Consider the following 1,078,284-nt stretch of genomic DNA (forward strand, 5'->3'; position numbering starts at 1 on the left):
GGAGTCTTGAGTCCGTGGGTGCCGCGACTCGGTCTGAGACACGGCGGGGGCGGGGCGGGCGCTCGGAGCCGCGGTGAGTCAGGGCTCCGCGCCCGCCGACTCATTTCTGCCGCCCCGGCCCGGGAGCGCGATTTGCAATGCAAAGTCACCCCGCCTCCAGCACCCCAATCTGCCCCAGGATCCGCCAGCACTAGAGACCTCAACGGCCCGACGGCCGCTCCCCTCCCCTCGTCTACCCCTCCCTCGTCGGCGGCTGAGCCGCGAGGGGAAGTTTTGCAATCCCGGACAAACAAACGCCGGTCTTGCACGGGCTTGAAAAACTTTGGGGGAAATGAAGAGTGAGCGAAATCGAAGCCATCGCTCGGGCCTGGCGCTCGGCTCCGCGGGCTCCTGGGGGCGCGACCCGCCGGGCCTGCCCACCCCGTCCCTCCACCCCGGCCCCCGGCCCTCCCTCCTCCCTGCCTCCCGGCTGTTACCTCATAGGTCGAGGGCGCTCAGTAGCCCCCTAACCAGCTGGAGAAGTCGAGTAGCTCGCGCTCCGCAGGACTCAGCGCGCCTTCGCAGCCGCTGTCGTCCGACGAGTAGGCGGAACGCGGGGAGCCGGGCTCCGAGCTGCCCCCGCGGCCCGGGGACGAAGAAGCGCGGGAGGGCGAGGCGGCGACCGGGGTGGTCCCTGGCGGCCCGCGGGGCGCAGACGGCCGCACGGCCTGCGGCCTCAGCCCTCCCGCCAGCGCGTTGCGCACGGCGTCGTGCTCGGCCAGCAGGCGCTGCAGCGCGCGGATGTACTCCACGGCTGAGCGCAGCGTCTCCACCTTGCTCAGCTTCTTGCTGGCGCCGCCGTGCGGCACGTGCTGCCGCAGCGCCTGGAAGCCCAAGTTCACCAGCTTCACGCGGTTGCGCTCGCGCTCATTGCGCCGCGCTACGGCCGCTGCGCCGCCTCCGGTCTCTGCGGTGGCCGGTCGCCGCCGCCGGCTGCAGCGCAACAGTTCCGGGGACGCGGGTCTCCGCCGGGCAGCGCAGCCGACAGGGACGGGGGGCGCAGGGGGCGCGGACCTGGGCAGTGTGCCGCCGTCCATCGCGCCTGCATCCACCCGCCCGCTCCAGGTCCCGGCGCGCCGCAGGAAGGTGCAGGCAGAGGAACCGGAGGCGACGGGGAAAACTGTGGCGCCCCAAGGGGGCTTCTGGCACGGCGCCGCCAGGCAACTCCCCAGGGCACGCGTCCTAGGTCGTCTGGAGCCCGGGGATAGGAGGCCTAGTGGTGGCAGGCCGTACGCGCCAGGGAGCGTGGGACGCTCGTGTCCCGCGCGTGCGGCCGGACTCTCCCAGGTCTCCGCAGGCGCGGCGCAGGCGGCTGGTTTTTAAATGTATAGATAACCCTCCTCCGCGCCGCCGCCGTCGCCTTTCTCACGCCCTCCTTCCTTCGCCTCGCCCTCCCGCCACGCTTCGCCCTCCCCCTCGCGCGATCACATTCTGTAAGGCCCAAAGCGTGCGCATGTCCCCCTAGCCCATCCCCCGGACGCAGTCCACAGATCCCCAGTGCGCCCAACTGGCGAAATCTGCGAGTTCCCGGTGCGCCCCCTGCTCCCGGCAGGTGCTTAGTGCGCCCCCAAAGCAAGGTACGCAGGTCCTGGGTTGAGCCTTCCCGTACCCCCACCCTAACCCCGCGCGCAGCCCCGCCAGTCCCAAGAGCCGCCAGACCTTCGCACGCGCAGCGCGCGCTGTGGGAGGGAAGGCGCGGCCCTGGCGACAACACGGCTGTTCGGGAGGCGCGCAAGATCCCCGGGGGCAGCACGCGCCGCGCAGCCCACACCCACGCCCCACCCTCCTGGGGCCGAGGAGGCGGGGGCCAGGGTCTCAGCCAATCGTGGGCCACCCGTTTGGCCAATCGCGCAGGGCGCGGCTCCACGCCCGGCCCCATTGAGGAAGCGCGTACGCGTGGCGCGTGGCTCACGGGGAGCATCGCTAACAAAGCTGGGTTCCTGCTGGGCCCCGCCCTGCTCCTCGCCCCCGCGACTGGGCTGGGCGCGCTGTCCCCTAGCGCAGCTATGTCCCGAGCGCGCCCCCACCTGTGCGTTAATCTACTGGGAATGGGGGTGGACTGCGCCTTACCTGGGGCGGGGTGGGGCTTAAGGAGTGGTCGAGACTGAGGCGGGGTGGGAGGTTCAGGTTCCCGGGGCGCCTTCCCCAACCCGCCCCGCTTTCCCCGTCCCTCCACGCGCACCCTGCCTGTGGTTTCCGTGCGCCCCCGGCCTGAGGGCTCTGGGCGGCACCTTAACCCGGAGGGCCTGGAGGTCTGCACCCGACCGCCTTGTGCCAGGACGGTCAGGTCCACGCCCTCCCCCACCGTGGCTCCCTCCATCTGCAGTATCCCCCACCTCCAGCCCGTCCTGCCCTCCTGTTCTCCGTCTCGCTTCCCGTCGGTGCCTCCGGGATCTCACAGCCCTCGCACCTCTTTTGTGACCCAGGCTGTTTTTCTGCACCCCCCTCTCCCCTGAGGGCACTGAGATTGGGCCATTGGCCTGAAGGTCTCTGGGAGCAGCACCCTTCCAGGGGAGGTGGGACGTCGAGAACTTCTCCCTAAGAGATGCGGGGAAATGGTGGGGCCTGAGAGTGCAAACACTGCAGAAATGCGAAAAATGTAGTGTTAACGGAAGAGTTTAGGTCCTGCCTCACTGTCCGGGAAACGCGTGCCCTCGGGGGAGCCTTTGCCAAGCCGGTTTTTCCCGAAGGTGACCAGATGCTCCTGGGCCACTGCCTCTGAGACCTCAGGGAACGGAGATTTTTGTGGACCCAGCTGCCTGGAGCTGCTTTCCTGTTCCGGCCGGAGGAGGTGAGGCCCAAGACCCCTCCTGGGAGCCTGGGGGCAGATAGCCAGTGTTTACTGCCAGCCTCGGGGTGCCCACCTGCTCCCATTACCCTGCAGGATGCTGCTGGCTGGCCCACCTGGGCCCCCAGCACACCTGTGTCTCGAGTACGCCTGGCCCTCCTGCCTTGGGAGGGGCCGGAAGAGTAGCACCTGCCTGGGAGCTGGTGGTCTGCGGTCTCTATTTGGCAGATGAGGAAGCCGACTTGGAGAGAACCCTGGATGTGTCCACAGTCACTCCTCCGCCCAGTGGAGCGATCCAGGCAGAAATCGGGGCCCTGAGTCTGAATCCGGGTTCTGCAACCAGGGCAGATGCGGGCTTGCCTCTGCTCCCTGTCCCTGGTCTGAGAGCCCATTCTTCCCAGATGGTCACTTGGCAAATCACAGCCTGGCATGGATTGTTCTGCCCTCCTTCTGCTGCCTCCCTCCTTCCCCTTGTCAAGGCTGCAAGACCAGGATCTAGGAACGATCCTGGAGCCCTGCAAACTAGGCCTTGGAAATCCCTGCTGGATTTCCACCTCCCGGGCTGGGAGCCCCTCGGTCATCTGTTGCTGTGTAAGGAGCCACCAGGATTTTAGCGGTCTGAACAACGATGTATTATTTCTCAGGATTCTGTGACTTGATGGGTGGGCCCTCTGCTGCTCTGGGTGTGGCTGCATACACCCCGGGGGTCAACAGGGACGAGCGGTACAGCGGCTGGGTTGCTCTCTACCCGGTCTTCGTCCAAGCCCCTCCACAGCTGGTAAGATCTCCGGAGCAGGACCTGCAAGCCCTCTTCAGATCACCCCAGAACTTCCTGTCTAAAAACTGAAGCCTCTCACTGCCCAGGCATGGCTTCTTGCTACCCTGCCCTCAGGCACAGTCCTGCACCCACCTGCGTCTGCTGTGCCATGTCCAGGCCAGTCCCCCCCCACCACCAACACCTCTCTCTATCTTCATCCTCTTCCCAATCTGGTCCTCCCACCGCTGTGGAAACCCCGTCTGCCCCCAAAGCCTAGCTTAAAAATAATTCCCTAGGGACCTGTGTCTCTCCCTGCCTCGGCCCCTCCTTCATTCCTGGGTGCCTCCGGCTGTGCAGCATTTGACACTGCAGCACCCCCCTTAATTCGGAAGCATGCTGTCTCCTGGACTGGTGAGTCTCCACACTATCTGAGCCGTCTTCTCTGGAACTCTTGGCCTCTCAGTCCGTTCTGAGAATACAGCCTTGGTAAGCACGGTGCCCACATGAATGTTTCCAGCAGCAGGATTCAAAATAGCCACATGTCCATCAACAGATGAGTGGATAAACAAAACATGGTCCAGAATAATGGAAGATTACTCAGCCCTAAAAAGAGACGAAGCTGGTGAACCTCGAGAACACGAGGCCGCGTGAACGAAGCCAGACACCGAGGACCACGTAGCGTGAGACTCTCAGTCTATGAAATGTGCGGAGTCGATAAATTCACAGAGACAGAAAGGAGATTCACGGTTGCCAGGGGCTGGGGAGTGACAACAGAGGGATGGGGGTGACTGTGAAAGGGTACGTGGTTTCTTTCCCAGAGGATAAGAACGTTCTAACATGGCCTGTCCTGTTGGCTTCACAGCTCTGTACAACACACAAAAAAACCATTGAAATGTACACTTTGTGGAATGTGAACTGTATCTTGATAAAGCAGTTAGAAGACCTTCGAACATAAGCATGCGGCCTCATGGGGCCTTTGCCTGGGCACCCTGGCACCTCTCCCAGGCTCTACCTATCTCCGACTTCATTCCTGAGCTCTTGAACAGGGGTAAGGCAAACTTTTTCTGCAAAGGAACACGTGGTAAGTATTTTCGGCCTTGACGGTCACATGTCTCTGCCACGAGTCGTCTGCCTTGGGGCGCAAATGCAGGCTTGGGCAGGGAAGAAATAACAAAACTTGCTTCCTGGTCACTGAAACATGAAGTCCAGGTCACACTCACTGTTACAAAATACTCCGAATTTTCAGACTGTGGTTCAATACACATGACATAAAATGGACCTTCTTAACCATTTGTAAGTGCACGGTTCCGTGGAATTCAGTATATTCATGTGGCTGTGCAATCATCACCACCATCCATCTCCAAAAGTTTCTCATTTTCCCAAACCGAAAGTCTGTCCCCATTAAACAGCAGCTTCCCATGACCCTTCCCCCAGCCCCTGGCACCCACCATCCACTCTGTGTCTGTAGATTTGACTGCTCTGGAGACCTCCTGTAAGTGGAATCCTACAGCATCTGTCTTTTTGTGGACCGGCTTCTTACACTGATGCTGATGCCCTCGAGCTTCATCCATGTCGTAGCCTGCATAAGGATTTCCTCTCTTTTTATGGGTGAATAATATTCCACTGTATGGGTAGACCACGGTGTTGATCCGTTCCTCCGTCAGTGGATGCTGGGGTGGTTTCCACCCTTGGGCTACCGTCAGTGACGCTACTGTGGACATGGGGGTACAAATATCTCTTTGAGATCCTGCTTTCAGTTCTTTTGGGGATAGACGGAGAAGCGGAGTTGCCAGGTCATACGGCAAACCTCTGTTTAACCTTTTGAGGGACCACCATGTTGTTTTCCGCAGTGGCTGCCCACAGTACATTCCTGCTGCGCACGAGGTTCTGATGTCTCCACATCCCCGCCCACACTTGGTGCTTTCTGGGTTTGTTTCGTTTCGTTTTGTTTTTGTTTGTTTTTGAGACGGAGTCTCGCTCTGTCTCCCAGGCTGGAGTGCAGTGGCGCAATCTTGGCTCACTGCGACTTCTGCCTCCCGAGTTCCAGCCATTCTCTAGTTTCAGCCTCCCGAGTAGCTGAGACTACAGATACGTGCCACCATGCCCGGCCAAATTTTTATTTTTTGTAGAGATAGAGTCTGACTATGTTGCCCAGCCTGGCTGAGGTGATAATAGTTTTTTGATGATAGCTAATGGGTATGGATTTTAATTTTTTAACCACTTAAGAATTTAAAGAAAATTCCTAGCTTTTGGGCAATACAAAAGCAGGCCAGGGGCTGGATCTGGCCCATGGGCCTCGGTCTGCTGACAGCTGCTCCAGAGGACTGGTATGTCCACGTGACACCTGGCCCGACCCCCATCCTCCTGCAGCTCCTCAAACTCAACTTGTTGCAGGTTGAACTCGGCCTCCTTTCCTCTAAGGAAAGATCCCCTCCGCAGCAGAGAACACCAGGTCGGCAGTGTGGGCACTGCCCTTCCTCTCCCCTGCCCTCTGCTGTACGTCAGCCCAGCCGCTTCTCCAGCCAGGTCCCCATCTTGCCTTGGACACTGCCCCTGCCTCTGCCCTGGTCTCCTGGGTTCTCAGTTTGCTGCTTCTGTCTGTGCACCGCCTGGAAGTGGGGGGGCCTTACCCAGCATCCAGCCCAGCTAGATCATGTCCGGGCCCTCGGGGTTCAGGCCCAGCACCCTCACGTGCCATCACTCACTGCCTCCTCTCCAGCTCGGACGTTGTATCTCCTGGAAGCCTTCCCTGATCCCAGTGGCCTCCTGAAGCCTCCTCGCCCCTGTGCTCCACAGGGAGCTGTGCTGCCCGGGCCTGCTCTGTCCAATAGGCTAACCTGACCTGCTCCTTCGACATCTAAGGTGCTGCTCATGTGTATTCATGACCTGGGTGGATGTTGGGGAGCCCAGGCCCAGCAAAGAGGGGCAGGAGCAGGCAGTTCCGGGGTTGGCGATGGCCCAGGGGAAGCTTTCGGCCTGGTTGGTCAGAGCTCCTGGTGACCAAGGGTGACTTCAAAGTCAACGTGAGCCTCACTCACATGAGATGAGCCTAGAGCGTCCAAGAACAGCTCTGTAGCTGGCCAGCCGGGAGCTGCAGCCCTCGGTCCTGCTGTCCCCCCGGGGAGCCGGCTCCTGCTCCAGGGATGAGCAAGGCTCAAATTGACTTTGAAGTCTCCCACAGGCCGTTTGGAACTGGGGTGCAGGAGCTGGAAGTGTGGGGCACCCTGGGGAGTCACGAAGCCTGACTGATTGTCAGGCAGATGTGTGGCGGGAGTTGGGGAGATGCGGTAGGACACAGGGGGGATCTGGGGGGTGCCAGTGTGGGCCGCGGGCTGGGAGGTATCATCAGTAACTTCAGATCGTTTCGTAGCGACACTTAAAAAATACCTGAAGAGGGACGGGTGGAATGAACTTCAACATCATACCCAAAATATTAGCATTTCAACATGTAATCAGTATAAAAATTACTTGAGAGCTGTTTCACATTTTCTTTTCATACCAAGGTTTTTGAAATCCGGCGTGCGTCTTTTTACACTCACAGTACCTCTCACTGTGGACCGGCCACGTCTCAATGCTCAGTGGCACCCAGGGCTGGTGGCTCCCGTCTTAGACAACACACATCTGGACCGGGAGAGCCTCAGGTCCCCTGTGATACCAGTTTTCTAGTCTCTGTATCTGACAGTGTGACATCTTGGGGACTTGCTGACTATGAAGGGCCACCCCTCCCAGGATAAACTAATTCCTAGAGACAGTGAAGGAGACCCTTTTCATGGGCAAACCCACCAACGCAGAGCCCAACCCCTTCCTCTATCAGGGTCTTACCTTTGAGGGCACTACACCTGCCCTTGTTACCCCAAGGGAAGGTCCCAGACAACCAGCAGCCCCTAGGCCCTAGAGTTCTGAACTTATGTCAGCCTGGCCAATCCTAAACCCATATACCCTGCCTTGCCCATTCCTTCTACAGAAACCACAAGAAAGGTTCTTGCCCAGGTCTCCCTGTGGCTCCCCCACCTTCTGACCGACCCTGTGCCTGTGCCCGCCCCGCTGCCTGTGGCATGCCACCCGCTTTGAGAACTGTGAGCTAACAATTATCTCTTCTATGGCAATTGACTCTCGATCTGTTGGCCTCACCATACCTGAATAATAACGGAACTACATTTTAGAAAGCCAGTAGAAAGCCATTGCCTCGCATGACAGACCAGGAAGCTGGGGCCCAGAGAAAAGCCACGTGCTCAAGGCTGGCCAGTGAGTGAGAGGCAGAGACTCAGGAGTGGATCATGGGCTTCCCTTGGTTCAGCCTCCTTTACATCCGTCCCCTTACCCCACCGTGGAGGCTTGGGGCTGAGAGGGAGATTCTGTGGCTGCACTCCAAGGACTGGCCAGTTCCAGGCAGGAGGCGGCACTCCCAGCTGGCTGGAAAAGAAGAGGCTGCTTCTCTGTCAAGCTCATGTCATTCCCCCATGAAACTGAAAGCTGCCCGGGTATGAGACCATGGAGAAGACAGGTCTCATTCTCTGGGCCACGTTTCCTAACCACAGTACAATAAGGCTAGAAAGAAAACCCCAAAGTCCCAGCTCTAACATGGCAAATGCATGAAGAAAAGAACAGTCTTCTAAACAACTCTTAGGTTTAAGAAGAATGAAAACAGTGATCATGGGCCTTTCGAAAATCAACAGCCAAAAAACTTTATAACCTCAAACAAATTCCTCCGAAACAAGAAACTCTGAACAAAAGTGAACAAAGCATTCAACTCTAGGAGATCAGGAAAACAAAACCCGAAATATGTGTGAAAGAAGTAATAAGGGCTAATTAATGATGAGGAGGAGAGAAATTAACAAGGCAGAAAAGTGAACTGTTAACTAAGTTGATATAATGAAAAACTGCTGTTTTTTAAAAGACCAACAAAATAGGCGCATTTAAATAAGAAAGAAGACACATTTTTAAAATACCAGAAAGGGTGAAAGGTGACTTAAGTACAAATATGTAAAAGATTAAAAACAGGATGTTCATTTATGACCACGATGGAGTAACAGGGACTGAATTTACTGCTCTCCTCCCGCCCCCTCCAAAACAACAATAACAACAAAAAGGATCAAATTCAGGAAACAACAGTTTTCAATACACTGCACATACGACAACAAAGGACAGTAGTCCTCAAGAGATGGCAAACAGGTGAACGGGGCCCTACAGCTTCCCAGCTGCTCCCCTGAGTTTCCCAACCATGGCCCAGAAGGAGGTACCTGGGCAGAGCCCAGTGGAGTACTTGGAGGAGGAGACAGAGCTCAGAGCCAAGGAGGCCCAGGCAGCTGGGTTCTCAGGACAGAGGAGTGGATTGGAGAGAGCTGCATAGAGGGAGAGCCCTAGAGAGCTGCAGAAAGTTCCTCCAAGGACTCAGCAGAGAACTGATCAGGGATGTGTGTGAAGAGCCAGAGGCTAGGGAAGAAATTGTCCGGAAGGATCAGAGAGAAGTGCCCAGTTCTCACTCAGGACTGGAGGAGGGCTGTCCTAACCAGCCCACATGGGAAACTCATAGTTCATGAGGCCGTGGACAGAGTATACAGCAGGCTCTTGCCTCACTGGCGGGGATCATTTGCCCTAGACTGGACACCGTTCCAATCCCACCTCACCCCAAAAAATCAAGTGTTTCTAAGTAACTCAACTATGCCCCAGGCAAAACTAAAAAATAGGAATACAAAAATATCTGGCATCTAAAAAGATAAAGATTACAATGTATGATATTTAATAAAAAATGCCAAGCATGCATAAAGCAGAAAAATATGCCATCTAATAAGGATATAGATAAAAAGTAAATAAATATCCAGAGCTGACAAAGGCATTAACAAGGAAAGAACATTAAAACAGGTGTTATGACTGTATTTCCTATGTTGAAAGCCAAGTGGAGACATGGAAGAGATGTATATATATTACATATGTCTCTTCTATGTCTCTAGTTAGGGGGATTCTATGGCTGCACTCCAAAGACTGGCCAATCACTGGCCAGAGGCAGCACCCCCAGCCTGCTGGAAGAGGAGAGGCTGCCCCTCTGTCAACCTCATGTCATTCTCCCATGCAACCAGAAGCTGTCCGGATATGAGATCATGCAGAAAGTGACCATATACTCAGGACAGGACAGGTTCATTTGGGACTATTTATTTATTTATTTAGAGATGATAGCTACAATGTCTGAGACAAAGAATACACTGAGCTGGAAAAACAGTAAGGATATTATGAAAGAAAAGGTTAATGAACTTGAAGACATTGCAATAGATAATATTCAAAATTAAGCATAGAGAGAAAACAGAATTGTTTAAAAGTGAAGAGAGCAGCAGTGAGCTATGGAAAAATTCAAGTGGTCTAATATACATGTAATCAAAGTCCCTGAATGAAAGGACAGAAGAGACAGAAAAAGTATTTGGAGAAAAAAAATGACAGAAAATTTTCCAAAGTTGATGAAAATTATAACACACAGATCTGCAAAGCTCAACAAATTCTGATAAGGAGGAACTTGAAGAAAATGACAGCATCAAGACACATCTTTTTTTTTTTTTTTTTTCTTTTCTGAGATAGGGTTTCACTCTTGTCGCCCAGGCTGGAGTGCAATGGTGCGATCTCGGCTCACCGCAACCTCTGCCTCCTGGGTTCCAGCGATTCTCCTGCCTTAGCCTCCCGAGTAACTGGGATTACAGGCATGCATCACCATGCCCAGCTAATTTTGTATTTTTAGTAGAGATGGGGTTTCTCCATGTTGGTCAGGCTGGTCTCAAATTCCCGACCTTGGGTGATCCTCCCACCTTGGCCTCCCAAAGTGCTGGGATTACAGGAAGACATATCTTAATCAAATTGCTTGAAACCAGTAGTAAAGCAAAATAAAATAAAATGAAATAAAACCTTAAAAGCAACCAGAGGAAAAAAGATACATTTACATATGTACAAAAGAATGACTTATATACAGAGGAATAGAAATAAGGATGAAACAATATTTGTACACCTGTGCTCATAGCAGCACTATTTACAATAGCCAAAAAGTGAAAGCAACCGACTATCCATTGATGATGAATGAATAAACAAAATGTGGTCCATCCATGCAGTGGAATATTATCCAGCCTTAAAAAGCAAGGGAATTCTGATACATGTCACAACATAGATGAACCTGGAGGACATTATGCTGAGTAGAATAAGCCAGACACAAATATTGTATGGTTCCGCTTACATGAGGTAGCATCATTAAATCCATAAAGGCAGAAAGTAGAATGGTGGTTGCCAGGGCATAGGAGTTAGTGATTAATGGGATCGAGATACAGTTTGGAAAGATGAAAAAGTTCTGGAGATGGATGGTGATAATGGCTGCACAACAATATGAATGTACTTAATACCATTGAGTTATATACCTAAAAATGATTAAGGTAGTAAATTTGTATGTCATGTATATTTTACCACAATTAAAAAATTAGACAAAATACAAAAATAAAAAAGGATGATACAAATTTCTCACTGGAAACAATGCAAGGAGAAGACAATGGAGCAACATCTTTAAAGAACTAAAAAAATACTGTCAACCTAGAATTCTATACCCAGTGAAAATATCTTTCAAAAGTACAGATGAAATCGTTTGTTCAGACATTCAAAAGCTGAAAGAATTCATCACCAGCAGACCTGCACTACAAAAATATTAAAGGAAGTCTTTCAGGAAGAAGGAAAATTATATGAGATAGAATTATAGAATTAGCAAACGGATGAAGAGCACCAGAAATGGTAACTATATGGATAAATACATATAAATTTTTGTTGCTATTTAAATATTTTTAAAAAATAGGTGACTACTTAAACAAAAACAGTAACTGATAGGGAGTTGATACCATATGTAAAAATAGATCATATGGCAATACCACAAAGGCAAGGAGGGAAGAAATGGAGGTATACTATTATAAAATTCTTATACTGTATGTGAAGTTGTATCATTTCACTTTAAGGTTGACTGTGATAAGTTGAAGATGTAAGCTATATACCCTACAGGAAGCACTAAATTTAAAAAAAAGAATTACAGTAAATAAATTAATTAAAAATTAATGGAATCATTAACAAATTATTCAATTAATTCTTACCACCAAAAAAAAAAAAAAAAGAAACAGAAAAAGAGACGAAATGGGACAAAGACAGATAGAACGAATAGAAATGACAGGTTTATATACTCAGGCCTAACCATAACAATAAACACATTAAATGTCAATGGTCTAAATACCCAGTTAAAACCTCATAGTCAGGTTGGATAACAAAGTAATACCTAACTGTCTGCTGCCTTCAAGAAACATGCTTCAAATATAAATATATAAATATGTTTAATGTAAGATGGTGCTATGGTAAGTGGCTTTTAAGGAGGCCCGAAGCATCTTAGTATTCACATCCATGGCTGGGACTAGGGGGAGGCAAGTAAGCCACTTGCCTCGGTCATGAAATTCAAAGAAGGACCAGAAAATTCAGTAATCAAGACAAATAATATTTCAATGCAATATTTTTAAAAATACAAATTAATGCAAAAATATATGAAGACCAAATTTTCAGAATTTTAAATAAAGACAGGATGAGTAACAGTACCATACTATGCTGAGCCTCTGTTGGAGCCTGAAGCAAAAGGGAAAATTCAGCCTTCTGAGAAGCCCTGATTCGGAGGCACCAAGATAAACTGTGCTTAGTTTCCTGGCCCACAGGAATCTGTGAGATAAGTATCTGTTGTTTTAAGCTACTAAGTTTTGGGGTATTTGTTAGACAGCAGTAGATAGTATGAAGTTCAGGATTCTATGTCAAAACCAATCAAAAGAAAGCAGAAGTGGCCATTTTAATAGATTTCAGGATAAAGAATATTACCAGGCATTAAGAAGGTCACTTCAGAACAATTAAGGGGCCATTCATGAGGGCATGACAATCCCAAATGTTAACGAATAAAGCAAAAGCATCATGATAGACCTACAAGGAGAAATAGATTAACCCACAATTACAGTCAGAGTCTTCAACACTCCTTTCTAGATACTTGATAGAATAAATAGACAGAACATCATAAAAAATATAGAAAAGGTAAACAACACTATCAACTTGCTTGACCTAATTGACATTAATGGAAAATCCCACCTGTTAACAGCAAAATACACATTCTTTTAAAGTGCACGTGAAGTATTTACCAAGGTAAATTGTCTTATGGGCAATAGAACAAGTCTTGGAAAATGTAAAAGAGGATTCAAGTCATACAAAGTATATTCTCTGACCATAATGAAGTTAAATTCTGCTAATAACAGAGATATATGAAAAATGCCCAAATATTTGGAAATAAATAAAATAGATCTAAATAACCCATGGTTTAACAAATAAATCAAAAGAGAAATTAGAAACTATTTTAAACCAAGTAAAAATGAAAACACAGCATTTCAAAATTTATGCAATGCAGTACTTGGAGGGGGATTTAGACAGCTAAACACATATATTAGAATAGAATAAAAGCCTGAAATCAATGACACCAGCTCCTTAGAAACTAGGAACACAAACCCAATGTAAGTGCAAGGAGTACAAAATAAGAATCAGAGTAGAATCAGTGAAACAGAAAAAAATAGAGCTATCAGTGAAACACAAAGCTGGTTCATTGAGAAGGTCAGTAATATCAATAAAAGCCAGAATGGTCAGGAGGAAAAGGAAAAAGATGCTATTTGCCAATATCATGAATGAGTGAGATGTCATCATTACAGATCCTACAGGTATTAAAAGTATAATAAAAGAATATTAGGAACAACTTTATACCAATAAATTCACCGACTTAGATGAAATAGACAAAATCTTTGTAAGACACAAACTAATAGCACTTACTTAAGAAGAATTAAATAACCAGAATAGCACCATATTTATTCAGTAAATTAAATGTGTAGGTAAAATCCTTCCTTCAAAGAAAACCCCAGGCCTATGTGATATCACTAGTGAATTCTATCAAATATTTAAGGAAGAAATAAAACCAATTCTACATAAATAAATCCAGAAGAATTGAAAAAGATGGAATACTTTTAAATTCATTCTATAAGAACAGCATTACCCTGATACCAAAGCCAGACAATCACAACACAAGGAGGAACTACAGGCTGATATTCCTCATGAACGTAGATGCAAGAATTCTAAAAAAAAGTTTAGCAAATTGAACCCAACCATATACAAGTGGGGCCTATTCAAGGAATTCAAGGTTGGTTTAACATTCAAAAGATCAACTCAACGAATTGACCATATTAAATTTAAAAAGAAAAACCATATAATAATGTCAATAGCACAGAAAAAGCATTTGACAAAATCCAGTGGCCATTCATGATTTTTAAAATCTCAGCGAACTAGGAATAGAAAGAAGGACAATTTCTCAGCCTGTAAAGGGTATCAAACTTAATGGTACAAGACTGGTTACTTTCCTGCTAAAACACATAGACAAGACAAAGGTGTCCTCATAATTTCTATTTAGCAATGTCCTAGAGGTTTTAGTCAGTGGAACAAAGCAAGAAAAAGGAACAAAAGCCTTCCAGTTTGGAAGGAGTAAAACTATCCTCATTCACAGAAAATGATCAGCTGTGAAGAAAATCTGACCAAATCTGCAAAAACACTACATTAATTAAAGTGAGTTTAGCAAGGTTGCAGGATACAAGATCAATCTAGATAATCAATTGTATTTCCATATAGTAGCAAAGAACAATTGGAAATTGAAGTAAAAAATGCCATTTGCAAAAACATCAAATATTAAATACTCAGCTATAAATATGGCAAAAGATTTGCAAACCTGTACACTGAAAACTGAAAAACATTGATGAGGGACATTAAAGAAGACTTATCTAAGTGGAGAGATATGCTGTGTTAATGGATTGGAAAATTCAGTATTAAGATGTCAATTTTCCTCACGTTAATCTATGAATTCAACACAATTCAAATAAAAAAAATATCAGAAGGCTTCTTTGTAGAAACTGGCAAAATGGTTTTAAAATCTGTAAATTCTTAATTTCCCATACGAATGTATTTTCGTTCTTCAACTGACATTTTATCTGTAAAAATCTGAGAAGTGTCAGGTTGGCATGGAGCATATCATAATTTTTCACATTAAAAATATTGGAAATATTTTTGTTTAATTGCTTTTTCTTTCACAGAAGGGCAGTTATGAATGAATGTATATCTCTATATAATACATATACATATATATAATACATATATAGTATACATAATATATATATAATATGTATTGCATGCATATATTCAGAGACAGAATCTCACTGTGTTGCCCAGGCTGGAGTGCAGTGGTGCGATCATAGCTCACTGCGGCCTCAAACTCCTGACTTCAAGATATTTTCTTGCCTCGGCCTCCCAAAGCACTGTGATCACAGGCATGTGAGCCACTGCACCCAGCCTAAATGGATGTTTGTAAGTGTGGAATATGTGCATACAGGAGTCTGCCTCCAAACTCTCTACCCCTCTGTCTTTGGTCTAACTTTCCTCTTATGCCAATCCCATGGGATTTTCCTATTAGGCTTCACTGTATGTCTTCATATCAGACAGAGCAAATTCCTCTCTTTTTGTTCTTTTCAATCAAAGTTGACATGTAACAGGCATATGCCAGACATCACTGTGGAAACGCTATACTCAACTGAGGACTTTGGTAGATTTACGGAGAGTACGCAGACAGACATTTCGTGTGGGAATGCCTTAATATTACAAAGCTGTCAAACCCCCCTACATGAACGTAAGGATCCAGTGCAATCCCAGTCCACATCTCAGCTGGGGTGTGGCAAACGCTCCACGACCTTACTCCAACACTAAGATCGAAGTGTAGAAGTCCGTGAGTAGCTCAGTCAGCTTTGAGTGTTTGCAAAGTGAGTGTTTCAGTGGCAAATATTCCTAATATTCTCTGAGGCTTGGTGTGCCTAAGGGTATTTTCATCTCGCTGCTGCATTTAAACAATAATCATACCCGTAAAATCCTGTGTTCAAAGTTACCTTCCACGCCTTTGAAATATTATTCTTTTGTCTTCTCACATCCGGTATCGCTCTTGAGAAGAATGATGCGATTCTTTCTTGCTCTTTTTAGGCAATTCTGCCGATTCTCTATGGGCCAATTCAGGACTTTGATATTTTAAAACTTCACCGTAACGCATCTATGTTCTTTCTTATCTGTCCTCGCCGGCCTGTCAAGAGCCCTTGCGTGTGTTTCTGTAATTCTGGGGTATTTATTTTCATTATTTCTTTAAATACCTCCTCTCTTCCTCTGCTTTCTGAGACTCTTCCTAGCCAATCCACTACTTTCTCCTTTTCTCCTCAAACGTCTCTGCTTCCCTTTTAAGTTTTTTTCTCATTATTGCTCCTGAACCTTCTAGAACAATTCCACCACACTTGATATTTTATCTCACTTGTTTCCTAGCAGCACCCATGCTGTGATGTACCCCATTCACTGTTGAACTGGCATCTTCCTCACACTCAGTATTTTCCCCCAGCTCCTTGTATATGCCTCTTCATCCCATTTCACACTGTGCCAGCACCATCCCTTATGTTTTTGAGGGTTTTTTTCTTTCAAGTCTGGAGTGCAGTGGCACAATCTTGGATCACTCAGCCTCAATCTCCTGGGCTCAAGCAATCCTCCTGCCTCAGCCTCCCAAGTAGCTGGGACAACAGGCACGAACCGCCATGGTTGGTTAATGTTTGTATGTTTTGTAGAGATGGGATCTTGCTACGTTACCCAGGCTGGTCTTGAACTCCTCAGCCCAAGCGATGCGCTCACCTCTGCTTCCCAAAATGCTGGGATTATGGCATGAATCACTGCACCCAGCCATGTTTTTGAGTTTCTACCAGGATTGCTTTAGCCTCACAGTTCATGTTTTTCAGCAGTTCTTGTCTGTATGCAATGTGATGATCAGATTGCTGCCTTTCCATTCTCGCAGGTATGCCCATGAGTTCAGGCTCCACCTGAAGTGACGGTGACTGCGTCGGGCAGTGTGTTGGGGGAGGAACCAGGGCCTGGCCCTGGCTGGGCCATCCCAGGCCGTGGAATGTAGGGACCAGCCCCACAGGGTCGGTGGGTCTCTCCCCGTGTGCGGCGACGAGAGAGTGTAAAAATAAAGACACAGGACAAAGAGATAAAAGAAAAGACAGCTGGGCCCGGGGGACCACTACCACCAATGCGCGGAGACCAGTAGTGGCCCCGAATGTCTGGCTGTGCTGATATTTATTGGATACAAAGCAAAAGGGGCAGGGTAAAGAGTGTGAGTCATCTCCGATGATAGATAAGGTCACGTGGGTCACATGTCCACTGGACAGGGGGCCCTTCCCTGCCTGGCAGCCGAGGCAGAGAGAGAGGGGAGACAGAGAGAGAAACAACTTACACCATTATTTCTGCATATCAGAGACTTTTAGTACTTTCACTAATTTGCTACTGCTATCTAGAAGGCAGAGCCAGGTGTACAGGATGGAACATGAAGGAGGACTAGGAGCGTGACCGCTGAAGCACAGCATCACAGGGAGACGGTTAGGCCTCCGGATAACTGCGGGTGAGCCTGACTCATGTCAGGCCCTCCACAAGAGGTGGAGGAGCAGAGTCTTCTCCAAACTCCACCAGGGCAAGGGAGACTCCCTTTCCCGGTCTGCTAAGTAGCGGATGTTGTTCCTTGACTCTTTTTGCTACCGCTAGACCACGGTCCGCCTGGCAACGGGCGTCTTCCCAGACGCTGGCGTCACCGCTAGACCAAGGAGCCCTTCTGGTGGCCCTGTCTGGGCATAACAGAAGGCTTGCATGCTTGTCTTCTGGTCACTCCTCACTATGTCCCCTCAGCTCCTATCTCTGTATGGCCTGGTTTTTCCTAGGTTATGATTATACAGTGAGGATTATTATAATATTGGAATAAAGAGTAATTGCTACAAACTAATGATTAATGATATTCATATATAATCATGTCTATGCTCGAGATCTAGTATAACTCTTGTTGTTTTATATATTTTATTATACTGGAACAGCTCGTGCCCTCGGTCTCTTGCCTCGGCACCTGGATGGCTTGCCGCCCACCGTGGAAGAAGAGGAAAGCGTTCCTCTTCCCTTCCCTTCCCCTTTCCTTTAACACTTAAAACATATTTATCCCTCCCCTCCCATCTCCCCTCCCAACTCATAAATATAGTAGGATTCCAACTAATAAACATAGAAGGCATTTGGCAACCAGCACAGCAATTATTTAGGCACAAATCCTCAACTGATGCTAAAACGAGTGAGTAAAAGTCTAAGAAGCAACAGGAAGTTACACGGCATCACGTTTCTCCCCACAAACTGGAAATTACAAAGCACAGAACATCAACGTGACATTGGAGAAACCTGCCAGCTACAATTTTAACCGTGTTCCAAGTTAACACTGCCGGGTCCTTCTTCCTCTTTGGGCCGTGATAGAGCAGTTAGGACCACACGTGGCCTTCACTGCACACAACCAGCAACCAGGATGCAGTCACACAGTTTGTGAGGCAAGTTCTCAAACGCTGGACAGCGCGCCGTGGGTGGTCTGTGAAGGACGTGAAACCAGCCGGGGGAGCCTGGTGATCTTCCAGCCGACCGAGAGTCTCTGGGCTGGGCCCTGGGTCTCACTGAGGTGAGGAGACAGAGGTCAGAGCTCAGCGAGGATGAGGCAACTAGAATTTTCAGGGTAGATCTTTGAAGAGGAGGTGGGGGAAAGAGAGAAAGACAGAGGAGAGAGACAGAGGCAGAGATACGCAGAGAGGGAGAGAGAGAGAGCGGGAGAGGGAGAGAGGGGGAAGAGAGGGAGGAAGAGATGAAGAAAGGGGGAGAAACAGGGATACAGACAGGGAGAGAGATAACTAGGCAGAGAGAGTTAGAAAGGGGAGAAGAGAGAGATAGAGAAAGACAGAGAGAGAGAGAGAAAGAGATACAGAGAGAGAGAGAGAGAAAAAAAAAAACTCCAGGGATCTGCAGAGACCCTCAGGTCCTTGGCTGAATATGGATCCACACATGCATGAAGATAAACCACCTGAGGCCAGAGAAAAAACCCCCGTAGCTCAGGTCACACGGTCTGGAGACAGTTTGTGTTCCCACAAAACTATATAATACACAGGATGTCGGGAAGGGTCCTCATAAGAGCCTCTCTTGAGTGCTGATTCTAAACCAACCCTAGACTAAAGGCAGCCCTGGATTCACCCTACAAAGCATAGAAGCAAAGCTCCAAAGATCCGATGGGTATCAGGAACTCATGGATGCCAGAACAAAATCCGACAGCAATTAAAGGAATACAACAAAATCTAGCAACGGACTGTGCAATATTTGCAAAAAAAAAAAAAAAGGCCAGGCATGCAGAGGAACAGGGAAACGTGACCCAGAACCAGGAGAAAAGCCAGTCAGTGGAGGCAGGTGCAGAAAGGCCAGAGGTGCTACTGTGACCAGACAAGGATTGAAACAGCTGTTTTAGAGGGGCCCTACGTGTAAGAAGGTCCAGTAATAGAAAGAGGGTGATAAAGCAATGGTGGTAGGGTGCTCACAGTTGGAGAATAGGCGGAGGTACAGGAATCCTTTGTACTATTAATGAAGCTTTTCTGCACATTGGAAATGATACAAAACAAAAAGTTAAAAAATGAAAGAGAGGTGGGGTGAGCCTAGAGCATGGAGCCCCAGGACCCATAGAATTTTGTTGATTCCTCTTAGTGTTCCTGCTAGCCAGGCACCTTGTGTGAAATTTGCCATTAACTCTCTGGAAAAAATCCGCTTTGGGAGGAGGCCACTGCCCGTGTGGCCACCTCCAGCCTTGAGACCAGAGCAGAAGGATACAGGAGCAACTGCTTGGAGACGGCTGGCAGATCTGCACGTGTTTCTATCCATCCCACTTCCCCTCTGTAAGGTTCTAACTCTGCCCTGCTGTTCTCCCTGCTGTCCAGGCCATTGCTGCTGATTTCTGCAGTGACGGGGCCAGCAACAACTGTCTCAAGGCAGCTTGGGAAAAGACAAGCCTGCCTCCAACTGTTGCTCTTGTCACTGCTTCTAGCTGTCTCCTCCCCAGGTTGCAGTTCCCAACACCACACACACGTGTGCACACACATGCATGCATGCACACACATGCACATATAGCACAGCATTCATGCATACACATGTACCCACACACGCACACACTTGCACACACATGCACAATGCATACACATGCACATACATGTGCACATGCACACCAGCTCACCACAGCCTGTAGTCTTTTTTTTTTGAGACGGAGTCTCACTCTCTCGCCCAGGCTGGAGTGCAGTGGTGCAATCTTGGCTCACTGCAAGCTCCGCCTCCCAGGTTTCCACCATTCTCCTGCCTCAGCCTCCCGAGTAGCTGGGACTACAGGCACGCGCCACCACGCCCGGCTAATTTTTTGTATTTTTAGTAGAGACGGGGTTTCACCGTGTTAACCAGGATGGTCTCGATCTCCTGACCTAATGATCTGCCCACCTTGGCCTCCCAAAGTGCTGGGACTACAGGCGTGAGCCACCGCGCCCCTGCCGCCTCTAGTATTCTTAGAGATGTGCCACATTGTTGATTTTTCCTCAAGGCTGTTTCTCCCTCTAGATGCTGGAGCTTCTCCAGCATTGATTTTGGGGACGGAAGCCTGGGCGAGGTACACATTCCGGCAGCCAGTGCCAGCTCTTAGAAGGTCACACTGCCTATTGTGTGGACAGATTAGATGGGGTGGGGGTGGGACTTGTGAGTCCAGCAAGGGGGCTATTGTAGGCAGAGCTGCAAGAGGCACCAGCAGGCTGCATGGGCTCCAGGAGAGAGGTGCGACCTGAGAGCCATTCTGGACACTGGGCTCAGTGAAAGAAGCCGGTCAGAAAAGGACAAATCCTGTGTGATTCCCTGGGTAGAAGGTCCCTAGGGTGGTCAAATCCATAGAGACAGAAAGTGGATGGTGGGTGCCAGGGCCTAGGAGAGGGGATGGGGAACGAGTGTTTAATGGGGATAGAGTTTCAGTTTGGGAAGATGAGAAAGTTCTGGAGATGAAGGGTGGTGACAGCTGCACAACAGCACGAATGTGTCTAATGACGCTGAAGTGTAGTTTAAAATGGTTAAGATGGTCAGTTTTGTATTATGTCGATTTTACCACACTGTTTTTAAAAAGAAGCATCCTGGAGAAAGCGTCAGTACTGCTCATGGGGGTGGGGTGAGGAGTCAGCTCCAGTGGCTGCTGGGCTCTCGTCCGAGAGGAGAAGGGAGGCTGGCCCTCGGGGGAAGGGCTGCAGGGATCCAGGGTTCCTGGGTGGATGTGCGGAGTCTGGGGTACCTGGGAACTATCCCCACAGAAATGGGAGGCCACCACTGAAATTCCAATGAGGGGCTCGAAGTTAAAACTTAACACATGAAAGATAAGTGGGGTGACAGCGTGGAGCCCCAGGACCTGTTGATTCCTCTTACCGTTGCTGAGGGGCTAATGGAAGGGGCTGGGCTGGAGGGTCCCCTGCAGTCAGTGGCAACTCAGCCCCTGGGCACTGAGGGACCATGCAAGAAGCGGGAGAGAGAACAGAAAAGGCAGGAAGAGCCCTTTTCCTCCACTGAGGGAGTAGGCAGAGTCAGGGAGTGGCTGAGAAAGGGCAACACAGTCAGCAACGGGAAATGCAAGGAAGACATGAGGACCCGGTCCCCCCATGCCTGGAGGGCTGGAGTGAGGACAGAGGGGGCCTGCTGGACCCAGGAGCGTGGAGCTCACTGGTGACTCCTGAGAGTCAGGGGACTCCCAGGAATGGCGTGGAATCCAGGATGCCACTTCCTCCTGCCTGGCAGCAGGGCAGGCAGCTGGCTGGGGCCCAGACTCCCAGGAGGATGCCACTGCTGCCCAGACCTACTGCAGTGCACAGCAGAGCGGCAAGGGCCCCTGGTGCGTTGAGCAAACTTCCAGGCTTAAAAAGAGCGTGGCTGCCTCATCCCTCCACCACCCAGAGCTGGCTCAGGCCACGTGTGACCCACCCTACCCTTAACAAGGCAGCTCCGGGAGTCCTGGAAGATGAACATCCCGCTCAGCTAGGGCGACACTGTGCCAATCCCTCCCATGGGCTTCCACCTGTACCTCTTGTTTTCTACACAGCTTTATTGAAATATAATTCACATACTATAAAATTCACTGTTTTAACTGTACCATTCAGGGGCTTTTAGTATATTCACAGAAGCATGCCTCCCTCAGCACCCCCAAAAACAACTCCCCGCTTTAGTATATTCGCAGAGGCGTGCCACCCGCAGCACCCCCAAAAACAACTCCCCACTTTATTCGCAGAGGCGTGCCTCCCGCAGCACCCCCAAAAACAACTCCCCGCTTTAGTATATTCGCAGAGGTGTGCCTCCCGCAGCACCCCCAAAAACAACTCCCCGCTTTAGTATATTCGCAGAGGTGTGCCTCCCGCAGCACCCCCAAAAACAATTCCCCGCTTTATTCACAGAGGCATGCCACCCGCAGCACCCCCAAAAACAACTCCCCGCTTTAGTATATTCAGAGGCGTGCCACCCGCAGCACCCCCAAAAACAACTCCCTGCTTCAGTATATTCACAGAGGCGTGCCTCCCGCAGCACCCCCAAAAACAACTCCCTGCTTTAGTATATTCAGAGGCGTGCCTCCCTCAGCACCCCCAAAAACAACTCCCCGCTTTAGTATATTCACAGAGGCGTGCCACCCGCAGCACCCCCAAAAACAACTCCCCGCTTCAGTATATTCACAGAGGCGTGCCACCCGCAGCACCCCCAAAAACAACTCCCCGCTTTATTCACAGAGGCGTGCCACCCGCAGCACCCCCAAAAACAACTCCCCACTTTATTCGCAGAGGTGTGCCTCCCGCAGCACCCCCAAAAACAACTCCCCGCTTTATTCACAGAGGCGTGCCACCCGCAGCACCCCCAAAAACAACTCCCCGCTTTAGTATATTCAGAGGCGTGCCACCCGCAGCACCCCCAAAAACAACTCCCCGCTTTAGTATATTCAGAGGCGTGCCACCCGCAGCACCCCCAAAAACAACTCCCTGCTTCAGTATATTCACAGAGGCGTGCCTCCCGCAGCACCCCCAAAAACAACTCCCTGCTTTAGTATATTCAGAGGCGTGCCTCCCTCAGCACCCCCAAAAACAACTCCCCGCTTTAGTATATTCACAGAGGCGTGCCACCCGCAGCACCCCCAAAAACAACTCCCCGCTTCAGTATATTCACAGAGGCGTGCCACCCGCAGCACCCCCAAAAACAACTCCCCGCTTTATTCACAGAGGCGTGCCACCCGCAGCACCCCCAAAAACAACTCCCCACTTTATTCGCAGAGGCGTGCCTCCCTCAGCACCCCCAAAAACAACTCCCCGCTTTAGTATATTCACAGAGGCGTGCCACCCGCAGCACCCCCAAAAACAACTCCCCGCTTTAGTATATTCAGAGGCGTGCCACCCGCAGCACCCCCAAAAACAACTCCCCGCTTTAGTATATTCAGAGGCGTGCCACCCGCAGCACCCCCAAAAACAACTCCCCGCTTTAGTATATTCGCAGAGGCGTGCCACCCGCAGCACCCCCAAAAACAACTCCCCGCTTTAGTATATTCAGAGGCGTGCCTCCCTCAGCACCCCCAAAAACAACTCCCCGCTTCAGTATATTCACAGAGGCGTGCCACCCGCAGCACCCCCAAAAACAACTCCCTACTTCAGTATATTCACAGAGGCGTGCCACCCGCAGCACCCCCAAAAACAACTCCCCGCTTTAGTATATTCACAGAGGCGTGCCTCCCTCAGCACCCCCAAAAACAACTCCCCGCTTTAGTATTTTCACAGAGGCGTGCCACCCGCAGCACCCCCAAAAACAACTCCCCACTCACTAGCAGCCGCTCCCCTTGCCCCAGCCTCTGCCAAACACTGACCCACTTCCCACCTCCATGGAGTTGCACGTTCTGGACATTTCATACAAATGGGGTCCTCTGATTCCCCACCCACAATTTTTAATCATACTTAACTTCCAAATAAAGACAAAGTCAAATCCCTCTTCCACCCAACAAGATGTGGCCAAGCGTATACAAGAGAACAGCATGTCCCCCTCTCCCCCAGAGAAGAGGAGAGCCCCTGATCCTGATTCATCTCTGGGTGTTCTTCCCCTTAAAAAAAAAAAAAAAAAATCAAAGGGGGAATAGGATTCAGCTGGAATGGGATTCAGCTGATTCTCATTCTCCCTTTGATATCCTAATTTTTTTTTTTTTTTTTTTTTTTTTTTTTTGAGACAGACTCTGTCAGCCAGGCTGGAGTGCAGTAGTGCAATCTCGGCTCACTGCAACCTCCACCTCCTGGGTTCAAGCAATTCTCCTGCCTCAGCCTCTCACATAGCTGGGATAACAGGCACGGGCCATCACGCCCGGCTAATTTTTGTATTTTTAGTAGAGACGGGGTTTCACCACATTGGCCAGGCTGGTCTCAAACTCCTGACCTCAGGTGATTCGCCTGCCTCAGCCTCCCAAAGTGCTAAGATTACATGCCTGAGCCACCGTGCCCAGCCTGATAGCCTAAAATTTAAACACTGAGATGTTTGAAATAATTAAATATCAACTACTATCAAACGTACACTTCATACACTAGTACCGTATGAAGTGGTAGGGAATGGAAGAGGAGAAGAAACAGTGGCTAATGTGGTCCTACCCAATACACTCGGATCAAAATAAGAAACACGCACACCTGTGATAGGCTTCGTTTCTGCAGCAGCCGAGCAGCGGGAACTAGCGTTTCAGCCTCCGTCTCCCGCATAGCCTTCGCCTCCGCAAGCACTCAGCTGATGTGGCTCTTTGCCTGGTGGGATGCCCTAAGCCTTCATTCCTGGAGAGCCTGGGTCCTGAATGACCCTGCTTGGATCAGGGGTGATGGTTTTCCATGATTTTAATCACAGGACATGGGAACCTTAAGAGGCGCTGCAGGGGACCCTCCGCATTCCAGACGTGCTCCTCCTCATCCTCCTTGTGCAACCCGGCCGATTCCGCCCGATAAAATCAGTCCCGTGGCCCGGGCAGTAACTGCCTTTTTTACCTATTGATTCTCTGCAGTGAGGATCCCAAAATGGCCTGGTGCAATCTCACCTTCCAGTCTGGTGGAGCCGTTGGTGTCTCTGCGGGAAACTCTCCTCCCTCGAGAACTCAGACTTCTACACCAAGAGGACCTAGAGTTGTGGGGACAGGGAGCAAACACATCACCAGCAGAATGTCATGAGGGTGAAGAGAAGCCATTGCCACTTCCCCTTCTGGACTCCCAGAACCGTGAGGTCTGGGCGGCAGGAGAAACCGCTCCATAGACTGACTCTAATTCAGAGCCTGGACCGCCTCCTGGAGGACACGGCCCTCTCTGCAAAGCGTCCCCACTCAGCAGGCGCCGTGTGAGTCTCCCGAAGGCCATTCCACGGTCCTGTTCGTGAGCTGCTTCGGGGAGAGGAGGACCACGGAAGACCTCCAAGGTCACAAGCATTGGGCCTTTGCCCTACTCCATTAACTGTGGTGAATTCCTTGAGCAGCAGTGTGAGAATGCCGAATGAGGCGCTCCAGAGTCCACAGGTGGTTTCGGCAAAAGCACCGTGGGCAAGGAGGGCCAGTCCACCTGCAGAGCAAGCCTCTATCCTGGTGAAAGCGCAGCGGTGCCAGTTCCATGCCGGCAGCTGTCTCATATCATCCACTCCACCTGGAGGCTGGCAGATCCCCTGCAACACTGGGGCAGGCGGGCACTTAGTGGATGGGCCTTGGTGAGTGGAGCCCCTGTGCCGATCCCATGTGTGACCTCCATCCCTGCTACCACAGTCTCTATCTTCACCAGCCTGCTGACAATGACAGGGTGGCTGGGGAAGGAGCCTGACTGATGCCCAAAGAAAGGGCCATCTTGTCTACCTGGTCACTGAGCTTCTCCTCGGCTGAGGCGGTTGCCCTTTGGCAAATGTCACATGGGCTGCGAGGATCTTCACGCTCTGCCCTTTCAGAGACCTCTAACCACACAACACTTCCCCACACCTCCTGCTACCGTTTTCCCAAATGTGTTCCTTTCAAGTCCCTGACCATCCATCTGGCCAAGCCAGGAGCAACTGACCATGAGTGGGTGGCACCTGTAGCTCCGAACTCTCCTTCCAGGAAAAATGAAAACACCTAGGGGCCCTGCCCAGAGTATGGACCACGGGTGTTGGAACCACTTTTTCATGTAACTTGCTTGTGACTTCAGGGCCTGCCTGAGCCCCGGGTTGTATATTGCTGCTTCCACTTGAAGACAGAACACAGCTGTGCATGCCCAACTCTGTGGCTCGCTGGGTCCAGCAACATCCCACTCATGACGTACAGTTCAGATCACGTGGCGACTTAGTGGCCTGTCCAGTCTCTATGGAGGCCTGGACGCAATCCACAGAGTTATCCAGAGAGGATGGCAGAGCTTGACTCCAAAATCCTAAGGGCCCTGGGCTGTGATTCACCTGCAGGAGCCTATCATGGCCCCCACGCAGCATCCTTACCTGCCACAGACACCTCAAATGCCATGGGATCTGTTGGTCCCGTGGCTCAAGTGGCTCAGCAGCTTTCATGACCACATGCACTTGCTGCAGAGCCTTCTCTTGTTCTGGGACTCCCAGAAAGCAGACAGCATTTTAGGTCATTCCTACATGGGTTTTCCTACCCATGTCTTCCTACCTACCCGTGGGTCATATGGCCCATGTTGCAAAACATTTTGGAAAAGGCAAAACTATGCAGACAATGAAATGATCAGTGGTTTCCAGGAGTCAGTGGGGAGGGAGGGAAGAATAAATGGAGCACAGACGGATTTTAGGGCAGTAAAATAATTCTGTGTGACACTGTAATAGTGGAGATATGCCATTACACATTTGCCCGAACTCACAGCATGTACAACAAGAAGAGTGAACCCTCATGTAACCTGATCAATGACTAGGTCAATATTGGTTCATCAATTGCAAAGATGTATCACAGTAATTCAAGATATGAATAATAAGGGAAACTGTGTGTAGGGAGAGATGCTATATGAGGACTCTCAAATATGCTCAATTTCTCTGTAAACATGAAACTGCTCTAAAAAATAAAATCTATATTAAAAATTAAAGCTTTCACCAGATCAATGGCTGTAGACCAGGTGTCCGGGGATGCTTTGATTTGCCCCAGTGATCAGTAGTCATATCTGGAACAGCAGTTGCAATTGGAGTCCTGGTTAAGTTTACCAGGATTCACTGTCCTTCTTTCTCCGGGACCCCCCTGTCTTCCACACAAGCCAATTAGACGAGTGGAACGAGGCTGCAGTGGGGGTCACCACCCTGCATCTTCCAAGTCCTCGATGGCGGCACTGACCTTTGCAGTCCCTCCAGGGCTGCAGGTTGCTTTTGACTGACAATTTTCCTAGGCAGAGTTCACCCCAATGGCTTCCACCTGGCCTTTCCCAGCATAGTAGCCCCCACCCTCAGGTCAGGGAACAAATGTGGGGGCTCTGCTGGCTGCCACATACGTCTGTTTACTCACCCATCTGAGGCTAGGGAAGTGACCTCTGCACCCACCGAGGGTTGGACCTGAGCTAGAACTCCGTGAGCCCACTGACCTCCATACGCCCCTCCTCTGACTATTAGATCCGATGGGTGTTTGTGTCCCCAGGAGTGGGTGTCAGGTTAGAGTTAGAGTCCAGTAATCCCCCTGAGTCTGATGATCCCCCTTTCCACTAGCCACCCCAGCAAATGGCTGCAGGTCCCTGAGGGGAGACTGGGGAAAGAAGAATAATGTAAATTTGTAGGAGTATGGCAAGGTCCTTCCTCAGGGGCACCCAGTCCTCCTTCACTCAGGCACCAGGCAAGGGAGGCCACCCATTGCTCCAGCTCCCGTGGCACCGTGAGCCACCGGCCAAGGCCACAGGGCTCCATGGGCTGGACTGTTCCAATCACTGCCGGTGCCAGTTGCCATCTCAGCCACAGGCCCGGGGCCTCGTGGCCACCCCCACTGGGCTGTGCCCTGCCTCCTTAAAGACTGTGAGCGAGCTCCCAACTGGGACACCCCTGACCAGCTCACTCTTATTTTGTCTGCCCTGGCCCTGATGCTGGTGTTTGAGATATCAGAACTCACCTCAAACCACCCTAAGCAGAGATCACTCCGGCTGACGCAGGGGTGCGGCCCACATGTGAGGGACCCTCAGGCTGGGCAGCATTGGCTGAGCCCCCACCGCACCTTCCCTCCCACCCTGGGGTCCTCAGCCTCCGCCCAAGGCAGGGGGGACACTGCTGGCAACTGGTCACCCAGAGAGCATGGGCTGCAGGGATGGCCCTGAGTAGGACACACAGCTCCCGAGACCCCTCACTGGGGACACAGGGGGGCCCTGCAGCCAGGGTGTCAGTGTGGGGACAGCCCAGCAGACCCCAAGCCACCCACTGAGGTTGCTTCTCAGGGGAGCACCACTGGTGGGCTGTCAGCTCCTGCCTGGGCCCCGGCCTCTTGCCCCTGTCCCACCTCCCACCTGCACGGCCTCCAGCATTGCCCAAATTCACTGCCTTCACTCCCAAGTCCACAGAGGTGTCTCATCCAGGCGGGTGAACACTCGTGTGTTGGGAGGCTGGTGAAGCCTGGCATTGGGGGGCACCACCCATCTCCCTTCTTTGTCTCACTGCCTTGAAACACCCCACATCTATCACCTCTGCCCCCGAGGCTCCCCAGGTTCACCCCATGCCAGCCTCAGCCCAACAAGGCCTGTGCTTCTGACCAGCACCGCTGGGGTTCTCAGGGCATCTACCCTTTCCGCTGTAGCCCACTGTCTCTAAACATATTTCACACGTTGCTGGGGGCAGTGTGTGTGACTCACTGCTTCCCAGAGCCAGCCCAGAGCTGTTTAGTAGACATGAGGTGAGTGAATGAATGAATGAATGAATGAGTGCTGGGAGCTGTCTCAGTTAGCTCCAATCTGCCATAAGGAAGCACTGCAGGCTGGGCATGTAAACAGCAGGTGCTTATTTCTTGCAGTTCTGGAGGCTGGAAGTCCAATATCAAGGTGCTGCTGATTCCAGTCTTGGTGAGGGCTCTCTTCCTGGCTTACAGATGGCTGCCTTCTCTCTGTGTCTTCATACAGCTGTCCTTCAGTGCATGTAAGGAGAGAGAGAGAGAAGAGGGAGCTCCTAAATGTCTCTTGGTATAAGGGCACTAATCCTATGGGACCAGGGACCTTCATGTCCTCATCTGTCCCTAATTACCTCCCAGAGATCCACTTCCTAACACTATCTCATTGCGGGGCAGGGCTTCAACCTATGAATTTTGCAGGAACACGATTCTGTCCATAGCGAACACTGACACTGAACCCGCCTCCTAAAGCCTTCTCTCACCATATTCCTCATGCTGCTCAAAGATCCTCTGCAACCTTGTGCCCCTCCCAAGGGTCCCTGCACCTGTCCCAGAGAGAGGGCAGCCTGGCAATGGGCCTGGGCCCTGACGCTTGAGCATCGGGGTCTGGCCTGAAAGGGGATGGGCGTTCACTTCTAGGTTCCTGAGAGAGGCAACACTGCACCTTTAAAGGTGTCAGGAGCTCACTGCCCCAGCTGGTCATGAAACAGTCTCTTCATCAAGGGCTAAATAAAGCACGCTGACCACCAGGAATGGGGCAGGAAGCTTCTGCCCTGCAGCCTGCCTTGTCTGCACAGGGAGTGTGGGGACCATTAGGGGGAGGGTCCGATGTGCATTTTTCTGCCAGCGGGACCTTCCCCTGCCCCCAGTCCTGCCCAGGCCCGGGGGGTCACTCTGAAGGCATCTGGCTCTTACCCCAGGCATCTCCTGCCTCTGCCCCACTCCTCCACCCCCACGGGGTGCCGAGTCTCAGCCCAGGCTGGGGTGGCCCAGGCAGGACAGCAGGCTTGGTGGTGCCCGGCCCCACATACTAGTGGGTGGCACAGCGTGGATGTGGATAGAGACGCCTCCCCTACAGTCTGTCCCTGGTATCTGTGACGCAGGTGTGGGGTCCCTTTAGACTCCCCTGGGAGACAGCTGTGTCTATGAAGGGGCAGCCATCCCTGGGTCCCCTCTGCCCTCACTGAGGGCAGAGCCTAGGCTCCTTGGGGGGGGAAGCAGGGTGCCCCTCAGTGCCCACTGGAGTTGGCCAGCGGAGGCAGCAGCCCACGGCACTGAGAGGGAAGGCCCGGGCAGCCATGCCCCAGAAACTCCCTTGGTTGGGAGCAGAGCAGTGCCCAGAGCCCAGAACCCAGTTTGAGTATGGTCTTGGCTCTCAAGGGACAGGCCAGGGTGCCTCCAGGGGAAGGGGGCTGCCCAGGCAGTAGGGGTTCAAAGGTCCCCTGGGGCCCACCCAGCTGACCCAGGCCTAGGGTAATCCAGAAGGGGAGCTGCCCTCCTCCTCCCTGGGCTCAGGAGAGGCTGCAAAGGCAGCTCCTGGGACGTGGATTTCAGAATCAGGGCAAAGGACAGACATGAGCCAGATTCAGGTGCCCGCGTGGCCCCCACAGGTCTCTTCAAGCTCCAGGCCCCACTCGCTGTGACGCAGGTGGGAAGCTCTTGAGTGCCTCCCCGGTGGGAGGGGCCGCGCTCACAGACAGCACAGGGGCCCCCAGGCTCCAGCCTCAGAGCCCGGCTGCTCACCTCTGATGGACAGAAAAGGGTCCCTGTCTCAGGAAGGTAGAGGCTGCCACCTCCTGGCCCGAGGACACAGCTTTCCAGAGGAGGGGCCTGCTTCTAAGTCCAAGTCCCATCCCAGCCGGATAGCCAGGGGCAACTGCCCAGGTAAACTGAGACAGCAGCAGCAGGCAAGCCAGTGCAGAGCTGGGTGATCCACAGGTTCATGAGCGGTGGCAGGTGGAACAAGGGCACCATGGGCGGAGGGTTGGGCAGCTGCAGGTGGCATCATTGAGCCAGGGGCCTCCTGGTGGGTAAGGACATTGTAGAGTGAGCGGGCGCACCTGGGACCCAGGAATTCACAGGAAGGAGAGAGGAAAAAGGAAGTCCCTGGCGGGTAAACACATATGCATGCACACACATCCACGTCTGCACACGCATCCACGCCTGCACACGCATCCATGCCTGCACATGCATCCACGCCCAATCTCTTCCCTGGAAATAAAGCCAGGGGCCCTTAGGCCAGCTTGCAGTGGGGCCCAGCCCTTAGGACAGGCTCCTTGGTGGGGTAGGGGTGGGGGCAGCTGTCCTCCTGGGCCAGCTCCTTGGGGCTGAACCCGCTGCTCGAGGGGTCTTCCAGGCTCCCAGCGGCCGGCACCACCTCTAGAGCAGGTGGGCAGGGGTGTGTGGGGTGGGCAGGGGTTTGTGAGGGTGGGCAGGGGTGTGTGGGGTGGGCAGGGGTGTGTGGGGTGGGCAGGGGCATGTGGGGTGGGCAGGGGTGTGTGAGGTTGGGCAGGGGCGTGTGGGGTGGGCAGGGGTGTGTGAGGGTGGGCAGGGGTGTGTGGGGTGGGCAGGGGTGTGTAAGGTTGGGTAGGGGTGTGTGGGGTGGGCAGGGATGTGTGGGGTGGGCAGCGGTGTGCGGGGTGGGCAGGGGTGTGCGGGGTGGGCAGGAGGGTGTGGGGTGGGCAGCAGCCTGCACAGTGGCTTCCCCTCAACAAGCCACTTCCTCTTGCAGAGGGAATGTTGGGGTGGGAGGGTGTGGCTCAGCAAAGGGCGTGGGGGTTCCACCGGCTCCCTGCCCCCGCTGGTGGGGCACAGTGAGGGGGGCTGTGGTCAGACCTGGTCTCTGGAGGGCCAGCCGGGGGTTCCCGTCCACCTGTCAGGGGGTTCGACGCCACTTTGAGATGACAAGTGAGGCCACCTGGGCACAGCGCTGGTGTGAGAAGGAGGCCATCAGGACAGGTCAAGAACCCAGGCCCGCCCTGCTCCGAAATTCTTCAGACCTGATGAAGAGGTGTCCCAGAAGCGGGTGGTGCTCCAGGCCCGCCTCACCAGCTCCAGGGAGGTCAAGGTTGGAGAGAGACAATTCTAGGGGCGAACCAGACATAGCCAAGAGCAGCTCATCTTCCCTGGAGAGGACGGGCTGCCCACTTGCACAGCCCGGGGGCCTCCTGCCCCTAGACCTGGTACCTTCACTCTTGTTGCCACCCCTACATTCATACCTGCGCCCCAGTCTGAGCCACACCTAGGCCCCCAGCTGAAGTGACACTGTGGGTGCCAGGCATCTGAGGTCTCCACAAGCCCCCACAGACTCAGGGTGGGAATTCCTGGGGGCCAGAGCTGCAGAGGGTGCTGCCTGGGGGTGCTGGGCTGGACGGGGGTCCTGGTTGTCCCTCCTGGTTCTCCTGGTTCTCCCTCCGCAGAGGGAGGGAGGCGGTGGCCTCAGCAGTTCCTCCAGCAGCGTTCCTGAGCGGGCGGCAGCTGGGCCCTCTTCCCACAGCCACGCTGGGGTTGCCATGCCTGCAGGTCTTGGGGCCCCCTCCCCCTTGATGAGGTCCTGACCAAATGCAGGAGGAGCAATTCCAGCACCGAGGGGCGAGCAGAGCCGCCTGTTAGCACTCCTGGGAGGGCCCGGAGTGGTCCCTGAATGATGGATTCACCTGGAACATTTTCACCCTCTTCAGGCCCACCCTGCCCCAGAGGCCCACGGAAACCCTGCCTGTACTGGGGCCGCAGCGCTGCCCCCACCCATACGTAATTACACGGCTCGGTGTAATTGCAAATTCGAGGTTTACAAAGCCTCCCCCTGGAGGCCCCACGTGAGTGTGAGCGAGGCCCCAGCCCACCCCTGTGGCCCCAAGAAGGCTCTGCGACAAAATATCCATGAGTGCCGCCCACGAAGGCATTAAAACCAACGACCTTCTCAAAACTTAAGCTGTCACAGGACATTTCAAAGGGTGTTTCCTAAGAACACCTCAATAATGATGTTCCAAGGAGACCCCATCCAAATTCCTCCAAGGATTACGCCCCCAAGGCCCAGTCCACACTTGCTCACTCCCAGGACGGGGAGCTCACCTCCTCCTCCCCGGGCGCCGTCTCCTCCACATCCCACACCAGGTCCTGCCCATGACTTTCCCCCTCTCAGCGCCGTCCTCAGTGGCCACACCAAGAACGAGGCCATGTCTTCCTGGGAAGGGCCTCAGATGTCAGCAAATGCCCTGGTGTCTTGGGCTGGGCTGGGGGCACCAGGGTGAGGTGGTGGGGGGAGCCAACCTCACTGCCCCTCCCCTTCCTGCCTGCCCTTCTTCCGGGGCACCCAGCAGCTCGGTCCTAGGGCGATGTTGACAGACAGACAGAGGGGCGGATGCAGCCTACCTCCTGGGCAGTGAGCTGCGGTCTGAGGCCCCTGCCCAGCTGGAAACCACAGGGAGGGGAAGGGAGGGGAGGAGAGGAGAGGAGAGGAACCGTCATGGGGCCTTGGAGTCGAGTCAGGGTTGCCAAATGCCAGATGCTGGTCACCTGCTTCTTTATCTTGGTAACAGGCAGGTCGGGCAGGAGTGGGTGGTGGGTGGGGGTGAGCAGGGGTGAGGGGTGGCAGGGCCTCAGCACAGGGATTATCCCTCCCCTGACACACACACCAGCCCTACTGTCCCTGTCCTGCCCTTGCAGACATGTGTCCTGCCCTTGCAGACAGCCGCAGGCAGGCAGGGACCACCATGAGCAACCCCGTCTCTCCTCCTGAGGGGCAGCACAGAGCCTGGAGGAGGCCTGAGTGGGGCTGAGGCCTGGGGCGAGCTGGGGTGGAGGGGCACTGGCTGCCGGGCTCCAGGGATCTTCTCCCCTTCCTGCCCCGGAGGGTGCTGGCACAGGGGTGGGGCTCACTCCCACTCCGTAGACACAATGATCAGAGGTCCTGGGTGTCTGGGGAAGCTGGGCTGTGCGTGTATGCGTCTACCATGTGGGGGTGCCTGTGAGTGTGCTGGGGCGTCTGCAGTGAAGGCCTCCTGAGACCACTCCACGGAAACACCGGGAATCCCTGCAGCTGAGCCTGTCTCTCACGGGACCGGGAAGCTGGAGAGAGCCCCAACCCTGCCCGCTGGGGCCGAGCTCCCTGCTCCTGCAGCAGTCCCATGCCCCACACTCTGAGTCTGCCCTATCCACAGCTGCTGGGCCTCTCTGTGGCCACCATGGTGACTCTTACCTACTTCGGGGCCCACTTTGCTGTCATCCGCCGAGCGTCCCTGGAGAAGAACCCGTACCAGGCTGTGCACCAATGGGGTAAGTGAGGTCCAGGCCTGGCTGCATCGGGAGGGGCCTCGGGTGCAAGGGTGGCTGGCACGAGCCCAGCTGGACGCCTCACAGCCAGAATGGTGCCAGGCCCTAGGCAGGAGCCAGAGGTGGTCAGGGGCAGGGAGGGGCTGCCCTGGAGTCCTAGCTCCCCTGGGCAGGGCCTCGGGTCTGGGTGACAGCCAGTGTTCCTGCCTGGTTCTCGTGCCCCACAGGAGCGTGGGCACAGTGTGGGTATATGTCGGGCAGGGTCAGGAAGTGGCTCTGTGCGGTCAGGACCTGGCTCTGTGCAGTCAGGGCTCAGTCCCAGGCAGGCCTGGGACTGGCCTGGGGCTGGGCACAGCAGGTCCATGAGGGCTCCACATGGCTGATGTTCCACTCAGGACCTGGGATGTGGGTGGGGAGGGGGTGGGGGCTGCTCTAGCCAGACGCCTCCCTGCAGGGACTCAGCAGCGACTTATCCAACATCCAGAGAGCGGGAGCGAGGGCCAGAGCCTGCTGGGGCCACTCAGGGGTAAGGCTGAGGAAGGCCCCTTTAATGAGGGGATGTCAGAGCCAGATCTGCAGGGGACTCTCAGGCAGGAGCTCAGGGGGCCCAGGAAGGCTGCAGCCCGGTGGGCAGATGTAGGGAAACTGAGGCCCAGGAGGTCAGGGATACTGCCTTAGAACCCAATGCTTTTCCCCAAGTCCTAGGACCAGGGCCTCCCTGGAGGAGGACGCCTGGGGCCCAGGTCCAGGTCCGGACTGATAAGATTACAGCTCCAGTCCGGCCACTTGTCACTAGGACATGGCAGGAGGATGCCTGGGGCCCAGGTCCAGGTCCAGACTGATAAGATTACAGCTCCAGTCCGGCCACTTGTCACTAGGGCATGGCAGGGAGCATGTGGCTTCCAAGATAGCCCCACAGGCATGGAGGGCAGGGAGGAAAAGAGGGAAGGAGGGGCAGTCCCCCAGGCTGAACGAGTCCCACCTCCCTCCTCCTTCCCTCAGGGCCGTCTGATGGAGAGACAGGCCCATTCAGAGCCCCCCAGGAGTCCCTCACGGCCCCTGACTCCCAAGTTAGATTTCACACCCAGGCTGTGTGCACTCAGGACCTGTCCTGGGCACCCCTAACCCTCCTCCTCTCTCCTCCCAACCAGCCTTCTCTGCGGGGTTGAGCCTGGTGGGCCTCCTGACTCTGGGAGCCGTGCTGAGCGCTGCAGCCACCGTGAGGGAGGCCCAGGGCCTCATGGCAGGGGTGAGTTCATTGTGTTCCCAGATGCCCAGGCCCCCAGAAAAGAATTAGAAAGGAGTGAAGAGCTGGCAGGGCTGTGTGCCACCCCCACACCTGAGTGACCAGGCAGAACCAGAGGCCCCAGGGATGCTGGCCAGCCGAGACCCCCACGTCAACCCCACACCTGAGTATCTAGGCAGAAACAGAGGCCCCAGGGATGCTAGCCAGCCGAGACCCCCTACCTGGGTAGCCAAGGCCCCTCCACCAGGCCCTACCTCACCCTGTCATCTACACGCCCAACAAGGGTTCCTATAGGAGCTCTGAAAGAGAGAGACGGCCCTCCTGACCCTGGGAGCTGTTTCCAAAGTCCCTGGGAGGGTCTGGTTCTATTGCCCAGCAAGCTCTGGGAGGGCACTGGGAGCATCCCATTTCCTGTTCGGAGGAGGCCGGGCCAGGCTCAGGAAACGCCCCTTGAGCTCTCCAGCCTGGGCTCTCCGGAGCTGCACACTCTCCTTCCCAGCTGCCGGAGGTGTCTCCCCAGCCCCGAGGTCCCATAGGCCCCTCCACCCCACCCCATAGCAGTGGCCTCTTGTCACCCTCATTCCTACTCCTCCCCATGGGCTTCTGTCTTGGTCCCTGCCACTCGATGGTCATCGCAGACCCCACCTGGCGGCAGCCTCCCCACGCCTGTCCTGCCCCTGCTAGGCCCACAGCCCTCTTCTCTCACCCCAGCTGGGGCAGCTCCTCCCTGGCGCCCCGGGCTCCCACCTGTCCCTCTAGCCTCCCGTCTCCCCTTTCCAGCCATGAGGAGCTTGTGCTGGGGGCTTTGCTTCCCTGTTTAGCCTGTGAAGCTGGACCACTCTGGGGGTCCCTGAGGGCAGAGCCTCCTGGGTCCCCAGGGCTGGCAGGGTTTTCAGCTCAGCCTTCAAGTTCAGCAAATGCTTGTTTAATGACCCTGGTTTATAAATGTCTCCAAGAATAGGAATAGAGTCACCTCCTGGAGCTGCTGCCGGGCCAACCAGCCCTGGGTGGGCCCATGGTGGGCAGAGGAGGACCCAGCAGCTCCAGCACTAGCCAGGATTCCTGCTCCGGGGCACACGAGCATGGGCAGGGACAACCCCGGCCTGTGCTATCTGGCTTCAGGGCCAGGTGGGAGGCCCCAGTGGGGAGATGACAAGGCAGGTAGTCTGCCCCCCCCCCCAGAGGGTGTGTGGCCTGCAAAGGGACACCTGGATGGAAGAAAAGGTTGGCAACAGGGCCAGGCCAAGGGGTCCAGGTCAGAGCTGGAGGCCCAGAAAGAACCAGCGCTGGGGCTGCAGTACCGTCCACCAGGGGGTGCCATGGTGCTGGGCTTGAGGCCACATATGCAGAAGCCAGCCGCTGGGCCACGGGGCTCCTGTCCCAGTCACCAGCCTTTCCCACCCCACCTTGCCCCCGTGCACAAACCAGTCTAGCACCCTCATCTGTGGCCAAGGCGGTCAGGGAGCACCTGGGCTCAGGTTCTGTGTCCCCAGCCAGCCCCAAGGCCAGGGTGACTTGACATGTGGGTCAGGCCTGTAGAGCAGCCTTGGAGGCCCCCAACTGGATGCCTGCACTGGGCTGGGGTCCTGAGGACACTCCAGTCCCAGCTGGGTGGGCTCCAGCACAGCTCCCAAGCCCCAATGCACTTAGACCCAGCCTGGATGGTGAGCTCAGCATGGCCACAGCAGGGAGCTGGGAGACCCCAGTCAAGAGACCTGCTCCATTGAGCTGCATGCATGTGTGTGCATGAGGGTGAGCCTATGTGTATGCGTGTGCAAATATACATGTGTGTGTGCATGTGCATGAGTGTGTGTGTGCATGTGTGTGTGCGTGTGCAGGTGCCTCTGTGTGTGTGTGTGTGTGTGTGTGTAAGTATCTGTCACCGGTCTTCACCTGCCCCTGTTGCCATACGGGTGTGGTGTCTGCGTGTTGCATCTGGCACATCTGTATGTGTGTCTGCACGCATGAGCACAAGTGAAGGGGCTAGGGAAGGGGAGCAGGGAGTGGAAAGATTTTTTCCAATGGGCTGGGCGCCTGGATGCTCCCCACAAAGCCCCTTCCTGCCTGCCCCCACCCCTCCGGCCTCTCCCCTAGCTGGCCTCTCGCACAGGAAATGAAAGAGCTTGCTGGGCTGAGAGAGCAGAGCTGGCAGCGCCGCCCAAGGAAGCACATTCAATTCGCTTATGTATCTATTTATTTATTTCCATTTAGAATGAGGAGAAAGAAAATGGCCAGGGCAGACCTGACCACCCAGCAGCCTCTGATGGTGAAGGCCCTGGGGAGGTCTGGGTGGGCCCATCCACCACCCAAGATCCTCTCTGCGCGGGAGGTTGGTGGTGGGGGGAGAGAGAGAAAGAGAGAAAGAGAGAAAGAGAGAGAGAGGCCGTGGATGCTCTTTCTCCTGAGGAATGAAATGGTTTCTGGAAAATGCTGGTCTCCTGAGCTGGCTCAGGGCCTCAAGCCTGGGAGGCAGCATTGAGTGATAGCTTCCAGATGGGGATGGTGGCCCTCAGCCAGCAAGGAGGAGGAGGAGGAGGACGAAGAAGGAGGAGGGCAGAGGAGAAGGAGGGAGAAAGAGGGAGAGGGAAGAGGAGGAAAAGGAGGGAAAAGGGGGGAGAAGGGAGAGGGAGAGGGGGAGGGAGAGGGAGGGGGAGGGGGGAGAAGAAGGAGGGAGGGGGAGAAGGGAAGAGGAGGGAGAAGGAGGGAGGACAAGGGAGGAGGAGATGGAGGAGGGGGAAGGAGGAGAAGGAGGAGGGAGAAGGAGGAGGAAAGAGAAAAGAGGAAAGAAGGTGAGGAGAAGAAAGAGGGGGAGGGTGGAGGGAGGAGGAGGAAGAGGAGGAAGGAGGAGGAGAGAGAAGAGAGGAGGAGGAGGCAGCTCCCAGGCCATCCCCCATCAGGCCTTGCAGCCTCCAGGGCAGGCAGGAGGGCCATGAGGAGCCGCCAGCGCCCTGTCCCTGCAGGGCTGGAGGCCCCATGCTCACGCCTGTGCTTGGGGGCCAGCAGGGCTCCCCAGCTCTTTCCACGCCCCTCTGGCCCAGCTTCCCCTGGCATGCCAGCGTTGTCGCTGCCCACCTGCCAGCATGTGTGGGTCTCCGTCTATCCCACGGGCACCCATGCTCCTGGCATCACCCTGAATGGGGCCCCAGGGTTTGAAGGGCCCAGACCCAACCTGCTCCAGCCTGTGGACCACCCAGGCGGGCACAGTGCTGCCTGAGGGGGCTGGCGTTTCACCGGGGCCTCAGGACTCCTGGGGGAGCTGCCCGGTCGGTGGCTAGACTCACCGTCAGGTACTCCAGGTCCTCAGGGCACCAGCATGAAGGCAAAGGCGGCTGCCCAGACCCTGAGTGGGAGGACATCCCCAGGGTTCTTAGCCTGGGTGACCTCTGCCACCATCCATAAAACTGTATCGGGGGCATCTGTATGCTCTCAGAGGAGGGGTCTCTCGTGTTCCTTAGCTTCCGCAAGGGGGCTCTCAAAAGCCTGGAAGCCTTGACCGAGAGAACAACGGGCAAGTGCCGGGGGCGGGTGCGCAGACGTTTCCACCAGAGAACGCCCCACTCCACGACTAGGGGCACGGGCATCAGTGAGAGAGAGGGGACAGTGGTTGGCCGGGCCATGGAGACCCAGGCAGAGTATGGAGAGAAAGTGAGGTGAGGGAGGTGGGCTCAACTGCAAAGAGAGAGGCCACAGCATCCTGAGCAGGCACCACACCTGTCCCAAGCCTCACCAGCACTGGGCTAGCTGGTGCCTTGTTTCAGAAAAGAAGGCAAAACAGAAGATCCTACAGCCCCGGCCCTGGAGAGGCTCAGGCTCAGGGGAGACTCTGCCCGGCCCTGTCCAGGTCCATGCCCCTCAGGAAGCAGCCCCAGTGGGCAGAGGTCTCCATCTTCTCAGGGGTGCCCTGCCCCTGCTGGGCAGGGGTGCAGTGTTGCCATCAACAGGCCCCTGGGGGCCAAAATGGGAGAACAAGGGATGAATTCCCAAAAAGCGCAGGGGAAGGGGATGGGAAGGTGCTATGGAACCCACGCACCCAGCGCCCACGCTCTCCCCAGGCCAAGTCTCCCTCTCAGGCAGTGGGGAGCGGGACTCAGACCCACACCTCGACCAAGCATCCTGCTGGGGGCGCAGCCTGAGGGCACTGCCCTGCCCAGGCCTGCCAGGCCCCACCAGGCCCCGCAGTGACTGCCCCCACCCCCGCAGTGACCACCCCCCCACAGTGACCGGCCCCCCGCAGTGACCAGCCCCCCGCAATGACCAGCCCCCAACAGTGACCAGCCCCCCATAGTGACCGGCCCCCCACAGTGACCAGCCCCCCGCAATGACCAGCCCCCAACAGTGACCAGCCCCCCATAGTGACCGGCCCCCCGCAGTGACCAGCCCCCCGCAATGACCAGCCCCCAACAGTGACCAGCCCCCCATAGTGACCGGCCCCCCACAGTGACTGGCCCGCCCACAGTGACCGGCCCCCCCCAGCAGCGACCAGCCCCCCGCAGTGACCAGCCCTCAACAGTGACCAGCCCCGCTCTGCCCCCAGGGCTTCCTGTGCTTCTCCCTGGCGTTCTGCGCACAGGTGCAGGTGGTGTTCTGGAGACTCCACAGCCCCACCCAGGTGAGCACCAGCTGCCCCTACCCTGCAGTGGAGGGTCCCCCAGTAAGCCAGTGGGCACCTGGGGACTGGGGAGCAGTCCTGGGAGGAGCAGCCCCAGCTTCCAGGCTTGTGCTGACCGGGTGGGGTGGGGGAGACCGCAGCCTGGGTTCCCTCTGCCTGAGGCTTCAGGGAGGCCAAGCGCTGGAGGTGGGTGAGGGCCAGCAGCTCCCTGGTGGGGAGGGACCTATGCTGTACCCCTGCCTTCGCCCCAGTCTCATTTTCTTAAAGCCCCTCAGCCCACCCCCTCCTGAGCTGATGCCCCTCGGGTTTGAGGGAGGGAATGAGGAGGAAGAAGAAGGAAAGCCACTGGCTTGGCCTTAGGGGTTGACTAGAAGGAGCAGAGTGTTCCAGAAAATGAGACCTGAGGGCCAGCGCTCCTGATGGCCTGGTGGGGCAGACGGTACCAGTGGGGAAGGGACCTGGAGACCCGCGGACTGGGGTGTCGCAGCCTCCACCCCCTCCACGGAACAGCACCCATCCTTCCGTCCTGGATGCTGACCTGCCTGGAGGAGGGTCCGGCCTAGCTGACCGTGGGCAGGGGCCAAGGGCGTCCCCGTGGAAAGGCCAGCAGCTTGGAGAGGAAGGAGGCCTCCCTGGCCCAGCAGAGAATGAGAGCTCGGTAGCAGAGCCAGCCCCACCTTCCCCTTGAGAGCCAGACCTGGTGAGAGCCCCCAGGGCAGCCGGGCGGCACCAGGGACAGCCACGGGCAGGGTCATGGAGTGGGGCAGGAGAGCCTGGCAGGTCACAAGAGGTGATTTCTTGGAGCCCTAGCTGGAGTCCTAGTGGCCTCGTGTATTCAAGTGCCTGGTTGCCCAGGGCCCTCAAACACAGGCTTGGCCATGAGAGATACCGAGGCTGGTAGCAGGCAGGTCCTCTGGCTGAGCTCTGCAGGGGGCCTGCTGTGCAGTTTCTTGAGCTGTGCTGGCAGCCTGAGTGTGGTGGTCCCCACCGTGGTTTGCAAATGGGGGGACTCAGGCCCTCTGGGGGTGGGGGGAGCTCAAGGTTACCCTGGCAGTGCCGGGGCTGGATGGGGGCTCCAGGCTTACGACAAAGGCTCTTGGCCCCAAAGTGCCCACCCACCCCTGGCATCATTTGGGAGGAACCGCCTGAACCAGGTGGGAGAAACACCATTTTATCAGGCCCAGAAGGATCCCAGAGGGGCTGAGCCCCCAGAAGAGGGCTGTGGCTTTGAGGACTGGCACAGGAGTCTTACCAGGGTGGTGAGCTGGGCCAGGTCCGTGTTTCGGCCTCACGTTTCCTGTCCACTGAGGGGTGGTCTGGCTCATTTGAGGTCTGGGTCACAGTGTGGGTGGCCGAGGTCAAGACAGCTGCCAGGGTTCCCCGGGCTCGTCTGGGGCAGCTGCGGCCCATGCCCCATGCTTCTGTGTGTTTATGGCTCTGATCGTGGAGCCACAATTCTGGAGGGGAGGGGGCCATACAGGGGCCACAGGACAGAACGCAGCTGGGGCCTGCTCTCCAGGAAGGGAAGGGGGTGCAAGAAGATAGATGCCCCAGCCGGGCTCACCTATGGCCTGTCCCAGCCCCAGGCAGCATCCCCCACACACATGGTCCTTGTCTGGCCCGTGCGCCCAGCTGCCCTTCAGGGGTCAGTTCTCAGGGCCTTGCCTGACCCCAGGCAGGGGACTGGGGCTTCCTCCTGGGCCTCTGGTCCCCATCTGCCCCTCCCAGTGGGTCTTGACTTCTGGCATCATCTGTGTCAGGCCTGGTGGCCATGGAGGTGGCCTGGGTGAAGGAGCTCTGAATATGAAGTCAGTGTCCTTGGGCCGCCCTTGGGCAAGCCACTTTAACTTCCTGGGCCTCAGTTTCCTTTTCTGTGAAGGGAGCACCAAGATCCAGGGGCTGCATGGGTGGGAATGGCCAGGTGTGTGCAAAGACTCTTCCTCCTCACCTGCGTGCCTCCTGCCGTGCCCCGTTGCCCAGGCTGGTCCTCCAGGACGTGGGACTTGCTCGAAGCTGTCCTGGGTGTGGATGGAGTGGCTTTGGTGCCAGGGCCCGGGCCCTGAGCAGGAGGGGCGGCTGCACATCCCGTCTCCTGCCCTCCACCCTCAGGGCCCACCAGAGCCGAATGGGCTTCAACCTTGGGCTCCCTGTCCAACAAAGTCCTGCTGGCAGCCTAGACAGTGGCAAAGGCCAAAGGCCCCAAGCTGTTGGCACCGGAAACGTCGAGGTGAGAGCCGGGGGCCCAGAGCCCAGCCCGGCCCATTCACCCATTCCCCCTGTCCCTCCCCACAGGGCCACTGAGGTGTCCTGAACACAGGGTCAGGGTGACTCATGTGGTGCCCCTGCGGATGGGAAGGCAGAGGACAGAGGAGGGAAGGGACCAGCCACATGCCCTTGGTGGTGCCCTGTGGCCACAGACCCGGGCCCAGAGCTGAAAGTGGGGTGCCCCTCCACCTCCCCAACTCTTGCCCCAGGGAGTCCTGGCTGCCACTTCCCTGGGATGCTCATGCGGGCAGGAGGCGTGGACCGGGCTTCAGGGATGAATGTGGAGCTTGAGGGCTATTAATTACGTTCTCCTCGAGGGCTGAGAGCCACTTTGCCTTAACCCTCCCCCTGTGCCCTGACGAGTCTGCTTCGGGAATAATTCATGCTCAAATTAAGTACAGCAGTGTGGGGTGCAGCCTCGTCCTCACAGTCTGCCCCACCCTGGAGCCACTACCCTCCCTGGATCCTCCAGCCGCCGAGTGGGCTCAGGCCAGAGCCAGCTCTGTACCTGTGGGGCTGGTCCACAGGCCTCCTGCAGCTCCTGGTCCCCACCTGCCGTTCAGGACCTGTCTGTACCTTCCTGAGCACTTTCAGCAGACACAGGATGGGGTCGCCAAGCCCAGGCAGACACCAGGGAAGATCTGGTCATGGGGAAAAGCCCCCGGGCACCGGAAGACGGAGCTTAGTGCGTTGATACCTGTCAGGCAGCACCTTCCCCCAGGTGTCCTGAGAAACACAGGCCCCAGGCTCCTTCAGAGCCCCCAGAGCCTGGAATGGAGACAGACGGTGAAGCATCACCTAGGAGCCCAGGCCCCGTGGAGAGCAGCCGGCCCGGCCTCCAGGGCCCTCCAGGGCCAGACAACCGGCTTTGGGGTAGGAGGCCTACCTCGCTGAGCTCTGCTTCCCCAGTCGTGGGGAGAGCTGCTTGGCAGAGCCAGGCAGGGCAGGAAGAGCCAGGCAGGGCAGGCAGGGCAGGCAGGGCAGGCAGAGCCAGGCAGGGCAGGCAGAGCAGGCCCCTCAGCCACTAGCAGGAGTTGTCACTCTCGCCCATGCTGTGGTAATAATGACACCTTGCTCACAGCCTCAGAGGCACCTTTGTCCTCCTTGGGCCATGGCAGGCGCCTGACAATGGGAACAGTCATTGGAGTTGGGAGGGAAGCAGGAGGGGAGGTCCGAGCCAACCCCCGGGCCCACTCCGCTGGGCCTCCAGTCCTCACCAGGACCTCCACCCACGAGGACACAATGGCCAGGCCAGACTCCACCCCCATTTCACACTCACAGACGCTGAGGCTGAACAAGGCCCCCGCCCTGGCCGACAGTGGTGTGGCCAGCTTGGTGCCTGCCCGCCCCTGGGCACTGCGGGGAGGACAAGGCTGGCTGAGTCGGGGATGACTCACGGAGAGTGGTCTGACTTTTATTAGCATCAATGGGAGGGATGCATTAGGGTCAGGAGCCAAGTTTGGCCTGGAAAGTCCATCTGACTCCTGTTGGGGCCTCCAGGCTTGGGCAGGGCTGACCGAGAGCCTCCACTGCCCACTGCCCGCCCAGTTGGCCGCTGTCAGGGCCTGCCACGGGGGCTGGGCCCCAGTGCAATGAGGACCGCCGTAAGCCACCCTTCCTTTCTGGAGGGCAGGTGTGAGTGGCTAGAGCGGGCCTGGGGCTTCCATCCTCCCCCAGCCCTTTGGGGCAGCTGCTGAGCACCCCCTTCATGTGTCTTGACTGTCAGCATGGCATTTGGGGGAGAACTGAGGGCCTCTGAGGCAGGAAGGAGACATCAGAGGGCAGGGACCTCAAAGAGGGCCTCGCCCTGTGCCAGGAGACCAGCGACTCCTGGAGCAGTCACAGAAGCCTTCCTGTAGGAGGCGAGATTCCAGTTTGTCTTTGAAGGAGTAACTTGGCAGGGGAGAGCATCTTGCTTAGGAGGGTGGAGACATGAGGTCCAGGTGTTGGTGAGGTGTGGAGCGCAGGCAGCACATCCAGCCAGGCCCCGTCACCTTCCACCTTCTTCACCCCCTGCCCCACAGTGGCCTCGTCCACCCAGATCTGGCCTCAGGTGCCCAAGGCTTCTCTGGTCAAAAGCCTTACCCGGAGCCCAGCTGCCCGGGCTTCCAGAAGGCAGCCGGGTGATTCTTGGGAAAGATCTAGAATCCCCAAGCTTTCTGGGAGCTGAGGTCCTGGCACAGGGTCTCTCAAGCCTTTTCCACCAGGCCCAGCCCCATCCCCCATTTCCGGGTCAACAGTAGCGTGCTGGAAACTTCTGTGGGCCAACCTTGTAAGACCACAGCGGAGGCGGACGCAGAGCTTGGCCTCTGCTTTATCCTGCGGGACCCTCTGGGGGCAGGAGGGCCACTCTGACGGCCATTGTGTGAAGGCCCCATCGTTGATGTTGGGAAGCACTGTGACTGGCTGCCCAGGGACCCAGGTTCCGCTTTGGGGAGATCCACCTGCTACAAGGAGGGCAGTGCTGGGACGTCACTCAGCACTAAGGGCCCACTAGCGTTTGGGATGTCGTGGGGAGGGGGCTGTGTCCCCGGATCTCCCACCAGGGCCAGGACCTCCCTGTGGTCTCTCGGTGCAGGTGGAGGACGCCATGCTGGACACCTACGACCTGGTATATGAGCAGGCGATGAAAGGTACGTCCCACGTCCGGCGGCAGGAGCTGGCGGCCATCCAGGACGTGGTGAGCGTGGGGACGGCTGGGTGGCAGGGCGGTCAGCTTCTGCTTGGACTGCAGTTCAGAGAACAGGCGCAGGGTGGCCAGTGAGAGGTCTGGCCAGGCACCGAGGGGGTTCCAGGACACAGGCCAGAGTTGCCCCTCAGGGCTGGGGGCAAAAAGCTCCCACCCTCTGTCTGCCCAGGACAAGGCCGCCTACCAGATTCTCGAGGCCCAGTGCAAAACGAGAGGGCAGGGCCCTGTATTCAGAAACACTGAAGGATTTCAAGAGCATTAAAGCAAATACGGGGCCGAACATAGTGGCTCACACCTGTAATCCCAGCACTTTGGGAGGAGGTTGAGGCAGGTGAATTGCTTGAGCCCAGGAGTTCGAGACCAGCCTGAGCAACATAGGGAGACCTTGTCTCTACTTTAAAAAAAAAAAAAAAAGAAAAGAAAAAATAAAAGCACATACAGCGCACAGGCCCTGTGAACAGGGCGGGGAAGCTGCCTGGCTCCAGCAGGTGTTCTGTCACCAGCAGGCAGGCAGCGCAGCTTGAGAGAGCTCCCCTTACCAGGGCCCGGCTGTGCAATGGCTGGAGCCCCAGCAGAAGCAGCTGCAATACCAGTAGCCCCAGCCCTGGCCTGCAGGGAACCCCACCTGGATACTTGTGGTGCCTCAGTTTCCCCATATGTGCTGCCCGCCTCCTGGGGTCTCGGGAGCACATCACCACTCCCTCCCTTCTGTTCCTGTAGTTTCTGTGCTGTGGGAAGAAGTCTCCTTTCAGCCGTCTGGGGAGCACAGAGGCTGACCTGTGTCAGGGAGAGGAGGCGGCGAGAGAGGTGAGGGGGGGACCTGGATGCTGGCCAGGCAAGACCCTCGGGGGCTGGACACCCTGGGGCCCAACCCCAAGACCCAGGGCCATCCTCCCACCCCACCCCTTGGCCTCCCCAGACCCTTGGGAACTGCCGCTGAAGGGCTCAGGGAAGGTTCTGATGTGATCGGAGGCTAGTTAGGGTTCATGGTACGCCAAGCCCATTGGGTGGCCAGGCTGGGCTCAAGACATAAACACAGGCCCCTTTGCCCAGCTGGACGCAGGCCCCATGCGCCATTCACTCCTTCAAGCCAGTTCCAGCCTGGGGACTTCCCAAGGCCAGCTAAGTCCACAGAAGCCTCTTGGAGTGCACCCATGAGGGCTCTGTGCCAAGGGCTGCAGGGCTGGTGTGGTGGGCTCTGTCTAGGGGGAAGGGTGCAGGCGTCCTGGGGGGCATCAGAAGGAGTTGAAGGGCACTCAGAGGAGAAGAAGTAGGCCAGGGTGTGGCCAGGGCTTCAGCAACAACAGAGCGGGGCCCGAGGCCAGGAAGCCTTTCCTCCCCAGGGCCCTGGGAGAGACTGGGCCCTCCTCTCTTTCTCCTGGTGCCCGGCAGCCCTCCCCCAGCCCACCCTGCCCCCTCCCTGCTCCCCTCCCCGCTCCCCTCCCCTACTGTCCTGGAAACAAACCCACCCTATCTCACAGTGGGAGGCACCTGGCGACCCTCCAAGAAACAGAGGGGAGGAGAGCAAATGGCTGGAGGCCTGGTGAGGGGTGGAGCCACAGCCAAGGCTCTGAGGGCAGAAGGGCTGGCGCTGAGGATGGTGCTGGGGAGGGACCAGCGGCATTGGGGGCAGGGCTAACAGTCAGGACCCCTGTGCCACCCAAGGAGAGACTGAAAAGGCCCCCGACTGAAAAGCAGGAGCGAGGGCCTGCCTCGAGCACCCTTGGGATGGCAGGGCCATGGGCCCGACTGCAAAGCCTCCTGGGGAGCCGGAAGAGCCAGCACAGGCGGCAGGCACGGAGCCACCCAGATGGGCTGGCATGGGCGGGAGGGAGGCAGACCTGCCTGCGGGGGACAGGAGGGTGAGCCCTGAGACCCTGCGGAGGCCTCCACAGGCCGCCCCAGTTGCCATCATCTCCAGGGTTCAGAGACAGGCCTGCCACCTCCCTTTTCTGAAAAGATGCCTCTGGGTGCCATGCCCTGGGGTGGCACTGGAAGCCTGGGATGGAACCAGGAAGCTGGGACTGTGCGGGGACCCCCCTCACACCCCTCCACCAGCTGGCTTCCTGCCCTCCCTGTTAGCCATCACCCTCTGGTCACCAAGGTGCTGTGCCCGGCCCTGGGCTGGATGCTGGGAACCCAGAGTGAATTCGAAGTGGCCCGGCCCAGGGGAGCCAACGTGTGGCCCAACATGGACGCTCAGGACAGCTGGGAGACGGCACCGGCCGGGCCCAGGGCAGTGCCAGAGTGCCCACAGAGGCCAGCCCTGTCCCACTGGGCTTCACCTGCTCGTGCTGCCTTTCCCTAGAGCCCTGGGGGCTTCCTAGGAATGTGCCGCACCCGCCGCCCTGCTGCCCTGGCATTGGCCTAGGTGGGCGCTGCAGCTCCATGGCCCCACAGAGGCCGCTTGTCCAGGCAGGGAGGGCCGCTCAGGGCGGGTACCATGCCTGCTGCCCTCTCACAGGACTGCCTTCAGGGCATCCGGAGCTTCCTGAGGACACACCAGCAGGTCGCCTCCAGCCTGACCAGCATCGGCCTGGCCCTCACGGTACCCTCTCGCCTCCCTCACTGCCCCTTCCCACCTCCTGCCCCTCAGCCTGCCCAGCCCCCGACTCAGATGGAAGGGTGACCCGGGACAGGATCTCTGGTCTTGAGCCTCACTGGCTGCCAACCTCAGGGAGCTGCTCTGGTGTGACAGGGCCTGCCTCCTACAGCTGGGCCGCCCCCTTACACTGCAGAGTCCTGATGCTTCCTGGGGAGGGGCGCCCGCACCCTGGGGCAGTGGGGCAGCCGCGGGTGTCTCCCTCCCAGGTGTCCGCCTTGCTCTTCAGCTCCTTCCTGTGGTTTGCCATCCGCTGTGGCTGCAGCTTGGACCGCAAGGGCAAATACACCCTGACCCCACGGTAGGGCCCCCTGCCTGCCCCCACACCCTCTGGAAGGGTCCTCCAGCTCTGCTCGAGAGGCATCTGCTCTGCCAGCTGCTAGGAGGGAGCCCCGGGACCAAGCCCCAGGCTGACACTGTAGAGGAAACGCTTTGGGGGTGGCTGAGCACCAGGGTGGGGTGGGAGACCTGGAGAGTTTCCAGACCCAATGCACCGCACCCCATGGCCCACATGGGGACCCCCCTTTGCTTACCCCCAGGCCTTACCAAGACCTGGAGATGGATGCTTCTGGGCCTCCAGGTTATAGCCCCAGGCCAGGATCTCTGTGCTTGAATACCCCAGAGCTCCTCATGCTTAGGGGGCAGGGAGGGTCCAACCCACAGCCAGGCAGCTCTTCCTGCCCCCACGGAGCCTGGCCCGTCTCTGCCTGCCATGCCCATTAACCCACCCACTTGCTCTTCCTGGCCATCCAAGCCCTCATCCCTGGGTCCTCTGCATTCTACAATAGCCTCACAGTCCCGTCTAGAACATTCTGCAACAGCCTCACAGTCCCCCTAGAACATTCCACAGCAGCTCCATAATCCCCTCCAGAACATTCTGCAACAGCCCCATGATCCCCTCTAGAACATTCCACAATAGCCTCACAGGTCCCCTGTAGAACATTCCACCACAGCCCCATGATCCCCTTGCTCCTCAGAGCATGTGGCCGCCAGCCCCAGGAGCCCAGCCTCTTGAGATGCTCCCAGGGTGGACCCACACATTGTCTCCACTCCGAAGCAGTTGCTATTGGTCCAAGAGGATGCTCGGGTAGTCTTCGGTGGCTGCAGGAGAGCGATGCTGCGCCTCTGCCCCTCTCCTGCCACCTGGCTGCCCACAGAGGTGAAGACGCCCCTGCTGTCAGCCCTCATGGGATCCCTGAGGGGAGGGTCCGAGCTGTGAGGAGGGAAGGGAGTGAAGGCCCAGCCAGAGAGCCAGGCTCCATTGGGAACAGATGCAAGGGTAAGGGGTAGCTCACCAAATCCCTCCATGGGAACGGGCTGGGAGCAAGCACAAAGGAAACCACACTGGAGGCAGCAGCCCAGGGCAGACTGCAAGACACTGGTGGCCCACGGCCTGGAGGGCTCCACCCAGACACAAGCTGCACTGGTTTTCTATGCTGCGTAAGAAGCAGCATGGATGTAAGGACTGCAAGCAGTGCCCATTTATGATCTCGCAGCTCTCCAGGGCAGAAGTCGCGGTGGGCTCAGTGGGTGCCCTGAGCGGGGTCTCTCAGACTGACGTCAGGCCTTGGTGGGCTGCACTCTCACCTGGAGGCTCCGGGGAAGCATCTGCCTCCAGGACCATTCAGGCTGTTGACAAGTCAACTCCTCATGGCTGTAGGACTGAGGTTCCCAAGTCCTTGTCCCTGGTCCTGTGGTCCCTCCACCTTCAAACCAGCAATGGTGCATTGAGCAAATTGTGGTCAAATATACATCACATCAAATTTACCATCTTAACCATTGTTAAGTGTATGGTTTGTGGCATTAAATACATTCACATTGTTGTGCAACCATCACCACCATCTATCTCCAGAACTTTCCATCTTCTCAAGCTGAACCTCTGTCCCCAGTAAACACCAACTCCCATTCTCTGCCCCGGTCCCTGGCACCCACCATCCACTTTTCGTCTCTATGGATTCAGCTGCTCCAGGAACCTCATATGTGTGGGGTCACACAGGATTCATCCTTTTGTGTCTGGTTTATGTCACTTACTGTTATGTCCATAAGGTCCATCCGTGTTGTAGCCTGTGTCAGAATTCTTGAAAGAGAAATCTTATCAGCTTTCCCATCATCTCACAGCCACATGGTCCGTGATTAAGGCAGGACATTTAGTGGGAAGCGTGGAGCATTTTAGATATTCTGCCTGCCACACCCACTCTTACTGGACGTTCAGACCACGTTGATGACGAATTAGCTCTAATGGTCCCTAAATGTTTGCACAATTTGCTCAAAATTCTAAGTCCTGGGTGGAACGCCAAGTTGGCCCAGCCTAGGCCAAGGTCCTAATGAAGCCGACAAAAGAGAAGGAATGTCAAGGCCCTTCTAACTTCCATAGAGGGTGTGTGGCCCCATCTCCCACCAACAATCCTGTAATCCCAACACTTTGGGAGGCCGAGGCAGGAGACTGCTTGAAGCCAGGAGTTTGAGACCAGCCTGGGCAACATGGCAAGATCTTGTTTCTACAACAACAACAAAAAGAAAACATTAGCCAGGCATGGTGGCACACACCTGTGGTCCCAGCCACTCAGGGGGCTGAGGTGGGAGGATCTCTTGAGCCCAGGATGTCGAGGCTGCAGTGAGCCATGATCACGGTACCGCACTCCAGCCTGGGTGACAGAGTGAGACCCTGTCTCAAAATATAAACAAATAGGCGGGGGGCAGTGGCTCACGCCTGTAATCCTAGCACTCTGGGAGGCCGAGGCAGGCAGATCTCTTGAGGTCAGGAGTTCAAAGCCAGCCTGGCCAACATAGTGAAACCCCATCTCTACTAAAAATACAAAAAAAATTAGCCAGGTGTGGTGGCGGGCGTCTGTAATCCCAGCTACTGAGCAGGCTGAGGCGGGAGAATCGCTTGAACTTAGGAGGCAGAGGTTGCAGTGAGCCGAGATCGCACCATTGCACCCCAGCCTGGGTGACAAGAGCAAAACTCCATCTCAAATAAATAAATAAATAATAAAAATAAATAAAGTACAAAAAAATTAGCTGGGCATGGTGGTGGGTGCCTGTAATTCCAGCTACTCAGGAGGCTGAGGCAGAAGAATCACTTGAAGTCAGGAGGTGGAGGGTGCAGTGAGCCAAGATTGCGCCACTGCACTCCGGCCTGGGTGACAGAGCAAGACACCATCTCAAAAAAAAAAAAAAATTTAATATATATATATATATGTGTGTGTGTGTGTGTGTGTGTGTGTGTGTGTGTATACATATATACACATATATGACTAACTAAATAAATAAATGCTAATAAATAAAATAAATAAATTAAAATAAATCTCCAAACTAGAAGAGTAAGGACTAACAGGGCCAAGAGGTAAACTTTTGTGAATGTTCCAACCATAAGTGCTGCCCTCACTCTCACCCGTAGGCCCCCGGCCTGTGGATTCTGGTTTAGGGGAACGGCACCATTCACCAGGGTCCAGGGTCATATGCTGTAGGACTCTCTGCAGTCTTGTGGTGGCATCTTCCAGCTGAGCTCCTAAATAATCCTGAGTGGTCCTGAGAAGCCAGATCACCATCCCACAGGGGTGGGTCCTGTGGAGGGACAGGGTACATGGAACCCTAGTGAATCCCATGGGGTCTCCCCACTGCCCTGTCCTTTGGCTGTAAAGGCGATGCCTTGGCTGGAAACAGCAGTACGTGCAGGAGCAGGCAGTAGGCTGGGAAGGAAAGTGCCGGTGCCGGAGGAAGCAGTGCTAGTGGAGGGGAGTGGGTCCAGATCAAGAAGGGTTAAGTGCAGTCATCTTTCCCATCATCTCATAGTTGCACGGTCCAGGGATGAAGACAGGACAGTTAGCAAGGAGAGGGGAACCGGATCATTTAAGACCACAGCTGGAAGATGTCCCTGAATGTTTGCACAATTTGTTGAAGGTTCTAAGTCCCGGGTCGAACACCAAGTTGGCCCAGCCTAGGCTGAGGCCCTAATGTAGCTTGGCTAACAAGAGAGAAGGAATGTTGGGGCCCTTCTAACCTCCATAGGGGGGTGTGGCCCCCCATGAAGTGGAAATAGTGCCAGTGGGGGAGCATCAAGGAGCAGGGCCATATCCTATAGGACTTCACTGCAGTCTTGCGGTGGCATCTCCCAGCTGTGCTCCTAAATGATTCTGTCCCCTCCGCACTAAATGTCCTCCCTTCGTCCCTGGGAAAAGCTAGACCCTCTCCATGAAGGAAGGCGTCCAAAGCCAGTCAGCCCTTGGCCAGGTGACCAATCGGTCTCCCATGAGATGTGGTGCGCTTCTGCGGGGCGGGACGGCACACTGCTGACCTTGATCGGGCATCGGCTGCAGTGCAGGGGTGTCTGGAAGAGCTTGGTAAGCTGAGTCCCTGTGGCTGGGCCACGGCGGCTCCCCTCCCCTCCATGTCTGCCTCAGGGCAGCAACAGCTCCCTTGGGGCAGAGGCTGCCTGTCTGCCACGGGTTCCAAGAACCTTATTAGAGTACAGTACCCCATGCGCTTGACAGTATGCCCAGCCTGTCCAGCTACAGGACTCAGCAGACAAACAACACCCAGGTCAGACTACACCTGATGCCCATAGACAGGGCTCAGTCTCCACCCAGGCCCAGGGGAAACCGAGCGCTGTATATCCAAGCGAGAAGAGGTCCTGGACACAGAGGGCAAACTCTGCTCTCCTCGACGGGCACTGTGGCCTCCACCATGGCTTGGCTCAGGCTCCGAGGGCGCCTTGGTCAGCCAAGACCCCAAGAGGACCCTTAGGTCCCTGGGTCACAACTGAGTGGCTCAGTCCACACAGGAACAAGACCACATGGGCATCGTCACTGGCTGTGCCTCCTGCAGAAAGCAGGCCACCCCTGGCGTGCCTGGACACAGGGGAAGCACACACCCAAATGCAGGCTGTGTTTCCTCCAAAGAGTGCTGCGCACGGATGACTCAGGGTGCAGGACTGGTCCTTCACCACCACGGAGTAGGCATGCCCGGCTTCGTTGGACCCCAGAGAGAGCTTCAGGAGAAAGCAGGAGTCTCTGTTTTTACAGGGTTTCCTTCTCACCCTGCCACTCATGGTTTTTGTTAAAGCAACCTACAACTTCCTCACCTCCAGGTCATATCAGCCCAATGTCCTGTGGGCTGGGGAGACGGTCAAGGTCCACATGGGCTAAATTGTGGCTGAGAGCTAGGTTATTCATGTAATCCCAAGGCAGGTCCACGCTGCTGTCCCTCCCAGGTGAGAGCAAACCACCTTTATGGTTTTCTATATGTTGGGATAGACTGAAAAACAACAACAAAACAGGTGTTTGCTGGCGAAATAGCTGCTTGCCAGTACAAATGCCTGTGCTGATTTGTTCCAATTAAGAAGAAAACTGGTGCTTGCTTCAGCCACACATACACTAAAATTGGAACCATACAGAGAAGATTAGCATGGTCCTCCCTGCGCAAGGATGGCACGCAAATTCTTGATGCATTCCATATTTTTGGAACATACCTCAAAATAATAAGAGCCATATATGACAAACCCACAACCAATATCGTACTGAATGGGCAAAAGCTGGAAGCGTTCCCCTTGAAAACCAGCGCAAGACAAGGATGTCCTCTCTCACCACTCCTATTTAACATAGTAGTGGGAAGTTCTGGCCAGGGCAATCAGACAAGGGAAAGAAATAAAAAGTATTCAAATAGGAAGAGAGGAAGTCAAACTATCTTTATTTGCAGATAACATGATCCTATATCTAGAAAACCCCATCATCTCAGCCCAAAAGCTTCTTAAGCTGATAAGCAACATCAGCAAAGTCTCAGGATACAAAATCAATGTGCAAAAATCGCTAGCATTCCTGTACACCAACAACAGGCAAGCCAAATGAACTCTCATTCACAATTGCCAGAAAAAGAATAAAATACTTAGGAATACAGCTAAGAAGGGATGTGAAGGACCTCCTCAAGGAGAACTACAAATCACTGCTCAAAGAAATCAGAGATAACACAAACAAATGGAGAAACATTCCATGCTCATGGATAGGAAGAATCAATATCATGAAAATGGCCTCACCGCCCAAAGCAATTTATGGATTCAATGCTATTCCCATTAAACTACCATTGACATTCTTCACAGAATTAGAAAAACTATTTTAAAATTCATATGGAATCAAAAAAGAGCCTGAATAGCCAAGGCAATCCTAAGCAAAAAGAACAATGCTAAAGGCATCATGCTACCCAACTTCAAACTATACTACAGGAATACAATAACCAAAACAGCATGGCACTGGTACAAGAACAGATACGTAGACTGATGGAACAGAATAAAGAACACAGAAATAAAACTGCACACCTGCAACCATCTGATCTTTGACAAACCTGACAAAAATAAGCAATGGGGAAAGGATTCCCTATTTAATAAATGGAGCTGTGAGAACTGGCTAGCCATATGCAGAAAATTGAAACTGGACCCCTTCCTTACACCATATATAAAAATCAACTCAAGGTGGATTAAAAACGTAAATGTAAAACCCAAAACTTTAAAAACCCTAGACAAAAACCTAGGCAATACCATTCAAGACACAGGCATGGGCAAAGATTTCATAACAAAGACACCAAAAGCAATTGCAACATAAGCAAAAATTGACAAATGGGATCTAATTAAACTAAAGAGCTTCTGCACAGCAAAAGAAACTATAAACAGAGTAAACACACAGCCTAAGGAATGGGAGAAAATTTTTGCAACCTATGCATCTGACAAAGGTCTAATATCCAGTGTCTATAAGGAACATAAACAAATGTACAAGAAAACAAACAAACAAACAAACAAACCCATTAAAAAAGTGGGCAAAGGACTTGAGCAGATACTTCTCACAAGATGACATACACGCGGCCAACATTTGAAAAAAAGCTCAACATCACTGACCATTAGCAAAATGCAAATGAAAACCACAATGAAATACTATCCCACACCAGTCAGAATGGCCATTATTAAAAAGTCAAAAAATAACAGATGCTGGTGAGGTTGTGGAGAAAAAGGAATGCTTTTACACTACTGGCAGGAGTGTAAATTAGTTCAACCATTGTGGAAGACAGTGTGATAATTCCTCAAAAACCTAGAGGCAGAAATATCATTCTACCCAGCAATCCCATTGCTAGGTATATACCCAAAGGAATATAAATTGTTCTGCCATAAAGACACATGCACGTGTATGTTCACTTCAGCACAATTCACAATAGCCAAGACATGGAATCAAGCCAACTGCTCATCAATGATAGACTGGATAAAGAAAATGTGGTACATATACACCATGTAGTACTATGCAGCCATAAAAAGAAACGAGTTCATGTCCTTTGCAGGGACATGGATGGAGCTGGAGGCCATTATCTTCAGCAAACTGACACAGGAACAGAAAACCAAATACCGCACGTTCTCACTTATAAGTGGGAGCTAGATGATGAGAACACAAGGACACATGGGGGGAAACAACACACAGTGGGACCTGTTGTTGGGTTGGGGGTGGGAGGAGGGAGAGCATCAGGAAGAATAGCTAATGGATGCTGGGCTGAATACCTGGGCGATGGAATGATCTGTGCAGCAAACCGCCATGGCACATGTTTACCTATGTAACAAACCTGCACATCCTGCACATGTACCCCTGAACTTGAAAGCTGGAATTTTTTTTTTTTTTTTTTTTACTTTTTAAGCTCTTTTGTTAAAAACTAAGACACAAACACACATAGCCTCGGCCTGCACAGGGTCAGAATCATCAGTTTCACTGTCTTTCACTGTCACATCTTGACCAGTTTTGTGACCGGAAGGTCTTATGGGCAGTGACATGCATGCAACTGTCATCTCCTGTTATAGCAATGCCTTCTTCTGGATACCTCCTGAAGAAACTGCCTGAGGTTGTTTTACATTTAACTTGTTTTATATATAAGTAGAAGGAGTACACTCTAAATAAAAAGTATAGTAAATACATAAACGAGTAACGTAGTTGTTTGTTATCATTGTCAAGTACTGTGTGCTGTGCATAAATATATGTGCCAGATTTTTATATGACTGGTAGCACGGCAGGTTTACTTACACCAGCATTGCACAAAACACAGGAGTAATTGATACGGTTTGGCTGTTTCCCCACCGACATCTCATCTTGAATCGTAATTCCCATAATCCCCATGTGTTCTGAAAGGGACCCGGTGGGAGGTAATTGAATCATGGAGGTGGTTACCCCCATGCTGTTCTCGTGATAGTGAGTGAGTTCTCACAAGATCTGATGGTTTTATAAGGAGTTTTTCCCCCTTTCATTTGGCACTTCTCCTTGCTGCTGCCATGCGAAGAAAGACCTGTTTGCTCCCCCTTCCACCATGATTGTAAGTTTCCTGAGGCCTCCCCAGCCATGCTTAACTGTGAGTCAATTAAACCTCTTTCCTTTATAAATTACCCAAGTTCGGGTATGTCTTTATTAGCAATGTGAGGATGGACTAATACAAAATGCATTGTGCTACAACATCATTAGGTGATAGGAATTTTTCAGCTCCACTATAATCTTATGGGACCACTATCACACATGTACCCGTTCTTGACCAAAGCATCCTCATGCTGTGCACAACTGTACTCAGCCACCGGCTGAGTCCCCACATTGGTTTCCTGACGTGTGGGGTGAGGGCCACTATTGTGGGCCAACTGGAAGCCATTAGAGGTGCCTCTACCTAGAAAAATAGTCAAAAGCGATACAATAATAGTCAGTCAAAAGCTGCATTTCCAGAGGAATTTCAGAGGTTAGTGCCACCATCAAATACCTGAAAGATGCAGGGGCAGTGATCCCCACCACAGCCCCATTCCACTCACCTATTTGGCCAGTAGGGAAGACAGGCGGGTCCTGGAGAATGACAAGGGATTGTCCTAAGCTTGACTCCAACTGCAGCTGCTGGGCCAGATTTGGTTCCATTGCTTGAGCAAATTAGCTCATCTCTTGCTACCTGGTGTGCAGTTATTGATCTGGCGAATGTGTCCTTCTCCACCCCTGTCCACAAGGCCCAGCAGAAGCCAGGCCAGCAATGCACCCTCACTGTCCCACCTCAGGGGCCTCTCGCCTCTCCAGCCTGTGTCAGAGGTAATCCTCAGGGGTCTGGATCACCCTTCCCTTCCCCGGCATGTCACACTGGCCCATTACACTGATGACATTATGCTAACTGGACATAAGGCACAAGAAGCAGCAATTATTCTATACTTGTTGGTGTCAGAGGGTGGGAAATAAATCCAACTAAAATTCAGAACCTTCTACCTCGGTGAAATTTTTAGGAGTCTAGTGCTGTGGGGCCTGCTCTAAGGTGATACATAGATTGTTGCAACTGAACCCTCCCACGATCAAAAGAGAACGACACCAGGTGAGCCCGTTTGATGTGAGGAAGACAGGTTCTTCCTCATTTAGGTGTCTGACTCTGGCCCATTTACTGAGTGATTTGAAAAGCTGCTAGTTTTGAATGTGGCCCAGCAGCAGGTCCAGGCTCTGTGCAAGCTGTTCTGCCACCTGGGCCAATGACCCAGCAGATCCAGTCTGAGGTGTCAGTGGCAGACAGGGACACTGTGTAGAGCCTTTGCCAAGCCCCAGTAGGTGACTCATAGCTCAGGCCCTTACAGTTTTGGAGCAAGGCCCTGTCATCATCCACAGATAACCACTCCGTTTTGAGAAACAGGTTTTGGACTGTGTATTAGTCTGTTTCACACTGCTATAAAGATATTACCTGAGACTGGGTAATTTATAAAGAAAAGGGGGTTAGTTGACTCACTGTTCTGCATGGCTGGGGAGGCCTCAGGAAACTTACAATCATGGCGGAAGGGAAAGCAGACACATTTTACATGGCGGCCAGTGGGAGAAGAATGAGCAAGACAGGAACTACCAAAACTTATAAAACCATCAGATCTCGTGAGAACTCACTCATTGTCATGAGGACAGCATGGAGGAAACAGCCCCCACGATCCAGTCACCTCCGGCCAGGTCTCTCCCTTAACACCTGGGGATTACAATTCAAGATGAGATTTGGGTGGGGACACAAAGCCTAATCATATCAGCCTGTGTCTAGGTCTTCATAGAAACTAAACACTTGACCAAGGGCCACCAAGTTACCACATGGCCTGAGCTGCCCATCATGATCTGGGGATTATCTGACCCATGTTGCTATAAAGTTGGGCGTGCACAGCAGCGCTCCATTTGAATGAAAGTGATGTATTGTGATCAGGCTCAAGCAGGTCCTGAAGGCAAAAGTAGGTTACGTGAAGAAGTGGCCCAAATGCCTGTGGCCCCCACTCCTGCTCCAGGTGCCTTCTCTCTCCCCACCTGCATCTGTTGCTGCACAGGGAGGTCCCTCTCATCAATTGACATGGGAAGAGAAGACTCAGGCCATACTTACAGGTGGTCTGCTCGATATGCAGGTGCTATCAGAAAATGGACAGCTGCAGCCCTACAGCCCCTGCGGCAGAGGCAAAGGATGGAAAATTCCATTCCAAACACGAGAAATGGGAAGGAAAGGACTAACTGAGCATGACCAAATCCAAAACCCAACAGGACAAAATTAAATCTTAAAGCTGAAGAATAATTTTCTTTGACTCTTTGTCCTACCTTCTGGACACACTGGGACAAGGCTCCTGGTGGCCCCACTCCTACGGCTTTGTGTGCCTGTGGCTTTCCCAGGCTGGTGGTGCATGCTGGTGGCTCTACAGGTCCCGAGTGTCCTCTGCTCCCTTGGCACCACTACACATTGTCCTGTGGGGACTCTCCATGGCCCAAACCTGTAGCAGTTCTCGGCCTGGGCCCCAGGGTCTCCATGACACCCAGTGGAATCCAGGAGCAGGAACTTTTCCTCCACAGCACGTGCACTCCGTGCATCTGCAGAGCTGGCACCGTGCTGACACCATCGAGGTTTACCGCCTGCGCCTTCTGGGCTGGCAGCCCAAGGAACACCTGTACCCACGTGAGCCTCCATGGGGGTGGGCCAGGAGTGATGCACCAGCTTGCAGGGAGGAACAGAGATTGAGGCAAGTCTGGGCAGCACGCCCCGAGGTCTCATGGAGGCCCTGGGCCCTTCTTTTGAAGCCATTCTGCCCTCAAGACCCCGGCACCCTGAGCCTGTGATGGGCATGACAGTCTGGAAGGTCTCGGAAATGCCTTGGGGGTCATTCTCCCATTGTCTTGATGAGCAGCTTCTGACCTCCTTCTACCCGTACTAATCTCCTTATCCAAATTTGCTTGACTACACCCTTGCTATTCTCTCCTGAACATGCTTTCTTATTCTTTTTTTTTTTTTTATTATACTTTAAGTTTTAGGGTACATGTGCACAATGCGCAGGTTTGTTACATATGTATACATGTGCCATGCTGGTGTGCTGCACCCATTAACTCGTCATTTAGCATTAGGTATATCTCCTAATGCTATCCCTCCCCGCTCCCCCCACCCCAAAACGGGCCCCAGAGGGTGATGTTCCCCTTGACGTGGGCAGGCTAAGAGTTTTCCAAGTCTTTAAGTTTTGTTTCCTTTCTATTATCAATTCTTTAACTCATTTCTCTTTTCTCGCCTTTTGCTATAAGCGGTCAACAGAAGTCATGCAGTACCCGGAGTGCTTTGCTTAGAGATTTCTTCCAACAAATATTCTAGTTCATCGCTTTTAAATTCTGCCTCCCACAAAGCCCCAGGGCATGGACACAATTCAGCCAAGTTCTTTGCCACTTTGTAAGAGGGACAGCCCTCCCCCAGTTTCTAATAAGATAGTTCTCATGTCTGTCTAAGACCTCACGAGAATGGCTTTGACTGTGTGGATCTCCACCAGCATTCTGATCACGACCACTGAGATCATTGCTACCAGCCCAGAGGCTCTCTCTACAGCCCTGCCCTCCTCGGCCTGCACTGGAGTCACCTTAGCACCAACTCCGTTCGCAGGAGTGTGTGCTTTTCCAGCGTGCACTTCAAAACGTTTCCAGCCTCTCCCGTGACCCGGTTCCGGCTCTGCTGCCACATTTTCAGGTGTTTGTTACAGCAACAGCCCCGCTTCCTGGTAGCAATGTCTGTCTTAGCCTGTTTGTGCTGCTGTAACAAAGCACCATAGAATAGGTCATTTATACGTCATAGAAATTGATTGCTCACAGTTCCAGAGGCTGGGAATCCTGCACTGCAGGTGATGTCTCGAGAGGACCTTCTTGCCGCGTCCTCACATGGCAGAAAGGGAAAGGGCACACAGGCACCGAGCTCATTCCTCGCCCTTTTCTAAAGCACTGATCCCACCCAGGAGGGCGGAGCCCCCACGGCCTCATCGCCTTCCAAAGGCCCCACCTCTCACTACCGTTGCGTTGGGGACTTTTCAACATGAATTTTGGAGGGACACAAATATTCAGACCACAGTAAGCCATGACTAATGCACACAGAAAACTGAAGTTTCAGGATGTATTTGCTCTCATTCCTCTCCATCAACTCAATGGCAGCTGTCAGAAGGCTCTCAGACTTGAATGGGCCTTAATCCCATCTTTGTCTTCTGTTGATCGGTCCAAGTCAGGCATTTTATTGGGCCTTTGTCTCCCAAAGCTTGTTAAAATCCTAACTCTTGGAGCAGTTGGTTTTTCTGCCCTTGCGGTGCTCTGAATTTCTGGATCCATCTCTCTGTTCACTTTCATCTCTGCTTGTAAGCTGGGCCTTCTTTCTCAAGCTGGTCTCCGTCTCGTGTTGCGGGACCTAACACAAAACTCGCAATGTGGTGTTTTCCCACTTCGCCCCTTATGCTCCTGGCTGAGCCTTCTTGTATTCAGCCTGCCAGGTCACCAGGAGTGATTTTAGCAAGTTTGCTGCTCCAGCTCCACCAAGTCCCCATCACTCGGGCCCCCGGTGCCTGCTCTCTTGGCAGCAGCTGGGTTTGGGGGTTCCGACTGCTACCACAATACAGCCTGGCCTGTCCTGACTAATACAGAAGCAGGCTCTGTGAAGGAGGGTGCTGCCATAAGAAGAAACGCAAATTAACACGTATCTACACAGTCTCCGTGGTGCACAACAGTCAGCTTTTCCTGCTTATGTGTCTGGGCTCTGCTTGACTGATCTTGGCTGGGTGCATTCCCAAGACAGCAAGTCGTGGCTGGCCTCGGGCACAGGAAAGGGCGAGAGACTGGGGTCACAGATACAATCTAGCATAGGGGGACAGATAACTCAATGTTTAAATTCATAGGGTGCTGGACCAAGAGAGGGCATATCCAAACCTGATGTGCTCATCCATCGGAGATGCTGGGTCTGGAGAGGGTGTAGTGACTGGGTGGACTTTGGCAGGTCAACAGAGGGGTGGATGGCGGAACAGACGATACCATGTGTTCACCACACTGTTTCTTCCTCCTAGGCAAATGGAAAGACTGCATTTCCCAGTCACCTCTATGGTTAGTGTGGTTGCATGAGGGTCATGTGACCGAGTTCTGACCTGTGGGATATGGGAGGAAGCAACGTAAGCTACTTCCCAATCGCCCTTCCCTTTCCAAGGTGACCTTACAGGACACACGTTCCCAAAGTCAGCTCAAAGATGAAGAGTCACTTGACCACCATATGCAAGTGAAAAATAACCCCGAGACCTCAGGGGGTATTTGTTAACTGCAACGTAGCCTACTTTCAAAGCATGGTTCCTGGACCAGCTGCATCACCCGGGAATGCGGTAGAAATGCAGATTCTCAGGCCCTGCCCAGGCCTCCCAAATTAAGGATGCTGGGGTGGAGCCTAGCAATCTGCGTCTAAAAAGCTCTCCAGGGCAATCTGAAGGCTGTTCCTGGCCAGGCACAGTGGCTCATGTCTGTAATCCCAGCACTTTGGGATTACTTGAGAGGACCTTCTTGCCGTGTCCTCACATGGCAGAAAATGAAAGGGCACACAGGGGGATCGAGGCGGGTGGATCACTTGAAGTCAGGAGTTGGAGACAAGCCTGGCCAACATGATGAAACCCCATCTCTATTAAAAATACAAAAATTAGCCAGGTGTGGTGGTGCATGCCTATAGTCCTAGCTACTCAGGAGGCCGAGGCAGGAGAATTGCTTGAACCCAGGAGGTGGAGGTTGCAGTGAGCCGAGATCGTACCACTACGCTCCCGCCTGGGCGACAGAGCCAGATTCCATCTCAAAATAAATAAATAAATAAAGGCTGTTCCAACTATATAGGAGTTCAGGATACTGGCAAGGGTGTGATTAAAGTGAAGGACCAGGTGTTCCCAGCTGTGCAGGCAAAGAAGTGCAGTGAGGAAAGCATGCAGTACGGCTGCGTAGAGCACTCCCAGCAAAGCAGGTGGGCAAAGCAAACACACAGGGCCTGGAGGTGTGGAAGGGGTGCAAGGTTTGGACTTTAAATCTCAGAGAGGAAGCAACCCAAAATTAAAGAGACCCCAGGGATGGTGATGGGCACAGTGGGGCAGATGAAGTTCACTGGACAGGGGAGGTCAGGGGCCTAGGGGCCGTGGTGTGGGGTTGCTTGTCCCAGCTGGGATGGACACAGGAATTGGGCTGGAGAAGATGTACATGAGGTGGTCTTGTCTAAACCCTGCACATCCAGCTCCAAGCATGCAGGTAAATTCCCCCGGAACCAACTCCCATGCCAACGTCAGACTCGAACAAGTCCAAGGATGCTGAGTAACAGTCAGGGTTCTCCAGAGAAACCGAGTCAGTAAGATGTGTACATACACACAGAGAGAGATTATTGTAAGGACTTGGCTCACACAATTACAGAGGCTGAGCAGTCCCAAGATCCGTAGTTGGGAACCTTGGAGACCCAGGAGGACTGATGGTGTAAGCTCCCGTCTGAAAGGCAGCAGGCTCAAGACCCAAGGAGAGCCAATGTTTCAGTTTGAGTTTGAAGACAGGAAAAAACCAATGTCCCAGCTCACCCAGGTAAGAGGACTTCCCTCTTATTTGTCACGCGCCTCTGTGTGAAGAGACCACCAAATAGGTTTTGTGTGAGCAATGAAGCTTTTTAATCACCTGGGTGCAGGCAGACTGGGTCCAAAAAAGGAGTCAGCAAAGGGAGATAGGGGTGGGGCAGTTTTATAGGATTTGGGTAGGTAGTGGAAAATTACAGTTAAAGGGGGTTTTTCTTTTGTGGGCAGGGGCGGGGGGGTTACAAAGTGCTCGGTGGGGACCTTCTGATACTCATTGACCAGGAGAAGGAATTTCACAAGGTCAATTGATTAGTTAGGGTGGGGCAGGAACAAATCACCATGGTGGAATGTCATCAGTTAAGGCAGCAACTGTCTACTTTCACTTCTTTTGTGGTTCTTCAGTTGCTTCAGGCCATCTGGATGTATACATGCAGGCTTGGGCTCAGAACCCTGACACCACTCAGCCATTTTGTTCTATGCAGGCCTTCAGTGGGTGGGATGAGGCCCTCTAGAAAATAAAAGGTTTCGCTCTCCCTCTCCCTCTCCTTCTCCCTCTCCGTCTCCCTCTCCCTCTCCCCACGGTCTCCCTCTCATGCGGAGCCGAAGCTGGACTGTACTGCTGCCATCTCGGCTCACTGCAACCTCCCTGCCTGATTCTCCTGCCTCAGCCTGCCGAGTGCCTGCGATTGCAGGCACGCGCCACCACGCCTGACTGGTTTTGGTGGAGACGGGATTTTGCTGTGATGGCCGGGCCGGTCTCCAGCCCCTAACCGCGAGTGATCCGCCAGCCTTGGCCTCCCGAGGTGCCGGGATTGCAGACGGACTCTCGTTCACTCAGTGCTCAATGGTGCCCAGGCTGGAGTGCAGTGGTGTGATCTCGGCTCACTACAACCTACACCTCCCAGCCGCCTGCCTTGGCCTCCCAAAGTGCTGAGATTGCAGCCTCTGCCCGGCCGCCACCCCGTCTGGGAAGTGAGGAGTGTCTCTGCCTGGCCGCCCATCGTCTGGGATGTGAGGAGCCCCTCTGCCTGGCTGCCCAGTCTGGAAAGTGAGGAGCGTCTCCGCCCGGCCGCCATCCCATCTAGGAAGTGAGGAGCGCCTCTTCCCAGCCGCCATCACATCTAGGAAGTGAGGAGTGTCTCTGCCCGGCCGCCCATCGTCTGAGATGTGGGGAGCGCCTCTGACCCGCCGCCCCATCTGGGATGTGAGGAGCGCCTCTGCCCGGCCGAGACCCCGTCTGGGAGGTGAGGAGCGTCTCTGCCCGGCCGCCCTGTCTGAGAAGTGAGGAGACCCTCTGCCTGGCAACCACCCCGTCTGAGAAGTGAGGAGCCTCTCCGCCCGGCAGCCACCCCATCTGGGAAGTGAGGAGCGTCTCCACCCGGCAGCCACCCCGTCCGGGAGGGAGGTGGGGGGGGTCAGCCCCCCGCCCGGCCAGTCGCCCCATCCGGGAGGGAGGTGGGGGGGGTCAGCCCCCTGCCCGGCCAGTCGCCCCATCCGGGAGGGAGGTGGGGGGGTCAGCCCCCAGCCCGGCCAGCCGCCCCGTCTGGGAGGTGAGGGGCGCCTCTGCCCGGCCGTCCCTACTGGGAAGTGAGGAGCCCCTCTGCCTGGCCAGCCGCCCCGTCCGGGAGGGAGGTCAGGGGGTCAGCCCCCCGCCCGGCCAGCCGCCCCGTCCGGGAGGTGAGGGGCGCCTCTGCCCGGCCGCCCCTACTGGGAAGTGAGGAGCCCCTCTGCCCTCTGGGCCCGTCTGGGAGGTGTGCCCAACAGCTCATTGAGAACGGGCCAGGATGACAATGGCGGCTTTGTGGAATAGAAAGGTGGGAAAGGTGGGGAAAAGATTGAGAAATCGGATGGTTGCCGTGTCTGTGTAGAAAGAAGTAGACATGGGAGACTTTTCATTTTGTTCTGCACTAAGAAAAATTCTTCTGCCTTGGGATCCTGTTGATCTGTGACCTTACCCCCAAACCTGTGCTCTCTGAAACATGTGCTGTGTCCACTCAGGGTTAAATGGATTAAGGGTGGTGCAAGATGTGCTTTGTTAAACAGATGCTTGAAGGCAGCATGCTCGTTAAGAGTCATCACCAATCCCTAATCTCAAGTAATCAGGGACACAAACACTGCGGAAGGCCGGAAGGCCGCAGGGTCCTCTGCCTAGGAAAACCAGAGACCTTTGTTCACTTGTTTATCTGCTGACCTTCCCTCCACTATTGTCCCATGACCCTGCCAAATCCCCCTCTGTGAGAAACACCCAAGAATTATCAATAAAAAAATAAATTAAAAAAAAAAAAAAAGTTACTCAGGAGACCCTTTTAGAAATACTTAGGGAAAGATAAGCTGTCTCCTTGGGATGACTGGGCTGGTGTCTGTGCATATGCCTTCTCTGGATCCAAGTGACTTTACCACACCAAGCCTTAAGACTGCCAGACTGTTCTCTCCATTGAAAGCCATTCTGCACCACTGGCCATACAGAAGGAATCTCATATTCCAGGAGACTGGCCCAAACAGGACTGTTGAGTGGCTCTAAGGCTTTTAGACGTCAAAAGGGTTTATAAGAATAATCATCATAATATAGTTATGAATCAGAAACATGCATACATTTTCTTAAATGACCCTGTGGGGACTGGAGTTAAAAAGGGAGGAGTACCCAGATGCAGGCGTCTAGCAGAATGGACTTGCTTGAGAATATCAAGCAAGACAGCCAAAGAGGACTCCTAGGATTGTCTCACCAGGACTTCTGAGGCGACTCTAATGAAATGACTTAAAAGTGTGGTGGAGTGGCTTCTGTGGCTCCCACACCGGCCTAATCCTGGTTGATATTGCACAACCAGGGTGCACTGACAATCTCTGGGAAAAAAGCAAGGTCTAATATTCAAAGCTTGGCAAACATGACCAAGACTTTTTCTCTTTCCTTTGAATTATTTTAGTTCCCTAATTTTTTGTCCCATATGCCACTTAATTCTTTTTATTTTGTATTAAAAGTTGTGCTCTTGTCTCAACCTTCTTTCTAGATTGGATCCTGCATGTTTTTTTTATCATTATACTTTTGGCAGCCCTACCACTAGGCTTCCTGAAATATAGCACCTTTGTTTTTGTTTGTTTGTTTGTTTGTTTTGAGACCGAGTTTCGCTCTGTCACCCAGGCTGGAGTGCAATGGCACAATCTCAGCTCACTGCAACCTCTGCCTCCTGGGTTCAAGCGATTCTCCTACCTCAGCTTCCTGAGTAGCTGGGATTACAGGTGCGTGCCACCACCCCCGGCTAATTTTTGTGTTTTTATTGAGATGGGGTTTCACCATGTTGGCCAGACTGGTCTCAAACTCCTGATCCCATGATCTGCCTGCCTAGGCCTTCCAAAGTGCTGGGATTATAGGTGTGAGCCACCGCGCCCTGCCTGCACCTTTGTTATATAGAAAATTCTTATCAACATTATTGTCTACTTTTAGACTTTATTTTGTTCTATTGAACTATTCTGGTTCTAGTACCATACATTAAAATTATAGCTTTATAATACTTTTTAACATCTGACAGGATGTGCTCCCCTTATCATCCTTCTTTTTCAATATTTTATCATTCTCACAGTTTTTCTCAGATCAACTTCACATGTAATTTACAAAAGAAATTAAAATTACATTGGTATTTAGGTGGAAATTATGTTAAATTTATGTACTAATCTGGAGAAGTCTTGTTTTGTAATAATAATTCTTACCATGAAGGAAAATAGCTTCTCTCTCCGCTGATTCATGTTTTTTCTCATGTCTCTCAGTAGAGTTTATAGCTTTTTTTGTATAAGTTCTCATAATTGCTTGAATATATTCCTAATTATTTAAAAAAAAAAAAAAGAAAATAAAAGGTTTCCACTTTCAAAGTTCCCCTTCTTGTTAAAGAATGAATCATAAGTGTTAGAAATAACAGTTTCTTTTTTTTTTTTTTGGAAGCATTTCCCATTTTTATTCATAAAATTATTACTTAAAATTGCAAAAGTAGATTTACAGAGCCACAGGTAACAAAACAGGAAATGAAATGTTCCAGACATTCCGAAAAGTTCGAAAGAAACACACCCTAGCCTCAAAATCTCCGGTTAAACCGTGGTTGCACAACAGGTTCTATTTATTCCTGCATTTTCTCAATAAGTTCTTCTTTATATTTGCCTTTCTCTTTTCCAACTTGTTGAGACTTGGCTTTGCGTTCAAGAATTTTTTTCCGATCCTTGTCCAGTTTTAGCCTGGTGATAACCACCTTGCTTGGGTGAATGCCCACGTGGACAGTCGTGCCGTTGGCCTTCTCACGCTGCACCCGCTCGATGTAGATGACATATTTCTTTCTGTACACCTGGATTACCTTGCCAATTTGCTGACCTTTGTAGTGTCCTCGAACTACCTGGACCTCGTCGTCCTTGCGGATGGGCATGGAGCGGACATTGTACTTCTGCCGCAGCTCCTTGGAGAGCGGGGATGACATGATCTTCCTGCGCACGTGTGAGGGGGCATTGAAGTAACGTTTGCGGTTTTTACTGCGGTCCGAGGTAACGAAGGGATTGAACTTCATGGTGACCCTCCGGCTACTAGCTGCCTCAGACCCTCAACAGTTTCTTTTAAAGACTAACTTTCTTCAAGCCTCCTTGCTTTGTGCTAATAACTCTTTGTTAAGCTCTATCCTATGTAACTGTTGGACATCCTCACCAACATATTCCAGCTCACAGCCTATGCCCCTTCCTTATTTGGTGATGTTATTGCCTCCTGAGACTTTTCATAAGCAACTTATTTGTTCTTCCCTGCACTTACCTATTTAGGAAAGTTTCAGGTTATTAGCAAATCGGGTATCACTTTAAGATTGTGAGGTCCCACTCCAGCCAATGGATGCAGGACATAGCAGTAAGGACAACCCAAATGCGTAAGGGATAAATACATCTGCTTTTCCTTTGTTCAGGTGTGCTCTCACCATTGTTCCATCTGCGACTGAGCACCATTTCTGCAAAAAGTAAAGATGGCCTTGCTGAGAGATCTTTTGTCTCTGTGCTGACTTTTCTTCACGGCACTGATTATCTTTTTCTAACAATTTTGGTGGCAATTGTATGGGGATATACTTTCCTCCAGGGGCGTCTCTAGTCCTCTCTCACGAGGGGGCACTCTGCTGCCTCTTGCAGTGGCCTCAGGGGTAAGGGACCGAGACCCATCCGGTGTGACCAATAAACCCGGACTCTCAGCAATGTGGAAAGAAACTGGCCAACAACCTGGGGTAAAGGATCCTCACATACCGAGGTGACGACTCTGTGCACAGACCAACGAAGGAGAAGCCACGGGAGCCGGTAAAGTACTTCTTGGTGGTCAGATTCTGGGGGGCTGAATGTGTGTGTGCACGTGAATGATCACAGACAACCCTGCTTGCGGTGTTGTGTGGATGGTGACAAATCCTACTGCTGGACGGAGTGTTTGGGTCCTCTCTGTGCTTCCAGAGCAACCTCAGATGGCTTAGGGCAGATCCTGCCATGGGATTTATACTGGCACGCCAACTCTAAGAGGGGCCTAGCTCTCCCTTGGGGGAGTGGCCAGAGAGGACAACACAAGTGGGAAGTGTGCAAGGGACCTTCAGAGGAGGAAAGGGAGGAAACAGGTCAACCTCTCACGGCAGGCAAGGCAAGACACCCCCTGGTTTGAGGGGGTCTTCTGCAAATTTCAGGGAGTTGAACCTCATACAAACCTCCGGTAGTAAGAAAAATATTCAGAGTTCTCCTTTCCCTTCTTCTCGGGGGAAGAAAGAGGCTAAGCTCCACTCCGCTTGTCCCTTCCCTAGGGGAAGGGGAAGGAGAAGGGAGAATAGCAGCATAAGCGACTGGCAGAGGCAGGGAAAGACCGGCAGAAAGGAAAGAGAAACTGGGAGAGGAAGTCAGAGAGAGAGAGAGACAAAGAGGGAGTCAAAGAGAGAGAAAGAGAGAGACAGAGAGTCAGAGAGAGAGAAAGAGAGAGACAGAGACAAAGAGGGAGTTAGAGAGAGAAAAAGAGAGACAGAGAGTAAGAGAGAGAGAGTCAGAGAGAGAGAAAGAGAAGTAGTAAAGAGAAAACAGTGTACCCTATTCCTTTAAAAGCCAGGGTAAATTTAAAACCTATAATTGATCATTGAAGATCTTCTCTGTGACCCTAGAACACTCCAATACTGCCTGTAAAGAAGCAAGACGAGTCACACCAGTGACTGCAAGACCCTAGAGCTATTAACCAGTTAGTCCAAACTACCCACCCTGTTGTTACAGTAATAGATGTAAAAGATGCCTTCTGGGCTTGTCCATTTGCAGAGGACAGCCAGGACCTATATGCCTTTGAGTGAGAAGACCCTCACTCCGGTGGAAAATGGTAATACCAATAGACGGTCTTACCCCAAGGGTTTACGGAGTCTCCAAATTTATTTGGTCAAATATTCAAATAAGTCATTTAATTAGCAAAGGTAAACAGAAAATTGAGCTTGAATGGATTGAAGGCATCACATTCTTGCCTCTGCTGGAGACTAAATAAGAGCTTAGAAAATTTTGGGATTAGTTGTATGGATACCGTCGTCTATGGGTAGACTCATGCCCTAAAAACAAAACTCTTACACAAAAAGCTCACACGAGACAGACCAAACCCCCTCATGTGGCAATTACCAGAAATCCAACAGGTGGGAAGGTTAAAACATCTATTAGTAACTGCCCCTGTCCTAGCTTTACTCTCCTTAAGCAGCCATTCCACCTTGTTGGTGGTGTAAACAACGGCGTAGCCCAAAAACACTGAGGCCACTGACAACCCATAGCCTTCCTAATCAAAAATCCTTAACCCAGTAACCCGCGGATGGTCCAAATGCATTCAATCTGTAGCAGCAACTTCTTTGCTGACAGAAGAAAGTAGAAAAATAACTTTGAGAAGAAACCTCATTGTGAGCACACCTCACCAGGTCAGAACTATCCTAAGTCAAAAAAAAAAAAAAAAAAAGAAAAGCAAAAAGGTAGCTTACTAACTCAAAAAATTTAAAATATGAAGCGATTCTGTCAGAAAAAGATGATTTAACATTAACCACTGATCATTCCCTTAACCCAGCAGGTTTGCTAACAGGGGATCTAACTCTTAATGAATTACCATACAAAGGTCCAACCAGACCTAGAAGGAACTCCCTTCAAGACAGGACAATAGATGGTTCCTCCCAGGTGAATGAGGGAAAAAGCCACAATGGGTATTCATTAAGTAATGGGGAAATAGGAGTAGAGTTAGGAAAATTGCCTAGGAGTTGGGGAGTTGTTTGCACTGAGCCAAGCCTTAAGATACTGACAGAATCAGGAAGGAGTCATTGTGAAAAGTGAAGTAGAGTTTCCTCCTCAAAAGACTTTCCTCCCCATCTAATCAGGAATAAATAGTAACTTCTCTTAGTAGCAAAATGTATTCAAAGACCAGCGCTAACATTCTTAAATATCTGCTAGACGTAATAAAGAAATCAATGTACTTTATGTCCTTAGCTCCCACAATTTAGTCTAAATGTTTGCTCTGGCATGCTTATACTGGTCCAGGCAAGCATTAGGTCCTATCCTGTTCCTCTTCCTTGTTTGTGTCTCACATGTCCGTGTGAAAAGACCACCAAACAGGCTTTGTGTGAGCAACAAGGCTGTGTATTTCACCTGGGTGCAGGCGGGCTGAGTCCGAAAAGAGAGTCAGCAAAGGGTGGTGGATTATCATTAGTTCCTACAGGTTTTGGGGTAGGCGGTTGGGTTAGGAGCAATGTTTTGCCAGCAGGGGGTGGATCTCGCAGAGTACATTCTCAAGGGTGGGGAGAATTACAACGAACCTTCTTAAGGGTTGGGGAGATTACAGAGTACATTGATCAGTTAGGGTGGGGCAGAAACAGATCACAATGGTGGAATGTCATCAGTTAAGGCTATTTTCACTTCTTTTGTGGATCTTTGGTTGCTTCGGGCCATCTGGATGTATACGTGCAGGTCACAGGGGATATGATGGTTTAGCTTGGGCCCAGAGGCCTGACAGTTTGAAGGTGTTTTTACCTTTCTCAGCATTCCACGAGTTACTTCTTCCTTTGTTCTCCTCTGCCTTTGCCTCTTTTAAAAAGTTCTAAGTTGCTAGCCAGTCGGGACAAATGCAGAATGTCAGGCCTCTGAGCCCAAGCTAAGCCATCGCATCCCCTGTGACTTGCACGTATATACGCCCAGATGGCCTGAAGTAACTGAAGAATCACAAAAGAAGTGAATATGCCCTGCCCCACCTTACCTGATGACATTCCACCACAAAAGAAGTGTAAATGGCCGGTCCTTGCCTTAAGTGATGACATTACCTTGTGAAATCCCTTCTCCTGGCTCATCCTGGCTCAAAAATCTCCCCCACTGAGCACCTTGCGACCCCCCACTCTGCTCGCCAGAGAACAACTCCACTTTGACTGTAATTTTCCTTTATCTACCCAAATCCTATAAAACGGCCCCACCCTTATCTCCCTTCGCTGACTGTCTTTTCGGACTCAGCCCGCCTGCACCCAGGTGAAATAAACAGCCGCGTTGCTCACACAAAGCCTGTTTGGTGGTCTCTTCACACGGACGCGCGTGAAACAGAATGTGAGGTCCCGTTCCAGCCAATGGAAACCAGACACAGCAGTAGGGTGGACGCGTCAGGTTATAAATGACCCTGTCTCCTTTGCTCAGTGTACTCTCGTGGCAAAACTGCTGCCGAGTGTACCCTTTCTACAGAAAGTATAAAAATGACCTTGCGTAGGAAATTAAATTTATGTTCAAGTGCCATTTCTTTATGGCACCGGGGAGCAAGCATTTCAAACATCATTTGTACCAATTCTAAGTTAAATTTGGACTAAACAAGGTCTTATTAATAGCAAAGGATAATTGAAATCCCAAACTTACAAGGTTTTCAACAAAAGTAAAGTTTGCTAAAAGTTAACAGTATAACATGTATTATCCTAACTTCTAATGTTGTGACCTTAGGCTGTCTAGTCCACAGACATAAAGGAAGTTCGCTTTGGAAAAGAATGGTTATCATCTTTGAGAGAAAAAAAATTGTTTCGAAGGTTTAAGCAAGTTTTGAAATATTCATTGTAAAGGAAACATATTGGCTAAAGTTAAAGGGGTATCTTCCAGTTTTTCTGTGAACTGGACATTAAAATAAAAGCCCAGTGGGTTTTTCTTAAAGCGCTAACCTGCTCTTTAACAAAAATTACGAAAGGTTAAAAATTATAAAAGTTTAAAAAAAGAGTCTGGAAATCTCACCTTGTGGTCAGACCTTAAAATTGGATACATATGTCTACAAGGTTTTATTAAAATGAAGTTTAACACGAATAACACACTAATGTAAAGGTGAAATTTAGCTGATCTGGTATAAAATCACACAGGAAGCACTGTCAAATATAAAATGGTGTTTGGCTTTCTTTGGTCTAAAAACTAATAAAAATAGGTACTAAAGGAAATTTCTCAGCAAGAAGGCACTAAGGACTATAAAATCCACTGCTGATGTCCCCACCTTTAAAACAAAAGATCAATTTTTAGAAATGATATACTTGGTTTATCCTCCACCCTTAAAACAAAAGGTCTTCTAGCACAGGCCCTGCCCTGAGAGTTTCCAGTACATCAGCACCAGCCTGGGGATCCCGTTCTCATCAAAGGGTGGAAAGAAGGGAAACTGGAGCCAGCCTGGGAAGGACCCTGCCTTGTGCTGCTGACTACCGAGATTGCTATTCGTACAACGGAAAGGGGGTGGACACGTCCCACCAGAGTCAAGCAAGCACCATTATCAACAGAATCATGGGCCATTGTTTCTGGATCAAGCCCTACCAAATTAAAGCTAAGGAAAGCTGAGTCTATCTCTTTCCTTTCCTTTCCTAACCCAGTGCCTATATCCATGACTATTCCTACCACTAGCAACTCTAACCCCACTTTAGAGAGTTTCTGTGGTTTGGGAGCAGAGGTCACTGGAAGGGATCCTATAGGCTTCAAGGTGCGCTTTGTTCTCCCTCCTCCACCTCCTACGACTGCCCCTTTCCCAAACCTACAACATCAAACTATGCCTCGCCTCATGCCAAATGACACAAGCAAGTTCTTAGAAGTAGAAATAGGAGACCCAAGGCAAACCCTAGCCATTGAAAGAGGGTATAAAGACATAAATGCCGGTTAAAACGGATTAAATATCCCGTTCGCACTTTAAGCAAAAGTGACCATTAAGCTTGTGGGCGCGGTAGGCCAGAGGCTCAGGATGCCTCCTTTCCACTGGGACGGTCCTCAAATCAAGCGGACATGGAGTGCGTGGTAGCTCTTTTCGAAGATTCCACCACCTGGAATAACGAATTGTGCCAAGCTCTTTCTCTGCTATTTCCTGAAGTTCAGTGCCCTGTGGGTCAGCCCCCGAGGGCCATCCAGCCTTCATCTTCCAAAACCAATTTTACCTCGTGTCTCCAACAACGAGGGGAAAAAACTTGGCATTCCTTGGAGACTTAAAAGGTTGCAGTAAAGTCAGGCACCTCCAAAAGCTGACCCATCGGTCTGCCCTTATTCATCCCTGAGCGGATGTATGGTGGTATTATGGAGGACCTTTACTGGACACTCTGCCAAATAATGAGAGCAGTACTGATGCTGTAGTTCAGTTGGCTATCCCTTTTACTCTGGCATTTCATCAACCAGAAAAAGAAAAAAAAATGTAGCCTCAATTCTTACCTCTTTAACAACGCTAATAAGTATACTCTTTCTTCGTAGGTGTTATGTCGTACCATACATCCAGGAGTTCATCAAAACAACTAAGCCAAGACATGCTAAGAAAGTTTGAAGAGGAAAACTATACAGTAAAAGAGGAGGGAATTGTAGGAAGTAAAAAGTTTCTGCTTCAAAGTTCCCCTTCTTGTTAAAGAATAAATCATAAGTCTTAGAAATAATAGATTCTTTTAAAGACTAATTTTCTTCAAGCCTCCTTGCTTTGTGCTAATAGCTCTTTGTTAAGCCCTATCCTATGTAACTGTTGGACATGCTCACAGACACATTCCAGCTCACAGCCTATGCCCCTTCCTTAATTGGAAATGTTATTGCTTCCTGAAACCTTTTGTAAGCAACTTCTTTGTTCTTCCTTGCACTTACCTATTTAGGAAAGTTTCAAATCGGGTATCAGTTTAAGATAGTGAGGTCCCACTCCAGCCAATGGATGCAGGACACAGCAGTAAGGACAACCCAAATGCGTAAGGGATAAATACATCTGCTTTTCCTTTGTTCAGGTGTGCTCTCACCATTGTTCCATCTGCAGTTGAGCACCCTTTCTGCAGAAAGTAAAGATGGCCTTGCTGAGAGATCTTTTGTCTCTGTGCTGACTCTTCTTCGCAGCACCGATTATCTATTTCTAACAATTTTGGTATTTCTAACAGGCCCACACACACTGTGTGGGCCAAGCTGCTTCACTCAGTCCACTGATCAAATGCTCATCTCATCCTCACAGACACACCCAGGATACTGCTTGACCAAATATCTGGACAACCCATGGCCCAGTCAAGTCGACAGACCAAATGAACTGTCACAGACAGCTTCTGTCCTTGGAACGGGGTGGGATTCCACGGACTCTCTCCCTTCACAGTGGAGATGCTCAGTCAGCAAGCTGCCAGAAGTTCAGAGCTGGGGAAGATATAAAGAGGACTGGGCATGGAAGCTGCAGGAACTAGTCAGGAACTGGGAGTACCTAGGAGTCAGCTCCTGAGTGTGCAGGATCATGGTGAAATAGAAAGTTAGAGAAGGAAGAGTGTGTCAATATCAGAGCATTGTCTTATAGCACAGGACTTAACCCTCTCCTAAGGTTCCAGGGAGACAGTGCCAAATCATCACTTGAGTGGTGCTTAGAAGCTTCAGGGCAAAAGAGCCAACCCTAAGTACATTTGTCTACTGGGGCTGCCATCACAAAGCACCGCAGACAGGGTGGCTTATACAACAGACTCATTGTCTCACAATCCTGGCGGCTGGAGTCCAAGATCAAGGTTTTGCAAGGCTAGCTCCTCCTGAGGCCTCTCTTGGCTTGTAGATGACCGGGGCCTTCTCTCTGTGTCCTCACAGGGTCTTCCCTCAGTGCGTGTCCGTGTCCTCACCTCCTCTTGTAAGACTCCAGTCCTATGAGATTAGGACCCACTGTCATGAACTCATTTACTGTTGATTACCTTTGTTTTATGTTTTTTGTTTTTTTGAGACAGGGTCAGTCTCTGTCACCCAGGCTGGAGTGCAGTGGTGCAATCATGGCTCACTGCAGCCTCAAACTCCTGGGCTCAAGGAATCCTCCCACCTCAATCTCCCAAGTAGCTGGGACTACAGATGCATACCACTGTGCCTGGGTGTATTAGTCTGTTATTGCACAGCTATAAAGAAATACCTGAGAGTGGGTAACTTATAAAGAAAGGAGGTTTAATTGGCTCACGGTTCATAGCTGCTTCTGGGGAGGCCTCAGGAAAGTTTCAGTCATGGTGGAAGGTGAAGGGGAAGCAGACACGTCTTACACGGCCAGACAGTTCCTCCTACACTGGCTGACACTCTCTCCTGCCACCTTGTGAAGAAGGTGCCTGCTTCCTTTTCTGCCATGACTGTAAGTTTCCTGAGGCCTCCCCAGCCATGTGGGACTGTGAGTCAATTAAACCTCCTTTGTTTATAAATTGCCCAGTCTCCGGTAGTATCTTTATAACAGTGTGAGGATGAGCTAATACACACAGGAAGCAGCAATGCCATCAAAGAGCCAGGGGCCTTGACTGGCAGAACTAGTGAGACCATCACCAAAACATGGCATTCCTTGGGCAAGGCAGGTGCGCAGCCAGCAAGGTATTGCTTAATCTACATGATCAAAAGACATCAGGATGGTTGTTCAGGAGGCTGAGAACAGCCATCCTATTATGGCTGAGTTGTGTCCCCTCAAAATTTATATACTGAAGTCTTAACCCCCCAGGACCTCAGTGTGTAAGTATTTGGAGAAAGGGCCTTTAAAGATGTAGTTAAATTAAAATGAAGACATTAGGGTGGGCCCTAATCCAATCTGACTGGTGTCCTTGTAAGAAGAGGAGATGAGGACACATGCAGAGGCATGACCACATGAGGACACAGGGAGAAGGTGGCCATCTGCAAATCAAGGAGTGAGGCCTCGGGAGGAACCAGCACTACCAACACCTTGATCTCGGACTTCCAGTCTCCAGAACCATGAGATGATGAAAGTCTGTGTTTAAGCTGCCCAGTCTGTGATATTGTTTTGCAACCCTAATAGATGAATACATACCCCAATGAAAAAGCATGATCTCTTGCCCAGTTTCTGCACCTGAGACAGTTTTCAAACCCAAACCCCACTGATTGAAGGAGGGATTAGGTCCCAGGAGGACGGACCCTGCAGTACCATAGCAGGCTCCCCCAGTCCTTCCCCACCCCACCACTAAAGGTGTATTTCAGTAACTGTGCACTAGGAAAAGGGCAATGCCCAGGGCTGGGGGACTCCGGGACCAAGTTGACACTGAGAGCTGGAGTCAAGGTACCATCATGGGCCCACTAGAGTAGGGCGTATGGAGGCCAGCAAAGTGCAATCCTGGTCCACCTCTAGCTCACACTGAGTCATCCCTTTGCATTCCCAGAATGCTGCATATTCCCCCAGACCCTAAAAGTACACTCAGACAATCTTGGTAGTTGGCAGAATCCTCACGTAGGCTCATTGTCCTGTAGGGTAAAAACTATCATAGTGTTACCAAGTAGAAACTTCTGAAACTGCCCACCACCTTAGCCAAGGCAATACACCAAAAAGAAAATCTCATTGGTGGGGAATGGCAGAGATGTGGGCCCCTTTGGAAGACTTGAAGGTTGCAGGTGAGGCGATTCCCATCATCTCCCCCATTTTCCAGAGAATGCTAACAGACTACTGTCAACTTGTGATGGGAAATTTTATGCGTCCACTTCACTGGGCCATGGTGCCCAGATGTTTGGTTAAACATTATTCTGGGTGTGTCTGCAAGGTGTTTCTGGATATGCTTAGCATTTGAATCTGTGGACTGAGAAAAGCAGGTCACTCTCTCTGGTAAAGGTGGGCCTCATCCAATCAGTTGAAGGTCTGACTAAAACAAAAAGATTAAGCAAGAGAAAATTCGCTCTCCCTGCCTGTCTTAGTCTGTTTATGTTGCTATAAAGGAATATTGGAGCCTGGGTAATTGATAAAGAAAAGAGGTTTATTTGGCTCATGGTTCTGCAGGCTGTACAAGAAACATGACATCTGCATCTGCTGCTGGTGAGGGCCTCAGGCTGCTTCCACTCCTGACAGAAGATGAAGGGGAGCCAGTGTGTGCAGAGGTCACATGGTGAGAGAAACAAGTGAACATGGGACTGCCAGGTTGTTTTCAACAACCAGCTGTCAGGGGAACTCAGAGTGAGAACTCACTCACTACCATGAGGATGGCACCAAGCCATCCATGAGGGATCTGCCCTCACAACCCAAACACCCCCATTAGACACCACCTCCAGCACTGAGGACCAAATTTCAACATGATTGATAGCCCAGCTCAAAGAGCCGCTTGTCTTTGAGCTGGGATATCAGTGTTCTGCCTTCACACTCAGATTGGAACTTACACCATCAGCTCTCCTGGGTCTCCAGCTTGCAGATGGCAGATGGGGATACTTTCCAACCTCCATAATCACAGGAGCCAATTCCCCCTAAAAAGCCCCTGTGTATATGTACAGCTAATCCCAAGCTCCACTGAGCAGTAGCCCAGTGGATTGTTGCTGTGCCAGCTGTGCTATATTTGCTGGAGCAGAGGGCTGTGGAATGGGGTACATGTTAAGCACCCATTAGTGGGTGGATTTGTTCTATGCCATCCCTATTTAAAAAGAGCCCTGGACACCTTTTGGGGGACATCATCATTCTGCCCACCACCCCGGGACAGGAGGCACATGAATGAACTCACAGGTGTGGCCATGAGAGGTGAAGAGCTTGGTATCACGTGTTCATTCCCAACAGAGAGCATCCACCAGGGAGCCACTAAGCAACCAGTTAGACAGAATGGCCGCAGTCCTTGACTTCAGCCAGCCTCTGTCCCCGACCACCTGAGTGCTGGCCCCCTGGGTGCATGCATGGAGCAGCTTTGGTGGTAGAAAGGGATGCTGACCATGAAATCAACAGCACAGCTCCACCCACCAAGGCTGGTCTAGCCACTGCTGCCACAAATGCCCAACCTGTCTGCAACATGGGCTGCTGAGAAGCCCCCACTAGGCACTATCCATAGAGAAAGTTGACAAGGCAACAGAAGCATCCATCCCATTGGGGGCAGCAATTCAACTCCACTAGAATTGACACATAACCCAGGCTGATCCCCAGGCCTTATTAAGTGTTGATCCACCAAACAGGGCATGCGTAGCAGTGCCTTGGACCAAGGGACCCACTTTACAACACAGGGAGGAGGTGCAGCCATGGCACATGGCACATGGCACATGGCCATGGCATCTGCTGGTCCTATCACAGCCCACACCACTCAGACGCAGCCAGCACCACAGAGCAGGGGAGCAGCCTTTTCAGAGCTCCATGAAGGCCCCAGCGTGGGGGTGATACTGTTCAAGGATGGGGTGTCACATTGTGGAACTCAGTAGTCACTCCAACTCAACAGCCACCATGGGGTGCTATGTCCCCAACAGGCCTCGGAACCAAGGGGCAGAAGCAGCAGCGGCCCCTGTACCACCACTGCCAGTGACCTGCTGTGGGTTTTGTGCATGCTGTTCCCTCCACTCTAGGCTGCCAGTCCGGGGTCGTGGTTTCCACAGGGGACAACGCCACCAGTGGACAGATAGGAGACCCACTGAAATTTAGGCTACAGCCGATGCCTTGTCACTTTGGATTATTTGTCCCTGGAGACCAACAGTCATGACAACGAGCCCCCAAACTGGGAGGGAGGTGGGCCGTGGCCATCAGGAGGCAGTAGAACTGCTACTCCATGAGGGGACAGGAAAGAATACATTTGGTGCCTGGTGATCCAAGTGGTGGGACTTGGGGGACTTGGTGTTCCCTCAACTGCTTTATTCATGAGTGGACAAGTACAACAGCCATGGCCTGAGCAGGGATGGTGACCAGGGCCCCAGACCCCTCACTGAGGAGGGTCCCAGTTGGCCCACTGGGTAGGCCACAGAGACTAGAAGAGGTGCCCACTGACAGGGAAGGAACCAAACATGAGTCAGGGAAGAACAAGGGTCATGACAGCCATGGCCAAGACGCTATGGGGCACAGGCTGTAGTTGGCTGTTTCTCTAAACTTGTAAACCCAGGTATTAGTCAGCGTTCTCCAGAGAATCAGAACCCCAGGATATATACATACAGACATATGAGAGGATTTATGAGGGGAATCGGCTCACATGATTATGCAGGCTGAGAAGTCTCATGACAGGCTGTCTGCAAGCTGGAAACCTAGAGAAGCTGGTGCGGGGCTCATTCCAAGTCCAAAGGCCTCAGAACCAGGGGAGCGGATTGTGTAACTCTGAGTCCGAGGCCAAAGGCCTGAAAACTGGTGGTGGTGGAGTGGCTACTGGTGTGAGTCCCAGAGCACAATGGCTGGAGAACCCGGAGTTCCGATGTCCACAGTCAGGAGAAGATGGGTTGCCTAGCCCTGGAGAGAAGGAGAATTCGTCATTCCCTGCCTTTTTTCTCTCTCTAGGCCCTCAACCTATTGGATGGTGCCAACCACATCAAGTGAGGGTAGATCTTCCTTATTCAGTCCATGGATTCAAATAACAATCTCTTTCAAATCTACCCTCACAGATACCCAGAAATAATGCTTTGCAAGATGTGATGGTTAATTTTGGGTGTCAACTTTACTAGATTAAGTGATACCCAGGTATCTGGAAAAGCATTATTTCTGGGTGTGTCTGTAATATAGGTTGGATGTCACCCTCTACCCCCTACCCAAATCTCATGTTGAATTGTAATCCTTCATGCTGGAGGTGGGGCCTGGTGGGAGGTGATTGGATCACGAGGTGGATCCTTCATAGCTTGATGATGTCCTCATGGCAGTCATAAGATCAGGCTGTTTGAAAGTGTGTGGCACCTCCCCCACCTCTCTCTTGCTCCTGCTTTTGCCATGTGATGTGCCTATTCCCCCTTTGCCTTCCACCATGATTGGAAGTTTCCTGAGGCGTCCCCAGAAGCAGATGCTTCTATGCTTCCTGTACAGCCTGCAGAACTGTGAGCCAATTAAACCTCTTTTCTTATAAATTATCCAGTCTCTTTTATCTCAGGTCTTTCTTTTCTTTTCTTTTCTTTTCTTTTCTTTCTTTTCTTTCTCTTCTCTTTCTCTTTCTTTCTTTTTCTTTCTTTCTGTCTTTCTTTCTTTCAGACAGATTTCCCTCAGTCTCCTACAGTGCAGTGGCGCAATCTCAGCTCACTGCAACCTCCACATCCCAGGTTCAAGCCATTTTTGTGCCTCAGCCTCTCGAGTAGCTGGGATTACAGTCATGCACCACTGTGCCCAGCTAATTTTGTGTTTTTGGTAGACACAGGGTTTCTCCATGCTGGCCAGGCTTGTCTCAAACTCCTGACCTCAGGTGATCCACCTGCCTTGGCCCCTCAAAGTGCTGGGATTATAGCCACCATGCCTGGCCCCAGGTATTTTTTTACAGGAGTGCAAGAATGGCCTAATACAGAAACTTGGTACCAGGGAGAAAGATATTTCTATAAAGATATCTGAAAATGTGGAAGCAACTTTGCAACTGGGTTACAGGCAGAAGTTGGAAGATCTTGAAAGGCTCACAAGAAGAGAGGAAGATGAAGGAAAGTTTGGAACCTCTTAGAGACTGGTTAAATGGCTGTGACCAAAATGCTAATAGTGATATGGACAGTGAAGGACAGGCTGATGAAGTCTCAGATGGAAATGAGAAACTTATTTGGAACTACAGCAAAAGTCACATGTGTTATGCCTTAGCAAACACTTGACTGCATCCTGTTCATGCCTTAGGGATCTGTGGAAGTTTGAGCTTGAGAGTGATGACTCAAGGTATCTGGCAGAAGATATTTCTAGGCAGCAAAGCATTCAAGATGTGGCCTGGCTGCTTCTAACAACCTACACACAGATGCGGGAGCAAAGAAATGACCTAAAGTTGGAATTTACATTTAAAAGGAAAGCAGAGTGTAAACATTTAAAAAAATTTGCAGCCTGGTCAAGTGGTAGAGAAAGAAACAGCTTTTTCAGGAAATAAATTCAAGCACACTCTGGAGCTACCGCTTACTAGAGAAATTTGCACAACTGAAACAGAGCCAAGTGCTAATATCCAAAGACAATGGGGAAAAGGCCTCAAAGGCATTTCAGAAACTTCCAAAGAAGCCCCTCCCATCACAAGCTCAGAGGCCTAGGAGGAAAGAATGGTTTCATGGACCAAACCCAGGGCCCAGTGCCCTGCACAGCCTTGGGACACTGTTCCCCACATCTCGGCCACTCTGGGTTCAGCCTCAGCTAAAACGGGTCCAGGTACAACTTGGGCTGCCATTACAGCTCCAGAGAGTGCAAGCCATAAGCCTTGGCAGCTTCCGTGTAGTGTTAAACCTGCAGCCACACAGAATGTAAAAGTGAAGGAGGCTTAGGAGCCTCCACCTAGATTTCAGAGGATGTATGGAAAAGCCTGGGTGCCCAGGAGGAAGCCTGCCACAGGGGCAGTTACCTCACAGAGAACCTCTACTAAGGCAGTGCAGGGGGGGAATGTGGGGCTGGAGGCCCCACACAGAGTCTCCAGTGGGGCACTTCCTAGTGGACCCATGGGAAGGAAGGGGGCCACTGTCCTCCAGGCCCCAGGATGGTAGATCCACTGGAAGCTTGCACTCTGCACATAGAAAAGCAGCAGGCACTCAACAACCTGTGACAGCAGCCACAAGAGCTGCACCCTGCAGAGATACAGGGGCAGAGTGGCCCAAGGCCTGGGGTGGCACACCCCTCGCACCAGCATGCCCTGGAAATGGGACATGGAGTCAAAGGAGACTACCCTAGAGCTTTAAGATTTAATGACTGCCCTGCTGGGTTTTGGACTTGTATGCAGCCTGTAGTCCCTTTCTTTTGGCCAATTTCTCCCTTTTGGAACATGAATGTTTACCCAATGCCCATATCCCCAATGTATCTCAGAAGTAAATAACTTTTTTAATTTTACAGGCTTGTAGATGGAAGGGACTTGCCTTGACTCAGTTGAGACATTGAACTTTTGAGTTAATGCTGAAATGAGTGAAGACTTTGGAGGACTATTAGGAAGGTATGATTGTATTCGGCAACAGGAGAAGGATATGAGATTTGGAGGCCCAGGGGCTAAATGATATAGTTTGGATGTCCTTTCCAAACTTCATGTTGAACAGTAATCTCCAATGTTGGAAGTGGAGCCTTGGTGGGAGGTGATTGGATCACAGGGGCAGATCCCACATGGCTTGGTGATGTCCTTGATCTGGACACAAGATCTGGCTGTTTAAAAGTGTGTGGCACCTCCCCCCACCTCTCTCTTGCTCATGCTTTTGCCATGTGACATGCCTGCTCCCCCTTTGCCTTTTGCCATGATTGGAAGCTTCCTGAGGCCTCCCCAGAAGCAGATGCTGCTGTGCTTCCTATACAGCCTGCAGAAACATGAGCCAATTACATCTGTTTTCTTATAAATTACCCAGTTGCAGGTCTTTCCTAATAGCAGTGCAATGACAGCCTAATACAGTCTGTGAAGGTGTTCTCAGAAGACATCGGCACTTGAATCAGTGGACTGAGTGTCTTAGTCCATTTGTGCTGCTATAAGAAAATGCCTGAAACTGGGTACTTTATAGAGAAGATAAACTTATTTTCTCACAGTTCTGGAGGCCGGGAAGTTCAAGATCAAGGTGCCAGCAAGTATATTGTCTGGTGAGGGACCCTATCTCTGCGTCCAAGATGGTGTGTTGTGGCAGCCTTCTCCAGAGGGAACGAATGCTGGGGTCCTCGCATGGAGGATAGTGGAAGAGCAATACAGGGTGAACTGTCCTTGAAGCCTTTTTGACAGGGTAGTAATTCAGTTATGAGGACAGAGCCTGCATAACTTAATCACTTCCCAAAAGCCCTACTTCTTAATACCACCACAATGGGATTACATTTCAACATGAATTTCTAGGGGGTATGTTCAAATCATAGCATTCTACTCCTAGTCCCCCAAAATGTATGACCTTATCACATTAAAAATACATACATTCCATCCCAGTAACTCCAAAAGTCTTAACTCATTCCAGCATCAACTTTAAAATCAAAGTCCAAAGTCTTATTTAAACATCGTCTACATCAGATATGATTGACACTCTAGGTAACATTCATCTTGAGGCAAATTGCTCTCCAGCTGTAAACCTATGAAATCAAACAAGTTACATGCTTCCAAAATATCATGGTAGGACAGACAGGGGATAGATATTTCCATTGCAAAAGGGAACACTAGGAAAGAAAAAAGCGATAATAGATCCCAAGTAAATCCAAAATCCAACAAGGCAAGCAAAATCAGATCTTGAAACTTGACAATGATCTCCTTTGACTCCCTGTCATGCCTTCCAGATACCCTAGGGTGGGAGTTGGGCCCCCAAGTCTCCAGGTGGTCCTGCCCCCATGGCTTTGCCGGCTGTGGCTCCCAAGCATGACAGTCCCCTGCTTTTGGCTGTCCCAGGCTGGAGTTGCACAGCAGTGTTTCTACTGGCTTGTGGTTGAGGGGGCCCTGACCCCATGGCTCTATTAGGCCATGCCTCCATAGCACGTGCTCTGTGTGTGCCTGCAGAAGATGCTGCCAAGGCGTATTGCCTGTGCCTCTGGAGGGGCAGCCTGAGCCACACCTGGGCCCATGTGAGCCATAGCTGAGGCAGCTGAGGAGTGCTACACTGGAATGCAGGGAGCAGAGACTTGAGGCAGTACTGGGCATGAAGGCCCAAGGTCCCATAGGTACTCAGGGACCCTCCAGAGCCCTGGGTTCCTCCCTTGACTCCATTCTGCCCTCAAAGCAAATGCAGGGAGCAGAGACTTGAGGCAGTACTGGGCATGAAGGCCTAAGGTCCTGTAGGTACCCAGGGACCGTCCAGAGCCCTGGGTTCCTCCCTTGACTCCCTTCTGCCCTCAAAGCCCTAGAACTCTAAGCCTGTGATGGCCATGGCAGCCTGGAAGAGCTTTGAGATGCCGTCAGGGCCTTTCTTCCATTGTCTTAACGGACAGCACCTGACTTCCCTCTATCGCCAGGAATCTTATCAAATGGTCCCTGGGCCACACCCTTTGTTTTCTCTCCTACACGCGTGGCCAAGCTGAGACTCTTCCAAACCTTTAAGTTCTGCTTCTCTTTTGATTATAGATTCTGTCTTTAACTCATTTCTCTCTTTCTTGCATTTTACCATACACAGTTGAGAGAAGCCATGCAGCTCCCTTAGCGTTTTGCTTAGAGATTTCTTCCTCTGAATATTCTAGTTCATCACTGTTAAATTCTGCCTCCCACAAAGCCCTCAGGCACAGACACAATTCAGCCTAGTTCCTTACCACTTTGTAACAGGAACGGTCTTTCCTCCAGATTCCAATAAGATATTCCTTGCTGTGATCTAACACTTCATCTTTACTATTCATATTTCTACCAGCATTGGGATCATGATTACTTAAACATTTCTCTTTTTTTTTTAGATGGAGCCTTGCTCTGTCGCCCAGGCTGGAGTGCAGTGGTGGGATCTCGGCTCACTGCAAGCTCCACCTCCCGGGTTCACGCCATTCTCCTGCCTCAGCCTCCCGAGTAGCTGGGACTACCGGCGCCCGCCACCACGCCCAGCTAATTTTTTGTATTTTTAGTAGAGACGGGGTTTCACCGTGTTAGCCAGGATAATCTCTATCTCCTGACCTTGTGATCCGCCCACGTCGGCCTCCCAAAGTGCTGGGATTACAGGCGTGAGCCACCGCGCCCGGCCCACTTAAACATTCCTAAGAAGACTGAGGCTCTGTCTACAGATCTCCTCTTCTTCTAAACCTGCACCAGAATTGCCTTTAATACTCTGTTCATAGCCATTTAGGCTTTTTCTGCCATGCACTCTGAAACACTTCCAGACTCTACCAGCAGTTTGAAATCTGCTTCCACATTTTCAGGTATTTATAACAGCAACACCCCACTTATGTTTAGCAAATTATGTCTCCGTCCCTTTGTGCGGCCATAATAAAATACCTGTAACTTGGTCATTTCTACAACAGATTTATTATGTCACAGTACGGGAGGCTGGAAAAAGTGCAAGATCAGGACACTGGCTGTTTTGGTGTCTGGTGAGGGTCCCAGTCTCTTCTTCAAGATGAAGACTTGTTGCTGCCTCTCCTGAAGGGGACAAATGCTGTGTCACCACACTGTGGATGGTGGAAGAGCAATACAAGGTGAACTGTCTCTGAAGCCTTTTTTATAAGAGCGTTGGTCCATTCATGAGGACTGAGCCCTCATGACTTAATCACTTCTCAAAAAACGCTACCGCTTAATACCACCACAGCGGGGATTAAGTTTAAATATAATGTTTGGAGGCCAGGTGCAGTGGCTCATGCCTGTAATCCCAGCACTTTGGGAGGGTGAGGCGGGCAGATCGCTTGAGGTCATCAGTTCAAGACCAGCCTGGCCAACATGGAGAAACTCTATCTCTACAAAATACAAAAATTAACTGGGCGTGGTGGTGCGTGCACACCTATGGTCCCAGCTACTCGGGAGGTTGAGGCATGGCTTAAAGCCAGGAGGTTGCAGTGAGCTGAGATCGCGCCACTGCACTCCAGCCTGGGCAACAGACTGAGACTCTGTCTCAAAAAAAAAAAAAAAAAACTTGGAGAAGGCAAATTCAAAGCACGACAGTAGAGAAGGTCCATCCTCGCCCAACGTGAGTGGGCACTGTCCAATCAGCAGTGGGCCCAGATAAGGAAAAAAGGTAGAAGAAAGGCGAACTCTCCCTCTCTGCCTCTCCCCACTCTCCCTTCTGCAGCTGGGACACCCATCTTCTCTTGCCTTTGGATATCAGAACTCCAGATTCTTCAGCCTTCGCACTCTGAGACTTGTACCAGTGGCCTCCGGGTCTCAGGCCTTCAGCTGCAGACTGAGAGTTACCCAACTGGCTTTCCTGATTGACGCTTAGACTGTACCACATAAATGGCTTCCCTGGTCCCCAGCTTGCAGATGGCCTATTGTGGGAATTTTCAGCCTCTGTAATCATTGTAATCATATGAGCCCATTCCCATAATAAATCCCTTCTCATGTATCTATGTATCTATACCTGTATCAATCCTATTTCTTTCTTTTTTTTTTTTTTGAGACAGAGTCTTGCTCTGTCACCCAGGCTGGAGTGCAGTGGCGTGTTCTCAGCTCAATGCAACCTCCGCCTCCCAGGTTCAGGCGATTCTCCTGCCTCAGCCTCCCGAGTAGCTGGGACTACAGGCACCCGCCACCACGCCCAGCTAATTTTTGTATTTTTAGTAGAGACGGGGTTTCATCATGTTGGCCAGGATAGTCTCCATCTCTTGGCCTCGTGATTCACCCGCCTCGGCCTCCCAGAGTGCTGGGATTACAGGCGTAAGCCAGCACACCTGGCCTCGATGCTATTTCTATCCTATCGGTTCTGTTTACCTGAAGAACCCTAACATAGGTTTTGGTATCAGGATGATTCTAGAGAAACAGAATCATAAGAATGAGTTTTCTGAATGTGTATTGTGTTTTTCGGAATTGGTTTTCTAATATGACTTGACTTAAAAGTGAGAAGAACTCTACTTCCAACAGTACACAGGACACTGATGGTCCATGGTGTGAATAGTTTATGAAAATATGCAAATTTCTGCATTGTATACTCCTAGTAAACCACTTACAAGAGGCAAGGAGCTTAGTGACTCTGTATATGATATTTTCGAACATTTGTGGAAAACCAGGGAATATAGTGACGTGGGCTGGTTACCAGTTGGTTGCTGGACAAAGTGATGAAATCACAGGATGTGCTCAGTGATTCAAATTCCCAGTTCCAGCTCTGTATAAATAACCTGTGAGTGGCTGAGTGAACCCTGAAGGAGAACCTCCTTTCCTGTAGCCCTGGGGCCAAGACTGCTGAAAAGCAACCACAAGTCCTCGTCCTGAAACTGGATGAATTACAACGCAAGTTGAACTCTCAGCCTTGCGGGGTGTCCACTGTTCCAGTGAGGGCATTGGCTGGGAAACAGAGGATCCTGTAAGTTGGGATGAAGACATATGGAAGGACCCTGATGAAGCTGGGGACGGTCAGCCTCTAAGTTAGGATGAGTCATTTTGTCAGCAGAAGCAGCCTCCCTGCACCCAGTGGCAGTGCTACACCCACCCCCAGTGCTACACCCCTCCCCCAGTGGTACTGGCCTTTCCACCTTCTCTGAGGCATTAATCTGTGTTGCCTGAGGAAAGGGTAAGGACTTCCCCTAAGGCAGTTGCTGATTCTCCTCGGGTCCCTCCCCCAACCCTTCCCTTTGCTTTAAGACCTATAACAAGACTCACAGCCCAGCAGGCCCCTGAAGGTGAGGCCCACAGTGTGACACAGGAGGAGGCGAGCCACACCCCAGAAGAGCCACTCGACCTCTCTGATTTATACAGACAGACACCTGGGAGCATGAGTGGGAACGGACGTTGGGTGTAGGGCACTGGGGGAGGAACATGGAGGTGGAGGGACCAGGTGTGCAGGCATGTCCACCAAGTAGAGCCTGAATTCCAGGCTGCAACTCAGGGACTTGGAAAAGCTCTAACTGGCTGGTCGGTTGAAACATGGATCAAAGGATGCCTGCAGTGAGCGAGCTGGAGATGCCTAAGCTCCCTTGGCTTAACATAGAGGAAGGGGTTCAAAGGCTCATTCCCAAAGGAGATCAGAATGTGACAATGAAAACCTCCTCACCTACCCTGGGAGGGCCCAAAACGCAGACCTTTCACAACAGGGATCCCCAACCCCCCGGGCCATGGACTGGTACTGGTCCATGGCCTGTTAGGAACTGGGCCACACAGCAGGAGGTGAGCGGTGGGTGAGTGAGTGAAATCCGTATTTATAGCCACTCCCCATCACTTGCATGACCACCTGAGCTTGGCCTCCTGTCAGATCAGCAGCAGCATCAGATTCTCATAGGAGTGCAAACCCTACTGTGAACTGCACATACGAAGGATCTAGGCTGCAACGCTCCTTATGAGAATCTAATGCCTGATGATGTGTGGCTGTCTCCCATCCTCCCCAGATGGGACTGTCTAGTTGCAGGAAATCGAGCGCAGGCCTCCCACTGATTCTACATGATGGCGAGTTGTATAATTATTTCCTTACATATTACAATGTAATAATAATACAGATAAAGTGAACAATAAATGTAATGTGTTTGAATCATCCCAAAACCATCCTCCAACTCCGGGTCTGTGGAAAAATATTCTGCCATGAAACTAGTCCCTCATGCCAAAAAGGTTGAGGACTGCTGTCTCACAACACTGAAATATAGACTTGTGAGGGAGCCCAGTCTCCTTGAAGAGCTCTGAGATTGTTCTTCTCTGTAGGCCAGACTCACTGTGGGAACTGCAGTCAATCAACTGAGAAACTTACATGTGATGGGAATAATTGGATCCTGGGGTAGCAGTGGCCAAGTGGGGGCATTCAAGCACCAAAGGCAAAGTTGGCATGGTTACCATGATAGACAGCAGAGGCAAAGTAGCAGTCAGACCTGAGTTACAGGTCCAACCCATGTAGACCTATGGCACTGGCTGGTTACCATGTTTTTCCTAGCAGTGAAACAGATGGGAAGCCTGCTCAATTCCTACTGGATACAAGCAGAAAACTTACAGATCAAGTGGACAAAACTCTAAGTCCAATCATAAAAACAGAGAATCATGGCCTCAGTCTTTCACAGACTTGAGCCAGTCTATGAACCCAGAAAGAGTGAAAGAAAGGCTGGGTACCCTTGAGGAAGGACCCCAGGATGGCCAAAAATGTATATATACTGTTAATTCTTTCCCTGGTCTTCTCCAAAGGGGTCTATGGCCTTCTATCTGTGTAACTGTGTATTGGAAAAAAGAAAATAATGTGGCATTTCAGGACGATTGGACACTGGCTCTGTCCTGACATTGATTTTAGGAGATGCTGGAACGACACTGTGGCCCTCCAGTTAGGGAGGGGCTTAGGGAGCCAGGTGATCAATGGAGTTTTAGCTCAGGTCTGACTCTGTGGGTCCAGCGGGTACCCAGCCCATCCTGTGGTCATCTTCCCAGCTCCAGATGTGTAAGTGGAACAGACACACTCAGCAGCCAGCAGAGTCCCCACATGCGTCCCGTGACCTGGTGTGTGAAGGCTACTGTGGTGGGAAAGGCCAAGTGGAAGCCATTAGAGAGGTCTCTACCTAGAACCGTCAGTCAAAAGCCATCCCACATCCCTGGAGGGACTGCAGACATCAGTGCCACCACCAAGGACTTGAGAGGTGCAGGGGCGGCGATCCCCACCACAGCCCATTCTCCCCACCTATTCGGCCCACAGGGGAGACAGGTGGGTCCTGGAGAATGACAGGGGACTGTCCTAAGTTTGACTCCAGCTGCAGCTGCTGGGCCAGACGAGGTTCCATCGCTTGAGCAAATTAGCACATCTCCTGCTCCCTGGTGCGAAGCTCTTGATCCAGCAAATGCGTTCTCCTCCACCCCCGTCCACAGGGCCCAGCAGAAGCCAGGCCAGCGATGCACCCTCGCCGCCCCACCTGAGGGGCCTCTCGCCTCTCCAGCCCGTGTCAGAGGTAATTCTCAGGAGTCTCGATCACCTCTCCCTTCCCCAGGATGTCACACTGGCCCATTACACTGGTGACATCATGTTGATGGGACGTAAGGCACAAGAAGTAGCCTCCATCCTAGACTTGTTGGTGTCGGAGGGTGGGGAATAAACCCAACTGGAATTCAGAGCCTTCTACCTCAGGGAAATTTCCAGTGGTGTGAGGCCTGTTCTAAGGTGAAGGACAGGTTGTTGCAGCTGAACCCTCCTACAACCAAAAGAGAAGAACGGCACTAAGTGGGCCTGTCTGATGTGGGGTTGACACGTTCTTTCTCTTTGAGGTGTCCAACTCTGTCCATTTACTGAGTGATTTGAAAAGCTGCTAGTTAGTTTTAAGCATGGCCCAGAGCAAGAGAAGTCTCTGCAGTAGGTCCAGGCTCTGTGCATGCCGCTCTGCCACGTGGGCCACATGACCCGGCAGATCCACTGGTGCCTGGGGTGTCAGTGGCAGACAGAGACCCTGTGTGGAGTCTTTGCCAGGCCCCTGTAGGTGAATCACGGCTCAGGCCTTTAGGATTTTGGAGGAAGGTCCTGTCATCATTCACAGATAACCCACTCTCCTTCAGAGAAACAGCTCTTGCCCTGCTTCTGGGCCTTTGTAGAAATTAAACACTTGGCAGTGTGAATCTATAATCCCAGCACTTTGGGAGGCTGAGGTGGGCAGGTCACCTGAGGTCAGGAGTTCAAGACCAGCCTGGCCAACATGGCGAAACCCTGTCTCTACTAAAAATACAAAATTAGCCAGGTGTGGTGGCGAGTGCCTGTAATACCAGCTACTTGGGAGGTGGAGGCACGAGAATCAGTTGAACCCGGGAGGCGGAGGTTGCAGTGAGCCAAAATGGTGCCGCTGCACTCCAGCCTGGGTGACAGAGGGAGACTCTGTCTCATAAAAAAAGAAAAGAAAAGAAAGAAAAAAAGAAAAGGAAACTAAACTAGACAAGGGCCACCAAGTTACCACGTGACTTGAATGGCTCATCATGATCTGGGGACTTTCTGACCCACGTAGCCATAAAGTCGTGTGCACAGCAGTGCTGCATCAGCCAGTGGAAGCAGGGGATAGGTGATCAGGCCCAAGCAGGTCCTGAAGGCACAAGGAAGTTACGTGAAGTAGTGGCCCAAAGCCTGTGGCCCCACTGCTGCTCCCCTGCCTTCTCCCTCCCTGTCTGCACCTGTGGCTGCATGGGGAGTTCCTCTGATTAGTTGACGGAGGAAGAGAAGACTCAGGCCGGACTTACAAATGGTTCTGCTCAGTATGCAGACACTACCGGAAAGTGGACAGCTGCAGCCCTGTAGCCCCTGGGGGATATCCCTCAGACAGTGGTGAAGAGGAATCTTCCCCGTGGGTAGAACTTCCGGCATGCACCTGTGTGTGCTCCGCTTAGAAGGAGCAGATGTGTGATGATATTTCATTCATGGCTGTTGCCAGTAATTTAAGTGGATGGAGGTGCTTGAAAGGAACATGATTGGAAAATTGGTGATGAAGAAATGTGTGGAAGAGATGTATAGATAGCCCTTTCTGAACATGCTAATGACATCCAGATATTTGTGTCCCATGTGAATGCTCACCAAAGGGTGACCTCAGCAGAGGACTTCAGTAATCAGGTGGACAGCATGAGCTACTCTATGGACACCAGTGAGCCTTTTCCCAGCCACCCCTCTCATCACCCAGTGAGCTCCTGAGCGAAGTGGCTGTGGTGGCAGGGATGGAGGTTGTGCGTGGGCTCAGCAACATGGACTTCCACTGACCAAGGCCAAGCTGAGTACCACCAGCACTGTATGCCCAGTGTGCCAGCAGCAGAGACCAACACTCAGCCTGATAAGCTCCATTCCTGAGTGATCAGCCCAGTGCCTGGGGGCAGGTGGGTGACACTGGACAGCTCCCATCATGGAAGGGGCGCTGAGGCTCCATTCCCCAGCGTGTTGAGCCCGGTGCCTGGGGGCGGGTGGGTGACACTGGACGGTTCCCATCATGGGAGGGGCGCTGGTTTGTTCTCACTGGGATAGGCGCCTGCCATGGATATGGATTTGTCTTCCCTGCACACAGTGCTTCTGTCGTCACTACCATCTGTGGGCTCAGAACTCCTCATCTAATGCCGTGCTGTCCACACAGCATTGCTTTGACGAAGGAACTCACTTTGCAGCCAAAGAAGCGTGGCAGTGGGCTCATGCTCGTGGTATTCACGGGTCTTACCGTGTTCTCCATCATCCTGAAGCAGCTGGCGTGATAGAACGGTGGAATGGGCTTTTGCAGACACAGCTCCAGCACAAGCTGGGTGGCAGTCCCTTGCAGGGCTGGGGCAAGGTGCTGCTCCAGGAGGCTGTCCGTGCTCTGAATCAGTGTCCAATATGTGGAGCTGTCTCTCCCACAGTCAGGATTCACCCGTCCGGGAACCAAGGGGCAGAAGTGGGAGTGGCACCACCCACCATCAGCCCCAGTGACCCACTAGCAGTGTTTTTGTTTCCTGTTCCCATGACTTTACGCTCTGCTGGCCTAGGGGCCTTGGTTCCAAGGTGAGGAATGCTGCCACCAGGAGACACAACAATGACTCCATTGAACTGGAAGTTAAGGTGGCACCTGGGCAGTTGGGGCTCCTCAAGCCTCAGAATCAACAGGCCGATAAGAGAGTTTGGATGCTGGCTGGGGATTGATCCAGAGGACCCAGGGGACATCGAACTGCACTCCACACCAGAGGTGCGGAAGAGCACGGGGAATGCAGGAGGCCCCTTAGGGCTTCTTTAAGTGTAACCACACCCTGTGGTTAAGATCCCTGGGGCCAGGCTCGGTGGCTCACGCCTGTAATCCCAGCACTTTGGGAGGCCGAGGCGGGCGGATCACGAGGTCAGGAGATTCAGACCATCCTGGCTAACACGGTGAAACCCCATCTCTACTAAAAATACCAAAAAATTAGCCGGGCATGGTGGCAGGCACCTGTAGTCCCAGCTACTTGTGAGGCTGAAGCAGGAGAATGGCGTGAACCCGGGAGGCGGAGCTTGCAGTGAGCCGAGATCGCGCCACTGCACCCCAGCCTGGGCGACAGAGCAAGACTCCGTCTCAAAAATAAAAAATAATAATAAAAAAATAATCCCTGGGAAAGCACAGCAATGCAAGTTTCCTTAGGAAACTACAGCAAGGCCGAGACCCTTAAGCACTGAGGCCTTGGGTCACCTGGCCAGGTACAGAACCACTACCGGCTGAGGTGCTTGCTGAGGGCAAAGGGACTACAGAATGGGCAGTGGTTATAAACACCAGGTACTCCTGTAGCTTGGCCAGTAGCAGAAATGAGGATTGCAACTTTCACGAGTGTTTCCTCTCCATTTTGTTAAGAAAGCATTTGTGCATATGTGTACATAAGTTAAGCAAATATCTGTTTTCTTTCCTCTCTTACTCCTTTATCATGTAACATAAGATCTATTGATTTTGTCTCAGTATCAAGGTATCGTGAATTTTACATGACAGTATTGAGGTCGTGCGATATCGGGAGAGTCGACATCACTCGAGGACTTCACCTCCTCTTCCAGGGAAGGAGTCAGTGCGTGTCTGGTTGTATGCGGGACAGTCATCACATGTTAGTTGGAACCATGACCTTGCTGCTGTCTATTTGGAGATGAAGTACGGTTTAAGGAGGTGTGTATGGGTTCCAAGCTGACAAGGAGTGAACTTGTGACGGTTCGTTTCAGCTGTCAACTTGACTGGATGAAGGGATATCCAGAGAGCATGAAAGCATTATCTCTGGGTGTGCCTGTGAGGGCATTTCCGGAGAGACTGGCGATTGAATCCGTGGGCTGAATAAGGAAGATCTGTCTTCACCCAAAGTGGGAGGGCACCATCCAATCCACTGAGGGCCCAGGCAGAACGGGAAGATGAATTCGTGCTCTCTTGCTCTCTCTTCCCCCACCAGAGCTGGGACACCCACCTCCTACTGCCCTTAGACATCAGAACTCCTGGTTCTCTGGGCTTTGGACCCTGGAACTTATACCAGTGGCCCCTCTGACTGCGAGTTACACTGTCGGCCTCCCTGGTTCTCAGATCTTCAGGCTTGAACTGAGCCACACTACCAGCCTCCCTGGGTCTCCAGCTTGCACAGACAGGGCAAATCATGGGACTTCTCAGTCTCCATACTCATGTGAGCCGATTCCCATCATAAACCCCCTTTCTTCCATCCATCCATCCATCCATCCATCCATCCATCCATCCATCCATCCAGCTATCTATCTAGCTACCGAGCTAGCTACCTGTATCTTTACTTATCTCTATCTATGTCTACCTATATCTATATCTCTGTCTACATCTCTATATCTATCTGATCTATCTCTATCTCTATGGTAATCTCAATCTGTCTGTCTGTCTGTCCGTCTCTCTGTCTATCTGTCTCCCTCCCTGTCTGTCTATCTGCCTGTCTGCCTGCCTGTCTATCTGTCTGTCTGCCTGTCTGCCTGTCTGTCTGCCTGTCTGCCTGTCTATCTGACTGTCTGCCTGCCTATCTGTCTGTCTGTCTGTCTTTATCTCTATGGATCTGTACTTATTTATCTATCTCATTCCGTGTATCTGTCTCTATATCTATACATCTACATCATGGAGGACTATGGTAGATGCTCACTGCTGTGCACTGCACCGTCCCTCCCAGCGGGACCACAGCACTGGTCCAGCCAGCTGCCCACAGCTCTCAGCTTGCTCCTCCCGAGGAAATGCCCTCAGCCAAAGGCAGCTGCCTCACCCATGGCTTCTCCCTGCCCTGGAAGCCACCTCTACCCAATGAATGGTCGATGGAGGAAGCAACAGGTCAGGTCCTTCACCTGAATTCATGGCCTCTCTAAAGGGCCCCTTCAGCTCCAAAAGCACCCGAGGCATCATCAGAAACCTTCTTTGCGAGTGGAGCACAGCTCAGCTGCCCCCACCTGCTCCTTCCCTCTCTCACAGCCTTTGTCCCCAAGAGCACTTGCCACTTTACCCTTGACCTACATGTCTCTATCTGGCAGTGTCTCTTGGGGAACCGAACCTCAGACAGTTTGCAAGCAACAAATTCCAAAGGTCGTGCCTGGGCCTGGAGCTCTGCTGACATGGAAGCCATGCCCACCTGGGACCTGAGGGTGTTTCTTGTCTCACAGGCCTGATATTGAGTGGTGTGCATCTGCATACCCAGGTGGTTGTTAAAACACAGAACGGCTTCCATGCTGGTTGAACGACCCCTACCTTGAGCCTCCAGGTGTCCCCCAGAGGCCACCCCGGTTCCTTCCCCCAGGGTCCAAGCAGGGCACGACAGACAGCTTCTGGAACATCACTCAATGCCGTGGCCAGCCCCATTCTGATGGGTCTGCACCAATCGGGGCTGCTTGTTAAGCATGACTAAAGTCTCCTGCAGTCGTCTGCTAGGACTGCCACAGCAAAGCGCCACAGTCTGGCAGCCTTCACAGAGACATTTATCTCCCCAGCCCTGGGGGCCTCAAGTCCAAGCTCAAGTTGTTGTTGGGGCTGGTTCCTTCGGGGGCTACGAGGTGGCCTCTGCCCAGTCCCTCCAGCCTCTGCCCAGTCCCTCCAGCCTCTGGGGCTCCCAGGCAGCCTCGTGTTTCTTGGCTCGTGGAGCATCACTCTAATCTCTGCCTTCACCTTCACATGGCGTCCTTCCTGTGTGTGCGTCTGCATCCAACTTCCCCTGTTCCTAAGGTCACCGGTCAGATCTGAGCAGGATACTAATGGCCATATCTTAGTTACATCTGCAGTGACCCTATTTCCAAATAAGGTCACATATGAGGCACTGAAGGTCGGGACTGCAACATGCTTGTTCTCCTATCATGGAATCAGACCAGCAGGTGGGTCACATTCCGCCAGAGGGAGAGTGGGCAGACGCCCAAAGGGCTGGATGTATACAGCTCCAGGAAGAACCGCAGTTGCAGCTGCTTGGACAGGTGTGGGCACTCACAGCCTCCCATGACAGCCCTGGCTGGGGGCTCCATCCACAGCCCCTGGTGGGGTGGGGCAAGGCCCTTCCTTCTGACCCACAGGACCTTGGACCCCTGGGGCACTGCAGAGGGACTCAGGGTCAGACCAGCAGCCTTTGACATGGCCAAGAGTGAAAGTGATGGGGACCCACGAGCCATCAGAGCTCTGTCTCCAGAGCCTGCACAGGGAGTGTTGGGACAAGGAGCAAAGGAATCGGGAGCACATCAAGGCAGGCACCAGATTTGGAAGAACGCCCCGGGGGAGGTGCTCCCAGGCGAGTGGGGCAGAGGGCAGTCTCCTCCTGGGCTTCCCTGGGTCCCAGCCCGGCCCGGCTGGGCGTCCCACTGTCTTTGGTGTGGTGTGCTCCCTGCCTGTGGCCCTGTGATGGGAGTCCTGCTTCTCTAAACAGTGAGACCCTCACAGAACCCGTCAGCATGTCCAAAGCACCTGGAGGAGAAAAGATTTGTCTCCTCATTCGTCACTAGGTTCATGGTTGAGGCTCTCACAGCAAAAGACAGATTAACAAGAGAAAAGCAGACACATTTATTCAATATAAGTTTCATCTCGTATAGGAGCCTTCGGAAATGAGGACCCAGCACTTCGGGAGGCCGAGGTGGACAGACCATTTGAAGTCAGGAGTTCCGAGACCAGCCTGGCCAACATGGTGAAACCCCATCTCTACTAAAAATACAAAATTAGCCGGGCATGGTGGCATGTGCCTGCAGTCCCAGCTACCGGGGTGGCTGAGGCAGGAGACTTGCTTGAACCCGGGAGGTGGAGGTTGCAGTGAGCCGAGATCACGCCATTACACTTCAGCCAGGGTGACAGAGTGAAACTCCGTCTCAAAAAAAAAAAAAAAAAGAAAAAGAAAAGGAAAAAGAAATGAGGACCCAAGGGAAGAGGGAAACCCGTGTATTTTTATGTGGAGTTTGATGGAGAGTCATGCAGAGTGTGATTGGATTAGACAAAGTGGGTGTACTCGTCCGTTCTTGCACTGTATAAAGAATACTTGAGACTGCGTAATTCATAAAGAAAGGAGGTTTACTTGGCTTACAGTTCCCCAGGCTGTACAGAAAGCATGGTGCTGGCATCCACATGGCTTCTGGGGGCGGGCTCAGGAAACTTACAATCATGGCGGAAGGCAAAGGAGGAGCTGGCACTTCACGTGGCCGGAGCAGGAGGAAGCCCAGAGGGAGAGAGGGGAGGTGCCATATGCCTTTAAACAAGCAGGTCTCATGAGAACTCACTATCACGAGAACAGCACTGGGGGGAAATCCACCCCCATGAGCCAATCACCTCCAGCAGGCCCCACCTCCAGCATTGGGGATTACAATTCAACATGAGATTTAGGCAGGTACACAGATCCAAACCGTATCAGGGTGTGGCCTAATGGTGATACACTGGGGAGACTTGGCCTGTGGTCTTAGTCCATCGTGTGCTGTTAGAACAGAAAACCACAGACTGGCTAACTTATTGGCCCCTGGTCCTAGAGGCTGGGAGGTCCGAGATCGACAGGCCACCTCTGGCAAGGGTCTTTGTGCTGCCTTATCCCATGACAGAAGGGCAAAGAGAGGGAGAGAGAGACAGCCAGAGAGAAGGGGACCAAACTCATCCTTCTGTCAGAGCCCGCTCCCACGACAATGATGTTAGTCCATCATGATTACAGAGATGGGGGACACATTCAGACCACAGCAGCCCCCTCAACCCGCACACACTGCACATTGAGGGGAGGGCCGGGAGACTGGAAGGAAACATCAGAGTCTGGAGAAGACCACCAGGATCACCAGGGCTATGCTCTCACCCGGCACCCAGCACCGAGGGGCTCATGGGAAACAAGACGGGTCTCTCGGTGCACGAGTGCTGGGCACACATAGTCCACCGTGCATCCTGGGCTGATGATCTGGACCCTGGTCCTGTGCAGCCCTGGGGTGGGGCTCCAGGCTGAGATCAGCCACGTCTGGGGGAGGAGACAGTGTTCCCAGTCTCACCTTGCCCCACGGACTCTGACAGGGGTTGAAGAAGCAAGGAGGCTCCAAGGACTGGGGAGGGGGAGTCTGGCCGACGATCTAGGAGCATCAAGGCGCCTGCTCCCTCTCGGCGTGGCCCGGTCCTGTAGGTGGTCAGTTATGCAATGCCACTGCCTTCCTACCTCACAAGGAGGGTGGGTGGACTCAGAAGCCAGGCCCAGGCTTCCTTCTTGGCTCAGGCAAGGAACATAGGGGGCTTTGAGCTTTGCTTATTCATTTAACAACTGAACCCCTAGTCTGTGCCAGGCCCCCATTTAAATGGTCCCTGGGATACAGCAGGGTCCAGAATGGGCCCAGACCCTGCCCCCATAGCTGACCTTCTGGAGAGCCTGAGGAGTGAGGGGTGCCCTCCAGGCACGGCAGACGGGGCAGGCTCTGCATTCGGGGGCTCCAGCTGCTTTCCCACCACCCACCCACTCCACCCGAGCCCTTCTGGGTCAGCTGGGCTCCTGGCTCTGCCCGCCTGGGGTGCAAGACGCCAAGTTCCTTCCTGGACAGTGAGAGAACCATGCCAAAAAGAAATGAAAGGAAGGCAGACGGCGAGATGAGGGAGAGGGTGGGCACCCAGCCAGGGACCGCAGAGACGAGGAGGAGGCACAGAGACCCACTGTCCCCAGCCACTGCCAGTGAGGCTGGCCCAGGGCCAGGGGCTGGGCGTCCCTGGCATGCATGTGGCTCCCAGTGCCCCCACGTCCAACAGGAGTGGGGCGGCCCCCTCTTCTGCCACATCCCCATCCCACCTCCCATTCCATTCACTGGTCTCATTTTTAAGTTTTTCTCTCCCAGTTATTCAGGATTGATTTGGAGAGCAGAGCGATGGCTGCAGGTGGCTCTTCATTTTCCTTCACCTAAGAAGCAAACCATCATCCACCCCAAGCTTGTCTCTCCAGCCTGCCCCCTACATGAGGACAACCTCCCTCCTCTTCCACGGTGGCGCTGTTCCCACTGGAGGCCCAGGCTTGGCCATCCGTTCATTCTTGGAGTCCTCAAGAGATTGTCAGCTCTGCAGTGGGGAGCAGCCGCTGTCAAAGACCCTGGAACTTCCTCCCTGCTGCGTCCACCAACCCCCACTGCCCGCTGGGCACTCCCAACCTGAAACAAGCTTGCTCGCTGCAAAAGCCTCACCTCTGACCCAACTTCCCACTCCCAGGATACCCAACCTGGCCTTCCCTCTGGATACCCCTGTGGGCTCCCCTCTGCTGATGGGTTCCCCTCTCCAGCTGTGGCTTCCCTCTGCTGATGGGGTCCCCTCTCCAGCTGGGGCTCCCTCCACTGATGGGGTTCCCTCTACAGCTGTGGCTCTCTCCACTGATGGGGTCCCCTCTCCAGCTGGGGCTCCCTCCACTGATGTGGTCCCCTCTTCAGCTTGGGCTCCCTCCACTGATGGGGTCCCCTCTTCAGCTGGGGCTCCTCTCCACTGACAGGGTCTCCTTTCCATCTGGGGCTCCCTTGGCTGATGAAGTCCCTTCTCCAGGTGAGGCTGCTCTCTGCTGACAGGGTCCCCTCTCCAGCTAGGTCTCCTCTCTGTTGATAGGGTCCCCTCTCCGGGTGGGCTCCCCTCTGCTGACGGGGTCCTCTGATGGGGTCCCTACTCCAGGGGGGCTCCCCTCCATAGATGAGCTCCCCTTCCTGGGTTGGGTGACCCCTCCGCCCTATCTGTGTCTGCAGGTTGGGGCTAGGCAGTGCTGGCCAGCATCTGACAACCTCCCCTTTCTGTTCTTGGGCACTGCTCACTTATTCAGGTCTCAGCCAGGCAGCCCCTCCAATGGTAATCTTCAGAGTCCCCTTCAGCAACACAGCTTCCCCTCTGTGGCCCAGCTCATGCTGAAGTAAACAAGGCAATGTCATTAACGGCTGGTATCAGCTTGTACGGGGAACCAGTGGCCCCAGAAGCCTCTGGGGAGGCCCAGGCTGTGAGGATCAGGGGTCCGGAAGAGCCTCTAGAGCGGGAGAAAGAGGCCTCAGGGGTCCCTCCTCACAGGGGATGGTGACAACACGGTAGGGAATGGAGGGGTCAGGGCTGGGTCCAGGACACGGTGACCCTGGCCAGAAAAGGCCGGGCCTGGCTGGCACCCGCACGAAGGGAACGGAGCCAGTGTGGAAAAGCAGGCCCGCGTCCTCTTCTGCACTCCCAGCCCCTTTAAACTACACACAGCTTGTAGGAAGGGGATCAGAGGCCCCTGGGCGTCCCATGGCTATGCTGCACCTGGGGACATGAAGCCTAGGGTAGCTCAGCCAGCTCTGGTCACGGCTGACAGACAGCCTCACCCCAACAGCCTCACCCATCCCTCCTCAGGGAACAGGGTCCTAACAAGCTGCTTTCCCCATCCCAGTGTTGAACAAAAACTCATGGGTTTAGACAAGAGTGAAGGTGACTCCTCCACCACCCATCCCACCTCCAGCAGGCAGCCACCCCCAAAATTATTGATTTATTAATAAATCAATGACAGGTGCCAGCCAGCCCCACCTGTCCCCAACCTGCAAATGCAGACAGGGGTCACTTGGTCCAGGGAGAGGAGACCCTCAGTGGAGGGGAGACACCCTGGAGAGGGGACCCCATCAGCAAAGGGGAGCCCCAGCTGGAGACAGTAAATAGGCAGACTATTCACTGTCTTCCCCCTCAAGCCAGGCCCACAGAGTCACAGAGTATAGCCACCAGCCTCCTGGGCCCACCCGGGAGGCCCCAACCACACTCCCCCTGCTCAGCTCAGCCCGGATTTCTGGATTCTGCTGCCTGCCAGGGATCCTGAGGAGGAGATGGTATCAGAGCCTCACCAGCCCTTCTCATACCCAGGAGTCCTCATGATGATAACAGTGTGTGCGCCAGGCTGTGCAGGTGCTGGCCGGGATCCTCTGAGGGGACGAGATCTCCATGGGAGGGCACCACTCTGATGTCCATCCTGGGCTTCCGTGGCCCTGCCTGGCCACTGCCCGCTGCTCTTGGTCAAGATCATGGACCCTCAGAGGCCAACCAGGCCTCAGCCTGTGCCTACAGCATCCTCTCTACTGCCGGGCTTCTGAATTGCTCCTTCCTCCTGTCTCCCACCCAGAGCAAGAACGAAGGGGAGGCCCCCAGAGCCCTGCAGCGCCGGGAGAGACTCCCATCCCCACCCCGCATGCCATCAACACAAACTGCCGGAGAGTTTAGGGGATCCCACGACTTGGGGTCTCCAAAGAGACCCCCGGGACATCTCATCGAGACCCCCCTGGGCACTGCATGCTCAGGCTTCCCACCCCTGGCCCACCCCATGGGGTGTGCCCAGTCCCGCATCTCACCCCATATCCATGCATGCATGCATGAACCTGAAAGCACCCCACACCCTCTGGTGCTCAGTCCTCCCCTCCTCCCTGGGGTCCCCTCCCCTCCCTGCCCCCCAAGCCTTGCATCCCCCTGCAAACCTCACAAGGGGGAACTATTTCTGTCCTGAAAGCAGAGAGGGCCCTTTTCTTGGGACCTCTCCGCCATCTCTGCCTCCACTCCCAGCTGCTGTCAGCTCTGGCCTGGCCCCTGCAGGAAGCAATCACTGGTCTCCCTGTTTCCCATCTGGCCCCAAGGTCTGTTCTTGCCCTTCGACCAGAGAGGTTTGAAAGCACAACTCGGGCCCTGCGTGCCCTGCTCCCCAGGGCTCCACACCTCTGAGCACCCGCGCAGTAACGGAGGCTCCCAGCCCCGCCTCGCCCCAGGGTCCCCTCCAACACTCTCTGGCCTTGGGCCTTTGCTATACCCGGGGCCTGGAAGGGCCCCCTCATCCCCCAAGTGTCAGGCAAAGGTCTCAGAGCACTGTCCCTGCCCGGCGTGCTTGGTCCTGACTGCTAGGCCCCAAATCATTCCTTTTCCCATTACCTCTTGGTTTCTCTGTAGCTGGGGTCACTACCCCAAATTCTTGAATTGACTGACGTGTCCAACTATTTCATGTTTTCCCCCTCTACACTGGGAGCCCTACAAGGGCAGGGCCCCCTGGGCAAGAATAGTGCCAGCCAGGAGCCCCTGGAGAAGATAGCTACACATGTGCCCCAGGCCCCAGATGGCACTCAGCCCTGCCTGTCAATGCTGGACATAGGGCAGTTTTTATCCTGGCTTTCTACACAAGGAGGAAAGACTAACCATGCCAGCGGGCAGCGGCCGGATCACGTATGTCAGTAGAACTCTGACCCCTGAGAAGCCTGGAAGCCAAACCACACCTCTGTAGCAATCACGCCACAGACTCAGGCCACGGCTAACGGCTGCCAGTTCACCTATTTTTGCCCCCAACTCAAGACCAACTGGAGGAAGGCAAATATGTCCCTGACGAAGGGTGGCCGCCTCCAGCCTCCCCAGCCCAGAGCCTCAGCCTCCCCAGCCCACTGCCTCCAGCAACACACATCTGAAGCCTTCTCTGTTGGTTGGTTTTATTGGTATTTTGGAAGATTGTTTGTTTTTTGTTATGAGATGGAGCCTCGCTCTGTCCCCCAGGCTGGAGTGCAGTGGCGCGATCTCGGCTCACTGCAAGCTCCGCCTCCTGGGTTCAAGCCATTCTCCTGTCTCAGCCTCCCGAGTAGCTGGGACTACAGGCACCCGCCACCGTGCCAGGCTGATTTTTTTGTATTTTTAGTAGAGACGGGGTTTCACCATGTTAGCCATGATGGTCTTGATCTCCTGACCTCATGATCTGGCCATCTCGGCCTCCCAAAGTGCTGGGATTACAGGCGTGAGCCACTGCACCTGGCCTTTGGAAGGTCTTTTATACCTTTATTGAGATAAAATTCTTATGACATAAAACTTAGCATAAACTGTAGACTTAGTTGGTGTGACTTTAGAGTAGTCTCAGAATTGTGCAACCATCACCACTGCCTACTTTTAGAACATTTTCAACATCCCAAAGACAGAACCCCGTAGGCACCTGTTAGCAGCCACTCCCCACCCAGTCCACGAAGCCCCAGGCAGCCACTCACCAATCTACTTTCCATTAATTTGCCCATTCTAAACACTTGAAAAAAATGGTATCACAATGGTCTTTTGGGTTTGGCTTCTTTCCCTCAGCATCATACCCTCAAAGTTCATCCATGTTGTAGCTCGTATCGGTACTTCATTCATTTTTATGGCTGAATAATATTCCACTGTATGGATAGACCGATATTTTGTTTATTTATTTATTCATTGATGAACATTTGAATTGTTCCCACTTTTTAGCTATTAAAACTAGTGCTGGCTGCGTGCAGTTGCTCATGCCTGTAATCCTAGCACTTTGGGAGGATGAGGCAGGCGGATCACTTGAGGCCAAGAGTTTGAGACCAGCCTGGCCAACATGGTGAAACCCCCATCTCTAATAAAAATACAACAATTAGCCAGACACGGTCATGCGTGCCTGTAATCTCAGCTACTCAGGAGGCTGAGGCAGGGGAATCTCTTGAATCCGGGGGGCAGAGGTTGCAGTGAGCCAAGATCGCGCCACTGCACTCCAGCCTGGGCAACAGACCAAGACTCTGTCTCAAAAAACAAAACAAAACAAAACAAAACAAACCAGTACTGCTATGAACATGCATGTGCATATTGTTATACAGACATATGCTTTCATTTCTCTTGGATACACACACACACACACACACACACACACACACACACACACACACACGTATATCTAGGACTGGAATTGCTGATTTTTATGGAAACTCTATATTTAGCATTTTGAGAAACGGCCAGTCTGTTTTCCGAAGTGGCTGCACTATTTTGCATTCCCACCAGCAATGAAGGAGGGTTCCAATTTCTCCATACCTCTGCCAACACTTGTTATTGTCTGTCTCTTTTATTTATAGCCATCTTGATGGGTGCATCGTGGTATCTCGCTGTGTTTTGATTTGCATTTCCCTGATGACTAATGATGGGGACATCTTTTCATGAGCTTATCGGTCATATGTACATCTTCTTTGGAGCAAGCTCTATTCTAATCCTTTGCCCATCATTAAAGGTAGGTGGTTTGTCTTCTTGTTGATAAGTTAGAGTTCTTTACATGTTTAGATACTAGTCCCTTATCAAATAGATGATTCACAAATGTTTGCTGTCATTTCTTGGGTTGTCTTTCCACTTCCTTGATGGTGTCTTTTCACGCACAAATGTTTTTAGCTTTGGCCAAGTCCAATTTATCTATTTTTTCTTTTGTTGCCTGTGCTTTTGGTAGTGTATATTAAAAACCATTGTTTAACACAAGGTCACCAAGATTTATTCCTATGTTCTTTCCTAAGGATTTTATTTTTTCTTTTCTTTTTTTTTCTTTTTTTTGAGACAAAGTCTCTCTCTGTCGCCAAAGCTGGAGTGCAACGGCACAATCTCAGCTCACTGCAACCCCTGCCTCCTGGGTTCAAGCGATTCTTCTGCCTCAGCCTCCCGAGTAGCTGGGATTACAGGCGCCCACCACCATGCCCAGCTAATTTTTGTGTTTTTAGCAGAGACATGGTTTCACCATGTTGGCCAGGCTGGACTCAAACTCCTGATCTCAGGTGATCCACTCGCCTCGGCCTCCCAAACTGCTGGGATTACAGGTGTGAGCCACTGCGCCTGGCCTTCCTAAGGATATCATAATTTTAGTGCTTACATTTAGGTCTACGATCCATTTTGAGTTAATTTTTGTGCACAGCATGAGGTAGGGGTCCAACTTCATTCTTTTGCACATGGATATCTAGTTGTCCCAGCACCATTTTCTGAAAAGACTATTCCTTCCCCCATTGAATTGTCTTGGTACCCTTGTCAAAAATCAACTGATGGCCGGTCTGAAGGTAGTGAGTTATCTCAATTGATTGTTCACAGTCAGTTACAGATGGAACACCTCGTTCTACTCTTTCCCGCCTTCTCACTGCTGCACTTGAACAGTCTTTAAAAAAATCAATTGACCATAAATGCAAGGATTTGTTCTTGGAGTCTCAACTTTACTGCATTGATCTGTAGGTCTATCCTTATGCCAGTACCACATTGTCTTGATTACTGTAGCTTTGCAGTAAGTTTGAATCAGGAAATGTGAGCCCTCCGGTTTTGCTCTTCTCTTTCTAGATTGTTTTGGCTATTCTGAAACCCTTGTATTTCCTTATGAATTTGAGGATCAGCTTGTAAAAAGACAGATGGGATTTTGATAGAGATTGTGAAGCTATAGATGAATTCGGGAGTTTGGCCATCTTAACATTATGTCTCCTGATCCATGACTGCAGGATATCTTTCCATTTAATTCGATACTCTTTGATTCCTTTCAAAAATATTTTGTATTTTTCAGTACACAAGTTTTATGCATCTTTTGTTGCATTTATTTCTAGGTATGTTCTTTTTGCCAATATTATAAATGAGATTGTCTTCTTCACTTCATTTTTGGATGGTTCATTGCTAGTGTATAGAAATAAAATCGATGTTTGTATATTGATCTTGTATCCTGCCACATTGCTATGCATGTTTATTAGTTTTAAGGGTTTTAGTGGATTTTCTATATATAATGTCATATAATCAGCAAATAGAAAGTTTAATGTCTTAGTCCTTTTGAGCTGCCACAACAGACTACCATAAACTGAGTGGCTTATAAACAACACAAATGTATTTCCCACAGTTCTGGAGACTGGGATGTCCAAGATCAAGACACCCGTAGGTTTGGTGTCTGGTCGGGGCCTACTTCTGGGTTCATAGATGACTGTCTTCTCGCTGTGTCCCCCCCATAGTGAAAGGAAGGGGCCCAGGGTCTTTCTAAGGCTTCTTTTATAAGGACACTAATCCAATATAGGAAGGCTCTGCCCTCATAACCTAATCTCCCAAAGGCCTCACTTCCAAATTCCATCACCTGGGGAGTAAGAATTTCAACACTGGGGGGACACAGATATTCAGACATAGCATTTTTCTTCTTCCTTTCTAATATGGGTGCCCTTGACATCTTTTTCTTACCTAATTGCCCTGCCAGAGCCTTCCAGACAGTGTTGAATGGAAGTGGGGAGCATTCACCCCACCTTACTCCTGATCATAGGGGAAGAACTATCCGGCTTTCACCACTGAGCACCACGTTAGCTGGGGTATTTTTGTCAGCGCTCTTTATCAGGTGGAGGCAGGTCCCTTCTATTTCTAGTGAGTTCAGTGCTTTTTTTTTTTTTTAATCAGGGAAGAGTGTGAGCTTGTGTTTGGGTGCCTTCCCTGCGTCTGTTGAGATGATCTTACGGTTTCTGTCTCTTATTCTATTGATATGGCGTATTTATTACCTTGGTTGCTTTTTGGATGTTGATAACATCCAAACTCTTCTGCCACCCCTTTTAATAGAAAGCTGTACAACTCCCCAACCTGCCTGGGCGTGTCTGCCCAAGATGAGTGCTAGTGGCCGACTCCCTGCTAGAGTGAGCACTGCATAAACAGCCTCTGCTTGTCCTCATTTGAGTGATCTTCATGTATTCCACGAGAAATCAAGGCACAGGGGTCTCATGGTCTCATGAATGGCTCCACCAACTGAAGGTGTGCTCCATCGGGGCTGTGAGTCACCTCACGCCAGGCAGAAAGGTCTCTCTGTCAAACATGGCTTCAAGGAACCAGGGACCTGGTTCCTCCCACAGGCCAGGCCCTGCCCCTAAGTGCAATGGGAATATATGCACATGTCACCTGTCCCAAAATGCTGGGAGATGGCACTTCTGCAGATGGGGAAACTGAGGGACCAGCCCGAAGTCACGGGGAGGGGAAGACTCCTACACACAGGGAGGAGAAGAACCCAGCCGGGCTGCAAACGCCTGCCCTTCCTCAACGTGCCTCCGGCTGTGCCCACATCGCTCCAGCAGCTCTGCCTTCCTCAGGCATAAGCCTTCTCAGGGCAGGGGAGGCCCAGGGAGCGGCGCTCCCATCCCAGGCCGGGCTGCTGAGCAAGCCCCTCCCCTTTCTCCCCTCATCCTCTGACAGAGTCCACCTGAATATTTGTCCTGGAGCCAGGATGGAAGCTCCACCAGGCCCAGCTAACAACAGGAACCCTTTCAGACGCACTTCTGGGTGCGTACTGTGCCAGTATCACACAGACACAAGCCATGTCCTTGTCAGCCATGGGATCCCCAAGGTCCCCATGAGGTCACACCAGTGGGCCACTGGGAAGGGCACTTCAGATGTGGAGCTCCCATGGGCCAGGCCCTGCGAAGTGGTCCTCCTACCCCCTCATAGCCAGTCTTCCCTGTGAGCCTGCAAGTGACTGTGAATGTGAGTTCCACTCTGGAGCTAAGACGGGCTGCTGCCCCCGCAATCAGATGTCAGGCCCATGAAGCCCTCCATCATCCCACTGCAGTCAGAATAAAATGCAGCCTCCCTCTGGCCTCCAGGTCCCAAGGCCAGCCCCCCTGCCTCCCAGGCTCACACCTGCCCCTAACCTGTGTCCAGCCCCTTTCCCCTGGCTCTGTCTCCTGCTTCCCTTGTGTTCCTCCAACCTCACCTGTCTGTCTGGAGTGCTCCTCCCCGGCTCTGCCTAGCTGGCTCCTTCTCAGGCATCAGGGCCTGGATCCACTGTGGCTCTTCCAAGCCTCTGCACTTGGAGTGCCTCAGCCCCGTGGTTGAGGAGTGCCCCAACCCTGTGACCCTCTAGCAAGCATCCTAGGAATTCCGTCCCTCCCCAGCACTGATATGACCATCGTGCTGTGACACGTGTCATCTCCGCCAGAGTTGCAGATCCTCCAGGGGAGGGGTCTGCTGCCTGGCTCCCACAGCCAGGGCCTGGAACAGTGCCTGACACACAGCAGGCACCCACTAAATATTTGATGCATGGCTGAAGAGGACAGGCAGGCTGGCTGCTGGCTGGGCATGGCCTGCTTCTGAGGCTGGTGGTCAAGGACACAGTGTGCATGGATCTGCCCCCTCCTCCCACTTCCTGAGAGTGGAGCCAGTGTCTCCCTCCACCTACCACCCCCTGCTGAGGACACAGCTCACACCTTTAACGGGAAATGTCCCCATCACTGGGGACAGCAGGGAGCTGATGGGAGAGCAGGTGTCCAGGACATCCAGAGAAATGTTTCCTCACACTGGAACCCTTTTCTATTCCCTTCTAAACAAAAAGAATCCTCGAAGACTCTCAAGTGACCATATAGTGTCTTTTCTTATAATGTCACTTCGACAGGCACAAAATGTAAAACCAGGCATAAACTACTAGTGCTTGCAGTTCTTACGCAGGCATGAAGCCAAAACCAGTTTACAAATTAACCACCAAGAAAACCGGTAGAGCACAGATGATGACGATAGAGCTGTTTTGTCCAATGTGAGCGCTACTGGCCACCCAGGGCCATGTGAATTTAAATTACGATGAAACACAATGAAAAATTTGGTTCCTTGTGGCCACATTTCCAGTACCCAGTAGTCATCTGTGCCAGGGGGTTATCCAGGTACAGAACATTCCCATCGTTGCAGAAGGTTCTATCAGCTAGCACTGGGTTGGACGACACTTGCCAAGACGAGCTGGCTAGAGGATGGTTCTCCGGACCTGGTCCCACGTGGTTCCCAGGTAAGCCCCCGCCCAGGATGCAGCCCCGTTGTCCATCAGTTTTCTTGGAGAGGGCATGGGAAACCTTCGTCAGTGTGTCATCTCCTGCAAAGGCCTTCGCTCCTTCCTCTGGGGAGAAAGCACCCTTCACTCTCTGAATCATTAGCCCAAAGCAGTAAGTGCAGCAGGCCTGGCCCCACACCTTCCGGAAGAGCCACGGTGTGAGGCTGGCATCCCTGGGGCACGACACAACCAGGATGTAGACGAAATAGATGCAATATCTGGAGGTTCTCCTATAGGTGTCTCTGGCCTCCTGGACACTTCACACTGTTCTGGGAGCTGCCCTCTCAGGCCCCAGTGACCTTTTCAGATGCAGACTCCCACAGCATGGGTCAGCAATTCTCCCCTTCCGTGAGACAGGGATTGGTTACCTGTACTAGGACCTTGAGGCCAACACTGACTAGGGGGCCTCATGCCTGCCCAGGTTCCAGCCCCGGAGAGCAATGTGAGCAAAGCTTGCTGTCTTTGCAAAGCCAACCACTGTGGCATCAACTCCTTCAGGAAGCCCTCCCGGATTGTCCAAGGTGCTCACCTCCTTTGGGGAGCCCTCCCAGATTGTCCAAGGTGCTTGAGGGAGGGAGGAATGGGTTGTTCTCCCGGCACCGGGGCTGCACTCCTGGGCAGACGCTGCATGCCTGTCCTCAGGCGCGGCCCTGCTGCCACCCCCTTGGGGGCTCGGAGCGCGACAGCAGCTTGGGGACGCCTCCCGCGCCCAGCACGGTGCACCTGGGCCCTGAGGTCCTGGCCGAAACGCGCCAAGTTGGGGGTAGGTGCAGCGACCCCATACCCCTCGGCTGCGCGCCCTGGCGGCAGGAGGCGGGGCCGGGGGCGGGGCGTGAGCTGGCCGGGGCGGGGCCTATGGAGGGGCGGGACCGCGGCGCCCTATAAGTACTGCGGAGCGAGGCGCGCGCCCGGCCAGAGAGCGAGCGCGCAACGGCGGCGACGGCGGCGACCCCACCGCGCATCCTGCCAGGCCTCCGGCGCCCAGCGCCCCACGCGCCCCCGCGCCCCCGCGCCCCCGCGCCCCTTTCTTCGCGCCCCCGCCCCTCGGCCCGCCAGGCCCCCTTGCCGGCCACCCGCCAGGCCCCGCGCCGGCCCGCCCGCCGCCCAGGACCGGCCCGCGCCCCGCAGGCCGCCCGCCGCCCGCGCCGCCATGGGAGTGGAGGGCTGCACCAAGTGCATCAAGTACCTGCTCTTCGTCTTCAATTTCGTCTTCTGGGTAAGGGCTGCGCCGGGGGCCGGGGCGGGAGGGGGCAGGCACACACTCCACGTTGGGCAGGTCCCGCGGCAGCGTGCTAGGCCCCGCGGGCGCAGCGCGGGCCGCGAAGTTGTGGGGCCACCTGTGGGCTCCAGGAGCGGGGTGGGGGGTCGCCCGGGGCCACCGCGCCCCCCGACATTGGGGCTGAGGGCTGCGAGCCGAGTTTCGGGGCCTCTGTGCTCGGGGGCCCACCTCTGCGGCCGGGCCGGGGCTTCTGGGGGCCGCCGGGCAGTTCCCGCTGTGGTGGTGATGGGTGCGGTGGTCGCGGGTCGGGACCCGAGTACCCGGCCGCCCCTCAGCTAAGGAGGGGCCTGCGCGGGTCCCTGGCCGCGGATTCCGGACTGCTGCTTCGCGGGGACGAGGGGGGGGCTCGCGGGCGGGACTCCTGGCGCCCCGCCCCCATGAGCTCATCAAGAGCCGCCGCCCCTGGATGGTGGGGCGGGGGCGCACACTTTGCCGGAGGTTGGGGGCGATCCGCCTCACTCTTTCCCCAGCCCAGCTCACTCTCCAATCTGCGGTCACCACCCGAGACCTTCCTGGGGGTCGCGCCTAAAAGGAGCGCAGACTCCCGCCGGGATGGCCCAGAAGCTGGGGTGCGCGCACCCTGGCCGTCCCTGCCTGGGAGCCGATCTCCCTCTCCTCACCCAGACACGTTCCAGCGGAGGCCTCCTCCCAGAAGGGCTCTGGAGGCCTCGCAGGAGTGGGGATCCCGCGGTTCTGAGTTGGCACAAGGAAGAGAGTGGCACCAGGGGCCTGGAGTGGATGGCAGGGTCCGGGAGTGGGGCCGCTGCTTTGCAAGAGGGGCCCCCACGCTGGGCATCTTTGGGTGCCAGCGTGGGTGGAGGAGGGTCTTTTGCTGAGAATGGCTTTCTCCTGACCGCAGTCTTTGCTGCTGGGAAGTGACTGATGGGCTTTCGCCTTTTGTTTCCATTTCCTGTCGGTGTTAGAATTGGGGAGGGGGTGGAAATCCCTTCTTGGCCTGGAAGGACTGGAGTGGGTGTCCATGGCCGCGGCCTCCCCGTGGCCACGCCCCTGGGCATAGACTGCAAGCCCCTCCCCGTGCCCCCCAGGCTGTCACCCCCTTCTCGTGGAAGACTCGGCTGATGTCCCAGTGGACCGAGTGTTTCTCAAGTTGAGGCAGGGAGGGCAAACTTTTTAAATGGCCCCTGGAGCCAGTGTGTGGGACCAGAGACATCTGTTTCCCATCTGGACGGCTGAGGATCCCAGTGCGGATGATTATTTGGAGGGGGAAGGACGGAGGCTGAACTGAACTCTCAGCTGGGAGATGAGTGGGGCAGTCACATCCCACCTTCCCCAAGCCGGGCTGTTCTGCACAGCCTGCTTGGGACGCTGGTGGGAGTCACTGTGGCCTTCGGCACTGCCCTGGCAGTGGGGGCAGCTAGGCCATTTGGGAGGGGCTCGCCTTCCCCAGGCCCGGCCCTGGGACCTCAGCCGTTGCTTAGTGGTGGCCTGCTTCAGCCCAGGCATGTGGGAGAGGCACCAGACACAGGATGTCCCTCTGCCAGCCCCTGAAGCCCCGTCCCCTGACGAGGCGAGTGTGGACCTGGGGGTGGGGGCTGAGGGAGACTGTGGACCTGGGGGTGGGGGCTGAGGGAGGGTGTGGACCTGGGGGCAGGGGCCGAGGGAGGGTGTAGGCCTGGGGGTAGTAGGGGCTGAGGGAGAGTGTGGACCTGGGAGTAGGGGCTGAGGGAGGGTGTAGGCCTGGGGGTGGGGGCTGAGGGAGAGTGTGGACCTGGGGGTAGGGGCTGAGGGAGAGTGTGGACCTGGGGGTGGGGGTTGAGGGAGGGTGTGGACCTGGGGGCAGGGGCTGAGGGAGAGTGTGGACCTAGGGGCAGAGGCTGAAGGGGAGTCACGGGAGGGGACTTCTCCGGAGGTGGATTTTTGCTCTCTGGACGGTGTGTCAGCACTGGGTGAGCCCCTCCTGCCTGCCCAGGCTGAGAGGTCTCCCTGGCAGCCCCCTGGGAGTGTCGCCAGGGCGGGCCTGGAAGTTTCCCAGGCAGCTGGGGTGGAGACCTGACACATCCCAAGGGTGCTTGTTATTAAGGCTCAAGGAAATGTCTCTGAGGCCTCACCGCTCCTCTCCCCAGGGCCTGCTCCCTGCAAAGCATTGAGAACTGAGTCCGTCCACAGTCACTGTGGACCCACCCATCCACTGGGGCTCAGTGGTAGCCAGCAATGCCAGGCTGGGTGAGGTGGGGTTGGTGGGCACCACCCTGGTGGACCCCCCTCCACCCTGGTGTCGCAGGGTGTGTGGCTGAGAGCACAGTGCCATGGGCTTGGGCCTCCTTGGTGGAGTCCCCAACACACTGCTCTGGTCCTGGGCCTCGGCCTTCCCCGTCTGCAGTGGGGGCCCACAGTGAGCCTACCTCCTGGTGGTGTTGGTGGATTTGCTGACATGCCTGAGTGTTGACAGGGGGCTTGGTGCAGGAAGGGCTCAGGGCGTGGGTGTTGGCCAGGGGTCCAAAGGGACCTCTGCCTCAGAGAGCCCAGCCCAGACAGGCAGGATGTGCAGTGGGGAAGGGGCTGCGGGAACCCTGCAGGGTCCAGAAGGACACAGTGCAGTCCTGTGGGCTCTGGGGAGGCTGGTGGGGAGGAGGTTGACAATGGATATCTGGGTGGGGCACTTGTTAGAAGTTCCATTTTAGAGAGGAAAGAGGCCTTGCCTGTGGGAGAAGGCAGCTGGGGTAGCCTGACCTCTTTCCCAGGAAGGAGCCCACACACACACGCACAGGCACTCACACACACGAATGTGCACACACACACACTCCCACCTTCACACACACTCACACTCTTGCTGTCTCCCTTCCCAAGCCAAGGTGCGAGGGGGAAGGTCTGGGCAGCATGCACCTGCGCCCTGACCGCTTTGGGGGCCAGTGAGAACTGGGCTCCCTGGGTGCGCGGCGGGCCCAAGCAGGGAGGACATTGCAGATGCCCTGGCCAAGCAGCGTGGAAATCCTGTCCCTTGGGTGGGTCTCGGAGCCTCCATCAGAGGCGGCTGGCACCTGAGACCCACCTGCTGCCAGGAGCAGGGCAGGAGAGTTTGTGTCCCGGGACAGGGAACTGGCCTGTGGGAGCCTTGCCTTCCTCATCTGTGTAATGGATATAAGAGTCTTCTCCTCGGGGGCTGGCCAGGGAGTCCAGAAGAGGTGTCACCAGTCCCCGCAGGGAGAAGAGCGGTGTCCCCCGCCTGGGACTGGCTGCTCCCCCAAGCTAATGCAGCTGGTAGCCACCTCCCAGTGGCAGGGCAGCCAAACCCGGCCGGGAAAGAGACTGATTAGAAGCCTCGCTCACGGGTATTTCTCGCTTCCAGACAGCACATGACTGTCATTTGGCACGTCTTTCGCCGTCCTTCCGGGAGAGGGGCTGCAACCCTGGCAGGCGCTGTGGGGGAGGGGGCTAGGACATCCTGTGCCTGGTTTCACCAAGTGGGTGTGTGGACTTTCCCTGGCTCCCCCAGGCTGTCTGGCTGCACAGCTTTGGGGAAACGGCCACTGGGTCAAGCGGGCCGAGAAGAGGAAGTCTGTGGTTTGTCTCTGCTACAGACTGGCCCCAGTGAGGCTGTCCAGCAGTGCAGGGCACAGAGCAAAAGCAGGGAGGTATGGGCCTACTTCCCCGGTCGCCCCTGTGGCTGGCTGTGGCTCTGCCGGGTGCTGACAAGTCACTCGCCCTCCCTGCGGTCACCAGGGTGCATGCCCGAAAGCCCTCCATTCTTTCCTGGGTTTGAGGGTCCTTCTCCTGCACCCACCCCAGCGCCCAGTTCAGCTCAACTTTCAGAAATCTGGTTCACCCCCAATCCCTTTCTCATAACTGCTTCCAAGCCCAGACAAGGAGACAGACCCCAAAAGATCCCTACCCCTATTTCCGCACCTGAAATCGCACCACGGGAAGAGCTTTGCTCATAGAGTCAATAAGGCTTAGAGTCCAGGCGCCTGTGCGAGGGAGCAGGTCATCACCCTTGTACCCACCGTGGTTTTAGACAGGACCCTGAGGTTGGGGTGGGGCTGGGGCTGGAGAGGAGCCAGGTGCCCTGCCCCTTGCTTGGGCCCCGTGTCCCTGTGATCCAGGCTGGGCGTGCTATGGGTGCTGGGTGATATTCCAGCCCTGCAGGTGTCCGCCTTGTTCCCAGCACCCCTCTGGGCAAGAAGAACCAGGCTCTCCCAGAAATGGGCTTCAGTGATCTCCACTTCCAAGTCGTCCCCACCTGCCTTGTAGGACACAGTGGTACCTGGTATGCTGGGCAGCCTTCCAGGAACCTCTGGACTTACTCAGTGTCCCCCAGCCCTACACACCATTCTTTGTGTTTCTGGGCCCAAACTAAGCCCCCCAACCTGGGCTGCAGAGCAAGTGCTGAATCATGAGAGACCCTTGAGGGTCCTCCAGGTAGGCCCCCAGTGCTGGAGGAGTCCCCTCAGGCAGGGGGCCACGCCCAAGGGTGTGGAAGGTCAGCTGGCAGCCGGATCTCACTTTTGGGGCTGTAGGCTTCCTGCACTGGCCGCCAATGCCATGGCCGTGGGATGGCCAGGATAAGGCATCTGCCCCCCACCCCCACCCCCCGCACAAGGTCTTTGAGGGCTGCGGGCTCAAGGAGTTGGCGGTAGGGCTGGGGGACCAGGGGCACAGAGCTTGTAAGCGCCTCTCTCCAGGATGTGGGTGGCCCAGCAGGGGAGCTTTGAGAGTCCAGGTGTGAGATTCCAAATGCTAGGGGCCTGAGAGGAGGGAGCCACCAGCTTGGCCAGAGCCTGGTGGATCACGCCCCCACCACGCCTTGCCCTTCTCTCTGGTCATGTGCTCTCCCACCACGTTTGGAAAGTTACTGCTTCCCTCTTCCTCAGCCCCTCGGGCTCCCAGTTATGGAAGTGGCGTGATTCAGAGAAGGTAAAGGATGGGAGGGAGAGGGCTGGGTGATGGGGGACCCCGCAGGGCGCCCTGTGCTGTTACATGGAGCTCCAGGATCAGGGCAGGTGGGCAGCCTGGGGTCCTCACTTCTCTCCCCAGCCAGGCCAGGTCCCTCACAGCCCTGCCAGGAGCATGATATCCGCTGCGGTGCAGAACTAATCTCAAAGCTCAAACCCAGGTAACAGTGTAGGTAAAACAGATGACAGGGCATGAGACTCACCCCAGGACAGGCGAAGGACCCAGGCCGATGGGGGCCCAGAACAGTCCTGATCCTGGAGCTCCTTCCCGAGTGGGACCCCAGGGGTTTCCGAGGGGCTTAGAGTAGGGCTTAGAGGCTTAGAGTAGGGCTAGGGACTTCCTGGCTTCCCTGCCTCGGGAACAGCTGGTCCTGGAAGGGGCTTGGTCCTCGGGGCACTGGTGCCCACCACCCCTGATGCCTGGGAGACACCAGCATCCTCTGAGCATGTGTGCGTCCTCCTGGTCCCGAGGGAAGTGACTCCTCACATCCCCCAGCTGGCGGGGCCAGAGGGCCAGCATCCTCGCCTGACACCTATTTTTAGATGCTGAGACAGGCGGCTTCCTCGGGGCCAGGGGCCCTGTGAGTGGAGCTTCCGCTTCCTGGCCTAGGAGAGAATTCCTGCTCCTCTTCCCTCCATGCTGCCTTTTCGCCCCTGGAGGCCACAACGGGGTCAGAGGGGCAGCTGCTCACCACCTAGGAGGGCCTGAGAGGGCCCTACGTCACCCAGGGAGGAGTCTGGCCCCGTCCCCAACCTCCACACCCAGGCCTGGCACTGCCCCTTCTTGGTGGGCAGAGAGTGAGGGGTTGGCCTGCAGGGACCCAGGCTGGAGGGGCCGTTCACCTCCGGCCCCCAGCGTCCCTTCCTGGAAGCACCTTGGTGAGCCCCTCCCCTCCTTCACCCAGTATCTCCAGGGGTACTTCCTCCTTTCCTTCCTGCCTCAGGGCCTCACTGTCCTCCTGGGGAGGGTGTCTCAGGCCCCAGCACCTCCCAGTGGCTGAGCCGAATGGGCACTTCCCGGTGTGTTTCCCATATGTGCAGTCCCTAGGTGTCGGTGAGCAGGCACAGAGCCCGCAGCGTGGCCCTGCCTGGTGGACCCCCTCCCCAAGAGCATCAAGGGAGGGCCTGGACTAGAGACACACAGATGCCCAGCCTGTACGTAAAGGCGGGTGAGCTGATGTACCATCGTCCTCGTCCCCCACTGGGGTGCCTGGGCAGGACTTGGGGTGACCACTTGGCCCGTCTGGGTGGGGGTAAGGTATGGGTGGGGCGACCAGATCCCTGCCCTTTCCTGCAGCTGTGGGGGTGTGTGTGCTGGCCTGGAGAGCTCCCACCCGAAGTTCTGGCTCCTGGCTGTCCGGGGCCTGCGGGGGCAGCGAGCAGCTGGCATGGGTAGGGGAGCTGACCTAGGCCTGCCCGGGCAGCGCCTGCTGCCTTTTGCTCCCTTTCAGCTGCTTCTTGGAAACAGCGGACAGGCTGGGCAGGAACCCAGTGTGCTTGGCAGCCCCCCTTTTAAAGTCGATTCTGTTATTTATTAATTCCCAGGAAGGAGAAAGAAAGAAACAATCCTTCATAGAGTACAAACACTGCTTTTAGTAGCCTTGCAAGGAGCCCTCCAGGAACCCCACAGGTTACCTGGGCTCCATCCTGAGAGCCACCCTCCATCCCCAATCCCCAGCAGAGCATCTTGTGGGGTGGGGCGGCTTGTGGGGCGGGGCGCCTTGGGAGGCGGGGTGTCTCGGGAAGCGGGGCGTCTCGGGAGGTGGGGTGGCTTGTGGGGTGGGGCATTTCCTGGGGTGGGGCGTCTCGTGGGGTGGGACAGCTTGGGGGGTGGGGCATCTCGGGAGGCGGGGCGTCTTGTGGGGTAGGGCGGCTTGTGGGGTGGGGCATCTTGTGGGGTAGGGCGGCTTGTGGGGTGGGGCATCTTGTGGGGTGGGACGGCTTGTGGGGTGGGGCATCTCGGGAGGTGGGGCATCTCTGGGGCCCGGCCACTTGGGAGGCGGGGCATCCTGGGGGCGGGGCATCTCAGAGGGCGCCTCCGGAGGCTGGAGTATCTTGGGAGGTGGGAGCAGGTGGCAGAGAGGCTTCCCACAGGTGAGCTTTGAGCAGGGAGGTGCCTGTATGGATGGCTCTGTGGGGAGAGGGGTGACAGGAGTTCCAGATTCCGGCACTTATGAAACCTCACAGTGATGGAGAGCCGAGTGCTGCTGTGCAGGCTAAGTTGTGTGCATGTCAGCTTCTGCACTTTTATTTCCTTGTTTGTAGACAAGGCAGAGAGAAGCTGAGATGGGCCTGAGGTCGCCTTGGTGAAAGGCACTCAGCAGCCAGGGCCTTGGGCTGCCCTCCCTCATCACCGTGAAAGCGGGACTCTCTTTTAACTGACATCGGGCTCCATAGTTACTCCAGTCCTAACTTTGATGGATCCTAAAAGTGCACTTCTAAGGACGCGGCTTCGGTGTTTCCCATGCCGCTGCTTGCCCCTGGGAAGCGTTGGCTCTGCCTCGGAAGAAGTTAGCGCCAAGATGGCAGCCTGGGGTCTTTGGGGCCCAGAAGAAACACTGGCCCCGGGGAGTTCAGTCATCAGGGACTTAGGATGTGGGGGCTTTTCAAACAGCTTTATTTAGACGTGATTGACACACAGTAAATACAGATGTTTAAGGGTACAACTTGGTAAGTTTTGACAAATTTATACCCCCGTGAAACCATCACCAACTCCCCAGGTGCCCCTGGGGCCCTTGGGATCTCTGCTTCCTGCCCCTCCTCCCCGTCCCAGGGCAACCACGGGCCGTCGCTGTGGGTGCACACAGCATGCATTTCTTCAACAAGCGGACTCAGAAGGCACTTGCACATCGTTGCTGTTCTGCCTCTTTGCTTCAGCATGATTACCCAGAGGCGCACCCGTGCCGTGGCCTGCCCGTCGTCTATGCACCCGTGCTGTGGCGTGCCCGTCGTCTGTGTGGCATGCCTGTCTGTGCACCCGTGCTGTGGCGTGCCCGTCGTCTGTGTGGCATGCCTGTCTGTGCACCCGTGCTGTGGCGTGCCCGTCGTCTGTGCACCCGTGCTGTGGTGTGCCCGTCGTCTGTGCACCCGTGCCGTGGCGTGCCCGTCGTCTGTGCACCCGTGCTGTGGTGTGCCCTTCGTCTGTTCCTTTTATTGCCGGGCAGGGTTGCACCCACATGTGCAAGCCAGCGACGGACCCCAGGTTCACCCGTTCACCGGTCAGTGGGCATATGGGTTGTTTCAGTTTGGGGCATTTACAAGAAACGTGCTAGAACATTTGTGTACAAGTCTTGTGTGAACCTAAGTTCATTTCTCTTGGGTAAATACCTGTGCGTGGAGCAGCTGGGTCATGTGGTGAATGTGGGTTTCACTGCTTAAGCAGCAGTTTTACATAACTGCCAAACTGTTATTCAAGGTGGCTGGACCGTTTTACAGCCCCCGTTGTATGCGTCCCAGTTGCCTCCCCCAGCAGCATGTGGTGTGGTTGGTCTTTTTCGTGGCAGCCAGTCCACTGGGTGCGCTCGGCATGTGGCTGCAGCTTGACCTGGGTTTCCTGGTCCCTGGCAAGGTGGAGCATCTCTTCATGTGCTTTTTTGCTGTGTGTGGATCTTGCGGGGAAGGGTCTGTTCCTGTTTTTTGCCCATCTTTCAAAGATTGGGTTGCCAGTTTTCTTGCTGTTGAGTTTGGAAAGCTCTGCATACGTTCAGGGCACAGGTCCTTTACCAGGCTCTGCCCCAGGTCTTTCGGAGAGCAGGTGTCTTTCGCATTCCTGACTCTGGGGAACCTCTAGCCCTGCCACATGGGGTTTGTTATGGGGCAGGGGCACCTGTGCCTTTCCCACCACGGGGCTTGGGGATTTGGTGCTGCCATTGCCCTCCCTCGTAGGTGGCCCTAGGGGGGTCCCTCCGCCTCCGTTTCCTCATCCAGAAACCGGCAGTGACCATCACCACCATTGTTGTCACCTAGCTCCAGCTCAAGGTCCCTGCTGAAGGTCGGAGAGCTTGGCATGGCCCCGTTTGTCCATGCTAGGGCTGGGAAGACCAAGGCTCAGGTGAGGCCTCTGCCCAGTGCCTGGCACTCCTTCTTGCCCCATTTTTCCACCCAGGGTGGCTCCCGACTACTTCTGGTAGCCTCGGGGACAGTTGAGGTGGACAGGCTGGCGTCACCCCCATTTCCGGCTGTCCCTCCCACCCCCTCCTGGCCCAGCTGTTCTGCCCTATTAAAAGTCACATGGGCCCTCGGGTCCTTCCTGGTGTTGGCCCAGGCTCTTTCAGGCCCTGCAGGCCAGGACCAGCCTTCCCTGCAACCCTCGGCAGAGGCCTGGGGCCGGGGCTTGTCTAGGGGCAGCCTCCCCATACGGCCCTGGAGTCTGAACAGAAGCCCCTTCCCAGAGCACAGCAAGAAGCTGCAACGTGGCCTGAAGTCCCACCATTAGCAGGTTTGGGGTTTAGGCTGAGCTTTGCCATCACTACCTTTCTGTTAGGACGGTATGCCCATTAGATGGGATCATCCCCTCAGCGCCCAGGCTAGAGGAGGGGTGGTCCCTGCCCAGCCAGGGAGGGCTGGGGGTGGATGGGCCTCTACAGAGCAGCTTCCGAGCCAGGCACGGTTCCATGATCAGCTCTGTTTTATAGAGGGGGACACTGAGGAACCGGGAGCCTGGGGACCTTCCAGTGGCCCCACAGCTCCTGTGGCTGAGTCAGGGTTTGTCACCAGGCCTCTGTGGGGATGAGGCTCCCCCATCCACCTGCCCCACTCTGTCCTGGAACAGCTCTCAAAACGGTCTCTGGACCACAGTTTCAAAAGAAAATAAGCAATGTTTTCAAAGGCCCTGGAGGAAGCCAGAGTTACCACGGCAACTCTCGGCCTCGCCACCTCCTCCCGCCAGGCTGCATCTGGAGCCAGCTCAGGAGGGCAGCAGGGTGAGGACAGCCAGGCTCTCTGGGGCCACCCCCCAGCCCCCACCCTTCCTGCCTCTCCTGCACTGTCCACGGCCCTCCCTGTGCTCCCACGGGTATAATGGGCACAGAAGAACCAGGAGCTGTCTGCCCCTGCAGGATTCTGGAAGCCAGGGGCCCCTGGCCTCCCTGGGGCCTTGTCATGTGAGGGGCACACGTGGGGTCCCAGCTGCCACATGGCTTCCAGCGCTGCCCGCAGGTGTATGTTGGGCCCTTGGTGACTCTAATGCACCTTCCACTCGGCACAGAAGAGCTTCAGTCTGGGGCCTGGGCGGGGGAAGTAGGCTGCCATCCTCGCTAAACCAAAGTGTGAAAATTGAGTTGAAACTCCCATAGGAGGGCAGGAGGCACAGCTCCTCAGAAGAAGGTCTGAGAAACCACAGCCCAGGTTGTTGTTTCGGGTGTGTGGAGAAGGTGCTCTGGCAGTCCTGCTACAGGGGGACCATCAACAGCCCCTTTGGGGTGAGAGCCCCGTGGCTGCTGGCACCAGCAGCCCCTATGAGGCTTATTTTATTTTTGAGACAGGGTCTTGCTCTGTCACCGAGGCTGGAGTGCAGTGGCACAATCATAACTCACTGTAGCCTCAACCTCCTGAGCTCAAGCGATCCTCCTGCCTCAGCCTCCAAAGGTGCTGGGATTACAGGCGCTTGCTACCACGCCCAGCCCCCTCTGGCCTTATTGTTTGCCAGGCCCAGCTCAGGTCCCGGAGGAGGGGAGACAGGAGTGTGAGGGAAAGGGGGAAGAGGTATAGAGCCCCCAGCTCCTCCACCCACCCGAACCCTCACCGAGGCCCTAGACCCTAGACCGGCCTGACCGGGGGGTCCTCAGGCCGGGGACTTGGGTGCAGGCCATGGTGCTGGGGCCTGAAGCTCACGCTCTGCTGAGCACAGCCCCCTGCCCAACCCCACCCTGGGGCCCTGCTTCCCTGGCCAGGGCCATTGGAACAGGAGTGGGGCTGTCCAGGTGGTGTTCTTGGGTCCAGCCCTCAGTTTCTCTTCTGCAGTTGACCGGCAGCCCTGCATCTGTGGTGGGGTCGGCGCCTGGTGCTGGTGAGGCAAGGCCTCAGCTGCTGGGACAGGACCTGCCTGGCACCCAGCTGGTGGCAGAGCCAAGCATTCCGACTCAGCTCTGGGAGCAGCTGCCTTCTGGGCTGGCATTCTCCGCCAGGGGGGTTGTGCCCTCGTGGCCCCCCCCGGGTGCCTCCTCACCTGGCTGATTTCATCTCCTGTCCCCCTGCCTCCTCCTCCAGGAAGCCCCCAGGGCCTGGCCCTCCTTGAGAGTGGCATGGAGGAGGAAGAAGACTCGCCCAGGCCCATGGGAGTCGGATGGTGGCCGCACTTGTGGGGCCCTGACCCCATAGGCTTCTTCAGCACGCCCTGGCCTGGGTGATCCCTGCCTGAGGGCTGTGCACGGCTCATCTGCCAGACCAGATTTTAGGGGATTCTTGTACTGTCCTCCTGGAGCAGCAGGGGGTAAAGCCTGACCCACCCAGACTGTCCAGCAACAAGGGCCTCCTGCTGTGGGCCAGGGACCCTGGAACTGACCAATTGTGTCCTAGGGACGCAGAGTCCCCAGGCTGCTAGAGGGCTGTGGGGCCCTGTTTCATGCCTGAAGCAGGAAGAAACCCCAGGAGAGGTCTGAAGGGGACCCAGCCCCCACCCTGTCTAGCAGGGAGGAGCCTCTGCAAGAGGCCGAGGGGTGCTGAAGTGGAGGAGGATAGAGGCAGCAGGACTCAGGGTCACTGGTCATTTATGGGGATCACACGGCTGCAGTGTGCCCTGCATGGTGCTAGGCACCAGGGACAGCAGAGGACAAGCCTGTGTCCTCTCCCACCACCAGAGGGCTGGGCACTGCCCCTAGGGAGAGAGGGGGCCTTGGTGTGTGCAGAGGGGGGCCTGGGGCACGTGCCTGGCCTGGTCAGATGATCAGAGTGGGCTGGGCTGGGCCTGGTCTGGGGCCCAGTCTCAAGGGCAGACCCCACCTGGCTAGAGTTGATTGTGTGCACACCGGATGACCCGGCGTTGAAGGCCTCTCCTCTCTGTGAGCCTCATCCCCACCTGCCAGACTCCCAGCACAGCCTGCTTCCTGCCCCAGCTGCTGAGCGACAGCGCTGGGCCGGCTTCTGCGCGCCCCTTCCCCCAGCCCATCTTGGAAACCACAGCAGCGTCCTTCCTCCCAAGTCCCTTCCCAGGGCTGACATCCCACAGCAGGGATGTATCCCACAAACCCCGCAGGCCCTGGTGCCTACAGCTTGGCCTGGTAACATCAAATCCTACCCTCTCCTCCTGGCAGCAAAGATGGGGTGCCCCCACCCCAGAGTTCTCAGCACCCCCAGACAGAAGCAGTCCCCCAGCGACCTCAGAACTCTTGGGGCGCTGCCACACCCTTGCAGGAGGGGGCAGTGTTCCTGGGATGCTCAGGTCCTGGTATCACCTCTGGCCAGATACGGAAGGTGAAACTACAGGGCATCCAATTCACCTTGAACTTCAGATAAACACCAGATTATTTTTTTGTATGTCCCGTGCAATATTTGGGACACACTTACCCTAAAGAAGTATTCTGTTTTCATCTGAGAGGCAGATTTAACCGGCGTCCCGTGTCTTCCTGGCAGTCCTGCCCTGGAGTCACACTCCACAGGTGCAGGGCAGGGCCAGGCTCCAAGTAGATGGCGGCCAAAGCACCCGCCCCATGCTCCTGACTCCCGGGGCTCTTCAGGGCATTGCGAAAACCAGCAGCAGAGCTGACACCTGGTCCCTGCTCGGGAGCCAGCAAGGCAGGAGGCTGCTTAGGCCTTGCGTGTGGGGTGGGCGCACTCCCTGCTGCAGTGCTCTTCGTACATGTGACACTGTTCCCGCTCTTTCCCAGCTGGCTGGAGGCGTGATCCTGGGTGTGGCCCTGTGGCTCCGCCATGACCCGCAGACCACCAACCTCCTGTATCTGGAGCTGGGAGACAAGCCCGCGCCCAACACCTTCTATGTAGGTGAGTGCACATGTGGCCGCAGACGCATTCAGGGAGGGCTTCTAGGAGGAGGCAGGTCCTAGCCTTTTGGATGGGGACATGGAGGGTGAAAGACAGTCGGGCATGGCGTGTCCGGGCAGGGAGGCGGCCCTGGAAAGGGCTCTGGGCACAAGGGTTGAGATGGAGGTGGGCCTGTGGCCTGCTGGCCCTTCTGGTCTGAGCCAGGGCAGGGGGTGGCAGCTAGGCCTGGGCAGGGACTGTGTGGAGACCTTGCTTATTTTAAGTGTGGGGTTATTTCGGGGGAGGCTCCCTGAGAAGGGTGGGGCTGGATGCCTGGGCCACACAGAGCAGCCGAGGCAGCTGGCGCTGTGGAGCCCGGGAGGGAGGGAGGGATGGAGCTCAAGGGATGGAACCCAGTGAGGGGTGGAGACGGGGCAGGGGAGGGGTGGAGAGGGGTGGAGACGCCCCAGAGGCGGTGTGACTCAGCTGCCCCTGCAGGCAGCTGCACCTTGCTGCCTTATTAGGCTGCGTGTGGGGGACTGGGCTGCCCTCCCTGCCCCCAGGAGCAGGAGCAGGAGTGATGGAGGAGGAGGAGGGGAGGGGCAAGGCCAGGAGGAGGAGGAGGGCCATCTCACTGTGCAGAGAGCAGCACCCTTCCTCCTGGTGCCCCTGGCAGGGCTGGTGCTGGTGGGGCTCTGGGAGCATTTGTTGAGATGCTTCTGGCCTTGAAAGGAGGCCCCTGGGATGGCTCTGTTGCCCTCACAGGCTGAGGGGTGGGTGAGGTGGGCAGCCTGTGTGTCCCCAGTCCTCAGGGCTTCCCTCAGCCGGCAGGTGCCCCCAGGCCTGGAGCTGCAGGGCCAGGCCCCCTGCCAGTTACGGAGGCTGCTTGGCTTGGTTGCTGAACCAGGGCCCCAGGAGGCCGAAATAGCCCCACACCTGCGCCGTCCCACCTCTTTGTCCAGTCACCCCAGGGCCAGGTGAGGGCCCTGGCCACACAGCGTGCCCGTTCCTTCTTCCCCATGCCCCGCTCATGGGTCAGAGGGCCGGTGCTGGGGTCCAGATGGTGTCAACAGGGATGGTCCCTGTCCTCCCCAGAGACAGAAGCCTGTGGCCCACGGAGGGTTTCTGGGCCCAGCCGATCCTAGGGAGGGTCCCATGGCCCTGCCCATAGGTTCCTGGCCTCTCTCGGGGCCGTGGTGCCCTCACAGGTGGTGTCAGGAAGGACGGGAAAGGCTGCTTGTCCCAGGGGCTCATGTGGAGACCACCCCCTGCACGCAGCTGGGGCGCTCCTGCCTGTGTCCTCAGAAGCACTCGGCTTAGCTTTGCCCATGTGCCTGGGCTGTGGGTGGCAGAGCCCGGCCAGCATCCTCCGATCTCCAAGGGTGCATCTCTACTGGAGGCCCCTCCTGGGCCTCTTGCTCCCCGCTTCCCAGATCATTAGGATATTTGGGGTCCAGAAGGGCCTCCCAGCCATCCTGGGCCTTGTCCTCCGGGGCCACCAGTCCAGCCAGTGACAACCACAGCATCCCCGGCCTGGAACGAGGCTGCCCCCAGCACGTTCCTCGTACTCCTGTCCAGGGACAGGAGGGGCTGCCCCTGCCACCGAGTCCCCTTCTCCAGGACCTGGGGCCTGTGGGTGTGAGGCAGGTGTTCTTGGAAGGGGTCACTCTCCAGGCACCCGGCGGCCAAGGCTTGTGGCTGGAGCAGCTCCCGCTGTGGGGTCGGCGTCGGGCCCCGTGTGGCCGGAGAGGAGCTGAAGGGTCACTTAGCTTCGGGCTGGGGCGAGGACAGGGGACACCCCAGAGAGGTATGCCAGGCCTCCTTCCTGCGCCCCACTCTCGGCAGAAGCAGAGGTCACAGGCTGTGCTGAGGCCCCATGGTGCTGCCCCCATGATGCCAGGGTGAGGCTGGCGTTGGAAGCAGGTGTCTGACCTGCATGGTGTCACCGTGGCCACATCAGAGCTCCAGCCCCAGAGCCGCCCACCCTCGGTCCTTGGCTGTGGTTTCCCTGGGCTGGAGGAGCCTGCCGTTGTGTTGGCCACACGACCACAGGACCTGCCACCCCCGACGTGGGCTCTGCCTGGGCCCCCACTGGACAGGGACCCCTTGGAGCTCCTCTGGCCACCAAGTCCTCGCCCATTCCAGAATCGGCCTTCTGGAGCCTCTTGCTGTCCCTGATGCGGGCTGGGCCTTGCCAAGGGCTTTTTTTCCTGCGCCGGGAACAGGGTGGATTTGCTGGGCTCACTCCCCTCAGAGACGCTGCGGGTGCGGTGGGTTAGGCCCAAGGGCGTTAAGAGAGGAGGCTGGGGTGGGGCTGGGGCCTGGCAGGGGGTCTGGCAGCCCTGGGCCTCCCACCTCCTGTCAGGACCAAAAAAGGCAACGCGCCTCTCCTGACCTGTACCCCGGAGTGAACCCAACCTTGCAACCCAGGAGTGTCAGGGCCTGAGGGGAGGGAGACCTGGCTCCTGGGTGCCGTGCCCGTAAGGAGGTGGCCACCTGCAGGGCATTCCTGGCAGAGGCTTCATCTGGCCAGGTAGGAGGCTGGGTGGCCGAGCCCCAAATCTGGGTGTGTTCTCTGCCTGGCGGTGGGTCCTGCCCCAGGCACCTTCTCCTCTGGGCTGGCTGGGCAGGGACAATGGGCCTGGCTGCGAGGAGGGGGCCTGGGCTGCCTTCTGCATTGCCTCGGTGACGGGAGATGGCCCCTGCCTGCTGAGGGATAGGGGAGTGGGCAGGCAGTGAGAGACACTGACAGCTGTCCCGCGGGTACAGGGCCCTGTCTGGGTGGCCAGGCCCATGTCTCGGGCCCACAGTGCGCCCCCCACCCTTGGACGGCGCCTTCTCCCTCCCCAGGTGCATGCTGCCCAGCCAGGGAGCGTGGGGGAGTTCGGGAGGGCTGGCCTACACGCCCTGGTCCAGCTGTCCCAGGTGGGGTGCTGGGCTTCAGCCCTCAGCCCAGGGCCTAGGAATCCAACTTGATCCTCCCCACACAGCAGCCAGGTTCAAATGCAGGTCCCGTAACGGAAGTGCTGCTGTGCAGCCCAGATTGGGGGGCAGGAGCCAGCAGGGCCCCCCCACCCTCTTCTCGCACCACACTGGGGAGGCAGCATTGGTTCCAGTTCCGGTTCCTGGGCTGCCCTCTCAACCCCGGCCTACAGTGGGGCCCACCCTGTGCCTTCTGATGCCACTCCCACCCCACGCCAAGTCCCAGAGGCTTTGGGAGCGGGTGAAGGCGGTGGGTGGCGGGTGGCAGGTGCAGGCGGTGGGTGGTGGGTGTGGCAGGTGGCGGGCCCCACCGCAGGTGTCATCCCTGCGAAGCACCTGTCGCCAGCACTCAGAGCGCTCATGAGGTGCCCAGTCCCCATGTGGCCTCCTTAGTCTCCGTCCTGTGTCATGGAAGAGGTAACTGAGGCACAGAAAACTCACCAGGCCAGGCTGGGATGTGAGGTCCCTTGCTGCTCATCCCTGGCAGTCAGCAACCCTACATCTTCCCAGCTGGGCGGCCCGTGGTGGGTTCGGCACCCAGGACCCTCCGGGGTCTTGGGCTGTGGCGAGTGTGTAGGCACCCACCTGGTGTCTCTCTCCCCGCAAGGCATCTACATCCTCATCGCTGTGGGCGCTGTCATGATGTTCGTTGGCTTCCTGGGCTGCTACGGGGCCATCCAGGAATCCCAGTGCCTGCTGGGGACGGTAAGGCAGGGAGGCGGGCCTGTGCCTGGGCCGGGGAGGGGCTGGGGGCTGCGTCTGGCCCTGAGGAGGGGGCAGAGCTGGTGCTCAGGGCGGAGCCTAGAATTCTGGGGGAGGTGGCTCCTGTGCCCTGCTTTTCCCGTTTGGTTTTTAAATTAAATCCCACCGTGCTTGGTCTCCATCGTGGCCAGTTCCTACGTGACCGCTTTTCTTTGTCAAAAAATAGCCACAAATATAACAGGGAGCAAGCCTCAGCTCTGAGGCCAGCCTCGGCGTCCCGGGCACACCGCCCCCTGTGGGAAGCCCAGGCCTGGCTGTGCCATCCAGGGCCTGGCCAGTCCAGGAAGAGGGAGCCTATGCCCGTGTCTCCAGTGGGGGAAACTGAGGCAGATCCCATGGCTCCCCCTTCCGTGGGGAGCAGGAACAAGGGGGTGGGGAAGATCAGTCAGGGGTCATGCTGCTGCACACGCCTCCCTGGGGGCTGCAGACATCCTGGACTCACCAGCCTGTGACCCCAAACCACACGCCCCGCCCCATCCACCCCGTCCTGTGGAGCCTGGTGCCGCGTGGGGACATCCTGGGCTTTGACGGCTCCTCCCTGCGCTGAGTTTTAGCCTCTGTGCCCCAGGGCTCCACACAAGCCGCTCACTCCTGGTCAGGTCGTGGGCTGGTGGCTCCCACTAGCCCCTCACAGACACGCCTGCTGGGCACCTGGGTGTGTGTCCTTGGGCCCCGCCTACAGCCTGCCCTCTTTCCTCCCTCTGGCCACTGCCCGGCTCCAGTTCTTCACCTGCCTGGTCATCCTGTTTGCCTGTGAGGTGGCCGCCGGCATCTGGGGCTTTGTCAACAAGGACCAGGTGAGCCTGGGTGTGCAGGGACAGGGTGGGGTGGGTGACGGGGGCACCCTCCTCTCCTGTCGCGGGTGGGGGTTGGGCTGACTCATGGCTTGTGGGAGCTCTTTGGGCTCTTCCTGGGTCCCACTTGCCAGGAGGATCTCCAGGGGCTTTATGGAGGAGGCAGCATTGGGGCTGAGCACCAGGCCAGCCTCCCGTGTCCCAGCACTCCCGGGGCAGCTGAGAGTGCAGAGTCCTTGTCCTCTGGGGTCTAGCCTCGAAGCCACCCTGCCCAGGGAGAGCCTGGGAAAAGTGCGTCCGCCTGGGGCGGGGCGGGGTGGGGGCAAGGAGGGGGAGGTTCCCCCTGTGCATGTGACCGCACCCCTCCCCCAGATCGCCAAGGATGTGAAGCAGTTCTATGACCAGGCCCTACAGCAGGCCGTGGTGGATGATGACGCCAACAACGCCAAGGCTGTGGTGAAGACCTTCCACGAGACGGTGCGGCCCCGGGGGGCGAGGGCGGGGAGCAGGGCCCCGGGAACCCGGCGGGGTGTGTCTCGTCCTGGATGAATCCTGCCTACGCCCAGACCTCAGGAGCAGGAGGTGCCCTTGGGACCTCCAGGACCCCTGGTCTCAACTGGTCCTCGGGTGGGAACCTAGTGGGCCAGGGTGGCCCAGGGTGCGGAAAGCTCTGAGCAGCGCAGCTGAGGAGGAAGAAGGCTGGCCCCTGGATGCATTCTGCAGTGGGGAGCGCTGCGTACCCCTGGCCACCTCCCCATGGGTTCCCTAGAGCCACCGTCCCCCTGGGCACATCCAGGGCTGACCTTGCACCCCTGCTCTCTGCAGCTTGACTGCTGTGGCTCCAGCACACTGACTGCTTTGACCACCTCAGTGCTCAAGAACAATTTGTGTCCCTCGGGCAGCAACATCATCAGCAACCTCTTCAAGGTGCGCGAGGCCGGTGGGGCCGCGCCTGACCCCCCGCATGTCCCGCCCCTGGGTGGGGTCCTAGGGGTGGGCAGGTCACACGGCAGCCCCACAGGGAGCGACCACACTGGGTGGCATGGCCCCTGTCAGGGCTGCTCTGCTGGGAGGGTTGGGGTGGGACCGCATCTGGCCCACGAGGAAGGCAGGCGCCCTGTGCTGCGCATTCCGGGTGAAGAAGGTGGAGGCTCTGGGGGGTGGGAACTCACCTGCACCCCCAGCTCCACGTGTGCACTCGTGGGTGTGGACGCCCCTGACAGCCTGTAGCTGGCAGGGCCTGCAGGCCATATAGTGCCCTGTGGAAGTTTCCTGCTGAGGCCTCAGTGGAAGTCGTCATCAGTGATGCTTTAGGGGTCTAGTGACACCAATGACCGTGATCTCAGTGGAAAAGGGCACAGTGTGTCCCAGGCATTTCGCGTTTATGTTAAAACGGGTGGAAGATAGCAAGCCGGCAGAGGCCGGGCCGCTGCACCCGCCTGTTCCGAGGTGGGTAGGGGGTGGGGGGCTGTTCCCAGGATTCCCCTCTACGCTTTCTGTGGTGACCACGGATTACTGCGTGACAACGGGAAGCCGGGAGCCGAGGCCCGGTCCCTGACCACGCGTGCCTGGCCACCCCTGCAGGAGGACTGCCACCAGAAGATCGATGACCTCTTCTCCGGGAAGCTGTACCTCATCGGCATTGCTGCCATCGTGGTCGCTGTGATCATGGTGAGCGGGCGGGGGCGGAGGGCCTGCTCTCTGGGCTGCCCCTTCCGCGGGGCCTTGTGCTGACTGCGCCCCCCACCACCCTCCTGCAGATCTTCGAGATGATCCTGAGCATGGTGCTGTGCTGTGGCATCCGGAACAGCTCCGTGTACTGAGGCCCCGCAGCTCTGGCCACAGGGACCTCTGCAGTGCCCCCTAAGTGACCCGGACACTTCCGAGGGGGCCATCACCGCCTGTGTATATAACGTTTCCGGTATTACTCTGCTACACGTAGCCTTTTTACTTTTGGGGTTTTGTTTTTGTTCTGAACTTTCCTGTTACCTTTTCAGGGCTGACGTCACATGTAGGTGGCGTGTATGAGTGGAGACGGGCCTGGGTCTTGGGGACTGGAGGGCAGGGGTCCTTCTGCCCTGGGGTCCCAGGGTGCTCTGCCTGCTCAGCCAGGCCTCTCCTGGGAGCCACTCGCCCAGAGACTCAGCTTGGCCAACTTGGGGGGCTGTGTCCACCCAGCCCGCCCGTCCTGTGGGCTGCACAGCTCACCTTGTTCCCTCCTGCCCCGGTTCGAGAGCCGAGTCTGTGGGCACTCTCTGCCTTCATGCACCTGTCCTTTCTAACACGTCGCCTTCAACTGTAATCACAACATCCTGACTCCGTCATTTAATAAAGAAGGAACATCAGGCATGCTACCAGGCCTGTGCAGTCCCTCAGTGCCAGTGGTGTCTGAGACCTAGGGGTTGGCCGGAGGGCAGGGGAATCTGACATCGGTGGGGCTTGGCTCTGTGGACTCTGTGGGGTCCAGGGTGAGGGTGGGTGGGTCGGGATCCCTGGTGTTCACCAAAGGAGTCACTCTGTAAAATTTGGGGAGTTATTTATTCTGAGCCAAATATGAGCACCGGTGGCCTGTGACACAGCCCCAGGTCCTGAGAACTTGTGCCCAAGGCGGTCTGGCTACTTAATTGTATACATTTTAGGGACATAGGACATTGATCATTACATCTAAGATGTACGTTGGTTTAGTCGGAAAGGTGGGACGATTTGAAGGGGAGGGACTTTCAGGTCATAGGCGGATTAAAAGATGTTCTGATTAATAATTGGTTGATTTTATCTAAAGACCTGAAATCAATAGAATGGACTATCTGGGTTAAGAGGAGTTGTGGAGACCAAGATTATTATGCAGATGAAGCCGCCAGATTGTAAATGTTTCTTATCAGACTTAAAAAGGTACCAGAATCTTAGTTAATTCTCTCCTGGATCAGGAAATAGACCTGGAAAGGGAGGGGGATTCTCTATAGAATGTAGATTTTCCCAAGAGACAGCTTTGCAGGGCCATTTCAAAATACATCAGAGAAATATATTTTGGGGTAAAATACTTCGGTTTCTTTCAGGGCCTGCTGTCACGTTGGTATCTTATTACTACAGAGTCTGTTTTGTGAGTCTTAAGGTCTTTTTATTTTTAGACAGAGTTTTGCTCTTGTCACCCAGGTTGGAGTGCAATGGCGTGATCTCAGCTCACTGCAGCCTCCCCTCCACCTCCCAGGTTCAAGCGATTCTCCTGCCTCAGCCTCCTGAGTAGCTGGGACAACAGGCATGCACCACCCCACCCAGCTAATTTTGTATTTTTAGTAGAGACGGTGTTTCGCCACGGTGGCCAGGCTAGTCTCGAACTCCTGACCTCACGTGACACACCAGGTTTTGGGATTACAGGTGTGAGCCACCACACCGGACTAAGGTCTCTGTTTTAATGTGAATGCTGGTCAGCTGTGCCTATGAGGCATGTTCGGCCACCCACAGTCATCATGGCCTCAACGAGCTTTTCAGGTTTACTTTAGAATGCATTTGGCCAAGAGGTGCCCATTCAGTTGGTTGGGGTTGCTTAGAATTTTACTTTGGGTTTAAACCAGGGAGCAACTCCAGGTAGCAAGGGCCCTTTTTGGGAGCGTTCTCTCTATTCTCTTTTGGGAGAGGCCCTGTGTTGCCTGCAGCCACTTCCACCCTGCCCCTTGGGCACACAAGGGGCACACAGTGTAAGCAGGTGGGCAGGAGGGGTCGGGCAGCCAGGGAATGCAGTGAGATGGGCTTGGGGTAGGGGCTGGGTGCGCTGCAGGACTCCTCTTCCTCCTGAGGGATGGTAAAGGATGGACACACTGCCCCCTCCCGAGCATTTGAGGGTCTCTGCCCTGCCCATCTGTTACCTGTAAATGTTCCTTTGAGGAGCTGATGGCTCAGGCCTGAGCCACATCTCAGAGGGTCTGGAGGGGAAGAAAGACCTCATCCTACTAGGGAGCCCCCCCAGCCCACCAGCGAGCGGTGGTTGGGGGCAGACAGGCTGTGGGGCTAAGGAGCCCCTGCACTCCCCCGTCCTTTTCCCTTTGTCTGAGCACCTCCAGCCAGTGGGCTTGGTCTAGACTCTCCTATCTTTCCCCACATCGTGGGGTGGGGCTTGCTCTGGGTTAGGCTACTTTTCCCTAGTTGTGGGGAGGGGGGTGCTGGCACATTTCACTGTTCCCTGGAGGAAATGAGTGCCTGGGAATTCATATCTAGGGCTCCCAGCAGCCTCTTTGCAGGCCAATTTGGAAACTGTCCCCAGCCCTGCATTTTAGGGGGTTACAGAGTCTCTCAGCAGGCCCTCCTCCCCTGCTGCTCCCAACTTGCAAGCCTGCACTGGTTGGGAGAACATAATGGTCCAAGGAGCCCCCTCTCTACTTTCCGCTGTGTTCCCTGTGGGGAGGGAAGAGCAGTTTAAGAAATAAGGAATCCCAAAGGCGCACAGCAGACCGGGGGCCGAGGAGTGGGTCCTGCTTCCCCTCCTTTTTTCTAGGCTGAGCCACAGCAGGTCCTTGAATCCTATTTCCCAGCGGATGCCAGGACAGCAGGCCCTGGGGGAGTTCTCTCTCGAGCCTTTCAGAGGGACCAGAGGTCTAGCAGCCAAGGAGAACTCAGAATCCTTGAGTGTGTGGGGCAGGAACTCTCCCAGCTGAGAAGGGGCACAAGGTGCCAACCATCTAGGGCCCAGTGGCCAAGGAAGACGCGGCTTGTCGCAGGGAGAATCTGGGCCCTGGTCCTCCCTTTCAGGGCGGGCAGCTGACCTGCCCCCTGCTGCGGACAGGCGAGGCCAGGCTGCTGGCTCGCAAGCATGGCGGAGCCCAAACCTTCCCTGCTGCCGCCCGCCCAGCCACGGCTGACTTGGAAGCTTGAGGAGCGTTCAGCAGCCTCCATCCTGCCCGGGAGGACCGGGGACCTGGAAGGGCCTGGCCCTCGCTTCCCTGCAGCGCCCTAGGGGGACGTCTCAGTGCCTCCCGGAGCCCGGACCAATGCACCAGAGCTGAGGGCCCAAGGGTGTGAGGGTGGCCGGGCAGTGGCCCCGAGGACGGCGCCCCACAAGTTTGCGGCCAGGGCCCAGCAAACCCCTAGGGGTGGGAAAGCGTCGGCCCAGCTAGCGGGTCCAGCAGGGCTGCCCCCTTCACCGTGGCCCAGCGGTCACGACCCCACGTCCTCATCGCGGGCTGGGACTGCCTCTGCGTCTGGCCTGAGCGGGACCGTGGGATCCTGGGGAGCCCCGCCTCGGTGCACTGACAGAGCCCAGAAGGAGTGACGGTTACCGCTTCCGGTCAGGACCGGAAGTGCCGGGAACGGCATTCGTCCTCCGTGCGAGATGACGCACTTCCTGCCTGAGGCGGCCGCTGTTCTCGCGGCTTCCGGCAGGTGGCGCTGAGACCACGGGAAGCCAGCCTGGCTGTCGGTTAGCCCTCGAGCATTCTGGGAATTGCAGGCCTGGCCCCTCCTCTTCCTGTTCTTGGTCAATTCCGGTCTTGTTTCCCCAACAAATGCCGTCGTTTCCGGGGCTGCTTCCGAGCCGGACCCAAGGGCCGGGGCGTGGAGGAGTAGAGGGGCGAGCGCATGCGCACAGGACTACACGTCCCGACAGGCGTCGGGAGCGGCGGCCCAGTTCCTTGTGGGAGCTGTAGTTCTGCAGGCGCGGAAGCCGTGGTGCTCGGCCGGCAGAGCACTCGGTTTCCCAGAGGGCTGAGCGCGCCGCACGGAGGTGCGGCGCCGACCAAGATGGAGACTGCCGAGCAGCCTTGAGCCGGTAGGTTTGTGGTGAGGGAGGACGGGCCGCGCGGGCCGGCCGAGCCTCCGGGAGGTCACCGAGCGCAGCTTTAATACCTGAGCTCGAAGGCCCCGCTGTGCTCGCCGACCCCCGTACCTCGCGGCCGGGCCCTTGGGACCCACAGCATCCTTGTGAGGCCCGGAGGCCTGTCCAGCCCGACTGGACAGTGCCGAGGGGCACCGAGAGCCAGCTTGGCACCGAGAGTTCGTTTGTTCTCTGGCGGGGAGGTCTTGCTGGCACATATAGTGGAGAAAGGCCGGGCTCTGCGTTCATGTGGAGAAAGAGACGGCTTCCTTCAGCCTACGGACATGAAGGAGTCAACTCTACCTTCCACTCGTTGCCGGCTTTCGCCGAGAACCCCGAGAAACGGACTACCGGAGTCCCTATCTTGCAGCCCGATCCCCGCTACCCGTCGGAGTGCCCCGCTGACCAGGCTGCTTCTGGCCGCGGCGGCGTTCCGCTGCAGAGGACGGGAGTGCGAATCTGGGAAGCAGGGTTCTGGTTGAACTCCAGCTTCGTCTGCAACATACTGTGTGACTTGGGCAAATTATTTCCCCCGCCCCGTTCCTGCCAGCTTTAAAACGGTCATCAGTGGGGGGTGCTGCGTATCCCCTTTCACTGGGGTGGCTTCTTCACTGAGGAGAGTCGCGCCTCAGAGGAACTGAGGTCCTGCCTGTGTTCGACCTGGTGGGGGGCACTAAGAGCCCCTGATAGTACCCCTGACCCCATCCTTATTGGGTGCACAAGACACAGGTCACTCTGGGCGGGCAAGGAGTTTTGGTAGCAGGAGAGGAGTCGGTGGATGGATGGCTGAGGACAGTGCAGAAGGGTGTGGCTGGGCCGTCTTTTTTTGCCTGGAAATTCAAGTTCTGAGGCACCCAGTCACTCCAGCACTAAATGGGTGCAGGAGGCAGCACTTGTCTGCCCAGCTGGAAAGGCAGGGTATGTGCTGAGTGTTACAGGTGGAAGGCCACTGGAGGTCGCTCCAGGAGCCGCGGGGATTTACCTCTGCCTAACAGGGCTGCTCAAGGTGATGGTCGACACCCCACTTTCCTGAGAGCTTGACCCTCAGATGCCAGGGCCTTGGCTGCAGATTCCTTGGGAGCTCCCGGGGATCTTCCAGCAAATAGGAGCAAATCTTTTCCCCGTGGATCAGGAAGGTGCACGCTCTTTGTGGAATACGACTGCTCACCCCGCACAGCAAGCAGCTTATAAGTGGCCCTCCTGCCTGATTTCAGCCCTGGGTTCAAGCCCTGGGTGGCTGCTTACTACCAAAATCGCTCAGTAGCTCCAAGCCTGCCTGCAGAGGGTTGGCACCATTAAATGAGGTAACGAGTCAAAAGTCCCTACCCTGGGTCCTAGCCTGTCAGGGGCTCCGAAAACCCAGGCTCAGGTCGGTCCTGCCCGGCACCTGTTTCACACATGTACACTCCGGTCTGAGGTTGGTCCTCTCCCCCACCCCACCCACCTGCAGTTGAGCAGCTGAACAGAGGCCATGCCGGGGCACTCCGAGGCCTGAGACGACCACGCCTGTGCCGCTGAGGACCTTCATCAGGGCTCCGTCCACTTGGCCCGCTTGGCTGTCCAATCACACTCCAGTGTCAACCACTGGCACCCAGCAGCCAAGAGAGGTGAGAGGAGGGCTTGGAGGGGGAGGCGGGACTCCACCCTGTGTGGGACAGTTCTGTCAGTTGACCCTCCACTTGTCCAGGGGCAGTGGATCTGCAGGGGGAACTCATTCTCAATACTGTTCCTCCTGAGAAACAAATTTTCTGGGCTGTTTTGGTTTAGGTGTGGCGTGGCCCTGGGGACGCATGGCTGAGGCAGGAACAGGTGAGCCGTCCCCCAGCGTGGAGGGCGAACACGGGACGGAGTATGACACGCTGCCTTCCGACACAGTCTCCCTCAGTGACTCGGACTCTGACCTCAGCTTGCCCGGTGGTGCTGAAGTGGAAGCACTGTCCCCGATGGGGCTGCCTGGGGAGGAGGATTCAGGTCCTGATGAGCCGCCCTCACCCCCGTCAGGCCTCCTCCCAGCCACGGTGCAGCCATTCCATCTGAGAGGCATGAGCTCCACCTTCTCCCAGCGCAGCCGTGACATCTTTGACTGCCTGGAGGGGGCGGCCAGACGGGCTCCATCCTCTGTGGCCCACACCAGCATGAGTGACAACGGAGGCTTCAAGCGGCCCCTAGCGCCCTCAGGCCGGTCTCCAGTGGAAGGCCTGGGCAGGGCCCATCGGAGCCCTGCCTCACCAAGGGTGCCTCCGGTCCCCGACTACGTGGCACACCCCGAGCGCTGGACCAAGTACAGCCTGGAAGATGTGACCGAGGTCAGCGAGCAGAGCAATCAGGCCACCGCCCTGGCCTTCCTGGGCTCCCAGAGCCTGGCTGCCCCCACTGACTGCGTGTCCTCCTTCAACCAGGATCCCTCCAGCTGTGGGGAGGGGAGGGTCATCTTCACCAAACCAGTCCGAGGGGTCGAAGCCAGACACGAGAGGAAGAGGGTCCTGGGGAAGGTGGGAGAGCCAGGCAGGGGCGGCCTTGGGAATCCTGCCACAGACAGGGGCGAGGGCCCTGTGGAGCTGGCCCATCTGGCCGGGCCCGGGAGCCCAGAGGCTGAGGAGTGGGGCAGCCACCATGGAGGCCTGCAGGAGGTGGAGGCACTGTCAGGGTCTGTCCACAGTGGGTCTGTGCCAGGTCTCCCGCCGGTGGAAACTGTTGGCTTCCATGGCAGCAGGAAGCGGAGTCGAGACCACTTCCGGAACAAGAGCAGCAGCCCCGAGGACCCAGGTGCTGAGGTCTGAGAGGGAGATGGCCCAGCCTGACCCCACTGGCCACTGCCATCCTGCTGCCTTCCCAGTGGGGCTGGTCAGGGGGCAGCCTGGCCACTGCCTAGCTGGAATGGGAGGAAGCCTGCAGGTGGCACCGGTGGCCCTGGCTGCAGTTCTGGGCAGCATCCTCCCAAGCAGAGACCTTGCTGAAGCTCCTGGGGTGTGGGGTGTGGGCTGGAAGCACTGGCTCCCTGGTAGGGACAATAAAGGTTTTGGGTCTTTCTGAGACTTTGTGTCTATCTGGGCCCTGCTTACCCAAAGGGCTCAGTTGGCAGCAAGAGCTCCCCACACCTGACCCTCGGTGCCGGACCACTCGAGGGTGGCTGACACCTGCATCCCTCACCAGCACATCACCCAGGTGACAGTGAGAATTGGAAACCCCAGGCCTCCTCTAGGGCTTGTGGCTCAGTGGCAGGTGTCCAGTGAGTGCCCTCAATGGGCCTGAGTGGGTACAGAATCTGCCCTCCCCCAACCAAAGCCCACATGATGCCATCAGCCCCAGGCCTAGTGCAGACCACAGCTTGGGAAGCGAAAGGGAGATGACAAAATGGGTGTGGACAGAGGAGGCTGGGGTGAGTGGGCAGTTGGGGGGCCTGGGCAGGTGTTTGAGCCTGGGGTCCAGTTTTATCTGGGCCACGTGGGGTACAGTGTTTTCCAGGCTCCACTGAAGATAAAGCAGCCACTGGTGCCAGCAGGGGCTTTGTCTTGGGGCCATAAACACCAGTGTGTGCTGTACTGGCCATCGGGTGTCAGGGGGACAGCTGACAGATGCAGTGGATGCCCAGCCCTGTCTTCCAGGAGCCAGTCACCTGAGCCCCAAAGGACCTTTTGGGTCTTAAGTGACAGAAATTCTAACCACCAGTGTTTCAAAAAAAGATGAGTCTCTTGTCAGGCAACACAAGTCAGGGCAGGGGTGGGTGCAGACCCCAGAGCAGCTTCGCAGTCTGGATGGGGGTGCTCCCCCGTCACGCCACAGGGCCAGCTTTTCCACAGTGCAGGCTGGTCAGTTTCCAGGTAGGGATGCGGTGGGGCACGTTTTCTGCCCGGGGAGTTGTGCCTGTCAGGGGAGACAGCCCCATGACACTGCTGTGCCTCCGGGGAGGCCAGGAGGGACAAGGAGCGGTTCCTTTGGGTGAGGGTCTGTGGTGAGGCACCAGGAGGGCCATTGTCTGCTGGGGGGCTGGTGCCCCCTGGGGGGTTCCGCTGGAGGTCGGCAAAGGTCAGTGCACAACGTGCAGGGTGGCCAGCTGAGGAGAGGTGGCCCCACACGTGGCAGGCCAAGCAGCTCAGGTGTCCGAGGGAGGCTGGCCAGCCCCGGGTTGTTCCCAGCCATCTAAACCACCTCTGTGGTCAGCAGCCACCAGCTGGCTTCCCTCGCCACAGTGCTGAGAGCCTGCTGGGAAGGAAGGCCCCCCTGAGCGGTGGGAACCAGCAAGGCAGGCCCAGGAAGGGGAGAGGTAGCTGGCTCAGAGGCAAGGGCCAGGACGCCGTGGCTCTCAGAGTGAGTCCCCACAGGCCAGCCTGGGGAAGATGGGGAGCCCAGAGACAACCAGGCCTCTGCCTGCACTCCTGGGACTAGGAAAGCAGCCCCCTTGAGGCCGAGGGGCCCGTTTGCTTGCTGAGCAGGACAGTCCAATAGGGCCCACGCCAGGCAGAGCCTCAAGAGTCTGAGTGAAGCACATTCGGCCCTGGCCAAGGCAGGGACTCCGTCAGAGGGCACCCACACCACCCTGAAGAGCCGCGTCCAGCCAAGGCCTCCTGAGACTCCCGGGCCAGGCAGGGAAGGCAGAGCACACAGCACAGCCTACGGCCCCCCAGCCGCTGCAGAGTGGGTGCCCATGCCCACCCTCATCCCACGCTCCCCAAACAGGCTTACTCCGGGGGCCGCCACCCTGGGCCAGCACGTCAGCCACGGAGGACACGAGCACCGAGCAGTAGTTGATCTGGAGAAGGGAAACACGTCCGGGAAGCTCCAGGGCTCTCTCAGGACAGCAGGGGACAGGCAGCCTCCCCATCTCCCCTCTCCTGCCAGGGCCCCCGCTGCCCTGTGACTCCTCCCTCTGAGAGCTGCCGCTCACAGGCAGGGGTGAGTGAGGCTCCCGTGAGGCGTGTAGAGTGAAAGGCGAGGGGTCTTCAATGTGAGACCCCTCATTTAAGGCTGTAGCCTCCCAAGTGGCAGGGTGGGAGGAGGCACAGGTGGGGACGGCCTGTCTTCCCCAGAACGCTCCTCTGCCCACTGGGGTGCTCCTGTCCTGGCTCTGGCCTGCCTCATCTCTGTGAGTGACCGGGCAGGGCTGTGGACCCATCCCAGTAGCCCCACGCAGCCACCCGCCTCCCATCAGGGAGAGGAGCTCTGGGGCTCGCTTGCCTGTGACTCCAGACACTTGATGCGCTTTTCTTGCTCTCTCAGACCCCCGAGGTACTTGGCAATGAAGTCCACTCTGCGGCAGGAGCAGGTGGTCAGGCTGTGGATGGCCACGCGGTGCTCTGCGTGTGGGGAGCCTCCCCATCCCCCCAGGCCTCCCTGTGTGCCCGAGTTTGGGGTGCCCTGGCCCTTTCCCTTCCTCCCTCATGCCCAGATCTGGTGGCACCAGGACCCCTCAAAGTGCACCTGGTGCAGTACAGAGCGCTCTATGCCTTCCCAGTAGGGCTAGGGTGCCATCCCTGCCTGGGCGCACCACCCAGAAAGACGGTGCAGGGCAGGCAGTCGGGGACAGGCCCCTGGAGCCAGGGCTGGAGGGAAGCCAGGGGTGGGTAGTCCCAACCCTGAGACCACAGCAGGGAGGGCGCCACGGTCACTGTGCACGCTCCCTTTTTGCCTGGCCAGGCGTCCCAGCAGGGTCCTGCACAGGTCAGGCTGGAAAGCTAGGCCCCTGGGCTCGGCCAGAGCCCTGCCCCTACCCCTTCAGCTTCAGTTCGCCAGCTCAGATCCTCTGTCACTGGCGCCAATGGCACATCCCCGCTTAAAGACAGCCCGATACCCACCAGTGATCAGGACAGGCCCCCGCACCTGTGGGCGGTTTTCCGCAGCACCTCCCCCTCGCTGTCCCTCCTCCGCTTCTCCATCTTGCTCAGGAAGTTCTCCTTCTGGACTGTCTCCCAGGTGACGACCTTCTGGTCCAGGGGGTCTGGCAGGTCTCTCTCTGGGAAAGCCAGGTGGCAGCCAGCATTACTAGAGCATGTGGGCGTCAGTGGCAGAGCCCAGGCCTGGTCCCGGGGCGAGGTGGGCCAGGCAGAAGGAGTGAGTGGGGCCCAGCCAGGGATGGAGGGCAAGCATGGCCCTGTGCAAGGACGGCCAAGCTGCGGGTGGACGGGCTCAGCTGTGCCAGCCTGCACAGAGCCCAGCTGAGGACCCACAGGGCTGAGGAGGGGTCCAGGTCTCTCCAGACCTGCCTCCAGCGCACAGCCCCGCCCTGGGACCCGCCACCTCGGCCTCACCCAGGTGCTCCCGCTTGTGCTCGGCCTCACCCAGGTGCTCCCGCTTGTGCTCAGCCTCCTTCTTGAAGACCCGGCGGAGCGTCAGGCTCAGGTGGCTGAGCAGGATGAAGGGCGGGGCCAGGGCGGGGCGCTCGTGGTACTCCACAATCAGGTTGTAGCGCTGGAACTTCCAGAACATGTCTGCGTTGCCCTGCACCACCTGGAACGTGTAGCTGCAGGGGCACAGCTGAGCCGTCACCTACCGGCTCCCCACGACCACTTGGGGGACGCATCCCCCTGCACCCTGATTGCTGTTGGGGAGCCCTTTTTGAAACTGAGGCCCAGCACTGCTTCTGCGTTGCCTCTGGGGTGTGTCACGAGGGGTCCACTCTCCTTGGGTCTTCCCCTGTCCACTCTGCTCTCCTGGACAAGCCCAGAGTTCTTGCCACAGCACCGGTCCCCCAAAGACCCAGGCCCTGCTTCCTGGGACTGGGAGGGTGGCCCACAGAGTTCCCGGTCTTGGGCAGGCAAAGCCCTGCAGTCCAGGCTATGCCACCTTCTATCTGCCCTGAGGCACCAAGCCTCACCCTCTGCAGCACACCAGGTGGGTTGCAAAGGAGGCGGTGTTGGGGAATGACCCTCTGCTCCCTCCGCTCCAGGGCTCTCTCCTCCAGGGGTTGGGTGGAGTCACCTGAACATGGCGATGAGCAGGTTCATGAGCAGCACATTGGTGACCAACAGGAAGGTGACCAGCAGGAGGATGACCAGCCAGTTGGCATAGAGGCTGGGGCAGGATGGTGAGTCCTCCAGCAGCAGTGGGTGGGTGGAGCAGTTCACACGGGCTTCTGGAAAGCAAGGGTGCTGTGGGGACCAGACCGGGGGCAGCCACAAGGGCGGCCTTAGGCAAATGCCCCGAGATAGAGCGCTGAGTCCTGGTGTTGAACCCAGGGGACGGGGTGCTGGTTGGGTGACCCACTGTCCCAGTTCACCCAGGGCGGCCTGGGTTTTAGCAGTGAAAGCCCCATCACAGCAAACCAGAACCAGACGGGTGGTGAGCCCCACCCTGGGCCCCCTCTGCCATGTCTGCTGAGCTTCCACCAGGGGCTGGAGTCAGCCAAGATCACAGGCCCTGGAAGTAGAGCCAAGACCCCTGGAGGGATGGAAGGTGGGGGACAGAGGGGTCACGGGACCCAGGTTTCTCCTGGTTGTTGGATGTGTTAAAACCTCCACCCCTCCTCCGAAAAAAGCCTCTGCTGTTGAAGGTTTGGGGAGAGCTGCCGAGGAAAGGGAGATGGGGCCCAGGACTTCTCAGAGCCTCTACAGCACTAATGCCTGTGATTAAACCCCAAGCTGGCAAGTAATTCCGCCACCTTTCCAAAATGTATTGAGCCAGCAGGCTCCAGACTGGGCTTGCTGCAAGCTCTGAGGGCACCGATCCCGCACTGGGCCACTCAAGTCAAGAACATTCTTCAGGCGGCACACTCTGGGAGCTTGCAGGCTGAGCTCCCTCGGCCCTGGGCAGGGACACCCTGGAGGGGTGGCAGATCTCACTCCAGTCCCTTAAAACCAGACCCTCACACCTGCTTCTCCCTTGTAGGGCTCAACCCTGGACCCTCACCCCACCCCAGCCTGCGGGGCAGGAGGAGGGAGGAGGGAGGAAGGAGCCGCAGTGGGCGTCAGGGTGCTCAGGGTCCCAGCCAGAGGCCAGAGTGTGCCCTGGCCGTCCAGGACCACATATCCCCTCCATATCCGAATGGGAGCTCCGCTCTCTCCTCCCTCCCCAGCCTGCACGCTGGCGTGTGTCTGTGTGAGCCTGTACATGTGATTGGATGTGCCTGGCACACATGCTCATGTGTGAGTCTGCGTGTGAGCACACTGGCACACACGGGCACATTCAAGTGTATCTTAGTGCCTGCCAGCTCCAGGTTGCCCTGCGGTGGGTTCTGGGGGGTCTCCTTGTTCCCAGGTTCCTGCCTCTGTGCCTGGGTCCTGAGCTGGAGGGGTCCGTTCTCCCTCCTAGGGTGAATTCCTGCCTTGTTTCTCCCGAGTGAGTTAGTGTGACGCGTTGGCCCGTGTGTGAGTTATTGAGTGTCTGTGTGTGCACTGGCAGTCAGTGAGCGCCAGCCCTCCCCACGCTCCCACCCTAGGCCTGCCCCTCCTCTGTCCGCCCTGGCCACCTCCAGCCCATGAATCTGTTCCTGGGCAGACTGATGACCCCCTCTCCTCCCTGCACTCTGGAGGAGCGGGCCGGGGCCAGCCTGGAGAGCCTGTTTGTGAAGCCGTAAATCTGTCTGATAAAGGCAGCTCTGAGGAATGAGACCCCCACACCCTCCCCGACTCTGTGATTTGGGAAGGCGCCACCAGGCCGGGCTGGAAATTAAATTGTCCCTGGGGCCTGGAGACCCAGAGAACAAGCTCGTCACCACAGCTCAACCCCAGCTCCGGCTCGGCACGAGTGCAGAGTGGGGCAGGGGTCTGTTCTGGGCTCTGAGGAGACCTGCAGGCTGTACAGGAACTGTCTGAGCCTCAGTCTCCCTCTCAGCCCAGCATGTGTTAGTGAATAACTCCCTGCCTAGCAGCATGAGGGGCTGGGTCACAGTGAGTGGCTGGGGTTCAACCTGAAGGGCCCAGATACTTGCTCGGCAGCTGAACGGAGCCCAAGGAATTGCAGCTCAGGGAGGGGAAGTGACAAGTCTGAGACTCTCAGTGGGCGGCCGGGGCTGGCCCTGTTGCAGGCGTTTCAGCACGGGGCTCTGAGATCCCCGCAGCACCGCAGACCTCCCTGAGGCAGCACTCGGAGCAGGGGCCCCTCGGGAGTCTGTTTCCCTGCCTTCTCCCGTCGAGAAGGAGGCTATGGCCAGGCCTGTCTCCTCATACGAGTCGCTGAGACTGGCCCACCAGAGATGCAGCCACTCAAGAAAGAGGGGACCCCCAACCCTGCCCTGGCTGGAGGCGCCCGTCTAGAGCTCCTCCTGCCCCGAGGGGCCCTGCGGACGGGCAGTGCTGGAGGCCGTATGGTGAGGGCGAGGTGGGGTCGCAGGCAGGCAGGGTCTGGTTAAACTAATGGCCTGGAAAATGAATGCCTGTGATGAGCAAACACCAAAATGTCAGGAGGGGCTGCGGGGGCTGAGAAAACAGCCCAAGGAAATGAGCCGCGCTGGGAGAGGCGGTTTCCATCACGGCGTCGCCCCCGCCTGTCCCCGGAGGCCTGTGTTTGCTCCGGTCTGGCCGTCATCCCCTCAACAAATATTTATCGAGGGTCCTGAGCGCCACTCCACAGAGGTCGGGGTCAGGCCTGGGCAGCACGTTGTGCCATGACTGCCCCGTGCCGGGCAGCCCCAGCCGCCTGACACCGCCTGAGCAGTTTCCCTGCACCTTCTCTGCCGGGTCTCCAAGTCTGCGGCACCCCTCGAGGGCCCCAGGGGCGGGCTGGCTGCTGGTCCACCTTCCCAGAGGGGTGCGTCCCTTTCCAGGTTGGGGCTCCTCACTGAGTCCCAGCCATCCCAGGGGCCTGCACAGGTCCCTGCCCCACCCCAGAGCTCCCCACCAACCCATCACTACAGAGGCCCCCATGGCCAAGCGGCTCTGACCCCCGCCCCCTCCCCACTGCACTGGCTTATGAAAAAGTTTCCAGAGCCTCCACCAGCCCCAGCCAGCTACAGGGGTCGGCCTGGGGACACCCATAGGCATGGGCAGGCCACACACACACATTGGGGTGGGTCCCCAGGAGCAGCCAGGGTGCCTTTAGGAGCGGCCAAATGGCGAAGGGGCCTTGCCAGCAGGACGGCGTAGGGGCTCTGGTGGGTGCCCTAGGCCAAGCAGGGCCCTGTGGGAGGGCAGAGGCCAGGGGCTGTGAGGAGAGCTGGAGGGCCCAGACCCCGGATGATGGCTGGGACAGCCTTTGGGCCCACTCTGTGCCCTTAGTGCCTGCCTATCCCTTCCCCACCGATAGACCACCCCCAGAGCAAGACTTGCTGCTTGGCCTCCCCAAGCAGGAGGCAGCCCTGGCTGCCTTGGGGTCTCCTTGTGTCTCCTTCCCAGCCCAAGGCCCCAGGTCCCAGGTCGGGGCTCCGTGACTGGAGCTGCCTCTACCTCAGGAACCAGGCCTGGCCCTTTGGGGTGTGGGGGGCCTGGGGACCAGGCCTCAGCCACTTCTCCCATCTCTGCTCCAGGCTGGGGTCTCCATGGCCCCAACAGACCTCTCTGGAGAGCCTCATGCCCAGGGCTTGTGCACACAGGGCTCCAATTTCTCCCTGCCCCTGCCCCCGCTGGCTGTGTGCAAACCATCAATCTCGTCCAGTGGGATCTGGCCGAAGATCTGCAGGTAGGGCCGGTAGAGCACCCGGCGGAAGATCCACTCCAGGCGGCCGTCATGGGGGTGCAGCAGCGCCTGGGTGGTGACACCGTAGGCCACGAGCCACACGCTCAGAAAGAAGAGGAAGAAGAAGACGTCCTTCATCTCCACGGGGCAGGGGCAGAGAGAGGGACGTCAGCGGCCAGCCGGGTGGGGCCCAGGCAGGGGATTGCTGTCCCTCCAGGGCCAGGGCCAGGGCCCCCGGGGGCTCACCATGCGCTCTACCACGATGATCTTGGGGCCCAGCTGCTTGTGTATGGCAAAGATATGGATCAGCCGCAGCGTGAACACCATGAAGTCCATGGCGAGGACTGTGCGGCCAGCCTCAAACGCCGACGGCAGCATCCTGGAGGATGGGAGGCTGATGCGGCTGCGGGGCCCAGAGAGGGGCAGAGGCTTCCCCAGGGGCACACAGCATGCTGGCTGCGGGCAGGGCCAGGGCCAGGCCAGGACTCCTTGGGCCCTGAGTGGCTTCATCTTTTGTTTATTTATTTTTAAGAGACAGGGTCTTGCTCTGTCACTCAGGCTGGAGTGCAGTGGCATGATCACGGCTTGCTGCTGCCTCAACTTCCCTGGCTCAAGTGACCCACCCACCTCAGCCTCCTGAGTAGCTGGGACCACAAGTGCCACCGCCACACCCAACCTGAGTGGCTTCATCTGGAAGCCTGCCCACAAGCCGCCCTGAGGCCACACGGCCTCTGGGCCCCACAGACCTGCAGGTGACACCCACGATGAACAGGAAGATGGCCACCATGTCACACTTGTTCCAGTTGTCCCCCACATACAGTGTGAACTTCTTCACCAGGTGTGTGTCCTCGTCTGTGAAGAAGCCCTGGGAGGGAGGTGGGCAGTCCACTGACAGCTGTCCAGCCGCCCTCGCTGGGGACAGCCCTACCTGGACAAGCTTGGATCTGTAAGGATCAGGGTTCCATCTATGACCAGGGCCGAGGCTACCAGTGGGACTAGGGGTCCACTGAAGCTATTCCAGGGCTGTCTGGGGACAGAAGGTGAGGTCAGTCTCCACTTGGGGCCAGGGCCTCTTTGTGCCCAGGGTCTAGGGATCAGTTTATGCAGTGTCTGGACTCAGTCCGTGATACAGGTCAGGGTTCAGACTCTGACGAGGGAGACCATGGTCATGCTCAGTCTGGAGCAGGGCTCAGGGCTCGGTCTTTGACCAGGATCATGGCCGCTGGTGACTGGGAAGATGGGAGGCCCCCATGCTGTTCTTGTTTTACAGTTGGGGAGCCCCACCCTGCGAGGGCAGGACCCAGCTTAGGTTGCCCAACCTGAAGCTGCAGAGTGGAGGGGACCTAGGCTAGTGTGGCCACCGACCTGCCGGATTTCCTCCAGCACCAGCGTAAAGACCCAGAAGTAGAGGGTGACCTCGGGCCCTGAGGGGCCCTGGGGGGGCGGCCTGAAGTCCACCAGCAGGACGTAGGTGAACAGGAAGAGGAAGGCGAAGTACATGACCACGTTCCCCAGGAACACAGTCACGGGAGCGCCCCAGAATTTCCGCCAGCGTGTGAGCAGGAAGACAGCACGTGGGCCTCGGTCACCCTGAGCCCTCGGCGCCTCCACCAGCTCCTCCACCCTGTGCCGCAGAGAAGTTCGCAGTGGTGAGGCTGGCGCCCAGCCGGGTGCCCCACCAGAGTCCAGCCTCCCAGCCACCACCCGCCAGTCCCCTCCACCCTGCCTGGCCCTGTGCCTCGCACCGGCTCTGCAGGCCATACAGCGGGCTCTTCTCCGTGTCCAGGCTGTCCAGGTCCTGCAGGTCCTCCAGGCCTGTCCTCAGGGGAGCTTCCTCACTGCGAGCACAGGAGAGCTCAGGGCCCGCAGGAAGGGCTCCCAGAGGCGCCTGCCTGGCTCCAGGCGCTTGGCCATCAAAGTGCCCACTGGGATGCAGGGGCTGTGGGGAGTGGGACCCGCAGGGAGGCTGGACTTGGGGGCTACAGAGTCAGGCTACCACCAGCACCTGCGAGGCCCAGGCCCTCCCCGTAGCTCCGGCACTCGCACTGCTGCCTGTCCTGGCCGGGCAGCTCACAGGCCTCACCCACCTGAAGGTGATGAGGTTGGTATAGACGAGGGCGGGGCAGAGGAAGGCTCCTAGCAGCCGCAGGATGGGCGTGCCTGCGGCCATGTCCCCCCACCAGATCCTGGTCAGGAAGGCCTGAGGTGAAGGCAAAACTGTCGGCTCCAACTCTGCACCTTTGCCCAGGCTGCGCCCTGCCCCAGGAATGCCCTTCCCCCAGGTGCCTGGCCCACGTGAGCTGAAGGGGTGCCCAGCCCAGCCCTCCCTCCCGGAGCCCCCGTCCTGGTGGGCATGTGCTCCTTGGGCCACTCATCCCAGGGGTGTGGGTTGAGCTGCTGTACCCTTCACTAGGGAAAAGATTGGGCTTGGGGGTTGGGGAGGACTGAGAGGAGGAAGTGCCACTTCCACTGAGGCCAGAGGCAGGAGGAGTGTGCCTGGTGGAGGAAGCCAGGTGGGCGCCTTCCAGGAACAGAAGCCCCACCCCGCCCCCTCTGTGCTGAGGACGGGAGTGACAGGGCAGCTGCAGGCTGGGAAGTCAACTCAAGCTGGGCCCAGCTCGCCCGCCCACCCCACCCCCTGGCAGCTCTCCTCGAGGACAGCTGGCACTCACCTGAACGCCGTCGTGGGCAAAGAAGGCCTTGGCGTCAGCCTCGGTGGCCAGGTGCAGGCAGGTGGTCTTGCTCCAGCAGCGGTTCCGGCGCACCAGCAGGGCGAAGGCGCGGGCCTCACTGTTGCTGTAGCACTCGGAGAAGAGGTCTGCCCCCGGAGGCCCTGGCCGCTAGGACGAGACGCCGATGCCCGGCCCGGCCCCCGACGCCCCTCCTCCATCCCCTGCCCAGACCTGGGCTCTGCAGCCGCACCCTGCGTTCAACACGCAGGGCCCAGCCAGGCCTTCTGCCCCCTCCGGCCTGCTCCGGGCCCTTCCTGAACCTCCGTCCTTCTCCGGCTCTGTCCCTCCCCCAGCAGGACAAAGGGAACCTCTGCCACGCTAAATGTCCCTCGTCCTGCGGCAGGGCCCAGTGTATGCCCGGGGTGTGAGGCTGTATCGTCCTCACCACGTGCACAGCGGTCCCACACTCAGGGTCTGGGGCCGCCTCCACCCCAGGCAGAGCCGTCTGTCCTCTCCTATGGAGGAGGCCCCTGAGGGCACCTGGAGCCCCACGGCGGTAACAGGCAGCCCTGGCGAGGCCCAGGACCCTTCGTCCGACCCCTCCGTCACATCCTCCCCCGCGCGCGGGCCCGGCCCCAGCCGCCGGTCACTCACCAAGGGCCAGCCGCTCGTATTTCGCCTCGCGCGTGGCTCGGGCCGCCTCGGCCTCCGTCTCCAGGTGCGACATCTCTTTGAGGATTTTGCAGGCGGCCAGTGCGGCTGCCACACCTTCCTGGCCCTACGAGACCTGGTCTCAGGAGGCCGCCCCTCCCCTGCCCCCGCGCTGGGCCCGCGGCCTGGGCTCACCATGGCCCAGAAGTAGGTGGCCATCTCGTGGCGGTTCTGCAGCACGGCCCACAGGAACAGGTCCCGCCAGGGGTTCTCGCTCTTCTGGTTCAGGTCCAGCAGCCACTTCTGGCCCGTGGGCCGCTTGGCCGGGCCCTTCTCCTGGAGGACACGGGCGTCGGCCTCCTGCTGCGGCCCCAGCCTCGCCCTCCATCCCCACGGAGCCCCCGCTCACCGCCCTCCTGCGGTCCCCTGGCCGGCCGTCCTGGTAGAAGCCTCGGCAGGCGTCCTGCAGGAAGTCCTTGAGTACGCGGGAGACCTCGTGCAGGGAGAAGGCCGGTGGCCCCGCGGGTGGCTCCCGGGCCTGCTGGGTGCCCAGGCCGGCCAGCGTCAGCCGGGCCTCCTCCTGCTTCCGCTGCAGCAGGTCGAAGAGCAGGCTCTTGCGTGACACGGAGCGGTAGAGCTCCTGCAGCCGCCCATACGTCAGGAAGTCGGCCACGTCTGCGCCGTTGTCCACAAAGAGGCGCACAAACTCGGGCTTGTTGCTGACCAGGGCGTCCACCATCACCTCCTCCAGGTCACAGGACTTGGCGGCCATGGGCACCCGAGGGAAGGGGGACAAGAGAGTGAGCGAGAGACAGGAGGAGGGGGTCCAAGGAAGGAGAGAGCAGGGAGCATGGGGATCCATCCCCAGGGCCAGGTCACGCAGACCCTCTCGCTCTCCTGCACCCCAGCCTGCCCCCTGCATTGGGGCGGGCACAGAGGGGCCAGTCGTGAGCAAATGCTGAGGGTGTCACAACCCCCTTGGGCTTTGGGGACAGCCGGCACCCAGCCAGCTCTGCCTGGGCCAGTGAGCGAGGCAGAAGCCCGGGCAGAACCGTGGCCTGGTCTTGCCCCGGACCTTGGGACAGCTGGGCAGAACGGGCTCAGCCAAGCAGCCCACAGGGTGCAGGAGCAGGCAGCGTGGGCAGCTCGGGCAGTGCCATGATGGGGAGGTGGGTAGGCAGGGCTGGGAGGCACCTTCCACTCCACGTCCCCATTGAAGATCTCACTCTTGGCGATGTCCACGCGGTCCCAGGCCACGGCCAGCTTGAGCTCATCCAGATAGTCCTGAGGCTCCTGGCTGTGGCTCTTGCAGGCTGTGGGCAGAGCAGGCAGGCACTGGTGAGGGTGGAGCTGAGGGCCTCACAGAGCCGGGGCACAGGGTCCCCAAAGGTGCGCTGCCTAGAGACGCGGAAACGGGAACTTCACGCTGGGACTTGAGGGGGCACATGCGCCACCTCTGAGCACCAGCAGGAGGCACGAGACTTTGTACAAACCGCAGGAGAAAGCGTGCTGCCCTGGTCTGCGTCGGGACGGCCCGTCTGCTCCCATGTGAGGCAACTTCCTCGGCTGCAACGGGGGTACCCCAGCTAACACCTGGGCCTCGAGGCCACTTCCTGGCACTGAAGGTCCAGGACACCCTTCCTGGATGTTGTCGGGGGAGCAAGCTGGGCCACGTTTCCTCCACGGGCAAGGGCATTTGGCCATGACTTGGTGAGGTCACCAGGGTCACTCAAGGGGGGCCTGCAGCACCTGGGCTGGGTGCGCCTGCTGGAAACCGCTGTCCTCACCAGACTCGCACGTGAGGCTCACCAGCCTCAGCCTCCACAACCATGGACCCCGTAAGACTACGGTGCCTCTCTCAGGCCACTGGGACCAAACTGAGACTGGTGAGAAGAGGCGGGGGAGTTCCTAAACGGGGAGGTTTCTTTGACCTCCTTGTCCTGGTGAGGTTTCTAAACCCAGAGCCACCCGCAGTCCAGACACCCTTCCCAGAGCGTCCCCTCAAGGTGTCCCCAGCCCCTGCTTAGCAGTGCCTCTCCCTGCTGGGGCTGTGTCTGCCTGCCAGCGTCCAGCCCTTCAGCACGCGTTCGTCTCCAGCAAAAAGCACATCAAATGCTCATCAAAATTTTCCATCAGCGGGTGAACAGACGCATCAACCACGGTCTGTCCACAGGCTGGAACCTGACTCCGCCTTACAAAAGGAATGAAGCATGGAATGGCATACGCTTCAACACGGAGGAACCGTCAAACCCTCCCGCTGCCTGCAGGGAACCATGGACACGAAATGCCCGTCAGCAAATCTATAGAGACAGGAAGCAGATCGATGGTTCCCAGGGGCTGGGGGAAATGGGGAGTGAGTGCCAAGGGGTATGGGCTCTTTCTGGGGCGATGAAGGCTTCTGGAATTAGATAAAAGTGATGGTCGCCCCACCTCACGAATATACTAAAAACCACTGAATTGGCTAGTGCGGTGGCTCACGCCTGTAACCTCAGCACTTTGGGAGGCCGAGGCAGGCGGATCACGAGGTCAGGAGATCGAGACCATCCTGGCTAACACGGTGAAACCCCGTCTCTACTAAAAATACAAAAACAAAATTAGCCGGGCATGGTGGGGTGCACCTGTAATCCCAGCTACTTGGAAGGCTGAGGCAGGAGAATCACTTCAACTCGGGAGGTGGAGCTTGCAGTGAGCCGAGATCGCAGCACTGCACTCCAGCCTGGGCGACAGTGCGAGACTCCGTCTCAAAAAACCGAAAACCAAAACAAACAAAAAACAACCCCCCCACCAAAAAAATACCACTGAATTGAGAGCTTTAAGTATAGTTTTAAGTTGTGGTAAAAAACACGTCATAAAACTTGCCAAATACAGACAGCTTCATGAATCATGTGTCATCTTTCCTGGGAAGGGGCAGGCGGCCGAGCGTCACAAACATTGGCCAGGCTGCCAAACCCCAAAGCGGCTCTGAGCATGAAGCCCCCCAATGGCGCCTGCCTTGCCCACCCTGCCCGCCCTCACCTTTCACCAGCGCCTTCAGGATGACCGTGTCCAGCTCCTCGGAGCCCTCCTGCTCGAAGTCATACACGGTGAGCAGGTGCTGGTGTGAGGTGATGTTCTGCAGCTGGGCACCAGAACAGAGCCCCCATGGGGCCGCCTCAGCCAGGACGGGGGCAGAGGCAGGCCGTGGTAGACACCAGCGTAGGCACAGGCAGCGTCCCCAGGTGAGCCTTGCAGCCTGCATGCCCACCGCCCACCGGGCCCGGCCTGGGACCACCCGCAGACCAAGGGGCTGCCTGGGTCTCTCTGCTCCCTGTGGGCCTGAAGCGAGAGTGGGTGGGGGGCCCAGCAGCCTGAGGTGGGAGGAGTGGGCTGGAGGCTGCATTGCAGGAACTCTCCCAGAGGACCAGCCCCACCCCCGGAGGAGGGGTCGGGAGGACAGGGGAGGGGGCAGCACATACCAGCTTGGTCCAGCGCACGATGTCCTCCCAAGAGAAATGCTTGCTGGGGAACTTCTCCTTAAACTGCTTCTCGGCCACCTTGGGCACCAGGAGGTGGGGCTGGTTCACTAGGGCAGCAAGCACATCGGCGATGCCCCCCGAGCCTACCAGGATCAGCCACGGGGCAGCCTGCTCCACGGCCCTGGAGATCCTCTGAGACGGGGAGGGAGGGGAGAGCGGACCCCAGATTAGCCCGACGACATCTGGATGCAGGTGTCAGGGGTGCCCCCATCCCTTCAGCCCTGTCCCAGGGGTGCCCAGAACCCACCGCACCCCTCCACAAGGCTTCGGCCAGCCAGGGGGCCTCAGCCAGGCCCCTACCTCCAAGGTGTTGGGATCACCATTGACCAGCAAGCAGAGGACAGGGATCTCGATGCTGCCAGTGCCTGTGGACAGGGCACCCGTGAGGCCTGAGGACCCTCCGCCTGGGGTGACCACCCGGATCTCAGGCTCTCAGGCCACCACATTTTCTGGCCAAAAGCTGGCTCTTCCGAATAAAGTGTGGGCTTCGTCTGGGCCACGTGACACAGGCTGCTTATTACAGCCCCTGCCATATGAGGGCCGAGGGCTCCAATGCTAACCTACACTACCCAGCACGCGCACTTTGTGGCAACAGCTGGCATATGGCTGTTAAAACACAAAGTGACGTGGAAGAAACGGAGCACCCAGCCCTACAGGTGCACTGCCACACTGCACGCGCTCATGCTGAGCATGGCAGAGGCAGCATCTCGACCATCGAGGGAGCTCTGCTGGGTGGGCTGCGCCTGACCACTCAGCAAACTGAAGAGGTACAGGAGGGAGTCTTCAGGTTTCTCCCCCAAACAGAAGCTGGAAATGAGATGTCTATATGTGAAGCCCCCAGAGAGGCCTGGACCTGCCCCTGTCTTCTGTGAGGGAGTGAACTGCCTGGAGGTGCCTTAGAATCACCCACAGGGAACTGGGCTCGCAGGCGGGCCCCTGACTTTGAAAGGTGCCTCCTGATTGAATCTGGAGGATAAATCAGGCCTGGCCAAACGGTGCCCGGGCCAGCAGGGCTTCCGCAGAGCAGAGCCAGACCCTCCGCCTGTGTCCCTAGAGTTTGACGAGACTTTGTGTTTTCAATTCTAAAGAGTGCTCAGTTGACCGGGCACAGTGGCTCATGCCTGTAATCCCAGCACTTTGGGAGGCCAAAGCAGGCAGATCACCTGAGATCAGGAGTTCAAGACCAGCCTGGCCAACATGGTGCAACCCCGTCTCTACTGGGAAAAAAAAAAAAAAAAAAAGAGCCGGGCATGGTGGCACATGCCTATAATCCCAGCTACCCGGGAGGCTGAGGCAGGAGAATTGTTGGAACCTGGGAGGTGGAGGCTGCAGTGAGCCGAGATTGCACTCCTGCACTCCAGCCTGGGGGATGGGGGACAGAGTGAGATTCTGCCTCAAAAAAAAAAAAAAAAAACAGAGGGCTCAGTTGGCCTTGCCAAGAAATTACAATTCTGTTTCTAAATATTGTATATTGTTCATAGATGTTATAAATAATTATATGCTTTGTTTATGAATATTATTTACACACTAGCGTTTTCTTAGTAAGTCCAGCTTTTGAACGTGCGACTGGCCAGAGGTGCCCATTTCTCGGGTGACGCTGCCCTCTGGCGGCAGCATACCTCACGCCTGGCGGCGGGAAGTAGCCCTCTTTCAACTCACGATCTCATTTTGCCTCTTAGAGTCCCGGAGCCTCTGACCACGGCAAGGCCCAGTGAAAACAGAACTGCACCTGCTCTGGTGGGAATGTCACTGTCCAGTCAGAGCCACTCTGTCCAGCTGTGCCTCCTTCACCACTCTGCCCAGACAGCTCCTCCTCCCAGGCCCCCACGGCCCAGGCCCCCACGGCCCAGGTCTCGGTGCTCAGGCATGCGGGGTGCGTTCTGCCTGGGAAGCCCTCCCCCTTCTCCCTGGCGGTCACCCCCACTCTCCCACAGGCGGGTCCCTGGATCCCCACTGGGTCCCAAGGCTTCCCTGGGTGGCTGGGGCGGGTCTCACCCCCGTAGCCCGCCCTCTGCTCCGAGATGTGCTTCTCCAGCCTCAGCCGCAGCTCCGTCAGCCCATCGCCCTTCCCCGGGGGGCCTGGCTCCACCAGGATGAAGTGGGAGAGGTTGCTGTCCAGTGAACAGAGGGGGCCCTGGCTGCCGCCGTCATCCTCAGGGTAGTGGACAGGAAAATCCTCCTGCGCCCATGCAGGGAGACGAGGCTGAGCCCTCGAGAGGCAGCTTGGGCTGGTCCCGCTGCGGGATCCTCCCTGCCAGGCCGTGCACACCACGCCATGGGGCCCCGCACAAGGCTTCTGCCCGAGCCTTGGTTTCCCCACCCTTCAGACAAAAGGAGGGACGAACAGCTGGGGCCCGGGGACCCTCCTTCGACAGTCAGGGGCAGGGGCGGTGGGGAGCGGGTTCTTTTAGACAGAACCATGGAGACAGCCCAGGCTGCCGGGAGCACCTCCTTCCCGACTCTAGGGCTGGCGTCCAAACATCCACCAGGGGCTGCCCGGGCCTCCCTCGGTAGTGCCTTAGACAGACCCCAGCATGGGGGACGGAAGCTGCTTGCCCAGGCTTGGAAAGGGCTCGGGGCCTGGGCCCGTGTGGTACAGGAGGGGGTGAGGGCCCGCGCCACAGTCTACGCTGGCCGTTCCCTATGCGGTACTGCCACCTGCCGGCCGTGTGCTGGCTCTGCCCGCTCCCTGCTCTTCCTCCAGCTCGAGTCCTGTCCTCCCAGAGCTCTGCCCGCTGCCCAAACCCTTCTGAGCCCCTGCCTCCAGGCCCCCAGCGGTCGTGGTGCTGGGAGCTGGACGTGCACCTGGGCCTCCTCCAGAATGCGGCGGTGCAGGACGCGGCCCAGCGAGGCCATGCCGACAGCAACCACACGGACCTTGGTGGACGTGCTGGCCAGCGAGTGGTCGCGCACGGCCTGCCCGACATGCCTGGCCAGGCCCACGCGGAGGGCACTGGTCAGGATCCAGGCTCCTGTGGGGATGGAAGAGGGCCTCGTTGTGCCGCACGCCCCAGGTCTTCCCTAGCTGGCCCCACGCCCTAACCCCTAGGCCCAATCAGCAGCCAGTTACCTGGGAGCCAGGGGTGGGTGCTGGGGAATGCCTCACGGTGGGGTGGGGAAGCCGAGGCCCAGAGAGGGCAAGGCACCCACCCAAGGCTGCTCAGCAGCAGAACTGGCTGGGCCCAGAACCTGTGAAGTGGCACCCCCACCCCACCTGGAGCGCACAAACTGGGGTCCAGTCCCCCCACCGTGCTCCCTCCGGGACACATCCGACACAACTCTGTCCAGCTGCCTCTGCTGGGTGAGAATCCCAGGATGTTTTCCCAAATGACAAAGCCCTCGGCCCTTGTCTGGCTGGAAGATCTCTTTGGGTTTGCCACAGTCATTTAGTGAGGGATCCTGAAACCTCAAGTCCTTTTCTCCTGGGTGTTGTATAGGCCAAGCTGCCTCAAAAAACAGCCCAGCCATTGGACTCTGGCCCCTGCAGCTGGCGGCCCGACTGCTTCCCCAAGGGGTCCCACCCTGTATACACCCGGGTGCTCTGGTCCCAGGTGAGTGGGAGCAGGGACATCTCATGGCGGCCCATGGGCCCTGCTAGTGGAGGGGGCAGCTCTAAGGAAGGGCCAGGCCCAGCTGGGGGAGGTCCTGGTCCAGTACGTAGGCACTGCTGCACCTGTGGGTACTGCAGAGGACGGGCTGAGAGTTTCGGGAAATGTTCTCGTGATGGCCTGGAGAGTCAGGGGGTCTGGCTGCCGTGTGGGGTGGGAGCATTGCCTGTGCCGGGTGGGGGGACAGTCAGGGGGTCTGGCTGCCCTGTGGGGTGGGAGCACTGCCTGTGCCGGGTTGCGGGGACAGTCAGGGGGTCGGGCTGCCCTGTGGGGTGGGAGCGCTGCCTGTGCCGGGTGGGGCCTCACCTGTGCTCTGAGCCGCCTTCACCAGCCCCTTGCGCAGCACATCCCGCAGCCAGGACTTCATGGCGAAAGGCTGCTCCTCACCCACCAGGGACACCACCAGGTTGGGGGCCGGCAGGTGCCACTCAGCAAGCAGCAGGTCAAAGAGCACAGACGGGGCCACTCCGCTCGGCACCCGTACAAACTGCAAGGCAGGTCTGCAGCTCAGGGCTTTCGGGGCACGGGGCATGGGAGCTGCTGGGCATTGGGGGGGGCTGGACACAAGGGGGCACTGGGGAGGTGCTGAGCATGGGGGGACACTGGGCACTGGGAGGTGCTGGGCATCAAGGGGGCTGGACACAGGGGGTACCGGGGAGGTGCTGGGCATTGGGGGCAGGTAGCAGGAGGAGAGTGGCCCCCAATATCCCTTCTGGGACAGGGCCAGTCCTCCCTTGACCTGCTGTGTGACCTGGGCAGTCCTGACCCCTCTCTGGGCTGGCATCCCCCTCAGTGAGCCGAGGGCGCTGGACAGAGGTGGGGCCCTGGATGCACTTGACCTTGCACCTCCAAATCTCTCGGGGGGACTTCAGGGGTCCCGGTTATTGCAGGGAGGTAGGAGGCCGGCCAGAGCCACTCCTTCCAGCTCTGGAACTCTGCCTGTCTGGGGGCTCTGAATATGGCCCCAGGGGAGCAGACCCCAGGGGTGAGGAGGACCCTGGCACTCAGCTTCCAGGGAAGGAAATGGGGCCTCATGGGTTCCAGGTCAAGGCGGACATCACCTGAGGCCTGGGGCCTGCCCTTACCTTGCCTCGCTTCTTCCCAGACCCTCCAAAGTTGACCTCGCCCCTGTGCAAGCCCAGCTCCCGCCGGTCTTCAGCATCCCCGGGGCTTCCGGGACGGGGGCCTTGGACATCCTGCATGGTGGCCTCTAGAGCTGCAGGGATACCCTGGCCCTTGAGGGCTGAGAAGGCCCATCCCCACCTCCCTCCCCTCAGGGGGCTGGCTCTGCTTTCCCCTGGGAAGCCCCTCTCCAGCCAACATGCACAAGGAGACCTGGGGACTGCCCCCAGGCATCTCTGCCCCAGGGACCTTCTCTCCAGCCAGGCCCTGCCCAGCGACCCCCTGCAGCTCCGACACTCGCTGTAGCACCGCCCCAACCAAGCTCCTTCCCAGGTGAGGATGGGATGTGTGGGGCTCCGCTGTCAGCGCCTGGTTCCTCTACTCACCCCACTCAGGGCACCTCAGGTTGGCCACACCTGCAGACATTTCTCCAGAGGCCTTTTGTGGGGATGACCTGGAAACTCCGAAAGACTCAGCAGAGGCCTTGCAGTCCCCTGGCCACACAGCCCACCCGCTCCCAGGACAGGGATGTGGAGACCCTGGGTGCACCTGGGTAGAGGTGAAAAGGTGAGACAGGTGCCCTCAGCTCAAGTGCAGGAGGCGGTGTGGACGAGAGACCACCTTCCTTGCCCAGGAGGTCCAGGAGGCCCAGGACACACAGAGAGAGGAGGCCTTGCCCCGGCCCACACAGCATCAGCAGCAGAGCTATTCCCGTGGCGCTCCCACATCAGCAAGCGGGGGTAGAAGAGGCCGCGTGCGCCTCAGCCCTATTCCCTCAACCCTCATGGGGCTCATGTCTCCCAGCTGCCCGGTGAGGTCGGGCATCTCAGCCCCTCTCTATGTGGCAGGGATCCAAGGATCGGCACTGGCCCCTCAGCGCCCTGGCTCCGCCCCTGCCCACAGCCTCATCTGTCAGCTGCCCAGCCCCAGCCTGGCTGACCTCGGTCTGGCTTGGTCCCACCTCCCTCCGATTGCTCCTCTGAAAACTCAATATTGGAAGCTGGTGCTTGAGGACAAGCCCTGGCAGGCCGAGGGCACCTGCTCCTCTGTCTGCCCTCCTGGAACCACGCGTCGGGTCACAGGCCGCTGGGCAGAGGTCTCCGTGGGCCCCCAGCCACCCTACCCTGTCCGACCTGGGGCTACCTGGCAGCTCCTGATCCCACAGGGCTGTCCCTTGGTTCTCCTGTGCCCACCTTGTACCCAGGCGCTCTGGGCTGTGTCCACCACAGAAGCCCTTTGTGAGAAGACAATGGACCGTTCTGTAAAAACCTTCATTTCCTAGAGAGGGGCCCACCTGTGACCCCAGGAGGGGATACAGGAGTTGGGGGGAACTTCAGAGATGAGAGGGAGTGTGTCCTGGGACCCCTGGGGCTGGCTTTGGGGCAGAGGCTAAGGCCAAGGCCCTCCCCATTAGGCCTCTGGAGCCAGCACAGTTACTGCATCCCCAAACAGGTATGTCCAAGTCCCAAACCCCAGGACCTGGGAATGTGACCTTTGGAAACAGGCCCTTTGCAGATGTATTAAGATGTAAGTAAAGATGAGGCCATGCTGGAGCAGGGGGAGCCCTGATTCCCAGGTTCTGATAGAGAAAGGGGACATTTGGACGTAGAGACAGACGCGCAGGGAAAAACACCCTTTAAGACACAGGGGAGGGGTGAAGGCAGTGGTTGGGTGATGTGGCCACAAGCCAAGGGACACCTGGAGCCCCGAAGCTGGAAGAGGCAGGAAGGATCCCCCTCGAGGGCTTGGCCTTGCCGACAGTTTGACTTAGGACTCAGCACTGGTGGCCTCCAGAACCATGAGAGAATCAATTGCCATTGTTTTAAGATGCCCAGCTCAGGCTGGTTGTCTTGGCTGCCCAGGGCCCCCCTGTGAGGCCCAAGTCAACCCCGGCACGACTTCTGGTGACTGCCAGCCCCAGGCAGGACCCACCCACGGGCCTCAGCCCCCTCCTCCGGCCAGGCCTGTGGAGGCGCCCTGATGCCCTCAGCACCACGTGGGCCTCAGCTGTCCCTGCAGGGTGATGCAAATCCTCCCGCACTTCTGCCTCCAGAGCAGGAACCAGCCCGCGGACCGCAGAGAGGCAGGATTTGAATACGGCCTCCCGCGCTGGTGGAGACGCCTGGTGGTTTTCTGTGTTGGGAGCTGGTGTCTGTGGCCAGGCCCCAGGTGGGGGCTGGAGGCTGGGACAAGGCTTGGCATTGCTGTTGTGTCCCGGGGCTGCCAAAACAAAGGGCCACACTCTCGGGGGCTCAAAACAACAAATGGATGATCTCATAGTTCTAGAGCCCAGACGTCCCAAATCCAGGCATCGGCAGGGCCGTGCTCCCCCTGGAAGCTCTCAGAGCGGGTCCTTCCCACCCTTTCCAGGTTCCTGAGGCGCCAGGTGTTCCTGGCTGTGGCCGCGTGGCTCCAGCTTCTGCCTTGGTTGCCGCATGGTCTGCCTCGCCTGTCTGTGTCCTCTGCAATCATTGATTGCCCAGGCCCGCCCTACCCCAGCGTGGCTTCATCTTCATGGTGCGCCATCTGCAAGGACCCCACTTCCAAACGAGGTCATATTCTAAGGTTCCCAGTGGACAGTATCCAACCATTAGTGTCGCCCCATCTGGGAGGACACCACTTAATGCAGAACAGGCAGGGAGGTGGGATGTGTGCTTGTAGCCCTGGGCGGGAGTCCTCACCCTGGGCGGGGGTCCTCAGGCTGGCCTTCACTCCCACCAGGCCCTGCCACACCTGGTCACCCGCTGGGGTCAATCCTGGCTACGTGTGGACATGTGCCCTGCAGCTGGGGATGCATGGCCAGGCGTGTCCCCAGCACAGGGTGTAGGGGGCTTGGGGTTTGGCCATGACCCTCAGCCTGGGGGACGGGACTGGGCTGGACAACACTGTTATCCTCGCCTTCCCCATGACTCTTAGGCCATAGATGGGGGACTCCTTCTTCTCTTCCCTTCGTCCCTGGTGGGGAAGCTAATGGAGGGCCTGGGCCTTGGGAGGGGTCCTACAGGGCTCCCTGGCCCTTGAATTGCTTTCCAGTGAGCCTCAGCTTTGCCTCTTGGAAGTTCTGGGATAGGACATCCGGGAGTACCCTTCAGCCTGGAGCTCGGCAGTGCCTCCCTGACTCTATGCAAGACCCCCGGGACGACCAGCAGCCATCAGAGGTGGAAGCAGCCACAACCAAAGCTCTGGCCCTTCCCAGGGCCCACAGCACCTCCTTCCTCCCGAGGACGGGACAGAGCTGGGCACCCAGCAGCTGAGGTCAGGGAAGCCGAGTAGCAGCGTGGGGCAGCCTCACCTTCCTGGTGGCCGCAACCACCCCTTGCCCCATGCCCAGGCTCGGTGCCCCCCGCCCCCGCCGGCCAGCCCAGGGACTAAGGAGGCATTTGGCCAGGTGCTAGGCACCAGGCAAATGGGCCCAGAGGGAGGTGATGCAAACAGCTGGGATTTGCATGAGCAGGTGCCCAGGTCTTCTGCACCCCTCCCTGTGCATCCCAGGGTGGGGCAGGGAGCCCGGGACAGCCAGGGGCCATCGTGACCCCTGGCCAGAAGTCCACCCCAGAACTCCCAAGAGGCAAAACTGAGGCAGCCCCCCAGACGGTGAAGGCGCTGGGGCTCCCAGGGCAGCGGGGCACCTGTAGCCGCAGCCAAGAGCCAAATGTGGCTTCCTGGGCTCCCCAAGACCAGCTCAGGGCAGAGCTGGATGACCAGGCCCTGGGGTCCCAGCCCCGCTCATCCCCACCAGGCTGTGTAACTTTGGGCAGGTCCCTCAGCCTCCCTGGGCCTGCCTCATTTGTGAGATTTGGGGGAACGGCCAGTCACAAGGGGAGGGTGCCAGAAAGGTCCCTGCGTGCAGCAGGCTGGAAGTCAGCTGTGTGTCCTTGTGTCCTCCCTATGAGGATGCCCCATCTCCCTGGGCTGCAGTGGAGGACACGGCTCAGGGAAGTGGTGGCAAGAGGACACAGTAGTGACCTGGTGACCCCAGACCCCTCCCACTGCCCCACTCCCTTCGCCCTCAGCTTCTGAGCCGCACCTGCCTTTGCAGGCTGCTGGCCAGACACTGCCCCTGAAGTCTCAGATCCAGAGCCCGTGGGGCTGGCCCTCCTGCCCAGACCCTCTTCCAGCACTGGGCAGCCCCTTCCAGAATGCCCCACCTCACCCCAGTGGGGCCGGCCCTTCACAGCCCAGGGAAGCGGGGATCCTCCCTGCTAAAGATAAGGAAACTGAGGCAAGAGGCAGGGGTGTGGCCAAAGCCGCACTGTCCTGGTCCCCACTCCTCTCATGCCCACCTGCCCTTCCCACCTGGGAGGAGGAGGTACAATCCTGCTCCTTCTCCCCACCTGGGCTGTCAGCGGTGTGAGGGTCCCTACCTGTCTGCCTTCTCCCCAGCACCCTGACACGCGGCTGCTGGCCAAGGCGCGGGTGGAGCCGTCTGCCTACCTTGCAGGGTGTGCCTGTGGGCCCAACTCTCAAGCCTCTCCTCCTCCTCTTCCCCGCCCACAACTCCTGGCACCTGGGCAGCCAATGCCAGCCCTAGGGAGCTGGCCATGAACCAACACAGGGCACCACCTCACCTGCTCCACACGGCCGAGCCCACAGGCCTGCTGTCTCCAAAGCCACCCAGACACCAAGGGCTGGCCGTCCTCAGGTGTGATTGGCACCAAGGCCCTGGGGGCATGTCCGATTTGACTGGGAGAGGAGACCCTGTGTGGACGTGGCTTCTAGGCCACTTAGATTGCTGTCGTTGCCTCCTTTGGCGATGTCTGGCGGGGTGGCCCGGGACCGATGCAGCTGAAATCCACCCTGAAATGTGATGGGACAGGGCTCTTCACCTCAGTTTCCACAGTAAGTAGGAACAGGAGCTGCCTCAAGAGCACACGTCTCATGCCGGGGTGCTGGGCCCAGCTGTCCTGTGGAGGACAGGGAGGCAGAGGGACTGTCTCCTCCCTGCTGTGGCCCTGCGAGGCCGTGGGGCATCGGCCCCCATGGTGTCTCATCTGTGCTGGAAAGGCTGCACAGCCGTGGGCCAGCTGTGAGTGATGTCCATTCACCGGTCAGCACCAGGGATGCTCTGTGAGGACTGTCCCTGCATCCGGAGTCAGGACAGGGTGCCAGTGGGACAGAGTGTGCCTCTGGAATCCCGCAGTCCTGGGATTGGATCCTGCATAGCTGTTGAGCTACTTAGCCACTTGGGCCTCAGTACCTTGGAGTGTCAAACAGGGACTCTAATAGCCTGGCTTCTGGGAGGTTGCAGGTAACACATGAGGAGAACAGAGCCTGGGGGATACCTCTGTGTGCCCCTTCCCAAAGAGACTCCAAGGACCCCCTGTTCGGGGCCCCTCAAACCATAAACTCCAGGAATGGTGGGGGACAGTATCTGGGACTTGCTCTCTGGGACCCTGGTGGCCTCTCTAGTCTGGCCTGTCAGCCACCAGAGGGCGCTAAAGGACCATGGGCAGAGTCTGAGGCAGTGGTGGTAACGGGTGAAGGTGATGGTGGTGGTGGTGATGATGGTGGCAGTAGTGGTGGTGGTGGTGATGATGATATTGATGGTCATGATGGTGGTGGTGACAATGATCATGGGGACCGTGCTGATGGCGGTGTTTGTGATGATGGTGGCGGTGGTGGTGATGGTGGTGGGCATGAGGGTAGTTGGGGTGGTGATGGCATTACCGTTGATGAGGGTGGTGATGATAGTGATGGTGATGGTGGTGGGAATGATGACGAAGATGATGATGATAGTGGTGCAAATGGCAGTGGTGGTGGTAGTGACTGTGGTGTTGTTGATGGTATTAGTGCTGATAAAGGTGGTGATGATGATGATGGTGGTGGGTGACGAAGGTGGTGGTGGTGATGATTGTGGTGGGGATAATGGTGGTGATGGTGGTTATTGCAGTGGTAGTGTTGATCATGGTGGTGGTAGTGATGGTGGTCATGATGTTGGTGGTGTTGGTGTTGGTATTGGTGTTGGTGATGGTGATGGTGGTGGTAATAATCATGGGATGATGATAGTAGTCATGGTGGTAGTGACAATGGTGACAGTGGAGGGGATGGTGGTGGTGATAATGATTGTGGTGGTGATGGTGATAGTGTTGGTACTGGTGGTGGTGATGATGGTTGTGGTGGTGGTGATGATAGTGGAGGTGGTAGTAATGATGATGGTGGTGGTAGCTGGTAGTGGTGGCAGTGGTGGTGATGGTGATGATTGTGGTGATGGTGATGGGGTAGTGGTGGTTATGGTGGTGTTGGTTGTTATGGTGGTAGTGATGATCATGGTGGTGGTGACTATAGTCACTGGTGATGCTGGTGTTCATGGTGATGGTGATGATGATAGTGGTGGTGGTTGTGGCAGTGCTGCTGCTGATGGTGGTGGTGATGATGAGGGTGATGATGACAATGAGTATGATGATGGTGGTGGTGATGATCGTGGTTGTGGTGTGTTGATGGTGGTGTTTATTGTGGCGGTGATGATGATAGTGTTAATAATTGTGGTGATGTTGGTGATGGTGGTGATGGAGACGATGATGGTGATGATTGTACTGGTGGTGTTGGTGATGGTGTGGTACGATGGTGGTGCTGATGGTCATGATGGTGGTGGGGGTGATAATGATCCTGGTGGTGGCCATGGTGGTGTTTTTGATAACGTGATAATGTTGGAGATGGTGGTGATTGTGGTGGTGATAATGGTGGTCATGGTGATGGTGATATCAGTGTGGGTGATGTAGTGGTGGGGATGGTTCAGATGTTGGTGATGGTGGTGGTGATGGCAGTGATAGTTAGGATGATGGTGATGATGATGATGGCATGGGTGCTTGATATGGTTTGGCTCTGTGTTCCCTTCCAAGTTGTAATCACCATAATCCCCATGTGTCAAAGGCGGGACCAGGTGGAGGTAATCGGATCATGGGGGTGGTTTCCTCCATGCTGTTCTCATGATAGTGAGTGAGTTCTCATGAGATCTGATGGTTTTATAAGCATCTGGCATTTCCCCTCACTCCATCCTGCTGCCCTGTGAAGAAGGTGCCTCTAAGTCTATGGAGTTGGGGGGCACAGTCCTTCATCTATCCTGGTCCTTCCCTCCACCTCTGTCTCCTGGACACCCAAAAAAACTGCAGAAGTTCTTCCCCAGCCAACTCTGGTTCAGTGCCAGGTCATGTTCCTCCCCGCCTACAACCTTCCATGGCTCCCTATTACCCTGACAATAAAACCCAAAGAAGCCTTGGAGCCTTGGCTTCTGGTGATCTGCTAGGATCACTTTTCCTTGGAACTCCTGCTGGCTCCCTCTTGCCACTCAGATACTGGCAGAACCTGGAGTGGGTGCTGGCTTGCACTCACTCCATCCTGCTGCCCTGTGAAGAAGGTGACTTGCTTCCCCTTCATCTCCGTCATGATTGTAAGTTTGCTGAGGCCACCCCAGCCATACTGAACTGTGAGTCAACTCAACCTCTTTCCTCGGTAAATTACTCAGTCTCAGGCAGTTCTAATACAGTGGTGATACTAGTGGTGGTGGTGGTGGTGGTGGTGGCTGGTTGTGGTAATTACAGTGGTAGTGGTGATGGTGGTAGTAATGATGATGATAGTGCTGGTGGTGATGTTGGTGGCAGCGGTGAGGGTGGTGGCGGTGATGGTGACGGTGTTGATGGTGGTGGTGGTTTTGGTGGTGGTGATGTTGGTGGCAGTGATGAGGGTGGTGGCAGTGATGGTGACAGTGTTGATGGTGGTGGTGGTTTTGGTGGTGGTGATGGAGGCGGTGTTGGTGTTGGTGGTGGTTTTGGTGGCGGTGATGGTGATGGTGTTGGTGGTGGTGGTTTTGGTGGTGGTGATGGTGGTGTTGATGGTGGTGGTGGTTTTGGTGGCGGTGATGGTGATGGTGTTGATGGTGGTGGTGGTTTTGGTGGTGGTGATGGAGGTGGTGTTGGTGGTGGTGGTTTTGGTGATGGTGACGGTATTGGTGGTGGTGGTTTTGGTGGTGGTGATGGAGGTGGTAGTGATGATGGTGGTCATGTTTATGGTAGTGATGACAGGGATGATGCTGGTCGTGGTAATAGTGGTTATGGTAGCAGGCCATGTTATAACGCTAGCAGCTTTGCTCTGGATGGGAAGGCTCCAGGTACTCCCAAAGTAGGCACCTATGGGCTGCTCTGTAAATGTCCCTTTGTCCCCTAGCATGGCTGAAACCCTCATCCTGAGAGGAGAAGCAGATATCAGCTTCCTCAGTAAATGCAGGTTGGTGTTGAGCTCAGAAACCCAGAACTTGGCTCTGAGCAAATGGGACTCAGACCAGGGACCCCACAAGCCCTCAGGCCTGAGACCCTAAAATCCTAGTTCTGAGAGCGAGGGGCCTATCTTGGGGGCCCTGGGCAAGGCGGAGGGTCCACTAGACCCTGAAAGTCCAGCCTAAGCTCACATCCACTCCTCTAGCCTGTGTCGTTGCCCTACAGCAGGTTCTGCCAGTGTCTGTGGTATGTGAATAATGAGGAGGTTCCCCCAGATCCTCTAAGCCTATGGGGTTGGGAGGCACAGTCCTTCCTCTATCCTGGTCCTGCCCTCCACCTCCATCTCCTGGACACCCAAAAGACTACAGAAGTTCTTCCCCAGCCACCCCTGGTTCAGTACCAGGTCATGTTCCTCCCTGCCTACAACCTTCCATGGCTCCCTATTACCCTGACAATAAAACCCAAAGAAGCCTTGGAACCTTGGCTTCTGGTGCTCTACCAGGAGCACTCTTCCTTGGAGCTCCTGCTGGCCCCCTCTTCCCACTCAGATCTCAGCTCTCATGTCCTTCCTCAGAGACCCCCTCACCCTAGACCACATCAGCACAGGGTGCCTCCCTCGGTCTCTTCCCCTGTGATCTGGTGTTAGTTTTCAGTATGCCTCACCCTCTGAAAGGTCTTTCATTTACTTTTTTGCTTGTCTGTGTCCCCTGCATGAGACTATGGCCTGAGCATTCCCTGCCACCTCCCTGGGGCCCAGAACACGCAGGTACAGACCACATGTTCTAAAGTCAATGAATGAATGAGTGAATCAATGGGTGAGTGTCCAGGCGTGTCTCTGTGTGAGCACTGCCATCAAGGCAGAGACGGAGGTGTCTAGGGGAGGCTGCATTTTTGCAAGGAGCAACTTCCTGGCCCACACTCACGCCCTGGGTGGAAGGGCAGACACTGGGCCGGGGCTCCACTGTCTGCCCGCTCTAGCCATGGGCACTGCTGCCAGGGGAGGAGGTGCCCAGGCGCTCACCTGCGTCCATGCGTGCTGTCATGAGGGACATCCCAGCTGCCGACAGAGCAGCCTCTGCCTGCCCTCTACAGCGGGTTTCCTCCAGCGGCCTCTGTCTTCTTTGCTACAGTTGGCCCCGGGCAGGCTTTACGTTGGAACTTCCTTTGGAGGAGAGGCCACGCCAGTAGAGCAGGACTCCAACAGGGCCCAGCCCCTGCCCCCACGGGGCCTCTATCCCTGGGACAGCAGATCCCCTTTGGATCTCCAGCAACCCCAATGGCTGACTGCAGAGGCTCAGCTCTCTCCTGCCAAGCCCTGCCATGCGAGGCTGGGCCCACAGGCTCAGAAGCTGACCCCAGTGTCCAGGAGAGCGTGAGCCGTCCCTGACCGGGGTCCTCGGGCCTCTGCTGAGAGAGAAGGAGCTGCAGGCTGGCTCCCCACCTGCACCACAGGCAGCCTCCCCCCAGGCACATCCTTGGGTGCCATGTGGCATTTTATTTACAGAAAGATTTGCAACCCACTTCTTCTTTGTCTTAGAGGGGAGAAACCACCACCCAGAGTAGGGCCCGCTGGCCCAGGGTCCCCATGCCAGTGTGGTGGGCGCCCCCAACCCAGCATCTCCCTCTGAACCACACACAGTCTAGCCCCAGGTGGGAGGGAAGCAGCCCGGAGCCCCTCAGACAGGAAAGCTGATGGTGGGGGCGTCAGGTCTGACCCCTCGGGGGGCAGCCCGAAGCCATGCAGTGGGGCAGCAGGGCCATGGGCAAGCTCTGCCAGTGGTGCCTGTGTCCAAGGCCTCCGGGCAGATCCTGAGTGCCCAGCAGTGGAGACCAGGAGTCCGGGAACCAGTGGAGCCGCACGTCCGTCCCCACTCCATTAAGTTCCCTGGCCCGGGCAGCGCCTGCAGCGTGCCACTGCTGTCTCGGCACCATCCTTGCAGCATCACCTTTTGCCTGTCCTTCTACTCTGGGAGGGCAACCTTGACCCCATCACAAGATGTGAACAGAGGTAGAGGCCGTAGGGGCCAGCGAGGCCAAATGACCTGCCCATAGCAATGCCGCCATGAGGCAAGGCCCACGCCCTCTCCCCTGCTGTCCTGTCCTGGAGCTTCCACAGCTGCAGGAAGACGTCCCCCTACCCTGCTCCCCGCAGAGGGTGCTTGGCGATCAGACAGCAGATCTGCAAAGGAAGGTGTAGCCTTCTTAGTGTGCGCAAGGGCTGCCCGGCCAACTCCACCATTGAGGGCAGATGCTGGCTGTGGAGAGGCCGAGCGCTGCCCGGGCCCAGTGGCTGGGGTAGGGGGCTCCATGCACTGTCCATGAGGGCATGTCCATCTGGCATATGTGCACCTGTGTGAGTGTGCTGTGTGTGGAGCGGGCACTGGGCCAGTGGTCAAGGCTGCAGTAGGACTTTCAGTGATTCCAGATCCTGTCTGGAAATGGGGATCATGAGAATTCCTTCCACTGAAGGGTGCGTAAGGCCTGAGCCAGTGTGCCTGGAACGTCCTGAGGACCAGCGGGGCCGGGGCCAAGACCTGGACAGGGCCTGGGTAATTGCGAGAAGCAAGGACCAGCGTGTGCCTGTGTGTGTCACTGTGCGCACATGGTGTGTGTGTGTGCATGCATATGTGTGGACACCGTGGGCATTTCTGTGTGGATGTTGTGTGTGTGTAGCTGCACTGTGTGTGCGGACAGCAGGTGTGCCTGTGGGTGTGTCTGTGTGACACTGTATATGAGTGTATGTAGACATTGTGTGTGGCTGTGTGTGGACACAGTGTGTGAGTGTATATGTGTGTGTAGGTGGACTGTATGTGTCTGTGTGGATCTGTGTGGATGCTGTGTGTGTGTATGTAGACACTGTGTGTGGCTGTGTGTGTGGACGCAGTGTGCGCGTGCATGTTTGTGTAGGTGCACTGTGTGTGTCTGTGTGGATGCTGTGTGTGAGTGTATGTAGACACTGTGTGTGGCTGTGTGTGTGGAGGCTGTGTGTGTAGGTGTACCATGTGTCTGTGTGGACGGTGTATGTGTGTGTATGTGCACCATGTGTGTCTGTGTGGACGCTGTGAGTGCATGTGTGTGCGTGGACACTGTGTGTGCGTCTGTGTGGACACTGTGTGACTGCATGTGTGTGGCTGCACTGTGTGTGTGTGGACACTGTGTGTGCAAATGCTGTGTGTGTGTGAATGTGTGTAGGTACACCGTGTGTGTCTGTGTGGATGCTGTTTGTGAGAGTGTGTGTGTGTGTAGGTGCACTGTGTGCGGACACTGTGTGTCCGGCTGTGTGTGTGTGTGTGGACACTGTGTGAGTGCATGTGTGTATAGCCGCACTGTGTGTGTGTGTGTGGATGCTGTGTCTGTGAGAATGCTGTGTATGAGTGTGTGTGAGTGTATGTGTAGGTACGCTGTGTCTGTGTGGACGCTGTATGTGAAAGTGTATGTGTGTGTGTGTAGGTGCACTGTGTGTGTGTGGACACTGCATGTGTGTCTGTGTGGAAACTGTGAGTGCATGTATGTGTAGCTGCACTGTGTGTGTGTCTGTGTGTCTGTGTGGACACTGTGTGTGTGTGTCTGTGGTGTGCAGGTGCTGGAAGGCAGGCTCTGCAGGTGCAGCTGGAGCTTCAAAGTGTGAGCATTGGGCCAGGAGGACCACAGCCTGGCTGATCCAGGGGAGAGAAGTCGTTTCTGAGGTTCTGGAAATGACAGCCATTGGGAAGCACCACACCGCCACTCATCCATGAACTCAACCATCCGATCACCCATCAGTTCATGCAGTCATTGGATACAGATTTTTGCTATTCATTTATCTACTTACTTTTGTAGAGATGTGGTCTCACTATGCTGCCCAGACTGGCCTCAAACACTTGGACTTGAGCAATCCTCCCACCTCGGCCTCCCACAGCACTGGATTACAGGCATGAGCCACCACAGCCGGCCTGGGGAGAGATTTATTGAGCGACTTCTATGTGCCAGGCACTGTGTCAGGGGGAGACACAGACAACAAGCAAGGGGATACGTGAGAAAGAAGGAAGATCAATCGATGATTAAGATGGCTATGGAGAAAAATAAAGCAGGGGAGGCCCAGCGGCTGCAAGATTTTATTTTTAAATGGGCGGGTCGAGGAAGAATTCATGGAGAGGCTGCCATCTGTGCAAATAACTGGACGAAGGGCGGCCCATCTGCTGGTCTATCCACCCACTCACTCACCCACCCACTCATGCACACATCCACCAGCACATATGCACCTCCTCACCCATCACCACCCACCCAGCCATCCAGCCTTCCACCAGCCTGCCCACCTGTCATTCACCCATGCACCCATGGCAATCCATCCCTCCATCCGTCCATCTGTCCATTCGTCTGTCCATCCATCCACCCGTCTGTCTGTCGATTCATCCATCTATCCGTCCATCTGTCTGTCCATCCATCCATCCATCCATCCATCCATCCATCCATCCACCCATCCACCAATCTATCCATGCATCCATCTGTCTGTTCATCCATCTGTCCATGTGCATCTGTCCATCTGTCCATCTATCCATCCATCCATCCACCAATCTGTGTATCCATGTATCAAACTGTCCATCTGTCCACCCACCCACCCATCCATCCATCTGTCCATCTCTCTACCCGTCTGTCCATCACTTCACCCACCTGTTTTCTCCTCTCTCCAGTTACCCACTCACCACTTACTAACTTCTCCACAGTGCCTAGTCTCTCCAGGATGGCGAGTCAGTCTCTGGTCTCAGGATGCCCACACTCTGGGGAACAGGCAGCAGGTAGCCATGGGGGATTGGCCAGAGCACCCCAAGAGCGTAGGCAGTTCTCGTGGTTTCTCCCCAGCCAGCGTATCTCCCAGAAGAGGTCACTATCCTCGAGGCCAGGAGCCTCACCTTCCGCTCCCCTGACCTCCCCCACACCGTAACCCAGCAAGGCTGGGAATTCAGTAGGTGCCCAATAAATCCCGGCAGGCTGGCTGAGTCATCCCACCTCCTCCTCCCCTACTGATCACCCATTCAGCTCCTGGCCCCATTGCCCAAACCCTGCCAGCCTTTGGGTGATCTGCTCAGCCGCCACCTCACATCCACTCTCAGCTCGGGGCCAGCTCTGGGCTCCAGCCCGTGATGGGCCATGGTGGGCTTCAGAGGGTGAGCCCCCCACACCATTGTACCAGTCTGGCAAGACGGATGAGTGCCCTGGTCAGTAGTGGCCCACCTTGGCCTGGAAGGATGTAGGGACAGGCTGCCCACCCCCATTTGCCCTCCTTCTCTGAGTGGCTAGGACAGCCACCACCACTCTCCAGGGAGGGGAGGGGCTGGCCTGTCACACGTCCCGGACAGGCCTGCCTGGGCCCAGGAAAGGGCTATGTGTGTAGGTGGCAGGCTGCTGCCCTGGGCAGGGGCCCCGCCAGGGCTGGGGAGGCCTCAGACCTTTAGATTGTGGGGCTGGTCCCCAGCACTCCCACTGGGGGTGGGAAGCTTGGCGGCCAGTGACGGGAGGGTCAGCAGAGGGGCCCGTGCTCCTGGCTGAAGCCAACCTCCCACACAAGGTGATGCCGACAACTCCAAGAATCGATGCTGTGTCAGGAGCAGTCTCCGGAAGTGATTTCCGCCAGATGGGCTGGGCCCAGGTGGGAATCTGGGAGCTTCCCCAGAACAGGGAGCATGAGACCAGCTCAGAGAGTCTGCAGTGACATCAGATGACCTAACCTCAGATCAAAGTGAACGCAGCCAGAAGCACCCCGCTCGCCCACCTGGGCACTGGGCCGAGACCCTGGGTCCTGGGCTGGGAGGAGTGAGTGTGGGTGTGTGACCTTCAGGGAGGGCCCCGCCACCAGCCATGAGCCCACAGGGTGTAGCTCCCCACCTCTCTACTCTGCCCCACTGCTTTCTGTCCTGGGTGCACCTTTCCCAGCCTGCTGGATCCTGCTGCTTTAAGGCTGCCTGTCTTAGGAGAAGGGATGGGGGATCCCCAGGTCCTTCATGGTGACAAAAAGGCTCTTTCACACATGCACACCTACACATACTTGCACACATGTGGGCAGACACACATACAGCCTCAGTCTTCCCTGGCTGGTTCCCAGCTTGTCGTCTTGGAAGAGGAGGAGGTGGGGTACACCCAAGCTGTGAATTGGGAGACAGGTCATGACACACCCATCTCCTACATCTCCTGATTTCACAGGTGAGAAAATTGCCTTGGTGGGGAGCCCTGGCTTCAGTGTGCATGTGGACCTGCTTCTGGGTGGGGGGTGCCTTTCTCTATGAAGGTGTGTCTGTCCTGCACCACTGTGGGATTCAGGAAGGCAAGGCCTCTTGTGCAGTGTGTGGGGCACAGTCAATGCCGGTGCTGACTGTGGAGTGACCATCTGACATAGCCTGCAATCAGGAAGGACCATGTCAAGGCAGAACTGAAGGACCCTGAGCTAGTTCTGGCTCTGTCCTGCTGTGGTGCCCAAACTTGGGGACCCTCAGGACATTCCAAACCTCAGGGTCTCCTGCACAGGAGAGAGGGGAGTACACTAAAATGCAGATTCCTGGGGCCGACCCAGCCCCACTGTACTGGGTCTGCATTAGAGGCTGTTTACAGAGCCCCCAGGCAACTGCCCTGGGGTCCCCTCCCAGACCTGCTGGTAGGGGTGGGTCTGAGCTGACCGGTCTTTATGAGCATGCGGGGGCAGGTAGTTAGGGAATAGGTGAGGCAGTGATGAACCAGGAACCGCCTGTGGGGTTAGGATCAAGAACAGGGGCTTGCTGATGAACGTAAATATAAAAATCCTCAACAAATACTAGCAAACCAAATCCAGAAACACATCAAAAAATTAATTCACCACAGTCAAATAGACTTCATTCCTGGGATGCAAGGTTGGTTCAACATATGCAAATCAATAAATGTGGTTTGTCACATAAACAGAACAAAAAAACCATATGGTCCTCTCAATAGATTCAGAAAAAGTCTTTGAAAAAATCCAAACATCCCTTCATGATAAAAACCTGCAACAAACTAGCCATCAAAGGAACATACCTCAAAATAATAAGAGCTGTCTATGACAAACCCACAGTCAACATCATATTGAACGGGCAAAAGCTGGCAAAAGCATTCCCCTTAAGAATAGGAATAAGACAAGGATGTACACTCTCACCACACAAAAAAATTACCTAGGAATACATCTAACCCAGGAGATGACGCATCTCCACAAGGAGAAACACTCCTGAAAGAAATTGGCTGGATGCAGTGGCTCACACCAGTAATCCTAGCATTTTGGGAGGCTGAAGCGAGCGGATCACTTGAATCCAGGAGTTCGAGACCAGCCTGGCCAATATGGTGAAAACCCCAACTCTACAAAAAAATACAAAAATTAGCCAGGCATGGTGGCATATGCCTGTAGTCCTAGCTACTGGGGCGGTTAAGGTGGGAGGATCACCTAAGCCTGGGAGGTTGAGGCTGCAGTGAACCAGGACTGTGTCACTGCACTCCAGCCTGGGTGACAGAGTGAGACCCTGTCTTAAAAAAAAATTACAGATGACACAAATGGAAACACATTCCATGCTCATGGATAGGAAGAATCAGCATCATTAAGATGGTCACATTGTCCAAAGCAATCTACAGATTAAGCGCTATTCCTATTAAACTACCAACGTCATTTTTCACAGAATTAGAAAAACTACTCTAAAATTCATATGGAACCAAAAAAGAGCCAGAATAGCCAAGGCAATCCTAAGCAAAAAGAACAAAGCCAGAGGCATCACATTACCTGACTTCAAACTAATGTTCAAGGCGACTATAACCAAACCAGCATAGTACTGGTACAAAAATAGACACATAGACCAATGGAACAGAATAGAGAGCCCAGAAGTAAAGCCACACACCTACAGTAATCTGATCTTCAACAAAGTCAACAAAAATAGGAAATGGGGAAAAGACTCCATATTCAATAAATGGTGCTGAGACAGCTGGCTTGCCATATGCAGAAGAATGAAACTGGACCCCTAATTTTCACCATATGCACAAGTGACACAAGATGGATTAAAGATTTAAATGCGAGACCTCAAACTATAAGACTACTAAGAGAAAACATCGGAAATACCATTCTGGACATCAGCGCTGGGAAAGAATTTATGATTAATTTCTCAAAAGCCATTGCCACAAAAATATACATTGACAAGTGGGACCTAATTAAGCTAAAGAGCTTCTGCACAGCAAAAGAAACTATCAACAGAGTAAACAGACAACCTACAGAATGGGAGAAAATATTTGCATCTATGCATCTGACAAAGGTCTAATATCCAGAATCTATAAGGAACTCAAACAATTCAACAAGAAAAAAATAAATAACCCCGTAAAAATTGCTCAAAGGAGATGAACAGATGCTTCTCAAAGGAAGACATCCATGCGGTCAACAAGCATATAAAAGAAAGCTCAACATCACTAATCATTAGAGAAATGCAAATCAAAACCATAGTGAGATACCATCTCACACCAGTCAGAATGGCCTTTGTTAAAATATCAAAAAACAATACATGCTGGCAAGAGTGAGCAGAACAGGGAACGCTTATACACTGTGGGTGGGAATGTAAATTAGTCCAGCCACTGTGGAAAGCAGTTTGGAGATTTCCCAAAGAACTCAAAACAGAAGTTCCATTTGACCCAGCAATTCCATTAATTCCTGGATACATATACAAAAGAAAAATCATTCTACCAAAAAGACACCTGCACTTCCATGTTCATCGCAGCACTATTCACAATAACAAAGACCTGGAATTAACCCAAGGTGCCCAACAGTGGTAGACTGGGTAAAGAAAATGTGGTATATACACACCATGGAATACTATGCAGCCATGAAAAAGAATAAAACCATGTCATCTGCAGCAACATGGGTCCAGCTGGACACCATTATCCTAAGCAAATTAACTGAGGAACGGAAAACCAAATACCACATGTTCTCACTTATAAGTGGGAAAGTGGGAACTAAATGATGGGTGCTCATAGACATAGAGGGACAACAATAGACACTGGGGACTGGTAGATGGTGGGGGAGCAAGCGTTGAAAAACTATTGGCTACCATTGTCACTATCTGGGTGATGGGATCATCCATACCCCAAACCTCAGCATCACGCAATATACCTATGTAACAAACCTGCACACATACCCTCTGAATCTAAAAAAGAACAGCAGGGCCTTAAATGGGGTGATGCCTTACAGATGTAGGGCATCATATCCATAGGAGACATTCGCCAGGCATAAGGATCCTCTGGAGAGACACATCAGCTTGAGGAATACAGGGTGGTGGCTCTGTCCAGCCACCCTGCCCCATCTCCTACCCTCCCATCCATTCTGCATTGGGTGCCTCCTGCATGCAGAGTCCTCCTCCAACAGCAAATGCCTCCCAGATTTGCTGAAGGGCCTGCTCCAGGGTCTCTGTGGAGACGCCCCTGGGACCCTTGCTGACCACCCTCCACAATCTGCACCCCCATCCTGTGCCCCCTTCGTTTTTTTTGTCCCACCACTACCTGGTGGTGAGACAGCTCTGTAACCTGCGCCTAGAACAGCGCCTGGCACTCAGCCGGTGCTCTGCGAGGATCTGGGGGAATGAACGAATGATTGAATGAATGAATAGGTAGGAAGACTACCTGAAGGAGGATGTTGGCCAGGAAGCCTGTGGTGGCCTGGCTGTTCTAGCAGCCCAGCCCTGGCCCGCAGATGCTGATCTCACAGCAGCCACACACCCTTCCCTTGGTCAGCCTCAGCTTCCCCATTCCTCATGCATTCTTGGTGACTTCTGAGGCTCCTCCCACTGTGGGCCTCTGACCCTGCTGGAGGAACATGAGGTGAGCCTGGTGAGCTGAGGGATGTCGGCAAACAGCCCTGGAAGGTTGGTGTGAGGTAGATTGAGTGCCATGTTTCCAGAAGGTTCTGAGGCTCTGGGACAGCCTGAGAGCCTGAGAGGCTGGGAGAGGGTTGCCTTCCTGTTCATGCTGGCTGATAGGTCTGTCAGTCTTTGCATCTAGGACAGCCAGGGCTGGACATGTGCACCCACCGGAATGATAGAGGAGGGGCTTTCCTCAGTGGAGGGTGTGTCCTGGAGAGAGCAGGTGGCAGCTGGGAGGCTACAACCCTGCGGTCCTGCTCCCTCAGCTGATGGGGGCCCTCCTCACCTCCTTGCTCACACAGAGAGTGGCCACTGGGCTCGGTCAGGCCCCACTTGTATTGTCTGTCCTACCAGGCCATCCACCCTTACTCCCCCACCCTCAGCCCTTGGCCTCACCTGAGCCCACACCCAGCCCAGCCCAGCCCCACCTTACCTCACCTGCGCACCTGGCCTTACTCCCTCCTCTCAGTTCCCCACCCATCCCCCTTCAGCTCCTTGGAGCTTGCAGGGAGCTTGAAGACAATCCCTTGTCCAGTCTCTCTCCTGCCTCAGTGTCCCCAAGCCAATGGGACCCCATACCCCCAGAGCAGCAGGCTGTGGCACAGCTCAGGGCCCAGGAGACAGCCCTGGGGGCCTCCAAGAAGCCTCCCTAGTGAGTTATTAGAATTTTTTTTTTTTAGATGGAGTTTCGCTCTTGTCACCCAGGCTGGAGTGCAGTGGTGCGATCTCAGCTCACTGCAGCCTCTGCCTCCCGGGTCCAAGTGATTCTCCTGCCTCAGCCTCCTGAGTAGGTGGGATTACAGGTGTGTGCCACCACACCCAGCTAATTTTGGATTTTCAGTAGAGGCGGGGTTTTACCATGTTGACCAGGCTGGTCTCAAACTCCTGACCTCAAGCGATCAGCCTGCCTCGGCCTCCCAAAGTGCTGGGATTACAGGTGTGAGCCACTGCATCCGGCCTAGAATTTTTAAAATATGGAGGCTTGACCTGCCTGACCGCCCTGCCTTTTCACTCGTTTTCAGAATAATGAGCAAAGCAACCTGCAGAAGATCAAATAGGATTTTTCAGTATTATCATGAATGCATGGGCTTTTCAGCTATTTGATGTGTTTTCATCCATGACTCTTTCTGATGCTCAAATTGTCCCATTGTTGATCAGCCCCTTCTCAAACTTGACAATGAACAATAGTAGGATATACCTTTTTCCTAAGATAAAATAGCTGAGGAGTCTATGCTAATATAGTCCATTCAATTTAAGGACTGGTTTGTACTTCTTTGATTTTTTAAATCTGTATCACTTTTATACTGAAAATCTTGGTTCCAAAGGAATTTAGCATCATTCTTTGATACACACACACACACACACACACACACACACACACACACACACACAGAGTTCTTTGGGATCCTTTGGTTGAGTATTAGTGATCATATTGATCATGGCACTCCATCGTGTGACTGTACCACAGCACAGCTGAAGCGATTGAAGGACATTGTGATTGTCTCTAGACTTTTGCTAATATAAAAAATGCTGTTTTGACTATCATTATGTATATGTACTTTTCTATTTTTCCTACATATCTTTGGGTTATTTCCTAGAAGTGGGGTTTCTGTGTCAAATGATACATTTAGTAATATCGCTAGGTCTCTTTTCTACCAGTGATGAGGAGTGCACCTGTGCCTGCTGCCTCTCCCACAGAGTTGCCATCAAAAGTCTGGATTTTTGCCAATCTGATAAGCAAGCAGTGGTATCAGAGTGTACTTTTCATTTGCATTTTTCTTGTTATAAATGAGGTTGAACATTTTTTCATAAGTGCAAAGGTCATGAACCCCATTTCCTATGAACTGCTCATGTCTTCTGCTCCCTTTTCTATAGGACTGTCTGGCAGGTTCCTCACCTCAGTTTTGATGTTCTTTATGTATCAGTGATATTAATCCTTTGTGATCGAAACTGCAAATACTTTTCCCATTTGGTCATTTGTCTCCTTTACTTTGCTAATGGTGCTTCTATTTTAATTTTTCTTATTTTATCTGTTGCTTTTGGATTTCAAGTCATAGTTGGAAATGTTTTCCCGATTCACAGGTTCTTGAGGAATTGACCTGTACATTCTTGTAGAATTTGCATGGCTTCATCTCACCCTTTACACTTGAGCCTCTGATTCATTTGAGATTTATTCTCGTGTGCGGTGAGATGGACCCAAGGTATGCTTTTTCTTTCTTTATGACTGTCCAGTTGTCCAAACGCTGCTTATTCAAAGCTCACCTTCCTCCTGCTGAGGTGGGAGGGGAAGGCAGAGACTCCATGCAGGTGTATGTATGTTCACCCGGAAAGTAACTGCTGAATGCGTGCTGTGTGCCCTGCAGAGCTGACTGACTGCCCCCATCTTCTGACCCGCTGCCCTTCTGCACCTTCACTGATATGCTTCCCAGGAAGGTACCCTCTCCTCGGCCTCCCTTGTGTTATCACAGCGCCCAGCACAAGCTGGGACCCACTCCATCCACTCTTGCTGCAAATACAGACTGTGCACTCCTGTGTGGCACCTCACTAGGGTGGGGAGTCAGGCGTCAAGGGCCTGGGCTGGACTCCGTCCACGATAAAAGAGCAGACTTTTGGCAGGGGGTGGTAGATACATCAAATTGACCCAGGGTGCTCAGGGACGACCTGGAAGTGTCACATGAGTTATGGGTCTCCTGGCGGGGCGGAGAGTCACCGCTGAGCTCCACCTTTAGTCCCTGCCTCAGGGCTGTGTGCAGTATCCTGAAAAAAGCCGGTCTCTTCTGTTGGCTGCCCCCCACCCCCCCCCCAAGCCTGAGACGTGCTGAGACCCAAATGCCAGTAGCGGGCGGGAGGCAGTGCAGAGACCTGTGAAAATCTTCCGATGTGACCAACCCACCCCCACCCAGGGGAATCCACGGGGCGCAGCGGCAGCGCGGTCTCGACGGTGGGGAGGACAAGGCGCCCATTCTCCAAGTTACTAGGGTGGCGCAAGCGCCTCTCCCTTTAACTGCCCAGGCAGCCCCGCCTGCTATGCCCGGCAGTCAAACCAGGTCCAGACCCCGGCTGTGCCGCCCCCACCCCCCAGCAGCCCTGCCGGCTCCCCACCCACACAGCTCCCACTGGGAGGTACCTGACAGTGGTGGTCCCATCTCACCCTCCCGGTCCAAGGGCCCTGGTGGGAAGCGACCCGAGCGTATTCGCCGCCCGCAGCTCGCGCGCCTGGGCACCCGGGGGCGCTCACAGTGATCGCGGGGCCAGCACACCCTCACCCAGGACATCCCTTTCCTCCCCCCAACCCCAACTCCGGAGTGGCTCAGAGGGAGGGAAAGTAGATGCCGGCACCCTACCCCGCCCCTCCTGCCCCCGCTGTGCCGTTCTCGGTCGTGGTATCGGCCAGGCCTTACCCCTTCCTCCCTGGCGCAGCTGGGGTCCTCCTCCGGGCCAGGCAGAGCAGGCGGGCATCAGAAGTGGGGGCCAAGCAGGTGGGTGAGGGCAGGGCAGGAGCAAGCAGGGGAGATGCAGACGGGGCGGGGCCAAGCAGGTGGGTGAGGGCGGGGCCAAGCAGGTGGGCGGGGAGGGGGCGGGGCCAGGCGGGGTAAATGCACACTGGAACGGGGCCAAACAGGTGGGCGAGGAGGGGGCGGGGCCAAGCGGGATAGATGACACGAGCGGGGCTAAGCAGGTGGGCTCGGGCGGGGGTGGGGGTGGGGGCGGGGGCGCAGGCGGGGGCGGGGGCGCGGACAGGCCAAGCCAGGGGGTGAGGCGGAGGCAGGGCCAGGCCGGTCCGTGGGGAGAGGGCGGGCCAAGCCGGTGGGCGCGGGCAGGGACGCCCTGTGCGCGCCGGACCGGCGGGGGCGGGGCGTGCAGGCGGGGGCGGGGCACGCCGTCCCATGGGACCGGCCCTCGGCCACTGCCCCCTCCGGCCCCGCCCCGAGCGCCCGGGCTGGGCCGGCAGCGGCCCCCCGCGGCGGGGCTGGCAGCAGTGGCTGCCCGCACTGCGCCCGGGCGCTCGCCTTCGCTGCAGCTCCCGGTGCCGCCGCTCGGGCCGGCCCCCCGGCAGGCCCTCCTCGTTATGGCCGCGGCCTCCTCCCCGCCCAGGGCCGAGAGGAAGCGCTGGGGTTGGGGCCGCCTGCCAGGCGCCCGGCGGGGCAGCGCGGGCCTGGCCAAGAAGTGCCCCTTCTCGCTGGAGCTGGCGGAGGGCGGCCCGGCGGGCGGCGCGCTCTACGCGCCCATCGCGCCCGGCGCCCCAGGTCCCGCGCCCCCTGCGTCCCCGGCCGCGCCCGCCGCGCCCCCAGTTGCCTCCGACCTTGGCCCGCGGCCGCCGGTGAGCCTAGACCCGCGCGTCTCCATCTACAGCACGCGCCGCCCGGTGTTGGCGCGCACCCACGTCCAGGGCCGCGTCTACAACTTCCTCGAGCGTCCCACCGGCTGGAAATGCTTCGTTTACCACTTCGCCGTGTGAGTATCGCCACCGGCGACGGCCGGCACGAAGGTGCTTCCTGAGAGCTGGTGTGGGGGAGCTCTGTCCCAGCGCCACCTGCCCCGTCGGAGCTGCGACCCCGGAGCAGAGGAGGGAAGGAAGTGGGGAAACGCAGAAACACAAACTCTGCACTCTCCCTTGAAGTTCAGAGGCGCTGCTGTGTCTGGGGGTGCGCATCTTCTCGCAGGCCCGGCGTGGGGAGGGAGCCGGCTGGGGAGGGGACCACCTGGAGCCCAGAATTTGGCTCCACACCTCCGGGAGGGTAGTCCAGGTGTGAATCCTTCTGGGAAGAGAAGCGTGCTGGGGAGCGCACCCTTGGGTGCAGTAAGATAACTCCTCAAGGTCGGCTGAGACTCGAGGCTCAGGAGCCCCCAAGAGAGAAGGCCCCTGATGTCCGGTGCCGCATCTCAGACCCCCTGAGGCCCAGGTGGACTCTGGGGCAGGGGGCTGTCCAGGATAGGAAGGTGACGGTGGCGGTGCTCCCTGAGGGCTCAGCATGCCACGGGCCGTCCCCACGGGCCCCACATTAACTAATTGAACCAAGCTCATGAAAACCTGGCTTGATGCAGAGAGCGGAGAGGCACGTTTGCAGCTCTCACTAAGAGGCAGCTGTGCTCCCGGAGAAAGCAGCGCTGGTAGCAGAGGCACCTGGCCCCCCTGTTACCAGGTGGTTCCAATTCCCGGTACAGCGTGCCTGAGCAGGGCTGGGCACTGGATTTCTCAGGGACAGGCCTGGGAAGTCACCTCCGGGAAGGTCCAGGCTGCTCTCCTCCATGCCTGCCTGGGGCCTTCCCCCGCTGCCCCAGTGGCCCTACTTCCTGGCTGCCCAGCCAGCGGCCTTTTGGTGTGGTGCCAGCCTCTGGCCTGGGAGCCTCTACCCAGACATCCCATGGCTGATGGCTGTGGGGCTCACCTGAGGGCTGAAGGGTGGTCTCCCTGAGCGTCCTCAGGTGGAAGCATCTCCTCTGCCTCGGGCAGGCTCAGTAGAGAACTGGCTGGAGGGCATCCAGAGGCCTGTCCATGCCTGCTGGCAGCTGCCACCAGGGCCTCAGGGCGGGTGACAGCAGGAGCCAGGCCCCAAATGGCTTCAAGCATCGTCTCAGGTGAGGGGGTGGGGTAGGGGTCGCAGGGCTACTGCCTTCCTTGCTAAGAGGTGGCCTTCCACATCAGGAAGGGGAAGTCTTACCCACCTCCCTCCTCAAAGATGTGGTTGGGGGGTGATCTTGGAGACTTTTCCCCACCCCAGCTCCCAAGCCCCTGTCTCCTGACATGTCAGTGGGTGCCTGAGCCACAGCCGCTGCTGGTCTGTGAGAGGAGCTGGCTCTGCTCGTGGCTGCAACAGCGGGGGCTCGGCTTGGGGTTTGGGAGATATTTGTGTGCAGTGACCCCAGGGGAACCCAGTCCGATGCCACTGTGCAAATGTCTAGCAGATGCCAGGTTCACAGGTGCTGTGTGCTGGTGGCCACCTGCCTCCCGGACCCCAGACTCTCTGAGATGTCCAAGGGTGGGAAGACCTCCTCAGCCAGAGGCCAAGGCAAAGTGCCCGCAGACCCCCTCAATTCTCACTTGTATTCAGGTTTGTGGACACATGCCTCCGGGCTCACTGCAGCCACCCGTGTGGAGGAAGAGGAGGAAGAGGGCTCGCCACGCCCCAGAGGAAGTCTCTGCTTGCACTTGTGTTTTCTTCCTCATTTGGATTGTTTAGGTCTCGGAAGTTTGCTCAGCAAGAGTCTACCTTCGCCCAGCCTCCGCAGAGCTGGCAAGGCAGGGGTGGCTTCTGGGGACAGGGGCAGGATGGCTTCTGTGAAGGGGTGGCCAGGAAAGGGATGCTTCTGTGAAGTGGCCAGATCTGGGGCTGGTCCTTTCCAGTTCTGGGTCCTGTCCTTGTAAGACGTGTGCCTGGCCCTGGGAAGTTGTCATGAACAGCCTCCAACCCAGGTACCTCCATGTGGGGTGGGACTGGAGGTGGACCCTGACTGGGCAGGACATGTGGCTTGGTGGGGGCCTGGGAGATGCGCTCCCACCCTCAGTGCCCTAGGAGGTTGGCAGGACCAGTCTCTTGAGGGGAGACCTGGTCATAGAACCAGGATGGCAGAGTAGCTGGAGGCCACCTGCAGCCTCACGAAATCAGGTCCAGCCTTGCGCCAGTCCAGCCTTGTGTTGCTGTAAGAAGTCTTGGCAATGGTGGCGGAGACAGGGCCCTGTCCTTAGGTGGATTGTGAAATGAGAAATATTGTGGTTTCTGGCCTGAAGACGACAAGCCTGGCCTTGAAGAGCCAGGGCCCAGGCATGTGTGCAGGGGGGTTGAGGCAGGAGCCGGTGTTCCGCTGACCCTACAGGGCTAGGGCGAACTCTCCTGTGTGCGCCTGGGGAAGCCAGCCAGGATATCCTGTCCCCTCCTCGGGGAACCCCCCCTCCCCAGGAGAGCAGCTCTTCCTGTGTTCCTTCTGGCCTCCCTGGGCTGGCCGGGGTGGACACGGCACCTGGGCCACAACTCTTGCCCGCTTAGGCTTCCTGCCCCCAACACCCCCAGTTATCTGTGGTTGCTTGCGCCCCCACTGGGGGCAGCTCCCATCTTAGCTGAGGGGATGGGGGTCCATACAGCCCTGCTGCACCCAGCGGTCCTAGCTCCCTTGCTGTGAGCCTTAGCCAGGGGTGTGGACATCCAGGTGGCATCTACTCTGGTTGCTGAGATGCTTGGAGATCCTGGTTGTGGCCAAGGAGAGGGATTTGAGGGGGGACCTGCAGTGCATGGAGACTGCCCCTGTAGGCTCTCAAACCTAAGTCTGGCTCAGCAGCCCCTGTTCCCCGCTCCTACAGCCTTGGCTTTCCCTGTTTCCCAAGAACTTTCCAGGGGTGTTGGCAGAACCCTCGCGGGTGCGTGTTAATCAACAATGGAGCCAGAAGCAGGTCCCAGAGGTGGATGGGGCTGATCTGGCTGCCTCCCCAAAAGACAAGGCCATGCAGAGCCAGCTCTCAGGGTGCAGCACCCAACTTTGTGGACTCCAGTGCCCTCCTATCTCCAGGCTCTGGCATTGGAGTCTGAAGCAGCTGCTGGGCAGTTGTTCTGCAGCTGGGCAGGGAGGCCAGAGGCCAAGGCAGGTGGTGGGGCTGGGCACAGAGGAGGACGGGGCTCTCTGAGCCATCAGGTCTCTTTCTCTCCATCTTCTTTAAGATCTGTCCACCCACTCCTCAGCCCTAGATTCCCAGGAAAACTGGGAATTCCTTTTGGGGCTTTTCCCAGTGCTACCTTCTGTGGGGCATGAGCCCTTGGTCTCATCCCCTGGCTGTCTGGGGTCCCCTCACCTACATCGCAGACCCGGCCCAGTGTTTCTAGATCCGCTCTTGCCAACATGTCGAGTGCCTAACTGTGGCTTCGTACTAGTTGGGGGGAACACAGGCATCCCTTACCCCTGGCCGTCAGCTGGGGAGGGGGTAGTCCAGGTGGCAAGAGCCTAGAGCCTGGGAGAAAGGGCCTCCCCAGCCTGTGTGGGGACAGGGGATCAGGAGGGTGGTAGGGACTTGGGTCCTTGCAGGTGGCCTGGGCAGTGCCTGGTGGGCATGGATCAGGTGGCAGGGCTTTGTGTCTGGGCATGGCCCTGTGGCTGGGCTGCCTTGGCCAGGGTCCTGGGCCTTCTGAGTCTGCGTCTCATTCTCTGTGGCAGGCTCCTGGTGCTGGCACCTTCAGTGCAGGGTGCCTCGGTTGGAGGGAACATTCACCCGTGCCTGGCACTGAAGCCACAGCTCCCTGTGGGCATGGTGCCCGCAGCTTGAGCCTACAACCCTGGGGTACTGGGGGCAGGAGGGTCCCTTTTTGCTTGGCAGTTGCGAGGTACTGGAACCTTTGCATATAACGTGCGGGCTGCGTTGTGTCACAGGGCCGGGTCTGAGGGAGGGGCTTTGCGGGGACACTCCTGGGTACCGATGGGATGAACTTCCGCTGGGCCTGAAGGCCTGGGATGCTTTTGGGCCGGCCAGTGCGGGGTCAGGTGGTTGGAGCCAGGGAGCTGGCACGTCAGCTGCTGCTATGAGTTCTGCCACGTGCCATCCTGGCATGTGGCACGTCTTGCAGAGGACAGGAAGGGTGAACAGCTCCAAACCCACCCTATGTGTGCTCCAGAGCTGGAAACAGGCTGTGCGGAGCTGAGTGCCTTTGGGGGCAGCTGAGATGGGCAGGAGCACCGTGCCCACCGAGGGTGTCAGAGTGACAGGGGTTGCCAGGCAACTCCACCCGGGTGGCTGATGCCCCCGTTTTTAAAGGCGTTGGGTGCCGAGAATTCCCCTCCTGCTGCTAGGCTGGTTTCAAGTCTGCTCCTTCTGCACTTGACGTCCTTGCCAGTGTGATCCAGAGCTGCTCACACGAGCAAGCGTCCTCGAGTCCTAGGGATGCTGTTAACAGGGCAGCGGGTCCAGGGAGCTGGTCCTGACGCAGGGGTCCTGATGCAGCGGGTCCAGGGAGCTCATGCCTTCCAGCGATGGGAATGCCACCGGTCCCTGTAGCCAAGGTGCAGATGCACACGTCCTGGTCCTGAGCCCCTGCTCGGCCCTAGGCAGGGCCCCCAGTTCCCTGCATTCCACCCGCCTTGTCTGGGAGGTGGACGAGCCCTCCGTAGCCCTGACATTCCAAACTGGCTTTTGGCCCCTGCGATATCTTGCTGTGATTCAAGACTCTGTCCACGGGCAAGAACAACAAGGCTGGGACAATCTCATCTCAGGCATCTGTGGGAGGAGACAGCTCCCAAGGGCGGTGATGCCAGGAGAACATTCCAGGCCCAGGAAGAGCTGAGAGACAGCAGATGCCCAAGACGAGTTGCTGGTGTGTGGCCAGTGCTGGGAGAGCATGGTGTCGGCCCGGGGAGATGCCGCAGAGAAGCTTCCAGAAGCCCAACATCTGCTGCTGGAGGGGAGAATGAGGCAATGAATATCACCATCCTGGGCCACTTTGACCCAGACCCCAAGGATTTGGTTACAGAGGGGAGGGCGGCAGCGTCTGGCTTCACTCTCGGGAGGTGCCTTGGGGCTGGCCAGTATGGGATTGCTGTCACTGTGGGTCACTCCAGCCCCGGATGCTCCTACACCATGCTCTGCTTGCATCTGGGGTCCCTGCGGGCACGTCGGTGAGACCGTCCTGGCCTCCACACCCCTTCCTGGTGGGTAGCTGTCTCTCTCCAGCAGCTCCTCCAACCACCATGAGAAACCCCAGACCTCACAGATGCAAAATTATCGTGGTTGACAAAGGGAGGCGGCTGGTGTCTCTGGTACTGGCTGGGTGACCACAGGGATGCCGCGTGACCCTAGTCCAGGGGGCCGCTTTTACACGAGGCATCTGACCATGTGATAGGGTGTGGCTTCTGCTGCCTGGCCCAGCCCTCTTCTGGGAGCCCCACGTGGGTGGGTGCTGGCTGGGGAGGGGCTTCTCTCTGGGGAGCAGGCCCTGGCTGGAGGTGGGGAAGATCCATGATGGGACCCAGGTGTCTTCCCACTTCTCGACCATCTCCTGGGAAGTTCTAATGTTTGGTTCAGGGTGTGGGGTCCATCTGAGCAGGCATGGTGCTTCCAGAAGGATCCAGGTTAAGGGTGGTGGGTCCAAGGGGGTGCCTGAGCCCTTCTGCAGAAACACCGTTCCCCGTAGAGCAGCAGTCCCCAACCTTTTTAGTACCAGAGACCTGTTTTATGGAAGAAAGATTTTTCCACCCGGGCAGTGGTGATCTTGGGATGAAACTGTTCCATCTCAGATCATCAGGTATTAGATTCTCATAAGAAGCGTGCAACCTAGATCCCTTGTGTGCGCAGTTCACAATAGGATTTGTGCTCCTGTGAGAATCTAATGCCACCGCTGATCCAACAGGAGGTAGAGCTCAGGTGGCCGTGCACATTCACCTGACGCTCACTCACTGCTGTGCGGCCTGCTCCCTAACAGGCCACGGACCCGGGGTTGGAGAACCCTGTCTTAGAGGATTGAGGCTCGGGGCCATGGGATCGGCACTGTCATTGCCCTTGGAGGGTTCTGAGCACTGGAAGGACCTGGCTGTGGTCCCAGGCACTGGGTGGATGGACCAGCAGAAAGGCTCCCAGGAGGGTCGTGGCTCCCTCATCGGCACCGGACTCTCAGGATGAGCCGCCTGGAGTCTGTTGGCATCTGCCTGGCCGCCTCTGGCAGGAACTTCTCCTGATGGAAGAGCCGGGCTGGGGAGCTGACTCCAGGACAGGCCCCTGCCCGCTCTGGGACCTGGGGCCTGGGCTCTGCTCCCCATTTCGCTCCTCCACTCACAGATGAGGACATTTGGGTCGCCTTACAGATGAGACAACTAGGCCTGGCCACTTTGCTCATGCCACACCCAGAAAGCCCTCAGGACACCCAGAAGCCCTTAGGATGCCCAGAAGCCCTTAGGATGCTGTGGTCTCAAGTGAGGTGGTGCACTATTCCTGGCCTCAGGCCCAGTTTGTATCCATGGGCACCCCCACTCCCACCTAGCACTTGCCACCAGGAAGCACCCTGAGGACTGTCCCCTTTGAGAGTTGGCTCTCAAAGCCTTGGTCTGTGCCTGCGTCCTGGCAGCGGGTGAGCTACGGCTGCCCTCACCCAGAGAGTGCAGGTTCCCTGGGGGCGGGGGCTCTTAGCTTTCCCTCCATATCTGCTAAGGTGCACACCTTTCTCTGCTGCCTTCCAAAATCATACTCTGGGGCGCACTGAAAGGGTGCTCTGAGTAGCTCTCCCCGGCTCCTGGCTGAACTTGCTCCAGGCAGAGATTTGAAGAGATTCAGAAAGCAGGAACCACAGGCAGAGCAGCTGGACAGGGACCCCCACCCCTGTACTCCCTTCGGCCCTGGAATGCTCCTCTGCATGGAGACAGCCCAGCTGCACTGGGACCCCTCACCCCACCCTGGGGCCAGGGGCTGTGTCCTCGACTTCCACGCAGAGCAGCCCGGGCAGCTTAGAGGAGGGAGCAGAAGGAGCTCTGACTGAGAGGGGTAGACCCCTCCCAGAGGCATCCCCACCCTGCCCCAAAGAGGGGAGCAGCTGGAGACGGGGCGGGAACCTCCTCTGGCTATATCTAAGCAGCCCCGGGAACCATGCGCTTCAAGCGTTTGATCTTGACGGGCCCTGGGCTTGGCATTCTATTCCGTGACGTCTCCAGCTGTTCTCTTGTGAAGAGTCACGTCTGTGCTCTTGGCTAGGATGGCTCAAATATTATAAAACATACAGCTTTGCTAATTAAAACAGCATGACATTGCCTTATAGGCAGGCAGATCACCAATGGAACAGCTTTTTAAAAACCGCATGTAACTCCATTGTATATGAAGTTTCGTAAAAGAGGCAGCATCTCCAACCAGTGGGGAACAGATGGGCGGCTTCATGCGTGCTGCGGGGTGGGTGGGTGGCCATGTGGAAAGTGACCAGACTGCACCCACTTGTCACATCACACACCAGGATAGACTCCCAGTGGGTCAGAAAACCACTTGGGTACCTAAAGAAAGCGCCTGGAATTCTTTACCCTGAGAGCGAAGAAACTTTTCTATGACTTGAATGCTAGATGCGTGGAGGAGATTTATGTGTTTGACCACATAAGAAAGAAGCAACCTTGGCTGGGTGCGGTGGCTCACGCCTGTAATCCCAGCACTTTGGGAGGCCAAGGCGGGCGGATCACCTTAGGTCGGGAGTTCGAGACCAGCCTGACCAACGTGGTGAAACCCTGTCTCTACTAAAAATACAGAATTAGCCGGGCGTGGTGGTGCATGCCTGTAATCCCAGCTACTTGGGAGGCTGAGGCAGGAGAATCACTTGAACCCGGGAGGTGGAGGTTGCAGTGAGCCGAGATCACGCCGTTGCACTCCAGCCTGGGCAATAAGAGTGAAATTCCATCTCAGGGAAAAAAAAAAATCTTAATGGGAAACAGCCAATTGCCAGGCTGGGGGAAGATGTGATGTTTCACGAAGGGTTAATCTGTTTACTACAGAAAGAGTTTCTGAAAACAGAAGAAAACCCACAGCCAGCAGGAGATGTGAATACCACTCACAGGACAGTGACCCACAGGGGGACCTTGAACATGTGAGAAGGTGCCGCCTTCACTCCTGGCGAGAGGGGTGTCGAGGAAAATGTCACTGAGGTCCCTTCTGGCTGGCAGAAATCCTTTGGCATTTGCTGGTAGGCATGCAAGAGGGTAGACTCTGTGAGGAAGGGATTTGGCAACATCTAGCAAAACTGTCTTCACTGACCTGTGACCCAGCAACCCCCTCCCCAGAACCTACCTGAAGGCACTGGCAAAGGCAGGAGAAGCTGCGTGTGCAGGGCTGCTTGTGAAAGTACTGTTTGGAAAACTGCAAATGCCCATTGTAGGAGACTGGTTGAATCAGAGATTTGTGGAATATTATGCAGCTGTAAAAAAGGAATGCATAGATCTCTCTTATTATGAAGTGATTATCAGGATTTATTTAATTATTTTTTTCAGGCAGGGTCTTGCTGTGTTGGCAAGGGTGGTCTTGAAATCTTGGCCTCAAGCAGTCCTCCCACCTCAGCCTCCCAAAGTGCTTAGATTACAGGTATGAGCCACCACACCTGGCGTATCAGGATGCTTTTTAAGTGAAAAAGCACAGTGAATAAAAATATAGCAGCTATTCTTCATCTGATAAAGGGGAGGATGCAAGTCTGGATGTATATTAAAAACGAAAGCAATGGAAGCCTCCAAATCTTAAAAGTTTACCTCAAAAGGGTGGCGGGGGGGGAGGTGGCATATGGAATCAAGATGCCTCTGAATGTACCTGGTTTTATAGATTTCACTTTGAAGCCATGTAAATCAATAGCTTGCGTAATTTTTAAAAAGCTGTTCGTAATCGCTTGGTGAAAAATCCCTAAATAAATCTTAACCAGAAAAAGTAGTCCCTCAAAATTGAAATGAAACAAATGAGCCTAAAAATGTGTGCTGAATTAGTGGCTTAACCACCCAGAAGGACTGATTTCAGGTGACATATTTCTAGCGGGTTACTGCTGAAGACAAATAGAGCTGCATGCAGTGGCCACATAATTGTTGTGATACTATTTGTTATATTATTCTAAGAGTGCTGCATGGGAATTGCAGGTTAAGGTAAGTAATTGTGTTGGTATCACCAAGAATGGAGGTTTTACAAAATATGATTCACATGTAAACAGAATTAAAAACAAAAACCGTATGATCATCTCAATAGATGTAGAAAAAAACTTTTGATAAAATTCATCATCCCTTCATTAAAAAACCCTCAACAAAAATAGGCATCAAAGGAACATATCTCAATAAGAGCCATCTATGACAAACCCATGGTAAATGTGGTACTGAATGGGTAAAAGCGAGACACATTCCCCTTAAGAATAGGAACAAGACAAGGATGCCCACTTTCACCACTCCTATTCAAAATAATACTGGAGGTCCTAGTCAGAAAAATCAGGCAAGAGAAAGAAATAAAAGGGGATCCAAATAGGAAAAGAGGAACTCAAATCATCTCCCTTCACCGATGATGATAAGATTCTATACCTAGAAAACCCTAAAGAGTCTGCCAAAAGCCTTCTGGAACTGTAAGTGAAGTCTCAGGATACAAAATCCATGTACAAAAATCAGCAGCTTTTTTTTTTTTTTTGAGATGGAGTCTCACTCTGTCACCCAGGCTGGAGTGCAGTGATGAGATCTTGGCTCACTGCAAGCTCTGCCTCCCAGGTTCACACCATTCTCCTGCCTCAGCCTCCCAAGTAGCTGGGACAACAGGCGTCTGCCACCACGCCCGGCTAATTTTTTGTATTTTTTAGTAGAGACGGGGTTTCACCGTGTTAGCCAGGATGGTCTTGATCTCCTGACCTTGTGATCCACCCGCCTTGGCCTCCCAAAGTGCTGGGATTCAGGCTTGAGCCACCGTGCCTGGCCAATCAGCAGCATTCTTATACACCAATGATGTTCAAACTCAGAGCCAAATCAAGAATGCAATTCCATTTATAATAGACACAAAAAGAATAAAATACCCAGGAATACATCTAACCAAGGAGGTGAAAGATCTCTACACAAGAGTTACAAAACACTGCTGAAAGAAATCATAGATGACAGAAATGGAAAAACATTCCATGCTGATGGGTTGGAAGAATCAATATTGTTAAAATGGCCATACGGCCCAAAGCAATCTACAGATTCAATGCTATTCCTATCAAACTACCAATGCCACTTTTCATAGAATTAGAAAAAACTATTCTAACATTCATGTAGAACCAAAAAAGAGCCGAAATAGCAAAAAAGGAACTAAGCCAGAGGCATCACATTACCTGACTTCAAACTATACTTCAAGGCTACAGTAGCCAAAACAGCATGGTATTGGTACATAGACATATAGACCAATGGAACAGAATAGAGAACTCAGAAATAAAGCCACACACCTACAGCCATCTGATCATCAATAAAATCAACAAAAATATGCCATGGGGAAAAGACTTCATATTCAATAATGGCACAGGGATAACTGGCTCCCCATATGCAGAGGAATGAAGTCAGACTCCTATCTATCACCATATACAAAAATTAAAGACAGATTAGACGTGGCCAGGCACAGTGGCTCATGCCTGTAATCCTAGCACTTTGGGAGGCCAAGGTGGGTGGATCATGGGGTCAGGAGTTTGAGACCAGCTTGGCCAAGGTGGTGAAACCCCATCTCTACTAAAAATACAAAAATTAGCTGGGTGTGGTGGTACGCACCTGTGGTCCCAGCTACCCGGGAAGCTGAGGCAGGAGATTGCACCACTGCGCTCCAGCCTGGGTGACAAGAGCAAAACTCTATCTCAAAACAAAAAAAAAAAAATTAAAAAAGATTAGATGTAAACATTAGATTACAAACTGAAAAAATCCTGGAAGAAAATAGTCTTCTCAATATTGGCCTTGGCAAATAATATATAGCTAATAAGTCCTCAAAAGCAATTGCAACAAAACTAAAAATTCACAAGTGGGACCTAATTAAAGAGCTGCTGCACAGCAAGAGAGACTGCCAAGGGAATAAACAGATAACCTACAGAATGGGAGAAAATATTAGCAAACTTTGAACTGACAAAGGCCTAATATTCAAAGTCTACAAAGAATTAACAAATCAACAAGCAAAAAAACAACCCCATTAAAAAGTGGGCAAAAGGGCCGGGCGCGGTGGCTCACGCCTGTAATCCCAGCACGTTGGGAGGCCAAGGTGGGCAGATCACCAGGTCAGGAGATCGAGACCATCCTGGCTAACATGGTGAAACCCTGTCTCTACTAAAAATCCAAAAAAAAAAAAAAAAAAAAAAAATTAGCCGGGCGTGGGGGTGGGCGCCTGTAGTCCCAGCTACTCGGGAGGCTGAGGCAGGAGAATGGCGTGAACCCAGGAGACGGAGCTTGCAGTAAGCCGAGATCACGCCACTGCACTCCAGCCTGGGTGACAGAGCAAGACTCGGTCTCAAAAAAAAAAAAAAAAAAAAAAAAAAACCCAAAAAAACAAAAAGTGGGCAAAAGATATGGTAGACAGTTCTTAAAAAGAAGACATACAAACAGTCAAACACATGAAAAAATGCTCATCACTGATCATCAGAGAAATGCAAATCAAAGTCACAATGAGATACCATCTCACGCCAGTCAGAATGGCCTTTGTTTAAAAAGTCTCAAAACAACAGATGCTGGAGAGGCAGTAGAGAAAGGGGAACACTTACACCCTGTTGACGGGAGTGTAAATGAGTCCAGCCACCATGGAAGGCAGTTTGGAGATTTCCCAAAGAACCAAGAGTTGAACTACCATTCGATCCAGCAGTCCCGTGTGCTGAGTTTATACCCAAAGAAAAATTAGTCGTTCTACCAAAAAGACATATGCACCTAAACATTCATGGCAGAAAGACATGAGTCAACTCAGGTGCCTGTCAATGGTAGATCGAATAAAGCAAATGTGATATATATACACCATGGAATACTATGCAGACGTGAAAATCATGTCCTTTGCAGCAACATGGATGCAGCTGGAGGTCGTTATCCTAAGTGAATTAATGCAGAAACTGAAAACCAAATACTGCGTGGTCTCATGGATTATAAGTGAGGGCTAAACATCAAATCCATGTGGACATAATGATGAGAACAAGAGACACTGGGGAATACAAGAGTGGGGAGGGGGGAAGGGGAGCAAGGTTTGAAAAGTTACCTGTGGGTGCTGTGCGCACTACGTGGGAGACCGGATCGTTTGTACTCCAAACCTCAGCATCATGCAATATACCTTTGTGACAAACCTGCACTTGTACCTCCTGAACCTATTAAAAAAGTTGAATAAAATGGAAACTTTTGGCATGGGAGAAAAAAAAAAAAAACAGATGTAAGTTAGAAGAGGTTACGCAAAAATCCTCCATCCCTGCATTTGAATGAGGACTATCAGTATGCATCCAGGATGACGTTTACTTAAATATCTCTGTTTCCTGGAAAGGCCCAGGACCAAGGACCACTCAGCAGCTAAGAGCATCTCTAGACCCCAGACTGTGGCCTCTAGGTACCATTTCCCCCTGAAAGAAACCAGGGCCCCTGGCGGATTCCAGGTCTGTGGCAGAAGATGTGCAAGCTAAGCCTGGAGTATTCATCACAGCAGAAGGCAGGGAAGTTATCAGAGGCCCCCTAGGGCCATGTCACTGGAACTTGAAGGGGTCCTTGTCTTCCCCCTTCTCCCCAAGCTGAAGATGCAGTGGGTAAGCCTCACTGAAAATAACAGAGGAAGTGGATGAGCTGCATTGATGGGGTTCAGATCCCAAGTTCATCCTGATACTGAGGGGCAAAACCAGTGGACTTTGATTTGCATTTCTCTAAAGATCTGTGGAGGTCAATAGGGAGACCGCTCATGATGTTGAATCCTGGCAAGCAAACGGAGAGAATCTGACATGTGTCCCAGTCGTGATTAACCTGTGAACTGTAACTCGGGGAAACCCAGTAGCTGATGGGGTTGCGTCCTTCTTTGGGACTCCCGCAGATGCCTGAGGCGGCAGTGCTGCTGAAGTCCTGCCAGGCTCCAGCTCCTGGTGAGGTCAGGGATTCCGCATGCAGCGTCACAGCTGCCAACCTCTCCAAAGCAGTAAAGGCCTTCGGACAGTGCACAGAAAGTGCTCCCATCCACAATGCTTCCTTGCCTGGATGGATGGATGGATGGATGGATGGATGGATGGATGGATGGATGGATGGATCGATCGATCTCACCAAGCCTCGTGCTCTAAGTACAAGTTTACTGGAAATACTCGGGCCAGAGGAACGCGCTAAATGATACTACAGGAGGCCACTTGCAGAATCCCAGTGGTGGGGGATGGCTCTGTAGGACACATGACCTGATTTCCTCAGTAAGTCAATGACCAAGAAATAACGGAGAGAAGGAGGAAAGAATCACCTATCCACCAATTGTGACATATGGCCTTAGTTAGGTCCTCAATAAATGATGACAAATATTGGATTAAATTACTTCTGGTTTGCTGCATGTTCCATTTTTGCCCATGCCGCACCTGCCATGGTGCATTTCTGATTCCCGTGCCCAGTTGGGAGGCTTTGGGGTTGTTGGGATGCTTTTGTGAATGGCTTCCTTCCTTCCCAGGCACAGGGGCTTTATGGGGCTCTGGAGCAGACAGACCAGAGTTTGCACCCAGCTCCCAGCTGGCCATGTTACCTCAACTGCAAAACGAGAGACGGACTTCCTTGGGACGCGGTGGTGGGGACACTGTGGTCTGTCTCCTCTGGGCGCCCCGTGGCGCCCGGTGGTGTGAGGTTAGGATGTGGGGCGTGGTGTCCAGGGACTGTGTGGCCTGCCTGGAGCTGGGCAGAGACAAAGCATGCATGTGACACTCCCTGACTTCAGGCCATAACAGGGGCAGGGGTGGGGGGCAATCAGGGTTCCTAGAGGACAACCCCATGTAGTTCCTCACTGCAGGGCTTGGAGGGAGCAGGTGAAGGCTTACCTGTCTTAGGTAATGAGGAGCTGTGCGGGTCTGAGACAGCTCTGGTTCCTTTAAGGGTATGTAGGGGTCACTGCCAGTCTGTAGCTCCCTCTGTGGGGGCAGGCTGTGGCACTGTGGCGACTGGCAGTACTGACTTCCTCTAAGCCAACCGGGCAGGGACAAGTCAGCTTGTTGTTCCGTCCACAGTAGAGGGCGGCCCTGGGGGTGAACGGCTGACCGTGAGGGCGTGGTCCCTCCCCCCAGACCACCCCGGAGGCCCCCTCCGCCCTCCTGCCTACAAAGAGTTCCCCCTTTGTGTTGAGAGGCCTGGGTCTCAGAGGTAGATGAATGGAGTCGTGAAATCAGGCAGGGATTCCCTTCTGCTTAAAACCCACTCTCCTTCCCATGCAGCACAGGTGGCCAAAACCTGCGGCTGGGTCAGAGGACTGGTTTAGTAAGAATTTTTTTTTTTTTAAATGTGGTTATCTGCTAGCCAGAAAAGGTGTGTGGTTTCGCAGTCTTTCAGACAAACTGAATTTAATAGTAGCTGACGTGAACCCCTGTTTCTCCTCTAGGCTCCAGAGCCGCACCCCAGTGCAGGTGTGGAAGCTCAGTTCCTCCAAAACCCAGACAGGCCTTGGTGTCCTGACTGCCACCCCCAGGGGGCCCCTCACTCGAGTCCTTGCTTGCAGTGCCCATGGGCAGCAGAGGTGTCCGGAGATGCAACAGGGCCCAGACCCCTACCAGCCTGTGGCCCAGCTGGGGGCAGGACTCCGGGGCAGGGTGAGTCCCTGCGTGACCTGATTCTCTGTGGGCAGGCCGGGCAGGGTGGCTGCAGGGCGGCGGAGCCTGTGCTGCTGGCCTGCATTTCTCTGGCTGGACAGATACTGCGCCCATATCCCTGGTCTTTCAAAGGGCTCTGTGGCTGGTGGAGGGCAGCAATGCCCCAAGGGAGGAGCAGGTGCCCAAGCCCCCAGGTGGCCCTGCGGGTACAGGTACTTGTTTACTCTGTGGCATCAGTCCTGCTTCCCAGCTCAAGGCCCTGGCCTCCACAGGCCTCCTCCCTCCCTCCCTCCCTCCCTCCTTCCCTTTTTTCCTGTGGCTCCAAGGCCCACAGTAGAAAGGCTCCAGTCTGTGTCCATGTGTTTTGGAGGCCTCTCAGGTACAGGGACTGTCAGCCCAGCTGTAAGTGGACCTTGGACCGCAAATTTGCATGGGCCCCTTTGCCAAAGCCCTGTGCCCACTGCTGGGGAACGCTGGGGACTCCGCTCTTGTGGGGCAGTGGGGCTGGGTGGGAGCAACCCCCCATCCGGGTGGCTGTGGCCGAGGCCCTTATGAGAGGGTGGTAGGTGTGTCTCCACAGTGGGGGACCAGATCTCTCTCTGGCCCCAAAGACTGCTTCAAGCCTCTGGAGGAGCACTTTGCCCCAGGCTGGGGCGTGACTGCTTCTGGTTGAGGGTTGCTGCCTGTGCAGGTGGCCCTCTTGTCGGTCTTGTCTGCTGCATGGGGGTGTGGCCTCCTGTGGATGGCCCCTGTCCTGGGTGGTACTGCTGCAGGACCTGGGTTTCCGGGGGTGTCCGGGAGTCGGATGGGCCTCACTCTCCTGGCCTCCACTGGGTCCAGGAGTGGCGATCTGTGAGCCAATGGCCGTGGCTGGGGGCAGCCTGGGGTGTTGAGAGGCCCTGGGCAGCCACCTTGCCTCTCTGAGTTTGTCCTCATGTGTCTCTGGGGCTGGAACTCGGTGTCCGACCTGGTGATGGGTCAGGTGTGATCAGGTGTGTGGGGCTCGGTCTGCATGTGCAGGGCTGTTTGAAGGCCTGTGGGGCCATCTGATGCCCCCCTTTTCTTCAGCCTTGGAGAGGATGGCTTCTCAGGCCGCCTCGCAGCAGATTTGTAGTCTGGTTGCTGTCGTTCCTGAAATAGCCTCTGAAGCTCTGTCCGGGAAGGGAACCTTGAGTGTGGAGGAGATAAGCCTGCTGACTGGGTGAGCCGGCCGGGGCGGGGGTGGCCCCTCTTCCCTTCCTCCCCTGCAGCTTCCATGGCCTGGGGCTGTGAGAGGCCCGGGAAGGCACTGTCTTTGCGCCTGCACATGTGTGTGTCTGGAGTGTAGGATGGCACTGGTGCCGGGCCTGGATTTACTCAGCCCAGATCACGGCTGCTTTTGTTTACGTGGCCCCTGCTCTCACCCACAACTCCAGGTTTCTGGCTCTCGGGAATTTGAGGCCTGTGGCTGCTGTGGACCCTGGGAAAGAGCCTGTGCTTCCTGAGCCAGTGCGGGGCCTGGCATGGAGTAGGTACCCCGGGGGTGGACAGATAGGCAGAGGAAGGGATGGGCAGGTGGATGGGGGGCTGAATTGTGGTCAGTTATGGGTGGCGGGTAGATGGGTGGACAGCTGGATAGATGAAGTACTGGGTGGGTGGAGAGAGAAAGGGGTGGGTGGACGGAGGGATGGGCAGGGAGAGAAATGGATGGGGCATGCTGCTTCCAGCACCCACTGGGTGCAGCTGTCTGCTGTCTGCTGTCCTGGGGGAAGGTCTGGAGAGGGCCTCTCGGTGAGTGTGGACTCAGCCAGCCTAGTCCCAATACAGCTGGGATGCATTGCTGCTCCTTCCGCCATCCCAGCAGCTGTCCAGAGATGAGACCCAGCCCCACTGTGTCTTTCTGGGATTCACAAGAATCCTTCCCTGGGCTGAGGGGGCGTTGCTGTGGGTGTATCTCATGGAGAGCCCCAAGGAGCCAGGGAGGAGCCTTCTGGTGGTTTGGGTTCTGGATTGGTGGGTGCTGGGTGGGTCTTCATGGCTGTTCTTGGGGCTGCCAGGCCTGCAAGGTAGACAGGCCTCTGGACTTGAGTGTGGCTGTGGACGAGGGCAGCGTCGCCATCAGAGGCGATGTCTAGGGCCACCCCCTCTGACTTGCCTCCTCCTCCTTCTGACTTGCCTCCTCTCTCTGACGGGCCTGCTCCTGAGCTTGACACCTGCCTGGGGGCTCCCGGCGAAGGCCGCTGGTTTCTAGAATGCACCATCTCTTCCTGGCATGACGGGAACCACCTGTGACATTGCCACCACCTCGCTGTAATCTGGGCAGCAGCTGTCATGATCCCACCATGTGCCCCCCGTGAGGCCCCCACCTGTTACTGAGTGGCAGGGACGTGCTCCCACACCCCCATGCGCCATCCTGCAGGTGCTTTCTGCTGACTTCTGTGTGCCCTGGGGCCTGCTCTCTTGGTAGGGGTTGACCCTGCCTGTGACTTAGACAGCTTGGAGGGCCAGGACTGAGGGGAGGGGGCGGTGGAGTGAAGGGGAGGGTGGGCGCTGCTGGCAAGAACCACAGGCAAAGAGGGTGCCGGGGGCAGGGAAGGCCTGGAGGTTTGAGGAGCAGAAAGTAGACCCTTGACCCTCCCTGGGCTGGTGAGTCGGGGCCCAGCCCAGAGTGACAGGGACCAAACCTGGGTCCATGTGCCGTGCCCAGCCTGGGGTTCAGGTTTCTTCCCCGTGAGCTGAGCAGACAGGGAGGGTCTTGGGGGAAGGCTGTGGGCCCTTGGGTGGAAGAGTCTTGGGTGAGGCCCCTGAACTGGTAAGCGGGGCAGCGGCGGCAGGGGGCCCAGGGAAGTGGGGCCAGTCGGGGGTCCTCAGGGGTCCTTCAGGGATATACCTGCTGTCAGGGTGTGGGGAGTGGGAAGTGGGGGACGGGGTGGATTCCAGGATTCCGGGTTGTGCTTGGTCAGAGTGGGGAACTGGACGCTCCGTCCCTGGCTCAGCCTCTCCCGGCTGTGACCTTGGGGGACCATTGACTTTACTGTGTGCCTGGAGAGCCTAATCCCTACCTGCCAGTGGGTGACACAGAAGGCAGGAATGCAGAAGGCCTTTCAGAAGTTCTCACTGGCCTGCAAGGTAGAGGCTGTTTTCTGCTGAGGATACATTTGCCCCCTCTATCCCCCAGATCGGCGGCTGCTCAAGGAGCCTGGTACAGCTGCACGGAGGCGCAGCACCCACAGGACAAGTGGTGGAATGTTCTGGTTGTCCTTGGTGCAGGTGGCGGGCGGGGCTGGGGGGCTCTGTAGCCTTCCTGGCTTCGGTCCCCTGGACAGGCTCCACCTCCCTCTTATCGTGGCCCCTTTGGCAGGCTGCCTGCCACCTCAAAGTCACGCTGCCCTGGGCACCCTGCCTCTTCCGGGGACTGGGGCTGGGGCTGGGGCAGCTGTGTTTATGGGTGTACTCCCTGTGCTGGGCACTGCGCTGAGCTCAACACACAGGGGCTCGGGGAGGTCTGTGGGTGCCCAGGCCGAGATGTGAACCCTGAGTTTGTGCAACTCGAGTTTCAGAGTGGCGGCCTCTGCTCCTCACAAGACATTGCCCTGCGAGGGGGTCAGCCCTGAAGCCGGATGGCCCGGCCCCCGCTACCACGTGGAGGCTCCCTGTAGGTGCTTGTGTAGATGCCCCCGTGCGGGGACTTGTTTGGCTGATGGATCAGGGGGAAGGTTCTCCCCACGGTGTGAGGCAGCACCGAGGGCTCCGTGCCCAGCAGGCTCACTGTCGGCAGTTGGGTCTGGTTTGATAACCGTGGACCGGGGTGACAGGCCCTGACTCTGCAGAGCAGGACTGTGGAAAATGGACACTGATGCTGCCCGGTGGATCCAGGCAGGGCCGGGATGTTTGCAGGACCCACGGGACAATTAGAACGACTGGGCCTGACTGGCACAGGGATGTGGACTACGGTGCTTGCCATCAGCAGATACAAGCTGTACGCAGTGGGCCGCAGGCGCTCCCTGGGCCGGAACACATGGACGTCCAGGTGTGGAATGGCCCGGACAGCAGATAACAAGCCTTCGTCGTGGTCACCCCTGGGTGTGGGCTGTGGGTTTTAATCTTTTCATTTTTGCTCATCTGAATTTTCTAATTAAAAATATATTGCTTTTTAAAAATAATAAAAGATCATTTAAATTAAAATATATAAGTGAGGAGAGGCTGGTAAGAGGATTCTGGAGTCCCTGGAGTGTCTTCTGGCATCGCATGGATGAGAACTCTGAATGAATTGAGTGTGATTTGACCTAGGAGAGTGCCGGGGTGGGGGCAGGTGCACTGTGGTCCTGGGTCCACATGGTGCTAGGGTCCCATGGGCTCCTGGCCCCTGGCTGCTGCCCCCACATTGGGCCCTGCACCAGGCATGAGTCCCATGTCCTGTCCTTGGGGAGGCCTGGGGGACAGGAGTTGGGGGGGTGGGCAGTGCCTCTGTGTGGCAGATTCCAGCTTCTCTCAGGGGCCAGGATTACATGGTCCGTGTTGGACTCTGGGATGCTGGTGGGAAGAACAGTCTGGGCGAGGAGGAAAGGGTGGCTCTGCTGACCCCTCCTAGGTGGGCTGGGGCTGAGGCGGATCCCACTGTGGGGAGCTGCCCAGAGATGGAAGGAGCTGGAGTCCACAGGGCGCTTCTCTTCTCTTTTCCTGTGTGTTAAGGTAGTTCAAAGTCCTCCTGCCCGAGGAAGTAAGACAGCAATCTCTGGGGTCCTGGGCACCAACTCTGGGCACTGATGGGCTGGTCCAGTGCAGGGAGCTGCCCCGGCCGCCCCCGTGGGTGCAGGCCATGGGCTCTTGTTTCCTTTCCCCCATCTGTAAAATGGGTAACGGCCGCTCCTTCAGGGGCTGTTAGCCACATGCTTAGACCGCACCGAGAAAATGCAGTCCCTCCAGAGCTCCTAACCTTCCATGGGCCACAGGCCCCTTCCCAGAAGTTTTTTTATTTTTTATTTTTTTTTGAAGCAGGGTCTCACTCTGTCGCCTAGGTTAGAGTGCAGTGGCACAGTCATCACTCACTGCAGTGCGACCTCCTGGGCTCAAGCTGGCACCGTGACCCCTTCTCCAAGGCCTGCCAGGCTGGCCTCCAGTCCAGGTGTGAGGCCCTGAGGCCCTGGCTGCAGCTGGAAGCTCTTGGGCAGTGCACTGTCCCCACAGCGGACTGCCTCCTGCAGCCAGGTGGCCTTAGGTGATCCTCCAAGGTCCAGCCAGCCAGGATCTGAGTCAGGAGGAACCACGGCCCCCACCAGGGCTGAGACTCCTCTGAGCTCGTCACTTGTCTTGGTTGGGTAGAGGCCTGAGAGGGTGGACACTTGCCCAGGGTCACACAGCTTGTGCGTAGCAGAGCTCCCTGTCCGGCCCCTGCCCCGTGCTGGCCCCTCTCACACCTTGCTCACGCTAGGTGCCTTGTACCAGTGCCTGCTTGGGGGTGGAATTGGAGAGGGGAGGGGTGGGCGCCGAGCTCTGCCTCCCACCAGCATGCTTCCCAGAGCTTCCTGGGAGAAGGTTTACGGAGGAGTGGCCTTGTCTGGTGTCCCTCTGGGTAGAGCCTGTGTTCCGGGCAGGCTGGGAACAATGAATGGTACAGATCCACGGCTCCCCTTGGGCCTTGGTGGGCTCCAGCCATGCCTCCTGGAAGGCCATTTGGAGCCTGGCTGGCAGGCAGGAGCTGTGTGCTGCCAGGCGGGTCTAGATGTGGTTGGTTCCTGGCTGCACCTGCCGGGCTCATGACCTGCCCTGTCCTTTCCTTGGGGAGCTTGGTGACGGCTCAGGTCGACTCCCAGGGGCCCGCCCTTCAGGGCCTGCATGAGTGTTCTCGGGCTGGCTATGGGGGCATTGCTTCTTCCTGTCCTAGCCGGGACCTGCCCATCCACCCAGGGGGCTCAGGGACGTTTTTGAGTTTTCCTGAGGCTTTGCCTAGGGAGTGTCGCTGAGGAAGCTGGAACAGTGACCTTCGTTGTTGGGGGAGGAGATGCAGGCAGGCTGTGGCCCAGCTGCCCCATTTTGTAGCTGGGGAAACTGAGGCCCAGAGTGGAGAAGCGATCTCCAAAGGGGAGGTGACACATGGCTGAGCCCCGCCTGATGGGTGCTTGCTGGGGGGAGAAGTCCTGGCTGGGACTTCCCCTCCCCAGGCTGGGGTTTGTCCCCTACTTTGCAGGAGGAGGGGGGCTCCCAGAAGAGAGTGAGTTTTGAGGGAACACAGTGCTGGGGGTCCCCTCCTGGGCCTGGGGCTGTGGTTCTTAGAGGGGCAAGGGGCTGGCCCCTGTTGCTGGCTGTGGCAGCCACAGCCTTCTGACCCTTGCTGGCCTGTCGTGGAGTGGGGTTCAAGATGCTATCACTGACATCTGCCCAGGCTCGGGGGCTTCTGTGTGGTGCCAGCCTTGCCCGGGGGCACAGCCATCAGCAGGCCAGAAGTCCTCAGGAGAGCTTGCTGCCAGGCTGCTGCCTGGGGCCAGGCTTCAGATATGCTGGCCAGCCTTGTCCAGGGGGCCTCCTGCCAGGTGGGCAGAGGGAGAGGGCCTTCCTGTCCTCATGAGAACAGGGCTGAGCTCCATGTTCCTTAGCCTCCCTTGGCCTCAGTCATCCTATCTGGAAACAGGGATCATAATAGTTTTAGTTTATAGAGAGCGAGGGCCTGGCCCCTGCGCTCTTCCTCTGTGGTCTCCTCTGCCCGCTCCCAGAACACCTGGCCTCCTGCTCTGAGGGCCAGCCCTGGGTTGCAGCAGTGAGCATGACCTGGCCACAGTCTAGGGGCTTTGGGGTGGGTTTGTGGGCAGCTGGGCTGCAGGGGGCTGTGGGAGCCTGAGGGAGTGCCTTCCAGGGGAAGCCCGACAGATGGGGGCACTCCAGGCAGGGGCAGGAGGTGACCTGGAGGTCGGAGGAGCAAGCTGTGGCTGGAGAGCCGGGCAGGGTTGGTCAGCAGGTCCGAGGGCCTGGGCCTCCCTGGGGTGAGGGCCAGGGTGCCTCTGCAGGGGTGGAAGTGGGCTGTGAGGGGGTCTGGGTTTATCTCCCCATTGCACAGGGCTCCATGGGGTGGGCTGAGCCATGAGCGCCCTTCGTGGCACCTTGGTGTCCGGCAGGGAGGCAGGGGCCCAGGAGGAGGGCAGGACTGGCTTCAACGGTGTCGGCCTCTACCCTTTTGGTCCTCACGGAGGAGGCTGCTCCCTCTTCCCTGGAGCAGCCAGGGATGGTGTGGGGCCCTGGTCCCCTGGCTTGATATAGGCTTCTGCAGAGGATATGGTGTGGCCGGGGGCTCAGCTGAGAAGCCACCAGGAGACAGATACAGCCTCAGGAAGTGGTTTTGTATCTCTGCTGAGAACCACAATCCGAGTCACATGGGACCATTGAGATCACGTCAGGGTGCAGGCTGGGGAAGGCTGGGAGCTGGGGTTTGGCAAAGGCGTTGGGGTGCTCTTGTGCTGGACAGGCTGCTGCCCACCGGGCCTGGCCCAGGTGAGGTGAGAGACACCTGCCCCCCACGTCAATGCCTGGGCACACGGGCCCAGTGCACACAGCCAGCAGGCGTGCGTCTTGCAATGGGGGCTGTGGGGACCCCTTTGCTCCCCTGATCCCTTCCCTGCAGACCCAGGCCAGGTGGATTCAAGGTGTGGGGCAGGGTAGGAGCTGGGCACTGCTGGATGGCATGGGCCACCCGCACTGGGGCTGCTGTGACCTCCGAGTCCAGGCACTGCCTTCCACCTGGTTAGGGACAGGGCAGGGAGGCTGATGGGCTGGCCCAGCGTGGGGACCTGCCCAGTGGCCCTGTGGGTGCAGGCCATGTGCCTCTGCATTTCCTTTACCCCATCTGTAAAATAGGGATAACAGCAGCTTCTTAAAGGGCTGTTAGCCACGTGCTTAGACTGTGCCCGGAAAATGCACTGTCTCTCCTGGGCTCCCAACCTTTCACAGGCCACAGGCCCATTCCCAGAAGTTTATTTTTTATTTTTCGAGACAGGGTCTCCCTCTGTCACTTAGGCTAAGAGTGCAGTGGTGTGATCTTGGTTCACTGCAGCCTCGACCTCCCTGGCTCAAGAGATCCTCCCGCCTCAGCCTCCTGAGTAGCTGGGACTACAGATGCACACCACCACGCCTGGCTAATTTTTGTATTTTTTGTAGAGATGGGGTCTTGCTATATTGCCCAGTCTAGTCTCAAGCTCCTGAGCTCAAGCGATCTGCCTGCCTCAGCCTCCCAAAGTGCTGGGATTACAGGCATGCACTTTTTTTTTCTAAGTAGCTTTACGGAGGCGTGCTTGGCATACGGTAAACTGCCCCAGTTTAAAGCAGACAGTTCCATGAGTCCTGACATTTGGAGGCCCTGTGAAGCCAGCATCAGCAGAGTGGGCACACCCATCACCCTCACAGCGTCCCCCTGTCCCCACGACCAGGCCACTGCTGCCCTACCATCAGGCACGATGGATGGGCTTGTGCCTTGTGGAATTTTATTTGGATGGACTCTGGCAGCCAACGCTGGTTTCGTCTGGCTTCTTTTATTCAGCGTCATGATTTTGAGCTGTGTGTCTGTTGTGTGTGTCGGCCTGTTGTTTGGGTAGAGCCTACTTTGCCGATCCATGCACCTGTTGATGGACATGTGGGCGGCTGTATCCCATTTGGGCTCTCACAAATGATACTGCTAGGAATAGCTGGAGTCTCTGTGCGAGCAAATGCTTTTGCTTCTCTTGTGCAAGCAAGTGGTTGAACTGCTCTGCAGCCCGCTGGGAAGTGGAACGGCTGTGTCATGGGGTGGGTGAGGGCTTCACTTTCTAGGACACTGACAAACCGTTTTCTAAAGCAGCAATCCCCTTTTGCAGTCCAGCAGCTCCGTGCGACAGCTCTAGTTCCTCTGTCTCCTTGTCAACACTTGGTGTGGTCGGTCTTTAATTTTAGCCAATCTAACAGGTGTGTCGGGGCCCTCCCTGGCATTCCTGGTGACTCACTGTGTGGGGTCATCTTTTCAGCTGCTTAGTTGTTGTCCACATATCTTCTTTGGTAAAGTGTCTGTCAAATTGTCTGTTAAGAAAACGTGGGTGGTTTTTCATTGAATTCAAGAGTTTTTTTTTTTTTCTTTATTTTGAGAGAGAATCTCACTCTCCGTCTCCCAGGTTGTAGTGTGGTGGCGTGATCTTGCTTGGCTCACTGCAACCTCTGCCTCCCGGGTTCAAGTGATTCTCCTGCCTCAGCCTCCCAAGTAGTTGGGACTACAGATGCCCGCCACCATGACTGGCTAATATTTGTATTTTAGTAGAGACAGGGTTTCACCACGTTGGCCAGGCTGGTCTCTAACTCCTGACCTCGTGATCCACCTGCCTCGGCCTCCCAAAGTGCTGGGATTACAGGCATGAGCTACGGCTCCCGGCCGAGATGTTACATGTTTCTATATTCTGGACCAAGTCCTCTATCAGATACCTGCTCTGTGAAGCCTTCCCTTATCCCTTGCTAGTCCTTCAGTTCTTTTAAACAATTTTTTTTTTCTTTTTTTGAGACGGAGTCTCGCTCTGTCACCCAGGCTGGAGTGCAGTGGCGCGATCTCGGCTCACTGCAAGCTCCGCCTTCCGGGTTCATGCCATTCTCCTGCCTCAGCCTCCCGAGTAGCTGGGACTACAGGCGCCCGCCACTGTATCCAGCTGATTTTTTGTATTTTTATAGAGACAGGGTTTCACCGTGGTCTCCATCTCCTGACCTCGTGATCCGCCCGCCTCAGCCTCCCAAAGTGCTGGGATTACAGGCATGAGCCACCACGCCCGGCCCTTTTAAACAACTTGTTTTTAGAGCTGCGGTCTCACTCTGTCGCCCAGGTTGAAGTGCTTGGTGCTATGACGGCTCACTGCAGTTCCAACTCCTGGGCTCAAGCCATCCTCCCGTCTCAGCCTCCTAAGTAGCTGGGACCACAGGCGCATGTCACCACGCCCGGCTGATTGTTAAATTTTTTGTAGAGCTGGGGTCTGGCTATGTCGCTGACAATCAAAATGAGGACTTGAAGCATACTCCTCAAATCATCGAGGTTTATTGAGCCAACGTGAGGGCACGCCCAGGAAAAACTCCAGTCACAGAAGCATCTGTGGCTGCTTTTTCCAAAGAGGTGCGTAGGAGGTTTCATTCATATTTATATGTTTTCTTGAAAAGGGGAGGGGCATCAAGTGAGACAAATGATTATATACTTGCGAGACTTTAGTTAGAGCCCAGTAAATCTACATTTTACAGAAGACGTATATTGGAGGAAAGAGGGAGCATGGAAGCGTATATCCCAGGGAGGCGGAAGAACATCTCGTTATCTCGTCTCGCCTTTGTTCTGTGCCTGGGAAGGAAGACAAGCCGGCGTCTTATGAAAAGGCTGGTTTCTGTTCAGCCCTTTGGGAAGAAAACCCAATGACAGTTATCAAGGGAGGGGGTGTGATGATACGTATCCAACCGCACATCCATCATGGCCCTGAACTCAGCTTCCAGGGTTTCTCTGGGGTTCCCTCGGCCAAGTGGGGATCCACTCAGTTAGGTGGGGGGGGGGGTGCTTAGAATTTTATTTTTATTTCTCATTGCCCAGACTGGTCTCAAAACCCTGGTCTCGATCAATCCTCCCACCTCAGCCTCCCATTCTCTTAATAGTGCCCTTTTAGAGAGCAAACGTTTTGACTTTGATGAAGTCCAGTTTATCAACTTGTTCCCTTATGGATTGTGTTTTTTGGTGCTCTCAGAAATCTTTCCCTAAACCAAGGGCACAGATTTTCTGTTTTCTTCCAGAAATTTTGTAGTGTCAGGTTTCACACTGAGGTGGATATTCCTTTTGAGTTAATGTCTGACCAGCTGGGAGGTGTCGGTGGAGGCTCCCTTTCTGCCCGCGGGTTCCAGCACATTTGCTGGGATGGCCCTCCTCCCTCCACAGCAGAGTTCTACCCGCCCTCACCACCCTGTATCAACTCATCTCATCGATATCTCCCAACGGCTGGGGAACAAGGGCTGACTCGGCTGCAATCATCCTGCAGCCAGACTCGGGGACCTAGGACTCTGAACCTCCAACTGGTGTGGCTTCAGGGTCCCCAACTTTTCAGACCCCACCTCTGTGTTGCTCTGCAAGTGGGGATCAGCAGGGCTGTACCCCAAATGCTGCTTGCTTCTCCCGCCCTCCTCCCTCTCCCCATCTGCTCTTGGCTGCACCCCCAACCCTGACCCAAGTGTCCTTCACGCTCAGCAACGCCACAGCCTCTGACACTCCACGGCACTAAAGTGTCAAGAGACCCAGGGGACCTGCGAGATCCATCTCGCCCCACACACCACCAGGTCCCCAGGACTTGGAGGATGCTGATGGCCCAGCTCTGGGTCCTAAGCATGGCAGTATCACAGCCTCACAGGCACATGTGTATGTGTGTGTGTGCACGTGTGTATGGGTGCGTGTGCACCTGTGTATATGGGTGTGTGCACGTATGCACGGATGTGTGTACACATGTGTATGGGTGTGTGCATGGGTGTGCACATGTGTATGGGTGTGCATGTGTGTATAGGTGTGTGTATGTGTGCATGGGCGTGTGTATGTGTGCATGGGCGTGTGTGTACTTGTGTATGGGTGTGTGCATGTGATTGGGTGTGTGCATGTGTATATAGGTGTGTGTGCACGTGTATGGGTGCGTGTGCACCTATGTGTGTATAGGTGTGTGTGTTTATGTATGGGTGTGTGTGCACATGTGTATAGGTGTGTGTATGCGTGCACCTATGTGTGTATAGGCGTGTATGTGTGCGCGTGTGTAGGTGTGTGTTCATATATATGGGTGTGTGTGCACCTATGTGTATAAGTGTGTGTGCACATGTGTATAGGTGTATGTATGGTTGTGTGTGTATAGGTATGTATGTGTGCACATGTGTGTAGGTGTGTGTGTTCATGTATATATGGGTGTGTGTGCACCTATGTGTATAAGTGTATGTGCACATGCGTATAGGTGTGTGTGTTTTATGTATGGGTGTGTGTGCACCTTTGTGTGTATATGTGCATGTCTATGTGTGCACATGTGTGTAGGTGTGTGTGTTCATGTATATATGGGTGTGTGTGCACCCATGTGTATAAGTGTATGTGCACATGTGTATAGGTGTGTGTTTTATGTGTGGGTGTGTGTGCACCTTTGTGTGTATACGTGCATGTCTGTGTGTGTTTGTGGGTGTGTGTGTACCTATGTCTGTATAGGTGTGTGTGTTTGTGTCTGGGTGTGTGTGCACCTATGGGTGTGTGTGTGTATGCATGTGTGCATGTCCCTCACAGGGCAGAGCTGGAAAGAACTGGAGAGGCTGAGGCTGGTCCCTTCATCTCAGGGTGAAGCACCTTTACCCAGAGAAGGAGGGTCGTGGCCTGGGCTACTTTGTGGGCTGGAGTCCTGGTCTCTGTCACTGAAAAAAGCAAGGCAGAGCGTCTGGGAGGGGTGTCATGCGGGGCTTTCTGAGTCACTGGCTGCGTGAGATGTGAGTAGGTCTGTGGGATAGGGAGCTGGCCAGGGACTTGAGCTCCCTGCCTGCTATGACCTCAGTCAGCCCCTGCCCATTGTCAGGCTCCTTCCCTGTCTAGGGGTACCCAGTAGAGCTGCCCAGCCCTGCCACTCCAGCTTGTTTGAGGAAAAAGTGCAACCATGCTGTGGGTGGAGGCAGATGTGATTCTGTCCTCAGAGGCATGGGGGTGACTCCATGGCTCTGAGCCAAGTTGCAGCTCTGGGGCCCTTCTTGATACTCCAGGGCCCCCCATCACCCCAGCACCGAGATGGGCATGAGCAGAGGGGCTCATGGTGATGGGGTGGGCGTGGCTGGGAGAAGCCTGCATATGAAGGCCTCTGTCATTGGAGGAGACTGTCCCATGTCCCTCCAGATCATGTCCCTGAGTGGGGAGCGCCTTCTGGGCAGAGTGGCACACAGGGTCCCACCCATCTCAAGTCCATGGGATTAACTCCCCTGTGCTGGAAGCTGCAGGAGCTGCTGCCTGTGGCTGAGGAGAGGCCAGGACGGGCCAAGGAGAGCAGGCAAGAGAAGGGGTGGGGCTGGCAGGGAGGGGGCTCCATTAATTCTGATGTCATTTATTGCTGTTCCTATATTTGTATAATAAATGGAAGAAAATAGTGGTTGGGGGCTTGCTGGGGACTCAGGGAGGGTTGGGGACCTCCAGGGCTTCCATTCGACCTGAGGCCCATGGTGCAGTGAGTCCTGCCTGGAGTCCCGTCCAGCAGGAGGCAGGAGAGCTGGTGTTTGGAGATGTGAGGGGCTGGGCCCTCCCAGGTGAGCGGGTTGGGAAAGGAAAGGGTCTGTGCTGGGAAATCCAAGGGGCAAGGCCGTTTCCCGTCCTGGTCCGTCGTTGAGTCCCCTGCCGTGGGACAGCGCTCAGCATGGCACAGACGCTCAGCCGTGTCATGTGGCTTGTAGAGCGAGGGTGTGCGGCCGGCATCATCCTCAGGGAACTCTGGAGGGACTGGGCCTCAGTTGGCCTGGCCTGGCGCGGGGCTGCCAGCCAAGAGCCTTCCTCCATCCCATTGAGAGCCAGGGCAGGTCCTGGAGATGGCAGCCTGCAGGTTGAAGCCCCCGACAGCTGGGGGAGGCATTGCTCTGCACAGGTAGGGCCATGGGGCCCGCTGGCCAGGGTGGCCATTGCTCAGTGGCACCAGCTGGGCAGACAGCCGCATGCGCTCACCACTCGCCCTCCACAGATGGGAGCCTGGGAGAGCCCTGCCTCCCGGAACGGACATCCTCCTTCACCAAATCCGCAAAATAGGCCTGATGCCAGGAACGGGGCACTGCAGGGCCCTTGGGAGGGAGGTAAGCGGGCAGCCGGGCCAACCTGCTGCTTGGGGAAGGGCTGTGGCTGGCCCCAGCCTCCTACCGCTGGCCCAGTGGTCTCTCCACACATCACCCAGTGTGGAGTGGTTTTTTGTCTTTCTTTCGAAACAGGCTTTCCTCACTGAGGGCTCACCATGGGGCTGTGCTGGGGACACTGGATGTGTCCAGGGTCCGTCAAGAAGCGTTGGGGGTAGTCAGGGTCTCAGGGACCACTCTGCTGTCCTCGAGTCTCCTGGTGGTGACCAGTGGTGACTCTTGTGGCGCCCGGGCCACAGCTACTTTGTTCACCTCCTAGGAGGGAAGAGGGCGAGGGTGAGCCTAGGGCAGATGCCAGGGCAGTGAGGCTCACGTGGGTCTCTTTGCCTGATGTGCCGGTGTCCAGGCTGCAGTGGGCACCCGAGCCCTGTGGGAAGCCTCCTGGGTCTGCAGCTGAGCAAAACAGCAGCCGCCAGATGATGGGCCCTAAGTGGCTGCAGATAGCAGGCACCATTAAATGCAGAGGCCATCTGAGGCTGCAGGCTCAGCACAGGTGGCTTTGGTGCCCTTAGGGAGGGGCAGCGGTGGAGCCCAGGTCTCTGAAACATTTATGACTTCATGCGTCAGCTGGAGGCTCTTTCACCGCCCAGACAAAAGGCCCTTGCGTCAGAGTGTTCCATGTGGGGCGGGAGCTTGGGCTGAGAGCTTGGGCCCCTGCTCCCAGAGAGGCCCAGAGCTGGGGTGGCCACACCTGCTGGGAATGCTGCTGGTGGGACTAGGTTAAGGCGAGAAGGAGGTGTCCATGGCCAGGTGGATTAGTGCAGATTGTGATGGTGTGGTGGTGCTCACGGTGGGGGACTTGCCTATGGGAACCTCATCACAGCCCCACATCGGGCCCTTTTACAGATGGGAAAACTGAGGCATGGGGTGCATAGCTAGTGAGGAGCAGAGCCAGATGGGAACCAGGCGTCGACTTCAGAGCTGACCTTTGTGCATTTGTGCATTGTTTGTGTTGTGATAAAATACACGTAACGTAAAATTGACCTTTTTAACCCATGTTTCATGGTCTTCGGTTTACTCGCAGTGCTAGGCGTCCGACACGTCTTTCTAATTCCTGAACATTTCCATCATCCGCAAGAGGAAATTAGCAGTCACCCCTTTCCCCCATGCCCCCAGCTCCTGACAACCACAAGCCCACTTTCTGCCCCTGGATTTAGCTATTCTGGATGTTTCATGTGCCTGAAATCATGGCAAACGTGGCCCTGTGTGTCTGGTTTCCTTCACCGAGCGTCCTGTCTTCACTGTCCGCCGTGTTATAACACGCAAGGGAATTCCCTTCCTTTCTGAGCTGAGTAGTGGTCTGTGGTGTGGATGGACTACGTGCAGCTGTCTCTGCCTTTGGCTGTTGTGGCTAGAGGCTCCTTCCTGAAAGCCTGATACTTAGAATGGATTTAAAAACAAATTCAAATGTGTGTTGCTTATGAAAATCACAAAATTAAGTATGATGCCATCAAAATGAAAAAATGGCTAAAGATTTTCAAGCACACACACCTAAAGATAGCAGACATTCCATTCAACCTTCATCTCAAAGAATTAGGGCAAGGAGGGCGATTCTAAATGGCTGGAGACATAGTCAGCTGTGAAGCTGTAACTTTCATGAAGACAGTGACGTGGTTTGTCACTGCCCGGATCTCATCTTGAATTCCCTGTGTTGTGGGAGGGACCTGGTGGGGGGTAATTGAATCACGGGGACGAGTCTTTCCTGTGCTGTTCTCGTAATAGTGAATACGTCTCATAAGATCTGATGGTTTTAAAAAGAGGCATTCCGCTACACAAGCTCTCTCATGTTTTGCCTGCCACCATCCACGTAAGATGGGACTTGGTCCTCCTTGCCTTCCGCCATGATTGTGAGGCTTCCCCAGCCACATGGAACTGTAAGTCCAATTAAACCTCTTTCTTTTGTACATTTGCTCAGTCTTGGGTATGTCTTTATCAGCAGTGTGAAAACGGACTAATACTGACAATAAATTAAAAACTATTTAAAATGCAAAGGAAAATATAAATTTAAATCACCTCTTCGAGTCTCTGGTAGATCAAGAAAACAAAAATAATCTGAATTATTGATATAGTTAAATTAATAGATATATCAAACTTTGTAACTTAAAAGCAAAAGATGTACCTTTTACAGTGTTCCTGGAACACTCACAAACATTGATCATATACTAGACTGCAAAAACTTCAAGACATTCTAAAATTAAGAACCTATGCTGGATATCTCTGATTTCAACGTATGTTTAAAATATATGTTATTAATTACAAGTTTAATTAATGAAAGTCTAAAGAAGAAAAGTCTACTTAGAAGTAAAAACATCAGCAATATTACTGTGTAATAGATCTGAACATTAAAGGGGCATATATGCATATCTGTACACCGAGGCAAATTTATAGCTACAGGCATTTTCCTTTTTTGAAAAAAGTAAATATGTAAGTTAAAAAGTTCACAGTAAGAAAAGTGAATGTAAATAAGAGATAAGAATAGAAAATAATAGGAAACAGGAAAACAGACTTGAGGGTTCTTTTTGGGAGGTGATTCTTGGTTCTTTGAGGAAAACAATATATATCTTATAATTTCAATCATGGAAAAACCCCAAGTATATATCTAAATTTAGACATGAGAAGGCTCTTTGGCAATCGATTTAGAAAAGTTTTGTTTGTGTTTTTAAGACAGAGTCTCACTCAATCACCCAGGCTGGAGTGCAGTGGTGCAATCTTGGCTTACAGCAACGTCTACCTCCCGGGTTCAAGCGCTCCTCCCCCCTCAGCCTCCCAAGTAGCTGGGTTTACGGGCATGTGCCACCACCCCTGGCTAACTTTTTGTATTTTTAGTAGAGACAAAGGTTTCATTATGTTGGCCAGGCTGGTATTGAACTCCTGAGCACAAGTGATCCACCCACCTCGGCCTCCCAAAGTGCTGGGATCACAGGCATGAGCCACTGCACCCAGCCCAGTTTTTAATGTGACAGTACTTTGTAAAATTGTACTCCAGTGAATTTGAAAAATGTTGTGAGATGGCTTATTCTTTGGGAAAAAATGTTAAGTCAAAATTAGGAAGAAGTGGAGACAATCTCAGTATGTGTGAGATGAATCTGAACCCTCATCAGAACGTCCACAGCTGACGGTGAACACATTGGCAGGTGAGATATGTGGAGACATGGCACGTGGTGAAAATGCTTGGCAAAGTGTTCAAGGCAGGATGGAGATACCGTATGGGCATTCACTGGACAGTGTTTTCATCCCGTATGTTTGAACAATTTTTAATGTGGGATCAAAGGTAGGAAATGCTCTTTACAAAGTCATCAAAAAGTTTTTTCTGGAAAAGCCTCCAGCCCACGGTGACCTAGGTTCTTCCCACCATTGAATTAGGATGCCGTCTGCTACTGAGAGAGCCAGTCATGTTAGTGGCTCAATGGGCAGGGTGCCCAGGTTAGCTGTGAACAAAGTGATCTCTCTGCTGCCTCACTAGCAGAGAGAAAAGAAAACTACAGACCAGTGATATGTACACAGAGAGCAATGAAAATCCTCATTATGATGGCAGACTAAACCCATAGTGTGTTAAAAATGACCACACATGTAGGCTAGGCACAGTAGTTCATGCCTGTAATCCCACCACTTTGGGAGGCTAAGGTGGGAGGATTGCCTGAGCTCAGGAGACCAGCCTGGGTGACATAGTGAGACCCCATCTCTTTTTATTAAAAAAAAAAAAAAGACCATACATACACACATGCACACACAACAGTGGTAATGGATTATAATTCATGAAAAAAGAATCTATGCATCCACAGGGACACACCCATGTATATAAACAAATAAGTGGAAGAAAGGAATCCAGTTCTCACGTTAGAATCAACAGGGCTGGAAGGCCATCAAGGAAACCCCGTGGCAGGGGCAGGGGTTCAAAGAGCTGGTGGTTGTAGTCTCAGTGTCTCCCACCACCACTTACTAGTTACAAAGGAAAAAGAATCACTTTCTAGAGGCAAAGCTGGCGACACCACCCGAGCCAAGTGATCCAAGTTAACATCACCAGGAATGGGACAGGCCAGCTTCACCACCCTCCGGATGGACAGCCTCGGTAGCAGAACTCCTGCCAAAGACACAGCTGTCCAGGGTCGAATCATCCGGAGACACAGGGCAAACCCACATGGAGGGAGACACACACAGTGGCCTGAATACTTTGAAAATGCCAGGGCCAAAAAACGTAGAAGGCTAAATAAAGTACCGTTCAGGGTGAAGGGGAAGGAAGAAATGTGATGCCTAAGTGGGAGTCTATGATTCCACTATGTTATGTATTAGTCCATTTTCAAATTACTGATAAAGACATACCTGAGACTGGATAATTTATAAAGGGAAGAGGTTTAATTGACTCACAGTTCCACATGGCTGGGGAGGCCTCACAATCACAGCAGAAGATGAAGGAAGAACAAAGGAACATCTTACATGATGACAGGCAAAGAGATAATGAAAACTGAGCACAAAGGGTTTCCCCTTATAAAACCATCAGATCTCGTGAGACTTATTCATTACCATGAGAACAGCATGGAGGAAACCACCCCCATGATTCAATTATCTCCCACGAGGTCCCTCCCATGACACGTGGGAATTATGGGAGCTACAATTCACGATGAGATTTGGGTGGGGACACAGCCAAACCATATCATTCCACCCCGGCCCCTCCCTAATCTCATGTCCTCACATTTCAAAACCAATCATGCCTTCCCAACGGTGCCCCAAAGTCTTAACTCATTTCAGCATTAACTCAAAAATCTGCAGTCCAAAGTCTCATCTGAGACCAGGCAAGTCCCTTCCACCTATGAGCCTGTAAAATCAAAAGCAAGTTAGTTAATTCCTAGACACAATTAGGGTACAGGCCTTGGATAAATACACCCATTTGAAATGGGAGTAATTGGCCAAAACGAAGGGGCTAAAGGCCCCATGCAAGTTCGAAATCCAGTGGGGCAGTTAAATCTTAATGCTCCAAAATGATCTCCATTGACTCCATGTCTCACATCTAGGTCATGCTGATGCAAGAGGTGGGTTCCCATAGTCTTGAGCAGCTCTGCCCCTCTGGCTTTGCAGGGTACAGCCTCCCTCCTGGCTGCTTTCACAGGCTGGCATTGAGTGTCTGCAGCTTTTCCAGGCACATGGTGCAAGCTGTTGATGGATCTATCATTCTGGGATCTGGAGGACAGTGGCCCTCTTCTCACAGCTCCACTAGGCAGTGCCCCAGTGGGGACTTTGCATGGGGGCTCCAACCCCACTTTTCCCTTCCTCACTGCCCTAGCAGAGGTTCTCCATGAGGACCCCACCCCTGCAGCAAACTTCTGCCTGGACATCCAGGCATTTCCATACATCTCTGAAATCTAGGCAGAGCTTTCCATACCTCAATTCTTGACTTCTGTGCACCCACAGGCTCAACACCACATGGAAGCTACCAAGAGTTGGGGCTTGCACCCTCTGAAGCCACAGCCCAAGCTGTACCTTGACACCTTTTAGCTATGGCTAGAGCGGCTGGGACACAGGGCACCAAGTCCCTAGGCTGCACACAGCATGGAGGCCCTGGGCCCAGTCCAGGAAACCATTTTTGCCTCCTAGGCCTCTGGGCCTGGGATGGGAGGGGCTGCTCCTAAGGTCTCTGACATGCCCTGGAGACATTTTCCCCATTGTCTTAGTGATTAACATTTGGCTTCTTGTTACTTATGCAAATTTCTGCAGGCTGCTTGACTTTCTCCTCAGAAAATGGGTTTTTATTTTCTATCACATTTTCAGACTGCAAATTTTCTGAACTTTTATCTCTGTTTCCCTTTCAAAACTGAATGCTTTTAACAACACCCAAGTCACCTCTTGAAAGCTTTGCAGCTTAGAAATTTCTTCCACCAAATACCCTAAATCATCTCCCTCAAGTTCAAAGTTCCACAAATCTCTAGGGCAGTGGTAAAATACTGCCAGTCTCTTTGCTAAAACATAGCAAGAGTCATCTTTAATCCACTTCCCAAAAAGTTTCTCATCTCCATCTGAGACCACCTCAGCCTGGATTTCATTGTCCATATCATTATCAGAATTTTGGTCAAGCCCTTCAACAAGTTTCTAGGAAGTTCCAGACTCTCCCACATTTTCTTGTCATCTTCTGAGCCCTCCAAACTGTCCAACCTCTGCCTCTTACCCAGTTCCAAAGTTGCTTCCACATTTTTGGGTATCTTTACAGCCGCACCCCACTCCCAGTACCAATTTACTGTATTAGTCCATTTTCATGCTGCTGATAAAGACATACCTGAGACTGGGTAATTTATAAAGGGAAGAGGTTTAATTGACTCACAGTTCCACATGGCTGGGGAGGTCTCACAATCATGGCGGAAGATGAAGAAAGAGCAAAGGCACATCTTACGTGGCAGCTGGCAAAGAGAGAATGAAAACAGAGTGCAAGGGGTTCCCCCTTATAAAACCATCAGATCTCATGAGACTTAATTCACTACCACGAGAACAATATGGGAGAAACTGCCCCCATGGTTCAATTATCTCCCACTGGGTCCCTCCCACAACACATGGGAATTATGGGAGCTACAGTTCAAGATGAGATTTGGGTGGGGACACAGCCAAACCATATCAGAGTTGAATCCTGTCTGGGAAGAGATGGCTGCAATAGCCAGTGTCTGGGCAGCTGATGATGTGAGAGTGTGAGGTAGAGAACTGTAGTGTGCAATAGAGACCTGTAGTGTGCATGTCAGTGTTGTTTCCCGATTTTGACAACAGTACCACATGGTTACAGAAGAGAACACCCTTATTCCTAAGAAATCCATGAGGAGGCGTTTAGCAGAAAACAGGCATGGTGTCTCCAAGGGCTCAGAAAGATTCAACCAAAAGAGGGAAGTCTGGAGAGGGACAGGATGGAGCAGGACGGGGGCAGTGTAGAAACCGCAGGCAAGTCTAAGCAGAGCACGTTTGGGAGTTCCTTCTGCTATTCTTGCAACTTCTCTATAAGTTTGAAATGAAATCATATAAATCGAAAGTTAGAAGAGAATTACCACATCATGTTGGATTTCACTCATAGCCACGAGAACGGGTGGTGGTCTCTTCTGCAGTGAACTGATGCGATGTGTGATGTCACTAGTTCTCATCCAAAGCAGATGACAATTCCAGTTACTCCTCACCAGACATAAGAAAATGCTTTTAGTAGATCAGTTTTTCTGATTGTAAAGTTCAGAAATGTTAATCAGAGAACGTGCAGAAATTTTTAAAGAAGAAAAGTAAAATGACTCATCGTACCAAAAGCCAGAGATGCCAGCTTTTAGTTTCCTGCTAGTCTTTTTCTCGGCGTGTGTGTGTGCGCGCGTGCATGCACATGTTTCTACTTGGTCTTTGTGTGTGTGTTAAGGGCGTGTACACACACAGTGCAGTCAGGAGTGAGTTGCACGTCTACAGCTAGGCTGCTTCCCCGAGGCTGTGTGGCCATCAGCCAGGCGTCCCCAACCCCCAGGCCATGAAGCACTACCAGTCCATGGCCTGTTAGGAACCAGGCTGCACAGCAGGAGGTGAGTGGCAGGTGAGCAAGTGAAGCTTCATCTGTATTTACAGTCACTCCCCATCACTCGCATTACCGCGTGAGCTCTGCCTCCTATCAGATCAGTGGCGGCATTAGATTCTCACAGGGGTGTGTACCCTGTTGCAAACTATGCATGTGAGGGATCTAGGTTGCCTCCTCTTTATAAGAATCTAATGCCTGATGATCTGTCACTGTCTCCCATCACCCCCAGATGGGACTGTCTAGTTGCAGGAAAACAAGCTCAGGGCTCTCACTGATTCTACATTATGGTGAGTTGTATAATTATTTAATTCTATATTACAATGTAATAATAGTAGAAATAAAGTGCCCAATGCAAGTAATGTGCTTGAATCATCCCAGAACCACCCACACCACTGGTCTGTGGAAAAACTGTTTTCCATGAAACCAGTCACTGGTCCCAAAAAGGTTGGGGACCACGGCCATCGGCTGTTTGCTTTATGAATTTGTGCCTCAGTTTCTTCATCTCTGAAACGGGAACGATGGGAGCCCTCACCTCGTATGGTGGTTTGAGGATTGAATGAACTCATTGTCCAGCACCCTTAGCTTCTTGCCAGCTCAGGAAGTGCTGAGCAGGGTAACCCCTATCACTGCGTGTGTGTGTGTGTATATGTGTGTGTGTGCATACTTGCCTATGTGTGTCTGTGCAAATACTTGGTAAAATTGAGAGGGTACTAGACAACTCATTTGTATCTTCTTACCTTTTGACACATGGCAGACATGTCTCACATCTGTTCTTCCTCCAAATGTGACCTTTCAATGGCTGCCTGGCATTTCCCCTGTGTTATTGAACGTAATCAACTCTCTATTGACGGCTGGGTTATTTCCTAATTGACTGCTGTAAATAGCATTGTGATGCAAATCCTTGTACACTCATTTTTGCCTGGAACTCAAGATTATTTCCTTGGGTCACATTTGCAGGAGAAGACTGACAGGATCAAAGGGTTCCTGCATTTTTATGGCTCTGACACCTTTGGCCAAATCACCTTCCGGGAGTGTTTTCCTAATTTAGCTTCCTACTGTGCTGCTGGACATCACTGACTCCCCCCGCCAACCCCCACCCCACACTGCACCACAAAGCTGGGTATTATCATAAAAACACTGCCATTATGATGAAGCAAAAATAGAATATCCTTCCTCCTCTTAGTGAGGGGAGTATGTTTATGTTTGTTGAGCTCTTTGTATTTTAGCCACCCATTCACTGGCCCACCTGCCCCTGGTGCACCTGCAGCAGCAAGACTGTCATCTAGGTTGTTGGGGAAACCAGGAGTGAGTGGAGCACGAGGGTCACCCTCCAGGAAGTGACCTGCAAGAGAATGGAGAGAGTCATGGACCGGCATGGCGTGGTAATGCATGGTGCGTGTCTCTTAGCAGTAAGACCTTGAGAAGGAGCCAGGCAGGGAGGAATGGGAGGGTGAAGGAGTGCCTTTTGTGGAGGGGAGTCGGACACAGATGGGATTTCAGCAGAGACCTGATGGAATTGAGGGAGTGGGTGGTGTGTGCTTCTGCAGGAAGAGCACCCAGACAGAGGGCATGGCACATGCAAAGGTCCTGTGTTGGGAACGTGCTTGGTGCATGTGAAGAACTGTGCAGGGAAGGTGCTGGAGATAGGACGGGAGGGCCACGAGGGTTAAGATCCTGAGAGCAATGCGGGGGGTGTGAGTGATGAGGGACAACATCAGTCCTCTCTTGGCTTCTGTACTTTAAAAAAATCATTTTGTTTTGAAGCAATTTTAGACCTACAGAAAAGTTCCACGACAGTACTGAGAGTTCCTGTGGACTCCTAGTATTAACATCTTAATAACGGGGTGTATTGACCAAAACCGACACCTGATACATTACCGTGAACTCAACTGCAGATCTGATTCAAATCCCGCGTTTTTCTAGCATCCGGTTTCTGTTCTGTGATCCCCACGTTGCTTTCAGCTGCCAGGTCTCCTTTCGTGTCCTGCAGCCTGTGCCAGCTCCTCAGTCTCTCTTTGTCTTTCGTGACCTTGATGTTTTAGATAAGTACTGGGCGGCTGTTTTGTAGAACGTCCCTCGGTTTGGATTCTCTGATATGCTCTCATGATTAGATCAAGATTGTGCATTTTTGGCAAGAACACCGCGGGAGTGTTGTTGGGTCCCGAGGAGTCCCTGTGGCAGGGCTGTGTGAGGTCAGCATGTCTTAGGGCGGGTTCATTTGACCTTGACCACTCAGGTAGGAGTGTGTCAGCTGGGCTTCTCAGCTGTAAATTAACCATTTTCCGCTTCATAATTAGTAAACACCTTGAGGAAGCTACATTGAGACATTGCAGCTGCCTTTTTTCTCCTGAGATTTTGCCCCGCTGATTTTAGTGCCCATCAGCTGGTTTTGCTTGTGACAGGCAAAGTCTGTGGTGCTTGCCAAATGGGGATTTGTTTATTTCCCACTTTCTTTCTATGTTTGTTAATTTGGATTCTTCTCCAGGAAGAGCTGTCCCCTTTGTTCTGGTTATGTATCCAGTGGCTTATGTATATCAGCATGGTTTCATAGATACTTCTTTTGTGTTATGGGCTATAAGCCAATGCTATTATTATTTATTTTCCTCCATTTATTTATTTATTTAGAGACGGAGTTTTACTCTTGCACAGGCTGGAGTGCAGTGGCATGATCTCGGCTCACTGAAACCTCTGCCTCCGGGGTTCAAGTGATTCTCCTGCCTCAGCCTCCTGAGTAGCTGGGATTACAGGCACGTACCACCACGCCCAACTAATATTTTGTATTTTTAGTGGAGACGGGGTTTCATCATGTTGGCCAGGCTGGTCTTGAACTCCTAACCTCAGGTGATCCACCCGCCTTGGCCTCCCAAAGTGCAGGGATTACAGGTGTGAGCCACTGCACCCAGCCTCATTATTTATTTTCATTGCTCAAATTGTGCTGGCTTTTGCCCCAGAAACAACCTTCCATTCAGCTTCCATGCCCCTTTGGTGGGCCCTGTCTTTTCTTGGACACTGCCTTCCTGGCACCCCAAGATGCTCTGGGCTCAGCTTGTATTTCCTTGCCTCAGTCTTGAAATCACCCACTTCTCCAAGGAGCCAGGGTTCCTTCCATTGGAGAGTGGTCTTTAGAAACCCAGGCCTGGGTGCATGGTGTGCTCATCGCCACTGTGGACCTGCTGCTCTGCGCCCACTCGGCCGACGGAGCTGGGGAATATGTGTATGGCACCCCCACGTCTACGCTTCTGTGTTCATCTGCAGATATATTCATACATGAGTGGGCTCATACTGTCTCCAACTCCAGTTCTGCCCCAGTGGGGCCAATTCTCTCTCTTTGTTGTAACACCTTTCTTCAATAGTGAGAAACCTGGCTCTCTCACCTTCACCTGCTCGTCCAACCCCAGCTGCAAGGGAACTGGCTCCATACTTGCTGATGCGTGCCCCCATGAGAAGTGACTGACCACCCAGAGCCTGGCGCCTGTGCATGGCGTCTGTGCACGGCGCGTCTTGTCTTCAGCCTCACTGCGTCCCATCAGTGCTTTTCCCCACGGTGACTTTGAGTATTTCTTTACTTCTGTACTCCCTTCAGTGTGATTATGTCATTCATCTGTGACATGTTTAGATTTATCTGTTAGGTTGGTATTCCATTTTGGGTGTCCCCCGATTCTGATTGTTTTTAGTTACTTATCTGGGGGTCTGTGTGAAGGGAATGTAAAGCTGCTGTGACTCCTGGAGTCAGAGGTGCACAAAGAGTGTCCTCAGAGGAGAGCCAGGCGCCCACCCTGCCAGCCCTTCCCTCCCCACTCCATCCCCCACCCCCCCACCCTGGACAAAACCAGCTCTTCAGCCTTTCATGTCTCTCTTGCAGGCCTCTCGCACAGATGAGAAAATACACGTGTGTTTTCCTGTATCCCCTCTTTCTTACAAAAAGGGAAGCACACTATCAATACTCTTGTAGATCTTTAATTGCGGTAAGATACACTAATGCAAAATTTACCATTTTAACTATTTTTAAGCACACAGTTCAGTGGCATGAAGTACATTGATTTTGTTATGCAACCATCACCACCATCCATTTCTAGAATTTTCTCATCCTCCCAAACTGAAACTCCATCCCCATTAAACACCAACTCCCCCATTCTCTCTTCCCCAGCCCCTGGCACCTACCATTTACCTTTCGTCCCTATGGATTTGACTAATCCAGGAACTTCATAAAAGTGGGATCATTGAGTACTCTATTTGTCTTTTGTGACTGGCTTATTTCACTTGGGCATAATGTCCTGAAAGTTCACTCATGCTGTAGCATGTGTCAGAATTTCCTTTTCCTTTTCAAGGCTGAATAATATTCCACTGTATGGATAGACCACATTTTGCTTATCCATTCATCTTTTGATGAACATTTGGGTTGCCTCCATGTTTTAGCTATTGTGAATAATGCTACTATGAATATGGGTGTACAAATATCTTTTCAACGCCCTGCTTTCAATTCTTTTGGGTATATACCCAGAAGTGGAATTTCTGGATTATATGGTAATTATAGTTTTAATTTCTTGAGGAACCACTATGCCGTTTTCCACAGTAGCTACCACATCCTCACCAACACTTGTAATTTCTGGGGTTTTTTAATAGTAGCCATTCTAGTGGGTGTGCAGTGGTATCTCATTATAGTTTTGATTTACATTTTCTTATGAGTAGTGATGTTGAGTATCTTTTCATGCTCTTATTAGCCATTTGTATATCTTCTTTGGAGAATATCTCCTCAGCTCTTTTGCCCACTTCATTAAATTGAGAGGTTTGTTTTTGCTGTTGAGTTTTAGAACTTCTCTATATATTCTGGATATTAATCCCTTATCAGATATAGGATTTGCAAATATTTTCTCTCATTCTGTGGGGTGCCTTTTTACTCCGTTGATAGTGTCTTTGTACAAAAATTTTTAATGTTCACGAAGTCCAAGTTGTCTACTTTTTGTTTTGTTGCCTGTGCCTTTGGTCTTTGTGTTAGTCCATTTAGCATTGCTATAAAGGAATACCTGAGGCTGGTAATTTATAAAGAAAAGAGGTTTAATTGGCTTATGGTTCTGCAGGCTGTACAAGAAACATGGTGCCAGCACCTGCTTCTGGCGAGAGCCTCAGGAAGCTTCCAATCACGGCAGAAGGTGAAGCGGGAGTAGGTGTCTCATATGATGAGACAGGGAGCAAGAGAAAGGAGGTTCCAGTCTCCTTTTAACAACCAGATCTTGCATGAACTCATTACCTAATCATGGGGAATCTGCCCCTATGACCCAAACAGCACCCACCAGGCCCCACCTCCAACGCTGGGGATCACATTTCAACATGAGAGTTGGAGGGGACAAATATCTGAACTCTATCAATGTTATATCCAAGAAATCATAGCCAAATCCAATGTCATGAAGCTTTTGCCCTATGTTTTCTTCTAAGATTTTTATAGTTTTACGTTGCACATTTAGATATTTGATCCATTTTGAGTTAATTTTTGTATATGGTGTGAAGTAAGGGTCCAGCTTCCCTCTTGCATGTGGATTTCCAGTTTTCCCAGCACCATTTGTTGAAAAGACAGTCCTTTTCTCATTGAATAGTCTTGGAACCCTAGTCAAAAATCATTTAACCATTTATGCCACGGTTTATTTCTGGGCTGTCTCATGTTCCATTGGTTTATATGTCTGTCTTTTTGCCTGTGTCACACTGTCTTGATTACTGTAAGTTTATAGTAAAGTTTTGAAATCAGAAAGTGTTAGGCTTCCAGCTTGGCTTTTCTTTTTCAATATTGCTTTTGGCTATTTTAAGTTCCTTGAGATTCCATATGAATTTTAGGATGGGTTTTTCTATTTTTGCAAAAAGTGTCATTGGGATTTTGAGAGGGATTGCACTGAATCTATAAATCACTTTGGGTAGTATTGATATCTCAACATTGTCTTCTAATCCATGAACATGGGATATGTTTCCATTTATTTGCATCTTTTTAAGTTTCTTTCAGTAATGTTTTGTGGGTTTTGCTGCAGAAGTCTTTTACCTCCTTGGTTAAGTTAATTCCTAAGTATTCTACTTGATGCTATTATAAATTAAATTGTTTTCTTAATTTCATTTTTAGATTGTTCATTGTTAGCATATAGAAATGCAACTGATTTTGCATGTTTACCTTAGATTCTGTAACTTTGCTGACTTCATTTATTAGCTCTAATAAGTTTTTGTGGAATCTTTAGGGGTTTCTACATATGAGATTATGTTATCTGTGAATAGAAATAGTTTTACGTCTTTTTTTTCCATTCTGGATGCCTTTTATTTCTTTTAATTTTTTTCTTGCCAAATTGCTCTGGCTAGAATTTTCAGTACAATGTTGAATAGAAGTGGTGAAAGTGGTCACCCTGGCCTTATTCCTGACCTTAGAGGGAAAAATTTCAGTCTCATCATTATGATGTTAGCTGTGGATTTTCACATATGGTTTTTATTATGTTAAGGTAGTTTCCTTCTATTCCTAGTTTGTTGAGAGTTTTTAATAAGGATGTTGAATTTTGTCAAATGCTTTTTGTATCAATTGAGATCATGTGATCATGTGAGTGTTATTTCTTCATTCTGTTAATATGCTCTTTTACATGGATTTATTTTTGTATGTTGAACCATCCTTGCATTCCAGGACTAAATCTCACATGGTCATGATATGTAATACTTTAACTATGTTTCTGAACTCAGTTTGCTATTTTGTTGAGAATTTTGCATCAGTTTTCATAAGGGATATTGGTCTGTAGTTTTCTTGTAGTCTTTGTCTGGCTTTAGTATCAGAGTAATGCTCTCCTCATAGAATGAGTTAGAAACCTTTCCCCTCCTCTTTAATTTTTTGGGAAAGATTGAGAAGGATGGGAGTTTATTCTTTAAATATTTGGTAGGATTCATTGGGGAAGCCATCAGGTCCAGGCTTTTCTTTGTTGAGAGTTTTTTGATTACTGATTCAATCTCCTCACTAGTTATAGGTCCATGAAGATTTTGTATTTCTTTGTGATTTAGTTTTGGTAGGTTTCGTGTTTCTCAGAATTTGTCCATTTCATCTAGGTTATCCAATTTGTTGATACACAATTGTTCACAATACTCTCTTATAATCCTTTTTATTTCTGTAGAATTGATAGTCATGTCCCTATTTTCACTTCTGATTTCAGTAGTCTTCTCTCTTTTTTACTTAGTCCATCTAGCTAAAGGTTTGTCAATTCTTAAAATCTTTTCAGAGAAGCAACTTTGATTTAATTGATTTTTCTCTATTGTTTTTCTATTCTCTATTTTGTTGGTCTCTGCTGTGGTATTTATTATCTTCTTTCTTCTGCTAGCTTTGGGTTTAGTTCTTTTGCTAGTTCCTTAAGTGGTAAAGTTAGGTTATTTACTGGAGATCTTTCTTGTTTATTAATGTAACAATTTATAGGGAGGGAGTGGAGCAAGATGGCCAAATAGAAGCCTCCAATTGTCCTCCCCAACAGGAACACCAAATTTGAGAACTATCTACACAAAAAAGCACCTTCATAAGAACCAAAATTCAGATAAGCAATCACAGTATCTGCTTTTAACTTTATATTGCTGGAAGAGGCACTGAAGAGGGCAAGAGAGACAGTACTGAATCACTGACAGCACTGTGCCTCCCATCCCCCAGCTATGTGGCATGGAGAGAGAATCTGAGAGCTTGGGGGAGGGAAAGTGCAGTGCTTTGGGACTGTCCATCGAGCTCAGTGATTCCCTGTTGCCACAGAAAGCAGAACCAGGCTAAATTCAGCCCACACCCAGCACAGAGGGAGCATTTAAACCAGCCCTAGCCAGAGGGGAATCACATATCTCAGGGGTCAGAAACTGAGTTCCAGAAAACCTTGCCACCACGGGCTAAAGTGCTCTGGGGTTCTAAATAAACTTGTAAGGCAGTCTAGGCCACAATAACTGCAATTCCTAGGCAAGTCCTATTGCTGAGATGGGCTCAGAGCCAGTGGATGTGGGGGGCACACAACCTAGTGAGACACCAGCCAGGGTGGCTAACCCCAGGCAGCACAGCTCACAGAAACAAAAGTGACTCTTTTCCTCTGCTTAAAGAGAGGAGATGGAGCAGTAAAGAGAACATTGTCTTGCATCTTGGATACCAGCTCAACCACAGTAGGAGAGGACACTGGGCAGAGTCAATGGGCACACATTTCAGGCCCTGGCTCTTGGACATTTCCAGACACACCCTGGGCCAGAAGGGAATCCACTGCCTTGGAGGGAAGGACCTAGTCTTGTCAGAATTCATCATCAGCTGACTAAAGAGCCCTTGGACCCTGAACAACCAGCAGTGCCAGGTAGTATCCTGTGGGCCTTGAATGAGATTCTGAAATATACTGGCTTCAGGTACCAGCTTGACCACAGTGGGGTAGAGCACCAAATGGGCTCTTGGGGTCCCTGATTCCAGGCCTTGGCTCTTGGACAGCATTTCTGGACCTGCTCTAGGCCAGAAGGGAGCCCACTGACCTGAAAGGTGAGTCCACAGCCTAGAAGCCTTCACCACAAGCTGACTGAAGAGCCCTCAGGCCTTCAGTGGACAACCATGGTAGCCTGACAGTACTGCCTATGGGCCTGTAGTGGTGGTGGCCACAGGGAGAGGCTCCTTTGCCTATGGAAAGGAGAAGGAATTCTGGGTATGACTTTGTCTTGTGCTACTACTGAGTGCCAGCTTAGCCTCTGTAGTATACCACACCAGGTAGGTTTCTAAGGTCTTTGACTACAGACCCTTGCTCCTGGATGGCATCTCTGGACCCACCTTGGACTTGGGGGAACTCACCACCCTAAAGTGAAGGACAAAAGCCTGGCTGGCTTTACCATTTGCTAATTGTAGAGCCCTGGGGCTTTGAGTGAACATAGGTGGTAGCCAGGTAGTGCTTACAGCGGGCCTTGGGTGAAACCCAGTGATGTGTTGGCTTCAGGTCTGACCAGCACAGTCCCAGTGGTGGTGGCCACAGGTAAGCTTGTGTCACTCCTCCCCAAGCTTCAGGTGGCTTAGCATAGAGAGAGAGTCCATTTCTTTGGGAGAAAGTAAGAGAAGAAAACAAGAGTCTCTGCCTCGTAATGCAGAGAATTCTTCTGGATCTTATCTAAGACCACCAAGGCAGTATTTTTTTTAATATTTATTTTTTGAAACAGAGTTTCACTCTTGTTGCCAAGGCTAGAGCGCAATGGTGTGATCTCAGCTCACCGCAACCTCTGTCTCCCGGGTTTAAGCGATTCTCCTGCCTCAGTCTCCTGAGTAGCTAGGATTATAGGCATGTGCCATCATGCCTGGCTAATTTTTGTTTGTTTGTTTGTTTGTTTGTTTTAGTAGAGACAGGGTTTCTCCATGTTGGTCAGGCTGGTCTTGAACTCCCGACCTCAGGTGATCTGCCCGCCTCGGCCTCCCAAAGTGCTGGGATTACAGGCGTGAGCCACTGCGCCTGGCCCCAAGGCAGTATTTTTATGAGTCTGCAAGAACCACAGTGTTACTGGGCTTGGGATGCTGCCTAATGCAGATACGGCTTAGATCACAACACCCAAGTCCCTTTGAATACCTGGAAAGCTTTACCAAGAAAGATGGGTACAAACAAGCCCAGACTGCAAAGGCTACAATAAATACCTAACTCTTTAATGCCTAGACACCAATGAACAAGACCATCTAGGAAAACATGACCTGACCAAACAAACTAAATAAAGCATCAGGGACCAATCCTGAAGAAAAGAGATATGTGACCTTTCAGAGAGAGAATTTAAAATAGCTGTTATGAGAAAACTCAAATTCAAGATAACACAGCGAAGGAATTCAGAATTCTATCAGATAAATTTAATAAAGAGATTAAAATAAGAATCAAGCAGAAATTCTGGAGTTGAAAAATGCAGCTGACATATTGAAGAATGTATCAGAATCTCTTGATAACAGCATTGATCAAGAACAAAAAAGAATTAGTAAGCTTGAAGACAGGATATTTGTAAATACACAGAGGAGACAGAATAAGAACGAATGAAGCATGATCTAGAAAATAGCCTCAAAAGGGCAAATCTAAGATTTATTGACCTTAAAGAGGAGGTAGAGAAAGAGATAGGGGTAGAAAGCTTATTCAAAGGGATACTAACATAGAACTTCCCAAACCTAGAGAAAGATACCAATATTCAAATACAAGAAGATTCTAGAATACCAAGCAGATTTAACCCAAAGAAGACTACCTCAAGGTATTTAATAGTCAAAGTTCCAAAGGTCAAGGATAAAGAAAGGATCCTAAAAGCAGCAAGAAAAAAAAGACTTATAATTGAACTCCATTATATCTGGCAGCAGAGTTTTCAATGGAAACTTTATGGGCCAGAAGAGAGTGGCAGGACATATTTAAGGTGCTGAAGGAAAAAAAAGAAAAAAACTTTTGCTCTAGAATAGTATATCTGGTGAAAATATCCTTCCAACATGAAGGAGAAATACAGACCTTCCCAGACAAACAAAAGCTGAGGATGTCATCAACACCAGAGCTGTCTTACAAGAAATGCTAAAGGGAATTCTTCAATCTGAAAGAAAAGGGTGTTAATAAGCAACAAGAAATGATGTGAAGGTACAAAACTCACTGGTAATACATACACAGAAATACAAATAGTATTATAACACTGTAATTATGGTGTGTAAACTACTCATATATTAAGTAGAAGGATGAAAAGAAGAACTGATAAATAATGACTACAACAACTTTTGCGGTACAATAGGCAGTACAATAAGATATAGAGACAAAAAAACTTAAAAAGCGGAGAGACAAAAGTTGAAGTGTAGAGATTTTTTGTTTTACTTTAAGTTCTGGAATACGTGTGCTGAACGTGCAGGTTTGTTACATACGTATACAGTGCCATGGTGGTTTGCTGCACCTATCAACCCATCATCTAGGTTTTAAGCCCTACATGCATTAGGTATTTGTCCTAATGCTCTCCCTCCCCTTGGCCCCCATCTCCCCACAGATCCCGGTGTGTGATGTTCCCCTCCCTGTGTCCGTGTATTCTCATTGTTCAACTTCCACTTATGAGTGAGAACATATGGTGTTTGGTTTTCTGTTCCTGTGTTAGTTTGCCGAGAATGGTTTCCAGCTTCATCCCCACAAAAGACATGAACTCATTCTTTTTTTATGGCTGCATATTATTCCATGGTGTATATGTGCCACATTTTCTTTATCCAGCCTATCATTGATGGGCATTTGGGTTGGTTCCAAGTCTTTGCTATTGTAAATAGTGGTGCAGTAAACATATGTGTGCATGTGTCTTTATAGTAGAATGATTTATAATCCTTTGGGTATATACCCAGTAATGGGATTGCTGGGTCAAATGGTATTTCTAGTTCTAGAATCTAGTTCTAGAATCACCACGCTGTCTTCCACAATGGTTGAACTAATTTACACTCCCACCAACAGTGTAAAAGCGTTCCTATTTCTCCACATCCTCTCCAGCATCTGTTGTTTCCTGATTTTTTAGTGATCGCCATTCTAACTGGCATGAGATGGTATCTCCTTGTGGTTTTGATTTGCATTTCTCTGATGACCAGTAATGATTAGCTTTTTTTTCCATATGTTTCTTGGCCACATAAATGTCTTCTTTTGAGAAGTATCTGTTCGTATCCTTTACCCACTTTTTGATGGGGTTGTTTTTTTCTTGTAAATTTAAGTTCCTTGTAGATTTTGGATATTAGACCTTGTCAGATGGATAGATTGCAAATATTTTCTCCCATTCTGTAGGTTGCCTATTCACTCTGATGCTAGCTTCTTTTACTGTGCAGAAGCTCTTTAGTTTAATTAGATCCCATTTGTCAATTTTGGCTTTTGTTGCAATTGCTCTTGGTGTTTTAGTCATGAAGTCCTTGCCCATGCCTATGTCCTGAATGGTATTGCCTGGGTATTCTTCTAGGGTTTCCGTGGTTTTAGGTTTTACATTTAAGTCTTTAATCATCTTGAGTTAATTTTTATATAAGTTGTAAGGAAGGGGTCCAGTTTCTGTTTTCTGCATATGACTAGCCAGTTTTCCCAGCACCATTTATTAAATAGAGAATCCTTTCCGCATTGCTTTTTTGTCAGGTTGGTCAAAGATCAGATGATTTTAGGTGAGTGGTGTTATTTCTGAGGTCTCTGTTCTGTTCCATTGGTTTATATATCTGTCTTCATACCAGTACCATGCTGTTTTCGTTACTATAGCCTTGTAGTATAGTTTGAAGTCAGGTAGTGTGATGCCTCCAGCTTTGTTCTTTTTACTTAGGATTGTCTTGGCTATATGGGCTCTTTTTTGGTTCCATATGAAATTTAAAGTAGTTTTTTCTAATTCTGTGAAGAAAGTCAATGATAGCTTGATGGGAATAGCATTGAATCTATAAATTACTTTGGGCAGTATGGCCATTTTCATGATACTGATTATTCCTATCCATGAGCATGGAATTTTTTTTCCATTTGTTTGTGTCCTTTCCTTTCCTTCAGCAGTGGTTTGTTGTTCTCCTTGAAGAGGTCCTTCACATCCCTTGTAAGTTGTATTCCTAGGTATTTTCTTCTCTTTGTAGCAATTATGAATGGGGATTCACTCATGATTTGGCTCTCTGCTTGTCTATTTTTGGTGTATAGGAATGCTTGTGAATTTTGCACATTGATTTTGTATCCCAAGACTTTGCTGAAGTTGGCTATCAGCTTAAGGAGTTTTTGGGCTGAGACAATGGGGTTTTCTAAATATACAATCATGTCATCTGCAAACAGAGAAAATTTGACTTCCTCTTTTCCTATTTGAATACTCTTTATTTTTTCGCTTGCCTTATTGTCCTGGCCAGAACTTCCAATACTATGTTGAATGGGAGTGGTGAGAGAGGGCATCCTTGTCTTGTGCTGGTTTTCAAAGTGAATGCTTCCAGCTTTTGCCCGTTCAGTATGATATTGCCTGTGGGTTTGTCATAAATAGCTCTTGTTATTTTGAGATATGTTCCATCAATTCCTAGTTTATTGAGAGTTTTTGGCATGAAGGGATGTTGAATTTTGTCAAAGGCTTTTTCTGCATCTATTGAGATAATCATGTGGTTTTTGTCATTGGTTCTGTTTATGTGATGTTTAGTGATTTACATATGTTGAATCAGCCTTGCATCCCAGGGATGAAGCCCACTTGATCACCATGGATAAGCTTTTTGATGTGCTGCTGGATTCAGTTTGCCAGTATTTTATTGAAGATTTTTGCATCGGTGCTCATCAGGGATATTGGCCTGAAGTTTTCTTTTTTTGTGTGTCGCTGCCAAATTTTGGTATCAGGATGATGCTGGCCTCATAAAATGAGTTAGGGAGGGGTCCCTCTTTTTCTACTGTTTGGAATAGTTTCAGAAGGAATGGTACCAGCTCCTCTTTGTGCCTCTGGTAGAATTTGGGTGTGAATCCGTCTGGTCCTGGGCTTTTTTTGGTTGGCAGGCTATTAATTACTGCCTCAATTTCAGAACTTGTTGTTGGTCTATTCAGGGATTCGACTTTTTCCTGGTTTAGTCTTGGAGGGTGTATGTGTCCAGGAATTTATCCATTTTTTCTAGATTTTCTAGTTTATTTGCATGGAGGTGTTTTTAGTATTCTCTGATGGTAGTTTGTATTTCTGTGGGATCAGTGGTGATATCCCCTTTATCATTTTTTATTGCATCTATTTGATTCTTCTCTCTTTTCTTCTTTGTTAGTCTGGCTGGCAGTCTATTTTGTTAATCTTTTCAAAAAACCAGCTCCTGGATTCATTGATTTTTTTGGAAGGGTTTTTCATGTCTCTATCTCCTTCAGTTCTGCTCTGATCTTAGTTATTTCTTGTCTTCTGCTAGCTTTTGAATTTGTTTGCTCTTGCTTCTCTAGTTCTTTTAATTGTGATGTTTGGGTGTCGATTTCAGATCTCTCTAGCTTTCTGATATGGGCATTTAGTGCTATAAATTTGCCTCTAAACACTGCTTTAGCTGTGTCCCAGAAATTCTGGTACGTTGTCTCTTTGTTTTCATTTGTTTCAAAGAATTTCTTTATTTCTGCCTTGATTTTGTTATTTACTCAGTAGTCATTCAGTAGCAGGTTGTTCAATTTCCATGTATCTGTGTGGTTTTTAGTGAGTTTCTTCATCCTGAGTTCTAATTTGATCGTACTGTGTTCTGAGAGACTGTTTGTTATGATTTCCATTCTTTGGCATTTGCTGAGGAGTGTTTTACTTCCAGTTATGTGGTCAATTTTAGAATAAGTGCTATGTGATGCTGAGAACAATGTACATTCTCTTGATTTGGGGTGGAAAGTTCTGTAGATGTCTATTAGGTCCGCTTGGTCCAGAGCTGAGTTCAAGTCCTGAATATCCTTGTTAATTTTCTGTCTCATTGATCTGTCTAATATTGACAGTGGAGTGTTAAAGTCTCGCACTGTTATTGAGTAGGAATATAAGTCTCTTTGTAGGTCTCTAAGAACTTGTTTTATGAATCTAGGTGCTCCTGTATTGGGTGCATTTATTTAGGATAGTTAGCTCTTCTTGTTGCATTGATCCCTTTACCATTATGTAATGCTCTTCTTTGTCTTTTTTTATCTTTCTTAGTTTGAAGTCTGTTTTATCAAAGGCTAGGATCTTGGCCGGGTGCAGTGGCTCATGCCTGTAATCCCAGCACTTTGGGAGGCTGAGGTGGTTGGATCACGAGATCAGGAGATCGAGACCATCCTGGCTAACACGATGAAACCCCATCTCTACTAAAAATACAAAAAAATTAGTCAGGCATGGTGGCGGGCACCTGTAGTCCCAGCTACTCGGCAGGCTGAGGCAGGAGAATGGCGTGAACCCGGGAGGTGGAGCTTGCAGCGAGCCAAGATAGCGCCACTGCAGTCTGGCCTGGGCAAAAGAGTGAGACTCCATCTCAGAAAAAATAAAAAATAAAAAATAAAATTAAAAAAAATGGCTAGGATCACAACCCCTGCTTTTTTTTTTTTTTTTTTTTTTTTTGCTTTCCATTGCTTGGTAAATATTCCTCCATCCCTTTATTTTGAGCATATGTGTGTCTTTGCACATGAGATGGATCTCCTGAATAAAGCACACTGATGGGCCTTAACTCTTTATCCAGTTTGCCAGTCTGTGTCTTTTAATTGGGGCATTTAGCCCATTTACATTTAACGTTAACATTGTTATGTGTGAATTTGGTCCTGTCGTCATGATGCTAGCTGGTTATTCTGCACATTAGTTGATGCAGTTTCTTCATAGTGTCATTGGTCTTTATATTTTGGTGTGGTTTTGCAGTGGCTGATACTGCTTTTTCCTTTCCATGTTTAGTGCTTCCTTCAGGAGCTCTTGTAAGGCAAGCCTCAGCATTTGCTTGTTTGGAAAGGATTTTATTTATCCTTTACTCATGAAGCTTAGTTTGGCTGGATATGAAATTCTGCTTGAAAATTCTTTTCTTTATGAATGTTGAATATTGGCTCCCACTCTCTTCTGGCTTGTAGGGTTTCTGCAGAGAGATTTGCTGTTAGTCTGATGCACTTCTCTTTGTAGGTAACCTGACCTTTCTCTCTGGCTGCCCTTAACGTTTTGTCCTTCATTTAAACCTTGGAGAATCTGACAATTATATGTCTTGGGGTTGCTCTTCTTGAGGAGTATCTTAGTGGTGTTCTCTGTATTTCCTGAATTTGAATGCTAGCCTGTCTTGCTAGGTTGGGGAAGTTCTCCTGGATAATATCCTGAAGTGTGTTTTCCAACTTGGTTCCATTCTCCCCGTCACTTTCAGGTACAGCAATCAATTGTAGGTTTGGTCTTTTCATATAGTCCCATATTTCTTGGAGGTTTTGTTCGTTCTTTTTCATCATTTTTTCTCTAATCTTGTCTGCATGCCTTATTTCGTTAAGTTGATCTTCAATCTCTGATATCCTTTCTTCCACTTGATTCATTTGGCTATTGATACTTGTGTATGCATCACAAAGTTCTCATGCTGTGTTTTTCAGCTCCATGAGGTCATTTATGTTCCTCTCTAAACTGGTTATTCTAGTTAGCAGTTCCTGTAACCTTTTATCAGGTTCTTAGCTTCCTTGCATTGGGTTAGAACATGCTTCTCTAGCTCAGAGGAATTTGTTATTACCCACCTTCTGAAGCCTACTTCTGTCAATTCGTCAGTCTCATTCTCCGTCCAGTTTTGTGCCCTTGCTGGAGAGGAGATGTGATCATTTGGAGGAGAAGAGGCATTCTGGTTTTTAGAATGTTCAGCATTTTTGTGCTGGTTTTTCCTCATCTTTGTGGATTTATCTGCCTTTGCTCTTTGAGGCTGATGACCTTTGGATGGGGTTTTTGTGTGGGGGGTCCCTTTTGTTGATGTTGATTTTGTTGCTTTCTGTTTGCTAGCTTTTCTTCTAAGAGTCAAGCCTGCAGTCCTGCAGGTCTGCTGCAGTTTGCTGGAGGTCCACTCCAGACCCTGTTTGCCTGGGTATCACCAGTGGAGGCTGCAGAACAGCAAAGATTGCTGCCTACTCCTTCCTCTGGAAGCTTTGTCCCAGAAGGGCACCAGCCTGATGCCAACCAGAGCTCTCCTGTTTGAGGTGTCTGTTGACCCCTGTTGGGAGGTCTTGCCTGCTCAGGAGGCATGGGGCTCAGGGACCCACTTGAGGAGGCAGTCTGTCCCTTAGCAGAGCTCATGCACTGTGCTGCGAGAATCCCCCTTGTCAGGATCAGCTGCTCTCTTCAGAGCCAGCAGGCAGGAGAGTTCAAGTCTGCTGAAGCTGTGCCCACAGCCACCCCTTCTCCAGGTGCTCTGTCCCAGGGAAATGGGAGTTTTATCTATAATCCCCTGACTGGGGCTGCTGCCTTTCTTTCAGAGATGCCCTGCCCAGTGAGGAGGAATCTAGAGAAGCAGTCTGGCCTCAGCTGCTTTGCTGTGCTTTGGTGAATTCTGCCCAGTCCAAGCCTCCCAGCCTCCTTAGCACTATCAGGGGAAAACCGCCTACTAAAGCCTCAGTAATACCAAATGCCCCTCCCGCCACCAAGCTTGAGCATCCCAGGTCAACTTCAGACTGCTGTGCTGGCAGTGAGAATTTGAAGCCAGTGGTTCTTAGCTTGCTGGGCTCCATGGGAGTGGGACCCACTGAGTGAGACCACTTGGCTTCCTGGCCTCAGCCCCCTTTCCAGGGGAGTAAATGATTCTGTCTTGCTGGGGTTCCAGGCACCACTGGGGTACAGAAAAAACTCCTGCAGCTAGTTCAATGTCTGTCCAAACAGCAACTCAGTTTTGTGCTTGAAACCCAGGGCCCTGGTGGTATAGGCACATGAAGGAGTCTCCTGATCTGCAGATTGCAAAACCCATGGGAAAAGCATAGTATCCAGGCCGGGTATCACAGTCCCGGGTATCACAGATGACGGGTTGATGGGTGCAGCAACTGCATGCAAACTGCATGTTTGCAGTTCCCTCGGCTGGGGGAGGGAGGTCTCCCGGCTCCTTGCACTTCCCAGGTGAGGCGATGCCCCACCTGCTTCTGTGTGCCCTCCGTGGGCTGCACCCACTGCCTAATCAGTCCCAATGAGATGAACTTGGTACCTCAGTCAGAAATGCAGAAATCACCCAGTGTTGATCTCACTGACAGCTACAGACTGGAGCTCTTCCTATTCTGCCATCTTGCCAGATGTAAAGTGTAGAATTTTTGATTTTGTTTTTTTGCTTGTTTATGCAATTAGTGTTAAGTCATCATCAGTTTAAAATAATGAGTTGTAAGATATTTTCAAGCCTCATGGTAACCTCAGATCTAAAACATATGGCAGACACACAAATAAAAAGCAAGAAATTAAAGCATGCCACTAGAGAAAATCACCTTCACTAAAAGGAAGACAGAAGGGAAGTAACAAAGGAAGAGAATATCTTCACCAGAAAACAAATAATAAAATGGCAAGAGTGAGTCCTTACGTATCAATAATAATATTAAATGTAAATGGGCTAACCTTGCCAATCAAAAGACAGAGTGGTTGAATGGACCCCTGCCCCCACAAAAAAAGACCCAATTATCTGTTGCTTACAAGAAACACATTTCAACCTATAAAAATACACATAGACTGAAAATTAAGGGCTTGAAAAAAGATATTCCGTGCCAATAGAAACCAGAAAAGATCAGGAGTAGCTATACTTGTATTAGGCAAAGTAGAGTTCAAGATAATAACTATAAGAAGAGACAAAGAAGGTCATTACATCATGATAAAGGGATCAATTCAGCAAGACGATATAACAATTTCAAAGAAACATCTAACTTAATCTGCACTGTAGACCAAATATACCTAATAGATATTTACAGGACATTTCATCCAGCAATTCCAAGAGAAGAATACACATTCTCCTCAGCACATAGCTCATTCTCAAGGATAGACCATATGTTAGATCACAAAACAAGTCTTGAAACATTCTAAAAAATTGAAATACTATCAAGCATCTTCTCTGACCAGTACAGAATAAAACTAGAAGTTAATAATGAGACATTTTGGAAACTATACAGACATACACATAGTAATTAAACAATATGCTCCTGAATGACCAGAGGGTCAAGGAAGAAATTAAGAAGGAAATTGAAAATTTTATTGAAATAAATTACAATGGAAACACAACTTACCAAAACCTGTGGGATTTGTTTGTGTCTTTTTTACTTCCTTGAGCAGTGGTTTGTAGTTCTCCTTGAAGATATGAACAGACACTTCTCAAAAAAAAGACATTTATGCAGCCAAAAAACATATGAAAATGTGCTCATCATCACTGGTCATTAGAGAAATGCAAATCAAAACCACAATGAGATACCATCTCACACCAGTTAGAATGGCGATCATTAAAAAATCAGGAAACAACAGATGCTGGAGAGGATGTGGAGAAATAGGAACGCTTTTACACTGTTGGTGGGAGTGTAAATTAGTTCAACCATTGTGGAAGACAGTGTGGCAATTCCTCAAGGATCTAGAACCCAAATACCATTTGACCCAGTGATCCCATTACTGGGTATATACCCAAAGGATTATAAATCATTGTATTATAAAGACACATGCACACATATGTTTATTGCACCACTATTCACAATAGCAAAGACTTGGAACCAACCCAAATGCCCATCAATGATAGGCTGGATAAAGAAAATGTGGCACATATACACTGTGAAGTACTATGCAGCCATAAAAAAAGATGAGTTTATGTTCTTTTCAGGGACACGGATGAAGCTGGAAACCATCATTCTCAGCAAACTAACACAAGAACAGAAAACCAAACACCACATGTTCTCACTCATAAGCGGGAGTTGAACAAGGAGAACACATGGACACAGGGAGGGGAACATCACACACCGGGGTCTGTTGGGGGGTGGGGGCAAGGGGAGGGAGGGAATTAGGAGAAATACCTAATGTAGATGACGGGTTGATGGGTGCAGCAAACCACCATGGCACGTGTATGCCTATGTAACAAAACTGCATGTTCTGCACATGTACCCCAGAACTTATAAAAATCCTGTGGGATACAGCAAAAGCAGTATTAAGAGGGAAGTTTCTAGTTAAAAGCACCTGCATCAATAAAGAGAAAAACTTCAAGTAAACAACCTAATGATCTTAAAGAACAAGAAAAGCAAGAGTAAGTCAACCTAAAATTAGTAGAAGAAATAATAAAGCTTAGAGCAGAAATACATGAAATTGAAGTGAAGAAAACAAGACAAAAGATCAACAAAATAAAAAGTTGGTTTTTTTTTTAAAAGATAAAATTGACAAACCTTTAGCCAGACTAAGAAAAGAAGAGGGAAGATCCAAGTAACTAAAGTCAGAGACAAAAAAAGGAGACATTACAACTGATACCACAGAAATTCAAAGGATAATTAGTGGCTGCTATGAGCAACTCTATGCCAATAAATTGGAAAATCTGGAAGAAATGGATACATTCCTAGACATGTGCAACCTACCAAGATTGAACCAGGAAGAAATGCAAACCTGAACAGACCACTAAGCAGTAATGAGATTGAACCTGTAATTTAAAAATCTTCCAACAAAGAAAACCCTGAGACTTGATGGCCTCACTGCTAAATTCTGCCAAAGATTTCAAGAACTAATACTAATCCTTCTGAAACTATTATGAAAAATAGAGGAGGAGGGAATACCTCCAAACTCATCTACAAGGCCCGTATTACCCTGTTACCAAAACCAGACAAAGATACATCAAAAAAAAAAAAAAAAAAAAAAAAAAAAAGGAACCACGGGCCAATATCCCTGATAAATATTGATGCAAAAATCCTCAACAAAATACTAGCAAAGCAAATTCAGCAACACCTTAAAAAAGATCACTCTTCATGACCAAGTGGGAGTTATCCCAGGAATGCAAGGATAGTTCAACATATGCAAATCACTTTATGTGATACATCGTATCAACAGAATGAAGGACAAAACCACATGAGCATTTCAATTGATGCTGAAAAAGCACTTGATAAAATTCCACATCCCTTCAACATAAAAACTGTCAAAAACCTAGGTATAGAAGGAACATACCTCAACATAATAAAAGCCATATATGACAGACCCACAGCTAGTAACATACTGAATGGGGAAAAACTGAAGGCCTTTCCTCTAAGACCTGGAACATGACAAAGATGCCCACTTTCATCACTGTTATTTAACACAGTAGTGGAAATCCTAGCTAGAGCAATCAGACAAGAGAAGAAAATAAAGGGCATCCAAGTTGGAAAGAAAGAAGTCAAATTATCCTTGTTTGCAGATGATGTGGTCTTATATTTGGAAAAATCTAAAGACCCCACAAAAAAACTATTAGAACTGATAAATTCAGTAAAGTTGCAGGATACAAAGTCAACATACAAAAATCAGTAGCATTTCTATATGCCAACAGTGAACAATCTGAAAAACAAATCAAGAAAGTAATCCCATTTAAAATAGCTACAAATAAAATACCTAGGAATAAACTTAACCAAAGAAGTGAGAGATCTCTACAATGAAAATTATAATACACTGATGCAAGAAATTGAAGAGGACCCAAAAATGGTAAGATATTTCATGTTCATGGACTGGAAGAATCAATATTGTTAAAATGTCTGTATTGTCTAAAGCAATCTACAGATTCAGTGCACCCCCTATCACAATACCAATGACATTCTTCACAGAAATAGTAAAAACACTCCTCAAACTTATATGGAATCACTAAAGTCCCAGAATAGTCAAAGCTATCCTGAGCAAAAGAACAAAACTGGAGGGAGCACATTACCTGAGTTCAAATTATACTACAGAGTCATAGTAACCAAAACAGTATGTACTGACATAAAAACAGACACGTAGACCAATGGAACAGAATAGAAAACCCAGCAAACAAATCCATATGTCTACGACAAACTCATTTTTGACAAAGGTGCCAAGAACATGCATTGGGAAATGGACAGTCTCTTCAATAAACGATGCTGGGAAAACTGGATGTCCATATGCAGAAGAATGAAACTAGACCCCTATCTCTCACCATATAAAAAAAACAAATCAAAGTGAATTCAAGAATTAAATCTAAGACTTCAAACTATGAAACTACTAAAAAGACATTGGAGAAACTCTCCAGGACATTGGAGTGGGCAAAGACTGCTTGAGTAATCCCTACAAGCACAGGCAACCGAAGCAAAAATGGACAAATGGGATCACATCAAGTTAAAAAGCTTCTGCACAGCAAAGGAAACAATGAGACAGCCTGCAGAATGGGAGAAAATATTTGCAAAGTGCCCATCTGACAAGGGACTAATAACCAGAATATGTAAGGAGCTCAAACAACCGCACAAGGAAAACATCTAATAATCCAATTAAAAGATGGGCAAAAGACCTGAATAGACATTTCTCGAAAGAAGACAAATGGATGAAACTGGAAACCATCATTCTCAGCAAACTATCGCAAGGACAGAAAACCAAACACCGCATGTTCTCACTCATAGGTGGGAACTGAACAATGAGAACACATGGACACAGGAAGGGGAACATCACACACTGGGGACTGTTGTGGGGTTGGGGGGAGGGGGGAGGGATAGCATTAGGAGATATACCTAATGCTAAATGACGAGTTAATGGGTGCAGCACACCAACATGGCACATGTATACATATGTAACAAACCTGCACATTGTGCACATGTACCCTAAAACTTAAAGTATAATAATAATAAAAAAACAAATGACAAATAAATAAATGAAAAGGTACTCAACGTCACTGATCATCAGAGAAATGCAAATGAAAACTATAATGAGATATGACCCCACCCTGGTCAATATAGCTTTTATCCAAAAGATAGGCAATAATGGATGCTAGTGAGGATGTGGAGAAAAGGGAATCCTTGTACACTGTTGGTGGGAATGTAAGTTACTACAACCACCGTGGAGGACAGTTTCGAGGTTCCTCAAAACTAAAAATAGAGCTACCTCTGATCCAGCAGTCCCACTCTAGTTATATATCCAGAAGAAAGAAAATCAGTCCAGCAGAGAAGGATCCGCACTCCTGTGTTTATTGCAGCACTATTCACAATAGCCAAGATTTGGGAGCAAACTGAGTGTCCATCAACAGATGAATGGATAAAGAAAATGCTGTGTATACACGCAACGGTATACTAGTTAGCCATGAAAAAGAATGAGAACGTGTCATTTGCAACAACATGGATGGAACTGGAGGTCACTATATTAAGTGAAATAAGCCAGGCACAGAAAGACAAACTTTGCATGTTCTCACTTATTTGTGGGAGATAAAGATTAAAACAATTGAACTCGAGATAGAGTAAAAGGATGGTTACCAGAGGCTGGGAAGGGTAGTGGGGGTTGTGAGGGAAGTAGAGATGGTTAATGGAAACAAAAAAAAAATAGAAAAATGATTAAAACCTGGTATTTGATAGCACAACAGGGTGACTATAGTCAATGATTTAATTATACATTTAAAAATAACTAAAAGAGAGCTGGGCACAGTGGCTCACAGCTGTAATTTCAGCACTTTGGGAGGCCGAGTCATATGACTCACTTAAGGCCAGGAGTTCGAGGCCTGCCTGGCCAACATGGTGAAACCCCCTTCTCTACAAAAAACAGGAAAATTAGCTGGACTTGGTGGCATACACCTGTAATCCCAGCTACTTGGGTGGCCGAGGCATGAGAATCACTCGAACTCAGGAGGCGGAGGTTGCAGTGAGCTGAGATCGCGCCACTGCACTCCAGCCTGGGTAACAGAGTGAGACTGTCTCTAAATAAATAAGACGAAAAGAGTATAATGAGGTTGTTTGTAAGACAAGGGGTAAATGTTTGAGGTAGTAGATACCCCCATTTACCTCTATGTGATTATTATGTACTGTCTGTCTATGTTAGAATATCTCATGGACCCCATAAACCTATACACCTACTATGTACCCACAAAAAGCAAAAAGAAAAAGAGCTTATGGGTATCAATTTTTCTGTTAGTAACGCTTTTGTTGTGTCCCAGCAAGTTTTGGTACATTGTCTTCTCATCTTTATTTGCATTTAAGTATTTTCTAATTTCCCTTCTGATTTTTTTTTTTTTTAATTTAAGTCCCAGGACACATGTGCAGGACATGCAGGTTTGTTACGTAGGTAAATGTGTGCCACGGTGGTTTGCTGCACCTGTCAACCCATCACCTAGGTGTTAAGCCCTACATGCATTAACTATTTATTCTGATGCTCTCTCTCCCTCTGCCCCCCTTTTTCTTTGATTCATTGGTTAAGAGTATGTTGTTTCATTTCCATACATTTGTTAATTTTTCCATTTTACTTCTATTATTGATTTCTAAGCTTATCCCATTATCGTTGGAGAAGATCCTTTGTATGACTGGCATCTTTTTGAGTACTTTGAGACTTAATTCGTGGCCTGATCTCTCCTGGGAACATTTCCACGTGCACTTGGGATGCACATGCATGCTGTGGTCATGGGTCGAGTGTTCTCTGCATGTTGGTTAGATCTAGGTGGCTTATTGTGTTAAGTCCTCTATTCTGTAACTTATCTTCTGCCTGGTTGTTCTATTCATTATAGAGAATGTGGTACTGAAGTCTCTCACCATCATTGTAGAACTATTTCTCCCTTCGGTTCTGTAAATTTTTCCTTTGTGTCTTTTGATCGTTAGCTGTTAGAGGCATAAATGTTTATAATGGTTATCTGTAACATCTTCTTGCAGCCTCGAACCTTTAAGTGTGCAGCGTCCTCTTTTGTCTCTTGTGACCTTTCTAGGTTTATTATAAAACCATTTTTGGCTGATGTTAGTGTAGCCACTCTGCTTTTTGTGTTTGCCATTTGCATGGAACCTCTTTCTCCACTCTTTCCACCCTTTCACTTTCAATCTTTTTGTGTCTTTGGCTCTAACGCGAGTCTCTAGTAGACAGCATGTAGCTGGATCATGTTTATCTATTCTGCCACTGCCGATATCACCTTTTGATATACAGACTTTACATTTTCATAAAATTTAATTTGTCCACGTGCTTAGCCCCTGTGATCCAGCAATCCCACTGCTAGTTATATATCCAAAAAGAAAGAAAATCAGTCCAGCAGGGACAGATGCGCACTCCTACGTTTACTGCGGCACTGTTCACCGGAGCCTGTGCCTTCAATGTCGTATTCAAGAAATCATCCTCAAATCCAAAGTCTTTCTATTTTCTCCTATGTGTTCCTATTGCTTTAGGTCTTACATTTATACCTTTGACCCATATTGAGTTAATTTTTTATATCCAGCTTTATTCTTTTGCATGTAGATACTCAGTTATCCCACCATCATTTGTCGAAAAGACTATACGTGAACTTTTTGAATTTGCTTTTCTCACGTAATAGTATTTCCTAGAGACCACTACATATCAGTTCGTGGGGTCCTTCCATATTCTTTTTTACAGCCACCCCATACTTTATGGTTGGATGTGCCATGCTTATTCAAACCCTCTCCTATTTATGGGCATTTAGGTTGTTCTGATATTGTGCAATGATAAATAATGTTGCAAAGTATAGCCTTATACATATGTCTATTGTATTCTTGAAACAATGTTGCAAAGAATAACTTCGTAGGTATGGATGTTCCTATTGTTGGAGGTGTTATCTTCAGGGTAGATTCCTAGAAATGGGAGTGTTGGGCTGAAAGAGAAGCCCGTAGTTTTGTTGGATGTGACCAAATTTCCCTGCAGAACGGTTGCACATTTGCACTCCCCCAGCAATGCATGAGCATACCGGTTTTTTCTACAGTTGCGCCAGCAGCGTGCTGTCACACCACTTTTTGCCAGGTCCATAGCTTTGTTTTAATCTGTATTTCTGTAATTACATTGAATTTGAATGTTTTCCCTGTGTCTAAAAGTCATGTGTGTGTGTATTTGTAAATCGTCTGTCTTCTCATTTCCAACTTCTTCCATTGGGTTTTTGGTTCTTGGTCTCTCAATTTTTAAGTCATTTATATTGTGGGAACGTTTGTCTGGACTAATGTGAATTGTTTTCCCAGCTGGTCACTTGTCTTTGACTTTGCTTATGGTGCTTTTTGCTATGAGAAATTTCGCATGTTTATATCATCAAATTTATCATGCTTCTTTCTACTGACTCCGGATTCAGGGCCACAGTTGAGAGCTTTTTCCTCCACCGAGGTTAAGGGGAATCCACTGTGTTTTCTTCTGGAGGTTTGGGGTCTTGTCTTCAGCATTTAGCTCCTTGTCCGTTTGGAGTTTGCTCTTGTGCATGATCTAAGGTAATCTTTTCTCAGAGAGTGGCCTGAGACCTCTTCCTTAGAAGTTCACCCCACTGGCTGGGGCCTTCACGAGGCCCCTCTGGCCTCTAAGTGGAGCATGGAGTGTGGGGTCATCGGGCAGGACACGAGATGCGCAGGAGGCTGTGACTGAGGTGGCTGTGGGATGGGACGGCGTGGTTTGCTCTAGAGGGTTTGAAGGAAGGGTGAGAAGTCAGGACCACTGCTGTAGAAAACAGGGTTTGCAGGTAGATAAGGTGGCGGGTGCAGCGGGAGGAAGAGAAAAGGATGCTGCTGGGACCCCTCGCACCTGGGAGGATGCACTTTCTGTTTCTGACATGGGTCAGGGTTGGGGCGAAGGAGTCCAGCTGGGGACATGTTATTTTGGAGGTGTTTGTGAGGCAGCCAGGTGAGGTGGGTTGAAGGCAGTAAGACCTGCAGGTGGGAGCTCTGGGGAGAGAGTGCGGGCTGGGCTCACAAGTTAGGGGAGGTGTCAGTGTGTAAATGACATGAGCGCAGGGGCTAGACAGGGCCTCCTGTAGCCTGGGTGGGTGGAAGGGCAGAGGGCAAGGGCCAAGTGATGGCAGCTGTGGAGGCTGAGGGCAAGGAAGGCAAGTCCGGGAGGTTGGGTGTCCTGCAGCCTCCACAGGGGCAATGGAGGAAGAACAAAGGACTCTGTGTTGAGCCCTCCTGAGAGGTTTTGGAACTGGCCTTGACTTGGTGATGTGGGGTTATGAGTTTTATTCCACACACGTATGTGGGAGTCTGGGTCCTGGTGGGTCCCAGCCCCGTACATGGAGGCTGGGACCCTGCCCTGAAACCTCTCAGACACAAACACCCAGCTCGGCCCCACAGAGCTGGCCTGGGCCCCAGCAGGGGTCTGTGTTGCCTTGGCCCCACGGCAGTGGAGCTGGGGTTTCCCAGGGATGCTGCTGCTGAAGGTGAGGTTTGCAAACACTAGGCATGCATGTTTGAGGTACCACAACCTCCACCAACCCATGGTGGTCACCAAGGGTCTTTGGGCTCCTGTGGGGACCATACTGGCTTGTCTGACTTGCCGTTACCCGGCGGAGATATGTCTTGGAAAGACTTTAGGCCAGGAGCCCATCATTGTCCTGGAACCTGGGCTTGGCAGGGCAAGCTTTGGGGAGCACTGTCCAGACAGTGCCCTGGACACTGCACCTCAGGTCAGGACACAGCTCCCGAGGCCTGGCTGCTCTGCATGGGGAGGAGTGTGGGTCCTGAGTGGAGTGTCCCATCTGTCATGCAGAGAGGGTGATGATATAACCAGCTGGGTGTTCGCACCTGAGAGGTTTCGGGGCAGGGTCCCAGCCTCCATGTACGGGGCTGGGACCCACCAGGACCCAGACTCCCAGACTAGCAGGTGGGCTTCTCAGAGCACAGAGGGTGTGGGTGACCCAGATATCCTGTTGTTGCTCAGAGACCCCCAGGGAATCCTTGAAGATGGCAGTGACCACCTGGCTTCCTCTATAGAAACTCCCCGAATGGGAGGGATGGGAAAGACTGTTGAACTAAGCTTTTTAGGAAGAAAGCCATCAATTCCCCTGCTCTCATACAGGCTTGAGGAGGGCTAAGGAAAGTCACAGTTGAATGCATGCTCCCTCCACACCCATGTGCCTGATGCACACAGCCTGGCCCTTGTGGGCACTGGAGGGCACCCTACAGTCACAGAGGCAAACGAAGAATGTAGAGCTCCAGCTGGATGAGGGCCGTGGGGAAGGGGCACAGCCCTGGGCAAGGGTGTGCAGAGTCTGCATGGGATTTGACTGAGCAATCTGGAAGGCTTCCTGGAGGAGGAGCTATTGCTCAGGGTGAAATAGAGGTCTTGAAATTAGTACAACACATGCCCCATACTGGGGAATTTGGGGGTCCCTGGGGGAAGGACTCTGTTACCAAAAGCACACAGCACAGGTTGGGAGAGCAACTATCTCAAGGCTTTTATTTGCTGTTTCATGAAACTGAAAATTTAAGTTTTTAATATCACATATTATTTCATGAAGAGTGGCTTCGGACTTTGGGGTAGGGTCTGGTAGGATCCCAGGGCCCCTTCCCTTGGCATCATCATTGTTTCCCCTCCATGTTCAAGTTCAGCATCTCTGCACCCCTTGCCTGGCAAACCCCATCTTCCTGTCCAAAGCCAGACTTGGCTCCCTTTGCTCCAGTGAGTGGCCGTTGGCTGGGAGGCTGGGTCTGTGCTGTGTGGGGGGTGTTTGGTGTCCTAGGAGGAGTCTCTGTCCTGAGCAGAGACAGAGGAAGGCAGGGCAGCCTGCTCAGAGGATGAGCCCAGCTATTCTGGGAAGCAGGCAGGAAGTGGCAGCTCCAGGTCCGGGTGTGAGGGCAGTAGTGCAGGTCGTGGTCCCAGATGGCCACGGAGGTGTCAGCGTTTCACTCCCAGCACGTCACGCCACGTCCCTTTCCTCTGCTTTGTTCCTCCTCAGCTGTGAACTGTCTGGGACTGGGCCAGGAGACAGTCCTGGGATAGGGAAAGAAAAGAGGGGCTTCCGGGGGTGGGGAGCGGGGCTGGGCGGCTGCTGGCTGAGCCAAGTGGACTGGGAGGTGTGGACAGGGAACCCTGGCGGGGCCGGCCAATGGTGGCGTGATGCAGCCTGGCTTGGGAAATGCCCATGGAGGTGACAAGTGACAGCCGGGAACAGACCCACTGCCAGGGCTGCCTCTCTCTTTAGATATGTCCTGGCATCTGACTTTGGTTTCCTGGTGTTTAAAGGCTAATTGGGATCGGTCGTGGTGCCTCAGGCCTGTCAATCCAGTACACTGGGAGGCCAAAGTGGGAGGATTGCTTGAGCCTAGGAGTTCGAGACCAGCCTGGGCAACATAGCAAGACCCCATCTCTAAAAAAAAAAATTAAAATATTAATACTAGCTGGGTGTGCTGGCACATACCTGTGGTCCCAACTACTCGGGAGGCTGAGGTAGGAGCATCACTTGAGCCCAGGAGTTCAAGGTTGCAGCAAGCTATGATCTTGCCACTGCACTCCAGCCTGAGTGACAGAACGAGACCCTGTGTCTAAAAAAAAAAAATTTTTAAATAAATAAATAAAGGTTTGTTGGACATGTTAGCTCACGCCTGCAATCTCAGCATTTGGGGAGGCTGAGGCAAGTGGATTGCTTGAGGCCAGGAGTTTGAGACCAGCCTGACCTGCCTGGGCAACATGGTGAAACCCCGTCTCTACTAAAAATACAAAAATTAGCTGGGTGTGGTGGCTCACATCTGTAGTCCCAGCTACCCTGGAGGCTGAGGTGGGAGGATCACTTGAGCCCAGGAGTAGAGGTTGCAGTGAGCTCAGATTGTGCCACTGCACTCCAGTCTGGGTGTCAGAACCAGGCCCTTTCTCAAAGGAACAAACAAGGCTAACATGTTGGGCTTTCTCTGCTTCTGGGCAATGTCCGTGAAATTGAAGCCGCACTGGTGTTGTTCCACCCTTCCTTCCAGCTGGTCTCTGAGGCCCAGGCCAGATGCTTCTCTGGTTAGCAGCAGATTCTAGGCCAGAGCCTGCCTCCAGGTCCTGGGAAGGCTGGCACGCTCAGATGCACTCCTGGGCGTGGCCTTCCTCCGATCACAGTGTGAGCGAATCTCCCTGCCCATCACTCTGCTCCCCTGGCCCAGACCAGGCCATGCCTCAGGGCTTCTGCACGTGCAGTTTTCTCTGCCTGCAGGGTCTGTCCCTAGCTCTCTACCCGATTCAGATCCCACACCAGCTCCTGGGGCAGCCCTCTTGCCCTGCCTCTCCCCGAGACGTCACCCTTTCTCTTTTCCCCATTGGTGGTGGTTTTATGTGTTCATTTACGGTTTATTTTCTCTCTCCCTGTGTCTGTTATCTGTCTCTGCACCCCTGGAGCCCAGCGTGGTGCCAGGCACACACTACGTGCCTCCTGGGTTGGGGGCAGCAGGGACAAAAGCCAGGCATGGGATGTGGCTCTTGTGGGATGCACCTTGGGTGTGACTGTCACGGAAAAGGAGGAGACGTGGGGTGGGGAAGGGGGCAGCCCCTACTGTTCCTGGCAGCAGGGCCAGAATTGAGAGCCAGAGGTTGCCACTGGAGGGCTTCCTGGGGAGGCAGCTGGCACCGCCTGATTCCTGTTTCTGAATGCCCTCTCACTCTCCCCCACCCCCATGGAACCAGAACCACCTCGTCAGGCCCAGCAGCCCTTCAGGGTCAGTCTCTGCATGGGTGGTAATATGGCTTACCTGAGTCCTGGTCAGTCTGTGGCCTGGGAGTCCACCCTCCATGACTAGTGGTTTGTGGCAGGTGACGGGTGAGTGGTCTCCATGCTCCCAGCCGCTGTGTAGAGGTGCCAACCTGCCCCTCCTGCCAGAGCTGGGCTCCTGTTGGGCGGGACTGAGGATACCGAGACAGAAATAAAACTGCTAAATGCATCTGTTGTTGAATAATTCAATGCCCCATGCCAGGCCTGTTGCAAAATTAGCCACTTCCTCCCTCCAGGCCCATGAGTGACTCCTGGATTTGGTGAAAGCCAGGCCTAGTGGAATTGTGGCCCGGAAGGTTCTCTGGGAGCTGGGAACCTCCATGCAGGAGCCCAGGGGAGGGGGTGCTTGGCCACATGCGGGCCCCTCAATCTGCCCTGTGGAGCCCGGCCTGGCCTGCAGCCCCCTGTGCAGGGAAAAACCCGCGGTTTTCCCTGGTGGAGGGCACAGGTCAGAGCGGGCATGGACAGGGCATGAGGAAGCAGTGCAGAGGAAGCGTGAGCATTTGTCTCGGGCCAGCTGGAGAAAGGAAATGGGGCTGCTTCCTGGAGGGCAGAGACATCAGGGGCTGCGCTGTCGGGCTCGGCGTGCAAGATTTGTGTCTCATCCCAGGGTTAGGTGCCTCCCAAATGCCAGGGCTTCCCATGGGCCATACACACTCAGTCGAACAAGATTTGCACAAAACCTGGGCCATAAGCTCGCTGAGCACTTGGCCTGCCCAGCCGGTGACAATGAGAACCGCACATGCTCAGCCTTCCCTGGACTCAGGGCCCTACGGGTGCTGGAGCCGGGGCGGGAGAGGGCCGCAGGCTGCCCCTGCCTCTGCATCCTCCCCGTCGATGCCTGGGGCCACTGGGATTGGCAGAAAAGGGATGCCCCCGAGATGGGCAGCCAGGAGAACTGTCTGTCTCCTATCCCAATATGCCTACCTCCCTCTCTGAATCCCCATTTCCCCCTCATCCTTGCCCCCACACACCCAGATTTGCAATGGGACACACGGCCACCTGGGATGACAACCCCTCCCAGTCTTCCCTCAAGACAAGTGTGGCCATGACCGCATGGGGCCAGCAGGGTGTGAGTTGAAGTGTCCCGCAGTGGCTTCCGGGGATGTGCAGCCCTGCCCTGAGGCCCTCTGGCCGCCTCTTGCTCTCTGAGCAGGGATGTCCGTGCCTTGGGCCTGAGGCTGAGCTGGGCTAGGTCCCTGGGTGTCTGGGGCCACACTCTCTGGTCCAGCCTGCTGTTACAGGGGATGCCTCAGGGCCACCACTGGTCATGGAGGCTGGGGGCGCCTGCCTGTCTGCCCGCCTGGAGTTCAGGTAAACAACCCCACTGAGGAGGCACCCCTAGCCGTGGGAGTTGGCGTGTCCTGCTCCCCAGGGCGGTCTGTCCCCTTGGCGAGATCCTTGCTGTGTCAGCAGAGGGTTTTCCTGGCCCAGGGTCTTGGGGAGCAGATGATGGGGCTTTAGGAGCTCTGGCTCTGGGAAGGCAGTGGACCCTGGAGCAGGGATCTTGGGAGGATGGAGAGTTGGCGGCTCAGGAAGGAGGCTGCTCAAGCCCCGGCCTGCTCACTGGGAAGAGCGGTCCTTGGAGGAGAGAGCTCCCGAGGAGAAAGCCATGATGCTGTGCTGCGCTCTGGGCCACCAGGTCTTGTCTGGGGGGAATCCTGACCCTGTGTGATGTGAGTGCAGGGACTCCCCCACCCTCCGACCAGGACCTTTGTACTCTCCTGGCCGTGTCATTGCACAACTCCAGGGGCCGTCACTCACCTGAGCCCTCTTTGCTCTTCTTGGCTGTTCCCTGATATGGCCACGCAGAGACTATCTCTAAGTGTCAGTTCTGGACTCAGCTGGAAAGGTTTCATGACCTCAAGGGACCCATGGGACTTGAGGGTGGGGCAGCTGTTTGCCCTGTGGATCAAAGGGGAGTGTCTGGGATGGGATCCACCTGCCCTGCCCTCAAAGTGCTGGGCAGTCCCTCAGAGCCATAGAGCCTAGGGGGTCTTGGGCCCTCTTCCCCAGGGCATGGCCCAGGCACCTGCTGGCCTGAGGTCCCTGCTGGGCCCAAGGCATCCCTGCCGTGTTCAGAGTTCCACAGGCACCAGTCCACCATGCTGGGGCCTACTGGGAGAGACAGCCACCCGCCTGCTGTCGGGAGCCTCCATCACCAGAGCCTGGGGGTGTCCCAGCCACCCTGGCCGCTGTTTCTCTGCCTCCGCACCGGCCTCTCTCCTGAGTTCCATCCATCCCTGCAGGTTGGGTTCTCCTCTCTCCTCTGGGATCTGCACAGGTTGCCATTCTCTCTGCCTAGACTGGGCCTCCACCTCTGAGAAGCCCTCCCTTATTGCCCCTTCCAGTGGGCTGGGAGAGGGAGGAAGGCCAGGTGCAGAAAGAGAATTCACCTGCCCGGCTAAAGCCCCACCTGCCTATTTCAAGGCCTCTGATGCCCCCCGGCCTGCAAGGTGTGTGCATGGGGCCTGTCCCATGCTGGCTCACCCAGCTGCTCAGAGAGGCAAGTGGCTCCCGGGCCCCACAGTGACACTGGGGGACTCTTTGTCTCCATTTGGGGGGTGTGCAGGTCACTCCTGGTGCCCTGGTCAGCTTCCCCAACCTGAGCTGCCCTCAGCTCCTGGCTTGGCCCTCCACGGAGTGGGAGATGCCCCCCTCCCCTGCCATTATCGTACCTTACCTCGCTGGCGGCCATGGAGGCAGTGAGAAGAGCCGAGGGAGCTGGCCGGGGCGCATTTCCGTGCAGGACACTGGCTGCCTCCCAGCTCACTCTTAGCCTGGTCATAGAGCCCGGCAGCATCTTGCCAGGTGCCTGTGGTCCCAGATCCTGGGGCTGCCCCATCTCTGGAATATTGAGGTGTGGCTGGGGCTGATCTGAGGATGAATGTGGCTCAGGTTGCCGGGTGCCCTTGACGCATTCCCATGTCCCAGTGGGGAAACCAAGGCTCAAGGAGGCCACACAGCAGCTCCATTTCCAGGGACACCCAGTGTTCTCTGTAGTGGGTAGGAGGTTTCCCTATACAGGAGACCAAGCTACAGCAAGAAAGACTTGGCCGGGCGAGGTGGCTCATGGGCGCGGTGGCTCACGCCTGTAATCCCAGCACTTTGGGAGGCCAAGGGGATCACGAGGTCAGGAGATCAAGGCCATCCTGGCTAACACTGTGAAACCCCATCTCTACTAAAAATACAAAAAATTAGCCCGGCGTGGTGGCGGGCGCCTGTAGTCCCAGCTACTCGGGAGGCTGAGGCAGGAGAATGGCATGAACCCGGGAGGCAGAGCTTGCAGTGAGCCGAGATTGCGCCACTGCACTCCAGCCTGGGCGACAGAGCCAGACTCCGTCTCGAAAAGAGACTTGGGCTAGATGTGAGGAGGGACTTTCCCAAGTAGGGATGAACCCTGAGGACCCACACCCTGAGCCGCCAGTGGGTCGTGTTGACCTGGCAGCTCCAGGGCACCTGAGGCCTTCGCTGTCCTTCCGCACCTCGCCCCCTTCCCGAGTGGAGGTGCTCTGGGAGCTCTGCCTGCTTCCTCAAGTCTTTCTTGTTTTTTTATGTTATTTTATTTTAGATTTGAGGAGTACACATACTTGTCTGTTACGTGCGTAATGGTGGGGTTTGGGCTTCTCGTGCGCCCATCAGCCGGATATTGGACGTTATACTCAATAGGTAATTTTTCAACCCTCCCCCTCTCACCCTCTCCACCTCCCCTTTGGAGTCCCAGAGTGACCTTTCTCCGTCTTTCTGTCCAAGCATCCCATCTGTCTAGCTTCCACTCATGAGTGAGAACGTGCCGTGTTTGGTTTTCTGTTTCCGGTAGTTCACTTAGGATCATGGTCTCCAGATCCATCCGTGTTGCTGCAAAGGACATGATTTCATTCACTTCTTGGAGGCTTTAACGCCTGCCCTGTGTGAGGGAGGGCGGAGCCCCTGGCCCAGGGGCGGGGAGGCCTGTCCACCCCTCCCACCCGTCCCCGAGGCCCCTGCTGCCCAGCAAGACCACCACCCTCTGCTCCAGGACAGCGCAGCCGCCATCAGTGGGGGTGAGGGGACAAGGCTGCTGGGACCAGGCCTCGCCCAGGCAGAGCCTCGCCATTTCTGGGGTGGGGGGTGCACAGGTGCATCTGGTCTGCCCAGCCCCTCCTCACCCTAGGCAGGCCTCTCACAGAGACAAGACGAGTGTCCTAGGGCAGATAGGGCCACATCCATGGGGTCACTTCAGTTTGTCCTCCCGGCGCCTTCTAAATATACTCTCTGTGGGTGTCTTATCACAGCCCAGGGAGCCAGGCTTGGTGTGGCCGGCCCTGGGAGCACAGAGCCCCGTTCCCAGCAGCCCTCGGCCCTGGGGGGCTTGTGCTCTGCCGGGCCACCTGCACCCTCCGGGCCCCAGGAGAAGCTCATGCCTTTCCTGCTTGCACCCCAGAGCCTGGCCACCCCTGTCCTCTGCTGAGGCCCTGACCACCTCTATGTGTGCCATGGCTGCAGTGACAGCCCAGACCCCAGGGGCCGGGCATCCCACAGCTCTCCTCACTGAGCCCCTGGGCCTATCCGCCCACGCCCAGGCCAGGGCTCCTGCTGGAATCTCCCTGTGGAAGGCCAGGCTGCCTGGATGCCCACCACTCCAGGCTTACTTCTGGGTTGTAGTTTTCGGGGTGCTTCGAGGTGCTGTGGGGACCTGTGATGCTGTCAGGGAGACCCGGAGTCCAGTTCTCGCCAACCGCTCGATGCTGTGTGACTTGAGGCAGGTCCCTTAACCTCTCTGAGCTTCCTCCTCTCCTGTGAACAAAGGATGGGTCCACTTCTCAGGCTTCTCATGAAGTTTAGAGGCGACAGGAGGAGGTGGGCTTTAAATGGCTCAGTCCCAGCGTCCCCTCATGCCTGGGACCGCTGACCCACCGGGATTCTTGGGGGCCACCATAGAGCCTGTTTTTAAAGGGGATGTGGCGGCCAGCTCTGGGGGCACACGTTCCTGTTTGAATTCTCAATCTCCGGGCTCAAAATTGGCCCCCAGAAAGCCTTTGAGATGGACAGGGAGCTGGACCTTCCCAATTCGGTTGCCCTTGCTTGATGTTTACATGCCACTGTTGGGTGCTCCTGATTGTGTAGCGGGTCCCCTGAAACCAACACACAGGTGCAGACACCCACATGCCATCCTGCCAGAGCCCTGGGTTCTCAGCAGGACTCTTTGCCGGGATCCTCATGCTACGGCCACCACCTGATTTTGTCGATAAAGTTTTATTAGGACACAGCCATGCCCGGCCGAATATTGCCACAGAGGCCACCTGCCCCACCACGCCTAGGACATTTCCTCTCTGGCCCAGAGGTGTGCCAGGGCTGCACTGGGCTCTTCTGGTGGGGAGGGACATTGTTCTGGCCCCTCCTGATCTCTCCCCCACCTTGCCACGACCCCCCAGAGTTTGCCTGGTGTCACCGGGAAGCTTCCTGGCTGCCCGAGGGTCCCCCAGCACCTGTCCCTCTAGGGCCTCTGAAGGGCTTTGACGTGACACTCGGGATGGCATGGCAGGGCCCTCAAGCACGGCTGTGTTCACCCCCCAGGCTGCTCCTGGAAAGGAGGGATCAGGGCCCAGGCTCCACGCTCCGCACTGAGGTGTGGTCGAGGGCCCTGGGCGTCCGGGTGAGATGGGAATGAGCCCTTGGTAGGTGCCAGGCGGGGCCAGCCCTCATCCCCACTGCAAGGCCTGAGCGTCCAGGAGCCCCGTGCGCAGCTGGACCCATCAGTCCCCACCCTGCAGGGCCGTTGAAGAGGGAATGCACACCTGTCACCTCTTGGTGCGGGGGCATCCAGGTTCCTGGCGATGGGGATGGGGTGAGATGCACCTGATGGACCTCCAGGTGGGAAGCTCCTGGGACACCCTGGAGGGCTCTGGTGGGAGACATGGCATTCTGTCTGCACCGAAGGGGGCTCAGGGCTGAGAAGCCCTGGGACGGGTTGGATTTGGGGCGCGTTCCCCAGGGCCCCACGCGTGTTGAGTCCCCGCTGCGTCACTGTCTGGCCTGTGGCGCCTCACCTCTCTGTCTGGCAGGACTCAGGCAGAATGGAAGTAAAGGCAGGACCTTGTCCCAGGACATCCAGGCATGTGGCGTGGCAACCAGGTGGGATGGCAGGGTTTCCCCCTGGCAGGATCCCCACCTCCTGCACCTGTCCTGACTTGGTCTTCTGGGGCAGCCCCTAAGACGCTTCTTCAGGGAAGAGGGACCGGTTTGGCCAGTGGGACCATGGCCCTGGGAGCATATGCCTGCACGTCCTGCCCGCTCACACCTGCCTGCTGGGGGGGCCATGCCTGCGCCCGCAGCTCACGTCAGAGCCCACCCCAGGAGGCTCCCAGCGATCTGTCAACCTGTGCTGTTGGCATGCAGCCTGGGGGTGAGGGGTGGCGGAACGCTGCCTCAGTACCACGTCCTGCTCAAAGGCCACTTGCGAGCTAGGCTGAGCCTGTGGTGTGCGGTGGGATAGGAAGGAAAAGAACAGAGTCTAAGGAGCCTAACTCACTTCCAGATTCACCCGGAGGCCTGCATGGAGGAGGCGGCACTGAGACTTCATTCACCGAGCTTGAGGGTTTACCCTAACATTCATTCACACCATCAGTCATTCAGCAAACACTTCACAAACGTGCATCCCACGCCTGGCACTGGGCCTTCGGAGGGAGGGAATGCAGCTGGTGGGCCCCTGCCTGGGGAGCCCCTGCTCTGGTCGGGGAGGCAGTGGTGGCAGTGGCTGCCTGGCGGTCCATGAACTGGTGCAAGCCAGAGCCGGAGGCCTCCTGAGAGCCTGGCAGGGAAGCCCAGGCCAGGGCCTCCGCAGAAGGAGGGTTTGGGGTCCAGGCTTCATGTGGGGGGTCTTGTAACATGGGAGGGTAGACGCTGCCTTGGGACAGGAGAGACAGAGGCGGGGGGACCAGGGGAGTGGGCTGCAGTTGGGGTGCAGGCCTGGTGGCCCCGGCAGGGGGACCAGCCTCTGGGGAGGTGCTGCAGGCACAGGAGTTCTGTGTGGACCCAGCCGAAAGCTGGCAGGAAGGGACCTGTTTCTTGGGGTTCCCAGTCCAGATCTGTGTTGGAAAAAGTGTCAGCTGAAACCCCAAGAGGCTGGGGACAGCCTTGGTCCTGCTGTGGGACACAGGTTTAATCTCCAGATGGCTCCTGGATAGGCGGGCTGGCGGCTCTGTCTAACGGGGACAGCACACTTGGGGCTTCGGGAGACAATGAGGGCAGAAATCTTACCCACCGGCCACACCAAGTCACCCATTGTTGTGTCCCTTGGGCTGGGATCCCATGGCTTTCAAGAACTTTTTAAAGAAATGAGACTCAGCTGCCGCGGAACAAGCCACAGGTAAAGAGTATAAGACAGCGTGAGGCATGGGGTGGCCACGGGAGCCCTGGGCCAAGGAGGCCCAGTCTGGTGGGGAGGCGTCCATTCACCCGGAGCTGGACGGGGAGGACCAGGCTGTGGGTCTGTGAAGCGGGTGTGGGATCACATCCACGCTCCTTCTGTGGTTTGTGCCCTGTTGTGGCTGCCAGGGGAGGGGCTTCCAAGGCCCTGCCAACCAGCTGGGCAGTGTGGACAATGGCAGACAGGGTGCTGTGTGGGGGCCTGAGGGGCAATGGTTGGGGGGCAGCTGTTGCCGTTCTGGTGAGAAGTGGCGGTCCCTGAAGGGCTGGGGTGCTAGGGAGCCTCATGGACCTACTCCCGACGTGGCAGCTGCCTGCTGCAGATGGGCCAGCCATGTCCCGCCTGTGCCGGGAATCACCACCCCCAGCTCCCTTCTCTCCAACATGACAGGGTTCGGGTGATGCCCTGTGGGCTGAATGGTGAGAGAGGCGTCCCTGTGCTGACACCAGTGGGCGTGGACGTGACCCTCTTTTTAAAAGAATTTTTTCAGATGCAATTCCATTAAGGATCTGGAGGTGAGAGGATGAAAAGGAAACTCTGAGCTTTGAGTACATTTTTAATTATGTTTTAAAAATTAAGACATGAGGCCGGGCATGGTGGCTTACGCCTGTAATCCCAGCACTTTGGGAGACTGAGTTGGGAGGATCGCTTGAGCCCAGGAAATCGAGGCTGCAGTGAGCCAGGATCATACCACTGTCCTCCAGCCTGGGTGACAGAACAAGACTCTGTCTCAAAAACAAAACAAAACAAAACAAAAAACCAAAAAACAACAACAACTAATATATGTTTTTGACCAATACCTAATTCTGTTGTTTAAGAATTCAAAATCTACCAATAGTGATCATAAGTAATGTATTAAATACTTACATAGTACAGCAGGTGTTGGCCCCCCCCCACAACATTGGTTTCCATCCCTGGAAGCTGCAAATGTGACCTGACATAGAAAACACCCCTTTGCAGCTGAGGCTGAGGGTCCCGAGAGGCGTGATTGCATTATCCAGGGGGCCCAAGTCCAGTGACACGTGTCCTCCTAAAAGACAGGACAGATTCAACAAAGGAGGATCCGGCCACATGCTGCACAGCACGGGAGTGATGCCGCCACCCACCCAGGACGCGGGAGCCCGCAGAGGCTGGAAGGCTGAAAAGGGCCCTGTCGCCCCCACCCCCCAGGATGACGTATGGCCTGATGTGGCATTCCTGCCTCAGGACCATGGCACCAAGTGGTGGCGCTGGGGCCCCTGGAGTCGGCCAGTCTGGGCACGTCCCATGCTGTGTCTGAGCCTCAGTGTCCCCATCGATTGGTAGTGCCTCCTGAACCCCAATCCAGGGGGCTTCTGGGGGGCAGCCTGGGACCAGACGTGCCTCACCAGGGCTTCTGTCTCCTCACCAGGACTTCCATGATGTGACACCTTCCACATGGGGTTCAGAGCGGGGAACCTGTGCCTAGTGTCCAGCCCAGCGTGGGGCCCTCGGTGTGGGCCAGGGCTCACCCCTTTGGGAGGGGTCGGGAGATGCCTGGCCCAGGCTCCATCCATGCAGAGCCAGGAAGCAGGTGAACCTGTGGGGACCTTGGCGACCTCCAAACCCTGCTGAGGCTGCCTGCTGACAGCCACTGGTGAGGGGGGTGACAGCCACTGGTGAGGGGGGTGACCAGCTGGTAGCTTTTTCTGAGGTGCAGATTCAGCCCTGGGGAACAGCCCTGGCAGGCTGTGAGACCTCTGCCCCTGGGCGTCCACATCCCAGGGCTCTGAGCTCAGCAGCCCTGGAGCCGGCAGCCACATCAGGGATGGAGGGAGACCTGCTGGTGACCAGTGAGTGAGCAGGGGAAGCCTGTCCTCTCCAGCGCCCAGTGTTTCCTTCCTGGGGCACATGGGATTTGGAGGCATTTGGAGTCTCCCAGGATGACTTTTTTTTTTAAGCCCCTAGAAGTGGTTTGGGGTTTAAGCGTCAATATTTAATCTCTTGAAGTTACACATTCAAGGCCCTATCCTGCCTTCGGCTTTAGGTTCGCTTCACAAACCCATTGTCTGCTTATCAGCCTGGCGAGGTCCCGTCCCCAGTAGGGGTCTTTGAACATTGCTCGATCTCATTCACCAGCCACGGGGAACATTTTGAACCCTCTGATGCTTGCTCTATGAATGTTGTTTGCTTTAAAAAAAGTTTTTTTTTTATTGTGATAAAATACACATAACACACAATTTACCGTCTTAACTCTGTGTCAGGTCACGGCCCAGTGGCAATAGGTACATTTACATGGTTGTGCAACCGTCACCACCATCCACCCCAAAACTTCTCTCCCAAACTGAAATTCTGCACCCATGAAATCCCACTCCCTCTCCCCGGCCCCGCCATCCTGCTCTCCGCAACCGTGGATCCGTCCTCCCCATGTCCACAGATCCCCTCTCCCTCGGCCCCGCTGTCCGCTTCCCTGCGACGGTGGATTTCGCTGCTCTGGGCCTTTGCGCTTCTGTGACTGGCACTGTGTGTTATCCGGTGTCCTCAAGGTGCCTCTCTGCTCATGTCCTTCCATGCATGATGCTTTCAGACTGACAAAACTCTTCAAGTATTAACGTAATTTTTAATGTTTACAGATTCAAGAAATTAAGCATACGGTCACGAGAGTGCAAAGTTCTGTGAAACGCTCCAGTGGTTACACGCCCCGGGGTTTCAGCTTCGACCCTGGGTGAGTTCCATGGTGCAGTGGCTTCCAGCTGGAGTTCTAAGGGCACCCCTTGAGCTGCCCACGTGTCTTTGCACGTGAAGTAGGTGGCTCTCTTTAAGGTTCCTCAACTTTATTGGGAAACATCTCAGGGTTACAAAACGCCCCCCATGGGCTAAAGAGGCTGTCACTCACTGTGTGTGGGGCCTGTCCCCGAGTGGGCATGGAAGGCCAGAGTCCCGGCACAGCCCCCACCCGGACTGGATTTGCTTGGCGGGTCACCTGGATCAACCAGGCCCATTTAGGAGCACCACTCAGGGGCCCTAGTGTGTGCGGCAGGGCAGGTCATGGAGTCTCCAGCCTTCAGCTCGCGTTAGCCCCAGGCCATCTGAGCCGTGGAGCCCACCCAGGCCCGCTGCCTGCACCCCGGGGGAGCCCTCCCACAGCGTCTCGGGCTATGACCCTGGCAGGGTTCCTGCATTCTCCTGTGTTCCCGGGCACCCGGGGCTGAGATGTTGAAATGATGTCGGATAATTCACCGGGTGCCTTCGGGGCTGGTACTCGCCGTCACTGCTCCTGAGGCCTATTTGCTGTCAAGGGGAACAAGTAGGAGGTTGTTTTCTGGGGTGCGGTGGGCTCCCCGCTCATGCAGCTCCCCGCCCCCCGCATGACCACGCCCTCTTGGGAGCTCGGGTGGGACAGCATTCAGGGGACCACATGAGCTGGGGGGGGGTCGGTGTCTTCTCTCCCCCACCCCTTCGCTAGCCTGTCCTGCTTCCCACTCCGAGTCCAAAACACGCATAGGATTCGTCCTCTCCCAGGGCCTTAGTTTCCCGGCTCTGCAGAGTGGGGGGCTGTGACTGCCTGGCCTTGGAGCTGAGGCAGAGGGGGTGGTAGGTGGCCCTGCAGAGGCAGGAGGGGACACAGGCACCCCAGGCCCTGAGTGCCTCAAGGGCAGGGACCCCAGCTCGGCACCTGTGAGGTTCCCAGCTCCGCCCGAGACAAGAATAGATAAAGCGGTAAATAAGATAAAACTCTTTTTATCTGGAGTAGATAAAAGTAAGCTTTGTCATATAATTCCTTCTGAGGCTAGCACGGTATATCAAAATATCGGAAGAATCATTTAGCCTTCAGAATATGGCAAGGCTGACAGCCAGCCTGGCCCATGGGCACCTGTCCCCACCATCTGCCTGGCCTGCGGGGGAACGTTCCTCAGCCCCTGCTGGCTCCCAACCCCCGGGCCTGGAGCCCTGTCTTCTGCCTCAGCCGCGATTCCACTGCACGGGACTTTCCCAGGCACCTCTGCCCAGGTAGTTGGGGTGGACGCCCACTTGGGTGCACACTCTGTGGGGGCTGGTCCAGGACCACCCATGTGCAGTCTTCCCTGGCCACATCCTGTATTCTCCCGCAACGCCCAGTCAAGAATCTTCCTGCTGCAGTAACTCCACATATCTGAGCCAGCTGTGTCTCCTGAGCACAGGACATGGGCAGGAGAGGCCCCTGCAGCTGGAATCCGCGCCATGAAGCCCAGGCGCGTGGTATTTGCAGCCAGTCACCAAGTTTTCAAGCCCTCACCTGCGGCCTGTGAGTGCCCACCCTGCACATGGTGCTAACCAGCATCCATCACTGCTTTCTTTTTTAATTTAATTTAATTTTTTTTTTTTTGTGGTGGAGTCTTGCTCTGTCACCCAGGCTGGAGTGCAGTGGCGCGATCTCGGCTCACTGCAACCTCCACCTCCCTGGTTCAAGCAATCCCCCTGCCTCAATCTCCTGAGTGGCTGGGATTACAGGAGCACACCACCACCCACGCCCAGTTAATTTTTTCATATTTTTAGTAGAGACGGGGTTTCACCATGTTGGCCAGACTGGTCTCGAACTCCTGTCCTCAGGCAATCCTCCCGCCTCGGCCTCCCAAAGTGCTGGGATTGCAGGTGTGAGCCGCCGCGCCCGGCCCCACCACTGCTTTCTATGCTGTGGCCGAGGTCACCAACTGCCACTGTGATGGACGGCTGTCACCCAAACAGCACGAGAATCGAAAAGCCGTGATGGCAGATGCAGAAGGCAGCGTCGCCTGTGGTCTTTTAGAAGGGCAGCTGTGAAGTGGGGTTATCTCAGCTTCCACATTGCATCACGGTGCCCCTGTGAAGGGCAGAGGAGCTGCAGGTAATTCTGTTCGCTCGCCTCTGCCTTGGAGGAAGTTTACAGTTTTTTTTTTTTTTTTTTTTGAAAGTTTAAAGCTTTCAACCTGGGCCTGGAGGCTGCAGGGTCAGCAGACCTGGGTCCTGCCCATGGCCCCCTTCCCTCCTCAGGCCTCCATTTGCTCATCTGAGAGTGGGGGGAGTGCAGCGCCTTCCGTGCAGGTCACTGAGAGGCTGGGGCAGTGGCGTGGATTCGGGTGCATGACTCGCAGACATGGCTGTCGCTTGGCTGAACGGTGGCCCCTGAGGTGTCTGTGTCCTTGTCCTGTGAACAAGTTAGGTTGTGTGGCCAAAGGGGCTTTGCAGGGTGACTGAGGGATGGCTCGTGAGAGGGGAGGTTGTCCTGGGTTACCCGGGTGAGCCCTCACTGTGATTGTGAGGATTCTTCTAAGAGAAGCAGGAGGATCTGAGTTGGAGGAAGAGACGGGAGGATGGAAGCCAGGCTCGGCGACGGGAAAGCTGCTGTGCCACCCTCACCGCAGCCCTATCCCTGCTCACGTGCACCAAGACCAGAGCCTGGCAAGTCGTCTCATACCGAGGGTCAAAGGGGCCCAGGGCCCAGCCTCCAGGGACCCCAGCCATGCCGGGTCAGGGAACCAGGCTGCAGTCCTGTGTCTCCTCCTCAGTTTACCCCAATTGTGACCTCAGAAGCCCTTGGAGCCTCAGTTTCCCTACTTGTAGCATGTGTTTGATGATAGTGTGGCAGTGATGTCACAGTCTGGCAGGGTCTCGTGGGGGTCTGTGTTACTGTCTGCAAAGCACTGGCTGGGCCAGTGGTCAGTGAGCAGGGGCGTGGGTAGCGGGCAGTGGCCTGCAGTCCCCAGGAGCACTTCCTGTTGCTGAACAGACAGCAACTTAGTGGATCCTTCCCAGGGCCCCTGGTGGGTGGTGGGTTTTGCCACATCTTTGCAGTAGACAGCACTGGCAGCTTCCGGCTTATCCAAGGCCTCAGGGTGAAGTCGACGCTCGCTGCTGATTCCCTGCTGGACGTCAGGTGACACTTCCCTCCACAGCCTGGGAAGAAGCACCTGTGGGCCACTTCTTTGTGTTGATAAGGAAACTGAGGCAGGGGAGCTGCCTGGGTCACCAGTGGGCACTGCATCTCCATGTGCAGATGGTGCCCTGGCCCTCTCTGCACGCCGTGGGCCTGGGGAGCAGGCAGGTGGCATCTTCTGCCCCGGGCAGCCCGGCTCTGCTTCCTCGTGGCTGAGCCAGGCTGTGTCTAATCTCACTTCCCTGCTCACTGCAAATCAAAACAAACAGACGTCCAGGAGGATTAAGTGTGGCAGTCATGGCGGAGGGAGCCCTGGTAGGGTGGAGAGAGCCAACAGTTGCACCAGCAAGGGGCAGAGACCCAGCCCAGCCCTGGGGGCTGCAGGGTGTGGGGACAGGGCCTGCAGCTTGGCACAAAGACTCTTCTAAGAACCTGGAGGGAACCCTGCTCCGGCAGTGGGCAGCATGCTGTGTGCAAGGTGAGCCAGTCTGAGCCCATTCCCAGTGCCCGGAATGGTGCCCAGTGCAGATGGGCACTCACCCTTCCAACCAACCTTTGCTTGTGTCCCCGTGAGATCCACAGATTCACCCTACGGAGGGCTCCCCACAGGGTTGGCCCGGAGGCTCCAGCTGTGTCTGTTGAACAAATTACTCTGCATCCACCGCGTGCTAGCGCTGTGCGGATTATAGTCCCAGAGACAGATGAGAGCAGGGGTGGTCAGTGTAGGAGCACCCAGAGGGAGCCTGGCAGGGCCTGGACATCCTGTCCAAGCTGGCCAGGAGGAGTCCTCAGAGCCAAAGCAGTGTGGAGGGTGGGGGTGCAGAGAGCGTCCCTGGCTGGAAGCACCGCGTTTGCAAATGCCAGGCAGCTTATGCAGCCAGCGCTTTGGGCAGGCGGGAGTCAGGGGGACTGAGGCCCAAGGAGGGGTAGGGCTGCATGCCAGCCTTCCAGGTGCTCCTGGGAACCACGTGGCTGATCAGACTTGTGCTTTGGGTCGAATGTCCCAGTGGGGGAGTAACCTCAGGGAGCAGAGGAAGGGTCATGGTGGTGGGGATGAAGCAGCAGCATTGGGGCTTAGAGATTAAATGAAGGAAGTCCCACGGGGCTGATCACCTACTGTGCACCAGGCTGCGTCCCGGGCATGGACTGCAGCCCACAGCCCCACTCTTGGGGTGCTCATGGTCTAGGGGGTGGACAACAGACTCTGGTCCCAGCGATGATGCTTGAGTATAAAGGACACAGTTGGGGTGTTGTGGGGGCCAGGGTCAGACATCAGAGCTGGCCTCTGCCTATGAGACAGGGCCCGCTGGCAGGACCCTCAAGCTGGGCTTTTAGGCTGGGCAGCAGCAGGTGCACGGGCCCTGAGGTGGGCCGGGCTGGGCACAGTCAGGACTGGCAACAAGGGCCGGGAGGAGCTGGGGTGATCTGGGGCCATCGTGGTGTAAATACTGGGGCACGACATGGAGGGTTCACTGACTGGCTGGGTGTGTGGGCTGGGGGCGCCGAGGGTGGAGGTGGGCACTGTGGTCAGGGGGAGATGAGGATGGATGGGCAGGGTGCAGACAGGGGCTGGCTGGGTTCGGCTCTGCAGGTAGAGCTGACCGGTGTGGCAGGGACAGGGTGTCGGTGAGGCAGGTGGCTGAGGAAATGGTAGCTGCAGGTTTTGGCCCCAGTCCCAGCAGCGGGACTATGGCTGTGGGGAGGGAGGAACCCAGGGAGGGGGCCTGAGCAGGGTCTTTGGCTGAGTGAGCCCTCAAGGGCCTTTGGGTAGGGCTACCAGAGGCCAGGAAAGGATTGTCCTGTCCACAGGAGCTTGGGGAAGGGGGTGGGGGGCCAGAGCCCCACCTTCCCCAGAAACCTCCGTGCAGCAGGAGGATGAGCCGAGGCAGGCTGTGCTGGGAGGTAGCCTGTTTGTTGTGGGCTCTGGGGGCCTGGGGAGGGTGGGCTGGGCTGTCCACATCTGGACAGGTGGAAGAGGATGGGTTCTGGGTGGGGCTGACTTCAGGAGGCTGGATGAGAGGCAATGCAGGGGGCCTTCTGGCTGTCCTGGGGTGGGTTAGAAGCCACTCAGGATGGCAGGATCTCAGGGAGCGGAGGGAGCCTGGGGCACCCTATGCCAGGCAGAGGATCTATGCCGGGGCCCCCAGGGTCTGTGTGTGGCTTTCTCTGTTTGTGTCTCCCCTGGCCCTGGGGGCCATGTGGCCATCTCCTGGCTCTCCGGTCGCTGAGGATCCACGGGGGTCCCTGGAGTCTCCGGAGCCCGTGGGAATCCCCCTAGAGGCGGGAGGAAGGCCGGGCGGGCCCTGGAGGGTACGTTTGCAGTGGCAGCAGCTCCCTATCTTTATGGTTCCGGCGATCAGAGAAGGCGGCCCGTCTTTTCTCTGCGGGCCCACAGGCCCAGAACGTTGGCCCCAGGGTGGGGCTCTGTGCGCCTTCCCTTTCATGAGTTCTGTGGCTCGGCCTCGGGGCCTTGGAAAGGAGGAAGTGAAACTGGAGGAGAGCGGCCCACAGCCTGCCGCCTGGAGGCTCCTCTGGGAAGCAGACGCTTGGTGCAGGTGTCAGGACCCCCACCTGGCGGGCTGGCTTCTGTGCTGTGACCACCAACACCCCTGCCCTGGGCCCTGAACTCCTGGACAGGGGGCGTTGACTGCTCTCTGGAAGTGATTTGTAAAATCAGCTTTGTAGAGACGTAATTACACACTGCAGTTCATTTGTGGCTCTAGGGCCCTAAGTGGCTCTAGAATGTTCAGAGTTGTGTAGCCACCACCACCATCCACATCCAGAACGTTTAATTACCCCAAAAGAAAACCCCACGCCCACAGCAGTCCCGCCCTGGGGCAGCCACCAGCCTGCTTTCTGTTTCTGTGGCTCTGGCTGTCCAGGGCGTAGCCACACTGCAGGTGGTCAGCAGGTGGTCACCTGTCTGTGTCTGGCCTTGGCGCCATGTTTCTCGGACCCATCCACGTGGCAGCATGTGTTGGTGCTTCGTCCCTTCCCGTGGCGGGACGGCATCCCTCGTGCGGACCTACCTCTAGTGTGTGCTTACCAGCTAATGGATGACTGGGTTTTCGAAGCACTGTCTGTTCCTACCTGGGGGCGGGGCTGAGGCCAGGGGCCCCTCCACTCCCCAGGTGCATCTGTGGGATGGGCAGAGGCCGTGATGCTGACTGCCGTGTCCCTGTCTTGCAGCTTCCTCATCGTCCTGGTCTGCCTCATCTTCAGCGTGCTGTCCACCATCGAGCAGTATGCCGCCCTGGCCACGGGGACTCTCTTCTGGATGGTACGTAGCATCTGAGGGCATGGCTGGATGTCATGGCTGCCTTGGAAGCTGGCATCTCCCTGGCGCTGGGCCCCATAAGGTGGGGGGCAGAGCCACTCCCAGCCCCTTGCCCACACATTGGTCCTGCCCTGATACAGGGGGCACCTCCCCAGCCCCCACACTTGCCAAGTGACTTGGGATGTATGTGCCACAGGCGAGGGGGACCAAGGACTGAGGGGAACCTGGAGCTGGTGGTCTGAAAGGGCTTCCTGGAGGAGGGGCTTCCAGGCTGGGCTGGAAGGAAGGAAGGAGGAGGTAGGGTAGAGCTGGTGTGGCCAGCAAAGGCCTGCCCGAGCCTTCGTGTCCCTGGGGTCTGGGTGACTCTGTTCCTGGGTTATGGCTGGCACACAGGCCCTGCTGGTGTCCCAGCAGCAGCCCCCACCCCAGGCACCTGGATGGTCCCTTCCATTGGCCTGAGCGGTGTCTGTGCCATTTCTGCCAGGCAGGTGCTGAGAGCAGGGCAGGGCAGGCTCATAGCCTGGTGGGAAACCCCAAAGTTGATCTGGCCGTGAGGCTGCCTGGAAGGTGGGGTGCAGGGGGCCAGCTGTGTCTGGAGCCCACGGGGTCCCCACGGAAGCCACCTGAATGTGGGCCGTGAGCAGCAGGACTCTGGCAGGACTGGGTCTAGCACCTCTCCGTGGCCAGGCTTTTGTGTTTTCCTGTCTTGTCGTGGAATAGTTCTAGTATCTACAAAGGAAGAGAGTGTCACGACTCAGCTCCCGGCATGCACAGGCAGATCTGGGCTGGTTTCATGCTGCTTTCTGGCACTGTGTCTTCCTGGCCAGGGGAGCCCGTCCCTCCGGGGTCCAGAGTCCTCTCGCGATGGCCTCGGCAGTGGTATCCGTCTCATTTCTAGGGAGTCCGTTTTACCTTTCCTTTGTTGCTTCTGGACCTTGAGCCATAGCTGGAAGAACTCACCTGTGGTTTCCTCCAGCCCTGACCAGGTTAACTGTGTGTGCTCCATGGTGGCTGGGAGTTTCCTGGGTAAGTGGTGTGAGGCACAGGCCTGCTGTCACTCTTCCCTCGTCTTCCCAGTTCTCCCAGCACTATGTTTTCCACAGTCCATCTGTCCTGCCTGACTGGAGGGGCCGTCTTCTCTGTAAACCAGACGTCCAGAGGCAGTAGGAAGGGTCTGCTTTGGGGTTTTTCTATTCTGTCCCACTGGTCTCCTGGACTTTTCCTTTACCAGGGCCCTACTGACTTGGTGGTCCCGGTACTAAAATCAATTTCATGATGTCACTTTGTGCCTCGGCAGGGCTTTCTTTTTCGGGGGTTTCCTGGTGGCGCTTGCAGCCTTGCTTTTCCCAGTGAACGTTGCCATCACCTTATCCAGCCCCGGGAAGAAACTCGAAGGCCGCGGGTGAATAAACTGGGGGAGACTGACATCTCGGTGGTCTCCAGGAGCATGGTGTGTGTGTTTATGGGCAGCATTTTATGGTTTCATTATGTAGATTGCAGGCAGTTTAAGTCTATTCCTCATCATAATAATATTGAGAGAATAAGTTGTTATTGTTGCCATCACATAGGGAGTTTCTAGTCTATCATGTTTTCCAGGCACTTTCCTGGCGTCTGCGAAAGCTGTTAATTTCTGCTACAGCCTGTGGTCCTGCTACTTCTCGTGACTGTGGTCGTAGAAGTTTTTCCCTCTGTCCTTTGCATCTTTTGCGTTTCCAGATAAGGGATGCCTTCCAGGAGGGCAGATTGCTGCTTGGGTCTGTCCAGAGCTGGGGGTGGTACCTGCGGCCAGCGGGGCCCTCCTGGCTTCTGTGGGCGGGCCGGCTGCCAGGCGGGGGGTGCGCACCTCCCGTGCTCAGGAAGGGTCCTTCAGGTCCGATGCCTGGCGTGGTTTTACGGTGACCATGTGGATTCTGGTCAGGGGTCTTTCCTGCTTCTGTGAGGTGCTCCTGTCAGTGAGGGGCCCCCCTTGCCTTCCTGGAATAAACCCCCTTGGTCCTGGCGTGTGAGTTTCATGTCCTATCACATTGTACTCTCATGCTTTGTTCAGACTTTTGCACTGCCCTGTGAAGTGGGGTGTGTGTGTCATCTTGTGGTGCCATCTTGGTTGGGGTGAGGCCGTCCTTCCCCCACAGGGCGATGTCCAATACCCTTGGCAGCATGGGCCTCATGTTTTATGGGGTCCCCAAGGTACCTGCCCAGGATCCCCAAGTCCTCCTCACCCACCACAGACCTGGCTCTCAGATGAGCACCCAGCCAAGTCTCTGGCCATGTCTAGCAGGAGGATGTTCTGCCCCGGCCAACTGACAGGGTTGGCTCAACTGCAGGAGTGGGCACGGCATGTCCTTTGCTGGTTCTGCCATGGGGCGGGTCTGTGGGGGGTCCCTGACCTGGTAGTTGTCCCTGGAGGGCCTGGGGCCAAGGATGCCAGTGGTTCCCAGGCTGTGAGAGCCGCGCTGCCAAACATTCCCCTGGAGAGTCTCCGTGTGAGGCCCTTTGTACCTCTGCAGGTGTGTGTACATGTGTGTATGTGAGTGCCCACATGCACGGGAATGTGTACACGCATGTGCGTGTTTATGGGTGAGCTGTGTGCTTAAGTGTGCATCTGTATCTGAGTATTATGTAAGTGTGCATACACATGAGCACGTGGGGACTTTCACGCATGTTTGGCTCTGTTTCAATGTGTGTACATGTGTGCACATGTGTATCTGAGCGTGTACATGTGTGAATGTGGCCACATATAGGCACATTGTAGTGTGCGCCTGTGAGCATGTATTGTATGTTTATGCATGGCTGTGTTGTGTGTATTTATGTATAGCTATGTGTCGCTGCGTGTGTGTACCTATGTGTATGTACGTGTGTTCATGCCTGTGCTGTGTGTGAGACGTGAGATCCTGCCTGTCCCATCCCTCACGTACTAACCTGGATCTAGGTGGTTAGCCCCTCGCCCCCAGGTGGCCTGGGACTTGCCTGGTTTTAAATGGAGCCCCGGTGCTAACGTGAGCCCACCCAGGTGCTCCTGCCCAGCCAGGGCTGTCTGTCAGCACCACAGCGTCCAAGTTCAGGTCCTCACTTCCTAGGTGGTTATCTCCCAGGCAGCTGGGAGGGCGAAGCCTGGAGAAGCCTGCACCCAGGCTGGACCTGCAGGGACCTTCAGACGTGCCCTGGGCTCCACATGCCCGTCTGCAGCTCGAGAATTAGACGTGCCCTGGGCTCCACATGCCCGTCTGCAGCTCGAGAATTAGACGTGCCCTGGGCTCCACATGCCCGTCTGCAGCTCGAGAATTAGACGTGCCCTGGGCTTCATGTGCCCGTCTGCAGCCCTAGAATCACCAGCAGCACCCCAAGGCCCCCATGCGGCATCTAAACCAGGCAGGGGACAGGGGCATGGAGCAGACCAGGTAGGGTTGCTCCCTAGGATGCAGCCCTGCCCAGGCAGGAGGGCAGACCCTACACAGTGCTGAGCTGTGCCCCCAGGGAAGCCTCCAAGATGGTCCTCATCCCAGCAGCCCTGCCCACTGTCTGCGCATCCCTGGGGTCTGTGCGCCACCTGGTGGCTATTTGCTGAACTGTGGCCACAAACCCCTGGTCAGCAGGAACCGGCCCTTTCACTGCCCTGCAGCTCCCTCTCCTCCGGGGTGGCATGGCAGAGAAGCAGCCCGTGGCCCCAAGCATAGAGCCCCCTTTCTGCTGTAGTCCCCCTTGCAGTCCCCTCTGCCTTTTCCACTGCTTGGAAGGCAGAGAGACCCTGGCCGCCTCCCTTGTCCCTTTATCTGTCATGCCAGCTGCCTCCCTGCCACACCTTGCGTCTCACCAGGCAACCCTGCAAACAGCAGCTGGGGAGGACTTTCTAAGACAAAAACCTGATCATTCCAGAAGCTCCCTGTGACGTTTAGGCTACATTCCCCAAGGTGGTGCCACGTTCAGGCCCATCACCTGTAACACTACCCACCCCACCTCACCCAGCCTGGGCTCACTCACTCCAGGCCAAGCCTTGGACATTCCTGGCTGCCCCAGGGCCTTTGCAAGCCCTCTTCTCTGGACCTGGCTGTCCTCGGGAGTGTCAGCACTCAGCCTCTTGTCAGGTTTCAGGCCTCTGCTTGGCACTATCCTGCACACCATCCCCGCCGACCTGCCCTGTTCTGGGTTCATGGGGCTCTGGGAGGCTCACAAGCATCTGTCTGCCTCAGGCCATTCCACACTCCCTGAGGGTGGGACCCCGTGGCTGCGCTAACCCCACAAGCTCTGCATGGCGCTTCCTGGCCGTGCATGTCCCTCCCTGCATCAAATGCATAGGCCAGAGTTGCCCAGCGAGGATGACCCAGCTTGGTATGTGCTCCCGGCTTCAGCTGCCCCTGCGTGATGGAGACACCCTCCCACTCGCCTTGCCACACTTCCCAGCAGTCTCTCGAAGCACTGGCCGCGTGGAAACAAATCCTTCAAGGGGATTTGAGGGTCCAGCTGTCACTCAGTCATGGCCATGGTGGGGGCACGTTGGGGACACAGCAGAGAGTGAGGCAGCCGTGGGCCTGGCCTTGACAGGCGGATGTACAGACACATCAGGGCCGAGACTGAGGCGTGGGCTCTGGGTGGGGAGACAGTGACCACTTGCTTGGAGGAGGGGGCGCTCAGGTGGGAGGGGCACAGTGAGAAGGAGGTAAGCTGGTGCTGGCGGGGCAGGCAGGGACCCCTCCCAGGGCTCACAGCTTCCAGCGGACAGCAGGCACAGGGCTGTGGGGATCAGAGCACAGGCAGAAGTCACCTGACAGCAGGTTCCCGAGGCTTCAGGCCTGGAGGAGTGAGGACGGCTGTTGGGTTCTTGATTCCAGCAGAGGGAGGCTGTGCAGGGTTGCAGGAAGGACGGTTGGGGGCGCTTCGGGGAGGTACGAGAAGCAAAGGTGTTTGCAGCCCTTGGGGCCAGGCGGCGGGAAGGCCTGTAGACGCCAGAGGGCGCTCGTGCTACATGCAACTCAGGAGCTGCTGGCACCCGCCAAGGAGTGCTGAGCGCGGGGAGCCCAAACCACAGCCTTGGGGAACCCAGGAGGGGCCGGGCGGGTGCAGGACCCGCATGAGGGATTCCGAGAGCACGATGTTTAAATGTTGGGGGAAAAAATGGATCAAAGCGATGTGTTCCCAGGGAGCCCCTGTTTTCTCGTTTCTTTTCGTACGCCCAGCTTTGCAGTGCCAGAAAGCTGTTATCTCAGCACTGCTAAGGAAACCCCAGCGCGGCCTCGGAGGGATTAGGCATTCTGCTGAACCAGGGATATGCGGTGGGCCTGAAAAAGCCATTTCGGGAGGAATCTGGTCTCGGCTGGGGTCCGGCCGGCACCGTGAACACCACGTGAACACCACGTCGGAAATCTGCTGGGCAGGGAGATTTCCTCAAGGCCTCCCAGGGAGGAGAGCCACTTCCTGGGCTGCAAAGAGGGCCCCAACCTGGCTTCTGAATTCAGAGGGGGCTGTGTGTGCACGTGTGTACGTACGTGCATGTGCACGTCTGTGTACCCATGTCTGTGGAAGTGGCACACGTGTGCATGTGTGCACTCAGTGTACGTGTGCGTGCCTGTGGGTAGCTCCGTGCGCACATGCGTACACATATGCCTGGTGTGTGTGTGCACACGTGTGTCTGACGTGTGTGTGCTTTGCGTGTTCTTGCCTGGGAAGGAGTTCCCGGTTTGGGTGGCTCTCCTGTTTCTTGCCGAAGCCAGCTGCTGCTAGAAACTGGCCCCCTGCTCTCTGCAGTAAGAGACCCTGCCCTGGCCCAGGTGAGGGCCTGGCTTTTGTCTCCAGGATCACAGCTTTTGTCAAACTCCACACAAAGAGAGAGGCACTCAAAAGCACAACACAAACACGGCTAGTCCGCGCCTTTGGTGGTGAACATACCAGGGAATTGTCCTGCAATGCCTGTGGTTAAAAAACCCCGTGAGCTGCGGCCCCGGAGGCCTAGGGGATGAGGTCATCGCTGCGGCTTCCTCCCCTCTGCTGAGGCTCCCTCCGCCCCGCCCGGTGGCCCACCCCTCCCGCCAGCTGCAGCCTCCACTGCCTGGGTTTCTGCTGCGCCTTCAGCACACAGCGAGGCCTCAGTTTCCCTCCCAGCTCAGAGCAAGGCCTCAGTTTCCCTCCCAGCAGCAAAGTGAGACCCTGTAGGGAGTCTCTGGGCCTCCGTGACGGCCCTGGGCGGCCCTCTCTGTGGAACAAGGTCGGGTCCTGTCCTCAGCGCCCTGGCCTCCACTTGCTCAGGGCGCCCGCAGGCCCGCAGGTCCTCACCTGGTGTTTTTCACCTGGGACCCGCAGCTGCTCTGATGAGGAGCCTGCTCTGCGCACGGCCTGGGGCGGTTTCCCGCAGCACCATTTCTGCCGCTGCCGGGAAAAGACGCAGAGCAAAGGCACCTTTGCCCAGGTTGGGGAACCAGTGGGTGACTCAGGATTTTCCTCCACCCACCCCGAGGTCTGACTCCCTCTGCAGCTGCCGCCCGCTGAGGGTTGTCTTCCTCCCTGCCTGCCTCGCCCTGCCTGGTGAGCTCCTATGGGTCTGACGAAGCCCCGTCCTGCACACTTGCTTCGGGGGCAACTCCCCACTAGACTGGTTGCCCAGGGACGGGGGTACCCACTCCCTCCTCAGGGCTGCAGGGTGCTCTGGGAAGAGTTGTGTCCCTCTGTGGGCCTGTGGGCTCACTTGCCTTTTTGTCCCTGTCACTTGGGAGCTACCCAGCTAAGACCGGTCCCCACCACCCAGGCCACTCTGAGGCTTCAGAACGCGGTCGTCTTCTCCCTGGCAGGGTTGTTTCCGCCTGCATTTGTTCAGCCAGCAAATCTTTATTAAGCACCTACTGTGTGCCAGGATCTATGTGCAAGCAGCCCATGGGCTCATGAAAGGCAGAGCTGGACTGAGATTCCGCACCCCTGGGATCCTCACTGCAGGGCCCTGTGTATGTGCGGGCTGGAGCCCTGGTTCCTGTCTGCACTGAGCCCCTGGAGCTAGGCCCAGAGGACTTGACAGATGTGGGCCCTCTGTCTGCACAGCCCCCAGGGCACGGGGTGGCCTGCAGCTCTGCCCAGCCAGACTTCAGGTCACTGCCCCATGAGCCTGTAGGAGAAACTTCTCACTCATCTGTCCTGAGACCTGCCTGGAGCCCACCCCAGGGAGACAGAGGCTCTCGGAGCCTGTTCAGGGTGAAAGGACGCTAGACACTGGCCTGCAGGCTTTGGGCGGGTAAGGGTAGCGAAGGTGAAAGTGGACCAGGGGCAGGTGGAGCAGGGTAGGCCCAAGTGTCTGTCTGGGGCAGCTGGGGACACCCAGGTGGGCTGAACTTCAGCTGCCACCCAGCTTCAGCTGCCAAGGCTCCTCCCGGGTCAGGGTCGACCCCTGATGTCCCGGCAAGAGTTCCAAGAACAAAGGCTCAGAATCCACCAAGCGGAACTTGAAGCCACTGCCCTGTGGGGACAGGAGAAGTGACTTGGCCGGCTCTCCGGAGCCCAGTGTTGATCACTGAGGACCACCGGATACAAGTCCCTCCTGCCTTCCCCTTTAGTGACACTGAAGCTGTTGAAATCCCCATCCACCAGGAGCTCCTGGTCCTGGGGAGCCCTGTGCAACCCACTCACTGCCTTTCAGAGCCCTGTGGCGTCTCTCTCATGCGCTGGCCGTAGAGCTTCCTGAAAGCATCTCTATCACCCACTCTGCACCTGAGAGAGGGCGGTCAGGTGACTGGTACCCCCTGAAGACCTGGGACCAGGCCCCCTGCCTCTGGGAATCCATCAAAATGCTCCCTTCTGAGGCCGCTTTGCTGGGCGTAGGATCAGCCTTGCTTTGAGGGCTGTTTAGGAGAGGAACCCCGGCGCTGCTGCTCCCCGGAGGCAGCCAGTGCTTGTGATGGGCACCCTGCCTCCAGTGTTCTGCTTCAGGGTGTGGGATGCACAGCTGGGGGCAGGGGCGCTGCTGAAGCCACAGTCTCAGAGCCTGAGGCCCACGGGGCATGGCATGAAGACCCGGTGGTTCTGTTCCCCCGGGACAGCCTTGGTCCAGCCTCACTGGCCACATGCTCTGCCGAGCACACCCGCTGCTGTCCCCAGCCACCCAGCCCCATGCACAGGCCACGCGGCGACAGGGGCTGCTGAAGGAAGGCTGGTCCGCTCCCTGCCTGTGACAGGAGCTCAGGCTCAGGGCAGCAGGGGCGCTCAGCTGGGCCGCGGCTCCACGGTGTTAAGGGATTCTAGAAATTTCCTGCTGTGCCAGGCTGCAGCAGAGACTCCGGCCCCACCAGGCTTCCTGTACTTGGTGATAAACACACCATCCGCACTGCCTGCGGCTCTTACAGGAGTCTCTCGTGCACCATTGCTCAACCCCCGAGAGTTATGGAAGGAAGGGAGGCTGGGGTGGGTGCCCCGAGTGCCTTGTTGGAGTGGAGGCTGGCGCTGCCCTGCCCCACAGGGTGGCTGGCAGGGCTCAGCAGTTGCCTGGCCTGTGGGGGCAGAGGACCTGGGGAGACATGCTGAGCCCTCCCAGCGAGACACTGAGGGTCGGGAGGGTAACATGTGATTTTGAGGCCACCCGCTACAGCTTCTTGGGACCTCCCTCTCTCAGGCGGGTCTGGAACCCAACAGAGCTGGTTTGGGCCACAGCAGTGGCTTCCCAGGCTGGGCTTCAAAACCGGACACAGGGCGTGGCTCTCCCTCCCAGCCTGCCAGAGGGACCGCTGGGCCTATCTCCAGCCACGTGGGTCGCGAGAGTCGACCTGGGCTGCGTGATGGGGGACCCCAGGCTGGGCGGCTTAAACCGTGGAGGTCGCCCTCTCACAGCTCTGGACGATGGAGGGCCGAGACCCAGGTGTGGGCAGGGCTGGTTCTTCTGAGGCCCCTCCCGGCTTCTGAGGGTGGCTAGCAACTGTCTTCTAGATGTAGTACCCCAATCCCCCCCAGTCCCTCCCTTTACCTCACAGGGCATCCTCCCTGCGTGTGAGTCTGGAGCCAAATTTCTCCTCTATGTAAGGACACCAGTCTTACTGGATTGGAGGCTACCCTACTCCACTGTGACCCCCCTCCTAACTGATCATATCTGCAGGGACCCCATTTCCAAACAAGGTCTTACTCTGAGTACTGGGGATTAGGGCTTCATCATATGAATTTGAGGGCAACCCAGGGGTCTCCAAACCATGGCCCACAGGGTGGCTCCCTGTGTGTGTAAATAAAGCTTTATTAGCACACAGCACCACATACTTGAGGGCCTAATGCCTCTGGCTGCTTTGTGCCATGGCAGATTTGAGTCCTGCCATGGAGACCATGCAGCCCACAGGGCCTAAGATTTCTACTACCTGACCTTCCAGGAAAGGTTTGCCACGCTATTTATTTAGCAGGATAATTTTGGAAAGAGCAGTTGCTAGGGGCATTTAAACTTGCAGTCGAATTAGTAACAATTTTATTTTTTGGGAAAATAGAAGTGGGAGAGCGTGTGCCCCGGGCCAGCCCACCGTGCCCCACGTTTCTACAGTGCCCAGGTTGGCGCAGGGCCTTTTGGTTCCACAGTCTGTGTCTTTCTTCCTGGGTGTCTGAATTTTGATTTAATCTCAGGCTTGTCAGAACGAGCAGCTCCCAGGCACCCTCTGCCAGGTCAGCAGTGGCTTTCATCTTCTGCCATTTGCTCTGCACGTTTCTCTCTATATGCAAAAACCTATATGGGTTTTGTGGGGTTTTTTGTTGTTGGTTTTTTATTTTTATTTTTTTGAGAGAGAGAGGGTCTTGCTGTGTTGCCCAGGTTGGAGAGTAGTGGCATACTCACGGCTCACTGCAGCCTCGGCCTCCTGGCCTCAAGTGTTCCCACTTCAGCCTCCTGAGCAGCTGGGACTGTGGGTGCGTGCCACCATGCCCCGCTAATTTTTGTATTTTTTGTAGAGATAGGGTTTTGCCATGTTACCTAGGCTGGTCTTAAACTCCTGAGTTCAAACAATCCTCCCACCTCGGCCAACCCAAAGTGCTGAGATTATAGGCATGAACCACTGCACTCAGCCTGCTTTGTTTTTATCCTGAGTCATTTGAGAGTAAGTTGGAGGCAGTATGACCGTTTCTCCGTATAAAGCCCGTGTATATCCTCTGGAATGAGGACCTTCAACTTAGCCAGGGTGTCCGACTCTCAGGACACCGCTGTCCATTTCACAGCCTGCATTTAAGGCTCGTCACTGGTCCCAGTGAGTGTGGCTGGTTTTTTCTCATTGCACATGGCTGTCACGCGGTTTCAGCTTCTTTGACCTGGAGCAGCCCTGCCCGGCCTTCCCTTCTTGGTCTCTCTCTTGGGCAGGGAAGGGCGGTGGACATGGAGGCTTGGGGACAGTCCCCTGGCCCCACGGATGTTGTGTGGACGAGTTGGAGGGCTCACAGGCCCCTCTGTGGGGCCCAGGGCAGAGGCAGCAGGCAGGCTGTCTCCACCACGATGGACATCATTTATGCCCCAGCCAGGTCCCCTGTCCCAGGACCGCGGTTGACAGGGTTTGGATTGGCTGCGTTCCTGTCTGAAGGCAGCTGCTTGGGAGGAGGACAGCTGACATTCTTTCATGCGAAATCTGCTTGCGGGAGAGTCGTGAAAGTGGGAATCCTGGGCTGGAACCGGAACGTTCCCCGAGTACATAGGAATCCTGGGCTGGAACCGGAAACTTCCCTGAGTATACGGGGCCTTGTGTGTGGAGGGGCCCTACGGTGAATCGTTTTCTGTAACAAAGGCTTCCTCTGTGCAGCCCACACACGGGCCTCACGTTATCTTCTGCAGGCCAGAATTGTCATATATATCAAGTTTGTTCAGAACAAGATGGGGTGGGGTGGGGGGCAGTGAGGGGCCTGGGGCAGGAGGTAGAGGAAACTGCAAGATTTTTTAAACCTTCTCCAAAAACACGTAACCCGATTCTGTCCAAGCGATTTGTGAGAATGGGGTTGACACCCCTGGGCTGGAACCTGGGAACCACCAGTCAGCGTCTTTCCTCCAGGGAGGCTGTGCAGAGGGAAGGCAGTGAGCCCCACCTGGGTTTGAGGAACCTGGGGCTTCAAGGGAGGCGGTCTCAGCCCATGGTGCTCCGGCCAGGGGTGGGGCAGCCGAGGCATGAGTGGATGATGTCCCGTCGGCAGCCCGTGGTCCCTCTGGGGGGCAAGGTGCCTGTTCCCCATTGCTCCTCCACCAGAACACCTCCTCCAGATCTCCGCCAGGTGCGCCCCCTGAAGGAAAAGGGGATGGGGGCCTGGCTCGTGCCTGGTGGCAAGTCCTCTTGGGCCCCAGAAAGACCCCATAATGGCCAGGTAGAAGCTCCTACCTGCTGCTGCCTGAAGAGTCTGGGGCCCTGTCGGCTGGTTCCATCGTCTTCCCTGTTTTCAAGCTACAGGAGCGCAATCTTTCCAGAGCATTGAGTGGCTAGAGGAACGGGCTTACGCTAGGCAGGCGCTGGCATCTTAGACAATACCTGACATCTTTGCGGGAGCTCTGGTGAGAGGCCCCACAAGCGTGTGACCCTGTGCGGACTCCACCGCGGCAGCCTGGGAGCCAAGCCGATGGCTGTGCTGGCCGAAGGGAACACCGCCATGGTGCTCTGCTCTCTGCAGCCCTGGGTCTGGTTGGAAGTTGCATCCCTGGTGAAGGGCGGCCGCGGCTTTCCAGCTCTCCCAGGCCAGTTCCCGTGTTTTCTCTCCCGCCTTCCCCATAGTCCAGGACAAAAGTCAGACCTTGGTGGGGGGTGCGCCTGCTGCAGGGGCCCCCAGGCTTCTCCATTCGGGTTTAGTGGGATTAGAGTGTGCGGCCATGGGGACAGGTGTTTCCTTTATGTTCTGCCTGAGGGCTGGAAAGAGCCTCATCAGTGAGTGCCACGTTCGGTGGGGGTCTCTGGTGCAGGGGAGCCGGCGGGCCGGGTTGGGTTATGTCCTTGTTTTCACATCTGACCCTGGCCAGCTGGAGAGCCTCGCTTGAAGCGCAGGGCAGCAGCTGACACAACACAACGGGACGGGCTGAGCAGGCCGGGCGCAGGCAGGCTTGGGGGAGCTGGCACTGGCACTGCACGTGGGGCTCCTAGGGGGCTGCTAGGGAAGTCATTGGGGGATAATAGGATCCACCCTGTGGGGCCCACTGGCCATGGAGTACTGCACAGTGGGGTCCACCCGCTGTGTCCCTGAACAAGGAGGTAGCCTGAGGTCTCCTCTGACGCTGGGCAGCAGCCTGGGGAGGGGGCTGGGCAGGTGCCAGGGGAACCCCCTAGAGGGCATTACATTCAGATGAGTTCTAATTATGTTCTTGGCTTCCCAGGTCACACAGAGTGAAAACCAGAGGCCCTGGCCGTGCACCATTGAAGTGTGTCATCATGTGACTTTGCAGGTTGGGGGGACAGGGCTCGGTGCGGCCTCACGGGGTCAGGAGCCACGGCTCGAGCACCTCGGATCCCAGCCCCCTGTTCAGGGCCAGGCCTAGACAGCTCTTCCCACGAGATTTTCTTTCTCCCGGGTATAAAACTGGCCAACGGGATGCCTGGTGGGATGACTGGGGTACCTGGGGCCAGGGGCGGCCAGCAGCCTCCTCAGTAGCTTGTGGGAGATGCTCTCAACCCCAAGGTCAGCTCCAGCTGGCCTCAGGAGGAGTGGATGTTCCCTTCAGGTGTCTTTAGGACCCTGGCAACTGGGGACAATAGTCTCCTCCCCAAATATGCAGTCTTGACTCCTGGCCACTTGGGAAGGTGCGTTCTGGTCCTCTGGGCCTCACAGCTTTGTGCCCTCTAGGGTGGCAATGGGAGGCAGAGAGCACAGCCTGGGGACTTGCTGTGAGGGGACTGCATTTAGATTTTTAGGTGAAGCCAATCCCTGTTGGGCTGAGAAAAGTCCTGGGCGGCTGTGAGCTGGTGGTGAGTTTTCCAGACTTGGTCATGGTCAAGGTAGTTGAAGTCGGGGGTTGAAAAACACACTCGTGTCCAGCCCAGATGCCTTATGGAGAAGAGGATGCACAGGCACACACGCACAGACATATGTGCACGGATGGGCGTGTGGACGTATGCACACATAGGTACCCATGTGGACACACTCACGTGTGTGTGCACGTTCAGGCTCAGACACGTGCCTGCATGCACACGTGCACACGTGCACACCCAGCCCTGGACCTCAGGCAGGCAGGGAGAGAGACCCCCTTGGGGCCGCGTTCCATTTGCACATTTAATCCAGAAACTGTCAGCATGGGAAGCCTGGATGAGAACAAAATGTCAAGTGTGTGCCGAGAGGCGCAGGCCAGCCCCTTTTCCTGGCGGGGTGATGATCTGGTCAGTTTCCGAGCACCATGTGCTGAGAATGATGCGTGCATTCAGAGCAGCATTTGGTGGGGAACCTGGGGGAAGGGCGGGCGTCTTTATTTCATTTTAGCTTTCTTTAGCGGGGCCTGTGTCTCTTCTCACTGACCGTTTTCTGAAACTGGCTGGGGAGGGTCAGGGATGGCTGCTGTCCTCGGGGGAGGGACTGAGCTGGGCCCTTTTCGTTGGTTAGTTCTCAGTGTGGCCTACCCAGCCAGGTCCCTGGACCTGGCGGTGGCTATGAAAGCCTGGGATTGAGGACAAAGCCATGGGGACGCCGTTTTCGGGATGCTTGTGAGCAGGGCTTTGTCCCCACCGTTAGGATACTCTGAACGTTCCCAGAAAGCCCCCTTCTGCTCAAGTTCTCTTGCTTCATCTCAGGCTCAGGTGTTTTGAGTTTTTTTTTTTTTTTAAATGAGGACATCTGTTAGACCACTTAGGAGTTCTAGAACCTTTGGAAAACCCCCTCTCATCCCGGGAGTTTGTAAGAATTTGTAGTTTCTCCCCAGAGTTCATGGAGCCCCTGTCAGAGGCGCTGAGGCCCAGGTCCTGTGGCTGGTCCTCGCATAGACATCAGCTAAGGGGGTTTGGGGGCCAGTCGGCAGCCTCTGGAGGCCTCTGCACCCCTCCTGTGAAAGGCCGGCGCAGAGCTGCACCGTGGGGTCCCCTGGCTTGGGGTGGGCCTCAGAGGCTGTCGCCGTGCCTGCTGTGGCTCTCCATGGCCCTGGAGCCTGGGATTGCAGAAAGACTCCCAGACCTTGCTGGGGAAACTCCAGGATATGGGGGTATCCAGACTCCTGAGACTTCCCCGTGGGTCCACACACGTCACCAATCCTCTCTGCACCTCAGCTTCCTCATGTGTGAAATTCAGGTCATATCAGGACCTCAGTTCCTGGGGCTGTGCCGAGGGTGTGGGGACATTGGGCATGAAGGTTCTCAGTCCAGAGCCAATGGCCAAGAGGGCAAAAGGGTGTTGGTGGACGATGCCTCCTCCCCTGGCGGGGGCGGGGAAGGAAGTGCTAGGGGAAGCCGGTGTAAGGGGCCCCGTGCCCACCAAAGGCGCGCTAATTGCGAAGGAGGGGCCTCAGCCAGGAACCGCCATAGCCTCAGTTTTATTTATTCTGCTCACTCAAACAAAAAATCAGCTTTGTTGAGGTATAATTGGCATAGAGTGGAAGGCCTTGTTTAAAATGTAGGATTTGACAAATCTGGACATGGGTGTACGCCACAGGACCATCACCACAATTGAGACAGCAGGCACATCCGTCACCCCCAGAAGGCTTCTCGCTCCCGTCGCTGGCCCCTCCTCCGCTGCTCCTGGCTCCGGAGGGGACCCCTGGTCTGTCTTGTCAGTGTAGACGGTTGGCGTTTTCTGGGGCTTGTTGTCAGTGCAATCATACAGTGTGTGGTTTTTATTGTCTGGTTCCATATTTGAGAGTCATCCAGGCTGTGGCATGTAATAATTCATTCCTTTTTCATTGCTGAGCCGTATCCCATTGTACGGACGCATTGCAGTCTGTTTATCCACTTGTGTGCTGGCGGACTCTGTATAAAAGTGTTTGTAGGGACTTATATTTCCTTTCTGCATGGGTAAATACCTAGGTATAGAATGGCTGGATAATGTGGTGAGTGTATATTTTTAACTATTTAAGAAACTGGCTAACTCATCAACCCTTGACGTGGTCCGTCATTTTCATGTTAGCCAGTCTAAGAGGTGTGCGTGGCATCCTGCTGTGGTTTTAACTTTCATTTCCTAAGGACCAGTGATGTTGAATATCTTTTCACGTGTTTCATTGGCATCCAGGAAACATCTTTGGTGACATATCTTTTTAAATGTTTCACCCATTGTAAAATTGGGCTGTTTGTCATCTGAGTTGTAAAAGTTCTTTGTATATTCTGGTTACATAGATATTTGTTTTACACATGTATTCTCTAGTCGGTGGCTTTCCTTTTCATTTATTTAGTAGTATCTTTTTTTTTTGTTTGAGACTGGGTCATGCACTGTGCTCAGGCTGGAGTGCAGTGGCGTAAACGTAGCTCACTGCAACCTCGAATTCCTGGGCTCCGAGGATCCTCCCACCTCAGCCTCCCAAGTAGCTGGGACTATAGGCATGTGCCACCACAGGTGCTAACTTTTTAAAGTTCTTGTACAGACAGGGTCTCACTTTGTTGCCCAGGCTGGTGTCAAACTCCTGGCCTCAAGCGATCCCCTTGCCTCGGCCTCCCAAAGCGCTGGAATTACAGGTGTGAGCCACTGCTCCAGGCCCAATAGTATCTTTTAAAGACCAAACATTTTCAATTTTATGAAGTCAAATATAGCTTTTTCCTTTTAAATATGTTTCATGCTTTTCACATTCTATTTAGGAAATGCTTACCAAACACACTCTTACTAAGATTTTCTGCTAGTAGTTTTATAATTTTTGTGCTTACCTTTAGGCCTAGGATGCATTTTGAGTTAATTTTTCTCTATCATGTAAGACATAGGCGGAGATTCATGTGTTTTTTCTTATGGATGACTGACTGGTCCAGTGTCATTTGTTGAAAAGAGTATCCTTTACCCAGTGAATCATCTTGACTCCTTTTAAGAGGTTCAGTTTATCATAAAATTGTCTCTTTCTGGACACTCTACTGTGATCCGTTGATCTGTCCTTTTGCCAGTCACACACTGGGATTGTTACAGCCCTATAATACGGTTAAAATAAGTTAGGGTAATTTAGCCAACTTTGTTTTGCTATTTCAAGTTGTGTTGGTTGTTCGGGGTCCTTTGCATTTACATATAAATTTTGGAAGCTGCTTACCAATTTTTGCAAAGCCTGGTAGAATTTTGTTTGGGATTGCATTCAACCTAAAGATCAACATGGGGAGAATTGATGTCTTAACCAATATTGAATCCTCTGATCAATGAGATTATCTATCTCATATATATATATGTGTGTGTGTGTATATATATATGTGTGTGTGTGTATATATATGTGTATATATATATGTATATATGTGTATATATGTATATATCTATGTATATATATGTGTATGTATATGTATATATATGTGTATATATATGTGTATATATATGTGTGCATATATGTGTATATATGTGTGTGTATATATATATATGGTTACATACCTAATATGTATATGGTTATATATCTCTTATAAGGGTTATATATCTCATATACATATGAGGTTATATACCACTTATTTAGATTTTTAACTTCTGTCAGAGATGTTTCATAGTTTTTAGTGTATAGGTCTTGTACATCTTTTGAGGTACCTAAGTGTTTCATATTTTTTATGCTATGGTCAATGGTATTTCTTCTAATCTAGAACTGAAATTCATTTTGACAAATTTATCTTGAATCTTGCAACCTTTCTAAACTCATTTGTTCCAGTGGCTTTTGAAAAAATGAATTCCATTGATTTCCTTATATGAATGATGTTTTCTGAACATAGAGACAGTTTTACCTCTTTTTTTCAAATGTGGACGCCTATTTGTTTCTTTTTCTGGCCTGATTGCACTGGGCGGCTCATCCACTGCAGTGTCCAATACAAGTGAACACTGCTGTGTCCCCAGCCTTAGAAGACACACATCATTGTTCACCGTCAAGGGTGATGTTGGCTCTGGGTTTCCATAGATGTCTTTACCAGGTTAAGGAAACGTCCCCTCTAATACTATAGCTGAGAGCTTTTAATATGAATGGGTGTTAAATTTTGTCAAATGCTCTTTGATACATCTTTTGATATGATCATGTGCTTTCTCTACTTCAGTCTCTTAATATGATAATTACACTGATTCATTTTCACAGGTTCTGTATTCCTGGATAAACCACACTTGGTCATGCTCTAGTATTCTTTTTGTATATCACTGGACTTGACTTGTTAAAATTTTGCTAACAACCTTTGCATCTAGGTTCATGAGGGATATTGTCTATATATTTTCTTGTAACGTCTTTGGCTTTGGTATTAGAGTAATGCTGGCATGAGGAGTGAGTTGGGAAGTGTTCTCTCTCCCTTTTAGAGGTGGAGTTTGTGTAGAATTGGTCTTATTTCTTCCCTCTGTGTTTGGTGGACTCCATCAGGAAAGTTGTTTAGGTAGGCCTGGACTTTGCTTGATGAGAAGATTGTTAACTAGATTTTAAATTGACTTAATAGTTTTATTCAGGTGATTGATAATAGTTATATTCAGTTGATTGATAATAATTATATTCAGGTAATTGATAATAGTTATATTCAGGTGATTGATAATTATATTCAGGTGATTGATAATAGTTATAGTCAGGTGATTGATAATTACATTGAGGTGATTGATAGGTGATAATTATATTCAGGTGATTGGTAATTATATTCAGGTGATTGATAATTCTATTTAGGTGATTGATAATTCTATTCAGGTGATTGATAATAGTGGTATTCAGGTGATTGCTTCTTGAGTGGGCTTTGGTATTTTGTGTATTTGAAAGAATATGTTCATTTCATCTGGGTGTTAATTGTATTGGCATAAAGTTTTTCAGAATATCCTGTTACTATCCTTTAAACAGCTATAGAATTTGTAGCAATGTCTCTTCTCTCATTCCTGATACTAGTAATTTGTGCCTCTTTCTTTGTTAGTGTAATCAGTCAGCTAAAGTTTTAGCAAATTTATGGATCTCAAAGAATCAGCTTTTGGTTTCATTATTTTTTTTCTTTTTGGTTATTTGATTAATTTTAATTATTTTATTCTGCCTACTTAGTTTTAATTTGTTCTTTTTTTTCTCGTTTCTTAAGGTGGAAGCTGAGGTCATTGAATAGAAATTTTTTTTTCCTTTCTAATACAGGCACTTGGTGGTATAAACATCCACAAATTTTGTGTTTTTTTATCCCATTTAAAATATTTTCTAATTTCCTTTTTAACTTCTTCTCTGGTGTATGCATTATTTAAAAGTGTATTCAAAACATTTAGGGATTTTCAAGATACCTTTCTGTTACTGATGTCTAATTTATTTATGGCTATAGAAACACTTAATATAATTTGGTCTCTTAAAATATATTAAGACTTGATTTAGGGCCCAGAATATGATTTATCTTGGTAAATACTCCATTGTGTGCTTGGAAAGAGTGTGTACTGCTGTTGTTGGGAGGACTGTTCTATAAATGTCAATGAGACTAATGTGGTTGATGATGGCATTGTCCAAGTCTACATCAGTAATGATACATCCTTACTGATTTTGTATCTACTTGTTCTATTAATTCATTCTTGGGAGAAGGATGTTAGAATCTCCAACTGTATTTGTGGATTTCTCTCTTTATTCTTCAGTTCTTTATTCTTTATTAGTTTTTTGTTTAATGTATTTTATTTTTTGCTTTTGTCATTTAAAAAATTATTTACATTCTTTATTTTTCATTTTTGTGGATACACAATAGTTGTACATATTTATGGAGTACATATGATATTTCAATACAAGTATACCATGTGTTCAATGTGTTTTGAAGCTTCGTTCTTGGGTGCATTAGCATTTAGGATTGTTATGTCCTCTTGAGAAGTCAACACATTTGTCATTATGAAACTGCCTCTTTATCCCTGGCCACTTTCTTTGCTCTGAAATCTGCTTTGTCTGAGATTAATATGGCTATTCTGGCTTTTTCTTTTTATCATTGTTAGCATGGTATATATTTTACTCATTTACTTTCAAACCATTTGTGTCTTTAGACTCAAAACTTGTTTTTCATATGAAGCATATAGTTGAGTCTTATTTTGTGAGTCAAACTATTTTTCTCCTGAAAAGTACAGCTAATTTGCATTTATTCATAGGACTGACATTCTTGGTCTCAACTCTGTCATTGTCTTTTATAATTACGTGTATTTTGTCACGGTTGCTGTTGTAGTTTTCTTTACAATATGTGTATTATTTTCTTTTAAAAACATTTGGGTAATTAGGAGGTTGTATTATTTATTTATTTATTTTTGCGAAACAGTTTCCCTCTGTTGCCCAGGCTAGAGTGCAGTGGCATGATCTCAGCTCACTGAAACCCCCATCTCCCAGGGTTTAAGTGATTTTCGTGCCTCAGCCTCCCAAGTAGCTGGGATTATAGGTGGGCGCCACCACACCTGGCTAATTTTTTTTGTATTATTAGTAGAGACGGCGTTTCACCATTTTGGCCAGGCTGGTCTTGAACTCCTGACCTCAAGTCATCTGCCCGCCTCAGCCTCCCAAAGTGCTGGGATCACAGGCATGAGCCACCGTGCCCAGCCTGTATTTTTGTCCTAATAGTTACCTTTATACATATGCCTTTCAAAGTTTCCTTGGTCCCTGGTTTCTCATTTAACCCTTTACTGTCTGGCTTACCGTTTTTATTAATCTGCCTTAACTTCTACTTAGTGCCTATACCACAAACAATAAGCTGACTCCATTTCCATCTTTTATAAGTTCAGACCCCCACAACCTTGGGTGGACTACTGACTACTTCGCGGGTAAGAAATGGTGAGTGGCATGGAAGGGGAGGGGCGGCAGTTCTCAGTGGAGCGGCCGGGCTGCGAGTCTCTGTATGGAGGTGAAGGTCCAGATGTTGGGGTTTCAGGGTCAAGCATTCCTGGCAGAGAGCATGGCACGTGCCAAGACCCGGATGGGGCGTGTGCCTGGCGCGGGTGGAGGGAGCTGTGAGGAGCCTGTAGCATTCAGAGACAGGGGAGCAGGGAGCGGTGGGGGATGAGGTCAGGGAGGTGGCAGGACCTGGCGTGTGAGGGCTTGGGGCGACTCTGGGGAGTTAGGGTTTCGCTCTGCATGACAGGAGCCTGGGGCCTGGCATGGTGTGACTCAGACTTAACGCCGCCCCTCTGACTGGTAGAGGCCAGGCCCAGGATAAGGTGGCGGCAGGCAGGTCTCTAAGCAGTGGCAGCTCAGACCCGAGGTCCCAGGGTCATGCGTGTTTGTCCTGATTGCACGAGTCGTGTGAGCACAGAAACGTAGGTGGAAAGATGGTGGCTTCGTCCAGGGAGGTAGACTGGGAACGTCTTTTGCTGCTTCCCTTGGATTTTGTTTCTCAAAGTCTGAATCAAGCGTGGCAGAAGAAAATACAGCAGAACATGGGATGGGAATATCCATGCGTATAATCGGTCAGGTTAGTTGCTGTATTCTGACTTATTTGAAAGATTTCATAGCGAACAAAGAAAAATTCCGGTATAACTATAATTTTTCCATAGCAGTTTATATTCCCTTTCTCAGCCTTGTAGGTGTAGGTGGAGTGTCCTAAGCTCTGGGGGTGGGGGGACACGTTTACGTGTCTGCAAACCGCTACATTCTGCTAAGACATCTCAGGAGCCCGCCAAGCCCTTAGTGAAAAGTTTCTTAAGGCGGTTTCATAGGTGCGTGTGGGGCTGTTGGATACAGTGACCCACTTCAAGGTGACATCTTCTTCTTGCATCTCAGATAGCACCAGGTTTGTGTGTTTATGCGTGTGCACACACGGTGTTGGGCTCTGGCGGTGGCCTGGGGGTGCTTAGGCTGTGCACAAATGCCCACGCACGTACACACACAGACACACAGCCTGACTTGGCCCAGGTGGGTGGGTGTCTGAGGAGAAGTTCGCCATTGTCGACTTTGGGGTAAAGTGAGGACCTGTCTGGCGGGAATAAAGGGGCCCTACTGTCCCCCGACTACCACTGCCCCAGCCCTCCTGAGCCCCTGTGACTGAAAAATCCTCACTTTGGAGGATGTTTGGTGACAGGTGCTGGGGCCCGGACACGACCTGGTTTCTTCATCCCAGGGGCTGTCTCCAGGGTGGGTTCTAGAGTACATCCAGCTTCCACCCAAGGGAGAGTGGCTGGGTGGAGAGGGGGCAGGCTGAGATCTGAGAAGCCAGGCTAGGGGGTTGTGGAGCAAATGATGATGTCTCAACCATGTGGCTTTAGGTCCCCAGCACGTGCTAGTGGCCATCAGCAGGCTACAGCATCCAGCCAGTGCCACCAGGAGCCCACTGGTGCCAGGATGCTGGGGTGGGGCTATGGGGAAGGAAGACATGTGGGCCAGGGTGCGGGGTGCGGGACAAACCTGGGTCCAGGCACCTGGGGCGACCCTCCTTGGCCGTCCTTGCCATCCTCGCCATCCTCTCTCCACACATCTGACCTTTGCCTGCTTTGGGGGCAGTTTGAGGCCTCAGATTTTCTACCTCAAAGCGATGGAACCCAGAAGACATGGGGCCCTCGAGGAGGGTCCCCCGGGGGCTGCAAAAGCAGAGGGAGTGGAGTGTCACCGGGTGTCCCGGCGTGGGCAGGTCCTGTTGTGGAGCCTCGTGACCTGCTCATAGCACAGCTGGGACACTTCCAGTGACTGCTCTGCGAGGCCCGGGGTAGGGGCGTGGGGGGGCCTCCTCCTCCCAAGCACCTGGGGTGGGAACAAGAGGCGTTTTGTGTTCTGCATGGGTGGCCCTGGGCTCCCCAGGCCTGGTGTGGGGGTGCCTGGGGGGCAGTGGACGTGAGCAGCAGCACGTGGCCCCCAGTCATGAGTACCCCAGGCCCCTATGCGCCTCCTTCCCCATGACTGGCCCTGGGTGGCGGAGAGACCCCTGGGCAGGACACCCCTCCCTGGCTTTTCCTTCTGCACCACTCAATCTGGGGGTTCCGGCTCCTTGCCCACCGCCCCCGCCACCCAGCGCGAGCCGCGTAGAGGAGCAGGAAGGGAGCCAGCTCCACCTCCAGTAGACCCAGAGACGGGGAGGCCAGGGTGCAGGGGACTGTTTGGGCCTCGAGAGGGACGGACCCCAGAACTGGACCCCAATGTGCAGGTCTGGGTGTGGATGTATCTGTATGTCTTTGCGGAGCTCAGATGAGAGATGCTCAGAGTTGTCTGTAGAGAACCAGAGCTGCCGAGCCCCGGCCTGGATGGACATCCCGCAGGCAGTGCACGTCCCTCCCCCGCCTCTCTTTGCCGTTGCCGGGACTGGGCCGTGTGCCTGGAGTTTGAACTTTTCTGATCACGGGGTGAGAGGGTCTTTGCAGTTGCAGAGCCGTGGCGCGGCGCCTGGATTTCCGACACACTGCAGCATCTGCATCCTTGCCGTCACCCCTCACACCCCCTGCTAGGGTCCCTCTGGGGGTTGAATGAAAAGGCATAGGTAGAAGGTGGGAGAAGCCCACGTTCTGGGAGCGTCGCAGTGGCCCAGACACCCATGTTCCTCCCTAGGCAGCTCCATGCGCGGGCCCCGGAGCTGGAAAGCAGCCAAGGGCACTGCCCGCCCTGGGAGCTGATGCCTGACATGCATCCTCGCCTAGGCCAGAGTGCCAGGCAGGGTAGGGGAACAAATGCCAACACGTGAGCTGAGTGACCGGAAGAGGGGGCGCCTCCCTGAGCAGGTGAATGAAGGGTGCTGGGGTGGCGAGTTGAGGGCCAACAGAGATGGTGTCCCGGCTGATGTAGGGTCAGGGGCTTCTGGAAGGAGCCTCACAGGAAGGGCAGGGCAGCACCAGGCTCAGCCCAGGACCAGAGCGCAAATAGGGCTGGAGTCCCGAGTACAAGGCATGGACAGGAGCCAGGCTTCACCTAGCACCTGGCTCCCCGGGGGCCCAGATGGCAGGCGAGGGGTGCCTGGGGAGGCTGCCAAGTGAGGGGGGGGCACAGACTGAGACAGGGTCCCCGTGTTCCATCCATGGGGTACAGCTGCTCCCAGGCCAGACTCTGGTGGTAGCAGGAGGCAGGGGAGGCTGTGCTGAGCTCAGTGGGCTTGGTGGGGTCATAGCTGCCTCTCCCTCTAAATAGATTAACTAAAAAGTATTGTTGACTGACTCATGCATTTCTTAGGTTTTCTTATTTTCTAATTTCTTCTTTTAAATTTAGGTTTGTCGAGGTTTAAGTTACATACAGGAAAACTCTCCCCCTCTGTAGATGTCCAGTTCGATGAGTCCTGGCAAACATTTATGGTCCTGTAACCACCCCCAAAGTCAAGATCCAAGGTGTTCCCATCACCCGAAAGCTCCCTGGTACCCACTGGCGGCTAGCCCCTCCCCGCACCTGGGAACCGTGGACGTGTTTCCTGTCCCCATGGTTTTGCCTTTTCCAGAACGTCATGTGAATGGAATCTCGCGGCGTGTAGCCTCTGCGCCTGGCTTCTGTCACTTAGCATAATTCATTTGAGGCCCATCCGTGTCATGGTCTCTGCATTCAGCAGTTTGTCTCCTTTTATTTGGAAAGGATAAAATGTACCACAGTTTGTTTATCCATTCACAGGCTGATGGACATTTGAGCTGTCTCCAGTTTTCAGCTGTTATGATTAAAGCTGCCATGAATATTGCGTGCAGTTTTTTGAGTAATCATATGTCTTCATTTCTCTGGGGTAAATCCCTGGGAGTGGGATTGCGGGATCATGTGTTAGATGCATATTTTCCTTTCGAAGAAACTGCCAAAGCATTTTGCAAAATGGTAGGCCCGTTTTCCACTCTTACCATCAATGTACGAGCATTCTGGCTCCTATGGATTCTCACCAGCACTTAGTATTGTCTGCTTTTTAAGCTTTGCCCATCCTAAAGGCTGGAGCCATATTCCGTCATGGTCTTCATTTGCATTTCCCTAGTGACGAATGGTGTTGGGCATATTTGCCATTCATATATCTCCTTTGATGGAGGATCTGTCCAGTTTGTTGCTGGTTTTAACAATTAGGTTGTCTTCTTAGAATAATCATGTGAGTTGTAAGAGTTGTGTCTATGTTCTGGATATGAGTCCTTCACCAGATCTGTTTTACAAATATTTTCTCCCAGTCATGGCTTTGTCTTTGCATTTTCTTAACAGGATCTTTCAAAAGAGCAGCAGTTTTTAATTTTGATGAAGTTCAATTCATCAGGGTTCTTCTTTTTTTTTTTCTTTAGGGTTCATGTTCTTTGTGTTCTGTCTAAGAAATATTCGCCTAATCCAAGATTACAAAGTTTTTTCTCCTGTTTTCTGTAGAAATTTTATAGTTTCACATTTCTTGTTTAGATCTGTGATTCATTTCGAGTTTAATTTTATATATGGTGACAGGTATGGATGGAGGTTAAATCTTTCTGCATGTGGTTATCCAGTTGTCCCAGAGACTTTTTTCCCATTGAATTACTTTGGCACCTTTGATGAAAATCAGTTGGCCGTGTGTGTGGGTTCGATTTCTGGACTTTGTCATCTGTTCTGCCAGGAAAGCACTGTCTTGATTACTGTGACTTTTACGCTAAGCCTTGAAATCAGGTCCTGTTAATCCTCCAATTTTGTTCATTTTCAAGAGTGAGCTGTTCTGCCAGCTCCTTCACATTCTCATGAATATCTTAGAATCAGCTCGTCAATTCTACCAAAAAAAAAATTGGCTAGAATTTTGATTGGCATTGCATTGGATATGTAGATAAATTTGGATCTCATACACGTCTTAGTAATACCGAGTTTTCTGATCCACGAACACGGTCTCTCTCCCCAGTGCCTCATGCACGTCTTAGTAATACCGAGTTTTCCGATCCACGAACACGGTCTCGCTCCCCAGTGCCTCATGCACGTCTTAGTAATACCGAGTTTTCCGATCCACGAACACTGTCTCGCTCCCCAGTGCCTCATGCACGTCTTAGTAATACCGAGTTTTCTGATCCACGAACACGGTCTTGCTCCCCGGTGTCTTAGATATTTTTCAACACCACTCATCAGGATTGTGTAATTTTTAGTGGTGTGAAACTTGCTAGATTTGTTCCTAAGTATTTTATGTTTTTGAAGCTACTGAAATGATATTGTTTTCTCAGTTTCACTTTTGGATTATTTGTTGCTAGGATATAGAAATACAATTGATTTGTTCGTATATTAACCTTGCGTCCTGTGACTTTGCTCATGTTACTTATTAGTTTGAGAAGGTTTCTTGTTCATCTGTTTTTGGGGTTTTTTTTGTTTTTTTTTTTTTTGTTTTTTTGTAGATTCTTTAGGATTTTCTATGGAGATGATTGTGTTGTCCACAATTAAGTCAGTCTTATTTTTGCCTTTTCAGTCCATATACTATTTATTTCTTGTTTTTACTTGAATGCACCTGACAGTGTCTGCCAGTGGGGAGAGGGCTGCTATCCTTATCTTACTCCTAAGGTGAAGTGAGGTAATCTTTCACCATTAGGTGTGGTGGGAGCTGTAGGGTTTTAGTAGAAGCCACTTATCAGGCCAAGAAGTTCCTCCTCTTCCTGGTTTGCTGGGAATAGAGAGTGCGTCAAGAATGGCTGTTGGATTTTTTGACAAGTGCTCCTTCTGCCTCTATTGAGATAATCATATCATTTGCAACAATCTCAATCAAATTCTTTCTTAATTTGCTAGTGTGGGGAATCGCACTGATTGACTTTCAAATAGCAAAGCAAACTTGCTTCCCTTACACAAAGCCCACTTGGTCATGATGAATTTTTATTTTATTTTATTTTATTTATTTATTTATTTATTTTATATGTATTTGTACTTTTTTAAATTTTTTATTTTTTTGAGATGGAGTCTTGGTCTTTTTGCCCAAGCTGGAGCGCAATGGCGTGATCTCGGCTCACTGCAGCCTCTGCCTCCCAGGCTCAAGTGATTCTCCTGCCTCAGCCTCCCGAGTAGCTGGGATTACAGGCGCCCGCCACCACACCCAGCTAATTTTTGTATTTTTAGGTAGAGATAGGGTTTCACCATGTTGGCCAGGGTGGTCTTGAACTCCTGACCTCAGGTGATCTGCCCGCCTTGACCTTCCAAAGTGCTGGGATTACAAGCGTGAGCCACCATGCCCAGCTGTCATGATGCGTTTTAAAACACCTTTTTGGATGTGACTGACTTCGGTTGTGTGTAGAACTTCCACGCCCACGCTCACGAGGGCGTCACCTGCCATGTGTTGGCTGTTGTGTCTGGTTTTGGCATCAGATGCCGCTGGCATCAGAGAATGAGTTGGGAAATATTTCCTGCTCTTCAATTTTTAGGAAGAGTTTGTGTAGAATTGCAATTATTTCTCCCTTAAACATTTGATAGCTAGAACATGTGGAGGTATCTGGGCCTGGAGTTTTCTTTGTGGAGAAGTTTGCCATTGGAAAGTCAGCAGATACAGGGCTATGCAGGTTGTCTATTTCTTCTTGATGAGGTTTTGATTGTTCATGTCTTTGAAAGTATTTGTCCCCAAGGAGCAGAAGCCCCAGCCCAAATTTGGAAACAAGACCATGTTGTGCTGACATGTCATTCCTGAGCAGCTTAGGGGCTGTGGGGTTTGCAGACCTCTGAATGCAGCCATCTGCAGGGGGACCCTCCTCAGTGCCCTGAGAGGGGGCCTGGGCTGGGTGGTCTCTGCTGCTGGCCATCCCACTGGGCACTGCCTCCCCAGGGATTCTGCAACAGGACACCGTAAGGGGCACGGGGGACAAAGATCAGACTTTCTCTGTTTCCTTCCAGCTTTGCTCCCCAGGGAGGCAGTCCCTTCTCAGAGGAATGAAATTTAAGAAGACAGGCCCTACAATTTCACGACAAGTCTGCTTTTGACTCTCCCGTTTACTGTGTAAACTTCAGCCCTAAAACAACATACATCCTTCTGAAGTTGTTCACATATTAGCTCTTAAAACAGCAAAATCCGTGCACAATTTCCTCTCAATCCCTTAAAACATTCCTGAAAGGGGGGGAAAACAACTGTTTAAATTCACCGCCTGTTATTAAAATCTCTAGATTTGCAGAATCAGAGTGAGGTACTCAGCAGTCAGAAAACAGACTAGACAGGCCCGTGTGCACACACGCGCTGACACACGTGCACACACACACGTCCACAGGGCAGCCTTTAATAACCGCAGGCCTTCCTGTCCCAACACTGCGCGGGCCCCTGAAGGGCCGGTGTGGGTTGCAGCTCCTCAATCTCTGCTAAAGTAAACAGGGTTCAACCCTGCGGCCTTCTCAGCACTCTCCCCAAGTCAAAAGAAGGGTGCTCAGCCCCTGGTCTCTTTGGTTTGCCAAACTTCTAGTGCTGGTGAAATTCTTAAATATGACATTTTTAGAAGCTTCGGCTCCTGGCAGATAAAAATAATGTCCCCCGCTCCACCCCCTTTTCCCCCTATCCCAGTTCTAGCTAAGACAGTGATCAGAGGGGTGCACCGTCTTTGGGGTTAACAGCCATCAGCAGTGGGGTTCCCAGGCTGAAACTAAATCCTCGTTTAACTGGCCTGGAGACGGAAACAGCCCTGCCTGGGGAAGATGGGGGATTTGCTTTAAATACGTGTAAAGCTGCCTGCCAGGCGGCTAATGGTGTCTGCAGCCAGGCGTGGGCGTCTCCGGGCCATGGGCTCCCCCACCACAAATTGCAGGGCAGCCGGCTTGGGCCACTCCTGTGTGTGCGGGGCCCTGGGTATGATTCCTGGGAGGCAGCTCCCAAACTGTGGGGCTCAGCAGAGGATTCAGGGCCTGATTTGCGGGCAGCCCCACCTGCCTTTTTGACTGTTCAGAGCCCTGAGTGCCTCCCATATGCCCACATTTTCCTGCCCCTGGGCCTTTTCTTCTGGTCATCGGCCTGGAGTGCCTCCACTGGCACATTGAGTTCTGCCTTCAGAGCCTGGGTTTTCTGGTGGAATGGGGCAGGGGTAGGCTGATAGACCTCTTGGAGAGACAGGGCCCACTTTCTTGTAGGCCCACAGGGACCCCGCCTGGGGAGAGAGAAGCTTCAGGCCCTGAGGCCTATGGCCTGGACCTCTCTAGAGACCCTAGAACAGACCTCTGGCCTGGCCTTGCTGATGACCTGGAGCCCCTGGGTGCCAGCTGCAGCCCCCTGCCTGTCCAGGAGTCTGAGCTCCAGGTATCAGCGAGGTGGGTTCGTTCTGAGGCTGTGAGGGAGTGTTCCAGGCCTCCCCCAGCTACTGTGGAAGGGTTCCCGGTCGACGCATCGCACCAGACCCTGCCTCCGCCTCCATACAGCGCCCCCCGGCCGGCAAGTCCATGTCCAGGTTTCCCGTTTGATAAGAACACCAGTTGTATGGGAATAGGGGCCCACCCTAACCACCTCATCTTACCTAATAGCATCTGCAGCAACCCTATTTCCAAACAAGGTCACACTCTGAGGTGTGCTGGAGGGTCTAGGACCTCAACATATGAATTTGCGGGGCGGGGGACACAGTTTAGCCGGTAGGAATACCTACCTGTCAGAGGATTCTTTAATCCAAGGGTCCGTAAACCATAGCCTACAAACCTGGCTGCTGATCTGTATAAATAAGATTTGATTAGCACACGGCCACGTGTGCTTGTGAACATCTCATCTCTGGCTGTTTTTGTGCTATAACAGCACAAAATTGTCTGCTGGAGTTGTTGCAACAGAAATCGCGTGGCCTGCAAAGCCTAAAATATTTACTATCTGGCTTTAGAGAAAAAGCTTGTCAAGCCCTGTTCTAAACTATGAAGACAATGTTGGAGGTTGCTTTCTATACCCACAGAGCCGTTGATGGGGTGAAGGGAGAGGGGTGAAATGCAGTCACACGCAAATTCTTATCTTCCTGAGGAGAAAGCCTTAGGGAGCCCACTACAGTGGACACTGTCTTTAGAGAGTAGCAGACCTGGCTGTGAGTTTGAGGAACCAGTGAAATGAGAGTTCAGTGACATCCTCAACTTCATGAGGATCAGAACATGGATAACATGTGGCTCAACTAAACAACCAAAAGCAAAAGGGAGAAGTCAACAGAGTCAAATAGCAAATATAAGGACAGAAAGAGTCAAATCAAATGCCTCCAACTTCACACCAAATGTAAATCGCCTGAATTCCTCTTTGAAAGACAGAGAAGGCCGTGCCGTAGCTCTGGGCTTTTATCTTTTAACAAATACATTGCTCAGCAGCATTAAGTAAGGCAAAGCAATAATGGGTGGTTGAAAAATAAAGGAATGGCCAAAGAGAGGCCAAGAAACTGCAAGCTAAAAGAAGAAAAGGAGAGAAAAAACAGGGAGATCAGGATGAATATCAACACTGAAGCCCAAACAAGACAAGTGTGAATGAGATCAGGCACTATTAGAAGACCTGACTGTAATCTTTAAGGCATCATACAACATAAAATACATAAAGCAAAAACTATTGAAAATCTGCAAGGACAGGAAGGTTAAATATGATAACGGGAGGAGATTTTAATGTACCTCTTTTGGAATAGGACAGTTCTAGTGGGCACAAAATAAGTGAGGACATGGACAGGTAAATGTTGTAATCATGAGCAATTTCAGATTCTAACAGTAATTTGAAATAACTCCTGTTCTTGTTATCTATAGCCATGTAACAAACCATCCACAAATCTAGCACCTTCAAAATACGCATCACGCCTGAGCTCGCTAGCCTACAGTCTGGCAGGGCTCAGTGGGACGGCTCATCTCCCCTCTGCATAGTATCAGCTGGGGCTGGAGCCTCCACAGCATTGCATCTACATGGCTGGTAAGGCTCCTGTTCATGAGGGCTTCTCCAAGGCTGCATGGATTCCTCACATCTCAGAAATGAACAGTCCAGGAGACAGGCAGTGCCAGGGACTGAGAGCCACCTGGCTGTATTCTCCTGATGCAGGTGTCACAGAGCCCAGGTTCAGTTGGGGAGGACTGGCAAAGAACTTCATAGGACTGTGCTTTAAAACCAGCACTATCACTTCGAACCCTAGTAATGGAGTTGTTTTGTTCCCTTATGTCTGCGGAACACTTACAAAACCAATCATTCATGTGGCTACAAACAAATCTAACCTACCTCAAAAAATTGAGATTTAACTGGCCATGTTCTCTGATCAAAACCCAATATCATGAGAAATAAATGATTAAAAGATTGGGGAAGAAAAATCCCTTACCTATTTGGGAATTAAACAACACTCTCCTAAATAGCCAGAAAGAAGAGATTGATGTGGGAAGTGCGGGCCCTGTAGGGCGTTATGAGACGTAGGCCCCGCTGCCTGCCCCAGCCCCTACATCACTCCAGCTGCCCCCCAGCACCAACTGTAGATGCTTTTATTTTGTAAATTCCATGCCAGTGCCCACATCGCTTGCTGGTGGCTTCACTGTGTTTGCAAATGTTGTCCCCCACGTGGATTGAAATTCATCTATTGCCTGAAAGTAATGAAGTATGTGCCTTGCACACTGTGTAAGCATACGTGTTTATTCAGTGCGTCCTGGGTTCTCACCCCTTGCCAGGTGATGGGTTGATTCAGTGTGCTGGGGGTCTCCAGGCGGGGGGGTCCACATAGTTTTTGCTTCATCAGAATCTGCTGATAAGCCCAGTTCGGAGCAGAGACTAGATGGGCCAGCCTGTGGGCACTCTGCCTAGCGCCATCTGCCTCTCCCACCCCAGGCAGGTGTCAGGTGGCTGCTGCGCCCTGTGTCCGCCTCCTGACCTTGAGAACACCCAGGTGGGGGAGGAAGTGGGCCGCGCTTCGGGAACCCCCACCCCGCCGGCTTGCGCAGCGAGCTGGGTCCCAGGGCTGGAGGCACCTCATTAAACCGCCTGAAACGTGTGTAACTCTAGTCGGCCCCCGTAAGGCACCGGCAGTACATGTGAAATTAAAATTACTGAGAGGCCCCACTCTCCTCCCCTCCATGGGTGGGCAGCCTTCATGGGGAGGCCAAGGCCCGGAAGCCGGCAGTCCTGGGAAAGATTTGGCCCCAATGATAATGGGCCCAAGAATGTGCTAGGCCCAGGGTGTGGTCCAAGTTCCTTTCTTAGCTAACCCCTCCACCCTGAGAAGCCTCCCCCACTACACCCACACATGGGGCCAGCTGCCTTGAGCACCTCCTGCTCAGACCCAGGTGAGGTACCTGAGTGACAAATGTCAAGAGTTTGCAGTTACTCCCAGAGCTACGGACAAGGGGCAAGGTGGGGCTGGAGGCACCGGCTCAGCAAGAGGGGTCACTTGAGCCTTGGCCTGCAGGGAGGTTTTGCTCAAGGAGTGTCCCTTGAGCAAAATATTGCACTTTCGTTGCTCTCTGAAAGCCTACCAGGCAGTCTTCCCAGAGGTGCTTCCCGGGAAGCCCGTGGAGAGGATGCATTCGACACCCAAGGCCTTATGGAATCAGTCCTGGGGCCTGGAGGGTCGTAGAGAAATGTGTGAACATGGCTCCCCTTAGGCCAGGGGTAGACGCAGGCACAGGGAGGATCAGGAAAGCCCTGGATCTTGTTGACACCCCGGGATGTGCCCTTGTGGCTACTTAGACGTAGAGCCCGGGGCAGGGGGAGGGCCAGCCCCTGTGGTTTTAGCCTCCTGAGAGTCTCCCCAGACAGCCCACAGGGGACACTGGGCCTCATGCCGCCTGTCAGGATGGTGTCCGGGATGTGGGGACCAGACGACAGCTGTCACCCACTTGCAGGGCCCGGCTGCCCGGTGGATGGGAACGGCCATCCCCATGACGACCCAGCAAGTCCCTTGCCTCTCTCGCTCACCAGGAAGAAGACACGTCCGGGCAGCTGGCAGGTGGGGCTAGTTCTGGAGGGAAAGCGGCCTCGTGCCTCCCAGAGTCACCCCGAAATCATTAACGGGGAGACAAGCACACAGAGCAGCTGGCCGATTGCAGCTCTGAAGGTCAGAGATGGCCGCCAGCTGTGGGAAGGCCTGTGGCTAGGGCTCTGCTGCCTGCTTCCTGGGCAGGGGCTCCTTCCTCCCTCTCTGTCTCTGGGGTCCCATGGGAAGTCAGGGTGGGGCCTGGTGTGTGGCTTCCGCTGGTTTCCTGGGTGTGTCTTCCTGCAGGGCCAGGACCCCCAGAGTGTTCCAGTGACTTCAGAGAGGGGCAGCCAGACCAGGAGGAGCTCCAGAGGTGCCCTGTGGGGAGAGGCAGCGTCCCAAACACGGGGGAGGGGGTACCGCCAGCCTGGGGACAGATAGCAGCATCTCAGCCATGGGGGGCCGTGACATCCGGTCAGGAGGGGGTTAGCATCTCAGACATGGGGGGGAGATGTCCAGCCCAGGGGAATGAGGGGGGTGATGTCCATCCTGGGGAGGGGTGACATCCATCCTGGGGGGACGGAGGCGTGACGTCCATCCTTGGGGGATGGGGGGGTGACGTCCATCCTGGGGGAGTGGGGGCGGTGACGTCCATCCTGGGGGAGTGGGGGCGGTGACGTCCATCCTGAGGGAACAGGGGGGTGACGTCCATCCTGGGGGAATGGGGGGGGTGACATCCATCTTGGGGGTACTGGGGGGTGGCGTCCATCCTGGGACTGGGGGGTGACGTCCATCCTGGGGGGACGGTGGGGGATGTCCATCCTGGGGGGACGGGGGGTGACGTCCATCCTGGGGGCGGGTGATGTTCATCCTTGGGGGACGGGGGAAGGTGATGTTCCTTCTGGGGGGGCGGGGGGGGGTGACGTCCATCCTGGGGGAGACAGTAACATCCCAAACATGGGGGATGATGTCCAGAGTGGGGGTCTTCAGGTCTTTACGGGCCCCTCAGCCTCCCCTTCCACACCCCAAGTACAGCACCCACAAGGCAGGTGCCTGGGAGGGAGACACACCTGTCCCCTGCCTGAAGTTTCTCAGCAGGATTTTGGGCACAAGGTGGGTAGTGAGCTGGTCTCAGCACTGAGCTTGCAGGTGGAGAAGGCGGGCCCCTGACTTTAGGGCGCTCTGGGTGGGATGAGGACAGACGTGGAGGAAAGGAGGGATCCCAGCAGAGGCAGCAGTGGATGGGGGAGGGCTTCACTGCAGGGAGAGTGAGGCTGCGCGGTGCCCTGCAGGACAGATAGGAACTCCCAGGCCTGTAATCCCAGCACTTTGGGAGGCCGAGGCGGGCGGATCACGAGGTCAGGAGATCGAGACCATCCTGGCTAACACGGTGAAACCCCGTCTCTACTAAAAATACAAAAAATTAGCCGGGCGAGGTGGCGGGCGCCTGTAGTCCCAGCTACTCGGGAGGCTGAGGCAGTAGAATGGTGTGAACCCCAGGGGGTGGAGCCTGCAGTGAGCCGAGATTGCGCCACTGCACTCCAGCCTGGGCGACAGCGAGACTCCGTCTCAAAAAAAAAAAAAAAGAAAAAAAGAAAAAAAAGGAACTCCCAGGGTGGAGCTGTGGACAGATAGGAACTTCCACAGCCAGGAAGGCCAGGTGACGTGGAGGGCCCCAGGCAGCTGGGCCAGCACGGGACGGGGCGTCAGGTCAGCGGGGCTCTTCTGTGCTGTGTGCAGCATGAGAGTCTGTACCCCACCTGTACTCAGGACCCTGCCCCCCGAGGACAAGGTCGCTTCCCTCTTGAGCACATGGGACACCACCTTCCTGCTACACTATTCCCATGCCCTTTCCACAGGCCCAGGCCACTGTTGTCATTTCGCCCTCCCCACAGTCCTAGGAGGTGGGCACTGCTGGTGCCCCATTTTACAGGTGTGGATGCTGAGCACAGAGAGGCTGAGCTGCTCGTCTGGGTCCCCCGCCTGGGATGCCACCAGTGTCCTCACACCAGCCTGCTCCTGCCCTGTGCCCATCCTCCTCCTGCTTAGCGATCCTTTCTCTTGCTAATGTGTGGGACAAGGGGCTCTCAGGGGGCCTGGCCAAGGTAGCGGGTCCCCCCACCATACTCCCAGTGCCACCCCTGGCTGCCTGGAGCTAGCTGTGCAGGGGCCCAGAAGCCCTCCCCTCCGAGGAGGTGGGCCTGTTCCAGGCTACCTTGGGCGGGCAGGGCCTTGGGTGGCCAGGGCCTCAGGAGGGACACAGAGGGCCCCACTCAAGGTCACGGGCTGCACGTTCCATGGGGCCTGGGGAAGCAGCCGAGCAGAAGGATGCAGCCCGACTAAGGCTGCCTCAGGGTGGCACCCCAGCGGTGCCCACACTAAGGGGACACTTGGCAGGGGAGGGGCTGTGGCAGGGCAGGGTCATGTCCCCAGCAGTAAGGCCAGGACAGGGCAGCCGGACCCCGACTGTGCCACCCTCAGCCCAGTGGATGGTGCATCTCACCTGGGCCTGGCCGGCTGCACTGTGGCGCCTGCCCCAGGCCAGGCTACCTTGGGCGGGGTGGGGACTGGTACTCCCCGGGGGGTGGGGGTGAGGGCGGGGGTGAGTGTGGATGAGGGCCCCAGCTGTGCCCAGCACGTCACTGGGGGCCCACAAGCTCTCAGCACAGGCTGGCGGCTGGGAGCAGCTGGCCACAGGCAGGCCCTGGGACAAAGGGCGCTTTGAGCTGCCTGAGTGCCTGCATTGCCCTCCGGCCAGCTGACCCTCCCCGGAGCCGAGGCTGGCTCTCTCTGTGGCTTATCAGGGCCGGGCCGGTGTGGAGTTGGAACAGCTGGCCCCAAAGCCCGCCAGCCGGGCTCTATGCTGTGGGGACCACTGCCCCCACAGGGAAGCGCCTGGCTCAGCACAGGCCCAGCCCTCTGGCTTCCTCGCTATGGGAGGGGGTGAGACCCTAATCCCGGGTCCCCACAGCACCCTCAGCCTAACCCCTGTGTCCACCCCTCTTCAGAGTCTCCAGGCCCCATCTTGGCCTGATGAGGCCTCATTGTCTCCTAAAAAGTGTGGGTACAGATCTCAGGCTTTTCAAGGGTGGGTGGATTCCTGGCTCCAGTGGAAGGTCCCCAGGCCTAAGTCTATGGGGGCGCCAGGGAGGCCGGCTGTGTTTCTGCATCCTTGACCCTGGCCCCTTCCACAAAGCTCAGCTCTGATCCTTCGTATTTAATCTTCATCTTCCGCCGTCTTTAAAATTAATTTTCCTTTAAAGATACTGTAGAGCAGTAACATCAGAGACACCAAAATAGACAAAAGAGATAATAGAAGAGTAATATCAGAGACACTAAAGTCCTCGCGATAAGGGTCTGCGAGGCTTCCTTTATGTTTTGCAAAAAAATCTATATATTTCATCCAGAGAGACAGGATGTGAGCGCAGCTGGTCAGAACCAGTTATTTCAGGCTGCCCTGTGATCTTTCCCACGTGATTGATTGACACAGGGACCTTCTCTAGGGTCCTAAATTATGTGGTTCCAGCAGCATGGAACTTCAAAACACATTGAACCCCAGAAAATCTTCGCTATGTTGGAGATTCGCCGGCTGATAAAAGCAAAACAATAGATAAGATGGCCAGGTCGACCTTCAGCCTTCTCGGAGAACACCGGTTCCACGGCCGGTTGCAACACGTTTGAGCCAAAGTGCGACCTTTCCCCGCTCTGTTCACTCGGAGACTAAAAATCCCAGATAAGCACCTGCTTTGCTAGACCCTTGCTGGCCCTCCGGCTTCGGGCAGGTCTCCTCTTTATGCCACTGTAACCCCACAACACCGGATACCAGCATGGGGTCGGCCTGCGGGGCCATGTGTCTCCTCCTGTGTGACCTTGAGCTACCTTGAGCTTCCATTTTCCTTCCGCACCATGCACTGATTTCCCCTGGGTTGAGGTTGAGGGTCCCAGGGTCTGTCTGCCTAATGACAAGATTTCAGTACCAATAGCGAAGCCGTCAGTGGCAGTGACTGTGCCTTAGGGTGTCCCGTTGGCATCCAGGGCCCCCCGTGAAGGATGGCACCGAGCACCATTCAACATAAGTCTTGTCAGCGTTCCGATGAAACAAGATTAGGGGAATTTTACAGCTTGCCTGTGTTTTTCCACCCAGGGCCCTTTGCACTGCCTGCTATTTGTTTTCTGTCTTCATCCTGAGAGGGCTCAAGGTCTGCATGCCATTTTGCAATTGACAAATGGCTTGTGCTTAGCTATTTCGTTGAATGCTGAACTAACAATAGTCAGTGAAGATTAAGAACTAAAGGCTCAAGGACAGCTACAGATGACCACAGCTGGAGTGCGGCAGATACTCGGGGCCGCTGGGTGGCCCTGAAGGCCCACAGAATCCTTTTGGAGACCTGACCCGCGGGAGCCCAGGTGAGCAACCGCCACGGGCCAGGGCCCCTCGAGGCACTCATTTCAGTATCAGAGAACACACATAACGTAAAATTCACCATTTCAGCCATTTCAGCCATTTCAGCCATTTCACAGCGTGCAATTTGGTGGCATTTAGTATGTTCACAAGGCGGTTCAGCCAACACCTGTCTCCGGTTCCAGAGCTTTTTCATCACCTCAAAAGGAAAACCATCCCCATTGCCCTTCTCCTAGTTCCTGACAAACATGTTCTTTTTAAACATTATGGTGAAATATAAGGCCAGGCGCGGTGACTCATGCCTGCAATCCCAGCACTTTGGAAGGCTGAGGCGGGCGGATCACCTGAGGTCAGGAGTTTGAGACCAGCCTGGCCAACATGGTGAAACCTTGTCTCTACTAATAATACAAAAAGATTAGCCGGGTGTGGTGGTGGGTGCCTCTAATCCAGCTACTCAGGGGGCTGAGGCAGGAGAATCACTTGAACCTGGGAGGCAGAGGTTGCAGTGAGCTGAGATGGTGCCACTGCACTCCTGCCTGGGCAACAGAGCAAGACTCTATCTCAAAATAAAATAAAATGGAAATATGTTTTACCATCTTAACCCTTTTTAAGATCACAGTTCCTTGCGACCATCGCCACCATCCAGCTCCAGAGCTTTTTTCATCTTGCAAAACTGATGAAAGTCTGTCCCCATTAAACACTCACTCCCTACTCCCCCTTCCCCAGCCCCTGGCGCCCATCATCTACTTTCTACCTCTGTGAATCTGATGACTGTAGCGACCTCACGTGAGTGGAAGCAGATAGTATTTGTCCTTGTGTAACTGGATCATTTCACTGAGAGTAATGTCTTCAAGGTTCCTCCATGTTGCAGCCTGTGTGAGAATCCCCTTCCTTTTTAAGGCCAAATCCTATTCCGTGGTAGGGAGGGACCACATCTTCCGTCTCCGTCGGTGCACTGAGGGACACTGGGCTGGTTCCCCTTTTTGGCTGTTGTGAATGTTGCTGCTGTGGACATGGGTGTGTATGGATCTCCTTTAAAGAGACCGGGGACAGACTCCAAAGTGGAATTGCTGGGTCATACAGTAATTCTGTTTTTTTTCTGGCATGTTATTTAAACAGACTATTTGTTAGAGCAGTTTTAGGTTCACAGCAAAATCGAGCGGCTGGTCATTTCACGCTTTAAAGGAGCTGTGGCATTCTACATCCCCCAGCAGCACACAAGGTCCCAACTTCTCCGGATCCTTGGGAGCACTTGTCACTCTGTTTGGGGTGGCAGCCACCCTAATGGATGAGAGGTGGCATCTCGTTGTGGTCTTGATTTGCATTTCCCTGATGATTAGTGACACTGGGCACCTCTCCGTGTGCCTCTTGGCCATCTGTGTATCTTCTTCACAGAAATGACTGTCCAAGCCCTTTGCCTATTTTTTAAAAATTGAGTTGTTAGGAACTTTGGTTTTTTAAATAATTTTAAAGCACACAAATAAGACACCTGAGAGCCAACTTATAACACGCCCCAGGATGGACATGGATTCACACTCATGGTAGAACAGAGCTGAGGGTGCAGTGTGGGATGGGCTGACTTGTGGCCAGGGGAAAGACCCGTGGCCTATCTTGTTTTGGGGGGCAGGGACCCAGAAACTCATTGCTTTCAGGCCTTGCTAGAAAAGCATACAGTCGAACGAGTGGGTCCGATGTGGAGTGCAGTGGCATCAGCCAAGGCTCCGAGGCGTTTCTTCCCACTTCACATGTCTTTTCTGTTGTTTCTGCGAAGGTGTCTCAGGGAGGGGCAGAACCCATGGGGTTTGGCTTCCTGACCCTGAACGTCTTTGTCCCAGGCCCTTCACTGGGTCTGGAGGAAGGAGGGTGCTGTGGTCCTGGTGGCTCTTGTGCCTGCACCCGCCTTGGGGCCATCTGACACCCACACCCTCCCTCCAGGCCAGACCCAGCTCTCCAGCTTCCCGGCTGCCCACTAGATGACCACCAAGGCAGGGCGGCTGGTGGTGCTGACGGCTCTGTGAGGCCCAGGCCTGTCTTCCCCACCTCACCCCACAGGGCTGAGACACCTCCCTGTCCCCTGGCAGGGCTGGAGGCTCTGGAGTCTCTCTTGGTTACCCTCTCTCTCCCAGGGCCACTTTTGCAGCCTGGTGTCCTTATCTCATGTCTGGGTCCCCTTTGCCAAGGGTCCTCCAGCCTTTGGCCTGCACCCACTCATCTGGCAGTAACAGGGCCACTTCCAGAACCACCACCATGCCCAGGTCATGTCTGTGCATGAGAGTGGTCAGCCCTCCATGGCAGGCCTGGCCTCACCTGCCAGTGTCCTCTCCCACACCCGAGGACACCTGTACCTTGTCCCGGGGCGGGGCTCTCTCTGCCATGGACGCCAGTCTTCCCTCCCCTAAGCTGCGGGTGACCTGACCTAGTTGAGCCTGGCTTTCCTCCTCTGTAAAATGTGAACAGAGGCCACCACCCCCATTATGTGGGTCTGTGTTTGCTCTGTGCACGTCTCGGTGCCCAGATCTGAGGCCCTTTTGTCCATGAAGCCATCTGCAGCCAGGAGGCGGCCTTGCTTTAGTCTGAAGGAGAGTGACCAGGGTAGGAGGGGCCTCCTTGTCCCTTTGGTCTGTTTGTGGTCTCAGTGGAGACCAAGGACGGCTCTTCTTCTCGTATCTACGGGGCAGAGCTCAGGGCCGCACTCCATCAGCATCCCGGGCCATTGCATCCTTGACCCCGGGGGGCTTGCAGGCACCACATAGATCTTGTGAGAGGCGCTTTGTGGGGCTGGATGATCCTGGGTGCCCCTCAGAGAAGGCCCTGGGGCTGGCCTTGTTATCAGTGGGGGAGTCAGGAAGTACCCCGGTTCTGTACCTGTAGTGGATGGGGCTCTCAGAGGGATTGGGGGTGATGGGGGTGCTGAGCTGGCCTGAGAAGGGTGGGGTAACCTAGGGGGTGGAGTGGGGGAGGGAGAGAGCACTCCTGACACAGGGTCCTGAGGAGGCAGGGGTGCCCCAGGGAATGGGGGGCACCTGGGGCCCACGGGAGGCTCTGGGGGAGACTGGGCGGTGAGCCCCTGGGAAGGAGGCCTCAGGGACAGCCCTAGACTGTCACCCTCAGTGTGGACAGCAGGAGCTATGGCAGCTGCTTGAGCAAGGTGGGCAAGGGAGAAGTACCAAATGTGTGCAGGTTCTGGGGAGGAGCTTGAGGCCCCTTTAGTTCACCTTTGGAACTTAGGACCAAGTCTGCAAATACAGATGAACCCAGGGTTAGGAGGGTGGCTGGGGCATCACCCACCTGGGGTCTGGACTGCTGGAACCAGGGGGAGGCAGGCCTGCCATTCTGTGAGCCTGCTTTAGACTGGGGATGTGGTCCCGTGAATCAGGGGTGGGCCATGGCATGGCGTGGGGGACCAGCCCTCCTCCCTGTCCCCAGCTGAGTGTGAGCTCCCTGGGGTCTTGCTGTGGCCTTGGCCCTGGGTGTTGTCCCACACAGCCCAGGAGAGCGTTTGAGGCTGATGGTGGTGGAGATAGTTTTATCTCTGAGCAAACATTCCATCTTGCTGTTTCCAGCCTAGAGATGGTGAGGGGACTTTTCCTTGGCTCTTTCCTGGCCTGCTAGCAGCACCAGCCTAATTAACCTGACAAGCGGGGCCTCCCCAGCCATGCAGCCTTGCACTGCCTTCCCACATCCAGCTGGATTTGGGGATCAGTGTTGTTTTTAATCATTCCTACCACCTTGTCCCACAGGCAGGAGTCCTGCCATCTTCGAAGGCCAGCCCCTAAACAGGTTCCCTGAGTGTTAGGTCAAAATAACTTTAAAAAGACACGCAGCTATCCACAGCAATCCTTAATAGTTACTTATCTATTTCAGGGTATAACATAAGACACACCTATCATTTCAGACCTGCCTAGGACATGCCTGGAGAAGGTATTTAAGTAATTTTAAAAGTGCATCAAAACAAGGTCAGGCGCGGTGGCTCACGCTTATAATCCCAGCACTTTGGGAGGCCGAAGCAGGCAGATCACCTAAGGTCAGGAGTTCCAGACCAGCCTGGCCAACATGGCAAAACCCCATCTCTACTAAAAAAATACAAAAAAATTAGCCAGGCGTGGTGGCATGCGCCTGTAGTCCCAGCTACTCAGGAGGCTGAGGCAGGAGAATTGCTTGAACCTGGGAGGCAGAGGTTGCAGTGAGCCGAGATCACGCCACTGCACTCCAGCCTGGGTGACAGAGCGAGACTCTGTCTCATAAATAAATAAATAAATAAATAAATAAATAAAGTGCATCAAAACAAGAAAAACCCTGCTAAGGGCCAGTCTGCTGGGTGGTGGATGGGTCAGCAGAGCTGGGCTGGGAGCCGCTATGCCTCCCCATCAAGGCCACCAATAGTCGGGTGAGCCGGCCTCTGTGCCGTCATGGGCACCCTGTCTCAGCTCCGGGGACTTGGAGCTCTGTGTTTCCGTGGCCTTTTTCACGATGACCAAACAAAGGCGGGTGTTATGGTGTCCAGGCCCGGTCTCCCTAACGGGCAGTTTCTCAGAAGCAAAGACCGACGAGACAGAGCTCCTGCTACCAGAGAGCCCTAGGCCGGCTCATTGGAATAGTCATTTATTTGTTCCTTCATTCGTTCATTCAGCATGTCCATGTTGAGCACTGACTGGAGCAGGTCCTGTTCTGGGGCCTGGGAAATGGGGGTGGATAAGACCAAGGTAGCCTCTTCTCTAAGGAGCTCAGCCGGACCTCAGCCTAGAGCCCTGGTCCCCAGGAGCTGAGGACAGAGGTGGGACCCACACCCCCCCCATGAGGCCACAGAGCCTGCAGGTGTCCACACCTTTTGTTTTTGTTTTTTGATTTTTGTTTTTCGTTTTTTGTTTTTTGAGATGGAGTCTCACTCTGTCACCCAGGCTGGAGTACAATGGTGTGATCTCGGCTCACTGCAAGCTCTGCCTCTCGAGTTCAAGCGATTCTCCTGCCTCAGCCTCCTGAGTAGCTGGGATTACAGGGCGTGCGCCACCATGCCAGGCTAATTTTTGTATTTTTAGTGGAGACAGGGTTTCACCATGTTGATCAGGCTGGTCTTGAACTCCTGAACTCGTGATCTGCCTGCCTCGGCCTCCCAGAGTGCTGGGATTACAGGCGTGAGCCCCCGCACCTGGCCCACACCCTTTCTTTACCTTACACCCCTGCCATCTCCAGTATGCACCTGTCCGCACACACCCACACACCCCTGAAGGATTTGACGTCATGAGCCAAAAACATTTTTGCAAAAGGAAAGCAACTAAGCTCCCAGCGTGTCTCCCCTTATCCATTGGGCTTGTCCCAAACACATGCCGGATGGTGTAAGTATCATTCCATCCTAATTAATAACATTTGGGAGCCAGCGATGGCAGTGTCCAGCTGACTGCTCATAGTGGACTCCCTGGTGGGGGCGTGGCATGGGAGCAAGGCCAGCCACTGTCACCCAGTGGGAGCAGAAGTCCCCTCCAGGGCCCGGCTTCTGAGGGAGGACAGGCAGGAGTCCGCCGGAAGTGGGCCTGAGACGCCGTATGCCTGTGGCTTTGTGGCTTTGTGTGGCTAGCGCCTCTCACACGTGGGGGCTGGTTTCATCTTCCAGCCCCACACACCTTCCCCAAGGGCCTCCCGTACACCCCGGCTGCCTGGGCGCTGGGCTCCAGCCTGCAGGTGGCCGCTGCACTTTAAGTGTCACAATGGGCTGCACTTCACATGAAAGCTGCATTTTGGCAATAAGTCCCCACCAAGCCCACTGAGCCTGGCCCTGCTGCATCCACACTATACAGCTGAGGAAACTGAGGCCCAGCTTTCCACTTCTGTGCCTAGGGGGTGGGATCCAGCTCCGAGGGTCTTCTTCCCACTCCTCCAGGAACCTCCGCCCTCTGGTGTCGGTGGAGTTGAGGAGGTGTTGGGGTGTGGAGGGGCCAGGTGACTCCCTGTAAGGGCAAAGTGATCCAGAGGCTGCCCCTACCGCAGGTACACCAGGCTCAAAGGCCAGCTGTGAGGCTTTCCGGGGCTGGATCTGGTGGGAAAGTGCTTATCACGGAGGGCACCCGGGGTTCCTGGCGTGGGACCCCCTCTGACCCAGGCTAGGGTTCCTGGCGTGGGACGCCCTCTGGCCCAAGCTGGGGTTCCTGGTGTGGGGCCCCCTCTGACCCAAGCTGGGGTTCCTGGCGTCGGACGCCCTCTGGCCCAAGCTGGAGTTCCTGGTGTGGGGCCCCCTCTGACCCAAGCTGGGGTTCCTGGCGTCGGACGCCCTCTGGCCCAAGCTGGGGTTCCTGGTGTGGGGCCCCCTCTGGCCAAGGCTGGGGTTCCTGGTGTGGGGCCTCCTCTGGCCTGGGTGGGCCTGGCCTGAGAGCTGCAGCCTCACCTGGGCTCCACTGCCTATGGACATGAGCTGAAGCTGCTCAGCCTTCCAGGGCCTCTGTGCGCAGGCATCACCATCCGCAGCAGGCCAGGACCCGGGCCTGCTGTTCTCAGGGTGTCCTTCAGCGGAGGCTCCAGCATGGCTGGGTTCAAACAGGTTGCAGGGTCTGAAGCCACTCAAGGCCGAGCCTGCCTGCAGTGAGCGTCCCACTCTGTCCCTGCAGGAGATCGTGCTGGTGGTGTTCTTCGGGACGGAGTACGTGGTCCGCCTCTGGTCCGCCGGCTGCCGCAGCAAGTACGTGGGCCTCTGGGGGCGGCTGCGCTTTGCCCGGAAGCCCATTTCCATCATCGGTGAGTCATGCCTGCCCTGTGGAGGTCACGCCCAGGTTTCCAGACCAGGAAGGACCCCCACCTCATGACCCCTACCAGATGGAGTCCCCTAAGGACTGGGGAACCCCAAGGCCAGCAGGGGGTGACTGCCCAGGACCCAGCACAGGAGCATTGGCAGCCCTCAGCAGCCTCTGCACTCAGACGCTGATCATGGTGTTGGGGGTAGGGGGTTGGTCCCTCACAGATTCCCATGAGCCTCACAGCCCAGCATAGCTTCATGGTGGGCCAGTCACCCTCGGCAGCCTGAGAACCATGGTCCAGGCCTGAGGCCCTGCCCTTTCTGGCCACTTGCAGGGCTCAGCACAGGGCCCAGCCTAGGCCGGGGGCTCCACATGGCCAGGACAGAGGTTGGGTCTCTCCGTTTAGATGCTGCCTGCCTCCCTATCCGAGGTGTCTCCATGTCCCCGGTCATCAGGGCGTGACCCGTCTGACCAGCAAGCCCCTTCCCCAGACGAGAGCAGGGTGTATGCTCTTCCCTGGGGCCCTGGCTGTGGCGATCACGAAAAGCTCCCCCTCTCCTGCACTCCACAGACCTCATCGTGGTCGTGGCCTCCATGGTGGTCCTCTGCGTGGGCTCCAAGGGGCAGGTGTTTGCCACGTCGGCCATCAGGTGCGTCTGTGCCACAAGCTCCCCCCGCCATGCCGCCCCACCCCGAGCACCCCTCCTGAGCCGCGGGTGGTCTCACGCCCCATCCACCTTGCTCAGATGCAAGGTGCCTTGGTGCCCACTGCCCCCGGGGGCACTGAGCCATGTGCTGGGATGGGTGGAGCAGGGTGGGTGCAGGCAAGTGTGGAGGGCACGGCTCAACCCAAGATGCCTCAGGCAGCCCTAGGCTCTGGCCCAGCACTAGCGCCTCTGAACTTCCAGGACTTGGGTGGTAACCTGACCATCTGGGCACACAGCCTGCCCATCTGCAAACTGGGGTGACCCAAGGAGCCCCCCAGAAGGCAGTCTGGGGACTGAGGGAATCTGGAGGTACCTGGCCGACCCCCAGCTCAGCCCTGTGTGGGCAGATTCAGAGCAGGCTCTGGGGGGCTGCGCCTGAGAGGGAGATTCCCAGGCCCCTGTCGGGATGGACATATACCCAGCCTCCCCACCCAGAGTGGACGCCTGGGAGGGGCAGGGGCAGGGACACCCATGCCATCGGCCAGCCCTAGGCCCGGCGTGAACAGCTGAGCCCAGCCTGGCTCCCTCAGCCCCACACCATCTCCTTCGCAGGGGCATCCGCTTCCTGCAGATCCTGAGGATGCTACACGTCGACCGCCAGGGAGGCACCTGGAGGCTCCTGGGCTCCGTGGTCTTCATCCACCGCCAGGTGGGTGGCCCGGGTTAGGGGTGCGGGGCCCAGGTTGGGGACAGGACGGAGGGAGCAGAGCAGCCCACACTAGGACAGCTTGAGATGCGCTGAGGCCCCGGGGGCCGGTGGGTGCCTGGGCGCAGGGGTACCTGAACGGGGCCCAGGATCTCAGAGCAAGCCCAAGCTTGAGCCCAGCCTGGATGCTCCACCCCAGCCTGGTGCCAGTGACCCTGGCCTGCCAGGCTGATGGTGTGCTCACCTTCCTCTGAGCTGGGGGCAAATGAAGACAGAAAGTCAGAAATGAAAAACCCAGGCAAATCAAGGACCCGGTCAAGGCAGGGCCACCAGACTCCCTCCCGAGGGCTGCACTCAGATGGGTTCAGGCTGCACTGGCCCCTGGCTCTGTGGGGTGAGGGGACCCTTCCTCTCCCTGAGGATCTCCTGGGTCCTGGTCCATTCTTGGTTCTGTCACGTGGCAGGAAAGAGAGCTGGGCAATCAGTGGAGCCCGCGCCGGCCCAGACAGTGGGCCTAGGGCGACCCCAGGGCTGAGCCTCATTCTGGGGGTAACCCCCACCCGCCACTTACCGGAGTTGTGAGGAGTGGGCTATATTGAAGCCGGCCCTGTGCATGTGAACCGCGCTGGAGCGGCGTAGGACGCCCAGTGATCGCTGGGACTCGCTGCCTTAGGCGTCTGCACAGGAGGCTCCCAGCCTGCGGTTCCTGGAGCCCGACACTGTGTGTTTTCTGGCCTAGGAGCTGATAACCACCCTGTACATCGGCTTCCTGGGCCTCATCTTCTCCTCGTACTTTGTGTACCTGGCTGAGAAGGACGCGGTGAACGAGTCAGGCCGCGTGGAGTTCGGCAGCTACGCAGATGCGCTGTGGTGGGGGGTGGTAAGTCGGAAACTTCCAGGCATGGGGACAGGGGCAGCTCAGGCTGAGGAGTGGGCAGGACATCTGGGCACTGGTGTCTTGAGACTTCGGGCCTTGGCAGGGGCTTCTCACCTGCACGCTCACAGGCCTCTGTCCACAAACCTGTGCTTGGAGCCGCTGGCACAGGTCCCCACGCTCAGTGTTGAGTCCTTTGGCATCACCATCTTGAAGTTCTGAATGGTCTCATCCTTGAACTTGAGATTTGAGAGGGAAATCGGAGGGGTCACTGGAGCGTGTGTTGGGGGCTTAGCGGTTTCGGCTCCCCCATGGCTCTGCCTCCCGCCATCGTCCTAGGTTGCCCATTCCCTGCCTCCACCGTGGCCCTCACCCTGGCAGGGCCCAAGGAGAGCGGCGTCAGATGCATACCTCGCGTGTCTCTGAGGGTCCACACAGGCCCTGTAAGTGCCCCTGTCCCCAAGGAGCCAGACATGAGACAGCAAACAGGAAAGACCATGATGGCTCAAGAGACCCCAGCAGAGATCAGAGAGCCCCCGTGTTTCCAGTGGATGCTGGGCCTGCAAGTTCTGGAGCCGGGCCTGGGCAGTGGCGACATAGGTGCAGCTGGGCCTAGGGAAGCAGGGACCCGGCCTGTGGGCCCAGAGGCTGCCCCTGGCTGTGAAGGTGGGTTCCGGCCACCTAGAGCAGCCCGGGAGCCTTGGGGAAGCCGGTGTGCAGCAGGCAGATCCCGCACTGGAACACCGAGCCACCCAAAGCTCAGAGAGGCTGTGCGGGAGGGGTGGGGCAGGGTGTCTTGGGCCGTGTCTGTGGGGGCTTCCTTGAGGGACTCAGGCTTGCACGTGGGAGAGGGAGATGTTCCGATGAGGATGCAGCTGCAGGAATCAGGGTGCGCCCTCCGAGCTGCAGGCTCCCCAAGTCCCAAGTCACTGGCCTGTGGGCCCAGCAGCAGTTTCTCATGGCTCAGAGGACGCTGGCTGAGGCATTTTTAGGGGGCAGGCCTAGCTTGCCAGTGTCCCTCTGGGAGCTGGTGGCTGCCTTCAAATCCTCCAGTGAAAGTCGGCGTTTATATATGCATGGAGCTCAAGGGCTGCTTCTAGGGGGAACACGTGGGTACCCCGAGGGGAGTAGCTGGCTGGAGGCCAGAGTGCAGGGAGGGAATGACTCCATCCCATCTCCCCCCACAGCTGCAGGGCCAGGTGGGCCGTCCACAGGCCACTAAGGCCCAGGGTGGCACCATCACACCTTGGGGAGTGGCCCTGGGTGGGGACCGAGAAGCCCAAGTGCCGAGGTGACAGGGTGACCCCTACTCTGCCGCCACAAGCCTGCCCCCGCGTCTGCCCTTGTCTACCGACCTCCGGGCTCACTCAGTCCGATAACAGGTTAGATGGAATCGTGGTAGCAACAGGGGCTGGGGGCTGGGGAGGAGGCCGTCGAAGCCCACACAGGGTGGGAGCCAAGGCCTGGGGGCCGCACGGGGGCTGGAGGTGGGGGCGGGCAGGGCAGCCGTGGGAAACACGTGGTGGTGCCAGGACCCAGTCCGTCTGCCCCGAGTCCTCCTTCCAGAAAGGACCGGACTTGCTGGCTCTCGGGACCCCCCACCACCATCAGAGCATATCTGGGTGGGGTGAGAAGCCTCCCGGTGGCTCCCCAGGCAGGCACGTGTCCCTGCGATTGCTGTGCCTCCTCCCTCCCCCTCAACCGCCGCTTCCCCCATGAGGCCAGACACTCAGCAGTGGCTCCTGACGTAGGCCAAGTCAGCAGGTTTTCTGGAAGCTTCCAAAGTGCTGCAATGCTCAGGGATGGCAGGGGCATGCTGACACAGCTCCTGGGTTGGGGCAGGCCCCACTTTCGGCCTCTTCCCGCCTTCCTGGGGGCCTGTGTCCCCGAAGGCCCCAGTGTGGCAGGCCTGAGCAGGTTTGGGCAGCAGGGCCCAGCCCCCCTGCGGGAGCCTGCCTGCAGTGAGTGTGGATGGGTAGGGCGTGCTCGGGGGATGGACGGCCCAGAGCCAGGAGAGTTCCCGGGAGGCTGGTGGCAAGGTGGGCAGTGAGGAGCTGGCGGTGCAGCAAAAGCCAGTGGGTACTGGCCCCGGCACGGCTGATAAGCAGTGCCCAGCCTTCGCTGCTGCCCTGCCTGCCTTCCCAGCCGCCCACTGGAGCTGTGGGCAGCGGACGCTACTCCCCAGCCCCCCAGCCCGCAGCAGAGCGGCACTCCCACTCCCACACCTGTGCAAACATCCGCCCGCTGGCCGGGAACACGGCCCCTTTGTGCCCGGCTTGGCATCAGTGCCCCGGCCCACACCGTCAGCTGCAGCCCGAGCCTCGGCCATCGCGCGCCCTGGCCTGGCCATTGTTCCCGCCAGGCCCCGCGCCCCTGGTCGCCCTGGGCCCCCCACCGCCCAGGGCTGTGGGGCAAACAGCTCCCATTCAGCTGCCCTGCAGCTGTCTGGGGGGAGCGGCCCCTGAGGCCTGAGTTATGGGCTGTGTTCCTGGCATTTCTCGGACAAACAGAACTTGAGAAACGCAAGAAGGGGCAGCAGCCCAGATGGGGGCTTTTAAGCCAGTTTTGCCAATTTGCAACTGCGCCCTGAGCAGTTGTTTTCTTTCAGCTCCTTTGTCCTGCTTCCTTCACCCCACCGGGGAGTGAAGTACGCCCTCGCCGGCCAGGCAGCCAGGGCTGCTCCATGTCTGTCCGTCCGTCGGGGCTGCCACAGGCCCTTACTGGGTGGGAGGTGGCTTCCTGGAGGCCAGGCCATTCTGATCATCATGCTGCATCTGCCCCAGACCTTGCCTGGACTCTGTGGACTCCTCACCCCTCAGACACACCCTGAGAGGGTGCTGGAGCTGCCACAACAAAGTCCGCGAACTGCTGGGCCCAGAGCAACAGAAACTCATGGGCTCTAGAGGCCAGAGCCCGAAGCGAGGTGTGCACAGGGCCTGCCCCTCCGAAAGCTCAGGGAGAAATTTCCTCTCCTCTCCCCGTGGCTGGAGACTCCAGGCGTGCCCGGTGTGCGGCCGCCTCTTTCCTCTGTGTCAGGCCCTGTCTCTCATGAGGACACTTGCTGTTGGCTTTAGGGTCCACCCAGGTGATCCAGGAGGAGCTCATCTTGATTGAATCTTCAAAGAGCCTATTTCCAAATATCGCATTCTGTGGGTCCAGGTGAATATGAATTAGGGGGGATGCAGTCCAGCCTAGGACAGTGGGTGGCCCAGGTGGACTTCCTGGGAAGGTCCCTCCCCTTGCCGGCCACCAGTTTCCACAGCTGTCCAGCGAAGGCGCCGGCTCAGTGGTTGAGTGTCCCCTCCTGTCCCCTTCGCCGGGGTGGGGATACGCAACTTGGATGTGAGAACTCTCGAATCCCCTGAGTGTGGCGCCTGCCCTGGCTGCCAAGGCGTTTGGGGAGAATTTAAGACTTTTCTTTGCCCTTGGAACAAAATGCGTTTGTTTGTGTTAAAGTTTGAGTGGAGGGAGAAGCAGTTTTTGCAAACACGGGCTTCTCTGTTCAGCGCCCGGGGGTCTCTACAAACAGGAGGCTGCCGGGCTGTGTTTGCCCCTCTGCACCTAAATTTAGAATTGAAAGTAAAGAAGCTGGAACCCCATTCCTACATTTCAGCCGCCTTTTGAAGTCGAGTCTGACTGCCTGCTGTTCACTCTCTCCTCACCTGGAGCCTCCAGAAATTCCCGCCTCCCTGGCAACGCTGCACCCTGGCGGGGCAAGGCCAGAAGGGGCTGGGGGCTGGTGCAGGGGTGTGCGTGAGGGCAGGGCCTCCCAGACAGTCACAGGCCAGCCCTGTTGGCACTGCCCAGCGGGAGGGGTGGTGTCAGGAAGAGCTGGGGAAGCCAAGGCGCCGTGGGCCGAGGGGCGGCAGGACCTGGCCACCCACCGAGCCCCTGGGTCAGCGTTCTTCCTCCTCCTGGAGTTCCGTGCAAAGGGGAACGAGTTCAGCTGCCCTACTGAGTGGGCCTGGGGACAGAGGCAGAGTACGCACCTGCTGTGTGCCTCAGTTTCTCCATCTGCACATGGGAGACAGCAGTCCGTCTCCCAGGGCCAATGCAGGGCCCGCTGCAAGGGCTGCTGAGGACTGTAATCCCAGAGGCTGCAACCGATCCCTCTGCTGCGGAGACTTTCCCTGGACCGAAAGGGCCTCCTGGTGAGGCTGGGTCTCCGTTTGTGGACTCACTGTTGAGGCGTGTGGTTTGCGGTCCTGCTGTGTGCCAGGCACCGGCAGGGGTTCGGGCAGCCCTGTCTTGCTCTCTCTGTCACAGTCAGGAGCGAGAAGCATGGTGTGAGCTGGGGCTGGCCTGTGGTGGTTCGCAGGTGGCCATGGGAAGCACCGCCGGAGTGTCCCTGCAGGACTGTTTCGGCCCAGGAGCAGGGAGGCCTCCTTGAGGAAGTGACAGCTGAGCTGAGACCTCAAGACACAGTCACCTGGGCCACCTTCCGGCAGGGCGCTGAGCCTGGCTGTACCTCGGGGAAGACGCGGCCTGGGGCCTGGGTGCCATGGGGGTGTTGACGGTTTCACCACCAGCCCGTGTGTGGGGCTCCGGGCTTCGTGAGTGAGGAGAGGACTCCATGTGACGGGGAGGCCTGGCCCTCGTGAATTGGTGTTCGTTTATTTACTTTCTCCTGCTGAAAGGAAGCAGGTTTATTTTGGGGTGTGTGTCTGCTTTTGCTTTTACCCTGAGAGTTTGCCAGCCTGCTGGCTTGTTCCCCCACCCCCACCTGGTGGCGTCAGCCCCTTTATGGCTGTTCCTGAGAGACAGGCCGGAGTCTCCAGGGCGGCCCCACGGGGGCTGGGCGTCCCCTTGGAATGTGAGTGCCTGGCCTGTTAGAGCCCCAGGACCGCTGGCCCCACCCTTCTCTGTCCCAGAGACAGTCCTGCCCCCCACCCAGGGGCCTCCCTCTGTCCACGGCTCCCCCTTTCCCAGGCCACCCCCCTAGGCCCCTTTCCTCCACCTTCATTGGCCCTGCCCTCTGTAGTGTCACCCAGGTCAGTGGGGCCCTGTCCTGCCCTGTCCTGAGGAGTGCATGTCTCTGAGCCCTGCATGGGGGGAGCCCACCAGCTAGCAGAGGCCCAGAAGGCTCTAGACAGGCTCTAGACTGGGTCTCTAAGTCTGCAAGGGGCACCAAAGCACTTTACAAATTCCAGGAGTGAGTGACAGGCTGGCCACGTGCCAAGCCCTCACCCAGCAGGCAGCCCGTGAGAAGTGTGTTGTGATCATGCACCTTCCCGAGAGGGGGAAACTGAGGTACAGAACATGCTGGGGCTTTGCCTGAGGCCAGACGGACAGGGTGAGAACTGCCCCCCACACTCAGAGCCACGGTGCCAGCCCAGCCTTGCCAGCAGGGCAGCCACAGGACTTCCAGGCAAGGTGACGGTGCCAGGTGGGGCCCGAGGCCCTCACTCATAGGGCATTGTCCCACATCCCCTGGAACCACTGAGACAGGCATCGTGCCACGAGAGGGGACACCTGCCTGGACCTCTGTGTGCTCAGCCTACTGGGGGCACTGAGGCCGAGGGCCCAGCTCTGCGAGATCCTGCATGGGCTTCCTTCCAAGCCCTGGAGAGGGGAGCAGGCCTGGGAGGGCGCCCTTGGCCCAGAGCCTCCATGAAGAGCCAGGGGCCTCCTCATGGCTGGGGCCCCAGCACAGTGACCTGGGAATGGCTGTGGCCGCATGGGATGTCCCGGAGCCCCTGCCGCCCTCCTTGGAGCTGTGGGGCTGAGCTTGGGTGCTGCGCTCTCCTGACTCCATCCTTAGGTGCCTCCTCACGGGCAGGCTGGGCTCTCGAGGCTGGGCAAGGTCGGGGCCTGCAATGGCTGAAGCAGCCTCTTAGCCCATCTCTGCCTTCGGGGTGGCCACAGCGGGGAACGTGGGTCCTGCAGGCCTTGGTCCAGCTGTCTGCCTGGCCACTTTCTAATGGGGAGCCCTCAGCACAGTGACTGCCCAGCCTCAGTTTCCTCCTTCGTAGATGATCTTGACCTGAGAGTGCCAGCTGGGGTGTGACACCTCTGGGCTACCCCCTCCTCCCGCTCTTGACCACCCCTTCCTCTGGACAGACGACCACCACATCTCCAGCCAGGACCACCCCTTCCTTCTGGGCAAATGACTACCACGTTTCCAGCCGGGGCCAGTGAGCTCTGGGAGCCAGGGCTTGGCATGCGGCTGGAGCTCAGGTTTCTGGGCTGGCCTCTGTCCTCCCCTCGAGGCCAGCCTTGAGGAGGCTACTTCTGAAAGGAGGGAATAGAATCCCAGTGTTTCTCAGGGAGGAACATGGGGGGACTAGAAGGCTCCCCATGCCTCCCGCCCCTTCACATGGGAGTGAAGGCACAGGCCAGCAGGAGGGCGGGGGAAACACACTGACCAGTGGGGTGTGCGTTCCCCGCTCGCCCCCACAGTTCCTGCCATGGGCGTGACTTTGTGTGCCTCATATGGCTGGTGCCCTGGCAAGGAGCCACGGCCCAGGAGACAGACATGTGGATCTGCATTCCAGGTGGTGGGCCATCAGGGACTAATCCCCAGCATGGTGACCATAAAACAGCCCATTCCTGAGCTGCCTGTGTCTGAATGCAGGAAAAACAAACAGGTCTGCAGGGAGGGGCCGTTTCCTTGTTAACTTGAGGATGAGGGTCTGGGGCCGGGTCTGGGCAGACAGGCAGACCAGGCGAAGGTGGGGTCCTGGAGCTGCGTCCTGCTGTATGTGTGCTCTCCACGGTGGGCAGACACCCAGGGGCACTTCTGGGGCTGGCCTTTCTCTCCCTCTCGGGGCACCCCTGCCTTCTACTGACCACCCAGCCAGCCAGCAGGAGCCCACGTGCACCCAGCTCAGCCCCAGGAGGTGACACCCCCACCCTCAGCAGCTCTCGTCTGTTTGGGGGCAGGTTTGGAAGGTGGTCTCGGGTGTCCTTACGCGAGCAGGTGGCTACCTCACCTGCTCACCTGACCCCAACTCCACTCTGACTTCCAGGCCAGCCCCACTCCATTCCACCTTCATCATGCAGTTTCTGTATTAGATTTTTAAATAATCAAAATATGGTATTTTCATTTAAAAAGTAATGCTTTTAAAATATATTAAAATAATTTAATGTTGTTATTAGAACAATGTTTAATATGCCAGCCCGTGCCATTTGTCTTGATGCCTGGGTTTGCTGGCGCCCCTTACGCTTGGCACGCAAGGCAGGAGCTCCCCACTGGCCTCCCCCAACTGCTTGCCGCCCAGCCCCCCTCAGGCCAATTCCTGCCTCTCAGCCTATCTTGGGTTTGTCCTCGGCTGCCTCGGGAGGCAGCCGTGCCCAGGCCTCTTGGTCTCAGGGCCCCTTGGTGCCCCTGACGGAGAAGCCTGGCTCGTGGGCATTGTGCCATCACTATTTAATACAGTGGAGGCATGTAAAAACAATTCCATATTAATTTATTAAAATAATAGACCCATTACATTTTCATAATGTCATGAAAAATTTCTATATTTTCCAAAACAAATATTATCGAAAGAAAAATATGCATTTTTGCAAATCTCCAGAAAGCCTGGCTCCCCAGAGGACGGGGATCCCCACGCCTGTCCCGGAACTGTCTGTGAAGAGCAACGTCCCACTGCTTACGCTTGGGTGGGAGCAGGAGTGCCTGTTAGTGCCCCCCAGCCACAGAGAGTGCTGCCGTCCCTGAGCCCAGCCCCAGCAGATCATCAGCACACATTTGCCTGGGGAACACAGACAGCCCTGTCCTGGACGCAGCCCTTCAACCCTGCTTCTCATACCTGACCCCCACCTTGGGCGCTGGTCTGCCACACCCCACCACCCCTGCTTTCTTCAGCCTGACCTTGTCCTCCCGGACCCAGTGCTAGGAGGATGTCCAGGCGGGGTGGGACTTGGGCCTGCGCTGGGCTGCTCCTCAAGTCTCGGGCTGCACGTGCCAGCCAGGCAGACGGTGCTGAGAGGGGCCCTTCTGCAGAGCGGAGGCAGAGCCCGGAGTGGAGGGGTGAGCACTGCCTCAGGGCATTGGCAGGGGCTGCGCCAGCCCAGGCACAGGTCTGAGGGATGAATAGGAGGTTGCTGGATGAACAAGTAGGAATCAGCATGTTCATACTGAAGGGGTGAGTGTCCCCCCAAAAAATCTGGATTAGACAGACTCTGGAGCCCTCTTGCTCCAGGTTGCAGGGGCCCTCCGAGCTCAAGGCCAGGATAGGCCAGGGTCCCTGCCCTGCCCAGGCCCTTCTAGGCCCGTTTCTGGGCCACCTGTGTGTGCTTTCTTGGACTTGCTGTAGACTTGGTAAACAGTGGATGTGCTGGGACCCTGGGCTGAGCCCCTTTGGGCTGAGAGCTCACCAGGTGGAAGTCACTCCCCAGGGCAGGACTGGCACAGGGTCTCCGATGCCCCGCCCACTTTGCAGCCCTGTGTCTGCCTCTGCAACTCCCCACCCCAGTGCACCTGGGCCCTCTGGGGAAGGTAGCGGCAGCCCAGCCTGTGCATGTGGGTGCAGGCCCTCTGGGGAGGACACCCTGCAGACGAGGGGCTCCGGTTCCCCCAGGGCCCCCCTCTCTGCCAGCCACTGTCAGCCTCACCCATGGCCTGGCTTCACCCTGCAGGGACCTGGCTGCGCTCCGTGTGCCTGCGCTGTGCGTTCAAGGTGTCTGCACCTGAATGTGCCCTGAGAGTGTCAGGCTCGGACATGGGGACCAGCTCCCTTTTCACATGACCTTGTCATCTGTGTGACGCACGTGCGTGTGCCGGGTCGTGTGTTTCCGTGTGTGTGTGCACAAGCACAGACACGTGCACGTGTGGAGCATCCCATCTCTGCATGGGGCACGCTTGTGAGTGTGCACCCACATACACAGAGCCGGGTGGTCCACTGAAAGGGCCTGGCAGTAAACAGCTTCCTGTGCACATTGTGTGTGTGGCAGGGGCATGGGGGCATGTGTGTGTCTCTTAAGGACAGTGGCGCTGCAGGGAGAGCTCCGTGTGCAGCTGTGGGAGGTAGCCTGCAAGCAGCCTCTGCAGAAGCATCCTGGCCATAAGCGAACGTGCGGTCAGGGCACTAGTGGGGCAGGGGCCTGGGTGGCGGCCAGGGCTCAGCAGAGGCCTGTCCCGCCCTGTGGCCTGGCGGCGGTGGCTGGCGTTCATCACTGTTCGTTAACGTGCTCATCGGTACAGCCTGGTTTCCCGCAATGTGGCCGCTTCTGCTACCTGAGCCTCCGAGCCTCCTGCTGTGGCAGTTCTGGGCAGTCGCGTGAGCCGTGTGCACCTGCCTCTCTGTCCGCGTGTGCGCCTGTGCACCCCTGCCCGGGGGTGGCCATGGGGCTTCTCCCCACCCTCCCTCCTCCTCAGTGGCTGGTGGAAACCACAGGGTGGCCCAGGGACCCTGGTCTCGTGGGGGCTCAGGTGGGCCGGGGTTTGTTCTTGCCTTCCATCAGAGTGTGTTAAACAGGCCTCAGGCCTTCCTGCCATCAGCACTGGGCCCATAGGGCTGGGAATCCAGTGGGGGTCTCCATGTGGTTCCCAGCTGGGGCATTCCTGGGCCTGCAAGCGGTGGCCGTCACTTGACCTTGACCAGAAGCCCCAAGCCGGTAAATGCTGTGCTGTCCTGAGTGTGGTGCCCAGAGCAGGGCTGCAAAGACCTCCCGCAGCCACAGCCATGGTCTGGGCCACCATGCCTGCTGTCCAGATGAGCCCAGGCAGGAGCCTGTGTGTCCACAGGGTGAGCTGTGCCTGAGGGCCACTCTGGGTCTCCTTGTTGGGCTCAGCGCCAGCTCCTGAAGAACCCAGCAGGCAGCCTGCACGGACCAGGCCCAGCCAGGGTAGGCTCCTACGTCCTGCAGAATGACATTTCCAGGCTCAGACTGGAATCCCCAGGAAGCAAACCTCAGATGCCAGCGCGGGGGAAAGGGTGGGGGGAGCCTTCTATTGTCCCACCACACGTCCTGGACGGATGGCTCTCCCACCAAGAAGAAGGCTTGAGCTGCATCTTGTACTCTCAGAAAAGAGGAAAATAAAACATCTGGTGCCCTGGAGTGGCGTCAGGAAGCAGCGCGTCATCCCAGCCCCTGCTCTTTGTTGACGACCAGCCTCAGTGGGAGCTCCCGGTCTCCTGGGGGCCGGCGCACAGCAACGTCGGTGGCCCAGGGGCCCAGCCTCCTGGGGACAGGCAGGCAGATGAGGCAGCCGGTGTGGGGCGAGCTCCCAGGCCCACGTTCCCAGCCAGCAGGCCTGGCCCTTCGTGGGTGCTGGGCTCCTTACATGTGCTGGTGGGACATACCTTGTGTGTGACGCCGAGAGCCTGGGAGACATGTGCCATCCCGCGGCTCTGTTCCTGGTGCTTTCGCCGAGTCACACGGGGTCGTCCTGGTGGTCAGGGTCTCTTGCCGGCCTCTCCGCTCATCAGAGTGGTGGGTTTGGGTTAGGCAGTTGGCCCTCCCGAGGCTCCAGTCCCATCCGTGGCTGACCACTGTCCCTCTCCCTGCAGGTCACAGTCACCACCATCGGCTATGGGGACAAGGTGCCCCAGACGTGGGTCGGGAAGACCATCGCCTCCTGCTTCTCTGTCTTTGCCATCTCCTTCTTTGCGCTCCCAGCGGTAGGTGCCCCGTGGGTGCGTTTTCCCTGGCTCCTTGGACAGCTGGGGTCCTGGGGTGGCTGCACGCCCCTCCCTGTGAGCAGACCCACTTACGTTCAGAACCAAGAGGGTGCTTCCCTTCTAGAAGGTGCTATACTCCAGAGCCCCACCTGCCCTCCCTGGGGCCCTGGATGCAGACTTCCCGTTTGCAGTCCCCACTGGGGTCCTTGCAGGCAGTGTGGGAGGCAGCCTGGAGTGGCTGTGCATGGGCGCAGTGTGGGGCAGGCCTGCTCACTCAGCCCTGGGTGGGTGGGCAATGCTGCTACCACGCCCCATGGAGGCAGAATCTTGTGCCTGGAGAGGGCACTTCCACGCTGTGGCTGGGGGGGTTTTGTTCCATGTCCTTTCCAGAAACCACAGATTGTAAGGTGATGTGTCTAGTTCACAATGCCTGTATGTGGGTGTGTGTGTGTGTGTTATGTGCGTATGTGCATAATATGTGTTTGTGTTGTGTGTGTATAATTTTATGTTACCTGTATACTATGGGTATGTGTATATGTATCACATGGGTGTGTATGTACTGTATGTGTGCGTGCATACTGTGTATACATATTGTATGTGCATATGTTGTATTTAGTATGTGTGCTGTGTTGTGTGCACATGTATGCATTATACATGTATATCAGTATGTTTGCATATGTGTATTTATGTATCTGTGTCACAGGTATGTATCCTATACATCTATGTGCGTATATGTGTGTGCACATGACATGTAGACATGTGTTAGTATGTGCTTGTGTTAGTGTTTGTGTGTTAGTGTGGGTTAGTGTATGTTTTAGTGTATGTTAGTGTGTTTGTGTGTTAGTGTGTGGGTTTGTGTTTGTGTTTCTGTGTTAGTGTGTGTGTTAGTGTGCGTTAGTTTGTGTTTGTGTGTGTATGTTAGTGTATGTTAGTGTTAGTGTGTGTTAGTATGTGGGTTAGTGTGTGTGTTTGTGTGTTAGTGTGTGTGTTAGTATGTGTTTGTGTTAGTGTGTATTTGTGTGTGTTAGTGTTTGTGTGTGTTTGTGGGTTAGTGTGTGTTAGTGTGGGTTACTGTGTGTTAGTGTTTGTGTGTTAGTGTGTTTTTGTGTGTGTTAGTGTGTGGGTTAGTGTTTGTGTGTGTGTCAGTGTGTGTGTGTTAGTGTGCATATCTATTGTGTGTGTGTGTGCATCACACATGCACGTGCACCACGTGATCTCCTCTGTAGACACGGAGTTCCCTAGCTTCAGGGTGGGTCCTTTGCATCCCATCAACCGTCCTTGGGCGAGGCAGCAGCAGGGTCCTCCTCAGCTGAGGACTGCCTTCTCACTTGCGACCCCAATCCCAGTGCCCAGTATGACCCCTTCCTGGGCACATACAGATGGACCAGCCCACCTGGCCCCCAGAATGGTCCCTGGGAATGGGTTAGAGCGGCTGCAGCCCTGCCCCATGGGACTGGGCCCCTTGCTGGATAAGACCTGGGGTATAAGTTCTGCCCCCCATGCTGGCCCAGGACAGGCAGGCTGGGCCCGAGGTGGGACTTGGGGGGGCTTCCAGCACTGACCATACCTGGCCTTCCCACAACGGTGACCGGTAACCACGTCCTGAGGCTGCACCCAGCTGGCAGTGGCCTGTGTGGACGGGAGCCTCCTGTCCATTCCTTCCCAGGGGATTCTTGGCTCGGGGTTTGCCCTGAAGGTGCAGCAGAAGCAGAGGCAGAAGCACTTCAACCGGCAGATCCCGGCGGCAGCCTCACTCATTCAGGTGCGGTGCCTGCAAGGCCCTGGTCACTGTCATTTTGGTCACTGTTATTGTTGCATCCAGCCCTCACGGCCACCTGTCAGAACCATCATTGGCCCCTGCATCAGCTTGGCTGGCCTGTGGGGCATACTCTGCTTGTGGAAGCCTTGGCTGCTGTGGTGATGGGGTGAGCACGGGGCATTGGAGCCTGTCTTCCTCCAAAGCTGCTCCCATCAAGGGCCATGCCCTGTGGGCTGGAGAGGAGGCACGGCCGTGGCCATGCCAGGAGTGGACGTGGTTGGCTCTGAGGCTCCCTTGTGCTCCCATTCTCCCTCCCACTGCACAACAACCTGAGGGCTGAGTCTGGGAGTGGGGTGGCCAGGTGATTGTCCCCAAGGGAGGTAGGACCCAGCTGTGCAGTTGGTGCCTTCTGGAGGGCCTGGCATCCCTCAGGGCTCGGGAGGCCCTGGTGCCTGGAGGTGAGGACTGGCGATGGATGGCATGGGCCTCCCTCTGGGCTCACAAGGCCAGTGGGCTGGGAAAGGCAGAGCCCTGGAGCAACAGGGGCAGGAAGGTTCTGGAGGCAGGTGGGGAGGCAGGCAGTACCAAGCTCTGGGATGCTGGGCTCTGGCTCTGTCACTCCAGGCTCTCCAGGACCCACCAGAGAATGGGACTGCTCTGTTAACGTAAGCAAGGACTTGGCACAGGAGTCACTTGAGAATTGCGTCCCTGTGGGTCTCTCTTGTTGGCCACTGCAGGGCCAGGGCTGCCCTGAGGAACAGCCGCTGAGGTGCCCAGAGGGTGGGCGTTGCCGGGTTGAATGACAAGTGCCCACTGGGGATAGGGCCTCCGCCCAGTGCAGTGGCTGGGAGCACAGTGTCAGTTCCTCTGGGCACACTGGGCCTGATGTCCCCCAGGAAGGCCCAGGACCTGGGCAGCCCCCGCTGGCTGGCGTCCCCCCTGCAGTCCTCGTGAGCTCGCTGCCCCAGGCAAGGCCCAGGCTGTCAGGGGCCAGTCGCAGTCCTCCTGCACTCCTGGCTCAGCCATCGGGGGGGCTGTGTGCTCCCACCCTTAGCCTGGTTTTATGGCTTCACAGTTTCTCCTTCCTGGGAGACCATAAATCAGGCCCGTAAACCCGCCTTGGTCCCAGCATGAGCATGCTGGCCGCCCACGCCTGGCAGGGGACCACATTGGATTCCTGGTCCCACTCCCTGGGAACCACAGGTCCTTTGAAAGGGGTTCCCTCGGAAGCTGCACACACTGTGGGAGGACTGGAGTAGGGGCCCCAGGTGGCAGGTGTGCACAGGAGCAGGGCAGGGGTCATGGGGTTTGCCAGGGTTGGGGGACCACGTGGAGTGCTCAGCCTGTGTGTGTAACACTCGGGCCTTGGAAGGCTGGGCTTGTGCCCTCGCCTGCCTGTCCCTGGGTGCTGGATGGGAGTGAGGGCTGCAGGTGCCCCTCGCCAGCTGCTGTGTCTACCTGGGGCTGTCACCCAGGAGCCCATCAGTGTGGGGGAACATTCTCCACTCGGCCCTCTCTCAGGCTCATGTGGCCAGTGATGACAAGGCCACCAGGACATGTCCTCATACAAGGCCCTGGGAGCCCCTCCTGCCCATCTGGACGCTGCACAACTGCTCCCCCGCCGGGTCCCCTGCCGATAGTGTCCCCTCCTCCCACCCTTCCCTTGTGGTGCTGCCATGGGGTCTCTCTGAAATGCTGGCTTCAGAGCTGCACCCATGTGCCATCAGAGGCTCCCCCAACTGCAAGGTGGTATAGGCCTCTGGGAGAGACCTCACCTCCTGCCAGCCCTAGGGATCCTGCCTCTCCCTGCCCCCTGCTCAGCACCTGCAGGTCCTGGGCGACCCCTCTTTCTCAGCCCTTCCTCACTGTGTGGCCACTGGTTGCCCATTTCCGCATTGGTCTCCTATGCACGCTGTGTACCCTGGCACCTGGGGATGATGTGCGACCTGCCCACCTTTGCAAGTCTCTCCTTTGGCTCAAGGCTGGCTCAGGGCTGGTAAAGACCTCTGTGGTGTCCCAGCTGTGGGTAACAATTAGCCCATGAGGCAGTGAGCTGCCTGGTGCAGCAAGGGACCAAGCCAGGCTGCCTGGGCAGAGGGTCTGGGAGCTGGGACCATGTCAAGCCTGTGACTCTGAGGTCCCAGACCCTGCCACCCAGAGGGGAGGGGCCAGGCCTGGGGAACAGGGAGGGGGAGCTGTAGCTTCCATAAGGGCCCCCGCCGGGTGGCTCAGCAGGTGACAGCCTGTCCCCCTGCCCGACCTCAGACCGCATGGAGGTGCTATGCTGCCGAGAACCCCGACTCCTCCACCTGGAAGATCTACATCCGGAAGGCCCCCCGGAGCCACACTCTGCTGTCACCCAGCCCCAAACCCAAGAAGTCTGTGGTGGTGAGTAGCCCACCTGCCACCAGGGCAGGGCCTTCTTGCTAGCAGGTGGGGAGGCCGTGGGGGCCGCAGCACGAGGCTGGGATCTCACCATGCATTTGGCTTGGTACAGCCTGTGTCAGGGAGTCAGCATCGTTCGGGACACTGGGCCATACACCCGATGCTAGGTTCCTGCCATCCCAATGTCCCCCGACTTGGGGGTATGTAGGACCGGTCATTCCAGGGCCAGGGCATGAGAGCTCCAGAGATAGAGCTCTGGGAGCAGGACGGGCTGGAAAGAAGGCTCTTCAGAGGGCCTCAGGGTTGGGCTTTCCACACCGGGCGCAGTGGGTGGTGAGCAGTGGGCAGGGGGCCGCGCGCAGTGGGTGGTGGGAGGGGAGCAGCAGGGGAGGGAGGTGAGGCAGGGGTGCAGCGAAGGGGGTCTGGAGGTCACAGGGCAGTGGAGTTTGGCAGGCGCTGGGCAGAAGTCTTGTGACATGGCTGGGGTCATAAGGGGTTGGGGCTGACGCTGGCATGGTTCCCCTTCCTGGCCCGTGCCCACCCCCTGTGGAGAGACCTGGCCTTCCCAGTTTCCAGCTGCCGGTGGAGCCTCCGTGCCTACTGTTCCCTGTGCTGGAATGTTCCCCCAGATTTCCACACAGCCTGCTCCCTCACTTCAGGCGCCCTCTTCATGCCCTGCTGGCCCCCAGCCTGTTCCCCCGATATGCATTCTCCCCTACTGGTCACAGCCCCTGTTACCACCTCCACTGGCACCATCTTGTACGTTTATCTGCTTCCTGCTGTCCTGTTAGCGAGGCCGTGAGCTCACAGGGCAGCACCTGGGCCAAGCCCCCCACGTGACCCCCAGCAGCCCTGCCCTGTCTCTGTGTGAAGACACTGGAGCTGGCCCCAGGCCTCAGGTCCCTGTCCGGGTGTATGTGGCGGGGGCTGGGCTCGGGGCGGCTGCACAGGCACTCTGGGGCCGGCGTAGGGCCTGGCAGACGATGTCCAGGAACCGCTAATCTGTTGTCTTGTTTTTTTTAGGTAAAGAAAAAAAAGTTCAAGCTGGACAAAGACAATGGGGTGACTCCTGGAGAGAAGATGCTCACAGTCCCCCATATCACGTGCGACCCCCCAGAAGAGCGGCGGCTGGACCACTTCTCTGTCGACGGCTATGACAGTTCTGGTGAGAACCCCTCAGGCAGTTGGGGGCCGCGGGGCCGGGAAGGTCACTGCCTTTTTTGGGAGCCCGAGCAAGCCAGTGAGTTTCTCCCTTGGGCTGTGGTCTCTGACAACGAGGTATGAACAGACAGAGGGTGGAGCTTCTAGAAACTTCTGTAAACCTTCCAGGTGCCTTCCCCTCAGAGTCTTCCCAAGGAGGAGCTGGCCACGCCTTCTGTTGCGAGAGGAAGCCTGGGCAGGTGATGGGGTGGGTCGGCTCCATCCGGCTGTACTGAGGGAAGGGTGTGTTCCTGATTCCAGCTGCCTGGCTTCCTCCCAGCCGAGCCCACGGGCTCTGGTTGGAAAGTGGCTAGGGTGACCTCTGGGCCTACTGGCAGGGACGCCAGAGGGAAGGGGTTTGGGGATGGGGCCCTGGAGGAGCAGCACCAGGCCCGGGTAAAACGTGGGGGGCCTGACGGGACAGGCCCTTCTCATGCAGCCCAGGGGCCCCGAGTCTGTGCGTGATGGTGTGGCTCGGATCTGCGTCCCTCCTCTCACCCCTGCAGCGGGGGCTGGGATGAAGCTACCTTCTGCGGGACCTGACGATTGGATGGCAGACCTGTCTAGGGTTTAGATGTCCTCCATCCCTGGTGAGGGGTTTTACCCACGCTAACTCGTAAGCGTGGCTCTTTGACAGATGTGGAGAGCGAGGCCCTAGAGGCTGGGCTCGTGTGCTCCAGCCACACGGCGGGAATACAGCAGTGCCCGGTTGTGGCTCCCACGAGTGAGGCCCTGGAGGCTGGGCCCATGTGCTTCAGCCACACGGCAGGAACACAGCAGTGTCTGGTTGTGGCCCCCCCATGCCTCCCGCCAACTTCTGCTGTTCCCAGAAGTGCAGCTGGCTGAGCACAGACACAGCAGGTGACCTGTGGTGATGCCAGGGCATCAGCGCTTGGCCTCCCCACACTGCTCCAGGGCAGACCTGGCCTCCTGGCTGCATCAGGAGGCACACGTGATGCATCCGTCATCTCGGGACCAGTTTTGAGACAAACATCCTATAGGGCAGGACCGTGAACTGGGTAGCTCTACAGAGTGTGAGGGGCTGGAGACCTCCTGCCCACTGGCCACGGATGCCACGGATGCCCTTGAGAGTTAGGAGAGGTGGAAGGGACCCCACTTCTCCCTGGGAGCTCCAACTTCTCTTGCATGTGACTTCAGTGCCCACTTCTGGGGACTGTGATCCCAAACTGCCAAATTCTCTAGCAGCTCTCTTAAAACCAAATGTGAAGGATTCTGGCTTTTTCTGTCCTCTGAGCCCAGCGTGGGGTATTTGAGATAGCTGTGCTGCCACCAGGACAGGGGCGTGCACCTTGTCTTCCCAGGAGAAAACACAGCAAAGCCTGTTTGCTCCCTAGTACCTCGTGCAAAGGTGCCATCTGTGGCCCTGCTCGCTGCTTCCTCTGAGGCAGACATAGTAGTGACTGTGTTCTGATACAAAGATGGCACTTGCCCGATGCTGCACTGCAGCACCAATGCAGAGGCCCTGGCAAATGTTCGCAGAAGCCCCCGTCCCAGGGCGTGGTCCCCCTTGGAGGAAAAGGGCACCTGTTTTGAAAACACTTGGTTATCATGGTGCCAGAAAGCACTAGTTTAGGCCCCACATGAAACAGTGGCCTTGCCCTCCCAGCATGGGAGAGCCCTCATCTTCCAGGTGGTGGGGGGAGCACAGCATTTGAAGCCCACTCCCCTTTGACCACTTGCTGTTGTCCAGACAGACATCACGCACGTGGGCCTTGCATTGGTTCCTGCTTACTTTGTCTCTGCTGACCCGGTTTCTGCTCCTTGAAGTCTCAGCCCCCTTCTTCCATGATTCCAAGGCATGTCCCTCTAAGGAGGCTTGACCCCACCCTGGAGGGCCTGCTCCCCACTCTCTGCCTTCCATGCCCCATGGGAGGGCTCCATGTGGCCCAGTCCCTTGGAGGCTGGACCCCACTGTTCCGGACTCTGGGCTGTTGGAAGCCAGGCCCTGCCTCAGTTGTGCCAAGTGGCCAGGGTTCTATGCCTGGCAGAGGAGGTGTGGGAGGCCAAGCGCTGATGCCCTGGCATCACCACAGGTCACCTGCTGTGTATGTGCTCAGCCATCCAAGTAATATGATCCATTCCCTTCTCAGCAGCCGTCCCTTTACCCTTTGGTCATTTCTGCATCCATCTCTCCCTCTCGGACCTCTTCCCAGTGCCTGGGACTAACCCGAATGTCTCAGCTTACCAGCAGTTGTAAGGATGCTGTCACATCTTATGCATGGCAGAGAGGGGACAAACCCACAGTGTTCGCAACCCTTTGTGCTCGCAGGCACCAGCCCAGCCCGCCAAGCTCCAGTTCATTCAGGATGGCTCACCTGCATCCCCACCTCCTTGGCAGGAGGCTGGGTGGTGTTCCCTGCCCCTTGGGGCTTTCCTGGGCATCCCATGTGGAAGTCAGCAGGCAAGACCAAGTCCAGGCTCCCGCTCCACTGGGCACCAGGCTCCCCAGGACTTAGATGCCATCAGGATTGGGCTGGGACCCGACCACATCTCAGTGAGCCCCCGGGACGTGCTCCCGCCTGCCCGCTGGAGCCGGCACAAAGGGCGATTGTGCCAACCAATGCCCAGTGCCCCCACAGCTCCGGATTCAGGGCTGAGACCATTGTCTCCATGCAAATGGGGGCTTTCTGCGCATGCTAACGGGCAGGTGGGCGTGGCCGGGGGCTGGGGACCCAGCCTGTGTGCGGCCTGGAGAAGCATCGCTTGCTGCTTGCTGAATGCGGGGCAGCCCGAATCGATGCCGTCCATTCAGCCTGGTTAGTGTTATGAAGTCATTAGTGCTGTCTGCGGAATGTTAATGAGGGGCAAGTGCGGAGAAAGTCAGGCGCCTTTTGTGGAATGCTCCTCCACGGAGAAGATTTCTCTTTCCTGCTGGAGTTTGTTCTTTCCTAACTTGATAAGTCAGCCCAGGCTGGAACCACCAGCTTTCTGGAGCCTGAGCTGTTGGCCTGGCCCCCAGGGACAGAGCGACCCCTGATAATCCGGAGTCCCCTTTGCCCAGGAGGCTCTTGGAGAGCCCTGGCTTGGGGAGAAGGAGATGCTGATCCCAGGGCAGATGCCACTCCTGGGGAAGCCCCACAGCCCCACTCCCGCAAGGCGGGTACGAACAGCCACACTGAGTCCCCCGCAAAGTCAAACCCAGGCCTCGACCTTGTCTGGCTGTGCTTTCTGTTGTGTGAACCTGCAGGTTAGGCAGAAGTCCCCTTGACCCTGCCTCAGGGCTGCTACCTGTCTGCGCCATCCACCTGCACACAAGCCCCTTCAGCTCGTGCTCTAGCTGGTGCTGTGCGGTGTTGGCCCCATTTATAGATGGAGAAACGGAAGGCCAGGGCCATGTGGGGAACTCCTGAGGACACCTGTGTGTCCTGACACCTCACTGAGCCTGTCGAGAGGCACAGGCAGGTATGGCAGTGGCAGACCTCAGGGGAGGGAGGCTGGGAAGGTAGAAGGTCCCCCATGGTAGCATCAGAACACAGACTAACCTGCAGCAAAAATGGGCTGTGTGGTCCCTGTAGAGCAGCCTCACTGAGGGGAGGCACCAGCCCTCATCCCACGCAGCAGGGCCCGCTGCTGCTCCCTCAACCTTCTGACCTGGGTGGGGAGGGAGGGGAATGTCAGCAGCCACCCAGCCCGAGAGCCAGAGCACAGCAGGGGCTGGCCAGCCTAGCCCTAGAGTCTTTGCAGTGAAGCGTCACAGACTCCTCATGAAGGATGCATGGGGACCCAACCGCATGCCACTTGGCTTGGCAGTGTCAAAGGGACTGGGGACCTGCGAGGATGCGGTGGCCATTGTCTGTGCCCAGCCTGGGGAGCCTGACACTCACAGCCCGGCTGCTGCTGCCTTGGGCGTCCTGAAGATCCTCTGTATGCTTGTGGGGTGGGGGCAGACACACAGGCAGCCTCCTGCCCAGAGGGTCCAAGCGGGCATGGCCATCCACATCTGCAGGTCAGAAGAGGCCTGGGCTGGAGCCGCATACTGGCCATGCTGCCTCGCTGTCCCTGCCTCAGAGCCACTGTATTCACTCTGCCTGGAACTGTCTTTCCTGGATCCCAGGAGTCCTGAAGGAGCCGCCTCCATCCTGAGCTGCCTACCCTGCCCCTCCTCCACTCCAGTTGTCTCCACAGCCAGGTCACCATTGACCAGGTTGTCCAGTCCCCTCCTCATAGGGGAGTGGCCCTTTGTCTTTCACCACTGACCCTTCCCAAGCTGGTACCATGCCTAACCCATGGTGGGTACACGATAAAAATGCAGGGCTGTGCCACCAGGGTTTTGTCTTGACAAAGGGACTGGAGGCAGGTTGTCAGAGTAGGGCTGGCCGGAGGTGGCCTCCTGAATGCCCCTAGGAGGCCAGAGGAGACTTCCCCAAATTCACTGGTCCTGGAGGCCGCCTCAGAGGCCTTTTGCTGCTCAGAGAACACTGGGCTGGAAGGTCGTGGTCTGTGACGTAGGATCGGGGAGGCCACCTCAGAGGCCTTTTGCTGCTCAGAGAACACTGGGCTGTAAGGTCGTGGTCTGTGACGTAGGATCGGGCAGCACGCACCTTTCCACCTGGCCTGGAGGTGATTCTGAAGGGCTTCTGGGGAGGCGTCTTCAAAGCTGTGCCTGTGTGTGTCACCACGTGTTTGCCAGGTGACCTGGGACTATTGTGTGGTTTCCCGTTTGTGAAGTGGGGCAGCGTGCTGGAGGAGCATGCATCACATACCCAGAGGTCCCCAGTGTGGTCTGGGGACTCATCGTTCACACTCGTGTGTGTGCTTTCTGGAGGCATGCGTCATGGAACAGCCTCACCTCTCACTTCTGCACTTGTGAGCCTGGTTCTCACAGGGTCAGGCTGTAGCCTCCTCCTGCTCCCGGCTCCGCGTCCTCAGCCCAACACACCAAGCCTGGCCTTTCATGCACTCCTCCATTCAAAGCCGTGTGTTCTGATTGTGCACTTTTGGTGGCTGCCACAGGATTAAATCCTGAATGCTTTGCCAGTTGAGATCAAAAGTCACCCCAACTCCTCTGAAACCTCACTGGGACCTCAAGGTGCTCCAGATCCTACTGCCTCCTGCCGTTTCCTGGGCCTTTGTTGCCCAGTATTTTGGTTTTGTCTTTTAAACAATCCTCTTTTTGTTGATGCTGCATACATTGAGATATTTACTCACAGACTTGCAGTTTTCTGTCTCACCATTTGGATTTAATTTCCTTTTTCCTGAAGTCTGTGTTTCTTTCAGTGAAGGTAAACTCTCAGTTTCAGTTTGTCTGAAATATTTTTACTTTGCCTTTATTCTTGGATGATGGTTTCGTTGGGAGAAAGTAACAGGTTAATATGTACATTTTGTCTGAAGACTCTGGAGCTGTAACACTGCAGTCTCCTGGCTTCTGTGGGTCATCAGGCTAATTGATTTTCCTTTGTAAGTGACCCTCCCTACCTCTAGTGACTTCAGAAACCTTCCTTTTGACTTTAGTGTTCAGAGGTTTCAATGTACTGTACCAAGGTGGTGCATTATTTTTATTTATCATGCCTACACTTTGTTGTGATTCCTGAATCTGAGGGTTTATGTCTTTCATCAACCGTGGAAAGTCAGTACCATTATGTTGTAGAATATTGCCTCCCCTAATGCTTCTGATCTTTTCCAGAAACTTCTATTTGACCATCTCATTGTCTTCCTCAGCTGTCTCATAGATTTTCTATCTCTGTCTCCCTCTGCTTCATTCACAGAATTTTCTATGCAGTTTCTAACTCTTGAGATGTTTCTGTTCCACTGCTTTATCTACCCACTGAGACTTTCAGTTATATATTTTTTCCTTCCCTATAAATCCTTGTATGGGGGTTTAATTTGCTTGATTTTAGCATCTTGTACCTTTCTCATATTTTAAACTACAACTTTTAATCTTTAGGTCATTTGAACATGCATATTTTGTACCCTCTATCCTGTCATTTCATCATCTGCAGTTCTTGGAGAGTCTAATTCTGTTCACTGTAGTTTTTTCTGACTCTTGCTCATGATGGCTCATTTCATTGTGGGTTTGCAATTTAGATCATGAGTTTGTGTGGTGGATGTTTTTGTTTGTGGGGTTCCTATGTATCCTGTATAAGGTACATGCCTCTGGAGAAGCTGCACTTTTGCTTGTACAGGGTGACCCAGTGAACCAATCCAGGACCTTCATGATCCATGTTTTAGATATGGGATCTTCTAGACAACCTATGCAGTGTAAACAGAAACCCCAATCTCCTGTGAGAGCAAGTCTAAGTAACATATATTGAGAAGAGAGTTTTATTTTATAAAATAAAACTGTCTTTATTTGCAGAAGACATGGTTATCTATGTAGAAAATCTGATGAACATGCAAGATGACCACTATGACTAATATATGAGTTTAGTAAGGTGGCAGATACAAGATTAATATGCAAAAATCAATTCCATTCATATATTCTTGCAGCAAATAACCAGAAATTGAGATTTTTAAAATACAGGCGTGTCTCATTCTTATTGACTGCACTTTGCTGATAATGCATTTTTTACAAATTGAAGGTTTGTGGCAACCTTGCTCAAGTTGAAGCCAGTACTCACGTACCATTTCAACAATCCTAGGGCCCTTAAGAATTATGCTAAATCTACTCTGCTTATGCTCTATAATGAAGCAACAAAGCCCGATGACAGTACATCTGTTGACAACATGGTTTACTGAATATGTTGAGCCCATTTTCGAGACCTATTGCTCAGACAAAAAGATCCCTCTCAAAATGTTACTGCTCATTGACAGTGCACCTGGTCATCCAAGACCTCTGATGGAGATGTACAAGATTAGTGTTGTTCTTATGGCTGCTAACACAACATCCATTCTGCAGCCCATAATCAAGGAGTAATGCCAACTTTGAAGTCTTATTATTTAAGAAATACATTTTATAAGGCTATAGCGGCCATAGATAGCGATTGCTTTGATGAATCTGGGCAAAGTAAATTGAAAACATTTTAGAAAATAATCACCATTCTAGATGAAATTAAGAACATTAGTGATTCATGGAAGAACGTCAAAATATCAGCATTAACAGGAATTGGGAAAAAGTTGATTCCAACCCTCATGGATGACTGAGGGGTTGAAGATTTCAGTGGAGGAAGTAACTACTGATGTTGTGAAAACTGCAAGAGAACTAGAATTAGAAGTGGAGCCTGAAGATGTGGCTGAAATATCATTAGTTATTAGAGAAATGCAAATAAAAAACACAATGAAATACCACGGCCCAATTATTATATTATATAAAATGAGGGAGATGGATGATACCAAGTGTTGGTAAAGATGTGTCGGAGGTGGAACTCTCATATGCTCCCGGTGAGAATGCAAAGTCCAAAGCGATGCAACCATTTGGGAAACAGTTCAGCAGTTTCTTGATGTGTTAAATACATACCTACCATATTCTACAGCGATTCTATTCCTAGGTATTTATCCAGGAGAAATAAGATCATATGCATGCCACCATTTGTACATGGAATATTCATAGCAGCTTTATAAAAACTGGAAACCCCAAACTGGAAGCAACCCAAATACCCATCAACATTTGAATAGATTTTTTTCAAAGTTGTAGTATATTCCTAAAATGGAATACTACTTAGAAATACAAAGGAATGAACCACTGATATGCCTACAATATGGATACATTGCAACATAATTATGGTGAGTGAAAGAAGCCAGACAAAAAAAAAAAGAGTACATGGTATCTTATTTATGTAAAAATCTAGAAAATGACCACTAATATAGAGTGACAAACAAGTCAGTGGTTATCAGTGGTTACCTGGGGATCAGGGGTAGTAGTAGGAGGGAAAAGGACAAAAGGGCACAAAAAAACTTTTGGGGCAGTGGATATGTTCATTATCATAATCATGGCGATGGTTTCATCATGTGTCAAAAGTTACCAAATTGCACACTTTAAACATAAGCAAGTTATGTCAATTATATCTCAATAAAACTGTTTATAATATATAATGTAAATATATAATATATATTTTGCATAGCAAAAAAACATACTGAAAATAATTTTTTATTGATAACCTAAAGAAACCAGTTGCCACTCACCTATAGGCATGGGGCTAATTTAATTGCTATATAAAAACGCTCTTGTAAATCAAGATAGAAGTTAAAGGATATTAAAACAGTTCACAGAAAAGGAAATACCAATAATTCTTAAGAATGAAAATATGCTGGATGACTTCAATTATGACAAGAGAAATGCAAACTAAAGCAATGGGGTTTTTGAAACTTATCTGATTATTAAATATCAAAGAGTTTGATAACACTCTATGGGTATGTGTACATGGAAACTCTCAGTCTCAGTCATTGATGTTAGAAAAATAAATTGATACAAACCTCTGTGGAGATAAATAAGGCAATTTCAATCAAAATTAAAGATGCATATGCCTTTGAATCATTCTAGAAATTTATTCTACACATATCTTACACATTTGCAAAATAATCCATCATCAGGATATTGATTTCTGCAATTGTTAAATAGCAAAAAATTGCAAACCACCGACATACCCATCAGTGGAGGTCTGCTTCAAGTATCATATCTCCGTTAAACAGCCATCAAAACTGTGAAGCTTCACTCTCATCACTGATGCAGGACATCCCTGATATCTGATCCTAGAAATAACAGTACATCTTTCAGAAGAGTATGAAATCTGCCATCATGTGGGGGCAAATACAATGGTTTACAAAACAAAGTTTTATCTACCTTCCTTGTTCTGTGTCTTGGAACTGTTTGAAGAACATTGGGATTATCTTTTCTGTAGAGGTTAAATAGAATTGAGTTGTAAAACCATCTGGGCCTGATACATGTTTTATAGGATATCTTTAGTAATTTCTTTTTAGTCTGTTTTATGATATGTTGTTCTAAATTAGTTTATTGCATCTTTTGGAGTAATTTATTCATTGCTATTTAATTTCCTCAAGCATTTCAATTGTGTTGCCACTTGGTAGCAACTGATTTTTTCCTTTAGTGATTTTATGGTCTTCTCTATCATCTCTTCGTTTTTCTTTTCCTTTATGCCTGAACTTTTGTGGTTTTTCTCCTTTTTTCTTAATCAAGCACATGAGAAATTTATGTTTTATTTATATTTTATTATCAGAAAACTATCTTTGTACTCTTTGTTATCTATTTCATTAATCTAAGCTTTTATAGCTATTAATTCCCTTTTCTTGGCTAACTCTATTTTTGTTTTCTTTTACTTAAGAGTCATAGTTCATTTATTTGAAGTTCTTCTACTAAAGGCATTTTTAAAGGCTATAAATTTTCCTCTGATTGCAGCTTTAGCTGTGACACGTAGATCTGATTATGAAATATGTTCCTTTTCATTGCTTTCTTGATAGTTTTAATTTTGTGTTTTGATTTTTCTCTTTAGAGTTCTTTTAATGTCTTCTTAATTTTTAAGCAGTAAATTTTTATCACTGTTATTTATTTCTAATTTAGTAGGCTTACAGTGAAAGGATGTAGCCTATGAAGTCTCCACTTTTTTTAAAATGAAGATTTTCTTTGTCTCCAAGTATGAAAATAACATCATTATTTTTGTAAATGCTCCACAGACCTCAGAAAATATCTTCTGTATTTGTATAACACAAAGTTTTATTTGTATACATGGACAGACAAAATGTACATTGAGATGGATTGTGTATACATACTTATTCATTGCCTCATTTAGGTCTGCTCTGCCCTTAGTTAAAAAAAAAAAACCCTAATACATCTGCCAAATTCTGAGACAGGAAAATTAAATCTTCCTGTACAATTATGTTTCTAAAAATTGAGTGGCAGGTTTCATGGAGTGGTTTGGAGCACAGCCTATATGGCCAACCTTCTTTAGGGTCATAGCCCAGCTCTGCCATTTTCTTATGTGGCCCTAAGCAAGCTACTGCATTCTCTGTGCCTCAGTTTCCACATCTGTGAAATCAGGATCCTAACTGCCTGCTCCCAGGACTCCTGTGTTGACTGAGTGAGTTAGAACATGTAAGTGCTCACCCAGGACCCATATGCAGCAAACAGTCTTGTGTCTCTGTCTGCTGCCAAATTGGCCTCAGGCTCTATCAATACCAGATCTGAATAGGGGCTATTCTTTCTTTTAGTGTCCTTAATGTTGTATTACTTTCCAATATTCACACTTTAACTTTACAGATGAGTAGAATGGAATAGATGTGTTTCAGTACAGAACTTTTTTCTTATGTTTGCTTGGGCTCCCCTCCTCTCTGTTACCTATGTTGATAATCTAGGATTTGTTGTCTTACATTTTTCCTGATGTTCATATAATATTCAATGAAATAAAATACATGTGACATAATGAAGGCATTATCATTGTTTTCCAAACTCACGGGATCATATCATACCTGCTTTCTGCATCTTGTTTTTCTCAATCAGTAAAATAGTAAAAATGCCTCTAAGGCTGCTGAAACAATTTTATTTTGATTTAATTCTATCTCTAATTGAATTTTATTTCTATTTCAATTCTATTCTAAAATTTATAATCTCTGCTTAATTTCCTTTGGTGTACATACTCTGTGATGTTCTCTATCGCTTAAAATTCATTTTGTTCAAGAACATAGGTTCTTGAACCTGTTTCTATGTACAGAACTTTTATTTCTATGTGTTAACTTTCCAGGATGTATTAGTTTGCTAGGACTGCCATAACAAAATACCACAGGCTGGGTGGCTTAGACAGCAGACATGTATTTCTCACAATTCTGGAGGATAGAAGTCTGAGATCAAGGTGTCAGCAAGGCTGCTTTCCCTGAGGCCTCTTTCCTTGCCTTGCAGATGGCCGCCTTCTTCCTGTGTCATCACATGACCATTGCTCTGGGCACTTGCACCCTGGTGTTTCTCTGTGTGTCCAAATATCCTTTTCTTTAAGGGCACCAGTCACACTGGATTAGGGCCCACCCTAACAGCCTCATTGTAGCTTCATCACCTCTTTAAAGGTCCTGTCTCCAAACATGCTGAGTCACGTGCCGAGGTATTAAAGACCAGGGCTTCAACTGCAAACCTTGTGGGACACAATTCAGCCCGTGACACAGGAATAGGCTTGTTAATTTCAGTGATGTAGCCAGGTTGTTTTTCTCGTTTTGTCTGACCTTGAATTCCACAGGCAGGGTTCCTCTTTCCCGGCCGGCATTCCTGCCCACCAGTCCTGGCAGAGTGACTTATTGTCAGCCAAGTGGGGCAGAGTTTCTCCACTGTACCTCTATTGAAATCTAGTGCCGGATAATTCTTTGTTGAGGGAGGAAGTCCTGTCTATTGCAGGATGTTTAGCAGCATCTCCGGCCTCAGTTATGACCACCAAAAACATCTCCACATGTTGCTACATGTCCCCTGGAGGGCAAAATTGCCCCCAGTTGTGACCTGCTGAGCTAAAGCAGTCCCTCAGGATTGTTTCTTAAAACAAAACAAACTGTTTATTTGGCCATAATTTTGAACTACAGAAAAATTACAAGCACGAGATATAAAAACACCTACATACCCTTCACTAAGATTTACCAGTTTACTAATTGTTACATTTTGCCACATTTGCTTTATCATTTGAACCCCTTTCTCTACATTATATTCACATAACATGTTTTTCTGAAACATCTGTGAGTTGCATACTCCACAGCTCTTTGCCCCTAAACATTTTGCTGTGTATTTCTGAAAAATAAAGATATTATCTTTGAAAGCAGTAATACAGTTATTGACTTCTGCAATTAAACATCAATATAATACTTGGACCTAATTTAATGCCTATGTTCCCATTTTGTCAGTTGCCATGACAATGTCCTTTGTGGCATTTTTTCCTCCACTGCAAGATCCAGTTCAGGGTCAGTACTGCCTTTAGATGTGTCTCTTCAGTCTTGTTTAATCTGGAACATTTCTAGTCTCTTTCTCTGTTATGACACTGATATTTTTTAAAGATACAGTCCTGCCACTTCTTGGGGGAGTCTGATGTTTCCTCAGGTTAGATCCACGTTGTGTACTCTGTAAGTGACCTGATGTCCTTCTCAGTGTATCACATCCTGAGGCACACAGTGTATCTGCCCCTTATTAACGATGTTATTTTGATCACCAAATTGAGGCCGTTATCCACTTTTCTACCTTACAGTTACTATATTTTGCCTTGCAACCAATAAACAATCGGGGGAGATTCTTTAAGGCCATGCATATACCCTGCTACTTGTTAAAAAAAAAAAAAAAGTCTCTCCAGATTTAAATGCTTTTGGAAACCAGGCTTTACTGTGGTAGTTGCAAAAATGATCATTTTCCAACTCTAGCACCCCTTCCACGAAAGTACAGAAAGAAAAAAAAATACTGTCCAGTTGGAATGGTTACCTCATTGTGGTTTTGATTTGCATTTTCCTAATGATGCTGAGCATTTTTCCACGTGCCTAGTGCCCAATTGTGTATCTTCTTTAGTGAAATATTTATTCAGATCTTTTGCCCGTTTAAAAAAATGAGACTTTCAAGCTTTTTATTTTTAGACATTCATATGCAGTGGTAAGAAATAATAGGGATCCCATGCACCCTTTAGTTAGTTTCCGTCAGTGGTAGCATCTTCTAAAACCATAGCACAATATGATAACCAGGATGTCAACAGCAAGAGTCCAGATGCAGAGTGCTCCCGTCGCCACGGGGTTCCCATTATTTGTCCTTTTACACGGACTTTCTCCCATCCCATCCCTCCAATCCCTGGTGACCACTCATCTGTTCTCTGATTCTCTAGTTTTGTCTTTTCAAAAATGCCACGTAAATGGAATCACACAATACACGATATCTTAGAAACGGGGTCTTTTGGCTCGGCATCATTCTCTGGATTCATTCCGGTTGTTTTGTATCGCGACAGTTCATTAAATCATAGTGCTGAGTGGAGTTTCACGGTATGGACATATACCCCAGTTTATTTAACCATTCCCTCATCCAAGGACATGTGGGTCATTCCCAGTTTGGGCTATTACAAATCAGAGTAGGCTGAACAATGGCCCCCAAAGTAGCCAGGTCCTAACGCCTAGAACCTGTGACTATCGCCTTCTATGGCAAAGGGCACTCTGCAGATGTGTCAAATTAAGGACCTTGAGATGGAGAGATCATCCTGGGTTATCTGAATGGGCCCGGTGTAATCACAAGGGTCCTTATAACAGGGAGGCAGAAGAATGACTACAGAAGAGAAAAAGGGTTACGTGGCCACGGAAGCAGGGGCAGGAAATGGCAATGTGATTTGAGGAAGGGGTCACAAACCAAAGAACGCTTCCAGAAGAAAAGGCAAGGAAAGGGAAGGGATGCTCCCCTGAAGCCTCCAGAAGGAACCAGCCCTGCTGACACCTTGATTTTTCGTCCCCTAAGACTCTTTTCAGACTTCTGGCCTCTAGAACTGTGAGAAAAAAAAAAAAAGCGTGTCTTGTTTTAAGCCACTAAGTTTGTGGAAATGTATTACAGCAGCCATGGGAACCTTATACATTGATAAGGATGACATGAATATTCTTGTAAGGTTCTTGTGTGAACATAAGTTTTTATTTCTTTGGGATAAAAGCCCAAGCTTGTAATTGCTGAGTTGTGTGGCAGTTGCATGTTTAGTTTTATAAGAAACTACCAAACTGATTTTCCAGAGTGACTGCACCATTTCACATTCCCCATTCCTGCCAGCAAGGTCTAAGTGATCTAGTTTCTCTGCATTCTTGCTGGCATTTGATGTTCACACTGTTTTTAATTTTCTCCATTCAGATAGGTGTGTAGTGAGATCTCATTGTGGTTTACATTTACATTTCCTCATTAGGATGATACTGAACATCTTTTCATGTGCCTGTTTGCCATTTTTGTATTCTATGCAGTGAAATTCTTGTTGATATCATTTTTCCATTTCCCAATTAGACTTTTTGTTAACTGTCGAGTTTTGGGAGATGTTTATATATTCTAGATACTTATCTTAAGTCAGAAACAGGGTGCAAATATTTATTCATTGTAGCTTTCATTGTCATCATCTCAACAGGGTACTTTACAGAGCAAACATTTTAAATTTTGATGAGATTCAATGTTTCCTTTTTATGGATTACACTTCTGATGTCAGGTCTAAGAAGTCTTTGGCCCTGGACCCCAAATATCTTCTGCTATAGCTTTTTTCTAACAGCCTTGTGGAGATATAGTTTACATACCATACAATTCACCCATTTAAAGAATATAATTGAATGGTTTTTAGTATAGGCATACCTCAGAGATATTGTGGTTCGGTTCCAGTACACTGCAATGAAGCAAATATTGCAATAAAGCAAGTCACACAAATTTTTTGGTTTGCCACTGCATATAAAAGTTATGTTTATATTGTAGTCTATTAAGTGTGCAATAGCCCCATGTCTAAGAAAACAATGTGCCTACCTTAATTGAAAGACACTTTATTGCTAAAAAATGCTGACCCAGAATGAAGTGAGCACATGTTGTTGGAAAAATGGCACTGATAGACTTGCTCAGTGCAGGCTTACCACACACATTTAATTTTTTAAAAACACAATATCCACAAAGTGCAAAAAAGTGAAGTGTGCCTGTGTATCCCCAGAGCTGTGCAACTGCCACTCCAGTTTGAGAACATTTTTATCATTCCAAAAAGAAACCCAGTGCCTTTTAAATATCACCCCCAAACCCACTATTCCATCCCCCTCAGCCCTAGGCAATAACTAATCTTTCTCTCTATGGGTTTGCCTATTCTGGACATTTTATATAAGTGGAATCATACAATGTATGGTCCTTTGTGACTGGTTACTTTCACTTAGCATCATGTTTTCAAGGTTTGTGCTTCAGTGCTTCTTTTTTTTTCCCCGAGACAGAGTCTCCCTCTGTCGCCCAGGCTGGAGTGCAGTGGCGCGATGTCGGCTCACTGCAACCTCCGCCTCCCGGGTTCAAGCAATTCACCCGCCTCAGCCTCCCAAGTAGGTGGGATTACGGGCACGCACCACCAAGCCCGGCTAATTTTTGTATTTTTAGTAGTGACGGGGTTTCGCCATGTTAGCCAGGCTGGTCTCGAACTCCTGACCTCAGGTGATCCGCCCACCTCGGCCTCCTAACCTGCTGGGACCACAGGCGTGAGCCACTGCACCCGGCCCTTGTGCTTCATTCTTTTATGAATGAATAATCTTCCATCGTATGATATACAATGAATAAACATTTTGTTTATCCATTTATTTGTTGATAAGCATTTTAGATTGTTTCCACATTTTGACTACTATGAATAATGCTTCTAGAACATGTGGGTTTTTGTGTGGACATGTGTTTTCATATCTCCTGGGCATGAAAGAGATATGAAAGGCTGGGTGTGTTGGTGGCTCACACCTGTAATCCCAACAGTTTGGGAGGCCAAGGCAGGTGGATCACCTGAGGTCAGGAGTTCGAGACCAGCCTGGCCAACATGGTGAAACCCCATCTCTACTAAAAATACAAAAATTAGCTGGGCATGGTGGCAGGTGCCTGTAATTCCAGCTACTCGGGAGGCTGAGGCAAGAGAATTGCTTGAACCCGGGAGGAAGAGGTTGCAGTGAGCCGAGACTGTGCCACTGCACTCCAGCTTAGGCAACAGAGCAAGACTGTTTCAAAAAAACAAAAAGAAAGGAAGAAAAGAAAGAGATATGAAAACACATGGGAGTGGAAAGCTGAGTCAAATGATCACTATCTTTTTTTTGAGATGAAGTCTTGCTCTGTCGCCAGGCTGGAGTGCAGTGGCGCGATCTGAGCTCACTGCAACCTCTACCTCCCAGGTTCAAGCGATTCCTCTGCCTCAGCCTCCCAAGTAGCTGGGATTACAGGCACATGCCACCATGCCCAGCTAATTTTTTGTATTTTAGTAGAGACAGGGTTTTACCATGTTGGCCGAGATGGTCTCGATCTCCTGACCTCGTGATCCACCCGCCTTGGCCTCCCAAAGTGCTGGGATTACAGGTGTGAGCCACAGCACCTGGCCGATAACTATCTTTTTGAAGAACTGACCAATTATTTCCAAAGTGGGTGCCTCATTTTACATTCTCACCACCAGCATATGAGCACTGCGCAAGTTCTCCATATCCTCACCAACACTTGCTATTATCTTTTTTCAATTATAGCCATCTTAGTGGTTGTTAAGCAGTATCTCCTTTTGGGTGTGATTTGCATTTCCCTGTGACTACTCACGTTGAGCATCTTTTCATGTGTTTATTAACTATATGTCAACCCTGAAGAAATTTCTATTCCGATTTTTCATCCATTCTTTAAGTTGGGATATTTGTCTTTTTGTTTTTGAGTTGAAGGAGTTATTTATATATCCAGTAACAAGTCCCCTATCAGATAGATTATTTGCAAATATTTTCTCCCATCTGTAGGTTGTCTTTTCACTTTCTTTAAGGTGTCTTTTGAAGCACAAAAGCTTTTAATTTTTATGAAGTCCAATATATCTACTTTTTTTCTTTTGTTCCTTGTTCTTTGGTGTTATATCTAAGAAACCTCTGCCAAATCCAAGGTCATAAAGATTTACCCTTATGTTTACCCTAAGAATTTTATAGCTTTATCTGTTACGTATTTATGTCTTTGATCCACTTTGAGTTAATTTTTATATATGATGTGGAGTGGACCAATTGATTTTTCTCATGTGGATATCAGTTGTTTCAACACTATTTGTTCAAAAGACTATTCTTTCCGCATTGAACATTCTTGGCATCCTTGTCAAAAATCAATTGACCATAGATATATGGCTCCGTTTTTACACTCTGATTCTATTCCCTTGATCTACATATCTATCTCATGCCAGTATCACATTTTCTCGAATACTGTTACTTTGTAGTCAATTTGGAGATCAGGAAGTATGAAGCCTCCAACTTTTCTTTTTCAAAATTGTTGCTATTCTGGGTCCTTTGCATTTTCATATGAAGTTGAACATCAGCTTATTATTCTACAAAGAAACCAGCTGAGATTCTGGTAAGGATTGTGTTGAGTTTGTAGATCAGCACGATTCCGGGAGTGTTGCCATCTTAACAATATTAAGTCTTCCAGTCTATGAGCATGTAATGTCTGTCCATTTATTTGTATCTTCTTTTCTTTCAACAATGTTTTGTAATTTTCAGAGGATAAGTTTTGTACTTGTTAAACTTATTCCCAAGGTATTTTATTTTTTCTTTATTATGGTAAAAATATACATAAAATCTACTATTTTACTCATTTTAAGTATATAGTTATGTGGCATTAGGTAAATTCGCACTGTTGTGCTTTATTCTTTTTTGATGTTATACATGGAATTGTTTTCTTAATTATATTTTCAGATTGTTTTTTGACAGTGTGTAGAAATACAATTGATTTTTATATACTGATTTTGTCTCCTGCAGCCTTACTGAACTCATTCGTTGTAATTGTTTCACAATGGATTCCTTGGGGTTTTCTGTATACAACATTGATACGGTTTGGATGTTTGGTCCCTCCAAATCTCATTAAAATGATTCCCAATGTTGGAGGTGGGGTCTGGTGGGGGGTGTCTGGATCATGGACGGAGCCCTCGTGAATGGCTTGGTACCATCCCCGTGGTAATGAGCGAATTCTTACTCTGGTAGTTTATGCTAAGAGCTGGTTGTTTAAAGAATCTGCTACCTCCCTCCACCTTGCTCCTGCTCTTGCCATGTGATATGCCTGCCCCTCTGCCTTTCGCCATGATTGTAAGCTTCTTGAGGCCCTCACCAGGAGCAGGTGCTGGTGCCATATTTCCTGTATAGCCTGAAGAACTGTGAGCCAATTAAAATCTTCTTTATAAATTACCCAGCCTCGGGTGTTCCTTTATAGTAACACAAAACTGGACCAGCACAAATTTATGTCATCTCCAAATAGTTCTACTTCTTTCTTTCAGTCTGGATTCTTTTTCTTCCCAAATTATCCTGGATGGAACACTCAATAAATGTTGAATAGAAGTGGAAAGAGCAGATCTCTTTGTCTCATTCCTGATCTTAACGGGGAAACATTCAGTCATTCACTGTTAAGTATGATATTATCTGTGATTTTTTTTTTTTTTTTTTTTTTTTTTTTGAGACAGAGTCTCGCTCTGTCACCCAGGCTGGAATGCAGTGGTGTGATCACGGCTCACTGCAAGCTCCACCTCCCAGGTTCACGCCATTCTTCTGCCTCAGCCTCCCGAGTAGCTGGGACTACAGGCGCATGCTGCCATGCCTGGCTAATTTTTTTGTATTTTTAGTAAAGACGGGGTTTCACCATATTAGCCAGTATGGTCTCGATCTCCTGACCTCGTGATCCACCCGCCTCGGCCTCCCAAAGTGCTGGGATTACAGGTGTGAACCACTGCACCCGGCCAACTGTGATTTTTAATAGATGCCCTTTATCAGGTTGAGGATGTTCCTTTCTATTCCTAGTATATTGAGTAGGGCTTTTTCTCCCATCATGGAAGGGTGTTGAATTTTATCACCCAAATGCTTTTCTGTGTCTTTTATTCTATCATTAATTGCTATAGACTGAATGTGTGTGTTTCCTCAAAATGTATATGTTGAAATCCTAACCCCCAATGTTGGTATTAGGAGGTGAGGCCTTTGGGAAGTGGTTAGGTCATGAGGGTGGAGACCTCATGGAATGGATTAGTGCCCTTGTAAAAGAGACCTCAGTGAGCTCCTTTTTTTCTTCCGTCATATGAGGACACAAGAAGACAACTGTTCATGAACCAGAAAGCGAGTCCTCTCCAGATGCTGAATCTGCCAGTGCCTTGACCTTGGACTTCCAAGCCTGTAAAATTGCAAAAAATAAATTTCTGTGTTTATAAGCCACCAGTTCGTGATACTTTGTTATAACAGTCTGAACAGACTGACAGAAATCGTGGTGTTTTGTCTTTTATTCTGTTGATAATGGTGTATTACATTAATTGATTTTCAGATGTTAATTCAACCTTGCATTCCTGAAATAAGTCCCATTTGGTTATAATGTATAATCCTTTTTAAACATTGCTTGATTTTACTTGCTAGTATTTTGTTGAGGGTTTTGAGGGTTTTACATCATTTTCATCACAGTTATTGTAATGAAATACAAAAATCAATAGTATTCCTATACACTGTCAAAAACAATCTGAAAATAAGAAAACAATTCTATTTACAACATCAAGAAAGCATAAAGCACAATAGCGTGGATTTACCTAATGCCACAGAACTATATACCTAAAATGGGTAAAATAAATTTTATAAGTTCTCTTTTCATGTTTTTGTCTGGTTTTGGTGTCAGGGTGATACTGGACTGAAAGAATGTATTGGAAAAATTTTCCTTCTCTTCTATTTTTTTGTTGTTGGAAGAGGTCATAAAGAATTGATATTCTTTAGATATTTGTTAGATTCACTCATCTGGCCCTCTTGGGCTTTTCTTTTCAACTAGTGTTCTCATAACTAATTCAATCTCTTTAACTTATTACAGATCCATTCACATTTTCTACTTATTTCTTAGTCAGTTTTCATAGTTTTCATCTTTCTAGGAATTTGTCAATTTCATCTAAGTTTTATAATTTATTGGCACAAAATTGTTCATAGTGTTCCTTCATAATCCTTTTTATTTCTGTCAGGTTGGTAGTATACTTCCCTCATTCATTCCTTTTTCCTTTTCTTTTTGAGAAACAGAGTCTCTCTCTGTTGCCCAGGCTGGAATAGAGTGGTGTAATCATAGCTCACTGTAACCTCGATCTCCTAGTCTCAAGTGATCCTTGCCCCTTAGCCTATGACAGGTGTGCACCACAACACCAGCTGTTATTCAAAAAATATTTTGTAGAGATAGGGTCTTGCTTTGTTGTGCATGCTATTCTTGAACTCCTGGCCACAAGCAATTCTCGAACTCCTGGCCACAAGCAATTCTCCTGCCTTGGCCTCCCAAAGTGCTGGGATTACAGGTGTGAGCCACTGCAGCTAGCCTCGTTTTTTTGCTTTAATTTGTAAAACTGTCATTCATTTCTGATTTTAGTAATTTGAGTTTTCTCTCTCCCCCTTTGCCTCATGCACTTCCCTCTCTGTCTTTCCTCCTCCCCCTCTTTCTTCCTCCCCTTCTTTTCTTCTCCCTCTCCCTCTCTCTTACCAATCTATCAAAGGTTTGTTAATTTCAAAGAACCAAATTTTGGATTTGTTGACTTTATTATTTTTATATTCTATATTTTATTTCTACTCTAATATTTATTATTTTGTTTTTTCTACTTGCTTTAGGTTTAGTTTGCTCTTCTTTTTCTAGTTTCTTGAGGTGGAGAGTTGGCTTACTGATTTGAAGCCTTATTTTTTGATATAGGCATTCATAGCTATAAAATTCCATCTTTACACTGCTTTAAATGTATCCCATAAGTTCTGTTATGTTGTATCTTCATTTTCATTAATCTCAAAGTACGTTCCATTTCCCTTGTGAATTCTTTCACCCATTGATTATTTAAGAATGTAGTGTTGTTTAATTTCCACATGTGTATGTTTCCCTAATTTCTTTGCTACTGAGTTCTACTTTTATTTCATTATATTCAGAAAAAGATACCTTGTATTATTTCAATCCTTTTAAATTTATGCAGGTTTGTTTCGTGACTTAGCATATGGTCCTTCTTGGAGAATGTCTCATGTGCACTTGAAAATACTGTATATTCAATGTTGGTTGTTGGGCGAAGTGCTCTATAATTACCTTTTGAGTCTAGTTGGTTTATGGTGTTGCTCATATCTTCTGTTTCCTTATTGATCTTCTTTCTTGTACTACACATTATTGAAAGTGGAGTGTTGAAGTCTCCAACTACTATTGTTGAATTGGCTATTTCTCTGTTCAGTTCTGTCAGTTTTTGCTTCTTATGTTTTAGTTCTCTATTGTTAGGTGAATATATGTTTATAATCATTGTATCTTCTCATGAATTGACATTTTATCATTATGAGATATTCATATTTAACTTCAGTAACATTCTTAATTTAAAATCTCCTTTGACTTTATTATAGCACTTCAGGTTACTTATGGTTGCTGCTTACATGATATATCTTTTTCCATCCTTTTACTTTCAGTTGGCATTTATCATCTAAAGTGTGCCTCATATAGATGGAATACAGATGGATCCTGTTTTTCAAATCTGGTCTGATAATTCCTGCCTTTGATTAGATTGTTTAATCCATTCACATTTAATATTATTATTGATATAATTAGATTTATATCCACAGTTTTACTTTTGGTCTTTTCTATGTACTATTTCTTGTTCCTCTATTTCTCCTTTGCTGCTTTCTTTTCCATCTAGTGACTACTTTCTAATATAAATTTTCATTTCTTTTATGATTCTTCAATATTCTATTTGTTATTAGTGTTTGCTCTAGGGCTTACCTTATGTATCGTCTCAAAATTTACTTCATATTTATATTAATCCTGGTGAGATACAGAAGTTATTCCTGTATGAGTTTATTCAGTTTTACCACTTTTTGTGGTATTGTTACATATATTACATCTTTATTATGCGCTATTATAATGATCATACTATATAATGATATATCTTTAAAGAAGCTGAAAGGAGAGCAAGTATATATTTCTAGTTTCTGTTTTATTAACCTCCTTATATCATATATTTGATCCACTTTTTTGGTTTTTATGGATTTGAGTTACCAACTGGTGGTATTTCCTTACTCTAGAACAGCTTTGCTCCTATTTACCTCCTTGCTCTTTGCTTTTGGATATATGTGAACTTCCTGGGAGCACTTCCTTTTTGCCTGAAGAACTTCCTCTAGTAGTTCTTACAAAACTGGTCTGCTAACAAGGAATTCTGTTTTTGTTTATCTGGGAATGCTTTTATTTTGCCTTCTTTTTGAAAGAAACTTTTCTGGACACAGTATTCTTGGTTGGCTTTTTTTTTTTTTTTTTTTTTTTTTTTTTACTTTGAGCACTTGGGATCTGTTACCCCACTACTTTCTGGGTACCACTGTTTCTGACGAAAAGTCAGCTCCACATTTGTCTCCCTGACACCAGAACAGGGGAGGGTATTAAGCAGAGTGCCACATAGCCTCACCTCCCACCATTTCATCCAAGAATAGTAGTTGGGTAATAGTTCAATAACTCACTCTGAATAATTGATAGAACAACAAGACAGAAAATCAACAAGAGTTAGTACTATTATTGTTGAGTTGTCTATTATTGTTCAGTTGTCTGTTTCTCTCTTCATTTCTGACAGTTTTATTTCATATACTTCAGGGCTGTGTTTTTAGCTGTTATAAATTTTTATTTCTTTATGACTTCTGTTTATGATTTCTATTTCTTCCTGTTAAATTTTCCCTTTTGTCATTGTAAAATGCTTCTCAGTATCTCTAATAACATGGTTTGTTTTTAAAGTCTATTTTGTCTGATTTTATTTATTTTTATTTTATTTTTGGGATGGAGTCTCACTCTGTTGCCCAGGCTGGAGTGCAGTGGCGTGACCTTGGCTCACTGCAACCTCTGCCTCCCGGATTCAAGCCGTTCTCTTGCCTCAGCATCCCAAGTAGCTGGGACTACAGGCATTTGCCACCATACCCAGCTAATTTTTAGTAGAGACAGAGTTTCACCATGTTGACCAGGCTGGTCTTGAACTCCTGACCTCGAGTGATCTGTCTGCCTCAGCCTCCCAAAATGCTGGGATTACAGGTGTGAGCCACTGCACCCAGCCAATTTTGTCTGATTTTAGTACAGTCACTCTAGCTTTCTTATTACTGTTTGCATGTCATCTTTTTCCATCATTTTACTTTCAACTATGTCTTTGAATCTAGAATGTGACTCTTATAGACCATATATATTTGGATCCTGCTTTTAAGGCAGTCTGGCAATCTCTGCTCTTTATTGAGTTTTTAATTCACTTATATGTAATATAATTATTGATATGGAAGGATTTATATCTACCATGTTGTTATTTATTTTCTATATGTCTCATATCACTTTTGTTCCTCTCTTCCTCCTTTACTGCCTTCTGCAGGTTGAATAGATATGTTCTAGAGTACCATTCTAATTCCTTTGTTAGTTTATTTCCCCCATTTTTAAAGTGTAATCTGGAGGTTACAATAAGCAGCTTAAGCAAAAACAATCTGCTTCAGGTTAATAATCTACTCAAATATTTTTGTCTGCCCTATTCTCTCCTTCTCAGTACTCTTATTAACACATATGTTGTTACTCCTTAATTCCACATATGTTTTCTACTCTTAATTACATATATGTTACAACTTAATTACACATACATTGTTACACATCCTGTTAGGACAGGGGTTCCCAACCCCAGGGCCATGGACTGGTACCAGTCTGTGGCCTATTAGAAACTGGGCTACACAGCAGGAGGTGAGCAGCAGGCAAGCAAGCATTACTGCCTGAGCTCTGCCTCCTGTCTGATCAGTGATGGCATTAGATTCTCACAGAGAGCAAATCCTATTGTGAACTGAGCATGTGAGGGATCTAGGTTGTGCACTCCGTATGAGAATCTAACTAAAGCCTCCCCCAACTGGCTGTGGAAAAATTGTCTTCCACAAAACTGGTCCCTCATGCCAAAAAGGTTGGGGACCACTATATTATGGTATCCAATGGGTATCTCTTCATTTTTCTTCATTATTTTTCTTTCTATTCTTCAGTCTGAATCATCTTTATGGATCTGCGTTGAAGTTCATTGATTCTTTCTTCTGCCAGGTCAAATTTGCTTAGCCGCACTAGTGAGTTTTTCACCTAAGTTATTATATTTCACAACTACAGAATTTCTATTTGGTTTCTAATTTCTATCTCTATATTGATATTATCTATTTGATGAGTCTTTGTCATCACACTTGCATTCTTTAATGTGGTTTCTTTTGGTTCTTTGAACATAGTTATAATACTTACTTTGAAATCGCGCCCTAACATTTGGGGCCCTTCAGAGATAATTCCTATTTATTGCTCATTATTCTTGTTCAAGGGTCACAATTTTCTGTTTCTTTGCATATCTCATTTTTTTTGTTAAAAACTTACTTTAGATAATATATCGTAGAAACTCTGGATTCTAGTTCTTCTCCCTAACCAGGGATGATTTCTGTTACTCATTTATTTGTTTGCTCGCTTGTGTATGCCTTCTCTGCATGGATTCTGCAGAGTCTGTGTTCTCCTGCAGTGTGCAGCCACTGGTGTCTTTGCTCAGTTTTGTTTGTTTTAATTCTTATGTTTGTTTTGTAAGCCTGGCTTCATTGGTGTCACCCCTGGATCAGCATAACCTAGTGGTCAAGCCATGATTAGTCAGACATTTGTTTAAACATCTTGAGCCAGTGAATCTTCCACCCTCTGCTGAGGGGATCTATGTGTGGGTTGGGACATTCAAAGTTCAGGCACTTTATAACTCTGTCCTGTATTTTACTGTCTGCTTGCAAAAGGTCTCACAGTCAGCCAAGGATAAGTAGATAGCAGGAAACCTCTCTGATCTCTCCTGCAAGCATGTACAACTTCCATATCTCCAGAATTCCTTTTAAAATTTTTCTTAATCTGTCGCTTGCCCAACCAGTATTGAAACATTAGGTTGCTGTGATGTGGGTTGCCTCCAATTATTTGCCACTGAAATCCTTGTTGCTTAACATAGTGCATAGGGTTTTCTATGGAATTCAAAATCAGATGAGCCTTCTTTGTTGCTGGTCCTCAAGCCTACCGTGCCCCTGAGCTTGGGTGGGGAGATGGCAGCCCCACGTTAAATCATAACCCTGCTATTCTTAGGAAGGCTTAATATTTTTTCTTTAATTAGCACTTTTCAATTTTATATTTCTTTGTCCAGTTTTATCATTGCTTTTCAGGGAGTGGTTATATCAAGGTGCTCATTCCACCACCTCAGAAGTGGTCCCTATCTTGTTAATTTTATTTTTTGAATACATATAACATTAACATACTTCCAAAAGTCAATACTAAACAAAAGGAGCTACTGAGAGAAATCTTCCTCTCACCCATATCTCTTCCATCCTAATTCCCCCTACCCATTATAGGTAACCAGTTTCAGTGTTTTCTAGTTTATAGTTTGTGTGTGTTTGCTCTTTATAAGACATGATTATTTTCTCATTTCCCAAAAAAGTACTATTCTGTATATGCCCTTTTGAACTTTGCTTTTCTCACCTAACAACATCTCCTAGAAATCACTCAACATCCATTCACAGAGATCTTTCTCATTGCATTGCTAAAGTTGCATAGTATTCCTTAGTGTGACTGTGCTATAACCTTTCAACCAATCTCTTATGCTTGCATGTGTAGGTGGTTTCTAGATGGCAGCTATGCTCACCATTCTTTGGCTTTCCTACCATGTCTCTGAGATACATCTACTCCATAAATCGAATCTACCCCCAAGAGGTGATTCTCTGAGGGTGCCACCTCAAATCTTAGTCATTTGCAAGAGCCTCCACTATAGCTGCTGCTCTGGACTACCTATTTCTGACATGTGTTCTCCATGTTGACATTTAATATAGAGTCTTCTTTTTCTGGTGATAATTCTGTCTGTGCTGCTTTTTAGTCTTCTGTGCACCCTTTAAATTTTTTAAGTAACAGAAACCATTTCAAAATGTACAATTCAGTGTCACTTAGTACATTTACAATATTGTGTTTTTTGTGTCTTTTCTAAGAATTTATTTCCAATCTCAAGTCATAAAGATTTACTCCTGTTTTCTACTAAGAAATTTATGCCTTTAACTCTTATTTTTTGGTCTCTGATACATTTTGAGATAATTTTTATATGCTATGAGTTATGGGTCCAACTTCATTCTTTGATATATGAGGATCCAGTTGCCCCAGCACCATTTGTTAAAAGACTACTCTTCCCACTGAATTCTTGATACATTTGTTGAAAATGAATTGATCATATATGTGAGTGTTTATTTCTACATTCTCTATTATATTCCATTGGTCTATATGTCCATCCTTGTGTCCTAGAGACCACATTGTGTCAGTACCACATTGTTTTGATTACTGCAGCTTTGTAAAAGTTTTGAAAATGGCAGGCCTGAGTCTTCCAACTTTGTTCTTTTTCAATATGATTTTAGATTGTTTGGGGCCCTGGGAAAATTCCATTTACATTTTAAAATCAGTTTTTACATTTCTGCAAATAAAAAGGCCCTTGGGATTTTGATAAGGGTTGCATTGAATCTGTAGATCACTGGGTAATATCGCCAACTTAACAATATTTAATCTTCCAATCTGTGAACACAGGATGTATAGTTCTATTTATTTAAGTCTTCTTTAATTTTTGTCAACAGTGTTTTGTAGTCTTTAGTGCAGAAGTCTTTCACCTTCTTGTTTTAATTTATTCCTAGCTATTTTACTCTTTTTGATGCTATTGTAAGTGGAATTTTAAAAATTGACTTCCTTCTTGGGCTGTTCATTCCTGGTATATAGAGGCACAAATGATTTTCTTAAAATAAATGTTGAACATGTACCCTGCAATTTTGCTGGACTTGTTTATTAGCTCTACTAGTTTGTGGATTCTTTGATTTTCTAGATAGAAGATGTCATTATTGAATAAAGAGTTTTACTGCTTCCTTTCCAATTTGGATGCTATTCATTTACCTGTTTGTTTATTTATCTGCCTAATTGTCATGGTTAAAACTTTCAGTACATTGTTCAATAGCACTGGGTAAAGCATACAGCCATATCTTACTCTTTGTTATGGGAGAAATTTTTCAGTTTTTTTTCTCATTAAGTATATTAGTTGTGGATTTTTCACAAATCCTCTTTAACACATTTTGAAAGTTCCATGTTTTTATCCTGAAAGGTTGTAGAATTTTGTCAAATGCTTGTTCTGAGTGAATTGAAATGATTGCATGGATTTTTTATCCTTCATTGTATTAATGTGGTGTATTACATTGATTGATACTCTTGTACTGAACCACCCTTGTATTCTTGAGATAAATTCCATGTGGTCATGATATATAATCCTTTTTAATATGCTGCTGAATTTGGCTTACTAGTACTTTGTTAAATAAAAGATTTTAGTATCTAGTTTGTCTTTTCTTGTGGTATATTTGTCTGGCTTTGGAATCCATGTAATACTGGCCTCATAGAATGTATTGCAAAGTTTTTTCTCCTCTGTTTTTTGGAAGAGTTTGAGAGGGATTGGTGTGAATTCTTCAAGTGTTTGGTATAATTCAACAGTGACGCCATCTGTGTAGCATTTTCTTCATTGGAAGGTTTTTGGTTACTGATTCAAACTTTCTACTTGTTATGGGTCTGCTCATAATTTCAATTTCTGTTTTGGTCTGTATTAGTATTTTGTGAATTCGTCCATCTTATCTAGGTTATATAATTTGTTGGTATACAGTTATTCATAGTATTCTTTTATCACACTTTTTATTTCTGTAAGATCAGTTATATCGTTCCCACTTTTGTTTTTTTTTCTTATTTTTGTTTTTTTTTGTTGTGTTCCTACTTTTGTTTATGATTTTAGATATGTGCAACTTCTCTAATTTTTTATTAGTCATTCTAGTTAAAGGTTTTCAACTTTGATCTTTTCAAAAACAAGCAACTTTTGGTTTTGTTAAATTATCTCTGTTGTTTATTTAAGCTCGAATTCAGTTTTATCTCCACTCATACATATTATTTCATTCTCTCTTTTAACTTTAGGTTTACTTCGTTCTTCTTTCTCTGGTTACGTAAGGTATAATATTAGGTTATGGATCCTTCTTCTTTTTCAGTGTGGGCATTCACAGCTATAATTTTTCCTCTGAGCACTTCTTTCACTACATCCCATAAGTCTGAGTATGTTGTGTCGTCATTTTCACTTTTTGAAAGTATTTTATAATTTCCCTTCTGATGTCTTCTTTGACACAATAATTTTTAAAGAGTGTGTAGTTTTATTTCCCTGAATTTGTTAATTTTTAGGTTTTTCTTCTGTTACAGATTTCTGGCCTCACTATATTGTAGTTAGAGAAGATATTTTGTATGATTTCTATATTTTAAAATTTATTGAGACTCTTTTGTGGCCTAACATATCATCCCTCCTAGGGAATGTTCCATGTGCACTTGAGAAGAATGTGTAGTTGGGTGGAGTGTCCATATATGTTTGTAGGTCTAGTTGGTTTATGGTATTGTTCAAGTCCTCTCTTTTCTTATTGGGCTTCTGTCTGGCTGTACATTATCTTGTTGTGTTTTTTTTTTTTAATTTTAAAAATATGCATATTTAGTGTATAAAACATACAGTTAAATCGTTAACATAGTGATGCAAATTAATATGTCCATCATCTCACAGTTATTCTTTTGTGTGTATGAGTGAGAAAAGCTATGATCTACTCAATTGGCAAAAATTCCAAATGCAATATACTAACTATTCTCATGTTCTACATGAGATCTCTAGACTTGTTCATCCTATATATCTGCTACTTGGTATCCTTTGACCTACATCTTTCCATTTTCTTCCCCCACACCTTGCCCATGGTAACCACTAGTTTATTCTATCTCTGTATATTTGACTTTTTTCTTTTTAAGATTCTACATATAGGTGAGATTATTTAAAACTTTTCATTTGTATATGGCTTATTTAACTTAGCACAATGTCTTCCAGTTTCATCCATGTGGCAAGTGGCAGGATCTCCTTTTTTAATGCGGAATAATATTCCATTGTAGACATACACACCACAGTTTAGTCATCCATCAATGGACACGTAAGTTTTCATATCGTGACTCATGCATATAATGCCACAATGAATATAGGAGCGCAGATATCTTTATGAGGTGGAGATTTCATTTTCTTTGGGAATATACCTAGAAGAGGGATTAGTGGGTCAGATGATAGTATATTTTCAATTTCTTTAGGAGCCACCATTCTGTTTTTCATTATGACTGCACCAATCTACAGTCCCACCAACACTGTACAAGAGTTCCCTAACCCTAGCCAACACTTAATAGCTATTCTCATGAGTGTGAGGTGATATCGCATAGTAATTTTGATTTGCATTTCCCTGACGATTAGTGATGTTAAATGTCTTTTCATATATGTGTTTGCCATTTTTATAACTTCTTTGCAAAAATGTCTACTCAGTTCCACTGCCCATTTTTTAATTGGGTTATCTATTTTCTTGTTATTGAGTTGTATGCATTCCTTATAAATTTTGGATATTATCCTCTTATAAGATATATGGTTGGCAAATATTTTCTTCTAGTCCATAGGTTGCCTTTTCCTTTTGTTGACTGTTTCCGTTCCTGTGCAGAAGTTTTTTAGTTTGATGGTATACCAATTATTTGTTTTTGTAGCCTGAGCTTTTGGTGTGATCTCCAAAAAATCACTGCCAGAGCCATGTCGAGCTTTTCCCCTATGTTTTCTTCTGGTTGTGGGTTTTGGTCTTATGTTTAGGTCTTTTATCCATTTTGAGTTTATTTCTATGTATGGTGTAAGGCAGCGATATCAAATCTTTTGGCTTCCCGGGGCCACACTGTAAGAACAATTGTCTTAGGCCACACATAAAATACACTAACAATAACAACAGCTGATGGGCTAAAAAAATGCAAAAAAATTCAATGTTTTAACAAAGTTTACAAATTTGTGTTGGGCCTCATTAAAGCCATCCTGGGCTTACATGTGGTCTGTGGGCCATGGGTTGGACAAGCCACAGAACTGGGTTTCCTAACGTCATTTATGAGAGAGACTATCTTTCTGCATTGTTTTCTTCGTGTTCTTGTGGAAAATTGGTTGATCATATATCTTTGAATTTCTTTCTGGGCTCTCTATTCTGTTCCACTGGTCTACATGTTTGTTTTTTATGCCAGGACCATACTGTTTGATCAATAGTTTTGTAAAATAAACCAGAAAGTATGAAGTCTCCCTTTGTTTTTCAGAACAGAATTTTCAGAATTTCGTTGGCTACTTAAGGTTCTTGCTATTCCAAATGAACTTTAGAATTTAAAAAAATTTTCCATGGGATTTTGATAGGGATTTTATTCAATCTGTATATTGATTTGGATATTATTGACATTTTAACAATATTATTCAGATTCATGAGCATGGGATATCTTTCCATTTATTTGTATCTTGTTTAATTTCTTTCATCAATGATTCATAGTTTTCAGTGTACAGGTCTTTCATCTTTTTGGCTAAATTTATTCCTAAGCAATTTTTTTGATGCTATCATAAATGGGATTGTTTTCTTGATTTCTTTTTTGGCCAGGTCATTATTTGTGTATAGAAATGCAACTACTGTTTTATATTGATTTTATATCCTACAACTTTACTGAACTCATTTATTAGTTCTAACAGGTTGCTTTGTCAGAGTCTTCGGGGTTTTCTATATGTAGGATCATGTCATCTTCATATAAAGATAATATTACTTCTTACTTCCTGATTTGAATGTCTTTCATTTCTTTTTCTTGTCTGTTTGGTTGTACTAGTACTTCCAGTACTATGTTGAGTAGTAGTAGCTAGAGTGGGCATCCTTGCCTTGTACTGGTTCATAGTAGAAGGGCTTCTGTTTTCCCTCATTGATTATAACGTTAGCTGTGGGCTTTTCATAAATGGCATTCGTTATATTGAGGAGTGTTCCTTCTATACCTGAACTGTTAGAATTTATCAACAAAGGATGTTCAACTTCATCAAATACTTTTTGTGTGTCAATTGAGATGATCATGTGGTTTTCATCTTTCAGTCTGTTAGTATCACATTGATTGCTACATGTATATTAAATAAGATTTGCATGCCAGAAATTAATTCCACATAGACATGATATATAATCTTTTTGATGTATTGTTAAATTTAGTCTGCCAATATTTTATTAAGGATTTTTGCATCGGTATTCTTGGGTTATGTTGGCCTGTAGTTTCCTTTTCTTGTGATGCCTTTGGCTCACCTGGGTATCAAGGTGATGCTGGCCTCATAAAATGTGTTAGGAAGTATTCCCTTTAGCTGCATTTTTTTTTTTTTGGAAGTATTCCCTATAGCTGCATTTTTTTGGAAGAGTTTAAGAAGTATTGGTATTCTTTGAATATTGGGTAGTATTCAGTCATGAAGCTATCTGGTCCTGGGCTTTTCTTTGTTTGAGGTTTTGGGGTTTTTTTAACTTTTATTTTTGATTTAGAGGGTATATGTACAGGTCTATATGTTGCATGGTATATGGAGTATACTGCATGATGATGAGGTTTGGAGTGTGGATAAGCCTATCACCCAGGTAGTGAGCATAGTACCCAATAGGTAGGTTTTCAGCCCACCTCTCCATTCCTCCCCCAAGTAGTCCCCAGTGTCTACTGATCATCTTTATGTCCATGTTTACTCAGTGTTTAGGTCCCACTTGCAAGTGGTAACATGCAGTATTTGGTTTTCTGTTCCTGCATTAATTTGCTTAAGATAGTGGCCTCTAGCTGCATCCATGTTGCTGCAAAGGACGTAAGTTCATTCATGTATATATATATATTTTTTTTTTTTATTTTTTTTTTAGACGGAGTTTCGCTCTTGTTGCCCAGGCTGGAGGGCAATGGCATGATCTCGGCTCACTGCAGCCTCCGCCTACCGGGTTCAAGTGATTCTCCTGCCTCAGCCTCCTGAGTAGCTGGGATTAGAGGCATGCGCCACCACGTCCAGCTAATTTTGTAGTTTTAGTAGAGACAGGGTTTTTCCATGTTGGTCAGGCTGGTCTCGAACTCCTGACCTCAGGTGATCCACCCGCCTTGGCCTCCCAAAGTGCTGGGATTACAGGTGAGAGCTACCGCACCTGGCCGAATTCATTCATTTTTATGGCTGCATAGTATTCCATGGTGTACATGTACCACATTTTCTTTATCCAATCCACCACTGATGGGCATCTAAGTGGATTCCATGTCTTTGCTGTTGTGAATAGTGCTGTGATGAACATACAAATGCATGTGTCTTTTTGATAGAACAATTTATTTTCCTTTGAATATATATCCAGTAATGGGATTGCTGGGTCAGATGGTAGTTCTGTTTTCAGTTATTTGAGAAAACTCCAAACTGCTTAGCACAGTGGCTGAACTAATTTGTATTCCTGCCAACAGTGTATAAGCGTTCCCTTTTCTCTGCAGCCTTCCCAGCAACTTTTATTTTTTTGACTTTTTAATAATTGCCATTCTGACTGGTGTGAGATGGCATCCCATTATGGTTTGGTGTTTTTTTGTTGTTGTTGTTTTGTTTTGTTTTTTTTTGTCTGTTTTTTGCTTTTTTGTTTGTTTGTTTGTTTTTTGAGAAAGAGTCTTGCTCTGTCTCCCAGGCTGGAGTGCAGTGGCGCAATCTCGGCTCACTGCAACCTCCACCTCCTGGGTTCAAGCAATTCTCCTGTCTCAGACTCCTGAGTAGCTGGGATTACAGGTGACCGCCACCATACCTGGCTAATTTTTGTGTTTTTAGTAGAGACGGGGTTTCACCATGTTGGCCAGGATGGTCTCGAATACCTGACCCCAGATGATCCACGCACCTCAGCCTCCCAAAGTGCTAGGACTACAGGCATGAGCCACCGTGCCTGGCCTCATTATTTGCATTTCTGATTATTAGTGATCATGAGAATGTTTTTTTGTTTGGCTACTTCTGTATTTTCTTTTAAGAAATGTATGTTCCTGTCCTTTGCCAATTCAATTGGATTATTCGTTTTTTGCTTGTTGATTGGTTTAAGTTCCTTATGGATTCTGGACATAGGACCTTTGCCAGATGAATAGTTTGCAAATATTTTTTCTCCCATTCTATATGTTGTCTGTTTACTCTGTTGATAATTTCTTTTGCTATGCAGAAGCTCTTTAGTTTACCACTGTGATCTCTTTGCTATTGGTCTGTTCAGGCTTTCTATTCCTGATTTAATCTTAGCAGGTTGGTTTTTTTCTAGGAATTTGTCCATTTCCTCTAGGTTATCCAATTTGTTGGGATATAATTGTTCATAAAAGTCCCTTATGATCCTTTTTATTTCTGAAGTACCTGTTGTAATATATTCTCCATTTTCATTTCTGATTTTGTCCTCTTTCTTAGTCCAAGAGTTTGTTGATTTTATTTTTCAAAAATCAATTCTTTGTTTCAAAAATTGAAGTCTTAGTTTTACTGACTTTTTTCCCCTATGGTTTTTCTTTCTAACTTGTCTCTGTTCTGATCTTTATTATTTCCTTCTGTTAACTTTGGCTTTAGTTTGTTCTTCTTTTTCTAATTCCTTGAGGTACAATTTTGGGCTATTTGAAATATCTCTTCTTTTTTAATGTAGGCAAGGCATTTATTGCTGTAAACTTCCCTCTTAGAACTGCTTTTGCTGCATGTTTTGCTTTTGGTATGTTGTGTTCCCACTGTCATTTGTCTGAAGATATTTTTAAGTTTCTGTTTTCATTTCTTCTTTGACTCTACCCATTACTGAAAGTACGTTATTGAAGTCCCTAAGTATTATTGTAGAACTGTCTTTCTCACTCCAATTCTGTCAGTATATTTTCTTATATTCTGGGGCTCTATATTTTGGTGTGTATACGTTTCCAATTGCGAAGTCTTGAGTAATTTTCCATTTTCTCAGTATGTAATGTCCTCCTTTGTCTCCTATAACAATTTTTAAATTCAAGTTTATTTCTTTTATTAGTATAATTACCTCCAGCTTTCTTTAGGTTACTATTTGTATGAAATATCATTTTTCATTCTTTCACTTTCAATCTACTTGTGTCTTTAGACCAAAAGTGAGTTTGTTATATACAGCATAGGTTGATGGTTTTCTTTTAAATCCATTCTGCCAACCTCTGCTTTTTGGAGAATTTAATCGACTTACATTTAAAGTACTTACTTATAAAAAAGAAGTTCTGACATTTTGTGCCTTTTCTTTTGCCTTACATTTTTTAAATACAACATTTCCTCCCTTACTGCCTTTTTTTGTGTTTGATGATTTTCTGATAGTGTACCATTATGATTCTCTATTCGATTGTCTGTATGTGTGTATGTGTATTTTAAAGACTTTATATTTTTAGAGCAGTTTTAGGGTTCCAGCAAAATTGAGAGGTAAGTACAGAGATTTCCCGTATACCCACTGCACCCATACATACAGAGCTTTTCCCATTACCAACTCTCCCACCAGAGTGGCACGTTTGTTACAACTTATGAATCTGCATTTACACATTATTATCAAAGTCCCTAGTTAACATTAGGGCTCACTGTTGGGGTGTACATTCTGTGGGTTTCTACAAATGTGTAACATGTTGATATGGTTTGGCTCTGTGTTCCCACCCAAATCTCATCTTGAACTGTAATCCCCATGTGTCAGGGGAGGGGCCTGGTGGGGGGCAAACTTCCCCCTTGCTGTTCTCATGATAGTGAGTTCTCATGAGATCTGGTTGTTTAAACGTGTGTGGCACTTCCCATCTCACTTTCTTTCCCTCTCCTGTTCTGCCATGGTAAAGATGTGCCTGCTTCTCCTTTGCCTTCCGCCATGATTTTAAGTTTCTGAGGCCTGCCAGCCATGCTTACTGTACAGCCTACAAAACTGTGAGTCAATTAAACCTCTTTTCTCACAAATTACCCAGTCTCAGGTAGTTCTTTATAGCACTGTGAGAACGGACTAATATGCATGTATCTACCATTATAGTATCATACAGATACGTATATTTACATATATTTGTACATTTTCACTGCCCTAAAAGTACTCTGTGCACTGCCTATTCAACCCTTCTTCCCCAACAACCCTTGGCAACCACTGAACTTTTTACTGCCTCCATAGCATTGCCTTTTCTAAAATGCAATATGATTGGAATCATACAGTATGTAGTTTCTTCAGATTGCCTTATTTCACATAGTAATATGTTTTTTAATTACCTCCATATCTTTTCATGGCTTGATAGCTCATTTCTATTTAGTGATGAATAATATTTCATTGCCTGGATGTACTACAGTTTATCTGTCTACTCACCTATGGAAGGACATCTCGGTTGCTTCCAATTTCAACAATCACAAATAAAGCTTCTGTAAACATCTCTGTGCAGATTTTTATGTGAATATAAGTCTTCACCTCCTTTGAGTAAATACCAAGGATGTGATTGCTGAACTGCATGGTAAGAATATGTTTAATTTTATAAGAAACCACTGATTTCGATATACTCTGGATTCTTCGGGGGATATGTATACACATTCAGAAGTGGAATTGATGGATCCTATGATAATTCCATTTTTAATTCTTTGAAGAACCACCAAACTCTTCTCCACCAGGGCTGCACCACTTTACATTCCCATTAATGGTATATGTCAAAGTGGCTGTACCATTTTGCATTCCCACCAGCAATGGATGAGTGTTCCTGTTGCCCCACATATTGGCAAGTATTTGGTATTGTCAGTGTTTTGAATTTTGGCCATTCTAATAAGCGTGTAGATATATCACATTTCTTGTTTTAATTTCCATTTCCCTAATGACGTAAGATGTGGGGCATCTTTTCATATACTTAGTTGCCATCTGTATATCTTCATTGGTGAGATGTCTGTTAAGGTCTTCAGTCCATTTTGTAATCAGATTGTTTGTTTTCTAATTGTTATGTTTTTAAGGTTCTTTATATATTTTGGATGAGTCCTTTATCAGGTATATCTTTTACAAGTATTGTCTCCCTTCTGTGGCCTGTCCTTTCATCCTCTTGACAGTATGTTTTACAGAGCAGAAACTTTTATTTTTAACAAAGTCTAGCTTATCAATTATTTCTTTCATGAATCATGCCTTTGGTGTCATATCTAAAAAGCCATCACCAAACTAAAGATCATCTAGATTTCTTCCTATGTTATCTTCTGGGATTTCTATTTGTTGTTGATTTCCAAATCTTTTATTGTGGCAAAATACACTTAACATAAAAATTACCATCCTAACCAATTTTAGTGTACAATTCAGTGAATGTATTAGATACGTTCACAATGCTGTGCAATCATCACTATCATCCATCTCCATAACACTTGTCATTTGTAATTATGAAACTCTATATCCATTAAACAATAATTCCCCAACCCCCCCACCACCGCCATCTCTTGGAAACCACCTTGTACTTTCTATGTCTCTGATTTGACTATTCTACATACCTCATATAAGTGGAAACATACAGTACTTCTCTTCTTGTGACTGCTGTATTTCATTTAACATAATGGCCTCGAGGTTCATCCATGTTGTGGCATGTGTCAAAATTTCTATTTTTTTTAAAGCTGAATAATATTACATTGTATGTATATACCACATTTTGCTTATCCATTCTTCCATGGACATTTGGGTTGCATTGATGTTTTAACTGTTGTAAATAATGCCACTACAATCGTGGGTATACAAATATATCTTTGAGACTGCTTTTAATCCTTCTGGGTGTATACACAGAGGTGGAGTTGATGGATCAGATAATTCTGTTTTTAATTTTTGAAGGAACACCAAACTGTTTAACACAGAGGCTGTACCATTTTGCATTCCCACTAACAGTGCACAAGGATTCCAATTTCTCCATGTCCCTTCCAGCAGTGGTTATTTTCTGTTTATGTGGGATTTTTTTGAGACAAGATCTGGCTCTGTCACTTAGGCTGGAATGCAGTGGCATGATCATGGCACACTGCAGCCTCAACCTAGACCTCTGGGCTTAGGCTATCCTCCCACCTTAACCTCCCACGTAGCTGATACTAGAGATGGGTCTCACTATGTTGCCTAGGCTGTGTTTATTTTTTTAATAGTAGTCATCTGAGTGTATGTAAGGTTGTGGTTTTGACTTGTATTTCCTAATGACTAGAGATGTTAAACAACTTTTCACGTACTATTATCCATTTGTATATCTTCTTTGGAGATACGTCTGTCCAAGTCCTTTGCCCTTTTTTTTTTTTTTTTGAGATGGAGTCTCACTCTGTTGCCCAAGCTGAGTGCAGTGGTGCCATCTCGGCTTACTGCAACCTCTGCCTCCTGGGTTCACATCATTCTCCTGCCTCCCGAGTAGCTGGGACTACAGGCGCCCACCACCACGCCTGGCTAATTTTTTGTATTTTTAGTAGAGACGGGGTTTCACCCTGTTAGCCAGGATGGTCTCAATCTCCTGACTTCATGATCCTCCCGCCTCAGCCTCCCAAAGTACTGGGATTACAGGCGTGAGCCACCGTGCCTGGCCCTTTTGCCCATTTTTCAGGTGCATTGTTTTTTGGTGATGACTTTTAGAAGTTCTCTGTATAATCTGGACATTAATCCCTTATCAGGTATGTGATTTGCAAATTTTTCTCCCATTCTGTAGGTTGTCTTATTGCTTAGTTGATATTATTTTAATGCACACAATGTAAATTTTTAAAATTTATCTAGTTTTACTTTTATTGCCTGTGCAAGTACAATTTATCTATTTTTACTTTTATTGCCTGTGCCTTTGGTGTCGCATACAAGAAGCACTGCCAATGATGTAAAGTTTTTCCCCTATGTTTCCTTATAAGACTTCATAGTTTTAGGACTTTGACCCATTTTGAGTAAGTTTTTGTACACAGTGTTAGGTAAGGGTCTCAACTTCATTCTCTTTTATACATGGTTAGGTAAGGATCTCAACTTCATTCTCTTGAGTTAATTTTTGTGTATGGTATTAGGTAAGGGTCTCAACTTCAGTTATCCTGGCACCATTTGTTGAAAATACAGCACTTTCCCTATTGAATGGTCTTGGCACTCTTCTCAGGAATCATTTGATCATGTATACAAGGGTTTATTTTTGGGCTCTCTATTCAATTCCATTGGTCTCTACATCTTTATGTCAATACCACATAGTTTTGATTACTGTAGCTTCGTAATAAGTTGGGGTTTTTGTTTGTTTTTCAGACATTCTTACTCTGTTGCCCACGCTGGAGTACAGTGGCATTATCACTGCTTACTGCCACCTCAATCTCCCAGGCTCAAGCAATCCTCCCACCTCGGCTTCTTGAGTAGCTGGGAATAGAAGTGTGTACCATTACACCTGGCCAATTATTTTATTTTTTGTAGAGATGAGGTCTCCCTGTGTTCCCCAGGCTGGTCTCAAACTCCTGGACTCAGAAGTCCTCCCACCTCAGCCTTCAAAAGTGCTGAGATTACAGGTGTAGGCCATTGTACCTGGCCTGTAGTAAGTTTTCAAATCAGAAAGTGTGAGTCCTCCAATGTTGTTCATCATTTTCAAGAATGTTTTAGCTATTCAAGGTCCCTTGAGATTCCATGTGAATTTTAGGATGGGGTTTCTTCTTTCTGCAAATAACATCATTAGGATTTTTATTGGGATTACCTTGGATTTGTAGATTGTTTTGTGTGGTACTGACACCTTAACAATATTGGCCTTCCAATCCATGAACATAGGAGGTGTTTTCCCTTTATGTCTACTTTAATTTCTTTCAGCATTGTTTTGTAATTTTCATTGTACAAGACTTTCACCTCCTTGGTAAAGTTGGTTCCTAAGTTTGTTATTCTTGATGCTTTTTTCAGCTTTTATTGAGGTATAATTGACAAATTAAAAGTGCATATATTTAAGAACATATTTGACCTACTGTGAAATGATTACTACAATCAAGCCAATTAACATATACCTTACATAGTTGCCATGTGTGTGCGTGTGTGTGGTCAGAATACCTAAGCTATACTCTCTTAGCAAATTCCAAGTATAGAATATATTAACTATAGTCACCAATCTGGACGTTATGTCAAGAACTTATTCATCTGATAACTCTATGTTTGTACCCTTCAACATTTCCTATTTCCCCTACTCCCTGACCCCTAGTAACCACCCTTCTACTCTCCGTTTCTCTGAGTTCAAGCTTTTTAGAATTCCATATGTAACTGGGATAGTGCAGTATTTGTCTTTCTGTGTCTGGCTATTTCACTTAGCATAATATCCTCCAGGTTCATCTATGTTGTCATAAATTGCATGATTTCCTGCTTTTTAAAGGATGAATATTTCATTGTGTGTGTGTATATATGTGTGTGTGTGTGTCTGTATGTATATGTATGTGATGTGTTTATTTGGGAATTTGGTGATACACACACACACACTATTTTCTTCCTTTCTTTTTGAGACAGGGTCTCCATCTGTCATCCAGGCAGGAGTACAGTGGCACAATCACAGTTCACTGTAGCCTCAACCTCATGGGCTCAAGTGATCCTCCTGCCTCAGCCTCCTGAGTAGCTGGGACCACAGTCATGCACCCCCATGCCCAGCTAATTTTTAAAATTTTATGTAGAGATAGGGTATCACTATGTTTCCTAGGCTGGTCTCAAACTCCTGTGTTCAAGCTATCCTTCACCTTGGCCACCCCCAAGTACTGGGATTACAGGTACAAGCCACCATGCCTATGAATACTATGTTGCTCATTTCTTGACTACTGTAACACTACAATGAACATGGGAGTGCAGATACCTCTTCAAGATACTGACTTTGTTTTCCTTAGATATACCCGGAACTGAGACTGCTGGATCATATAGCAGTTCCAATTTTAATTTTTTAAAGAAAATCTATCGTGTTTTCCATAATGACTGTATCAATTTACATTCCTAACAAAAATGTATAAGGGACACCTTTTCTCCACATCCTCACCAACACTTGCTATCTTTTGACTTTTTGATAATAGCGATTCTAACAGTTATGAGGTGATATCTCAGTGTGGTTTTCATTTGCATTTCCCTGATGATAAGTGATGTTAAGCACCTTTTTATATACCTGTTGACCATCTGTATGTCTTCTTTGAATAAATGTCTATTCAGTCCCTTGTCCATCTTAACAGGTTATTAATTGGGTTATTAAGTTTTTTTGCTAGTTATATGAGTTCCTTATATATATTGGATATTAATAGCTTATCAGATATATGGTTGGAAATATTTTCTCCCGCTACATGTGCTGCCTTTTCATTTTGTTGTTTCCTTTGTTGTGCAGACACTTTTTTGTTTGATGTAGTTCTAATTTATTTTTGCGTTTTATTCCTTGTGCTTTTGATGTCACATCTAAAAAATTGTCACAAAAACCAATGGCAAGGAGCTTTTCCCTGTTTTATAGGTTTTATGGTTTCAGGTCATATGTTTAAATCTTATTCACTTTTCTCTACAGTGTAGGGTAAGGTTCCAATTTAATTTTTTTGCATGTGGATATCCTGGTTTCACAGTGCCATTTATTCAAGAGAGTACCCTTTCCCCATTGTGTACTCTTGGTGTCTTTGTCAAAGATTAGTTGACCATAAATGTGTGGGTTTATTTCTATGCTTTCTATTCTGTTCCATTGGTTTATTTCTATACCAGTACCATAACTTTGAAATATAATTCAAAATAAGCATGTGTAATATCTTTCACTTTGTTCTTATTGCTCAAGTATGCTTTAGATCTTTAAGGTCTTTTGTAGTTTCTTTCAAATTTTAGGATTTTTTTTGTCTATATCTGTGAAAAAAAGTCACTGGAAATTTGATAGGCATTGCCTTGAATCTGTAGATCACTTTGAGTAGTATAGCTATTTCGGCAATATTTATTCTATTGATCTATGAACACCAGATATCTTTCCATTTATTTGTATCATCTTAGAATTTGTTCAATGTTTCATAGTTTTCAGTGTCTAGGTCTTTTATCTCCTTGGTTAAATGTATGCCTAAATGTTATGCAGTCCAATTTCTCTATTTTTTATTTTATCTGTGCCTTTCATATTATATCCAAATGAAGTCAATACCAAATCCAATGTCATGCAGTTTTTGCCCCATGTTTTCTTCTAAGAGTTTTATAGTTTTAGGTCTTACATTTAGGTCTGTGGTCCACTTTGAGTTAATTTTTGTATATGGAGTTAGGTAAAGGTCTCGACTTCATTCTCTCACGTGAGGATATCCAGTTTTCCTGGCACCATTTGTTGAAAAGAGAATCCATTTGCCATTGAATGGACATGGCATGCTTGTCAGAAATCATGCGTTCATATATGAAAGGATTTATTTGGGAGCTCTCTATTCTTTTTGATGCTATTTTAAATGAAATTGTTTTCTTAATTTGTTTTTCAGGTTGTTTATTATTAGTGTATAGATACGCAAATGACTTCTGAATGCTGATTTTGTATCCTGCCACTTTACTGAGTTAGATTATTACTTCTAACAGGTTTTTTTTGTGGAGTCTGTAGCATTTTCTACATATATGATGTCATCTGCAAACAGAGACAATTTTACTTCCTTCTTTCTGATTTGAGTGTATTTATTTATTTTTCTTGCCCAATTCCTCTGGCTAGGACTTCCAGTACTGTGTTGAATAGAAGTGGTGAGAATATCTTTTTCTTGTTCCTCATCTTAGAGGAGAGGCATTCAGCTTTTCAGCATTGAGTATGATGTTAGCTGTGGGCTATTCATATATGGCCTTTATTGTGTTGCAGTACATTCCTTCTATACCTAATTTGTTCATAGTTTTTATCATGGAAGGATGTTGAATTATGTGAACTGCATTATTTGCACTTATCAAAATGATTGTATGATTTTTATCTTTGATTTTATTAAAGTATCCCATTTCTTGTATATGTACACTTAACTGTCCTTATGTACTAAGGATAAATCCCATGTTTGTGATATATGATTTTTTTAATGTGCTGTTAAATTCAGTTTGATCATATTTTGTTGAAAATTTTTAAATGTATAGTCATAAAAAAATATCAGCCAGTTATTTTCTTTTCTTATATTGTCCTTGTCTGGCCTTAGTATGAGGGCAATGCTAGCCTTGTAAAATAAGTTGGGATTGTTCCCTCTTTGTTTGGGGGGAATATTTTGATCTTATACTTCCCCCGCTACATTTTATTTTTGATGCCCCAAGGTACACCTTTTAATATTGCATATCCATTGAGAAATTATGAAAACAATAGTAATTTTTAATTATTTTTCTTTTAACCTTTATACTAGAGTTATGTGATTTATATACTACCATTACACTATTAGAGTATTCTTAAGTTGCCCGTATATTTATTTATCAGTGAATTTTGTACTTTCATATGTTTTCATGTTACTAATTATCATCCTTCCATTTAAGCCTGAATAACTCCCTCTGGCATATCTTGTAAGGCAAGAGTAGTTGCTGATAAACTCCTTCAACTTTTGTTTACCTGAGGAAGTCTTGTATCTGTTTCATATCTGAAGGACAGCTTTGCTGTGTAAAGTATTCTTAGATGGCAGTTTTTTATCTTTCAGAACTTTGAATATATAATCCTATTGTTTCCTGGCCTGGAAAGTTTTTGCTCAGAAATCCACTGATAGCCTTATGGAGGTTCCTGCAGATGTAAGAACTTTATTTATCTTGCCGCTTTCAAAATTATCTTGTCTTCCATTTTTTACATTTTGATGGCAATATATCTAGGTGAAACCTCTTTTAGATGGAAACTAATTGTAATTCTTTGAGCTTCATGTACCTAGATGTCCATCAATCTGGGAAGAGCCCCAGATATGGGAAGTTTTCAGCCATTATTTCTCTGAATTAACTTTCTACCCTTTACCTCTCTACTTTCCTTCTATAAATCCTGTGTGAACATTAACTCTCCTGATGGTGTCCCATAAATCCTGTAAACTTCCCTTGTTACCTTTTCATTCTTTATTTTTCTCCTCTACTGGTTATTTTCAAATAATTTATCCTCCAGTTGATGAATTCCTCCTTCTATTTGATCAAGTCTGCTGCTGATGCTTTCTATTTCACTTTTCATTTCATGCACTATATTCTTCACCTCCAAAATGTTTGTTTTTTTTTTAGGATTTCTATTTCTTTATTGAATGTCTCCTTTTGTGTATTAATGATTTCATTAGGTTGTCTCTCTGTTCTCTGGTAGCACACTGAACTTCCTTAAATCAGTCGTTTTTAATTTTCTGTAAGGCAATTAATGTATCCCAATTTCTTGGGAGTCAGTCCCTGAAAATTATTGTATTTCTCAGGTGGGTGCTATGTTTCCTTGGTTTTTCTGTTTCTTGTTACAATGAATTGAAATCTGCTCACTTGATGGAGTGTTAAGTAGGTAGGGTGCAGCAGCTGTAGCCCAGATGAGGATATAATGGAATACTCTTCTTGCAGCTCCATCAGCTGAGGTCAGCAGTGGCAAACATTACAAAGGTCCTTGGTGGCCAAGGCTGAGTGTCCTGATGCTGTCGTGTAAATAGAGTTGTGTTAATAATATCCCTTTCAGATTGTTTGTGATTAATGTATAGAAATGCAACTGAAAGCTGGGCGCAGTGGCTCACGCCTGTAATCCCAGCACTTTGGGAGGCTGAGGAGGGCAGATCACAAGGTCAGGAGATCGAGACCATCCTGGCTAACATGGTGAAACCCCATCTCTACTAAAAATACAAAAACATTAGCCAGGCATAGCAGCGTGTGCCTGTAGTCCCAGCTACTTGGGAGGCTGAAGCAGGAGAATGGCGTGAACTCGGGAGGCAGAGCTTGCAGTGAGCCGAGATCGCGCCACTACACTCTAGCCTGGGCGACAGACCAAGACTCTGCCTCAAAAAAAAAAAAAAAAAAAAAGAAATGCAACTGAATTTTGTGTACTGACTTACTATCCTGCTACTTTGCTGAATTAATTTATTCAGTTTTTGTGGTGAGTTTTCAGGGATTTCTACAAATATGATCATATCTATGAACAAACATAATTTTAATTCTTCCTTTCTAAATGATGCCTTTATTTCTTTTCCATATTCTTTGGCTAGAAAGCCACTACTATGTTTAATATAATGGCTAAAATGCGCATCTTGCTTTATTCCTGATCTTAGAGGAAAAGCTCTTAGTCTTTTCACCATTATGATGCTCCTTGTGGGTTTTTCTTCTAGGAGTCTTTTTCTTTGTCCTTTTATTTTTAGTCAACATGTAATAATTGTAGATATTTATGGGATATACACAGTGATATTGTGATACATGTATATAATGTGTCATAATCAAATCAGGGTAATTAGCATATTCATCAACTCAAATATCATTTCTCTGTTTTGTGAGCAGTCAAAATCCTCCATCTTTCTGTGCCTAATTTCATTTAACATATTATCCAAGTTCATCCATGTTGCTGTGAATGACAGGACTTAATGCTTTATTATGACTGAATAATATTCCATTGTGTATACATACCACATTCTTTCTCTGCATCTGCTGATGGAGATTTAAGTTGATTCCATATCTTAACTGTTGTGAACAGTACTGCAATAAACATGAGAATGCAAATATCTTTTTTATATACTGATTTCCTTTCCTTTGAGTCAATACCCGGTAGTGGATTGTCAAACTGTATGATAGTCTACTTTTAGTTTTTTTGACAAAACACCACAGTATTTTCCATAATGACTCACTAATTTATAGTCCCACAAATAGTGTATTATTTCCCTTTTCTCTGCATCCTTGCCAGCATTTGTTATGTTTTGTCTTTTTGAAAACAGCCATTCTAACTGAGGTGAAATAATGTCTCACTGTGGCTTTGACTTGCATTTCTGTGATGAGAGATGTTGAGCATTTTTTCACATACCTGTTGGCCAGTTGTTCTATTTTGCACATTTCTAAATCAGATAATCTGGTGTTTTTTGCTGTTGAATTGTTTGAATTCCTTGTATATTCCGGATATTAATCCCTTGTCAGATGAATATTTTCTCCCATTCTACAGGATATCTCTTAATAGTTTATTATTTCCTTTTATGTGTAGGTTTTTAGTTTGATACAGTCCCATTTGTCTATTTTTGTTTTTGTTGCCTGTGCTTATAAAGTCTTACCCATAAAATCTTCGCTAGACCCATATCCTGAAGGGTTTCCCTTCTGTTTTCTTCTAGTACTGTTTGCTTCAGGTCTCATGTTTAAGTCTCTAATCAATTTTGAGTTGATTTTTTTATATGCTGAGAGATAGTATAGTTTCATTCTTCTGCATATGATATCCTGTTTTCCCAACATGATGTGTTCAACATGGTGTCCTTTCCCCAGAGTGTGTTCTTGGCACCTTTGTCAAAAACCAGTTGTCTGTAAATAAATTTATTTACTTCTGGGTTCTCTATTCTGTTCCATTGGTCTATATGTCTGTTTTATGCCCATTGCATGCTAATTTGGTTACCATTGTTTTGTATACAAGGGGGATTGCTTCCGAGACCCCCTGTATATACCAAAAGCCATGTATATTCAAGTCCCAGAGTCAGCCCTGTGTAATGCGCATATACAAAATGTCAGTCATCTGTATACATAGTTTTCACTTTTGTGAATATTGCATTCTATCCTTGTTAGATTATGGGGAAAATCCACGTATAAATGAACCTATACAGTTCAAATCTATGTTGTTGAAGAGTCGACTGTATTTTGATGTCAGGCAGTGTAGTGCCTCCAGCTTCATTCTGCCTGCTCAGTATTGTTTGTCCTATTTGTGGTCTTTTGTGGTTCCATGCAAGTTTAAGGATTGTGTTTTTGCTATTTCGGTGAAGATTGTCTTTGGTATTTTTTTTTTTTTAGATTTCTCTTTTCTCTCTCTCTCCCTTTTTTTTATTATACTTTAAGTTCTAGGGTACATGTGCACAACGTGCAGGTTTGTTACATATGTATACATGTGCCATGTTGGTGTGCTGCACTGATTACCTTGTCATTTACCTTAGGTATATCTCCTAATGCTTTCCCTCCCCCCTCCCCCCTCCCCCCCCACCCCACAACAGGCCCTGGTGGGTGATGTTCCCCTTCCTACGTCCAAGTGTTCTCATTGTTCAGTTCCCACCTACGAGTGAGAACATGCGGTGTTTGGTTTTTCATTCTTGCTATAGTTTGCTGAGAATGATGGTTTCCAGCTTCATCCATGTCCCTACAAAGGACGTGAACTCATCCTTTTTTTATGGCTGCATAGTATTCCATGGTGTGTATGTGCCACATTTTCTTAATCCAGTCTATCATTGATGGACATTTGGGTTGGTTCCAAGTCTTTGCTATCGTGAATAGTGCTGCAATAAACATACGTGTGCATGTGTCTTTATAGCAGCATGACTTATAGTCCTTTGGGTATATACCCAGTAAGGGGATGGCTGGATCAAATGGTATTTCTAGTTCTAGATCCTTGAGGAATCACCACACTGTCTTCTACAATGGTTGAACTAGTTTACAGTCCCACCAACAGTGTAAAAGCGTTCCTATTTCTCCACATCTTCTCCAGCACCTGTTGTTTCCTGAATTTTTAATGATTGCCATTCTAACTGGTGTGAGATGGTATCTCATTGTGGTTTTTTGATTTGCCTTTCTCTGATGGCCAGTGATGATGAGCATTTTTTCATGTGTCTTTTGGCTGCATAAATGTCTTCTTTTGAGAAGTGTCTGTTCATAACCTTTGCCCACTTTTTGATAGGGTTGTTTGTTTTTTCTTGTAAATTTGTTTGAGTTCTTTGTAGATTCTGGATATTAGCCTTTTATCAGATGAGTAGATTGCAAAAAATTTCTCCCATTCTGTAGGTTGCCTATTCACTCTGACGGTAGTTTCTTTTGCTGTGCAGAAGCTCTTTAGTTTAATTAGATCCCATTTGTCAATTTTGGCTTTTGTTGCCATTGCTTTTGGTGTTTTAGACATGAAGTCCTTGCCCATGCCTATGTCCTGAATGGTATTGCCTAGGTTTTCTTCTAGGGTTTTTACGGTTTTAGGTCTAACATGTAAGTCTTTAATCCATCTTGAATTAATTTTTGTATAAGGTGTAAGGAAGGGATCCAGTTTCAGCTTTCTACATATGGCTAGCCAGTTTTCCCAGCACCATTTATTAAATAGGGAATCCTTTCCCCATTTCTTGTTTCTGTCAGCTTTGTCAAAGATCAGATGATTGTAGATGTGTGGTATTATTTCTGAGGGCTCTGTTCTGTTCCATTGGTCTATATCTCTGTTTTGGTACCAGTACCATGCTGTTTTGGTGACTGTAGCCTTGTAGTATAGTTTGAAGTCAGGTAGCGTGATGCCTCCAGCTTTGTTCTTTTGGCTTAGGATTGTCTTGGCAATGCGGGCTCTTTTTTGGTTCCATATGAACTTTAAAGTAGTTTTTTTCCAATTCTGTGAAGAAAGTCATTGGTAGCTTGATGGGGATGGCATTGAATTTATAAATTACCTTGGGCAGTATGGCCATTTTCATGATACTGATTCTCCCTATCCATGAGCATGGAATGTTCTTCCATTTGTTTGTATCCTCTTTTATTTTGTTCAGCAGTGGTTTGTACTTCTCCTTGAAGAGGTCCTTCACATCCCTTGTAAGTTGGATTCCTAGGTATTTTATTCTCTTTGAAGCAATTGTGAATGGGAGTTCACTCATGATTTGGCTCTCTGTTTGTCTGTTATTGGTGTATAAGAATGCTTGTGATGTTTTGCACATTGATTTTGTATCCTGAGACTTTGTTGAAGTTGCTTATCAGCTTAAGGAGATTTTGGGCTGAGATGATGGGGTTTTCTAAATATACAATCATGTCATCTGCAAACAGGGACAATTTGACTTCCTCTTTTCCTAATTGAATATCCTTTCTTTCTTTCTCCCGCCTGATTGCCTTGGCCAGAACTTCCAACACTATGTTGAATAGGAGTGGTGAGAGAGGGCATCCCTGTCTTGTGCCAGTTTTCAAAGGGAATGCTTCCAGTTTTTGCTCATTCAGTATGATATTGGCTGTGGGTTTGTCATAAATAGCTCTTATTATTTTGAGATACATCCCATCAATACCTAATTTATTGAGAGTTTTTAGCATGAAGGGCTGTTGAATTTTGTCAAAGGCCTTTTCTGCATCTATTGAGATAATCATGTGGTTTTTGTCTTTGGTTCTGTTTATATGCTGGATAATGTTTATTGATTTGCATATGTTGAACCAGCCTTGCATCCCAGGGATGAAGCCCACTTGATCATGGTGGATAAGCTTTTTGATGTGCTGCTGGATTCGGTTTGCCAGTATTTTATTGAGGATTTTTGCATCAATGTTCATCAGGGATATTGGTCTAAAATTCTCTTTTTTTGTTGTGTCTCTGCCAGGCTTTGGTATCAGGATGATGCTGGCCTCATAAAATGAGTTAGGGAGGATTCCCTCTTTTTCTATTGTTTGGAATAGTTTCAGAAGGCATAGTACCAGCTCCTCCTTGTACCTCTGGTAGAATTCGGCTGTGAATCCGTCTGGTCCTGGACTTTTTTTGGTTGGTAGACTATTAATTATTGCCTAAATTTCAGAGCCTGTTATTGGTCTTTTCAGGGATTCAACTTCTTCCTGGTTTAGTCTTGGAAGGGTGTATGTCTCCAGGAATTTATCCATTTCTTCTAGATTTTCTAGTTTATTTGCATAGAGGTGTTTATAGTATTCTCTGATGGTAGTTTGTATTTCTGTGGGATCGGTGGTGATATCCCCTTTATCATTTTTTATTGCATCTATTTGATTCTTCTCTCTTCTTTATTAGTCTTGCTAGAGGCCTATCAATTTTGTTGATCTTTTCAAAAAAACCACCTCCTGGATTCATTGATTTTTTGAAGGGTTTTTTGTGTCTCTATCTCCTTCAATTCTTCTCTGATCTTAGTTATTTCTTGCCTTCTGCTAGCTTTTGAATGTGTTTGCTCTTGCTTCTCTAGTTCTTTTAATTGTGATGTTAGGGCATCAATTTTAGATTTTTCCTGCTTTCTCTTGTGGGCATTTAGTGCTATAAATTTCCCTCTACACACTGCTTTAAATGTGTCCCAGAGATTCTGGTATGTTGTGTCTTTGTTCTCATTGGTTTCAAAGAACATCTTTATTTCTCTGCCTTCATTTCGTTATGTACCCAGTAGTCATTCAGGAGCAGGTGGTTCAGTTTCCATGTCGTTGAGCGGTTTTGAGTGAGTTTCTTAATCCTGAGTTCTAGTTTGATTGCACTGTGGTCTGAGAGACAGTTTGTTATAGTTTCTGTTCTTTTACATTTGCTGAGGAGTGCTTTACTTCCAATTATGTGGTCAATTTTGGAATAAGTGCGATGTGATGCTGAGAAGAATGTATATTCTGTTGATTTGGGTTGGAATGTTCTGTAGATGTCTATTAGGTCCACTTGGTGCAGAGCTGAGTTCAATTCCTGGATATCCTTGTTAACTTCCGGTCTTGTTGATTTGTCTAATGTTAACAGTGGGGTGTTAAAGTCTCCCATTATTATTGTGTGGGAGTCTGTCTCTTTGTAGATCTCTAAGGACTTGCTTTATGAATCTGGGTGCTCCTGTATTGGGTGCATATATATTTAAGATAGTTAGCTCTTCTTGTTGAATTGATCCCTTTACCATTATGTAATGACCTTGTCTCTTTTGATCTTTATTGGTTTAAAGTCTGTTTTATCAGAGACTAGGATTGCAACCCCTGCCTTTTTTTATTTTCCATTTGCTTGGTAGATCTTCCTCCATCCCTTTATTTTGAGCCTATGTGTGTCTCTGCACGTGAGATGGGTCTCCTGAATACAGCACACTGATGGGTCTTGACTCTTTATCCAATTTGCCAGTCTGTGTCTTTTAATTGGAGCCTTTAGCCTATTTACATTTAAGGTTAATATTGTTATGTGTGAATTTGATCCATTATGATGTTAGCTGGTTATTTTGCTCGTTAGTTGATGCAGTTTCTTCCTAGCATCTATGGTCTTTACAATTTGTCATGTTTTTGCAGTGGCTGGTACCAATTGTTCCTTTCCATGTTTAGTGCTTCCTTCAGGAGCTCTTGTAGGGCAGGCCTGGTGGTTATAACATCTCTCAGCATTTGCTTGTCTATAAAGGATTTTATTTCTCCTTCACTTATGAAGCTTAGTTTGGCTGGATATGAAATTCTGGGTTGAAAATTCTTTTCTTTAAGAATGTTGAATATTGGCCCCCACTCTCTTCTGGCTTGTAGAGTTTCTGCTGAGAGATCCGCCGTTAGTCTGATGGGTTTCCCTTTGTGGGTAACCCAACCTTTCTCTCTGGCTGCCCTTAACATTTTTTCCTTCATTTCAACTTTGGTGAATCTGACAATTATGTGTCTTGGAGTTGCTCTTCTTGAGGAGTATCTTTGTGGCATTCTCTGTATTTCCTGAATTTGAATGTTGGCCTGCCTTGCTAGGTTGGGGAAGTTCTCCTGGATAATATCCTGCCTTGCTAGGTTGGGGAAGTTCTCCTGGATAATATCCTGAAGAGTGTTTTCCAACTTGGTTCCATTCTCCCTGTCATTTTCATGTACACCAGTCAGATGTAGATTTGGTCTTTTCACATAGTCCCATATTTCTTGGAGGCTTTGTTCGTTTGTTTTTACTCTTTTTTCTCTGAACTTCTCTTCTCACTTCATTTCATTCATTTGATCTTCAATCACCGATATCCTTTCTTCCAGTTGATCAAATCGGCTACTGAAGCTTGTGCATTTGTCACGTAGTTCTTGTGCCATGGTTTTCTGCTCCATCATGTCATTTAAGGACTTCTCTACACTGGTTATTCTAGTTAGCCATTCGTCTAATCTTTTTTCAAGGTTTTTAGCTTCTTTGCTTTGGGTTCGAACTTCCTCCTTTAGCTCGGAGAAGTTTGATTGTCTGAAGCCTTCCTCTCTCAACTTGTCAAAGTCATTCTCCGTCCAGCTTTGTTCCATTGCTGGCGAGTGGCTGCGTTCCTTTGGATGGGGAGAGGTGCTCTGAGTTTTAGAATTTTCTGCTTTTCTGCTGTTTTTTCCCCATCTTTGTGGTTTTATCTACCTTTGGTCTTTGATGATGGTGACGTATAGATGGAGTTTTGGTGTGGATGTCCTTTCTGTTTGTTAGTTTTCCTTCTAACAGTCAGGACCCTCAGCTGCAGGTCTGTTGGAGTTTGCTGGAGGTCCACTCCAGACCCTGTTTGCCTGGGTATCAGCAGCAGAGGCTGCAGAACAGCGAATACTGCTGAACACCAAATGTTGCTGCCTGATTGTTCCTCTGGAAGCTTCGTCTCAGAGGAGTACCCAGCCGTGTGAGGTGTCAGTCTGCCCCTACTGGGGAGTGCCTCCCAGTTAGGCTACTCGGGGGTCAGGGACCCACTTGAGGAGGCAGTCTATCCATTCTTAGATCTCAAACTCCGTGCTGGGAGAACCACTACTCTTTTCAAAGCTGTGAGACAGGGACATTTAAGTCTGCAGAGGTTTCTGCTGCCTTTTGTTCGGCTATGCTCTGTCCCCAGAGGTGGAGTCTACAGAGGCAGGCAGGCCTCCTTGAGCTGTGGTGGACTCCACCCAGTTCGAGCTTCCTGGCCACTTTGTTTACCTACTCAAGCCTCAGCAATGGCAGGCTCCCCCAGCCTCGCTGCCGCCTTGCAGTTCGATCTCAGACTGCTGTGCTAGCAATGAGCGAGGCTCCATGGGCGTGGGACCCTCCGAGCCAGGCGCGGGATATAATCTCCTGGTGTGCCGTTTGCTAAGACCATTGGAAAAGCACAGTATTAGGGTGGGAGTGATCCAGTTTTCCAGGTGCCGTCTGTCACCCCTTCCGTTGGCTAGGAAAGGGAATTCCCTGACCCCTTGTGCTTCCCAGGTGAGGCGATGCCTCGCCCTACTTCGTCTCACACTCAGTGGGCTGCACCCACTGTCCTGTACCCACTGTCTTGACGAGCCCCAGTGAGATGAACCCACTACCTCAGTTGGAAATGCAGAAATCACCCATCTTCTGCGTCACTCACGCTGGGAGCTATAGACTGGAGCTCCTCCTATTCGGCCATCTTGGAACCACCCCACTTACTGCAATCTTTAACTCCCAGGCTCAAGTCATTCTCCATCCTTGACCCCTCAAGTAGCTGGGACTACAGGCATGCACCACCATGCCTGGATAACTTCTTAATTTTTTGTAGAGACAGGGTCGTGCATTGTTGCCCAGGCTGGTCTTGAATTCCTGGGCTCAAGCGATCCTTCTGCCTTGGCCCCCCAAAGCACTGGGATTTCCTTTTTTTTTTTTTTTTGACCGATACATAATACTTATGGGGTACATGTGCTATTGTTACATGCATCGAATGTGTAATGATCAAGTCAGGGTATCCATCACCCTCAATTTATCATCTCTATAGTTAGGAACATTTCAAGTCCTCTTTTTTATTTTGAAATATACATTATATTGTTAAATATAGTCAACCAACTCTTATCAAACATTATAAATTATTTATTCTAACTAGCTGTGTATTTTTACCCACTAACCAACCTCTCTTCACCCTCCAGACATACCTTTCACAGCCTTTGGTATCTATCCTTCTACTCTCTACCTCCATGAGATCAACTTTTATAGCTCCCACATATGATAATAACATAAGATAATTATCTTTCTGTGCCTGGCTTAAAATAATGACCTCCAGCTCCATTCATGTTGCTGCAAAGGACATGATTTCATTCTTCTTTGGTCAATTAGTATTCCATTGTATATATTTACCTCATTTTCTTTTTCCATTTATCCACTGATGTACACTTAGGTTCCTGAGTCCATATCTTTGCTGTTGTGAATAGTGCTGCAATAAACACGGGGATGCAGGTACATTTTTAGTATACTGATATCTTTTCCTTTAGATAAATATCCAGTAGTGAGATTGCTGGATTATGTCATATTTCTCTTTTTAGGTTTTTCAGAAATCAAACTGTTTTCTATAGTATTAATTTACATTCCCACCAACAGTGTATAAGAGTTCCCTCCACATCCTCTCCAGCATTGGTTAATTTTTGTCTTTTTAAAATAGCCATTCTCACTATGGTTTTGGCTTGCATTTCCCTTATAATTACTGATGTTGGGCTTTTTTTTTTAAATATACCTGTTGGCTACTTGTATGTTTTCTTTTGAGAAATATCTATCCATGTCTTTTGCTCACTTTTTATTGGAATTAATTTGTTGTTTACTATTGAGTTATTGGAGTTCCTAGTATATTCTGGTATTAGTACCTTGTCAGATGAGTAGTTTGCAAATATTTTCTCCCATTCAACAGGCTGTCTCTTCACTCTGGTGATTGTTTCCCTTGTTGTGTACAAGCTTTATCATTTAATATAGTCCCATTTGTCTATTTTTGTTTTTGTCTGTGTTTTTGAGGTCTTATCCATAAAATCTTTCCCTAGACCAATGTCCTAAAGTGTTTCCCCAATGTCTCCTTCATTAATAGTGATGTTATAGTTTCATGCCTCATGTTTAAGTCTTTAACCCATCTTGAGTTGATTTTAGTATAGCAAGAGATAGAAACGGTTTCATTTTTCACATGGATATCTTATTTTCCCAGCTCCATTAAGTGAAGAGGGTGCTCTTTTCCCAGTGTATGTTCTTGGCATCTTTGTCAAAAATCAGTTGGCTGTAAATACATGGATTTACTTCCAGGTTCTACTCTGTTCCATTGGTCTATCAGTTTTTATTCCAATACCATGCTGCTTTTAATGCTATAGCCTTATATTTTTAAATCAGGCAGTGTGATGCATCCAACTTTGTTATTTTTGCTCAGAATTGCTGTGGCTATTCCAGCTCTTTTTTGGTTCCATCTGAATTTTAGGATTTTTTCTATTTCCATGAAAAATGGCATTGGTATTTTGAGAGAGACTGCATTGAATCTGTAGATTGCTTTGGGTAGTATGGTCATTTTAATTTTGTTAATTCTCCCAATCCATGAGAATGGGATGTTTTTTGTGTGTTCTTTTCAATTTCTTTCATCAGACTTTTGTAGTTTTCCTTGTTAGAGGTTTCTCACCTCTTTGGTTAAACTCATTCCTAGATTTTTTGTAGTGGTTGTAAAAGATAATGCCTTCTTGATTTCTTTCTCAGCTGGTTCTTTATTGGTATATAGAAATAAGCCTGATTTTTAAATCCTGTAACTGTAATCAATTTATTGATCAGACTGAAGAGTTTTGATTTTTGTATTTCATGGTATGAGTTGTAATATCCCCTTTTTCATTTTTGATTTTATTCATGTAGGTCTTCTCTCTTTTCTTCTTGGATAGTTTAGCCACTGGTTATTTTGTTTCTTTTCAAAAACCGATTTTGCATTTCATTGATCCTTTATATTTATTTAGTTTCTTGTTTAGTTCTGCTCTGATCTTCGTTATTTCTTTCCTTCTACTAATTTTATGTTTAGTATGGTTTGTTCTTGCTTTTCTGGTTCCTTCAGGTGTATCATTAGATTATTTAAGATCTTTTCTACCTTTTTTAATGGAGGCATTTATTACAATAAACTTTCCTCTTAGCATTGCTTTTGCAGTATCCCTTAAGTTTCAGAATGTTGTGCTTCTATTTTCACTTGTTTCAGTAAATTTTTTATTTCTGCCTTAATTTCTTCTTTGACCCATTGGTCATTCAGGAACATGTTAATTTCCATTTATTTATACAGTTTTGAATGCTCCTCTTATTTATTTATAGTTTTATGCTATTGTGGTCTGAGAAGATATGTGATATGAATCCAATTTAAAATATATATATATTTAAAATCATACTTAGTGTCCTAACATATAATGTATCCTGGAGAGTGTTCCATGTACTGATGAGAAGAGTGTATATTCTGCAGCTGTTTTATGAACTGGTCTGTAAATGTCTGTTAGGTCCATTTGGTATAAAGTGCAGTTTAAATCCAATGTTTCTTTGTTAATTTTTTGTCTAGATGATCTGTCTAATACTGGAAATGGAGAATTGAAGTTCCCAAGATTATTGTGTTGAAGTCTACCTTTCCCTTCAGATTTGATGTTTGCCTTATATATCTGGGTGCTTTGGTGTTGGGTGCATATATGTTTAGAATTGTTATATCCTCTTGGTCAATTGATCCCTCTGTCACTATATAATGACTTCGTCTCTTTTTAGTGTTTTTAGCTTAACCTTTGTTTTATCTGATGAAAGTATAGCTACTCCTGTTTGGTTTTTGTTTCCTTTTGCATGTAATATCTTTTCCCATTCCTTTCTTTCAACTATGTGTCTTTACAGGTGAGATGCGTTTCTTGTAGATAGCATTTAGATGGGTCATGTTTTTAAGTCCATTCAGCCAGTCTGTCTTTTAAGTAGAAAGTTTAATCTATTTATATGCAAGGTTATTGTTGATATGTGAGGGCTTATTCCTGTCATTAATTGATTTCTGATTATTTTGTGTGCTTTCATGAAGTTGTCCTTTCACTTCTTCCTGTAAGACTCCCTTAAGCATTTTTTGTAGTGCCAGTGTAGTGGCAATTAATTCCCTGAGCTTTTACTTTTAAGGGAAATACTTTATTTCTCCTTCATTTCTGACGAATATAACTTTGCTAAGTACAGTATTCCTGGCTGGCAGGTTTTTGGTTTTGTTTTTTCTTTCAGCACTCTGCGTATATAATCCCATCCTCCTGGCCTGTAAAGTTTCTGCTGAAAAATCTGTTAGTCTGCAGGTTGTTCCCTTGTAAGTGTCTACAACCTCTTTTATCGCTGGTTTTATGATTCTCTCTTTGTCTTGGGATGGGCAATTTGCTATAATGTGCTGTGGAAAAGACCTTTCTGAATTGTATCTATTTAGGGTTCTGAGATTCCTATATTTGGATCTAAATCTCTTGGGAGATTGGGAAGTGTTCAGGTATTATTTCATTAAATAGGTTTTATAATCTTTTGGTTTGCTCTTCACCTTCTGGGACACTGAAGGTGTCACCTTATGGCATCCTATAGTCACATAGCCTTTGTTCATTCTTTTCTATTTTTTCTATATTTTTGTCTGAGTCATTTCAAAAGACTTATCTTCAAGGTGTGAAATTCTTTCTTCTGCTTGTTGTGGTCTGTTATTGAAGCTTTCAAATATGTTTTTTATTTCATTCAATCTATTATTCAATTCCAGAATATCTGTTTGGTTCTTTTTATATCTATCTCTTGGGCAAATTTCTCATTCATACCCCGAATTGTTTTTTCTGATTTCTTTGTATAGTCTATCAGATCTTCTTTAATATTATATTGAATTTTTCAAGGTTTCATCAATTTCTTTTTCACTGGAATCTGTTGGAGAATTATTGCATTCCTTAGGAGTTGTCATGTTTTGCCTTTTCATGTTTCTTGTGTGCTTACACTGGTATCTGCACATCTGGTGTAACAGTAGTTTCTTCCAATTTTTTGATCTGTCTTTCCTAAGAGAGTCTTGTTCCTGAAGATATATCTATGGTGTTCTTTGGGCAGGGCACTTTGGTTTTGATTCTGGGTGCCTGCAGTAGTGTGATCTCCATGGAATTTTTTTCAGCTGTAAACAGCACCAGTAGTGTCTGGGAGTTCCTCTGTAGTTTAGGATGCAGTTGTTGGTGGAGGCTGTGGTAAAGTCTGGCTGGGGATAGGGACACCAGCTGGGCCAGTCCTCAGGCCCCAGTGGCAGCAGTGGCTGGCCCCGAATGCTTATCCTTGGGCCCAATGGTAGTGTATGCTGGTACCAGTGTTAGCAAGTCCAGGGAAACCAATTTTGGGCCTCCAGGCAACTTGCTCAGGTGCCAATGATGACAGAGCTGGGCCACAGGGTGGGTAGGTCCTTGAGCTCTGAGCAGCAGATATGGCTTGGGCAATGGCAGTAGCAGTGGCAGAACAATCTTCTGCCTCCCAAGGTGTCCATGCTGGTATTGGGATGGCTGGGATAAGCTGGATGAGCTTGTCCCAAGGCCCACAGGTGGCAAATTCAAGTGAATGCCAGTTGTGGTGGTAATGGTCAGTTGGGTAGGGCAGTCCTCAAGCCCCCAGGAGTGCTCAGGTGCCAACAATACTGGATAGGGCAGGGTGATCCCTAGGCCCAGAGATGGTATGCGCTGGCACTGGGAGAAAAGAGGGTGGGACCAGGCCAGGTGGGCCTGTCCTGAGGCCCTCCAGTAATGCAAGAATGTACTGACTGTGGTAGGCAGGCACAGGAAGATCCCTGTATACCCTGCTGAATGCTCATGTTGGGGCAGCAGCAACTCTATTGCAGCCCTACTCCTGGGGAAGTTGAGTGGGATTGCTTTCAGTGGCAGCAGCTATAAACAGGCAGTTGGGCAATGCATGCTTCGGCCCCAGGTGGTGACTATGGGCAGGGTCACCTTTCCTCATGGCAGCCTTGCTTCGGAGGTAGCAGAGTATTGCCAATGGCTCATGCTTTGGCCTGGAGGGAGCAGTCAGGAGTGGCAACCAGCTTTGTGTAAGGGATGTCCATGGGGCTCCAGGGATGAGATAGAGGGATGTGGGGCCCACAGCAGATGCAGTCTGGTGGGGGTTGGGCTATCAAAATGGGACTTTCCTGAAGTTGCCTGAGGATTCAGGGGATGTGTGAATTGCCTGAGGATTCAGGGTGATCTCCCTCTCTGGGAGCTGTTCATTGCCATTTCACAGTCTGTAGGTAGCCTCTTGTTAGTCTCAAGGCATCTATGGGTCAGGGGGTTCTCTGACTAGGATTTCAGGAGTCTGCTGTGGGAATGTGGACCACTAGGGGCTCACTTACTTACCTTTCTGCACATCGAGGAGTCTCTTCATGATCCCAGCCAGTCCCATAGAAGCAGACTGCCTGACTCCCCTCTTATCCCTTGCATTGGGTTTTTCTTATTACTTCTCAGTTGAATTCCAGCATTCTCTCAGAGGCGATCTATATAAACTGTGGTTACCTACTTGCTATATTTTGTGGAGGAGGTGAGTGCCAGATGCCTCTAGTCAGCCATCTTGAAGCCCCTGCTGATATCTGGATAGGGATTTCATAGCATCTGTATATTGCTATAGGTAAATATGATCATTTTAACATTTTTCTTTCAATCCATGAGCATGGGATGTCTCAAAAAATTTTGTAGCCTCTTCAATTACTGTTATCAGTATTTTATAGTTTTCATTGTGGAAATCTTTCACCTCCTTGGTTAAGCTTTGCTTTTTTTTGTAGCTATTGCAAATGGGATTGCTTTCTTCATTTCTCTTTTGGCTAATTTGCTGTTTCACAGAAATGCTACTGATTTTTTGGGGGAGGCAGGGGAGTGCAGACAGGGTCTCACTCTGTTGCCCAGGCTGGGGTGCAATGGTGCAATTTCTGCTCACTGCAACCTTCACCTCCGAGGTTCAAGTGATCCTCCCATCTCAGCCTCCTGAGTAGCTGAACTTCAGGTGCAGGCCACCACGCCCAGCTCATTTTTGTACTGATGAGGTTTTGCCATGTTGCCCAGGACAGTCTCAAACTCCTGGGCTCAAGCAATCCACCCGCCTCATCCTTTCAAAGTGCTGAAATTACAAGCATGAGCCATCATGTCCACACCTACTAATTTTTGTTTGTTGATTTTTTTATCCTGCAACTTTATTGAATTCCTTTACCAGTTCTAAAAGATTTTGGTGGAATCTTTAGGTTTTTCTATGTATAAGATTATGCCATCTGCAAAGGACAATATGACATTCTCTTTTCCAATTTGGATACCCTTTTTCTTTTACTTGCCTAATTGTTCTGGTGAGGACTTTTCTTACTCTGCTGAATAAGAATAGTGAAAGTGGGCATCCTTGTCTTGTTCTAGTTCTAAGAGAGAAGGTGTTTAGCTTTTCCCCAGGTGGCTGTGGGTTTGTCATATATGACCTTCATTGAGTTATGTTCCTTCTAGACATTATGTGATGAGCTTTTTTTTTTATCATGAAGAGATTTTGAATTTTATCAGATGCTTTTTCTGCATCTATTGAGATGATCATGTATTTTTTTGTCCTTCCTTCTGTTAATGTGATGTATCACATTTATTGATTTGTATATGTTGAACCATCCTTGAATCCCTGGGATAAATCCCACTTGATTATGGTGTATTATCTTTTTGATGTGCGATTGGATTCAGATTGCTAGTTTGTGTGTCTGTGTGTGTGTTTTGTTTCTGAGGATTCTGCATCTATGTTCATCAGGGAGATTGGCCTGTAGTTTTCTTTTTTGCTGTTATTGTGTCCTTATCTGGTTTTGGTATCAAGATACTGCTTGCCTCACAGAATGAGTTAGGGAGAATTCCTTTCTCTTCAGTCTTTTGGAATTGTCTGAGAAGAATTCATGTTAGTTCTTTAAAGGTTTGGTAGAATTCAGTAGAAAACCCGTGCAATCCTGAGGTTTTCTTTACTGGGAGACTTTATTACTGATACAATCTCATTCCTTGTTATTGCTCTGTTCAGATTTTTTTTCTTCCTGGTTCAATCTTGGGAGGTTATATATGTCCAGGAATTTATCTCTTTCCTCTAGGTTTTCTAATTGTTGACATATAGTTGTTCATAATGGTCTCTAATAATCTTTTGTATTTCTGTGGTGTCCATTGTAAGTCTCCTTTTTCATTTCTGATTTTATTTATTGGGTCTTCTTGGTTAGTCTAGCTAATGGTTTATTGATTTTCTCTTTTCAAAAAATCAGTTTTTTGGCTGGGTTTGTTGGCTCACACCTGTAAACCCAGTACTTTGGAAGGCCAAGGCAGGCCGATCGCTTGAGTCCAGGAGTTTGAGACCAGCCTGAGCAACATGGCAAACCCCCATCTCTACCAAAAAAAAAAAAAAAAATTAGCGAGGTGTGGTGCTGCACATCTACTCAGAAGCTGAGGCAGGAGGATTGCTTGAGCCCAGGAAGCAGAGGTTACAGTGAGCCAAGATCACACCACTGCGCTCTAGCCTGGGTGACAGAGTGAGACCGTGTCTCGGGGGGTGGGGGGGAGGCCTCATTTCATTGATCTTTTGTCTTTTTTACCTTTTATCTCTATTTCATTTAGATCTGCTCTGATCTTTACTATTTATTTCCTTCTAATTTTAGGTTTGATTTGTTCTTGCTTTTCTAGTTCCTTGAGATGCGTTTATTAGGTTATTTGTTTAAAAACTTTCTACCTTATTGATGTGGGTGTTTATTGAAATAAATGTCCCTCATAGCACTTCTTTTGTTGTACCCTATACATTTTTGTATGCTGTGTTTCTATTTTCATTTGTTTCAAAGAATTTTTAAATTTTTAAAATCAATTTCTTCATAGACACAGTGGTCATTCAGGAACATGTAGTTTGATTTCCGTGTATCTGTTCAATTTCAGAAGTTCCTCTTGTTATTGATTTCCAGTTTTATTCCATTGTGGTCTGAGAAGATACTTGATAAGATTTTGACTTTTAAAAATTTATTGAGACCCGTTTTGTGTCCTAACATATGGTATATCCTGGAGAATGTGCTGTGTGCTAACGAAGCAGCAGTTCAAATCTAATATTTCCTTGTTGATATTTTTCCATCCAAATGAATTGTCCAATGCTGAGTATGAAATGTTGCCATCCCTAACTATTATTGTATTGGGGTCTATCTCTTTAGCACTAATAATATTTGTTTAATATACCTGGGTACTCCAGTGTTGTTGGTTGCATATATAATTGTTATATCTTCTTGCTGAATTGATCCATTTATAATTATATAATGACCTCCTTTGTCTCTTTTTTCTTTTTCTTTTTTTTTTTTTTTTTTTTTTTGACTCAGTATTTTTTGTCTGTCTACTCCTGCATGCTTTTGGTGTCTGTTTGTGTGGAATATCTTTTTCTATCCATTCCCTTACAGTCTATGGGTGTCTTTACAGGTGAAGTCAGTTTCTTATAGGCAGCATGTAATTGGGTTTTATTTTTTTAATTCATTTAGCCAGTATCTATCTTTCATTTGGGAAATTTAAATTACCTACATTCAAGATTGTTATCAATAGGTGAGGACTTACTCCTGTCATTTTATTGTTTTCTGACTGATTTGTATACTTTTGTTTCCTCTCATTGTTTTTCTTTGCAATTTTTTGGTTTTCTGTAGTGATAATCTTTTATTCCTTTTCCTTTCTCATTTGTGTATCTGCTCTACTAGTGTTTTATGCTTTTGTAGTTTCATGATGGTAGATATCATCCTCCTACTTCCAGATGTAGTACTCCCTTAAGCATTTCTTGTGGGGCTGATTTAGTAGTAATGAATTCCCTCAGTTTTTGCTTGTCTGAGGGAGGCAAAATTTCTTCCCTCATTCTGCTTCATTTCTGAAGGATAGCTTTGCTGGGTATAGTATTTGTGGCTAGCAATTTTGTGAGCTTTTCCCCACCTTGCAGCACTTTTAATATGGCATTCAATTCTTTCCTGGCCTAGAAGGTTTCTGCTGAAAAATCTGTTAATCTGCTGTTGATTCCCTTATATGTGACTTCATGCTTCTCTCTTGTTTTTTAAATTCTCTCTTTGATTTTTGACAGTTTGATGAAAATGTGCCTCAGAGAGGCCCTTTTAGGGTTGAATCTATTTAGGGATTTGTGAGCTTCCTTTATCTGTTAGTCTCTTTCTCTCCCAAACTTTGGCAGTTTTCAGGTATTATCTTCTTAAATAGATTTTCTGGTCCTTATCCCAACACTTCTTCTGGAACTCCCAAAATGTGAAATATTGTTAGCTTAATAGTGTCTCATATGTCACGCAGGCATTCTTCATTCTTTTTTATTGTTATTTTTTAAATCTGTCTGGTTTATTGCAAAACACCTGTCTTCAAATTTAGAAATTATTTCTTCTGCTTGACTTAGCCGGCTTTTGAAGCTTTCAATTGTATTTTTTATTTCATTCATTTAATTTATCACCTCCAGGATTTTTGTTTGGTTCTTTTTCATATCTAACTCTGCTGGATTTCCCATTTAGATAATGAATTGTTTTCCTGATATGTTTGTATTGTCTATTTGTGTTCTCTTGTATCTCATTGGGTTTCCTTAAGATTTCCTTTACTTTGGAGTCTATTATTGGAGAATTATTGTGTTCTTTTGGCAAGTCATGTTTTCTTGTTTTTTTCCCCCCAAGTTTTTTGTGTCCCCAAGTTGATATCTGCATATCTGGAATAACAGAGACTTCCAATTTTATGGAGTAGCCTTAGTAAGGACTTTTCCTGTACACGCGTCTGTAGTATCATTTGGGTAGGGTGCTTTGGCTTTGGTTCTGGTTCAGTGCAGAAGTGTGGTGTCTCTACAATTAATTAGACTATAATCCACATCAGTGGTATCTGCAAGTTCATCAGTGGCTTAGGCTGCTTGGTGCTTAGGATGTCTGTGAAGGCAAGAAGGCTCCTTAGAGGTACTTACTCCTCTATTTTTGCTGATGTTGCTAACTACCTTCAAACTTTTTGACAAAGCATTTTAAGCCTCTTCTCTGATTCTGTATGCAGTTTTGCAGTGCTGGGCAGGGGACTAGAATGCTATTGGAATTTGGCTCACTTTGCTACCCACAGGCAATTTGAAGGTATTCTTTCTCCTAATACTGCTAACAGCATGGGTCATGTGGTTTTATTTGCACTTACTGATTTTATGCTTTTAGGGGAGGATGAGTGAGATGATTTATAGTCAGAGGGGATGAGGAGCAGCATGCTATTTTTCTCCAAGCCTGGCTGAAAGTCTTTTTTAAATTATCCTTTTTTCTTAGTACCCCTTTCTAATCTATCAGTATGTCTTATCAACTCTCTGGATTTGCCCACACCTAGTCTCTCCAGCTATCTCCCTGGTTAAAACCACCACCATTTCTCTGCCTACATTGTTGTCCATACCTCATTACTGGTCTCTTGATTTCCACTCTTGCTTCCTGTACTCCATTCTTCACATAACAGCTCAAGGGAGTTCTTTAAATGTACAGTGGATCTTGCTGCTTCCCTACTCAAATGTTCCGACAGCTTCCTGTCACCCTGTCTTGTGTCAGTCTCACAGCACACACAGCTTAATTCAGGAATTAAGCTGTGCTGGTCACTTATTGAGAAAGAGCTTCATGGTGGGCAGCTGGGAAGCTGCACAGAACACTCCTCAGAGTTCTACAAGCGGCTGAGAGAGCTGGGGTATTTATCTTTCACTAGTGAGTGCTGCCCCGGTGGTGGCTCACTTTCCATTCCTTTTGGCCTGCCCTGTGTGCAGCTCAGCAAGTGCCTGAAGTCAGAGGTAGTGCTTATGAAAGTATCTGGTGGGCTTGCATTAAGAAGCTGTCAGTGTGAAGAACGTGAATGCTAAGGGCATATGAGTGTGTCCCTGAGAACATGGATATTGTGTTCTTTACCTCCATGTCTCCAGTGCCTGCCACATAGCAGGTCCTCCAAGATTTGCTGATCTGCCTGCCCCACCTGGGGTCTCTGTCTCTCCCACAGCTCACTGACATTAGCCACGTGGCCCTCTGTTTCCTGTAATAGGCCATTTCCTAAGTAAGCATCATCCTCATTTCTATACGTTTTCTCTGATTACTGGAAATTCCTCAAGTGTTGACCATTTTGATTCCTGGGCCCCTTAAGAGTCCATTAGCATTGGAATGGAGCCCACAGGACCATACCAGACAGATGCCACCACATCTTTTCTTGAAGTAGTGTTCAGGCTGAGGGGGTCATAGCCGAGGGTCCCTCTGGGGCCGCTTGCTCTCCTCCTACTCACAGCCCTCCTGCAGCCAGCAGCAGTGGGGGAGCCAAGCTGAGTTGATTACTTTTGACATCAGTTGTTAACATAATTTTGATGTTGAGCCTCCCCCCAGTTCTGGGGTGGCTCTGACTGTGTCCAGGCTCCAATTTGAGAAGCTATGGGGAGCCTCTCGGCCCCAGTTCTGGCCTGGCTGGGAGGTGGCCTGGGAAGGGACCTGTGTTTCTCAAGCCCGCGCCCTCGGGGCCTGGGGGTGGGGCCCCAGCAGATGTCTGGATTTGGTAGCCAGGGCCTGGAGCCGGATGCTGAGAATGAGGCCTGCAACTCATTTCCCCATTAAACATTCTGAGAACATCTGCACCGGTTTCCAAGGCTTCTCCCTCACTAATTGCTTTGATTATTGTGTGAAGTTAAGAACTGGCACATTTCCGCGATGTTGTGATGAAGGTGAAAAGATCGCTCTTAATTAGATTAAAAACATTTTTTTCTTCCTGTGTAATTTTGTCTTGAAAATCAAGGCCACTTTTTTGTTTTCTCCATCCAAAGACCTCCAGAAACTTTCCTCCCCACCTCTCCAGAGGTTTCTGGGGAATGTCCTGTGAGCTCAACTCTTGGAGAAGATAGTGCTTAACCCAGATTCCATTGTATATTAAAGTTTCCTAGGGCTGCTCTTGCTGCCTGGAACCTTCCCCTGAAAATGTGTCTTGGGAGACCTAGACAGTGACTTCCTGCAGCATGGAGACCCGGGTGGGTCGATTTTAGTTGTGTGGGTGGCTGTGTTGCTCTCTTTCCGTTTCCTGGGCTCACTCACGCTCAGGGTTGACCCTGTCCTGGCTCTGTCACTGCCTGTCTTCCTCAGCGCCCCCGCTACTCAGACCCCACCCTTGGGCCTGCAGAGACATTTCCGTTCACTCTGAGATTTGTGTATGCTGAGGCTTGCTATACTTATTCTAAGGAGAAGTGTTTGGGGTGTGGGGTGTGGTCCTCAGTATCCTAAACTTAGGTTTTGGAAAGCCCAGCATCCTCCCTGGGACTTCTCAGGATTCCGGAAGTCATCTTTGACTGTGTCACATCACTGTCATGCTTGAGGCAAATCTATTCTGCACACCTTTGATCCAATGTGAGATCCAACATGTTCCATAATTTGCATCAAACATCCTCATACAGCAGGGTGTGGAGAGAGGCTCACTGAAGGTTTGGGGAGATGAGGACTTGCATCACAGCAGTAGAAAGCCAATGTCCCACCTTAGGAAATCCCTTTCCAAGAGTTCCCTGTGCTGTTGCAGGGCTAGGGCCAGGGCCTTGGCCTCAGGCCAGCTTCTTTCCCACAAGCCTTCTCCCTGCCCTCTGCCCTGAAAACTAGTGGGGGCAGTGCAGACCAGTTTAGCTATTTTGTAACCTTGACTGCCCCCAGGCCCATGTCCGTAGGCTCACACCTCACCCCCAACTTTGTCATGCACATTCCTGAAGACTCTCTTGGTAACAAATGATGGAACCCCAACTCAAACAAGCTTAAGCACAAAAGGGACATTTTTTGGCTCACACAGCTGGACCCAGCTGTTTCAGACACAGCTGGACCCCAGAGCTGAGATGATCTTGCTCACTTGCTCTCACTCTCCCCTCTTGCACTCCCCTTCTCCCTTCCCGTTCCCTCTTTTGTTCTCCCTTTCCCTTGCTCTCTATCCATTGGCCCCATGGGATGGCTGTATCCTTAGGCAGCTACTTTCTAAAAGGGGCAAAATGGCCACCAGCTTGCATTCAACAGCTCAGGAAGCCCAGCAGAACGAGGTCATCTCTTCCAGGATTCCTGCCAGAATCTAAGGCCAGGTTCTTATTGGCCTCAGCTGGGGTACAAGCCATCCTTGGACCTGCAGCTGTACCTCCGATGGCTGAGGCAAGGTCCACAGGGACCCCTTTGGGGATGGCCAGAGGGTACCTAAACACTGCACACTAGGAGTGGGAAAGGAAGAGCCCCCTAAGGAAGATTTGAGAAGCTGTTCCCAGAAGCCAGGCCTGGCTGCTGGCAGGCAAAAACAACAGGTGTCCACTCAAGCAAGGTATTTTCCTAAGCGGAACTGGGTGCCAGCTGTGAATATACATTTTCACTCCATTCCTCGCCTTGTTCCTGGCAGCTGTTGTGGGAATGGCTTTTACACTTTCCATCCATGTCCCTTACTTCTCGCCTCTGAGTGGAGACACAGGTGGTGGCGGGGCCACTCTGGCTCAGGGTCTATGAGCCGGGCATGGGCAGCTGGCACAGGCTGTGGGGCTGCGGCTCAGCAATGTCACGCAGGGCCTGGCTGCAGCTGTCCGGATGCCCCTGGGGAGGGCTTCTCCTTCACAGTGCAGGATCCGCAGGGCTTTGGTGAATCCACTGAGAGGGGGAGATTTCTTGAGGGGGCCAGGGAGGGGGCTTCTACTTGCAAAGGATAGGGAGAGCTTCTGTTCATCCTTGTGAAGTAGGCTGGCTCAGGGAACTCGCCTGTGCCAAACCCTGGGGAGACATGGGTGAGGCAGAAGGCAAGGTTCCCGTGCTGAGCGCCAGGCACACATAAGCCCTGCAGCCGTACAGGGGAGGGGGCAATCTCCGGAGCCCTGGAAAGCTTGTGGAAGAGGGCTTGGGTTACACCTGGGAGATTAGGCCGGATTTTAATCAATCAGGAGGGGAAGGGCAGGGGGTGAGTGGTTGGGTGAAGTTACTAGGAAGGGCCCAGACACTGGCGAGAGTCTCTTGAGGGCAGAGGGCAGCAGAGATGGGCTGGAGCTTTGAGCTTTGTCATAGGCTGGACTTGGGGCTTGAATGCTGACCTAATCTGGGCAGGGAGGGGTCTGGGGCTCGATGAGAAGGCAGAGGAAGTGAGACCAGAATTTCTTGGGAACAGAAAGCCTCAAAGACTTTCATGATAGGAGAGCTCTATGTAGCCTCATGGGCAGCTCCAGGCCAGGTGGAGGGACATATTCTGGCAACTCTAGGATAAGATGTGCAAGGTCGTGGGCCAGAGAGCAAGGCACAGATACAGGAGACTTCCACAAATTATTGTTTCTTGACTTGGAAAAGTATCATGCAAAATAGAAAACACAGACACAATAAGGAAGGAAATGAAAATCACCCAAAGACAAAGTTAACATTTGGATCTGTTTCCTTCTAGTCTTTTTTCTGTGCCTGTATTTTTAAAAAAATAAAATTCAAATCCCCCTATCGAGCAGGACCACTGACTAGAAAGGAGGATGCTGTGCTGAGTTTGATTCCTGTTCTCTTGAGAGGGTGAGACTTGGCAGCCAGCGTCCCCAGCTGGGGTAGTCGCCACGCCCGAGGCTGCCTTTGCCATCCCAGACCTCCCACTTTCCTAGAAAACAAAATTGTTTTGTTCTGCCCTGAAAATTTAGGCCCAGATCCTGGCCTTGACAAAGCAAAGGCAGCCAAAGAATTAAAGCATCAAAAACCAGGACTGTCTTAGGAAAGTGTGACTTCATTGTCACCAGGATGCTGTGCTCTTTGTCCCCAGGGCCAGCCACTCTAGGCAGTTCAGCAAAGGGCACCTGGCATTGCTCCGGTACCTCCTGCAGAGCCTGGATATCCAGATGAACTGCCCTTTCAAGTACACCATGGGCTCAACCTTCTCTGCAGCTGTGAGTTCAGGCTGTGAAATACCCACTTCAGAGGTGGGGGTGACAAGCAAGACCTGTTAGGGCACAGCACTTGCCCTCAAGCCCTGGCCTGAAAGAGGCAGCACCAGTGTGTCTGGAAAGAGCTGAATCCCCACCCACCCACCCCCAGCTCCCCTCCATGCTCTCCTAGATGCCTGACCTGGCTACGACCACAGGTGAAAACAGGGAAGAGGTGGCAGCTCTGGTCACTGCCTCCCTGTGGTGGAGAAAGCACGCCCCACAGTCTCCAACACACAAGCCAGCAGACAATAACCTCTCCTCTTGAATTGGAAAAACAAATCTGTGGAGGCCTTCTCTGCCCCTTGTTATAGGGGCCCCATATGCCGTTCCCAGGATTAAACCAAAAAGCACACATTCCTCTCTGGCAGGTGCAGGTCCCACCCACTCTGGGCAGCCAACTGATGTGCACATTTTAATTTCCTAAAACACCAGGACAGAACCTTCCTCAGGGGTCAGGTGGCTCACCCTTGGCCCTCAGGCTTTGGAGATGGGCACTTGTCATCATGGGTGTTTGGAAAGCAACTCTACGTTCTAGCCTGTGCTCCATCGTTCCTTCTACATACAAGTGATGCAAACATCAAAATATGTTTTTTCTTTCTTCCTTCCTTTAAAAAAAATTGAATCCTGGATGAAGTTTTAGCTCTGTCACTTGACAACTGCATTATATAACCTAGGGTACTTGAATCTCAGCCCCAAATCTCTAAAATGGGGGCAGTAACATGCTTCTGCCAGGTCCCAGACCTGTGGGTCTCCAAATCTGCACATTCTTCAAGCCTTACAGGTCCTTCCCTGGTCTCTCTAAGGATGTCATGGGCACAGAGCCCTTTCACTCTGAGCCCTTCTCCTGGCTGTGACTAAGTAATGTCTGTGTGGTTTCCTGCTGGAAGTCTGCCACTCGCCCCCACGGGCCATGAGCTCCTGAGTTTATTTACATTTCCCTGATTGCTAGTCAGGCGCAACACCTTTCCACATGCTCATCAGCCTTTTGGATTCCTCTTTTGTGATGTGCTACTTTGTCTATTGCCCATTTTCTATTAAGTCATTTATATTTTTCCTATTGATTTGTAGGAGTCCTTTGCATTTTGTGGGCACTGTCTTTTCACTCTTTAAGGTGTATTTTGATGATTGGGTCTTAACTCTAATGTCAAATTACTCAGTCTTCTCTCTCATGGTTATTGCTTCTTTTAAAAAAAACCATCCTAATGCTGATGTCATTAAGATATTCTTCTATATTCAGTCATGTGACCTTTATAGTTATGCTTTTCATAGTTAGGTCTTCAATCCCCTAGAATGACAAGAATGAATTTTTGGTATATGATGTGAGGTAATTAAGGGTCCAACTTAATGTTTTTCCAGTGTGGGTATCCAACTGCTCCTGAACATTTGATTGAAAAGTCCATGCTCTTCCCAGGATGTGCAGGCCACCTCTGATACACAGCAAGCTTCCATATTTGTGTGGGCTGTTTCCCAATGCTCAATCCTGTCCCATTGGCCTATTTGTCTCTCCCTGTGTCAATACCACATTGCCCTAATGACCACTGCCTTGGAAGAAGTACTGATGTTTGGTACAGCAAGTTCTCCCACCTTGTTCTTCTTCAAGAATATTGCCAATTCTTGGCTTTTTGCACTTCCAAGTCGCAGTTAGAATCAGCTTGCCAAAGTTCTCACACAGAAGCCTTGAGATTTTTATTAAGATTTGGAGAGATTTATTCAGATTTTGAGATAATCTTTTCAGTATTGAGTCTTCTAGTCATTGGAATGAAGGCATATTTCTCCATTTATATCTTCTTCATTGTCTCTTACTAAAGTTTTACAATTTTCTCCAGAGTTCTTGCATATACTTAGTTAGATAATTAATATTCTTTTGTGCTATTGTATACAGGTTCTGTTTTCTCTTGTTACCTCACATTTTTTATTTACAGAAGAGAAACAAAAATAGTACCGAGTACCCACATCCCTTTCACCAGCTTCCCCTAATGTTAGCATCTTATATAACCATGGTACATTGACCAAAACTAAAAAATTAACATTGGTACACTATTAAGCTAGAGTTATAAATTTATTTGGATTTCCCCAGTTTAACTACTAATGTCCTTTTTCTGTTCCAAGATCCCATCTAGGATCGATCATTACATTTATTGTCATCTCTGATCGGTGACGGGCTTCTCAGTCTTGTTCTTCATTAACTTGACACTTTTGAAGAATACCAGTCAGGTGTCATTGTCCCTCAGTTTGGATTTGTCTGGTGTTTTCTCAGGACTAGACCAGGGTTATAGGTTTAGGGGAAGGAGGCCAGTGAGGTGAGATGCTTTCCTCATTGTGGAACATGACATCAACATGGTTTATCACTGGTAATATTAACCTTGAGCCACTCGTTTAAAGTGGTGTCGGCCAGGCTCCTCCACTGTAAGTGAATAGCTGTTTTTCCCTTTCCATAGCTTAGTCTTTAGAAGCGAGTCACTAAGTATAGCCCACACTCAAGGTGGGGAAGGGAGGGGTTCAACTCTACCTCCTGCAGGAGAGTATCAAAAAAAATCTGCAAATATGTTAAAACTACCACAGCAATTAAAATACATTTCAAGGAAGAAACTGTGAAGTTTCTGAGTTTCACTAACTAATTTCAGCATTCATTCATGGATCGTTTTCCTGCAGCAAATATTACCGTGATGTACTTCTATTTTCCTCATTCCTTCTACATTTTTTATTTGGAATTCCTTTATAAGGAAGATTTGTCCCTCTCCTCCAATTGTTTATTTAATTTTATCAGTGTGGATTTGGGAGTATTTATTTTTTGAGTTATAGTCCAATATTATTTATTTTGTTGCTCAAATTGTTCAAGCTGTGGCCACTGGTGGGTTCATGTGTCCTTTTGATGTGCCCCCCGCCATCCTTTTCATTTATTTTTAAGCATTTCTTTTCTAGCACTTGACAATACTTCAGGCTCATCTTTTATTTTCCCTACCCTAGCCCTAGAATCATCCATTCATCCAGAGAGCCCTGGCTCCCTGGAGAATGAATAGAAAACCTGGATCTAGGCACGGGGTATGCTCGTGGCTACTAGGGTATCATTGCTTCAGTCTCCTCTCAGTGGACAGAGCTAGGAAATATATGTATGTATGTAACCTGAGTACACATACATCTTTACATATCTGTATCTATATAAAGCTAACCATGAGTTCATACTGACATTTCTGACCAGAGTTCATCCTTGCCCCCTCCCCCACAACTTATTTATAGCTTTTTCTCTGACAGCTAGAAACCTGGCTCCCATTACCTACAGTTCATTTACTTATTTGTGTAACCCTATTGTACACGTAGTACCCTATGTGAAGCAAATTTACCTACTAGATTAGAGTGTTTAGGACAGACTTTTGCTTTAACCATAGAGTGTCCAGTCAAAACAGTGTTTTTGAAAGCAACATATGCCAGCTCCTCCTCCTCCTTTCCTTTCACTGCTATGTCATTTGTTTGTAACACGCTCATCATAGTCTGCTTTTCATCGTAGGGTCCTCCAACATCCGGGTTAATTTTTTAAATTTGCATACAGTAAAATCCACTCTTTGAGATTCAGTTCTGTGGGTTTTGACAGATGTCTGGAGTCATGTGTCCACAATCCAGTATCATTCACAGAAGTTCCATACCCCTAAAAATACCCTGGGGTGAGTCTTTTGAAGTCAAGTACTTCTCCCCTAACCACTGGCAGCTATTGATCTGTTTTATGTCCCTGTAGTTTTGTTTTTCTAGAATGTCCTATAAATGGGATCCTATAATATGTATTCTTTTGCATCTGGCTTCTTTCACTGCTTAGCAAAATGCATTTGAGATTCATCCATGTTGTTGCATAAATCATTAGTTAATTTCTTTTTATTGCTGGGTGGTATTCCATTGCATGAATATATACATTTTGTTTATGCATTCACCTGTTGAAGGACATCTTCATTGTTTCCAGTATTTGGTAATTATGAGCAGAGTTACTATACACATTTATGTACAGGTTTTTGCGAACATAAAAATTCAATTCACTTGGGTGGGAAAGGAACCGATAGGTCATGTGGTATGTGTATGTTTAACTTAATAAGAAATTGCTAAACTATTTCCTAAAGTCACTGTGCCATTTTGCATTCCCACCAGTAACATATGAGAGTTCTACATGTTCCACATCCTCAAGAGTGGTTGGTATTGTCAGGTTTTGAATTTTTTTTTTAATTTATGGAATTTCATTGTGATTCTAATTTGCATTTCCATATTTATGTTAATTATGTATCTTTTCATGTGCTTATTTATAATCCATTTTTAAAATTGGATTGTTCACTTTATTGTCAAGTTGTAAGCATTCTTTATATATTCTGAGTGCAAGTCCTTGACCTGATAGGTGATATGCAAATATTCTTTCCAAGTCTGTGCTTTGTCTTTTCATTCCATTAGCAGTGTCTGTTGCACAGCAAAAGCTTTTAATTTTGATAAAGTCCAATTTGTTGATTCTTTTTCTCTTACGAGTTAAACTTTTGGTTTCGTATTTCAGAATTCACTGCCAAATCCAAGGTCCTGGAGATTTTCTCTTATGTTTTCTTCAAGATATTTTATGGTTTTATGTTTTATTTTAGATTTTTTTTCAGTAAGTTTGTATGTAGTACCCTTTAAATTTTCATTTTCTAATTGTTGATCATCTGTCCTATCAGGCATAGATACTAAATGCATTAAAACTTTTACACACATACATATGTATACATACAACACATTCAAATAGTGAAATTAGGAATAAATTTAAGAGAGAATTGTATTACGCTGATGTGGGAAAACCTTCCTTTTTTATAAAGCAAAAGATGTATCACTTTAAAAACATAAAACATTTTCTAGGATAAAAGCAACATAATTCAGGTGAAAAAACAGACTGGGGAAGCTATCTATGCCTCATATAACAAGGAGTTAATGTCTGTAATGTATAGAAAATTCCTACAAAGTGATAAGCAAAAGTGAGCAAAGGACATGAACAGGCAATTCTGCAAGAGGAAACCCAAACAGATGCCAAGCCCATAAAAGGTATTCAACACAGATGGAAATAACAGCAATGCCTCAGTTTTCATCCATGCTTGATAGTCCCTGCAAAAGGTGCTGACAACCTTCATTCGGGCTTCATTCAACACTTCATTCAGGCATGGATGTGGGAAAGCTGGGGGAGCCTGAATTGCTACAACTTCTTGGGAAAGCAATCTAGCAACATTTATTAAAATTACTAAGGACACACCCTCTCACCCTGCTCCAGTATGTCAGCTTTTAAGAATAAAGATGAATATGGCATCATAGTCTGAATAATTAAGCAGCTTAAAACTATAAGAGCCTGAATGTCCATGATATACAGAATGGTTAGCTGTGGCCAATCTAAACTGTGGACTATTATGTAATGACTAAAATAATTAAATCCATGCCTATATACCTAGAGAAAAATGAAATGAGCTTATGTTACAGAGTGACAGGAACAGAGTCACAGTGACATCCCATGTGCATAAAAGCAACTCCCACCTGGCATCTGCTGCTCGGATGAGCAGAGAGGGTGGGCTAGGGATCTAGTTGGCAGTTAACACTGATGACCTTGGGGGAGGAAAGCCATTGTGAATCTTTGAATTATTCCACTTCTCACAGATGAGTACTTAATCCTTTTGCAATAAAATATTTAAATGAAGACAAATATAAGCCAAGAGCAAATACTGATAGTGTCAACAGAGAGTGGGGAGTGATAAGGATCAGTATCCTGAGCTCCTGTGTCAAAGTTGCAGAGGTGGGCCCAGGAATCATAATGTGAAGCCAGCTGTTGGAGGGACTCCTGTGCCTCATTGGGGGTACAACTGGTTGATGTAGCATCGTGTTTTGAGGAAGGAGTTCTGTGGCTGCCCCCACCTCCCAGGCTTGCCATTCCTCATGGGTCAGAGGTCCTATCACCCCATCTTTCCTGACCCACTACTCTGTCAATGTATGAGTGTGACAATGTATGGTGGTGGGAGCTGTTGTCCCTTACCAGGCCTGTGCCTGTCACCTCTGTTTTATTCTTGACCCAAGTGTCAGTTGTGAACATGGGAAGAGGCCCAGAACCTGAGGTGGGGAGAGTCTTGGACACCTGAGCACAGCCCCAGGCACAGTTACCACTCCGAAGATGATTCACTGGCCTTTATTCTCCTCAGACACTGAGGTGTCAGGCACTTTGGGGCCATCTTAAACACCCACCCACCCCAACACCCAACTATAAAACTGATTGTCAGGGCTGGAGCTTCCAGGCACAAGCTCCACTCCTCACCTGGCCCTGGGAGCTCACAGGCCTGGCTCCACAGCACTGGCAGGTTGGGTGGGAGGCCTAACGTGCTGTCCCCACACTTTCTCCTCAGTAAGGAAGAGCCCAACACTGCTGGAAGTGAGCATGCCCCATTTCATGAGAACCAACAGCTTCGCCGAGGACCTGGACCTGGAAGGGGAGACTCTGCTGACACCCATCACCCACATCTCACAGTGAGTGCCTACATGTGCGTGAAGGGCTGGGCTGGAGGGGACTGGAGCTCAAGGAGTCAGACTTGGTGCTGGGGAAGCCTTGCTCTCTGGCCAGAGTGCTATCTACTCGCCTAGTGCCCACCACTTGCCGTCTGCCTGGCCCCAACACGGAGGCACCAGGCAAGAGAGGAGAGCAAGGGCACTTCCCACTGAGCCTGGGAACATGATCCTCTTGTTTTGACTTATGGAAAACCAGACTGATCATTTTCCACTTGTTTTCATGCTTTGAGAGTCTGAGATTGTTTTTCTCTCCCCCAGCCCCCTCCCCTGCCCCCCAAAAAAGAGACGACTTTGTTTTTTAGCATTTCCCCATGGAACCCTGGCCAAAGCCATGGGGCAGATGCCGGGTGCAGTCTGCCAGTTGCTGCTGCTGTCCTCAGGGGCTCCTTCAGGTGGAGGAAATGGCTGATTTTCCACGCCTTCCAGTTGGCCTTCCCCTGAGGCACAGCTGGCCTGGGATGCATGCCCGTCCTCCCCCGCCGTCACGGCATGGCCAGGCCAATCCCCGGTGCCCGGCCACGGTGTGATTCCCCTGCGACATGTGACTCCCCGCTGGGGTGCCCAGCGGTGACAGCCGTGCAGCGGGGTCAGTGGGGCACCCAAGTCCATTCTGGCCACAGTCCCATTCTGGCTGCTAACCCGTTGGGGATTCCCCTTGATAAATGTCTTTGTGTCAAGATCTGTGAGTGACACTCGCGGCCCTTCTGAGGGTCACTTGTGGAAACTCTCCTTCTCTCTACCAACATTTTTCTAAAGGGTGTTTTGTTCTTTGGACTCTCTGGGGGTCAGGAGGTTGTCCTGAGCCATGTGTGTCTTTGTCGTAGTGAGGCCCTGGGCCTCCTGCCTTTGCAGCCAGCCAGGTGCAAGGCCTGGCCTTGCAAATCACTGAGGAAATCGGGACCCATGGTGCTGGGGGCTGCAGGTGTAACCAGAGAACTGGCAGGGTTGGGTAGCCAGAATGAGGCCACCTCCAGGGAAGGAGTGGCTATCTTAAGGGGTAATTATGATCAGACAGGACCTGCCCACTGTCTTTCCAGGCCCCCCCAGTTCACAGAGAGGTTGGCAGTACCTCATGGTGGGTAGGGTGTGAAGAGGCTCCAAGGGAGCCAGCAGATCACTGGAAAGCAGGGGTGACTAGTCATGGACACCCTGAGAATAGGGCTCTGAGCTTCTGGGCCCCTCCTGGCTGGGTAAAAAGGCAGGAGCAGAGGTGTGAGCAGGCTGGTAGCCAGATGGGCTGCCCAGGTACAGGTCAGCACCAGAAGGCAGAATGATGGCTTACACTGTGGCCAAGGCCTGTACCAAGTCCTGGATATGATGGACCTCCAAAGTGATCAGTGTTAGTTTAGTGGCTCATGTTGTGTGCAATACAGGTGGCAGTGCCTGTATTGCCTCTTGGCTGTCCCCTCAGAGAGGGGACTGTCCCTTCTCATCCTTCTGGCTGCTTGCTTCTCCTGTTGGAGCTCTCGCTCACCTTGGTTCTCTTGGTCACGGACCAGCATCCAGACATGCAAAAAGTCCTACTGGGAGGAGAGGGCCATCACCCACAGTCCATCTAGCTGGGCAGCCAGGCCTTACCAACTCTTGGGTCTTGCAAGGCCCCTGCAGGTGAAGGTGGTGAGAGACCAGGCACTTATGTGGATCACAGCCAAACTTGCAGCTGCCCAGTAAATCACCACTATGGGGGTGAGGGCTGCCAGTGCTGGTATCAGCACATGCCAAGCTCCCTGGAGCCAGAGGTTACCCACCTGCCCAAGGGTGACCCCAAGCCAGTGTGGCTGTGTCATCTAGGACACTGGGCTGTTTCTTGTTCCACTCCAGGATGACAGGGCCTGAGAGACCTGAACATCCATCCCCAAGCTCTCTGCCCACTTTGGGTCTGGCACATTACCATTCTGCAAGATCCTGCAGCCTTTTCAGGTTGGCACTCCCATGGCCTCCAGTGATAAGTGGGCCCAGGCAGGTCAGAGACTCCAGTCATTACCCAACCAGGTCCCTGCCCTGTAACTTACCAAGGCCTCTCTCAGAGCAGGCTGTTCCAAAAGTGGCTGCTAGATATGAGCCAGCCTGGGAAGGCAGGAAGGAGCCCAGGCATGGGGCTTGGGGTGAGGGATCTGAAGAGGGGACTGGGAGAGGGAAAAACAAGGAGGTTGCTGCAAAGGGGCCACCTTGAGGCATTGTGTTCTGGTCAGGGAAGACTCAGGGCTGAGGCTTCAGGGGAGCTGGGTTCCTGCATCCTCAGAAGTCAGGGTACGGTCCCTCCAGAGAGGCCTGAAGGGGAGAGTGGGCACGTACAGTGTCAGGGCCTAGGAACCCAGGCTCCTCTGGGATACAGGCTGGGTAGAGGCCCCACTCCATCTGGGGGAGAAGGCTGGCAGCAGTGGGCACCCTGTTTCCTCAGGGCCCAAACCGCCTGGCGGCAGGGGTGTGGGGGCCGTGCAGGTCTTCTGCCCGCATTGGGGCTGCATTCCTCCACCTCCTGCACAGCCCGCCCAGTGATGCCCATAATTAAATTCGGCTCCAGCTGCTCAGGGATGCAGCGAAGCTCCTGTGGGCAGCCTGGCCCCATGGACCCTGAACTGGGAAGAGAGGCACACGCCCTGGTGTGTGTGAGGGACAGGGATGTGTGCTGGGGTCTCACAGGGGGCAGAGTGGGTGGGAGGCAGTTACCAAAAAACATTTCCATTTTTCTTCAGCATTCTACTGATGTTAAATGTATTACCATGCTGGGCCAGTTCCAGAATTCAAATTAAAAACATAAATAAAGACACATTTTGTTTCCATCTCGAGCTCTCCCCGCCCGCAGGGCCCCAGAGAGGTGAGGTCACTATAGCCTTGATTACGGGAAGGTCCCTGGGGCTGGGCGAAGCTCCTCTTTCCGGGGCCTGTTAGCCAGAGGTGGGGTGGGGGGTGAGCAGGCCTGATGCAAGCTAGGGAGTCATGACAAGCTGAGGCACGGGGTACCCAGGAGATAAAGAGTGGCGTCGCTGCACCCCAGCCTATAGGTGGGCCCTACTGCTCAGCCTCAGGACCCTCAACCAGCTCTGGGCGGCCAGGACTCAGCCTCGAACACACCTTTCAGGCAGAAGCTGTCTTCCTAGGTTGAATGGGGCACAAGAGAGTCCCTGCCAGCCTCAAACTCCCTGAGCCTGTGTCTCCCACCCAGAACCATATGACAGGGCTTCTGAGAGAAAGGTGGGAAGTAGAGACTGTAGGCCTGCATGGGCAGTTGGGGAGCACCCCCATGACAAGAGGAGCCCTGTACCCCAAGAGCCAGGATGAGTTCCTGGGATTCTGACCCACTCACTATCCTCTGCTCACCAAGGGTCACTGGCACGACAGTGGGTGGGGACGGTGCCATGCCTGTGTGCATCCCTGTGCCTTGCGTGTGGTAACCTGCCATCTAGAATGCCCTTGTCACCCATCTGCAGCCACCAGATTTCCATTCATCTTTCCAACGTCTGCTCAGTAAACCCCCCAGGACACACTTAGGCTGTACGGCTGTGTCCTCCTTTGGCTCTCAAAGCCCTCAGTACCAGTTCCCTAAGCCTTTCGAATGGTGCCAGGAGGGAGAAGGGCATGTATAGCCCTCTTGGTCTCTTCCTCCCCAGAACCCCCAAAGCCCCAGGCATGGAGAAGCCCTAGGATTGCTGCTCACTCAACCCTGCCTAAGATGAAGCAAGGACTGCAGACACATTGTGCCAGTGCTGAGGCACAGGGCTAGGGGCCTGAGGATCTGCGGCTCTGAACTTGGGGGCTGTGTGCAGGTGTGGCCTGGGTGAGCTTCTCCAAGCAACCCTGGGAGGCTGAAATCATTTTTGTGAAATCCTCCCTCACACTGCATCCCCAACTGCCAAGCCAGCCAGGACTGGCCTGGAATTCACACGTCTGCCCCATTGGTTGCACATGGATACCTGAGATAGACGGCCCAAGAGGACAGGCCCATAAGCCCTGCAGCCTATGGCTCTGCCCAGCCCAGTCATGTGGTTTCTCTGAAGGGCCCCTGTCTCTTCTGTTTTGGCATCTTAGATGGGCAAGCCCCAGCTCGAGGTTAACAGATACCGCCCTCAGTCCCACTCTCCAGAGGGACACTCAGGGAGCACCCGGCCCATTGAGATGGGCATGGGGGAGGACCAGGACCCCCGAGGCTGGGCAGAGGGGGTGGAAAGAAGGCAGAGGGAAAGCTGCAGAGACCCCCACCAGGTGACTGTGAGCACCTCCCTGGCAAGCATGTGCTTGCCTGGCCTCTTGTGACATGACAGCTTCGCAAATCCTTGAGCAAAAACAGCCCCGTGTGCGTTAATTAGAATTTCCATGTCTTCAACTTTCTCCTGGACCCTGCAGAATCTCACGCCAAGACATTCGAGTTGCTCTTTTCCAGCAAGGCCGCTGTGGCCTGGCTTTCATCCACATCACTACTAATGTCTCCTGAATTCTGCATTTGTCAGCAAGGACAGGGCCAGTCTGTGCTGTCTGGAAATAAGGGCAAACGTCACAAGGGTGGCCCCAAATTTGGCTTCATGGACCAAGGGGCTAGCTCTTTTGATGGGACCAGCTTGGCCTGGGACATTTTGGAGACATCCAGGTCCACTGTGACCTACTCCCACAGACCCCAGGGTACCAGGCACTGCAGCTCTGTGAGTGTCTAAGCTCCTCACCATATTTCTCTCCCTGTAAACTTTGGTGGGAAAGGACAGAAAGGACATTCTGGGAACCAGTGTCCAGAAGGATGAGTGAGGGGCTTGTCAAGAACAGATGAGACCATTTTGTCTTTCTAGACCAGTGTCCTGTCTTCTGCAAAGCTCCAGACCACCTCTGTCTGCACGAGATGCCAAGGAAGCCCTCTGGGGGCCCGCCCGGGAGGGCTGTACAGGGCTGCATGAGTCATAGGATCCCCGTCAGAGCCCCACATAGCCCCAGCCAGGCTCAAACCCGTCTCTGAAATGCACGGGGGGATTAAATGTTCTTCTAATTAAATTAAAACCGAGGCGTAATGGCTCAGTGGGAAAGAGATGGGATTGGGAATCAGATGCCCTCAATCTGGCTTCCAGCCTGCCATCAGCCCAGCTGTGGCGGCCCCCCGTGGCCCCCTAACCTTTCCAAACTTCACTTCCTCCGTCTGAGCACGTGAGGAAGAAGCGGCTGGCCTAGGGCTGCTGCTATGGGGAGAGGGCCGCACTGTCTAGGTGGATGGCCCAGAAGAAAGCAGTGAGGCTTCTCATTTCCTCTGCAAGGGAAAGGCCATCCAAATCACCCTGCCCCAGTGCACTCTGGCCAGGCTCAGCCCTCTCCACTTGTGAACTCCCAGCCATGATGCTGCTCAGGTCCTCAGCCAAGCAGATGGTGTTGGAGGATGTGACAGAGAGAACATTCACGCCACAGAGGTGGCTGGAGGGCAAAGGACTTCACAACTGCACTGATATTGTCATGGAGACACTTCTGGCAGTTGGGGCAGGGGGTCGGGGCGGGGTTGGGCGGGGGGCACATCCCATATAGATCTCTTGTGTGCTCTGCTGATACCTGAAAGGGGAGATTGAACTGCAGAGCCTCTGGAGGCTGAAGCACGGAGGTGACCTAGTCAGGAAGTCTGGAAGCCGTGTCCCCTTAAGTGAGGGAGTGGGATGGGGCTGGGCCTAGCGGCCCTGAAGGCCAGGGCTATCCACCTAATTAGGCTCACCTGGGCTACCCTGGTATAGGGTGGTGGTGTTAAACTTTTAGTTAAAGGGTAATGTGCATGCACACAGATTAGTACACAGGTCTCAAGTGCGCAGCTTGAGGCATCTTCAGTCCCTGGGACCCATGTGTGCAGCACCCGGAGGAAGCAACAGAACCCCCAGAAAGCCTCTCAGGCTCCCATTTCCTGTCACTGACCTTGAGATTAACCACAGGCCTAACTGCTAGCAGCAAGGACCAGCTTTGCCCACATTTGAACTTTATGCGGTGGGAATGATGCAACTCATACACCTTTGTGTCCAATGTCCCTCACTCAATTTGATGTCTGGCAGCCTCTCTATGGGGCTGAAGGGAGAGTGCTCCCTCATGCTCCTTGCTGACTGGTGCTCCATTGTGTGCATGGCCTACATCATTCATCCATTCTACCACCTGTGGCCAGCAGGCAGTTTCTGGTGTAGGTTGCTGTTTAAGAATATTCTGTACATGCTTTTGGTGAGCATCAGGTTGCGTTTCTGGGGAATATATGCCTATGTGTGGAGCTGCAGGGTCCTGGGTGGGCATATGTTTACTCTTAGTGAATACTACCCAGCAGTCTACCAAAGGAGTCATTCCAATTTTCATTCCCACAGGCAGCATTCTGGCTGCTCCACATCCTAACACTTGGCATTTTCCGTCGTTTCCTTTTCAGCCATGATGGTGAATGTCTAGCAGCATCAAATGGTGATTTTAATTTGCAGTAACCTGTTGACTAATGAAGTTGAGTCCCTTTCCATGTTATCATTTAGTCAGATACATCATTCTGTATAAATTGCCTACATCTTCTGCCTGTTTTATGTTTATTTATGGTCCTATATATCTTTAGATATTCTGGAGTCATTTGTCAGAGAGAGAGATACACACACTCACACTCTCTCACAGACACACACATTGCAAATATCGCCTCCCCCTCTGCAGGCTGCCTTCTTCCTCTCTTGATGGTGTCTTTTGATGAACAGAAGGTCTTAATTTTCATGTGGTCCAGTTAATCAAACATTTCCTCTCTGGATAGGGCTGTTTGTGTCCTATTTAAGAAACTTTGACTACTCCAAGGTCATAAAGATATTCTGGTTTATTCTAAAGCTTTATTAGCTCACCTTTCCCATGTAGATCTGCACTCCATCTGGGATTGATTTTTGTGTCCAATGTGAGGCCGAGGTCAAGGTCCACTCTTCCCCTACTTGGATATCCAGTCTAGCTCAGCACCCGGCATGGGAAGGCCCGTCCTCTCCCAACTACCCTGCCGTATCAGTGTCTTTACAATCAGCTCACTGGCTACGTGTGGCTCTGTTTCTGGACCCTATTGGGTGCCACTGGTCAGATTCAAGTTGTTCTTTGTGGCCAGGACCTTGCTTCCTTCTCACTGTAGTTTGCTAACAGGTTTTGACAGCTGGTCCTGCTGGCTCTGGCTGCTTCTCCTTCCCCATCACTGGCTTTGCTGTCTTTGCAGGGTTTCTCCTCACCATACATATGCCAGTTGCCATGGAAAGCCTCCTCTAGGCGCAGCAGCCTCTAGATGGGCATGGGAGAATGGGTATCCTTATAGTTTTGGGGCTCCTGAAACATGGCATCATGTGTCCCTTGTTTATTTAGGTTGACTTTCATATCTTTTACCTTGCCCTGTAGTTTTCAGTGTGGTGGTCATGAACAGCTTGTCAGATTCATTCCTTGTCAGCTAATGGTTTGATGTATGTTCGCTGAATCCAGGGACAAGGTCTGTCAGGGAGCCCTGGCCAGCTTGGGTCATTTCATCCTGCCCACAGGACACTGGGGCAGTCACCTAATCTCTATCAGCCTCAGTTTCCTCTTGTATACATTGGGAGTATATCTCACAGTATTAGTGTAAGGCCTTGAGGAGATGGTGTTAGGCATCCAGCCACATACCTGACTCGGGGAAATGCCTGAAAATATTAGCCAGCATAGAATGTCTCTTTGTGATGGGAGATCCTGTGGGGACATTCCTTATTTGGCCTGAGAGCTTTTGAGACTGCCAGGTCATGAGTTACCATGGGATACAAATGGGGTCACAACATATGGCTGTCAGCTGCTGTCCTTAATAAGATGTGCCTAGAGGCCTGAGAGTCCCAAGCTCCAGGACAGTCTGGAGTCAGGTGGAGGGAAGGGAAGTCTAGAGGTCCCCAAGTCACAACCTCAAATCTCGGAATGGGGTTCAGGAGCTGTTGGGGTCCCGTGGAGGTACAGGCGGAAACCTAGCACTCACTATTCTGCTCTGGGGAGGGGGTTGGAGGCAGAATCAGTGGACTGTGTCTCATGGCAGTCACAGGTGCCCCAGTATGCATCTGTCATTTGTTCTTATCACTGTCGGGCCCATCTGCCAAGGCAAGCACCCACATTAAAGCAGAGTGAAGAGCAGGGCGAGCTGTGTAGCTCACCTGCCTTTGACCCTGCACATGACGGGCGAGGGAAGAGGACCATGGTAGCTTGTCTCTAGGCAACCCATAGGTGCCCAATGGAGAGATAATCTCAAATATGGTAGCAGAGTTCAGACTCAGTGGCTTTCAGATGGTTAGTATAGGCTGAAATTCCAAGAGCATTAACCAGACACCTACTATGTGTATTTCTTGTGTTGGGGTTAGGAGATACTGCTGTTGGCTGAGACACACAGCCCACATCCTTGGTAGGTCCCTCAGAGAGCATCTAGTGGGCCTGTCCTCCCAGCTCACAGAAGGGGAAATTGAAGCCTCAAGAAGGATAGGGACTTGCCAGTATCACTGGGAGATAGGAGCAGAAGCCAGGGCTCATTCCCAGACACACAATCTCTGGGGGAGCCTGGATATGCATGGCAGAGGCCAGGATGAACCCTGAAGATTGGTAGGAAGGCAGTGTAGCAGTAACAAGACAAAGGGATTCTGTGGCCCATGGAGCAGGAGGGAACAGTCTGCAGATATTATCTGGGCACTGGCCAGTGGCTCTTGTGGCTGCCCTCTGCAATAAGAATTCTTCAAGTTCAGCCTCTATGTGCATCATAAACCTGGTGCCACCAGCCAAGGAGGTCAAAGGTCCTCACTGGCCAGTGGGCCACTGGGAAGCCTCCTGGATTGCCTGGACAAGGCTGACCTGCCCTCCCAGGATGCAAATTGGCAGGCCCAGCTTCATGCCTTCTTATGGTGCCCCAGAGCCCCTGGCTAGGCATTCATGCTTTAGATATGTGGGCCCTGTTAGGGACAACGTAGGTGTCCTGGGCAGGGGCTGTATCTGAGGCACACATCCTTGGTAGTGACTGGCTAGCAGGAGGAAGTCTGGCAGTTAGTCTGAGCAGTTAGTCTGTCAGGCCTGGTTGGTCCCATGGGAGGCCTGAGGTGCCATCTTAGAAATAGGGCCTTGTTAGGAGAAAAGGAAAGAAAAATAAAAGGTAGAGAGACAGAGGTAGACAGGAGTCCAGGTCTGACCTCAAAATCCGATGTCCCCACCATCCCCAGCCCCTTAGCCTCTGATCTTCTCCATAAGTAATCTTTTCCCATGTGTGGCTGCAGCCTCAGAGGCTCCCTCTGAAGATGACACTGGGAATATCCTGAAAAAGGTACAGGAACACCTGGCATGCCTCTCCCAGGGTACTCTGGATGTGCACCCAGAGATTCTCCCACTTTAGCAGGCAGAAGAGCAACCCAGCAGGGGATATACACAAAGATCTGAGAAAGGGATTATTTTTAGGGCCAATTCAAGGGATTTTTCAAAGGTTAATTTTGACTCTGCCTGACTTATCTCCTAAGTCTTTGGCACTGAGCATTTATACAAGATCAGACTGCACTGCACCCTAAGTATAAACCTTGCCACAGCAGTGTCCTGTGGTGCCCTGCTGGGGAAACTGAGGCAGAGAGCAGGGGTGACTTTGCAAGGCAATAGAGGGTACTTGGGAAGTAGGGTGGTAGGCAAGGCTTTTCAGAGAACAAGGAGCTACATACACATACATGCATGCACATAATCATTCTGACCCAGTCAGGGTTCTTCCCCCAAATAAATCCCTGCAACCCCACTGTGGTTATAGGTCTGAGCCTTCTGCCCCAGGGAGCCAAGCCCTGGAGAGGAGGTGGGCAGCACCAGGCAGCCAGCCTGTGGGCCCCGCTATGCTTCCTCAGGCAGCTAGTCTCTGTATCTGGGGTAGAAAGAGTGGGCTAAAAAGTCAGCTAGCACCCCTGACTTCAAGTCCTCGAGTGTATGTTGGGCTTGTCTCCCTACCCTGGCCCGGTCTGCACTCAAGCCCAGTATCCTCCCCTGGTCCCTGGTCTGGACTGAGCAGCTGTCTTCTGCCCACAGGGGACCTTTCTTCTCCCACCTAATCCTCCCTCTTTGGGCCTTTCAAAGTTGGGCTTGTTTTTCAGTGTTTTCTTTAGGTTCATGTCCTGATTTGTTAAGTTAAATTGAATTCCTTCCAGTCCAAAATACTCAAATGCTTTTTTCTGCTTTTCTTTTTGAACTGCCCCACGAACCCCACCAGCTGGGTGTGTGGGCTCCAGGTGGGAGCTCAAGGGGGCCTGGTGTGGTGGGTGCAGAAGCAGTGTGGTGGGGCAGCCTTCACAGGCTGATATGATTGAGCTCAGGCTGGTATGGGTTAGGGGATGAGAGTACAGAACAGTCCACCCCAGGGGCTCTGAAGAGCTTCAATTGAGATATCCTTCCCTAAGGTCCCCACATTCCATGGCAGTGCCTAGGAGCTCTGTGCTCCCAGGCCTCTCCATTACCAGCCTGTCTTCCACATTGGAAGGTGGCCTTATCAAACCACATGGCCTGAATTTTGATTGGGAAAGCATCCCTGTAGGTGTCAGGTGATGGAAGGACTCTGGGTAAATGGAAGCACTGAGACCAGATATGATAGGACCTTGCCCAGTGGACACAGCCAGCTGATGGCAGAGCCAAGGCCAGATGTCAGGTTCCAGACTCCAAGTTCTATGCTTTTTTGCTGGTCCAGCATGGCCTGTCTCCTCCCCGCAACAGATCCAACCAGTCCCCTTCAGAAGGGCTGGACCAAGTGACCCCAACTCTGGGTTCTGCCTGGGCATTTTCTTGAGTGTCATACCCTAGCCACCTGACTGTCAGGGGAGCAGTATGTGGCACTTGAGGCCTTGGGCTGGCCATGCAGGCCCACCACAGGTGGCAAGGAATCATGAACCCCAGCTGAGTCCCCTGCAGGCCTTGCCTAAAGGAGAAGCCAGTGAATCAATGTGTTACTTGAACAAATATAGGGTCTAGGGCTGGCCAAAAGGGACAGTGAAGTTGGCTTCTCAGGCCACAGTAGGCCTTCACGGTACTCAGCAGGAGACCCCAGCAGGCAGCATCAGGGCAGGGGTGCTGACCATCCCTGACCCAAGCACGAGGATCAGAATGGGCCCTGGAGCCAAGGCCAAAAGCCGAACTGTGACTAGGCAAGCTGAGTCCCCTGTAGATTCTGGGGACTGGGTGATGCAGACTGCAAAGCCTCAGCCACCTTCTCCCCTAGAAGAAATCTTGAGAGAAACAATCCCACAGGCTACCAGGCCAGCTTTTGGAAACAGTCTCATTAGCAAACAAAGGGAAGTGACAGAGCAGAGCTCCCCTTGGCCTTTGTTTAGCCCACCTTCTGCCTAGGCACCAGGCCTGGAGGTTCCAACTTGGTGTTGGGCCTCCTTGAGCCGGAACACCTGAAAAGCCATACAGACTCCTGCTCATCACAACCACTTGTTGATGCTGACAGCCTGTAGAAAGATTGCTCTCAGCCTATCCCCTCCCTGGCCATGCAGGTGGAAGACCCTATTACTTGGGCTAAAGAGAAGCTAAACGTGACCAGCCTACCCACCTTGCTACTGCTGATGACCACCCTGACTCATGTCCCTTGTCTGCATAGGTGTTTTCCTATAAATGTTTAATTCCTGAGGTTGCTGAATCTCAGGGCTTGGAAGGCCCAGACTGGACAGGGGAAGGGGTACAGTCCCTTCTTGCTGGTATGTTGGGAAGCTCTGGTGCAAAGGGCAGTGATGGCCCTTCAATCCCAGGCCCACAAGCACCACAGCCAGGAGAGTCAAGGTTGGATATGAAGAGGGACTTCCTGAAAGCAGGCACAGGAAGGGATGGGAGCTCAGCTCACCGGGTGCTAGACAAGGGAGTGTGTCTCTTTCCCCATGAGTGACAGCAGCCACAAGGGGATGCCCAGCATTGGGGGTGGGGTGGGGGGAGGGCCCTCCGTGCTTTCTGGCTCTTTGGGCCTGGGGTGCAGCCCCTCATTTGTACTTGCTGGCTGCCCCATGGGGGCTTGGGCTAGGTCTCCCTGCCGGTGGGGAGGGAGGTGTGGAAGCTGGTTTGCCGGGGCCACCCAGTGTGGGCTCAGGAAGGGAAGGAATGTGACCAAGGCTGGGTGTGGCTGGGGAGAGCACAGCCAGTTGTGGGTTTTTCTTGGGGCCCAGATAGATGTGAGCAGAGCTGGAGGCCCCTCTCTCCCAGCCCCCGGCACACACACTAGGACCTTTCTTCATCATGCAGCCGTAGAGCTGGAGGCCAAGGACACCCTCTGGAAATCTGAATTCCATTCGCTCTTGGCAAAGAGCAGCTTCCTGCTTAGGGAAGGTGCATGCGTGCGTGTGTGTGTGCGCGCCCGCGCGCACACGACCACAGAGGCTGGGGGGAGGCACGTGGGGAGGAGGGCTGCCTGTCGAGATGTGTAAGATGGCCCCAGTGTTACTAGGCACTAGATGGCACTTGCAAAGCCCATTCGGAGGATTTAGACAAATACCTCGAGTGAGTGAATCTGAAGCATGCTAGTTGTGTTGCCTTTTAAATAGGCTCTGGCTTAAAACAGTCACAGCGAAACATGCCTTTGAATTGGAAAGCCAGAACTTTTTGCAAAATAATTTGAAAAGTTTGTTGAACCTTAAACCTTTCCTGATGACTCCTTCCTTCTGAACTTAACTCGTTAAAGTTGCTCCAATCCCAGCCCAGTGCCAGACCAGCTTCCTGGAAACTCTCGCCAACTGCTGGCCTTTGGAAAGGCTTGTCACCCTAATAGCTGTTTTTTAAAAAAAAAAAAAAAAAAAAAAAAAAAAGCTCACTGGGCACCTTGGCTGCAGGGTCTGAAAAGTCCTTTGTGTTAGCTCCAGCTGCAGAGTTTTTCCAGGCCTCGCTTCTGGGGCTGACTGGAGCTGTTTCTCTTCGTTTCCTCTTACAGTGGCGGGCACTCAGCCGGCTTCTTCCCGCCTGACTTCTCTGCCAGAGCCCAGGTGGGGGACGGGGATGCCAAGGGCAGAGCCCCTGGAGAGGCTAGTGTGGGCATGTCCTGAGTGGACAGACCTGAAGGTGGGTTCACTAGCCTCTTTCTCCCATCCTTCACCCTATTAGAGGTAGTGCTCTAGCGGGGAAAGATTAGGGCCCCTCTAGGTCAATATTGTGTCATTTCCCCAGAATAGCCAGGGCCAAACCAGCTCCCAAGCAGTACTGTTTCAGAAGTGAAGATAACTCACCTCTCCCAAAAGCAGAGTTTTGGCAATATAAAACATGAAAGTGGGATGGGATCTAAGTCATATTTTTTTAATGAGTTTAAAACACGTGTGTGCATTAGAAAACATTTAAACACAGATATTGGGCAAATTAATTGAAAAATATATTGTCATTTTGCGTTAAAATAAAAGATGATCTGAAAATGGAAAAAAGTTACATAAAAACGTAAATATTTCATGAGACATAGCAGTCACAACATGCCATACACATTTCTTCCAGAATCACTCCACTGGAAATTCTGTAATAAGACATACGTAACAGTTTCACTTCCTAGGAGATCCCAATTGCTCCTCAGATAGGGTGGAGAGCACCCCTTATTAGAGGGTGGTTGGGCTCTCTAGGAGCCCGCCCAGGGCCTGCCCTGACTCTGGCTCTGCCTTTCCCTGTCAAAAACCTCTTTGTGCTGGAGCAGCCCCTGCTCCACAGAGTGACATGAACCAGAGACTCACAGCACTGTGTGCGGGGAGCTGCTGCCCGCAGGGCATACCAGCCACGTGCATGCAGGGCTGCACACTGCCCTACCGTGCATCCACTGCCTGGCCAACACCTGCCTTCTGGGGAGCCAATCGTGCTTTATGTATTCAAGGGTTGTGCTACAAAAATCATACAACAGTCTTTACACACATGGTAAAACCAATTCAGAGTACAAAAGGGGTGAAAAATAACACTCTCCCCACCCAACCCTAATTCCCAAGTTTCCTTCCCTAAAGGTTACCACTCAACACTTTCCTATTGCATCTTTCCAGACGTATTTTATATAAACAAATATACGTGTGTCTGTGTGTGCATGTACTTAGTAGATACGGCTCCTTTTTATACAAATGGTAGCATACTGTATGTATTTTTCTACACTTTGCCTTTGACTTCTTCCATAGGTATGCCATACTTCTTTTTGAGCTGTACATACAATGCTGATTTATTATGGTGCAGTACATCTGAGAAGCATTTTTATTGCAAAATGTGTGTTTACATGTATACAGACACACGTGTGAACAGGTGATGGCTCTGAACAGTGTAGTTGAAGTGCTGTTTTCTCATGGTTGGGCTTCCAGTATAATTGGAAGGAGCATAGTCTCTGTGTTCAGCTAGAGATTTAGCCCAATGGGCTGGGCTTTTCCCAGATAGGACATGCTCACTGTTCTGCTCAGATTGTTAGCTGTAGTCTTTCTGGCATCAGTTCCATTTCTGGTGAACACTTGGACTTGGCAAAAGGCATAGAGGTAGTGGTACAGGAAAGGTCTAAGAAGGCTAAGGACCATCATACTGGGTATTCAACAGCCAGCTCTCCAAAGAGGCCTCTAAGAAATGGGTAGCTTCACAGATTCACAGATAGATAGTTCATTAAGGTCTTGAGTATTTCCAAGGGAGCACTAACTGGACTACAGCCTGGCAGGAGATAACCAAGTCATATGCATAGTGGCTTTGGGTACGATGGTCTGCTGTATGAAGCAACCCTAGGACATTTGAAGAGAATGGAGTGATGGCCAGTGTATTGTGCTGGGATCTACCACAGGGGTCATGTTGTAATGACACCTGTCAGCTTTGACTGGGGAGCCCTTTCATTTCTTAGTAAGTGTTCAGCCCCAGTGTGCACCACTTAAAAGGAAGACACTGGTATGTTCTGGAGATGGATCTGTATTAAGACATCTAGCAAATCTCCTTTTCATTAACAGCTGCAGAGTTTCATTGTGCCATGATTTATGGAACAGATCCTCTGTTGATGGATATGTAGGGCAGCTAAAAAACAGCAGCCATTAACCATTCAAATATATTCACTACTGAAATGACCACTTATGAAATTAGTTTCCCTGAAACATCCCTCCCTATTGAACACTGTTGTTTCTCCCTATCCATCTTATCCCTACTTGTATCTCTGCTGACTGACCTCTTTGGCTGTCTCTTGTCAACCAAAGACAATATAAAGCACACACAAAGTAAAGAGGAACTTATAAAGAGGAACTGTAAATCTTGTCAAAATAGGAGATTTCATCAAGTTAAAGAAAATGATGTCAAATGATTTCTCAAATAGAGACTGGGCAGAGTAGACCAGTTAGTTAATCAGTTGAAGAGGAAACCAAGATCGATGCCTAGATAAGCATTTCAGAGGACAGCAGGGGAGATGATAATTGATGCAGGTGGCCTCTTGGTCAAGCAGTGAAACCATGCCATACTTCTACAAAAAATGATCCTCTCTGTGGAAGTGCTGCCAACATCCTCTGCCAAGTATAAAAGATGCCCTCAGATGTTACCATATAATGCTTTACAAAAGACAAACCAAAATCCCCTCTGGATTTGTTTTTTTCTAAAACGTGTACATAATTGTAACTCTAACAACTGTTATTGCATATGAGATAAAATAATATTTTAACTACTGTTATTTTTCAAATTAACTTCCCAATCAAATATCTCTATTGTAAAATTTTGGTCTCCGTTTTCAGTGGATTTACTTTAAGAGATCCTCCCTTTCCCCCCATTTCCAGCAGGATTAAAATGTTCATTTATGTTGTGATAGATACTGCCAAATAAGGGCTGTACCATTTACATCACTTTGACTGCACAAATGCACTTTCTTCCCCCACCCTTACCAAGTGTATACTCAGGTTTTTATCTTCATTCATTTCATAGATGAGAAATGGTACACTGGAGCTTTAATTTACATTTCTTTTGTTGGAAATGAGGTTTTTATCTTTCCAAATGCTTAAAATCATTTGTTTTTCTTTCTTGTGAACTATTTCTTCATACCCTTTGGACTTTGTAAAATACCTTGTCTTACTGATTTGTAGAAACTTGCTTTGTCATATTCATTGAAAATATTTTATCCTCATTTTCCTTAGGTGTTTTGGCTTTTTCTATAATATTTTTCTGGTGGCAGAATTTTTTTAATTTCACATAGTCAGCTGTGTCAGTCTTTTATGGTTTGAGGTCCTTATCTTAAATTCTGAAATAACCTCTCATCCTGAAATTGTTTTAATAAATTCTTCCATGTTTTCTTCTATCATTTTTTATTTCATTTTTTACATTTAAATCCTTGCTTTATCGGGATTTTGACAGAGTAATTAAATCCAATTTGGTTTCCCATATATTTGTCCAGTTGTCCAACACTATTTATTTGAGTACATCATCATCTCTCTACTAATTTCAACTGCTACCTTTATCATATTTCAAACTCTCATTTAATTTGTGTCCATTTCTAGACTCTATTCTGGACTGCTGATGGGCCTGTTGATAGGCCAGAGCTCAGTTATTTTAATTATGTAACTTTATGATGCACTTATCTGTGTAGCAGGACTCCCCCTCATCTCCATTACTTAAGAGCCAATAATGGGAAGCTCATTTTCACAAATGCAGTCAACCAGGGGAATTCATGGCATGGCCTAAGATCTAAACACTCTTAAGATTTAAACACAGGATTAGCTCTTGAGTTAGACAGGAAGCTGGGGTGTTTGGGACTGAGGCTTCATCGTGGCAGCTAATAATGTCAGGGAGCATGAGCACTTGTTTCTTCCAAGGCTCACTTCAAGGAAGGCAGAATCCAGGTCGGGGGTGCACAGGAGTTGCCAGCTGGACCCAAGGACCATTTCGTATACATGTATGATCATACTTTCAGGGCATCTTGGAAAAACTGAATTTGCTAACTCAATAGAGAACAAAAGAGCAAATAGGCCTAATTCAAGAATTTTTAAAAACCCGCAATAAGAAACATAATCTAAAACTTGTAGCCCAGCCCCTCCTCCATACCAACCACCAAAAAAACCCACTAACACCATAAAGTGTCATAGCTAGAGCTAGAGTGCTGTTATAAGCTGTGCAGGCCAAAATGGTTTCATGGCATGAGTTGGGCAGCAGCGACTCAGTTTCCATGTCTGAGTTAGGCCACCTGTAACAATGCAGCCCCATCCATGTGAAGCTGGTCCAGAGGACTACAGCTGCCTGTCCCACCCTTGGCTGTGCTCTCCTTTACTAATCCATAGCCAAAGACAGGGGCTAATAACAGGGTCTGGAGTCTGAACTCATATCCTAATTCCACTACTTTCTACCTGCTACACCTTGAGTGAGTCACTTAGTCTCAGTTTCTTTATTTGTAAAATGGGAATCATAAGAGTACCTTCCTCAGAGGGTTGTTAGGAGGATTACACAAATTAATAATATAAAGTATGCAGAAAAGTGCCTGTCCTATAGTAGTGACACAGTGTTACTTAAATGTATTGCTATACCTCATGATGGCCATTCCATCCATTGTAATCATGTGTACCATGCAATTCACAGTGCCTGACAAAGCTGATGGGGAGGCGAGTTGGAATGAATAGTATCAGCATCAGAAAAAATACAAGTGCATCCTCATAAGATTATTTAGGATGCATAGGATCCCAGATTAGATTTTTTTTAAATCAGCCGTTCTCTGTATTCTTGTCCAGATGCTGTGGACAGTGATGATGGGAAAATAGTCCCTGCTGCACACTAGGGCCTGTTAGGCCAGTTGAGGGCTAGAGGAGCACAAGGGGCCAGACTGCTGCTACTTCTGAATTTTATAGGACATGCATTTTTTTCATATAAACTTAGAACTAGCACGCCTAATTTTTTTTTTATTTTTATTTTTTTTGAGGCAGAGTCTCACTTTGTCACCTAGGCGGGAATGCAGTGGCACAGTCTCGGCTTACTGCAACCTCTACCTCCTGGGTTCAAGCAATTCTCCTGCCTTAGCCTCCCTAGTAGCTGGGACTACAGACATCTGCCACCATGACTGGCTAATTTTTTTTTTTATTAGAGACAGGGTTTCACCATGTTGGCCAGGCTGGTCTCAAACTCCTGACCTCAAGTGATCTGCCCGCCTCAGCCTCCTAAAGTGCTGGGATTACGGGCGTGAGCCAATGCACCTGGCCTCAGCTTGCCTAATTAAAAAAAAAAAAAAAAAAAAAGTTGTCTATCTGTGTGTATATTCATATCCCATTGGCATTTGTTATTGAAACTTCATTCAATTTAGATTAACTGATGAAGAATTGCCTTCCCCACCTCAAAAAAAAAGTCTTTCCAGCCACAAATAGAAGCAGTTTACCCACATGTTCAAATCCATTGCAACATCCTTCCATATTTTTTTAGATCTTTGTATGGATTTTGGACATTCTAAAATTCATTTCTGGGTATTTTTAGGAGGACTACTGATTTTTTTTTAATTTGGGCATTTTTTAAAATAAATTTTTATTTTGAGATAATTGTACATTTCTCATGCAGTTCTAAGAAACAACACAGAGAAATCTTACATACTCCTTTACCTAGTCTCCCCCGATAGTAACATCTTGCAAAACTGTAGTACAATATTCTGACCAGGATATTGCATTGATAGTCTCACTACAGGACATTTCTAACTCTTCAAGAATCCCTCATGTCCCCCTTTTATAGCTACCCCCAATTCCCTCCCACCCTACCCTGTCCTTAGCCCCTGACAACTACTAACCTATTCTTCATTTCTTTATCATTCCAAGAAAATTATATAAATGGAACCACATAGCAAATCACCTTTTTGGGATCGGCTCTTTTCACTCAGCACAATTCCCTGAAGATTCACCCAGGTTATTGTGTGTATCCTTGCATTTTGGTATGACCCAATTTGGGTTTGTATTTTTAAAGCTGATGGACACTATTTACTAGTGTTTTCAAGATTGCACTGACCATCATAGGTGAAATAGGTATGTGTTCTTTTATTATGAAAGCCTCCTCAGATGTGGACATTAGTGAAATGTGGGCTCCAAAAAGAGACTTTGGAAGATTTCACTAATGATGTGGTTATTTTTTAAATAGATGCCCCCCAAAAAAGCACCTATGAAAAAATTCTTACATAGCAATTCTACTTCTGAATGCTAAGAGGGTTTGGAAAAAGTCATTTTTGCAGTGTTTGTGTTCTATGAAGAGTGGGTAGAAGGAAGCAGGAGAGTATTCCTGCCTCCCCAGGAGAGAGCTTCACTTTCTCCCTATACCTTCCTGTCCTACCAGCCCACCTGGTTCTCTGTCTCTCTCCAACTGTGACCGTCTTTTCCTTGTAGCTCCCTGCTCACTCCATGTGGAGGATGGCTCTTGGGGCTGGGGTGACTAAAGGCAAAGAATGGGGATCCCTGTGACAGCTCTAGGGGATTTTGGGACCAGATAACCTTAATGGCCTCAGGCTCCCTAGATGAGAAATGGGACTTAGTAAAGTCAAACTGGTCCAGGTTAAGCCAGCCCATGATGCCTGGAAGGAACTTACCCTTTTCTAGAGTAACTTCCCTTTTCAGGAAGTTTCTAGCTTGCTTGCTCACTCGCTCTCCCCACCCCCACCCAACCTCCCCCAACCTATCTCTCCCTCTCTCAGGAGAAGGTGCTCCCTCACCCTTAAAGACCAGGCTGCCGTTGCTTCCCATGTGTCTGTTCCTCTATTCAGTATTGTGGGCACTGATCACACACCAGGGCACTGTGGGGGCCCTGGGACCTGGGAGGACCAGAATGGGTACAGTCCCTGCCTTCTCAGGTTATGGTCATATCATCCATGCTCCCCAAACATCAAGGTACTCCAAAGGAGGCCCAGCACTACCATCTAGGTGGGGAGAAAACACACCGGCCATAATGAACACACGTTTAGGCTGAAGAATAATCTTCAAATGATACTACTACTTACACTTCCTGTTTGCCAGGCAAATATAGACATCATTTCACTAATCCTCACAGCAGCTTTTAACACAAGAATATTATCACTCCTGTTTTATAGATAATCTCCTAAGGGTTGAGGGATTGAGTCTAGGGCCCAGGGTCACAAAGCTAGGGAGCCGTGGATCTGCAGGAGATGTCCCAGCTCATCAAATATTCTTTCAGTATTAAACATATCAAGCTCTCTCCTGACCTTCTCTCCCCTTCCCCAGGCCAGGACTGTCTTATCCTGTGGTTCTTAGCTGAAATGTCCCTTCCTCAGAGGAGCCAATTTCTAAAGCTTAAGACTGGGCTGTAAAAAATCACATACCTCCCCTCCCATTCTTAATGTGTAACTGTGTGTTTATTTGTGGTAAAGGGTTTACTGGCTGGCTCCTTCTATCACATTCAAGGAGCATGAGGGTATAGGCTGGCTGTTTCTATTCAGTGTTTTATCTTCAGTGCTTAATCCATATGGAGCCTGTCACGGACCCTCAGTGAATGTTTGACGAGTGAGTGAGTGAGTGAGTGAGTGAGTGAGTACTTGTGCCCAGGTCAAACCAGGTGCTAGGACCCTGGCAGGGGTTCCATAAGGCTATGCTGGGGTTCAGGCAACCCAAGGCTGGTCTGGAGAGTGTAAGGCTTGAGAGCTCTTCTTCAGGCTCAGTCATCCCTGCTTCCCCAGGGCTCATGTCCACATGCTATTGTCCATAGAAGCTGGGGTCCAAAGTTGACCAGAATATCTCTAGTCATAAAGAATCTCTTCCCCTTGAGCCCACTCATCTCTGTTGACATTCTAGAAATGCAGGGAAATCTGGGCACCATGAAATGCAGTGACTTGCAGTGATCCTCCTGGGGCCTTGTATAGAAGAGACCATCTCAGTTTTGTAGACCAGGAAACTGAGGCTTGGGGATAGCAGATGTTCCCAGACAGAAAATGGTGGCACCTGGAGAGGTGCTCAGGTCTGTGTGGAAGAAAGGACAGGAGTCCTTCTGCCACCCAGACTGTGCATTCAGACATCTCCCTTGTGCTGTGCAGCCTTAGTTCTGCCTCCTGAGAGAGGTGACCTTCTCCCACTTCTTACAGGCAAGGCTCTTGCTAGCCTGAGGACCAGGAGCCTTCAGATTTTCTTGTTCCCAGGATATATCGCACCAACTCAGGAGGGTGTGGGGATGGGCTAGCATTAGGAATGGGTATTAGCATCTGCATTAAAAGGCTCCCACTGACAGCTCATGCATTGTGATGGAACTAGAGGTGAGATACAGAGCAGGAGTCCATGGCACCTCCAGAACCTGTCAGCCTGAGTATGGGCAATGGCGTTTTAGTTTGCAAAACCAGACACATAGAGGCCAGGTTTCCCCCGCTCAACACTAGGCCACTGTGCCTGCCACTGCTGTCTGCAAATGCAGGTTCCTGGGGCTCTGGGTGGTTTGTCCAATGGCTAAGCTTTCCCCAGGAATGGGTAACTGGAAAAATGTAGGAATTACATATGATTCCATCAATGACAGTTTTCCTATTAAAACATAACTTGTTAAAGCATAGAGCTTAGTTCAGAGTAAACATTTCTAAAAAAGAGGTAGAAGCCCCTACCTACTGACTGGCATCACAAACACTGCCCTGAAATGCCAACTCATTTCAAATACTGCTCTAGACAACTGGGCCCTGCATCTGCTGCAAGGAACATCCCTTACTTTCCCATCTCAATACAACTGTGAAAAGCCTAGCCTGGGACTCAGGCCTTTCCTTACTCCCTCTGGTTACCTAGCTTTAGCTCTGAGGCAGCCCAGATGACATGGGCCTCTAAGGCTGGCTGCTCTTACTCTATACCCCAAAATCCCAGCCACTAGCTTGCAGAATGGCTTTGTTGGATTCCCCTCCCTGGCCCCACACTCACTGCTACATCTCTCTTCCAAATCATAAATGCAAAAGATGGCCAAAGGTGCATGCTCTGTGACACGTTTCATAGTCAGACAAAACCAGCTGACTGCTTTTACTTTTTTTTTTTTTTCATTTAGAAGAATTTCCTTGGCAACTCCGTCTCTCCTTAGTCAACATCAGCTAACTTCATCCTCCCCCTTTATCAAGACATTGTTTAGAGTAAATAATTCATTAACTGGTACAGCAATTTCAGAACCCTTTCACATAGATTCTTAAGGGGACCGTTTCCCTTGAAGAATGGGGTACACCAGAGGACTTAGGAAGAGAAGCGCCCACTGGGGCTTGGTCAGACTCTGCCAGGAGACAGGCAGCTGTCTGTTAACTGACCCTACCCAGTACCTTCTGGGATTGGATTAACAAAAGGGGAGTTGGTTAGGCTGGAGCATTGCAACTCATTTCTTCCCTGCAGTCTCTCTCCTGAGGTGGCCCAGGTATGTGTTTGAGGCCTGGGACTTGCTGCCAGCATGAGACAAGCTCCAGTGGGGTCCATCCCCCTGATTCCTCAGTGCCCCAGCACCACCTCTTTCATTTGAAAACGTGTTCTTTTGGCAAAAAGACTATGCTCCAGAACTTTCTGGCTGAGTTCTCCTTCTATTCCTCCTATTCCACTGTTAGGTGTTGGAAAAGCAATATATTTGATGCTTTCTCCATGTCCCATAAATGACTTTCTGGCAGAGGAGAGTGACTGTCCTTTGTCTGTGGCCCTGGATTTGAGGCTAAGCCTTCCTTGAAGAAGGAACAGGAAAGAAAGGCTTGTTGGATGTGCAGGGAGCTAGTGGCCAACTGAGCACTTGCTCAGGCGGAGGGGCCTGGAGAGAACCCAGGGTAGGTCTGCCTGGGAGAAAAGGGGTAAGGGAGGACTGCCTCCCAGCCTTCCCTCCCCACTGGTCTGGGCACATTCCAAGGCTTGAGGTCTCCTAGTCAAGGCCTCCTGTTATTGGCTTCCTCCAGGGAGTCTGCTGAGACAAAAGTTTTAGATTCTTTCACTACATCATAAGGTAGGTAAGTTTGTGTCCCTGATCCATGCAGCATGTTATCTTTGTACCTGGTAAGGAGTGAAATGGCTTCCAATTTTACGGACTGGTTGCTTTTCATTCATATCTTCTTGCCATCCCTGTCTCATGGGTGAGCACATTTCCTGGATTTAAAATGTATGGGACAGCCTGTGAGAATTACAGATTCCAGGGAAGGGGCCCTTTTGGCACGGGGGGTCTGATGGTCAGAGCTAATCAGGTGTGGAAGAAGCTGCCTGGAGAGGATCCCCATCTGCATGGAATGCCCCCTTCGTGGGGATGGCTGGCACAGCTCACACACGGAGGCACTACTTCAGTCCTCCCATTACCAAACTCCAGGGCACACGTGCCACTGTGTCTTGCCCACAAACATGCACACAGAGTATCGATCTGTCTGATGTTTCAGGGACCCAGCCATGTCATGGAGGGTACATGGGCAGGTACCATCTCTGCCTGGTACATGGGCAGGGGATAGATGTGTTTCCATGGGTCTCCTTCACATAGAATTGTCACCTGAACGAGAAGCCCTTATCCAGAAGCCCAGTGCAACTCCCATCTCACAGGCCACCAGCAAGTTGCTCACATCCAGACAGGAGACGCTAGTCCTACAGGTGCAGTGGGAGGATCTGCAGATGACTACAGCTCTTGGCCCTTCCATACAGCACATGACAGGAAGCTAGGAGGGTTGCAGCTGGCTGTTGCCATTCCACTCAGGGTTGAGGGGACAAGCCCACACAGGTACCAGAAGTTCAGGGGTCCCATGTGGACTTCAGGCCTTCGGTCTGGGACCCCAGGGAGGGTGCTCTGACAGTCCGCCGAAATGGCCAGCAGGCAGGCATCCTCCCAGGTGGCAGTGAGAAAGGGCCCTGCACAGTCAGCGTTCCTGAGAATGCGATTCCTACTAGAACGAGGCTGTTTCCCAGGCTGCCTCCTGCTTCACCCAGGACTCAGACCACAACTAGACTAGGGAAGAACTTGTTCTCCACGGATGAGCCTGACCAAGTTCTGGGCCCACTCTCCCATCCTCCTGCTGGGTCACACGGATGAGGCCTGTACACTCTGGGCCTCAGACTCCACACCAAGAAGAGTCAGGGGGGCTCACTCTAAGCCCCGCCAGCTCGCACCATCTGATGGGGCAGGGGCAGGGGAAGGACAGGGCCAGCATTGAGTAGGCCTGAGTTGATGGCAAAGTGTAGGCCTTTGCCCTGTCTCGCCCCCTTGCTTCTGGGGTTTGCTTCGCCTTTCTGAGAGCACAGCAATGCCTACTCATCCTGCCCAAAACCCTGCTCCAACCTAGCTGTGTGACCTTTAGGCCTTGGGATAGCACACAGCAAATGTCTGCCACCCCAGTACTGCCACTGGCTTGGGAGGCCAGACCACAGACCACACTAGTGTCACCTGGCCCGTCCCACCTGTTCCAAGCTGGGGGAGGAGTATGCTCACTTGGGCTTATCAGCAGAGCCAGGGTACCCCAACCCCTGACTAGGATATTGTGGATACCTATGCCCAGAGCCCCTCCACTGCCAAGTTTCCACAATTGTTTTGAAATAATTCCCAACAGATACCCCCACCCTCACCCAGTGTTGAGTCTCACTCCCGTCACGGAAATGACAGCTCCCAGCCCTGGGCAATGTGCTCCTGCAAGGACAGCTGTGGTGACTAGAATGGCAGCTTGGCTACTAGCACTTTTCACATGAGCGTGGCTGCCCTCAGGCCCAGGCTGCACAGAGCATGGCCGCTGGATCAAGTGTGGGTCCCAGTTGGATGACAAACCCATGTTCAAGGCTGGGAAGTCCTACTCGGCCCCACTTCTACCCAGGACCAGTAGCTTTCAATTGTAAATGTGCATCCCCTGTGATACACTATGATGCACAAGCAGCCCCTGCTCACCCCTAAAGAGCAGCACAAGTAACTCAGAGCCACTGTCCCCTCTGGCCAGAGGCCCTGGTTTGTGTCTGCCCAGTGACCAGCCTGAAGATAGAGGCAACCCAATCCAGGTCCATGCAGGTCTCCGTGATGCGGAGCATGCCCAGCTTACCATCCTGATGCAGAGGCAAGGACAACACTGGGCCCTGACTTGCTAAGATGGGAGCAAGAGCTTAGGGCTAAAACTCAGCAGTCCCAGCTCTGGGGGACAAGGACCCACAAAGTGATGCAAGATATCCTGAGTTGGGTGTGACAAGTACACCTTGACACACAAACTGCACAGGGAGGGGAGGAATCTGAGCCAGCTTCCTCCACAAAGCACAGAAGTCTGCCAAAAGCCCAGGCTGGATAGGGAGCATCACACTGTTGGGAAATGTGCAATTTTCACTCAGCCAGCATCACTACCAGCTCCGGGCTTCTCTCCTCTGGCCTCCCACCTTGCAGCTTTGAGATCCCAGGCCTCTCAGGGCTCTGGCTGAGGGCTGTGAGCCAGAGGCTGAGGTAGCCAGGTCTGCCTTGGGCTGTCACTCAGGGCTGAGCTCTGCTGAAGGATCTGGGAGGTCAGTAGGCACCTGTGTCCACCCAGCTGTCCATACAGATCCCTGCCTGCACAAGAGCTGCTGCAGCATTTCAATAGGGCCATCCCAGGCACCCTAGGACTTGAGACCAGCCTCCTCTGTATGGTCCCTTCCCTGGTGCACCTACCACAGCCCACTCTGATGACCCCCTGTCAAGGAGGTGTGACTGAGAAAGGAAGGGGCAGAGATCCCTTCTCCATTCCTCTCAGGCCCCTGTAAAAATTGGGACCTGTCCTTGCCAGCCAGGTCTCAGGGAGCTCAGGGTTCAGTGTTGGAATGGGTCTGGGCCCAGATTTCAAGCCAGTAACCAGCAAATCATGGGGAGACTGAGAAGAGGAGCCCCTTAGCAGGCCTAACCACACCCCTAAGCCACCCAGCCTGGCCCCCCTCCTCTGCCCCAACTGGCTCCAGGCCAAACTCTGGTTCCTGAGGAGCCTCAAAGGCTGGACTTGGGGTGTCCCGCGGAAATCCTGGTGGGATGGAAAATCCCCAGCAGTTGTGAGGCTGCACTTCTCCCACCCGCTGTGGGTCAGCCAGGCCGCTGCTTCCTGCTTCCCTTTGATGTCTCCTCGTGCGAGGGAGGGGTCAGCACCCCTCTAGGCTTGGGCAGGCACACACTCCACTCAGCTGCAGCCATGGAGTTGGTGCTTCTAGGGCCTGGGTATGCTGGAGTCAGGCAGGGGACCTGGTGGGGGTGGGGATACAGGCTGAGGTGGAGAGACCCCACGCAGCTCCCTAGGCCTCTGCAGACAGCTCCCAAGCAAGGGGGCAGGAGGGGCTGCACTGAGCCCACCAAAGGTTGTAGCCACTCATACAGGGCTGTTTGATCTGAGAGGGAGGCGCCATGACCTCTGTTTAGACAAGGAAAATGAAGACTCTGGAAAATCTAAGCACGTCACACACACAGCTTCCATGGGGGTCTTCCTCTCGTGTCTGGGGAACTTCCCCGTAGAGGTTTCAATAACTGCCATCCTTTGCTGATCCTCTGTGTAGGCACTGGGCCCCAGCCCCTGCCTGTGCCATCACTATTTCACAGGAGAACACCACACTGAGGCTCTGCCTCTGGTTGCCCTGCTCTGGGTGATGAGGTAGAGGTCACACAGCCAGGCCAGTGGCCCTAGTGTCAAGGTTCCACACCACAGCCTCATAGCAGCCAGTGCTCGCTCACTGAGGCCAGGCACTCATCTTGTGCTGTGCCTGGGTGAGCTCTGGACCTGCCTCCTAAACATAGGGCTGCCTGCTTCGTTCATTTCCACACACCACGTGCCTAGGCCCAGCTGGGGCTGGCATACAAATTGGGTGGCCCGGCTCTGAGCTGCTGCTGGTTACTGTGGCAGTTTCCACCTATACCACACCTATATACTTGCCCTCCCCCACACACAGCCCACCTGGCCCATCCCACAAAGAGAGATGGCACTCCAGGTGGAGAGGGCTGGGCCAGAGGTCATGCAGCAAGGTCAGGTTGGAAGCTGAGGTGGGGCTAGGGCCACCCCACACAGGCCTGTCTCACAGGCTGTCACCCACTGGGCCTAGGGCTCTGAGAGTAGGGGTCTGATCTGGAGAGCAGGGGAGCCTGCAGGTCCCTGGGTTGGAATCCTGGAGCCCTGGGCTGCAGGGTTTTGAGGGGCAGTTACCTCCTCCTCCCCGGTGGCACATCCGGCCTGGAAGTTGGGTAGTCTGGCCCAAGGCCTGCCCTGGTGTGAAAGCCTGAGACCCTAAGGAGAGCTACAGGTGGCTCAAGGGCCTGCTCCTCCTCCTTTTCTGTGCAAACAGCTCAGCTTGCTGACTTTGATGCAGTGGTTTAGGCCAAGCTTTGAAGTCAGCCCTTGGAGGACGTTCCTATCAGCCTTTGCACAGATATCTCCCACTCCAACCCTAAGACTCAATGCCACCTCAGGACTGCCCCTATCCGCAGAGCTTGAGGCCTTTAGGTCAGCCTTGGGAAGAGGTGCTTGAGTGGGGTGGAAGAAGCCCACTCTTGGGAAATGGGGAGCATAGGGGAGGAGGAAGACACTGCCTTGGAATGACACTCCCAGAGACCTCTGCTCTGCCTACCTGCATTCTGCTGAAGGTTTTGGGTCACCTTGTTTTATGGTCCCTGTCCCAGCATGAAGCTTGCACAGGAAGAACAGAATGAATGATGTGGAAATCTGTTAGCAGTGGTGTCTTCTAGATTCTCAAGGATCCGGGTATTTTAGGAACAAAACAAGCCAGCAGGTGCAGAGGTCACAAGCCTCCTGAGAGGGCCAGGGCAGAGTGAGTAGCTGCAGGGGCAGCTGTCCTTTGCACCTGGGCCTAGAGTGCCAGAGACTTAGTCTCATTTGTTTACAGGAGACTGATGGGTTCCTGAGCAGCCTAGGAGGGGAGGGGAAGCACTGCGTTCTCAGTGTGGTGCTTGGCCCTCCCAGGTGCCTGGTTGTGGCCTGCCACTTAGCACCCACCCCTGCCTATCCAGCCCCATCCCTGGGGAAGGTTCCCACCTGCTCCAACTTCTGGTACTCCCAGGCTGCCTCACCCAACGATGACAGTGACTAGCCTCAGAGCCTGGCTGCTTGGAAGACCTTTGCCCAAGCAGAGAACTGTTGAGGAAGGTGAGCCTTCCGAGGGCCAGCCCTGCCTCTCCTCCCCTCTCCTAGCCTGCTTCTGTCTGGGCTGAAGGCACAGCAGGGACAATCGCTCTTCCGGGGTTAGAACTGGGGGAGCAGGGACAAAAAGCGGGCAGCCCTCCCCAGCATGACAGGATGTGGAAGGCTGGTCTCTCCAGAGACTGGGCTAAACTCTGCTGTGTCAAGTGCCTGGTGACCTCAAGCAAGTCATTCCATGTGGCTGAGCTGCTCCTTGCTGCATCTGCACATATGTGTAGTGTCTTCCTCCCTGTAGGATTGTCACAAGGATTAAATGATGTCAAGTCTGAGGCTGCCCTGCAGCTGCTGTTTCCACTACTTGGCATGGAACATGTGCCAGACCAAAAGAGCTATCTCTCTCCCTGCGAAAGGCTGGGGTCCTGGGAGCTAGAGCTGGGTTAAGATAAGAGCAGAGACTGGGTCCTGGGAACAGCCACTGGGCCCAGTCGGGGGGGTCTCAGCACCTATCACAAAGAAAGTGCCACTGGGCCTAGGGAAGGACAAGAAGTAACATGTCAAAGATGGGACAGAACCCACCTCCTGGCAGGGAGTGGGGCACACATATGTGCATGTTCATATATGTGTCAGAATGCGTATTTGTCAGTGTATGTGTGTCAGTGCACATAGGTATAGGGGCTGTCTCTCAGAATTCCTGAGGGCTTTCCATTTGATCCCAGTGGTTGAAGATGGAGTATGATCCCAAATCCCTTAGGTGGATGTGGCCTGGCAGGGGGTCAGCAGGAGGGAGGTCCCTGTCTCCTTGGCTTCCAGCTTCCAGGCTCTGGCACTCCCACTGTTAGGAACAGGTACCTTTAGGGACACAGGAGTGTAAGCCACTGTTTCCGTCTGGGTTTTGTCATGTGTAGGTCCCAGCGGCTTTAAGCCAACCTGAAAGGTTCATTTGGGAGTCACGGGTATGTGTCAACAAAAGCCCACCAGACCATCAATGAAGTGGGCAAAAGCTCTGGGTGAACTCTTGGCTCAGGTATCAGGATATGCTGGGTGAGGGAAATAATGGAGGCACCTTTGTTCTAGATGCCTGCAGATTCCTGACAACAGTAGGGGTGGAGGCTGTGCAGACCTGGTGCAGAGTCTGTGCTGGCCTCTGGCCTCTCACAGCCTTGGGAGGGGTGCTCAGAGCTCAGCTGTGTTTAAAAATTAGCAAGTGGAGGAGTTAGAGGATCTGCAGTTAACCCCTTGAGTCTCGGAAGGCTGTTTGAGCCACTAATCAGGAAGGAGAGCTGACAAGAAAAAGGCGATGTCTCACCCCTGAGCTACAATCCACTGCACTTACAGTGACCACCCATCCTGACATCTTGGGCTCAGGCCTCTGGGTCTGGGCATAGAAGCCCAGGAACTGCTGTCTGTGGGGAGTCCACTGAAGCTCCCTGCCCCCACTGAGTCTCTGATGTTGACAGCCTCTTTGTTTTTTCATCTCAGCCTATTCAAGGCCATTTTTCAGCTTGCTTGGCTTTGCATTAAAGTTGGGGGGATTTCTCTATCCTGAGGTTATGAAATACCTCAGCAAGGACGAGGCCTCCCTGAGGGAGTCAACCTAGCTTGTTCCCTGCACGTACTGTGGGGAGGTCCTCTTTACCGCCACAGTTCCAAGGGTGAAACAGAGAACCAGGTGGGGAAGGGGTCTCTCCCCATCTGTCCAGGGGAGAGGCAGCCCACAGGGAGCCACACAGGCAGGGGACATTCCACTAGGGCCATTTGCAGGCCAGTGGCCATCCACTGCCAGCAATCAGAGAATCACAAGCACTGGATCCAATGTGACCTCTGCCAGGACCATGACCCCTAGGTCCTCTTTTCCATCCCTCCAGTTCTCCTGGCTTTCTTGCCATCTTTCTGGCTCTATCCTCAGTCTCCTTGGCAGGTTTTCCCTTCTGGCATGGCCACTAAATGCCAGTGCCTTTCTCTATGCAAACCATTTCCCTAAGCTGTTCCCTCAGCACCAAGGGCTTCCAGACCACCTGTGAGGCCCTGACCCCCCAAATGTCTCTCCAACCCAGCCAGACCCACATTCCAGTCACCTGCCCCCACCTCCTCTCCACAGCCTCCATCATTTTATAGCCCACTCTACTGAAGGCCCCTGTCCTTTCAGTGTCACCCATCCTTTCAGTGGCACAAGTCAGAAGTTCTGGGGTCATTTCCGATACACCCGCTTCCTCACCACCTGCCCATCACCTCAAGCCCATCACCAAGCCAGGCTTACTTCACCCATCCATAGTTCTAGAGGTTCCCTGCTTCCCTCCATCCCTATTGCCACTGTCCTGATAGGCCACCATTTCTCTGTACTGCAGGCATCTCCTAACTGGCATTCTCACATCCCCTGCCCCATTCCAATCAATTATCTACTCAGTGGACAGACATCCTTTCAAAGTTTAGAGACCTGTGGGTCTTGCTTAATCCTGCAGCTGCCTTTCTGGTAGTTCAGATGCTTGGCTTCTTTCCATCCCAGGTGCTCACAGGCTCCCTACCACCAGAGGGCCCTTGGCCTGCCCCTGCCACTTTCCCCAAGGGAGTTTTTCAGACCCCAGGCTAGTTCCAGTGGGTTCCTGCTATACACCTGCTGTGCTCCCAGGCCTCAGCACTCCCCTCAGGGTGCAAACGGTCCTTCAACATTAGTTAGTCTTTCTCCCCTTTGTCCACTAACCCTGGGAGGGTAGGCAGGTCCCTGCTCCTATCAAATCCCTCCCTCTGGGCCAGGGTCTAGTACCTGCTGAGTGTTTGACAAATATTTCTTGAATGACTGCATCCCTAACATGAGGCAATGATCATTCCCCTGCCTGTTAGACATAATTCACTGCCTGGGAAGGCACTGTGCTGTGTAGATGCAGCAAGCTGGCTAAAATCAACTGTAGCATGGCCTATGTCCCAAGCAGGTTGTCCTGCCCATACGCTCAATAATGAGGCCCACTGAACTCTCCTGGTTTCCAGAAGCCTCATAAGCAAGCACGCTCAGTGAAGGAACAGGAAGTCCTTTCTGGAGCAGGGGGAGAGAAAGGCATCCAGTTAGCCATAGAGGGGAATGGCTCCTTACTCTTTAAGAGTCATTTGCCCCAAGACTACTTTCTGTCAATCACCAGATAGCCCTCAGTCTACACTCTGTGATCCACTCATGAATATCTGGTCTGGCTCTGCGTTCCAGTCAGACCCTTTTCTGAGAGGACCACAAGTCATAGCCCAGGGCTACCTGTACAGCTACCAGGCTTAACAACTCAGATGCACACCCTCCACAACTGCTCTTAGCACCCACAGGCCTGGGCCCTCTCTCCCTGCCCTGAAGCCAACCAGACCCTGGGTGGGGGCCGAGTCTGGCCAAGCAGCAGTGTGTGGAGCTGGGCCTGGGCCTAAGCTGGGAATAAGCTTGTTTTGCCAGGCGCTGGCCCCCCATCGAGTCCCCATTCTCTAATGCTAATTGCTACAATTAGCAGGAGAAAGGCCTTTTAGATCCATTTCTTCTCCTGGCTGAGGCCCGGGCTGCTAGGGAGGTTGAGCCCAAGGCTTTTCGGAGGAGCAGGGATTCTTCCATAAATGAGGCCACATTTAAATTGCAAACAAGAGCTTCGCCCAGCCGTAGGAAAGGCTCTGGGAGAAAGGCTTTTAGTTCCGCAGACAGAGCAGCCAGAGACTGGGTGCGCTCCAGCCTCATGGGCCTTCCTGGCTGGTGTGACTGGAACCCTGGGTTATACAGGCTCCTGCCAGTAACCTGGACATGCTGGGGCCGGCCAGTTCAGAGGAGCATGGCACAGGCTGATAAAGGCACCGGAAGGAAAGGCAGTATTAGAGGCCACCCCTTGCCCTCCCATCCAGGCCTGCTCTGAGGGAAACCCTACTCGTCCTCCTCCTGGAGTGTACTGCAAACCTGGATCCGGTATCCGCTGAGAACCACTCATTCATCAGTCTGCACTAACTGGAGAAGGTGAGCAGGCCCAGCCCGGCCTCTCTAGGCCACCTCCAACTTGGTCAAGCCACAGGTGCCCATGCCATAGATGGCTGAGGGACGGCAGCTGACACGTAGTTCCAACTAAACCTCTGGGTGGCAGCCCATAGGTTGTGGGACTGGAAGTGCTTGCCAAACAAATTATACTGCTGACCAGGGAAGAGGGTACTCTGATTGGCCAGGCCTGGGCCAGGGTCTTTCTCACCGAGGTGGTGAGGCTATAGGTGTTAGATGTGGCAGGATGCAAGCCAGGGCCTGCTGCCTTTAAAGAGCCACAGCAGAGACACCATCCCAGTCCCAAGAGCTGTTCTAAGGAAGTGGTTGTCATCTGCGGTGCCCCCCAGGGGACATATGGCAATGTCTGGAGATATTTTTGGCTATCATGACTATGGGAGAATTACTAATATCAACTAGGTAGAGACCAGGCAGGGTGCTAAACATCTTACAATATAAATGACAGCCCCTCACAACAAAGATACATCCTGTCCCAAGCATTACCAGTGTGGCTGGCTAAGAAACCCTGGTTGCAAGGGGTCAGATTTTGACATGCTATTTGCTTTCTCACTGAGTTGTGAAAATGGAGGCACACTTTCCTGGCCTGGCCTCTTCCTTCGTTCAATAAATGAATGAAACCATTCAACAGAAATCTGTGACACACCCACCATGTGCGGACCCTATACGGAAGACAGATATGCTCTCTTGGGGCCTCTCTTCCGGTGGAAGAGATAGGCAGCCAACAAATAAGTAGATGTCTAAGGAACTAGAAAAGCGTAGCCTGTGCTTTGCAGAGACTCGAAAGGTAGTCGTCAGCTAGTGAGTGACTGAAGGGGATGACAGATATGGCAGGTCAGAGCAAAATTTCCTGTGAGATTTAAATAAGAAGAAGGAATTGTCAAGGGAAGATCACCAGAAAAGACAAGCCAGGCAGAGGTGGTGAAGGCCTTGGGGCAGGAGGGATACTTGGCAGATTTAACAAAGAAGAAGAAGGCTGGCAGAGCCAAAGCTCAGTGAGGGAGGACAGTGGTCAGAGAGGTAAGCAGGGCAGATCTTGTAAAAACCTGATGGAATTTGAATTTTATTTCCTAGAAATAGAAGCCACTAGAGGGTATCTGGCAGGAGAGTCATGGAGGCACATTCATTCGTTGGTTCTTGGCTTTTGGGACTCTGCACAGAGTTGATCACAGCCCTCAGCCTATGAAACACTGTCACCCTGTAAGGGTCTGCATAAAGTCACCGCTCTCTTCCTCTCCATGCTTTTCCACTTCATCTCTAGCCTCTATCCTTGCTCTCCTCCCTACACAAACAGCTTCTCCAGGGTAATTTATTTATATCATTGTGTGTGTGTGTGTGCACTCACGAGCACTCCCTAGTACTGCGTGTCTGGGTGGTGTGTAATTTTAATTTAAATACACAGTCATGTACTGAGGCCCTCTTTCTGTTTGGCATTTGTGTCACTCAGCACTGTGTTTCCACGCGTCTCTATCTTGTGAAGTGTACATCTAGTCCCCTGCTCCTAACCACAGTGACCAGCTCCAACTGCCCACCCCTATGGGCCATGCTGCCCTGAGCATGCACACACACAGCCTCTCGTTGTTCTGGGTGAGAACTGCTCCAGCATGTTTACTTAGGAGGGAAACTGCTGGGCCACAGGTATAAAATATTTTATTTGAGGAAGAAGTGTTGGCCAGCTCTTCAGAACGTCTGTGCCTGTCTCCGTCCCCACCTGCAGCACACAGGGAGGCTTGTTCCTTGCCTTCTGCCAACACTTGGCCTTATCCTACTTTCTAATGCTTCTCCTATGAAGAATAGCTGTTGCTTTCATTTACATTTCTCTGATAACTGATTAGCTTGGGCAAATTTTCATCTGTTTGTTAACCCTCCTGCAAACTGGCAATCTTCCTACCTTTTTCTTAATGATTTGTGGTGCTTTCTGGTATATTTTAGCTGTTGTTCCCTCCTCAGCTTTAATTGTTTCAAATATCTTGTAATGAGTCATGGCAAAGTTACATTCATGAGTGTAAAAGTGAAAAACGCAAATTGTTTCCTTAGTATTATTATGAAAACAGTCTTGACCCTTGCCATGATGGATTTATTTAACAGAAATCCTTAATCCATAATCATTAATGCATTCAAGTTCATACATTTTAGTCTTGAGGTTTGTGCTTTCTGGATCCTGTTTAAGAACCCCACGGCCACCCTGGCCCTGGAGATTATTCATTTTTTCTCCTATTAAACAAATGGCAACTACCTTTTGCTTTCAAATATTTAGTCCATTTGGAGTCTACTTTTCCTAGGGGCTCAGTTAGGAATCCATATTCCTATTCCTCCATTTTAGGGCTGGCTTTCCAACATCATCTTCTGAACAGTCCCCACTGATATGTGGTGCCACCTTTATCACATGTCCCCTTCCTCTAGACTTGGAGTTACCTCTGAGCTCTCTTCTGGGCCTCTGTCACCACACCGCTCTGATTGCTGAAGTTGGCGTGTGCCCTGGTATCTGCCAGCAGAAGTCCTCTGCTCTCCTTTTCAAAAGTTCAGTTGGCATTTACAAATATTTTTCTTCCACATACATTTTAGAATATGTTTGTTAAATTACTCAAGCCCTCCAACTGGAAGTTTGAGTGGAGTCCTGTTGAACTTAACAGATTTGGAAAATCCTGACGTCATTCTAATGCCAAGTTGCCCTGTTCAAGAAAATAAAATGTCTCTGCATATGGAAAGATCTCCCTCTATATCCTCCAATAGAGTTTTAAAATTTTTTCCATAAAAGTCGTCGTCTTTGTTAATTCCTAGACTGGTATAAATTTTGCTGCTATTCTGATTGCTGTCCTAATCTCTATTATGCTTTTTTTTAGTCAGTTGCTATTGGCATAAAGAAATGTGGTTTGTTTTTGTTTTTTGTTTTGAGTACACTGATCTTATATCCAAAACCTCTCTGAAATCTGAAATCTCTCTTTAGTTGTTAAGTTCCTTAATTTTTTTTTTCCATGTAGCCCAGTAATTTTCAAAGTGTAGTCTGGGGATTCCAGAGAGCCCCCCAGACCCTTTCAGGAAAGGTCAAAAACATTTTCATAATAATACTCGACATTATTTGCCTTTTCTTTCATTCTCACAAAGATAAAGAGTTTTCCAGAGGCAGCACACCATGACCCCAGTGGAATATGTGCTTGTATAGTTCTGCTTTAAACATTTCTTAGTTTTAACTTCTAAGATGGTAACTATCAACAGATAGAATCTCTATCAAGAAAAGCCCTTTGGGGGTTTCAATAACTTTTAAGAATACAACAAGTCGTAACACCAAAATGTTTGAGAATCTTTATGGAGACCATCAACCCTATGAGCTACACTAAGTTTTATCACTTCCTACCTGATCCTCACATCCCCATTTCTTTTTCTTGTATTAGGGTATGGCCAGGATGACATCCTTGGCCTACTCCTTATCTTAAAGAGAATGATACACTTTTAATTTCTCTATCAAGTTTACTGAAAAGTTAAGTTTTGGTTTATAACTTGTATCAAGTTGAAGAAGTTCCTCTCTAGTCCTGGCTTGCTAAGTGGTGTACTCCACTACCCCAAAATCACACATAGGCGTTAAACTTTATCACATCATTTTTTTCTGCCTCTATTGAGGGAACCATATGGTTTTTCTCCTGTAGCCTCTTAATGTGAATTACATGGATAAAGTTTCTGATATTGGATCATCTTTGCATTCCTAAGAGCAATCCCACTTGTTTAAGAATTGTTGTTTAATACATATTATTGGATTCAGTTAGCTAGCATTGTACAAGGAACTTCTGCATCTACATTCATAAGGGAAATTCTTTATAGTTTTCTTGTGCTTTCTATCTGAATTTGGACATGCTCTGATTCGCAATTTTAAAAAATCCCTCTAGCTGGAGCATAAATCCTGAAACAGACCCACTTTTCTCCTCAGCATGTTAGGAAACACATTAAAATACACCCATAATCAAGCAACTCAATCCTTAAATTTTTCTCCTACTGAGTATCTGGAAAACAGGTGCAGAAATGGATCATTTGAGACACCATAGAAATCTGGTTAATCCTGCCTGCCTGCTTTCCTTCAAGTACTGACTGAGTAAGGCTGTGTATCAGGCTCTTGGCTGGGTACAGAGCAGGCAGCAGAAAACAAAACAGAGTTCCTCGTTGGGAGCTTTTGGTCTAGCAAAAGGGGCACCACAGTAAAGAAAGAACTGGTAAATGCACATCAAATGTGGATATTATCAGGAAAGTTTTTATACTTTGTGATAATCTAAGACAGAACTATTCTACCTGGATGAATTATTCTCTTTCATAACCAGAACAGTGCTGTGGGAAGGCACTCTTACTCTCAATTTTATATAAAAGGCTATTTGACCTGCTCAGGGACCACAGTGGGGTACTGGGATCTGAACATAGTGGTGGCCCTTCAAGCCTACTACCCAGACTGAGACCTGCATCTGATCAACTCTCATCTCCAATATGACCAAGAGACTTCTACCACTACCTCTCACCTGGCAGGTGATCACCACCCCCAACTCAGACTGCAACCTTTACTTCGCCCCCTAATTCCTGACTCAGAATCCCCACCTAGAGGCAGAACTTCGACTTCAATTCCTGACTCCCATACCCCACTGAGACCTCTAACCCCAATCCCAATCTCTTAACTCAGAGCCCCCCATTCAGAACCTCTACCCAAAGACAGACTCCAGACCCTGACTCCAGTCGCCAACTCGGACCTCCCTTGGATCTCAACTCAGAGCCATGATGCAGACTCCAGACCGGGATTCAGGTCCCCAACTCAGACTCCCGATCCTCTGTCCCTAATGAGGCCCTACCTAAAACCACCATGCGGACTCCAGACCCGGACTGACTGGGACCCCAACTACTCAGATCCCAACTCAGGCAAACTCCCAGCCAGGATGTGGACCCTAGACCCGAATTCTGATCCCAACTAGGATACCTAACTCAGAACCACAACGGGGATTCCCACCTCCGATCCTAATTCGGGCCCTGACTCAGAACCACTAAGTGGATTTCCGACTCCGGTCCCAATTCGGGCTTTGACTCAAAACCACAACATGGATTCCCAACTTCCATCCCAATAGCGCGGACTCAGAACCACGATGCGGATTCCAGACTCCAATCCCAATTCAGCCCACTCTGAACCACCATGAGAACTATAGACCCGGAATCCGATCCTTGGGACGCGGCCAGGAACTCGGACCTCGACCCTGGCCACGCTGTCCATAAGGTGCAGATGGGAGCGCACTGCCCAGGCCAGGCTGCACTGCTGACGCCTGTGATCTGGGACGGCCGCGGGGCACACAGCTCACCTCAGCAACGCCAGTGATCACCCGTCCCGCGCCGTCCGCCCAGGTCCGTGCTGACCGTGTTCAAACCCTCCCAGAGAGATGGGGAGGGCCGCGCTGAGGAGAGTCTGGGAGAACCGCACTGAGGAGCCGCCGGGAGAGTGCCGCGCTGAGGAGCCCCCGGGGAGAGTGCCGCGCTGAGGAGCCCCCAGGAGAGTGCCGCGCTGAGGAGGCCCAGGGAGGACCGCGCGGAGGAGAACCATGCTGAGGAGCCCCCGGGGAGAACAGAACCGCGGCGAGAGGCCCCCGGAGAGAACCGCGCCGAAGAACCCCCGGGGACAACCGCGCCGAAGAACCCCCGGGGAGAACCGCGCCGAAAAGCCCCGGGTGCCCCGAGGAGAACGGCGCCGAGGAGTCCCCGGGGAGAACTGCGCCGAGGAGCCCCCAGAAGAGCGCCGCGCTGAGGAGCCCCGAGGAGAACCGCGCCGAGGGGCGCGCCGGGGAGAACCACGATGACTGACGCACCGAGGAGGACCGCGCTGAGGGGCGCACCGGGAGAATCGTGCTGAGGAGCCCCGGGGAGGACCACGCTGAGAGGCACCCCGGCAGAATCGCGCTGAGGGGCGCCCTGGCAGGATCTTGCTGAGGAGCTCCCTGGAGGTCCGTGCTGAGGCGACGCGGCGACCGTTCTGCCTGGAGACTGCGGCAGCGCTCCGACTGCCCCCGCCGCTGCCGACGTGGCGACCGCCCCCCACCTGCTGATTGGGCGGCAGCAGGGGAAGGCTTGCGGCGGGCTGCTGCACGGATTGGCTGGGTGCGGAAAGTGATGTGCCGTGTCCTGTCATTGGCCGAAAGAGTCTCGTTTTGATGCCACCCGGGCTCAGATTGGCCCAGCGGGTCCAGCGCCGCATGAGGCACTGGCTGGGTGTGAGGTGGCGCGAGCCGCCGCCCTCCCTGCCCCCACCCGTCGTCCCTGAGCACCACCGGGGGCCGGGGCCAGCGCCAGCCTCAGCGTTGGCATCGCCGGGGTGAGCTGGAGACACGGGCCAGTTCTCTGCGTGATGTGTTCACCACCCCGGGGTGACCGCGTGAGGACAGCGGCCGCACCCCGACACTGCTGTGGGCCCTCGGTGTGGAGGCCTGTGGGCGTCCAGGCCACGCCCGAGACCAGCCCCTCCGCCGGCGCCGCTGCAGCGACCCTCGAACCCGGGCAAGGTCTCCACCGCCGTGGCACCGGGTGCGGGAGGCGTTTTCCCCCCTCCCAGCGGGTCCATGCAGGGGATCGGGATGTTCTGAAGCCCCCACTGCTGTGCCTGGAACACCCGTGTCTGCCGCTCACCCCTGAGGACTTGGGACCTCAGGGGGTGAGTGGCAGGGGTGGCCGGGACATGCCAGGCCACCCACCTGGCAAAGGGCAGCGCCGAGGGCGCCCCGCGCCTGCCAGCGCCCGGCCGGGCCCGCCCTGCCCACCTCCCATCCCCCATCCGGGCGTGACACTTGACCGCGTCTGCCGGCCCCTCCCCTTGTCCGTCCCCTCCGCGCCGCTGGCGCGCGCCTTCTGAATGCCAAGCATTGCCATAAACTCCGGGGACAAAAGCCTGGGTCACAAAAGCCCCCTCTAGAAGTTCACACCCTGAGGCTTCCCTGGCAAGGCTGGGGGCCGTTTGGCCCTTCCATGTGGACTGCAAAAACAGTGTTGGAATGCAGGACTCTGGGTATGTTCTCGAAAGTTGTTACAACCCCAACCCAGGGTTGACCTCAAACACAGGAGGAAGGGGGAGGCTGGAGCCAGCCAAGCGAGCCAGCCGTCCCCCCACCAAGGCACGCAAGGAGGCCATTCATCTTCACTGCCTCTGCCGAAAATATACGTCTACGGGAGAGCCAGGAATCTCTCTCCAAGGGTGACCGGGTTGGGGGTTTTGTTGTTCTTCAGCCCAGAAGAGAAAGAGAAAATGGTGTCATTTTTTCAGGCAGCAAGTGATTCCTTTCAGGCCTTCAGCAACGACGCCCAGATGAGTCCACTCCCTGCCTCCTGCTCAGCCCACAGGCAATCTGGGCACAAGTGACACATCCCCTGGGCGCCTGTCCCTTCGCACTGGCCCAGGGAGTTCATGTGTCTGATCAGAGGGCGCAGTCCACCCTCACTATCTAGCTGGGAAGTTTTTGTCATCTGCCTGTCCGAGAGGCAGCTGTGCAACCAGTGCCATCACTCAGAGCCAGTGCTCAGGTGCACCCCAGACTCAGGGTTTCACGCTATAATGTCACTGTCTTGAAATTCTTGATAGTTACTATCTTTGAACTTGTGTTTTAGAAGTGAAGTCTGAGGGGAAAATGGAGCTTGGAACTTCAGCTCCCAAGTGGCTTTCCCACCTTCCTGCCTCCTCAGGACAGATTATCAGCTGCCTGTCTGCCTGCTTCCTCTGTGCCCAGCCTCTCTCTTGACATCCAAAGGATCACAACTCCCACTCAGTGACCACTATTATTCTCTGCCCCTGACCAAAAAGAGCAGGGCAGGGCTGGAGTCCTGACCCTGGCCTGGACTCTGCAATGCAGAGATACCTGCAAGTCTCATTTCCCCGCCTGTAGGATGGAGGTGATGCTGACAGCCTCTTGGAGCCATTGAGATAGGAAACGAGAGAGATTATGTGAGAAGACAGGGTCAGGAATGTTGAGTTGAGGGTGGCCTCAGGCCCCTGTCCTGCTCCTTTTTGCTGCTTGGGGTGCAGCTCAATTCCAGCCTCACTGTGGCCCCCAGGCCTCCTCTGGCCTTCCTCAGCCTTCCTCAGGAGGCCAGAATCCTCCCCTGATCACCCTCCCTGCATGTCCATTTCTACCTCCCCAGGAGGTCAGGGGAGCAGGATCCCAGGTCTTCAGAGTCATTTCACAGATTTCACCAGAATAAAAGTCCCACTCATGTGGGGTTTACATTCTGGTGGGAAAGACAGATTTTCGAAACGTGGCCATTTTTCTTTGGGCCTTTGTTAGCTGCATCAGATGGAGGAGGTAGCCTGGTGGACTCCTTCAGTCCTCGCTCTTGGACACAGAGCTGTCTCCCAGCCTTTGTTGTTGTGTTCTCCAAGGATGTCGAACACAGGCTGAAAAGCTCCCTAAATCAATTTCACTTAAAATGGTGTCCACCCTCCTACTAAAGAGTGACAAAGGGTGTTGGTTAGGATTTTTATCTTGAAAACTGATTTGTAAAGTCATGAAAATTGAGCTTATTTGGTCTTACACTTAACAAAACTGTGGGTTCTAATTGTGGGCCTGGATGGGGACATATCTTACAAGTAGTTGATTCATTTATATAGATTTTCATGTTCTGGGCTTGCCTCCACCCTCTACCTAACCCTGGAACCTCAGACCCCAAGCTCCTGGGCACTTGGATTTTTCCCTGACAAATTCCCCGCCTGTGATATTCCATGGGCACCTCACCTTGTGTGCTTGTGTGAGGTCTCCTTGAGTACTCTTAGCAGTGGGGTTGCCAGGCCAAGGAGCCTGTCACTATTGTTTGTGACCAGCTCACCAGACGTGGTCAGGAAGGACAGTTCTGTGTCCTATGTCCTCTGCTCCTCACCCCCTCGCCACACACGGGGTGCCGTCAATCAGCCAGCGCCGCCTGCCAGCCCAGCGCACCTGTTGTGTGCCCCCACTCCCGCCTCCTCTAGTCCTTTGGGGGAAGAGTGGAGAGGAAAACAGGCCGAGACTGAGAGGGGTTTGTTGTCTCGTCGGGCGACAAGAGACACGTGGGAATTGGCTAGAGAAGCATGTGAGGCTGGGCGGACTCCAGGCCAGCCCCAGAGGCAGATGGGGGCTGCCAGGCAGGCTGGGAGGTGAGCCCAGGGCTGGCCTTGGGCACCATGGCAGAATTCTGGGAGGGGGCTGCAGTCACGGCCAGCTCCCTTTCTGAATTGTTCTGTGGGTTGTGGAAGGCTTTGAAATTTGGCGCCTGCACCTTGTCACCTTCTTGGGACTCAAGGCTGCAGGGGTGGGTGTGAGACAGAGAGCCTGGGCACCTGGTGGCCACTCCCTGAGCTCCCCACGTGACAGAGGGCAGGTCCCATTCTCCTTTTGTGTCTGGTTTGCCTCATCTGTACATGGTAGGGGCTGAGCTAGCGTTCCTTGCACTCCCTCCAGCTTTACTCTTTGGGGTTCAAAAGGTTCCCTTGCAAGCCTGTGCACCCGAGAGCACGCACGCACACACGCACTCACAGCTGAAGAGAATTAGGCTCAAAACGTCCACTCGGCTTTTCTCTTGATTCCAAGGTATTTAGAGTGGGGGTGGGGGATTAGGGGAGGAAGTTGCTGAGCTAATTCTTTTGCATTTGCCAGCACAGAAGTGCAGATGGGGCCCAGAGCCCCGGCGGTGTCCCAGGGGAAACACCAGTCCTCTTCTGCAGTGCAAGGCAGGAGAAAGAACTGCTGTGGGAGCCCCTCACCCAAGCAGCAGGATGTGTGGCAGGCCCTGGCCAAGGAGTTCTGTGGGCCTCAATTCTCTCCCTACCCTGCCCCCACCCTCGGAGTCTAAGGGTGGAACCATCTTCAGACCCAGCCAGGTTCCCAAGTTGCTGCTTCCCTCGGAAGCTGAGAGGCCCAGGGCCACGTGGCAGCCTCCGCAGTCCATCTGAAGAAAGGCCCCACCCCACGCTGCTCTCAGGAGTGGACAGGAACGTGGGGGAGTGGGGGTGGTTAGGACCTCAGGGTTATCCCTGAGTGGCTGATGCATTGCCAGGAAGCCTGCTCTTAAGGTCAGCCCTTGCAGTTGGCAGTCTGTGGCCCCTCCTCGGTCCCCTTCAGTGAGGCTTTTTGCATGCATTGGTCCACACACCCACCACTGCAGCTGTCCTGGGTAAGGGCTCTGTGATCCTGCAACGCCCACCTTCTTCCTTCACTGGTCATAGGTTTCTGCTGACCCTGCAGCCCATGTCCTTGTTCCAGAATCTTCCGCCTCCTGTGGCCTGTGTGTCGCCTGCACCTGCATTCCACTGGGGCTTCCCTTCCAACTTGATGGTTTCAGGTACATGGGCCTGTTGTCAACTCTGTTCCCACTGAGCCCATGAGACGGCTATTCCTTTGAGACATGTTTACTTGACTTCCTGCCCCAGGTCTCTGCTGTACCCACAGGTGGCATGGACTCATGTCCCCACCCAAATCACATCCCCACCAGGATGGGCAGGCTCTGGGTCCTTTTGGGCCTTGTAGGCTGTCGTCAGAGGGGAGGCACAGTGGGGAGTCTCTAGGAGGTTTTGGGCAAGGCAGTGCCAAGGATCAGATCTCCCTTCTAGAAAGGTCACTCTGGCTGCTGAACAGAGAGAGAACTGAAGAGAGGCAGCAGGGTGAGGGGGAAGACTACGGGGGACTTGCCGTCACCCAGTGAGAGAGATGGGAGGGTTGGAGAAAGCGAGCATCTGTGGAGGTGTGAGAAGTGCCAGGCTGGGCTCCCTCAGGCGGCAACTTTGTCTAGACTTCTGGCTGAGGACAGGGAGGAGCTTAAGGTAGCCCTCAGCATCCAACAGGGGTAGCAGCCTAGTGCATGTATGACCACGAGCGAGCCCAAGGGAAGGACGGGTTTGGAGGGTTTCTGAAGATCTGGCTTGGATATAGTGGGGTCAGACCCTATCCCTCCACCCAGCTGCAGTGACAACTCTGTGGCTCTGGGGCACTGTCACCCTGTGGCATGGCCTGTTTGTGGTGTCCATTGCCGTCTTAGCTACCCAAGGCCCAGGGAGAGGCACACGGCTCAGGCTGACAGAGTGTGACAGATGCAGGTCCTGCTCCCTCAGGGAATCCCCCATTCCAGGACAGTCTCAGCCCCCATGCAAGAGCAGCCTCAGCATGGGCTGCTCGGGGAATGCCCTCAGACAACAGTGCTGTGTTAGGGTCACTCCCAGCCTGTCCTCACAGGCAGATTTGCGTTCCTGCATTTGGGGTCAGTGATAACGTGAGGCCAGACGGGTGGGGGGTCTGGAGTTCAGGCGGTCTCCATGAGTGGCAGCACGGGGTGTGGGCCAGTTCCCATTGGGAGGGCAGCTGTGCTGTGTGTGTATATGTTTGGGCATTGCTCAGCCAAGCCTTGATTAGCCGAACCCAACTCTCCCAGAGCCCCCACTTCGACGCGGGTTAACTCAGCAGCTGTCTCCTGAGCACCTGCTTGGGGCCTGGTTGGGTGCCAGGCACGGGGGGGTGGGAAAATGAAGTGAACTGGGCCTGCCAGACCCATTGCCTGCAGGGCCTTTTCTACCACCACCTTCCAGAGGCAGCTTCCTCCCACAAAGCATCCCAAGCTCGGGGTGTGTGCCCCCCTTCCTGTGCAGGCCTGCCACTTCCACAGCTGCCCCCCAGCCAAGAACAATCCCCTCAGCCTGCCAGGGAAAAGTGGGCCCAGGCCTTTGAGGACATTGCCACAGCCAGGGCCAACCTGGGAAGTTGTTTCTGATTATCTCTTGAGTCCTGGGAGAGGTGTTAACAAAAAGCCCCATCCCTGTCGCTCTGGTGGTTATAGTTTGTTTTACGCATTAAAAGGCCCTGGATCGGTATTTGTAGTGAGAACAGATATTTGCAGAGAGCCTACTCCATTCCCAGCTCTGTACTTGTAGAGGGTGAGGCTGCTGAAATGAAACCCACCAGGCCTCTGGTGAGCAGTGGGTGCAGAGTCATTGGCAGTAAAGGTCCTTAGAGAACCTGAAGAGAATATTCTAATCAAGCTAGGCAGGCTCAGAAGATGGATGTAATTTGGAGGAAAAAGACAAGAATGGGAAAGAAAGGGAAACCTACCTGGGGTACCGTGTGGCTGTGGTGGTTTTAGTATGTGTCTACAAGGCCTTTGACAATCCGTTCTTCCGGAAGTGGCACTTAATTCCCCTCTAATTAAGTTTTGGCTGGACTGTGATTTGCTTCTTTCAAATAAAATATGGAAGAAGTGACAGAGCATGACTTCCAAGACTAGGCCTTGCAGCCTCCCTGCCCTCTCACTGGGATCACTGATTTTGGGGGAAGCCAGCCACCATGGTGTGAGGACACTAGCAGCCCTCTGGAGAGGTCCTGTGGTGAGGAACTGAGGCCTCCTATAAATGGCCTCCTGTATGAGCTTGGGAGTGGATCCTCCAGCCCCAGTCAAACCTCTGATGAGACAGCAGCCCTGGTCTACACCTTGACTGCAGCCTCACAGGAGATCAGAACCACCCAGCCAAGCCACCCCCAGATCCCTCGCCCACAGAAACCATGTGGGATGATAAATGTGGGCTGCTTTAGGAATGAAGCTGTAGGGTGACTTGTCACACAGCAAAGGCCAGCTGACAGAGCCACCCACTCTCACCAGGCTTAGTCTGACCCTTGTCAGGGGCAGCAAAGTGGGCTCAGCCTACCTGTTGGCTTTTACTGATGGTTGGTGGCTCCCAGGAGAAAGAGTACTGTGCCCAGGTAGCATGCCCACCCCAGGCATACATAGCATGTCTTTGCTCTTGCAGAGTTTGAACTCTGCCCACCAGACCAGTGGCTCTTAACCTAGGCTCCTCGTGAGAACCACTCCCCGGTGCAGGTCCCACTCCCAGAAAGGAGAGCGGTTTTGACTCCTGCAGTCTCTAAGGCAGCAGAGAGCTGTGGCATTTTGGGTGGAGTGGGTGGAGAGGGTGCGTGATGGGTGGGAGAAACTGACAGTTGGAATGTGATTTAGGAAATGTAACGGGTGACCTTTTCTCCCCAAGAGAACACCAAATCCATTTCCTTGGGACATGGATAAGGCTAAGGGCAGCACCCACAAGGACCAGGAGCGGGGTTCTCAACAGCCACTTCTGTCCCAAATTTGTTTTCTATGCCCAGGAATGTCAAAGGGCCCTCTTGGGGTCAGCCACAGAGAAGGGGGAGCAGGTGTGATGGGGTGGTGATGGGATGCTGTAGGTGGATGAGAAGTAGCACCAAAGCTCACTACTGTTTTTCTCTTATCCCTGGGTCTTGGGGACAGGCCTGTGCCAGAAGCAGGGATTGCTTCTGCTGTAACGTCCACTGGAATAAAAAGCAGACATTGCAGTGTTGAGAAATTCCTTTAGCCCTCAGGAGGCAAGTTACAGAACAGGACAGAACTGCCCTAGTCAGGCCCTGCCTGGGCACAGAGCTGCCACCACTCTTCCAAGAGCCCTCCCTTTTGGGGACTGTGCCCCCACCCCACCCCCAGGCAGCCCCTGCCTCCAACCTTACTCCTAGCTGGTGTTCTGGGCCGTCAGTTCATAGGTCCAGCTCTGAGACCTGCCAGGCTCTCAGAGCAGCCTGGACCCAGGAGAGCGATAAATGGATGTGCACTGGCACACTCCAAGCAGGGAGGCTTTGTTTATCTCCCAATTAGTCCTGTAGCACTTAGTATGTCAGGCATGGTTCTGAGGGCTTCATCCACACTACCACCCACTGTAGAGATGGGAAAACTGAGGCATAGCAAGGTCAAGGGATTGGGCAGGCCTTAGGATGTAGAAGCTACTAGAGCTGGGCTGCACCTGGGTATCCTGGAGCCAGGGTCTATCCCTCCCCCTCTGCCACACGGCCTTGGTGTGAGGGACACAGCCCCTGTTTGCAGAGGCAGCTCCTTTCATGGAGCATGGGGGACAGGGCAGGTGTGCCTTGGCCCACATTTGGCTTCTTGAGCGCCGAACCTGCATGTGCCACCCCCCAGAGTTCCTGTGTGTGGCCGGGTGAATGTGCACAGGTCGAGGAGGTGGTGTGGGCAGCCAACCTCCCAAAGCACCAGGCCCCTCAGGGCTGTTCCCCTGTTTCCCAAGATTTCCCAAACAGATGGCCAAGATCGGGGGCACCCAGGAGACCACGCTCATGAATTGTTCCACTTGAACACAACATTGTTTTTTATGGAACTGGGCTGGGGAGTCCTCTGTGACTCTTTCCTCAGTAGGGAGAGAGCTCCTGAACCCACCGTGCACACTTCTTCAGCAGCCGCTTTGGAGACTTGACTTTGACACTCTTCTCAACAGGATCCCTTTCCTCACTGGTGTCTGCGGCCCGGGCCGCTGGCATGGCTGAGCGGAACTTGGCAAAGCAGTGAATTGGGAGCTCACTTAGGCACGTGGTCCTGAGGCTCCTTGCTGGCGTTTCTGTTTTGCTCCCTGCTCCTTTCTTTTCTTTGTAACTTCTCTTCAGGGCACCCACAGCCCCCGAGGAGGGTGGGGCTGAGGAGGCTGGAGGTGGAGCCCAGGCTTATCCCCCTGGTGGGCCAGGCAGGCAGCAAAGGGACCAACCCCAAGAGGGTCGGTGCGGAGACCCCTGGGGTGCACAGGGTGGGCAGTGACCAGAAGACTCACCCCAGGGCCTCTAATTTTGACCCTTGATCTGGGTCTAAGCACCTCTGAGCAAGAGGTGAGGGTTTCAGGCAGCCTCAGCTCTTAGGAGGCAGAAGATACAGTTTATACGCGGGTTGCGGGGGGCGGTCCATTTCCATCTCCCTGTTCTCTCCCCAGGCCAATGGCCAGGGCTAAAGCCCTCCTTGGGACATGTCAATAGCAGCAAACATTTTAAAGATGTGACATGTTCGAAGCCTGGCAACAGGGGCAGCTCCAGCTGTGCGAGAACATGGCTGGATTTACGTCTGCGGCAAAGCACCCGGTCACCTTTCTCTGCTTGGAGTGCAATCTTTTTTTGGAAGCCCTGCTGGAAAATCTGAATCTTGTGAGCCATCAGCTGTTTATAATCAGAGAAGCATATGTTTAAAAGAGCTGAGGGGCCTTATAAACTCCGTGTGCAAATTACCTTTGGGGCTGCCTGCTCCACCGCCCCTCCCTGAGGCTGCCATCACTGGCGAGCGGCTGAGTGTGCTGCACAGAATTCGCTGTAACCCTGTTGTGGCACGGGGTCTGTTTAGCTTTAGTCACGTCAGCTTGGCCCTGGAGCGTGGGAGCCTCCATCTCTCCTGCACGGCTTCCAGGCCCCCCCCACCCCCACCCCCCAGCCCCAGCTGCAGAGGACTTCTGGCTCCCTGTTCCTGGGCTTTCAGCATGAGAAATATCAAACCTGGGAACCGTGCAGCAAGAAGCGGGCAGAGGCTCAGACGCCAGGACCTGCGGGGGCTTCCTGGAATTGGGAGCCACTCTCGGTGTCTGCTCTGGTGCTACGGTCCTGCAGGGCTGTTTTTTTTTTATTTTGTATTTTTTGGTGTTCATTTTTGTTTTTGTAACAGCTTTATTAAGATAAAATTCACATACCATACAATTCACCCATTTAAAGTGTACGATTCAACGGTTTTTAGTACGTTCAGAGTTGCGCAACCATCACACTATCTAGTTCCAGAACATTTTCAGTGCCCCTAAAAGCAACCCTGCATTCTTTAGCCGTCACTCCCCACTTCCCTTCTCTCATTCCCCAGCCCCAGTCAGCCACGGCTCTGCTTTCTATCTCCACGGGTTTGCCTGTTCTGAACATTTCACATAGCTGGAATCACACACTAAGCAGACTTTTGTGGCTGACTTCTTTCACTTAGCCTAAGGTTTTCGAGGTTCATTCATGCTGTAGCATGTATCAGTGTTTCATTCCTTTTTAGGGCCAAATAATATGCCATTTTATGGATATTATCACATTTTATTTATCCATTCATTCATTGAACACTTGGGCCATTTTTACTTTTTAGCTATTAGTGAATAATACTGCCAGGAACATTTGGGTACGAGTTTTTATTGTGGACATAGATTTTCATTTTTCTTGAGTATTCACAGAGGAGTAGAAACGCTGGGTCATATGGTGACTCCATATTTAACCTTTTGAGGATCTGCCAGACTGTTTTCCAATGTGGCAGCACCATTTTGCATTCCCACCAGTAGTGTATGTGAGTTCCTATCTCTCCACATTCTCACCAACACTTGTTACTGTCTGCCGTTTTCATTTTAGCCATCTTAGTGGGTGTGAAGTGATATCTCCTAGTGGTTTTGATTTGCATTTCCCCGATGACTAATGATGTTGAGCATCTTATTAGCCATTTGTATCTCTTCTTTGAAGAAGTATGTATTCAAATTCTTTGCCCAAATTTTAATTGGGTTGTGTTTTTATTATTTAGTAGAGTTCTTTATAGTCTAGATATAAGTTTTTTATATTCTAGATTCAAGTTCCTTATCAGATATATTTTCTTCCTTTTTGTGGGTTGTCTTTTCACTTTCTTGATCATGTCCTTTGACTCACAAAGGTTTTTAATTTTGATGAAGTTCAATTTATCTGTTTCTTTCTTTGGATGCTTATGTTTTTGGTGTCATAACTAAATAACAACATGTAATCTGAGGTCAAAAAGATTTACCCCTATATTTTCTTCCAAGAATTTTATAGTTTTGGCTCTTACACTTAGGTCTTTCATCCGCTTTCAGTTAGTTTAACATATGGTGTGAGGTAGGGGTCTAACTTTATTCTTTGTCATGTGGATAGACAGTTATCCCAACACCATTTGTTGAAAAGACTCTTCTTTCCTCAGTGAAGGATGTTGATACCCTTGTCAAAAATCAGTTGACAGTAAATATGAAGGTTTATTTCTGGATTCTCAATTTTATTCTATTGATTTGTTTGTCTATCCTTATGCCAGTACTATATCGTCTTGATTGTTATAGCTTTGTAGTGAGTTTTAAAATTGGAAAGTGGGTTTTCCAACTTTGTTTTTCTTTTTCAAGATTATTTTGGCTATTCTGGGTCCCTTGAATTTCCATATGAATTTTACAATCAGCTTGTCAATTTCTGCAAAGAAACCATCTGGGATACCAATAGGGATTGCATTGAATCTGTAGGTCAACTTGGGGAGTATTGCCATCTTAACAATGTGTTAAGTCTTCCAATCCAAGAGCATGTATTTCATTGTATTTGGATTTTTAAAAATTTGGTTCAAGAATATCTCATAGTTTTCAGTATAGTTTTTGCACTACTTTGTAAATCCTACAGGGTTTTGTGTGACAGTGACTGGCAGCCATACTTCCTCCCCATGTACTGGGTTCTGCCCATCCTCCAGCCCATCTCCCTTGGAGTCTCTCCCCGACTCCAGGGCTCATGGCCCCTTTCAGGCCCTTGGCTTCTGGTAATGCTTCTTTGTGGTCTCCTGTCTTGCGCACTAATTGTTGCCCAAGTCTTTGCACATCCTGCATCCTGCCTGGAGTGTTCTCTCTCCTCCCTTTTCTGTGAGCCGTCATGAAACACCTCCTGTGGGCTTACTGAGCCACCATCTTATCCAAGTGCTCTGTGGCAGCTTGTGGAATCTTCTCAACCTTGGGTGTCGCCTGCCCAGAACGGGGCTCTCGGAGGCCAGGGTGACTCCACTATCCCACCAACCTCTGTACCCCACGGCCATGCACAAGGCACAGGGTCCCACAGAGGGTCTGTGGGTACAATGGAGCTATTTCCCAGTCAGACCTCACAATCGGTAAACTGTGCTTAAACTAAGTGAGGTATCTTAAGGCTTTACCACCAGGGAAATAGAACTTTGGCAGCTTACAAAGGAGTTTTATTTTTCAAATTTCCTTTCAACTCGAGGGTCTCAAATCCACTCAGCAGACTTAGGAGGGAGGGTCCTGGCACTGCTTCTGAGGAGGGTGCCTTTGAGGGGAGGCAGAGTTGGCTCACGGGAAAGGCTGGCCCTGAGGCATGGCAGGTGGCAGGTGGCTGGGGCTGCTCACCTGCTCACCTGTGTCCATCCCCTTGGGCAGCACACAGCCAAGTCCTTTTGGACCAAATTGGATCACTGCCAAATGGTATGCCCAGCCTTGCTGAATCTCTACCCATCTGTAAAAAGGAGAAATCGTTTCTGTGCTCCCTGCCTCCCAGAGAGCCAGGGAGAGGCCAGGATCCAAGGAGGTAACGGCTTTCTAGCCCTTTGGAAACCTGAGTGGGGTTTTGTGCTTGCATCTCATTTAAGCCATGAACACTTGCCGGCTCTCTATTCATCCACACCCCCTGCATTTATTGAGTGCCTTCTGGGTGCCCGGCCCTCTACTAGATGTGGGAGTTACCGTGTGGGATGGACTGACACTGGTGACCCCTGCCTGGGGGAAGCAGACTCTAGCTGGGCAGCCTGGCCTCAGGAGATCATCACAACCCTCGCTGGGGCTGGGGTGCAAATGGGGCAGGAACAGGAGTCCGGCCTGGGGGATGTTAGACTCACCAGCCATCCCCTGGAAAGCTGTGGGGAGACTCAGAGCAGAGCCCCCAGTAATCATAGTGAGGTATTTAGGGATAGAGTGGAGATCTCGCCCACATATTCCCGAAGCCACCAGGCCAGACACCGCCCCAGCTGAATGCATGCTGGCGGCCCAAATGTTAGACACTCTTCTCTCTTAGGTGGTTTGAGGAGACTTAGGGGCTTCCATATTCCCCTTGGAACATGAAGAAGGGGCTGGCTAAGGCCCCCATCCCTGCTCAGGCCTACAGGAGAGCCCTGTGGACACTCCAGCCTCAGCCTTCCTTGCCATCCGCAACCACACCAGTGGCTGGAAAGCCAGAGTCCCCTGGCTCCTGCACTTTTTCTGCACGGGACTCCCTCACAGCCTCTGGGTTGGGAGCACACATGGCATCTCCTAGAGAGTTTGGGGGCTGGACACAGGGAGGAGGCAGCATGGGAAATGGAAGGACTGCAGCCCCCGCCTCCCTCCAAGGCAGTTGTCAGAGCAAGATCAGCTCCCTGGAAGACACCCGGGTTGTAAACAGGGTGGGGCAGGGGTCCTGGTAAGTATGAGGAACCAGAGACCTGGTAAGTATGAGGAACCACCCCTTGGCATGGGGCACCCAGAAGGCAGCAGGCTAACGACTCCCCATGAAATTAACAACTTTGTGAAGCATTTGGTATTTGGGGGATTTTACATTAGGGTTAATGAGCCTCTGAAATGAGATCCCGGAGAGGGGCCAGGACCATGCCTGGGATGTGGCTTCCGTGGACTGAGCAGCCTGGAGCCCCTACTTGCTTGGTGTCCCGAGCCAGCCGGACCTGCATCCCGCTCCTCCTCCGCTCCCTGGAAACGTTCCCTGAATCACATTGTTCACTGCGCTTCTCAGGCCTTCTGGGCTCTTCCTCTGCTGCTCGCCATAAAAACTCTCCAGTCATCTTTTCCGCTGTGGTTTTTATTGTTTTATTTTATTATTCCAGCTATATTACGTTGGGAAGAGCTACAGAAATGGTTTCTTCTCCCCCAGATTCCAGAACAAGTCACAGCCATTGTAGATTTTGATTAATCGCCATCCCCATTATTTCTTCACTTTCTCCAGCTGAATTTTTCCCACTGTGGGAAGGGGGTCTGGAGGACAGGCACCCTTGTTGGCCGTGGATAGGTTTCTGTTCTCCCTCGACCCACCCAGCAAGAGAAAAAAGTGAGCTGACATTATGGGTCGGCCCCTGTTCTGGAGGCCACAGCCACAGGCTCTGCGGGCCTCTGGCCGAGCTGGGTTGCAGGAGAAGCCAAGTGCCGGGTGAAGGCCTGGGGAGGAATCTGGGTTCTCTTGGCTGCTGGTAAGATTATCCATTAAATCCATATTCCTCACTGTAGAGTTCATGGATTCAGAGGATATACCGTATTCTGGCCGTCTTACATTACTGCAATATTGCTTCCAGATGGGCAAACGCGCGCTCGGAGCCTGGCCCTGCAGACACGATGGCCCAGCACGCCGCTCACTGCCGCGCCTTTGTTCTCTGCTTCCTGCTCGGTTCCTGCTAACTCAGGGAGCTCCAGGTGGCTGCCACTCAGGGGTGTGTGGGGGGCGCCTTGGGGCACCCAGGCCTGCAGCCCTCCCCCACACAGGCAGTCTCCACAGAGATAGAGCGCCAAGGATGCGGGCCAGGACTCTTTCCGAGCCTCTCCTGTTGCTGGGGCCTGCTCCCTGAAGGGCACAGTCCTGGGCAGGCGCAGTGCCCAGGCTGGAGAGGTCCTGCGTCTCCATCTCATCCACAGGATAAGTCAAATGGGAGCATTCCAGCATTCCGCATCTCATGGGGGGGTTGGGCCTCACCTCCCTGGCAGCCCACTCACCTCACATGGCCTGAGCCGCAAGGTCAGCCCCCTCCCAGGCCCGTGAGAGGCAGCAGGCACTATGGGCGAGCTGCCTGCTGGGCCACAGGCTCTGGTACTCTCCTGGGTTGGGGCTCCCGGGGTAGGGCTAAGTGTGGTGGCAGTGGAGTCAGGGCAGCTGGACAGCCCCTCTGCCATCAGTGAGAACTGTCTTCTCTCTGCTTCCCCTGTGCACTTCTGAATCCCCAGGGCTGGGCACAGGGCTGTGACGCCATAGGTGCTCTAGATAGATGGAGGAGCTCACAGCTGCAGGGAGTGTTGGGTGGACATATGGGGTGTGGGGGGCGAGGCCAGGCTTCACAGAGGTGGAATCTCAAAGGAGGAAGCGGCATGCCAGGTGGCGGACATAGCACCTGCAAACGCCTGGGAGGTGAAGGCACCAGCTGTAGCCAGCATCCCAGAAAGGGACACGAAGCCCTTGGGGCCGGGGTGGTAGGGGTAGGAGAGCATCTTGAGGGTGGCTGCAGCATCGTCGTCATCTTTCCAATGGTGGCATCCCTTCCCCAAGCAAGGGAATGATGCAGACAGAGGTGCCTTTCAGAAAGAATGGAGGTCCTGGGGACCTGACTTCTGGGTCCCTCAGGACACATGCTCTCCAGCTCGTCAGTGTTACCTGGATACTCTAATGGGGGCACAAAGCCAGGGGGGAGCCTGCAGGAGGGGCCTAGCCAGGGCCAGGTGTCACACAAGCAGAGCTCCAGGGTGCAGCTGGGCAGATTGCCGGTGGTTGGTGCTGGTGAGGAGTAGCAGGGTGGGGTCCGGCGGTAATGCCACTGATGATACTTGGCGAGGATGACCGCAAGTGTCTTGACCCAAACATGAGATGCCCCTCACCCATCCTCCCATGAACCTCAGCATGGGCACCCCATGCCACCCGCTCCATTTACAGCCAAGGAGCCTCAGTAGAGACACAGCTAGAAAGTGGCCAGCTGGGGTTTGGTGCTGAGCCTCTGTCTGACTCTCTGCTCTCTGGAGAGCTCAAGGGAACCTGTAAAGACCTGCGGGCTGTGTCATGGAGGGCCCTTACCCCGGAGGAGCCAGGAAGGTGGACAGAGCAGGCAGGAGTGGGGCAGGAGGGGGCTTTGCAGATTACCCAGACCCTTTGTTGGCCAGTGTGGGAATGGGGGGAGGCCAGGGAGGACCCCCTGCAGCCTGGCTCAGGCAGGGGCATGTGTGAAGGCCCAGGGGGAAGAGAGCAGCCAGGTAGACTTCGTTTCCAGCCGGAGTGTACCTGGGGATGCCTGTGCCCAAGCCTTCCTCTTCCACCACCCCTGCTGGGGTCCCCTGGGACCCATCCTTCCAAGCCCCTGCCAGCCTTGGAACCTGTGACTCCCCAGGTGGTCAAACACAGAAGGACCTCTTGGGGGAAGGGGAACCAGCAAAGGGGGTATGGGGAGCCCTCTGGGGCACCCTCATATCACACCCTGTCCCTCTGGCCACATTCCAGCTGGCCCTGCCTGTGAGGGTTGACCAGCTGGAGCAGCCCCGCATCCCACATCCCCGCAGCCTTGCGCTGGTCTAAATGCCTCCCAGCCTCCTGAGGTTGAGGGTGGCCACACCAGCCAGAGCTTGGGTGATTGAGTGGGTAGAGGGGGTGGCCAGAGTGGGAACCATGGTGATGCAAACCATAAACCTGTCCCCCACGTCACCTCCAAACCCTTTGGGCTGGCCTCTTGGTGAGGAATGGCCCTGGGAGAGGCTGCCCTGCCTTTGACCTCTCATGCACTGAGAGTAATGGGCAAGCGCTGTCTGCAGAGCACTGACCCCACCGCCGGGGTCGGAGCCCCTATTCCTAGCCTCCCTTGAGCGTTTTGGTTGCCGGATCCTCATTAATGGCTGTTTGTATCACTTAACAATTTTTCACTTTTGGAGGGGTCGTGAATAACCCCAAAGCAACATGTACCCTCTCCGGGCCAGGCTCAAGCGGTCCTCTCACTAGGGAAAGAAGTCAGAAAAAAGCTCCAAGCTGAAGCGCCCACACCTACCCTCTGCATCAGATGTGCTGCGGCTCTCAAGGAACCCTCTAGGGCACAGCTTTGGGGAGTGGAGCTGCGTGGTCAGCTGGCCAAGCCACAGTGGGAAAAGGTGGCCCATTGGCCAGAACACAGTCCCCAAGCCTCCTCAGCTAGGCTCTCGAGGAATGGCTGGGTGTCCTTTCTCAGCAGAAAAGCCTTGTCCCCAGCCTCCAGGGCCAGGCTCCAGCTTCCCAGGCGTGTGCTTCCCACCCAGGCTCTTGTGGGTTGGCTTGCCAAGCGGTGTTAGGACACGCAGCTTCAGTTCTGCAGGGCCTGGTGGAATTCCATTCCCTGCCTCCCAGAAATCTTATCTTGAGGGCCGCTCAGCTACAGTAGGCCCCAAGCCCCAGAGACTCCAGATTCCCCACTACGGAAGGCAGCCGTGAAAGGCACGGGCAGCGCGGTGCTTCTCCTTCAGGAGGTGGAACTGGGTGGCCCGCATTGAACAGGCCAGGAGCACTGGTGTTCTGGATCCAAAGCAACCATCTCTTCCCACATTTGGAGGGAGCCGAGGGCAGGCAGGAGCCAGGACCCAGTGCATCCTGAATACTGGGTGACTGGCAGACATCACTCTGGCCCAAGGCCAGGCCTGCAGTAGGAGCTCTGTGCATATCCCCTATGTGAGTACAGGAACCTCAGTGGTGCCTGTGGAGCTGTTCAGTGGGCCCTGTATTCGCCAGCACAGCCATGGTCCTGCTGAGTGACAAACAGCCCCCCAGATGTCCTGCCCTCTGGTGCTGCTTGTCCACCATGAAGTGGCCGGGGCTCTGCTCAGGGACCCAGGTGCTCTTGCAGACAACCCAAGTCTTCCTTCCTACTCCTGGCAGGGCAGGCAATTCCACTGATGGCTGCAGTGCGACACAGACTGGGCCTGGCATGGTGTCCCTCAGACCCCACGGCTTGGTCGGGTCACCTGGGCCATTTCAAAGGCTGTTGGGGAGCAGGAATCACAAGCTGGATGTCAGCTTGAGGGTTACCCCAGAGTGAGAGCCTCGACAGCCAGGCCCTCCCAGGCTTCTGTGATCGCAGCCCACACCTCTGCGCACAGTATGCCAATGTTCCCCAAAATCTACATACTGAGAAGGTAGACAGCAAAGCCACAGGGAGACTTCTGGGTAGCCCAGGTGGAATTCTTCCCTTCCTGTTTCCCAGTTTTCCACCCTTTTCCCTGGCTTTCTTCCAGAACCTTTTAATGAAAGTGCCTCTGCCCCACCAGGGCCTGGCTTAGGATGGGTGAGGGAGAGGAGCTCCGGGAGGTCACGGCCCCACCCAGGAACGTTCCTGTCCCAATCCTCCCATCCCCATATTCAGGAAAGTTCCCCAGGCCCGTATGAACTGGCTTCTTAATTTTGTTTTAAACACAAGCTTTCAGAAGAGCAGAAACGGAAAGACAGATGGCAGGAGGTGCCGCAGGGCAGCACTGGGGAGCCTGAGATAGAGAGCGGGTAGACAGGAAAGCAGCTCACAGCGGCTGGAGAGCAGGGAGCACACGCCTGTCCAAGACCTTGGGCCAGAGGAACCCCCTCTCCCCCGATGGCCCACTCGCCCCAGGGCCTCCAGGTTTGAGCCCCCCGGGGTATTAGCCCAGCATTTTAGGGGCTGCCGTGGTCATGGAGTAAAGACCACACCTGGCATGGCTTCCTTGGTTTCTGAAGGCTGCGAAAGCTGCGTCTGTCGCAGAAGTGAACCTTGTTTTGTTTTGTTGATGGGTGTAGTCTCAGGGCATGTTCAATGTCTGTGGAGCTGCCTCTTCTGGAAGAGCCGGGTTGACACCCGCGTGCCCCGTCCTGGCTTAAACACTTTGAGGCCCTCCCTGCCCTCGGGGGAGCTGAGAGCCCCACTGCAGCCCAGAGGCCCTCCCCTGACAGCTGCCTTCCTCTGCTCCGTCCTTCCCCACATCCCCCTCACACACCTTGTGCTTGCTCTGGGCTTCAGGGGCCTGAGCCCCAGGTAGACCCCCACACTTAGGGTGCCTCACCACACTCCATCCCTAGCCCCAGACTGGCTTCCCTGCATCTGGCTGACCCCCTCCTCACCTGCCTGTTTCCACCTCAGGGCCCCTCCTGAAGCCGGAACTTGATCCCCGCAGCACCAGCCCCTCCCCGTAGCCTCATGGGGCACAGCTCTGAGGATGTGGATGAGCAGAGGGGAGGACAGGGATGATGAACCCCAGGAATTGGCTTCCAGTGGATGCAAGGCTGACTCGTACATGTCATGGAGGATAGTTCGGGCATCTGAGCTAGCTGAGGCTCCTTGGAGCACATGCATGGCCTGGACTGTCCAGAAGTCGTCTACGTGCTTTGTGTAGACGCATGACTCCCCAGCTGGCTCCGTACTAGATGACCTGGGCTAGGGCCACTTATATCTGTCAGGGGAAGGGCAGTTGCAGTTAGGACCACACTAAAAGGTTAATGTCCACGCTGGTGTTGACCAAGCCCTGGACCCTGCTGTGCCAGGCACTCCCATCAGCATCCAGGTGCCCATTTTACTACAGGGATCTGAGAGCTGGCTAGGCAGGCATCCCGGGTCATTACTGGGCCTGTAAGGGCCTTCATGTCTGCACCCTCCCTGCCATGCACCTTAAGGTCAGGAAGTCCATTCAAATGCAGATTCCTGGGCTATTCCAAGAGTTACTGAATCCCCACCCTGGGGTGAAGGCTTGGCGTCTGCCAGGGACCATAGACCACAGATACTCATCTACGCTTGTGACCCCCCTCCCGCCCCTGAGTGTGTGCTGGGGCAGGAGGCCCTGTGGCAAGTGGAGCCCCAACCGCAGAGCACCATCTCCAGCCGTGTGCTCTCGGGTGCAGAGCTGACCTCCCAAGTCTCAGGCTTCTTGTCTCTCATTGGGGGTAACAATGGCTATGTACATAAGATTAGGAGAACACACAGAAGGTGGTGCTGGCTAAAGCCATTATCACAGGCTGGTGCCTATAGTCCCAGCACTTTGGGAGGCCAGGCGTTAGAGACCAGCCTGGGCAGTATAACGAGACTCTGTCTCTACCAAAAAAAAAAAAAAAAGAGCCATACAAGGTGGTGCGTGCCTGTGGTCCCAGCTGTTTGGGGGCTGAGATGGGAGGATCGCCTGAGCCTGGGAGGTCAAGAGTGCAGTGAGCCATGATGACTGTGATTGACGTGTTGACCAGGCACTCAAAAACAAACAAACAAACAAACAAAAAAAAAAACCATTATCACCCCCTGCACACAAATCCCAGAGTTCAGAGAACACAGATCAAAATAAGAAGTCAGAGAATCCTCTCCAGCTGAAAACCCTCATTTGTTATCACCCAAATGCTGCCTGCTGGCTGGCGAGCCTTGCTGGTGGTGGAAGGCCCAGCAGTAGCAAAGGAAACCAGGGCAGGACAGTGTAGGAAGTCCTGCCCTCGGATCATTTGGGGAAATTGGCACCTGTGTTTCTCACCACACAGTGTTGGGTTGGAGAATGGGCCTGGGTGCAGAGCTTCGGAGCCAAACACCGTGCTGGTTTCAGAGAAACAAACAGCCCTGATGTAGCTGTGGCCCTTGGAGGTGTCCGAATAGTCCATCATTTTCAGTGACAGAAAGACGGAAATGGACACAGATCAAACCTGCATCACAGATGTATAGCTAGGTCAGCGAACCACTCAAAAGACCCCAGGGTCTGACCCCTTGCACGCCTGGGCGGAGGTGGAGCCGCTTCACCATACATGCAAATGTAGCAAACTGCAAAATGTCCCAAAACAAGTCCCTTACTGTCCGTGTCCCTCCATGCCAGCTCACTGGAGGGGCTCCTGCTGAAAGAGGTGGGGTTCAGTTCCCAAACCCACTGGAGGGTTGCAAGGAGACGCTTCTAGTATGTTAGACAGCACAGTCTTCCAAATGGACTGTGGGCATGATGGATGTGTAAAGAATCGAGAAGCCAAGTGCCCTTGCCATTTGTTATCTTTAAAAAGTATCGGTGGGCTCATGGGGGCTTGAGTGTCCTGGCAGCTCTCCTCATCCATCCTATGTGTACACTCAGGCACGTACTCCCTGGCTCAGCCGCCTTCCGGGGCCCGGCTACAGTCAGGCCTCCTTCGTGCTGAGCATGTGCTGGCCCTGCCTGGGGACAGCTGAAGGCCAGGAGGAAGCTGCTGGCCTCAAGAAGGCCTCTCGAAGCAGAGGCAGCCCCCTCGAAGCTCACCTGGCCTCTCTCTGTAAGGGGAGAGGGACCCAGGGCTGACCAGAGCAAGCAGTGTGCCATTAACCCCTACCTGTCCAGAACTCTGAGCTCCTGTGGGTCCTTCTCTGAGTGTCCTATGTTGGGGGTGTCAGCCTGGGTGTCAAGGCTGAAGAGGGGAGCCTCCTTGGCCACTGAAACGGAAACAGCATTAGCCACCACCAGCCCCTTCCCCCTTTTGCAGGGCGGCTCCCAGAACCTAGGAGTCCATGCTACCTGTGGGGTTCATAGTGTGTCCCTCTCAGCCAATGGGAAGTCGTGCCCTTGGATCATTTGGGGCAAATGGTCCTCGTTTTCTTCATTATATGGTGTTGAGTTGGGGAACGGCCTTGCTGGGAGTTGGGGCCTGGCCTGGACCTCGAGGCCACTGGGGACTTGGCTACCTGAGGGAGATGAGGTTGTTCCCAGGGTTTCCTCATCCCAGGGGCTCTCAGATTTCCAGGGACTCGGGCAGGCACAGCTTTCCAGGCCAGAGCCATGGACGGTCCCTGGACACCTGCAGCAGCCAGGCCCCAGATGCAAGAAAGGGTATTTGTTTCTTAAAGCTTGTAAAGAGTTTCTAAAAGGTGGGGAGGGGATTGGTGGGGGCCTGTCTCATGTTTTCCATTCTGGACGCCGGGGGGACATGTTGCTGGGGCCAGACCAACTCCAGGGAGACAACTCGACAAGTTACGAAACATCCAGCAGCATCCACGACTAATTTCTTCCCCCTGTTTGTCCTACCGTGGAGGTCGAGTTAAAAGGCAGCACTTCGGGGGTTGAAAAGCTACCCGCAGGGGTCTGCTCGTGAGGGACCCCCGGGCCTCTGCAGCCTTTGTTCAGAGGCAGCTAATAAGCCGACTCCCGCTGGGCGCTTTGTAGCGAGGCCGCTGTTCCCAGTCCTAGCTCAGCCTCCCTGCCTCAGAGGGCTGGCAGATCAGCAAATTGCTGTCTCCAGCTCGCAAGAGGGGCAGGTCCAGGGATGTGTTTCACCCCCAAGGTGTGAGTGGAATCAGCAAATTGTATCAAGAAATATTTCTAGGGATTTACATTCCGGCGGTCAGCAGCCTTTGGGAGGCTTTACTCCGCCTGCAGGGGTGGGAGGCCTCGCGTAGAGTTGGTGGGGGCAGCAGAGCCTGGGTGTTTCAGGAGGACCCACTCACTCTGGGCCACTTCTGATGCTGCAGATCACGCCAGGCAGGCCTCCGGCCGTTTGTCTCTTCCGACAGCAGCGGTGGTGATGGTCCCCTCGGCCTGCCTGGCCTGCAGCAGCCCTGGCTGGAGGCTGACCGAGCCTCCGAGGAGGTTCACCTGGAGCTGTCTGTCCATCCATCCATCTGTCCCTTGGCCCCTTTAAGAGGCCTTGTCCCCTTTGCCAGTGCAGGGAGACCCCACCGTGGACTTCTCATTGGGACTTCCAGTGAGACCCAACTCCACTGCCTGGGGATACCCTCACCCCAAGCCCAAGGAGCCTGTCCCTACGCACACCCCCTGCCCCTGGGAGGCACATGCCGAGCTTTCCTGTCCTCCATTTGGTGGCCGCCTCACCTCCATGGGGTCGCAGGGCCCACACAGACAGCCTACTATGGTCCTGGCAGGCACAGGGTATGGGAAGCCCTGTGCCCCTGGGATCAAGCTTGGATCCTGAGGTCCTGAGCTTGGTGAGTCAGGGCTGGGGAGCCACAAAGCCAGCATGCTCCTGCCTTTTGGGGGTCCCAGGTGATGTGTCATCTTACCAGGTGTTGACAGGTGGAGAGAGGTAGGCTGGGTGAAGATAGGAAAGGACTATGGGAGGCCAGGGCGGGCCTCGGGTGCATGCCTCTCTGTGGCAGTGACATTTGTACAGAACGAGGCAAGGCCAGCCCATCCTGGGAGCTGAGTGCTGGACCATGGGGGCTGCAGCCTGGAACTGAGCCCAGAGACTGCAGCATTCAGAGGTCAGGGATCAAGGAGGACCTCACAAAGGAGATCGGGAAGGTGGAGGCTTGGTCACCCCCAGGAGGAGCTTTTTCTAAGGAAGGAGAGGCCAGCATGTCAGCCACGGCTGGTGGGTCCCACTGAAGCTGAGAATAGAACTGGCAGTGGGGTTTGGCCACATGGAGGTCCTAGGGGAGCTGATGAGAGCGATGCCGTAGCCAGGGTCGGCAGTGGCGGACCGAGAGTGCTTCCCTTCTCACGTGGTTGGGAGTCATGACCTGTTTAGTAAATAGGCTATGGCAGCCTCTTGGAACTTAGTGAGGTGGCTAAGCTGCCCCTAGATAGCTGTGCCCTGTGACCAAGACCCTTCCTCCCTCCTTCCCTCTACCCCACCAGGCTCAGCCAACTGACACCAGGGCCCTGTGAGGCAGTATCTGAGCCACCCTTCTGAGTGGGAGCTATGGCAAGTGCTGCCTTAGCGGAGTGGGGGTGGGGGCATGTGTCACTCCCAGGACCAACTGGCAGATGAAGGTCTTTGGGCACTGCAGCTGCCACCTGGGGTGCCTCGGGGCAGGCTCACCTCACACCCTTGTGGGCCAGCTGCGGCCCAAAAGCCTCCTGGCCTCCATTCCCGTGCCAGGGTGGTCTGAGCGGAGAGGACAGGGGGGATCCCAGACGGATCCTGAAAACAGGCTCCGCCTTCCTCTGTGGCTCTGCCTTCCTCTTGGCTCCGCCTTCCTCCGTGGTGGCCTGAGAGGGGTGTGGTGCTGCTTGTCCGTGGTGCTCCACACACCTGCCACAGCTGCTTACCCCACTCCCTGCCGCCCTGGACAAGGTGCCCACGGCCCTGTCCCATTTACCGTTGGGGCAAGTGAGGGACGAGGAGGCTCCGCAGCCTCCCCCGGGACACTGCAACCCTCAAGACTCCTAGCAAGCCCCTCCGTCTCAGAGCCTTGGTGTCCCCATCTGTAAAGTGGGATGTGACAATACCCTTCTTGCTGAATGGGCAGGGAGAGAGGAGCTGTTAGGTGAGACCAGGTGGTACTTGGCAGCTGTGGCACGTGGAAGCCCTACACAGGCAGCCCCACACCTGGTCCGCTGTTCTGTCCTTACTGTAGCAGTGGGCCTGGAGGCAGTGGCATTTAGAGAGGACCCTGAAGTCCAAAGAGGGGATGCCAGCCTCAAACTCAGCAGCTCGAAGTAGCAACAGCCTCGAATCCCTCACACCTAGCGGTTGGCTGGGCAGGTGGACTGGTCCGAGCTGAGTGGTCTAGGATGGCCTTGCTCCCGGAGAAGACCCTTGGCAGACAGCCTCTCCTCTACTAGCTAGTGGGGCCTCACTAACCGCTGGTGGCCGCAGGGTTCCCAGCCACTCGGTGCACATGTACTCCAGCCTCTCTGTGTCCCATTTGCTCATGACATGGTGGTCAAAGCAAGTCACGGATTCCAGGGGGACCTCGGGACGAGGAAGTCACACGTTGGGGGATGTGCCGCAGGGATGGGGCATCTCAGCCTTTGTATCTGCCGTGGGCGTGGAGGCATTTACTCTTTTCACCGGGGGAGCAGAAATCAGAACATGGCTCTCTGTGTCTGACACAGAGCCCTGTACTCCATCTATGCAGCCCCCACCACCTCTGCACACAGCCCCTCCGGTGGTGCCTGGGGGCCCAGGCTTTTGATAGAGAATCACATCTGGACCAGGACGTTCTGGTAAGATCGCCAGGGGGCCGCGACAAGGAGACCAGGAAGGAAAGACAGAAAGAAAAACACGCACAGATCCAGGCTCAGATGATATACAGTCCTCCTCCCGGCTCAGGACCCCTTTGCGGTGTCACCTTTCGGCATGTAACCACTTATTCTGTCAGGGAGGAGAGCCCTCCCGCTCCACCAGGTGACGGCCCTAAATCCTCAGGAGTGACAGCGTCCTCCCGCCCGGATTGGGTTTCTGCACAGTGGAATGGAGCTGGCAGCCAGGGTCCCTGTCCCGCCAGCCCTAGGCCTCGAACCCTCCCTGGCAAGCTAACACTGCCCTTGGAGGAAGGAGGGTGGGAGGGCAAAGAGAGAGAAGTGGTGGGTGGCAGCGAGCAGGCTGTCCTGCAAGGCCGTGGCTGCACTGAGGGCAGAAGGGGCCTTGTCACCTAGGAAGGACCCCACTAGGAACCCCTTCCCGCGGAAACACAGCTTCTCCCCTTGGGTGCCATTGCAGCTGCACCCAAGCCTTGCCCTTCCCTCTCACTTCGCTCCCCAGGAGGCGACACTGTGATTGTCCTGGGCTCACAGAGGAGGACGTGGGGACCTGCCCAAGGAGACACAGGCAACAGAACCAGGGCTCAGAGTTGGGGGAAGGGGCCAGTTCACCCACAGAGGGTGGAGTCACTGGGCTGAAGCTTCTGGCCATCGTATGGAGCTGGAACAAGGCACTGGAAGGTACCAGGCCTCAGCGTTCTCAACTGTGAAATGGGAACACGGTGGTCTCTGTCACAGGGTAGAGATGACTGATCCAGTAACCTGGACAGGGTGCCGAGGGCAGGGTCTGGTGTGGCTATCAGGAGCCACTGGATTGGAACTTGGTGTGCCACCAGGGTCCCTGTCCGTTTAAGAAAAGCCTGTGGGCCCAATAGAGAAGCACAGGGTCTGAGAAGCATCAGACAATGACTCCTAAACAAGCTCACGTCTTGAAGCAGTGCTGGACCCGTTTCAGCTCCAGGGGAGAGCCAGGGCAGGGTGGGGCAGGCACGGATTCCTGACGTGGAGACAGGAGGAAGCCGACGGCCATCTGTGCTCAGACCCAGTGGTGAGCCTAAGACAAGTTCCCAGAATCCATCCGGGACAGACGGCTGGACTTGTGAAACACTCCAGGGTCGGGGGCTCAGCCACGGGACCAGCGCTTGCCAGAAATGTTCCCAGCTTTTTTGAGTTCGTGAGTGGCTGGTGGATACTTAGTGGTTTGGCTTTCGGGTTCCTGCCTTCCAAAACAGGAGAGGCAACTTGGCCTGCTTTTTCCTCAGAAGAGCCCACTTTTTGCGTGGAGGTGACCTGCCATTTGTCCGGTTGGGGGTCCCCAATCGTCTTCGAGCTACTGATATAGAACCTCTGCGTTTAGCTGTGGTTTAGGAAGTGCATTCACGTGAAGTCGCCAAGTTCAAAGGGCTGCCCCTGGAACCCAAGTCAGACTTGCCCTCGCCCCCTTCCCGAACGTACCCTTTCCATGAGGCTGGGCGCCCTGCCCTGCCTTCAGTGCCAAAGCCCCAGGCCCACAGGCTGTGCACTCCAGCCGAGGGCAGCCTGGGGAAGGTACGAGAGATCACTGGGCTTTGTGAAACCTGTCAGCTTGTGTGAAAGCTATCTCCCCCAGGCCCCACCCCCGCCCCCACCCAAAGCACAGGTCACCTGCCTGGTTAATCATCCTGGGCTCTGAGAGCTCCCTGGGGCCCCACAGGCCAAGCGTTTTCTGACTTGGAGAGGCAGGAGGCCAACTCCCCGCTCCTCAGATTCTGCTGAACTAACTGAAACCCTAACCTTCGGGCTTCCCCACTAATTTGTGATAAGGCCTCGCCAAGAAAAACAGCAGGCTAAAGACCCCTGATTTCTTCATGAATTCCAGAGCACTTGGTTCACTCCGGCAGAGAAGGGGCCCCAGGCAGCCATGCATACAGAGCCACCTCTGCGTGGGTGAAGGGCTGGGGACGGCCTCTTGGGAGCCCACTAAGGAGGACCACCTGCCTGCTCCAGGCAGATTGCTTCCAGCTGGCCAGGGCAGAGGAGCAGGCCAAGGGTGGGTCCCGGGCAGTGGCCCAGAGAAGCTGAGCTCGCTCACGAGATGTGTGCTGACGTGGCAAGATGGGCGGGAGTCTTCATGAAGGAGTGGCTGCCTGGCCCCCTGACCTGAGGATCCTAGGGCCCCTGGATGGGTTTGGGGGAACTGCAGCATCCTCAGATCACAGACGGTGTGTCGAGTGAGGGTGGTGCTCTTCCTGGGCCAGCAGTAGGTTTCCAAAAGGGCACAGACACAGCTCAGGAGATGGATGCTGCCCTGTCAGAGTGGGGAAACTGAGGCCCCAGGCGGAGACACCACCCACTGCAGGTTCCAGCCGTCCCCCACCCCACCCCTGCCCCACCATGGCTGATGTGAGGGAGGTGGCCAGAAGTCCAGAGGGACACTGGGTGGGACCCCGGTGAAGATCTGGTGGACTGAGGCCAGAGAAAAAGGGGATGACCCATTCCTAGCAGGGAGGAATAGTAGTTTATATTTTCCCCCAAAATTTTATTTTTCTGCATTGGCCTGAATAGGAGCTGACTTTAATACGGGGGAAATAGTGATTTTAAAGCCGGCTTTCCCATGGAATGTGCTTCTCCTGTGACTGTGCCCATCTCCTCACTGCTTGGCAGAGAGGTATCCCCCGTGCCCCACTGGCATGGGCGCCAGGTCTGCCCTTCCAGAGGCCCCTCCCAAGTAGCTCCCAGCAGAACACTTGAAGCCCAAAAGCAGTGAGAAAGGGAACACATTTGCCTCCAATCCTGACTCTCCAAGCCCTGTCCCTGCCCCCAGGTGAAGGGTTGGCCCTGGGCATGGAGGTCGGCAGCAGGGAGGGGACACTTAAGCCACTTGGTTGGGGGTTTGTGCTATGCCCTTTCCTCTGCCCTGTTAGGTTTGCTTCTACCTCTTAGGTCCTGTGATATATCTGCCCCTGTAGGAGCGAGACAGACATAAGCCAGATTTCAGGAAGGAGCAGCCATGGGGCAGTGGGGCTCTGGAGCAACAGAGGCCTCAAAAGCTCAGCGTCTACAGATGTTAGGGACAAGGAGGCAGCTTGGGGGATGTGCTCAGGCCCTGGAGGCAGACACATCAGGGTCTGAATCCCAGCTCAGGGGCCCAGGGCAGCTCAAGCCCTCTCTGAGGTTCTGTTTCTTCATCTGTAAAACAGGGACAATCACGGTAGCTACGTGTGGGGCGCAGGACGGCACCCAAGGATCATTCCTGTGTGAGTCAGGTGTCAGGGACCACCAGGCCTTGTGCAGGAACATGGGGTAGTGTCCCTGGGGGAAATCCTACCCCAGACTCGAGGAATAAAGAGGAGGAGGAGGTTGCCTGAGCTTAACAGAATGATGGCTGTCTGACATGAGGCTCACAACTGGCCCCAGCAGCTCCACGGCAGGGAGCAGGAGCAGACACCCCGGATCCGCTCTCCTCCCTCCTTGCCTCCTGCCAGGGGTCCAGTTGGCTAGACCCAATCTGAAGCCCTGGGCCAGGAGCTTGTGGACATAACCTGCAGAGATCAGCCTCCTAGGGCAGAGTGAGCTGAATGGAGAAGGGCTGTATGCAGAAGGGCGAGCAGACAGAGCCCAGGATTCCACAACGGTGTCGATGTACAACACCAAGCACCTGGCCTGGTGTGGGCTCGTCTTGCACTATGAAGGGGCAGGGACGTGGCCAGGCATTCGTTCCTCTGTGGGCACTGTGGGGCTTTGCTGTGGAGGCAGAGGGAGCATCTGATGGCCCCCGGGGCCGCGCTAGTCAAAGCGCTTCATTTCCATCATATGTGGTGCAAAATCTAACCCTCTTACCCTGCGTGAGGTTCATGTGACCGCTCCCGCTCACCTCCCAGCCTCATTGCCTCCCTGTTCCCCTCCTCCCTCCCCAGCCACTCTGGCCTTCTCCTCGTCCTTCAGCTCCTTCCAGAGTGTTCTTGCCCAGGGCCTTTGCACAAATCCCTTCCAGGACTTCCGATGGTTCTGTCCTCCCCTCACACAGGCCTCACCTCTTTTGCCCCCTCCACCTCTGGAGCGGCCACTCGCCCACCCTTCTGCCCTGACTTCTCTGTGGCTTCCCAAGGCTCTTCCTGGCACCTCGTAGGGTAAGTCCGACCCCAGGTGGCTGTGCTCTGAGGCCAGGGCCAGGACTCTTGTTCACAGTGCTATGCCTGACCCGGCGCCAGCCCTCAGGGGACCACAGCCGGCTGAACGCCAACTGGTTAGCTGCTTTTTCTATAGGACCTACCGAGCGTTTGACTCTAGAACCGGGGGTTGGTGCTTGGTGACAAGAGCTAGGCTGGCTTCCTACTAATTCTGCAGCCTCTGGCTTGCTAGCCTCCCGCCCACTAGGGTCCAGGTCACTTCCTCTAGGAGATTCTAAAACACTCTGGCACAGCCCACCAGCAGAGCCGGGCCTTGGGAGCGTGAGGGCACGGGGCCTGAGCCTACTGCATCCTCCCAGAAGCTGGCCTACAGGACGGAGGCTCAGGGTGGCCAGTTGGGCATGGGGTTCTGCTGGCCCAGAGTGCCAGGGGGACAGGAAGTCCCTGAGGGCTCCAGCTGCAGGAGGAGCATCTCAGGAGGAGCTGAGGCCGGAGCAGAGCGTCCTCCTGGTCCTGGCAGCCCTTGGCCCCTCAGCACCCCAGAGGGCCGGCCGCAGTGGATGCTGCTGAACCACCAGAAACTTAATCTATTATTACACAGAAACTTCTGTGCAGTCAGGGGTTTGAAGTCCCCAGAAGTGTTTGCCTGATTTGGGGCAGATAGCGGGGTGATTAATGCTCGTGATAAGGTGTTGATTGGTTCTGGGAGCCACTGCAGACACAGGGGCTGTTGTGCATGCAGGGCTGGCAACTGTAGTCACAGAACAATAGCCCGTTTATGTAGCACACTCCCACCCCCCGCCTGCCCCAGGCGGGCACAAAGGGCGCTCGGGCCAGGAACCCATGAGCTGGGCTCTCCCGGGGCCGAGGGTCCAGACCTGTTGCCGAGAAGCTGCTTAGCAAGGCCTAGGGGCAAGGGCTGGTCTGGCCTAGCTCTTTCTCCCTTGAGCCCCCTGCCACAGGGCTAAGGCCATGCTGCGGGCTCGAGTGACTGCCCTGGACGTGACAAATCTCTGTGCCTCGGTGCCCACACCTATACAATGGGGGTAATAAAGTCCCCACATTGTAGCACTGCCAGGTGGATTAAATGAAAGAAGATAGTGAAGTCCTTAAAGTGAGATGTGTTGGCATTTACTCCACAAATACTGAATGCCTGCTCCAGGTGCCAGGGACAGCAGTGACAATACAAAACTGATACGAAATTCCAAAGGGATGTCCACCAATGGGAGACGTATAAGGGCTCTGCATCCATGGATTCAACCAACTGTGGATGGAAAATGTTTGGAAAGAAAGTTGCATCTGTGCTGAACATCTGAACTTGTACAGGCTTTTTGTCTTGTCGTTATTCCCTAAACAATAGAGTGGGTCACGCAGCATTTGTGTTGTTAGGTATCGTAAGTGGTCTGGAGATGGGAGGATGTATGTGGCCTCCATGTCAGTATCACACCATTTCGTATCGGGGGCTTGAGTACCTGTGGATTTGGGTACCTGCGGGAGGTCCCCATGGGTGCTGAGGGACAGCTGCACTTTAGTATTTATCTACAGAGTGCTTGGAAGGGAAAACAAAGACAGGCAGGGCTGGTTTGGGGAAGGGGCCTGTTGTGGATGGGGTCGTGGAGGACCTTACAGTGTCCCCAAAGCGAGGTGAATCTCATGGTGTCAGGGCTAAGAGCATTGTGGAGAGAGGGTACAGCCACAGCAAAGGCCCTGAAGTGGGGATGGGCCCACAGGCTGGCAGGACAGCAAGGAGACCCATGTGCTGGGACCCCGAGAGCTAGGACACGTGAAGCCCTGGCTGGCCCCGAGTGCGGTGTGGTTGGCGCAGATGGCAACAGGGTCACTCTGGCTGCAGAGCCAAGAATGGACCACTGAGGGGCTGGGACAGACCTGGCAGACCAGGAGGGAGGCCACTGCACTAGTCCAGGCGGAGGATGGCAGCTGGACCAGGAGGGCGAGGAGGAAGTAGTAGATTCAGGACTGTTTTGAGAGGGACCATTTTAGCTTCTTACGGCTGCTGTAATGAATTCCCACAAACTTAGTGGCTTTAAGTGACACGTTTATTATCTAACAGCTCTGGAGGTCAGATGTCCGACATGGGCTACATTCAAGGAGCCAGCAGAGCTGGTTCCCACTGGAAGCTCAAAGGGAGGCCCCACCTCCCTTGGCTTGTGGCCTTTCCCCACGGCCCCCTTGTCTCTGCTTCTGTCCTGCGCTCTTCACAACCTCCCTTCCTCCCTCTTTCTCTTATGGGGAGTGCAGGGGTGATCTGGAGGAGCCGGTCAATAGCAGCGTGGTGGGGTCTGGCAGAGACAGACTGCAGGGGGCCTGGGAGGCCCCAGGAGGCAGGTGGACTTTGTCCCTAGGCATCCAGTGCAGAGGTGAGACCTGTATGGCCACAGAGTCTCCCTATCCAGGCCCCATTACCCTGGGGGAGGCGGATTATGGTATGAACTGCTGCAGGTGGTCCAAGAGGGGCTGCCCCTGGGAGACGCAGGGTTCTTCAGTAATGGTGGTTTCGAAGGGCAGAGGAGGGAAGAATGGAGGGATGGGGGACAGACGCTGGAGCCGTTTTGGTGGCAGGCCTCTGTGGCTGTGGCCAGAAGCAGGGCTGGGCACCAGGCCAGATGGACCAGAGGCTGCCCCCAGCTGAACCAACTACAGAAATGAGAGCCCCGGCCCAGCCTCCTCCCAGCCGCCGCTCTCTGGGAGCCCAGCTTTGCTCATAGAAAAGGAAGGCCCTTGTTGCCCTGCATTGGGAGCAAACACTTCCTTTGGCCTCACAGCTCAACCTTGGACCCAAAGGTCCTCAGGGACCTGGGGGAAAGAGAGGGCAGCCAGGCACCTCTGTTCACGGCAGGGGCTGCGTTGCCCAGCCTGGCAGAGGGAGGCAGCCCCTAGGTACAGTCCCCTGTGCCCACTCGAGGGGGTGCTGAATTCCTCAAGGCCTGAGTCAGACCTGGTGCAGCTTCATAAAGCCAAGGGTGGCAGGCGGAATCCAAGGGGCCTCACCGCCCATGCACCCCACTGTTGCATGGAGAGAACAATGCCCAAATGCCCTCGTCCCACAGTCGGCATGCCAGACCCCTCGGGAATTCAGGCCTTGGTGAGTCTGGCACATTCCGGCTGTGTGTCAGCGGGAGAGGCCTGGGAAAGGGAGCCAGCACTGCAGGCCGCCCACCACACGCCCACTCGGGCACCGGACACAGGGAAGGCGGACACCCAGGGCGGCCATCTCTCGGGACAGGAGGTGCGGCTCCAGGTTCTCACCCAGGAGAGGGCTTTCCTCCCATGTCAGAGTCCCCTTCGCTGCTTGAGGCAAGCCCTCCGGAACAGACCCATCTTTTGGGGGACCCTGTGGTCATGGAGATCAGGTTCCTAGAATCACCCCCAGCAGCGCACACAGGAGGGCCTGAGGCCCAGAGAAAGGCGCCTGAAGCAAGGGAGGGGAGGGCTGGTCCAGAGTCCCTGTCCCCTCTGCCAGCCACCCAGGAGGCTCCTATGGCCCCATCTCCCAGCTCTTCCGGGTGGAAGACAGTGGTGGGTAACTCACTCAGCTAGAGCGTCTGATCACACCACTGCAGCGGCTGCTCACAGCCTTCACCATCAGGACCACAATTCTGAGGGCCCTTTGGATGAAGCCATCTCACAGAGCTGTCTCCTGCAGAGAGGAGAGGAGAGGGAGGCCGCCTTGCCAGCAGGGGACCAGCGAGGTGTGGCCTGCAAGCCGTGGGCTCCTGTGTTCCTTCCTCCCCCTTCAGAGGAATGGGAGGAAACCAGGCTTGAGTTCCTGATTTTTGCCCTTTAGGGTTTTTAAATTGTGGGAGAGCCAGGAGTGCCTGCGTGGTGGCCTCTGTCGACTCCATTTGCTCTGAAGCGGGGCTGCGGCCAGGCAGTGCCTCTCAGCCTTCTGTTTGGTGGGTGAGGACGATGCTTGGTCTTGCCTCAGGAGCATTGCTGGCACCTCTCATGTGCTCCTGGGCCTCTCCCCAACCCTCACCTTGGCATCCCCCAATATCCAAACAATAGTCCACAAAACAAGCTGCCCCGTGGGCACTGCGAAGACCCTCGGGGCCAGAGCCACTCCCTCAGGGTGCTGAGGCCACCAGCTGGGGCCTCCTCTTTCCACACTATTCCTGACGCCTGGGCTGGGCAGGGGACTCCTGGCTTCGTTTCTTCCCTCGCCTTTGCTGGGCCATCTTTCAGACCTTGCCTGGTACCTTCTCTCCCCGTGCCAAGGCCTGGAGGTGATGTGGATGCAGCCGGGCAGTGAGGAGCGCAGGCGAATGTTACAGCAGGCGCGAGCGAAGGGGCCCGAGGCACCGGTGCTTCCGACGGGGCCCGAGGGCCGTCTGACCTTTCCGGCCACGGGGCAGCAGTTGCGTGAGCAGGAACAATCGCCCCAGTGTGCAAGGCACAAGCGGCCTTTTCTTCCTCACCGGGCCGGCGCACACAGCTCCCAGCCTGGCTTCCCTTGAACAAACATATTTATTGTGGCCGCCACCGAGGCCTCGCCTTGCAGCCGGAGCCTGGGGGCCTCTGTCCCACCCACTGGGGCCCAGGGAGGGGACCCCTGCCCTGGCGGTCTCCCCTGCCCCATGGGCCCCAGCCCCATCTTGCCTGAGGCAGGGGTGGCTCTGGTCCCACCCACCCTCTGGAGGCCCAGAAACTCGAGGCTCCTGCTGGGGGCTGGTGACCACCCACAGGCAGCAAGCCAGCCAGGGTCCTGGGAAGAGGGGGTCTGGGACACAGCCACACCTGAGCCCATCCTCCACCTGGAGCCAGCCCCTTACCTTCTGGAGCCTCAGTTTCCCCCTCTGTAAAATAGGAGGCATCACCCAGCCTTGCACGTCTCCAGTGTCCCTCAGAACGGCTCTGGCCCCGCAGCTGGGGTCTGAAGAGCAGAGCCCTGAGCTCTGAGATCCACTCCCACCCCCACCCCCACCCCCAGGCCTCTCTCTGCCTTCCCTAGTGCTCCTTTGTGTGTCCAGAGGGAAGGGGCATCCTCCATCAGCACTGACCCCACTCAGGCCTCTCAGCTGCACTCAACACAGGGGCTCCCCACACTCGCCCTCCTTCACTGCGACCCCGACCCTCACTTTCCCACAAACCCTCAGTCTCCTTTGCTCAGCTTCCTTCCAGACAGGCTGGCCCAGGCCCTCCCCACGGCTTGGCTTCCCTGGGCGGTGTCAGGCAGGGACAGCAGCCATAGGTGGTACCCCTAGTGAGGGGGACTCATTCTAGTTGCAAAGATACAGGTAGAGCATAGGGACCCCAAAGAGTAGCAGGGGACCCCCGAGGTTGCTGCTGGCAGCTCCTAGGGAGACAGTCGGGCACGGTGGGCACCTTGAGAGGAAGAACAGCCAGGCCTGGGCAGCCCTGGGGGAGGAGCCAGGCCAAGTGTGCTGCCCTCTTGGCCTCAGATCTGAAGCTATAGAGCCTCCTGGAGGGCAGAGGCAGTGGAGAGGGGTCTAGCGGGCAGGAGGGGGACTTCAGGCCTTCCACACACACACACACACACACACACACACACACACACACACTCTCTCACTCTCTCTCTCTCTCTCTCTCTCTCTCTCTCTCTCCCCCCCCACTTCAGGGCCTTCGCGCCCGCTGTTCCCCTGCCCTGCCAGGCGCACCACCCCCGAAACATGCACACGCTCTCCTCTTCCCTGCTTAATCCTCTTGAGTCTTCAGGCCTCAACCCACGCTTCCCCTGAACATCCTCCTCAGAGCAGTTGCGCGCTCTAAATCAGGACCACCTTGCGGTTCTCCCAGCCCCAGCCTTGCCTTTCTAGTGGTTCTGGCCTCTGATCACAGGCACAGTTTCAAGCTTGTCTAGCACTGGCAGGGGTGGTCCTGCTCCGGCCCCAGGGCCCGCAGGTGTGTGTGAGAGGTGCATGGTGGACGTCCAAAGAATAAACGAATGAACCATCCAAAGCACAGGCCAGAGGCAGATTGGGAGGGTCAGGTCCTAAGAGGCCTCAGGCCGGAGCCCAGCTGCAGAGCAGGGCAGGGGTGGCCAAAAGGCGCCTAGAAGGCTGGACTTTCCGTGAGGTGGCGGGGAGCACCAAGGGTAGAGGCAGGGGAGCAATGGATGGGTTGAATGAGGAAGCTTCACAGCCCCCCGGCCACCGCAGGTCGGGGGAGCACTGTCCCCGGGGCCCCGCAGCCAGCTGTGCTGGGCAAGGCAGGACGGGATCCTTGGTGATGGGCAGAATGTGGGGAGCAGGGTAGGACGGGCCCCTTGGCTGAGAGCCAGATGTGGGGAGCGGGGCTGTCGAGGCTGATCTCAGGATGCTTGCTGCGGCTGCTGGGTGGGGGATAACAGGGGTTTTCCGAGGCCCTGAAGGACTGGAGAGTAGGAGCAGGTCTCGGGGGTAGCTTCCTGAAGAGATGAGTCAGGTCCCAGGCACATTCAGTGCCAGCCAGGGAGGTGAGAGGTAATCCTGGAAGCTGCTATGTAGACAGAAGCGAGGGCAAGACCACCGCTCCTCCGCCATAAACCGTGTTGGATGGGCCTCCTGCCTCCTCCAGCCTCAGTTTCCCCCACTGTGAAATAGGGATGACCTCCTGTGCTGGGGCCTGGCTGTGGCTTCCCAGGCCCCGGCTGGGACCACCGCAGAGGTGATGTCTCCAGGAGGCTTCTGGGCCAGCAGCATGTTCCAGTGCGACACATGTGCCCCGGAGTGGCCGCGTGCCCAGCCGGCTGTGCACGCTGCCCCAGGCTGGTGGGGTAAGCGCCTCGGAGGGCACACTAACAAGAGGCACATGTGCCAGGGAAGCCCTGCCTTGTCATCACCTGTGCCGTGGCTGTCAGCGCGCATCTGGCTTACATTGAACTCCCCCATAAAACGTGTGAAACCTGACAGCAGCGCCGCAGCAGGACAGGGAGGGACTGTGTGTGAGAGCCAGGGAAGGGCTGCTCAGGGGGCTCTCCTTGATGGTGACCCCCTATGAGACGCCACTTGCCCTGAGGCCCTGGGGGACAGCCTGGCCCCTGGATGGCCAGAGATGCCTGGGGCCCTGGGGTGGGAGGTGGGGACAGGCTAATGGCAATTGAGGCCCTGCCCGGTGGAGGGTGGGCCATGGCCGCCCCCACCTCCCCTCCCGCAAGCTTCTCCCCTTCCTTCAGAGCCCAACCACTGCTTGCTCCTTCCCACCCCTCCTAGGCCAGGGATGCCTGAAGCCACACTCCACTGCATTCAGCCACCGTCCTGAAGTGCCCCTCACCCACCCATCCACACCCCGCAGGCATCCTAGGGCCTGGCCCACCACCCTCTCCCTCCTCACCATTTTCTGTTGAGCACACTTGAGGAGCACTTGGAGGAGCTGGGGGATGACATGAGTCCACTCCGCTGTCACCACCAAGACCACAGTGGGGCAGTTTAAACAGCAGGCATTCATCCCCTCACAGCCCTGGAGGCTGGAGTCCAAGGTCAAGGTGCTGCAGGGCTGGGTCCTCCTGCAGCCTCTCTCCGTGGCTTGTAGACATCACCTTCCCCGGTGTTCTCATGGGGCCATCCCTCTGTGTGTGCCCGAGTCACCTTCTCCTCTCATAAGGACCCCAGTCAGGTGGGATTAGGGCTCACCCTTATACCCCCATTCTGCTTTAATTACTTCTTATAAGACCCCATCTCCAGACACACAGTCACAGTCAGAGGCAGGAGGAGGTGGGTGAGAGGACCCCACGCCCTTCCTCCAGTGTGTCTGGAGCCCCTTCCCTGTGTACAAAGGGACAGAGAAGCGAGGGGGCTCCTTGGCCCTCCAGTATGTGTGTGCAGAAGGCCCATGAGCTGCCTGGGGTTGGGGGGTGGTCCTTATACATACTTTAGATGCCAGAGGGGGCTCATTGGGCAGAACCTACCTGGGAAGGGGCCCAGGCTTCCTGCCTGCCCTTCAGTTTACCCTGTGCTCCCAAATCTGAAGGAAGCCTTTCCTAACCAGCAGTCCAGGGGATTAGAGGACTGGGACCAGTTGAAACTCCATTCTAAGTCTTGGGGACCTAATGGGATTAAAGGCGACCGAGCTTGGGCCGTATCTGGGATCTGGGGCCCACCGGGGGCTGTGAATAGTTGGAGCCCTGGAGTGCCGAGGGCCCAGGTCCCAGGCCTCTGGGGAGTCTGGATTTTTTGGAGTCTTCCTGAGACTTGTGACCAGTGGGCTTGGGAGAGCCTGAGGGGCCTCTGGGGTTAGACGGTGGCCCCCGTGCCTGGAGAGAAGGTGCACTTTGGGGATGGGAGGCGCTAGGTGCCAATGGCCCTAGGAGGGGGCTTTGGAGCTGGACCCTTGAGGGAGTCAATGCCAGCTCATCGCCATAGCGGCTTGCTTAGGGCCGTCCCTCCCACCCCCCAGTTACACAGCCTGCAAACCCCAACCTAGCCCCTTCCAGGTGTCCCTTGTGATCTTCCGCCACTGACATAGGTGTGGCCCAGAGCAAAGGGCGGCTTCCCATTTCACCTGCGCATCTGCAGCTGGTATGCGGCTGCCCTGGTGGGTTCCTGGCTGGCTGGCATGCGCCCTGCGCCTCTGCTGGGCCTGGTGGGGCCTAAGGGTGAAAACTCGGTCAAGATAAGATGCCCACGGCTCAGGGACCCCACAGTCACAGGTGGGGAGTGGCGCAGAGCCTGGGCCTGCCTCGGGCTACCCTGAAGTGCCAGCCGAGGGTGGCTGAGGAAGCCCAGTCCCGACCCCCACCGCCTGCCTTCCCAAGACATCCTGAGTGCCCCTCGCCAGCACTCCCTGCTCGGGGATCCCATTATTCCAGGAGGAGGAGCCAGGGGTACCACTTTCCATTAGTGGGTCCAGAAGAGATCCCAGCGGGAAGGGGCAGCCTTCAGGGTAGGGCAGCGGATTAGGGAGGACTCCCCCAGGAGAGGAGGAGGCAGGCAGGGAAATTCTGGGGGGAGTGTATTCCACAGGGTAAGCAGAGGCTGGATCCCGAGAGCATCTGGACTTGTTCCCAGGGCACCCAGCACAGAAGTGAAGGGGTGCCGGTGGAGAGGGAGAGCCCCGGGCAGCTGCTGCCGTGTGGGTGGATGTCCGGCCACTGCCCAGCCACCTCTCTGTCCCAGGAAGCTGCTCTCCTGGGGCATGTGCACCTCAAGTGGGTGCAGCAGGCCCAGACCCACGGGGGCCCCTGGAGGCCTGCTGGATGCCCGCGAGCTGCAAGGAGTTAATTCCTGGCCTTGTGGGCTGGCAAACTCTGACTCACAGAGCAATAAAATTCTTGTGTTTTAAAAATCAGTATATTAGCTTAATTTTATAGATTTCAGAAGTGCTACTTGAAAATAAAAGTCTCCTAATTATATTTATGATCCCAACGTGAGTGAATTTGACTCCGTTCACGGCGAAGAAGCTTTGTGTAAAATGCCGGGAAGCCTTCGTGCTGACTCGGCCCTCGCAGACCATAAAACACGGCTGGTGGGTCCGAGCCCGGCAGGGATATGGGGTCACAGCAAAGTCCCTATTAATGCCATGTCCACCTCGCTGCCAGGGAGAGTGGGGCTGCAGCAGGGTGCGACCGTCACAGCCCTAACTCTGTGATGGATGCCTGCTGTTGTGATCATGGACATGAGGATGTGAGGCGGTCATAATACAGGAGTGGGCTGGAGGCAGGGAAAGGGGTTGGTGCCCCCTGCCCAGGGGAGGCACACCTGGGGGCACAGAATGACACTGGGTCCTCTCAGCTTCATCCATTTCCTGCTCCAGGCAGGGCCCTGGGCCTGGGCTGCAGGGATTCAAGGGAGAACCACACCCTCCTCCACTGCTGGGAGGGGCCGAGCCTGGCCTGGACTGCTGGCCCCAGGAGCCTGGGCCTGTGGTCAGGGCAGGAAATGGAGAAGATGAACGAGGAAAGGAGAAACTGCTCCAAATGGTGGGGAGGGAGGAGAGACGAGGGCAGAAGTGAGCCCCTGGCTCGGTGGGGGTGGGCTGTGGAGTGTGGGGGCACAGCGGGTTCCTTACTGAGCCCAGGGGGAGGCAGGGTCTGGAGTGTGGGGGCACAGCGGGTTCCTTGGCCATGGGGGTGGGCAGACGTGTTATCATGAAGCCGGGAGATCAAGGAAGGCTCTCTGAGGGAGGTGACATTTGTACCAAGCAAGGAAAGAGGCAGAAGATCCTTCTTCCAGGCTAAGCGCCATGTGAGAATGCAGCAGGTCGGGGCCACTGGCACTAGCGTGTGTGACAAGGGAATCTCAGGCTTCTGCTCACCTCTGCTGGGGGCAGAGACCCTGGCCAGAGCCATGGCCAACCTCCCCCCACTCCCAGCCAGGCCTAGAGCAGAGTGCCCTTGGAGGCTGGAGGAGGCCAAGTCAGCCTGTCCCATCCCTCCTGGGCCCCCGAGTCACCAGGAGATGCAGGGCTTAGCCTGGAGAGGGGCCTGTGCGGTTCCTGGGTGTTCAGGGGTGGGGTGGATGTCTGCTTTTCCTGGGGGCCCCACAGCTGGGCCAGGCTGTCCTCCCAGCAGAACGTGGGCTGCAGCACTGGCCACACAGACAGACCCTGGGGGGATTGTCCTTCTGCCACCTGGGCATTGGCACACTGGCCTTCCGCAGACACTCAGCAGGCCAAAGAGTGGGCTATCATCAGACGCTGGCCCCAGGCCTGCCCTGTTGTTGCGGGTGCAGTGAGGTGCCTGCGGCCAGGTGGGTGAGCGAGGTGCAGGCTGTCACTCACCAGCAGGGTTGGGGCTTGGGGGGACCCTGGTACAGGTGGAGTCCAGGGGTCTGCAGAGGATGGCTCGAGCCCTGCTACCACCATGCTGCTTTGAAAAAGGACTGACTTCTCTGCTGCCTCCGCCTCCCTGTGAAGTGGGACTGACATCCCCTGTCCTGGGGTGGCCTTGAGTGTGTGCAGTGCGTCTGGCACAGGCAGGTACCCCACATGTGTGCCCAGCATGTCTGGGAGGGCCAGGGTCGCAGCAGGGCCCCCACCCATCCTGGCTGGCTCATACTTGGCCACTGGCCACAGGTGACACCAACCCAGCCCCTGTGTGAGGTACTGAGAGCCCATCACACAGATGGACCAACCAAAGCCACAGATGACAGGTGGCAGGCCCGAGATTGCCTGAGGTCACATGGTAACACATGTGCACCCGGCAGTTGTTTCTGCCCTATCTGTGGTTCCCAGCCATTTGGATGTCACAGCCCCATCAAAGGTCCGCTACATATTCCCCCACCCCCAAAGGTGGATGGACATAGGTGGGCAACATTTTTATTACGCAAAAAAGGACATTTCGTAGAACAACATTACTCTAATGAAATACCACCATTTCATTCTAGAAAGGCTGAGGACTCCATCTCAGACCAGGGGCTGGTGGTGTCCTGGTTTTTTAACAAGAACTTGTTCTCACTCTGCCCCAGCGTTTGTCAGCCCAGCCATGGCTCCTATCCACGGCACTGGGCCCGCAGAGCTCCAGGAGCTGACATGCTCCGTCTTAAGGCAGGTCGGCTGCTCCGAGGACTGCCGGCCCTGTCAGTATGGTGTCCTTGCCCAGCTGGTATTGGCCAAGTTGACCGTGTCCAGGGGACAGAGAGAGGGGAGGGGCAGGTTGTTGGAAGCCTTTCTGCAGATGTAGCTTGGAGCAGTGTCCTAAGGGAGGCCAGCCCCTATGGGTCGGGACAGAGGCCTCACCAGTGGGATCCAGTCACTGGGGCTGAGGCCTGGGTGTGCAGGTGGGGTGGTGAGCCATGCGGCAGTAGCCCCTGGGGACTAGAGCAGGCTCCTTGTGGAGCTGTGCGGAGCTGGCCGGCCTGGTCCCCGTGGCTTCACCCTGAGCGTGCTGCTGCCTAGGCCCTGAACAGACAGAGGCAAGCCCTGCATGGCGCCCAGGGTGCCAGTGACTCTGGTTGCTCTCAAACCATGAGAAACGTTAGAACTTCTTTACCCCTCTGTGAGATGGGCTGGGCCTGGCCTCTGAGGAGCCTCCAGGAATGGCAGGAGGGAGGGTGGGGGATGGGGAGTGGGTGCTGCTGCCCATCGACGCTGCTGGGCAACTAACAAATTCAGCAAATTCTTCTTTTTATTGTGTATGTTCGACAACTGCCTTCACTTAAAGTCACTTTTTTCTGGCTCTCCAAATATACTTAGATAAGGAAACAGAGTCTATTTAAGGAACAATGTTAAGCAAACAATAGTACAGGTGTTCAAAGATATGGAATGAGTGACAGATGGGGCGAGGGACCCCGATGCAGCCCCACCCAGAGGACAGCGCACGCGGGCTTTGAAGTCCTTCCTGGCAGGCCCCGAATGTGAGCGGGTGGACCCAGGCCTCCTGGGGGCCTCAGCTCAGCTGGAGCCAGGGTCTCTGGAGGGGCCTGGGTTAGTTTCCTGTGGCTGCTGGAACAAGTCGCCAAAATTTTGGTGGCCTAAAATCAAGGTGTCCTCAGGGCTGGTCCCTTCTGGAGGCTCTAGGGAGAGTCCCTGTCCTGCAGTTTCCTGCTCCTAGGGGCGCCCACATCCCTTGGATCATGGCCCCTCCTTCACCCTCAAAGGCGGCTGCGGCTCATGGCATCCTCACATCACAGACTCTGTGCGTCCCCTGCGGCCACGTCTCCTCCTCTGACTCTGATCCCCTGCCTCTTTCCCGTATCAGGACCCTTGTCATCACATTGGGCCACCCAGAGAACCCAGGATTTTCTCCCCATTGCACGATCAGCTGCTTGGCTGCCTGAATTCCATGCAGCCTTGATTCCCCTTCAAAGGAAATCAAGTGGCAAAGGGGAATTGAGTGACGCATGCGTGAGTTCCAAGGATTAGGGCATAGACTCCTTTGGGGGCGCCCTGGGGTGGGGGGTGTTCCTGTGTCTCCCTGCAGCCCCTGCTTGGACACATGACCAGCTCAGGCAGTGCTGCCTCCGGGGGAAGTCAAGAGTCTCTGGTGAGTCTCAGACAGGCCTCAGAGTGTCTCAGGGTGGCCTCAGAGACAGGGGAGGCCCCTATGAGCTGGAGGGAGTGTGAGGACAGGGCCTCCTGTGAGAGGGCAGGTTTGACTTTTACTCTGCCGCTGAGTGACTGTGTGGCCCAGGCAGTCACCCCAGAGAGGTCTGACTGGCGCTTGCCGGGGTGGCTGTGTGCAGCAGGCATTGGGGCCCTGGAGATATTTGCTCTTTCTTTTTGTTTTATTATCCAGACTTGCAAGGCCCTGTGTGCCCCCTCGGGGCTGCACACGTGTACGCACAAACGCATGCCCAGTGTGACCCCTGTCCACACCTGGTGCCTGTCCCCTGTGCCCCTGTTTATCCCTTCTACCTACAGCCTATCCCCTACCCAGGCCCAGCCCTCCCAGCTCACCCTCTTCCAACCCAGGCCTGAGCTCTGTTCGGGTCTCTATCCTCCTGCCCTTTAGCCTCCTCTCTTACTGATAGAACATTCCAGAGCATTCCACCACCACTGGCCTGCAATTATCACCCCATCGCTGTGAGTGGGGGCAGGCTGAGGAAGCTGTGCTCGGGCCGGAGCACAGCCGGCCTCCTTGCAGGGGCAGCTGCGGGCGCGCAGACAGCTGGGGCTGGGAGCCTCTTCCAGGGATCCTCCGCCTGTGGTTTTCCTCCTTGACCTTCTTAGGAGGGTCCAGTTCCTTCTCCTGGCCAAGGCCCCACTCTCTGCCACCCCAGGCAGGGCCAGGGTGGGTCACCATCTGCAGAAGCCCTCAGGGGCCCCCAGCAGCGCCCCTCCTATCCCCCTGCCCCAGGGCGGGCTGCCGCCTTGTAACCCCCAGAACTCTTGGCTCTCATGTATATGAGTCAGCGTTGACTGTTTAACCTGTTGCAAGACACTCTGCTGGGTGCTGCGACATGGTTAGGTTTTCTCCACATTAGAAGGTAGAAGGAAGAAAAATAAGTTCTGAAAGAAACAGACTTGCCCTGCCTCTGCCCTGACCTTGAGGTGAACAGAGGTTTTGCACAGAACGACCATCCCTGCAGCGGGTGGCTTGGGGGGTACCACCATGATTTGAGACCCTGGGTGGTGCTGGCCAGAATCAGCCTCTATGAGATGGGCAGGGCAGTCCAGGGCAGGGGAAGCCCTGTGCCCCAAGATCAGATACATCAGCTACAATGAGAGGCATCAGGCGGCCTCAGGCCCTCAAGCCGGTCCCCATGTGCCCATTTGCAGTCTGTCTCATACTCACGGCCACCTGGCCACTGCACCCTGATACAGCAGTGGGGCCTTCATGCCTGTGGGGTGTCTGCCTGCCCAGCTGTGCCCACTCATGTGGTGGATTCATCCCAATGCTGGTCCTGGGGGCCCTGGGCTCCCCCCGGCCCTTTCTCGGGGCAGTTTACACTTTGCAGCTGAATCAATCAGGGGCAGAAATGCCTGGCAGGGGAATGTTTACCGATTTGGTTTTCTGGGGCTGAGGATGCTCGGTGTTTGTCCAGGCTCTGTCCTGCTGGCTCCTCTAAAGCTTTGCAAACAAGAGCCTCGGAGAGAAGGAGGCCTTCCCCTCCCCATGTGCTGAATTCGGGGCGGTCCTGACAGCCATGCGCGGGGGCCCGCTGTGGCCTCCTCTGCACGGCTGCTGAGGGAATGCAGGTCAAACAAAGTAGGCCAGCGGCTTAGGGACCCCCGAGTAAGCAGGCAGACCCACAGGAAATCCAGTGCTCCGAGCCCCCACACCTGTGGTGTGGCAGCCACCCAGCAAGACTGGACCGAGAGGCCACGTGGGCAGCCACCCTTGCCAGGTGGGCACAGGGAGTGCAGGTGGTTTGTTCTTGCCTCAGATCCAGGAGAGCAGCTTTTTTGCCTGAACCCACTCGTGAATTTTTCATATTTTTGGAGAGCTCCTTGTGAGGACAGCCGGCCTGAGCAGGCTTTGATGAACATTAGAGCAGGTGGCCACAATTGGGCAGATCTGGGCCTGGAGACCCAGTTGTCATGTTTGAGAGGGAAGGGGCATTCCCAGAAATCACAGGGATGACTGGTGTGAGCCCACCGCCCACCTAGACTCCCGTACCATGCGGGGCCCCTCATTGACTCCGAGGGTCTTCAAGGCCCTGTGCTCCTCCAGAAGGTGGGGTCTGAGGTGCTGCTGGGTGTCTCTCTTCACCTCTTCAGAAGCATTCATGAGGTAAGACCCCACCCCTTCAGGCCCTGGCACAGGCCTCAGAGCAGGCCCACCACCCAACTCACTGGTTCACTTAGGGGTAGAAATTATCCCAGCTTTTACCCAGAGCTCAGGGCCCAAGATGTCAGTTTGCCTGCCGGCTGTTGCTCTGACTGTGGCCTCCCTCCCAGCTCCCCGGCATGCAGCTCCCAGAGGGAGAACTTGAGCAGGGAAGGGAAGGGGCTCGAATCCCTACGCCAGTCCCTGCATGGCCCTATGGGGACTTGCGTCTCCCCGGAGGAGAGCAGCCCTGCGCAGCCCTCTCTTACTGATTCCTGGAGTCTGCACAGCTACATAGGGTCAGATTCACGACCTCCCAGCTTTAACCAGCCTTCTTGATTAGCCGCCATCTAAGGCCCAACTGTGCTTCGTGACAGGCCTTTGAGCCTAAAAGGAGTTGCCCCCAGCAATGACATCGGATGCCTGTTTAGTCAGCGGACTGCCTCAGAAAGGAATCTCACAGGCAGCGGGTTCTTCTGGTAGGGTGGGATATTTCAGCGGGAGGTAAACAGGTGTTGTCACAGAACGGCAGACTGGGGCCTCCCCTGGTGGGCCTTGAGGGTGCTGGCCTGCAGACCTGCTCCTGCCCGTTCTGGCCTGATCCGGGGCCTCTTGACTGCAGGTCTCTCGTGGGCTCTCAGCCCCAGGTGCCTGCCCTCACCCACGTAGCTTGGGACATCATCAGCCCATTGCCGGTACCCATGGTACCTTCACCACCCTCTTGGCCGCATTCTGAAAATCAATGTTTAGTCCCTCCTTGAACTTAAAAAGTCAAACTTAAAAAGAGATTATTACAGGGAGCTGGGGACTCAGGCTTGCACCCTGCCTGTTTAGGATAAAAGGCCACCGTGTGTCCACTCTAGTGTCTCTGCTCAAACAGGAGACGATGTGGCATCGGGAACACCAATGCGGCACTCAGAGAAGGCTCTTAGCCAGCTGGCCCCTGATGGGCTCACTGGCTGCACCAGCTTGTGTAGCAGCTGAGCTCCTGCAGAGCCTTCTGGGAGGGAAGAATGTGTTTCTTGCTCCAGTACTGCAGAGCATGTGATACCTGCAGGGGTGCAAGAGGTGCCTGAGAGCAGGCATAGCCAAGACTTGTTTGCGGTTGCTCCTGACGCAGAGCCGGCACATGAGGTGGCGTTCCCTCACTCTCTCATTCATTCATTTATTCGCCAGTGTTTCCTGGGCCCCATGCCATGCCAGGTACCTTACTAGGCCCTGGGGATAAAAAAGAGGACAAAAGAGATGAGACCTTCATCCTAGAGCTTAGGATGTGAACTGCGTCCTTCTTTAAATGGAAATTTCTAAATTACGGTGTACCGAATGCATCCACCCTTGGCCTCGTCACATGTGCTGTTGGGCAGTATTTTCCTACATTTTCTTCTGTGAAATTTATAATTCAGCCTTTGTCATTCAGGCCTGTCGTCGTGTCCAGGTGCACCTTTGCATTCGGAAGAATCCAGATTCCTTTTCCTCCGTGGAGTGACTCCCCTTCCCCACCTGCCCTGCAGCCATTCCATCCTGTCTATGGTGGTCGATGGTGTCATCTTTGTGGTCTAGTGTGTTCCCGAGTATACAAGGGTGTGTGATCGGGGCTCCCTCTTTGCACTGATAGTCTGCTGGTCGGAAGGACAATGGCGGCACCCCAAGACCTGATGCTCTGGTTTAGAAACGGGTTCTAATGCCCAGAAGAGCTCCTAAACCCCTATTTATAATAATCTCTTTTTAAGTTTGACTTATCTGTTTGGGACCTTTATTCCTCCATGCCAACTTTAAAGTTAAGTTTATTGCATTTCTTAAAAATTTCAACTGGAAGTTTGCTTGGGATTGCCTCGAATTTGCAGGTTAAATTTGGGAAAAACTGGAGTCTCTCTCATGTTGCGTTTTCTCCTCCAAGAACAAGGAGTCTCTCTGCATTGAGTCAGGCCCTCTTGGACCTCTGTTGCCATCTTTTCCTGAAAGGGCTGGTGGGGTCTTGCTTCCATTATTCCTGGATGAGACCTTCTTTCCCCTGCTATTTTGGAATTTTTTCTCCCAGGAGTTTATTGCTGGTATAAAGAAATGCCATTGATTTGGGGGGGTTGATCTCACACCTGACAACCATGTCATACTTTCTATCAGCTCTATTGATTGATCTTTTGATCCTGCTGATTGTCTAAGTGGATCGGTCCTATCAGGAGGAGTCAGCGTGACCACAGGCCCCCATTCCCCAGCCCCTAATGTTCTTGCCTCATGTCTTCAGGTGCGGGGCTGGCAGAGGCTGGGGTTACCTGACACTTGTCATCCTTCTGCTGGGCCTCAGCACCCGGCGGAGGCAGGGGCTTCCTCTGACACGATACAGGGATTTGCTGACGGTTCCTTGTCTGCTCACTAAGCGTGCCTTGGAGAAGGCCGCTCAGCGAGGGCCGCCTTCAGGCCTGAGCCCGGGGCCAGGACCAGGAGCAGGCGGCAGCAGCAAGGCAGCTCATCCTCGGCTGCCTCTTCTCCCTCACTACTATTTGGTTTTTGTTTTGTTTTGTTTTGTTTTTTGAGATGGAGTCTCATTCTGTCACCCAGGCTGGAGTGCAGTGGTGCGATCTCGGCTCACTGCAAACTCCACCTCCCGGGTTCAAGCGATTGTCTCACCTCAGCCTCCTGAGTAGCTGGGACTACAGGTGTGCGCCACCACACCTAGCTAATTTTTGTATTTTTGGTAGAGGTGGGGTTTCACCATGCTGGCCAGGCTGATCTCGAACTCCTGGCCTCAAGTGATCCATCCGCCTCGGCCTCCCAAAGTGCTGGGATTATAGGCATGAGGCACCATGCCCAGCCTCTTGCCGTCATTTTTTTTATTTTAAATAAACTTTGATTTTAGAATAGTTTTGGAATTACAAAATTCTTACACAGGTGGCACCAAGAGTCCCCAGGTGCCCTTCCCCCAGCAGCCCTATTATCAGCATCTCACATTAGTATGCATTTGTCACAAGGAAACAACAGTGCTACATGACTGTTAACTGAGTCCATGCTTGATGCAGATTTCCTCAGTTTCCCTACTGTCTTTTTTCTCTCCCCGGGCCCCACCCAGGGTCCCATGTGACATTCCTCATCCGTCTCCCTGGGCTCCTCTGGGCGGTGACTGTTTCCCAGGCTCTCCTTGTTGGTGGTGACCTGGACGGTTCAGAGGAGGACAGGTCAGGTGTTTGTAGGGTGTCCCTTACTAGGATCCGTCTGCTGCTGTCCTCACGATTCGACTGGGCTGTGGGTGTGAGGAGGGAGAGCACAGAGGGAAATGCCCTTCTCATCGCCCTGTTCCGAGGGCCCATCCTGTCGGTGTGGCTCGTCATGGGCGATGCTGTCTCTGTCTCCTGGCTCTGAGGCCGTGGCTGTCAATCTCTTCAACTGTGATTTGTTCTTTTCCCCCTTTGCAGACTGTCCTTGGACCCGCCAGCATTTGGCTCTGGGGCCCTAGAGAGACCCTGGGATGTGGATCACACTGGTGACCCCTGTGAGCCCCACTGGGGACAGATCCAGGAAGGGACCTCCTGGGAATGAGGTCTGGCCTCTGCCTGGATCAAAGCCATGGCCCCCATTCCCCGGGGATAGGGAAGCTGTGCAGGCAGCCTGGGTAATGGGCCACCGCCCCAGGCAGGCGTGGGAATCCACACATGGCCCTTCTCAAAGACGGGTGCTGTCCCTGGGGCTCTGGCGGGGTCCTGGAGCCTCTCTCATTGGGCACATCCGAGCCCAGCCTGGCCCATGGTGGAAATGCAAATCTAATTAGTCTGGCATTGAGCCCGTCTTAAAAGTATTAACAGAGCCTTAAACTGTGCTGTTGGACGGGGATGAAGAAACGCCTTAGAAAGAAATTACCGGATGGTGACAAAGCCCCAATTTATTAGTCTTCTCCAATGGGGACTGTGCAAAGGACATTAATTACTTTAATGGGACTTATTTTGCTTCGTTGCCCAAAGTAATTGGTTTATTAACCTCTCCTTCCCTTTAGGGAGGGAGGGAGGGAAAGACTGGGGCCTGGGGGTGGCCCCGGGAGGGGCTCGTCCAGCCTTCTGCTCCTCTGCCCAGCGGTGCAGCCTTGCACCCTGGGGCAGCCGGTGCTTGGTCCCTGCTGGCCTGGGCTGGGGCTGCCCCAGTGCCCACTGATCTATTCTTGTTCACTAGGCATCCACCGTGTGCCAGTCACTGGAATACGGCCATGAGAAAGACAGGACCCTCAAGAAACAACCTGTTCCCTGAAGGCCATAAGTTCACTGTTGTCACAGGTGCCCAGAGGAAAGGAAGATGGCTTTGGGGGTGGACACGTCTGGGCAGGCTTCTTGCAGAAAGGCCACAGGCTAGGATGGTGGGAAGGCAAGAGAATGCCGGGAAAGGGAGGACTGGTTGCCCACAGGGAGTGGGGGTCATGGGGGCAGGTTCCAGAGATCAGAAGGAGGTGGTGGGAAGAGGCACGCAGGGTGAGGCTGGCTGGAGGCAGGTGAGGCAGCCCAGCCTCAGGAGCCAGGAACCAGCTTCCCCGGGCTTTACCAGATGGGGAGCGATAAGGGCTGTGTTTCAAAACAATCCCTCTGGCGTGAAGCAAGCCGTCTTGAAAACAGACCAGAACCGGCTGCTTCCACCACCAGCAGAATACTTCAAGAAGACCACTCGGGCCTAGGGCTCTGCAAGCAATATCTGATTTTCAGAAAACCATGGCTCACCCACACTCTACCCTAGGAAAGGGCAGGTTCCCAGGGCTGGGCTTGTGGCCAGTGCAGCACTATCCTCAGTGGCCTGGGACACCCAGAACTGGCCAGGAAAGACCCCTACACAGACCCCCAGCTCTGCAGTCAGCCCTGTCTCCTTGTGTCCCCAGACCTCGGGCGAGGGAGAAGCAAGTTCCCCTCAGGAATGCTGGTGAAGCTGGCATGCCCCCACCCCCTAGCTCACCCTGGGTCCACGCAGGGCCTGCTCCCAGAGTGAATCCCAGAGGTGTGCCTGCCCCACCTGTCCCAGTAAGGGTGGTTGTGTGTGTTGGGTAGATGTGGTGAGGTGTGCTGGTGGGGAGGGTCCCTATCAGATGCCCCTGGGTACCTCCCCAGGCAGGGCCCTCAGCACCTGATGCCAAACCAGGCTCCACTCTTCCTCCAGGTGAGCCCGAGGGCCCAGCTGGGCGTCCACGTGGAGGTGTGGGGCCCGGGTGGGACAAGCCTGGCAACCAGGACCCAGCATGAAACTGCAGGTGCAGGAGCCCCAGCCAGCCTGGAATGTGGGGGCTCAGAGGCCACCCAGAGCCCACAGCAGGGACTCCCCACGCCAGGCCCGGCTGGATCACAGAGCTTCGGGTCCAGCCAGCTGCTGCTGCCCCTCCCTCTGGGCCTCAAGACCATCTGTCACGTGACAGGGGCAGGCTAGGCCTTTCTTGAACTCACTGTGAGCTACAGAGACTGTGTTCTGGCCAGGTGAATGGTGCCCCTGGGGGCCAAGATCCCCACCTCTGGTCTGGCAGCTGGGTGTGCAGGGGCAGCCCCAGACCTCCAGAGTGCCCTCTTCCCCTCTTTGCGGTTGTCACCCTGTCCTTGAGTCTAACTGGGGCTGTGCTGCCTTTGACGTGAGCTATTCAAAATGGCGGGAGGGGCGAGGCCTCTGGAGCAAGGAAAGAGAGTGGTGGCTGTGTCCAGCAAGTCCCTGTTGCCACTGATAGCATAAAAAGTAACTCTGAAACCTGGTGGCCCTACAGTTGACACACATGGGGCCGCAGGAGGAAGGAGGCTCAGGCCAGGCCAAACATCAGAGACCTCAGGTCTGTCTCCTTTACCAAATGGGGGGCTGTTCCGCCAGCACCCCAGTAGGGAGGATGAGAGGATGCCATGATTTCCAGGGTGGTGTCAGAACCTGTCTGCCAGGGCTCTGCAGGGAGGGGTTTGGGGTTGAGATTGGGAGACCTAGAAATCGAGGGGTGTCGGGGGCCTCGGCTGGGGGGCAAGCACAGATGAGGATGGAAGCAGCTCAGTGTCACTCAGTCTGCACTGGGAATGGGGGATCCCAAGGCCAGGGCTCTGCCTGGTGCCAACTGTGTGACCCTGGGCACGCTGCTGAGCCTCTCTGGGCCCCAGTTCCCTTATTCGTACAACGGGAATGATCGAGGAGTTAACATGTGTTTAAAAGCACCGAGGCTTGGCCGGGCGTGCTGCCTCACGCCTGTAATCTCAGCACTTTGGGAGGCCGAGGCGGGCGGATCACGAGGTCAGGAGATCGAGACCACGGCGAAACCCTGTCTCTACTAAAAATACAAAAAAAAAAAAAAAAAAAAAATTGTCCGGGCGCGGTGGCGGGCGCCTGTGGTCCCAGCTACTCAGGAGGCTGAGGCAGGAGAATGGCGTGAACCCAGGAGGCAGAGCTTGCAGTGAGCCAAGATTGCGCCACTGCACTCCAGCCTGGGCAACAGAGCGAGACTCCATCTCAAAAAATATATATATATTAGCTGGATGTGGTGGTGGACGCCTGTAATCCCAGCTACTCAGGAGGCTGAGGCGGGGAAACACTTGAACCCGTGAGTTGAGATCATGCCACTGCACTCCAGCCTGGGCAACAGAGTGAGACTCTGTCTCCAAAAAAAAAAAAATAAAAAGTACAGGGGCTCTACACGGCGCCCTGAGAATTGTGTGTAAATGAGTGAAAATGGGGTGAGAGGGAGGGAGTGGGAACAGCCAAGAGGCCAGGAAGCGGAGCCTGGGTGCAGGGGCATCTTGCTGGTGAAGCTGGGGAGAGACCTGCGCAACCCCACCTGAGTGAGGCACTGTGGGCCCAGAGTCCAGGTCAGCGCCAGGGGCAGCAGGGGCTGGATCTCTGGGGAAGTTGAGGAATGACATGTATTCCAGGGAAGAATTGGGCCGGAGGCTGAAACAGGACGACAGAGCCCTCAGCCCAGGGCGGAGGACATGGGAGACGGGGGTATAGCTGTTGGGCTTGTGGCTGGCCTGGCCTAACCAGTTGGGGGAATCCATGGGAGGCTTTAGCCCTGCTCTGTGAACTGCTGGGCCTTCCTTAGGGGCCCTGGGGAGCCTTCCCAGCAGAATGTCCAGGCTCCTGCTGGCCCAAGCTCCAAGTTCTCTGGCTCCCAGGGTCTGTGTGGAATCCACCGGTTTCACCCCACGTCTTTTCCTCTCCTGCCTGGTAACCCTCTCTGCAGAGGCCCTGGCTGGACCAGTTGCTTTGCAATTCACAAGGCTTTGGAAGGCAGTGCTCACAAATCACTTTTCTAGACGAAGACCAGTAAGAAGCCCATGTCATTCTTCTGAGACATTAGGGGTTTTCTCTCCCTTGTTTTAATCAACCAGTTCCCAATAAGTCATTTCAGTCAGGCCATTACCAATGGCTCATAATCTCCTGGGCTGCTGGGCGAAATGGGATCCCCTGGCTCTTTCACTGAAAACACTTTTCTTGTTTTCTTTCTCCGGCATGCTGGAAGCCGGCCAACTCGCCAGTTCCATTAACTTAATGAGGGCTGACAGCCTGCGACAAACGTCCTCATAATCTCCCCAGGATTTAAACGGGGTCCTCCCCAGCTGCCTGCCTACACCCCAACCTCGAGGCTCTTTACCTCTGTCTGTGCACCCACCCAGCCCCTCCTGGGAAAAAGCCAGGACAAAGATGTATTTCTTCGCTAGCTCCTTCCTGGTGGCTCTGTGCAGGCAGCCTCAGACCTGTAGGCCCTCTGCCCAATTTGGGTCACCCACAGCCCCCGCACCCCACAGCAATTTCTTGGGAGCTGATCATCCCCAAAGCTTGGAACTACAAGGCAGTGACTGGTTTTGCCGGGCTCCGCTCGTCCCTCTGAGCGGAGGGTCACCCTGGTCACCATGAAAACTTTATCCTCATCCACACCTTTCTTTCTCCAACTAGCATGGGAATCAGTTTAGGGTCCTCCCACACCCTCATCCAAACCCTCATCTCCCACCCCCCACTTGCAGAGAAAGCCCCACGCTCTCAGCAGAAACGGACGCCAGCGTTTAGGAGCGGGTGGGCTCCCGGAAGGGGGCTCTATGGGAAAGGGGAGGCAAGGCTGAGCAGCTGCCCAAAGTGAGCATCTGTCCCACGTTCCACCCCCAGGAAACCCTCTCTCCTGACGCGGGGACTTGCGTCTCAGTGCAGAGGGCAGTGGAGGGACAGTGCAGCTCCGAAATGAGCATCTGAGTTCACTGCTGGTGGGCACCATCCCGGCCAACAGGCCACTAGTGTGTTCTCCCTCTTTCAAACGGGGCGGCGACCCTCGTCTGACAGGCGGCTGTTCTGAGAGCGGTGGCTGTCCCAGGGAAGCCCTCGGTGAGCGTAGCGTTACCATGGTTTTTAAATTAAAGCATCTGCAGATGCGCTGTGTCCCTGCAAGGGCAGGCAGATCGGGACCCCAGGGACTGGTCCCCATAGCCAAGGTGTTCAGCCGCCCTGTCCCCTACACAGAGTGCCTCTCCCACTGGCTCAGGGTGAGGGCAAAATGGCACTTGCAGAACATGAGGCCCGGCCAGCTTTGCCCTATTCCCCCCATAGCATGGCTGACCTTCCTCTGAGCCCCTCGTGGATGCCCACACACGGCAAGACGTTTCCTCAAAGATGCTCTTCTGCAAAGCTGCACTTTCTCGGTTGCCGCTGCCACCTTGGCACCTCTCTGGGGTACCTTGTACTGCCCTGTCCTCCCCACGCCCTGAGGGGCCGTCCTAGGCAGCACTCACCCTGGTCATCCCTGTTTCCACCACAAGACTGTTTGTAGCCGAGCTTGGGAGTTGTGTTGTGTAGTGTTGACTTGAGTTGCATCGTGTTGTGTTGACTTGAGCTGAACTGTGCTGAGTGTTACTGAGTTGAGGTGACTGGGTTGATTTTAGCTTCACAGGTGATCTGAACCCAGCTGAGTGGCTTCCATGGAGCTGATCTGAACCCAGCTGAGTGGCTTCCATGGAGCTGATCTGAACCCAGTTGAGTGGCTTCCATGAAGCTGATCCGGACTAAGCTAAACTGAGTTTCATTGAGCAGCTTGTTTAGCTGGTGTGTGCCAGGTGGTCTCTCGGGGGGTCCGATGGGATACCTAGTGTCTTAATCTGTTCAGTCTGCTATAACCAAATACCTTAGACCTGGTGATTCATACTTAGGAATTCATTGTTCTGGAGACTGGGAAGCACAGGGTCAGGGCGCCAGCAGATCTGGTGTCTGGTAAGGGGTCTGTCTGATTCATGGAAGTCAGCGGGCTGTGTCCTCACGTGGCAGAAGAGGCAAAAATAAGGTGCAAACAAGCTCCCTCAGGCCTCCTTTCCAAGGGCACGCATCCTCTTCCTGAAGGCTCTGCCCTCACGGCCGAATCACCTCTCAAATGCGCCATCTCCTAACACCATCAGGGCTGCGGGTTAGCTTTCGACATAGGGACTTTGGGAAGACACACACATTCAGACTACAGCACCTTGCTCCTGGGGAAACAGAGGAAACTGGTTCCTTTCTTTCGGTTCTGGGTTATGTCAAAATGAGTTCCCTTTGCTGAATCTGTTTCAGCCACCTCTCCCGAGGATCCTCGCACAATTTCACTGCCAGCCAGGAAGGTCTGCCCTGGCTGGTCTGGGCTTGAGGACCAGCACGGGATCGTTCTCCTCTGTGGGTCGCTGATATGAAAACAATCTCACAAAGACGTAAGAACCACACATGCTTAGTGTCATGTGTGATGCATCAACCCAGGGGGAGGAGAGAACGTGCATTCACGCAGAACTCTCTCAGCCACAAGCTCTGTTTCTGTTGCATTTGGGCCAGGTTGCGAGGAGCCTGGCAGGCCACCCGGCCAGTGTGGATGTCATTACATGAGCAGTAGGAAGCCATACAGTATCTGAGGCGGGGGAGTCACGAGATCTTCAGTCTGTCCCTCGGAAAGCCCCTCCTGCCGCCACTCAGGGGGATGGGTTGGAAGGGGTGAGGCTGGAGCCCAAATAGGGAGTTCAGAGGCCTCCGTGTCTGCCCAGGGAAGGAGGGAGGCCAGCTTCAGCTGCTGTCCTGAGGGTTCCTGCCTGGGTCCCTGATCCCCCTGAGAAAGGGCTCCCTCCCAGAAAAGGCATGTGCCCTGGGCAGAGCCAGGAAAGCTGGGGATGTCTCAAAGCCTCCCTACCTGCTCTGTGTCCCCTCCCTCTGGAGCCTGCCTCTCTCCCGAGCAAAGTACCTGCCACCTGGGAGTGATCTGGGACAGTCAGATGCACCTTTTGAAGTATACACCTCAGTGGCTTTTGGTATATTCAGAGTCATGCAACTTCACGACTCTCTAACTTTAGAGCATTTTCATCACCCTCAAAATGTCCCTTGCATCCCAGGTACAAAGCCATACCAGGCCCCATGGGGATGGCTTGTGACTGCTGCACATCCTGCCCCTGGACCTTACTCTAGTTCTTCTTTCATCCACTGGTGTATTCCTTTGGCCGGGGACACACACATTTGAGAAACTTCCCAGCTTCCCTCTATCTGAGGCTCACTCCATTACAACACAAGGAACTGAGACATCTGTGGCTGGTTTTTTTTGTTGTTGTTGTTTTTCCAAATTGTATATCTGATAAGGGATGTGTATCCAGAATATACAAAGAGGTCTTACAACTCAATAATGCATTGACCCAATTAAAAAATGGGCAAAGGACTTGAGCAGACATTTCTCCAAAGAGCAGATACAAATGGCAAATGATCACAGGAACACATGCACATGAACACACGCTCAGCCTCAGCAGTCATTAAAGAGATGCAGATCAAAACCACAGTGAGGTTTACACCCAGTAGGATGACTAAAACAAAAAAGACAATAACAAGTGTTGGCAAGGATGTGGACTGCCAGAGCGAGGCTAGCCATGCCATGTATCTGGAGGAGGGCCCTGGAGGGGTGTGCCCATTGCATGTCTGTGTGTTCCCATGCAGTGGGCACAGGCAGTGGTGCCAGAAAGAGCCTCTGCTGGGCTTTCTCACCACCCCAGCCTCTCACCTGCAGCCCAGGCATCCTCCAGTGGGTTTTTCAGGGAACTTAACATGATGAGTCTAAAATTTCTATGGCTGAATAAAGAACTGAATAAAAATAACCAAGAAGATCAAGGAAGGGCCCTGCCTTCCAGATATCAGGATGTGGAAGAGGCTATACTAACTAAGATGTTGCAGTGTAGGCACAAGGGTAGACAATTAGCCCATTATCCCAGTGGACAAGACAGAGAGCCCTGAAGAGATCCATACAAATGTGGGACATTGGCATGTGACCAAGGAGGTGTTGCAGGTTGCTGGAATCAATCATCCTCCAGAAGGAAAAAGCTAGAGTTGGGCCCCCACCTCATGCAATCTATAAAAACTGACTCCAGGTGGATCTAGGAATTAAATGTTAAAAGCAAACCTTAAAACTCTTACTGGATAATATACGTTTATTAGTATCTTTTATAACTCGGCATAGGGAAATATTTATTTTACAAGACACAAAAGCATTGACTGTGAAAGAAAAACATTGGTCAATTCGATTTTACAAAATAAGAATCCCTCATCATCCAAAGATACCTTAAAGAACGTGACAAGTTGCAGACTGGCGATTGCACTAGTTTTCTGGCACTGGTTTAACAGGTGACCCCCAACACACATCAGAATAACAGACGTTTACTCTCTTTCACTTCTGTCGGTCAGAGGTCCAACCCCAGGTCTGATGGGGCTGGAGGGCGTCATTAGGGCTAGAGGTCCTAGGGGAGGATCTGTGTCCTTGCCTTTTTCAGCTTCTAGGGGTTGTCTGCATTCCTTGGCCTTTAGCCCCTTCCTCTATCTTCAGAGCCATCATGTTCCTCCTCTCTGACATTTTTTTTCGTAATCACAGCTCTCTCTGACCACAGCCAGGAAAGAGCCTCCACTGTTTGTTGTTGTTGTTTTTGTTGTTGTTGTTGTTGTTGTATGGTTTTGCTCTGTGACCCGGGTTGGAGTGCACTGGCGCAATCATAGTTTACTGTAACCTTGAACTCCCTGGCTCAAACGATTCTTCCACCTCAACTTCCTGAGTAGCTGGGACTACACGCACGTGCCACCGCGCCTGGCTAATTTTGTTTAATTTTGTGTAGAGGTGGAGTCTCTCTATGTTGCCTAAACTGGTCTTGAACTCCTGGCCTTAAGTGAGCCTCCCACCTCACCCTTGGCCTTCCAAAGCACTGGGATTATAGGCATGAGCCACTGTGCCTGGCCAGGGCCTTCACTTTTAAAGACTTGTGGTTAATTGGGCCCACCTGGACAATTCAATATGATTTCCCCATCTCAGTGTTCATGACCTTAATTACAGATACAAAGTCCCTTTTCCATATAACGTAACATATTCATAGGTTCTAGGACATCTTTGGGGGAGCCCTTATTCTGCCTACCAAAGAAATGGATATTCACAATACAATGAATTGATAAAGAATTGGTGTATGTATAACTAATACATAACATGTATAATGTATTTATATATGTGTGTGTATAACCAATAAAATCACTAATAGAAACTAAAATAACGAATCAATAAATATACAAATTATCAGACAGAAAAATGGCCAAAGACAAAGACTTGTTCTGCCCTTCATGGTCGAGGAACACATGTGGCCAGTGAGTACGTGAAGGCACCATTTACAGAAACCATTTACACCACTCCATTGGCATAAACCACAGTCTGACCATTGGGAGCGGTGGCAGGGATGTAGGGCCCAGGGTCTCTCCTACATTGCTGATGGGAGTGTACAGTGGGACTACCACTTTAAAAGGGTGGCATCACCTCCAAGGTGGTGAATTCACATACCTGTTGACCCAGCAGTCCCATATCTGGGCATACACCAAAAGGGAACTCTGGTGTGTGGACGAGTGAGAATGAACAGGAGTGTGTGTTGCAACGCTGTTCACAAGCTCCACGTGCAACCAGCCACTTGCCTCCCAGCAGGAGGGAGAGTGAGTAAACATGGAATGCCCATACAAAAGAGAATTTTAAACTAATTAAAGCAAACAAGCCAGAGTGACAGACAACCATGTGGGAAGGCTTGGCAATATAATACCAAGGAAAAGCCCACTGCATTCTTATCAAGTTTAAATTACTAAAATTAAAAAAAAAAAAAAAAACATGACTTTTGGGACACATATAGTTTCAATAATATTATATTAAAAAAGAAAGCAAGGGAGAGAGGAACACAGGATTCAGGTTGATGGTTACCCAGGATAGGGGAGACAAGGATACAGTTGGGGTGGAGCTGTCAGGGTCCAGCATTTATTTTGTGTTTTGTTTGTTTGTTTTTGTAGAGATGTGGTTTGGCCGTGTTGCCCAGGCTGGTCTTGAACTCCTGAGCTCAAAGCAATCCGCCCACCTTGGCCTCCCAAAGTGCTGGAATTACAGGTGTGAGCCACCACACCTGGCCGTCTAGCGTTTATTTTGAATAACGAGTCCTTGGGAGCTTTCTACATTGTTTTTAAAAACTAATTATATGACATTTTATAAGAAAATTATATTAGCACAACCGGGAGAGATTTATTCTAGGTAATGCAAGGCTAGTTAACATTCAAAACTTAATTAATGTGATCTATTATGGAACTTTCCCAACTTGATCAAGAGCATCTTAAAAAAAAAAAAAAAAAAAAAAAAAAAAAACCCACAGCTAACATCACATCACACTTAATAGTGAAGAACAGAATACTTTCCCCCTAAAATAAAAAAGAAGGCAAGGGTATCTGTTCTCACCACTTCTATTCAATATAGTACTGGAAGTTCCAGCCACTGCAATAAGACAAGACAAAGAAATGGGACATGTAGATTAGAAAGGAGGATCTAAAACTGTTTCTATTTGCAAAGATAGAATTGTCTATATAGAAAATCCCAAGGAATCTACAATAAAAATATCTGGAACTTAGGAGTTCAGCACACAAAAATCACTTGCATTTCTATACACTAACAATGAACCTGTGAAAACCAAAATTAGAAACAATACCATTTACAATTGCGCTAAAGAAATTAAAATACTTAGGTATAAATTTAACAAAACATGTAAAGATGTATATACTAAAAACTACAATATGCCAATGAAAGAAATCAAGACCTAAATCAATGGAGAGATATTCCATGTTCATGAACTGGAAAACTCAAAATAGTAAACATTTCAGTTCTCCTTAGAATTACCTATAAATATAGCATAATTCCTAACAAGAATCCTAGCAAGATTTCTTATGGACATGGACAAACTTGTTCTAAAATCTATATGGAAAGGCACATGCTGTAGATTAAAACAATTTTGAAAAAGAATTCAGTGGGAGAAATCACTCTACCAATTTTAAGGCCTACTATACAGTAAGGAATCAATATGATTTGATATTGGAGGAATAAGCATGTAGCTCAACAGAACAGAACGAGGAATCCAGAAATAGACACACGCAAACATGCCTGACTAATTTTAAGACAAAGATGCAAAATTCAGCGGAGGAAGACTCCTCTTTCAACACACGGTACAGGAGCAGTTGGTCATTCATAGGCCAAATAAATAAATTAAAACCCTGACCTAAGTCTCACACTTTATATAAAAATTAACTCAAGAGCCACCTTGGACTTAAATATGAAGTGTACAACTCTGAAACCTTTAGAAAAAACATAGAGGAGATAGTATTTAGGATTTAGGAAGGGCAAACAGTTCTCACATTGGATGCTAAAAGCATGATCTGTTTAAGGAAAATTGATGAAATGGACCCCATTAAAACTTAAAACACTTGTTTTGTGAAAGCCCCAGTGAAGGGGATAAAAATGCAAACTATAGACTTGGAGAAAATATGTGCAAGCCACATATTTGACACCTGGCATCTAGAACATGAAGTACTCTCAAAACTCAACAGTAAAAAACAGCCTGTCCAACTAGAAGATGGGCAAAAGACACGAAGAGACATTTCACCAAAGAAAATAAATAGGGAAGAAGTACACCAAAAGATGATCAACTTCGTTAGCAAAGATGGAAATGCAGATTAAAACCACAGTGAGCGGTCACTACGCACCTATCAGAATGGCTAAAATGAAAAGTAATGATGACACCAAATGTTGGCGAGGATGTGGAGAAACGGGATTGCCCATCTGTTGCTGCTGGGAATGTAAACTGATGCAGCACTCGGGGAAAATAATGTGGTCGTTTCTTATAAAAGTCAGCATGCGACTACCACACATCCCGGCAACTGAACTCCTCCTGGGCATTTATCCCAAAGAAACGAAGACTCATATTCATACACAAAACTAAATGAAAATTTATAGAAGCTTTATTCCTAACTAGCTGAAAGCTGAGAACAATCTATGTATCATTCAACAGGGGAACAGGCAAACAGTGGTGCATCCCTACCCTGAAACACTACCCAGCAGTAGAAAGGAACCCACTATCGGTACAACCTAAGCGGATCTTACGGGAATTGTGCTGAGGAGAAAAAGCCTCCCCCGAAAGGTCGCATGCTGTGTGATTCCGTATAGATAACATTCTCAAAGTCCAGGCTGTAGGGATGGAGATCAGATGGTGGTTCCTGGGGTTGGGAATGGTGAGGGTGGGAGTGACTTGCACAGGAGACGCAGAGGGGGTCTTTCTGGTGGGGAGGACTTCCATTCCTCGTTGCTGTGTGAATCTGCACGTGTGAACACAAGGCAGAGCCACGCACACTGTACCAATGTCAATCTCCTGGCGTTGATCTGTTACTCCACCCATGCAAGGTGTGACCGTCGCGAACTCACGTAGAGGGCATACAGGACCTCTTGGTACTTTTTTTTTTTTTCCCAACTTCCTAGGAGTCTATAATTGTTTCAAAATAAAAAGAAGCAAAACAACACACTGGGAGGTGCAGGAAACCACACACGTGATGTGCTTGTGTCTGCTGACATAAGTGCTCAAGGAAGAGTCTGGAAGGCCTGCAAGGCCCTCATGCCTACGAGGTGGCTGCTAGGGGGATGTGACGTAGAGTGACTTCAGTTTCCCTCTTCATGTCTCCTGGGTCCTCCAGCACTCTGGGTTTCCTCTGCCAAGACCCCCACCCATCTGCCTCTCTTCATCTCACAAGCCTGCATGTGTGCAGAGGGCAGGGGTCCCCAGGGGATGTTCCTTCCCCAAGGCGCTGTGGCCACTTAGAGGGTCCCCCAAGCTCGGGCCTTTGAAGACAGCTCTGTGTCTCCTAGGACGCACAGGTGTGGGACCTCACTGCGCGGGAGGGAGTTGCAAAGAGCGACACCCCAGCATGTGGGAAGGAAGGGAGCGAGCTCTTATTTCCTTATTTTCTTTCCATCTCCACTCCCAGGCAAAGCTGATAAATTCTTCCTTATTCCAGAGTTAGAGGATCCTCCAGAAGGGGCCGAGAGCTTGTCCAGGCAGGGTGGATACAAGGGGCTTGCATCTGACTTAACTGTCTGGCTGGGGGAGAGGGGACAGAGGTCCTGGGAGGGGCTGAAGGCTCAGGGACACAGGTGAGGCCAGCCCCTCCTCCACCCTGGGCATCTCCAGGCCCAGCCCCACCCTGAGCTGTACTGGACCCAAGCCCCAGGACCCCCTGGAGTCACCTCCAGCCCTCCCACATGCCAGCCCCTACCCTGGGCCTCAGGATCTGCCTGGATGGAGGCCAGGCCGCTGAGCTGCTGGGAATCTGTTCCACAGGTGGGAAGGTCGGCCCGCCATGGGCAGCCCAGTCCGGGAAACTTCCTGCCTCTGCTTTCCCACAGTGTCCTTCGATGGCCCCCAGTGACGTGTGTTGAATGTGGCGCTGGCCCCTTGGGCAGCCCAGCAGCCCCCACCCCAGCCAGCCCAGCCTGGGCAGCACTGGGGGCTCCTGGCTTTGAATTTGACCTATCCAGAAACAACGGCTCCTTCAGTGGGCTCAGCCCCTGAGACCACTCAGCCTGGGCTGTGTGCCCAGCGGCACTTCATGTACGTGGACGGGGCAGGCGGGCAGGCGGGCGTGGAGGAGCTAATGGGTAAGTTAGGCAGCACATTAACAAATGAACCAGCGGATGGGGGTGGGGAGCTCATCTCATTCATCTACAAATTATTAACAATAACTTGTTCATTAATGAATGAACAGGTGAGATACAGGTCAGTGGGTGCATGAATGAGTGAGGAGATGAATGAAGCGGGTCTTTTCTCAGCAGCTGACCCACGGCCAAGCCCCCGCTGGGCAGCACGTCCCTTCCTCCTCTCCCAAGCTGGGTGGTGCGGGCAGGGAGAGGGTCCATCCGCCCTTCAGTAGGTGAGGAAGCCACGGGCCTGGAGGGTGGCCCAGCCCAGGCAGGAGGGCACCAGCCCCGGGCCCTCAGTGCCTTCCTGCAACCAGGGTCCAGGGGTCACTTCCTTCACGGCCCAGTGAGCCCAAGGCCTCCGTCCTGCCCCCTGTCTCTTACCAGCTCGCTCCTGCATCAGTGCTACTGAAATGGGAAAGGTTTCCTTGTCCCCCTTGCAGGACATGTGACAGGGGTGTGGCTCGCTTCTTCAGTGCCCCACTACTCAAAGTTCTAGGGGAGCATACAGTCGGACAGGTTGTGGGGCTCCGACCCCACAGCAGCGTCTAGGGGTGAATGTTTACAGCTGAAGCCCCATGGGTGTGTGTTACAGGGTGCTCTTTAGTTTAGCCGTCCATAGACAGCTTGCGTTAGTCAGCTCAGTTAGACCCCCTGCCTTACGGCAAGGGCAGAGGTCTTTCTGTATCCCGAGGTTCTTGCCTTGGCGTACTGGAAGAATCAGATCACACGTGGGCTTGGAGAATGAGTGCAAGGTTTTATTGAGTGGAGGTAGCTCTCAGCAGATGGGGGAGCAAGAAGGGAGATGGAGTGGGAGGGTGGTTTTCCCCTGGCATCAGGCGGCTCAGCAGCCTGGGCTCTCCTGCGTCCACCCCAGCCAAACCCTTCATCGTTCCTCCGGTCAATGGTCTGCCGGCCTGTCGGTGCCTGTTGGTGCCTGTCGGTGTGCTCCTACGCTGGTGTGTTCCTCTCGACCTACCCTCAACGTCCAGCCGCTTGTGTCTTCTTCTGCCGATGTGTTCCTCTTGATGTCCAGCCGCTTGTGTGTCTGCCCACTAAGGTCTCGAGATCTTTATAGGCACGGGATGGGAGCATGGCAGGCCAGGGTGTTCTCGGGAAATGCAACATTTGGGCAGAAACACCGAAATGTCTGTCCTCACCTGGGTCCGTGCACATAGGCCGTAGGGTGGAACCCTAGCCAGGGACCCGCCCTTCTCCTCCCAGCACTTCCCTGCCCCTCTTCCGTATCACTACCAGGAAAGGCCACTTGGCCCCATCCCAGGCCTCGCCCAAGACAGAGAGAGAGACACCACCCCCTGCAAAGGAGCAAGCCGGGCCCTTCTCTCTGAGACCACAGGGTGGACTGTGTTCAGCAGAAAAGCCAGGTAGCCAGCGCTGTCACCAGAGCAGTGGCTGACCCACAGCATGGCCTGGACAGAGCTGGGGGCCTGGGCTGGCACCCTCAGCCCTGGCTGCTTGCAGTCCCGGCCGGCTGTTTGCCTGTGAAGGCTCCGGCTGTGTTCTAGGGAGTTGGCAGGAGGGGAGGCCCGCAGCAGCTTCTAGCGGCCTGTGAAGCAGCCACGGGGCATGGCCCTCTGTGCAGAACAGGATCTGAGGAGCCCCGAGTGTTCTCACTGGATGTGGGGCCGCATCCAGACCTTGGCGGTCATGGCCACAGGCTCCCAAGGCCCTAAGTGACAGCCAGTGGTAGACCCTTCACGGTCAGGCACCTATGACTCCCCGTTCCCTGCCTGCTCCCAGGCTGTTTGGGGTGATGGAAAGAGGCCAGGACGTGAGGCCAGGGTAATAGTTCCTCTCGTGTGTCAGGCCTGGGAGGGGGGCCTTCATGAGACCATCACGGAGATCTTGGGGCCTCCAATTTGTCAAATAGTTTTCTGTTACAGTTCATACTGTTTGCGTTCCTTTAAAGACGTCTTTGCCCATCCCAGGTCGTGAAAATATTATCCAACTTTCTTCGACAGGCCCGATTGCCTCATAGTTAGGCCTGTGACTCTCCCTGGGTTAACTTTGTGACCGGTGTGTGGTAAGGATCATGGTTGACATACTTTCACAGGTGCATCCACATTGTTCCAGCACCCTTTATTGAAAAGCGTATCCTTCCGCCAGCTCGACGGCAAAGGCGTCTTTTCTATGAACCAGTGGCCACAGGAGGGTTTGTGTGTCTAATGTCCTATTCCACGGGTCCCCAGGCCACAGACCGGTACCCATCCATAGACTGTTAGGAACAGGACCGTGCAGCAGGAGGTGAGCGGTTGGCAAGTGAACGTGATCACCTGAGCTCCGCCTCCTGTCAGATCAGTGGTGGCATTAGATTCTCGCAGGAGCGCGAACCCTGTTGTGAATGCACATGTGAGGGGTCTAGGCTGTGTACTCCTTATGAGAATCTAATGCCTGCTGGTCTGAACTGGAACAGTTTCATCCTGAAACCATCTCCCCCCACCCCACCCCGTCCACGGAAAAAGTGTCTTCCACGAAACTGGTCCCTGGTGCCAAAAAGGTTGGGGAACCACTGCCCTATTCCGTCAGACCCCCACTGTTCATCTGTCTGCCCACACGCTCTTAATCAAGCCCTGTGGCCTCATGAAACCCTAGGAGTGTCAGACCTCTGACTTTGTTGTTCTTCAAGATCGTCTTGGCTATTCTTGGCCCTTCACGTTGTTAGGAATATTTTAGAATCACCTTGTCGGTTTCCAATAAATAAACAAACAAACAAAAAGCACTGTGATATTGATTGGAATCATATTTAATCCACACCTCAATTTGCAGAAAATTAACATCTTATAAATATTGAGTCTTCTTATACATGAACATACTATATCCCCAAGTCAAGTTAGGGCTTCTTTATCTGTCTCTCCAATGCTCAGTGCTTTTCTGTGTAGCAGTCTTACACATCTTTAAACAGATTTATTTTAGAGCTGGGTACGATGGCTCACACCTGTAATACCAACTACTTGGGAGGCTGAAGTGAGAGGATCACTTGAGCCCAGGAGTTTGAAACCAGCCTGGGCAAAATAACAAGACCCCATCTTAGAAGAAAAAAAAAAAAATAAGAAAGAAAGAAAGAAAGAAAGATTGTGAAAGCAAGACAGTAAAGAAGAAACAAAAAACTTTTTTGAAAGATTTATTCTTAAGTTTCTGGTCAAGTTTATGGTTATTGATGCTATTGTAATTGATATGTTTTATTTTCTAATTGTTACTAGCATATAGAAATATACATATACATATTTTAAAGGCAGGGTCTCTGCATTCCAGGCTCAGAGCTTACAGCAGCCTTGAGCTCCTGGGCTCAAGCAGTCCGCCCATCTCAGCCTCCTGAGTAGCAAGAAGCACAGGTACACACCACCAAGCCTGGCTATTTTTTAAATTTATTTTTTCTACAGATGGGGTCTCACTATGTTGCCCAGGCTGATCTCAAACTCCTGGGCTCAAGTGATCCTCCCACCCCACCCTCCCAAAACACTGGGATTGCAGATGTGAGCCACTCTGTCAGGCCTAGAAATATAATTATTATATATCATCCTTAAAACCGGCGTTCTTGTTAAATTCATGTATTCCAACAGTTTATCTGAGGATTCTTAGGGATTTTTTTTACATGTATGGTTATGTCATTTGCAAATAACAAATGTTTTATTTTTTCCTGTCCAATCCTTGTACCTTTTATCTCCCTTTTCCTACCTTTTTAACATACCAGCTGGGACTTTCTGGACAATGTGAAATAGAAACGATAACATCCTTGCCTTGCTTCCTGTCTCAGGAGGAAAGCGTATCACATTTCACTATTAAGTATGATGTCTGCTTAGGGTTTGGGTTTTTTTGTTTTAGTTTTTGTCTTTTTTTTTTTTAGGTAATGGAGTTTCTATTCCTAGTTTGCTGAGAGTTGTGTTTTTAATTATGAACAGGTCTCGCTTTATCAAATGCTTTCTTACAATCTGTTGTGTTGATTGTATTTTTTCTGACTTATTCTGTTGATGTGAAGAGTGACGCTGCTTGGTCCTTAGAGGGTAAACTCAGCATGCACAAGTGGATTAAACCACATTCGAGCATGTGTTTGGGCACAGTGCTACATGCAGCTTGCTGGTGGTGGTTAGGATATTTGCACGTATGTTCACGAGAGAGATTAACCTGTGATTTTTTTTTTCTTTCTTGAAATATCCTTGTCAGATTTTGATATCAAGGTTATGCTGCCTTATGAAAATACTTGTATAAAATTGACATTATTTTTTCCTTAAACATTTGGAAGAATTTACTGGTGATGTCGTCTAGATACAGAGTTTTCTTTGCCAGAAGATCATTAAAATTCCAAATTTAACTTATTTAATTAATATTGGGCAATTTGGATTATTTTTGTTTTTGTGTCTACTTTTACATACTGTGTTTTTAAATAATTTGTATATTTTATCTAAATCATCAAAAGTATTTTTGTTTGTAATGTCCTCTGAATAAATGTTTCTGCACCTCTAGGTCTATAGTGACATTCCATCTTTAACTCCTGATGGCGGTCATTTGTGTCCCCTCCCCCATCTGATCAGTCTTCCCAAAAGTGTGTCTGTTTTATTAGTCTCTTCTGAGAACCAAATTTTGGCTTTGTTGATTTTCCTTAAATAATGTTCATTTTTTATCTCATAGACTGTGCTCTTAACTTTATCTCTTCCCTCCTACTATCTTTGGTAGGAGGCAAATGGTAATTTGCCATTTTTTTAACCGCTTGAGATGGATTTCAGCCTTTCCTCTGCTCTGAGATATGCATTTAAAGCCACGAGGTTCACTGTCTGTGCTTATTTCACTGTACTTTCAGTACCTATTTGGCTATGAATTTTAATACCTTACATTTTTATTACTATTTAATTTAAACTGTTGTTTGATTCTCATTATATATTTTTCTTTGACCCCTGGGTTATTTAGATTGTTTAATATCCAAAATACATGGAGATTCCCTAGTTATCTCTTTTTATGGATTTCTAATTTAATTGTACTGTAGTCAGAGAGCATAATAAATATGATTTGCCTGCTTTGAAATTTGTTGGAACTTGCTTCTGAAGTCTTGCATATGGTCTCTTTTGGTACATGTTCTGTGTGCACTAGGGAAGCTTATGTAGTCTCCAGTTGTAGGGAGCAGTGTTCTGTATATGTCAAGTTGCTAATCAGGCTGTTCAAATTTGTCTCTGACTTGACAAAGCTTTGACTGCTTTTCTATCAGTTACTGACGAGGTGTGTTCAAATCTCCCACCATTTTCTCTTTTAGCTTTTAGTTCTGCCAGTTTGCTTTATGTATTTTAAGGTTATGTTTTTAGGTGCATACAAATTTAGAATTGATCTCGTCCTGCTGAATTGACACTTTTATAAATAGGACATATTCTTCTTTAGTAATACTTAAAGTCTGCTATTGGTTTTCCTTTACTAGTTTTCATTTGGCTACACCATGACCTATCTTTTTCTATCCTTTCCCAACATGTTTTTGTATCGTTATATTTTAAAGTGGATTTATATAGTTGTTTTTAATCATGACAATCTTGATCTTTTAATTAGACTATTAATCCACTTATAATGTATGCAATCTACCATCTTATGCTTCTTTTTCATTTGTTTCATCTCTTCCTTTAAGTCTATTTTCTTTTCATGCTCCAAGCTGGCTATTTTCTTTGGGTTCACAGCTATTCTTTTCTACTCTGTCGTCCCTGCTATCCAACTCACCTATTGCATTCTTCATTTCCATTATGGTCCTTACTTTTCTGGAACTTCCTTTTTATGTATCTATAAATTTTATTTCTCTGGTAAAATTGTCTATCTTTTCATCTATTTTCTTGAACCTATTTATCATGGTTATTTTGAAGTCTTCATCTAAATATTCTGAAGCAAAGCACAATCATCTGTTAGCTCACAAATCTATGGGTCAGCAATCTGGGCTGCCCAGTTGGGTGGTCTCACTTGGATTCGATGACATGGCAGTACTTGCATGGTGATGTGGTGGTGGCTGAGTGGTCTCTGTTGTCCTCACGTGTCTGGAGCCACTGGGTTGTCAGCCAGGGTCTCTCAGCTCTCCTTCACGCGGCTGTTCCAGCAGGCTAGCTCAGACTTGTCCATGAGCCAACAGAATTCTAAGAGGGTAAGAGTAGATGCCACAAGGTCCTTGAGGCTGAGCTTCAGAAGACATGATCATTTCCACCATGGTGGAGATAGACTCTAGCCTGCAATGGGAGGAACCACAATGGATTGTGCCCATCTTTAATTAATCACAGTCTGCCCTCTGGCCATAACTTTTCGCATTCTCCCCTATGCAAAATTCACTCACCCCCCTCCCGACGATACCTAAAATTCTCACCCAATTACATGTGGCATCATGCTCAAAGTCCGACATCTTGTGATCTGCCCCTTCCAGCCTCTGTCCAATTCCTTGTCCCAAAATTAATGCTGTAAGTTTTAGGATATTGATATGACATTACCTATTTCTTAGTCCTTATTTCTGTATCAGTTACCTATTGTTGCGTAGCAAACTAGACCTAAATTTAGTGGCTTCAAATATTTTCTTTGGGCCGGGCATGGTGGCTCATGCCTGTAATCCCAGCACTTTTGGAGGCCAAGGCGGACAGATCATGAGGTCAAGAGATCAACACCATCCTAGCCAACATGATCAAACCCTGTCTCTACTAAAAATACAAAAATTAGCTGGGCATGGTGGTGTGCACCTGCTACTCAGGAGGCTGAGGCAGAAAAATCACTTGAACCCGGGAGGCGGAGGCTGCAGTGAGCCGAGGTTGTGCCACTGCACTCCAGCCTGGCAATAGAGCGAGACTCCATCTATATGTGTGTGTGTGTGTGTATTTTTTTTTTTCTTTGCTTAGCTAGGAGGTTGGACTTGGTTCAGCTAGGAGGTTGTTCTGTTGGTGCTGGCTGTTAGCTGAGGCCTCTCTCTTCTCCATGTGGCCTCTCTAATCAGCAAGCTTGTTTGCAGGGCCACATTCCAAAAGGACATGAATTATATACCGTGTACATTCCCCAGTACTCTTTCATCAGTGAAGTCACAAGGTGACCCCAAATTCAAGTAATAGGAAAACAGACTCCATCTCTTAATGGAAGGAGCTGCAAGTATTTAAGGCTGTTGGAAGTACCACACCTTTAGATCTGTATGATCTCTCTTTTCCCTTGCCTTTTAGTCTTTCGTGTATAAAATTGTAGATGCTCGAGGGTATTATCTCCCTACAGATAATTTTATTTTCTTCTGCCACGCGCAAAGCACCTTACTCCAGTAGGGGATTGAGAGAGGTGGGGTTAATGTGATGGAAAGTTGGCATTGCTTAGTTTCTGGGGCTGCCTTCTAGATAGCTTCTAAACCCCAAAGCTTCTCTCCACAGTGCCATGCGTCTACTGAGTACTCTGCTTAGCTTTTACCCCTTCAGCAACTGCTTTTTGCTCAGTTTCTGTGATTCTCACCCACCCGTGTGGCTTAGGAATTCACAAGTGTTTCCAGAGGAAGTTGTGTGAAAGGTGGCTAGAGGACCAGAATCTTTTTCCCTCGTGTCCTGGCTGTCCTGTGGCCCTGGACTCCACATTTTTATCACTAGCCCACTGGGCCCCCACCCTGTTGGGTGTCAGTGCTCCCCAAACTGACAAGTGCCCTGAGGAGGAAACGCTCGGATGCAGGCGCAGCTCAGTTCATTTCCTTTCTATGTGGGATCCTCACCTTCTATGTCTTTCTTGGTCTCCAAAGCCTCACACAGCTGTTCCTTGCTGTTGGCATCACTTAGTCTCGCAGTCCCTGGTGTTTCCATCAGGAAAGTCAGGCAGGCGTTAGCTTCACTGCCAGGAGGGAATCTCCTGTGGCCTCCATGGCGCTGTGTTTTCTTCCAGTCTTTTTTCTATGCACAGACACATCATCCCCTTTGTTTCCTTTTGTGATGCTGTTTCTAAAAGGATCTTTATTTCTAGAAGAAACTTTAGGAGGCAAAAACAGCGCAGCCCCCTTAACAGAGTGGCTCTGGTGGCAACTTTCCCTTGTTAATTTGTCCTGTAGCCCCTACTTTCCCAAGCGCTTGCTGTTTGTGGGGCTACAGGACACAGCAGCTGAAAGGGGCTGTGGGCATCGCCAGCATGTACCCTCTTATCCCATTTGCTGACAAGGATCCTGAAGGCCCAAGCATAGAAAGAAGTTGCTATGGCTGCCATGTGTCAGCAGCATAGCCATGGCCAACTCAGGGCCCTGACTCCTACCTGACCCCCTTCTGAATGACACTCAAGGTAAGGGTCCCCTTCCCACTCACAGATGAGGTGAAACATTTCACCTTGAAAAGCCTCTTGCCCCCAGCCTCCCCTCGAGCCCACACTGGGACATGGCCTAAGTATCTCCATCCCATGGAGTTGAACACTCTCCTTGTTTCTGGAAGGATCCAGTCTGCGTGCTCCTCAGGCAGTGCAGGGGCAGTGAGGGGATGACCAGCACAGGGTGGCCACTCACAATCTCCTCTCCTCTCTCCACTGCAGGCTGCGGGAACACCATCGGGCCACCATTAAGGTCATTCGACGCATGCAGTACTTTGTGGCCAAGAAGAAATTCCAGGTAAGCCCTGTGCTGAGCCTTCCTGCCCTCAGCCTGCCCCTCGCAGCCTGATGCAGCTGCCCACACCTCTCCTGGGTTCTCTCCTGCCCATAGTGGAGGGTGTCAAGGCCTCCGCCCCCAAGCCACACAGGCAGGCCTATCTGAGACCTGACAGTGCCTACCCCACCGAACCCCAGACAGCAGGCCCCTCAGAGGACCTATCCTTGGAGGCCCGGCCTGGAACCAGGGACACATGCAGTGTCTTCTTCACCAAGTAGAAGGCAGCAGCCGTGTAGCTCACTCAGTCCTCCCGTGGGGTGGGTCGTGCAAGGCAGCATTAGTGAGAGATGTGAGGGTGACATCAGAATGACTCAGAGATGGTGCGGAGCCTGCCCTGAGTCACCAAGCTGGGAAGGCAGGTCCCCCAGACCCCCCAGCCCTGTCCTCCACTGGCTCAGTGCTCTCATTCCCTGCTCCTCCACCCTCTGTGAGTTGGGAGGATGGAGGGAGGCTGGGCCCTGCTCTGTAAGAGGTGGGGTCCCCTTGGCCAGGTGAGGCTGGAGCTCCAGGGCTTCCATAAGCTGCCCTAACTTCTCCAGGGGCATGTCCCCCCTACAGAAGCCCCTTAGAGCCCCCAGAGTCCATGCCCCGCAGAGAATGCCATTGATGGCAGGCATGTCTCCCCTCCTGCCTTGGGGACATTCCTCGGATGAAGGCGGTGGTGGGGGGTACTGAGTCCTGGCTTGGAAATACATGTGTAGGTGTGGGAACCCCGTATCCTCTGTGGTGGGTGATCCAGAAGGCAAAAATCACAAAGCAGGGAAGGCTGGGGGGTGACTTGCCTGAGTCCCTTGGAGCGGGGGGCGTGTGACGTGCTTGAGTGAGTGCGTGTCTGCAGGAGCAGGGCAGGGTGGGGCTTCTGAGCTGGGGGCCCCTGGCACCTCAGCCACAGCCTCACCAGTCATAAGGCACAGCCCAGGAAGGCTCAGCAATGTCCGCCGACCACCAGGACCCACAGTCGGTGGCATCCCAGCCCACCAAGACTTATCCTGGAGCCACTGAGCTCCCTGCTAGGGTCTGGTCAGGGCTTATGGGGGCCTTTGTCAAGAGGTCGTTGGGTCGGGCTGGGAAGATCATCTTGACTTCAGGAGCCTGAGATGAGCCAAGATAATGCACAGCCCATCCAGACGGACTGACAGTGGCATTCAAGTCTGGTCCCCCTGCAGCCATGTCTTTCACACCAGGCCACACCTTCCACTCCAGGCCCCAGGATTGACACAGGCCCGCCCACAGTCTCCTTGGTGGAGCCCCCACCCATCTGGGCCCTGGAGCCACCTCAGCCTCCAGACTTCACAGGGCGGTCTGGGTGCAGACCCTGGCACAGGCAGCCCTGGGCAAGTTCTTCCCCAGCTGTGAGGGGAATGAGAGCCTAAGGGTTTGGCATAAGATCATATGCACGTGCCTCACCCGGGCCTTGCCCCCAGCAACCCCAGGCCAGCACCCGCTAGGCTCGTCGTCACTCTGAGCCCCAAGAGCAGCCCTCGGCCAGGCCCTTGCCAAGAGCAGTATGCGGGCCCTCGTTCTGGCCACCGGGCCACCATCTCCAGGGGGGTTTCGCATGCACAGCCCTCCCACAGTGGTGTTTCTCAGCTGGCCCTCCCACCTGCATCCCCCCAGGGAAGGGGGTGGTTCATGACTCAACTGAACCAAGTTGTGTCAAAGCTCCCAGCAGTGCCTGGGACCTCTTGCAGTCAAAATAAAAGCCATGGCAAATGCCACTGCTGGCCAGTGCCCGGAGATCTGCCTGGCATGTTCTAGGGGAGATCTGACAGCCCCTGTGGACCAGGGTGTCTCCATTCTGGGACCGTCTCCTCTCTCTGGTGCTGGCATGGAGGGCCTTGCTGGAGCAGGGAGCTCACTCGGGGGCAATGGAAGAGAGAGGCCAGCCTCCTGGCAGCACCAGTGCTCTCCCAGACAGGGAAGGGGCTGCGTGAACCCCTTTGGGACTCAGATCTGGGCAGGGCAGTCCCCCGAGGGCAGAGGAGACCATGGGAAGGGCCAGGGTGTGTCAGTTCGCTGGAGAACAGCATGGTCGTGACAGCCGAAGCAGCTGACGTCACCCCAGCAGTAGAGCAGAGGGACACAGGGAGCCTCCCAGGGTGGGGCTGGTGTCTGGCCTGAGGGTGCAGAGCAGGTCCCAGCAGGGCAGAGCCAGAGCCCACCAAGGCTTGCAGAACTGCGCCACTTGGGCATCCTGGGGGCTGCTTCCAAGGTCTGGGGGAACCCAGCAGAGCATGCAGACCCTGATGGCTCCTGGGCAGGCCTAGCTCCAGGGGTGGTGTGGGCAGCTTCCAGCTCAGGTCAAGAGATCATCCAGCCATCCCTTTCTCCATCAGCCAGGAAGGACACTGGCATTGAGGTTGATATCAAGGATATCCCATCGTGATAATAACTACCATGGCTTCCAGTCTTGTGGTGAAACCTCAGATGCGTAGCCTCCTGGCCAAGCGTCTGCAATTTCATGTTGTTGGAGCATTCGTTGAATACCTGGGAGTTGCAGCTCTCTGTAAGTTTGATGTGGCTGAACCAAGAAAAAAAGCACACGATTTCTACAGATATTATGATGCCGTCAAAGATTTTGAGGTGATGAGGAAGGCTGGCATCTTTCAGAGTGCAAAGTGATTTTGGAATATAAAGAATTTCTTTGGGTTGAATTACCTAGAAGCTTGTCAGTGACCTGTGTTCCTGAACTGTGAAACATGAATATATGGGCCAAGAAATGGTTTCTCTTGGTAAATAAGCAATTAACAAATACAAAAAGAGAGAGAGGGAGAGGGACAGAGAGAGAGAGAGAGATCATCTGCGCCAGCCCCAGCAGGCCCTGTCGCTGAGCCACAGGTGAAAAAGCTGGTCCCTGGGGAGGAACACAGTGAGCCCTGCACTCCCTTCCAGACAGGAGGGAGTGGGTCCCCTTTCCTGTCTTAGGACACAGGCCGGGACCCTGAGAATGGCCCAGGAGGCTTCCTGAAGCAGACTGGGAAACCCCCACCCCACTGTCTGCTTCTCCACTGCTCCCTGGCCCTGGGAGCCTTGCAGAAACCTGGCAACAGCAGGATCCTCGCAGGGCACAGAGGCTCCTGCACAAAGCCGCTGGGGCTCCCTCCGACCTCACCAGCTGGCTCTTATTGCTGGGAGCAGCATGGAGGGGTGGGGCCAGGGTGAGGGGAGCAGTAGCCCGTGGCAGTGAGGAGCTGTGTGTGGCTCCAGGGGCTCCCCTAGCCCACCTCTCAGGATGCTTCCCTTCCTCGACGCCTGCCTGTCTGCTTGCTTGCACCCCACCCCACCCCCGCTGGCCTCAGGGGCTGCTGACATGGCAGGTGACCCCTCTGCCTACCTTGCTGGCTGATAAGTCCTTGGCCAACCACCCCTGTGTCTGGCCCAAGGAGCCGGAGCCTCTCCACCCTTCAAGTGTGCCTTGAACTCCCTGTCCACCATCAGTCAGTCTGGACAGGCCTGCATTATCTCGGCTCATCTCAGGCTCCTGAAGTCAGGATGATCTTTCCAGCCCAACCCCAGAGGACCACTGGACAAAGGCCCCCGTGAGCCCTAACCGTATCCTAGCAGGCATCTCAGTGGCTCCAGGATAAGTCTCTGTGGGCTGGGATGCCACCGGGCCGTGGGTCCTCATGGTCTGCGGGCATTGCTGAGCCTTCTTGGGCTATGCCCTACACCAGGTAAGGCTGTGGCTGAAGGTGCAGGGAGCTCTCTGCTGATAGGCCCACCCAGCCCTGCTCCTGCAGACGTGCACACACTCAGGTACATAATACTTCCTTGCCCACAACAGGCCTGTTTGGAAGCACTCGCATCTGCAGAGGCTGCTAACACACACACCTACACCCACCTGGTCACAGTGGCCCAGAGACTCCTAGGGCTTGGTTTTCCCCTGCCCTGCCTCCCTTCACCTGCCCACACCGCACCCAGATGGCTGGAGGTGCCCCATGCTTCAGCTTCACAGAGCTCTGTGGTCTGCAGGAGGCTCACCACCATGACTCATGCCATGTTCAATGTGTTCTGAAGAGAGGCTTCGGCCACAGCTGGCTGTGACTCTGGCTCTGGCATGGTGCTGGCTTAGGATTCCCTGACCTTTCTCAACTCCCATCCTATGTCATCCTCACTCCCTCCCTTAAGGCAGAGCAAGGCAGTGCTCAGCATCCCATCTTAGAGAAGAGAGCGTAGAATCTCCATCATACAGAAGGGACATACGGAAGGGAGAAACAGAGTTCAACAACCCGTCCTACAGAAAGGAAGATCAAGGCTCAGTATCCCATCTTATAGAAGAGAGAGGCAGGGCTCAGCATCCCATCTTGCAGAAAGGAGCTTAGAATCTCCATTATACAGAAAGGAGAAACAGAGCTCAGCAACTCATCTTACAGAAAGGAGGATCAAGGCTTAGCATCCCATCTTATAGAAGAGAGAGACAGGGCTCAGCGTCCAATCTTACAGAAAGGAGGATCAAGGCTCGGCATCCCATCTTATAGAAGATACCAACAGGGCTCAGCATCCCATCTTACAGAAAGGAGGATCAGGGCTCAGCATCCCATCTTACAGAAAGGAGGATCAGGGCTCAGCATCCCATCTTACAGAAGGGAGCTCAGCATTTTCATCCTATAGGAAGGAGAAACATCCCATCTTCCAAAAGGGGGGATCAGGGCTCAGCATCCCATCTTACAGAAAGGAAGATCAAGGCTCAGTATTCCATCTTACAGAAAGGAGCTCAGTATCTCCATCTTACAGGAGGGAGAAACAGGGCTCAGTGTCCCATCTTCCAAAAGGGAGGATCAGGGCTCAATATCCCATCTTACAGAAAGGAGAATCAAGGCTCAGCATTCCATCTTACAGAAGGGAGCTTAGCATCTCCATCTTACAGGAGATGCTACCAGGTACAAGAGATGCTACCAGATGCTAACAGGGCTCAGCAACCCACCTTACAGAAGGGGAGGATTGAGGCTCAGCATCCCATCTTAAAGAAGAGAGAGACAGGGTTCAGCATCCCATATTACAGAAGGGGGAATCAAGGCTCAGCATCCCATCTTATAGAAGACAGAGACAGGGTTCAGCATCCCATCTTACAGAAAAGAGAATTAAGACTCAACATCCCATTTCATAGAAGAGAACTCAGTATCTCCATCTTATAGGAAGGAGAAACAGGGCTCAGCATCCCCTTTTACGGAAGAGAGAGACAGGGCTCAGCATTTTATCTTACAGAAGAGAGAAGAAGGACTTAGCATTCCCATATTACAGGAGAAACTGAGACCTGAGGATGTTATTACTAGCCTGTACATAAGTACGGTTTTTACGGGCCAGAGGGTCTGCCTAGAGTCCAACCCCATGCCTGCCTCTATCACAGTTCTTGGTGTGTCATTTCTGGGCAATGCCGGCGATCCTGGTGCCCAGTGTGGCCCCAGGAGCAGCAGGCCCTTCCTTCCATGGGGCACAGCTGTGTTGTGAGGACACGGGCCCCATCCCAGCCCTCCTGATCTCAGGATCTCCCGTTCAGGGCCCAGAGAGTGGCTAGTGTTGCCAGTGAGGGCCCTACCTGCTTGTGTCAGGTGGAAGAGGAACCCCCTGAACTTCTGAGGCCCAGCCTTTGGTAGGGAGGAGGTCTCTGCCCTGTCTTGGGATTCCTGGGGTCCAAAACAATGTTGGGCGGGCTGTAAGAACTCCACCAAGCCTCCGGCATTGGTGGCAGAACCCCTGGGCATGTCAGAAGTGTGTCTAGAGCTGAAAGTGGGTACATGGAGACCTGACCTCAGGGTCTCCCCATCTGGGAACTTGCTGCTTCCCAGGGTAGAAGTGGCTGCATCCTCAGATTAAGGTCACCCTGGTCTCAGGAGTAGGACCCCAAAGAGAGGTAGCAGGTGGGCAGGGAGGGCATGTTCCCAGACCCAGCCCGGGCCCTCAACGGTACCTGAGCTTCCTCCTTTCTCATCCTGGGCCTCAATTGCCTCCCTCTGACTTGGGCTGGCCCTGCCCCACCCCTCCCCACCAAGCCGCTTGGCTCGTCTCTTGGGCCTTGCAAATTCCCCAGCAAAAGGCAGGAAAGCCACTAGCTCAGTGCTAAGGTGGCTATTTGAGCACTAATGATGACTACCCTGGGCCTCACCCGGTCACCCAGTGGCCTCTCGGGATAGAGGCAGTCTGTTGTCCTATGTGCTGGCTTGCCTGCAGGGCCAAGGCCTTCCTAGGCCATCAAACCCCTGCTCAGCCTGGCTGCTCCACCTGAGTGAGGCCCTTGGGAGCAAGGCCACAAATGTGGCTTGGGGTTTCCTGATATCATGAGATGCTTTGTTTTCTCTGTTGTGGTTTCAAGATGTCACCTGAGTCCCACTTATAGGCTTAGAGCTGGCAACAAGCCTGGGAGCCCTGGGGTCCCCTGCCCTGCCTCACATGGCCCCAGCCCCACTGTGGGAGCCCAAGCAGATGCTCGTCACCCACAGCAAGTGCTGCAGGCTAAGGCCGTCATCTGGGGCCACCCCTGCTGCCTGGCACAAACTGCCAGGAACGATGCAGAGGAGACCCGCTCCCTACCCTGAGGACAGTGGCGGCTGCAGCCAGTGAGCATGTCAAGGGTCAGTCTGGGGCCCAGGTAGGTAGTGGGCATGCAGAGCTGTGCCTCCTGGTCAGTGCCTGGCACTGTGCTGCTCCTTGACCCCTTGGGGGGGCCAGCTCTTCCTGAAGCCATTGAGAACCAGAACTGGTAGCCTGGGGTGGTGGGGGGTGGAAGGGAGGAGACAGCAGGCCCCTGCCGGTGAGTAGACAGGAAGCTGGGACCCAGAGAGGCCGAGCTGATGGCCCAGGACTACCCAGAGACCCATGGCCAAGCTGATGGGGACAAGCTTCGCTACTGTGCACGCTTGGAACCAGGCTTATGCCATCACCACATAGGCGAGCTCCCAGGTCTTCACAAGCCTCCCGAGGGCAGACACTGTCACTGCCTGCACTTTGAGCCACATGGCTGGGGCACAGGGAGGAGAAGTGATGCGTGTCTTTTTGTCCCGCAGCAAGCGCGGAAGCCTTACGATGTGCGGGACGTCATTGAGCAGTACTCGCAGGGCCACCTCAACCTCATGGTGCGCATCAAGGAGCTGCAGAGGAGGTGGGCACGGCCAAACGGCAGCGGGGAGGGTGCCCAGGTCCTGCCCAGCCCGGCCCCAGCTGCATGATCAGCGGTGCCGGAGGAGGGAGGGGCTGAGACCCTGAGTTCTTGCCTCTCAACCACCCCCTTCTCCTCACCACCCCCAGCCCTGCAGAGGGAGGGCAGCTGGCCACGGCCACGGTTCACAGCCAGCCCACCAGGCAGCTCTACCTTGTTCCCCGCCCGGATCTGAGATGATGGGGGAATTGGGGTAGGGGAGGCGCGTAGGGGAGGCAAACACCCGCCTCCGTCCCTGCTCAGGTAGCAACACCAGCTTCACACTCCCCACAACTTCAGGACACTCGGCAGCCAGCCCACCCGCCTTCCCTGTCACCTCTGAGCAAGGGGCCAGGCCCAGCCCTGGGAAGACACTGCCTGGTGCCAGGCCCCACCGCACGGGTCTCCCCCAGACTGGCCTGGAGCTGGAGACCCTGACTGTGGGGAGCTAATGTGTTCCCATGGAGCTAGCACCATCCTCCCGGGCCTGCACAGACTCAGAGCAGCTGTGCCTCCGAGATGGGCTCGCCTGGGAACTAGCTCCGTGTGTTACAGGGCATGGCTGGGAGCCCGTGTCCATCCTGGCCACAGGCGAGGGGTCAGGCTGCCTTGCCCATGGCTGATCCACTGCCTCCCACTCCTACCCCCAGGGAGGAAGTCTGAGAGGCAGCCCACCGACTCCCCCTTTCCGAGATCCCTGCTCAGCCCCCTCGGGAGCATGGCCCTCTGGGGGGTTGGGAGTGACCTGGCAGGCCTTAGGGTCGGGGGTGTCCCCAGAGTGGGTGGACAGTCCACTGTCTTGCCGGGCACGTCAAGCTGTCTGTCCCACAGACGACAGTGCATCTGCGCAGTGCCAGGGCCAGGTGTGAACTGGTGTCTGTGTCCTTCTCTCCAGGCTGGACCAGTCCATTGGGAAGCCCTCACTGTTCATCTCCGTCTCAGGTGGGTTTCTGTGTCAGTTACTCTGGGCCCAGCAGCCTGCAATGGACTCTCCCGCACCTCTGCCCTCCTGGCTCTCCCCATGATGTCAGAATGGGCCATTGCACCTCCAAAGTGCATGACATGAAATGAAAGCCAGGGAGTAAGGGGAGGTAGACCCCACCCTTAGCAAAGTGGCTCCAAAGTACATTTTACAAAGGAATATTCAGGTTTCATAAGAACCTACCTGGGTCCCTTTAAATTCCAGGGCGTTGAGGTTAGGCTCTAGGTGTGGAAACATGAACCCAGGGCAACTTTGCAGAAGGGGGTGATCCTGGGGTGGGGTTTGGGTGGGGTGAGCTGCCAGCCCAGAATTCAAGAGACTATGGGTGGGGGCCTTGCAGGGCTCAAGTTGAGAGGGACAGAAGCACCTGGCTGCAGCCTGGGGGCTGGTTTTCTGGCTCCTTGACCAAATTCCTTGGGTCCCCTGGACACGGGGCTGTGAGTCATTCCGGGGAATGACAGGGAAAAGGCACATTCCCTGGGGTTTCCCTAGCCCAGATGCAAACAGCAGCCACGGCTCATAGTGTGGGCTGGTGTAACGGAGCAGCGGAATGGCTGTGCCCCCAGCCTGGAGTCAGGCCTGTGTCGCCCTGGGAGTGGAATGGCATGGGCTTGCACAGCTGGCAGTGTGGCCAGCTTAGGCAGCCCCCTAGGGCTCTCAGAGGTCAGAGGTGGAGAGCGTGGAGCAGGATGGAGCCCAGGTCCCCAGCTGCAGCCATGCCCGGCCACCGTACCACCCCTGGTATTTTTGTCATAGCATGCTTTTTAAAAATGTCCTAGTAGGTTTAGGCATTTTGACTCTCAGCTACCTCCCCCAGCCCTACCACCCCACTTCCCAAGCCCAGCTGGGGTCCCCGGCCCACCCCAGCACTTGGCCCTGATTTGGGTGTTTTATCCCCCATAGAAAAGAGCAAGGATCGCGGCAGCAACACGATCGGCGCCCGCCTGAACCGAGTAGAAGACAAGGTAGGCTCACGCGCCGGCCTGCGGTGGTTCTGGTTAGCGTCCTGGGGCCAGCAGGCACCTCCCTGTGGTCTGCGTGTGAACGTGAAGCTCCTGCAGGCCTCCCCACCTTCCCGCCAGTGCCTACTGCAGCCTGCCCAGCAACTCCCAAGAGGGGCCCAGGCCCACTGCCCACCTGGCGGGGCATTGGTCCCCCATGGAAGGAGCCAGGCCAGGCTGGTTTCTCATCCTCTGACAAGTGGCGTCTTTACTGGCAGGTGGCACCAAGTGCCCCCTCCCCCCAGCTCTTTCCCGCTGCCTCTCGTAGTCTGCTTTGTGCTCTGCGAGCCTCCTGGCTGTGTCCTGAGTGGAGGGTGGCAGAAGCTGGCCTCACATCCCAGCCTTCTCCTGGGCCCAGCTGTCTGGGGCCTCCACTTGGGGCCGGCCGAGGGCTCAGGGAGGTGCAGGGCCCAGCTGGGATGGGTTCATGGGAAGAGAGGCATCTTCTGTTCACCCCGAACCCACCAGGCCCCCACTCCCCACCAGGCTCTGTGCCCATCACTCGGTCCCTCAGGCCGGAGCCTCTCCCCCAGGCACCCTGGGAGCTGCCGGGGGATCTGGGCGGTGGGAGGGCCTTTCTCGGGCCCATGGCTGAGCCCACCACTGCCCTTTGAAGTCTCTGTGGTTTGAAGCGGGCTGTTATCTTGCCGAACAGCAAGTCCGTCTACATGGACTTTATCTGAAAGTAGCTGAGAGGCTAAAAATAGAGGAGTTTCAGTTGGGCAGGGAGTGCGTCTGCCGCCCGGTTTCCCTGGCAACGCCTGGCTCTGGCCTGCTTCCATCTCGGCTGCAGCCGGGCAGGCGGGGCAGGCACAGCCCGGCCCAGGCTCCTGCTCCTGCCCCACCCGTCCTGGCCCCCAGGACCTGCAGCGTCACCCTCTCCCCACCTGGCACCATCTGCCCATGGCCTGGGGCGGCCGTGGGGCCCTGAGACCAGCAAATTGGGTCATGCAGAAAGAGCGAAGGCTGGTGTTCAGGTGCCTGGCCCCATGGGGCTGTGTGACCACAGTACCCTGAGTCCCATGGGCCTGGCCACCCTCTGTCAGCACAGACCTGAGCAGGGCTGGTGCAGACCTTTGCCAGGCAGATGGCCCAGTGGGAGATAGCGCCCATCTGGCAGGACAGGAAGCAAGACCCGGGAGAGGTCAGCTCACAGGATTGGCAAGCTCAGAGGCCCAGAAGCCTTGGCCTCTCTGCTGCCCGGGGAACACGGTGTTTCCCTGGCTTTCTCTTTGCGCAAGGGCTGGGTGACTCCTGGCTGGCACACCCAGTACAGCAGGGCCGGGTACCCTGTGTTGTTGGCATGGCCAGGAGTTTCTAGACATCAAGGAAAGCCGTGGTAGAGACAGGGAGTGGCACCCAGTTCCCCAGCCTCCACTCCTGCTTCCATCTCGGCTGCAGCCAGGCAGGCGGGGCGTGAACATCCCTGACGTGCAGGAGTGTCGGTGGCCCTTTCTGGACAGCACAGGCTGGGGACAGCCCCCGCCTTTCCCCGCCACTCCCTGCCAAGCTCTGGTTCCATTGCCTACACTACTGTCCCAGACCTTTCTTACGGCTCTGCCCCTGCTCCATGGGACAGGCCACCCTCTAAGCCCAGACCTGGAGTCTGGCATCCTGCGGGGGTGATGGTGGGTGGCAGACAGGGCCTCCTGAAGTGCAATGGCCCCTTCCTGACGTGCACAGCAGCCGTCCAGCAGCCTGCTGGGGCCTGGGAACAAGGACACAGTCCTCAGTCAGCCAAGGTCGGTGTGGGGGCCTGCAGAGGGGCCAGCGCTGGCCTTGAAGGCACAAAATTATGCACCCAATTTCTTCACATCTGAGCAACAAAGGGAAGCATTTTCCGGAGTCCCTGATCCCTAGGGCAAGGTTTAAGAACAAGGCTGGGGCCACATCCTGGTGCCCTGTCAGGCTCTGAGCCGGGGCCACGAGGATTCTGGTAGATTCTGCATGCACAGCCCTGGTGGGCCCTGGCTCCCTGCCATTACATTCGAGTCCTCTGCCTGGGGTCTCTGAGGTGGTGAGTGGCACCCACAGTCGACACTAAATCTCAGCCCCGCTGAGGGGTCTACCTGGAACCTGGCTGCCCATCAAGGAGTTGACAGAGCTGTGCTGACCTAGGTGGGTAGGTGGTAGCCTACCCGGTCCTTGCCCTGCCACTGACTGGTGCACCCCTCAGGGACAGACCCTAGGAAAGGGCCTGGCTGGGCCTGGAGGGCTTGGTGGCACAGCCTGGCTCGAGTTTTCTCCGTTATCAGTGCAGCCATCGGGACCGTAAATACCCCAAGCGCAATCCTGCTGACTTCGGGAAGTAGGGGCAGGAAATCCAGCAGCCGCCCGGCCCTCGGAGGCCCAGCAGGCGTGCAGCGGTGCCAATGCCCGCCGGCCCTGCCAACCCCAGCCAGAGCCCCTGGCCTTCCCTACCAGCACCCTCCCCCACCTCATCCCGCTGGTCTGGCTGCCTGCCGGAAGGGAGTCAAGGCCCCAGCCTCCAACTGTTTTCTCAGCTCAGCTCAGCCCCTCAGCTGGGCTGTGCAGTGAGTCCCACCCCAGGCCAGCTTGCCTAGCCATAGGATGAGAGGTCTCCGGGATGCACAGCTGGCTGGCACCCCTCCAGGGAGGCCTAGAGTGTCCCCCTGCAGGGAGTTCACCAGTGCAGGCCAGCTGAGCTTGTTCAGGGCTGCCTCAGTTTCCCTGGCAGGGAGCCCTCTTCTTCCTTGGTGTCCTGGCCAGGGACCCACATTGGAGAGAGGGGTCTGGGGGTCTCCCTTCTCGTCACAGTCCTGCGGGCTCGTCAAAACTCTTGCTTGACAGTGCAGTGTCTGCTCCAACACAGACCTCCCAACTACCTTGCAGGACGTCCCCATTCCAGGGATCCCTTCCACCCCTGTGCCTGTCCTGGTGGCTTAGGTTCTGCCTCACTCCAGGGTGTGGAGAGCAGAAACCCACCCACACCCGCAGATCCAGGGGCCTCCTCACAGCGAGTCTACTTCCTGCGGGCCTCCCTCCCCTGTCAAATGAGAGGGTTTGACTCCTGCTTGTGTCCTTAGGGTCAAAAGTCACAAAAGCTGCCTCATGCCCTTTCTGTTTTCATCTTAGATTATTGTCTTCTTTATCCTGGAGAGGACTCTTATTTGCTCAAATGCCCACATAAATCCTCTTTTACAGATGGGGAAACCGAGGCTCAGAGAGGCTGAGTGGTCGCCTGAGGTCACACAGCTAGTTAGGTGAAGAGCTGGTCCCAAGGAGGACACAGACAGGGGTGGGAGATGAGGTAGAGAGAGCAAGGAGGGGTTTCATATCACCCAAAGTCCGTATGGAGAGGCTGAGGAGGGTTGAGGCCAGGGGCAGGCTGGGGGCACCAGCAGCAGGGCCCAGGGCCTTCAGTGTGGGCCAGGGACCAATGCAGGCGGTCGGGAGAGGTCCGGAGAGAGCTGGCCCTGCCCACTCCCCCTCTGGCCCCACTGGGCTTCCTGAAGTCCCACACAGGGCTGGCAGTCTGTGTGGGGGCTGCATACCCCAGACATTCTGAGGAATCGATGGCAGAGGCCGCTCCAGCCCTCCTCCCCCAGCAAGTATTCTTAGCTTGGTCTCCAGGACCTGCCACACTGTTTACGTTGGGCCCTGTTTATTTTGCAAGCTAAGCTCATACTGCTTTTGCTGATATGAGGAGCACAGTGGGCTGGGAGAGTTTCTTTCTTCTCTGTTTTTGCCGGAAATGTTCATGGCTGAGAGCCGGACACAGGGGAGTCCTGGGTTTCCATGCCGCAGTTCAGAAAGCGTTGGGCGGGAAGGGGCCCCCACCACCTGACACTCCTTTCACTGCCTCCGGTCGCAGAATCCAGGCCTCCAGGATGAGAATGCCCCCCAACCCAGGACTCCCAAAACCACACCCTGCCCATGCCTTTACCAAGCTTCGTGCATGACCCCAACCTCCAGGATGCAGGCAGGCCCAGCCTCCCAGAATTGGGTGTTTGCCCCCAGACACTGCTACCCTTTCCCTCATTCCAGTGTGACTCCTCCATCAACCAGGCCACAAGCTGGACCCCAAGGCTTTTTTGTCTTGGGCAGTTCCCCGAGCTGCACCCCCAGAGCCGCCGTGCTGCTGTTCATCCTCTCCCTTTAGCCCAACCCCTGCTGAGTTCAGGCCTTTATCATCTCTTACTTGGATTATTTTTCCAGCCATATATGCGGTCTCCGGCCTCTCCTCACACCCACCAATCCTTCACATTGTATATTATTTCTTAAACACTGCTGAAATCTCACTTACTAATATTTAATATATCAGAATTTTTGTGCCAGTATTTATGTGTGAGATACATACATGACATAATTTTCCTGTCTTGTATGGTCTTCATCAGGCTTTGGTGTCAAATGTATGTGAGCCTCACAGACTAACTTAAGAAGTGTTCCCTCTTTTCCTATATTGGGATATTTTGTATAAGATTAGAATTTTATTTTCCTCAAATGTTTGGTGGAATTTAAAGGTAAAGACATCTAGGCCTGGTGTTTTCTTTGTGGGAAGATTCATCATTCCTGATTCAATCGCTCTAATAATTATGGACTGTTCAGGTTTTCTATTTCTTCTTGTATCAGTTTTGATAAGTTATATATTCTAGGAATTTATACATTTCATTTTAGTTTCCATGTTCATTGGCATTTATTATAATTTTAATGTCCGTCCATTAGCATTTAGTCCCATTTTTTATTCTCAATATTATTTATTTGTGCCTTCACTGTTTTCCCCCTTAGTGGTCAAACTTGACACTATTCCCCTGTCTTATTAAATGTTTCGTGGACTTCTGGCTTTGCTGATCCTCTCTATTGTGATTTTGTTTTGTTTCATTCACTTCTGTTTATTTTATTCCTTCTATTTACTTGGCCTTAATATACTGTTCTTTCTCTAACCTCTCTAAATTAAGAAGAGGATAATTCTTAATTTTCAGGCTTCCTAAATTTCCTTTTCGTTTTAATTTTTCTAACCACTGTCAATCTCATGGCTTTCTAAATTTTTAAGGTATGCATTTAAGGTTATAAATTTTTCCTTTAAATATCATCCAAACTACATCTCCCACATTTTGATATATGGCATTTAATTTTAATCTTCATTCACTTTAGTATTTTTCTAATCTCCATTATGATCTCTTGTTTATCCTAGGAGTTCTGTAGCAATGTGGTTTTTGTCATTGTTATAATTGTAGCACAGCTTTCTCATAATGTTGCCCTCTTGTCAGAGAAAGCAATCCATATGATATTAATCCTTTAGAATGTTTTGAAATATGATTTACGGCAAAAATGTGGTCAATTTTTGTAAATGTGCCTTCTGTACTTGAAAACAAGGTATATTCTGACATTGTTGGGTGCAGTGTTATGTTCATATCCACTGGAACAAGCTTGTTAGTTGGTCTGTTCAAATCTTCTATATTCTCATTGGAATGTTTTTATCTGCTTGATCTATTATTACTGAGAAGGCATAGGGCAAATTTCTGTTTAACTTTCTAAGAAACTTCTAAACTGTTTCCAAAGGATTTATACCATTTTGCTTTCTCACCAGTAAAGTATAAAGGTTCCACTTTCTCCACAGCCTTGCAAATACATGGTCTTTTCTATTTTAGCCCTTTTAGTGAGTATGTAATGGTATCTCATTGTGGTTTTGATTTGCATTTCCCTAATGACTAATGATGTTGAGCCACTTTTCATGTGCTTATTAGCCATTCATAGTCTTCTTTGGTGAAATGTTTATTCAACTCTCTTGCCCATTTTCTAATTAAGTAGTCTGTTCTATTATTGAGTTGCAAGGGTTTTTTATATGTTCTGGATACAAGTCCTTTATCAGATCTATGACTTGCAAATATTTTCTCCCATTCTGTGGCTGTCTTTTCATTTCCTTAATCACATCTTTTAAATCACAAAAGTTTTTAATTTTAATGAAGTCCAATTTGTCTTTTCTTATATGGCTCAGGCTTTTGATGTTTTATCTAAGAACTCTGCCTAATCCAAAGCCATAAACATTTTCTCCTGTTTTGTTTTGGGTTTTTTTCCTTCTAGAAGTTGTATAGAATTAGCTCTTACATTTCGGTCTATATTTACTTTGAGGTAATTTTGGGGTATGATATGAAGTAAAGTCTAGATTTGTTTTGTTTTATTCTTACTTATGGATATCCAATTGCCCCAGAACATTTGTTGAAAATACCCCATTTCCTCCTTTGAATTATCATGGCTTCTTGGTCAAAAATCAATTGACCATAAATTTATAGGTTTATTTCTGGATTTTCAATTCTATTATGTTGGTCTATATGCCTTTCTGTAAGTCTATATGCCTTTCTGTAAACCCATACTATACTGTCTTGATTATTGTAGGTTTACAGTAAGTTTTAAAATTAAATTATGTAAGTTTTCTAATTTTGTTCATCTTTTTACAAATTGTTTCTGTCTATTCTAAGTCCTATGAATTTCCATATAAATTTTAGGTTCAACCTGTCAATTAAAAAAGAAGGGCCTGCTGGGATTTTGATAGGCATTGTGTTGAATCTATAGATCCATTTGGGGAAAATTGACAACTTAACAAAATTGAGTATTGTAATCAATGAACATGGTATATCCCTCCATTTATTTGATCTACTTTAATTTCTTTCAGTGATATTTTGCAGTTTGGGGCATATAAATTTGGTACTTCTTTTGTTACATTTACTCCTAAATATTTTATTTGTCATGCTAGTGTTAATGGAATTGTTTTCTTAATTTCATTTTGAATTAATTGTTCATTACTAGTATATAGAAGTAACATTAAATTTTTATATCAATCTTGTAAACTGACTTTTCTATTCTTGGCTTTAGCCATTTTTGTTGTTGCTATTGATTTCTTAAGATTTTCTACATATAGGATCATGTCTTGTGGCAATAAAGACAATTTTTACTTCTTTCCAGTCAGATGCCTTTAATTTCTTTGTTTTGCCTAATTGCACTGGCTTGAACTTCAAAAAAAATATTGACTAGAAGTGCTAGAGCAGATCTTCTGGGGAAAATCATTCAATCAATTTCCATTAGCTCTGAGTTTTCCATAGATGCCTTTTATCATGTTGAGAATATTTCCTTCTATTTTTAGTGTGTTGAGAGCTCTCATTATGAATGGATATTGGATTTTGTCAAATGCTCTTTCTGTGTCTAGTGAGATGGTCCTGTGGTTTTTATTCCTTATTCTACTGATTTGGTATAATACATTAATTTTCAGGTGTTAAACCAATCTCACATTTCTGGAATATATCCTACCTGGGCATGATATATAATCCTTTTTATATGATGCTGGATTTGGTTTGCTAATATTTTGTTAAGAATGTTTGTGTCTTCAACCTAGGAAAGCTGATTGAAAGAAAAAAAAAAGAATGTACTTTATATTCATAAAGGATACTGGTGTGGTTTTCTTTTCTGACTTTGATGTCAGATTTTTAAATCCTTTTCTTTTTAATCCTACAACCGTAGGATTTCAGGTTTGTCTTTTGTAAACACTGTATTACTGAGTTTTTAAAAAATCATTTAATACATTTATATTTAATACATTTATATTTAATATAATTTCTAATAGATTTGGATTGAATTCTAGCAGTGTATTTTGTGCTTTCCACTTGTACTAAATCTGTAATATTTATTTTTCTCCTCTTTCTTGCCTCTCATTAGATTATTACTTCTCATTCTACTTTTCTCTCTACTGGTTTTGAAGTTATGTATTCTACTACCATCCTTGGAAAGGTTAACCTAGAACATTTTAAATGAATATATATCAGAAGTAATTGCTATATCTACCCATATCTGTAATAAAATAGGGATCCTAGAACACTTTAACTTCAATTATTCTCCCCCTGACTTAGTACTTTGCTGTTGTATATTTTAGTTGAACTGTGTTTAATTTTTAACTCACTAATTGGTAGTGTTTTATACAATCAATATTTGTTTAAATTTACTCACCCATTTGCCTCTTTGTCATTTGTTATTTCTTTTTTATCTCAGATCTTACATCTGGGATTACCTTTTTATGTGACTGAGGGATTCATTTAAATTTTCTTCAGTGAAAAACTCTCAGATTTTGTCCGCAAATGACCATTTTACTGTCATGTTAAAAAATATTTCCACCAATTATAAAATTATAGGCCTTAGGTTATCAAAATTCTTTTTTCTTAGCACATTAAAAATGTTATTGAACTATCCTTTGGCTTCCACTGTTACCGTTGAGAATGAAGATGATGAATTGTTGCTCCTTGGAAGACAATCTGTCTTTTTTCTCTGGCTGCCTTTAAGATCTTTCCTTTGACTCTAGTCTGCATTTTCACTAGGATATGTTAATAGGTTTCTTTTTTTCTGCCTGAGCTACCTTACTCAGTGGTTTGGTGTCTTTCATCAGTTCTAGATTATTCTCAGTTAATACTTCGTAAGATTTCACTTCAGTCTCATTATCTCCTTCTGAAATTTTTATTGGCCAGTAGTAGACCACCTCACTCCCCTTCATATCTCTTAACCTTTTTTTTTTTTAAATCACTTTGTCTCTCTGTACTGTATTCTGGAATCCATCTTCCAGTTCACTAGTTGTTTCTTTGACTGTGTTTAATCTGCTGTTAAAACTGTTCAGTGAATTTTAAACTTCAATTATTATTATTTTATTTATAAAAGTTCTGTTGGGTTCTTATTCATATCTGATAAGTCATTTTAATCGTATCTTCCTCTTTACTTGCCTGTTCAAACTTTAAAATTTTCTTGAAGTGTATTAAATATGGCTATTCTATATTGAGCTTCTCTTAATTCCAGTATCTAAAGTATTTCTGAGTTCACCTCCCTGTTTGATTTTTTCTTCTGCTGACTCTCATTCATGGTGTTTCATTTCGTTTCTGTTTTTTTTTTTTTTTTCATTGTAAACTTATATATCTTAAAATTTATCTGTGGGAATTTTTGAAGTCTGGTGTGAAGTTGGGGTCCTCAGGGAGGAATCATGTTTACCCCTTCCATTGCCACATATGTGGGTGTACTGCCAGCCTGGACTTTTAATTCTAGGCTCAAAGTTTTCTAGGCCACTTAGGTAGTATGAATTCAAGCCTCCAAGCTGAGCATGGACTAACTTGTGAACATGACTTTCCAGGACAGAACTTGTTCTCCTTCTCTTAGCAGTAATGCAGTTTTCTTTACAATCTTCTCAGGGAGTAGGAGATTTTTCATTGGCCCTCACAATGAAAGCAGAGCCCTTTGAGGGTCCCAGCTTTGTGTAAGTCTCTGCTATGAGACTTCCTGGGGCAGGCCTGGGCTTTGACACATAATCATCTATTCCTGGTGAAACCAAAGCTCAAGTTCATCTCACTCATCAAATACCTTCAGGGCCCCTATTACCTCTGGGGTTCCACTTTCACTGAGTTTTCAGCCTCTAACCTCCCTTACTTCCTGGTCAGCTCATCCATGCTAGCCACAGATATCATTTTAAATTTTCTAATAGCCACTTTTTTAATTTAAAAGAAATAAGTAAAATTGATTACAATAATATATTTTATTTAACCCAATAGATCCAAAATATCATTTCAATATATAATTAATATTTTTAAAACTCTTAAAATTGTTGACATTCTTCTTTTTCATACTGGGTCTTCAAAAGCCACTGCATATTTTACACATTTCAATTTAGACACCGAGTTTTCATGAGAACGACTTGGTCTGTATTTAGATTTCATAAAATTTACCATTGAAAAAGGAGATTCCCATGCCTAAGTCATTTCAAACATACTGAAGGGTTTTCTAATAACCGAATGAAGGATCTATCTTTAAATTTTAATTTTAATTTATTAAAATGAAAATTCCATTCCTGGATCTCAGTCACCACTTTTTTAAGTGCTGTGCCACACAGATTCAGCTATGGGACAGCGCTGCTTTGGACGGGCATGGCCGTGCGCGCGTGTGGGGAGGTGAGTGTGGCTCCCCCAACGTTTACCCAGGCCAGCCCCAAGGAAATGCTCAGTGAGTGCCCATAGAATGTGGTGAATGTGGATGGCAGGGACCATACGGGAGAGCACACTCCAGTAGTTGCCATCTCATGGCCCCAGCGCCCCTCTCCACCCCATGCCCCCAACAGAGATGCATCCCTGCAGACCCCTCCTGGGCTCCTTCTCCACAGCATCCTCCCCAAGTTCCCCTGCCTCGAGTCCCCAGAGCTCATGACCCACGCCTCCCCGAGGTCCCTAAGGAATGTCCGCTTGGGATTCTGGTTCTTTTCCGGTTCTCTGCAGCCAGGTCTGTTCCCTGGCGTAGCTTCGCAACTGGAAGGTGCTGCTCAGCAGACTGTGAGAAGTGTGTGTCGGTGCAGGCAGGACACACTTCCAGGCTGTCCCAGAGGCCAGGGAGCACCTTGCCACTGAAGGGCTGGTTGCATCAGAAAGTTAGGCAGCCTGGACTGCCCTGGCAGCCCCAGACCTGCCTCTCCTCGGCAGCTCCCCCTCCCCTCTGCACCACCCCCCGCCCCCCACACCCAACCCAACACTCCTCTCTCTGCTGCTGGGCTGCTCTTGAGTGACAGGGCCGTAAATAGGCAAAGGCGGGGGCTCTGACTGATCAAAGGGCTCCCTTTAGAAGCCGTCATTAGTTTGCTATTCTGGGAACTGGTTATTTTAAGGTTAGTGTATTTTTTCTTTCCTGAGGAGCCGTCTTAGTGGATGGCGGAGTCCGGAGGGGCTGCCCTTCAGTCAAACCACACAAGCCCTGTTTTGTCTGGGGTTCCAAAGATAAACCTATAATGAAAGCAGCGTTTGACGCTGAGCACCGCCACCCTGTTCCTGCACAGGGGTGGGTGTGTCTGCCAGGGAGTCCCTGTGCCCAGCAAGCTCCGGGGAGGCTTGCAGGAGGCCCCTGGGGCCAGGTTGAGTCTGCTCCCAGGGAGCCTGAGGTGGGAGGTCTTCAGACCTGGCATTCTCACAGCCATCATGGCTTGCCTGGCCAGGGACCGAGGCCCCGTACCCTCCCCCAACTTCAGGCTACCCCCAAAGGCCACCCCTGGAACCAGGCTCAGCAGGCACCTCTGAACCGCAGCCCAGCTCTGCCCAGCACCTTCTTTGGAAAGACAGTGGACCCACCAGTGGCCAGGGGAATGCACACCCCTAAAGTCAAAATGTAAGGAAATGATGATACCCTGTGCTGGCATGGGTGCGGAAGAGCAGACGCTCTTCTGTCTTACTAGGAGGTGGGAATTAATGAAAGTAACAACTCCTGGAAGGGACTCTAGCACTGCCTGTGAAAACTAGAAACCCGTCATCACTCCTAGGAAAGAAAAGCACCAGGGTCGGGCTTTGCATGCAAGCTTTGTCATGTGACAAGCTCAAAGCCATCTGTTTGTCCATAGAGAAGCGTGGTATATACTGAGACACCTCGACGCCGCAGCCCCAGTGCCCGCCACAGACGAGCTTTTGCCGGCAGTCATTGCTCGGGAGGGATATTATTGATGTGTTGCTCAGTAAGAAACCAAAGTTGCCAAGGAACGTGATCGCATCTCTGTGCAGCCACAGCACCCAGGACGCAGCTGGGAAGGGAGGCCAGGGGACAGCTGCGCTCCGGGATGCTGGGGCCGTCGGCCTCCCCCTTCCCAGGCCCAGCTCCTGGGCACTGGGACCACCGTGGGCTTGGCTCTGAGATCCACCATGAGTTCTCGCTTTGTCCAAGATTGAGATGCGCCAGGTAGTTGGTGTGCTCATTTCGAGGTGTTTCTTTTTCCCCCCAGTAAAGTGATGTCACGTGGAGGTGAGTGTGATGGGAAAGGGAACCTCAGAAACAAGGTCCCACCTTGGTCCTCTGGTCTCCCCTGGGAGGACCACCCCCAATCCTAACATCCTGTGAGGTCCTCCCCACTCAGAGGCTCCTCTCTGTGCCACCCATCCTCGGATAGGTTGCCATGAGGTTGCCAGAGGCTGGCAAAGGGCACTTGTCAGCTGCAGATTCCAGCCCTGCCCTGGGACTTGGAGGGGATCATATCCCTTTGACCACCAGGTCATGACCCCCAGATCATATCCCAATGACCCTCTGCCATACCATGAGCCCAAATGACCCTCAACCTGCCACAGAGACAGCCCCCACTAACTGCCACTGGGTGATGGGACCGTGGAGAGTGCCCAGCTCAGAGGAGAAGCCTGTCTGATGTGGCTCCCGTCCTCCTCTGCTGGGGTTGTCTACACTGTCCCCACTCGGTGACACCAGGAGCTGGCATTGCCTCTGGTTCTACTGCTCTGGACAGCCCTGGCAGCAGTGCCCTAGCCTGGCCCAGCACCTACTGAGACAGCCGGGCCAAGCCCCATCCTGCAGGTGCAGTCTCACTTTGTCACTCTTGGTTACCCATGGGACCCTGAACCCCATAGGAGGGGCTCATCACTCAGGGTCCTCATCCAGGTGTGGCCCATCCACACCCAGCATCCAGCTGTGCACACAGGGCCACACACAGACCCCTTTCCCATCCCCCCTTCCCATCCCACACAGGGCAAAAGCCTGACCTCCTCTCACGCCTTTGGAGCCAGTGGCTGGGGTGCAAGCTCTGCCCCCTACACGCGATGGCTGTGAGACTCGGCGAGTCACGTGGGCTCTCAGCGCCTCAGCCTCCTGGCCCCCAGTGGAGGGGACAGGCACCATTATGCCGATCGCTCGCGTGCAAAGGCCCTGTGGCGTGGGCAGTGTCACAAGCTCCTGGCCCAGGAGGCCTGCTTGGCTGATGGCAGAGCTCAGAGGGTGTGAGCATGAGGATGGCATCAGGGGTCTCTCTGCAAGTTCAAGTTCCGCCTCAACCCTACTACGTGGCCCTGGCCAGGCCTCCTGAATCCAGGTCTTGCTTTCCCCAGCTATCCAGCGGCTTCCTGCTTCTCTTACCCTCAGCAATCCCCCAAGAACTGTTCTTTTCCCCACACTAGCGTCTCTCTTTCTTGGGGTGTTTCTCTCTTAGCCTGCCTGTGGGGGACAGTTGCCACCCTCAAGCCTCTCCTGAATGACTCTATTTATAGGCCTCCAATATTGGCCAGAGAGGAAATTTAAGTCTTTTTAAAAATTCAGCTCAAGTGTGTGTCAACTTCTGTGAGTGCAACTGCTTCAGAGAGAGGCTGGGATAGGACAGCAGGCGGCAGGGGCGTGTCAGGTGCCCGAGCAGGACGGTGGCCGGAGCCCGCAGCGGCCGAGCCCTCACTGGGCACCGTGTGCGGATCTATAATCGACAGCATCAATTGCGGGAGTCCGGCTGGGCTGGCCGCCTGCAGGGGCCAGGGCGTGAGGGCGGTGCGGAGCCTTGTCTGTGCGGCAAACCCTGCCTGGCTGCCCTGGCCAACCTCAGAAAAACATGTATTTTGGTCAAAATGGGCCCCTTTTCAAACTTGTCACCCCGTGGGTCAGGGCACAGCCTGCCCCCAGCCGGTTCTGCATATTAAGCAGTGGCTTGGTCACCATCAAAAATAGATGTCCCGACCCGAGCCTCCCCTCCCTCCCGGGGAGGGGACCTGGCCGTGCCGGCTGGGCTGGGAAACCGCGGGCGGGGAAGGAAGGACGGGGCGAACCGGCGGCACAGGCCCAGCACGTCCCGGGCCCTCCCCGTCAGGTGTGGACCCCGAGGTTGTGCGGGGGCTTGGCGGCAGCTGCGGGTGGGGGTGGGGGGCCCGGGCCTCCCGGGCTCGGGTTCTGGCCCCAGGTCAGAGGTGGCGCTGGCGGCAGGTGGATGCCCAGGTCCTCGCCGCGCCGCTCCGGGCGGTGGGACCGGCTTCCTGCCCTGGCTCCGAGCCCGCAGGTGGGGGCTTCCGCCTCACTTTGGACGGTGGCGTCCACAAAATGGCTGACGCGGCGCACGGCCGTCCCTGCACGGAGCCGGTGTTTACTTTGCCGCGCGAACAGCCTTTCGTTGCCCGGGTTCCGAGTGCTCCAGAGGCAGATGGAAATTTTTGTGGATTAAACACGGGGCCGAGGCGCGCTGGGCTGTTTGGGTTGGCAACCTGAGCCCTCCCCACCCCGTTCCGCGTCCGCTGCTTCCCGCCCTGGTCCGGCGCTTCCATTCATGCCTTCCCGGGTCCCTCCGCCACCCCTGCAGGCCCGGCGTCCCCTCCCGCACTCCCGCGGCCTCCAGGGGGTGGCCCTGCAGGCCCAGAGCAGCGTGGGCCTGAACCCCTCTCCACGTGTGGAAGACGCTGCAGCAATAGGAAGGGGCTGCTCCTTTGAGGGCCCTTCTCAAACCTGGAGCCCCTCTGGCCGCCAGATCTTTGTCTGTGAAACAGCAGCCAGTGTGTGGACCAGGCAGGAGTGGATGGGGTGTGTGCCCACAAGTCCAGCACCCAGAAAACCCCCAGCACACGGTCCCTTTTACAGTGGCCTCTGCTCTCAGGAAGGTGGAAAGCGCCAGGTGGATAGGAGGGACGGGGCCGTGACCCCTCCCTCTGCCCAAGAGAAACTCTCTCCCTCAGGTCAGACCCAGGCCTTTCAAGAAGAGGTTGCAGGGTGTGCGGGCTGCCAGGAAAAGGTCTGTGCGGGTGAGGGAGCGCATCCTATGGATATCTAGAGGAAGAGCGTTCTGGGCGGAGGGCACAGCGGTTGTGGGGTGCGGGCTGAGGCAGTGCCTGGACCACCTTGGCAACAGCAGGAGGCACTGGCCAGAGCCACGGACAAGGGGGAGCCTGGGGGCGCAGACCACCCTGTGAGGCCTCAATTAGAGGAGATGGGGGCTTGGGGCCCCGGAGGGCTGAGATCCAGCTCATGGCTTTGGCAGCATTGTTCTTGCACGTTCAGGATTAGCCGAGTAAGGTGAGCCTGACAGCGGGGCCAGCACGCAGCCCCCTGCCCCTCGCCCCCTCCCTGCCCCCAGTCCCCCACATAGGTGTCAAAGTGCACAGCACCCCCTCTCTTCCCCGCCCCCCGGGAGCCGCAGGTCAGGCACACAAGAGCCATCTGTGTGGGCGGCAAGGTGGCTGCCTGTCTGCTGCCCGCAAAGGGATGCTTGTCCAGCAGGGTGAACACCCCGTCAGGGCAGGAGCTGCTGAGGAGATGCTGATGCCTGGGTGACTCATGCTACCTGGCCACCCATCCTCGCTGGGCTACAAATGGGTTCAGCCTCATGGGCATCAGGCAGGGCCCGCCTGGGTGCACCCGACAAACACAAGGGCTCTTGTTCTAAGGCTCTGTGATAGCCCCTCTTACTGAGAGGGACCATATCCAATAACGGGTGGAAATTGCACTAGCAGGGTCATGTGAGGGCTCCGAGCTTTCTCCAGAACCCAGGAATATCCTCAAAACTGAGGCTGGGCACAGTGGCTCACACCTGTAATCCCAGCTCTTTAGGAGGCCAAGACGGGGGGATGGCTTGAGGCCAGGAGTTCACGACCACCCTGGGCAACATAGCGAGACCCTGTCTCTATGAAAATAAAAATAAAAAATTAGCCAAGCGTGATGGTGTGTGCCTGTGGTCCCGGCTGCTCAGCAGGCTGAGTTAGAAGAATCGCTTGAGCCCAGGAGTTCAAGGCTGCAGTGAGCCATGATCACACCACTGCACTCTAGCCTGGGCAACACAGTGAGATCCTATCTCTAAAAATAAAAGTAAGAAGTATTTTTTTTTTAACTGAGGCCCTTCTGGAGGGATGGAGGGACCAGAAGTCACAAGGAGCAGAAAGGAAAAAAGCAAAGGAATCCTTCTGAAGCACTGTGGGCATTTATTCATTCACCTTGTGCCACTGCCTGGGGCTGCAGTGTGAGTAGGGTGGGCTGGCCCCTGCTCCTTAGAATGTACAGCCCCATGGCTGGGCAGGGGGACGCACATAGTGACCCGTAATTACATATCTGTCTGTGTGAAGGAGAAAGTACTCGGTTTTCCCAGTCAGTGGAGTCAGGAGCCCAGAGCCAACCAGGAGTGAGTGAGGAGGAGGAGGGTGACACAGGGTGGAAGAGTGTCCAGTGTGTGCAGCCTTGCAAAGGCCCTAGGGCACGAGGGCACATCCTCCTGAGGCCATGAGAGCAGGTGAGGCAGAGCTGGTGAGCGAGGGATGGCCCGGCCGGGCCAAGGATCCAGGGGTGGCTCCGGCTTCGTGGGAGGAGGGTTACAGGCAGGTGAGGATGCAGTTCCAGGAGTGGTGAGGGGCTGCTGTGGGATGAGGGAGAGCATCAGCACTTTGGACTAGGGTGGAGGCCTTGGGGCCAGCCCCCAGTCTGCCAGCCCCACCGATGAGAACAAGCAGACTGAGGGGAGAAAGGTTGGAGAAGGACCCCGAGCTTCTGCTGTGAGCCCCCACGTGGGGATGCTTTGCTCGGAGGGGTGCTGAGGTAGGAGGGTCAGGAGGGTCTGGAGCTGTATTTGGACTTGGCAGGCAACCAAAACCCCAGTGCTTAGAGATCAAGTGGAAAAGAAAAGAGGAAGAAGATGGGGGAGTGAGAGAGATGGGAAGGCAGTGAGGGAAGCCTTGGGGAGGCCGTGGTCAGGGGCGGCACAGGGGAGAAGCAGGCTCATGTGACTCAGCCCTGAGCCCAGCCGGGCCCCCAAAGATGCTGGACCTTAAAGACACAAAGATGTGATGCATGTGTGTTCACAGATTAGCGGGGAGCAGATGCCGCATGGAGGGGCGTCAGGGAGTACACCGCCTTCCCAGGTGAGGGTGTCCTGGAGGAGGCACAAGTTCTGCTGGGCTGGACTGGACCCAGCAAGAGAGCCTGAGCCTGGAGGACCCCTCTGGCCCCCATCTCCCACTTTCAGCTTCAGCTCTGAAGCCACCACCCAGAACCACATACCTGTTCTTCCCAAGTTTGCTCTCCCTAGCGGAGGGAAAGACGGGAGGTCCACAGATTACCTTGTCTCTTGAAAGCAAGATGCCACCAGTGGGGACCAATGTACAGAGACCAGGCCCAGCCTAGAGTGGGTATAGCTCATCACACCCCCAGAAGCTGTGCGGGGAGGAAGGCAAGCAGGCAGCACAGTCAAGACCTGAGTTTGATGACTCAGAGGGTCCTCTGCCTGTGGTTGGCGGGGGTCCAAGGGGTCTTCCCATCTAACTCGCCACCTCCTCCCACGTCCCACTCAGCTCCACCCCACAGCAGCCAAGAAGCCAGGGCATCACTTGACCTTCCGCTGCGTCAGTCTCCGCATCTCGCCTCCCCTACCCCCGACCTCTCGGGTGCTGTAGGGATGAGGTAGGAGTGGTGGCTATGAACTGGAGGCCTTCGCCTCGGGCTGGAGCTCAGAGCAGTCCCTGCTGCTGCCAGACCTGCAGTTGGGGCACTGCACCCATGTCTGGGGAGGCCACGGACAGGGCCCCAGGGTCTCAGGTGACCTGTCTTGTGTATCCCACTTCGTTTCTCTCTTTCCCTAAAGGTGAAGTTCTGGAGCAAAAAGAGCCTGAGCTGTGAGCCGAGGGGCTCCTCCTCCTCCAAACTGACACCCAGTCACAGAGCAATTGCTAAAGACACAGTCATGCTTGGGCCCAGAGTGGGCCCCACGGAGCTTCCCCCAACCCAGCCTGGCTTGAGCAGGCCCCTGATCTAAACCACCCTACCCCACACCCACTGGGGCTCACCTGGGGTTTGGCCAGCATCCCTAGAAATCAGAAGCCCGCCCCTAATTCTGCCAGCTTCTGGCTTTCCGTTGCCATGGTGACACCCAGCCCCCAGCTACAGATCCCGCCAACTCTTCCCTGCCATTTTGCAAGAAACAATATTTTTCTGCTCCACAAACTTGGCGGGACCCTGCCTTTCCCCGGGTCCATGAGGAACCCCACGGGTTCCTTGCCCTGGAGTCTCTCCAGCTCTCATCCCCTGAGTGCCTCCACAAGCAGGGGTCCCATGGGGCGGGGGCCGGGGGAACAGGGGGTAAGTGTGGCCAACCCCTTGCACAGGGCTTGGAGATGGAGGCCCCTCCCCAGGTGAGACCGGCCTTTGGCCCCCTGCCCCACTCACACAGGGACACCCTTTGTGTTTTTCCACATCTGAGAGCCACCGACATTTCTTAGATGACGTTTTCTTGAACCCACCGTGCTTGGTGCCCGTTAAGTACTTCTACTGCAGCAGCCTAGAACCGACACGTGTGAAACCATTGGCTTATGGCGCAATGCACTTCCTCCCGGCATGCATGAAAACATAAATGTAAATACCAAAATACACAGGGACTATTCGGACACCACCTGAAATCATTCCATGTCCCACCAGAAGCCAGCACGGCCCCTGGCCCCCTGCCAGGTGACGCTGCCCCATGGCAGCCACAGTGCTGATGAAGCTCTGTTTGAGATCACCGCCTGGCTAAGGCCAAGGCGGCCACGTCAGTTCTCACGGCTCCTCCCAAACTGAGGAGCATGGAGGACCCTGGGCATTGATGGCAGGGTGGCAGGAAGCACCCATCGCTTTCCTCTCCCGGATCTTCCCAGCACCCTTCCACCTTCAGCCTTTATACCCCGAGACCAGGCGAGGCCTCCCACTGCCGACCCAGGCCTATCATGGGGCCTGAGAAGTAGTCCTCATTTCCTCACTCTCACACCCCGACACACCCTCTCCATGGGGAAGGAAAACGTGCCCCGAAGGGGCCTGTGTCCAGGTTCCTGCCCACTCAGCCCCTCGGGGCCGTGTCTCCCTGCGTCAGAGCTGGGCCTGAAGATAATGGGCCCACTGAGGTGCAGGCGGTGGACAGACCCAGGAAGACCTCGTGGGTTTCCCAGGAAGACAGAGACTGGGAGCCATTCTTCCCGGCGGCAGCGGCTCTCGGCCTGTCCTTGTCCCCACACAAGCCCCCACTGCTGCGCCGTCCCTCCTGCGCCACCTGACAGATGTGGCGGTGAGAAAACGATGGGGCAGGGAAACGTTCGCCATTCGGTGCCAATAAAGGCCGCCTTTATCCCGACCGTAAATGGTTTCTGTGTGGAGTGAGACTGTGCCTGTCCCGGGCCTAACCCCCCAAGGGCCAGAGAGGCGAAATTAGATCCGTGGGGAGAGATTTTACAACGTATGGGCTGGTGGCAAGTGGCGGCAAACCGTCCCCACGGGGCCACAACGGGGCATTGTTCACGGCCTCACCTGGGCTGTCTCCAGCACCCCAGGATTTACGAGGACTCGGCCCAGAGCCTCGATGCCGGCCGCTCCGGGCAGACCTGGGGGGGTGGCGGGGGGGAGGCCCTGTGAAGAGGAGGACAGTGCTGGGGGCTGGGCCACGGAGAGGCCGGGCAGCGCTGGCCCCAGCCCCCAGCTCCCAGCTCCCCAGAGACAGCCAGCCAGGAACGGGCCCCAACCTGCCTGCAGACCAAGCGGTCACATCGCGAATGAGTCCTCATGCTGTGCGTCCCCCACTGGGCAGCCAGAGGTGTGCCTGACGGGGCCAGGAGGCTGAAGACAACCTTTCCTTGGGCTCTCAGCGATGCCAGCTCCAGCTGCTGTGTCATCAAGGTCGGGCTGGGCTGGCCTCTTCCTAGCAGACCTTCCAAAACCCCGCAGACTCCCGTGGCTGTACCAGCCCTGCACCTCCTGGCCACCTGCCCCTGCGTACCCACCACCCTTGCTCCGGAGCTCGAGGGCCCTTTCCCCACTAGCATCTGACCGCCTTCTTGTATGTCTTGAAGGTTCTTTGCCTTCTCTGTGCAGCAGGGCCCTTTACAGTGTAGTCTGGCCCCTCCTCCTCCCCCGGGCCCCGTACTTCCTCCATTCTGCCCCTTCTCAGGTGTGCGGGACCTTTTTACAGCCCCCTGCTTGTGCCTGCACTCCCTCCCCTGGGAGCCTGCCTCACCCTGACCACATGGCCTTCGGCACCCAGCTTGAGTGTCCCATCCTGTGAAGCCAGCCGGTTCCCCCAGGCACAGGGGATACCTCTTCCCTTTGGGCACCTGCCCTGCGTACTGTGCCAGCCTCCAGGTTGGCCCAGGCAGCCCAGGCTGCTCAGGGTCATGGCCAACCCAGGGCACCGCGGTGGGCAGATGCAGCCCCTTTCCAGGCCAAGTTCAGCCCTCTCACCCTCACAGGGGACCCAATTGCACAGCCATCCACAGCGGCCTTGGGACAATACTGAGTCTTGAGTTAGGGGTGTCTCTCCTCAACCCTGAGAGCAGCCCCTTTTCCCACCCTCAGTGCCCCCACTTGTGGCCCAGGCCCAAGCAAGCCTGCATGGTGCAAACCCACATGGCAGCCCAGGGCCCAGGAATGGCTGTCCAAGAGGAAGGGGCTGGACCGTCCACGCCCTGGGTTCCCAACCACCCTTCCCCTCCTGGTCACCTTTCGGCTTGGCATCAGGAGGGCTTGAAGAAGACTCCTCAGCCCCACCTGCAGACCTAGCTAGTTGCCAACCACCTGGGGTTGTGCCCAGTCCTCAGAACTCACCTGCCCATGGTCATCTGAGCCGTTCCCACAAAAGCCTTCCTTGGGATCCTCAGCCGTCTGGGGGGCCTCCTTACTGGGGTCACCTCAAAAACAGCTGTAGAGGGGTTTGCGGCAGCAGCAGCAGACGTTTTTAAACTAATTCATTGGTGATGGCAAAATTATGCCGAGTTCCCTGAAAAAAAAAAAAAATACCCACTCTATTTCCTCATTAACATAATTGCAAACAGAACGAATTTTCTTGATTTCGTGTAAACAACAGCTTGAAATAGTTTATAATCCTTGCAGGTATCAAATTAAGTTCTTACTTATGGTCTGGAAATTAATTACCCTTGCAGCGAGACAAATGTGAAAACTGTGTATTTTTGACAAGAAAATGAAGCAGCTATTGGGGAAAATGTAACTTAATCGTAGCAGAGAAAATTGTTTATAAATTGGTCGCGTTGTTTGAACTCTCGCCTCTGTGGCTCAGGGCTGGGTTGATCTATGCATGTACATTTGCCTAATTTGGGACAGGGGAAGGGGCTGGAGGAGCAGGAACAGGACGGGGGAAGGAGAGGAAGAAGAGGAAGGAGAGCAGAGGGTACCCGCGTGAAGGGTACCCACGAGGAAGGGGACATTAGACAAGAATGCAGGTGGTCAGGCGGCACTTACCTGGCAGGTGAAATCTAAACAGGCACCTTCAAAGGAGGACAAAGCAGCTCCCTTGGGTAACTAGGAAGAGGACACCAGCTGGCGAGGGGCAAAGCAAAGGACCTGGGACAGGCACGTGCCTGGAACAGAAAGGGAGCCAGTGTGTCTGCATCAAAGTGAGTGAGAGAGCAGCGCAGGAGAGAAACTCTCAGAGGCAGGCAGGGGCCGGACCACGGGGGCGGTGGTGCTCAGATTCCATGTGGCTGTCCATCCATGGTGGGCCAGGAGGTCACTGTTGTGGTGACAACCAGCGCTCTTTGGAATGGACTGAAGTGGAATGTGATGTTTAACTTCTGTAGCTGTAAGTTCGAGTGTGTGTGTGTGTGTGTGTGTGTGTGGTGTGGTGTGTAGCATGCTTGCATGCCTGGACACAGTGTGTGTTGGCATGTGTGGTGTGGTGTGTTTGTATGTGAGGGCAGTGTGTGTGTTTTGTTGTATGTGGTGTGTCTTCTACGTGTGAGTGTGGTGTGTGTTGTGTCTGCATGTATCGTGTGTGTGGTGTTTGTGTGTGTGAGTGTGGTGTGTATATGTTGTATCCAAGACAGCCAAAGGGAAGTTCCAAGGGGCTCGTGCACTCGGTGTCCAGGGAGCAGCATCTGTGCTGTCTGCAGGTAGTCACCGTTCTCCATCCTGTTACAGCAAATACCCTCCTCTGCATTTTTCCCTTGTGTTTGATTTGCCAGGAGCAGAATTTCTGGGTTGGAATCGGGAACATTTAGAGGAGCTTCTCAGTAGAGTTGTACAGAGTGGAAATGAGTCGGCAGGCTGCATGGGGGGTTCCAGTCACAGCACAGAGGGTGTGTGTTTTCGGTGCCTGCCCTCCTGAGCTCCAAGTGTCCCACGCCTGCCCGTCAGTCCTCATGTCTACCTGGGCGACCCCATTTTGAAGATGCAGAACTGAGGTCCGGAGAGGCCTGGGTAGCTGCCTAAGGGTGGGGTAGAAGCATGGTGCCGGCTCAGCCACCCTCAGGTCTCCAGGCTCCCAGCCAAGGGCTCCGATAAGGCTGCTGGGACCTGGGGGCTGTGAGCAGATGCAGACGTCCACAGTTCCCAGGGCTCTGACCCTGCCCTGTCTCCAGAGCCCACAGCCCCACCCAAAAGGCCAGGAGGTCACAGATCTGGGATCCTTTCCCGCCACCTTCAAGAAGGGAATAAAGCCACTTCCTGCTCCATCCCAGTGGCCTGAGGGTGTGGGAGGGACAGAGGCCTCCCCCAGCAGGGTAACCCTGCAAAGAGGGGGCTGACAGCCGTTCCTGCTTCCTACTGGGCAGAGGCTATAGAGGAGGTTTCCAGCGCCTCAGTGCAGGCAGCTGAGCCCAGACCCCTGGGCTGTCCTTGGAACCACTCCCAGCCCCTGCCAGCTTTGTAGCCTCTTTCTTCCCCACCCCACTTGCCTCACCTCGGCCCAAACCTGGGTACTCCCAGCTGCAGCCCTCCCCACTTTGCCTGCTCTGAGGCTGTGTAGGGCCCAGGGAGTGGGGGAAGGGGCCTGGGTCCCGCACAGGATTGAGGTGGCGTTTACAGAACCGGGGGCCAGAGCAGCTGTGGCCGTGAAGGTTCCAAGCTTGAAGTGGAAAGGGTTTTGATGCCAAGGTCCAACGCCCAGCTTATCATTGTGTAAATCTGGGCACCACACATAGCCTCTCTGTGACTCAGTTTCTTCAACCCTAAAATGGGGACATGCTTGCGGGGGTTCAGGAGATCCCCATTGAGCACGGAGAAGAGCAGGTGCTGTCCACTCAGTGACCATCTGCCGTCACCATTCCCCAAGTTATGGGAGAATTCAGCTATGGTAAGAGCAGAGAACAGGATGGCGCTGGGGCAGGAGGAGAAGGTGTGGCTGGCAGGCACTCATGAGGACAGGGTCTCAGAGCCCATTCTAGAGAATGTTCCAGAAGGCATGGGGAGGCAGGAGACCAGGTGTGCCCAGGGTGGGGACACTGGTAATGGGAGGTGCCAGAGCTGGTGACAGAAGCAATGGAGGTGGGTGCAGGGCTGGGGCAGGGCCAGGCAGTGGCTCCTGGGGTGCTGGTGGCCCAGACAGACTAGAGATGGTGGAAGGGTAGAGTGCAGTCAGGTTTGGAGTGGGTCCACTCTTTGCACAGACCAGCCCCCTAGAGGCTCCCCAGTTCCAACAGGATACTGGGCTCCATGGCTGTCACGTGGAGCTGTCTGTAGGTGGACTGGCTTCTGACCCACTCGGGGTGCCGGACCCTGCCCTGTGCCTGTAGGGGCGGGCACTCACCTGCCCTTGCAGTCCCCTCTAGCTCTCCAGCTTCCTGCTGGCCAGTCGTATCAGCTGGCTCAGCAGCAAAGGCTTCAGACCAGGGGACTTAGGTGAGAGAAATTTATTCCTCACAGTTCTGGAGGCTGGAAGTCCGAGAGCAAGGTTGTGGAAGGGTCGGCTCCTGGTGAGGGCCCTCTTCCTGGCTCATAGGCTGGGCCCTTCCTCTGTGCTTACACATCCCTGGTGCTGCCGCCTTCTCTTGCAAAGACGTGAGTCCTATGGGACCAAGGCCCTGCCTTCACAGTCTCCTTTAATATTTATCACCTCCTAAAGGCCTCGTCTCCAAACACAGTCACATTGGGGATTAGGGCTTCAACATGTGAATTTAGGAGGGCACAGTTCAGTTCATAACACAAGTCCTCCGTCGGGCCACTGGAGCCTGGGGAGATGCCCCCACTGCATGCTGAAGGGCAGGAAGTGAGGGAGGGGAGAGCTTGTTGCGGGGGTGTCCTTGCCTCTCAGGGCCACGCCCACTGCCTGCGCCAGGGAAGACCAGCAGTGACAGGGATGGTGTCCCCGCAGCCCCTGGGTTAACACTGCCTCCTCCCTTGCTCTTCTTGGCAGCACAGACCTCAGAAGGCTGGAGCCCCGGGCAGGCCCAAGCACAGAAAAAGCCAGAGCAGGGTCTGGGGTCTTTGCCTCCAGTAGGGTGTTGGGGGAGCTTTGTATTCTCTGTGGCTGGAGGCGATTTCGCCAGCTGCGGAGCGGGGCGCGGTGGGCACATTCACCCAGACTCACACCGGCCCAGGACGTGCTGAGGGTGTTGGGGCCCATCCACCCTCCACTCCGCTTTTCCAGGGGTCAGGCAGGGGGAGGCCACAGGGTGCCCAGCTTCAGCCACACCCGCCTTCTGACAATGCGAAGCCCACCTGGTCTGTGAGCTGTCGCCTCTGTCCTCACAGTGACAGAGCTGGCTTTGAGGGCAGCAGGACAGGGGTTTAGCCCTGGCTCCGGCCCTGTCGCCAGCCGGCAGCACTGGGGCCACCAGCACAGCCTCCCAGCCCTCACCAGTATTAACTGTCATCCCAAGGGGGCCACTGAGGCAGCGGGGAGCCTGCCCTGGAATGTGCCATCCTCGGGCGCAGGCAGCCCTTCATGGGCCTGCCCAATGTCTATTAATTAAGCCCCCTGGAGACTCCAGGAGCTGGGGGCCTTGGCTCAGTGCCCTCTCATAAAGTTCTGCTCTCTGGGGACCGTGGCTCTGGCAGCCACCCTGCCTCTCAGGAGCCAGCCTAGTGCCTCCTGGGTCCCCAGGGTATAGGGCCAGACCCCAAGGCTTAGTGGCAAGAGGCCCAGCAGATGCTCATTCTCCCGGTCAAACCCCTAGATGACACTCACTGGGGAACAGAGGGGCTGGGTCCAGGAAGGAGGCGTTTGCAGGGCGGGGTTGTCTCCTGAAGACTGCGAGCTAGAGGGGAGAAGCCACTGCATGCTCCCAGCCCTTCACCTCACAGTCCCGGAATGGGGAAGCTGAGTGGCCACCCACCCTTGGACGTTCCCTGAGCATTTCCCCACTCAGAGTCCAGAAGCCCCCAGCCCCAGCAGACCCTACAGCGCTACCTGCAAAGGCCAGACCGGCCAGCCAGGGAGGTGGGCTAGACAGTGCCCTGGCCACCACAGGGCAACCCCTCAGCTCCACTTCGCCACCCAGAGGAGCTGGCCCTGGCCACTCTCTCAGAGCAGGAGGTGACATGAAGGGAAGGTGGCAGGATGGGAGTGCCCATCAGCCGGAAGGCCACGGGAGTCAATGGTGAGGGGCAGAGTGAGCAAGGGGCTCAGGGTAGCCCAGAAAACCCAGCCGGGCCCCCCCCCCCACGGGCACCCAGGAACCGCCCTGGCTTTGCTGGAGGACCTGCCATGGCTTTGCCAGAAGACCCTGGGACTGTCTGGAGCATCCTCCCAAGGACTCGCCCCTAGTCAGGAAAAAATAGGGCCCCGGAGTCAGCAAGGGCTTCCTGGGGGCCCAGGTCAGCCTGGACGGTGGCAGGACTCGGCGAGGTGGGGATGGGGCTTGGAGGATGTGGCAGAGTTCCCATGGTGTGTGTAGAATGATATTCCCTCCAGACCACGGTGCCTTCTGGGCTCTGGAGAATGCACCTGTGTTCCCAGGAGCTTTAGGGGTACCCAGGTGGTGTGATGGGGAGCAGGAGCCAGTTGTTCCCAAACCTCGCCCTTTCTCCCTGCAGGCACTGGCAGAGCTGGGGGTGATGGGGCTTCAGTGGAGCCCGCCAGGACTGGGGACACAAGCCTAGGCCTGTACCGTCTGCAGCCCCATCTCCAGGTCCCGGCCTGCCCCAGCCTGCCCACCCCCAGCCTGTCCCCCAAATGCCCAGGGCTGTGGCCTGCCCAGACTTGCCAGGGAGCTCCTGTGCCCTTCTTTCTCCTGGCCTCTCAGAAGCACTCCCTGATCCTCTCCCCACTTCCCTCCTCCCCTCTCATCCCCACCTCGGGCCCACCAGCTCCCACCCTGCTATGCCCATGGACCCCAGGGTCAGCTTTTATGCACACTCAGGTACTCAGGACACCCCACACCAGCCATTGGATGGGGCCGCCTCTGCCACCTGCTCCAGCCACCTGGCAGATCCCACTCGGCTCACACAGAGCCTTGGCCAGCATGTGGCCGCAGCCCCAACTGCAGCGGAAGGTATCGGGGAGTCGAAGGCAGAGGGGAAAGGACGGGATGGCGGGTGAACCACACGGGGAGGAGCCTGGAGCTCCTTCTGCATTTTCTTAGGAAGTGCTGCAGGGACCCACTGGATTCTCTACAGCGCCCAGTAGCCCATTAGAAGATACAGAGGCAGCAATATTCACAGGGCCAGAAACAACTGCAGTTCACCCATGCTGTGCACCAGCTCCCACACCACCCATGCCACGTGCCTGCTCTCCACCGAGCCCTGCAAATGCCTCGGCACATCAGCAAGCACAGGCCTCCTGCAACGTCATTTTGCAGAAGGGAAACTGAGGCACAAAATACTCCACTGCCACCAAGTCACCCAACTCAGTGGTAGAGCTGAGATCTGAATGCAGGCCGCCTGGTCAAGCCCATCTGTGAACTAGAACCCCGCCGCCCTGGGCAGAAACAAGGCTGTATTGACGGTGCTGGGAGAGATGAGGGGAGGGAGGGATGGAGGCCGGAACAGAGCCGGCTGCTCCCCTCAGAGGGCTGGGTGTCACCCCAGTTTTGTCTGTGGGTTTGTGGAGAGCATCACTGAAATTTCTAACTTGACAGAGTGGTTCCAGGGCTCATATAGAAGCATAAAGAGGTGAAAATAGCTGATATTTCTAAAGGCAAAAGCTAACGAGTGGGGTTGCACTGCCCAGCGTGAAGCTGCAGCCACCATTCTCCACACTCTCCTGGCCCTTGGCACAGGATGAGCCTTGCAGACGGAGGCGACACCAAGGCCTTCCCCTGCGCCCACACCCAGCGTCTGGAGCTGCTGGAAATATGTGTCCCCACCATGAAACTGATGCTGCTGTTCATCCCATTTTGTGTATGAGGAGACTGAGGCACGGGCCCACAGTTGCCAGCTGGGATTTGTCCCAGGCCACCTGGCTCAGGTCACCGGAACATGTGACAACACATGTGGTCAGGGAGAGGCAGCACCACAGTCAGATACAATGCTGACAGGGACGGCAGAGTTCCACAGGCAATGAGGCCCCCGGGGTAAAAATGAAGCAGTTTGAAAACAAAACCAGGAAGAGTGTCTGGCCATCCCGGGCCTGAGTTTCTGCCCATGGGCAGCTGCCGGACAAGCCCTCTGGTGTGTCAGCGGGTCAGGCTGAGCCAGACGTGGAGATGAGGCTGAGAGCCGGAAGCAAGGGCTTTGTCTCTAGAAGACGCAGGGGTGGTTCACAGGCCGCTGGGGACCCAGGTCACAGAGCCTTTCCCCCAGCTCCAGCCTGGCTGGGGAGAGCAAAGGCTGCAGCTGCACAGGGCCCCTCCCTGCCTGCCCAAAGCTGCTACCAGACAGCAAGCTGGGGAGAAAACTGCAGCCGACGACGGAGAGGGACGACATTTTGCAAGTGAAAACTCAAATCTATGAGAAAAGCACTCGCCCCGCAGTAGGAAAGCAGGCAAAGAACTAGAAAGACAATTTACAAAAGGATCTGAAGGTCCTCACTGCACTCATCCTGTAAGGTGGACTTGGGGCCTCATCTGGCCCCGCTGCCTGTTTTTGTAAATAAAGTTTTAATAGCACATAGCCACGCCCACCGGTGGACACATCGTCCCTGGCTAACCTTACACCACCTTGGCAGAGTTGAGTCGTTGTAACAGAGATCGTGTGACCAACGAAGCCAGAACGATTTACTCTCTGGCCCTTTAGAGAAAAGCGTGCTAGCCCTTGCTCTAAGAGTTTCAGTGAAGAGACGCAAGATGCAGAAATGAACCTAATTGTGTGGTCTTCCGTGCTGGGGAAGCCGAGGAGAAATGGAAGTATGAGCCGGTTCCCTGCTCCAGAAATCGCTCTGATGACACGTATCACGGGGATTAAAAAACATTCCTCCCCCCTTGACCTCATAATCCTCCTTCCAGGATTCTCTCCCTAAAGAACAAATCAGAGTTATGCACAAACAAGCTAATCACAGCCTTATTTATAATAGTGAGAAATTGGAAACAGACCGCATGTGCAGCATTTGCGGGATGTTGGTTCTTGTTATGCACATTAGGGACAATTATGCAGCTTTCAGTCATCCCTCAGTGACCCAGGAAAATGCCCCATGTACAAGGTTACTGGAGACAAACATGGTCCCAGTTTCTGGGGTGGGAGGTGGTGCCCAAAACATCACCTTACAGAAAATGCCCGGAAACGTGTCTCTGGAGGGTGGACTTAGAGATATGTTTTTGAAACAGATTTTTTCATATTTTTCAAAATTTCTCCCGTAAGTGGTTCTTACCTCCATAACAGAAAAAGAGTAAACAATCAATGTGGAGTGAGGAAGAAGAGAGGGGAGGGAGAGAGGAAGGGAGGGAGGTACGCAGGGAGGCAGCAAGGGGACTTCCCTGCTGAGGACGCTAGCCCCTCCGTAATTTGTCTGTCCTTCCCAGCCTGCCTGGGGCCACATGGGCCACTGTGCCCAGTGAAGCCTGGCTTCCTTGTCTGTGGTGCCAGCCATGTGGGAGGGTAGGCGACCCGCCTTGGGCTGTGTAACGCAGGCTTGCCTCTTCCTTACCCCGGTTGTGCCAGTGGCTAGGCACCAGGTAACCTGTCTGTGCTCCCCACCGAGCAGCTGGGCCGTGTCTGCTTTCCGAGGAGGCTGCAGGTAACCCTTCTCTAACCTGCTCAGCCCCCAGCTCCATCTTCCACCTGTCCTGGGGGATCCCCATTCATTCTCTCCGTGGGCATCATCAGAGGCTCAGCTGTACCAGACCACTGCCCGGGAGTACGTTCGGGCTCAGGTTTCCCTTGAGGGTGGCCCCCACCTGACCCCTCCCCGCCCCTCTCTTGTGCCCTGAGAGAATAGCGTGCCCCCAGAGACAGTAAAAGCCTGGCTTGCGTGCTGGCTCCGGTGACACACAAAGGCCTCTGCTTCTCCACTCTCAGGCCAGCCCGAGAGGGACGGCACCACCGGGACAGCACCAGCGGGGGCATGGGGAGGGGTGACAGGTTGGGCGGGGTCCCTGGGGCTGGGGCGTAGCCCCTCTCTGCAGGCCCCACAGTCTGTGACCGTGCAGGGAGGGTGCTGGGAGTCTCGGCTCTTTCGGAAGGCGCCAGTGTTTCCTTGTCACAGAATGAAGTAAATGGGACGATGAAGGGGCAGTGTTTAAATGGCTGCTTTAGCCCGTTTGGAAGTCTGCTAATTATTCTCTTGAGGAAAGAAATGCAGGTTCATTATTATAATGAGCTTTGGGCAAAATATTTCATCGAGCCTGACAAGCCGCAGCGACGCCTCGAACGTGGCCGGCTCTGAAAGGCCTCCTATTCTGCTGGAAGCTAATTGGCCCGGGGTCTTCCCAGCCCTGTGCTGTTTGTGTGCTATTTTAATTCGCTTATGAAAAGCCCCCGCTTTGATGTCCGGGACCAGATAAGGCCGGGAGGGGACCCTCCATGGAGAGCGGGACTGTGCCGCCCGCGGTCGCTGCACTGGGCCTCCTCGCCCCCCCACTCCGGGCCCGGGGCCAGCGCGATGTCATGAGGTAACTGAACAAACAGTCCTGCTGAAAAATATGCTTTTGTTTCACTAATAAATCCCTCCTCGGAACACTCCCGGGCCGGGCCCTCCTCGGGCCCAGCCTACCAGGCCTTCCCGCCCAGTGCCTCCGCAACCCGCGCCAGGACAGCCGGCGGTGGGCACAGGCGGGCGAGGGGCACCCCCACCCCCTCCAGGGCCCCCCTTCCCTCAGCCTCCTCCCCACCCACCCGAGCTGCCTGCCTTTCCCGCACTCTCCTCCCTGACTTCCTCCCACCTACCGGCCTCTTCCGACCTCTCTCTGCCTCTTTCCCCCATCACGATACTCCAGTGGCCACCTTCCCTGCCCACCATGCCTCCTGGCCCCCAATCCGGTCACCAACTTGAGGCTGCCCCTGACAAGCCCTGGCTGCAGCATGAGGGAAGCAGCGGTAGAGAAGGCCAAGTTTGGGCACCTTGCACAGCCTCCTGGAGCCTCGGTTTCCACATCTGTAAGGATGAGACAGGAACGGTCTCTCTGGGGGCAGGGCCGGTGGTACCTGGAGCCCTCCCCACTGAGCACCTGGCCCAGTGCCCGGCACGTGGCAAGTGAAGGCGGCTGCTTCCCGCCCCTCTCATGGACACCACTGTGGGCACCACTTGGGCACCCTGTGGGCTTATTTTCCCTGCCCACTGCCAAGCACCAGACCAAGATCTGATGCCATCTGCCCAGGGCATTGAGGGTGAACCCATCCAGGCTGGCCCGCCTTCCAGCCCTCCCCCAGCACCCACCAAGCCCCTGCGATATCCCAGTGGAAGATAATGGAGGTGTTACGGGGATGGGCTAGAACTCGGTCCTGGCATCACAGAGCTACCCCGGTCAAAAATATACCATGTAATTACAGACCAGGAAAATTACTGTGCAGGAGCAAAGCAGGGCACTGTGCCGGAGAGGAACAGGGGTGGTCAGGGAAGACCTCCGAGGGAGGGGCATTTGAAAATAGCATTCAGAGTTGCTATTAATAGGCTCTGATGCAGAACTGAGCAGAGAAGAAAACAAAAGAGGACCATAATATCTCCACAGAGAACTATCATTAATTTTTTAAATGGGAGTCCTCAGGTAGGTTGGTTGATTGAGTGATTGATTGATTGATAATCTTGGTTCTATTTGAATTTCTAGAAAATTCCAACAGTACAGAAAGGTCTGAAATGAAAGGTAAATACCTTCATGACCATGCCCCCTTTCCCTAGGATACCCCTTGTTATCCTAGAAATACCCATCCTTAGTGTGAGGAGAGCAGCATTCCAGACGCTTCTCTGTATGTTGCATAGAAAAAGGATGGTTAGATACATGGGCAGATTAATGGATGGACAGATTGTTGTATGGAGGATTAGGGGAGGGATAAATGGATGGATGGATGAACACATGGACAATGGGTGGGTAGATGGGTGAATAGATGGGTGGACAGATGGAAGGATGGATGGATATATGGATGCATGGAGAGACAGAGAAATAGATGCAGAGATGGAGGGAGGGAGGGAAGGAGGGATGGATAAATGGAGGAATGGAGGAATGGATGGATGGAGGGGTGGGTAGGTGGGTGGGTAGGTGGGTGGCCAGACAATGGATGTGTGAGTGAGTAGATGAATGAGTGGGCAGACAGACAGACACACCATCAGAAGCAAATATAAATATGGAATCAAGGGATGCCTGCAGCTTTTGAATTGTTGATTTTTTTCTTTTTTTAAGAAGAAACCAAAGTAAAACAGAAGGAATTGCTGAATTCAGATAAATGTTTCTTCACCAAAAGAGAAATTCATTTCTAAATGTCACTTTCAGGTTAAGGAAAATAAAATGTGGGACGCTGGACTCATCGTGGGTTTTTGCGGTCTTCTCTCAGCTTTGTGTGGTAGCCAGCGACGCTGCAACCCCGCCCCCGCAGCCTCCTGGTGCAGCACGTGTTCATTTATGGGTTGTTGTTACCGTGGCATTGGTCCAGGTTTGTGATACTTGTGCACAGCTTGGGGGCTCTGCTTCCCTCTGTTTGTTCGTCTTGGTGCTGTGTATGAAGGTGGCAACAGACTCCCCATAGTCCTCTCACCACAGACACCTCTTCTCAGTTCTTCGTTTCCAGTTGGACTCATCTCCTGACTGGTTGGGTTTCTGCCTCGGTCGCTGACTCCAGAGGGCCCCACGGCTCATGCCTGCTTCCCTGCTATCCTCCTGTGCACTGTTGGCCTTTATCATCTCCACCACGTGCTCAACACTCCAGGCCAGAGCCCTTCTCTCAAATCCCCTTTGGTTCTAGCCATGTTTCCCTGAGCTCTTCCCTCTCTGTCTCTAATTGATGTGTTTTCCTCCCAAACCCTCCTTCCTTGCATAATTCTGCAACTGACCTTTTTTCTGGCCATCCTAGATTGGGTTTACTGTTCCCTGGTACTCAGACCTGCTTAATGCTCATTTCTTCAGTTTTCTGGGGAAGCCTCAGGGGCCTTACTGATAAGAACTGTGTGGAAGGTAAGCATTCAAAGTTCTTACATGGTGAAAATATCTTCATTCAACCATGGTGCCCTATTGATAGTTTAAGTGGGTATAGAATTTGGAGCTGAATGTAATTTTCCTTCAGAATTTTGAAGACCTCGTCCTATGGTTTTCTAGCATCCAGACTTACTATTCAGAAGTCTTATACTTGCTTTAGTCTCATACTTTTGTAAGTGGCCTTTCTTTTCTTCCTGGAAATGTTTAGTATCTACCATCTGGACTCAGGGGTTTCAATTTCCCAGAGAAGTTCCCTGTGGATGGCTTTGTTCATTGACTGTTCTGGGCACTTGGTGGGCTCTTTGGAAACTTTAGTCCTTGAGCTCTGGAAAGGTCTCTGTATGATTTCTCATCATGGAGGCCACCATCTCTGTTCTCTCTTTCTGAAATTCCTTTTAAGTCAGACTGAAGACATTTTTAATGACACTTTGATGTCTCAACTTTCTTCCCCTTTTTTATGGCATTATATTCTTAACTTTATCTCTTCAGAGTTCTAGGAAATGTTTTTAGCAGTCCTGTTTTTAATATCCCAGAGCACACGCTTGCTCTCTGACCGTGGTCATGGCATTCCGCCCTCATTTGATGGGCACGACAGCTCCTAGGATCTTTCTGGAGACTCCAGATACATCTTATATCTTAAGTTCTGCTTAATTCCTTGATCTTCTGTTTATGTTTGGCCAGCCAGGCCCCTCTCTCTCATGTTCTGAATGTTTTTCAATGTTTGCTCGGGATCTGTGCATGGATGGGCCTGCTGGCATTTAGGATGTGTTGACAATGACTGGGGGAGGTGCCTGTCATTACACTGAGGAACCCCATATGTTAGAGCTCTGAGGCTGCTGCATCTGAGAGCTTGGGCTCGAGGTACAGGGCTGGCAGCCGGGAGTCCCACCTGTAGGACGCTCTGCTGTGGCAGAGGGACAGGACATGGACCTCATGCTCAGCCCCTTCCCATCGTCTTGGTGCTGTGGGCCTGATGTGTGCCTCCACAAGGACTCCCGCCTTCCCAGCATGGCATTCAGAGCAGCAGATGGCTTAGACTCACCCCCGCCCAGTCTTGGCACCCTTACAGCCCCGGCGAGACCCGGGTGGGCGTGGACCCTAGCGTCCCTTCACCCTCAGGCTGTGCACCTCCGCAGTGCCGTGTCCTGTCTGGAGCCTGTCACACCCCTGTACAGCTACCCCAATCCAAATGGAGCCTCCCCCAGGAAGCCCCTGGTGGGAATCCGTCCCCACGACCCCTGTCCGGCTTCCCTGGCTCATTGTCCCTGTTACAACCCAGATTTCCCTTATCGCAACTGGTCCTAGCCTGTGACCTCCTGGGGTGGGGAATCATCTCTGCAAACACAGCTCCTCCACCCTTATCAGTGCTTTGTGAAGGCAGCAGAACGTTCTCCTGAGCCAGTGTCTGGGTCACTTGAGCAATGGCTGCCAAGTCCATGGGCCTGCACGCATGAGGCTGTGCCTGTGTCTGTGCCGCTGGAGACCTTCTTGAGGTTCACTGCCCTAAAGGCCGCATGAGGGGACAGAAGGTGAACACAGGGCCCTGCTTGGTCTGACAAGCCCAGGCGGGGCCCTTGCCGAGCGTCAGGGTGGCTGGCAGCCACCTTCTGTGATCGTCCTCCTTCTGGGCTGCGGTCTAGGGCTGCACATTCAGGATGGGGATGTCCCAGTGGGCGCGCAGCACAAGGGTCAGCAGACCCCTGGCTGGAGGAGGTCAGTGTGGGGGGCTGCGTGGGAGACGGTGCAGCAGTGGGCCTGGGAGCTGAGCAACGGTGGCTGGGATGGGTGGAGACCACCAAAGAGGAGGGGCCGGCGAAAGCCAGGCTTCCTGCAGGCTCAAGCCTGGAAAACGGTGCTCAGTGAGCAACACATTCCCGTTCTACAGTTTCCTGAGCTCCCGAGTGCCCGCCGCAGGATGACAGTGGGACAGTCCTCACAGGGGCATGCTCAGGCCCTGCCCCAGGCAGACCCCACGCCCTGGCACGCAGCCCCACCGGCTGTGCCGCCTCTCGTTCCTGTCCTCCTGGCACCGCCGGCCACCCCTCAGCCCAGCCCTCATGGTTCTCTAAGCCGCCGCCTCCTCAGGAAGCCTCCCAGGCACCCATGCTCCCTGCACTGACCCCCAGACCCCAGCTTTGGCCATGCACTCCCAGACGGCTGGTCCCCACACAAACTTTCTGTTTCAAGGAACAGAAACACCCCTGAAACTTGTCTAAGAAGGAAATGTGTCAACTCACATACATGAAAAGCCTGAGTCCCTCCTCAAAGTCCTCCCCTCCCTCCTTCTCTCTCCTTCCTTCTTTCCCCCTTCCCTCCTTCCCTCCCTCTCTGCTTCCTTCTCTCCTTCCTCCCTGAGACCTGGGACGCCGAGGAGGGTTCCGTTCCCTCCCCCACCCTGGCAGTGCTCGGGGGCTCCAGTTGAAAATGATGGGGGACACATTTGCATCACAGCCTGCCCGGCCGGCTCTGTGGCCCCTGATCTTCCTACTGCAGCCTCTGCCGGGGCCGGAAGGGCATTTCCGGGAGGCGGGAACAGCATGTATGAAGGCAGAGCTCCTTCCCGGAGAGGAGGGCCAGCCCCGTCCCCAGGGGCTCCCGGCTTTCTCTCTCCCCCTACATTCCTGTCTCCATGCAGCAGCCAGAGGGACTTTAAAACATAAACCAGACCACAGCACTGCCTGCTCAAGCCCCCCATGGCCTCCCTCTTCCCTAGGAAGCAATCCAGGCACCCTTCCATGGCCGTGGGCCCCACGCCCCCGAGGCCCCACGCCCCCGGGGCCCCATGCCTGCCCTTGCAACATCCCCTTCCTGACTCCACCCAGCCTCCTGGGGGCTTCCGCCTCAAGGCCTCTGTGCCTGTGTGAGTGGCACCCTGGGGTTGTGCCATGGCCAGCCCTCAAACCATCTGAAGTCTGCTGTTGGCACCTGCCCTCTCCTGGCTGCAAAGCTGCCCCCTCATGGCCTCAGGTCTCTGCCCCAGCCTCCAATCCCTCATTACTGCCCCAGCCTGTGCCTGTGCCTGGAGGCTGTGGCCTGGCTCTCCAGCTGGAACAGAAGCTCTGAGAAGACAGAGCTGGCCAGCACCATCTCTCCTGTGAGAACCCTGTGCCTAGAACGGAGCCTGGTACAGAGGAAGAACCCGACAGACTGTGAGCCCTGTCTTCCTCTTGGCACCATGAGTCACCTGTCAAACTGAGGGGCTGGCAGAGCTGGAGGGAGTTCCATCCCAGCCCCAAGGTGCCTGGAGTAGCTTATGGAGGTCACTGATGGCCTCAGGATGCCAGCAGGCCCTCTGATGCCCAGGGCTCATTCAAGGGCATCTGCCCTGTGTCCTCATGCACCTCCATTCAGGGAACCTGGGCTCCCCACTCTCACAGGGGTGGAGACCTGCACCTCTTTTTCACCCCCAAACCCGCCTGCCCGTCAGTGCTTAGAGCAAATGCCCCTCCCCCGCCATCTTTTCATGACTCTCCCCCTTCCTCAACCCTGCGCCTGGTCACCAAGTCCTGACAACACCTCCAGCCCCTGTCTCTATGGTCCCCTCCTTGATCTGGAGCCATTCAGCCACATGGAGTATGTCCTCTGTCGAGGGGGCAGGGACTCAAAGGATGAGAGAAGGAACAGAGGGGAGGACCAACATCTCGGCTGATCCTGGTCTATTTTTAGTCGGTGGTGGGCTGTCACTCCGGAGGCCAGTGACTGCGTCATCAGTGCCTTTTGATCTTGTTGCCGCAAGATACACAGGAGGCAGCTGCTCACTGCTTGTGGAAAGAATGAGGGCGGGCACATAGGCCTGGGGTGTGGGGAGCATTAATGAGTGTGAGTGAGTGGCGGATGAGTAGGTAGATGGACGGGGAGCTGCAGGGAGGGAGGGTTGCAGAAAGGGATGCGTGGAAGGATGGTTGATGGATGGATGGTTAGATGGATGAAGAGATAGATGAATGGATAAAGAGGTGAAAGGATGAATAGAGAGATGGAGGGAAGGAGGGCTGAATAAAGAAATGGATGGATGGATGGATGATGGATGGATGGGTGTGTGGGTATGTGGATGGAGAGATGGATGAATGGTTAAAGAGGTGGATGGATGAATGGAGAGATGGAGGGAAGGAGGGATGAATAAAGGGATGGGTGGATAATGGATGGATGAATGGGTAGGTGGGTGAATGGATGGATAGATGGTTGAGTGGGGGGGTAGATGGAGAGATGCATGAATGGATAGAGGTGGATGGATAAATGCAGAGATAGAGGGAAGGAGGGCTGAATAAAGGATGGATGGATGGTGGGATGGATGGATGGATGGATGGATAGATGGATGGATGGATCGATGGGTGTGTGGGTGGGTGGAGAGATGGATGAATGGATAAAGAGGTGGATAGATAAATGGAGGGAAGGAGAGCTGAATAAAAGGATGGTGGGTGGGTGGATGGATGGATGGGGAAATGAAGAGATGGGTGGGTGGATGGATGGATGAGTGGTGAATGAATGGATGGATGGGGAGATGGAGGGAAGGGAAGGCTGGATAAAGAGACGGCTGGGTGGGTGAGCTGATGGAGAAATGATGGATAGGTGGATGGGTAGATTGAGAAATGATGGATAGGTGGATGGGTAGATGGATGGAAGGAGACAAGGAAGGAAGGAAGGAAGGAAGGAAGGAAGGAAGGGTGGAGGTAAGGGAGGGAGGGAGAGGGAGCAAGCAGGCTTGGATGAGTAGCTAAAGCACCTCAAGCAAGGGTGTCTCCCTTAGAAATACATGTGCCTCCAAGTCCTCGAGGCTGGCATCCCCTCCTGCTCCATCTGCCTCTGCCTGCTGGGCAGACCAGTCTGCTGTCCTACCAAGGCCTAGGTCTTGACTCTGGACTCTTCCATGCTCATCAGAGGGTACTGTTGGAGCTTCCTGGTCAGGCTGACCCAGCTGCCTCTGGAGCCTGGCCTGGGATCTGGAGAGAAAGCACCTGTGCAGACGGCCCCAGCGCTATGCCCTTCTGAGGCCTGCTCTGCACACACAGCTTTCCTCATCCCGGCCTCATGCACTGTGGGCAGGAGTTGTCCTAGCAACCATCATCCAGGCACCTGCTGCGTGCTGAGCACCATGCTGGGTGCTTCCTGTGCTCTCAACAGCCTTATGTGGTCAGTACCAATCCCTCCCCAAATTACCCCCATGCTCAGGGTGTCACTGAGGGTCCCAAGTCTGGGGTGGCCAGGTCACAGCTTGAACCTGGGCAGCCTTTATTCTCTAGGGGCCTTGGGGGTGTCTAGGCTGCCACCACAGCATCCACACTCCCCACTAGAGCCCACATAGGTCTTATGGGTGCCACAGCAGGGACCCCACTGGACCTCTGTGCTTTCTGGTGGGGGGCTTGTCAGGGAGCTCATGGGCACCTCTGGGTTCTAAGAAGCTATGCTGAGGCCCACAGGGTAGTTCTGAGTTCGGGGGACCCTCTCCTGGCCCTGTGGGGTCGGAGGAGGTCCTGGGAGCCCACCTCCTGTAGATCCAAACACCTGATCTCAGCTCAGGATCGCCACTCCAGTGCCCCATCCCAGAGCCTTTGAGAGTGGGGACAGGGTGTCCTGTTGTAGTTGCCAAGCCCAAGAAAGATGAGGCACCCAGGATGCCTGACAGTAGAGTTGCAGGGGGGCAGGCACCATCGCCCCCAGCCCCAGGCTGACCCCAGTCCCTCCCTATGCAGGCAGAGGGGCAATTGGAAGAGGCTGGAGACTATTCAGGAGAGGGTGGGAGCAGACACGGGAGTAGGATGGGGGCCCTGGAGGTACTGGGTGGAGCTGCCCCCAGCCCTTCCTGCTGGCCTCCCCAGAGCTCCAGGCTCTGAGGCCACACCCTCACCCAAGGCAAGTTGCTCAGGGGGTCTCCAGGCTGTATCTAACAGCTGCCTGTGCCGAAAAATTAAGCACCGCTGAGTCGCCGCACACCTGTCAGGGTGGAGGGGACTTGGGGGACCAGCCAGCTGGATATGTTCCCTTGCAGGCGGGCAGGGCTCTGGGGAGTCCAAGTGTGCACACAGTCCTGGGTGAGGGCTCCGTTAGATGAATGTGGACGGCTGGCGGCCGGGGCTTGGGAGATCAAGAAGTCCCTGAGGAAGAGGACAGTAGCCAGGGGCAAGACCTCACACGCCTCTGCCCATCCTGGGAAACTCACCATGGCATTGTGGTTGAAGGGTCAGTGGCCACCAGAGAGTTCCTGCTGCAGTGTGGAAAAGACAAACAGGCGAGTGAAGTGGATAAAGATTCAGGTTGTGGGAGGGAGACTTGAAGGGCAAGTTGGCCAAGACTAAAAAGTGGAGTCAAGCTCAGTGCTGGTGACGATGTTGGGGAGAGGGGCCTCCAGCGCCGTGGGGGAGAATTTCAAGAGCCTTTTGTGAAAATGGTCAGGCTGCTGAAAGTGAGACCACACTCACCCTGTGGTCCAGTGATCTCCTTCTGAGAATCCGCCCTGGAGCAGTAACACCCTTGGGACTGAGAATGGCTTCTGGGTTGTGCGTCATCGCTGTCCAGGAGTGGTGAAAAGCTGGACTCTGACTGCCTGTCATCCAGAGGGAGCAAACAGCCACCCTGTGGTGAAGCCACACCACATATGATGAGGGGCTGGAGGCAGCAGAAAGGGGGCTATAGGACCCTTTGACTCAAGGGCTAACCATGATGTTTCATTAAGGGAGAAATGCACTTGCTGCTCCTGGAACATTCTGGCTCACTCCCGCCTCAGGCCCACTGCCCTGGCTGGACTCCCTGCACTGAACGCTCCTCCCAGCTCATGCTTTCCAAAGTCCCCTGCTCAGGAGGCCTTCCCTGAGCCCCTGCCCCCTCCATTTCAGACATCTCCATCTGATGTCTGAGCCCTGAACAGACACAGGTGTCTGTTCAGGGCTCCTCAAATGCACAAATACATGTCTGTGACCACAGCCCAACCCCTGGGCAGTGGCTGCCCCTCTGCCTCTGGAGGTCCCCTCCAAAACCTTGGTCCCTGTCCGCAGAGGGTGTCAGGGCTTGAGGTCAACAGGGAGGTCTCAGGGCAACAGAGCCCAGTGGCACTCCTGACCCCAGGAGACAGAGGGAACCCACCCTCACCCTAGTCCACATGCCCGACCCATGACCCAGGCCTGTGGCGCCAGCCTGCACCCGGCTCTGCTCCACAGGCCAACTCTGCGCACGCTCCTTTCAAGGGTTAACGGTGCAAGCTCCTCACGGCACCAGTGCGCTTGCCTTTGACATGAAAATGTTTTTGCAGCAGGCTCGGATGCCAGCATTTTTGTGGTTGCAGTCAGATGTTTTTAACTACGTTGGACAGAACCCACGGCGGCCCTTTCCGTGGCTTCAGCCAGTTTCTGAGCGCTACCTTGAACCCCTGTTGCACCCCAGGAGGAGAATCACACCAGTGCCCCCTGACCCCCAGCCTTGTGCAGACACTGATACCCTTAGGATGAAGCTGACCCCAGTCGTGGCAGCCACCCCAGCAGTCAGGGAAGGACCTGCTGGGGCATTTCAGATCCTGAGCAGCATGTACCCTGTGAAAGAACAGGTTCCCCAATTTTGGTTCATGGTACCTGAGATGACGGCTTCAGATGATGTCCCTGGCCAGGGAGGTGGAGGACGCTGGGCAGAGCCCTGGGCATTAACTCAGGGCCATCACAGAGGTGGTGAGAGCTACCCCGGGTCTGGGGACTGTTAGCACAGACCTGAGCCGAGGCCCCCTTCTCACAGGGGCCTACCCACTTACGACCCACCTCCTCTCCTCCATGGCAAAGGTGATACATTAGACTCAAAGAGACATGATATCCCCTTGGGCTGCAACTTAAATTCCAAGGAGAGATCCTGAATCCAGAGTCACATGTATGTTAGAAACCTCTGGCACTCTCCCCTCCCCAGCCAGCACCTACCAGCTTTGCGCAAATGCTCCACATTTGCATTTTAAAAGCCCTGAGAAGGCCTGCAGTGAAAAAAACTAACTTCGTATAACCCAACTATTCCCAAACTCTATCTACAAAATATTTTTCTCTTTTATCATTAAAGAATATGCATTAACACCTAAAACCCACTATCCTGGCAAAAAAGTGGCAGGATTGTCTGAAAAACACATGGCCAGCCACCCTGCACCCTGAGTTCCACAACATCTAAACCCAGTGTCTGCTGGCCCTCAGAGTGGGAGCGCGTGCCCCAACTTCCGAGCCCTAGGAAAGGGTCTTGTCTGCTCTTCCCCTCAGTGTCAGGTGACCCAAGAGTGTGGGGGTCAGGAATGGCGTCCTTGTGCCCTTGTCACCCACTCCTGTGGGTACACAGCTTCCCTTTCTGCAAAGTCACACCCCAAGCCCTGGCTTGAGCATGTACACAGGCTGCAGCCCGTGTTCCTGGAGCCACCGTCCCAGGTGTGGCTAAGGCCCCCACAGAGTGTGCATCCTAAGGTGGTTCAGAGGTCCTCAGAAAGTGCCAAGAGGCCTTCCTCAGAGGAAGAGCAAGGGTAGGTGCCTCTGGCATGAGCCAGATGATGGGAGCTGTCACAGGACTTTGCCACCCGGGGTGAGGGGCCTAGAAACCCCTCTCCACCAGATGCCTTACACCCCCCATCCCCACACGCACACAGCTTGGAGGCTGGAAGCCCCCGGAATGCGGCCCACCCTGTCTCCAGTTGTTCCCTACCAGCCCAGCTGCTGGTCCCTAACCGGGCCCACCTGTTGGGTCCTTAGCACCAGCTGCCCAGAGCCCCCAGCCCCTACCCTAGTCTGATGACCCAGGCCTTTCCCCCTGCCCAGGCTAGCCTTGTGCTCAGCTGCCAGCACAGCCCCCACCACACACTCCCCAACAGGTGTCTCCACAACTGCCAGGAGACAGCTCAGCTTAGCTGCTCTTCCCCCAACCCCCAGGCCCAGCAGAATCACATCTAGGAGAGTGGGCCACATGCCTCTTGGAAGGCAGGTGGCACAAGAGGTTCATCCCACCCTCCAGCATTACCCAGCCCCACAGGACCCACATCCTGCTCCCAGCTCCAGCCTGAAAGGAGCTAGTCCTCTCCAGCCCCTTTGAAAAGACCAGCTGGACATTCTCCAGGGAGATTCTGCCCTACAGGATTAGGGAGTACCCTCACCTGGCCTTTGTTCATTGGTTCATTCATTCATTCATTCATTCAACAAGTATTTGCCAAGCATCCCTATGCTCCAGGCATCAGTGGTAGGCCAGACAGCCAAAGTCCCTCCTCCCAAGGGCTGTGGCCCACTAGGAGGACAGACAATGACAGAGCATTGTGTGCTCTATGCCTGCCCATGTGCTGAGGAAGGAGCAGGAGAGGAAGACAAACCAGAGTTTAAGTGAGGAGTGGGCAAGGCTTTTATGAGGCCCAGCCCACCCTCCCCTGGGCAAGCTGGGGATTTGGGAATGGGAGACATCCAACACGTGTCAGCCCATACATGAGGGTAGAAGTCCAGTTGAAAACACACCTGAAACAGCAGGGTCCAAACACCAGGTGCCGAGAGCCTTCCTGACATTGAACCTTCCTTGAATTCCTGAGGTAAACCTTATGTGATCTTGACTCAAGTCCAGCTGCTGATGCATTTTTAGGTTTTAGCATCTGTGTTCATACCTGATTTGGGCCTAGAATTTTCTTGTGTTTGCTTGAGCAGTTATGGTGCCTGGGGTTTTACCTTGTCAGATAAGTTGAGCAACCTCCCCTTTTGGCTAGTGCTCTGGGATGGATGGGATGGATGTCGTCTGCTTTTTTAGGTAATTATAGAAATCACCCCCAAAAACTAGACTGGAAACCTTTTAGAGGAGGGTAGGTAACTGGCATTTGTGTCTCCCCAATGGGTTTATGTTTCTTAGGATTTTCTACCACATAAGCCACTTTTGGTATTTTTTGCCTTGAAACTTATCCATCATATTGTGTTTTCAATTTTATTGATATGAAAGTATATATCATAATCACTTACAATTATTCAATTCCCTCGGTAGCAGTAGTATTCATTCCTAATTCTTATTTGTTACTTTACTTGCTTAAGGTTTATCTACTTTACTGGCTCTTCAAACAACCTGCATTTGGTTTTATTGGTCAATTCTTTTTCATAAAATATTTTTCTATTTTGCTAATATCTTCCTTTGACTTTGTTCATTCTTTTCTTTGTATTTGTTTTGGTGTTCTTTTTCTAGCTTCTTGAGTTGAAAGCTTAGCACATTTATTTTCAATCTTTTTTATTTTCTAAAATTGCCATCGATACTTCTCCAAATACCCTATAGGAAGCATCCCACACTCTTGGCATGTAATCAGCTCCTTGTAAATCCATCCTAAGATTTTCTCTCTGCCTTATTTTCTCTTTAATCAAAGAGTTATTTAGAAGGGTACTTTTTAAACTTCAAGATGTATCCATCTGTTGCTATTTTTATTAATAATTTTCTATTTTACATCAAGGTACAGATTTTTAGAAATTTATGGAGTTTTCCTTTGGTGCCTAATAGGATCATTTCTGTGACCTTTTTGTATATGTGTGGAGGCGGTGGAGTCTTTTCTGTTAATTGTGTTAAACTTGTTAGTGGAGTTCTGCGACTCCTCCACCTCCTGACTTACCTTGCTGTTTGTTTGTTTGTTTGTTTGTTTGTTAGTTTCACCCACTGTGGTTTGTCAGTTTCTGAGAGACAGGCACTAGGATGGCCAATAATATTGTGGATTTCTTGATGTGTTGGTTTTGTTCATTTGTTTTTCCTGCCCCATCCTCTGGGCCCTTAAAGCCTGGGCACATGTGTCCTCTCCTTACGTCTGGGGAAATGGTCTCCATTGAGGGTTTGAGTCTGCGTGGCTTCCGCCTCCCTTCCCTCCTGCTAGAGCCCCTCTGGAAGCTGCTGGAAGCCATGTCCTCCACATCCCCTGGCTCTTCCTTCATCCCATACTTTCTTCTCCCTGACAGAGCTGTCAAGGGGAGTGCCTACACCCCACCTCCATTGCTGCTCACCCTCCCCTGGCCCGTGCTGGGCCTCGGCCATCTCTGGGGCTGTTTCTAGGCCCATCTAAGCGAGGGGTTCCTTAACCTGCCTTGCTTTTGCAGCTGCCTGAACCTCCCTCTAAGGACATCAGCACTCTTCGGAGGCCAGGTCCGGCCTGCTCTGCTGCCTTGGTGGGAAGCTTTCGTCCCTGCAGGGTGGGGTGGGTCTGTCAAGTGTTCGGTGGCCCCTGGCTGGTGCTGTAGCAACACGGGTGTCAGAGGGCGGACACCGAAGCCTGGTGCTCTGTGCGAGTCCCGTTTCCTCGCCTCTCAGCTGTGTGACTCCAGGTGCAGAGGCCCCGCGTGGGGCAGGAGCACTGCAAGCGAGAGGATGGGAAGGTGGCCGTGGGCCTGGCAAGGGTTGGGGAATATGGTGAGAATGGTGCCCATGGGGTCACGCCAGCCACACACACTTTCTCGAGAAGTTTCAAGTGGAGCCACAGGGCCATTGTGTGTCCTGAATCATTGCTCTGGCTGAGGGAGTCTGGGGACCCATGAGGGCCAGATGGATGGGCTCAGATGGAGTGGGAGGCCATTGGGAAGTGGCTGGTAAAAAGCCTCATGAGGGCAGAGCCCCACTGACCCCACACAGTTACCCATGGTGTCCCCTTCCCCACGTGGTAATTCTGGACTGTTCACAGTGGCTTCCAAGGCCTTTGGGATGGGCCTTGCGTGCTGCCCTTCTGCTGGAAACCCTCCCAGCCATTTGAGGTCCTGCCCTCTGCTCACCTTGTTCCCTGTGCCCATGACATCTCCCCACCTTTTCCTGGCTGCTATGTACTGGTCCTATAGGGGTTCCTTAAAGGGTGCATCTTCCAAGCCACTCCTGTTGCCCTCCTCTGCAGCCACATCCCTGCTCTGCACACCCCCACCCCAGCAAGTGTGTGTGAGCTCTGTAGTCGTGTCATGGCCCCAGTGATGTCCTCATTCTATCCCTGTCCCTTCATGGCAGAGTGGACTTTGCAGGGTGACTAAGTGAAGGATCCAGAGATGGGGAGATGATCCTGGGTTATCCAGGGGCCCCGAATGTGATCACAAGGGTCCTTCTAAGAGGGAGGCAGGAGGGTCAGTCAGCGGAGAAGACAGGGGGATGGAAGCAGAGCTCAGAGAGGCTGAAGGTGCTGTGCTGCTGGCTTTGAAGACGGAGGAGGGGCCACAGCCCAGGAACGCAGGCAGCTTCTAGAAAACCGGAGAAGGTGAGGAATGAATCAGCCCTAGAGCCTCCAGCAGGTATCAGCCCTGCTGACACCTTGTTAGCCCGGTGAGACTCCTGACCTCCAGTGCTGCAAGATGTCACACACGTGTTGCGCTATGCTTGTGGTAACATGGCACCACAGTGCAGGATGCTGACACAAGCACCAGCACAGCGCCAGGCCCTGGGGTATAGTGTGGATAAGATGGACTGGACCCTACCCTCCTAGGGATGTCCCTCTAGGAGGTGGAGGTGGGGAAATGGGGACAGATATTAGGCCATTATGGCAGAATGCAAGTGTTTAGTTAGAACTGTGCTAAGTGCGTAAAGAGAGCTAAAGGCTACATAATAAGTTGTGAGCCTACCTAGGGTATTAGCAGAGGTGTCCCAAGGAAGCTCCCTGTGAGCCGAACCCCAAAGGATGGGTGGAAATTAGCTTAACTAAGTGGAGAGGTGGGATAGTCATGGGCCAAGGCCCCAAGGCAGGAAGGAATAGGCCTGGTCTGTGGGTCTGAGAGGATGGAGAGGGCTGAACACGGGCCAAAGGAGAAAGTTAGGGAGGGAAGGTGGAGTCCTTGGCAGGGGCTCAGCTCAGAACAGGGGGAGCCCCAAAGGATGTGAGGCAAGGGAGCAATGAACAAATCTCACCATTGTAAGATCTGAAATTCAGAACGGTGGCATAGGCCAGAGTAGGACATTGTGAAAAAGAAACAATTAGAGAAGCAGAAAGAGTGCTTGGAAATGTCAATTATGCTGCTGAATTAAAAAAAAAAAAATCAGTAAAAGATGGAAGTAAATCTCCCTGAAAGTGGAATGAAGACTGAAAGACAGAAAATCAGAACACCCAAGAAACATGCAGACTCAATCCAAGGACATCCAATATCCTGCTATTGGAAGTTCCAGAAAGGGAGATGAGAGGAAATAGAGACTAAAGAAAGGGCCCACTGAGAACCTCTAGCAGAAAAGAGCAGCCACTGTGTCATCATGCCCTTCAGGAACAGCAGAGATAAAGACAACATTCTAGAATCTTCTCAAAGAAGTAACAGGTGATTTTCCAAACATGGGCCTCTGAACAGATCAGTCTTTGGTAGAGAAAATTTATGAAGAGAGATGCCTTCAAAATTGTGAAGGAAAATAAAATTCTATACCTAGCCAAAGTATCTATCAAGGGTGAGGATACAGTAAAGACATTTTCAGATACTCAAGAACTTATAAAATTTTTCCAAGTCACTGCAGGAAAAAAGTATAGAATTTGCTTTCTATCCCTTTTCTTAGAAGGTTCTGGAGAATGCACTCCAGCAAAACGTGGGAGGAAACCAGGGAAAAGGAAGGCACCAACAACAAGGAGGCAGAAGACCCTACACAGACAGAACAGGGAGGTCCAAGCCCAGCAGCTGGCTCAGGGCTACAGGCCTCCAGCCCAGGCAGCCCAGGCAGGAGCAGAGGACAGGATACTCCTGAAGAGGCCACCCAGGAAGAGAAAATAGGTGGGACTGGGAAGAAAATCTGCAACGGAGCTTCCAAAACAGCGGAGGATCTCCCTGAGGGAGGTGTTGTTAGAGAAGAGAGCAGAGAAGCAGGAGAACCCAGAAAGGAAATGTGAGCACAGTATACCCCCTGGCTCTGTGGGGGACCCAGGCAGTGGGCATAGATTTCATCAAAACAATGGGGAAGCTGTGCTGGACAGTTAGAGGGTGGACAAAGCCGAGGGTGGGGTGAGAGCTTAAGCCTCACCTTCATACAAGGAAGATTCTAGTAGCTAAGATTGACAAGTCGAGAAACCATGTGGCCAGCATGTCACCAAAAGCTGATAAGAGGACCAGTGATGGGCTTCCCGGGAGTGGAGCTGGGCATGCACACTAAGGCCTGGAGGCTTGTGCTTATCCATCATATAGCAGGCCTGCCCTTTCCACAGCACAAACACCTTGACACACACCGTCACACACACCCATATTCGACACACACATTCACACAAACACACCCAGACACATGCATGCACATGGATAACTAACTCTTCCAGCAAGAGCCACCCCCTGGCTGAAGTGTGAGGCTGTCCATGGAGGGGCCAGAGTAGAGGGGAGGTGGGTGAGGAGGCTACGCAGAGGCCCTGGGAGGAGGGAGGCTAGGCCCAGGGGTGGAAAGAAGACAGATACGAGAGGGGATTTGGAGACACAATCCCCAGACTTGGGGACGAGCTGGATATGGTGGTGAAGGAGGGGAGTCTTCAGGAAAGACCCCCAGGTTCTGGCTTGGCCATATGTTGGAGGCTGAAACGATTCATCCAGACAGGAGCAGGGAGGAGGACACGCAGGGCCTGAAAGGTTCTGAGGTGTCCACGTGGAGGTGTTTGCCCGGCAGTTTAGGCTGCAAGGCTCAGCAGGGAGATTGGAGCTGAAAACAGAGGCTGCAACATGGAGGTGGTACCTGAAGAAGGGGTGTGGATGAGGTTGCCTGGCAAGAGATTGCAGGGAGAGGAGAGAGTGAGAATGGGGCCACTCAAGGGGTGAACAGGGCCTTGCAGTACAGGAAGCAGCTGGGGGTGGCGGGAAGAAGACAGTCAGGAGCTTGGGCATCCTAGAGGCCCCCGGGACAGCTTTGAGGAAGGAACGTCCCCTGGGTTCCACACCACAGAGCCATAGAATTCTGTACTTGGCCTGTCTCAGTGCCGTGCCGCATCCATCCTGCCCCTGGCACCGGAGGGTACACTGATCAGGGACACGAGTTCCCCTGCCGGGCACAGAGCAGGTTCCCAGTGAGTTCTGGGGCCTCAGTGACTGGGCAAGGACAGGGGCGTTTGGACAGGGGAGGCCGGGTGTGGATGGAAGCTGTACGATGGGGCCTGGGCCAGGGATTGTGGGCCAGCTCCGAGCTCAGACATTGGTCTGCACATGTGGCTGGTGCAGGAGGCGCAGTGTGCTGGGCCTCAGCCTGGACACGGCTGTCCCATGCGCAGAGACAGGGTCACGGTGGAAAGAGAGTCCAGAGAACATGGGAGGTGCCGTTTCCCTGCGGCGGGACTGGGGCTGGGGCCCGGCTTCCCCGACCCTGCTGTCGGGCGTGTGCCTTCATAGCCCAGGAAGCCAGTTCCTGGCAGGGTGGGCTCTGCAGCCAGGCCGCCAGGGTGCAGACCCAGACCAATGGGAGGCCAAGGGAGGCCCGCAGCCCAGACCTTCCGAGCCCTCAGCCTGCTCAGCTCAGTGTCCTTCCAGGGAAATGGGCGTTTCCTGTGGGAAGGTGCCAGGGGCCCCGGGTGCTGGAAGAGCAAGCACCACGCGGGGGGGTAGGGGCGCCCCAGCCCTCTACTGGCCAGTGTCCCTCCAGTCGTCCAGCCCTTGCTGCCAGGGGCCCCGCCCATGTGCCTGGAATCACACCCTGGACGCTTCCTTCTTTGGGTTAGATGTCGTCGTCTTCAACAAATATTTTCTGAATGTCTGCTATGTACTAGACTCTGGGAACACAGGGGAAAGTATGTGGACCTGCCCATGAGGAAGTCAGTACAGTGGGGCCATGAACAATAAACAGACAATTAATTATCCTTCGCGGAGCTGCGCGGGGGCAGCTCTCCCAAAGCAGTCAGTCATTCACACTTCAGTATGAATGAGTCTCCGGGTACTTTGCTCAGTAACGGACTGGACCAGCGCGGCCTCCACGCCAGGGACTGGGGCAAGGGTGGAGTTTGGAGTAAAGAGAGAGGCAGGGCAACCCCTTTCCACAGACACTTTACCACCTCCCCACATTGACAAGCTGGCTCCCCAGGGCCACCCGGAGCCCCTTCCTCAGATCCTGTCCCCATTGGCATGGTCTCAGCCCCTCCTGCCCCAGTACCCTCTCCCCGAGGCCTCGTCCTCCCCGCCATCCTGGAAACGATTTTGTTGTCTGCAGAGATTATGTGTAACTGCCTGTGAGTTATAAGCCTCCACAGCAAGCAGCCTGTTACCTAACCAGGCCTGGCTCATGCCAATGTCTTGAGTAATTATTGGGGGGCGGGGGCTGTCCAGCCCGCAGCAGAACCTCTCCGAGGGAGTGCTATTGTTTTTCATGTCAGCTGCATTTTAAGGCTACATTTCACGTCAGCTGTGACTTGGAAGGAAAGAGGGCCCGGCCTTTGAAAAATGAAGAAATTGAGCCGGGGTTGGGGGCGGGGAGGGCAGGTTAACCCTTCGGGCTCCAGTATTCCCCAGCTTCCCAGGGTCTCCTGGCAGTAACCAGGCCAGCTGGGGGTCAGAACCCGCGGCCAGGCCCAGCAGCCGCCTCTTGGCAGCGCTGATGGAAACCGCCGTGCGGTTCCGCGCAGACAGTCACGGAAACTCAGGCAGACCCGGCGTTGGGTGCGCCAGGCCGGTGTGGGAGCACTTTCCCCCGCCCCCTCCTGCTGCTGCTTCCCCGAAGGCCTCCCCAGCAGACCTGCAGCTGGGCACCCACAGGGTAGAAATGCCCTGGATTGGCTGTGGCACAAGAGGGCTGGCCCAGCACACCCAGCCCACCACTGTGCTCCCAGAGGGAGAACAGAGAGGGGTGCAGAGGGCCAGAGAGGCACGGGGCTCCCCTGGGCACCCCTCGTCTTGGGGCCCCTGCCCTGCCTCCACTCAGAATCCCACTATGTGCTTGGAGCCATGCTGGGTGCTGGGGAGACACACTAACCACTTCCCCATATGCTCACAGCCAGAGAGACACACAGGCCAGCAGCCTGTAAACCACTGGGTGTGGGGTGTCTGGTCCTGGAGTGACAAGGACAGGGAGGAAGAAAGCCAGGCAGGTGGCCCATGAGCCGTGGAGTAGGTGGGGAAGGGGACATCTCCAAGGAGGTGACATCGGAGCAGTCCTCTAAGGAGTTTGGAGTCATTTTCAGTCACTCACAAGCCACAGGAGGGCTTCAGCCTGAAGCTCAGAGGTGATGTGCTTAGATGTCACAGAGCCGGGAGGGGAACAGGCTGGGCTGCAGAGAGGAGGCCAGGCACAGTCACCTCGTGTTGCTGTCCCCCAGGTAGGAGATAAGGGACCAGAGTCAGGGCAGGTGGGAGAAGGGGAGGTTCTTGGTTCAGCTGCTGCTGAGACAGTGACCCTGGGGACAGCCCAAATAAGAGAGAACTTTGCCACCCGCAGGGTCCCAGAGTAGCAGAAGCTTCAGGGCTGATGTGTGCCTGGTGAATCAGCCTGGCCCCAGACCTCCTCTCTCTGCTTGCTTTCCTGTCCACAATCCAGTGCTTCTGTCCTATGGTCCCCAGCGGCTGCTCCTGCATTCACCATCACATCTGCATTCCAGCAGCAGGAGGGAGGTAAAAGACATGAAGGACAGGCCCCACTCCTGTAAAACCCTACACAGAAGCGGCCCACGTCATCCCCCTTTCTGTCCACCCGCCGGAATGTGACGCACGCCTGAGTCGCTGCAAGGGCCCCTGGGGACGGAGTCTCTATTCCAGGCAGGCAAACACTCAGCTTAATTCAGGGTTCTGTTGATTAAAAAAAAAAAGTGGGGTCGGGGGGGCGGGGGAGAGCGGCTATGGAGACAAGTGGCTGTTTTGCCAGAGGGAAAATTCCACATGTGGCTTGGAGGCCAGACCAGAAGGACTCAGATAGGAGTTGGGCGCTTGAGGGAGGAAATGGGGGTACACTTCAGCGGCTCAGGCCAGGGTGTAAGTAGCAGGTATGTGGTGGTACTGTTTTCCGGAATGAAGAGGAAGGGGCGGGCAGAAGGCAGCGAGAGCTTTGTTTGGGGTGTGTCGAATTCAAGATGCCTCTGAGACATGGAAGTGGTGAGGTCAGGGGCCGGGAACCCTATGGTGGTGTTGGCCCTGAGTCCAAGCCAGGCACCACCGGGCACATAGAGGTCTTGAAAGCTCGAATGTGGGGAGGCCAGCAACAGAGGGAACACTACCTGCAAAGGGGCGAGGGCAGGACAAAGGCTGGCAGCACCACACAGGAGCCAGCAGGGAAGGGGCCACAGCCGGGACTCAGAGGAGGCAGCCACGTGCAGAAAGGCACCCATGGGAACATGGCTCCTGGGAGCTGGAGGACCTCAGCAGGCAGGGACTAGCACCCAAGAAGAAAACTCTGAGAAGTCAGGACAGGAGATGGTGTCGTCAGGGGGCTGCTGGAAGGTTTGGTGACCGGAGCAGCAGGTGCCAGAGCTGAAAGCACTGGTTAAACGTGATGGGTAAACACATGTCTATTTCAGCTTCTTTGAATCCCACTAAGGTGACAGTAAAGGCATGAAAAACATGGAAACATGTAAATCAACTAGGGTAAAGTGGTCAGGAGAAAAGAGGAGACCAAAAATATGTTGACAAAGGTTTGGAAGCTGGGAAGCAGGAGGACAGATGGAGACTGGCCTAGGAGACTGGAGAGGGTAGACACCAAGCCCTGCAGGAAGAAGAGCCACCAAGAATGAGGCAGTTCCCAACCCAGGACCCTGACAGGCAGGTCTCACCCCAGCCCATGAAGCCAGATGCTACTGATTCTCAAGCTCAGCTAGAGACAGGTTGAGTCTCCAGAAAAGCTGAGCCTGAGAGGTTCTGAACTTGGAGCCACCAGGAGCAGTTGTGGGTGGGGCAGGAGCTCTCGTGATGAAAACAACAGGGATTCAGTAAATGCATTCAAGCTAAAAAGGAAGACCTCCTCCCCCACTTCCCTCATCAACTCCCAGAATGCCCGGTGGGGCACACCATTGTTTTCAGAACACCAGCAATAAAGCAGACACTCCACATTTCCAGAGAGAAAAAGTAAGTCACACACAAGAGAATAGAAAATCAAAACGGTATCCAATTTCTTAACAGCAATTCAGAAAGCTAGCACATAGTAGAGAAATGCCTTCAAACATCTGAGGGAAAAAATGATTTCCCATCCAGAATTCTATACCTAGTCAAACTCTCAGGTATGAGAATAGAATAAAGACATTTCCAAACATGCACAGTCAAAAATTGTATCTACCACATGCCTTTTCTCAGAAAGTTACTTGAGGACGTGCTCTAGCAAAATGAGAGGAAAAAACAAAGAAAGAGAAACACAATTCAAGAACCAGGGAGACTCCAACACCAAAAACAAAAGGCCAAGAGAATTTTCAACATGAGTGAAAGAAGTTCTAGCATTACAGCTGCTCAGCATGCCTACAGTGCAAACAGTCCTGCTAAGACTCCAGGAAGAAATCCCAGAAGAAAAAAAAAATGAAGGTGATAGACTGCCAGTATTCTCAATAGGATGAAAGAAGTTTTACAATTCTTACAGAAAGTTCAAGAATGAATTAGTGACAGATGCAGTAAAAAACAAGCAAAACCTAAGGCCATTTGTAACCCAAGGGAAAACAAGAAGATGTAATCATAACAGACCACAGGACACAGCTAAAAACAGTGATTACATAGTGACATAAAGAGTTATATACTGTTTGTGTAAAATGCAAACAGTAAGTACTTATTTAGCCTAGAATTCTAATTTAACTGTGTTGGAAAGATAAGGGAGTGGGGAGGGCAGGGGCATGAGAACAAAATCTTGATCACTTCTCTTCCATGTTAGGCAGTCACTAGATAATGTCTAAAGTGACAAAATTTCAAGGAACAGCAATGTAAATGTGTAGTTTGGAAATGCCAAGGTAAAGCCAAGAGATAGTCGGTAGGGTTGAAGGGCTGCCTCTGGGAACAGAAATTAGAGATAGAAGATCTAGCGCCCAGGGAAGGCTGTTTAAAGATGGGAGAGCTTCACGGGTTTTCTCACTAAGGGTAAGAAAATTTAAGAAGGAAGTGATGGTGCCAGAGAATAGGGAATTCTGCCAATACCCTGGTGGGGAGGGGGAGGGGGAGGGGGAGGAGGATGAGAAGGAAGGAGGAGGGAGGAGGAAGGAAGAGGGAGGAGGAAGGAGGAGGAAGGAGGAGGAAGGAGGAGGGAGGAGGAAGGAGGAGGGAGGAGGGAGGAAGAGAGAGAAGGAAGAGATTGGCCAAGGAGCTCTGAGAGGGGAAGGTGGGTGCATGCCACCCTGGCTGGGAACAGCAGGTGTGTGGTGAAGGGGAAAGACCAGCAGGCCCTTTACACCGTGGGCACAGGCTCAGGACTGGCTGGGTGCTACGCAGGAGCCCTCTGACTAGCTGGGGCTGGGGCTGTGCAGGATAAGGCCAGTGAGAGAAGAGGACTCACTGGTGGGTGCCTCCTCCCCACCTTTAGCAAGGGTTGACAGAGGGATCTGGGCTCTTCCCTGGGCAGGCATCCCAGAGCTATGACCTGAATGATATCTTAGATGATCTCCAAGGCCCCGGGATCTAAGTCCCTGTTAAGTCCCCTGTTAAAGGACCTAGGTCCTCCCAATGGCCTGCAAACCACACCCAGTCTAGTCAGCATGTATCCCCACACCCCAGTCCCAGTGTCCCAAGAACCTCTTCCTCCAGCCCCGGGAGCAGGAAGGGCGGGCTGGGAGCTGCAGGATGGGGCCTGAATCTCTCATCAACTCACAGGGTCAGCCTGGGCCAGGCAGGCTGGGGGCCAGCCCAGGACCTCCTTCCTGGGTGGAGACCTTCCCACCCTTCCACTCACCTTCCGAGCATTGTGGGCCTTCCCAGGAACCCCCACATCTCCGTGGCCCTCAGACCTCTGACCTCCCAAGGGCACCCCACGTGTGTGCCCTCCAGCACCCTGGCCACAGAGCCACACACCTGGGCCTTCCCCTCTCCCCATCATCAGGTAACCCAGCACAGGCTGGCCCAACCCCTCTCTAGGCCTCAGCTTTCCTGTCAGGAAAATGCAGGGTTAGGAGCTGACCAGGGAGTCTTTGAAACCGCAAGGGTACCCTTGGGAGACCCCGTGCAGGTCTTGTCAAGGCAGGACAGGGAAGTGGTGATGATGAGAGGCAGCTGGTCTGGGTGCTCAGCCCCACCCCAGCACCCGCCCAATGGGCCCCCTGAGGGAAGCTGCCCATGCTCTCTGCGCCCCATTTTCTGGCCTCTGGCATGCAGAGGGCAGCCCTGCCTGCTTCCCAGTATGGCTGTGAAGCCAAAGGCGGCGATCAATGGGATGTTCTCAGAATGACAGGTGCTCTGTGATCAGCAGCAGCTGCTACAGGGATGGCCATCGGGTGCAGGGCAGGATGTCCCTGAGGAGGCACCTCAGCAGACGTGATGGGTGCCTGTGCCCACAGTTGGGCCATGAGAAGAAGTATGTGGCCCGGCCTGCCCTACACCATCAGGGGGTGCTTGGACCAGTGGCGGCTGGAAATAACCCATGAACAGGGGAGAGAAGGGGTGAATGCCTTGTAGGCCTGGAACACTGTGGGGCTGTCGAAGGTGCTTCTGCCTCCAGGAAGCCCTCCCTGACTGTGGAGACACAAGAAGCTCTCCAGGTCTCTGGGTCCCTCTGGTACTCTGTGCCCTGAACCACCACCCTTAGGCCCAGATCTATTCCTGATCCTTCTCTAGACTTCAGTCAGTTTCCTCTTGATGTCCTGGATGGCCACAACCATAGTGTCCCCTCCGCTCCTCTCTCCCCCGCTTCCTTCCACATTGCCCCTCCTCCCCTTTCCCCTTCCCCACCACTGCTCCCCTCCTTCCTCCAGCACCCTTCTCCCCGCTGCCCTCCCCTCCCCTCCCCGCTGCCCTCCTCTGCCTCTCTCCGTTGCCCCCTCCTCCCTCCCCCACCAGAGCCCTGGAAGGCTAGGTACAGCGAGGAAGTGGCCACTCCATGACCCCCAGTGATTTCACTTCTCTGAGCCTCAAGAGTCTCACCTGTCCAGGGTCCATGGGATATGCCTGACTCAGCCCCTGGCACATGGTCTTGCAGTGGCCTGAGCTGGACATGCCCCTGGTAGGAAGCTGGAAAGGAGGCCCTGCCCGTGTACCAGGAGCCTCTGCTCCAGGGGGGTGGCCTGAGGCCCAGGCAGACCTCCACCTCCAGGCAGCCCTGCAGGTGGACAGCTGGGCCTCAGGCTTAGGACCTGGGACAACTGCCTAGACTACCCCCAGCCTTCCTGACAGGTGATAGCTTCATTGTCCCCAGGACACACACCAGCCCGGTCCCCACCCTACCCTTTCCCAGCACCCCTGAGGGAAGGCCTGGCCCCTCAGGCACAGTGGGGGTTGCCCGGCATCTTGGCAGATGGGCAGCGTTAGAGAAGCCTTGGACCTGGCCCTGCAAATGGAGGTACCAGAGGGCTGAACTAGATGAGGGACTTGAAGGCTCAGATGCCTGTGCGGGACCTGGCAGGGTGGGGGCTTCCGGGCTGGGAGACTAGGACAGGGTGCCTGTGTCCCCTCCTGGGAGTGGGGCCGTCAGAGCTCCGACCGCACAGGGTCATGGGGAGCAAGAGGAACCAGGATACCCACAAGCTGCTCGCTCAGACGGGCTCTGCGACTCCACAACTCACCTTCCCCTACTGCAAGATCAGGGAGATGGGACGCAGTCCCCGCCCATGCCCAGGGCCTTGGCAGGGTCAGGAGAGCCAGTGCAGGCAAAGCGCCAAGCACCCTGCTGCCTGGGAGACCACAGTTGCAGCAGGAAGCCCTCCTCAGGTCTGCCCGCCTCCCCGGAGCATGTTCCCTCTGTAGCTCCCGGTAGGGCCTGTGTGGAGAAGGTTGCTGATGGCATCACTGAGCGGCCCAGCTGTGGGGTGAAAGGCAAGGCTGGGGCTGATGCTCCCCAAGGCAGGAGGAGACCATGGTCTGGCTGGGGCTGCCCCAGGTGACAACTGTAGGGTGTGGGGAAGGTGGCTGCCACCGCCGTGGTCCACAGGGCCTGGCCAGGGCTCCATGGGGCAGAAGCCATGCCCAGCTCAGGGGGCTTCACTCCACTCTCCCACTTTGACCTGGTCCCTCCCCTCTCCCCCAGAGTGACCTGGACACTAGCCTCCTCCCAGTGGGAGACAGATGTGGGCAATGCAGCTGCTGTTCCCTGCTCAGGGCAGGCTGGTGCCCAAGGACTGCCCACCAGACCAGGGGATAAGAGGTTGGCAGCATCGTCCATGGTTATCCCACAGCTAGGAGGCTGTGGGTGTGGGAGAACATGCTGGGTAGGGGTGCCTGTGTGCCTCTGGAGTCGAGGCAATTAGAGGCCCTGTGGAAGCCCCTGCACGCAAGGGGCCCACGCGCCAGGGCAGAGGACATAGCCCCTTCTTGCTTCCCTGAGGGACGGGAGGCCTGTGGACTTCTGGACACAATGGCAGAGTCAGGGCAGCCAAGCCGGGCCAGTGCCCTGGAGCCGAGTCCTCCCCCCACCTGCCCACATGCCCCACCCCTCTCCAAGCTTCTCCCCTCATAGGATCCCAGAGCCCCTTGGGACCTCTGTGAAGACTGCATAGATGTGAGGGAGTCTCAGCCTTAGGGTGGGCACCTGGGCGCAGCTGTCAGGCCCCAAGTCAGCCCCAGGCACGTGGACCTGGGAGCCAGCCTCAAGGGCAGGGGTCCCCGAGCATCCCCACTGCTGCCCCGCCAGCAACCGTGTCACTGGGAGGCAAGAGGCTGGGTTCCTGGGGTGGGCAGGCTTCCCCGCTTCACTCCATTTGCAGCCCCTGTCTTGCAGAGGCAAAATGGAGGTTCAGAGAGGTGAGCAAACACCAGGTCCCATGTTTGCACCTGGCTGTGACCGTGCAGTCCACTGGGCCCAGCAGCAGGAACTGGGGCAAGTGCCCCGAGACGGGACCGAGACAACAGTGGGGAAGGTGGGACAGGCAGCTGGGGGAAGGCCAGAGTGTCCAGCACCAGCGCCAGGGGCCGTTCCGACAGGCTGAGGAGCGGCGGGGAGCGGGGCTTGCCAAATATGTCCAGATGGGGCTGGAGCCCCAGCAACTTCCTGCCCTCCCAGCCTGCTCCCCCACCTCCTCACCCCCTTCCCAGGCTGTCAGCAGGGGCTGGGGGGCAGCAGAACCCCACTTAGCCACAAGGAGTGCAGCCAGGGGCTGGCTCCCGGGAGGACATGGGCAGAGGCTTAGGTCCCCTTACACACACACACTGCTGCATTCGTGCAGGATGGGCTCAGCGCCTGCTGTGCCTGGCGTGGCTGTGTGCATGGCATGGTGGTGGCATGGTGGGAGTGGTGTGGCACATGGTGTGGCACATGGCATGGCTGGGGCTGGGGCTGGGTTGTGTAGCATGTGGAGTGGCAAGGTGCGTGACATGGTGTATGGCATGGTAGTGTGCCCCTCGAGCCATGTGTCCAGGTGGGGCAGATCATGGAGGGCGCCCAGGTGCGGTGCTGAGGCTGAGCATGCACTGGCTGGGGAGGGTGGGCAGAGCAGGAGGAAATCCCTTGTTCTCCGGAGCTGGAGAGCCAGAAAGAGCCCTGCAGCCTGGGCCTCATCATCACACCTCGCCCTCAAGGCCTCCAGGCACAGCATCCACTGCCAGCCTCTGCTCCTGCCTCTGAGGGTCTGTCTCCAAGGTCTTTTGGGGGCTGCCCCAGCTCCCCCAACACAGACAGCACCAGAGCTGGGCCCACCTGTGAGGTGCTGAGTTCCCCATCTCAGAGACTGTGCGAGCAGAGGCAGGGAGGCGCTTGATGTCGGATGGAGAAAGGACAGGGGAGGGGTGTGGGGCTCAGGGCCCCGCCAGGTGAAGGAACAAGCTTGGAAGGGTGTCCTTATGTCTGAGAGTTGGGGAGACACCCCCAAGCCCCAGATGGGCCTCGAATGCCAGGCAGGGCCAAGCTGGGCCCAGAAGTGGGAAGGATCCCTTGGCTGCCCCAGGAATGCAGGTTCCGGGGCAAGAATCCAGCCCTGGCTGGTTGAAGTCCATCCCAAGTCTCCCTCCCCACGAGGCTCCTGCAGATGCCAGGAATGGGGCTGGATTCCAGATTCCAAGCCTGGCCGCCCAGCCCCTATCTGGGACCCCAGCCCAGGGCCCCCAGGCCTGGCCTCCAACCTGGCCCCAGCCTCAGGGGAGCTGAATTCAGAGAATCCTGTCCTAGGAGCCAGAAGCGGGGGAGGGAGGGAGGGCGGCCCTGTCCTGGGTGCAGGCCCGGGGGCTGGGGGCTGCCCGCCCGTCTGGGTCAGCCGCAGCTGCAAACCGGCCCTGGCTGAGTCATGGGGCCTCCATCTCCAGGCCTGGCTTGAGGTGGGAATAGCAGTGAGGTTGGACATCCAGGCACCTGGAGGGTGGGCAGGGCTCCCTGCGGCTGGGGTGGCCAGTGGCACCTGGCTGTTGCCCCCCTGCACCCCAGCCCTTTGGCCCCCAAGTCTCTGCCACCTCCCTGGGGTTCTGCTCCCATATTCCTCACACCCAGCACAGAACCCAGCATGTCTCCTGTAGACACCTGCATATAAACCCTGACTCACACACACACACACACACACACACACACACGCACACATGCAGGCCAGGCTCCTCGGCCAGTCACCCTACCGGCAGAGCTCTAGACATTTCTGGCCTCTGGTGACTATTCTTCAGGCAGCTCACCCTGCAAGTCTTTATTGAGCACCTACTGTGTGCCAGGCAGTGGTACAGCAAGGGCAGAAGCCCCACCTCCAAGGAGCTGACCCCCTGCCGTGGCAGAGACAGAAAACAAAGGCAGCACCACAGCGACGAGGGCCTGAGAGGAAAGTGGAGCAGGAGCCTGCAGCATGCTGGGGCAGGGGTGTCTTTAGAAAGGGTACTGGGAGGGCCCTGGCAAGGGACTTAAGTAATTACTTAAAGGAGGGAAAGGGTGGCCTGGGGCTCACAGAGGAAAAGCCTTCCTCATGGAGGCGGCGGGGCAGCGGGCTCAGCCTGCAGTGTCCAGGAGCGACGGGAAGCCTCGTGGGGCTGTTGGGAGACAGCAAGACCTGGGTCAGCAGAGCACCGTGTGGGGTAAGCAGATGACAGGGCAGTGACAGGGTGATCGGGCCCGGTCAGTGGTCCCAGGGGTCGGGGACAGGTGGGAATCGAAGTCATAGGAGGCGGGGCAAAGGCCACGGGGAAAGGGACAGAGCTGCTCCCAAGGACGCACCACCATGGGGTGCCCCGTGGCGTGGCGGGGGTGGGGGTCAGGACCTTTAGCAGAAGGTAAAGATGAGACCAAGAGGCAGATGGGTGGAAGAGTTGAAAGCAGCCAAGTGTCACCAAGGCATTTCTGAGGGAGAGGGACACGACTAGTGGCTCAAATCTTTAGAAATGAGGGGATGGGTCTGGTAGAGCACCCCAGATTCAAGGCGGGTGGCTTGGGGAAAGCAGGGAGAAGGGTCTGGAAACTGCTGCTGAGCAGGAGCCCCCACACCCACAGAGCAGGTGCAGGGAGGCCCATCTGTCCATCCGTCTGTCTGTGGGGAGGCATGGTGACGTTTCAGGCCGGAGGTAGAAGTTTTCACCCAGGAGGTAGAGGGTGAGGCCGGACTGCACTCCAAGGGGAGGAGGTGGGAGAGCACAGCCTGGCTGCTGCCACCAAGCTCCCCAGAAGAGGGGACCCCTCCCCCCGAACACCAGCACATGTAGGCAGAAAGACTTGGCCTGTGGAGCCCTCAGCCTCCACGCCCACCAGCAGGGACTGGGTGGTGATGTCAGCAATCCCCACAGAAAGGAGGGCTGCACAGCCGTCCCAGGAGCCAGCACTGTCCCCGTGATTCTACGTGCAGCCTCCACAAGTGTGTCGCATGGAAACAAGCAGTGGAGAGCCACATGTGTGTCACATCACGCCTCGCCTCACTCGTGCTAAACCTCGCTGACCAGGCAGAACCAGGCACGAGCTGCGTATCAAAGTTGCTGGAAGGAGAAACATCAGATCCCTAAGCTGGTTACCTGGCAGGCAGGGGCCCTAGAGGGAAATGGGGCAGGTGAAATGGAGATGTGTCTTTGAAATGTCTTTATTTGGCGGGAGAACGTCTTCATAGGGTACTTATACCATGAAAAACCCTGTACACAGACTAATTTTGAAGCAAACATGTGAGGCGTTCACAGAAAGGGTTCAGGAAGACAAGCACCCCAGCCGCAGAGAGCCCGTGGGCTGGGGGCACGGGGCATGGCAGCCCTCTCCTGGGGATGGGCAGGATGGGGCACGTAGGGCGGAGGAAGAGGCTCACATGGTGTGCGTGTTTGGGAGCACCCTGGGCAGCCTCTCGAGTGTCCAGAGAGAGGACACCGTCTTGAGCCAGCAGGGACAGCCAAGAGCGCCCGGGGAGAGGCCTGGGTGGAGACAGAACACAGCAGGCTGTGGGCGTGGCCAATGTTGAGGGACGGAGGTGGCCAGAGGCCTCTCAGTGGTGCCCAGGGAGCTGGGGACGAGGGGCCTCATCCTTCCCCTGAGCCCCTCCCTTCAGGCCCAGGGAGTGGCCTGGGGCCCAGGAGAGCCCGCTCCGCGCTCACAGCCTCCGTTCCCAGACACGCCCGGGCCTGAGCCCCCAGGCTGCACTGTGCCACAGAACAGACTCCCCGGCCCCTCCCTGCTCGAGAGGTGACCAAGGCCCAGGGTCTCCCAGCGAGCAAGAGGCCATTGAACTGTTGTTGGCTGTGCAGTGCCCTGCCCTCGGGGAGGCGGCCTCTAAGAAGCACACACCACCAGCAGGAACCGGGCAGACAGAGGTGGGGGATGGAAAGCAGGGGAAGTGGCCACAGCCAAACCAGGAGGGGGAAGGGAGGGGGCCTCACCAAGGAGACCCTCACCTGGGGCCTGGAGAATGAGAAGGGTCTGGAGGCTAAGGAGAGGGGTGGATGCTCCAGGAGGCAGGGCCAGCCCATGTGAGGGTCCTGAGGTAGGAACCAGAGGAAACCGGCTCTGGGGCGAGAAGGGCGGCGCCCAGGGGGCCACAGGGGCCGGCGGCGAGGGACCCTCAGCCGAGGCTGGTATCTCGAGAACAGCAGGGATGCCTCAAAGGTTCTCGCCCAGCAAGTGGACATTGTGGTGTGGGAGATCAGCAGGTGCCGGTGCTTTCTCTGTCTGCAGGAAGGAGAGGGGGTCATGGGCCCCAGAGGCCTCTGTCTTAGAGAAAAATGGTGGCAACGTGGGACAGACTGAGGAAGCCAGCCCAGAAACGTCCCGTCCCAAATTCAGGAATATTTAGGGTATACCTGCTGCACGCCAAGGGCAGTTTCAGGAAGGGGACCTACTTCTGAGAAGCAAACACCACCAGTAGGGACCAGGCAGACAGAGGTGGGGATGGAAGGAAGCCAGACTGACCTCACGTGGCTCACAGCCACTGGCAGGGTCGGGGGACAGGTGCCAAACTATCCACATGCCCGTCAGGCACCTGGAGGAGTGTGAAACGGCATGCAGAAAGAAGGAAGCAGGCTTGGGGCTGGGGGCCAGGGACCGGCGCGCCGGGAAGCAGGCTGCAGAGTGAGGCCAGGGATGGGGGCTGGGCCAGACCACAGGGTTGTGAGCGGACTCTGGCATTGATCCGGAGCCACTGAGGGTTAGAGCCTATGACTGACAGGGGTCTGACTTCCAGTGGTATGGGGCCACCCTGCTGGGCTGGGGAAGGGAGGCGAGAGGAAGTATCTAAGGTCTGCTTGTGGACTTCCGGGGACAGCGAGGGGTATTGCTGGGGTCCTAGGGGCTGGTGCGCTCAGAGGTTCCAGATGGCCCAGCAAGTGGCTGAGGGCCCAGGGTAGGGGAGGATGTGGGGGCAGCAGGGCCGATGTGGGCAGACCTGGAGCAATGACACGAGAACGGCCAGGCAGCCCTGGCTTCCCCTGCCCACCTGCCCCCGTGGCCGGGCTGGGGTTTGGCTGAGGCAGCAGAGCGCTCGCTGGCTGCCCGAACAAAGTGTTCTGCCTGGTGTCCCCTGGCCTCCGGGCCTCTGCGGGCTCGCCAGAGGGGGCAGCTCAGGAGGCAGCGGCAGAGAATCAAATGCAGGTGGGGCCTGTGCCCACCGCCAGCACAAACACGGCTCCTGGGCCCCCAGCCTGCCCGACGTTCCTGCCCGCCTGGCCCCCAAACAGAGGCCGATGGGACGAGCCCTGCCCGGGGTTGCACTAGGTGGGCAGGTGGGCAGGTGGGCAGGTGGGCAGCTGCCTCGGGCTCTTGGACAGAGCCGCCCCTGCCTGGCGTCTGCCGGCAGGAAGCTCCTGAGGCCGGGCTAGGGATAGGCCAGCCCTTGGGGGAGGCTCGAGACCCCATCCCAGCCTGGGGCTTCCCCACCCCCTCCCACCTGCCTGGCAGTGAGGCAGCTCCCTGGCCTCTGGGTGCACCTGGGCCTCCTGCCCAGGCCCCTTCCAAGGGAAGAGGGCAAAGGGGCTCCAGTGCCACCCAGGGAGTGTTGTGCCACGTGGGCCCCCCTGGCTCTGCCACTGACTCCCTCCATGACCTCTGTCCCCACCCTGAAGTTGACATGAATGTCCGCACGGAGCAGCCTCTGCAGGTCTGTGAGGCTGTGGATGTGACAGCTCTGGCTCTGGCACAAACGTCAGCCCCAACCCAGATGCAGGGAGGGAGGTGGCTGCGTGTCCAGGAGCACGGGGCCATGTGGCACCGGCTCATGTCAGCAGACACGGCACACATAGACCCCCTGGGGGCTATGACGAGGTGAGGGCTGAGCCGAGGGAGAATCCAGGAAGGCGTGCGGGCCGAGAGGAAGAGGAAGGGAGGCTCTGGTGGCTGGAGCCAGCTGGGGGAGGGAAGGCAGCAGGGGCTGGGATCCCTCAGCCCCCACAGCCGTGGTGCGGACTTTGTTGTTTGCTCAGAGTACAAAGAAGAGGCCTTCTCCGGGTTCTTAGCAGACGAGCGCGACCTCTCCGACCAGGGAGACAGACAAGAGGGGAGGTTATGAGGTCACCTGGGAGAGGTGTGGGTTCCAGCTCCCGTCGCCACTCCCCGACTGGATGCCAGAACGAGCCTGTCGTCTTTCACCTCCAGACAGCAGGGCCCTGGCTCCCAGTATCAAAGCATGTACAAGAGCGGTCTCTAGGGCAGTTCTGCGTAGACGCCAAAGTACAGGAAGACGTGCAGGAACTTTGTGCCGTCGACCCTTGAACAATGCAGGGTTGGGGCACCGACCCCCGAACTGCCCAGTCAAAAACCCATGTATAACTTTTGACTCCCCAGAAACTTCACTAATAGCCTCCTGTTGACTGGAGGCCCTACCAATAACATAAACAATCAATTAACACATTTTGTATGCTTCATGTATTACAATAAAGTAAAGTAAGGAAGAGAAAAGATATTCATTCAGCATAAGCAGATCATTGTAAAGGTCTTCATCCTCGTCATCTTCACGTTGAGTCAGCTGGGGAGGAGGAGGGGTGGCTCTTACTGTCTCGGGTGACAGAGGAGGAAGAAAATCCACGTAGAAGTGCACCCACACGGCTCAAACTTGGGTTGTTCAGGGTCGATGATACACAAAAAGGACATTCTAATCCAGTGGGGAAAAGGTCCATCATTCCATAAGTGGTGGGGTATCAGCAGGATAACCTGCAAAAGTAAGTCTGTAGGTCAGAAATCAATCCCAGGCGATTCAAAGATTTAGGGGGTAAAACACAAATCAAAAAAGTATTAGGAAAAAAGATTTTGGCGTTGGAATGGAGGAGGCCCTTCCAAGCACGCACAGGATGAGAAGGCATAAAGGAAAAGATGGATGGCTTTGACCACGTGAAAAAGTGAAAACATAAGTAAGACCTCTGTGTGGCAAAACAAAAAAATAATAAATGCCATAAACCCATACACGAGACAAATAGCACACTAGGGAAAAACATGTGTGATGTGTACTTGACATCTTTCTTAACATAGAGTCCTTACAAATCAATGAACGTGAAAAGGCCCAGTCCCAGCCTCAGCTTCTCTGCTCAGCACCCACCCTGGGAGGGAGTGGGCTTGGGGGGCTTCTACCCCCTCACTCCAGCCTTGGGGCCCCGGGAAATTGGCCGGGGCCTCACTTACTAATTCAACAAACATTTGTGCAGCGCCAACTCTACCCTCCATGTATTTACTGGGCACCTTCTAGGCTCCAGGCTCCAGGCTCTGGGAGACTGTCTAGGGTTAAGACGGTGACTGCCTGGCCTAGAGCTGGGCCTCCAGCTGGTGGCAAAACACCAAGCAAGGAGATCAATAAACCGGGACATTTCAGGGAGTGGTGAAGGCTTACAGGAACATGGGGAGAGATGAGACGAGGAGGCCGCCCAGGATTTTGAGCTAAGGTTACAAAGCAGCAGAGGACAGCGGGTGCAAAGGCCCCAGGGCCCAACTGAGATGGGCGCTCAGATCAACACGGGCATGCTCAGTGCCGGAGAGGGGCCAGCGGAGCCTCTGGGGGCACTGCAAAAGGAGACTGGATTTTACTCCCAGTCCAGTGGGAATTCTGCAGAAGGATTTGGCCCAGGCTGGGAGGGAAGGCTCAGCCTGGCTGTTGCCTGGAACAAGCGGGGAACAGGTTGGGGGCATAGCCAGGCAGTGAGGTGGTTGTGACAGTCCAGGCAGAAGATGCTGCCAGCCTGGGCAAGGGGCATGGGGGGCAGGCTCAGAGCACATGCTCCAGACCAGAGAGCCACAGACACCAGGTGCACACCAGGGACCCTGGGTAGTTGGTCGTGCCCTGTGGATACAGGATTCGGGCCGGCTTGGGAGGAATCTGAGCTCCCGCTGGGACACGCTGAGCTGTGGGGCTGTTGGCCTGCAGGCCTTGGAGCCCCTGGAGAGAGCAAGTAGCTGACGGGGACATCCTAGCTAGCCGAGGTCCCAGGAAGGGAACGAGGGTCGTGTGGTGACGATCTTGAGATATTCCCCCACAGTCGTCAGCCAGGGACATGGCGCCCCTGAGGCCCTTGGGGGGCCAAGCATCCGTCAGTGGGCAGAGGCTGGTAAAAGTGGATGTCAGCAGCAGGGGGAAGGGTCTTTCTTTCACCATCTTGGGCCTCTCTCAGAGGGAGGCAACCCCGCTCCTGGGGGGTGGTCAGTGAGGGCCAGCCAGGCAGCGGCAGCCCCAGGAAGGGTGTTGGGGTGGAGCTGACCAGGCCTCTGCCGCATGGTTGCGCTGTGCCGAGGACCCGCTGAGGACATAACCGACCATGAGCGGTGTGGGTCCCCAGCCGCGGCAGAGCTTCCTCTGGCTGCTCGGCAGACAACAGACACCAGGGACAGAGACAAGGTTGAGGATTTGGTCTGCAGCCTCTGAGCGGACACACTCACCCTCAGTGCCTGCCAATTCAGCCCCACCACAGGCGCCAGTCCCGAGCCTGAGCACAGGGGCTGCCACGACGCTCGACTCTCTGGGCCAAGACTCACACACAGCCTGGACACTGCCCGGGTGAAGGGCTCTGGGGGACAGGGGGAGCAGCTGGTATGTGTGTGACCATGGGTCCCAGACTCAGTGCCATCTGTCTCCCCATTAGGAGAGGACGCCTGGTACCTGCCCAAGCACCCAAGCCATGGGAGTTGCTGCTTGCTCTCCACGCAGCTTTGTCCCAGCAGCACCCCCAACTCCTGTGATGGGTTGCAGGGGGTGCTCACCTCTGTGGCACACACAAAGGCCCAGGGGCCTGGGGGTGCAGGCAGGTGCACTCCAACCCTTGGGCAGCCCAGAGAACAACCTAATGGAAAGTGAAGGGAATTGTACAAGTGTGTACAAGGGTGCAGGGTGGTTCCTGCCTTCTTGCACGCACAGTCTCCCACACTCATACAGCCACAGGTTCGTACGAGGTACACATATGTGGGCTCACCTAGCATGCCTCCCGTGTGCACAGCAGTGCTCCTTTGGCCTCAGGCCACAGGCATACATGTGCAACTGTACGTGCACTCTAGGAATCCCTAATGATCATGGCCATCGGGTGGCTCGCAGTGCACTGAGCACCATGCTCTGTCCCTGGTGTCTTCATGCCTCAGTCCACTTGATCCCCTCAGCATCCTCCTGGGGAAGGTGCTACAGCTGCCCTGTTTTATAGGCAGGGAAACTGAGGTTCAGAGAAGCAAAGTGACTTGCCCAAGGTCACCCGGCCAGGAAGCGGCAGAGGCAGGATCTGACCCCAGACCCGCTGCGGCACACACACGCCTGCCTGCACGCTCCCGTGAGGAGGTGCTTTGTGCCCAAGGCCCTGCAGCAGTGTGGGGGGTTCTGAGGCCATCTCCCACTGGCCACAGCACAGCAAGCTCCAGCAGGGCAGCTGCCCCAAGGCCTGGCGGTAAAACCTCAGCAGCGAGAAACACGGTCGACTTTTGTCCAAGAACTGAAGCACTAAAGCAAAGTCAAACACAATCGCTCCATGCCCTGCCACGAACCGCGACCTTACCACGTGCTGTGACCTATTGCCACTTGTGCCCAGCTCCACACAGGAGCCGGGTCTGACATCCGATTGCTCAGAGCCTGGTATGAAACATTCTAGGTACCGCCCTGAGAGTGGCTTAGTAACTGCTGGTTCCTCAGGACAGACAGGAGGAAGGCCAAGGTGACCTTTGCCCTGCGACCCTACAGAGGGCCCTGGGGAGGCCCTGCCTGGTCTTTAGACACTGCCCAACAAGGATGCTAGAAGGGGCAGTGAGTTTTCTGCCTCCTGGGGAACTGCAGCCCAGGCAGAGAACAGGACCCCCACCCTGGGAGCAGCGGGTGTGCCCGGCCTCTCCCGCCTGTCCCTGGCCAGTCTGCCATCCACGAGGCCAGGGCCTTTGGCGGTCCTAGGCGGGGATCAAGGCCGGGCAGGTTCTGCAAAAATTTCCCTTGAAAGACTCTTTTTCAAGATTTTCTTTTGAAAACAAATTCATAACCACATCAAACAGGAATCCCCGTTGCCTTGGGTTTGATCGCCGGCCGCCCGGGGCTCTCTAACTAGCTGTTATTCTAATTGCTTTTTTCTCTTCCGAGGGCTGCATAGGTCTCTTATGGTTATTAATTTGGTGAGTGCAGGCCGGGCACAAAGCAGCTTTTGTCTGCCTTGCCTTTTAATCACTATCAAATTGCAAATAATGGTGGAGGCTGAGATCCCCAAAATTGATCTGTCCCAGCAGTTCTTGGGGAACCGGCCCCAGTGCCTAGAGCATGCACTGCCTTCCCCCAGGGCGGCAGCTCCCCGATGGCACCTGCCCGGATGCACCTCCGCATGGGTGGGGTCTGGCCTCGGCCATGGGAGGTGCTTCTCAGGCTCCTCCATCGCCAAAAAAAACCAAACGTGCCAGCGAGATGAAGGCGCCCTGCCCGCAGAGTGGTGGGGTGGGACTCTTCAGGGACACGTGCTGTGACAAGTGCTTGAGTCAGAGCTAAGACTCTGGGGCTGCCGAGGAGCCACCTGTAGCCCAGGCCTGGGCCCTTCCCACAAGGGGGGCAGCAGCATGATGCATCAGACTGTGGACCCGCCCTGGGCATCCAGCCCACATCCTGGCCCACCCCCGGGGCCTCTGTCACCAGCAGCTGGGATGATGAGAGCATGTCTCTGGGGCCAGAGACCCTAGCCAGTCCCTCAAAGCCCCAGTTGGCACAGGCAGCAGTTGAGGTGAGCCTGGGACCAGCCAGAGCCAGGCATGGGCTGACGCTGGCCCAGGCAGCTTCAGGGAGCCCTTCAGTGTCCGTCGGAGGCAAGCTCGGCCCTGTGGCTGCCTCCCGACCCCAAAGGTGGCTGAGTGCCTCTCTACACGGTGCCGGGACTCCCTGCCGGGAGGAGCTGTCACCAAAGTGGCTCAGGACTGAGCGCTGATTCCAGCCACACCCTCAGCCTGCACTGCCTGCCTGCGGCCCTGACACCCACTGTCTCTTTCTGTCCCAAGAATCCCCTGTGAAGGCCTCCACACCCATTAGCACATGTGGGACTTGGACAGATGTTCGAGTGCCATAATGTGAAAATTTATGAAACCACAAATGTTCATCTGTGATGTATTTGGTGCTTTAATTAATGCCAAACCAATTGATACCCAAGCTGGGGCCTGCACAGTTAGTGACAGTAAGCCACGCGGGGCAAACCTCGTTCCACACTACCAGTATGCGGGGCCCAGGGAGCTGAGGTGAGCCCTAGGACACAAGCCCAGGCTTTGCCCTCAAAGACCCACGCTGGCTGCACCTTTGATCTGCTACGCTCTCGTAGGTCTCTGGGCCTCAGTTTCCTCATGTGCACCCTGAAGGCTGAGAGACCTCCCATGACCCCTACCAGGCATGAGCAGGTCGTGGGACTGAGAGGGCTGGTCCTGCCGGCAGCAGGAGCCACGGGGGTCAGGGTGTGGCTGAACAAGAACGAGACCTCAGGCCGGTCCCCCTCCCAGAGGCCCCGCCCCACCCTGCCCTCTGCTTTCGCCGGCTCCCTACCTGACACACTGTGTCCCCCCATATGGCAGCTCCGTGGTCTCGAGATGGAGCCTTGGGGTGGGAGCTGTGGGGACAGGATGGGAGACATGGCACTTTCAGCCAGTGACTCTGACCCTCTTTTCCTGGGCCTCAGTGTCTGCATCTGTGGGATGGAGTGTGGGCCTCTGTGGCTCGTCCCCAAGTGGCTTTGCAGAGCACTGAAGTGCTGGCGGGTCCTTGGGTGTGAGAGACCCCGGTGGATGGCCCTGGGCCCCTGCCCCTGCCAAACCACAGAAGTCCTGCACCCCTTTCCTCCATAGTCTGGGCCTCACATCAGGTTTATCTGGGAAAAATAAAACATGGGGCTCCCTCTGGCCTGGACCGTCAGACCTCGGATGTACACCTGCCCTTGTGTTCAGGACAGTTGGGTCTCAGACTCACCCCATACCTGCAAGGCAGAACCACAGGGGAGCCAGGGAGCCTCCACACTGCAGCCCCCACCACCCAGGGCTGGAAGTGGGTCCCCTGGGCTCCTGCTCTGGGCAGGGCACAGTCCCACCCTCCCAGGTGGAGGCTGCCCACCTAGCCCTCTAGACAGACGCTCGGCCCCACTCAGGCAGGCGCCCCCCTCTCATCTCAGCCTCTCACAGCACCCTGTTGGCCGCCTCTTCCTTAGCCTGCTCAGCCTCCGTGGTAGGTGCTGTGGGTGACGACCACAGCACCCAGCCTTTGAAGCTGGCCCGGGTCCACCCAGACCCTAGCAAACTGGTTGCTCCCTCTCTGGCCATCCCGGGGCTTGTGCCCACGTCACCCAGCAGCATCTTCCCTGGGGTTGTCTCACCCGCACAGAACCCAGCCCTGGCCCACACCTCACCCCAAGCCTATCCGGCTGGATCAGCAGTGGGGCCGGGCGCATGAGGGACCAGGCCCGCCCGGCGCAGCCTAGGGTGCAGACCCCTGGAGTGCACGGCCAGGTGGACCGGGCCAGCTCCCGCCTGCTGCCTGTGCTTAGGGCCAGTGGTTGACGTTGCTGTGGCTGAGTCATCTTCGTGCCTCTCTCTGGAGCCATACGTTTCCCTGAAGCAGCTCTGCTGTTCAGCCCTTATCGCGTGCTGATCTGTTTGCCCCTCCCCCACCACTTCTAGGTCTTTCCAGGCCTCCAGGTACCCACGGTGGGGGAGGGTCTACTTCATTCTCCACAGAGCACGCTGAGGGGCTCTCCTGCAAGAACACCGCAGGCTGAAGGACCAGCCCTGTCTCCTGTGGCCACCAACAGAGCTGTGCGCCCTCCCCGAACCCTCACTCATGCTAGGGCCCCCAGGTCCAACCTCCTAGGGAGAGGGGTCCCCAACCTGGACTCCCTCACCTGCCCTAGTCTGCCCCTGGGGTTGGCCCTGCTCCACCCAGCACCTGCTCTGAGGGTGCCAGGGTGCCGGCCTGCCGGCCAGGGCCTTCCAGTCTCCCCATCAAGGCTGGATGGCCACTTCCCACCCGGGGCGGGCTCCAGCCTCATTCCCCAGCGGTGCTGTCCTTCCAAGGAGCTCTCAGATCACCTGGCTGTCCACTCGTTTGGGGCTTCTCTGCTGCCTCCGCAGCACTGCGAGGCCTCTGATCACCTACTCTCTGTGCTGGGTGCATTTCGGGTTCTGTCCTGCCTTGACCTCCCTGCCAGCTTTGCAGGGCAGCCACCCTGGCACATAGCTCACTGCAGAACCAGCCCCTGAGAAGGTGGAGGCCACATGGCTAGCCAGAGGGCACGCTCTAGGGCACTGCTCTGACCACAGAATGTGGGTGCAGATGGTGTCTGGGAAAATAGTGGTGTCCCCGCTAGGTTAAAGACATGGCATAATGGTTCCTGGGGGATGACAAAAAAACCCACCCCCACCCCCTTGCAGAAAGCATCACAGAGGCACAAGCCCTGTGCCCTGCAAGCCCCTCCTGGAAGTGGCCCAGCAGGGGCATCCCCTGCACACCCAGGCAAAGCCCAAGCCCTCTGCCTCCTCAACCACCCCAGGCCCTGCCCATGAGCCAGCCTTGCTGAACTCTGCCCTCTGTCCAGTTCTCCTCCAGACACAGTAGACATAGCCCCCAGCCTTTCTTGACCCTTAACCCAAATGTCCCCAAGCCTGGCCTCAAGAAGCCAAAGGCTGCCGCAAACCCAAATATTTCAGGTCCGGGTCCCTGGTGCAGACCCTGCCATGCGGGGATGTGGCACAGAAGGCCGGCCAGCCTGGGGAGCAGAGAAGGAGGAGAGGAGAGCTCCTGGCCCTGAGCCTGAATGCCTGTGGACACATATAGGGACTCCCAGCACGCACGGGATGGACTCCAATCGGCACACATGCACATTCCTTGCACACACACAGGCGCGACCGAGGGCCTTGCAGACATAGGGTGCACACGTGCGTGCCGCCTGCATACAGCATGCACTTGCAGAGACGGTTGGCACCTTCCCTTCTCTGGCCCCAAACCTGGGCCCTGAGGCTGTCTGCACACCTGGGTGCTTCCCACCACTGACTCTCTCGTCTGCCTTTGTCCCCGCAGGTGACGCAGCTGGACCAGAGGCTGGCACTCATCACCGACATGCTTCACCAGCTGCTCTCCTTGCACGGTGGCAGCACCCCCGGCAGCGGCGGCCCCCCCAGAGAGGGCGGGGCCCACATCACCCAGCCCTGCGGCAGTGGCGGCTCCGTCGACCCTGAGCTCTTCCTGCCCAGCAACACCCTGCCCACCTACGAGCAGCTGACCGTGCCCAGGAGGGGCCCCGATGAGGGGTCCTGAGGAGGGGATGGGGCTGGGGGATGGGCCTGAGTGAGAGGGGAGGCCAAGAGTGGCCCCACCTGGCCCTCTCTGAAGGAGGCCACCTCCTAAAAGGCCCAGAGAGAAGAGCCCCACTCTCAGAGGCCCCAATACCCCATGGACCATGCTGTCTGGCACAGCCTGCACTTGGGGGCTCAGCAAGGCCACCTCTTCCTGGCCGGTGTGGGGGCCCCGTCTCAGGTCTGAGTTGTTACCCCAAGCGCCCTGGCCCCCACATGGTGATGTTGACATCACTGGCATGGTGGTTGGGACCCAGTGGCAGGGCACAGGGCCTGGCCCATGTATGGCCAGGAAGTAGCACAGGCTGAGTGCAGGCCCACCCTGCTTGGCCCAGGGGGCTTCCTGAGGGGAGACAGAGCAACCCCTGGACCCCAGCCTCAAATCCAGGACCCTGCCAGGCACAGGCAGGGCAGGACCAGCCCACGCTGACTACAGGGCCGCCGGCAATAAAAGCCCAGGAGCCCATTTGGAGGGCCTGGGCCTGGCTCCCTCACTCTCAGGAAATGCTGACCCATGGGCAGGAGACTGTGGAGACTGCTCCTGAGCCCCCAGCTTCCAGCAGGAGGGACAGTCTCACCATTTCCCCAGGGCACGTGGTTGAGTGGGGGGAACGCCCACTTCCCTGGGTTAGACTGCCAGCTCTTCCTAGCTGGAGAGGAGCCCTGCCTCTCCGCCCCTGAGCCCACTGTGCGTGGGGCTCCCGCCTCCAACCCCTCGCCCAGTCCCAGCAGCCAGCCAAACACACAGAAGGGGACTGCCACCTCCCCTTGCCAGCTGCTGAGCCGCAGAGAAGTGACGGTTCCTACACAGGACAGGGGTTCCTTCTGGGCATTACATCGCATAGAAATCAATAATTTGTGGTGATTTGGATCTGTGTTTTAATGAGTTTCACAGTGTGATTTTGATTATTAATTGTGCAAGCTTTTCCTAATAAACGTGGAGAATCACAGGCTGGGCTGGGCACTGCTCTCACCTTGGTTCCTGGGGCATCCATGGGGTCTCTCACAGACAGGACCCCTGCAGTTCCCCTGGAAGCAGTGCCCAGGTGGCTGTGGAATAGGAACGCTATGTCCGTGTACTGAGGAGTAGGTCAGGGTTCAGAGGGGCTGCAAGATGCCATCGAAGGCTCTAGCTTAGCGACGTCGCTCCTGTTCTGGGCCCTGGGCTGGCCCTGGCCATGAAGTGCAGTCACAGTGTGGTCACTGCCTGTCTTCCAGCAGACTCTATGCCCTTGCGGCAGATGGGCTCTGTCTGGGCCTCTCTGTCTGCCCCTCCCAGGCCAGGGTGGCCCTTCATCAAGGACCCACATGCTCCACTCTGGGAGCAGGCCCCACCCAGGCCCATTCCCCAGGATGCCAAGGGCTAAACTCTGGAGGGGTTGTGGTGCAAGGAAGGCCTGGGGCCCCTGAGGCTCCCATATGCTCACCCCTGGCCTCCTCCGGGCCTCTATTTCCCCATTGGTAACACGATGCTCCCTTAGCCTGTCCAGTTCTCTGAGTGGGACAGAGGGGCCACCACCCTGCTCGCCCTGACCCTGTTCCTGCAGCTTTCTGTGAGGCCCGCCTCTCCTAAGGTGGAAAGAGTGCCTCACTCTCGGCACAGACACACTCAACCGGGGCAGGTGCATCTGCTGTGCCCCCACCTCAGCTATTGGACCGTTTCTCAGTCCTTCAGGACTGCAGCCGCCTTCTGTCCTCTTTCCAGAGCCCATCCCGAAGTCTCAGGATATGAGGGCTTGGGGCATCTGAGATATCAAGGATGGGGCTGTCCTGAGTCCACTGGGGGCAGGAGGCGGCCAGCAGCAGGTGGCAGGGACAGGGGCCCCAGGTTTCTGTGTGGAGTAGGGGTGGAAGCCCTTGTTAGAGGGAAAGGCCCTGGGTCCCACCTGGTGCCAAGCCCACTGGGCCCGTGCCCCCAACCCATGGGTCTTGGCATCTGGCCTGGCCAGCACTGACCGGGATGGACGAGGTGGAGGGGCAGCACGGGGCTTCCCAGGCTTCCCTGGCCTGCACCCCTCCGGGAGGAGCGGGAGCAGCAGTTACTGAAAGGCAGGAACTGTTGTTTCCTTGTTGGGTAAATATTTGTGGAAACCCGGGGATGCCGGCCGGAAAGCAGGGCCCTCCACAGCGCCCAGGCCCCCCAGCCCCGGCCGCCCACCCCGGGACCCTGGCCCACAGGGAGCTCCGTGGGGCCGCCCATCTGGGCCGGGCGCGGCCCCGGCACCCAGCCCGCCTTGTTGTCCATATTATGGACTGCGCACAAAGTGCCCGAGGACTCCTCTCCTGGACGGGCCATTGCAGCCCTCTCGGGTGTGAAATGCAATTTACCTGAAATAAAGCCCAATTATGGAATTAGCTAATTAAAGCCATGGCGGAGGCTGGGCCTGGCCGGCCGAGTGCTCAATGCCCGCCGGTGCCCGTGGACTGAGGGAACAGATGGCGCCTCGGCCCGCCGTGCCGGCCGCATTCCTTCACTCTGTCCCCCGATAAGTGACCTAGACAGCACACGACCATCTGGTGTGTGGCACGTCCTGCGGGCCCCGGACAATGGCCCGGCAGACCTCTCTGCGAGAGGGCCGTCGCCCGGGCAACGGTGGCATGTGCAGCCCCGACCCATTCACGGCCCCTCCCGCAGCCCCTTTCTTCGGGCCCTTTGTGGCCTCACCGCGGCTGCCTGGCTGCTCTGGCTGAGGATAGCCATGAGTGTTTGTCCCCAGAGCCGGCCTTTGTCTCCAAATTGGGCTCCCTTATTGAGGTCCTCGGGGTCCAATGGGTGCCAGGAGCATCTGCTGGGGGTGACTGGGGGAGGGGCTGCTCCTGCTTCCTGGGGCACCCACCTCCTCTGCCAGGCTCTCCTCCCCCGTTGCCTGCCCCCAGATGTCCCCTCGTGGGTGCTGGGCGTGGCCATGGGGAAGCCCGTCTCTAGGGCTGGCACTGGCCAAGCCCGAGGTTCTCCCATCTTCGGGCCAGGGAGCCAGGAGGAGGAGGAGTCAAGGGCGGGGCCGACCTGCAGCCCCTCAGCTCCCACCCCAGTCCTGTCTGCGAAATGGGGAACAGTAAAAGTGCCCCCTAGAAGGGGCGTACGGGGCAGGGGCTTGATGGAGATGAGACATGTGAGCACACAGTAGGTGCTTAATAAAGGAAGCCAAACAAACCACCTGGGTGGGTGATACTGGGCTCTGCCTCCTTGCTGCTCTCCTGCCTGTTGCCTCGGAGCTCCTTTCTGAGGCCCCTCCTGCATCTAGCCTTACCCCACCAAGCTCCCTGCCCCTCGGTGCCAGGGAGAGCTGTCCAAACCCAAGCTGGCAGTTCCCCATCCTGCTCTCAAGCCAACCATGACTCCCCACTGCTGAGTGGGCCTGTGAGGCCCCACAGGCTGCAACCCTGCCACTCACCCTGGGCATCCCCCGCCATGAGCCCAGCTTCCCCATCCTCACCCTGTACTTGACGTCCAGCCCCCCTCCCTACTCAGGACCTCCTCTGAGCACCATCTTGGCAGGCAGTCCCCCACCAGCGTGGTGGTCAGGAGTCAGGCCCACCACTGGGAGAGGGGCTGTGCTGGGCCTTTGAGGCCCCAAAAAGGAGCCGGGGCTGGCAGTGCCTAGTACAAGCCTGGCCCCAGCTGGGTGCTCAGGAAGTGCCAGTTAAATTAAGGAATAAAATGAAAAGTTGGAAGGAGGCTGCCCAGTGCTGCATGTGCAGCAGAGGTACCAGGACCCAAGCAGGGCATCACCAGGCGTCCCTCCAATGGACAGGAGAGGGGTCCACACCCTGCGCCCTGAAGGAGGGATCAGGCCAGGTGTTTTGATCTGGGGCAGCCAGACAGCTGGGGGAAGGAGCAGGAAGGCAGACAAGAGCCAGGGCTCCTGGGGCCACCACACACAGCACCCCCATCTCCAGGGGATTTGCTGAGTCACCTGCAGGGATGAAGACTGCCCTTTCTCAACTATATCAAGTCCCTAATTTGGAGTGCCCATCTGAGCTGTGCCAAAGCCTGCTCCCCCCAGCACCCCAGCCTCCTCTCAGCACAGCCCTCCGGGCTCTAGGACCCAGGGGTTCCTTGCGAATCTTTTTTTTTTTTTTTTGAGACGGAGTCTCACTCTGTCTCTCAGGCTGGAGTGCAGTGGCACGATCTCAGCTCACTGCAAGCTCCGCCTCCCGCCATTCTCCTGCCTCAGCCTCCCGAGTAGCTGGGACTACAGGCGCCCACCACCACGCCCGGCTAATTTTTTTTTGTATTTTTAGTAGAGATGGGGTTTAACCATGTCAGCCAGGATGGCCTCGATCTCCTGACCTCGTGATCCGCCCGCCTCGGCCTCCCAAAGCGCTGGGATTACAGGCATGAGCCACCGCACCCGGCCTCCTTGGGGATCTTAAGCGTGTCTCAGCCTCACCATTCTCGGCCCCCAACTGCACCAACCCCGCTCTTGCCTCTGGCCCTATTCTTGTGGCCCTGGAGGGCCAGCTAGTTGGGAGATCAGGCCTGTGGCCTGTGTCCCAGCACCCTTCACCTTTCCTGTCCCCACCCAGGTCAGCCAGGGTCCCAGGCAGCCAGGCCTGGAGGATGCTTGGGGCAGCCAAAGCCAAACAGAGCTTCAGTTTCCACTGGCCTCTGAGTGCAGACAGCCGGGGCCAGGGCCCCCTGGAAGCTGACAGGTCCCACCCCGGCCCTTCCCAACTCCACTGTGGAGCCTTGGTGAGGAAGCCTAGAGGGCCCTCAGTCGGGCAGTGCAGGAGGGCTGGGGGCTGCCACCCCAGCCCAAGGCCTTAGAGGCCAAGGCCCCAGCCTGTCCCACCCAGGCACTGGCTGGGTAATAGGAGGCGGGGCATCCACTCTGCCCTCAAGATCCTTCTCCCTCAGTAGGTCCTGCTATGACCTCCTGGCCCTCCTCTTCAGCACCCCGTACCAGGCCTCCTACAACTCCCCTCCCCTGCAGCCCCCACAGCTCAAGGCACCTGAGTGAGGCAGAGCGTAAAGGAGATGGACAGCCTGGCCCAGGGCAGCCCTGCTGGACTCCAGGAGATGCTTGGGCCCGCTCCCCACTCTTCCTTCTAGACCCTCACCCATGGCTCCCAGAGGGGACGAGGCCGCCCTTAATTCCCAGAGCCAAGCCCAGCCCCACCGCCCACCTATCCCCAGGCTTGGGTTTCGCACACGTACAGGCAGCGAGCCCGAGGCCCAGGAAGACACAAGCCGGGCCCAGAGGTGGCCATGGATGGCTCAGTGGACAGAATCCATCCTGGTGCCTTCTGGGGCCTCAAACACACAGCTCCTTCCACTTCCCGGGAGTGGCCCCAAGGTGCAGGGGTGGGGGTGTCGAGATGGAGTCCAGGGCTTGTCACTTGGGCACAGTGATCCCCACCTGCATGACCCATGACCCTGGAAACCCCCCCCACCTTCTCCTCTCCCCACTGCCGGCCCCTCCACAACATTCCCCGTGACATGCTCCTTTCCAGCCTGCAGGACGCATGGGGTCTTTCTGTGGCATTGCAGCTGAGCAGCATCAGGGCAGGAGGTGCAGGCTCTGGGAACCAGGCTCACAGCTTCATCTCCCTCCTGGGCCTGCGCCCTGGGAAGCCGGTGGCAGCGGCAAACCCACGGAGAGGAGTTAACAGGTGCCCGAGGACAGAGAAGACTCATGCTGAGGGGAGAGACCCCAGAGCAAAAAGGCCTCAGAGCTCGTGAAGCCCCCCACCCGGTACAGACAGGGAGACCAAGGCTGGGGGAAGGCCGGGCCTGTGCTGCGCCTGTTTGTGTGACTTTGCATTGGAAAAGCCTCAGAGAAGAAATGGGGCTTCCACAGCAGAGAAGGTAGCTCAGCCAGGAAGCCAGAGGGCAGGAATGAACTGACTGGCTGAAAGCAAGAGCTGGCCTTGCCAGACCTTTGGCCAGAGAGGCCAGATCTGAGGAAGAGATGTTCAAAATTCCAGGGTGGTCTGAGCACAGCTCCTCTGCTGGCCCACACAGGCCAAGAAGCCACAAAGCACTGTGCCTGCCTGATACAGCCAAGGGTCAGGTGGGCCTTCAGAACACACCGACTGGCTCCAAGAAGGCTGCTGTTGCACCTGCCACACAGAAAATCTCAAACTTCCCAGTTAGATCCTCAAGAAACTCTGTTACAGCCTGACCGCAAATGTGATTCACCAAACCCCACTGAATGACTTTTGGTTGTTTCTTAACCACATCCCTCCCCTGGCCAATGCTGACACACAGCTACACACACCTGCACACACACACACCTTCACACATACCTACACACACACCTACCCTACAAACCTGCACACACAATACACATACTTACACACCTACACCCCTACACACACCTACACATACACCTACACACCTACACCCCTACACACCGACACCCCTACACACCGACACCCCTACACACCGACACCCCTACACACACACACATCTACACACCTACAACCCTACACACACACACACACACACATCTACACACCTACACCCCGACACCGCTACACACACACACATACCTACAACACAAGAAGTGCCTCCACTGTGTGTGTGGCACGAGGCAGTGGGAATGAAGGAAAAGCTGAAGCCAGAAGCCAGGGATCCCCTCATTCACAGCCTGGCTCAGCCCCTCTCTCAGGTGCCCTGGGGCAGGAGCCAGGCTTCTCTGAGTTTCAGTCGCTCACTGCAACCACAGCTCCACAGAACTGACCCCAGGATCCTCAGTGGAAGAGAAGATATTGCAAAAGCCGGCGCCAACGCAAGACCAAACAGCAATGACAGAGCTCACTGTGCTCAGGGAGAACCATGTACTGACGTCCTCTTCAGTCCAGCAACCTGGAGCTTTGACACACAAACAGCCCCTGAGACAGAGGTCTCCGCAGCAAATCCACCCACGGGACACTTCTGCCAGGCAGAGCCTGAGTCAGCACAGGTGACCAGAGAGGGAAGGGCCCCAAATGCCATCCAGTTCTCCCAGAACAGCCGAGGGAGGTCACAAGTGGCCCAGGTGCCATGGGGAAGAGTGGCCCCATAGCAAGGCCAGGATGCCGCTGGTGTCAGAAGCCCCCCGAGCACCCAGAGGGGCAGAGGATCTGTGGGAGGAGCCTTCAGGTGGGCACTCAGGGAGCACTCACCCCAACTGTGCCCCCAGCCACCCCAAGAAGGCCTGGCCGGAAGCATCTCTGCCAGGGACAATGGGAGCAATGGGCTAGAGGTGGACTGGCCAGGCTCTGGAAGAGGAGGCTCCAGCTGGGAGAGGCCACAACCCCGGGGTGGGGCCCCTCCAGGGCACTTGAGGGTGGAACTGTGCAGCCCCTGAGTGTTGATGGGCCTGGCCTGGGCCGACCCCAGAGACTCCAGCAGAGGCCCAGGGAGCTGGACCGTAGCATCGCCCAGGGAAAGGGCCCGTCCTGGGGGTGGGCAGGAGGCTGCTTGAGAAAGGCTTCTAAAGAGGGGTTGTCAGGATGGTGGTGAATGCCATTAAATAATTTCAAAGGGTCTTAATCAAATCCCCTCTCGGTCCACGAGATCATGTCAAAGGACTCTGGAGAGGAAAAGAGGGGCAGACACTTCCCGTGCGTCTTCCACTTGACTGGCTGGCCCTGCGGCGTGGGGGCCTGCGGGCTCTCGCTCCGCCTGTAACTCCGTTTTTGACCCCAGCCAAGCCTGTCTCCTCTCTGGGCCTCCACCTCATCCTTGGGGTGAACCCACACTGCCCAGTTCAGGGAGCAGGCACCACCTCAGAGGGGGTCTGCAAGGGAAATGTCTCATCTCACCGCTTTAGGAGGAGGCCTCAGCGGCATCTCCAAACCATCGACGCAGCTGCTGAGAACCACCACTTACAGAAGGGGAAATTGAGGCATAGAAGAGCCATAGGATGGGGAGGCTCTTTCACAGCTTCCAGAGCCTGAATTTCCTGGGAACTTGGGCCTGGTGCTTGACCGTGCATTGCCTTGGTTTCTCATCTATCAAACAGGCTGAGACCACATCCTACCTCACATGGTTAGGGTGGGCTGTGAGCCAGGCAACGCAGCACATGTGATAGGTGCTTCCAGAATGTTCTACGGTGACATCTCAAGCCCACGGTCCTCAATGGTCCTGTTGGGCTCCTTCAGAATCCCCCCAGATGCCCCACATCATCTGCCCTGGACTTTTTTTTTTTTTAGAGACAGGGTCTCAGTCTGTTACCCAGGCTGGAGTACAGTGGCCTGATCACAGCTCACTGCAGCCTTGATCTCCTAGGCTCAAGTGGTCCTCCCACCTCAGCCTCCCAAGAAGTGGGGACTACAGTACACCACCACGCCTGGCTAATTTTGCTTATTTTTTTGTAGAGACAGAGTCTTGCTGTGTCGCCCAGGCTGGTCTCAAACTCTTGGGCCCAAGTGATCCTCCCACCTCGGCCTTCCAAAGCACTGCAGGTATGAGCCACCGCTCCCAGCCGCCTTGGGAATTTTTTCAAAGTATAGACACAAAACCTTCGTATTGTGTGTTCCCAAATGTCCCACAGCCGTAGGCTGGACAAAGCAGGGCCATTCACCTCCACAAAACCTTCCTATTGTGTGTTCCCAAATGTCCCACAGCCGTAGGCTGGACAAAGCAGGGCCATTCACCCCCGCCACAGCCACACACCTCTCCCACCTGGGTAGTTAACCTGCAAGTGCTAAGGGCTCTGAAACCACACAGCAGCGGCCTGTGATCCGAATTGTTCTGCAGCTGTCTGTCCTCACCCATCTGATGCTATGGAACCCATCTGTGGAGACCTTCCTGTTCTCCTGACCTTCTGCAAAGAGTTTCTCAGACAGCTGTGACCTAACTGTGTCCAGCCTCCCTATGCAAATGGAAATTCACCCATTCTGGGTTGAGCTGAGATTCAAACTCACACCCAGCCACCCCACATGCACCCTAAGAGCCAAAATCACTCTCCCAGAGCTGTTCCCGGCCCCATCAAGCAGGTGCACGGGCAACAGTCCGGGCTCAGAAGCTGCCTCCTCTCGGGCTCCCAGGCCCGGCCACTCCTCTGACACCACTGGCTACGACCACTGTTCTGGGGCAAAGACAGCCAGGTGGGCATACCCAGGTTGGGGGCTGTGGATGGAACAAATGAACCAGTGAAAGCTGGGAACACTCCCAGGAAGAGGGCTTTGTGTGCCCCCAGCCCTGGTCTCACCCCTTCCCTGGCCCTGGGATGAGGAGAGTCACCCCACAGAGGCCTTCCAGTGCAAGTGCCAGCCGGGGCCCCTCATCGACTACCTGATGCTACCATGCCCCCAGCTGATGGGACAGAGATGAGGCCCTGGAAGCTCAGCCCTCGTCCAAGGGCACCCAGTGACCAACCGCACCCGCTGGACTTCAAACTTGGAGCTCTGTGCCACCAGGAAGCCCCCTCACCCCCACCACTGAAGGAGCTCGAGAAACGCCAGACTATGCTGCTTTGGGATGTAGACCACCTGGAGCTGCAGGCAGGAGAGGCGGCCGCCAGGGGCATCGGCCCAGAAGGCCCCTCACCTCCTCCGCTGAGGGCTGCCCAGAGGCAATGTGGGTCCCAGGGGACTTTTCATCTGCATCTGGAGACCACCGTCACTCATGCTCCCTCCCTGGCCCTCCCACGACTGGTGCAGCCCCCACCCCAGAAGCCCCAGCCCCTATTCCTCTCTGTGGTTGGGAGGACATATAAGCTTAAATCACCTTGCCCTTCTCTGGGTGTCACGCTTTGTGGCCTTCCCTCGTACGTACATAATGAAAATTATTTCTTTCCTTCTGCTAATCTGCTCAGTTTAACTCGTGGCCCAAAGAACAAGGGCGGGGGGCAAGACAATTTCACTCCCTGCACTACCAGGAGCACCTGTGCCTCCGGAGGAGCCAGCAGAGAGGGCCGGCCCCAGCCCTCATCTCAGCAGAAGCCAGGCTGCGCTAGGGAGCAGAGAGGCCAGTGGGGGTCAGTCCCCAGGCCCCTGGTGCCACGAACACACTCCTCCCTCCCTCCCCCATGGCCCCCCTGCCACCATCCTTGAGGTGAAGCAGGCAGAACTGTGTCCCGAAAACGCTCCACAGCCCCCGCGTGTGTCCAGGTGGCTTCAGTTACCCGGCGCCTGGCTGGCCCAGCCTGCAGAGAGCCCTGCCAAGGCCTGGCACCGCTGTCCCGAGCGGCCCCTCTTGCCGCCAGCGAGCCCAAGAGGCCTCAGGGCACAGGCAGACTGCTTTCCCCTACGCGGACTGGCCCCTGCTCCCCAGGAAAAGGCTTCATTGTCTCCCACCCCCCGGCCACCGCCTGGCTCAGGAGACACGGGGGCTCCAAGCTGCGAGGTCACCCGGCCTTGCAGAATCCACCTGCAGCCGCACCAGTCCAGGAAACCAAATCCCAGCGGCAGATGACAGCCGAGGGTGGCAGGACAGAGTGCCCATTCAGCCTCCGCTGGAGCCGGCCTGGCCTGACCTGGCGGCCGCCTCCCCTACCTGGGCCCTCTGGTGCCTGAGCCCAGGCCTCACTTAGCCTCTGCTGACCAGAGAGAGGGCTGGGACGTGCCCCACCCTGGGGCACCCACAAGTGTGAGGATGGCTGGTGAAGGTGGCAGAGACCCTGCCCCACAACCAGGGCCTCCTGCAGCCCAGAGTGGGCTCAAGGGAGTCTCCAAGCCAAGCATTAACAGGGATCTCCTTTGAACTTGCCAAGCATTGCTGCCCCATCTTACGTATGAGGAGCCTGAGGCTGGGAACCAACTCACCTTTCAGCTGGGTGCAGCCAAGCTGGAGCCTCGCTGACTCAGGGGTCCCTCCTCAGTGAGCAGATGGAGAAGGTGGCCTGGAAAGGGCCCCAGGCTGCACAGCAGCCTGTTGTAGGGAAGAGGAGACGGGCCAAGGCATGGGGACACATGGACCCATTTCACAGACAGGCAGCTGAGGTGGCAGCCTCGGCAGCAAGCTGACAAGAAGACACCAGGACAGCCCTTGCGTGAGTTGCATCGAAGACAGGAGACCCGCCCACCCTCCCCTCCTTACCATCCTGCAGGACCTGAGACCACCAGCCATAGCTGGTCCCTCATCGCCTCCCCCTATCCCCAGCCCTGGCCTCTGCATTTGGGCAAAGGCTATGGAGGAAGAGGCTTTGGCTTTTTGGCCCTGGCTTCAGCCAAATCCCCCAAGCACCTCGTGGAGGAGAATGGCTGCACCTGGGAGCCACGTGGGCTCCATGGAGGCCCTAAAGAGACCAGGCCTCAGCCCCAGGTGAGGCTTAATACCCCCTCTCCAGGCAGAAAGTAACCATTTCTTTTCCAGTGGTTCTCCAGCTTAGGGTCTCCAGCCAGACTGGCCGCTTATGGGCCAGGTGTAAAGAGAGGGACAGAGGGGGCAGGGAAGTGCGAGTGTTCTCAGGCCACTGGGGCCCGTCCCCACCCACACCCAGTCATCAGCCCCAGGGACAGCCAGGCCCTCCGCAGTGCAGGGTACACCCCGATTCTGCAGCCGGGCCCCAGGGCCCAGTGCTTCCTCCAGGCTGCCCCGGGCTCCCTCCTGAGTGGCAGGCCCAGGCCCGGACTCTGGCCCCAACCCGCAGGCTCAGAGGCAGCCCTGCCTTCCACAGACCAGGCCACGAGTTGCCTGTCACTCAGCTCTTCTGCCTGGTTGGTCACACTGAAAAGAGCATCCCGTGGCTGGGAGGCATGGATATCAGCTCCAACTCGGCTCAGGAAGCAAGAGCTGGAAACCCAGGCGCAGGAGGCATCTTCAGGCCCGGCGCATGCTGTGGCAGCTGCCCCAGGTCCTCCCAAACGCCACCTGCCAAACTGGCCCTCCTCCCCATCTGGGTTTAGCAAACTCCTACTCATCCTCCAAAGCCCAGAGCGAAAGGGCTCCTCTTCCATGATGCTCCTCTTCCAAAAGCAGCCCAGGGTCTCCCCTACGGCACTCAGCACCCACCGCAGACACTGTCTGTGTCCTTGAAGCTGATCTCCCTGCCAGACGGGCAGCGGCCCTCGAGGGCATTGCAAATGGGATGCCTGACAAGAACAACCCTTGAGGATTAGGAAATAGGGGTCTGCTGGAAGCCAATGCAGGCTGGATCTGAGACCTCCTGAAGACAAAGCGCAGGGAGCTGTGCTCATGCTCACACTGGGCATGGGGTTCACACTGTCTGCTGAGGGCTGCTTCCCTGTCCTGGAGGATGGGAAGGACAGAGGGGAAAGAGGGGCTCACCCACATCCTGCTCTCTGCACAGTGCCCCCTCCAGCGCCTGTCCACACAGACCAGCCGCACTGCAGTCCCTCAGAAGCCCTAGGGTTCCACCCCATCTATGCACCCTCTCCCTGGGTTCATGCCTGCTCCCCTGGGCCCACCCCACCCATGCGCCTACTCCCCCCACAGCCCACCCATCCCCAGAACCCTCCTTGCCCACATGCCACAGCAGTATACTTTTGAAGGCAACACTGAAGGTGGGGAGTTTCTGAAATCCTCTGTGCTTCCATCTCCTCTATGGGCGCACCCCAAGAGGTTGGGAGAGCGAGGTGCTGGTGCCCAGCCCAGCACAGATAGATGAGGCCACCGTCCAGTCTACTTCGTTTTTCCAGACATCTCACACCCATAACTGGCCTGAGGAACCTCATTCCAGCTTCCAAAGAACACGGAGTGCCAAGCACCACCACACCCCAGGCTCCACACCTCCCAGAACCCTTGTGGTAGGGGAAGGAGGGGGTTACTCTGCCCCATTTACCTAAGGGAAACTGTAAGGCCTGGATGGAGAAGTGCCCCCCCTCCAGCTCACACGGCTACCAGGCCAGAGACCTTTGCCCCACCACACATGTTGGCCCACAGATGAGGCGGTGAGTCATTCAGCCACATCACAGACGGGAGATCCCCTGCCCCTTGGGAGGAGCTGGAGTCCCCACACCTGGGATCCAGTGCCAGGCTTTAGCACGGACCCCTGTGTGCCCACACCCACCCTGTCTGAACCCCCCATTAAGGGACTCGTGTTTACACACCGGTCCCTGAGTCCCCGATTTCTGAGAAAATTAATTGGCAGGGTAATTCTCACTAGAGTGTTGTTGACTTCTCCATTTGTAGCTTGCTCTTTCTGACAGTATCTGCACTGCAGAGGGAGAACCTGAAGAAGACCTCACCTGAGCTCCGAGGTGTGGATTTCTGGGCAGATTTGAGACTTTGTGGCCCCTGCTAAGGGGATATAATTGAGGGTCCCCATAAATCATGACTCGGTCTATGAGGAACCAGCACCTAGCTGCATCCCCAGCCTCTTCCTTCTTCACACCCAAGCAAAACCCCAGGTTCCAGCCCCACCTAGCAGACTGAGGGCAGGCCATGGTCCCCCCTGCTCCATTCCAGACTCCACTCTGGCTTTTCTCCTTCAGGAAACCTCCTCATAACCCTCAGGCTGGGTCCGGGGCCCAGGCCCTACAGATGTGCTGGGTGCTGGTGCTGACAGACAGGACGGCAACCGTAGCTGGACCTCACCCTGGACAGCATCGCCACAACCCCCACTGGTCCACCTGGGAGAACAGAGACCCAGAGATAGCCACACACTGTCCTCTGTGCCCCTCATTGCCCCCCAGGCCTTTGGAGGTTCTGGGGGTGGCTACTGCAGTTTAATTTGGGCCACAACCCCTAATGAGCAGCCCAACGGCATGGGGGGCAGTTTGTAGGCACCCAGAGCCTGAGCAATGTGGCAGAAAGTCCAGGGGGCCTTCCAGGGGCCTCCAAGTGACCCAGGTATCTGGCAGAGCCCAGCTGGCCCCAGGGCTCCCAGTCCCGGCCTCCTGCTCCCCGGCCCATTGGCCCTGGCTGCAGCCTCAGTTGTACCAGCTGGGGAGTCCCAGATTTCCTGTACCACCACCCCACACACTTGGTCCCCTAAAGACCTGATACTGAGCTCTTGCTAATCATCTGGCTGTCACTAAGCTGCCCCACAACCATTTTCAAAGAGTCCCTGATTTTTAAGGCCCATAAAACACTGTGAAATGGCCTTTTTCAAACATTGAGGGCATTAATGACCATGGCAAAAACAAAAACCTGTCCAGGTGGCCAGTTTTTAGTAGCTCCCAATACAAAATTGCCCCCACCACGCAGCCCCCACCTGTCCACGCCCCCTCCACTTACCCACCCCGAGGGATTCTAGCCAGGACCCCTGCGTCCTGAGAAATCCTTTCCAGGAGTAGGCTGGGGAATACCGGCCCAGAGGGGCGAGGACCGGATGGGGGCAGGGGTAGGGTTCAAGGGGCCAGGGTCCCAGGGGCTCTCCTGGAGGCTGCAGAGGAACCCAGCCTGGGTGGGGGGCTCCGACGCTCCACAGCCTGTCCTGGCCCGGCCAGGCCCGGCCCGGCCCGGCCCCCTGCCCAGTCGCGGCACTGCCCGGCCCGACCCCCAGACCTTCGGGGTGCCCAGTCCGAGCCTGGGCCGCTAGGGGCCGCGGGCCTGGCGGGCGGGGCGGGGGCCGGGGTCGGGGGTCCGGCGAGCTTTAATGCGCGCACAAAGCCTCATTTGCAGGTCAATGCCGCGGCACACTCGCCTCTCCCCTCGCCCGGCGCCCTTTGTCCGGCCGCGCCCGCTCCTCGCGCCAGATGGCCGCGGAAATGCTAATTTCGGGCGCCCCTGCCCCCCCACCCCCGCGTTTAATTGCGCCTTTGCAGATGGGCCGCGAGTGTGCGCTTCATGCAGATGAGCGCGGCCTCGCCGCCTTCCTCGGACCTCCGGGAGCCGCGGCCGGGCGTGCTGGGGCCGAGGGCAGGGAGGGGGCCGCTGTCCCTCCACTCGACGCGCCGCCGGGCACGGGCGGGCACCCAGCGGCCCGGGCCCGGGAAGCGCGCTTCTCTCTTTTCATTTCTCCAAAATGGGATCTTAAGTGATTCTGAATGAAAACAAATTGGCCCGCTTTCTTCTCCAAACAGACGCGCGGCGCGGTGGGGGCGGCGGGCGCGGGCCCGGGGCGGCCCGGGCGGTGGGGTTGGCTCCGGGACCCCCTGCCCGGCCCGGCCCTCGCGCCTTCTCCCCGCGGCCCGCCTTCCTCAGCCCTGGGCCGGCGGCACTTGGAGGCGGCCGGGCAAGACGGCAGACGTGGGGGCCCCTTTAACCGGAGCCAAGGATCCCCGGACTTTCTGACCAACCAGGAGCAGAAGCCCGCCAGGTCACCCTCGCCTTTCATGACAGAAACAGATTCCCAGGCTGGTCGGAGCGCAGAAATGAGGCAGGCCAGGGCCGGCCTCCGCCACCCCGCCCATCTCCAGCCCCAGCAGGAGCCTGGCCCAGGCCTCTGGCCCCACAGCGCCAGGGAGCATCCTCCGGGAGCCCAGGCCTGCCTCGAAGCCTAGGGCTGGGGCAGGCTGGGCAGAGTGAGGGAGGGAGGCAGTTTCTTTGTGATGTGTCCACTTTACTAGCAAAATTTCAACCACAAACTTAGAAAACCTATACATTGGTGGGTGATTCACTTGCTCCACCACCAGCGATGAAACAGAGACAGAGCCACGTTCTGGGTAAGTAAGAATACTCCCAATACAAAACTCAGCCACAGACCTTTAAAAAGAAAAGGGTGCCGGGCGCGGTGGCTCACGCCCGTAATCCCAACACTCTGGGAGGCCGAGGCGGGAGGACTGCTTGAGCGCAGGAGTTCCAGTCCAGCCTGCACAACCTGGCGAGGTCGCATCTCTACAAAAAATCTTCTGATTTTTTTAGCCAGGCGTAGCGGCGCGCCTGTAGTCCCAGGAAGGATCACTTGAGCCTGGGAGGTGGAGGCTACATAGAGCCATGACTGTGCCACTATACTCCAGCCCAGGTGACAGAGTAAGACCCTATCTCAAAAAAGAAAGAAAAAAAAGAGAAAGAGAAAGAAAGAGAGAAGAAGGAGGAGGAGGAGGAGGAGGAGGGAGGAGGGAGGAAGAAAGGAAAGAAAGAAGAAAAAGAAAGGAAGAGAAAGAAAGAAAAAGAAGAGATAAAGAAAGAAAAAAGAAAGAGAAAGAAAGAAAGAAAGAAAGAAAGAAAGAAAGAAAGAAAGAAAGAAAGAGAAAGAAAATCATCTGTTCCTGAAACATTCTGTGATACTTTCGTAATTTGCTCAGCCAGAGGACTGAAAGTGCAGGCGGATCCCTCAGCCTTGGGCTCAGCTGGGACTGAAGTCAGCTGACAGAGTGAATCTGGCCCAACTGCCACCAGTCTGACTCTGGCACCCTGGCCCTGGCGTGACCTTCACAGCCGCACCCCCCACCCCCCACCTCCGCCTCAATGCCCACCCTCCAGCTCCACATCACTGAGCCTGCCCTGCTGCGCCCTTGCACGGGCACCCTGGCTGCCAGCTCTCCTCCACCCATTCCTCCTCTGAGTGTCCTCAGGCCCCTCAGGGGCTGCTCTTCCCTGGACACCCAGGAGCCTCAACCTTTGCCCTGTGCCACACCTCCCTCACCTGGCTCTTGAAAGGAGTCCCATCCACCTTCCCCTCAGGGTGAAGCTCAGGGCCTGGCCCACACCCCTGCTGGTACTCAAGGCCCACCTGGGGGACCTAATGGGGGGTTCCAGTAGACACCGAGGCCGAGGCCGGAGGGCTCAGCCACCCTTGTCACCCATCCTGCAGGGCACTGTCTCATGGGTGCCAGCACAGTGACATGCCGTGGGCTGGGGGAAGCTGGCTCATAGAATATGCACGGCCAGGACGCACCGTGGAAATTTCCATGGTCACGGGATGGAAACCATTTCCTATCAATAAAATAACAGGTGCCCCGTCAGAATCCCCCTTTCATTTCTTTCCAGGAAACAGTTCAAATGGGATGGTTACACCCATTTGAGACAAACATCTCTTGGTCCTAACCCCTTGTGGTTGCTTCATTAACCAGAGGCCTCCATCTTCCTCTGGGGAAGACAGTGCAGCCCAGCTGCCCTCCGCCTCCAAACCCTCCCTGGGCCCTGAGGTGCCGTGTGGACCCACTGCTGCAATCGCCATGTTCACCCCACACTCGAGGGTAGACCCAGAGCATTTGAACTGTCCTCGTACTCCCTCGGCCACTTCTCAACAACAGCGCATTCCCAATCCTGTAACCTGGGGCCTTTCCCTAACACATTTAAAAGACGCCAGCCGCCTTCTCCCGCCCTAGCACTGTCACCAGCTGCTTGTACTCAACTCTCTGCCAAACTGTTACTTTGTTTATCACACTCAGATTACGGGTCTCTTGAACAGTTTGTTATGGTTAAATACTTTCAATTAAAACAGTATATGTTTGTGTGTGTGTATACAAATAGATAGACATTCTAATACTTTAAAATAGGTACTTTGAGCTGGGCACAATGGTGCACACCTGTAGTCCCAGCTACTCCAGAGGCAGAGGTGAGAGAATCTCTTGAGCCCAGGAGTTCCAGTCCAGATTGGACAACATAGCAAGACCCTGTCTCTATTAAAAATATACCTTTATGCCAGATGCCTATAATCCCAGCACTTTGAGAGGCCGAGGCAGGAGGATCACTTGAGCCCAAGAATTGGAGACCAGCCTGGACAACATAGGGAGACCCTGTCTCTACAAAAAAAAAAAAAAATTAAAGATTAGCTGGGCATGGTGGCACACACCTATGGTCTCAGCCACTCGGGAGGCTGAGGTGGGTGGAGGGCTTGAGCCCAGGCGTTGGAAGCTGCAGTGAGCCATGATCGTGCCACTGCACTCCAACCTGGGTGACAGAATAAGATCCTATCTCAAAAAATATTTTTTAATTAAAATAAAATATGTGCTTTGGACTTAAAAAGTAAATGTGAGTCCCATAGATGTAAAATGATATAGAGCCCCAAAGTGCCATCTGCGCTTATCTCAGGATAGCAGCATCTATCTGGGGGAATTTTTACTGTCTTTTTTATACATTCCCATATTGTTTGCATTTTTTTTTTTTACAATGAGCATATGCTGCTATTTCTACAACCAAGGGAAATATATGGCTATTTTCAATTTGGAAATCAAAAGAAATAAAAAGCCCCACTGGCTTGCCAGCCCTGTGACCTGGGTGCTGTAGCAATAATGCCTGGAACTGGCCCCAGCCGATGAGGGACCCCAGCCACAGCCCATGCCAGAGTCCACTGTCAGGACCATCTTACGAGAGGGGCTGCCTCAGAATGGAGTCCTGGGGGCACCTCAGTAACTAAACCCCCTTGGATGGAAGCCAGGCCAGACCCACTCAGTGCCAAATTCCACTCGGGCCTGCTCTCAGTTCCAGCAAAATTCCAAAGTATATTGTTGTTATCGTTATTATTTTGCAATTACGTGACATTTTTTAAATGCCTAGACTGTTTTCTCAGCCATTTTCATTAGCTCCTTCTCACTCTGCCCAAGAGACACTTCAGCATTGTGTCTGCCACTGGGCAGGCTGGCCAAGGCTCAGAGAGGTCAACTAACCTGCCTAGGTTGCACAGCAACAGAGCAGCGGGTGCGAGAGCAGACGTCAGGGCTGGGCCCAGGTCATCCTGCAGAGCTGGGGGGTGGGTCTCGCTGTTGGGCCCTGTTGGGCTTTTATTCAGATTTAGGAATTTCTTGGGGGGCGGGGGCAGGGGCAGATTTGGGAAAGAGAAGAAAAAGTAGGAACGAGAGAAGAGAGAAGAAAAGGCAAGGAAAGCCCAAGGCCGAAGCAAGAGAGCAAAATAAGCAGAAGACACCACGGGTGTGGGGCTGGCAGCACCGCACTGAGAGCCCCTGGCAGGGAACCAGCCCCTGGAGGTGCCCCTGCCTTCTCCCCACAGCCTGGCATGGTGCCGGCTTCCAGAGGAGCCTCGTTTCTCAGTGAGGGGGGCGGGAGGGGGTGAGACAGCATCCGTGTCTAGACGCTTATCCTTTGAGGAGAATACCAGGGTCCCCAAATGCCACTTGAGATCTCTCTGAAATGCAGGAGGCCCTGGAGCCTGCATTTGTCATCAGCCTCAGTCACCACACCTACCCCCAGCTCAGGAGCAGGTGCCACAGCTCAACCTGGCTCTCATGCTGAACCAGGTCCCCAGAGGTCTGGACATTGCCACTCACCAGCAGGCATCCCGGGCCACAGGGCAGGACGCCCAATCTGGAAGCCCAGTGTTATGGGAGGAATCGTATCCCCCAAAAATCATATGTCGAAGCCCTCACCCCCAGCACCTCAGCACATGACTGTATGTGGATACAGGGTTTTACAGAAAACAGTTAAAATGAGGCCATTGGTGTGGGCCTAATCCAACAGGACTGGGGTCTTTATAAGGAGAGGAGGACACAGGCACACTCAGAGGCATGACCCTCCCAGGACACAGGGAGAAGGTGACGTCTGCAAGCCAAGGAGAGAGGCCTCAGGAGGAACCAGCCCTGCCGACTCCTTGATCGTGGACTCCAGCCTCCAGGACTGGTAGATGATAAACATCTGCTGTCTCAGCAGCCCTGTCTGTGATGCTTTGTGATGGCAGCTCCAAGGCAGGAATACACCCAGCATCCACAGAGGGATTACATCTGTCCAGGCCCGCACAGCCAGGGCAGACAGAGAGACCACACCCCAGCCCTCCAGACCAGTGGAAACCCCCACGTACCCCTGGCTCAGAGACCTTCTCTGACTGAGCGCATGAAGCTGGCTCTTCCTGGCTAGTTTCCCTCAGATGCATCATCCCAACACCTAGGGGCACATTGTGCAAGTAGAGAGTCCCCCAGTATACCATTTTCCAAGGCAGAGACAAAAAAAAAGCCATGTGCAGAGTTGACGTCTGTATACCCCTAATGCTAATTGGGGACAGTGGCATTTAGTTCTGAGTGGCTGACGGCTTTGGTGACCTGGACAATCAGGGCCTGCCTGAAGAACCAGGGGCTGCCGGAGGCGCTGGGCCTCCCTCCCACTCACCGGGGCCTTCATTAACAGCCGCGTCCAGACCAGCTGGAGTCAGCTGATTAGCCCATTCTAAGTGGCATTGGGAGTCCCCCCACCCCCTGTATCTATTTTTTCACCCGCACATGTTCAATTCAATTTTGCTTTTGTGCCAGAGAGGCCTCTGATGTGAGTGTTTCTGGGGAGTTTTTCCATGTTTCTTTATGTCCTCGAAACCAAAGTCAGTCACCAACTTTCAGAAAACACCCTCCTGGATTGAAGCGGGTAAGAGGAAAGAAAAACACACAACACAAAACAAAAGCAAAAGAAAACAAAAGAGAAAGCACTGGCTGCCTTTCTACAGAATCCTCCTGCGAGGAGACAATTCATTTCAATTGAAACGTTTCCATTGTGCGGCATTCGGAACGCGCTCCTCGCGTTGGGCAGAAATGCAAATCCCCCTTTTTCCTTTGATTCAAATATTTAAATTTTCAAATATATATGCTGCGACAATTGAATGGCAGCTGACCTCACTTATTTTCATAGAAGCAATGCGGAAGCCACAGGCTGCAGTTAATCTCGCCAGCAGCGCCCCGCCTGCTGACAGCGGTACGGTCAGTCCTGGGGGGGCGCAGGGAATAATCCTTTTATTCAGACATTTGGCTTAAAAGAATAACAAGGAGGAAAAGCTGGAACATAATTGCATTGCATGGAAAACAGAGAAAGATTTTTTTCTCTCTCTCTAACAAGCTTTCTCCTTTTCCTTCCTCAAAGAATCGGAGGCTCACGGCCAGAGGCTGTTTTCTTGGTAAAGAAATCGGGAGTGTTTTCCTTCCACTATTGTCCCCACTCCCGCCCACCCCCCGAGGGATTTTCATAGTTGGGTTGGCTGCCACACTGGCTCATCCATTCATTCATTCATTCACTCACTCACTCATTCTGCAAACTCGGAAGGAAGACCTACTGTCTGTCCAGCTCAGCTGGGCTGGGGGCAGGGCGAGCCAGACACTCCCCAGGCAGCCTTCCTCTCCTGGACTGGGACGCCCCCACAGAGCCACACCGTGACCCTCGGAGGCACCCTGAAGCATAACTGGGCCAACCGTGCCTGCAGGAAGCCCCTTTGTTCCTCCTTGGGGCCCCAGAGCACCTGAGTGAAAGAGTCTGAGACCGGAGGGGCAGCCAGAGGGGGCCCTGGAGGGAGGCGGAGGGACCCCCTCCCTGGGCCAGCCAGGCCAGCGTCTGCCAGAGTCGCTGTTGCTAAGTCCTCTTCTTGCAGCCTGGGGATCCCAGAGGACCCCGGCCCAGTCCATCAGCTGGGCTGGGTCTTTAATATTTAAAGAGCTCTCCCGGACATTTCAAGAACTCCCCGACACGATTTTCTGTGATGCGTGGGCTGTCGGGACATCTGTCTTCTATACCTAATAAAGTCGCCCGACGCAGAATGAACTCCTCGGCATCGCTTTGAATCCGGGCTCACATATGGTTGCTAATTAGCTGGCTATCTCTTGGAGTTAAATGATTTTTTTTCTCGCCCCGTTCGCATCCATAATAGACGCGAACAGAGTCGTGATTGTTCCCTGTTGCGGGACATTCTGCGCCTGAATGAGCGGGGGCTGCTGTGTCGACGCGGATTTGCCATATGGTTGCGCGGAGCCAGGAAGAATGGGCCCCTGTGTGTGCGACCGGGACGCAGCGGCGCGGGCCGTGCCAGCCGGGCGGAGCCGGGTGCCCGACGGCGCAGGACGAGCGGGCGCAGGACGAGCGAGCGCAGCGGGCGCGGGCGCACCGTCGGGGCGCGGGGACCCCGAGGGCCAGCGGAGCCGTGCTGCGCGCAGGGATGGACGCTGGGCGCCCAAGGCCCGTTCCCGTGGACAGGCGCGCGGAGGGCAGCAGGACCGATGCACCGACGGACGCACCGACGGACGCGCGGACAGATGCGCCGACCGCAGGCTCTCCCGCCGTCCCGGGGCCGTCGTGCCCGTGCAGGCCGCGAGCAGCGGCGGGGCCGGCTCTGCGGCTGCAGCAGCCCCATTGTGAGGCCGGCGAGACAATGGGCGGCCCGAGGAGGCACCTGCTCGCCTGAAAGGCCCATAAATCGCCGCCGCGTCCAGCTGCCTTCCCGCCCCTCCCCGCGGACCCGCTAGCGGGAAGCGCGGCCGCGGCCGGGAGGGGGAGGCTCGGTCCGACAGTCGGGCAGGGCCGCCTGGGCCACCGCCGCGCGCTCCCTCCCGCCTGGGCGCAGCTGCCCGCACGCCCCGACGGGAGCTGCGCCCAGCCTCCCCTCTGGAGTCGGCGCTCCAGGCTGCTGCCCGGCCGGTGGCCAAGGCCCCAGCACCACCGTCCCTCCTGCAGGGCATCCAGCACCTACCCTTCCACTGGGCGGCTCCTGGTTCTGGTCCCGGCTGGCTCACTCAGGCTGCCTTTGGACCAGATTCTTGAACTTTTCCACCAAGGATGTTGCTGCTGTTTGTAGCGTCGGATCCTGGAAAATCGCTGTGTTGGGGAGCAGCAGGCTCTCCCTTGCTCCCCCAGGGCCTGGGAAAATCAACCCACCTCTGCCCCCCGACCCCAGGGCTGTAACCTGGTGTCTGGTAGCCCCACTGTGATAAACCGAAGCCCAGCACAGTTTGGGACTCGCCCCGAGTTGACTTATGCAGCCCCCAGAACAGAGGCTGAAACCCGGCGCATCCTGGTGAAGCCACACCCAGCCGGCCTGGTCCCAGGCCCCGGGCACGGGGTCCCCTCCACTCCCATCTGCTTCCCTTTCAGAGCCGGGGCTGAGTCGGCAGGGACGCAGGCTCAGGGCCCTGGATTCCCGCTTTCTGGACACTTGCGTGCATGCCCAGCACCAGCTCGCCCTTCTGAGAAAGCAATCCCTCCTCAGAGGGGAGAAGCCGTGGCTGTGATGGGCAGGAAGTGGTCAGGACCCACTGCCGAGCACCAACTCCCCATGCCACCACCAGGGGTGCGCCTGGACTCCTGGAAAGGGGTCGCGTCAGGGTGCAGCCCATCAAAGGCTTCCCAAGAGGCAAGAGGCAAGGAGAAGTGTCCTACTTTAAACGGCCAGCCTCAGGTGAGCACCAGAGATCGGGCCCAGACCTGTGTAGAGAAAAGGAGGCAATGGCCCCTGGCTACAGACAAGGACCCTGAGGCTGCCCTCTTCCCTCTGCACCTTTGGTTAGGCACTGCCTCTCTGTGTGGAAGGAGCAGGACTCGGTCCCAAGACCATTTGGCCACGCTGTGCCCTCGGGACCAGCACGTGCTGGCACCCCGATCCCACTGGGACTCTCTTCCAGGAAAAGGCTTGTGTTCAGTTCCCAGGGCTCTGCCAACACCAGCCCTGTGCTGGCTGCCTGCAGCAGGCACCCCATGGGGACCACATCCCTGGGCCTGGAGGAGCTGGCTGAGACAGAGGCGGGCCCGAGGCCAGGCCTTTGCCCGCCACTGCTGCTCCAGGCACTCCTGGAGGGCTCTGAGCATGCTCCTTAGGTCTCCCGGCTGCAGGGAGGACACTCACTCCCACCCCCAGGTGTCTGGTGCTTTGATTTTAATTATTTCTAGCCTTCCAGTGCCATCTCTTATCGCCCCCTCCCCAGTCTCCTAATAAAGGGCCAGCGCCCCCCGCCTTCCTCTAGCCTCCCTGACATATTAGAAGAATGTTTTTCCATTTCCTTTGATGTCTGTTACAAGTTGCATCTCATTTCCTGCTTGGGCATTTCTGACCTCGAGTGACTCCGGCCGCCGTGGCTGCGTGGCTGGTCTGCTCCTCATACCCCGCCCAGACGCCAGCTTGAGAGGATTTGGTCCTCCGTGTGCCGCCACCGCCAACTCAGTTTCCCCCTACCCTCCCCACTTTGTTTTCTGGGGCTCCAAGGGGGAGGTCAGGCCCTCAACCCTGTTTCCATGGAGAGGGCTCCTCACGGGGGGCGGGGGGGCATCCCTCCATGGGACAGGGAGGGCTCCTCACGGTTGAGGGGGGCGCCCATCCTTCTATGGGGCTTCCTAAAGACCTGCATTCTTCCCTTCATTTTTCTGGGATTACTCCCCTTTCAGTGGTCGGCCCTGTTCACTCTGCCACCTCAGAGAGAGTGAACCCAGCAGAGGTGTGACGGGAGGCTGGGGAGAGACCCCAGCACCTTGAGCACACAGGAGCCAGGAGGAGCCCAACAGAGCAGCAGGGGCTGGGGTCTTCTCCTGAAGCCTGACTCCATGGGACCCCAAAGAAGCAGATGGAAAACTGAAAAAGAAAACCCCTCAAGTGAGCCACTGGAAAGAAAGCAAAACAAGAGAAAATAAATGAGTTGTTTGACATAATTTAACTTGTCTGTTTTTCCATCTTCCTTCCTGCTCACCCCACCATCACCGTGGCCCCATCTAGTTGAGGCACACAGCTCTGGGCTTAAAGGAACCAAGGGGCATGTCTCAGAGCAGTCTCCAAATTGGGTGCTAGGACCCAAGAAATGCAGAGAGGGCAGTGGCTGTGAGAGAGGTTTGCATAAGAAAACAGACAAGACAGAACTTGGTTTTATCTTTTTTTTTTTTTTTTTTTTTTTGAGACAGAGTTCTGCTCTTGTTGCCCAGGCCAGAGTGCAATGGTGTGGTCTGGGCTCACTGCAACCTCTGCCCCCCGGGTTCAAGCGATTCTCCTGCCTCAGCCTCCCTCTCGAGTAGCTGGGATTACAGGCGCCCACCACCACACTCAGCTAATTTTTTTTTTTTTTTTTTTTGTAATTTTAGTAGAGACAGGGTTTTGCCATGGTGGCCAGGCTGGTCTCGAACTCTTGACCTCAGGTGATCTGCCCGCCTGAGCCACCCAAAGTACTGGGATTACAGGCATGATCCACCACGCATGGCCAGTTTTGCCTTAAAACCACAGCTAGACTCCTCCACAGGGACCAGGACCTAGGCCATGTCTGTCCTGGCTGCAGAGGTGGGTCAGCCCCATACAGTGCTCTCTGGAAGAGAAACAGGGAGCAGCGTGGCTCCTGCACAGAGGCACCTGGCTGGCCCTTGGCCTACTGGTAGCCTCCAAGGGTAGATGCCAGGTATCTCAGTCCATTTGTGCCACAGTAACAAAATACCTGAGACTGGGTGATTTATTTTCTATTTTTTATTTATTTATTTATTTATTTATTTTTGAGATGGGGTTTTGCTCTTGCTGCCCAGATTGGAGTGTGATGGCACGATCTTGGCTCACTGCAACCTCTGCCTCCCAGGTTCAAGCGATTCTCCTGCCTCAGCCTCCTGACTAGCTGGGATTACAGGCATGTGCCACCACACCCGGCTAATTTTGTATTTTTAGTAGAGATGAGGTTTCTCCATGTTTGTCAGGCTGGTCTCGAACTCCTGACCTCAGGTAATCCACCCACCTTGGCTTCCCAAAGTGCTGGGATTACAGGTGTGAGCCACTGCGCCTGGCTAATTTTCTAGGTTTAGTAGAGATGGGGTTTCTCCATGTTGGTCAGGCTGGTCTTGAACTCCTGACCTCAGGTGATCCACGAGACTGGGTGATTTATAAATAACAGAAATGTATTTCTCACCGTTCTGGAGGCTGGGAAGTCCAAGATCAAGGTGCCAGTGCAATCAGGGTCTGGTGAGGGCTCTCTGCTTCCAAGATGGCACTGTGTTGTAAGTGAAGCGAACGCTTTGGGAAGCCTCTTTTATAAAAGCTTTAATCTCACTCAGAGGGAGGAACCCTCAGGCTTAAATACCTCCTAAAGGCCCTATTTCTTTCTCTCTTCTTTTTTTTTTTTTTTTTTTTTTTGTGAGACACAGTCTTGCTCTGTTGCCCAGGCTGGAATACAGTCGTACCATCTCAGCTCACTGCAACCTCCACCTCCTGGGTTCAAGCAGTTCTCCCTGCCTCAGACTTCCAAGTACCTAGGTAACAGGTGCCCACCACCATGCCCAGTTAATTTTTGTATTTTTAGTAGAGATGGGGTTTCACCATGTTGGCCAGGCTGGTCTCAAACTCCTGACGTCAGGTGATCTGCCCACTTCGACCTCCCAAAGTGCTAGGATTACAGGCGTGAGCCACTGTGCCTGGCCCTTTTTTTTTTTTTTTTTTTTTTTTTTTGACAGGATCTGGCTCTCTGGCTCTGTCAACCAGGCTGTGGTACAGTGGCACGGTCATGGCTCACTGCAACCTCCACCTCCCAGGCTTGAGTGATCCTCCCATCTCAGCCTCCTGACTAGCACGCATCACCACACCTGGCTAATATTTCTTTTTTTGTAGAGAAAAGTTCTCCCTACATTGCCCAGGCTGGTCTGAAAATCCTGGGCTCAAGCAATCCACTCACCTCAGCCTCCCAAAGTGCTGAGATCACAGGCTTGAGCTACTGCGCCCAGCTTCCCACTTACATTAATACTATCACATTGGCCAGTAAGTTTCAGACACGAATTCTGGAGGGGACATAGTCAAACCCAGCACCAGGTCTCAGGTGTCCTTACTTCTCCCTCTGCAATTCCGGCTTCACCACAGCCCTCAGGTGTAAGGCCTTGTTGTCCAGACCATGTGCTTTTTCCCAGGACTGAGAGTGAAGTGCTGAGGTTGCATGATAAAAACCCATGTGACTATATGACCATTAAAGTGAATAGCCCCCAGAGCACTGGGCGGTGGGGACCGGGGCTCCCTCCTACACAGACAGACCAATTAAGGTCTTCCAGGCCTGCATGTAGGCCAGGCTACAGGGATGGAATCAGCACCCAGCTAGAGCAGAAGGGTCTAAAGGAACCAAAAGGGGTTCTGGGACAAATCTCAAACCATGGGCAAGCTTCGCTCAAGCACTCAAGGAACATTCGAGCTAGATGGGCCCTCAGAGACTCTGATCCTATGTTCTCCTTTCAGTGAGGGAAAATTGAGGCCCAGGGAGGCTTCTGCACCCTAGACAGGCCCCACTCCTTAGAGGGACCAGTGAGGGGAAGTCAGACCCCAGCAAGACGGAGGAAGTCCCAAATTGGAGACAATCAGAAAGACAACACCAGTGCAGACCCTAAACCAACACCCCACCTGCTCCAAGCTGGGCTCCAGTCGCCTAAGGATGAGCTGGGCCCATGCAAACTCCCTGTGTGTTTCCTGCATGTGGGCCACCAGGCAACCACCCTCTAACTTGAACCCCTGCCCACAGACCCCAGTACCACCCAATGGTTGGCCAGGGGCACCCCCAAAGGATTGGATCATGCCGAAGGTAGCCACAGGCAGATGACAGTGTCAAAGGGAAGGGGGATAAGTGGTTTTTGTTCACGCAGACCATAGGAGTGAAGGTTGTAGCATTCCCAAATGTAAGTCCGCGTGGCTAAGACCACGGGCAGGGCTCCCCAGCTGGCCTGGCTCCCAGTGTCTGTGCATTATCGTGTGCGTGTGAGGCATTTCCACTTGGATTACTATTTCAGCTCCCAAAAATGGATCAGTGGCTCACAGGAGGATCCAGGAAGCAGCAAATATTGACCCGTCAGGATTTCAAGGTGAACGTGGGATGTCCCCTACATGCAGGGACCGTCCACCAAGTGTGACACTGGACACAGGATGTCCTGGATTTGTCCCAGGTGCATGGTCTCTTAAGACACTTGGCCAGATGGTGGCGTGAGGCCAGCAGTGGTTTTGTGTCATTTTCAAGCAAAGCCCAGGGCCTTCCCTGGGAGCTAGCATTGTTATTCTAGAATGAGTGGAAAGGGACACTTTCCAGGGCAAAGCTGATGTGCACCACACTGAAGATGGGAAAGAACCCACGCTGTATCTTCCTGTCCACATTGCATTTGTAAGAATGAAACTTGCGTGAGTTGCACGGAGGAAGAATTTGCAGTTGGGGGAATGCAGTGTCTGGGATCTGCTTTTTTTGTTGTTGGTTTTTTTCAATAGAGACAGGGTCTCGCTATGTTGCCCAGGCTGATCTCCAACTCCTGGGCTCAAGCAGTCCTTCTACCTCAATCTCCCAAAGTGCTGGGATTACAGGCATCACCCACTGTGCTCAGCCAGGGATCTGCTTTATGAAACTGCAGAAAGGAAAAAAAAGTAAAAGTGGAGGTGGGAAACAGATTGACAAGATTGGAAAAATGTTAATGATGGTTGAAACTGGCTGGTGATGTACTATTCTATTGCTTTTGAGTATGTTTGCAAATTTCCATAAGAATGCTTTGTAAGGAAGTAGCAGTGATACTGTTACATATTGCTGAGAAAATGTAAAACCAAATACAAAGTTAACAAAAAGAGATAAATTATGTACATATAGACAATATATGCACACATACATACATGTGTTGTGTGTATACATACACATTATGTGTACGTGTGTATGTCTATAACATATAGACACATACATGTTATGTACACGCACATAAAAGAAGGCAGAAAGGCTGTGGGCAGATACCCTGATCAAGAGTTTTTGTGACATCATCACAGTGGCCTTGCAGCCCTTACTCAGGGGTCCTTGCTGACATGAACTCACAGCAGTGTGCCTCTCAACTAGGCCTGCATCTTTCTAATTTGCTAGACAGGAAGCCACTCCTGGCACTTGGTCAGGTCAAACACAAGAAGTGTTTGATGATTTTTTTTTAATTCTGTTAATTACTGAAAATCCATGCTAGAGGAAAAAAATTGTTTTTATTTTGAATTTACTTATTTATTGAGACAGAGTCTTGCTCTGCTGCCCAGGCTGGAATGCAGTGGTGTGATCACGACTCACTGCAGACTTGACTTCCCAGGCTCAAGCAATCCTCCCATCTCAGCCCCCAAGTAGCTGGGACCACAGGTACACGCCACCACGCCCAGATAATTTTTATATTTTTTGTAGTGACAGGGTCTCACTGTATTGCCTAGGCTGGTCTCAAACTTCTGAGCTCAAGTGATCCTCACACCTTGGCCTCCCAAAGTGCTGGGATTATAGGCTGTTTTGAATTCAGGTAACAATTGCTTGTGGGTCCTGAAGTAAACCCCCCCAAACATGCTGGCTATCAATCAATCACCAGGGTTGGGTTCTGTAAGAAGGGTGTTGGGGCAAAGATGGCTGCAAACCCTTTGCCACTCAAGCAGAAAGGATCCCCCTGCCATGAATCTGGGATGGTGTCAGTAGCTTGCTTGATCAATCAAATGAGGCAGACATGATGCTGCATAGCTTCCGAGGCCAGGTCTCTAGAGCTGCTCCTAGGCCTCCTGGAACACCTGCTCTTGAAACCCAGCTGCCATGCCATGAGGAAGCCCAAGCAGGCCTGCGAAGGGAGCCACAGGCAGCAGCTCCCAGGGCTTTGCCAGGCATGGGAGTGGGCCATATTGGAAGTTGATTCCTCAACCCCAATCAAACTACTCTAGCTGACATCCCATAACACAGAGCCAAGCTATTCTGCCAACTGTTCCCCAATTTCTGATAGAATCATAGGTATAAATAAAACCACTGGGTTTTTTTGTTTGTTTTTTTGTTTTTTTGAGGTGGAGTCTTGCTCTGTCGCCCAGGCTGGAGTGCAGTGGTGCAATCTCGGCTCACTGCAAGCTCCGGCCTCCTGGGTTCAGGCCATTCTCAGCCTCAGCCTCCCGAGTAGCTGGGACTACAGGCGCCCACCACCACGCCCAGCTGATTTTTTGTATTTTTTTGGTAGAGACGGGGTTTCACCACGTTAGTCAGGATGGTTTCAATTTCCTGACTTCGTAATCCTCCCACCTCGGCCTCCCAAAGTGCTAGGATTACAGGCGTGAGCCACCGCACCCGGCTAAAACCACTGTTTTAAACCACAAAGTGTTGGGATAGTTGTTTACTTGGCAGGAGATCATGAGAACAGGTGTAATCATGCTAACAGAAGAGGAGGTACCGGCTGCCTGTCCACACCCGACTTTATGCCTCAGTGTTGAACAGCAGAGTAGTGGCTGTGATTTGGGGCAGAAGGGAATGGTGAGTACACACAGCTGTCTGACACTGGAGCAGGCAAGCCCTGCCAAGAAAGTCCTGCCCCTGAGGGCTTTCAAGTAACAGCTAAGATCAGAGCGTTTTCTTCCTGGCGCCACTAGGTCATCAGAGGCCATTTTCATTTTTTATCCCAAGGGGCTTGCCCATGGAGCAGAGCTTGGTGATATAATCAATATCTCAGCTGCCCCTGAAACAACCACTTCAAGGCTTAAATAACACAATTTTTAATTTTCAGAATAAGCAATTGCGATTTTTTTTTTTTTTTTGAGACGGAGTCTTGCTCCGTCGCCCAGGCTGGAGTGCAGTGGTGCCATCTTGGCTCACTGCAACCTCTGCCTCTCGGGTTCAAGCGATTCTCCTGCCTTAGCCTCCCAAGTAGCTGGGATTACAGGCACGTACCACCATGTCTGGCTAATTTTTTGTATTTTTATTAGAGACGGGGTTTCACCGTGTTAGCCAGGATGGTCTTGATCTCCTGACCTCGTGATCTGACTGCCTCAGCCTCCCAAAGTGCTGGGAGTACAGGAATGAGCCACCTCGCCCAGCCACTTTTTTTTTTTTTTTTTTTTTTTGAGACAGGGTCTCGCTCACACTGTCGCCCAGGCTGGAGTACAGTGGCACAACTGATCATGGCTCACTGCAATCTCCGCTTCCCGAGCTCAAGTGATCCTTCCATCTCAGTCCCCCAGGGAGCTGGGACCACAGGTGCACACACACCACCAAAGCTGGCTAATTTTTAAAATTTTTTTACAGATGGAGTCTTGCTATATTGCCCCAAGCTGGTCTCAAACTCCTGGGCTCAAGTGATCCTCCCACCTCAGCCTCCCAAAGTGCTTTGATTACAGGCATGAGCGTCCGCACCCAGCCAGGATTTCTTCAGGATGCTAGAGTGTGGGCAGCCAGCTCCATCTCTGAGACTTTGACCCTTCCCCAAATCACAATCATTTTATTCCTTCATCAAAGAAAAAAAAGATGACTTACTAGACAGTTGTTAAGGCACTCACATAAAACTACACGATAGCAGGATAGATGGTAACCAAGAGGGAACTCAGGACCCGTCACTACCAGCTGGAAACACCTGACCTCCAGCCTGCAAATGTGACAAGCTAGACCAACACCAGCAGGACACTGAACACAGCTTGCAGGGATGAGTCTCTGCGTCATTTCTGGACATGTGTCCAAGTAACCAGAACAACTCAAAATGCCACCAGGCCCTTGCTGTCATTCCCATAAACCTCGAACAGTGAGTTGGGTCTTCAAGGAACCTGTCTCTGTCAGCTTACCTTATGCTGCATAACAAACAGGCCCAAAGCTCTTGGCAGCGTACATCAAGCATGGAGGATCTCTCACTCACCACGACAGTCCCTTCGCTGGAGGGCTGGGGTTGTACTCCATTTTCTCTTTTGGAAGGGGCGGCCCCTGTCTGAGGTCTCATTTGTCTCACAGCAGAGGGATGAAACGGCAGGACCCTGGCTTTGACGGGCTCCATTTGGCAATGGTACATGCCAAGTGGGTCACGTTTCACTGCCCAGAGCAAGTTACATGGCCACGTCTGATATTGACGTGCGGGAAATGCAGAATCTTCCTGCATTTGGGGAGGCAGATATTTGGACAACATGCAATTCATTACAGGGCCAGCTGGATGAAGAACGGCCAAGGGCCCAGGCTCTTCACCCCGAGCCAGGCCGAACCAGCCGGGGCCGTGAGATCAAGCCACGGTCATCAGTGTTCGTTTGGAATTATGCCTTGTCCTTGCCGTGTCCACATTGTAGTAGGGTTTCTGTTTTTTAATTCATCTGAAATTGGTGGTGGGTGTGGTACACAGATGAGAAACAGGAACTCTCCACGCTGGGCTTTAACAGGAGCTGCGGTGGGAACACAAATGGTGCAGCCACTTTGGAAGATAGTTTGGTGGCTCCTTACAAAACTAAATGTACCCTTCACATATGATCCGCCACACACCATCCAGCAATTGTACCCCTTGGTATTTGCCCAGATGAGTCAAAAACTTGCATCCACACAAAAACTTGCACGTGGATGTTGATAGCAGCTTTATTCATAATTGCCCAAACCTGGAAGCCTTCAGGAGGTGAGTGGGTAAACAAACTGTGGTGCCTCCGGTCAGCGGAATATTATTCAGTGCTAAAAAGAAATGAGCTCAAGTCATGGAAAGACATGAAAGAACCTTAAGTATTATTAAGTCAAAGAAGCCAATCTGAAAAGGCTGATGCTGTATGAGTTCACATCTATGACATTATAGAAAAGGCAAAACTACAAAGACAGTAAAAGGATCAGTGGTTGCAGGAGCTAGGGAGGAGGGAGGGATGAATAGGTGGGGCACAGAGGATTTTTAGGGCAGTGAAACTACCTTGTATGATACTGTAATGGTGGACACAGGACAGTAAGCATTTGTCCAAACCCGTAGAATGTACGGCACTGAGAACGGACCCTCCTGTAACCTATGGACTTCAGTTAATAATATTGAACCAAAAAATAACTAACAATAAAACAGTGCTCTTCAGACACCATTACCTGCTATGTCACCTGCTGGGAGCTGGAGGAGGGGCTTCCTAGCCCCTCCTGTTTTAAAGGCTAGGCTGGTGCTTGGCTCAGCTCTGTCCCACCCCCCCACACCAACCACCTTTGTATGCACCACAGCCCACTGGAGGGGTTTTCTGATGTCACCAGTGGAGAAAGCGCCTGCAGCAGGGACTGCTGTCTCTCTATTCATTGCTAAGTCTCTGGTGCCTGGAACAGGGGCTGGCATGCTGGAGCCTCTTGGAGTGTCCACCCAACCCAGTGCCTCTGCCCTCTGCCTGGATGGCCACAGTGTCCTTCTGGTCCCCTCACCCCCTTCCCTCTTGCTGGCGCTCCTCCTTCCTCACCCAGCAGCTGAGATGCTTCTACTACTCCCTGCTTCAGTCCCTCCGGGGCTCCCCACTGCTGGCTGACAAAATCCAATCTTTGGCACCAGTCCATCAGGCCCGGGGAGGTACAGGAGACCAGTAGGACAGGGCAGGGAAGGGGGAGGCCCAGCAGGCACACCCAAAAGACACCCTTACACTGAACCACATGTACGCCCGTGTGCCGGCCTCACACACACCAGCAGGCCAGGCCCACCAAGGCCCCCTGGCACCAGCAGCCTCCCCTGCCTTATCTCTCCTGCCTCACCCTGATCCCCTGGCTCCGACACATTCACCCTTCTCCCTCATCACTTTCATCTGGACTGTCTGTAGGTTAACGGAGCAACTGCCTGTCTTCCCAGCCCAGTCCAGGGGACAGGATAGTGCAATGGTTTCCAGGCCCGGCCCCAGAGCACCCCAGCCCAACATCCCTCTGCCCTGCCAAGGTCAGGAGTGTGACCTCAGGTGGATTACTCCATGCCTCAGTTTCCTCTTCAAACAAGGAAAACAGTGGGACCTGGTTGACGCTGATCCTGCTTAGCATATGCCTGGCACAGAGAAAAGCCATTGCTGTGTGCCTGGCGGTCCTGGTGTCATCGCTCATATGATGGTTGTGGATCCCCAGTGGAGCTGGAGCGTGACTCCCACACGGCAGACCCATGAGTGTGCTGGCTGCCAGCCGGTGCCTGTGTTTTCAGCTTGGATGAGGCCTGGGGGCCAGGACGCACGCTCCTATCTGCTCTTTCCCAACAGCATGGGTGAGAAGAGAGCTTTGCAAACAGTGCCATCAGGTATTATTTCCATGGCTGTCCCCACGTGAGAATCACAGAACACAGTGCTGGAAAAAACCCTGGACGTTTCTCAGCCCAGATGGGGAAACCGAGGCCCCCCAGAAGGAAAGGCTAGCTTGCCTGGGTCACATGTGCCCAGAGTCCCACGTGTGACTAGCAGCCCATGGAGGCTGGTGGCCTGTGCATCCCTGCAGCCAGCTCCTGCCCTGGGGAGAAACTCCTCCTGAGAAATGGCGCTGGGCCTCACCTTCACGTCCCCACAAAGGCCTCACACTGCTTTTGAGAAAGCTACCCTTGAGTGACAAGAGGGTGCTGGGCAACCACATGTCCTGTGCCCAAGGGCCAGGACTGCAAGAAGCTAAGCAAGGTAGGAGCCCCGCCGGCCCCAGCTGCAGCAGGAGGCCTGGCAGCAGATGCAGCTGTGGATGATGAGGCCCCAACCCAGCAGATCGGTCACCACAAACAGTTAACTCAGGTTACGCTGTGCACCCACTAACTGCCTGCCAGGCACCCGGTCCAGCCTCCTCCCAGCCCAAGGCAGAAGGCACTGCCACCCTCCTTTATCTCAGAAGGGAAAAGGCTTTGTCCTCCTCACACAGGTGAATGTGGAGGTTTCTCCCCTGTGGGAGAGGTTGGAAGGCCGAAGCCAGGTCTACATGGGTCTGGTCCCTCATTACCGTCAGCTGAGGGTCCCTGTTGCTGAGCCGAAGCAGCGAGACCTGCCACTCTCAGGTCCCGGGGGCATTTCCCGGAGTCTGGCCCCAGCTGGGCCTCGAGGCCAGGCCCATCACCCTCCCCGCCCAGCCCTTCCAGGCAGCTGGGGGGAGCTCAGTTAATTACATGTCTAAATACATCTCGACCATCTCAAGTTGAGCCCCCCTTTGTCCCTGCCCCCGGTGGAGGTGGGAGGAGGAAGTCAGCAACTGTCACGTAGGGCCCCGTAAGGGTCCACCAGTTCTTTTCTTCTCCCAGCCCAAGGCACCAGCAAAAATACTGCTAGCCGTTCTGTTTTTGCTATTTTACATCACCCTTTCCATTGTAAGCCATAATTTTCAGAGGTTTATAGGTCAGCTATTAAAATAATAAACGTCTCTTTTACTAAGAGGGAGCGCTTTGAAACTCGGGGCTGGTAGGGTGGACAGTGGGGGCGCACAGGGGTGCACTCAGCCTCGACTTCTTCCACCAAAGCCTGGTTATCAGAAGCCACCCCTCCCCATGTCCTCCTGATTCCAGGGCACCTCCCCCTTGTGCTCCCATTTCTGCCTCCCCTCAGAGGCTTCGAGGCTGCCCCTCCTCCACTGCAGGTGTGACTAGACCTTGAACACTTTGAGTGTCTTGTGGCAAGACCTAGGGAGACCCTGGCCCACAAAAACAGGAGACCCTGGTGCAAGGCCTGAAGAAGTCTGGAGGACTGGCTGTGTCTTGGTGGAGCCCTGCTCCACACCCTCCACCTCAGCGCATCCTCAAACTAGCAGGGGCTTGAGCCCATCAGCAGAGGGGTTGCGGGTGGTTTCCTTGAAACAAGCCTGGGTCTGGGCAGCAAGTCAGGGGCTGTGCTCCCTGCCTCCTGGGGCTACATGAAGTCCAGGCTTGTCTTTCTGCAGCCCCGCAGGTGAGAGGTGATAAATGCAGGGTGCAGTGCAGGCCGGCCGCCCCTCCTGAGATAAGGGGACTGGAGCAGGTGGGTGTGGGCCAGGCCCAGCCAGGAGAGAGGCTTCCCCTTTTGGATGGACTGGGGATGCCCACTTTGGGCTGCTCTCTCCTGCGTTCCAGCTCTCCAGCTTTTGGGGGTGCAGGAGAAGGGAGCTGGAGGCAGGCACAAGCACAAACAGACTGGAGTTGCAGCATTTTTCGGCCTCTTTATTTAGAACCCGGCGGACGAGGGGCCGGGGCAGTGGTACAGACGGCTCAGGAACCATTTTAACAGACTTGTCTTCAAGTTTCAGATAAACACAGTCATAATAAGAGAGACAGCGAAAGCGCGAAGAGACTGCAAGCTAGATGGGCATGTATGGCAGCTACAGCTTGTGAGTGACCCCCTTCCCCAGAGTCCGCGATGAAAATAAAGTTACACTTGTCAATAACCAGATGTGGGAGATGGAGAGTGCCTTTGGCATAACCAATAACCGAGCTAGTGCGTGGCAGAGCGGTCCACGCCTGGACATAAATAGAAAATATAAGTTAGTATAACTTTAAAAACTTTTTGTACAAATATACATGGTTTTTTTATTTTTTCCTTTTTTTTTTCTTTTTTCTTTTTTTTGCACTGAGTTTCAGCAGAGATTAAACATTTTATATAAATGACTCTTAAAGCTTTACACCTTGGGACCAGTGTACCTTCTCGTGCAGAATACATTTAGATATAAAAAGACGTTATTAATACATTGCACAGTTTTCAAAATTTAAAAACAAAACCGAACGCTGCTCTGCGGCAGCCGCCGCCGGTTGCTGCTACATGAACGGTCCCAGCCGAGGCCCAGCGCCCTTCCAACGTCCGCTGCCCCGGCAGGTTCCCTCGGGGCTCTTTGGGCTCTAAACTGCGAGGAGAGGGGCGGTCAGCAAAGCCGGCGGGGACCCGGCGGGTCGGCCCTCCGCGCCCCCCCAGGTGCGCTGTACTCACTTGGCTCACCGCAGCCTCTTGCGCGGGGTCTGCTCCACCGAGCCCACGCCAGGGGCGGCGCTTGGAGAGGGACACGGCGCGGGGACATCGCCCGACGACTTCTCAGGCGCTGATCTCTTGCGCTTGGCGAAGAAATCTGCGGGCGACAGCGCGCGCGGCCGGTCAGGGCGGGGCCGGCCCGGAGACCCGAGAGGGGGCCGGGAGAGGGCGCGGGGCGCGGGCCGGCCGGGGTGGGGGCGCCGTCCCCGCCCGCGCCGAGGTCCGCGGCGGGTCAGCTTTGTTTACGTCGCCGCGCAATGTGCTGTGTAAGCATTTCCCCTTGTCCCGCGGCCAAGCCCCCCGGGGCCGCCGCCGCGCTTAACCCCCTCCACGCCGTGCTCACGGCGCCCGGCCGCGCCCGGGGAGGGGCTCCCGCGGCCGGGGGCGAAAACTGCGCTCCCGGGGGGTCGCGGCCGGGATTCAGCCTCCCACCCCGCCCGCGCGAAGCCGCTGGAGGGCACAACAACGGGGCGGGGAGGGGGGTAAGGGCGCAGCCGCGCCCTGAGCGCTGCGGGCCCTTTAATGCCACGGGAGGAGGCGGGAACCCAGCGAGGCCCCCGAGGGCTGGGGGGACCGGCCGGCCGGACAAAGCGGGGCCGGGCCGGGCCGGGGCGGGGCCGTGCGGGGCTCACCGGAGATCAGAGGCCCGGACAGCTTCTTGATCGCCGCGCCGTTGGCGCTGGCGGCCGCGGTGCCGGCCGCGGGACGTCCCGAAATCCCCGAGTGCAGCTGGTCAGCGAGAGGCTCCTGGCCGCGCTGCCCCTGGTTCGCGCCCTGCTCGGCGCTCTCTTGAGGCGCCGCGTCCGGGGCCGGGGCCGGGGCGGGGGCCGGGGCCGGGGCCGGGGCCGGGGCTGGGGCCGGGGCCGCGACTGGAGCCGGGGCCGGAGCCGGAGCCGGAGCCGGGGCCGGGGCCGGGGCCAGGACCGCGACCGCGACCGGAGCCGCGACCGGAGCCGCGACCGGAGCCGGAGCCGGGGCCGGGGCTGGAGCCAGGACCGGGACTGGGGGCGGGGTGGACGCCGGGGCCGGGACCGGGACACTAGGCAGCTGCTCCGGCGCCTCCTCGAGGCCGTCGAGGGACTCAGCGGCCGGCTCGAGGGGCGGGCTGACAGCCACCGCGACCGCGACGGGCCGCGGCGCCAGCAGCAGGCGGCAGCGCCCCACCTGCACCGTCTCGCGGTAGAACGCGGGCACCGAGTCGCTGTCCACTTCGGTCCACTGCAGGCGTCCAGGGCCCCGCAGCGGCATGTCCTGCTGGAAGTCGTAATCCCAGCGGTTCTGGTCCTCGGCGTTCAGCTCGGCCAGGCGGGCCTGCAGCTCGCGGCTCAGCTCCTCGTGGTCCACCGGCCCGAAGAGGCTGCGGCAGGCGCTGGTGCGCACTAGTACTGGGAAGGTCCCACGGGCGACAAGACGCTCCATCGTGGATGTGCTGCGGAGGGACGCGTCGGACATGGCCCGGGGCTGCGCAAACGCGGGCAGCGAGAGAGGAGAGGACAGCGAGAAGAAGGGGAAAGGAGAGGAGGAGAGGGCGGAGGCCGGGCGCAAGGGAGACCCCGCGCCGCCCGACTCTGCGTGTGCGAGGGACGCGGCGGCTACCTGGCTGTCCGGTGGTGGACTCTTCTGCGTCGGGTTCGCCTGTCTCGTCCGGACGGCAGCCGCGCCCCCTCGATGCCTGCTGGCTAGCTCGCTCGCTCAGGCCTGGCCGGCACCCCTCGAGCACAGCGCACTTGGCCTGTGGAACGCCCAGCCCGCCTGCGCCCCCTTTATACGCGCGGGCCCCACCCCCGTGCGCGCGGGCCCGGCCGCGATTAGCATAATGTAGTATTTTCAGTTTCAACAACACCACGGCGATTGGCGGCCGCCCCGCTGCCCCGCCCCGCCGCGGCCCGGCCCCCGCGCACCGCCCATTGGCCGCGCGCACACCCACCGGGGGCGGGGCGGGGCGCGCGGCCGGGGCGCGCGGCTGATTGGCGGCCGCGGGGCGAGCGCGCTGTAGCAGGGGAAGGGGGCGGTGAGCGGGGCGGGGGCGGGAGTTAAAGGGCGCTGCGGGCGGTAACGTGACACCGCGACGCCCGCCCCCTCGCCCCATCCCCCCTGCAACACTCCCCCACCCCCCCGGCTCCCGCCCCCCGCCGGCTCCTTTGTCTGCAGGCGGGGGCCTCAGCCCAGCGCGGCAGGGGCCGGCTCCTGGCGGGTCCGGTGTCCGGCCAGGCCCAACTCGACCCCGGCCCGGTCCGGACCCCGGCGCCCAGCTCCGTCCCGCGCTCGCCCGTGGGCCTCCTGCGCCAGCTGACGAGGCTTGGACCCGCCGCTGCCAGCTCGGCCCTGGCCTGCGCCGGATGGGGTCTTCGGCTGCCCCCGCGCGGCCTGCTGCTGCTGGGCTGGTGTCCCTTCGAGGGCTCCGCGCGCCTGGAGCCCTCACACACCTGCTGGCCCTAAGGCCCTCGAGTCGGGAGGGGGGACAGGGGTCAGCTCCACTCTTTCCCCGAGGGACCATGTGTGGGACACCTTGAGAGACTCCCACCAGCCCCCTGGAGCTGGAGTCTGAAGCCGCTATCTGCGGAGGCCCACCCTGCCCAGTAGATGGAACAGGGGCTGAGCCCATCATGTCACTGTCGGGGGTCCCAGCCCTTCTCAGCCTTGGGCCAGACCACTCCAGCCCCGGGATCTGCCTGTCCAGGCTGGCTGGAAGCTGTTGTACTGGGTAAAAGTGAAAGATCTGCCCGAGGTCATAGGGGAAGGGGCTGTGAAGGACCATGCCCCTCCCCCGCCTGCAGCCCTTCCTGGTACAGACCTCGGTCGTGCGCGCACGCACACACACACACACACACACACGCACGCACACACACGGTGCTTCACCCCAGCCAGGCCAGACCAAAAGAGACCATTATTTCCTGCTGCCTCCCTTTTGGCCCACCTACCATGAGGCAGGGAGCCCCCTCCTCAAACCAGGAGCCTCCCAGATCGGGATGGGGACTGTCAGACACCTGTTGGAGGGTCCAGCAGCCCATGAGATCTAAGCCCCTATCTCAGGTGAGCCTGTGAGCCAGCAGAGAGACCTCTGGGAGGGAGGGAAGGTGCGGTCCCCTGAACCCCAACCAGCCTGCCTTTGAGTCCCAAGACACCCCCACCCCCATGGAATGCTGTGGCAGTGTGCAGCTGCAGCTGGGGGAGCAGGGCGGGTCTTCTGGGTCTCAGGGAAGCGAGATCTGAAGTGAGGGGGGTGAACTGGATGGGACAGGGCGTTAACCCAGGAGAGGGGCCAGGGCCATTCTTGGCTCTTGATGGTGGAACCAAAAGCCATGATTTATGTGCAATTTCATATTCTTCTCTGTGCACAATTTACAAATTTCCCGCAACAAGCCCAGATGTCACAATTTTCATCTTAGGAAAACAAAGAGAAGCTGAAGAAGGCTCCCCAGGCCCTGCGAACCCCTCAAGCAGGGCTCATATCAACTGGCCTGGGGGCAGAAAGAGGCAAAGTCTAGTCTGCTCCATGCCCCTATGCTGCCACCTCCCCAGAGACTAGGAGCAAAGGGCTAGAGTGGGTAGTGACCTAGAGGCCCCCGGATACCCACACTCCAACCATCAGGACTCATTGGCCTTGGTGACACCACTCAGAGGGTGTAGCTGCCATCATCCTGTGTTATAGAAGAGCAGCAGAGACCGCGTCAGCCGCTGAGGCCGCACAGCTGGAAGGAAGCAGGGCTCAGAACTCCCGGGCTGCCTGGCTTTCTGGTTTGGTTTCCACTTAGGTTTCCTACTTTTATTTTTCCACTTTACCAGCTTAATTACAGAGTCAAACCCAGTGCTGTGGGGATTCCTCCGTCTTGGCCTCGTTAGAAGCTGAGAGGTGACCTGCTCTAAGTCTGTCACTCTGAATTCGATCAAAGATGGTACCCAATAGCATTTTAAACCTGCACGTCCCAGGAGCGGGGCTGTGTCCCCCCAGCCCAAGCCAGGGACACACCTGGAGGAAGGCACCCCAGGAGCTGGGGGCTGGGAGTTCCAGGCTCTGAGAGGAGGCCCAATGGGCCCAGAAGCAAGCAAACATCTGTCTAGGTGCAACAATCAAGCTCTATTTTTGTAATTAAAAATGTATCCAAAGGGAAAAAAGAAACAAAAGGAACAATATTTGTACTCTATGTTGCTGCAGAGAGCAGAACTGCGGAGGGGGTGCTAGTCCCAAGGGGTGGACTGTGCTGTGCTAGTGCCCTAAATCCTGCAAGCGCGGGGTTGGGGGGGCGGGGGAGACCGCTGTCGGGGGTCGTGAGTTCCGGGCCCTTGTGTGCATGTTCACGTCCTGTCATTCTTGCCCCCAGCTGAGAGAGCAGTAGAGGAAAGGCACTACATCCACCAGCCTTTGCATTCTCCTCGGAGCACACAGAAAGACATTTTCCAGTTATCTTGCACACAAGTGGGCGGCGGGACCCGTTTTGGCCGGGAACGTTGTCAGGAACGCTGTACACCACTTCCAGGCGGTCACGTCCGAGCTGCCCAGGCAGTCCTTCTGCGCCCTCTGCTGGCCAGATGGAGGCTGCAGACCCTGCGGGGCCATCAGGAGAGAACCACCAAGCACCCTCTGCACACCGCATTGCCTGTGTTGGGCACAAAGAATAAACTTTTATTGCATCTTAACCCACTAGAAATGTAGGCTTGTCCATCACAGTGGGGCGTTACATACCCTAATACATAGGGAAGGCATAGGTAGATTTCAGTTGGCCTTTTACAGACAAGGAAACCAAGGCTTGAGAAGATTCAAACCTTACTGCAGCCATGGCTCACACCTATATACCCTCAGTACTTTGGGAGACCAAGGCAGGTGGCTCGCTTGAGCCCAGGAGTTCCAGACAAGCCTGGGCAACATAGAGAAACCCCATCTCTACGAATATTTTTTAAATTAGCTGGGTGTGGTGGCACGTGTCTGTGGTCCCAGCTACTCGGGAGGCTGAGGTGGGAGGATTGCTTGAGCCCAGGAGGTTGAGGCTATAGTGAGCCGTGATCGTGCCACTACCTCTAGCCTGGACGACAGAGCAAGACGCCCTCTAAAAAAAAAAAAGAAGAAGAAGAAGAAGAAAGAAGAAGAAGAAAAAGAAAAACTTGCTGCCCAAGCAGTTAAGGCAGGATTAACCTGCAGCCCTCACTGCTGTGCGTTCCTTCTAGGAAAGACCCAGAAGCCAGAGAAGCCTAGGTCCCAATCCTGGTGGATCTTCGTGCTGGAATCGTTAAGCCAGCTGTTTCCCAGGGGCCACCCATGGGCCAGTCCTCACCACAACCTCATGGGTGGTCGGTCAATGTCGTAGGCCCGCTTTACAGCCGAGGAGACAGAGGCTTCCAGAGGCAAACACACTGGTCCATGAGTAGCAGAACGAGGGTAGGCCCAGGAAGCCATGTCCTTGGCCACATGTGCTTTCTGGCGGGTGACCTCCACTCCAGTGCCTCCCCGGCTGCCCGAGGCCTCCCCTTCCCGGGTGTGGCAGCTGTACAGCTGCCTTGTCGGCATGTTCATGGCCCCATCAGGAATGTGTGCCGCAGGTGGCTTCACAGGGCTAGGAATGCCCGTCCTAGGTTAGGCCCAATCCCTACCCAGAGCCCCAGGGAACCCAAATTCTGGGACACAGGACACCCGGCCAGTGGGCCAATGGCCCCTATCAGGGAGTGACCAAGGACAGGCCGGGAGCTCTTCTTTCCCCTCTGACCCATGGTGAAACCTGCCTCGGGCCTGTTCCCTGGGTTCTGAGGCCCTGAGCTATCTGTCTTCAAACAAACGAAGGCCTCAAAGAATGTTCCATTGAGCCATGGGCCCCATATCACCCATCAATCACAAAGGGCTGGGGATTGCAGGCACAGGGTCAAGGTGGGTAGGAGGTGAGGGCTGGACACCATCTGAATCTGTGCTGTTCCAGGGCCCACTAGAGAGTCTCCAGGTACCCGGAGCCTGCCCTCAGCAGTACCACCCTCCCACAGCACCCCAGGGACCCTGCAAGAGGTGTCTGTGCCCTTCCCGGCTGCCTCCCCAGCTGCTCCCCAGGTGGTGCCCTGTGGAGAGGACCAGAGGGATATTATAAACAATGACAACACTTGCTGCCTTCATCTTGTGCCTGCTCAGGGCCCTGCCCTAACCCAGGGCTGGGCTCGTTGCCTCATTTAATCCTTCCAAGACCCCTGAGAGGGAGGTGTGTTCGTGCCCATTTTGCAAGGGAGGGGACTCAGGCTCCCAGAGGTTAAGCCACCTGCCTGAGGTCACTGAGACTTGAGGTTGGCCCTGCCTTTCACCCAGCCTGAGCCCCTCCATAGGACTTCTGTGAGGGCACAAGAAAGCAGGAAAAGAAAGAAGTCAAGGGCCCTGGGAATCTCCCCTGACATCTCCCACCCCAAGCCCTAGAGCCAGGGCTGGGCATCTGTGCAGGGTACAACCCTGCCCAGGGATGCCTGACTCTGGAAAGGCCACCCCTTTGGCCTCAAACCACATCACCCAGCAGCAGGTCCTCAGACCAGCCCTGGACAGGAGCTTGACTGGCTGTGCCCCCAAAGGCCCCAGAGCTCCCTGCCCCCACTGAGCCTCCACCTTCCCATCCATAAGATGGGGTGGGGAGTCATCCAGCCCAGAGGCCCCAGGGGCATGGGGAGTGACAGATTAACCCAAGGCCCCCCCTCCCGCAACAGGCGGCTCAGCACACACTTGGCGGGGGGCCATGCTGGGCCAGGAGAGCTCCCCCGCACCAGTTCCCCGCGCGCAAGGCTCGCCCCGCCCCCCAGGACAGGCTGTTCTTGGGGCGGCTGCCAGGCACGTCCTCCGCAGGTGCCGGCCTCCCTGCGGTGACGTGGCCACATGCGGCACAAGCTCCGATTACAGGGACTGCCTTGTGCTGGGGGTTCCGGCCAGGGGTCCTCACTCCCCAGGAACCGATGGGCGGAGCTGGGCAGGCCCTGAGGAGAGGCCCAGTGGGAATAGGGAACAGTCACCCCTGCTCCAGAACGGGACCAGGGGCTGCTTCCCTTGGGGTCTGGAAGAGAGGGACCCCCTGGTCCCAGCCTGCCTGAGACTGCTGGTTTCGGCACTGAATGTTCCAGGAAACCGAGGGCCACTGGTCATCGTGGGCTTCACACGGCGCCTTTCTGGGCTAGGAAGGGGGCTCCCGGGCTAGGAAGCAGGTACCGAGGAGGGTCTCAAGGACATGTGGGGACCTATGTCAGACACCCCTGCAGCCAGCTCTGAGCCCACCAGGCCTTTCCTCCTCTCCCTGCCAATCCACAGGACACAGACACAGGGGTCCCAGGCCCAGTGGCTCACTTTATCAGGGAAACAGCAGGAAAAACAAATCTGGTGTGAGCAGATCTCCCTTCCCACCAAGCCCCCTGACTTCCTGCTGGAGCTCGGGGAGACCCCTGTGACCAGCATCTCCTGCCTACGGGGGGCGCCAGGGCCTCAAAGCCTCTCCAAGCCACTCCCTCCCACCCTGCTTTCCACACCCAAGCCACAGCGTTCAGAGAAGCTCAGGGCCTATTTGAAATGCCAGAGAGTGGGGATGCCTCCAGAGAGGTGGCATGAGGGCCCCCAGATGCACCCCACCACTCCCTCCTCCACTGCAGGAGGAGGGGCCTGCAGTTACTGAGGAAGCCTCACCCCTACTGGGCCCTCGGGGGTGAAGGGGCTTCCCAGGCCTTGAGGGAGACTGTATTTCAGATGTCAGTTAAAAGCGCCTGCTACATGGCGTGACCTCTCTGAATCCTATTACTTTCCTGTGCAGGAAACTGAGGCCCAGAGAGGTGGAGTGACCGGCCTAGGGTCCCCCAGCAAGTCAGAGACAGTGAAGCCACCTCCTGCCCTGGGCTGGGGTCCCGCCCCACTGACCTCCAGGGTCAGAGAAGGAGGGGAGCCCCCAACACTTAACTCCTTCCTTCTTTCCTTCATTCCTTCCTCCCTCCCATTCTCCACCTCCTCCTGGCTGAGCTTTGAAGCCAGGGCAGTTGGCCAGACCGAGCGCAGAGGCCAGGAGGTGACGGCAGGCTTGCCCTGGCGGCCTCCCAGGTTAACACACTCCCAGGTGGCTGCACCCCACAGGCGAGGGCTGCTCAGAGTAGATGCTCAACCAAGAGGTTGCCCGTGCCCCCTTCCCCAGCCGCAGGGGCAGCCAGAAGCCAAGCAGCCTCCCGCCCACTGGAGCCTGGAGCCTGAGGGCTGAAGCTGGGCGCCTGCTGCCCCCTGGCGTCCCGAAACGGCACAGCCACCAGGACCCCCACCCACCTCATTCATGCCTCACACCTGGGGGTGACTTGGGCCAGGGCCTTGCTCTCTGGCCCCGAGTCCCCTCAAGTGTAAGATGGGGGCTCTGCCCAGTGTGGCTGTCCGGGCTGCAGCGGGCAGGAGCGCATTTTTCACAAACCCCAACACCCCTCGGATCTGGGGGTGGGGCGGTGTCACTCGCACCTCAGTGGGAAACAGCACGTGGGCCTCGCCCGTCTCCAGGGGGTGGGGGAGGGGAGACAAAGAGCCCGCTCTGCGGAGAGGTGGGTACCCGCCCTGCCGCCCCTCCCCCATTTCCTCTCTGCTCCCCCTGCCCCTCCTCCCCTCCCTCCTCCTTCCTTCCCTCCTCATCCCCAGCTCCTCCTCTTCCTCTTCCTGCCCTATCCCCCCGCAGGCCCGGCCGGCAGCCCGGCGCCCTCTGCCTTCGTTCCCGCCATTGGCGCTGCTGCCCGGAGCCCCTAGGTGACAGCCAGCCCCGAGGCTGCAGCCTCTGTGTCGGGCCTGCACCTGCCCACCGCGTGGTCACTGCCTGGGCACGTATGGACACTCACACCCTTCAGTCCTGAGCACAACTGTGCCCTGGCTGCTTCGGAACAACAAGGAATCATAGTCCTGCTTCTGGCTGGGAGCTGGGGGCCAGCAATCAGGGCAGCTGGGGAAGTGGTTAGGGAGGTGGCGGCACACAGGCCGAGCTCAGAGAGTGAGCAGAGAATGGGCCCAGGGGAGGGCGCTGGAGAGGGCTGCAGGGCTTGGGGCTGCAGCTCAGGAGCTGGCTTCACCTTGGAGGCTATCAGACCTGCTCCTCAGCATTGGCCCAGCAAGGGGAACAGTATGGGGAACAGGGGACAGGCACTGCCTGGCCAGCAGCAAACAAGTAGGCTGTGGAGTTGGGCAGAGCATCTGCCTCTTACTAGCTGTGTGTCCTTGGGCAAGTTGCTTAACCTCTCTGTGCCTCTTCTTTCTCATCTGTAAAGCTTCTGATGAGGCTTAAAGGGCAAGTCAGTATGTGCCTGGCACAGCGGCCTTCCTCTTGAGGATGCCACTACCCTCACCATCATCAGCCTCTCCCTCCAACCTAGAGGGGCAGGCAGGGCAGAGAGCTGCCACTGGCCACCCCTCCAGCTGTGCTGTAATGAAAACTGGACATTCACTCTATACCCAGAGATGTGGGCTGGCGGGGAGGAAAGGCACCTACACCCCTGCCATGTAAACAGGCAGGCAGGGTGAAAGGGGTTTGGTTTGTTTGTTTGTTTTTTGAGATGGAGTCTCACCCTGTCGCCCAGGCTGGAGTGCAGTGGCACGATCTTGGCTCACTGCAACCTCCGCCTCCCAGGTTCAAGCAATTCTGCCTCAGCCTCCCAAGTAGCTGGGACTACAGGCGCCTGCCACCACACCTGGCTAATTTTTGTATTTTTAGTAGAGACGGGGTTTCACCATGTTGGCCAAGCTGGTCTCAAACTCCTGACCTCATGATCCACCTGCCTCAGCCTCCCAAAGTGCTGGGATTACAGGTATGAGCCACCGTGCCAAGCCTAGGATGAAATGTTATCTACATGATGAGCAGTTTGGGCAGTGAACCCCACCTTTGTCAGAGTTCAGGACAGTCCATGGGATACAGGTCACTCCGACTCTCATGCATCAGTCTTCACGCCAGCCCTGAGTGAGCACTGAGGCACACGTGCCTAGCACCCAGCAGTGGCCCCATCCCCTAGCTGCTGGTCAGTACCAGCTGCCACTGCAGCACACCCTTTCTGCCAGGCAGCCTCATGCCATGCACTTGATGTGCAAATGATCTTGTCTAATCTTCACAAGCATCCCGTGAGGCAGGGATTAACGTTGTCCCCATTTCACAGATGGGGAAACTGAGGCTCAAGAGTTCCAGACCCAGGCAAGCCCTGGTCAGTGGTGAAGATGCCAGCCTGGTGGGGCTGGCTGCAGAGTGCTGGGCCCTGTCATAAGCACAGGCCTCTGGCACGCATGCTGACTGCTGGGGATTTTAAGATTGGGGCCCCCCTGCTGAGCCCTATCTACAGCTGCCCCCTTCCCTGGGTTACCCCAGGTTTTAATTTGAAGCAGTTAGTGAATTGAGCTTATGTGGGGTCTTATTTGTATTTGCTTTTGGGTTTTTGCTTTTTGGGGGAGTTTTTGGGTTTTATTGAGATAGAGAGTCTCACTCTTTTGCCCAGGCTGGAGTGGAGTGGTACAATCTTGGCTCACTGCAGCCTCCGCCTCCCAGGTTCACGATTCTCATGCCTCAGCCTCTCAAGTAGCTGGGATTACAGGCATGCGCCACCACACCCAGCCAATTTTTTGTATTTTTAGTAGAGACAGGGTTTTGCCTTGTTGGCTGGGCTGGTCTCAAACTCCTGGCCTCAAGTGATCTGCCAGCCTCAGCCTCCCAAAGTGCTGGGATTACAAGCATGAGCCACCTCGCAGGGCCCTGTATTTGGGTATTAGCCATGGCAGCCTGGCAGATGTTGCTGAGGGTGTCTGGGCACCTGGGCCTGGGCTTGGCGGCCTGAGCAGTGCCTCCTCCTCAAATGTCAAATTGAGGCCTGGACTAAGGGTGTCTGATTTATGGCCTCACCTGTCTGTCCGTCCATTCAGCAATATCTCCCTGGGACCTCAGGGGCAACTGTGCCTTCAGGGGCTTCCGGGTGGGCAGGCAGAAGCAGAAATAAGTATACAAGGCAGGGTGGTGCCCAGGTTGTATGATGAAGGAGGGGACGGGGGATTTTCAGGGCAACGACTTGTGCCAAGATCCAAGGATGGAAGGGAAGAGACGTACAGGCAAGGGGACCATTCCAGGCAGGGGACACAGGCAGAGACCCATCCAAAGATGAGTGCAGGGCAGACAGTGCTTGAAGCTGGAGCTCTCTATCTCTCATGCTTCTTTGGTTTGCAAAATGTGGCATGATCCAGTGGGGGCTGAGGGGCCAGGGCTCCAGGGCTGGCTGCCCCAGGAACACAGCAGTGTCACCAGAGGTCCAGGGTGGGAACCACCAGAGTTTTAGAAACTCACCCAGCCATGTCCAGGGTGCCTGGAGCAGGGAAGGGAGGCTGCTACACCTCACTGAGATGCCAGTGTGGCTGCCCCCGGTGGAAACCAAATAGCCAGGCTCCCTGAAGCTGCCAGCAAGTCTAGGGGCAGGGAGGACAGGTGAGAGCTGAGAGGCCTCCAAGGGTCAGAAGTAATTGCATGGGTTTTGCGACTTCTCCTCTTGCTTCTTGGAAATCCTTCCTGCTTCTTTCTGGATTCCCTACTGAATTCTGAAGGTTCTAAAAGACCTGGAGGCTGGGCACTATGGCTTATGCCTGTAATTCCAGTGGGAAGATCACTTGAGGCCAGGAGTTCAAGACCAGCCCAGGCGACATAGCAAGATCTTGTCTCTATAAAAAAAAAAATTTTTTTTTAATTAGCTGGGTGTGGTGGTATTCATCTGCAGTCCCAGCTACCAGGGAGACTGAGGCAGGAGGATCACTTGAACCCAGGAGTTCAAGGTGGCAGTGAGCTATGATCACACCACTGCACTGCAGCCTGGATGACAGAGCAAGACCTTGTCTTATGAAAAATAAAATAAAGAGAACATGGATGTGGGTTGGATGGTGAGAGCTTGGGGCTGTCCTTTGTTCCTGGGTGGGGGAAAGGGACTGGGACCAAAGGAGGCTGCGGTTGAGGGAGACGTGTGTACCTAAGAGATGGGCAGTAGCTAAGCTCCAGGCCCTCGGGCAGGTGCCTGTGGGGGGACAGAGGCACTGGTGGCCATGCCACCCATCCTGCCTGAGTTTCCCAGTTCTGGCTGGTGAGCAGGTGTGAGGCTGCTCTCTCAGGACCCCGTTCGGAGGCACATCTCTTCCTGATCCCACGATGCCCTTCACATGCACACACATGCTCACATGCACACATACACATGTGCACACACCCCACCACAGCCCTTGCCAGCCTGGGACCGCCAGCTGCTGGCTCCTCCCCCTGCCTCCCCGGATGGACATCCGTCCTTTGCAAGGGCTGTTCTTCCTTCTTCCTTCTTCCTGAGTCCTGAGGTCGGGCAAGGCATCCCTCAAGGGAGTCCACAGGTTGGGCCCACCACCCCGCAGTTCCCAGTTCCTATGCCATTGCCTGGCTACCTCCCCAACCTCCACCATCGTCCCTTCCTGCCTCCAGGTCAAGGACCGGAGAGAGTCCCTCTGGCCTCCAAGGGTCCTATGAGGGGAGGGTGACCCAGTTTGTCCGGAGCTGTCCCAATTTTGGCATGGGAAGTCCTACATCCCAAAACTCCTCAGTCCCGAGCAAACCAGGTCTCCCCCAAGCAATGAGTGAGCTTCCTAGAGCAGGGTCCCAGCTCCACCACCCATCTCCTCTGGTCCCTTGGCCTGTGGTATGAGAAAGGGGACGTGGGCTACTCCAGACTACACTCTCACTGTCCCCCAAAGGCCTCAAGGGCTCCAGTCTTCAGGCCCCACACTGGACGCCTCCCCCATGCTGCCATCTGGGCCTTTATCTCCTTCAGCTGTGGCTGTTGGCCAGCGTGAACACAAATACGTGAACCACAGCCCACCATGTTGGAGCCCCAGGTCCAGGCCCACAGTGGAGCCCAGTGAGGGGAGAGTGCTCACCCATCCAGGACCACAGGACTCTCCCCAAAGCCCATAGCACGTTGCTGCCCTCCCTCCATTTGGACACTGGTGTCAGGGACTGGGCCCTTGGCCCTAAGCCCGTCTGGGTTCCCTGGTTCACTAGAGGCCAGTGGAGAAGCCCCTGTTGGCAGAGCCTCCTCCGGGGCCCTGGCCCTAAAGGCCACAATTCCACACACCTCTCATGGGATGTGTCTGAGCCCAATGCCCAGCCCGGCAAGAACCAGCCCTGGATGAGGTCCAGCCCCTGCCCCTCCTCCTAGAAGTCTCTGCCCAACCTCCAATCCCAGAAGCGCATTCAGAGTCCAGTTCTAGAAGGTTCCTCAGCACCTGACAGCCCACTTCCTCACGTGCACCTGCACAGCCGGGGCCTAGCAGATGAGAGACAGCATGGGCACCACCAGGCCCCCCGCAGGGCTACCTGGCAAGCCTAGCCCCTTTGGGCTGAAGGCTGACCCCTGGGTCCCAAGGATACCAGGTCAGGGGGTGAAGGACCTTTGAACCCAGCCTCCCAGACTCTTAACCTGACACCTCCCAGATGAAGCCGAGGCCAGGCACCCAGTGCCCACAGCAGGCTGAAGGCCCCTCATAAGGCTGTGATTCCCAAGACAACACATACAAAGCCTGGGGTGCTGGGACAGAGCCCCAGCAGGGTGTCAGACACAGATCCCACTGTGGGATCCAGGCAGCCCCCATTGACCAAGGTCTGCAACCGCACCTCACCTGGCTGAGAAGGTGTAAGGTGGGCGGGAACCGAGGTTCGGGCGGGCAGGAGTCACATCCAACCCTGCCTCCGCTCTAGTCCCGCCCCAGGCAAAACCTTGTTGGCTTTATTGAGACAGGTCCTTGGAGAATCATAGGAGTAAGAGTACAAAGCCTCAAGGAGAACACGTTCACTTCACCCATGGAGTAATGGCGAAGGCCAGAGCCCTCCCCGCTCCTTCCAGATCACCCTTCTGTCCTCTGCAGCATCATGGAGTAATGGTGAAGGCCAGAGCCCTCCCCGCTCCTTCCAGGTCACCCTTCAGTCCTCTGCAGAATCATGGAGGGATGGTGAAGGCCAGACCCTCCCCGCTCCCTCCACATCACCCTTCCGTTCTCTGCAGCATCACTCTTTTAAATCTTAAAATTGTAAACAAAGGTTCTCTCTCTTCATCCCACTTCCCCTCCAGCCACAGTCCCATTTCTCAGCCCCCTTTTGGTGCAAAACCCTTCAGAAGGGTGTCCAGCCCATTCCTCCTGCTTGAATCCCGAGGGTCAGCCCCCATGCTCATGACGCTCTTGCCAAAGCCACCAGTGACTCCAGCTCTCGGCCCCAGGGAAGCTCCCAGGCCTTCACTCGCTTACCTGCCTCTCTCTCCAGACCCAGCTCCTTTATTTTTCCCTCCCTTTCCCTGGTCAGAACCCTGGGCACCTCCTCCTCATGCTGGGGTCCAGCCTTGGCCCTTGGCCCCTCTCCTCTCTAGCCCCATCCACTCCTGGTCATCTCATCCAGGGTGGGAGCTCTAAACAGGACATGAGTGTCAATGACACCCTCACGTCCAGCTCAGACCACATGCCGCAAACTGCACACTGCACACTCTGCCCTCTCTGCTGGCCCACAGGCCCCTCCCGTGGATGGACCTGCAGGGTTGCCTCCCCTCATGTCGCCCCCAGCCGCACCTGAAGGCCCCCTCAGTTGGCCCTCTCAGCCCAGGCCCCAACCAGCAGGAAGCCTGTCAGGCCTCCTTCCAGGGAGGTTCCAAACCTGCCCCTCAAATCCCCCCATGCCCCATCCAAGTCCACACCACCTCTCATCTGGACCACAGCAGAGACCTCCTGCACTGCCCCTCCCCTCAACCCCTCATCAGCACATCAGCCAGAGGCTCCTTGGAGAACAGAAGGGGCTCAGAACCCTGCAGCGGCGTCCACTGCACACACAGGAAGAACTCAAGTGCTCATAGGCAGTGAGTCATTTCCTTAGGCATTGTGGTGACCCGGGATCATGTGCCTCCCCGAAGCCTGCACATGCACTCTAATGATGCAAGCTACCACCAGGCGGTCAGCTTTGCCAGCTGACGTCCCAAACAGCTGGCATGGGGCATGCACACAGTAGGTGCTTAATAAATGTGTGTCGGGTTAAGATAGGCCCAAAGCCATTTCAAATGTCCAGGCAGTGGTGTAGGCAGGGGTCAGCTCTGAAGCTGGCCTCCTCTCATTCGGGAGACCCCTCAGAGGTCCCAGCCTCCAGGATGCAGTGTTCAGAGCAATACTTCTCAGTGCACGTCTGGCTGTGTCCCTGCCCAGCGCTCCCAGGGTCACCCCTCTCTCTAGACTCACTTTCTGCCCCGTCACCCCACTGTACACCCTTGGTCCCAGCCCCTTCCAGTGGCTCAGCTTCCTGAACACTCCAAGCCTGGGCTCACCTCTAAGCCGTTATCTATGCTATTCTCTCAGCCAGGATGCCCTTCCCATACCCAAACAATCCGTGCTCACCTTTAAGACTGGCTGAGGCATCACCTCCTCTGAGAAGCCACCTCTCCCAAACCTGAGCCCAGATGAGCCAAAGCCCTTCCTTCCTCCAGTCAGCCTGGATCCTCTCATCCGGCAGAACTGTCGCCTTGCTTCTCTGAAGCGGTGAATGCCCTGGGGCTGGGGACGCACAGGCTCGCTGGCCCACAACCAAAGCCGCTTCCTCTGGAGGAGGAAGTCCAGGGGTGCCAGGGTTCCACTTGCTTTCTTCTTCACCCAGCCTAAAGGGCAATTTTCCCACATTCCCTCAGAACCAGGAAGTTCCCCCATTCACACTGAGCCTGTTCATGACAAAAAAAAAGGTCTCTCCGATTTCCTCTGCTCAACCAGTTCCCTGGCTACCTGAGGCCCTGCTTCACCTGGAGGAAGACAGTGGTAAGTTTCCAGCATCTCCACCACACCTCAGCGCCAGAGGACCCTCAGCCTCCCTCGCACACCTCTGGGCAGTTTGGTAACTCATCCCATCTCCTCCTGCCGCTTCATCCTCTAAGCCCTCCCCAGGGAACCCAGGAGGCGTCTGGAACCTGTTGGGGACAGTCCCTCACACCTGCCCCATTGAGTAAGGGTTCATGTGGATGCCCATCCTCCCCCAGGAGTCCCAAATCTAAGACACTCTGAGACTCCTGTCACCCACCCCCACCTTACACAGCCGGCCTTTCTGTGCAGTCCTTCCAGGAAACTCTGGCTGGACCTGGGCTCTCGGCTTGACTGCACTCTCCCCAAGTCCCCAGGGCGGCCAGTGGTGACTATTCTTGAAAACGAGCTTGGCAGAGGATCTGGGGACACGCACTCCAGATGCAAACACGTTTGCACTCTTTGGGCTGGAATCCCCTCGAGCGGTACACTGCACCCGTGGGCTTGCTAAGAAACCACCTCACAGAGGGCAGATTGATTGGACAAAAGGCATTTGGTCCCCAAATTGATTGACGTGTGTGAATGGGAGTTTTCAGAACAAAGACCCAAAGATATGGGGGAAACAGGCTGGGCGCGGTGGCTCACGCCTGTAATCCCAGCACTTTGGGAGGCCGAGGGGGGGCGGATCACGAGGTCAGGAGATCGAGACCATCCTGGCTAACACGGTGAAACTCCGTCTCTACTAAAAATACAAAAAAATTAGCGGGGGCTGTGGCGGGCGCCTGTAGTCCCAGCTACTCGGGAGGCTGAGGCAGGAGAATGGCGTGAACCCGGGAGGCGGAGCTTGCAGCGAGCCGAGATCGCGCCACTGCACTTCAGCCTGGGTGACAGAGCAAGACTCCGTCTCAAAAAAAAAAAAAAAAAAAAAAAAAGATATGGGGGAAATTGCCATTTCTGATGCTTAGGCTCAACAAAGTATGGACATCCATGCGGGAACACAGATGAACCAAGGGACCTGCACTAATGCTCCTGGACCGCAAGGGGAAGCGCAGCGAGGGCTGTTGGTCTAGATTTCTTGAACTTTCTGAGCAGCATTCCTTCCTTCTGGGCATGGAGCAGGACCCTCCTGGAATGGGGTCTTATGCCCTACAGTCAAACAAGAGAGGTCAGATAATTTATGGCCAGCTTCTAAACACAAAGGTGGAGGGAAAGTTAGAGCAATATTTTTAGGTTTGATGTCTGGCTGTGTGGAAAGGCGGGGTTCTGATTTCTATGACCTGCCCTGGGGAAAATGGATTCCAGTTTCTAAGGCCAGCTTCGGGGAAAATGGCACTGAGAGACAGGAGAGCAAGAGAAGGTCAGAGAAACACTTTTTCTTCCGAAGCTGCTTCTGAGGCCTTCATTTTGGGGTATTGTTTTCTGATGCCCAACATATCTGAGCTGCTGAACGAAGGGTAGCTGCTGAACCACTCCCACGGTGACTTGGAATGGCTTAGCCAGCCGGCCTTGGGCCACCTGGCTCTGGCCCCCCTGCCCACCAGGACTTTGGCCGGCTCTCGCTCGCCTCTGCGATGTCCGTCCCACCCTGTCTCACCCCTGCAGTTTTCTGCTCTGTGGAGCGATGATTGACACATGGCAGGGGGACACTGGTTTTGACATTTGAGCCTGTGCCCAGCCCTTGCCTGGGGAGGAGGTGGGGCAGGAGTCCTGAATGAGCATCTCCCTACTTAGTGACAGTCAGGGGCACGGAGAATGGTGCCCAGGCCAAGGGCAGGGCTTGGGCCAAGTGTGCGCAGCGTGGGGTGTGTGTGCTCCAGCGGCTCCTGCTGCGGAGGGCGGCATGAGGCTTGTTTACCTGTGTGCTGGCATCTCTGGTGGCCCCTGCAAGGGTGGGGAAGTGGCAGGCAGGGTGAAATGGGGAAAAGTGGGCTCTCAACTGCTCCTAGCAGCCTCCGGGTCTGGGGAGGGAAGTGAGGAGGGGCCCAGAGCTGTCTCCTGGTCACTCTTCTGGGGCTCTGTGCAGACCTTTGGCAGGGCCAGGCTACACCACACCCTCTACAACCTCCCCTGACTTCTTCCCCTAACCCCTCACCACCATTCCTCCGCTTTTCTCTCCCCGCCCCTGCCTCCCCTCCATTCTCTCCTTCCCTCCACCTCCCGGTCCCATCCCCTGCCCACACTGCCCCTCCTCAGGCCCAAAGTGGACACCGGTGCTGCCTGAGGGTCAGAGTGTCCACCTCCAGCAGCCCGGGCACCGGGCAGGATTCAAGCTGGAGGGGGCTGGGGCGGGCGAAGCCGGGCACGGGGCGAGCCCGCTGGTGGGCGGGGCAGGGGCGGGTCCTTCGAGGGGAGGGGCGGGCTCGGCCAGTGAGAGCGCAGAAACCGTGGCACGGGCGCTCCCGGAACTGGCGATTGCAAAGCGCGAGGGCTGGAACTCAGACCCAGAGGGGCGGTCCCTGTTGCAAGTCATCTCCCGAAAGGGCGGGGCCGGGGCTCATCCCGGAAGGACCGGTGTCTAGGTCACCCTGGAGCGCTCACCCCACCGGCACCCGTGCCCAAGCCCGCCCCTGCAAAGGCAGGTACTCGAGCACACTCCGGAGAGGGCGGCCTCTGAGCCCCGAACCCCGAACTCCGGCGCAGCGTCGCACCTCTGCCCAATGAGGTGCCCCTGACGTGCCTGCTGCGGCTGCCCTGCTCCCCCCAGCCTCCCTGCATCCCGGGATGGGGGAGGGCGCCAGGCGCAGCTCCCGGACCCTCAGGGGTCTCCCCGCCCTACCCCACCAGCCTGGGTTCGGTACCTCGGGGCTCAGATGTGCAGTCAGCTGTTAATGTGGCAAAATTTGGGGAAGTCCTCTGCAGCCGCAAAATCCAGTTCCCACCAGTTGGAGGCCGGGCGGGGAAGGGTGGGGACAGACAGCACTCCGCTGTGGGAGGTAAGGCAGAGCTACTGGGGAGCCTGGAAGGCTGAGCTATGTCTCCCCTACGCAAGACCATTCCAGAAGCCCCTTGGAGCTCTGGCTGCTGGCCACAGGGGAAGGTAGACCTTCCCTGAGAGCTGCACTGTGTTGGGGACAGGGCCACTGTGGGCCTACGGAGGGCCTCCAGGCACAGGGACCCACATCAGCCCTCTGGCCACAGAAGGCGCTGATGATTTGAGGTGGACTCAGCCACCACTCCGAGCCTCTGCCTCCCTCTAAAAGTGGGGCATGGCACATTCCTGTGTCAGGCAACCAGGCACTGAGCCTGGCCCACCTGCAGGGGTCGGGGGGAGCAGCTTGTCCCTGTCTCCCCTCCCCGGGAGGCTGTGTGCCTGGAGACCAGAGCTGTCAAAAGTGGAGGAGGGGGACCCCCTGATGTGTCCTCTAAGGTCCAGGTAGCAGGAGAGCTCCACTGGGGAGGGGGTCCTGCAGTGCTGTCCTCTCTTGCAGGCAAGGCCAGGCGGGTGCTGCCTGGGACCCAGTGACTCAGCACCCCTGCCCGGATCAACTGGACTTTTGCCCCCTGCTCCGCCAGCCTCCTGCTTGGATCTCTCCTGGGTCTCCCTGCTGCGCCTGTCCAGGATGCAGGGAGCTCGGGCTCCCAGGGACCAGGGCCGGTCCCCCGGCAGGATGAGCGCTCTAGGCCGGTCCTCGGTCATCTTGCTTACCTACGTGCTGGCCGCCACAGAACTTACCTGCCTCTTCATGCAGTTCTCCATCGTGCCAGTGAGTAACACACCCCAGCCCCTGCAGCCCCAGCCAGGGCTGAACCGCTGTTCCTCCTGCCCTCCATCTGGGCCGTCGCAGAGAGTGGGGGTGGGGGTTTCATGCTGCCAGGGCCCCTCCCAGTTGGGACTCATGCCACGCTTAAGCTGAGTAAGTTAAGGACTCTGCCTCTGGACCCCCGTCAGCACATCCTGTGCTCCAGCTTCAGTGCCAGCCCCGGGAGAAGCCATGGGGAGCCACCCCACTTCCCTCCTGGGGGCAGCACCTCCTCAAACCTTCCTAGCGCTGTTCCTCCTGCCTCTCACCCGGCAGCCTTTGCCCTCTGGAGTCCCTGCCCCAAGGGCTGTTCAATCCGGTGTGGCTCTGGGCGGATCACCCCTCAGAGAGGCTCTCCTTGCACCTGCCCGCAGCTTCTATCTCTCCCCTCCATCTTCTTGGGTCCTTGTTGTCCACTAAATGATCTGTGGCGGCAAATTGATCTCAAGCTTTTTCTTGCAAGAGATAGAATGCTGTCTTATTTTATTATCTCTGTTGCCAAATGCGGAAACATTTCATTGGCAAATTCATGTTAGTTTAGTGTATCATTCAGTAGTCTATACCACAGTGTGTGGCTCTGGAAGCTGTAATAGTAATGATTAAATTATATTCACCAAGTCTGGAGAGGCTTGGGAACAAAGTCTCACATCACCAAGAAGCTCAGGCAGAGTCAGGGCCAACCTCGGCCCTTCCTGTGTTTGCTTCTGGGAAGCCCGGCGTGCGTGGGCTCAGACAGCTGCCCTCCTCCTCTCAGCCCTCAGAGCCTGGACCTGGGCATCTAGGCGGGAGTGGGGATGGGCCTTTGGCACCATTCCGGGCCTGGCAGAGGCTCCCAGCCCGAGGGTGAGCCTAAGGATCCCTCCCCGCCGTGCCTCAGGCGCCCCGCCCACTCCTGCTAAATGGCTGGGGCCAAGCCCTGAATCTCCTCCCTACCCGTGGGGAAGGCTGGGCAGGAGCCTTGCTTTTCTCATCATAAAATGGGTAATAACAGTCCCTCCCTGTAGGATTGGTGCGGGGAAGAGTGAATGAGAAGTCAGAACCCTTCCCACAGCTGGGCACAGAGCACAGGTGGAGTGGCTTCAGCCACCCATCGACTCTCATGGGGAGTAACTCCGTGCTGAGTGCCCAGGAGCTGACCCTGATGTCAGAACCTGAAATATTGCAGAGTGTAAAAATCCTCAACAGCCCACTCCCTCGGAGCTGGGGGTCCACACGCACAGGGGCTGCAGTGGGAAGGGGGCGAGGTCTTCCTCATAGAGAAGGCAACCTTGGAGCAGGGCTGGAAGGAAGCAGGAGAGGCCCCGGGGCAGTGGAGAGAGCAGAGTGGCTAGAGTGGACCGGTTGAGGCCAGAATGGGACCACACCCCACCTGCTGCTCAAAGAACTCCGGGCTGGTGATGGCTGTGGAGGAGGTGAGAGGTGGCTGGATTTTGCATGTGTTGTCAATGGACTGTAGTGGGTGTGAGAGAAAGCAGGGCTCAGGGAGCACTGAAGATCTGGGCCTGAGCCCATAAGGAAGGAGGCATGGACAGGAGGAGAGGGAAAGATGGGAGCCCAGTTGGGGACGGGTTGAGTTTGAGACGATTTTCGACCCCAGTGGAGAGCCGAAGGGAGCTGGACACAAGGCAGTTCAGCACAGAGGCTCTGGGGCCCTGCAGCATGGAGACGGTCATGGGCTGGGCTCCCCCAGAGGGCAGGGAGGCTGGAGGTCGGATGAGCTGGGGGAACTGGCAGTGGTGATGGAGGAGGGGCAAAGGACCCAGCACAGCCCAGAGCAGCAGACCATCGTGGAGGAGGGAAGAAGCCACGAAGGCAACTGTCACTCCAGTGGGAGGCCTGCCAAAGCGGACCACTGGAGGCAGCAGTGTGGGGTCAATGGGGACCTCAGGGAGAGGGGAGACAGCAGGAGGTTTTTTGTCCTTGCAATAGTTTGCTCAGAATGAAGGTTTCCAGCTTCATCCATGTACAAAGCACATGAACTCATCCTTTTTTATGGCTGCATAGTATTCCATGGTTTATATGTGCCACATTTTCTTAATCCAGTCTGTCATTGATGGACATTTGGGTTGGTTCCAAGTCTTTGCTATTGTAAACAGTGCCGCGATAAAAATACGTGTGCATGTGTCTTTATAGTATAGTCCCCTGGGGCCTGCTCCGAGGGCTGGGAGAGAAGGAAAGAGATGGAAAGAGAGGAGGCTGCAAGGTGAGGCAGCTGCTCAGAGCTCCGCCCTCAAATATGTGGGAGTAGCTGTAGGGGAGGGTCAAGAGAACGCAAGAGAAGTAACAGGATGTGAGCATGCTCCATTGCCACCCCCTCAAAAGGGGATTGTGCAGAGAAACGGGGAGAGAGGAGCACTGGGAGCTTGGTCCAGTGGGTGCCCCCACAGAAGGGGACTGTGCAGAGAAACGGAGAGAGGAACATTGGGAGCCCTGCCCTTGAGGAGGCAAAAGGTTGGGATGTGACGCAGGCAGGGAGGATGACTTGGGTAGGCGAGGACAGGTGGGCAGGCTTGGGGATGAGAAACTCAGCATCCTCTATGAACAGACACTTCTCAAAAGAAGACCTTTATGCAGCCAACAGACACATGAGAAAATGCTCATCATCACTGGTCATCAGAGAAATGCAAGTCAAAACCACAATGAGATACCATCTCACACCAGTTAGAATGGCGATCATGAAAAAGTCAGGAAACAACAGATGCTGGAGAGGACGTGGAGAAATAGGAACACTTTTACACTGTTGGTGGGACTGTAAACTAGTTCAACCATTGTGGAAGACATGTGGCGATTCTTCAAGGATCTAGAACTAGAAATACCATTTGACCCAGCGATCCCATTACTGGGTATATACCCAAAGGATTATAAATCATGCTACTATAAAGACACATGCACACGTATGTTTATCGCGGCACTACCTACAATAGCAAAGACTTGGAACCAACCCAAATGTCCATCAGTGATAGACTGGATTAAGAAAATGTGGCACATATAAACCATGGAATACTATGCAGCCATAAAAAAGGATGAGTTCATGTCCTTTGTACATGGATGAAGCTGGAAACCATCATTCTGAGCAAACTATCGCAAGGACAGAAAACCAGACACCACATGTTCTCACTCATAGGTGGGAATTGAACAATGAGAACACCTGGACACAGGGCGGGGAATATCACACACTGGGGCCTGTCGTGGGGTGGGGGGAGGGGAGAGGGATAGCATTAAGAGAAATACCTAATGTAAACGACGAGTTAATGGGTGCAGCAAACCAACATGGCACATGTATACATATGTAACAAACCTGCACGTTGTGTACATGTACCCTAGAACTTAAAGTATAATAAAAAAACAAAAAGAGAGAAAAGAAAAAAAAAAAGAGAAGCTCAGCATCCTCACACTAGCGGCGCTGGGGAGGGGAGGGATGGAGGAGGCAGAGGTTTACTAGGGGAATGTGGGGTGATTGTCAGGTCAAGCTCACAAACAAAGGAGAGATCTGGCAGACAGAGGGCTTTCCCATCCTCGAGGGAGCAGGGATGGAGCTGAAGGAAGAAGGAGTCTGGGGTTGGGGATGGGGGGGTTACCGACTGCCCTTGGGACTGAAGTGCTCTGGGGAGAATTCGTGTGGACCAAGGGGGACAGTGGAAAGAAGGGGAGTGGGACCCCAAGACTGAGCTTAGGGAAAGGTCCAGGGGAGGGGGCGGGGGCGGTGTATTAGCATCTGGGGCTGCCATAACAAAGTATCCAAAACCCTGGGGGCTTAGAGCAACAGAAGCCTATTGTCTCACAGTTTGGGAGGCCAGAAGTCTGAGATCAAGGCTCCCTCTGAAACCCACGGGGGAGGATCCTTCCCACCTCTTCCAGCCCCTGGGAGCCCAGACATCCCTTGGCTTGTGGCCACATCACTCTGTCTTCCCATGGATTTTTACAACGTCATCCATCCGAGTGTGTCTGTGTCCCAAATTCTCCTCCTAATGAGGACACGGGTCACATTAGATCAGGGCCCTCCCTCATGTCCTCACTGTAACCTGATTAACCCCATTTCCTAAGAATGTCACATTCTGAGGTTCTGGAGGTTAAGACATATGAATTTGGGGGGTACACAATGAAGCCCATAATAAGTTACATCACTGGAAGGAGAGTCGGGAACTCAGAGGCAGGGGCAGGGGGAGGAGCGGCTGCAGGGGGACCAAATCACAGAGAATTAGGGCAGGATATAAGGGTGTCCCTGGGAGGGATGCTGTCATGGACCTACTCCTCCGGAGGGGCTGAAGGGCTGGGGCCTCACAGAGCAGACTGTGTCCTGCTGGGCAATGGGCCACCTCTTGGAGGTCACTTGGGGGCCTTGGGACAATCTGTTGCTGGCCAGGACACTGCTGCTGGCGTCCCCCACAAAGTTTTGAATGAATGAAGACAAAATGGTGGGGGTCAGGTGCCTCTCTGGGGCGTGCCCCCAGAGGGGAAGGACCCTAGAGGCCACCCTGGGCTCCCGCCTAGGAGAGGAGTTGCAAGGACCTTAGAGACCACAACAGGCTTCCGCCTAGGAGAAGAGGAGCAGGGTCCCCCTGGGAAGGGCCCCTCGATGGTCATACTGTGCAGTCAACAGAACCCAGGCCCTCGGTCCCCTCCCACCCCCTGCCCATCCAGGGACCCCAGATTCTAGGCCCTGCAGTCTTTCCCAGCCCCTCCCCCGGGCTCCCTCCTGTGTTTCAGTACCTGTCTCGGAAACTGGGCCTGGATTCCATTGCCTTCGGCTACCTGCAAACCACCTTCGGGGTGCTGCAGCTGCTGGGCGGGCCGGTATTTGGCAGGTACAGTGTGTGTGTGTACAGGGGCTCTCCCCACAGTGACCCAGGCCCCCTCTCAGACGCCATGGGCTCAGACGGGCCAGGTTCCCTGACCCCACACCGGACCCCCCTGGGATGACGGCACTCCTGTGTCACAGGCCGATGGGGGTGCAGAAGAACTTTGGCCCCTGGTAGGCTCCCGGGTGTCCCACCCACGCCTTCCACTACTCCTGCCTGTGGCCAGAGAGAGAGTGTGACTGGTGAACACCTCGTGGCTGTAAGCACCAGCCCGTAGGCCTGCCGAGACCAGGCAGGAGGGACTTTGGGGGCTCCATACACCCCGGGTCTCAGTGCTGTGGGAACACTGAGCTTGAGAGAGGACAGGGACATCCTCCCACAAGCCACAGCAGACAGGGGAGCAAGGGACACGTATTGGGAGTTGCCTCTTCAGAGCAACCCGTAGGCAGAAATGAAGGGTTCCGCAGGCAGCAGACCAGCAGCGATCTCTGGGAGGGTTTCCAGTGGCCCAGAACAGAAGGGAGAAAGGCGCTGCTTTCTCAGACCCAACCTGACAAACGCCTTCTGTAAAACGCGGGCCCACCCTTTGGTCCCCTGGGATTCCACCATTTATTTTTACACGGAGTTGGTCTTTGCCCTGGGTCAGACTCCCAGCTCAGTGAAGCTGTCTGCGCACAGCCCCACTGGGACGCTGGGGAAACTGAGGCCCTGAGAGGAGGGAGGCCTCCCAGCAGCCGCCCAGGCGCCCCCGCCCTCCATCCCCATCCCGCACTCCAGCCTCCCTGGTCAGCCCCGCCTGGGCAGCCCCTGGACGGGGGGAAGGGGACACTGACCGCCTCCGTGAGGGTCCGACCCGCCCCTCGGCCCCCAGGTTCGCAGACCAGCGCGGGGCGCGGGCGGCGCTCACGCTCTCCTTCCTGGCTGCCTTGGCGCTCTACCTGCTCCTGGCGGCCGCCTCCAGCCCGGCCCTGCCCGGGGTCTACCTGCTCTTCGCCTCGCGCCTGCCCGGAGCGCTCATGCACACGCTGCCAGGTAGGGCCGGGGGGACTGGAGTCCAGGTGGGGCCGGGTCGGGGGCAGCCTGCGGAGGACCCGGGACACCTCCAGGGAGGTCTGCGTGCGCGCGGGGTCTGGCCCTAAGGGCTGGACGGGGGTGGGGGGCGACGTGGGGCGTGGCTTGTGGAGGGGCGGGTCAGGGGGGGAAGGGCCCCACCGAGGGGCTTTCGCCGCTCAGCTCCCCCGCCCCGTCCCCAGCCGCCCAGATGGTCATCACGGACCTGTCGGCACCCGAGGAGCGGCCCGCGGCCCTGGGCCGGCTGGGCCTCTGCTTCGGCGTCGGAGTCATCCTCGGCTCCCTGCTGGGCGGGACCCTGGTCTCCGCGTACGGGTGAGTGGTGGGGGCCGGGGCGGAGTCTGTGGGTCAGGACGCCCGCGGCTGGGTCGGCCCCGCCCCGCCTCCTCTTGGCCTCGGTTTCCTCTTTTGCTCGTGGGGCGCGAGTGGCCACGTGATGTGGCTACTGGGGACGTCTGGCCCCGCGCGAGGCCTAGGCCTGACCTCCCGGGCTGGCTGGCCCTGGATAGGGCCAGGTGATGTCCCAGTGCTGTCCGGGGCGCGACTGGACTGCCAAGCTGTCCACGCACAGCCCCACTGGGACGCTGGGGAAACTGAGGCCCTGAGAGGAGGGAGGCCTCCCAGCAGCCTCCTGCTGGGGACAGGAGCACCCTGGGACTGGGATGCTGTGGCAGCGGGGCTGAGCTGTTGGACGGTGCCCAGAGCACACCTCCCTCTCCGGAGGTCTCTAGGGCTGTGCTGCCGGCCTTGTTTGAGTCCCCGAACGTTCTCCCAGCATTTTCACTGGAGCCTGGGCTGGGGACTGATGGCTGCTGATGGCTGTGAGCAGGAGGTGGAGTGGGGTGGGGTGGGTAGTTTGAACACCTCAACATTGCCCCCAGGACTCTGGTTCTAGAATACAGCGGCAGACAACACAGGCTGAGTCCCTGGGATGAAGGGAATGTGATAGGAATTCCCGTAACATCAGGCTGAGCTACATGGAGCAAAAAGTCACAAAGTAGAACTGGGGGCTCGATGGATGGGATCACTAGGGCCTGTCTGAGGAGGCGGCATCTGAGTCGAGGCCTGAAGCAGGAGAGGGAGGCAAAGAAACCACGGTGCAGAGGCCCTGGGTGTGGAAGCCAGGGGGCCGTGTGGCTGGAGGGAGGAAGAAGGGGCAGGCACCAGGCCGGGGTGCCCTGGGTGGCACAGCAGGGGTGAGAATGGGGGGTGAGCTCCCCTGCAGGGAGACCGGTAGGACAGCCATTGTGCCGGCCGAGGTGGGGGAGGACAGTGGCTGGACCAGAGGGGACCGTGATGAGAGAAAGCAGAGGGTAGATTCTGGCTGGGTTTTGCCAGTGGGTGGGATGTGGGTGGGAACTCAAGATGGCAGTGCCAAGGCCGTGCCTGACCCTGGGGAGCCTGGCGCCTTGCGCAGAGGCCCAAGCAGCCTGGGGTGCCACTGGGATTTGGGTCTTGTTCAGGCCCAGCCTGGGTGCCTGTCAGGCACTCCAGGGAGCTACTGAGTAGGCACCCAGATAAGGGGGAGAAATGGGGTGCATCTTCAAGTGTGGATGGCTCGGAGCCCTGCGCCCCCCAGCACTTCATGTTTCGGGGCTGGGAGGTGAGGAGGGAGCACGTCCTGGGAGCCAAGGGCCACTGGATTTGTGGGGGTCAGGGACCCGTGCCTCTACCGCTGGTGGCCAAGGAAGCCACAGTGGCCCACCATCTGCAGCAGGGAGGCCACCCCAGTGCTGGACCAGCACCACCCCCTCAAGTCAGTGCCAGCCGCAGAAGCCTCATGCAATAGACGGATCAAGGGAAATGGGGAGAAAAGAGAGGGGGTCGGGAAGTCGTGCTATAAATGGGGGCAGAGGTGGGTCCAGGAGGCTATGCTCAGGGTGGGAGGAGCCATGGGGAGGCGCCCCAGGGAGAGGGAAGGGCTGATGTGGGAGCCAAGCACACTGCTGGGAGGGTGTCCCTGGAGGATGGGGCTTAGGGCACTTGTGTGGGCAGCTCTGGTGGGACAGCAGGGACGGCTCACCCTGGGGCCAGGGGGCTGGCAGGTGTGAGGTGTGGGGAGCCGGCACCACCCAGGGCCTGTCTCTCCAGGGTGGCCAGGGTGAGGAAGGGCGTGAGGAGGGCACGGGGAGGAGCACTGGGCCCCAGCAGGTGGCTGAGCTGGGCGGCTGCCATCCCAGGGTGCTGCCCACCCCCAGGTACTCTGCCGGCTCAGGGCCCAGCCGCCTGCTGCCGCCTCCTTCCCTGGCCAGCCTTCCTCACCTATGAAATGGGCCCTCCCCTGCCCTTACTCACCCACAACGATGCTGGGAGGGTCCGAGCTCGCTCAGGCAGTAAGCCGTGGCCATGGTGCTGGAGCAGCTCAGCACACATGCCTCCTGCAGGCCCGTCTACGAGGCCACAGGTCCCCTCCTGTCCTCACCTGCCCTTTCCCCCATCACAGCTGCTGACCCAGAAGACACCACTCATGTCCCTCTCCCTCCCAGTAGCTGCCAAGACGGCCTCTACCTCTGCCCACACCTGCCAGAACATTCCATTCGCTTCCCTGCCTCCATTCATCCCAAGATCTGAGGCGCTTTACAATCTTGACGTTTCATAATCAGACCAGCTGTGACATTTCCTTTGATGGGAGGGGTAACCGAGGCCCAGGAGATGATGAGGCTCCCTCCATGGAGCTCCCCAGTCCCCGTCCAAGGCCCAGGCAGTGTGGGACTCCCTCAGGTTCCTCATACCACACCCAAGACACGGGGTGCTGCTTGGGCACTGTGGCAAAAGCTGGCTGCCCAGAGTGGTGGTGGCACAGGAGGGCTGCGGGGTTGACCTTGTGGCTGGTAATCTGCCTTTGTCCAACCCAGACAGGGTGAGGGAGGCCCACACCTCCCCCTCGGGGGCTCACCGAAGGCAGTGGGGCCAGGTGCCAGCCAGGCTCCAAAGCCTGGTGCCCCATGGCAAGGGCCAGCCCCCTGGCCCTCTTGGTCCAGCTGCCCCAACGCCTGCAGCCTGTTCTGGCTCCTGGCCTGGTGCGGGGCAGGAGTCTGGTGCAGCTGTGAACATCCCCCGCCTTGCAGCCTTCCTGCCCTTCCTTGATGGAAACCGAGGCACAACATGTGTGGGCTTTCCCTCCCTGCCCACCCACCTGTGTATCCCATTCCTCTGGAAGGCCCCAGTCCTGCCTCATCCGCACCCACCTGGGCAGCAGGTGGGAGGAGGAAGTGGACTTGGCACCCACAGGCTGCGGGGGCGGGCACTGGTATAACTGGTTTGGGCCCAGCCTCCAGAGCCCAGGGCTGAGAGGCCAGGCTGGCCTGAGGAGGGACCCGGGACCTGAGTCACTGCACACACGCTGGGTGGGGGGTGGCTCTGTGACTCATGTTCTGAGCCCAGCCCCTCACAGACTGGGGAGGGATGGGGAGGGGCCATAGAGTCCTATCCTGAGCCAGACAGCAGGGAGCCCTGCAGGGTTTGCCTTCCCCAGGTGGACAGGCAGCCACCAGGGCCATGCCGGTGCCATGGGGGTGCCAGGGCCCTGTGGGCAGGACACCCCTGCCCAGCCAAGAAAAAACAAGGAGCCAGGGGCACTGGAGCTCAGAGAGGGAGGAGGGGATGGGAGGGGAGGTGAGCAGTGTCCCATACGACCCAGGGCACCCCAAGCGCTGAGCGGAGGCTGAGGAGTGCAGGGGTGTTTGTAACAGGGCACCTGCTGTACAGGGAAGAGGCTCTCGGGGGCAGATAGATGCAGGGCAGGGGCTGGCAGGCAGCTGAGGGAGCAGCAGGATATGGGCGACCCAGGCCCGCCGCCCCCCCAGCCAGGTGACTCAGCTACTGCCTTAGTTCGTGTACCTCGCAGTGCCCAGGACACTCCGGTTCTTTCTGTTCTTCCCACAGTGGGCAGGCAGCAGGCCCCGCTGAGATGGTTCTGGCCCCGCTGTCCCTCAGGACAGCCCTGTTGAGCAGCAGGCTGGACAGGCCTCCTGCTGGGCCCGTGAGTCACTCCAGTCTCAGAGCCCATTTGGGGCAGGAGGGAGCTTGTGGTTTGGTTGGAGGGCTATGTGTTTGGGGAATGGGGGGACCAGGTACGAGGAGACACGAGGACTGGGAAGGGTCAGGCCAGAGGGGCCTTTAGGACCTTCTGGGGCACGCTGGAAGCCAGACGGCAGCTGCGTTAGGAGTGGCATGGCAAGATGTTCATTTTCAAACATGGTTCTAACTGCAGCATCCTGGAGCACGGATGACTTCTCTCAGCCCTGGGCTGGACATCCAGGGACGCTCTGGACAGCCCCCTGCCCCATCGTCTTGTGAGCTAGGTGTCCCACAAAGCCAGGTCCCAGCTGACCTAGCCTCAGCCCCACCTGTGGGTTCGCTCCTGGCAGCAGGATGACCTGGGCACATGCTGTCACCTTGTGCGTCCCCTTTCAGAGCCTCAGAGTAAGGTGAGGCTTGATGAGGGCTTGTCACCGTAGAACACACAGAAGCCCAGACTTCAGCAGAGGTTCCTGGAGACGCGATTGAAAGCCAACTCCACGCCCTGCTATCTGGGCAGCCTCAGGTGTGGGCTGCGGTTGGTGGGCAGGATGCAGGTGGGCTGCGCCCTGCAGGTCCAGAGGGGCCCCAGAACAGTGGAGTTAGGGGCAGCCGGCAGCTGTGAACCCAGCCCTCATTTGCATATAAGGAAATGAGGTCACCTAGCAGGTAAGCGGCAGAGAAGGGACAGAGGCTGTGGGTCCCCTGAGTCCTGTCCAGTGTCCTTTCAACAGCATCCAGACAGACACTCCTGTAATCCATTCAACTGAAAGAGCAGGAGGAGACAAAGACAAATTAACCTGTCCCCACCTTCCTGGTCGTGGCTCCACTGATAAAAGTGTTGGATGAGCCCCGGGAAGCCAGCGTGCCCCTGCGTCTGGCAGGTCGTGGTGAGGTTGAGGGGGGCTGAGCAGGAGGGGCTGACGGCACCGTGCTAAGGGTGCTTCCAGTCAATGGTCCCGGGGGATGCCCAGGCTGTCCGGCGTGCAGAGGCCCCAGGGCTGGGGCCAGCGTGCTGGATTTCCTTCCCACTCCCGTTTCCCTCCTGGCAGTTCATTTTTGGGGAGCAGGAGAGCTGTGACTGGGGAAGGACAGCCTGCGTCTCCCCCAGCAGCCACCCACGGCCCCTGGCACAGTGGTGGGACCTGACTCCCTACCTCCTGGGGCCCTCCAGGGTCCCCCAGCCCCAGGCTTTCCTGTTGCCCACAGCAGCACAGGCCTTTGGTTTACCCACCACCGCTCGAGGGCCTGGCTTCCTGCCACCATGCCTTGCTTGTCACCAGCCTCCTAAAATAGCCATCGAAGTGGTGCGTCTGCTCCTGTGTACTTCTGGGACATCTGGCAAATAAGGCAGGTTTTGCCCCTGCCCAGCCAGACCCTGAGCTGTGACACGCAGGCCTCTGAGGCCAGGGTCCCAAAGAAAGGGCCCGTCTCTCTGGGGCTGGCCACAGGGGCCAGTTGTCCCTCCTGCGCCATACATCTGTGCCTGCTGGCTGGAGGGACAAGCTGTGGCGCCCGAGCCCAGCCGTTCCCCTTCCCTGGCATTTTCCCAAAGGAAGGGCCCATTCGTGCGGAACCCCAGCAGCCAGAAAACCTGAGTAGCTGACGTCCTGGGCGGTGGGTGCTGCAGGAGTCGGAGCTGCCCTGATGGATTGGCGGGGGCAGCAGCACAGGTGGGGTGGATATGCCAGCACCCCCCTAGACTGATGTGAGCTTAGGGGTCCCACCTCAGAAATGAGGGGTGGCCAATGCCCAGACTCTCTGGACTCAGAGGTGGCCCCACTGACTGTCCTAGTCAGTGTGGCTCCAAGTCCCCTCCTTGCTCTGGCAAACGGATGCAGGTAAGTGTGTGTACAAGTTTGCCCGTGTGTGTGTGTGTGTGCGCATGTGGCTGCGGTGAAGAGGGGCGAGGAAAGTCCTTTCTTTGAACTCCTTGGTGGGGACATGGTGGCCTGTGGCTGGCCTTGTTTTTGGGTGCAAGGGCATCTTCCAGGACCCTGACCCCTACTGGGTGCCTGTGCCCTGAGGCCCTGGCCAGGGCAGATTTGGAGGATCTGTTGAGGTTGGGGCAGAACTTGTGCTGCGTGTGTGAATGGCTCACACATTTGTCCGATCATCTAATGATCACTGCGGTCTCCGCGCAGGGTCCAACCCTGGACCACCTGCCCTCAGGGGCCAGATTCTAGCCAGCTGGTAAAGCGAGTCCTTCTCAGATGGCATGCTGTCTGGGAAGGAGGGCTGGGGCCTCACCAAGAAGGGCCCTTGCAGGCTGTATAGGAGTTTGCTCAGCTGCTGAGAGGAAGGCCGTGGCGGTCCGGCACAGGCCTGGAGGCCTTACAGACGAGCTCAGTAGGAAGCCCCAACTTCCTCCTGTCTCTCCCTGAGGGGAGGGGGCTGGCTGAGCCCCCAGGAGGCAATGGTGACAGTTGGAACAGCCAGCTTCAGGTGCCTCCGTCCCCAGGAGACAAGACCTGCCGATTCCTTCCAGGGGAATCACAGGCCAAGTTTCCAGGTGGGGACTCATGGCAGGGAAGCTGACGGTACAGCCAGAGTCCCAGGCCTTGGTAGTGGCCCAGGAAGGTGGGAAGGTGGCAAAGCAGCCTGAGGGGCACCTCCGGGGCTTTGCAAGGCTCTGGGATCCCAGCCCAAAGCCCCCTCCAAGCCCAGCATGCCCCACACTCTAGAAAGTGGGGAGGGGCCAACAGGAGGGGGGTCGGTTTCTGAGGGCCTGCTGAATGCCAGGCCCACCCTTGCCCACGCTGGGGAGGCAGCATAGCCATCCCCATGACACAGCACAGGTGCCCAGGTCTCGGAGAGCCCCTCCCAGGGACATGCACACCAGGCTTGCCCTTTGGAGCCTCTCCTGACCTTGGCCAGCGTGGGAGCTGCTGTTCCTGGGAGGATCCGCCACCTGCCCCAGGCGCTCACCAGCCTGGCTTCCACAGCTGCTACCCACAGGGGCTGCCGGGGCCTGCATGGCGTGGCGAGGGTCAGGGATGGTGAGCGCCCCACCCATTCCTTCATCCATCACCTAATAAATGTGCTCTGAGGGTCCCAGTCCCCACTCTTTAGGCCACAGACTGTGGGGATGTGGGAGGTCAGATTTAAGCTATTTTAGTGCAACCAAAGGTGCAGGTTGGGGGATGTGGCTGGGGCGCCTGGGCCCTGGGACCCGCACCCTGTGCAGCCGAGGCTGTTGCCCGCAGGATTCAGTGCCCGGCCATCCTGGCTGCCCTGGCCACCCTCCTGGGAGCTGTCCTCAGCTTCACCTGCATCCCCGCCAGCACCAAAGGGGCCAAAACTGACGCCCAGGCTCCACTGCCAGGTAAGCCCCGCCAGGTACACCCTGCCCAGATGCTGGGGCAATGGAAGGCATTGGCTAGGCCTGCGTGCTCCAGCCAAGGGGTACGGGGGGCCTGAGGGGAAATCTGGGGGCTACTCACACCCTCCTGCCTTCCTTGAACCCTTCCCAGCTGCTGACATCATAGAAGCCAAGTGAGGTGTGGTCATGAAGAGGTGGAAGTGGGGCTCCGGCAGGCAGGGAGGCCCAGAGAGGCAGGAAGGCCCAGACAGGGAAGGCGTTAGGAGGGGAGGCCCAGACAGGGAAGGTGCTAGGAGGGGAGGCCCAGAGAGGCCTGGGGAGGACCAGGAGGGACCCCCCCAATGGGGTGGGTGGGCCAGCAAGGCTCCGGAAGCTCTGAGTGTCCAGGGAGAGGCGAGGGTGCTGCCCGAGGGGCACTCATTGGTGGAGGGCAGAGGATGGTCAGGCTGGTCCCATGAGGAGAGGCCAAGGCTCCTCAGAGGGGGTCCCCTCAAGGCTGGCCCCCTGCTGAACGCAGCCCCTTTGTGCCAGGCACGTGGCAGGGCCCATGCCTCGGTGCCTAGGGACTAAGAGCCCAGCCTGGGCCAGAGGGACCCACCTGGGACCATCCTGGGGCAGGAGGCTGTCATGGAATTAACCTAGAAAGTCCAGGGGGAGGGCCGGGTGGAGATGGGCCTGTGGCGAGCACAGCAGAGCCAGAGAGGCAGGAGCCCCTGAGACAATAAGGAGGAAGGACTCGGTGAGCCGGGCTGGGGGCCTGTGGCTTCGCACTCAGAGGTGCCCGGTGGGCCAGGCCACGGCGGTGACTTGTGGCCACAGAGAGTGGTACAGTATTGCCATTGTCTTCCTCTGGGCTGGTGGCCTGGTCATGCTCTGCCCCAGGCCCCAGGCCAGGACCATATAGGAAGCAGCTATTGGTCCCTTGTTCAGGGACTGCCGCAGGCCTCCGCCACTGCATGCCCAGGTTGAGGCCAGTCTACCTGCGTGCAGAGAATGCTTTTCCTAAGTGCCTCTGGGGATTCAGGGGGCCCCTAGGAATGCGTAGAAGTGTGCTGAGGGGCGGTGCCCAACCTGGCAGCTGGGAGCATCACCAGCTCCCATTCCCACAAGTGAGCGGTGCTGAAGCCAAGGAAGGAAGCTTTACCCTGGCGGGCGCAACAGGGCCCTCCGAATGGCGAGGCCTGCAGCCGGGCGAGGGGTGGGCATTGGGACAATGGCCTTTGCAGGCCTGAATGGCCTCTCCGTGCCAGGCGGCCCCCGGGCCAGTGTGTTCGACCTGAAGGCCATCGCCTCCCTGCTGCGGCTGCCAGACGTCCCGAGGATCTTCCTGGTGAAGGTGGCCTCCAACTGCCCCACAGGTGAGTCCCAACTACTGCCCCAACAGCGGCCAGAGCCTGGCAGAGTCCCAGCTGCGGCCAGGGCCCGGCCCTTCCTCTGGCCTGTGCCCCACAGGTCCACACAGATGTGGTAGAGCAGGCAGGAGCGGGAGGAAGGCAGAAAAGTGTCTTTCCCACCTCCTTCCAGCCCCTCTACACTGCACACCTGCAGATCCCAGGGTGGGCCCCCACGGGCAGAGGGCCTGGCTCGCAGCCATGCATCCCTGTGTGCTCCTCAGCTCTTACCCTCATACCCTGTGGCCCCACGTCCTCTCCAGACAGCCTGAGATGCAGGGACAGCAGGTCTGAGTGTCACCACTGCCTTCTGCAGCATGCTGGCCCTGGGCCCTCTCAGCAGACCGTAGGGCGTCACGGACCACAGATAGGATAGCGAGCCACGGACAAGCCCACGAGCAGCCCTGTCCCTCAGAAGCCCCGCCTGGACTCCTCTAACTGAGAAGCCAGGAAGCAGGATGGAGAATAGGCCCTCAGCACTCCAACTGGCACCGGCCCCTGTCCCACCCAGCCCACCTAGGCCAGCTCTGTTGGTTCTCAAAACTGGAACCCAAGTTACTAACCTCAGTAACAGGCCCTTTGAGGGCCCTTTTTTTTTTGAGACCACTGACCAGGCTGGAGTGCAGTGGTATGATCTCAGCTCACTGTAGGCCCCACCTCCCAGGCTCAAGCAATCCTCCTGTCTCAGCCTCCCGAGCAGCTGGGACTACAGGCATGGGCCACCACGCTCAGCTAATTTAAGTGTTTGTAGAGACAGGGTCTCACTATCTTTTCCAGGCTGGTCTCAAACTCCTGGCCTCAATCAGTCCTCCCTCTTCGGCCTCCCAAAGTGCTGGGATTGCAGACGTGACTTTGAGGGCTCTTATAACAGAGAGCCGTGGTGGGTCTTGGGGGCCAAATCCTCCCACGTGGTCAGCCCTGGGTCCCTCCCTTCCAGCACCTTCCTGCTCACAGTCCAGAGCTTAGCAACCACACGAGAGGCACTTTCCACACCAGGGATACGGCAGAATCCCAGGGAAGGGTCTCATTGGCCCGGCTGGCATCACAGGCCCCTCCCTGAACCAGTCACCAGCCAGGGCCCAGACACCCTGATTGGCCAGGCTGCTGAGGCGGGAGGGAGGTGGGCGCCAAGGTCGGGGTGTGGGGGTACTCACCCCTGTTCCCCTGCCCCGGCTCAGGGCTCTTCATGGTCATGTTCTCCATCATCTCCATGGACTTCTTCCAGCTGGAGGCCGCCCAAGCTGGCTACCTCATGTCCTTCTTCGGGCTCCTCCAGATGGTGAGTGGGCACACAGGGCCTGCTGGGGGGCACGGCAGGGGTCTCCAGTGGGGCAGGCCTCTGAGAGTAGAGGCTCCTCCCCGGCGGAGGCTGGGGAGCCCTTGGCCTCCCATCTGGCACATGTCAGGGTCCACAGGGAACCAGGCATACAGGCCAGGGAGGGAGAGCCAACTGCAGTGGTGGGCACGCTGTGAGGACAGTGGACTCCGGCCTCTGATGGGCAGCTGGCTGGGATCTGTGGCAGCCCACCTGCCCACCAGCTGTGTGACCAGAGCAAGTCTCCCAAACTCTCCAAATCTGTCCCATGAGGCCAAAGTGCCCGCCTTGCAGGGTCCTTGGCAGATGAGATGACCTAACGTGGCAAAGTGGTTAGACCAGCGTGGGCCCCTTTGGAGGTCCCATAGGAGCAAGACGCCAGCCCTCAGAGGCCACGCTGTCATGGTAGGATAAGACGCCAGCCCTCAGAGGCCACACTGTCATGGAAGGATGCCCTGAAACCCTGGCAGCTCCGATGCGGCAGGTGTCTGTCTGCCAGCCCCCCAGAACCGCTCAGCTCCCGGGCCGGGGCGAGACACCTCCACCACCAGCTCCTCTGGGCTTCTGGACCAGACCCTGGGTGGTGGGGACAGGTGATGATTTGCCACCACCCAGGATGGCTGCCTGACAGCCAGAGTGCGGGGCGGGGGGGCTATTCTGGGACCCGCCAGGGTGGGGGTGGGGGCTCTCGGCCTCTCCGGAAGCCTGTGGCATTCCTGGCACCTCCAAGCCATCTGCTCTTCAGCCTCTGGGCCCAGGACTAGACTAGTGCTAAAATAGCTGCTCCTGGGAGGGGCTGGACCCCCACCGTGGGCAGAGAGGGCCTCTGCTTTTTGGGGCAGGAGGGGCCACCCTGGCAGGGTAAAAAGAGATAAACAGAAAAACAACAGCAACAATAATAGTAACAATCCGGGGTTGTTGCCATGGGGCCTGTTCTGAACAGGCTGCGCCCAGCTCACTGCGAGGAAGGACGCTTAGCCAGGCCCTGGCTGAAGCCTGCAGCTGGGCTGGACACAGCAGTCATTGGCCTGTGTTGTGGGGGACTTGGGCCTGCCATGGCTGCAGTGGGGACCCTGCCTGAGACAGACAGAGCTGGGGTGGTGACCAACACCGTCGGGGCACCCTCGCAGGAACTGGGCCTGGTGAACTGCCCAGGGACGGGGAAGGAGCAGGGTGAGGCATGGGGACCCCGACACAGGTTGAGCAGCGGGAGAGGAGGCTGAGGAGGGGAAGGAGGGGGCCCGCAGAGTAGCCCCCAGACCCCAAGTCCGGTCAGGGACAAGCTTGTTAGCTCCAGGTTCATGTCACAACCTGCAGGGCTCCTAAGTTCAAGCTTTTTTAAACTTAATGGGCAAACTGAGACGCAACACAAATAGGCTTCTGACCTTGGTGTCTGAGTCCTGGATCTGAAGTCCTTCACGGCACTCACTGTGAGCCCCTCTTAGACGCACTGCACGAAGTGAGCTTGCCAGCTCTTCCTTTAAGAAACGTGTTAGGCCGGGCGCGGTGGCTCACGCCTGTAATCCCAGCACTTTGGGAGACCGAGGCGGGCGGATCCCAAGGTCAGGAGATTGAGACCATCCTGGCGAACATGGTGAAACCCCGTCTCTACCAAAAATACAAAAAAAAAAAAAAAAATTAGCCGGGCCTGGTGGCAGGCACCTGTAGTCCCAGCTACTCGGGAGGCTGACGCAGGAGAATGGCGTGAACCCGGGAGGCGGAGCTTGCAGTGAGCCGAGATCGCGCCACTGCAGTCCACGCTGGGCGACAGAGCGAGACGCCATCTCAAAAAAAAAAAAAAAAAAGGTGTTAAAATCCCAAAAAACCCTAAGATAAAGCAAGTGTGAAAGTAAGATTTTTAAACCATTTATGGTTCCGGTTGGAAGCAGTTTCTGTTCTGCCTGGCAGGAATTTGGGAGGGTGACTGGTCCCCTGCAGAGGTGCTGCAGGCTGGGCCTGCCCTGTGGGCAGATACTGAGCCCAGGGGCTCCTCCAGCCGGGGCCACCCCTGCACTCCCAGGCGCGTTGGCCCAGCACGCCCTGCTTAGTGGAGGAGCTGAGATGACCAGATAGAGAGCCTCGCCCTGGCCTGGGAGCAGCCTGCGGCCAAGCCTGTCCCACCGAGCCCATCCCCGGGAGCAGCCTGCGGCCGAGCCTGTCCCACCGAGCCCATCCCCGGGAGCAGCCTGCGGCCGAGCCTGTCCCACCGAGCCCATCCCCGGGAGCAGCCTGCGGCCGAGCCTGTCCCACCGAGCCCATCCCCGGGAGCAGCCTGCGGCCGAGCCTGTCCCACCGAGCCCATCCCCGGGAGCAGCCTGCGGCCGAGCCTGTCCCACCGAGCCCATCCCCGGGAGCAGCCTGCGGCCGAGCCTGTCCCACCGAGCCCATCCCCGGTGTCCCTGGTGTGGGCCTTTCCTTCCTCCCTTGTGGAGAGGAGCCCCGACTCCTCAGGGATCTCAGACCCATCCTGACGCAGTCACTGCTGGCGGAGTAGGGAGAGACCCCGGGGCTTGCAGATGCTGAGGGGCCTTCTCTGCAGAGGGGCCCTGGCCACCACAGGCCAGTCTGGAGGTCCCCAGCTTTGGGGGCTGGCCACAGTCCAGACGCCCCTCCCTCGCCTCCCCCATACCCACTTCTACCCTCTCTGTCTGGCTCTAGGTGACCCAGGGCCTGGTCATCGGGCAGCTGAGCAGCCACTTCTCGGAGGAGGTGCTGCTCCGGGCCAGCGTGCTGGTCTTCATCGTGGTGGGCCTGGCCATGGTGAGGGCTCCCCGCTTTGGGCCCACTCACCTGACCCTCTCACTGGGCAAGGCCACCTGGGCGGTACCATCTGTGCTTAAGCCCTTGGGGACTCCTCCAGCCCCCCACACCCACCCGGGGCCAGCTCTTCAGCAGGGACAGCAGTCAGGGTGGGGAGGGACAGGTAAGACCCCAGAGAGGAGCCTGGTCCCGTGAGGCCCCCACTCAGCTCGGCCCCCGCCTGCCGTCCCAGGCCTGGATGTCCAGCGTCTTCCACTTCTGCCTCCTGGTGCCCGGCCTGGTGTTCAGCCTCTGCACCCTCAACGTGGTCACCGACAGCATGCTGATCAAGGCTGTCTCCACCTCGGACACAGGTGAGTGTGGCCAGCGAGTGGAGCAGCCTCCTCCAGGAAGCCCTAGGAGCTACCCGGTGGGGATGGGGTGGGCAGCCTAGGGTCTGTGTGGGGTGGGTAGGGTGGGGGGCCTGGGGTCTGTGTGGGTTGAGTGGAGTGGGTGGGGTGGGGGCTTGGGGTCTGTGTGGGATGAGTAAGGTGGGGAGCCTGGGTCTTGCATGAGACTCCTGCCCTACCACCTAGCCCAGCTGGGGGCAGGCCAGGGGCCTGGGAGGGGGCTGCCCGCAGGTGGCAGTTGGCTTGGCCCTGAGAAGCACCTGAGGACTTTGCCTGCCAGGCCTGGAGGCCCCGGGGACTTCTGGGCCCTCCCCCAGCACGGGGAGTGGGGCACACAAGTGCTCAGGAGCTTCCTGAATGAATGAGGGAGTGAATGAATGCATACCAGTAATTAAATCCAGGAATCCCCTAGGCCACTGCAGGGGACACAGGTCCCCTAGACATAGATTCCCCCAGTCCCCACTTCCGACCCAGCTTTCTTTCTTGAGGCCGAAGAGAGCCGCTCATGCAGACTGGGGGTGTCCTGGGCCCGATGTTATCCAGGCTCCTGCCCCACCCCAGGCACAGTGTGGGTACACACTGGCCAGTGCAGGGGGCTCCTGTGGGCTGGTTGAGGTCAAAGGACTCAGGAGTCCTTTGGAGTACTGGAGATTCTTCCAGGCCTCCCCAGCAGCAGATCCAGAAAGCTCAGGGCACACATCTGACACTCCATCCACCTGCCTGTCTGGGAGGCAGCAGATCCAGAAACTCAGGGCACACATCTGACACTCCATCCACCTGCCTGTCTGGGAGGCAGCAGATCCAGAAACTCAGGGCACACATCTGACACTCCATCCACCTGCCTGTCTGGGAGGCAGCAGATCCAGAAACTCAGGGCACACATCTGACACTCCATCCACCTGCCTGTCTGGGAGGCAGCAGACCAAGGTCTAGAGGCCCGGATGTGGCCGGGCTGCAAAGGGCAGGCCTATTCTCAGGGCTGCCTGGGAACCTCCAAGGCCTTCGGGGACTGTGACTCCATGGTGCATGGGCTGATGCAGGCTGAGCCAGGAGGGCTTCCTGGAGGAGGTTGGGCAGCACTTTGGAGAGGCCAGGAGGATGGCACAGGAGAGGAAGGCCTGGGGAGATGAGGACCCGGCCTGGCTGGGAAGAGGCCCCTGGAGGCTGAGGGAGACCAGGCCCAGGCCATTGGGCCACGTCATGCGCAGACACCACCCCTGGCCTGGTAGGAGCCAGCATCTGGTTCCCAGCAGCAGCTTGGAAACCCAGCGACAGAAGGGGCAGGAACTGCACCCTGAGTCTGCAGAAGAGGCTGCTCTTAATGGTCCTCCATGCTGGGCCCTGAGCCCAGGTGGGGCCTGGCCAGCTCCTCATCACAGCTGACCAGCCCTGGGAGTTCCAACTCCAGGAGACCTGGGCTCTGAAGTCCCTGGAGCCAGAGACCCTCTGGGCACGGGACCAGAGGCAGTGTCCTCCCACCTGGAGTCCTGGGGGGTCCTCCCGCTTGGCGAGTGCTGCCCCCCTTGTTGCCCGAGTGTTGACAACAGCCACAGATAGTGCCCACGTGCCCGTCCATGCTGCGGGTAGCTGGCCACAGGGGCGTGGAGATGCGGTGTCAGGGACAGAGCAGGCTGCTGCGCAGGTCGGGGCTGTCTGGGGAGCCTCGGAAGCCGCTCGGTCTTGCTCTGGGGACAGGAGGGGCAGGTGGAGGGGCCCTGCATGGGCTTCCAAAGCCCCTCCCAGCCCTGTGAGGGGGAGTTCCATGGAGTAGTAGGAGCTCCGCAGGGTGGGGCGGCTGGAGGAAGGGCTGATGGCCAGGAGGGGCCGTGGGATGGGGGTGTCATGCCCACTCTGAACTCAAGCCCCAACGGTGTCTCACAGGCCAGGCTTAGCCTCCCCACTGCATCACCAGCCCTCGGTGGTGGCAGGCACCCTGGGAAAGAGCCGTGAGAGCCAGCTCCCTGACAGCCTGGGCGGGAGGTTCCGGGCCCCAGGCACAGATGCCATCTCCCTTGGCAGGCCTGGCAGGGCGGGGCCTTCTGCGGTGACCTGTGGTCCCATTCCCAGGCTCCTCCTGTGCTTGGAAACTTTCTGGAGCAGGGAAGAGACTCAGCCCAATGCCCTGGGAAGCACCCTGCATGGCTGAGAGGTCCTCGGGGAACAGACCAGTGGGTAGAGAGAGCTGTGTTTGCTCCAAAGGCTGGGCGGGTGGCAGGGGGTGGGGGACTGGAGGTTAGAAGCTGGCAGGTGGAAAGGATGGGTGTTCAGGGGAGTATTTCACCAGACTATGCAAGGTGCGGACTGCGCCGTGAGGTCAGGGTGGGTCAGGAGAGATGGGAGGCCATGGCTGTGTTCAGGAAGTGGGCAGTTGGCCCAGGGAGCTGCCCAGGGCCTGACTACCCCCATGCACCCCCCAGGGACCATGCTGGGCCTCTGCGCCTCTGTACAACCACTGCTCCGAACTCTGGGACCCACGGTCGGCGGCCTCCTGTACCGCAGCTTTGGCGTCCCCGTCTTCGGCCACGTGCAGGTTGCTATCAATACCCTTGTCCTCCTGGTCCTCTGGAGGAAACCTATGCCCCAGAGGAAGGACAAAGTCCGGTGACCGCTGCCCAGACACAGACTGGCAATAAACTCCTACTAAATCCCTCCGACCTCTTCCGGCCTGGTTTCTGCAGGCTCACGCATGGTCTGCCTGCGTCCTTCAGTGAGGGATGGGGCCTCGGGCTGGAGGGCTTCCTCAAGGAGGGCGCCTACAGCTGGGCAAAGCTCTGGGGAGGACAGAACCACCCAAATTGGTTCACTGTTATTAGTACAGCCCTGAGTCCGCCCATGGAGGAGGTCCCCCTGCTGCCACACAAACAGCTCTTGCTCACATCCCAAGCAATGGCGAGCTCACTGCCCAACTCCCGCCCACAGTGTGCCTGCCCAAGAGCAGAAACAGGTTGCTTTAAAAGATCAGGGAACCTGGCTGGGCGCAGTGGCTCACGCCTGTAATCCCAGTACTTTGGGAGGCCGAGGCGGGAGGATCATGAGGTCAAGAGATCGAGACCATCCTGGCCAACATGGTGAAACCCCGGCTCTTCTAAAAATATTTTTTAAAAAATTAGCTGGGTGAGGTGGTGCACGCCTATAGTCCCAGCTACTCGGGAGGCTGAGGCAGGAGAATCGCTTGAACCCGGGAGGCGGAGGTTGCAGTGAGCCAAGATCCCATCATTGCATTCCAGCCTGGCAACAGAGCGAGACTCCATCTCAAAAAAAAAAAAAAGATCAGGGAACTGAGGCCTTCCTAGATGGAAGGAAAAATGCCCTCATTCTGCTGAACAGTCCAGCACACAGACCCAAACCCTGGTCGCAGAACTGTACCAAGGAGGCTGCCAGCCACCCGAACCCCAGAACCGCACCAGACACTGCCAGCCACCCGAACCCCAGAACCGCACCAGACACTGCCAGCCACCCGAACCCCAGAACCGCACCAGACACTGCCAGCCACCCGAACCCCAGAACCGCACCAGACAGTGCCAGCCACCCGAACCCCAGAACCGCACCAGACACTGCCAGCCACCCGAACCCCAGAACCGCACCAGACAGTGCCAGCCACCCGAACCCCAGAACCGCACCAGACACTGCCAGCCACCCGAACCCCAGAACCGCACCAGACACTGCCAGCCACCCGAACCCCAGAACCGCACCAGACACTGCCAGCCACCCGAACCCCAGAACCGTACCAGACACTGCCAGCCACCCGAACCCCAGAACCGTACCAGACACTGCCAGCCACCCGAACCCCAGAACCGTACCAGACACTGCCAGCCACCCGAATCCCAGAACTGCACCAGACACTGCCAGCCACCCGAACCCCAGAACCGCACCAGACACTGCCAGCCACATGAACCCCAGAACTCCTCTGGTGTCCCCTTATCTCAGCCTCTTCATCCTACAGCTCAGTGGCCCCCAACATTTTCCGCACCAGGGACCAGTTTTATGGAAGGCAATTTTTCCACGGATGTGGGTGGGCCAGATGAAACTGTTTCACCCCAGATCATCTGGTATTAGATTCTCATGGGGAGTGCTCAACCTTGATCCCTCTTGTGCACAGTTCACAACAAGGTTCTCGTCCCTGTGAGAATCTACTGCTGCCGCTGATCTGGCGAGAGGTGGAATTCAGGCGGTCATGCTTGCCCCGCTGCTCACCTCCTGCTGTGCGGCCCAGCTACTAACAGGCTATGGACCAGTACCCATCCATGGCCTGGGAACTGGGGGTCCCTTCTATAGCTGATTTGCTGGCCAGGCCATGTACCGTTGCCTTCCCAGCCTCCTGACCACAGCACTTCCCGACCCCTCACCCCCACCCCCTGGTCCTGGGCTCTGGGGAGGAGAACTGGGCATGAGGAGGCCAGCCCAGCCGCTGTGACCGATTGACCCATCTGGAGAGGACAGGCTTTCCACAGCCTCAGCGAGGGTCTGCAGCTGCCCCTGAGACCATGAAGGCCGCCCCTCCTCTCCTCGGGCTGCTTTTAAAAGAAGCTGTTGAAACATGGACTCCCCAAACCTTAGAATTCCACTGTCCTCAGAATTTGAGGAATTCCAAAATTCCTCAAACAAGAAGTGGCCTCAGTGAGCCAAGGGCCATCCACCCTCTTCGCCTAAAGCTCAGGCCGGATCATGCCTATGCTTGAAGCACCCAGGGGCAAGGGCTCTCCTCTTGACCTTGGATATCCATCCAGGTGAGGCTCTGGTGGGCCAGCCAGGAGGCCCAGGAGCCCAGCCAGGCAGCGTCCTTGGCTGCTGTTTTCTGCTTTTTGCAGGAGCCCCTCCCCGATCTGCACAGGGGCTTCACAAATTGCGTTCGGGAGAAACTTCCTTGCAGGCAATAGTTTCTTCTGGACCTAGCACCAAGACTCCTGCGGGCCATGCAGCGAAGGGATAGCACCCTCCCCGCCCTGAGCCCAGACCAGCTACCAGGCTTCGTCGGCCTCCTAGCAACAGAGATTAGGGTCCAATTCTGGTACTTCTCTGCCTCCCCTACTGGCATCCCTCCAACCACGAAGGTTCCAGAAATGAAGGCCCCATTGTGGGGTGAGGAGTCATGCCTGTACCCCTTATCACCTCCTCAGCTTGTTCATCACCAGGAGCCCTTCTGGGTGGGGGACACACTTCCTGAACCCTAACTGTCTCAGACCATCCCTGTCTTTCAAAGAGCACAGCCAGACCGGAGGGCAGAAAGCCGTGGTCAGCTATCTCAGAAAGAGGGGCAGGGATTTGCTGCACTCAGGCCTCTCCACCCCAATGTCCTGGGCCAGTACCTGGAGGTGCAGGGACCTCTGCCTCCTGCCCCACCATCGGAGACAGCCCAGAACTCTCTCCTGTTCCCCCAGAAGCAAAGGCGACCCTGCCCGCCCCACACTGCGGGCACTGGCAAGGAGCGGCTGGCGGCGGGCAGCCAGAGGGCTGAGGGATTCCTTCTGGTCTGACTGCGCGGGTGGTTTGTGGGCAGGAAGTGCTGCTGGGGAAGGTTCCCCCACCACAGGCAGCAGCAGCTCGGACCCAGGGCCCTTGTCCTCCCCAGGTTCAATTCCTCAGGACACACCAAGGAGCAGAAGGTAGCCAGGGTCAAGCCCCAGGGCACTTCCTGGCCTCTGGGGAGGCTGCTTGGAAAAGAGGGTGTGGACCAGGCCCAGCAGATGACACGATTCATTTATTCATTCAAAGCCGGTTCCCAGCGCCTTTCACACCAGCCCCGCAGGACTGGATGAGGGTGTCCTGCCCGCCCATTCCTGGGCCTCCACCCTCCCAGCAGGAGTCTCACTGAGCCACAGCCGGATGGTAGAAAAGCAAACTGGCCAAGTGATTTATTTGCAATGGGCACAGTGATGCAAAAACAAGATATTAAGACTATAAAATATGTGACTACAAAGAACCAGCGAAATAAATACATAGATATTAGATAGTCCAATAACTTAAGGCGCCCGTGCAACGGAGCGAGGATCCGCGCGCACGGGAAGTTCTTCTGCTGCAGGGCTGGAGAGCGCCGGCCACGTCCTAGCCTCGGTCCGACTCGTCCAGCGTATGGCCCTGTGGGGAAAGGACTGGGTCAGAGAGCTGTGCCAGGGCCGGTCCGGGTCCAGCCTGAGGGGCCCCGAGACCCTGACGCGAGGGGGCCAGCGCGATTGCGGGGCGCCGGGTCCCCCAAGGAGGTGCAGCGCCCCCGCCCCGCCGTCTGGGGTTGAAGTGGTTTTTCCCAAAGGCCCCGGTCCCGGCTGTTAGGGCGCAGGGCTCGCCGGGACGCGGGCAGTCACTCACCGCGGCGGGCTCATGGCGTGCGGGGTTTGGGCTGCGGGGATGGCCTGGAGGGCTCCGAGGGCTCGGAGGGTGCGGCGGCCGCGGCAGCCACGGCGTCCTCGGCGGGTGCGGCGGGTGCGGTGCGTTCCTGGCGGCTGCGAAAGTCCTGCAGGGCGCGGCGGTTCTGGAAATCGATGAGCGCCAGCGCGATGGCCGCGTTCCAGCAGCTCTCGCCCGCGCAGCGGAAGTCGATCTCCTTGTGGTCGGTGGTGACGATGGTGAAGTACACGTACTTGCCCGTGCGCTCCACGCAGTCCACCTTGAGGATGGAGTGGAAGCGCAGCTCCTTGGGGCGCGCGCGGGGGCTGGCGGGGAACAGGCTCAGGCGGTCGGAGGTGAGCACCCCGCGCTTCTTCTTCCATAGCTGGAAGAGGCTGTCGCTGCGCTTCTCCAACTCGCCCTCGCGTAGCACCTCGTCGGGGGATTTCATGTCGTGCCGAGCGCGGGACTGGGAGCGGCAATGCGGGCGGTGACGGCGCCGGCTCTGCTCCTCGTGGCCCCGGCGCGGCCTTTATAGCTGCCCCTCCCCGCCCCGCCCCTCCCCGCCCCGCCCCGGCCCTCGGGCCACCCCGCCCGCCTGAGCCCCGCGCGCCCCGGGCCATACCCTCCCCAAGCCCAGCCGTCCGGGCCCGCACCGTCGCGTCCGCGCTCTGGTCGGTCCCCGGCCGTCCCCTCCCATCTCAGAAGCCCGCGCTCCTCTTGCCCCCCGTGCCCCAGCTGTCCGGCCCCGTGGGGTGACTCGAGGTCCCGCCCCGCCCGGGCGCTCGCCCGCACCGTCTCGCAGGCCGGCCCCGCGGAAGAATGCGCTGCAGCCAGCCCTGCCCGCGATGACTCACGCCGGGGAGCCCCGGGAAGCACCCGCGGGCCCGGGGCCGGCCCACCGTGGGGAGACAGCCGGGACCAGACCTTCACCCTCCAGGCGCCCCAAGTCCAGCCCTGCCGCTCTCGGGCTCCCGGGGCAGAAGGAGGGTCGAGGCCCCCTTCCTTACTCCCGAGCCCTGGCCGTTCCGTCCTGTTCGGGGGCCTTTCCCAGGGCCGCCCAGAGACCCTCTCCGAAAGTGGCCCTGCCCTAGCGGACCGAGCTCCTATCTTGCCACCCACGGGCTGCGCCAAGAACGACCACCTCTCTTAGCCTCGGTTTTCGCTTCTGTGAAATGGGAACAGTAACCTTTGCTGGATTAGGGAACACGTGGAAAGGGCTAGACCAGCAACCCATAGAGCTCAGAAAATGGAAGGGGAAGAGGAAGCCCGTTCTCCTCCCTGCGCCCTCGTAGTGTCCCGAACTGGGGTACGGACTGCTCCGACCGCGCCCCCACGACCCGGACCGGAGAGAGGTCCCAGGAGCTGAGGGGTTCGGGCTGGGCCGCGACGCCCGCTCTCTGGGATCAGCCTGGGGGCGAGGGTCGGCGGGGGCGGCTGAGTCATCGCTTTCCAGCTGGGCAGACGGGCGGTTTTATTTACCCTCTTCCTTTAAAGGGTTTAATAGACAGGAAGCGAAAGCCGGCTCTTCCCGGGTTCCCAGGGGTGGGGGTGGAGCCGGCCGAGAGGACCCCAGAGACCCCGGCTACTACTCCACGTCTCCCACCTTCCCGCACCCCTGCCCCCTAGCTGCGCCCTGGGGTGGTTACAGCAGGAAGTCCCAACTCTGGGGTCAGAATTGGCCTCAATGACGGGGCTCACGCAAAATGAAAACGAGAGTCCCCTGATTCAAAATGTATTTAAAATGTCAAGACAGTGGCAGCAGAGCGTAAAACCCAGACCTGGGACCAGCCCTACCTCCACCTGCCCTTCAGGGTCACTGTAAAGGATAAAGAGACGTCCGGCTCAGAGGAGCGCCCCAGACCCGGTTCTGTGAATGGCATGCAGGTAGCAGCTGCCCGGTGGTCCCACCGGTGTGGCCAGAGGACCTGGCAGTGGGCAGGGATGTGGTGTGGAGGGGCAGTGCCGGCAGAGGGCAGGGTTGGGCTGTGCCAGGGTTCTGGCCTGGGAGTGAGACACCTGCCTGGGGCCGGCGGGTCAACACTGCCCCCTACCTGACACCTGTCCTTGCAGCAGGGCTGGGATCCTGTGGTGAGGGAGCAGCAGGTAGGGTGGGTGGGTGAGGGGAGGTCAGCCTTTGGCGGGGAGAGGGGATTCGAGCATTGTTCCGGAGAGGCTGCAGGAAGGATTCGGACTCTGGTGTCCCTTCTTTTGCTTCCAGAGGGCCCTGGGCTGCCGGACAGTGGGACCTGGGCAAGAGGCACCTCTGGGCAGTGGGAGACCAGGAGAAGCGGCCGGGGGCAGAGCGCTCTGTCACTGCGCCAGCCCACAGGTGCCTGGAACACCTCCAGGCCCACCAGCCTGCCTACCCCATTGAGGGGCCAGCCAGTGGAACTTCGGCTCCAGGCAAATCCCCCGACACTCGTGGTTGCTTAAGCACCTACTGTGTGCCTGCAGGCCTGGCTGGTGCTGGGACCCCAGAGGAGGGGAGAGGAATCCCTCTAAACCCCAGGGGCACAGCAGGTACATGAGGATGGGGATAGGGGTCGGGGGTACTGGAGGCCAGGAGGACAGCTTGGAGGACTCTGTGGGGAGGGCGTGCCCTCGAAGATTCCAAGGAGACCTTGAAGGGCCAGTGGTGCCCGTATGCCACCACTGTGCCCAGCCTCCACCTAACCCAGAGAACTCCCCAAAGTGGGCACTCCAGCCCCTGTTCCACAGAAGAGGAAACTGGTTCAGGATGGAGAGGGCCTTGGGGAAGGGACAGAGAACAGGCAGGAGCAGATAAGGGGCTGAGAGAAATGAGGGGGAGGAAGAGGGTTTGGAAACCAGGTGAGGCCAGGTGAGGTGTGCTCCCCCAGCCCCGCCCAGCTCCTCTCTTTGCCTGTACCCCAGTGGCCCTCTCAAGGGAGGCTGGGAAACTCACTCCCCTGGGGGCAGGACTTACAACCCAGGGGTGATGCTCTGACAGGTGGGGCAGGAGCTGGGAGGCCAGGGGGCAGGGTGTGCAGCCGAGATTCAGAGGCCCTGCCCTCCCTAGGGGATTTCCTGCCCACTCAGCCCCTCTCTGCTATTCCCCTCATGGACACTGTGAAGACCTGGGGGGTATGGGGGTGGATGGCCCTTTAGGGGCTGCTGGAAATCAGGTCTGAGCCCTGGAGGCCAGGCCTCCCCAGGCAGCTTCTCTGCCCACAGTCCCTGCCCCAGGGGCTCAGTTGTAGTGGCCCTGGCCTCCCCAGCAGCTGCTAGACACCCTGGGCCCCTGCTCGGCCAAACCAGCCTGAACCTGGTTGCCAATGTGGGGGCTGGAGGGAGCCGACTCCCAAGCCTTACCAGCCCTGGACCAGCAGGTGACTTCAGGAGCCCCCAGGGTGTCTTTATGGACATGGGCAAAAATAAACCACGGCCTTAGGAGGTGAGAGGGGCTTGGAGGACACCATGCCAACTTGGCAGGTACTTGCACACAGGGGCTGCCCCATCCTCTCTGCGTCCACCATCCACCCGAGGGGCTTTACCACCACCACTAACTCACACTGCCGTCTGCCCCTCTGAGCCACCCGCCCTCTGCCAGCCCCCGCTCGGCCTCCCTTGCCTGAGGCCTGAGCCTCACCGCCTCACCTGGTCCCACCTGGGGCTGAGCGGTGCCCCCAGGAGAAGCACTGGCCCCAAGCTGCAGATGCAGAAAGGGTGGCTCAGAGAGGTGCAGTGACTTGTCAAGGTCACCTTTCCAAGGAGGGACCCTATCTCTATCCCCCAGAGCAGGCCTGCCTGAGGGTCCCCTCTGGAGGATGAGGGCTGTGACACTCACTTCCTGGGATGTGGGGGAGGGATGTTGAGGCAGAAGAGTGCTGACACAGGGACCCCACATGAGGGTCTTTTGAGGAATGCCCCTCCTAGAGCCATTTGATAGCCAAGAGCCTGGGAGCTTCTCCAGCACAGCACAGAGATTGGAACCCGGCGTGGATTCGGCCACACCCCATGGGACCTGCTTCTACGAGGGTTCTGGACCACTCACGTGCTGGAGGCGGAGGAACCACCTGCCGGAGAGATGCCAGGGCCAGGCACCGGCAGGAGAGTCCGTGTGGCCCTGCCCCGTGCTAGTTCTGTGCGGTCATTTCTCCCTGTTGAGACTGCTTTCTTGGGTTTGCAGGGAACACTGGGTGGGGGTTTCAGAGAGGTGGTGACTCACCCAGGTTACACAGTGGCCAGTGCGGCCACATCCACAGCTTCCCCGATTCTGTGGCACCCTGTGGCTCGGGGCAGGAAACAGCCCTGATGTTCTGTGACTGCTTCTCAGGATGGGGAGGGGGCTCTGCCTCGAGTTGGTGGTGTCAGGCAGCATCAGTCCAAACCGGGTTTACTGATATTTATCTGAGGGGCCACATCCAGGATTCATGCAGAGCCTGAGCCAAGGGCCCCCACCCCTGGGCAGGCATTGTACAGTCTGGGTGCCCAAACATCTGGCCTGGGACACTGGCTGCCCTGTCCAGCTGCCTGGACCCTTGGCACCGGAGCCCAGCTGTGTGAGGCTGTCAGCAGCTGGAGTAGGATGCGGGCACCTCTCCGAAACTCCCTGAGTGAGGTCACTTCCTTACGGTGACGAGGCCGGGCCCTCCAGGCACTTGCCCAACGAGCCTGGCCATCCTGCCAGCCTGTGAGGAAGCTGCGTGTCACAGGGCCCGGCCCAGTGCCTGGGGCTTGACACCACCCTCTTGTGGGAGGGGTTGCTCAGAGAGAGCCCTGCAGAAAGGCCCACTGCTCCTCAGTCAGGAAGGCCCACCCCTAGCTCCTCTCACCCCCTCCAGGAAGCCCTCTCAGATTGCCAGGGCGCACTCTAAGGCCTGCCTCCTGCCAACCACATACTGCTAGGCCATGGGTCTCCAAGCCTCCGCCCACCTGAGCCTGGGGAGGCTGGGGGAAGACCTAAGCTGCCTGGAGCTGCAGCACCTGAGCAGTGCACTGGTGCCACCTCACCTGAGCCCAACATGGCCCATGTGCCAGGGCCTGTGACTCAGGCTTGCCCTCTATCTGTCTCCTCCCAGCTGCAGCCTGAGGAAAGTGAGAGGCCCCGTGGCATGACCCACCTGGTTTTCAGACACTTGCTGTCAGCCTGATCTTGGCCTTGGAGGGCTGTGTTCTCTGTTGCTGTGTCTCTTCCTGAGCTCTTCCACTGGAGCCTGACAGGCAGGTCCTACCTCACAAGATGTTGGGGATTGATTGAGAAACCAGGAACACCCTTCTCCTTGGCCCCTGATGAGCTCCTGTTTATCCCTCAGTACCCTGCTCAGAAGCTATTATCAGCTCCTTAAATGCAGTGATAATGTTTTATTCTTTGGGAGCCCCAGGGATCAGCCCAGGCACTCAGGAAATGGCTAAAAAAGCATCCTGAGGCCGGGCTCGGTGGCTGACGCCTATGATCCCAGCAAGTTGGGAGGCCGAGGTGAGCAGATTGCTTGAGCCCAGAAGTTTGAGACCAGCCTGGACAACACAGCAAGACCCCCCCATCTCTACAAAAAAAAAAATAAAAATTAGCCAGGCATGGTGGCATGTGCACTATAGTCCCAACTACTTGGGAGGCTGAGTTGGGAGGATCACTTCAGCCCAGGCGGTCGAGGCTGCAGTGAGCCGTGATTACTCCACTGCACTGCAGCCTGGGTGACAGAGCAAGACCCTGTCTCAAAAAATAAAGGCATCCACGTCATTGTCCAAAAGACCCCCTCTGCACTGACTACTGAACGTGCAGACTGTTGGCGTGTGTATGAGACCAGACAGCCCCTTGCTGCCTCGGGTGAGACTGGCAGTCAGGCGTGCCAAGATGAGGGGGCCCCGTGGGGCAGAGTGGGGCCTCCGTCGGGCTCCATCAGGCTGGTGTCACCTCCACAGGGCTGCTTGTGGGTGGTTATGGAGCCTCCAGAGGTTGGGAGATGGGGCCAGGACACAGGGAGCTCAGGAAAGGGCCCTCCCAGCAGTCACTCGCAGATGGAAAACAAGAGCAGCCAACATGACCGCCCTGCACCTGGCTTGTGGGGATGTCTCCAGAAGCTTGAAGGAGTGAACCAATGAACAAAGGAACAAACAAAATACAGGAAGGGAGAGAGGGAGGACTGAGGTGGCCCCATGCCCTGCACAGGGCTCAGATTGCAGAATCGCTGGGGCAGCCTTCTCACAGCGCAGATGCTCACCCTCCTGGCCTGAACTTCTCATTCCGCCGGTCTGGGGGAGCCCTGGCAGGTGTATTGTCATTAATTATTTCCAACGTTAAAAAATTACCAAAGATAGGCCAGGTGCTGTGACTTGTGCCAGTAATCCAGGGCTGCTTTGGGAGGACCAAGTGGGAGGATTACTTGAAAACAGGAGTTCAAGACCAGCCTGGGCAAGACAGCAAGACTCCATCTCTTAAAAAAAAAAAAAAAAAGTCCAGGCGCGGTGGCTCACGCTTGTAATCCCAGCACTTTGGGAGGCCGAGGCGGGTGGATCACAAGGTCAGGAGATCAACACCGCAGTGAAACCCCGTCTCTACTAAAAATACAAAAAATTAGCCGGGTGTGGTGGCCAGCACCTGTAGTCCCAGCTACTCGGGAGGCTGAGACAGGAGAATGGCGTGAACCCGGGAGGCAGAGCTTGCAGTGAACCGAGATCGTGCCACTGCACTCCAGCCTGGGTGACAGAGCGAGACTCCATCTCAAAAAAAAAAAAACACGCCTACCAAAAATATTAACCAATTGTTGATATAAAAAGTAAAAAAGAGGCTCGAATTATTTCAGAATTGATGCTGGGCACAGTGGCTCGCGCCTGTAATCCCAGCACTTTGGGAGGCCAAGGCAGGCAGATCACTTGCAGTCAGGAGTTGGAGACCAGCCTGGCCAACATGGTGAAACCCCGTCTTTACTAAAAATGCAAAAAAAAAAAAAAAAAAAAAAAAATTAGCCGGGCATGGTGGTGCACACCTGTAATCCCAGCTACTCAGCAGGCTGAGGCAGGAGAATTGCTTGAACCTGGGAGGTGGAGGTTGCAGTGACCTGAGATTGCACCATTGCACTCCAGCCTGGGCAACAGAGCAAGAAAAAATGAAAAAAAAAAAAAAATAATAAAAACAAAATTGAGTGTTCATCTCTCATGTCCCCACCTAGGGCCACTCTCATCCTTTTTTGTTTGTTTGTTTGAGATGGGGTCTTGCTCTGTTGCCCAGACTGAGTGCAGTGGCGTGATCTTGGCTCACTGCAACCTCCGCCTCCCAGGCTCAAGCAATCCTCTCGCCTCAGCCTCCTGAGTAGCTGGGACCACAGGTGTGTACCTCCATACCCAGCTAATTTTTTGTATTTTTGTAGAGACAGGGTTTCACCGTGTTGCCCATGCTGGTCCTGAACTCCTGAGCTCAAGCAATCCACCCATGTCAGCCTCCCAAAGTGCTGAGATTACAGACATGAGCCACTGAGCCTGGCCTCTTTTTGTTTTATTATTATTATAAATTTTTGAGACAGGGTCTTGCTCTGTCACCCAGACTGGAGTGCAGTGGTGCAATAATGGCTCACTGCAGCCTTGACCTCCTGAGGTTGTGATCCTCCCACCTCAGCCTTCTGAGTAGCTGGGACTACAAGGCACATGCCACCATGCCTGGCTACTTTGTATATTTTTTGTAGAGATGGGGTCTCACTGTGTTTCCCAAGCTGGTCTTGAACTCCTGGGCTCAGGCAATCCGCCTGCCTCATCCTCCCAAAGTATTGGAATTACAGGTGTGAGCCACTGTGCCTGGCCTCATCCTTTTTAAAAAAGCATTTACATTTCCTTTAACAATTGATTTTTGTTTGTTTGTTTTTGAGACGGAGTCCCACTCTGTCATCCAGGCTAGAGTGCAGTGGCACGTTCTTGGCTCTCTGCAACCTCCGCCTCCTGGGTTCAAGTGATTCTCCTGCCTCAGCCCCCTGAGTAGCTGGGACTACAGGCATGTGGCACCACGCCCGGCTAATTTTTTTGTATTTTTAGTAAAGATGGGGTTTCACCATGTTGTCCAGGCTGGTCTTGAACTCCTGCCCTCAGGTGATCCACTTGCCTTGGCCTCCCAAAGTGGTGGGATTACAGGAGTGAGCCACAGCACCCAACCTCCTTTAATAATTAAATATAGGATTGCCCTGTGATCCAACAATTCCACTTCTCATTCACATGCTCACAAGAACTAAAAGTTAGAGTCTCTCCTAGAGATCCATGCACACCCATATTCCCAGCAGCATGCCAAAAGGTAGAAGCCACCAAGTATCCACTGACAATGGGCACACACGATGTGGTCCACACACACACTGAATAGTCACTGCCTTAAAATGGAAGGGAAATCTGGTCGGGCACGTGGCTCACACCTGTAATCCCAGCACTTTGGGAGGCCAAGGCAGGTGGATCACCTGAAAAATTGGCCAGGCGTGGTGATGCCTGCCTGTAATCCCAGCTACTTGGAAGGCTGAGGCAGGAGAATCGCTTGAACCCAGGAGGCGGAGGTTGCGGTGAGCCAAGATTGCACCATTGCACACCAGCCTGGGCAACAAGAGTGAAACTCCATCTCAAAAAAAAAAAAAAAAAAAAGGAAGGGAATTCTAACACAAGCTACAGCACGGATGGACTCTGAGGACACTATGCTGAGTGAAATAAGCCAGACACAAAAAGACAAGTACTGAATGATTCCACATGTACCAGGTCCCAAGAGTCGTCAGATTCAGAGACAGAAGGTAGGAGGGCAGGTGCCAGGAGCTGGAGAGGACAATGGGGAGTTTAATAGGGACACAGTTTCCATTTGGGGAGATGAGAAATCATGGAGGCAGATGCTGATGGCGGCTGCATGACAGTGTGAATATGCTTAGTGTGAATATACTCAGTGTGAATACGCTCAGTGTGAATATGCTGAGTATGCTCGGTGTGAATATGCTCAGTGTGAATATGCTCAGTGTGAATATGCTCGGTGTGAATACGCTCGGTGTGAATACGCTCGGTGTGAATATGCTGTGTGAAAATGCTCGGTGTGAATACGCTTGGTGTGAATACGCTTGTAATATGCTCGGTGTGAATATGCTTTGTGTGAATATGCTTTGTGTGAAAATGCTTAGTGTGAATACGCTCAGTGTGAATACGCTCGGTGTGAATATGCTCGGTGTGAATATGCTCGGTGTGGTGTGAATATGCTTGTAATATGCTCGGTGTGAATATGCTTTGTGTGAATATGCTTTGTGTGAAAATGCTTAGTGTGAATACGCTTAGTGTGAATACGCTCGGTGTGAATATGCTCGGTGTGAATATGCTCGGTGTGAATACGCTTAGTGTGAATACGCTCGGTGTGAATATGCTCGGTGTGAATATGCTCGGTGTGGTGTGAATATGCTTGTAATATGCTCGGTGTGAATATGCTCAGTGTGAAAATGCTTAGTGTGAATACGCTTAGTGTGAATATGCTTGGTGTGAATATGCTCGGTGTGAATATGCTTGGTGTGAATATGCTTGTAATATGCTCGGTGTGAATATGCTTTGTGTGAATATGCTGTGAATATGCTCAGTGTGAAAATGCTTAGTGTGAATACGCTTAGTGTGAATACGCTTAGTGTGAATATGCTTAGTGTGAATACGCTTAGTGTGAATATGCTCGGTGTGAATATGCTTAGTGTGAATACGCTGTGAATACGCTTAGTGTGAATATGCTCGGTGTGAATATGCTCGGTGTGAATATGCTCGGTGTGGTGTGAATATGCTTGTAATATGCTCGGTGTAAATATGCTCAGTGTGAAAATGCTTAGTGTGAATACGCTTAGTGTGAATATGCTTGGTGTGAATATGCTCGGTGTGAATATGCTTGGTGTGAATATGCTTGTAATATGCTCGGTGTGAATATGCTTTGTGTGAATATGCTTTGTGTGAATATGCTCAGTGTGAAAATGCTTAGTGTGAATACGCTTAGTGTGAATATGCTCGGTGTGAATATGCTCGGTGTGAATATGCTTAGTGTGAATACGCTGTGAATACGCTTAGTGTGAATATGCTGTGTGAATATGCTTAGTGTAACTATGCTTAGTGGCACTGAACTGTGCACTTTAAAAAATGGTTAAGAATGTAACTTGTGATGTACCCTTTACCAGTTTTAAAAATGCATTTACATATGAATATCCATGCAGGCGGGGGTATGAGCTTGTGTCTCTTCCTCTGTCTGGGCCATCTTCCAGGAACCCCCCACCCCAGCCCTCATTATCTGGAATCCTCCATGTCTCAGCCACCCCTTGTGATGGTTGGGCTTGGGCTGGGTCCCTGTTGCTGTCATCTTACATGGCACTGCCTTCCTGCACACCAGACATGGCACTGCTGGGCTAGCAAGGCCCTCAGATGTGTGGTAACTGCCAAAATGGCCTGCCAGTGGGGCTGTTCCTATTCACCCTTTCCCCCAAGGGCTGCAATGCCAATCTCCCCATGGCTAGGCCAATGGTGGGCACTCTGTACTTAAAAAAAAAAGTCAATCTGGGCAATAGCTCACGCCTGTAATCCAACACTTTGGGAGGTCAAGGTGAGTGGATCACTTGGGTTCAGGAGTTTGAGACCAGCCTGGCCCACATGGTGAAACCCTGTCTCTACTAAGAATAGAAAAAATTACCCTAGTGCAGTGGCATGCACCTGTAATCCCAGCTACTCGGGAGGCTGGGGCAGAAGAATTGCTTCACCCTGGGAGGTAGAGGTTGCAGTGAGCTGAGAAAGTGTCACTGCACTCCAGCCTGGGCCATAGAGTGAGACCCTGTCTCAGGAAAAACCAAACAACCAAACAAACGAACAAAACAACAACAACAACAACAACAAAACCCCACAATCTGGTGGTCAAAAACTGAGGTCTTCACACACATTTCTCTATCCCTGGGGTGGGGGCAGCCATCTCTCTGGGTGTCTGTGGCCTTTGGCGTGGCTGTCTTTTCCCCTCTTCATGTGCTTTGGTCTGTTTGAAAGACCCCTTTCATGGACTGAATGGTGGCCCCCAATAAGACATATCCATGTTCTACTCCCTGAAACCCACGAATGTTACCTTTGATGGCAAATGGGTGAACATGACCTTAGTGGCTAGGGTGTGATATAGGAAAGGCCCCTGAGAGCAGGAGCTTCCCCTGGACTACCCAGGTGGGCCTCACAAGGGAGAACTATGGAGAAGCAGGCATAGGGGTAGGAGGCCACGTGAGACAGAGGCAGAAATCGGAAGGAAGTGGCTGCAAGCCAAGGAATGCCTGGAGCCCCCAGATGACGAGGAAGGGTCCCCACATAAGGTCTGGTGTTCTGGTCCTTGGGGAGGGCAGCCCCTGCTGAAAAGGGGCAGGTTGAGACCCAGGGACCACTTCAGGCCCTCGCTGGCGGCCCCCAGGCTGGGGGCAGCAGACTCTAGCAACTCTGGCCAGTGCCTGCACCTGAGGCCCCATCTCCAGGCGTTCCCTCTTGTCCTCCCAGCCCTGCACCCGCCTTGCTCAGTGAGGCACTGTCCTCCCTCCTCGGACTGGCTTCCAGCCAGGCAGGCACTGGTGAGGGCCGGTGTGGGCAGCCCTGCCATGCCCAGGGTCTGGGTTCTGAGGAGGTGAAGCTTCTCCCCATGTCCCAGATACAGAAACTGAGACCTAGGGAGATTTGGAAACTTGGTGGACACCACAGACTTCTTGAGGAGCTCGACAAGGGTGATCTGTGTGGGTCCGCCCTGAGTGGGGTCCTGGACACAGCTGTAGCTGCCCCGTTTCTCCTGGGCTGGGCTGGGCTGGGCCAGGCTGTTGGGTTGTCATGGTAAGTAACATCCGGCTGCCACCCTCAGAGAGCCATGAGTCAGCATGGCCAGGATGGGCTAGTGATTGGCACCTTGGGGACAGCCTAGCAGGCGGGGCCTCCCTCAGGCACACCAAGGTGACCTGGCCTCGGCAAGAGGCGTCCAGGCCTCACCCTGCAAGAGCTGGGCCCTGGCTTCTGTCCTGAGACTCGGGTCTGCATCTCTTAAATGGGGAATGTCCCAGGCGCATGAGGTGCCTGGAAACCCACACCAAATTCAGCGCATCAGAAGCTCAGCCAGGGCCAGCCCGAGGAGGCGTCCTTCCAGGAGGCCCTGCTGTTGGGGGCCACTGCTTGCCAGTGTCTCCTGGTGGGTGGGGTCCAAACAGCTGGGCCTGGGGTCCCTTGGGCCCCCCACTCCACATGGGGATGCTCCCTGGGGCGGGCTGGGGAGGAGGTGCCTGCTCCAGCAGAAGGAACCTGGGAAGGCACCTGTTCTGAGGGTTTTGGGGCAGAGGCCGAAGTCCATGCCAGGCTGTGGCCAGGCTGGCCTGGCTGGCAGGGAACCACAGGCTTCTGCACACAGCAACCCCTTCTGCAGGCCCAGGGCTCCCTCAGGGCACTGCAGCTGGAGTTGGCTGAGTCTGGGACGGTCACTTCTCCCACCGCTGCCCCTGGCTGTTCCTCTGTTGCTCACCAGTTGCCCAGCCCTGAGCCCTGACTCAGAGCCAGGCAAGCCAAGGACCCAGCAGGGGCAGGTCAGAGGTCAGTAATATCAAGGTGTGCCTGGATGAGCCAGGCAGAGGCCAGGGGCTCCACCTACCCACCTGGCTGGCTGGTGGAGCCAGCTGGCTGCCCCCTACCCACCCCACCCCTGCCTCCCACCTCAGGGGCAAGCTTGGATCCTGGCAGCTCATGCTGACTCAGCCTGCCCAGCGATGGGGCTGGGGGCAGCCTAGGGCATTTTGAGAGTGGGACAAGATGGGTGGGGTGGCAGGAAGCCCTGGACCTGGGACTTGGGGAAGGGGGCTCTGGCCCCATGGGTGGCCCTTGGGCCTGGGGAGGTTTGCTGGGCAGCAGGACAGGAGCAGAGTGGGATGTCGGCTTGGTCCCAGCTCCACATAAACGGGAGTCATGAGCCTAGAGAGCAGACTGGCCAGGTAGGCTGACCTGGGGTACACACCACCCGCGGACCCACACGCCAGGCAGCTGTGGACAAGGGTCCCAGGTGACCCTGCTGGGGAAAGCAGCAGCCATCAGGTTCTAGGGAGCCATAGCTCCTGACTCAAGGGAAAAAACAGAATTTTAAGTGGAATCACCCTGTTTTGGGGACTTCTGAAAACTGAGCTTCAGGCCAGGCACGGTGGCTCACACGTGTAATCCCAGCACTTTGGGAGGCCAAGGTGGGTAGTTCACCTGAGGTCAGGAGTTCGAGACCAGCCTGGCCAACATGGTGAAACCCCATCTCTACTAAAAATACAAAAATTAGCCAGGTGCAGTGGTGCATGCCTGTCATCCCAACTACTTGGGAGACTGGGCAGGAGAATCGCTTGAACCTGGGAGGTGGAGATTGCAGTGAGCCGAGATGGTGTCACTGCACTCCAGGCTGGGCAATGGAGCGAGTCTCCGTCTCAAAAAAAAAAACAACGCTGAGCTTCATTGAGGACTAACTTATATACAACCAAATATACCCATTTTTGATGTAACTCAATGAATTCTGACAGACGTATACACCTGTGTAACCACTTCCATCCCTCTAAAGCGTTCCTTGGTCAGTCCCCCCACCCCAGATCCCTCCCAGGCAGTCACCGGCACTATAGCTTTGCAGGCTCTAGAACCGGACAGAAACAGGGCCCTCCAGGTCTTCTGTGCCTGGCTGCTTGCCGTGCGGGTTCTTTCCCTCCTTGCCCAGGAGCACCCGTGTGATGGCAGCTGACAGAAGCGTCTGAGCCACCTGTGCAGGGGGTGGGGGTGCCCCAGGCCCCACCTCCCATCTCCCGGGCTGCTCCCCAAACTCCTGCCCTGACCCCAGCGCCACTGGTTTTGAGTCTCAGTTCCCGCACAGGGTGAACAGTCACAGGAAGGGCAGGGGCTGGGGGAGCCCCAAGCGGGGTGGGGTGGGTGGGGCGGGGCTGGACGGTGAATGTCTGCCTCCCCAGCCAGGGGCTGAGTCGGGAAAAAGGAGGGCCTGGGCTAGCAGAGCTGAGGTTCTGTGGCAGACCCCCTGGCCTCCAGGACCAGAAGGGAAGCAGCCACCCTTCACCCAGGCCAGGCTGGGCGGCCGCCACAAGCCCCCACTTCCCAGCTGCCTTCCAGATGGTGGCTCTGGGCAAACCTCTCAACCACTCAGCGACTTTCGGTGACCACTGATGGCTGAGGTTCCTGAGCTGACAATGGCCTGGGCCTGGGATGGTTCCTGGGCTCCTTGGCCACTGGAGAATGACCTTCCCTTTTCTGAGACCCTGGGGTGCAGGCAGGACACGGCGGCCATGCAGGGGTGACAGAGGCCGGAGGTGCTGAGGTCCTGGGGGAGACCAGGTTGCCTGCACCCTCGGGCCTCCACAGCTCCCCAGGCTTCACGTTGAGGTCCTGCACCCAGATGTCCTTGGAACTGGGCAGCATCCACGAACCATGCACTCCCAAGGTCAGACTCACTGGCGGACACAGGAACCCAGCTCAGTGAAGGATGCACGCAGGTGGGTGCAGGGTTCTCACACACTTCTTACTCAAAAGGGAAAATCCAGATACCCCCACCCCCAGAAGCCACAATGTTAAGCCCTTTCCCCTGCTTGTGCAAATCTGATCGAAAAGTGCAAATCTGATCTAAAACCACCCAGCTAGGTAGTGAGGGGCACTCCCCAAGCCTGTGGAGCCCTTCCTAAAAAGGCACTCTGGGCACCCAGTGGACAGGGCAGTGTGCAGGGCTGTCTCCGCAGCTGAAGGGCGGGTCACTGCAAAACAGCATATGCCCCTTGGATTATGGGGTCTGACCCTGGGCAGACCAAGTAAGGCCAGGGTGCTGCTCACCCATGGGGCCACCCTGAGGCTGGGGAGCCTGAGACCAAGCTCCCCCAGGTACTTCACAGGATGGGGACGGAGGAACGGGTGCAGGAAGCACAGACATCAGGCTCCCCGGCCCTTGGGGGTATGCTGCAAGCATTCACTTCCCAGCCTGCACCTGCCCTTCCTGCTGCTCCCAGAGAGAAGGCAGCCCACGGGTGAGCTGGAGGCAGCAGGGCGGGGCCAGCCACGTGGGGAGCAATGAGCCAGCTCCACGGCTGCCTTCTCATGACAGCGTTTCATTCACCAGGCGGCGCTGCCAAGGCTGGGATTCCCACGGTCAGGTCAGGAAGTGCCTGTGCAGCAGGTGTTGAGTGCCTCCTCTCATTGTGGATGGAAGAGACACGGGGAAAAGCTTCAGAGAGCAAACACACCTAACATGGGCTTTATCAGGAAGTTCTCCTCTTGGAGCCTTCTGGATCTACAAAGCACAGTCCCACTAACTCTGAGAAATGATCCCCTCCTGGGGGCAGGAACAGTCTTCCCCTGGGCCCGCAGTGAAGCTGCCTGCATACAGCAGCAACTTAGGTGTAGTGGGGGGGCTACAGCAGCCTCTGCCTCAAACTGAGCTTTCAAGGCCTCAGAAGTAAACTGTACAACCGGTCTTGGAGCCACCAATACCCAGGGCTCAACAGAGCCCAACAGGTGTGCAGCACATCTGAGCCTTCCCCACCACATTCCCCTGCAAAGACCCACATGGCACAGTGCTGACTCAATGTTTCACCACTTTAATAGAATATTCTAACTATTCTGTACAAATTGAAAACACTGTATTCAGTTACAAATGTGTTCTAAGGTTAGGCCGAGCACTCTCCACAGGCCTGGTCAGTGCGGACACGGCCATCCCCGGCTGCCGGAGAGCGCCGTCACCCACTTGAAAACCCCACCCACCAGCCGCCAAGCGGTCACACCAAACCCAGGACCTTCAGACAGGATGAATGGTGGGGCCCCGCAATGGGGCTACTGAGAAAGCAGGACTTGACGCTCATACGCTCCACTGAAACGCAGGACTTCCCAGCCCAGTCCCTCAGTGGAGAAGACTGCCGAAGCCCGGCTCCGGCAGCAGGGTGGCGCCTGCGTCATGAGGACGGGCTCGCATCTTCAGCCCTGGTGGCAGGGAGCGGCGTTTCTTCCGCACAGGCCTTGCGCCTGCTAGGAAGTGGCACATCTTCCTGCTCAGGGCACCAAGGTGGTTCAGAAACGTTAAGGACGAGCCACAGCGAAAAGCCGCAGTCCTCACAGGCAAGAAGGGATAAATAAATATGAGGTGACCCGCAGCAGCTCTCACCTGGGCTGGTGTGTCACAACCCTGACCCACCCCTAAAAAAAAAAAAAAATCAAGAAGCAACATCCTAAGGAGAACAGGGCCCTACTCTACACAGCCCTTTCTGAGATGATCGGCATACAGCAGGTGATGCAGGCTGCACACTCAGCAGATTCAGCGGCTGGAAACAGCAAGTGGGTTTCTTCGGATGAAAGGGAAGAATTCAGTCCAACTGCAGGAGGGGTGGGAGAGGTTCCAGATCCTGGGAACCACATCACCAGACCTCGGCCCTTTTTGCCAAGTGACCCCCACCCCACCCTGATGTGGTCTACAGGGCCCTCCCACAGGGAAAGGCCCAGGGAAGTCCAGAGCTACAGGCACCAAGGCTGCAGAGGGTGCTGGACGAAACCTCCTATTTCTGAAATGCATTTCAGTTGCCACTGTACAAGTTAAGCAAAATAATAAGGAAAAAGGAAAAGTGAAAGTGAAAATCATGCACTTGAAAACGAGTTAGATGGAGTAAGCTCTGTCCACGGGATTGTGCTGCGGCAAGGACCGAGGCCCCGCCCACAGGCCTGGAGTCCCGACAGCCGGTCTGCCAGGCACCCGCCTCCGCTTCCTACTGCTGCTTGCATTCCGCCGGCTGGCTGGGTTCCTTCTGTCAATGAAAAAGACAAGGCTTGTAGAGAGCAAAGCCAGCTCCATTCACCAATTAGCTCCAATCAACAATGAAAGCCAAGACTGAATGAGTTCATTCTCATTGAAAAAAATGGTTACTGCAAATATACTTTTAAAAATAGTGACAAAAACAAAGCTAACTCCCCCTACCACCCTGCAGTCAAAGCAGGGTTTTTTTTTGTTTTTAAAGCTATGCCTTCAAGCATTCAAATTCATGGCATGTTCAGCAGGAGGGTTTTGGGGCTCCTTGGGGTGGTGGAGCTCCAGGGGCCTGCCCATGAAAGGGCTGGGAAGCAGCTGGAACCCCTGCCCACACAGAGCACAGTGCGCTCAACACGGGCAGCTCCATCCAGGAAGGCCACCGCGGAGGCAACCCCTCTTGGTGCCAACAGTCCCCACTTCTCAAGGGCACATCTGTCTGGGGGTAGGCTGGGCCCTTGGCGCTCATGGAAAGCACATCTCTCCTCTAGCGGGTTCCTGCTCTTTGTACTACCAGGGAGCGCCCCGGCAGATCCATCCTCTTCTGGTGGCCTGTACTGCACCAACAAATGATGAGCTGCCACTCCCAAGAGCTCCATCTGTCACTCACTCTCCTTCACTCTCCTAACAGTCTCACCAAGGGGCAATGCTATCCTTCCAGTAACGGCATCCGGGACACAAAATTCCCCTCCCAGAGGAATGGATTAACTCCAATATTATCTAACACAGAGATCTTGTACCCTTTAAACCACATCCAGCAACTCCATGAATTTGTGTGGAGGCCAACAATAGCCTAAGAAATACATCACGATCTTGCTAATGCTTCTGCGCTAGTAACTTTACGAACCTGTAACCTATGATTTCTGGCTAAGATTACAAATTGCCCTTAATCCAGCGTGCCTATGGAACCTAAGAACTTGTACTGTATGGGGCAAAAAGATCCCTGGGTTACCATAAATGATATCTTCCACAGTATAAGCTGAGGCTACAGTTCATTCTTTTGGAAATCACATTTAAGGGATGGCCGAAAAAATATGTGTAAAATATGCAAAAAACAAAATCAATAACCTTGAACCCTGGTGTCTAAGCTCCCAATCTCAGCCACCCCAGAGGCTGCCCAAAGAGCCTGGCCAAGACAAAACGAGGCTGACCAAAAACCCTCGCCATGTCAATCTGACATTCAAGGGTAGACTGAAGGTGGCCCAGTGTAGTGGCCAAGAACACTGAGCCACTGGCCTTAGGAGTGTGGGGGATGCAGGGCGCCCCGAGCAGGAGCAGTGAGGGGAGGAGTGGGACAAGCAGTGTGCCTCCACCAAGGGACTCGCCTAGAAAATGGGATGTCAGTAAAGGAGCTGTGCAGGGACGGGGAAGACTGGGGCTGGTGACAAGGTGACAGACTCCATCTTTATGTACATTTAAATTACGCAAATACTATGTCATGTCATACACAGGACTTTATAATTTATCCTACCACAGATTGAGCATCCCAAATCCCAAATCTGAGATACTCCAAAATCTGGAACCCAAGACAAAGAAAATGCTCACGGGAGGATTCCAGATTTGGAATGCTCAACCAGAAATAAATCTAAATTATCCTAAGTTGCAGAAATGATGTAATAGGTATTTTCAACCACGAGAATGTAGTATTCATCTGTCCTAAATAAAACCAATATCCTGGGTGAAGACTGCTAGAGGGAATAGAGTCCGCATAGAACACTCTCTCAAGACCGGTGTCATGACCCAGTGCCTTGCTGGAGGGGAGTAGGCCATGCACCTGACTCTGGGAAGAGCTGCCTCCCCCGTGCCTTGAGGGCACAGCCCCCTCTGGGAAGGAAGGCAGCATGTGGCCCACCCCTGCCAGGCTTTGGTGCTCACACAGCACACTGGAGCTTCTGCAAGTGACTGACAGGAGTTTTAGAAGTGAATTTTACATATGAGAGACACCAATTGTTTTTAGCTTGTGACACATGCCGAAAAAAAAAAAACTACACCTAAACTCCCAAACTGAAGCGTCCTTTATCTCATGTCACAAATTTTAATGATGGTTGAGTCATTAATCAATGCTAAGATTATCAAGGGAGGAGGAGTTGGCATTTTAAAAGGTACCAACTAATAGGAAAAAAATCTCATCTCTCATGGGACCATTTAAAAGGTGGGGTTTGAACAGATAACACTCGACCTGAGAAAGGCAACAAAGACATGCCGCTGAAACACACTCGACCATAGCTGCGCTGGCGAAGAAGCCCCAAGTGCCCAGAGCCCTATGGCTGAAGAGGCAGCAGCCTCAGTGGGACACTCCTCGGGGGTTGCTGCTGTTGCACCCTGCCCTTCTCTTCCAGGGAGGCATACTGAAATACGGATAGGTGGCACGCATCGAGGATTCTCTTCAAAAGAGCTGGTGGCATGGGAGGGGTGGCGTGGGAGAGTGGGTGAGGGTACAGGTGGAATAAGAGTGGCTAAGTTCTTCAGACATGCGGGGACAACAGGAATTAATGGCAGCTAGACATAATTTTAAACATACAGCCATATTCTGAAACCTGGCCCTGGAAAACAAAATCGTTCCAAGAGCTGCATCCGCCCTATGTACCATCAGTTTCCCATGAAAGCAGCCTACATGAGGAAGACAGGGAGGCGGTGGCGCTAAGACCTCAAGGACGTCTGGTCTATGGGCTGCCAGGATCATGCTGATGTTCTGTGACGAGACCCTTAAAAACGGAGTGCCTACTTATCCTGGCATGCAGAGGCCCTGCTATGGTTGTGGGGTTCCTCATGGCACCTCTTGTCCCCACCTCTCTGCTTTCTCCCACTACATCCCGAGTGCCACGAGTGAACAGGTCTCGTCACGGGCAAGAGCCTCTGTCTACTTACGGCCTCCTGTCAGCATTCCAGGACAGGGCAGAGCTACAGGGACTGAAGAAAGTGGAGTGGGAAACAGCTTCCAGGCTTACTGACACTCACTTTCATCTACAACTGGTTCTTGCTTCATTCAACTAGCACCAACCTCACAACAGTACTTTTTACTGCTGACACCAAAACAGATGCCAGTTCATGTTTCAGATAAAAAATGCTGGCACAGTAAAAGCTGTTACCCCTCTGTGTACCTATTGGTCTGCACAAAACATGAATTCAAAAAGTATAGATATTCAACAGACACGTGTTGGTAATGACAGTGGGCCAATTTCAACTGCCAGTGTGTGTTCTGAGCACAGCTGGGACAGCCCAGTGTGTTATGCTCTCTGCAAGGACTGCTTGCTTATGGTGGCCCGTGTGTGCCACCGTGCAGACTGCTGACCATCCAGGGCCCTCTTACTGGAAAGCAGTACCATCAGCAATGAAAATTACACCCAAGTTACATCTTTGCTACTTGGTTAGCAAGAAACACTGGGCTCAGAAAGCAGGGACCAAATCTAGGTTTGGTTCGTTGATTTTAAAAGTACATGTAACAGACACCTATGTCAAACCTGTGACACAGTGAGTGTACCTGGACAGCAACTCCCTCTTTATTCAAAGTCAAAACAATGCATTGTATAAAGTATAGATCAGAAGTTTGGAAGTTAGGTATGAATGGAATTCCACCTTACCTAGAAACGTATGAATGATTAACAGACAAAAATTACACCTAAATGGGGAAAAAAATTGAAAGGAACTGTCAGCATGAAAGAAAATGAAATGCACAAAATTATACAGGAGGAAACGGCCACAATTTCTCATGATACAAAAGGGCTGCAAGATACTGAACTCGGGGTGAACAACTTCAACACTAGATCATACTTTCAAAATGGGCAGAAGCATGATTTTCACTTCTATCAGACTGCTCCCAATACTAAAACCTCCCTTCCTTCCTTGTTTTCTTTTGCTTGCACAGACTCTAACACTGCCCATCTCTCTGGAAGGTGCATGTGACAGGGACAGCAGGCTTGGCCTTATCCTGGCCACACATGCCGGGCCGTCTCTGAACTTCATTCACACCATTAGCCGGAACATGTTTTTAGTCCCTTCTCCCCCAACCAACATAACCGTTTATCAAAGGTTTCATGGGGTGTTAGCATGTGTAATCCACCACATCATGTTCTCTGTAATGGCTGGTGAGAATGCTCTTTTAGAAACCTGGGACGTGAAAGGAGACTCAAGGTTCTCCAAGGTGACAGAGAAAGCAGAACAAACAACAGAGGGGAGGAAAAGAGAAGCTGAGGCACAGAATACAGGGAGGGGGAGATACAAGTGCAACAAGGACAGAGGCAGCTGTGCGCGGAGTCTGAGGAGGTGGCCCTGCCAATTGACCCCAGTCCTTGCTTTACAACTGCAACCTTAAAAGTGTCCATTCAGCGCCCACAAGGCGGAAACACAGCCCAATAAACACACGTGGCCCTTGGGTCCATCAGACACCCCGCACAGCAGTGATGGGCAGCATTTATTCACCCAACGTTGTTCACTGGCTGACTGACAGCCCTCACCTTCCCTGTCCGCACACTGTGATGCACGCAAGGCAGACCCAGGCCTTGGTCTCCTACAGCCCTCACCGCCCACCACCACGGTGCTGCGCACAGGTACGCTTTCAGCAGAGTCCTCCCACATCAACAGGCCAAACTTTAGAAGATGAACATTTCCATGAGCAGATTATTCCCAGAGTAGTCTTTATAAGACACATTCTCAAAAAAGTTTTAAAAGCTCTTCTCCCATCCCTTCCTTGAAGGAACCACAACTGTGAACATGCATTCATGGAAACAGCCAGTTTAAACCAACTGATGACAGAGCCAGAATATCACACTGACAGCTTTTAGTGCACACTCCAAAAAACAAGGGTAAAAACAAGCAAAAAACGTCTAGTCGGACAGAGACACATTACAAAAACACCAGGTAACGTTAGTATTCTGACAGCCCATAATATACTTAATTTTAAGAGGCAAGTGAACTACACATTTCATGTTTTACAAGAAGAAACTCTTATGATGCTGTAGGATGACATTTAAGCACTTCTGATTTTAAAATGTGCCAAATGGTCAAAGTACCTTGATTTAAGTTACTCTGAGACCACAAATAAAAATCTAAATTTGCAGGTAAAATTAATGGGGTTGCCCACTCATTTTCAACTCAGTTTTCTTTAGTAAACCTTTCCAATTTATTTTAAATTATCTGAGACATATGAGATATCTAGACACATCATCTGGGCATGCTCAGCTCAAGTGCAACTGGGTCAAATGATGCCCACAATCCCATTATTCTGTTCCTTAACAAAAAGAGCCCCAAAGTCCCTTCTTTGCACCTTTTCCAAACACGCACAAAGAAAAGTTTATTTATGTTGTCAGTTAAATCATTACCTTACCTTAAAAGAATGAAACACTTGGAAAGTCAAGTTGCTCTACTGAGGAGTCTATGTAAATAAGACACAGCTTGAGACAGCTGGAAAAGCTTCTACTGAGTATGTACACTCAACACTCAAATTATAGACACAGTGTCTGAATAATCATTCCACTATTTTTCTGACACATTTTAAACTTTCTAATTAGGGAATAATGAATATTGTTAACACTACTGCCTCAAAGTGGGGAACATTTTTAAAAGTCTAAGAGTGCAGCATAATAAGTAGGTCTGGGTGGCCCCAAAGTTACCAACCTTGGGGTTAATTTCCGCATCATCCTCGTCTTCTCCCTCCTCGTCACCTTCTAATTCCTGTATTTAAAAAGTGAGAATTAGCTGGAATGACAAGATTTAAACTCTTGTGGCATTCACAATCCACAAACACAAGGAGCAAAACACTGCCTTAGATGGAAATCAATTACTGCTACCCACAAGTGACTCATCACTTCCTTTGGACACTTAGAATTATTTCTAGGTATCTTTTTGTTCTCACAGAGAGCCCTGAAAGAAACAAAATTCTGAAAAAGTAGATTTTGTTAAATGATTATTTTCTAAGATACATTTTCATGAACCAACTGCAGGGTCAAAAACGATGGAAACTGTCACAGCATTTGCTATGCATTTCTGCTTAGTGTTTTAAGAACATTCTTAGAATCAAAGACAGCGTCACAAAAAATGGGTTTAACACAGCCCTGTGAGTCCATAACCTTCAAGCAGAGAAAGCCAAAGAAACAACTTCAGGGAGGTAAGTGGCACTGCATAAACCTGTCTCTTACCTCCTCTTCTCCTTCTTCACCTTCTTCAAACTGGAGAAACACAGAAAAACATTTTTAGGTTTACAAAACATGACAGCAGCCTGCCCAAGACACCAGTCCCATCAAGTGACTCACTGACCAAGCCTAAGAGGAGCAGAAAGTCCAGCCACGCTGCCTGCTGGGCCTCGCTTGCCTGAGGAGCCATTTGCTTGTGTGCAGCGCATTTTAAAAGCATGCCAGGAAATTGAAAGTCACGCAAAACAAGGAATAGGATAGGAAGCTGGTCAGCCAGGGTGTACCCTGGACACAGCTGGGAACCTGGCACCACAGCTCTGCCCTGGCTGTTCTCACACCGAGGAGCAGGCACACAGGAAAAGATTTTTGTAAACCGATGAATTTGTTTTCCTTAAATTTTCTACAAGGCTGATCGAACCAGCAGCATAATGTTATTGGATACAGGAATCTGGGTATCATTTTACATCTCATACAAAGGGAAAAGAAACCTTAGTAGAAATATATTAAAACTTTGGTGTTTAATCTTTAAAGTGATCAATAAGGTGCTCAAAGGTGAACCTCCACCATTAGTCAATTGTCTTGAATCAGTTTCTCCTACATCCAAATACATCATTGGTCAGACTAAAAATCAAGTTTCAAACATGAGACTTACACCAAAAGCAAAACCACCTTATCACTACTGGTTGCATAACAAGGGTAGTGCATGAAAATGCAGCTTCATTTATCAACATTTCCCATTTTGTTGAGCTCACACCATGTATTTGCTTAGAGCCAACTTCGGTGGAACTTAGAAGGGCCCTACTGTGCTGGTGTGGAGTTCACACAGTGTGCACAGCCTCCTGGCGCCACGCAGCAGCCAGGATGAGATGTGGCCACGGTGCAGCGCCCTTCCGCTCTAAGGACCCTAACTGGCATCAGGCAGGGAAAGGCTTCTCAATATTCTTCCATTTCACGTCAGATCCAACGAGCCTCCAGCAGGCTCCAGGGCCTATTCCAAGGCTCTAAGGACAGCATTTTGCCCTTAAGGGGCTGTGCACAGGGGCTGCTCCAGATGCATCACCCACCTGGGCAGAGCAGGAGCTGCCACGTGCAGAGAAGACAAGACCAGGGTTCCCACATTCACCTCCTCCTCCAACAACTTTCTAGTGTTGGGGTACGGTCTAGAAAGTAACATTAGTAAAACACTTTATGCCAACACTTACTGAGTCATTGCTCTGTGCCAGGTGCTATGTTAAGGGCTTAACAAGTAACCAGAGTCTTTACCATGAGCTCTACTTACAGCTGAGGAAACTGAAGCTCAAGGAGGTGGTGGAGCTACTAAAGGGAGAATGGGGATGCGAGTCTGAGCAGTCTAATCTGAGCTGGCACTTCTAGCCTCTAACTGACACTGCTCATCAGTAGTACCTGTGCTGAACGTATTGTGAATGAAACGCACATGTACTATAAGCAAATGTGGCACAGTGCTCACCAGCAGTACAGATACCGCATATAAGTAAGCAAATAGCACACATGCATATTCAAGTCCTTTAAACTGACGGGTGTATGATCAAAACAGTTTCAGATAAGCTTTCCAATGTGTAGCCACTAGCCCTTAGCTCACTATTTAAATTTAAACTAAGGTAAATGAAATGTTCAGTTCTTCAGTCTCAGCAGCCATATTTCAAGTCCTCAAGTGGTCAGTCCTACTGCACTGGACCAAGCAGGCAGAGGACAGTTCCATCAACAGAGAAAGTTCTACTGGAAAGTGCTGGTCTAGAATTTGTAAAACTATGTCTTGGCAGCTACCTGACTGTCCATGTTCCCTGACCTGCAATCACCTCCCAACCTAGGGATGAGCCAGCAAGTTGAGTTTTAGAAGTTAAATGAACAGTCTAAGACCTAACAGCTGATAAAGAGCACGCTGGCCTATTCTCCCCACTGGTGGAACTCAGTACAATGGGAGAGGTGTGAGGAGATGTTGGCCTTTACTGCCACAGGGGGCTAAGGCCCTTGAACCCACCTAAGCTCTTGCCGCCCTGTCTGAAGCCCCAACAGACCAGACCTTCTAAGAAAAGAAACCTAAGAGCTCCACAAGAAAGAGAGTATCATCTAGAACATACTTCCAGTAACAGTCTATAAAACAAAACTTTATTTTCCACAGATCAAGAAGACTTGAAGCTGCTTGAGCCTTGGTGAGGATGGGAGTTTCTAAGCGGTACTTGGGCTGTGCACCCGCAAGTTCTGACTGTGGAAGAGCTGGCTTCCCTCAAGCCCAGAAAGGAAAGTGACATGCAATCTTGTTGTTTTCTTCGGGAGCACGGGTTTCTTTTTTTTCCTTTTTACCTAATTAGATAGAAGTTCAGGAATTTCTATTTCTTTTGGGTTGATGAACCACAGGCTAGCATAAGTCCACTGTCAATAAATGTTTGTTGTGGCCAGACCTCCATAAAAGAGATATTCCCTGTGTTCACAAGTTCCCTGAAGCTTAGGTTTTGAGAGAATATTGTTGAGTCACTAGGCAGGGCTCACATAGGAAACTGGCAATCACCTCTGAAACTGCTTCACAGACACCTGCTTTTCCTGCTCTGTTCCTCAGACTTCTCCTCTTCAAGCGTATTCCCCCCACAACAAGGACAGCAGCTTGGACTACATATCTGGCTGATGATGTAATAAAAAGATTAGGCATGGGGGTTTCCTAAGCCACAATTCAGGGCCACTCTGCACCAACAGAGATAAGCACCCAGGTGGAAGCCCCCCTTCCCCGAGCCTCATACATTGTCATCATCTTCTATGGCCTCCCCAGTGAAGTACAGCACAGCCCGCGGGACTATCCGCTCACGGAAAAAGTGTCCAATTTCAAAATCAGAGGCTAATGTGAATTCAGAATCTTCATCCTGAGGAGGAAAAACCTACGTGTTAACTCATTTTAATGGGATAAAAACATTCACTTCACCACCCTCAGCCAAACCTCAGCCCCTCACTTTTGATTTACTTAACTTAAAACACCAAACTCCTGCACTGCTGGGGGACAGCCACTAGACACTCAAAGCCCCTTTAAAACAACTTTAAGTAGCTTTAAAGAGCTACTGAAGCAAAATGGCAGAGAAAGTGGGAAGTGAGGGCCCTACAGCTCCACAACTTGTCCAAAGGTCTCACCCAGAGTAGGCGGTATCAGTCTCACATATGGGAAACAGGCAGTATTAAAGCACTGCACATTTGCTACTGAAATCAACATATGAAACACATACTTTTACTTAGATGTGTAATGATTTCAAATTAATCCCAGAGTTTTAGGAAACAGAAATGGATTTTTTTTTTTTAAGAGACAGGGTCTTATTCTATCACCCAGGTTGGAGGGCAGTGGTGCAATCACAGCTCACTCCAGCCTCAAGCTCCTGGGCCCCAGCGACCCTGGAACTACACAGTGCACCACCATGTCCAGCTAATTTATTATTTTATCTTTTGAGACGGAGTCTTGCTCTGTCGCCCAATGGAATACGGTGGTGCAATCTCAGCTCACTGCAACCTCCTCCTCTCGGGTTCAAGTGATTCTCCTGCTTGAGCCTCCTGAGTAGCTGAGATTACAGGCGCTGCCACCGTGTCCAACTAATTTTTTTTTTTTTTGGTATTTTAAGCAGAAACGGGGTTTCACCATGTTGACCAGACTGGTCTTGAACTCCTGACCTCTGGTGATCCACCCACCTTGGCCTCCCACAGTGCTGGTATTACGGGCGTGAACCACCATGTTCGGCTGGCTAATTTATTTGGTTTTAATTTTTTGTGGAGATGGGGTTGTGCTATGTTGCCCAGGCTGGTCTCAAACTCCTGGACTCGTGCAGTCCTCCCACCTCAGCCTCCCAAAGCATTAAGATCACTGGCATACCCAGTCCACACACAGCCAGGACTGGACTTTTTTTAACAAGTAGACAAGTAGACATTCACTCAGGAGAGACTTCAACAGGAAAATAAGACTATTAACAACAAATCTTACCAGTGATTCTCCATCCCCGGATGCTAGAAAAAGAAAAGACAAAACATATTTAAATTACAGTGACAACTCCCAGAATTTTAAAGCCCACACAGGAGGAAGCTGTGCTGGTAGATAAAATGTAACATTTCTCACCTCGAGGTTTAACAGAAATCCCCAAAGCCTTGCATCTCCTCACAGACATCTTTGCAAGCTCCATCCACCACTTCTGAAGCTGGCCTGAGTGCCTCTATGCCCCCCTCCCTTCTCCTCCTCCATCATGTGCCATGGGCTGGCACTCAAGCTTGAGAAGATCATTTTGAGAGAGTTAATATATTAACAGGAGGAATGGCAAACAGCCCCCAGGCTGTGGCCATTCAGTGCATTTGTGCTTTATGGGGAAACTTAACTCATGTCCCGCAGAACTATACATGATGGTGCAGGAAAGAGAAAGTCCTTAAGCCTTATAAGCTGTGAGTGTTACTAAGGCACTGCAAATCAGCGAGACAGAAACTGCATTTCTGTTTGTTTGGAGAGTGCTGGAATGCCCACCAGGGGCCCCTGTAGAGTGGCGCAATTCCTCAGCGAAAGCTGATGCTCAGACGAGCTAAGCCCACCAAGACAGATAGGGACTTCTAACCACACTCAATGAAGCTGTGCAACGTTCAACTGGTAGAAGATCCAACCCCCTGATTTTAGAAACATTTACTACAAGACCCTGAGCTTCATCAGGAGTTGAATGTTTACTCTGCTTAGTCTCATACCTGCCTTTTCAATCTTCACTGGGCTCTCCTCTCTGAGTCTCCCTTCCCATTAAGCGACCACAACCCTGGCAGCACTTGCTGTTTGCTGCTGAGACATGAATGTTGGGTGCGTAAACACCACCCATGAGTGAGGCAGAGTTCCCAAGCCTCGGTGTGCCAGCATCACCCAGGGGTTTTAGACATGGGTTAGGAGCATGGCTGGGTGTCTAAATGCTGGAGCAGCATGCTCCCCAGGGCACTCTGGCCCAAGTCATGAATAGTACAAGGACTCTGAACACTCATACTTCTGGACTGGCTTTGCAGTTTTAAGGACAAAGGAGCTGGACTCACTAGCTAATGCCTCCTTCACTTCACACCACAGGAGTCCATTTTGTCTGTTCCTTCACTACCCCATTACCTATTCCGCAGCCATCCTCAATTTTTTTCAAAGCACTTACCATTTGGTATTATGTGTTTGATTACTTTAAAAGTGGCTTTACTGATGGGATTTACATACCATTAAAAGGCATACACTCTAAATGTACAACTTTATGACTTTCAGTACGTTAATTTTAGAGTTGTGCAACCATCATACCCTAAAAGTTTTAGAATCTAAAAAAAAAAACACTTAAAAATTCCCTTGAGTCCATTATCAACTCCATTTTTATCCTAAAAATTATTTTTAAATCAGTTTTAAGAGAACTTCCTACACAAAGTGATTCCAGAAATTAAAGCCTCCCTTCTTCACGCTGAATTCACAGACAATCTCCAGTATGCCCAACCCAAGTGTCTAAAAGGAATCTTCCAAAAAAAGGAAATGTAATATCTAAATTTATGACTGCTCTCATTCCCCAAACCGTATGTATTTGCATCTTCTAGGTTCAAAGTCTAATTGCAGAAAATAGGCACCACAATTAAAATAATGGACTGAACTCTGAAGGGCAGCTTGATAAATAAGGGTGCTAAGCTCAGAGACAAAATCAAAAAATCAATCACTCAGACTGGAGAAGAGATCCGCCCTGTGGCCCCACATACAAACAAACACTCACTGATTATCTGCAGCAGGGGCTGGCATCTCTTCACTTCAAATTATGTTTTAGTTCATGGAAACTAAAGAGAATATGGATATTTTAACACTGACAAGTTGCTTGACCTTCACATTTTCTCGCGATTAGGAAATTATATGAAAAATCCCAAGAAATTTACTCTTAAAATCAATTGGTCAACCTTTACTAGCTCAAAGGTCTCATCTTTATTTTACCACTTAGGAAAATTTAAAAAATAAATAAATAAACAAAAAGAAGCAGCTTCCAAGCTGTGATTCTGCCGATGTTTTTCAAAAATGAAAGTCCCAACTACTTGTGTTTCTTACAATATATAAATTCCAAAAAATTCTATCAAATTATGCATAAAAAATTACAAGAAAAGGGGGACTAAGCAGATGATCCAAAAGCAGCACAACTAGAACCAGCGTACAGCAGTAACGGGTACCTGCAGAGCAAACCCAGCAGCTCTCCGAGGCTGGGAGTGGTCCCCGGGGGGTGCGAACCAGACACAACAGCGGGGCAGAAATGCCAGCTGGTGGAGAAGGGTGCTCCAGGTGTCCAAGTGAGGAAGCAGCCCAGGTGCAAATACTCGATTCAGTTTTCTTAAAACAGAACTGCAAGTTTTTGCCTGGGCTACAGCCAAGCAGAGTAAAGCTCTTCCCTTTCCTGCAGAAGATGACAATCCTACTCTTACTGTCCTAGCTACCTCTGCCCCCCGCGATAAACTTGCCAGCGCACCAACAGAACAGCCTGGGACACAGCAATGTGCCCCTACTGACCACACTTGCCTGAAAAAAGAGGACTAAAGTCTCTGGGTGTTAGGAATCTATCAGGTGACCAAAATTATTTTATATAAGAACATAATGAATATTAACAACCAACAGACTTGCCTTTCAATGGATTGAAGAAGTTGAAAAAGGACTCATTGGGTACTTGTTTCGTAATTGTTCTAACAGTGCCTCGACCCTTATGCTTCTGCTTTTTCTTGATGGTTTTGACAGTAACATTCTTTCCTTTCTTCCAGTCAATAGTACACCTACCAGGACAAGACAGCTGTCAGGAACACACAATCCATGAGAAAAATCCATTACAAATGCATGCAGGAAGCAAACCACAGCTCTATGCCAAACCTGGAAAACGAAATAAAACCAATCTGCAAACCAAATACAATGGCCCATGAAGTTCATCTGGAGGTTGGCAAAAAGAGAAACAGCCTGGTCCTCTTTCAACTTGGGTGTGACCACTGGAACTTCAGACTTCTGGAACAATGGTATTATTTTCCCAAGACATTTCATCAGGACTCTGAAATGTATATTCTGTGGCAAAGCCCCGTCAAGTCTGCATGATGCACAAGAACTTGTCCGCGGTTTCCCAAGGAAGGAGGAGTTGCTGCTGTTCAAAGCAGCCAACTGAGCACGACAAGCTGAAAAAAGGAAAGAGGTGGCCACCGGGAATACTGATGGCCAGTGCAGACCACTCCAGCCCCAGGGATGCTGGCGAGGGCTGAGCACAGCACGCTCTCTCTAACACACAATCACCACAGACCCAGGCAACACCTGGCAGATCTCAATACTGCCCGCTTAAGAACATGCTTGGTAAGGCCAGGCCTTTTTCTCACATGATGTCCTGGCCCTGGAAAATCATCTTTCTAAATTACTCTAGCAGGATTTTAATAAAGTCCTGAATTAACAATTACTATTTACTTCTGGTAAATAAACGTAATTGTTTCAAGTCAAGACTAAAACCATTTCTCAGTCAACCCAACCTGGAGAAATTAATTCTAAACCAAATTCTCTCTTTAGTGATTTATAAAGACTGAAATCAGTGAGTCAAACAACAGCTATGCTGCCCCCACCTATTTCCAAAGCAATCAGCTGATCAATATAGCCCTGGACTCAGACTCATTCATTCAATAAGTATTTATTTGCTGAGGGTAATCCATGGATTCAATTTTAAGAACTTCAATTCACGATGTCTAGAGAATCCACTACTTTCATTAAAATGAAGAAACAGGGCACTATCCCAAAGGCTTGCATGTGCAACCACGTGACTCATTTCCCAGGTTCAGCCGCCATCTCCAAGTTCTGCACTATGAGCATTCCCAAACTGAAAGACTATTGAAATATACATCTACCAGGCTTTTAGGCTTTTAAGCAGACTCAAGACTGTACTTTATTCCTTACTTCTATCTTACCCATCAAGTTACAAAATTATCTTTTGATTTTGTTTCAGAAAAACAAGGTAGAATGACATTTTCTTACCCGTCACAGTCCACAATCTCAGGACCTTCAAAGGAAAAGGGATCAGCCTTATCTGGTTCTGATTTCATCTTGTAGGTTTTTGTCAGGACTGAGTTGGTAAAGTAGTCGTTGGGTTCAAAGTGGAACTCTAACACAAAAGACTAAAAGTAGAAATTCAGAGTAAGCACCAGTTAAAATAGAAAAATAACGAGGACAGATTGCTTGGAGTACACAACACTTACTAGAAGCTATTTTGGGAAAGCTCAACAGATAGGGCCATGAACAAGAAAAACTTCTCCACCGCAAAAAAGACTAGCGTGAGGTTAAAAAAACCAACGATGGACTGGCGGGAAATATCTGTTCAGTTCATGAGTAAGGGGCATGTTCCCCCTCCAATGCCTCCTCACCAATAGGCGTCAAGCTCTCCTAAGAAATCCTAGCTTCTCTTAGCTGCTCCCAGCCCTTGCTTCCTGGAAGGAGGGAAGGTGACTAGGGGAAAGTAAGGGGACCAGCAGTCCATCCTCCTCCTGTCCTTTTCCGCTCAGCCTAAGCCCCAGCCCCCACCCTGCTGGGGGAAGCCAGGGTCTCTACTCTGTGCTGTGCAGTGAAAGCAGTGACCCACAGCTTTTCTCCCGGGAGGTGGGTGGGAGAAAAGGACAAATCTCTACAAGGACAGAAAGCTCATCCCTCACTTACAAAGCACGCTACAGACCTGGAAGAGACGTGAGCACACCGGGAAAAAGGATGCAAACATGAACGCAGGCATAGAACAACCAACAGCAGCAACAAGGCATTCATGCTCACGAGTAACAAAACACATGAACACCAAAATGAGATGCCTTTCTTTGGGGCAAAATGTACAAAAATATGTAGACCCGGCCAGGATTTTGGGGTACTGAGCACACTCATGTACTGTCGACAGATTTTATGAAGGACAATTTGGCAATATCAAAAAAAATTAAATTAAAAGGCATATTCCCTGACTCAGTAATTCTATTTTGAGGAATTTGTTCTATTTGAGAAAAATACCTGGATGGATGCATCGATATGTGCAAAGACATTGACCTCATCCCTATTTATAGAAGAAAAACATGGAAGATGCGCTTGGTTGAGTAATTTATAGACAGTTTACAAGACCAGTTCTACGCTCAGACAGCCTGGATTCAAATCCCATCTCTGCCTACACTGCTAGGCAACTCGCGGAAGCTACTCAATGTCTCCGTGCTTTAGTTTCCTCATCTCTACACTGGAAATAACTCTCTCCCTCTCTAGGAGCTGCCTTGGTGGTTAATCTGTATCACTTAGAGCCGCGTTTATAGGCAAGGCTGGCTAAATGTCAGCTGTTTCCATTTTCATTGTAATGGTAAAACCATCAACGGGGGGGAAATTAAGAGGACTAAAAAAAATATACAGCAAAAAAAGTTTATACATTCAAACAAACCACTTGCACAAAGGAGAAGTGAAAAAACAACTTTCAAAGAAAGGTGGAGGAGGAGGCGGGGCATGAGGGCTTAGGAAGTCAGGATCAGGGAGACAGTCTAGTCGGTTTCTAGAAGGGATGACAGCAGGATCTGGCTAGGAGCTCTCCACTGGCCTTGGCAAGAGCAAAGGAAGCGGGTAGGGCACTGCAGATGAACCACACAAACGAAAGGCCAGTCACCTGCCTGGCAAAAATCACAAGGAAAGGAAGAGGCAGCTACAGGGAATCAGCATCAAATAAAATGCCTATTTCTCTCCCAACCCTCCACGGCTTAAAAAAAAAAAAAAAACCAACATAAAGAGGGAAGACAAGTAGCCAACCAATGGAGAGACTGCTATGATTCCAGAACTGTTTAAGGCTGTGACCACAGTGTGGACAACCAACCCAGGGCATGGGGTGGCCCCAATAAAACAAATAGTACTATTAGACTTGTGGTCCTTCACCATGTCCTACTCATTTTTTCCCCTCCTTTTTACTTTCTCTTTTAAAGACCAGTTCTCCCTATGTTGCCCAGGCTGGTCTTGAACTCCTGGGGTCAAGCAATCCTCCCACCTTGGCCTCCTAAAGTGCTGGGATTACAGGCATGAGCTACCACACCCAGCCTACTTTTCTATAGATAGATTCATGTTTCTTCCTATTTTCCTTTTTTCTCTCCCCTCTGCCTTTGTTCAGTCAAGAGTAACCCAAAGACAACTGAAGATGATTCAAGAAACTGTTTAGCTGCCCAAATGAAAAGTGGCTTGAAAATAAGACTGCTTCATTCACACACGCACTACAGCCAGGTAAGCCATAAATATGCTAACCATGCTCAATCTTACAAGCAACTAAAGAAATGCAAAATTAGGCAGGGCCTGAGTGGCTCATGTCTGTAATCCCAACTGAACGACCTTTGGGCCTTCTAAAGCTTCATCTTCTTTGACTGGTAAGTACACTGAAAGGAACCTAAACTAAGGAAACCATCAAACATTTAATTTAACACAAATTTGGGTTCAAGTATGCTGATCATAATGCAACAATTTACAATGGGGGAGGTGGGGCATGTAGGGGAATGTTAAACTGTTTTATAGCCAATGGCTGCAGTAACAACTATTCCCCCAGCCAAGCCTGTGTGATGTGGCAGCAGGGTGACACTGTGCACACACCATGTGGTGTGGCAGGAGCCGTGTGGCACACGTGTGCACTGTGTATCCAGGTAGGCAAGCGCTCAAGGGAAGGGAATGAGGCATGCTGCAAAAACACCAGTCAAGACTCATTTTGAAGTTTCATTTATCTTTATAACTTAAAATGCATTAGACGCTTCATAATAATTTTACAAAGGAAAAAGAGTATGGGGAAATTCACTAAGCTGCTGAGATTTACTTTTAGAAGACAGATTTGTATAGTGTTCTTTACACTTGCCTGTATTTTCTACATATGACTTTTATAATAGGGAAGTAAAAAGAAAAAAAAAAATTACTGGTCCACAGTCTACCATAACCAGAGCTCTAGTCTATGAGTCACAATGAGATGGAGAAAAATAAGATGACAGGCTAAGAAAGAAAGAAAATTGACCTAGGAAATCATCAAACAGGTGTCCAATAAGAAAAAAAGAGGCCGGGTGTGGTGGCTCATGCCTGTAATCCCAGCACTTTGGAAGGCTGAGGCGGGTGGATCACGAGGTCAAGAGATTGAGACCATCCTGGCCAACATGGTGAAACCACGTCTCTACTAAAAATACAAAAATTAGCTGGGCGTGGTGGTGCGTGCCTGTAGTCCCAGCTACTCGGGAGGCTGAGGCAGGAGAATCGCTTGAATCCAGGAGGCAGAGGTTGCAGTGAGCCGAGATCATATCACTGCACTCCAGCCTGGTGACACAGTGAGACTCGGTCTCAAAAAAAAAAAAAAAAAGAAAAAAGAAAAAAAAGGAAGAAAAGAAAAGGAGAAAAAAGAAAGGAAAAAAAAAGGAACTGACCCAAAAGGGAAAAAAAGTTAATTGCGTCTGGATGAATCACAGGTAAGAAAGAAGTACAAAGAAAAAACGCACAGAAACTTAAAGCACCGCACGCTCACACCATGGGGAAGAGAATGCACACCAACGAGGGCAAACTAGGCAGACGTGCCCAGGCGGCTCCTGGGGGCCCTGTGATAAAGTCTAAACAGAAGTGATGCAAGCCCAGGAAGAAGGACCTGCTATAACCCACATGGGGCAAGGAAGATGGGGTATCCCCTCTGGAGGGCAGCCCCCAGCTGGTGAGCAGGCATCACTCCCAGCTCCCAGGGCCCCACCTAGAGAGGGACACCTGAATGTCACCTTCCATAGTGGAAAACAGACAGGAAAAAGTAGAAGAGACAGATACAGGTACATCCACTGCCCACCCCTGCTGCTGCCCCAGGCATTACTTGCAGCACTTGCAGTGAAGAAATCCCACTCCTAGTGGCCCTCATCCATTAGCCCAGGCCCCAGTGCTGAGATGGGGAGGAAGGAAGATACTGGTGACTGGCCCCAGGCCCCTACCACCATCACCCACACCCAAGATCCCTAACCCACAGCCCGTCATGCAGCATTTGTCTCCAAGACCTGAAACTGAAAGCCACCAGTCAGTCAGTCATGTGTCGCTGGAAATGCTATTGCACCGGAATGGAACCCATTAGCTACAGCCAGGCTAACGGGTTACGAACAGTGCTCCCTGGGAGAACCAGGCTGGGATGAGACAGTCTGGCAAGGCCATTTGAAGATGAGCATATGGTTCCTCAGATAAAAGTAAGGGCTGACCTAGTCAAGCTTATCTTACCAACTGGTAGGCTGATCCATGCCACTAACATTACTAATGCAATGATATGCCATGGCAAGCATATTGTAAAGACGTGTTTCAGGACAAATCAAAGAGCAGGAAAACATTTTTCAGTCTTATTTGCGCTTTTTTTTTTAGGGTAAAACCTAGTAGGTTCAGATTTCTGAATAAGTGCTGATCATTATGTGTACATAGCTCCCATCTTTTTAAACGTTAAACATATACATTAGATGCATGCAAACTTCAGAGACACTTGGGAAAAGAATGGTATCATCTCCACCCAACAGAGTAAACAAACAAACTACAAGACCAAGGCCTGGCACAGTGGACAGCACCACTACAGCCCAGGAGTTGCAGCCTGACTCCTGCATTGGTGCCCACCTGGCTGCAGGGTCTGGGGCATCACATGGTCTGCATCACTGTCAAATCATCCAGCACAGACTCACGACTACAGTGCCAAGCATGACACAGAAAGGCAATGGGATCCCCATCGAACTCAGGGAGCAAACACACAATGCGGTACTCAGTCTAACTCTTGGAGAGCAGTCTCGCCCAGGGCTGCCCAGCAGATGAGTGGCTGGGTGTGGGTTTTGTGGGTTTCTTGCCCCTGGCTCCAAGTTCTTCCATCTTTGTGGACTGACCCTGTCTGATGCCAACCAGAAGGTCAAGTCAGTACTCACCATAGGCTGTCCAGGGTCAGAAAATTTCACTTTAATATCCTGCAGGTGTTTCAAGATTGGTTCATCATATTCCTAATCAAAAAGAGAAAAAAAATTCCAACAGGCTTTTAAAAAAACAACACATCTCTCCCGAAGAGTCATGGTTGCAGAGGCTCCCAGATGTTGCATAACTAGCCCTATTGGAATTCTGTCCTTGTCAAAGTAATAACTACCAGGAAGAAACCCAGACTTATTCACCAACTCCCTGTCATAGAGAAGCAGCACCAAGGTGTCCCCTTTCCCTAGTGTGGAGCAACGGTGGCTGCCACTGCCAGCAAAGGGCAGTGCCACTGACACCCGCCTGCCTGCAATACTGGGGCAAGGGCCTTCACTGCTTTCCTGCCACCAGCTGCCACTGCACACAGAGATCAGAAATGCTACCAACCAAGACTGTTGGTCCTCAGCCTCTCTGAGGAGAAAGAGCAGAAGCCTGGAAGTCAGAAGAGAAGGCTAGATCGGCTACGGCCTTGGCAGCCAGCTTCCCCACCTGTGGCAATAAAGTTGTGCATGGCTTAACAATGGGGGCACCTCCTGAGAAACACATTGTTAGGCAATTCGGCGTGTGTTCATCAGAGCATATTTACACAAACCTCGATAGTGCAGCCTACTATCCACTATTGCTCCTACGCTGCAAACCTGAACAGCATGGGACTGTACTGAATACTGGAAGCAGCTGGTGATGGTACTTATTTGTGTATCTAAACACAGAGAAGGTACAGTAAGAATATGGTATCATAATCTTACAGGACCGCCATCCTATATGCAGTCTGTTGTGACCAAAATGTGTTATGTGGCTCATGACTGTATCCAAAACTCACAATACACACAGTCACTTCTTTATTTTTTTTGAGACGGAGTCTGGCTCTGTTGCCCAGACTGGAGTGCAATGGTGTGATCTTGGTCACTGCAAGCTCCGCCTCCCGGATTCAGCCTCCCGAGCAGCTGGGACTACAGGCACCCGCCAACCATGCCCGGCTAATTTTTTGTATTTTTAGTAGAGACGGGGTTTCACCGTGTTAGCCAGGATGGTCTCGATCTCCTGACCTTGTGATCCACCCACCTCGGCCTCCCAAAGTGCTGGGATTACAGGCGTGAGCCACCGCGCCCGGCCACACACGGTTACTTCTTTAAGAACACTTACACAGAGCGTGTCTGAGATCCAACTTGCGGGCACCATGGAAGAGTGGGCATCATGGAAGAGCGTACAATTCTTATCTGTGTCTGTATCATTTTACAAGTGATATTTCTTTAAACTCATTTTGCCAATACCTGTCAGCTTAGAAAGTCCCAGTGAGGAAAGTCAGAAGAGGAGTGGGAAGACCTGAATCCTCAGAAACACGCACTGGCAGCAGGCACTTCATTTGTAACATGGCAGTCACTTCTTTACCCCCAAAGTCTGGGCACTGAATCTCAAAATGTCTTGAAGTTGCATTAAGTTTTTCTTAAATCATTTTTTCTCTTTTTTAGTTGTATGTAATAATTGTACTATTTATGGGACACAGTGACATTTTGATGCACGTACACAATGTGTAATAAATCAGGACCATCACCTCAAACATTTATTTTTGAACATTCAAAACCCGTCCTCTAGCTTTCTGAAAACACGCACTAAATTATCGTTAGCCACATTCACCCTACAGTGCTACAACACACCAGAACTTACTCCTCCAATCTAGCAGTCACTCTGTATCTGATAACAGACCTCTCCCTATTTATCCTCCCCTCTCTCTCCCTCTTAGCCTTTATCAACAATTCTCTGCTTCGGTGAGCTGTTTTTGTAGCTCCCACATGAGTGTGAACGTGAGGTATTTCCCCCCTTTCTGTGCCTGATTTTCCGTTGAGTCCTAATTTTCAACTCTTCTGACATAAAACAAAACAAAAACAGCAACAAAAAGATACCTGCAAGTATCTAGACAAAAAGTAACCCAAAGGCAGTTGTGAAATGGGCCACACCTGCATGCGATGTTCAGTCTCCAATGCTGCGCGTGCCACCCACAGAAGCATGCGCTGGCTCTAGATCACCAAGATGAGCACTTCCACCAGCATGCTTTCCAGAGATGGCACTGGGACTTCAAACTCATCCCACTCAAAGACGCAGTGCCCACTCATGTTTTCCCAAACTTCATAAAATAACCATTATGTTCTAATTTCCTCAAGCAGCCATGTACCCTGTGGGTCAAAACTTTAAATGTCCAGGGCAAATATTAAGGTAATGCCCCACACTGGCAGACGCTCAGACTCAGGAAGCAAAGGCACAACACTGGAGGCATCGCACTCAGATCGTAAAGCCACCATCTCAAATTTTCCACTCTCCTTGCAGAAATATATTTCAACTATCCCCAAATTTAGAACAAAGGGACTCAGAGTTAATCCGCCTTTGGAATTTAATATTTGACCAAAATGAGCTGGGCATAGTGGCGCATATCTACAGTCCCAGCTACTCGAGAGGACCCCTTGAGGCCAGGAGACTGAGACAGCAGTGTCCTGACTGTGCCTATGAAAAGCCACTGACCTCTAGGCTGGGCATCATAGCAAGACCATGTCCCTTAAAAATGAAAGGGCTTCTCTCAGAAATGGCAGACTTCAAAACCAGACATTAAAAAACAACTGTTGGCCGGGCACGGTGGCTCACGCCTGTAATCCCAGCACTTTGGGAGGCCAAGGCAGGCGGATGATGAGGTCAGCAGATCGAGACCATCCTGGCTAACACAGTGAAACCCCGTCTCTACTAAAAATAAAAAAATTAGCCAGGCGTGGTGGCGGATGCCTGTAGTCCCAGCTACTCGGGAGGCTGAGGCAGGAGAATGGCGTGAACCCAGGAGGTGGAGCTTACAGTGAGCCAAGATCACGCCACTGCACTCCAGCCTGGGCGACAGAGCGAGACTCCGTTAAAAAAAAAAAAAAAAGAAAATATTGTTAAAAAAAAAAATCAAAATAGAATATGCTACCATTACCTGCTATGAGGTTACAAACAGTACAAATAACATTTCCTCATTCTCTGCATATTAAATGAGTACTCTATCAACCCCTGCATATCTTTTTAAAGCTGTTAAAACAAAAAGCAACAAAAGACACTTCATGGCTGAAATGCTGAAGCACTGACACTACTACAGAGGTGCTGGGAGAATGAGAAGGGACACCCCATTTAAAATGTGGCCAAATGCCTCACTGTGCTCTCAAAACCCAAGGCAGCACTATCCATGGCCAGTGACCCCAATGCCATAACCAGGTGGCCACACGCACAGAAGGGGACACCAAAACTCACTCAAGTCACCTAACTCTAGCTCCCAAACCCTGTTATCACTGCACCCCCAATCCCACGTGAAGATGCTCCAACCCTGCAGTGCAAGAATCACCCCAGGGCCCATGAGCCAGACAGCCCCACAGAACCAGAATCCGCACTGCCATGGCCACTCCCCATGCCCCCCGAAGTCTGAGAAGAACGAACTAAGAGCTAGTCTTTCCACCTGCTCCCTGCCATGGAGATTTTCAACTCTCAGGGTGCACATTAGAGTTCCTAAAACCAACTCAAAACTCTCAGTGCCATGGTGACAGATGAGGCATTTAGTTTTTGCTATTTAGTTTTCAAAGCTGCTCAGGTGATTGTAATACACAGGGTGAGACTACGGCTCTGGTAGACATTACTTAATTTTTCCAATGAAATTCTGGTGCATGGCATTCTTTTAAAAGTATGGTCTAGTCTTCTTAAATTCCACCTTTTCATATGAAAAGGAAGCTCAGATCAGGAAAAACCAAGGCTGTTCTATTTTAGATGCTTTCTGGTCTGGAAGGAGAATAAGAAATACATCATTCTTTCCATCTTTTCTCAAGTTTTGGCTTAGGACACAGGACAAGCATTAAACAAGGGAGGTAGCAGAGGCAGCAATGTGATACATTTGTGAAAACCATTAAAAACCGTAGCTGTAAAATCCTGTGCAAATTACAATGTAGCAGTTTGCAACGCACAGTGCCTATGCTCTGTGATGGGAGAAGCACTCTGCCCACACAAGCAGAGCCTGCAGCTGTCCTGAGCAAGTCTGAATGCAGACGTGCTGTTTCTGGGGACGCTGGAGCAATAAAAACTGACGGCAAGTCAGTCAGTGAGACTTAAGGCAAGATTTGTTTCTCTGTTCTAGAAACTTCTATTATAACTCATTTCAGGGAAAACCAAATTTGTTACCTTTTAATTTGTTCACCATTTCACTACAGAAAGTGAAATGTCAAGGCAAGACAAAATCAGAAATGGTGGTTGGGTTTTGTTGTTGTGTTGTTTTTTTTTTTTTTTTTTTTTGGAGACAGGGTCTCGTCACCCACCAGGATGGAGTGCAGCACCGTGATCACAGCTCACCACAGCCTCAACCTCCTCGGCTCAGGTGATCCTCCTGCCTCAGCCTCCCAAGTACCTGGGACCACAGGCGCACACCACAACGCCCAGCTAACTTTTCTATTTTTTGTAGAGATGGGATTTCGCGATGCTGCCCAGGCTGGTCTCAAACGATCTGCCTACCTTGACCTCCCAAAGTGCTGGGACTACAGACATGAGCCACCATGCCTGGCCTCTTTTTTTAAAAAAAATAGACACTTTTTCAAGAGAAATGATCAGAAAATATTAGCAACTTGTTCAAAAATTCACTGAGATGTGTGTGTACACACACACACACAAACAAACACACAGCTCATCCCTTCAAAATTCATTCTGCTCTGGTCTCCTGCCCTCACCCTTTCCTGCACACTCACACCACAGGAAGACAGAGATGGGCTCTGGAATCTATTCATAGGCTTTCCCACAGGCAAGACAACAGAGCTTTACAAGAGGTAAAAGGAACTGATTTGAAAGTTTTGGATCAGGCTGAAGCGCCCAGCTTTCCACCAAGAACTGCAAAAGACAGCATGGAAGCCCCACTGTGAATAAACCATTCACTGTGAGATCAGGACTGCTCATCTGAGGTCCTGGTCAGAGAAAGTGCCCTTCCGCCCACTATGAACAATCTTTCAATGCCCAGTGTAGTGCTTAAAAAATGCCATAGATAAGTAATGTTAGAAGACTAGCACATAATCTCTCTACAAGACAGAAGTGTGCTTACCTGGACTAATTCACTCAGCATGTCCACATTTCTGAAGATGGTAAACCAGAACTCTGGAATTCCTTTGGGATCTGGCTCTTCAGCCGTTGCCGCTGCTTTTTCTGTGACGACTACTTTACTTTTCATGTCTCCCTAAAAAAAAGATGCAACATAGGTAACGAAAATAAAAGTTTACAAACAATGCAGCGGCTTCACGTAGAATATCGTTGCCGAATCCTCTACTATCTCCCATCAAACACCTTGCTTTCTAAGTCTGCACCTCCAAACCACTCACTGGGCCACGCGACACTTTTCAGATGCTTCTGAGGAAAAAGCATTCAAGTCATTACATCCACACGGAATTCCGTACCATTTCACATCAAAGGCGAAGAAACTAAAGAGATGACAAAGTGCCACCGACGCTGGGAAAGGCCATCCAGTGCTAGCTCTGTGAGGTGCCATCCTGAGACAATCATCATCACAAATGCAGATGCAAAGACTGTACATCAACCTTAAGGAGATGCAATGCAAATATGCAGAACATCTAGCACTGGGCAAAAAAAGTCCAGTGCAAGGATAAAGAAGTTCACTTGGACTAATAATCTGACCTCTTGTTAAAATTTGTGGGGTGCTAAGTTGAAATAAAAAAAAAAAAAATTGCCGCAGCAGTATCTGCAGCAAGAAAGTGCTCAGCAACTTATCCAGCTTGTAAGGAAGTGGCTATAAATGCCAGCTCAGACACCACGCAAGCATCAGAAAGTGACCAGAAAGGCCACATGGCAAAAGGAAGGGGAGTCAGGCCCCAGGGAAAAGGTAGACCAAGGGAGGTGAAACGCAACACCAGATGCAACTATGGGAAATTCTGAATGCCTTGCCAAACGGGATTGTTATGATGAAATGATCTTGAAATGAAAGGCCTTTTAAATCAGCAAAGGCAGATTTCCCTTGAGCTGTTAGAAACTGATTCACAACTGTATTAATCCACAGCCATGGCTTCAATTAGGCCAGGTTCTATATATTTTTAAAGCATCAAAAACACATATGGCTACCAAAATCATCATATACCACCCCCCCCCCAAAAAAAAAACTGCAAAAAGTTAGTTATAGGATAAAAGTTACTTGTCTCCCAAACATAAAATCAGGCTGACAAAGTTAATCCATGGTACACTGGGAGTTTTCACAGCACTGGAATGGGACCAGTCACTAGAAAAAGGCTGTGAGCAGGTGACTGATGGCCACACCACAACCACCATCTGCAACCAATCCACTGGCGGAGCACCTCTCAGGGGGCAAGCTAGTCCATGCCACTGAGCAGGAAGGCACTCCCCTCACAACTCCCCCAATCTTCCAGTGACTGAGAACACAGGGGCATCTCTTCTTCATCTTTGCTTTCTCTGATGTTTTAATCTTTGTTGGTCTGATCCCTTATTTCAATATGCTCCTGTCCACAGATAACTGAGGTGGCACTACATCTTACTCCTATTAACTGACAGTACTGTGTCAGATGCTAGATCCATATCAGAAAGGAATCTAAACCCAACCTAATGATGCAGCAGCACCTACTGTTAGAAGCACATAAGTTTACTAGTCATTAAAAATCATTAAAAAATGCTTATTTTTAACAGTATTAAAACAGAACATGAGTCACATGTTTCTAAAGACTTACAGCCAATTTCTCTTCCTCTTCATTTTCACTGTGCCATTCCGATTCCGCATCTGTTGGTTCAACATCGCCGGTGATAAATTCTCTTCTCTACATAAAAATGAGACCTTATTAGAATTATGTTATTAGCTTACTTAGGAACTCAAGAGTTAAATTTATAAATAATGTCTACTAAAAGACTTTGAAAACTGGATATTTTTATAACTTATTTTAAGATTCTAAATTTTAGGGTTCAAAGAAAAATATTAAATGATTCCCTGGGTAAACCTGGATGTTTCACCTAAAGATGTAAAATAAAGACAGTCCCCGATTTCCAATGGTTCAGCTAAAGATTTTCAACTTCCTGATGGTGCAGAAGCCATCACACTTTGGGCACCAATACAGCCACACTGTGTTCCTCTCTCTGTGTAGGGTTCAATACATTACGCGAGATACTCAGCACTTTATTATAAAATAGGCTTTGTGGAAGATGATTTTGCCTGACTGCAGGCTAATGTTAGCGTTCTGAGCTTGTTTAAGGTAGTCTAGACTAAGCTATGTTTGGCAGGTTAGATGCGTTCTTACCCTAGATGTTGTCAACTTATAATGGGTTTATCGGAACCTAACACCTTCGTAAGCTGAAAACTATCTGTATATTAAATTAACAGAGCTCCCTACCTTGTCAAAGAGAGGCTGGTATAGCGCTGCATACTTTCTTTCCAAGTCATGTACCTCTTCATAGAACTTGGCTTCTATGTGAGCACATCTCACCTGAAGTTGTTTCAATGCATTAATTCTTCTTTTTACTGCTTTAGGTAAACTAAAAAAGGGAGTAAGAAATACAACATCCTCATGCCTGCAAAATAAAGCAGCATGCTTTTCAATTTTATTAAAATAAATTTAGGTTAACATGGAATCAACATCCTTACTATGAACAAGACCTCTTAAAAATTAAGAAAAGGACAATACCCCAACAGGAAAAAAAGGATACAGGAGGAAGCAGAAAAAATAATTCACAAAAGAAAAAACACAAATTGTCAAACATGAAGAAAGATTCAATTTCATAAAATATCCAAAAGAATGCAAACATTTAAGAACACTCAGCTTTTCCTTACCAAATTGGCAATTAAAAACCAAAACAAAACACCCAGGTTTTACGAGGCTAAGGGCCAAGAAGCCCTCTAACTGACTCATCTTTCTGAAGGGCAGAAATATTGAAAATGTTCTTTGGACCCAGTAATTCTATTTCTAAGAATTTATCCTTAAGGCTGGGCGCAGTGGCTCATGCCTGTAATCCCACCACTCTGGGAGGCCAAGGTAGGATTGCTTGAGGGCAGGACTCCAAGACCAGCCTGAGCAATACAGCAAGACCTCTCTCTACAAAAAAATTTTAAAAAATTAGCAAGGCATGATGGTGTGCGCCTGTAGTCCCAGCTACTCAGGAGGCTGAGGTGGGAGGATCACTTGAGTCTGTGAGGTCAAGGCAGCAGGGAGCTATGATTGCGCTACTGCACTCCAGCCTGGGAAACAGAGCAAGACCCTATCTTACCAAAAGGAAAAAAAAAAATTTATCCTAATCAAGTATTTATGCTGGAGTGTCCGTCGATAGATCTGTACAAGTGAAAAACTGGACAATGCAAGTGCAACAGCATTCAAATATGGCCTATTCATAATCACACTGTCCAGGAATATTTAGTGCCACGTGGGAATCCACACTTGTTAACACACTGGAGGAAAAAATCTGAGAAACACAGACCACAGGCAACACAACTTTGTCCTGGAGAGTCAGGTCAACTATGAGTTTGCCTTTCAATTCTGTTCTATGTTTTAAAAAATAGTTGTTATGTATAACTTTTATAAATCAGAAGAAAAATCCTTGTTTAACCCATCAAAACTATTTGTTCAAAACGAAGCCCCTGGTCACAATCATGTGGACTGAACAGCAGATTCCTGGCCTCATCATAGACCCAAATAATCTACCTGGGGCAGGGCCCTGGGTCCTGCATCTTGAATACTCATTCACACAATCAGAGTCTTCAAGTCTAAGCACTTGACTTACCCTCCAACAACAGACAGCACAGAGCAGTAGGCAAGTCACACACACATATCACTGGTCTGGGAGGTATTAGAACAACTGCCTTGCATCCCAAAGGACCACTCTCCTGGGTGAAATACAACCACAGCTACCTCAAGCTAAAGGTCCTTAGTTTAAGCAAAGACTCTCAAATAATGCTTAACATTCTAGAACTACTGCTAGTAGTAGATGAAAAAAAGGGAAAAGCAGAAAGAATTTAACAAAATGGTAGACTCCCACTGCCATTTTTACCCCTTTTCTGCACTGGTCATTCATTCATTCATTTATTGTGACAGGATCTCACTCTGTTGCCCAGGCTGCAGTGCACTGGTGCGATCTCGGCTCACTGTAGCCTCAACTTTCTGGGCTCAAATGATACTCCCACCTCAGCATCCTGAATAGTTGGACTACAGGGGCACATCACCATGCCCAGCTAATTTTTTTGCATCCTGTAGAGTAGGGGTTTGACCATGTTGCCCAGGCTGGTCTCGAACTCCTGAGCTCAAGCAATCTGCCTGCCTCGGCCTCCCAAAGTGCTAGGATTACAGGTGTGAGCTACCATGCCTGGCTAATTATACAATTTTAAATTAGTTTAATTTTTGAAGCTTTCCAACTGAAGTAAAATGACAAAGGATTTTTTTTTTTAATTATACTTTAAGTTTTAGGGTACAAATGCACAACGTGCAGGTTTGTTACATACGTATGCATGTGCCATGTTGGTGTGCTGCACCCATTAACTCGTCATTTAGACAAAGGATGTTAAACAAACTGGACCCTAGTGTGCCCCCAACAGTCCTTCAATCATTCACACCAACTACACCCAGCCCTCTGCCGGCACTTTTCCTGCAATATGGCTAATATGGAACCACTTCTAGTCCCACATAAACCTGATCCCACTCAAGCAGTTCCTCTCACAGAATGCCACCCCACCAACCCAGTTTCTAAAGCGAGAAAACTAGAAACCATTACTCATTCTCATTCTTGCCACTCCCACTCAGTATCACCCCATCCCATCAATCTAGTCTGCAAAAAAAATAACATCAAAACACCTTGCCCACTAAGTAATCTCTGAGAAGCTTCTAAATGGGCAAAGCAAACTCTGAATGTCACCTTCTAGGCCAGGCGCAGTGGCTCATGCCTATAATCCCAGCACTTTGGGAGGCCAAGGTGGGCAGATCACCTGAGGTCAGGAGCTGGAGATCAGCCTGGCCAACATGGCAAATCCCTGTCTCTACTAAAAATACAAAAACAAAACAAAACAAAACAAACAAAAAAACACGTGCAGCAAATCACCATGGCACATGTATACCTATGTAACAAACCTGAACACTCAGCACATCTACTCCAGAACGTACAGTGAAATAAATAAAACTACAAAAAACTAGCTGGGAGTGGTGGCGTGCACCTGCAATTCCAGCTACTCAGGAGGCTGAGGCAGGAGAATCACTTGAACCCGGGAGGCGGAAGTTGCACTCCAGCCTGGATGACAGAGCAAGAGTCTGTCTCAAAAAATAAAAATAAAAAATAAATGTCCCCTTCTTGTCGTAATAGCCCTGGCAGTCCTGACTGGGGAAACCAGCTGGAAGGTGGGGCCTCCTGGGAGACCAAGCCCTGACCCAATTATAGATGGAAGCCCAGTAACAGCTCATCCCTTTAAAAAAAAAAAAAAAAATTGCCATGCATGGTGGTGCATGCCTATAGTTCCAACTACTCTGGAGGCTGAGGTAGAAGGATTACTTGAGCTCAGGAGTTCAAGGTTACAATGAACTATTACATGCCACTGCACTCCAGCCTGAACAACAGTGAGACTCCAACTCAAAAACCAAAAATTCCTTCCAGAAGTAAGAGAGGTCCTGACAAGAGCCATCCTAGGATTCTAGGATCACCACCCTTATCATTTTCATAGTGCAATACATCTAGCACATAGGCCTCTCTTAAGAAAGCAAAGGTGTCAGCCAGGCACGGTAGCTCACCCGTTATCCCAGCATTTTGAGAGGCTGAGGCGGGAGAACCAATTGAGGCCATGAGTTCAAAACCAGCCTAGGAAATACAGTGAGACCCCATCTTTTTTTTTTTCTTAAAGACAGTCTCACTGTCACCCAGGCTGGAGGGTAGTGAAAACTCATAGGCATGCGGCACTATGCCCAGTTTTTTTTTTTTAAGGTGTTGGTGTCACAGGCTCATGTGGGTAAGTCAGGAAGGAGTGGTTCTCTTAGTTTAACTTAGGAGCCACCAGCTGTCCTCTCCAACTCAGATGATCTGTGAAGTCCTCTAGCCCTCCACAGGATGGCACTGTGCACTTCCTATCAGAACTGACAGGTCACGCTACTCCATCCACCAGGCAAACTCTCAGCCTAGGCACCGGGTAGGGTCACTCCTCTCATATCCCAGTGCCTGTCTCTCATAGACAATGTCTTGGAACGAAAAAAACATTTAATCCTGTTCTGGGGAACTGAAAAGTGGTTTTTCCTTTATTTTCCTTTTGTTTCTCCAAATTGCATGAGACCCTATTCACAGCACACTTACGTTTCGATGTAGCTGGAAGGGGTGTGAGGGACATTGTCAAGTCGCTCCTGTAAAGCTGCCAGAACTCGAGGATTCTGCATCACCTGATCTGTGAGCTTTTCTATGAAGAGTTAAGACCAAACATATTTAAAATATGCCCACCACACACAATAGCCAAGAGTCAAAAATTAGTAACATATCTACTTAGCTTTGCCTAGATTTACATCTACTAATTTCTAAATACATACACCAGTGACTTCTTAAACATGTTTTGAAAATAATTAAAATTTATTTTAAGAGCATTTAACACTCTGGGTTAATCACCTGATGGGTAGTTACAAATTTACTGAATAAACACCTAGAGAGTCCTGGCTCTCACCAGGACTGTGGCTGTTTAAGCACCAGACTTAAACAACTGAGGACATCATTAATGTAAGTTCACATGGTCTACCCCCAAGTCCCATGGTGGTGTCCAGAAGCCACGAACAGAGATGAGATCAGTTCCTCAAAGTAAAAGAGCATCCACTAGCTCCCTTGCTCACTGTGGTGCCATAGACTTCACAGTCCAGGAGAGCCCAAGGCTCACTAGCTCTCTGCCAGCACTGTTCCCTAAGTTTTCTTTGCATGTGCTACTCGCCTCTGCCTTGAATGTCCTTCTGCCCAAACCCACCTCCCTCCAGGAAGCACTTCTGACCATTCCACCCCACTTAGGGCTAACCTACATGTGTAGTGAGCTCACAATACCAAGCTGTTTGTATTTATAAGCCCATTTCCCAATAAACCAATGAATGAGATCCTGACAAGGTAGTGACTGTCCTTTTACCCAGTTGTGACTATGAAGTGGCAGACATCTGGCTCATGACACAGACTCTTAACAATCTCCCTCTTAATGACACAATACAGAAATCCAAACCCAGCGCCCTTCCCTTGCTTAGAGCCAGTACATACCCGAGTATTCTCCCATCCCGAGTATTCTCCCATCCCGAGTATTCTCCCATGATGTGGGTAAGTCAAACACACCAAGCAGGCACTCAATTTTAAACATTCATAATAGAACTGCAAACACAACCACTAACATGAAGCACATGAAGTGTATTTAAGGTACGTAATTTGTATATATAAAACTGTGTACACATGTGTAGTATATAAATACTACATGCATATACAAACACATATGAATGGGTGCTAAAACCTCCGTGTGAAAGTTTGCTGAAGAGGAAGAGGATATCTACACGTGCCTGACAGATTGCTTCCAAGGTGAAAGGACCTTGGTAACAGAGAAGTCTGGCAGGCACTGTCTTAATCATCAATCTCAGTGTCCTTGGGCAGGTGCCGAGCCAACACCCTGTGCCTCCGGAACCAACGACCACTGCATCATGTTACCTGTGTGCCCTTCTTGCCAAAATGTTTACCCTGAATCTCATCAGGAAGAAACGACTGGGCAAATCCAGACTGTGAGCATTCTATAAGACAACAGTGGCCCAGAGCGCTGATATGTTGATGTATTAATAAAAGATGCAAAAGGTAGGGAGATGACTCTAGAACAAAACAAAACGCATGATCCTTGAATAGGTGCTAGATTCGGGCGTGGGGTAAAAATTGCTGAGAAAACCAGGGAAACAGGAGCATGACTGTCTATTAGAGAATGGTATTGCTCCAGTGTTAAGTTTCTTGGTAATGACATTGTAGAATTGTTTTAGGAAAATAGATATCCACCACTTGCTTTCAAACAGTTTGGAGGGAGTGGGGAGTACAGATATAGTTTTTTTTAATGGTGGAAAAATATCACATCTGTGAATTTATGAACAAAATGACATTCTTAGGATTTGCTTTCCAAAGGAAGGAAAGTAAAGGGTATAGACTTAAAAAAAAAAAAAAAAAATGGCCAGGAGCAGTGGTCTGTGCCTGTAGCCCCAACTACCTGGGAGGCTGCGGCAGGAAACTGCTTGAGCCCAGGAGTCCAAGACCAGCCTGGGTAACACAGCAAGGCTCCATCTCAAAAATAAGAAAAAAGACTGGTCATTTGTTAATCAATACTAAAGCTCACTGATGGTAGCTACAAGAAGGTAGACTGTACTATTACTCTCTTTACTACTGTAGAGTCTGAATTCCTATAATAAATACATCTTTTGTTAATGAGATACTGATTTTTCATTTTAATTACTCTAGCTTTCCTAAAACCACTGCAGTACAGGAATCCTTTACTTGCATTAATAAATGTTTCCAGAGAGAGGAACGTTCCCCATACTGGATGCAAACTCTCCATGTGCAGTGGACTGACCTGTGTTACTTGCATTTTTAGCAGCTTCCACGGAATCTGAAGGAACCCCATCTGAAAAACTAAAACAACAGTATGTTTAAAAAGTATTACTGTAAAGAAAGTTCCAAAGACATAGCACAAATGGACATGTTTCTTATTCAATATATTAAGAGGTATCTGTACAGTGACGTCAGATTTGGGCAGAAGAAAACTACCAATGTGCATGTTATCTCAGAGGCTGTCCTCTCTGCTATAAAAATATTCTACTACGTAACATCCCCTCTCCTCTCCCAAACATAAAGCCCTACAAAGTTCTTATTTCCAACCTTAGCCAAAGCTTCTTAGCTCTCATTTCTACAGCTTCTTTCCTCAAAAAATCTGCTCCCAGCCCTCAAACCAAACCCATCAACCAACGAACATGTTACTGTTTGGTCAGCTGCTCATGTGATCAGAGCAAGGCAGTCTTACCAAGTTAAGACAGTGCCCAAAGTGGCTTTGTAAAATTAGCCACAACAAGTGTAAAATGAGCCATGAAACAGTTTTTAAAGATGCCTGGACACACCTCCCTCACAAAAAATAAACATCAAATAATATACACAACTAAAAGTAACCCTCAATCCACAAAACAAAATCTTCCACTTGATCACTGACAACTACAGACTGTTAGGAGAGTGTCAAAATTACCTAACTTCACCCCAGGGGTGTTAAAGCATGGAGAGCAAAACGATTGCTTTCCATAAAAGATCTGTAGTGTCAATGTCTGAGGCACTGTTCATGTCGGAAGTAATTTCTTTACGTGCTCAAATACATACACAAGAAATGAGCCATCAGCTAGACGCTGAAATGCATTTAACTTTGATTCTAATTATTTATTGAAAAATGGCTTGGCTGTTGCTCACCAACTGAATTTTAAACTCCAATAAACAAAGTCCACTTTGGCTTACCTGTGATCTGCCATCTGAATGTTTTTATCCCCTATAAATTAAAAAGAGTTGTAATAATTATATTCATAAGCAAAAATGTTTGTTCAATATACTTTTTAAACAACGGTTATCTGTGGGATGGAGTCCACTAGAAGGGACAGGAGGGAACTTTCTAGAGTGATGAAAATGTTCTAGATCTTGACTGAGGTTACCTGAGTATATACACTTGTTAAAGCTTATTAAACTATACACTTCAGATCTGTGCATTTCATCACACACAAACTTTACTCATAAAAAAATTTCTCGGCCTGGCGCGGTGGTTCACGCCTGTAATCCAAGCACTTTGGGAGGCCGAGGTGGGTGGGTCACTTGAGCTCAGGAGTTCGAGACCGGCCTGACCAACATGGTGAAACCCCATCTCTACTAAAAATACAAAATTAGCTGAGCGTGGTGGTGCACGCCTGTAATCCCCGCTACTCAGGAGGCTGAGGCAGAAGAATCACTTGAACCCAGGAGGCGGAGGTTGCAGCGAGCGGAGATCATGCCACTGCACTCCAGCCTGGGCAACAAGAGTGAAACTCCATCTAAAAAAAAAAATAAAATAAAATAAAATTATCTTATTGGCACTAAAATAACCAGACTTCAGAATAACATTAATTCTAATTTGCCTTATTTTTTATAATACATTCGGCAACACAAACATACATTAATGATAGCCCAACCATTTTAGAGTAAGTCAAAGCATTTACTGGTGTTTACACTTTCAAATTAACTTATGGGATTATTTTCTAATTGCATTTGTTTATTCCGTATCTTCCATTACTTCTACACTGAGGATGTATTGCTTGTGTAAAAACCTTGTGTAATATACTCAGTATTATTCCACTTTTAAAGATGATTATTTCTATATTGGTAGAATTAGATGACATTGTAACTGAATATTAAGGGTGTGTTCTAGGGCATTTACTTCTTAAATAGAAGAACTTGATATTAATAAAACTAAAAAAAAGTTATCATTTTTTTTGAGACAGGATCTCAGTCACCAAGGCTGCAGTGTAGTGATGCAATCCTGGCTCACTGCAGCCTCAACTTACTGGGCTCAAGCAATCCTCCCATCTCAGCCTCCTGAGTAGCTGGGACAACAGGCGCAGGCCACCATGCCCAGCTAATTTTATTTTTTGTAGAGATAGGGTCTGGCTAAGTTGCCCAGGCTGAGTCCCAAACTCCTGGCCTCAAGAGATCCTCCCACCTCAGCCTACCAAAGTGTTGGGATTACAGGTGTGAGTCAACACGCCTGGCCTATACAATTTCAAAATCTAATCTAAATGCATTTAAAGTAACAGCTAAATGCACAGCTTAAAAAGGTCCTTAAATGTAAAATAATACAGGTGTGGTTACGAAGTTCCTTAAACTCAGATGTGGGAAATACACCTGAGGGCCTCGCTAAACGGTTGTTCCAGCTGAAAACTGGCCAATGTTCATTCTTCAGTACCTGAGCAAAGCCCAAACCACTGAATCACATAGCTTTAGGGTAAAACCAACAACAAAAAAACCCCTCTATATTTAACAAAAACAGTTCTAATTATGATCTATGACTGTCCTGTATTTAACTCAACTACTTTTTTAAAATTTTTATTGTTTAGAAATAAAACGTGCTATTTTTAAGATTCAAAATACAACAAATATTACACATTGTCTTTTTCAAAAAAAATAAATTATGTTTTAATGAAGAAGATGAAAACCAAAAAGAAAAAAAAAATGCAGCAGGCACAGTGGTTCATGCCTATAATCCCAGCACTTTGGGAGGCCAAAGTGGGCAGATTAGTTGAAGCTCAGGAGTTTCAGACCAGCCTGGGCAACATGGGGAAACCTCGTCTCTACAAAAACAAACAAACAAACAAAATTAGCCAGGCGTGCTGGTGTGAACCTGTAGTCCCAGCTACTCAGGAGGCTGAGGCAGGAGAATCGCTCGAGCACAGGAGGCAGAGGTTGCAGTAAGCTGAAATAACACCACTGCACTCCCGCCTGGAAGACACAGTCAGACTGTCTCAAAACAAAAAGAAAAAAAAAAAAATGAGGCTGGACACAGCGGCTGATACCTCTGGTCGCAGCTACTTGAGAGGCTGAGACAGAAGCAACACTCGAGCCCAGGAGTTGGAGGCCTGGCGGCTGCAGTGACCTATGACTGCGCCACTGAACTCCAGCCTGGACAACAGAGCAAGTACCCTGTCTCAAAAAAAAAAAAAAAAAAAAAAAAAAAGGCAATAAACCCTACAATGGCTGGCTATGCTCACCACCATGACCACAGCAGCAACCCAAACCCAGCCCTAGTCAGTGAAGATTTAAAAACCCTTTAACGGAGGCCAGGTGTGGTAGCTCACACCTGTAATCCCAGCACTTTCGGAGGCTGAGGTGGGCGGATCACCTGAAGTGGGGAGTTCGAGACCAGCCTGACCAACATGGAGAAACCCGTCTCTACTAAAAATACAAAATTAGCCGGGCATGGTGGCACACGCCTGTAATCCCAGCTACTCGGGAGGCTGAGGCAGGAGAATCGCTTGAATACAGGAGGCAGAGGTTGCCGTGAGCCAAGATCAAGCCACTGCACTCCAGCCTGGGCAACAAGAGCAAAACTCCGTCTCAAAAACAAACAAAACACCCTTCAATGGTCCCCCGTCACCTTCTGCAGAATACACATTCCTACTGATTCAGGCCCTGTCTACCTCCCCACACTCATTCCCACTCACGCTCCTCCACCATGTTTGCTGCAATCACAGTATTCCTGAGGTTAGTTCCCTTCTCACATATTCTAAATGCAAGGTGTGAGACAGTCAGACTTCATAACAATTGTTTAAGGACAACATTCTAAGAGCTAAAACACCACTTACCAGCTGTTAAAGAATGAGGTGTTTTTTTCTGTTATATACCTTTGATAATGTCTCTATGAACATCTTGGCTTATATGGCTTCCCACTCCCAGTTATCCTTAATTGATATGGCAATAGCAGGACCGCTACAGTAGCATTTCTGGGTCAAAGAGCATGAATGGATTCTGATACATACTGCCAAAACAGTTACACAATAACATCAACTGTAATTTGGCTACTTAATTGAAGCTCTCTATTGCCTAAGAAATGTATCTCATAGCACCTTCCTTACCCCACACATACACACTAATTGCTGAAAGAAGCCTACTAACCTGGAAACATCTAACACTGTCAGTTTAATGGACAGATTCTTGTTGTCATCACCCTATCAGTAACACCTCGTAAAGACACATACTTCATTTCCAGCACCTCCTATACTAGCAAGGGACCTACATGTCAGGCACTTCATACATTTAATACCAAGAGAAACTCCACTAGGGAGGGACTATCCTCAGTTTACACGAAAAGAAGCTGAGGCTTGGAAAGGTGAGGTGCCAAATTGAAAGTCACACGGCTAGTAAAACATGCATTCGTGTTTCAAATCTGACTCCTTCTAACCTTTCCCTAGTACCAACACCACTTCACTTCTGGCTGTTTCTACTTGCTCATTAAAGATTCTGTTGCTGCTAGGCTGGGCCTGGGGGCTAACACCTGTAATCCCAGCACTTTGGGAGGCCAAGGCGGGCAGATCACGACGTGAGGAGTTCAAGACCAGCCTGGCCAACATGGTAAAACCCCGTCTCTACTAAAAATACAAAAATTAGCTGGGCATGGTGGCACTCGCCTGTAATCCCAGCAACTGGGAGGCTGAAGCAGGAGAACTGCTTGAACCCAGGAGGCGGAGTTTGCAGTGAGCAAAGATTGCACCACTGCACTCCAGCCTGGGCAACACAGCAAGACTCCATCTCAAAAAAAAACAAAAAACAAAAAACCTGTTGCTGCTATTGGAACAAGTGACAAGCAACAGCTTAGTCAGGGTTGAAATCCTACTGTTCAGCAGCATCTCCAAGAAATCCATTTTGTCTACAAATGGAGTGTGACAATACTCCCTTTTGATGCTGTTCACTATGCAGCCCCAGAGCCCCTAACAGTTCCTGGCATAATAAATATCTGTTGAAAGCATAAACCACCTGTGTTAGGACATGAGCCAAAGAGGTTCACCTTCCCATGGAATGGTACCTGTTCCAACTTAACAGAGTCCATTGATAAAATGATTCACTCAATTTTCATTTAAGTGAAGGCTGTGCTTTTTTAAAGAGACACACAGTCTCACTCTGTTACCCAGGCTAGAGTGCAGTGGCAGGATCATAGCTCACTGCAGTCTCAAACTCCTAGCCTCAAGTGATCCTCCCACCTTAGCCTCTCAAAGTGCTGGGATTATAGGACAGAGGCACCATGCCCAGCCCGGCATGTGCTGTTTAATACAATTTTTGTTAACAAGATGACAAGGCAGTTAAGTTAAACCCAACACGGTATTCTGGAAAAAAAAAAAAGTGCTAAATCAAGGATAGAAAAAAAATAATGAATTTACACAATAAAAAAGAAAATAATTTTGACTAAAGAACCAACCAACCCAGAACTCAATGCCTAGAACAAGACAGACACACACTGAACAGCCTGGTTTCAAATCCTACCCCTATCACAGATCACCTGAAGCTCAGGAGTTTCAGACCAGCCTGGGCAACATGGGGAAACCTCGTCTCTACAAAAACAACAAAAAAAACAAAATTAGCCAGGCATGGTGGTGTGAACCTGTAGTCCCAATTCAGGAGGCTGAGGCAGGAGAATCGCTTGAGCACAGGAGGCAGAGGTTGCAGTAAGCTGAAATAACACCACTGCACTCCCGCCTGGGAGACAGAGTGAGACTGTCTCAAAACAAAAAGAAAAAAAAAAAAAATGAGGCTGGACACAGTGGTTGATGCCTCTGGTCCCAGCTACTTGAGTGGCTGAGACAGAAGCAACACTCAAGCCCAGGAGTTGGAGGCCTGGCGGCTGCAGTGAGCTATCACTGCGCCACTGAACTCCAGCCTGGACAACAGAGCAAGACCCTGCCTCAAAAAAAAAAAAAAAAAAAAAAAGGCAACAAACCCTACAATGGCTGGCTATGCTCACCACCACGACCACAGCAGCAACCCAAACCCAGCCCTAGTCAGTGAAGATTTAAAAACCCTTTAACAAAGGCCAGGTGTGGTGGCTCCCACCTGTAATCCCAGTACTTTGGGAGGCCGAGGCGAGCGGATCATCTGAGGTCAGGAGTTCGAGACCAGCCTGACCAACACGGAGAAACCCGTCTCTACTAAGAATACAAAATTAGCCGGGCATGGTGGCGCATGCCTGTAATCTCAGCTACTCAGGAGGCTGAGGCAGGAGAATCTCTTGAACCCAGGAGGCGGAAGTTGCAGTGAGCCGAGATCTCGCCATTGCACTCCAGCCTGGGCAACAAGAGCGAAACTCTGTCTCAAAAAACAAACAAACAAAAAACTAACAAACACACTTCAATGGTCCCCCGTCACCTTCTGCAGAATACACATTCCTACCAATTCAGGCCCTGTCTACTTCCCCATACTCATTCCCACTCATGCTCTTCTGCATAACCTTCCTCTGGACCTCAGTTTCATCATCCACAAACTAGAAGACAGTGGCTACCTGAGAAACTGTTAATGGAGACAAATTTCCTAGTACATAACAGCAGGCCAGGTCTCTTTTCACTTTTGTAACTGCCATGCATATAGACTACATCTATTCCTTGATATGAAACCAACAAATCAAGTTACTTTAAACACTGCACCCTTTATACAGGTTGAGTATCTCTTATCTGAAATGCTTGGGACCAGAAGTGTTTCAGATTTTAGAATATTTGTATAAACATGATCAGGTATCTTGGGGATGGGACCCAAATCTAAACATGAAATTCATTCACGTTTCCCACACATCTTATTCACATAGACTGAAGGTAATTTTATACAATATTTTAAATAATTTTGTGCATGAAACAAAGTTTTAACTGTGATCCATCACGTGAAGTCAGGTGTGAAATTTTCCACTTGTAACATTAATGTCAACACTAACGGAGTTTCAGAATTTGGAGCATTTGGATTTTTGATTTTGGGATCAGGAGTGCTCAACCTGAATAAGGAAAGACAATGTAGAGAGGTGGTATTATAAACAAGCTAGAGTTCAGTCAAGTTTCAGCACCACAAATTATTTTTGTTTATCAATCCCTATCACCCTTAAAACAGAAAGTTATAAGGAACTATCAAATATACAGGTTTGAGGAAAATAAATATCTGTTTGTTTTAAATGTTATGTTCAGTTTAATACTAGTCTTATAAAACCACAGCCCGAAGACTCATCCAGAAGGTTCTCTCACTTTTAAAAGGCAATCAAGGGATCTATACAACCTGGTGACTATAGTTAACAACAATGTATCACATAATTGAAAAATTGCTGAGAGTAGATGTTAAGTGTTCTTGTCAGAATCAGTATACCACCTAATGTGAATTAACTTGACTTAGCCATTCCACAATGTATAGTACTTCAAAACATCGCATTATACATCATAAATATAATTTTGTGTTAATAAATAATAACTAAAAATAAATAAAAGACAATCAAGTTAAATTATGAAAGGGATACCAGGCAAAAGAATGTTGTAAGTTTTCTAAAGTTCAGGTTCCCTCCCAAGGTCAAAAACTTTAACTGTGTCTACAATTCTAAATCTGAACTGGCAAGCAAATTTTCACCCAGTTAATTGGGTCGAGGAAAAATAAAATAAAATAATTCCCATGATTACACAAATGTTCTTTTATTTATATTAGTCACTGTAACAATCCTATTTATGGATTAATTTCTTTGTACCCCAAACAACTGTTTTCTTATGAAATTTTTAAAGATTTTTGTAACAAAATATAACCTTAAATTCCTAATTTTGAACTGAAAACATCTACTCCATAGCTAGAGTAACTATAAAATTGGGCCATGGCCAGGCACGGTGGCTCACGCCTGTAATCCCAGCACTTTGGGAGACCAAGGCGGGCGGATCACATGAGGTCGGGAGTTCGAGGTCAGCCTGGCCAACGTGGTGAAATTCCATCTCCATTAAAAATACAAAAATCAGCTGGGCATGGTGGCACACGCCTGAGGTCCCAGCTACTCAGGAGGCTGAGGCAGGAGAACTGCTTGAACCTGGGGGGCGGAGGTTGTAGTGAGCCAAGATTGCCCCACTAGACTCCAGTCTGGGCGACAGAGCCAGACCCTGTCTCAAAAAAAAAAAAAAGAAAAAGAAAGGAAAAAAAAATTGGGCCACGTTTGAGAGACAAAGCTAGAGAGTGTAGTCGTACTCCCCAAAACTTTTATATATTTACTCTGTCTTAATAAACTCAAAGGTCCTCAATGTCTTTATGGGAGATAACTGAAGGATTAAAATTAATTCAAATGTAATTAATGTTTTCACAAGACTCCTTATAATTTCCTTACAAATCCTATATATCCTACAAAATTAGGGATGGTAGTAAATTTTTTTTTTTTTTTTTGAGATAGAGTTTCGCACTTGTTGCCCAGGCTGGCGTGCAGTGGCGCGATCTCGGCTCACTGCAACCTCCACCTCCCAGTTTCTCCTGCCTCAGCCTCCCAAGTAGCTGGAGTTACAGGTGCCCACCACCATGCCCAGCTAATTTTTTTTTTTTTTTGTATTTTTAGTAGAGACAGGGTTTCACCATGTTGGCCAGACTTGGTCTCGAACTCCCAACCTCAGGTGATCCACCTGCCTCAACCTCCCAAAGTGCTGGGATTACAGGTATGAGCCACCGCACTCTAAGATAAATTTCTAAAGCACAATTGCTTGGCCCACATTCAGTCTGAGGAATGGCAATCCAACATTCTCAATCCAAGAGAGTCTGACCAGCCATTGGGCACAAGTTCAAATCCTCCAGGAGTACTGGATGTTTTAGATTAGGACATCAGAAAGGACAAAGAAATGATCTGTTCTCAGAAGGAATCAAGATACCCCTGTAGGACACCCCAACATCCCCACCCACAAAAGCTGGTGATTATACGAAGCCCTGAGACAGTCCAGATTTCATTTCTATTGCCCAGGCCAGTAGACTCCTGATCCAGTCTATCATTACCACTCTCCAGGATCAGAAGTTAATCATGTTGTTAAACTTTCCATGATAATGTTCTGGGTTTTTTGTTGTTGTTGTTGTTTTTTGAGGTGGAGTCTCGCTCTGTCACCCAAGGCGGGAGAGGGTCTCAAACTCCTGACCCTCAGGTGATCTGCCCACCTCAGCTTCCCCCAAAGTGCTGTGATTACAGGCGTGAGCCACCATGCCAGGCCCATGATAATGTTTAAAAGCAATGAATAGGCTGGGCACGGTGGCTCACGCCTGTAATCCCAGCACTTTGAGAGGCCCAGGTGGGCAGACCACCTGAGGTCAGGAGTTCGAGACCAGCCTGACCAATATGGTGAAACCCGTCTCTACTAAAAAGATACAAAAATTACCCAGGCGTGGTGGTGAGCACCTGTAATCCCAGCTACTTGGGAGGCTGAGACAGGAGAATTGCTTGAACCTGGGAGGCAGAGGCTGCAGTGAGCCGAGATCGCGCCACTGCACTCCAGCCTGGGCATCAGAGCGAGACTCCACCTCAAAAAAAAAAAAAAAAAAAAAGCAATGAATAATACATGTTTGCCCACTAAAGAACAAGTTCCACGAGGGCAGGGACCCTGTCTACTTGCTCAATACAGAAGTCCCAAGGCCCAGCAACAGACTCGGGATGAGACTGGTTGCCAAGAAATCTTTGCTTAACTCACTGCTACCAAATGACAACTTGTCTCTGTGTTACCAGTACCCAGCACGCATGGTGCCCGGGACTGCATGCACACATCTCAAGCAGTTTCTGAAGACACAGAGGAGAAACACTGCCTTAGTCATTCATGTTTGGTTACAAGATCTACTGAAATACCTGCCTCCAAACAGCAGCAGACTGTCTCTTCAGAGACTTCTGCGGTGCCAAGCCCTGGGGTTTCAAGAAGAAAGCAAAAAATGATTTCCTTTCCTTAACCAAAACACTACATTTTACTTGGGGCGCAGCAGTCTTTACTGCTGCACTCCCATCTCCTCCACCCTTCTTTTCTGGGCAGTTCATTAGCATACGACTCAATGAGGCTAACTTCTTAATCCAGTACATATTAAAAGATCTTGTCATCTTGTCAATAAGGCACTTCCCTCTCTACCTATTTCATATTGCAACCACCAAAGTCCCTACTCCTCTGCACTGTTTTTCAAAAGCACCTGCCACCATTGAACTTGTTCGTCTGTCTCCCATAGCAGAAACAAGGACAAAGACTTCTGTTTTATTCTGCGGGAGGCCCCAGTACCTAGAACTGTGCCCAGTACATAGAAGATGCTCATGAATAAGTAAACAGATGCAAATCACTGAAAGCTACTTTTCGGTAACTGAGTAAACAAGTACTATTTTAATTATTATACTTAAAACCTTTGCACATAAAAGTGCACAGTCATTCTTTCTACCACAAATTAAACAGAAATTATCTCATCTTGTTTTTGAACAGGCTTTTCCAGATAATGCACAGCGCATTTTTAAAAGTCCCAAGGACATGAAATGAACATACATTTCGTTTTTAACAGTTAACAGGGGATACTTGTAAGAAACTTAAGGTTACACAGGAAGTGGTCAAAATCAAAAAGTAAAGATCACAAAGTGATCTTTCGTTGTTTTCATACTATAAAAACACAATGCCTCTGTTACTAAATGCAAAATGTAAAGCTCTGGCAAACAAAGTAAAGCAACCCTGTTCTCTCTTAAGAGGGCAGGGTGGAAAACCAATGACTGCCAGATGAAAACTAATTTATATCACCACAAACTATTTCTTAAAAATTTCATTAGCAGCCAAATACAAAATTATTTACTATCTACCTACTGATAAGGGTTTTCCATTACTATATGCTCAAAGACAAACCTTACAACTATAGTTTCGGGAGGCATAAATTTGCTTACCTCAGGAGGTCCCACAAAAATTCAGCTGAGGCCAGGTAACAGCAGTTTCCTGCAGAGATCAGCTACTTCCTATCACCATAGTGGTCGAAGAATCAAACGAAGTAATATCAGATTTCTACTCTGGAAGCCTAAAACACTTTTCCCTTTAAGCAAAAAAGCAAGCATTCCTTAGCTAGCAATCTCAGGCCAAACTCCCAACAAGCTCATCTCTGCTGTCTTATTCAAATATAAACCATCATGGTTTCAAGCAGTAACAGCACTCGCCTATTTCACACAGCTGACGCCTCTTAGGCCGTCAGGAATTTAAATCACCTTCTTGCCCACAAAGTATTTTTCTTCCAAAACAAACTGAAAAATATAGGCTCTTTGGCAACATTTTTGGAAGTACAACATAAACTTATCACAATAATTTTTAAACTGCAGACAACTAAAGGGAAGGAAGAAAAGCACTACTATATATACATACATATTTGAGGTCACCTCCTCCTGATGCTAGAGACTATCAACTGCTCAAAAGAAGGAAAACAAAATAAAGATTTCAGTCCCCACACTTAGCTGCGAATAGCTAACAAAGGGAATTAACATGCGGTCAATAACAAGAGGCTACTAAAAACTCTGACAGGTTAGGAAGTTTTCATTTCAGTTTCAAATTCAAATTCATACTGTAAAGTGGTGATGAACACATCCCATCCGCAGGTACTTAACCTCCATACAAATAAGAACTACCTCTCATATGGGCAAAAAGATCAAAATTCTACAGAAGAATCTGATGGCTAAATGGCTAATTTGCAAAACACAATGCCCTGTACATTTTGAGGACATCCTAAAACATGTGTAAACTTTTCAGAATTCAGTTTACCAAAGTTATCAAACTTAAAAATGATTAAAATTTATTTGCTACTGCAAAGAATTCAACCAATTTCTCCAATGACTACTCCATATTCATTTTGAAAAACAGTACCGGATTTAAAGCTTACACAACAAAATTCACAAAAGTGTTATATGTGCCTATATGACATATAGGCACAAATAACTGCAGACATTCTGAAGCTAACACTGCTCAACCAGGAAAAAAAAAAGACTGCAATTGGATATGTAATAACAGCTATTTAAGACGGCAGTAACGTGTTAAAATGGTTCATAAAAATCACATCATAAGGCCCTGAAATTCTAGTAAAAATATCTCTAAGTAAACTTGTGAACTACTACTAAATAACTAATTTTCTCTCTCTCTGTAGTCACTCATTTTATCTTTGGATTACTTTCCCATTCTATCACCACGTTGCTTTCTCTGAACTTCATTTTACATTTGCATATTATTTATTCCATTAGCAATTGCTCATCCCAGTCTGAATCTCAAAATTCTACTATAGGAGGCATTTGGCATTCTGTGGAATAAGAGAATTTTGAGATGGAAATGATCAACCAGCTCAAAACCTCGTAAGCTAGAGTTCAGTTAAGCTTAGCACAATGATGAAAACAATTTCTCATTAAAACTTCTTTCATTCCCTCTACAGAAGCAGTAACCCTGGGTACAGTTAAAACTGCCTGGGTCTTTAAGCTTTGTCACCTCGGACAAGTCATTATACCTAACCTCCCAGGGCCTCAGCTTCCAGAGTAGTTAAATGGAAAAACAATAGCATCTATCTCAGGTTATTAGATTATGAAATGAGTTAACACACGCAAACAGGCTGAAAGAGTCCCTGGTGCGCAGTGCAGGTATTAGTCATTTAGAGGTATAGTTACTATTACAGGAAGGTAGTAACTTAGAAAGACTTACCTTTAAGGTCCAACAACCTAATCTACATATTTGTATATTTCTAAGGTAAGAGAATTTTTAAAAGTCTATTTTCACCCCGTAAACCTAATGCAGGAGGATAAGGCACGGGTTACTACAGGAAAAAGTAATGCAGACTGGGGGATGCGAACCAAAGCACAGACGAATGTGCCCCGACGATTCCTCCGAGAACATAATGAAATGGCGGACCTTCCTGCCAGAGGAGCGCACAGTCACCCAGGCAGGTGATGTGACACACACGTTAGGGTCTAAAGGTCCCAAGGCTGGAGTCCCCTTTACTGGACCCTAAACATGTCTGCCTCCTGCCCCGCAATCAGACTTAGAGAACTGTGGACGGTGGAAAGTCTTATCATGACCAGGCCATCCTTCGCTGGGGTGAACGGAAAGCATTCAGAAGGGGAAAATTGAAAACAACAAAGACTCTGGTCAGGTCAAAAAATACAAATGTGACCTCTTCCACCATCTCTGAACTGAAAGAAAAGCATGGCACTTTCCCATCCATAACATGTACAATTTTTTTTTTTGGAGATTTTGCTTTTCCCTTGTGAAAGACGGTTTTAAATAGTAAACAGACTTGCTGCCCACCTTGGCTGGGAAACCAAGTCCCGTGAGTAACTAGTCTAAGGCCACTCAGGCCAGTCCTCGGGGAGCGCACGCCGCCCAGCTCGCTCCCACCGCACAGCTCCCAACAGCTAAGAAGCAACGCCAAGGACTTTCTTCCCCGTCAGACATGCCCTCGGCCACACCAAACTGACATCAAAACCCCAGTTAGCCCAGCCTGACCCCACAGAGGCTCACGATGACAACCGCCCTACGGAAAAACTCAAATTCCTAAACATCTAATAAAGAAGTCCTGGACGTCTCCACCTTAAAAACGGGAAGCCTGAACGCTCCGGCGCGCCCGGCCGTGTAACCGCCACAGCCCCCGCACGCGGGGCGGGCTGGGCTAGCGGGAGATTTGAGCGGCCGCCGCCTCTCGCCGTCTTCGCCTCCTCCAAGGGGCCGCCGCCCAGGAGGCCGCCCGCGGCGCAGAACAAAGCGCCTTGACCTTCAGTGAGGCGGGCAGCCGGGCGAGGCGCGCCGGGAGTTGGGAGGGGCCTCCCGCCAGCGCCCCAGGCCCGGGCTCCAGGCCCCAAGCCCCAGGCCCCGCCGCGGCCGCCGCTGCCTGCCCCGACCAGAACGCGGCCCCGCCCCTGCCCCACCGCCCCGAGGCTTCCAGAGATGGCCGCCGCCGCGCCCGCGCCGGACCCGCGGCCCCACCCGCCCGTCCGGGCCCGGCCGCCCTCCCCAGCGCGCCGTTACCGGCCCAGCACCCGTGTCTCCGCACCTCACGCCTCCTGCGGCAGTGGCGGCGACCCTAGCTTCGCTCGCTTTGGGGCTGCGCCGCCGTGGCCTCCAACAACGCCGGCTCCCATTGGCCGAGGCTCCTAGCTCCTCTCTCCGCGAGCAAGACAGGCTGCGATTCGCCGAGCGCGGCGCAAGTCAACTGCGCTTCGCGCCGCAGTCAGCAACCAATCACAAGCCTCCGAAGAAACGCCGCGCCATATGCAAATATTCCTCCGCGCGGCGCGCGCCCTGCGTTCCTCCGCCTCTTTAAATGGGGCGGGGCAAGGTGGAGACCGCGTGTGTGGTTCCGGGGGGTCCCGGGTCCCCGCTCCCGGGACCTTCCCCGGGTGGCACCACATCCTCGCGGGACACTGGGCACCACCCCTCTCCGTGGGCCCCGGCCCCAGCCGTCTTTATCTCCTGCGCCCTCCCAGTTCCCTAGTTCAATCCCGTCCGCGGCGGGTCGGTGCCTCCAGCACTCCGTGCGCCCGCTGATGTGAGAACCCCACCTCCCATGTCGTCCCCTCGCGCTACTCCTTGAGAACATCGCGGAGGGCCCCTCCGCCTGGGAGCCGTTTTCAACCAGCCCCGTTAGTGGTTGGGACGTAAGCCTAACCCCCGCTCATCCCCCAGGTCCCAGGTTGGAGAACACTTCCTCTGCGAAGAGGTCGGGGCTGGGTCACCTCCGCGGACAGGACGGGACTAGCCACTGCCTGCATCTCTTCCCCCACGCCCTGAGCCCCGCAGTGTCCCAGCAGCCTAGTTCTGGCCTGCGGGAGACCCTGTCGGACAAGGAGGAAAAGCAGTGCGCACTGGGCCCTCAGATCAGCCCCCTGAAGCAGAGCAGGGCAGAGGGCTGGGGAGGAGCTGGCCTGTTTCGCCCGCCCTGTTCTCCCTCTCATGGTGCCCTCTGGGCTGGGGTGAAGGTACCAGCCCCAGCCTGTGCACATCACATTTTGTAGAAAGGCATCCAATTTGATTGGAAAATAACCCCTACGCTGGGACTTTTGAGGCTGGTTCATTTCCATGTTCAACCGTGCCATTGGGGGTCTTCAAGTCTAATGTGCATTTTTTTCAGAAACGTTCTCTTTTGGGATGACGTTACTTTTGAAACAATTGCTAATTATTATTATTATTAGCAAGTTATTCCTGTAATGGGGAAAATTTGAAACCATTTAAAGGCTCCTGGTTGAGGGATTAAGAACATAGCGTCGGTTATAAACCTCAGAGGTAAGCTGGGAGGCTGAGGCAGGAGGATTCCTTGAGCCCAGAAATTCAAGTCCAGCCTGGGCAACATAGTGAAACCTCATCTCTAAAAAGAAATTAATGCGGAGCGCCGTGGCTCAGGCCTGTAAACCCAGCACTCTGGGAGGCAGAGGCAACAAGTCCAGCCTGGGCAACATAGAGCACCCTTCCCCTGCTCCAAAAACAACAACAACAAAAAATTACCCAGGCGTGGTGGCTCAGGCCTGTAATACCAGCTACTTGGGAGGCTGAGGTGGGAGAATTACCTGAGCCCGTGAGGTCAAGGCTGCAGTGAGCAGAGATTGGGCCACTGCACTCCAGCCTGGGTAACCAGAGGGGGACATTGTCTCAAAAAGACAAAAAAAAGGCCGGGCGCGGTGGCTCAAGCCTGTAATCCCAGCACTTTGGGAGGCCGAGGTGGGCCGATCACGATGTCAGGAGATCGAGACCATCCTGGCTAACACGGTGAAACCCCGTCTCTACTAAAAATACAAAAAAATTAGCCGTGCATTGTGGCGGACGCCCTAGTCCCAGCTACTCGGGAGGCTGAGGCAGGAGAATGGCGTGAACCCGGGAGGCGGAGCTTACAGTGTGAGCCGAGATCGCACCACTGCACTCCAGCCTGGGCGACAGAGCGAGACTCCATCTCAAAAAATAAAAAATAAAAAAAAAACTAATTAAAACAAAAAACATAAAAACCCCTCAGAGGTGACCGGTGCATGGCTGAGGCCTGACCCACACAGCGTGCTCAGTCCTGTCTGGCCATCTGTGTTTTAGGAGAGGGTGTGTGTGCTCTCAATTCCTATTTTACTTATTTAGACTTTCAGACTTTTCTACAAAGGTCATGCTTTATGCTTTGCGGAAGCATAAACAATGATAGAAATGACACAAGAACCTGGGCATTTGAAGTTTGGAGGGTCCTTCCTCCCATCTAATAAAGTCTCAAGACCATTTGCAGTAATGGGATCCCCCTGCTCCTGGATGTTGGGGTTGGTGGGGGTGGCATCCGGGTGGGTGGATCCTCTGAGGGAGCTGGGCCTTGGGGCTGGGGGCAGCTGGACCTGCTCCCTGGGAGATCTGCTGGAACTGGAATGATTGTGGTGGTGGTGTTTTTCTCTTGGTGGTTGGTGGTTTCTCTCCTTGGAAGATTCTCATTTGGAAATAGAGTCTTCACAGATGCAATTAGGTAATGAGGTCGAGTGGGCAGATTGCTTGAGCCCAAGAGTTCGAGACCAGCCTGGGCAACATGATGAGATCCCATCTCTACCAAATATCTAAAAATTAGCTAGGCATGGTGGTGCATCTATAGTCCCAGCTGCTTGAGAGGCTGAGGTGGGAGGATCACTTGTGCCTGGGATTTAGAGGCTGCAGTGAGCTGTGATCATGCCACTGCACTCCAGCCTGGGTGACAGAGCAAGACCAAGACCCTGTGTCAAAACAAAGAAGTCCCCAGATGACACTGACATGCAGCCAGAGCTGAGGGCCACTGGGATCAGGACTCCCAGGGTAGCTGGCGCTTGGTGAGTTTCATTCCTGTTTTCCCAGCGCTGCCTCTGCCAGGCCTCAGGCATGAGCCCACCTGTCTACAACCCCTCTGCTGCCTCAGCCTCCTCCAACCTGGAGATCAAGAGTCCCCTCCAGAGGCTACCTTGCCTGTAGTTCTGCTCTTGGCTGCCTTGTCCTCACTGAGGCTCCGGGAGACAGTCCCGGACAGACACCACGTGTTTCTTCTTCACATTGCCAGCACCCGGAAAAGTGCCTGGCACTTGGCGAGCTGTGCCCTTACCTGGGCGCTACTGACAATGGCTACACCTTGGCCTGGAAGTAGAGGCAGCAATCACTGCCCCATTCAACAGAGGAGAAAACAGAGAAACCCCTCTAACGCCCCCAGCTAAGTGGCTCTGGCCCTGGAGGGGGCGGCCATGCCCTTCACCTGTGGTGGGGGCGCTACTCCTCAAAAGACCTCGCAGCCGCCAAGAGCTGGAGCCGAGGCCTCAGAAATGCCCAAAGCCCCCTCAGTAGGCTGGGGGCTCAGCCTGTGGGGCATTAACAAAGTGGGGCCCTGGAGACATCCAAGAGAGGTGGCTGGTTTCTCCTGGTATATGGAGAACAGAAAACACCCATGGCGTACTCCACACAAGAGGGGTGCGCAGACAGGGAGTGCCTTTGCAAGCTTCCCGGCCTCAGAAAGAAGGCATCTGGAAGACTGTACCCCAAATGTTGTAGGGATTTGAGAGGTAGGGCACGGGGTCTTTCAGTTTCTACTTTATATTGGAAGTTTTCCGTATTATTTATTTTTAAATAATGAATACATGACGTTTTTATAGTAAAGACACCAAAGATTGCTCTTTGGGGAAAAACAGGAAGATGTAAATCTGGCTCTTACAGCTGAACAGAGCTTTCATGTACAGAAAAGAAACACTTTCCACAGGCAAACTAATATTATACAAGAAAAGTGTCCACCCCACGTTGTTCCAGAAGGATCTGCTGCAGCCTGACAGCAAGAGATTGCAGGGTAGGGAGGTGCTGGGGTCCTCTTGGGGGCCAAGCCAATGGCCTGGGCCCAGCCAGCCTATTGTCACTGCAGGCCCTCGGACCCAGCCTGGGGAGACTGGAGGAAGTCAGGGAAGGGCAGAGAGAAGGCGCACCGGGCAGTGGGCCCTCAGAACGGGGAAACTCCAGGCAGAAAAGCGGCCCAGAATCACTCTGAATTGGGGGGCGTGAAACAGGGGCCACAGCCTGGCCCTACTGCAGTCCAGGTGGAGCCAGGCCTTCACCAGCTGTGGGGACCAGGCGTGCCCCTGGCAATCTGGATACGTTTTTGTGCAGCCACCACTGGAAATGGGGCACACGCCACTCCTTCTTGCCTCCTTGGATGGCACCGCGGCTTTGGGCCAACCTCCGCTCACCCCAGTGGTGGCAGCTAAAGACAAGGGTATTTCCTCATGGCCCAGTTGTCAGGATATTTGATACATGGTTTCCAGCACAGGCCAGTAAAGAGGATACACTGTGGAAGGGATTGCTGCTGCTGCAGTGCCGGCTGCACTTCATCAGTTTCCTTGGCTAAAGGATACTGAGTTACAGGTTTCAGGCTACTTTGTATCTCATTAAAGACACCTCTCCATGCAGCCGCCATTATCACACTAACAAAATTAGCAAAAATCTTGACTGTCATCCAATACCTGGTCATTCAAATTTCTTGAAATTTTTTTTTTTTTTTTTTTTTTGAGACGGAGTTTCGCTCTTGTTGCCCAGGCTGGAGTGCAATGGCGAGATCTCGGCTCACCGCAACCTCCACCTCCCGGGTTCGAGCGATTCTCCCGCCTCAGCCTCCGGAGTAGCTGGCATGTGCCACCATGCCCAACTAATTTTTTTGTATTTTTAGTAGAGACAGGGTTTCTCCATGTTGGTCAAGCTAGTCTTGAACTCTCCACCTCAGGTGATCCGCCTGCCTCAGCCTCCCAAAGTGCTGGGATTACAGGCATGAGCCACTGTGCCCGACCCCCTTTGAAATGTCTTTACAGCAGGTTTGTTCAAATCCTTCAAAGATTATCCCTCAAACCTGGTGGTTTTGTTTCTCGAGTCTCTCCCAGTCCTTCTCTTCTGCCCTATTCTGCTCCCTTTGACGCAGACGTATTGAAGATGCCAGCCGGGCATCTGGCAGAATGCCCCACCTTCTGCACAAATGTGGTGGCTGCTTCATGGCCTCACCTGCATTCTCCCTCTGTTCCCAGTATTTCCTGCAGACAGGAAGTGAGCTGGACAGCCTTGCTCCTGAGGGGGCTGTAGCCCGGCAGCACAGGCCACAGCTGGGAGACTGCAGGAATGCAGAATCTTGGGCTCCTCCTAGACCTGAACTGAAATTTGTGTTAACAAGCAACCCTGGGCAGTTTATACGCACATTCAAGGTTAAGGAGCCCTAGCCTAAAAGCTGCATTCAATACTGACTTATACTTTTAGAGGAAATCCTTCTTTTTGTTGGGGGGCTGACAGCCAGGGCCCAACATCAGAAAGTAACACGTATCCCCTCCTGGAAACCTACAAGTTACTCACAAGGTGACACTTTGGCATCAAATTATCCAGCACCTACCAGCTTTCATCCAGGGGTCTCAGCATCCGCGGTCAGCCCCTGCCTGAATCAATGACTTCATTCGGGGTTGCAGAATGGAGATGTCTGATCCTGGTGCTTCTTCCCTTAGCTGGCATCTTTGGGGGAAAGAACAACTTTCCCCTTTCAGCTAGGGCCATTTGGTGGCCCTGAAATATACTTCCCATGCAAGGTAAAATACTTGCTTCTGTCACTAATGAGTAACTCTACAGAAAGGAGCTGACACAGGCCACCTCCAGTAACGACAATATGTTTTAGCTTTCTCTAGTTTTGAGAATAAATACAGATGCCTGGAGTTTTTTTTTTGTTTGTTTGTTTTTGTTTTTTGTTTTGAGACAGAGTCTTGCTCTGCCATCCAGACTGGAGTGCAGTGGTATGATCGCAGCTCACTTGCAGCCTCCACCTCCCATGCTCAGGCAATCCTCCAACCTCAGCCTCCTGAGTAGCTGGGATCACAAGTGCGCCACTACACCGGCTAATTTTTTTGACTTTTAGTAGAGACAGGGTCTCGCTATGTTGCCCTGGCTGGAATCATTCTTTTCAATGCTCAAATTGTCCCAAACTTAGCCAGTAGGAGCTCCTGAAGCCTTAAAGTAATTATAGGTTTCCAGAAAACTGCACAGTTTGTTTCCTGATGGTCACACCTTGCCTGGCCAGAGTTCAAGATCAACACAGGAGACTGACATTGGTACAATGTGTGTGACTCTACGTTGTGCTATCACATATGCAGATTTGTGTGATCACCATGGAAACAAGAACACAGAAGTGCCCTCCCCACCAACCCCACCTCCTACTGTCCCTGTGCAGTCACTCCCCTCCACCTGCCCCCGCCCCCCCACCATCTTTAACCCCAGCTACCACCATCTGTTCTCTATTCCTACTTGAGAATGTTATCTACGTGGAATCACATGGCATGCAACCTTTCAGGGGTGGCTTTTCCAAACCCAGCAGAATGCCCCTGACACATACCACCCAGCTGCTATGTGTCACTACCTTGTCCAGTGTCCTCCTGACCTGACTTCTTGGTGTTCGAAAGCTCCCCTTTTGGGGCACAAGAGTGCCTGGGCTCAGCTACTCCTGCTGCTGCAGACCTGGAACTGGCCATTTCTCCAGGGGGTGGGATGGGGTTTAGAGCCCCAGATCGGGGCTGGGGCTGCTCAGTGCCACCAGGGCTGCCTTGCTTCTCCACCCTTCCCATCTACACAGTCAGGAAACAATCTACTTTTTAAAATCACAAGTTACTTCATATTGTTTTTTCTAATTCGTATTTAATAGTAAAGTGATTTTCCTTGACTTCTTTGATATTTTATCGTCTTACATTAAAAACTTGATTGCTAGGCTGGGCGCAGTGGCTCACACCTGTAATCCCAGCACTTTGGGAGGCTGAGGCGGGCGGATCACTTGAGGTCAGGAGTTCAAGACCAGCCTGGCCAATATGGTGAAACCCCATCTCTACTAAAAATACAAAAATTAGCTGGGCATGGTGGCGCGTGTCTGTGATCCCAACTACTTGGGAGGCTGAGGCAGAAGAATAGCTTGAACCCGGGAGGCGGAGGTTGCAGTGAGCTAAGATTGCTTCCCTGCACTCCAGCCTGGGTGTCAGTGATCTTATTTGTGTTGGCATACAGGGTTTGAAAATTATAATGCCAATGTTATTACTAACAACAAAACTATTGAATTGACTTTTCTGTACTTTCTTTGACCTTAGAAGATACCCCATTAAAGATGTGTAGCAAAAAATGGCCAATTCTCAGAAAGTTGAAGTTCTTTTCTTGAGGTTGCCAATTTGATTTATGTTTTTGTGCCAGATGGTACTTTCTGAAATAGCTGCAGTAGTATTTCCCATCCCTTCTGGAACCCAGTAATGCCCACCACAGGGTAGTGTCTATGCCTCCCCCTCCGCACGAACGTGGGTGGGCCTTGTGACGGCCTCCGCTAGGGAGGACGGTGGAAGTCAGGACATGACCTCCGAGGTTAGATCCTAAAAGGCCATATAGCTCCTGTCTCTCTCTCTCTCAGGACTCGCACCTTTGGAGCTATAGGCTGTTGCAACAGAAATCAGCCACCGTGAAGCCGCCAAGCTGGAGAGATCACACACAGGTCTCACAGAGGTAAAAGGTGCCCAAGCAGCCCTAGTGTGGGACCCAGGCACAAACTTAGAGATGACCCCATCTGCCTGCAACTGAAAACCAATCAACTGAGCCCAGTCAATCCAGAGCCATGAGTTATTAACATGATCATTGTTGTTTTCAGCCATGAAGTTTTGGGGTGATTTGTTAAGTGGCAACAGATAACTGGAACATGTTTGTTTTACTTTGTTTGGGGGACTTTTCTTTCTTGCTGGTTTAAATTTTTTTATATATAAAATACTGACAAGGTTCAAAGTCAGGCCTATCAATACCCAGAGACTGTCCTCATTGATTTATAACCTTAGTGCTCCCTGCATAATTGGGTGGGTGCTCTCAAGCTGTGCCAAGCACCCTGCTGATGCACAGACAGGCTGGTTCCAGCCTTTTGCTGTGTCACACACTACTGCAGTAAACAGCATGCGCATGCGGAGGGCAAGGACAAAGAATTGGCGCACCCACAACCCAACACTGCCACACTCCCCATGCTGAGGCTGCTGCCACCATCCACATGCACTGGATGGAGTGTCCCCCCCTGGATGTCCACAGCACCAATGACTGTCTTTTGTCCCGATGGATATGGCCTGGCACCAGCTTCCGCAGGCATGAAGCAGGCTGTGGTTTCTGCTTACGCCCTCCTCAGCCAAGGATGGGTAAGCACCTTCGCGTCTGGGTGGTGATTCTTAGTCCAGGTGAACCAGGTGTGGAGGCAGGGTGGCAAGGACAACACTGGGCACTGGGGACAAGAAGGCCCCTGCTGTGTTGAGACCACCCCCACAACTCACTCATTAGCCATGCAGATCCTGGACTTGCTGTCTCCAGCGGCAGTTCTGGGCAGCTCGCCAGGGGCCTGCCTGCTGAGCCACTCGCTGTGCTGCTGCCCAGTATGGAACGGCTCTAGGAAAACCTGCAGTGTGTTTATTCATCAGAACCCGAGGGCAGACTGAGCGGCCTTTGTCTAGGGCTCAGCAGGCTCTGCCAGTCTGAGCCTGTCTTTTTCCTACTCAAATACCTCCCAATGTGCCCACACACCAGAGATTAGCCGATAGCCATCAGCATGGGGGAGAAATTCCTCGGCCAGCTGAAGCAGCTCAACTGACCCAAGCACCTAAGTTGTGACCTGCTGACCAAGCGGCCCTGGCTGGCCACCAGGCCTCCTGCCAAGTGCTGAACATGCAGAACAAGACAGAGAGGGTCTCACTGTTGAGAAAAATTTATTATCAATGTCTCAGAGCCAACGACGACACGAACCTACATGAACACAACTCTTAATTTAGGACCCAAGGGTGACTGTAAACATGATAGGAGCGCTGGGACATTGTCACTGAGGCAGACAGCAGCCACTAGTCCACAATGGTTTAAAAAGTCAGTCCTGTGCCCCCTCACTGGAAGCTTCCATTCTGGGCCATCTGCAGATATTCCTTGTAGAGCTTCTCCTGAGCCTCGAAGAGCTTCTTCAGCTTCTTGGCTTGCCCTTTGCTGAGCTCTTTGCCCTCCATGTCATGTGTGGGCAGACCCTGAAAACCCAGAGCACAGCGGCTATTGGTCTCCTCTGCACCTGGGTAACCCCAACTCCCCTTTCTTTGCCCTCCCGTCTCAAAGTGTCTATCTCCCTGATGCAGCCATGTCCTCTTGCTTGGACATTCAGTCACCACACTGCTCTGGAGCCAGCACACTCATCTGGCAGTGCTGGCTCCAGCAGCTAAGAATGGGAGAGGGGCGACCAGAGTCTGGGGGTGCTTCCTGCCTAAGGTGAGGGGCACTGTGCCCCTCAGAGCCTACCCATGGCTGAGTTCTGACACAGCTGGCCCAAAGGTACATAGCAAACACATCCAAATGCCAGCAGGGAGGGGCCTAGAGGTTTGGAGGCAGTGGCTGTGAATCGCTATGACAAAGGAAGAAACTGGGGGTAGGAGGCCTATCTGCGCCACGGCACTTCAGCCAGCTTGTGAGGGCCTGGGTGGATCTTGGCCCGGGGCCACAACTCCCAGGGCTAGGGACCAGAGCTCACCACACCAGTGGAGGGGGCCCTGGCACGGGCTTGCCTAGCTGCCTGGGCTGTGGAAGGAGCTCAGTAGTTGGGCCAGGAGGCCCTGGACCTAAAGCGGGTGTCAGATTTGATTCCAAATTTTCTACAGACAGAAAATCTGCTTGTCCAAGGTTGAAAATTCCTGTCCTCCCACTTTAATGTGGTCTGATCAAGTTCTGAATAGAAGAGAAGGATGCTTACATGCTTACATTTTCATCAAACTTGGAGTATTTGTCGGTTTCTGACAAGAACATCTCACTGGGGGGAATCTTCATCTTGGCCAGCTTTGCTGCCTAGAACACGCAACACGGCACAGTCACTGCCCCCGAGCAGCACCTGGGGCTCCGCACTGTGAACGACATCTGCTCATACCTCCAGCCCTCAACTTGCTTCCAAGCCCTCAGATTCAGAGTGCTATGAAAGATGGGAAGGGGAAAGCCAAGGTGGAGGGAACATACAAGGAATTTAAAATTAAACCAGATGTTATTTCTACAGGAATAGTGGAAAGCTTACTAGAAAACCTAATAGTAGTAAGTCTATAAACGCTGTCTTGGAGCTTGTGACCACATGGCACAGCCTTCCCCTTGGCCAGGCCTTCCCTGCACCCCATGTGAGAAGGGCCTGGCAGGCCTTGGGTGGTGGAGGCAGAAAGCGGAGCTCCTTCTGTGAGGGTCTGCAGGGGCCTGGCTAAGGTCCACGGAGGCACAGAGAGCCACAGGGCATGGGGTCAGGGTGCACTCCTGCCCAGTAGAGCCCTCACCCCCAAACAAAATGCATTACTTCTTGTTCCTGTTTCCTCCGGGCCGCCTCCTCTTTCTTCTTCCTCTTCTCCTCTTCAACCTGGAGGGTCAATACAGAGCCAGATGAGACAGGGCTGCCTCAGGCTGCTGGGTCTCTCGGAGTGAGAGGTCTAGCCAAACAAGCCCCTCTCCTAGGGCCTGGCATGGAGGGCTGAACTCTGACCAGGCCCTCCCCACTGTGGGGAGACAAGCCCATGTGCCGGGCAGCACACCGACCCTCTTCCATTCCCTTTGGGGATCCTCAGCGGCACCCCTGGGTGCCTGGCCCTGCCCTAGATGCAAAGGTATGCAGCAGGCAGACAAACAGAACCAATGCTAAAAGATCCAGGCACCACTAACATGAAGAAATGGACCAGCATGGTGAGCCTGGCCCAAGGAGAGAGGATCTGTAAGGCAATGACCAGGACAGCACTGTGAGGGTTATCCTGAGTGGGTCTTGGGGTACCTGGGAAGGAGCAAGAGCGCCAGGGCAGGATGGGGATGGTGGGCGGAGGGCAGCCTTGGGGGCTAGGTGAGGAGACCAGAGCCCACTCCAACCAGCAGGCAGCACCCGGGCAGGGGCGAGGACAGTCTGATGCTGCAGGGAGAGCTTATTAGTGGAGCCAGCAGGCTGGGTGCCGGTGAGGGAAGCCCTCGGTTGCTTTGGGAGGTTCTGGCCTGAGCCATTGCACGAACAGACATGCCCTCCACTGACGGAAAAGGAGCAAGTTTGGGGAGTTGAAAATCACATTTTCACCTTTCCTTTGGACAGCCTAGGTTTCAGATGCTTCCCAGCCCAGTGGAGCTATCAGGTAGGCACGCCCTCCATGGCAGGAAGGAGGAACAAGTTTGGGGAGTTGAAAATCACATTTACTTTGGACAGCCTAGATATCAGAGGCTTCCTGGCCCAGTGGAGCTATCAGGTAGGCAGCTGGGCAAACTGTTTTTGGGCCACCGGCTACAAGATAGATGGTGGAGAAGCCGCAGGACCAGATAAGGTCTCCTGGGGAGGCGCCACACACAGAGCTAGGGAAAAGAAACCAGGAAGGCACAAAGGTCTCAGAGACTCAGGATGGGGCTGGGGCCAACAGGATCGAGCTCTTTCGAGATAGATGGAGGGAGAGCAGGGCTGGCCGAGGGAAAGGGGCTGAGGTGGGGGAGGAGCTGGGCACTGAGCTTGGAGGAACCAGAGACACAGTGCTCAGGATTTCTGCTTTTTCCCTTTAAAAGTTAGTATGTGTTTATGTGCTGGTGGGAATGGTACAGGGAGAGGCAGGACCCCTCCCCCATGGTGCCTCGGGCCTGGGGATGCCTTCTTGCAGCAGCTTGGTGAGGTAAGAGTCCCTTGGTTGGGAAACAGGAGCTACTAGAAGTCACAGGCCACAGCCAAGGTGGCCAGTGGAAAGGCCAGCACAAAGAGTGCAAGGCCTGTGAGGCTCTGGCCGGGCCACCCTGGCGCTCCTCTTGTCTGTTTCCTGCTTCTGAGCACTCTGCCAGGGAGTGCAGCAAGCCAGGGCGTCTGCACAGCCAGCACCAGGCCACCTCACAGCACAGCACGGCAGGCGAGACCCAAGGCTAGGTGAGTGACTGTGATGGAATGGGGAGGGGCCCTGATGAGGCAGTCACACCAGCCAACCTCACAGGGCAAGCCCAGCTCTTCCCAACCTGCCAACCAGGATGGACCTGCAGACCACTCACCACTGTCTAGAGCTTTCCCCAGAGTTCCAGTTCGTTATTCCTCCAAAGCACTGCAAACTCCAGCCACCCACACTTGGATCTGGCATGAGCTCTCCCCTCGTGCCTTGGGCCAGTGCAGGGCTAGGCATAGATGCCTTCCCTGACCTTGTACATCCCATCTATCAATCAACCACCCTGTCGATTCTCCTTCCTCAGTTCCTCCCAGAGCCTCCTTCCTGAGAGCTGTGGCATCCAAACTCGCCCTCCACGGTGGTCTCCTGCTTTAAGCCTCTTGGGGACCCACCTGCTGGTGGCAACAGCCCCCATGGCCCACCTCCCATGGTGTGCACTGGGGGCCCAGGTGCCTCTCATCCTGCTGCCTGCATCCCAGGGTACCCCATGCGCTGTGCCCAGAGATTCTGACATTGCGTTTTTGTTCCTGTTCTTCTGTCCTATTGGGCACCGAGGAACTTGGGCCATCCCTGATCCTGGGGGCGTTGTGGGGTGCAGGTGGGGAGTATGCTGGGAATAGGAGGTGGAGATGCATCAGTGACACGCGCCACTCAGGTGAGGGCACGGTGGGACTGGGATCTTAACATGTCAGCTTCGGGCCAGGCGTGGTGGCTCAAGCCTGTAATCCCAGCACTTTGGGAGGCCAAGGTGGGTGGATCACGAGGTCAGGAGATTGAGACCAGCCTGACCAACATGGTGAAACCCCATCTCTACTAAAAAAATACAAAAATTAGCTGGGCACAGTGGTGCGTGCCTGTAGTCCCAGCTACTTGGGAGGCTGAGGCAGGAGAATCCCTTGAACCAGGGAAGTGGAGGTTGCAGTGAGCCAAGATCGTGCCACTGCACTCCAGTCTGAGCAACAGAGTGAGACTCCGTCTCAAAAAAAAAAAAAAAAAAAAAAGTCAGCTTCACAGTTTGCCAAAAGTGACTGGTTTTCACTTAAACTGAGGGAATAATCTTTTTAAAAGAGGTCCTTCATTAGAAGATACTAGTTAATTTTTCTTTCTGACATTTATAAATACTGGGATTTTAATAAAAGTGTAAACATCAATGCTTAAAAAGTAAACTATGTAATAATCGCAATGGTTTTTACATTTTCAACAAATATCACGCTTAAGTCATTTTCACTTTACTCACCCGTCTCTTTTCTTCTCTCTCTTTTAATAAGGTGTTTCTGTCTACCAGTTTCACCACTGTGGGCAGTCCTGCAAAATAAACTGCGTGTGAGAAGAGTCTGGGCTCTGTGGGCCGTCCCCACTGCGGGGCCAGCCCTGCCCTGCCCTGCCCTGCCCAGACCATGCGGTGCTGCCCAGTCAGAGCGAGGGCCCACAGGAGAAAAACAAACAAAAACCTCCATAGCAGCAGTGAAGCACAGGAGAACATTTTGGTTTGTGTGTGTGTGATTTTTTTTTTTTTTTTTTTGAGACAGAGTCTTGCTCTGTCATCCAGGCTGGAGTGCAGTGGCACGATCTCAGTTCACTGCAACCTTTGCCTATCGGGTTCAAGCAATTCTCGTGTCTCAGCTGCCCAAGGAGCCCACACCCAGCTAATGTTTTGTATTTTAGTGGAGACGGGGTTTCACCATGTTGCCTAGGCTGGTCTCGAACTCCTGAGCTCAGGTAATCCACCCACCTCAGCCTCCCAAAGTGCTAGGATACAGGTATGAGCCACCACACCTGGCGAGAACATTTTGTAACGAGAAGGTAGGAAGGTCTTGCCAGCCAGGAGTAGGAAAATAGGACATGACATCTGAGATTTAAAATTACCAGGGGCAGAGTGGAAGAGTGGAATTGGAGGGTTCGTAACACAAAGAAATGATAAATGCTTGAGGTGATGGACATCTCAGTTACCTAGATTTGATCATAGTACCTCATACGCATGTATCCAAATATCACACATAGCCCATAAATATGTACAACTATTATGTATCCATAAAAACTGAAACTAAGGCTGGGCATGTGGCTCATGCCACTTTAGGAGGCCGAGGTGGGCAGATTACTTGAGGTCAGGAGTTCGACACTAGCCTGGTCAACACAGTGAAACCCCGTCTCTACTAAAGATACAAAAATTAGCCGAGCGTGGTGATGGGCGTCTGTAATCCCAGCTACTCGGGAGGCTGAGGCAGGAGAATCGCTTGAACCCGGGAGGCAGAGGTTGCAATGAGCCGAGATCGCGCCACTGTACTCCGGCCTGGGCGACAGAGCGAAACTCTGTCTCAATAAACAAATAAATAAAAATTGAAAATAAAAAACAAAAAAATTAACTTTCTGTGGAACAAAAAGACCTCCACGAAGTGGGAGAACAAGCATGCAATCTGTTGACAGTGTACAGGATACAGGCTGGTTCCTCAGCTGAGAGCTTCAAAGGCGGTAGCAACAGGGGCAGCGGGCAGCCAGGCCCCTAGGGGAGATGATGCGCAGGGGAGGTGACACCACCACACGCAGCAGTGGGAAGGAGCTACGGGGTGCTCCCCTGCCCCTGCCAGGCTGGCCAGCGTGGGAATGGCGCCGGGGGACCCATGGGGCTGCCACTTTGGGATTCTGCATCAGCAATCATGAAGCATGAGCCTCAGCCCAGCCCCGGGAGCTCTCCTTGTGACACCTCTCCAAGCTCCTGGTAACTTTGTAGCAAACAGCAAGGGCTCACCCACCTTCGTGGTCTTCAAACCGCACCCCAAGCTCGGGCAGGATGTTGTCCCGCAGGGCATCGCTGAGCTGCAGAATCTCAGGGACTGTAGGAGAAGCAGAGCAGTTCCCTCAGACATGGAGGAGCCAGGGCCCACACAACCAGTGCCTCCTCCAGTGCTGGGGAAGGAGGGGCCGTGGCCCACAGAACAAGTGCCTCCTCCAGTGCTCAGGAGGGAGGGGCCCCGGCCCACAGAACGAGTACCTCCTCCAGTGCTTGGGAGGGAGGGCCCAGCAGCTTGATTGGCTGCAGAAGCCCAGAGACTAGTGTCTCCCGTAAGCCCAGGGGCTGTTCTGGGGGTGCAGGGCAGAGCCAGGAGGAAGCATAGCACACTGGCCGCCGGAAGCAGTTCTTCCAGGAAAGGGACACAAGTTGGGCCGACAGCAGGGGTGGGAGGGTCAGGACAGGCCTGGGGGTCCCTTCGGGTGCTAACACTCTTCATCTGAGGCAGCCTCTCTGTTGGTGCCAGAATCAGCTTTCTTACAGAAGGACCATTTACACTCAAGCCCCAAGGACTTGGTTCCCAAATGCACACGGGACTGCGATGGGGGTCCTGACCGGCACCCAGGAGAGCTGAGTCCCAGGACCACCAAGGAGCTCGAGCTCTGTGAGAATCAGCCCTCCCAGGGCTGAAGCGCACGCAGCTGTAAAGGCGGGGCTGAGCGGTGGGGGTGGACCGCAGGTTGCTTCCCAAGACTGTGCTCACCTCTGCCTCTGACTGGGGACCTGACCCAGCTGGGAGGGTGAAAGGAGGCATGACAGGGAGGGCGACTGTGACCTCCATCACATGGGGAGGGAGCTTCGCTTGGAAACCCATGTGTCTGTGGCTGACTTCAGAGCGCAGCAGTGCAGACTTGCCCGGCATCCCACGGTTCTCCTAGTGGGCTCCTCACGCAGTCTCTAGCAGGCGCCCCCTCTGTGTCTCTGCTCTGCCCGAGTTTTCCCGTTCCCAGCCCACGCACAACGCCCAGGTAGAGAACAGGACATAAGAAGTTTTGGGTGTTACAGGGTAAATGGGATGCCAACCTATCTCAGAAAGACTCCAGAGTATCAGGTGATGTGACAGCATCTCCTAGACTACATCAACAGGACAGATGCTTGCTGCTCTCCAAGTGACAACTTTCTGCTCTGAAATCTGACCTTGGGTTTGCTGGAATCACCACACCCTTTAGTTTTCTTCTGGCCCCTCAGCTTGCTGCGCCCAACTGTGCTAGGCGGGCAGGTGCCCTGCCCCCCAGCCTGCTGGGACCCCCACCATCCCACCCCATCCTCCTGCCTGCCCTGCCTTTGGGCAGCACTGACCATGCACATGCTGCCATTCTCGTCTGTCCTTTTCCTGCTGTGTCCTCATAACTGAGACCCCTAGAGCTCCTTGCTGGGCACCCCACACCTTCATTCACTGCTAGATAAAATATTCACATATCCGGGCAGGCACGGTGGCTCATGACTGTAATCCCAGCACTTTTGGAGGCTGAGGCGGGTGGATCACAAGGTCAGGAGATCGAGACCATCCTGGCCAACATGGTGAAACCCCATCTCTACTAAAAATACAAAAACTATCTGGGTGTGGTGGCATGTGCCTGTAATCCCAGCTACTTGGGACGCTGAGGCAGAAGAATCGCTTGAACCAGGGAGTCGGAGGTTGCAGTGGGCCAAGATGACACCACTGCACTCCAGCCTAGCGACAGGGCAAGACTCCATCTCAAAAAAAAAAAAAAAAAATTGCATATCCTTGGGCTTCAAGGCCGCGCTCATAAGCACAGCCACTTTGGGCAGCTTCCGGAGTTTCAACCTCCCCAGGCAGAGACCTAGGGGAACAATGGCCTTTATATTTGTCTGCAGTATCATTCCTGGGAACAGGCCCTCCTCAGCCACCTGAGGAGCAGCTGACTGGGGCATGAGCTGAGGTAGGTGCCTGCCCTTCACTCTTTGAAAGCCACCCCTGGATAGCACCCTCATTAGAAGGAAGGCAAGCCAGCACCTGTGGTCACTGTCACGGGTGTCATGGGAGGCCACAAGGCCAGCACCCCAGCCCACCCGCCATGGGTGATCATCAGAGCAGGCACCAAGAAAGCCTCCCGGGCCACACTCCCTGGGGGAAAGGGACACACGCCGTACCCCTCAGGCCCACACCGACCTCTGGGTCTGGATTCTGAGGAGCTGAGGAAGAAGCCTCTGTGGCTTCTGTTAGCAGAGCTGGGGCAGAGGAGCAGACAATGACATCATCATCAGGGATTTACTGAAGAGAAATGTGGGCTACAAAGATAACGCAAAGGTGATGAGAATTCTTCCATGGAAGAATAGACAGATCAGGGCCCATCCATCCATGGAATATGATTTGGCCATTAAAAAGGCAGGAGGTCCTGACACAGGCTGCAACATGGATAGACCTGAGGACACCGTGATCAGCGAAATAAGCCAGACACAGGACAAACACTGTGTGACTCCACTCATGTAGGGTCCCTGGAGTAGTAAAATCCAAAGAGACAGAAGTAGAGGGTGAGCACCAGGGGCTGAGGGAGGGGATGTGGAGTTGCTGTTCCATGGGGACAGAGTTCCAGTTTGGGAAAAGGGAAGAGTTCTGGAGATGGACGGTGGCGGCTGCACAACACTGTAAATGTCCCTAATGGCACTGAGCTGTGTATTTTAACATAATGAAAACAAAACCGTGGCGATGGGGAAATGGCATCATCTCCCCAGTGCAGAGGGCCCTGGCCCAGCCCCTGGCTTTCTCACTTCAGTGCCTCTCTCCTGGTCAAACCCTGAACCCATTGCCCTCCTTGCCAGGCCTGTGCTCTCTAGCTGACTGGACCATGGGGGTATTTCCAGGGGAAACAGTTTCTTTTTCGTCTGTCTGTGGAGCATCTGGCCTGGGCCAAGCAGATCCCAGCTGATCTGAGGGCCACCCCTGAGCTTGTTATACACTCACTTTCTCTTTGGCCAGCCATGAGATGTTAACAGTGAATAACAAAACAGTCACTATTTGCTGCTGCTGGGGAGACAGGGTGATTGCACCAGAGCCACCTCTAACACGCTGCCCCGTCGGAAGGTCTGAGGCCCCTGGATCCCCAGGGTCTCTGGCTCACAAGGCACATATGGGATGATGTACAGGGTAGGGATCACCACCATCTTAACCTGGGGCCACATCACCCATCTACCTGCTCCAAGCCACAAAACAAAAGTGAAAAGCAAACAGAAAGCAAAACCGAACTACTTCCAATGCTGGCTGGCTGGTGCCACTCTCCAGGCCTGAGCAAGTCCTGTCCTGGTCAGTGCCACCGAGCGGGAGCTTGTGCCTGGCCAGTCCCCCTTTAGCGCCCTCCCGGGGCTGTGGCATGCCAGGGAAGCCAAGGCCACGTGCACAGTCTTGTATGACCCCAGGGAGCTGGGGCCCGGGCTCGGCCTTCGATGTCCCCCAGAAGGCAGGTGGAAATGCCCAGGCGACCTCCAGGAATGGTCTTCCCAAGCCCACGACCCCAGCGATGCCGCTAAGTTAGTGCTGCCAAGATTGCTGGAGAGCCCTGCGCTGGTCCTGAATAGGCTGGTCCAGGCTTGGTTCAGTTTGATTCCAGTGCTTTGAAATGCTGAGGGCATCAGGTGTTGGAAAGGGGCGATGGTGCTTATGTGGTCAGGGCAAGTGCGCCCACCGCTGCCTGTTAGGGGCTCAGTCAGGCCCAGGCCCCTCTCCAGAGCACTTGTGGCAGCCCAGCAGCCCAGCAGCCCGGCCAGCCTCTCCTCTCACCCAGTGTCCTGCACTCTCCTGCAGCCTGTGGAGCCCCGAGCTCCCGAAACTCTTTCCTGCCCTCCTGCCTCCTGCTCCACTGTCCCCTGCCCGAAACAGGCCCAGATTCGGCTCCTCCGCCTCTCGGCCCCTCCACCCACCCAGGCTTCCTGATCCTTCCTCAAGGTGCAGCTTCTCCTAGAGGCTTGCTGGGTCTCTGTCTGCTCTGTCTTCAGCATGCCCTGCCTGGATGCTGCCCCACTGTGACCCTCCATAATGGGCTCTGCACAGATGGGGACCAGGTGGATCCTAGGTCAGACTTCCCACCACACAGAGGCCCCCTGGGGAGGGAGAATTAGCACAGCAGGTGATGGAGTAGCACTCGAGGTCAGTGTGACCCGGCCAGGGCTCTCCTTTCCTCTTTTGGAGGATCATGGTGGTAAATGAGGCAATGTGCAGAAAGCAGTGGGCAGGGCCCAGCACATCCTAAGTCCTCAGTGTGTGTTCCCAGCTGTGCTGTTACTCACCAATTCAGAACCACTCACAGGAAGAAGCAAAGGCCTGCCTGATGCTGCTTTTTGCTGTGTTTAACACTTTCTTAAAACTGGCAGTCAAAACGAATGCTCAGATTCAGCACTTTCTAAGTCTTAAACCACACACATCTCAGAAATTTCAAAAGATGAAGGAATGGCCAGGCGCGGTGGCTCACGCCTGTACTCCCAGCACTTTGGGAGGCCGAGGCGGGTGGATCACGAGGTCAGGAGATCGAGACCATCCTGGCCAACACGGTGAAACCCCATCTCTGCTAAAAAAAAAAAAAATACAAAAAATTAGCCGGGCGCGGTGGCAGGCGCCTGTAGTCCCAGCTACTCAGGAGGCTGAGGCAGAAGAATGGCGTGAACCCGGGAGGCGGAGCTTGCAGTGAGCCGAGATCGCGCCACTGCACTCCAGCCTGGGAGACAGAGTGAGACTCCATCTCAAACAAACAAACAAACAAAAAGATGAAGGAATGGCTGCTTATGGACAGTGAGGGGCCACTGTGTGAACCCCAAGTTCAAGCATTCATCTGGCATGCCTGAGCAGAAAAGGGAACCCTGGAAGCTGCAGCTCGGCTCCACTCGGCAGCAGGAACGAGCCACACCTCAGCGCACCCAGCCTACCAGGTCACCAGGAACAAAAATAAGCCCCAGTGTGAGCCAAATGGCAGGTGGTGACTGGGCTGGTCAGAGGACCCACCATTCTGCCTCGGCTCAGAGAAGGAGAGGCAAATCAACCCTGGCCCATCATATCACATCCTCGGTCCCCACTGCCCACTCAGCTGCACTCACTCGAGGATTCTGCCCTGCAGGGACATGTGGGGCTGTGGTGACTGGAGCGTGTGGTACTAATGCACCTGGTGGGTCCAGGCCCGGGATGCCGTTCAACACCCTGTGGTGCACGGGGCAGCCTTCCCAGAGGATGATCCGGCCTGAACGCCATAGTGCCTCGGGGGAGACGCCCGGTCCGGGGAGCCCAGTGAGGGGAGTGGCTCCCACACTCTTTCCAGCAACTGGTCCTCACCTTTTTGCTCTCGGGCAATCTTCCGCACTCCTTCTCGGAATTCTGATAACACCTGAAGGTAGGGCATGACTGTGGCCTCGAGCTGCGGAAAGAACAGTTTTGGTTCACTGAGAGCTGCTCACACTCCCATATTCATAACAGAATAATAGCTCAGTGGCCGCGACACAGGGCAGGGACTGGCATGGGCAGTGCTGCTGTGCACACTACAGCTGTGACCGGCATCCCAGAGCCTGGACGCTCTCGTCCCTGACACACAGTCCCTGCTAGGTGTGCGAGTCACACAGACTCTCAGGCCAGAGAGCATGAAGTGAGCTTCCTTTCTACTGCAGCAGGTGGGTCTGCCGCCGCTCTGCCCAGCTGCTGACAGGCCCTGCTTTCCTCAGGTCAGACACGCTGCTGTGAAACAGCTTGTCTTTATGGTTTCAGAGGGGCCAGCTCTGGGAGGGACTATTTCCTAAGGAGCCCAAGGACATCACTCCCCAGGCTGGGGCCTTACCTATGCTGAGGCTGGCGGCTCCCGGGCCGTGCTTTCGTCTGATCTGTGGTCACACATACACTTGTTTAAGATGAATGATCTCCATTAAGCACCTACTATCTACATGCACATTAGCAGCTACACGTAGATTCACCACCCACAGTAACACTGGGGAGGTGGCCACAGGATAGAAAAACCTTTCTACTATATTTCCCTTTTTTTTTTTTTTTTTTTTTTTTAAGACGGAATCTTGCTCTGTTGCCAGGCTGGAGTGCAATGGTGTGATCTCGGCTCACTGCAACCTCAGCCTCCCAGGTTCAAGCGATTCACCTGCCTCAGCCTCCCGAGTAGCTGGGATTACAGGCAAGCGCCACCACGCCTGGCTAATTTTTGTATTTTCAGTAGAGATGAGGTTTCACCTTGTTGGCCAGGATGGTCTCAATCTCCTAACCTTGTGATCTGCCCGCCTTGGCCTCCCAAAGCATTTCCCCTTTTTTTTTTTGAGATGGAGTTTTGCTCTCATTGCCCAGACTGGCATGCAATGGCGATCTCGGCTCACCGCAACCTCCACCTTCCAGGTTCAAGCGATTCTCCTGCCTCAGCCTCCCGCGTAGCTGGGATTACAGGCATGCGCCACTACGCCCAGCTAATTTTGTATTTTTAGTAGAGACAGGGTTTCTCCATGTTGGTCAGGCTGGTCTCGAACTCCCGACCTCAGGTGATTCACCCACCTCAGCCTCCCAAAGTGCTGGGATTACAGGCGTGAGCCACCATGCTGTGCTAGCATTTCTCTTTTTCTAATAGGACAGAAAAGGTTTTAGGCTTTTGAGCAAGGTTGCTCCCTGCCCCTTAGCTGATTCAGCAGCTCAGTAACCAAAATAAAAACATTAGCAAGTGCTGGCTGGGCGCGGTGACTCACAACTGTAATCCCAGCACTTTGGGAGGGCGAAGTGGGTGGATCATGAGGTCAGGAGTTCAAGACTAGCCTGGCCAACATAGTGAAACCCCCGTCTCTACTAAAATACAAAAAAAAATTAGCCGGGCATGGTGGTGCATGCCTGTAGTCCCAGCTACTCAGGAGGCTGAGGCAGGAGAATCACTTGAACTCGGGAGGCAGAGGGTGCAGTGACCGGAGATTGCGCTACTGCACTCCAGCTGTGGAAAGAAGAGTTTTTGTTCGCTGAGAGCTGCTCACACTCCTATATCCATAACTGAATAATAGCTCAGCGGCCACGACACAGGGCAGGGACTGGCATGGGCGACAGAGTGAGACTCTGTCTCAAAAACAGAAACACACAAATTTAGCAAGTGCAAAAGTCAGGCAGGCTAGCAAGCCCTTAAGTCTAAGCCAAGCTCCCTGAGACCCAATTCTGCATCTGAACTTTGGACTTCTTGGGGGTTTTCGATCTGTATCTCCACCCACCACACAGCCAGCCCAGACAAGCCTTGGGGAAGGACAGAAAGGGAGGCATTCACCCCACTGCTAGGCTCAGTTCCAGCCCTAGGGGCACTGGAGGGGAACTCTCAGAATGGCTGCAGGGGTGTGTCTCAAGAACGCCTGGGGCTGCAACCCCCACCTGAGCATGCTAGCAGGTGGCTGTGTGGCGACACTGAGGTGGTACAAGATGGAGGAACTGCCTCCCTTGCTCCTAAAACCATTTGGATTTGGAAGTTAATCCATGAACGTCAAATGGCCATGATGTGTGGGCACAGGACGTTTTGTCAGCAGGCTCACCATTCGCCGCAGCTGCTTCTTCGCAATCAGCTGACTGCAAAGGCCAAATGAGGCTGCCTGGGGGATGCGGATGCGTGTCCACAGCACGCTGAAGGCACCCCCACAACCACAGCAGCCGTTAAGATGAAAAACACTGCAGTTCAAAGGCAGGCTGACTTTAACCCAGGAGGTGTGTTTTGGTTTTTTGTTTTTAAAGAAAATAAATATCTTAGTATCATTTGCGCAAGAGAACAAAGAAGCTATGTGGGTTTTCTTAAAAGCACCAAAGAAGGTTCATATCAGGAAGTCTCAAAAATACCACACCAACTACCACAACCAAGCTAGCTAGCGCTAAGGCTGGCAAAAGGCACCAGGCACATGGGCTAGGTGCTCTGGCAGGACTTCTTACAACACGGACTGTTTTCTCTTTGCAAGTTGGTTCCTGGGGGAGCATCTGTAAGCTCCATCCGCATGGGGGCTCTTCACACCACTTGTCATTAGGAAACAGGATTTTAAAAAGGTTTTGCATTTTGACTTTGTATTAAGCTCCTGTTTTAATTAAAATTACAGTTGTTCTATTTAAATATTTAGATCTGCATTCTAATCGAATAGTCAAAGAGCATTCTTGACCTGGGAGCAGGTGGAAGTCCATCTTTAAGAAGCCTGACTGTGGGTGTGTCAGACGGGACAGGGGTTCTACAGCAGAAGGACAGGACTGACAGTGTGTGTCTGCTCACATGCCAACTGCAAACAGAAGCCAGCAACAGACTGCCAGGGTGTTCTGGATGGATTTTCTCACCGCACAGACCCACTAGACAGGGGGCTCTACAGGATGACCTCCCCCTGACCTGTGGGCCACAGCTCTGGGGCAGGGGGTCCTGGCTCAGGCCATGTGGACCGACCTGGGCTCAGGGTCAGGACTGGGCCTGTTAGGGCATCTGCCCAGCCCCATGGGGACCGAGGCAGACAGTGGCGTATCTCCCCATCAGTGTAAATTCTGTGCTGTTTGTGAGCTCTGCAGCCTTTCGATGAAGCATTTACTGAATACAGGTCAGTATATGTGACGAAGTCATGTGTGTTCATGATGCCAAGTGGCCGCAGCAAAATGCAAATAAGCAGCGGCCTATGTAGTTGGGGTCCAAGACCAAGCTCATGGGACAGCACAATGGCAAAGTGCCCCAAACCAACAGTCACAACCAAAGCAGACCCTCCACACCGGCAGGGCAGCTGACCACACTTAGCACTCTCAGAGCCAGAATTGCCATTTAGCTCGAGGCGCTGTCCGGAAGGGTCTGGTGTGGGTGGGCAGACAGAGGAGGGGCAGTTCAGAGGGACACAGAGGGGTAGGGAGTGGGGAGGGAGCAGGTGCAGAAGGCAGGACCCTGCATGCTACTCACACTGAGGCTGGTTCCAGGCCCTCCGACCGGGAATCCCAGGGAGCTGTCCTCTTCTACGGCCCCAAAGATCTAGGAAAAGAAACAGATGGGACCTGAAGCTGCGGCAAGATGAAGGCGGCATGTGGCGAGCAGCTGTGAGCTGTGTTCCTCGTTCACGGGAGGGGGTGCCCCAAGACCAGGAAAGAGATGGAAGCAGCAGCTCCAGGAGCCCCAGAAACCCGAGCCTGAGGGTGCCCTCATTGCTCCAGGATGGCCCTGACTCACAGCTACCCTCTCCAGCTCTGTTTCAGCCAGAAGCCACTGGAGCCCAACAACAAGGAAAGAGGAGGAGAGGGGAGGGGAGTTGAGTCCAGGCCCTGCTGGCCTTTCAAGGTGCACTGCGGGGAAGGGCTCTGCACAGGATGTGTTCAGAGAGGAGGCCTTGTCCCTGGTTTTGCTTCTCTTTTTTTTTTTTTTTTGAGATGGAATCTCACTCTGTCGCCCAGGCTGGAGTGCAATGGCGCAATCTTGGCTCACTGCAAGCTCTGCCTCCTGGGTTCATGCCATTCTCCTGCCTCAGCCTCCCGAGTAGCTGGAACTACAGGAACCCGCCACCATGCCTGGCTAGTTTTTTGTATTTTTTTTAGTAGAGACGGGGTTTCACCGTGTTAGTCAGGATGGTCTCCATCTCCTGACCTTGTGATCCGCCCGCCTTGGCCTCCCAAAGTGCTGGGATTACAGGCGTGAGCCACAGCGCCTGGCGTGGTTTTGCTTTTCAAACTCCAAGATGGGAGTAGAGGGAAACGGAGTCAAAGGAAAGAAATAGCTCTGAGTAAGGACAACTATATGGATGTTACTTATTTTTGTCTGGTTTTGAGACAGGGTCTCCCCTCTATTGCCCAGAGTGGAGTGCAGTAGTGCAATCACACCTCACTATTCAACCTCCTGGGCTCAAGCGAGCCCCTCACCTCAGCCTCCCAAGCAGCTGGAAAACAGGTGTGTGCCACCACACCTGGCTAATTTTTAATATATTTTATAGACCCGGGATCTCACTATGTTGTCCAGGCTGGTTTTGAACTCCTGGGCTCAGGTGATACACTCACCTGGCCTCCCACAGTGTTGGATTATAGATGTGAGCCACTGTGCTCCGCTTATGGGTGTTATTTCTAACGCGTGAAAAGCACACCAGGAACCAAAGAGGACAGAAGCATATCTCCACGTCTCAGAGGTGCTGGGCACCAGGCACAGCACTGGGGGGCACCAGAGGCCTCTGTTCTCCCAGTCCTGGGGCCTGGCTCCTGTGTCCACACAGGCTGAGGGATACGCCTGCCTGGGGCCTGGCTTACCTTCAGCATATGGGTGAGGTACAGGGCGATGTTCTCCAGCAGAGCCTGGTTGGGCCTCTTCCTCACGGCTTTCCGGGCTGCCATATAGAGGTTGCACTGACTGACCAAGGCCCGCATCTCTTCCATGACGGTGCGGGTGTCAACATTGTCACAGAGGGCTTTGTGAATTGCTGTCTTCTTGTCATAAAAGCTGAGCAACAAAGAGGAAGGAATGTGAAGTCAGACCTGAAAACACACCATAGAAATTCCCCATGTGGCCAGGCGCAGTGGCTCACGCCTATAATCCCAGCACTTTGGGAGGCTGAGGTGGGCGGATCACCTGAGGTCGGGAGTTCGAGACCAGCCTGACAAACATGGAGAGACCCCCACCTCTACTAAAAATCTGAAATTAGCCAGGTATGGTGGCGCATGCCTGTAACCCCAGCTACTCGGGAGGCTGAGGCAGGAGAATCGCTCGAACCCGGGAGGTGGAGGTTGTGGTGAGCCGAGATCACGCCACTGCACTCCAGCCTGGGCAACAAGGGCGAAACTCCGTCTCAAAAAGAAAAAACAAAAAAGAAATTCTCCATGCACTTCAACACCCAGAGCAGCTCCCATTAGCAGAGCCGCCTATCCTGAATTAATTCTGCACAACGTACGACAGTGTCCCCAGCCCTTCCTCGACAGTCCAGGACACATGGTGGCCAAGATGCGAGGCTAGGCATAGAACATGGGCATGCTCAAAAACCCCAAAGAAATGGCACCACCTTACTTCTTATTCAGTTCTGCTTCTTCTTCTCCCCACTTCTCAAACTGACCAGTGATGTCAACAGGAGCGCGAAGGATATCTTTCACATTTAAGAAAAACTCCTGAAGTTAGAAAAATCAGTTTAACAGCATTTAGGCAACTTTTCCATCCTGAAATATCTGTTACAACTTTCTACTGCTGTGATTTTATTTTTGGTAAAAATCTGAAAGACCAGAATTACACAAGTGGTCAGAAAGAAAGGAAAAGATATTTCTTTGACAGAAACATGCTCTTGCTTTAGGTTTACAGATGCTCATTTGGTGGAAAGTACAAGTCAGAAGGACGTGCACTGCAGTGACTAGGAGGACGAGGCCTCTGTCCACTCTGCTGAGCCGTCAGCCATTTCAGGAGTGGCCCCGAGCCTGTTATACCCACTAGCATGGAGGTGCTTCCACCCATGTGCTGGTCTCCATTAGAGACATCGGGAGGCTGGTGCACCTATCACCACTGCACAAGGTGCCCACTGTGCAGGGGAGGCTGCTCCACCAACCTCCAGGAAGGGGCTGGGGACTCACATTCAAGAACTTCTCATATTGAAGCGCTGACTCCATGGTGTTGCTGGAGTAGTCCAGGGTGTCCTTCCACGAGTGCATGAGGAAGGCCAGCCGCAACTGCCGTGCTGTGGGGGGACACAAGACAGCCAACGCCCTTATTCTCCCGAGTGCTACAGCCATTACACATGTATGAGAAGGTGGTTGGGGGGTCTGTGGGAGAAGCCAGTGTATACCTGAGTGCTTTTTCAAGGCATCTTTAATGGTGATGAAGTTTTTTAGTGACTTTGACATTTTGCAGCCTGCAATGGTCAGGTGGCCTGTGTGCAGGAAGTACCTGACCCAGCAGTCGTTTTCAAAGTAGGCCTGCGTGGAAAGAGACAAAGGATGTCAACAGTCATGTGTTACTGGGGCCGCCTCCTGCCACCTGCACTGTCTGCTGCCTTGTTGGTGCTGTCCACAGGCAGGAGCTGCGTTTTCCAGGTGGTGCAGGCAGGGCTTGGAAGGACAGCCCAGGTTAATAAGCCAGCAGGTAACACAACTGGTTCAAATCCAGGCTAGTCTGTTGCCAAAGGCCAGGCTGTCAATGCGGAAACCACACTAAATGATCAGGGTTCAGATTCCACCCACAAGCCCCGATGAAGGTGTCAAGTTCTAGTGAGAGAGGCCCTTCTGAGGCCTGGGCTGACTTTTCCTCCACTGCAGTATGAACACTGTGCTCTTGCACCTGACAAGGGGACTCTGTTTTCACCTACCTCCGACTGTGCCAGCTCATTGTCATGGTGGGGGAACCGGAGGTCGAACCCACCTCCGTGAATGTCCATCGAAGCCCCTAGGAGGGTGCCTGCCATGGCCGAGCACTCGATATGCCAGCCCGGACGACCCTGGAGAAAGCCGAACACACAGTGACTGACCAGCCTACCCGCTTGTCCAGGCCTTTATCACTTATCACTCCAAGTTGATGGCCCTTACATCCTCTGAACTTTATTGGAACAAGCGTTAAATCCCGCACATGAAAAGACTAAGGGAAGGCTGGGCGAGATGGCTCACACCTGTAATCCCAGCACTTTGCGATGCCGAGGCAGACGGATCACCAGGTCAGGAGTTCAAGACCAGCCTGGCCAACATGGTGAAACCCCGTCTCTACTAAAAATACAAAAAAATACAAAAATTAGCTGAGCATGGTGACGTATGCCTGTAATCCCAGCTACTCAGGAGGCTGAGGCAGGAGAATTGCTTGAACCGGGACTAGGAGGCAGAGGTTGCAGTGAGCTGAGATCGCGCCACTGCACTCCAGCCTGGTGACAGAGTGACACTCTGTCTCAAAAAAAAAAAAAAGACTAAGGATAGCCTTCTTTGGTGAAGTTCATAAACCGGTCCTATGTGGGCCGAGGTTTAGGTGAAGTTACTGAATTACATCCAGACCTCTGAGCCCTTGACAGCTGCAGATGGTCACGCCCCTTCCTAGGGTACCCTGCAGTCAACAACTCCTGTCACCGGGAAGATCAGAACGCATCCTACACCCTGGGGCCTGGAATACTCAGAGTCACAGAACACAAGAACCAAGAAGCCTCCATGGACGTCTACTCTGATCACATCTCCACTTACAGACCAGAAAACAGAAATCCCAGGAGGGAAGTGATTTGTCCAGAGACTCAGGGAGTCTCCATGATGTCCAGGTCCCCGGGGCCAGGCAGCCTGTGCTGCACCAGCACCAGGCTCTGGCCCAGTGACAACATCCTTCACACACAGAGCGGCCCTCTGCTGGGGGCCTGAGAGTGTGGCTGGCGCCAGTGCCCCTGTCCAAGCCCCACACCTTCTAGGCCACTCGCTCACCTTTCCCCAAGGGCACGGCCAGGACGGTTCTCCGGGCTTAGAGGCCTTCCATAAGGCAAAGTCGTTGGGAGAGCGCTTCTCACTCAGGCGGTCTGCAGAGATGCTCAGGTCACCTGCAAACACGAGGGACGCCAGGCAAGGTCACTCAGCAGCACCCACAGACCCACATGTCTCACTTCAAGGCCATCCACGGTGCCTAATGGGCAGTCCTTCTGACTAACTTCTGTTTATTAACTTGGCTCAAGCATTTCTTCAAGTTAACTATGTATTACCAGATTCTGGTGTTGACCCAGTGTCTAGATTTACAAAACGGTACATAATCCCCAAAGTCACCAGCTTATATACCTGGCTGACTTGAGGCCACATCTGGGGTCTCCGTAAGACATTCACCTTCCTGCTGCCTTCTCACAGCATTAGCCCACCAGTGTCTAGGACAAGTGATAAGAACCCTGGGCTAAAGCTAGGAGGTGACATAGTGGTGCAGCCACTGGGGCATGGCTCAGGGATCCTGCCTGGTTCATGCGGGTGGGGTCAATATGTCAAGGGCCCGCACAACTATCTGCTTATGGGTCCCGGGGGATACAAGGATGCAGCTAAGCTGCTGTGTACTACTGCAGGGAACCTGGTGGCAGTGCAGTGGTGAAGGGGACATTTGCTGTTCCTGTGTATTTATAAGGGGAAAATAGGTGAAGGAAACTAAAGAATAGTCCAGGAAGGCCATAAGAAAAGGGGAGTACTGCTCTTGGCACAAGTTCTATTTCCTGGACAAAGCCAATGATCACCTGGCCAACAAAAACAAGACTGTCTATGCCTTGCCAGAGGGATGAGAAATAACCCCTTGGTGAATTCCATGCATTGACTCGGTGACACTCAGCCACCTGACACTCAGGGTACAAGGCGGTCTGAGTCCCCAGAAAAGGAATGCACCATCACTGCAGATTTCTCTCAACAATACATGCAGGACCAATGGAAAAGATTAGCTGCTGTGAATAAAGAAACCTGTGAGCCAGTCCAAAGGTCACGCAGAGAATCACCCTTTGTTCGATGAATGGGCAGAGCAGAGGTCTTCACTCTAGGCATAAGGTTACCAGGACCCACGCCAGGTCTTGCCCGGCTGCTGCAGCCTTTCCTGGTCCCTGGTCTAAGGGCTGCCTTAGGTGCTGTCACCCCCTTGTGGAGGAAGAACAGACTCCATCTAGGGTTCTAACTCAGGTGACCCTGAAGAAGCTGCAGTGAGATCTTTCCAGGTGACAAATCCACTTTTCAGGAGCCTAATCAGGCAACAGACCTAAGCTGCCCTGAGAAACAGAGTCCAGAGGAAAAGCACCGCTAAATATATTTTTCTAAACACCAAGTTCATGATTATAAAATATGTACTAAATGTAGAATATTTGAAAGATAAAAAAAGAAAACTAGGAAAAAAATTGCCATTATCTTTTAACCTAGGAATTACTACTGTTACCATTTTGGTATACTGATTCCCAGATTAAAAAACAAACACACAAAAACACAAAAAACCTCTGCAAGCAAAATCCAGATCTATCCACCAACACGGAAGGCCGCTGTCCTGGCTTCCTTCTACCTCCGCACTGTTCTGCCACTGACAATTCCGCAAAAGCACAATGTGATATGGCCCATGACATTCGCTTTTAGATGCTCTTTGATAGAAAATATACATTCACGTTTTCAACTTTTCATTATTATGAACTTACTCATGAAAGTTTATATCTGATTTTTTAAAAATACGCTTTGAAAAAATTGATAACAGAGAACACAGGACCCTCCCCACAAACACCCTATCCTTCAGCAAACATCACACTGCAACTGCCCTCATAGGGTTAATGAGAATTCCAAGGCAGGCTATAGGCAGAATGATGAGGCCGGTCACTGGCCAGGTGCAGTGCACGTCCATCCGCTTCCCTGCAGCTCTAACTGAGAGTCACATAGCACGCTGACCACCTGCTCCACCACTGTTCCTAGCGATAGAATCTCTAACCCTGGACCTTTTTACCAAGAACTGCTTAAGGTATTTTTTGGATCCTGAATTCCAGCAGGACAGCTGTTGCCAACTGGTCTGAAGACCTGCACCAAGGAACTGACTCGTCGCAGAAATGTGGTTTACCTCCCTGTCCCATGACTTCGCCCCTCACTTCCCCAGCAACCGGCAATCCCCATCACCTGTCCAGAGCAATTAAAAACCCCTCCCCAAATCTCAGGGAGGCGGATCTGAGGTTTCCTCCCATCTCCATTTGTCCACCATACAATTACTACGCTTCTTCTACGGCAACCCCTGGTATCCCGGTATACTGACTCGCTGTGCATTGGGCAACAGACCTATTATGGTTACAACACAATGTCTTTCAAGTTTTCCTTCTTGGTTTCATTTCCTGTCTCTCTCCCCAGAGGCAGAGTGAGTGTTTCTAGCTTTGACCCTACAAGCATGTTCATACCAGCACAACAGGGTCCTGTTCTCTCCCACTGGGGGAGCTTCCTCCCTGCACTAGGCCTTCCTGCCACGTGCCTTCCCGAGTGGTCTGCATGGCCCATCTGCCTCTGGTGGGTCATCTTACTTGGCGGAGTGAGGAGCTGTCATCATCTAGGACCACTTGGGCCCCAGCATCACCCCTCCCCTTTTCCTCTACCATTAGAGTCCCCATGGCGAGGAGCACATGACTGCACAGAGCTAAGGCTACACTCCTTATGACTCCCCATGGTGGGGGGAGGTTGCGGGGGTGGTCATGTGCCCACGTCTGATCACTGACTGTGGAGGGGTGGAAATCCATGTCCCTCTTTGGTCCTGCATATTGGCTGTTAGATTCTACTCCTGTTTCCTGGAACTTAAACCAATGCTGAAGTCATTCTGGAAGAAAATGGGCCCAAGAATAAATGGTATTTAAGAAAAAGACCCTAGATGGGGCCAGATAGCAAAATTCATCATAAAGTGGTGAGTCAGTGTGCTCTAGCTGCCTCCAGAACATTCCTTCACCACGTGACCTGAGGGCACTGCTCCACTTACCACTCCCACCTTTCCCATGTGCTGCCAGTTCCCTCCCGGCATCTAAGTGTCAAATGCAGTGCGAGTTGTTCACGGCTTCCTCTAAGGACTTTAAGAAATGCTCTACTATATCCATAGTTACATTCCATTTTTGTCTTGTTATTCAAACATACATACATACATACATACATTCAAACACACACACAGGATCTTGCTGTCAGCCAGGCTGGAGTGCAACGGTGTAATCACAGCTCACTACAGCCTCGACCTCCCTGGCTCAAGCAACCCTCTTACCTCAGCCTTCTGAGTAACTGGGACTACAGGTGCATGCTACCACACTCAGCTAATTTTTAAAATTTTTGTAGAGATGCGGTCTCACTACATTGCCCACGATGGTCTTGAATTCCTGGCCTCAAGCGATCCTCCTGCCTCGGCCTCCCAAAGTGCTGAATTATAGGCATGAGCTATAATTCAGCCCTAATATGTTTTTCAATCTTCTACTTTTATTAATCAAACTTGCTAAGGGTTCTTCTATATTATTTTTTGAGAAGAATCAGCTTTTGGCTTTTACAATTGTTTCTGTTTCTTTAATCTCTGATTTTACTTTATTTCCTCCTATTTCTTTCTACTTCTTCTTGTTCCTTTCCCAGCTTTTTGACTGACTGCTTAGCTCACTTATTTCCTTTTTTTTTGTTTGAGATGGACTCTTGCTCTGTCACCCAGGTTGGAGTGCAGTGGCACGCTCTCAGCTCACTGCAACCTCCGCCTCCAGGGTTCAAGCGATTCTTCTGCCTCAGCCTCCCGAGTAGCTGGGACTACAGGCATGCGCCACCACACCCGGCTAATTTTTGTATTTTTAGTAGAGATGGGGTTTCACCACATTGGCCAGGCTGGTCTCGAACTCCTGACCTCGTGATCCGCCTGCCTTGGCCTCCCAAAGTGCTGGGATTACAGGCGTGAGCCACTGCACCCGGCACCTCACTTATTTTCCATCTTTGTTTTTTAATAACTACATTTAAAAACATCAGTTTCCTCTAATTGGTGCTTTAGGGGCATTCTCCAGATTTGGTGTGTGGCACCTTTGCTGCTGTTCTGCTTAAACACCCCTGATTTCCCACTGTGGTTTTCTTTCCTAGGAGTTATCCAGGAGCATGATTTCAACCCCCCAGACAAGTTTGTACATTTTAGACGTCCGTCCTGTCAGTGTTGGTATCTTTTTTATTTTAAAAAAAAAATTTTTTTAATGTCTTTGAGACAGAGTCTTGCTCTGTTGCCCAGGCTGGAGTGCAATGGCACAATCAGGGCTCACTGCAGCCTTGACTTCTTGGGCTGAAGTGATCCTCCTGCATCAGCCTCTTAAGTAGCTGGGACTATAGGCACGTGCCACCACACCCAGCTCATTTTTAAATTTTTTGTAGAAAGGGGGTCTCCCTATGTTGCCCAGGTTGGTCTGGAACTCCTGGGCTCAAGCGATCCTCCTGCCTCGGCCTCCCAAAGTGCTGGGATTACAGGTGTGGGTCGCCATGTCTGGCCAAGTGTTGTTATCTAATACAATCGCTCCATGGTGACAGAATGAGGGCTCCTTGACAGAATGAGGGTTCCTTGAAAACGGTTCTTTGAGATTTGTGGAAATCTTTCTGTGGCCTGGCATATGTTTCTGTGTTCTTGGAAGGAAAGGATGTTCTTTAATTCCTGAGTGCAAAGTTCCCAGCTCTCAAACCAAGCCTGTTAACTGTATTTCAAACCTTTCATATCCGTATTAATTCTTGGCCTACTTGATCTGTCAACTCCTGGGAAGTGCATGAAACGTGGGCATGTCCACTCTGGTTCTAGGGTAGTGAAGCCTTCTGGTCCAGAGGCCCAGGCTGCATCCTCTCAGAGCTGAGGCGCTTCATCATCACAAACCCGCCCCTCTACTCCCACAAACCCGGAGCCTGAAATGCCATGGGTCTGATATTTATGTGTCAACCTGGCTATCTCTATCTTTCTTCAGTCTGTGTTGTCTGGTTTTATTTTATTATATATTTTTTTGAGACAGAGTCTCATTCTGTCACCCAGGCTGGAGTGCAGTGGCACAATCTTGGCTCACTATAACCTCTGCCTCCTGGGTTCAAGTGATTCTCATGCCTCAGCCTCCTGAGTAGCTGGGATTACAGGCAAGCACCACCACACCTGGCTAATTTGTGTATTTTTAGTAGAGATGGGGTTTCGCCATGTTGGCCAGGCTGGTCTCGAACTCCCAACCTCAGGTGATCCACCCACCTCGGCCTCCAAAAGTGCTGGGATTATAGGCGTGAGCCACCGCACCTTTATTTTAGGTTCTGATATTTCTTTAGAATAGAGCCTAAAATTAGATAAAAGTATGAACATTTTTATGGCCAAATTGTCTTCCAGAAACACTAGGACAGGCGGGGTGGGGGTGCAGAACGTGCCCTGGCACATTGCGGGAATCCCCACTCTGCAGGGAGGCTTCCAACCTTGCCTCTTGTGGATGTGTCCCCAGATTCACTTAAGGGATAAACATGAAGAAAACACCAACGAAAGGGTTCCCAATATAATTCTGCCTGGTCTAGAAAAAGTCTGATATCTGTGTTTGAAGCATTTGGATCCAGATGGGCGCACAGGCTGTTGTCAAATATGCATCACTCGGCACACATCCCAGCACCCCACAATCCCCCTAAACCTCACATGCTCAGCCAGCAAACACCAGCCCTGTGAATCCAGGCCCCAGGGGCCACTATGTTTCTCAAGACAGCACTGCGTTTACTGTCTTTTGTTTCTTAAAAAATAACACACCATAAAAAAATGACATCTTGTCTTTTACAGCAACATGGATGGAACTGGAAGACATTCTGTTAAGTGAAATAAACCAGGCAGAGAAAGACAAATATCACATGTCCTCTCTCTTATGTGGGAGCTAAAAAACGGTGGACCTCAAGGAGGTGCAGCATAGAACAGTGGTCACCAGAAGCTGAGAAGAGTCAGGTCAGGGGCAGTGAGTGGAGAGAGGTTGGTTTCTAGGCACAAACACACAGACAGAAAGAATAGGTTCTTGTGGTCACTAGCACAGTAGGGTGACTATAGTTACCAAAACATTTGTTGTATATTTCAACATAGCCAGAAGATCTGGAACATTCCCAATGCAAAGAAAAGGTAAACGTCTAAGGTGACGAGCATCCTAACTACCCCGATCATCACACACGGTGTGCATGTATTAAGACATCACATGTTCCCCATAAATTGCATAATTATTATATATCCATTAAAAAAACACATGTCATGGTCTTAGAGCTGCACAATGTTGAGTGCAGAAAACTCCTAAAATTCCTTCAGGTGAAAAAGCACTGTTCCCAAGAGTCTGAGGGGTGGGCTCAGCGCAGCCCCCGTGGCCTGCAAAGTCAACACAACCCAGGCTGGGCCAGGAGGGAGAGCCCACATGCTCTCAGGCATGCCCTCCTCACCTTCCCCTTCTTGAAGGGCTTTCTGATCTCCAACGGCCTCAGGCACCAGCTTCCCATAGGAGTGCTTCTCGCTAGAAGCAAACTTCGCTGTATCAAAGTAGACAGACCCATTGGAGACATAGCTGGAAAACAGAAAAGGAATTGGGTGGGTGCATCTAACAGACCCGAAAGTGTGTCAGCAGGATGACAGTAACAAAATAAAGCAGGGCTATAAAAGTGCGAAATCTGTGGCCTATCTACTCTCTGTGGTGGCCACTGAAAACCGTATCAGCTGTTTGGACTGAGTGGGACACCAGGGCCCATCCCGCTGCGGAGGCAGCCTGCCTGCCCTGGGCAGCTCGTCCCTCTGCCTGGCGTCCTGTGACCCATGCAGCTCCCACCCTGCCTTGCTCAGGGCTGCTGCCGTCCTCATTCTTGTGTGGCCTCACCTTTCCCTGAATGTCCACACTCTACCCATTAGCTTAGCTGAGGCTCTTGGCCTCCAAGAAGCACTCTAGATTACTCCAGTCTGGAATGACCTGTCCTCTCTGAGCTTCGGCTTGCCCATGCCTCTCGGCTTGGCACAGGCTCTTATGCTGCCCCACAGTAGTTTGTGTGAAGTGGGGAGAGAAGCAGCGCTACTGCTTAAGAGTCTGCCCCGTTCCTGGCACTGTCACAACCTCTTGTTTCTCTTTCATCCAGCCTGTGTGGTTCCTGTGGGAGGGAAGCAATCTGAGGCTGGACACAGTGGGTCTCTGGGAGCAGGCGCACGGTACAGTGCTGAGCACTACTGTGGGCGGCAAGCCACCCAGGTGCCGAGGCAAGAGACCGAGGGCACGAGCTGTTCCAGTATAATAAAATATAAAATAAGAATAGTTATACCAGATATAGATCTTAGATATGATTATATATGAATATCATTAATCATTAGTTTGTAGCAATTACTCTTTATTCCAATATTATAATAATCCTCGCTCTATAATCATAATCTAGGAAAAACCAGGCCATACAGAGATAGCAGCTGAGGGGACATAGTGAGGAGTGACCAGAAGACAAGAGTGTGAACCTCCTGTTATGCCCGGACACGGCCACCAGAAGGGTTCCTTGGTCTAGTGGTAACGCCAGCGTCTGGGAGGATGCCCGTTGCCAAGCGGACTGTGGTCTAGCGGTAGCGTAAGTGTCAAGGAAAAACACCCGCTACTTAGCAGACCGGGAAAGGGAGTCTCCCTTGCCCCGCGGGAGTCTGGAGAAGACTCTGCTCCTCCACCTCTTGTGGAGGGCCTGACATGAGTCAGGCTCGCCCGCAGTTATCCGGAGGCCTAACCGTCTCCCTGTGATGCTGTGCTTCAGCGGTCACGCTCCTAGTCCTCCTTCATGTTCCATCCTGTACACCTGGCTCTACCTTCTAGATAGCAGTAGCAAATTAGTGAAAGTACTAAAAGTCTCTGATATGCAGAAATAATGGCGTAAGCTGCCTCTCTCTGTCTCCTCTCTCTCTCTGCCTTGGCTGCCAGGCAGGGAAGGGCCCCCTGTCCAGTGGACACGTGACCCACGTGGCCTTACCTATCATTGAAGATGGCTCACTCTCCTTAACCTACCCCTTTGTCTTGTATCCAATAAATATCAGTGCAGCCTGGCATTCGGGGCCACTACCGGTCTCCGCGTCTTGGTGGTAGTGGTCCCCCGGGCCCAGCTGTCTTCTCTTTTATCTCTTTGTCTTGTGTCTTTATTTCTACAATCTCTCATCTCCACACATGGGGAGAAAAACCCACCGACCCTGTGGGGCTGGTCCCTACACACTACAGACAGATAACCGGGTTCCTGTCTGCATTTCCATTTGTTGGCCATTTCTGAAAATGCTTACTTTGGAGATTGAGACAATACGGGCCAGGGAAGTGTATGATGGATTTGCCAACAAAAAGTCACTAAAATCATAGCCAAGCGATAGATGCTGATGAAATGCATCCTCCTTCGGGATATGACACCAGGACTAGCACTCTCAAAATGTCTACGCAATGGCACTGATGTCTGTGAAGGCCCAGCAGTATTCGCACTCACCATTATGCAGCTCTGGGGCCCCATGACTGATGGTCTTGGCTGCCGAGCTTCCCAGCAGATTCTGGGTTAGGTTCTCACCATGGCCCCCAGGACAGTGCAGACCCATGCTCCTCAGCCCCTGGGTGGGCCCAGAGTTGTAGGAGGAAGTCTGCTGGGACTTCTAGCTACGCAGCCCCAGAACACCTGCTCCTCTGCTTCCCAAACTCAGGCTCAGAGCTGGGGAGCTCCTCCCTGTGCGATGTTCTGCAGCCCTTCCCTCCCTAGGGAAGGCCCTTGTGCTTACCCGTAACCGTTGTCCACAATCTTCTGGACAAAGTTCACAATTTCTGGCACATACTCACTAACCCGGGTTAAGACATCTGGAGGGAGAACCTGTGCAAGACATGAGAATGTCCTGGGATTTTCCCTTCTGAAAACCACGCGCTCCATAAAAACGTTCCCAATTCATAAAACGAAAAGCCCATTATGCCCCTCAACTCAAGTTCAATGTTGACTTGGCCGCTTAATTGAGCTGGCCTTGCCAAAACAGGAATTTAGAAATCAGGGCCCTTAGCGCAAGAGAGCCAGCACAAGACAATCGTGACACTTACATTCAGAGCTTCCATGTCTCTGTGGAAGTCCCCCTCCCAGAACTTGGGCAGCTTGGAGAAGATGGAATTGTCAGTGACATCACAGCCAAGTGTAGAATCCAGCCAGTCAGAGAGCAAATCCTTGGCTTCTTCCAGCAACACCTGAAGAGAAAGAAACAAAAATCCAGCAGCGGGCCACACACTTCACATGAGAACATCTCGTGCAGCTGGTGTGAGCCCATCAGTGCCCTGAATTCAAAGGTGCTGACCTTGACCTGTGAAGAGCCACCGTCTCCTAGGGAGACTGTGATGCTTACACAACTGGCTCGGCAGGGACAAATACAAGACTCTACAAATGGGCAGGTCTCACATGAACTCAGAGGAGCAAAGCCAAGGGGACTGTGGGTGCAGAGGCAAAAAGAGGTGGGAGGGCCGAGGTGGGCCTGGTGAGCATGTGCAGCCTACCTGGGCCGTGCAGGGCAGGGTTATGGGCAGAGGCTGGGCAGGAGCACACAGTGTGTCACCTACAGCACAACCCCTTGGTGCATTCAGGAAAAGATTCATGACGGACACAGCCAGAGGTTAGGAGAGATAGGCAGGGCACTGGTCCCAGAGGTCTCAAAAGCCCCATCTCCCTGACGCCATTGACTGAAGATGCCATCCCCACTTGACACACCATGGAATGGGAGTAAAAACCACCAATCCCAGCAAAACATGGCACCTATGTGAACCAGGTCCTGACCACACACACTCTAGGCATGAGACACGCCCCAACTGCACTCATGTCAGAAAAGAGAAATGTCTACCCTCCGCCATCTTGGAGGGACCTAGAGTCTCAATGCACTGACGTGGACCCAGGACAGGGCGTGACACCAAGCAGATGGTCTGTGGCCTACTATGGGAAGGGGAGGCAAAGAACCAAGGCTGGAGAGAAAAAGTGTAGGAAAATGGCCTGGCAGACAGCAAGGACACAGGGTGGACAAAGCCACAACACAGACAGAGAAGGGGCACAGGGCCCACGTGGGCCAGGTTCCTGATGCAATCCCTGCCTACAGCTCCTGAATCAAACAGATGTGTTAAATGTATTGCAGGCCTGCAAGTGGCAAGGCACGTCTGCAGGAATGAGCACACCCTCCCCACCGCGGCAGGGCATCCAGTGGGCAGACAAGCACCAAAAGCAGGGTGTGCGCTCTGGGGAGCAAAGGCTGCCAAGTCTGCTGCCCGAAAAGCAAACACTGGGCCTGCCCCAAGTACAGGGAAACGCGCATCCTGGCCCTCAGGATCACCAAGGTCACGACCCAGCAAGAACCGACATCCTAATCGAGGTCACCAAACACCCAAGAACATGAGCAACTGTGAATGGGAGTCAGCAGAAACGACAAACAGATGGACGCTTCAGATGGAGGAGTTATCAGATACATAATAAAATCCAGTAAATATTACAGGCTTAAAGACATAAGGACGGACTCCCAGATGACAGGCAATAGCAAGCAGGGACAGGCCAGCAAAGCGGCCCAGCTGGATCTGAAAATAGAAGCAAACGGAACCTGCAGAGATGAAATCTATTAACAGGCGAAACAGTCTTATCCATCCTACTGAGTGACTGTTTCACTTCCTGTCTGAAGGAGAATTTGTGAACAGGAAGACAGAACTGAAGAAGTCATCCAAAATGAAACAGAGACAAGAAGGAAAATTTTATGAAAGACAGGTTAGGAGACACGGAGAAGGATGAGATGAAATGATGAGACTCACATCTAATTGGCAACCCAGAGGAGAGGAGAGAGGGAATCGAGTAAAGGTGATACTTGAAGACACATCTGAGAATTTCTCAAAACCCATGCAACAATCCAGCCCCGGGAAGCACACAAAATATCCAATAGGATAAGTAAAAACAAATCTCTTACAATGTCTTTGTGAAATAGCAGAAAACTGAAAAGAGAGAATACTTTTATAATGCGCCTGATAGAAAAGACATATTTACCAATCAAAGAAAAGTAATTTGAAGGGCAGCCGATGTTTTCAACAACAGCCAACAATGGAAGCCAGAAGACGGCAACCACCTTGAACAAACAGGGAAATATACACACTTCAAGATAGACAAAAGCTGCTTCCCACCAATACTTCTAAGATAATGTTTCTAAAACTTGCCTGATGATAGGGCTGGAATACTCAATGTTGCTGGTCAAGCATACAGATCAACAATCAAAATGCATAAATACAAAATGATAAGAGACTTCTGCTTTCCAGTTTCACATAAGTCAGGAGCTTGGAAGTTGCCACTCTACCTAACAACAGGTAAAAAGCTGAATAAACTGAAAAACCAACTCTTCTTAGATCCATAAGAGAAGTTAGGTCATAGGGCAAACCACTGCCCCCTAAACTGGAGAGACCAACAGGAGAAGACAGACAATCACAACTTACCAGAGCAGAGACTCATAAGCTGAAAATTCTGTGGGAACCAGTGTTGGGGGAGGAAAACCAGGACTGTAACAGAGATTGCTGCAGGCTTGGTGTAGGCAAGTCAGACAGTTGAAAACCCCAGGGACCCAGTCATAGGGGACCCCATACTTTTGTGAGTTTTACCTCTAGGAACCTGACCAGGCCTCACAGTGAATATTGGAGAAAAATCCCCTTGTGTTTCCAATAGCAAGAAGGGAAAGGAAGCATTCCAAAATATACCAGTGCACTCTGTTCTTTTCTTTCTCCTTCCTTCCTTCCCTCCCTCCCTCCCTCCCTCCCTCCCTCCCTCCCTCCCTCCCTCCCTCCCTCCCTCCCTCCCTCCTTCCTTCCTTCCTTCCTTCCTTCCTTCCTTGATGGAGTCTAGCTCTGTCACCAGGCTGGAGTGCAGTAGTGCAATCTCAGCTCACTGCAACCTCCGCCTCCCGGGTTCAAGCAATTCTCCTGCCTCAGCCTCCCGAGTAGAAGGGATTACAGTCACGTGACGCCACGCCCAGCTAATGTTTGCATTGTCAGTAGAGACGGGGTTTCACCATGTTGGCCGGGATGGTCTCAATCTCTTGACCTCATGATCTGCCCATCTCGGCCTCCCAAAGTGCTGGGAGTTCAGGCGTGAGCCACCGCGCCCGGCCAATAACTGGTAGGTCAGAAGTATAGGTAACAAACTACTACTTTCAACTGGCATCTGAATTGGGGACAGTCTTATGGGACTGAGCCCTTCAACCTGTCAGATCTGACGCTTCCTCCTGGCAAACTGTGTTGGAAATGAATTAAATTTTAGGACTCCCAGCTGATGCCTGCTAGAGAACTGACTGGTTGTCGGGGCAGAGGTGGGCTGGGTGAGGAAGAAATCCCTATGCATTTTGGTGATCAGAGGTGAAGTATTCTGTTTAAAAATTTTTTCCGATCTGAAATGGCTGCAACACTGTAGGATTCCAAGTATGTGACATTCTGGGAAAGGCAAAACTACGGAGACAGTAGAAAGACTAGCTGCTGTCAGGAGTTGGGGTGGGGAGGAAGGGATAATAGCTGGAGCACAGAGGATGTTCAGGGCAGTGAAACTATTCTGTGTGATACCGTAATGGTGGATACGAGATAGTATTTGTCCAAACCCATAGGATGTAACAATCCTGAGAGTGAACCCTAAAGTAAACCACGGACTCAGGGTAATGACGCTCAGAGCAGGTTCGCTGACTGTAAGAAACGTACCCCCTGGTGGGTGCGGATGCTGGGGGAGGTGACGGTGAGGTGGGTAGGGGATATATATAGCCTCTCAATTCTGATGTGAACCAGAATCTCCTCTAAAAAAAAACTTTTTTTTTTTCTAAAAAGTGAAAAAATAAGGAGAAACAGACAAATTCATCATCAGAGGGGGAGTTTTGTTTTGGTTCTTGTTTTTGTTTTTTTAAGAAACTGTATGAATAGGCTAAGCCAACAGGAAGAATTAGCAAAGACACACAAAATATTAACCACACGGCCAACAGGTATAGCTAAGTGGATGGCATGTGGAACTGTGCACTAGGGGATTAGACGGAATCTTCTCAAGCACAAGAGAACATTCAGAAACCAGCACACACAGGGGCCACAACACAAGTCTCTGTTCACAGATCCAGATTGGGACAGACCATACTCTCCAACCACTGGGTAATTAAGTTATAAGCGAATAACAATAAGTTAATATGAAAAAGTACCATCCAATTTAAATTTGGAAATTTAAAACTTCTAAGTAATTCTAGATAATTAACTTTTAGGTAATTACTTCTAGATAATTCCTGGGCTAAAAAATCCAAAATGGAAATTAGAAATTGTTTACAAGTAAATGATGTCAAATTTTGCAGCAAAAACAGTCAGAGGAAAATGTATAGCCTTAAATTCTTAAATCAGAAAATAAGCTAAACTGCTAAATGAGACAAAGAAAAACAGAATAAATCCAAAGGAAAAAGAAGAAAAGAAGGAATAAAGAATGGACAAAAACTGATAAAACAAAAAGACTACAGAGGATCAACACAGCCAAACTGGATCTGAGATGGTTCTTAGATACAACATGTAAAATCCCAACAGTGTCTTACATGGAACTTGACAAGCTGAGGCTTCAAAACACACCTAACGACAAAACCAAGATGGGGCCTCTTACCCATCAGATACCTGTGAGAGACAGCATGATACTCCTGCAGGACTGGGCAATTTTTATAAATTTTTTAAATTTTAAATTCTTAAACTTTTTGTAGAGATAGAGTCTCACTATGTTGTCCCGGCTGATCTCAAACTCCTGGGCTCAAGGGATCCTCTTGCCTTGGCCTCCCAAGGTGCTATGATTACAGGAACGAGCCACTGCACCTGGTCTGGGCTGGACAATTTGACCAACAGAACAGAATTAAGAGACACAAACACATGCCAACATGTAACAGAGATGAATTCGTGTCTTAGTCTGTTTTCTGTTTTTTTGTTTGTTTGTTCTTTTTTTTGTTTTCTGTTTTTTGTTTTGTTTTGTTTTGTTTTTTTGAGACAGTCTCACTCTGTTTCCCAGGCTGGAATGCAGTGGCGTGATCTCGGCTCACTGCAACCTCCGCCTCCTGGTTTCAAGCTATTCTCCTGCCTCAGCCTCCAGAGTAGCTGGGATTACAGACGCGCGCCACCACATTTGGCTAATTTTTGTATTTTTAGTAGCAACGGGGTTTTGCCATGTTGGCCAGGCTGGTCTCAAACCCCTGACCTCAGGTGATCCGCCCGCCTCAGCCTCCCAAAGTGCTAGGATTACAGGCGTGACCCACTGCGCCTGGCCGGGAATGGGTAAAATTTTTTTTCTTTTTGAGACGGAGTCTTGCTTCGTCGCCAGGCTGCAGTGCAACAGCACGATCTCGGCTCACTGCAACCTCTGACTCCCTGGTTCAAGGGATTCTCCCACCTCAGCCTCCCAAGTAGCTGGGATTACAGGCACACGCCACAACACCCAGCTAATTTTTTTTTTTTTATTTTTAGTAGAGACGGGGTTTCACCATGTTGGCCAGGATGGTCTCGATCTCCTGACCTCGTGATCTGCCCACCTCAGCCTCCCAAAGTGCTGGGATTACAGGCATGAGCCACGATGCCCTGCCTGGGAATGGGTAATTTTTAAATAAAATTTATTTCTTACAATTCTGTAGGCTGGAAAGTTCAAGGTCAAGGGGCCACATCTGTTCTGGGCCTTCTTGCTGGTGGGGACTTTTCCCAGAGTCCCAAGGTGGCGCAGAGCATCACATGGCCAGGGGGCTCATGAGGGCCAAACTGGCTTCTGTAACAGCCCCACTCTCATGATAACTACCCCACTTCTGTGATAACCCATTAATCCATTAACCCATTCATGAGGGCAGAGCTCTCATGACTCGATCACCTCTAAAAGGCCTTACCTCTTAATACTGTTACACTAGGGATTAAGTTTCAGCATGAGTTTTGGAGGGGACAAACATTCAAATCATAGTAATTAGTATCAGAAGACATAAGAATGATACAAAACAGTAAGAAAAGGACCAATAACCTCATGGGAAAGGGGGAGAGATGGGGGCACAGAATCACAGCTGGAAGCAAGCACTTGACAAGATGCTCAGTCTCAGGAGAGGTTGGAAAAAGGGACATTCAAACCACAGCAATCAGCACTTCACATTCATTGACTGATGAAAGGGAAGAATCCAACAATACAAATGCAGGTGTATGTGCAAATACACAGCACACCCAAAATGTGGTAGAAGAAGAAGAAATTTGCATAGACATTTCTTTCTTTTTTTTTAAGAGTCTGGGTCTCACTCTGCTGCCCAGGCTGGAGTGCAGTGGTGTGTTCATGGCTCACTGCAGCCTCAAACTCCTGGGCTCAGGTGATTGTCTCACCTCAGCCTCCCCAGTAGCTGGAACCACAGGCTTGCATCACCATGCTTGGCTAATTTTTAAAAGTTTTGTAGAAATAGAGTCTCACTATTTTGCCTAGGCTGGTCTGGAGCTCCTGGGCTCAAGTGATCCTCTTGCCCTGGCTTCCCAAAGTGCTGGGATTACAAGTGTGAGCCACTGTGCCTGGCCATATAGACATTTCTGATATGGCTACTATGAAGATAAAAGTGAGCCTAGAAGGTCTGTGTCTGCCACCTGAGAAAGGCCTGCCTACAGAGCTGGCCATTAGCTGGCATCCAGGAGCTGAAATGTCCCCTGTGCTAAGAGGCCGGGAAACCCAGCTCTGTGGCAGCAGCCCCCAGTGGGCTGTTGAACAAACACTGTGGCTTATGCAGGTGGAACACCAGCTTTCCTCCTGGGGAGTCAGGAATTGCGGCACGTGCCAGGCAGAGGGTGCCTATGTGATGGGCTTCCCTAGGGAGGGACATTTCACACATGTGGCTGCATTTTTTTCCTGGTGGGGGAGAGTGTGCTGTGTCCCCTCATGGGAGGCAGGGAGGAAGCTTCAGCAGCCTGCCCATGGATGATTGAAGACTCCGCCTGAGCTTCTGCTCCTCGCTGTGTCACTGCTACAAACCTTAGACAAGATGATAACTCGATGCCGAGTCTCATGAGTCCTTCTAGGGCCCCAGAATGTGTGGGCAGTGTTGGGAACCCCCGACAGTCACTCACATATATCCTACACAACCCAGCGATTCCACTTGCAGGTATATGGCCTAAAGAAACTTGCAAATGTCCACCTAGAGACAACACAAAACAACTCACAGTTCAGCAAAAGACACTCCACATCACTAGCCATTAAGGAAATGCAAACCAAAACCACAGTATACCACCTCACACCTACTGGGATGAAAAAAATGAAGAATAACAAGCTTTGGCAAGGATGTGGAGAAAACAGAACCCCATGCACTATGGGTGGGAATGTGTAATAGTGCAGCCACTGCAGAAACAATACGGTGGTTACGCAGAATATCAAAAATAGAATCATCACATGACCCAGCAATTCCACTTCCGTGTATATCCCCAAAAGAAGTGAAAGCAGGAACCCAAACAGATATTTGTACACCCAGGTTTATAGCAGCATTACTTGCATCTCCAAAAGGTGGAAACAACCCACGTGTCCACGGGCAGGTGAAAGGATGAGCAAAATGTGGCCCATCTATACACAACAGAGTATCATTCAGCCATAGGAAGGAAGCAGAGTCTGACATGCACTACAGCATGGGTCAACCATGGGCACACTATGCTGGGCAAAATAAACCAGACACAAAAAGACCCTGTCTCTACAAAAAAAAAGTTTTTAAAAATGGCTAAGATGGTAAATTTCTTATGATGTGTGTTTTACCACAATTAAAAAAAAAAAAAGAATATTAGTGGAACAACTGGGAAAAAAATTACAGCAGCATTGTTGGTAAGAAGGAAACCTAACTGCCCGTCCCAGGAGAACAGACAAACAGCTCGGCTCCCAGGCAGGCACTGAGGCAGTGACAGTGACCACATGTGGGTCGTCCCAGAAGCACAGCTTGGGTGAAAGCACACTGACGACTACATACACGTGGCGTGTTTCCGTGAAGTTTGGAAACAGGCGCAACGAAGCGATCTGCTGAGTCAGGACACAGAAGAGACCAAACTAGAAAGAAACATGCTGGCGAAGGGCAGACACAGACTCCCTGCCCCATCACTGAGGTGGGGCCAGGGCAGTGGTGAGGGAAGGCAGGGCTGCGGCCTCAGTGGGGCCTCTTTTTCTACACACAGCTGCAGCCGTCTCTTCTCTTTTCCATCGAGTTCTTAAAGGGTGACCAGCAGGCGGCGCTGGCACAAAGGAGAAGGCCTTCCTGACTGTGTCCAGGGCGCCAGCCACAGGGAAAGGCCTGAGGAAGAGGGCAGGGTCCCCTCTGCACCCAGGTCTCTGCCCTGTGTCTGAAGGAGATATTGGCAGGGGCAGGAGAGCTGGTCAACGTGAAGGCCCCAAGCTCAGTAGGTACCCACAGGCCTCAATGCTCAATTCAATGTTAATCCCTGCTCCTCCTTCTCCAGCTGGTGTGGGGAGAGTCCGCTGGAGAATCTTGGAACACTTCGACAGAAGGCTGCCTCCCCACGTTCCAAGTGCACCTCCTGCCTATCTGATGGAAGTGGTGGGAGGGTGTGGATCCCGAGTCTCCTTCCAGTGGCACAGGCTCTGCACCCAGGAAATGGGGCAAAGGGGTGTGGGAGGGGAGGGGCACTGACTCAGCCACCGCAGAACAGGGCCGCCTGCCACAGTGGAGCTACTGGAGACACAGAGTGTCTTCCACTAAGACAATCTGTGGAATCAATCCGTGCACACAGATCAGTCTATGCACGGCCCGACATTTGACCCGAACGGGCTGTCTGGGAGATGTGTGAAGCCTCACCTCCACACAGCTGTTGACTTCCTCTCCCGTGAGTCTGGACTGCACAGCTTTCTCAAGTGGCTCTGTGGCAAGCTGCACTGCGTGCTGAATCCGTTCGAGCATCTGCTTTTTATCGGGATCCGTGGTCTCATTTAATTTTACTGAAAATGGCTGCAACCATAAAGAGACGTCAAATCTATTAGATACTGCTCAGCAAAACCTAAATTCATAAAGGTGATTCCAGGTAGAAAACAGAACGGTTTTTCCCATGGCCCCATAGAGATAGAGAAGTGTGCAACCCAAGTGGCCAGGCAGTAAGGAACTAAGAGAGACTGAAGCTCCCGGCTCAGGAGCTCCTGGTTCTGCCCTCTCACGTGTGACCCTGGACAGGGCACCTAACCTCTCTGTGCCTCAGTTTCTCCAATGCAAATTGGGTGTGAGAGCAGTATTTCTAGGGCTGTTCTGGGGATGAGGAAAAGTAGGCCACCCAGTGTGTTCTGAGGTGTGCTGCAGACACATCCATCAGGAAGGTACTCAGGCCTCACTGACCTAAAAGATTGCTCAGCTCTAATTTTATTCCTGTTTTTAATTCCAGAGATAAAATGCCATAAGCATATCCATAATGATTACTGTAATTACTAAGGATAATTAGTAGAGAGTAAAATGACCTATTCTTACTATTGTAATAAAAATAAGTATATAACGATGGTTATTCAGAATGAAAATACTAGAGAGAACTAATTTCTTCAAAAGATTCTGAAAATTTACAGTATTACCAAATTAAAAAGCTTAGTATAGCTTTTGTATCTTGGGCAGAAGTTTCTGATTTAGTTGTAACCTTGGCATTGAAAATTAGACAGCAATATTGGTAAGCATTTTTATAAGTGTAATTAGTGGCACTGTGATGAATTCAGTTGTTTTCCTGTAAGTGGCAGGAATGTCACCTACTCTCCACTCCACTCCAGTACATCTTTGCTGGTGACTTTGTCACAGGCCAGGGGACCTTACCTATGGAGACTTCAGCGCCCCTGACGGAACTGGCTTGAGTAACATACACTTTGTGAAAGCCTGTGAGACTGACACTACCCTAGGGACAGTAGCCTACAAAGGACCGAGAACAGAAAGCAAAGGGCTCGGTTTCTAGAGCAGACAGCAAGAGGCCCACCTTCAGGGCGGCCTGAACATCCTCCAAGAGCTGTGCCGCTTCAGGCCTCTTCTCCCGATACTGCTCGAACAGGTGGTTCTGCCGGGCCCTCTTGATGATCTGGGGAGGGAAGGCAGACATTGGGGAGTGATGCTTGGATCCCACATGCATCCCTCTGCAGCAGGCCACTCTCTCCCTTGGCCAACTCTAAGTGAGGGTGAGGGTGGTGGGAGACAACTGTGGGCCCCGGACGTGCACACCATCATCAAATAGAAACACCACCCTCCATCTCCCACCTGCCAAGTAGTGCCCAAGGCCTAACATGATCTTTCTGACGCTTAATGAAATGAGCCCTGGGGGCCCCAGCTTCCCCTGCAAGCCACATGTCGAAGTGCGTGCTGTGGGAGGCCTTCCTTCTGCAAAACACCCAGGGCTACCGACCCCTGAGCAACATGCAGGTTTCTAACCGTGTCTGAACATCATAGAAATGATCATATCAGTAGCAGAAGTGGTAATATTAACTCACTGAGGGGATTAAAATGATGTTTATCAGGTGAAAACACAAGCTAGCTCAAGCCTACATTATTTACTTATGCGAAAGTTCTATCTTCTTTTACACCATCCAATTGCATTTAAAATTTAATCTTACAAATTCCCTTTACCTTGTCATCAATATCCGTAATGTTCATGCAATAAAAGACATCAAATTTGAAGTAATCCTTCAACACTCTTCTCAAGATATCAAAAGAGATGTAGGACCTAAAGCAATGAAAAAACAAACATTTCCACACCAGACGATATGTATAGCTTAACCTCCAACAACACGTGTTTGAACTGCATGAGTGCATTTATATATGATTTTCTCTGCCATCCCTGAAACAGCAAGACCCCCCCTTCTCCTCCTCAGTCTACTCAACGTGAAGATGGCAAGGATGATGACCTTTATAATGATCCACTTCCACCTAATGAATAGTAAATATATTGCCTCTCCCTTATGATTTTCTTCATAATATTTTCTTTTCTCTGGCTTCCTTTATCATTAGGAATACAGTATGTAATGTATATACAAAATATGTGTTCATTGACTGGCATGCTATTGGTCAACAGGAGGCTATTTTAGTGGTGAAGTTTTTGGGGAATCAAAAGTTATGTGTGGATTTTCAACTGTGCAGAGGGTCACACCCTCTACCCTCCAGGTTGTTCAAGGGTTGACTATACATGACCTTGGCACTGCAACTAAAACATGAACACATAAAAGGACTCTGTGGCATTTACCCCAACAGCCAGCTACTCGTCAGGAGCTACAGCCATGACCATCCAGTGGTCGGGGGGCGGTCACAGCCAACCCAGCGTCAGGCCTGTCAGGTCTGAGTGTCACGGGAACTCAGCATCTGGGGACCCCACGAGAGCTTGAGGGATGAGAGAAAACTTTAAGGTATGTGAGAAAAAGTGCCCAGGTCGAGTCCAGCATGTTAGCAGTGGGGCTATGGACATTTTCTTTTTGGTGATCTGTAGTCTTTCTGCAGTGAATATAGATTACTTATGGCATTAAAATTTTCATCTTAAAAATAAGAGAAGAAATTCAGTCTTGATTCCTCAAATCTCAGGTCTCTGTAGCAGATCTAAGATCTTTGTGGACCTAAGATCGCTGCTGTGGATCCCAATGGCTCTGACTTCTGCGTGCAACTGCAGAAGCTGCAGGGACACCCCGCGGTGGACCTACCTGGCGTGCCCCATGTGAGATGCGTCATAGACGGTTGGCCCACAGCAATACCACGTCACCTTTTTCCCATCTTGAGGTATGAACACTTCCTTTGTTAGGAATGAAGGAATGACGATCACAAGAAATGCAAGAAACACTGCACAGGATTACCAAAAACAGCAACAAACATCACAGTGTGGTTTGTGTTTAGTGTAAACAATTCAACAGAGACCATTTTGTTTTACTGTGAAAAGTCACAGTCTCAGTGGGAGCCCAGTGAGATGTACGGCACCTCCCACCAACTGAGCCCTGGGTGGGTGGGGCCTCTTCCTCCCTGGGGTTCTACTCATCTATGGAGGGAGGCGATAAAGGGAATCAATGATTTTATTGATTGTTGAAATGCTGCTTATTTAACAATAACACAGCTAATATTTACTGAGTACCTACCATGTGCCAGGCCCTGAGCTAAATATTCAATATGCAGTACACTCTAGGACGTAGGTTATGTCATTTTCTTTTTACGGATGAAGAAACTGAGGCAGACAACACTTGGCCAGGGTCAGTCCCTGTTGGGGGAGCGCGGCTTGGAGGCCAGGACCCCTGAATCGTGGTGCTGCTCTGGCACCACTCCCCAACATCCCAGCACCCTCAGACCTCTCTGGGGGCATCATCCTCAACCAGTTTCCCAAGGAAGGCCATGAACTCCCTCACACCTGACTCTCTGTCTGCCAAACATGCTCCCTGATGGAAATCCAAGCAGCCCCGCCCAGAGCCTGGTCTGAAATCACTGGAGTCACTGGCCATGCCCTGAGCCAAGCAAACCATGCAAACCCCATTCTGTTAGGAACCAATCCTGCCTTCTTCTCAAAACCTGCTGTGCTCCCAACAACATCCAGCCAGTTTGCCGTTTTGTCCATCCTGCTTGGCTCATACAGTGCCACCTGCTGCAACCACGCGTCCTCCTGAAAGGCGTGGCTGTGGATGACCTCAAGTACTCATGGTTGGGCAGAGTCCGAGAGACAAGCCAGGGTGATCCATGCCCAGAAGTCATGGGCAGGCTTCCACATGAGGCATGATACTTCACGTGTCTGGGTTTCAGAGGACAGCTCTGCCTCTGGGCCACAGAGACTATAACATGGAAGTGACTGAAGGATCTTAAACCTGGATTTATGGAACTCCAGATCCCAACACAAGGAACAGAGAAGTCTGTTGTGCGACAAGGCACATGGGCTGTCCTGCCTCCTGCCTCCCCATTGTGTGCGTGTGCCACGGCATCTGTGTTCTCCTTACCTTGTTCCTGGTGAGGCTGTTGTAAAGGTGGAGTCTGCATGGCTGGGTCCCAGCAGGAGGGGACCACTGGGGCTGCACACGCCGGCCTTTGCCTGGGAGGCAGAGAGAGCAGGATCAGGGTCCAGGGGCAGCACCAGGAAGTGCAAGTCGCCTCTTCACCTGGAGACTTGGTTTTTACAACGGGACCATAGTTTTCCATGAAATTTAAACAATGTGAAACCACACGAATCTCGGTCAACATTACGCAGGTCAAAGACAACTGCGTCTTTTTTTTTTTTTAGACGGAGTCTCGCTCTGTCGCCCAGGCCAGAGTGCAGTGGTGTGATCTCGGCTCACTGCAAGCTCTGCCTCCCGACAACCGCGTCTTTCTTTTGCTTTCTAATATTCTGTATGGCAGCATACCCCAATAACACCCTTAGAGCCCCAGGAGGGCGGAGGAATGCCTGCACAGCGTGCCCAGCACATTCCACTGCTCTTCAAATACTGGCCCCTTTCTGGCAGTGAGCACACCACCACCTGGCACTCCTGGGTCAGTCAGGGCTTGACACTGACAAGGTATGGTCTGTTCTGCCGCAGCCCTGGGAACCTCCCCCACCCAGGATCCCTCACCTGGACAAACTGAGGATTTTGAGGACTCTTGTTGGGACAGAGGCCACCTCCAAGCCTCCAAGCCCTGGCAGCAGAAGCCAGGAGTCAGAGCAGAAAGGACCCCCTGTGGCCACGGCCAGCAGGCAAGACTGGCTCCAGCCCAGCCCCTCCTCATCACTTCGGACACTGCAGGAGTGGCTGGCTCCCAGCTCTGGGCCCACAGCCCAGCAGACTCTGATCCAGACACTGGGCTTCAAGCTCCACATAGGTCTATACTGCCTTCATAAATAACCTGAGCTCCTCTCAGCCTCCAGGCAGAGACCCCTGCCAGCCAGCCCCTCAGTGCAGTCACCTCCTCCTGGCCAGACTTCCCTAGTTGTTCCCCTCCACTCGCCTGTGGGCCGCCTGGGCTGCTCTGAGCACACTGCTTCCAGGCCTGGCTTCCAACCTGGCACAAGGCTGTCCTTACACAACCTGCATCTGAGATCCCTGAAGGGGCAGAGCTCTGTCCCTGGGGCCAGGGGCAGCCACAGGGTGATTATTCACCCTCTGAAACGTCAATCTGGCAAAGCTAGGTGTGGAGGACGGTACCTGGTGACTTTCCCGTTGCCCTCAGCCGGCTCCTGCCTGCCCTGCCCCCTCAGCAGATCCCCACTTTTCTCCACAGTCGTCGCCCACAGGTCCAGGTTCTGCGTTATGCTCTGCTGGGCACCTCTGACCCCAGCTGGTGCCTGGCCCTGGGAAGGGCTTCACATGTCTCTGCTGAGTGGCACCAGGAAGGCCTACGAGATGGATACTCCTAGCACTGACCTGTGCCCACCCCAGCAGGCCGCCTGGCAGCTCACCAGGGTGCTCGCATCCTGCCTCCTCCTGTCCCTGGTTTCTGTGCCAGAGGGTCTGGCAGCATGGCCAGCAAATTGCCACACACTGATCACGGGGAAGTTGGTCCTGGGCACCAGCCATCTCTTGGCCTCCCGGCTCTAGCTCAGGCCACACGAGCCAGGACGGCAGACGCTGATGACTAACAGGCCAAGGGGAGGAAGGAGGGCGGCTGCACTGTGTCTGGGCAGTGGGGGTACTGTGGGCAGGTGGGAGATGGGGCAGGAGACGGAGAGAGGGCCAGTGCTCAGCAGGAGCCCCCACTCTAGGTGAGTTCCAGTGGTCACAGGTGGTCAGATTCTAAAGCGTAGGCAATCTCCAATCTTAATCAAACATCATGTGCTTATTGAGGCCAAGTGCAGCTCGGCCTCAGTGTACTTTAAATGCCTCACAAGCCCTTGAAGGAGAATCTCACTCAATGCCTGGAGGCATTCAACCGGCCACTCTAGGATCCCATCACTCTCCTCCCTCACAAAGACCCTGGAGCTCCTTCAATAGGACACTGCTGCCATCTCAGACAGCTGGAGACGCTGCCCAGAAACACAGCCATGAGGCCACGGGATCATCACACTCACCCTGCTATGAGGAAACGGCCCAGGGTTCACAGGACTGAAAGCTTGTCCAAGAAGCCTGGCCACAGCCAGCATTCCTGCTCCCCTAAGGCTGCTATCTCCACACAGCTGGCGATGGGCTCCCCAGGAAAACGGGTTACCAGGCCCAGATATACAAATTCAGATTTGCAAAAGGGAAGAACTGAGAGATATCACATAAGGACCCTTGCCCCCCTTTTTTTTTTTTAGATAAAATCTGGCTGAAGTGCACTGGCGCAATCTCAACTCACTGCAACCTCCGCCTCCTGAGTTCAAGCGATTATCCTGCCTCAGCCTCCCAAGTAGCTAGGACTACAGGCACCTGCCACCACGCCCCACCAATTTTTGTATCTTTAGTAGGGATGGGGTTTCACCATATTGGCCAGGCTGGTCTCAAACTCCTGACCTTGTGATCTGCCTGCCTTGGCCTCCTAAAGTGCTGGGATTACAGGTGTGAGCCACCGCGCCTGGCCTGTGCTTTTGTTTCTTTGGAAAAAATGAACACACATTCGTTGATTCCAGAGTCCCACCCTGACCTGAGTGATCCAACAACAGACCAACTATGAACCGCTCATGAGAGACATGGCTTTGAAACAGGGATGTGGGAGGCTGAAGATAAAATGATGGAGAGGGAAGCCAGGAAGTGGCAAGCAGTCTGCCTACAACACACCAGATGCAGATAGGACCCAAGCAAGGGGTTCATGGAGAGAAATCCTTCATCAGGAAGTTAAGGGTCCTCCATCGGAGGGGTGAGAGCAACACCAAACCTTCATGTTCCTGAAACTATGGCCTCGGCGTCTGACAGACCCACACCCTCCTCAGTGAAGGGTATAGCTGACACTCCTTCCCGGGGGGTAGGGAGAGGCCGGCGGGCTGGAAGGGCTGAGCCTCCACTGCGGGTGAGAAGTGCTCAACAAGTTCAACGTCCTGATATCCAGTGGACCTCCGTGCTGGAGGCTGGTGATCCAGGGAAGGGATCCACCAGGAAGGGGTCTGGCTTCACAGGAGTAGGGACCTGGGGGTTAAGCAGAGCCTTTCCATTATCTCCAACCCCCCACCCCGAGACGGAGTCTCGCTCTGTCACCTAGGCTGGAGTACAGTGGCACGATCTCGGCTCACTGCAAGCTCCGCCTCCCAGGTTCAGGCCATTCTCCTGCCTCAGCCTCCCGAGTAGCTGGGACTATAGGCACCCGCCATCACGCCCGGCTAATTTTTTGTATTTTTAGTAGAGACAGGTTGTCACCGACTTAGCGAGCATGGTCTCAATCTCCTGACCTCGTGATCCGCCCGCCTTGGCCTCCCAAAGTGCTGGGATTACAGGAGTGAGCCACCGCGCCGGGCCAAGCAGAGTCTTTCCATGTCTGAGAGGATCTTGGAGACAGGACACAGAAGGCACATGGGAGGAGCTGGTAACAGGCGGGCACACTGAGGGCCAGACACAGGCACATCTGATGCTGCTGGGATGTCCAACAGAGGTGGAAGGGCGAGCAGGAGGAGGGGCACATGGCCCACTGTGCCAGCAAGGAAGGTGCATGCTTGGGGAGTATGAGCCATGGAAAGAGAGGGCGTTCCCACTCAGTGGGGGAAGCAGCTCTGATTGTCACAGCTACATGGAGGGAGATCCACAGCTACTGTCATCCCAGGGACATGGGCGAGGACACTACACTGGACTCCATGGCGCCTTGGACCCACTCGAGGTCACTGGATGCTCTAGCAGTCCCAGACTCCAGCTCCCACCTCCCCCTTCAGCCCCTGCTCAGTGTACAGCAAGCTTGAGTGAGGGTCGCCTGACATAATGCCCATCATTCCTGGCACAAGCAGACCCTGGCAGCCTCTTGCGCAGCCTGGGTGATGAGGGGATTTGGAACCTGGGGAGGGCACAGCAACTCCATTAGTGCTATCCATGGTCCATTCTGTTACACAGCAACGTGGCTCTGCTTCCTCTCTGTAGGTTAAAAAGTGTTTGCAAGAGCAAAACCCTTCCTTCCTCTCACAGTGTGGATGGAGGCTTGCGTCTGTGCCGCTCTTTCAACAAGTCCCTATGAGGGAAGCCTGGACAGGCCACTGCTGAGCTGGACGTACCAGGCCCGCTTCACCCTCCCTAATCCTGCCCCCCTCTGGCTGTGTCTTGGAATGGCACATGGCAGGGGGAACAACCTGACACCCGAGCCCTTGGAGAGAAGGCACCTCACAGCACAGGTGTCACTTGGGTGACCGCGCTGGAGGCTCAGGCAGGAACGGCTACATGGGGAAGGACGTGACCTGCACAGCAACGGCCTCTGCCCTACGCTGGGGAAGGAGTGTCTGCTGCAGAGTTATCCAGAAAACACGACCCACAGGAGATGTGACATCCCCACCTCCAGCCTGGTTAAAACAGTGATCTAGCAGAGGCCTGACCCACGGCAGAGGCGGGGGGGCATGTTCCCAATCCCAGGCCCCAACGGAGTCTGGAGAAGCCCCCAGAAGGCTGCCAGCTACAGCCAGGACCACCAGAAAACAGCACTAAACCTGCCCCCACATGAAGGTGGAGGAGTGCCCACAGCCACAGGAGGAGCTGGGCCACCCAAAGGCATACTTCAGTGATGATGGCATGGAGCCCCCTCAGATTTGCCACAGAGTGACAAAGCCATGCAGGCATCCCAGGAGTATCTCCCGCAAATAACCACAGGCACGTTCCACAGACACAACCAGCACCAACAGGCTGGAGCTACGGGACAGACATCATCTCAAAGAGAAAAAATGACTTATTTCTGATTTTTAAAAAGTTCAATGCCGGCCGGGCGCGGTGGTTCACACTTGTAATCCCAGCACTTTGGGAGGCCGAGGCGGGTGGATCACGAGGTCGGGAGATCGAGACCATCCTGGCTAACACGGTGAAACCCCGTCTCTACTAAAAATACAAAAAATTAGCCAGGCATGGTGGTGGGCGCCTACAGTCCCAGCTACTCGGGAGGCTGAGGCAGGAGAATGGCATGAACCCGGGAGGTGGAGCTTGCAGTGAGTGGAGATCGCACCACTGCACTCCAGCCTGGGCGATAGAGCGAGACTCCATCTCAAAAAAAAAAAAAAAAAAAAGTTCAATGCCAATTAATACTTTAGGATTCAACAATTCTAAAGCTGGAGGATAGACACGCTACAATCTTATGGAAGAAATAAAGAGAAAGAACTGAGTCAACCAGAGCCAGGCACAGCCTTAGCTAAAAATCACAAGGCTAGGGCCCGTGGCCTGGGCATGCTACGTGGAACCCCAGAGCCGCAGCGGCTCTGCACCCCACCACCTCAGGCAATCCTGCCACACCAGTGATGTGAACATACTGCTCCTGAATAACCAACTCCATAGGGCGTGATTTTATCCCAACCTCCATCCAGCAAGCGCTGCATCTGCCCATCCAGGCCACTTGCTCGAGACACACTTGGGCGAGGCTCCCTCTGGGGTATCCGCAGACGCCAGGTAAGCACCAGGGTGATGGAGAAAGCCCTTGACCTTGGGAGAGAGGTTCTAATGGCCAGGGAACCCACTCTGTTACTCACTTGCTTGGAGCCTGCAGGGCTGGCCTTTGCCACAGGGGCTACCCAGGAGCGCTTCTATGTGCCTGAACCACCGAGCCACGTGGAAGAGCTGGGGGTCAGCGGGCGGGGCCGAGAGCTGCCTGAACGCGTCCACGTCTGCCTGGGACAGTGAGTACCCCTGGACATAGCTACGCGTGCTGAGGTGCTCGTTCAGGGCTTGTGCCCTGGCTGCCTCGTCACTAATGCTCAGAATGGACCTGTAGTCAGGAGCTGCAAAGACAGAGGGCACATGGTGTCAGGCAGGCAGGCGGGCAGCCCAGAGGCCGCCAGAAAGACAGGGACTAGGGGATGGCACAGAACCAAGGAAAAAGGTGTTCAAGCCCTTCCCTGGACGCCAAACATCCAGAACAGGCAAAGGCACAGGGGCAGCGCTTCGACTGGGGGCGAGGGAGTGACTGCCTGACAGGTATGGATGGGTTCCCTCTTGGGTGATGAAAATGCTTTGGAACTAGACAGAAATGAAGGCTGCATGACAACATCATGCGCCAAATACCACAGAATTGTGTACTTTTCACTTTATGTCATATAAATTACTTAGTTTTTACATTTTTAATTTATGTTTTCTATCAGGGAAAGCAGGAACACAGTTCCACACCATCACAAATTACACAGTTCAGTTTCTGACATTTGGGGAAATCATAGGGGTCAGCACATCTGGAGTATAACGGATAAGCCTCGCCTTGGGAAAGCTACCTACATGATCATGGTATCCCTCCTGTCAGCTAAGTATGTTACGAGAATTTAACCTCAATTTTTAAAAACTCACAACAGAAATCCCCCAAACCAAACCAACTTCAAGCCTCTTTGCCGCAGCGGCACCCTCTCCCTCTGGGTGCTGGGGGATGAGGGGTAGGAGAACCCCACATTGACAATGTGTGCCATTTACACCCCTGCACCAAGAGACAGCTGGACTCTAGCATGGCTTCTGCAGGTCAAGGCCACAGCCTCAGGAGGACTGGGCCCCCTCAAAGGACCAGCCCAAGAAAGCACAGGGCTGCCAGGAAAATGTGGCTGCTCCAGCCAGCCTCACCTGGCCCCTGGCCCCTGGCCCCAGGCCCCAGCCTCCCTCCTTAGAGCCTTCAAAGCAGTAAGCGTGCACCTCCACCACTCAGGTGTGTCACTCAAGGACCCAAGAGCCACTGTTCCGCATGTCACCATTGGGAGGAGGAGCAGAACCCTAACTTTCACCACTGCCAGCTGTAGACAAGGCCGCCTTGACACATGCACGCTGACCAGCTCCATGGCTTTTTTCATTTGAGCCCCTGCTCACCCTCCTTCTCCTCCTCCATTCTCCCTTTTTTATTTTTATTTATTTATTTATTTATTTATTTTTATTTTTTAGAGACAGCGTCTGACTCTACTGCCCAGGCTGGAGTGCAGTGGTGCAATCAAGGCTCATCACAGCCTCAAAATGCTGGGCTCAAGTGACCCTCCAGCCTAAGCCTCCTGAGTAGCTGGGACTACAGGCACATGCCACCAGGCCCAGCTAATCATACTCCCTTTAAATCCAAAAGTCACCTCTGCTGAACTGGCAGGGAACGCAGCTCCTTCCCCTACTGTCAGGAATTAGGGAATAAAATCTGTCTCACCATTCTAAGGAATATCTCCCTGCAATTACCTCTGACACGGGAGTTGTGGACCAGGTGCTGTGTCCACAGCCCACGTCCCTAAAGTGGGGGCAGACCAGGCAGATGGTGCCAGGCTTCTGGCCAGAGGAGGGAGTCTGGTCCCTGAGCCCATGAGCACAGGTGCATCCAAACCTTGAACCAGTGATTGTGTTTGCTGAGAGGACTGTGGGAAAAGGACCGATGCTTGCTCCTTCCAGACAGATACCCTCTCACCCCAGAGTTCACTCAGGGTAGGAATGCACATGTCTGGCCACCCCTTGCTGTGCCAGCTGCCCTTCCTGGGCACAGGCTGCCCGACATCACAGCCATGGGGCGTGGATGCCCTGCACATCACAGTCCCCCTCTCTGCCTTCTCCCATTCCCTTTTGTCCCCCATCTCCGTGTTTACTCCTGGCACAGAGCCAGAGTCACCCCAACCAAGCCCACACAGCTTCTGAAAACAGAGAGCAGAGTGTGTTGCGGGGGTAACTGCACACGAATGCCTTTCTCTGCTTTGCTTAGTGTGGGGAAAGCCCTTCGTGTCAGGCCAATAACTGGCACTTCCCGGAACGCTGTGGTGTCAGCAAAGATGAGTCAGAATGGAGTGCACAGCTGCAGCAGCAAGAATGCCCCACTGGGCCGAGCTCTTCACCCGCCAGGGAGCCTACGGAGCCACGTGATGCCCCAAGGCCCAGCCTCCGTGGCTGCCGGAGAAGATGTCCTGAAGCCACCTCTTCTCTGCAGTAAAGGGGTGGGCACTCTGTGGGAGAGCCTTCCTGAAGTCTCAACATGGATGCAGGGCTTAAAATGGCTTCCTGGGATGACTCTCGCTGGTGGGATGACGAGTGCAGCGTCCCTCTAACTTGCCCTGCTTCCTTCCCACTGCACGGAGCCACTGTCCCATCTGACCCCAATAAGATGGCCACCCACTCCAAGCAGCCACAGGCACCCAGAAGCAAAGCTCTGGGCACACTCCCTAGCCAAAACTGGAATCACACCCCTTTACAAGTTATCCTTAGGAGCACCCATAGCCAACCCACGGGAGGATCCGGGGCCTCTAACTCAAAAGAAGCTTTGGACTTGAGAGCCAGCCCTTGTCACCTGGATTCCTGCAAGCCAGACACCGCCACCTGTAGCCAGCATGGCTCTCCCCTCACAGCCACAGGCCTCCAGCGGCCCTGCTGAAAAGCGCACGTTCACATTACTGCCCCCAACACCCACCTCGCCAGCAGCACAAGCCTGTCCTCATGCTGGCCATGGGCCCCCACCTGACTCACAATACCCTAGTCACATGGCCCCTCCACCTGCTGCTCTTTTTTTAGGGGGCATGCTCCCCAGATACCAGCAGGCCCCTTAATCCTTCACAGCTCTGCTAGGTGCCGGCTTCCCCACCAGGTCTTCAAGGACTCCCTGTCCATATGGCGCCCGCCTCTAGACCCTGAGCCTGGCTGCTCTTTCTCTCCGCAGCACCCCTGTCTAACACGTGCCCGCATTTCTTTCCTTCACCATCTGCCCCACCGCTCCATCTACCTTATTCACTGCTCGATCTTCAGCATCTACAACTGAGCGTGTGACATTCCAGATATCAGCTAAAGTTGCCTAGGGCACAGATGAGTGGACAGCAGAATGGCACCACAGAGTGCATGCCACCAGTGGTGGGCTGGCGTTCCCCTGTGGCACTGGGCCTCATGCACCCTTCTCAGAAAGACACCTGCACAAGGACCAGTGCTGGGAACCGGCCACAGCCTCTGCTGCTTTGAGCCCCCAGGGGCTTGCTTAGCAGGAGCCCTGCTGCCCAAAGATACCAGAGACATAAGAACAAGTCACTTTTCACTTCAGCTCTTCCAACAGTCCAAGGAAAGAGAAAGACAGGGGTGGACTCTGGCCCCACTGAAGGCGCCTGGGGGGTGCCGGGAGCTCTTGAGGGCCTCTCACCTGCCCCATCCCCACAGTTACAGGCCCAGTGTCAGCACTGACACTGCCGGGGCTTCCCTCTGAGAAGAAGGAGGCTGCTTACATGGAGATGCGCTCTCCTCCCAGCTGGAGATGAGATCAGGGAGGACGGAGGCGGAGGCAGACCCACAGAGGCAGCTCCAAGCACCCCAAAGTGAGGTCCTGGAAAACTAACTCTAAATAAATATCAGACTCCTACAAACTCTTTTGCAGAGCAACTTCCAGCCAGGAGACTTCTAGTTTAGCTGGATATTTCCCTCCAACAGCTCTGCAGCTGCCAGCAGGGGTCCCATTTCATGATAAAGAAAATGAAGTTCACTAAAGATTAGAGAACTTGCCAGAGGGATGGACAGAGCTGGAAGGTGAGCCTTGTCCCCTCACAGATCAGGCCACAGTTCGAAAGCTGTTCCCCAATGCTGACCCTCCACATTCCTCTCCCCTGTCCCCTCCCTGAGCCTTGGTCTTCTGCAACTGCTCATGCCTGGGTTGGACTCCACGACAGCAAGAGGGAAGAAGAGACAACAGCAGCACCCTGAGAAACAGTGACACAGCATCGGCTTCCAGCTGAGACAGCGAGCTGACAGTCACGTGCCTCTCACACTCAGAATGGATTCTGATGGAGAGACCACCAGCAACAGCCCGAACACTGACAGTGACGATGGTTGATGAGAGGGGGTGACAGGTGATTTTAATTCCCTCTTTTTCTTCATTGCTCACATTTTCTGCAGTAAGCATCTGCTATTTTTAAAATGAGAAAAACATCAAATGTCCTAACGGCGGCTGCAGTGGCTTTTGAGCGCTGAGGAAGCAGTCTGGGAACTGAAGCCGCTGTGTATCCGCTCTCTGGAGACCTGAGGGGCGGCCCCGACGCCCTCCAGGGCTGAGTACCTACACTCACACACACGGCGGCATTTCCTCACGGTAAAACACGCTCATAACATCAGCCCTGTAAAGCTGCAGGCCATTAAGTCAAATGACACTTGTAAAATGTTTAAAAGCTGCCTGGCACAGAGCCAGGGGCCCCATTTGCCATCATTATTATCATAATCGCTCTGGTATTATTAATGTTATTGTAATAGCCGCATGCTACACACAGAGAATTTCCTGGAGTTTTCCTAGGGCTCACACACCCATTTTTATTTAATTAATTTTATTATTTTAAAAGTTTATTACCAAATCTGCCTTGATCTTGGATCACATAATTCTTAAATGTACCGTCTAGAGCAGGCTAGACGGCTCATCAAAAGGGAACCAAGACCATGCTTGGGAAGGATCTTCTCAGAGCAGAAAGGTGCTGGTGCCCAGGGAAGCACAGGAGAATGACAGGCTTCCATGAGATGGACGCAGACAGTCATTTGGGTAATCGTGGTAGCTGCATTTAAGTGTGTCTCGAGGAAACAAATAAAAATAGGTCAGCTTTCAAGTGGTCATGGGTTTGAGCCAGGCTGTGGATCAGTCTGATGCTGAGATCAGATGAGAACACTTCTGAGCAGACTGAAAACCTCCCAGGGACCTGTTCCTCGACACTGGCCCTCATCGTAGAGCCTGCACGCTCCGTGCCGAAACTCCTGCTCTGCCCCCATGAGAAGGAATGTCCACCACCGGATGACCTTGCAGTTCAGTTCATCAACACATTGAGGGACATGGGAATGTCCCAAAGGTGGATGGTGGTTGTCACCGGCTACAAAGGTGGAGTCTCTACAGAACATTTATTGAAATCACATGCAAGTACCAAGCAATTGCTCAGCACAGATACCAAAACAAAGCCACACCAAATGAACAACAACCCTGACACGTCAAACAACTGTGGCAGTGCGACCTCTCCCTCTCTCTGGCTCTTTCCTATCAGCATTTATTTTTTATTTATTTTTATTTTATTTTATTTTATTTTATTTTTTGAGACGGAGTCTCGCTCGTCACCCAGGCTGGAGTGCAGTGGCATGATCTCGGCTCACTGCAAACTCTGCCTCCCGGGTTCAAGCGATTCTCCTGCCTCAGCCTCCCGAGTAGCTGGGATTACAGGTGCCCGCCACCATGCCCAGCTAATTTTTGTATTTTTAGTAGAGACGGGGTTTCTACATATTGGCCAGGCTGGTCTAGAACTCCTGACCTCAGGTGATCCACCCACCTCGGCCTCCCAAAGTGCTGGGATTACAGACGTGAGCCACCATGCCTGGCCTCCTGTAAGCATTTAAACCTCTCCCGGCTGCCCTGTTTCTCTTCCTGCGTTCCCTTGAGGCTCTCCCAGGTCCACTCCAGGCATGGCCCTGGTGTGCCTTCAGCAGCAGAACCTGGGGGATCCAGAGAAGTCACATTCTTGGGCTCACCAGAGACCTGCCAAATCAGAATCTCTGGGGTGGGCCCAGCAAGTGAGGTTTAAACCAGCTTCCCCATGGGTGGAAAGCTTGCTAAAATGCAGACCCCTTTACAGCAGGTCTGAGCTCCTAATAAGTGCCCCGGTTTGGTGGGGGTCTGCACCCCTCACTCACCCTGACCCTTTGCCCTCTGACCCTGCTACTTCAAAGGTCCCACCAGGGTCCTCATCTTGTGGGTGTCCAGGCAACATCTCACCCTGCAGGTTACTCCCTTTCTGCAAATGTTCCCCTGGTCCCACCCTCTACAGCTGCTCCTCTTGGGTCCTTCCCAGTGATCCACTCCCTGCCCAAGAAGTGTTCAGAAAGGGGACCGGAAAAAGCCCCCAGACATGAATCGTGGGGAGGAGAGAGGGGCATGCACCCCTGCTCTCACCAACTAGGAGCCAACACTGCCCACTCCCAGAGACCAGCGCCTCCTCCCACAGGTGAGGGCTTCCCCTCCCACTCCCCGTCCTGATCACCAGCCCCGGAGGTCCAGCTGCAACTCGTTCACAAAGGTGGCCCCCAGGCATCCTCTCTCACCCCCAAGAACAGCATCTCCATCTTCCTCCTTACTGGGAGGGAGGTTATTCATTATTAGGGGCATCCAACATCCCTCACAATGAGCCTGTGGGGTGATCAGACAGCAATATTGCCACCCAGAGCACCCACACTGGAAATGGCTTAATCTCCACCCCAAGGGTACTGCCTAAGGCTCTTCAAATACCCGGAAACATGGTACCTGAGTTCATAGAGGAGCAAACATTTCATGTGGCTCTGGGGAAAACATCGAAGGGCATCAGCTTTATTCTCGTCTGCCTTAACTCACTGGGTTGAGCTATTGTGAGTCTGAAGAGAATCATCAAAGGCAGCACAGCACAGCAGTTAAGGTCCCTATTGAGTCAGGCTGCCCAGGTTGGGAGCCTGGCTGTGCCTCTGGCTAGTCGTGATGGTGGACAGATTGCTTGACTTCTCTGAACCTCAGGATTCTCATCTGTACAAGATGCCGGCAGGATCTTCCTCAAAGGGGTTCCCCCAAGGGTGGCAGGAGATAACAGATGCAAAGCATTTAGAGCAGTGCCTGGCACAGACTCATGCTGAAAAAATGCTGGCTGTGTTATTATGAAGACCCTTGAATTAAACTGTATAAAAATTAAACTATAAGTCTGACCTGATGAGCAGCCGACCAAGTGGTATCCCAAGTCTGTGCGGAAAGGCCCTGAGGTAGGCTCCATCTACCCCAGAAACCTCAGAAATGAAACTCATCCTTCTGAAATAATCAGGCTCTTGGACAGGCACCAAGCCTATGCACCTTCAAGACCGCAAAGGAAAAGCTGTACACCCAGTGAGATCAGGAAAGAGAAATAGACCTTCTGAGTCAACTTAGGGAAGATGGTACAAAAATGATGGCCTCCTTGAAAAATCTGGGAAGATGGTCACTGAAAGCATTTACGATTGGATTTTTTTTTTTTTGAGACGGAGTCTCGCTCTGTCGCCCAGGCTGGAGTGCAGTGGCGCAATCTCGACTCACTGCAAGCTCCGCCTCCTGGGTTCACATCATTCTCCGGCCTCAGCCTCCGAGTAGTCAGGCGCCCGCCACCGCGCCCGGCTAATTTTTTTTTTATTTTTAGTAGAGACAGGGTTTCACCATGGTCTCGATCTCCTGACCTCGTGATCTGCCTGCCTCGGCCTCCCAAAGTGCTGGGATTACAGGTGTGAGCCACTGCGCCTGGCCTACGATTGGATTTTATTTCCTGTTCTCATCTTTGAGAGTGTGTGTGTGATGGGAGGAGGCGATAGTAAAGGCAGGTGGGCCATGCCCTGGGGCAGAAGAACACTGGCTGGAGATGCTGTGCGCAGGCTGAGGACTGGGCAATCTGCCTGCTGCCCTGACAGCCCGGAGAGGGCAATCCCAACCTATATGGCAAGCTCCAAAAAGAAGGCAATTCTTACAAGGCTCTGAAAACCTAAAATTCTAAAGCTATTTTTAAAAACAAGATACAAAACACTACTAATACGTCATTTACGTTCACAAATGAACAAAAACACATTTTTAGTTTGAAAACAAACAGGCCCTAACTTTCAGCACAGACACAGCACTTAATTGAGTGCCAGGCACTGTTCTACGTCCTTCCCATCTATTAATTCATTTACACTCCATGCTCCAAGGTAGGAGCCATTACGCATGGTTTGCTGTGGGGCGGGAGGCAGAGTTGGAACCCTGGCCCTTCCAGGGTGGTTCCAGAGTTGGGGCTGTTAACTATGATGCTGTTTTACAGGAATCTGGGTGACTTCTGAGGGCCGCTTGGCTCTGGGACGGGTGGAGATGGTGCTGGAATCCAGGCACACAGGTAGGGTGGTAGGCGGCGTGCCTGGAAGGTGACCACCTCCTGCCACTTGGCACAAGAGTGTAGCCCTGTCATCTGGGTGTCCCCATGCCGCCAGATTACTCGGGTTGTCATAACTACCTATCTATAACCCAATAAACCCTCAGGGGCAAAGGGCACCACCAGATGCTAAGGAAATCTTGGTACGATCTAAACTGAGGGTGGGGGCTGGAGGTGTCTTACAAGAACTTGCATCTAATTTTTGCCAGCCAAAAGAATTAAAAACTAGATACTGAGAATGTTTCCTTTGGAAAGGCTGCTCCAGACTGTTAGGAATCTGGGCTTTCTGATTCAGTCTCTTGCCTTTCCAGCACCTAAAATCTTGCTGGAGGGACAGTGAGAGAAGAACCCACTGGTCTCTCAAGGTCTACCCGCTGGTGACATGAGTGACTGGGGGAGCTGACACAGCTGTGTCCCTGGGGAACCTCCCGGGTTGGCAATAAAATGGGGCAGTAATGCTCTGACAATCAGCTTGCAGTGGACTGCCTGCGGAACTGGAGATGAAAGCCTTCGTAAAGCCCCAAGCCCTTTTACTGTGTGTACGCGTACCCCTGGCGTCCTCTGCCCCATTTCCCTAAATACCAACCTCAGGTGCCCTCCGCCCACCTCCCGGAAGCTGCCAGGTCTGGGCAGAAAACCAAAACAACCCTTGGGCCTTTGTCTCCCCCCTAAAGGCCAGCTGGGGCAAGAGGGAGCGAGGGCCCGCCCAGGCACCGGCTGGGGAAAGGCTGTTTGATGTAGGGCCACCTCCCGGGGTGAGGATGCAAGGGGACCTCGGCAGGAACCAAGTGAGGAAACTGAGGCTGGGTGGTCTGGGCAGCGCCCCGCTCGGGCTCGGGTCCCCGCGGGGTCTGTGCTCCAGCCACGGGTCTGGCAGACCCTCACGCAGGAGTCCCAGGGGTCCCAGTGGCCGTCCCTCGGAGCCGGGCACCCGTTGTCCTTCGGATCCTAGGACGTGCCACCCCTCGAACCTCAGGACCCGCCGTCCCTCAGACCCCGGGCACTGACACCCCTCAGACCCCGAGCACCCCCGCCCCTCGGACCCAAGGACGTGCCGTCCCTCAGACCCCGCGCACTGACACCCCTCAGACCTCGGGCACTGCCGCCCCTCAGACCACGGACACAGCTGCCCCTCAGAACCCATGCACCCGGGCCCCTCAGACATAAGGACTCGCTGCCCTTCGAGCCGAGCACCCAGCGCCCAGTCAGGCCCCCAGCCGCCCTCAGCCTGGCCCGGCCGCGCCGCTCACCCTGCTGCCCGGAGGAATCTGCCATGGCTGGGAATCCCGGACCCGCAGCTGCGGCTACAGACACTTCCTAGAATCTGATGCAACCGCCGCCCCGGAAGTCGCGCCCCACGCCGGGCCCGTCTTCCGGGACACGCCCGGTCGCTAGGCAACTACCAGGGGCTCCGGATGTCGCCGGCCCGGAGCATGCTGGGAGCTGTAGTTCAACCCAATGGCGACCCGCGCTCCGGAGCATCGCGCGGCCAAGCGTTCAGTGGCCGTGCTGGGAGTAGTCAGCCCAGCCGCGGGGAGACAAGCACTAAAGACTGAGCGTCCTGTAATAGGTGTTTAAGTCATGATTGCGCTAAGCGCCGTGGGGACCAGGCCCAGCCTGGAGGTCAGAGGCGGCCTCGGGACAGGGTGTGCTGGCGAGACGGGATGGTTCCCAGGAGGCCGACCTGGAGCAGGGCCTGGGGATGGGCGGGAAGAGCGCTCCAGGCCTAGGGACCGCCCTGCCAATGACCCTGCGGAAAGCAAGCCACTATGAAGTGTTGCGTGAACAGGCTTCTCCATCTCCTTCTCAGACCCCATTCTGGAGCCATCCCCAACCCCCTTAGGGCTCCTGCCTTCTGTGTGCATGATGTCACCTCCCAAGGATATCCCACCCAAGGTTCGTGCACCCATCCAAAATGAGAGGAAATGCTATTTAAGAAACAGAATTTTAATATGTCAAGAAAAATTATTAGCCAGGATTAGTGGCTCATGCCTGTAATCCCAGCACCTTGAAAGGACAAGGCAGGAGGATCATTTGAGTCCAGGAGTTTGAAGCTGCAGTGAGCTACGACTGTGCCACTGCATTCCAGCCTAGGCGACAGAGTGAGACCCTTTCTCAAAAAATAAAAAGTAAAAAATCTTCTAGTTACTTTTTGGAACCTCATGTCTAATTTCATAATAAATTCTAAGGCCGGGCACGGTGGCTCACACCTGTAATCCCAGCACTTTGGGAGGCCGAGGTGGGCGGATTATGAGGGCAAGAGATCGAGACCATCCTGGCCAACATGGTGAAACCCTGTCTCTGCTAAAAATGCAAAAATTAGCTGGACATGGTGGCGCTTGCCTGTAGTCCCAGCTACTCAGGAGGCTGAGGCAGGAGAATCGCTTGAACCAGGGAGGTGGAGGTTGCAATGAGCCGAGATTGCGCCATTGCACTCCAGCCTGGCAACAGAGTGAGACTCCGTCTCAAATAAATAAATAAATAAATAAATAAATAAAATAATAAATAAATAAATTCTAAATTCTACTGGTGGCTGGAAAAAAAAAAGAAGAAAGAGTTTGTTTACATTTCTGCAAAGATCCTGTAGCATGTGCTGTAACTTGCCCAGGATGTGGGAGGCTCTGTGAGACCCCAACTAATCCCAAAGGAGGGACCAAGTCCAGGACTTAGGGGACGAAGTTCTGGCCAGGTCCTACCATGACTCTCACAGTGCCTGTTTCTCACTCATCACTCTAGGACCATGAGTCACCCAAGCCCAGCTCGGCCACATGCCTTCCTGGGAGAAGGAACCGGAGGCGCCCAGGAGAGTCAGAAGCCTCTTAGAGATAAACATTCGGCTAAGGCTTGCCCTGCCCTTCCTTTCTTGCACTAAGAAAGCCTCCTGACATCAGGTCAGGCAAGCCAGAGTTTGGCTGTAAGACCTGGGGTGAGTTTAACTTCTCTGAGCTTCCAGATGTCTTGTTTTTAAATCTGCAAAGTGGGGCCGGGCACTGTGGCTCACGCCTGTAATCCCAGCACTTTGGGAGACCAAGGCGGCCAGGTCATTTGAGGTCAGGAGTGCAAAACCAGCCTGGCCAACATAGTGAAACTTCATCTCTACTGGGAAAAAAAAAAAGGGTCTGCAGAGCGGAACTGGGAAATGATCACCTGCTCAGGTGGCCGAGCTGTGTCTAAGAGTGCTGCAGTGTCTAGCAGCAGTGGGTCCCGCCTCCCCAGTCCTGCTGCGTCCCAGCCCTACCACCAGGGCAAGGACACTCTCTGAACCTCAGCATCCCCCTGGTGTTGTAGTTCTTTGGGACAGCACATTGGGTTACAGGTTGTTATGGGTTGCATTGTGTCTCTCCCAAAAGATGTGGAAATCCTATAACCACCAGGACCTGTGAATGTGACCTTATTTGGAAATAGGGTCTTTGCAGATGATAAAGTCATAAGATGAGGTCATTAGGGGGGACGTTAATCCAGTATAACTGATATCCTTGTAAAAAGGGAAAATTTCAGCTGGGCATGGTGGCTCACACCTGTAATCCCAGCTCTCTGGGAGGCTGAAGAGGGAGGATGGCTTGAGCCCCAGAGTTTCAGGTTGCAGTGAGCTATGATTGTGCCACTGCATGCCAGCCTGGGTGCAGAGTGAGACCCTGTCTCTAAAATAAATAAATGAATAAATAAATACACATATATAAATTAATTTAAAAAAATTTTTTGAGACGGAGTTTCACTCTTGTTGCCCAGGCTAGAATGCAATGGTGCCATCTTGGCTCACCGCAACCTCAGTGTCCCAGGTTCAAGAGATTCTCCTGCCTCAGCCTCCCGAATAGGTGGGATTACAGGCATGTGCCACCATGCCCGGCTAATTTTGTATTTTTAGTAGAGACGGGTTTCTCCATGTTGGCCAGGCTGGTCTCGAATTCCCGACCTCAGATGATCCGCCCGCCTCGGCCTCCCAAAGTGCTGGGATTACAGGCGTGAGCCACCATGCCCAGCCAATTAATTAAAATGTTTAAGTGGAGGAAATTTGGACACTGACAAGCAGGGAGGGTGCCATGTTAAGATAAAGGCAGAAACTGGGGCGATGCTTCACAAGCCAAAGGGCACCAAACATTGTCAGCAAATCACCAGAAGTCAGGGGACAGCCTGGGACAGATTCTCCCTCACAGCCCCAGAAGGAGCCCACCCTGCTGATGCCCTGACCTGAGACTTCCAGCCTCCAGAACTGTGAGACAATAAATCCTTGTTGAAGCCCCCAAGCCTGGCAGCCCCAGCAAACTGATAATGAGGATTTCACAAGAGCACGTAGGGTAAGGACATCACACAGAACCCTGCCTACTAAATATTCCGCAAGTGCAGACCCATCCTGGAAGCTTCACTGGCCTGTTCTGGATGGCTGAGGGGCTGATGCCTTGGTCTGGCCCTGGGCCATGGGCAGCAGGTGAGTGAACAGCACCTTCCCCGGGCAGCTGGACTTTCCTCGGCCACCAGTGGCCACCGTGCAGGGCTCTCCCTTGAGTCTCCTAAGGGCCAAGGCCAAGTTCTCCAAGAACGCTGCTCTTTCCATGCCAGAGGATGGACAGTCCCCCTCAGTGTCCATGGGCAGCAGGGTGTCGCTGGGCCCACTGCTTTGAGGTGACTAAAGCAGAGTGATTTCTTTGCTGGCACAGCCAGCAGCTCAGGCCCTACCCAAACCACTTTTAGGGAAAGAAATGTCACATGGCCTGCAAGCCAGGGTAGCGCAGCGTTAGAGACGAATACACTCAGGTGAGCTCCCAGCTCTGCTGCCAACTCCCGGGGGGGTCCCAAGACAAGCCTGTTGTGGGTTGAGCTGTGGTCCCCCCAAAATGATTATGCCCATGTTCTAACCCCTGGTACCTGCGACTGTGACTTGATTTTTATTCATTTATTATTTTATTTTTTTTTAAAGCAGGGTCTCGCTCTGTCACCCTGGCTGGAGTGCAGTGGTGCAATCACAGCTCACTGCTGCCTCAACCTCGTGGGCTCAAGTGATCCTCCCACCTCAGCCTCCTGAGTAGCTGGGACCACAGATGTGCACCACCATACGTGGCTAATTTTTTATATTTTTTGTAGAGATGGGGTTTCATTATGTTGCCCAGGCTGGTCTTGAACTCCAGGGCTCAAGTGATCCTCCCGCCCTGGCCTCCCAAAGTGAGAGGATTACAGGCGTGAGCCACTGGACCTGGCTGGCTTTATTTGAAAAAGGCGTCCTTGCAGATATAATCAAGTTAAAATGAGGTCATCCTGGATTAGAATGGGTCCTAATCCAATGCCTAGTGTCTTTATGAGAGAGAGATTCAGAGATACAGAGATAGGTGTGAAGGGGGAAGCAATTGGAGTGATGTAGCACAAGCCAAGGATGGCCGGTGGCCACCAGAAGCCAGGAGAGAGGCAAGGAAGGACCTCCTGGAGAGCCTCTGAAGGAACCCACCCTGCGGACGCCTTGGTTTGGAACTTCTGGCCTCTGGAGCTGTGAAAGAATCAATCCCTATTGTTTCTGTTTTTGTTTTTAATGTTTAACTGTTGTGGGTATATGGTAGGCATGTAAATTCCTATTTGTTTTTAAAAATTATTATTATTATTTTTGAGACAGAGTCTCGCTCCCTCACCCAGGCTGGAGTGCAGTGGTGCAATCTCAGCTCACTGCGACCTCTGCCTCCTGGGTATAAGTGATCCTCCTGCCTCAGCCTCCCGAGTAGCTGGGACTACAGACGTGCACCACCACACCCAGCCACGTAATAATTTTTATATTTGTAGTAGAGACGGGGTTTCACCATGTTGGCCAGGCTGGTCTCGAACTCCTCACATCAGGTGATCTGCCTGCCTCAGCCTCCCAAAGTGCTGGGATTGGAGGCGTGAGCCAACGCGCCCAGCCTGCTTTTATTTTTAATGTTTAATTGTTGTGGGCGCTTGGTGGGTGTGTAAATCCCGATTGTTTCTGTTTTTAGTTTTAGTGTTTAATTGTGTGGGAATCTACATGGTAGATGTGTGAATTTGTATTGTTTCTGTTTTTAATGTTTAATTGTGTGGGTGCATGGTGGGTATGTAAATCCCGATTGTTTCTGTTTTTAGTTTTAGTGTTTAATTGTGTGGGAATCTACATGGTAGATGTGTGAATTTGTATTGTTTCTGTTTTTAATGTTTAATTGTGTGGGTGCATGGTGGGTGTGTAAATCCCGATTGTTTGAACACCCCAGTTTGTTGTCATTTGTTACTGCAGCTTGGGGACGCTTGTGTGAAGTCCTTTTCCTCTCTGTGCCTCAGTTTCCACTCAGCCGTTTAAACAACCAGAATTTCAGTCTTCCAGCACAGACACCTGGGGCTGCAATAAGGTGAATGCAGACACCATGACGCAGGCTAAAACTGGGAGTGCAGGCAGGAAGGCCTGGGGCTGCCCCACACCCACTCCTGGAAGTTTTGGGGACTTTGCTGCTGCTCATGCAAAGGTCTAAATGCCCAGCTCTGTGCCAGGGCCCTGAGACACCGTCAGGCATTTCCAGGAGGATGTGCCCAAACGCCAGCATGGTCCTGACAGGGCTGCCAGGCTCATTTGCCTCTTCTGAAAGCAAAAAGAAGAGACATGAAATGAATTTCTATTAACTGGGACCATGACTTCTGCGAAGGAATGAAAATGCTTTTAATTCATAACCAAGAAATCCTACTTACATTTGAAAAACTTGTCAACCCATTGCTGAACATCTGGGAGAACACGGGGCGGGGGTGGGCTTCGTTAGTGCCCAGCCTGGAACCCCCCAATTGCCCCGAGGACCTCCCTGGCTCAAGTAGCTCCAGTCTCTCCCGGCTTGATACCAGGAACATCATGGCGCACAGCTCGCGTCCCAGGTCAGCCTTCGTCTTCTGTCTATAATTACACCACCCTCTTGAACGTCCCTGGACCAGACGTGTATAACAGCACATGTCCATGAGCCGACATCAAGAGGACCATGCTCTGCATACCATCCTGTGGCATGCCCTCCCCTCTGTGGGACCCCTCATGTTGTGCAGGGACCCCCAGTCCTCTCTCACAGCTGTGCAGTGTGCCGCTGTGGGAACTCACAGCTGTTTACAGCCCTTTCTCTGTCGTGGACATCTGCTTGGGAGGCTGAGGCAGGAGGATCGCTTAAGCCCAGCGGTCAAGGCTGCAGTGAGTGGAGACACTCAACGCCAGCTGCTGTGAAAGCAGCCAGGAGGGAGGTTGTACCCTGAAAAGCCACAGGGTCAGAGCTGCCCAAGACCATGGGAACCCACCTCTTGCATCTGCGTGGCCTGGATGTGAGACCTGGAGTCAAAAGAGATCGTTTTGGAACTTTAAAATTTGACTCCCCCTCTGGATTTTGGACTTGCATGGGCCCTGTAACCCCTTTGTTTTGGCCAATCTCTCCCATTTGAAACAGCTGTATTTACCCAATACCTGTACCCCCATTGTATCTAGGAAGTAACGAGCTTGCTTTTGATTTTACAGGCTCATAGGCGGAAGGGACTTGCCTTGTCTCAGATGAGACTTTGGACTGTGGACTTTTGGGTTAATGCTGAAATGAGCTAAGACTTTGGGAGACTCCAGGGAAGGTATGATTGGTTTTGAAATGTGAGGACTTGAGATTTGGAGGTGTCAGGAGTGGAATGATATGGTTTGGGTATGTCCCCACCCAGATCTCATCTTGAATTGTCCTCCTATAACTCCCACGTGTTGTGGGGGAGACCCGGTGGGAGATAATTTGAATCATGGGGGTGTTTTCCCCCATACTGTTCTCGTGGTAGTGAATAAGTCTCATGAGATCTGATGGTTTTATCAGGGGTTTCCACTTTTGCATCTTCCTTATTTTCTCTTGCTGCCACCATGTAAGAAGTGCCCCTTTCAGCCGCGACTGGAGCAGCTGGGACGAAGGGCACCAAGTCCCTAGGCTGCAAACAGCACGGGGACCCTGGGACCAGCCCACAAAACCATTTTCTCCTAGGCCTCCAGGCCTGCGAAGACCTTTGACATGCCCTGGAGACATACCCCATTGTCTTGGGGATTAACATTCCGCTCTCGTTACTCATGCAAATTTCTGCAGCTGGCTTGAATTTCTCCTCAGAAAATGGGTTTTTCTTTTCTATCATATTGTCAGACTGCAAATTTTCCAAACTTTTACGCTCTGCTTCCCTTATAAAACTGAATGCCTTTAACAGTACCCAAGTCACCTCTCGAATGTTTTGCTGCTTAGAAATTTCTTCTGCCAGATACCCTAAGTCATCTCTGTCAAATTCAAAGTTCCACAAATCTCTAGGACAGGGGCAAAATGCTGCCGGTCTCTGCTAAAATATAACAAGAATCACCTTTGCTCCAGTTCCCAGCAAGTTCCTTATCTTCATCTGAGACCACCTCAGCCTGGACCTTATTGTCCATATTGCTCTTGGGCTTTTGGTCAAAGCCATTCAACAAGTCTCTAGGAGGTTCCAAACTTTCCCACATTTTCCTGTCTCCTTCTAAGCCCTCCAAACTGTTTCCGTCTCTGCCTGTTACCCAGTTCCAAAGTCACTTCCACATTTTTGGGTATCTTTTCAGCAATGCCCCACTCTACTGGTACCGATTTCTGTATTAGTCCATTTTCATGCTGCTGATAAAGACATACCCAAGACTGGGAAGAAAACGAGGTTTAATTGAACTCACAGTTCCACATGGCTGGGGAGGTCTCAGAATCATGGCGGGAAGCAAAAGGCACTTTTTTTTTTTTTTTTTTTTTTGAGATGGAGTTTCACTCTTGTTGCCCAGGCTGGAGTGCAGTGGCTCGATCTCCACTCACTGCAACCTCCCAAAAGGCACTTCTTACATGGCGGCGGCAAGAGAAAATGATGAGGTGTTAAAGCAGAAACCCCTGATAAAACTGTCAGATCTTGTGAGACTTATTCCTACCACAAGAACAGTACGGGGGAAACTGCCTCCATGATTCAAATTATCTCCCACTGGGTCCCTCTTACAACATGTGGGAATTATGAGAGTACAATTCAAGATGAGATTTGGGTAGGGACACAGCCAAATCATATCAGATGTTGAGCATTTTTTCATGTTTGTTGGCTGCTTGTATGTCTTCTTTTGAGAAATGTTTGTTCATGTATTTTGCCCACTTTTTTTTTTTGAGCTGGAGTCTTGCTCTGTCGCCAGGCTGGAGTGCAGTGGCGTGATCTCGGCTCACTGCAACCTCCGCCTCTGGGGTTCAAGCAATTCTCCCGCCTCAGCCTCCTGAGTAGCTGGGACTGCAGGCACACACCACCATGCTTGGTTAATTTTACATTTTTAGTAGAGCTGGGGTTTCACCATGTTGGTCAGGATGGTCTCAACCTCTTGACCTCGTGATCCACCCACCTCAGCCTCTCAAAGTGCTAGGATTACAGGTGTGAACCACCACACCTGGCCTTTTGCCCACTTTTTAATGGGATTATTTGTGTGTTGCTTGTTGAATTGTTTAAGTTCCCTATGGAGTCTGGATATTAGACCTTGGTCGGACAGATAGTTTGCAAATACTTTTTCCCATTCTGTAGGTTTTCTGTTTACTCTGCTGCTAGTTTCTTTTTCTGTGCAGAAGCTCTTTAGTCTAATTAGGTCCCACTTGTCAATTTTTGTTTTTGTTGCAATCGCCTTTGAGGACTTAGTCATAAATTCCTTCCCAAGACTAATGTCCAAAATGATGTTTCCTAGGTTTTCTTCTATCATTCTTATAGTTTGAGGTCTTACATTTAACTCTTTAATCCATCTTGAGTTAATTTTTGTATATAGTGAAAGACAAGGGTCCAGTTTCATTCTTCTGCATATGGCTAGCCAGCTATCCCAGTACCGTTTATTGACTAGGGAATACTTTTCTCATTGCTTATTTTTGTTGACTTTGTCAAAGATCAGATGGCTGTAGGTGTGTGGCTTTATTTCTGTTTGTTGGTCTATGTGTCTATTTTTGTACCAGTACCGTGCTGTTTTGGTTACTGTAGCCATATAGTATAGTTTGAAGTGAGGTAATGTGATGCCTCTGGCTTTGTTCTTTTTGCTTAGGATTACTTTGGCAATTTGGGCTCCTTTTTGGTTACATATGAATTTTAGAAGTTTTTCTAGTTCTGTGAAAAATGATGTTGGTAATTTGTTTATTTTTAATTTTTTAATTTTTTTTATTTTTTTGAGACAGGGTCTCACTGTCACCTAGGCTTGAGTACAGTGGCATGATCACAGCTCACTGCAGCCCTGATCTCCCAGGCTCCAGTGATCCTCCCACCTCAGCCTCTTGAGTAGCTGGGATTACAGGTGCATGCCACCACACTGGGCTAATTTTTGTCTTTTTGGGAGAGATGGGGGTTTTTGCCATATTACCCAGGCTGGTCTCAAACTCCTAGGCTCAAGCAATCCATAGGCCTTGGCCTCCCAAAGTGCTGGGATTACAGTGTGAGTCATCACGCCCAACCAATGTTAGTAATTTGAGAGGAATAGTGTTGAATCTATAAACTGCTTTGGGCAGTATGGTCATTTTAACGATATTGAGGCTAGGGGCAGTGGCTCATGCCCATAATCCCAGCACTTTGGGAGGCTGAGGCGGGTGGATCACCTGAGGTTGGGAGTTCAAGACCAGGCTGACAAACATGGAGAAACCCTGTCTCTACTAAAAATACAAAAATTAGCCGGGCGTGGTGGTGCATGCCTGTAATCCCAGCTACTCAGGAAGCTGAGGCAGGAGAATCACTTGAGCCCGGGAAGCAGAGGTTGCGGTAAGCAGAGATTGCACCATTGCACTCCAGCCTGGGCAACAAGAGTGAAACTCTGTCTCAAAACAAAACAAAACAAAACAAAATATATTGATTCTTCCTATCCATGAGCATGGAATGTTTTTCCATTTGTTTGTGTCATCCATGATTTCTTTCAGCGGTGTTTTATAATTCTTCTTATAGAGATCTTTGACCTCATTGGTTAGATGTATTAGTAGGTTTTCTTTTTCTTTTCTTTTCTTTTTTTTTTTTTTTTCTGTGTGGCTATTTTAAATGGGACTGTTGGGACTGTGTTATTTCTTTCCTCCTTTCTTTCTTTTTCAAGATGGAATCTTGCTCTGTCACCCAGGCTGGAGTGCAGTGGCTCAATCTCGGCTCACTGCAATCTCCACCTCTCAGGTTCAAGTGATTCTCCTGCCTTAGCCTCCTGAGCAGCTGGAGGCACCCACCATCACGCCCAGCTGATTTTTGTTCAAGCGATTCTCCTGCCTCAGCCTCCTAAGTAGCTGGGATTACAGGCACCCGCCACCACGCCTGGGTAATTTTTGTATTTTTAGTACAGACGGGGTTTCACCATGTTGGCCAGGCTGGTCTCAAACTCCTGAGCTCAGGTGATCTGCCCACCTCGGCCTCCCAAAGTGCTGGGATTACAGGTGTGAGCCACCATGCCCAGCCATGAGTCTTTAAGCCCGTAGGCATACACCATCATGATCAAAACAAAAACCCTGTCCAAACCAAACACAAGGATGGCTGGCAGTACAGTCCCCAGGTCAGGCCTGTGCAGGAGCAGGCTGGTCCCCATCTCTGTCCCACCTCCCATAAAGGCCACCTGTCAGCTAACACTGAGCCTGGACCCTTGCCTTGGGGTGAGAGCGGCATGACCGAAGTCCTGGCCCACCCTGTGGCAGGCTCTTCTGTCCCTGTATACCCAGTGCCAGGAGGGTCAGTGTGTGACTTGGACCTGCACCCCACACTTCTTTCCTCCAACCCCAGCAGAACACAGCCCACCCATCTCAGAACAGGCATCGACCCCCTCTCTGCTCACCAGGGCACTTCCCCTGAAGGAAGGGCAGAAGAAAACCCCTTCTGGGGAGGGGTAGGATGGTCAAAGGTGGGGAACGGACATGGAAAGGTCTACTCACCCCAGTCGGACACGTCCTCCCCACCCAGGGCGGTCTCCAGTTCTGTCCTAACCAAGGACCTGTGGCCTCCCTCCTCCCAGGTTGGAAGGTCAGTCCCGGAAGGCTCTGGAAGGTGTCCTGGGACTCACCCACCAGGCAGCATTTTCATCAGAGGTTCTCAAAAGGACACTTATCTGGGTCACACGGGTGGCCATGGTCACCCTCAATAAGAAAGGGGAGATGGGTGTGAGGGAGAGATACCCCTGCTGCCAGTAGAGCCATGCCATCCCCTGGGAGGGTCTGAGCAACTCTCCCACCAAGTTTGTGGATTTGTAGATTTCACCATGTAGCTAAGTCAGTGTTTGCTTTTTCAGTTTTGAAGGAGTGTTACTGGATATACACAATTTCATGATTGTTTTACCAGCAGAGTCGATTCTTATTATTCTCGGATTCTGTATCTGCAAATCCATCTACTTGTTAAAATGTATTTGTATCCCCCAAATCAATGGCACTTTTGGGGTCACTTGTAAATATGCATGGGGTGGGGAAAATTCCAACACACTCCTTCCCACTGAGGTCAATTCAGCTGTCACTGTAAATATACGTTCTGTTCAAGTTCTATTCAATAGCACATTTTCCCCATTTTTGGTGTGTGTGTGTGTGTGTGTTTGTGATTTCACTGTTTAAAATGGCCCTCAAGCCAGGCTTGGTGGTGCACATCTGTACTCCCAGCTACTCAGGAAAAGCTACTCAGGAGAATCGCTTGAGCCCAGGAGGTCAAGACTGCAGCTACGATCACGCCACTGCACTCCAGCCTGAGCAACAGAAGGAAAGAAATAATCTCTACAAAAAAATAATAATTTTTTAAAAGGCCCCCAGCGGAGGCTGGGCACAGTGAGTCACCCCTGTAATCCCAGCACTTTGGGAGGCTGAGGCAGGCAGATCACCTGAGGTTGGGAGTTCGAGACCAGCCTGACCAACATAGAGAAACCCCGTCTCTACTAAAAATACAAAATTACCCGGACGTGGTGGCGGGTGCCTGTAATCCCAGCTACTGGGGAGGCTGAGGCAGGAGAATCGCTTGAACCCGGGAGGTGGAGCTTGCAGTGAGCCGAGATCACGCCACTGCACTCCAGCCTGGGCAACAAGAGCAAAACTCTATAAAGAAATTACCTATGCCGGGAGGGGTGGCTTTGCTTGTAATCCCAGCACTTTGGGAGGCTAAGGTGGACAGATCACTTGAGGCCAAGAGTTCAAGATCAGCTTGGCCAACATGGTGAAACTCCATCTCTATTAAAATACAAAAATCAGCTGGTGCTCACCTGTAACCCCAGCTACTCGGGAGGCTGAGGCACAAAAATCGCTTGAACTGGGGAGGCGGAGGTTGCAGTGAGCCGAGACTGCACCACTGCACTCCAGCCTGGGTGAGAGAGTGAGACAAAGAAAGAAAGAAAAGAAAGAGAGAGAGAGAGGGAGAGAGGGAGAGAGGGAGAGAGGGAGAGACGGAGAGAGGGAGAGAGGAAGGGAGGAAGGGAGGAAGGGAGGAAGACCTGAGACTGGGTAGTTTATAAAGGAAAGAGGTTTAATTGACTCACAGTTCCGCGTGGCTGGAGAGGCCTCAGGAAACTTACAATCATGGTGGAAGTGGAAGCAGACACCTTCCTCACAAAGCACAGGAGAGAAAGCAGAGAGTGAAGGCGGAAGAGCCCCTTATAAAACCATCGGATCTCGTGAGAACTCACTCACTATCACGAGAACAGCCTGAGGAAACTGCCCCCATGATCCAATCACCTCGCTCCCTCCACACTTGGAGATTACAGATCCCTCCCTCAACATGTAGGGATTGCAATTTGAGATGAGATTTGGATGGGGACACAGAGTCAAACCATATCAAACGTAAACCATTAAATAAAAATAGAATTTGTTCAGTTCTTTTTTTTTTTTTTTTTTTTGAGATGGTGTCTCACTCTATCTTCTAGGGTGGAGAGCAGGGTTGCGATCATGGCTTATCGCAACCTCAACCTCCCTGAGCTCAAGCCATCCTCCCATGTCAGCCTCCCAAGTACCTGAAACTACAGACACATGCCACCATGCCCAGCTAATTTTTTCTGTATTTTGTAGAGACGGCATTTTGCCATGTTGTCCAGGCTGGTCATGAACTCCTGGAGTCCAGTGATCAGCCTGCAATGGCCTCCCAAAGTGCTGGGATTACAGGCCTGAGCCACCGCACCCAGCCAGAATCTATTCAGTTCTTCAGTGAAGGAGAATAAAAGTTGGAGAGGGAAATGAGAATACAGGAGGAAGAAAGAAAGCAAAAGTCAGGGAAGAAGCAAAAAATAAAAACATACAAACAAAAACCCCAAAGAGAAAATACATTATCAAAAGCACAAAATAAGATGTTAAAAATAAGTCTAAATATAATAGTAATCCAACACATATTAATAGGTTAAACTCATTTATTAATTATCAGGTCGAATTAGAAAGAAAAATGTAGTAATGTGGCATTTTTAAGAGCTACACCTAAAAAGGAAATAATACAGGAGGGTGGAAAATGAAAGGTTAGAAAACTAGACCCCAGATATATTCTCCTAATGATAGCAGGAGTGGGTTATCAAAACAAGGTAAGAGAATCCGACCTGGCGTGGTGGCTCACGCCTGTAATCCCAGCACTTTGGGAGGCCGAGGCGGGTGGATCACCTGAGGTCAGGAGTTCCAGACCAGCCTGGCCAACATGGCGAAACCCTGTCTCTACTAAACATACACACACAAAAAAATTAGCCGGGTGTGGTAGTGGGTGCCCGTAATCCCAGCTACTCAGGAGGCTGGGGCAGGAGAATCGCTTGAACCCAGGAGGCAGAGTTTGCAGTGAGCTGAGATTGCGCCACTGCACTCCAGCCTGGGCAACAGAGTGAGACTCAGTCTCAAAACAAAACAAAAAACAAGATAAGAGAATTCAAGCTAGAAAGTGTTGGTGGGGAAAGACGTATACACCATAAAGCGACACACAGAGGAACAAGGCCCAGAGATGACAGCTGATTCTCCTATTTGAGGTGCTGCTTTGCTGTGAATACTGAATTAGCTAGCACTGAGCCACTGCTGCTCAGGGAGATTCAGGGTCTGGTTCCTGTGACCCTCTGGTCACAACATTTTAATCAGCCGATCAGTCTATTTCCTTATTGTATGTGTGTTTCTCTTTAAAGATACCTCATTTTCTGAAACAATGTGGAGAATTAAAATAAAATACAATCAAATAAAGACACCTCATGTCATAGATAATGTTGATCCATTCACATTAAACTCACGGCCAACAGCACTGTCACTCACGCCTGAATGAAGCCTCTCTAACACACGTTTTCTACGTTAAGACTCATCCCGGGCCCTTGTGCTTGAGAATGCTAGTCAGCACTTCAGCAAAATGGTTCGGGGCCTTTTTTTTTTTTTTTTAGATGGATTCTTGCTCTTGTTGCCCAGGCTGGAGTGCAATGGTACGATGTTGGCTCACTGCAACCTCCACCTCCCGGGTTCAAGGGATTCTCCTGCCTCAGCCTCCCGAACAGACTAATACCGTGTTAACCTGGGGAAAATGAAGTTAAAAAAAAAAAAACTGGAAAAAAGTATTTTGATATGCTTGAAGAAGAAAATCCAGTTTGCAAACACCACAGTGATAACTATTTCAGTCAAGAATGGTCATTGGACTCTAGCATTAGTATGTGAAAGTGTAGGGGAAAAAAGAATATTTACATAGTTTCAAAGAAATGCCCCACAGAGACTTAGTAATAACAGAGGGAAGAAATGGTAACTTTACCGTGGAGAACACTGGCTTACCTAAGTTTTGGAAGTGTCTTGTGATATCATGCAGCTAAAATGACACATCACTTCTGTAGTATTCTTGCTAATAATAATAATAAAACTGAAATTTAATCACAAGGAACCATCGAACAAACCCAAATTGGAGACATCCTATGAAGTGACTGACCAGCACTTGGAAGTGTCAAGTCATGGAAGAGAAGAAAGACTGAGGCCGTTCAACTTATTTTTTGTTTGTTTGTTTGTTTGTTTGTTTTTTGAGACGGAGTCTCGCTCTGTGGCCCAGGCTGGAGTGCAGTGGCATGATTTCAGCTCACTGCAACCTCCACCTCCCAGGTTCAAGTGATTCTCGTGCCTCAGCCTCTTGAGTAGCTGGGACTACAGGTGCACACCACCATGCCCAGCTAATTTTTTGTATTTTTCGTAGAGATGCGGGTCTCACTATGTTGGCCAGGCTGGTCTCGAACTCCTGACCTCAGGTGATCCACCTGCCTCGGCCTCCCAAAGTGCTGGGATTATAGGTGTGAGCCACCATGCCCGGCCTTTTTTTTTTTTTTTTTTTCACTCTGTCATCCAGGCTGGAGTGCAGTGGCTCACTGTAGCCTCAGTCTCCAAGGCTCAGGCAGTCCTCCCACCTCAGCCTCCCGGGTAGCTGGGACCACAGTTGAATGGCACTACGCTCAGCTAATTTTTTTTTTTTTTTGCATTATTTGTAAAGACAGGGTCTCACCATGTTGCTCAGGCTGGTCTCAAACTCCTGGACTCAAGGAATCTGCCCGCCTTGGCTTCCCAACACGCCCAGGCACTCTTCAGCTCTTAAAAGTAGGTACCATGAGGCAGGGCACAGTGGCTCACGCCTGTAATCCCAGCACTTTGGGAGGCCGAGGCGGGTGAATCACGAGGCCAGGAGATCGAGACCATCCTGGCCAACATGGTGAAACCCCGTCTCTACTAAAAATATAAAAATTAGCTGGCGTGGTGGCACACCCTGTAGTCCCAGCTACTCAGGAGGCTGAGGCAGGAGAATCTCTTAAACCCAGGAGGCGGAGGTTGCAGTGAGCCGAGATCGCACCCCTGCACTCCAGCCTGGCGACAGAGTGAAACTCTGTCTCAAAAAAAAAAAAAAAAAAAAGTAGGTACCCTGGCCTCTGCCTCTTGGCATCACTGGCAGGACTTTGCTATAGGGCACAATTGATCCCAAGAAGGAAGCTACAAACTACCAGCCAGGAGGGCAGGATGGAGGCAGTGAGGGCGCAGCATCAGCCACACACTCCCTCATCTGAATTTGCGGTGGAAAAGAAGCCCACAGATATGGCCTATGTAAATCCAGCAAGTACACATTCAGAAGCAGGCAGCCCAGAGAGCTGAGCACACTTCTTAGGAGGTGTTCTGCATGAGTGCACTTCAAGCAAAAAAACATGAAGGCCAGGAATTTCACATGCACAAAAACAGATGTTGATGCAATACCCATTGTTTAAAAGGACTAAATCAGGAAAGGCACTATTATCAAGGGAGGAAAATATCCATGCTGTGGAAAGTTTGACTCAGGAAAATTCAGTGATGCAGGAGGGGTGGAAAGTCTGAGCCTCTCTGGGAGCACTTACAAGTTGAAAGGAGAGAAGTCTGTGCAACAGGTCCCTGGGCGTGAACAATCCTTCTTTTTTTATTTTTCTTTGAGACGGAATTTTGATCTTGTCGCCCAGGCTGGGGTGCAATGGCGCGATCTTGTCTCACTGCAACCTCCGCCTCCCGGGTTCGAGCGATTTTCCTGCCTCAGCTTCCTGAGTAACTGGGATTACAGGTGCCCATCACCACATCCAGCTAATTTTTTGTATTTTTAGTAGAGGGGGGGTTTCACCATGTCGGTCAGGCTAGTCTCAAACTCCCGACCTCAGGTGATCCACACCCACATCGGCCTCCAAAAGTGCTGGGATTACAGGTGTGAGCCACCACGCCTGGCCAACGATCCTTCTTCTTTTACACTTGCTTGATTTGAGTTTACCGAGGAGTCAGTCATGTAGTAGTCATATTCTCTGCTTGCTGCTTTTGGAAACATCCGTCATTTATTATGACAAACTAATTTTGAAGAATAATGACCCTTGAAAAAAGACAGGGTGCAGTGGCTCACTCCTGTAATCCCAGCACTTTGGGAGGCCAAGGTAGGAGGATCGCTTGAGCCCTGGAGTTTGAGACCAGCCTGGGCAATAGAGTGAGAGCCTATCTCTACAAAAATTACAAAAATGGCCAGGCATGGTGGCTCATGCCTGTAATTCCAGTACTTTGGGAGGCCGAGGTGGGTGGATCACCTCATGTCAGGAGTTCAAGACCAGCCTGGCCAACATGGTGAAATCCCGTCTCTACTAAACATACAAAAATTAGCTGGGCATGGTAGCAGGTGCCTGTAATCCCAACTACTTGGGAGGCTGAGGCAGGAGAATCGCTCGAACCTGAGAGGTGGAGGTTGCAGTGAGCCGAGATTGTGCCACTGCACTCTAGCCTGGGCAACAAGAATGAAACTCCATCTCAAAAAAAAAAAAATTACAAAAATTAGGCAGCCATGGTGATGCACGCCTGTAGTCCCAACTACTCAGGAAACTGAGGTGGGAGGATCCCTTGAGCCTGGGAGGTAGGGAGGTTGCAGTGATCTGAGATTGCACCACAGCACTCCAGCCTGGGCCACAGAGCCAGACCCTGTCTCAAGAAAACAAAGGTAGTGGGGAGATCTTGAGATGACAGCATTCTGGATTTAGGGTAGGCCCTAAATGCAGTGACAAGATGTCCTTATAAGAAGAGTGACACAGGAAGATGGGACACACAGAAGGGAGAAGGTCATGTGAGGATGGAGGTGGAGACTGAGTGATATGGCCCAAGCCACAGAAGGGCCACTGAAGTCAGAGTTGGGAAGGATTCTCCCCTTGAGCCTTCAGAGTTAGGAGAGAATAGATTCCTGAGGTTTTAAGCCACTTTTTCTTTATGGTCTTTTGTTCCAGCGGCCTCAGGGAGTGAAGGTACCAGCCATCCTGGGTTGCCCAGGACACTGCACTTTCAGTGCTAAAACCGAGAAAGTAATGGGAGAAGCCAGACAAGTGGGTCCCTGGTGGATGCCCGGCCTTAGACTTGCAATTGGCATCCGGTGCGTGAAGAAGCGGACACTGAGGGTCTCTCTGCAGCTGGCTGCCTGTGCCACCAGTGGTGATGTTGGCATTGGTGGCAGAGCCCACATCTGGCTGTGGGGGACGCAGCCTTTAGGGCCTGGTGTGCGGGTAGCAGGGGCTCTGTGGGCATGCCACCCACACCTAACCTGGGCTGTGAACTTGAGCTTTGCCATCCCTGGGAATCGCCACACCTGCACCCCCATCAGCCTGGCCCACTGCCCAGCAGCTCTCTCATGAGCGCCTTCCTGCCTAAGCTGTTTGTGGAAGCTGCTTCTCTAGCAGCCAGACTGAATCAGAGGCCTCTCCCATGGCAGCAGGAGACTGTGACCTCAGGGCACAGCCTTAATGGGGTGGCAGGTGCGGGTCTTGGGCAGCAGGAATGATGCCAGGCCCATCATTGTGTATCTCAAATCACATCAGCTACACCTGCTGGGTGGGACTTTTACAGAAGAAACTGGGCTCTGGAGGTGATCATCCCGTCTGAAAGCAGAGAGCTGGCGGGGGCAGGGCGAAGGGGCACTGGAGTGGGTGAGCAGGGTCTCCTTGACCAAAGCTCTCTCCTCAAGCCTAGAATATACTGTGGTCATCCAGGATTTCTGAGAAGGAGGAGCTGGAGATTTCTGAATCCTCCTTGTCTGTTCTCCTTGTAGAGAAAGGAGAAGGAAAGAAAGCAATCCACCTACTTTTGTAGGGCGACTGTAAACTGTTACAAACAGAATGAGGCCAGTAGCATTTTATTACTGGCCTCATTCTGTTTGAATCACTTGCATGGCAGCACAAAACCAGAAAAGAAATAAAAACACAGAGCTTCCAAAGAGAGGAGGCAAACTCACTCTTTATAGACCACCTCACTGTCTACCAGGCGTCTATGCACGTGAACTGTTAGGACTGAGGCTAAAGTGATTTTTAATATTTTGCCCAAATTCCTATCTAAGGAGTCTGGGGAGTCATGCCCTACAAAGCATAACTTCTCATCAGGCCGGGCGCGGTAGCTCATGCCTGTAATCCCAGCCCTTTGGAAGGCTGAGGCGGGTGGATCACCTGAGGTCGGGAATTCAAGACCATCCTGGTCATCATGGCAAAACCCTGTCTTTACTAAAAATACAAAATTCGTTGGGCATGGTGGCACACGCCTGTAACCCCAGCTCCTTGGGAGGCTGAGGCAGGAGAATCGCTTGAACCCAGGAGGTGGAGGTTGCGGTGAGCCGAGATCAATCACGCCACTGCACTCCAGCCTGGGCAACAAGAGCCAAACTCGGCCTCAAAACAAAGAAAAAGAAAAGTTGCTTTGAAATTTGGATCAGAATGTAAGTATAATTCTTGTTACTTTGTCCCATTCTGAAAATATATTGGAAACAATACATACATATATATATATATATATATATTTGAGACAGAGTTTCGCTCTTGTTGCCCAGGCTGGAGCTCAATGGCATGATCTCGGCTTGCCACAACATCCACCTCCTGGGTTCAAGCGGTTCTCCTGCCTCAGCCTCCTGAGTAGCTGGGGTTACAGGCATGTGCCACCATGCCCGGCTAATTTTTTTCGTATTTTTAGTGGAGATGGGGTTTCTCCATGTTGGTCAGGCTGGTCTTGAACTCCTGACCTCAGGTAATCCACCCGCCTCAGCCTCCCAAAGTGCTGGGATTACAGGCATGAGCCACCGTGCCCGACCGGGTACAATTTTTTATGCCAATAAAAATCCTCCAGCCACATCTTCCCAGCAACTGCTGAGTGCCAAGACTGTCCTGGATGGTTCGTCCATCCAAAAGCTGGATCAATGGGCATTTGCTGGATAGTTCCGTTCCTCTGTCCAAATGTTTGATCAATGGGTATTTGGCTTTCTCCTAAGTTATTTATATTTTCTTTCTTTTTTTTTTTTTTTTTGAGATGAAGTCTTCCTCTGTCCCCCAGTCTGCGGTGCAATGCTGACATCTCGGCTCACTGCAACCTCCACCTCCCGGGTTCAAGTGATTCTCATGCCTCAGCCTCCCAAGTAGCTGGGATTACAGGCGTGCGCCACCACGCCTGGCTAATTTTTATAATTTTAGTAGAGATGGGGTTTCTCCATGTTGGCCAGGCTGGTCTTGAACTCCTGACCTCAGGTGATCCGCCCGCCTCGGCCTCCCAAAGTGCTGGGATTACAGGCGTGAGCCACCGTGCCTGGCCTCTCCTAAATTTTCAAAGCTAAACAGCAAACATCCTCATGACTAAATATTAGGTTCAGTTTTATTGACTTCTTTAGGGCACATTCCCAGCCTGGCCACTGCTGGGCCAAGAGGCTGCAGGTTTTGAAGTCACAGAGGATGCCCTCCGTGCACCCACCCTCACAGCAGACGGAACACGGCAGCAGGAGTCCAGGCCATTGGGGAAGGCTGTAAGTGTCACCTGGTCACACTTCATACACTTTCCTTGGGTGTAGGAGTTCACACAGGGTTCACCAACACACTCACCTGGGCAAGAGGCTGGGCAGAGGTCAGATCCTGCACCGGGGCACTCTGGCGTCCTGGGCTGCACTGTCTACCCATCCAGGCTCAGGAGGCTCACACCTGGAATGAGAAAATAGAAATACTTATGTACTGGAGTTTAGGATCAAAATAATCTCTGGGTTGTTACAATTTCCTATAAATGATTGACAGACTGCTTCGGTGGCCTCCAAGGGCTCCGGCTATCTGTGTTGGGTTTGCTTCTCCAAACAGCTGTACTGTGAGCCATGATAGGAATCCCAGGCTCCCTCTGACCTCAGAAACTGAGGCTACTGAGGGTGAGCTTGTGGTCAGTAGGAGGACAACTCTTCCGCCTCCCCAGACAGGGCTCACCGCCCAACTGCCCGTGTTGCAAATGAGAGCAGGTGAGTGCTCCATGGGATCAGAGGCCCTGCTGTCTCCATGTGAATCATTATACTGGTTTCCAGCGAAGGACCTGAGACCTGGCAGAAAAGGATGGATGCTCCATTTGACATCCTGTTAAATCAAGTTTGGCCTAAAGCTGCCTCCTTCCGTATTTTAAGTTCAGCCTAATGGTTTCTCTGTCCATCACGAACTAAAACCTAAATGGAGTTGTAAACAGAGTGTAGTCGACTCTTGTCCAGTCACTGAGTTTTGGCCAATCAGAGGTGGCCAGCTGCTCAAACTGTGTTCACATAAGGCAAACGCCAAGTTGTAGCCAATCCAGCTGTCTCTGTACCTCACTTCCATTTTCCGTACGTCGCCTTCCTTTCTTTTTCTGTCCGTAAATCTGCTTCCGCCACGCGGCTGTGCTGGAATCTCTGAGCTTGCTCTGGCTTGGGAGGCTGCCCCATTCCCAGTTATTTTTTGTTCAATTAAACTCTTAAATTGAGGCCGGGCGCGGTGGCTTACGCCTGTTATCCCAGCACTTTGGGAGGCTGAGGTAGGCAGATCACCTGAGGTCAGGAGTTTGAGACCACCCTGGCCAAGATGGTGAAACCCCATCTCTACTAAAAAATACAAAAAAATTAGCCAGGCGTGGTGGTGGTTGCCTGTAATCCCAGCTACTTGGAAGGCTGAGGCAGGAGAATCACTGGAATCCGGGAGGTGGAGGTTGCAGTCAGCTGAGATCATGCCACTGCATTCCATCCCGGGCAACAAGAGCAAGACTCTGTATTAAAAATAAAATAAAATAAAAATAAATAAATTTAATTTGGCTAAGGTTTTTCTTTTAGCAATCTCATTAACATTTCACTTAGACAGTGCAGGCCCTCTCAGGCATGTTTCCTAAGGGCAGGCCAGTTCTTTCTTCTAGAATGTTTTCTCCAGTTCTCACCTCGGCAGCCCTCCACCAGCCTCCCTGATATGAGGCTCCCTACTGCAATGTTAGAAGAGTGGACCTGGCTCTAGGAACTTCCTTTCTTTTTTTTTTTTTGAGACGGAGTCTTGCTCTGTCTCCCAGGTTGGAGTGCAGTGGCGCGATCTCAGCTCTCTGCAAGCTCCGCCTCCCTGGTTCACACCATTCTTCGGCCTCAGCCTCCCAAGGGTCTCACTCTGTTGCCCAGACTGGGGTGCAGTGGCATGATCACAGCTTACTGCAGCCTCAACCTCTCTGGCTCAAGCAATCCTCCCTCAGCCTCCCAAGTAGCTGGGACTACAGGTGCCCGCCACCATGCCTGGCTAGTTTTTTGTATTTTTTTTAGTAGAGACAGGGTTTCACCGTGTTAGCCAGGATGGTCTCGATCTCCTGACCTCGTGATCCACCCGCCTCGGCCTCCCAAAGTGCTGGGATTACAGGCATGAGCTACTGCTCCCGGCATTTTTTTTTTTTGAGTTGGAGTCTTGCTCTGTTGCCCAGGCTAAAGTGCAATGGTATGATCTTGGCTCACTGCAAACCCTGCCTCCCAGGTTCAAGCGATTCTCCTGCCTCAGCCTCCTGAGTAGCTGGGATTACAGGTGCCTGCCACCACATCTGGCTAATTTTTGTAGTTTTAGTAGAGACAGGGTTTCTCCATGTTGGCCAGGCTGGTCTTGAACTTCTGACCTCAAGTGGTCCACCTGCCTCAGCCTCCCAAAGTGCTGGGCTTACAGATGTGAGCCACTGCGCCCGGCCAAGTCTACCAAACATTTAAAGAAGAACTAACCCCAGCCAGGTGCGGTGGCTAATATGTGTAATCCCAGCACCTTGGGAGGCCGAGGCAAGAGGATCACTTGAAGCCAGGAGTTCAAGACCAGCCTAGGGAACACAGGGAGACCCTGTTTCTCCACAAAATAAAAAATAATCAGCTGAGTGTTGTGACGTGCATCTGTGGTCCCAGCTACTTGGGAGGCTGAGGGAGGATTGCTTGAGCCAGAGAGGTTGAGGCTGCAGTAAGCTGTGATCATGCCACCGCACCCCAGTCTGGGCAACAGAGTGAGACCCTGTCTAAGAAAAAAAAAAAAAAAGGTCAAAGGACTTGAAAAGACATTTCTCCAAAGAAGATATAGAAATGGCTAAAAAGCAGACGAAAAGATGCTTGGCTGAATGTGATGGCTCATGCCTGTAATCCCAGCACTTTGAGAGACTGAGGCTGGAGGATCACTTGAGCCCAGTAGTTCAAGACCAGCTTGGGCAACATGGAGAGACCCCGTCTCCATTAAAAAAAGAGAGAGAAGAAAGAAAAGAAAAGAAAAGATGCTCAACATTACTAAACGTTAGGAAAATGCAAATCAAACCCACAATGATATACCATTTCAGACCCATTAGGATGACTATTATCAAAAAACAAACCAAAGCAAAACAACAGAAAAGAGGTGTTAATGAAGAAAATGGAACCCTTGTGTACCGCTGCTGGGGATGCAAAGTGGTGTCACTGTTGTGGAAAACAGTTCCTTGAAAAATTAAAAATAAGTCAACAAAAGCAGATATAGACAAATGTGATTACATCATACCAAAAAGCTTCTGCATAGCAAATGCAACAGTCATCAGACTGAACAGACAACCTGCAGAATGGGAGAAAATATTTGCAAACCATACAACTGATAAGGGGTTTATATCCAGAGTGTACAACAACTCAATAGCAAGAAACCAACCTAATTAAAAAATAGGCAAAGGACTAAATAGACATATCTCAAAAGAAGATATGCAAGTGGCCAATAGGTATATGAAAAAATGCTCAATATCTTGATCATCAGGGAAATGCAAATTAGTACCGCAATGAGATACCACCTCACACCTATCAGAATGGCTATTATCAGAAAGACCAAAGATAACAACTGTTGGTGAGGCTGTGGATAAAAGGGAACCCTTGCTCATTCTTGGTGGGAGTGCAAATTATTGCAGCCATTATGTAAAACAGTACAGAGGTTCCTAAAAAAATTAAAAATAGAACTACTGTATAATCCAGCAATCTCACTGCTAGGTAGATGCTTCAAACAAGTGAAGTTAGTATATCAAAGAAATATCTTCACTTCCTTGTTCATTGAAGCACTAGTCACAACAGCCAAGATAGAGAATTAACCTGCGTCCATCAACAGATAAATAGATAAAGAAAATGTGCCATGTATACACAATGAAATACTATGCAGCAAGGAAAAACAAGGAAATCCTGTCATTTGTAACAACATGGATAAGCCTGGAGGACATTATGTTAGGTGAAATGAGCCAGCCCAGAAAGCCAAATGCTGCATGAGCTCACTCGCATGCAAAGTCTAAAAAAGTTGAACCCACAGAAGTGGAGAGTAAAATGGTGGTTACCAGGAGCTGGAGAGGTGGTGAGGAGGTGGCTGGGGAAATGTTGGTCAAAGGTTCCAAAATTTCCGTTAGACAGGAGGAGTAACTTCCACGTATAACATGGTGACTACCGTTAACAACAATGTATTGACAGGGCGTGGTGGCTCACGCCAGCATTTGGGGAGGCTGAGGTGGGCGGATCACCTGAGGTCAGGAGTTCAAGACCAGCCTGGCTAACACGGTGAAACCCCATCTCGACTAAATAGACAAAATTAGCTGGACGTGGTGGCGGGCGCCTGTAATCCCAGCTACTCAGGAGGCTGAGGCAGGAGAATCGCTTGAACCCGGGAGGCAGAGGCTGCGGTGAGCCACGATCGCACCACTGCACTCCAGCCTGGGTGACAGAGTCAGACTCCCTCTCAAACAAATAAAAAAAACCACAAAAGACCAACTATATATTATATTCTTGAAAAATGCTGACAGAGTAGATTTTAAGTCTTCTTATCAGGAGAACAAGTATGTGAGGTGTGCTTATGTCACTTAGCTTGATTTTGCCTTTCCACAATTTATACATATTGTAGAAGATCATGGTGTACATTACAACATATTCAACTTTATATGTCACTTTTTTCTTTTTCTTTTTCTTTTTTTTTTTTTTTTTTGAGACGGAGTTTCACTCTTGTTGCCCAGCTGGAATACAATGGCACGATCTCGGCTCACCACAACCTCCGCCTCCTGGGTTCAAGTGATTCTCCTGAGCCACTGTGCCTGGCCCTGTCAGTTTTAAAGAATAAAGTAAAATAAATAAAAATAGAATTACTGTATGATTCAGAGATTCTACTTTTGGGTATACTAGACAGGAGGAGTAACTTCCATGTATAACATGGTGACTACCGTTAACAACAATATATTGACCGGGTGTGGTGGCTCATGCCTGTAATCCTAGCATTTGGGGAGGCAGAGGTGGGCGGATCACCTGAGGTCAGGAGTTCAAGACCAGCCTGGCCAACATGGTGAAACCCCGTCTAGACTAAAAAGACAAAATTAGCTGGGTGTGGTGGCAGGTGAGAAGAGAAAAGGGGGCTCCTCGCTGACCTCCCCTTCCCCAGCGTCTCCAGGGCAAGCACCACCTCTAGCCTTGTTCTCCCCCCGAAGATGTCTTGGGGGTCCCTTCCAGCTCTGGTGCCCAGCCAGCAGCCCCCACGTCTGTCCCTCCTCCTTTTGGGTATTTTATACCCAAAAGACATGAAAACAGGTGCTCAAACAGATAGTTATATACCCACATCCACAGCAGCATTATTTTTTTATTTATTATTCATTGTTTTCATTGCTGTTGTTCTTTTTTTAATTTTTATTTTAGGTTTGGGGATACATGTGCAGGTTTGTTATATAGGTAAACTCGTGTCATGGGGTTTGTTGTACAGGTTATTTTATCACCCAGTACCCAAGAGTTATTTTTTCCGATCCTCTCTCTCCTCCCACCCTCCACTCTCAAGTAGGCCCCAGTGTGTGTTGTTCCCCTCTCTGCGTTCATGTGTTCTCATTATTTAGCTCCTGCTTATAAGTGAGAACATGTGGTATTTGGTTTTCTGTTCCTACATTAGTTTGCTACATGTTCCTACAAAGGACATGATCTCCTTCTTTTTTATGGCTGCATAGTATTCCGTGGCATATATGTACCACGTTTTCTTTATCTGGTCTACCATTGATGGGCATTTAGGTTGATTCCATGTCTTTGCTATTGTGAACAGTGAGCAGTATTACTTATTTCTTTATTTTTTATTTTTTGAGATGGAGTTTTGCTCTGTCACCCAGGCTGGAGTGCAATGGTGCAATCTCAGCTCACTGCAACCTCCGCCCCCTGGGTTCAATCGATTCTCATGCCTCACCCTCCCGAGTACAGGTGCCCAACACCATGCCCGGCTAATTTTTGTACTTTTAGTAGAGACGGGGTTTCACCATGTTGGCCAGGCTGGTCTGAAACTCCTGACCTCAAGGCGATCCGCCTGTCTTGGCCTCTCAAAGTGCTGGGATGACAGGCGTGAGCCACCGCGCCCGGCCGCAGCATTACTTATAATAGCCAAAAGGTAGAAGGAAAAAAAACTGAGTATCCATGAACAGATGAATGGATAAACAAAATGTGGTCTATTCATACAAGAAAATACCAATTCAGCCAAAAAAAGGAAGGAAATTCTGGCACATGTAACAATGTGAATATACCTTGAAGACATCTGAAGTGTTGACTCATTGTAGTTTTGATTTGTATTTCCTTACAATTTGTCGAAGACCTAAATATAAGAGCTAAAACTGTAAAGCCACTGACCGGGCTTCGGAATTCAGCGTCCCCCAGCACGGGCCCTCCCCATCCCTTCCCCAGTACCCCTGCCCCCCGGCCTAGCCCAAGAGGTTTTCCTTGCTGCCTGGCCACTTCCTAGGGAGGGGAAGAGGTATCTTGACTTTCACCCCTGACCTGCACCCCAAGAGGGTCCAGGCTCCACCAGCCCTGCTCAGCAGAAGAGAAAAGGGGGCTCCTCGCTGGCCTCCCCTTCCCCAGCCCCTCCAGGGCAAGCACCACCTCTAGCCTTGTTCTCCCCCCAAGATGTCTTAGGGGTCCTTTCCAGTTCTGGTGCTCAGCCAGCACCCCCTGCGTCTGTCCCTCCTCCTTCCCTCATTCCCACAATATTTTCTGAGCAGATTGGGGGACAGGGGCAGGTTGGGGAAAGGCCACCATTGCTCCTGCACTCTGCTGTCCGGTCTGGGACGTGGAACAGAAGCCCAGGTGGCTTAGCCAGGCATAGCCCCTCAAATGGCATGGCTCAGGGCAGGGGAAGACTGGGGACTGAGACCAGGAAGGGGTGCCCTGCTGCAGTAGGGCAGGAGGCACAGCTCTGGACACCCCCATCATCAGCAAATATCACCACCTGCTGTTTTCTCTCCAGGGTCCACATACAAAACCCACCTGGGGAACCCTTCAATGATGGACCCAAAAACCATGTTCAGGGTTTTATTATTTTATTTGTTTGTTTTCATAATTTTATTCTACAGTTGTCTTTAAACCGAAATGACACTATTGTCTTTGTGCCGATACCTGTACTTTCTGGAGAACGAGTGTATAGGCCCCCTTGAGAGAGAGGCCCTCCATGGTATGGTTTCGGTGAGGTTGCTTGGAAGAAACTCATGTCTGGACTGATTCTTAAAGCACACTGACCAACCACGCCGCAGCTTCGGGCTCTAAGTGTAGATTAGTGTCATTACTGCCTGCTCCTCACTCTGTGTATTTGGTAATGCACATATATCCTGGTTTCTCAGGATGGTCCCCAGGTCGCCAGCCTTCTCTGCAGGTGCGTCGGCAGGTGCAGCGGGCCGTGCTTTCCTCTGTGACCTTTCTCCAGGTCTTTCCAGGAATGGAGACGCAGCATCATCACCACAGGTGGTAAGCCCCATACCTTTGCCAGCAATTCCAGCAGAAACATTGAGTGTAGTTAAGTCCTGCCTTGCAGAAATGTCTCTCTTAAGGCATGCAGACCACTTTAAGCAGCTCACTCGAATCATACTCCATAAACTTACACAAGTCTCTCCACATAAGTAGGAGCTGATTGAGAATGAGCTTCAGTGGACATAGCTCTGCGGTCAAAATCCCAGATGGACAGATTTGGAAAATATGGGGGGGCTTGGCCAGGGGTGGTGGCTCATGCCTGTAATCCCAGCACTTTGGGAGGCTGAGGCTGGTGGATCATGAGGTCAGGAGTTCAAGACCAGCCTGGCCAACATGGTGAAACCCCGTCTCTACTAAAAATACAAAAATTAGCTGGGCATGGTGGCGCGTGCCTGTAATCCCAGCTACTCGGGAGGCTGAGGCATGAGAACCGCTTGAATCTGGGAGGTGGAGGGTGCAGGGAGCTGAGATTGTGCCACTGCACTCTAGCCTGGGCAACAGAGTGACTCTGTCTCAAAAAAAAAAAAGAAAAGAAAAAGAAAAAGAAAAGAAAATATGGTGGCACCTGTCATCACAGCCAGCAACAAGCACCATAAGGTCTCCAGCCAGCCTGTTATGCTGGTTTCTGTCTTGCTCCCAATTAGAGATACAACAGGACACAGAGGAAGAGTGTCAAACACACATCTGGAATCAAACGCTCCTGGCGCATGAAATCCATCACAGTCTGGCATCTGCAGTAAGCCCTGCAGCTGAGATACCAACACGGTTGGAGGCATGGAGGATTTTCTTCTGATGAGCTGGAAGCTCTCACTGCGCCCTCTTCAATATAATCAGTGCAGCCTGGGCTTTCGATTTCAGATGAGTTGATTTCCCCTGAACCTTGACAGCCTCTATGGCATATTCATTTGATGAATCCTGCCCCAGGAGCTCCAAAGAGTGACATCTGGAGCTCTCCAAATAGTGACACTGGCTACAGTGAATCTTGTTGAACATTTGAAATGCTGGTCAGGTGCTCTCCCTTCCACCTCCTGCAAAGTTGCAAACGGAGGCCAGGTGACGACTGTTGTAAAGTGCCCCCTGAACACCTGTGTAGGCACCTTTTTGGGCATCAGCTCAATTATTCCCTCAGGATTATGCTCACCCTGGACACACTGGGGTCTGGACTCTGTTTTTTTTCCCTCTGGGATAGTTGCTTTCTCTTCCTTGTTGATTTAAAATAGTTCTTAGCAAGAGGCTGGGAGCCATGGCTCACACCTGTAATCCCAGCACTTTGGGAGGCCAAGGCAGGAGGACCGCTTGAGGCCAGGAGTTTATGACCCTGGGCAACATAGTCAGACTCCTGTCTCTAAAAAAAAATGAGCTAGACATGGTGGTGTGTGTCTGTAGTCCCAGCTATTCTGGAGGCTGAGGCAGGAGGATTGCTTGAGCCTGGGAGGTCGAGGCTGCAGTGAGCTTCGATCAGACTACAGCACTCCAGCCCGGGTGGCAGAGTGAGACCTTGTCTCAAAAATAAGTTAAAAAATAAACAGTTCTTAGTAAGATAGAGGGAGAATTCTGGAGGGGATTCCATTCTTGCCCCTGTGTGTGTGAAGGTGCTGGGGTGCAGGTGGAGGGCCTGCCCTGTGGTGAGCTGGAGCTGGTGGGAGGCAGACCCCTGGGTAGGCTGTCTCTGGGCAGGGCACCTGGCTGAGCACGTTTGCTCCGCGTGGGCCTGGGGTGCAGGAGGCAAGATAGGGGTCCCAGGCGGGGTGTCTGGAACAGCCTGCCCCGCCATCAAGATGCAGAAGGCTGTCACCCCCAGGGCTCACACTCTGAGCTCATGTTTGCCCCATGGTGTGTGGCCTCCACAGAGGGGCACTGGAGCCAGGCAGGGCCCCCCGCCCCATCCTCCAGGTGGTTCGGGGGGGTCTTGGGAGTCCTGGCTGTCTGAGGCGGACATGAGGCTCCTCAGAGGAGCTGGGGGGCAGGACCCCCTGCCTCTCCCTCCACCCCAGCCACAGCCCCTCCTCTCCTGGGGCCTTGGGGGTCGAGGTGGGGAGGTGCAGAAGGGAGGTGGTGACCCGAGGCCCCTCGTGTCCCCCTCTCCTGGGTGCTGCCTGGCTGCCCTCCCTTTCATCACCCTTGTCCTCTGGTTGCTGTGAGGGGTGGGCTGCAGTCTCCCTCTGCTGTCACTTGAGGCCTGTGGTCAGGTGCCCCCACCCCGCCTTCAGGGGCACCCTGAGCAGGCCCACTCACTGGCCTTGGTGTCTGAGTACCAGGGGTGGTGGCCACAGTGGAACCGAAGCAAGGGGCAGCGGGCCAGGTGGTCCAGCCAGGGGGGGTCCCCTTCAGTAACTGGCAGCATTGGCCTCAGGGGCTGTGCCAATGCCCCCCAGCAGCCTCTGAGGTGCCTGGAGTGCCTGTGGGCAGTGTCACTCTGTGTCCCCCACTGGCTCATTGGGTGATGGGACGCCAGCCTCCCAGCATTTGCTCCACAGGGCGGGCAGGCTGCCCACAGCTCCCTGTGAACTCTGCACCCTCCTCCCTCCCGGGCCCCTCCACCCAGCCCCACACAGCTCCATGCTGGCCTTGAGTCTTCCTGGGAAGCCCTCCTCTCGTTTCCAGAAGTCCCGCAAGAAGAGAACACGTATGTGTCTGTTTATTTCAAGGTGTGGAACACAGACACATCCCCAGATGGGGGAGGAGGGGAGACAAGGACACGGGTACAAAAACTGGAAACAAAGCCACCCGCTACAGCTCAGACGGCACCGCCACGATGTGGTTTAAGGCTCTGTACGTATATATATGTGTAGAGGCTCACACACGCGCACACGCACACGCAGAGCGGCACTGACACGGGGACTGAGGCCAGACGTGAAGGCTGACTGCAGCTCGCAGCCCACCTAAAATATTGCAATTATGTTTATTAAAAAAGTGTAAAATGGGAAGACTGTGCATCGGTCTGAGTAAAGTGGCGAACTTGAGCCTCCCCGGCCTGGGTGCGGGGCCAGCTAAGCCACACCCCTGCGCCCCCCACACCCCTGCACACACCTGCACCCACAACCACCTCCACCTGCGTGTGCCCCCACCAGAGCGAGCGTCCAGGTGTGGGGGTGGGGTGGTTCCAGGACCTGCCTCTGTGGGGCTCCCATCCAAACAGCACAGCGTGGAATAAAAAACCAAAATGCCTTCCCCAGAGTGGCCCTAACCTGTCCCTGGCACCCACCAGTGGCCCCACCAGGGTGGTCCCGGCAATGTGGACAGGGTCTCCGGAAGGCAGGCCTATGCATCTGTGTGTGGGGGGACTCCTGGGCCACTCGGGGCTCCTCCAAACCTGCCCACTCACTGCTGCTGGGGTGTGACTGTCCAGGGCCCCCACAGGCCCTCCCACCCTAAATCCATCCATCCCCCATGGCAAGTGGAGGCCGGACAGGGGGTGACACGGCAAGATGGCCAGGAGTGCGTCGCACAGCAGAAGCTGCATTTGGCTTTAGCATTAAGGCCAGCGCTGGGCGGAAGGCCCTGCAGAGAGGCCAGTGCCCCTGAGAGGGGCCCAGCACACCTGGGCCCGCAGCGCCTTGTGGCCCCGGGTCCCTCCTGCGCCTGGACTCCCCGTCACAGTGGCTGTGCTTGCCGGGCCTCTCTGCCTCCATGGAGCAGGCTTAAAGTGCTGGGTGCCTGGGAGGGAGGGCTCAGGACCGGCCAGGAGCTCTGCCCTCAGGGCTCCTATTTGAGGATGTGGTTAATGAACAGCTGACACGCCAGGAACACGCAGAGCAGGAACCAGGATCGGGGGCTCTGCAGGAGGCCTGGGGTCGGTGCCTGTGCTGCCCGTGCCGTGGAGCTCAGCATGGCCGAGAGGTGCCTGCAAGGACAGGCGACAGATCGTGGGGGCTGTGCCAATGCCAGCAAGTCCCCCTCCCACAAGCCAGGACAGTGCCCTGGGTACTTGACCAGGTGCTGGACACAGGGCCGAGGTGGAGATGGGATGGCCCTCCAGGGGCAACAGAGCGGGTGGGGGTGGAAAGCTTGTTAGTGGGAGGGCCCCACAGCACCATGGCTATACTGGGATTCCCTGGGCACATTCAGGGCAGAGGAGGGTCAGGGATTGGGGAGTCAGCCTTTTACATCCTCCCTCCCACCCCTGTGGTTATGGCTGAGTCATGCCTCTGCCACCTTCATATGTTGGAGTCCTAACCCCTTGCACCTTAGATAAGACTGTATTTGGAGATGGGGTCCTTAAAGAGGTATTTATTTAAATGGAGACCATTAGGGTGGGCCCTGGTCCCATGGGACTGGTGTCCTTATATGAAGAAGAGATGAAGACACAGACACAGCGAGAAGCTGGCGTCTGCCAGGCAGGAGAGAGGTCTCGGGATAAACCAGCCCTGTGGCACCGAGATCTTGGACTCCAGCCTCCGGGACCGCGAGGGAGTAGACGCGCTGTCCGAGCCCCTTGCCGGCAGTACTCTGCTGTGGAGGCCCTGGCCCTGAGCTGGAGTACTTTGCCGTGGAGGACCTGGCCTCTGAGGCGGTATCCAGTTTGCTGCAGAAGCTTCTGGCTGAGTCCTGGCCACCTGCCTGACAGCTGACCTGCTTCTGGGGAGCCAGGCCTCCCTGCTTCTCTGCCCACACAGCCTCACCAGGGAGCACCTTCTGGAAATGCTTACACAGGGACAATGACAGTTCCCCAAGGCTCTTGAGCCTCACAGAGCCCGGGCCTGTGCCCTGGCTGCATTTCACCCTGGGGTACTGCTATCAAGCCCACTTTACAGAGGGGAGGCTGAGGTGTGACAGCCAAGGTCCCACAGCCAGTGAGACCCTCAGCCTGGCTCAGAGTCAGGAGCTTTGGACCCGAGAGGGACCCTGTGCTCTGCTCCTCATTGGTGGGATCTGCTGACAGGAAGGGGCCATGTGGCCCTGGTGGCCTGCACCTGCCAGCTCTCGGCCACTCCCATTTGCTCCTTCCCCAGCCATTCCTGAGAAGCCACTGTGCGCAGGTATGGGGCCACCACAGTGAGCCCAGGCTGCCACCTCGCTCTGCACACCTCAAGGTCTCTCCTGGGGCTACCCCAGGCCATGCTGGGCTGGCACCTTCCTCTAGGCTTCAGGACATCTCCAGCTCAGTATCTGCCAGGCATGGCCAACTTGGCTGGTTGATCATCCCGCACCACCTGCCGCTCCCACACCCTCTCTCCTGCCCTCGGCGGTTGTCTTCCTTTCATCACCCTGCAGGTCTTGTGGGTTCCAGCTCCGATGACAACCCCAGCCGCGGCCTCCTGGCCTCCCCACCTCCCGCCCTAGCTCTACCAGGTCTCTCGCACTCTCTGACCCGGAGTCTGGATGGACACCCTGAGTGTGGCCCACCTGTGCAGCTCCTGCTGGGCCTCTCGGATGGAGAGGATGGCCTCGTGCAGGGCCTGCAGCCGCCGCGCCTCCTTCCTGCACCGAGGGCATGGGCTCTCACCGCCTGGGACGGCCCCGAGTGAGACAAAGGAGGGGAGGGGAGGAGTGAGGATGAGCTGGAGGTCCAGTGGGGCTGGCACGTGGGTCACAGGGTCATATCCAGCTCGGGCCTCCACCCCACCTCATGGGAAACCTGCAGGGCCAAGCTGAAGACACGGAGATGAGGGAGGGGTGCTGAGGATGTTTCTGGAGGGAACCCCCAGGCTGGACCAGCCACTAACAGGCCTGGGAGGCAGAAGTGGCCAAGGCAAGGCCCATCCATTACAGAGGCAGGGACAAAGTTGGGGAGACACAGCTCCTGGTGACAGGAAAGGAGCAGAGGGCTGGGGCAGGATGCCACTGGACCTGCCCCTCCCACCGCTGGGGAGCCCCTGGCCTGGGCCCACTCCCTTTCTTCCCCACCCCCACCATTCCCCCCGTTGGCCCTTGGGCTGCCTCCCAGACTCTGAGAGGGCAGAGCCTGCTGGGGGGCCCCTCAGGGCAGCAGAGGAGCTTTTGCTGGGAGGTTGCCCTACATCTGGGCAGGTGCTTCTCTGGCCTCCCCTCCAGCCAGGTCAGCATCTGAGGCACCCCACCAGACAGAGGCCTTGGGGCTGGGCCCAAGGGGGCTCACCAGGGACAAAGTCACCATCCTGCTCCTCGTCTGAGAGCTCTGGGCAGGACTCAGGCGTGGATCCGCTGCTCTCCGTGGCCTGGCTGTGGCCGGAGGGCTGGTCGCTGGCCTTGCGAAGCCGCTGGTCTGGGCCAGACCTCTGCAGAGAAATGGAGCTGCTGCAGCTGAAAGCCACCCACGCCCCCTGCCCAGGCCCCAGGGACATGGTGGCATGCTTATGCCAGGACAGTGCTAGAGGTGGCAGCCAGCAGGGAGGGCAGCTGCTGGGCTGTGGAGCTGGCTGGAGGGGTCTGTCTCAGCCCCGGCATGGCCTGGAGTAGCCATGGTCCCTTTGAGCCTGTTTCCTCATGGGTGAGACAGAGCTACTGACCCCTCACAGTGAGCAAGGGCCTGCAAGGTGGTGCAGACACGCCTGCCCTGTGCTCACCATGGCGTTGCATCCAATAAATGCAGAGATGATGGCATGGGGGGCCGAGGGTGGTTCTGACCCCTGAGCCATGAGGACAGATGAAAGCCGAGGCCACTGTGGGAGCTGGGAGGTTCATAGGAACCCCAGATGGCTAGGGTTCCCCATGTCAAGGGGCATCTCCAGGGGGGAACCCCCACACTCAGCCGGCTGCTCACAACCCCAGGAGTGCAGGCAGGGCTCATCCATTCAGCCCTTACTTGAGCTCACAAGGAACCCAGGACAGGAACTGATGCTCAGGGGTGGGGAAAAAGCAGAACCTGGCTGTGGGACCACCATGTAACAACAGGCGTTTGGGGCCAGAGAGGTGCCAGGGACGCTCTGCATTGGGTGTGGTCAGCGACGGGGCAGGTGGGGTCAGAGCCAGGACAGGTGGGGTCAGAGGCGGGGCAGGTGGGTTTGGCCACAAGGTACTCCATGGGATGGTTTTTGAGGCATGGCAGGGCCCAGGCTGACTGACCTCAGCAGGGGCTGCGGGGTGGGAGGCTGCAGAGGGCATTGGGGGTGGACATCTGCTGGAGATTGGTGGGGAGAGGCTGAGGAGCGGGACTGCGAGGGTCTGGGGCCAAGGGAAGGCAGGAGCTAGCAGTCTGGCCTGAGCCCGGGGGGATGGAGACTGTGCTGCAGACATAGGGGGTGCATCTGTCTACCTTCCTGAGGCTTCTTCCCTAGTCCCTTGGCAGGCAGAGCATGGGACATGCAGCCAAGGAGATACCGCGGCCCCCAGCTTGCTGGAGAAGTTAGGGCCATCAGGCAAGCAAGGCCTCTCATCTGAGTCTGGCCCAGACGGCATCAGCTGGGGAACACGCCCCCATCCTGTCCGCTGCGGGTGAGCACCGGCCGCGCTCTGCACCCTCTGCACGCAGTAGGTGCACGGCTGGGGCGGTGCAGCTCAGCACACCTGGAACGGGGGCGTGTGGGTTTGGCGCCACCTGGTGGCCGCCTAAGGCATGGCACCAAGACACACCCAAGGCAGCTTCCTCAGGTTACTCCCTGGAGCCTCCTGCTGTCCCGCTTCCCCTTTCCAGACACAAGATCTGTGCAAGTGCTGGCTCCTCCTCCTCCTACCTGGGAAGGGCCCTGGGCTGCCCTGACCTTCTGTTTCCTGATCAGTGGAATGGGATAATGTGGCTGCTAACTTGGCAGAGGGAGACTTTGGGGGCAGTGGACAGAGACAGTAGACACAGGGTCCCACAAGCCAAGGTGCCCCTAGAACTGAGCATCCTGCAAATCCCGGTTTCCTGAGTCCCATGCTCGGCAGAGAAGGAAAGGGGACGAGGGGGCTGGGGGATGAGGGCGTGAGGGAAACGGAGCGAGGGGAAGGGAGGAGTGAGGTGAGGAGCGAGGGGTGGTGGTGGCCACACGTGCAGCTAAGACCAGCCCTGGGTGGGGCCTGTGGGGTGCTGACCTCGTGCCTGGGCCCTGGGCTGCCCAGGAAGGTGGTCTGGCGGGCCACGGCCTCCTGCTGCAAGGTCCGCAGGATCCCGTCTTGCTCAAACTGGGCGATGTCCTTCAGGGGGTCCCAGGGGCTGTGGCTGGAGGGTCCAGAGGGCGTTCATCAGCACAGGCAGTGGCCCTCAGGTGAGGGGGCTGTCCTGGCCCAGTCTTCAGCCCCCCAACAGTGGCCAGAGACCTCCAGGAGAATGACCACTGCCCACACCCCATGGGCAGGGCCTGCAGTAAGGACTGATGATGGGGGGTGTCACTATCTGACCCTCCCCCACCGACTCCTCCAGGGGACAGGCTGAAGGTGAGAGGGAAGCCAGGAGCCCCTGGGCCCTTCTCAGCCCGTCTGCTAGGCCCAGCCCCACCCTGTGGCCCCCAGGGCTTTGTCGGCACTCACTCCTCGTATCGGTAGTGCCACTCCTGGGTGATGGGGTCCAGGTGGAACAGCTGCGGCTTCCAGGGCATGAGGCTCTCCTGCCGCTCACGGGCCCGCTGCCGCTGTGCCTCCTCCAGTGCAAACTTCTCCTGTGTGGCCCTGTGCTGGTCGCCCTTGCTGATGGCCCTGGTGACGTGCTGCCAGAGCCTGCGGGCCAGTGACCCATCCTGAGCCAGTGGCCCGGGCAGCCCGACCCCTAGGCAGCTAGGAATCAGGGCCCCTTGGCACCAGAAGGAAGGCACAGAGCAACCTCTGCGTGATTGCCTACAGTGACAGGGAGCTCACTACTTTGAAGAGAGCTTTTCTTTTGTCCATGAGATGGGTTTTTCCAACACTGAGCTCCCATCTCCCGCCTGCAGGGACCTCCCTGTGCACCTGTTGGTCACTCGCCGGCAGTGATGCAGTGAGAGGTCACGGCAGCCGGCTCCTCTCCAGGCCACACCCCTTCCCTCCATCTGTCCTTTCCAGGACACGTGATCTGCCACCAGGGGTGCACCAGGCCTGCCCTCCCTGCCAGGGACATCCTGGGGCCATGCTCACAGCACTGTAGCCCTGCTGACCTGCCTGCTTGGCCATGTCAGGCTGTGGTCAGCAGGGTCCCTGGGCGCTGACAGGCCTCACCTCTCGGACTCCAGCTCCGTCTGCTCCTCCAGCGGCACCGTGTGCTGCCTCAGCCTCTGTCTGCGGACCTCCCCGCTCGGGGTCCAGAAAAGCGCACTGCTTCCGCTCCCTTCCTCCTTGATAAACACGTCCCTGTCCTGCCCCAGATGGCCAGCGGGGTCAGAGGCTGGCCTGGCGTTGACCGCCCGGCCGTGCCTGCCCTGAGGGACGGCCCCTTACCCAGTGGCCACTGAGGCTCGCCAGGACTTCCTCTCCCGACGTGATCTTTCCCGAGATCTGGTTGATGCTGGTGCTACCCCCGAAGAAGGGCTGCGGGGCCACACCCAGAACAGAGCCCAGTGAGCGGGGGCTGGGGCCTCCAGAATCACATCCTCATGGGGGCACGGAACAGTTATTCTCTTGGGGTGCCTGGGAGCCCAGGAGGGATGGACCCAACCCTCGCCAACGAGGCCTTCGGGACCCCCACGCCTCCGCTCAAGGATGTAGTGTCCCTGCCACAGAGACAGGGCCTAGGCTGGCTCTGCTGTGTGGCTGCAGGCAGCAGCCTCCCTTCTCTGGGCCCTGTCTGTGTTCCGGGATGTCAACAGCTGCTCCCCTTATGTGCACTGCCTTGGGGAACCTTCCTTGGGGCCTGGGGAGAGTGTGAGGGGGATCCCCAAGGCTTCGTTCCTTCCCTGGCCTCGTCTCCCCCAGGCTGCAGCCAGCGCTACCTTGAGTTTGAATTCCAGCTGGGCCTGGAAGTTGTTCTTCGCACACTCGATGGTGACCTTCCCACCCAGCTCCAGGGTCATCGTGCCATACAGGATTCCTGAAATGCAGCCAGTGTCAGGGGCCAGGCGGCCCCAGCCCTGCTGAGCCCCAGGCCCTGCTGAGTACCGACCCAGCAGCACCGATCCCTGAGTCCCGACCCAGCAGCACCGATCCCTGGGAGGCCTGTGTCAGTCCCTGGGAGGGTGAGAAGGACAGGAGGCGCTGGGAGCAGAACCCCACAGGGAGAGGCTGGTGGGGGTGCGGAGCCTGGGAGGTGCGGAGCCTGGGAGGCACGGAGCCTGGGAGGCACGCCTGGTCCCTCAGGGGCCGTCTCCCCCACTAAGGGGGCTCTGTCCTCGCCAGGGCCTTTGCTCATGTCAGGTGTCGCCTCCTGTTCCAGCCTCCTGGGAGGCCACCAGCCCTGTGAGACATGCATCGTGCTTCACTTGACTCTGCAGTTCCCGCTCTGGCATTGGGCTCCTGAGGGCAGGCATCTTCTCGCTCACTGCTGCGTCCCAGGATGGCACCCAGAACACAGAGGGCACCAGCACCCATGATGGCATCCCGTATGTTTAAAAAAATTAATACGTCTTTCTTTGTTTTGTTTTTTTTCAATTAATGAAGGAAAGAACAACTTTTCCATGTCTGGCATATGGAGGAGGTAATCTAATTAAAGAAGCACCACCACCTCCACCATCAAAACCCAAACATTTGCACTCTAAAAACCACTTAGAAATGTGTGGCAGAATATGTCTCTTAAAAATGAAGAAAAGAAACAACAAGCTACTTGTTGCAACAAAGGCTTGAAACACCCCCAAATCCCTCCAGAGGGGGCTGTGTGAGTGCACCCTGGCCCATGAGCACGATGGAAAGCTATGCAGCCTAGAAAGACAAAGCGGCATCTCTGTGCAGCTCTGATGGGGGGAGGTCTCCAGGCTCCACGGAGAGGAAGAAGGCCCAGGAGGCGGAGGTTGTAGTGAGCCAAGATCACACCACTGCACTCTAGCCTGGGCAACAGAGTGAGACTCTGTCTCAAAAAAAAAAAAAAAAAAGAAAAGAAAAGAAAGAAAAGCAAAGCAGGTCTGACCTCCAGATTGTGATCACTAAATATTATTTCCTAGTGAAGGGAACCTGGAGCTCCCGGGAGAAATGGTCGATTTGAGGTCTAGTGTAGGAAATGTCCTAGGTGCACACATGGTCAGGGCAGAAGGAAGAATACCAGCAGAGGTACTGGGGTGTGCAGGGGGCCCCTGAGCCAACTATGGCCCCCATTGGCCAAAGATGGGGCAATTTCAATATCAATAAAGTTAATAACTGAAAGGTTCTGAAATCACCAAATACGTTCCTATCAAATAATACGTGGCAATAATGACCTTCGCCAGTCACCTTTGGAAGACAGCAGGGGAAAAAAATCATTATTTTGAAAATATAAAAAACCTGGGATTTATCCTAAAACAAACCAATCCTGTTGGGTAACCACATAGTAGACAAGGGGAAGTTTCTCTTTTGAGAAGCCTTCCGGTGATTAAGTGAAAGAGGATGGAACGTCACCATCTAGCAATGCCTTTTACATGAATGGATCCAGGCATTGAGAATCAATGTCCACTAATGTCACAAGGAACAACAGGCCCTGTGCACCCTGCTGTGGAAAGACACAAAACCCCCATTAAGCGTCGTGTTGAAAAAAACTGTGCTGAACGTGATCAGGCATCTCGAGATCAAATCAATTCGTGGTTTATAGGAAATCCCCAGGGCAGAGGAATGCAGCCAGGAAAATCCATGCTAGAGGGGACTAGGAGGAAATGAGTAATACTCTGCAAGGGAAAAACAGGAGGGAGGGACATCAAGGAGATGTAAACATAGGACATCCATGCACGGAGCATGGCCTGATGCAGAGACCCAGCCAAACGGCCAACTGTCACGTGTGTGGGGGATCAAGACACAGGCACGTGGCAGCTGGGGATATGAACCAGATTGTAGACTCGATGACAACTAAGAGTTTGTTTGTTTGTTTTTCATCTGATGATAGTATTGTGGCTATGGTTAAGAAGGGAAATCCCGGCCTGGCGTGGGGGCTCACGCCTGTAATCCCAGCACTTTGGGAGGCCGAGGTAGGCTGATCACCTGAGGGCAGGAGTTTGTGACCAGCCTGGCCAACATGGTGAAACCCTATCTCTACTAAAAATACAAAAATTAGCTAGGTGTGGTGGCGCACGCATGTAATGCTAGCTACTCGGGAGGCTGAGGCAGGAGAATCGTTTGAACTCAGGAGGCGGAGGTTGCAGTGAGCTGAGATTGCACCATTGCACTCTAGCCTGGGCAACACAGCAAGACTCTGTCAAAAAAAAAAAAAGACAGAAAGAAAGAAAGAAAGAAGGGAAATCCTTAACTTTAGTGATATAAAATAAAATAAAATACACAAATGACATGACATGATATTTGGGATTTACTTCCAATTAATTCAGGGGAGAGCATGAAGGTGGGTGCATTGCTGTGCTGTGGGTATATGGGGTGTACTGTACTTTGATATATGTTTGAACTTTGCCATAATAAAAAGTTGAAAAAATATATGAAGCATGGATGAGTCAATGAGCATGCAAGAAAAGATGGGAATTCTCCCACAAGAAAAAATAAAGGGGAGAAGACGGGAGGAGGAGAGGAAAGAGGGAGGAGATGGGAGGAGGAGAAGAGGAAAGAGGGGGAAGGTGGGAGGAGGAGAAGAGGAAAGAGGGGGAAGACGGGAGGGGGAGGAGAGGAAAGAGGGAAGACAGGAGAAGGAGAGGAAAGGGGGAAGATGGAAGGAGGAGAAGAGGAAAGAGGGGGAAGATGGGAGGAGGAGGAGAGGAAAGAAGGGGAAGATGGGAGGAGGAGGAGAGGAAAAGGGGGGAAGAGAAAGAGGGGCATTTGTCGATCTGAGATCTTGGTTTCTGAGGTTGCCGTGGAAAGTGGTAGACAGGTCCTTGGGTCAGAGTAACCAGGAGAGATTTTTTCCGAGACATTTCCACTAAGCAGGCACTCTCACATGGCTACACCCTCAACAGAAGGAACAGTCGCAGAAAGGCCGTTCATTCCAGAGGGAGAGTCAAGGAAACATTTGTATTGGGCCTGCGCTCCGGGGTTAAAAAGAAACCCCAGAACTCTCCATGAATGTGTAGGGTAAGTTTGGGATTCAAATCTATACTTCCTCTGTGTCCCAGAAACAACCTACTAAGAAAATGTGAGAGCCAACAAAACAATTTCAGCCAACAAAACGAAAACAAACAAACACAAAACTAGCAAATTAGAATCCCAAGGTTTTACTAAATACAGCCATTCTTTGAATAATTATCGAGCACCTTCAAGGGCAACACTATGGTCAGTGAGGACACAGCAGCAAACAAAACAGAATATGAGAGTGACCAGCTAGAGATGATAAAACAACTGTGCTTATTACAATGCTCAAAGATTTATGAGAAAGGATTGGAAACATGACCAAGGAACAATGCACGAGTATAAAAAGAACAGGCAAGGCCGAGCGCACTGGCTCACACCTGTAATCCCAGCACTTTGGGAGGCCGAGGCAGGCGGATCACCCGAGGTCAGGAGTTTGAGACCAGCCTGGCCAACACGGTGAAACCCCATCTCTACTAAAAATACAAAAAATTTGCTGGGCGTGGTGGCGGGCGCCTGTAGTCCCAGCTACTCAGGAGGCTGAGGCAGGAGAATTGCTTGAACCCAGGTGGTGGAGGTTGCAGTGAGCTGAGATCATGCCATTGCACTCCAGCCCGGGCAACAAGAGTGAAACCCCAACTTCGTCTCAAAACAAAAATAAAAACAAACAAACAAAAAAACCAGGCAGGTTTGAAATGAAACCAAGTAGAACTTCTTGGGAAACAATATATCAAAATGGAAAACTCAGTGGATGAGTTACACGTCAAGTTAATTAGAGTTAAAGATACATCTACATAAGTTATCTAGAATGCAAAGAGATAAGAGATACGATGGAAACATTAAGAGAGACAAAGCAAAGGAGGAGATGGTTCAAATTCTGTCTCATTGGAGTTCTAGGAAAAATGGAGAAATCAGGAGTGAGGCACTTAAAAAAAATGGCTAAAATTTTCTGGACTTCATCAAAGCCACGAAACCTCAGGTTCAAATAATTCAAACAAACAAAAACCTTCAATCAGCAAAAATTAAAAAGAAATCCAGAGCTATCAAGCCATAAAAAGACATGAAGGAATTTTTTTTTTTTTTTTTTTTTTTTTTGGAGATGGAGTTTCGCTCTTGTTGCCCAGGCTGGAGTGCAATGACATGATCTCAGCTCACTGCATCCTTCAACTCCCGGGTTCAAGTGATTCTCCTGCCTCAGCCTCCTGAGTAGCTGGGATTACAGGCATGCATCACCATGTCTGGCTAATTTTGTATATTTATTAGAGACGGAGATTCTCCATGTTCGTCAGGCTGGTCTTAAACTCCTGACCTCAGGTGATCCATTTGCCTCAACCTCCCAAAGTGCTGGGATTACAGTTGTGAGCCACTGAGCCCAGCAAAGATTTTTTTTTTTTTTTTGAGATGGGATCTCACGCCAGCCCAGGCTGGCATGCACTGGTGCCACGATGGCTCCTCAAAGCCTCTGCCCCCTGGGCTCAGGTTATTCTCCCACTTCAACCTCCCAAGGCTGGGACCACAGGTGCACCACCATGCCTGGCTAGTTTTTTGGTACTTTTTGTAGAGACAGGGTTTTGCCATGTTGCCCAGGCTGGTCTTGAACTCTTGGGCTCAAGTGATTCCCCCAACTCTACCTCCCAAAGTGCAGGGATTTATAGGCATGAGCCATCATGCCTAGTGGAGGAATCTTTAAGTGCATATTGCCAAGTGAAAGACGCCAATCTGAAAACGCTCCACACCGTATGATTCCAACTACATGACATTCCGGAAAAAGCCAGGGCCTGGAGGGACTGAGGAATATGTGGCTCCATCTAGTCACGTCTAATCATAAGGGATTTTTAGGGTAGTGCAACTATTCTGTGAGATGTGGTAATGGCAGATACATGTCCTTCTGTATTTAGCAAAACCCACAGAATGAGCAACACAAGGAGTGAAAAGGAAGGTGAACTGTGTACTCAGTTAGTAACAATGTATGAGTATTGGCTCATCGATGATACCAAATGTAGCACCTCAGTGTGAGATGTTAATAACAGGGGAAACTGTGTAGGGGACACACAGGAACTCTCTGTACTTCCTGCTCAATTTTTCTGTAAACACAACACTACTGTAAAAAAGAAAGTCTGTTAATGAAAAAATAAAAAAGAAATCCAAACTTTGAAACACTGTAGCAAGACTACAGGGCACCAAGGCAAGGAAAATATCTTCAAAGCAGCTACAGGGAAAAGCAGATTAGGTAACAAATAGGCTGACAGCTGATCATCCCCAACAGCAATGGAAGCCACAAGGCAAGCAAAACGCACATATTCAAAGGGCAGTAAAATAGCATCTACATGGAATTACCCACCTTCAAAAGTCATGGGCGAGGCTGGGCGCGGTGGCTCATGCCTGTAATCCCAGCACTTTGGGAGGCCGAGGCGGGCGGATCACCTGAGGTCGGGAGTTCGAGATCAGCCTGACCAACATGGTGAAACCCTGTCTCTACTAAAAATACAAAATTAGCCAGGCGTGGTGGCGCATGCCTGTAATCCCAGCTACTTGGAGCCAAGATCACGCCATTGCACTCCAGCCTGGGCAACAAGAGCGAAACTCCATCTCAAAAAAAAAAAAAAAAAAAGTCATGGGCAGATGAAGGCGAAGTAAAGATACCTTCAAGCAAATAACCAAAGGGTTTTAGCATCTAGCTGCTCTCACAGAGCCTGGCTCTGCCCTCGGAGTGTGTGGCTGAGCCTCTCACCTTTGCAGTGGGCGTAGGGCATGGTAAGGGTGTAATCCTCGGCTCGGTTCAGGAAGGTGAGCGTGGCTTTGCCGTCCAGCAGCGCCGACAGCGAGTTCCCTGCAGAGACAAGAGACAGCAGGACCAGTGAGTGCGGACAGCCCTTTCACATCTGAGGCCACCCCTAAGTCACAGGGTCTGAGCTCCTTCCAACAGCTGAACACGCTCCTGGCACTTCCAGTGGTGTGTCTGTGCGTGAGTCACTTAACCTCTCTGGGCCTCAGATTCTGTAAAATCCTTGTCCAGTGTGCACAGGACATCTGTGCTGAGAAGTTATTTCACCTTTGACTTGTTAGTGGTTTATTGCAGTCGCAAAACTGCAGATTCGCAGGGTGGAGGCTGCAAACTTTTTCAAACTCGACTGAGCCCTGCTCAGATTTTAAACATCCCTGTGGAGGGAGTACGCCTCGCTTGGGGCCACGAGTCGCAGGTACTGCTGGTGAGGAGAGGACAGAGTTGGGAAAGGTGGGCTGAACCTGAGGGTCGCACCTGGGACCCCCTCCCAGACTTCCACACACCCAGCAGAGAGCCGAGCACACAGAGGCAACAGGCGCACACCTGCCCATGGATGAAACTGATGAAAAAGGTACAACGGATGGGACGAAATGTAAACGGACACTTTTCTGAGCACCCAAGTCTGCCAGGCCCCAGAGCAGTGCAGTCCAATGGGGCTGTCTCTGAAGACCAGAGCTTCCCTCCTGCCTGTCCCACTCCGGGGCCAACACTGAGCCTGTGTGATTTGGCAATAGAGGGACTGCAGTTTCAGTTTCATTTCTTTTTTTTTTTTTTTTTTTTTGAGACAGAGTCTCACCCTGTCGTCCAGGCTGGAGTACAGTGGCACCATCTTGGCTCACTGCAACCTCCACCTCCCGGGTTCAAGCGATTCTCCTGCCTCAGCCTTCCCAGTAGCTGGGATGACAGGCACGTGCCACCATGCCCGGCTAACTTTTGTATTTTTAGTAGAGACAGGGTTTCACCATGTTGGACAGTCTGGTCTCAAACTCCTGATCTCAAGTGATCCACCCACCTCGGCCTCCCAAAGTGCTGGGATTACAGGCGTGAGCCACCATGCTTTGACTAAGTTTCATTTCATTTTAGCCAATTCAAATAGTCATGCAGTGCTCTGGGGCTGCTCAGCCCCAGTCCGCACCTTTCCATGTAGGTGCCCTCTCTCAGTCCCCACAGCGTCCCTACAAAAGGTGCCCACTCTCAGCTCGGGGAGCTGCGGGCAGCTCTGCCTCATGGCCGGGTCTCAGCACCTGACCACCACATGGTCTCTGACTAGGAGGGGTTGGGAGGGACAGGCACATGGCCCCCATCCAGATCTTGGTCCACTGGCTCCCGGAGTCCTCCCGACCATCGCATTTCCCTGAGGCCCCAGGGAGCGCCCAGGGTGACCCCCTCACCATAAAACCTGGACTTGGCTGTGATGCTGCCACTGATGCAGAAGCCGTCCTTCCGGTTGCTGACGTGGAAGGCAGACACGGGCGGGTGGTGGGACACCTGCGTGCAGGGAGGCGGCTCTGTAAACAGCCCCGGAAACAGGTAATCCCAGGAAGCGAGAGCCCAGCTTCCCCCAAAAAACCTGTCCCTGTCCCTGACGCCACATCTTCTCCCCCGATCCCAGGATTCGGGTAGGGGCCTTCCTGGCTCTCGCTTACGACGCCCAGGGCAGGTAGGCCTCAGCTGTGGGGCTTGCGGGCCCTGAGTTGCCCCAGAAGTCCCCATCGGGAGATGGGACACACTGTCCTCTCCCTAGGGAGACACTGTCTGCTGTCACAGTCATGGTGGTGTCTGCACCTTCTGCAAGAATCCCTGTTGGCAGCGGCTGGGTCCACAGCCCTTCCGGTGTGCAGGATGTGGGGTCCCCTGGAAGCCGGCCCTCGGGGTCACGCTTGCCCCTGCCTGCTGCCAGGGCCCCGCCCCCACAGAGCCCCGCCCCATAGAGCCCAGCACCCAGGCCGGTTGCAGCAGAGGTGCTCTTGCCTGCTCTGCTATGTAGAATGTGCGGCTGTCAGTCTGCGGGTGGAACCAGCAGCAGCGGAAGGTCTCCCCCAGGATGGGGTTGTACGGCTTCTTGATTCCCTGCAGACAACAGAGACTTGTGTGAGGAGCCAGGTGGGTAAGAGGTCCGCTGTGCAGAGCAGGTGAGGGATGTGGACGGAGGGGCAGCGTGGGTGGGCTACCCGCTGCCTGCTGGCCTGGTTTGCTGCTAGCATCTGGGAACAACACCTCACTTCTGCTTTGCGGGGACTATGCTTTGCCTGTGGTTTACATTCTTGGGGGACAGCCTCAGGGGAATCCTGTCCACTTCTTAGCTCGGAGAAGGGACACGAGACCCTGACCTTGTCACACTCTCCTTGGACCTTGGGTGTAACCTGCACACAGCCTGCTGAAAGCCATGGAAGGCACCAGGCAGTCAGAAGTCCTGCCTCTACCCCAAACCTGCTGTACGACTCAGGCCATCCTTTCACCTGAGCCTCAGTTTCCCCATCTGCACAATAAAGAAGTGGAACCACGGTCGTGGTTTTCAAACTTGCTTCCCATGGAACCCCAGGGCTCTGTGGTGGGGTCAGGGGAGCTGCGGGCCCTCTTGCTCACTACAACGAGAGCAGCCCTGCTGTCACTGGAGTCCTGGGTTTGGGGTTCTAAAAGGGGTTTCCATGGCTAAAAATTTATGAAAACCACAGATCCCAAAGGTACCTTGAGGTTTAAGGTTTAAAGCTCCTTTCTTTTGGCACCATCTGTAATACGGCCTGAGGCTGTTTTCTTGGGGGGTGGGGAAGGGGTCCAGCTTGGGGCCTTGAGGGATGAGACCACCCTTGGGGACCCGGCCTGAGCCATCCAGGGCCCCAACTGTGGGAAGTGGGGCCCTGTCCCCCATCACCAAGGACCTGGGCCCTCTGTGGGGGTGACCAGGATCCTTCTAAGCCATGTGGGGTAGGGGGTGGCCCGGGGACTCAGGGAAGTGCCAAGGGACGAGGGCTGAGCAGACAGACTCCTGGGCCGGAGCCCCACCCTCCCTGGCTGGCAGGGGCTCACCTTGGGCTTCTTGTAGAAGCCAGACAGGTACCACCGCAGCACCAGCTTCATGCGGCTGTAGGCATCCTCCTCCACCGCAGCCCTGCCATGGGGCAGGAGAACGCTGACCCCAGCTCCGGGGGCCGTGGGCCACCCTCCCTTTCCCTGACCCTTCCCTCCTACCATCCCGACCTCCAACCACTCAGCTGGAAACAGGCCACTTGGCCCAGGCGCTCTGGTCACCCCCAAGCAGGATAATTTTCTCTGGGGAAGTGGGTTCTTCTAATCAGAAAGTGCCAGGGCTGCTCCCACGCTGGGGCAGAGAGGACACTGCTGACCTGGGCTGCCAGGGTGCCCCTGTCTCCAGGAAGCCTCCCTGCCCATGCTCTTGTTCCCACCTGCTCCCTCTGCCTGGCTCCTGAGCCTGCAGCCCCCTTCCTGCCTCTGTTGCCCCCTTCCAGTCTCTGCAGCCCCCTTCCAGCCTGCGTACCCCCTTCCAGGCTCTGCTGCCCCTTCCTGCCTCTGCAACCCTCTTCCAGCTCTGCAGCCCCCTTCCAGCCTCTGCAGTCCCTTCCTGCCTCTGCAGCCCTCTTCCTGCCTGCGCAGCCCCCTTCCAGCCTCTGCAGCCCCTTTCCAGTCTGCGCAGCCCCCTTCCTGCCTCTGTAGCCCCATTCCTGCCTCTGCAGCCCCCTTCCTGCCTCTGCAGCCCATCCCATCCAGCTCGAGGGTGCAGGGCTCAGGGTGCATGGCAAGTGCTTGGGACTGACCCCCCTCTCACCACGGATGGCTGGCTCCTCCCAGGCCCATCTTGGAGACAGGGCCCCCTGGGAGGCTACAGCTGCAGAAACAGTGGGCTGAGATCAGCCATGGGATTCTCTGGAAGCCCCCACAGGGCAGGTAGGGGCTGGGGGTGCTGCAGGGTCTCATGCAGATGCAGGACGAGGTGTGGGGTGCCCCTCCCGGCATGGCGCGCACCTGGAGAGCAGGTCTGCGTGGTAGTAGTAGTCGGAGAGCTTGTTCAGGAAGGAGCGCGGCTCCAGTACGAACGTGGGTAGCACCACGCGGGACAGGTCCATGCCTGGCCGTAGCTGCTTCAGCAGGGTCCACATCAGACTCTTGTTCTCCTCTGACACTGTCTCCACCTGGGACGCCTCGCCCAGCTGCAGCAGACAGGCTGCAGTCAGGCCCTGCCCGGAAGAGCCGGGAGGAAGGGGTGGCGGGACAGTGGCAGCTCTGGCTGGAGGAGGCTGTACCTGCCACCCCTTAGGGTGTAAACCCCTGACCTGGCCTCCATGGCCTCATGAGGCTGACTCAGCCCCATCAGATGTGAACTCTTCCCAATGCGTCTCCACCCCACCCCTGGAGCACCCGCAGCCCAGGTCCAGGCCCGCTCCTGTCTCTGCTCCTTGCCCAGGGACCCCATGCCCTGCCCTCCTCAAAGTCCAGGGTGCAGCCTCCCAACACCTGCTGTTGAAACCTGTCTGTGCATCGTGGGACCCTGGGCCCAGGGAACAGAGAGACTGCAGCCCACCCTGTCTTCACAGCTGCCAGGGGAGGCAGGGATTTGGCCTGCTCTTCCATTTTTTAAAAAAGGTTATTGTAACATTTCTTTTTCTGTTTTTGAACCACTTTATTGAGGTCTGATTGATATACAGAAGCCTTCAGATATTGAATGTGGACAACTGGGTGAGTTTGGAGGTGAGCCTGCTCCTGCAAAACCGACACGGGCATGTGAACTCACCCCTCACTTCCGAAGCCTGTGTGCCCCTCACGAAGGCCCCCTCATCTCTTCCTTTTCTGAGACATCTAACCCTCACCACAGCTCCAGAATACATGACTTGGGGTGGCGGGGCTCCCCTTACTCACTCCAGACTTGCACCTCACCGCAGCCCCAGGGAACGGGGACCCTGGTCCTCCCCCTCCACAGAGGGGACAAGTGACTTGTCCAAGGTCACACGGCTGCTATGCGGCAGAGGTCAGATCTGAACTCAGGGCTCTCTGCATTTTTAGCCCAACGGCAGCTGCCCCAGGGAGCGGGCAAGATGGAGTGTGGCCTGTGAGTCCTGCATCAGGATCTCATCCCCGCTGCTGGGACTCCTCAGGCAAATGGCTTCGCCTCTCTGTGCACGCATGGCCACGGACAGATCCTGGTGGCACTGGCCCAGTGGACAGTGTGTGTGGACACCCAGGAGCCATGTCTGACCCCATGAGGGGTCATGGGGAGCCCAGTGCTGTAGCTTTGGGGCTTGGAAATCATGGGTAGCTTCGGCTGTCAGGAATCCTGCTCTGTCCATGTGCTCCCGTCCCGTCCTCCTTAACCCTCTCCACCAGGCTTCTGCCGTCTTCTCTACTGAGACTGTCTTGCCGTAGGTCCCCACCACTCCTCACTGGTCCAGCAGCCATCCCTGCTTCTCATCCTGCCCCACCTCTCGGACCAGCTGGCTCTGAGACACCTGGGCTCCTGGATCCTCCCACCTCCCTGCCCCACCTCTGTGAAGCCTTATCTGTGCTCGGCCTCTGAAGGTTGGGTGCCCGGGCCCCTTGGCTGCCCGCTCCATGCCCTCTGCCCGGAGCCCCAGGCTCGCACCTGCAGCAGCCCGCTCTGCCTGGCTCACAGCAGCGTCGCTCATCACCATCTGGCTGAGATCTACCCAATCCAACTTCCGAAATACCCTGAGTCTGCCCACTTCTCCCTTCTCCATCACAGCTGGGTCCAGGGTGTCCTCAGCTTTCTCCTAACAATGGGTCTTCCCTACGGGTGGCCCAGTGTCCACCCCCGCCCCTCGGCTGTCCCGAGGCCCTTGCCTAACCCGCCGGTGGCTTCCCCAATACTCTCAGCCTGAGGCCCCCAGGGCCCTCGGTCCACTCCCCATAGGCCCATCCTAACCTTCCCATCCCCGCACAGGAGCCTGAGCTCTGTGGGAACAGCAGCCCGCAGGGAGGCCATGGTGTTCCACTGAACACAAGGATTTCACGGACCACGGAGGAGCCCCCTCTGTCCCTGTGCAGAGCAAGATGCGAACACGACGCTGTCCAAACAACAGCAAGGAACGAATTCCCCTTTCCTGCTGAAACCGGGACTGCCCCTTGCCCTCAGTGACAGCCACGGCCTTGCTCTTGTCTCGCCTCCCGGGTGAGAATGACAAGATCCCAGATCACAGAGCCCCCCGTTCCTGACAGCCCCCACCCCAGAGCGCAGCCCCCACCCCAGAGCCCGGCTTCCTCAGCCTGCACCCGTCACCCAGCGGAAGCTTAGATCCTGTGATTCCTTCCGGACTCCCCTTCCTGAGGCGCCCCACGGTGCCCAGGGCCACGTGAGTTCTCTCCAGCTGCGGGGAGTCAGCTGCCCTGGCTGTTCATCTGCAGGCATGCTCTGGGGACACTGCTGCCCACCGCCTGCTGCCTCCCTTGAGCTCGTGCGCTGGTGGTCCTTCTTCTTGGAACGCCATCCTCCCTCCCGTCACTCACGTCTTCAGAAAGAGCCCATGGCCCGGTTTGCCTCCCTCACCTGCTCCCCAGCCTCCTCTTGTGTTTGTGGGTTTATCATCTATGTTTCCTGCTGCCCATACACTGGGGGCCCAGAGCCCAGGTCTGTCTCATTCATGGCTCTCCCAGGGCCCCAGGAGAGCACCAGGTGTGCAGGTGCCTGTGAGCATGGGACTCAGGTCCACACGCCCTCCTCTGCGCTCCTCCAGGAAGTGGGGCCGCCCAGCAGATGGGGTCAAGGGCCCCTCTTGAGCCTCCTGTTCTCCCATCAGCGCATTCCAGCCCAAGGAGGGAGTTGCCTGTCTGCAGCAAACCCCTGCCCGATCCCCGCATCTGCATGCCAGCCAGCCAGCCAGCCAGCGGGGCAGCCTCTTTGGAAGACGGGAGGAGCCTGTTTACCTAAAAGACAGCTCCTGGACTCACTGCCAAGTGATGGGGACAAAAGCTACCCCCTGGGCCCTGCGTGCTCCCCCTAGGATGAGGCATGGCTACCTCTGCTTCCGGAACAAGGGGCCGAGGCAGGGGAGACGCTTGGGGCTCCTGGCTGGGGGGCTCTCACCTCCCCCAGCTCCTCCTGGACCTGCTCCACATAGGTGGTCCCTCTCCGCACCGGGGCCCCAGGGGTCTCTGACTGGTCGCTGCCACTCTCCGTCTTCCGGCTATGGTCCTGGGTCTCGGTATCTGACTCCTCAGGGTTCTCTCTCTCCGACTTGTCTGAGAATGCATCGTTCTCCAGGGAAGACCCGTTCAGTCTGGAAGGTGGATGGTGCCAGTGGGTCCCTGTCACAGGTGAGAGCCCAGCACAGCCCTCTGGGCTGCCCACCCCTCGCTGCTCCGCACTTCACATACGTTCCTGCCTGTCGTCACCTCCACAACCCACATTTGACACGATCAGCCCCGTTTTAGAGGAAGGAACCGAGGCTCCCAGGGCACACTGCAGCGAACAAGTCCCTGCGTGCAGCCTGCAGCCCACCAGAGCAGTGGCTGGGGCTGTCCTCTCCCCTCTTCCTCGCCTACAAGGAGACCCCGTGAATCACCACCAGCCCCTGTGCCCTCGCCCCACTCACGGGAACAGGTCTTGGTCTGGGTGGACGGTGGCTGAGGCTGGCAGCCCACAGAGCGATGAGGGTGATGCGTCTGGCGAGGTCCCTGGCTCCCCGTCTCGGCCCGGCTTGCAGGTGCCCAGTCTCAGTAGGCTAGAGCAGCGCAGGGCCAGCTCCAGGGCGTCCAGCCAGCAGCGACCTGCGGGGCACACGGGATGAGCATGCCCCACCCCCACCTCTGTATATCCCGCATCCCCCAAGGGGCCACCAGGAGGCTCCCCCTCACTCTGACTCTTCAGGGACCCACCCCCTCCATCCCAGACCCACCCCTGGCCCTGCCCCAGCAGGGACATGCCCTCCCTTCCTGCCCCCACATCCAGCTGCAGATTGTGTGGGGGCAGACATCGGGAACCCCTGAGGATTGAGGACTTCCCAAGGAGGCAGACCCGGCCTGGGGACAGGTGTGCCAGGGGAGGCAGCCCTGCAGAGGCACCTGGGGATGCTCACAGCACATCCCCACGCACCTCCACCACCCACATTGCTGACGAGGGGCTGGCATAAGTGACCCCTCCAGGTCACAAACCCAGAACACTCGGAACCAGCCTCCCACCCTGATGGCCACCCACAGGTTTCTGCAGGTGGAGTTAGGGAGGAGGGTCCTCCCTCACTGGGAAGCACTGGTCAGGGTGCCAGGGGCTCCTGCCAGCCTGGAGTCCAGGGAGGAGGGTGGGGAAGGCTGAGGAGGGGCTTGCACACCAGGGAGGAGACCTGCCTGAGGCCGCCCAGAGGCTCTGTGGGCAGCGGTGGAGCAGGGGCTGGTCGACAGCTGGGCGCCTCCAAGCCCCACTCTGGGCCCTGTGCCCTGCTGCCTTCCTAAGCAGGGTGACAGCACCACCCAAGGGTCCTCCTGTGGGGCACGTGTCCACCTGGGTGACACTGATGTCCTGGTGTGATAACAGCGGCCCCCGCACTCAGAGGAGCATCTCGTGGTGGCCTGTGACAGGTCACACTATTAATAAGGTTTTTGTTTGTTTGTTTTGAGATGGGGTTTTGCTCTTGTTGCCCAGGTGGGAGCACAATGGCACGATCTCAGCTCACCGCAACCTCTGCCTCCCGGGTTCAAGCGATTCTCCTGCCTCACCCTCCTGAGTAGCTGGGATTACAGGCATGCACCACCACACCCGGCTAATTTTGTATTTTTAGTAGAGACAGGGTTTCCTCATGTTGGTCAGGCTGGTCTCGAACTCCCGACCTCAGGTGATCTGCCTGCCTTGGCCTCCCAAAGTGCTGGGATTACAGGTGTGAGCCACCACACCGGGTCAATAAGTGTGTTTTTTGTTTTTGTTTTTTTGTTGTTTTGAGATGGAGTCTCGCTCTGTCACCCAGGCTGGAGTGCAGTAGGGTGATCTCAGCTCGCTGCAACCTCTGACTCCAGGGTTCAAGTGATTCTCCTGCCTCAACCTCCCAAGTAGCTGGGATTACAGGTGCCTGCCTGTAATTTTTTTGTATTTTTAGTAGAGATGGGGTTTCACCATGTTGGCCAGGCTGGTCTCAACCTCTGGGCCTCAAGTGATCTGCGTCGGCCTCCCAAAGTGCTGGGATTACAGGTGTGAGCCACTGTGCCTGGGCTGTTAGTAAGTGTTATTCAAAGAAAGCCTCCTGGGGTCACGTCAGGTGGGAGGATGGGGCTGAAGAGCATTGAAGGCGGTTCTGTGCCTCTCTGAGCCTCTGCCTTTTCGAGCTCCTGGAGACAGTGAGTTTTTCTCCCTCACTTTGAGATCCATTAAATCCTGCTCTTCGTGGGGCATCTCAGGGTCCAGTGTAGGGAGGGGCCTGCCTAGACAGTGGCTCCTGGGTCTCTAGAGCTGCCCTTCTCATTGGGTTGGGGGGATATCTGGGATCCTGCTGGTTCCACTGCAGGCTTGGTTGGTGCCAGAGCGGCCAAGCCTGGGCGGAACACCAGGGTTGGGGGAGGGATGGCAGTGGATGGTGGTGGGGAGCTGGAGGGGTCACAACTGCCGAGTTGGCCCCAGGGCCTGAACACGTGTGCTTTGTAGCTGCCACAAAGGACTAGACATCCTGAATATTATGCATCCTTTGAAGCTCATTCCGAGACCTCTTCCTCCTCTTCCTGGAAGCCCACCCTGATACCCACAGGGGCTGCAGACACCTCTCCTCCCGAATGGTGGCCCACACCCTATCAGGGGCTCAGCTCACACCTCAGCCCAACCTGCCTTATCTGATGGTTGGTTATCCACCTCACCCAGGAGCACAGAGGCTGTGGGCTGCCCTGGCCATCCCCGGGCCTGCATGGGACCTGGCACATAGTGGGGCACTCAGGATGGCCCAGGAAGGAGCATGGATGTGGCATCTGACCACCAGGGGTGATGTGGCACCGAGACTCCAACCTGAGAGGCACCGGAGCCCCGTGGTCAAGGCCAGACTGCTTTAGGTCTGCACCACCGGCGGGATGGGAGCCCTTCACCCCACTGCTCTGGGAGGCATCACCCTGGGGTTAGAGGAGGTGGAGCAACCGCATTTACCCAGAGCAGCCACTGGAGGGCGAGGTGGGGTAGGGCCCCAACCTCAGGTTAGAGGGAGGAACGGCCAAGAGGGAATCCCTCCAGGTGGAGGATCATCGCAGTCACAGCTGCCTGAGCGGCCACTCAGGGAACAGCAACAGCGTGCAATGCATTTGGGAGTCAGGGAAATTCTCGTTCTAGCACTTTCTTGCTGGCAGTTTGCCTGTGCCTCAGTTTCCTGACCTGTCTAATGTGGATGATAACAGTAGAACCTGTTGTTTCAATGGTGCCTGGTGTGAAAGGAAAATCTTGGGCCCCTCAAATCACTAAGCTAAAGGGAAAAACCCAAGCTGGGAACTGCTTAGGGCCAACCTGCCTCCCATTCTATTCCAAGTCACCCCTCTGCTCACTGAGATAAATGCATATCTCATTGTCTCCTTTGGAGAAGCTCATCAGAAACTCAAAAAAATGCAACCATCTTTCTCTTATCTACCTATGACCTGGAAGCCCCTCCCCGCTTGAAGTTGTCCCGCCTTTCCAGACCAAACCAATGTTCATCTTACATATGTTGGTTAATGTCTCATGTCTCCCTAAAACCAAACTGTGCTCTGACCACCCTGGGCACATCGTCAGGACCTCCTGAGGCTGTGTCACAGGTAGGCGTCTTCAACCTTGGCAAAATAAACTTTCTAAATTAACTGAGACCTGTCTCAGATTTTCAGGGTTCAAACATTTTGGTAACCACTGAAGGATTCTGAGTGGAGATGCCCCTGACTTTTCACAAGTCTCCTATTGGTGCTTGGTACCAGCTTGAGCTAACTTTATGGCTCAAACCAATAAGACAATTTGCTGAGGCCTGGAAGCACCTCCCCCCGTGCCCCACCCCCACCCCCTGCCACAGAGAATCCCTGATCTCTCAAAATTTGGTCGAGATCTAAAGTTTATTTTGTTTTACAACTTCTCTTTTTGGAGTTTTACTTGCTTCCGATACAAGGAAGGCAAGTTTTCCCTGCTTCCATGACGATGGAAGGCAGGTAACTCCTTTATGGAGTTCGAGCTTGCTTCCAACAGGGAAGATGAATTTTTTTTTTTTCCTGCTCCCAGGATGGTGGAGATCTGAGTTTTCAGCCTGAGACCCATCCCTAGGGAAGTAACTGAATTGTGGTTTGTCTTAGCTAAAGTTAAGATTAACAACCAGCTGGTCTTAATTTCTCCTTACCATTAGAGCACTCAGTGATCACGTAAGTTGTGCGATTGTTTGTTTCGCTTAACTGTTTTTTTGTTGTTGATTGTTTCTGTTTTTGTTGTTTTGGTCTTTTTCCCATTGACCTCTATCTGGCTTGATCAAATCTGAAGGAAGTTCCAAATTATGGGGAACAAGGCCTCTGAAGTGGCTGAATTCCCCTCCCCACCCCCACACACAATGGTGGCGTGATGGGGGGAGAAAAACGGCCAGCAAAAGGAAAAAAAAAAGAGGAAAGATTTTGATTTTGACTACTAAGGGGCTTTATTCATATAACAAGGCCACATTTTCACTAGCTAGGCCAAACTGAAAGAGTAATGACTGTACTTCTGTGTCCTCGTTGAAATTTGTCCTAGTTGAAATATGGAATGAGATTTAAAAAGATTTTTTCAAAGAAGCTCAATGGTTAAAAGTCAGTTTAATGAAAAGCTAACATCCAAGCTGTGTGTGTGTGTGTGCATATGTGTGCGCGCATGTGTGTGCATGTGTGTGTGTGTGCGCGCATGTGTGTGCATGTGTGTGTATGTGTGCGCGCATGTGTGTGCATGTGTATGTGTGTGTGCATGTGTGTGTGCATGTGTGTGTGCATATGTGTGTGTGCATGTGTGTGTGTGCGCATATGTGTGTGTTTGTATTTAAGAGACCTTCATGTTTCTGTTTTTGTTTTTCTCCTAGGACCTTGTCTTTTTTTGAGCAAAAGGGTTTTTTCTTCTCAGTTGACTGAATTCTGTTTCTTGATTTACTTCTGCTGTCTCTCCTTTCTCTTGCACCTTCTGCCGCATGGGGGACCTAAAATAGTTTATAGTAGCCTGGGGTTCCTTAAAGAAAATGGAGAGGGTGCCAGACTCCCCTTGGGGGAGAAACTTGTTTTTTCTTATGAAACCCCAAGAATGTAAACAGACAAGTTTGTCTCAGCTCTTAAACTGCTTACTTTTGTATTGTGTAACCTGTTTTGTGTTTTCTTTTCTTTTTTTTTTTTTTTTTGACTAAAGTAGTTATTGCAACAGTGGTTACTCTTGGGCTTTTAAGGAAGAGTGTGGTTTAGACACTTAGAAATGTCTTTGTTTAAAAAAAATTTGTAAGTGCACTATAAAAGCATCACGTGGTCTAACCTCATGATAATTCTCCCTTTCTGGAGACCTAGGATTCAGTGTGGGCTCTTCCCAGAGCTCAGAGATCCAGTTAAATGATAGGTAGTCCCTACTACATAAAATTGGTCTCCTTATGCAATCCTATGATAGATTTCTATAATTTTGTTTGATTTGGCATCCATCTTTAGTCTCCCTCTAGCACCACCAGACTTTTTCTCTCTGTACCTTATGCAAATTTTGCTATTTGATTTTCACCTGAGTTGTTTCCCTTAATATGCAAATTTAAGGCTATTTAGCTGACAATTGCCTAGGGTTGTGAAACAGGTTATCAAGAATCTGAAAGTCTAAGACAGGAAAAAAAAATTTTTATAAACCTATGAGATGTACTTCTATTGCCATGCCTAATATGTCTATGTATTTATGTGTCGTGTACACAATGTTTCACTACTGAAAATATATAAAAGGGCTCTAATTGATTGGCTTAAGAAAGTAAATGCACTTGAATCAAATACTTGATCAGGAAAAAAGAAAAGACAAGTCAAATGCTTTTTCAAGTTTATGTAACTTAAATAAAATCTTTAATAAATAAGCTAGCTTTAAAATTATTGGTAAAGTAATATTAGAAATGTCTTAAGAATTGCCAGCATATATTTTTGTTTGCATTTATTAATCAAGCAATTTCATACTTATCCCTGCCAAATACCATGAGGTGTCAAAATTTGGCATAGGAGTTACGAAACTATAAACCCAGCCCAAGACAGAATGATCTTTGCTTGTGTAATCTTTAATAATGCCTGTAATCTCAGCACTTTGGGAGGCTGAGGTGGGTGGATCACAAAGTCAGGAGTTCAAGACCAGTCTGGCCAACATAGTGAAACCCCATCTCTACTAAAAATACAAAAATTAGCCAGGTGTGTTGGCAGGCACCTGTAATCCCAGCTACTCGTGAGGCTGAGGCAGGAGAATTGCTTGACCTGGGAGGCAGAGGTAACAGTGAGCCAAGATCGCACCACTGCACTCCAGCCTGGGAGACTAGAGCAAGACTCCGTCTCAAAAAAAAAAAAATTTATATTGGTTTAATAAAAATAGCTACATCTTAAATTTAGTAAGATTACCATAACTTCTAATCTGGTGGCTTTAGGTAGTCTAGTCCACAGGCAGTAAGGTTCATTTTGAGAAAGACTGTTATAGTCTTTGTTTCAGGTAAACTATAAACTAAGTTCCTCCCAAAGTTAGTTTGACCTATGCCCAGGAATGAACAAGGATAGCTTGAAGGTTAGAAACAAGATGGAGTCAGTTAGGTCAAATCTCTTTCACTGTCTCAGTTATAATTTTGCAATGGTGTTTCCATAATTTAAATAATGACAATTGCAGTTTTTATAAATAATCTAGGTAAATGATTAAAATAATTAGGTAAATGTAATAGGACAAATACTTGTAGACAAATTCATCATAATTTAGAATTTAAAGTTAGATTAAATAAGATATTTCACTATTTGGATATTTTCCAATAAAAATATATTTGTAGGAAAATATGCTTTCTAAAAGAAAGCATGTCCTTTTGAAAAAGGTGAACAATTTTTGCCTAATTCAAAGCTTATTTAAAGATCATGTATAAAACAAGGTAAAAGGAACCAGGAAATAAAAGAGTAAAAGAGATGTAAAGAAAGTTATAAAAAAGTGTTTTTTGGTGGAGAGTAAGAAAGCTTAAAGAGAAATAATTTCATATGAGAAAGAATCTTGTATGGTAAATTTAGTCCTAGAGTAAAATGACTGGTTGTTTAAGAAAGAGGGATGTTCAGGACAAACCAGAAAGTCCAAGCGTGGCATGAATGGTCTATGGAAGTCACAATAAGAGGATCTATTAAAAAAAAACCCTTTTATATGATCAAGTTGTCTATGACTAAAGGGAAATTATAATGGTCTTTCTAGAGATTGGGTTTGATGTAAAAAAACAGTTATAGACTAAAGAATTGGTTAGAACAATGATTTTTTTTTTTTTTTTTTTTTTTTTTAGACAGAGTCTCGCTCTGTTGCCCAGGCTGGAGTGCAGTGGCGTGATCTTGGCTCACTGCAAGCTCCACCTCCTGGGTTCACGCCATTCTCCTGCCCCAGCCTCCTGAGTAGCTGGGACTACAGGCGCCCGCCACCACGCCTGGCTAATTTTTTTTTGTATTTTTAGTAGAGATGGGGTTTCACCATGTTAGCCAGGATGGTCTTGATCTCCTGACTTCGTGATCCTCCTGCCTCGGCCTCCCAAAAGTGCTGGGATTACAGGCATGAGCCACCGCACCTGGCCGACATTTTCTTAAGAGGTTGATTTACTCTTAATCAATTATAAGATATTTTAATTTTTTAATTTTAACCCAAAGTTCAACTTTCATTGCATCTTGCCAGTTTCAGTTTTCTCTTCCCTCTTAAAAGGAACAAAATAGTAACACTTCCCTTCAACTCATTTTCAGCTCATATAAGTTTTGTTTTCCTCCTCAGGTTCTGTTTTTTTGTGTGTGTGTGGCCTGATGCTAACAATGTTTTCTTAAAGAAAATGTTTTCTTCTAACATAATATTCTATACACTGCAGAAGGTATTTGCTTTTGCCTTTTGGTAAGTGGCCTAACAGATTTTATGTTTTATCAAAATAATTCCTATGCCATTATTATTAAGTTTGGTTTGCTTAGGAAAAACAGATATTAAAATTTTTTTTAAATCAAGGTTATTCCGTCCTTATATCTTCTTGTATGTGCTTTTAAAGTCCTTGCGACATTGAGTTACAGGGATTTGACTCATGGGTCTAAAAAGAACACCAAGTCCTGCTAAATTTTAAACACTGACAGCAATTAAAGCTTCATCTTCAGGCCCGGTAGAAGATGCCAATCAAAATAAACCACATTCCTGAGACACAGAAATTAAAGCTGTTCAACTCCTCAAGGCCCAGAGACTATCCCAGAAGAGATAGACATGTGAGATTGTAAGGGCTGACTTTGAGAGATAAAGTAAGTTCAGTTCCTCTATAAATTAATCATTAATGTCAAAGGCACACTGATGCAAGACTAGCATATGGGCCCCTGTGTCAGATTAACAAGGTTTTCTTGAAACAATAACTGACTCCTTAATAAAGGTTATAAAGGCTTATGGAAGTTATATCTTATGATCAAGATGAAAATTTTATAGATTGGAATTTTGGAAAACAATTTAATTGGCTTCATGATGTTATTAGGGCTTATTGTTTGGAAAACTAAGTCTCCTGTCTCAAAGAATGAAGGCTTTTGCCTTTTTTTTTTTTTTAAATCCTTGAGGTATCACTTTGTTCAAATGAGTGAATTATTTTACAATGACTTGTAATCCTACTTTGTAATATCAAGTGTTTTAAACCTTTAAAATTTGACAAACTTTCCAAAATCAAATTATAAATTATGTCTTTTTCTAACCTAATCCTTGAAGATATTATTAATAGGTTCCCTAAAGTCCAAAAATGACATATTTGGCTTATTTGGTATAAAAAATTATACAGGAAGCAGTGTCAAATATAAAATGGTATTTGGTCTTCTTTGGGCTATATTTGTACAAATATGTTACTGGTATGTGTTCCAAAATTATAGGAAACTCCTATAATTCTGATATGACCTAATATACATTATCAGTAATGATTATAATTGTTATGTTAAATTATTTTGTGCCACAGAGGTAACAATTTCCTTGTCAATTGTGTCTTTGAGTATGGCTGCCCTAAAACTTTTTATCATCCACAAGCAATCATTGTCTTGTTTTGGTCCTCTTTAGAAGGTGGTTTTATAATCAGCTGTAAAACTCTAACAGGTGCTCTTGAATGCTGGTTTCTGATAACTTTAGAGACTGTGACATCAGAATAGAGGAAAAACTTTCAGGGTTCATGGAGAGCTGAAATGTTCATAAATTTGAAGCAGAACAGGAATTAACTGCATGGACTAAACTAATAGAAGTGTGAAGTAATTGCCAGGTGTGGTGGCTCACGCCTGTAATCCCAGCACTTTGGGAGGCCATGGTGGGCGGATCACTTGAGGTCAGGAGTTCGAGACCAGCCTGGCCAACATGGTGAAACCCCATCTCTACTAAAAGTACAAAAATTAGCTGGGTGTGGTGGCGGATGCCTATAATCCCAGCTACTTGGGAGGCTGAGGCAGGAGAATTGCTTGAACCCAGGAGGTGGAGGTTGCAGTGAGCCGAGATGGCGCCACTGCACTCCAGTCTGGGCAACAGAGTGAGACTCCATCACAAAAAAAAAAAAAAAAAAGAAGTGTGAAGTAATCTTTTTGACTTTTTGCTTAAAACATTGTGGATCCTTTCTTTTGTTTTTCAGAGTCAAGAAAACTTTAAGCTATTTACAGCTTTTAACAATTGAGTATACTCCTGTGAACAAAATTTGGAGCATATTTGTTTCTCTCTACCTAATTTTTACAGAATTTGAAAACTATCTGTGAGTATTCGTAACTTATGACAATACAGTTATTTGCATAAGTGCAGTAAGAATCTGTTTTCATTTGTAACAGGACACAATCGGAGAAATTGGTTATTTTACCAAGGCTTTGCCTGGAATGATGTGCTTTCCTTTAAGGACTCAAACTTGACTTATGGAACCAATGAAAGCCCCTTGGAAAAACTGGCCTCATACCTCATCTACACAGTCCCTGTACAGGGTTCCTGACCTGTGGTAAGTAAAGAATGTCACTTTCTGACAGGCCCAGGAGCTCCAAATTTATCTTGGAACCTCAAGAAGATAATAATTCGCCCAACTTATAGGTGTTTAATGGTACAAGTCCATGACTGGGCTCAGCTTTAAAAAAGTCTTATCTGAGATTCTTTCTATGGAACAAAGTTCCATCAAAGACAATTTAAAAGCCTATGTAAAAACTAATTACTCTTGCTGCACTGTATATAAATAATTAGTCCAAGTATAATAAAGCAAACCAGTCCTACCATAATTTGTCCTTAGTTAAAATGGGAAACTGGAGAGAAAAAATTATGTTTCAAAAACTATAGTACAGCTGTTGTTAGATTCTACTCTTCCCTAATGTTTTTCAATTTTTGTTATTTTCTGCACTTTGGATGAAATCCTAATTTTTGTTGGCTATAGGTCTTCAAAATAATGTTTTCAATTTTTTTCCTTCATTTTTTTCCCATTTTTCCTAATTTGGAGTCGCTGAAGACTAAGCTGTGCTTTCTTAAAGCCCTGCAAACTGAAACTAGACAACTTAAACTTCAGAAGAAAATAACAGCAACCTACTTACATACATAAGCCACTTTCTTGCCTGCCTACTGATGTATGGACTTCAGAGTAATGTGGCCTATACCAATTTCCCAGGATTGTTCTTTTGTTTGTTGTTGTTTTTCTGCCTTCCTCCTACTATTTTCTCTTCATAGGACATGAGACTTCACAGCCTTCTGAAAATGAGCTTTCCTAATAACTTGGGACCTACCTGTGTAGGAATAAACCATCCTAGCCATGAGAGATCAGGTGGAACCTGAGACCAGAGACTCGTTTTCTTCTAAAATGCTTTCTCCAAAAGATTTTTAAAAAGGGGGGAAATGTGAAAGGAAAATATCTTGGGCTCCCAAAATCACGAAGCTAAAGGGAAAAGTCAAGCTGGGCACTGCTAGGGGCCAACCTGCCCCCCCATTCTATTCCAAGTCACCCCTCTGCTCACTGAGATAAATGCAGATCTGATTGTCTCCTTTGGAGAGGCTCATCAGAAACTCAAAGGAATGCAACCATTTGTCTCTAATCTACCTATGACCTGGAAGCCCCCTCCCGGCTTTGATTGTCCCGCCTTTCCAGACCGAACCAATGTTCATCTTGCATGTGTTGACTGATGTCTCATATCTCCCTAAAATGTATAAAACCAAACTGTGCTCGGACCACCTTGGGCACAAGTCATCAGAACCTCCTGAGGCTGTGTCACAGGCACGGCCTCAACCTTGGCAAAATAAACTATTTTTTTTTTTTTTTTTTTGAGATGGAGTCTCCCTCTGTCACCCAGGCTGGAGTGCAGTGGTGTGATCTTGGCTCACTGCAAACTCTGCCTCCTGGGTTCAAGGGATTCTCTTGCCTCAGCCTCCTGAGTAGTTGGGATCACGGGCACCCACCACCATGCCCAGCTAATTTTGTATTTTTAGTAGAGACAGGGTTTCGCCATGTTGATCAGGCTGGTCAAACTCCTGACCTCAGGTGATCCACCTGCCTCAGCCTCCCAAAGTGCTGGGATTACAGGTGTGAGCCACTGCACCCGGCCTGGCAAAATAAACTTTCTAAATTAACTGAGACCTGTCTCAGATGTTTGGGGTTCACACTGGCATGTGGTTGGAGCTCAGTAATTGTTATATGGGTGCTTTTATAAGGTCACTGGGTTCTCATAACATTGGGGTGACAGGTGGTTTTTTTTTTTTCTTTAAGACGGACTTTTGCTCTTGTCACCCAGGCTGGAGTGCAATGGCACCATCTTGGATTGCTGCAACTTCCATCTCCCGGGTTCAAGCAATCCTCCTGTCTCAGTCTCCCGAGTAGCTGGGATTACAGGCGCCTGCCACCACGCCTGGCTAATTTTTGTATTTTTTAGTAGAGTCGGGGTTTCACCATGTTGGCCAGGCTGGTCCTGAACTCCTGACCTCAAGTAATCTACCCGCCTTGGCTTGCCAAAGTGCTGGGATTACAGGTGTGAGCCACCACGCCTGGCCTTTGACAGGTGGTATTTTAATGTCACATTTTACTCATGGGAAAACTGAGGCTAGGCATGGGGGCTCTGTGAGTGTAGGCCTGACTCCGAGCCGGGCTCATCCTGGCCAGACTTCAGGCTGCCCCCAGACAGTAGAAGGGACTGAACTGGGGCCACCTGTACCTGGGCTACAACCTCAAAAGGGGGCCCACTTCAGGTGGGGGCACTGGGGAGATGCGCAAGCTGGCAGGGACTCACCATCTGACTCGGAGGCGGCCCTGAAGATCAGGTAGCTGCTGGGCAGGGGCTGTGTGATGGAGCCCACGCTCTCACCTTTGGGGCCCTGGAGAGAGAGAGATCTGGGTGTCACCCGAGGCAACACCCAGGGCCAGCTGCACAGATAGGTCAGGCAGAACCATGCGGATCCACACCTGGGACCACCTGGACACCCCCAGGGCCACAGGGCCACCAGGTGGGGCCAGGCACCTGGCCAGGTAGACACTTGGCTGCAGAGAGGCGGGTAGGTGGGGGAGCTCTGTCCCCTTTCTTAGCTGGCAGCTCTGCCCTCAGCTTTCCAGCTCTGAGCCTCCTGACTTGGGCTGTCCAGAATCAGCAAAGGCACATCCAGGATGCCCAATGATGTTCGAATCCCAGAGAAACCATGAGTAGCTTTTTGGTGTAAGTATTTCCCATACATGACTGGGGTCATACTAGCATGAAAGAACTCTGATGTTTCTCTGAAATCCAAATGTAACCAGGTGTTCAGGGTTTCTCTGGTTTCCCACCCGTTAGAGCTGGCAGGGCAGCCCCGGGTTAGGAGGGGTGAGGGCTGGGCGCTGTTCCTCGGCCACCCCTGGGGAGCAGCCACTGTTGTCCCTCCTGGACAGCAGCTGGGTGAGGGGCTGGGGTGACCTTGATGCCACCTCCTTGCAGCCTACTGTGTGCTTCACATGGAGCACCAGTGGCCATATCTGATCCCCTGGCCGCATGTGGGGCTCAGAGAAGGTGAGACACCTGCTCAAGGCCCCAAGGGGGCCATTCAGCTGGTTGGCTCCACCCTCCACCAGGGCCCTAGGAATGAGCCCCTTGGCCCTACGGGGCCTCTGTCTTCAACCCCACCCCTCCGCAGCACCTTCACGGCCCAGACGGACTGATCCAGCGGGTGGAAGAGCTTGAAGCAGAAGCCGTCCTTCTTGGAGGGCCGCTCGATGAGCTCGCAGCAGTGCAGCAGCACCGTGCCCACCCACTGGCCCACCTTGGGCGTCTTGTAGATGAGCAGCACCCCCGGCTTCAGCACGCACCACAGCTTGGTCCAGCTCTTCAGGGTGCCGCGGATCTGCAGGGAGGATGCTGGCGTCGATGCCCACCCTCTGGGGCCGCCATCCCTGGGGCATCTTGATGGCTTGGCGGGGAGCCAGGCACAGACCAGGGTGGGCTGCCGAGGGGCCCTTCCCCTCCCTCACTCCCCCACACCAGTTCGGAACTCACCCCTTCCTCACCCTCACTCCCTGGGGTGATGTCCTGTGTCTATCGTGTACCCGAGCAGGGGCCAAGCCACGGCAAGCGGTGCCCCAGGACTCAGAGTGGAACTCAGGGCAGGGTCCTTGTTCAGTTTTTAAAAGGAGCCCATATGTTATGGTGAATGCAAAGAAATACGTGGCAGCAGGGACAGATTTACTTGTGAGGGTCACGTGGGTCAAGTTCAAGGTCAAGGGCCTCAGGGAGGAACCAGCAATGAGTGGTGTGACTTGTAACTGGCAGCTTTGTAGATTCTTTTTTTTTTTTTTTTTGAGACAGAGTCTCTGTTGCCCAGGCTGGAGGTGCAGTGGTGCTATCTTGGCTCGCTGCAAACTCTGCCTCCCAGGTTCAAGCGATTCTCCTGCCTCAGCCGCCCGAGTAGCTGGGATTACAGGCGCCCGCCACCATGCCTGGCTAATTTCTGTATTTTTAGTAGAGACGGGGTTTTGCCATTTTGGACAGGCTGGTCTCAAACTCCTGACCTCAGGTGATCCACCCGCCTTAGCCTCCCAAAGTGTTGGGATTACAGGTGTGAGCCACTGCACCCGGCCTGGCAGCTCTGTAAATTCTGAAAGTAGTTGTCTTCTTTTCTCATTCTAAATACTCACTTTTGCACCTAACTTTTGATTCATCATTTTGGTATGCGGGTAGAAGGAGCCTACATGGGCCTGGGCTCTGCAGACACCAGGGCTGGGCACACTTATCTGGTATGCGTTGCCCAGCAGCCTCGGAGTTGGGCAGTTTTACCTCCACTGTACACAAGGGGAAATGGAGGCTCAGAGGCGAGTGAATGGCCACGGTCTCCGTGAGGTCTGAACACAGGACACCCGGCCCTGATGTGGGGTCCTCTCCCAGAAGCCAGAGCAATGTCTCCCTCCCCAGCGCCCTCCGCCCACTGGCCAGGCCCCACCTTATTCGGAAATGGGGTCTTTGCAGACATAATCAGGTGAAGATGGGGCTACACTGGAGTAAGGTGGCCCTAATTCCTACCACTGGTGTCCTTATAAAAAGGGGGAGAGACAGGTGGATAAGGAAAGGCCTCATGAGGAAGGAGCAGAGGCTGCAGTGATAACGGCTAGATGCAGGGAAGTGAATTTCCATCGTTTCAGGCCACCTGGTTTATGGTCCTTTGTTATGGCAGCAGCACGCTGACCCGTGTCCTGGGTGGCCGGAGGCCGGGCATCACCTACCTTCAGGCTGTCAGCCATGATGACCACGCTGGGGTCTGTCAGAGCGCTGAGCAGCTGCCGTGTGGCGCGCTTCTTCTCCTGCCGGTAGTTCTCCTTCTGCGCCTGGGCCCGGGGCACCCGCGGTGGGTCATGGGAGAAGGCACCGAGCTGCCCCAGCTCCTCCCACCGTCCAGCCCAGGGATGGGTCCAGGGGCAGGGGCAGGAGAGGAAGTAGGAGGAAGTAGGGGGTGTGGAGGCGACCAGGTGCGGTTTGTCCCCTCCTTTTGACAGGTGGGGAGGGTGACCTCCCTGGCTCAGGTGGCCGTCGGTCTGACAGTGACACTGCTGCACCCTCCCCGGGCCCGGGCTCACCTTGAGAGTCTCCTTCTTGGTGACCCTGGCGGTGGGGGACACACATTCCTTGTCTGACCCGTTGCACAGCCTGTACTCTGCCTGAAAGAGAGAGGTGGGTATGCGGGACAGGGCACAGGGGCCGGCCCAGGGCTAGGAGCCCAGGTTGGCCTGATGCCAAGGATATGAGGGCAGAAGTCAGAGAAGGGCGCTCCACTCGTTTCCCGCCTGGCACCCTCCATCCCCCCCACCAGCACTTCCGGGGCTGCCATGGGGGGATGGAAGAACAAGGGTGGCTGACGAGAGACCCTCCATGGGCACACGCCAGTGACAGGAGGGGACCCATCCTCCCCGGGGCACATGCTGGGATGGGGCAGGGTGGTCAGGAAGGAGGGAAATGTGGGGACATCAGGGTTCAGGGCTGACTTCCTACGGGTCTGACTGAGCCCTGAGGGACAGCCGTCTTTGAGGGGACACCTGGGAGGCCGCTGAGGAAAGCAGTCAGGGTGCCAGAGGGTGGAGTTCGCAGAAGAGGAGCTCGGCGGCGGCCATGAGATGGTGGCAACAAGCACTCACGCTGGGTCTCTGGGGACCAGCCCTGCATCCACCCAAAAGAACAGCTTCCCTGCCTTGTCTTCCCCCTACGGTACCCAGCATGGCTGCTCCTTGGCCATTGCATGTGCCCAGCTCTGGGCAGGGCCAATGTACTGGTGGGGGGTGTGCAGTGGGGGTGCCCACCCCATCCCCTGGGAGCCGTGGGCAGAGGTCACTGTCCAGGTCCGAACCTGACCCCAGCATGTGGCTGACTGCACGGGCCCAGGGCGGCAGTCCCAATATCTTGGAGGCAGAAGGGGGCCACGGTTCTTCTACAGATGGGGAACCTGAGGCAGGGTAGGGGGCGAGTTGGGACACAGAACCAGGTCTAAAGCCTGCAGGCTGGGGACAGCAAGCTACGACCCGAATCCTGCCTGCTGCCTCCTTCCGCGTGGTCTGCAAGCTAAGAACAGCTTCCACAGTTTTAATCAGTTGAAAAAAAATCACAAGAATAATTTGTGAGATGTGAAAATTATATGAAATTCAAATGAGGAGTCCATAAATAAGGTTTTCTTGGCACATGGCCAGGCGATCCGGCAGGCGTTGTCTGTGGCTGTTCTCGTGCTTGGATGGCTGTGCTGAGTACCTGGAACGGAGCCTGCGCCGCGGCGGGGCCTAAATGCCGTCTGGCCTTTTCCAGAGAAAGCGTGCCCGCCCTGCCCTGCTCTGGCTGGGCGTCTGCGGGTGCTCAGCACTTTCCAGCGGAGCCTCTAGGGCGAGGAAAGCCTCCCTCAGGCCTTCTCCTGGCTAGAAGCCCTGGGCGCTGGGGACTGCCCCCACCCCAATCATGATGGTGCTAAGTACAGAGCTAAAGCCTTGTCTGCTGGGGCACCAGGTCCTGTTCGGGTGCTGCCTGTATTCATCCCCCTCATTCTCCAGCCATGCATAAGGTGGGGCCGGTTATTGTCCCTATTTTATTTCTGTGCCTGGGAAATCAAGGCACAGAGAGGTGGAGAGCTAGCAAGGGGCAGGGCATGGAACCGTTCCACGGACTGGCGGTCCTGGCAGCACTGGGCACCAGGCTTGGCCTTAGGCACTGAGGTTAGAAAGTAAAGATGCCAGTGTCCTGCTCTTTCAGGGAGAGGCAGACCAGCCACCAGCACGCAGAGGCGGGAGGAGCCAGGGGTCAGGTGAGCGCTGCGGTTCTGCGTTCTGTGCATGGATGTAAGCACGTTAGATCCCACAGCTCAGGTCATCGTTGTTATTCTCAGCATTGTACAGAGGAAGAGCCTACGCACAGAGAGGTTCAGAAACCTGCCCAAGGTCACACAGCTAATAAGGAGCTGAGCTGGGACTGAACCCAGGCAGTGTTGCTCCATTGTGGCACTTTCTTAGCCAAGTAAGAGCATTCAGGATCACAAGAAGAAAACGGCACAAGATGGGGTGCCTGGGGGGCTCTGACTTGGAAGCAGTCTTTGGGCTGACGATGAGTGATAAGGAGGAGGCAGATCTGAGTGACGAGGCATATGCTGGACCCTGGCCAGTTGACAGGCCTCCAGGGACCCAGGCTGGCAGAGAAGGTGTCCTAAGTTGCCCTCCTGGGAGTCCCCTGAGCCAGGATCTTGTTCATGATGCCCTTAGTTACCTTGGCACATGGTGTTCCCAGCCTGGAATGCTTTTCCCTGTGGCTGGGTAGCCCCTGCTCCTTTCTTTCTCAGGCTCCCTGAGCTGCTTCCCCAGAAGCAGGACAGCTCATATCCCTGCTGGCACAGGTCCTGGTGACACACACCACCCTTGGCCCGCCCAGGACTTTTGCAATACAACCACGCAGCCGTTTCTGTGGTGAACTGATGATTGTCTGTGGCTTCCACCAGGGGAGGGTTCTACCCTACTGCCCATTCACACCGGCAGCTGGGGGCTTAGCAAGCATCTCGAATGAATGAATGGATGAATGGATGGATGGATGGATGGATGGATGGACGCATGAACCTGCTGCCAATTCCCCTCTGCCCAGCTTCCCACTAGATGCAGCTGAATGGGGCTGTGTGTATTTGAGGCAACAGGGGAAGAGAGAGGCAAGACCGCATGGCATGGGATGGAGCACTTGCAACCCCTGCTCCCCAACTGGGCAGGACCCTTGGGTCTGGTCACTGCAGCCCCTGCAGCCCCAGCACTGCAGAGAGTGCCTGCCCACTCCTCCCTCCTGCAGGCCAGGTGGGTACCCCGTCCAGGCATGCCAGGTCCTCTGCTCACTCCTCAGTGCTACTGTGCATCAGTGACAGTGCCATAAGGAGGCACCTGAGAGATGAGAAGTGCTGCTCAGAACTGTGAACTTCAGGCTGACCAGAACTTTGCAACCTATGAAAATTCCTTAAAAATATAATTTAGAACCACCTACGGAATGGGAGGAAGTAGTCGCAAATCATGTATCGGATAAGGACCTAGTATCCAAAATGCATAAAGAACTCTTGCAGCTCAGCAACAAAAAGGCAAACAACCCATTCCAAAAATGGACAAATAACTGGAATAGACATTTCTCCAAACAGGACATACAAATGGCTAATGGGTGCACGAAGATGTTCAATGTTATCCGTCATTAGAGATGCAAACTGAAGCCGCAGTGAGATGCTACTTCATACCCGCTAGGATAGCTATAAAAATAACACAAAAAAGAACAAATCACGCCTGTAATCCCAGCACTTTGGGAGGCCGAGGCGGGTGGATCATGAGGTCAGGAGATCAAGGCCATCCTGGCTAACACGGTGAAACCCGTCTCTACTAAAAATACAAAAAAATTGGCCGGGCGTGGTGGCGGGCGCCTGTAGTCCCAGCTACTCGGGAGGCTGAGGCAGGGGCATGGTGTGAACCCGGGAGGCGGAGCTTGCAGTGAGCCGAGATCGCGCCACTGCACTCCAGCCTGGGTGACAGAGCGAGACTCCGTCTCAAAAAAAAAAAAAAAAAAATACAAAAAATTGGCCGGCCGTGGTGGCGGGCACCTGTAGTCCCAGCTCCTCGGGAGGCTGAGGCAGGAGAATGGCGTGAACTTGGGAGGCGGAGCTTGCAGTGAGCTGAGATTGTGCCACTGCACTCCAGCCTGGGTGACAGAGGGAGACTCCATTTCAAAGAAAAAGGAAAAAAGAAAACAACAAATCAGAAAATAGCAAGCGTTGGTGAGGATGTGAGGAACTGGAGCCCTTGTGCACTGTGGGTGGCCATGTAAGATGGTGCAGCCGCTGGGAAAGGAGTTTGGCAGTTCCTCCAAAAGTTAAACAGACAATTTTGAGAGTTCTATATTATCCTGGAATTACCATGTGACCTAGCAATTCCAATTACTCTAGGTTTATACCTGAGAGAACTGAAAACTGATAGTCAAATACACGTGCACACATGTTCACGGAAGCATTTTTCATGACAGCTATATGGTGAAAACAGCCCAAATATCCACCAGCAGCCCTCCCGGAGCAGCACAGTCTAGGATTGGGAGCTGTTTCCCCCGAACAGGCTGGAATGGCAGGCTCAGCTGGACGCCCTGCTGTCCTTTTCCCCAGCCGTTTCCTGCTGTCCCCAGAGCCAGGCTCTGGCTCATGGATCCTCCTATACCCAGGCTCTTACCGGTGGCACCTTCGTGGCAGAGCTTGGGGTCGGGGGCCCTTCATCCCTGGGCAGCGACGGGCCGTTGGGCTCCATGTCCTTCCCTGCAAGAGAGCAGTGGGAGTGAGGACCCAGGCATGGTGGCGTGGCCAGGCTTCTCAGGCCGCTGCCTGGTGTGAGGCAGGCGAAGCGTGGGTGCGGATGACCTGGGAGGGGCAGGAAGTCAGCCGGAGGTGGTGGCAGGAACAGGACACTGCCTGAGAGGTGTAATAAACGCCAGCAAGCGTCACTGTGGGAGGAGTGTGCCAGGAGAACTGGCAGGGCCTCCAGGACCTACAGGGAGGAAGCTGGGACAGGAGCTGGTAGGAACCGGCATCCTGGGCCTGCTGTAGTGTGCAATTGGGGGTCTGTGAAGGCCAGAGTCCCCAGTTTTCAGAAAAAGAATGTGACATCCAGTCTCAAAGACACATGGCAGGTTTGGGGCCCCTGGACTGTGCATCCCCCTGGCTGGATGCTGCCGGCCCCTGCGTGCTGGGCTCTTGCTGGGAGGTGGTCAGCCCTGTCTGCCATCCCACCCTGGCAGGCTGGGTAAGGAGGGAGAGGCAAAGGAGGGAGACCTGAGGTGTCTGCGTTTGCTCCTTTGGGAAATGGCCTCCCCTCCCCCGGCTCTGTTTGCTTTGGTGCCAGTTTCCCAAGGTACGATTTCTGGACAGGAGGAAGGAGGGGATGGCTGCAGGGGAAGCCTGAGGTCTGCCCAGCAGGGCCGCTCCCGCTGCTTCCTGTGGCTGGTGGGCGAGGGTTGACTGCCCCGGTCCCTGACACTGAGACTCGGAGGGGCTGGGGGCTGGAGTGAACCCCATCCTGCCAAGGCCACAGGCGACAGGCCAGCAACAGGCTGGGTGCGTGGACAGACGCCACAGACCAGCTGGAAGGCCTGGGGTCTATAGCCGTCCTTCCCTGACAGCCCTGGGCAGGGACTGGATGGGGACGAAGAACGGAAAAGCCAGGACGGTGGCCTGAGGAAGTGGTTCTGTCCAAAGGTCCTGGACCGTGGCCACTCACAGTCACAGAACATCGCTGACCCTGGCCGGCAGTGGCTGCTCCCCCACCTGGGAGCCTCTGCTTCCCCATCTGCAGAGTGCTACGCCCCTGACCCGGAGTGCTGGGGGGAGGCTAGCAGGAGCGCTCTTCCCTCTGGCACTTTCTCATATAGTTCTAGGGGCTTGGCCTGTGGCCGCCAGCAAACTACTTTCCATGTGGATGCTGCCTCCTGGCCGGGAGGACTCAAAGGCTGGGGCCCTTGGACCACTCAAAGGGATAGGGTGCAGGTGCCCTGGGCAGGGGGAAGTCAGCACTGGTCCTTCTCCTCACAGCCTGTCCACACCCACCCCACTCCCTTGGCCTGGGACCTACCGCCTCCATTCCTCGGAAAAGGCCCTTCCCAGCACGTCTTCTGCACCGCCTGGGCCAGTTGCTAGTTGGTCCGAGTCCCTCTGAAACTGACCAGCAGCTGGGACCCAGCCCTTCCCCTCCCCACCCCTGACTCTGCAAGTGCTTCTAAGCCTCCGGCCAGGGTGAACGTGACAGCAGAGAATAAAAGGTGTAGGATTTACCTTGCCGGGTGTCGAGTGCCCCTGCCTGCCATAGCACCTTCAGCAAGGCCACCTCTACGCTGGGACTCCGTTTTTCCATCTATTGGATGGGACTTTGGCTGCGACCACACGCCCCTCGAGCCTGGGTGGTGGATCCGCCCAATGCTCTCCCACTCCCCCCAGGGCAGATGAGATGACCATGGCCAGGCAGGGCTGGGGCTCCCACTTCCTCAGCCCCAAAGCAGGCAGTGGGAGGAGAGGGGGCAGAGCTGGGGAGAGGTCCCCCAGGCAGGTGCCTGCCCCTACCTCCTACTCTCAGGGGAACAGGGGAGGAAGGGCTGGGTTTTCTGGGGGACAGCAGTCACAGCTCAGCCTTGGCTGGGGCAGGGGTTGTGCATAGTTAGGTGCCAGGGAGGGGCCTGGAGAGTGGCAGCATTGGCGGGCAGAGGTTCTGAGTCTGTGTGCTGGGTGCTTTATCTACAATTGCACGAAGGCAGGCCTGGTTCCAGCTGTCCCCTCTCAGAGCCCAGGACCCATGTATAGCTGGGAGTAGGTACTAATATTGTCCCATTTTATAGATCAGTCAACTGAGGCCTAGAGAGGTCAAGTAGCTGGCCTGGGGTTACCCTGCCAGGACTGGGGCTCAGGCCACCTGTCCCTGGAGCCTGCACTCCATAACTCCCAAAGCCTGGGCTGACTTTGGGATGACTGCACTCCATAACTCCCAAAGCCTGGGCTGTGGGAACCCCCTCCTCAACCAGATGGGCTTCACCTGGCCCCGCAGGTCAAGCCAAGAAGCCGTATTACCTGGCACTCTACCAAGCTACAAACCGTTTGATCATGAAACCCACACAGTCCCCAGCATGGAAGCTGTGGACCTCAAGGGGCACAGAGGGGTTGGGCCGCCCGGGGTCACCCCACCGGGCCCAAGCTGAGGGCCAGGTTGCCCTGCCCACGGCCGGCACTTACCTGGGCTGAGTGGGTAGAGCTCATTGTCTCCGCTGAGGAGCAAGTTCCGGGTGAGCTTCCGGGGGTCGACTTTCTGAGGGGTGGAGGAAGGTGGACACAGGGAGAAGCGGCGCCGGAGGAAGGCCTCCTCCTTCATGCTGTGGGCGCTCGGGGGCTTCTGGAAGGAAGGAAGGAGGGGCAGCAGGAGGTCACCGCCCCGGAAGGGGCTTCAGAGCCACATGGTGGGGGTGCCCCTGGCTAAGAAGTCCCCCTCTCAGGGGACTTCTGAGGCAGGGTGAGGAGGGCCTGGGCCCTGGGAGCCTGGTGGTGGGTGGTCAGCCAGGACAGCCCAGCTCAGGCGAATGGCTTTGGCTGGTGCCAGCCCTTTCCACGCCGGGCAGTAGGGCTGGACGGAGCCCTGGTCAGAGAGGCTCATCACCACCCTCGGAAGATGTCCTTCTCAGAACCCCCACCCCAGGTTCTGTGAGACCCTGGCTGCAGCCAGGCAGACCCACGTGTAGACACAGGTTTTCCCTCCCGCATTTCCCTCCCACGTGACAGCACTTTGTGGTGGGGAGGGGTCTAGAGCTTCCATGGAGAAGATGCACGGGGGTGAGACCAGGTGGCCGCTGAGCACCAGGGAGTGGCTGGCACGGTGTTGGGCAGTCCGGGAGCCTGGCCTGCCATCCATCTAAGGGTCCCAGGAGCGCCTCGCCTCTGGTTAAGCCCGCCTGAAGCTTGGGTGCCCCAACAGTTTCAGTTGCACCCACATGCACCCCAGCAAGAGAGGGAGCTCTGGGCGCTCACAGCCAGGCACACCTGCGTCCACGCCCAGCCCAAGACGTTGCATTCCCAGTGGGAGCTTCCTTGCTGCTTCACAAAAGAGGGAGGCCCCACAGCCAGGCCCTGACACCCACCTGCCTCGCTCTCCCAGCCCCGCCCACTGGCAGACCTGCCTTTCCCCTGTGGGTTCAGAAGCGAGTTTCTTGTTTCCTCCCCTGGAAGGAGAGAGGACAACAGGCGGTCCCCTCTGTCCTGCTCCCCACCAGCCCTACACCTAGTAGTGCTGGGCCAAGCAGAGGGTAACTGATTGCAGTCACGCCTTTGCAGGCACTTGAAGTTGACGGCGCCAGATCCACTGAGGTCTCAGCCCATTTTACAGATGAGAAAATCATGGCTCAGGGAGTGGAAGGCCTCGACCTGTAATCGTGACCTGACAAGGGTTGGCAGAGCATCCCCTCCAGCTTCTCATCTTGTGTCCACTTCCCAAGGGCGAGCTCCTTAAAAACTACTGGTCAATTTTCCTCCTTTCCCAATTTTCTGGGGCTGCTTCCTGCTGCCTCAGGGCAGGCCAGTGGCATCCTGCCAAGCCCGGGACAAAGGCCTCGATTTCTCCCATGGTCCTGGGCTTTGCTGGGGGGGGCCTCAGACACACAGAGACTTTCCTGCTGTGGCTTCAGGAGTGGGCTGGGGGCCCAGGGTGTCTGTGGTCCTGGGGGCTTCTGTCCACCACCCCAGAGCCCCCTCTGTGCCCCCAGTCCTGAAGTCAGAGTGGGGAGGGGCTCCAAGGATGCAGCCAGGCTGGGCCAGCCCCTCCCTCACCTGGCCCCTGGCTCGGCTCATGACCTTGGCCATCTTACACACAGGGCAGCTGGCTTCAGAGAGGCTGGCGTTTTGGCCCAGGTCACAGAGCTAACAATCAGCAATGCCGTCCTTAAGCCAGGTGGAACCGATCCTAAAACCCAGCCGCTGAGTGTCTGCCCACTCAGTGTCTCAGCTTGGCTCAGCCAACCTGCCGCAGGGAAGCAGGCAGATGGGAAGTCCTGCCCCTACTTGTCAATCACAACAAACACGTCCTACTTGCCCAGGTGCAGCTCAGGATGGGAACCAGCAGCTGAGCGGAGGCCGGGCTTACTCAGACAGCTGAGATTTTCTGAGCACCCAGGCTGGGCTGGGCACCAGGCAGCCAAGGTAAGTGAGCAGCGATCCTGCTCTCAGGACCCACAGAGAGCCCCGGAATGTCCCAGGCAGTGTGGTGACAGCGATTCCCAGGTAGGTCTCCCTCACTTGGAACCTCCTGGGGCAGGGAGAGGGGCTCAAAACCTAGCCTCAGCTGCCCTGTCTGGCTGTCTGCTCCAGTTCCACCTGGGCCAAGGTAGAAAGGCCATAGGGGATCTTGGTACCTTTCTGCTCAGATACCCCACATACCTTCTCCCAGCACCAATGACAGCCAGTGGGACTTCTTAGTCTGTGAGTGCCACCATCCACTCATCTATACACCAGTCTCATCTATACACCAGTCTCCCGCTCCCTTGTATCCCTCCATCTATACATACATACATCTCCCTTCCAGGCATCCATCCATCCATCCATCCACCCACCCACCCATTCATCCATCCATCCATCCATCCATCTACTGTCATCCCATCTATCCATCAATCCATCCATCCATCCATCTACCCATTCATCCATCCACCCATTCGTCCATCCATCCATCCATCTACCATCCTCCCATCTATCCATCCATCCACCCATTCATCCATCCATCCATCCATCCACCCACCCATTCATTCATCCATCCATCCATCCATCCACCCATTCATCCATCCATCCACCCATTCATCCATCTGTCTATTCATCCACCCGTCTATTCATCCATCCATCTACTGTCCTCCCATCCATCCATCCACCCACCCACCCATTCATCTATCCATCCATCCATCCATCCATCCATCCATCCATCCTCCCAGGCATCCATCCATCCATCCACCATCTTCCCATCCATCCATCCATCCATCCACCTACCCATTCATTCATCCATCCATCCATCCATCTACCCACTCATCTATCCATCCACCCACCAAACCATCCATCCATCCATCCATCCACCCATCCACCCACCCTCCCTCCCTTTCAGGCATCCATCCATCCTCCTGTCCATCCATCCATCCATCCATCCATCCATCCATCCATCCATCCATCCACCCACCCATCCACCCACCCTCCCTCCCTTTCAGGCATCCATCCATCCATCCATCCATCCATCCATCCATCCATCCATTCACCCACCTGCCACCCCTCTATCCCTCCTTGAAGCTCTCCAGCCAGTCAGCTGACCTGCCTGATTCCACCTTCCTTCCCATTCACCTCACACTCAGACACATCTGAGGTGGTATTCAAATAATGTCTGAAACACTGATATGGAACAGACACTCACCAATCCAAATGCAATACAGGTGTGTACCAGGGACTATCACTCTGTGTGCCAACAACCCCAGACCAGTGTCCAGTGCCCCGGGCCCTGCAGACCACCTCTGACCCGCTCAGACAGGGTGGGCGGCAGCTCTCATCACAAGGCATCCTGGTCTGTGGAGCCCTTCTGGAGCCCCCCATCCCTTGGACTTCCTGATGCCCTACAGCTGAGAGGTGCCTGCTGAGTGCCCCCAAATGGTCACCTGGTGGGGAGGTGTTTTGTTCATTTTAAAGGCCACATCTCCCCAGTGGCTCCATATGGCATTTAGAACAAATCCAGTCTCATCCCGTCCCTGTTCCCCAAGCCCTCCCGCCACCCCATTCCCCAGCCCACTCTGTCGCCCACTCTGCTCCAGCCACACTGGCCCCTTTATGTTCCCATTCCTGCTGAATGTGCCCGCCCACCATCTCCACATGGCCCGGTCCTCCTCAAATTCCACTGTCAGCTTCAATGTCACTTCCCGGAGGCTTGGCCACTCTGGGAGTCGATTCAGATTCTCCACGTAGCACTGGGAGTCCTTGGAGGGCTCCACATTGCACTTCTTTGTTCTTCGCACACACTTCTCCCACCAGATGCAGCGCAGGTGAGGGGTGGTGGGGTCTGATCATGGCTCTGTCCCAGCAGCCAAGGCAGGGACACGCGGTAGGTGCTTCCCATGTGTTTGGATTCACACAGGCTGCCTGTCGTGTCGCACGGCTCCAGGGTGGAGACCCTCGGTGGTTGTGCAGCAGGCACTCCCCATTGGAGGTGCCTGGGGTGCCTGCCTGCCTCCCCACTGTTCCTGAGGTCTCCAGGACAGGGCAGGGTCCTCAGAGAGGTGAGCAGGGTTAGTTTTAGGGCTGATTTCCACTGGAACCCTAGTGAGGTTCCCATCCCCCGGCCATCTGCCACTCCAGGCGTTGCCTAAGGAATAATGGAAAGTTGGCATCTGCAGGGTGTGAGCTGCTGAGGAATGAGGCCCTCTTGGTGCTGGTAGGACTTTCATCCACTGCAGTGAAAGCTGAAGGCTGGGAGCCCCAGGGAGCACAGCCCCTGATGGGAACCCCCCATGAGGGGAGGGAGAGAAGGAAAGAAGGATGGGTCGACAAGGAAACAGACACGCTGGCTGAGGCAGCAGCGACCTGGGATCCCACTCAAACTGGGAAATGCAAAAGGCCTGTTATCGCCACTGCCCTGCACTGCCTGCGGGGAAGCCCCGGGCCACGCTCCGGCCACCAAGGACTTCAGGTGGACCCTTTAGGCCCAGCCCTCAGGATTCTGCCTGCCTGAGGCCACCCAAGGTTGATGTGGCGGTCGCTCTCAGCGGCCTCCATGCCCTGGGGGGCTGGCCTGTCCCTGACACCAGCAGCACCTTCACCCCAGAGCCCCCAATGACTCTCTGCTCATCTGTACACAGCTGGGCCTCAGCCTGCAGTTGCCAAACCCTTTTCCGCCACTGTGCATGGTGCTGCGTCCATCTCCAGCTGTGATCTCATCCTGCCCCCACAGTCCTGAAGTCCAAGTGCAGGAGGGGACGCTGTGGGGCTTGGGAGGAAGGAGCCCCAGAGTGCCCCTCCCACGGTGAGACTGTCCCTGGGGCCAAAGAGGAAGTGTGGGCAATTCCAGTCTGAAAGGTCACGTTTCTGCCTGGTGGGGCCCCAGCCCCGAGACCCCAAGGTCCCCTAAGGAGGCTCATTCTGGAGGCCAGGCCAGGAGGCCAGGGAAGAGGGAGTGGCTGGGGAAGAAGGCGGGGCTTGGTGGGGGGGGGGTCACTAGATGTATGTGGTCCCCAGTGCCCAGCTCTGCCCAAGCCTCGGAGGAGGGAAGGGTGCAGGCCTGGAGCTCAGAAACAGGCAGGCGACAGGTGGGCCCGGAAGCCACCACCTGACCCCAAGTCCAAGTCAGCCACAACCCTCTTCTGCAGCTTCCATTCCTGGGGGGCCTAAGGAAATGTCCTCTTCCAATGTCACATCAGATGCTGGGTCGCCTCGTGGGCCTCCTGCTGTCACCAGACAGGACAGGAAGGGCCTCCTGCTCTCCTCCAGGGGCCCTGTGTTTGCCACTGTAGCCATCCGCTGGCCACCCAGCAGGCACGACTTCCATTGTTGGGGGTTGCCTGTGTCCCCAGGAACCAATTCTCCAAGTGCCCCTTGCCTGGGGGAGCGCCAGGTTTTGTTCAGCTGTTGGGCAGACCTAGTGACTAGGGTGGGGGCCACTCTTCCTAGTCCAGAGTGAGCCAGGCCCACTCCCCAGCCTGTGAAGGCTCAAGGTGAGCAGGGCTGGCCCCCCAGCCCCTCCTCCTGCTGCTGGTCCCTAGCCCATCCCAGGTGGGTGCCCTGCCCAGCCGCTCTTCTCAGTCATGACTTTGTGCCTCTTTGGGCCTTTTGGAAAGGAGGGAGGGAGGCACCAAAAGGGAACACTTTGGACTTGGGTTGGGGTGGAGACCCGCTGTCCACCGAAAGAATGTGCTCTGAGCAGAGCCTCCTCTGCCATGTGGCGGGATGGGCCGGGGAGCCCACAGGGGCTGGGCTTCAGCTGCGTGAGTGGGTCTCCTCAGAGGTCTGCTGGGACTTGGGGGTGGGGTGGGGGTGATCCTGTGACCCAGAGAGGGGCTGAGGGTGGGGGAGGGGCAAGTGTGGGTGCCGGGTGCAGGCCCGTGGGCAGGGCCAACCACCAGCCTGGGAGAGCTGACAATCCCACTTGTGGTCCCACTAGGCTGGAGAGGGGACGCGGGAGAAGCTCGGCCCATGGAAGGCCCCCCTTTCTCTGCACCCCAGCCCCCGAGCTGGGCCTTTGCTTCTGCCTGGCCCTCTGCAGGGGGCTCCTCCTTCTTCCTCGGAGACCCAGCCCCTTTGTCCAAGAACGTTTCCCCAGCTGTCAGTCCTCAGGAGCAGCTGACCGCCCCCGTGCGTCTCTTTGGACCTGAAGTGCGCCCTGGCGGTGCTTCGCTTTGGCCTGGGTGGGTTCCCCTGAACTGAGCTGTGCTGGGCTGGGCAGGGCCGTGCTTCCGCCAAGGGGACACTGGCCCAGCTGACTTCCTTGACTACTCAAGCACCTCTGGACCCAGTTGGGCGGGGCACACACAGGGGCCAACTCTGCATCTCTAGAATGAATTCGCTCATGGCTGGAAGGGGGCTTGAGAGACGCTGGAGCTGCTAAGGGCCGGGGAACGTTCTGGAGGGCCAGAGAGTAAGGGGGACAGAGAGCCAGAACCGTGGCAGCCAGGCAGAGGCCACTCCTGAGGCCCTCCTCTGGGCAAGGAGGTGGATGCCCAGGCAGGCAGGGATGGGTGCCCCTTCCAGGTCCTCTCCTGAGACCCCAGCACCCTCCTCCAGGCTAGCCCCAGACTCCCACCCCTGCCTGTGCCCAAAGCTGCAGAATGCCCAGGCCAGATGGACATGTGGGGCTCTCGGGGACTGCAGGTGGCCGTGATGGTGTCGTGCAGCTGCTGCACTCCTGAGACCACAGCTAAGACACCGCCCCGTGGTGGCAGCGCCTGGGGGCCGCCTTGCCTGCGGCAGGGTCCCACCCACACCCAGAGCCACTGCTTGACCCCCCTTCCTGTTAACCACAGGCACCTCCTGGTCCCCTCCTCATGGCTCCCACTTCCTCCTGCCCTGCTGAGTTTCCTGGGCCACCTAGGAGTTGCGGAGGGGACAGAGGCGAGGGCACAGGAAGGGAGTGAGCTCTGACTCTGGGCTGACCACCCCTCCCCAACCCCCACTGCATAGGCTGGAGCAGGCTCTTCCTTCCATTTCTCATGTGGGGCATGAAAGACCCCTTCCACCACTGGGAGACAAGAGGTCCCATGTGGTGCCAGCCCAGAGCAGATGGGGAGGGACAGGTCAGGTTCTGCCTCTGCCTGGCCAGCCCTGTGTCCCTGAGGATGCTTGCCTCTGGACACCTGGGGAGGGGCCATGCTCTCTGACCCCACGCCAAGGCCAGCTGTTTGGCAGCATGGGGCCCAGGCCCAATGGGGGCCCCACCCAGAGCCAGTGCACATGGCCCCCCTGCCTCCGCCAGCTGCCTTCCCAGCAGTAATCCAGCCTCCAAAGTGCTCCTTACCCCCTGCCTCCCAGACGCTCGCCTTCAGGCTAGGATAAAGGGATTCTTGTAAAGAAAGGTCACTGGCGCCTCCTCAGGCCACATAGAGCCATCAGCTGGGGCCACACTTAGCTGAACCTTGGCCAGGGGCAGACACTGCCTCAGCTCTGGGAAAGGCTGAAGCTCTGAGAAGGAATCCAGCTGAGTCCTGGACTCATTCCGCATCCTTCCTGTGCCCAATTCCTCCTCTGTCCTCCTGCAGAGGCCTGGGGACCGCAGAGCTGGGGAAAAGGGCCCAGCCATGACTCCAGTGGTTGTGTGGCCTCAGCTGGCCACCTTCATCTCTCAGGCCCTGTTTGTAAATCAGGACTTGCTCTGAGTCAGGGAGATGATGTCCCAGGCCCACAGGAGGCCCTGGGGAAGGCGCCTGCAGAGGTGAGTGTGAGCCCAGACCCAGCCCCCTCCACGCCTATGTGGCTTCCTCACCCACAGCCCAGAGTGACAGGGCTGGGCCGCGCTGCATGGGGGCAGAGAGGAGGCTCTGGCCACTGGGGTGCTCCATCAATTGGCAGGGGCCAGAAAAGCAGGAACTCCGCAGCCAGCCTTCAGCAGTAACATCCGGCACAGATGCTTCTGCCTAAACCAGATAGATTCTCGTTCAAGACTGTGGAGGGGAAATGCTCTAAAATCACAAGGATAAAGGAACATAAGCCCAAATGCTTGGCTCTTCGCACATGGGATGGAGAGGTCAGTGGGTCCCAAGGAAGGACAGCAGCCATCAGTTAAAGGACAGCAGCCATCATGTCAACACCATACGTTTGCATTCCAGAAACTTGCTAAGGTCAATGCAAGTGACCATGAAGATCCTGCTGTGAGGAAACCACGCAGGCCTCCTGAGTCACCCCAGGGAGACCACCACAGCAACAGATGCACTCCCTGAGAGCAGACAGCAGCATAAGAGACCAGGCTGCTGTGTCTGGGTGGACCGAATGCCTAGTGCTAATGTGGGCAGCCTGACCACCCCTGCAGGAGCAGCAGCCTCTTCAGAGAGCCGTGGCATGCACTTCAGCTGTGGCAGCTGGGCCCTGGGGGGCTTGGGACATGCGCTTTCCCAGGACATCTGCTGCACTGATGGACCTTAAAGCCCCCAGGTCCTCCTGGATGTTCTGTCCCATCTGATATGATTCTCGGAATGCTCGCAAGGTGCGGGGAGCAGGGGAGCAGGGGTCATCATCACATTTTAAAGATGCAGTGGGCCGGGTGTACTGCACCTGGGATTACAAGCCTGTAATCCCAACACTTTGGGAGCCTGAGGCGGGTGGATCGCTTGAGCCTAGGAGATCGAGATCAGCCTGGGCAACATAGCGAGACCCTGTCTCTACAAACATAAAAACAGCCGGTTGTGGTGGCACATGCCTGTGGTCCCAGTTACTCAGGAGGCTGAGGTGGGAGGATTGCTTGAGCCTGGGAGGTCGAGGCTGCTATGAGCCATGGTCATGCCACTGCACTCAGCCTGGGTGACAAAGTGACACCCTCATCACACACAAACACACTGGGACCCCAAGAGGGGAAACGGCCCATCTAAGGTCTCGTGGGCCAGGCTGCGCCTGGGATCCCCTCAAAGGAGCACAGCTGAAGCCCCAAATCCCCTTTGCACTTTGGAGATAGCTGTGGAGCTGAGGGGGAGGCCAGGCCTCCCTCTGGGGAGACATTTATCAGAGGCAGCTGTGGAGTGGTTGAACCTCAAGAGGGGCACAGGAAGTGGCCTGCACTGCTGAGGACGCAGCATCGAGCCATGCCTGCGTGTTCTCCGGGCTGCCTCAGCCAAGTCCTGTGCCTGTGGGCCCGGCCAGGCCAGCCCGTCCCCGGCCCTGTCCACCTGTCCTCCTGATGGACACCAGGCCCACTGAAGGCTCAGAGCAGCTACTGGGTCAGCTGGCCTTGGTACCCCGACCCCACACCCCTGTAGTCGATCACTCCACCAGCCCTAAGAAGCCCTGGCATGGGGGCGGGCTGGGCGTGGTCCCTGAGGCAGGCCTGGCCCCACCACCTCCCAGCTAGACCCACCACCTCCCAGCTAGACCCACCCCACCTGTCCCAACTGAAAGGAGACTCCGATTTTCAGATGCTAGCTGCAGCCAGGTGGCAGCAGGGGTCAGCCGGGGAGGGAGGGGTAAGGGAGTGGGGGCCGTCACTTGGAGGCAGTGCAGCTGGAGGCAGGGGCCTGCTGGGATTGTGGACGCAATCTCAAACCCGCCACGCTGAGCCTCAGCATTCACACTGGAAATAAGACATGAACCTGGGCCCCCAGTGGAGCCTGGACACTCACTTCCAGAAAAGACGCTCGCCTGCCGTGCTGTGGGGCTGGCCTCTGTCCTGAATGCCCTCAGGCACACCTGGGGCCTCTTCTGGGTGGTGCCAGTGCCCCCTTGCCTGGCCCTCCTGGTGAGGCTCCTGGGCTTGGTGTGCCACCCCCAGTGGACGGCCCTGCAGGCCGCTGCCTACCCAGGTGGGGGACCAAGGGAGAAGCAGCTGGGCTGTGGCCGCCTAGGGACACGCGGCTGAGAAGCTGAGCACGTGGCTGTGTCTCCTCATCTGGCCCCAGCCTGCTCATCCTCCTAATTCCAGGGCAGCCTGGAGCCAGGCGTGTGGGCAAAAACTCCAACAAGAAGACCAGAGCAAAACAAAGAGGACGCGGCTGCTGTGGGCCAAGACTGAGGTCCGTCTCCGCCCTCCAGGGGCACCTGAGCTCCAAGGGCAGGGACCGGGTGATGGGTCTTCGCTGACACCGAGTGGGGATCCTGGGGTGCGAGCAGGCCCACACTCTCCCCCAAAACCCTCCAGCCTCAGTCTCCCCCACTGCCCACCCACACACCACCACAGCTGTTCCCGTTCAGGGGACCCTGGGGTGACCATGAGGCAGTGGGCCTGAGAGCCAGGGAGGTGGAAGCTTCCAGCCCTGGAGGAGCAGGTGGCCACCGGCCAGCTGAGTGAGCGGAGACCAGGAGGCTGTGCGGGACGGGTGGCCCCGGGGCTGGGGCCGTGGCCAAGCCTGCTGGGGTCTGCCAGGGGCATCAGCTCTGAAGGTGCTGGCTGTGCTGTTGCCAGTGCTCTGTGGGGCCACGAGCAACCTGCCAGGATGATGGGGGAAGGAAGAGCCACCAGGCTGGGGCAGAGGTGGAGACAGACCCCAGTGATGGAGTTGAGCCCATTCTGGGAAAGGCAGGGAGGAGTGGCCTCCAGTGAGCTGGGGAAAGCCAGTGAGCAGGGGGCTTTAATCACCAGCCCAGGCACCCAGCCCTGCCCGCAGGAGTTTGGGGGCAGGATGGGGGTGGCAGGCCTTCCCCTGGCCTCTGGACAAGCCCCCGCCCCAGGGAGGCCTTGCTGCCTTGCTCTATGGGGAGGAGTCACTTCCAGAGGGCACATCCAGCCTCCCCTCCTCTCTCTCTGTCTCTCGGCTTCCCTCTCTGGGCTCCTGGACCCTGGGTCCAAGTGCTGCTTCCCCCGGCCTCTCTTCCTTCAGGCAGCCAGCCTTCCCTGCTGGAGTCCCCGAGGCCCAGCCACGCGCCCTGAAGGAGCACAAGCTCCTAGGGTGCGTTTACTCGCAGAGGCTGAAGCTGGTGGTGGGGTGGGGCGCTCACAGCCTGGCCTGTGGTTGGCCAAGGACACCAACAGGAGCTCTTCCCTGCAGCTCCTGGCAGGCCTGCAGAGGTGCCCCCCCTGCTCTGAGAAGCCAGCCTCACAAGATCATTCATCGCAAGCTCTGGGCCCACTGCTCGGCTGTGCAGCCTGGGAGGGGGGTGTGCAGTGGTCCGCCAAGCAGCACCTCTGCCAAGGAGCTCCCTCTGCAGAGGAGAACCCGGCCAAGGTCCCCCAAATTGCAGCCACCATCTCGGGCTGTATTAACAGAGGTTGAGTCCTCAGAAGGAGGGAGGGGATAATTGCAGTGGTGTCTCCCTGGCCAGGCTGCTGAGTTCAGCTCTGGAAGGGGCAGCCCACAGCAATGCTCTCTGTGAAGGGCCAGCATGGTGCCACCCAGGAGTGACACACACAGCCAAGCTCTCCCCTGTATCCCTCAGGTGCTGGACAGGCAGGGTAGGGCTCACAGCCAAGCTAGGACACCCTTCCCAGGGCCAAGGCAGCCCAGGAAAAGCCAGCACAGCGTGTCCTCCTGAGAGGCCTGTGTGGACACTCAGGGGTCCCAGTCTGAGGGGGAACACAAGGCCTTGACCTGGTAGCCCACTTTCAACACTCCGTGAGCACGCAGGGCCTCCCCCAGCAGAGAGGGGCACCGAGGGAAGCCAGGACCCCAGGCAGTGCCCTCTGTCCACCCAAGTACATGCTGCCCCACCAGTGGACAGGCATCGTCGTCCCGGCTCCCCTCTGTCCCCCAGCTCACATTACCCAGGACTGGCTGTAGGAGCCTTGTTTCCAAGACCAGAGAGGTCATAAGGTCACCTGCTGCCCACACGTCCCATCCTAGTCCTCCTTGGGGTATGTGGGTACCTGGGGCGGCCCCTCATGTCCAGGAGCTGAGGCTGCCCCTGGGTGTATCAAGGTGAGGTGCCTACCCCACCCCTACCCGCCCATGCAGAGCTGCAGCTGGTGCTCTGGTCAGCCCATGGGTGTGACAGCCCAGGGGGCCCTGGGGCCAGGTGACCACCTCAGAGCCACTCCTTCCCCGATGCCATCTGTCAAGGGTCAGGGGTCACACACTGCAGAGAAGAAGACACAAAGCCTGGCAGGTAGGACCCTGGGGGCACCAACTTGGGTGGGGGTCAGCCCAATGCCTTGTACGAAGAGGCCCCCAAAACAGGAATAAAAACCACCTAACAACAGAAACAACGTCAACCCATAAAGCCTCATTCCAGGCAGTTTCGAGTGCTCTGATGCTGACAGCCACCCAGGCTTCCCCCCGCCCAGCAGACAGTATCGTCATCATGTGTGATGCAGGGAGGGCACAGGAGATGCCACCGAGTCGTGATTGCTCCTGGACAATGCACAGCGTCCTTTGACCAAGCGCCTCCTGCTCACCCGGGAACACACCCTCGGGTCCAGCATCCTCCCTGTGACTCTGCATAGTGGGAAGGACGTGGATTCTAGAAACCCCTCCTGCCCCAGCAGGCAGGTCCAGCCCCGAGGCCTCCTTGGTTCCCCTCAGAACAGAGCTTCCAGAAGGGCCCCCAATCTGTCTCTCAGGAAATGGGGGGGGTCTCAAACAGAAGGACCCCCAATCTGTCTTCCGCTGTGGTGGAGAGCTTGCCAAAGTGTTCAGGAAATGGCATTAATGGGGTCCATTATGGCCCGAGTTGCGCAGAGAGGACAGGGAGGGGCTGGATTTTGCTGACCTCCAAGGGGAACCCTTCTATGAACGGAAAGCTCGCACCTCGCTCAATGCATTGCCAAGTTGCGATTCTCATGCATCCCAGTGCTTTGCCGAGGTGCCTACGCCACCCTTGCATGTGTGTCCTCCCCTGGGCACAGGATGCTAAATGGGGTGACAGTAGGAACACCCACCCCCCACCCGCCTCCCACCCAGTGCAGGGACTGGGAGGACTCTACGCCCTGGAAGGAAAAAAGACTGCAAGAGTACAAATGCGCCATTTTCCCACTTTCTCTCCATGTTACAGTTGCAGTTTCTTTTCTTTCTTTTTATTTTTTTTGAGACGGAGTCTCGCTCTGTTGCCCAGACTGGAGTACAATGGCACGATCTTGGCTCACTGCAACCTCTGTCTCCCGGGTTCAAGCAATTATCCTGCCTCAGCCTCCCGCGTTGCTGGGACTACAGGCACCTGCCACGATGACCGGCTAAAATTTTTTTGTATTTTTTCAGTAGAGACATGGTTTCACCATGTTGGCCAGGCTGGTCTCCAACTCCCGACCTCAAGTGATCTGCCCTCCTCGGCGTCCCAAAGTGCTGGGATTACAGGCGTGAGCCACCGTGCCCGGCCGACAGCTGGTTTCTGAGGCCAAGAGAAGAAGCTGACTCGCCCAGGGCCACACGGCAGGTTGGTGCAGGAGGTGCTGGGCCCTGGTGCCACCCCAAAGTCCACGGGGCTGCCCACAGCTGGGGGAGTGCAATGCCCAGATGGTCCAAGAGAACACTTTCTGGGCTGCTGGTCTGTACAACTGGGAAGCCCCTACCTCTCCACCACGACCCCTCCATGCCCTGCTGCCACAAGGGCCCAGGATCCCTCCCCACTCGCTGCTCCGTGTCCCAGGAGGTCAGATTTCACCCGGATGCTTAGCTCCCCTCCCTTTTTACAGATGAGGAAACTGAGAATGAAACAGGAAAATGAAATGAATGACTCCATCCTACAGGTCTGAGAGTCACCGTCTCGCGGGTGGAGAGCCTGGGTGGTGCGTTTATCAACAGGACCGCTGGTTTCATGTCTCTGTCTCTCCTCATAGACCCACTCAGGTGGAGACCTGTCCCTCTGTCTCCGTGTCCGCGGGGCCCGGCAGGAAGTCGTGTGCAGGGGTGGAGGCTGGAAGACCAGCAGGTCTCCCTTCACCTGGGGATCCCCGAGCCCCATGCAGCCTTGCGGGTAGAAGGGCAGTGACTGCCCACTCCTTGCACACAAGGAAACAGTGAGACCAGAGGAAAAGGACAAAACCAGTCACCCAGGACAGCGGACGGCACACGGGGTGGGGGTGTGTGAGCAGAGACCCTTGGGACCCAGCATCTGGGTCTGGACGGTCCTGGAGCCTGCAGAGCAGGGCAGAGGAGGCAGGTGCAGAGGGGGGCAGAGGAGGCAGGTGCGGGGGGGGGCAGAGGAGGCAGGTGCGGAGCGGGGCAGAGGAGGCAGGTGCAGAGGGGGGCAGAGGAGGCAGGTGCAGAGCCGGGCAGAGGAGGCAGGTGCAGAGGGGGGCAGAGGAGGCAGGTGCAGAGCCGGGCAGAGGAGGCAGGTGCAGAGCCGGGCAGAGGAGGCAGGTGCAGAGGGGGGCAGAGGAGGCAGGTGCGGGGGGGGCAGAGGAGGCAGGTGCGGAGCGGGGCAGAGGAGGCAGGTACAGCCCAGTGCGTGGACCAGCGACCGGCTCCAGGGGCCCATGGGGGGCTGCACTGTGGGCGAAAACGCACGGACGCGACACACCCAAGAGAAACAAGCACACGCCCCCAGGTGGTCCGCGCACGCACGCTCCCAGCAGCATGGCTCAGGGCCATCAGAGAGCGGACACAGCCAGACATCCACATGGGTGAACGGATAAACATGGATCACATCTGTGCAACGGATGGAAGAACATTCGGCCTTCAGGAGGCAGGAAGCACGGCACTCACACATGCGACGACACGGATGAGCCGCAGAGATGCACCAAGTCAAAGAAGCCAGATACCAAAGGCCACATCTTGTCCGCTTCCACGCCCACGCAGTGTCCAGGACGGGCAGGTCTGGACACGGAACGCAGACTGGTGCTTGCCAGGGCCCGGCCCGGTTCTGTCCCGGTTTCCTGGGGCTCTTTGGGGAAAGAGCATGGGCTTTGGAGTCCACTATGACTGGAGGCTGACCAGATGATCCTGGAGCCCTGGGCCCTTGGTTTGCTTTACTGCAGCCCAGGGGGATCCTCCTAGCTCCTGGCCGTGGTCATAGCTGAGCAGGGCCCGAGGAAGGCACCCGGGCTGCAGTGCACAGCAGATGCTGTGGAATCGACAGCTCTTGGGATCATCCTGTGTGGTGGGAGCTATGGGGTGGACACTGGGTTTGGGTAGCAGGACAGAGGGTCGATGGCCTCAAGTCACACTGAGTCAGGCCTGGCGGGGGCCAGCTGCTCCAGCACCCACTGAGCCCGGCAAACCTCGATGGCTCCTCCCATCCTCAGGGGGTCCCACAGCCCTGAGACCAAACACGGGTTTATTGTTTGTGAGGTGGTTCAAGCAGGCTGCATCAGGACAGAAACACACAAAAAACCCAACGCGGGTGGAAGTGACAGGCAGGTGGGGACAGAACATGCCCCCTCCTCTGCAGCTCACACTCTGGGGGATACAATGAAACCGCTGACAATGAGAGCCCCAGGGAAGTGGGGTGCCATGGTGCCAAGGAGCAGTGTGAGGTGCCCTCGACATGGTAAAGCCCCATGACGGGGAGCTGGAGTGTGCAGAAACGCTGGCAGCGGTGGACTATGGGTGACCGATGCTGTTTCTTTAAAAAACAAAGTGGAATTTCCATAACTCTTCACATTCCCATCAATGCATTGATCATGATCACAGCCAGCAGCAAACCCGCCAGGCTCCGTGGCCGGGACCAGCTGACCTCTGCAGGGGAGTGCGGGCTGGGCCTGGCCTGACCCCGTTCCACCGACACTGAGACAGCAGACACCGGCCCCAAATTCCACCACCTGTGACTGGCTGAGCAGCCACACACGTGGGTGGTCTGACTTTGGGGACACCCCATGTTATGCTGCCTCTTGGGGAACATTTTTATAATGGGAAAAACATGTCCCCCTTACAAATCCTGCAAGCCCGGGGTCTGCTGGAGCCAACCCCCAGTCCCCCAAGGCGTCCCCACGCTCAGGCAGCCACCCTGGCGGGAGGTCAGGCCTGGGGCCAGGGCAGCTCATTCCCCAGGACCTGCGAGAGCCACCCCCCGGCACCCGGATCCTCCAGGATGGTCTCATACCAAGATCTTCAGTAACATCTGTACAGACCCGGATTCCAAGCAAGGCCACATCCACAAGTACCTGGGGTTAGGACCTGGACACATTTTTGGGGGACGCTGTTCAGCCCATTACAGGCAGCTTCTGTAGCATCTAGCCCAGCGGAGGCCTTTGGGGGGCAGCCTGGCTCTTTGCGACTCCCCACGGAAGGGGCACTGCGCTCCCCTCAGCCACAGGAGCCCATCCCTCCCGCTCTGCCTGGCCCTCACGCTCTCTGCGTGCACCTGGGCTGGCCCCGTGCCCGCCTGGATTTGACGAAGCCCATCAACTTGCCCCACTGCCTCCCATCGCCTGTGGCAGAGCCACCTTTTCAACCCCGTCAGCCCCTTGATGAACCTCCCCCAGGGCTCCAGCCTCCGGATGAAGCCTGGGGCCCTGCCCCTCCCTCCACCACCAGCTGTGCCACCTCAGCAGGGCCCACAATTCTGTCACACTGGCAGCCCCTGCAACCAGTCCCACAGGCCAGGCCACTTCACGAGCCCCATTCCCTTGGTCACATCCCCTCCTCCCGGGCCAGCACTGTCTCCCACTGCCCCACAGCCTCCACTGAACCTTCTGGAAGCCACCCCTGCCCAGCGAGTTGGCACTCACTTGCCTGCTGTCCTGGCCATGATGTTCTTGGGGTGGGGGTTTGGCCTCTTGAGGGCTGGGAGACATCGGACCCGGCTGCAGTCCCAGTGCCGGCTGAGACCCACACACAAGAGCAGGGGTCTGCGCTGGGGGCTGCTTCCTGGAGGACATTCACAGACTCGCACCCTCAGACCCCAGACCAGCAGGGCCAGCGAGGCATTTACAGCCCCTGTGCAGTTTACAGATGAGAAGAGGGAGGCCCTGGTGGGAAGTGGGGCCTGGCCGAACAAGACCGGACCAGAACCCCGGCCTGTCGCCCTCAGTGGTTGGCAATGGGCACCTGGTAGCCCAGCCTGCGTTCACTTAACTTTGTTACCTGGAGGAAAGTCACAACTCCACGACACTCCTAGATGACTCTGGGTGGGCTGAGGGTTACAGGGACACTGGTACATCCTCCCGGGGTCACAATCGGCAAATGTGCTCTGAACACCACCCTCAGCTGCCGTTCCACTTGCGGATGGGAGGATTCACCTGGGGGCCCCTCCGCCCTGCCGGGAGCAAGCCAGACCCAGGGGCCTTGGCCCCAGGAGCCCACAGAAGCCGAGTGTCATTTCTATTCCAGGCCCTTCCATCTCACCAGATGCTAGGGGTACAAAAGAAAAATAAGCCAGGGTCCCGCGGCCCCGTCGGAGCTCTCAGACCAGGGCGGGCAGACCAGCGAGACAGACACACTGCCCTTATGAGCTGCGCCCCCACCCCCAAACCCACCTCTGGGGAAGTCTGTTCTTTCCTGCGGGAAACCCCCAGGGCGTGTGGGACTCTTTGAGGAGACAGAGCTCACTCCGGGGGAGGTGAGGGCAGACGAGGAGGGGAACTCACGGGAAGGTAGGAAAGGGGTCTCGTTTGTGGATTCCTCTACAGGATTTGGGGGTACCTCTGAGAGTGGGGGACGGAGAGAATGCAGGTGGAGATTCTGGCCTGAGGAGAGGCTGGGTGGGACGTGGTGGTCAGAAGCCCCCTGCCTGTGGGCACGGCTGTTGGACCCTGTCACGGCATGGCTGGGACGAGGCACCCGGTGTCTTTCTGGCACCCGGTTTCCATCGCACCCGGTTTCGGGCACTCCGTCGCTTGCCTTCTGCAGAGCTGCTAAGCCGCTGGGCACACAGCTGTGCCTGAGTGCAGGGGGAGAGGCCAGCTCCAGGCTGCAGGCTTCTCTCTGGGGAGGGGGACAATCCTGGGGCCCCTCTGGGGTTTGGGAGATGACTGAGTTGGCCTTTGTACAGCCTGTCCCGAAGCGGCCTGGCACAGGGCAGCAGACTGCAGGGTCCCTGGCAGCCAGATCCCCTTCGCCGTGGCTGGAGCTGGCGTTTCTATTTATGATTCGCCTCTCACGCCCCTTCCCAGCACACCCAGCTCTGGTCTTCACGAGGGGCTGGGATTTTAGAGGTGGCTCAGCTGAGGGCACGGGGGCCTTGGCAGCTGTCACGACCCTCCTGAGCTAAACGCACAGCCCGCACCTTGTTAGCTCTGGGTGGGCCGAGGCCCCAGCTCTGTCCTGGGATCCTTCCCAGTCACCCTCACGTCCTGGGCTTCACTTTTCCCCAAGGCAGAACCACAGCCGTGTGACTCACCCCGTCTCAAGAGGACCGGGCGGGTGGGAGGGCTGCAAGGCCTCTGTGAGGCCTGAGTGCTGGACTTGGGACTCCTGCTCCAGAGTCAGGGGCTAGGGCTGGGCCGGGCCCACCCAGGAGGATGCTGGCAGAGGCCCTGGGAGGAGGGGGAGTGGGCGCCAGCTCCAGGACTGGATGTGTCTGACAGCCTGTGTCCCACAGGGCTTGCCATGGGCCTGGGCACGGCTCCTGCCTCTGCTGGCCGACCTGGCTTGACCTCAAGCGGCCTGGGTCGGGACAGCCGCAGCCGAGGCCAGCCCATGGTGACAAGGCCTGCTTCCAGCCTCTCCCTCGTGCCCCAGGCTGTGGGTCAGCCCAGTCAGCCCTGCTATGGGCACATAGCCCCGTGCAGGCCCAGCTGGGACGGAGCAACGCAGGCAGAGCTGCACTGACCTCTCCGGAGTGCCGTTTGTGAACTCGAATCGAGGCGCCAAGTGCTCACGTGTCCTTTAAGCCAGGGATGGACTTCCAGAAATTTACCCTTGGGACTAAAACCCCCTGTAATCAATATCTGCTGGAAGAGAGGCGGACGGCTGGCAGAGGCATTTATGGGAGTGAGCGTGTCCAGGGACGCGTGGGTGCGTCGGGGCAGGGAAGGCCGGGCGTGGCCCTAGACAGGGCACAGGGGCATGAAAGGCGCTGGGGAGGAACAGGACCAGCCTCGGCAAGTGGGAGTTGATGCGAGTGACCCGGGCCCTTCTGTCTCGTCTGGGTCTCCACCACCAAGAGCCTGTTCTTGCGACTGAACGCCCACCATGGCCCTGGCCTCACCGAGCTGCCCTCGGTTCCCAGGACCTCTGGGGCCACTAGCTGGGCTCCTGCCTGGTCACTCTCCTGTTCCTCATCCTCCGCACGCCCCCGGCACCCAGACTTGGCACACTGGCTGCAGAGGCTCCCATTGCATGGTGCAGACAGCTCTCCCTGCACCCCCAGTGCCCGAACATGGAGTAGGTGCCAGTGAATGCCTCCTGGGGGAGTCTGACCACGATGTGTATACAGTACAGCCGGGACTCCCCGGGGAGCAGGTCGGAAACCGCACCTGCTGACTTTCTTAGTTGTCTTTTGGGAAGGTGGGCTGGACCCCACTACATACTCCCCAAGGTCATGAGGGGCATCGGGGTGGGATCTTCCAGAACCTTCCCCATTCCTTCTACTATCCAACACTGACATGTGGGCCCCCACCCCTGACCTGGGGAGGCAAGGGCCGAGGAGTCAGGGAGGGTGGAGAGGAAGTGCCCCTCCCATGACACGTACTTTGCCCCCCACACCTTCCTGCTGGCAGCCCTGAAGGCGGGTAACAAGATGGAAGAACAGAGGTCACAGAAGAGAGAGGAACGGAGGTGAGTGCGGAGTCTCTTTCCAGCGGCTGTCCAGGTGGAGGAGACGGGGCGCTGTCTGGAACCGGCTTCCATGACGGCAGGGCGGGGGCACCGTCCTCTGCACTTTTGTACATCTTTGACATTTTCTATCATACGAAGCCAAACGGGAGAGGACACAGATTTCTCTTGAAGGCACAAACTGAAGGGAAATCCACTACCCAGATGGAGTTTTAAGAGGAGAATTTTGGAAGAGCCTTAAAGCAGGAGAGGAAATTGGCATGATAGCAGCATTGCATCTCCCAGAGGGAGGCTAAGGGTTTTTAAGAAGGCAAAGGTGACAACCAGCTAGATAAGAGGCTCAAACAGGTGAAAAATCAAGTAACCGGCACAAGATAAAAGAGGTTATTAAGATAAGGGGATTAAGACTCAGGATGAGCTGGAGAATTCGCAGAGGAGCTGAGTAGCCTCTGCTGTGGGTTGGCAGGGGCCGGCCAGGTCTCCTCCGTGGGCTGCAGCCTCCAGAGAGCATGGACCCCCAGAGGCTCAGAACCTGCCCCAGCCCTGACCTCCCCACTGGGCCCACCACAGAGCCACCTTTATATATCAGCTGCCAAAGCCACCTCCAGGCCACTCCAGCCCTGTGTCTTAGCAATAGCCCTTTCCAGAGGCTTCCAGCCTTATCAGCTTCCAGCCTTATCAGAATGGCTCTCCCACTGTCCAGGGCCCCCCGAGCGTCCACACCACCACGCTGGAAGTCCCCAAGGCCGGAATGCAGCAGAGGCCCGGGTCAGGCCCCCCAGAGCTGTCTTCTGTTCCTACAGGCATGGGCTGGGGGGGCAGTCGCCCTTTGGGAGACCTCCCAGCACCCCTACCCTATCTGGTGGCCAGGAAAGGGGCAAGATCTTGCAGTGTACTGGCCTCTGGTGAGGGAGGCAGTGAGTGCTGTGACTGTGGCTGACCCTCTTGCCAGCATCCTCCCTGTCCCCATCAACATGACCAGAGTGCTTGCCGCTCCATGAGCTTCCCCTGCCCATGTGTGCCTGTGGCAGGGGTGCCGCCCGCGCAGGCCGTGGGGACAGTTTATGCGTCAGGCAGCAGCAGCAGCAGGTGCCCGCTGCAGCCTTGCCCAGGCTCTTTTGATCTGATTTGGTCCTCACGGTCGTCCTGGGAGGCAGGTCCTATCAGGACATGTGGTTTCCAGCACACAGCGGTGCTCCCCGAGGCCCCTGCGCCCTGTCCCTTCTTCCTCTTTGATCATCAAACGACCCCCCCGTCACTGACCAGTCAACGGGTGGTCACCGCCCTGGCAGGCACCACGTAGCCCGGGGCACAAGGGCCAGCTGTGGCTGCTGGTGAGTGTTCCCTGTGTGCCAGGTGCTGACATGCACGAGTGTGATGGTGGCCTTGCATTCCTCTTTCATCCTGACTGCTCACCACCCCCTTCCCAGGCACACACACACGGATGCATGGACACACACAACCACATGCATGGCACACACACATACACATGTGCACAGATGCATGCATGCACACACATGCATAAGCAGACAGATGTGCATGCACACACACACAGACACACACGTACACACACACAGCAAATCAGGATGCTGAAGCCAACCAGCAGCTGTTTCCCCTGTTGGCATGGCTGCCGCTTCCCAAGAGGGCACTGTTGCCCTCCTGCCCCAGGCAGGAGGCTCCAGGCTAAGGACTGCATGCCTGAGTCTGAGCCAGTACAAAAAGGCAAGTTGCCCTCGGGAGCCAGGGTCCCAAGTCCCCGGGGGGAGCAGACGGTGCTTTTCTCCCCCTCACTTTTTAAAGACAGCTTTTTTTAAAAAAAAAGTTTTTTGGTTCCCAGGTAAACATGTCTGATGCAACCACAGGCCTGTCCCAGGTTGTCTTCCGGGCACCTGGGACCAGGATGCAGCCTTGGGGAGGAACCCAGCAGCTCCTCCTCCTTAGGGAGGAGCCCAGCAGCCCCTAGGTGGGCACGTCCCACCCGTCCAAGCTGGGCTGCCATGTCAGCAGCGTGCAGACACCATCTCAGGGGCAAGACAGGGGTCAGGAGGCCAGGGAATCAAGGTGTCCTGCCCCACAGACACAGAGGCCAGCGGCCTGTGGTGTCGTGAGAGCTCACTGGAGAAACATGCCTCTGGGGGGAGCAGAACTCTTCCCTTCCCCGGGGTCTCCCCCGTGGCCACACCCAACTTTCATTCCCAGCTCACTGCTGACAGCCTGGGTGTCCCAGGCAGCTCCTGGTTTCTTGGAAAGCCTCACTATTCTCATCTGTGAAATGAAAAACCCCCTGCTCCCTAGAACTAAACACGACTGTGATCACGCACGCCTGCATCTGTGATGTCATCCCCATGCCCCAGAATGCCACCCCTGGTCTTTCTACAGGTTCCGATCCTAGTCCGTCTTCCCAGGAGTCACGGCGGGCTGCCCGCTGTGGCCACCCTCTCCCGGCGGTGGAGGGTTGAATTGTGTCTTCATGAAAGGTGTGTCCAAGTCCTAACCTCAGTACCTGTGACCCTGACCTTGGAAAGAGGGTCACTGTATGGGGTCCTCATCCAATGCCTGGGGTCCACGTGTGAAAAGACAGGGGAGGAGACACAGACAGGGGAGAACGTGCCGTGAAGACAGAGGCGGAGATCGGAGTGATGCCGCCACGAGCCAAGGAACACCTGGAGCCCCTGGGAGCTGGAAGAGGCAGGAAGAATCCTCCCCCAGAGCCTTCGGAGGGAGCGCAGCCCTGCCGGCACTGGGATTTCAGACTTCTGGGCTCCATCACTGTGAATGACTCTGTGTTGTTCTAAGCTACCTAGTTTGTGGTCATTTGTTATGGCAGCCCCAGAGCACTCATGCCCTGGGTACAGAGCTGGGAGCAGGGAAGGGCCTGGCCAAAGGTGTGAACGCCTCTTCCTCAGCCCCTCTGCCACCAGCATGAAGAAACTGCAGAAAAGTCCCCACTTCACACAGCAGGTGACCAGACAGACCCGGCATCAGCCTGACCTGGCCGCTTCCTGCCAGCACAGCTGTCTTCCCCACTCCCCATGTGCTGGGGGTGCATCCAAACCGACCCCTGCCCTTTTTCCCATGAAAAGCCAAGGGGTTGAAGATGAAGCCTCATGTACCTTTATTTCCCCCACGGCACAAAAAAACGGTTCTTACACCCCTCTGGGATCCCCGCTGAACACACTGTCCTGGCGTTAATCCAAAAAGAAAACCGGTGACTCCTCGGAGAATGGTCCATGACTCGGCAGATGCCAGTCTGCCCCGTGGGAAGGGGTCTCCAGGCAACACAGCCACGCTGTGCTGGGAACCTGGATGGGCCCCGTCACTGGGGTCACCTTCTCCTGCCTCCCTGGGGCGGGCTTTGCAGCCCCGACAGCTGCCTGTTCCTCCGGCTGCTCCTGGAGAGGGGCCCGTTCTCAAATCTCCTGGAATTGGCCACTGAAGGCCCCCCTCTGCCTCTCGAGCCAGCTCGGAAGTGTGCACGTCACCGAGGCTTCTGGTGACACCAGCAGTACAGGTGGCCTTCACCATTAGGTCACAGTGAGAAAGCGAGGCCTTCTGCATTCTCTTCCCAGCCTCCCGATTACATCAAGGGACAAGAGTATGGGTCTTTATGGTGGCTCTGCCCCTGCTCATCTCTCTATTTAAGGGAGGCAGGGTGGCCCTGGGGGCAAAGCTCACAGCAAACAATGTGAGTCCATGTGGCCAGGGCACACAAAAGCTAACATGTAGTCAGTGGTTCGTGTTCATGGTGCGTGTTTTCATAGTTACCTGCAGTTTATCACAGGTGACGTTGATTTTTTAACCGCAGCAATGATTAACACGTCTTCTAGGTATAAAGGTACTTCAAAAAGAAGTGAGTTGATTTATTAAAGATCTAGGTCTTAAATAACAGTATAGGTGACACTGGATTGCCAAGGTGGTCTGCGCACACTGAAAGCTGTTCTAAACATGCCAGAAGCTGCTCAAAATGTGGGGCCCACAGGAGAAGGCTCCTGTGTTCCCTTCTCCTGTGGGCAGGGACCAGGCCTTGGTTTTCACCAGGTCCCCTTCCAGGGATCCCATGTGGAACAGCAGCGGGGGCCTGCAGGATTATCGGGAGCGGCCTGCGAGGCGCGATGGGCTCGGGCTCAGGCGAGGCACGCAGCGCCCCTAAGCCTGGCTCTATCCTGAAAGGGCACCTAAGCGTGAACAGAGCCGGTGCCTGCAAAACCTCCAGGAAGAGCTGGGTGCGAGTGGGCGTTTGATACACGCTGCTGGCTGTCAATACCGTGTGATCCACACTGGATGTTGAGCGAGAAACAGAAGAATGAAGAACACAGAAAAGTAAAGAGCCCTCTAAACAGCCCAATCAAGCATCATGGAATACCACGTGCCAGGTCTCATTCATGCCTCGCTGGTACTTCCCGGGTCCTCCTGCCGCGTCCGTCCGCTCCCGGTTTGCTCACTTTTCTAACAATCTTACTCATCTGGTTTCCTAGACAGCAGTGGGCGGGAATGAGCATTGACAGCCCCTCCAACAAGGAGAAGAGGAGGAGTCTGGGGCCATTGAGTACAGGGAGAAACAGCCCACAGAGTGCAACATCCCCCAGGCGCCAGGGGGTCCCGGCTACGAGGTGAGCTGCTTCCAATCCCAGTCCTGTCATGTAGCGGTGGGTGACTCTGGGCAGGTTTCCTCACCTCTCCGAGCCCCAGTGTCCCCACCTGTAAAATGGGGACAATAATAGAACTTATGGCATAGGGTTGTTTCAAGGGTTAAAGGAGATAAGTCATTCCAAAAGCCTCCATAAAATACATGTTAATCATTATCAAAATTAGCTGTTATAATGACACAAGTCAGCAGGAAGAGGGTTCCAGTGTTTCTCATGTAGACCTCAAGGTTGCATGTAATGCATTTTGGGATATGCACGGAACAGGGCAAATGTGTTTAAAGATCTGAGCCTCCATGGGAATAAGCTGCTCTTGTGTGGGAAAGCCCCCTCTAGCCTGAAGATGTGGCTGCCTGAGGTCACAAATTCCTGGGGCTATTCCTGCTCTGGCAAGCTGCGGGGGCTGATGACGCCAGCACCGTCGCTAGGGCTGAGGCCCAGGAATAATGAATGGCCACAGCCAGGAACAGGCGCCCACCAGAGACAAACAGCATGTTCCTTGCACATTCAAAGCAGACACAGTTTAAAAATAATGAACAGGGCGGGAGGACAGTTATTCCTGAGGTCATTCGTTAAACCTCAATTTCAAAACTGACCACAGGCTCAAGCTGCCGGGAAGCACAGCCCCAAGTTGGCACGACTCCCGAGTGGCCCACCAGGCCCGGCTGCGGGTGACGGGTGGGTGTCCACTATGGCTGCTCAGGAGAAGCCTTTTGTTTTCATTTTCTTTTTTGCTACATTTGAAGTTCTTCTCAGAGCCCTGGATAGCAGAGGCTCCATATGAATGCAGCCCAGATAAGGTGGCTGCAGCTGGGAGCCCCGGGGTTACCGGCTCCCCAACAGCGCCGTCAGCCCCGCACACACAGCAGGGAGCCCCAGGGCAGGCCCGCAGCCCCCAAGGAAGGTCTGTGCCCGGGAAACACATGGCATTCAAACCGCCGCTGGTGTGTGGCCCCTTATCCACTCTCCCTGGGAGGAAAGGCCCCGTGTGGTGTCCAGAGAGCTGCTGTAGGAGGTGTTTGCTAGACTGGGCCAGAGGGCAAAGGTGAAGGGGCGGCTGACACACTCCAGCCCACAGATCCTGGCCCAGGATGCTGGGACCTGGAGAGCACGGCCCTGCGTGCAGCACCTGCCAGTAGGTAGCAGGATGTGTCGTAGAGGGCTTGCTGACCCCAAACATGCCGAGTCACCCACATCCTGGCCTCCCCGCCCACTTTGCCGGTGGGACAGAGTGGCTGACGGCGTGTGGCACAGGCGGGGTGAGCCCGGAAGGGTGAGCATGCGCCTGCTGACGCTTCGTTCACCAAGCGGGGGGCCTCTACAGCTCGCCCAGGTTCCAGCTGAGCCAGGCCTCTTGGGAAGGCGTAAAACAGTCAAGATTCAAGCAGGTGAAATCTGAGAACACTGCACACACTCATGGGTGCGGAAGGCTCTGATCACATCAAAATCTTACTCCGGGCAAATGCTGGGCCCTCACAGGGGATAAAAACAGAACCCACTGACGAGACGCCTGGCAGTGCGGGGGCCCCAGGGTTAGTCTGACTGCTCCACTACCCATGGTTATGGGCTAAATGTGTCCCCTCAATCCATGTGTTGATGTCTCAGCCCCTAGGACCTGAGAAAGCGGCTGTACTTGGAGATGGGGTCTTTAAAGAGCCCCCTATATACCTAATGTAAATGACGAGTTAATGGGTGCGGCACACCAACATGGCACATGTATACATATGTAACAAACCTGCACGTTGTGCACATGTACCCTAGAACTTAAAGTATAATAATAATAATAATAATAAAAAGAGCCCATTAAATTAAAACAGGTCATTAGGGTGGGCCCTAGTCCAATCTCACTGGTGTCCTTATAAAAAGAGGAGATGAGGACACAGGCACACAGAGGGATGACCCTGCAAGGACACAGGGAGAAAGAAGGTGGTTATCTGCATGACAAGGAGCGAGGCCTCAGGAGAAACCAGCCCTGAAAGGCCTCGATCTTGGACTCCAGCCTCCAGAACTGAGAGAGAATCAACGTCTGGGCTGCTTAGTGGTGGAAACCCCAGCAAGCTCACACACCGGCCCAGGAGGGCCTTCCTAGGACAGTTGGGCTACAGCACCAGCTTCCTTGGGAAAAAGGGATTTCTCCCTTGACACATCTGGAGGTGCTACAGGGACCCTCTCCAGGAATAATGTCCGGCACAGCCTGGCAGACTTCGGCTCAAATCTGCCTGGGCCACTTCCCAGCTGGTGACCTGGGGTGATCCCAAGCACCGAGGGGGGATGGGTGCCCCAGCTCTGCCACTCACCCCAGCTCTGCCACTCACCCTAGCTCTGCCACTCACTCCCCCCAGCTTTGCCACTCCCCCCAGCTCTGCCACTCACCCCAGGTCTGCCACTCACTCACCCCAGCTCTGCCACTCACTCACCCCAGCTCTGCCACTCACCCCAGCTCTGCCACTCACTCCCCCCAGCTTTGCCACTCACCCCAGGTCTGCCACTCACTCACCCCAGCTCTGCCACTCACTCACCCCAGCTCTGCCACTCACCCCAGCTTTGCCACTCATGTCTGAAGTGGCCGGATGGCCAGGGCAGCAGCCACTACGCCGACAGTTCACTTCCATTTAACCCAGCTTTGTGGAGATGCCGCGGGTCTGGGGCTTGGCTGGTATTCCCAAGCCCCGTCTCCCCGTCTTTGGCAAGGCCACACACGTGTGGTTTCAGCAAGGGGTTGCTGTGCTGGAACCGGCTGTGAGCAGACCTGCAGAACCTCAGCCGGACCCCACCCTTCCCAGGCCCTCAGTCTCAGGCTCAAGCCTGTGTTTCTGGTTTTAATTAACAAAATGTGTTGGTCACTGAGAGGCCCTGGCAAACATCTATGTATGGTGTGTCCCCTGGGGGCCAGGATTCCTCCCACAGCCCTATGCTGAGGCAGAGTAAGGGTGGGGGTAGGGATGATTCCCTCTGGGACAAGGGGGAAGGGAAGGGAAGTCAGCACTGAGCACAGGAGGGACCAGGCCCCATCTCGCTGGGCTGCTGACCCCACCCCAGGTCAGTCCCCCGGGAGAGTGCCCTCGGCCGTGCCCAAGGAAACCGGAACGCTTGCTCCAGGGATGGAATGGAACTACCAGAATGTCCTTCCGAAGGATGGAAATCCGTGTGATTTATGTACATAAAGCAAGGAAAATGTACAAGGAATACAGAACCACACAGACAAGAAGAGGTTGCAGAGGGCGGTCAACTACTGTTTTTGCGACTTCTCTGCGACTCTAACACGATCAGAAAGAAGGATGTGAGCGGAAGTCAGTGGTCACGTGACATCTGTCTGCATGTGTTTATGGATCCATCCATATATAGTAAAGCCCAAAGCCCGCCTGGGAGTGTGAGCCTGGAAACCCAGGATGGCGGCTCTGGGGAAAGAATCGAGCTCTGGGGCCCTCCCTACACGCAACTTGTAGCTGCTGAAAGACGCCTAAAGCAAATACAAGCCAGGTGCCAGGACCTTGACGACGCTGGGGTTGGTTCTGTTATTCTGCATGGTTCCCGTGTTTAGATCTTTCACAATCATTCATTATGCATAAGCGTTTTCATTAACGATATAGGCGTGATAGGAGGCGGCCCCTCCCTGCTCTGAGAGCCCATGCCACTTCCACACAGGCCGAGGGCCGGCACCCACGGTGAGCTGGCTCATGCTCCCACCACGTCCCGAGGCACCTCCAGGAGACTGGCCCTGCAATGGCCCATTTCACAGACGAGGAAACTAAGGCCTGGGGCTTTAAGACTTGCCCATGGCCCCACACAGGGTGGGGATTCCCACCTGCTTTGCCAACCGCTAAGCCCATGCTCCAAGCACTGCACCCCGTCCACAAGGTCAGACGGGCCACTCCTCGGGGCCCCCAAGGGCAGCAAGCTCCCAGTTCGCACAGGTCAGAACGTGAAGGATGCCTTTGCAGGGCGGTGCTTACGGCCCAGGGCACCTGGCTTCACGCACTAATGATCAGAGAGCCGCGTGCCTCCGTGCAAAACACCCAGGCCAAACACATGGGAGCAGACTCACGGCCCACGAGGGAGGAAAGCAAGCGGTGCTTCCCGAGCACGTGGGAAAAAGTGGGCCTTGCGGGGCCCAGATCTAAGGGAGTCAGGGCCGGCAGCAGAGAGACCCTGACCCGTAAAAGGATGGGAAGGGGCAGATAAGGAAGGAGCCTGGACTTACGAGAGGTCACCCTGATGAGACAGGGTTCCAGGAGAAGGTGACGTCCCCAGGAGACCCGGGGAGGCCAAGAGGGGGCCTGGGCACCAAGCTAGCTAGCCTAGATGTCTGGTGTCCCACTGGTACTGAGGCAGCACCCCGATGGAGGCAGGCTTTGCAGGCCTGGGAAGGGCCTGTGCCAAGACAGAGAGGGGCAGGAGAGCCCCAGCCAGCTTGACTGGGGTGGCTCCACAGGCCAGCCCTGTGCTCAGCAGGTGGGCGCCACAAGGCCACTTCCTGCCACCCACATCACTTTAGAGTGTGAGCACCCAGCAGCCCATGGAGCAGAGATGAAGGCGGCCCCGCCCTCGGCCGGCTGGGGACTGAGTAACTCGTTCTCCTCTGCTCACAACAATCAGATGAGCGAGAAACTGGCCCAGCCTGCTGGGCTTGCAGCAGCCGGAAGGTTCTTCTGGCCGTTGGTGGGCACCTGCCAGCAGGGAGGGTCTGGGCAGGAAAGAGCCACATAGCTGCACTTGGTGCAGGGACGAGGGTGGGGATTCCTGACATCCTCGACCACGGCAGCCGTGTGTGTTCAGCAGCACACTGGGGCCAAGCACCCTTGGGTGCCAGTCACCAACAGAGAGCACCTCTGTCCCCCTCTCTCTGTGAGCCTTCGTGGGAGCCTGGCTGCCGGGCTGGGGAGAATGACCCACTCTGGCACTGTAATGGGACAAACAACCAGGCCCTGTCCCGAAGCGGCCTCAGCCTCAGGTTTCCAGACGGGGCCCACATCCTGACGTTTCTAGGTGTTCTTCATGCTCCAAACTCTCCCAGCCTCCTGTGGCCAAGCGGCCTGCCCCGGCCTGCCCTTTGGGGACAGCTGTGCCGTTCCGAGGCAGAATCTAGGTCTCGGAGCGAGAGAAATCTGTGCTCTTCTGCAGGAGCTGGGCCCAAAGTGGAAACCCAGCATGGGCGCTGGAGTGGGCGAGGGTTCCCTTCAAAGCTGGCTGCTCTTTTCCTCTGCCCCAAGGAGATCAGAGGGTGCCACGTGGGAGCACGCGCTCCTACAAAGCACAAACGGCTCTTGGTGCCCACACTGGCACCTGCTTTTCCGACCTGCAGAGAGCTCTTCCTGTCCTGGCCCCAGGATGTGCAAGACAGCAGGGTGGAGATTTGTGGGAAAGTGGGGCGTCCTCGGCAGCATCAGGCCAGTCCACCGCCCCAGGACCAGCCATGGGGACACCCCACGTGCAGAAGCTAGACTCACGGAGCATCAGTGACACATGAGACCTCTTCTGGGCTGCACACTGGTGCATGGTCAGTGACACATGAGGCCTCTTCTGGGCTGCACACAGTGGTGCAGGAGAGAGGGAGGGAGGAAGGACGAGAAAGATTTCCAATCACTCAGTCTCAAACCTTTGAAAACTAGTGGATGCTTCTTTCTGCATAAAACCTGGGGTGCATCCTCAAGATATAAAACAGCTCAAGGAGCAGGAGCAGATGGACAGAAGCCCTTGGAGAAGCCAGGGCCTCGGGAGTGAAGAGGGAGCTCTGGATGTCCAAGTTCCCTTCTCGGTTCCTGCCGGGGTGTTGCCCGTGTGCAGGAGCCTTAGCCCCGCAGGTGTGGGGGTTGCGGGCAAATGTCAGGGATGGGGGTGCCTTAAAGATGGAGAAACTGAAGCCCAGCGAGGAGCAGCACCACGACCCTGCCATTCTTGGGGCCCCATTTCCTCCGTCTCAGAGGGGAGCCTGTCAGATGCTGTGAGCCCTCGGGCCAGCCACCCTCTGAACACAAGGGACAGCAGGTTGAGGGCACAGGCGAGAGTGTGCACGCACCCTGAGGCCACAGAGAATGAAACATGAGGGTCGGTTTCTGCCCAGGAGACAGGTATGTTCTTGAGGCGGGCGCGGGGAAGAGGTAGAACTCTCAGGTGTCCCTGGGGCTGGGGGATCTCACTACCTCTGTAGCTCGTCTTTGAGCATTAATGCTAAGTCCCAGCACCCCGTCCACAGCACCCCAGCCTCAGGGTAACGAGGCCTGGTACCTAACCCACAAAGTGCTCGCTGGTAGGGAGTGTGCAGGCCAGACACTAAGGCATTCCAGTTCTCCCTGGCCCTGTGCCAGGCCACTAACTGGATCCGCTGCACTCAGGGACACCATGTACTATGGTCCCTGCTCTACAGGTGAGGACAGCAGCCTCAAAGAGCCCAGGCCAACTGCTTCCCATGGACTCGCTGCCCCTTCACAGGTCAGGAGTCCCCTGAGACAGCTCAGGGCAGCCTGGGACCAATGCCAAGTTCAGGAGCAGAGGAGAGGGCTAGAGAGGTGGAGGGTCTGCCGGCAGAGACAGGGTGCACCTGGGGAGGGCCAGGGCCACGGCTGGGTGGGGTGGCCCAGGACTATCTGAGTCAGGGAGATGGTGGCTGGAGGGTGGAAACCTTTGACTGGCAGCCCATAGGGGTGGGGTAGGGGGTCATGCCAGTCACCCACACAATGGCTGATGCTCACCCAGCGCTTGTGTACAAAGACCATCTAGGGCCAGCCATGAGCCTCACTTTACAGACGGGGTAACCAAGGTTTAGGAGGCAAATAAACTCTGCTGACCCTGGCACCTGGGGTGAAGAATTCCGGCTGCGTCTTCCTCGGCTAGGCCTTCTGATCAGATCCGAGGCGGTGCCTGCCACCATCACCACCATCAATCTCTTAGGCCCAGCCCCCTCCCTGCCCTGGCCCCACCAGCCCTCCAGAACAGGGTCACATGCCCCACCCTGGTGCCTGCTGGCTCTGGCTTGAATTTTGCTAAATTTGGGTGACTTCCTAAGGCAGCAGGGGGTGGGGTGGGGGTGAGGTTCATCCTGTAAGGAGGGCATCTAGCGTTCCTGCCCCACGGGCCAGCGTCGGGGCTCCTCTCCCTCTGGCCAATGTGGGGAGCCTCCCTAAAGTGCTCCCCTCCCGCCCAGGACCAGGAGCTGCCCCAAAGCAGCACAGTCCAGCAAGCAGGACGCCTGGACCCTTTAAACAACCCGACTGCTGCGCCGTATTCACCGCAATAGGCGGGCAGGAGCGGGACGCACTGCTTCCAGAGTCCCGGCCCTTTAAGCGACCCACACTCCCCGCGTCGCATTCACCCTAATAGGCGGGCATACAAATGCCGTTGCCTGGAGCCGCAGCCCAGCGAATGGGACCCACAGCGGCGCGCCCTTTAGTTGACTCTGTCTTATTCGCCGCAATAGCTGATCAGGAGAAATCCCGCTGGCTGCCAGGAAAGGGGCGCGGAGATGCGGATGCTCCGCCCCAACACCACGCCTTCCTCTGCTGACCATCCCCAAAGTCCCCTTTAAATGACAACCCTCCCCCCCCCCACCCCGCCCCCACACCGAGCGCCGTATTCACCCCAATAGCACATCAATCCCTCCGCAACGCCGGGATACTGAGCTCTCCCTCCCCTGGCCGAGGAAGGCCCTTCCCCGCGAGGAAGCAGCTGAGAATGGGCCAGCGAGAGAAGGGACAAAGGCACGGGCGACAGAGCTCCCTCTGTGCTGTCCCCCAGCGTCTGGAGGCCCGTTCCCGCCTTGCTCAGAAGCACAGGGCACTTACCAAGGGGCCATCCGTGACCAGCAGTCAGGGGCATGCTGTCTCCAAGCTGGGGTGGTGCTTCTGCTCTGCCAGGTACGGCAGCGCTTACTGAAGGTTTGCCATCTCCCCTGGCCTTGGATGAAGGGAAGGCGACCCCAGGCTGGTCACAACAGGCAGCCTGACCAGCTGCCTGCCGAGGTGGGGTATCCCTCAAATCTCCTCCCTGTTTTCCACTTAAAATCCCTAAGAATGTACATATTTAGAAGGAATACTGTTCAGTTGTTGAGCCTCAACTTTCCCCTTCATCCTTGTCTTCGTGTCAGCAGGGTGAGAGGGGATCTATGGACCAGTTAAGTCCATCTGCATTCACCAAACACACTATTAGGCATCCCGAGGAGGTGAGACACCCTAAGGGCTCCATTCCTAAATCAGAGATGATGGGACTCTGGGAAGAGTCACGCCCTCTTGTCCTTCCCATCCTAGAGCATGGAGGAAATGAGCTGGTCACGTCCCACACCAGCCGATGCTGGTGAAACCAGGACATGGTGGGTGGGACTTGCTAGATGGGGGCAGCCAGTCTCAATCTACTGACCTCCCTGGGATGAGACAGTATGACGGCTTTCCACATGTGCCTCACTTAACCGTAGAACACCTACTGTGTGCCAGCCCCTGGGAAGAGAGCCCGGAGCAGACTTGCAGGCAACCGTGCATGGGGACAGACACCGCGCACCAGCGGCACCCACCAGGGACAGATGCCACGCACCAGCGGCGCCCACCATGAACCTGGCTTGGCCCAATCGCTTTCTCCATAGGAAGCCATTCAATTAAACAAACATGACCATTTCAGTATAAATAAAGAGAAAACAAAACACAGAGCTGAGAGCTGCTTTGGAATGGGTAACGGGCCAGGAACAGAGACTCTCTCAGAGAGGCAGCATCTGAGCTGGGACCTGAATTAGATGGAGCCCACCAAATGCAGATCCAAGGAGGGGCCGAAAGCAGAGGCACAGGCAGTGCAAAGGCCCTGGAGTAAGAAGCCGGGGCTGACGCCAGACCCCTGTGAGCAAGGAGGGGAGAGGGAGGGGAGGGGAGGGGGAGAGGAGAACAAGGGAAGGGAGACAGAGTGGAGGGGCATCTAGGGCCTGTGGGGTCTGGAAAGGGGTCAGGACTTACTGAGACCCATGGCAAATCTCAAAGGGCTCTAAGTGGTCAAATTACATGAAGTGGTTTATCTTTTTAAACACCATGCTGGCTGCTGGCTGGAGAAGGGCTAGGAAGGCCACGAAAGGGGAGCCTACTAGGTAGCTGATGTGGAGCTCCAGGCAAGAGCTGGTAGGGCCAGGAGGGGAGTGGAGGCCAGCCCTGGAGGGAGTAGCCGGATGTGAGGTGGGCTGGGAGGCCGAGCAAAGCATTTGCTCTCAGCCTGGGTGGCTCTGAGATTTGCAACAAAGGCCCTCTAGGAATTCTGGATCCCTCTAAGCCAGCCAAGAAGGCTCATGTCCCACCCCCTCCCCATCTCCCACCTCAAGCCCTGGTCCTGAGGACACAGCTGGTGCCCACTCCGCTTAGTGTAGATGCCAGCACAAGGCAATCTCACATCCTCGTGGACATGATCCCAGAGGCCCTGGCTCAGAACAACTGTGATGCTAAGAGAACAACGCGGTCCTTAGTCCAAGTCCTTTGTACTCGACCGCCAACCCTACCACTCTCCGGAGCAGCTTCACTATCTGCCCATACATCTCCACGGGAAAGGTTACCCAGCCGTGGCCAAGACCCAGCCACCAAGGCCCCAAAACCTTTAAAAATCTTGACCAGCCCAGGAGCCCCATCCTCAGGCTGTCAGTTGCCTCCTCAAGCTGCAGGCTCGGTAAGTCATCAAGCAAAGCTGGCATCGAGAACAATATTCTTTTCCTTTGTGCCGGTCACAAGCAGCATGAGGACATCCAGGGCAGCATGCCTGTCCCTGTCGGGAGGCCAGTGGCCCTCACTTGTACCCCCCAACATCTACCCCCCAGCACACTGGTGCACTCCCTGGGCTCCCCTGCCAACCCTGCAAGTGGTGGGCACTTCTACCCACCTGGCCCTTGGACTCCACAAGGGGAGCTGCACCTAACGGCTCCCTCCCCGACAGCTCCCTTCCTGTCAAAATGACCGGGATCCTTTTGGCACTGTGCAACCCTGGGCCTCGGCCCCTCTACAACCCCCTGTCCCGGAGGTCAGAGCTTCCAGCTCCCCAGGCCTCTCCGGGAGAACCCTGAGCTGGGTCCACAACATTTCTCAGCTGCGGTCACAGGCTCAGATTCACCTGTCCCTTGAACAATAAATGGGAATGGGGGCGGGGGGCACCTTCTGTCATCTTGGGTAAGTTTTCCACCTGCACACTGTGCCTGTATGTGTGCAAACGTGTGCAGGCTTAACCACAGAATCAGCAGAGAGCACCAGTCCCCAAAACACAGCTGGCAGAGACACACACAGCCCTTCCACCCGCCGGCTTGTCACAGAGTGTTTCTCCCTCCCCCAAGCGTTACATGTCAGATTACTATCAGCGCTCAGAGTGAGGCCAGGATCTCAGGAGAGAAACTGATACCAGGCATTCTCAGCATAGTAAATACAATCCTGGGTAGGGGTTGGGTGGGGGGGGCGGTCTTGCGTTGGTATTCTGTAAAGAGCTGAAAGCAGTCCTTTGAAGAACATGGCCTATTCATGGCCCAATCTGGACCCAGAAAGGAGCCTCCACTGGACATGCAGGATGGCTGCCCGGGGTTCGACATCTGCAGGGCAGCCTCTCTGAGACCAGGCCCAGGACTGCAGGTCAGAGGCTCCTCATCCGGCCTATCTGCTGTGTCACCTTTCTTAAACACAGCCTGGCAAGACAGACACACGCGGTGCCTGCCTCCTGGCACCCCAGGCCAGCCCCACACGCGTGCAGGCAGACAATAGGATCTGCAGTTCTGGAGCCTGAGACCAGAAGGGAGCAGCTGGGCACATGATGCCACCCCAGGTTGCCACAAACCTGCCCGATGCCTGCAAAGCCCCCACTCACCTGGCAGGTTCAAGGAACAGCAAGGCCCTGTGTACCAAGGAGGTGGGATAAAAACGTGCAGAGGGGCCTTACTCCTGGGGTTGGGGAGCAGAGTTTCTGTTCAGTCTGGGATCTGGATCAGCCCTGGTGCAGGCAGACCCAAGAGCATCTATCTAGGATCCCAAAGGCTGGCCCACTTCTCCAGGCTTTGGGAGGCTGTATCAGGTGGGGTGGGACCCTTACAGAAGTCTTCCTGTAAAAGGCACCTTGAAGAGACTGGGGCAGACACACAGAGGGGAGCAAGTTGCGAAACGGCAAGAGAGGAAATCCACCCAGCCGCTTCGGCGGGGCAGACCCGCTCAGCCCAAGGATGAGGGAGGGGCTGGGCTCAGCCCAGGGACGAGGGAGGGGCAGGTAAGCCCACCCTGTGACCCCTCCATACCCCCAGGAGTCACCCCAAACCCTAACTCCAGTTGGCTTCTGACAGGAGGCAGCCCAGCGGTCTGGGTGGGGGTTGGGGGCGGTGCCTGGGAAGCCCAGGACGGGCCTGTTGCCCGGGGGGCTGCAGACTCCAGCCTCCTTCCTGCCTGCCCCACCCTCCTGCACCCCGCTCCCCGGGAGGAATCTTCAAGTGCACAAGACCCTCTTGAGGACTCAGGCACCTCAACAATCCCTAAGGCTCCACATCTTCAGGGGGTCAGTGCCCCAGAGATGGGGGCTGTGGGCAAGGTCCTTCCCTAGCCTGTAATCCAGGCAGCCCCCTGACTCTGCGGACTCAGACACAGCAGTCCTCCCAAGCCCGCAGCTGGGACGCCAGACTCAGATCCCAGACCCCCTGCAGACCCATCAAGACCTGGCTCCTTGGAGCCCGCGTCGGCCGAGCTGGGGGGACAGACCCCCTGATTGGCCAGGGTTTGTGGTGGTCAGACCCAGCCACCTTCCCTGGCGGTCCCGGCTCCTTTAAGCCCCACCAAGTGGGGAGCCGAGCTGGGCGCGCCGCTTCCCACTCGCGGGCCCCACCCGCCCCAACCCGCCAGGCGCCGACCCGTCCTGGCCCGGGGCGCCCCCAGGCTCCCGCGCTCCCCAGCTCCCCAGCGCGCGACCGGCCCCGCGGCGTGGTTCCCCGCACTGGCTACTGCCAGGGTCCGCGGGGCTGCGGCGCGAGCTCCTGGATCCCTTCGGCCGGCCCCCCGCGGCCCTCGGTTCGCTCCGGCCCTGCCCGGCGGGGCCCTCCGGATCCTTCCCAGCCCGCCATCCCCCCGCCGCCCTGCCGCCCCCCGGGCCGCCGCGCTCCTACCTCCTACCGTGCCGCGAGCTCGGTGCTCCGGGCCGGCCGGGCGCGCGGGGGCTCCACTGGCGGCGCGGGCCTGGCTGCAGGAAATGCCAGCAGATGGTCCCCCCGCGCGAGGCGGAGCGAGGGCGCGGCGGAGGGAGGAGGCCCAGGGAGCCCGGAGGCGGGAGGAGGAGGCGCGGCGGCCGCAAAACCCGGGCCGAATCGCCGCGCGGAGCGGGCGCCCAGGGGCTGCCCCCCACCGGCTGCCGCTTCTCCTCATCCCCCAACCCCCCGCGCGCGCTCCGGGGCTCACACCCACCCGGGCGGCCAGAGGTCGGGACACTCCGCTGAAAATGGCCAGGAGGCTTGGCGGGGTGGGCAGCGGTGAGTGGGGTCAGCTTCGTGGGGTTCTCCAACTTAGGGGTGCAGGCCCCCAGCCCACCCTAGCCAGGGTGCGAGGCGCCTCCTCTCCCTTCCTGAACCCAGGAAACTGTCGCCGTTTCTCCCCGTCTCAGGAGCCATCAGAACACAAGAGGAGCCCCAGACATCTGAGCCCGTTGTCCCTGCCCCTTATGTGCTAAGAAGGACCCTCAGTCACACTCTAACTGTACGTCTTTCTCAGGACCCTTTTGACAAGAACCTCCCCTCATGTGCATTTCTTCCTGTGTTTTCTCCTCACCTTCTTCTACCCCCCAGAGACCTTTTTAGACCCCTCAGTTCTCTTGTATATAAAAGACATTCTAATTCCCCTAAACAGCATCCCCTTGGGAGCTGAGAAGTCCTCCCCTGGCCCCTGGCTCCCTGCCTGTAGACCCTAAATTGGGTGTGGGCCCAGGGCTGGCCCCAGGGCGTTTGCATCCCTAGTGTCCAAGCCTGAGGTGCACTGCAGGTCCTTCCTATGGTATGTCCCCAAATGACCAGAAAAACTGGGAGCTGGGCTCGGGCATCCCCAGATGTAGGTAGACCCCAAGAGGGCGTGGAGTCTTTTCCACACAGAACCTTAACAGGGACAGAACTGACCCTCCGCAGAGAGCCCTGGGCTCCTCCCCAGGCAGAACTGCCACTGACACGTGTGTTTCTACGGTTTCACGCTGCAGTTGCATTCGGGAGGCCGCAAGCCTGGCTATCATGGGCGTCTGCAAGACCTCCCAGCAGGGCTGCGGAGGGCGAGCGGCCCAGGAAGGCTCCTTCCAGCACCTGAAGGGGGAACGGCACAGCATGCAGGTGCTCTGCCCACAACAAGCCAGACCCCTTCCCGTCTCAGCCCTGGCCTTGCCCACCCCGTTAGACAAGTTGGTGGGTATCCTCCTGGGGATAGCAGCACCAGCCGCTTGTGTGCGGATCACAGGAACCCACGGCTTACGGAGGCGAGTGGGCTGATCGGACTTGCCCTAAGCTTACCCCCAGGGCTAGCATTGCCATTCCATAGTCACCTTGTGAGGCCTTGGGATGCAGAACTGCTCAGTCAAGATGCTCAGGGCCATGGTGGGACCCTGCTCCGCGTGGCCTGTGGCAGGCGGCCTCTGCCTCTGCAGGAGAGGGTCTGTGCAGCTGGGATCCACATACAACTGCTGGGTCTGCTCTTTGAAGACTCCGCCCAAAGCTGAGGTGCTGCTGCCTGGTAACTTGCTGGTTGCTGGAGCCAATCCAAAGGGAATTAGGGAAGAAAACAAAGCCCCTATCCCTAGGGCGGAGGTCTCAGGGGCGGCAGTAGGGAAGGTTGCCAGTTGCTTGATGCTGGCTGTCCAGGGCCTGGGTTTCATGAAATGACACTGCTGAGGGCAGAGGTCAAAAGTCAAAGAGGCACCTGAGGGTGGGGGAAGGGGCCATAGATGACAGCAGGGTGGGGCTGGGGTGGAGCAGGACGAGGGTTGAGCCTCTCACTGGGTAGTGTCTGACAGCCAGATGGCCATGCAAGAAATGAAGAACACGCCACCTGCCAGGCTCAGTGACAGGTGTCAGTTGTCTGCCCCACTTCCCAGCAGGCTCTGCATTTTTCCAGAAAGCCCCATTTCCAGCCTCTTGCCTGGTTTTGGAGAGGCAGTGAGCCGAAGAGGTTGCCCCCAGCAAGAGGTAGGTCCGAATCCTGCTGCTGCCAGAAAGAAGCTCTGTCACCAGGCAGTGGCTTGTTCCTCCTGGGACCCCGCTTCCTCTCCTGTCAGATGGACACAGCATCTGTGCCTGGTGGCCAACGCAGGAAATGAAGGCGTCAGAGGTCTCAGAGATGGGCAGAGCCAGGTGCCAATGGCACCAGCTTTAGGGGGGCACGCCCAGTAGGCCCCACCATCCAGGAGCCCTTGAGCAGGTTTGTGCAACTGGCCGTGCCTCAGTTTCCTCATCTATAAATGGCGATGACCAGAGCAGTTTCCGCTGCATGAGCTGCCATAAGTCCCCAGTGGGCCAACAGACTTTGCAAGCGCTGGCTGTTGGTGGGCACTGGGGACCATGAGTGGACTATGGGAAGGAACGGCTTGCAGCGCCCAGCTGGTTAGTTTGGAATTTATGGTAATTCAGAAAAATATGTCTGTGATAAGTAAGAACTTAAAAAATGCTTTGCAAGGACAGTGCAATTTAAAATCAGGGCAGTTCCAATCCAAGTCTCCAGAATGGCAGTTCTCTGCTAGGGGCGGTTTTGCCTCCAGTTTCCAGGTGGCATTTGCCACTGCCTGGAGATAGTTCTGGCCGTCGTCATTGGAGGTTGCTACTGGTGTCTAGTGGGTAGAGGCCGAGGATGTTGCTAAACACGTTGTCATGCACGGGACAGCCTCCACCACAAAGGGTGACCCGGCCCCAAATGCTGGTCATGCTGAGGTCAAGAATCCCTGCCCCAGAAGTGAATACATGTCCACCTGCTGGCATCACTCCTTGGTTTCGGGTGGTTGGTCTAAGCCCCCAAGGCCTCCTGCTGATGGAGCCCCTACCCTGTCCCAGGTTCTTTGCATCTCATCTACTTCTCCTGACCCCGACTGAGGGGTGAATAAGATGGCTGTGGGCACCTTTCTCGTGTCAGACCCTTTTCTGAGGGCTTTAGACACTTGGTGCATTTAATCTGCCTCACAACTTTATGAGCTGGTTCTGTCGTGATTGGCTCCATTTCACAGATGGGGAAGCTGAGGCACAGCAGGCGAGGCAGTCACCAACCTCTCTGGCTCCAGAACTGTGCTCTGATCTGCCGTGCTCTGCCACCTGGTTCATAATGAAGACCCACCGGCTCAGAGGAAACCCCCCCGCAAAAGCCCCTGCCCCTTCTGCTACATCTGGCTGCCTCCCTGGGAAGGGCTGGGGTGGCCAGGACATGTGGGAACAGCGCTGGGCCCAATCCAGAGAAGGTGCCACCAACCGGGGAAGCCTTGCTCAGGGCTTCAGCCACTACAGGAGCCAGTGGGGCTGGGTGTGGCCCCCTAGGGAGAGACCTTAAGCAGGTCAGGGCCGGCAAACTGTCATCGGTTATCTCCTTTGGTCCTTTACAGCCTTTTTTTTTTTTTTTTTTTTTTTTTTTTTGAGACGGAGTCTCACTCTGTCGCTCAGGATGGAGTGCAGTGGCACAACCTCGGCTCACTGCAACCTCCGCTCTCCAAGTTCAAGCGATTCTCCTGCCTCAGGCTCCTGAGTAGCTGAGATTACAGGTGCCCGCCACCACACCCGGCTACTTTTTGTATTTTTTGTAGAGATGGGGTTTCACCATCTTGGCCAGGCTGGTCTTGAACTCCTGACCTTGTGATCGACCCTCCTCGGACTCCCAAAGTGCTGGGATTACGGGCATGAGCCACCGCGCCCGGCCCTTTTCAGTCTTCTGAGGTAGCAATAACCACTTCTCTCCATTAGACAGATGAGGAAACCGAGGCCCCAGTAGTAAGGGGTGCACCTGGACTTTGGTGGGTCTCCGACTCCTAGTGGGACACCTGCCCGGTTTCCCTGGGCTGCAGTGGGGAGACCCAGGGGTGAGCCTGGGCTCTGCTGCCCTCCCTGCTGCCCTGAAGGCACATCCACCGCCAGGTGTGGTCTCTGGTGGGAGCCCATTCTGTTTCCTTTCCGGGCAGGGGGAGGAGATTCCATCTCCCGTAGGCGGTGGGGCGTCAGTGAAACTCAAAGCGTCCAGATAGTCTCCACAGCACAAAGCTAATCATGAAAACATCGCAGCATGTATGGACCGTTTGCCATGCGCCTGGCACTACGTCCTCAACTTCACGTGACCGGATTGCATCCCCCGCACTGCCGGCAAGCCTGTGGTTATCAGTATCCCCAGCTTACAGACGCCGAAGTGGAAAGTCAAGGAGGTGAAGCCACCAGCTCCAGGCTGGCCACTGGGGAGCGTCCCAGGCAGGACTGGAAGCCAAGCTAGCGTTCCGGTTACAGGAGGCAGGCTCTCCCCGCTGTTCCCTCCTTCGGGGCTGGACACGGCTGCCACTTTGGGCCACCAGCCATGGGAGGGAGCCAAGTCTTTTCCGCTCCTGGATCCCACAGGGGTGCAGGGGCTGGGGGCCTGAGGAGGAGCAGGGACGTACTGGGTCCCCACATGCGTTCCTCCTCCTCTTCCTAGGGAGACTGTGGTCGCATCTCCCGGGCTGAGTCACAAAGCCAGCTGTGGGGAGCGGGGCGGAGCAGTGGCTGTTTTCTGTTCTTTTGGTTTCTTCCTGGGGCAGCCTGCAGGACTCCCTTCCCAGCTCTGGGCCCGCACTGCCCACAGTGTGTCCTGAGCAGGCCTGCTGCCTGAAGGCTCGCTCCGGCTCTCTGGCTCTGTCTGCCTGTCTCTCTCTGACTCTCTTACTCTGTGTCTCTGTCTGTCTCTCTCTCTGATGCACACGTGTGCATGCACACGTGTGCATGCACACACACACACACATGCACACCCACACACACCCCTGTCTTCCAGAAAGCCACATCTAAACTCGTGATTCAGGCATTGTAATATGATCGTAATAAAAATGGAGTTTCCCACCTCTCTTGGTGACAGTGTTTGGACTCCTGCCTGAAAGGACAAGAAGGTGCTATTTATAGGGTCAAAACCTCCGCAGGACTCGGCGGGAGGCTGAGGTGGCTCCAGGGGGCTGTGGGTGCTGCTGAACGGCATTGGATATATGGGATAAGCCCGTGCTCAGACGTCCCCACGAGTGTGGAGCCAGTCCTCAGAGGTGACTCCCAGGGTGGCGGGCTCTGCCTGCGGCCCTGCTATGTGCAGCCAGCCCTATGTCATCCTTCACCACACCTGGCCAAGAGGAGGAGCAGGGCCTCATGGGCACTGCAGTGAGGTTGGTGATACACCCCAGAAATCTCACGGGGTAAAGAAAGAAATGCCCAGAGGTCCCCAAAGCTGGCCGGTGCCCAGGCTGAGTGGAGGCAGCTGCTCCGGAGAAGCTGCTGGCTGGGGGCGCTGCCTTGGGCTCCAGCTGGGCCTCTTCTCAGGGGTCAGGGGCACGCCCAGCTCAGAACCTGGGTTTAAGAGCTCCTTACCTGTCACCCTTGGCCATGGGCTGCATCTGCCACAGTCTTGGGCGTCTGCCTGCCCCATGGTGGTGCTGGAGGCAAGGAGGGAGGTTGGGAGGAGGCAGTTCACAAGCGGCCCAGGCTCCTGCTTGGGGCTCGGGGGGAAGCTCCTGTCCCCGCTCTGAGGAGGGAGGCAGTGATCCTCCCCGCCCAGGGAGGAGCCACAGCATGTTGGGCAGCTGTGGGTATGGAGAGAACCCTGGGCAAGGCCGCAGGGACCTGGGGGTGGGGTCTCCTCGGTGCTGGTACCTGAAGGAGCAGATCAAGGGGCACCCGGAACAGACACATCTCAAAGGGAGGCACATCGTGTCCGAGTTCTCACCCAGGAAGCCCGGTGTGTCCACTTGGGAGGCTGCAGACCCCGCAGGTGGAGGGGCAGCCTCCCGGAGCCTGCTCACTCAGACGATGCTCCCTGGCAGTGACTCCTGAGATCAGAGCTGGGTCCTGAACCTCCACGTTGGCTTGGGGCTGAGGACTTGCTGCAGGAAAGCAGGGCCCTCCTGGGGCACAGACGAGGTGGAGAGGGCTGAAGCAAAGCTGAGACCTGCCCTCTGCATCCTGGGTGCGTGTGCCCCTCAGGAAGAACTAACAGCACCTGCTGTAAGCCAGAAGTACACAGGGTCACCTCATCCAGATCTGGCTCTAAGTTAATGAGACCTTGAGCCTTCCTAGTAAGTCGCTGACAGCCCATGAGGAAGACCCCATCCCTGACTTCAGAATGCTGGTGCTCGAAGACACGCAGTGGCCCTGGAGGATGTGATGACCACATGAAACCCCGCTGTTTCTCCTCAACCAACAGACCAACTGTAAACAGGTGTGCTCGTTTCCCGGAACCGCCAGAACAAAAAGCTACCACACGCCGGAGGGCTTGAAACAACAGGAATTGGTTCCCCCACAGTTCTGGGGGCTGGAAGCCTGAAATCAAGGTCTCAGCAGCTGGGTTCCTTCTGGAGGCTCTGGGGGAGGGTCCTTCCCTGCTTCTCCCCAGTTTCTGGTGGCCAGCAATCCTTGGCACTCCTTGGCTTGGAGATGAGTCCCTCCAATCTCTGCCTCCATCCTCAGCCACGGCGTTCTTCCCTTTCTGTGTCTGTGTCTCAAATCTCCATCTCCTTTATTTTATAAGGGCACCAGTCATAGGATTTAGGGCCCACTAGGGTAATCCAGGATAATTTCATCTGAAAATCTTGCATTTGATTACATCTGCAAAGACCCTATTTCCAATAGTGTACATTCACAGGTACTGGGGGTTTGACCTCCCACAAGGAACCCTTGGCAGTGTTGTACTGATTTTCCCGTTGAATGCCATTGGTTTTGGTGAGCCGGTGGAACTTCTTAACTGTCCTAAATACTTGTGTTCTGGGTCTCTGTTGAGTGCACAGCCTCAGGGCCTGGAAGCCTTGATGGAGCAGATCCTGGCTCTGTGCGTCAAGCTGGAGGCGGTTCCTGGCCCCTACTAATGGAGAGGGTTGAATGGGGCGGTCAGCACCTCCCGGGAGCAGTGGAGGGTCTACGCTTTTGCTAGAAGCTGCCCTTTTGGCTTGGGATTTCCAGCCAGGAACAACTGGATTCACCGAGGGGCAGGATTTTGGCAAATGCACATTGGGGTGGAAGGCTGGCTTCCCTCCAGGGATCTTCAAACTGCCCTTGGGAGGATCATGGGGAATCTGGCACGTCTGTCTTCCACCTGTTGGGGAGGGCCTGGGGCTGCTTCCTGGTAACACACAGTGAGTGGGTGCGGAAAGGAAACGACTGTCCCAAGGCAGGATCTGACTGAGGGAATCTGCAGGCTTAGTGGCCAGCCTGTGATGCCCAGGAGACATGCCACCTTTTCCTCTCAGGATACAGAAACCCAAGACTGCAGAATCGCATGGCCAGGTCTGTGGGGTGGGAGGGGAGTCCCAGATGCTGCAGACGCTGCTTCTACTTACAGGGCCACCACTGAGAAGTCACTTTCTTATGGAACTGGGGTTGATTGGCAGGTGTAACTTGCATACTGAGAGGCAGATGGAAAGGCCCTAAAGATGACCAAGACGCAGAGGCAGAGTCACCCAGGACTCAGGACAAGCCAGTATTGGGGCATGCATAACCTGGGGCTCTCCTGTCACCCCTGCAGGAACAACGAAACAGCCCACAGCTGGAGATGGCTACTTATTTTATTTTATTTTTTTTGAGACAGAGTCTCTCTCTGTCGCCCAGGCTGGAGTGCAGTGGTGTGATCTCGGCTCACTGCAACCTCCGCCTCCCGGGTTCAAGCGATTCTCCTGCCTCAGCCTCCCGAGTACCTGGGACTACAGGCGCCCACCACCACACCCGGCTAATTTTTGTATTTTTAGTAGAGACAGGGTTTCACCATGTTGGCCAGGCTGGTCTCAAACTCCTGACCTCAGGTGATCTGCCCACCTCGGCCTCCCAAAGTGCTGGGATTAGAGACGTGAGCCACCGCGCCCGGCTAATGACTACTCATTTAAGAGGAGCAGTGATTCTGAGTGCGTGCCTGGAGTCTCCCACGTGGACAGACAGCTTCTGGGGGTCCTTGAGACCCTTTCAGGAGTCCAAGAGGTCAACGTTATTTACATTGTAATACTAGGATGCTATTTGCCCTTTCCACCCTTATTCTCTTACAACTTACAGTGGCGTTTTCTGGAGGCTGCCTATGTGTGATATTGCAATGGAGAGAATACAGAAGCAGATGCAAAGACTCAGCTAGCATCTGTTAAGCCAGGCATTAAGGAGACTCACAAAAATGTACAACAATGCCACTCTTTTCACAAAATATTTTTGTTTTGTAGAATATGGTTGGTTCTCATAAATAATGTGTTATTTACATTAACAATGCAATGGGTTTATAATAGTTACTTTTTAAATGAATAATTAAATGCAGATTTTAAAACATTTGGTGAATACTTATAGACATAACCTATAGAAACAAATGTTCTTTGTGGTTCTCAGTAATTTTTCAAGACTACAAAGGACCCTAAGACCAAAAGGCTTGCAAACCATGGATGCAGAGGATGCTGGAAGGCAGACTAGGGATTCCAGTATGGTGTGCTGAAGAGGTGTTGGGCTTTGGGGTCAGAGCTGGGTGTGAATCTAGTCTTTGCCATCCTCACCTATTCCTCTACTGCCATTGTCACCTCAACCACCACCATCATTATCACCACCACCACCATCATTACCATCATCAACCATCATAGCTTTCATCATCATAATCACTGTCACCACCACCACCATCATCATCATCATCGTCACAATCTGCACCATCACCATCATCACCACCATCATCAACCATCATTGCTTTCATCACCATCACCATCATGATCACCATCACCACTTTCATCATCATCACCATCACCACCTTCATCATCATCACCATCATCACCATCACCATCATAATCACCATCACCATCATCATCGTCATCAACCATCATTGCTTTCATCATCATCATAATCACCATCACCACCACCATCATCATCATCATCACTGTCTCCACCATCACCATCACCATTGTTATCACCACCACCACCATCATCACCATGAACGACCATTGCTTTATCATCATCATAATCACCATCACCACCACCATCATCATCATCATCACTATCCTCACCATCACCATCATCATCACCACCACATCATCATCACCATCATCAACCATCATTGCTTTCATCACCATCACCATCATGATCACCATCACCACCTTCATCATCGTCACCATCATCACTATCACCATCATAATCACCATCACCATCATCGCCAGCCATCATTGCTTTCATCATCATCATAATCACCATCACCACCACCACCATCATCATCACCATCCTCACCATCACTATCATCATCACCATCATCAACCATCATTGCTTTCATCACCATCATAAGCACCATCACCACCTTCATCATCATCATTATCATCATCACCATCATCATCACATCACCATCATCACTGTCATCACCACCACCATCATCATCAACCATCATTGTTTTTATCACCATCACCATCATAATCGCCATCACCATCATCATCACTATCATCACCATCATCATCATAATCATCTCTGTCATCATCATCATCACGTCCTTCATCAGCATTACCATCACCATCACCAGCATTACCACAATGCCACCACCATTTCCATCATTGCCACCACCATTATCATGACTATTCTCACCATTACTGCCTCCCTTTGGCTGAGCTTGGGCTGTGTGCCAGACACTGTGTCAGGTCTTTATAAGTCATTTTCTCTAATCACCATAGAACTCTACCAGGCAGGTAGTATTGTCCATTTTTACAGGTGAGGAGACTGAAGCTTATAAAAGTTAAATTGCTTGGTGGAGCAGTCTCTGAATACCAATCTGTTTGTCTCTGTTCTCTCTAATCCTGGGATGTAACTCAAGCTTGGTTTGCTTCTATTTGTTACTTGCTAGTTGGGAATATTGCTAATGCTAATAGTTTGCTATTACTGAATATCTGCTAAGGACCAGGCACTGGCTATGTGCATGTCAACATTATCCTAATCCTCTTGATCATGTAAAACAGGCATTAAAATTAAACCCATCTTGGGGTGGGAGAGTCCCATGTGAAAAGCATCATCCCCCAGGCCTGGCACACTGTGGCACTGGGTGAATGCTCACCCCTGTTGTCACAGTGGCCCCAGCTGTAAGACTTGCATGGGGGAGGTGGCCAGGCCTGTGGAAGACAGCAGAGGGGGGTGTGGCAGGGTGGAGTGCAGGCTAGTGACAGTGAGGCCTCCTCCCACCTCTCAGCTCTGCTCTGTTCCTTGGGCTGGGGATGCTTGCAGCAGGCCCATGATGCTCACTCTCCCTAATCACATATTTTTGGAGTACCTATTGGGTGCTAGATAGTGTCTAGGCATGGGAACATGGCTGTGAAGGGGACAAACAGGAGTCCTGCCTGCATGTTGCTCACAAACTTTTATGAGAAAGACAGAAAATGAGTGCATGAACACAGCCCCAGCGATGTTATGAAGGAAAGCCAATCCAGGGCAGGAGGTAGGAGGAGGCATGGAGTGTTGAGTGGGCTTGGAGAGGGGGCCAGGGAGGACTTTTTCTCGGGAAAGGACATTTGGGCAGAAACCCTCATGAAGCAAGGGAGTGGGTGAGCCACAGCACCTCGGGGTTCAGTGTGTCCCAGGCAGAGGAAATAGCAGGCACCCAGGCACCAGGAAGCCAGGAGTTTGGTATGTTCACATAGTGGCCAGAGGCCAGTGTGGCCAGGGGGAGGGAGAAGGGCAGGAAGTAGGTCAGGGAGGCTGCAGGGGTCATCACACCTGGCTTCCTGTGCCCCATGTGGAGTTTGATTTTATTTTGATTGTGATGGAAGCCATTTAGGGGGTTCTGAGGAGGGAATGTGATGGTCTTTATTGTTGCTATACAGACAGAATGGAGACAGGAAGTCTTGTAAACAGAGTCAGTGTTGTTCAGGGTTGTTTTGGGGTGCTTGAATGGGAGGTCAGGAGAAGTGGACATATTCAGGTACGTCTTGAAGTAACCAAAGCTGACCCAAGCATGTGACCTTAGGGATGGAGAGAGAAGGTTTCCAGTCAAAGGCAGTGAAGGCAGCAGGGCCTGGGAGAGCAGTTAGGGTTCTGGCTGGCTCTGCCACTAGCTAGATGGTTTTAATCTCTTGATGCCTCAGTTTCCCCCTTATGCCTAGATGGTAATATGCCTCCCAGCTCTAAAGGGAGTATTGAGACTCCAGTGAGGTAACAGATGGGAATCACACTTTCTATTTTGAAAAACATCTTCTTTTGCAATGTGGTCAGATACAAGCTCCTTGAGGTCAGAATGTATATTCTTCTCCCCAGTGGGTCTCCCTTGTGCCTTGTTCAGGGTAGGTGCTGCAAAAGCAAATGTGGAACTATAGACCATGAACCCTCATGAACACAGATGCAAAAATCTTCAATGAACTATTTGCAAATCAAATCCAGCAATATATTAAAAGGATAATATATCATGAACAAGTGGGATTTATCACAGGAATGCAAGGCTGGTTCAACATTTGGAAATCAAGCAATGTATTTACCATAGCAACAGACCAAAAAAGAAAAAACATATAACCATCTTGATAGTTGCAGGAAAAACATCTGACAAAATTTAATCCATCCAAAATTTATCCATCCATGATAACAGCTATTGGAAAATTAGTATTAGACAATAACTTCCTCTTCATAATAAAAGGCATCTATGAAAAACCTATGGCTAACATCGTACTTAGTTGTGAAACATGAAATACTTTCCCCCTTAAACTGGAAACAAAGCAAGATGTCCACTCTCACCATTTCTATTCAACAGAATACTGGAACTCCTAGATAGTTCAATAGGGCAAGAAATGGACATAAAAGATATACAGATTGGGAAGGTAGACATAAAATGGTCTTTGTTTGCAAACAACATAATTATCTATGTAAAACATCCTAAAGAACAAATGAAAAAGCTACTAGAACTAGTAAGTGAGTTGAAAAAGGTCTTAGGATACAAGGTCAATGTACAAAGATCAATTGGAGGCCAATTTCTATGGACTAGCTTGGAGCTATAGAGCTATATAACATGCATGAGTTGGCATGCTCAATATTTTTAAGATGTTCATTTGCCCCTTGCACTGCTTAAAAGGTTCAATGCAATCCCAATCAAAATTCCAGCAGGAATTTTTGGGTAGAAACTGACAAGTTTATTCTAAAATGTATATGGAAAGACAAGTAGCTAGAATAGACAGAATAATTTTGAAAAAAAAGTTAGAAGACTTATATACTAATTGATTTCAATAGTTACCATAGAATGGCAGTAATCAAGACAGTGCAGTGTTGGTATCGGCAAAAGAACCCACACATAGATTGATGGATCAGAGCAGAGAGTCCAAAAATATATGGTCCGTGGAATTTTTACAAAGATACAAAAGGCAATGGAGAAAGGATAGTCTTTTGAACAAATGTTAACAATTGGTGACCTTATGCAAACAAACAAACAAATAAACAAATAAACCTTGACCTATACCTTGTGCCCTAAAAATTATCTCAAAATGGATTATAGACCTAAATGTAAAACCTAAAACTAAAACTTCTAGAAAAATACATAGGAGAAAATCTTTGTGACCTTGGATTAGGGAATGGACTCTTAGAACACCAAAAGTCATATAACACCATAATCCATACCAGAATAAAATGATAAATTAGACTTCATGAAAATTAAAAACTTCTCTTCTTTGAAAGACACTGTTAGGAGAATGAAAAGACAAGGCACACACTGGGAGAAAAATCTTTGCAAAATGTATATCTGATATCCAGGATATAGGAAGGACTCTCAAAACTCAATAAGAAATTTAAAAATGGGCCAGAGATTTGGACAATCACTTCTCCAAAGAAGATATTCATGTGGCAAATAAGCACACAAAATGACACTTGACACCATTAGTCATTGGAAAATTGCAGCTGAAACCACAATGAGAGAGCACTATGCACCCACTAGAATGGCTGGAGTATAATAAGTGCCACGTATTGGTGAGGATGTGGAGCCTCAAAGACTGCTGGTGAGAATTCAAGATGGTACGGCCACTGTGGGAGACAGTTCAGCAGTTTTTGGTAAAGGAGAGCACACACTGATCATGGACCTAGCCATTCTGCTCCTGGGCATTTTAAGTTAAATGAAAATATATATCCATAAAAAATGCATGTAAATGTTCATGGTGGCTTAATTCATAAGTGCCCAAGAATGAAACAAGCCAAACACCTTTCAACGTGAGTGGATAAACAAAATGTGGTTCAATGAAAAACTATTTCGCAATCAGAGGAACCAACTACCCATAATAGCATGGATGAATCTCAAACACATCCTGCTAAATGAAAGAAGCCAGACAAATGTCTGCATACCATAGGTCTCATAAGACATTCCAGAAGAGGCAAAAATGTAGGAATAGAAAACAGATAGGTTGTTTGACCAGGAGCTGGAGGTGGTAGGGGGAGGTGGGTTGACCACAAAGAAACACCCAGACAGTCTTTGGAGTGTTGGAAATGTTCTGCCTCTTGATTGTGGTGGCAGTTACACAACTGGATGCATTTGTTGAAACTGACACAGCTATACATGAAGGAGAGTGAATTTTACAGAATATAATTGGGTTTGGGCCACTACCCCTAAAGGCACAATCCCAAACACTGTAACTCCAAGTGTTGGAATCCTGAAAGATCAAAATTCCCAAAATATAATTCAGGAAAAAATAATTAAAAAATATATTTTAAATACATATGTTTACATTTGTTTGGTTGGTGTTTGTTTTTTGAGACAGTCCCACGCTGTCGCCCAGGCTGGAGTGCGGTGGCACGATCTCGGCTCGCCACAACCTCTGCCTCCTGGGTTCAAGTGATTCTCGTGCCTCAGCCTCCTGAATAGCTGAGATTACAGCTGTGAACAACCACACCTGGATAATTTTTGTATTTTTAGTAGTGACAGGGTTTCATCATGTTGGCCAGGCTGGGCTCGAGCTCCTGACCTCAAGTGATCCACCCTCCCAAAGTGCTGGGATTACAGGTGTGAGCCACCACTTCTGGCCTATATTTACATTTTTAAAGGGAATTTATTTGAGAAACATAAAAACACATCAGAACTTTCATAGGCCACTTTGCACAATAAAATAGGGAATAGTAACATGCATATTTTTGCAAATATAAACCCTCAGATGTACTAATAACAACAGTTTAAGCAGACAAACCATATTCATAAAGAAATATGTCAAAGGCTGGGATTGGTGACTCACGCCTGTAATTCCAGCACTTTGAGCGGCCAAGGTGGGCAGATCACCCAAGGTCAGGAGTTCGAGACCAGACTGGCCACCATGGTGAAACCCCGTCTCTACTAAAAATACAAAAAAAATTAGCCAGGTATGTTGGCATGCACCAGTAGTCCCAGTTACTTGGGAGGCTGAGGTGGGAGAATCACTTGAGCCAGGAAGGCAGAGGTTGCAGTGAGCTGAGATTGTGCCACTGCACTCCAGCCTGGGTGACAGAGTGAGACCCTGTTTCTTAAAAAGAAAGGTATGTCAAAAAGGGAAACGTATAATTGCATAGAACTATGGTTGGTAATTATGTACAGCTTCACACCTGCAGCCATCTGAAGTACCATGAGAGACACCCTAAGTCTTTTGAAGGGATCAGTTGGAAGCTGAGAAAGGTCAACACTGTATAGGCAGTTGCCCAAAATGTTGAGATCTTTGGAAATTTTATCTTTCACAAGTGCAGATATTTAAAAAATGACATCTCTTCATTCAGTGAGGAAGTCTGAATGTTTTTACGCATACACACAATGCTTACACACAAAGTCAACAGTGCGATAATGCACTTTCATGGAGCCAAATTTACAAAAAAATGCATAAAATAAATTAGAAGGTTCTAACAGTCTGTATTAGTTCTTTTTCACTGCTGATAAAAACATACCTGAGACTGGGAAGAAAAAGAGGTTTAATTGGACTTACAGTTCCACATGGCTGGGGAGGCCACAGAGTCATGGTGGGAGGCAAAAGGCACTTCTTACATGGCAGCGGCAAGAGAAAAAATGAGGAGGAAGCAAAAGTGGAAACCCCTGATAAACCCATCAGATCTTGTGAGACTTATTCACTATCATGAGAATAGCACCGGAAAGACCGGTCCTCATGATTCAGTTACCTCCCCCTGAGTCCCGCCCACAACACGAGGGAATTCTGGGAGATACAATTCAAGGTGAGATTTGGGTGGGGACACAGCCAAACCATATCACACCTTAACATAATTTATGCCTCCAGTGTTGGAAATGATATGAAGATGAAATACAGCATAACAAATTGGCACTACGTGTGAAGGGGCGGAAATTGTACATGATTGAATACTTTGGTGGAAGAGACTTCCTAAATTTTTCACCTGCATTTTCACTTCTTCTGTGATCTTTGAAACACTTGTTGCACTTGGAGAGTGGTTGTGGTCTACAAACTGTGTCTTTGCTGTCCATTTGCAAGTCTGGTTATTGATCAGCAGCTGCACTTAAGCGATTTCTGCTTTCACAGCCTTAATAATAATTAGCTTTAAATCGTATATCTTCCACCATTAAGTAGCCTTGTACACTTAACTTATCACAGCCTTTTTGCAAGGGATCACTTTCACAGCCCTGTTCCATTATGTTGTGAGAAACACAGTAAGAAGGAGTATTTGACTTCCCCAATACCAGATCTATATTAGGCTTCTCCGGCGAGACAGAACTGATAAGATGTGTATACAGATATAAGAGCAGGGATTTCCCTGGAGAATGGGCTCACGTGATTATGGTGGTTGGGAAGTCCCATGACAGGCAAGCTGGAGATCCCACAATGCCAGGGGCAAGGCTCAGTCCAAGTCCAAAGGCCTCAGAACCAGAGACGCCGGTGGTCCAGTGGTCTCTAACTCTGAGTCCACAAAAGCCTCAGGACCCAAGGGGGCTGCTGATGTATGTCCTGGGGTCCAAAGGCTGGCAACCCTGGATTTCTCATGTCCAAGGCAGCAGAAGAAGAGTCTGTCCCAGCTCTCAGAGAAAGACTGGTTTGCTTTCTGCCTCTGTATTTATTCTTTCTAGGCCCTGGTTGATTGGATGGTGCTTGCCAACACCGAGGGCTGATCTTCCCCCGAGTCCACTCAGGCTCACACATGAGTGAGTGAAGTATTATCAACTCTAAAATAAGGATGATATCTAATAACAGGATGGAAACACGCTTGTATGATGCCAGCACAAAAGATTTGTCAGGGCAGACGTTCATTCCTGCTATTCTCAAGTTTTGTGATTAAGCAAGTGCATTTAGATGCTGCTTAGCTGAGAATGTTTCCGTCTCCTCTGGAAACACCCTCACAGATACAACTAAACTACTGTTTTACCAGGTTTCTGGGTACCTCTCAGCCCAGTCAAGTTGATACCTGAAATTAGGTCCACACAGGTCTACCTCTTGCCACTTGGCACCCACACTCATCTCTTTAGATCATACTTAACTTCCAAATAAAGACTTAACAAGGTCGTAGTTCCGCCCAACACGGTGCAACTGTCACAGACAGGCACCACAGACAGACAGACAGGCACCAATCCTTTCCCCAGGACTCAGCTTTCAGGATTTTGGCATTCAGATTTTAATCTGACGTGAGGGATTTTAGGTTTAGGGATTTCAGTATTGTGGATTATGCAGTTCAGGATTGTGTCTTTGAGGATTATGATTGACACCAAATACAACTATACCTCAAAAAAGGCATATGAATGGAATGCTGAAAAAAGGATCCAGGCCCCCTCAAAAAAGGCATATGAATGGAATGGCGAAAAAAGGATCCAGGCCCGAGCGCGGCTCATGCTCAAATCCTGTCTAATGCACAAACCACATTTGCTTGCTTTCGAATCGTTGCTTATTACTTATATGTGGGGGGGGAAAAGAAAGCAGCAGGCATTGAAAACACTCCAGAGGTTCCAGAGGTGGCTGTTTCCAGAGACACTTCTGGTCCTGACATGCTGGGGTCTCGTCACCAGGGCTGTGCTGGGGGCCCCAAGCTCTCTGAAGGTGTGCTTTCTGGGTCATGAGGTGGGGGCCCCACAGATATTGGTCATCTGTGGAGGGTAGCAGAGCAGCCCCAGGGCGCCATCGATGCTGGCAGGGGAGGACTGCCCGAGGGCCTCTACAGGCCAGGCCAGGGTGCAGCCACTTCAAAATCCCTGAAAGCAAATGTGGAACCTTGAGTGAGTGTCCGGTTGGAAAATGACCACAGCCTTGTCCTGAGCTGGGTGAGGGTGGGTCTGTCACCGCAGGGCTGAGAGGCACCTCTGTGTGCTCCTTGCCAGAGGAGCTTGGCAGCAAGTGTGGGGTGGCCCTCCTAGACAGCAGCAGCTCTGCCTTGGGGTCTGGCCCATTCCCAGACACAAGTGCATGCAGACAAAGGCCAGGGGTCAGGTCCTGCCCAGTCATTGGTCTCCTGAGCTGTTGGGTGCCGGGTGTGTCCTGTGATAGGACAGCAGCAGAGCCCAGCTGCTCCACCTCGTACTCTGGCCAAAGATGAAGGGGCACACAGTGGCTCTGCAGGGCTGTGGAGCAGTGCTACAAGCCTTGGCTATGGCGGGGCAGGGGACAGTCACCCTCTGTCATAGTCCTTTCTGTGTTGCTATTACAGAATACCTTAGGCTGGGTAATTTATAGAGAAAAGAGGTTGGCTCATGGTTCTGGTGGCTGGGATGATCAAGATTGGGCAACTGTGTCTGGTGAGGGCCTCAGCAGCTTCCACTCATGGTGCAAAATGGAAAGGGGCAGGCATGGGCAAGGAGGCCACGTGGTGAGAGAAAGCAAGAGTGCCAGACTCCCTCTTTTTTTTTTTTTACTTTTAAATTATTATTTTTAGAAATAGGGTCTCACTCTGTTGCCCAGGCGGGAGTACAGTGGCACTGTCATAGCTCACTGCAGCTTTGACTTCCTGGGCTCAAGTGGTCCTCCTGCCTCAACCTCCTCAGTCACTGGGACCACAGGTGTGGCCACCACACCTGGCTAATTTAAAAAAAGTGTTTTTTTTTTTGAGATGGAGTCTTGCTGTGTTGCTTACACTGGTCTGGTCTGGAACTCCTGGCCTCAAGTGATCCTCCCACCTCAGCCTCCTGAAATCCTGGGATTACAACTAGACTCTTTAAGAACCTACTCTCCAGGGAATGAATCATTTCCTGAAGAACTCACTCTCTCCCTTGGGAGGGGTTAATCCATTCATGAGGGGTCTGCCCCCATATCCCAAACGCTTTCCACTAGGCCCTTCTCCTATCACTGCCACACTGGGGACCCAATTTCAAGACGAGTTTTGGTGGAGACAGACCACATCCAAACCACCCTCTCTGACCCTCTCCTGGTGCCAAGCTCTCTGGCCAGGGAGTAAAGGGGCCCCCACTCTTGCACTTGCCAAGGGTGGAGACAAGGGTAGGCTGGCAAGAGCAGTTTAGCGAGGACAGAGTGAGGGAAGGGGTAATTATTTCCTACCTTGGAAACTCTGTGTCCCACCCCAGCTGCACCACGGCCGGGCCAGGCCGGGCCTGCAGCTTCTGGTCCTTGCCTTGACCTCCTCAGGATGGGAGGTGGACTCCAGAGAAGGCCTTGCCCAGTGCCCATCCCCGTCCTTCTTCCTTCCTAGTGGACACCACGTCCTCTTCAAAGTCCACACCCTCTGTGGGACAGAATTGTAACTCCACCTCCCAACAACTCACCATGGTTCTCTTCATTTCTATTCAAGGACCTATTTTGTGGAAAATCTTAGCCCATTCAGAACCTATAAGCATTTGGGATTACTTTTCCAATTCTGGCCTCTTGCAACCCAAACAAGGTCAAGAACGGCTCCAACCAATAGAACTTTCTGAAGCGATGACAGTGTCCCTCAAGCTGCCTGGCTCGCTGTAGGAGGAACCAGCTGCACACAGCTCTTTAGCTCTTAAAATGGGGCTGGTGCCACCAAGGAACCGAGTTTTAATTAATGTTGTCAGTTTAAGTAGCCCTGTGTGGCCAGTGGCTACACTATGGACAGTGCAGATCTAGACTCTTAAAAGTGGTTTATCTGGCCAGGTACGGTGGCTCATGCCTGTTATCCCAGCACTTTGGGAGGCCGAGGTGGGTGAATTGCTTGAGGCCGGGAGTTTGAGACCAGCCTGGTCAACATGGTGAAACCCTGTCTCTATTAAAAATACAAAAATTAGTTGGGCAAGGTGGTGCATGCTTGTAATCCCAGCTACTCAGGAGGCTGAGGCTTGAGAATTGCTTGAACCTGGGAGGCAGAGGTTGCAGTGAGCCAAGATTGCACCACTGCACTCCAGCCTGGGCGACAGAGGAAGACTCCATCTCAGAAAAAAAAAAAAAGTGGTTTATCTGGGGTTGGGATTGGTGGCTCACACCTGTAGTCCCTACAACTAGAGACCAACCTGGGCAACATAGTGAGACCTCATCTGTACAATAAAATAAAAAAAAATTAGCTGGATGTACTGGTGCATGCCTCTAGTCCCAGCTACTTTGGAGGCAGAGACAGGAGGATTGCTTTAGTCCAGGAATTTGAGGCTGCAGTAAGCTATGATTGCACCAGTGCACTCCAGCCTGGGTGACAGAGGGAGACCTATTTCTTAGATTTAAAATAAAGTGGTTGATCTGCTTTTTTTTGAGTGACTTAAACAACAAGTATTTGTCTTTCACAATTCTGGAGGCTGGAAAGTCCAAGATTAAGGTGTGTACTCGTCTGTTCTCACATTGCTATAAAGAACTACCTGAGACTGGGTAATTTATAAAAGAAAAGAGGTTTGATTGACTCACCGTTCCGCAGGCTGTACAGGAAGCATGGCTGGGAGGCCTCAGGAAACTTACAATCGTGGCGGAAGGCGAAGGGGAAGGAGGCAAGTCTTACATGGCTGGAGCAGGAGGAAGAGAGGCCAGAGGGAGGAGCTACACACTTTTAAACAACCAGGTCTCATGAGTACTCATCACTATCACGAGAACAGCAAGCGGGAAGTCCACCCCCGCGGTCCAATCACCTCCCCCCAGCCTCCTCCTCCTCCAACATTGGGGATTACAGTTCCACATAAGATTTGGGCAGGGCCACAAATCCAAACCATGTCAAGGTACAAGCAGGTTTGGTGTCTGATGAGAGCGTGGTTGCTGGTCTGCAGATGGTCACCATTTTGCTGTATCCTCACCTGGCAGAAGCAGAGAGAAAGCTGGCTCTCTGGTGTCCCTTCTCATAAGGACACTTATGGGGGAGGACCCCTCCCTCACGGCTTCACCTAGATGTAATTCACTCCCATAGGCCTCGCTTCCAAATAGCATCACGTTCCGGGGGAGGCTTCCAACCTACAAATGTTGCAGGGACACACATTCTACCCATAGCAGTAATGATGCTGTATCAAATGGGGAGCTGATGGTAAACTAGCCCAAAGTGATTCTCCAGTCTCTCCCTTCCCCTACCATAGTGACAGAGAAGGCCTCATGGTCTAAATAACATGGCTAAAAGTTGGTTGGTAGAACCTTCCTCAACATGGCCTCTGAGTGACTAGCAGAGTCTTCCAAAAACCTCAATAGACATGCAGTGTGAGTTAGAAATAAACTTTTGGGTTCAATCACTGAGATTTGGGGATAGTCGTTCTCTTTTCCTTTCTTTCATTTTTTTTTAATACTTCCCAACTGTATTTATTGTGAAAGAGAGGGTTCTTATTTTTTGGGAAACACATTCTGATTTTATTTTATTTTATTTTTATTTTACTTTGAGTTCTGGGATACACGTGCTGAACGTGCAGGTTTGTTATATATGTATACAGTGCCATGGTGGTTTGCTGCACCTATCAACCCGTCATCTAGGCTTTAAGCCCCTGCATGCATTAGGTATTTGTCCTAATGCTCTCCCCGCCCCCTTTCCCTTTTCCCCCAAACCCCTTTCCTTGTCTTTTTAAAACAAGTTTCCATTTTTTCTCTTAGATGTAAGGAGAACACGTGCAGGTTTGTTACAAGGGAATACTGTGTGGTGCTGAGGTTTTGGTAAGTGAACTTGACAGGAGCCTCTGGCAGGTTCCTGCCCCAAGAAATCAGGGCTTCCGAGACACCACCAGCAGGACACCTGGCAGAGCCTCCAGGACCCCTGGCAGAACCCCTGACAGTTACATCTCTTTCCCGAGAGAGGGCACCTCTGTGTGCTCCTTGCCAGAGGAGCTTGGCAGCAAGTGTGGGGTGGCCCTCTTGACAGCAGCAGCTCTGGCTTGGGGTCTGGCCCATTCCCAGACACAAGTGCATGCAGACAAAGGCCAGGGGTCAGGTGGATGACTGATCCCGTCACCCAGGTAGTGAACATAGCACCCAACAGGAACTTTTTCAGCCCTTGCCCCTCCCACCCTCCCTCCTTTTGGAGTCACCGGTGTCTGTTGTTCCCATATTTATGTCCATGTGAACCCAAGATTTAGCTCCCATGGATAAGTGAGAACGTGTGATATTTGGCTTTCTGTTTCCGTATTAGTTAGCTTAGGATAATGGCCTCCAGCTGCATCCATGTTGCTGCAACAGACATGATTTCATTTTTTGTGGCTGCGTAGTATTCCGTGGTGTATGTGTACCATGTTTCCTTTGCATCCACCCTGATGGGCACCTGGGTTGCTTCCACGTCTTTGCTCTCGTGAACAGTTGCTGTGACGGGTATGCAGGTGCAGGTGTGTTTTTGGCAGAATGTTTATTTTTCTTTGGATATGTGCCCAGTGATGAGTGGGATTGCTGGGTTGAATGGTCATTCTGTTTTAAGTTCTTAGAGAAATCTCCAAACTGCTTTCCACAGTGGCTGAACGAACTTACACTCCCACCAATAGTGCATAACATAAGCATTCCCTTTTCTCTGCAGCCTTGCCAGCATCTGTGGTTTTTTTGACTTTTTAATAATAGTTTATCTGCTTTTCTGCTGAGACCTCTCTCCCTTTAGACATGCATGGGTGATTAGCAGGTGGAAAGCGTCTGGGGTAAAAAGAAATTGCCCATTAAGATGTTGAGACAACCCTAACTGATCTACAGGTTCAATGCAATTCCTATCAAAGTCCAAATGATTTTTTTTTTTTTTTGCGGAAATAGAAAAGCCTATCCTAGAATTTGTATGGAATCTCATGGGACCTAAATAGCCAAAACAATCTTGAAAAAGGACAAAGCTGGAGGACTCACAGGCCCTGATTTCAAAAGCTTGTGCAAAGCTACAGTCGTCAACACACTGGGACTGGCATAAAGACAGACACCGAGACCAACCACGTAGAATAGGAGCCCAGAAAGAAACCTTTGCATACGCGGGCAAATGATTTTTAATAAGGGTGCCGGGACCATTCAATGTGGAAATAACAGTCTTTTCAACAAACAGTGCTGGAAAAACTGAAAATCCACATGGAAAAGCACCAAGCTGGACCCTTAATCCTACACTGCATACAAAAATTAATTCAAAATGGATCCGAGTCCTAAACATAAGAGCTGAAAACACAAAACTTTTAGAAGAAAACATAGGGGAAAAGCATCGTGACATTGGATTTGGCAATGATTTCTTGGATATGACACCAACGCACAGGCAACAAAAGAAAAAACAGACAAACTGGACATCATCAGAATTAAAAACTTTTGTGTATCAAAAGTCACTATCGAGAGTGAAAAGACAACCCGCGGAATGGAGAAAATGTCTGCAGATCACATATCTGAGAAGGGGTCAGTGTGAGAAGATGTCAAGAACTCCTACAATTCAGCCACCACCCAACAGAAACCAAACAGATTTGAAAGCGGGCAAAGGACCAGAATAGAGATTTCTCCAAAGATGATAAACAAATGGACAACCGACACGAAAAGGTGCCGGACATTGCTAATCATTAGGAAAATGCAAATCAAAGCAAATCAAAGCCCCACTGAGAGGCCACCTCTTCCTGTCAGGATGGCTGCGCTCAAAACACAGCACCTCATTGCAGCTCACGGAGTCCCCCATGGGCGTCTCCAGGGTGCAGGAATGCATTTAACTGTTGTTGCCACATCTTGACGCTCATGTATCCATCCATGCATTAGTGCTTGTGCTCGTCATTCCAGGTACATGGGAGGAGACCCAGCTTGGGCCCCTCTCACAGGGCTGGGCACGGTGGCTCACGCCTGTAATCCCAGCACCTTGGGAGGCCGAGGTGGGTGGATCACTTGAGGTCAGGAGTTGGAAATCAGCCTGGCCAACATGGTGAAACCCCGTCTCTACTAAAAATACAAAAATTAGCCAGGCGTGTACTCGCCTGTAATCCCAGCTACTCGGGAGGCTGAGGCAGGAGAATCGCTTGAACCCGGGAGGCGAAGGTTGCAGTGAGCCGACATCGAGCCACTGCACTCCTGCCTGGGCCACAGAGCGAGACTCCATCTCAAAAAAAAAAAAATCTCTCACAAAAGCTCATAACAGAGTGACAGTATGAATGCGTGGGTGGGGGCCGGCAGGGTGCTGGCTGGTTTGTGCGTTGCTGAGAAGGAACGTGGAAAGGCATCTGAGGAGGTGGCATTTGGGCCGAGTGTGGTCACCCAAAGCAATTTGCCTCTGCGCTTGGCTCTCAGTCAGCCCTAGGAGGAGAGGTTTGGCAGGGGTGGTCCTTGGCAAGGTCCTTCAGGGAGCTGCAGGGGACCCTGAGTCTGGTTAGCCAATCACATGCCTCCCAGCTGCTGGACCTGACAGGTAGAGAAGGCTGCCGCAGTGTCCCTCGAAGGGCTGCGGCCTTCTTTGTGTGTTTTTATTTATTTCAGTCAGGGTCTCACTCTGTCACCCAGGCTGGAGTCCAGTGGCATGATCACGGCTCACTGCAGCCTTAACCTCCTGGGCTTAGGCAATCCTCCCACCTCAGCCTTCCAGGTAGCTGAAATGATTTACAGGCATCTGTCACCACATCCAGGGAATTTTTTGTATTTTTTTTTCTTGTAGAGATGGGGTTTCGCCATGTTGCCCAGGAGGGCCTCAACTCCTGGGCTCAAGTGATCTGCTCCCCACACACCACCGCCTCGGCCTCCCAAAGTGCTGGGATGACAGGTAGGAGCCACCGTGCCAGCCTCCTTTGTTATCTCTAGTCTTATTGCTACTTTTTCTCGGCAGGGGGTAAGTGACTTGCGGTGTTGTCATTGGACAAGTGCTGGCCAGGCAGGGCCATTTGTCTTGGTGAGGGTGGGGAGGGCTTTGAAACTCCATTTAAATGCTAACAAACTCTGGCCAGGGAGGCGGGTGGGGGGTGGGGGCAGTGGAGGTCGGGGAGTGGCTGCACAGCTTAGAAATCCCCACCAACTCAGTCCTGAGACCCAGCACACAAGCAGTCCAGCGCTTTTCTTTCTCAGGAGCCTCTCTTTCCACCAGCGGAGGAGGAGACAGATGCCTTCCAGCTGCTGGCTGGTCCCCAGGACCCCACTGCCACTGAGAGCTGACGAGTGGTCGAGTGCACGTGAGTGATACGGCCTGGGAGGCGGGAAGAATAACCCTGCTGGGGCTGTCATGTGGTCTTCAGCACAGCCCACGCCATTGCTCCCTTACAGGCAAGTATGTGCAGCTTGGAGAGGTGCAGTGACGTGCCTGAGGTCTACGGCCCCAAATGGCAGATGAGGGGCTCAATTCCAGGCTTGTCTGTGGGGTGCCCTCCCTGGACACAAGGACTGCCAACCCTGTGTGAATGTGAGCCTCATGAAGGAGACAGGTGAGAAGCCTGAGTGCTGGTGGCTGTAGGCTGCTAAACTGTAAATACAGATAATGTCCAAAGCACTGGTGGCTGTGAGCTCCTCAACTGTAAATACAAATAACGTCCAAAGGTGAGTCTCATTAATTGGTGATTGGGGCGTGGGGTGCAGATGTGTGCGCACATGTGCACGTGTGTGTGTGTGTACACACATATATAAAATTTCACTCTTTGGTCACATTAACAGAGATATAGCGTGCATATCATAGGAGGTGATAATCCCAATGTGTTGTAACCTGATCAAATCACACCTGAGCTTGTGGATCAGCAATGGGTGCAAAGACACAAATAAATAGGGGTGAACCTAGAATAGGGCAGGCTGGCTGATGACAGACCACTTCATCGGGTCTTGTGGGGGAATATGAAGGAAATGGAGAGCTTGCTGCCCCGTTTTGAGGGCTCCGTGGAGCAGAACTGGGCCTGGAGTGTTCTCTTGAGGATTCAGAGATTACAACCAGGCTCAGTGGGAAAGATTCCACCGTCGGCTCTTGGAGTCTGTGTGGGTGAACCAAGGCATCTCTGGGCCACATCCACTCAGGGAGACCACAGTTGGGTGGGAAGCCAGGGGGTGACTTCTGCATCCTTCCAACTCTAAGATTCGATTAGGAAGGTGTATAGGGGGAGTGTTTTAGTCCATTTTGTGCTGCTCTAACAGAATATCTGAGACTGGGTAATTTATAGACAGAAATGTATTTTCTTGCAGTTCTGGAGGCTGGGATGTCCAAGATGAAGGCTCCAGCAGGTTTGCTGTCTGGTGAGGGCCCCCATCTTTGCTTCCAAAATGGTGCCTTGCTGCTGTGACTTCTGAGGTGCAGGAGTGCTGTGTCCTCACGGGGTGGAAGGGAGGGGAGGGCAGAAGGGGGACAAACCCTTTGCAGTGGCATTAACCTATTCATGGGGCAGAGCCCAGGAGCTAAACACCTCTCAAGAGGCCCCGACTCCCAGCACTGTCGCACTGGGGATTATGCTTCCAACACATGAGCTTTGGGGCCACATTCAGTCCGCAGCACGAAGTTTCTCCTTTGAAGATTTTTTTATGAGTGAAAATAAACTTGGCTGAAAATGGATTCATAGACTTTAAAGCCGTCAGATTGGGATGTTTGTAAGATGCAGCTGACCTAGAAGTAGATGGTAGCATTAAGTAGGGGGAAATTTGTAGCAAAATGCAACTTTCTGAGTAGATGATGATTTTATAAAATCACAGGCAAATCCCACAGAAGATTAGCTCCCCCGCCACATCAGTGGTCACCAACTGTGACTGTAGTGGTGAAAAGATAGAGAGAGGGCGGGGCTGGATGAACTCGCAGGTTTGGGGTCTCCTCCCCTGTTTTCAGCTCCATATTCACAGTAGTGTTGCTTTGGTGAATTTTCACAGGATGGCCAAGGCCAATTCCTGCCCTAGGGAAAGCGTGAAGAGGCCTGGGCTCTATTAAAATATAAAATATTTGTACTCAGGCCGGGCGCGGTGGCTCACGCCTGTAATCCCAGCACTTTGGGAGGCTGAGGTGGGCGGATCACAAAGTCAGGAGATCGAGACCATCGTGGCTAACACGGTGAAAACCCCGTCTCTACTAAAAATACAAAAAATTTTAGCCAGGCTTGGTGGCGTGCGCCTGTAGTCCCAGCTACTCGGGAGGCTGAGGCAGGATAGTTGCTTGAACCTGGGAGGCAGAGGGTGCAGTGAGCTGAGATAGCACCACTGCACTCCAGCCTGGGTGACAGAGGAGACGCCGTCTCGAAAAAAAAACGTACTTAGTGGCGGGGTGGTGCCTTTGGTCAGTAGCCCTCAGGACATACTTGTGAGATGGCAGAGGGTGTGATCTGGTGCCAGATATGCTCTAACGGGGGTTCCGGTGACAAGGATCCAAGGGCCCACAGCACAGAGCCAGTGAAGGCAGACGCCAGGGTCCCAGTGGAGACTCCCCAGTGTCTGGAGGGGACCAGGGAATTAGCATTTTCAACAAAGGTTCACTTGAGTCTTAGCTTATTCAACCAAAAAACCGTAGTGATGTGGTCTGCATCTGTGTCCCCACCCAAATCTCATGTAGAATTGTAATCCCCAATGCTGGAGGTGAAGCCTGGTGGAAGGTGATTGGATCACGGGGGTGGATTCCCCACTTCGGTGCTGTTCTTGGGATAGTGAGTTCTCCCCTGACCCCGTTGTTAAAAAGTGTGCAGCACTGCCCCCCCGCCACCTTTCTTCTTCTCCGGCCACATACAGCGCTGGCTGCCCCTTTGCCTTCCGCCACGATTGTAAGTTTCCTGAGGCCTCCCCAGAAGCCGAGCAGATGCTGGCAGCATGCTTCATGTATAGCCTGCAGAACCGTCAGCCAATTCAATCTCTTCTTTTTATAAATTACCCAGTCTCAGGCATTTCTTTATAGCAATGCAAGAAGGGCCTAATACATGTAGCTCCAGAGGGCAGCCCAGCTGAGAATGGAAGGTTCCGGAAGGGTCCTCAGCAGGAGTGGCTCTAACAGAGGAGGGGAACGGGCCTCATAAATGGGGGCAGCTACTTGGGAATCGGTGGTTTCTACAATGAAGCAGAGGGATGTGGATGTGGGAGCTACACATGAGGACGTGATGGCTCGAAAGCCAAGGATATTCAGGGAGAAAGCATAAAACAGTGGACAGGCACCACCGCCAGCCAGGTGTGTTTCTGGCGGCCTCCACAGAAACCCATCTGCTCCTTCTCTACTGCTTGTAAGCCTACTCCTCCTTCAGCTCTGGGATCTGTCCTCACCTCCTCCTGGAAGCCCTCCCAGATCTCCTCCTAGTTCAGCTCACCTCCCTGAAGCCTCGGGGTGGGAAGTGGGGGTGACTGTGGCCATAAGCCCTGGGAGATAGACCCCAGTCTGGGTTTGTCTGCCAGGGTCTGAAGAAGGTGGGGTTGCTTAGCAGGACTCCATGCCCAGCTGAGACCAGAGGACTTGGGGGGGTGACATGGTCAGAAGGGACCCCGATGTCCTTGTTCTTGGGACTTGTTATCCTCCTTTTCTCCCAGCTGGGGTGCTTTTGCTTGGTGGAGCACCCACGTGCAATGTGTAAACAGGAACGCATTCACTGCAGGTGGGGCTGGCTCCGGTGATCATCCATACATGTAGGGAGCATGCGGGTGGAGACTTGTGAGTTTCAGGTGGCAGAGTCCTTTCCCGAGAGCACCTCCCTTCTCCTCCCAGCCCCTGCCTCCCCCTGGTCTCTTCCCTCCCACAGGAACCCGGCTAAGGCCTGTGGCTCAGCAGCCAGAGCTGAAGCGAGTGGGTGTGGGCAGGTCTGCCCTGGCAGAGAGGAGGGCAGGGTGGGCCTCGGTGGGGTGACCCCACTGCTCCCCAGACAGCCTCTCCTGGGGCCACTGCTGCCCCCTCCTCCCTCCAAGCCCGGTCATTCAGGCTCTGGCGCTTCTGTGAGCACCACCTCCTCTCCATAGAGCCCCTTGAATCTAGCAGCCTAGCAGCCCCCTTCCCTGCACAACGCCAGCCGCAGGCTCCCAGGAGGCACCCAGAGAGGGTCTCCCTCCCAGGTCTGGGATTCCTACTTTATTGGTGGTGGCACTTGCAGGGTCCAGGCCTCAGGGGTTCTACCAGCTCCCCAGTGGTGTGGAAGCGTAGTCAGGGTGAAACCTGGAAGGAATGGGTTCCCTTGGGGTTGCCAGAAACCCCCGAACTGGACAGGGAGGCCATGGACGACTCAGCTCATTTTCTGAGTCAGGGCTCAGCAGGCCCCAGGGAACTGAGCCCCCGACACTCAGAGGGGACAGGGGTCAAGGGAAGATCCCTCCAACTTCTGAAGGGCTGTGCGATATAAGGAGCAGGAGTGGGGGGCGGCTCAGCCCCTCCAGGGCCACAGGCGGCTGGAATCGGCCACCGTCCTTTCTCAGAAGCAGAAAGTCCAGGGGATGTGGGCACACCGGCTCCCCAGCCCCCGACGCATGCACAGAAACCTCTCTACGGTGTGAATAAGTCACCTGGCACAAAATGCTGCGAGTGTGTACCCACTGGGACTTCAGCTCCAGGCATGAGGGGGGATTTGAGGGCAGAGGCAGCGTAAGGGGACCCGCCTGTGTCTGCCACCCCAGGAAGTCGCTGCCCTGGAATCTCAGGGAGTCTCCCTTCCCCTTGCTTTAATGATTTTCAGCCTGGAGCTCTACCCGGGAACCTAGATGCGACTCACATCCCAGAGAGGAGGAAGTGGCTGGAGGGTGTGTTTGGGGTGAGATAGGAGGCCTGGACTGAGGGACCAATGGTGGTCTGGGAACACAGCCCCCACTTCTCTCTTCTCCAGGGACACGTCCCCCAACACTGCATGGGCAGAGGGGCTTGGCCGGGCCAACCAGAAGGGAGGGCATCTCCAGGCCTGTGGCCTCCTCCACCTTTTCCCACTTGGTCTCTTTGCTCTTTCCAGCTCTTTCTGGCATTTTCCGGCGTTTTCTGGCCAGAGTAGAACTGTAGAGGTCCTTGATGGATGAGATCCTTCCTGGAACCCTCATCCCCTGCTGAATTTAGGCCTCCACCTTCCTGATCAAAGGGAGGTGCAGCAGGAAGGGGACCCTCCCACTGGGGCAGCTCCACCCCAGCCCCGGGTCCAGGGCCTCTGGGGAGGGATGTGGCCTTCCTGCATCACCTCCCCTGCCCTCCCTACCCCCCTTCCCTCCTTCCATGTTGGCCCCAGGACCAGGCCCCTTCTGAGACAGGGGTGTGGGGGATGCTGAGGACAGAGGGTGTCTTAGGAACCGGGAAACTGTCTCTGCAGGCCTGCCGCGCACCCCTGGTCCCAGGATGTGGGTGGGGGAGAGTGGATGTTCCTTCTCCTTTGGGGCCGGCTCTGCTCCTGCTGCCTCTTAGGCTATCTTGCAGGGTGCACCCCCTACATAGAGACCCCCTCGAAATCCAGGAAGATGCCCACTGCTCTGCCTGGTCGTCTGCTGTGAACTACTCAGGCAGCGTTCCCTAATTCACGCTGGGGTGTGAGTGATTGCCACTCGCTTATCTTGAGTCTTTGAGAGGCTTTTACATTCTTACTGAGAAACAAAACCTTCATCCCCTTGACCCAAAAGGAGCACGTGGTGATCGTCTCCTCCCCTGAAGAACAGCTGCTGAGGGCTGGGAAGGAGAAGGATAGGGACACCCCATCGGGGGTCTCTCCAAAACCTCAGCCTAGCAGACAGCGCAGCAGGCCATTTAAACTTCCTGGGCCTCAGCCTTCCCATCTGTAAAATGGAGATCTTCATAGCACCTTCTCAGCAAGGTTTTGTAGGACTGAATGTGAGAGCGCCCACAAACATCAGGGCCCCATATCCAGCATGCAGCTGGCACTCCATTAATGCTCCACTAATCCCAGTGGTGGGGACCAGTGAGTACCAGTGCTGGGAAGGGTCCAGGCCCACGGGGTCACTCATTATGGACAGGGTGGGCTTCTGGCTGCAGTCTTGTGCAGCTCACGTGCAGCTTCTCCCACCTGCTCTTCCCAGCAATGGCCTTGGCCAAACCCTCCCACACTGACCCCTGCCGGGAAGAGAGGAAGCTGCTCTGGGAAAAATGGGGAAGTGGGAAAAACTCATCGCACCTCGACTGAGACAAGAGCAGGCTGGAAGGCCGGCAGGCTCCCTGGCACCACCGAGGCCTAAGCCTGGCTGGCTAGGAGACTTCTCCCACGGCCCCAGCCTTCCGGGACTATTGTAAGCTGCCTAAAGTCTCCCTGTCACCGTGCAGGGCTGGGTGTGGCAGACGAGCCACCTCGTGTAGCCCCTGCGGCTCAGCTCACCTGCAGGAAGCAGTCGGCCCAGGACACTTCTGCCTTGGGCCCTGGACCTGCCCCGGGACTCTGATTGAGCGGGGAGCAGAGGAGGCAGGTTGCAGGTCTTTGCTGCAGACCTTAGTTCCTCCCTAGCAAGTGGGATGGGCTTGGGGCCCCACCTAGGTGGCCCTGGGGCCAACCCTGGGCAGTCAGAGGCAGCCTGGGGCTCGAAGGCCTCCTTCTGGTGGCAGCTCCCCTGCCTGTGGCCTCTGGCTAGGGCCCCATGAGCTGTCCCCAAGGCTAGGAACCAATTCTGCCTCACAGTCTCGGTAGGAACTGGCCTTGCCCACACCTTGACCTCAGACTTCTGGAGCTGTGAGACAGTAAACTCCTGTTGCCTGGATCATCCAGGCGATGGACTTGGTCAGGACCACCCCGGGTCACTAGTGCACGGCCGGGCTATATGGACTGATTGAAGGTGGAAGCACCAAGGCTGTGATGAGGGTCTCAGGATGTGTGAGCCAGGACAGGGAGAGAGAGCAGGTGGGTGTGGGTCACTGACGTAACTCTGGCTTTTGCCCACAGGGCCTGTGACTGGGCCAAACGAAGTCTGCACAAGAGAAAGTGGGAGGGGATCGCACATGCAGGAGAGAAGGGGGCCGGGCCAAGGGATCTGGCTCTGGCTCTGCGGCTCTGTGTGGGGACCCCCTCTCCTCCTCTCTGGAGGGGCCCAAGCCCTCCCTACCACCCCCGCAGTGAAGGCACAGCAGCCAGGTGGGTGAGCTGGCATATGAGCAGCTGGACGGGCCCGTCTGTGCCAGGAGGCCTGCACGACCTTGCTTCTCCCTCACAGCCCTGACAAGGACGGCTCAGATGAGGCCTGTGATGACTGCAGGCTGCAGTGTGCCAGTGACGGGGCGGGTCCCTGGGCCCGGGCAGGGGGAGGGCTCCAAGCCCTGCAGAGCCGTGGCTCCCACTGTCCCTGGGTGTGGGGGACTGTCAGAGCTCAGGCCCAGGACAGGCTGACCTGTGTGGGCCTGGCCAGTAGGATGGCTTTCCTCTGCCTGCGTGGGGTCCTGGGAGCCCCATCTGCTCTCCAGGTGGGCTAGTGGGCAGCAGCCCCGTGGTCGCTCAGTGCCCAGGTGTGACTACGAGGCTGCCTGGGACCAGGCACTGTGTGCCCTGGGAACCCTGCCCAGTGGTGAGTAAAGCAGAGACTGTCCCACCTGCTGGGGCTGCCACAGGCAGCTCGGGCTGAGCTCAGGCAGCTCAGGGGCAAGGTTAAGCCGGCCTGGAGACCGCGCTCAGCTGCCCCTCCCTGCTGGTTCCCGACAGCAGTGGCAGCTTTGCTCACCACCTGGAGTGGCACAGGGAGGTTCCAGCCCAGCCAGTCCCTGGATGGCAGGGCAGGGCCCCCACAGGCCTGGAGATGGAGCTGAGAAGATGCTGGAGCTTGGGAGGCCCAAGGAGCGGTAGGGGAAGTGTCAGGACATGAGCTGGGGGGCTGTGGGATCCTGGAGTGAGCAGGGGTCTGGGGAGATGGGCACTCATGTGACAAGGATGAACTATAGGCCAGCCAAGGACAGTCGTCCTGAAATGCAGGCTCCTGATGCAGCCGCCAGCCAAGACGAAATGTTTGCCAGCTGGAAATGAAGGCCCAGGAGGGCCCAGGTTGTGTCCCAAGTCCCAGGGTCACCCTGGGCTGGTGCCGTGCAGGCACGAGGGGCTGGCAGAGTCTGGGTGTCCTTTCCCCGCCCCAGCCTCACCCTGGGGGTGTAAGCAGGAGGCAAGTGGGCAAGGTGGGTGCAGTCTTGTCCAACCCACGGAGTGTGTGTCAGGTGGCCACGAGGCAGCCAGCGTCTGGCTGGAGGTGCTGCAGTGTCTTGGGGGAGGACCCCCCAGGGCTGAGGGAAGAGGCATGAGTTTGAGTATTCCATTGGGTTGTCCCAGCTCAGGGATCCCCGTGGGGCCTGTGGGGGCCCCTTGGGCAGGAGCCCAGGCTGGATGTGTGGTTTGGGGCTGCTCAGGTCTCTTCTAAATCCTCCCCCCATAAGCCCTGCTCCTCCCTGGCCGGCACTAGCCCAGTTGCAACCCTCAAAGTCCCCCCATAGTCACCACCTTCCTCTGGCTCCTGCCAGCTCCCAGACCCACCTCTGCCCATCAGCATGGGGTTCCAAGCAGGAGAAGAGTCTGGACTTGACCTCAGCAGCCAGTGGCTTCAACTAAAGGCAATCCCAGCTCTGCACGTCCCTTGCAGGAGAGACCCACTGAGGCAGGGCAGCATCTGGGGATGCCTTGGGGAAGCTGGCAGGGGGTACCCAGGGAGGCCTGCCTGCCTTCTGCCTTCTCCCTCAGGGCCACTAGGCTGTCTTGCATCCCCTGCAGCTCGCCCTCCCCTTCCTTGGCCACAGGAGAAGTGCTGGAGGGCCCGGCATCCGCTCAGCCCCATTGCTATGCCTTTCCTCACCTCCTCCTCTCCTGCCAGGTGGGAACCCCAGGCAAAGGAGATGCTGAAGAACTGTGCCCAGTGGTTCAGCCTCCTGGGACCAGCAGACAGCATCCCCTGGGAGGATGTGGGCCCAGCCCAGGGGTCCTCTGGGGAGATGGGGAGGTGAGCAGAACTGGTGTCCCCTTTCTGTATGGGCTGGGAAGCTTCTTGGGGGAGGTCTGGGTGCCGCCTCTGCCAGCCTCCAGGGTGTCCTGCCATCGTGGCTGGGTCCTCTGACTCCTAGCTGCTGGGGTTTGAGGCTCAGGCCCCGGACTGACCACTGCAGAGCCCAGTGGATCCCACCCCCTGGGGGTGGCTGCTCCTGGGGGCAGAGCCTGGAGCAGACACGCCCTCAACAGATGCCCCTGATCCCTGCATTTATGGAGCATGTTGCTGTGGGCCACGGCCCCGGAGCACAGGGACTTTTTACTACCTGGCCTCCAGTACCTTGGGCCTACACGAATTTTGGTAACTACCAAAATAGCGGAGACGTGAAGCCGTGGCTCCCAGTAATGAGTAGAAAATGCAACATCAAAATTAATTCTCTAGCAACAGCAGCCACCCACACAAAGCGTCAGATTATGTGCCAGGCACCACACACAAGGCAGCTCATTTAATTCTCAGGGAGACAGTGAGGGGAGATTATTAGTATCATTTCCCACTTCACAGATGGGAAAGCTGAGGCAGAGAAAGACCACAGGCGCTTGCCCAGGGACACGCGGCTGGGAAGTACCGGGACTGGGATTTGAACTCAGATCCTGTGAGCACAACCTTCACCCTGCTGTGCCTCGCTGCAAGGCTCTGTTCAGTCAATTAGCGGAGTCTAGCTTGGCTCTTATGTCCCCCATAGACGTAGTTATCATTTGAGGGCTGCGTCCAGGACTGATGGCAGGCGGCAGGGCTCAGCACAGCGCCCCAGGGCTCCAGCTCAGACTCCTGATCGCCCCAGCCTCCATCTCCCCCTGAGCAGTCCCCGCACCTCAGTTCTCTGAGAGCCAGCGTGGGTCTGCCTTGGGAACAGGGCTTCAGCCCTGAGGGTTTGCCAAGGGTCCTAAGCTGCAGTTGTTCCGGGGCATCTGGCCCGCTCAGGTCACTGGGAGTCCGCAATGGTTTGACAGGTCTCAAGAAGCACTGGTACCTGGGACCCCGGAAAACCTGCTGCTCAGAGGACACAGGGTGCAGGACACAGGGTGCAGGATACAGGGTGCAGGACACAGGGTGCAGGATACAGGGTGCAGGATACAGGGTGCAGGACACAGGGTGCAGGATACAGGGTGCAGGACACAGGGTGCAGGATACAGGGTGCAGGACACAGGGTGCAGGATACAGGGTGCAGGATACAGGGTGCAGGACACAGGGTGCAGGATACAGGGTGCAGGATACAGGGTGCAGGACACAGGGTGCAGGACACAGGGTGCAGGTTGGGGCCCAAGGGGCCAGAGAGCCTTCGAGTGGATGGCAGAGGGCACCGGCGGCAGAATCACAGTACCACAGACTGCAGTGTGGGGTCCAGGCCGGGGTCCTGCTTCCTTGCCGCCCCAAGGCTCTGGCCCTGCCTTGCTGCCTGGGGCCTCCCCACAGCTCCGTGGAGAGGCAGAGAGGCTGGGCCCTGCGCAAGGAGGCGGCTGAGCTGGGCTCAGCTGGGCTCAGCTGCTCCATTGCAGCCTGTTTGCGCTCCATCCCCAATTCCTCGGTTGTCTCCAGAATGGAGCGGGCAGTGACGGGCACTGGATTTCAGGGCTGTTTGCTCTCCAGGTGGGGAATACAGCAAGGATAGCCCAGGGCTGAAAGCCCAGGAACAGATTTCTCTGCCCTGGGGGCTAGAGAGGGTGACGGGTCAGAGAACAAGGGGAAAGAAAGCAGCAGGGGTGCTGAGTGGAACAGGGCTGCCTGGCATGACCAAGGTCCCTGAGCAGGATCATGGGAGTCCTGCTCGGCCCCCTCTGCTCCTCACCTCCCGCCTTCCCCACACCTTGGGAGCCCCCAGGATGCAGCCTGAGGACCTTCTAGAACCTACATTGTCCACATTGTCCCCTGGCTTGGAACCCTCCCGTCTCTGCTGTTCTTAGGACCGACTCTAAGCTCACGAGCCTGGAGTCTGATGCTCTCTGTGATCTGGCCAATGCTGGCCCCTCTGGCCTAGTCCCGATCATCCCAGGCACACACCCTCCTTGGTGCCCAGCAGAGCTCCCTCAGAGCAGAATGAAGAGGGGAAGGAGCATCCACACCACCATGCTTTGAACGTGGAGCCCCTTGGCCTGGAATAGCTTCCTGATACTCTGAGTCCCTGGGCAGTTCCAACTCCCTGGAGAGTCTGGGTGAGCCTTACCTCCTGCAGGAAGCCCCCTGACTCTCCGCCACCTCCTCCAGGAAGCCCCCCCCCCGCCCGACTCTTCACCACCTCCTCCAGGAAGCCCCCCTGACTCTTCACCACCTCCTCCAGGAAGCCCCCTGACTCTCCACCACCTCCTCCAGGAAGGCCCCCTGACTCTCCACCAACTCCTCCAGGAAGCCCCCCGACTCTCCAGGCAGAGTTGTGCCTCCTTGAGGGTAGGGCAGGGCTGAGCTTTCCTCATGGGTTGGAGCCACCAAGTCACAGAGGAGGCAACGTCAGGCAAGGAACCTGGCAGAGGCAGGAACCAGGCTCAGCACAGCCCGGGCCCCCTGCAGGGAAGGGCTCTGGGGGTCTCCTAAGCTGAGGCGGTCAGAGGAGTGAGATTTGACTGAGCCCCTTGCTACCTGGCCCTCATGGACGGGGCGCAGCCCTGCTGGGAAGGGAGGAATGAGCCAGTGGCCTGCTTGGAAGGCCCTTGGGGCACCTGGGGCGGACACATGGAGGCTGTGAGGTCCTTGGCTCTTCTGAGGCCCCTCTGGCTGTGCGGGGCTGGGAGTCTTAGTTCTGGGGCAGGACCTGCCTCTAGGATCAACCTCCACCCAGAACAAAACCCCATCAGCTCCCATGCTGGGGAGGTGAAGACCCGCACAGCCCCTGGCCTCCTCTTCCTCTCCCCTCCCCCCACTGCCACCTTCCAACCTCAGGACACCTCTGCTGCCTTGCAGGCTTCCAGAGAGTTCTGAAGGAGAGTCCGGGGCAGGCATGGGGCTGCAGCAGGGGCTCGCTGGTGTGGGAGAGAGGAACGCTGGCCAGAGGAGAGCTGCAGAGTGAAGGCATGGAGGAGCCTCCTGGCGGAGCAGAGGATGGCAGGGGGTTGCTGCCGCTCTGTGCTCTCCACCATAGACTCCCAGAGCCTGAGAAACCGGGGGTCCTGGTGACAACCTCATCCAACCCGCTCAGTTCAACCATTTTCTCATGGCGGCAGCTGGGTCCTGGGTCTCGTGTCCCAGCCCTGGACCACATCACGTGAACCGACCGGTTGTCCCAGCCACGACGCACAGCTGCCTAGTGGTCCTGGTTAACTTTATGTCACTAACTTGCAAAGCGCCATGCTCAGAGCCTTAGGTACCACCTCTTCCTCTCCTCACAGCCTCCTGAGGGTTCTACGACAGGGCCGGTTCTCCCTCTCCACAGAAGAAGAGACCGAGGTCAGAGAGGCTCAATGCCCCGCCTGAGCCTGCACTGCTAGGACTCACACCCAGGTCCTGGGCCCCCGTAGTGTGTCCTCCGCTTTGAAGCAAGTTGGTCAGAGAAGCACACCCCTGGCAGTGGACTGCCCGGCAGAGGCATCAGCTGCTCTGCTGGGACCCTGTGAGGGCTCCTCTAGGGAGGCCACCTGCTGACCACGCTCCTGTAAGTGCCGGAGCACGGTGGTCTCCATTAGGCGTTGGGACCCCCCACTGGCTCTTGGGACTTGCAGCTGAGCAGATGCAACATGGCACGTGAGAGCAGAGTGGCTTCTGAGTGGCGGCTGGAAACCCAGCAGATTCAACCTGTAGGGCATGCTGTGCAAATGTGGGCGGACAGCGTGCAGCAGTTGCCATCGGCGTCCCTCCCAGCCTCTGGCCGTCGTGAGGCCAAAGCTCTGACCTCTTCCAGCACCCTGAGCATGAGGCCCCGAGAAGGCACCATCACAACCAGGGTCCTGTTTGTCATGACTACCTGGATTGCTCAAATTCCCATTTGACACAGGAAGACATGGCATCTCTGGAAATTGAGGCTGAGCTGGCAGGAGGGAGCTGGGATTCCCACCTGCACCTGCCCCTTCCCTGGGGATTTGCTGGTAGGACCTACAGGGACAGGTGGGGGGCTTGGTCCAGCATCGCCGCTCCTCATGCACCCCTCAGGAAAATGTCTAGAGCCATGGGGAGCTGACTATCCTTTCTTAGGAGCCTTTAGGCCAAAGGACAAAAAGGTGACACTGCCCCACCCCCACGACGCCAGGGACCCTGGACCTCAGGCCGAGGGTCAGCATCCCCATGATCTCAGGCCTGAGGCTGGCTTCCCTTGAGGGGTGTCGGCCTGGCAGTGTGTCCCAGACAGCTCAGCTATCTCCAAAGGCCCTGGGAAGCTGGGCTCTGCTGACCCCACGCTCTGCTCTCAGGAACCCCTGTCTGTTCCCAAGGGTCCAGCCAAGTCCCCTGCCAGCTCAGGGTGTGTAGGAGACCCCTCCCTCACCACCCCGATCTCTCAGCATAAACTCCATTCTGCCAAGGCAATATTAAGTCAAATTGAGAAATGCCCCCTTTCAAGTCTGTTTCTTACAAAAAAAATTGTGAGCAAAAGAAGTCAAAAGTCAAAGGCACAGGTGGTGAACAGATGCTTCAGAAGTGCCCTTGCAAGTCCTAATCTCTCATGTCCCACATCCTGCCTGGTGGGCGTCCCGCCCCTGGAGGGAGGTTGGGCAGTCCCCTCACCACCACGGCGGGCAGTGCTGCCCTGGAGGAGGGAGCAAGGCACCGGGATGTGGGTGCAATGCAGCATCCCAGACCTGGGGGCACCTCGCGATGCTGCCCTGGAGCCCGCTGCCTGCCCTGCCTGCCCGAGGGGCTCCAACGAGGCTGAACAGTGTTGGGGGTCCGCGGGCGAGCGAGGCGTCCAGAGCTAATGCCCTGCTGGCCGAGGTGCCAGCCCCGGGGAACTTTGAAGAAGTCAGCAGAAAACTGGTTGGGGCAGGGTTGGGGGGCCCTGCACTCCCCGGCAGAAGGCAGAAGCTGCTCCCAGCCCCCTCCCCACCACACGATTCCAGACCCTTGAATGCTTCCTCCACAGCGTCTCCCTCCGACACCACCGGCAGTGGTGGCCCGTGGAGAAAGGAAGCCCCCTCCACAGATGGCGCGAGGCTCCCAGGCGGTGGGCTGGGGGTGCCCGGAGGCGGCACTCACCGTGCAGCAGGGCATGGGGGCGAGGCTGGGGTCCCTCCTCCGGCCGGTCCTGTGCCTGCTCTGCTCTGCTGCCTGTCCGGGTGCCGGAGGCACGACCGCTCCCCTCCAGGCCGACGGGCTGCTCCAGACGGAGTATCCAAGACTTTCTGGGCACGGGCGGGTGTTTTGGGAGAGCAGGCCAGGCTGGGGGTGGGGGTGGGGGGTCACTGCAGGCGACAGCGGCTCTCAGGGCGTGCCCCGGAGACGCGCATCCCAGCTGCACCTACAACTGCCCCTGCGTGCGCTCGCCTGGGGCTGCCAGCTATCCCTCCCGCAGGACCTGCTGCTGCAGCCGCCTTCTGGGCGCTAGGCGGACCTGGCTGCAGCCGCTGCAGTCCAGGAGCTGTGCACGCTGCTGTTACCTAACACCTCGGAACGGCTCCGTCTCCGCGGCGGGCTCGCTTAGGGATTGCAGTAGGAAGCAAACGCTGCATGGAGAAACACCAGGAAGACCCCCTGACAGGGCACGGCACTGCAGGACCACCCATGGCCTCTCACCTCAAGGAGGGGTGCGGCAGAGCACAGAGACGGTGGGCGACAGCCTGGGGTCACACAGCAAGTTAGCTGCCTCCCCAATTCAGGCTTTCTGTATTCTGGAATTATTCCCCATCGCCTGGGCACTCGGCTCCCTCCCTGCCCAGCCCCCACTCTGCCCCCCAGACAGTCCCCATGTTCACCTTTCCCCAGGGAATGCCTGTAGCTTCTAGGAAGTGTCTTTTGGGAGGCAAGAGCACTGAGCCCGGGCCCAGGGAGCTGCAGGCACTCAGGCACCCAACACACAGGTGATCCCGGAGGCTGCAGGCACCCAGGCACCCAACACACAGGTGATCCCGGAGGCTGCAGGCACCCAGGCACCCAACACACAGGTGATCCCGGAGGCTGCAGGCACCCAAGACACAGGTGATCCCGAAGGCTGCAGGCACCCAAGACACAGGTGATCCCGGAGGCTGCCCGTGGGTGGGGGTGCGGGAGGGCAGGTGGACAGGCCATCTCAGAGCCCTCTCCCTTGCACCTGGAATGTGTCAGCTGAGCCATCCCTGGCCTCTGCTGTGGGGATCTCTGCCTCCTGTGTGCCAGTGTGGGGCAGGGCCGGCCTCTCCTTAGCACAGCTAGATCCCCTGCTGGCCCAGATGCTGGGTGACCACCTCAGCGTGCTGTGGGAAGTGGCCACAGCTGCGGGAGCCAGGGCTGCAGGGGGTTCCGAGAGGGGTGCCTAGCCCGGCCCCCACCCCCTCTGCCAGGCACCATCCTGAGAACACTGTGTGAGCAAGGTGCTCAGACCACTCCCGCGCCCATCAAGGAGGGAGCAAAAGGCCTTGGACACCACGGCCTGGGTTTTGCCACCGGCCACTCAGCGGCCCTGTGCTGACCTCACGAGGATCGGGGGGTGATTTCTGTAAGGAAGTGTAGCCCAGTTCATGGTGTGTAGTCAAGCTCGGCAAGCGCAGTGACACTGTGACACGCTTTCTCTCATTCAGTCTCACCAGAACACTGCCTGCCATCCACCCGGTTCCCCATTTGACAGATGTGGACACCAAGTCTCCATATGGCTCACTGACTGGTCCCAGGTCCCTGAGGGAGGGTGGCTCGGGGGATGGCAAGCTTCACAACCCATGTGCACCTGAGCTGGGGCAGCTAAGGCAGAAGGAGGCTGCTCTGTGGGGCTGGCTGTGGGGAGAAGGATGGAGTGCAGGTGAGGGGCTTGTACATGTCATCATCTGTCCTTTCGGTTTTCATCTTGTCCATCTTGGGGAATCGTGGCATTCTAGGACATTCTGCACTCACTGGCCAGGGCCAGGGGCTCCCCGCATCAGCCACCGAGAGTGCCTACGTCCCTGCACAGACTCTCCCCCGTCTGGCCTCAGCAGAGAACCCTGACAGGACAGACGTCCTGTGCACTAATAGAAGTCAGAGGGGCCAGCTGGAACCTTCCAGATGCCACCAACTTTACCAAGCGGAGTGTGGGTCATCGCCAGCGTCCTGCCCACTGATAAGGAGACAAGGTGGTTGGGGGCACCACCCAGTGGTAACGAGGGGCGGGGAATGCAGTTTGGGCAGGTCTGAGGGACAGGGGCTTGGACCACCACACACACAGCACAGCTGCCACATCCTGAGCCTTTTCACACCCACTGCAGCCATGCAAACTCCGTGGCAGGTCCTGGGGCCGGGAGCTGCTTGCAGTGTGGCTTTCTCTAGGGCTTGCTGGCCCTGAGCTCCAGAGTTCGAAGTTCTTGCAATGGACTTTAGCCACAGTGTCCTCCGTGATTCAATGGACACAGAGGATGCATTTAGTTTATGGAGGAAGAGAGAAAACCTGCCAGTCTCAAGAACAGGGGATAACAGGGAGATTCACTGTGATTTTGGTTTCCTTTTATTCAGCTGAGCAGACATTTTATTCTCTCTGTGGGAGAGAATGAAACCACCCTCAGAGAGCCACAGGGTTTGTGAGTGGCCCTTAGTCAGGCTGCGTGTGGCTTGGGAAGTTTTCACTTTCCAGGGAATTCATGAGTCTGAGCCAAGAGCGAATATTTGGCTATTCTTCAGGCACCTTGTCCCCTCCCTTTCTCCCCTCCCCTCCTTTCTCCTTGGCTTCCACACTCCTCCCTTCCTTCCTTTCTGCCCCCTCCCTTTCTCCGTGATTCTCTTCTCTCCTCCCTCCCACTTCCTTCCCCATCCCCCTCCCCCCCTTCCCTTTTCATTTCCCTGGCTCCATCCCCTGCCTCCTCTCACCTCCCTCTCATCCCCTCCCTTCTCCCTCCCCCACTTGTGTTGGGCAGTGGCTGAACCCCTGGCAGGCCTGCACCCAGTCCTGGGAGCCCCAAGGTAGAAACATGGCCCCTGACTCCAGGTGTACCTGAGCTTGGATACAAGTGAGTACACCTGCCAGGGAGGCTGCTCTCAGGGCAGGATGTAGAGACTGATGGCGTCAAAGCAGGGGAATTTGGAGACCTGCCCAGTAGAGGAGGTTGCTCGGGTGTAAGGAGCGTGAACCGAGGTGCATGGAGGGTGGTGTAGGGCTGGCTGTGGGCCGAGGCGTGGAGTGTGGAGGAGGTATGGGTGGCTTGTTTTCTCCCTCATCCCTTTTTCCTTGGCAGAGAGTTGGGAATACTTTGAGGAGGATGTGGAGAAGGAGGAGGAGTGACAATGATGATGATGGTTATGGTGATGGTGGTGATAATGGTGATGGTGCTGATGATGGTGATGATGATAATGGTGGTGATGGTGATAATGGTGATGATGGTAATGATGATGGTGATGACGGTGGTGGTGGTGATGGTGATAATGATGATGATGGTGGTGATGGTGATGATGGTGGTGGTGGTGATGATGGTGATAATGGTGATGATGATAATGGTGGTGATGGTGATGATGGTGATGATGATAATGGTGATGATGGTGATAATGGTGATGATGGTAATGGTGATGGTGATGACGGTGGTGGTGATGATGGTGATAATGATGATGATGGTGGTGATGGTGATAGTGGTAGTGGTGGTGATGGTGGTGATAATGGTGGTGGTGGTGATGATGGTGATGTTGATGGTGGTGATGGTGATGATGATGATGGCAGTGGTGGTGATGATGGTGATGGTGATGACGGTGATGGTGAGAATGGTAGTAATGATGATGGTGATGGAAATGATGATGGTGGTGGTGATGATGATGGTGATGGTGATGATGGTGATGTTGAGGATGGTGATGGTGAGGATGGTGATGGTGAAGTTAAGATGATAAGAGAAATGGGTGCTATGTCAAGCACCTGGTGTGAGGTGGCATCACTGGCATTGGGCTTTCCTGGAGGTCTAGTTGGTCCCCCACTACCTCTCAGCACAGCAGCTGGGGTGACATTTTGAAAACCTGCTCTTCCCACTTCATGGTTTCTGGCCAGCCCTGGTCCCAGCCCATGTGTGGGACCTGCCATTTAGCTCTCCAATTTGGTAGCTCCGTCTGTCTCACCTTACCCCCAAAGTGTGATGTTAATGGTGAAATTTCAGATCTTATGAAGGACAGTGGAGGCGATATTTTGGGGGTGGGGATAGCCCTATCTGCAAATCAGCTCCAAAAGGCCACACTGTGCAGGGGTTTGGCCCCTCTCCCTGTGCATATGCTGAGCAGCCTCGTGATGACATGCTGAAAAGGAGGAAAGCTTGCATGGCCAGGCTGGCTGGCTTCAGAGAGGACAGCTCCATCTGTCTGCTCCGGGTTCCTGGCCTCTTTGGCGAGACTGGGACTGGCTCCCTACAGGACACTGTCAAGTATTCTTATTCTGTGTCTCTGCAGCCGCCTCCCTCCTCCTGCAGGCAGCCTTTTCCAGGCCATTAGCCCAGCTACGGGCCATCTGCCACCCTTGCTGAAGCCCCACAAGTTTGTCTGGGGGACAGGGCTGGGACAGCATATCTCTAGGAGGCCTGAGCCTACTACACTCCTCAGGCCCTGGGAGACTGAAACAAAGTCCTCGTCAGAGTCCTGGGGTGTGTGGCTCTGAGAATTACAGATGTCCTCACATACCTGTCAGAGGAGGCTGTGGGTGACACCTAGGTCCCCAGGCACCGCTGCTGAGCTGCTGTTTGACCTTGGGCCGGTCTCACCCTGCCTGGGCCTCAGTTTCTCCATTGCAGAAGGATGGGGTCCAGACCAAGGGGGATGAATTCTTACCATGGCAGGTGAATTCAGTGCCAGACACATCTTGTTATCTACTCATTATATCCACAAAGAAATAGGCCAGCTCCAATTTTTTCCTGAAACAAGAGGCTTCTGGATCTGTTTTTCCCCATTCTCACAAAAAATGGTGGCAAAAAACCCACTCAATTATATCTTCAATCTAGAAATGAACAGTGCGGTGCCATGATGGGTGACCTGGGACTCAGGGTGACAGTAGAGAAGGGCTCACGGGGGTGGAGGGCATGCCTGCCTGAAGCCCCAGACTCTCTCCAACTCCTCCTTTGTGGCCAGGTGGCATTGAGGGCCAGGTCTGCCAGCCGCTGATATTCAGGAGGGCTAGAAAGCTGGATTTTAATGTAAAATCTTCTTATTGTTCAGTGCTGGCAACTAACGCCAAAAGACTTTAATTACTGAATGCCAGCCAAGCGCATCTGCAGGCTCCACTGGTTTGGTCTGTAGGTCAACAGTTGCTGACCTCTGGCCCAAGGGGATGGCCCGTGAGGGCCTGCCCTTTGCTGTGATGCATGTGGTGAGCTCTCTGGCCAAGCAGGGTCTCTATGATGCTCACTAGGGATGCCAGGTGGTCTCAAGGTATGAAACGTCTTCTGGCAGCAGCTCAACACAATTTGGAGGAGTTGGGTCTTTACTCAGGGCCCCTGCTGTGGGGCCTGTAGCTGTTGGAGGGGAATCCAGTGCAGACAGATGGGTCTCTGGGAAGCTCTAGCTGGCTAAGGTCAGCCAGTAGGTGGGATGCCAGGACGCAGTGCAGGTGGAATGACACAGGGCCTCCCTGGACTTTAGAACAGTTTCCCTCCAGATCCAGCATCTATTTATTCTGCAAACCCTCAGCTCCTGCCTGGGACTGTGCTTACATACAGGTGTCCACATAAGGAAGAAACTGACTTGGCAGTGTGGCTGCCTGGAGGAGGAGGCAGTGACAGACAAGGAGAAGGGAACGGGAGGATGTCCCAGGAACAGCCTGTACAAGGCACCCCTAAACCCAGCCTGTCATTAAGTCCTGTGAATGCACCTATAAATTGTAGGCCTGGATGACTCCCTTTTATTCTTCTGACCATAACCAACATGCCTGAAGGCTCAGTTCATGCCAGCTTCCTGTAAACCACCTGTGCCGTGAATTCTCTCATTTAACCCTCACACAGCCTATGAGATAGGTACAGATCTGCAAACCCTTGGGGACCCATGTGCTTTGGAAGTCAAGAATATCCTTTTCATTTTAGAAAGGGTAACATGAGTTCTGTTTCTGGTAATGGTAGGGTAGCTGACATCAGAGCAGTCCTGCTGTTATTAAATAACTGTCAACTCTGGGAAGAATCAAAAGCAACCGTTTGAAGATACAGGAGAGCAAATAAAAGAAGGCAGAAGCTGGAAAGGACATGGTCTGTATGAATTTCCTGTTGCTGATGTCACAAATGAACACAAACTCAATGGCTTAAAACAATATGCCTTTATCATCTAACAGTCCTGGAGGTCAGCAGTCTGAAACCAGTCTCACCGGGTTAAAACCAGGGTGTCCATGGGGCTGCACTCCCTCTGGAAGCTCTAGGGGAGAGTCTCTTCTTTGCTTTTTCCAGCTTCTAGAGGCTGCCTGCCTTCCTTGGCTCATAACCCTGTCCTCACATCACTCCAGTCTCTTTCTTCCATCATCACATCTCCTCCTACTCACCCTGATCTTCTGCCTCCCTCTTACAAGGACGCTTGAGGTTACCCTGGGCCCACCCAGATAATCTAAAATCATCTATCCATCTCAAGAGCCTTAATTTAATCATATCTACAAAGTCCCTTTTGTCATAGAAGTTCACATTCACAGGTTACATGGGTTAGGACATGCATATGTTTTAAGGGGGCTTTGTTTTTAGCCTACCACGAGCATATATGTTTATAGTTGTGGTATCTCTTGATGGACTGACCCTTTTATGATGGTATAATGTCCTTGTTTGTCTCTAGTAACAATTTTTTTAAATTAAATTTATTTAGTCTGATATTATTATAACCATTTTAGCTCTCTTTTGGTTGTTGTTTACATGGAATATCATTTTATATCTGCCTGTAATCCCAGCACTTTGGGAGGCCAAGGTGGGTGGATCACAAAGTCAAGAGATCAAGACCATCCTGGACAACATGGTGAAAACCATCTCTACTAAAAATACAAAAATTAGCTGGGCATGGTGGCATGTGCCTGTAGTCCCAGCTACTTGGGAGGCTGAGGCAGGAGAATCACCTGAACCCAGGAGGTAGAGGTTGCAGTGAGCTGAGATTGCACCACTGCACTCCAGCCTGGCAACAGAGCAAGACTCCATCTCAAAATAAATAAATAAATAAATAAATAGAAATAAAAATTTATTGAGACAGGCTGGAGTGCAGTGGTGTGATCACAGCTCACTGCAGTCTTGATCTCCTGGGCTCAAAGGATCCTCTGGCCTCAGTCTCCCAAGCAGCTGGGACTATAGGTGTGCACCACTGCATCTGGTGAATTTTTTATTTTTTGTAGAGACAAGGTCTCACTGTGTTGCCAAGGCTGGTCTCAAACTCCTGAGCTCAAGTGATCCTCTTGTGTTGGCTTCCCAAAGTGCTGGGATTACAGGCATAAACCATTGTGACCAGCCTCATTTTATATCTTTTTACATTTAACTTATTTGTGCCTTTCAATCTAAAATGTGTCTCTTGTAGGCAGCATATTGTTGCATCATGAAAAAATGCCTATTCTGGTAATCTGTGCTCTCATATGGAGTGTTTCTATATTACAAGTGGGTGAACATCTTGGTAGGGAGCATTATGCAGCCTACAAGAAAAGATTTAAAAAAATTATCTAAGCTGCTTAACTCAAAAAGCTAGAAAAAAAGAACAAATTTAACTTTCATGATTTAGACAGAAAGATGTAATAAATACAGATAAACAGAAATTAAATAGAAAACAGATGAACACTATAGGAAAAATCAATAAAAGTTGGTTCTATGAAAAGATTACTAAAATTGATAAAGCCCTAATGAGAATTTTCAGGAGAAAATGCAAAGTACCCATAGTAAAAATAAAAAAGAGATATGTGAATTTGATAGACAATAAAAGATTAATAAGGGGATATGGTATACAAGTTTATGCTAACAAATTCAAACTCAGATAAAATGAAGTGGACAAATTCCTTGAAAAAGAAAACTGACACAAGAAGAAAAAGAGAATCTGAATAGCCCTATATTTGTTAAAGAAATTGAAATTGTGTTTTAGAACCTGTTCACAAAAACCCAATTGGCTTCATTGGTGAAATAATATTGGTTTTATCCAAACTCTTACACAGAGTTGAGCAAGAGGAAATAATTGATGCCCAAACCTGAAAAGGACATCACTAGAAAATAAATGAGACACCAACCTCTCTCATGAACACAAATGCAAATACCCATTTCAAAATATTCATAAATCAAATCCACCAATATATAAAAAGGATAATATGTCATGGCCAAGTGGGGATTGTCAGGCCTCTGAGCCCAAGCTAAGCTATCATATCCCCTGTGACCTGCACGTATACATCCAGATGGCCTGAAGCAACTGAAGATCCACAAAAGAAGTGAAAATAGCCAGTTCCTGCCTCAATTGATGACATTCCACCATGGTGATTTGTTCCTACCCCACCCCAACTAATCAAACGACCTTGTGACATTCCTCCCCTGGACAACGAGTCTCATGATCTCCCCACCGAGCACCTTGTGACCCCTGCCCCTGCCCGCAAGAGAAAACCCTCTTTAACTGTAATTTTCCACTACCTACTCAAATCCTATAAAACTGCCCCACTCCTATCTCCCTTTGCTGACTCCTTTTTCAGACTCAGTCCACCTGCACCCAGGTGATTGAAAAGCTTTATTGCTCACACAAAGCCTGTTTGGTGGTCTCTTCACATGGACATGCGTGACAGGGACTATCCAAGGAATACAAAGTTAACATTTGAAAATAAATCAGTGCAATTCCTCCCATTAACAGACTAACAAAGACAAACTGCATGGTCGCATTAATAAATGAAGGAACAAAAAGTTGATGGAATTCAATACCTATGTGTGATTAAAGGAAGTCAGAAAATTGGGAATAGATGGGAATCATATCACTATGATGAGGCGCACATACAAAAAGCCTGCAGCTAACATGTTTAATGGCAAAACATTGAGCACTTTCCTGAAAGGTTGGGAATGAGGTGAGGATGTCCACTTTTACTATTTCTATTAACATTGTATGGGAGGTCTTAATGAGTGATATAAAACAAAGAACAAAAAGTGCAAAGACCAGAAAGGAATTAGTAAAATTATTTCTAATTATTATTATTTATAATAACTATTAATCATGTGTTAATTATAATTATTAAAATTTTCCTAATTCTTATATTTATCACTATTAATCATGCATCATTTTAATTATTATTCACAATAATTATTCATTATTCATTATTTACAATAATAATGTCATGCAAATGATTTGATTGTATACGTAGAAACTCCTAAGCAGTTTTCAAAAAGACTATTAGAATAAGTGAATTCAGCAAGTTCACAGGATAGCTGTTAGATAAATATAAAAAAATCAAAGTCAATATACAAAAATAATACAAACTATCAATATACAAACAATATACAAACTATCAATGAATATTGGAAAAAGCAAATAAAAGATTATTTTTACATAGCATTGAGAAACCTTAAATAACTAGCAATACATTTTACCTGAAATGTATAACACACCTACAGTGAAAACTACAGAGACAGAAATGAAAGAAGACCACAATAAACAGAGAAAAACCATGTTCATAAATTGGTAAACTCAATGTTGCCAAGACGTCCGTTCTCCATAAGTTGATCCAGAGTAACTGAATAGAGTCAATGCTATCCCAGTCAAAATCAGTAGACATTTGCACAAACTGTCAAGCTGATTCTGAAATTTATATAGAAATGTAAATCTTGAAGAAGAAATATAAAAGTGTAGGAGTAACACCACTTGATTTCATAACTTAATGTAAAACTGCAGTAATGAAGACAGTGCGGTGTTGATAGAAGGACAGTGAAATAGAGCAGTCAACAGAATAGAGTCCAGAAGTCGACCCACCCTATACAATCAGTTGATTTACAATACAGATGCCAATGCAATCCAATGGGAAAAGGGGTTTTACCAGAACAACTGGATATGCATGGGAAAGAAACAGACAAAATGAACTTTGATCATCATCTCTCACCACCTACATTTAATCTGAGATGAACACAGGAAATGCAAACCTGGGAGTTTACCCATTGGCCCCTGGGTGTCTTTTTTCCATGCTTGATACATCCCTATTCCCATCCCAGGGTCAGCTGCCAACAGCCCCCTCTCAGGATCAACAGCCCCCTCCCAGGATCCACAGCCCCCTCTCAGGATCGACAGCCCCCTCTCAGGATCAACAGCCCCCTCCCAGGGTCCACAGCCCCATCTCAGGATCCACAGCCCCCTCTCAGGATCCTGATCTTTCTGTTCTTCTTGGCAGGTGCCTGTGTTTTATTTTCCTACCCTTCCCCTCTGTGAAGGCTCCTGACTTCTTCCTTTCCTGATCGGACCTTGTTCCACTGCAAATTCTACGCTACGTCTCCCCCCAGACCTCAGATCCTCTCCTGCAGCCTTCCTGCCATTGTCCTCTTTGGAGGCTGCACCAGCTCTTCCCTCTTCCCTGCATTGCTGCTGCTGCAGCAGCTTCCTGTGTGTCCCCTGCTCAGCCTGGACCCCCACCCCCGCTGACCCCCTCTCAGTTGTTAGTTTTATTTCTTTCATATACGTCTGATATTATCCCTCTCCTGCTTACAATCCATTTGCAATCCCCCACAGAGCAACCGAGGAAAAGCCACGCCCCTCGTCACAGCCCTTTAAAGCCACGCCCCTCGTCACAGCCCTTTCTCATCTCCCCTCGGTGTCTTTGGCCACCTCAGCTTCCTTACCGGGCTCTAGCATCGGGGTTCCTTCTTCTTCATGGTGCCCGGGTTGCGCCTCCGTACCTTACCCTGCCTTGGCTCCGTTTCCCTGGGAGGGTCTGCCTTCCCTTCAAGGTTCTTAGATTGACCTGACTGTGCTAGAGACGGTCACTCTTTCTTCTGCACCCACACTGCCCTTGGAAGTCGCAGACAACACACTTCCAGGAAGCCTCCCCTGCGTTCCGAGTGGGGACATGTGACCCTCCTGCTCCTCTAACATTAGGACCACGGGATGATTTGAGGTCCAACTGGGCCCTCGCCAATAAAGGGGACACTAAGGCCACTGGGCCACAGCCATGAACTGGGAGCGCTGAGGGCAAGCTGGGACAAATGGCGGCTCCCCAGCGTTTCTGTACACCACGTGCACCCTCAGCACACTGTCTTTGAATTGTGTTTATGTCTGTGTCTTCTCCAGACGTCAAGCTCTCTGGGGACAGGGGTCATAGCATGGTGGGTCCACATCTTGAGCCCTAGGCCCAGTGCCCAGCATGGAGCTAACTTAGTGATGTTTGTGAACCCAAAGGGGAGGGAGAGGGCCTGGAGCACTGGACTCTGCTGTGAGAAAACCTGGGCCCCTCTTCTGATGATCTGCTCAGCTTTCAGGTCAGTGGTCAGGACAAGAGTGGAGAGGAAGCTTCCATAATCCAGGACCAGCCTGGTCTGATTCCAGTTAGCTGCACTCTGTCTTCGCCACATCATTTATTCATTTGACCACATCTCTTTCAATGGTCCATCCATCCATCCATCCATCCATCCATCCATCCATCCACCCACCCACCCATCCACCCACCCACCCATCCATCCATCCATCCACCCACCCACCCATCCATCCATCCATCCATCCATCCATCCATCCACTTATCCATCCATCCATCCATCCATCCATCCATCCATCCATCCATCCATCCACTTAGCCATCCATCCACTTGTCCATCCATTTGACAACAACTCATCAAGCCGCTTTACCTGCCAGTCCCAGGGAGACAGCAGCAAGTCAGCTGCTGGCTCTGTGCCCTCATGGAGCTCATCTTCTAGGGAGACACAGACACTAAAGAGGCAAACACAGGAGCGAATAAGCAGGGATGGGAAGCACATGACACATTGGACTGTGCTGGCTAGGGGTGGGGGCTGCTTGGGCACAGTGGTCACCGTGGGTGCTGACAGGGCAGGTGCACACTAGAGGAGCTGAGAATTCAGCTTCTGCTGCCAGGAAGCCCTGGGCATCACAGAGCAGGACAGACAGTCACAAGGACAGGCCCCTGAAGGTTGGGCAAGACAGTGATAGGGGCAGGGACAGCAGAAGGCAGCGAGGTGGGTGTGCCAAGGTCAGGGCGGGCGGGACACACCTGGAGGTCTGCAGAGGTGGGCCAGGTGATTCATTTGGCCTTGAAGGTTTGGGCGGGCCGCCCTCTGTGGAGACCTGGATCCCTGCCATCCGGGCAAGGAGACCTTGCCCTGATGTCTCTCACAGACCTGGGCTCAGAGCAGTCAGGTGACACGCTGGAGGTCACTCAGCCCGAGAAGAGCGGGCAGGACCGGAGCGAAGCTCCATCTGGGCTGTAGTCCAGCTTTTGCGGCTGCCTGGACCCAGACCAGCCCAGGGCAACCTTGTCCTTCCATGTGGCTGTAGCTTCTCCAGGTACAGAATTCGACCTGGTTGTCTTTGGGCTCAGCAGTGGGTGCCGGGGCAGAAGCCCCTCGCTCTCCATCTGTCTAGACTGGGCTGTTTGTCATGCGCCCCAGACACCATCAGCAGCCAGCCGCCTTCCTGTCCTGCTGCACACAGATGGATGGCCCCATAGGGGGCCCTGCAGCTATTTCCTGGGCTGGGAGGATGGGACAGATCCTGTAGGTTTCACCTCTGAAACTGTCCCCACCCTTATCCCATTTCCAGGTCTTTCAGGAAGGAGGCCACACAGCTCCTGGGGTCTTGTGTGAAGTGTCACAAGAATGAACAACCCTTCCCACCCTGCCCTCAAAGCCTAAGCCTCCCCCTGCCACCAGGGCTCAGGCTTTCCCGTCCCCCTGAGCCCCCCAGATGGCCTTTAGACCAACAGTGCTCACACTCCCGTCCCTCTGAGCCCCCCAGATGGCCTTCAGACCAACAGTGCCCACACTCCCATCCTCCTGAGCCCCCCAGATGGCCTTCAGACCAACAGTGCCCACACTCCCTGCTGAGCTTCCAGTCCTGAGAGCACGGTCTAGGGAGAACTGGCAGCGGGCAGGCGGGCACGGGACTTGGCGTGGCCAGAACACATTCATCCCGGGGAAGGAAGAAAAACCAGCAAAGGTGCGTGCCTCTGGGTTGGGGGACTACATGTAAGCTTTTCTTCTTTCCAGTTGTTAACCTTCTTCAAAGTTTCCATAAACGAGCAACGTTTTACTTTTCTAGTGGAAAAAGAACAACTTTATGCAAAGGCAGCTGCAGAATGTCCCACCCGGCACCAAGAGCACCCATTGAATGCCTTCATTTGGGCAAAAAAGAAAATTTCTGCAGGTCTTTATTTAAAAAAATACATAACTGGAGTGCTTTTCATCAAAAATGTCCCCATTTGGGTGGAAAAAAATTTTGGCGATTTCTCTTTTTAGTATTTTCCGTAGGGCTTGAATGTTTTAAAAATGACCAGAAAGTATTTTATTTCATGGTCAGAAAACACATCAAATGGTTTGCACTTTGGAAACTTGGATCCCCTTCCTTCCTTCCTTCCTTCCTCGCTTCCTTCCTCCCTCCCTCCTCCCCTCCCCTCCCCTTCTCTCTTCTCTTCTCTTCTCTTTCTTTCTTTCTTGCTTTCTTGCTTTCTTGCTTTCTTGCTTTCTTTCTTTCTTTTTCCTTCCTTTCTTCCTTCCTTTCTTTCTTTCTTTCTTTCTTTCTTTCTTTCTTTCTTTCTTTCTTTCTTTTTCCTTCCTTCCTTCTTTCCTTCTTTTCTTTTCTCTCTCTCTCTTTCTCTCTCTCTCTGTCTCTCTCTCTCTCTCTGTCTCTCTCTCTCTCTCTCCAAAGCAAACACTTGGGGCAAAAGCTCCAGATGATCCAGGGCTGAGGAGGGAGGGTGAGAGCAGAGGTGGGAGACGGGAGCAACCCGCAGAGAGCGGATGGCCCTGGGGACGCAGGAGAGGCCGGGTGGGGACCAGTGTGGGAGGGGATGGGAGGGGACCGAGGGGATGGAGGCTCCTGCATCCGCCGGCCCACGGGGCTGGGTCTGTTCTGTGCAGAAGCAGCACCACCTGGTGGCCTCTGCTGGTGACATCAGGCACCTGCCAGTCCTGGGCCTCAGAGAGGGGGACAGAGCCCTGGGTGTGGTCCCCGCGGGGTGGGCAGGACAATGATGGCTGAGCAGGGCGGGGAGTAAGGAGTAGTTCCACCTCAACTCTGTAGGGGGCGAATCAGAGCCTCAGCCAGCAGGTGGCATGGACGGCGCCCACCTAGCCCAGGAGTCCGGAAGCCTGGGTTCCAATCCGGCCACTGTGGGCTGGTGGCTGGCTCTGTTTTATTGTGCAGTTTTCTCCCCTGTGACTCAGGTGCAGCAGGGTGGGGAGGGGCCGGGTAAGGGGATCTGGGCTGGGCCTGGGGGCGTGGTGCCTGTCCTCACCCCTATTCAGGAGGCTTCTCCTTTCTCTCTCCTTGCCTGACCTCTCTCCAGCTCCATTTTCTGCCTCCCTCATCCTCAGCAGGCCTGGCTGGGGGGTGGTCAGGGCCAAGTCTCTCCAGCTGTGTCCAGCCCTTGGGTGCTCAGGGTAAGAGCTAGGTGGTGGGCGGGGCTCCTCCTGGTCCTGAAAGCATCTGGGTGTGGGGTGAGCGAGGGTCGGTGGGGGTGGGCACCTCCTGGCAGGCCCTGTGGGCGGGGCAAGCCCACTTATAGGAGACCCATGGGCAGGGACTGTCCCCTGGCACCCAGCTCGGCGCCCTCCCCCAGGGCCCTCCGCAGTACCGACCTCAGCGGCTCCCGCTTCCCGGGCTGTCGGCCCAACCCCGAGTAGATGAGGGGCTTGGAGCTGCTGTTGACGCAGGCCAGCAGCGTGGCCAGCGGGGAAAACACGGGCAGCAGGAAGTTCAGCAGGGGCTGCAGGCTCCAGTAGAAGACCGAGGGCAGGCCACAGAAGAAGAGCAGGAGCAGCGCGCCCAGGACGATGCCGTAGAGCCTGGGCCGCGGGCGAGTGGAGCAGCAGGTCACCCAGACAAAGAGGACCACGCCAGCCGTCCAGGCGACGCGGGCCAGCACCAGGAACCAGGTGACGCTGGCCACGTGGTAGCGCGGGCAGACCAGGGGGCACGCGCTGTTGCGCAGCAGGCCGCAGGCGTTGGCGGGCAGCGGCACGGCCGGCAGGGTCGGGGTCCACACCAGGGCGCAGAGGACGGCCGAGGCGTGTCTGGGCCGGCAGCCCTGGTAGCAGGCGGGGAAGAGGTCGGAGAGGCAGCGCTCCACGCTGAAGGCCGCCAGCAGCCAGAGCCCCACCGCGAACCACAGGAAGGTGAGCACGAAGTAGAGTGTGTCCTGGGCGCCCAGGGCAGCCTGAGCCACGGAGAAGCCCACACGGCAGGAGAGGAACAGGAAGTCGGCGGCGGCCAGGTGCAGCAGGTAGATGGAGAAGGGGCCCTTCTTGATGCGGAAGCCGAGGTTCCAGAGCACCAGCCCGTTACCTACCGGTCCCCCGAGGCCCACGATCAGCGTCAGGTAGAAGACCACACTGTCGAAGGTTCTCCAGAGGCCGAACAGCCCAAACATCCTGGCCGGCTCAGAGGGTGCTGGCGAGGGACCTGCAAGATGGAGACAGACATGGTCCTCAGGAGTCTTTTGTGCCCCCGCTGGGGGCACAGGGAGTGGCATCCATGGCCCTGCAGGTGCCCTCTGGGTGCAGCCCCTGGACCACCCTTCCCAGCGGCGGGACCTCAGCCGGGTCTCAGCCCTCTGCACCTCAGGTCAGGCGTGCCTAATGCCTCCCCATACCTGAGGGCAGGCCCTGGGCTCCTGGCAGGGTGGACTAACTTGCTGAAAAGATGTCCATGTCCCTCATGGATGTGGTGAGGGTGATGCTGCACCCTCCACCGTGTGCCAGACAAGGGTCTGCAGACAGAGGGAACGTGCATGGGGAACCCACGTGTGGCGCCTTCCTCTTCCCCCAGAGGTGGGAGCTTCTCCACGGTGGACCCTCATGGGGCTCCCACCTGGTGAGCCTAGACCAGCCTGCTGGCGAAGTCCCCTCCCCGGAGGGTCTCTGGAGGTGTCCAGGGAGGTGCCCAAAGGCAGAGGCTGCAGGTGGTCTGAGGAGGAGGGAGGAGGGAAGATGCGGTGTGAGGAGCTGGAGGGAGCCCCCAGCCTTCCCTGTGCACTCCTGGCCTAAGCAGAAGCTGAATCCCGGGGCTCATGCTGCCGGCGGTGCACTCAGGAGGCTGCTCTGAAGCCTCAAGCCAAGAGAGGGGCTTTGGTGATGGTGGCAGGGCCAGGGGGCCTCTCCAGGAGCCACTAACACAAGGGGAGGGGCAGATACAAGTGGCCACTTGCAAGGAGCGAGGCTGAGAGTCCCGAGGATGTTCTCAGAGTGCGAGAGAGATTGGCCACCGGAAGCTGCGCTGAAAGGCAGAGGGTCTCAGAGCAGCCCTTCCCTTTCCAGCCATCCCTCCTCCCCCAGGATCCACATGGGTCATGTTCTTAGTCCTGGGAGATGCATCAGGACCAGGCTCAGCAGTGGCGGCGTCAGCGGTGAGAGACACGGGAGAGAGAAGAGAGATAGAGAGAGACAGAGAGACAGGGAGAGACAGAGATGTAGACAGACATTGAGAGACAGAGACAGAGAGACAGAGACAGAGAGCTACAGAGAGATAGAGACAGAGATAGACACAGAGAAACAGAGATGAGACAGACTGTGTGTGTGTGAGAGAGAGAGAGACAGACAGAGAGAGAGCCATCAAGCCGCCAACACACACCTGGAGCCCTCCCTGTCACATCTTTGCCTGGGCTGTGTCCCCTGCCCAGACAGCCCTGAATACCTCTCCCCTGACCCAGGTCCCACCCTACTTCAAGGTTTTGCTCCTTCTCAGGGGCCTGCAACCCCCTGCAGCTTCCTCCGACCCCCGTGAGCCCCCTGCCTCATGGCTGAGCATCCCCCGGCACCTTCTTTGTGCTTGTCATTGCCCCTAGTCAGGGGTTGGGGAGTGCGGCTCGGGCCTTGGCTCCTGTGCCTTGCCATGGCCGGGCACACGGTGATGGTGGCCTGTCCTCCGAGCCCAACCAGGGGCAGTGGGAGACCTCGGCCGGGCCCTGGCTTGTGGTGGTGAGTGTGGTGACTGGGGGTGGGGTGGTGGGGTGGAAACACACCTCCCCTCTCTGAGCCTCAATTTCCTCAAGGAGGAAACCAGACTCTCCTGGCTGTGCTCTGGCTCTGGCTCAGAGTCTGAGGCTGGGGGTGAGGCCGGCGCTCAGGCCCCCCATGCTGGGGTGAGGTTAGGCTCTATTCCTGGAGAGAGAGTTACAGAGAGGAGTGGCCCGGCGGCAGGAGGGGGCATCTTCATTGTTATCAGAACAGGTTCACCTGCTCGGCCCGCTCCAGCGACGCCCTTGAGCTCTGGTGTCCACACATTTCAACTTAGCCGGAATTCCCACCCGCATCCCGCCCTGCCTTCCCTTCCCAAAGGAAATCCAAACATCCCAGCCAGCCCCATCCACCGGGGAGCCAGGCTGAGAGCAGGGGCCACTGCGGAGGGCAGGGGAGGGTGCCAGTGCCTCACCTGGGGGGTGCAGTGGGGGCAGGCGGAGCCTTCTCACCTGTGACGAGGCTGCCCCCAGCTCTCTCAGGCCCTTCTGTGCTCAGACCAGCGCTCATTGCCTGGAGGCTCCTCCCGGTCCCTAAATCCTTTCATGTCCTCTGGGACCCAGCTGGCTGGACGGAGGGCACCCGGCCAGTTCCCTAGAAGTGACAGGGTGTGGCACTGTTCACAGAAATTGCAGGAATGAGCTAAAACAAAAAGTTGTCAGTGTGGGCAGGCCTTTCCTTCCTCCTCAGCCCCTCTGGCAGGGGAACTGAAGGCACCAGGTCAGTGCTTTCCACCCGCTCCCACCTCACCTGGTGCATGGAGGGGAGGGAGAAGGAGAATGGAGACCCTCTGTGCCCAGTGAGGCTGGGCCACCTTCCGGGTACTCCACTGATGTTGGGCTGCTCCTGCTAGTCTTTGGTTGGCTGTGGGCACAGGGGGCCTAGAACTGTGGACAGGGGCCTGGCTGTGTGGCCTTGAGAGAATAACCCAACCTCTCTGTGCCTTGGTTTCCCCCTCTCACTGGACTGACCGTTTATGGACAGCTCGAAGCCTGGGTTCCCAGGCTTGGGACTGGCTCTCCTAATGTGTCAGCCGACCACTGCGTCTGTGGGTGGTCTGCAGGGGCGGCCCCCACCCCTTCCTAAGGAGACCCCCTCACTGTCCATCTGTTTGCCTCAGAGCCTGGGCTCCCAGCCGTTGACGGATTGTTTTCCGCATTTTGCTCTGCAGAACACTGGACAGTAAGATGTTCTTGATAAGAGAGTTTTTCCTTCCACGGACTGCGTTCCGCAGCTCCTGGGTGGGGTGCAGAGTGTGTCAGCTCAAGCCAGAAATTCGGTCGTAAAGATGCTGTTTCTCTTCACGTTTCTCAAATGGACTTGGCTTCGGAAATCACTTCTGCAACACAAACCAGCAGCCTGTGCAGCTCTGGGCGGGGGCATGCCGGCTACCCAGCTCCCGGCATTGTTGCACATGGCTTTGAAACGCACGGCACAGCTCGTGTGGCCCAGGGGCACCTCCTGCCACCCTGCCTGCTGCCTCCACCCCAGATGCCGGTCCTCGCTGCTCTCCGGGACCTCTCCCGGCGTGGCTCCACCTCCTCCTCGAGGTCACCGTCCAGGCCTGTTTCAACTAGCGCCTCCAAGCCTTGCTTACCTGCCTCCTGTTTGGGTGAAACTTGGAGCATCTCTATTAACTTAGTTGGTAGCTCCGGTCACCTGCAGTCACCAGGGGCCCAGAGGGACGCACAGAGGGAGACCGGCTGCCTGGGTCCCTCCTGGCTGCCTCACCATCAGGGGCGGGATGAGGAGCTCAGCCTCAGCCACAGTGCGCAAGGTGAAGAGTTTTGATCCCTCGTACATCCTCGAGCCAGGCAGGGCGCCCGGCTTCTATCCCAGGTAGCAGAGTCTCCTATCCCAGGTCTCCGACGGCGACCGCAACCCTTTGCCCGTGGAGGACTTCCCCTGTCTAAGGGCCATTGGGAGTGGGATGGCCTAATTTCTGGGGTCGCTTTCTATTGGGCACTTCAAACAGTGCTGGGCAAGGGCAGTCGTTTGAGGCAGCTTGGAGTGAAGTTCTTAGGGAGGAGGTCCTGCGCAGCTCGGCCAGCCCCGGTCAGGCCCAGGCAGCCACCAACCCTGGTTTCTCCATCACCCCTGACCCCTCCCACAGCCCCTTCTCGTGTTTGCCCACCGTCTAGGCCATGCTTCCACTTTCTCACCTGGCTGGGTATCCCCTATGGGGCACGGGTGTCGGCCCCGCCGAGGCTGGGCTTTGGTCTGTCTTGTTCTCTCTGGGAGGGGTCTGGTGCGGGTGGAATACGTGGAGGGAGCCTCCGTGGGGGGAGCAACTGCTCCCGGTGTTGCAAGGAGGACAGAGCCAATGCCCGCCCCATCGTGTCATGGCCGACGGTGGCCTCAGAAGATGTGTCCACGTCCCCAGTCGCTGGAAGCTGTGCACGAGCTCTTCCTGGAGAAAAGGCCCTTGGCAGATACAAGGATTTTGAGATGAGCTCGTCCTGGAGTATCTGTGTGGGCCCTAAATGCAATGACAAGTGTCCCTATACAGGAAAGGAGAGGAGGGACACTGGAGAGCAGGGGGAGGCCACGTGAGGTTGGAGGCCAGCAGGGGTTACACAGCCACAGGCCAAGGAGGGCCAGAGCCACCAGAAGCTGAAAGAGATGAGGAAGCACCTTCCCCTGGAGCCCTCAGGGAGCGCGGCCCTGCTGCCACCTTGATCTCAGACTTCTGTCCTCTGTAACCAAGGGAATAAAGTCCTGCTGTGTGAAGCCATCCGGTTGTGGTTATTTGTTCCGGCTGCTGCAAGAAACGACTGCAAAGCAGGTGGCACACTGGTACCGTTTAGGTGAGCGCTCTGCGTGAGTGCGTGCTGCTCCACTGGGCCTCAGGTGGTGCCGGTGCCATTCTAGGAGAGCGCTCTGAGTGAGTGCCGGCCACTCCACCCAGCCTCCCACGCGCCCCCACAGCGCCGTCTGAGACGGCGACCTTGTCATCCTTGCCTGCAGATGGGGAAACCAAGACGTCGGAAACTTAAATTGCTCGTCCAGGTGGTGCAGACGCCCAGGTGTGGTTTGTCTGAACACAGCTGTCCTGAGCTTGTCTGATGGTTTGAGCTGCGGGCTGGGGCTGCGTGGCGACTGTGCAGCTCACCCTACAGCAGCTCTGTGGCCCTGGGCAGTGTCCTAGTCTGAAAGTGTGGGCAATGATTTTATCACCTCGGATGTGTTGTGGGGACTCAGTGGTGATCTATGTGGGGGCTGGCTGGGGGCCACTGAAGAGGCAGGAACAGTGCAGGATTCAGCCGGTTCGCCAGGAACCCGTCTCCATTCACGTGGTTTCCATGCCACCACCATCCTATCTGACCGCAGCCCAAGGGAGAACACAGGATTTCCCAGGTCCCCCAGGTCAGATGGAGAGTGGGGACTGAGTGTCCAGCAGGGTCCTGCGCACCCTCACCCCCATCTGTCTTCAGAGGAGCTCGACAGCGGGAGTGCTTTAATATAGGCATTATTATTATTATTATTCAGATAGGTGAGGCCGCCAGGTCAGGAGATGCTGCCGTTGAAGAGATGGTTGCTAACTCATAGCTCCCAGGAGGAGGGGAGGGTGACCCCATGGGGCCACATAGGGCAGTACTGGGTTGGTCAGGAGGCAGAGGGAGAGGGGAGGGGGAATGTGGATGGGAGCGTCCTCATAGTTTCTGGAGGAAGGAGTGGATGAGGCAGCCAGTATAAGTGGGTTTAGGGTTGGCAGCTGGAACAATTTCAGAGCTCTGGGTCCTAGAGCCTGTCCCTGGTGGTCTGGAATCTGGCCCTGGGGTGATGAGGGCAGGGATAGTGGCTGGGAGTGTGGGAGCTGGATAGAGGAGGGGCTGGGGGTGGGTCTGCATTTGAAAGGTGAGCTCATGAAGGCGTTGTCACTCTCTAGCAATTGACTGACCCTGGGAAGGGCCGTCTCTTGGGGTCTGCAAGGCCCCAGATGCCAAAGCTTCAGAACACAGAAAAGAAGATCCGGGTGGAACAGGGAGTACCAGGAGCTGTGGAGGCTGGTGGACTGGACCTGAGGCTGCCCTCCTTCTGCCTCCCTCCCTCCTTCCTCCCAGGTCGGAGTCTTGCGTGGCCTGGAGCTAGGGGCTCTCACAGGGCTGCTGCTCCCTCCTTCCACCAGGGGACAGAGGATTCCGGGCTGGGAGCACCCAGCTTAGAAACCAGAGACCCTCGGTGGCGGCCAACACTGGGCTCTGCTGTGTCCGGCGGTGGCTTCTGCCCGGCCCTCTCAGTCTCTCGAAGCCTCAGTTTTCCGCGGGTTACTTGGGAAGTTCATGTGACATTATGCATGTTACATGTGTGACCCAGCACCCAAGGCAGAGTAATGACTCGGAACGCACTGGCTCTGCTGCTAGTGAGATCCAATAGCTAAAAGAAAATCACCCCTTCATTAGAATAACCAGGTCTGACACGCTTCAGTGGCCACACATGGGGGTGGTGGGGAAGCGGGAGGCGGAATGGACAGGAAACCCCATGACCTTGGGAGCTGCCAGGAGCAGCCTCTCTCCAGCTGGGCATCATGCGGGCACCGTCAGGGGGGATGGGGTGTGTTTCAGAGGAAAAGCATCAGGGCTGTGGAAGAATTGCGCGCTTTCATGAGAACAACAAAACTAAAGCCGTGGTCATGTTTTAAGTGTGATGTTTGGTTTTATTTTTCCAGCGTGTGAGCTAATGAACTAGCTGAGGAGTGAGCCTGCCTCTCCCCGTGAAGACGCCATGCAGCGCAGGCTGATTTACAGACTCGTACCCGGGCGCTGGGGAGGGGATAGGGAAGCTGGCCGCAGGCCTGTCTCCGCTCCTGTCCTCACACACACAGTCCTCACCCACAGCCTCCCTGGGCCCTGAGGACGGAGCGGGTTACACAGGCTCCCTGGAATGTTGGCTGCCCCCAGGAGTAGCCGCCTGTTCTTGGGAATTCTGTGCTGACCGCGGCAGCCCCGCAGGGGCCCGGGGTTGCGGGTGGATGGGGTGGGCTGGGCACTGACCGAGGAGCTTTGCCTGCGACCCAGGTGGAGGTGGCCTTTGAGCAGTGAGGCCCCAGGGTCCTGCAGGGTGGGGTCTAGGGCAGCCAGGGGTCCCTGGTGGGGCCTTGTGGCTCTGGGGGCAGAAGAGGAGGTGCAGCGGGGGAGGTCAGAGGAGGCGCAGGCTGGGCAGGGGCAGGTGGGAGCCTGGACGGAAGCTCAGCCTCCAGTTTGGAGGCCAGCCCACATGGTCCTAATGTCCTGAGGGCTCAAGGACCACAGAACTGGAGGCCAAGCTGGCACATCTGGGGCCAAGGGGATACCCCACCAGCATCCTGGGCCATCAGGCCATATACCTGCTGCCACAGCAGCTACTAGAGTGGGGACGAGCTGGGCCCAGTTTCCATGGAGACCTCAGATGAGGCCACATTTCCCGGACTCCTCGAGAAGGGGCTAATAAGGAGGAATCTAGAGCCACTCCAATCCCCTGGATGCTGAGAGCAGGCTCTCTGGGAAGAAGTGAGCATTCTAAGGGTCCGCAATCTCTCTGAACCCTTATGCAGCAAAGGGGTCTGCGTGGGGATGGGGCCAGGGTTGGGGGAGCCAGTGTGGGGCTGAGGACACCTGAGCCAGCCCTGGTCCAGTGAGGCGGAGCGTGTGGCGTGGGAGGGTGGTGCTGGGAGTCACCTTCTGGCTTTGCAGCTTTCCTGTGGTCCTGAACGGCCACATAGCCCCTCGGAGCCTTGGTGGCTCATCTGCAGAGTGGGAGCACCTTCCTACATTATTACGAGGATTCCCCGGGAACACGTCCACGGTGAGGTCATGTCCGTGAGATGAATCTGTGCTTTTCCTCCTGGTTCTTCCTTGTTCTGGGGGAAGTTTATGTCCTGGGGCTGAAAGTGGAATTTGTGGACAGGCCACTTCCCTTTCTGTTCTTGTTTCTCCAGCTGAGGAACTGAAGTTGCTAATCACGTCCTGGAGGTGGGGAGAGAGGGCCCTGTGCAGATCCTGGGCTGGAGATAATTTGGGAGGAGGTAAGTCCCCAAGTGGGGGCTGGAGGTGCTCTAGGAGAGGTGGGTCCAGCCCCTGGGGCTCCCAGTCTCAAGGGATACCTGGACCCAGGCCTGCTGGGCACGTGCGGGAGCCTGAGGTGAACGCACTGTGTGGGCTGGGAGGGGCCCGGTGCAGCCGGATTCCAGGGTGCTGACCAGGGATCTGCGACTCACACCCAGACTCAAGAGGGGCTGGTTCAGTCATGGTCCAGAGGGAATGTCCTTCCATCACCAGCCATGGAGGCCGGAGTCAGAAATCAAAGAAAACACTCTCAGATGCCTTGGTCTGTGGCTAAGAATTGCACTGTGGACTTGGATGTGTGGCGTTGGTGGCAGTAGAATCGACAGACATTTCTCTTGGGCTCACGAGAGGCTGGACAGGCCTCAAAGCACTGGGTTCTCATATTTTACAGACCAGCAAACAGAGGCGTAGGGATGTTCAGAGATGGCCTTGGCAGCACAGTGGGGTGGCTAGCGGGGCTCAGCCCAGGCTGTGGGCTCCAAAGCCCCCACTCTAGCACCCCTGGCACATGCTCCTGGATGGCAGCCAGGCCTGGCACTCAGCGGAAGCTCGGAAACCTGTTGAGGGGTGAAGCCTGGGTTCCTTCCTCAGAGGGATCCTCTGGAGCGGGACTTGCTCAGGACAGAGGCGGGTGAACTGCCTTGGATGGGGCCGGTGTGAAGCTTTCTGGTTGCTGAAGACCTGGGTCCTGTGGGGAGACAGGGCTGCAGGCTGCTGGGTGGGGCTGTAAGAAGCCTCTCCACCCACCCAGGGTGCACCCTCCTAATATCCAGGGACACCCATGGGGCCGGCTTTTCTGAAGCTCCGAGTGAGGGTTGCATCGTCCCGGTCTGAGGTGCACGGCCTTGAGCAACTGGCTGATGATCAAGGACGGGGAGGGGGTCAAGTTTTGGGCAGTCTTCCATTTTAGGGTCAATTTAGCTTCCACAGCGGGCACAAGGCGAGCTGAGGGGATGGTTGTGTTATCTGTGGGTGCACCTGCAGCATTGAGGAAGCTGGAGTGGGAGGGGAGGTGGCCTGCGGAAAGGCCTGGACCTGCCCCTCACCTGGCGTCTGGCCTTGCTTCCTTGCTTTCCGGGGTCTCCTCACTGCAGCTGAGCAGGGAATGGGTAGCAGCAGCAGCTCTCGAGTGCCAGTGCGTGAACCGTTGGGGAGGTTTCCCAAAAATGCACGTTCCTCGGCCTTCTCCCCAGAGACCCGGCCCGCCTGCCTGGGCATGTAGAGACCTTGCCTTTCCAGCTGCCTCCCAGGGGAGCCTCATGCTCCAGACCAAGGGTCACAACTTTGACAGCACATGACCGGGTCACCCACCAAGGCCTCCTCCAGGTCCGGCTGGCCCCAGCCTCTGACCCCACCACCTTCCCCAAGTCACCCTCTTGCCTCACGGGGGCTGCAGCTGGGGTCGGGGGCCCCAGGGCTCAGGCTGCTATGTCCACCAGGCCCCGGCGGGAGGTCTCCCTGACGGCCCCCAGCTCAGCCTCGTCTCCCAGCGCTCGCTGGAGGACCAGCCGGAGGGGCAGCCTGCGGCCCTGGGCACTGCCCAGGCAGAAGTAGACGACGGGCTTGGCCGCGCAGTGCACGGCGGCCATGAGGAAGCTGAAGTGGTAGAAGTAGTGGGGGATGTACCAGAGCAGGTTCCGGGACAGCCAGTAGATGCCGAAGGGCAGGCCGCAGAAGAGGAAGAGGAGGACGGTGAGGAGGATGAGCCCAGGGAAGCCCCGGGGTGGGGGCCGCTGGGGGCCTCGCTCCACCCGCAGCAGCAGCATAAGGCTGGCCCCACACATGGTGCAACACAGCAGAGCCAGCAGCACCGCTGCCACCAGCCACAGCGTCCGGCACAAGTGGCGGCTGGGCTCCCCGAAGAACTGGGTGCAGGCGCCGCTGAGCAGCAGGTGCAGCAGCAGGCAGAGGGCCCAGGTGAGGGCGCACACACAGGTGGTCAGGTGGCGTGGGCGGCGGCACGAGTACCAGGCTGGGAAGAGGGCGGCCAGGCACTGCTCCACGCTGACGGCCGCCAGGAGACTCAGGCCCACGATGTAGCAGAAGAAGCGCAGCGTTGCCAGGCTGGTCTGCACGAAGCCCGGGAAGTCCAGCCGGCCTTGCAGCAAGTCGGGGACGATGGCCACCATGTGGCAGCCAAGGAAGATGAGATCCGCGCAGGCCACGTCCAGGAGGTAGATGGCGAAGGGGTTTCTGTAGACATTGGAGCTGAGCAGCCAGAGGACTGCCCCATTCCCCAGCAGCCCACCGAGGCCGAGCCCCTCGGTGAGGGACAGGATGATGAGGTTGAAGGCCACATCCTCCTGGGCGCCGTTGGCGGCCCCCACGTGCTGTCCAGCTTCTCTGGGCTCCATCATGGGGCGGGGGGCCAGGGGATGCTGCAGGAGTGTGTTCTGCTCGCTCTCTCTCCTGATGCCCCTGTAAACCACAACAGTTGAGTCTGGGGCTCAGGAATCCATGCCCCCTGCTCCTCCCCACATCAGGGGAGATGAGAGTTGGGTGGGTGACCAAGGGAATGGTGAGACCCTCCAGGAGAAGACCCCTCTCTCATTTCCACCCTCAGCCACCTGACCTAAGCTTCTCTTCCCTAAGACACTCAGGAGGAAGGTGTCCCCATTCCTCCCCTCCCCATGGTTACCTGGCCTCAAGAGCCTTCCGTGGGGCTGGTCCCTGTAGGCCAGGTGGGGGCAGGGACCAGGAGATGTGGGGAGAGGGTCTGAGACCCATGGGGCTCCCTGTTGCTAGTGGTGCCTTGATCCTCAGAATGGGCTTTTTTTTTTTTTTTTTTTTTTTTTTTTTGGAGATGGAGTCTGGCTCTGTTGCCCCAGGCTAGAGTGCAATGGCACCATCTCGGCTCACTGCAACCTCTGCCTCCCGGGTTCAAGTGATTCTCCTGTCTCAGCCTCCCGAAGAGCTGGGATTACAGGCGTGCATCACCATGCCCAGCTAATTTATTGCATTTTTAGTAGAGACAGGGTTTCACCATATTGGCCAGGCTGGTCTCGAACTCCTGACCTCGTGATCCGCCTGCCTTGGACTCCCAAAGAATAAAATATGACTTATTTTAAAGTCATAGGCAGAGCAGGAGGCACCGCCCATGTCTAATGAGTGGTGTGACCACAGAGGGACAGCTTACAGTGGCTGTGGGGCTTTTCGTCATCATCTTAAAGCAGCCCTCAACTCTTTGAGGCCTTTCCTTGACATCCATGAGGGGTTGTTTGCCAGTGGGCTCCCAGTCCCCAGCCCTCCAGCTTGGTCACACCATGCAGCCACATCAGGGCCACAGGAAAACTCCCTTTCCCCTGGCCATGTCCCTGCTGTCCTACAGCAGGACTCCAGCCCTCTGCAGGGTAGGGGGCACATGAGGAGGCTGCATCCTGCTCAACGTTGCCCGCCCTTTCCCCATGGGGAGAAGAGGGAGCTGTCTGATGATGGGGCTGGGAGGGGCCCTGAGCTTCCATGGCGTCTCCAGCCTCCCTCCATCCCCTCCCAAGGCAGTCGGCTCACGGGGACAGGTCCTGCGGGAGGGGTACTGAGTCCTGGGAGGCAGCACAAATCCCAGGGGACCTAGGCTGGAATCGGAGTCTTCATCACAGCTTTGCCAGAAATACAGCAAGTAATAGACTCTAGGAGACTGCCAGGTGCTCAGAGCCGGAGACATGCCTGCAGATACCCGGCCCCATGCTGCCCCTGTGGTTACCTGGCCCGTCATGTGTCTCTGAGTGCTTGGTGACCCCAGCTTCTCCTCTTGGGGTTGGGGGAGAGGGGATGGGGCCTTGCCTCTCCCCAGAGACTGGCTGGGGTCAGGGGCCGACACCAGGTGCCCCTCCCACCTTGGTGGTGGCTGGTCCTCCTGTGTCCTGGGAGGGCTGGGGTTTGGGGTGAGGAGGGTGGGGGTACAAGCAGAAACCCCCATAGCTGGTCTTAGCGGCTTCTTCCCACCTCAAGGTTGTGCTCAGAACCCCTGCTGTCTCCCTCCAGTGATAGGAGCACCCGAGACCATGCAGGGGGACGCTGCGGTGCTGGGATGCTGGGGAGAGGTGGCCCGGGGCGGGGCTATCGCTGAGCACAGAGGTGCCAGCCACCCCGTGAGGTGCTGGTCATCTCCCTCGGCTTACACCCTCAGCTCTGTGGTCTTTTGTTTGACTGGGGTGAAATGACAGCCTGAGGTTGTCCCCGCCTCAGGGGTGGGCATGGGGGTGGGGGGCTCAGTGGAGAGGAGGCCCCAGTCCCAGCACCTCAGGAAGCTGAGTCCTGCCCGTGGTCCAGTCTGAATCTCCTGCGGGTGGAGTCAAGCCTGGTTGGAGATATAGGGCTCTTCCTCCTGTCCCTGTGCTCCATCCTAGCACCCAAGGCCCCGGGAAGGCAGACCATGGGTGGGAGGTGAGGTGGTGGTGGAGGGAGCCCCACCTGGGCCAGCATCATCAGGAGGACACCCTGAGTGGGGCAGACGGGGCATCACTGCCATGGCAGGTGGGGAGATGTGGGGAGGGGGACAGATGCTCTCCTACTCAGGATAGCTTGGGGGGGTCACCAACCCTCAGGCCCAGAGGGAGGCAGAGATGAGTTTTGGGAGGTCTTAAGTCTGTTGATGGTGGACCCCCTCCCAGGCACAAGTCCCGTCCACCCATGGACGGAGCTATCTCCGGGATCTACCAGCAAGCTCCAGCCCCAAAGCAACAGGTGGGGTTTCTCCAGCCTGTGGCCCACCAAGGGCCATGGTCCCTCTCCTATCTCACCTCCTGCATGGCTGAGGAGGACACGGGCCTCATGGGTGGGCCCCAGGGAGAGAGCATGGCAGGGAAGCGATGGACATAGAGGGAGAGGGGAGAGTGCAGGAAGGGGAGAGGCATGAAGAGATGGGGGACAGAGAAGGAAACAGGGAGGAGAACAGGGGGACAAGGGGTTAGAGCCACGGAGCTCAGCCAGACCCTGCTGCTGCCCCCTCTCTGCTGTGACCCTGGAGGAGGTCTCCCTGTGGGACCATGTGCCCCACTGGGGGCTCGGGAGGGAGGCAGAGCTCTGTAGGAAGGGTCGCCACAGTTGGGTTACAGGACTGTGGGGAGTAGAGGAGTTTGTTGCATCCTTGGTGAGCAGGAGGAAGAGGAGAGGGAGGAGAAGGAGGGGAGGAGGCGGGGGAGGACGATGGAAGAGAACAGGAGGGAGGAGGAGGAGGGGGAGGAGAAGGAGGGGAGGAGGCGGGGAAGGACGATGGAACAGAAGAGGAGGGAGGCACAGCATTCCCCATCCCTGGGTGGTCCAGGAGTGGCTCTGTGTCCCGCCCAGACAGCCAATACTGAGAAGCCCTGAGGCTGAGCACCCAGGTGTGGCAGGGAGGAGAGGGCCTATCCCCGGCTGCCCCCATGACTCCCCTTGAGAGTCTGCACCTGCAGGGAACACTCTAGATCATGGAGGAAGCAAGGCAGACAGGAGACAGAGCCACCGGGGGTGGGGGGTTGGGGAGCCATCACCCAAGCTATCGTCCTCTTCCAGACTCAGCCCAGGGCTGGCTGCGGACCAGGTGGTGCGGCCCGTCAGAGGGCGGAGGCTGCAGCCTGGAGAGCTCCCTGTTGATAGCATCTGCTGTTGCCCACGCCCCACCCCTGCCACCATCTGGCCAGCAAAAGAGCCCAGAAAATGCCGAGCGCCTGGGCCGGCCCCAGAGACCCACCCTGATCCAGCCACCTGCGCTACTCACCGTTTGGGGCAGAGGACTGGCCGAGCCCTGCCTGCTCTGACCCTGGGCCTTGGATCTATCCTGGCCGCGGCCGAGGGCTCCAGTCCCCAGAGCCTCTGGGCGGCTCCTGTTCAGTGTCCACCAGCTCCTCCGAGTCACATGGCATCCAGCTGGAATGGGGCCGGTCAGGAAGGTGTCTCTCTGAGGACCCCTTCTCTTCCGCTCAGCTCTCGCCCAGGTGTGGACAGCAAGAGAAACCCTGAACCTCCCTGCAGCCTTCCAGGCAGGCCTGGCAGGCAGAGGAAACCACGAGATCTCTGGGTGGAGCCCAGCCAAGCTGTGACTTCACTGGCACTCCTGGCTCAGAGACACCAAGCCCTGTAGGGCCCTTTAGGGACCACTTCTTTCCATCTGTGCCTCGGAGGGGCCGGCTGAGAGCCGGGCTACCGGCGGAACTTGTCCTTGCAGCAAAAATGTGTTTTTCTCTCCGCAGAGCACAGGCTGCCGGCCCCAGCTCTCCAGGCAGTGTGGGACCGCGGGGAGGAGCGGGGATGTGCGTGAGGCCGTCCCTCCTGCCTCGTTCGCAGGCACAGAGTAGATGGCCGGTGTCAAGAAGCTGCCGCGCGGTCCCCGGCCGAGGAGAATCAAACACATACAGCAGCGTCAGGCTCCGGGAGACCTCGTGAACTCAGTGATTTCAAGTCCCGTTTCAGACCGTGCCTTTCCTTCCAGTGCCCTGCCTTAAGGGAGATCGCAATTGACGTGCCAAGAGAAGGAAAACAAGGTCATTTTTTGGCCTCTGTTCCTCCCCGAGTCCAGGCCCTAGCAACTCTTTTCTCATCTTTGTCTTTAGAAAAATCTCCGAGGTAGAGAAGAGTGCAGAAACAGCACGGATTTGCTCCGGAGCGTTTCCCACTCTGCGCAGTCCGCCTGACCTCTCCTCTTGCGGACCAAGTGAGAGCAAGTTTCCCGCACGTGGCCTTTGACCTGTCACTACATCAGCAGGCATCCCCCAGGGCACCGGCATCCTCCATCCCCAAAACGGAGGGGCCGCACACAGGTCGTCTGGCGTCTGTGCAATGCTGGTGTCTGATGAATGTGTCGCGCTGGTGTCTGACGTCCATGCGGGGCTGGTATCTGACAGGCAGCAGTGCCGCTTGCTGAGTTGTGTCTCAGCTTCAAATCCTCCCTTCCTAAACCAGGATCCGAGCTGCCAGGTGCCCGAGGCTCTGTAAACCATGCCTGGGCTCTGCCACCGCTCTGGGAGGCCCTACCAGTGGGTGGTCACTCAAGGATGGCCCAGGGGTGTGGGGGAAGTGCTCCCAATCGCCCCACACGTTCCAAATATCTCACCCTTCTAAGTGCCACACTCCCTCCAGTTGTCCCACAGTTCCAATAGTGCCACTCCTTTCAATTGTCCATCCCACCCTTTCATAAGTTCCATGCCTTCCACTTGTCTTACACCTTAAAGCTGTCCCACCCTTCCAAATGCCCGACCCTTCCAATTGTCCCACTCCTTCCAACTGTCCCACTCTTCCATTTGTCCCACTCTTCCATTTGTCCCACTCCTTCCAATTGTCCCACTCTTCCAATTGTCCCACTCCTTCCAATTGTCCCACTCTTCCATTTGTCCCACTCCTTCCAATTGTCCCACTCTTCCATTTGTCCCACTCCTTCCAATTGTCCCACTCTTCCAATTGTCCCACTCCTTCCAATTGTCCCACTCTTCCATTTGTCCCACTCCTTCCAATTGTCCCACTCTTCCATTTGTCCCACTCCTTCCAGTTGTCCCACCCTCCAATTATCCCACCTTCCAATTGCATTAGCCTTCCAACTGTCCCACCCTTCCAATTTTCCCACTCTTTCCAATTGTCCCAGCCTTCCAATTGCCTCATCCTTTTAATTATCCCACTCTTTTAGTTGTCCCCCTCCTTCCAATTGCCCCATTCTTTCCAATGGTCCCACTTTTTAAATTGCCCTTCCCTTGCAATTGTCCCCCTCTTTCAATTGACCCACCTTTCCAATGGTCTTACCTTCCAATTGATCCACCTTTCCAATGGTCTCACCTTCCAGTTGTCCCACTCCTTCCAGTTGTCCCACTCCTATCAATTGTACTGCCTTCCAATTGCCTCACTCTTCCAATTGTCCCACCCTTCCAATTTCCCCACAGTTTTAATTGTCCCACTCTTTCAATTGTCCCACCCTTCCAATTGTCTCACCGTTCCAATTGTCCAACCCTCCCAATTGTCCCACTCCTTCCAATTGTTCTACCTTTTTAATTGTCCTACCATTCTAGTTGTCCCACCCTTCCAACTGTCCCACTCTTCCAATTGTCCCACCCCTCCTATTGTCCCACTCCTTCCAGTTCCCCTACCCCTCCAATTGTCTGACTCTTTCCAATTAGTCCATCTTCCTTTATGTTTTCGAGCTTCACTTTCACTCCCTGTCAGAGTTGCCCCAGCAACTCTCTCTCTCTCTCTTTTTGAGACAGAATGCCACTCTGTTGGCCAGGCTGAGGTGCAGTGGCATGATCACAGCTCACTGCAGCCTCCAACTTGCAAGCTGAAGCATTTTTTCCTCAGCTTCCTGAGTAGCTGGGACTTCAGGCATGCACCAAGTGCCAGGCTACCAGAGGCTTGTCTGGCTAATTTTTAAATTTTTAACTTTATAGAGATAGGGTCTCGATACATTGCCTAGGCTTGTCTCTAGTTCCTGATCTCAAGCAATCCTCCTGCCTTGGCCTCCGAAGGTGCTGGGATTATAGCTGTGAGCCACCATGCCTGGCCCGCAGCAACTTTCTCCACCTTGTAGCAGCAGTGGACTTCTGCAGTTTTCCCAGCACTTGAAAAACCAGACCCATTGTTTCCTGTTGGAGACACTGGCCACTAACTGGCTGGGAGCCCCCTCAGGGGCCTGAATTACACTCTAGTCGTCCCCACTGGTCCTAAATTTCAATAGTTTTAACTTCCTTCCTTTGTTCCCCGTGCCCGGGGTGGCGGCTCTTTTTGCAGTTGTTTCTTCTCTAATACCTTAGTGTTCCCTTTGTACGTGTTTGGTTTTTCAGTCTCTAGTGAACAATTCTTTAAGATCATCCCTTCAAAATTATAGGTAGCTTCTGCCTACTGACTGTGTCCCTGCTGGTACTGAAAGGTCCTAGGGGAAACATGGTAATTTAGGCTTGGTTTGGTCATGTCCTTGGCCTTGACTGTCGTGATGAGTTTCTGGTCAGTGACACTGGTGATCCATGCCACTCTGTGGCTCATCATCAATCAAACAAGCACTTGTGATGGGTTATGTTGAAGTCAGTGCCTTGGGGGACCATTTGCCTATTGGACTTGATCATCATAACATTCATGGGGACCAGGAGCACTGTGGCATGTGACAGGATTGGAGCTTCAAGAAAGAGGATGACGACTTCTACTTCTGGTTCTAAAGGGGCAATAGGGGCTGGAATCACCCTCCCATTATAAAAATCTAAAAAACCAAAACACGGTTTGTGAATTTAGACAACAGGCCGAGCAGGACTGTGGTCCCAAGAAAATGGAAGCTGATGGGCACGCCCTATGCTCACCCAAACTTTCTGTCTGGAGGTGGCTTCCGGACTGCAACACAGGCCAGAAGAGGCAAAGGGGCTCAGCAGGTTAAATGCCAAATCAGGAGAAGGTTGAAAACAACACAGGTAAGACTGGCAGTCAAGACAACAGCAAATGGACAAGCTGTAGAGAAAAGCAATGACATCAAAGGTGTTTTATTTAAGATGATTAATAAAATGGAATAACCTTGGATGGACTGATTAAGAAAACAAAAAGTGCTTGAGCTCAGGAGTTCGATACTAGGATACTAGCCTGGGTGACATAGCACAATCCTGACTCTACAAAAAATACAAAACAAACAAACAAACAAACAAAAAAAACAAAATTGTCTAGGTATGGTGGTGCATGTCTGTGGTCCCAGCTACTCAAGAGAGGGAGGCTGAGGTGGGAGAATGGCTTGAGCCTGGGAGGTTGAGGCTGCAGTGAGCCAAGATCAGGCCACTGCACTCCAGCCTGGGTGACAGAGCAAGACCCTGTCTCAAGAAAAGAAAAAAAAAAAAAAAGAAAAGAAAAAAGAGAAACTGCAAATCACCTATATATTGGTAACGAAAGAGGGGATACCACTACCGGTCCCAGATACTTAAATGGTAAAGGTGGAATGTAAAAATAAACTGTATGCCAATAAGCTTGACAATTTGGATGAAATGGTCAAATTCTTTGAAAGACACAATGAAAACATGAATAGTTCTCAATATGAAAACAATGAGCTCGTAATTTAACACTTTCTCTCAAATAAGTCTCTAGTTCCAAATTGCTTCACTGGCAAATCTATAAGATAGACAAAAAATAAATAATCCCAACCCTGCAAAACTCTTTTAGAAAACAGGAGTAAGGAACATGCCAATTCATTTTAGGAGGCCAGCATTAATCTAATAATCTGATATACAAACTGGACAAAGACATTCTAAGAACAAAAAACTACAGACCAATATTGTCATGAACATAGGCTCAAAACACTTCATATAATATAAGGAAGAATTGTAAGCCATTTGAGTTTATCTTAGAATGATGAAGGATTTATAAGGTGTAACTGGGGTTTTGCTTTTTTTAAATGTGAGGGAATTTATATCAGTTGAATTGTTTGGACTTTTTCCTGCTTTTTCTTCCAGAACCTTTGTATAGATGAAGACTATGTCTCTGCATTTTTGTGCGTAAGGATGGCAAGATAGAGTGGTTTAAAAGATGCCAGTTTATGAGCTTCTTTTTTGGTCAGTCTTGGAAAACATAATTTTTTTTAGAGCAGGGTGGGGGGCATACAGTGAGAGAAGAGAATTTTTTGTCCTGCAAACTTTTGATTTTTTTCGTCTTGCAAAATACTAGCCCCCTCCCTTTTCCTCTACTGTATTGTTTCCAAAGAAGACTTCTGTCTTCCTCTTGAGCCTTTTCAAAAGCTTCCTAGAGTTCTCCCTCATCATTTAGCCATTGCGCTGATCTGCCAATTATTGAGAAAAAGAGTCAAACTCTAAAATATTTGAAGAGATTCATTCTGAATCAATTATGAATAACCAATGGCCTGTGACAGCCCCAGGGGATCCTGAGAACATGTGCCCAGGTGTTTGGGGTGCAGCTTAGTTTTACACATTTTAGAGGGACAGAAGACATCAATCAATACATGTAAGATGTACATTGGTTCAATCTGGAAAGGCGGGACAACTCCAACAGGGGCTTCCACATCATAGGTGGATTCAAAGATTTTCTGACTGGTTAAAAGAGTTATTATGTAAAAGACCTGGAATCAATAGCAAGGGATACATGGCTTAAGGTAAGGGGTAAAATACTTTGATTTCTATCAGGGCCTGCTATCTGACATTACAGCGGTATCTTATGGCTACGAAGGGTCTGTTTTGTCAGCCTTAAGTTCTTGTTTTAATGTGAATGCTGGTCAGCTGTGCCTGAATTCCAAAGGCAGGAAGGTATGAGGCATGTCTGACCACCCATTCTCATCATGGCCTGAACTAATGTTTCAAGTTTACTTTAGAATGAATGCCCTTCCATTCAGTTGGTTGGGGAACTTGGAATTTTATTTTTGGTTTATATTCTCCTCCTCTGGCCAAGACTTGCCAGAGGCAACATCAATGGCCACCAAACTTTTATTTTGTCCCATAGCGTTACTGGGTGTTTCGGCTGCCTGTCCTGGGTCCATTGTGACCCTCAGTGGGACCCCTATGGCCAAGGGGCTTAGAGTCAAAAGACTCACAGCCAATTTAAACATTCTAGGCCAGAAGGGAATGGAGGTGGATGGGCACTCATCAACCCTTAAAATTCCACCAAACTGTTTGTATATGTATAAATATGTATACACACACACACACAAATACATACATATGTATATATATAAATTTATGCAGATATATCTAATTGTATAAATCTCATAACTGGGAGTATTATACCCAAGAGGCTTTGTCATGAGGTGTCTTTATATATTCTCAGTAATTTTCTTTGAATTCTATGGAAAACAGTAAATTCTTTATGGTTGAGATGGATGAAAACAGGCCACATAATAACCCAGGAGGCAAAGTCCCTTTTTTTGCCACTGATTCAGGCATCTCTGCCCAACCTTGATTTGGAGGATCTGAATGAATTCTGTCTCCCTAAATTGGCCCTTACAATCTCACATGCCTGCCTCATTTGTGACAGTCGTGGGCCTAGAGGAAGAGTGCTGGTATAATTTTAGCAGCAGGTATTTGCAGTGAAAAACAGCTCGGGCCCAGTGAGATGCCAATGAGGGAGAGTTGCACCTCTATTTTTCAGAATACCATATTCTGGTTTCCTCGGAAGTAAAACAAAGAGAGATAAACAACATTAATAATTTGACAATCAAAAGAGAATGTGTGTGTCAGAAGAGAAAAAGGAATCTATTCCATTAGGGCACTGACTAAAAGCATCACGAAGAAAATGATAACCTGGCTCATCTTTAGAGGATTATTATAGCCAAGAAATAATTCATGATTCAATCCACACTAACAAACAAAAGTCAGGGCTGGAATCTAGTAATGGGTGTAGTATAGTTTTCCTTTGAAAAAATTTCCCTTTCTCTAGCCTTCCTTTTCTACTAAAGAGAAATTGTAGTAAGACCAATCTGTGTGCAAAACAAGTTTTAGGCTTATTATACTTCCCTGATTATAAAGTGCAGCAAGAACCAATTGGCCATACCGGCCCCTTTCAAGTTGACTTTGCTGGAACTTTACCTAAAAATATATTATTCCAGTCAAAGCCTTGGTAAAATAACCAGGGTCTCCAATTGTGTCCCATTTCAAAAGAAAACATTCTTACTAAACCTATGCAAACAACTAAATGCCATAAAATCAGAATATTCGCTAATAGTGTCTGAATTTTGAAGAATTCAGATAGAGAGAAAGGTACACTTACTCATAAAAACTTACTTTACCCGATTGCTCTAAACTATAAATAACTCAAAAGAAGAAGCTTTCCGGCCGAGCGCGGTGGCTCACGCCTGTAATCCCAGCACTTTGGGAGACTGAGGTGGGTGGATCATGAGATTAGGAGTTTGAGACCAGCCTGGCCAATATGGTGAAACTCCGTCTCTACCGAAAATACAAAAATCAGCCGGGCATGTGGGTGTGTGCCTGTCATCCCAGCTACTCGGGAGGCTGAGGCAGAAGAATCGCTTGAACCTGGGAGGCGGAGGTTGCCGTGAGCCGAGATTGTGCCACTGCACTCCAGCCTGGGCGACAGAGCAAGACTCCGTCTCAAAAAAAAATAAAAAATAAATAAAAATAAAAAAATTAAAAATTAAAAAAAAAAAAAAGAAAAGAAAAAGCTTTCCTTGAGTCTTCCTGAACCAGAGCAGCAGCTTCCAAACAAGATGTCGTGTGTTCGCCTTGGAGCTGTCATACGCTAAGCAGCTCTTGTCAGTCAGATGAGAGCCGTCAGGCACTGTAGAACCCAGCAGCTCCTCACATTGAGTCATTCCTAGGGGAAAAACAGGCTCCCTGCTCCTGAGTATCTCCTCCTTGCATTCCCCAGGCAGCCATATCCTATATAAACCATTTTTGTTTTACCATACAACTCTTTTGGGCACCATTGATTCCATTAGCATGGGGTTAGCTTCACTTAACATCCCACAGCAAGCCAGAAAATGCCCCTCAGGTGGAAATTCTCGAGTCCAAAGTCCCAGCAGTTCATTGGGAAGTGCTCACAGCCTTTTGCCACAAGCCCCAATGAACACTCCACGGAAGACTATGAAGTGGAGGTTTTGTTCCAGCTCGCACTCCAGCTTCTACTCTATATTCTGTGGGCTCAGGCAATCTTACCAGTTCCCATTTAGCGTGTCCAATTAACATTTCTCCAAGGGCAGATTTACATACCTTCAGTTTTATAGTACTAGGTGGGAGAAACATTCCCCAGTCAGATATATAAATCAAAAAGTATCTGGAACAAATCTCAATCAATTTAGAAGTTTATTTTGCCAAGGTTAAGGACATACGCATGACAGCCTCAGGAGGTCTTGATGACATTTGGCCAAGGTGGTTGGGCTACAGCTTGGTTTTATACATTTTAGGGAGACAAAGACATCAATCAATACATGTAAGATATACATTTGTTTGGTCTGGAAAGGCAGCACAACTCAAAGTGGGGACTTACAGGTGATAGGTAGATGCAAAGATTGTCATATTGTCTATTGGTTGAAAGAGTTTATCTAAAGATCTGGATTCAATAGAAGGGACTGTCTGGGATAAGATAAGGGTTGTGGAGACCAATGTTCTTTTTTTTTTTTTTTGAGGCAGAGTCTCACTCTGTCACCCAGGCTAGAGTACAATGGTGTGATCTCGGCTCACAGCAGCTTCCACCTCCCAGGTTCAAGTGATTCTCCTGCCTCAGCCTCCCCAGTAGCTGGGATTACAGGTGCGAGCCCTCACACCCAGCTGATTTTTTGTATTTTTAGTAGAGATGGGATTTCGCCTTGTTGGTCAGGCTGGTCTCGAGCAGGGTCCTGACCTCAGGTGATCTGCCTGCCTCAGCCTCCCAAAGTGCTGGGATTACAGGTGTGAGCCATCTCGCCAGGCCAAGACCAAGGTTCTTATTATGCAGATGAAGCCTCCAGGTAGCAGGCTTCAGAGAGAATAGATTGTAAGTGTTTCGTATCAGCCTTAAGGGGTCTGTTTTTTCAATGTTAAGGTCTCTGGTTTTTTCTCCTTTTTTTTTCCGAGATAAGATCTCACTCTGCCACCCAGGCTGGAGTGCAGTGGCATGATCTCAGCTCACTGCAGCCTCAACCTCCCAGGCCCAAGTGATCCTCCCACCTCAGCCTCTTTAGTAGTTGGGACTACAGGCATGTGCCATCACAACTGGGTAATTTTTGCATTTTTTGTAGAGATGGAGTTTCACCATACTGCCCAGGCTGGTCTCGAACTCCTGAGCTCAACTAATATGCCCACCTTGGCCTCCCAAAGTGCTGGGATTACAGACATGAGCCATTGTGGCTGGCCTAGAATTTTATTTTTTGTTTACAGATACAGTACCCATTTTCATAAGGCGTTTAGGTAAAGGAGTCACAACTACTTTACATAAACCTGTTTAAACATCTCAAAATTCATAATTCTATCATCCCTCACATTCTTATGTTCTGGTCCCAGGATTTTTTCTTCTCTACCCACAGACTATTTTACTTTTTCTGGTGAAAAAAGATTTGGGTTCCCAGCAGGGGATTGAGCCAAGGGACTCAGGCCCTTTTGTGAATCTTAATCTCATTTTTCCTTAGCATTGCCCTAGGCAATGTCAGCTTCTCATTATCACCTTTGCCTTTTGATTTTTCTTAAATTTCTCTAATCTGGGGCAAATGCCAAACAATTGGTATGGGGCCCTTTAATGTTGAGAGAGTGGTAGGAACTCCCTTTGGTCCATCCAAGCTTTGATAGTGTTGTAAAGATCTTTGTTTTAACTCCATGAATTTTCATTTTGTTTATTTCATTTTTTAATAACCATTGGAAGATTTCCACTCTTCTGGGATCAGTCCCCTGACTCCCTTTTGCATTTCCCATTTTTTTTTTGTTAACTATCTTAATGTTTTATTAGCATCTGTGAGACCCATGAAGGATAGCAAATTTGAAAAGGCTTCTCAAGACATTGTTCGATTCTGCAGAAGTAATGTCACCTGGGGTGCCCATGGAGAAGGGGTCCCCTTAACCACAGCATCTACTGTGACCTGAGTAATAGGCACATTCAGTGGGTGAATATCTGGTCATCACAAAGTCAGTCCCATATGACTTGTTTAAGAAGCATATCAACTGCTTCCTCTGGGGTGATCCACTTGGTATTTTATAGGGAAAGTTGGGCAGTCCTCTCAGGGTAAACAGCCCTTACAGTGGTGTTTATCAGGTCCACTAGGCTGGTCATTCTCTCAGCAACAACCTTCTGTGCATTTGGATCACATATACTCATCAGCAATTATCTAATAGTGAGCTGTGGGTCTACATCAACTCAAAGATGCTCTTTCATTCTGTAGCATTTGAAATTAAGGGTACTATCCTTAAAGCAGTTACTCTTACAGTCCATTTTAGTAAAGGTTTCTTAGGAAGCTGACGATACCAATCTACAAAATGGAACAATTCCTTTACATTATACCATCTAGTTTTGTTACTTGGTTTTGCCCTTCTCCAATGTTGACTCTCTTCTAGGTAACCACAGGTTCCGGAAGTACCTTTTGCTGCCCGTAATTTTTCCTTTTGCGGGTAGCTTTGAGGCTGGTGGCCTGAGCTGAGACAAACCCACATCTGAGCTTGGTCCAGCCTTAAGGCCAAACCCAATACTCATTCACTGTCATTTTACCTATCACAGATAACAATAGCCATGGGATTGAATATTTTGCTTTTGCCTTATTAGTTTGCATTTCCTTATGCATCCAGTGAACCAACTTCCTGGAGTATGATCTATCTCTAAATTCCACTGGTGGCTTTCACCTTTAGTAACTGAATGCAGTCCAGCTGTAGCTCCTTAAGATGGGTAACCATGTGGCCACCCAGGAGTCAAAGGTTTCTCATTCCCAACCCTTTCCTTTTCTTTTTATCCATTTAGTTTTGTCTATATAATTTCTCCTTTTTAGGCAGAATGTGGGACTTGACTCTGGAGGTGGGGCTTGGTCACCAGACCAAACTGAGGACTAGCTAAAACAGGGACAAGGCAAAAGCTGGTTTCCATAAGACATGCCTGCCACTGTGCCATGTCAGTTTACCATTGCGATGGCAACACCTGATGTTACCACCCCTTTTCATGGCAATGACCTGATGACCCAGAAATTACCACCCTTTTCCTAGAAATTTCTACATAACTACTGCTTAACTCACATGTAATTAAAAGTGGGTATAAATGTGAGTGCAGAACTCTGAGCTCTGCTCTGGGCACACAGCCTATGGGGTGTCCCTGCTCTGCAAGGAGCAGCACCTTTTCTGCTGCTGTGCACTGCTGCTTCAATCAAAGTTGCTGTCTAACACCACCAGCTCATCCTTGAATTCTTTCTAGGGTGAAGCCAAGAATGCTCCTGGGATAAGCCCCAGTTCTGGGGCTCACCTGCCATGCATCACTTTATTTAAGGCAACCCTTAAATAGCCTCTAAACTAGGAAAAATTACATTTTCTTTAGGAAAAACCATATCCTCATGTTTTTATAAACCTCACCAAAAACACATCTTAGTCTTCTGCTGTTATACCTCTTGATAACCCAAATTCCCAGTGAAAAACCTAAGATTACTTAATTTAACATAATATGACTACTGGAGAGAATTTTGAGATTAAATTTATCAAATTCATCTTACCAAAGACTACTAAAGTCATGTGAACTAAAAGGCATCTTAGCTAGTTTCTGTTAGTCTGATAAATACTTACTTTTCTTTAATCCAACTGATTAGAGCTCTTTCATATAAGTTGGTAGTGAAATATCACTTTCACATGTCACATATACACATATAGGCACTCCAGGCACATAAACAGAGGCAGATCCTTTGTAATCACCCCTTAAGATTTTTTATTTACCTATTTTCAAAATTTCTCTCTAAATTTATCTAAATTACTTTAGACTACTACTAAAAAAAAAGTTACAAGAGCCAACAAAAGTTGAAGAGGAGTTACCAACCCAGGCGTTCTCAAAGGGAGAAAGAGCTGAAGCAGTGGGATACAGTGGAAGTTGAACTTCTGAGACATCAATCTGAAGAATTTCAAAAAGACAGTTTATAGAATGTAAAAATGAAAAACTTGCAGTCTCATTAGGAGTAAATCAATATTTTAAGAAAATCTTGTTCTAACCAATTCTTTAGTTTTATTATTAGTGTATTTTTAATATCAAAGTCCAATTTCTAGAAAGACTATAATAATTTCCTTTTAATTATGGCCAACTCAATAACAGAACATTTAAAAAAATAAATTCATTTTTTTATGAGCCTTATTATGACTTATACAAACCCTTCGTGACATGCTTGAACTTTCTGGTTTGTACTACACACAGCTCTTTCTTAAACAATCACTCATTTTATTTCAGGACAAAAATTTACCATACAAGATTTTTTCTCATGCAAAATTATTCTTCTTTAAATCTTTCTTAACAAAAAATACTTCTTCATATTTATAACTTTTTTCTTTTGAGACAGAATCTCACTCTGTCACCTAGGCTGTAGTGCAGTGGCACAATCTCGGCTCACTGCAACCTCCACCTCCCAGATTAAAGTGATTTTCATGCCTCAGCCTCCCAAGTAGCTGGGATTACAGGTGCCTGGCTAATTTTTTTTGTATTATATTTTTTGTATAGCCACCATGCCTGGCTAATTTTTTTTGTATTATTATTATTATTATTATTATTATTATTTTTTAGTAGAGAGGGTTCTACCATGTTGGCCAGGCTGGTCTAAAACTCCTGGATTTAAGCCATCCACCCACCTACAAAGATAATTACACAAAGATAATTATGTTTGAGGCTGGGTTTATAGTTTTATAACCTTCATGCCCAATCTTGACACCTTATAATACCTAGCAGAAATAAATATAGGACTACTAGACCAATAAATCTAAATGATAATGTATATCAGTAATTCTGAAGACATTTCTAATTTTATTTTACCAATAATGTCAAAGTCAGCTTATTTATTAAATATTTTACTTAAGTCATGTGAACTTGAAAAGCATTTGGGTTTATTTACTTAATTTATGAGTACTCCTTAACTTTAAGCCAATTTGTTACCTTATGGCCACAACACATAACAAAATACATGTACATACATATAAACACACACATACACACTCATACAAAGATCCTCTAACTTTTACTTCAGAACTCTAACCATGAGATATCAATACAAACTTATCAGTTTACCAAATAAAAACAAAAACAAAAAACAAACATGATTGGATCCAAACAGTGGTTTTTATCTTAGTAGAAAAGTAACAGCAGATTTAAAGCAGGCAGAAAGTAAAATAGAGAAATAGAGACCTTAGGAACTCTTAGTTGCAGCTCAACCTTTGGGGGTCTGAATTTTTCCTTGATGTACTTGTGCATCAGTTTAAAATGTGCAAAACAGACCATAATATGTAACCAGTGGGAGTACTAGAAAACCTGGCATGCTCTCAAAATTTTCCACTTACACAAACACTTGCAAGTAAAAGCAAGCACCATAAAACCAAATGGAATGCCCAAAAGGGGGTTGTTTTCCTTGTCTTTCCTCATTCTTAGATGAGAAGACCCTTTAAAATAGGGGTCCCCAAACCCTGGGCCACAGACCATGGCCTGTTAGGAACCAGGCCATACCACAGAAGGTGAGTGGTGGGCAAGTGAGCGGAGCTTCATCTGTATTTACAACCACTCCCCATTGCTCACATTACTGCCCGAGCACTGCCTCCTGTCAGATCAGCAATGACATTAAATTCTCATAGGAGCTCGAACCCTATTGTCAACTGTGCATATGAGGGATCTAGGTTGCATGTTCCTTATGAGAATCTGATGCCTGATGATCTGTCACTGTCTCCCACCACTCCCAGACAGGACCTTCTAGTTGCAGGAAAACAAGCTCAGGGCTCCCACTGGGTCCACATTATGGGTGAGTTGTATAATTATTTCATTATATATTACAATGTAATAATACTAGAAATAAAGTACACAATAAATGTAATGCACTTGAATAATCTTGAAACCATCCCCCCTCCCTGGTCCATGGAAAAATCGTCTTCCATGAAACCAGTCCCTGGTGACAAAAAAGTTGGGGACCACAGCTTTAGAATGCACCTCTGAACTAGAATTAGGATCCTAAACAAAACCAAAACGTGGTGCCTGAAAGGGGGTTGTTCCCCTTGTCTTTAGAAGAAGGCAATGGAGAATACTCTTTAGAATGTACCTCTGAACCAAAATTAGGATCCTAAACAACAACTTCCTTGGATAAAATAACAAAAATAAAAACAAAAAAACACCAGCTCAGAATAAACCAAGGACCATCAAGCAAATGGGAGGTCCAGGGCTCAGGAGGACTAACCAGTTCCACTGGAGGAGAAGTTCGAGATTGGGAGAGATTTCAATGGGCCCCTGCTGGTACCTTAGCTCTGGGTTCAGACAACTCCTCTGGGATTCTGAGTCGTCTCTGAGACCCCACGGGTAGGGTGCCAATTACTGTCAATGAGAAGAGTCAAACTCTGTAAAATATTTTAACAGATTTATTCTGAGTCAAATATAAGTGACCAATGGCCCACGACACAGCCTCAGGAGATCCCAAGAACATGTGCTTAGGGTGGCTGGGCTACAGCTTGATTTTATACATTTTAGGGAGACAGAAGACATCAATCAGTACATGTAAGATGTACATTGGTTCAATCTGGAAAGGCAGGACAACTTGAAGAAGAGGCTTCCAGGTCATAGGTGGATTCAAAGATTTTCTGATTGGCAACTGGTTAAAAGAGTTATTATCTAAAGACCTGGAATCAATAGACAGGGATGCCTGGGTTAAGATAAGGGGTAAAATACTTTGATTTCTATCAGGGTCTGCTATCTCATGTTGGTATCTTATGGCTACAGAATCTGTTTTGTGGGCCTTAAGGTCTCTGTTTTAATGTGAATGCTGGTCCAAACAATGGAATTTGGACAGCTGTGCCTGAATTCCAAAGGGAGGAAGGCATGAGGCATGTCTGACCATCCACTGTCATCATGGCCTCAACTTATGTTTCAGGTTTTCTTTAGAATGAATGGCTTTGGCTGAGAACAGGAGGTCTTAAGTTTTTATTTTGTTTTACACAGTGTATATTTTTTCAGCATTTTCATACTTAACAGTGGAAGTGCTAGTGGTGGTTTTAGATAAAGCTTAGGCTCATCGCTAGCTTGCTGTTTTCTTCCACACAGATTTTCCCGTCATGCCTTGCTGTTGACAAAGGCCAGGAGCCCAGAGGAGAGAGTGCTCCAGGACTCAGTGCTTGTCCTTCTACTCACATATACTTTGAAGTCTGGATGTTTGCCGTCTTCTAGTTACAGTGGGTGGGGTGGGCTCAGTAAGGTTTTATTTGTTCTCTATTCTTTATTTTTTGGAGGATTTGTTAAGAATTTCAGGTTTATGCTGCCTCCATGACCTCAGCTACCCCAAATTCTTTCTGATGTAATATTTATTATTTTCTTTTTCTGGGTGTCTTCCTTTGTTATTACTTTGTTATTCTTTTTTAGTTTTTTAGTTGAAAATGTGGTTCATTTGTTTTATTCTTTCATTTTTTTTGCTTTTTAAAAACTGATGTAAATATTAAAAGTGATAAGAGTTTGAGCTATGTTAAACACACTCCATACGTTCTCACATGAAGTGCTTTCATTACCATTACTTTTTAGAAATTCTGAAATTTTGGTTTGCATTTCCCCTTTCGCCCAAGAGTTGTTTAATAGAGTCTTAAATTTTCCATGGGAAGAACCCTGCTCTGTTTCCATTTATTACATTTATTATTAATTTCTAGCTCTATTGTCTCACAACTATGTATAAGGCTGTTTAGCTATAATTTTATAGGATCATCAGCAGAGTTTTGATGATATGCTGTTTTCACTTCATGTCTTGACTTTAAAATCTACCATACCCAGGCCGGGCGTCTGTAATCCCAGCACTTTGGGAGGCCGAGGCGGGCGGATCATGAGGTCAGGAGATTGAGACCATCCTGGTTAACACGGTGAAACCCTGTCTCCACTAAAAATACAAAAAATTAGCCAGGCGTGGTGGCGGGTGCCTGTAGTCCCAGCTACTCGGGAGGCTGAGGCAGGAGAATGGGGTGAACCCAGGAGGCAGAGCTTGCAGTGAGCCGAGATCGCACCACTGCACTCTGGCCTGGGTGAAAGAGCGAGACGCCGTCTCAAAAAAAAAAACAAAAAAAAAAACTACCTTACCCATGTAAGATGTGATTTCACTGGGTAATACAGCCTCACAGCACTCTACAGTTTCTAATGAGCTTTAGTTTATTTCCTGTTCATTATTTCAATGGTCCTAATAGCATTATCTTTCTCTTTGGATGACAAAACTCAGAAAGGGGAAGCAACTCACTCAAAGTCACACACGTTCGAGTGGCATGGCTACAGTTTGATCCAGGCTTGGCTCCCTCCAAGTTGGTGCTCATTCAACTTGGTAAGATTTGTGCCTGGAGCCCACGACATGCATCCTACTTGTTGGTGAAATACTAAATTTTATCCCCTTAAGATTGGGAACAAAACAAGAATGTCTCCTTTAGCCACTTCTACTTAGCGTGGTACCAGGGGTCCTAGCCAATGCAATAAGGCAAGAAAAATAAGTAAATGGCATACATATCAGAAAGGAAGAAGGAAAAGTGCATTTACTCACAGAGAATGTGATGGTCCATATACAAAATCTCAGAAAACTGCAAAAAAGCTATAAGACAAGGATAAATGTCAACATACAAAATCAATCATATTTATACTAGCAATGAACAGGTAGAAATTGAAATAAAAATATTATTTACAAACATACCAAAACCACGAAATACTTAAGGATAAATTTCACAAAATATGTACAACTTCTATCCATTGAAGACTGCAAAATATTGCTGAGGAAAATTAAAGATGAAATAAATATAGAGAGGTAGTATTTTATTTACAAGGCACTTTAAGTGAAAATTCCATCAGGCTGTTTTTCTGGCACAAGCTGTCAAACTGATTATAAATGCATATGGCAAAGCACATACAGTGAGTTGTGGAGCCCTGCTAACCACAGTGTAATCCAGCCTATCCTGCCTGATATGGCATTAATTGCTTATGATTGATGACAGCTGCTGTTTTGTAAGCACTGTTTGTAAACCAAGGACTTGTGTTTTTACAAAATTATGAAGAGATAGATATTCATTTCTCCACTTTACAGGTGAGGAAACAAGACCTATAGGGCTTCTATCAGCAGTCCCCAACCTTCTTGGCACCAGTGACTGGTTTCATGGAAGACAATTTTTCCACCAACAGGGTCAGTGGGGACATGGGGGATGGTTTCAGGATGAAACTGTTTCATCTCAGATTATCAGGCATTAGATTCTCATAAGGAGTATGCAGCATAGATCCCTCGCATGCATAGTTCACAAGAGGGTTTGCACTTCTCTGAGAATCTAATGCTCCCACTGATCTGACAGGAGGCAGATCTCAGGTGGTAATACTTGCCTCCTGCTGTGTGGCCCAGTTCCTAACAGGCCATGGACTGCTACTGGTCCACAGCCTGGCGGTTGAATACCCCTGGGTTATATAACTTGACATCTGAAGAGACCCGGCTACGAGACCTGGACCTGAGTCAGTTTAAGGCCTGAGGATGTTGCTGTTAAAACCATGACCACTTTAGAAAACCCCTGGCAGACACAGCCTAACTCCTGAGTATCCTCCAAAGCATTTATGTATCTTCCCTGAGTTCACAGAAGTGCTCAGCAAATGCTTACGACCACCTAACTGGTCAAGGCACAGTTTGGTTTTATACATTTAGGGAGACATGAGACATCAATCAATATATGTAAGAAGTACATTGGTTTGGTCTGGAAAAGTGGGACAACTTGAAGCAAAGGCAGGAAGACTCGAAGGGAGAGAGCTTCCAGGTCACAGATAGGTGATACACAAACAGTTACAGTCTTTTGAGTTTCTGATTAGCCTCTCCAAAGGAGGCAAATCAGATATGCAATTCAGTGAGCAGAGGAGTGACTTTGACTGGAATGGGAGGCAGGTTTGCCCTCAGCAGTTTCCAGCTTGAGTTTTCCTTAGTGATTTTAGGGGCCCAAGATATTTTCCTTTCACAGCTCCCAAACCACTCCTCTTGTATTAACACTTACTATGGTTGTCCCCAGTAACACCAATTTAGTTAAATACAAAATGCATTAAAAGTAGACTCTCTGAAGCAATAGAAAAGCCTCCAAAGGGGTATAGAAAATCTGATGGAGAATCACTGAAATTAAACAATATCAGGTCCTAGGAGGTGTCCTGGCCTGTGTGTGAGAAAACGTGGTACAGTTGTAGCCCTTGTTCTGACTATTCCACTAGATAAATTTGAGCAAGTCAGCTACAGTCTCCTGATTTGTAGGATGGAGGGGCTGGACAAGCTGGCTGTGCCACCCCCACTTACTGAATGCACTAACCATGGCTCAAAGAGATTAAGTGACCAAGTCCACTCACTGGCTGAGTTGAACGAGGACAGGAGCCCAGGAAGATCTCTTTTTGCCTATTACTTTATCTACTGCACCTACATCTGTTAGAAATGCAAAATGCTTGTTCTTCAGTGCTGCAAAGAAATAGCACTTGAACATAAATTTAATTCTGTCAGCAAGGCCATTTTTACTTTCTGCAGAAAGGGTGCCCATCACAAATGGAACAATGGTGAGAGCACACCTGAACAAAGGAAAACAGACATATTTATCCCTTACGCATTTGGGTCCTCCTTACTGCTATGTCTTGCATCCATTGGCTGGAGCTGGACCTCACAGTCTTAAACTGACACCTGATTTACTGATAACCTAAAACTTTCCTAAATAGGTAAGTGCAAGGGAGAACAAAGAAGGAGAGGAAGTTGCTTATGAAAAGTTTAAGGAAGCAATAACATTTCCAAATAAGGAAGGGGCATAAGCTATGAGCTAAGTCTTGCCTGGGCTTGTCCAGACATGCCTGAATAAGCCAAAGCGACTAACTGGGCTAAAGTGTAAGAACTAACAGTTGATAGGAGGCTTTAGAGTAAGGAACTATTATTCCTAGTGTCTATTATTTTATTTTTAAACCAAGATGAACTTTGAAGAGGAACTTATTCTACTTTCTACAACATCTCTCTGAGATTCCAAGTCCAGTTGCCAGAGCTCTGAGATTCTAAGCCCAGCCTCTTCAATGCTACAAGCTTTACATATGACCTTTCCCCAAAACCCCTGACCCACTTCAAGATTGGTAAGTCACTCCATAGTCTTTCTAGAAGGTCTGGTGGCTGGATAGCCTCTCATTTCCTTGACTGGCATTACTCAGCCCCAGAGAGCTCAGAACGATCCTGGGCAGGACAATTGCTGGTGTTTAGTAGACTCTGAGTTTGCACTTCTCAGCAGATGGTTTTTCATGTCCACGTGTTAAATATAGTGAACCCCAAGTTTCTTTTCAAAGAATCAGTATGGCAGTATGTTTAGCTCTCTTATTCTTTGATTCTCCACTTTAAAGTTTATCTTCCTGGTTCTCCTTGCCCTCTTGCCTCTAGTTTCAGTTAACAACCTTTTCCACCACTTTTAATCAGTAGTTCACATCTGTTCCCCTGGTCACCTGCTCTGTTCTGACTCATCCCCGTCACCTGCTCTGACCTAAGTCACCTTTAGTTACCTGTTCCTAACCGTCCTTCCTGCCAAACTACTCACCCCGCTACTCTGGCTCGTACTCCTGCTCTTTTTAAAATAGCCAGTTGGAATTAGCTCAGACTACGCAGTCCAACCCTAACCAATAGGGGAACGACACAGCAGTAGGGGCTACCTGTGTCAGGAATAAGAACTCCTTCCCCTCTCCTGTCCAAGTGTGCTCTCGTCATTGTTCCATCTGTGAGGAGCACCCTTTCTGCAGAAAGTAAAAATTGCCTTGCTGATAAAATTAAATTTATGTTCTAGTGCTATTTCTTTGTGATATCGAGGAACAAGCATTTTGCATTTCTAACACATATCTGGACATCCCATGTCAAAGTCGAGTTTAGGCAATAAATAAGTTTGTGTAAAGTCAGACCCAGCACTCCAAAGTGTAGTTACTCCCATTCTTGTGCCCAGCAAGAATTTCCATGAGGGTTCTGCCTGTAGGATATAATAAATTCCTCTTCAAAGGTTTTAGCCTGTAAATTGTTAAGTACAACGAGTTCTGAGATCCTCTCCAAAGAACCAGTGCATCAGTGTGTTCAGCTTCCCTGTTCTTTGTTCTTCATTTTAAAATTTAACTTCCTCATTCTCTTTGTCTCCTTGCCCCTAGTTTCAGTAAACAACCCCCTCCTATCCTCTATCACGTGCTCTGACCTTAGTCGCCCCTGGTCACCTGCTTCATCCTGAGTCACCCCTGGTCACCTGCTCTGACCTGAGTCATCCTGAGTCACCTGTTCTGTAACTGTCCTTCCTGCCCAATTACTCACCCCACCACTCTGACTCGTGCCCCGCTCTCTTTAAAATAGCCAATCGGAATTAGCTTAGACAGTGTAGTCCAACCCTAGCCAATAGGGGAATGACACAGCAGTAGGGGCTGCCTGCATCATGGATAAGAACACCTTCCCCTCCCTTGTTCAGGTGTGCTCTTGCCATTGCTCCATCCGCGAGTCACACCTTTCCATAGAAGTAAAATTGCCTTGCTGAGAAAATTAAATTTATGTTTGAGTGCTATTTCTTTTTTGGCACCGAAAATTTATTTCTAACATGCACATCTGAAAATGAAAAAAGCCCTAAAACCTTAACTGCTTACCTTTCCTTCAACTTTCTGCCATTTTTCATACCCACAAGAAGCATAAGAGGTCCTTTTTCTTCCTCCCTGTGAGAATGTCAGCAAATGGTTAACACAGATTGCTGGTTTAGCAGTAGCCACAGGGAGGGAAAATGTGAGCTATTAATGTTACTTTTTTCTACAGGCAGTGTGAGCATTTGAAGCTAATAAACTCTCATCTGCGGGGTCACACACCTCAATATATGTACATATTGCTAATGAGTGTTTGTAAAATAGGCAATAATGGCTCAAAATAAACTATCTCAGAATGGCTAATAAGTAATAAGCCTCTTGCCTTTAAAATTAATAATAAAAAAGAGGCATATTGTGTGTAGCCTACCCTGGGTGAAAAGGGGGTGCAACAGAAAATGTGTCCAAGACTCAGCTCTTGTCCTCCCTTTTATTTCTGGCATAGCAGGAAGGCACGGCCCTATAAAGCACTGGCAAAAGCAAAATCTGCAAACACAACACCAGAGAAATTCAGAATTTTAGATCTGGAAAGAACTTCTGCATCCCTTGAACCCCAGCTTGCCTAGTCCTTAGCTCGCAGTGACTTGCCCAAGATCACTCAACGCAAAGCAGCAAATGCCCACGGGAATCTTCCAGTCTGAGGAAGTTAAGGTTTGGGGGTTTGCCATAGATGTCACTGGCCTGGAGTTCGGGAGTCCTGCATTTGTCCCTAGCTCTGCTGCTGTGTGACCTTGGATACAACCTTAAACCTCATGGGGCATCATGTTCCTCTGCAAATAGAAGTAGTGGCACCTCTTCACAGTGTTGCCATGGGGATTACATGAGATCACATAGGTAATAGAATTTTGTAAATATAAAATTACATTAAATGAGACCCATCAAGCGATAAGCTGAGTGAGAAATGCTATATTTTTAAAAGTGATATAGTTACAATGATTATAAAATCTCAGAAAGCCAGTTGTGATCCAAATTAATAAACATCTCCATCTTTGCAGCAGAAATAATTGCCTCTGGAGTCATAATAATAACAGATATTTATTTACACCTTTCCTGGTTACCAAATGCCTTGAATACAGCTGCCTGTGTTGACTCTCATTGAGGAAAGCAATGGAGACCCAAGGCTAAGGGCAGCCAGCAACACCCCAAGGTCGCCGAGTTAAAGAATGGCAGGGCTGGACTTCCCACGCTCAGTGAGGACAAAGCCATTTTGCCTCTGGAAAGAAACTGCCTGGTCTGGGCAGCCCAATATCCCAAAGAGGTTGCCTATTATTGACAAAGACTCTTCAGGACCCAGGACCACTGCTGGGCTGGTTTGAAACATCACACGGAGAGTCTCCAAGGGTGGGACTGAGCACCCAGACGATAGAGCAGCCATATCTCTGGGAGGCATGGCACTCCCACAGTCTCTGGAGTGGGAGACCCTGCTCAGGGCACCAGGAGGTGAGACTCCACACAGCCGTGTGGTGTCCCTGAACTTAGATCCTCCTTCTAGCTGTCAACACTTCTTATATACCAGTGCAACGGCATAAACCCCTGAGTCCTTTCCAGTCCCCAATCCCAAATTCCAACAGGACCTGCAACTGAGGCCCAGCGGTGTTGACTCAGGATGATAGCCAAGCTAGGGAAGAGGTTAGAGCCCCCGGCGAGGAGTCCAGGCCATTTTCCACTGCTGCACTTACCACCCGGCTGAGACCCCGCCAGGAGCCCAGAAGTGAGCGCCAGCCACAGCTGCTCTCCAGTGGCTTCTGCCCCTCTGCACGGCCCCTTCTTTATAAATGACAGCTATTTCCACATCCTGTGCAGGAAGGTGACAACCGAGATGGCCTAATTTTACCTGATTACATAGAAATTCAGTGTTCTGGGGAAGCACCTACATTTTCCTGTGATTATCCCTCTGTTCCATCATGATGAGATGACTGTGAACTTGGACATCTCGTCTTAATTTTCTCATGTGTAACTTGGTGAAAAAGTCACATACTTTCTCTTATAATATCCTAAAACAGATGGGTAATATAGCCCAGGACTGAGTTAGATTCATTAATTCGGCTAAGTTGAAATAACCTGGCATTGTGACTGCATAATATGGTCTCAGCCCAGTGATAAAAAAATGGACTTGAAGAGATTCTTCCCCAAGTGTTTCATTTTAATTTCATGTTGATCAAGTTAGTAATTCCGGTCAAAGTGGGAAGAAGCAAAAAAAAAATACATTTCCTCAGTTCATGGTCAATAATTTTGTCCCCATGTGGACATTAGTGCTCTCTGGCTTCTCACCAGGGGGCTGGAAGGCTTCCATCTGATAATGGGCTGTAACGGATGGATGGTGGATTTGCACAGCGTGTAGACGGTAATGGATGGATGGCGGATTTGCACAGCGTGTGGTCCCCAGGGGAGACAGCAGTCTTGTGACTAAGAGGATGGGAGCCTCACAGGGCAGCACAGCTCTCTCAGCTCCTGGAGCGTTTCCGCCTGAAAATAGGCAGCGACTGTGGTTTATAAACGCCCAGAAGGCAGCGTTTCAGCCATCTCCTCTGTTATTGTGTGAGGAACCAGGCAGAGATTTGTAATGACACGAGGACGGGAAGCGAGTCGATGGGTCAGGCCTCCTCCCGGGTGCAGAGCACAAGTGTGGGGCCCTTCTTCCCATAAAAGTGGGGAGGTGCCTGCATCGGCCTGAATTTATCATTCTGTTCATTTCCCAGAAGCATTCATTAACATTAAGCCCTGAGATCGACAGTTAATAATCACTCTAAATAATTCAGATATAATAAATTACAAGCTGTGACTGTGACCTTAGGTAAATATTAAAACAAACAGCAACAATAACAACCACCACCCAAGGACTGTGCTGTTGCTAGTGAGCCTAGGAAACTGTTTGTCTTTCTCAGGAGAGTCCATTTATCTGAGGGATAGAATTCAAATGAACTTCAAAAGCATCCAGAGCGTTTGTAAAAGCACGATTGAGCCGGGAGCAGTGGCTCACGCCTGTCATCCCAGCACTTTGTGAGGCCGAGGCAGGCGGATCACGCGGTCAGGAGATCGAGACCACCTTGGCTAACACGGTGAAACCCCGTCTCTACTACAAATACAAAAAATTAGCCGGGCGTAGTGGCGGGCGCCTGTAGTCCCAGCTACTTGGGAGTCTGAGGCAGGAGAATGGCGTGAACCCGGGAGGCGGAGCTTGCAGTGAGCCGAGATCGCGCCACTGCACTCCAGTCTGGGCGACAGAGCGAGACTCCATCTCAAAAAAAAAAAAAAAAAAGCACGATTGAAAACCAGCGGCTATAATCCCTACAACGGTGTTAACATTTACGTTGGCTGGGGGCCCTGCTTCTTCAGGGCCGTGAGGCCATGCTGACAGCAAGGAAGGCAAACTCGGGAAGCCAGTCCCCCCAGAGTGGAGCCTCCACCCACAACACTCCTCAACAGCGGCCTGGGAGGATCCGCACGCCCCTCTGGTGAGTCAGCACGCAGCTCTGCCTCTTTCGAGGCCAAGCCCTGCACGTTCTAGCCTCACTGGGATTAAATCTGTATTCACATTTTCGTTTTTTATATTATCTGTTTTCCACTCCTCTCTCCTCTAAAACTTAAAATCCTATCTCAACTGAAATTAGTGCTTTTTTGGTACAAAACGTTTATCCTCATTCTCCTTCGGTCCATTTTCAAGGATCATATTAATGCAACAATCAGATAAGAAAGGCCCTTGTAACGCCAAAGCCATTTCAAAGGAGGAAAGAAAACCCTGACCCATTTGGGGTAGGACTAAGAACCAAGTCATTCCTTTTTAAGATGTTTAGTTGTGAATAACAGCTGCCCTCCAAGCTTCCTGGCAGGAAGTTGAACAAGAGGAAGAGGGACCAGTTGGCTTAAGACCGACCCCCTGCAGGGGCCACTAGGCAGCTGCTCCCGGTCCGCACCGCTGCAGAGTGCAGCAGTGGCCCCGTCTGCATCCTGGACCCAGGCCCTCGTGCATAGGCATCGTGCTGGGGAGGAGGAGGCTGCCTCTGGGTTTCCGGCGCTGCTGGCAAGGTCAGGCCCAGTCCCTAGAGTCTGCTGGGCTGGCAGGATGGCGGTGGTGGGGGGCACAGTGCGGCCCCCCTCCATGCTGAGGTGTCCTGAACATATCAAGGAGTGCAGGTGCCGCGCTAGCCACGGGGGCTCAGAGCCCAGGTCCCAGTCTGGCCCCTCTCCCGGAGCTGGGCGTGGCTGTGGGGCTCTTTGCTGCTACAGACCATAGCCACGCTCGCTGCGAGGGTGCCAGGTGCCACACACCTACGTTTGCTTTGCCAGCATTTTCCTTCCTTTTGCTTTTCCCATCCCTTTCTTTCTGAGATTAGGAAGGAAAAGGAAGGGAAGGAAACCTAATCGGGTGACTCGAGGAACTAGATCTTATTCAGTCATTCCAGGACCATCAAGGCAGGAATTATTATTGCACCGACACATTGCTTATAAGGACAGAACTAAGGCTCAGAGAGATTGAGGAAAGGGCACAAAGCTGCCCAACAGGCCAGTGAAGGAGCTGGGCTTTGGGCTGAAGGCTCAGTCTCTCTGATATCCACGTGGATTCATTCACGGGTACCTCGGTCCCCAGAGCGCGGCCTGCAGAGCTGCCTGTTCTTCCCTCCCGGGCCAGCTGGTGCAGGACACTAGGGGATTTTCCAGGCACACAGGCTAAGCACATGTGACATTCGTAGTCTTCATTTGAATGCTACCCTCCCTCTGGGACCCATCGTATTCTGGCATTCCAGGCATGGTGCTAAGGTCCAGGGTGTGCTATGGACATAGCTGAGTGCACACACCTGCACTCTGTCTACCTGCATCCCACCTGAGTCCCACCTTTATCATCCTGCCTGAGTCCCACCTGCATCCCACCTGCATCCTACCTGCATCCCGCCTACATCCTACCTGCATCCTACCTGCATCCCACCTACATCCTACCTGCATCCCACCTATAGCCTACCTGCATCCCACCTATATCCTACCTGCATCCCACCTATAGCCTACCTGCATCCCACCTATATCCTACCTGCATCCCACCTATATCCTACCTGCATCCCACCTATATCCTACCTGCATCCCACCTACATCCTACCTGCATCCTACCTGAGTCCCACCTGCATCCCACCTGCATCCTATCTGCATCCTACCTGCATCCCACCTACATCCTACCTGCATCCTACCTGCATCCTACCTGAGTCCCACCTGAGTCCCACCTGCATCCCATCTGAGTCCTAACTGAGTCCCACCTGAGTCCCACCTGCATCCCACCTGCATCCTACCTGAGTCCTACTTGCATCCTACCTGTGGCTCTGTGCTGGGCTGTAGGACGCCATCTTGGCATAGCAGTGCATGGCTCTGGGTAGAGCATGAGGGATGCCCACCTCTGGTTCTCTCCTAGGATGCACACCGACCTCACCAGTCACATGGACCTTGCCAATCACACCAGTCACGCCAACTCCCTACAGACACCTCTGCCTGGCTTGCATCTCGTAAGAGCTAAATCAAGAGCAAGATCTCAACGGTGCCTAAAGACTGGCAGTGCCCACTCAAGAGAAACCTCTGTGAGTCCCAACCCACACTGTGCAGTCCTGGGTGACAGTGCCGAGGAGCTGTGGCCCTTGTCTTGTGTGTGGGGCTCTGAGGAGCCGTGGCTTTCATGGTAGCATCGGTGTGATGCCCATCAATGCCTTGAGATGTTGTCCCCTCCTGTGCCAGGCAAGGTGGTGCCCATTAGGAACCAGATACCCTGTGTCCAGCTCGTGGGAGTGTGGGTGGCTGAGGCCCACAGGGAGCCTCTGTGCAGTGCCTGGGGTGGCCCTGCAGGGGAGCCCTGCCCAGGTACCACTGGGTCTGGGGGCACAAGCCCCACACCTTTGCCTCAGTGGGGTTGCTCTGAAGTGCCTGCTCAGTCCTGAGCCCCCATGGGAGCTGTCAGGACCACTTGCAGGTACTGTCTTCCTCCCCAGGAGGGGTTCCCCAGAGCCTGCCCCATAGCCTCTTCCTCAGAGTCTTTTTCCAGGAAACCCAAGCATAACAGTTCCAATCAAACCTCATTTATGTGGTCAACCTCTCAGCCCTTCCTGTCCCTTCCACAGCCAGAAAAAGGAGAGGGTGATGGAGAGGCGGGGAGAGTGAGCTGCAGAATGGAGACCCTTCTCACCTGCAGGGGGAATGACAACCTCAGCTCACCAGCTGCCCCCTAAGCTCGGACGATGAGAAACATGGGCTAGGCACAGGTACATGGCTGCAGGCCACACTCACGGCCCAGATAGGCAAAAGTGTATAAGGCAATAAGGGAATTAATTATTTCTTATTAGCTAATGATCATATATTTACCTTTATCTATCATCGATCTATTATCTGTCTATAGCTATTAGCTTTCCAAATCTCTCTTCTATAATATTATTTCTATTTATTATCTACCCATATTTATTATCTTTATATCTATCATCCATATAATCCATTGTCTATTTATCCATCATCTACCTGTCTATAACTATTTATTTTATCTATTATCTATGTATTCTCTATCTATATCTATTATCTATCATCTACCAATCCATTATCTATCATCTTGCTACTATTTACACATAATACATACATACACAACACTTTTGCATTTGTGTAATAGCTCTATTTGTTACAAAAAATAGGACTACACAAAATATAGTATGGGTTTTGGATTTGATTACAATTAAGGTCATGAGAACCCACTAAGAATTCTTGGCAAAATCTTTACAAGCATAATATGTCACTTGATGATTTTGGAAACTATATGATTGAGGTGATATATGCTGTGGATTTAATATTAGAAATTTAAGTTGAACACGTGGTGCTGCTGCCTTAAGTGGCAGAGATAAGATTCAAACCCAGGTCTTCTGGCTCCAAGTGTCATTCTCCTTCCCCCACACAACTGCACTCTTTTTTCTTTTTCTTGTTTTTCTTTTTTTGAGACAGTATCTCACTCTGTCACCCAGGCTGGAGTGCGTGATGCGATCTCGGCTGACTGCAGCCTCTGCCTCCTGGGTTCAAGCAATTCTCCTGCCTCAGCCTCCCAAGTAACTGGGACTACAGGTGTGCACCACCATGCCTGGCTAACTTTTTTGTATTTTTTTAGTAGAGAGGGTGTTTTGCTATGTTGGCCAGGCTGGTCTCGAACTCGTGAGCTCAGGCAGTCTGCTCACCTCAGCCTCCCAAAATGCTGGAATTACAGGCATGAGCCACTGTGCCCGGACTGCACTCAAAATAGATTTGGATTTAATTAACTGGAAATGCCCAATTTGGTGGTGTACAGAATCGAGGAGCTGCCTCACCAGGGGCAGCCTCCATCCAGTTACCACTTGATGCAGGTTGTAGGGGCACAAAACTAGCCTTGCCTCAGTGGGGCAGCTCTGAAGGGTTTCCCGGCCCCCCAGCCACCCCTGGAGGTTGTTACCCAAAGTGTTGCCCGAGGACCAGCAGCAAGGGTGGCATCTGTGAGCTCATCTGAAACGCAAACCTCAGGCCTCACTCCAGACCCACTGAATCAGGATCTGCATCTTAACAAGACATGGTTCAGGCCAAAAATAGTTTCAGATCTACTTTCCATTCCTGAAAGAGTGCCCAAAAATAGACAAAGTAAAGTATAATAATAACAACAGTACCAGGGTTTTTTGGCATCATTTTTGAAGAATATTGTTTAGTGCAAAAAATAAAAATATAAAAGTAAGGCACAAAAAGCAAATTACAAAGTTTGGCTTAATTTAAATGAAAATTATTTGACTCTTACCTACGTGCTCGTCGTTCTGACCTGCCATAATCTTTGCTTGGTTGGAATGGTGTCCTTGCAGTAGGAGAGACTGCAGAAGTAAATTATTAGCTTTTTAAGTTCTGTGGAACAAGAAAGGGAAGCTTAAATATGATGAATACCTGTTGCCATCGTGCCTGAAGTATCGATGAAGTCTAATCTTGCTTTGGGTTTTGACTCAAAGCAACTGGAATATTCAACTGCTTTATAAGCTAGTGAAAGTGGGCTGCGTAGATGCGATTACAGGTTAAGGTTGTAAGAACAATCAGGACCTCAGAAGAGATTCCTTTTCCCAGTTACTCAGAATCTACATAGATGAAGTTTTAAAAAGCCTGTTAAATGTAGATATTCGCTTGGCTGTGGGAGAGGAGGGTAATTGGCTTGCAATTTGTTTTATCATGACATTTCCACTCTGGCCTTCCATTCCCCAGAAACTGAACTCAGTGACGCTCTTGGAAGAAGTGACCTCATCATGACAAAATCCAATCCCTTATGCACCACCAGCTCAACCATAAACCCAGGAGTCATCCCTAATTCGCTTTTTTCCTTGCCCTTTGTGCCACAAAGCCATTTTGTCTCCACCTCTAAACTTCTCTCCAGCCCCCTTTTCCCTTCTGATGCACGGGCACCCATTTCTCCCTAGACTGCCTTCTTCAGTGTTCCTAAACAGCAGATACCTAGTTCACAGGCCTGCTTACACAATGGTCTCCTAATGTTATTCTTCACACAAATGTGTTTTTAAAGTCTGTGAGAGAGGCCGGGCACAGAGGTTCACGCCTATAATCCCAGCTCTATGGGAGGCCAAGGCAGGTGGATCCCCTGAGGTCAGGAGTTCAAGACTAGCTGGGCCAACATGCCGAAATCCCGTCTCTACTAAAAATACAAAACTTAGCTGGGCGTGGTGGCAGGCACCTCTCATCCCAGCTACTTGGGAGGCTAAGGCAGGAGAATTGCTTGAGCCCTGGAGATACAGGTTGCCGTGAGCCAAGATCGCACGATTGCACTCCAGCCTGGGTGATAAGAGTGAAACTCCATCTCAAAAATAAATAAATAAATAAATAAATAAATAAAGTCTATGAGAGAAATTTGATTAGCCACTCTTTCACAAAGTATGAAGAAGAAACTGTGAGACAAACTAAATAAGAAAATGATGCTATTAAGAAATACTATTGGAATGATTGACCAATTCCTTGTCTGTGTCAGGTTTTGTGTATAAGGCATGTCTCTCCCTTTAAGGAGTCTGCAATCGTGTTACTGGGGAAATGACTTACTAGAATGCAAGCAAAACAGATTATAATATAAGATACTCAAAACCGGGTGTCAGTTATGTAAAAAATAACCTATATGTGGTGGTCCATTTTTAATTTTAAGTGTCTTAGTATAGGTTTAAGCAGGCTATGTGGAAATAAAGAGATAAAGAAGCAGAATGTACTGAGCCACCCCTGCCCCCATCCTGCTTTCTCCTTTCACTTGGCAGCCAGGTGCCTATCGGTCAGGGCCCCCTTAAATACCCCCTCCCCACCCCACCGAAGAATTTAGTTTAGGCTAGCTTGCAACATAGATAATTTTATCCTTTCTTATCAGCAAAGCACAGCCATCTAGGGCCATACGTCAAATGTTCGAAGAGTCCTGAGACAGTCACAATGCATTATGGGATGCAATAAAATGCAGCAGAAAGACCCTAATGAACATACTCGAAAACTTAATCCAACTACCAATATTCGACGTCCAGGAAGATTGTAACCTCGTAGTACTCAGCCAATGAGGAACTGGGGGAGGGACTTGTGCACTAGGGAGTAAATTTCTTGTTGAAGCCCTTCTGGGTGTGCCTCATGCCAGACACCCAATCTTGCAAGACTGCCATTAAAGTCTCGCTTCTTCTGTTCTCTGTGTCCCTGAGTCCATTCTTTGGGTTTGGATGGATAAGGATGTTTCTTACAAGTTAGAAAGAAATTTCTCAATAAGACTCTGAGAGCTTCCTGCTATAGTGCTGGAATTGACATGAGGGTGATTTTGTTTTTTTATTTTAATTTATCTTAAATTAATTAATTTCTTTCTACAAGGGTGATTTTGAAGTCTCCTCACTGCCGATGGTTTTGTGGAAACTGCACAGCGAGGAGGGTAGAGATCTTACTCCTGAAGAGCTGGGAGTCCGGGCTTTGAGGCAGATTCTGTGTTTCTTCAGTGTGTATGTCCTGAGGAATTAGCCACCCATCTGCCACAGGGCCCTGGGGGAGAACGCTACCATGTCTGAAAATGCCAAGGTGGCTGTCCCGTGGAGTTAGCTGTTGTTATCGTCTGTGCTTCGTGATAGCAGGAAGCTTTTTCCCCACTGTGCCCTGCAGCCTCTCCACCTCCTTCCCTTCTCCATTAGTCATGTGAAGACAGAGGGAGCAGGAGGGAAGTTGCCCCAGAGTCCAAGGCAAAGTGCATCAAACAGCCCCGGGTAGTCGTGTTCAGTTTAACTCTGCAGTTATTCCTGAAGTCTTAAGAACTGAATCCTGATACTGCTTTTCCCGTCTTCTTCAGATTCACTCCTGCCCCAGTTCTCTTTGTTGCTGAGAAAATGTCTTCCTCTGCTCTGTAGGATAATATAATACGTTTCTGAGAAAAGGAGCCGTGTCCTTCAGGAGAGGGGTAAATTACAAACGTTACAAGAGATTCGTACATGTTTCATCTCCCCTTTCTTATGGTCACTCAGTAAAATGAGATAACAGTCATGAAAGTTCTGTTATGTGCTCTGCCTAAACCACTGGCCAATTCAGCCCCAACCAGCCCAACTTAAGCTATTGAAGTGGGAAGATTTGGGAGACTGTTTCAATATCCTTATTTGAGTCAGCCTGTTTTTCTGTGGGCCAGAATAGGACATCACAACATGAGATTCAGCTTCTAGACAGGCAGGACGTGTCCTCCATGGATCCCAGCTCCCACAGCCAGGTCCTGTTCCCACTGTGGCTTGGGAGGACATCCCAGAAGCAGAGCCCACGTAGGCCTCCAGCACCCAGCAAACTGCAGGACAAGCTTGGTTGCAGAGTGAGTCAGGCCTTCTTAAACCCCTGCTCTTCCTGACTTGGGCTTCAGGAGACAGGACATGGTTTTGGAAGAGCCATGAAGAGCCACAGTACTGCTGAGTGGAAACAGCCTTCTTCTCTGGCTTAAGGGGAAACCAAGAAGCTTTTTGCTCTGGCTGGCTGGGAGGGCAGGGGGTTGCTGATGCCTGGACACTTCACGGAGGGACACACCCTGGGGGCCTCAGCCCCACTGAAGAGCCGCCTCCATAGACCGTGGCTGTAGACTGGGTCCTGGAGCCACTGGGTCCTGGAGCCACCAGCTCCTGTCCACATGGGGTCTGCAAAGGGAAGCTCCAAGCCCAAGCTGATGGAGAGGCAGAGCCTCAGTCCATCTCAGGGTTTCCAGACCTTTGTGATGAAGCAAAGCTTTTCCCAAACATGATTTCACCCCAAACCCCAAAGTGTACAAGCAGATAAGCACAGAAAGCTATTGTAAAAGTCAGAAAAGGAGGAGGGCTGTGAGAGGGGCTGACGGTCCCCTCCAAATTCTGCCATTGCAGCCTCGACCCTCAGGCCCTCAGAACATGACTGCATCTGAAGAGGCGATTCAAGGTAGAGGACACTATCAGGGGGCCCTCTGTGCCTGTCTCTGCCCTAATTTCCTCTTTTTAAAATTATTATTATTATACTTTAAGTTCTGGGCTACATGTGGAGAATGTGCAAGTTTGTTACATGGGTATACATGCGCCATGGTAGTTTGCTGCACCCATCAACCCATCATCTACATTAGGTATTTCTCCTAATGCTATCCCTCCCCTAGCCCCCCACCCCCTGACAGGGCCCAGCATGTGATGTTTCCCTCCCTGTGTCCATGTGTTCTCATTGTTCGACTCCCACTTATGAGTGAGAACATGTGTTTAGTCTTCTGTTCCTGTGTTAGTTTGCTGAGAGTGATGGTTTCCAGCTTCATCCATGTCCCTGCAAAGGACATGAACTCATCCTTTTTTATGGCTGCATAGTATTCCATGGTGTAGATGTGCCACATTTTCTTTATCCAGTCTATCATTGATGGGTATTTTGGTTGGTCCCAAGTCTTTGCTATTGTGAATAGTGCTACAATAAACATATGTGTGTATGTGTCTTTATAGTACAGTGATTTATAATTCTTTGGGTATATACCCAGTAATGGGATTGCTGGATCAAATGGTGTTTCTGATTCTAGATCCTTGAGGAATAAGCACACTGTCTTCCACAATGGTTAAACTAATTTGCACTCCTACCAACAGTGTAAAAGCATTCCTCTATCTCCACATCCTCTCCAGCATCTGTCGTTTCCTGACTTTTTAATGATCGCCATTCTAACTGGCGTGAGATGGTACCTCATTGTGGCTTTGATTTGCACTGCTCTAATGACCTGTGATGATGAGCTTTTTTTTCATGTTTGTTGGCTGCATAAATGTGTTCTTTTCTTTTTTTTTTTTATTTTTTTTATTTAGACAGAGTCCTGCTCTGTCGCCCAGGCTGGAGTGCAGTGGTGGGATCTGAGCTCAATTCAACCTCCACCTCCTGGGTTCAAGAGATTCTCCTGCCTCAGCCTCCCGAGTAGCTGGGACTACAGGCATGTGCCACCACATCCAGCTAATTTTTTATATTAATACTAGAGATGGGGTTTCACCATGTTAGCCAGGATGGTCTTGATCTCCTGACCTCATGATCTGCCCACCTTGGCCTCGGCCTCCCAAAGTGCTGGGATTATAGGCGTGAGCCACTGCTCCTGGCCATAAATGTCTTCTTTTGAGAAATTTCTGCTCATATCCTTCAAACACTTTTCGATGGGGTTGTTTTTTTCTTGTAAATTTGTTTAAATTCCTTGTAGATTCTGGATATTAGCCCTTTGTCAGATGGAGAGATTACAAAAACTTTCTCCCATTCTGTAGGTTGCCTGCTTACTCTGATGGTAGTTTCTTTTGCTGTGCAGAAGCTCTTTAGTTTAATTAGATGACATTTCTCAATTTTGGCTTTTGTTGCCATTGCTTTTGGTGTTTTGGTGTTTTAGTCATGAAGCCTTTGCCCGTGCCTATGTCCTGAATGGTATTGCCTAGGTTTTCTTCTACGGTTTTTATGGTTTTAGGTCTTACATTTAAGTCTTTAATCCATCTTGAGTTAATTTTGGTATAAGGTGTAAGGAAGGGATCCAGTTTCAGTTTTCTGCATATGGCTAGCCAGTTTTCCCAACACCATTTATTAAATAGGAAATCCTTTCCCCATTGCTTGTTTTTGTCAGGTTTGTCAAAGATCAGATGGTTGTAGATGTGTGGTGTTATTTCTGAGGCCTCTGTTCTGTTCCATTGGTCTATATATCAATTTTGGTTCCAGTACCATGCTGTTTTGGTTACTGTAGCCTTGTAGTATAGTTTGAAGTCAGGTTGCGTGATGCCTCCAGCTTTGTTCTTTTTGCTTAGGATTGTCTTGGCTATACGGGCTCTTTTTTGATTCCATATTAAATTTAATGGGATTGCTGGGTCAATCCCATTAATTATGGGATTAATTAGATATGAGATTTAATTAGTTTTTTCTAATTCTGTGAAGGAAGTCAATGGTATGGGGATAGCAGTGAATCTATAAATTACTTTGTGTAGTATGGCCATTTTCAAGATATTGATTCTTCCTATCCATGAGCATGGAATGTTCTTCCATTTGTTTGTGTCCTCTCTTATTTCCTTGAACAGTGGTTTGTAGTTCTTGAAGAGGTCCTTCACATCCCTTATAAGTTGTATTCCTAGGTATTTTATTCTCTTCATAGCAATTGTGAATGGGAGTTCACTGATGATTTGGCTCTCTGTTTTTCTATTATTGGTGTATAGGAATGCTTGTGATTTTTGCACATTGATTTTGTATCCTGTGATTTTGCTGAAGTTGCTTATCAGCTTAAGGAGATTTTGGGCTGAGATGATGGGGTTTTCTAAATATACAACCATGTTATCTGCAAACAGAGACAATTTGACTTCCTCTCTTTCTATTTGAATACGCTTTATTTCTTTCTCTTGCCTGATTGCCCTGGCCAGAACTTCCAATACTATGTTGAATAGGAGTGGTGAGAGAGGGCATCCTTGTCTTGTGCCAGTTTTCAAAGGGAATGCTTCCAGCTTTTTCCCATTCAGTGTGATATTGGCTGTGGGTTTGTCATAAATAGCTCTCATTATTTTGAGATATTCCATCAATACCTAGTTTATTGAGAATTTTTAGCATGAAGGGGTGTTGAATTTTATCAAAGGCCTTTTCTGCATCTATTGAAATAATTATGCATTTTTTTCCATTGGTTCTGTTTATGTGATGGATTATGTTTATTGATTTGCATATGTTGAACCAGCCTTGCATCCCAGGGATGAAGCCGACTTGATCGTGGTGGATGAACTTTTTGATGTGCTGCTGGATTTGGTTTACCAGTATTTTATTGAGGATTTTTGCATCGATGTTCATCAGGGATATTGGCCTAAAATTTTCTCTTTTTTTGTTGTGTCTCTGCCAGGCTTTGTTACCAGGATGATGCTGGCCTCATAAAATGAGTTAGGGACAAGTTCCTCTTTTTCTATTGTTTGGAATGGTTTCAGAGGGAATGGTACCAGCTCCTCTTTGTGCCTCTGGTAGAATTTGGCTGTGAATCCATCTGGTCCTGGGCTTTTGTTGGTTGGTAGGCTATTAATTACTGCCTCAATTTCAGAACTTGTTATTGGTCTATTCAGGGATTCGACTTCTTCCTGGTTTAGTCTTGGGAGGGTGTTTGTGTCCAGGAATTCATCCATTTCTTCTAGATTTTCTAGTTTATCTGCATAGAGGTTTTTATAGTATTCTCTGATGGTAGTTTGTATTTCTGTGGGATCAGTGGTGATATCCTCTTTATCATTTTTTATTGTGTCTATTTGATTCTTCTCTCTTTTCCTCTTTATTAGTCTGGCTAGCAGTCTATTTTGTTAATCTTTTCAAAAAACTGGCTCCTGGATTCATTGATTTTTTGAAAGGTTTTTCGTGTCTCTATCTCCTTCAGTTCTTCTCTGATCTTAGTTATTTCTTGTCTTCTGCTAGCTTTTGAATTTGTTTGCTCTTGCTTCTCTAGTTCTTTTAATTGTGATGTTAGGATGTCGATTTTAGATCTTTCCCCCTTTCTGCTGTGGGCATTTAGTGCTATAAATTTCCCTCTAAGAACTGCTTTAGCTGTGTCCCAGAGATTCTGGTATGTTGTGTCTTTGTTCTCATTGGTTTCAAATAACTTATTTATTTCTGCCTTAATTTCGTTATTTACCCAGTAGTCATTCGGGAGCAGGTTGTTCAGTTTCCATGTAATTGTGTGGTTTTGAGTGAGTTTCTTAATCCCAAGTTCTAATTTCATTGCACTGTGGTCTGAAAGACTGTTATGATTTCCGTTCTTTTGCATGTGCTGAGGAGTGTTTTACTTCCAATTATGTGGTCAATTTTAGAATAAGTGCAATGTGGTTCTGAGAAGAATGTATACTCTGTTGATTTGGGGTGGAGAGTTCTGTAGATGTCCATTAGGTCTGCTTGGTCCAGAGCTGAGTTCAAGTCCTGAATATCCTTGTTAATTTTCTGTCTTGTTGAACTGTCTAATATTGACAGTGGAGTGTTAAAATCTCCCACTACTATTGTGTAGGAGTCCAAGTCTCTTTGTAGGTCTCTAAGAACTTGCTTTATGAATCTGGGTGCTCCTGTATTGGGTGCATATATATTTAGTATAGTTAGCTCTTCTTGTTGCATTGATCCATTTACCATTATGTAATGCCCTTCTTTGTCTTTTTTGATCTTTGTTGGTTTAAAGTCTGTTTTATCAGAGACTAGGATTGCAACCCCTGCTTTTTTTTGCTTTCTATTTGCTTGGTAAATATTCCTTCATTCCTTTATTTTGAGCCTACGTGTGTCTTTGCATATGAGATCAGTCTCCTGAATACAGCACACTGATGGGTCTTGACTCTGTCCAATTTGCCAGGCTGTGTCTTTCAACTGGGGCATTGAGACCATTTACATTTAAGGTTAATATTATTTTGTGTGAATTTCTTCCTATCGTGATGATGCTAGCTGGTTATTTTGCCCGTTAGTTGATGCAGTTTCTTCATAGTGTTGATGGTCTTTACAATTTGGTATGTTTTTGCAGTGGCTGGTACTAGTTTTTTCTTTCCATATTTAGTGCTTCCTTCAGGAGCTCTTGTAAGGCAGGCCTGGTGGTGACAAAATCTCTCAGCATTTGCTTGTCTGTAAAGGATTTTATTTCTCCTTCGCTTATGAAGCTTAGTTTGGCTGGATATGAAATTCTGGGTTGAAAATTGTTTTCTTTAAGAATGTTGAATATTGGCCCCCACTCTCTTCTGGCTTGTAGGGTTTCTGCCGAGAGATCTGCTGTTAGTCTGATGGGCTTCCCTTTGTGGGTAACCCAGCCTTTCTCTCTGGCTGCTCTTAACATTTTTCCTTTATTTCAAGCTTGGTGAATCTGACAATTATGTGTCTTGGAGTTGTTCTTCTCAAGGAGTATCTGTGGTGTTCTCTGTATTTCCTGAATTTGAATGTTGGCCTATCTTGCTAGGGTGGGGAAGTTCTCCTGGATAATATCCTGAAGTGTGTTTTCCAACTTGGTTCCATTCTTCCCATCAGTTTCAGGTACACTAGTCAAACATAGGTTTGGTCTTTTCACATAGTCCCATATTTCTTGGAGCTTTGTTCATTCCTTTTCATTCTTTTTTCTCTAATCCTGTCTTCATGCTTTATTTCATTAAGTTGATCTTCAATCTCTGATATCCTTTCTTCTGCTTGATCTATTCAGCTATTGATACTTGTGTATGCTTCACAAAGTTCTCATGCTGTGTTTTTCAGCTCCATCAGGTCATTTATGTTCTTCTCTACACTGGTTATTCTAGTTAGCAATTCTTCTAACCTTTTATCAAGGTTCTTAGCTTCCTTGCATTGGATTAAAACATGCTCCTTTAGCTTGGAGGAATTTGTTATTACCCATCTTCTGAAGCCTACTTCTGTCAATTCGTCAAACTCATTCTCTGTCCAGTTTTGTTCCCTTGCTGGTGAGGAGTTGTGATCCTTTGGAGAAGAAGCATTCTGGTTTTTGGACTTTTCAGCATTTTCGCACTGGTTTTTTTCTCATCTTCATGGATTTATCTACCTTTGGTCTTTAATGTTGGTAACATTTGGATGGGGTTTTTGTGTGCACATCGTTTTTGCTGGTGTTGATGCTATTCCTTTCTGTTTGTTAGTTTTCCTTCTAACAGTCAGGCCCCTCTGCTGCAAGTCTGCTGGAGTTTGCTGGGGGTCCACTCCAGACTCTGTTTGCCTGGGTATCACCAGTGGAGGCTGCAGAACAGCAAAGATTGCTGCCTGCTCCTTCCTCTGGAAGCTTCATCCCAGAGGGGAACCCACCAGACGCCAGCTGGAGCTCTCCTTTATGAGGTGTCTGTTGACACCTGCTGGAAGGTGTCTTCCAGTCAGGAGGCACAGGGGTCAGGGACCCACTGGAGGAGGCAGTCTGTCTGTTAGCAGAGCTCGAGCACTGTGCTGGGAGATCCGCTGCTCTCTTCAGAGCCGGCAGGCAGGAACATTTAAGTCTGCTGAGGCTGTGCCCACAGCTGCCCCTTCCCCCAGGTGCTCTGTCCCAAGGAGATGGGAGTTTTATCTATAAGCCCCTGACTAGGGCTGCTGCCTTTTTTTTCAGAAATGCCCTGCCCAGAGAGGAGGAATCTAGAGAGACAGTCTGGCTACAGAGGCTTTGCTGAGCTGCAGTGGGCTCCACCCAGTTTGAAATTCCCCTGGGCTTTGTTTACACTGTGAGGGGAAAACTACCTACTCAAGCCTCAGTAATGGTGGGTGCCCCTCCCCCAACCAAACTTGAGCATCCCAGGTCGACTTCAGACTTCAGACTGCTGTGCTGGCTGTGAGAATTTCAAGCCAGTGGATCTTAGCTCGCTGGGCTCCATGGTGGTGGGATCCACTGAGCTAGACCACTTGGGTCCCTGGCTTCAGCCCCCTTTCCAGGGGAGTGAATGGTTCTGTCTTGCTGGTGTTCCAGGCACCACTGGGGTATGAAAAAAAAAAAACTCCTGCAGCTAGCTCAGTGTCTGCCCAAAGCAGCTAGCTCAGTGTCTGCCCAAACGGCCGCCCAGTTTTGTGCTTGAAACCCAGGGCCCTGGTGGTGTAGGCATGCGAAGGAATCTCCTGGCCTGTGGGTTGTGAAGACTGTGGGGAAAGTGTAGTATCTGGGCCAGAATGCACCATTCCTCACAACACAGTCCCTCATGGCTTCCCTTGGCTAAGGGAGGGAGTTCCCCAATCCCCTTGCACTTCCTGGGTGAGGCAACGCCCCACCCTGCTTTGGCATACCCTCTGTGGGCTGCACCCACTGTCTAACTAGTCCCAGTGCGAGGAGCCGGGTACCTAAATTGGAAATGCAGAAATGACACACCATCTGCATAGATCTCACTGGGAGCTGCAGACCAGAGCTGTTCCTATTTGGCCATCTTGCCCAGGTCCCCTAATTCTTCTTAAGAAGAACTTCAGGCAGATTAGATTAGGGCCCACCCTGATGGCCTCCTCTACCCTTAATTACCCTTTAGATGCAGTCATTGACGTGGTGACATCACGTTTTCCCTGGTGGCCTGAGCAGGGACACATGAGGGATGGACATTCTTCTTGTCCTGGCTGTGCTGTGGGCCCCTCCCTCTCTCCCTCTCCTTCCTGCCTGTGGGTGGTGGTGGGAGGCAGGGGTGCGGAATCTAACCTGGCTGCCCTGCCCTCTGCCTCGTGACCTCAGGGGGGTTGGGGGCTCCTCTTTTGCTCGCAGCAGGCACCCCTTGCTCATCTCCTATGGTTGTTGCCTTGTGGGCACCCCCTCTCCCCCGCAGTGGGGCCATCTCATTGCCCTTCCCCAGTCGCGCTAAGGTGGGCTTTGCCTGGACCTTCACGGTGCCCCTGGAGGCTCCAGGGTGTCCCTCAGGTGCCTGAGGCTGAGTGGCAGTGTCGTTCCTGTTCCCAGTGCCCCCTCCTACAGTCGCCGCTGCAGTGTCTGTGTGTGGGTCCTGGGGAGTTTTGAGGGGGCCGAGGCGGAAAGTGAGGCACCCCCTCCCACACGGGCTGCTGTGTGCTCCAGGACTGATTGGGACACCTGCCCCCTGCTCCCCTTTGCCAGTGAGCACAGGACATCTGAGGTCATGGTAGGCTTGGTCCATGTGCTGGCCAGCCACCAGGGGCTACCACTCTGCCTTCAACTGATCCTTCTGTGCATTTTTTTTTTTTTATTTTTTTTTTTGAGACGGAGTCTCATTCTGTCGCCCAGGCGGGAGTGCTGTGGCGCGATCTCCGCTCACTGCAAGCTCCGCCTTCCGGGTTCACGCCATTCTCCTGCCTCAGCCTCCCGAGTAGCTGGGACTACAGGCGCCCGCCACTGCGCCCGGCTAATTTTTTGTATTTTTAGTAGAGACGGGGTTTCACCGTGGTCTCGATCTCCTGATCTCGTGATCCGCCCGCCTCGGCCTCCCAAAGTGCTGGGATTACAGGCGTGAGCCACCGCGCCCGGCCTGTGCATTTATTTTTAAAAAAGTTTTAAAATATTTTATAAATTAAAAAAATAGATGCAGTCACATTCCACAGGGGATCTGCAATGGGAGGGGTCTCCACCTGCAGGGAGGAGGCGCTGTCTGCAGCCACAGCCTGTGGAGCCTGCAGAGCTGCTCAAGTCAATGCACACCCATGTTGGTCTGCTCTGCTGCATTACCGACCCTTCAAGGAGGTGGCCTCTCGTAATCACCCACCCAACAGGAGACAGCAGGAGAGTGAGAAGGACAAAGTAAGATCGCTGCTGCAGATGTCGGTCTGAGGCATCACATAATAAATAGAACTCACCCACCTCCCTCCTCTCCTCCTGAGGTTCCGACATGCATCCAGCTGACCGCTTCTGTGCTACCCAGAGAGCGGGGCTGGCAGATGACTGATGTGGGCCCCTTGTTGTACCTCCATCTCCATAAAGTTGTTCTAGGCCATGTGGGTAAGTCAGACACACTGTGAGTCCTCAGGTAAGGATGGCCACCTGATTCCAGCCAGAGAATGAATGCCCTCCTGGACAGGCCTCAACCTGGGAAGATGCAACACTGGGAAGATTCAACTCCTGGACCCGGACCAGACGGCTGAGTCTTCACTGTGATCCAGGAGTCCAAGTGCATCCCTGCCTCCAGCCACAGAGCTGATGACGGGGTGTTCTGCAGGAAGTGTAGCCAACACGCAGGATGCTTCTCTTGACGCTGTCTTTGGGCTGAAGGTGACAACCTACATTTTTTTTTGTCTTATGTACAAATGCCAGAAACTCTTCCAGTAAAGCTGCCATACTAGACAGGTGCGATTGGAACTATCATTTGGTGGAGTTTACAGCAGCCCACTGTCATCTGCAATAATCCACCTGGTCCTGAGAGGGGCTGGGCCAGTGACTAAACTGGGGGGTGAGATGGGGACCTCCCTTGCTCAGAGCTCTCACGGGCAGGTGCAGGTGCACGACGCCAGACTGCTTTTGTTTGTTTGTTCCCTATTTTCATCCTCCCCAAGAGCTGCTCAGTGGACCACGCTCTGTGGGGTCTGCCATCTCCCTGAACATTCACCCGCCCCTAGGCCGAGAACCACGGACTTTTCCTGATTCCTTGCAGGAGTCTCAGAATCGCTGGTGCTGGTGCAGGTGCAGGTGTGGATTTACACAAGCAACAAAAGCACACCCGTGGGGAAATCAGGTCAAGATGAGAAGCACCTTTGAAGCATTCGATAGATAAGCAGTTGATCACTCCTCAGTGGGAAATAGTAAAAGCAACCACAGTTCATCTTAAAGGAGATGAAAAAGCATACTTTTTAAATATTTCGGCCGTTCATGGTATTTCTTTCTGAAAACGGTAACCTTTCTTCTTCTATGTAGAACAGCAGTGCCCGGCTTACAGTGGCTCTGGAAAGAAGGCCTGTGTACTTGGAGACACCCCAGCCAGTGGGGTGCACTCCAGGCTCTGAGGGCTTCTTTTTCCACCAGTGTGGAGAGCCTGTGGAATGTCGTCCGCTCACAGACCAGCCTGTGGGGGCAGCCGGCTGGTCCTCAGGAAGGCCAGGGTGCTCAGAACAGAGATTGCCATTCCCTGCTGCACTCCTGCCAGCCTCCCTGAGGCGAGGCACATCCTGACGACAGCCCATGCGCATCAGATGCCTCCTCCATGGGAGTCACCAAGGGAAATCCATTCTTTCCCTGAGACCTCTGTATGTCTTGCCAAGGCTCCATGCACAGGTGCGGGGCTGCGTGGATCAGAGCAGGTGTTCTCTGAAAGAACAGGTGCCAGGGCTTTCTGCTGACTGCAGTGAAACGCCTCCATGCTTGGATGTCAGGAGGGCTCTAGCTCAAACCCTGTGATTCTCCAGTGCAGTGAAATCCCGGAGGACACAGTGACAGACCTCCCATGTGACCAGGTCTCCCATAACGCATGTCCCTTTTGCAAACCGAGCTAAAGCCACACTACCAGCCTGCTCACACAACAAGCGTTTATTATTTCTCACCATCTTTGGAACCAGTACTTGGTGCCCGGAAGTAGGCTGATCACAGGGTGGTAACCTCTGGTTGGTGAAGTGGCCACAGCAGCTTTGATTTTCACGCAGCGGGCGCTGTACCAGTCTCACAATGTGAGGCCCTGTATTCTGGCTGATAATAAGGAGAGTGTTGCTCAGGAGGGAAGCGGAGTCTGAAAGAGCTAGATAAGAATTCTGGCTCTTCCAGTCACAGACTTCCTAGCCCTGGGCACACTGATCCGTCTAAGGATCAATCTGCCTCCACTTTTTGGTTGATTCTTAAACACTCATTTACCTCCCTGAGTCTAAGTTTCTTTACCCCAAACATGGGAAGAAGAAAACTCCTCTTTCTTTAGATCACAAGGTGGTTGTTAGGGTAAAATAAGATAATATGCACCGAAGTACTTAGGATATGTAAAAACTATGCAAATATAAGGTGTTTTTAAAGTATATTTTTGTACTGTAAGTATAACGTATTGAGATGCAAGATATTTTAAATATTATACAAAATAAGCAAAGACTAGAATTGAATTTCCTGGCACTTTCTCTCTTTTGCTACCTGATTACAAATAGCGTTAGTTCAAAAACCAACTTTCCTAATGAAGAACTATATCTGGCAATTACTTTTATAACTTTTCCTCTAGAGGATCATAAACCTCCACCTTCAGAAATGCCTAAAACAAATTCACTCTGTTGCTTCAGACTGATGTGACGTGTGATAAGTTATAAGGCATTCAATTTCAAAATCTCCCTCATTAAAATAATTCATACCTTATCCACCCATGTCTTTAGGTTTTTCCTTCTCTATGTGCTGAAAGAAATGGGAGCAGGAAGTAGCATTTATTGAATATTATTTGGTGCCAGATACCCTTCTGTGCATGTAACTTACATATGTGACTACAGGGATAAGGCTGTTACCTTTAGCCTAAAGCTGCCTCCTTACACATTTTAAATTCAGCCTAAAGGTTTCTCCATACATAGTGAAGTGTAACCTACCTGGGCACGTCCACAAGCTGTCACCTGCTCTTGTAACAAATAGCCAAGTCTCACCCAATTCCAGGAGCCATCTCTCAACCACTCACAGTGGCCACTGTTCAAGTTGTTCATAAAAGGCAAACGTGGCTGGGCCTGGTGGTGACTCCTGTAATCCCAGCACTTTGGGAGGCTGAGGTGGGCAGATCACTTGAGGTCGGGAGTTTGAGACCAGCCTGGCCAACATGGTGAAACCTTGTCTCTACTAAAAACACAAAAATTAGCCGGGCGTGGTGGCGGGCGCCTGTGATCTCAGTTACTCGGGAGGCTGAGGTGGGAGGATCTCTTGAACTTGGGGGCCAGAAGCTGCAGTGAGCCGAGACTGCGCCATTGCACTCCAGCCTGGGCAACAGGGTGAGATCCTGTCAAAAAAAAAAAAAAAAAAGGCAAACATCGAGCTGGAACCAATCCTGCTGTTTCTGTGCCTTACTTCCATTCCCCTTATGTCACTTTTCTCTGCAAACCCAAGACAGCCCCAGAATTGCTCAGAACCTATTCTGGTTCGAGGGAGCTCCCTAATTTGTGACCCATTCTTTGCTCAGATAAACTCTGTTAAACTTAATTTGTCTAAAGTTTTTCTTTCAACAATGCAATGAGGAAACCAAGGCGTAGAGAGCTCCTGTCCCTCGCCGGCCTCCTATCCTGGTGAGTGGCAGAGCACAGATCAGAAGCCAGAGATGGCTTTCCTTCAAGCATGCTGACTCCCGAGACTAGAAATAAGAAGGTATTTAATTTTTAATTTTTTTATTTTTTGAAACAGAGACTCACTCTGTCACCCAGGCTGGAGTGCAGTGGCATGATCTCGGCTCACTGCAACCTCCATCTCCCGGGTTCAAGCGACTCTCTTGCCTCAGCCTCCCGAGTAGCTGGGACTACAGGCGCCCACCACCACGCCCAGCTAATTTTTGTATTTTTAGTAGAGACAGGGTTGGCCAGGCTGGTCTCAAACTCCTGATGTCAAGTGATCCACCTGCCTTGTCCTCCTAAAGTGCTGGGATTACAGATGTGAGTCACTGCACCTGGCCTAAGTGGGTATTTAAAATAGTGACTTTGAAGGTGTGCTGAAGAAGACCACTGCCCTTGTGGGACTGGCTATATTCAGAGTCCACATGAGAGGCTAAGAATATTGTACACAGAGATTCTTGATGTTCTTGAGCAAATCCCTAAAAATGCAGCATATAGAAAGTACATAGAACAAATTACAAATGAGAAGCCGGCTGTGGTTAAAGTGGAAACAGATGTTAAAAAATTAGAAGACCAACTTCAAGGTGGTCAAATAGAAGAGGTGATTCTTCAGGCTGAACATGAACTAAGTCTGGCAAGAAAAATGAGGCCGTGGAAAGCCTGGGAGCCATTAGTGGAGAGCCTCTTACCAATCTGTGGAAATGGCTAGCATAATTATTAAATGACCTTGGAAGGTTGGTGGCAAACTGATGGAATTATTCTGTTAAATAAGAGTGTGTCCATATTACTGACATTTTATCATCAAGAAAATGGATATAGAAAATATTTAGGGGATTGTTAAAATTAGTGATTATGGCAATATGGTTTTGTGAATAAAATTTTGATTTATGAAGTATTCACAAAAATTATTTCAAAGATATTTCTTTGAACAGCAAAGGTCAGGAGAAGATTTGAAAATTAATTAGAAAAAATTCCTACAGATCTTCAATGTAGAGGCCATAATCAAAAAGGAAAGTTTCTTCGGTAGTATGTTCGATACATCATTTAATTTTAAAAATTATCCTGAAGAAGAAAAGATCCTTAATGATTACTGTCTAAACAAATTTATAGATCACTGTTTAAAGTAAATAAGAGCGAATATTTTCAAATGTGATAAAATAACACAAGTGACTGGTGATAAAATTTGAAATTATGCTTAATCTCCTTGGCTGTGATCTTATGTATATAAAGTTAAATTTAAATATATGTTCATATATTGATTACAAAATCCAGAATAAATGTCATTTTATTTTAAAATAGCACCTTTGTGTACAATGCCATAGCATTTGTATTATTCAGATGGTTTGTCAGTTACCTTCATCTTTTTTCCTCTCTAAGATTGTTTTACATATGGGACTATTTCCCCCTCCAAATAGTCCTAAATCTAAACATTTTGCTTCTTGTCCAAATAAATAAAAATAATCCAGACATCCAATTTAAAAAATTGTTTCTTTCCTAGACTACCTTGTACAGGAAATATCACCAAGATTCTTTGTCACTCCATCTTCCAGATTTGGGTTAAAGAAAATGGGGTGATTCACAACAGATGTGAGAATTATGAACCTCAAAGGTTGCCCAGTTCCTTCCTATTTCCCCCTGTTCCTAAAATGACAGAGCACTTAGGTTTTCCCTGCATTTGGGTAACTGGCTGACTGCAGGCTGTGGACCTTGGCCAGATGGGAGGCTGTAGTGACAGAGGCTGGATGAGAAGCCAGGTTCCCTCTAACACCCCTACCCCCCACCCCGCAACTCCCCAGGTGCTCCATTGAAGAAACCAGAAAGAAGCCAGACATTTTGCTACGGAACCAACTTGCTCCCTACATCAGAGAGAGATGGCTGCCAGTCTCCTAGCTGGAGGGATTGCATTTCCTGGTTCTGATCTTGGAGGTGAAACAGTAAGACCACGCTTTTTGTTTTACCAGACAAGGAGCCTACTGGAAACATTCTTCTCGTTTAAAAAACAAATTTCTCCATTTAACGACTGGGCTTTAGCTAACGTTATTACCACTAGCAATTTACCATCCTTTGAACTTAAATTAAAACTTTGACACCTCTTTATAAAAAGCCTCCACATAAAACATAATTATTGTAATGAAGATGCATTGCTTCTCATTGGGGATTTATGGCAACTATTTTATTCAATTTGCTGAGGAATGTCAGGATGAAATGACAGGGGTAACCCCTGAAAAAATAACCACCAAAGATAATTCTTCAGGAGAACAGGTGAAACAGTGTAGGACAGCAGGCTATTATCTGTTGCAGTTAAATGTCGTCCATTTCTGAGATGGACACACAAGGCCATCAGTCAATTGAACTGGACTTCGATCAAAGAGAGCATTTTACTTTCTGTCCTATTGATGGTGTCTCATAACAAAATAATAATTTGCATTTCTACGGTGCCTTTCATCTCATAGGATTTTACAGATGCTAAATTATTTAGCTTTATAACAATTCTGAGAGGTAAATTTCTTGAGACACTAACCTGAGGCACTGATAAACTAAATGACCTATCCAAGGGCACAGCTCCAAACAGATCCTGAAGAACAGCTTAATCTTGTCTCCCGGGGGCATTTCTGTTTCCTCATTTTTTATGGTTAAGCTCATCTGAGCGCTTTTCTCACTCAAACAGATGTTTCTTTTTAAACTCCAATCAGAATCACCCCATTGTTCTGGGACATAAAGAATATAGCCAAGTAAATCCCTTCAGAACATAGCTTAGTCTCCATGCTTTTATTTTTTAATTATTAGTGAACAAATCATCTGACAAGGGTGAGGAACTGGCAGATAATCTGGGATCTCATTTCAGAGGGACGCCCTTCAACACACTGCACAAATATGTCACCTTCTTTTGCATGGTGCACAGTTGAGCTTTATTTATGAGAGCAGTTCAAGATTTGTGTGCTTAAATTTTATAGTCTCTGCATAGACTGACAGGATAATAATGGCAGAAAGAATGTAGTAGTCAACCTTCCTGATTCAGGTTCTCTCAATTGAGCCTGAGGTAGAATTTCTGAGGCCGGAGGTAGAAGAGGTTAGGATGGGGAGGGAGGGTAATTAATTATTTCTCAGGCTACAGAGGCTGACGAAGAAGAAATAAAATTGGGTGGGCCTAAGAACATAAAACTAAGGACCGAGGACATTTTCATATTGTTCAAATAATTAGTTGGTTAGCCATCGGGCTGAGACATTCCAGGGCCTTGGGTTCCTACACAAGAAAACTAAAACCCAACTCAAACAATAAAATGGAACTTAAGCTCGACCAATCAGAAACTGCCAAGCGCCCTCTAAGTGGAGACTTTACCAATTAGAAACCACTAACTAACCTCCAGCTGGGGACTTTCCACTTCAACCAATCACATGTTTTCTTTGTCTCACTTCAAGGAACACCTTGTAAAGGTTGTAAACGTTGTCTCTACTGCCCTCTTGTGGAGCTACTTCCAGGAACACCTTGTAAACGTTGTCTCTCCTGCCCTCTTGTGGAACTCTCACTTGAGCTTTGTTGCTGCCAGATTCATGAATTGCTGTCAGCTCAAATAAACCCATTAAATTTTAAATGTGCCTAAATTTATCCTTTGACATCCCCCAAATATGTAAGTCTTGTTTGCATTAAGGATGAGAAACAGCATCTTCTAGCTATTCTTCCTGATGCTCCTCCTCCTCCCCACTCACCCTCTGACAGGCCCCAGTGTGTGCTGTTCCCCCCACTCATGTGTCCATGCATTCTCATCATTCAGCTCCCACTTACAAGTGAGAACATGCAGTATTTGGTTTTCTGCTCCCATGTTAGTTTGCTGAGGATAACGGCCTTTAGCTCCATCCATGTCCCTGTAAAGGAAATGATCTTGTTCCTTTTTATGGCTGCATAGTATTCCATGGTGTATATATACCACATTTTCTTGATCCAGTCTATCATTGATAGGCATTTAGGTTGATATGTCTTTGCTATTGTGAGTAGTGCTGCAATGAACATAAGTGTATGTGCATCTTTATAATAGAATGATTTATATTCCTTTGGGTATACACCTAGTAACGGGATTGCTGGGTCAAATGGTATTTTTTTCTTTAGGTCTTTGAGGAATTGTCACACTGTCTTTCTACAATAGTTGAAGTAATTTACATGCCCACCAACAGTGTAAAAGCATTCCTTTTTCTCCACAATGTCGCCAGCATCTGTTTTTTTTTTTCTTTAGATGGAGTCTCCCTCTGTCGCCCAGGCTGGAATGCAGTGGCGCGATCTCGGCTCACTGCAACCTCCTCCTCCTGGGTTCAAGTGATTCTCCTGCCTCAGCCTCCTGAGTAGCTGGGATTACAGGTGCACACTTTTGTATTTTTAGTAGAGATGGGGTTTCGCCATGTTGGTCAGGCTGGTCTTGAACTCCTGACCTGGTGATGTGCCCACCTTGGCCTCTCAAAGTGCTGGGATTGCAGGCATGAGCCACCGCACCTGGCCACATCTGTTGGTTTTTGACTTTTTAATCATAGCCATTCTGACTGGCATGAGATGGTATCTCATTGTGGTTTTGATTTGCATTTCTCTAATGATCAGTGATGTTGAGCTTCTTTTCATGTGGACACACATTCACCATGAATTTCTCAGGCTGTATCTTTGTTTGGCAGATGTAAGGGTACGGCCAGTGAGCAGTGGCTGTCCACGCACAGGCACTTCCCTTGACCTGCTGACTCAGACACCTGGGGCGGGGCTGGATGATCTCTGTCTTCCAAGCCCTGCAGGTGATGCTGGTGCATACTCAAGTTGAGAATGAAGGGACAGAAATTACTTTAAATGGAAAACTCCTGAACAGTCAGCAACTGCAGAAAGGAAACACTGCCTCTACATAAGCAGCTGCCCCAGAACACAGAGGCAGCTGCTATTGACGCCCTCTGGGGGGACTTCCTGCTTGGAAGAGGGTTGAACCCTCACCGAGATGCGCGTTCAGCTGCCCATTAGCATCAAGACTAGGAAACGACCTTCCACACTCCTCCGGAAGCCCTGAGCTCCTCTTGTTACCGTGTTCGTTGGTATGTACGCCTTTTCCTCATTCTTGAGCCCTCACATGGACCTTCCACACTCCTCCGGAAGCCCTGAGCTCCTCCTGTTACCATGTTCGTTGGTATTACACCTTTTCCTCATTCCTGAGTCCTCACGTGGACCTTCCAAACTTCTCTGGAAGCCCTGAGCCCCTCCTGTTACCGTGTTCATTGCTATGCATGCCTTTTCCTCATTCCTGAGCCCTCACAAGCGTGCATGAGCACAAGTAGATGGACCTGCTCTCTCCTGTCCACCTTTCTATTGTCAGTTCATTTGCAGACCCCAAACATTTGAAGCTAGGATGGTAGAGGAAAACGTTTCCCCCCAATAAGAACTGGTCTCAGGCTGCTCACCTGTGCCGTGTTCTCCACCAGCACGCCTTTCGCAAGTGACAGATGGAAACTCATGCAGAAGCAGGCACCAGAGCCAACACTCCTGGAAGGAGGTGGCACTGGGGGCCATGTGGAGAGCCTCACCTGGAATATCTTGTCTCATCCTTGCACAGACCTGGCAGGGTAGAAATCGGCCGTCCAGAGCCCATTGATGGGGCCGGGTTTGGAGGAAGCAGAGCCGAGGCGCTGATGGAAGCATGTAAAAGGAAGACCTAGCCTCACCTGCAGGGAAGAGGGTGAGTAAGTGCGGCGTCTGGGGCACACCTGGGAAAACCCCAGGCTCATCAGGCGATGAGGGCACTGCAGACATGACGCTGATCCTAGGACTTTCTTTTGCTCTCCCAGAAGTATTTAGCAGAGGCTGAGGTCTAGGGCATGGGGTGAGAGGTTGAGGAAATGTCGGTCAACAGATATAAAATTTCAGTTGAACAGGAGGAATAAATTCAACAGACTTATTGTACAACACGGTGACTCTAGTTAATAACAACATATTGTATTTTCCAAAAAAAAAAAAAAGAGTGAAAGGGTGTATAATACAATGATAAGAAGGACAGGAAATCAACAAATAAAAATAAATCCTACTTGTGCTTTGTCCCTCTCTGATTCTCCTCCTCCCTCTCTTTCTCTTTTCCCAATCTTGATTTTGTGAAATCTGATTTTGTGAAATGGGAACATGATCTCCACTCCAGGTTTCTGTGCTAAGTAAAGCCATTCCCACAGAGCCTGGCAAAGGTGGGTGCTCCCTACCTCAGAGCCCTTCTGCGCACCCCAGGGCCATTTCTCTCCTGCTTAGGCTGTCCAAGGTCAGGGGAGCCCAGGGGAACCTTCCGTCCAGGCCTGGCCTGCCCCTCACCTGCTGAGTGAGTTCAGGTAAAGGATTTATCAGCTTTCTGTCTGGGCTTCCCTTAACTATAAAAAAGAAGCATTGAGGGTGTTCAGGTGGAGGCCTCTGCATCACCCATTTCCTTTAGACCTCAGCTCTCGATCAACAAAGATTTAGTAGAAGCACCTCCCACGTGCAAGGCACTGTGTGAGGAATGAGGACTCTATCGCTGGACACATGAAGACACCATCTCTGTCTTTATGTGGCTTACAGTTTATGGGGCAGAAAGATCATCCAAAAAATCACAAAGTCATGTTTGATTACAAACTGTGACAGATTTGCTCCAGTTGCCATAAAAATCCAGCACAGACTGTGGGGGTGGTTAGCATGGAAGCTCATGGGCGGAAGAGACAAAGAAACAGGGCATTGCCCTTTCATGGTCATTGCGGTGTCTGTGAGTGACAGGCCACTGGCCCAGCATCAGTGCAAGTGACAGACTCAGATCTGAGACAGACAGACAGACAGACATGAATTAGATCCCAGCTCCATCTCTCACTGCTTGCAAGACTTCGAGAATGTTCCTAACCTATAAAATCTCTGCTTTCCATACCTACAGAAGGAGGGTAAGGCCAATGCCATGGGGTTGCTTTGAGAATTAATTGAAGTAACACAGGCAAGCCCTTGGCTTTGGGGCTGCTCCACCATGCGGCTGCCGACATGTTCCAGTCACCTGTCTGGAGCTGTTCAGGGTGGTGCTTTGGGGTGCTCTGTCCCCATGGAGTCTTCAACCAATAGCAGCTGGAATGGGCTCCATCCGTGAGACAGGACGGAGGCAGAGAGTTTGCAGTTCCAACCCTGACAGCTAAAGAGCAGAAGACCACAGGTCCCAGAGACCTGTCAGTAAGGACCTGCCCCTTCCTGGGCTGTGGACTTTCTATTTTGGACAATCTAAGCGAACAATATTGGGCTTCCCCTAAGTGACTGATTTTCTGTAAAGGCAAAACCACCAAATTAGCACCTCACACATGAACTCATTCATCTGGCAACTAGGCCAAACCCAACCAAAGACTTTTGTCCGCAAGTTTCCAGGACAGTTTGTTTATGGTCAGAGTCTTAGAGAAGGGAATGAACTGCAGGGTCCACTTACAAAATTTACAATTTGAGAAACCCTAGTTGCCTCAGCATCAGTTATGCCTCTTTGCACCTGAACTGGGACCAAATGAACAGAAGCAACAGTGAATGAGTGTTGAAGAGGGTGTGGGATATGATGAGGTTTCTCTTCAAATAACCTGATCAATCTTTTATCCTTTAGTTCTTGGTACCCCCCTCCCTCCTTTTTTCCCTTTTCTCCTTTTTTTTCTTCCTGCCTTTGTTAGATGCCCAGGCACGCCGCGATACCAGGCATTATCAATACCGGCTCACATTCCTTTCCTTATTAAAAAAAACAACAACTAACTTTCTAGCTAATTAACAGACACCCCTTCCCCTTTCCTCTCTGCTTTCTTTTACGTGCCCACCTTATCTTAAAAAAAATAAAATGTTTAGCCAACCGCGATTATTTTATATGGTATAACCCAATCCCAGCCAATAGAAAAAGAGTACAAAGGCAGGACTTGGTCAAAAATGAAGACTTTCATGCCGCTTTGTTCAGGTGAGCTCTCATGGTGACTGGCCAATGAGGCACCCCTCTGTGCAAAAATAAAATCGCTTTGCTAAAAATCGTTTGTTCAAGTATTCAATTTCCTTAGAAGTTTAAGCGTTATTCCTAACAAGGGCATCCGGCTTCCACGTGGCACATGGAATGGTACCTTCCGTGGCATGGCACAGGGATACCGTGGTTCCCAGAGCCAGCCAGTGAGCGGCAGAAACCCGTGGGCTGCCGACCTGCCCTGTGATTGGGAACATCCCCTGCGCTGCGAGAGTGGTTTTCCTCACGCTACCTGGCTGGGCCATCTAGGCTGCAACACACCAGCATCATCGGCTTTCCATGCACCTTCCCCGCTATGCGTTCTGACATGGCCAGGAAGGAAGGCTCACCTCGAGCACGACACTGAACTCAGAGGTGCCTTGCCTCTATCAGTGACCAGACAAACCATTTCCCATGTTTGTTTTGTTTACTTTGTTTTTGGCCAGGGAGAGCATGGAAAATGGCTCATCAGGATTTAAGCGTGCGGGGACCTGACATGACATTGCTCAGGACGGTCACATTTGTCCCTTCCCATAGAGGACTTGTCCCCTGATAAGCCTACATGTAGGACAACCGACCGAGTGGAATGGAACCGGCAGGGAGAAGCCGTGGCAAATTCCCTCCAGAAACAGCGACGCCCTCCCACGCCCGACTGACTTCCCAGTGCAGTGTGTGGAACTCCTCTGAGTGGGGTGACCCTACTGACTTAGATCATCTCCATAAGGCCCAGGTGAAGGTGAATATGACAACCCCACCACTTAGTCACAGCCAGCTTCCTGTCCAATAAGATAAGAACAAAACTCCAGGAAGGCAGGACGTGTGATGGCGGGTCTGAGTCACTCCCTCCAGACACGTGGCTGCCGCAGGCCAGCTTCTTCAGGTCCATTTTCCTCAGGCAGAATCCATCTGAAGCCATATTCTCCCTGTCCTGCACACACTATGCATTAAAACATCCAGGTAGATTCACGGCCGGGTGCAGTGGCTCACGCCTGTAATCCCAGCACTTTTGGAGGCCAAGGCAGGTGCATCACCTTAGGTCAAGAGCTTGAGACCAGCCTTGCCAACATGTGAAACCCCGTGTCTACTACAAATACAAAAATTAGCCAGGCGTGGTAGTGGGCGCCTGTAATCCCAGCCACTCAGGAGTCTGAGGCAGGAGAATTGCTTGAACTTGGGAGGTGGAGGTTGCAGTGAGCCAAAATTCCACCACCGCACTCCAGCCTGGATAGTAGAGTGAGACTCCGTCTCAGAAAAAATAATAATAAAAAACAACATTCAGGTAGATTTAAAGCATTTGGAATAAGGCCTCGGTGACTCACAGTAGCCTTCTATGCCACAGTTAAAGCTAAGCTCTATTTATACCTGGGGCAGTAGGGTGCTGTGCAGCAGCTTGTGTCTACCTGAGGTCTGCCCAGGGGAAATGGATTCTAGCCTTTCTTGCAAAATGAGTTCTAGCCTTTCTTTGTATGTGGAAAGGCTGGGACAAGGCAAAGCAGGACCATAGCTTTTCCAGGAGGGCTGGAGAGACAGTAAGGCTTATGTAGATCTCCATGTGATAGCAACATTTCCTAAAGCTCTTTCACTTCCATGTCCCAGAAAACCAAAAATGTTCCACAGCCTCCACGGGGCATTGTAACTGTTTCCACAAGGAAGGCAGAATAACCTTCTTGTATCCTCCCTCTTAGTTTAGCCAAACTCAGTAAATTTGCTCTTCAATCCGAACCTCTGAAAGATCTGGAGTTGTGTCCTAATGCTCTGCTGAAGCCAGTCAAGTGGGGCCATTTAGGGTTTGGTCAAAGATGATTCAGTAAGATATGCACACATATATTTAAAGGGATGGATTACGGAGAACTGAGCTTAGGCCAGGATGCAAACTGGCTAAATAATTGGTGTAGGCTGTAGTTTCTGCATCTGGTGCTGAAGTCTGGAAGGTCTGGGGCAAATATTTGGACCCCCAGTGATCCCCACCTCTGGGTGTTTATGGCCTTGTGCCATCCCCTCCTTTTAAGTAACTTGCTTCTAATCACCAGAATACAGCAACAGTGAGGGGAGGCCACTTCAGAGATGAGGTTATAGAAGACTGTGACTTCTCTCTTGCACACTTTCTCTCCCTGGCTTTTCTCATGCATTTGCTCTGATGGAGGGGCCATTTAGAGGCAAACAGAGCAGGCTTAGCCAAAAACCAGCAAGGAACTGAGGACTCAACCCACCAGCCTGCAAGCAATGGAGTTCTGTCAGTGCACTTATAGGGGACCTCAGAAGCAGTCCCTTCCCCTGCTGAGCCTTCAGATGAGCCCTTGCCTCTGGCCAATACCTGAGTGAGGACCAGTGAGTGACCCAAGCCAGCTAAGCCACACAAAGATCCCTGATCCACAAAAACTGTGAGATAATAAATGTGTCTTGTTTGTTTTTTTTTGAGACAAAGTCTCACTCTGTCACCCAGGCTGGAGTGCAGTGGCAAGACCTTGGCTCACTGCAACCCCTGCCTCCTGGGTTCAAGCAATTCTTGTGCCTCGGCCTCCCGAGTAGCTAGGATTACAGGTGCCCACGATCATGCCCAGCTAATTTTTGTATTTTTAGTAGAGACAGGGTTTCACCACGTTGGCCAGGCTGGTCTCAAACTCCTGACCTCAGGTGATCCACCCGCCTTGGCCTCCCAAAGTGCTGGGATTACAGGCCTGAGCCATGGCGCCTGGCCTAAATGTGCTTTGTTTTAAGCTGCCAAGCTTGGGGCAGCTACCACACCACCACCATGATCTGTTTTCTGGCCTTTGAACACATCTCATTTATTCTCTTTTTCCTTTTTTTTTTTTTAGATGGAGTCTTGCTGTGTTGCCCAGTCTGGAGTGCAGTGGCACGATCTCAGCTGACTGTAAGCTCTGCCTCCCGGGTTCATGCCATTCTCCTGCCTCAGCCTCCCGAGTAGCTGGGACTACAGGCGCCCGCCACCATGCCTGGCTAATTTTTTGTATTTTTTAGTAGAGACGGGGTTTCACCATGTTAGCCAGGATGGTCTCGATCTCCTGGCCTCGTGATCTGCCCGCCTCAGCCTCCCAAAGTGCTGGGATTACAGGCATGAGCCACTGCGCCTGGCCTATTTATTCGCTTTTTTCTTATCCTGTTTTCTTCACCAAGATTGTCACTGACCTTGCTCAGTGTCTGTCTAATTCTTCACCACCCAGGTTAGTTTCCACTTTCCCTCTGAGCCTTTCTGATTATTTCAACTCACGATGGTTTTTCTCTTCCACAAGACACAGAATTTATTGTCTCAACCAGGTCAGGGTTTCTTTGGGCATTCCCCCTGTCCTCGGAATAGCATAGCCCAAATCATGGCACAAGTAGGATTTATTTTTATTTGTTTATTTTCTGTCCTTCTTATCATCATATTATATACCCTTTCACTCTTTTTTATTTTTGAAAATACAGTATGTTGTTATTAACTAGAGTCACCATGCTGTACAATGTGTCCGTTGAATTTATTCCTCCTGTCCAACTGAAATTTTATATCTTTTCACCAACATTTCCCCAACCTCTTACCCCACTCTCCATACCTCAGCCTCTGGTAACCACTATTCTTCTCTCTGCTTCTATGAGTTCAACTTTAAAAATTTTCCACAGATGAGTGAGGTTAGGTGGTATTTGTCTTTCTGTGCCTGGGTTATTTCACTTAATATCATGTCCTCCAGGCTCATCCATGTTGTTGTGAATTGCAGGATTTTCTTCTTTTTAAAAGCTGAATAGTCTTCCGTTGTGCATATGTACCACATTTTCTTCATTCGTTCATGCCTTGATGGATACTTAGGTTGATTCCATATCTTGGCGATCGTGGACAGTGCTGCAGTGAACATGGGAGTCTAGTGACGTCTTTGGTATGCTAATTTCAAATCCTTTAGATGTATATCGAGAAGTGGAATTAATGGGTCCAAGTGGGATTGAATACCAGACAGATGAATCATGAATGCGAGCAGGATTTGCATTTCTTTAGAAGCGAAACTGGAGAAGATTGGAGGTTAAACATTGGATCAACATTGGTTGTCAGCTTGAGCATGAGAGTTGGGTGAGAGGCAGGTGCAGTGCAGGGAAGTGTTGATGAGAGAGAAGCAGGCCTGAGTGAGGGCTTCTATTTGTCTGTTCTCACATTGCTGTAAAGAACTGCCTGAGACTGGGCCATTTATAAAGAAAAGAGGTTTAATTGACTCACAGTTCCATAGGCTGTACAGGAAGCATGGCTGGGGAGGCCTCAGGAAACTTACAATCATGGCAGAAGGTGAAGGGGAAGCAGGCAGTCTTACAAGCCAGAGAAGGAGGAAGAGAGGGTGAAGGGGAGGAGCCACATGCCTTTAAACAACCAGATCTTGTGAGAACTCATCACTGTCACAAGAATAGCAAGGGAGAAATCCACCCCCATGATCCAGTCACCTCCCACCAGGCCCCTCCTCCAACACCGGGGATTATAATTCAACATGAGATTTGGATGCGGACACAAATCCAACCATATCATCAGGGGAGAGCTGGCAACTGTGCTGAAAGCTTCTGAGGGCCCTATAAGCCGAGAACAAGAAAGTGATCATCAGCTGTGGTGATGTAGGGGTAAGTCCTGATTGTGACAAGAGGCATCTCAGAAGAACTACAGAAAAAAAGGGGAACATCAAATTATCCATGTGATGGGAATTGAAGATGTAGACAGTTCTGGCGTTATGGCTGAGAATGTGACAAAATAGATGGGACGTTAAAAAGAGAGAGGAAGGTGGAATTGAGGAGGGGCCTGAAACAAATCTTGATAATTAAACGGACACCTTTGACAAATTACTCAGATTCTTTGGGCCTCGCTCTTTCCATCTATAAAACAGGAGTAATCATAACAGGTGATCTATTTTGTTATTGAGAGTTAGATGAAGTAGAGATAGAAATAATATCCTAATGTGGGTGGCAACACAATTTGTCTGTACTAGTTAACGGAGACAAGAGTAATGATAAGAATATGGCAATTATTGGAGTAGAGGAATTAATATTAGGTTGATGCAAAAGTAATTTTGGTTTTGCAATTAAAAGTCATGGCAAAAGCAGAAATTACGTTTGCACAGACCTAATACTTCATTTAGTAGGGTCGTCAAATCTTAACCCTACAACAAATTACATTTATATCTTTGTGATTACTCTTTGTATAACTATTCAGTTGCTCTCCATCTTATAATTACTAAAACCTCCTAATCCTCAGTAAGTCCTTCCTGGAACCCCTTAAATCACAGTCTGTAACCACACTCCCCCTCGCCCTTTCATCTCTACCCCAACTTTTGGGGTTCATACCACAGCTGTGCTCGGCTTGTTTCTTTATATGTGTTTGCATGAAGATACCTGCCTCCATGTGAATTCTACCTAATTAGAGCTATGAGATTTTCCTCAAATATGTAAATTCTGTAATTATTTCAGAGTTGACATATGGATGCACTTTCCCATATGTTTACTATATTGTTGATATTCATGGGACTAAATGTTTTCAGTAACCCCTTAGATGAAAAATTTCAAAATGGATCTGACAAAGAAAAATTGTTCATAACAAATATGAAGCTACAGGTATCTAATGAGTATGAAGCGCTTATGATTGGAGCCTCCAGCCCCAGCAATCATGCAGGCAGGTCATCCACATTTTACCGAGGGCCTGTTCCTTCAGTTGGTTATTCCAGCTCAGAGGAAATCACTCATTGGGGTAATTGCCTCCATTCAAGTGGAGGCTGGAGGCTGGCAGACACTTTGTGTTGAGAGAGTGCATCTGCCTCAGGAGGCTCCTCAGGCTGGCCAAGGCGGGATCCTTTGGAAGAGATGGCAGCTTCCAGAGGGGCCTCTGTGTGGGTCTTCTGATGTGCAGAAAGAGGTCTCTGTAGCCATTCTGCCAATTCCCATTCTGAAAAAAGCTCTCATTGTCAAGATTCATCTTCATGGTACCAAAAAGAGGTGGAAATTTGTGGCTATGCTCATGGCCGTTGGTGGCATTGAAGAGGGAGAAATTTGTGGCTATGCTCACGGCCGCTGGTGGCATTGAAGAGGTGGAAATTGGTGGCTATGCTCATGGCCGCTGGTGGCATTGAAGAGGGAGAAATTGGTGGCTATGCTCACGGCCGCTGGTGGCATTGAAGAGGGAGAAATTGGTGGCTATGCTCACGGCCGCTGGTGACATTGAAGAGGGAGAAATTTGTGGCTATGCTCACGGCCGCTGGTGGCATTGAAGAGGGAGAAATTGGTGGCTATGCTCACGGCCGCTGGTGGCATTGAAGAGGGAGAAATTTGTGGCTATGCTCATGGCTGTTGGTGGCATTGAAGAGGGAGAAATTGGTGGCTATGCTCACGGCCGCTGGTGACATTGAAGAGGGAGAAATTTGTGGCTATGCTCACGGCCGCTGGTGGCATTGAAGAGGGAGAAATTGGTGGCTATGCTCACGGCCGCTGGTGGCATTGAAGAGGGAGAAATTGGTGGCTATGCTCATGGCTGTTGGTGGCATTGAAGAGGGAGAAATTGGTGGCTATGCTCACGGCCGCTGGTGGCATTGAAGAGGTGGAAATTGGTGGCTATGCTCATGGCCATTGGTGGCATTGAAGCATGGAGCCAGCGCAGGTGGCTTTTGGCACTGGCTGGTGCACTCTACATGGACCTGAGGGCCGCACAGGTGCGGGCCACAAGTGTGCAGGTGCTGTAATAAAAACATTACAGAAAGATGGTGGGGGGTAGAGGACTTATTGAGAAATGTCTGCTCCCAGCTCAGCTTTCCTCAGAGCTGCCTGGAGTTGGTGCTCCTAGGGGCAGCTGGCTCAGTGGGGAAAAGGCTATGACAAACGCTGAGCCTCTGTGTGGCTCTTCGCTGGCTCCACAGCTGCTGCTGGGCCCCATTCTATTCCCTATCATGAGACGTTGGCCACCTCATGGGGATATCTTCCTGTCTATCTGCTCACAAGGCACCACTGGCAGCCACTAGGCACACAGTGACTATATCTAGAATGAATGAGCACAACCTCCACCCATGGCTTGATGCAGGATGTTCCCCCGCCCCAGAAGGCCCCCTCGGGCCCCTCCCAGTCAACACTACCCAATGGCTAACCCTGCTTCTGTGGCCAGCAAGGCAGTATCTGCCTGGGTTTGAACAGTGTATGAGGAGTCACACCCGGTACACCCTGGGGTGTGGGCTGGTCCTCCAGGAAGCAGATGCCCAGACAGATAGGACTGCGAATGTTTATTAAGGGAAACACTATGGAAATGAGAGGGAGAGGAGGCAGCACCGGGCACGGAGCACAAAACACGTTGGATACTCTTCCAAGATATCACGGCTCAGGAGAGTCTTCCAACGGTCCTGTAAGGTAACAGGATTCTGGTCTATTTCCATGTGATCTTCTTTTGCCCAACATACATTTTGTCTTCTATAAAATATCTGTGCCCCTGCTGAATGCATCTGTGGGTGGCTGCATCTGTGTCTGTATGTCATGGAGAATAATTATCGACAGATCACAGATACAGATCTCAGAGGTGAACTGTGTATGCATTCCCGTAATTTCCTCATCTCGTAAGGATCTGAATTTTAATCTTGGATATAGGCGCTTTCCCTTATCTTTTATAACAGAGGTTGGAAATCCCAGGCCTGAGCTGTTACACCCTAAGGTTTATTTAATGAACTTCGGTGAATATCTTTTGCTGATCTTCTGAGTGGGAATATTTTCATTTAACCAGCGAGAGGGGTGAGGGTCTAACACCTACCAGCTGTTTTGCAAGATGCTTTCTTTATAGGCTTGGTCTCTTAGTGCTCACAAAGACCTCATAACCACATCATTCCTGGCTCATTTATATCTGAAGCCTCAAGCCAAGAGAGGGGCTTTGGTGATGGTGGCAGGGCCAGGGGGCCTCTCCAGGAAAGGGCGAGGAGTTTGCACGCCAAGCATGGGAGATGCAAAGCTGGGCGTCGCGGAAGGAGAGGGTGCTGGGGATGAGACGATGCCAGAGCAGCTCAGCATGGGCCTTGATTTCCCCACCAGAGGTGGCCTCATTCTGAAGGCCAAGGCCACAGCTCCACTGCACCTGACCCATCCTCACTGTTAGTCTCCTTGGGCCTAAAAACTCAGGGAGACAGGGCCCCCTGACAACGAAGTGAAATTTCCCAGACCTTGAGGCATTTACTCACCCTGATTCAAAGCCTTCACACATCCGGGGAAAGATTCATCTTTCCTACAGGTAACGGACTAAAGGCTGTAGTGCAACAAGTAAGTGCTGGGGGCAGTAATTGCCTGTGCGCACGGTGCATCTGAGCTCTCCCACGGGGGCTCTGTGTGGCACTCATGCAGCCTCCACACCCCTGCTCACAGTGCTTGCTCGGCCAGAAGCAGCCTTCCAGCTCCACCTGAGTGCAACAAAGCCCCATGTGACGCCTCCCTGCTTCATCCTTCTCTTCCACAGCCTCCTGTTTATTCCCAAGAGATTCTGTCTCTGCCTTCTGCACCCTGGGTCCCTTCCCCTGTGCTTCCATTAGGAGTGGTCAGAGGCTCTGTGCCCTTCTGTGTGGGTCTCTCTCCTGCAGGACACAGGATACCCTGCAAGTCAGGGATGGGTCTCATCCCTCACAGAGCTGGTCCTATGGCCCAGGTTCCATACACGCCTGCAGAACTGGTATTTCTGGATTCTATAAGCAATCTCTGGCTGGGCACAGTGGCTCATGCCTGTAATCTCAGCACTTTGAGAGGCCAAAGTGGGCAGATGGCATGAGTCTAGGAGTTCGAGACCAGCCTGAGCAACATGGTGAAGCATGGTCTCCACAAAATTAAAAAGAAAAAAATTAGCCAGTCATGGTGGCGCAGGCCTGTAGTACCAGCTACTCCAGAAGCTTAGATGGGAGGATCACCAGAGCACTGGAGGCGGAGGTTGCAGTGAATCAGGGTTGCACCACTGGACTCCAGCCTGGGTGATAGAGCGAGACTTTGTCCCCCTAAAATAAAAAATACTATTTCCTCATCTACAAGAGAACCCTGCTGCCAAGGTCAGCATGAATGGCTTTGGCTGAGAACAGGAGGTCTTAAGTTTTTATTTTGTTTTACACAGTGTATATTTTTTCAGCATTTTCATACTTAACAGTGGAAGTGCTAGTGGTGGTTTTAGATAAAGCTTAGGCTCATCGCTAGCTTGCTGTTTTCTTCCACACAGATTTTCCTGTCATGCCTTGCTGTTGACAAAGGCCAGGAGCCCAGAGGAGAGAGTGCTCCAGGACTCAGTGCTTGTCCTTCTACTCACATATACTTTGAAGTCTGGATGTTTGCCGTCTTCTAGTTACAGTGGGTGGGGTGGGCTCAGTAAGGTTTTATTTGTTCTCTATTCTTTATTTTTTGGAGGATTTGTTAAGAATTTCAGGTTTATGCTGCCTCCATGACCTCAGCTACCCCAAATTCTTTCTGATGTAATATTTATTATTTTCTTTTTCTGGGTGTCTTCCTTTGTTATTACTTTGTTATTCTTTTTTAGTTTTTTAGTTGAAAATGTGGTTCATTTGTTTTATTCTTTCATTTTTTTTGCTTTTTAAAAACTGATGTAAATATTAAAAGTGATAAGAGTTTGAGCTATGTTAAACACACTCCATACATTCTCACATGAAGTGCTTTCATTACCATTACTTTTTAGAAATTCTGAAATTTTGGTTTGCATTTCCCCTTTCGCCCAAGAGTTGTTTAATAGAGTCTTAAATTTTCCATGGGAAGAACCCTGCTCTGTTTCCATTTATTACATTTATTATTAATTTCTAGCTCTATTGTCTCACAACTATGTATAAGGCTGTTTAGCTATAATTTTATAGGATCATCAGCAGAGTTTTGATGATATGCTGTTTTCACTTCATGTCTTGACTTTAAAATCTACCATACCCAGGCTGGGCGTGGTGGCTCACGCCTGTAATCCCAGCACTTTGGGAGGCCGAGGAGGGTGGATCACGAGGTCAGGAGATTGAGACCATCCTGGTTAACACGGTGAAACCCTGTCTCCACTAAAAATACAAAAAATTAGCCAGGCGTGGTGGCGGGTGCCTGTAGTCCCAGCTACTCAGGAGGCTGAGGCAGGAGAATGGGGTGAACCCAGGAGGCAGAGCTTGCAGTGAGCCGAGATCGCACCACTGCACTCTGGCCTGGGTGAAAGAGCGAGACGCCGTCTCAAAAAAAAAAAAAGCAAAAAAAAAACTACCTTACCCATGTAAGATGTGATTTCACTGGGTAATACAGCCTCACAGCACTCTACAGTTTCTAATGAGCTTTAGTTTATTTCCTGTTCATTATTTCAATGGTCCTAATAGCATTATCTTTCTCTTTGGATGACAAAACTCAGAAAGGGGAAGCAACTCACTCAAAGTCACACACGTTCGAGTGGCATGGCTACAGTTTGATCCAGGCTTGGCTCCCTCCAAGCTGGTGCTCATTCAACTTGGTAAGATTTGTGCCTGGAACCCACGACACGCATCCTACTTGTTGGTGAAATATTAAATTTTATCCCCTTAAGATTGGGAACAAAACAAGAATGTCTCCTTTAGCCACTTCTACTTAGCGTGGTACCAGGGGTCCTAGCCAATGCAATAAGGCAAGAAAAATAAGTAAATGGCATACATATCAGAAAGGAAGAAGGAAAAGTGCATTTACTCACAGAGAATGTGATGGTCCATATACAAAATCTCAGAAAACTGCAAAAAAGCTATAAGACAAGGATAAATGTCAACATACAAAATCAATCATATTTATACTAGCAATGAACAGGTAGAAATTGAAATAAAAATATTATTTACAAACATACCAAAACCACGAAATACTTAAGGATAAATTTCACAAAATATGTACAACTTCTATCCATTGAAGACTGCAAAATATTGCTGAGGAAAATTAAAGATGAAATAAATATAGAGAGGTAGTATTTTATTTACAAGGCACTTTAAGTGAAAATTCCATCAGGCTGTTTTTCTGGCACAAGCTGTCAAACTGATTATAAATGCATATGGCAAAGCACATACAGTGAGTTGTGGAGCCCTGCTAACCACAGTGTAATCCAGCCTATCCTGCCTGATATGGCATTAATTGCTTATGATTGATGACAGCCGCTGTTTTGTAAGCACTGTTTGTAAACCAAGGACTTGTGTTTTTACAAAATTATGAAGAGATAGATATTCATTTCTCCACTTTACAGGTGAGGAAACAAGACCTATAGGGCTTCTATCAGCAGTCCCCAACCTTCTTGGCACCAGTGACTGGTTTCATGGAAGACAATTTTTCCACCAACAGGGTCAGTGGGGACATGGGGGATGGTTTCAGGATGAAACTGTTTCATCTCAGATTATCAGGCATTAGATTCTCATAAGGAGTATGCAGCATAGATCCCTCGCATGCATAGTTCACAAGAGGGTTTGCACTTCTCTGAGAATCTAATGTTCCCACTGATCTGACAGGAGGCAGATCTCAGGTGGTAATACTCGCCTCCTGCTGTGTGGCCCAGTTCCTAACAGGCCATGGACTGCTACTGGTCCACAGCCTGGCGGTTGAATACCCCTGGGTTATATAACTTGACATCTGATGAGACCCGGCTATGAGACCTGGACCTGAGTCAGTTTAAGGCCTGAGGATGTTGCTCTTAAAACCATGACCACTTTAGAAAACCCCTGGCAGACACAGCCTAACTCCTGAGTATCCTCCAAAGCATTTATGTATCTTCCCTGAGTTCACAGAAGTGCTCAGCAAATGCTTACGACCACCTAACTGGTCAAGGCACAGTTTGGTTTTATACATTTAGGGAGACATGAGACATCAATCAATATATGTAAGAAGTACATTGGTTTGGTCTGGAAAAGTGGGACAACTTGAAGCAAAGGCAGGAAGACTCGAAGGGAGAGAGCTTCCAGGTCACAGATAGGTGATACACAAACAGTTACATTCTTCTGAGTTTCTGATTAGCCTCTCCAAAGGAGGCAAATCAGATATGCAATTCAGTGAGCAGAGGAGTGACTTTGACTGGAATGGGAGGCAGGTTTGCCCTCAGCAGTTTCCAGCTTGAGTTTTCCTTAGTGATTTTGGGGGCCCAAGATATTTTCCTTTCACAGCTCCCAAACCACTCCTCTTATATTAACACTTATTATGGTTGTCCCCAGTAACACCAATTTAGTTAAATACAAAATGCATTAAAAGTAGACTCTCTGAAGCAATAGAAAAGCCTCCAAAGGGGTATAGAAAATCTGATGGAGAATCACTGAAATTAAACAATATCAGGTCCTAGGAGGTGTCCTGGCCTGTGTGTGAGAAAACGTGGTACAGTTGTAGCCCTTGTTCTGACTATTCCACTAGATAAATTTGAGCAAGTCAGCTACAGTCTCCTGATTTGTAGGATGGAGGGGCTGGACAATCTGGCTGTGCCACCCCCACTTACTGAATGCACTAACCATGGCTCAAAGAGATTAAGTGACCAAGTCCACTCACTGGCTGAGTTGAACGAGGACAGGAGCCCAGGAAGATCTCTTTTTGCCTATTACTTTATCTACTGCACCTACATCTGTTAGAAATGCAAAATGCTTATTCTTCAGTGCTGCAAAGAAATAGCACTTGAACATAAATTTAATTCTCTCAGCAAGGCCATTTTTACTTTCTGCAGAAAGGGTGCCCATCACAAATGGAACAATGGTGAGAGCACACCTGAACAAAGGAAAACAGACATATTTATCCCTTACGCATTTTGGTCCTCCTTACTGCTATGTCTTGCATCCATTGGCTGGAGCTGGACCTCACAGTCTTAAACTGACACCTGATTTACTAATAACCTAAAACTTTCCTAAATAGGTAAGTGCAAGGGAGAACAAAGAAGGAGAGGAAGTTGCTTATGAAAAGTTTAAGGAAGCAATAACATTTCCAAGTAAGGAAGGGGCATAAGCTATGAGCTAAGTCTTGCCTGGGCTTGTCCAGACATGCCTGAATAAGCCAAAGCGACTAACTGGGCTAAAGTGTAAGAACTAACAGTTGATAGGAGGCTTTAGAGTAAGGAGCTATTATTCCTAGTGTCTATTATTTTATTTTTAAACCAAGATGAACTTTGAAGAGGAACTTATTCTACTTTCTACAACATCTCTCTGAGATTCCAAGTCCAGTTGCCAGAGCTCTGAGATTCTAAGCCCAGCCTCTTCGATGCTACAAGCTTTACATATGACCTTTCCCCAAAACCCCTGACCCACTTCAAGATTGGTAAGTCACTCCATAGTCTTTCTAGAAGGTCTGGTGGCTGGATAGCCTCTCATTTCCTTGACTGGCATTACTCAGCCCCAGAGAGCTCAGAACGATCCTGGGCAGGACAATTGCTGGTGTTTAGTAGACTCTGAGTTTGCACTTCTCAGCAGATGGCTTTTCATGTCCACGTGTTAAATATAGTGAACCCCAAGTTTCTTTTCAAAGAATCAGTATGGCAGTATGTTTAGCTCTCTTATTCTTTGATTCTCCACTTTAAAGTTTATCTTCCTGGTTCTCCTTGCCCTCTTGCCTCTAGTTTCAGTTAACAACCTTTTCCACCACTTTTAATCAGTAGTTCACATCTGTTCCCCTGGTCACCTGCTCTGTTCTGACTCATCCCAGTCACCTGCTCTGACCTAAGTCACCTTTAGTTACCTGTTCCTAACCGTCCTTCCTGCCAAACTACTCACCCCGCTACTCTGGCTCGTACTCCTGCTCTTTTTAAAATAGCCAATTGGAATTAGCTCAGACTACGCAGTCCAACCCTAACCAATAGGGGAACGACACAGCAGTAGGGGCTACCTGTGTCAGGAATAAGAACTCCTTCCCCTCTCCTGTCCAAGTGTGCTCTCGTCATTGTTCCATCTGTGAGGAGCACCCTTTCTGCAGAAAGTAAAAATTGCCTTGCTGATAAAATTAAATTTATGTTCTAGTGCTATATCTTTGTGATATCGAGGAACAAGCATTTTGCATTTCTAACACATATCTGGACATCCCATGTCAAAGTCGAGTTTAGGCAATAAATAAGTTTGTGTAAAGTCAGACCCAGCACTCCAAAGTGTAGTTACTCCCATTCTTGTGCCCAGCAAGAATTTCCATGAGGGTTCTGCCTGTAGGATATAATAAATTCCTCTTCAAAGGTTTTAGCCTGTAAATTGTTAAGTACAACGAGTTCTGAGATCCTCTCCAAAGAACCAGTGCATCAGTGTGTTCAGCTTCCCTGTTCTTTGTTCTTCATTTTAAAATTTAACTTCCTCATTCTCTTTGTCTCCTTGCCCCTAGTTTCAGTAAACAACCCCCTCCTATCCTCTATCCCGTGCTCTGACCTTAGTCGCCCCTGGTCACCTGCTTCATCCTGAGTCACCCCTGGTCACCTGCTCTGACATGAGTCATCCTGAGTCACCTGTTCTGTAACTGTCCTTCCTGCCCAATTACTCACCCCACCACTCTGACTCGTGCCCCGCTCTCTTTAACATAGCCAATCGGAATTAGCTTAGACAGTGTAGTCCAACCCTAGCCAATAGGGGAATGACACAGCAGTAGGGGCTGCCTGCATCATGGATAAGAACACCTTCCCCTCCCTTGTTCAGGTGTGCTCTTGCCATTGCTCCATCCGCGAGTCACACCTTTCCATAGAAGTAAAATTGCCTTGCTGAGAAAATTAAATTTATGTTTGAGTGCTATTTCTTTTTTGGCACCGAAAATTTATTTCTAACATGCACATCTGAAAATGAAAAAAGCCCTAAAACCTTAACTGCTTACCTTTCCTTCAACTTTCTGCCATTTTTCATACCCACAAGAAGCATAAGAGGTCCTTTTTCTTCCTCCCTGTGAGAATGTCAGCAAATGGTTAACACAGATTGCTGGTTTAGCAGTAGCCACAGGGAGGGAAAATGTGAGCTATTAATGTTACTTTTTTCTACAGGCAGTGTGAGCATTTGAAGCTAATAAACTCTCATCTGCGGGGTCACACACCTCAATATATGTACATATTGCTAATGAGTGTTTGTAAAATAGGCAATAATGGCTCAAAATAAACTATCTCAGAATGGCTAATAAGTAATAAGCCTCTTGCCTTTAAAATTAATAATAAAAAAGAGGCATATTGTGTGTAGCCTACCCTGGGTGAAAAGGGGGTGCAACAGAAAATGTGTCCAAGACTCAGCTCTTGTCCTCCCTTTTATTTCTGGCATAGCAGGAAGGCACGGCCCTATAAAGCACTGGCAAAAGCAAAATCTGCAAACACAACACCAGAGAAATTCAGAATTTTAGATCTGGAAAGAACTTCTGCATCCCTTGAACCCCAGCTTGCCTAGTCCTTAGCTCGCAGTGACTTGCCCAAGATCACTCAACGCAAAGCAGCAAATGCCCACGGGAATCTTCCAGTCTGAGGAAGTTAAGGTTTGGGGGTTTGCCATAGATGTCACTGGCCTGGAGTTCGGGAGTCCTGCATTTGTCCCTAGCTCTGCTGCTGTGTGACCTTGGATACAACCTTAAACCTCATGGGGCATCATGTTCCTCTGCAAATAGAAGTAGTGGCACCTCTTCACAGTGTTGCCATGGGGATTACATGAGATCACATAGGTAATAGAATTTTGTAAATATAAAATTACATTAAATGAGACCCATCAAGCGATAAGCTGAGTGAGAAATGCTATATTTTTAAAAGTGATATAGTTACAATGATTATAAAATCTCAGAAAGCCAGTTGTGATCCAAATTAATAAACATCTCCATCTTTGCAGCAGAAATAATTGCCTCTGGAGTCATAATAATAACAGATATTTATTTACACCTTTCCTGGTTACCAAATGCCTTGAATACAGCTGCCTGTGTTGACTCTCATTGAGGAAAGCAATGGAGACCCAAGGCTAAGGGCAGCCAGCAACACCCCAAGGTCGCCGAGTTAAAGAATGGCAGGGCTGGACTTCCCACGCTCAGTGAGGACAAAGCCATTTTGCCTCTGGAAAGAAACTGCCTGGTCTGGGCAGCCCAATATCCCAAAGAGGTTGCCTATTATTGACAAAGACTCTTCAGGACCCAGGACCACTGCTGGGCTGGTTTGAAACATCACACGGAGAGTCTCCAAGGGTGGGACTGAGCACCCAGACGATAGAGCAGCCATATCTCTGGGAGGCATGGCACTCCCACAGTCTCTGGAGTGGGAGACCCTGCTCAGGGCACCAGGAGGTGAGACTCCACACAGCCGTGTGGTGTCCCTGAACTTAGATCCTCCTTCTAGCTGTCAACACTTCTTATATACCAGTGCAACGGCATAAACCCCTGAGTCCTTTCCAGTCCCCAATCCCAAATTCCAACAGGACCTGCAACTGAGGCCCAGCGGTGTTGACTCAGGATGATAGCCAAGCTAGGGAAGAGGTTAGAGCCCCCGGCGAGGAGTCCAGGCCATTTTCCACTGCTGCACTTACCACCCGGCTGAGACCCCGCCAGGAGCCCAGAAGTGAGCGCCAGCCACAGCTGCTCTCCAGTGGCTTCTGCCCCTCTGCACGGCCCCTTCTTTATAAATGACAGCTATTTCCACATCCTGTGCAGGAAGGTGACAACCGAGATGGCCTAATTTTACCTGATTACATAGAAATTCAGTGTTCTGGGGAAGCACCTACATTTTCCTGTGATTATCCCTCTGTTCCATCATGATGAGATGACTGTGAACTTGGACATCTCGTCTTGATTTTCTCATGTGTAACTTGGTGAAAAAGTCACATACTTTCTCTTATAATATCCTAAAACAGATGGGTAATATAGCCCAGGACTGAGTTAGATTCATTAATTCGGCTAAGTTGAAATAACCTGGCATTGTGACTGCATAATATGGTCTCAGCCCAGTGATAAAAAAATGGACTTGAAGAGATTCTTCCCCAAGTGTTTCATTTTAATTTCATGTTGATCAAGTTAGTAATTCCGGTCAAAGTGGGAAGAAGCAAAAAAAAAATACATTTCCTCAGTTCATGGTCAATAATTTTGTCCCCATGTGGACATTAGTGCTCTCTGGCTTCTCACCAGGGGGCTGGAAGGCTTCCATCTGATAATGGGCTGTAACGGATGGATGGTGGATTTGCACAGCGTGTAGACGGTAATGGATGGATGGCGGATTTGCACAGCGTGTGGTCCCCAGGGGAGACAGCAGTCTTGTGACTAAGAGGATGGGAGCCTCACAGGGCAGCACAGCTCTCTCAGCTCCTGGAGCGTTTCCGCCTGAAAATAGGCAGCGACTGTGGTTTATAAACGCCCAGAAGGCAGCGTTTCAGCCATCTCCTCTGTTATTGTGTGAGGAACCAGGCAGAGATTTGTAATGACACGAGGACGGGAAGCGAGTCGATGGGTCAGGCCTCCTCCCGGGTGCAGAGCACAAGTGTGGGGCCCTTCTTCCCATAAAAGTGGGGAGGTGCCTGCATCGGCCTGAATTTATCATTCTGTTCATTTCCCAGAAGCATTCATTAACATTAAGCCCTGAGATCGACAGTTAATAATCACTCTAAATAATTCAGATATAATAAATTACAAGCTGTGACTGTGACCTTAGGTAAATATTAAAACAAACAGCAACAATAACAACCACCACCCAAGGACTGTGCTGTTGCTAGTGAGCCTAGGAAACTGTTTGTCTTTCTCAGGAGAGTCCATTTATCTGAGGGATAGAATTCAAATGAACTTCAAAAGCATCCAGAGCGTTTGTAAAAGCACGATTGAGCCGGGAGCAGTGGCTCACGCCTGTCATCCCAGCACTTTGTGAGGCCGAGGCAGGCGGATCACGCGGTCAGGAGATCGAGACCACCTTGGCTAACACGGTGAAACCCCGTCTCTACTACAAATACAAAAAATTACCCGGGCGTGGTGGTGGGCGCCTGTAGTCCCAGCTACTCGGGAGGCTGAGGCAGGAGAATGGCGTGAACCCGGGAGGCGGAGCTTGCAGTGAGCCGAGATCGCGCCACTGCACTCCAGTTTGGGGACAGAGCGAGACTCCATCTCAAAAAAAAAAAAAAAAAAAAAAAAAAAAAAAAGCGCGATTGAAAACCAGCGGCTATAATCCCTACAACGGTGTTAACATTTACGTTGGCTGGGGGCCCTGCTTCTTCAGGGCCGTGAGGCCATGCTGACAGCAAGGAAGGCAAACTCGGGAAGCCAGTCCCCCCAGAGTGGAGCCTCCACCCACAACACTCCTCAACAGCGGCCTGGGAGGATCCGCACGCCCCTCTGGTGAGTCAGCACGCAGCTCTGCCTCTTTCGAGGCCAAGCCCTGCACGTTCTAGCCTCACTGGGATTAAATCTGTATTCACATTTTCGTTTTTTATATTATCTGTTTTCCACTCCTCTCTCCTCTAAAACTTAAAATCCTATCTCAACTGAAATTAGTGCTTTTTTGGTACAAAACGTTTATCCTCATTCTCCTTCGGTCCATTTTCAAGGATCATATTAATGCAACAATCAGATAAGAAAGGCCCTTGTAACGCCAAAGCCATTTCAAAGGAGGAAAGAAAACCCTGACCCATTTGGGGTAGGACTAAGAACCAAGTCATTCCTTTTTAAGATGTTTAGTTGTGAATAACAGCTGCCCTCCAAGCTTCCTGGCAGGAAGTTGAACAAGAGGAAGAGGGACCAGTTGGCTTAAGACCGACCCCCTGCAGGGGCCACTAGGCAGCTGCTCCCGGTCCGCACCGCTGCAGAGTGCAGCAGTGGCCCCGTCTGCATCCTGGACCCAGGCCCTCGTGCATAGGCATCGTGCTGGGGAGGAGGAGGCTGCCTCTGGGTTTCTGGCGCTGCTGGGCAAGGTCAGGCCCAGTCCCTAGAGTCTGCTGGGCTGGCAGGATGGCGGTGGTGGGGGGCACAGTGCGGCCCCCCTCCATGCTGAGGTGTCCTGAACATATCAAGGAGTGCAGGTGCCGCGCTAGCCACGGGGGCTCAGAGCCCAGGTCCCAGTCTGGCCCCTCTCCCGGAGCTGGGCGTGGCTGTGGGGCTCTTTGCTGCTACAGACCATAGCCACGCTCGCTGCGAGGGTGCCAGGTGCCACACACCTACGTTTGCTTTGCCAGCATTTTCCTTCCTTTTGCTTTTCCCATCCCTTTCTTTCTGAGATTAGGAAGGAAAAGGAAGGGAAGGAAACCTAATCGGGTGACTCGAGGAACTAGATCTTATTCAGTCATTCCAGGACCATCAAGGCAGGAATTATTATTGCACCGACACATTGCTTATAAGGACAGAACTAAGGCTCAGAGAGATTGAGGAAAGGGCACACAGCTGCCCAACAGGCCAGTGAAGGAGCTGGGCTTTCGGCTGAAGGCTCAGTCTCTCTGACATCCACGTGGATTCATTCACGGGTACCTCGGTCCCCAGAGCGCGGCCTGCAGAGCTGCCTGTTCTTCCCTCCCGGGCCAGCTGGTGCAGGACACTAGGGGATTTTCCAGGCACACAGGCTAAGCACATGTGACATTCGCAGTCTTCATTTGAATGCTACCCTCCCTCTGGGACCCATCGTATTCTGGCATTCCAGGCATGGTGCTAAGGTCCAGGGTGTGCTATGGACATAGCTGAGTGCACACACCTGCACTCTGTCTACCTGCATCCCACCTGAGTCCCACCTTTATCATCCTGCCTGAGTCCCACCTGCATCCTACCTGCATCCCGCCTACATCCTACCTGCATCCTACCTGCATCCCACCTATATCCTACCTGCATCCCACCTACATCCTACCTGCATCCCACCTATATCCTACCTGCATCCCGCCTACATCCTACCTGCATCCTACCTGCATCCCACCTATATCCTACCTGCATCCCACCTACATCCTACCTGCATCCCACCTATATCCTACCTGCATCCCACCTACATCCTACCTGCATCCCACGTACATCCTACCTGCATCCTACCTGAGTCCCACCTGCATCCCACCTGCATCCTATCTGCATCCTACCTGCATCCCACCTACATCCTACCTGCATCCTACCTGCATCCCATCTGAGTCCTACCTGAGTCCCACCTGCCTACTACCTGCATCATACCTGAGTCCCACCTGCATCCCACCTGCATCCTACCTGAGTCCTACTTGCATCCTACCTGTGGCTCTGTGCTGGGCTGTAGGACGCCATCTTGGCATAGCAGTGCATGGCTCTGGGTAGAGCATGAGGGATGCCCCCCTCTGGTTCTCTCCTAGGATGCACACCGACCTCACCAGTCACATGGACCTTGCCAATCACACCAGTCATGCCAACTCCCTACAGACACCTCTGCCTGGCTTGCATCTCGTAAGAGCTAAATCAAGAGCAAGATCTCAACGGTGCCTAAAGACTGGCAGTGCCCACTCAAGAGAAACCTCTGTGAGTCCCAACCCACACTGTGCAGTCCTGGGTGACAGTGCCAAGGAGCTGTGGCCCTTGTCTTGTGTGTGGGGCTCTGAGGAGCTGTGGCTTTCATGGTAGCATCGGTGTGATGCCCATCAATGCCTTGAGATGTTGTCCCCTCCTGTGCCAGGCAAGGTGGTGCCCATTAGGAACCAGATACCCTGTGTCCAGCTCGTGGGAGTGTGGGTGGCTGAGGCCCACAGGGAGCCTCTGTGCAGTGCCTGGGGTGGCCCTGCAGGGGAGCCCTGCCCAGGTACCACTGGGTCTGGGGGCACAAGCCCCACACCTTTGCCTCAGTGGGGTTGCTCTGAAGTGCCTGCTCAGTCCTGAGCCCCCATGGGAGCTGTCAGGACCACTTGCAGGTACTGTCTTCCTCCCCAGGAGGGGTTCCCCAGAGCCTGCCCCATAGCCTCTGCCTCAGAGTCTTTTTCCAGGAAACCCAAGCATAACAGTTCCAATCAAACCTCATTTATGTGGTCAACCTCTCAGCCCTTCCTGTCCCTTCCACAGCCAGAAAAAGGAGAGGGTGATGGAGAGGCGGGGAGAGTGAGCTGCAGAATGGAGACCCTTCTCACCTGCAGGGGGAATGACAACCTCAGCTCACCAGCTGCCCCCTAAGCTCGGACGATGAGAAACATGGGCTAGGCACAGGTACATGGCTGCAGGCCACACTCACGGCCCAGATAGGCAAAAGTGTATAAGGCAATAAGGGAATTAATTATTTCTTATTAGCTAATGATCATATATTTACCTTTATCTATCATCGATCTATTATCTGTCTATAGCTATTAGCTTTCCAAATCTCTCTTCTATAATATTATTTCTATTTATTATCTACCCATATTTATTATCTTTATATCTATCATCCATATAATCCATTGTCTATTTATCCATCATCTACCTGTCTATAACTATTTATTTTATCTATTATCTATGTATTCTCTATCTATATCTATTATCTATCATCTACCAATCCATTATCTATCATCTTGCTACTATTTACACATAATACATACATACACAACACTTTTGCATTTGTGTAATAGCTCTATTTGTTACAAAAAATAGGACTACACAAAATATAGTATGGGTTTTGGATTTGATTACAATTAAGGTCATGAGAACCCACTAAGAATTCTTGGCAAAATCTTTACAAGCATAATATGTCACTTGATGATTTTGGAAACTATATGATTGAGGTGATATATGCTGTGGATTTAATATTAGAAATTTAAAGTTGAACACGTGGTGCTGCTGCCTTAAGTGGCAGAGATAAGATTCAAACCCAGGTCTTCTGGCTCCAAGTGTCATTCTCCTTCCCCCACACAACTGCACTCTTTTTTCTTTTTCTTGTTTTTCTTTTTTTGAGACAGTATCTCACTCTGTCACCCAGGCTGGAGTGCGTGATGCGATCTCGGCTGACTGCAGCCTCTGCCTCCTGGGTTCAAGCAATTCTCCTGCCTCAGCCTCCCAAGTAACTGGGACTACAGGTGTGCACCACCATGCCTGGCTAACTTTTTTGTATTTTTTTTAGTAGAGAGGGTGTTTTGCTATGTTGGCCAGGCTGGTCTCGAACTCGTGAGCTCAGGCAGTCTGCTCACCTCAGCCTCCCAAAATGCTGGAATTACAGGCATGAGCCACTGTGCCCGGACTGCACTCCAAATAGATTTGGATTTAATTAACTGGAAATGCCCAATTTGGTGGTGTACAGAATCGAGGAGCTGCCTCACCAGGGGCAGCCTCCATCCAGTTACCACTTGATGCAGGTTGTAGGGGCACAAAACTAGCCTTGCCTCAGTGGGGCAGCTCTGAAGGGTTTCCCGGCCCCCCAGCCACCCCTGGAGGTTGTTACCCAAAGTGTTGCCCGAGGACCAGCAGCAAGGGTGGCATCTGTGAGCTCATCTGAAACGCAAACCTCAGGCCTCACTCCAGACCCACTGAATCAGGATCTGCATCTTAACAAGACATGGTTCAGGCCAAAAATAGTTTCAGATCTACTTTCCATTCCTGAAAGAGTGCCCAAAAATAGACAAAGTAAAGTATAATAATAACAACAGTACCAGGGTTTTTTGGCATCATTTTTGAAGAATATTGTTTAGTGCAAAAAATAAAAATATAAAAGTAAGGCACAAAAAGCAAATTACAAAGTTTGGCTTAATTTAAATGAAAATTATTTGACTCTTACCTACGTGCTCGTCGTTCTGACCTGCCATAATCTTTGCTTGGTTGGAATGGTGTCCTTGCAGTAGGAGAGACTGCAGAAGTAAATTATTAGCTTTTTAAGTTCTGTGGAACAAGAAAGGGAAGCTTAAATATGATGAATACCTGTTGCCATCGTGCCTGAAGTATCGATGAAGTCTAATCTTGCTTTGGGTTTTGACTCAAAGCAACTGGAATATTCAACTGCTTTATAAGCTAGTGAAAGTGGGCTGCGTAGATGCGATTACAGGTTAAGGTTGTAAGAACAATCAGGACCTCAGAAGAGATTCCTTTTCCCAGTTACTCAGAATCTACATAGATGAAGTTTTAAAAAGCCTGTTAAATGTAGATATTCGCTTGGCTGTGGGAGAGGAGGGTAATTGGCTTGCAATTTGTTTTATCATGACATTTCCACTCTGGCCTTCCATTCCCCAGAAACTGAACTCAGTGACGCTCTTGGAAGAAGTGACCTCATCATGACAAAATCCAATCCCTTATGCACCACCAGCTCAACCATAAACCCAGGAGTCATCCCTAATTCGCTTTTTTCCTTGCCCTTTGTGCCACAAAGCCATTTTGTCTCCACCTCTAAACTTCTCTCCAGCCCCCTTTTCCCTTCTGATGCACGGGCACCCATTTCTCCCTAGACTGCCTTCTTCAGTGTTCCTAAACAGCAGATACCTAGTTCACAGGCCTGCTTACACAATGGTCTCCTAATGTTATTCTTCACACAAATGTGTTTTTAAAGTCTGTGAGAGAGGCCGGGCACAGAGGTTCACGCCTATAATCCCAGCTCTTTGGGAGGCCAAGGCAGGTGGATCCCCTGAGGTCAGGAGTTCAAGACTAGCTGGGCCAACATGCCGAAATCCCGTCTCTACTAAAAATACAAAACTTAGCTGGGCGTGGTGGCAGGCACCTCTCATCCCAGCTACTTGGGAGGCTAAGGCAGGAGAATTGCTTGAGCCCTGGAGATACAGGTTGCAGTGAGCCAAGATCGCACGATTGCACTCCAGCCTGGGTGATAAGAGTGAAACTCCATCTCAAAAATAAATAAATAAATAAATAAATAAATAAAGTCTATGAGAGAAATTTGATTAGCCACTCTTTCACAAAGTATGAAGAAGAAACTGTGAGACAAACTAAATAAGAAAATGATGCTATTAAGAAATACTATTGGAATGATTGACCAATTCCTTGTCTGTGTCAGGTTTTGTGTATAAGGCATGTCTCTCCCTTTAAGGAGTCTGCAATCGTGTTACTGGGGAAATGACTTACTAGAATGCAAGCAAAACAGATTATAATATAAGATACTCAAAACCGGGTGTCAGTTATGTAAAAAATAACCTATATGTGGTGGTCCATTTTTAATTTTAAGTGTCTTAGTATAGGTTTAAGCAGGCTATGTGGAAATAAAGAGATAAAGAAGCAGAATGTACTGAGCCACCCCTGCCCCCATCCTGCTTTCTCCTTTCACTTGGCAGCCAGGTGCCTATCGGTCAGGGCCCCCTTAAATACCCCCTCCCCACCCCACCGAAGAATTTAGTTTAGGCTAGCTTGCAACATAGATAATTTTATCCTTTCTTATCAGCAAAGCACAGCCACTAGGGCCATACGTCAAATGTTCGAAGAGTCCTGAGACAGTCACAATGCATTATGGGATGCAATAAAATGCAGCAGAAAGACCCTAATGAACATACTCGAAAACTTAATCCAACTACCAATATTCGACGTCCAGGAAGATTGTAACCTCATAGTACTCAGCCAATGAGGAACTGGGGGAGGGACTTGTGCACTAGGGAGTAAATTTCTTGTTGAAGCCCTTCTGGGTGTGCCTCATGCCAGACACCCAATCTTGCAAGACTGCCATTAAAGTCTTGCTTCTTCTGTTCTCTGTGTCCCTGAGTCCATTCTTTGGGTTTGGATGGATAAGGATGTTTCTTACAAGTTAGAAAGAAATTTCTCAATAAGACTCTGAGAGCTTCCTGCTATAGTGCTGGAATTGACATGAGGGTGATTTTGTTTTTTTATTTTAATTTATCTTAAATTAATTAATTTCTTTCTACAAGGGTGATTTTGAAGTCTCCTCACTGCCGATGGTTTTGTGGAAACTGCACAGCGAGGAGGGTAGAGATCTTACTCCTGAAGAGCTGGGAGTCCGGGCTTTGAGGCAGATTCTGTGTTTCTTCAGTGTGTATGTCCTGAGGAATTAGCCACCCATCTGCCACAGGGCCCTGGGGGAGAACGCTACCATGTCTGAAAATGCCAAGGTGGCTGTCCCGTGGAGTTAGCTGTTGTTATCGTCTGTGCTTCGTGATAGCAGGAAGCTTTTTCCTCACTGTGCCCTGCAGCCTCTCCACCTCCTTCCCTTCTCCATTAGTCATGTGAAGACAGAGGGAGCAGGAGGGAAGTTGCCCCAGAGTCCAAGGCAAAGTGCATCAAACAGCCCCGGGTAGTCGTGTTCAGTTTAACCCTGCAGTTATTCCTGAAGTCTTAAGAACTGAATCCTGATACTGCTTTTCCCGTCTTCTTCAGATTCACTCCTGCCCCAGTTCTCTTTGTTGCTGAGAAAATGTCTTCCTCTGCTCTGTAGGATAATATAATACGTTTCTGAGAAAAGGAGCCGTGTCCTTCAGGAGAGGGGTAAATTACAAACGTTACAAGAGATTCGTACATGTTTCATCTCCCCTTTCTTATGGTCACTCAGTAAAATGAGATAACAGTCATGAAAGTTCTGTTATGTGCTCTGCCTAAACCACTGGCCAATTCAGCCCCAACCAGCCCAACTTAAGCTATTGAAGTGGGAAGATTTGGGAGACTGTTTCAATATCCTTATTTGAGTCAGCCTGTTTTTCTGTGGGCCAGAATAGGACATCACAACATGAGATTCAGCTTCTAGACAGGCAGGACGTGTCCTCCATGGATCCCAGCTCCCACAGCCAGGTCCTGTTCCCACTGTGGCTTGGGAGGACATCCCAGAAGCAGAGCCCACGTAGGCCTCCAGCACCCAGCAAACTGCAGGACAAGCTTGGTTGCAGAGTGAGTCAGGCCTTCTTAAACCCCTGCTCTTCCTGACTTGGGCTTCAGGAGACAGGACATGGTTTTGGAAGAGCCATGAAGAGCCACAGTACTGCTGAGTGGAAACAGCCTTCTTCTCTGGCTTAAGGGGAAACCAAGAAGCTTTTTGCTCTGGCTGGCTGGGAGGGCAGGGGGTTGCTGATGCCTGGACACTTCACGGAGGGACACACCCTGGGGGCCTCAGCCCCACTGAAGAGCCGCCTCCATAGACCGTGGCTGTAGACTGGGTCCTGGAGCCACTGGGTCCTGGAGCCACCAGCTCCTGTCCACATGGGGTCTGCAAAGGGAAGCTCCAAGCCCAAGCTGATGGAGAGGCAGAGCCTCAGTCCATCTCAGGGTTTCCAGACCTTTGTGATGAAGCAAAGCTTTTCCCAAACATGATTTCACCCCAAACCCCAAAGTGTACAAGCAGATAAGCACAGAAAGCTATTGTAAAAGTCAGAAAAGGAGGAGGGCTGTGAGAGGGGCTGACGGTCCCCTCCAAATTCTGCCATTGCAGCCTCGACCCTCAGGCCCTCAGAACATGACTGCATCTGAAGAGGCGATTCAAGGTAGAGGACACCATCAGGGGGTCCTCTGTGCCTGTCTCTGCCCTAATTTCCTCTTTTTAAAATTATTATTATTATACTTTAAGTTCTGGGATACATGTGGAGAATGTGCAAGTTTGTTACATGGGTATACATGCGCCATGGTAGTTTGCTGCACCCATCAACCCATCATCTACATTAGGTATTTCTCCTAATGCTATCCCTCCCCTAGCCCCCCACCCCCTGACAGGGCCCAGCATGTGATGTTTCCCTCCCTGTGTCCATGTGTTCTCATTGTTCGACTCCCACTTATGAGTGAGAACATGTGTTTAGTCTTCTGTTCCTGTGTTAGTTTGCTGAGAGTGATGGTTTCCAGCTTCATCCATGTCCCTGCAAAGGACATGAACTCATCCTTTTTTATGGCTGCATAGTATTCCATGGTGTAGATGTGCCACATTTTCTTTATCCAGTCTATCATTGATGGGTATTTTGGTTGGTCCCAAGTCTTTGCTATTGTGAATAGTGCTACAATAAACATATGTGTGTATGTGTCTTTATAGTACAGTGATTTATAATTCTTTGGGTATATACCCAGTAATGGGATTGCTGGATCAAATGGTGTTTCTGATTCTAGATCCTTGAGGAATAAGCACACTGTCTTCCACAATGGTTAAACTAATTTGCACTCCTACCAACAGTGTAAAAGCATTCCTCTATCTCCACATCCTCTCCAGCATCTGTCGTTTCCTGACTTTTTAATGATCGCCATTCTAACTGGCGTGAGATGGTACCTCATTGTGGCTTTGATTTGCATTGCTCTAATGACCTGTGATGATGAGCTTTTTTTTCATGTTTGTTGGCTGCATAAATGTGTTCTTTTCTTTTTTTTTTTATTTTTTTTATTTAGACAGAGTCCTGCTCTGTCGCCCAGGCTGGAGTGCAGTGGTGGGATCTGAGCTCAATTCAACCTCCACCTCCTGGGTTCAAGAGATTCTCCTGCCTCAGCCTCCCGAGTAGCTGGGACTACAGGCATGTGCCACCACATCCAGCTAATTTTTTATATTAATACTAGAGATGGGGTTTCACCATGTTAGCCAGGATGGTCTTGATCTCCTGACCTCATGATCTGCCCACCTTGGCCTCGGCCTCCCAAAGTGCTGGGATTATAGGCGTGAGCCACTGCTCCTGGCCATAAATGTCTTCTTTTGAGAAATTTCTGCTCATATCCTTCAAACACTTTTTGATGGGGTTGTTTTTTTCTTGTAAATTTGTTTAAATTCCTTGTAGATTCTGGATATTAGCCCTTTGTCAGATGGAGAGATTACAAAAACTTTCTCCCATTCTGTAGGTTGCCTGCTTACTCTGATGGTAGTTTCTTTTGCTGTGCAGAAGCTCTTTAGTTTAATTAGATGACATTTCTCAATTTTGGCTTTTGTTGCCATTGCTTTTGGTGTTTTAGTCATGAAGCCTTTGCCCGTGCCTATGTCCTGAATGGTATTGCCTAGGTTTTCTTCTACGGTTTTTATGGTTTTAGGTCTTACATTTAAGTCTTTAATCCATCTTGAGTTAATTTTGGTATAAGGTGTAAGGAAGGGATCCAGTTTCAGTTTTCTGCATATGGCTAGCCAGTTTTCCCAACACCATTTATTAAATAGGAAATCCTTTCCCCATTGCTTGTTTTTGTCAGGTTTGTCAAAGATCAGATGGTTGTAGATGTGTGGTGTTATTTCTGAGGCCTCTGTTCTGTTCCATTGGTCTATATATCAATTTTGGTTCCAGTACCATGCTGTTTTGGTTACTGTAGCCTTGTAGTATAGTTTGAAGTCAGGTTGCGTGATGCCTCCAGCTTTGTTCTTTTTGCTTAGGATTGTCTTGGCTATACGGGCTCTTTTTTGATTCCATATTAAATTTAATGGGATTGCTGGGTCAATCCCATTAATTATGGGATTAATTAGATATGAGATTTAATTAGTTTTTTCTAATTCTGTGAAGGAAGTCAATGGTATGGGGATAGCAGTGAATCTATAAATTACTTTGTGTAGTATGGCCATTTTCAAGATATTGATTCTTCCTATCCATGAGCATGGAATGTTCTTCCATTTGTTTGTGTCCTCTCTTATTTCCTTGAACAGTGGTTTGTAGTTCTTGAAGAGGTCCTTCACATCCCTTATAAGTTGTATTCCTAGGTATTTTATTCTCTTCATAGCAATTGTGAATGGGAGTTCACTGATGATTTGGCTCTCTGTTTTTCTATTATTGGTGTATAGGAATGCTTGTGATTTTTGCACATTGATTTTGTATCCTGTGATTTTGCTGAAGTTGCTTATCAGCTTAAGGAGATTTTGGGCTGAGATGATGGGGTTTTCTAAATATACAACCATGTTATCTGCAAACAGAGACAATTTGACTTCCTCTCTTTCTATTTGAATACGCTTTATTTCTTTCTCTTGCCTGATTGCCCTGGCCAGAACTTCCAATACTATGTTGAATAGGAGTGATGAGAGAGGGCATCCTTGTCTTGTGCCAGTTTTCAAAGGGAATGCTTCCAGCTTTTTCCCATTCAGTGTGATATTGGCTGTGGGTTTGTCATAAATAGCTCTCATTATTTTGAGATATTCCATCAATACCTAGTTTATTGAGAATTTTTAGCATGAAGGGGTGTTGAATTTTATCAAAGGCCTTTTCTGCATCTATTGAAATAATTATGCATTTTTTTCCATTGGTTCTGTTTATGTGATGGATTATGTTTATTGATTTGCATATGTTGAACCAGCCTTGCATCCCAGGGATGAAGCCGACTTGATCGTGGTGGATGAACTTTTTGATGTGCTGCTGGATTTGGTTTACCAGTATTTTATTGAGGATTTTTGCATCGATGTTCATCAGGGATATTGGCCTAAAATTTTCTCTTTTTTTGTTGTGTCTCTGCCAGGCTTTGTTACCAGGATGATGCTGGCCTCATAAAATGAGTTAGGGACAAGTTCCTCTTTTTCTATTGTTTGGAATGGTTTCAGAGGGAATGGTACCAGCTCCTCTTTGTGCCTCTGGTAGAATTTGGCTGTGAATCCATCTGGTCCTGGGCTTTTGTTGGTTGGTAGGCTATTAATTACTGCCTCAATTTCAGAACTTGTTATTGGTCTATTCAGGGATTCGACTTCTTCCTGGTTTAGTCTTGGGAGGGTGTTTGTGTCCAGGAATTCATCCATTTCTTCTAGATTTTCTAGTTTATCTGCATAGAGGTTTTTATAGTATTCTCTGATGGTAGTTTGTATTTCTGTGGGATCAGTGGTGATATCCTCTTTATCATTTTTTATTGTGTCTATTTGATTCTTCTCTCTTTTCCTCTTTATTAGTCTGGCTAGCAGTCTATTTTGTTAATCTTTTCAAAAAACTGGCTCCTGGATTCATTGATTTTTTGAAAGGTTTTTCGTGTCTCTATCTCCTTCAGTTCTTCTCTGATCTTAGTTATTTCTTGTCTTCTGCTAGCTTTTGAATTTGTTTGCTCTTGCTTCTCTAGTTCTTTTAATTGTGATGTTAGGATGTCGATTTTAGATCTTTCCCCCTTTCTGCTGTGGGCATTTAGTGCTATAAATTTCCCTCTAAGAACTGCTTTAGCTGTGTCCCAGAGATTCTGGTATGTTGTGTCTTTGTTCTCATTGGTTTCAAATAACTTATTTATTTCTGCCTTAATTTCGTTATTTACCCAGTAGTCATTCGGGAGCAGGTTGTTCAGTTTCCATGTAATTGTGTGGTTTTGAGTGAGTTTCTTAATCCCAAGTTCTAATTTCATTGCACTGTGGTCTGAAAGACTGTTATGATTTCCGTTCTTTTGCATGTGCTGAGGAGTGTTTTACTTCCAATTATGTGGTCAATTTTAGAATAAGTGCAATGTGGTTCTGAGAAGAATGTATACTCTGTTGATTTGGGGTGGAGAGTTCTGTAGATGTCCATTAGGTCTGCTTGGTCCAGAGCTGAGTTCAAGTCCTGAATATCCTTGTTAATTTTCTGTCTTGTTGAACTGTCTAATATTGACAGTGGAGTGTTAAAATCTCCCACTACTATTGTGTAGGAGTCCAAGTCTCTTTGTAGGTCTCTAAGAACTTGCTTTATGAATCTGGGTGCTCCTGTATTGGGTGCATATATATTTAGTATAGTTAGCTCTTCTTGTTGCATTGATCCATTTACCATTATGTAATGCCCTTCTTTGTCTTTTTTGATCTTTGTTGGTTTAAAGTCTGTTTTATCAGAGACTAGGATTGCAACCCCTGCTTTTTTTTGCTTTCTATTTGCTTGGTAAATATTCCTTCATTCCTTTATTTTGAGCCTACGTGTGTCTTTGCATATGAGATCAGTCTCCTGAATACAGCACACTGATGGGTCTTGACTCTGTCCAATTTGCCAGGCTGTGTCTTTCAACTGGGGCATTGAGACCATTTACATTTAAGGTTAATATTATTTTGTGTGAATTTGATCCTATCGTGATGATGCTAGCTGGTTATTTTGCCCGTTAGTTGATGCAGTTTCTTCATAGTGTTGATGGTCTTTACAATTTGGTATGTTTTTGCAGTGGCTGGTACTAGTTTTTTCTTTCCATATTTAGTGCTTCCTTCAGGAGCTCTTGTAAGGCAGGCCTGGTGGTGACAAAATCTCTCAGCATTTGCTTGTCTGTAAAGGATTTTATTTCTCCTTCGCTTATGAAGCTTAGTTTGGCTGGATATGAAATTCTGGGTTGAAAATTGTTTTCTTTAAGAATGTTGAATATTGGCCCCCACTCTCTTCTGGCTTGTAGGGTTTCTGCCGAGAGATCTGCTGTTAGTCTGATGGGCTTCCCTTTGTGGGTAACCCAGCCTTTCTCTCTGGCTGCTCTTAACATTTTTCCTTTATTTCAACCTTGGTGAATCTGACGATTATGTGTCTTGGAGTTGTTCTTCTCAAGGAGTATCTGTGGTGTTCTCTGTATTTCCTGAATTTGAATGTTGGCCTATCTTGCTAGGGTGGGGAAGTTCTCCTGGATAATATCCTGAAGTGTGTTTTCCAACTTGGTTCCATTCTTCCCATCAGTTTCAGGTACACTAGTCAAACATAGGTTTGGTCTTTTCACATAGTCCCATATTTCTTGGAGCTTTGTTCATTCCTTTTCATTCTTTTTTCTCTAATCCTGTCTTCATGCTTTATTTCATTAAGTTGATCTTCAATCTCTGATATCCTTTCTTCTGCTTGATCTATTCAGCTATTGATACTTGTGTATGCTTCACAAAGTTCTCATGCTGTGTTTTTCAGCTCCATCAGGTCATTTATGTTCTTCTCTACACTGGTTATTCTAGTTAGCAATTCTTCTAACCTTTTATCAAGGTTCTTAGCTTCCTTGCATTGGATTAAAACATGCTCCTTTAGCTTGGAGGAATTTGTTATTACCCATCTTCTGAAGCCTACTTCTGTCAATTCGTCAAACTCATTCTCTGTCCAGTTTTGTTCCCTTGCTGGTGAGGAGTTGTGATCCTTTGGAGAAGAAGCATTCTGGTTTTTGGACTTTTCAGCATTTTCGCACTGGTTTTTTTCTCATCTTCATGGATTTATCTACCTTTGGTCTTTAATGTTGGTAACATTTGGATGGGGTTTTTGTGTGCACATCGTTTTTGCTGGTGTTGATGCTATTCCTTTCTGTTTGTTAGTTTTCCTTCTAACAGTCAGGCCCCTCTGCTGCAAGTCTGCTGGAGTTTGCTGGGGGTCCACTCCAGACTCTGTTTGCCTGGGTATCACCAGTGGAGGCTGCAGAACAGCAAAGATTGCTGCCTGCTCCTTCCTCTGGAAGCTTCATCCCAGAGGGGAACCCACCAGACGCCAGCTGGAGCTCTCCTTTATGAGGTGTCTGTTGACACCTGCTGGAAGGTGTCTTCCAGTCAGGAGGCACAGGGGTCAGGGACCCACTGGAGGAGGCAGTCTGTCTGTTAGCAGAGCTCGAGCACTGTGCTGGGAGATCTGCTGCTCTCTTCAGAGCCGGCAGGCAGGAACATTTAAGTCTGCTGAGGCTGTGCCCACAGCTGCCCCTTCCCCCAGGTGCTCTGTCCCAAGGAGATGGGAGTTTTATCTATAAGCCCCTGACTAGGGCTGCTGCCTTTTTTTTCAGAAATGCCCTGCCCAGAGAGGAGGAATCTAGAGAGACAGTCTGGCTACAGAGGCTTTGCTGAGCTGCAGTGGGCTCCACCCAGTTTGAAATTCCCCTGGGCTTTGTTTACACTGTGAGGGGAAAACTACCTACTCAAGCCTCAGTAATGGTGGGTGCCCCTCCCCCAACCAAACTTGAGCATCCCAGGTCGACTTCAGACTTCAGACTGCTGTGCTGGCTGTGAGAATTTCAAGCCAGTGGATCTTAGCTCGCTGGGCTCCATGGTGGTGGGATCCACTGAGCTAGACCACTTGGGTCCCTGGCTTCAGCCCCCTTTCCAGGGGAGTGAATGGTTCTGTCTTGCTGGTGTTCCAGGCACCACTGGGGTATGAAAAAAAAAAAACTCCTGCAGCTAGCTCAGTGTCTGCCCAAAGCAGCTAGCTCAGTGTCTGCCCAAACGGCCGCCCAGTTTTGTGCTTGAAACCCAGGGCCCTGGTGGTGTAGGCATGCGAAGGAATCTCCTGGCCTGTGGGTTGTGAAGACTGTGGGGAAAGTGTAGTATCTGGGCCAGAATGCACCATTCCTCACAACACAGTCCCTCATGGCTTCCCTTGGCTAAGGGAGGGAGTTCCCCAATCCCCTTGCACTTCCTGGGTGAGGCAACGCCCCACCCTGCTTTGGCATACCCTCTGTGGGCTGCACCCACTGTCTAACTAGTCCCAGTGCGAGGAGCCGGGTACCTAAATTGGAAATGCAGAAATGACACACCATCTGCATAGATCTCACTGGGAGCTGCAGACCAGAGCTGTTCCTATTTGGCCATCTTGCCCAGGTCCCCTAATTCTTCTTAAGAAGAACTTCAGGCAGATTAGATTAGGGCCCACCCTGATGGCCTCCTCTACCCTTAATTACCCTTTAGATGCAGTCATTGACGTGGTGACATCATGTTTTCCCTGGTGGCCTGAGCAGGGACACATGAGGGATGGACATTCTTCTTGTCCTGGCTGTGCTGTGGGCCCCTCCCTCTCTCCCTCTCCTTCCTGCCTGTGGGTGGTGGTGGGAGGCAGGGGTGCGGAATCTAACCTGGCTGCCCTGCCCTCTGCCTCGTGACCTCAGGGGGGTTGGGGGCTCCTCTTTTGCTCGCAGCAGGCACCCCTTGCTCATCTCCTATGGTTGTTGCCTTGTGGGCACCCCCTCTCCCCCGCAGTGGGGCCATCTCTTTGCCCTTCCCCAGTCGCGCTAAGGTGGGCTTTGCCTGGACCTTCACGGTGCCCCTGGAGGCTCCAGGGTGTCCCTCAGGTGCCTGAGGCTGAGTGGCAGTGTCGTTCCTGTTCCCAGTGCCCCCTCCTACAGTCGCCGCTGCAGTGTCTGTGTGTGGGTCCTGGGGAGTTTTGAGGGGGCCGAGGCGGAAAGTGAGGCACCCCCTCCCACACGGGCTGCTGTGTGCTCCAGGACTGATTGGGACACCTGCCCCCTGCTCCCCTTTGCCAGTGAGCACAGGACATCTGAGGTCATGGTAGGCTTGGTCCATGTGCTGGCCAGCCACCAGGGGCTACCACTCTGCCTTCAACTGATCCTTCTGTGCATTTTTTTTTTTTTATTTTTTTTTTTGAGACGGAGTCTCATTCTGTCGCCCAGGCGGGAGTGCTGTGGCGCGATCTCCGCTCACTGCAAGCTCCGCCTTCCGGGTTCACGCCATTCTCCTGCCTCAGCCTCCCGAGTAGCTGGGACTACAGGCGCCCACCACTGCGCCCGGCTAATTTTTTGTATTTTTAGTAGAGACGGGGTTTCACCGTGGTCTCGATCTCCTGATCTCGTGATCCGCCCGCCTCGGCCTCCCAAAGTGCTGGGATTACAGGCGTGAGCCACCGCGCCCGGCCTGTGCATTTATTTTTAAAAAAGTTTTAAAATATTTTATAAATTAAAAAAATAGATGCAGTCACATTCCACAGGGGATCTGCAATGGGAGGGGTCTCCACCTGCAGGGAGGAGGCGCTGTCTGCAGCCACAGCCTGTGGAGCCTGCAGAGCTGCTCAAGTCAATGCACACCCATGTTGGTCTGCTCTGCTGCATTACCGACCCTTCAAGGAGGTGGCCTCTCGTAATCACCCACCCAACAGGAGACAGCAGGAGAGTGAGAAGGACAAAGTAAGATCGCTGCTGCAGATGTCGGTCTGAGGCATCACATAATAAATAGAACTCACCCACCTCCCTCCTCTCCTCCTGAGGTTCCGACATGCATCCAGCTGACCGCTTCTGTGCTACCCAGAGAGCGGGGCTGGCAGATGACTGATGTGGGCCCCTTGTTGTACCTCCATCTCCATAAAGTTGTTCTAGGCCATGTGGGTAAGTCAGACACACTGTGAGTCCTCAGGTAAGGATGGCCACCTGATTCCAGCCAGAGAATGAATGCCCTCCTGGACAGGCCTCAACCTGGGAAGATGCAACACTGGGAAGATTCAACTCCTGGACCCGGACCAGACGGCTGAGTCTTCACTGTGATCCAGGAGTCCAAGTGCATCCCTGCCTCCAGCCACAGAGCTGATGACGGGGTGTTCTGCAGGAAGTGTAGCCAACACGCAGGATGCTTCTCTTGACGCTGTCTTTGGGCTGAAGGTGACAACCTACATTTTTTTTTGTCTTATGTACAAATGCCAGAAACTCTTCCAGTAAAGCTGCCATACTAGACAGGTGCGATTGGAACTATCATTTGGTGGAGTTTACAGCAGCCCACTGTCATCTGCAATAATCCACCTGGTCCTGAGAGGGGCTGGGCCAGTGACTAAACTGGGGGTGAGATGGGGACCTCCCTTGCTCAGAGCTCTCACGGGCAGGTGCAGGTGCACGACGCCAGACTGCTTTTGTTTGTTTGTTCCCTATTTTCATCCTCCCCAAGAGCTGCTCAGTGGACCACGCTCTGTGGGGTCTGCCATCTCCCTGAACATTCACCCGCCCCTAGGCCGAGAACCACGGACTTTTCCTGATTCCTTGCAGGAGTCTCAGAATCGCTGGTGCTGGTGCAGGTGCAGGTGTGGATTTACACAAGCAACAAAAGCACACCCGTGGGGAAATCAGGTCAAGATGAGAAGCACCTTTGAAGCATTCGATAGATAAGCAGTTGATCACTCCTCAGTGGGAAATAGTAAAAGCAACCACAGTTCATCTTAAAGGAGATGAAAAAGCATACTTTTTAAATATTTCGGCCGTTCATGGTATTTCTTTCTGAAAACGGTAACCTTTCTTCTTCTATGTAGAACAGCAGTGCCCGGCTTACAGTGGCTCTGGAAAGAAGGCCTGTGTACTTGGAGACACCCCAGCCAGTGGGGTGCACTCCAGGCTCTGAGGGCTTCTTTTTCCACCAGTGTGGAGAGCCTGTGGAATGTCGTCCGCTCACAGACCAGCCTGTGGGGGCAGCCGGCTGGTCCTCAGGAAGGCCAGGGTGCTCAGAACAGAGATTGCCATTCCCTGCTGCACTCCTGCCAGCCTCCCTGAGGCGAGGCACATCCTGACGACAGCCCATGCGCATCAGATGCCTCCTCCATGGGAGTCACCAAGGGAAATCCATTCTTTCCCTGAGACCTCTGTATGTCTTGCCAAGGCTCCATGCACAGGTGCGGGGCTGCGTGGATCAGAGCAGGTGTTCTCTGAAAGAACAGGTGCCAGGGCTTTCTGCTGACTGCAGTGAAACGCCTCCATGCTTGGATGTCAGGAGGGCTCCAGCTCAAACCCTGTGATTCTCCAGTGCAGTGAAATCCCGGAGGACACAGTGACAGACCTCCCATGTGACCAGGTCTCCCATAACGCATGTCCCTTTTGCAAACCGAGCTAAAGCCACACTACCAGCCTGCTCACACAACAAGCGTTTATTATTTCTCACCATCTTTGGAACCAGTACTTGGTGCCCGGAAGCAGGCTGATCACAGGGTGGTAACCTCTGGTTGGTGAAGTGACCACAGCAGCTTTGATTTTCACGCAGCGGGCGCTGTACCAGTCTCACAATGTGAGGCCCTGTATTCTGGCTGATAATAAGGAGAGTGTTGCTCAGGAGGGAAGCGGAGTCTGAAAGAGCTAGATAAGAATTCTGGCTCTTCCAGTCACAGACTTCCTAGCCCTGGGCACACTGATCCGTCTAAGGATCAATCTGCCTCCACTTTTTGGTTGATTCTTAAACACTCATTTACCTCCCTGAGTCTAAGTTTCTTTACCCCAAACATGGGAAGAAGAAAACTCCTCTTTCTTTAGATCACAAGGTGGTTGTTAGGGTAAAATAAGATAATATGCACCGAAGTACTTAGGATATGTAAAAACTATGCAAATATAAGGTGTTTTTAAAGTATATTTTTGTACTGTAAGTATAACGTATTGAGATGCAAGATATTTTAAATATTATACAAAATAAGCAAAGACTAGAATTGAATTTCCTGGCACTTTCTCTCTTTTGCTACCTGATTACAAATAGCGTTAGTTCAAAAACCAACTTTCCTAATGAAGAACTATATCTGGCAATTACTTTTATAACTTTTCCTCTAGAGGATCATAAACCTCCACCTTCAGAAATGCCTAAAACAAATTCACTCTGTTGCTTCAGACTGATGTGACGTGTGATAAGTTATAAGGCATTCAATTTCAAAATCTCCCTCATTAAAATAATTCATACCTTATCCACCCATGTCTTTAGGTTTTTCCTTCTCTATGTGCTGAAAGAAATGGGAGCAGGAAGTAGCATTTATTGAATATTATTTGGTGCCAGATACCCTTCTGTGCATGTAACTTACATATGTGACTACAGGGATAAGGCTGTTACCTTTAGCCTAAAGGTGCCTCCTTACACATTTTAAATTCAGCCTAAAGGTTTCTCCATACATAGTGAAGTGTAACCTACCTGGGCACGTCCACAAGCTGTCACCTGCTCTTGTAACAAATAGCCAAGTCTCACCCAATTCCAGGAGCCATCTCTCAACCACTCACAGTGGCCACTGTTCAAGTTGTTCATAAAAGGCAAACGTGGCTGGGCCTGGTGGTGACTCCTGTAATCCCAGCACTTTGGGAGGCTGAGGTGGGCAGATCACTTGAGGTCGGGAGTTTGAGACCAGCCTGGCCAACATGGTGAAACCTTGTCTCTACTAAAAACACAAAAATTAGCCGGGCGTGGTGGCGGGCGCCTGTGATCTCAGTTACTCGGGAGGCTGAGGTGGGAGGATCTCTTGAACTTGGGGGCCAGAAGCTGCAGTGAGCCGAGACTGCGCCATTGCACTCCAGCCTGGGCAACAGGGTGAGATCCTGTCAAAAAAAAAAAAAAAAGGCAAACATCGAGCTGGAACCAATCCTGCTGTTTCTGTGCCTTACTTCCATTCCCCTTATGTCACTTTTCTCTGCAAACCCAAGACAGCCCCAGAATTGCTCAGAACCTATTCTGGTTCGAGGGAGCTCCCTAATTTGTGACCCATTCTTTGCTCAGATAAACTCTGTTAAACTTAATTTGTCTAAAGTTTTTCTTTCAACAATGCAATGAGGAAACCAAGGCGTAGAGAGCTCCTGTCCCTCGCCGGCCTCCTATCCTGGTGAGTGGCAGAGCACAGATCAGAAGCCAGAGATGCTTTCCTTCAAGCATGCTGACTCCCGAGACTAGAAATAAGAAGGTATTTAATTTTTAATTTTTTTATTTTTTGAAACAGAGACTCACTCTGTCACCCAGGCTGGAGTGCAGTGGCATGATCTCGGCTCACTGCAACCTCCATCTCCCGGGTTCAAGCGACTCTCTTGCCTCAGCCTCCCGAGTAGCTGGGACTACAGGCGCCCACCACCACGCCCAGCTAATTTTTGTATTTTTAGTAGAGACAGGGTTGGCCAGGCTGGTCTCAAACTCCTGATGTCAAGTGATCCACCTGCCTTGTCCTCCTAAAGTGCTGGGATTACAGATGTGAGTCACTGCACCTGGCCTAAGTGGGTATTTAAAATAGTGACTTTGAAGGTGTGCTGAAGAAGACCACTGCCCTTGTGGGACTGGCTATATTCAGAGTCCACATGAGAGGCTAAGAATATTGTACACAGAGATTCTTGATGTTCTTGAGCAAATCCCTAAAAATGCAGCATATAGAAAGTACATAGAACAGATTACAAATGAGAAGCCGGCTGTGGTTAAAGTGGAAACAGATGTTAAAAAATTAGAAGACCAACTTCAAGGTGGTCAAATAGAAGAGGTGATTCTTCAGGCTGAACATGAACTAAGTCTGGCAAGAAAAATGAGGCCGTGGAAAGCCTGGGAGCCATTAGTGGAGAGCCTCTTACCAATCTGTGGAAATGGCTAGCATAATTATTAAATGACCTTGGAAGGTTGGTGGCAAACTGATGGAATTATTCTGTTAAATAAGAGTGTGTCCATATTACTGACATTTTATCATCAAGAAAATGGATATAGAAAATATTTAGGGGATTGTTAAAATTAGTGATTATGGCAATATGGTTTTGTGAATAAAATTTTGATTTATGAAGTATTCACAAAAATTATTTCAAAGATATTTCTTTGAACAGCAAAGGTCAGGAGAAGATTTGAAAATTAATTAGAAAAAATTCCTACAGATCTTCAATGTAGAGGCCATAATCAAAAAGGAAAGTTTCTTTGGTAGTATGTTCGATACATCATTTAATTTTAAAAATTATCCTGAAGAAGAAAAGATCCTTAATGATTACTGTCTAAACAAATTTATAGATCACTGTTTAAAGTAAATAAGAGCGAATATTTTCAAATGTGATAAAATAACACAAGTGACTGGTGATAAAATTTGAAATTATGCTTAATCTCCTTGGCTGTGATCTTATGTATATAAAGTTAAATTTAAATATATGTTCATATATTGATTACAAAATCCAGAATAAATGTCATTTTATTTTAAAATAGCACCTTTGTGTACAATGCCATAGCATTTGTATTATTCAGATGGTTTGTCAGTTACCTTCATCTTTTTTCCTCTCTAAGATTGTTTTACATATGGGACTATTTCCCTCTCCAAATAGTCCTAAATCTAAACATTTTGCTTCTTGTCCAAATAAATAAAAATAATCCAGACATCCAATTTAAAAAATTGTTTCTTTCCTAGACTACCTTGTACAGGAAATATCACCAAGATTCTTTGTCACTCCATCTTCCAGATTTGGGTTAAAGAAAATGGGGTGATTCACAACAGATGTGAGAATTATGAACCTCAAAGGTTGCCCAGTTCCTTCCTATTTCCCCCTGTTCCTAAAATGACAGAGCACTTAGGTTTTCCCTGCATTTGGGTAACTGGCTGACTGCAGGCTGTGGACCTTGGCCAGATGGGAGGCTGTAGTGACAGAGGCTGGATGAGAAGCCAGGTTCCCTCTAACACCCCTACCCCCCACCCCGCAACTCCCCAGGTGCTCCATTGAAGAAACCAGAAAGAAGCCAGACATTTTGCTACGGAACCAACTTGCTCCCTACATCAGAGAGAGATGGCTGCCAGTCTCCTAGCTGGAGGGATTGCATTTCCTGGTTCTGATCTTGGAGGTGAAACAGTAAGACCACGCTTTTTGTTTTACCAGACAAGGAGCCTACTGGAAACATTCTTCTCGGTTAAAAAACAAATTTCTCCATTTAACAACTGGGCTTTAGCTAACGTTATTACCACTAGCAATTTACCATCCTTTGAACTTAAATTAAAACTTTGACACCTCTTTATAAAAAGCCTCCACATAAAACATAATTATTGTAATGAAGATGCATTGCTTCTCATTGGGGATTTATGGCAACTATTTTATTCAATTTGCTGAGGAATGTCAGGATGAAATGACAGGGGTAACCCCTGAAAAAATAACCACCAAAGATAATTCTTCAGGAGAACAGGTGAAACAGTGTAGGACAGCAGGCTATTATCTGTTGCAGTTAAATGTCGTCCATTTCTGAGATGGACACACAAGGCCATCAGTCAATTGAACTGGACTTCGATCAAAGAGAGCATTTTACTTTCTGTCCTATTGATGGTGTCTCATAACAAAATAATAATTTGCATTTCTACGGTGCCTTTCATCTCATAGGATTTTACAGATGCTAAATTATTTAGCTTTATAACAATTCTGAGAGGTAAATTTCTTGAGACACTAACCTGAGGCACTGATAAACTAAATGACCTACCCAAGGGCACAGCTCCAAACAGATCCTGAAGAACAGCTTAATCTTGTCTCCCGGGGGCATTTCTGTTTCCTCATTTTTTATGGTTAAGCTCATCTGAGCGCTTTTCTCACTCAAACAGATGTTTCTTTTTAAACTCCAATCAGAATCACCCCATTGTTCTGGGACATAAAGAATATAGCCAAGTAAATCCCTTCAGAACATAGCTTAGTCTCCATGCTTTTATTTTTTAATTATTAGTGAACAAATCATCTGACAAGGGTGAGGAACTGGCAGATAATCTGGGATCTCATTTCAGAGGGACGCCCTTCAACACACTGCACAAATATGTCACCTTCTTTTGCATGGTGCACAGTTGAGCTTTATTTATGAGAGCAGTTCAAGATTTGTGTGCTTAAATTTTATAGTCTCTGCATAGACTGACAGGATAATAATGGCAGAAAGAATGTAGTAGTCAACCTTCCTGATTCAGGTTCTCTCAATTGAGCCTGAGGTAGAATTTCTGAGGCCGGAGGTAGAAGAGGTTAGGATGGGGAGGGAGGGTAATTAATTATTTCTCAGGCTACAGAGGCTGACGAAGAAGAAATAAAATTGGGTGGGCCTAAGAACATAAAACTAAGGACCGAGGACATTTTCATATTGTTCAAATAATTAGTTGGTTAGCCATCGGGCTGAGACATTCCAGGGCCTTGGGTTCCTACACAAGAAAACTAAAACCCAACTCAAACAATAAAATGGAACTTAAGCTCAACCAATCAGAAACTGCCAAGCGCCCTCTAAGTGGAGACTTTACCAATTAGAAACCACTAACTAACCTCCAGCTGGGGACTTTCCACTTCAACCAATCACATGTTTTCTTTGTCTCACTTCAAGGAACACCTTGTAAAGGTTGTAAACGTTGTCTCTACTGCCCTCTTGTGGAGCTACTTCCAGGAACACCTTGTAAACGTTGTCTCTCCTGCCCTCTTGTGGAACTCTCACTTGAGCTTTGTTGCTGCCAGATTCATGAATTGCTGTCAGCTCAAATAAACCCATTAAATTTTAAATGTGCCTAAATTTATCCTTTGACATCCCCCAAATATGTAAGTCTTGTTTGCATTAAGGATGAGAAACAGCATCTTCTAGCTATTCTTCCTGATGCTCCTCCTCCTCCCCACTCACCCTCTGACAGGCCCCAGTGTGTGCTGTTCCCCCCACTCATGTGTCCATGCATTCTCATCATTCAGCTCCCACTTACAAGTGAGAACATGCAGTATTTGGTTTTCTGCTCCCATGTTAGTTTGCTGAGGATAACGGCCTTTAGCTCCATCCATGTCCCTGTAAAGGAAATGATCTTGTTCCTTTTTATGGCTGCATAGTATTCCATGGTGTATATATACCACATTTTCTTGATCCAGTCTATCATTGATAGGCATTTAGGTTGATATGTCTTTGCTATTGTGAGTAGTGCTGCAATGAACATAAGTGTGTGTGCATCTTTATAATAGAATGATTTATATTCCTTTGGGTATACACCTAGTAACGGGATTGCTGGGTCAAATGGTATTTTTTTCTTTAGGTCTTTGAAGAATTGTCACACTGTCTTTCTACAATAGTTGAAGTAATTTACATGCCCACCAACAGTGTAAAAGCATTCCTTTTTCTCCACAATGTCGCCAGCATCTGTTTTTTTTTTCTTTAGATGGAGTCTCCCTCTGTCGCCCAGGCTGGAATGCAGTGGCGCGATCTCGGCTCACTGCAACCTCCTCCTCCTGGGTTCAAGTGATTCTCCTGCCTCAGCCTCCTGAGTAGCTGGGATTACAGGTGCACACTTTTGTATTTTTAGTAGAGATGGGGTTTCACCATGTTGGTCAGGCTGGTCTTGAACTCCTGACCTGGTGATGTGCCCACCTTGGCCTCTCAAAGTGCTGGGATTGCAGGCATGAGCCACCGCACCTGGCCACATCTGTTGGTTTTTGACTTTTTAATCATAGCCATTCTGACTGGCATGAGATGGTATCTCATTGTGGTTTTGATTTGCATTTCTCTAATGATCAGTGATGTTGAGCTTCTTTTCATGTGGACACACATTCACCATGAATTTCTCAGGCTGTATCTTTGTTTGGCAGATGTAAGGGTACGGCCAGTGAGCAGTGGCTGTCCACGCACAGGCACTTCCCTTGACCTGCTGACTCAGACACCTGGGGCGGGGCTGGATGATCTCTGTCTTCCAAGCCCTGCAGGTGATGCTGGTGCATACTCAAGTTGAGAATGAAGGGACAGAAATTACTTTAAATGGAAAACTCCTGAACAGTCAGCAACTGCAGAAAGGAAACACTGCCTCTACATAAGCAGCTGCCCCAGAACACAGAGGCAGCTGCTATTGACGCCCTCTGGGGGGACTTCCTGCTTGGAAGAGGGTTGAACCCTCACCGAGATGCGCGTTCAGCTGCCCATTAGCATCAAGACTAGGAAACGACCTTCCACACTCCTCCGGAAGCCCTGAGCTCCTCTTGTTACCGTGTTCGTTGGTATGTACGCCTTTTCCTCATTCTTGAGCCCTCACATGGACCTTCCACACTCCTCCGGAAGCCCTGAGCTCCTCCTGTTACCATGTTCGTTGGTATTACACCTTTTCCTCATTCCTGAGTCCTCACGTGGACCTTCCAAACTTCTCTGGAAGCCCTGAGCCCCTCCTGTTACCGTGTTCATTGCTATGCATGCCTTTTCCTCATTCCTGAGCCCTCACAAGCGTGCATGAGCACAAGTAGATGGACCTGCTCTCTCCTGTCCACCTTTCTATTGTCAGTTCATTTGCAGACCCCAAACATTTGAAGCTAGGATGGTAGAGGAAAACGTTTCCCCCCAATAAGAACTGGTCTCAGGCTGCTCACCTGTGCCGTGTTCTCCACCAGCACGCCTTTCGCAAGTGACAGATGGAAACTCATGCAGAAGCAGGCACCAGAGCCAACACTCCTGGAAGGAGGTGGCACTGGGGGCCATGTGGAGAGCCTCACCTGGAATATCTTGTCTCATCCTTGCACAGACCTGGCAGGGTAGAAATCGGCCGTCTAGAGCCCATTGATGGGGCCGGGTTTGGAGGAAGCAGAGCCGAGGCGCTGATGGAAGCATGTAAAAGGAAGACCTAGCCTCACCTGCAGGGAAGAGGGTGAGTAAGTGCGGCGTCTGGGGCACACCTGGGAAAACCCCAGGCTCATCAGGCGATGAGGGCACTGCAGACATGACGCTGATCCTAGGACTTTCTTTTGCTCTCCCAGAAGTATTTAGCAGAGGCTGAGGTCTAGGGCATGGGGTGAGAGGTTGAGGAAATGTCGGTCAACAGATATAAAATTTCAGTTGAACAAGAGGAATAAATTCAACAGACTTATTGTACAACACGGTGACTCTAGTTAATAACAACATATTGTATTTTCCAAAAAAAAAAAAAAGAGTGAAAGGGTGTATAATACAATGATAAGAAGGACAGGAAATCAACAAATAAAAATAAATCCTACTTGTGCTTTGTCCCTCTCTGATTCTCCTCCTCCCTCTCTTTCTCTTTTCCCAATCTTGATTTTGTGAAATCTGATTTTGTGAAATGGGAACATGATCTCCACTCCAGGTTTCTGTGCTAAGTAAAGCCATTCCCACAGAGCCTGGCAAAGGTGTGGGTGCTCCCTACCTCAGAGCCCTTCTGCGCACCCCAGGGCCATTTCTCTCCTGCTTAGGCTGTCCAAGGTCAGGGGAGCCCAGGGGAACCTTCCGTCCAGGCCTGGCCTGCCCCTCACCTGCTGAGTGAGTTCAGGTAAAGGATTTATCAGCTTTCTGTCTGGGCTTCCCTTAACTATAAAAAAGAAGCATTGAGGGTGTTCAGGTGGAGGCCTCTGCATCACCCATTTCCTTTAGACCTCAGCTCTCGATCAACAAAGATTTAGTAGAAGCACCTCCCACGTGCAAGGCACTGTGTGAGGAATGAGGACTCTAGCGCTGGACACATGAAGACACCATCTCTGTCTTTATGTGGCTTACAGTTTATGGGGCAGAAAGATCATCCAAAAAATCACAAAGTCATGTTTGATTACAAACTGTGACAGATTTGCTCCAGTTGCCATAAAAATCCAGCACAGACTGTGGGGGTGGTTAGCATGGAAGCTCATGGGCGGAAGAGACAAAGAAACAGGGCATTGCCCTTTCATGGTCATTGCGGTGTCTGTGAGTGACAGGCCACTGGCCCAGCATCAGTGCAAGTGACAGACTCAGATCTGAGACAGACAGACAGACAGACATGAATTAGATCCCAGCTCCATCTCTCACTGCTTGCAAGACTTCGAGAATGTTCCTAACCTATAAAATCTCTGCTTTCCATACCTACAGAAGGAGGGTAAGGCCAATGCCATGGGGTTGCTTTGAGAATTAATTGAAGTAACACAGGCAAGCCCTTGGCTTTGGGGCTGCTCCACCATGCGGCTGCCGACATGTTCCAGTCACCTGTCTGGAGCTGTTCAGGGTGGTGCTTTGGGGTGCTCTGTCCCCATGGAGTCTTCAACCAATAGCAGCTGGAATGGGCTCCATCCGTGAGACAGGACGGAGGCAGAGAGTTTGCAGTTCCAACCCTGACAGCTAAAGAGCAGAAGACCACAGGTCCCAGAGACCTGTCAGTAAGGACCTGCCCCTTCCTGGGCTGTGGACTTTCTATTTTGGACAATCTAAGCGAACAATATTGGGCTTCCCCTAAGTGACTGATTTTCTGTAAAGGCAAAACCACCAAATTAGCACCTCACACATGAACTCATTCATCTGGCAACTAGGCCAAACCCAACCAAAGATTTTTTTCCGCAAGTTTCCAGGACAGTTTGTTTATGGTCAGAGTCTTAGAGAAGGGAATGAACTGCAGGGTCCACTTACAAAATTTACAATTTGAGAAACCCTAGTTGCCTCAGCATCAGTTATGCCTCTTTGCACCTGAACTGGGACCAAATGAACAGAAGCAACAGTGAATGAGTGTTGAAGAGGGTGTGGGATATGATGAGGTTTCTCTTCAAATAACCTGATCAATCTTTTATCCTTTAGTTCTTGGTACCCCCCTCCCTCCTTTTTTCCCTTTTCTCCTTTTTTTTCTTCCTGCCTTTGTTAGATGCCCAGGCACGCCGCGATACCAGGCATTATCAATACCGGCTCACATTCCTTTCCTTATTAAAAAAAACAACAACTAACTTTCTAGCTAATTAACAGACACCCCTTCCCCTTTCCTCTCTGCTTTCTTTTACGTGCCCACCTTATCTTAAAAAAAATAAAATGTTTAGCCAACCGCGATTATTTTATATTGTATAACCCAATCCCAGCCAATAGAAAAAGAGTACAAAGGCAGGACTTGGTCAAAAATGAAGACTTTCATGCCGCTTTGTTCAGGTGAGCTCTCATGGTGACTGGCCAATGAGGCACCCCTCTGTGCAAAAATAAAATCGCTTTGCTAAAAATCGTTTGTTCAAGTATTCAATTTCCTTAGAAGTTTAAGCGTTATTCCTAACAAGGGCATCCGGCTTCCACGTGGCACATGGAATGGTACCTTCCGTGGCATGGCACAGGGATACCGTGGTTCCCAGAGCCAGCCAGTGAGCGGCAGAAACCCGTGGGCTGCCGACCTGCCCTGTGATTGGGAACATCCCCTGCGCTGCGAGAGTGGTTTTCCTCACGCTACCTGGCTGGGCCATCTGGGCTGCAACACACCAGCATCATCGGCTTTCCATGCACCTTCCCCGCTATGCGTTCTGACATGGCCAGGAAGGAAGGCTCACCTCGAGCACGACACTGAACTCAGAGGTGCCTTGCCTCTATCAGTGACCAGACAAACCATTTCCCATGTTTGTTTTGTTTACTTTGTTTTTGGCCAGGGAGAGCATGGAAAATGGCTCATCAGGATTTAAGCGTGCGGGGACCTGACATGACATTGCTCAGGACGGTCACATTTGTCCCTTCCCATAGAGGACTTGTCCCCTGATAAGCCTACATGTAGGACAACCGACCGAGTGGAATGGAACCGGCAGGGAGAAGCCGTGGCAAATTCCCTCCAGAAACAGCGACGCCCTCCCACGCCCGACTGACTTCCCAGTGCAGTGTGTGGAACTCCTCTGAGTGGGGTGACCCTACTGACTTAGATCATCTCCATAAGGCCCAGGTGAAGGTGAATATGACAACCCCACCACTTAGTCACAGCCAGCTTCCTGTCCAATAAGATAAGAACAAAACTCCAGGAAGGCAGGACGTGTGATGGCGGGTCTGAGTCACTCCCTCCAGACACGTGGCTGCCGCAGGCCAGCTTCTTCAGGTCCATTTTCCTCAGGCAGAATCCATCTGAAGCCATATTCTCCCTGTCCTGCACACACTATGCATTAAAACATCCAGGTAGATTCACGGCCGGGTGCAGTGGCTCACGCCTGTAATCCCAGCACTTTTGGAGGCCAAGGCAGGTGCATCACCTTAGGTCAAGAGCTTGAGACCAGCCTTGCCAACATGTGAAACCCCGTGTCTACTACAAATACAAAAATTAGCCAGGCGTGGTAGTGGGCGCCTGTAATCCCAGCCACTCAGGAGTCTGAGGCAGGAGAATTGCTTGAACTTGGGAGGTGGAGGTTGCAGTGAGCCAAAATTCCACCACCGCACTCCAGCCTGGATAGTAGAGTGAGACTCCGTCTCAGAAAAAATAATAATAAAAAACAACATTCAGGTAGATTTAAAGCATTTGGAATAAGGCCTCGGTGACTCACAGTAGCCTTCTATGCCACAGTTAAAGCTAAGCTCTATTTATACCTGGGGCAGTAGGGTGCTGTGCAGCAGCTTGTGTCTACCTGAGGTCTGCCCAGGGGAAATGGATTCTAGCCTTTCTTGCAAAATGAGTTCTAGCCTTTCTTTGTATGTGGAAAGGCTGGGACAAGGCAAAGCAGGACCATAGCTTTTCCAGGAGGGCTGGAGAGACAGTAAGGCTTATGTAGATCTCCATGTGATAGCAACATTTCCTAAAGCTCTTTCACTTCCATGTCCCAGAAAACCAAAAATGTTCCACAGCCTCCACGGGGCATTGTAACTGTTTCCACAAGGAAGGCAGAATAACCTTCTTGTATCCTCCCTCTTAGTTTAGCCAAACTCAGTAAATTTGCTCTTCAATCCGAACCTCTGAAAGATCTGGAGTTGTGTCCTAATGCTCTGCTGAAGCCAGTCAAGTGGGGCCATTTAGGGTTTGGTCAAAGATGATTCAGTAAGATATGCACACATATATTTAAAGGGATGGATTACGGAGAACTGAGCTTAGGCCAGGATGCAAACTGGCTAAATAATTGGTGTAGGCTGTAGTTTCTGCATCTGGTGCTGAAGTCTGGAAGGTCTGGGGCAAATATTTGGACCCCCAGTGATCCCCACCTCTGGGTGTTTATGGCCTTGTGCCATCCCCTCCTTTTAAGTAACTTGCTTCTAATCACCAGAATACAGCAACAGTGAGGGGAGGCCACTTCAGAGATGAGGTTATAGAAGACTGTGACTTCTCTCTTGCACACTTTCTCTCCCTGGCTTTTCTCATGCATTTGCTCTGATGGAGGGGCCACTTAGAGGCAAACAGAGCAGGCTTAGCCAAAAACCAGCAAGGAACTGAGGACTCAACCCACCAGCCTGCAAGCAATGGAGTTCTGTCAGTGCACTTATAGGGGACCTCAGAAGCAGTCCCTTCCCCTGCTGAGCCTTCAGATGAGCCCTTGCCTCTGGCCAATACCTGAGTGAGGACCAGTGAGTGACCCAAGCCAGCTAAGCCACACAAAGATCCCTGATCCACAAAAACTGTGAGATAATAAATGTGTCTTGTTTGTTTTTTTTTGAGACAAAGTCTCACTCTGTCACCCAGGCTGGAGTGCAGTGGCAAGACCTTGGCTCACTGCAACCCCTGCCTCCTGGGTTCAAGCAATTCTTGTGCCTCGGCCTCCCGAGTAGCTAGGATTACAGGTGCCCACGATCATGCCCAGCTAATTTTTGTATTTTTAGTAGAGACAGGGTTTCACCACGTTGGCCAGGCTGGTCTCAAACTCCTGACCTCAGGTGATCCACCCGCCTTGGCCTCCCAAAGTGCTGGGATTACAGGCCTGAGCCATGGCGCCTGGCCTAAATGTGCTTTGTTTTAAGCTGCCAAGCTTGGGGCAGCTACCACACCACCACCATGATCTGTTTTCTGGCCTTTGAACACATCTCATTTATTCTCTTTTTCCTTTTTTTTTTTTTAGATGGAGTCTTGCTGTGTTGCCCAGTCTGGAGTGCAGTGGCACGATCTCAGCTGACTGTAAGCTCTGCCTCCCGGGTTCATGCCATTCTCCTGCCTCAGCCTCCCGAGTAGCTGGGACTACAGGCGCCCGCCACCATGCCTGGCTAATTTTTTGTATTTTTTAGTAGAGACGGGGTTTCACCATGTTAGCCAGGATGGTCTCGATCTCCTGGCCTCGTGATCTGCCCGCCTCAGCCTCCCAAAGTGCTGGGATTACAGGCATGAGCCACTGCGCCTGGCCTATTTATTCGCTTTTTTCTTATCCTGTTTTCTTCACCAAGATTGTCACTGACCTTGCTCAGTGTCTGTCTAATTCTTCACCACCCAGGTTAGTTTCCACTTTCCCTCTGAGCCTTTCTGATTATTTCAACTCACGATGGTTTTTCTCTTCCACAAGACACAGAATTTATTGTCTCAACCAGGTCAGGGTTTCTTTGGGCATTCCCCCTGTCCTCGGAATAGCATAGCCCAAATCATGGCACAAGTAGGATTTATTTTTATTTGTTTATTTTCTGTCCTTCTTATCATCATATTATATACCCTTTCACTCTTTTTTATTTTTGAAAATACAGTATGTTGTTATTAACTAGAGTCACCATGCTGTACAATGTGTCCGTTGAATTTATTCCTCCTGTCCAACTGAAATTTTATATCTTTTCACCAACATTTCCCCAACCTCTTACCCCACTCTCCATACCTCAGCCTCTGGTAACCACTATTCTTCTCTCTGCTTCTATGAGTTCAACTTTAAAAATTTTCCACAGATGAGTGAGGTTAGGTGGTATTTGTCTTTCTGTGCCTGGGTTATTTCACTTAATATCATGTCCTCCAGGCTCATCCATGTTGTTGTGAATTGCAGGATTTTCTTCTTTTTAAAAGCTGAATAGTCTTCCGTTGTGCATATGTACCACATTTTCTTCATTCGTTCATGCCTTGATGGATACTTAGGTTGATTCCATATCTTGGCGATCGTGGACAGTGCTGCAGTGAACATGGGAGTCTAGTGACGTCTTTGGTATGCTAATTTCAAATCCTTTAGATGTATATCGAGAAGTGGAATTAATGGGTCCAAGTGGGATTGAATACCAGACAGATGAATCATGAATGCGAGCAGGATTTGCATTTCTTTAGAAGCGAAACTGGAGAAGATTGGAGGTTAAACATTGGATCAACATTGGTTGTCAGCTTGAGCATGAGAGTTGGGTGAGAGGCAGGTGCAGTGCAGGGAAGTGTTGATGAGAGAGAAGCAGGCCTGAGTGAGGGCTTCTATTTGTCTGTTCTCACATTGCTGTAAAGAACTGCCTGAGACTGGGCCATTTATAAAGAAAAGAGGTTTAATTGACTCACAGTTCCATAGGCTGTACAGGAAGCATGGCTGGGGAGGCCTCAGGAAACTTACAATCATGGCAGAAGGTGAAGGGGAAGCAGGCAGTCTTACAAGCCAGAGAAGGAGGAAGAGAGGGTGAAGGGGAGGAGCCACATGCCTTTAAACAACCAGATCTTGTGAGAACTCATCACTGTCACAAGAATAGCAAGGGAGAAATCCACCCCCATGATCCAGTCACCTCCCACCAGGCCCCTCCTCCAACACCGGGGATTATAATTCAACATGAGATTTGGATGCGGACACAAATCCAACCATATCATCAGGGGAGAGCTGGCAACTGTGCTGAAAGCTTCTGAGGGCCCTATAAGCCGAGAACAAGAAAGTGATCATCAGCTGTGGTGATGTAGGGGTAAGTCCTGATTGTGACAAGAGGCATCTCAGAAGAACTACAGAAAAAAAGGGGAACATCAAATTATCCATGTGATGGGAATTGAAGATGTAGACAGTTCTGGCATTATGGCTGAGAATGTGACAAAATAGATGGGACGTTAAAAAGAGAGAGGAAGGTGGAATTGAGGAGGGGCCTGAAACAAATCTTGATAATTAAACGGACACCTTTGACAAATTACTCAGATTCTTTGGGCCTCGCTCTTTCCATCTATAAAACAGGAGTAATCATAACAGGTGATCTATTTTGTTATTGAGAGTTAGATGAAGTAGAGATAGAAATAATATCCTAATGTGGGTGGCAACACAATTTGTCTGTACTAGTTAACGGAGACAAGAGTAATGATAAGAATATGGCAATTATTGGAGTAGATGAATTAATATTAGGTTGATGCAAAAGTAATTTTGGTTTTGCAATTAAAAGTCATGGCAAAAGCAGAAATTACGTTTGCACAGACCTAATACTTCATTTAGTAGGGTCGTCAAATCTTAACCCTACAACAAATTACATTTATATCTTTGTGATTACTCTTTGTATAACTATTCAGTTGCTCTCCATCTTATAATTACTAAAACCTCCTAATCCTCAGTAAGTCCTTCCTGGAACCCCTTAAATCACAGTCTGTAACCACACTCCCCCTCGCCCTTTCATCTCTACCCCAACTTTTGGGGTTCATACCACAGCTGTGCTCGGCTTGTTTCTTTATATGTGTTTGCATGAAGATACCTGCCTCCATGTGAATTCTACCTAATTAGAGCTATGAGATTTTCCTCAAATATGTAAATTCTGTAATTATTTCAGAGTTGACATATGGATGCACTTTCCCATATGTTTACTATATTGTTGATATTCATGGGACTAAATGTTTTCAGTAACCCCTTAGATGAAAAATTTCAAAATGGATCTGACAAAGAAAAATTGTTCATAACAAATATGAAGCTACAGGTATCTAATGAGTATGAAGCGCTTATGATTGGAGCCTCCAGCCCCAGCAATCATGCAGGCAGGTCATCCACATTTTACCGAGGGCCTGTTCCTTCAGTTGGTTATTCCAGCTCAGAGGAAATCACTCATTGGGGTAATTGCCTCCATTCAAGTGGAGGCTGGAGGCTGGCAGACACTTTGTGTTGAGAGAGTGCATCTGCCTCAGGAGGCTCCTCAGGCTGGCCAAGGCGGGATCCTTTGGAAGAGATGGCAGCTTCCAGAGGGGCCTCTGTGTGGGTCTTCTGATGTGCAGAAAGAGGTCTCTGTAGCCATTCTGCCAATTCCCATTCTGAAAAAAGCTCTCATTGTCAAGATTCATCTTCATGGTACCAAAAAGAGGTGGAAATTTGTGGCTATGCTCATGGCCGTTGGTGGCATTGAAGAGGGAGAAATTTGTGGCTATGCTCACGGCCGCTGGTGGCATTGAAGAGGTGGAAATTGGTGGCTATGCTCACGGCCGCTGGTGGCATTGAAGAGGGAGAAATTGGTGGCTATGCTCACGGCCGCTGGTGGCATTGAAGAGGGAGAAATTGGTGGCTATGCTCACGGCCGCTGGTGACATTGAAGAGGGAGAAATTTGTGGCTATGCTCACGGCCGCTGGTGGCATTGAAGAGGGAGAAATTGGTGGCTATGCTCACGGCCGCTGGTGGCATTGAAGAGGGAGAAATTGGTGGCTATGCTCATGGCTGTTGGTGGCATTGAAGAGGGAGAAATTGGTGGCTATGCTCACGGCCGCTGGTGACATTGAAGAGGGAGAAATTTGTGGCTATGCTCACGGCCGCTGGTGGCATTGAAGAGGGAGAAATTGGTGGCTATGCTCACGGCCGCTGGTGGCATTGAAGAGGGAGAAATTGGTGGCTATGCTCATGGCTGTTGGTGGCATTGAAGAGGGAGAAATTGGTGGCTATGCTCACGGCCGCTGGTGGCATTGAAGAGGTGGAAATTGGTGGCTATGCTCATGGCCATTGGTGGCATTGAAGCATGGAGCCAGCGCAGGTGGCTTTTGGCACTGGCTGGTGCACTCTACATGGACCTGAGGGCAGCACAGGTGCGGGCCACAAGTGTGCAGGTGCTGTAATAAAAACATTACAGAAAGATGGTGGGGGGTAGAGGACTTATTGAGAAATGCCTGCTCCCAGCTCAGCTTTCCTCAGAGCTGCCTGGAGTTGGTGCTCCTAGGGGCAGCTGGCTCAGTGGGGAAAAGGCTATGACAAACGCTGAGCCTCTGTGTGGCTCTTCGCTGGCTCCACAGCTGCTGCTGGGCCCCATTCTATTCCCTATCATGAGACGTTGGCCACCTCATGGGGATATCTTCCTGTCTATCTGCTCACAAGGCACCACTGGCAGCCACTAGGCACACAGTGACTATATCTAGAATGAATGAGCACAACCTCCACCCATGGCTTGATGCAGGATGTTCCCCCGCCCCAGAAGGCCCCCTCGGGCCCCTCCCAGTCAACACTACCCAACGGCTAACCCTGCTTCTGTGGCCAGCAAGGCAGTATCTGCCTGGGTTTGAACAGTGTATGAGGAGTCACACCCGGTACACCCTGGGGTGTGGGCTGGTCCTCCAGGAAGCAGATGCCCAGACAGATAGGACTGCGAATGTTTATTAAGGGAAACACTATGGAAATGAGAGGGAGAGGAGGCAGCACCGGGCACGGAGCACAAAACACGTTGGATACTCTTCCAAGATATCACGGCTCAGGAGAGTCTTCCAACGGTCCTGTAAGGTAACAGGATTCTGGTCTATTTCCATGTGATCTTCTTTTGCCCAACATACATTTTGTCTTCTATAAAATATCTGTGCCCCTGCTGAATGCATCTGTGGGTGGCTGCATCTGTGTCTGTATGTCATGGAGAATAATTATCGACAGATCACAGATACAGATCTCAGAGGTGAACTGTGTATGCATTCCCGTAATTTCCTCATCTCGTAAGGATCTGAATTTTAATCTTGGATATAGGCGCTTTCCCTTATCTTTTATAACAGAGGTTGGAAATCCCAGGCCTGAGCTGTTACACCCTAAGGTTTATTTAATGAACTTCGGTGAATATCTTTTGCTGATCTTCTGAGTGGGAATATTTTCATTTAACCAGCGAGAGGGGTGAGGGTCTAACACCTACCAGCTGTTTTGCAAGATGCTTTCTTTATAGGCTTGGTCTCTTAGTGCTCACAAAGACCTCATAACCACATCATTCCTGGCTCATTTATAAGGAAGCTGGGGCTCTGAGTCCCACTGAGAGTTGGTGTCTGGGCTCAGGCAGCAGGGACACAGGGAAGGGCGAGGAGTTTGCACGCCAAGCATGGGAGATGCAAAGCTGGGCGTCGCGGAAGGAGAGGGTGCTGGGGATGAGACGATGCCAGAGCAGCTCAGCATGGGCCTTGATTTCCCCACCAGAGGTGGCCTCATTCTGAAGGCCAAGGCCACAGCTCCACTGCACCTGACCCATCCTCACTGTTAGTCTCCTTGGGCCTAAAAACTCAGGGAGACAGGGCCCCCTGACAACGAAGTGAAATTTCCCAGACCTTGAGGCATTTACTCACCCTGATTCAAAGCCTTCACACATCCGGGGAAAGATTCATCTTTCCTACAGGTAACGGACTAAAGGCTGTAGTGCAACAAGTAAGTGCTGGGGGCAGTAATTGCCTGTGCGCACGGTGCATCTGAGCTCTCCCACGGGGGCTCTGTGTGGCACTCATGCAGCCTCCACACCCCTGCTCACAGTGCTTGCTCGGCCAGAAGCAGCCTTCCAGCTCCACCTGAGTGCAACAAAGCCCCATGTGACGCCTCCCTGCTTCATCCTTCTCTTCCACAGCCTCCTGTTTATTCCCAAGAGATTCTGTCTCTGCCTTCTGCACCCTGGGTCCCTTCACCTGTGCTTCCATTAGGAGTGGTCAGAGGCTCTGTGCCCTTCTGTGTGGGTCTCTCTCCTGCAGGACACAGGATACCCTGCAAGTCAGGGATGGGTCTCATCCCTCACAGAGCTGGTCCTATGGCCCAGGTTCCATACACGCCTGCAGAACTGGTATTTCTGGATTCTATAAGCAATCTCTGGCTGGGCACAGTGGCTCATGCCTGTAATCTCAGCACTTTGAGAGGCCAAAGTGGGCAGATGGCATGAGTCTAGGAGTTCGAGACCAGCCTGAGCAACATGGTGAAGCATGGTCTCCACAAAATTAAAAAGAAAAAAATTAGCCAGTCATGGTGGCGCAGGCCTGTAGTACCAGCTACTCCAGAAGCTTAGATGGGAGGATCACCAGAGCACTGGAGGCGGAGGTTGCAGTGAATCAGGGTTGCACCACTGGACTCCAGCCTGGGTGATAGAGCGAGACTTTGTCCCCCTAAAATAAAAAATACTATTTCCTCATCTACAAGAGAACCCTGCTGCCAAGGTCATGATGAGGAACTAATGCAACCGAGAGTGTATCCTCGGAAACTTGAGAAAAGTGACCACATCTTCAGCCAGTGTTACCATGGTGCTACAGAGCCCTGCAGTACCATCTGTGACATTTCCATTCACCTAAACAAAGGAAACAGGAATCCATTTCACAAGTCAGTTTCTACTGTTCAGAAAAACAAACCAAATGGTGCATGTGGAGGTGGTGGTCAAGGTCGCAGTGGCCACATGGGTATAGGAAGTGGCTGAGGTCCCAGAGGACACTCAGGTGAAGGACTCGGTTGAGATAGCAGAGGCCAGCCAAGTGGAGGAGGTCGCTGATGTACTAGAGGAGACCTGGGTGGAGAAGGTGGCTGAAGTCCCAAGGCCACGAGTGGAGACTATTGAAGTACCAGAGGAGACTCATGTGAAAGTGGTAGGGGAGGGGCCAGAGGCCACCCAGGTAGGGGAGGTGGCTGAGGCTCCACAGGCTACTAAGTGGAGGAGTAGGCTGAGGTCCCACAGGCCACACAGCAGAAGAAGGTTGATGAGGTCCCAGAGGACTAACAGCTGCAGGAGGTGGATGAGGTCTCAGAAGACAGGCAGCTGCAGGAGGTGGATGAGGTCCCAGAGGACAGGCAGCTGCAGGAGGTGGATGAGGTCTCAGAGGACAAAGAGCTTCGGGAAGTGGTCGAGGTCCCAGAGGACAGAGAGTTGTAGGAGATAGTTGAGGTCCCAGAGGACACTCCAGTGGAGGAGGTGCTTCAGTTCCCAGAGGGCAGTCGAGTGGAGGAGGTTGATGAGGTCCCAGAGGGCACTTGAGTGCAGGAGGTGGTTGAGGTCCCAGAGGAAACTTTAATAAGAAGGTTGTTGAGGTTCCAGAGGACACTCAACTGGAGGAGGTGGTTGAGGTCCCAGAGGACACTCAACTGGAGGAGGTGGTTGAGGTCCCAGAGGACACTTGAGTGGAGGTGGTTGAGGTCCCAGAGGACACTCAAGTGCAGTAGGTAGTTGAAGTCCCAGAGGACACTAGAGTGGAGGAGATGATTGAAGTTCCAGGGGACACTCGAGTGGAGGACATTGCTGAGGTCCATTAGGAAACTTGAGTGGAGGAGGTATCTGAGTTCTCAGTAAAACTTCAGCTGGAGAAGGTGTTTCAGGTCCCAGAGGATGTTCGAGTGGAGGATGTATCAGAGGTCCCAGAAAACCTTCAGTTGCAGAGAGTGGTTGAGGTCCCAGAGGACACGGAGGTGGAGGGGGTGGCTGGCAGCCCATCAATGGTCCGGAAGGGCCAGCCATGAGGTAGGGCAAGTAGGGCGATTCTGACAGAGAACGAGGCTCCTGTTCAGCCATGTTGACCTGCAAGGCAGAGGAAGAAATGTTTTGAAACATATTAATATGAGGGACAAAACACCAAGACCAACACAAGCTGCACCTCATGCTGCAGGTGATGGTCTCTTGCACCTTCCCCTTCTTCAGGTTCCTCAACAGCAGCATCAGTGCCATAAAGTCTCCCTTCCACTGAGTCCTGCTAACAGCAGAGGAGTGAAAAAAACTCATGGGACAAACTGCTGTCCCCACACGTCACTGTGTCTGTCTGCAAATGTAGGAAGGATGGGGACCTGTCCCAGGGAAGACAGAGTCATTCCGCAGTGATAAAGCAGCATGTTTCTGACACAGGGGTGTCTGTGCCTATCCTCATTCCTCCCTCATCACCATCACCGGAGCATGCTCCTTGCATCAGATAAACAGAAAGAGAGGAATGGAAAGCCCATTGCTCACACATGAGTCACAGCTATTCTTAAGAGAATGTTCTCCAGGCCTTTCATGTCCTATCACTGATTCTCAGAACTCTGCAAGGTCAGTGTGACCACCCTGCTCCAAACCTAAGAAAATGGAGGCTCCCAAAGGAAGGAGAAAATTCACCCAGCGTCACACAGCTTGCAAGAGGCAGAGAGGAAGCCGATTCCAGCTCTGCCTGCAGGACCCTCTCATCCCCCCTCCGCTTCCCTTCTTGACAAAGGGTCTTCTCCACTCTGGAGGTGCCACCTGTGGGCACAAAGGTCTCTGGGGAGATGTGGATTCCTGAAGACCTGCAGGGGAATTGGGAGAGGGTTTTCTCACAGGATGATCCTATGTAGAGAGGTGAGTTTGGCACAGCTATCATATTGCTTTTAACTCTCAGGCAATACCAAATTTTAAGTACACTATGACATAAAAAATAAGTTTGTCCATGGAAAAATGAGGGGGGATTTCTAAACAACAGAAGTTTTAAAAATGTGTTTGATTTCAAGTGTACAAGTCCCATCATGTGTGATCAGAGGACGCAGCAGCTGTCGAAACTACAGAGGCCACATGAGAATCAGCTTCACTGAGCATCACTGAAGGTCTTCATTGGGAACTGTCCTTGTAGGCAATGAGGGACGTTCACTCTTCACTACCTCACAGCCAGGGCACATTTTCTATTGCAAATATAGAACCTCTGACACCTAGAATATGAGATCAAGGGCACCACTGGGTGGTGGTGGGGGCGATTTTGCACAACGCAGCTACCAACAGAGCTGGGACTACAATGAATTATGGAATTGGCTTTTTCGAAGAGTATTCAAAATTGCACATACTAATGTTGGATTAATGAGTTTTCAGTTTTTTTTTACTTCTGGGATTACAGCAGATATTCTAAAGGTTAATCACCTACCTTATGGCAGAAGAGAGATAAACTCACGCAAAAAAGAACACCCTACATATTTTGGAAAGCGGACCCCAGCATATTGGAGTAAAATGGGTCAGTCAGGGTCCCCTGGGTCATGAGACCTACAGCAGTGGAGGTCAGTGGCATCTCCTCGTGTTACTTCTGCAAACAGAACAGTGAAAGCCCTTCAGCCCTCGGGCCCTGAGCATTCATGGCTTCTGCAGGTGCCACCAAAGATGACTAGCTGGGAATGGAGAAGCCTGGAAGCTCATAAGGACGATTTTGCTTTTGAAAAACAGAAAAGGCACCCCAGAACCCACAGAGCAGAGGCCAGGCCAGGAGAGGGCGCTGTCGGAAAAGACAAAAGTGTCCTGAAATAGAGTGAAAATGACTCCAGCATTTACCTTTTATCCATTTCTGACAAAGGGCACAAAGGTAAAAAAGATGTTTGACCGAAAGCTCCGTTGACGTCCTGTTAGACAAACACCAATCTATCTAATTTCCGTAATGTAAATGGTAGATATCTTCATAATTCTTACGCTAATAAATCACTTCCCTGATTTTTTTTTTTTGTAAAACCCAATATTTCTAATGAAGTCCAGAACCATGAATTGTTCTAAATAATTTCTTCTCATTTATGATTACAAGTATACCTCTACAGGAAGTGAGTATACTCACACCAAGGCTAGTTTTCCGGAAGAAAAATGCCAAGTGAACAAATTCCCAGCGAAACAACAATAATAACAAGCATCCAGGGAATTCCAGGAAAGTCAGGCCCAGGACGAAAATGGTCAGGCAGAACATCGATGACCCGGAATAATAATAGTTGAAATAATGAGAAGGCTCAATGACATTGACAATATTTCAGTCACAAAGACTCATCCTTAGAAACCCTCAACCTCCTCCAAGAAGTAACCGCACCCGTCAGATATCACCAGCGAATTCCACTGCTTCAAGAAGGATTGGAAGTTGACAGTCTCATGTTTCTTGCGTGGCTGGTAGTGTTTTTAAGCATTGCAAATATGGGGTGTCTTTTTTCTTGGTCTAAAGCAGGGAGGTCCAATCTTTTGGCTTCACTGGGCTATATTAAAAGAAGGAGAGTTGTCTTGAGCCGCACATAAAATACACTAACGCTAGAACTAGCTGATGAGCTAAAAAAAAATTACAAAAAACTCTCATAATGTTTGGAGAAAGTTTACAAATTTGTGTTGGGCCACATTCAAAGCTGTTCTGGGCTGCATGCGGCCTGTCACCTGTGGGTTGGACAAGCTAGGTATAAAGTAATTATCATTTTTTAAGTTACTTACTTTTTAAATTGACATATAACATTGGGTGTATTTATCATGTATCACATGATAAAAGAATCCCTGTGAATCACATTTCTCTCTTGGATTATGAATGAATGAATCTCTGCCATTTAAAGATCACCATAAGTCAAAAAACTGCAATAAAGAGATGACTTCATTCAGAAATAAGTTATCAAATTTTAGTGCTTAATAATAACCAAAGTGGAGATCATGAATATGGCATGAATAGTGTGGGAATTTCTTGATATTAATTCTATTAGACTCTTATGTGAATGAAGACAAAGACTTCCCTTGAGTAAGTTCAGATGGCTTCTGATAACATTCCTACATAGATTCCTCAGGATTTAACTGTATGTTCTTGAAAACATCTTAATTTTAAGTGCTTCTTTCAAGATGGTGAATTAAATAGAGATAGGCATTCAACAGGTTGGACTCAGCATATGTTGAGTCCAAAATGGAAAGGACTGAGTTAGAGATCTGTGCAACAATGGGAATGATTTCAAAAAACATCGTGCTGAGCAGAATCAGGCAGACACAAAGGAGTATCTATGGCATGGCATGCATCTATATACGTGAAATTCCAGAAGAAGCAAAATCAGCCTATGATGAGAAAGGGATTGGCTGGGAAGAGGGAGAGTTCACTTTCTGGGGGTGATGTAATATTGTAGATCTTGAAAGGGGCTTTGGATATGCGGTGTGTGTACTTTCCAAAGTTAGCAATGTTACACTTAAGATTTGTATAGGTTGTTCTGTGTAATTCTTGTTTAGAAGAAAATTTTACAAAGAAATATTGAATTCTAGTTAATGTTAGTTTTGCTAAACTATTCCTCGGAAGTATGTTGATGTCTCCAATTCAGTTGGAAATACATCTAAAATAAGATGGGCTGATGGATGGATAGAGGGATGCAAAGATGGATAGATATGTGTTAAGTCATGTTCATTAAAATGTTAACATATCAATGCTGTATTTATAAACATTTTTATAATAAAATGTTGATGGTAATTGCCAAAACCACTTGTATCATATCAGTAATTTTTTTCCCTTTAAACAAGAGTTCCAAAATAATTATTTATGTTCTATATGTTTGAACAATTTTACACACAATATCAATTGGACTTTTTTATGTCAATTGATCTCGGCATTGTAAAATGCAAGGATACACAGGGAAAGCATGTAGAGGAAAATGCAAGGATACACAAGAAAGCATGCTGCTTTCTTGGTTTTCGTTTTCAGGACAAAAACCAAATGGGAAAAACAAGCCTTCTATCTCTTTCCAAGGGAGAGGATAGACACACTCTCATATGTCCATACAAACGAATTTTTCTCAGCAATAAAACAAAGACAAACTATTAATATTTAAAACAATATGAATCAATGTGAACATGATTCTCCTGACTTTACAGGATTCAGAACAACAAGAATACATCTCCTATATGACTCCATTACATGAAATGGCAGTACAGGGGGAAGACAGTAGGATGGAGGGAGAAGGACAGATGGATTCAAGAGGAGGAGGAGAAAACTTTGAAGAGGGAGGAATGTGTTTATTATCTTGAATCTGGAATGTGGTGATGCTTTCATTGCTGTATCCATATATAAAAGTCAGCAAATTGTATTCTTTACAAAGAGGCTATTAATATACAGAAGTTTACATCACTTAAAGAGTAGGAAGGAAATTTGAGACACAAACTATTAGTTTTTATTGATCTGACAAACATTGCAAATATTTAAAAAAATTATAGAACTTTACCTAGAAATTTATAATTCAATTTAAAATGGAGATAAGAAAATACAAATTCACAATGGTCAGGAAGCCAAGGTCTGCTTTTATATATTTAAAAATTTGTATTATATTCTTTGAAATATATCCAAAAATAAGTCCACACTGTATGGAAAAATGAGAAAAAATATAAGAAAAAAGTCTTAAAAGTTACAGATGAAAATATTACACAAAGATACATTTACATATACATAAAACTGAGAGTGGACAGCTGTTATAATAAGAATACCTAGGTTACATTCCAAGAAAAATAATCACAGATTGTTGTTTAGCCAGTATCTATAAACATTAACTTTTGAAAACCAATATTCACCTCTGCCGAAACGGGGAACTTCATGTCAGATTTTCAAAGTCCATACAGATTTGCATAACATAGTCTCCTTGGAATTATGATTGAAACTGTGAGAATTGAGGTCAGTTAAAAACACGATACCAAGTAACCACTAAAAAGAGTTCACCTTCATATTTTAGAGCATTGCACCTGAAGCACTCAGGAGCACCCTTGGAAATCCACATGGAAGGCAATACAAACTTCCTGGAATGTATGGCCACCACCACACAAGGCACACATATTATTTTACAAACACTGGATTTACAAGTATTGGGGGAGAAAATAAATTCAAAATGCAACTAAGACCAATCCACATACCAAGACTCAGTTTTGTGCAAATCAAACCTCTCTAGAAAGCAGCCTCTGAGCTCTGTGGCACTTTTGTCTTCAGCCTCACAGCGGAGGTGAGTGCAGCCTGGGCTCCTGGGAGAGATGCACTGTCGCTGAGTAGCCTCCATCTGAAAGGAGGCAGGAGCTCTGGGCACAATGGTTAATTAAAGATGTGGATCAAATGCACAAGAAGGACAAAGGTCATCTTGTCACTGACCAGGAAAACATCCTCCGTCTTGGGCACTCTTGTCACATCTGACAATTATCTGGATGCAGGTTATCAGTAGCGGGCTCCTACCCAGATTAGGTCCAATGGGGCCAGGAAAAGCTTAGGTTCTGACAGTCGACGGCCATGAGCAAGGGTGGACGTGGAAAATGCAATGAGGAAAATGTATCCAAGTCTTCAAAGGTGAGGTAGGGAAAGAGAGTGTAACTGATCTATGAAAAGGCAGCCAGATAAAGGCAAGAACATTCCAACCAAGATCATCAAGACACTTCCTCCTTCATAGACTCAAAAGAATCAAGAGACTCTTCTTTGATTGGAGTTGGAGGCACTCATGTGGGGTGAGTCTGCCTTGACGCAGTGGTTGCTCCCCATCACTGGGCTTCTCCAGCTCCCTCTCTGAGAATCTGGTGCATGCCACTCAGAACAAATACCCTCATCTCTATAAGATGCCCTCTCCTGAGCATAGTGGAGAGGTTTTATAATGTGAGGGTGAAACCTTTCAAAGTAGAAACCTGTGATTTCTTTCCATTTGGACAATTATAAGGACTTTAAGACCCTTTCTGCTTTGGGTAAATCAACCATCTGCACAAGACACGTTTTACAGAACAAAGGACAATAGAGTCCTCATTCACATCCTGGTCATGTCACTCCTGGTGACTCCGCATTGCAAACATCCCAGCAGGGTGCAGTTCTTTTCTCTCCCATCCGATGGGCTTCTGGGGCCCCATCACTCTGATTGGACACGGACTCCCTGGAGGCAGCTCCCAAGAGCAGAAGACACAGATGACTCAGAAGTTCCTAGAAAGTCATCAAACCAGATGACACAGAACTCAAATGACATTTCACTTCGTTTTGTATGAGACAAGGTCTCACTCTGTTGACAAGGCTGTAGTGCAGTGGGGCGATCCTGGCTCACTGCAACCCTCACCTCCTGGGGCCAAGCGATCGTCCCACCTCAGCCTCTCAAGTAGCTGGGACTACAGGCGCTCGCTGCCACGTCTAATTGTTTGAATTTTTTGTAGAGATGGGGTTTTGCTATGATGCCCAGGCTGGTCTCAGATTCCTGGACTCAAGCGATCTGCCCACCTTGGGCCCCGAAAGTGCTGGGATTATGGGCGTGAGCTGTGTTATTTCATGCCCCGTGACAGCCCAACGAAAAGGAAGGAACCCCGCGGGTCCATAGTGTACTCACGTGGCTGGACTGATGGCTGGGAAACCCCAGCACGAGGAACCAAAAGAGCAGCCACCGCAGCCGCATGTCCTGGTCCTCTCAGGGCGCCCTGAGGTGGCCAGGGCACAGGTGGGGGTGGCTTAGGGCTGGGGGAGGGAAGGGGATAGGGATGGGGATGGGGATGGGATCGCAGTTGGGGAAGGGAAGGGAGAGGAGAGGAGGGGAGGGGACTGAAGGGGGGCTGTTGGGCACCTGGAGGAGGAGGAGGTGGAGGAGAAAGGGGTCTGGGAAAGGAACCAGTTCAAACTAAGTCCTCAAGCCCTGGTGGGAGGTTCAGCTACAGGTCAGTGGGACAGTCGATCAGCAGAGCAGCAGGACGCATGGGGTAGAGTAGCGGGAGGCTCCGGAGCAGTTGGAGGGAGACCAGGGCTCTGGTTTCCACCAAACCAGCTCCTGTCTGGGAGCTGCGTCAGCAACCCTGGGGCTTTATCCTCCCTCTCCACCAATCCCCGGCCCTGGTGGGTGGTGCCTCACAGTGGACATTCCTGGAGGTGCCCGTTTTCTTCCAACATCCCTCCGCTCCCCGACCTGGGCTGGGCAAAACAGAGACCTCATCTCTACAAAATTTTAAAAGTTAGCCAGGCATGGTGGCATGCAGCTCTGGTCCCAGCTACTCAGAAGGCTGAGGTGGGAGGATTACGTCAGCCTCACAAAGGAAGACTCTGCTTGAAATAAAAGAAATTAAATTAAGTAAAACACAAATAAAAAGAAAGATATTCTTTATTCACAAATTGGTAGAATTAATATTGTGAAAATGTCTATCTTACATAAAATGATCTACAGGTGTAATGCAATCCCTATCAAACTACCAGTGACATTCTCCACATACAAAAGGAATACCCCAATTCATCTTGTCCCACAAAAGAAAACCATCAATAGTCAAAATAATTGAGTATAAAAAAAGGGCAAAGCTGAAGGCATCACAGAATCTGCCTTTGAAATATACTACAAAGCCACAATAAGCAAAACTGTATGGTACTGGCATAAAAAGACACATAGGCCAATAGAGCAGAATAGAGATCCCAGAAATAAATCCATGCATTTACAGCTAACTGAGGTGACAAGAACGTACAATGGTTAAAGGACAAACTCTTTAATACATGGTGCTGGGGAAAAAAATGGACATCCACATACAGAACAAAGAAGTGAGACCCACATCTCACACCACATATAAAAAGC

The 1,078,284-nt window shown here is 52.4% G+C and overlaps 15 protein-coding genes, 13 long non-coding RNA genes, 1 other non-coding gene and 6 pseudogenes across 127 annotated transcripts in view, besides 147 other annotated features; 14 read left to right on the top strand and 21 right to left on the bottom strand.

Moving 5' to 3' along the window:
* Positions 1 to 1,332, bottom strand: part of ASCL2 (achaete-scute family bHLH transcription factor 2) — a 2,091-nt gene extending 759 nt beyond the window's left edge. The window contains exon 1 of the mRNA NM_005170.3: positions 477 to 1,332. Within this exon, the coding sequence (NP_005161.1) occupies positions 495 to 1,076 (582 nt within the window). The 5' untranslated portion in view covers positions 1,077 to 1,332 and the 3' untranslated portion in view covers positions 477 to 494. The remainder of the gene's footprint in view (positions 1 to 476) is intronic.
* Positions 1,333 to 26,371: 25,039 nt separating this feature from the next.
* Positions 26,372 to 33,884, bottom strand: C11orf21 (chromosome 11 open reading frame 21). 3 transcript variants are annotated; one of them, NM_001142946.3, is made up of 5 exons: positions 32,500 to 32,662; positions 31,428 to 31,512; positions 31,264 to 31,357; positions 30,172 to 30,451; positions 26,372 to 28,665 (listed from the first exon to the last, which is right to left on the bottom strand). In NM_001142946.3, the coding sequence occupies exons 1-4, from the start codon at positions 32,603 to 32,605 to the stop codon at positions 30,200 to 30,202; spliced, it is 537 nt and encodes a 178-aa protein (NP_001136418.1). In that variant the 5' UTR covers positions 32,606 to 32,662; the 3' UTR covers positions 26,372 to 28,665; positions 30,172 to 30,199. The 3 variants fall into 3 exon arrangements, 2 of the variants coding, with proteins under 2 accessions (NP_001136418.1, NP_001316887.1); NM_001329958.2 differs by lacking the exon at positions 31,428 to 31,512; NR_138249.2 differs by lacking the exons at positions 31,264 to 31,357; positions 31,428 to 31,512; positions 32,500 to 32,662 and adding an exon at positions 33,626 to 33,884.
* Positions 30,003 to 30,297: a silencer, noted in NCBI's record as "tiled region #3604; K562 Repressive non-DNase unmatched - State 8:EnhW". NCBI's record gives its function as "represses a minimal TATA promoter and a strong SV40 promoter by Sharpr-MPRA in K562 cells {active_cell/tissue: K562}" and the evidence as "EXISTENCE:reporter gene assay evidence [ECO:0000049][PMID:27701403]".
* On the top strand, positions 32,757 to 48,948 carry TSPAN32 (tetraspanin 32). 22 transcript variants are annotated; one of them, NM_139022.3, is made up of 10 exons: positions 32,757 to 32,959; positions 33,588 to 33,702; positions 34,851 to 34,948; positions 39,480 to 39,554; positions 44,398 to 44,499; positions 45,229 to 45,315; positions 46,973 to 47,056; positions 47,320 to 47,411; positions 48,088 to 48,269; positions 48,607 to 48,948. In NM_139022.3, the coding sequence occupies exons 1-10, from the start codon at positions 32,894 to 32,896 to the stop codon at positions 48,666 to 48,668; spliced, it is 963 nt and encodes a 320-aa protein (NP_620591.3). In that variant the 5' UTR covers positions 32,757 to 32,893; the 3' UTR covers positions 48,669 to 48,948. The 22 variants fall into 22 exon arrangements, 20 of the variants coding, with proteins under 20 accessions (NP_620591.3, XP_011518124.1, XP_011518120.4 ...); XM_011519822.2 differs by lacking the exon at positions 48,088 to 48,269; XM_011519818.4 differs by lacking the exon at positions 39,480 to 39,554.
* Positions 36,661 to 37,328: an enhancer, noted in NCBI's record as "H3K4me1 hESC enhancer chr11:2327147-2327814 (GRCh37/hg19 assembly coordinates)". NCBI's record gives its function as "activates a minimal SCP1, AML or CMV promoter by ChIP-STARR-seq in primed H9 embryonic stem cells {active_cell/tissue: H9 hESC(primed)}" and the evidence as "EXISTENCE:reporter gene assay evidence [ECO:0000049][PMID:30033119]".
* On the bottom strand, positions 43,209 to 45,231 carry LOC124902612 (uncharacterized). The gene is made up of 2 exons (XR_007062552.1): positions 45,134 to 45,231; positions 43,209 to 44,547 (listed from the first exon to the last, which is right to left on the bottom strand). It is a non-coding gene; the product is annotated as an uncharacterized LOC124902612 (long non-coding RNA).
* Positions 43,302 to 43,907: an enhancer, noted in NCBI's record as "H3K4me1 hESC enhancer chr11:2333788-2334393 (GRCh37/hg19 assembly coordinates)". NCBI's record gives its function as "activates a minimal SCP1, AML or CMV promoter by ChIP-STARR-seq in primed H9 embryonic stem cells {active_cell/tissue: H9 hESC(primed)}" and the evidence as "EXISTENCE:reporter gene assay evidence [ECO:0000049][PMID:30033119]".
* RNU6-878P (RNA, U6 small nuclear 878, pseudogene) lies at positions 52,462 to 52,571 on the top strand (annotated as a pseudogene).
* Positions 59,323 to 59,824: an enhancer, noted in NCBI's record as "NANOG hESC enhancer chr11:2349809-2350310 (GRCh37/hg19 assembly coordinates)". NCBI's record gives its function as "activates a minimal SCP1, AML or CMV promoter by ChIP-STARR-seq in primed H9 embryonic stem cells {active_cell/tissue: H9 hESC(primed)}" and the evidence as "EXISTENCE:reporter gene assay evidence [ECO:0000049][PMID:30033119]".
* On the bottom strand, positions 59,493 to 108,736 carry CD81-AS1 (CD81 antisense RNA 1). The gene is made up of 3 exons (NR_108080.1): positions 108,330 to 108,736; positions 60,307 to 60,518; positions 59,493 to 60,047 (listed from the first exon to the last, which is right to left on the bottom strand). It is a non-coding gene; the product is annotated as a CD81 antisense RNA 1 (long non-coding RNA).
* Positions 66,055 to 66,508, bottom strand: RPL26P30 (ribosomal protein L26 pseudogene 30; annotated as a pseudogene).
* Positions 66,877 to 72,838, top strand: LOC124902611 (uncharacterized). The gene is made up of 2 exons (XR_007062551.1): positions 66,877 to 67,253; positions 72,663 to 72,838. It is a non-coding gene; the product is annotated as an uncharacterized LOC124902611 (long non-coding RNA).
* Positions 69,199 to 70,116: an enhancer, noted in NCBI's record as "OCT4-NANOG-H3K27ac-H3K4me1 hESC enhancer chr11:2359685-2360602 (GRCh37/hg19 assembly coordinates)". NCBI's record gives its function as "activates a minimal SCP1, AML or CMV promoter by ChIP-STARR-seq in naive H9 embryonic stem cells {active_cell/tissue: H9 hESC(naive)}" and the evidence as "EXISTENCE:reporter gene assay evidence [ECO:0000049][PMID:30033119]".
* Positions 70,117 to 71,032: an enhancer, noted in NCBI's record as "OCT4-NANOG-H3K27ac-H3K4me1 hESC enhancer chr11:2360603-2361518 (GRCh37/hg19 assembly coordinates)". NCBI's record gives its function as "activates a minimal SCP1, AML or CMV promoter by ChIP-STARR-seq in naive H9 embryonic stem cells {active_cell/tissue: H9 hESC(naive)}" and the evidence as "EXISTENCE:reporter gene assay evidence [ECO:0000049][PMID:30033119]".
* Positions 90,827 to 91,615: an enhancer, noted in NCBI's record as "H3K4me1 hESC enhancer chr11:2381313-2382101 (GRCh37/hg19 assembly coordinates)". NCBI's record gives its function as "activates a minimal SCP1, AML or CMV promoter by ChIP-STARR-seq in naive H9 embryonic stem cells {active_cell/tissue: H9 hESC(naive)}" and the evidence as "EXISTENCE:reporter gene assay evidence [ECO:0000049][PMID:30033119]".
* On the bottom strand, positions 102,219 to 106,145 carry LOC105376520 (uncharacterized). The gene is made up of 2 exons (XR_930983.2): positions 106,043 to 106,145; positions 102,219 to 103,989 (listed from the first exon to the last, which is right to left on the bottom strand). It is a non-coding gene; the product is annotated as an uncharacterized LOC105376520 (long non-coding RNA).
* Positions 106,041 to 106,799: an enhancer, noted in NCBI's record as "H3K4me1 hESC enhancer chr11:2396527-2397285 (GRCh37/hg19 assembly coordinates)". NCBI's record gives its function as "activates a minimal SCP1, AML or CMV promoter by ChIP-STARR-seq in naive H9 embryonic stem cells {active_cell/tissue: H9 hESC(naive)}" and the evidence as "EXISTENCE:reporter gene assay evidence [ECO:0000049][PMID:30033119]".
* CD81 (CD81 molecule) lies at positions 106,924 to 128,141 on the top strand. Of its 14 annotated transcripts, none has more exons than NM_001425129.1 (9): positions 106,924 to 107,101; positions 107,565 to 107,664; positions 121,156 to 121,270; positions 124,839 to 124,936; positions 125,716 to 125,790; positions 126,160 to 126,264; positions 126,613 to 126,714; positions 127,372 to 127,458; positions 127,548 to 128,141. In NM_001425129.1, exons 4-9 carry the CDS (start codon positions 124,871 to 124,873, stop codon positions 127,608 to 127,610), a joined length of 498 nt encoding a protein of 165 aa, NP_001412058.1. In that variant the 5' UTR covers positions 106,924 to 107,101; positions 107,565 to 107,664; positions 121,156 to 121,270; positions 124,839 to 124,870; the 3' UTR covers positions 127,611 to 128,141. The 14 variants fall into 14 exon arrangements, with proteins under 14 accessions (NP_001412058.1, NP_001284578.1, NP_001412064.1 ...); XM_047427933.1 differs by lacking the exons at positions 106,924 to 107,101; positions 107,565 to 107,664 and adding exons at positions 108,880 to 108,991; positions 117,299 to 117,383; XM_047427934.1 differs by lacking the exons at positions 106,924 to 107,101; positions 107,565 to 107,664 and adding exons at positions 115,353 to 115,426; positions 117,299 to 117,383.
* Positions 107,726 to 108,165: a silencer, noted in NCBI's record as "silent region_3065". NCBI's record gives its function as "represses an Ori minimal core promoter by ATAC-STARR-seq in GM12878 lymphoblastoid cells {active_cell/tissue: GM12878}" and the evidence as "EXISTENCE:reporter gene assay evidence [ECO:0000049][PMID:35858748]".
* Positions 108,586 to 108,785: a silencer, noted in NCBI's record as "silent region_3066". NCBI's record gives its function as "represses an Ori minimal core promoter by ATAC-STARR-seq in GM12878 lymphoblastoid cells {active_cell/tissue: GM12878}" and the evidence as "EXISTENCE:reporter gene assay evidence [ECO:0000049][PMID:35858748]".
* Positions 109,905 to 110,886: an enhancer, noted in NCBI's record as "H3K27ac-H3K4me1 hESC enhancer chr11:2400391-2401372 (GRCh37/hg19 assembly coordinates)". NCBI's record gives its function as "activates a minimal SCP1, AML or CMV promoter by ChIP-STARR-seq in naive H9 embryonic stem cells {active_cell/tissue: H9 hESC(naive)}" and the evidence as "EXISTENCE:reporter gene assay evidence [ECO:0000049][PMID:30033119]".
* Positions 110,887 to 111,869: an enhancer, noted in NCBI's record as "H3K4me1 hESC enhancer chr11:2401373-2402355 (GRCh37/hg19 assembly coordinates)". NCBI's record gives its function as "activates a minimal SCP1, AML or CMV promoter by ChIP-STARR-seq in naive H9 embryonic stem cells {active_cell/tissue: H9 hESC(naive)}" and the evidence as "EXISTENCE:reporter gene assay evidence [ECO:0000049][PMID:30033119]".
* Positions 113,794 to 113,903: an enhancer, noted in NCBI's record as "active region_4296". NCBI's record gives its function as "activates an Ori minimal core promoter by ATAC-STARR-seq in GM12878 lymphoblastoid cells {active_cell/tissue: GM12878}" and the evidence as "EXISTENCE:reporter gene assay evidence [ECO:0000049][PMID:35858748]".
* Positions 114,294 to 114,353: an enhancer, noted in NCBI's record as "active region_4297". NCBI's record gives its function as "activates an Ori minimal core promoter by ATAC-STARR-seq in GM12878 lymphoblastoid cells {active_cell/tissue: GM12878}" and the evidence as "EXISTENCE:reporter gene assay evidence [ECO:0000049][PMID:35858748]".
* Positions 117,534 to 117,603: a silencer, noted in NCBI's record as "silent region_3067". NCBI's record gives its function as "represses an Ori minimal core promoter by ATAC-STARR-seq in GM12878 lymphoblastoid cells {active_cell/tissue: GM12878}" and the evidence as "EXISTENCE:reporter gene assay evidence [ECO:0000049][PMID:35858748]".
* Positions 118,124 to 118,173: an enhancer, noted in NCBI's record as "active region_4298". NCBI's record gives its function as "activates an Ori minimal core promoter by ATAC-STARR-seq in GM12878 lymphoblastoid cells {active_cell/tissue: GM12878}" and the evidence as "EXISTENCE:reporter gene assay evidence [ECO:0000049][PMID:35858748]".
* Positions 118,679 to 119,652: an enhancer, noted in NCBI's record as "H3K4me1 hESC enhancer chr11:2409165-2410138 (GRCh37/hg19 assembly coordinates)". NCBI's record gives its function as "activates a minimal SCP1, AML or CMV promoter by ChIP-STARR-seq in naive H9 embryonic stem cells {active_cell/tissue: H9 hESC(naive)}" and the evidence as "EXISTENCE:reporter gene assay evidence [ECO:0000049][PMID:30033119]".
* Positions 118,679 to 120,628: a biological region, named in NCBI's record as "nonconserved acetylation island sequence 93 enhancer".
* Positions 119,123 to 120,092: an enhancer, noted in NCBI's record as "nonconserved acetylation island sequence 93". NCBI's record gives its function as "activates a minimal heat-shock promoter by reporter assays in Jurkat T cells {active_cell/tissue: Jurkat}" and the evidence as "EXISTENCE:reporter gene assay evidence [ECO:0000049][PMID:17135569]".
* Positions 119,653 to 120,628: an enhancer, noted in NCBI's record as "H3K4me1 hESC enhancer chr11:2410139-2411114 (GRCh37/hg19 assembly coordinates)". NCBI's record gives its function as "activates a minimal SCP1, AML or CMV promoter by ChIP-STARR-seq in primed H9 embryonic stem cells {active_cell/tissue: H9 hESC(primed)}" and the evidence as "EXISTENCE:reporter gene assay evidence [ECO:0000049][PMID:30033119]".
* Positions 119,983 to 120,162: an enhancer, noted in NCBI's record as "active region_4299". NCBI's record gives its function as "activates an Ori minimal core promoter by ATAC-STARR-seq in GM12878 lymphoblastoid cells {active_cell/tissue: GM12878}" and the evidence as "EXISTENCE:reporter gene assay evidence [ECO:0000049][PMID:35858748]".
* Positions 125,383 to 125,442: a silencer, noted in NCBI's record as "silent region_3068". NCBI's record gives its function as "represses an Ori minimal core promoter by ATAC-STARR-seq in GM12878 lymphoblastoid cells {active_cell/tissue: GM12878}" and the evidence as "EXISTENCE:reporter gene assay evidence [ECO:0000049][PMID:35858748]".
* Positions 125,573 to 125,752: an enhancer, noted in NCBI's record as "active region_4300". NCBI's record gives its function as "activates an Ori minimal core promoter by ATAC-STARR-seq in GM12878 lymphoblastoid cells {active_cell/tissue: GM12878}" and the evidence as "EXISTENCE:reporter gene assay evidence [ECO:0000049][PMID:35858748]".
* Positions 129,769 to 129,828: an enhancer, noted in NCBI's record as "active region_4301". NCBI's record gives its function as "activates an Ori minimal core promoter by ATAC-STARR-seq in GM12878 lymphoblastoid cells {active_cell/tissue: GM12878}" and the evidence as "EXISTENCE:reporter gene assay evidence [ECO:0000049][PMID:35858748]".
* Positions 131,134 to 131,483: an enhancer, noted in NCBI's record as "active region_4302". NCBI's record gives its function as "activates an Ori minimal core promoter by ATAC-STARR-seq in GM12878 lymphoblastoid cells {active_cell/tissue: GM12878}" and the evidence as "EXISTENCE:reporter gene assay evidence [ECO:0000049][PMID:35858748]".
* Positions 131,134 to 131,683: a biological region, named in NCBI's record as "NANOG-H3K27ac-H3K4me1 hESC enhancer GRCh37_chr11:2421638-2422140".
* Positions 131,152 to 131,654: an enhancer, noted in NCBI's record as "NANOG-H3K27ac-H3K4me1 hESC enhancer chr11:2421638-2422140 (GRCh37/hg19 assembly coordinates)". NCBI's record gives its function as "activates a minimal SCP1, AML or CMV promoter by ChIP-STARR-seq in primed H9 embryonic stem cells {active_cell/tissue: H9 hESC(primed)}" and the evidence as "EXISTENCE:reporter gene assay evidence [ECO:0000049][PMID:30033119]".
* Positions 131,494 to 134,620, top strand: TSSC4 (tumor suppressing subtransferable candidate 4). Of its 10 annotated transcripts, XM_047426217.1 has the most exons (5): positions 131,494 to 131,542; positions 132,720 to 132,891; positions 133,038 to 133,194; positions 133,355 to 133,396; positions 133,589 to 134,620. In XM_047426217.1, exons 4-5 carry the CDS (start codon positions 133,378 to 133,380, stop codon positions 134,365 to 134,367), a joined length of 798 nt encoding a protein of 265 aa, XP_047282173.1. In that variant the 5' UTR covers positions 131,494 to 131,542; positions 132,720 to 132,891; positions 133,038 to 133,194; positions 133,355 to 133,377; the 3' UTR covers positions 134,368 to 134,620. The 10 variants fall into 10 exon arrangements, with proteins under 10 accessions (XP_047282173.1, XP_047282172.1, XP_047282174.1 ...); XM_047426216.1 differs by having other exon boundaries at positions 131,494 to 132,891; XM_047426218.1 differs by lacking the exon at positions 132,720 to 132,891 and having other exon boundaries at positions 131,494 to 132,229.
* Positions 131,544 to 131,683: an enhancer, noted in NCBI's record as "active region_4303". NCBI's record gives its function as "activates an Ori minimal core promoter by ATAC-STARR-seq in GM12878 lymphoblastoid cells {active_cell/tissue: GM12878}" and the evidence as "EXISTENCE:reporter gene assay evidence [ECO:0000049][PMID:35858748]".
* Positions 131,655 to 132,155: an enhancer, noted in NCBI's record as "NANOG-H3K27ac-H3K4me1 hESC enhancer chr11:2422141-2422641 (GRCh37/hg19 assembly coordinates)". NCBI's record gives its function as "activates a minimal SCP1, AML or CMV promoter by ChIP-STARR-seq in primed H9 embryonic stem cells {active_cell/tissue: H9 hESC(primed)}" and the evidence as "EXISTENCE:reporter gene assay evidence [ECO:0000049][PMID:30033119]".
* A 114-nt stretch (positions 134,621 to 134,734) lies between the features above and the next one.
* Positions 134,735 to 175,258, bottom strand: TRPM5 (transient receptor potential cation channel subfamily M member 5). Of its 4 annotated transcripts, NM_014555.4 has the most exons (29): positions 175,175 to 175,258; positions 165,722 to 165,842; positions 162,932 to 164,089; positions 158,269 to 158,497; positions 154,087 to 154,249; positions 153,664 to 153,794; positions 152,885 to 153,065; positions 151,776 to 151,942; positions 150,966 to 151,149; positions 149,271 to 149,335; positions 148,911 to 149,102; positions 148,471 to 148,573; positions 146,650 to 146,768; positions 145,865 to 146,215; positions 145,651 to 145,791; positions 145,459 to 145,582; positions 144,805 to 144,950; positions 144,220 to 144,332; positions 143,878 to 143,970; positions 143,498 to 143,756; positions 142,879 to 142,997; positions 142,379 to 142,511; positions 142,096 to 142,270; positions 138,503 to 138,656; positions 137,863 to 138,044; positions 137,405 to 137,537; positions 136,763 to 136,835; positions 136,271 to 136,337; positions 135,259 to 135,787 (listed from the first exon to the last, which is right to left on the bottom strand). In NM_014555.4, the coding sequence occupies exons 6-29, from the start codon at positions 153,778 to 153,780 to the stop codon at positions 135,681 to 135,683; spliced, it is 3,498 nt and encodes a 1,165-aa protein (NP_055370.1). In that variant the 5' UTR covers positions 153,781 to 153,794; positions 154,087 to 154,249; positions 158,269 to 158,497; positions 162,932 to 164,089; positions 165,722 to 165,842; positions 175,175 to 175,258; the 3' UTR covers positions 135,259 to 135,680. The 4 variants fall into 4 exon arrangements, with proteins under 4 accessions (XP_047282814.1, XP_016873117.1, XP_047282815.1 ...); XM_047426858.1 differs by lacking the exons at positions 158,269 to 158,497; positions 162,932 to 164,089; positions 165,722 to 165,842; positions 175,175 to 175,258 and adding an exon at positions 158,065 to 158,128 and having other exon boundaries at positions 134,735 to 135,790; XM_017017628.2 differs by lacking the exons at positions 158,269 to 158,497; positions 162,932 to 164,089; positions 165,722 to 165,842; positions 175,175 to 175,258 and adding an exon at positions 158,065 to 158,128 and having other exon boundaries at positions 134,735 to 135,451; positions 136,763 to 136,859.
* Positions 144,852 to 145,352: an enhancer, noted in NCBI's record as "H3K27ac-H3K4me1 hESC enhancer chr11:2435338-2435838 (GRCh37/hg19 assembly coordinates)". NCBI's record gives its function as "activates a minimal SCP1, AML or CMV promoter by ChIP-STARR-seq in naive and primed H9 embryonic stem cells {active_cell/tissue: H9 hESC(naive and primed)}" and the evidence as "EXISTENCE:reporter gene assay evidence [ECO:0000049][PMID:30033119]".
* Positions 158,943 to 159,237: a silencer, noted in NCBI's record as "tiled region #9407; K562 Repressive non-DNase unmatched - State 13:Ctcf". NCBI's record gives its function as "represses a minimal TATA promoter and a strong SV40 promoter by Sharpr-MPRA in K562 cells {active_cell/tissue: K562}" and the evidence as "EXISTENCE:reporter gene assay evidence [ECO:0000049][PMID:27701403]".
* Positions 175,552 to 175,661: a silencer, noted in NCBI's record as "silent region_3069". NCBI's record gives its function as "represses an Ori minimal core promoter by ATAC-STARR-seq in GM12878 lymphoblastoid cells {active_cell/tissue: GM12878}" and the evidence as "EXISTENCE:reporter gene assay evidence [ECO:0000049][PMID:35858748]".
* Positions 175,672 to 175,741: a silencer, noted in NCBI's record as "silent region_3070". NCBI's record gives its function as "represses an Ori minimal core promoter by ATAC-STARR-seq in GM12878 lymphoblastoid cells {active_cell/tissue: GM12878}" and the evidence as "EXISTENCE:reporter gene assay evidence [ECO:0000049][PMID:35858748]".
* Positions 175,752 to 579,849, top strand: KCNQ1 (potassium voltage-gated channel subfamily Q member 1). 6 transcript variants are annotated; one of them, NM_001406837.1, is made up of 17 exons: positions 175,752 to 176,228; positions 252,223 to 252,314; positions 258,672 to 258,762; positions 301,372 to 301,498; positions 302,069 to 302,147; positions 302,757 to 302,853; positions 303,590 to 303,730; positions 314,179 to 314,289; positions 315,956 to 316,051; positions 318,314 to 318,436; positions 319,457 to 319,598; positions 392,705 to 392,825; positions 499,588 to 499,663; positions 506,704 to 506,798; positions 507,730 to 507,776; positions 508,720 to 508,781; positions 578,511 to 579,849. In NM_001406837.1, the coding sequence occupies exons 1-17, from the start codon at positions 176,205 to 176,207 to the stop codon at positions 578,745 to 578,747; spliced, it is 1,761 nt and encodes a 586-aa protein (NP_001393766.1). In that variant the 5' UTR covers positions 175,752 to 176,204; the 3' UTR covers positions 578,748 to 579,849. The 6 variants fall into 6 exon arrangements, with proteins under 6 accessions (NP_001393766.1, NP_000209.2, NP_001393765.1 ...); NM_000218.3 differs by lacking the exon at positions 252,223 to 252,314; NM_181798.2 differs by lacking the exons at positions 175,752 to 176,228; positions 252,223 to 252,314 and adding an exon at positions 192,185 to 192,458.
* Positions 191,680 to 192,180: an enhancer, noted in NCBI's record as "H3K4me1 hESC enhancer chr11:2482166-2482666 (GRCh37/hg19 assembly coordinates)". NCBI's record gives its function as "activates a minimal SCP1, AML or CMV promoter by ChIP-STARR-seq in primed H9 embryonic stem cells {active_cell/tissue: H9 hESC(primed)}" and the evidence as "EXISTENCE:reporter gene assay evidence [ECO:0000049][PMID:30033119]".
* Positions 193,883 to 194,177: a silencer, noted in NCBI's record as "tiled region #11059; K562 Repressive non-DNase unmatched - State 20:ReprD". NCBI's record gives its function as "represses a minimal TATA promoter and a strong SV40 promoter by Sharpr-MPRA in K562 cells {active_cell/tissue: K562}" and the evidence as "EXISTENCE:reporter gene assay evidence [ECO:0000049][PMID:27701403]".
* Positions 198,100 to 198,149: an enhancer, noted in NCBI's record as "active region_4304". NCBI's record gives its function as "activates an Ori minimal core promoter by ATAC-STARR-seq in GM12878 lymphoblastoid cells {active_cell/tissue: GM12878}" and the evidence as "EXISTENCE:reporter gene assay evidence [ECO:0000049][PMID:35858748]".
* On the bottom strand, positions 240,205 to 242,335 carry LOC124902613 (uncharacterized). The gene is made up of 3 exons (XR_007062553.1): positions 242,204 to 242,335; positions 240,898 to 241,021; positions 240,205 to 240,470 (listed from the first exon to the last, which is right to left on the bottom strand). It is a non-coding gene; the product is annotated as an uncharacterized LOC124902613 (long non-coding RNA).
* Positions 250,455 to 250,956: an enhancer, noted in NCBI's record as "H3K4me1 hESC enhancer chr11:2540941-2541442 (GRCh37/hg19 assembly coordinates)". NCBI's record gives its function as "activates a minimal SCP1, AML or CMV promoter by ChIP-STARR-seq in naive H9 embryonic stem cells {active_cell/tissue: H9 hESC(naive)}" and the evidence as "EXISTENCE:reporter gene assay evidence [ECO:0000049][PMID:30033119]".
* Positions 250,957 to 251,456: an enhancer, noted in NCBI's record as "H3K4me1 hESC enhancer chr11:2541443-2541942 (GRCh37/hg19 assembly coordinates)". NCBI's record gives its function as "activates a minimal SCP1, AML or CMV promoter by ChIP-STARR-seq in naive H9 embryonic stem cells {active_cell/tissue: H9 hESC(naive)}" and the evidence as "EXISTENCE:reporter gene assay evidence [ECO:0000049][PMID:30033119]".
* Positions 259,550 to 259,750: a silencer, noted in NCBI's record as "peak1163 fragment used in MPRA reporter construct". NCBI's record gives its function as "represses an SCP1 promoter by STARR-seq MPRAs in K562 erythroleukemia cells {active_cell/tissue: K562}" and the evidence as "EXISTENCE:reporter gene assay evidence [ECO:0000049][PMID:32103011]".
* Positions 263,440 to 263,549: an enhancer, noted in NCBI's record as "active region_4305". NCBI's record gives its function as "activates an Ori minimal core promoter by ATAC-STARR-seq in GM12878 lymphoblastoid cells {active_cell/tissue: GM12878}" and the evidence as "EXISTENCE:reporter gene assay evidence [ECO:0000049][PMID:35858748]".
* Positions 264,306 to 264,466: a silencer, noted in NCBI's record as "fragment chr11:2554792-2554952 (GRCh37/hg19 assembly coordinates)". NCBI's record gives its function as "represses an EF-1alpha promoter that drives an FKBP-Casp9 reporter gene in an ReSE screen in HepG2 liver carcinoma cells {active_cell/tissue: HepG2}" and the evidence as "EXISTENCE:reporter gene assay evidence [ECO:0000049][PMID:32094911]".
* Positions 266,300 to 266,800: an enhancer, noted in NCBI's record as "H3K27ac hESC enhancer chr11:2556786-2557286 (GRCh37/hg19 assembly coordinates)". NCBI's record gives its function as "activates a minimal SCP1, AML or CMV promoter by ChIP-STARR-seq in naive H9 embryonic stem cells {active_cell/tissue: H9 hESC(naive)}" and the evidence as "EXISTENCE:reporter gene assay evidence [ECO:0000049][PMID:30033119]".
* Positions 291,615 to 292,398: an enhancer, noted in NCBI's record as "H3K27ac-H3K4me1 hESC enhancer chr11:2582101-2582884 (GRCh37/hg19 assembly coordinates)". NCBI's record gives its function as "activates a minimal SCP1, AML or CMV promoter by ChIP-STARR-seq in naive H9 embryonic stem cells {active_cell/tissue: H9 hESC(naive)}" and the evidence as "EXISTENCE:reporter gene assay evidence [ECO:0000049][PMID:30033119]".
* Positions 297,243 to 297,537: a silencer, noted in NCBI's record as "tiled region #10946; K562 Repressive non-DNase unmatched - State 13:Ctcf". NCBI's record gives its function as "represses a minimal TATA promoter and a strong SV40 promoter by Sharpr-MPRA in K562 cells {active_cell/tissue: K562}" and the evidence as "EXISTENCE:reporter gene assay evidence [ECO:0000049][PMID:27701403]".
* Positions 300,383 to 300,603: a silencer, noted in NCBI's record as "fragment chr11:2590869-2591089 (GRCh37/hg19 assembly coordinates)". NCBI's record gives its function as "represses an EF-1alpha promoter that drives an FKBP-Casp9 reporter gene in an ReSE screen in HepG2 liver carcinoma cells {active_cell/tissue: HepG2}" and the evidence as "EXISTENCE:reporter gene assay evidence [ECO:0000049][PMID:32094911]".
* Positions 310,277 to 310,882: an enhancer, noted in NCBI's record as "H3K4me1 hESC enhancer chr11:2600763-2601368 (GRCh37/hg19 assembly coordinates)". NCBI's record gives its function as "activates a minimal SCP1, AML or CMV promoter by ChIP-STARR-seq in primed H9 embryonic stem cells {active_cell/tissue: H9 hESC(primed)}" and the evidence as "EXISTENCE:reporter gene assay evidence [ECO:0000049][PMID:30033119]".
* Positions 339,072 to 430,738, bottom strand: KCNQ1OT1 (KCNQ1 opposite strand/antisense transcript 1). Its single transcript, NR_002728.4, has one exon. It is a non-coding gene; the product is annotated as a KCNQ1 opposite strand/antisense transcript 1 (long non-coding RNA).
* Positions 351,946 to 352,025: a silencer, noted in NCBI's record as "silent region_3071". NCBI's record gives its function as "represses an Ori minimal core promoter by ATAC-STARR-seq in GM12878 lymphoblastoid cells {active_cell/tissue: GM12878}" and the evidence as "EXISTENCE:reporter gene assay evidence [ECO:0000049][PMID:35858748]".
* Positions 352,778 to 352,947: an enhancer, noted in NCBI's record as "active region_4306". NCBI's record gives its function as "activates an Ori minimal core promoter by ATAC-STARR-seq in GM12878 lymphoblastoid cells {active_cell/tissue: GM12878}" and the evidence as "EXISTENCE:reporter gene assay evidence [ECO:0000049][PMID:35858748]".
* Positions 416,172 to 417,134: an enhancer, noted in NCBI's record as "H3K4me1 hESC enhancer chr11:2706658-2707620 (GRCh37/hg19 assembly coordinates)". NCBI's record gives its function as "activates a minimal SCP1, AML or CMV promoter by ChIP-STARR-seq in naive H9 embryonic stem cells {active_cell/tissue: H9 hESC(naive)}" and the evidence as "EXISTENCE:reporter gene assay evidence [ECO:0000049][PMID:30033119]".
* Positions 416,172 to 417,162: a biological region, named in NCBI's record as "H3K4me1 hESC enhancer GRCh37_chr11:2706658-2707620".
* Positions 416,993 to 417,162: an enhancer, noted in NCBI's record as "experimental_21071 CRE fragment used in MPRA reporter constructs". NCBI's record gives its function as "activates a minimal promoter by MPRAs in K562 erythroleukemia cells, with activity observed for both the introgressed and non-introgressed 11:2707564 variant alleles {active_cell/tissue: K562}" and the evidence as "EXISTENCE:reporter gene assay evidence [ECO:0000049][PMID:34662402]".
* Positions 419,059 to 420,019: an enhancer, noted in NCBI's record as "H3K4me1 hESC enhancer chr11:2709545-2710505 (GRCh37/hg19 assembly coordinates)". NCBI's record gives its function as "activates a minimal SCP1, AML or CMV promoter by ChIP-STARR-seq in naive H9 embryonic stem cells {active_cell/tissue: H9 hESC(naive)}" and the evidence as "EXISTENCE:reporter gene assay evidence [ECO:0000049][PMID:30033119]".
* Positions 423,615 to 424,482: an enhancer, noted in NCBI's record as "OCT4-NANOG-H3K27ac-H3K4me1 hESC enhancer chr11:2714101-2714968 (GRCh37/hg19 assembly coordinates)". NCBI's record gives its function as "activates a minimal SCP1, AML or CMV promoter by ChIP-STARR-seq in naive H9 embryonic stem cells {active_cell/tissue: H9 hESC(naive)}" and the evidence as "EXISTENCE:reporter gene assay evidence [ECO:0000049][PMID:30033119]".
* Positions 430,872 to 431,141: a silencer, noted in NCBI's record as "silent region_3072". NCBI's record gives its function as "represses an Ori minimal core promoter by ATAC-STARR-seq in GM12878 lymphoblastoid cells {active_cell/tissue: GM12878}" and the evidence as "EXISTENCE:reporter gene assay evidence [ECO:0000049][PMID:35858748]".
* Positions 430,872 to 432,178: a biological region, named in NCBI's record as "nonconserved acetylation island sequence 52 enhancer".
* Positions 430,939 to 432,178: an enhancer, noted in NCBI's record as "nonconserved acetylation island sequence 52". NCBI's record gives its function as "activates a minimal heat-shock promoter by reporter assays in Jurkat T cells {active_cell/tissue: Jurkat}" and the evidence as "EXISTENCE:reporter gene assay evidence [ECO:0000049][PMID:17135569]".
* Positions 431,152 to 431,221: a silencer, noted in NCBI's record as "silent region_3073". NCBI's record gives its function as "represses an Ori minimal core promoter by ATAC-STARR-seq in GM12878 lymphoblastoid cells {active_cell/tissue: GM12878}" and the evidence as "EXISTENCE:reporter gene assay evidence [ECO:0000049][PMID:35858748]".
* Positions 438,955 to 439,125: a silencer, noted in NCBI's record as "fragment chr11:2729441-2729611 (GRCh37/hg19 assembly coordinates)". NCBI's record gives its function as "represses an EF-1alpha promoter that drives an FKBP-Casp9 reporter gene in an ReSE screen in HepG2 liver carcinoma cells {active_cell/tissue: HepG2}" and the evidence as "EXISTENCE:reporter gene assay evidence [ECO:0000049][PMID:32094911]".
* Positions 444,648 to 445,290: an enhancer, noted in NCBI's record as "H3K4me1 hESC enhancer chr11:2735134-2735776 (GRCh37/hg19 assembly coordinates)". NCBI's record gives its function as "activates a minimal SCP1, AML or CMV promoter by ChIP-STARR-seq in naive H9 embryonic stem cells {active_cell/tissue: H9 hESC(naive)}" and the evidence as "EXISTENCE:reporter gene assay evidence [ECO:0000049][PMID:30033119]".
* Positions 449,173 to 450,072: an enhancer, noted in NCBI's record as "H3K4me1 hESC enhancer chr11:2739659-2740558 (GRCh37/hg19 assembly coordinates)". NCBI's record gives its function as "activates a minimal SCP1, AML or CMV promoter by ChIP-STARR-seq in primed H9 embryonic stem cells {active_cell/tissue: H9 hESC(primed)}" and the evidence as "EXISTENCE:reporter gene assay evidence [ECO:0000049][PMID:30033119]".
* Positions 450,974 to 451,873: an enhancer, noted in NCBI's record as "NANOG-H3K4me1 hESC enhancer chr11:2741460-2742359 (GRCh37/hg19 assembly coordinates)". NCBI's record gives its function as "activates a minimal SCP1, AML or CMV promoter by ChIP-STARR-seq in naive H9 embryonic stem cells {active_cell/tissue: H9 hESC(naive)}" and the evidence as "EXISTENCE:reporter gene assay evidence [ECO:0000049][PMID:30033119]".
* Positions 453,675 to 454,575: an enhancer, noted in NCBI's record as "H3K4me1 hESC enhancer chr11:2744161-2745061 (GRCh37/hg19 assembly coordinates)". NCBI's record gives its function as "activates a minimal SCP1, AML or CMV promoter by ChIP-STARR-seq in primed H9 embryonic stem cells {active_cell/tissue: H9 hESC(primed)}" and the evidence as "EXISTENCE:reporter gene assay evidence [ECO:0000049][PMID:30033119]".
* Positions 454,576 to 455,475: an enhancer, noted in NCBI's record as "H3K4me1 hESC enhancer chr11:2745062-2745961 (GRCh37/hg19 assembly coordinates)". NCBI's record gives its function as "activates a minimal SCP1, AML or CMV promoter by ChIP-STARR-seq in primed H9 embryonic stem cells {active_cell/tissue: H9 hESC(primed)}" and the evidence as "EXISTENCE:reporter gene assay evidence [ECO:0000049][PMID:30033119]".
* Positions 455,651 to 456,646: an enhancer, noted in NCBI's record as "H3K4me1 hESC enhancer chr11:2746137-2747132 (GRCh37/hg19 assembly coordinates)". NCBI's record gives its function as "activates a minimal SCP1, AML or CMV promoter by ChIP-STARR-seq in primed H9 embryonic stem cells {active_cell/tissue: H9 hESC(primed)}" and the evidence as "EXISTENCE:reporter gene assay evidence [ECO:0000049][PMID:30033119]".
* Positions 462,492 to 462,661: an enhancer, noted in NCBI's record as "experimental_21090 CRE fragment used in MPRA reporter constructs". NCBI's record gives its function as "activates a minimal promoter by MPRAs in K562 erythroleukemia cells, with activity observed for both the introgressed and non-introgressed 11:2753063 variant alleles {active_cell/tissue: K562}" and the evidence as "EXISTENCE:reporter gene assay evidence [ECO:0000049][PMID:34662402]".
* Positions 465,429 to 465,930: an enhancer, noted in NCBI's record as "H3K4me1 hESC enhancer chr11:2755915-2756416 (GRCh37/hg19 assembly coordinates)". NCBI's record gives its function as "activates a minimal SCP1, AML or CMV promoter by ChIP-STARR-seq in naive and primed H9 embryonic stem cells {active_cell/tissue: H9 hESC(naive and primed)}" and the evidence as "EXISTENCE:reporter gene assay evidence [ECO:0000049][PMID:30033119]".
* Positions 467,447 to 467,616: an enhancer, noted in NCBI's record as "experimental_21101 CRE fragment used in MPRA reporter constructs". NCBI's record gives its function as "activates a minimal promoter by MPRAs in K562 erythroleukemia cells, with activity observed for the non-introgressed 11:2758018 or rs2283224 variant allele {active_cell/tissue: K562}" and the evidence as "EXISTENCE:reporter gene assay evidence [ECO:0000049][PMID:34662402]".
* Position 467,532: a transcriptional cis regulatory region, noted in NCBI's record as "Neanderthal adaptively introgressed variant 11:2758018 (GRCh37/hg19 assembly coordinates) or rs2283224 in the experimental_21101 CRE". NCBI's record gives its function as "modulates activity of the experimental_21101 enhancer by MPRAs in K562 erythroleukemia cells {active_cell/tissue: K562}" and the evidence as "EXISTENCE:reporter gene assay evidence [ECO:0000049][PMID:34662402]".
* Positions 469,410 to 470,268: an enhancer, noted in NCBI's record as "H3K4me1 hESC enhancer chr11:2759896-2760754 (GRCh37/hg19 assembly coordinates)". NCBI's record gives its function as "activates a minimal SCP1, AML or CMV promoter by ChIP-STARR-seq in naive H9 embryonic stem cells {active_cell/tissue: H9 hESC(naive)}" and the evidence as "EXISTENCE:reporter gene assay evidence [ECO:0000049][PMID:30033119]".
* Positions 471,839 to 472,475: an enhancer, noted in NCBI's record as "H3K4me1 hESC enhancer chr11:2762325-2762961 (GRCh37/hg19 assembly coordinates)". NCBI's record gives its function as "activates a minimal SCP1, AML or CMV promoter by ChIP-STARR-seq in primed H9 embryonic stem cells {active_cell/tissue: H9 hESC(primed)}" and the evidence as "EXISTENCE:reporter gene assay evidence [ECO:0000049][PMID:30033119]".
* Positions 501,307 to 501,970: an enhancer, noted in NCBI's record as "H3K4me1 hESC enhancer chr11:2791793-2792456 (GRCh37/hg19 assembly coordinates)". NCBI's record gives its function as "activates a minimal SCP1, AML or CMV promoter by ChIP-STARR-seq in naive H9 embryonic stem cells {active_cell/tissue: H9 hESC(naive)}" and the evidence as "EXISTENCE:reporter gene assay evidence [ECO:0000049][PMID:30033119]".
* COX6CP18 (cytochrome c oxidase subunit 6C pseudogene 18) lies at positions 502,100 to 502,321 on the top strand (annotated as a pseudogene).
* Positions 524,839 to 530,868, bottom strand: LOC124902614 (uncharacterized). The gene is made up of 3 exons (XR_007062554.1): positions 529,770 to 530,868; positions 529,119 to 529,290; positions 524,839 to 524,919 (listed from the first exon to the last, which is right to left on the bottom strand). It is a non-coding gene; the product is annotated as an uncharacterized LOC124902614 (long non-coding RNA).
* Positions 527,543 to 528,044: an enhancer, noted in NCBI's record as "H3K4me1 hESC enhancer chr11:2818029-2818530 (GRCh37/hg19 assembly coordinates)". NCBI's record gives its function as "activates a minimal SCP1, AML or CMV promoter by ChIP-STARR-seq in primed H9 embryonic stem cells {active_cell/tissue: H9 hESC(primed)}" and the evidence as "EXISTENCE:reporter gene assay evidence [ECO:0000049][PMID:30033119]".
* Positions 530,546 to 531,483: an enhancer, noted in NCBI's record as "H3K4me1 hESC enhancer chr11:2821032-2821969 (GRCh37/hg19 assembly coordinates)". NCBI's record gives its function as "activates a minimal SCP1, AML or CMV promoter by ChIP-STARR-seq in naive H9 embryonic stem cells {active_cell/tissue: H9 hESC(naive)}" and the evidence as "EXISTENCE:reporter gene assay evidence [ECO:0000049][PMID:30033119]".
* Positions 535,783 to 536,282: an enhancer, noted in NCBI's record as "H3K4me1 hESC enhancer chr11:2826269-2826768 (GRCh37/hg19 assembly coordinates)". NCBI's record gives its function as "activates a minimal SCP1, AML or CMV promoter by ChIP-STARR-seq in primed H9 embryonic stem cells {active_cell/tissue: H9 hESC(primed)}" and the evidence as "EXISTENCE:reporter gene assay evidence [ECO:0000049][PMID:30033119]".
* Positions 542,015 to 542,777: an enhancer, noted in NCBI's record as "H3K4me1 hESC enhancer chr11:2832501-2833263 (GRCh37/hg19 assembly coordinates)". NCBI's record gives its function as "activates a minimal SCP1, AML or CMV promoter by ChIP-STARR-seq in primed H9 embryonic stem cells {active_cell/tissue: H9 hESC(primed)}" and the evidence as "EXISTENCE:reporter gene assay evidence [ECO:0000049][PMID:30033119]".
* Positions 542,778 to 543,541: an enhancer, noted in NCBI's record as "H3K4me1 hESC enhancer chr11:2833264-2834027 (GRCh37/hg19 assembly coordinates)". NCBI's record gives its function as "activates a minimal SCP1, AML or CMV promoter by ChIP-STARR-seq in primed H9 embryonic stem cells {active_cell/tissue: H9 hESC(primed)}" and the evidence as "EXISTENCE:reporter gene assay evidence [ECO:0000049][PMID:30033119]".
* Positions 558,309 to 559,209: an enhancer, noted in NCBI's record as "H3K4me1 hESC enhancer chr11:2848795-2849695 (GRCh37/hg19 assembly coordinates)". NCBI's record gives its function as "activates a minimal SCP1, AML or CMV promoter by ChIP-STARR-seq in naive H9 embryonic stem cells {active_cell/tissue: H9 hESC(naive)}" and the evidence as "EXISTENCE:reporter gene assay evidence [ECO:0000049][PMID:30033119]".
* Positions 565,713 to 566,580: an enhancer, noted in NCBI's record as "H3K4me1 hESC enhancer chr11:2856199-2857066 (GRCh37/hg19 assembly coordinates)". NCBI's record gives its function as "activates a minimal SCP1, AML or CMV promoter by ChIP-STARR-seq in primed H9 embryonic stem cells {active_cell/tissue: H9 hESC(primed)}" and the evidence as "EXISTENCE:reporter gene assay evidence [ECO:0000049][PMID:30033119]".
* Positions 566,581 to 567,447: an enhancer, noted in NCBI's record as "H3K4me1 hESC enhancer chr11:2857067-2857933 (GRCh37/hg19 assembly coordinates)". NCBI's record gives its function as "activates a minimal SCP1, AML or CMV promoter by ChIP-STARR-seq in primed H9 embryonic stem cells {active_cell/tissue: H9 hESC(primed)}" and the evidence as "EXISTENCE:reporter gene assay evidence [ECO:0000049][PMID:30033119]".
* KCNQ1-AS1 (KCNQ1 antisense RNA 1) lies at positions 570,879 to 592,313 on the bottom strand. The gene is made up of 3 exons (NR_130721.1): positions 591,734 to 592,313; positions 589,487 to 589,683; positions 570,879 to 571,186 (listed from the first exon to the last, which is right to left on the bottom strand). It is a non-coding gene; the product is annotated as a KCNQ1 antisense RNA 1 (long non-coding RNA).
* Positions 588,493 to 589,474: an enhancer, noted in NCBI's record as "H3K4me1 hESC enhancer chr11:2878979-2879960 (GRCh37/hg19 assembly coordinates)". NCBI's record gives its function as "activates a minimal SCP1, AML or CMV promoter by ChIP-STARR-seq in naive H9 embryonic stem cells {active_cell/tissue: H9 hESC(naive)}" and the evidence as "EXISTENCE:reporter gene assay evidence [ECO:0000049][PMID:30033119]".
* Positions 593,703 to 594,400: an enhancer, noted in NCBI's record as "H3K27ac-H3K4me1 hESC enhancer chr11:2884189-2884886 (GRCh37/hg19 assembly coordinates)". NCBI's record gives its function as "activates a minimal SCP1, AML or CMV promoter by ChIP-STARR-seq in naive H9 embryonic stem cells {active_cell/tissue: H9 hESC(naive)}" and the evidence as "EXISTENCE:reporter gene assay evidence [ECO:0000049][PMID:30033119]".
* Positions 597,900 to 599,668: a transcriptional cis regulatory region, noted in NCBI's record as "candidate enhancer chr11.592 targeted for multiplex CRISPR interference". NCBI's record gives its function as "positively regulates CHRNA10 gene expression in K562 cells {active_cell/tissue: K562}" and the evidence as "EXISTENCE:mutant phenotype evidence [ECO:0000015][PMID:30612741]".
* Positions 599,668 to 600,176: an enhancer, noted in NCBI's record as "H3K4me1 hESC enhancer chr11:2890154-2890662 (GRCh37/hg19 assembly coordinates)". NCBI's record gives its function as "activates a minimal SCP1, AML or CMV promoter by ChIP-STARR-seq in primed H9 embryonic stem cells {active_cell/tissue: H9 hESC(primed)}" and the evidence as "EXISTENCE:reporter gene assay evidence [ECO:0000049][PMID:30033119]".
* Positions 600,777 to 602,849, top strand: KCNQ1DN (KCNQ1 downstream neighbor). Its single transcript, NR_024627.1, has 2 exons — positions 600,777 to 601,608; positions 602,589 to 602,849. It is a non-coding gene; the product is annotated as a KCNQ1 downstream neighbor (long non-coding RNA).
* Positions 613,737 to 614,236: an enhancer, noted in NCBI's record as "H3K4me1 hESC enhancer chr11:2904223-2904722 (GRCh37/hg19 assembly coordinates)". NCBI's record gives its function as "activates a minimal SCP1, AML or CMV promoter by ChIP-STARR-seq in naive H9 embryonic stem cells {active_cell/tissue: H9 hESC(naive)}" and the evidence as "EXISTENCE:reporter gene assay evidence [ECO:0000049][PMID:30033119]".
* CDKN1C (cyclin dependent kinase inhibitor 1C) lies at positions 613,962 to 616,519 on the bottom strand. Of its 5 annotated transcripts, none has more exons than NM_001362475.2 (4): positions 616,378 to 616,519; positions 615,946 to 616,210; positions 614,743 to 614,878; positions 613,962 to 614,654 (listed from the first exon to the last, which is right to left on the bottom strand). In NM_001362475.2, exons 2-4 carry the CDS (start codon positions 616,198 to 616,200, stop codon positions 614,518 to 614,520), a joined length of 528 nt encoding a protein of 175 aa, NP_001349404.1. In that variant the 5' UTR covers positions 616,201 to 616,210; positions 616,378 to 616,519; the 3' UTR covers positions 613,962 to 614,517. The 5 variants fall into 5 exon arrangements, with proteins under 5 accessions (NP_001349404.1, NP_001116103.1, NP_001116102.1 ...); NM_001122631.2 differs by having other exon boundaries at positions 615,414 to 616,210; NM_001122630.2 differs by having other exon boundaries at positions 613,962 to 614,659; positions 615,414 to 616,210.
* Positions 615,509 to 616,344: an enhancer, noted in NCBI's record as "H3K27ac-H3K4me1 hESC enhancer chr11:2905995-2906830 (GRCh37/hg19 assembly coordinates)". NCBI's record gives its function as "activates a minimal SCP1, AML or CMV promoter by ChIP-STARR-seq in naive H9 embryonic stem cells {active_cell/tissue: H9 hESC(naive)}" and the evidence as "EXISTENCE:reporter gene assay evidence [ECO:0000049][PMID:30033119]".
* Positions 616,345 to 617,180: an enhancer, noted in NCBI's record as "H3K27ac-H3K4me1 hESC enhancer chr11:2906831-2907666 (GRCh37/hg19 assembly coordinates)". NCBI's record gives its function as "activates a minimal SCP1, AML or CMV promoter by ChIP-STARR-seq in naive H9 embryonic stem cells {active_cell/tissue: H9 hESC(naive)}" and the evidence as "EXISTENCE:reporter gene assay evidence [ECO:0000049][PMID:30033119]".
* Positions 617,181 to 618,016: an enhancer, noted in NCBI's record as "H3K27ac-H3K4me1 hESC enhancer chr11:2907667-2908502 (GRCh37/hg19 assembly coordinates)". NCBI's record gives its function as "activates a minimal SCP1, AML or CMV promoter by ChIP-STARR-seq in naive H9 embryonic stem cells {active_cell/tissue: H9 hESC(naive)}" and the evidence as "EXISTENCE:reporter gene assay evidence [ECO:0000049][PMID:30033119]".
* Positions 618,088 to 634,319, bottom strand: SLC67A1-AS (SLC67A1 antisense RNA). 2 transcript variants are annotated; one of them, NR_169304.1, is made up of 4 exons: positions 634,203 to 634,319; positions 633,328 to 633,453; positions 630,140 to 630,534; positions 618,088 to 619,379 (listed from the first exon to the last, which is right to left on the bottom strand). It is a non-coding gene; the product is annotated as an SLC67A1 antisense RNA (long non-coding RNA). The 2 variants fall into 2 exon arrangements; NR_169305.1 differs by lacking the exon at positions 630,140 to 630,534.
* Positions 622,579 to 623,378: an enhancer, noted in NCBI's record as "H3K27ac-H3K4me1 hESC enhancer chr11:2913065-2913864 (GRCh37/hg19 assembly coordinates)". NCBI's record gives its function as "activates a minimal SCP1, AML or CMV promoter by ChIP-STARR-seq in primed H9 embryonic stem cells {active_cell/tissue: H9 hESC(primed)}" and the evidence as "EXISTENCE:reporter gene assay evidence [ECO:0000049][PMID:30033119]".
* On the top strand, positions 630,435 to 655,990 carry SLC67A1 (solute carrier family 67 member 1). Of its 9 annotated transcripts, none has more exons than NM_183233.3 (11): positions 630,435 to 630,550; positions 633,958 to 634,233; positions 638,977 to 639,074; positions 639,940 to 640,100; positions 640,322 to 640,454; positions 647,366 to 647,484; positions 648,732 to 648,839; positions 650,051 to 650,151; positions 652,846 to 652,947; positions 653,180 to 653,300; positions 655,754 to 655,990. In NM_183233.3, exons 2-11 carry the CDS (start codon positions 634,090 to 634,092, stop codon positions 655,939 to 655,941), a joined length of 1,275 nt encoding a protein of 424 aa, NP_899056.2. In that variant the 5' UTR covers positions 630,435 to 630,550; positions 633,958 to 634,089; the 3' UTR covers positions 655,942 to 655,990. The 9 variants fall into 9 exon arrangements, with proteins under 9 accessions (NP_899056.2, XP_047282989.1, NP_002546.3 ...); XM_047427033.1 differs by lacking the exon at positions 630,435 to 630,550 and adding an exon at positions 633,022 to 633,191; NM_002555.6 differs by lacking the exon at positions 630,435 to 630,550 and adding an exon at positions 633,022 to 633,108.
* Positions 633,154 to 633,283: a silencer, noted in NCBI's record as "silent region_3074". NCBI's record gives its function as "represses an Ori minimal core promoter by ATAC-STARR-seq in GM12878 lymphoblastoid cells {active_cell/tissue: GM12878}" and the evidence as "EXISTENCE:reporter gene assay evidence [ECO:0000049][PMID:35858748]".
* Positions 634,209 to 634,710: an enhancer, noted in NCBI's record as "H3K4me1 hESC enhancer chr11:2924695-2925196 (GRCh37/hg19 assembly coordinates)". NCBI's record gives its function as "activates a minimal SCP1, AML or CMV promoter by ChIP-STARR-seq in naive H9 embryonic stem cells {active_cell/tissue: H9 hESC(naive)}" and the evidence as "EXISTENCE:reporter gene assay evidence [ECO:0000049][PMID:30033119]".
* Positions 642,859 to 643,562: an enhancer, noted in NCBI's record as "H3K4me1 hESC enhancer chr11:2933345-2934048 (GRCh37/hg19 assembly coordinates)". NCBI's record gives its function as "activates a minimal SCP1, AML or CMV promoter by ChIP-STARR-seq in primed H9 embryonic stem cells {active_cell/tissue: H9 hESC(primed)}" and the evidence as "EXISTENCE:reporter gene assay evidence [ECO:0000049][PMID:30033119]".
* Positions 644,971 to 645,672: an enhancer, noted in NCBI's record as "H3K4me1 hESC enhancer chr11:2935457-2936158 (GRCh37/hg19 assembly coordinates)". NCBI's record gives its function as "activates a minimal SCP1, AML or CMV promoter by ChIP-STARR-seq in primed H9 embryonic stem cells {active_cell/tissue: H9 hESC(primed)}" and the evidence as "EXISTENCE:reporter gene assay evidence [ECO:0000049][PMID:30033119]".
* Positions 659,017 to 660,164, bottom strand: PHLDA2 (pleckstrin homology like domain family A member 2). Its single transcript, NM_003311.4, has 2 exons — positions 659,640 to 660,164; positions 659,017 to 659,411 (listed from the first exon to the last, which is right to left on the bottom strand). The coding sequence occupies exon 1, from the start codon at positions 660,106 to 660,108 to the stop codon at positions 659,650 to 659,652; it is 459 nt and encodes a 152-aa protein (NP_003302.1). The 5' UTR covers positions 660,109 to 660,164; the 3' UTR covers positions 659,017 to 659,411; positions 659,640 to 659,649.
* Positions 659,441 to 660,049: an enhancer, noted in NCBI's record as "H3K27ac-H3K4me1 hESC enhancer chr11:2949927-2950535 (GRCh37/hg19 assembly coordinates)". NCBI's record gives its function as "activates a minimal SCP1, AML or CMV promoter by ChIP-STARR-seq in naive H9 embryonic stem cells {active_cell/tissue: H9 hESC(naive)}" and the evidence as "EXISTENCE:reporter gene assay evidence [ECO:0000049][PMID:30033119]".
* Positions 660,050 to 660,659: an enhancer, noted in NCBI's record as "H3K27ac-H3K4me1 hESC enhancer chr11:2950536-2951145 (GRCh37/hg19 assembly coordinates)". NCBI's record gives its function as "activates a minimal SCP1, AML or CMV promoter by ChIP-STARR-seq in naive H9 embryonic stem cells {active_cell/tissue: H9 hESC(naive)}" and the evidence as "EXISTENCE:reporter gene assay evidence [ECO:0000049][PMID:30033119]".
* Positions 660,660 to 661,268: an enhancer, noted in NCBI's record as "H3K27ac-H3K4me1 hESC enhancer chr11:2951146-2951754 (GRCh37/hg19 assembly coordinates)". NCBI's record gives its function as "activates a minimal SCP1, AML or CMV promoter by ChIP-STARR-seq in primed H9 embryonic stem cells {active_cell/tissue: H9 hESC(primed)}" and the evidence as "EXISTENCE:reporter gene assay evidence [ECO:0000049][PMID:30033119]".
* Positions 664,283 to 664,895: an enhancer, noted in NCBI's record as "H3K4me1 hESC enhancer chr11:2954769-2955381 (GRCh37/hg19 assembly coordinates)". NCBI's record gives its function as "activates a minimal SCP1, AML or CMV promoter by ChIP-STARR-seq in primed H9 embryonic stem cells {active_cell/tissue: H9 hESC(primed)}" and the evidence as "EXISTENCE:reporter gene assay evidence [ECO:0000049][PMID:30033119]".
* Positions 670,853 to 671,029: a silencer, noted in NCBI's record as "fragment chr11:2961339-2961515 (GRCh37/hg19 assembly coordinates)". NCBI's record gives its function as "represses an EF-1alpha promoter that drives an FKBP-Casp9 reporter gene in an ReSE screen in HepG2 liver carcinoma cells {active_cell/tissue: HepG2}" and the evidence as "EXISTENCE:reporter gene assay evidence [ECO:0000049][PMID:32094911]".
* On the bottom strand, positions 675,181 to 723,073 carry NAP1L4 (nucleosome assembly protein 1 like 4). Of its 14 annotated transcripts, none has more exons than NM_001369377.1 (18): positions 722,998 to 723,073; positions 719,873 to 719,941; positions 718,821 to 718,870; positions 709,951 to 709,981; positions 709,028 to 709,086; positions 706,768 to 706,867; positions 702,846 to 702,987; positions 702,192 to 702,278; positions 700,547 to 700,678; positions 695,424 to 695,495; positions 690,514 to 690,653; positions 689,143 to 689,288; positions 686,488 to 686,510; positions 685,271 to 685,390; positions 682,524 to 682,553; positions 682,003 to 682,059; positions 679,971 to 680,008; positions 675,181 to 676,390 (listed from the first exon to the last, which is right to left on the bottom strand). In NM_001369377.1, the coding sequence occupies exons 4-17, from the start codon at positions 709,962 to 709,964 to the stop codon at positions 680,003 to 680,005; spliced, it is 1,128 nt and encodes a 375-aa protein (NP_001356306.1). In that variant the 5' UTR covers positions 709,965 to 709,981; positions 718,821 to 718,870; positions 719,873 to 719,941; positions 722,998 to 723,073; the 3' UTR covers positions 675,181 to 676,390; positions 679,971 to 680,002. The 14 variants fall into 14 exon arrangements, with proteins under 14 accessions (NP_001356306.1, NP_001356304.1, NP_001356305.1 ...); NM_001369375.1 differs by having other exon boundaries at positions 719,873 to 720,015; positions 722,973 to 723,073; NM_001369376.1 differs by lacking the exon at positions 718,821 to 718,870 and having other exon boundaries at positions 719,873 to 720,015.
* Positions 676,531 to 677,146: an enhancer, noted in NCBI's record as "NANOG-H3K27ac-H3K4me1 hESC enhancer chr11:2967017-2967632 (GRCh37/hg19 assembly coordinates)". NCBI's record gives its function as "activates a minimal SCP1, AML or CMV promoter by ChIP-STARR-seq in primed H9 embryonic stem cells {active_cell/tissue: H9 hESC(primed)}" and the evidence as "EXISTENCE:reporter gene assay evidence [ECO:0000049][PMID:30033119]".
* Positions 677,147 to 677,760: an enhancer, noted in NCBI's record as "H3K27ac-H3K4me1 hESC enhancer chr11:2967633-2968246 (GRCh37/hg19 assembly coordinates)". NCBI's record gives its function as "activates a minimal SCP1, AML or CMV promoter by ChIP-STARR-seq in naive H9 embryonic stem cells {active_cell/tissue: H9 hESC(naive)}" and the evidence as "EXISTENCE:reporter gene assay evidence [ECO:0000049][PMID:30033119]".
* Positions 677,761 to 678,376: an enhancer, noted in NCBI's record as "H3K4me1 hESC enhancer chr11:2968247-2968862 (GRCh37/hg19 assembly coordinates)". NCBI's record gives its function as "activates a minimal SCP1, AML or CMV promoter by ChIP-STARR-seq in primed H9 embryonic stem cells {active_cell/tissue: H9 hESC(primed)}" and the evidence as "EXISTENCE:reporter gene assay evidence [ECO:0000049][PMID:30033119]".
* Positions 678,377 to 678,990: an enhancer, noted in NCBI's record as "H3K4me1 hESC enhancer chr11:2968863-2969476 (GRCh37/hg19 assembly coordinates)". NCBI's record gives its function as "activates a minimal SCP1, AML or CMV promoter by ChIP-STARR-seq in naive H9 embryonic stem cells {active_cell/tissue: H9 hESC(naive)}" and the evidence as "EXISTENCE:reporter gene assay evidence [ECO:0000049][PMID:30033119]".
* Positions 691,587 to 692,093: an enhancer, noted in NCBI's record as "NANOG hESC enhancer chr11:2982073-2982579 (GRCh37/hg19 assembly coordinates)". NCBI's record gives its function as "activates a minimal SCP1, AML or CMV promoter by ChIP-STARR-seq in naive H9 embryonic stem cells {active_cell/tissue: H9 hESC(naive)}" and the evidence as "EXISTENCE:reporter gene assay evidence [ECO:0000049][PMID:30033119]".
* SNORA54 (small nucleolar RNA, H/ACA box 54) lies at positions 694,515 to 694,637 on the bottom strand. The gene has a single exon (NR_002982.1). It is a non-coding gene; the product is annotated as a small nucleolar RNA, H/ACA box 54 (small nucleolar RNA).
* Positions 695,863 to 696,362: an enhancer, noted in NCBI's record as "H3K27ac hESC enhancer chr11:2986349-2986848 (GRCh37/hg19 assembly coordinates)". NCBI's record gives its function as "activates a minimal SCP1, AML or CMV promoter by ChIP-STARR-seq in naive H9 embryonic stem cells {active_cell/tissue: H9 hESC(naive)}" and the evidence as "EXISTENCE:reporter gene assay evidence [ECO:0000049][PMID:30033119]".
* Positions 697,070 to 697,270: a silencer, noted in NCBI's record as "peak1165 fragment used in MPRA reporter construct". NCBI's record gives its function as "represses an SCP1 promoter by STARR-seq MPRAs in K562 erythroleukemia cells {active_cell/tissue: K562}" and the evidence as "EXISTENCE:reporter gene assay evidence [ECO:0000049][PMID:32103011]".
* Positions 721,642 to 722,498: an enhancer, noted in NCBI's record as "H3K27ac hESC enhancer chr11:3012128-3012984 (GRCh37/hg19 assembly coordinates)". NCBI's record gives its function as "activates a minimal SCP1, AML or CMV promoter by ChIP-STARR-seq in naive H9 embryonic stem cells {active_cell/tissue: H9 hESC(naive)}" and the evidence as "EXISTENCE:reporter gene assay evidence [ECO:0000049][PMID:30033119]".
* Positions 723,043 to 723,337: an enhancer, noted in NCBI's record as "tiled region #13774; HepG2 Activating DNase unmatched - State 1:Tss, and K562 Activating DNase unmatched - State 1:Tss". NCBI's record gives its function as "activates a minimal TATA promoter and a strong SV40 promoter by Sharpr-MPRA in HepG2 and K562 cells {active_cell/tissue: HepG2 | K562}" and the evidence as "EXISTENCE:reporter gene assay evidence [ECO:0000049][PMID:27701403]".
* On the bottom strand, positions 731,673 to 788,167 carry CARS1 (cysteinyl-tRNA synthetase 1). 16 transcript variants are annotated; one of them, NR_036542.2, is made up of 23 exons: positions 788,087 to 788,167; positions 778,497 to 778,745; positions 772,909 to 773,000; positions 771,640 to 771,775; positions 770,579 to 770,675; positions 769,938 to 770,036; positions 768,794 to 768,943; positions 760,047 to 760,187; positions 759,740 to 759,828; positions 757,420 to 757,541; positions 750,964 to 751,076; positions 749,883 to 750,011; positions 749,364 to 749,493; positions 749,152 to 749,255; positions 748,601 to 748,698; positions 747,850 to 748,039; positions 746,525 to 746,593; positions 742,939 to 743,020; positions 737,623 to 737,703; positions 736,110 to 736,177; positions 733,285 to 733,344; positions 732,714 to 732,797; positions 731,673 to 731,992 (listed from the first exon to the last, which is right to left on the bottom strand). NR_036542.2 is itself a non-coding variant. In NM_001014437.3 (23 exons), exons 1-23 carry the CDS (start codon positions 788,109 to 788,111, stop codon positions 731,858 to 731,860), a joined length of 2,496 nt encoding a protein of 831 aa, NP_001014437.1. In that variant the 5' UTR covers positions 788,112 to 788,167; the 3' UTR covers positions 731,673 to 731,857. The 16 variants fall into 16 exon arrangements, 12 of the variants coding, with proteins under 12 accessions (NP_001014437.1, NP_001181926.1, NP_001365068.1 ...); NR_165428.1 differs by having other exon boundaries at positions 732,706 to 732,918; NM_001014437.3 differs by having other exon boundaries at positions 771,640 to 771,728.
* Positions 745,159 to 745,658: an enhancer, noted in NCBI's record as "H3K4me1 hESC enhancer chr11:3035645-3036144 (GRCh37/hg19 assembly coordinates)". NCBI's record gives its function as "activates a minimal SCP1, AML or CMV promoter by ChIP-STARR-seq in naive H9 embryonic stem cells {active_cell/tissue: H9 hESC(naive)}" and the evidence as "EXISTENCE:reporter gene assay evidence [ECO:0000049][PMID:30033119]".
* CARS1-AS1 (CARS1 antisense RNA 1) lies at positions 760,138 to 772,004 on the top strand. The gene is made up of 2 exons (NR_046580.1): positions 760,138 to 762,320; positions 771,524 to 772,004. It is a non-coding gene; the product is annotated as a CARS1 antisense RNA 1 (long non-coding RNA).
* Positions 761,199 to 761,699: an enhancer, noted in NCBI's record as "H3K4me1 hESC enhancer chr11:3051685-3052185 (GRCh37/hg19 assembly coordinates)". NCBI's record gives its function as "activates a minimal SCP1, AML or CMV promoter by ChIP-STARR-seq in naive H9 embryonic stem cells {active_cell/tissue: H9 hESC(naive)}" and the evidence as "EXISTENCE:reporter gene assay evidence [ECO:0000049][PMID:30033119]".
* Positions 770,795 to 771,994: an enhancer, noted in NCBI's record as "BRD4-independent group 4 enhancer chr11:3061281-3062480 (GRCh37/hg19 assembly coordinates)". NCBI's record gives its function as "activates an origin of replication core promoter dependent on BRD2, P300/CBP, MED14 and CDK7 cofactors, and independent of BRD4, by STARR-seq in HCT116 cells {active_cell/tissue: HCT116}" and the evidence as "EXISTENCE:reporter gene assay evidence [ECO:0000049][PMID:35650434]".
* Positions 773,205 to 774,140: an enhancer, noted in NCBI's record as "H3K27ac-H3K4me1 hESC enhancer chr11:3063691-3064626 (GRCh37/hg19 assembly coordinates)". NCBI's record gives its function as "activates a minimal SCP1, AML or CMV promoter by ChIP-STARR-seq in primed H9 embryonic stem cells {active_cell/tissue: H9 hESC(primed)}" and the evidence as "EXISTENCE:reporter gene assay evidence [ECO:0000049][PMID:30033119]".
* Positions 774,141 to 775,076: an enhancer, noted in NCBI's record as "H3K27ac-H3K4me1 hESC enhancer chr11:3064627-3065562 (GRCh37/hg19 assembly coordinates)". NCBI's record gives its function as "activates a minimal SCP1, AML or CMV promoter by ChIP-STARR-seq in primed H9 embryonic stem cells {active_cell/tissue: H9 hESC(primed)}" and the evidence as "EXISTENCE:reporter gene assay evidence [ECO:0000049][PMID:30033119]".
* On the bottom strand, positions 779,103 to 779,265 carry RNU1-91P (RNA, U1 small nuclear 91, pseudogene; annotated as a pseudogene).
* Positions 780,845 to 780,914: an enhancer, noted in NCBI's record as "active region_4307". NCBI's record gives its function as "activates an Ori minimal core promoter by ATAC-STARR-seq in GM12878 lymphoblastoid cells {active_cell/tissue: GM12878}" and the evidence as "EXISTENCE:reporter gene assay evidence [ECO:0000049][PMID:35858748]".
* Positions 787,821 to 788,353: an enhancer, noted in NCBI's record as "NANOG-H3K27ac-H3K4me1 hESC enhancer chr11:3078307-3078839 (GRCh37/hg19 assembly coordinates)". NCBI's record gives its function as "activates a minimal SCP1, AML or CMV promoter by ChIP-STARR-seq in naive H9 embryonic stem cells {active_cell/tissue: H9 hESC(naive)}" and the evidence as "EXISTENCE:reporter gene assay evidence [ECO:0000049][PMID:30033119]".
* LOC124902615 (uncharacterized) lies at positions 789,368 to 797,671 on the top strand. The gene is made up of 2 exons (XR_007062555.1): positions 789,368 to 789,762; positions 793,063 to 797,671. It is a non-coding gene; the product is annotated as an uncharacterized LOC124902615 (long non-coding RNA).
* Positions 793,300 to 793,926: an enhancer, noted in NCBI's record as "H3K4me1 hESC enhancer chr11:3083786-3084412 (GRCh37/hg19 assembly coordinates)". NCBI's record gives its function as "activates a minimal SCP1, AML or CMV promoter by ChIP-STARR-seq in primed H9 embryonic stem cells {active_cell/tissue: H9 hESC(primed)}" and the evidence as "EXISTENCE:reporter gene assay evidence [ECO:0000049][PMID:30033119]".
* Positions 803,809 to 804,009: a silencer, noted in NCBI's record as "peak1169 fragment used in MPRA reporter construct". NCBI's record gives its function as "represses an SCP1 promoter by STARR-seq MPRAs in K562 erythroleukemia cells {active_cell/tissue: K562}" and the evidence as "EXISTENCE:reporter gene assay evidence [ECO:0000049][PMID:32103011]".
* Positions 805,851 to 806,351: an enhancer, noted in NCBI's record as "H3K4me1 hESC enhancer chr11:3096337-3096837 (GRCh37/hg19 assembly coordinates)". NCBI's record gives its function as "activates a minimal SCP1, AML or CMV promoter by ChIP-STARR-seq in primed H9 embryonic stem cells {active_cell/tissue: H9 hESC(primed)}" and the evidence as "EXISTENCE:reporter gene assay evidence [ECO:0000049][PMID:30033119]".
* On the bottom strand, positions 817,851 to 896,054 carry OSBPL5 (oxysterol binding protein like 5). Of its 5 annotated transcripts, none has more exons than NM_020896.4 (22): positions 895,960 to 896,054; positions 859,757 to 859,913; positions 857,217 to 857,299; positions 853,092 to 853,172; positions 852,741 to 852,842; positions 851,165 to 851,368; positions 850,291 to 850,375; positions 838,515 to 838,689; positions 838,007 to 838,199; positions 834,937 to 835,121; positions 833,983 to 834,064; positions 832,927 to 833,025; positions 832,347 to 832,443; positions 830,902 to 831,000; positions 824,981 to 825,078; positions 824,490 to 824,579; positions 824,271 to 824,407; positions 823,611 to 823,796; positions 823,176 to 823,302; positions 821,302 to 821,440; positions 820,590 to 820,692; positions 817,851 to 819,087 (listed from the first exon to the last, which is right to left on the bottom strand). In NM_020896.4, exons 2-22 carry the CDS (start codon positions 859,890 to 859,892, stop codon positions 818,949 to 818,951), a joined length of 2,640 nt encoding a protein of 879 aa, NP_065947.1. In that variant the 5' UTR covers positions 859,893 to 859,913; positions 895,960 to 896,054; the 3' UTR covers positions 817,851 to 818,948. The 5 variants fall into 5 exon arrangements, with proteins under 5 accessions (NP_065947.1, XP_016872652.1, XP_011518175.1 ...); XM_017017163.3 differs by lacking the exon at positions 895,960 to 896,054 and adding an exon at positions 894,684 to 894,940; XM_011519873.4 differs by lacking the exon at positions 895,960 to 896,054 and adding an exon at positions 891,662 to 894,660.
* Positions 821,886 to 822,694: an enhancer, noted in NCBI's record as "H3K4me1 hESC enhancer chr11:3112372-3113180 (GRCh37/hg19 assembly coordinates)". NCBI's record gives its function as "activates a minimal SCP1, AML or CMV promoter by ChIP-STARR-seq in naive H9 embryonic stem cells {active_cell/tissue: H9 hESC(naive)}" and the evidence as "EXISTENCE:reporter gene assay evidence [ECO:0000049][PMID:30033119]".
* Positions 821,886 to 823,502: a biological region, named in NCBI's record as "hESC enhancers GRCh37_chr11:3112372-3113180 and GRCh37_chr11:3113181-3113988".
* Positions 822,543 to 822,837: a silencer, noted in NCBI's record as "tiled region #3447; K562 Repressive DNase unmatched - State 8:EnhW". NCBI's record gives its function as "represses a minimal TATA promoter and a strong SV40 promoter by Sharpr-MPRA in K562 cells {active_cell/tissue: K562}" and the evidence as "EXISTENCE:reporter gene assay evidence [ECO:0000049][PMID:27701403]".
* Positions 822,684 to 822,753: an enhancer, noted in NCBI's record as "active region_4308". NCBI's record gives its function as "activates an Ori minimal core promoter by ATAC-STARR-seq in GM12878 lymphoblastoid cells {active_cell/tissue: GM12878}" and the evidence as "EXISTENCE:reporter gene assay evidence [ECO:0000049][PMID:35858748]".
* Positions 822,695 to 823,502: an enhancer, noted in NCBI's record as "H3K27ac-H3K4me1 hESC enhancer chr11:3113181-3113988 (GRCh37/hg19 assembly coordinates)". NCBI's record gives its function as "activates a minimal SCP1, AML or CMV promoter by ChIP-STARR-seq in naive and primed H9 embryonic stem cells {active_cell/tissue: H9 hESC(naive and primed)}" and the evidence as "EXISTENCE:reporter gene assay evidence [ECO:0000049][PMID:30033119]".
* Positions 824,311 to 825,118: an enhancer, noted in NCBI's record as "H3K27ac-H3K4me1 hESC enhancer chr11:3114797-3115604 (GRCh37/hg19 assembly coordinates)". NCBI's record gives its function as "activates a minimal SCP1, AML or CMV promoter by ChIP-STARR-seq in naive H9 embryonic stem cells {active_cell/tissue: H9 hESC(naive)}" and the evidence as "EXISTENCE:reporter gene assay evidence [ECO:0000049][PMID:30033119]".
* Positions 840,919 to 840,978: a silencer, noted in NCBI's record as "silent region_3075". NCBI's record gives its function as "represses an Ori minimal core promoter by ATAC-STARR-seq in GM12878 lymphoblastoid cells {active_cell/tissue: GM12878}" and the evidence as "EXISTENCE:reporter gene assay evidence [ECO:0000049][PMID:35858748]".
* Positions 850,538 to 850,707: an enhancer, noted in NCBI's record as "experimental_21160 CRE fragment used in MPRA reporter constructs". NCBI's record gives its function as "activates a minimal promoter by MPRAs in K562 erythroleukemia cells, with activity observed for both the introgressed and non-introgressed 11:3141109 variant alleles {active_cell/tissue: K562}" and the evidence as "EXISTENCE:reporter gene assay evidence [ECO:0000049][PMID:34662402]".
* Positions 855,183 to 855,477: a silencer, noted in NCBI's record as "tiled region #6583; HepG2 Repressive non-DNase unmatched - State 20:ReprD, and K562 Repressive non-DNase unmatched - State 23:Low". NCBI's record gives its function as "represses a minimal TATA promoter and a strong SV40 promoter by Sharpr-MPRA in HepG2 and K562 cells {active_cell/tissue: HepG2 | K562}" and the evidence as "EXISTENCE:reporter gene assay evidence [ECO:0000049][PMID:27701403]".
* Positions 865,851 to 866,458: an enhancer, noted in NCBI's record as "H3K27ac-H3K4me1 hESC enhancer chr11:3156337-3156944 (GRCh37/hg19 assembly coordinates)". NCBI's record gives its function as "activates a minimal SCP1, AML or CMV promoter by ChIP-STARR-seq in naive H9 embryonic stem cells {active_cell/tissue: H9 hESC(naive)}" and the evidence as "EXISTENCE:reporter gene assay evidence [ECO:0000049][PMID:30033119]".
* Positions 866,459 to 867,067: an enhancer, noted in NCBI's record as "H3K27ac-H3K4me1 hESC enhancer chr11:3156945-3157553 (GRCh37/hg19 assembly coordinates)". NCBI's record gives its function as "activates a minimal SCP1, AML or CMV promoter by ChIP-STARR-seq in naive H9 embryonic stem cells {active_cell/tissue: H9 hESC(naive)}" and the evidence as "EXISTENCE:reporter gene assay evidence [ECO:0000049][PMID:30033119]".
* Positions 867,068 to 867,675: an enhancer, noted in NCBI's record as "H3K4me1 hESC enhancer chr11:3157554-3158161 (GRCh37/hg19 assembly coordinates)". NCBI's record gives its function as "activates a minimal SCP1, AML or CMV promoter by ChIP-STARR-seq in primed H9 embryonic stem cells {active_cell/tissue: H9 hESC(primed)}" and the evidence as "EXISTENCE:reporter gene assay evidence [ECO:0000049][PMID:30033119]".
* Positions 879,679 to 880,454: an enhancer, noted in NCBI's record as "H3K27ac-H3K4me1 hESC enhancer chr11:3170165-3170940 (GRCh37/hg19 assembly coordinates)". NCBI's record gives its function as "activates a minimal SCP1, AML or CMV promoter by ChIP-STARR-seq in primed H9 embryonic stem cells {active_cell/tissue: H9 hESC(primed)}" and the evidence as "EXISTENCE:reporter gene assay evidence [ECO:0000049][PMID:30033119]".
* Positions 880,455 to 881,228: an enhancer, noted in NCBI's record as "H3K27ac-H3K4me1 hESC enhancer chr11:3170941-3171714 (GRCh37/hg19 assembly coordinates)". NCBI's record gives its function as "activates a minimal SCP1, AML or CMV promoter by ChIP-STARR-seq in primed H9 embryonic stem cells {active_cell/tissue: H9 hESC(primed)}" and the evidence as "EXISTENCE:reporter gene assay evidence [ECO:0000049][PMID:30033119]".
* Positions 881,229 to 882,002: an enhancer, noted in NCBI's record as "H3K27ac-H3K4me1 hESC enhancer chr11:3171715-3172488 (GRCh37/hg19 assembly coordinates)". NCBI's record gives its function as "activates a minimal SCP1, AML or CMV promoter by ChIP-STARR-seq in primed H9 embryonic stem cells {active_cell/tissue: H9 hESC(primed)}" and the evidence as "EXISTENCE:reporter gene assay evidence [ECO:0000049][PMID:30033119]".
* Positions 884,125 to 884,873: an enhancer, noted in NCBI's record as "H3K27ac-H3K4me1 hESC enhancer chr11:3174611-3175359 (GRCh37/hg19 assembly coordinates)". NCBI's record gives its function as "activates a minimal SCP1, AML or CMV promoter by ChIP-STARR-seq in naive H9 embryonic stem cells {active_cell/tissue: H9 hESC(naive)}" and the evidence as "EXISTENCE:reporter gene assay evidence [ECO:0000049][PMID:30033119]".
* Positions 888,311 to 889,116: an enhancer, noted in NCBI's record as "H3K27ac-H3K4me1 hESC enhancer chr11:3178797-3179602 (GRCh37/hg19 assembly coordinates)". NCBI's record gives its function as "activates a minimal SCP1, AML or CMV promoter by ChIP-STARR-seq in naive H9 embryonic stem cells {active_cell/tissue: H9 hESC(naive)}" and the evidence as "EXISTENCE:reporter gene assay evidence [ECO:0000049][PMID:30033119]".
* Positions 889,538 to 889,711: a silencer, noted in NCBI's record as "fragment chr11:3180024-3180197 (GRCh37/hg19 assembly coordinates)". NCBI's record gives its function as "represses an EF-1alpha promoter that drives an FKBP-Casp9 reporter gene in an ReSE screen in K562 erythroleukemia cells {active_cell/tissue: K562}" and the evidence as "EXISTENCE:reporter gene assay evidence [ECO:0000049][PMID:32094911]".
* Positions 894,099 to 894,792: an enhancer, noted in NCBI's record as "H3K4me1 hESC enhancer chr11:3184585-3185278 (GRCh37/hg19 assembly coordinates)". NCBI's record gives its function as "activates a minimal SCP1, AML or CMV promoter by ChIP-STARR-seq in naive H9 embryonic stem cells {active_cell/tissue: H9 hESC(naive)}" and the evidence as "EXISTENCE:reporter gene assay evidence [ECO:0000049][PMID:30033119]".
* Positions 896,536 to 897,248: an enhancer, noted in NCBI's record as "H3K4me1 hESC enhancer chr11:3187022-3187734 (GRCh37/hg19 assembly coordinates)". NCBI's record gives its function as "activates a minimal SCP1, AML or CMV promoter by ChIP-STARR-seq in naive H9 embryonic stem cells {active_cell/tissue: H9 hESC(naive)}" and the evidence as "EXISTENCE:reporter gene assay evidence [ECO:0000049][PMID:30033119]".
* Positions 902,524 to 903,024: an enhancer, noted in NCBI's record as "H3K4me1 hESC enhancer chr11:3193010-3193510 (GRCh37/hg19 assembly coordinates)". NCBI's record gives its function as "activates a minimal SCP1, AML or CMV promoter by ChIP-STARR-seq in naive H9 embryonic stem cells {active_cell/tissue: H9 hESC(naive)}" and the evidence as "EXISTENCE:reporter gene assay evidence [ECO:0000049][PMID:30033119]".
* Positions 903,025 to 903,525: an enhancer, noted in NCBI's record as "H3K4me1 hESC enhancer chr11:3193511-3194011 (GRCh37/hg19 assembly coordinates)". NCBI's record gives its function as "activates a minimal SCP1, AML or CMV promoter by ChIP-STARR-seq in naive H9 embryonic stem cells {active_cell/tissue: H9 hESC(naive)}" and the evidence as "EXISTENCE:reporter gene assay evidence [ECO:0000049][PMID:30033119]".
* Positions 913,217 to 913,717: an enhancer, noted in NCBI's record as "H3K4me1 hESC enhancer chr11:3203703-3204203 (GRCh37/hg19 assembly coordinates)". NCBI's record gives its function as "activates a minimal SCP1, AML or CMV promoter by ChIP-STARR-seq in naive H9 embryonic stem cells {active_cell/tissue: H9 hESC(naive)}" and the evidence as "EXISTENCE:reporter gene assay evidence [ECO:0000049][PMID:30033119]".
* Positions 927,769 to 927,938: an enhancer, noted in NCBI's record as "experimental_21169 CRE fragment used in MPRA reporter constructs". NCBI's record gives its function as "activates a minimal promoter by MPRAs in K562 erythroleukemia cells, with activity observed for both the introgressed and non-introgressed 11:3218340 variant alleles {active_cell/tissue: K562}" and the evidence as "EXISTENCE:reporter gene assay evidence [ECO:0000049][PMID:34662402]".
* Positions 932,713 to 933,368: an enhancer, noted in NCBI's record as "H3K4me1 hESC enhancer chr11:3223199-3223854 (GRCh37/hg19 assembly coordinates)". NCBI's record gives its function as "activates a minimal SCP1, AML or CMV promoter by ChIP-STARR-seq in naive H9 embryonic stem cells {active_cell/tissue: H9 hESC(naive)}" and the evidence as "EXISTENCE:reporter gene assay evidence [ECO:0000049][PMID:30033119]".
* Positions 948,688 to 949,557, bottom strand: MRGPRG (MAS related GPR family member G). Its single transcript, NM_001164377.1, has one exon. The coding sequence runs from the start codon at positions 949,555 to 949,557 to the stop codon at positions 948,688 to 948,690; it is 870 nt and encodes a 289-aa protein (NP_001157849.1).
* On the top strand, positions 949,076 to 953,875 carry MRGPRG-AS1 (MRGPRG antisense RNA 1). Its single transcript, NR_027138.1, has 2 exons — positions 949,076 to 949,303; positions 952,314 to 953,875. It is a non-coding gene; the product is annotated as an MRGPRG antisense RNA 1 (long non-coding RNA).
* Positions 950,653 to 951,615: an enhancer, noted in NCBI's record as "H3K4me1 hESC enhancer chr11:3241139-3242101 (GRCh37/hg19 assembly coordinates)". NCBI's record gives its function as "activates a minimal SCP1, AML or CMV promoter by ChIP-STARR-seq in primed H9 embryonic stem cells {active_cell/tissue: H9 hESC(primed)}" and the evidence as "EXISTENCE:reporter gene assay evidence [ECO:0000049][PMID:30033119]".
* Positions 954,729 to 955,607: an enhancer, noted in NCBI's record as "H3K4me1 hESC enhancer chr11:3245215-3246093 (GRCh37/hg19 assembly coordinates)". NCBI's record gives its function as "activates a minimal SCP1, AML or CMV promoter by ChIP-STARR-seq in primed H9 embryonic stem cells {active_cell/tissue: H9 hESC(primed)}" and the evidence as "EXISTENCE:reporter gene assay evidence [ECO:0000049][PMID:30033119]".
* On the bottom strand, positions 955,774 to 963,161 carry MRGPRE (MAS related GPR family member E). Its single transcript, NM_001039165.4, has 2 exons — positions 962,885 to 963,161; positions 955,774 to 959,604 (listed from the first exon to the last, which is right to left on the bottom strand). The coding sequence occupies exon 2, from the start codon at positions 959,541 to 959,543 to the stop codon at positions 958,605 to 958,607; it is 939 nt and encodes a 312-aa protein (NP_001034254.2). The 5' UTR covers positions 959,544 to 959,604; positions 962,885 to 963,161; the 3' UTR covers positions 955,774 to 958,604.
* Positions 985,382 to 986,023: an enhancer, noted in NCBI's record as "OCT4-NANOG-H3K27ac-H3K4me1 hESC enhancer chr11:3275868-3276509 (GRCh37/hg19 assembly coordinates)". NCBI's record gives its function as "activates a minimal SCP1, AML or CMV promoter by ChIP-STARR-seq in naive and primed H9 embryonic stem cells {active_cell/tissue: H9 hESC(naive and primed)}" and the evidence as "EXISTENCE:reporter gene assay evidence [ECO:0000049][PMID:30033119]".
* On the top strand, positions 1,006,797 to 1,007,335 carry NDUFA5P8 (NADH:ubiquinone oxidoreductase subunit A5 pseudogene 8; annotated as a pseudogene).
* Positions 1,030,226 to 1,031,095: an enhancer, noted in NCBI's record as "H3K27ac hESC enhancer chr11:3320712-3321581 (GRCh37/hg19 assembly coordinates)". NCBI's record gives its function as "activates a minimal SCP1, AML or CMV promoter by ChIP-STARR-seq in naive H9 embryonic stem cells {active_cell/tissue: H9 hESC(naive)}" and the evidence as "EXISTENCE:reporter gene assay evidence [ECO:0000049][PMID:30033119]".
* Positions 1,031,965 to 1,032,833: an enhancer, noted in NCBI's record as "H3K27ac-H3K4me1 hESC enhancer chr11:3322451-3323319 (GRCh37/hg19 assembly coordinates)". NCBI's record gives its function as "activates a minimal SCP1, AML or CMV promoter by ChIP-STARR-seq in naive H9 embryonic stem cells {active_cell/tissue: H9 hESC(naive)}" and the evidence as "EXISTENCE:reporter gene assay evidence [ECO:0000049][PMID:30033119]".
* Positions 1,032,834 to 1,033,701: an enhancer, noted in NCBI's record as "H3K27ac-H3K4me1 hESC enhancer chr11:3323320-3324187 (GRCh37/hg19 assembly coordinates)". NCBI's record gives its function as "activates a minimal SCP1, AML or CMV promoter by ChIP-STARR-seq in primed H9 embryonic stem cells {active_cell/tissue: H9 hESC(primed)}" and the evidence as "EXISTENCE:reporter gene assay evidence [ECO:0000049][PMID:30033119]".
* NDUFA5P1 (NADH:ubiquinone oxidoreductase subunit A5 pseudogene 1) lies at positions 1,052,613 to 1,053,534 on the top strand (annotated as a pseudogene).

This window comes from Homo sapiens, chromosome 11 (genome assembly GCF_000001405.40).
Source record: "Homo sapiens chromosome 11, GRCh38.p14 Primary Assembly".
Taxonomy (NCBI): Eukaryota; Metazoa; Chordata; class Mammalia; order Primates; family Hominidae; genus Homo; species Homo sapiens.

What these genes read in the sequence shown, in the direction of transcription:
- C11orf21 (NM_001142946.3), bottom strand. Translation starts at nt 32,605, where the DNA reads ATGGCCTCGTTCTTGGTGTGGCCACTGAGGACGGCGCTGAGAGGGGGA. An exon ending in CGGCGCCCGGGGAGGAGGAG is followed by an intron (nt 31,513 to 32,499) that starts GTGAGCTCCCCG and finishes GTTCGCCCCTAG; the next exon opens with AATTGTCTCTCTCCAACCTT. An exon ending in CTGGGACACCTCTTCATCAG is followed by an intron (nt 31,358 to 31,427) that starts GTCTGAAGAATT and finishes TTCTCACACCAG; the next exon opens with CGCTGTGCCCAGGTGGCCTC.
- TSPAN32 (XM_017017064.2), top strand. Translation starts at nt 40,433, where the DNA reads ATGAGAGATACCGAGGCTGGTAGCAGGCAGGTCCTCTGGCTGAGCTCT. An exon ending in AGGGTGGTGAGCTGGGCCAG is followed by an intron (nt 40,828 to 41,663) that starts GTCCGTGTTTCG and finishes CTCCACCCTCAG; the next exon opens with GGCCCACCAGAGCCGAATGG. An exon ending in AAATACACCCTGACCCCACG is followed by an intron (nt 47,412 to 48,087) that starts GTAGGGCCCCCT and finishes CTTGCTCCTCAG; the next exon opens with AGCATGTGGCCGCCAGCCCC.
- CD81 (XM_047427931.1), top strand. Translation starts at nt 109,684, where the DNA reads ATGAGTGGGGCAGTCACATCCCACCTTCCCCAAGCCGGGCTGTTCTGC. An exon ending in GCCCAACACCTTCTATGTAG is followed by an intron (nt 121,271 to 124,838) that starts GTGAGTGCACAT and finishes TCTCCCCGCAAG; the next exon opens with GCATCTACATCCTCATCGCT. An exon ending in TCATCAGCAACCTCTTCAAG is followed by an intron (nt 126,715 to 127,371) that starts GTGCGCGAGGCC and finishes CCACCCCTGCAG; the next exon opens with GAGGACTGCCACCAGAAGAT.
- TSSC4 (XM_006718118.3), top strand. Translation starts at nt 133,378, where the DNA reads ATGGCTGAGGCAGGAACAGGTGAGCCGTCCCCCAGCGTGGAGGGCGAA.
- TRPM5 (XM_017017628.2), bottom strand. Translation starts at nt 154,126, where the DNA reads ATGTCTGCAGGTGTGGCCAACCTGAGGTGCCCTGAGTGGG. An exon ending in GAAGGCGGCTCAGAGCACAG is followed by an intron (nt 151,943 to 152,884) that starts GTGAGGCCCCAC and finishes CCATCCCCACAG; the next exon opens with GAGCCTGGATCCTGACCAGT. An exon ending in TGCTGGAGGAAATCCGGCAG is followed by an intron (nt 142,998 to 143,497) that starts GTCGGTGGCCAC and finishes CCTCCCTCCCAG; the next exon opens with GGCTTCTTCACAGACGAGGA.
- KCNQ1 (NM_000218.3), top strand. Translation starts at nt 175,843, where the DNA reads ATGGCCGCGGCCTCCTCCCCGCCCAGGGCCGAGAGGAAGCGCTGGGGT. An exon ending in GAAGCCCATTTCCATCATCG is followed by an intron (nt 301,499 to 302,068) that starts GTGAGTCATGCC and finishes TGCACTCCACAG; the next exon opens with ACCTCATCGTGGTCGTGGCC. An exon ending in AACCCAAGAAGTCTGTGGTG is followed by an intron (nt 318,437 to 319,456) that starts GTGAGTAGCCCA and finishes TGTTTTTTTTAG; the next exon opens with GTAAAGAAAAAAAAGTTCAA.
- CDKN1C (NM_001362474.2), bottom strand. Translation starts at nt 616,233, where the DNA reads ATGTCCGACGCGTCCCTCCGCAGCACATCCACGATGGAGCGTCTTGTC. An exon ending in GTCCGGGCCTCTGATCTCCG is followed by an intron (nt 614,879 to 615,413) that starts GTGAGCCCCGCA and finishes TGTCGCCCGCAG; the next exon opens with ATTTCTTCGCCAAGCGCAAG.
- SLC67A1 (NM_001315501.2), top strand. Translation starts at nt 633,340, where the DNA reads ATGTGCAGTCAGCTGTTAATGTGGCAAAATTTGGGGAAGTCCTCTGCA. An exon ending in CGCCCAGGCTCCACTGCCAG is followed by an intron (nt 647,485 to 648,731) that starts GTAAGCCCCGCC and finishes TCTCCGTGCCAG; the next exon opens with GCGGCCCCCGGGCCAGTGTG. An exon ending in GGCCTCCAACTGCCCCACAG is followed by an intron (nt 648,840 to 650,050) that starts GTGAGTCCCAAC and finishes GCCCCGGCTCAG; the next exon opens with GGCTCTTCATGGTCATGTTC.
- PHLDA2 (NM_003311.4), bottom strand. Translation starts at nt 660,108, where the DNA reads ATGAAATCCCCCGACGAGGTGCTACGCGAGGGCGAGTTGGAGAAGCGC.
- NAP1L4 (NM_001369380.1), bottom strand. An exon ending in CCTTCCAGCTACATCGAAAC is followed by an intron (nt 702,988 to 706,767) that starts GTAAGTGTGCTG and finishes TCCCTTTTTTAG; the next exon opens with TTTACCTAAAGCAGTAAAAA. An exon ending in GTGAAGAAGGAGAAGAGGAG is followed by an intron (nt 682,060 to 682,523) that starts GTAAGAGACAGG and finishes TTTTAAATACAG; the next exon opens with GAATTAGAAGGTGACGAGGA.
- CARS1 (NM_001014437.3), bottom strand. Translation starts at nt 788,111, where the DNA reads ATGGCAGATTCCTCCGGGCAGCAGG. An exon ending in TTACGGATATTGATGACAAG is followed by an intron (nt 770,037 to 770,578) that starts GTAAAGGGAATT and finishes TTCCCTCCCCAG; the next exon opens with ATCATCAAGAGGGCCCGGCA. An exon ending in ATGAGCTGGCACAGTCGGAG is followed by an intron (nt 749,494 to 749,882) that starts GTAGGTGAAAAC and finishes CTTTCCACGCAG; the next exon opens with GCCTACTTTGAAAACGACTG.
- OSBPL5 (NM_020896.4), bottom strand. Translation starts at nt 859,892, where the DNA reads ATGAAGGAGGAGGCCTTCCTCCGGCGCCGCTTCTCCCTGTGTCCACCT. An exon ending in GCTTCTACAAGAAGCCCAAG is followed by an intron (nt 833,026 to 833,982) that starts GTGAGCCCCTGC and finishes TGTTGTCTGCAG; the next exon opens with GGAATCAAGAAGCCGTACAA. An exon ending in GCCCTACGCCCACTGCAAAG is followed by an intron (nt 825,079 to 830,901) that starts GTGAGAGGCTCA and finishes GCTGCATTTCAG; the next exon opens with GAATCCTGTATGGCACGATG.
- MRGPRG (NM_001164377.1), bottom strand. Translation starts at nt 949,557, where the DNA reads ATGTTTGGGCTGTTCGGCCTCTGGAGAACCTTCGACAGTGTGGTCTTC.
- MRGPRE (NM_001039165.4), bottom strand. Translation starts at nt 959,543, where the DNA reads ATGATGGAGCCCAGAGAAGCTGGACAGCACGTGGGGGCCGCCAACGGC.